This window comes from Lagenorhynchus albirostris, chromosome 18 (genome assembly GCF_949774975.1).
Source record: "Lagenorhynchus albirostris chromosome 18, mLagAlb1.1, whole genome shotgun sequence".
Classification (NCBI taxonomy): Eukaryota; Metazoa; Chordata; class Mammalia; order Artiodactyla; family Delphinidae; genus Lagenorhynchus; species Lagenorhynchus albirostris.
Genome location: NC_083112.1, coordinates 10,688,393 through 11,674,280, shown reverse-complemented (window position 1 = coordinate 11,674,280; position 985,888 = coordinate 10,688,393). Strand labels below are relative to the sequence as shown.

Genomic DNA, 985,888 nt, shown 5'->3' with positions numbered 1-985,888 from the left:
GGCAGCGTGTAGTCACTGCGATGCTTAGTGGGGAGGCTGGCCATGGTGTTGGGAGGCAGGGGCCCGACTCGAATGTCCTCCTAAGGTTTGCTCAACTGTGTGGCCCGGGAGACAACCAGTGAGTGATGGCTCATGAAATTTGCATCTAGATGGCTGAACAGCACTCACTGTCTCGGCTTTGAAATAGACTTCAATACCTGAAAGTCTTGAAATCTGTGTGCAGCACTTCCACAGTCAGTCCTTACTTTCAAATACAGATGGATCTTCGATGGCTGCTTTTTACTCTCCAACTGATGAAGGTATGGTCTATATTACTCTAGATTTTAAAATCACAGCATGTCATGACTTTTGCAAAATTGTTCCCCCAGTTTTTTGCTCTTTCACATTTAGGTTTATCTCTTCGGTCTGTGTTGTCTTGCCATGTATATATTAGATCATTTATTGAGATTCCCCCCTGCCCCCCACTCCCTTTTAGAGGGTCCTGAAAGCTTAATACACAACATCACAAAGTAGCACAAATCAGCTGGGTTTCTTGGGGAGGAGGAGGGCAGAACACGAGGAAGGGTGCGGCGTGTAGGTAGATTCCATATTAGTAAAGTTCCCTGAACTGGTCAGAAACGACTGCTTTCTCTAGAACTCTAAAGCAAAGCACTATTCTAAGTAAGACTAAGGAGTAGGTAAATAGCTTGGCCTTAACTCTAAATGTGGGAATATGAAAAAATCCTATGGGCAGAGACCTACCTACAATAGATTGTGAATTTCTCTGAATTACTGCTTTTCCCGTGGGCATTACATGTATTGCTCCAATATCTAGTGTACAGACCTTACAGTGCATGGCTCAGGCCTTTTTCCATCCAAGTCTTGAAGGACTGTGGACCGTGTGAAGCTGTGGCGTGTTTCCCAGAACACTGCAGAGGGGTAGCTCGGAAGAATGCAGGGCCATTCAGCATGGGGATCCCAGTGCATCGCTGTAGAATTTGAGCGATCTATGCTGAATAAACAGCGGAATGTGACCTGTCAAGTAGAAATATTGAGTAATCAGATGGAATGCAATCTTTTCAGCACTAAGCTATTGAGACCCTGAATGTCAGAGATGTACTCAGAGGGTTAACAGACAAGCACAAGGCATGCTGATTACGTGGGTGTACCCAGACTGCTTTTGCTTTTAGCCAGTACTTTCTATTTTTTTTCACAACATTCTTGGGATAGTTCAAGTTTGAAATAATTAAGTGGTGGTGTTCTTTAAGGAATTTCTATAACCAAATGATCTTATTTTTTATTTCACTTTATTATAGAATAAACATGTACCATTATGGCAGTGTATCTATCTCTATAATTATCAATTTAATCATTGCCACAAGTGTCTCCATATTTTTTTCCTAAGTATTTAATATAGCTCTTATGGTGGTGGCCTGGTGATGGGGACTGTCTTTCCTTTATTGATACATGACCAACCATATGGTATTTTCAAGGGAATTTTAAGATTCATTTTGTTTCAGTTTGGTAGTAGACTTGTTAAGGAAAAAACTTTCATTACTTGCATCGTGTAAACCATCTCTGTAGATGAGAACTGTTCATATTGATGAACACATTTTTTTCTCGACATTGTAGCAGAAATCATTTTATTTGTCATAATCAATGAATATGTGATTTGCTCCAGATCATTAGAAGGAAAAGTAAGACTTCAGTCATTGAAAATGTTTTTACTGTAGCCCTTATCTAACTTACACGTGGTGCATACTAAAATAAGCAGAGAAAAAATTGCAAATAAACTACTGAAAACGCTTGGTGTTTTGTGTTCAGTGAGACCTTCCTAGAACCTGCTCAGGACCTGCACGGGTGGTGGTTAACAGGCCCATCAGATATTGTTGAAAAAAAGCAATATATCCATGAATGAAGGCTAACATTGCAATCCTTTACCCTTTGAGGTATGTTTCAGTTGGAAAAAAAAATAGAAGAAAAGAAAAATTGGCTTAGCTTAGAGGGTCACGGAGCTATCGTATGACCAAGGCTCATGTACATTAAATCATGGTTGTTTGCTGGCCAGCAGTGCCCATTAGACGACTCTATCCCCTGTGCTGAAAGGCAATTGTGCTTGAGGGAGAGCTTTCTTAATATTATTGTGTTGCCTGCTAGCCTGTCTCTGGGTCAGGATCTGTCAGCATTTCCATGATAAACTTCTAATTTCAAAGGTTTTTAATTTGACCATAAAAAGGTGCCCCAGGCTGAAGTTTGCTATAGAAGGCCTGTTCCAAAGAGTGAAGGTTCGCCGCCTTCTTTTCTCTGCCCAATTCTCCCGAGAAAAGAACAACCAAAAAATCAGGTATGTTCCCTCATTGTGAATTCAGAATTTTAGAAAGCACCAAGATCCAAGATGGTAGTTTACTGTAATTATTCATTTGGATGTGGATTTAAAAACAAATAATGAGTCACCTGGCATATATTGTAGATAATGTATCTTTTCTATAATTTGTAAATCGTTAATTTTTTAAACTGTTATATGATTTCGGGGTGGGGCGGGGGGGAATCCAATCAAAGATTTTTTAAAACTTGAAGTTGGTCAGTTCAAGGGTTAGCCTTTCCTGCGTGTTGTCTGCCATTTCCATTAAGAGTTTGGGAAAAATGCTCTCAGACAGACCCTTATTTTGCATGCAGTGATAGAGGGTCAGATATATGCTTCTTTGGGAGATACGGATTTCTTTATTTAATCAAGTTTCATGAAGCCATTCTGGTCTGTTGAGGAAAATAGTGATTAAAAGCATTTCCAAATTAACATTTTTGTCAATTCGGATATGATAAGCACGTAATATGATATGCACTTCACACTTTCTTGGTTTAAAGATAAAAAAATCAGCAAAACTTGAGGACACATTTGATCACTGCAAATGTGCTTTAAAAATTGGCTCAATGGTGCTTATACATGAAACAGTAACAAATGGGGTCCCTAGGACTGTCTGTCAGAAGGAATCTTCCATTTGTATGTAGTTACATACTTGAGGAGGTGGTGCTTTTAAGGCAGTCTTATTTTTTAATCATCTCAAATATGCAACCATTCATCCAGTAACATTAAGGGTCGTAAACTGGTGGGAAACAGGAAATTCAATGTAGAAGCTGAGAATGCCTCTGCGTGGTGTGGTTTTTATTTTTCCTTTGGATTTTTTGTTGTTGTCATTCTCGGGCTTCAACGCTGAAGCTATGCGATCATTTTTCAGTGAGTGAGCCTCTAACCGGCAGGTGTTTTGATCATGAGGTTTGCAATCTCTTGCCCTTGGAGACAAGTGAGAGCTCTAGTTTCATACCTTTTCATAAAGGAAGAGCAAGCTCTACAATTAAACCCTACCTGTAAATGTCCTCAACATTCTTTTTTGGTTAACTGATGTGAGACCCTTAATGTTGCTTCAATGTAAAATTGTATATTTTTGTCTGTGATATACTTTATTAACTTAAAGTAAATAATAGTTCTAAAAGTCTTCACTGTCGGTATTAAGAGAAAGTAGGATCTTAAAAGTGATGATAAAGATGCTATAATGTCAATTCATTCCAGTCCAATCGAATGTGGTAAGAAAAAGACCTTGAATAATTCTCTAGGGACAATTTCTCACTGACCATTGACATTAATTTTTGATATATTCTCAGAAAAAATAAAAAGAAATTGAAACTGGTCCAAGGTTAGAGTCACATCCTCGATAACTATTTTTTTAAATTTTATTAGGAAATTAATAATGGTCTTTTTCAATCTGGCTGAAAGAAAATTATTAAAGGATTAGCTGAGTGTGAAATTAAATAGTATTTTGCTCATGCATACTGAAAAGGTGGGCTAGGAACCTGATGCATTTAAACAAGTTTCTGAAAGGTTTCAATTTGGTGCAAGAAAAGAAAACTGTTTCCTTCAAAAATACTGAATTTATCAATTGCTGCATGGATCAGATGGCACAGGTTAATCTTTGATTTTCAGAATCTTAATGAAATAACTTTCAAACAATTTGTATCCATGATTAAAGCTGGAATGAGATCCAATTTTTTCCCCTAATCTCTCAGTTTAAGCTAATAAATGTAGGTTAATGTGGATGAAATCATATGTGATATATTATGTTCATTTATCAACTGAGCTTTTTTGATGTTGCCTGTTTTTATGTAAAACATGTTCTTAAAAGTTAATAAAATAATAGTACTTGGTGTATGAGCTGCTACGTAATACCCGAGCTCCAGTGTCCACTCCTCAGTTCACTTTGCCATAATGGAGTAAAATTTCATTTTAGTTCAATTCATAATTGACACATTCAGTCCATGAAGGAATAACCCAGCTGTGTTCTTGAGGGGAATTCTCTCTATGCAAGGCTTTAAAAATTAGTCATGCAGTCAGAGTGTAGCTTTCCCACATGTCCTTCCTAGCAGAGTGTATATTTCATGAGCATAATTCAAAAACAGCTATTCTAAAAATGTCCCTTTTCATATATTACCTTCCTGCCTGGGCCAGTGACTTGGATAAACACAAAGAAATCAAATACCATTCAGGCCTATTTTACCCTTCCACCTAACAAGATCTCCAGAGAAGAGTGTTGTTTTATCTGCTAACCTGTAATTAGCTGCCATTTTTATAGCGATGTCCCATCAGGCATCCCATGTGCAATACTGACCTTAGAGAAAATCGCCATGCTGTACAAGGGAATAACGTTCTTTCTTACGTGAGTTGTTCAATGCTAGGAGATTGAAAAGTCGGCCAGCAAAAGTGACTGCAGGACCCTGGTGTCCTAGGAAGGTGCCAGAATATCTCCGAGCACTTGTAAAATTAGCAGTCACCTTCCTGGCCATCTACATGCTGCTGCTGCTACCGCTGTTGCTGTTTTTGTGCCTTTTGCTCCTCTGCAGTGAAATTGCTGGGTCCTTTCTAGGATTTCGGGGCAACTGCTGTGAAACAATAGCTAAAGTGATTGCTTCCTAAGGACCATTACCTTGTTTTATGAGGCTGGCGGCTTTGCCAAAAACCTGCCATCAGAAAAAAACGTGCCCTGACACAGAAACATCAAACACCGGCAACTCTGGGATTGAGGATGATAAAACTACCACATCAGGAAACTGGGAGAAAGACCTTCCAGGACTTTTGAAAGGTAGGACTTAATGTTCAGATAAGGAAGTTCTGCAAATGGTGGTAAATGGGTCAAGTAAAACAGGAGAAGAAGCATCCTAGGAAATTCCGTACACTACTACCTCCTTACACAGAAGAAAGGCAGAAGGCAGCCAGCCTCCCCAGCTCCAGAAGGGGCACCAAGGGAAGAGGGGGAGCCCCGCCCAGCCAGCTGGACCAGCCAAATCCATGCTGGCCGCCAGCTCTGTGACAGATGTCCTTGCCAGCTTGCCTGCACATCCAAACCATTCATTCAGATGTTTCCTGAGTAAGTGCCAGCACCACAGAGGGCACCCCATTTGGGCTTAGAAAAGAGACACCCCATTGTCCTTTTTTTTTTTTTTTTGCTATGGATTAGAAGACTTTAAAGATGAGAAAATGTGTTTCTAGCTGCAAGGTTTGCTATTTATCTCAGACTCCTGGTCCAGGGTTCAGATAACCTGGACATCACATCCAATCAGGCTTTGTGGTTATGGCAACTTGGATTCTCTCACTTGAGGATGTGTTTACCATCTGCCTGTTCAGTGGTGCACACACCCTGTGCTACTCTTGGCTCCGCTCCTGGCCTCTGGGGTAGAAGGCTCCCAGAGTCTTCTCTGCCGTTCGTAATTAGCATGCGATTTACAACTGTCGTAGACTAGCACATCTATTCAACAAGCATTCTCCAGGACCTACTGTGAGTGACGCACCACATGGAAGCCAAGATGAACGAGACACCATTCCTGTTCTTAAGAATCTCAGATCTAGTGAGAAATCTTCTCCTCTGGATGGCCATGGGCTGGGGCACCTGATTTATCACTCACAGATGGCCGAACAACAGTTTGTCGGGGGAGAGGCATCCCTACCAGCCCGAGACTGGCCCCCTCAGCATGTGTAGACTGTGCTCCTGTGAGCAGGCCAACCGTCAGTCACATGCAAATACATCTGTGGCCTGCTCTGTTACAACAATTCATATATTCATGTGTCACCCTTAGAAAGGCCCTGGAAGGAGGCAAAGATGGGAAGGAAATAGGAGACGGAGAGAGGGAGGGAAGGAAGAAATGAAGGCTGCTGACACCAAAGCTGCCCCAGTCCTAAGACCTAGTGTGTTACTGGGAGTTTAGAGGGAAGGAAGAGTATTAATGTCTCACAGAGTGCTCTTCAGGCCCAGTCCGAGGACGTGCTCTGCGGGAATTAGAGAACATACCTCAGTGTAGGTTTAACATGGTCTCTTCCACACTCTTCATTCAGGGGAGTGCCCTCCACCCCCTGTGACAGGATGAATAATAAGACCCCACTGACAGAACCATCAATGCATTTCTTTAGGAAGCAGGGGGTGGAGTGTTTCCCAAAAATGTTCTAATTCTCACACTTTACTGTCCATTCTCTCCCTGACTTTCGAGATCCTCTTGGAGGACCTAATTCCCTTGAACCTGGGAATTCCTAGTAACAGGAATTTCAACCTGGGGGGCCCCCTCCGCCATCTGCCATCGGGGCACTTCATCTAATCCCATCTCCAGCAAGCTCCTATCAGGTGCCAGTCCCACTGCTGGATCCTGGGATCCATCCTGGCAGCATGAGATAAAAGACCTAACCACTGCCTCCCTGACGACTGAGGTCCCGTGCAGGAAGCAAGTAAATAGACATCAACCAGCATGAGCAGGGCCGCGAGAGGAGAGCACGGGGTACTTCGCAGGCACTTTGGAAGTTCATCTAACTGAGATGGAGGGGCGAGGGGATTCAGAGGAGGCTTCCTGGAGCAGGTGCCCCTGAGTGAGTGTCTGAAGGATAAGTAGGAATCAGTCAAGAGAACAAGGAACGTACTTTAAGCCATGGGGACATACTTAGAGAACATGGTGGAGCTCAGAATGGGTAAGAGGGAGGTTTAAGGGTGGTCCTAAGGAGGCCAGGGTACAGCCCAGGGAGCTGGAACCCTCAGACCCTCAGCTATCATGCAGGAGAACAGGCATGGAGATCAGCCCATCTCCTCGCTGTGTGTGCTCAGAATGTGGTGGGTAAACTTAAAAATGAAACAGCCCCAGACTCTGGGTCACCAGAGCAGGTTAAGGAGGAAGGGGAGCTGGGTGCATGACTCTTGGGGGGACATTAGAGACACTTCCCGAAATAACACGGATCCTAATGGATCCCTCACAGCAATTGCAGAGGGCAGCCTCCCTGTGCAAACGGAAGGGCTAGTCATGTGTTAATCCTTTCCTACAAGGAGTAGAGTCTCCAACTCACAAAGCTTCTCAGCTCACAGGGAGAAAAAAATCACTTCCTTCTCACCTGTGTTGCTTCACTGCTGATAAAAAAAGGAAAAGAGAAATGCACTGACCCCGAAAATAGCTCTCTCTCTCCTCCTTCTGGGGCAAATCCACATTATCACCTTTCCCTCCAGCAGGGTGATAATTAACGTTCCACCGGAGAGAGGTTTCATTATTCCATCAGAATTACCTATTAATTTGCTGGATTCTTCCGATGAAGCAGTGAACTTGTCATGATGGGAACATTGTTCAGAATGTGAAATATCCTTTCATTTTCAACAGGTAAATCAAAGCCCAAACCAACCTAGACATGTTTAATTTCTGCTCTCGACATGGTCCCCTCTGTTCTCACTGTTGTGGATGTTTCATTTTTCAACATTTTCTAAGTTCTCTGCTCTCGTGCTGAGCAAACTGTTTGGGCTTCATCAATAGCTTCTATTTTTTTTATATTCCTCTGTAGAGGAAGGTTCACACTGGCTTCTTAAATTGGAAAACTGAACATTTCCTGCTCGGGATGGGAGGGAGGCCTCATTCCAACACTTGCATCTGCTGATTCTCTCACGGGACTTCTGCCCAGTGGTTTTGTGGGTTCTCCTGAATTGCCCGCACCTTGGTGTGCTTTTCTGTAAAAATGTTGTCGGCGCGTACGTGTGCCTTGATTCCGCTGCCTCTCGGGGCCTCTTACAACAGGGCCTTCCTGTCTGAACATGTTTGTACCAAAAAGGTCTGATGAAAACACACCAAGAGCAGCCCTGGTGCAGAAAGGAGGGAGGCGACTATCACCTGGACGATCGGGTCTCTGGAATAAAAGAGCGTGGAGACCCGCCAGCCTGGGTGACCAGGTGCCGGGAGGAGGTCTGATCACTGCTAAGCCTCGGATCTCTTTAGTGTCAGCCAACCAGAGCTTCCATGAGCCCCTGTTAACCAGAGCCCAGGAGTTACAGTAGCAGAGGATGCCCTTGGACCTAAAGGGTCACTCCTATCTGTCATGATTAAGATTATCCAACTCAGCTCTGTCCCCAACTTGTCAGCAGGGTTCGCTCTAAAGGAGAGGAACCTTCTAGGTGAGAGAGAGGCCAGGGGCTCTTGGGGCCAAGTCAGGCCTCCTCCCAGCACCCAGCTCCACTCATCAGTGTTTTAGCAACAACAGCCCCATAAACCCCACCACGGCCATGCTCAGTCCCCTCCCAAGAGACACGTCTGCTGCCTGAAAACCATGCGGCCTCTCCACCATAAATGCCCAAGGTTTCGCTTCTCCTTAATGTGGCCCTAAATCCAGACTGGCCTCTGGGCAAACTCTGGCCCCGGCCTCCATCATGCCTCTTCAAGCCTGGAGATTTGGGAATCATTTCCAAGAAAGTTAGCTTTCACAAGAGAGACCATGTGCCCCTATTCGAGGAACAGACACCATTTTGGGGAAGTCAAAGCACAGTGGCTGGGTGGGCTGTTTGCTGTTTCCTGCCCTGCGGGTCATGAACACGTCCTGAGAAATATCCCCGATACCGTAACTCACCCTGAAAGCCTCGCTAGCCAGGGAACATGTGACGTAGAGACAGAGCTTCTCCATTCTATGTCTGCTGCATCAACATTTACCTCTGGAAGCTCAGACCCAGAACCACCGCTGCTTCTGTGCTGCTGTAGTTAGCAGGCTCCTTCCCCCACTCCACAGCATCTGGCGGACGTGGGTGCCAGTACTGGAGTTCCTAGCGGTATCACTACCTAGTTATCCAAAAAGTGTGTATGTGTGAGTGGTATGTGATATGTTGCGTGTGTGTGTTTGCATGTATGTATGTGCTACGTGGTGTGTGTGTGTATGCGTGTATGTGTGTGCCTATGTGTATGGTGTGAATGTGATGTCTGTGTATGTATTTGTGTATGTGTATGTGTGTGTGCATGTATGTGTGGTGTGTATGTTCGGTGTGTATGTATGTATGTATATGGGGGGGCGTGGTGATTTAAAAATGTGAGTCCACATCACACAATGCAGCAAGCTTCCTGCTGCAGGCAGCCATCTTATTATCCCCCAGAAAGATGATCCCCCCCAGTGTCAGGCTTAGTAGTCTTCTGTAACATGGGACCAGCTCCTGGCCACAGCCGGCCTCCTAGGGCTCTGTTTACTCTCCTACACTGTCATCCACTTCATCATTTGCCACCAGTGTGGGAGACAGCTGCCATGACTTTAGATTTGAGCGGTCAGCCTCAAGGTCAACCTTGACCTTACGGCAAGGTCAGGCTTGCTGTAAATCAGGGAGGCACAACCTGGCACTTGAAAAATGAGGTGCCCTTTTCTCCAATCCAAGCTCCTATACTTTCAGTTCCAGGCAGGAGTGTCCCGTCTCCCCGCTTTCCCCCAACGCTGCTCCTCTTCACAGATATCTGACGTGAAGCCTGCTGGCTACTGGCGTCTTAAAAATGTTTACGTGTGAAGGGACTTCCCTGGTGGTCCAGTGGTAAAGAATCCGCCTTACAATGCAGGGGACGCAGGTTCGATCTCTGGTCAGGGAACTAAGATCCCACATGCCGTGGGGCAACTAAGCCTGCACGCCACAACTACTGAGGTTGCACGCCTCAACTAGAGAGCCTGCGCACCACAACTAGAGAAGAGAAAACCCGCACGTCACAACTAGAGAGAAGCCCACGCCGCAACGAAAGATCCCGCATGCCACAACTAAGACCCAAAGCAGCCAAAAATAAATAAAATAAATAAATAATAAATCTTTGGGCTTCCCTGGTGGCGCAGTGGTTGAGAGTTCGCCTGCCGATGCAGGGGACACGGGTTTGTGCCCCAGTCCAGGAAGATCCCACGTGCCGCGGAGCGGCTGGGCCCATGAGCCATGGCCGCCGAGCCTGCGCGTCCGGAGCCTGTGCTCCGCAACGGGAGAGGCCACAACAGTGAGAGGCCCGCATACCACACACACACACACACAAAAAAAATGTTTACGTGTGAAATCACCAGACCATTATCTTTCTTCCACCCGGGCCCAGCTCTAACGATCAGCCGGTTGCCCTCCGATATTGACTTTCTTTCTTCCTGTCGGTTTGGTTGACAGTAGGATGCCTAATGGGACACTGGCCATGTCTCTGGAGAGTGAGGGTCACAGAAGGGACCCTTCTCTGGTGATGGGGTGACAGGAGGGAAAGGGCCACATTTGTAAGTATAAGCTGGGACTCATTTTGTGCAGTGGATGAAAACTTCTGAGGGTGAGAGTTTGAAATTCCCCTTTTCTTGAGAAAGCATCTATTTTCCTCTATTTGGTTTCAGCCATACCTAAAAGCCAAGTATAAGCTAGGGTTTCCAAAAAAGAGAATTTTCAAGTTCATGAACCACAGCTAATTCAGTCTAATATGGCCCTCCGGCCAGCAGCTCCCTGAGCAGAGATCTGTTCACAGGCGTCAAACCACTTGCTATAAACGTTCTCTAAGGGCTCCAAGGTAAGACCATAGGTCACCTACAAGGAGGCAAGTGAGAGCATCATCAGAGCTTTGCCACCACCTGGGGACATACATCACTGCACAGGCTCAGGGATCTCAATGGCGCAACATGTCTGCTTAGGACACCAAGTTCCAAACCTTGCATGGCAGGAAATGTGGCTGGTAAGGACATCATGGGGACCTATGTGCCTTATGAAAAAATGAAGAGGCATTGAAGGGTTTTAGGTAGGGTGTGGCATGCTGAGATGTATGCTTGTAAAAGATGACTCTGTCATGAGTAGAGGCTTGTTTGAAAGGGGACAAGCCTGGCAACTGGAAAACCCATTAGGGGACTGGTAATATTTTAGGATGAGATAGTGAAGTCCTAAAGTGGGCAGTGGTGATAGGAATGGAGAGGAAAGGCACTAAGGACATGTTTAGGAGGCCAAATCAATCAACAGAACCTATTTCTCATGGGTGATTTGGTGAGCGCCGTGTGAGTAGCAGAGGAGAGAAGAGGACAGGGCAAGGGTGCTGGGGTGGTGGACCAATATTGGTTTTGAACATATTGAGTTTAGTGGACTGTGGAGCGTCTGGGAGGGGAGAACCCACAGGAACAAGGCTGGGCTGCACACGGGTGTGGGAGTGGAGCAAAAAGCGATATTTGAAACTTTTAAGAGTGAATACCACCACCAAGGAGAGTTACGAACCTAAGTAGAGAGGGGGGGTAAGGAAGGCACCCTGGGCCCCTCTAGCACAGGAGACCCTGAAAGAAGCAAAGACTCATAGACATGAGGGACTGGGCATCAGAAGAGGGGCTTGGAGCCAAGGAAAGAGGTGATTTCCAGGAGGGAGTGATGAGGTGTGTTAAATGCAGCTGAGTGAGTTCCTAGGATAAAAAGGGAAGGGTTATGGAAATAAAGATCAACCAAATAAGAAAAGCAAAGGCTAGTTATTCTGGACTTGCTGTAGCAAGGGAGTCGGCCGCCATCACTTGTGTTGGGCAGAGACCCGAAGGCAGGCAGAGGAGTGGGAACGCTTTAGGGCGGAAACGGGAAGGCTTCAGGTGCGCCCTGACTGCTGGCCACTGGCCTGGGGCGACTGCAGGTGGACCAACTAGAAATGGGGCATACTATGGGATTGGTTAGGGGTGCATATTTGGTTTTCTCTGGTTGGTCCTAAGTCAGAAGCGGGGATGAAAATAGGGAAATTTCCAGTTATTAATCAAGTCCTGGCCATTTGGGGCTGATTGTTATAGAAGTTACTGTTTAGCTTCCTGAACTGTCACCAGCGATAGCCATCTAGAGCTTCCTACAAGCTTCCTGACTTATAACAGGCTGGCTTCCTGGGTTGCCCATTGTATATGAAAGGATTGGTTTCCTAGGCTTATTGCTGCAGGTTGTGGGTCAAAGTTCTCTTTTTATATATAGTCTGGCATTATCCATTTGCATATTCAGTCTCTCAGGGTACAGATTTGGCTTCTGGGAGCCTTCCTGAAAGCAGTTTCAGAGAAGCCAAGAGAGCAGAGAGTAGAAAGGTGAACAAGAGGTAAGCACACGTAGACAGAGCATGTGTCCCTTGCTCTTTCAAGATTTTGTTAAGAGGAGTAATTAAAGGGTGATAAGCCTCCAAGAAGTGTTCTGTTTTTAAAAGAATGAACTTGAACTTTGTTCACTGAGAAAAACTATTAACATCCCATGAAAAGGGCTGAAAATATCAGACTGCCTAGTAGATATCTCCCCAAGCATGACTCATACGGACCTCGAATTTCACCAGGTCCAAAACTGAGCCCACTCTCCCTTGCTGCAAATAAGTTCCATGTCCTGTACACCCTGGGTTAGTTGGTCACTCCCCTCCAACCAGGCATCACTGAGTCACTAAGTTCTATCGATTCTACCATCGTCATGCCCATCCCCTGCTCTTCAATACCACTGGTACTTCCTTGGTTTACGTTCTCATTATTTTTCAGTTGGACTATTTTGACAGGTTTCAAACTGGTCCTTTCAATCCCTGTCTGTCCTGTCTGAAAACTGCTGACTGAGCTTTCTTTTTAAAATGCAAATCATCTTACTTTTCTGTTTGCATTCTTTCAATGGAGCCCACAGGATAAACTGCCAACTTCTTATTATGGCACTCATTCATTCATTCCACAAACAGTTCTTAAGCATCTACAATGTACCAGGCATTCTGTTGGGTACTGAGTATACAATAGAAAATCAATAAATCTATCCCCTGGTTCCTGAAGTTTGTGGTCTAGTGGTGGGTAAACATTAATCAAATAATTGCACAAAGAGCATTTCAACTGTGATGAGTATTATAAAAGGGAGATGCAGGGTACAATGAGAGTATCGGATAGAGGAATTTGATGGAAATAGGGAGGTCAGGAAGGCTTCCTGAGCTGAGATTAGAAGCCTGAGTAAGAGTTAACTAGCAAAGAAGAGGGTAAAGTGCATTGTGGGGAACAGTTTGTGCAAAGCCTCAGTGGTGGAAGCAAGCATGCTAGCCCAAGGGACTGAAATCTGGCCAGTGTGGAGGAAGAAAGGTGTGAGACACCTGAGAGATAGACAGGCAGGTCTTACAGGGAGAACAGTGGTTCATCTTTATCCCTCAGAGGAATTGATGGGTTTTAAGTAAGAGGTGGGGGTGGTGGTGGTGATGGGATCAGATTTTCATTTCAAAAAGGTCACTCTGGCACTAGTAGGAGCTTTAAGGGGGTGTGGCTGAGAAGACAGAGGTAGAAAGCAGTACGGATAAAAGCTGACAGTAGATACACTCTGGTGGTGATAGTGGAGATGGGCATTATGGATATTTAGGAGCTATTCTTAACAGGACTTGAACATGAGGGGTCTGAGCAGGAGTTGTCAGGGATGATTTTAGCTTTCTCGCTTACAGAGGGATAATGGTCCCTCCCAGTCCCTGAGTTAGGGAACTCTGGAAGAGAGCCAGCTGAAGGAGTAGAGGAAGATGCTGAACTTAATTTTAGACGTGTTCTTTTTGAGGTGACTCTGACACATCCAAAAGACCTAGAGCGTGCATTAGGATATACTAGTCTGGAACCCAGAGGAGACATGTATCTTTAGTCGTCTATATATAGGAACTCACTGATGGATGAGAATGCCTGAGACGAGTGTGGGCCAAGCGGAGTGGTCTTGGGCTGAGCCCTGAAGAACTTCAACCAATAGTGATTGGATAGAGGAGAAAATGCACACGAGAAGAGACAGAGAAGCAGCTGGAGAAGCAGGCAGAACCCAGGAGAAGGCTGTATTGTGAAAGCCAAGGGTAGAGAGTGCATAGAAAACTTAAAAAAAAAAAAAGTCGGTAGAATTTAGCAATATGGAGGTTATTAGCTACCTTAGCAGCACTTCTCAAGCCTTTGTCATGGAAGAATGGAAAAGGATATCTGCATGATACCAAGGGAACCAGGCAAGGCTGCCCTGGGTCAGATGCAACCAGCCCAGAAGCTCTAGCTCCCCAGCACCCAACTGACTGCCCTGAAGTGTAAGGGATTATTAGCCGGGCCCACCTCTAGCTTATTCTCAGCATACCAGTGAGCAGTTGGGAAGCTCTGCCTTGTAGGGAAAGTACAGTTTCCAAAAAGTGATGGATCCTGGAAGCTAGATTACAAAGGGAATGGGGAGAGAGGACCAGGGCAGCTACTACTGCCCTACTGTAAGGAGCCAATCCCATTGTATTTTGAGTGAATGGTGCCACCTGGAGCTGTGCAACATGGTGGCAAGCCAGACCAATATTGTTAACTCTTCAGAGAGCTTTGGTTGAGACTGGAAAGCTAGAGATAAGACTGTGGATGGAAGGAAATGAGTTAATTGTTACCTCTTTTAAAATCCAGAGAAGCATTTGTGTATTAAAAAGCTAATTACTTATGTATTAAAAAGACAGATATATTGAGAGAAAAGAATGAATATGAAAGTCCATGAAGACTCAACATCATTACTTAGAGTAACGGCAAATGGAAACCTCAGTGAGATGATATTTCACACACACTAGGATGGCTAAAATGAAAAAGGCAGACAAGAGTTGACAAGGATGGAGAGAAATTAGAACCCTCCTACATTGCCGGTGGGATTTTAAAATGGTGCATCCACTCTGAAAAATAGTTTGGCAGTTCCTCAAACTGTTAAACAAGAGTTACTATAGGACCCAGCAATTCTACTAGGTATATACCCAAGAGAAGTGAAAACATGTGCACACAAAAACCTGTACACAAATGTTCACTATTCATAATAGACAAAAAGTGGAAACAATCCAAATGTGATCAACTTCTGAATGAATAAATACAATGTAGTTTATCCATACAATCAGAGAGTATTCTGCCATAATAGGACCTGAAGTACCGATTCATGCTGCAGCACGGATGAACCTTGGAAACATTACACCGAGTGAAAGAGGTTAGGTACCAAAGGCCACATATTGTATGATCCCATTTATATGAAATGTCCAAAACAGGCAAATCACAGAGCCAGAAAGTAGGTTGGTGGTTGCCAACTGGTGGTGGGGAGTGAGTGGATACGGGGTTTCTTCTGGAAATGATGACTGTGTTCTAAAATTATAGAGGTGATAGTTGCACTACTCTGTGAATATACTAAAAACTCCCGACTTGCGCACTTTACAAGGGTGAATTCTATGATATGTGAAGTGAGATAGATCTCCCTAGTCCTGCTAAGTACGGCCGCTGATTTGAACAAGGGGGCTTTTGCACAGCTGCTAACTGTTCCTCCAGATGCATGACACCTGGGTCCCCCTGGTCAGCTCTAGGAGGCGCCAGAGACAATGGACACCAAAACGCCACTGCACTTAAGCTAAAACAACTGTATCTTAGTAAAGCTGGTATTTTTTCAAATCAAGACTTTTTATGACTCTTCTCTCTCTCCTGCCACACCTGCAGCCTGTGCCCCTCCCTTTCCTCGACAGCGTCTCCTCCATTCAGTCAAGTTCTACTCATCCCGTAAGACCTCACGAGCACATCTCTGTCTTGGTGAAGACGGGACTAACCTTGCCCACCTCCACCCCAGTGAGTAAACTGAGTCACCTCTGCTTTGTGCACCACTGTACTATTTAGTACTATTTACCATTAAAACTCATCTCGCTAGAGGGCAATTATGTGTTTGCAGGCCTGTCTCACCACACTGGAGCTTCTTGGGAGAACTGACCTCTCACCATGTTTTTCTCTGTAGCACTTAGCACTGTGCCTAAAGAGAATAGATGCTAACAAATATTTTAGGGCAAAAGGGTGGACGGATAGAGAAAGGAAGATTGCCCTAGTAAGCAACTGGGTTGTCAGTGAAGAAGAGAAAGCTTTCAAATGTTATAAAGTGCTCTAGTCCCTAAATTAAAATACTTAAAGAAATAATGATTGTATCTATACACTGGATAAAGTTCACCAATGATGAGCATTTATCAGTAATGAATAGATAGTGGGTGTGTTAGCCCCACCACCCTCTTCAACTTAAGGGTTTTTTTATTTAGTTAGTATAAATCTGGCTTTTAATAGTTTTGTAGAAAAGAGGTTCAGCAAACAAATGTTAACCCTGAGTAAAGAAAAAACAACACAGGCAGTGTCTTAATTCTTCAACTAACAGACACCATTTTGATGTGCTAATAGCTGCAAATAATAACTGCAGTGAGGTGTTAACTAAATGTTACCATAGGTATAACTGAAACAGTAGATTAGGAAAATCTTTTGGATAACAATTGAAATAGACCCAAGCCCCAAACTAGGAAGGTGTTCAGAGCTGACATTTTTCTCTTAGCAGTTAAAACTGCCATATCCTTAACACTAGAAATCCCAGTTGCCACAAACATAAAAATAAGACCATGCCAAGCCAGTGAGGAAGTATCACCCCCTTAGGGTCTGGGCTAGTTGAGTTACTAGCTGCAAAGCTAGTACAAAGCTAGTATTGCTGCAAAGATTAAGTACATCAAAAATGATTTTTTAAATGCAAGGAATGCATGTTTATTGTTGAAAGTTGGACATCATGGGTAAAGCAAAGAAGGTGGAAAAAAATTCCACCACGATGAAGACCTCAGCATATGTCCTTTGAGTCTTTCACAAAAACAGGATTATCCCGCACTTACGTACATACAAGACATTCAACTAATATTGATTGAGCCACTGAGGTGGGGAAGAAGCTCACATCACATAAAACAAAAGAGGCAAAAATCCCTCTCTCGTAATGCTTGTATTTTACTTAGAGGGAAATATACACATAAATATAAACATAAGAAAATTATTCATTGTTTTTCATTGAATCTCAGACACCATCAATATCAATTATCTCTTCTTGCATAATAAAACACACCAAAAGGAAAGCCATTCTTTAGGTCACTGTTCCGTAGGTCAGTAATTTTGTCTGGGTTCAACTGGTGGTTCTTCTGGTCTCTTTTGAGATGACTCATGTATTCATTATTAGCTGCCTATCACTAGACAGCTCTGCTTCTTGGAGTTTTCTACTGTCAGTTGGGGCAGGGGAGGCAACCGGGCCAATTGTTTCTCGTCATCCAGCAGGCCAGCTTGGGGTTGTTTGTACGGCCAGAGCCAGATTTCCAAAGGAGAGACTGGATAGACACAGACCTCTTGAGGACGAGGCTCAGAACTGGCCTCTCATTCCTGCCACAATGTATTGATCAAAGCAATCCACAGTACTGGGCAACTTTTAGGGGACAGGAAAATAGAGGAGCTACAAAGTCACACTGAAAAGAAGCGTGGGTACAAGGAAGAGACTAATCGCAATCATTTTTGCAAACAATCCATCACACCATCGATGTAAGATGCACCATCATTCCCTGCACTGCTATGAAAGAAAACAGCCGCCAAGTCGTTGGAAGGCATATGTGATTGTCAGTCTCATCTCAGTTTCAGAGATGTTTAACTGTAGAAAAAACACGCACCACAAATCAATGGAAGATGCTAGTTAGAAAGTCCTAAGACTATGGGAAGAATATAAAACTAGGAAAGGTGATCAAGAGTGCTGACAGTAGGGAGTCGTGATGGACTCTTAAATAAGGCAGTTAAGGGAGACTTCGCTGAGAAGGTTTGAGCAAAAACTGGAAGCAGGTGGGGGAGGAGGTATGCAGGTACCTGTGAACAGCCAGTAGGAAAGCCCTAAAGTAAGAGTTTGCCTGGTGTGATCAAGAAATGGGAAGTATGGTCGGGGTGGGGAGAGTAAGGGAGAAAGGAGTACAAGATGCAGTCTGAGAGCTAAGGGGGAGGGTGTGGAGGACTTTGTAGGCCATTTCCCATGTCTTTGACTCTGAGTGAGGTGGGAAGCTGTGAGCAGAGGCTCTCTGTGACGAGTTTTAATGCCTTAACTGGGTCCCTCTGCTGCTGTGTTGAAATAACCTGTGAGGCATAACAGCAAGATGAGCAGGAAGATGTTGCACTAATTCATCTGAGAGATGAGAGTGGCTTGCACTAGAATGATAGCAATGACTCCAGTGAGGCTGAGATTCTGGGCAGACCTTGAAGGTAAGGGGTCAAAGGATTTCATGATAAGCTGGATGTGGCTGTGACGATAAAAAATGACTCCAAAGTTTTGTCCTGAGCAACTGGAAGGATGGAGTTGCTATTCACTGGGGTAGTGGCTATGGGTAGAGCATATCTGACAAGTGGGGAGATCAGGACTTCATACTTTTTAAATCGATAAGATTGATTTTTATCTATTACATATCCAAGCGTGTTTTGACCTTTTTTTTAACAGATTATTTTTTTAATTGGAGTATAGTTGCTTTATCTCAATTAAAATGTCATGCATATCATGCTTGTTATTCAGTATTCTCCTACAACACCTTTTAAAAACAGCTGTATACTATTCCTTTTATGGATATACCATGATCTTTTTAATCATCCCCTACTGATGAACATTTAGATATTTTCAATATTTTATGACTACAAACATGGCTTCAGTGAATACCCTCATAGTAAAATCTTTGTATAGATCAACTATTTCCTTAGTATAAATTCCTCAAATTGGAATTGCTGGGACAGAGAGTTTATCTATTTTTAATATGTTTGACACATGTGGTCAAATCACTCTCCAGAAAAGTTGTATCAATTTATGTTCCCACCATGATGAATATTTTCTTGCACTCTTTTTTTCTTGTTTTTATTTTTATTTTTTTGTGGTACGTGGGCCTCTCACTGCCGTGGACTCTCCCGTTGGGAAGCACAGGCTCCGGACGCGCAGGCTCAGCGGCCATGGCTCACGGGCCCAGCCGCTCCGCGGCATGTGGGATCCTCCCGGACTGGGGCACGAACCCGTGTCCCCTGCATCGGCAGGCGGACTCCCAACCACTGCGCCACCAGGGAAGCCCTTTCTTACACTCTTGTTTAAGTGCATCTTTACAGTCAGAGATTCAGATTATAGAAAATATTTCATGAGATGAAAATAATTTTACTCTAAATCCAACAAACCTTTATGGAACACCTACTATCCCGCAGATGTATGTTCTGTATGCCTTGCCCCAGGCATAACTTTATTGAATTTTTGCTTGAAACCTGTGCTAAATAATTACTAAGAAATGAGCCCAGAATCCAAAAGCCAGCAAGTGACAATGTCAGGATATGATCCCTAAGTCCAATGGCTTGTGTCCTGAAGGGTAGCCACAACCTCAATGCATTTGGACCCACTGAGTGTCACGAGGCACCCTTGGGGGGCAGGGGCCAACAAGAACAAAGATTAAAGAAACATACATGAAAAAAATCCAACAACAGCCCCATTACTCCTGAAGGTGGAGACAAACTGACATGCAAAACATCAGAGTGTGAATAATAAGGTAAGAATGAAGACAGAGGAGAAGGGCTCATTCTGTGAGCACTGACAAGCAAGTGTTGTTGAACCAGAAAGAAATTAGAAGTTCGGGGAGCTGAGAAGAGAGCCTGAACATTCCCTCAAAGAAAAGAAACAAGAGCTTAAATGCACATCGGTTCCATTGTCGACCCACAATTGTACAGAAGAGGAGAAACAAGACAGTTGGCCAGAAGATACATACTATGTGGTGAAAGGAAATTATGATGTAACCAAGGCCATGGAAACCAGGCCAAGAAAGCTGGGTGATTAAATTACGAGGGTTGAATCCCGCAACTGGGAGGAATCCAAGAGGAGGAAGGAGGTGTGTCCCTATGTGTGAAAATAAAGCATTGCACTTACAGACATTTTCAGGAGGCCTTCAAAGGGCCAATGACAACCGCAACATGACAGGAGCAGTGTTATGCTGCATATTGCCAGGCATTTCAGACATAGAAAACGTTAAAAGTTAGGTGGAGGGGTGATGAAGCAAGAGTGAAATACGCTATTATATGGTAAAAGTGAAAAAAGAGTAACTCTGAGAGAGGCAACCATAGAAAAGAAAGTTCTGGAATCCACTTCACTGCGTCAGACCCGTTGGTGAGCCGCACAGGTCAGAGTCCTACTGGGTAAGAATAGGGGCTCTCAGTCTAACCATCTGCTCAGGCCTATGACCTTCATGTCTACTCTGTGTTCTCACTGGACATGAGGCCCTACTGCACTGATTCATGGTTATCCTCGGGCCTTGAATCTCGGGTATTGAAGTGCATCTTAGCCCAGCACCTGGCCCAAGTGGCAATCAGCTGTTTTTGTTTTTTTTTAACTGAAGTGGCATTCACATAATACAAAATTAACCACTTTCAAGCGTACAGTTCGGTGGCATTTAGTACATTCACAATGTTCTGCAACCACCACTCCTGTCCAGTTCCAAAGGGCAATTAGCTTTTGCTGAGTTTAGTAGCTGTTTAAGAGCTGTTTGCTATCTTGAACCCTCACCACATGCATCAGATGAATTTACATATTAACGCATGTTAACTTAATACAAGTGCCCCATACCTATGCTTAGAATGTGAGCCCAGCTCAGCTCTGTTAAAACATCCTTGGCATTTGTTGCTATTATTTCTCAGAGGTTTAAAACATGAACCATGCTCTATAAATGAGGTAGGGAACAGTAGGAGAACAAACCATCGCTATATTTCGTTCTTTTTGCTTTTTAAGCTTAAAATAAAAAGGAAGGGCTTCCCTGGTGGCGCAGTGGTTGAGAATCTGCCTGCTAATGCAGGGGACACGGGTTCGAGCCATAGTCTGGGAGGATCCCACATACCACGGAGCAACTAGGCCCATGAGCCACAAGTACTGAGCCTGCGCGTCTGGAGCCTGTGCTCCACAACAAGAGAGGCCGCGATAGTGAGAGACCCGCGCACCACGATGAAGAGTGGCCCCCGCTTGCCACAACTAGAGAAAGCCCTCGCACAGAAACGAAGACCCAACACAGCAAAAATAAATTAATTAATAAACTCCTACCCCCAACATCTAAAAAAAAAAGAATTAAAAAAAAAATCAAAAGGAAGACCACCCTTGAAAGTAGGGACCCTCTCACTGTCTTTGTACCCCCATATCCAGCATAGCGTGTTCACCCTGTTAGGTAAAGTCACACCTACACACCAGTATGCACTGTATTTCCTCCATATTTCAGGAAAGCTCTATTCTCCTATGGTTGGTTTTGGGTTTGTTTTTGGGTTTTTTCACCTTAAAAAATGATGTCTCTCATAATGATGAGTAATAAGAAGAAACACTGTCAGGGAAAAACTGGTTTTAGATCTGAAAACGACCTGAGAGAACATTTTATACCCTTAACTTACACGTGAGTCTATAGAGAAGTAAAATAATGCCACCTGGAGAAGAGAGGCCATCTGCTCAGGTTTGCAGAACTCTCCTGGAAAATCAAAATCCACGTCTCCCTCCCCACTGAGCAGAGAGTTAGAGTCATCAGGTTGCCAAGGGCAACCCCTCAGGAAGAAAGCTTCATCCAAAAGGTCTCACTTGTTTGGGGGTGTTATATCAGCAACCTTACAAACGCTGTTTCACTCATGAGGAAACTGAGGCTGAGGCGGGTCAGGGATGGAGGACCAAGCGAGAGCCTGAGGCTGCTTGTGCCCCACCCTCCTGCCTGCCACGTTTCTCAGAGGGGATTCCTCTGCTTGGGCTGTTATAACAATTCCATGGACTGAGTAGCTTAACAACAGAAACTGATCTTCTTAAGATAAAAATATATAAATATATTTATTTTTCAGAAATTTATTTTCTTGGACTTTCTGGAAAGTCCAAGATTAAGTTGCCAGCAGGGTCTATGTCTGGTGAGGGCTTTCCCCTTGGATTGCAAATGGCCACCTCCTCACTGTGTGCTCGCGTGACCATGACCTTTCCTCATTTTAGGTGCATGGAGAGAGAGAAAGAGAGAGAGAGAGTGAGAGAGCACACAAGCTGTCTGGTGTCTCTTGTTATACGGACGCTAATCATATTGGATCAGGGCCCCACCCTATGACCTCATTCCAACCACTTACTTCCTTAGAAGCTATCCCATTTCCAAATTCAGCCACACTGGGGTTAAGCTTTCAACAGAGAAATTTTGGAGGAAACACACATGCAGTCTATGACACAAGCATGTAGAGCTTCTGTGGCTCAGAGCATACGTTCTTTTAGAAAGCAAATAAAAACCCGCATTTTAGACCACAAAATGAACAGTTTCCAGTATAGCCACAGTCCTGTAGTTTTGGTTTATCCAGGCAGTAGCTCAAGAAACTGGGTTTTGTTTGGATTTGGTTTTTTTTTTTTTGCTTTTGCTTTTGTTTCTTTACCACAGCATACACACAATAGGTGAGCCCAATGCCTTCTGTACTGATGTGGCAGAGGCCACATCAACATCTTTTTAAGGCCCCTTCCACCAAATTTGAAGCCAAATGCCAAGCCTTTAGACGCCAAGCCCAGACCTGGAAATGTCTCAGTGAGACAGATCTCTCTAGTCTGCTAACAGCTGCTGATTTGAGCAAAGGGACTTCTGCACAGCTGGTAACTGTTCTCCCAGGTTAATGACACCTGGGCCCCACCGGTCAGGCCCATGAGGGGCCAGAGACAATGGACACTGAGGTGCCACTGCACTCAGCTAAAGCCACTTGGCAGAGGGCTGGCAGTGGGCTTCCAGTTCACCAAGAGACAACCCTGACCTGACCTTGGCCCTGTCCTTCTAATCCTTCCCACTGTGGTGGGGAATCCTGGTGCCATTACACGAAGTTTGGATGGTTCCACTTATTCTGGTAAATAAAAACCTGGAAGAAATACCAGGAAAAGATGAAGAGAGCTGTGTCTACTCTCACATATATGTGAAAAACGAAACAGAGTATTCCCATCTCCCCACTGATTGCTTTTTGCCAGGTCACCCTCCCACAACCAGAAGTATCTGGATCACTTTCCTAGTTGTCCTCTGAGTCTCTGCTGTTAAACAGTGAACACACACTTTTGAGGGAAGGATCACTCCCTTGTATTAACAAATGTTTCCTTGGACGCAGTAATCCTGAGTTCCTTCCTCAGAGTGCTAGATGCGTTTACCAAACATTTTTTCATAAGCTCCTTCTCAGGAGCTGTTTCCATCTCTGGACACACACCCTGGATTTTGTTCCCAGATCTGATGACGGTTTTCAAACAGTGGGATGCCACATGCATTACTGAATTTAGTCTCTCCTTCCTTCATAGTCTCCTCAGCTTTAAAATGAAAACTAATCCTTTTCTTAGCCTTTTCAACAATGGTAACATCTCTGCACAATCGTAACATCTTTGCACAATCGTAAAGATGGTTCTTATACAGAATACATTATTCTGACCAAATGTGAAAAATGCACAATGACGTCAAGCCACTGACTCAAAGACCAGAAATATGAAACAGGAAATATTTTCACAAGGGACTTTCATGTAGGGCAGCTAATAAGAATCCACAGACGTTGAACACATGAGATTGGATTGAATACAGGTTATAAGACTATGGACTTTGGAGTCATATAGACCTGGGATTGAGCCTGAGCTCTGCTATTTACCAGCATTGAGAACTTGGGCAAATTACTTAGATTCCCAACTTTAGAGTTCTCTTCAGTAAAAGTGAAATAATAATTCCACCCTGCAAGGCTGTTGAGAATTGAATGAAGTGATGTGTGTGGGTTTCCTTAGCTCACGCTGCATAGAGCAATCAGCTGGGAGCTGTTAAAAATATAAATGCCTAGGTTCCTATAGTGGATTGAATAATGCCCCTCTACAACTTATGTCCACTTGGAAACTCAGAATGTGAACTTACTTGGACAAGGGTCTCTGCAGATATAAATATGGTAAGGATCAAAATGAGATCATCCCAGAGTAGAGTAGACCCCAAATCCAATGAGAGTGGCCTTATAAGAAACAGAAAAAGACCCAGAGAGACACAGGAAGACAGAAGCAGAGATTGGAGGGATGTGTCTACAAGCCAAGAAATCCCAAGGAGCCTGGGGAAAGCTGGGAGAAAGGCATGGGAGGAATTATCCCTGTGAGCCTCCAAAAGGGACCAATCCTGTGGACACCTTGATCTTAAACTTCCAGCCGCCAGAACTGGGAGAGGATATATTTCTATTGTTTTAAGCCACCAAACTTCTGGTGATTTGTTACCACAGCCCTAGGAAGCCCAGAGACTCTGATTTAACTGTATTCATTAACTCTGTGAGGGTGCTTGCCACGTGCCAGCAATTGTTCTAGGTCTGTGAGGGCTACAATGCAGCCACATTAGGCCACTGAGTACTTGACATGTGGCTGGTATGAACTGAGATGAGCTATGAGTACAAAATGTCATGGATTTCAAAGACTGAGTACAAAAAGTAAAAAGTAAAGTATTAATAATTTTCATATTGATCACATGTTCAAATAATATTTTGGAAATATTGGTTAATGACAATAATTTGGATATATTTGCTCATATAAATTAAAGTTAATTCCACTTGTTTCTCTTCACTTTTTAAATGTAGCTACTAGAATATTTAAAATTACACGCGTGACTCAAATTATATTTCTCTTGGACAGTGCTGTTCTAGGCACTGGTAATACAGTGATGAACAAACGAAGTCCTTGCTCTCAGAGGCCTCACATCCTAGCACTTTCCCTTTGGGCAGGGCAATGGGGAGTGGTGGGGAAGACTTCCTATGGGGAACATGATGCACCTGGCAGGGCCTCGACTGTGGGACAGTTTCTCAGTACCTGATGCCTTGAGGTCCCAAATCCTCAAACTCAGGAAGCCCAGGGGACACCCCTCAGTAGGGACCCTCACCTCATTAAACGTCCATTCCCCATTAACAGTCCTAGAACTAATCCTAGGCAAGATGTCAGTAACTGGTCCAGACTTCCTTCCTGTTTCCTGCTGACTGGCTGGGTGCCGGGGAGCAGAGCAGACTCACTTGGAGTCACCTCATAAACTCTGCGGGGCCCACCTCCATCTCAGTCAGTAAAAACTGAGGACAAAATGGTTTGCCCATTTGATTTGCTTACTAGTTACATGAAAAAGAAAAAAAAAAAAAAGGAAGGATAGAGAGTCCTTACGGTTTAAGCATTGTGCCAATTCCACTCTACAATTTATCTGAAAGAATTATTAATTCAAAGGTAAAGTTAACCAATATAAATCATGGGAATGTTCTAAGGTGATCATGACATCTGCAAATATAGTTTTACTTATTCCTTTCCATTGTGGGTGCCTTTTAGTTCATTTTCCTGTCTAATTTTCCCAGCTAGAACCTCTAGTACCTACTGAACACTTACTTATGCAGGCACTGTGCTTGTGTTTTATGTGCATCATCTCATTAAATTCTCCAAACAACCCTATTAGTAAGTGTCACTATCAACCACAGTTTATGGACAAGTTAACTTGGCCTGAGAAGGGTTAAATGGTCTACTGAGGTCACCCAGGTAGTAAGTGAGGGAACTGGGATTTGAACCTGTATCTGTCTGATTCCACAGACATGGTCTTAAGTTATACTCACCAGACTGCCAAACCTAAGCTTCCTCTAAGCCACCAAGGGGCTCCTCCAACCCTTCAACTGGAGACAGGGATGCAGGGCTCCAAGCGCCTTTCCAGCTGAACCTGAGATTCACATATTTGGGTTGCCATGAAGACGGTACTGCAAGTTTGACAATACTGTGCTGTATATGCCCAACATGGGCACTCTGTGGCCCAGGGTAGGTTCTCCCCAATAAAGAAGAAGGAACGGGGAGGAGAGGAAGGCAAACCCCAGAGAGAAGGGGCTGAGGTCCAGGCTGCCTCCCTGACACGTCCAAGATAGTAAGACAGAGGGATGAAGACACACAAAGTGAAGCTTCTCTTTCTTGGTAGTACTGACTCTGAGTCCATTATGGCCGAGGACTGTTTGGAAGTGCTTTGTCCCTAAGAATTATAGAGAATATAATACATGTCCACACAGCTAAATCCAAAGAATCACTATGTCTCTCATAGGAAAGGAAACCGATAAGCCCTGAGCAGCCACTTTCAACATCTACTCATGCCTGTATTAGCCACGTGATCCTTGCAGTAGCCCTGTGGGAGACGCAGCTTCCATGCACCAATTGTAAAGAAGAGGGAGCTGAGGGTCAGAGAGGTTTCTTCCTTACCAGAGTCACACAGCTAACAAGCGGCAAAGCTGGAGCTTGCCCAACGTCTCCACTCCACCTGGGATCCTAAGCTTTGGGACGGCCTCCCTGACTCCCCCCAGGAAGAGGAAATGACAGTCCACACAGCGCCGTTTAAGACAGCCATCTTCAAACTGCACTATAGGTCCCAACCTGACCCTCTACACCCAGTCTTTCCTTCTTGTACCTGCACGTGGATCATTCCAAGGAAATCAATTTCTAACTCCTCAACTTCCATGAGTTCTCTCCTAAAAATTAACTGGCCTGAGAACAAGTCTTTGCTTTTGCCCTTTGCCGTCTCCACTGCCACAACATTCCCTCTTCTATTTTATAAAAAATAAATAAATAAAATAAGCAAACAACCACCACCAAACCTTACTATGCTGTATTTTCCCAGGTGTAAAAACCTCCAGGGCACCAAACAGAGAAACAATTCAAGACATATAAATCCCCTTCTATCCCATTAATACATATGTCCAGTAAAATTTTTATAATTTTTTTATAATTATTTTTCAAAATTTGTAAAATCTTTATCTTGTGGTCAATTGTTTATTAATAATTATAATAATACCTCAATTCAGAAGAAAAAGTTTAAACTTATAAAATTTAAAATATACATACACACATATATATTTATCACAGAAATATGTGAAAGAGTTATCATAAAATACAAACGCAAAAATATAATTAAACTGGATGGTTCTTAATGAGAAGTAGAATGGAAGTACAATGTTAAATAGAAGCATTTGTATTTAAAAATGGATGTTCGGGGGTATTAAATCATTCAACTGGACACATTTAAGAGAGTTAATAAGAGTTATATTTTGAATTGTCAAATTGTACAATATGCCAGAAGTTACATTCTTTGCAATTACTTAGCAATTACTTATGATGGAAAACTTATGATGAAAAACTCAGAGGTCAACTGCACAATATGGGTGGGGTTACAAAGTTTTTCCAAATTATTTTAGAAGGTATGTAAGCCAAAAAATTCATGGATCACTGCGTTAGTATATTCTCATTCTCTGAAAACCAATCCTCTGTTAAAAAAAAATATCTGACCGTCTGTTATAACCATACCCACCTTACCCGTAGCTACTCTGCAACCAGTGAGTGTAGAGACAGGGAAGCTGGGAGACCACACGGAAAATCCCCACCTACAGGCAAAAAAGAGCACGCAGGCTGTGGGACCCCCATCACGGTGCGTTGTTCTCTTCCCAGGTGGCTTTGGAGCCTAATCCCTTTGAGGCCAGGGATGCAATCATTGTGTTGGTGCTTTCTTACCATTGTCAGGACTAGGTCCACTCCAGAAAGCACCGGCACAAACAATGCCTCACAGGTGTACAACCAAGGATTCCCAGTACTATTTGCAAAGACCTTTGAAGGACCCAATACCCTCTGAATGCAGAGCGCTCTCTTTGTTATTCTACTCCATTAGGCGTGTTTTCTTTTGTTTTTGACAAGCACCGGGCTTTAACTTCTGGGATATTGAATTTCACTGGCTTCTGTCTCCTCCTTCCCCAAGGCTACTGAAAATGCGTTGCTATGGTCAACTGCTCGCCCCACCTCCATTCTTCTCCTGGTCACGGTGAATTTGGATCTGCAAAAGCCTTGCATCAGCTTCAATTATTTTTTAATATAATATTGGTCTTGGCACCCGGGCTTGTCAGAAACACTCCCCTCTGCTTTCCCTGAATGAACTCGTTGCTCCTAATTACAGACCTCTCTTCTGTTGCTTTTTCAGCCTGAGTTCAATCTGGTGTGAACATCTTTTCCTTGGCCTTTTGGGTTCATGTTCTGGGCGATATTCATAATGATCGCATGCGTTGTCATTTCTTCTTAGCAAATTCTGACAATACCCTGGAAATACTTGTTTTGGTAAACTTACTGAGGCCAGCTCTTCATTAGTCTAGATTAGAACAGCGCTCCCAGGTGGCTGGTCACCTGAGGTTTCCCCAGAGAACTTGAGCTTTCCCCTGGACCTGGGTTAGGCGCTGATTGTTTTTGGTGTGGGAGGTGACTTGAATTATTAAATTGGGGCATTTTGATAAGATCACAAGCCTGGGTTTGGATCTTGGCCACGCCACACATCAACTGCATGATTTGGGGCCTCTCTGTACCTCAACTTTCCTATTTGGAAAATGGGAATAATAATTCTTACTTCATGTGGATGAACCAAAATAATGCTTATAATAATAAAATAATAATGGTGCTAAATGGTGCTAAAATAATAATGGTGCCTGCTATCTAGTAAGTACCCAACATATGGTGGCTGTCCTAAAAAAGTGTGTCCAACAGAACAGTCAAGACTTAAAAGGTTCCTATTCCATTTAGTGAAAAATAGTAATGTAACTCTTTTCTCAACCAGATGCTGTGTGTTAATATTTTACTAATATTTTTGTTATATTGAAAATTCTTGGCTGAAGTCTTTAATATCCTTTTTTCTCTGGTGCATAATGAATTTTGTGGAACCCCAAAATTAAAGTAGCATTTGCTTTCTTCTAACTGTTCTAAGCAAAATCGTTTGTCTTTTCTCTGAAACTTGAGTCTCTGTTTCAAAGGTTAGATTCTGTGGGTTCCCCCTGGGTTCCGGAGTCCCCAGACTTTAGAAATCACAGGATGCACTGGTCAGCATGTGCATATTCAGTTTTCAGAAAGCATCTGAAAAAGCTCAGCGTCAGAGATTGATGGTTCTCAGCTTTCAGCTTTGGTTTCTCTCAGCCCGAGGACCATTTGGATGTGGGCCTAAGAACATAGTCACACAATGTCAGAGTATTAGTATTAAGTAGGCGATGCCCCTCTTCCTGCCTCTCAGCCTCATTTAGAAAAACACGAGAAAATAAATCTAATCTCCTCACGGTTCCCTTGCACTGCACCACAGCAGGAATATTATATGATTTCAAGTTACTTATTAGAAATATTCCTATGGGTATCATGTTGAGGATTACTTTTCCAAGGTTATTATAGTGCCTGTATCATTAGGAAAATGAGGTGTAATTCTACCTGCTATCTCGTGCTGAAGGCGTCTTCTACCTTTGGACAAAAACCAACTTCCAAGTCAAGGAGTGGGACATTTATCTTGTTTCACGCTCACTTTCCATCACATTCTGGATGACAAGCTGAAGGTGGGAAACAAATCACTTGCTCAAACATTTGCTTCTAATAATAGAGTAGAGGCTTATCTCTTCTTTCAAAGGAGATGATGTGACACCCAGAGGGAGTTGAACATTAGAAAAGGCCAGCACCCAGAATGGAATTGTTAAAGTTTTGCACTTGTACTCATATCTGAGCAGAAAACAAGAAAAAATTCCTGTGGAACTAATTCAAGGCAACACAGTGTCCGTACTGATGATAAGAGGACCGTAGTCACAGAGACGCTTTATGGAACACAATCTAGAGAATGGAATTCCTTAGTGACCTTGCGTAAGTCACTTCACTTCTCTATCAAAATATCCTTCCTTGTGTACCTGCTGTATGTGTGTATGTATCAATTATCTGCACTTTGGTTTACCTGAGGCAAATCTTTCGAATTCATTGACAGCACTTAGCATTTAATTACTTTCCAAGTTGACAGCTCCCCTGTTCTGCAAGAAACACTAACATTTTAATTCCTTATTTTACTGACATGTTGATCCTTTCTAGTTTTCACTTGTTTTTTTCTGCAGCATCCATCCCTGCTGGGGAGCCCCCTGCAACATAAATCACACTGCCATTTTTGCTCCAGGGACGTTTGAAAGGGCAGTATGGCTTCTCCTAAAACACTTCAGGGCTGGCAAGAAAGCCCTGCCCGCGTCTCCCCACCCCTCAACCAGGTTTTACTGAGGTATAAACAAGAGAAGAGATAGGAAAGGAAATCTCTTTCTAGCTCCTTCTAAGTCAGTCTTCAAAGCAAGATTCCTTGCTTTGCTAGAAGTGAACATCCACAAAATTTTCAAGCATTGGATTTGATGAAAAGCACAAACCCACTTCCAATCCAAATACCAGTGAGTTTTGAATCGCCTTCTCTGGGTGCAAAAAATTGAGGGTGGACTTCGTTTGCATCCACACATTTTTGTCCTTTGAATTCAAAAGCTCTACTTGCTCTATGCAAACGTGGCTGATGCTGACCTGTCCAAAAATGATAAATCACTTCTTGAAAAGCTTTTGGAGAACCTGAAGAGATCAACAAATTTTTTCGACTCCCATGACTAAGCCTCCTCAGCTAAAATGAAGTAAGAATATTGTGCAATTATTTAAGAGGAAATTCTGGACCTTTGGGACAGCCAGTCATATAATTTGGGCAAAAGTGGATGTAGGGCCCTGACATTTGCAGATAATTGTGCAACCCTCAGCTGTGTGAGCCAGCCCTAAGAGAGCGCCCACCTTCCATTCGCCCCTTTTCTCCCACCCGGCTACACTTTCTGCCTCTTGATTAGTAATAAAGTGAATAAATCAAACAGACCTAGCTTGGCTCTCGTGAGCTATGCTAAGAGAAACAAATATGAAAACTGTAAAATACCAAAGTAAAGGTGTCCTCCCGAACCTCATTTCTCATTAAAAAAACAACAACAAAATAAAGAGACTCGTTCAGCAAACATGAGCTTCCAAACTAAGGCTCACTCCAGATGTTATTAAATATAAATATTTATAAGACCCATAAAGATCCTGGCTAAGCTCAATTGTGCCTTAATGCGGCAAATGTTTCAGATTCGGCTCTTTCACCGTTTGAAGCCTTTAGAAGGCAGGATACAGTAGAAGACGCATTACTGCTGGTGAGAGTAGGGGAGGTTCTCTTTTATGTTTTATGACCAGTTTTTCATTGAGGGGTATTGCTTTTCTCAGAAATCACTTCTCGAGGCCTGTCTTTTCCAAGAAGCCAGAAGAAAGTACATTTGCTGCAGCCCTGACTTCAAGGGCACTGTGTAAGGCACACACATGGTGAAACGTGCATCCTCCATGTGAACGGATGGAGGAAAGCCAGGTTCCCTGTGTTCTTTCCCCATTTGATGAACCATCTAGCAAGAGCCTAAAAGCCTCATTGTAATCATCCATTAAATGGGTGTGTGACCATTATAATACATAAAGCACATTTAGCTCATGTTTTAAAAATTTTGATTTGGTTAACAAGGGTGTGCTTTTCCACCCTTGTGTAGCAAACTCTTAGCTACACTATGTAAACAACTCCTTTGGTAACTTTTACAGGCATAAGCAAAAAAACTGTGGACATACAAGCTCTAATTTTATGATGAAACAGTTCAAACTACATGATCATTTGGACTCTAGGTTTAGAGTTTGGTCCTCCAAATTCTTGAACAGGGCTCGAGGTATGAAATCATTATTATTTTCAACCCACTTGTTTCATGGTAAGAAAAATCTGCCCACATGTCTTGTCTACCTACAAACTATGCAACGCCTTGCTTTCTAAAATCCCTTTGGTTAAATGCATCACATTAACACTTAACTTCCTGGTGCATGAACTGTAAAAAGATTTATTACTTAACAGAATGATTCATCTGTGTATGCAAATGAAAAGAGCCTTGGGTTTCCCCGTTAGGATAGGTCCTAATCTGTGAAATAATTGCTGCTTCTTTGGGAAAGTCCTGATGTTCTTTTAGAGCCAACTAACTGGCAGTGGCCTGTTCTGGACCCCATCTCTGCACTCCTGCATTTGGGGGTTCTTCCTGTTGCTGAGAGCTCAGGAATGGAGGCCGTGGCTCTTCTCCAGCCCCTGGCTTTGATGGTTTCTCCGCAAGTTCTCTAGGCATGTCCACGCTAGCCCCATCTGACTCCCCACCCCTAATCTCACTGTTCAGTCCTTTTTGGCTACTGAACCTGACAATTAATGCTGACCCTGGGAACACTGAGCTCCTCAGTGGAGGCCTTCATCTGCTGTACGCATCTGGCAAGCGTTCCGTGCTGCTTACCTGGATTCCCTGATTAATGTAGATGTAAAGATTTTATCAAGGCTCCTAGTGGCCGGACTTCCAAGATGTAATCACAAAATCAATCCACATTGACTAACTGGGCATAGACTTACTGAGAAGACATCCACTATGTCAGGCACTTAATTAAGGCACTCTGGCTCCCCTGTCCCGATTGATTCTTTTCTTTCTCTAACAGGTGATGCCGCTCCTCTGGGTCGACACGCCATTCTCTGCTGGAGACCATCCTGCTTTTGGAGCCTTGCAGTTTGTAGGACGACCACCAGGGGGCACCTGCTCATCATCTCATTCCCCAGGGACTGGCCCAGGGACCAGAAAGATCCCTGTCACAGGCCCCCAGCAAGTTGAAGAGGCAGCTAACTAGGCCTGCAGCATCTGCTCTGCTGCAGTTTGTTTGCTGAGCCTCATGGTTTTTCTCTTAGCTTCAGGCATCCCTTGAAGATAATCAGAAACTCCTCCCCTCCCCTCTCTTTTCCTTTCCACTTAGGGCACCATAGTGCATGGTAGAGCCTGCTGCTCTGGCCTGAGCATATGGGAACACCAGCCAGGTTGGCTCGCTTGACATAGATGTTTCCTACTAGAAATTCAAAGACTTCAGAAATGGGGGTTATTAGCTGTGTAAAGCACCTTGTGAAAAGTAGCACAGATCAGAGATGATGAATTTACTGCCACTTGATGCTGAGCTAGGTCTGGGAAGCACTGCCTGGCTTTCATTGGCTGGGCTCATCTGGTGTGATCTTAGCACATTATCATTTAATTCTGCAAACATTTGCCAGGCATTGTGCTGGAGATATATTTGTCATGGTTTAGTGATTACAGACTAGTAAGGGAAGAAAGTCAATGGGCCTATAAAACAGGGTGTTTGGGCAAGAGCTGGGGGTGAAAGGCTTTCAAAATAAGGCACTGTCTGACTCAGTCCTGGAGGATGAGCCACCTGGACAGTCCCCAGGTATCTAGGTAGCTATGGGCCAGAAACATCACTAGCAACTCTGGTGCCTGAGGGCCTGGCTGCAGAGGGGCAATTCTATTCCCCTGGAGTGACCAGGAGCAGGCAGGCTCCAGAGAAGGTCAGACCTTCATTCAGTAATTCAACACTGACCGAGCACCTACTACATGCCAGGCAACAAAACGAGTCACAATAAACCAGGCTGGGGAGGCATTCCTGACCACACAGGGAGGCTTCTCCCCTGGTGGTACCCACGTTGGACACCAAGATCTTGACACCGACAGCTGAGCAGAACCCACCTGGTCCTCGCTGTGAGAGACAAGCATCCTTGGAAGACTTCTTTAACTCAGATTCTTATTAAGCTGCCAAGAAGATTTGCTTGAAACAACTGACCCACACTTTGGAAAGAGAAGATAGTACACTGCTCACTACCGTTTTTCCATGTCCTCACCCCTCCTCACAAAGGAGCCTCAGCCAGTGTGATCAAAATGACTCTGTCTCCAGCAGAGATGTTTTTCCTCCTGCCCTTGCTCGACTCTCCTATTCATCCTCTCTGGGTCCAGGCCATTTGCCGTCCTGGGGGACTGTCTCTGTTGGGCTGGCATCTTTGACATGGGTCCCAGCTACTGTCACCAGACTGAGTCTCATCTGTGAACATGGTGGTCTAAGAAATAGACAATTTAAAATTTTTTCTATAACTTTATTTCTATTTTAATTTCGACCTGATGGTCAGAAACATATTTTCCATTTATTCTGGGTTTCCTCTCCCCATTTTCCCCAGGGTGGTATTAAAGCTCCATGAATTTGACTAATGTTGAGGGAGATTGGAGGGAATTTGGTCCTTGAGTCATCTGTCAATGAAGGTCCCATCTGTGGTGTCTACTGAGCCTGTCCACATAGCATCTCAGGTTCAAGGCTGCCTTTGCCAAGCAGAGACATAGCAGTGAGTTCCCTTTGCTGCTCCCATGGGCCCCAGCCTGGCCTGCAAACCCTTTCCAGGGTCTCAGCTTCTAGGACTGACTCTGTCCAGGAAAATGGTCAGGGCAGCCACCCCAGGACTCCACTCCAAGTCCTGTGGAGCATTTTTTAAAGACACTAGCGGGGGAATACACTTTCCACCCTTGAGGTTTTTTCCTTAAAGGAATTCCTTGTACCTTCAGGTTAGCTTTGGAGGCGCAAAAGATATCCTTAATGGGTTTAGGCTTTGGGAAACCGTGAAGGAGGTAGCTCTTCCTTCTGCCTTCTACAATTTTTTTTTTAAAAGAAAGTGTTTATTTTCATCAACCTTATTTCCATTTTTTGTTTAAGAGTCTGGGGAAGAACAGAGGAACCATGGTGGTTCCTCCCCATTCGGTGGCCTGAGCAGCGGGAGTGCAGACCCATCTTCAGCGGCCGGCTGAGCGCTCTAGGCCTCGCTAGCGAACCACTGAGCAGGCACAGAGGGCACCTCGCCTGCGCATCTGCCTGTGACCTCGGATCGAGTAGCAGTAAGGTGGGGAGCTGGAGTAGTCCATTCACCCTGACGTGCCTCCTCGGCCACAGCCCTTCCAGCAGTGACCTGCCCTGCCTGCCTGGTCTCTTTAGGAGCTCTGCAGAAGTAGAGATCAGGCATCACCTCCATGGGTGTTGACATGGGATGGTGCTTAACTTCCCCAGCCAGTATCCACCACATCAGACGTGCCGAGGCGCTCCCTTGTTGCATGGATGGCAATGTCCACATGGCACAAAGGTGAGGCTGTGTTATGTGGGGCGATGGGGCTGGTTAACGTAAGAGCCTCTGGGAGAGGCTGGTGGGCAGCCTAGGATCAGGAACCAGCAGAAGTCTTGGCTCCCGGAAAGCTGCCCAGATCAGATCAGATACCAGCACAGCTCACTCGCTAGTCGGTCTTCCTGGAAGATGTGACACTGACATCAGCCAGGTTTGCAATGGCAACAATGGCACAAGCTGCCAGCAGAAGCTACTCCCAGGTTCTCTTCAGATTTATGATGTAGAAGCCATCACTTCTTTTGTAGATGTACCGTTCCATTTACAAGTCAAGGTAGGGGACTTCCCTGGTGGCACAGTGGTTAAGGATCCGCCTGCCAATGCAGGGGACATGGGTTCAATCCCTGGTGCCCCAGGAAGATCCCACATGCCTTGGAGCTGCTAAGCCCGTGCGCCACAACTACTGAGCCTGCGTGCCACAACTATTGAAGCCCGTGCGCCTAGAACCTGTGCTCCGCAACAAGAGAAGCCACCGCAATGGGAAGCCCGTGCACCGCAACGAAGAGTAGCCCTCGCTTGCCACAACTAGAGAAAGCTCGTGCGCAACAACAAAGACCCAACGCAGCCAAAAATAAATAAATACAAACATACATACTAAGAAGTCAAGGTGGGTGCCACTTTAGTGCATTCCTGCTGTGAGAAATTTGAGGACATCTTTCTCCTTCATTTGCAGGACATCAAGGGCTCCTGACATGGTGAAAGTTTCCCTTAAGTTACCATGGGAACCCAGCACAATGCTGTATGGCTTCCTCTCTGGGTAGCAAGGCAAGGTGCTGTCTACATTTTTGCAGTTGTGTCATCCACCCACCCCCACCCCAGGCCATGCGGAATGTGGGGAGACAAGGGAAGGAGTAGGATTACCAGGAGAGAGATTTTTAAAATCAGTTAATATCTCAAAAATGTTATTCAACCACATTGAAGTTTTTATCCCTAAATGAAGTTCCAAGTTCACTTTAAGCACAGTCTTTCACCTTCCGTTTTCATCTGCTGCCTCAGTGTGGCTCCATTATATGCTCTGCAAAAAGTTTGCTTCCAGATTGACTTCTGCTCCCCCAACCCCATGCCTCTCTCTCTAATGCGAAATCTCAGCCCTTCTCTGAGGCAGCAAAGAGGTGGATATGATGTAGCTTGTTGGAAAAACCATAGAAGTCTGTGCTCAGCTGATCCCCCATGAGCCCCAACTCAGCCACACATCTCTGGTTCAATCTCCACATACCTTCTAGGCTGCCGCCACTTGGGAACATCACTGGGTAACCATTTCACACCTCCCGTGAAGGGGATTTACTAGGCTCCAGGACACCAAAGATGAAAGGCATAGAGGGGCCTGCCCTCAAGGAGCTTCCAGTACAGGAGAAAAGGACACAGAACATGTGTTTCAACGTAAGAAAAGGAGCTCAGTTTTGAACATGCACTGTTTGAGTTGATTGGCAGAAATGTCTGGGGCTGTGGCTGCAGCCAGTAAGAGACAGGTGATAATTCAACACCAATATGGGTCAAGACCACCACTAGTAAGAAGAACTAACATATCTAACGCTCTTTATGTCCCAGCCCGTGATGCCCTAATATCTTCACATGCATTATCTCTTTGAATGAGGCTGCAGTTATTATTATTACTCCTAATCAAAAGTGAGAAAACCTTACGAAGTTTCAAGAACTTCTCCAGGGCCTCAGAGCTGATAGGCAGGAAGGCTAGGGGTCAAGGTCAGGCTGAAGGGCTCTGAGTCCGTGCTCCTAACGAGGGTGCCACACGGCTTGACCACGTGACCGTTTTGTTCCTTATGTGTCCCCTCTATTCTGTTGTGAACAGTTGGGGGAACAGGTGCCATCCCTTTTCTCTTGGAACATCTCAGAGCACGGTGCACACATGGCCTCTTGTCAGTGTCATTAACTGGCTGACTGCCTAACCCCCCAGCTTCACCATGCAGCCGTGAAATTTTACCTTAGAACTTCAATTTAATTCCACAAAATGTTTTTGAATATCTAAAGAAGGTAGGCGTGAGAGTGGGATTCAAAGATAAACAAGACGTGATCTCTTGCCTTGGGATAGTTCTGATCCGTCTGTGGGGAGGAGGGAGAGAGGAATAGAGAAACAAGCAAACCCAGCTCCGTGCCACAGTGCAGGGAGTGAGAATCTTCTGGGTTCCAGGCAAGGTTGCAAAGCCACCAAGACCCATGGGGAGCCTCTGTTAGGCTTGGTACAGGGCTGACTTCTGCACTGAGCACGGCAGGAAGAGTGCCTGGGACCCATGATACATTCCAGGGCCCTGAAACTATTCTTACTTTTCTTTTAAAATCAGAAAAAGAAAAAAAAAGGTAATAATAATGAACCCAGCTTGGATTATAGTTGTCTTATACCAACAAAGGCATAAATAATATTATGTATTTACTTATTTTTATAGAGGTAGGAGCCCAGGAAAGCAAAAGTGCCTGGGACCCACGAAAGTCCTAACATGGTTCTGCTACGATGGCCAAATCCTAGCCATTCTATGCACACTGGATTTTATAAGCTACAGAGAATTGTGCTCGGCTTTTAAGTGAATACTCTGAAACTTGTGACAATGTTTTATCAAAGATCTCAAACAGGGATTCAACATCTCAATGTTGAGGAAAATGATTTTAGAACCGTGAAACTTGGCCTTTATAAAACCAGGGAAAGAAGACCTAAATACAGCATCCCTTTCATAGACCCCAAATAGCATCACTTTGGGTCCCGATTCCTGGAATTAGTAAGAATCAGTTGCTAAGAAAGGGGCCTGATCTCTCTTCCTGCCTAATGAGTATGCAAAACATGAAGAGCAAAAGCCACGCTCTGAAAATAAGTAAGTAATCCGAGCACGCTGCTGGAGACTCAGGAAGGGACCACGCCATCTCACCTGCTGAAATCTCACTGTGTGTCGGTGGGGGCCGTAGGCACGCCCCCAGCCCACCAGAGCTGTCAGTTGGGGAGACAGACTCTTGTTACCAGCCAGGGCCTCCATGAGAAGGCTTGGGGGTCTCAGAGGAGGTGCGAAAGCTGGAGCCTAGAGCTCTCCAGAGGGATGGAGAGTGGGATGTAAGCCTCACCAGGCCGCTGGTCCCAGAGGTGGTAGGAGGACAGTGCAGTCAGGGGAACCCAGAGACCTAGGGCCCAGCCCGGAGAGCTGCCTGCTCCCCCAACCCTCAAGGAATGGCCCTGGGTTTTGGGGGGTTTTTTGATAAATTTATTTATTTATTTATTTTTGGCTGCACTGAGTCTTCATTGCTGCGTGCAGGCTTTCTCTAGTTGCGGTGAGCGGGGGCTACTCTTCACTGCAGTGCGTGTTCTTCTCATTGTGGTGGCTTCTCTTGTTGCAGAGCCTGGGCTCTAGGCGCACGGGCTTCAGTTGCTGTGGTTTGTGGGCTCTAGAGCGCAGGTTCAGTAGTTGTGGCGCACGGGCTCAGTTGCTCTGCGGCATGTGGGATCTTCCCAGACCAGAGCTCGAACCCGTGTCCCCTGCATTGGCAGGCGGATTCTTAACCATTGCGCCACCAGAGAAGCCCCTGGCCCTGGGTTTTAAGCTTCTTTCAAAGCCACAACAAGGACTTGGAATGAGGGTGAGGGCAGTTTAGACAATACCATGAGGGTTAAGATCAGATGATGACTCATGCTTGCAAATGCTGACGGAGTCTACCTCCTACCTGAAGGACAAAGTGACATTTCTCGCCCTTTCCCCCAAATAAATCTTCCCCAGGCAGCATTCTCTGAAGACCTCAAGGCCTGTCAAGAACTTGGCCCTGAGCTCATTGAAACCAACAGTAATTGCCAAATTTTGCAGATGTTTGCACTGACTGCTTTATGTTTTGCAATATTCCAGAGCTGTTCCCAAGTGACGCTCATCCATTCACCAAGTTAATGCTTAATAAGAATGATCTACAAAGAGTGACAGCTCCAAAAGTTAGGGAGAGGGAAGACCGCCTCCAATGAGCATGGATGAGCAAAATAAATAAATAAATATGCTCAGTTCCCAATAGATTGAGGTGCAGAAGAGGGAACTTGTGCAGCAATTCCTAGGGAAAGAAAAAAAAAAAGAAAGAAAAAAAAAGAAAGGACAACAATGTTTATTTATGGACACGGGCATGTTTCTTTTTCTCAGAAGTGACATGAGACCCCCAACTGGGCTTGGGAACGCTCCCACTGAACTCAGGCTGAGTTGAGATGAGTGTACATATGAGCTATACTTGAAATGTACATAGATGAGCCATACTTGAAACGTACATAGATAGGCTATACTCATCTATGGACTGTACAGGTGAGCTCTTATAGAAATACGCATTGATTCTATAGCCAAGGAGGGGTTAGTTCTCAGGGCAAGGAAAGTTTGGTTAACTCTGAAGGAAGCACAATGATTCCAAAGCTACAGAAATGGAATAACCATTCCTACTTTTTAACATGCCTTTGTCTATATCATCTTATTTAATGTTTGCAAAAATCCTGTGGGCACCAGATTTAGTTTCTCTACGAAAAGAGAGAGAGGTTAAAGGATTTTCTTGACAGTCAACAATTTAGTGGCATATCTAGGATTAAAAGACAGGTCTTTATTCCTTCCCAGCATTTGTATGAGGTATAAAATGCTAAATCTCCTTTATAGCTATAATATATTGCATGTTTTACATGTAGTGTATCTAATCCTCACCTCGATCCTGCAGAAGTGGTATTATTATCTTCATTTAAATATGGCAAAATTAAGGCTCAGGGAGAGAGATCACACAACAGACCTGAGGTCACAACTATTTCAACAAATATTAGGTTTTGTTTTGTGCCAAGCCAGGGACTTCTCAGCTACCAACCAGAGCAAGCACAATTCAGAATAGCAACAACAACAAAAATGACCAAAAGGTCTCAGACAAAACAAGATGAATTTTTAAAAATGTATTTAAGGACAAAATAATCGTCTGATGCACCGTGGTTTTTTCATGCTAACAGGCTGAATTCCATGTAGGAATGGGAGCAATGCCATAATTGCATGGAAGGATTGCAGATGTACACAGGCTCGTTTTATTAATTAAGCAGGCCTGGATGCTAATTCAGTTGCTATGCACCAGAGCTCCTGGGAAATGCACGCAGAGGCAGAACCTTTAAGGAGATTTATAGATAATGCAGGTGGGAATTTTTGAAGAGAAGGAATGTGATTGCACAACCATGTTAGCACAGAATCCAGCTACTTAAAAGTCGTGTCCATGGGCTGTGCTATCCCCAGCCACATGCCAGCTGGAGGACTCGGGGAGGGATACAGGGAGTAATTATAATAGAGAGAAATTTTTCTTTAACTCAGGATCTACCCTCTTTGCAGGAACCCCAGCCTGCCTGTCCTCCCCCCTCCCCACCTCGCTAATCATCAGGCCCCCGGGGCTCCAGCAGACTTCCTACCTCAGTTCGCACCAGCTTCCTGCTGCCCCAGTTCTCCCACCCCAAATCGAGTCTCTGAACCTGCAAAGCTGCTGATGCTGCTGAGGCCTGACATCACCCTGCAGCTGGTGGCTGCCCTGGTTGACCCTCAGCTGCCCTGTTCCAGAAACTGGCCTCAGGGGCAATCTTGTCTTTGACACGTGGCCTCGTCTGTTCCAGGGGTCACAGAAGACTGCGCCCAGAGCTCACCACGTCTTATGGAGATTTTAATGAAACAGCTCTTCTATTTATTTGTGTTGCTGCCTCTAAGGCCTGGGGCCATGACACCAGTCCCTGAGAGGGGAGTCCGGGGCACAACCGGGACATCACGCTTTCTGTCCAGTTGCTCAGCTCCTGACACTGACCTGCCATTCTTGCGTCAATCCTATATCCTTCCCTCTGGTTTTCTCAGGCGCATCTGAATCCTGGGGTGAGTACCGTCTACCGTCTACTGTGCACCCTGCAGCACTGGCTAAACGTAAACACGTTTTCCCTGAGCGTTGGCAGCTCCACCAGAAGGAGAACAAAGGTCAGTGCAGTCATTCAGAATCTGATTAACATCAAGCCGCAGAAACACACCCCTGGATTAGATGCTTTCCCAAGCCACCCCTGCCCCTTGGACAGAGGAGCTATTCTAGCTGGTGTAGAAGAAGCAGCTTTGCTTAGCTCACCCAGTGGGATGTGTTTAGTACCCACATTTCAAGTTGGGTTTTCCTATTGTTATTTTTTAATTACGTGTATTTTAAGAATGATGCTATCGTTTGGATTTTTAAAAAATGAATAGGAAAAAAAACAGTTTTATTACACTGCAATAAAAGGAAAATGTTGCTTTTAAAAAAATCAGGTTTATGGAGGTATAATTTACATACAATAAAATTTATTCTTTAGTGTACAGTTGGATAACAAATATATACAGTGTAATCACCACAATCAAGTTTCCACTCCTTCTCCCCCAAAAAGCTTCCTGTGTCCCCTTGCAGTGAACTCTTCCCCCTCTTCACCTCCAGCACCACCACCCCAATCACTGATCTGTTTTTTGTCCTTATAGTTTTACCTTTTCTAGAATGTCATACAAATGGACTCATATACTGTATATAGTCTTTTGTGCCTGTTTTATTCCATCTAGCACAATGCCTTTCAGATTCATCCATGCTCCTGCAGGTACCAGCTGTTCATTCCTTTTTACTGCTGAGTAGTATTCCCTTATATGGATGCACTGCAGTTTGTATATCCATTCCCCAGTAGATGAATATTTAGGCTGTTTCCAGTTCTTAGCTATTGAGAATCAAGCTGCTATGAATATTTGTTTACAGGTCTTTGTGAAATCATATGTTTTCACTTACTTAGGGTAAATACCTAAGAGTGGGATTGCCAGGCATTGTCAAGCACATGTAGAAACATTTTTGAATGAGAGGGGAGTTTAAGAATGTTGTTGGGCATTTCATGGAGTAAAATATCAAGGTGATGAATTTTAAGGCGAGTCAGTTCAGCTCTGGGCTCCATCCCACCTTCCAAATTCTTGAGATCAGTTGATTTACTGCCTTATCGGTCTAGACACAAAGGATGGGACAGATAACTTCCATTATCTGGTGGTTCCACCACTTATCAATGGGCAAGTACTTAAACTCACTATGCTTTTCTTTCCTCTGCTATAAAATGAGCATCAGCCTACATAGAGAAGCTGGGAGCATTTTAAAAAGTATACATGTAAGAGTGTAGGGAAATACCTGGTGCATAGCAGGTACTCAATAAACAATGACTATTTAAAGTCTGGGGGAAATCAGAACTAGAAGTTAAACTGAAAGAGATTATAGCAGAGATCATTTGTCTTCCTAGAAAGCTCTATTTTGAATCAAATATGCTCACCAGATGACACGACAAATACATTTATTCATTTAACCCATATTCATGGAGTACCTGTTGAGTGCCAGCTGAGAGAAACAGGCCCAGTCCCTGTTCTTATGGAGCTTACAGTCTAGGAGAGGCAGGCAGAATGAAAGGTGTGTGTTACATGTGAGTACAAACTCTAATGAGCTCAACGAAAGAAAAGGACAGGGGCTGAGTGTGCAAGTGCCAGCCCTGCCTTGCATTGGGATAGCCCTTAAGGTAGCTTCTAATTCCGCTCAGTTACTGACCTTGCATAAGAGGAAACGGAGACCAGCCCCTCCTGATCTCCTTCATGCCTTCCCTCCTTCAGTCATTAATCATCAGCAAACATTTGCCTAACGCCCTTTAGAATCAGGTACCCAGGACATACACAGACAGGAATCAGACATTACTTCTCCTGCCAGGGAGTTTACAATCTCGTAGGGGATGAGACGGGGATGAATATACAGCGACAGCTCCACTTCCTGCTGGAATTGTTCTGACGAAAAGGATCATGAAACTTTGATGAATGCACGAGAGAGGCAGCTAAGCACCATTTCTGCTGGCCTAGATTTATCAATGGGATGATGCCACACACAGACTAACAGCACCAACATGCTGTTTTGGCTGAATGGGACCCACATACATGGAGGGCATTCTCCTTGGGATCCCTATGGAGAGGCTAAAGCCCCTGGAGGAGGAGGCCGTGGAGCAACACAAGACCCATGATCAGTCCCCTCCCTGAAGCCAGATGGTGTTTGCCAGAGACTTTCAGAAGAAACTGTGAACAAGCAGCAGTGCTGCTGTGCAGATATGTAATATGTCTTGGAAAATAACAACTGTTTCAGAAAATTGGAAAGGTACTAACGTGCTGAGAAGCCAATCCCAATGTGCAGGAGCCAGGATCTCTGTGGGAGTCACAGGGCCTGACAGACCTGCCCTTCTCTTGGGTCTCAGCCAGGTCCAGCCAAAGGCAGTGATTGGACAAACAGTAGAGTTCATATCCCCCGTGTGTCCAACTCTGGTCCTTAGGATTTCAGCTGTGCCTATGAATGCCTTCTAAGCGGCAGGCACGATGCTCAGTCCTATGGGATATCCAAGATGTAGATATGAATCCTGTGGTTTTCAGGATTGTCCTGGGTTAGCCTAACTAATCAGTCGGAAGGCCCTAAAAGAAGACTCAAAACTCCCCTGGACCTGGACAACAGCTTCCACTTGTGCCTGTCCTGCTTCTGATTTCCCTTCCTAAAGGCCTCTGTATGAGCTTAGGCAGCCAATTCCTCATGATAAATCTCTAAAGGGTGTGTGTGTGTGTGTGTGTGTGTGTGTGTGTGTGTGTGTGTGTGTGTGTGTGTGTGTGTGTGTGTGTGTGTGTGTGTGTGTGTGTGTGTGTGTGTGTGTGTGTGTGTGCGCGCGCGTGCGTGCACGCGCATCCTACTGTTTCTGCTTGCCTGGTTGAACCCCAGGGTTATTATTGCAGAGTCTGCTAGCTGTCCCATGTGTCTATTCTTTTCTCTCTTTATACTAGAATTCCTGCTTTTTAGCTAGGCTCATAGCCAGCCAGAGGTTCAAAATTCAAAAGGTAAGTATTGACCCAAGAGAAATAAGAACATATAGCCATAGAAGGATTTCTATGCTAATATTTGTAGCAGCTTTTTTCACAGTAGCTAAGAACTAGAAACAACCCAATTGTCCATCAGGTAGAGACAGATATATGGACCAGGTACCTCTGTATATGCAGTATTACTCAGCAATAAAAAGGAAGAACTACTATTCACAAAACAACATGGATGAATCTCAAAATCATTCAAAAGCTAAGTGAAAGAAGCCAGTCACAAAAGGCCACATATTTACAAATCATATATCTGATAAGAAATTTGTATCCAGAATATTTATATAATTCTTACAACTCAAAAATAGACATGTAACCTAGTGAAAAAGTGGACAAATAACTCTAATAGACATTTCTCTAAAGAAGATATGCAAATACCAATAAACATGTAAAAAGATGACCAACATTAGTCATTAGGAAATGCAAATGAAAACCACGAGATACTATTTCATATACACTAGGGTGGCTAAAAGAAAAAAGACAGACAATAACAAGTGTTGACAAGGATGTTGAGACACTGAGAATGGAACTTCTGGGAACTGAGTACCTTCCCCAAGGCAGAAAGAAGTGGGGTTACCAACAGAAATAGGGAATACTCAGAGGTAGGAATACTTTATACTCCAGAAGAGGAGGGACTCTGAAGGAAAAGTCCTCAGACAGCTGCTTCAGGTGCTGTCAAGAGGTCAATGAGGATCCAGACCAGTAAACAAGGGCATGAACCAACCAAGTCATCAGTGTCCCCCAAGAGAGCCCCACTGGCTGCACCACACTACCATGACTTGCAGAGTTGCGGAGTCACAGGAGAAGGAAGAAGAGCTCGAAGAAGTAATGGGATTGAGTGCAGCTCTTTAGGAAGACCTGAATGTATTTCTGGGAACAAACAGCCTCCCCAGAGTGAGTGCAATGGGAAGAGGCCAAGAGAATGGGGTGGGCTGGATAAGGAGTAGGGCTGGGGGTCTCTTCCAAACTACAACCCTTCCTCCTCTTTCTCTGGTAAGAGTTAATAACAGACATCTTTGCTCAGAATATTAGGAGGTTTTGTTTCTCAGGCTTAAAAGCCCTTTGGTGTGATAATAATAATTATCTGATTTATTAGAGGTATAACTCATTGGATATAAGCATGTAATGGTCTTATTCTTCCTAGTAACTCCCCCTTGATAAGGTCCATGTTGAATCCTCCTTTCTCACTAAGGGCCAGGTCCCTTCCTCACACCATTTGGACCAGATTGCATAAGTTTCCATCATTCTCAGTTACTAAAATAGTTTAACATTGGCATTTAAGATTCAGTCTTTATCATTTAAAATGTCTTCATTTTTGAACTGGGGCTATCACTGCTTTAAGTGGAGGAGGGGATATGATCTGGCTCTGAAACTCCTCCTCTCCAGTGAGAGCTGGCTCCCCTCCCCCATCAGAGCAGGAGGGAGGCAGAGTCTCTCCTGGTGTTTGTCATAGGGATGTGCCCCTGGCCTCACATAGCTCAGTCTGGTCCTGTTTGAGCTGCAGGCAGCCTCACCTAAGGTGGTTACCTCCAGGTAGGCAGTGCAGGGGTTCTTCCTGGAGAACTGTTCAGTTTCACCTCCATCTCTGAGAATCATTCAGCCTCATCAGCAATACCTGCTCCCCACCCATTCTCCAGATGGGGTGTCCCATTGACCTTGAAATGCCCCTGGCTCTTGTGCCTCCAATAACCTCTGTGCTCCTCCATAGCATGGAAACCACTGGGCTCCTCTTCCACAACCTATGACGGCCATGAACTTCATTTTGTAATCCAGGTTGGGCTTCCAAAGAAGCAGCGTTGCCAGATAAAATATAGGATGCCTGGGTAAATTTGAAAATTTCATAAAAACAATGAACCGTTTTTTAGCATAAGTATGCCCCATGCAATACTGGAGACATACTAAAAAATTATGCATTGTTTACCTGAAATTCAAATTTACCTGGGCATCCTACAGTTTTATTTGCTAAATTTGGCTACTGTACTAAGAAGCAAACTGAGATGGAGAAGGAAGTTTGCGGGGGGGTGGGAGTGGGAGTGGGGTTCTCAGGATCAACACTGTGGGGGAGTGAAGCCAGCAGAACTGGGCAGAGAACAGAGAAAAAAGTTCAGCTGCGAGGCAGTCACAACAAAGACTTCAGCCAACCCTCCAGAGAGCTCTGGAGCTGGGATGATCCTTCAGAATTGCCCCACATGTAGGAGAGGTGGCTGGGGCTTTATTCTCCCAAACTGACAAGTCACTGGCTGTGGGCTGACCTTGGAAGGAGGCATGACTTTGGGCAAGGCTGGGCTCTTCTGCAGGAGAAAATCCATGCCTGGGAGGCTCAGCTGGGAGCTGAGATATGTAAATTTCACCTCCATCAAGTGGAAATCAGGTGCCTTTGGAACTGCACAAAGGGTTACCCTAGATCAAACAGCAACTAGTGGCAGGAGAATTCGAATCCTCATGAGGACAAAGGGCAAGAGCCAGAGTGAAAAGAAACGGCACTGCAGCAGACTGGACTATATTTGTGACAGAAACAATGATTTTGTTTCAGCACAACACCCTAATCAGTCGTATCATGGGAATAAACTGTGCGCGACGACTTTGCTTTATGCTAGTTAAAAACTGTAAGGCTAAAGCTTTGTACGGAGTTTGGGCTCCAGCAGAGTCCTCTCCCTCTAACAGAGGTGCGTGCCGAGCTCACAGTCCAATCTGGAAGCAAGGCTGAAAACCACAGTGGGCTATGCCAGGTACTGCTTCTCTCTGGAAGTGTGGCCCCCACCCCTCTGCCAGCACCAGCCTGTCCCCATCCCGGTGCCTTCACCCTGTCCCCCTTCTGCTCCGTTCTCCTCCCTCCTCCTGTGTCAGCCCCACCACCCACTCACTTCCTTGCTGCTCACTAGCTCCCACGCCCTGGGCAGGACCTGTCCTCTGACACACTGGACATGATTTTGGCTTGGCTTTGGCTAGGGTCTCCGAGGCGGCGCCTCCTCCTCTGGCATCCTGGAATACCCTGCTTCGCTTCCTATACCCCTGCTGGGTCCGCCACTCACGCCCCCGGCCACACCCAGGTCTTGTCATCACCAAGGGGCTCCTCAAAGACACCCCACACTCCCTCCTCCCACTCGCTGGCCGCAAGCCCTGACTTTCCATTCTCTCCCTCCCTTCCTCCCCGGGGCCTGTTCCCTCAGCCTGTGGCCCGGGTCCCTCCCTAGACCACAGCTCATCACTTCAGCCATGGTCTCACCTCAGCCTCCACACCCCTCTTTCTTCCACCCACCCACCTGCCTCCTCCCCTCTCCCGGGCCTGCTGGGGGCTGCGGGAGGAAAGCCCGCCAGATCTCTCGGCAGAGTCAGAGCCCCCATGGTTGGCTGCTCTCTCAAAGCCCCTCAACAGACCTCTTCCTCCTGAGACGTTCCCCCTCACTCCTGCAAAAACCTATCCAATCCCTGCTGCCCGCCACACCTCCACCTCCCAGGCGACCTCGCCTGCTGCTTCAGAGAAAATGTGGAGGCCCTCAAAGGAGACACCTCAGTCTCCTGCCAGGCTCCCTCAAGCTGACCCACACCTCGGCCATCCTTGCCTCTTCCCTCTGGTCTTGGAGGAAGATAGGGCCCTCCCTGTGTGAGATTCCACCTTCCATCTGGACTCCAATCCTCTCTCCTCCACGCCTTTAATCTCCTGCTAATGATTTCCTGTCTCACCAAATCACTTCCTTTCTGCTGGCCCTATCTTTTCTGATGTACAAACATATTCAATAAGACCCTCTATGGCTTTAAAATAAATGATCAATGGACCCTAAACTTCCAAGAAGCGCCGCCAGGTCTCTGTCTTGTTGGCGTTCACATTCCCAAAGAGAATAAGTGACACTTCGAGCGTCCACTTTCACGTCCTCCAACTACAATTCAAGTCTCAGAAACACAACTCCTGCTGCCACCACTTCCCAGCAATGTCTAAATCCTGGCCCATTTTCATCTCCACGTTACTGGTGTCGCTTCAGTTCTTGGTTCCGCTGACTGTTCTCCCTTGAGACTCTTTCTCAGGTCTATTTCTAGAGAAAGGTCTATTAAAATCCTCTCTCAGGACTTCCCTGCTGGCGTGGTGGTTAAGAATCCACTTGCCAATGCAGGGGACACGGGTTCGAGCTCTGTTCTGGGAAGATCCCACATGCCATGGAGCAACTAAGTCCTCAAGCCACAACTACTGAGACCATGTGCCACAACTACTGAAACCCACGTGCCTAGAGCCTGTGCTACACAACAAGAGAAGTCACTGCAATGAGAAGCCTGCACACCGCAACAAAGAGTAGCCCCTGCTCATCACAACTAGAGAAAGCCCGCACACAGCAAAGAAGCCCCAAAATAAATAAATAAATGAATAAATTTATTTTAAAAAATCTTCTGTCAATTATTTAATTGGCTTACTTGTCTTTTTATTTTTGAGTTGTAAGGGTTATTTTTATTTTCTGAACACAAGTTCCTTGTCAGATATACAATTTATAAATACTGTCTCCCATTCTGTGGGCTTTTTATTCTCTTGATTGTATCATTTGCAGCACAAAAATTTTGAGTATTGCTAAGTTATTTATTTATTATTGTCACTTGTGCTTTTGATGTCCTATCTAAGAAACCATTGCCTAATTCAACGTCATGAAGATTTAATTCTGTATTTTCTTTTAAATGTTTTATAGTTTCAGTTGCTTTTACATTTAGGTCCATGATTTTCTTAACTGTACAAGGTAGGGGTCCAACTTCATTCTTTTCCCCATTTGAACTGTCTCAGCACCTTTGTTGAAAATTAATTGACTATAAGTATATGGGTTTATATCTGAACAATTATATTCCATTGATCTTGATTACTCAGTCTTGATTACTTTATCTTTGTAGTGAGTTTTAAAGTTGGGAAGCATGAGTCCTAAAATGTTTTTCTTATTTTTCAAGGTTTTTTTTTTTTTTTTTTTTTTTTTGCGGTACGCGGGCCTCTCACTGTTGTGGCCTCTCCCGTTGCGGAGCACAGGCTCCGGACGCGCAGGCTCAGCGGCCATGGCTCACGGGGCCATGTGGGATCTTCCTGGACCGGGGCACGAACCTGTGTCCCCTGCATCGGCAGGCGGACTCTCAACCACTGCGCCACCAGGGAAGCCCTCAAGGTTTTTTTGACTGTTCTGGGTAGCTTGAATTTTCATATGAATTTTAGGATTAGCTTGTCACTTTCAGCAAAGTAGCTAGCAGGTCCTAGAAGATAATATTGGAAAAAAAACTACATAACCCTGAATATTTTAATGACTTTCTAGATACAACACCAAAGGCATGATCCATGAAATAAATAACTGATAAGCTAGACTTCATTAAAATTAAACATTTCTGGGCTTCCCTGGTGCACAGTGGTTGAGAATCTGCCTGCTAATGCAGGGGACACGGGTTCGAGCCCTGGTCTGGGAGGATCCCACATGCCGCGGAGCAACTAGGCCTGTGAACCACAACTACTGAGCCTGTGCATCTGGAGCCTGTGCTCCGCAACAAGAGAGGCCGCGATAGTGAGAGGCCCGCACACCGTGATGAAGAGTGGTCCCCGCTCGCCACAACTAGAGAAAGCCCTCGTACAGAAACGAAGACCCAACACAGCCAAAATAAATAAATAAATAAATAAATTCCTACCCGCAACATCTAAAAAAAAAAATTAAAAAAAAATTAAACACTTCTGATTTGCTAAAAACAAATGTCAAGAGAATGAGAAGACAAGCACAGACTGGGAGAAAATATTTGCAAAAGACACATCTAATAAAGGACTTTTATCCAAAATATCTGAAGAACTCTTAAAACTCAACAATAAAAGAGCAAATAACCAAATTGAAAAATGAGCCACAGACCTAAACAGACACCTCACCAAAGAAGGTATACAGATGGCAAAAAAGCATAGGAAAAGAGGCTTCACTTCCTATTGTCATCAGGAAAATGCAAATTAAAACAATGAGATACTACTATGCATCTGTTAGAATGACCATAATCCAGAACACTGACAACACCAAATGCTGGCAAGGAGGTGGAGCAACAGGAACTCTCATTCATTGCTGGTGTGAATGCAAAATGGTACAGCCACTTTGGAGGACAGTCAGTTTCTTACAAAACTATACATACTCTTACCATATGATCCAGCAACTGTACTCCTTGATATGTACCCACAGGAGTTGAAAACCTGTATCTACACAAAAACCTGCATAAGGATGTTTATAGCAACGTTATTAAGCATGGCCAAAACCTGGAAGAACCAAAGTATCCTTCAGCAGATGAATGAATAAATAAGCTGTCATATATTCAGACAACGCAATATTATTCAGTGTTAAAAAGAAATGAGCTGTCAAGCAATAAAAAGAGTCAGAGGGACCTTAAATGTGTATTACTAAGTGAAAGAAGCCAATCTGAAAAGGCTTCATACTATATGACATTATGGAAAAGGCAAAACTATGCAGACAGTAAAAAAATCAGTGATTGCCAGGGGTTGGAGGAGTAGTGGTGGGAAGGCATGAATAGGTAGAGCACAGAGGATTTTTAGGGCAGTGGAAATACTCTGTATGATATTATAATGGTGGATACATGTCATTATACATTTGTCCGAACCCACAGAATGTACAACACCAAGCCTGCATTATAATGTAAACTGCAGACTGAGTGATTATGATGCGTCAATGTAGGGTCATCAGTTATAACAAAGGTACTGCTCTGGTGAGGAATGTTGACAATGTAAGAGGCTATATATGGCGGGTGGGAAGGGCAGAGAATATATAGAAAATTTCTGTACCTTCACCTCGATTTTGCTGTGAATCTAAAGCTTCTCTAAAAAATAAAGTCTTAAAAAAAAAAAATAAACCATGAGGGATTCAGTAGATATTGCATTGAAACTGTACATCAATTTAGAGAATGTTACCATCTTAATGATGTCAAGCCTTCTAATCCATAAACATGTCCTTCCATTTATTTAAATATTCTTTAATTTTTTCAACAATGTTTTGCAGTTTTCAGTGTATATGTATTGTACCATCTCATTAAATGTATACCTAAGTACGCTATCGTAAGTGAAATTGTTTTCTTAATTTCCATTTTCAGATTGTCCACTGCTGGTGTATAGAAATGCAGCTGGTTTTTGTATATTATTTTTATGATGAAAGAGTGTTGGATTTTGTCAAATGTTTTGTTTATGTCTGTCAAAATGATTATGTGTTTTCTGTTCTTTATTCTATGGTTTATTACATAAATTGATTTTTATATGTTGAGCCAACCTTGCATTCTTAGAATAAATCCCACTTAGTCACAGTGTATAATTAAATATGTTTCTGGATTTGGTTTACTAATACTTTGTTAGGATTTTTGCACCTTTATTCATAAGTAATATTAGTCTGTGTTTTTTTTTTTTCAACTTGTGATATCTTTGGCTGGTTTTGGTACTGGAGTAATTCTGTGGCAGTCTTGCCAAAAATGCATAACTAACTTAATGATGAAGTAACATCAGACATACCTAAATTGAGAATGACTACATAAAACAATTTGCCAGTGCTCTTCAAAAGTGCAAAGGCCATGAAAGATCAAGGAAGCCAGAAAAATGTGGTCCACAGTAAACTGACATAACAACTAAATGCAACGTATAATAGTAGATTGGAAACTGTAACCCAGAAATGACATCAGTGGGACAATTATTGAAATCTGAAGTAGGCCTGTAGATTAGATAATAACATGGAATTGACAGTAAATTGACATAACAACCAAATGCAATGTACAATAGTAGATTGGAAACTAACCCAAAAATGACATCAGTGGGATAATCACTGAAATCTGAAGTAGGTATGTAGATTAGATAATAACATGGAATCAGTGTTATTTTTCTGATTTTGATAATTGCAGAGTTTATGGAAGATGTTAACATTTGGGGACTTCTTTGTATCATTTTCCCAACTTTTTTATGAAATTATTACAAAACGAAGAGTCAAAAATTATCAAAAAAAGTTTTTAAGCATATGTGTCTGTGGTGTCCTTGGTTCAATGAGAGAAAGAATGTATTTGAGAAGCAGGGAAGCATGAAAATCAAGGTCTGGAGTTTACTATTTCTGGCAACTACATGTGGCTGAGTGTTTCTGGAATACAACGTGTGGGGAAGGGGATGGGACCAATAGCAGTGCGGACATCCTGAAGGCTGTGGGGAGTTGTGGGAGGACTGGGCACTGGGAGACAGGGGGAGACTGGGGAGAGAAAGTGATACAAATGGAAAGAGTTACAAAGATTTGCTGTGAACTTGCAAAGAGAAATTTTGCCCAGTGATGTTATTATAGTCTCCTTAGTTTTTTTGTAGATTTTAAAAAAATCTAATATTGGAAAGGAAAATTAAAAGGCCAAGTTTTGTATCTAGAACAATAGCAATGCTCAGCCCCCAATTCAACCTCAGAGAATTGAGGGGTTTACTCTAGGGGAAAGAGTTAAAATGAAATGTGTATTTATGTCAATAAATAGATAACTAATGAGAACCTACTGTTTAGCACAGGGAACTCTACTCAATGATCTGTGGTGACCTAAATGGGAAGGAGATCTAAAAAGAGTGGATATATGTATACATATAACTGATTCACTTTGTTGTACAGCAGAAACTAACGTAACATTGCAAAGAAGCTATACTCCAATAAAAATTAATATAAAATTTAAAAGTGAAAATATAAAATAAGACAAAAAGACCAAAAAAATGAAATGTGGGCTTTAAATGCATTACCACAGGGAGGGCTAAGATGGGGAGTTTCTTCACCATGCTAATGAGATTGAACTAAACGGTCTGAAGATCCAGTTTTTAGAAGCTGAAAGTCCATTTATTGAGGATGGAGGAGCCTCATGCTGGCCTCCAGGAGAGACTTGAGAAAATTTCTGTCAAAGAAGAACTGAGGTAAACTAAGTCTGGGCTGCGGCAACTTCAGGGAAGACAATTTGACTAGAGAACTAAGAAGCCAAAGGGAATCAGAGCCTGTAATGGGAAGGACTGGGCAGGGAGAAAGAGAAGGAGCAAGGGGGTGTCTCCCACACAGCCAGGTCCCTGGAGTTTCAGAGACCCTGGAGAAAAGGTTGAAACAAGCTTACATGCATTTAGCAGTATTTTAAAATATTTACGTCCAATAATTGTTTTTCCACCGGTAACATTTCAACCATATCTACTGGCTTGAACCATATGAAATTGACAAGTCAGCTGCAGCGAGTTGTCGGGGCGATTGGATGTTAATATAAGACTAGAAATGGTCCAGGTAGGACACAGAGGGATGCAGGCAAGAGACAGTGAGAGCCTGAACTGAGGCTGAATCTGCTTGGTGGGTGGAATCCCCAGAACCTGGCTCTTGATTGGCTGTTGAAAGCTGAGTAAATGGGAGTCAAAGGAAGAGGAGGTTCCAGAGCGAAAGACCAGTGTTACCAAATACTTCTGCCAGGAGACATGGAGACTGAAAGATGTCCAACAGATCTGTCAGTGGAGCTCTTGGAGACTGTTTTATTAGTTTCCTGAAGCTGCTGTAACAAATTGCCGCGAACTTGGTGCCTTAAAACAATACACATTTATTTTCTTAAAGTTCTGGAGGCCAGAGGTCTGAAATGAGTCTCACTGGGGTCAAGTCAGGGTATCAGAGGGCTGCGTCCTCTGGAGGCTCTAAGGGGAAAATCTCTGGGGCTGGGGGTGGGGAGCTGCTTCCTCCAGTTTCTAGAGGCTGCTGATGTTCCTTGGCTGGTGGTGAAATTGATCACTCTCATCTCGGCTTCCACCTTCACATTGCTTTTCCTTCTTCTGTGTCAAATTTTCCTCTGCCTTGCTCTTACCAGGACACATGCGATGACATCCAGGGTCCACCTAGATAATCCAGGATAAGCTCCCCATCCCAAGATCCTTAACTTAGTCACATCTGCAAAGTCCCTTTTGCCATGTGAGGTCACTCCCACGGGTTCCAGGGATTAGGATGTGGCTATCTTTGGGGGCTAACACTCAGCCTACTGCAGAGACCTTGGCAAGAATATTTCCCCGCAGGAGCTGGGGGTGTGGCAGCAGAATGCAGAGGGCTGACGTGTGGCTGGGGCCCAGTCTGGGTGGCTCATCTAGACCTTGAGGGAGACGCCACACCCTGAGGATGGACTAAGGATCAGGAGTCTGCATGGGAGGGGGAGAATCAGCAGTCACAACAGGCAGAAGGGAGTAGGAAAGAGTGTGTGGTGAAGCTCAGCGTGCAAGGAGATTCCAGAAGGAAGAGTCAACGTCATCAGGCACCACAGAGAGGACAAGCGATGGACTGAAAAGAACCCACTGCCTTTGGTGGTCAGTGGTCGTGCATAAACTGCCAGGGCAGGGGAACAGCAGGGTGTAGCTCAGGGAAGTTCACTTACAGAGGCCCGCGTGGGAACACGAGGTGAGGACGTGGAGACAGGGACAGAGATTATTTCTGAGGAACTTGGCTAACATGAACATAGGAGCACAAAGCACAGTCAGGAGAAGGATGAAGGGCCCCAGGCTGTTAGGGATGGAGACAACCCCAAAGCCTGTGAGCAGGCAGCCCAGCCTTCAGCCTTCCAAGCAGCCAAAGATACTGATGGACAAGTTATGGTCCTGAAAACTTCTACCCTTACTGCTAAGACATTCTACTATCTTCCATGTTTAGATTCAAAAGGTCTGTAACCAGAGCATAAAATGACCATGAAAATTCTGAGGATTTTCAGGTCTTTGTGTGGTACCCTCTGCACAGCCCCGGATAATTAGGAAATGGAGCACTTGCAAGCGTGGCTCCCAAAGACGGGATGCGGTTTCACCTCAAAAGGATGAAAACTCCCTTTTCTCTGGGCAAAGAAGTTAGTAAGTCAGGGAAGAGCTCTTTCGAGAATAAAAGCTCTCAGTGTGCCCCTATATGGGCAAAACACCTTTCTTTCTCCTTCCAAACGCCCTTCCCTTCTTTGAATTGGGGAGGGCATGGCAGATGTTTGCAAGATAATAGGATATTCAACTTCTCTCGTTAATCAGGAGAAATCACAATAATCTGATCTTGCCTTTCTGGGCTTAGTTTTCATTGTGCCTTTTAAAAACTGAAACAATTCTCGTTTTTTTAGTTTTACATTCCTTTCTCTTTCTTCTTCCCTGGGTTTGTTTATCTCTCCTGTTCTGGGAGAGCTTTTTCTTGGGTTGTGATGGTTTGCGTTGTACTTTCACCTCCTTCTGCTCCTTTGTTCTCTGCTCTCTTTATTCCAGCCCCTCCCACCCCACCCCCACTCACTTTCCTCTCTTACCGCTTTGATAGCGAGGAGCTGCTCCCTAAATACCTGAGACAGTCTTCTGAGCAAGAGTCCACGGCACTTCTGGGGAGACCCCTGGAGTCCCTGCCTTCATTGGGAAGGAAGCCCCAGGCCAGGCTTGCACCCAGCACGGACAGGGCGACAACCTCATCAGCCAGAGGCAGCAGAATGCCAGACACACATTTGGGTCTGTCTTTGGGAAAGAAAATGATACTTCTGCAGGCAGGTGGTACTATTTTGGGGAACATTTTTATGTGCAATTTAGAGTGCACATTCTACGCACAGCTCAGACAGAAATAATCAGTTTAATGTGTGTCTGCACCATCATATGGTCAAGCTTTAGGTGAGAGCAGATTTACACACCAAAATCAAAAGGAAATAGCAGGAGCCGTCTTCTGCTACATTCCTTGACGATAAATGGTCACGCGATGGAGAGCTGCCAACCCAACTCTCCGCTCCTTTTATTCCTTCCCAGAAAGTGCTTGAGTTTGAAAGAAAATTAGTTTCCAAGGTGCTTGAGTGCATCTGTTAAATACAGATTTTTATTAACAGGGGGCACATGTAAACAAAGTCTACATAAACAGAAAGACGCCTGGCAGCAAAGGAGAAGTATGCTCAGGGTCAGGGAGTTTTTCTTAAAATGAAGTGTAAGGAAGTTTACAGGAATTCTTGAGCCAACGTTTCAGTTCAAGAAGACATCCTGCTTCTCTGATGTGTGCTACAGAAGATGGTCAAACCGAAGAGCTTAATGTCCACGGCACTGGGCATTTGTCATTGTGTGTTTTCATTAAAGAAAACGGGGTTTTTCTCTGATGGGCTAGGATGTCAGAGGAGCCACAGTAAAAAAACAAACAAAAAAACATACTAAGGTTCACAGCATATTTTTCAGAAAGTTCAACTTTCAAATGGAAGAACTGTACTGAGGATTATTTTTTAAGTAAAAACTCCACTGAAAGCGTCCACGTGTGAACACCTCAAGAAGCAGAAGGGTTTTAAGTCAAGCCACGATGCAGATCTACACCCAGGGTAATATTCAAAATATGTATGTGTCACCCTTTGGATCCCCGAAGCAATGAATCAGTGCAGACTCTGCAAAAAAAGCAGCTGTATTGAGTCTGCGAGTCACCTCGGCCACAGCCTTCAGGAGAGAAGAAACTTTGAGATTAAAGGGCAACATTTTCCCTCTGAAATGGAATAATTGTGATATGGGATTTGCTTTTTTTTTTCCTTCAAGTTTTGAAGAAAAACAATGTTCTTCCTGCTGTGATGAATTTATTCTGAGGTTTGAAAGGAAACCCGTGTCCCAAGAGAAGGACGGCCCTGAGTCAGGAGGGTGAAGGCTGGCCTTTCAGCACATGTGTTCCCGTTTATCCAGGGGCGGCACTCGGGTGTGAAGGGGGAAATACCCAGGGTGAAAAGATTCAAGGGGATCAAATTATTTTTCCATTTGTCTCAGAAAGAAAGAAAGAGAGGAAATAAAAGGGGGAAGGAAAATCATTTCATTATGTGGTGATCCAGTGTAACCTGGGGTAGCAGGCAAGTGGCAACTTTATTTTTCAGAGAAGCTCCCTCTCGGGTGTCCCGAGCCTCCCAGGGTGTGGGCTGGGACTGTGGAATTCAATCGCAGCAGGAGCACGAGAACAGGAGTTGCACGGATATCTGTCTACACTTGTCATCTCTCATGTGATCTCTGGGCTACAAGCCTTCCTCGCCCCACCTGGGTGGATGGGTTCGAGGGGAAACCAGAAAGAGAAAACTGTTCAATTGAACATTTACTACATGCTAGGCGTTTTACGCGCATGGTCTCCCTCACCATAAGTCTGCAAAACAGAGATTATTGTCCCAATTTTAGATGTAAGCAAAAAGTTTCAAATATTTTTGTGGGCCTTGCTCAAAGTGCCACAGCTGGTGGTGGAGCGGGCCTGTCTGCTACCAGACTCAAGCTCTTTTTGGTTTGCTGCACTGCCTTCCTGCCAGGTGGCCCTCATACGTGAGGTGGAGGCTGAAAGGACCATTTAGCATCACAGGATAAAGGCCACAATGATTTCCCTCCACAGCTCACACCCTATTAAATAAGGGAAAGCAATAGACTGAGTGAATGTACTCAAAGGGCAGGAGTAAAAACAATACATTAGGACTCATTTGAGGAATAGGAAGTTTGCCTTCCAGTTACTGTGGGGTAAGGCAGAACAGGACCAGTCCTAGGGGCTCCCTAATTCACTGGATAAAAGACAGGAGGACAGTGATTCAGCGCCTGCTGGTGATTAGCTCAGGGAGGCCCCACTGGTTGGCTTGGCTGCACTCTAACACTTAACACTGGCTGATGATCAGTTGCTTTGCCAACATTTGAACACACCTGTGGAGTGAAAAGCCCCAGGCCCTGAAGCTTTTCAACCTGCCTGTCTGGCCTCGTCCCCTTTTCATGGGTGCAGTACCCTCATACAAGGAACTCAGCCCCATGCCCTCCAAAACCCCTTCCTCAGGCCTCCCGCCGAGCCAGGGGTGCTCTTGAGAGTCCTGTCAGCCCCATGACATTCCAGAATTCCTCAGGTGGGTCACAGACTGGGCTTCACCTTGACCTTGAGCACAGGCTCCCCATGGCTGTGGGAAGAGGGGGTGACAGAGCTCTCTTGAAGCCTAGGCCTCGGCAGTGTCTCGAAACATGGGTTTCCCACTTGCCTTTGAAGTTTAAATGTGGACCTGTTTTCTCCTGATAATAATAAGCAGGGCCAGGAGGGAGAAAGACAGAAGAGGGAGAGGAGGGAGGGCACTCAGCAGTCGTGTCAAAACAGAAAACCATCCAAACGCTGCTCGGAAGGGATGCTGACGTGGCTCCGTGGTTGCCAGTGGGAGTAACGGGGGCCTGGAGGCCTGGTCATGGGAGCAGACGTGCCCTGCAGGCCAGCTCCAGCCCCTGCCCACTCTGGTCACCAAGGAGTGGACGGGGTGGATCTTGAAAAGAAATCAAGAGAGTCCCAAAATGTAACCACCGAGGGACAGAGGAAATGAGACCCTCGGTGCGGGCGCCCAGGGCCTCTGGAGGAAGGAGACCTCTGCCAACCAGCCCGCTGTGGTCAGGAGGTGTCCCAGACCTGCAACAAATGGCCACAAGCTATGGCCTTGTTTGGTCTAGAACCTTCTCCTCAAAATAGCAGAAATAAATGTTTGGAAAGAAAGGTGAAATGAATGACAGCTCGTGACCTGGCTTCGCATGTGTCACAGCCAGCTGGCCCAGTAGCACCAGGGGCCCCCGCGGTCGGGTCAGGGGTGATCCCTGCGGTCTAGCCAGAGAAACAGACACAACAGCCCACCTCTGTTCAGAAACAGAGTCTCCCCAAAGGATAGCAGTGCGTGCCTGAGGCACCCTGGGCCCAGGGAGGTGGAGCTGCTCCCAGCCGCAGGAAGAGCAGGGGCTCCAGAATCCAGGACCCCAGCATCAGGGTGAAAGCCTTTCCTGAGAGCCCAAGGCTTCCTGGAGACTAGAGCTGGAAGGGGCTCCGGAGTCCAACTCTCTCTGTTCATTCATTAAAAACATGGCAGCTCAGAGGAAGAGGCCACCCTGAGCTCAAGACCTCCTGAATATTAGCCAGCAGTTCCCCATTCATGAAGATGGAAACAGAATCCCTGCCTTGGGAAACTGATGTACCAATTAAACGGGACAACATATGTAGCCACTTGAATAGTCCATCACCTTGCAATCCTTATTTGTCATTATGCAGATAAAAGCCAACTAGCAAGACCCATAAAGGTCACAGCCTTGCCCAGAGTCAGTCAGTGGAAGGCCTGCCAAGGTCAGAGGTAGGCAGCTCCCAAGACGGCCCCTATGATCCCCCTGTCTGGGATTCACACCCTGAGTAATCCCCTCACACACTGTTATCCAGAGATACAAAGAAGTGACTTTATATCACTTCCAAGATGAGGTTACAAGCCTCTGTGGCTCAGAACAGAATGAGGGTTGCCAGGGGCTGGGGGTGGGGGAAAAGGGAGGTGTTTATCAAAGGGTACAAAGTTTCAGTCTGGCGAGATGAACGAATTCTGGAGAGCTATGTACAGCACGGCGACTACAGTTGACAATACTATATTGTACACTAGAAATTTGCTACGAGGGTAGATCTTAAGTGTTCTCGCCACACACGTACAAAAGGTGACTATGTGAGGTGGTGTCCATTAACTTGATTGTGGTGATCATTTCACAGTGTATACGTGTATCAAAACATCAGGTTGTATACCTTAGATATGTACAATTTTAATTCGTCAATTATACCACCCAAAAGCTAAAAACCCAAAACACTGTGGCTGCCATCTTAGGCTCTGTCTTGGGCAGCCAGACCCTTGTAGACCAAATATGCCAAATTTTCAATCCCCACACACGATTCCAGGAGCTGAGAACAGAAACACTTTGAACTGGGACTGTATTTGTTTCCTGGGGCTGCCATAACAAAGTACCCCGCACTGCATGGCGTAAACAATGAAAATGTATTGTCTCACAGTTCTGGAGGCCAGGAGTCTGAGATCAAAGCAACAATAGCAGGGTTGGTTCCTCCTGAGAGCTGTGAGGGAGAATCTGTGCCTGCCTCTCTCCCAGCTTCTGGTGCTCGGCCTGCAATTGTTGCCATTCCTTGGCTTAAAGAAACATCGCCCGGATCTCTGCCTGCATCTTCACATGGCGTTCTACCTGTGTGTGTCTATGTCCGAACTTCCCCTTTTTATAAGAACACCAGTCATGTTGGACTAGGACCAACCCCAATGACCTCATCTTAACTTGATTACCTCTGTAAAGACCCTATTTCCGGTTGGGAACAGTGGCGGAGGCCCGGGCTGGCTCCCTGCGCTACCATGGCGCTCGGGAAGAGTCACCAGGACCCGTTTGCAACCTCCGTGGGCCAGCACATAGAAAATGCTACAGTTGCTGGACTTCAGACTGAACACTGGGGCCAGTTTATGCACATCTGTGACATAATTAACACTGTTCACGATGGGCCAAAAGATGCAATAAAAGCTTTGAAGAAAAGGATTTCCAAAAACTACAATCATAAAGAAATCCAACTTACCTTGTCACTTATTGACATATGCATACAGAACTGTGGTCCAAGTTTCCAGTCTCTGATTGTGAAGAAGGAATTTGTTAAAGATAGTCTAGTTAAGCTGCTGAATCCCAGATATACCTTGCCAAGAGACATTCAGAATAGAATTCTGAATTTCATTAAGATGTGGTTGCAGGGTTTCCCAGGAGGTATGGATGTAAGTGAAGTGAAAGAAGTGTAAGGAAGATGTATCTCCTTAAGAAAGATGTTCAGTTTCCTCCATCAGATGCTGAAACAGCCAGACAAGAGACTGCTCAGATCTCACCGAATCCACCACCATCTGTTCCTACTGCACCAGCTCTTTCTTCTGTAGTTCCCAAGAACTCCAGTATTACACTGGTTCCAGAACAGACTGGAAAACTGCACAGTGAATTGGATATGGTGTAAATGAATGTGAGAGTGATGTCTGCCATACTGATGGAGAATATTGCTGGGTCTAAAAACCGTGAAGACAAAGAGCTTCTGCAGAAACTTTATAAGACGGGTCGGGAGATGCAAGAGAGGATCATGGACCTGCTCGTGGTGGTGGAGAATGAAGATGTCACTGTTGAGCTAATTCAAGTGAATAAGGATTTTAGTAACACCACCCTTGGATATGAGAGGTTTACTCGAAACCAACAAAGGATTTTGGAGCAAAATAAGAACCAGGGGGAAGATGCCAATACTAGCAGTGAAACTTCTGCCCCATCCTCTGATCTCCTTGACCTAAGTCCCAGCCCTCCAACGCATAGGGAAACTCTGGGAGAATACAACACCCTGAATGCTCAGCTTTCAGACTTAAATTTCAGCTCTCCAAGTCCTGTTGTAACAAACAACTTGAAACCCAGTCTTCATCCACAGGTGGATTTGCTAGCCTCGGAAAATACAGAAACACCCGTTTGCCCAAAGGACCAGCCAAAACCTTGCCTCAGGTCATACATATGAGAGTTCTCTGGAATATTCAAATTCAGTATTACCACAGCCGGCTAGTCTACAGACCATTCCAGCGACACCAACAAAGCAGAGACCACCATCCTTGCCCAGCAATCAACCAGCGATGACAAAGAATGATTTCCAGCCATCCAGTTACTACGAGGTAATGGAGTTTGATCCATTAGCTCCTGCTGTCACCACAGAAGCTATTTATGAAGACACCGATGTATATCACTACAAAGGAGCTCAAAGTCACAGTGACTACTGAGGTGGAAGTAGATGACCAGCTCACTAGTGGCATTATGGGTGCCAATTCTCTAAAAGGTAGACCCTGTCGAGCTTTGAGACCCAGAAGTTAAGACATTCCAAAACATCAAAACCACGGTGGAACATTTTTCCTCTGTAGTAATGAAGTTCAAACAGAAGAGTAACTGTTCCAGAGTAACGTTTATGGTTCCTGACAGCAGCTGAAGCTTTATCTCAAAAGAACTTGGTTGTAACATATATTCACTTAAAACTTCAGCAGAAGAAAAATTCATGGTATTGAGGCCAACCAGGTTAAGTGTAGCACCTTATGTTTCACAGGCCTTCCTACATTTAGAAATCATCACAAGAGCTGGGATAAGAGTAGATGAAGACTGTTTCATTACAAAATGATTGTTAATAGATGAAAGCATGAATGTGAAAAACTATTATTCAGGAAGAATACTGAGTGTCTTCATTTAACTAAAGTTGAAAGTAGAAGTCAATTTGCACTTCTTTATAAATAATACTCTTGTTAGAATTATGAATTGTAAAAGCCTTGATGATTGTAGTTTAATTATATTTCAGGTACCCTCATCTTGACCTCCATTGAGGTCAATGGATTTTACATTGGTTGCCTTTAAATATAATTCTTTATAATACTAAATGCTCTTTGTTTTTCTTTTTTGGAAGAAAGACTTCTGGAAAACATTCAGAATAAATTGTACTTTGGTTTGTCATAAATTACAATGACAAATAAATTACCATTAAAACAAAAACAAAAAAAATACCCTATTTCCAAATAAAGTCACTTGCTGAGGTACGGGGGTTAGGACTCCAACATATTTGGGGGGGGGCATAATTTAATCCTTAACAGGGATGTTGCAGATTACTGGGATAAGTTGAAGGAAGTCTTTTAGAATCTCCCAGAAGTGATTACAGTGCCCAGATGGCTCTTACAATGTGCCCTGGGCAGTTAAGGAGGCAGAAACTAAGCAATTCCCCTGGTGTTAAAGTGAGAAGCCACATGATTCTTTCCATGTTGGTACTGGCAAGAAAACAACCCCCTTTAATGGGTGCTGTGGGTGTGGTTTTCTTCAGCACCCAGTTAGTTTGCTGGGGATGTCCTAACAAAGTATCACAGACTGCGTGACTTAAACAACAGAAACTTATTTCTCACAGCTCTGGAGGCTGGAAGTCCAAGATCAAGGTGCCAGCAGGGCTGGTTTCTCCTGACACCTCTCTCAGCTTGCAGATGGCTCTCTTCCCTCCGTGTCCTCACATGGTCTTTTCGGCTGTGAGCACATACCCCGGCTCTATTCTTATAAGGACACCGTCCAATCAGGTTAGGACCCACCCTAACAGCCTCGTTTTAACTCAATCACTGTTAAAGACCTTGCCCTGTTAAAGACCTTATCTCCAGACCTTGCCCTGTTAAAGACCTTATCTCCAAATATGGTTACATTCTCGGATACTGGGGGTTGGTTCTGCCCCGGGGACACTAGGGGGAGACTCCTTCCTGGATGGACGTGTCTTTAGTCCAGACCATCCAGAATGTCTCCTGACCTTTTATAGTCCCGTGCCAGCACCCCGCCTTTCGGTGTGTGGGGTTCCCTGCCTGGCAGGTTCCTGCATCCGTTGCCAGGTCTGGAGGGAGGGCTCTGAGAAGGCTGTTCTTTCTCTGCTATCAGGGTGGAGCAGCCTCGGGCCCCTTGGGCCAAGCAAAGAGTACTTCTGTTTTGACTCTTCGTTTTCTCACATTTTCCCTTTAAACACAGCCTGTCTTATATCTCCCTTTCTTATTTTCGTTTCTAACCCCCTCTGTTCCTCTTCAATGTAATTTTAAAGTGAAAACACATGGTCGCAAACCGGCGTCTCCCCATTTACTCAGCTGCACCTACTTATTCAATTTAAACTGGAAGGCTAGTTTACAAACTTTCAAAAATAAGTCCTGGGCCAACGTGGAGAACTGTATAAACACAGGTCTAATTTCATTTCTACTTGTTTCTTCTTTTTTTTGTCTCTCTCTTGCAAATGACCTTCCTAGTATAAAAGCCAAAACACATGCATGCACACACACATACACACTTTTTCTTTCTGGAAGTTTCTCCTTGATTTCTAATTCTGTAACAAAATAAACAGGTCTTGAACAGAAATTGAAAGTTTTTAAGAGACAGTTTCCAGCAAATTGTCAATTAACATTAGTGACATCATTCAACACAATATCCAGTTTAAAGGGCTTCAGGACAGAGTGTTTGATTGTTAGAAAAATGACTAACTGAGTAAGTGAATTCTGCTTTTTCTCCATGAAAGACACATACATACTAGTTTGTCTAACTGTTAATCCTAATCCCTTTTCACTTTTGGAAGGAAAGGAAGACAGCTTTGGAAAATAGGGCAAAGGACATAATTTTTGGCAGTAGAGCTGTTCATATTTTGGTACAAGGGAACCAAAATGAGAAAATTAACCCTGAAAAACTCTGGAAATCGACTCAGGTTGCTTTTTCCTAAAATGACCCATACTGTAGCCATATAAGTTCCTTATTTGACCCTACCCAGTCACATTATTTTGATTGTGAGCACACAGAATGACCAAAAAGTCCTATTGAACTATAATGTATTAGTTTTCTTCCATTTGTAGGGCTTAGGACTATACATTTTCACATATCTTATGTGACCCTCACAAAAACCCTGTTAAAGAACTTGCCCAAGATCACTACAGCAGATAAGCTGTAGACGATTCAAAGCCATGTCTTGTGAAGGCGAAGGCAATGCTTCTTCCTCTCAACTGGGAGGTATATACAAGTCTGGGGTTTTGTCATATGCTTGAATGTCACAAATGACCTTCCACACAGCAATAGTCTTGTTTTGGACTGAATTGTATCTTCCTCAAATTCATATGTTGAAGCCCTAATCCCAATGTGACTGTATTTGGAGATGGGGACTTTAAGGAGGCATTTAAGGATAAATGAGGTCATAAGGGTGGGCCCTAATCCAGTAGGACTGGTGTCCTTATAGGAATAAGAAGAGATGCCAGAAATCCATCCCCCACCCCCTCCCCCCAGCACGCAGAGAGAAAAGGCCATGTGAGGACACAGCAAGAGGGCGGTTGTCTACAAGCCAGGAAGAAAGAAAACAACCCTAACCCTGATGTTAGACTTCTAGCTTCCAGAACTGTGAAAAAATTAATTTCTGTTGTTTACGCCCCTCAGTCTGGGGTATTCTGTTATGGCAGCCTGAGCTGATTAATACAGTTCTGTTGGAGACTCCTGGCTGGGGGATACTTCCCTAGTTTTACCCCATCTAGGGAACTGGATGCTTGTCCTTCATGGTGCCATAAATTCCTGTCTGTACAGAGGCCTCTATGACAAAATGTGGAGAATTTCTTGAACTTAAGACTTTAGGTAAGAAATGAAAGATTAGATGGCTGGACCCACACTTGGAAATGAAAACCATAGTCACATAACGTAAAAACCACTACTAATAAGGCAGTGGAATTATAAAATTAGCCTCTATTTCTTGCTTGATTTAAAAAATGGGTCGAAACCCTTCACCAGGTGTGACTTAGGGTGTTACTCTGATGAGACATAAGTTCTGCCACCTTCACCCTCGTGTAAGTCCCCCTGCTTTTGTCCCAGTCCAGCCCATATCGCAATGGCAGGTTTGTATGTCAGGATGTTTTTTCATGCATGAGAATTCAGTCCATAGTTGTGTAATTGTTAGGGTTCATTTTCAGAATGCCATCTTATAAACATTATTTCTAAGGAGATTTCCTCCTTGCTGTATTTTCTGCTGAACATTTAAAATTGGCTAGTCATTGTTTCCTTCTCAGTCAGCCGGACGATTCTCTGTTCTGGCCTGTTGATAGTCTGCTCTACCTCGCTAGTTCTTCAGCATGAGAGCAGTTCCTGACTGGGGTCCATCAGAAAACAGATCCCCTATTTGAGCCAAAACCCTCGCTGTGTGATGTCATTTCACATCCCTCCAACTGCAGGCATTCAGGGGTGCTTTTATCAGCACTTTCCTTTCCCTGGTCCTAAAAGGACTTCCCTCTGTGTACATGAGTCTCAGTCCTCCAGTTCTTGGTTTGGTAACGACCAGAAACAAAAACAAGTCTGAGCAGGTTGGAGGTAACAACAAATACAACATCCAAGAAGCTTCTCCTGAGTTTACTACATCTAATTTTTTTTTTTTTTTTTTTGCCTAAGCATAACTTACAATGTACAACACATGGTAAAGGGAAACCTAGAGTTTGAGTTTCTTCAGCTAATAAACAAGATGGCATTAGGGGTATAGTGGGCTGTGGTACGTTTTAGTAATGGATGTTGTGGAAGGAGAGATTCCCTGCTGACAATCCTGAAGGCTGACTGATCCAGGACAACTGTCCAGTCTGGGACCTGGTCACTTTCCCCATCTGATCAACTGCCTAAAACTGAACAAAGTCCCAAGAAAAGAAATTTTGTATTTAAACTGTTTACTGGCTCGCTTTCTTTTTCTTTTTTTGGAAACTGGGGATTGGCAAATGACCTTAGAGTAGTAGCATTTTTCATAAAATATAGCTCTCTGGATTCATGACTCAGTTTTGTTTTTTTTGGGGCCTGTAGTGACCTCCCTTAGGTTTTTGTCGACTCCAACATTTTTAGATGTTTTGTAGCGGCATGGTTTTTGAATAGTTAAACCTCCATATTGCCAAAAAAGAGTTGAAATGGTTTGCTCTGATTTTTGCCCAAATTTTTACTTCTGTTTACTCCTTCAATTATGTGCGTTTCCTTATAAGTTCAAAATATAATCTTTTACTCAATTTTCTCAAAGGGTTACCCCAATATCCATATGCCAATATCTCACATGCCTTTTCATTTACTTCAATAGCTCCCGCTCTAAACCTGTGCCAGTTTTCTCCTTAGAACTTCAGGTCTGGATTTCTCATCACAGTATATAAGGAACAACTGGATCTCATTCATGGAGAAGTTCCACGCTGCCTTTTACCTTATGTAGAAAATCTGAGGAGGATAATGCAACAACTTTGCATTTCTCCTTGGCCTGTCTATGGATCAAACATTAATGCTCTTATAAAATCTGCATTCTACTTACAAAAATCAATGTAAACACTCATGATCCTCTTACTTTGTAGATAGATATTTGAGGTTCTGTGAAATAGGGATTTTCTTTTTCTTTCTATGTCCCTCATTTTCAGTTCATAAATAGATGATCTGGTCTCACATTTAGATGAACTGGTTGGAGCCCTTTGTCAAATTAAGTAGGAAGATGGTATTCTTCTATTAATTAATTAATTGTGACGGTTTTGATATTGAGGTCCCTCCCGTAAGAAACAGATACTCTCTAAGGAAAACTGGGGCTCCTGGTACCAGTGGAATTGTTCATTTTATCCAGTACTAGTTTGTTCTGCTTCCAGGGTCAGAGCCAGGGGTATGGTTGTAGGTTTCAATGAAGTAGATTTTTTTTTTGTAAGAAGAAGAGCGAAACATTTCAGAACTGTCCAACCACGGGGCAAGCTCCCTCGGAAAGCTCTGTGCTTGCCATCCCCCCCACAGGACCAGGTAGGAGGCTCCTGTCGGGAGGCCCATGAAGTCCATGCTAGTGACGAGGAGGAAAATGCACTTTCATAACCAGAAAGACAAGGGTTGTTTCCACCTTCATTACAACCTATCAGTGAAATTTAAGAGGAAACCAACAACTCACCACCCAACACAGGCACCTGCAGGCTCCAATATTCATTTCTGAGTCCCTAAAGGAAACCCATATGTTCAGATTTGGGGGACACAGCAGAGACTCTGCTGCCTGAATCCCACGTGCCCTGGGATGCTCCTGAAGTTATGAGGGCCGAGTTGGGCACCATGTAGTATCCGCTTTCAGAACTGCTCAACTGAGCCACCTCTTCTGACTGTCTGTGCACCTGCTAAGAGCCACGTGCTTCCTGAGGAGCCCCTGGCTTTGCCTGCACACGCCCTCTGTGAGACCATGACACCCAAGGGGTAGCAATTCCCCAAGAGTGGGAGGTCACTGCCTCTCCTTCCTCACATCCTCTTCTCAGCTAAAACCCCCATCTTTCAGGTCTCAGCTTCCTGTCACCACCTCTTGCAGGCAGCCTACCCCAGTGCCAGCCCTGGACAGGGGTCCCCCTCTGCTCCTTGCACTGTGCCCGCAACTGTACTGCAGTGGTGATCACAAGACCGGCTGGCTTTGGGATTCTGGCTTCCCGTATGCTATTGAAAACAGGGTTGCGGTATTTCTGTTGGTATAATACTGATTTTTCAGAATTCAATCTGAAGTCATATTCATTTATACCTTGATATGCACTTACGTAAAATAGAGACATACTGTCTTTAGGTCTCAAGTTGAACAAAAGTGCAGGTGTTTATGTTTAGAAAGTGCTCTGATCACCTCCCCTCTTGGTTTCAAACCCTTCCCAGAAGATCTCCCTTTAATTCCCGTCATTTTAGTTTTTTCATGTCTCCTCAAAGCAGTTTTGGGCTCCAATCTACTTCAATAGGCTACAGAATCACGTAGAATAAGGGTGGGGTGGAAAGACAGTTAAGCAAACAGGAGAAGGATGTGGTGAGGGGATCAGGAGAGAGAGGATGGTGGGGGGAAGGGAAAGAGAAGGGGGAAAGGGGGAGGAGGAAGGAGAGGAAGGGGAGCAAAGAGGGGGAAGTTCCCGGACCCAGTTCCCAGCCCTTCAGCTGGAGCCAGACACTGCCCTTCTCCCAGAGGGGGTCCCTTCTCTCCCCTCCCCTCTCTACTCCACCCCTGTCTGTTTTCCTTCTGAACTGAAACCAGTTCCTTCGGGCCTGATCTCTCTTGCCCGGGACAATTATATCAGCCTGGACCTTCTTTCCTGATCCTCCTACGTGAAGAAAGCAGCTGAAAGGACTGAGGAGCCTCAGCTGGGCCCTACACCGCTCTTAGCAAGAACAGAGACTGGGGACTAGTTTGGAATATAGTTATTTAACTATAGGTGCAACCGTTTGGATATAGCTTATTTAAAAATAAAATATGAGCATCAACACAGCCTTTTCAGGACCCCACGCTGCAGCACCATGGAATTAGAGACCTGGATTGCCATCTTCCTGCATTCCTCACAACTGTCATGTTTGGGACCGCAGTGGGGAGTGGCCCCTGAGTCTCCCCACCGCACTGTCACTCCTGTTCCGAACCCAGGGCCTTGCACAGAACTTGGCTACTACAGAAAAAGTCAAATAAAAACTGCACTTGTGTGTGCTATAAAACCATTGCTCCTTTGATTCCTCGGTGTCCCACATATAAAGAGGAATTAATTCCAAGTTTATTGTGAGGAAAGCTTTGTGTGTGGCCTTTGACAAGATCACTGGCCTCTCAGGCCCCTTCTGTGAACAATAGGAATGATGATGTCCACCTGATGTGGCTGTTCTGAGGATAAGAAACAGTGCGTTTCAGTCACAAAACAACATGGGCACCCAGTGGGCACTCAACGGGGCTGGTAGCCATCAGTCACCGTAGGTGCTCTGCTTCCCTCTTTTGTTTTTGGCTGGCGCTGCCTGAAACTCCAGAGGAATTTGAAGTTCAATCACAGCAGCTGTGATCATCATTTTGGTTAGCATAGTTGCTTCTTTTCCTACTTCCTACTGTTCTCTATTTTTAAATCCCTGCGTACGGACATGTGCTTTGTGAATGTTATCATTCTCACCCTCGGCCAGTCATTTCAACTACTCCATCTCCGTGAGGACGGCAAAGGTCTCCCATTTTCTCACATAAAACAAAAAGCAAGAATGACAAACCAGCACACAAACAAAACCCTGCAACACCCACGATGCTCTCGGTGAGAACCTGCACTTGCTGAGTGCTCGGGGGTCTCTGGGCCACCCCTGGGCCAGGGGCAGTGCTGCCTCATCTCCTTTCTTCCCGGAACAACCCTTTGCAGGTGACCTGGGCTTCCACTTTCCCTTGGTGCTTAGCCTCTGGGGGGTGGGGGGTGGGGTCTTTCCTTTTGTGCCAGCTCAGCAATGCATTTAAAACAGGGTTTTAGTATTTGATCCAACATCATAGTTGTTCTATTTGGGAAGGGCCTTCAGGGAGCCTGGTCTACCATCCAGCCTGAAATGGAGATGGCTTTCCGGTACCTCTCCCACAAATCACTCTTCTGTTTCAATTACCCAGAATTGGTTTTCTCTGCTTGTAAGTAAGAAACCTGGCTGATGGAGGGGAGGCCCTTCTCCAAGACCCTTGGGGCTTCCCTCTCCTTCTGGTGACCCTGGGAAGGAGGTGAGGGCAGGATTTGCCCATGGGGCCAGGATTTGGGGTACTTATACCCCCTCTACCCAGCCTCTGCTAGGATTTCAGAAAACAATATTTCAAAAACATTTCAGGAGGTAACTTTACTTGATCAAGAAAGACGTGAAAAACGATTATCTACAGTTTCCATAATTTCATTTGAAAGGAAATGTTTAGCCCACATAAAAGACATCATCTCAGAATAAGAATAATTGAGCAATGTTAGCTTTAGGACAAGCTCGATCTCTGGCCTTTGATTTCACTTTAGACCAATGACATCTTCATCCTGGGCCTTCAGATCAGGCTTTCGAAGTGCCGGCCTCATTACGTGGGAGGGCACAGGGCCCACCCCTCCCCTGCCCTATGGCGGGGACAGACCCTGGTTGCCTGCAGCTGATGATACTGGCAGTGCGTGCCCAGGGCCTCCCTCATCCCAGACTCTCCACCCCTGGGTGCTGGGTGGAGGGCAGGGGAGGAGGACCCAGTGGTTAAACAGCACTAGATCCAAACATATGTCTCTACTGGAGGCAGGGGAAGCCACGGGCTCAGCCCCGCCCACAGAGAACACAGGTTCCCTCAAAACCCCCTGCTGCTCCTGGGAGGGTCCCCTGCTCACATTCCCTCCATCCAGTCCTGAGAGTCAGGGAAAGGGCTTGCTGAGCCCGGGCAGAGGAGGTACAAGTGCCCCAAACCCCGGCCCCATCGGCAAGTCCTATTCTCACTTCCTTACTTACTGCCTGTGTGGCCAACCGAGGCAGAGGTCATGACCTATCTGGCCACCAGCAACCTAGTAGGACAGAGGAGTTGAGAGGACCAGATGACCTCTGCAGCCCCTCAACAACACCCTTAAGGGATCCTCCCCTTGGGCCCGTGGCCTGGCACCCCCAGCCCTACCCCCTGCTCTGGGCATGGAGAGCTTGACTCTTCCTGAGGTGACCAGCCTGAGGGGCGCTGGCTCAGACCGTGAAGCCCAGGGCCATTCTGCCTTCAGAATAATCCCTGTGGGAACCTCTTGCCATACAGAGGGGAGGAAAGTCTGTACAGAGGCCTCTGAGCTTCTAACCACAGGTTTTCCTACCAGGGTTTTGGCTCTAATCACCAACAGGGAAAACAGCTCATCATCCAAAAGAATGAACACTCAGAGGAGGCCCTGCTGAGAAGCAGGCTCTCCCAGCCGTGTTGAGCGGCTTCCCATTTTGTTTCTGTGTGATCGGGAAGGGGCACCACAGAAGAACAGAACTCAAACAAACAAAATCTTTCTGTCTTACTAGGTGCTAACCAGAACTGAAATCCAGATTTATGTCTGCAGGTGGTGGCGGGAAGCTGCTGGCTCTGCCTCTCCCACAGAGAGCATAGATTCCATTCAAAAACACGCGCAGCTGTTCCTGTGAGTTTTGGCCACGTCATCAAAACACTCAACCTGGCACCTGAGAACTTCTCTGTTCGGGGGAATACCTCACAGAGAGGCAGCGCTTTGTGATTTGGAAAAAATGCAGCCTGCACAGGGCTTTCTCTATTGTACACCTGAAGAGCCAAACCTTACCAAGTTTCCATAACCTGCCCAAGGTCACCGAGCAGGGGAGCTAGGGCTCCGACCCAAGTCTTCAAGTCTCAAGCTTACTGTTTTTTTTCCCACATGACCCATGCATTTACTTACTCATTGGTTTATTCATTCATTCAATCAACAGTTTCAAGGGCTTAGCATGTCGGTTTACAGTCCAGTGGAAAAGACAGACACATAAATGACAGTGACAACGCAGTTTTGTGCTAAATGCCTGCAACGCCAGAAGGAAAAACCCTGGCAGTTTTGTTGTCATGTAGTGGAAGGGAGATGTGTGTCAGTGAGCCGTGAGAATACAGGGAGATGGTGCAAAAGGAGGGATGTGTGCAAGCAACCCCGTGCACTGAGAGATGGGCACCAACTACACAGGGAGGGGGGCTTCACGGAGGAGGTGATATGGAGTCAAGAAAAAAAAAAAAGAGTGCTCATCAAGACAGGGCAGCCAAGATGGAAGACCTAAAAACCACAGGAGAAAGGGGCAAGCAGAGATGGCGGTCACCGGCTCTGAGCACAGGACTGGCTCAGGGCTGACAAATTCAGAGTGGTTGCAGGAGCCAGTGTGAGGCCAGGCATATTTTTAAGTTTTAAAAGAACATTTTTTAACTGAAGTGTAACATACACACAGAAAAGGACACAAAACTTCACTGGGCCACTCAGTGAATGTTCACAAGGTGAACGGACCTGCATAACACACGCAGCTCCTGAGAAGGAGCCCAACATGGCAGAACAGACCTCCAGCGCTCAGGAGCCCCGGCGTGGCCCTCACCAGTCATGACCTCCCATCGAGTAACCACGATTCTGATTTCTGACAGCACATATCAGTTTCACCAGTCTTTGTACTTTACATAACATGGAACACGTACTCTCTTGCGCTGGTATTTTTAAATCAACATCTATGTTTGATTACTGGGCACAAAGCTGCCAAGAGCATTCTTTTCCATGTCTTGCTGATGGATGGAAGCAGGGGTTTCCCTTGGATCTTTATCTAAACATGAGACCATGGGGTCACACACAGGCAAGGAATATTCTTAGCTTTACTACCAAATTTGAATTTGTCACATTTTTCTAAGCAGAGATAGGGAGCTAGAGGCAGGGAACTGTATTAATTAAGGATGCTTTGATTTGATCTCAAGCACCAAGAAATACAGCTTTGATCAACTTGGGTCACTAGGGTTACCCAATCACTAGGGTCATCAGAAAGGAGGTGACATGGTGGGACCGGGATGGGTCCAGGAGGTCCCCAGGGGTCGAGTCCCAGTAAAAAAAAAAAAAAGTCACATGACAGGTAGAGGAGGAAAAGTTACCCCCAGAAGATCCACAGCAGATAAACAGGGAAAGGGATGTCAAACAGACGGAAACGAAACGCGCCCTAGACCGTGGAAGGTGACGGCCACCTGCCGAGCGAGCTCTACTGAAGCTTGACTTATGCTGTAAACAACACAATGCAGATACTATTATCCCCATTTTAACTGACGAGAGGACTAAAAAGTCACTTCCAGAGGAGCCCAGCAACGGGACCCTGCCCTTCAGCGGCCTGAAAGGCCCAGAATATGAGGAGAAGCTCTTACCTCAAATCATGTCAGCTCCGCTTCTCCCGACGGGATGAAGGTGGGTAGGGAGCAGAAATTTAAACACTTAAATAACCCTTCTTTTGTAGCCTTGGGCGTTGCTATCATCGGTGAGTCCCTGAACCTTGACGGGAAAGGCCCGCGGCTACGACCGGGTCCCGTAGTTTGGCCGTAAACCTCTTTGCCGCAAATATTTTCGCTGCATAATTAATTGGCCGTAAGGCAATTTTGTCGTAAAAGATAAACTAACTGACCCTTTGGTTTGACACGTATAATACAAAAATCACGACAGATGATGATGATTTGCCCCAAGAGTTGCATTTCTTATTTTGAAACACATTACATTGGAGGAGAAAGAGGCCGAGGGCCTGGAAAGTGCAGAGTTGGACCCACATCTCCCATAGAACTCTGGAACTTCTATCAGCGGACGTGCAACACGTGACAATACGGCAGTGCACACAGCAGTGTAGAAGGCTTTCACTACCCAGTACAAAGCTCAGTGACAAATAGCATCCTAGTATTTAGAAACTGATGGCTGATACATATTTAATGAAGGAAGACACTTTATGGGGACTTCCCTGGTGGTGCAGTGGTTGAGAAGCCGCCTGCCGATGCAGGGACACGGGTTCGAGCCCTGGTCCGGGAAGATCCCACATGCCGCGGAGCAACTAAGCCCGTGCACCACATCTACTGATCCTGTGCTCTAGAGCCCGTGAGCCACAGCTGCTGAGCCCACGCACCACAACTACTGAAGCCTGTGCGCCTAGAGTCCGTGCTCCACAGCGGAGCGGCGGGGGGGGCCCACTGCAGTGAGAGGCCCACACACTGCGGCTAAGAGTGGCCTCCACTCGTGGCAACTAGAGAAGGCCCGCGTGCAGCAACGAAGACCCAACACAGCCAAAAATAAATAAATAAAATAAATTTTTATATAAAAAAAGACACTTTATGGAAAAAGTGCAATGCTGAAGGAGATAAATCAAAAAGCAAAAAAAAAAAAGTGTAAAATACTATGAATGTAAGACTTGGGAGACAAGTGTTTAGGTAAAACCTCCTAAGTAAAATCAGTTATTTGAGCAGTATTCCCATGAATCTATGCACATTTTAAATGTATTCAACTATTTGTATTTTGCAATAAAGTCCTCTTAATTTTGTTACTCATTGTTCATGTTTCATGATGTCCTTTTTAATGCCCCTCTTATAGTTTTAGTTATTTTATCTTTTACAGCAAAATTGCCTTATGGCCAATTAGTTATGTGGCAAAAATGTCTGGGGCAAAGATGCTTACAGCAAAGAAACTTACGGCAAAAATACCTAGAACTGGCTGTGACAGTAACTGGAGAATGGAGCTCTCTGGAAGGACCACAGTGCAGGGCGGGAGAGGCAACCTGCGGCTTTGGGTGTCAGGGCAGTGGGAAGAGGGAGGACCCCTGAATATTCCCGCCAAATTTGCCCAGGGGTCTGGGCTTCATCTATACATTTGTTAAAGCTACATTTACTGACAATCTACTCTGAATCCAACACTGCCCTAAGGATCCAAGATAAAAGAGTTCACAGTCAAGAAGTTCACAGTCACAAGGCAGGAGAGGCTAGTAAGCTATGACAATACACTGCTCTGCAGTGACAGGGACATGCCAGGTATGAGGAAGTTAACCCAGGGGTCAGGGAAGGCCTCATAGAGGAGGGAACACTTGAGCTGCAACTATGACAATAAGTAGAAGTGTGATGATGTTGTAATTTGCTTTAAAATACCCAGTATAGGCAATGTGATAGTACGTATTAATGTTCTCTGCACGCTAGGGGCCAGTTTCCCTGATCAGAAATTTACACTCCAGATCATTTAAATAGTAGAGTCTCAACATAAAGTCAAGGGCCAGAGCTCCAGCTTCCTTATCCCAAAGGAGACCAGAAGCTTTATTAGTTAGGATAGTGAATGTTAAGACTGACTTTTCAGTGGGGAAATTACTGACTCCTTAACTAGCATCACTGATGAAATTAATGGTATTTCATAGATGTGAATTCAATCTACACTGGCTACAGTATTTTGGAGACTTTTCCTACTGCTCCATAGCCAGGGTATAAGAATCGACCGAGGTCTTTAGCCTGTACTCTTGGGGTGGTACCCAAGGCTTGATTCCTAAATGATTGGGTTGGAGGAGTCTGGTTGCCAATGGCATTACAAGACTAATGGGATCCTGCTTCCAGATGACCAGTGCATCTGCTTCCAGTGTATCTTCCATGTACAATGATTGTCAGATCACCGAAAAAGGCGCTGGACTTCCCAAGCTCACAGAAGACTTCTGTGAATGGTCTCACGCTTGCTTGCTTGCTTGCTAAAACATGTTTGCTGAAGATGTGTTTCTACAATGTGGCAGAAATTGATCCTGAAAATTGTTTTCATTATAACATAGTGAAGATGTGGGGTTTGGGGACTACCTTCACCTGCCAAAAAGCCTGCGAATGAGCAAATTGGTTTAGGTCAATTTGCAGCAAGGAGTGCCACCAGGTGGTGCAGATAAAGAGGAGTCCTCTGGGCAGGGAACACACTAAGAACCAAGGCACAGGGTAGATCTCAGCCACTGGTAGTACGTGGGTTTGCCTCAGGTGCAGGGTGTCAAAGGGTGGGGTAGATGAGACTGTTTCCCTCCTGGAGGATTTCTGTGCTCTCCTGAGTCTGGGCTTCATCCCTTACATTAATGTTGTCAACAATGTGCCCAGGGGTGACCCACATCAGAATCACCTGGGTGGGTGGGGACCTAGATTCTGCTCATAGAAATAAGCTCCCCAGGTGATTTTTCACCCACCAGAGTTTAGGAAGACAAGGAAGCCATGGCAGGGTGCTGGATAGTGGGATGACTGGGCTGGTGGTGTATTCAGACCCTCAGGCAGCAGTCTCATGGAGTACGGTGGGAGGGTTCTGATGTGAGGCCCAGATTCTGGTCAGGAGGTCTTGGTGACAGTCCAGGCAATGGTTCTGGAAGTGGGGCAGTCGGTTTAAAGAGGCCTTGAGGTAATGACCAGCCTGAGGAGTGATGGACAGGCTGTGAGAAGGGCTGGTTTGAGGGAGCCAGCCGGGCTGAGGATGACTGACAGACGTCTGGTTTGGGGCCAGGATGGAGAGTGACAGTAGCAAGGCTTTCTCAGCCTACTATATGGTTGTGTCCTTTTTGCCCCGAGAATGCAGATGGAAGCTTACCTGTGGTTCTGTTGCTCCCTGGGCCTGTCCGGAGCCCCCTCAGCCCGGCTCCTGTTACCTGCCTGCTCTGGTCAGCAGCTCCTCCACTCCCACCTGCGTCGTGCCTGGTCAACGATAAATTCTAGAAAGCGTAGTTCAAATGAAAACAGCACGATTTGCTAACTTTCATGTAATGGGCTGTTACACCCTTCACCTGCATTTAGTTTCTTTTAAATGAAACAAAAATAACCCCAAAAGTGGACTGTGCAGAAGAAATAACAAGAGCTGTTTCCCTCTGGTCACTGGTGCCCCAAATCCCTGCCAGATGGTCAAGCAGAGAAGCTCATGTTTCAGCAAATTACAGAACCTCATTAGGACTCTATTTCATGTTCTTAGATGCTCTAGGCCTTTATATGAGGTGACGTTGATTTCTTAAACTTGTATGACAACATAATGAATGCACATAAGTGAAGTGTCCAATGAAATGTGAAAAAATCGGTGAATTCTTTGCATATTTTATTTGTCTTTTTTTGATTTCCAACTCACACACATCTGGCATATTTTACATCTTTGCAATAAAACATGGTTACAATAGCTTAAGGAATTTATATATCCAAAATATTTCACCATGATCTCAAGATGAAATGAACTTGTCTTCCAGATGTTCATTATCCTCCCAATTCTAAGCTACAAACTCAAGATATTGCTTACAGCCTGGTGATGAATAAATTAATCATTACGCCGATTCCCCAGAATTTCAGAATCTCATAAATACAAACAACAATGAAGAAGGAATTCAGTGCTAAAACTTACTAGTACAAGGTGGATAACAAATAAGTAATCACATCAATAAATAATGATATGTTTCTGGTGCAAAGTGCCAATACAAAGAACCCATTATCTTGTTTTTATCTTTTTAAATAAATGACTGCAAGTGAGTGTAAATTCTGAGAAAATTACATTCCTGTAACATGCCTCATAGCCCTACCGACACAATATGTACATATCTATGACGATACAGTCACCAAATATACAAAGAAGAAACATGAATAAAGTGTATATACCCCTGGGTGTATAACTTGATCAGTACAATGTATGGAAAATCATTTGATAGCCATCATTGTATATCATAAAAGATGAAGTGCCTTAGGCTAAGAATGTGGCTTTAGGTGAAAATTTCACAAGAACCTAAAAGAATAACGCCAGTTATTGTTATAATAAAGTCTGACTTATTATTAAAGAAACTAAGCTATTCAAGAACCAAAGAGAGAGAGAGGGTGGGGGGGAAAAAAACAGCAAAAAAGTTAGCATCAGATTCTCCTCCCCTAATGTACACACGCTAAGCCAGCAGGATGATTCTGGAAGAGTTGTCCAGGAGTTGGGAAGTCATTACTATGGAACTAAATGGTCGGGACTCCTATTTATACAATAAAACCAGGACCTCATCCCTAAGCCCCCTTTCTGCTGTGTCTTCAAATTATGAAGGTTAGGGCTGAATTTTCTTTGTATCAAGTACCAAAATGGCAAATAATGGCTTAGTATTCAAATGCTTTACGAGCAAATTTCACTTAGAAGGGATGAATTTAGATTTAAAAGTGCAAAACTATGTATTTTGGTGAAAATGTCAAAAATTACTGATTGAGCCCAAATTCAGTCCTTTCATACAAGCTGTGTCCTTGCACAGATCGTACTATTTCCTAGTGTCAATGCACCTGTCCCATCAAGACTTCAGGATTAAAGAACATGCAAGTTGTAACTCCACAATAAAATTAAGAAATGTTTTGTTCTTTATACAAGGTTTTACTTTTACAAAAGTATCCCTTTAAATAAGATGCATCTGATGTACAAAGTATCAAACGTGTTTTTTTTTTTTTTCTCAGCTTGAAAAGAGGCTGGAAATGGGATGCAGGTTAGGTTCAAAGCTTAAACTTTGTAACAACTGGACACAAGGTTCCTCAGAATTGTCAAAAGTCTCTTGTGACACGTCCTACTACCTTTTCTCAATAAACGACAAGATATGAAATAATTACCAAAACATCTCCTAATTCATATAATTTACATGATATAAGCTTGCTTGGTAGCAGCTGGTGTTCAGTAGTGAAAAAACACACAAAGTAAAATGGCTGCTGACTACAATGTACAGCTATTGCTGGGTGTGATGGAATGTACAAACGGAGGTCGATGTAGACGAGTTTTTTTCCACCAGAGATATTGCCTTTCCATGCAGCACTTGTGCTCTCAGCTTTAACTTGGCTTTTGGCTCTCCATTTGTCTTCAGTATCTGTTCTGATGCTCATAATGCCACCGATTAAAATCTATATTAAAAGCTACAATGCTACCAGAAGCCATGCCAGTGATCAGAGTCCTGGAAAAGCAGAGGCAGTAGTTAAGAGAGACACAAAATCACTGATGTGGTGCTACTTTACACTAAACAATAGCACGATCTCAAAGTTCACCAGGTTTTACTCTTGTGTGCCCTCAGGTAGGATTAAAATTTATTCTTGGTTCTCCTAGGAGAAGCTGAATCAATTTTGAAAACACCTGGACTGCCAGACCACATGTTGATTAACTTTAGATCAGACAACTCATCAGATAAACACCTTCTGAGTAGGCATCCTCACTGTATGTTTATCTCTCAATTTGTAACTTATGTGCATATGCTACTGCTCCAACATATCAAGGACATCATAAAACAACAATAATAATTGAAATTGAGGATGAGACTGAAAAAGAAACAGAAACAGTATCTTTCCTTGCTCCTCCTGGGAGACCACTAAGACGACTACAGCCTTGCCTATGCTCTCTCATCTACTCTCTCCCCCATACCGAGTGAAGGATAAAGATCTTACAAAACCTTTCCTGCCCTCTGCACCCCTTGAGAAGAGCTAATCACTTCCTTCTTCTGTTCCTCTGCTCCTGCTTCCCTCATAAACATTTATTATGATTATTTGAGCTCTTTGGGGTCAGTGATCTTGTTTTGTATCCTCAGGACTGTGCACAGTGTTTAATCTATGATGGTGGCAGCAAATGTTTGCAACATGAATACATGAATGAATAAGAATATCCGGGAGAATATTTAAACTACTTAAGAACACAAGTCATTTCAAATACTTTAGAAACACCAATGTATATAAAATAATTACATGGTAAACCATTCCCATTTATGAATACGGACTACAGCATTTTGGAACACTTTTGAAACACTCTAATGATAATCTGCTTAAATTTTCTTTAAAACAGGTTGGGCTGCAGATCAAATACCCCTTTCCCAAACTAACTTAAATTCCATTGCTTTTCTTGATGACTTCAGTACCGTTTTACTATAGTGTGAAGATGCTTTGTTAAATTTACCATATAAGCCTTAACATTCATACTGTTTTAAAACCAATAGTCTTATAAAGAATATACACATAGTTGAAATAAGTCGGTTAATAAGCTTTTCTTATTTCTGTTAAATATATAGCAAAAAATGAGAAATTACCATATTAAGATTATAGTTTTAATTTATTTTTTAAATTTAGAAATTTAGACTTTATATTCCAATTATTCTTTTCACTTTATAATAAACCCAAAGGCAAACTTTAGGAAATAACAAAATCTTGTTGCAAATTGAGGAACAGGAGAAAATCATATTACTTTGTTAACATTCCTGTCAATTCTTTCCAAGAAAAGATTATAGGGAAATAGGGAAATACATAAAATACCACAAAGTAACACAAATGGCAGATATGTGAATAAGAAAATGAGGGGGGGGCGGTGCTGGAGATTGTTTCAAGTAACGAGTGCCTCGTAGTTTTAAAACAGAGGCCAGCTGTAGTCTGTACGTTGCATTTGGCTGCATTTAGCTAGATGTATGCCTCAAGCCGAGACTCTGCTAAAAAATATGTGTTTCTTTCACATAATGTAAGCCAGGCAGGCCTGTCTGAGACCAGGTACGGATGTGAGAACAGAGAAGCTGGTGGGGATAATTCTACATTTTGGGCAGTGTCTAGATGTGCCTGTTTTTCTTCAGACCCATTTCTTTCTTTTCCCCCCCTTATTCTCTTCCTCTGTTTCCTTCTTACCAGAATCCTTTCTTACAGTACTTACTCCTCTCCTCAATTTACCCTTCTCTGCACTAGTCTTTCTTCCATCTGCATGCTGGAATCTTCTTCACAGCAGGTTTCACCCTTGGTAAAATGTTAAGAACTTTCAATGACAGTTCTTGAGCGATTACATTTCTCCCCAACATGGCTCACCTCTGGTCATGGGATAAGTCCATTGCTCTAATGCCAGCATCACATCCGGGGTAAATGTACAGCTGCTTGAAGTCACAGGCCTGCCAAACCTCCACCACGCCATTGTCCCCTCCGGTCACCAGGTTCTGGCCATCGCTACTCAGGAGAATGGCCTTTGGACAAGGGAGAAAAGCAACCATTTCTCTCAGTGTTTCCCAAAAGATCAGTGGGCACTACTGGAAGGCACTTAATACAAGTCCCTTGTCATTATTTTCTACTTTTAGCCACTTGTCCAAGTTTTCTAAAGTCCAATCCATAGACTTTCCAATGTGGAATTCATCAAAGTTCTTACATAAACAAAGCATCTTATTAAAACCAATTTAGGTTACAAAATAACAGAAGTCCCAAAGAGAATATTATCAGTCTAATCCAGAAAGAACTTGAGAATTAAGTAACATGATGTTTTGTTAAGTTCTGAATACTAGCTATATCAAGACTTTTAGAACAAATGGCAGAAGCATATTTAAAAGCTGTTTTTAATAATGATAAACCAGCAATTATAATTCATTTGTGAGTGATGGGCAATTTGGTATGTAATTTTGGTCTAGGGTTCAGAAGATAAGATTCTTTGACAATAAACTCATTTTTAACGTCAGGGGAGTGCAACGCAGGAACAATTGTTTGTAAGAGGAGATTAGGAAAAAATCTCCTTAAGGGTCTAACCTCTAATCAAACTACAGCCATCACCTCCAAAGTCTAATTCACTGAGTTAGCTACTTGGGATTAAATGAGCTTTGGGTTTGTTCAAAGCATCAATCAACATGAATTCATATGCTTTTACAAACCAACACACATTTACCTGGATACCAGAGAAATTCTATTATGAGTCATTTAATGTAAAATAGTCAATCTTTAACCTCTTGGCTAGGTCCCCAGTTAGCACGGAACATGCAGATTTACCCGTGTTGAATCGTTGATCTCCATTTGAGCCAAAAGTTTCCCATTGATGCTGAAATTGCTGAATCGCCCTCGTTCATAGTAGATGATACAGTGGCCTTCACTGGAGACAGAGATCAAGCGTGGGAACAAGCAGTTTTCTGGTCCTTCAAGGGCTCTTAGCAAATCTCCAGTGATTGTGTGGACGAGGCAAGGGCCCTCTGCAGAGCGTGGAACAGAAAGGCCAGAGTCATTGGTGACGACCAGTCACGTATTAGCTCCCACACACCTGCAAACCGCACCTGAATAATACACTCAGATTTGTTGAAAGAAGGTAGAAAAGAAAAGAACTATGGTGGCAAGAGCAAAGCACTGATGTTAGATTTCAACAGAACAAGTACACAGAACTGTTACATAACACACACGTGTCTTCCAAACTTTTTATCTAGGTCAGTAGTTGCTCTTTTCCTTCATGAGATAATATTCATTAAAAAAGGATACAGTTCATACATTACATGAGAATAAAAGACTGTATGTCAAAGTTTTCTCTTAATATGTGTTTAGAACTTTTTCTTTAGAAAGTTCAGGAGAATTATCAAAACAATCACTAATTTTCTTTAGTATCATCAAAATTTTAATTGTACCACATAAATACAATACTATCAAATAATAAGTTTTACCATTCTATAGTCTATACATAAAATGTAAAAGGCAAAATTAAGAAAAGGAATCCAGTAATTCAGACTGTAGGAACACTTTTTTCTTTTTTAAATAAATGAAGAGTGAGGCGAGAATGTAAAAGTAGTATGGGGAGTGACTTATTTTTTCTCAGGTAGAAATTTTAAGATAAAACATTCAGTAGTCAAGTTCAGAAAAATAATTGGTTAATGTAGTTTGGTATTACCTGTCCCCCAGAACCCCCAGAAAAACTGCATAAAACCATGCATGAATTACATTCTTATGTTTCAAACAATTGATTTCAGTAGATACATATTTTACAAGTGACATTATAAGGCTATACCTAAATGTTTTCCTGATTACTAAAGTAATAGACATGCATTCCAGAAAATACAAAGAGTTAGAGAAAAAAAATAGCAATCACTTCTAGTACCAACCATCAGCTACAGAAAATTAATGTTTCTCCCTATGCATATTGTGTCTCTTGCTTTCCTTCCCTTTCCTTTTTTTCTTTTTTTTTTTTTGCTTTACAGAACAGAATGATATTACATGTTATTTCTAAGACAGACATTAAAAGACATTTAGTGAAAATATCCTACGTGTCCCTCCCGGGGTTATTTATTCTTCAGTACGAAAACGCAGTCTCCCTGCCTTCAGACATTATACCCATTATCTCTAAAGCGGCCAGAATAAGCTCCTATAAACCAAACCTGATCACCTCATCGCCTTGCTGACGCCAATGGCTCCCCACTACACTCAAAACAGAATACTTGTGCCGCGGGGGCCCCTCACCTCTTCAGCCTTTGTCTCCTTACGTCCACGGTGTCCTCACCACACTCGGCCCCTTTGGTTTTCTTTCAGTTTCTCCTAAGCATTAGGCTCCTTACTGCCCCGGAGCCTCCCGTGGAGAATTGGTATCTCAGCCAGAATTAGAATCCAAGTTTCCTGACTTTTCCCGAAACAGTACTTTTTCCACAAAAAGTCAAAAGAACTAAGTCATCGTATTTCCTTTCCCATCTACCACTACACAGTCCCCAGCCTTGAGAAGAAAATGACTTGTGGAGGGGGTTGGATCCAAGGCTGTGTCTGATGAGCAGCCTGAGCCCCCCATGGACCCCACCATCACGGATATCTTCCCCTTGTCTTTCATTTCTTTTATTTCTTATTTTTTTTACTATATTTTTATTTTTGGCTGCGTTGGGTCTTCGTTGCTGCACGCGGGCTTTCTCTAGTTGCGGCAAGCAGGGGCTACTCTTTGTTGCCATGTGAGGGCTTCTCATTGTGGTGGCTTCTCTTGTTGTGGAGCATGGGCTCTAGGCGTGCGTGCTTCAGTAGTTGTGGCACATGGGCTCAGTAGTTGTGGTTTGTGGGCTCTAGAGTGCAGGCTCAGTAGTTGTGACACACGGGCTTAGTTGCTCCGTGGCATGTGGGATCTTCCTGGACTAGGGATCGAACCTGTGTCCCCTATACTGGCAGGTGGATTCTTAACCACGGCACCACCAGGGAAGTCCCCTCCCCTTGTCTTTTTTTTTTTTTTTGCGGTACGCGGGCCTCTCACTGTTGTGGCCTCTCCCGTTGCGGAGCACAGGCTCCGGACGCACATGCTCAGCGGCCATGGCTCACGGGCCCAGCCGCTCCGCGGCATGTGGGATCTTCCCAGACCGGGGCACGAACCCGTGTCCCCTGCTTCGGCAGGTGGATTCTTAACCGTGGTGCCACCAGGGAAGTCCCCTCCCCTTGTCTTTTAAATGCTATCTGTAATGACTGCATATATGGGTGTGCTGCAGTTTAATTTATCAGTGTTCTGGCTAGAATGCTGGTGAACACAAAGTACTACATAATATTTTATATCTATTTTATATTAGTACTAGTAAGTATTAATAATAAAACTAAGCAGCTACAAAAAACCTAGGGATTACATTTGTCTATGGAGAGTCTCCTAAAGGAAATAAATCATAAATCATGGTTAACTTGTGAAAATCGTATAGTGTTTAAAGACCGAAAATGAAAGAAATGTCTTCTGACCTTTAGCACCACTGATAACAAGTCCAAGTTCGGCACAGACAGAAACACAGACAACTTCATGGTCATGGCCCGTGAGGACAGCTCTTGGTGCAGGATAGTCACCTGTAAAGGAACAGCAGCGGTGAGTCACTACAGACCAATGGCGGGAATGAAGAGCTATGCCATTAAATTGAACGTTAAAAATAGCAATCATTGTTTAGTAAGGGCATTTATTAGCTGTGTGACCATGAGCCAGTTACTTAACCTCTCTGACCCCCTTTCTCATATCTTAGAGAATATTGTGCCTTTTTAAAGAGCTCCGTGTTTTTCTCTTCTGTTCATTCTGCTTCACCTGGTCGTTGAGTCTGTGATCTTGCCCTTATGGTGCCTGAGACCCCGCATGCTGGCCTGTTTTCCTCTGTGCGCTCATGTTCTGGACGGGGTTGAACCACCGCTTCCTCATCTTGTCTCTCAGAAAAACATCCTATGCTTTGGTCTCAGCGATGCTGCTCTTTCTGAGAGCTGCCCCCCGGGTTGCAATCCCCCAGCCCCCACTGTAGAGGGGGCAGTGGGGGAAGTGAATGTCAAAGGGATGGCACTTGTGCCCACCTCCTGGGCAGCCCCTCCCTTGATTCTGATGTGATGCCACGGCCCTGAGTAGCTGGACTGGTGCTCCGATTCCCTGCCCCACAGTGGCAGGAGGAAAGGCATCAATAGATCGTGGAAAATTCTGGGAAGATGGCGCATAACTAAAACGCCCTACCCAGCAAGGCACCCAACCCTCTTCCCCTCTGCCAATATCTCCTCCTTCAGACCCACCGGTCTTCTGTCTCTCCAGGAACTGCTCACAGTTTTCTGTGAGTTTCCTCAGATCCATCATGTGAGCCCCCACTTTGCTTTTGAGGCATTTCTTACTTAGATGGAGTATGGGAGGGAGAGCTGAAAGCCCACGTTCGTTTGTGATTTTATTCTAAATTTATGTATCTTGCTATAATGTGTTTGAGTATTGGCAGAGTATCCTCTTAGACTTGTCAGCAGTCCTAGATTTGTCCAAAACATATTTATATAATTTATAAACTTATGCTTCACAGATGCCCTGAGTTCCCTGACAAAATGAAGATTAATTATTGATAAGATTTTATGTGTAATATCATCCTTAATTTTTCTAAGTGATTATTTTATCTTGGAGAGACTGATGAATTAAAAATCCTGCAATTATGTGTTTAATACAATTTATATAGAGTTTTCTAAACCTTTCCCTTATATGCTACAGAAAAAGTAAAAAGCAATCTAGTTCTACTGCAGGGAATTTAAAAAATGTATAAAAATATTAAAAATTTTCCTTATGTATGTAATATATTTTATATTAGAAAATAAAGTTTTTCAAAGGTTTACCTCTGATTTAGAAAGCTTAAAATGTTCTATTTTTCATTACAATTTCCCCAGATCATTTGAATAAACTGTGAAACTTAACTATTAGGGGATTTTGTAGGGCCCCTGAAAGCACTGTTTCCCTCTTTCAACTATAGAAAAGTAAATAACATGTTATTCAGGGGTTTTGAGCTGGAGAACCTGCAGCAGGGGGAAAGCGTATTTCCTATATTTCATTTCATTGTCAGGGACAGATGTCACACACCCCAACAATCATTCAAAATCCTAGGAATATTCTGTCACTGTCACATCACAATTGATGGATGTAGCTATGGGTTAAAGGGCCCTGCGCAGAGGGAGGTGCAGGTGAGACCTCTCCTCTAAGGACCATAGCACCACTGCCCTCCTTCCCTAGTCATTTCCTCAGGAGAAGAGCTTTCTGGGTGATGGAATTACTATGAATGATGAACAAACACGTCCAATTTTGAGATTCCTTATAGGCAAGCATTTGGAAACTCCAAATATAAAAGTCTTATAGTAAACAGATTCCACCTCATTTTTATCACAAGATATTTCAATATTCTCAAAATGGATGATGAAAAAAAGTGCAAAGGTGTTAGATGCTGCTATCCCCAGAGAACTGACAAGGAGAGCATTGTCAGTGTGATAGTATGTGGCTTTCAGAGAAAAGATCAAAGTAAAGATTGCTTGTGGTTCTTATTATTTTCAACCTCATTTATGGGACTACTAATATGCAGGGGAAGCTTTGGTCCTTCTGAATTGGAGCTAAACAAAAACAGCAGAGTTTTTCTGTGAACCTCAGTGCAGTTCTGGGGGAGTCGGAAAATGAACCTCTTGATGATGTATGACATTCAGGTTTTATCTGCGACCTTTGCTGAGTCACTGAAGAATCACTGTAGAAGGTATTTTCATTCACATTTACACTATATAAAAATGATGGATTTTTGACTTGAAATCCCAGAACAAAAGATTTCAAAGGGTGCAGCAGTTTCATCACTACTCTGATTTCAAGATTTATTTTGAAAAAATTATGTTAGACATTTGCTGGGGTAGCTCAGAAAAACTCAGTTTGTGAGGAATTCCTATTGAGGTACTGTGTCTTCAGCCACCTGAGGGCTGCTGCAGAGGTTTCTGGCCCAAGCACCAGAAACACCTGGGCCTGCATTTTCCACAGGTCACAAGGTAATCCACATAAAAACATTCCGTGGGTTGGAAGACGTCCCATGATGTGGTTTCATTTTATTACACAATCACAGAGTACTTGATGAAGAATAGAAGATCGATACAAACCTATTTATTCACTGACTCTAAGTTGTTCTTTTTCTTCTTCAGAGAGGACGCTGACCACATTTTCCCCTGAGCCCTGCTGTTTCAGGGCAGGTCTCTTCCCTTGAGGTCCTGAACCTGGATCTAGGCCACAGTACCTTAGTGTCCTACCATCTCCTTCCCCAATCAATAGTATAATCCACCTGCCTTTCCCAAGGAGGTACAGGTTTCTGCATGATGCCCAGAGAGCCCGCTGGTATAGATCCGAGGCTCCCTGATCACGAGAACATATTAGTCACTCTTGTTTTTTATATTGCTTCTGACCCAGGACAAAGATCCTTGCAGCCTTGGTTCCGTAAAGGGGAAGGAAAAGCAGAAACTGAGTGGCAAGCAGCCCCCTTCTTAGTCAGGAACCCTACAGTGTCTCCCAACGTTGGGCTGAGGGAATGGGAGGGCTGAGAGGTCTCCTGCAGAATGGGCCCCGTGTTAGGGATGCTACATTATAGACATTATCTTTTGGGCCTCAGAAAGCTCTACGAGGTAAGAATTATTACACATGTAGCTATGCTTCCTCTCAAAGTTAACGAGAAGAGGTTTAACATTTACTAAACCCTAGTTAAGATTCCTTGCTCTGAGAAGTGAGACAAACTCATCATATATATATATATATATATATATATACACACACACATATATATATATACACATACATATATATATAATATTATATACATAAAATATCTTCAGGCTATTCTTTGTTCATGCTTTCTTCATCCCCTCTAACACCACTGGTCAGTGGTGGCTGTGGAGCTGGGCACCAGGATGGTTGTTTTAAAAGAAGGCTGGATGCAGACAAAGCGAGGGACGTGATTTGGCAGATGTTTAGTGACAGGTTGGGGCTGGCGGGAGGGTCAGTGTCCAGAGTTGAAGCGAACACAATGGGAGCCCAGGGAAGGGATGTGTGCACAGCTGGAGTCTCCTTTTCAATGGGCTTCTTGTTTCATAGTTTGTATAATTCTCAAACGTGAGCTGAAGACTTGTTTTTCAAAAGTGAAATAGAAAAAGCATGAAAACAATGTCATACATATTACTCAATGCATATTTGTAGATTTGATTTGAAAAGAGGAACAGTAAATTCTCTTGCAAAGTTTCCTGTGGTTATGATATGATTTTAAAAATGTCAACAAACTCTCTATCAGGCATGTTATATCTGGTATAAACATTAAAACCACACACTTTACAAGCCAACTGGATTTGGAGCCGAGGTCCCAATGTATTATAAGTGTCTGCTGAAGAGACAATGTTGACTTGCCCCTCTTGTGACTATCTCGTTGGAAGCTACAGCACGTAATGAGAAATGTCAAGTCCCAAGATCAATGAAATTTGGGGCTCTAGGGATTCAACAGGAATAGCATTGATCCTTTTAAAGAACACCAGTCAGAGACGGGCTGTAATACATTGCAAAGAAGGGCTCAGGAGGATAAAGAGCCAAGTCCAAGATACCTACCTGACAACAAATTCAATCAGCTTTTAGCACAGATTGCCTGCTCTGCTCTCCTTCTTTTCATGCGATAGCCTGCTTCCAATTAAAGTGCGCAAATTAATTTTTATCACTTCCAAATTAGTTTCAGAATTTGTGTAAAAGTCTGTTTCAGATGAAAGCATCTGTCCCTCACATCTCTGCAATTCTGTTATTTAGTCAGGGACCTAGTTTACATCTACAAGAAAACTGTCTACGTTCACAGTCACAAGTTTGAAAGAGTAACAATGAATATTAGCATTAAATATATTAATAAAACTACTATAATTCAACTGGAACCTCTGCCAGGTAGACTCTGCTTGTTTCTTTTATGGTCTAAAACTCTATAATAATCTGCTTACACATTTTCATTGTCTTTGCGGCAAATTCATTAAAACTATAAAGATAATTAGAAAAAGATGTATTTATGAGATGTCCAAGTTAGTCACAGCAATATATGTGACACACAATGAAACGATTAACTCTTTCAAACCTACCTAAAAAAATTCACAAACGTTACTTATTTTTTCTCTGTGGCACTAACAGAGCTAGCCATTAAAAAATAAGGATGACAATACAAAAGAAACATACATATATTAAAGCACCTGAGTTTACCCTGAGGAAGTTTTAGTGATGTGCACATAGGGTGAGTAAATGAATCCTATTACGTTATGGTGTTGTGCTGGATAAATATGATTCAGCCTCTGACACACAAAGCAAATTCAATGTCCACACCAAGACCAAGTCCTGAATTCTAACAGCTACTGGGATATTACGTTTCATGCTAGGACTTCCCCCTTCAAGTTGAGGTTAATATATACAGCCCTTGAAACCTAAGGGCGTTGTGTCACACATTTTAATATGAATTTAGACATAACTAGCTTTTCGGTCTTGTGTAGCAATGCATTATGAGACAGAAAGAACATATAGCCCGATTCTCTGACCTGTGAATTGGTAGCTAGAATAAAATAAAACAGGAAAAAAAAAACCCAAAACCCTTTCCCTTCATTTTGTGAGTTTTCTGACTGCAAGGACTACATCTGTGTCAACACCCATGGCCGATCCCTGATGTGGCAGTCAATTCAGTGTGTGCTCTGACTGCCTTTGCAAAAACTGAACTGACCAAAATATATGGTCTCTCTAGGCATGCCTACATGAGCTGCTAGGTTGGCTGGTTTCACAGACTGAGTCACAAATCAGTCAAGTTAATCAAATACTAAATATGACTAATTATTATTTTTTACTGTGTTTTACTATTATGATTTTTACTATCCGTATGGCAAAAAGCTGAAACCAGTTTTTACATAATCATCAATTTGTGCCCAAGATGTAATGTTAAGCATTTTGTAGATACAAATACTTATGACACTAAATATTATCTGATAGCAATTCAAGACTCATGTAATACTCAGTATATTCAGTACTTCCAAGCAGGACAGGCAGTTTCGTGGTCATAATATAGGCTTTTTTTTTTTTTTTTTTTTTTTTTTTGCGGTACGCGGGTCTCTCCCATTGCGGAGCACAGGCTCTGGACGTGCAGGCCCAGCGGCCATGGCTCACGGTCCTAGCCGCTCCGCGGCATGTGGGATCTTCCCGGAACGGGGCACGAACCCGTGTCCCCTGCATCGGCAGGCAGACTCTCAACCACTGCGCCACCAGGGAAGCCCATAATATAGGCTTTTGTAAACCCCAGAAAGTCAGAATTTGACTACCCAGCACTCCCACCTGCTAAGGTAGTACCAGCACACAGCAGGCATTTAATACATGCTTGCTGCTTGACTAATACTTGAGCTACTCATCCTGTTTAATCTAAAAGAGCATATTTCTCCCTTTATGTTAAGGATAATGGATCAAATGGAACCACATTACATATGCCCACATTAAATGCCTAGGAAAGTCTTGGCAGGGTGGGTTTTATGGAAGTCCTTAAGGTTCATAATGATGACAACAGTTTTTAATCAAAAAATAAATCCCCCTAAATGGAGGCAATACTGTATGGATAATATTATGCAATAATGTCTTAGGGATAATCTTGTCTTTATTTAAAACTTAAAATTCTACATTTTAACAAATCCAGTATTCACAGTTTTGTTCTTAAGGATTAACATAAACATTTCTATTTACATAGCTCCTGTTGAAAGGAACTTTAAACACTCTAAATATTATTACATTTAACTTTCCTTGCTAAGTGATGGAACAAAGACACAATCAACTGTTAACCATCATTTGGTTGAAAAGATCATTAGAAAATAAAGTAGTTAACAGATAATTGCTATAATTTAACATTTTTCTTTAAAATTCCTTTTTTTTTTTTTTGCGGTACGCGGGCCTCTCACTGCTGTGGCCTCTCCCGTTGCGGAGCACAGGCTCCGGACGCGCAGGCTCAGCGGCCATGGCTCATGGGCTCAGCTGCTCCGCGGCATGTGGGATCTTCCCGGACCGGGGCACGAACCCGTGTCCCCTGCATCGGCAGGCGGACTCTCAACCACTGCGCCACCAGGGAAGCCCTAAAATTCCTTTTTTTTAAACATCTTTATTGGAGTATAATTGCTTTACAGTGGTGTGTTAGTTTCTGCTGTACAACAAAGTGAGTCAGCTATATGCATACCTCATAGCAGGACATTGTATTATCTTCTCTGCTACCAAATGGTAGTTTTTAAGAAATGAATTCTCTTTTTGGAAATATCATTTTCATCATTTTTGAGCTTCACTTTGAAGATGTTAATTAATTGGATTTAAAACCCTATTCTGCTTCTTTAAATTTTTTTTCTGTCTAATAACTTCTAATTTGTGTCAATAATGGATGGAAGATACCACACAGCCCTGCTGCTCAGTTCAACTTTTCTTCTTATGAACACTACACTCATCTAAAAGGAAAAAAGGAAACTGGGAAATACGTAAAAATACAATTAGATAAAATACATGTGATAATGTACCATGCTTAAAAATAATAAAATACAATAATAATAAAGTAGATCAAACATTTTTTACACACACACACACACACACACATATCCTGCTAAAAATGAAGTTTCCTTTTTAAGGATATGGTTTTAAAAAAGAGAGTAAATAAGGAGGTTAACTTACTAGTATTTAGAGTATGATATTCGGTTTAATGTACAATTGGTAGCTAATTAGTTGAGCTGGTTGGAAATCAAGCAACACTGAACTGAATATGTGTTTTCCTCAAACCAATATCACAACTTAGTTCACAACTTAGAGCAGAGGCACTTTCTCTTATTCAGTATCTACACTAAGAGACACTACTTCATAATACACTTTTAGTTTCTTCATTTACTGTTCTTCACCTCTAGCTATGGGAAACAAGAATAAGTCACCTGGTCATCTAGTTCATTCTCCTACCACCTTTATATATATATATATGTGTGTGTGTGTGTGTGTATGTATGTATATACACACACATATATATATATGAAGCTTTCCATGCCCAGCTCTCTCACAGGCTGGAAGGGGGCCAGCCATGTAGTTACAACACAGCGTCCTGTACACGTCTTTTCTTCTCTACTTTTATAGTATTTCAGTGGCAGGTGCACAGCATTCCTGGAAAATTCCTATCTCTGTTTCATCACAAATATTCCCAAACTCATGTTTCAGTTTATTTTAGAGTACTGTTAAAGCTGTGCCCAATGTACAAATCATAATTAGAATAATCCTGGTTTAGGTACTTGCCATTATCAACACCTTACAGAAACCATTCTCTATTTTACAGGAAACATGTGTATGTAAAATATTGAAAGCTTGGTAATTAAAGACAGTAATTATTTCTAGGAAATGTCTTATCCAGTTCTTCAGTCATTCAACGATATTTATTGAAAACCTATTATTTGTGCAACTATGCCAGGAACCAGAGACTTAAGATGCAGAGAGAGGGACTTATGGTCCACTTCAGTGTTTCCTCAGAATAGCAGCTCCAAGGAATAGTAACTGCTCTTCCACGAACACAATGTTCCATGGTAAACATGTTTGAGAAACTGTGGGTTATCAACAGCTTTATTTGTGTAAGGCTTTCAGAGCTCACATAGAAAGTAAGAGTATATGTGGTGTTTTCTAAAATTGTTTTACTCTGGAGTCCCCCCATTTTTCTCCTACAGGATATTTTTGGGAGCACTTTTGAATAAAAAACACTCAGGAATCATACCAAGCAAAGAAAGCATCTTATTCAGCTTTGCCTCACCAGGGTCTAATCTGAAGGGGGTACTCAGTCATTGTCAAATAAATAAACAGATATTTACTACACCCCATGGTAGAAAGCAGTAAGTGTCCTCTTGAGGCACAAATAAAACATATGGAAATTCAGAGAAGGGAGAGACTACACTTAGCTGAGAGAAATCATACGAAGTTGAATGGACCCGATGACATGGAAGGAAATTTTGGAAGGATGGGGACATTTGGAGACTGGGGAAGGGCTGCTGAGCACAGGGTCAATGTGGGGGGATCTGGGAGTTTCCTCAGGCTGAAGGTTATAGTGGTCGCTCTTTAGTACACCTTGAATATTGCCACATTCCAACATAGATGTTTGCTGCTTCAGCTCTCGTATTTTAAAACCCTTACAAAACCAGCAAAAACTATTAGGAAAATTAAAAAGAGCAAAACATGTTTCAATGAGTTCTTAGTCCGGTAGGACAATTCTAGACAAATACTTACTGCTGTTCGGGTTGTCTCCTATGATATGGTGTCGCCCACTCCAGTACCAGAGAAGCAGGGTAGCATCTCGAGACCCAGACACGATGTAGCAGTCCCCACCTATGTATGACTCAGACCTGGCCAAGCACGTCACCACATCCCAATGGCCGAATACAATCTGAGTTAGCTTCCCTGAAACACAGAAATGGTAGGTCAAATTCATTGGCTATTTTTCTTTAAACGGTAATAAGCTTAACTTTATTAGATATGTGAAAAGTGAATCTATAGACCCGCAAACTTACAAGGTAATTTTGTAACGAAATCTAGCTACAGATTTGGTTTCTTGAATTACTTCTGAAAAAGTGATACAAGAATGTCACTTGGGACGTCTTAAGAAAAGAACATAAAATAACGCAATCATGATTTTTTTCAGGGTTGGGCCAGACTAAGGGGAGGTTTAAGGTCTTTTATTGGACCTGATTTGTGGGAAGGGGACTGTTGTGCCAGTTGTCCTATGAACTCAGGGCTCAGCTCACACTGAGGTTCAGAGTGGCTAAAATTATAAGTAGTCATTTACTTACAACGTGAGCATTTAATTTGAATCTCGGCACCCAAGATGAAAATGCCTACGTTATTAAGTATGATTTCATATGAAGCTTTAGGTGTCACAATTGGCATTTTGAAGAGGATAAGGTATTTCACAGCTCAGTTTACCTGTTTCTGTAGAATAAACTCTGAAGCTCTTATCCCAGAATCCACAGATAAGAATATAGCGATTGTCGGCTGTGACCACAAAACAATGGGCGTTGATTTGTATGCTCTGGTCAACAAGGTCTGTGATCTGCCGTTTGTTCACACCAGAGTTATTGGCTAAACATAAATAGAAAAAGAACTTTAAAGAAAGATTCCACAAGGGTTTCACCAACCACTTATAGAAGGAATACTTTTATGCTTCATTTACCTAGAAATGGGTTCTTAAGTCTATAAGATTATTAAGATTTTAACATTTCCCCATGAGAAATGTAAACCCTTTAGTAGCAGTGATTATTTATGAACTGTATTATATATTAAAAACTTGTTGGAAATTTAAGTTCTCCACCGATATGAGGAATTCAAGATGTGAATTTACAACATAATAAAAATATTTAAATGCACTAAATTCAATAGATGTTCACCCTGCACAAGTTCATTGGTGTCCAACAAGTTCGGTAATAATGAGGAATAAATATTGTATGAAGTGTGTTACATAAGGAAAAAAAAAGTCTTAATATTTGCCTCCATCTGTCATTTTCTGATGGCATTTACAATTCACGTGAAAAGAAGAAAGTAGGGATTTGTGGGAGGGGTGTTGTTATGTAGGCAGCCCCTCAGGGAACTTTAGGTCAGCAGCTTTAAAGACCTGGATTGTCAACAAACAGAAACCTTTCCAGAATGGTCTGGCAGGGGAGGAGAGGAATAAGAAAGATGGGAGAGGGACTGGGGAGGAAAGAGACAGGCAGAGAATCAGTGGGTAGCACTGGGATTGAATCTGAATAAAGTCAGGAACTCAGACACACCATCTGATTTCCCTGGTGCCTGTCTGTATGCCAGCCTGTCCCTTACTCCACGCCGTCCTTTCAGGCTAAATCCCTGGGCTGAATTCTTAAACAGAAAATGCAGATGTAGAAGATCAACATCACTTTCTAACACCAATTAAATCTAAGTGCTACTATTTGTGGATATCTACTAACACTAAAATAGTAATTACTAGAGAAGGTAAAAAATAAAAAATAATTTTAAAAACAGCAAAGGAGAAGAAAAGCAAACATCCCGAGTCACTTGAAAACTATGTAATTGGTCCTTGATTAATTAGAATACAGCTATTAATTTTTCCATAGTTACACTCCAGCTGTACGTGACACTGTCGATGTCTTTTCAGCAGAGAAACAGCTAGACCTCAACTCTAAAAATATTCCTTGTCCTAAGTGTATATTCTCCCAAAGAAATGTTAAGTGCTTTTTTGTGTTGGAGTATAAGGAACTAACCCAAATGGCTGTCCCTCATCCTCTTTCTGGGTTCAAAGATGTAGGGTGGATTAATCTAAGAAAAAAATACCGTAACTTGTGTATGGCTTTATAATTTTTCGTATCATGTTCAATTTTTTTCTAATTTAGTTCTCATAAGATCCCATGAGGACAGGCAGAACAAACATGATTAGGAACCATCTTGCAGACATGAAACTGAGGCCCAGAGAGATTAAGGCACTTGCTCTGGATCACACAGCTAATAAATGTGTATGTGATTATTTTAAAATACTTGGAATATCTGCTGCAAATAGTTATAGCTCCCAAGTTTGCAATTCATATGAAACCTTTAATCAAAAAAATGTTTAGCTCTAGTGAGTGGAGATTTCCAGAAAAGAAATTCTTTAGTATTAGTTTTCTTTAGTAATAGCTTTGAGTCCTTATATATTTCAAATAATATAAAGTTGTTAAGGAAGAGTTGAGGCTGAAAGAAAGAACAGTTTGGAATCATTTGCGTTGTTTAGAACCAACCTAAGTGACCTCCTAAAATACCAAGAAAATGCCACAAATAATTATTTTAATACCGACAAATTCTTAGATGGCATGTTATGATTTGCACAGCTCCTTGATGGTAATCTGATGTTATCTGCACATTAATTTGTGGCAGAAAAAACTATTATTCAACTATCATTTGTGATAAATAGCCACATAGGTATCTGTGGAGAGGCAGCATCCATGAAAATGTATTTTTGTTGCTAACGTACCAATGAGTGGATCCATTTCAATGGGAAGATGATGGGCTTGATCCAAGGAGTAACCTGGAGCTCCTCTGAGGCCTAAAGATTAATTAAAAGAGAAAATGACCATAAAGTTCTCAGAAAGGAATTTCCTAATAAGCAGTGTTTTATAATGATTATACAATATATATATTTGCTTAAAAATTATTTGGTAAATTACTGCAAGAATGATTCAGTCACACTACATGTTTTTGTAGACAGTCTTAAAAAAATCATCACAATGGGGACTGCTAGTCTCCACTTAAGATGGAGAAAGCTGGGAAGAGTGTTATCCTAACAAGAAGAAAAAGCTAGATAAAGCGGAAGATTACAAAATTTCTTGAACCCATCAGAGAGCTGAAATCTAAGAAAAGGTCTTGCCTACAAGTAGGGATGGGTATGGGCACAGGCCCACCTGGGTCAAGGCAGAGAGGAAGATGGGGATCCCATCTAAGTGGGCCTTCTTTCAACAGATGACAAGTCAACTGAAGGTACAAAATTGAGCCACACCTAAAATCTTAACCTAAAAGCTACTTTCAGAGGATTAATATTTGGAGCTTGACTGAATTCATTAGTCATAATTTTTTACATGGGGTTATATAACATATAAAACTTTTAAACAATTCTAAAGAAAGATCAATTCTTTATAGTTTCTTTCAATGCAAAACATTTCTAGAGGCTAAGACTCCTGTGAATAAAGTCCTATTTTTAAAAGATGTCTGCTGCATATTTCTGATTGAATGGAAGTCGTTCTACCTCATGTTGAAAATATCGCCAATAACCATAAAATAGGGGCATTTAGAAACTCTTAGGAGATTAAGCTAAAAGTCGTTTGGTTTTTCAGAGTGATGCAGAAGTCAGTAGAATAGAAAGATTCAGGTGAATTCGGCGTGTCTCATCATTCAGTCTTAGAGACATGGGAATCCTTGGGTTTCCAGGGAGATCTTAAGTGATGAACTGGGCCAGCTAAACCAATTAGTCACATACATTCCTGTCCTGGCTAGATAAGTATCAATATGTCTAATTTTTATGACAGAATTATATCACTTCAAGATATACTGGCTGGAAACTTCAGGAATGAGTTTGGAGAAAACACACGTGAAATCACTGAACAATTTAGATTTTGTCTTTTCTCAAAGACTCTAAGCTCCACAGAGAGAGCCATGCTGTTCGTCTTGTTCACTGTTGTACTCCCAGTGCCCAGGACCACTGACACAAAGTGGTCATTCAGATATTTCCTAAATGAATTAATGAAGTGGAAGAAAGAGGATTTGAAACCATCATCTAGAAAATCTAGATTCAAAATCACTTTTGTTTAATATGGGATAAAAATGTTTTTTTTTTTTTTCTCCTGGTGGGGCAGGGTGGGAGGACCTGAATTATCTGCAGGACTGCTTCAATTTGTCACGTACTTATTGGATACTTAACCATTAGCCAAGCATTCTGTGCAGCACTGAAAGACAGCAGCAGTGAATAAGACAGACAAGAGTTAATCAGTTAGGTTCGGCAATTATGTACTCTGCCGCTTTCTGCAGCTCATCTGGCACCCTTGCTAGCCCGCAGCACGCCTACCCTACCCTACCTGAAGCGCAGCTTCTAAGAACCCGTTAGTAAGGGGCTCCCTTAGGTACACATACCCACTGTGTTGTGCCATCGGTTCACTGCAAACAGTCTGCTGCAGGTCACGGTCACCACCGCAGGGATGGTCAGGTGGGGGAGCGTGTTGGCTGCCACATGCGTTACTGGAGAATTTGATGGAAACTTCAGCACCATGATCACATCCTGCTGCATCTGATCTTTAAACATGAGTGGACTCTGTGGAAGGAAACACTGTTGAATAGAAAGGGAAGAGAGCAAAGAAAACAAAAGGAATGACACAGTTAGTGAAAGCTTGGGGGGAGAATGAAATTAACACAGGCTAGCAAGGGCACAAACCAAGAGCCGAGCAGTCGGCACTCTGGTCTGAGAGGGTGGCACAGAGAAGCGAGCAGGGACTCCTCGAAGTCGCCGGGAGGACACCCGCTTATTAAAGACCAGCCGCAATTTAGGTACCGCCAGACGATGTGAGGAGTTGGAGATACGTCCACATGACGGAGCGTAATTATTCAGTGCAGTTACAACATCAGTTTGGTGGAAAAATCAGTCAAGTCAGTTACTGACACTGTTTACATGAAATATGCAGTGAACTGATTCTTTCATTTTTTACCTGGTTGATCTGGGGTCATGGCTACAGTCTAAATAATTAAAATATCACAGCCTCCCTTGTCAGCGCTGTGTGTGCATTTCTGCTGCGGCTCTGATGACTATGGTCTCCTTCCCCTGCTGGATGGTGAGCTTCCTGAGGGATAACACTCTCTTTTCTTTTTTAATCTTTGTTTCTCAATCATCTAGCCTATGACTTGATAGAAAGTAGACACTATAAGAACTACTATTTAGTACTATAAAATACTATAAACATGATTACATAAAAGACACAAAATAGGGATGCTGGGAATAACGATTACTTAGCTTTCATGCATGTTTTGTAATTGTTCACTATTATATATACACATATATATGAATCCTCTGCTACACAAACTTAAAAAGCTTATTTTCTTTATAAACAGTTCCATGCCAATTTAGTCTCTAACAATTTCCCCTAGGAAAGTAATGAGTTCTGACTGGGCATTTCTCCAGGATAAATATTTTTATTATCATTATTAAACAGAGAAAACTAACAGGGGAATACAACTCTTCTGCCAAAGCATTTCATAAAATAAAGTGTGAGAGAGATTCTCTTGGACAGTTTATTAAAAACGCTTCATCTCAGGTGTGGAGGCTCCGCGTCTACACTGTGTCTGGGTGTTTGGATGGGAGCAGCGCATGTGGTGAAAGCCTCTTTGCTTGGCCGCACGCGAGGACCCACTTCAAGCAGCAGAGTTCATTAGTGACTAATCAAGGGGGCTGAAATGAGTTATTGCAGAGGAAAAGAAATGTTTTCAAACACACACATTCATTTATGTGTTTCAGTAGGTGTTCGACTATCAATTCCTTGAAGGTGTAGAGGATGTATTACCTCTGTGTCGCCAGTGCTTAAGGTCGTGCCTGGCACACAGAAGGGGCTCAATACTAACTTGTTAAGTAACTGATAGAACAAATGAAAGGTGTGAACAATACTTCCGTCAGGAAATAACAACTGATACATTTGTTTACACATATATTATGGACGATGTTCAGGAGCATTTTATTCCAATACTAGGGTGTCTGGTGCCTTGATAACTGTCTAGAAACACTGATGAACTGTAATTCATTTTGCAAACAGGTTTTTACCTTCAAACTTTTTTTTTTTTTCAGTAAAACCTTAGTGGAAAGTCACAGTTAAAAAGTGAATTCTAAAGTAGTTTCTTGGAAAAAAAATTACCTTCTTCAAATTAGATAAAGAGGGAAATGTTCACCATTTGCTAAAAACTGAAAAAAGGACTGCTTTGTTATGAAAACTGATTTTTAAAACTCAGATTAAAATGAAAAGAATATTACCTTTTCCTTTGAAAAATGAGAATAAACCTTTTAATGTAAGTAGCTGCTGTGGCTGCTGACACTAGCTACCATTTACTGAGCACTTGTATGCCAGGGGCTGGTCTAAGTGCAATATTCAGTATCGAGTCATTACATTTTCAGGGTTGGTACTATTTTTACCCCCAGTTACAGATGCTGAAATGTAAACAGAGAGCTTAAATACCTCGTCCAATTCATTCATTAGTTCATGGCAAGAGACGGTGTTTGACACAAGTCTGGCTCTGAGGCCCTTATTCTTTTCTTTTTTTTTTTTTTACGTCTTTATTGGAGTATAATTGCTTTACAGTGGTGTGTTAGTTTCTGCTTTATAACAAAGTGAATCAGTTATCCATATATATATGTTCCCATATCTCTTCCCTCTTGCGTCTCCCTCCCTCCCACCCTCCCTATCCCACCCCTCCAGGCGGTCACAAAGCACCGAGCTGATCTCCCCGTGCTATGCGGCTGCTTCCTTTATTCTTAACCCCTCTTCTCTAGAGCCTCCCTGAAGTGGCTGTAAATTATATTTCTTTCCTTTTCTCATGAACTACTTCCCCTACCCCACCTTGCCCAAAAAGATTAAATTAGGCAGCATCATATTGTGTTTATATTATATTTACATTCTAATTTGTAAACGTAATCTAATTTTGGTGCTGGTGTGTGTCTGTAAGCCTGTATATGTATGAAGGAGTTTATGTAGATGCATATATAGTCAGAGAGGATGGCTATTTTTGTGAATCCAAAATTGGGCTAGTTGAAGCCAAACTTAAAGGTAAGAACTCTACTCCTTTCTCTGTTTCTCCCTCGGGTAATCAGTATATACTGAGGCTGAAGAGTTAGCCAATAAAGTGAAGAGCCTTTTAAAATGCTGCTAAAAATCACTATTTTATTTGATCTATACTCAGGTCCAAAATGTTCCGCAAGCTGCTATGTCTTACCAGGTGCATGGCAGAGCTCCGAGGCGGATGTGGCTCAATAAGCAACTGAGATGGCGTTTGTCCAAAGTTCTGTATCTGTGCCTCCATGGCCTGCAGGGGAAGGAGAGTAATTGTCATAATCAATATGCATCAACGAGAGAGGTCAACACACTCTGACAACTCAAGTGTATCCCAAGTCAGCCATGAAAAAAGTCCAGAATATTCACCGGGTGCTCTTCTCGCAGGGTGCAAAATCATCCAAGTGTTAGTATTTTGTAGACAAGCTTTGCTTCTCCTTCCAAACATGCTTCCATTAACCAAGTCACTATTCTTATTTAGAAGCAGGGGTTAAATGTGGAAATGTTATCCTGTGAGTGCATGCATGCAGCTAGAGACCAAAGAACACTCTGAACACTAAATACAACACATATACCTTAATAAAGTCCTTTGTAAGAAGGAACATATGGGGATCTCTAATGAAATAAGCTTCTGGAATCTTAATGGGAAAAAAAAGAATGAGACATAAAGTCCACTAAGGATACAAAATAAAGTCAAATAATCATGTGTTCTAATCAATTCAGAGGGCGATCAGTAGAAAGAACATTAAGACTTTCGTATAATAATCAAATATGGTAAGACTTTCACTACAAAAAATACATTTTAGTGTGCTATGCTATTCTAAGATGAATCCTGGAATATTATTTATAAGGTATGAATTCATTTCTCTCAAAAATTTCCTGAAAATTTAGAAAGAACTAACCCAAAGAGGAAATAATTCTTGGGGCATCCTGACCTATGCAGTATGTCATTAAAACCTATGCAGATGGAAATATTAACGAGATTTTGTGATTTCCAATAGATAAAAATAATTCTAGATCTCAGACTGTCTGGAGTGTAAAATATGCCTTTTTTGTGTGTATGTTAAAGAGATACTCTTATAAGAGATTTAAGTATTTCTTCTATACATAAATTCTACAGGGAAAAATTTTCAATATATTAAGCTAGACTAACAGAAATATTTTTCTGAAATATTGTAAGTAGGTAACTTAAGTCAACAAGGAGAAGCACAATATTTACTATGATTATTACTCTGTTACCATGCTAATTTTCCCCCTAAAATTGTGTGCACTGTGGTTGCACATAAAAGTGAAATTCGAAAGTCATTGCTGAGTGCTTGGGAGTCAGGTAAGGTGGTAGGTGGCTCTCGACACAGCACTGCTACTAATCCCGTCACTATCTACAATTCTCATTTATAAAGTCTTTAAATTTAATAATCCATCCTCCTAGACTGCATTTCAAGAAAATGTTTATCAATAAAAATGTGAATTTTCAAATTGATTAGCAATATTAAACATGAATGCATCATTATCTGCCATATTTTAACAATTGCATAAATGGAGCTTTGGTTCTTTTACTTGTAGAGGCAACAGGACGAGTTATTAAATCTCTTTACGTGCTGTCCAGTTTTAATGTATACATTTATTTGCATGTGTCCACTCATATGCGAAGTGTGACTATTTCACTAAATTGTACTCACATAGATACCATTATACTTTATCTCCCCAATGCAAGATTTAAGATTAGAAAGGGGGGAGAGACCATTTCTGGTTAGGTTCACATTCTGAACAATAAACTCTTGAGAATTATTTGAAAATCAAAAAAAGTACTCATTGTATTGTTAAAGTTGCCCTAGTTAGAAAATGTCCAATACCTAGCTTAATGTATCATGAACTAAATCTCTCTAGCAATAGATACCATTGCTTGTGTTTTTCCTCCTCCAGATAGAGGACCAGGTTGGGGGTAGGGAGACAGAAGTAAAATCAAACACATTTAAATCTCTAGATCAGTGCCTCGCATTTAGTAGGTAGCCTTTAAATGTTCACAGAAAGAATCAATCAACAAACATGTTTTGCTTGACTTATTTTTCTGGAAGGGAAATATCAAAATTACATTAAAAAATGTTCTGAAACAGATTTAATTTCCAGAAATCTTCTGTACGGTTCTCTTCAGGAGGTCCTGCCTCTGATCCTTTTGGACTGAGGCACAATACACACACACATACATATCTTAAATGGCTCTCAAATGGCGTCAGGGTAAATTTCAAGTTGTGCTCAATCTCACCCTTGCATTAAGACAATCGATTCCCAACATTCAACATTTATTTATTTTAAGACTAAACTGAATCTCTCTTCCTGTGATCTACCTAAAGGTTCTTATTCCAGTATTTATCTTTTAGCTATTGTGTAGTCCTGCTTTCTAATAATTCCTTGCCCTCTGATTTTAAATTGCACAGGTCTTTCCGATCCTGGAAAAGCATGCTGTCTCCCCTAAGTCTATTAAAATGTTTGAAAGGGAAGTGAGCACCTACTGACTTTCCTGATTGGCTCCCCCTGTCATATGCTTTCTGTGCTCCCCCACTTTTAGGAAGTCATCAATGTCTCCCTTTTCATTAAGAAGGGAGGTACTACTGCTGACTATTGTTATTGGGCAAATGGATATTTGTTATATTATTATATGTTATATTATTCTCTCTACTTTTGTATATGTTTGAAGACTTTGATTTTTTAAAAAAGTGATGCTGACAAGGAGAAAGATATTGTTTTCCATGGTGAGGTTGGGCTTTGAACAGAGATACAAATAAAACTACTGTAGAGCAGAAAAGGAAAAAAAAAACTGATAAATTTTTATGGCTTCATCTCTCTGTTACCAGCTCATATTTTTGATTGCCTATTTCATTTCTTTAAACATATTAAATCCTTTTAGAAATTAAAAAAAAAAAGGTACTTTGTATGGGCGCATGCCCGGAGATATACACAACCCATTCTGCAACCTATGACGCACAGCAACTGAGTAGTTGTTATGATGGAGGAGAAAATGCCTCGCTTCATGCTAACCTTGGGCAGGGTTCTAAATCCTTCCCAGAAATCCTTCCTAAATCGTAATCAATGTCCTCCATATTCTCACAACATATTTTCCCCTTTATCATGGAATTCAACACATAATTCCTTACGTGTGTCTGTTTGCTCAGACTGTGAATCTCTGCAGGTCAGGGCTGTGATTTCGTCCTACAGAGTCAAAAAATGTTTGAATACAGAAGTGGGGAAATGGTAGGGTATTTGGGTAAAACTGAAAGGTAGCCTGAAAAGAGAAAAGCACAGTAGCAGAGAAAACTTCAGAGTTCTTTTCTCTTACAATTCAGTGCCACAAAAACAATTCAGTTAACGAACATTTGTTGAATATTTACTTCACACCAAGGGATATAAAATCAGACAGCAGACTGCCCTCCAGAAGTTTTCAGCCCATAAGGACATGAGATGAGGACATCAGGGCACATGGTAGGTAGGACCATGGGGGAGGCCAGCCCAGAGGGCCAGGGAGCCCGGAGGAGTAATGGACTGAAACTCAGGTGGAGAATGGGGGAGGAAGAGCAGGGCTGTTAGGAAAGGGACTTCCAGAAAAAGAACATGAGCTAAGGTTTGAAGGTTAAGTAGAAATTAGCTGGATAACACCATAAAACGAGTTTTTGCTATATGGAATTTTTTGTCATATAGTGGAATTTTTCCATTAATACAATTTTTCCAAATATATCAAGTAAAAAAACCTAAACAACTACTTACAGTTAATTATAAGGTGGATTCTTTCTATACTATCAGAAATGGTATCTTTGAAAATTCTACGTATTTCTATTTCTCTATATATTGTTCTGCATGGGTCAGAGAGACTTAATGTTATTCATAAAACATATATTTATTGAGTACCTACTAGTACCTGGTACCCTTCTACAGATCTCTGATACTCATCAAACAAAACAGATAGAGATTCCTGCTCTCGTAGAGGTTGCATTCTAGCCAGGATGCCATAGGGGCTTACATTCAGCCAGATGTCACACAACGGCATCCCATGGGCTAGATTCAGCTCACAGACATGGTTTCTACTTGAGCCAACATTTATAGGTTGGGAAATTTCATACAGTAATTTGGATTTTCTGGCTTCTCTCAGAAAAAATCAGAAGATCTGACATTACCTCATTAGCATTCCTTCATGGCAACACTCGTCAGGAGCACAGACTCTTTTTTAACACCCACCACTCATGTGACCCATGCATGCACTGCCATCTGGCCAGCTTCACTAGTTTATTCCCTGTCTGACCTCTATAGACATCAGCATTTGTGAATCCTTTTAAAATCTAATACCAAAACTTTAGTTTGAGTTACAAGAAATCTATTGCTTTATGTATCTATTGCACTTTCCAGTGAAGAAAGGATGAACTAACATTGTATGTGGGAGCTCATGAGTTGTAAACCTTGGGAAATAAGTCTGTAAACCTAACTCGCTTCATTGAATCTAAGATGTTATCCATTATTGAAGCATCATTATTTTATATACGATGAAGAAGTACAAAATGATGCCAATTAAACGATGATGCACCGTTGAAGGTAAGTAAGACACACTGTGATTTGGATTTTGAGATACAACAATGATGTACATCTTAGAATCAATAAGTTACAGTAACTTTTTACATGTAATAGTCACCGATATTATAAGTCTTACATATTTCATACAAATCTAACATAAGTAATAGGCTTTAAACACTAGATTTTAAAACATGTGACTGACAAAACCTTTGCTGATTTATAAAAGGAAAGACTATGTATTCATTGGTGGACAGCTCTTCGGTGGGATAACATGAAAATATGGAGCTGCTTATACTTAAATAATAACATTAGGCCTTTGCGATTGCTGAACTTGCTATTTATTTTTTTTTTGAGGTTCAAGGAAGACAAATTCATAAAGTACACTAATCCTAGGTGTATAGGTTGATGAATGTGCGTGTGTGTGTGTGTGTGTGTGTGTGTGTGTGTGTGTGTGTATTTTCTCCCCCTTATAACCACCACCCAGATCAAGACAGGGCTTTGGGATGAAATGGGCAGGTCCATATCTCGATCTGAGCAGCAGCTACATGGGAGTACATAGATTCCCTCTTTCCCCTCCCAGCCAATTCTTCCCACTCCTCAACGTCTGCCAAGCTGATCACTATTTTGATGTTTATCATCACTGACTATTTTTTCTGTTCTTGAACTTTGATGAATGGAATCGTAAAATATATATTTTTGTGCCTACCCTTTTTTTTTGGGGGTTAACATAAAGTCTGTGACATACTTCCTTGTTGTTGTGTGTCAACGGGTTTTTTTTTTTTTTTTTTTGCTATTTAGTATTCCATTGTATTAATCTTCCACAATATATCAATTCTCCTGTTGACGGACATTTGGGTTGTTAACAGTTCCAGGTTATTATGAATAAAATTGCTTAGAAAATACTTGTACATGTCTTTCGAGGGAGGTGAGTAGTTATTTCTGCTGGGTGTATACCCAGGTATGGGGTTGCTGAGTCATAGGGTAGGAATGTTTAGTTTTACTGCTAAATTGTTCTCCAAAGTGGTTGTGCTGATTTTGAGTATTTGTAAGCGTTTGTGAACGCAGAATGCAAAGGTCAAGTTGTAAATAGAGCAATGATTTAGACTATGTGGACTTTTAGGGCACTGATATGCTGAAACTCTTACATGTCAAACTCATTTGTGTCTGATAATTATTATAAAGAATACCACTTTACTTCTTCACCAGGAATTTTTCAGAGAGAAAGTTAGTCAAGGGATTTAAATTTTAATTGTTGTGTCGATTCTTGCTTATTCTTATAAAAATTATTCTGTGAATATTTAATTAAGGCCGTCATCATGTATTTAGCATTTATTTTTCTTCCCAGCTAAAATCTGTCAAGAAACAGGTAGGTGAAGGGAGGGAGGGATAAATTAGGAGTTTGGGATTAACAGATACACACTACTACGTATAAAATAGATAAACAACAGGCCCTACTGTATAGCACAGGGAACTATGTTCAGTATCTTATAATAACCTATAATGGAAAAGAATCTGAAAAAATATATACATGTATATATAACTGGATCACTTTGCTATATACCTGAAACTAATACAACATTATAAATCAACTATACTTCAATTTAAAAAAAAGGAAAAGAAATAGGTAGGTTATAAAATTAGAGGGAAAAAAAAAGACTTTTTTTTTTAACACCTTGGAGGAAGTTCCAAAACACAGACTTTTGCAGGGGAAGGCAGAGAAGTGAAGAAAATGTGAAGTGAATTATGCTTAGGAGAACAATAGAAGCACATTTGAACAGTACATGTGATTTTCAGATTTCATACACATATATGACACACAACTCAGTTTCACCTGCTTATATGTAATATAAAGCTCCTACTAGGGAAAGTTCCCATTAGGGACAGTTTCCCTCTTGTCCCTTCCCTACCTTCTGATTGTCCCCTTCCTTAGCCTTGTTAGGCTCGCTTTGAAAAATCCTCCAGGACCCACCTGCCAAGTTACAAAATTACCCACGCCTTCATTCAGCTCTCCTTTTTCTCACTTATTCTCAAGGAGCTCTCTCTAGTTTTTCATCTTCCCCACAGGTCAGGGGCACTGTGTATGGCTGTGTCATTGATGTCACATACAAAGGTGCCCAGTTGGGGGACAAATGAGTGATAGAATCAACCCTAATTGCCAGAGGAAGGAGCACCTTTTGTAATTATCCTTCTAAAGAGGGTGGCTTTTTAAATTTGCACAAACAGGCCATATGTGTTCGCAATGGCTCTGACATACGCCTTATTTCTTTGACCTGCTGCAGCTCTTGTTTAATTGCTTTTTCCCCCCCCACTTCTTACCTTCCCTCCCAAGAAAGTTCTACCTCCTCTATGAACAAAGATACAAGTTTGGGATTAAATTCTCAGAAAAGGAAGTGAACATGCTGTGGTGTATGTGTGTTATATGTATGCCTATTAATACAAAAGACTTCACAGCCAAGGTAAAGTAAATGTGGTGACAGCTAAGTCATAGTTTAGAACGATGTTCAAATTAATGATAAATTCAAAATATTCTAAAAGACAGAAATGAGGTGAACAAGTGTGCTTTCTCCTTCCCTCTGTGTTAGACTAGTTATCTATTTACACCTTCCCTTGTATGCACAAGCTAAAAACTTGATTAACGTCCTCTTTTCCTCAATGCAGGTGAATTTAGCCCAGATACATTTTTCTCCCATAGAATCTTTACAACTTCTAGTCTTTTTTTGCAAATGTAATTTAGTATTGCTTTTCAGATGAAATGCCATCAGGTCTAAGTGCCATGAGAGAGACAGTGTGAGGAAGCTAATAAGGTAGGCTGTCAAATGACCTATTTCATCCAATTCTCTTGGTCTGTACAATCTTTTAAACGGTTTTCCAAAAAATCGGCATTTTATAAAGTACTACAGGCTATGCTATCCACAATGCAAAATATCAGACTATGTCCAAATTACCAGTCAATTATCAACAAGTTTCAGAAAATTGAAGAAAAAAAATAGTAAAAGCTTGGGAACACACAGAAAGATTTTCAAAAAAAATTTCCTTAGTACTGTGTGTATCTCTGTGTACAGCTCTTACTTAGAATGATTTTACTTTAACACTTGAGAGTGGATATTCTTTTTTTTGTTGTTTGACCAGAAAATACAACTTTGACATACAGTTAAAAATATATGTGATTTTTATCCCTTCTGTTCTACCTCCAATTCTACCAATTCTATACCAAATAGGAAAAAATATGGAATCTTGAGAAGTCTGAAATAATAAAAAGAAAGATTGCTTAATGGCAGAATGTATTTTAAGTGATAAGCTTTTGCTTCTGGTTTATTATTGTAATAAAACGAGATCATATAAAGCATTACTTTTTAATGCTGGAAAAGCAGGAGCAAAATAAATCAAGCAAATGCTACCTAAACTTTATTATTTCTTGCCTTATAAACATTTAACTATATAAAAAATTAAAATGCTATTTTATATTCAACTGCTTCTAGTTTTTCATAGAAACTACAAAATAAAAGAACCAAGGTGTTTCCTTTGTTTTAACAATTGACTGCATTAAGGCTAAGCCTATACTAGCAAAATTATGAGAATATTTAAACAAATATTTGGTGACTCAGGTAAAAAAGAACCACATTTGCTTTAATTATCAGACTATGTTAGATGATATTTGAGGAAGGGGGTTTCTAGTTTGCTCATTTATCTGCCTCAGTGCTTGGTTTTATTCTTTTGGTATAAAACAAAACAAAAAAAAAAAAAAAAGAGAGGAGACATCCTCCTGCTGATTCCTATTTCCTCCTTGGAATGATGAATTATAAGGATATTACATAATTGACTTAACAAATGAATGTGAAAAAACAAGCACCATATCCTCTAGACAGAAAAAGCTCTGTCTAGAACATTAAAAAAAAAATATTAGGTCAGTGCCAGTGGTGGCAAGCTCACTCAGTTTTTCTACTTAAAAATAAGTCAGGTCAGGTAGAAAAAGTAGATGTATTTTAATGTAGCAGGTAGTGGTTTTCCTCCCCTGGATGCCTTATATACTCCTCCTAGAGTGGTGACTAACTCAGGGAAACAGAGAAGTGAGCTGGATCAGCATCCTTGCCCCTGGGAGATGGTCTCCAGGGACTGCATCACTGGTACTCCCTTGCTCTCTGGCTTCCCACTGGGTTTAGCCACTGAGAAGTCAGGACAAAAGATAGGAAGGCGAAGTATTTATTGTATGTTCCCTCATTGCCAAGTCATAGTTTGGCAGTGGCTGGGTTGCATTTCTCTACCTAATGCCACAGATCCTGATGGGTGACCACCCACCTAGGGCTACTTCTCCTGCCAGGCTCTGGCAATAGCCCCCTGCCCCTATACCCTCAGGCCTAGGTGCGGTACCCAGATGTTAACCCCTGGAGGCTTCTCCTTCCCTTGGCCATCCACTTTATCCTGCCCCATATTTTTGTAAATAGGACTATTATTAAGCTCTTCATTATCCCTTTAAAATTTGTTAGAATTTTGGTAATATTTATCACATAAAATTTTACAACATAAAATTCACCATCTTAACCATTTTTAAGTGTACAGTTCAGTAGTGTTAAATACATTCATATTATTGTGCAACCAATCTCTAGAACTCTCTTTATCTTGAAAAACTGAAACTCTGTGCCCATAAGACAACTGCTCATTTCACCTTCCCCCAGACCCCAGAAACCACCCTTCCGCTTTCTGTCTCTATGATTTTGACTATTCTAGGTACCTGGAATCATATAGTAATTTGTCTTATTGTGACAGGCTTATTTCACTTAGCATAACATCCTCAAGGTTCCTCCCTGTTACAGCATGTGACAGAATTTCCTTCCTTTTTAAGGTGAAATAATATTCCACTATCTGTTTATGCCATATTTTTTTATCCATTCATCTGCTGATGGACCCTTGGGTTGCTTCTACCCTTTGGCTATTGTGAATAATGCTGCTGTGAACATGGGTGTACAAATATTTCTTTGAAATCTTGCTTTCAATTCTTCTGCATATATAACCAGGAGTGAAATTGCTAGATCGTACGGTAGGTCTCTTTTTAAGTTTTTGAGGAACCTCCATACTGTTTTCCAGAGAGGCTGCACCATTTTACATTCTTACAGTAGTGTACAAAGGTTCCAATTTCTCCACATCCTTGCCAACACTTGCTATTGTCTGTTTGTTTGTTTGACAGTATCCAACCTAATGGGTGTGAGGTGGTACCTCACTGGGGTTTTGATTTGCATTTCCCTAATGATTAGTGATGTTGAGAATCTTTCCCTGTTCTTCTTGACCATTTGGATATCTTTTTTTGGGGTCTTCATTATCCCTTTGAAAGGGTAATGTGCTGAGATCCTGACTGATACAACTAGGATTGGTATTAGGTATAATATATAAGAAAAATGCTGGTTAGCTTTTCCTTCATTTCCAGGTAGGACTGACAAAAAGGTGATTACATCTAAGCAAGAGACATTTTCGTAGAGGATTTAGAATATCTGGGGGATAAACACTGTCATAAGCTTCTTGGGGGAGGCCATGGAGTCTTTTTACAGTCTATACTTGTTAATCCTCAAAAAAAGAAAAAAGAAACTAAAACACTCTGTTTGGATGATTTAGAGACTGACCTACCTGGAAGCAAGGGTTTTAGCAGAGGATATCTTAAGGATGTTTCCAGGTTTTTGGTTCTTTGCCCACTTTTGGGTTGATCATTCAATAGTACTTAGTAGAAGACTCAGCCCAGAAATGCTTAATGATATGTGAGAGGAAACACTACAATATCCCTGCCAAATTCTCCCTCGATGAATAAATTTATATAAAGCAAACTCTATGCTGGCTGATTCAGGAAATGGAGGAGGGAAGGAGCTTGAGGAGAGGGTGGTGGTGGAGGGGGAGGGAGGGAGGGAGAGAAGCAGTAGTACAGGTGGTGACCTTTCTTCACTACATGGAATAAGTTCACTTGGAGTGTCTGATTATGGAAAGAAAATAATAAAGTTGAAATAGATTTATTTGGTATGCGGGAAGATATCAAGACAAAGGTTCACCAGGTGCTGGTATAAACATTACAAAATGAAATCATTCACTTTTATTAAACTAAATTCAAATTAAAAATAGTATTGCATGTATTTGGCAGAACAAAATGCTCTTCTTTGATTTTGACATAAATGGGAAACAGTAATTTAGATATACTATATTGAGATCAAATGGCTTTAAATAGGCTCATTATCAATATGTTTAAAACACTTAAAAATGAGTCCTAAACATCTAACTGAAATGTTTATGTACTTAGCTTGAGTAATATCCACTTCAACAAACTGAAGGATGCAATATGTTTTGAATAATTGTTAATTTATGCTAAGGTAACAACTGTGTAATATAACTGAAATCTATGTTAATAGAAGATAAGGAAAACCCTTCCAGCTATTTCTATTACAAACAGCAGGCTGCAATTTTCACCCTTCTTCCTCGTGTAAAATATGACTTTAGATGCTTGTAAAAGCATTTTCTGTTAATTTCTGAAAATCAATAATTAGCATTCTCAGCACCACACAATAAAAATAACACAACGAGGGGAAAAAGCATATCTCACATAAATGGCACACATCCCTCTTTGACTAACTGAATTATTTATGCTTCTCTGTGGATGATTGATGACCATGGACTAGCTAAGGACTGCAGTAATTGGGAGAAAAGATAAATCTAAATTAAAGATTCATTCACTTACCAAAATTAAATGTGTCATTAATTTCCTTGATACTAATTTCTATATAGAAACTTTATTCATTGAATCATCTCAATGCATGCCTTATTGCTGTGGATGAGAAGCACATTAACAGATATATTTGAACTTAAACTCTTACTAGTTTTAGGGATCATAATATTCTTGTTGTTTCCAAAATGACTCTTTAAATGTTAAATAATACCTAATGTGTATTTTCACTCCGATAATTTAAAATGTAGGGTTTTTCCTTCTATTTTAATTTGGCTTTTGAATTTGTTAACATTTCTAGCTCAGCAAAATTTCTAGTAATTATAGGGGAGAAAATTAAGATGGTTTAAGAAATATTTATCAGCCCTTTTGTTGATCATTTGTTGCCATCACGTCTCAGAATAATTGCCTAGGAGAAGAGAACCCTGAACCTCCCTCATCTGAAGACAATTGGGCATCACGGCACCGGTAAATAGACAATATTGTGCTACAACCCACTCAAGCGATGCAGGAGGGGGTGTTGTTATCCCTTGTCAGATCAAAGAAAGAAGTCAGAAATGGGGGAAGGAAAGAGGGATAACAAATTCACAGAAAGAATAAGCAGTGATTGTAGAGGCCATCAATGTTGTCGCTATAAATACCTTCATTTACATCATCAAGATGAAAAGTGGGTTAATTTTTTTCCTTATGAATTTTATGAGTTCATCTTCTAGGAAAGCCAGCATTGCAGATGTTTTGGTTAAAGACACATCTGTCTTCTTGGTTCTTGACAGCCCTATCATGTCAGTTCTCTGTAGTAGCAAGGAATGTTTCAGCAAGAAAATAAAGTGAAAACTGAAGTGATCTATTCTACTTCCTATGGGCATATTTTCACCATAGCAGATCCAAAGGACTACTTTGTTATCCCTGTCAGATCAAAGAAAGAGATAAATCAAGAAAATATAGCCTAAGATTAAGAAATATTAGTAACAGAAAATCAGACTAAAAATACCACATTTTTATGACTACTGTTAACATTAAAATGTATTCAATGTTTTGATATTCCCAGCATAAATAGATAAATGAGTAGATATGTATAAATAAATAAATGTTGCATTGCCCATATGTTCTAATAATTTTCCAGCAAAACAGTCTTTTATGGTAGGCTTATGTGTATACCTTTCACGGTCAAAGAGAAGTCATTTAAAACATTTTTCAACTTGGCAGTGTCGACTATAGATATGACGGTATAGAGAAATAAATTATTAAAACAGAAGTTCTTCCAAGACACTTCATTTAATTATGTTTTAGGGTAGTAATAATCAATGTCCATGGTAGTGCTTTATACGTTACAAAGTATTTTTACATATCTTTTCTCATATGATCCTCAAATACAGTCCTATGAGGTAGATATCATTTCTGTTATCATATTTTAGGTGGTTAAACAAAGGTCCATTAAAGTGACTTACTTATGTCACTCAAATAATAATGTTGGAGCTGTGATATAACCTATTATCTGATTTCCATCTTTCCACCATCTTTTATTGACTGCTAGGTACCACAGAATCATACTCTGAGGCAGATAGGCTGAGTAATTATATCCATGACGGTAAGAGTGATAATTTTTAAAAACAATTTTAGAATAAAATATTTTTCACTCATCGTAAGAGTACAGTAAATAATTGTTGTGGCATTTAATTTGTAATCTCTACTAACCAACTATTAACTATGGCATAATCTCCTAGTGCCTTTGGAACTCTCAGAAATTGATAAAATTTATGTTTTCTGGAAAGTGATTAGAAAAAATGATCCAAAAAAATGACTGATAAAGATTTCTTAAAGCTACCTTAAAATTTTCCCTATAGTTACTGGAAGTTTTACTGAGTTGAAAGTTTTAACAAATTCAAAAGCATAAACGAAATAGAAAGAAAACCTTACAGCTTAAATTAGTAAAATGGAAATGCACATTAAAAGTCCCCTAGATTTAAAGAAATTATTTTAGAAGTAAGAAGAATATCATCTCTAAAGCTAAGTAAGTGTTCTGTTGTTTTGAAATTCCTAGAGAATTTTTTTTCAAAATAAACCTGTTTGAACATTCTCCCTGGTTATTCTGAGATACACTCTGGATGGAGGAGGGGGGAATGGAGAGTGGATGGGGCTAGATGGATATAGTATGTGTATCTGAAAATAGTAAAGGGGGGTGGCGATAGGATATTGGTGAAATAAGAGGTAAAATTTTTGAAACTGGGTGATAAGAACACCCAGAGGATTTGTTGCATCATTCTCTCTACTTTTGTAGGAAAAAAAAAAAAAAAGAAAAAAGAAAAAAGCTTTTCAGATGATTCTAACACACCTTTAGTAGAGCAGTGCTTCTTACACTGTAATGCCTCAAACAAGTCACCCAAGGATTTCCTTAAATGCATATGCTGATTTACTAGGTCAGGGAGGCCTGAGAGTAGAGTCTGAAGTTCTAACAGGTTCCCAGGTGATGCTGATACTGTTGGTCTATGGACCATATTTGAGTAGCAAGGAGTTAGAAAACCATGGGACCAGACACTTAACAAACCAGAATAGCTTATTCCCCAAGCAGGTCATAGGATGAAGTTCTTGGCCATCATTTGGTAAGTAGAAATATAAAGCAAATCACATAATTTTTATTAATATGTACGAATGGATAAGAAAGATATTCAGTATCATGCTTAAAAAATACTGCTCAAATAGTCAGATGAGCTCATCTATGAAAAAAAGTGTCTAGAAGATTATGATAAAAACTAAGACTTAAGACAACTTAAATAATATCTAATATCCAACAGATCTAGTGTTTACATATTACGAAGAGCTTTGTACCAGAACGGTTCTGTCATGTTTCTGCCCAGAGGCTGTCATGATAAAGTTTATTATCAATTACTGCTGTACAAGTATAAAATAAGTTAAGCTGTCATATTTTTCTCAGCCAGAGATCCTAAACTGTCAAAGAATGTCAATTTTAAATCTGACATAGAGAAGAAAATTATCTGTTACTCTGACTTCTAATTTCTTGACATTTTAATGCCATAATTGCTGTGGTTAGTGCTGCTTCATGATTTCACCTGTCAAGGAAGAATGAATCAATAACCTCAAGCCATTTCTCAAATTTTAGCACTAACTTCAAAGCTCAAAGTTCTAGGCAGATTATGGGATATGTATGTATATATATATATATATATATGTATATATATATATATTTTTTTACAAAAGGGACATATGTAGATTTTTTTATATTAAATGTTTCCTCTTTAAATCAGTGTTTGATTAAGGCATTAAAAAATCATCTTCCTTAGGCTAGTTGGAGTTTAGTATAACTGTAGCTTTCCTTTTTACCTTTGTGAAATATAATGATCTTCACATTTAAAAAATACTAAGATAAACATTATCAAATAAAAGGAATGCACCGAGCTCAATAGAAGGCGTAACATTTTGAACACTATTTTTTCCAAGAGCCTCTGTCTGACCATTTAGGTGGGCAGCAACTCTCTCAAGTCACAGCACCGCAGAGCAGACCTCTGGGAGCTCAACGCTGATGCTCTGATGGAAGGTGGTGTGCTTTGCACAGCACCTCCTCACAGGGGGAGTGTAAATGCAAAGGGGAATAAATGACCAGGAGATACTGACTACGCTATACTTCATTCCACTTATCCACAGGGCTCTTTCTTGTGACAACAGATGCTAGATGCTTCTATGCTGGCAAACGTATGTTCTGTACTATTCCTCCTTTGCAGAGAAAGCAATGGAGGAAGAGGGACATTAAGTGACTTGGCCACATTAGGAAGCTCACAGGATTTAAGTGGGTTCTCACCTTTTGCAGGTTCTTACCTGTTAATGCAGAACTTTTTTGTATGGAAATATGTTAGTCGTGGGGTAGAGGAGGTAAGGGTGGGGAGTGGGGAGAGGGACGGTTAACTCATATTCCTTGGAAGGTCATTTAATCTGTTATGTCTACAATGTACTAAGTGGTTACCTAGTGGTCTTAAGGACCACTTGAGTATCTTCCTAAGCAATCTTGAGTTGACATAGGGCCACTGGGTCAGTGTGAATGCCTCTGCTGGTATGTGCTTGAGCCCATGCTGCCTGGCGGAAGGAAGGTAACAGCGTTCCAGGTATGCGCTCCCTCACCTAGTATTCTGAGAACTGACAGAAGAGTTTCTGGGTGAGAGAGATGGGTGAGGGGCTTGGGGAGGGAGGACATATATGCCACAGAATGACTCTGGGAGTTTCTCTAATGGAACCTCAGCATTCAGCAATTATGCCCTCAGACTGGGAATGCTGGAAGGAGAGTCCTGGAGTAAGGCACTCCCAGTCTGCATCACTGTGAGGTAATCAGGAGCTGTAATGTATTATTGTTCAGATTGCCTATATAATGACAAACATTGTGGCTGAACCGCTCCTCTCCAACAGAATATTTTTTTAATTACGCATTTTCATGTAATGTTTCATTAGGAATTTCTAGAGTTTGACAATTATACATAGTTTTTATTACTGTCCAAAGCAATGGTGTGCTATTTTGTAGAAGCAGGTATTTTTATAAGATTCGAGTAATAAACACTATATCCGTGTAAAGAAAATCTCAATCCTAATTCCATTTTCTTTCTATTCTCTCATTTATCTCTTTATTTACTGTCATTTGAATATGAAAGATCTGCTATTTTCAGTCAATTTTAATGCTGCCTTGCACTTGCATTATGTACAATATGCTTAAAATATTTTTATTTTGCCCAAGAGGATTAACTTGTAACTTTCTTTATAAGGACAGCATGCTATAATGGACAAAAATGTATGCTAAAATATTCAGGAGCAAAAATGTCTATGATATTTAAAAGTCAAAAAACCATTTGGAGTTGGTCTTGGAATAAAAGGATAAGCTATTCCAATTATTTTCTTTTTTATCTGATTCTAAAGGTATTGGTTCTGAAAGGAGAATATAGTTGGTAAGATGTTTATAAAACTGGGCCATGTGTTAAACAAAGGTGTATTGTTAAGAGAATAATTAAGCTCAGAATCAGAATCCCCAGTTGTGTACAAACTAATCACATTATTTTGCAGAGAAAATCCCTTATTTCACCAACTAATTTTATAATATCTGGCTCCTCTCTCATTCATTCATTCTCTGTCCCTATCTCTTTCTTCCAGCTTCAGGCAATAATCCCATTTCCTTGTGCACACAACATGGTATAACACTGCACCTAATAATATGCTTGCAATGTGTTCTCCAAATATTTAGCCCTAAGGATCCAATGATCAATGATCATGAGGCTCTTCTCTTCCCTTTCCTCTTCTCTGCTTGAAGCCATACAAATGGAGTCATTTTGTTTTTATAGACGTCTGTAGGAAATAACTTTATGGATGTAAATTTTTCTTTTAGAGCTTTATTTCCCAAATCTACGAGTTTTCCACCTCTAAAATTAAAACTAAAAAAATAAAAAAGCATTCCACTGACTGGAAATGGAGAAGTGATTACTTCTTTTGCATAAAGCAGATGGCAGATATCTGGTAGAATGGAAGACTGGGATACAGCTTCCTTGAAGCAAGACTCATCTAGCAGCTGTTGCATCTTCACTCTTTTCACCTATCTGAAATAATTTTGTGCAACGTTGAAATGATTTAAATAATATATTTGCTGAATATTTTCATAAAAAATAATTATACACATACTATAGTATATAATTCCCAAATGTTAGCTATAAAATTTCAGGGTGAGAACACACAGGAATAAGATACTATAACCTCATCTATTTTATTGATGCATTTTTGAGAACATACAGGGATAAAATACTATAACCTCCTCTATTTTACTGATGCACTCTTGAGAACATATAGGAATAAAATACTGTAACCTTATCTATTTTTTATTGATGCATTTTTTAAGTATTCTGTCTAGAAGACTGTAATTCTGCTTTTATTAAAAAATAGATACTGGCAGATTATTTTAATGTGAACTATTCATATTTAAATACTCAACTAGGTTTCATTAATTAATAACACACATAAGGCATTAAGCATTTTAGTGAAGATGCTGAAGTAAAACAAACAAAATAGGAATATTGAAATGCATTGTACATATCTGCATTTCAAAAAGGAACTACATGGTGGTCTCATTACTTGTTTTTGACATATAACACTCACTTTTCCACATTTGTCAAGAACCTGAAATCTATGTTTTCTAAAAATTTACATTGAAAGGAAATTTATACAGAAAGAGATGCAAAGCCACATTTCTGCTGAAGGGATGACAGAAATTTTCATAACAATATTCAACTTATTACCTACCTCCCTCAGCACAGGGTCAGTGATACTGTCCAGGTTCACAGAGCCTTCATAGGTTAAGTAGTGAAAAAGATTTAGAGCCCGGACTGCTTCTGGTCCTCGCTGCTTGTAGCCAAATATAAGGTCAATCCACTGATGGAGTTGGCAAGAAACAAATTCACTTTCCAGGGCCTGAAATCAGTCAAGACAGAAATAAGACACCATGCAAATTTCCCTTTCTCTTACTTTGAAATATTCTATATAAATAAGTAGAACACATTCTTTGCATTCCTGTATTTTATCTGTACGTATTAAGACCTATTCTTAGGAGTGACAAAATACAACCTCTAATAAAACAGAGACCTAAAAGAAAATTTTCTTTCTAAAATACTTAATGTTCTCTTGGCTTAACTGTATATGTGATGTGAATTTTAATAGTAAATAGATTTCTTAAAAAGACACATTCATGGGGGCTTCCCTGGTGGCGCAGTGGTTGAGAGTCCACCTGCCGACGCAGGGGACACGGGTTCGTGCCCCGGTCCGGGAAGATCCCACATGCCGCGGAGCGGCTGGGTCCGCGAGCCATGGCAGCTGAGCCTGCGCGTCCGGAGCCTGTGCTCCGCAAGGGGAGAGACCACAACAGTGAGAGGCCCGCATACAGCAAAAAAAAAAAAAAAAAAAAAAAAAAAAAAAAGACACATTCATGTTTAAAAGTAATTTGAAATGCCTGTTTTAATGCCATTTACAACAATTTCATTTCTAATTTTTAAATATTAGTTTGAAGCTAAACAATTTTATTAGAAACTTTGATACGTACTTATTTTCCTGCCTGAAGTCTTCAAATTTACCTCTAAAACGGAATGCCTTCCTTCTGTTATGAATGAGCTCTGCTATTACACTGTTTAGGAACCAGTGGGTAATTTTAGATGTTTGCTAGCCAGTGGGAAATGAATGGAAATTACTGAGAGCCAGTGACCATACGAAACCTCCATAAAGAGTCAAAAAAAAAAGAGACCTTTTCAGTTCCTAAGAAGCCATCATAAACTTCCTAGAGGGGCCCTGGCAGGTAGGCAAGGAGTTCTGGTCACACCTGTGGTATGAGCAGTGACAGGCACAGTGTAGCTCACTGTGCCTCTCACCTCCTGCACTCATTCATCATCAATTTCTTATTGATTGTAAGGACACACTGATTTCAGCAGCATGAGGAAAAAGCTGTAGAGCTAGCTTCTTAAATTTCAACTATGCAAAGCTGTAGAAAACAATTTTTGAAATTACAGCTGTAACTAAGTATGTGAATGAAGTCATTCTTTGGCTGCGTGACCCTGATTTCTAAGGTGCTGAAACCAGCTTGGATTCACTTAATCAATAAATGGTTTCTTAAATTAACCCTCTGGTAATTATATCAATATTTCATTTTTTTAATCTACAAAATATCTGAGTGATAATTTTCAACTTTTCCCGTGATGACATTTAACTAGTAACTTATTCCCCTCAAACTCCCTTTTTATCTATTCCTTTTAAAAATTTTGGTATTTTATTTACACCAGTTATTGTGGACGTTTCTCATTCAGAAATATAAACAATTAGATTTTATAAAAGGCTAGTTTTCATACTAAAACTAAACAGAATTTCTATACTCTGTATCTCATTGGTCTTGACATAATAGTTTGGACTAGAACACAGGAAAAGGGACTAAAATACAAAAGAGATGTTGGTTAAAATTCTATACTGATTAAGTCTATCATATCAGTTTGGTCAATCTGTATAAATGAGAAGTTGGTAATTATTCAGTAATGTTTTCAGTGCATGGTACAATAAACGAGAGGATGAAAAAAATGAATAAATGGAAGTTCATTACAGAGTCGCTATTGCCCAAGTCTGTTCACTGGAATTCAAAATAGTAGTGAAATCAGAAATATTATTTAAGGGAAGATCTTACCAACATAATCACATAATCAGCTCAGCAGCAACCATTTCAGATCAATCTTATAGACACCACTAGACATATTTGGAAGGAAAGGGTCAATGAAATGTATTCCATTCGAATAAAACAGTTACTGAACTAAACGCCTAATGCAATGATGAGGGTTGGAAGGAATGATCATCTTTCACTAACATGAGTTTTAAAACATTTATTTATTATCTCCAACCACTAACTTTCATTTTCCTCTGCCATGGGCAATGCGTATTATTTGTTTAATGTTTCTCCTTTTGTTTAGATGTGTTTTTATAAAACACTACTCATGTAATGTATTCCTGTGTGTATGTATTTTTGATTTATAAAAATGGCATAGCGTTACAGATTTCATTTTGTTTCTTACTTTCTTCACTTAGCCTTGCTTTTTAGGATCTACCTGTGTATAGGTAGTCTACTGCTTCCAGTGGCTGCTCAGAACTCCTGCAGTAATGAGCACTAGACTGCCTCTAACTTGCCATGACACCATGCTGAGATGAATGTCCTCTTTTGCATCCCTGTTTGGCTCTTTGTGAGAATTTCTTTGGGGCATATAATCTGGAGTAGGACAGATATGTCCCTGCACTAGATGTGCATAAACTGAGTCTGAGTCATCAGTGCAGATTGGCTGCCCCTGTCTCCCCTCCCTCCAGCAGTGCCTGAAAGTTTCTACATGGCCACATCTCCATTGACAACTGGTATTATCCCAGTGTTTAATATTAGCCTGTGTAACAGATACAAAACAATATCCCATTGTTGTTCTAATATGTTTTCCTCTGATTACTGAGGAATTTGACAGCTTTTTAATATGCTTGTTGGCCATGTGGGTTTCCTCTTCAGTATACTTCCTGTTCAGGTTCTTTGTCCATTCTTTTCTGGAGGTTCCTGTCTTTTACGTTGTTACTTTGCAGAAGTTCTTTATATATTTTAGATAGTTGTTTCTTGGTTTTAAACATTGCAAATGCATTCTCCCAAATGTCCCATGTCTGTTAAATTTATCCATGTCACTCTTGGTTGAAGAGAAATTCTTAATTTTGAGATAATCAAAAATTTTTTTGTTACGTTTATGATTTTTGCATTTTGGTTTAAAATAACAAAGGTAACTTTCTGTATTTTGATGTGTCAGCTTTATATTTATGGTTTTACTTTTCACATACTGGTCCTTATCTAGAATCCACTTTCACTCATATGTGGTATTAGATAGAGATCCAGTATAATTTTTGTTAATATAGTAAGTCAGTTTTTCTAATACCATCTATTAAACAAACACACCTTTCCTGAGTGATGTGTGCTGTCATCTTTAGTGTGTGAGTATATGTTTGAAACAAAGATATAAAACTGCTATTGTTTACAGATAATATAATAATCTACCTAGAAAAAGCAATACAATCCTTCCTCCCTTCTTTCATTCATTCATTCGTTCCTTCCTTCCCTCCTCCCCTCTTCCCTTCCTCCCTTCTGCTTTCTTTCTCTATCTACCTACCTACCTACCTTCTTATCTATCATCTATCTAGATATGTGTGTGTGTCTCCGGATCTTTGCACCTTTTATTTCTGTTGTTATCTTTATTTCTTATATATCTTAATATCTGGTAGATTTATTCCTTTGAGAGTCAACTCAGCCATTTGTGGACCTTTATTCTTCCCTATAACTTTTATAATAAGTGTATAGATACATCAAAATAATTTTGATTGGGATTCCAATAAATTTATAGATTAATTTGGGAAAATTGATATTAGGTTTTCCCATCTAAGGTCTCAGAATTTTCTATGTACCATATTAGATTTAAAAATTAATATTTTCACTGTAAAGGACATGGGTATTCTTGGTTAATTCCCAGGCAGTTCATAAGTTTTGATGCAACTATAATATTTTAAAAATTATATTTTAAACCCCATTATTAATGATGTAGAAAAATGCTACTGATTTTTATAAGTTGATTGTGTTCCTGGCAACTCTTACTAGTTAACTTCTTTATTTTTCTTATATAATTGTTCTCAACCTTGAGAACTATATTAAACAACAGTGGTGACATGACATGGAACATCACTGTCTTTTTCCTGATCTTAAAAGGGTCAAGACACACACACACACACACACACACACACACACACACAAACACACACACACACCCCCCATGTATTTAACAAACGGTTGGGTTGTTAGATAGCATTTTATTTACAGTTTTTGTATTTATATCCATACTTGAAATGGCTTTATTTCTTTTTTCCTTTACTTCCCTCTACTCTGGAATCAAGATCACAGTAGCCTCATAAAATGAGCTGGATGGTTATTATGTTTTCTGGGATAATTTGCATAAGAAATTAATTCCTTACCTCTTGAAAATCTGGTAGAATTCACCTGTAAAATAATAAGGCCTTGGATATTTGGGGGGCTGGGAAGATTTACTACTTAAATTTCTTTAAGGCTTATAAGTCTTCTGGTGTCAATTTTGATGTTTTATATTTTTCTAGATATTTATCCACTTCATCTCAGTTTTAAAACTTATTAGCTCATGGTTATCTATAATAATCTTTAATTAAATTAAAAAATTTCTATGTCTACAGTTACCCTATTATATTCTATATGTTAGGTAGCAGAGTGAATCAACAAACAATCAAAAAATAATTTTGCCTCAGGTTTTTTTTGGGGGGGGGTTATAAAATTAAATGACAAAGGAACAATAAGGTAGTAGATTAAACAGATAGTCTTACAGAGACTGTCTTGCTAGTCACTGCAGAAAACAAAGAAAATCCAGTTACAACATATAAAAGCTAAATCTGGTTCTAAATCAAATGCATATCTAAGAATTGAATTTTAGATTTCACATAATTAAAGCATAAAGACCTATCTAAAGCTGAAACTTGACACTGAGACTTAACTGTATTCTAAACAGTATTAATCTGTTAGTAAATGCATGCTATCTGCTTATTTGTTCTTTTAAGAACTATGTTTTCATGCACAAACCTATTTTGGAGTTTGAAACAAGATTTTATTGCAAACACTCACAACTGAAGAATAGAAAGAAATACTTGATTACTAAGCTATTAGGGTTATAATGGTCTTAATAGCTTGCTTTACCCTCTCCTTGCATACCTAAAAGCAGAAGCAATTGCTTTAAGCCTAGATAAACCAATTCCCAATCCATAATTCTACCCTGGGGATCTGGGAGGAAGGAAATAAAGAGTGAGATTTAAACCAGAGAGGATATCTCTTAGATGAATAATAGTTACCTAGTATCTAATTTCAATATTGTCCCATGGGTATTAGAACGTAGAGAATTCTTTCTCTAACGGGTTTAGGACAAAGCAGCTCAGAAACTTATGAAAAAGGGAACTAGGCTAGTGGAATGAACTGTGAGGAGAGAATTTTGTTTTCTCCAGAATTCTTCTATTTAAGAATACTGCATTTCTCTCTCTCCTTCTAGACCATACCAAGAACATTTCCAAGCCCTTTCTCTTGTTGCCTCAAAAATCTGCTTCTGATATTGAAAAAATTCTCCAAATAGAGTTGCATATATTTCAGTGGACAATTAGAAAATCACATTGCTATTTCTTCTGTAGTGTCTATACTGGCTTCTTCTCTTCACGATTAAATTGAAATTATAGCTATTACCCAGTGAAAGATTTAATTATTTTAAATAAAGGTAACATAGTTGTTTTAAATGTTTATTTTGGGGGCTTACATTATTCTCTTACTTGATTGCTTCCTGGGTGTATAATACAGTGGATTATTTTCCATTCCCACTAGCACCATCCTAGTCTTAGCTCTCATTGCTCTCCACGTGGGCTATTGCAATAGACTTTGACCTCTTCCTCTACTCGGGGGCTTGCATCCTGCTGGTGGAACAGACTTTTGAAACCATCATGCTCTTACTGTCATCCTCGATTTCAAATCTTCCAAGGTTCCTCCTAGCATAACACATTCAGTGTAAACTTTACTTGACCCCTAAGGACTTTCAAACCTTGATCCGACCCTCCTCCATGATTTCTTTGGGCTTCTAGAAACAAATTCTTGGCTCCAGCAGCACAGTTTACAGCCCCGGCACATGAGTAGCTGGTATGACCTCTGAACCTTTGTTGCTCCTTTCACCATAACATGAAAGCATTTCATCCTCCTGCTTCCTCTTCATGTCCCAGCCATCCTCACTCAAGCCCAATGTCTGTTTCCTGAGTTCTCCAGCTCAGAGTCTATGAAGTCGTCTATGAATTTCTATGACACTTACCATCAGTACCCTCCTGTTTAATGTAGTAAAATAATGTATACAAATTTACTTGTGAAAATCGATTTGCATATAAATTGTAAACGGCTAGACAAAGGGAATGGGGTTATTACCAATTAACACTTAATTGTTTCAAACATGCCATACCATATTCTCAATTAGCATCCAAGCATCTGGAACTTAGGGACTATACCTAATGCTTCTTTTACATTTCCTATAGTTCCTAACTCAGCATTAAATGATAAATATTTAATAAATATTTATTGGCTGATTATTTAAGCAATGGGAAAGATGTGTTGGTCACAAGAAGGAAGAAAAGAAATGTCAGGAAGTGAGGGTGGGGGTGGGAAATTCATTCATTCATTCAACAAATATTGACTGACCATCTGCTATGTGCCAAACACTATTCTAGACCCTAGGATCACAGCAGTGAATACGTGAAACCAAAATCCCTGTCAGAAAGTTTACATTGTAGTGGGGAGAGACTAGTAATTAGTAATTAGTAAGAGAGTATGTCTGAAGGTGATAAATGCTAAGGAAAGGAGAAAGACAGGAAAGAAAGTTAAGAGGTATGTATGGATGGGGAGGGGATTGCTAATTTAGAGGAGGAAGTGAGAGAAGGCTTCCCTGAGTTTGTGACAATTAAGGATTACAATGAGGAAGTAAACTGTAAGGACATCTTGATGATCTCAAACAGAGGGACCAGTCATTCGTTTGTTCATTCATTCATCATTCATTCATTCAATATGGAGCCCCTCCTATGTGCCAGGAATTATTCTAGGCCCCAGGGATACTGTGAGAAACAAGACAAAATCTCTGATCTCCAGGAACACATCCCACTGAAATGCAAATAATCAAGGTGAATACAGCCTAAACTCTCTCCAGGCCCAAATTACTGACCACCTACCACATGTCAGATGCTAGCCTTGGAGGACATACACATGAATAAGTATGCCACATCCTCAAAAAGATCACAGTTTGGTGGAAGATAAACATGCTGACTTGGGCTTTTCCTGCTGCTTGAATTTCTGCTGAAACTCTAATACGATGATATTAGAGTTATTCCCCACCCCATTCTTTTTCCAGAAGAATTACTTCTTCTAGAAAGTAATCCATCTCTGCTGCTCTAGCCATCACCACTCAGCACACTTGGCCCCCACCCTTCCTTTTACCTGGCTCTGTAGGACTAGAGAAATCTAAGGGAAAAAGGTCACTACTAGGAAGTTGCAGAGGGAAACTGTTGTCTGTAACTTGAAAATACATCCAGAATTGATTAATTTCTTACTACCTTCACTGCCACCATGCTGGTCCAAGCCACCGTCATCTCTCACAATACCTCCTGACAGACGTGCCTGATGCTACCCTGTGCCTCAACAGTTCATTCCCATCACTGCAGCCCGAGTGATCCTTTCACAGCACAGCAGAATCGTAGAACTCGTCTGCTTAAAGCACTGCAACAACTCTTGATTTCACTCAGAGTAAAAATGCAAAGTGTTTCAATGGCCTTCAAGGCCATATGTGATTTGCATCTGTTACCACTCGGTCCTCTCCTCCTCCTGTGCGCTCCGTGTTTATCCTACCCCAGCCCACTGGCTTCCTTGCCAAGCACACCCCTTTCACAGGGCCTTGGCCCGGTAGTTCCCTCTGCCTTCACTCCTCTTTTCGCAGGACAGGAAGAGTCTCTGGGTCACTCTCTCACGTCCTTCAGGTCTTAGTTCAAGTCTCACCATCACAGTGAGGGGATCCTGACCATCTACCCCTGTATTTCTGATCCCCTTGCTTTGCACTTCTTTTTTCCACAGTACTGATCACCTGCTAACGTTCTAGATATTTTACTTATTAATTTCTGTTGATTGTCTGTCTCTCTTTGATCAAAAGTAAGCTCCATGAGGGCCGAGATCTTTGTCTGTTGCTTCACCGGTATACTCCCAACACATAAAATAGCGCTTGCAACGCTCGATAATGATCTGTTGGCTGAGCGTTGACTGAGGCTGTATGTTTATTCACGCGGGTTCCTAACTGAAGTGTGAGCTCCTGAAGGCCACTGGCTGCGTGGCTCACGCTTGTGTCTCCAGAGCCTAGAGCGGTCTGAAGACAGTCACAGGCCCTCAACGATGGGGGTAAATGAAGGGATTTCTCTGCGTTACTCTAGCCTTATTTAGAGCAGGATTCACGGCCAACTCTTCTTTGTGTTTTCCATAATACCTTACTCAGAACTGGCTCTCAATAAAGGTTTATGCAATGAGCAAACCCCCAGTTTCAGAGATAAGGGAGACTGTGAAGCTCCAAGAGATAAGGACGTCTTATTCATCCAGTGTCCCGGCCAACAGGTGGCAGGGCAGGCACCCACATACAAGATATCTCTTGCAGTATATACACTTTTTCCATCTCAATATTTTAAGATGCTGCCAAAGACTTCCAAAAATTCTTATGTTATGCTGTTTGCTTAAACTTCGTTTTTGAGCCAGGTATTTTTTCAGTACACTATACCCTAAATGCACATTTTTACCTATCACAAAAGAGACTTTTTCCTTAAAAAGTGAGAATCTAATAAAGGATGTAATACAGTCAAAGCAAAACCACACCCCACTGTGCTCTCTGCCTCAGCGTGCTGCGTCCGCCCTGCAGACAGAACGGTCTGCGCCTGGTCCCACGGCACCAGGAACATGCCGGGTGGAGGGCTGGAGAGATTAGTAGTGCACATCCGAGACAGGCCTTTTTCTGAAACAAATTTTTAAAAAGGGCAGATTATGATTGATGAACCCAGCATTAAGGTAATGCTATCAGACATACTTTCTATTTCTGCCCTTCGTGAGGAGGTCAGATTATAATCACGTTAGAACTGAACACAGTGCTTTATTAATGTTTCATGACTGAGTCGGTCGCAATCAGCCTAGCTTCGTGTGGATAAATTAAACCAGTTCTTGATGTATGAACTCAAGGCATTGAGAATTTATTGAAATGTCTACTAAAAGTGTCTCTATCACCTTTCCAGGTTTGCTAATGAAACCAAATTTTGAATTTCACAGTTCTTCAGTGAAACACAAACCCTGTCACCATATTTACAAAATACAAACAACTCTAACCAATTATATATATTGTTGTCTATAAATAAAAAAAAAACAACGGACTAAAAGAAGTACATCATTAAAAATTCAAAGTATTGTTTCATTTTAAAAAATAAGAAAAGTTAATGAGGTTGTCAGCACATAAAGGCGTCTACAAATACATCAAATGCCTTTTTAATTGCTGGCATGGGATAATGAAGCTGATCATTTATAATCAATGATACCATCCCTTTTTATAACATTATTTTTGTCTTCTTTGCCTTGAATTTCTTAATGACAGCTTGAGAGAAGAAGGAGGGAATGCTCCTTTGTACGGATACAGAGTACTAATCCACACAGGAGCCGAGGCTTTTTTACCACTGTGAATGTCATTTCTTTGGGCTATATGACATTTTCATTTTATACTTTAGGCTCATTACAAAGAACTCCATCAAATAACTGAAGATAATCCCAGTCCAAATTATAAATATACTAGAGCGCATTTTCTCTAAACCCATTCCATTTCATAAGCACTAAATCCTGTATGAGCTACCCAGCCAATATAAAGTTAGGAACTTTCAATGCTACAAAATAATAATAAAAGGTGGATGTTGTATTCATGGAATTTATGGAAAGCTTATGAAAATTTAAAGACTTCTATATTTTATATTATCACCCAGTTAATTATAGAAATATTCATCAAGTAAATATTTCTTCAGCAAAAAAAGAAGATAGGTAGATAATTGGTTACATTTTCCAGTTTTAACACAGATGGCTGACCTTATTTCTTCATAACATCAGTATGCTCATTTCCCATCAGTATGACGGGAAAATGGACCAGAGGTTGGAGCAAAGGAAACCATACATAGGGTGCTGTGAAGGAAAACTTCAAGTTAAAGAAAAGTACAGGAGACACTGAGACAGGAGAGCAGCTGTAGAGACACGCGGCTACATTTTGTAACGTGACTTTTGATAGCTCTGATGCTTTAACACTCTTCCCAGAGGCAACAGCTCAGGTCTGCCCTTTAGCTCAATTCTGATGCACCAAGAATGGCAGCTATAGACATAGAATCTTTTGATACACGTGGTAGCTTTCCCTTTCTATTCTGTAGAGTCCCTTCAAGGAAAACCCAGGGAAAGAAGACAAAGAATAACCACTTCTCAAGCCACCTGTTACGTGCTGGCTAGGCACTTGCTACATAGGGTCAGTTTAACCTGTCATTGCCTCCTGGTGTCCCAGGGAACCAAGACTGGGGCAGTTTGATTTTCCCAAATAAGCAGAATTTTGTGTAAAACGTTTCATTCCATGGAGTAAAGGTTTAGTTCACAAGTCTTACCAAATTCATAATGCCTATAAGATACCAAGAATTTGGTTTTGAATAGAGAAAAAAAGTGCCTTGCTTCTTTCATTTCTTCATGAAGCCAAGTTGGAACTTATTACTTACAATAAAAATGTACCACTCATTTCTGAAAATGTTTTATGACATTTTCAGAAATGCACAAGTGTTTATCTCTCATACTTTAGTTATAAAAACTTATTCTTTTGAACAGATGAAAGCAAATCTTTGAGGAACAGTTACTTCACCATATCATATGCAATCCTTATAGTTCCTAGTACACTGAACACAAAGGTCGACAAATACGTGTTTACAGTGATACTAAATAGTGAGATTTATTTTGAAGAAGCACTGTATTCTGACTTAAAGTTTGCTCAGCAGTGCTTCAGCTCTTAGAAAGACAAAATATAAGAGATAAGAGGTGCATAAACAGAAGTCAGTTCTTGAACTGGTAATGTTAGGACCAGGAGTAAATTATTTATTATATTATATTTATGTGCAATAGAAGTACTCTGAGCAACTATAAATATATAAAAAATAATTTATTACTCAAAATTTGCCTTTGTGTATTTTATTCTCTCTTAAAATAAGAGGGAAAAATCTATTTTAGAGTTTAAATTGTTTTTACAGTGTTATTATCCTTTCTCAGGCTGTATCTTTCAATGAATAATCTGCTAATTCTCTTAAAACCCAAATGATATGAGACCATTTTGTGAGAATCAGGTATTTCTAAGGAAAAGGGATTTCTAAAAACTCTTATGTGGTGATCGCATGAATAATAAGACAGGCCAGAGTGTCACTGATTAAATCTGAATCATAAGTCTGAGTCAAATTGGGTGTTTGGAGGTCATCCATGCTTAGATACAGATAGTTTGCAAATAACACACAGGTTGTATTTCAAAGTGCTTTCTAATTTGGTGTTTGGAACATATATTGCAGTAGAAACAGTATTAGTCTAATCTGGATTGATTCTCAAGTCGATCTATAAAGCCATATTTTGTTTAAAATACAGGTGAACTTTTAAAGTCTGTAAATGGGTATAGGGGACATGACATTCAGAGTGCCAACTTGTGATGCCAGGCACGGTGAGGAAGAAAAGGCACTTGGGTCCAGACCTGGGGTCAGTCACTTTGCCTTTCTGCGTCTCAGTCTGCTTATTCAAATAAAGGTCTGCTCCGGGTCTCAAATCCTGTGTGTGACTATAAAGTTTAACATGTAAAATAATGCCATTTCCTCCATTTTGTAGAGTTGGAAGATAGCCTCCTTCCAACACCCGATGGGTGGTGGGACTTGGGACTTCCTCAGCTCTAAAACCGAGCTTTTACTGGCTGGGAAAGGAAGTCTTATGGGGTGAGGACTTTGGGGATAAAGAGTTAGAAACAGGATCACAGAAAGTCAGGTCTGCTGAGCTGCTGAGGCTGGAACATGCTGCTGGTTTGGGGTCAATTCCCTCTTATCTCTGTCTTTTCTTCTGCTGGCCCCAAGGTACTCGCTGCTAGTTAGAAGACGTGTTTCCTTCCCTCCTTCTTTCCCTCTCCCTCTCCACAGCTCCTCAAGTCACTACTCACTCGAGCCTGGAGACCGTGGGTTGGAACACTCCACTCTGATAAGTAGGTGATCTTTGATAAAGTAACTTACCTCACTGAGTTTCAGTATAATTCTCATTTCAGAAGACTTTTTGAGGATTAAAAGAATATTGCACCTGAAGCTCTAGCACAGTATTTGACAAATAATAAACAGTCAATAGATGGCATAGGTTATAAGCACTACTGCCATTATTTTATCTTGGTCAGCCGTCATATTGGGATGACTCAGGACCACCACTGGGATACGGGGTACGGTGACTAAGATTAGGGTATCCAACTGCCTGTGCAGCAGTTGTCAGCTGTAAGTCTTGGAATGAGGAAAGCAGAGAAAAAACTTGTAAGCAACTACACCCTGGAAGAAAGGAGAGTGTCCTAGCCCCATCATGTAGCTCTTTATACGTAAAAAGAGGTATAAACTGGGTGCTGTCTAGAGTAACATTCCACTTACTAAGGGAGGGTTTTGTCACTTCACGTTTGAGTACCAACTCCCAGATCTGGAATTGATCTAACAATGGCCAATGAAACCTGAGGTAGAAGACAGTCACTCTCCTCCAAAGCTATAAAGTTTACACTTCCCCTAGGGCCTCTGTTAGCACTCCACTGACTCTTGTTTATCATAAGGCCTTGATAAGTCTGACTGTCTGATTTTGTAGACTAGAGATTATAAGAAAAATTCGAATCACTATGGCCATTAAAGGAAAGTGTGATGATAGCAACAATCTAAAGAAGAAAATAGAAAAAGAATAGATATGGAATTATATCACTTCACAGAATAATGGGTACTTACGATAATAAAGAGAAGTTTCATCCTTTGTATGAGAGGGTAGAAAACCAAATAGTAATACGTTTTAGAACAACAACCACAACAGGGTTCAAAAAAGTTCTCACTTAGCTATAAAAATCTAGAAACTTAATTTATTTGGTAAGTTTATTTAGCTGGACTGCATTAGTACCCAACATACTAGATGAATGAAGCAGTGATTTTTCTGCAGGTTTAGTCAAGACTGTACGGTCCTGCTCGTCCAGTTTATATCAGTAATAACTATCTGATCATTTCTCAGGCATAATAATCATCTTTCCCTACATTAAAAAAGTTCTGTGCATGACGCTGACCTGGGGATTTGTGTTTAGAAACACAACTGCTTTTTCTTTTTCAATTAGGCATATCATTAATAAAATTACTAATTCTGGGGCGTTTAAACTTTTTCACTAATGAGGAACACAGAAGTTGTATCTATAATGAATCATTACCTGATGTTTATTAAAATATATCTAAAAATGTTTTAGCATCCAATAAACATGGGAAGAGATTCTCAACATCATCAGTCACCAGGGAAATGCAAATTAAAATTGTAATGAGATATTACTTCACATCCACAATAATGGCTATAATAAAAAAAAAACAGTAACAAGTGTTGGTGAAGATGTGGAGGAACTGGAACAGTCATACATTGCTATTGGGAATGTAAGATACACAGTCACTTTGCAAAAGAGTTAATTTCTTAAAAAGCTAGATATGTATTTACTACATGACTCAGAAATTCTATCACTAGGTATATACCCCAAAGCAAGGAAAACACATGTCCATATAGAGACTTCTATGTGAACATTCACAGTAGAATTATTCATAACACCCAAAAAGTGGAAACAACTCAAAAGTTCATCAACTGATGAATGGATAAACAAAATGTGGTATATCCATCCAGTGGACTATCATTATGTAAAAAGAGGAACAAAAACTGATATACGCTACAACATGGATGAATCTCAAAAACTATGCTAAGTGAAAGACATCAAACACAAAAGAACACATATTGTATGGGTCTATTTAAGAAAAATGTCCTGAAGAGGCAAACCTATGGAGAGAGAAGGCAGACTAATGATTGTCTGGGGCTGGAGGTGGGCACAGGATAATTCTGGGGCAAAAGGAATGTTCTAAAATTAGATTTTGGTGATGGTCACACAACTCTGTACATTTGCTAAAAATAATTAAAATTGTACAAGTGAATTTTATCACAAATAATGATTTTTAAAAAACACTCATAAGGTAGTCCCACTTTACAGATGAGAAATATGAGAACCAGAGATGCTCCATAATTTAATCAGGGCAATGAAGCTAGTAAATGGCAAAGCTCAGATTCAAGAGCCAGGAAACTTTTAAACCCCAAGTATTCTTTCCAATAAAACCACCTGGCATTTATTAATTGTTAGCAGCCACATAAAAACCTGTGTTTAATCAGAGCAAGAGAAAATTTGGTCCAACAATTTTTGCTACTTTGCCTGCCTGAGTGAAGGATTCATTTCGTTATACTAGTTTGGACCTAACTAGACAACATGCTAAAATCATTAAGATTATTACCCCATGTGATTCATTCAATCATTCATAACAGCAAATATCTGGTGACTAACTACTCTTGCAGGCACAGTTCTTGGCTCTAGAAATATACAGTGAAATGATGTGACTGAGAGACACATCTCAGACACAACTCAGTATGTAGTGGGTTCCAGGGTTGAGCTTGTGGATCTGGTATCCTTACACTGATATCATAGCCAGTATTCAAGTATGTAAGGGTATTGTGGTAATAATAAACAACCAGTTCTAAAAATAAGTATAGACTTTAAAAGTAGGCATCACTAAAATATAAATCCTTCACATTAAAAAGATAAATTGAAGAGATAATCTGTTGTTAAAGAAGATGGTGTGAGATTACGCCATATACCTGAAAGTGCCAATTTCCAGATCGAGAAGTGAGAGAAATCCTATATAAAATTTACGTACTACATGATATTACCTCAGGGGGAGACTAGATTACAGATTATCTATACGGTAACTTTAAACATAGGTCTACTGTCTCAGTACCAGCTTTCTAAAATAAAGTGTATTAAAAGTAAAATATTTCTTGGAGACAGAAAAATAGCTCTAAAATTGAAGGGAGCATGTGACTGACAGTGACAAAAAGAGACATAAAATCAGGGGTAGAAGAAGGAACCACATATTGTATGATCCTGTTTATGCGAAATAAACAGGATAGGCAAATCTTTAGAGACGGAAAGCAGATTAGTGGTTGCCTAGGGCTGGTTGGGGGAATGGGGAAAATGGGCAGGGGGAGATGCTAAAGGGTATTGGGTTTCTTAATGGGGTAATGAAAATGTTCATAAGTGACTGTGGTGATGGTTGCACAACTCTGTGAATAGACTAAAACCCACTGAATTTTTTCCTTTACTTTAAATGGTTGACTTGTATGGTATGGGAATTGTATCTGTGTGATATAGGTGAATTATACAGCTCTTACTAAAGAAGAGACTGAGGGATATGTGAGGTCCACTGCAATATGTGGACCTTATTTGGATTCTAATTCAAATAAATAAGCTGTCAAAATGAAATAAAACATATTTATGGGACAGCTGGAAAAACTGGGAGTGAAACAGGGTTAAAAACATATTTGGGGTCATAGGCTTTATTGATATAATTCCTCAATTGGCCAAGAACAATAGTACACTAGAGACGTTTGGTAAAGTGGTTCATTTCCATATACCGTAAGTCCATTGAGATTAAAATCTCCTTAAATATGGATACAATATATTAAGATCTATAAAATAACCACATGCAAACATTCTATTTACACATTTTCTATTTGAACACCCAGACATCTGTCATACAGATTCAAAAAGTAATGACATTTTCTATCTAAGAATGTTTACAAGATGGGTGTTCTCTTAGTCAAGTATATTACATTTTAAGGTATGTTTCACAGCTTATAATTTCCTACATACAAATATGTTCTAAATGTATATTATTTTGTTTTGAGTATTTTGAGGGAAAAAAGAGTGCAGATTTAGCCAATAGACAAAAATAAGGAATGGGCATCAATTTCGACCATTTTAGAATACATTAGTCAACAGATGCTCATCTGATTGTCTTTTCCTAAGGGAGCAAATATAACTGAATTACCATTCCTTTATTAGTCCTCATGAAAGGAAAATCCACTCTACAATAAAGAACTGCTGTCAAAAGACAACAGTAAAATGCTTTCTTTCTCAAAAATTTAGCCTTGTATTTATAGATGTTAAAAGACAATTTGTTAGTAGCTGAAAACTAAACTACAGAATATATTTTACTTCCTTGCGACTGCTCAAGCAAAAACAAAATCGCTCTTACCATCCTGTTGATCCGTACAAAGTCTTCAGGTTTTTTTGCCCAAGGGGGAAGATCAACATCATTTACCACCACTTCATCTTCTCTGACTCCAAGATTATATCCATTACTGTTGACGAACATCTCCGGTAGGTAATAGAACTCTGGAATTAGTTCCTGCCAGGAATAAAAATGTAGCATATTAAACCATTTTAAAAATCAGTTGAATGAAAGTATTAATTTATAACAACTGTAAACAGAATTAATTTCTTTACTTAAATTCAATATTTTATTACTTAGTTCCATTCTTTATTTAATTTTCTTTAGATAGGAGTCTAGGAAAAGAAGGCAAACATTTTTCTTGAACAATATGCTTGATAATTTATGTTTATAAGATTTTCAATCTTATCTTGCCACAAATTAAAGAGAAATGGGTTACAGAATCAACAATATTCCCAATAGTATTAGTGAACAAATATATAAGGCTATACCTACAAGTCTGTGCTGTTCAACAAACTTTTCCAAATGCTATTAATAAAATATCCAAATTCAAAAAAGGTGTTGCCAGTATTGGTTAAAAATCATGTAATGTCTTCTACTTTTCTTTTTGACTCCACTGGCAATTACAATACATGATTTTTATGAAGAGACTCATTGTTTTGTTTTATAATTTGGCAAAATAAATTGTTTTTATACCTATCACTAAATACAATAAGAGATGATATGCAACATAATAAGTTTACATATTTAATGCATGCCACTTGAATACTAAGTTCTTAACTTGAATGCAAAGATAACTTGTGTTACTTGTATGTAAGTATGGCATTAACAACTGGGTTCAAGGCAAACTTGTGTTTGATGCACATCTAATATGTGGTTTATGTAACTTTAGAATAAATATGATACAGGAATGAATTGATTTTATGATCTTAAAAGTTTTAAGTTGTTGCCCTTTTTAAAAAAAACACAACAAATTGAGGAAATGAAAACAAAAAACACAGTAGTTTTATGTTTACCATCAATACTATGAAAAATACTGATCTTTTCAAATATCAAGATGAGGGTTAAATTAACTTTATTTGTGAAAAGCATAAGAACATTTGTTTGTGTAACATGTCTGACATGGATGGCATAGTACCCGAAATTTGAATCTCACTTTGGAATACATAGTGATAAACAGAAAAGCTAAAAAATAAATAACCATGCCCACCAAAAAAATAAAACACCAGACACTGAGGTCTTCAAATAAACTGGATTCTTCAGCCCAAGAAAAGCATACACAAAAGTGTTCCCTTTATCAAATTACCAATGGCATTTTTCATAGAACTAGAACAAAACATTTTACAATTTGTATGGAAACACAAAAGACCATGAATAGCCAAAGCAATCTGGAGGAAGAAAAACAGAGCTGGAGGAATCAGGCTCCCTGACTTCAGAATATACTACAAAGCTACAGTAATCAAGACAGTATGGTACTGGCACAAAAACAGAAATATAGATCAATGGAACAGGAGAGAAAGCCCAGAGATAAACCCATGCACCTATGGTCAACTAATCTATGAAAAGGAGGTAAGAATATATAATGGAGAAAAGACAGCCTCTTCAGTAAGTGGTGATGGGAAAACTGGGCAGCTACATGTAAAAGAATGAAATTAGAACACTCCCTAACACCATATACAAAAATAAACTCAAAATGGATTAAAGACCTAAATATAAGGCCAGACACTATAAAACTCTTAGAGGAAAGCATAGGTAGAACACTCTTTGACATAAATTGCAGCAAGATCTTTTTTGACCCACCTCCTAGAGTAATGAAAAAAACCCAGAAAACAAATGGGACCTAATTAAACTTAAAAGCTTTTGCACAGCAAAGGGAACCATAAACAAGATGAAAAGACAACCCTTAGAATGGGAGAAAATATTTGCATATGAAGCAACTGACAAAGGATTAATCTCCAAAATAGTAAAAACAGCTCATGCAGCTCAATTTCAATAAAACAAACAATCCAATCCAAAAATGGGCAAAAGACCTAAACAGACATTTTTCCAAAGAAGACATACAGATGGCCAACAAACGCATGAAAAGACGCTCAACATCACTAATCATTAGAGAAATGCAAATCAAAACTACAATGAGGTATCACCTCACACAGGTCAGAATGGCTATCATCAAAAAATCTACAAAGAATAAATGCTGGAGAGGGTGGAGAAAAGGCAACCCTCTTGAACTGTTGGTGGGAATGTAAATTGATACAGCCACTATGGAGAACAGTATGGAGGGTGCTTAAAAAACTAAAAATACCATATGACCCAGCAATCCCACTACTGGGCATATACCCAGAGAAAACTGTAATTCAAAAAGACACATGCATCCCAATGTTCACTGCAGCACTATTTACAACAGCCAGGACATGGAAGCAACCTAAATGTCCATCAACAGGTGAATGGATAAAGAAGATGTGGCACATATGTACAATGGAATATTACTCAGCCATAAAAAGGAGTGAAACTGGGTAATTGGTAGAGACGTGGATGGACCTAGAGAGTGTCATACAGAATGAAGTAAGTCAGAAAGAGAAAAACAAATAACACATATATGTGGAATCTAGCAAAACGGTATAGATGATCTTATTTGCAAAGCAGAAATAGAGACAAAGATGTAGAGAACCAATGTATGGATACCCAGGGGGAAAGGGCGGGGGGTGGGAGGAATTGGGAGATTGGGATTGACATAAATACACTATTGATATTATGCATAAAATAGAGAACAAATGGGGAACTCTACTTAATGCACTGTGGTGACCTAAATGGGAAGGAAGTCCAAAAGAGAGGGGATGTATGTATATGTATAGCTGATTCATTTTGCTGTACAGTAGAAACTAACACAACATTGTAAAGCAACTATACTCCAATAAAAATTAATTTTAAAAAAGTGTTCTCTTTATGGGTTCTCCTGCTAAAACCAACATTTATCTGCTATAGCATAAGTGTTTATCTTAGCAATCCTCTGTGAGAATTTGATCATTATCCGTTCTTATGATAACAAATGTGAACCATAGAAAAATATAATCATGTTTATTTTCTCCAGCATTATGGGAGTTTGAACAGATTTGTGTAAATGAATTTTCTGGATAAGCAGAGCTTAGTTTTTTAAGAATCATAACTTTTCTTCTATTTAAACCATTTAAATAGAAATCTCTCTAAAACCCATTATATAATTCCCTGATATTTATTTATTCATGTAGTAAAGTTTGAGTACCAGGCATTGTGATGGGTACTAAGAAAACAAATAATGAACAATCATGGCCTTACCTTTAAGTAATTCATAGTCTGGTCTATGGGGAAAATGTATAAACAGATGGTTATAATGCACAACAATAATAGCTGTGAAAGTATAAAAAAGCAAAAGGGAGCAGAGAGGACAGAGCAGGGAACTCTGGGCAAGTCAGAAAAGACTTCACTGGAGATCAGACATTGAGTTCAACCATCGCAAGATAAAGGTGGGGAAAGGGGCAGGGGGACTGGCAGAGAGTATTATCAAGGAGTGGTATGAACCGGGTATGGGTGGAGTGTAGGATATATTGGGGGACAGATCAAGATGGGACGGAATGAGATGGTGGGAGGTGTATGGAGTCAGATGACAAAGGAAGTTTTATGCCAATCTAAGCTCTTTGGATTTTCTCTTTTTGGCAATAATTTTAAAAAAAAAGAGCTATTGACATGATTACGTTTATTTTAAAGCAAGGCATTGGGTGTCAAAGTAAAGAATGAACTGGAGAGGGGAGAGACTAGGAATATGTGTGGGTGGGGAGGGGGAGAGGGGGAACCAGCAGCAGCAAGGAGAACGGGAGGGAAGAGGGACGGGAAGCTGCGGCTGTGTTGAGTAAGGGGACATATTGTGGGACTGTACCAGGGAGGGCCATCTGCAACACACGTGAGGATGAGTAAACAAAGATGTGGACCCAGGGATGTAAAAAGGAGAGAGAATTAGATGGCTCATACGGAGAGGCAAATATATATTAATAATAAACTACGTACAAGACATCAAGGGCACAAGGAACTGTGGGAAAGGAGAACTACAGTGAAATTAATCTGTTAATGTAATTTTTCAGTGACTTGAATGTGAGGGGGCAATTAAGAAGGGGCTAAAAGAAAAACTAATAGGTAAACAAACATTCTTATTTGCAGATAGTGATACAGCTTAGGTGGTGGATAAACCAGGGGCTAAAGGGTGTTTCAGCAACATCTATCAGCAATGACTATCATGAGTTTGACTTCTGGGCTGGGCAAGCATGACAGTGTATATACCATGTTGCACTGAGGGGCCAATTTGGTAAAGGTGTGTGGTCACTGATTAGAAAGTAGAAGTAAAGTATCATTGCTATTCTCATTTATTTGTACTCAATCAGAAATGTGTAACTGTTACAGACTGAATATTCTATTCCTCCAAAATTCAAATGTTGAAACCCTATCCTCTAATGTGATGATTTAGGAGGTAGGGTGTTTGGAAGGTAATTAGGATTAGATGAGGTCATGAGGGTGGATCCCTAGTGAACAGATTAGTGTCCTGGTGAGAGTCCTGAGAGAGCTTGCTTCCTCTCTTTGCCATGTGAGGACATACAAGAACACGTCCTTCTGTGAGCCAGGAGGCAGGCTCTCACAAGACACAGAACCTATGTGGGCACCTTGATCTTGGACTTCCAGCCTCCAGAACCGTGAGGAACCCATTTCTGTCGTTTATAAGCTACCTAGTTTATGGTAAAACACAGTAGCCTGAGCTGACCAAGACAATAACCACACAATTTTCTTTTGATCTTATTCTCATTGCTTGGGAAAATGTGGGAAATTAGTATAAGATGTAGAGAAGATAAAGCACATTGCTATTTGCACATTATCCATTTTCTATATGACAATGAGTATCAATAGCATCCCAAATGGTCCAAAATGGGGAGAGGAATGCAAGTTCATGCAGTTGCTCCATGGAGAGGGTGATTTATGTGTAATAAGCTCACATAAGTCAGGGATTTCCCAGCTGTCTTTTGTCAGTTATTTGTGTCCATGTTCTATCTCTAGAACTAGCCTATGTAAGCTTCCTTGAGGACTGAGAGGGATATACATCCACATGGATATAGCAACATGGATTTATTTTTCATTTAGACAGCCCAAAGAGTTTCGGTTTATCTTCAAGTGTCTTGGTGCTCTAATGTTTTTCATATATATTGTTTCCCATTCTTTCCTGTGGTATAGGGGCATATAAAATACGTGGTTATTATTAACCTACTTGCCACTGTAATACTATTTCACTGAATGTCATTAAATTAGACTCGCAAAGGCATAAGAAGCCTAGGATTTTATATTAATAACAGTTTGGGCAAAGCAGACTTTAAGCCTAATTTTGTAGGTTTATATTTTGCTAAATTCCCCACAGCTCTTGGTGCTATACTTTGTATGCAGCAGGTACTCATTAAATATTAAACTATTGAAGATATGAGATAAAATCATTTTAATATCACTAGAAATCTTCTGGGGACTATGGAGATGGTTGCAAGAATGCTTCAAGATAGGAAAAGAGCCAATAAAGTACTTTATTAAATAAAAGAAAAAGGATGCACCCAGAAATAAAATTTGTACCTTTCGAGAGGAAACTTTTGCAGCTTAAAAAATGTTATCTTGCTTATTCTAGTTTTGTTAGAAGGTTCAAAGGTGTAAAAGAGTTCAATTTAAATTTAGAAAAAGTTGGTTTTAACGTTGCCAGCAAAATTGTACCCAAACTGAAGAAGTGAAGGAAGCAAGTCCTTTTCATTTTAACTTAAGCGCTCCAGAAAGAAGGGGCTGAAAGCCTGCTACCACCAAGGAGAACAAAGCGAGGCTGAGGAACCTCTCCTCTGAGGGTTATTTAGAACAGCGGGACGGGGGTGGGGACCTTGAAGGCTTGAATCACAGCCAATCATGAAAAAGTAGGATTACCAGGGCCTTCGGGATGATCCTAAGTGAGACATTTTCTCCACTCTGGTCCTCATCTGGCCGACCAGAATGTGGTCATAAATTAGGGTGTTAGCTAAGATGTTGGTGTAAGCCGCTGGAGGTCTGACATTTGACGGGAAGAAGAAACTCCCCCAGATTTACTCTAATAATATTTTTTTGTTTTTTTAGGATGCAGATTAAAAAAAAAGACACATTTTAAAGCAATATGAAGAAATTCCTGAAGTACAGCATATTTGCAAAGCCCCTCGAAGCTTCAAAAGACTAGAGCTGTAAGTGACTAAAGCAGTCTGAACCCTGAAGTCTTGAGCTGGGGAAGTTTAAGTTTTTTGGGTTTTTTTGTTTTTGTTTTTTTTTTTCCTTGAAGGGGAAGGAAAAGAGTAAAATCACAGAAAGTCTAGGGAGAAGTTGCTGAAACAGCAGAGTGGGTGCAAGTTTTTATGCCTTAATTTTATTGCTTTAAAATCTTGTTTCAAATGGCATTTTAAATTTAAAGTTAGTATATAAATATAGGGCATTCATATATAATTAATATTCACATTTATATTACTTAAAAGATTTGCTTATTCTAAAAAATTTAATGAGTTAAGAGAGTTTCACCTCTGAGATTCAAATGTTATGTACAAGAAGATGACAATTACTGTATCTGGGCTCCAAGACAAGGAAACAGCTGAAATGTCATATCTGGCCATTCAATCTTAAAACAGCAGGAATTACTTATTTGTATCTCACTGTGTCATGACACTGTTCTAAGTACTTTACATCTTTTTCTTAATCTTCACAAAAGCTTCCTAAGGTATGTATCCTCATTCTTCCAGAAATCCCATCAATAAGGGATCTCACTTGCTCACCATTCAGTGGTAAGAATGGTGCCTGACATATAAAAAAGGTACTCAATACGTATTTGTGGAATGAAAAATGAACAGATCATTACTATATATGTATCATATCCTGAACTTCAGGCATGGAATAGTGGTAAAAGGTTTTCAAACAGTATTAGTTAAAGCAGAGTTACCGCAGGGCTACCAGTTAGTCGTAGTGAAGGGGGAGGCTGTCAGGCTGGCAGTTCTGGGACTATCCCTTCTACCGGGGAAGGGCAGCTTCCTGTGCATTGGAATCAAATGGTTCTGAGTTGAAATACAGACTTCTCACCAGCTTGGGCAAGTTTCTTAAACTTTAAGAAAAAAACAGTTTCTTGATATGCAAAATTGTGATGATGACAGCAACTAAATCACAGTGTGGATGTGAGGATTAAATGGGGGTAATGTGTGTGAAACAACACATTTCATAGCTTTATGCAAAATACTTTTTGAAGTTATTATTTACTCTATCAACAGAGTTTACTCAGTATCAAATATATCCCATAATCAGTAAAAAAAAAAAAAAAAAAAAAAAAAGCTCTGTCACTTTGGATATTTGTGTTTGAATGAACACCTATGTAGACACTTCAGACAATTTAAGTGTTTTTTATCAAACATATGGACTAGCTTACATGCTACCTAGGCTAATCAGATATATTTTTATAAGTTTTTTGCACGTCAGACTTTGGTTTCTCCAAATGCACAGTCAGACTGAACTGGATGTATAAACCAAACTGAAACTTACAATTTTTTAAAATTAGTAACTTACAGAGTTTTCTCAACGATCCCCGTAATAGCCCCTCTCATCCTGCGTGCTGTCTGGCATTTCCACTTCACTGCTCCTCCCATAGAGAGGTGGAGTCTATTTCCCTTCTCTCTGAATATGGGCTGGCTTAGTTCAACACCCAGAATGTGACAAAACGACATTTCAGGGCTTGCAGAGATGCCTAAGTCTTAAGAGGCTTGGCAGCCTCCATGGTTGTTCCCTTAGAAGTCACCATCACATGAAACTGTGTGGCTGCCTTGCTGGAAAGATCGTGTGGACAGACAGACAGGCCTGGACAGTCCCCGACCGCTCCATCAGCTCCATCAGACGAGGCGCAAAACATGGGAGTGAAGCCATCTTGCTTCTCTGACCCGGCCAAGCCCCTCCAGCTGTCACTGGAGCACAGAGGTGAGTGGTCGCCTCTGAGCCTTAAGTCCCATTGCATGATTGTCAACAAATAATACTTGATGCTGTTTTAAGATGAGGTTTGGGTGATTTGTTACCCAGTGATAGATAACTGAAACAGAAATTAATGCCTGGGAGTGGAGTCCTGAAGTAATAAAAACTTAAAACACGTGGCCTTGGCTTTGGGACAGGGCAGTAGGCAGAGGCTGGAAGGATGGTGAGGACACTGCGGGTGGAAGATCAGTAAGGACGTTGCTATTGGAAGCAGGAGGAAATCAATGCGTGATACGTAGTGTGGGATAAACTAAGAAGACTAGTTCCTGCAATCATTTCAAAGACAGAAAACGTACCGAATGAGCTTGTGCTTCTGGTTATAGATATTTCCAGGCAGAATGCTGAAAGTGACCACTGGTTTCTTTCAAAGGTATATGGATAAGGTATTAGGCGCTAAGGAAGAAACTGCTCAGAGTTAAAGCAGTATTTAGAGAGACATAGGGGCCTAGGACAATCTTGTCAGATTCTCAAAATTAAAAAAGGTTCAGACAAAGGTCAGTTCTAAGGTGCTGTAAGTAAAATACGGCCATAGGGAAAGGGTGCCCGTAAAACCTTCTATAAGTGCTCAGAAAAATTTAAGATAGAGGTTTGCAGACTCACTCGGCCACACGAAGGGATCCCAAGAACCTTATGAGCATTATAAAGGGCATCCTAATCACAGCCTGAAGTAGGGAGGATCCTGTCTTGAAAGAACTTGTGAGAAAGAGTTTTTTCTGACAGTGAACTATATTTTGATACATAGAAAATCCACAATTTTTTTAAGTTGCTGCACCAACTTGGGCAAAGGAGGCCTTGGCCCCAACCTTCTATGATCAGGAAGCATATGGAGAAAGCTACTCAATGACTGCTATGTACCTTCCACACTCCCCCATTTTTGAACAGAACGTCTGTTGATGTTTACCTGTTCCTGTCTTACCACTGGGAGCTGAATTATACGTGGGACAGATAACTTATCTTTTTGGCTTCCAGGTCTCCAAATTAGGAATTTCTGTACCTCATCTCTATGTGGACTTGATATAGATCATGAGCTACTAGATTTTGAGCCTGATACAATAGTGGGATGAGACTGTGGGGAACAAGTTGAATATATTTTGCTTGTAGGAGGAAGGTGAATTGTGACTGGGGAGAGGACTTCAGTAGATTGTTTTCAAAGATGGCCAGAACAATCCCCCTGACCCCCATGTCCATCTGAAATGTGATTTTGCTGCTCATCTCATGGGGAAGTGGAGTCCACTTCTCCTCCCCCTTAACTTGGGCTGGCCCTGTGACTTGCTTGACCAAAAGAATGCTGTGGAGGTAGGTAACACTATGTGACTTCCAAGCTTAGACGCTAAGTAGCTTTGCAGTTCCCATTTTTTTATCCTCTTGGTAGGCAGACACCATGAAAAACATTGTGATGATCTTCCCAGACACAAAGAGAGAGAGGGCCAGCCAGTCCCCAGATGTTCCAGCCATCCTTGCTAAGGGACCAGACATGTGAATGAAGTCATCTTGAATCTTTCAGACCCAGAGAGGCCACCCGCTTGGACCTGACATGGATAAGAGACAAGTACCTGATGAGCCCCATTCTGATTGCAGAACTCTGAGAAAATAAATGGCTGTGTTTTTTTAAGCCACTAATTTTGGAGGGTGCTTTGTACATAGCAATAAATTATTAGAGTATGACTTGATCTGTCAGTTACTCCAAACTAGTCAACGTGGCTGGAGATAATTGTGAGATCATGCAGAAGAATGAAAGCAGCAAAGCATCCAATGAATAAAGCACTGGAAATAACTGAACAGCCCTCAGTGCTAGTTCTGGCTCCCTCTTGACCTGCTGTGTGAATTTAGGCAAGCCACTTAATATCTGTGAACTTCCTTTACGGAACAGGGATAATGATCTCTATCTCAGGGGACTGTTTTGAGGACTGCATCAAATGACCAAGAAAAAAGCATGCTTGAAAACTATTGAGAATTATTCAAGAAGAACGAACTCTTCTATTATAACTTGTAAGTGTGTTTCTATAGAGGTAGCTCCGGCACTAGCTTGCCCACTTAAAATAACAGCTCTTCTGTTTATTCTCTTCCCATTGATAGATTTCTGTTAACCAGCTTCTCTTTAAGGAAAGAGTCCAAGTAGTTTAAAATTTCCTAAATGAAAAATAGTGCAGAAAGGCACCAAATATTATTAAAGAAATGGCAAGATGAATATTAAAACAGGCATTTTGTGTCTGTAAATGTGATTTCTAGTTTATTTTAACAGCTATACTAAAACCCCATGGTACAGTTAATAGTATTATATGCGTCCCGTCAATAATAAGAAAATATCCTCTAACACAATTTCTAATTTACAAGCTTATGACAAGTTCAAGCTGCTGAGAAATTGGACTTGAAAGTATGTCTTAGAATGATAGAAGACCACTATTAACACTATCATAATTGTATACCAACTGCATCAAATTTGACATTTCAGTTTAATACAGTTTGCTGAGAGAGCATACCATTTTATGGCTGCCTAGTGAAATCAAATCCAACCCAGACGTTTTCACTTTTCTAATATAATTCACTGCAAGGTTTTAAAGCTGCCATCTCTTTTCTTCCTTTTTTCAAAAGATTGATGCCCTGGCATTCGTTGATTCCACAAGAGCTCATAATGGGTCAATGAGTCAGTGGTGAGCACCTCCATTAACTGTATTAATTTACACTATGTCACCTTAATGACATTTTGTCACAGCTCCCTTTTCTGACATCTACATAGCTATTGAAAAGTCATACAACAACTTTGGAAGGCATTAAGGAAAATTAGTATAAGAACTTCAGTAAGTTGAATGTCATTGTTACCAAGACTATGCTGGAGGAGAGAAATTAAAAAAATAAACTAAAAACGAACTGGTCTGACTTAACTCGGGAGACCTCTCTCCTGAGAGATCACCAAGTCTTCTCTGCCCAGCTTGTACTCATTACCACAGGAAGAGACCGACGGTAACAAAGAAAAGACAGAATAAAACCACCTACTCTGTCCTAGTTCTCCCTTATATGAGACCTTACCTAAGTTAGGAGATATTGCAGATGTACTTTTCTTCAGAAATATAAAAACATTTCTTTAAAATTATATATAAAATGTTTTAACAGCTTAGTGATAAGAAGTCAAGAGTTTAGGCTTTAAAACTGTATTACTCTTGGTAACACATTCTTCCCTGCTAAATCAGGTATTATTGTAGAGGGAAAAATACCGTACATGTTAATCAATACATTTAAACATGAATTTAGAATATCTCAAGCATACAACCATCATTATTACCAAAAAACTTCTCTCTAACATTCCCTCAATGAGGACCCCTGAATTCTGATGTTATAAAGGGAAAGAGTGATACATTTGGACACACACACACACACACACATACACAAAACCACAAAAATATAATTGAGATATAGCAAAGGTGAAAGACTGAGAAACCATACTTGCAATGCAACTTTCTGCAGTCAATTTCAGATCTTTCTCAAATCAATAGGAAAAAGACATATGACCCAACTGAAGAATGGGCAAAAGATATGAGCAAGTTTACAGGTCAATAATTATATGAAAAATGCTCAACTTCACTCATAATTAATGAAGTGCAAGCCAAAACAAAGCTGACTCCATTTTTCACTCACCAGATTAGCACAAGTTACACTGTTTATTATAAGAGTGATGGTCGGGGCAGGGGGCATGGGGAAGGTGGCATCCTCACATGATGCTGTGAAGGGAGTGAATGATCATCTTTGGGAATGAAGGTTTGGCAGTATCTTTCAAAATTAAAGATGTATATAGCCTTTGAGCCACCAGTCCCATTAACAGGAATTATCTTCATATATACACACAAAGTTCATCAAGATATCTGTGCAAGGATTTACGGCAGCCTGTGTTTAACAATAACGATCAGAGAGAAAGACAAACTATCCATCAGTAGAAGATTGCGTGTATAAATTATTGTATATGTAGGCAATGTGCAGGCTTCAAAAAGAAGGGGTCTACATGGAAAGGTACTCAAAGTGTATTATCATAGAATATAAAAGGTTCAGGGTGGTGGTGGGAGAGAACTGAAAATGAGAGCATCCACGCAATGTCAGGCTGAGGAAGTGAGTGTCTTATGAACTAATTAAGTTCGGGGGTTGGAGGACGGTATCTGTTTGTATTAAGTACAGCTACCTGCGATAAAAAACTTAAAATGTCCTGAATTAGTGGTAGCCACATTGGTCCTTGTCCTTGACGATGTGCCCCCAGGAGCCAAAGGAACACAAAGGGTAACAGAATATAAATGTTTCTGAAAAGTTTCAGAACAGGAAAACTGCTGGGAGAATTTTGGGAAAAGCCTGAATTCGGCTTTACGGGCACTGGTCCTCAGAGACTGACATGTAACTAGGGGAGATACCTGGTGATCGGAAGCATCAATAAAGCTCTCAGGATAGAAGGTAAAGTCTAAAACGCTACATCAATTAGGATGACTGGCTCATGTGTGTGGACTTGTGAGGGTGAACCTTTGAATTAAGTTGAAAAACTGAGTTTCTGCTTTGTGATGATGTCAAGAATGAACAGGCATTTTCACCTGAAAGAGTTTGATATAATATGGATACTGAATTGAGATATAAATAATCTTATATATGATAGGAAATCTTAAAATATAGATAAGAATACTTAATTCACATATAAAATATTTACTGAATGCCTTTTAAAGACGCTGTGCTAATTCTAGAAGCCTATGGACTCCCCATTTTATGTTCAAAGTGTTATTAAGTAAGAAATGGACTCCTTTCTTGATTTCATTGGTTATAAATCAGTTTAAATGGTGGTTTATGGATCCTTTAAAGTGGAATTTCTCAGTGAAATTATAAGTCTGTTCGGAGAAATATATGGGCCTTAAGAGTTTAATATAGTAAGAATGCATGTTACATTATCTTACTTCCAAATGTGAATACATTGTATGTATAAATTATATGCAAACTTTGATGGCAACGAATAAGACACACAGATATGCTACACATTACTTGGATTCATTCCCTTTGTTTTCTGCTTTGAAAAAAACTAAATAAATTTGTATTCATCCAATTTCTTACAGTTCAGTAACACTGTAATTGTCTTTTAAAAATATTTGCAATAGATAAGCATAAATATGTAAATGACAATTTTGACTTTAATTCACTGTCTTTTGTTGGATTAAGACACTAAATGGAATGATACTATAATATCTGTATATTCAACAGCATGAGTGACAGCGATGGGAAAAGTTTGAAGAAAAGAGGATTGAAATAAGAAACACATATACCTGTGTAATAACCTGATCATATAGTCTTATTATCAGGAAAAAAATGAGAAAAATGAGAGAGCAAATATATTTTAATGTTTTGAATACAACCATTTTTTAAAAAACAAAAGCCCATATAAATGAAAACCAAATCTTTCTATTTAACAATAGTTGAGTAGTACCAGCGGTAAAATGACTCCGCTCTCTGGCTGTTCCTGGATATTGTGCGTGTGCTGGTTTAAGCTAATGTGTATTGTTGCATAGCTTCCCCAGGCACAGCCAAGTGAAAGCTAAGGCTGTACAGAAAAGCCCCCATTTTAAATGGCTCTTGTCATTAATGCTTTATTAATTGCCCCAGGCTATGTAAACCCAAAGCTGGGCAAGCTATAACAATATGACACATTAAGGTCAAATCCAATTCCTGCTGTGTTTTATGGAATGGGCCAAATATTGAGTTAACAGCAGGAAAGGCAATTTCTTTCCAGCTCCTGATTGTTCGATCTAAATTAGATAGGAATTTTTTGAAATAACAAAAACACCTTAACTGAATAATATAAAAGAATCCTAATCATTTTCTGTGGTGCTCAAAATTATTTCCTTTAGTTTCCTCTTAGGTTAGATATGCCACATAATTTTAAAATATGATGGAATAAAGCTGTGGAATAAAATATCTTATACACCCACTTAAAAAAATAAACAAATCAAAACTTCAACATATTTTGAAATTAATATCAACAAATAAAAGGGCCTACCTTTACATCAGAAGTATCTCTCTGACTCGTTCTCCAAGACCTTGCAACGGACGAGAAGGTTCGATTAGGATGGTCAAATTTTCCGTCATTTGCATTGAGGAAGAAGGTTGTGAAAGGTTCCTAAAGGAAAAAAAAGTGAAGAATTTGACCCTTCTGAACACAACTGTCCTCTTCCTTTGTAAAGTATTTCGTTTTTTGAAACCCTTCTGAGGGGGAAATGGTGCAGGATCCTGGAAGGACACCCACACCCAGGAGTCAGGAGGTGCTGGTCTGAGCCAGTCTGGACCACTGAGTCACCTGTCACTCTTCAACCTCGGCAGGTCATTTTGCTTCTTGGCCTTCAGTCTTCTGATTTATAAAAGGATAGAGTTCTAGTGCTCTGGGATTTTATGATGAATGATTTTGCATAACTGTCAATATATAACTCAGATCTTCTTTCTCATTACTAAGGCCACACACAGTAACATTCACAAGAAAATCTCTCCGACACTGTTCACCACGGTGTGAAATTAGGTAGGGAAGATCCATCTTAGGCTACCTGTGAAAGTCTCCTAAAGTTACCATATTATGGTCTGACGATCTTTTTAAAATGCAAATCCTTGATTAAAATCCTTCCATAGCTCTTCAGAGCTCCTGGGAAAAGTCTAAACTACTTGATTTGTCTTAAGAGAACCTGAGTGATCTGGAACCTGCTTAACTCTTACCTCTCGCTATCCCCATCTTCACATGTTAAGGTCTTGCCACACTGGTCTCACTTCTCGCCCCTTGTATGTGCTGTTTCCTCTGCCTGGTATAAACTTATCCCTCTACCTCACCATCCTGACTTGGCTAAGTTCTTCTTATCCTTTAAGTCTCAGCCAAGACGTCATTTTCTCCTGAAAGGCTTTCCTTGATTTGCCAAGTTCTCCAGTGTGTTTAAATAGCAACAGATATTTTCTCAAAACACATCCCTGAAGCATTTGTCACATTGTTTTGTAACTGATTTTTAACTTGCCTATCTTCCCCACTACACGAACAGGTTCCATATCTATCATATGCACTGTTTTATCTCCAACACTTAGAAGAACTCCTGGTACACCCAAGTTGCTCAATGTATAATCTGTTGAAGGAAAGAATGAAATGAAGTTAACACAAATCAGACTAGATAAACTCTAGTCCTTCTATTCAATAGTATTCTGTAACTATTACCTTATCAAAGCTTGGTGTCTGTCATCAAGAACATGTTCCCATAGCAGGAAACCTAGGAATAACTTTATCACAAGGTCCTAATGTATTTAATTTTAATGTTTTTTCTATAGTTTTTATGATAGGAGAGAGGCATTATTTCTGATGTCATTAAACTTGCTTCCAAATTTAAAAGGATTAAATAACATTCATTCTTACTAAGGATTTCTTAGAAAATTTCAAATATAACAAAGATGAGTATATAGTTACTTTCCTATGGTTCAATCCTTTTCTCTTAAGACTAGGATAAATGACATGTCACTCCTAGGTTCAATAATGCTAAGAACTATTTCCTAAATATTGTTTTTTTTCTTTAATATATAACTTCTATTCATTCTTTTATATCCATAAAACATTACTTTGTTTCTTTAAACTCCTCTTTTTGCCACTAGTCATAAGGTCCAGTTGTCAGGCAACAGCTATAAATATTCATATTCCTCAGTATGTTCCTGAAATTTAGTGTGGCTAGATGACATCGATTTTATGTTTATAATGTATCACCAAGTCTCATGTTTAGTATTGAATGACAGTAAACTATGGTAAAAGAGATAAGATGAAGAATGATATAACACTATATAGGTAAGTAGGGTATTACTGATTTACCTGAAAATCAAATACGCATCCAGTAAGTCCATATTGCTGTTTAAGATTTTAAGCGACTTGAGAGACAAATAGATGTCACCAAAATTAAGTTAGGAAAAAAAAATTTAACTCCCTATTAAACTGAAGGTAGTCAAGGCCGTATATCTTATCACTAAATTAAAGTAGGGATATAAAAATTCTAGAAGTAGCAACAGTAAATCGAATAAAATACGACAGATCTAAGTTTGAGTCTTGGTGGAACCATGTACTTCTCTTAGGCACCTTACTTAACCCCACCCACGTAAGTAGCGGTGTGAAGTAACTGTATCTCAGTTCTTTCATCTATGTTAGTTGGGAATGACAAGACCTTGTGGGTAATTAAGATTAAATAATATTGAGAAAGCTTGAAGTATCTTAGCTGACACAGAGTGATGAAGATGACTACCAGCTTCATGCACTGTGTCAAGTACTCACTGCTGGGCTCCACCCTGACTGCCAGTTCCCTAGACACTGACCAGACTCTCAGTTCCTTAGGCCTAATTCATCCCTCTATTCTTAGAACCAGGCAAGTGCTTGGTTCATAGTTAGTGTTTAATTAATGTTTTTCAAACCCATCTAAACATACAAGGTACTGTTGGGAGAAGCGGGTGGGGTATGGCTGGATAAGAGTAAGATGTAGTTTTTCTTGTCAGTTCTTAACCACTAGTTTGACCATAAAGTTGCGTCTTCAGAATCCACTTCTTCATTATGCTAGGATGCTGATGTAAGGCATTCATTTTTTTCTTTGTAGGTAGTAGGCAGAGAATAATTTAGAGGGATCAGACTTGTCTTCGTGATTTTTAACCTACTAAATACATGTGAGTGAAGACCCGTTTATACATGTAAAGTCTTACTTCTTATCATCAACCACTAAAAGCTGATCTCTACCCCAGCCTAAATTATAAAATCCTTCCTTAGTTTTCAACCCTTAACGAAGGCATGCCAAGAATAGTGCAGATGGGCACAGTGAAAATAAATCTGAAATTGAAGAATTATTATCTCTGGTCGTGAAGTTTATGAGTCTGGTGGCACCTAAAAGTGGAGAATATTGAAGAATTCCACATTTCACTGTCCTACGGAGCCTTTATAAAGATCTGATTAACAACTGTTTGAGGGTCACATACTACTCTACTGACATTTATTCTCATTATTCCTGAAGGCCTCCAGTTGCTACAGTGGTAGAGTACTAACAGAAATGGATAACCTATTCGTTTATAAGTGGGAATTGATCTTCAAGCTCTGATTACTGTGGAGATTACCTTTTACCATGTGTTTCTCTATTACCTTCAAGGCACAGTACAAGGACTTTCTTTTTCATTTGACTCATGCCTGACTAACACAGAGGATCAAGAGCTGTATTAAGTTTAAGAAACTTCTGTATTTATTCACCTGACACATGTTGATCAAACCATGTTCTATATGTATATCACCATATTAGATATTTTATCATTCTACTAGAAAAGCTTTTGGCTTGGGAGATAAGACGGACAAATAAATAAATGTTAAACAGAAATTAAAATACTTGGGTTTTAAAAACTTCAGCTTTAAAAAAAAGAAAACAAAACTTCAGGTTTGGTCCGCTAATACAATATAAATGGCTGATGGCAGACTTCCTTCTCCTGATTACATCTACCCCAACCTTCCAACCCTTTCTCAGGGCTAGAACATCAAACTAACCTGTCCTGCATGGGAAGTACCTGTCCTACTGAATTCTCTCATAACCTTTAATCCCTGCAAGGACACTAACAACCTGTCCTGCCTTCCAATGATCACAGACAATTCACCCTTCCTGGGCAATAGAACTCTGTGCCTCTGCCCCTCTTCTCTTTAGACAACTCCTTTATAAGGAGTTGTCTAAAGACAACTCATAAGGATCTTTTCTTACATACCCCTCCCCTTTTAGTTTTCTTCTTTTCCTTCTCTTCATTTCATTTGAAACAAACCCCATCCCTGGGTAATAGTCAGTGCTTGTGACATGACTCTATCAAAGAAAAGATGTATACTTTGAAGTTACATAAAGCATAATAAAGACCAAAGGGAAGGGAACTGAAGTTACTGAGCACCTTTCTGTGTTTGGAACTGTATTATCTCAGTTAATTAATGCAATTCTCACTATGGTCCTTCAAGTAGATGTAATCGCATTCTAGGAAATGGAGGAACCATTATTTCTACTGTACTTTGGCTAACTTCACAAGTTTATTTTCTCCCATCGCTTTCAAAAGAAACCAGAAATATCTTTTAGAATCTTCAGAAAATTATGCGCCTACCATACACCAGTCTCTTCGTTAAGAATCCCTCATCTTCCTCTAAGTATATATGCATTGTCTGTAAGTATCAAGAGAAACACAATGACAATATTTTATTCAGTAGCATTATCTTTTGGTACTTGCATAAGTGTTTCTACTATTTTATCACTACAAATATATACTGTTAAAGATATATTATGGTTTAAACAGGCTCTTGGGTAGGCTTTCAAAGCAACCCATCATTTATAAAGTAAATCCCAAATTCTAAACAACTGATTTATAAATTAACTTTTGTTGTACAACCTATTTAACTTCCTAAGAATTATAATTAAATGTTTGACAAGTGAGTTTTGAATAGGTAGGTTGAATATACTGAATTTGGAAGGTGAATTCCAAAGTAATTCAGAATTACTTCTGTGTATATGCTATATATTCAAGGTAAGATTTAAAGTAAAAACATTCCAAGTAAAATGTGTCCTATTATACTAGTTAATATCTGAACTCCAAAATTCTATAATAGTTTATTCTATAATAGTTTATTAATCATTTGTCCAACAGCAGCTAGCAAAGAAACAGCTTTTTCAGAATCTTGTAGTTTAGACAAGTGACTTCACTGGTAATGTGTCTAAAATAATATTTTTAATTTAAAGTAATGAGGTAGGGACTTCCCTGGTGGTGCAGTGGTTAAGAATCCACCTGCCAATGCAGGGGACATGGGTTTGAGCCCTGGGCAGGGAAGATCCCACATGCTGCAGAGCAACTAAGCCTGTGCACCATAACTACTGAGCCTGCACTCTAGAGCCCGCGAGCCACAACTACTGAGCCCACGCATCGCAACTGCTGAAGCCTGCACGCCTAGAGCCCGTGCTCCACAACAAGAGAAGCCACCGCCATGAGAAGCTCACACACCGCAACAAAGAGTAGCCCCTGCTCGCCGCAACGAGACAAAGCCCACGTGCAGCAACGAAGACCCAACGCAGCCAAAAATAAATAAATAAATAAAAAATATATATATACAATAAAAAAAATAATGAGGTATGTAGTTAATTAGCATTTTAAAGCAATTATTATCATTGCCATACTAAACATATTGACTGAAACTAATGAGTTTAATGACTGGGTCTAAAAGGCTTGAAAGGTAAATGGCAGATACTTATTTTAATCTGTATTTTGTTTTTATGAACAAGTTCTTAGTGACACAAATTTTAATGCATTTTCTACTTCATAAACTCCTTGGGATTGGAGTGAGGGAATCACAATTCCCTGGGCCATTAGGTTAAACACTTAGTAAACTATTAGACCGTGGTACTTCTATTTATAACAGCACAACTTAAGATGTGTTGGCTAAATGAGTCCCCATAAAAGCAATCTTATAGATCTCTTCTGCCAATGCAGTAGCCACAGGCCACATGTGACTACTGAGTACTTAAAATATGGCTAGTTCAAGCTGAATGTGCTATAAATATAAAATACATTCTGGATTTCAAAGAATACCAAAACAATGTAAAATATCTCATTAATAATTTTTATATTGGTTACATGTTGAAACTATAACATTTTGGATATACTGGGCTAACAAATGTATTTATTAAATTAATCTCACCTGTTTCTTTTTACTCTTAAATATGGCTACTAGAAAATTTAAATTACATACATAAGTGGCTTGCATTACGTTTCTACCACGCAGCACAACTATAGACAATACTAAAAGGGCATGTGTAGCATAAATAGGGATAGCATGTCTGCCGTACCCTTGCAGAGATTCAAATTTGTATTCCATTTCACTGGAATAAGAAATCAATTTAGGGATGAATTATGATTTATTATTTGATAAAATGTTTAGTTTATCAGGGATAGAAGAGTGTTAAATCAGGCTGGTGATAATAAGTATTTTTATGAACTCACACTTAAATTCTTATAAATCTGACTTCAGACTAATTTGATTATACAACAGCCATTGAATACCATTTTATATATTTCAAAATACAATTATATATATATATGTATAATATACTCATATAATTCTCAAAACAACCCACTTGATAATGTTTTTTTTAATCCCAAAAATACCCAAGAAAAGTGTCTTACTCCTCCCATGGTGGAGGTTCACTATAGTAATGGTTGTTTCTTGCTTTCGTTTTCTTGTTTGATTATTTGTGAGCCCATATAGAATATGAACATATTTTACGTCCACTGTAAAGGACATCAAGTGTTTGAGATCTTGACTGGTAAATTTTTGTGTTTCTGTATTTAGTTTTGACTTGTGGCTGAAACCGCAGGATAGAAGCTACAAAGTTCTCTCTATATACATGTGTCTGTAATTCAGAAGAGCCTTTACTTCTTGCATGAGTGTGAAGTATTTTCTTACACCCGGAGAGTATTAATAAATTATTACAACCCATAAACTAAAGGTGTGCTGATTGGTTTATAGTGGTAAACATGCAGTTTTATAAATCTAATATCTCCCCCAAATTAACAGAAAATAAAGAAATAGAACTTCTTATACTCAAAAAGTGTTAGAGTTAAAAAATATTTCTTAAGAAACTGCTAGCTCAGAAACATTTTTATAAAAGGATACAAGTTCACATAGTTAAGGTGAATTTTTCAACAAATTAGACTAACAACTTTGGTCTAAAAAAGAAAGTTTTATGTCTTTTCCTTTAGTTTATAATTACACAGTGTATTTTTAAAATAAGATTTGAGTTTGTTTTCTTACAGAATAGTTAATCTAAACTTCTTTATTTCTTATGCTGGTTTAGGATTATGAAAAATATAAAATATGTGTTCAGTTAAACTGAATCCTAATTCTGACAAACTTTTTTTTTGATAACAGTAATTATTTGTAGTATATCATCTATCAGTGATTTACAAGTTACTTAAAACATATGCATACTATATATTTATAATAAGTTCAGTTTCTCCTCATCATGGAGAGAATGCTTGAGGAAGACCTCCAAACCAAACTGTCATTCAGGCAGTGGGAAAAAATACCTTTGAAAATAGGAGATGCATTCCTGTGTATGCCCATTTTCATGTGCTGCTTTATCAATGTGTTTCTGAGGCAAATCAGCCTCATTCAACAGAATGGTCTGAAGTATGTTTTGGTAAGAGGAGAAAACTTTATTGATTGCATTGACTTAGAGGTTGACTTAGCATTCTGTAATACTCCCCAGTCACTTATAGTTTTTAAAAAGTCAGACCATCTGACTCCAGTAATTGGTCTTAACTAGACTAGATTGGAGAAGGCAAGACTAAAGGCAGAGAGATTTGCTAAGAGCTTTTGCAATGATCTAGATGAGAAATAACGGGAACCTGAACTAAGAAGTGCTGGACTCGATAGAGAAAAGGAGGTAGACTGCAGTTGGTAGAACTTATCAGATGTGATGTCAGATTGGATGTAAGCGTTGATAAAATAGAGAAAATATCTAGATTGGGTAACTGGGTGCAAGATCATGCCGATTGTTTAGATAAGAAATCAGTAGGCACCCCGGCAGGTTTATGAGGGAGATGAGGAGTTCATTTTTGGAAATGGTGTTTATGGTATTGTGAGGTGTTCAGGTAGAAAAATCCAGTAGTATACAGAAATAAGTAAATATATTTATATATTAGAAATATAGGTCAGGAGCCCAAGAGAAATGTCTGCAATGAAGACAGAGCTGGAAGTCACTAGCTTATAACTGAATGATGTAGTCCAGATAAAGTATGTAGACATATCCTGGGGAATAGAAATATGGAGAAAAAGAAATCTGAGCGTGAGACTGGGCAGGACAGTTAGGATGACAGGAGGGAAACCAGAAGAGCATATTGTCAGAGGAGCCATGAGAGGAAGGAATTTCAGGTAGGAGGAAGTGAGCAATAGTGCCAAATGCTTCAGCTATATCATGAAGCTCTGCCACATAACCCGTGACCTCCACAGGGACAATTCAGTAAAGTGATGGGTGTGGAACCTAAATCAAGCAGGCTACAGACTGAATGGCAGGTGATAAAGTGGAGACAAGCACAGTGCAGGGCAAGACAGTAGTGCTTCTAGTACATTTGACTACACAGGGGTAGACGTGGAAAGTCACTGCAGAGTGGGTAGGGGCTGGAAGGAAGTATGTACGTATACAGGTAGGTATGTATGAATGTATGTATTTTAAAAATTGCAGAGACCTGAATATATTTACGTCTTAGGAGAAAGAGAAAGTAGTCTTCAAAACATTTAGAAAACTGTTTTTAAAATATGCTACCCCAGAAGCAAGATTGGGAAGGCTGGGGAGAGTGCCAGCCTGTAACAATCAGTGAGAAAGGAAACAGTGGGTGTTAAGGATGCACTCAGGCGTTTGGTACCCTTTATAAATGGTTTACGTTTAAGAAACTCACAATAATCTATCTTTCTAACCCAATTTTGCAAATAAGGCAACTCATTAACAGAAAGGATTCAAGTTTTGCTAGAGTTTGGAATCTCTACTTCACTGGTTTCTAATCTTTGTTTAACACAAATAAATAAATTTGCTTTTCATTTAATTTCCTTATGTTAAGTACTTCGAGATATTAAAGGCAAACTGTAACTTAATGAAGGCACTCACAATTCGAACAAGCCAGGATAAGGTGGATGTTGCCGTTGAATAATGTGTGTTATAATGGTAGGGAGGACTTTGATCATCTTCCCATGTCTCGTAACGCTCTGCGTAAAACACAGCTCTCTTTGGGTTCAAAGCACCAATCGGCTATAAAAAGAGAAAAAGAAGCATTGTGTTTAATACAGTCATAGTAGATATTCAATACTATAACTCTTTACCTGAAAGTATTTACTGTGAATTCATTTTAACCATAGAATATAAATAAATTATTTTGTATCTATTTTTACCAAATTTGATTTTGATATTTGATTTTGATAATCACCACACTTGCTAAAATTCACTCAAGAAGATGATTTATGTATGCAAGGTTTCTAGGTTTTATTAAAAGTTTCCATAAACTAGATTACCAGAGATAACTCAGTTTAAATTGTTAAGGCAAAGCCAGTATTTTGATGTTATTTTGCCTACTTAACCACAACCATAGTGAACATTTAGCTTGATCATAGGAAATCCAGTGAGGAGAAAGTGTAGCAGTTGACCATGTGAAAACCATATTAGAGAAACCTTGTCTTAATAGGCTGTCACCCAGAGTGTGAAGGACAATAGTCACTTATATGGAAACCCTGTTGGAATGTTAGTCCCATTCTATTATTATACAGATGGGGCAAGTATCCTTTCTATTAAGTTCAACTGCAAATCTAAGGCTGATGGAAATAATCCAGACAATTCAGATTCCCTGGAAAGCATTTTGTTAAGGCCACTAACACTTGTCTTATCTACACCACCACACTACCGATTATAATGTTAATCGCTACAGTGGAGCACATGGTAAAATGCTCAAGATACTATACATATTTTTTTCAACAAAGCATGTGTTAGTTTGATCATTGTCTCAAACTTCCTAGCACACCTAATCATTAAGATTTTCCAGCATATAGTCCTCACAATTTCAAATAGCAAACTGGCTTAGCTTAAGCTTTTGCCTGATTTTGGTTTAATGGAATATGGAACCATTAATATGATACCTAGTAGCTACATTATTTTGTTTTAGATTGCATACTATAAAAAATAAATGTTTCTTAGAAAACAAAAGATGAATACTAAGTAAAATATATAATTCCTCTATTTCAAAATTTAATATTACTAGTTAACTATGAAGTTCCCCCCAAGGCTTAATTTTAACAAGGAAGTAGTAGAAAATTAGTGTTTTGATGGTGGTGTGGGAAGACACCGAGTTAGCGTCTCCCCACAGCTAGGGCACCCGCTGGCCACTGGTGGGGGACCCTGATGCCCAAGGAGACAGGAGGAACCCCCAAGTGAACCAGTAGGACGTGGGGGGACTGAGAGGGGAGGAGAAGTGGAGGCCAGACAGGATTGGCGCCACTGAGGCTGGGGAGATCAGGAGAGGCAAGCGGGAGGGACCCTCTGGGAGGAGCGGCAGAGGAGCAGAGGGTGATTGCCTGGCCCACTTGGGCCAGGGAGCCTGCTGAGTTCCCAGGCTGGTACCTTCCCCCCCCCCCCGCCCCACACCAAAGCCCCCTTGAGGCTGCGTGGGTCCTGGGGGCATAGGACGGAGGTGAGAGAGATCAGGAGAGGCAGGCGGGAGGGGCCCTCCGGGAGGAACAGGAGAGGAGAGGAGGGCATTAGCCTCACCCACTTGAGACCAGGAAGCCTGCTGGGCTCCCAGGTGAGGTGCCCCTGCCCTCTGAGACCAGGGGTAGGGGGCACGACTGGGCCCCTTCTGTTCCTTGAGCCTAAGCCCCACCCAACACAGCCCCCAGGACCTTTTCCAGCCCCATGGGTCCTAAGCATAGGCCCTGCCCACCACCCAAACATCACCCTTGCTTCGGCCCTGCCCTCCACAGCCAAGGTCTTTCCCCCCCCCTTTTTTTTCTTTTCTTTTTATTCCTTTTCCGTCCTCCTCTTTTTTACCATTCTGGTACTGATGTACCTTCCGGTTGTTGATTCATCTATATTTTTATTTTTATATTCTTTCTAACATATCTGTTAGTTTCCTAGTCTAATTTTATTTTTTACTTTGTTATTGTTCTCTTTTTTTTTTTGTCACCCCACACAGCTTGCGGGATCTTGGTTCACGAGCTGGGAGTCGGGCCGAAGCTCCTGCGGTGGGAGCTCTGAGTCTGAACCACTGGACTAACAGAGAACCTCAGAACCCAGGGAAAATTCATTAGAGTGAGCTCTCACGGAGATCCTCATTTCAGCACCAAGACCCAGCTCTACCCAACAGCCTACAAACTCCAGTGTTGGAAGCCTCAGGCCAAACAACCAGTAAGACAGGAACACAAGCCCACTCATAAAAAAAAAAGACTAAAAAATAAAAGGGAGAGAGAGACAGCAAAAAAATATGTCACAGATGAAGGAGCAAGGTAAAAACCTACAAGATGAAATACATGAAGAGGAAATAGGAAATCTTCCAGAAAAAGAATTCAGAGTAATGATAGTAAAGATGATCCAGAATCTCAGAAACAGAATGGAGGCACGGATTGAGAAAATACAAGGAATGTTTAACAAAGATCTAGAAGAACTAAAGAACAAACAGAGATGAACAACACAATAACTGAAATGAAAAATATACTAAAAGGAATCAATAACAGAATAACTGAGGCAGAAGAACAAATAAGCAAGCTGGAAGACAAAATGGTGGAAATAACTGCCGAGGAGCAGAATAAAGAAAAAAGAATGAAAAGAATTGAAGACAATCTCAGAGACCTCTGGGACAACACTAAACGCACCAACATTCGAATTACAGGGATCTCAGAAGAAGAAGAAGAAAGGGTCTGAGAAAACAGATGAAGAGATTATAGTTGAAAACTTCCCTAACATGGGAAAGGAAACAGTCACCCAAGTCCAGGAAGCACAGAAAGTCCCATACAGGATAAACCCTAGGAAAAACACACCAAGACACATATTAATCAAACTAATCAAAGTAACAAAAATTGAATTCAGAGAAAAAATATTAAAAGCAGCAAGGAAAAACCAAAAAATAATATACAAAGAAATCCCCATAAGGTTATCAGCTGATTTTTCAGCAGAAACTCTGCAGGCCAGAAGGGAGTGGCAGGATATACTTGAGGTGATAAAACAGAAAAACCTACAACCAAGATTACTCTACCCAGCAAGGATCTCATTCAGATTTGACAGCAAAATCAAAAGCTTTTCAGACAAGCAAAAGCTAAGAGAATTCACCACCACCAAACCAGCTTTAGAAAAAATGCTAAAGAAACTTCTCTAGGCAGGAAACACAAGAAAAAACGCACAAAAACAAACAAGAAAATGGTCATAGGAACATACATGTCAATAATAACCTTGAATGTAAATGGATTAAATGCCCCAATCAAAAGACACAGACTGGCTGAATGGATACAAAAACAAGACCCATATATATGCTGTCTACAAGAGACCCACTTCAGTCCTAGGGACACATAAGGACTGAAAGTGAAGGGATGGAAAAATATATTCCATGCAAATGGAAATCAAAAGAAAGCTGGAGTAGTAATACTCATATCAGAAAAAATAGACTTTAAAATACTGTTAAAATACTTTAAAAGAGATAAGGAGGGACACTACATAATGATCAAAGAATCAATCTAAGAAGAAGATATAACAATTATAAATGTTTATGCACCCAACATAGGAGCACCTCAATACATAAGGCAAATGCTAACAACTACGAAAGGAGAAATCAACACAGTAACACAATAATAGTAGGGGACTTTAACACCCCACTTACACCAATGGACAGATCATCCAAACAGAAAATAAATAAGGCAACACAAGCTTTAAATGACACAATAGACCAGATAGATTTAATTGATATTTATAGAACATTGCACCCAAAAGTGGAAGAAAACACTTTCTTCTCAAGTGCGCACAGAACACTCTTCAGGATAGATCACATCTTGGGTCACAAATCAAGCCTTGGAAAATTTAAGAAAACTGAAATTGTATCAAGCATCTCTTCTGACCACAATACCCTGAGAAAACCATAATTCAAAAAGAGACATGTACCACAATGCCCAGTTCACTGCAGCACTATTCTGCCCAGTTCACTGCAGCACTATTTACAATAGCCAGGACATGGAACCAACCTAAATGTCCATCAACAGATGAACGGATAAAGAAGATGTGGCTCATACACACAATGGAATATTACTCAGCCATAAAAAGAAACGAAATTGAGTTATTTGTAGTGAGGTGGATGGACCTAGAGTCTGTCAGACAGGTGAAGTAAGTGAGAAAGAGAAAAACAAATACCGTATGCTAATGTATAATGGTAGTGATGAACCTAGTGGCAGGCCAGGAATAAAGATGTAGACACAGAGAATGGATTTGAGGACATGGGGTGGGAGGGGGAAGCTGGGGCAAAGTGAGAGTAGCATCGACTTATATACACTACTGAATGTAAAGTAGATAACTAGTGGGAAGCAGCAGCATAGCACAGGGAGATCAGATCAGTGCTGTGCAATGACGTAGAGGGGTGGGATAGGGAGAGTGGGAGGGAGGCTCAAGAGGGAGGGGATATGGGGACATGTGTATTCATGTGGCTGATTCACTTTGCTGTACAACAGAAACTAACACAGTATTGTGAAGCAATTATATTCCAATAAAGATCTATTAATTAAAAAAAAAGAAAATTAGTGTTTCAATGGGAGACAAATAATGTTACACAAGAGAGAAAAATTCATCTATAAATTGCTTGTAAGCTTTTTCTTTTGGTCCCATGGGACTAATTCAAACAATACAATGATGTCAGCAGTTAAAAGTCTCTTAGAATTTCCATAATAAACTCTTATTTGCAAGGATCCTTATCCTGAATATTAAAATTATTTATAAATTATGTTCTTTTTCCTTAAACTTAATTATAACTTAACAGACTAAATAATTTAATTATTTAATTTTTTAAAACTCTGGTTTAAACATATTTTTTAAATATTTCAAGGCTTAAACTTTATTCTGTGTTAAATATCACTGGCTATCTCTCAAATGTGTTTTACTTGGATATAAAAAGGCAATGTAATTTCATTAAATGTCACATAAAATATCAATAATATTTCAAACAAACATAATTACTTTTTTGATAAAAGGATAATTACTACAATGAAATGAATGTGAGTTCTGTTACTGAATTGATACAGTAAGTTTTTCATTTAAAATGGCCTATATATTTTATACTTTTCTAGATGTGAAAATATGTGTTTTTCTAATTCAGTATTATAAGTATATATCTTTTCAAAGCATTTAAAATGCTGAGTACTTTATTCTGTCTTGAATATGCTCATAGATCTTTCACATGCATAAAATGTCTGCACAATCCCTTAGGATTGACCTTACCTGATATTGTTTGTTCTGCAACACCCCACAAAAACAAAACCCCACAAAGGGCCTCATGGCCCTTCCCCTAATCTTTTCCAGGCTTCTCCTCAACTACTGGAAAAGGGATAAAATAAATATTTACACTTTTTATTTCACTCAAGTTTCATCAAAGTCATTTTATTGGAGTGTTTTACAGAATAATACTTTGTAGGAAACAGCTGTCCTGAGTTAAAGCCTATAGAAGTCTCCATGAGTAACTTCCTAAATACATGTCTAATTTTGAATTTTCATCTGACGCATTTAGACATAAATTTTATAAAACAAATGTAAATAGTTTGGTTTGTACTTATTATTTTTCTATTATTTTGTACTTATTATTTTTGTACTTATTATTGTACTTATTATTTTTCTATTATTTTGTACTTATTATTATACTTATTATTTTTTTATTATTTGCTTCAATCAAGAGGCAATAAATCATTCAAAGGAAAAATACTTCAAAATATCTTTTTGGGAAAAGAGAGTTTCATCACAGATGACATATTTTCTTATGGGATCCAAATAAATATAATTATCTATCTATCTATCTATCTATCTAACTATCTATCTATCTATCTATCCATCCAACCATCCTACCTACCAAACTATCTATCTACCTACCTATCAATCAATTATTCACCTATCTATACCTACCTACTTAACCTATGTATAAATTGATAAGGTTGTAAGTTTGTTATCCTTTTAAAGATTGAGCAAATAATGCAATGTCAATACCACTTGGATTTAGTAAATAAATAAGGTAGAATTCTGGTAAAAAACTAAAATTGCACTTAATGAAATTTATACATTTATTTTGCAATCTTTTTCAATTTTTATTATAACCACCACAGCAATAATTGGTTTCATTTTCTCTTAAACAGTAGGCATTTAGACAGAGCCACCTCTATGCTTTTTAGGGATTCCCATACGAAATTTATAACTGAAAGTTTAGAGTTTGCTATTAGATTTGTTGTTCTTTTGTCCTTGTGAGTTTGTGTGTTACAAGTTGACAATCTAACAGATAAGCAGAAAATGATGCAGAGAGCAACGCAAAATTAAAAAGTAATTCTACCTCTATAACACATTATTATAATTCAATTTCTAAAACTGCTATAAAGCTTATATAGCTTGTAAAAAGTACTACTTTCAATATACAATTGATGGAAAATTACATGTGTAACATTACCATGTCTATATGAAATACTATTGAATTTACTGAAGAAACGATGTTGAGGGTTTTCTCTACTCTGTCATTCAATTTACCTGTTTTGAATACTAAAGAAAGACATTTGTCTCAGCTTTAAGTACCACAAAAAGCTTTGTTTTCCTGATAAACTGTTATTTTATTATATGGAACAAAAATCCTGACAGATCCTTATGGAGATTTACATTATTAGAGGCTCTGAGAAATATTATTGTAAACAGCATTGCTTAATTTTGCTCACTCCAGTGTTTGTCTGTCTATCTATGTATCTATGTATCTATCTATTTTTATTAGAACCTCATTCTTCCTTTTGTTTTCTTGTTAACATGCTATAGAACTAGTGTCCATTAAACGGTACTTTGAAAAATTCTGGTTAGAATCATTATAGTATATATTTTTGAGTGCCAACTTTTTCTTTGGTTTCATTTTCCTATTTTCTTTCCCTTTCTGTTCTCTTAGCCTTTATCCATCAATGTTTTTCTATTTCATGAAACCTTACAAGCTTTATCAGTTCTTTCATATGGAACAGATATATATATTAAATAAAATAGGTAAAAATGAACAACAAAAATTATTTAAATAAAAAATACTTATTGGGTAAATGGTACTATATGAGACACTAAAAGGGCTCTAGAGAATATAAAATCTGAGCATAGAGTTGATTTCAGTAGATAAATAAAACATAAATGTGGATTCACCTGAAGTATGGTCAATGCCATTAAAATAGATGAGAAATTATAAGATAAAAAGGGTTTTCAAGGGAAAATCAGAGGTCCAAATAAATCAATATTAATAAAACTGAATTCTAGTATATCAAAAAAACTTGAAAATGCTTATGATATTCATGGCATTAGGATTCTATTTATACATTAAAAAATGTTCAAGAGGTCACTATTGTTGCTACAACTGCTAATAATACTATGTATAAGATAATGTCTTCACATCCATTTTCTGGATTGATTTTCAAAAGTCTCTGAGGTGGACACAGTATTCCATCATGAACATGATTTCATGACAAGGAAACGGGTGCCTGGGTCTCTACTCTTTCCACAACACTGCATTGCTTTTTCATTGCTAAATATGAAATTCTGATCCTGATGTCATTTTTTTTTTCTTCTATAGCTGCCTATGAGATTCCTCATCCATCATGGATCCTCAGAAATGGAACGAACCTTACAGGCCTAGTAATCCAACTCCCTTACATTATAGATGAAGATAATGAAGAAAAGTCCAATCAAGGTCACATTGGTGGCTGATTGCTGTACATTTTACAGAACCAGCTGAAGCTTTGTGCTAGACAGCTTGAAGCTGGGTACAGCTGACGGATTTGTTTGGCTTCTGAGTATTGCTTTAATTATTAGCTCAGCACTCAACACATCTGAGCTTCTAACATATCTACGTTATCTTGTTATCTTTCATTATAATAACTGAGGGCTTGGAAATCCTTAGAAGAAGCTTCAAGACTTCTTGCCTTTCTTGTTTTGTCAGTCATGAGTTACATAATATCATTCTTAAAATTCTAGGTTATGATAAAACAGAAATCATACCTATAGACCCTTCTGTGCTCAAGTGAATTCCCTGCCTCTCTCTTATCTGACCAGGGAGTTCCAAATCATTCTTCCGGAAGCAGCTCAAATTTCATCTGTGAAGCCCTACATGTTACCATCTGGTAACAGTTAGGCAAGTTTATAACTTCTTTTACCCAGAAGATACGCTCTTCAAGGGAATGCCCTATGTTTTATTCATCCCTGCACCCTCAGTACCTAATACAGTACCCTGGCTCTTTTTAGATGCATCATATATCCTGAATGAATGAAGACAAATCAATCTGATTGTACAATAGTTTAGATTTCCATATAGAAATTTTAGACAAAATTTTTAGGCATAATCAAAAGACAACATAATAGTGAAATATTTATAGCACATATGATAAAAAGCTAGTTTCCTTTAAAAAAAAAGAACTCTTAAAAATCAGTAAAAACCAAGGAATGATCCAATTAAATGAGCAAACGAGATGAACAGGCAATTCACAGAAAAATGAATGAAATGTACGTAGGAAAAATATCACCAGCTCATACAAGGTAATGGTATCTCTTCTTTTTCTGTTCAGCATCCATTATTCCTTCTTCCTCTGTGAACCACTCCTTCCCTATTCTTGGTCTACCTGGTTCAGATGGGCTGACTCTATTACCAGACCTTTTGGGTAGTCATGTGATCCAGACCTGTCAATCGGCATATTCTATCTATATGGCCAGTAAGATTGGTACAGAAATGAGCACATGATTCAAGTTATTCCAATGAAACTTTGCTGAAACTACCTGGGAAAGAAGGATTTTCTGTTTCTGTTACAAAGGCATCACTGCTATAACATAGAGAAGCCAGACTGAGAATGATGCCAATGCAGAAAAGTAACAGATATGTTGCATCCCACAACACTGGGGAGCCCTTGGATCCAGTTTACCTGAACTGACCCATCTCTGTATTTCTCAGTGATATAAGCCAAAACAACTTTATATTTTAAAGTCAGTTTAAGTTGATTTTCTATTATTTGGAATCAAAGATCAGAAGTACACTGGCAATTCTTAAAATGTCAAACAAAAATTATTTTTATTCATTAGGCTGTCAAAAATTATTGTTTCGTAATACTCGTTGGCCAGGGTATAACAAACACGATATCTCATAATACAGTTGGTAGGAATATAATTGATATAAATTTCTTGTGGGGAAAACTGGTAATACTTTTAAAAATATGCACATGCTTTGTTTGGATCTAGTATTTCCACTGTGAGGAATTTATAATATGGAAAGAATAAGATGCAGGATAGTTTCCACATAATTGCTTGAAATGGCAAAAAACCAAGCAAACTAAAACTGGAAGTAGTCTAAATTTCCAATAAAGGAGTAGTTACATGATGATACACCCACACTGCTGTATATTATGCAGCTAATCAAAAAGGCTGATTAGAAAAAATTCCAAGACACATTAATTCAATAAATATTGAGTGCCTACTATGTGTCAGAAATTATGCCTATAATTATACCCTAAAATAAGATAAACAAGGTCGCTGTTCTCATGAAGTTTGCGTTTAAATATAGGTGTGTATCTGTGCATTTAAGAGAATGTGTGTGTATGGGTGTGTGTATGTTTCTGTCTGTCTGTAGAGACAGAGACAGACAAAATATAAATAAGCAATTTGGAAACTATCAGCGATAAGTGCTCTGTTGACAATTACAACAGAGTAATAGGATAGCAGCGACTGTGTGGAAAGGGAAGGCATCTCTCAAGAACCCCTGAGCAGGGACATGAATGACCGGAAGAAGCCAGTCATAAGAAATTTTGGGGTGAGAGAATTCAAGATGGAGGACGAGCTAGTGCAAAGGCTCAAAGGGGGGCGTGATGGTGTGTTCAAGGAACAGAAAGAAAAGCAGTGTGACTAAAGCATAATAGACGAGAGGAAGAGTTTATGAGATGAGGTGAGAAAGTGGGTAGAGGCATATCATACGGCTTTGTAGACCAGAGCGATGAAACGTATTTTATGGTAAGTGCAGTGGAAAGTCACTGAACGGTTTTAAGCAGGAGAGAAACAAGATTTGAGTTAGGCTTTACAAAGATACCTCCAATGGTTCTGTGGAGAATGGATTAGAGATAATATTAAATTATCATGACTAGTACTAGGATTGAAAACCAGCATCATTTAGCATTATCAATGTTTCTCTAAAAATCCTATATAGTGTATATGTAATATATTTTTGCTTAAATATTCAGAGAAAAATTTTTGCAGAATATACATGAAACTATAATAATAGTTGCCTCTGGGGAGTGAGAATAGTGGAAATCTTTAATTTTCCATCATCTTTTTTTACTATTTGGTTTATCCTGTGTATAGAATTTTAGATGGCCTTTTAAATTATATGACCCAGGAATATCTTTCAAATGTGAACATTTTAACTTTCATAAATTTTAATAAGTTATGGTAACTTTATATATTAGCTAGCAAACAATAAATATCATATATTTCCAAATATAAATTCCTGTTATCAATCTTCACTGATATTTGAATTGCCATATATCAAACATTTAAAATAAGTTAAATGACAACATGAGGTAAAAAAGACAAATGTAGAAGATGAGATATTCTACAGGAGAGCTGGCATGGTTTCTTTAATAAGTCACTATCATGAAAAAAAAAGGGTAGTGGTTAGAAACTATTCTAACCTAAAAGACATTTAAGAGACATAAGAATCAAACATACTATGTGGTCATGGGACTTATACAGCAAAGGAAACCATTGCCAAAATGAAAAGATAACCTACGGAATGGGAGAAAATATTTGCAACTGATATGACCGAGGGGTTAATACCCAATGTATACAAAAAGCTCATACAATTCAATATTAAAACAAATAACCCAATTAAAAAACAGGCAAAAGACCTGAATAGAGATTTTTTCCAAAAAACACATACAGATGGCCAACAGGCACATGAAAAGACGCTCAACGTCATTAATCATCAGAGAAATATGAATCAAAACCAAAATGAGGGACTTCCCCAGTGGTGCAGTGGTTAAGAATCCGCCTGCCGATGTAGGGGACATGGGTTCGAGCCCTATTCTGGGAAGATCCCACACGCCGCGGAGCACATAAGCCCGTGCACCACAACTACTGAGCCTGCGCTCCGGAGCCTGAGAGCTGCAACTACTGAAGCCCACATGCCACAACTACTGAAGCCCACGTGCCACAACTACTGAAGCCCGCGCACGTAGAGCCCGTGCTCCGCAGCAAGAGAAGCCACTGCAATGAGAAGCCCGCACACTGCAACTAAGCCCCCGCTTACCGCAGCTAGAGAAATCCTGCAGGCAGCAACAAAGACCCAAAGTAGCCAAAAATATATAAATAAATAATCAATTAATTTAAAAAAAGAAAAAAACACAGTGAGATATTACCTCACAGCTATCAGAATGGCCATCATCAAAAATACCACACACATAATAATTGTTGGTGAGGATGTGGAGAAAAGGGAACCCTCGTGCACTGTTGGTAGGAATGTAAATTGATACAGCCACTATGGAGAACAGTATGGAGGTTCCTCAGAAAACTAAAAATAGAACTAACATACGCTCTAGCAATTCTACTTCTGGGTAGAATTTGAAGAAAACAAAAACACTAATTCAAAAAGATACATGTACCTCAATTTTCATAGGAGCACTATTTATAATAGCCAAGATATGAAAGCAACCTAAGTGGTCCATCAAGAGATGAATGGATAAACAGGATGTGAGAGATATATATATACATATATATATATATATACTCACACACATATATACATATACATCGCATATATATACACACACATATACATACACATATATATATCACATATATATACACACATATATACATATATATCACATATATATATATATACACATACACACACACAAACACACATGCAATAAAATACTACTCAGCCATAAAAAGAATGAAAATTTCATCATTTGCAACAACATGGATGAACCTGGAGGGTATTATGCTTAGTGAAATAAGCCAGACAGAAAAAGACAAATACTGTATAATATCACTTATTTGTGGAATCTAAAAAGTAAAACAAATGAAAAAAACACAACAGAAGCAGACTTATAGACATAAAGAACAAATTAGTGGTTACCAGTAAGGAGAGGGAAGGGGGGAGGAACAAAATAGAAGTAGGGGATTAAGAGGTATAAAATAAACTACAGGATATATTGTACAGCACAGAGAATACAGCAGTATTTTATAGTAACTTTAAATGGAATTAATCTGTAAAAATTTTGAATCACGATTTGTACATCTGCAACTAATATAATATTGTATATCAACTATACTTCAATTTAAAAAAGGACAAGAAAAAATAAATTGCTTATTTCAAAAAAAATGTACTGTGTGGTCCTTGACTGAATCCTGGCTTGAACAAACTAATTTTTTAAAGACATATGGTAGGCAACTGGGAAAACCTGATTATGGGCACAGTGTTACACAATATTAGGGAATTACCATAAGTTTTGTTAGGTGTGATGATGGTATTCTGGTAACGTAGGAAAATGTATTTTTCATGCTAAAGGATTTAGGGATAAAGTATGATACCTTTAATTCACCTTAAAGCACTTCAGTAAAACAACAAAAAAAAGCTAAAATGTTAGTAATTGTAACATCTAGGCACTGGGTAAATGGGTATTAATTATTGTTGGTACTTTTCTTTTGAAAAATTTTATAATAAAAAGTCAAAATAACGTAAAAATTGAATGTAAAAACAAAGAAAAATCATTCAAATTTTAAAACATATGGTGCTTATGTTTTAGGTTGTTCTTATTGATAAGAATCCTTTTAATTTGGAAATTTATATTTGTAAAATGTGTGAAAATTTTGTTCTCTTAAATAGATTAAATCTCCCCTTTGCAATTTTATGCACACTATTAATTTGCTTAACATGGCCTTTCATCATCAGGTGAACTTCAGCTAATCACAACACAGTTTCCACATACATTCTTAAGAAATGGAGCCTGAAGTAATGAAGCATTAATAAAAGGAAGTGTAGGAATTATATTTTGTTGGCTATAATTGAGTGTATTTCTTTTAATACTTTTTCATAGGATGAATAAACACAATTAATTATACTATGAAGAAAGATAAACTTTGAGCCAAAGTTGCATTTTGATTAGCAAAATTTATGAGCACGTTAGTAGGTATGTCAGTTCCACAGAGAACCAAAATCTCTGGAGAGGTAGAGTGGCTCACTCCATGCATTTCTGTTGCCTCTGCTCATATCCGACATGACTGTCCTTAGTGTAGGGCGTTTAGGAAAGGTGGAGGGCACCTAGGAGATAACTTAATCACTAGGCTTTTTTAAAAAAAAGTATATTCTACCTAATGATTGTAGAGAAATAATAGGTAAGAAATGAAAGGAAATAGAACCTATGTAACTAGTGCAATTCATCATAGGGTTGTGGGGATAAAATGAGAAAATCTATGTACAATGCTTAACACGATGCCTCGCATGTAATAATACATGTCAAATGTTGGCTATTATTGTTATCATTATCCCAGAAAAATTCCTAAGAAAATTAGTTTTAAATATCTTGGTGAAAAGTAACCATTTTTACATAGAAACAATGGAGGTATAAATAAAATAAAGTATATTTACAAAAAAACAATGGAGGTATAAATAAAATAAAGTATCTTAAATCTTCATTTGTCAGTTCTAAAAGCTTTCTAAGTGTTAAGTAGTAGGATAATGATAAGCCTATAAATTAGTTTCAAGATCATCACTGCTGACTATTCCGCTTCAGCTGGGAAGCAAGGTTAAAGGAAACTGACTTTGGTCTAATTTTGCCACAATGATGCTATATTTTAGATGTGACATGTGGTGGGTAAAACAAAAGCGTACAGGGCAGGCTCCCTTTTCCTTTCTATAGTAAACTAAAAATGACTGTAAACTCAGGGTATGGGCCAGTTCTTACTGTCTTTTTGTCTCCAGTGACTGGCACAGAGTAGCTGTGCAAAAAATGCTTGTGTAATGAAAGAATAAGTGAGTGAATAAAATTATTAATTTAAATAAATCCAATTTTGAAATTGGTGCCCTTCTGCCTATCCCCCCTTGCAAATTATGCCCTCAGCTTGGATTATTCCATGAGTTTAAAACAGTATCCAGATTTTGCCAATTCATACCTTGCCTTAAAATAGCACTTATCCTTCAGCATTGCAATAGAAGCCAGCCTAACAAAACGATTTTCAAGTTGGGTTCTATGTTAAGGCGACCTTCAATGTATAGTTAGAAAAAAATTCATATTTGGCAGTAGGATTTTTGGCAGATGGTATATAATTAAATTTACACATTCACATTTTTGTCTTCTAATAAGTTTTATATCATCAGAGTCAGCTACCAATACACTTAGTAGTTTTGCCCGTTCTTCACGTTTTGTTGTTAAAACTAAAGCATTAGGTAGATTATATACTAAAGCAAATAAAACTAATTTCATTTTAGATATTGTTAATTTATGATGAGAAAGAAAGGTAAAATGACTGTAGAAACTTGCATCACATTGCCGAGTTGAGGTAAGCCCTTTTCTACGTGGTGTGTAGGCGTTTGGCAGTATCAAGGGTGGACAGTTGAGAGTATTCACACTTCAGTGCATCCATTTGCATTATCACATTTCCAAGCCTCAAGGCATTATCACTTCCTTTTTTTAAGTGGCATAATAATTTGGGAAAATGGTTATGCTTATCATCATCTGTCAGTCAAACAACTCCTGTGTTAACAAAACATATTTTTTCCACTCAGTGAATGGGTGCGTGTGTGTGATGTCCTACGCTCATGTCAATATTAGTAAGACTTGGCTTTGTGATGAAACTATTTCACTTATCAGAGGGCATGACTGGGAAATAGGAAAATTCCATTTACACTTTAATGAGCAAGGGGCTGTGCTTCATGTCAAAGTCACGTAACCACTGTAATTTCAGAGTAAAGTTCATATGAGCGTATGTAAATAACTGAAGCAGTAGCATATATCATGTTTTAAGATAGATTTCACCACAAAATCACATCTCCATGAGGAAAACCTGCATAAATTGGGGGAAAAATCTCTACACCCACTGGTGGTTGAGTACTGAAAAGATAAGTCAATGACAGATTGTTTCATTAGCTGTCCAGCATGTCAAACAATACATATGACCTCTAACCTGTACATGTAATGAATAAAACTTGAACTTGTGATGTCTAATCAAATGAGGGGTCTAATAAATGTTACTGATCAGGAAATTTCATTGCTCCTGTGCTCTTCAACTGTTCAGTTAAATGGGCGAAGGAAGGAGTAAGAATGTTATAAATATAATAAAATATTTCATCTAAATAAATTTCATCTAAATAAATATTTCATCTCCAGTTTCAATAAATGTTTAATTTAACTTCAATAATTTGATCTTTAAGGTTTTGGTAACTTGGAAATTTAAAGAGATGAAAAAGCAATTATTTATTGCATGAAAAATATTTTATATTTTATTAAAAGTTGTTGCTTTTAATTTTATTAAAACAAAATTAAATTGATCTTTTTCACTAGATTTTTTTCAATCACACCAAAGGTGAACTGTCAACTGACAATTACGGAACTTTGTTTTGTAGCCCCCAGTCACTGAATGCCACTGTGTGTTGGACATTATACTAGGTGCCTTACCTCCATTAGGCACAACAACTCTATTTTGTAAATACTATTGTGTTCAATTTAAAGAAGAGGAAACAGAAGTTCAGAGAGCTTAGGAAACATGCCTAAGTCTGTACAGCAGGTGAGAGAGCTACATTTGAACAGAGGTGACATTCTTTTCATGTTCTGTTTACTACCTCTCCTTTTTTTCTCTCAATTTTAATAGATACACATAAAGAAAAACTGAAAAGGTTTGATAATTCTAGGATTAACCTTTCCCAGCATCCAATACAGAGAACAGAAACCTCCAGGATTCACCTTCCTCTGTAACTGAGAGCTGAATGCTTGCTGTAGCCCTGACTGTAGCAGGGACTTTGTGAAGAGCAAGAAAGCCATCTCCAGCTCATATCGCCATCCTGTCCATGGCATCAAAGTCCTGGGGAAAGTATGTCTGGGGCAGAGACATTATCTTTATTTACTTTGTTTCTCATTTTTGGTTCTTATCTGCATAATACTATAAAAATATTGCTACTAATTTTTCCAACATGCTTTTGTTAAGTATTAGATGCTGCTTAAAATGAAATAGAAAGCCATTGCTTTGTCAGTATTGTCAGAACGTTTTGGGGAAGTACGTAAGAAATGCATGTAACAGTTGAATTACGGACCTAGATCAGATATGGGAAGAAATAGATCCAGGAGTAGCTAGATGTTTAAAACCCTTATGTACCCCTCTCATTTGCTTCAGTGAAGCATCCAGGATTCCTCAAGAGACAGCTCCTTCCTTTGCACTGAGGGTGGATCTGGGTTTTATGAGAAAAGCAATTCGTAAGAGAGGGGTTCTTTAAGAAAATGAGCATAAAACTATGAACATAAAATTAGGGGCAAGGGATAAAAAGAAGCCCCTGAAACTTGAGGGGCTTTGAAGTTTAAGCCTGATTAGCTTTATTTATTATGGTAAATTTATCTCTGACTCCATTGAATGTCATATATTATAATTATATGTATGTAATAAACAACCTACTGCCTATTGGTTTTCTCCCTTTATAACCAATGAACATTCCTTGACGGTCAGGACTCTGAAGTCCTCTTAGCACCTTGCAAAGTTCCTTTTACATAGTAGCTATGTGTATACAAACCTGTAATTTATTTGCTATTACCTAGATTATAGAAACTATAAAGAAGAAACTTTCAGATACAATATATTTGACACTTTATAATAGTGAGTTTTTTGTTGCTCACCAACTAACCCCCGTTTCTTTCGGAAACAGGAATCCAAATTTCCTCCGGTCAACTCTTAGCCTAGTGCATGAGGAGACATTTTCCGGGATTTCTGGGAAAGGAAAGTTTCTTTTGTCTTCCATGTGAGCTACTTGGTGAGATGCTCTCTCTTTCTTTGGATAGTATGATGTGAGGTCTGGAACTGTTGCAGCCATTCTGCTCCTAAAAGGGGATTGCTGGGAGCTACTGGAGGCCATCCAGCAGAGGGTGAGTGTGAAGTCCACAGATGGGAAGGCAGAGAAGAACAATGGAAAGAACTTTGCTTGGTGGCATTATCTGCAGCACCGGAAATAAATCTGACTGAAAACTAAACCTTCCTCTGAATTCTTTAGTTGTGAGAACCAATGATATTGATTTATTGTTCAAGCCAATTGCTCAAGCTGGGTTGTCTGAAATATTCATTCAAAAGTCCTGATATAACTAGAATTCATAAAGCTAATTTAATGCAGAGCTATAAAGAAAGAGAAGTAATTTTCAACTTGTTTAGGATTGTACATTTCTTAACTTCTTAACTTTTATGCAGTAAAGAATATAAAAATTATTTGGGGCTCCAAATGTTGTTTACTAAGACAAATTCTAGAATTACTCACTGATAGGAATTATTACTTGGGTCCTAATCTCTGTTTAGGAAAAACTTCTTTTGTTATTGGAGATCTTTTAGAATGTTTCTGGTTAATAACATCATTAAAATATTCCAAATCTTCCTTGAGTTTCTGAAGATTACCAAACTCTCCATTAAAAATTTCATTTGTAGTACTGGTTGTAACTACAAGAATTTCATGTGCTTCTCAATGGTCATCTCTTCTCTATAATATTGCATTATTAGCAGTTTTTCCTTCCAGTTATTATATTTCAAATGTCATTTTTCCCATTAGGCATATAATATGATATATTTTCATACATTAAAAACTTGTTTATTAATGATTTTTATCAGGACAGTCTCGGGTTTCTAGCCCATTTGTAAGAAGTTCCTATTAAGAAATTCAATGAAGCATGGGAACAATGCAAGAGTAATTTATTAACACATCAAGAGGCTTTAATTTGCTACCATTTTCCTATCATGTTATTCTGACAGAAAATAAAGAACAAATTGCTAAAGCATGGAACATAGCAGAATTGGAAGAAAAGCTATCTATCTTTAGAGAACCACGGGTTCAAATGTTCACAACATGAAGGACTCTATGTTTGCAAAAGCACAGTTAGTATTCACGTTGCCTAATTTATTTAGGCTGTCTGTTTACCTCTTCTATTTATCTAACACTAAACAAAATTAGGAGAGCACATGTGGGTCAGAAAGGGAAAAGTTCTGCCAAAAGGCATACAGATTAAATAGATCAGCTTTAAAAACCTGAAGAATGTTTACATATTCTAGTTACTTTAGAAACAGTGACTTTCTCATTTAATTTATCTCATTTTTTCTACATGAATAAACTAAAAATCTATAATTACTAGCAAATATTTTACCATATGCCTTATATAATCTATATTAATCATAATGAAGGCCATATTTTCTTTGGTTGGGTTAATGTTTCAAGAACATTTGAGTCCAAATGTCTTAGTGTACTTGAGCTTGCATTTTCCAAGCTGCTACAGTCCCCACTATACCTACTGTCATAATGTAGGCCTCCCAGCTTTCTGGTAATTATCTGAGTTTTCGTCTCAGCTCTGGACTGGACTTTTTCCAAGATGGCTCAGATATGTTTGTTTTATTAACTCCTGTACACTCTTCCCCCTAGTACAGTGCTTGACATACAACAGCAAATCTGTGATAAATATTTGTTGACTGAATGAATGACTGAAAGAATGAACACATAAATGGAGGAAGAAGGGAACTTTGGTCTGTAGGCTTCCTTTCACCAAGATATCCCAGTTGATTCAAAGAAAAAGGACCTTCTTCCCTGTTCTACAAATAATCTAAAATAGCTACAGTGGTAGTTAGCTCATGAGGTTTTAAGACTACGTATCATGCTACCTGAGAATCTACACTGTACATGTTATTGTGTGTGTATATATATATATATAGTAGTGTCTAATACATAGTGCCTATTGAATTAATGTTAAATAAAACACATGTAGATAAGATTTTGTTAAAGAACTAGTTTAACAGTTTTCACCTTCATATTGATAAGTTACTTTGGTTTCTTTTTACACCCAAAGATTACACCTCAACCTTAGCAATTCATGTAAAAAATTCATACCATTCTAATTCCATTACAGATATAGCAGTATATATATATATGATCATTATTTAAAATTTGAAACACAATTCAAAGTATATAGCATATAGATGATTCACTGCATTATATTTATATTCATAGCTAATGTTGATATGCTAGGTACTCTTCTAAGTTTTTTATACTTATTAACTCATCAAATCCTCACAACAACCCTACTATTATTGTCACCATTATACAGGTGAGGAAACTAAGGCAAAGAGAAGTGAAATAGTTGTCTAAGGCTGCAAAACGAGTAACAGGCAGAATTAGGATCTAAACCCAGGCAGTCTAGCTCCAGAGTTCTTGTTCCTAACAGCTATTTATTGCCTTTCATGTAGTTCTCTATAAATATAGTACATTCTTATTTAATTTTTGAAGAAAATGATTTTATCTTATTTAATTTGTAATTTTAAAAATTATATTATTATATAAAATAAGAATAATTTTAATCTTATTTAATTTTGCTTCCAGAGGGCAAGCCTTATGAATTACAGTGCTTATATCTACCTAAGCCTGAAATCTTATTTGCACATAGTAATGGTTAAAGATTTTTGTTCAGTTCAAATAACTTCACTGGAACAATTACTATATTTGCAACCATATTGAAATTCACTTGCTAGCATTTTTTTTTTTTAACCAGCTGTGTGACTCTCAGTAAGATGATGGCTAATTGATTCCTTAGGTCCCTTGAGTATCTATAATAGCATAGCTAAAATTAGCAATGAGCTAGCAAGTTTGATAAGGCAGTCACATACAATATAAGAAATAGAGAGTGAATGACAGAGAAGAACATGCAAAAATTAGTATACAGGCTTCAAAAACAGGCTAAGAAATATTCCACGTGTAATAATAGCTCATATTCATGAAGTGCTTCTATGTTCCAAGTACTATGTTACATTCTTTAAATGCACATGTCATTTGACCTTCACAACTGTATGAGGTAGGACAGTATTATTCTCGTATTACAAATGGGGAGATTGAGGCTAAAAGAGAGTGGCTTCTGGTCACACAGCTAGTAAGCAGTGGCATAGAGAACTTCAACTTAGGTGGGTCTAGTTTTCAAAGGCAAGAAAAAAGGCAAGAGAAGGTGTGCTGAGTTAAAAACCATTTGTGGGATTAATTTTAAATTGCTTGCATTTCATGCTTCCCTGCCTTGCAGAACTTCTGCTGCCCTTGTTCATGAGCTCCTCAACTCTCCCCCAACCAAAAGCAAATGTATACGCGTGTGCCTATATGCCTTTCGTGCTGCTGTGGCATGCTAAACCAGACAACTAAGGAGAATAGAAAAGGGAAGGAAATTCAGAGTGAATGGCCTGAGGCTTAATATGGCTAAAGTATTGATATAAACTTTAGGGCTTGGCTCTGATATTAGCTGAGGCTAGAGAAAAGCTTTTGGGCCTTAGTATCTAGTTCTTCACTGAATTTCAAAGAGTTTAGTATCGCACTTAGGTTTCTTCTCAACAAATGAGGCGAACTAACCAGAAATTCGCTTCTTATCCTTATCACCCATTGTGTATTTTTTTCTTGCCATTTTTGGGCCAAATCTTCCCTCTTTTATCTTAACAGACCCTTGACAAATTATTGTGCCCTACTTTCTTTCCAGTAGCAAGCTCCCCTACAGTATGTGTGTATGTATTATGGTCAAGATAACATGTGTTATCACCTAAGAAATACACCACAGAAATTACTGGCCAAATTTTGTACTTATTTTAAGTTTCTCGCCTTGACCTTTAAAACCTAGGATATCTGAACAACCTCTTCTTACATATGCCCTTTCTCAAATATCCATTTCATTTTGCCATACTAGTACTGATTTATCTTCTTGTAGCTTAATTCCTATGCTAAGCATTGATGAAATTTAGATGCTGACTACAAAAACAGAAGACATTCAGGTTTACTTTCTTACAAACATTAATTGAACATATATACTCTGGTAGAAATGCTTTTAGAATATAGCCTTACAAAGAAAATTGACTTCTATATATTTAAAAGTTACCTTTGATAGATCCCTGAAGTTTCCTGGAAGAGTCAAATCCAATTCTTCTGATTCATAGTTTGTTAATACCCACGGAAACACGGGGTATTGGTTCAGATCATTATATGTCCGTCCTAGTAAAGAAAAAGATAAATGAAAATCTGTATACACTAATTGCTTATCAAAGTGTTCCTGTCCTTCTAATAGATGAGGCAACTATTGCATTGCAGAAGAAAAGTAACTCTTTTGTTTACTGAACTATGCCTTTATTCAATCAAAAGCACTTATAACAATGTGTTTCAAGTGAACTCACTCAATAATAATTAAGAAGTGAGTAACTAGAATTACTTTTTTATAATGTAACTTGTGGTAGTGATTGCTAGCTGTTCGTCATAATCAATTTCTCTTCTTCCTGGGCTAGACCACATTTCTCAGCCTCCCTTATTAGTAGCTATGGCTGTGAGACTTAGTTTTAATCTACAGAATGTGAGCAGAGATGGTATCTGCTACTTTCAGCCTTGGTCCTCTGCAACTTGTTGCATGGGTGCTCCATGCTCCATCTCTCTTCTGCTGACTATGATGAAGATGCTATTTGCCACCCTGGAAGCAGAGCCTGATAAGCTGGGGTCCCTGAAAGTGATCATGGAGGAGGTCACCTGCTGGTCTGCACACTTGCAGATTATGTGATGGTGTTCTACTATAACTAGTGTATATCCAGAATTCTATTGCCAGTATACAGCATACTACATTGTGCTTCTATTAAGAATCAATGTAGAGAATTTGCAAGTTAACAGAAGTACCCTGAAGCCAGTACGAAAAAGCACCGAGGCAGATGTTATGCACATTTTTTTCACTCCCTTAAGTTCATGAATTTTCTTTTCGTATTATGTTGTTTCACTTTAGTGGAGAGCTGCTGAATGTCAGGCTGAATTTTTTTTTTTTTTTTTTGCGGTACGCGGGCCCCTCACTGTTGTGGCCTCTCCCGTTGCGGAGCACAGGCTCCGGACGCGCAGGCTCAGCGGCCATGGCTCACGGGCCCAGCCGCTCCGCGGCATGTGGGATCTTCCCAGACTGGAGCCTGAACCCGTGTCCCCTGCATCGGCAGGTGGACTCTCAACCACTGTGCCACCAGGGAAGCCCTAGGCTGAATTTTGTTTGCTGGTTTTCGTTAGTTTTTGACAGAATGACTTAAGCATTTTAGGTAGGACACTGAAGCCCGTGGGACCGTGGCAAAGCTTAGGGAGAGCACAGGGCTGGCTTACCCTGATAAACTGACACTGAATAACATATGATCAGGTGAAATTAAGAGGAGCAGTATTAAAGAAACAGGGTCCAAAGAAAAATTCCGTTGGACAAGACTGTTTTTTGTAAAAATGCATTATGAACTGATCACAAGACTTTCTAAATTTCCATTCAAATCCATACAAAATAGTAATTTCCCTGATATTAGTGATATGATTTCATCTTGTGCTCCTTGTTGCACACCGTGTTAGCATAACAGTAGCACAGATATGCATACATTATCTTATTCGTCATCAAGAACTGAAATTAAATGATACCTACCTCTTGTAGCAACTGGTAACTGTGACTGTGAAATAAAAAAAAAAAAACAAAACAAAAAACCCCCCATAATCTGAGGAAGAACTAAATCTGCTACTATTATAAGCATGAAACCAAATTAATTAATTCACTCAGTAAACATTTTATTCGGTGACTATTTTATCTGTTTCTTATATGAATCTCTGCATTTTACAACACAATCACTTATTGTTTTAAATATGTAAACTAATGTGGGTGTATATTATAAATGTAGGCAATTGATAGAAAGCAGGATGTTGCTTCCACTCTGCATTTCCTGGAGCAAGGTGAGAGTAAGGTTAGGGCTTCCTCTTTGTTCTCTGCCACAGCACTGTTGCAGATGTGTTCTAGCTAATACTTGTCTGCCTCTCCACTAGTCCATAAACTCCAGAATGTAGGGTTTGAGTTTAAAAAAAAAAATGCCTCTGTATATTGGCATATTTTGTTTGTCCGATAGATATTTGTTGAAAGAACGAATGCATATGTGATAAAAATGTGATAAAATGAGAGCCAATTTTTAAAAGATGAACAAACCATAAGCCAAATAAAAAAGGAAAATTGCAGGATAGTCTTGTTGGAGGAAGAGGACTATGCCAAGGCACAGAAGTACACATGAGAGAGAGCGGCCTTGTGAATGTGCGTGTTAAACCACCAGACGGAAATATCTGTGGCCGACGAATGCACCTGCTTTATGTTGTAAGTCTACTGTGATGAAAAATAGTGATGAGAATTTGGAACCTTTTGACTACAGTCTTTTGTATATGAAAATAGACTGCTAAAGCAGTACCACTGTAAAATGCACAGTGTAAAATTCTAAAATTTTAAATTTATTACTGAGAGTTTATGTTAACCTAGGACACCTGATTAGTCTCAGTGTTTTTTCTATGCATGTATATATAGAGTCTAGACTGGCTGGGCAGAGCTATCTCTGGGATTGGAAGTAGGACCGTGGCATATTTAGTGCTCTGCCATTTTCTGGGTTACCATTCTACTTAAAAATCTATAGATTTTAATGGAAAAGAGGTCTTCCAATATATGTGTATTTTAAGAGAATAATTTGATGTTATCTATGTAACGTATTTTCTATTACTTATGTAAATCAATGGCTGAAAATTAGACATAATAACTGTTTTTAAATTTTCTGATGAAGTTTCATAACTTAAGGAAAAACTGTCAAACTAAAATAAATAAAAAGCCAATTTACATTAACTCAGTACTTAAATGTATTATATAAGTAGAAACAGCATAAAAATAGAGACTATACTTGAAGACACTAGCCTTTCACTAGAAATGATTTTCTAATTAAAGAAAAGATATAATGCTATTTTTGGAAAAAATACAAAGAAAGGAAGGTATCTTTAACATACACACACACACACAAATTGATTGCTGTCTACAGTCACAGCTCATGGTAATTAATCTATCCTGCATTTTTTGTTAATTCACTTTTAATAATCTTTGGAAGATTCTTTAAAAATAAATGCTTAGAAAAATTTAGTAAGTTTTAAATTACTAAAGCTTTATAGCACATTTTAAATCTAAGAAATACAATCAACTATATAAACAGATGTTCTGACAGTTACATTAAAACCTTTTTATATAAAACTTTCCACATAAAAGCTTTGCAACATGGACAGTTAATATATTATTTTTCATTTGAATTAAAAATTCACAATGTATTTAAAACTCACATGGACGAAGTTGGTACTCTGGGATTTTGCATTTATAAATTTTAGCCATGAATTAGCATTATTACTTTAATTATTTTACTGAACACCTTTGTGAAATGAAAAAAAACAAAAACAAAAAAACCCTGCTGTGTACCGAATTAACCAAAAAAGTGAAATATTTCCAAAATAATATCTGTTAAGTTCTGGCACATCTAGGTACTTATTAATTTTTTTTAGGATAATTGAAATTTAGTAAATAACCTTGTGCTGTTATTTCCTTTGCCAGCAGTAATGGGTGCAGAGTTTTTTTTACTAACTATGCTTTTAAGGACTTAACTTGGAAGATGAATATTAATTATCACAAGCCTATGACACTAATCTACTCAAACAATAAAAATGAAGCACAGTAAATGAGATTTCAGAAACACTAGATATGTTTCTTCGTTTAAAAAAAAAACTTTTAATTAAAGCATCCAATTTAATGTTTTTATATGGCACTTTAGTTTTGAAGGTAAAGTGATCTAGAGACAGCTGACAAAGAAATTATAACTGCAATTCCTTGGTGAAAATGTTAATGACAGCAAAATATTGTTTAATTAGATGATTGCAGCATCTGGATTAGCACTCTTTAAGAGCGATGTTCCTGTGCTTGTCTGCTTCTTCGCACTTTACAGACATTTTGTCATCTCTAGGTCATTAGGAAAGAATTTTTAATGATTTTTCTAGAAGCAAGCAGTTCAAGTTACATTTAATTAGATGACAATAATAAGCCCAACACATGCAGTAGCTAAATATATACATAATTAACCAGGGAGGGCTTGTACATCACAGAGTAAAAAAAGTAGAAAATGCTAAACAGGAGAAAAAGGTTGGGGTTGAGGAAGCTGTGCTGAATTCATTAGCCGATCATATGAAAAACAACTCAAAAACCTTTTAAAAAACCTCCCAAACCTAACGGGATCATTTACACTAAGCTATGTTAGCAGTCAATGTGCTATTTTTTTTTTTTTAATGTAAGAATGCCAGATTTTAAGTCATGTTCATAGTATTATCTAATAAGGCATAAAATAGGCATAGGCTGTATCTTTTGGAACACAATAAACAGAAATTAGGTCAACTCTGGGAATTAGAGGCTGAACCCACATTTTTAGTTAAACGCTATGCATCACTAAAAATCTTCCAAAACTTAATGTTCTTCAAAAATTAAGAAAACAAAACCCAATTGTTTCAAAACAGTTAAATTATACCACAGTACTAAGCTAGACTTTCATGCAGTTTTTAAGATCATGATTTCAAATACTATTTAATGAGATGGAAAAAGAAGGATGAACGTGTATGTGTAGCAGATTCCCAGAGATTACCACACACAGAAAAAGAAAAAAACAGAAAAATCACCAAAACGTTAATTATGATATTTATGGCTAGTCTTCAAGTAATTAAATTTTTAAATTACACTTTTCTATATTTCCAATTTTCTATAATGAGTATTTATTAAATATATAAATATAACAAAAGAAAGGCCATGAAAAAATTTATGGGCCTTTAGGTGTCCTTTCAAAACAGTATGTCTTCTGAATATTTGACAAGCTTCTTTTACTATGTAAAGTATCTTTACAAAACTTACATACATATAGGATAATGTGTTTATTTATATGCAATTATATATGTCACAGGAGGGTCTAAAAATCTACATACTGTATTGTATTAATACTAGGACACTGCTGTTGTATGCTTTATAGAAAGTCTTATTTTCAAAAGCAATTAAAAAGGAGAAAAGACAAATTGGCCAAGTATGAGAGACCTCAAGAAATGGAGAACAAGAAATGGGTCATAAATGTATTTCACATTTCATGTTAAAAGAATATTTTGGAGAAAAAAAGGTACATCTGAGAGGGTAAGAGAGTTACTAGAATATTTTTATTGAAAATGTGAATTTATTAAGTCACATTGACCTATATTTTTAAAAACCAGAAGCCAGAGGCCAGAAAGGGTTGCTTCATCTTCTCAATCAGATTCTATTCTATAACTCTTCTCTTTAATCCAGGAAATTTAAAGAATCCCTCATCCAGCAATTCTAGTGAATTCACATAATAGATAATAAAATCATGCAAACACAAAGCATAAATATTAAGTCAGTTCAGTTTGATGAGCATTTATCAAGCAAAACTTTGACCTCATAATCTTACTGGAAAGAAGAGATACAGACATAAAACCCAAGGATGCATTATCCTAAGTGCCAACATGGGTGGCACAGACAGCGCTATAGAAGATGTGAATGCTACAGGAGATTAAGACAATTATCGTAAGGTAAATCTTTTAAGAATATATGTGTGAGGAAGTGGTTCTCAAAGTGCAAACCTTGGAACAGTGGCATCAGCATCACCTAGGCACTTGTTAGAAATACAAATTATTGAGGCCCACCCTAAACCTACTGAATCAGAACCTGTTGGTTTCAGCAAGCCCTCCAGGTGATTCTGAGAACCACTCTAACCTAGATGGGGGGATGGTGGTTGTGTCACCCATGTCGTGGCTGGTGGCCTTCTCCAGGATTATCCAGGAGTTGCCATGATCAGAAGAAAGCTCTTTCATGCAAGGTCGTGTCTCCTTTCCAGGAGTCTGCATCCAATGACTGCAAAGTGGAGGTAATGAAGGCCTGGCCGCCTTGTCTCAGGGCAAGACACCTCTGAAGGGATCTGCTGAGGCCTTTGCTGCAATTACTCTGGGGTTCATTTTTCTCCTTCTGCCCGCTTCTACTTTCTTCACTCCCCTCACAGATGTTGATCCCAAGGACACTCTCCAATAAACTTCCTGCAAGCAAATCTCTGCCTCAGACTCTTTCTCTGGATCTGAGACCTAGGTGAACACAGTACTAGAGTCTACATTAGAGATGATAATTCCAGGCCCAGATCTAGTTACTAGAATATGCCTGTGGACAAAAGTCATGATGGTAAATAAACTTCAAAAGTTCTTCTGATGAAATATAAATTAAAAATGTCTAAAAATTGTTCATTGTTTCAGTCTTAAAAGTAGTTACAGATTAAGGCCAATGGTTGGAGGTGAAATGGAATGGTGCCATGATATCCCGAGGCAGTATGGTATAGTAAGTGAGTGAAGCTCTACAACCAAACTACCTACATTAGAATCCTGACTTCTTCACTTATTAGCTCTGTGACTTGGGCGAGTTATTTACTTCTCTGCACCTCATTTCCTCATTGGTGAAATGGGGATAGGAACTCTGGGGTTATTGTTAGGATTAAATGAGTAAATACACATAAAACACTTAGAACCATATTTGCAACACTGTAAACTGCTCAGTAAACATTAACCATTATTTGCCATTTTTTTCCTGAATATTGATATTAATATTAAAGAACTGTATCAAAAAGAAATGATAAAACTAAACAAATAATAAAAAGGTTTTCCTGAATCTTGATATTAAGAATAATTAAAGAGGGCTTCCCTGGGGGCGCAGTGGTTGAAAGTCCGCCTGCCAATGCAGGGGACATGGGTTCGTGCCCCGGTCCGGGAGGATCCCACGTGCCGCGGAGCGGCTGGGTCCGTGAGCCATGGCCGCTGAGCCTGCGCGTCCGGAGCCTGTGCTCCGCAACGGGAGAGGCCACAACAGTGAGAGGCCCGCGTACCGAAAAAAAAAAAAAATTAAAAAAAAAAAATTAAATAAATGTTTAAAGAAGACTATGATAAGATATAATCCAACCATTTCTTGCCTTTGGATTACCCAGGAAATTAAATATAATTTGTCAATAAGAACACTAACATTCTCTCAAGAAATGATAAATCTGAAGTTTCAATCAATTGACTTATAAGTATTTATTGAACAATAACTGTATCCCTAAAACTGTGCTATGAAACAACATGATCATTTAGTGGAACCCAGGTTAGTAAAAGTGGTATTGGTACAATTTAACATCTTTATAGTTCCCTTTATTCTAGGAACCTTCAGAGTCCTTTCTTTCGAGAACTCTGAAAAGTGTTCCATTAAGAGGAGATGAATGGATATGAATGGATATATAATATTCTCCACAAATCAGGAAAACAGACAATTCTAACTGCTTCCTAAATAAGTACTCAATTGTGGCTTTGGTGAAGCTTCTCTATAATACCATCACCCATATCTTTAATGCTGGTGCTCAGTATAAACCGGCACCCCTACTTAGAACTTCAGGATGATGGCAAAGGAAGAATTAGCAGGGATACATGTATTCAGGGAGAGTACCTCAGGGTATTTATATTCATAACTTTTTCCAATTTGTCATTCTACTTCTGTATGAAGGTTCATTTTGTCTGGATAATCATCTACGTATGACAAAATTCTTAGAGTTCATTTAAAGCCCATCTTTTCTACGAGGCCTCCCTTGATTAGACTATTTCATACTAACCTTTCACTTCTCTAAACTTTCACTACAGTTAATGACACTTAATCACATGCTTTCTTGTATGTTCTAGATGTTTTCATATGCAAATCTTGTTCTGATAATTAGATCTTAAATGGCTAGAGCAATGATACTCAAACTGTGCAGGAGAACCACCTAGAAGGCTCGCTAAAACGCAGAGCTGGGCCCCACTCAGAGTTTCTGATTCAGCAGGTTTGAGGGGTCTGAGAATTTGCATCTCCAAGTCCCCAGGCAATACTAATACTGCCAGTCAGGGGACCACACTTTGTCAACCACTAAACTAGAGCATATTACAATGACTTCTACTTTTTATATAATGACATCGTGCATTAGATCCTTTACTTACTTTTTTTCTTTGCCACACCTGTTGTCACTACTCTAATCCAATTTTTGACTCCACATTTTTCCCCCCCTTGGAGTGGCTTCTGCTTACTTTCCAGTGAATTTGTACTCATATTTCAATTTTCAACTTAAATGTTGCCTGTGAGAAGCCTATGAAAAGACTATGAGAAGCTTTTCCTGTAAATGTAATGCCTTCTGGACCTAAGACTTCAAATAGCTTTGTATATTTTCTCATTATAATAATTACAGCTTTTTGCTGGAATTACTGGTGTACATGTCTGTTTTCCTGACTATACTATGACTCCTTCGAAGGCAAAAATCATACTTTGCTTTCCTCTGAGGTGTCAGTGCGAAATAGAGTGTGTGGCACATAGTAAAGTGTTCAGTAACTATTAAAATGATGAGCAAGTTGATTTCATATCTAGAGTCCTGTAAGGCTCTCCTAACAGCACTCCCTAACTTTAAGGTATTTTATTTCTGATTCATGCCATATATAACTAGCAGTTTAATTGTCCTGAAATTCCATACTGCATTGCCTTCTACTACAGAACTATACAGACTCCTGGATTCAGGCTCTTTACAGTCTGGCTCTTACCTATAGCTCCAATAGTATCTCCTATTATTCTCTGCTGCAGCCAAGATATGATACTCATGTCCACTGAACACATAACACATATTCAATGGGAGAAATTTGTAAAGCTCCGCTCTTTTTCTTCTCCTCAAACACATTCATAAAATTTCTGTACTCTGCTTAGCTCTTGCAGCATTCACCATTTATAGCACTTATTCAGCACTTACCATCAGCTGTCTTAAAATGCTCTCTTATGCATTTCATTCACCCATCTAGTTATAAGCGCTCTGAGTTCCTAGTTCCTACCTTATACTTCTTTTTATCGCATTGTTTACAACAGACAGACTTAAATGTTTAGTTATAATCATTGTAAAGAAAATACCCAATAAATTCTTAAAAGAAAAAACCCAGTGGTCTATACATTTTTTATGTCACGAAATAAAACAGACCCCAAGTACTCAAAAGAAGATAGGAAGACAGTCAAATTCCCCTTACAACCTGCATGTTCTGGCTCAGAAACCCACCTGTCTCAAACAGAAAAAAAGCCATGTCTATACTGCTCAGGGGCAGCTTTTAGAAGGGATCATGATGTTATCTCTATCAGACCGCAATCTTTCTAGAGATAGACAGAGAAACAAACTCCCAGAAAGCAGCAGGCATGAAGTGGGTGGTGGTTATAGGTGGAAGTATACCACATTGTGGGAAATGTGGCTGACATGAGTAAAAGGCAGTGAGAAGGGATGGAGACTAGAAGAATCCTTTAACACAGTGAACTAGATAACACTCCATCCAGAGGATAGACAGAGAGAATCCCATCTTAGAGTAGCAGAACCTTTTAGTAAGAATACCAGCTCCACTGGAAACTGAACTACAAATGAGGTACATCACCCTGCCTTCCAGTGTTAATTCCAAAAGCTCCAAAGGGGTAGCACAGTCAAGGAAAAAAAAAATCATGTGCTTATCTATGACATATGGTAGACAATGAGTCTTGATAGATCTTTCAAGACAGATAATAGAAAAACCTAACAGAGGGAATATGGAAGAATACTGCAGAAGAATGAAAAAAGAACATTATCCTGAAAAATCAGGTAAAGATCCATGTAGCTAAAAACAATATACTGTATTAAAGAGAAGAAAATTTTAATAGAGTTGAAATCCTTCCTAATATGCAAAAGTATATGGACTCCAAAAAATAAGTGTTTCATAGTAATATGGATTCTGGTAGTAAATTGTATTGACAAAGATAAGCAATGAAGGAGAAGTAAATTGAGTTAAAGTTCTTATTTTGCGTAGGAGTGGTTTAAAATGTTGATTCATTTTTGAGTTCAAAAGGAAGAGAAATATATTTTAGAGGATTTTTTAAAAATTTAAACATATCAATATTAATTCTCTAGGAGAATTAACAGCAAAAAGCCCATGTTCTAAGTCACTAAAAAAGTAGGTAAAATTTATTTATATGGCCAAAGACAAACAAACAATGTGAAAGGCAAGAAAATATTGAAAGCAATAGTATAATACAAGATGATATAAGACCAAACATATCAGTTACTAAAACAGATGGAGAGACTTCCCTGGTGGCACAGTGGTGAAGAATCCGCCTGCCAATGCAGGGGACATGGGTTTGAGCCCTAGTCCAGGAAGATCCCACATGCTGCAGAGCAACTAAGCCTGTGCGCCACAGCTACTGAGCCCACCTGCCACAATAACTGACGCCTGCGTGCGTAGAGCCCGTGCTCCACAACAAAGAGAAGGCACCGCAATGAGAAGCCCGCACACCGCAATGAATGGTAGCCCCCGCTCGCCACAACTAGAGAAAGCCTGCTCAGCAACAAAGACCCAACACAGACAAAATTAAATAAATAAATAAATTAATTAATTAATTTAAAAAAAGACAGATGGAAACAGATATCAAACATGGCTACTGAAAGATTTAAAGTACAAGACAGAGTTAAAACTTGAAATTCCGCCTATGCTCTAGGACACAGAGTTGGCAGATCTGAGATTCTATCCCCTTCACTTTGGTAATGAAGCTTATGCTACATCATGCTGTTCACCTAAATATGCTAATGAAAAGGTTCTTTATATTTCAGATGTTTAAGTTCATTCTATCTCTATATGTAAATGTGTTAATTAAATAGTATAACACATTTCCTTTATCTTTGAGGAAGTAAATAGGTTTCTTTAAGATATATACATTGTATACACTGATATGTGAATATATATGAAATATGTCATGAAGATATATGTATATAATGGAGATGTGTGTATAAAATATAGAATAAAATTAATATATGTAATAAAACAGTTATTTGGTTGTAGCTCTAGCATCCTATTAGCAAAGGAATTAACATTACAATATGTATTAAATGATTAAAATGCAAAACCATTTCAAGCAACTTGTTTATCCCTTTTTGTTGACAAATCAAATTCTCTTGTCTATGTAATACACATCTATAGCATCCATATTTAATATATGCCACAGCATCCATATTCACACATATATGATAGATTAAAAAGAGGACTATTACAGTTATCCTTTTAAGCAATGATTCAGAGAACAGGGCTCTCAATTCATAGTTTTGAGCATTCATTCAAAAAAGAACAATGATCAGAGGTAGGCATATGCATTTATGTAGTTTTAAATTCATCCGATTGTAAAAAGTTTTTGTAGAGCCTGATTTACAGAACTAAACTCTTTGTAATTCAACATGAATAAGGGCTTTGGAGCTTAATTTAGTAAAAAAGAAAGAGGCACTTAAATCTCATAGAGAGGTTCAGCCACTGACAACCACTGATTTAGCAGAAAAACAAAGCCACTACCTTCTCTTAATTTACAAGCATGGTACTGCTGAGGCTGATGGCAGTTACTCATCATTTAGAAATGTAATCTGATTTTATATTTCTATTTGAAGATTTTAAGAAAAAAAAATGCTGTAACCCAATCATGCCATAATCCAGGTGACATCTGTACTAGGCAGAATCCTGTTGTTATTCTCCTGTCTAGCTGCTACTGCTGAGAATGACAAAGTAGTGAAATTACATTTTCCCATTATTATTTCCAGACACTCTCTGGCAATGGTTTGTTGACTCTAATAAACCGTCAGACAAAGCTGTCAGCAAAGGAAATGGCAGAAGGAGAGCAAGAAAAAGCCTCTTCAACAGTAAATGCAGCTAAACCGTGGTACTAGCTTGTATAGTTTCTGATAGCAATCTAATGTGAGTGCTTCAATATTTATGCTAAGGCTGTATTTGAATTCTAAGGCGAACAATGCATTCCATCAAGTCACATTACCGAAGATTTTTGATGAACATAAACATATTATGAGATTAAAGAATAAGATGTCTTACCTGCTATAGTATTAAGAAACATCAAATATTCGAAGTTTGAAATTTCCCTTCTTTGCCAACGCTGAGTCATGTTGGAAGATTTATAAAGCTGTCGAGGAGTGGCTAGTGATATCCTCCTAGCAATTAAGCAAACCATAACAAAAAGTCTCTTTTAACTCATGACTTTTAAAAGTCCAATGATAACTAATGTATTGATTTGATATTATTGAATTTATGGTTTATCTTTCTGAGATAAATTACAAAATATATTTTAGCTGTAGATATTAGCAATATTTGAAAAATCTGTTATAGAGAAGATATATTTATTTACTGAGGATAAACCAATATGAAAGCACCTATTGGTATAATATGGCTCCAAGTGGGTATCTTATGTCAATAACAAAAAAAGGTGAAACTATGCTCAAAATAAGGCAAAGTAGCTTTTGAACACTACAGCAAACCTACTCCATACTACAAAGCTAGGTAGACAGTCAACAGCTTAAAGGCATTTGACTTAACCCTTATATACTTAATGCTGCCACTGAACTTTCCACGCCTGCCTCTGCCACACGTGCACAGCCTCTAACCACAAGACACCCATCCCCCTATGAGGTCAGAAACAAACAACTGGGAACTTTGAAAATGTACGAATTCATAAGGGACATAGGAATATCGTAAGGGAGTAATCAGGATAATTTGTGTAAATTATGAACCTTTGAAGGTACAATGTGTTCCTATAAAAAAATAATGAAAGCTGGCTGTATTTGTAGAAGTACGATAAGGCTGAGTTTCTAAAACATTCATCACTTAAAATAGAAGTTCCCAAACTTTTTGTATTTATGCCACCTTTAGGGTCTCAGGAATTTTTTCATGGCGCCCCTAGCCCAAGAGAGACACCTAACGGTTCTGTTTATTACGTAGTTAGGTCTAAATAACTGAATACTTGAGCCTTAACAACTTAGTAGCTCTTTGAGAATATAATACTCAAAAATTGAAAGAAAAATACTATTTTATTTCATTCTTAACTAACGACAATTACTTAACTAAAGGAATGTATTGCACACCTGTTGGTCACTGTGCAACTTAAACCTTGGAATCATATCTGACACCACCACCTTCAATGCCTGTTCCACGTGAATTTTCATGCAGCACTTTTATTTTTTTATTACCAGAGCAACCCCTATAAACTAGTTTCACAAAGCTAAGATGGCATCAAAAAGCATGCAAGAATGCAGTCCTATCAAATGTTGAAACTTAGAACTAACTCAAGCTAAGAGTTTGTGCAGCGTCTAATAGATGTTGTTGTGTTTCTCTAAAAAATATTGAATGCCCTGCAGTAGCCCTGAGAGTGCACTGTGACATCTCAGGGCTCCGTGGTGCTTATTTTGGGAACTGCGGACCTAAGACTATTTTTGTCACCCATGTATTATTACCATATGTTTCTGTTCACATGGGATCTTAATAGGCATGGCAGGAGCTAAGATAGATGTTAGTTGAGGTAAAGGAGGGAGGAAAGAAGAATGGGAAGAAACTTGTTATCTCAAATTCAAATCTGAATTAAGAATTTTAAAAATAATTATGTGTAACTCAATGTTTAAAATATTAACATAATATGTTGTAGCAGCCTGGTCACATATTAACATTTTTGAAGAACTTTCCTAATTACATATATTTGAGATAATAGATCCTACTGACTCCAAAAGAACTATGTAAGTCTAATGATTCACTTCATTGCAATAGTAAAGGGTATATATATTTCATACTTCAATTCTATAATTCAGCGTACTTTTCAATTAATTGGTGATATGATTTTCACAGGGCTACTTAGAGGGCTTCCAGATTTTGATCCATACCGGCACCACTTTTCAAAATTTTCCAGATACACTCTCATTCATACAACCATTTATGTTATAAACTTTTGCCTTGATTCTGACTTTGTCATGGCAACATGCTAAAATATTTTCTGAATTATCAAAGAATTAATAAACTATGTTTACCCAATTATTATTTGCTACTATTATAATTATGTGCTTAGTCCAACTTTTGTTGGATTACTATAATCATATTCTTGCTAATCTGACTAAAATTCTTACCTGCAACATACTTAGTCTGCTAAAAGCAATGTATATAATAAAGTTGTACATTTATTTGTTGACATTTTAAACCTAGACAATTTAAGAAGAAAATTGCTGATCCGGAAATAATTCTGAGCACCAAAAACACTCAAAAACCAAGACCAAACAAATCCCGCTAAGGGGAAATACGAGGAATCATGGGAGAAAGTTATCATGTCATTCTTAGAGTATGCAGCAGTGAAGAAAAATATGGGCAAACAAAATGAATTTAGAAAATCAGATTACTATTAGCAAGTTCAGGGAAAGGATCAGCTTTTCCTGTTTACTGCTTTCTCTTTTCTACTATAAACTCACGGAGAGCAGGAACTGTTTTACACACTGTTATGTCCTTAGCATTTAGCAATGCTTGACCTAGGATCTCAATAAGTGTATACTAAATGACTTGAATTATTGGACATCTATCCTAAAATTAAAAAATGGCTAAAGAGAGATGAAATTCAAAAAAAAATTAAATAATTCAATCATAAGGCGAAGCAAAATGGGAAACAGTAAATCAATAGGGCTATTCAAAGTATCCTATAAAAAGTTATATATTAGAATGAGGATAGTTGGTACATATTTGGGCTACAGTAAAATGCTTTCAGAATTGGGGGATAAGAAGAAGATAAAATTGCCCTGTGGAAAAAAATATTAAGTACCATAACAAATGGTGACCATTTAAAATCATTAACTCTATGTATGCAATCAGGTGTATTCTTAGTAAGTAAAGAATCTAACTAAATCCAAAGTTTATTGATTGTAATGACTGTCTGAATAGAAAATACATTAACCAAACAATGACAATCAGTATGGAGTCTAGAAAATGGTCAAGTTTTTTGTCAGTATTTTTCTTTTGTTACGCAGGGGTAAAGGTATTGTTCTTTTGACCAATGTGGATCACTTTGATAGAAGACACAAAATAGAAATTAAGAGAGTGGGCTATGATCTTGGGCAAGATAAGTAACTTCCCTAACCAAAAATTTCCTATCTGTAAAGTGGGATAAGAATACCATTAAGAATCCACATTAAGGGGCTTCCCTGGTGGCGCAGTGGTTGAGAGTCCGCCTGCCGATGCGGGGGACACGGGTTCATGCCCTGGACCGGGAAGATCCCACATGCCGCGGAGCGGCTGGGCCCGTGAGCCATGGCCGCTGAGCCTGTGCGTCCGGAGCCTGTGCTCTGCAACGGGAGAGGCCGCAGTGGTGAGAGGCCCGCGTACCGCAAAAAAAAAAAAAAAAAAAAAGGATCCACATTAAGAACATGGTTGTTTTAAGAATTAAGGGCTGAGAGCCCCTCTGCCATGTGAAGACACATCGAGAAGGTAACCATCTATGAACCTGGAGTTGGGATCTCACTAGACACCAAATCTACTGATGCCTTGATCTTGGACTTTCTAGCCTCCAGAATTGCCAGAAATAAACATCTGTTGTTTATAAGCCCAAAACAAACAAAAAAGAATAACAGGAAATAATGCTTATAAACTAAAACACAAAATATAGTCCCTGGCACATGGAGAGTGCTCAGCAAATGAGACCCATGGGTATAAATTAAAGGGGCATTCATTAGGCTATGCTAGCTTAGTGGAAATATTCCTTCTGTTCTAAATTTTTGGAATGCGATCTCTTCGGTGGGCTTGCTCAAAAAGCAACCTAAATGATATGTGAAGTCAATTTTCTGGCAGTATACCTGCTTTGGAGTTTGATCATTTTTGTTTGTTTCTAAAGCAGTCTCCTATGGGCTTAGCTTAGAGGAAGTACCCTAGAGTTTGATAAATTCTGCTTTAAACTGACAAAACCCAATGTCAAAAAAACAAAGCAAAGAATGGATCCCTTGGTGATTTTGCCCAGATACTCTCAGCTGGAAGGCTTCTACTTGTAGGAGCCAGACATCATCGCTTTCCTTTGACAATTCTCTAAGTGTAACAGGATCTTACATATCCCACACACATATATTTATACAAGTATGTGTCTACGTCTATTTACCTACCCACCTACCTACCTACTTTCTCACCTACTTACCTATCTATATCTGTGTATGCATGCATGTATGTGTATAGTGTATATGTGTGTTCACTGCTCACAAAGTGCCTTCATTTTATGATCTCAAGACATTCGTAAAACATCTCTTTGCAAAGATACTGTTCCCATTTTATAGCAGATGAAAGTGTCATTCCCCTTGCCTTATGTTATTCATTCTTTCAACACATATGTATTGAGTTCCTACTCTATCAGGCTCTATCACTGCCAGTTGTATCAGGCTCTATCACTGCCAGTTGTATCAGGTCTAAGCCTAGATTCAGTGTTCCTCTTACCCCCATCTGCTACTTCTAAGTCTATATATCACATGAAGTATACAAAACTGAATTTTTAAGTATTTTATTAGGAAACTAATAATGAGTTGAGCCTTTGGGGGGAAAGCCAAGGGGACAACAAAAGAGTGTTTTAAGATAGAATTTCCAAACTTACTAAACATCTATTTTGTTTCCAGTTTTTCTATCAAGAAGAATGATCTTCCAAAAACTAAAGAGAGACCAAATGTAGTTAAAAGGAAAATAATGTTCATAGAAGGTAAGGAATATAGTACAAGAGCTTCTGGTTGTTTTTAATGAATTCAGGTCTGGACAAGTCTAAGAGTACTAAAGGAAATTAGAAAACTCTATTGGTAATCTTTGAAGAATCATGATCATTGAGAAATATGCCAGGAGGCAGATGATTTTTTTTTTTTTTTTTTTTTGCGGTACGCGGGCCTCTCACTGTTGTGGCCTCTCCCATTGCGGAGCACAGGCTCTGGACGCGCAGGCTCAGCGGCCATGGCTCACGGGCCTAGCCGCTCCGCGGCATGTGGGATCTACCCGGACCGGGGCACGAACCCGTGTCCCCTGCATCGGCAGGCGGACTCTCAACCACTGCGCCACCAGGGAAGCCCAGATGATTATTTTTTAAAAGGAAAAAGTTAGGCCTATTTGTGAGTTCCTAATGTCAATTCCTGGAAAAAATTCTTGACTTGATTAAACAATTTGTAAGTACTTGGGAAAGGAAGTAGTGATTACTATGAGTCAGCTTAGATTCAATAACAAGTCTTGCAAAACTAACTTCATTTTCTTTTTTTGATAGATTGAATGCATTTTTCTTTTGACCTGTATTTTATATAAGTACTTCATTATCTACTAATGTCTTAATTTAATATTGTCATTCAACTAGCAAATATCCTAGGCATGTGCATACATGTCAGTGAATTGGTCTTACACTGTAAACTTAATACGAGAATAGATACTTTGTAATGCAGGGTAACTCCAGTTGAGTAGCACTTAAAAAGCACCTTTGCAATTAGGCAGTGTGCTAAGTATTGTAGATTAAAAGATAAATAAGACACAGTCCCTGTCTTTTACATGTCTGTAGCCTGTTTAAGAGAAGATAGACAAAGATTAGTTTTCTTTTCCATGCATGCAGTGCTCTGCAACAATTCCCAGGGACTTAATGATCTATGTGGAAGACACTGTTGCTTGTCTGTCCAAAGCCGACACAGAAAATGTATATTTTTCAGGTAGGAAGTGGCAGGGAGTTGAGATATATTTCTCCTTGAATTCTAGGGGATGGTTTGGCTTCGTGTGCAGCATTCAGTGATTGTTTTAGGGGCAGGAAGGTGACCCCATTCTGGCCAAAGGGACCTGAGATAAAAATTGCTAAAGGCTTCTAAATATACTCCATCCTAAAACACAGAAGTTCAAGAAGAAATCCTTTGTGTCTTTTTCCTACTTGAAAGCAGTTGTGTGAAGATGTGGTGTCTGGAGCAGTGGTGGTTATTTTGTGAATATGAGGCCAACTGAGAGTCCTGACATCACTGAACGTCTGAGCCAATACTAGCAACTCCTTCTTAACTCCACATCTTTCATAAAACAACCCCCCCGAAGCAAAACACTTATTGCTTAAGCCACTTTTAGTTAGGTATTCAGTTACTTGGAGCCGAAAACCAGCTAACTGATATTAGTGATAAACATAATTACTATGTTTTCTACTTAGAATAGTATTTTTCAATAAAATAAGATTTCAAAATAATGTTTTTAAAATACCAAGATGAGAGATTTAAGAATGATTAAAATCACATCATAATTAATGACTATTAATCTCAATAAACTCTGAGAGTTTTATTACTTTAATGAAGAAGCATTTATACATAGCATTTATAAGAACAATTTATATCTTTTGTAAGATCTTCAGCAAAAATGTCTTAATTATGTGCCAGCTATAATATGCAATCAACTTTTTTACTTCCTCATTTATATATGTGTTAAATAAAATTATGCCCTATTCTGTCATTCTTAAAATAGCTGTTTTCATAACCTCTTTCCCTACAAATGACCTGCAGAGGAAGACAATTCCTTGATTTTAAAAATAATTATAGTGGTATAAACTTATTTAGATTTTCCGTCATATTGAGATTGAAATATGTTAACAAACCGTAGATAATGTGTAATATGATATAATTACCTGGCTTGCGGCAAACCATAGCTGGTCCCTACTCCAACCCGAGGCAAGCTATAGACGACTTTTTTTACTGTTGCTTGATCAGGGAAATTAAACATAACTGAGGCTGTGGTAAGAAGAAAAAACATGATTTAGAAAACCACAGGAGAGCTAACCATCAATTTCAGAAATCATTTTCAAGTGCCCTTCATGATTTATTGGTAAAGGTAATGAATCTTCACGGAAAATCAGATTTCTGTGTAACTTTATCCATGAGAAATCTAGGATTAATGTCTTCAAGCAAATTAATTCTTTTAATATTTTTATTTTAGCGAGGGCATATCAAAGAAAGAAATAAAACAAAAAAAAATCAAGTCAGTATCACACCATGTAAATGAATAACATCCAAATACGAGCACATTTTCTTTCAAAATATTTAAGGGGACTTACTTCGGTTCGCCATAAATACTTCCAAAGCAGTGTTCTGTAGAAGATAACGCCTTGAAAATACAGCTCGTATCTCGCTGAACATCCATTTTCCATGAAGTCCCTCAGTGTATGCAAGAACCTAAAATAAATAGTTTAAAGGGAAGTGTCAGTCAGTTAAATATGTGTCTAAGACTCAGTGTGACAATATCTTAGACAGTGCTGTATAAAACTCAGTAAATTATGAATGAATTCATGATATATCACATGATATAACTCATGAATTCATGATATATCACAATATTGCCAATCGTTTGATTCTGTATATTTGCAAATTTTCTACCTTTCTAAAGTTTTAGTTGGCTCATGAAGAAATGAAGGAACAGAAAAGTTATATGTTCAAGGTGACCCTGTGACTTAAAATAGAAAACGTGTTATGCTTTTGTGGTCTTGTATATGATTGGCTGGACCACGTGGCCTGACATACACTTTTGGTTCTTTTCTAATGTCACTTTTCCTCCTTCTTCCTTGCTTAACGAAAGCCCACTTAGCCCCAAAGTGTCCATGTGGTCAACCCCAGGCAAGGGGCCATGACTGATCTAAGCCAGGGGTCAATGAACATTTTTGGTAAAAGGCCAAATAGTAAAAATGTTAGGCCTTGCAGGCCATCTGTCCTTCTCACAACTATTCAGCTTTGCCACTGTGGTGTGAAAGCAATCACAGCCAATGTGCAAATAAATGGGCATGACCTTATTTATAACAATGGCCTGAATTTGCTTCTGAGGTCAGAGTTTGTCTGATCCATGGTCTAAGCTAATCATGATAAAGTTATTCTTTGCTTTTTCCAAATTCCCTTGCATGTAGGGGCAAGGACATTTGGCCCAGAACTGGCTAAGGAGAACAAAACCAGTCATTTGGGGATGTTTCAGAAAAGCTGATAAAATGAGTCATATGTAGCTGGCACACTCCTTTCTCTTCCTTGCTTGAATGGAGATATAATGGTAGAAACTACAGCAGCAATTGTGTAGCCATTAGAGGAAGGCCAAGGGAATCCCAGCAAGGTTGGCGCTAATATTGTTACTGAAACAGTCTCAGCAACTATCCATATCTGGACTTATTCTTCCATGATACAGATGAATCCATATTTGATTAACCCACTGCAATCAAATCTGCGACAGTTTCCTTCCTGATACACCAACGTATTTTAACGATACATGAACACATTCTCTACTTGCACTGCTGTACCCTGTATAACCTACTACACTTATATTTGCTGCGGTGAAAGCAGAAACTAGTTACTGAGTTTTACATACATGATATTCCTTAAGGTTTGAGAACAAGTTATGAAGTCCTTTTTCACATTTCCTTTCTCTAGGAATTATATATCTCTGTGTGTATATTACATACCATATAATTATATTATAGTTATATTATCTATTCATCTTTTTATTTTTTGAAGAATCCATTTTCCAGCTCCTTAATTCAGTTTTCGTCTTTCTCTACACACTGGAAGGTTTTTGGAGGCAGTCAGACATCTGTTTAAATCATGAAACATTTTGGAGGCAGTCACAGACCTATTTAAAACTTGGCTCTGCTATTTACTAGCTATAGGAACTTGGAAAAATTATTTAACTCTATCTGATTTTTGTCACCTGAAAAACAGTGATAATAATACTCATTACTGGTTAATTTAAGTGGAGACAAGGAATGTAAAGTGCATGGCCTAGCTATTGTTTAAGTTCTGTTTATATGTCCTTTCTGTTGAGCATAAAGTGACAACTGTTTTTCAGTTTCTACATGTAAAACTTCTTTTTATACATTTCACAAAAGGATTACAGTGACTTGCCACAATTTACATTAATACATTCTTACCTGGGTGCAACAGTTTCCAGATTTGAATTTCATAGACTAGCATAATTTTCTTTAAATGGAAAGAGTACTAATACAGGGTTGATAACTCTTATTTTGTCAGGTAGGAATAATTTTAAGACAGAACAGCCAAAACAACAAAACCTATCTTTCACTATGACCATTATTTCACTAATATATGTATATTTTATATATATATATATATATATATATATATATATATATATATATATAAAGGCCATTTGAAAACCCAAAGAGTAAAATGAGTATACTCAGAAAAAAGGAGAGATCTTCCCATGAAAGCTGTGTTGGCACCCTTATACTAAATCTGGTATGCCAGGAGGATGGATGGAGATTATATATATATAATGAATATTATATATAATATTTTATATATTATATATAAAATATGTATAATATTTATATATAATATGCATATTAGGCTGTATACAATATAGAGAGAGATATATATTAGTGTGTGGGTATATATATAAACACACATATACACACACTAATATTATCTTTCTCTTTGGGAACCACGATGCAGTGAACATCTGACCAAGTATTCCTTTCCATTAAGCATGTTATCAGTTTATTTTACTTCTAGCAGGCAGGTGGCTCTCAAACACATAGAAGTTGGTTTGACTCCTTAAGTGCCCCATGCAAAACCGTCTTACCAACTGCGCCAGTTATCAAATTATTGCTTCCCAGCTCCAAATTCACCCTTAATTGTTTATCTTGTGAAAGTGAATCTGTGCCGTTTATTTTTCCTTTGCTAGCCGACACCATGTCGAGGTCTATCAGGAAAGGACTCTGAAGAGATGATGCAGAAGAAAGGGGTTTTTCTTCCTGGTTCTGTGTGCTCACCTAGCAGGTCCCTGCAGAGCGTGGGCTTCTCCAGTGCCCGGCTCCTGCAGTGTGTGATGGCTGACAGCACCCAGTGACCAGCAGTTTTCTCCAGTAGCCCCCTGCCCCAGACAGTTTCGTAACAGAGTGCTCTGGTGAGAACCCTCCCATAAACAGATTCACCAGCTCCCTAGAGGGTGGTTTTCGGGGAAGTTCCAAAAGGCAGAGCTCCAGCGAGCTCCCTCAGCAGGGCACCAGAGTGACTTCTATACCACGAAGGGAACTATAGCCATGTCCTCCCTAACAAGGCCAGGAGGCCTCTTCTTGGGTTCAATGTCAGCTCAAAAGACAATGGCTGCTCCTCATATGTGCTGTTTCCTATATTTTTTAGAGTTCTTTTTATTTCTTACTAACCATTCCCTGTTTCTCCAATATCCCGTTATAATTTATAATTATTTCTGTTTTTATAAATTATAACACTTCCCCTGTTTAAATTGCTATGTGGCCTCTTTCTCTTGACTGGATCCAAACTGATACAGGAACTCAATCAGTTCTCCTACCACCGCTTTCACAGCTCCAGGTTGGGACCACAACGGTCCTCAGGGACCCTCAGGAGCAAGAAAAAAAGGAAACTGAGATCATCAGAGGAACTCAGTAAAGCCTGGAGGCAAAGAGTAAAAGGAGACAGAATAAAATTAAAAGAAAATTATTTTGCTAGCAACTAATAAACAGCTCAGGAGGCAAATTCCAAAAGATAGACCCAAAGGTCCAAGCTATTTTGAACAAGGGCAGCATCATCTGAACGAGTGGTACAGTCCTTACCAGAGGGGCCAAGGGAAAGAAAATTTTACTTTACAGTCACCCATGTGACAGTTCAGCTTTTGAAATCCTTTAAAGAGGCTGATAAAAGACAATGCTCTGAGATGTTCATAATTCCCTGCCGGGAAACCCAACAGAGCCTAGAGTCCTTTTGTTTTTTTTTTTACAGCAAGCCACCTCCTACTTTTTCTTCTTGTTTCCTTCAAGATTGATTATGGAATGAAACTCTCCTAAATTTTTTTATTAAAAAAGTTTTGGCTGGCATCCAGCTTAGAGTTATCATGTACTAACCTCCAATATCTCTTCTATGACATCACTGTGTTTGAATTCTGTGCCTGGCACTTATTTATTTTTTTGCTTGTTTTTGTCAGTCCCCTCCCTGTGACGTGAAAGTTCCATGAGAACAAGGCCCTCATCTATCTTATTTACTGCTCAATACACAGAGCTTAGAGCAGTGCCTGGCACAGATGTGCTCCATATACATTTGTTTGTTGAATAAATCAGCAAGAGAAACGGACGGAGATAATACATATGGGGAAGGTTACAAAGAGATCTTACAAAGTACGTGCATCTCTGACTCCTTTGCTGAACTGGAAAAAGCTTTCCAGTTTCGCCTCAGACTTCTCGTGTTTATTATCCTACTGGTGGAGCCCATCAGAGGTCTCTTCTGTCTTTAGATTTAATCAAGATCTAAACGAAGTGATCTAAATAGAATAACTGGTTTCTCTTTTCTAGTAGTTTAATCTGCACCCACAAGGAACTCCAGATTGGGTTATACCCCACCTTGGAAGACTCTGTCCCCATAAAAAGGATTCCTTCACTCTAGAGGGTTGGGCTAAGGTGTTTTAGTTCATAGACTTACGCCTCGCACTTAAGAAAAATGTATACTGAGGCGTGTCACAGAATATCATCTGACACCTCTCTTGAGCAACAACTTTATTTCTGATAAGTAATTAGACTTTTTTTGTAGTGAAATTAATATAGATAGGATGGAATATAAAAAGTAAAAAAAAATGATGAATGGTTGAGACAAACCACTAGCATTCAAACAAATTTTGTGATTGCCATGACCGCCTGGGACTATACCCCGAGTCCCCTTTCCTCTCCTCTCCTCATATGCAACGAGAGGGTAACCAAGAGAGAGCTCACCTACACACACTTGGCAGCTCGTGGAGGCTTAAAGTAGAAAGCTGTTAGACTGGAGCAGAGTGATCGGTTAGGACGCTGCTTCGGGCAAGTGATGAGGAGTTTAATCAGTTTGTATACGCTTCAAAAGTGCAAAGGAATATCATTTATAGTTGATTAAATACTGAGGTTATGGCATGTTTATATAAAAATCTGGGCATCAAGCCTACATCTGAAATATGACCTGATACTATAAAATTGCCTGTATTTTATTTATACCTCTACTAGTTACATAGTGTTCTGTAAGTTTCAGGACCTTCTATAATAACTCTTTAGGTTACTTTTTCATTATAGTCCAAGATATTTTTCTAAACCATATAAGTACTTTCATTTATACTTGAGGTTTGTGGTTTTGTTTTCTTTCTCAAGTCGACCTTCCCGTATCATCTGGTTTGTGCTTGCTGGTCTCTCCAAATTATTTAATATACTATGAAATCAATCAACAAATGCTAACTAGCCTACTCAGTTTCATTTCATGAAAATTGAATAAAGATAACTTTTATTACAGCATATAGGTCATAAATAAGAAAATTAAAGCATCCTGATCACGAATTTTATGCAACTTTTGTGATTTTCTTAGGCGACCACTGAACTGTTTTGAGCTAAGGGCTTAATATCCAAAAGAAGTGAAGGGAGAGCGAGATCATGCTGGCTTTATACCCTGAGGTCTGTCCCACTCACTTATGAACTGAAACACACAGGACATAATATAAAACAAATGTAATAGAGACCCCTTGTAAACCACTTCGCCCAAATGTGTGCTTAACACATATTATTTGATGATTGTGTTGAAGAAAAATAGGGTTGTTGTGCACTCATGTGTATCAGACATGCACATTTGTCAGAAACATGGGTATGGCTGTCAAGTCAGTTTCATCTTTTTTCTTTCAAAGGCAGCTAATATTGTGTGACCTAAAAAGTACTTGTTTAGTGAGAGCTTTGCTGATCTCAAATCATCTGATGCATATATTAGAACAAGTATTTGGATATGAAAAAACTAAATTTTGCTTCAAGTTATATTTTCTGTTAAGAATTGATGAAAATGATGTGAACGGGTGGAGAGACATGCCCTGTTCAGTGTTCATGAGGCCATGATATCCAACAGACACTTGCAGCTTGAACAGTTTAATTAAAGGGCTGTTAGTGCAATGGAAAGCTGTAACCCCCATTACTTTTATAATTCTGTACGAGTTATCAATGATTCTGGATGGAACAAATATATTCAGGATGGAATAGCTCAAGAGTAATTTGAGGTTTGCATTCATACATGATCATCCCTGCTCTTTGCCCTTTTGCCAGATGAATGAAGAGGAGTCTGATGCCCAGAAGGAAAGCAGAACCACAAACTGGAAGAAGTTTGGGTTCTAAAATGACCATGTGGAAGATCATCTCTGGCTGGCAGTTGCTGCCATGGTACAGGGGGTGAGGAAGTGGGAAGCAGCAAAACAGCAAGGCGTTTGGAACTCCTTGCTTCCAGTTCTCTCCACCTGCCTTCGTGATACTATTTCCTCACCAAAGGCACGGAGAGCATAAGATACAAGAAATAATTATTTAGAAGTGTATGGAAAAAAGGAAATAGCAACACAATGGACTAGCCTCTTCTAACTGGGCAATGAATAACTCTCCAGGAAGTAAGTTAGGTACGCATAACTTAAGAGTAAGTTTCCAGATCCTTAACTTCTTAAAATCTATCTGCCTGAAAATGAACATGTGAGGGAAATACAGGTTCTCTTTCCCATCTCTCTTTTCCCACTGCCCTTCTCCAATTAAAAAAAAAGGGTGGGGGGCTCTCTATGGTGTATTATCTAGGGTATAAAATCTGTTGAGGGGCTAGGAGCCTCAAATAACGGACAATTCAAAATTCTGATGGAAGTGCTGGAAAATTGTATGTCCTTAATGACTGGATTAAAAAAAAATATTTTTGCAAGTTAAATGATTTCCTAATTCTTTACTTTCAAAGAGTTGAAGTTGGATCTAATCAGGCTGTCAGTTGGGAGATAATTAAAAATAATTTTTCACGATAGATCACTAGGTGATTTCTAGCATACAACTTAGAAGTGGTACAAAAAGCTATATGAATACGGTGTAATAAAACTTCAACATCCTTCTATTTATTTACAATTTAAAACTGTGAACAAGATTTTTCAACATATCTACAAAAAATAAAGTTGGAAACTACAAAGAGGTATCACCACACACTGGTCATAATGGCCATCATCAAAAAGCCTACAAATAATAAATGCTGGAGAGGGTGTAGAGAAAAATGAACCCTCCTACACTGTTGGCGGGAATATAAATTGGTGCAGCCACTATGGAAAGCAGTACGGTGGTTCCTTAAAAAACTGAAAATAGAGTTACCATATGATCCAGCAACCCCACTCCTGGGCATATATCCGGAGAACTATAATTTGAAAAGATACATGCATCCCAATGTTCATTGCAGCACTATTTATAACAGCCAAGACATGAAAGCAACCTAAATGTCCATCAACAGATGAATGGAGAAAGAGGATGTGGTATATATACACGATGGAATATTATTCAGCCATAAAAAAGAATGAAATAATGCCATTTACAGCAACACAGATGGACCTAGAGATTATCATACTAAGTGAAGTAAGCCAGACAGAGAAAAACAAGTATCAGATGATATGGCTTATATGCGGAACCTAAAAATATATATACAAATGAACTTACTTCCAAAACAGAAATAGACTCAGACATGGAAACCAAATTTATGGTTACCAAAGGGGGAAGGGATAAATTAGGAGTTTGGGATTAACATTTACACACTACTATATATAAAAGAGATAACCAACAAGGACCTACTGTATAGCATAGGGAACAATACTCAATATCTTGTAATAACCTATAAGGGAAAAGAATCTGCAAAAGAGTGTGTGTATATATATATATACACATATATATATATATATATATATATATGAAACTGAATCACTTTGTTGTATACCTGAAACTACCATAACATTGTAAATCAACTATACTTTGATTTAAAAAAAAGAAAATTAGGAGTAGCTTTAATATTGATTCCTGTATTGTTCTAGCAATAAATAATATTCATATGTGGATATACTAACCATTCATCTCATTAAGAGATGAATTTCCAGTAGCATTTACTTTTCATGTTTAATAATTATTTTTCAAAGCTCACAATATATTTATGTTGTATGACTGTAAGCTGATAATATTTGTAATAATAATTTGTTCCGGAATAAAAATGTTAAGCACGTCAAATTTTATGGCTTTAGGAATTTAAAATATTAAAATTTTAATTCACTAGTATATGCTTTCTGCATATTAGTAGAATATAATGATCAATATAAGACTTTCAAGCATAAAATATTTTTAGAATAGATACATTTTGGGGAGGGAATCAAATGGAAATATTTGTTGAGTGAGAAAGAGGAATTATATAAAATGTCCATTTGAAAAAAGAGATTATTTGTACATTTTAAAGTGCATGATGATGGTAACCAAATCATTATTCTTTTGGATATATTTGATTCTATTGGGCATATCTGAAAAGTGAATAAGAATTTTATTTTAAAATATCAATGTGTAGGAACGTGTTGGATACCACATCTTTAAAAAAGTTTTAAACTTACGAAAAAATTTAAATGTTAACTTAAACATGTGTAATATGGTATAAAATACTTTACAGGGTAGGTGAAAAAAAGGGGACAATTACAATGGACCCACCCTGTACAATAAAGAAAACCTCAAATATCTGATGGAAGAGTCTTACTTTAGCCTCTTATCCAATCAATAATGAATACAGTCATCAAAATAAAACTGTCGGGGTAGGCACTATAATCAGTAAAATCTAAAATGGACCAAAAAATGATCATTGAATCAAAGCTTTTCACTAAAACTTAGATGGAAAAGAATCAATCCTGATGAAAATAAATAATTCATGTAATATAAAATTGAAATGGAAAAAACTGAAAATGGCTTAACTGTGAAGTAAATGAAAACGATCAAGAAATTAAGCTAGGGACTTCCCTCATGGTGCAGTGGTTAAGAATCCGCCTGCCAATGCAGGGGACACAGGTTCGAGCCCTGGTCCGGGAAGATCCCACATGCCGCGGAGCAACTAAGCCCGGGCGCCACAAGTAGGGAGCCGGCGAGCCACAACTACTGAAGCTTGCGCGCCCGTGGTCTGCAGTAAGAGAAGCCACTGTAATGAGAAGCCCGTGCACCGCAACAAAAAGTAGCTTCCGCTCGCCGCAACTGGAGAATGCCCATGCATAGCAACAAAGACCCAACGCAGCCAAAAATAAATTTAAAAATCTAAAAAAAAAAAAGAAAAGAAATTAAACTGGCAAAATGATGGTTTTCAGGAAATACATTTTCAATGAAAACTGAACAATATATACTATATTGCTATACTTCTGAGGTTAAATATTCATAAACACAGCCACTATCACTATATGGCTTAAAATTACAGGGTCAAAATATCGTATAATTGGGAAAAATTTAGGCAGCCCACCTACAGAGAGCTTTTTATTTCACAACCTTGCATTTTGCTCTAATTCATGAATTTATGTACCTGCCTCTCCTAGATTTAAAGCCTCCCTAGGGTCTGCCTCTCTTACTAGCTGTGAGACCTCAGGCAAGTTAGTTCATTTTTAATTCTTAAGTTTCCATATCATAAGATGGGGGAAATGATAGTACCTAACCTCACAGGGTAGTTGTGAGAATTGAATGAAATAATTCTTTAAAAAAATGCTTAGTACAGTGCCTGGCACACAGGAAGTGCTTAACAAATGTTAGCCTCCTACTCTAATTAATGTCTACTTTCTTGGGTGTATCTGTACAGACATACTCATGAACACACACTCAGCGCGTCTCCGGTTTTAACTTTCATTAATGACACTGCCAGCAAGGGAGGAGAAAACCTGGGCCATAGCATATGACCTTTAAAACCAACAGCCACAGCTCTTGCTTCCTTGGTGGCAGCTTGCATTCTAGAAGTTTTCCGAAATCACAGTACTAACCTCTAACTAGAAAGCCTCACTATCTGGGACGTCAGCTACCACTCCCATTGTTAGTAGTGATAACGCTAGGAAGGTTTCTTCCTATCTAAGAAACAGCCTATAATCGGGCCAGCTCTTGCTACAAAACTTGCCCTCATGATTTATCAATTAATTTTTTAGCGACGCTCACTTAACAAGTATTTATTGAATTACCACCATGAGCCGCTGGCGAATGAGAGGCAGAGTCCCTGACTTCAAAGAGTTCAGTCTCTTGGAGACTCACCAGCAGTGGGGAAGGTGGGGGAAAGCAGGGAAGGAAGAGGGTCTCAAGCAGAAGGAACATGTATGTAAATATGGTGCTTTGGGGAATGCGTCCAGGAAGTCTGGAACATAGATTATAAAGAGGAGAGAGGTGAAAAATAACATTAAAATAATAAAAAGTGGATAGGGAGACAGGATGTGGGGCTAGATCACGTAATTCAAGTTAAAAGAGTTTGGACTTTTGGTCTGAGAGCAATGATGAGCCCCTGTGCTAAACAAAGATGTGAGATGATTAAATTCACACTTTAGAAATCACTGCTGTGACTACAGTGTAGAGCCTGTTTTGACTGGAGAAGGGCAATACTGTTGCAATAATCTATGCAAATGCTATTTTATAGTCATTAGTAGAAAACCATGAACTCTTTCAAAAAAAAGTATTATCTGTACCACTCCAATAGTATCTCTCACACTATGGGAAGTACTTTAAAAATGATCTATTTTATTACATACTTCCTCCCAACTGTAGAGTTCATGAGGGTAGAGACTAGGTTGATGCCATTTTGTAGTCCTTATAGAATCAGCACATGAAAGGAACTCAATCAATTTTGTGGAATAAAATATTTTAAAATTTAACTTACAAACTTTGATTTGCAGCTGGAGTCCTCTGTGCCTACTTCATCTTCAAAGGCATGTAACTCTCAAAATTACAGTAAAACTCTCAAAATTAAAAAATGATATTGGCAAGGTTGCTTCATTTTTGTCCTGCTCGTGAATGTTCCCATGTGTAAATATTATGTATTTGGCTGTGTTTCCTCATTTTCTCAAATTTGGCAAACTCTGAAATCTTGTATTTGTCCCTCTGCTGTAATTTTACAAAGGGAAGGGATGGGGGAGGCAGAACGCTACACTATTGGAAGGAAACTATTTTCTAGTTTCTAACACTCACTTTCGCTTCCACACTTTCCCTTGTATTATTCTGCATAGTGACAAATTTTAATATATATTTAAAACAAATATGACATATATATTTAATATGACAAATATATTTAAAACAAAAAATGACAAATTGTTATATATCTCCAAATAATCCTATCAGGTTATTTGGGTTTCTGGGTTAGAGGTTTTTCTTTGAATCAATTTGGTAATAGGGTCTGATTGTGTAGATACTATAAATTACCAGCACAAATTGTTTTCTGTTTTCGGAAATATTTCTTACTAAAGTTTTAGATATAGTAAGAAATGATACAAGACTAGATGGGGGAGTTGCAGTAATTATTGCTGCAATAGTGAAATCAGTCTTAACAGAGCAGACATAATGGAGAATTGCTTTTCACTAGAGATCTAGTTATGGTAAGGAGAGAAATCTTTTAGAATATTAATTTTTTTTTTTTACTTTCCAATTTTTGTTTTAGAAAATGTAAAACAAAAAATTTAAAAGTAGTGAGAAATGCATAATGAAGAGAGAATTTTTTTTAAATTTAAGGGTGAAACATTTTTCTCTAGTTAACATTTATTTATATCTTCCTGAAAAAAAACGGCATGCAATACAAATACTAGTGCACTTTTTAATTCATACCCATTACAGCTTCAAACACTTAAAAAAATTTTGGATCCCAGCACATCAATGAAAATCCTAATACAGTTTAAAAAGCATATATATGTATGGTATATAAGTATTTAAGAAGTGGCCACTATTAGTGTTAATAGTGGTAGAAAATTCCATATTAAACCACAAGGTGCATTACACCCAGCTCTTACGTTGCAACCATGCTGATCACTTTCAGCTCCCAAATGTGCCATGTTCTACTCTGTCACGCTTCTGTGCCCTTGAACACAGTGTTTCTTCCGCCTGGCAGATCCCTCCCTATTCTGTTCTTCTGATTAACTCCTATTAACGACTAAGCAAGAAGAGCCTGCTGCTCCCTCTGAGAACCCTCTACCCAACTCTGACACTCACCAAACCATTATTACCACGGTTGGTTTACTTGCAAACCTGTGAACCCACTGATAGCCAGAATTTTCAATGCATCTCTGCAGTTTTCATACGTAGCACAAAGCCCAGCACAGAGCAGTCATTTAATAGTAGTGATTAATTATGAATGCTTTTATTGATCTATATTTAGTAATACTCATGTACAGAAAAGCTATCAATTTACAAGGTCTATATTAATTAAAAGCCATCCTATTAAGGTAGTCCAGAGTTGATTCCCAATTTATTATGTACTGGACAGGACATGGAAAGTGTCCCCTCCTGGTAATTTCCTTTTTACCATGTTGATTACCTGACCCCACCACTCTGGCCTTGGTGGACAGAACCGGGATGGACAGCTCATATAAAGTAGTTATCTAAGTATCAATAGAGTAGCCACAACTAGTGGCCGTGAGAATCCTGTCCATCACAGCAATGCTATTATGAATGCTGGCAGGCTGACCCCATCAGATAATCTTTCTTAATGATTTCAATGTGAGATATTCAGGGAAAATTTTAAGCAGGAGGGTGGGAAGAAGCCAAAAGATGGAGAAGGCAGTCACCAGAAATCATAAGGCAGCAGGAATTCTGAGGAAGCAGAAGCCAAGACATAAAGAGATGAGCCTAATGGTAGATGCAACTATCTCCTGCTCCAAACACATCTGGGACCACTTTGCTCTCTTGGCTCCAGTCCCACTGGTCTTCTTCCAGTCTTCTGTCCATACCATGTTGTTTTCTGTCACAGGGCCAATGCACATATTCTTCCCTCTCTGGAAACAGTTCCCCTCCCCTATCTGCCTACTTCACTTCTACTCATCCTTGAGCTCTCCTGACTTCCTATTTTCTCAACCGACCTCTCCCGCTAGGTAAAATCGCCCTAACACACACTCTCATAGCACCACATGAGAGAAGGTCTCTTCACAGCACTTACCGCAAACGCAATTTTGCACATTTATTATGTAATTTATTAATGTAATCTCCCTCACTCTGTGGCCATTTGTTTCTGCTCACTACTGTATTGCTTGGCACAGTGCCTGGCACATCACAGAAACTCAATAAACATTCTGTTGAATGAATAAATTTAAGGTATATTTAAAGTCAGTTGGTCTGTAGTAGCAAAAATATAAACAAAGACAGAGAGTAACCAGCACTATAATGTTAATGGGTGGCTGAGGTTGAAGGGACATTTAAAAGACTCAATGATTGGAACTCAGATGGAATTCCAGTTTTGAAGAAGGCCTGATGAGACATTCCCATTCGTACTTTACTATGCTTTCCTACCATAAACTCTGTAGTAGACACTACTGCTCACCCACTCAGGATCTACTCTGGCTTCCCCTCCCCTCCACCTTCCTGACTAACAGAACCCTGGTGATGTTCAGTTAGTGACCTCTTCCATGCACTTCTGAGCCAGGGCGCACCGACCTCATGGACAGTTCCAGAGGTGATCAGGCTTTGAAAAGTGTCCCCATTCTTAAGAGGGCACCAATGAAAGAGATGCTCCCTCTTTCCTCTAGACATTCCTGTGCTTAGGTTGATTTGGAGGAGTGTTGAAGCCACGTTGCTATTGGTGTGAGAATGAGGACAAACCAAGGATGACAGAGTGGAGATGGGGAAGGAACCTGGGTTCCTGAAAACATCCAGAAGCAGCTGAATCAATCAACCCAAGACACTAATATAATTCAGGACTTACTATTTTATGATAAATACACATATACACACATACACACATATATACGTATAAAGCCATTAGAGTTAGGGTATCTATTACTTGCCGCTGAAAGTCTTCTGATGCAAACTCTTATTACCTGATGTAACTTTCATGCCTCTGTTATTTGAAGAAGGAAAAAGCCTGACTAATACACAAACACCCACACACCCCACAAAACAGGAGATTTCTGTGCCATCTGCTCATGTTCCTGTGAACCTAAACTAAAACTAAACTAAAAAATAAAGTCTATTAAAATTTTGAAAAATATGCAGACATTGGGGCTTCCCTGGTGGCGGAGTGGCTGAGAATCTGCCTGCCAATGCAGGGGACACAGGTTCAAGCCCTGGTCCGAGAAGATCTCACATGCCGCGGAGCAACTAAGCCCGTGCGCCACAACTACTGAGCCTGTGCCCTAGAGCCCGCGAGCCACAACTACTGAAGCCCACGCGCCTAGAGCCCGTGCTCCGCAACAAGAGAAGCCACCACAATGAGAAGCCCAGGCACCGCAACAAAGACCCAACACAGTCAAAAATAAAATAAATAAATTTTTAAAATATATGCATGCATTAAACATTTCCATACTTTGTATATACTCTTGAATAGCTTCCCCTCCTTGTCTGCCTGATAAAGCCCTACCATGTAATAAAAACTTACTGTTCAAAAAACATTTCCTCAAAAAATATTTACCATTTATCAAGGATCTGCCAGATGGGTGCCAGGCTAATCAGGAACCAGGAAGACAGTATGAATGTGAACAGTTTTTCAAGTTTTAAAGACTTTTCTTTTTCAGTGAAAATTAGTAATTGAAGACTACTTTCCTACAATACCAGTTCAAAGTTTTCAAAGTGTGTTTTTACTTGAAAACCTGAGTATTCCTGGGCACTCACCGGTGCATCCTTGGGGTTCATAAGAATCTGTTTTTCTTTCTCTCAAAGTGAGATCTCTTCTCGAATTACTATCTCCCAAAGAGCAGCCATAGAATGAAACCCAATCTTCAGGCAGGGGATTTGCATTTGGAAAGTCCCTTAGATTGGGTCTTATTTTAATGTGTATCTGCTCACCACAGGATGAGGGCTACCCTTGACACATTTCTTCATACTACCAGTATGTAGCAATAAGCATGCACTTTATTAGCACTTAGTGTGGTGGACTAGGCTCATTTTTTACGTATTGGACATTAGAGGATGATATACGGACTGAAGTCTGACTCAACCACTTCCGAGCTGTGTAACTTGGGACTGTTCCCTAACATAACTGGGACACAGTTTCCACTTACATGAAATGCGAATGATCACATTCACTGTGGTATTAAATGAAAAAACATATAAAGTGTCGAGTGGAGAGGTTGGCACAAAGGTAGTGCTACATAAGTGTGTTGAACAAATGAACTCACAACCTCCCCACCAGGACCTTAAGTGAAACCCGCAGTCAGGAGTGACAAGAGCACCCCCTGCTGTGGTCTCAGCCCAGATCCTTTTCCTGTGTGCATTGTTCTCTGATCCACACTCTGCTTCTGCAGTTCACGTTGGTTCAACTGTCTGGTTATTTGCAAGAATTTGTTCTTGTATTCTACTTCCTAGATGACTTTGAGCGTTCTGTCTGCTGTGTTTGAAGTTTAATCTTTTAAAAAAAAATCTTACTGCTTCAGCTACAGACAATTCAGCTACTGAATTCCCTGTGTTATTTTTATTTCCACTCTCAAATTTCTATATTAGAGGTTAATTAACAGCTCTTCAAAAAATGCAACTCAGTTTAAATGTAAACAGCTCGGTAAACACCCCTTGCTTTTACATGAACGTCTTCCACAAATATCTGTAATTGGAGGCAAAAGGGGATTTAGAGATCTCCCAACTTTTGTTGGCAATGAAAATAGTATTTCCAGGGTTAGGCATCCCCAAAGGACTCTTCTACACCACTGAAATGTCCTAAGACTAATTTTCTTTCTTCTGTTTACTTTATATTCCTTGGTCGTAAACCTGTCGATTTGCAGCAAAATACTGCTTTGCTGAGAACTTGCCATTTATCTGTTTTACCTGATTATCATGGTCAAATACCTCTCCCCAGGCAAAGGCTGTCAGCAGCGCATATCATTTGTTCACCAAACAAAAATTTAGCACCTACTAGGTTCCAGATATCGTGCTAGGTGATGGGAAAACACTGGTGAATAAGACAAGGATGGTCCCTCCTTTTACGAAGCTTGTACTGTCTATTAATGTCTTTATAATTGACTGATATAATAATTCTATTTTACTGGGATGTTGACAAAAATTAAATTGGTTACTGTATTTAACAAGTGTCTCCACTATAAGTACCAGAGATCCCCTTTCTATAGGCAAGAGGATGTTCAGAGCGTTCCCTGAAGAAAGGATTAACTGAAACATTGATTTCAAACTTAGCTCTCAATGAATGGTAGCTCTGCTGATTACTGTGATGCCACTGAGACCATTGAAAGGAGCGCAGTTATAAGATTAAATCTGCATTTTAGAAAGGCCACTTTGGAAGCAGTGAGGGGGAGGACTTGGAAGGATGCTAAACTGGAAATCTGCATTGTGCCAGTAGGAAATGAAGGAAGTCTAAACTAAGACAGCTGCCGGGGTAGGAAGAGAAAGGGAAAGAGAATAAAGATATTTATGAGACAGAATGAATAGGACCTGAATGTTTTTGTTTTGTGTCATGTTGAGGTAAAGAAATGAAAGGAATTAAAACTGTTGTAAGATTTTCTGGTTCCAGTGACTACGTGAGTGGTACTCTCCGCCACGTTCTAGGATTAGGGTTACTGGCAGATGACGAGTGTTGTGAAAAAGATAAGAGGTTCAGTCCAGACGTCAGATATGACCATCACTCCACTTGTGACTGATGGTCATGCTTTGCACAGGCATGAACTTGTGCAAAGAAAATGTGTTGTCCACAAAAACAGTTAACCTATCGACACTTGGCTACTTTAAAGAGACGATAACAAGTAAATACAATATTAATAAATTAAGTATCTAATTTGTTATTAAAGTTTTGCCCTCCACTAATAACATAAATAAACCTAATGGGACTTCCCTGGTGCGGCAGTGGTTAAGAATCCGCCTGCCAATGCAAGGGACACGGGTTCGAGCCCTGGTCTGGGAAGATCCCACATGCCGCGGAGCAACTAAGCCCATGTGCCGCAACTACTGAGCCTGCGCTCTAGAGCCCATGAGCCACAACTACTGAGCCCACGCACCACAACTACTGAAGCCTACGTGCCCAGAGCCCGTGCTCCACAAGAAGAGAAGCCACCACAATGAGAAGCCCGTGCACCTCAATGAAGAGTAGCCCCCGCTCGCCGCAACTAGAGAAAGCCCACGCGCAGCAACGAAGACCCAAAGCAGCCGAAAATAAATAAATAAATTTATTTAAAAAATAAACCTAATAATATTATTTTCTCCAGATATGGAGGTTATTTATAGGTCCCAGTTAACCCTGTCTTAATGCCGAGTGTTCTTCCCCTGGTGCTCGCCATAGTGTCTGGCACACAGCAGTGAGGGCAGCTCCACGGAGCTCCACTGCATGTTTCTCCAATATTCATGTTTTAGTAAATAAATAAAAATGTATACTAGAGACATCCACATAACAAACTAATTTATAAAGAAGGTAGCTCTTGTGTTATACAATTCTACATGGGAGATGTACTATGCAGTGTAAGTATATTTAGCTAATTATAAGTTATGTCATATAGTTAACAATTTTTTTTTCATGCCAGAGCAGAAAGATTCTTGTTGGGTAGGTAGGTAAATTAAAGTGATTCTTATCCTTATAACTAATGCCCCTATGACTTGGGCAGGGGGCATTCCATAGAGGAATAATCTAGATGGGAAGTAGGGAGAAAAGGAGATATACCTATATGTATATAATTTCCATAATATACGTCTATATGATGTCTAATACACAAAAATAGATACCTGAGATTAACTGTACTATTTATCAATAATCTCCTCCTATGGACATTAAAATTTTGCTTAAAAAAAAGTCAAACTGGACTTTCCTGGTGGCTCAGTGGTTAAGAATCCGCCTGCCAATGCAGGGGACATCGGTTCGAGCCCTGGTCTGGGAAGATCTCACATGCCGCGGAGCAACTAAGCCCGTGTGCCACAGCTGCTGGGCCTGCGCTCTAGAGCCCGTGAGCCACAACTACTGAGCCCGTGAGCCTAGAGTCCACGCACCGCAACGAAGAGTAGCCCCCACTCGCCGCAACTAGAGAAAGCCCACGCACAGCAACAAAGACCCAATGCAGCCAAAAATAAACAAATAAATAAGTAAATTTATTTTTTAAAAAGTAAAACAGAAAAGTCACAAACTGTGCAAATGGCTCTTTCTTTTTTTTTTTTTTGCAGTACGCGGGCCTCTCACTGCTGCGGCCTCTCCCGTTGCGGAGCACAGGCTCCGGATGCGCAGGCTCAGCGGCCATGGCTCACGGGCCCAGCCGCTCCGCGGCATGTGGGATCCTCCCGGACCGGGGCACGAATCCATGTCCCCTGCATCGGCAGGCGGACTCTCAACCACTGCGCCACCAGGGAAGCCCAAAATGGCTCTTTCTTGATTAAAAACATGATTAACCTCACCCAGAGTAGAAGTGAAACTATATGGGGATGTTATTTTTAGCCACAAGATTGGCAAAAATGTAAAAGTTTAATAATACTGAGCTTGTAAGGAAAACAGGCAATCACAATACTGCTGGTGGAAGTGCAGGTTAATATAACTTATATCGAGAAAATTTTGTCATTACCTATGGAAAACTTCAAATACATATTCCCCTTGACATAGCACTTTCATTTCTAGGAATTTATCCTGTGGATATACGCCCAAGAAAGCAAGATGAAATATGTACCAGATTCTTCACTGAAGAACTGTTTATATATTAAAAAAAAGGAATGGAAGGAAATGCCCATCAATGGGAGGGAGGGGGAAGGTGCTAAATCAAAAAATTATTAAATAAGAAATTTAAAAAATAATTTAAGTATGGACTAAGCTTACATTACTCGAGGTGGCTTTAAAAAGAGAACACAGAGTTACAAATAAAAATTAGCTATGTAAGTGAATATTTAGAATGAGAAAGAAAATAATTACAACAAATACTGGAGGCTTAGAAATGTAGGTTGTTTTTTTCCTGAAGTCTCTTAAGGCAATTGCGTAAAGTGAGATGACAACACAATCCTTGGCAACTCTTATCTCTCACAAGGCCCTGTAGAGTAAGGGGCCCTGATGCTGAAGCTTCGTTAGCTTGTAGATTACAGTAAAACTACAAGTAAATCTGGGTGCATCAATGATGATGCATATGCTCAAACTCATTTCTAATTATTGCCATTTTTAATTTAATTTCTCAATATACATTTTAAATTTCTTTTTATAAATGTACCAATGATCAGAAACGTCAGGTATGTCTTAAAGAGGTAATAACTTCCTTAAGTTTACCATACCTATAACAAAGCTCTTTGACATCACAAGCATTATATTTAGTATTAAGCATATATTTAATATTAAGCATAATATTAATTTTAATTTATTTTAATTAACATTAAAATAATATATTAACATAATTTTTATTAGTAGTAAAATACCTAATGTATGTTCAACGTTATATTTCAAAGTATTTAAAAGATCTTTGGATATACATGGAAAAATACCTATTTTCTTCCCCATTTAAAAAAAAAAAAAAGAAAGGATTAATGCTTTCTTGCTTAAGGACTGATGTGCCTGTGTTCAGCTGCTTTAAACTAGCTTTGCCTGAAAGGTATTTTTCACGTGATGAGGAAAAAGATATTTTAATGCATTTTGAAATAAAAGTTCTAACCTCTAATAAATACCTAAGCATCTAAGCATTAAAATGAAATTCAACAGTAAATCAAAGCTAAATAAAAATTACATTTCCTTCAACTTTTTAGCTCCAAGATAGGGTTTTACAAAGTAATATTAAAAAGAAAGTTTAATATATGATGGCTGACAATTTCAAACTAATCCCTACTCTACTTTCTCTTTCTTTTCTGAACCACCGAAGCAAAGTCCAATAGACAGCAGAAGATGAATCTCAGGTCCAGTACAAGCTTTTCAAGCCTAATCAAATGGGTGTAAAAACATACATAAAAAGATGAAAGTACTTTGCTTTTACATATGGCAAAATAAATCAGCGAAAAGCTGAAAAAAGAAGTGAGATGTTCCATAGGGGCAGGTTAAGTCTGATGCTAATGCTTACTTAAAATGGTGACAGTCTGGAGTGGTGAAGCCTTGCTGGGCTGCTTTAATTTCTCCCTGGAATAGCTCTCTCCCAACCTTCTGCAGCACATCAAAGTCTCAGGAGCTCAATTAAAATTGGATTATATTGAAATGCTCTATCTATGGGAACTGTGTGCTCACTAACACTTTTCTCTCAGTAATATTCCAGATGACAGTTGCCCATCCCGATTTAAACAGTTGTCATAGAGACAGGGAACTAAAGCAGCAGAAACTAACAATACAAAGGAAAGGTAAGGGCTAAGATTTCTGTGAATGAGGAGCTTGCTTTTTTTCAGCAACACGGTTTATTATACCAATGACAAAGTACAAGAGACACAAACAGTATTACATTTTGTGTCTTGCATGTGAATGGAACGATAGCTAACAGTAGGATTACGATTATGTCAAGATATACAGCCAAATGTTTCCTATTTGGGCGTGTTCTGCTTACTAAAAATTAAAATCAATTGTTTCTCCCAATGGAAAGCAGCTATCAGACACTGTGAGAGTAAAGAGACTGCCTGTGGCCAGCAAGTCTATAAAGTAAAGATGTCAATATCTACTTTTTAATTGCAGGTAAACCCAGAAAGAATAATTTCTTGGCTAAAGACTTTTTTTTTCCTTTCCAACAACACAGTTTTAAAAGTTTAAATTTGGGGTTGAAATGATAAATTATGACCTGTGTACATGTATGTTTCCAATGCACACCAATTTTTGGTAAATGCGGTTAACTTTAAAAAGGGCCCTATCACTGACATTAAAAAAAAAAGTATTTCTAAATTTGATTTTGGAATTTATTTCTGGTTTTAATTAGCAGGTATTCTATAATCTTCTATAATTTCTTTTCCTGACATCAAAGGCTAACAACATGGGTGGAAAACTCTGTCAGCTCCCTAAAAGTCTAAGAATGAAGACAGCTTAAATTTCTGGCAGTTCTAAAGAGCAATGTATTTGAGACTGTGAGCTGCTACTAATGATACTATGTTCTCATGTAGATGGCATGTCTCTGGCACTGGGAAAACTCTTAACCTTTCTTGTAATTGGCTTATCGCAAGTCCTAAGGTTGTTTTTCTAACCATTGTGCAGATCACTGTGGAAATAAACGAACTATTGCTCTTTTATAGAGTACTGTGCTGTTTTTTGCTTTTTAAGATCTCAATACCTGGGGTTCTTTTTCTCTTGGGAAGACTCTGTTAGGATTTTGAAGTGGCAACAAGGCAGAGTGCACAAAGTGCAGGCCAAGAGGGAAGGAAACAAAAATGTGTCAGAAAATCTAAAAACCGCACAGATCAAAATTTGTCAAAACAAGGCCCTGGTTTAAACCAACAAGAAAAGGCCCCTAAAGCTTGGGACTTGACAAAGCATAGACCTTTTATTTATTTATTTATTTGTTTATTTATTTATTTATTTATTTTTAGCCCAGCTGTAGAAAACACCATCTAATGAACCTGTCTGGGGCGGCTGTCCCCATCCTGTCAGGCATGTCAGGAAATGACAAGCACTGGGGACAGGCCGCCGCCAGTCATAGACAGGCCTGCCAGCTGGAGAGTTCAGCCCCAATCTAATCACACCACCAGAAAATAACTTTCACGCTTTCAGCTTGACAGGATGGACTCGAGGAAAAAAAATTAGGGTTGGAAACAATGCTTTTTGTTTCAATTACATATCATTTTTACACAGTAATTAAAAGGAATCTACTGACACACACAATCCATGTTACTTCATATTAATGCAACAAAATGTAAATGTCATTATTAGAAACAGATATAAAGGTTACTCTGATAATATGGACACAGAAATGGGAAGTAAGACCACCTCTGTCTCTTTCCATACATATGCTGTATCATATTGGAAATTTGACATTGTTATCAGTTCAGTTTATTGCTATGATAATTGGTTATCTTCAAAGAATTTTCTTGTAAAATCACCAGGTAACAGTGGTACTGATTTTATTTCTTGTGTTTTGAAAACCAGTATGTATGAAGAGAGTAACAGGATAAAACTAGTATTTTCACACGGCATATTTACTGCATTTGTGATGTCGGGAAAAGGTGTCATTATGAACAAACACAATCCAGTGAAGACATTACGACTTGGATTGTGTTTATATTATACAACTTGACACAAGGGACTCAAAAGTGAAGCATTGTGATAAAAATCACAATCTGATTATTTCCGTGAATCAGATCGTTGTTTCAGCAGCAGGTAGCTCATCATATAAGTATGCTCAGTTTACACGTAACTGAAGTTACATGTAATATGTGTAGGTCAACACTTTGTTCATGACATGACCACATATAAATAAATGATCATATACAAAATATACCTACACTCAGTAGTGCTTTTCAGTCACATTTTCCAAAGGGTAACTGCAAGCATTGGCACCAAAACAAAAAAGTCAAATACAAGGTTCTGTGTGTGTTTGTGTGTATGTAAATGCACAGAACAGGTTGAAAGTGTTATTTATTCTGATTGCTAAAAGTAGACTCCCACCGCCACTTATTATTATTATTTAATTTTTTTTTTTTGCGGTACGCGGGCCTCTCACTGTTTTGGCCTCTCCCGTTGCGGAGCACAGGCTCCAGACGTGCAGGCTCAGCGGCCATGGCTCACGGGCCCAGCCGCTCTGCGGCATGTGGGATCTTCCCAGACCGGGGCACGAACTCGTGTCCCCTGCATCGGCAGGCGGACTCTCAACCACTGCGCTACCAGGGAAGCCCCTGCCACTTATTTTTAAAGTCATGAGTCACAAGATTCAATTTAATGGTAGTAAAATTACACTAAATATTAATATATTTGAAATATATTACTGAAAATATCACTACTGAAAATATGGAGTTGCCATCTATGAACGGCCATTCACTAGTCTGGCCAACTCGGTTAACTTAAGCAACCTCTCTGAGCCAGTTTCCTCATCTATAAAATGGTGAAAATGATGTCTGCTCCACAGGATTGTTGTGGATTAGATAGTGGGCATAGGGTATCTAGCACAATGCCTAAAATACGTGATTAACAAAGTTACTACCATATTTAACTTAAGAGAATCCAAAGCGCAAACCATTCAAAATTGGGTTTTACCCCCTAAAAATAATACTCCCTCTGGAGAGCATATGGGGCTGGATATTGCTTCTACTGTATAAAGGACAAGTTTTTCATAATAACCCAATCACACTGAAACCACAGTAAGTAAACAGAATGCAGTACCCAAGATGGGAATATGTCCAAACTATGGTTATCACCCTTACTCTCCCAAAAAGGACCATAACAACCTCAATGAATACAGGAGAATAGGACTTACTGATAGCTTCTCCATCCTGATAATTGAGGTGAAGTGGACATGCATTTAAAATTTCATATTTTCTTACACAAAATACAAGTTTCTAACATATAATGATTTTACTCAAGCTTTCATGTATAATTTTATCATTAGTTTGCTCAGTACTGCTTTCCTGCTGCATTATTTAATTCCTTTCAGTCATGTAGGAGAGTAAGGAGAGCTATGGCCTACTGACCTCAATTTTCACTTAAAGAAACAAATTTCTTTTTTGCAAACTAAGACAATTTTTCTCCTGTCAACCTTGTTTTGAAATATTAACCTTATTCCCATTACAGTAAATATTCATATTTGTCATCCAGATTTGCTTACAATTGCAACTTTAATCAAGTTATGAAATTGCTTGTCCTTAGTTTACCTATCTCAAAGAAAAGATGAAAAATATTTTCAATGAATTATCTTTGCTACTCTGTAAATGCACTTAAAAACATCTTTTTTATTCCTGTTTGGCATCAACTAACATCTGGAAAGAGAACAAAACAAGGCAAACAGAGTCTGATTATAGGTTTTCTAGATGATAACTAGATACACTATTTCTGGAAATCTATGGCCTGCCCTTCTGTTAAAAGCCATCATAATGGATGTACTTATTCTTGGAGTAAAATTGTTGGATATACGAAAGACTAAAAGTTCAGTAGGAAGTCTAAATTGAACATGATCGAATTACTATAATGCATCCATAAAAATAACGTGGAATTCCTAGGGAAAGAGGGAAGAAAACAGAACCATGGTAGAGTACAACTTGTATCTGTAATGTTTTCTTTCATAAAAAATGATCAGAAGCAAGTATGGCAGAATTTTACAGTATGTTAAAGTTAGGCATTGGATACATGGCATTGGTTATATTACTCTGATTTTCTCTGCTGATGTATTTCATAATACGATAATTTAAAATATTAACAAAACAACATTAAAAGTACTGAATACATGCTTTCATATCTATCTCTCTATAGGTTTACCAAACATTTTCACATGTTCATCTTTATTTGATCATCACAAAATCGCTGTGTGATGGGTAGGGCAGAATTTTTATTCCAATTTTACCAGTGAGATGGAAAAGACATTAATGATGTTAGCGTATTTCCATCAAGGTAAAAAAAACCTGAGTGCTGGTGGAGCTGAGACTAGAGCCTCAGAGTTTCCATATAGTATACACTTTCCCATAAATATGGTACAGTTTTCTCAAATTTATTTCATTAATACAGTAATATTTGCAATGATCTCTATAATCATTTAATGTATATCTTGGTAAACATTCAATGATTTGATATATAAGGCACTAAAGCAAAGCAACTATATCAATAACATTTAGTAGGCTTGGATAGTAACTCATTTCTGATAAGCATTAATTTGCCTTAAATATTTTCTGAAACACAGTAGGACACCAAAAAGTAAAGAGTAATTAATAAATTTTGTGATTCAGGGACTCTCCTGGTGGCGCAGTGGTTAAGAATCTGCCTGCCAATGCAGGGGACATGGGTTCGAGCCCTGGGAAGGGAAGATCCCACATGCCGCAGAGATTCTAAGCCCGTGCACCACAACTACTGAGCCTGTGCTCTAGAGCCCGAGAGCCACAACTACTGAGCCCACGTGCTGCAACTACTGAAGCCCTCATGCCTAGAGCCCGTGCTCCGCAACAAGAGAAGCCACCGCAATGAGAAGCCTGTGTACTGCAACGAAGAGTAGCCCCCGCTTGCTACAGCTAGAGAAAGCCCGCGCGCAGCACCGAAGACCCAACACAGCCAATAAATAACTAAATAAATATGTAAAAACATAAATAAATAAATTTTGTGATTCAGCATAATTCTAAATAAATGACATCAATTTTAGTTCTCTATGTAAAAAAAAAAAAGGTCCACATCAAGGATCAGAATACACTGTGCCCTACCTTTATAATGCTGTCTAGATAAAAGCCTCCTAATCACTCATCCAGGCAGTCTATTCTCCAGATAGTACCTTGCCTGCTGATTAGGAACATCCAGATAAGTGCCTGCAGTTTCAACTCTTCAACGTTGTGTAAACAAACCTTTATTGGGAAGAGAGTTGTTTTATACTTTTCCGTGATATAGAAATCAATATGTTTAATTATAAAATTCACATTTACATGCACTAATTAATGTGTTTTTTTGTTTTGTTTTGTTTTGTTTTTTGCGGTACGTGGGCCTCTCACTGTTGTGGCCTCTCCCGTTGCGGAGCACAGGCTCCGGACGCGCAGGCTCAGCGGCCATGGCTCACGGGCCCAGCTGCTCTGCGGCACGTTGGGATCTTCCCGGACCGGGACACGAACCCGTGTCCCCTGCATCGGCAGGCGGACTCTCAACCACTGTGCCACCAGGGAAGCCCTAATTAATGTTATTTTTAATAATATAAAAATAAAATCCAAGTGATGTATTATGGCATTTGTGTTTTCCTTGGAAAATAGTTACTTTATTGGGTTTGCTGGCTAAGAACGACAAACTCAATGTTGAAATAAAGGAATTTAGGGACTTCCCTGGTGGTTCAGTGGCTAAGACTCCACGCTCCCAATGCAGGGGGCCCGGGTTCGGTCCCTGGTTGGGGAACTGGATCCCACCTGCTGCAACTAAGAGCCCACATGCCGCAACTAAAAGATCCTGCACACCGCAACGAAGATCCCACGTACTGCCACTAAGACCCGGCACAGCCACACATATATATAAATAAACAAAATATTTAAAAAAAAAAAAGAAAGAAAGGAATTTTAAAATGACAATATTGTTCAATGACACAGAAGTTGATACAGAATTTACTCTAACTGGAATAAATAATCTATGAATTTAATATGTTGAGGATGGTCCCATAAATGGAGTTTATAGGAAACACTGCTAGGCACTTGGGGGAGTGGAAGAAAGAGAGTCATAGGAGATGGGATAAGGGAAGGGCTTTGGGGGCACTCCCTGTACCCTTTTCCTCACTCACATTACATTGCTCATTGCTGACTAGTTGTTTGGACCATAGCCAAAGGATGTGACTTGTTCCTTTGGAGCAGAGTCAAAAAGAGAAGGCTCTTTCTTTCTTTTTTAACCTCTAGCACAGTTCTTCCTTACGGATTCCGAGTTGGCTGCAACTGTGGTGTAGACTTGGAGGGAGCAAGTGAGGCTCTGCAGTCTCTTCTCTGCAATGCCCCAAGGAAACAGTGTTTCACCAGAGACATCCTACCAAGGTTCATTTCGGTTATTATCACTTTTTTAGGAATGAGCACAGCAACAGAGCGTTCAGGAAAAAATGAAACAATGAATATTAAAACATTACCATGGAATGTGATGAAAACAGACTGGCAATTTAAGTTCTTAGGGTTTTTTTTTGTTTTTTTTATTGGGGTATAGTTGCTTTATTAAGTTCTTAGTTTTAAATGTTTTCATCTATCAAAAAAGAAAATACATGAATCAAGCATTCATTTTAATCTTAAAAAAGAACATATCAAAGGAAAAAAGCAGAAAGAAGGAAACATAGTTAGAATAAAAATAAAATCTTTGGAAAGTTAAAAAGTAAAAATTTTGAAAGTCTAAAAAATGGTTCTTTGAAAAGACAAGTAAAAAAAATCACTTGGTAAGTATCTTTAAAATAGAGGAAAAAAAGAGTATACAAGTCTAAAGAGTAGGGCTGTAACAATGGATATAGAAAGACGCTTAAAATTAGAAATGAATACTCTGAAAAACTGTATGTATTTTAAAATAATTTCTATTATACAATGTTAAGCAGCTCCCAGGAGAGACAAGTATTGCTTAGATAGTAACTAATTGGGTGTCCTGGAGAGATCTCTTCCACCACAGAGTTCCCACTTCAAGCTACTGTCTCTCAAATCTGAGGGTCCAGCCCAGACCTCCCACAAGTCACAGATGCATTGCCCACTGTCCCCTAGACCTCTTCAGCTGAATGTCTCACAGGAAACTCAATGCAATATGTCCAAAATGAAACGTATGTTTTCCTTAAAACTTGCTCTTCTTTCTTAAGGAAAGTAAACTTAAGTGCTCAGTCATTCTGAGGTCAGACAGAAATGAGTGTGAAAATTAACTTTGCACTTTATGAGTTATGTGATTACATGCAAAGTACCTAAATTCTTGAAGGTGCGTGCTTCTCGTCTATAAAACAGTGAAAACAAGATAAAATTCATAGAGACATTATGATGATTAAATAAATAATGACTAGGAAGGCCTCTAGCACAGTGCTTTTGTGTAACATAATTATTCAGAAAATGTGGTAACTATTACAGTGGTAAAGTTCCTATTATCATCTTAATGAATGGCACCATTATTCATGAAGTAAAGCTGAAAATCTGGGACTTATCTATAAACATTTTTGTTACTTCAGTTCCTATCTCCAACTGATGACTAAATCTTGTTGATTCTAGCTCCAAAATATTTCTCAAATCTGCCCTTTCCTCTCCATTGCCAGCGCTAAAGTCCTCACTTGGCCTACCGCAAGTCTCTTAACTGGGTCTCTAATGGGCTCTTATCCAGCCTTAGCAATGCCCTGGCCTCCAGACTCTCCTGGCCCCCAGCCCCCAGCACCTGAGAGCTCCACTGCTGCTGGATGTCAGCTTCCATCTCCAGGTTCCCCCCAGGCCACTGTCCCCAACACTTCGCCGAAGCTTTGTGTTCTCAGAACCCCCTGTGTATTTTGTGCCCCACTCCCCATGCTTCTGCACTCTGCTCCTTTGATCTGTATGGAATGTTCTGTTCCATCTGTCTGACCTCCTGTCCACTGGCTCCCATCTGAGAATCCTCCTGTTATCCTCAGAATTTAGTTGGGTGTTCCTTCTTTCCTCCTGTATAGGATTACTGAGGGAAGGAAGCAACAAAATGGCTAAAAAGGGGAGACTTTCTGGAGTGTTATGTCCCAAACATCCCCCTTATCTCTGAGAAACTTCCCCATATTCTCAGGGGTGTACCCTGCACATTATGTGTATGTTTGCACCCACTTTTCCCGAATCACAGCTGAGTAAGACCAGGGTGAACACCTGTTGCAGGTGCTAGCCAATCAGATTCCCTCTTCTTGAAATTTGAAACTGGAATTTTAGTTGGTATTGGAGCCTCGATAAATTGTAGGGAGCCAGAATGGCTACTCCTGGGTTTTGAGCAGGGAGATTCAGGGAAATCTAATCTGTGGAGAGAAACAACAGTGAAGCAGAAGCAGAGTCAAGAGACCATATAGCCAAGAAAGGGAGAATTCTAGACTCTCCAATTCTAGAAATTTAGGTTTTCCAATTCTCAGTTCCGGTTGTACTTGACGTTGGATTGTATGAACCACCCCAACTACGTAAAATAAATGATCTTTTAGATTAAGCTAGTTTGAGTTCTATTTCTTGCAGCCAAGTGATTCCTGAAACTTCATACTTGTGATCATAGTGGAATCAAGATTAGAACTTGCGGGTGGCACTTGGTCGCTTAAATCCTATCATATTCTATAGGATTCTTGACTAAAAAATACACAACAAATAATAATCATCAGATGCAAAATTAAGAACTTTAAAATAATTAATGGCCGATACTATCCTCTCTTACTGCAAGGCTATTCTGGCAAGAGTTGGACTGAAGAATTTAAGTGGATCTGAAGCCAAAGCAAGGCTTCCACCACCCAGCTGGGGTATAAATACCTGGATAACTCCGGGGCGGCGGGAGGGGAGGGGGAGATGGCTGGGCTTCACAAGGGACCTAACTCAACTCGATGATTCTACCAAACAAGATAGAAGAAAACAGGCTGCCTAGTCTACCTTGAGGGATCAGTTCTGTCCAGATATGTTTACCTCATGGGAACAGTGACAATTTAACAGTATACTGACCCTACCAAGAGTGAATTTTTATGGGCCAACGAATACACTGCAGATTCTGGAAAATCAGAGTAGAAATTCCTTTCCCATGAGAAAAGCAAGCAGCAGTAGTTTCTTCTCTATGGACAAAGCAGGGTTGTGAGGAAATAAACAAAAGGATCTCTCCTCAACAGAAGTCTCATCAGTAAAAATTAGCCAGAAAGAAAAAGTTGGGTTTATGGTATGTCATAAATAAATCATGAGTTTCAGGAGCAACCTCTCCAACTGAAGCAATAAAAACACTTAGAAACCTCCAACGGGCTTGACTCTGGTTTAAAGGAAAGTCATAAGAAGCAAAAAGACCGTGTTCTTCTCCCCTGTGGGGTCAGGAAGGAAAGAAAATCAGGGCAAAAGCAACGCATAATAGTACTGGAAAAGGGGGAGCCGATTCCTGGATAACCTGGAGCTCTCAGGAAAAAAGAGGCAGCTGGTCAATTGGCTGGTGTCCCTGAGAGTCTTGTCAGGATGCGCCAGGTTTACTGGCATCTGTGCTCTTATAAGCCCGGATACTCTTACCTACTCCTCATCACTGTCACCACTGGCACATCTTCCCTCCCGACCTCTCTCAGACCCTTATTCTATTACATGTCCCTGTCTTCAGTTCCACCAGAGCCAGGAGGAAGAACTATTCCAATCTGTCCGGCACAGGATAGATATGGTGCCTGATGCATTTTCACCACTGGAGTGTTGTCCGCAGTGATTTTATCACTGAAGCACTGTTCTGCATGGCAACTGTATCACTACAAGGCACCTTAGGCTTGCCTTCCATCTAAACAAATCATTAGATTATGTTAGGCCCCCTAAAGCATACTGACTCTTGTCTACGTTATACTCAATGCTATTTTCAGGCTTTTGCTGAAGTTATTTTTAAAAATGAACGAACCTGGTCTTCCTTGGTGGAGCAGTGGATGGGAGTCCACCTGCCAATGCGGGGGACACAGGTTCCATCCCTGGTCTGGGGGGATCCCACGTGCCGCGGGGCGGCTGAGCCCGTGCGCCACGGCTACTGGGCCTGCGCTCTGGAGCCTGCGAGCCGCAACTGCTGGGGCCCGCGTGTCTGGAGCCAGTGCTGTGCAGCGGGAGAGGCTGTGGCAGTGAGAGGCCCGGGCACCGCAATGAAGAGTAGCCCCCCACCCAACCCCGCGCACCACGGCTGGAGGGGGTCCGCGCAGCCACGAGGACCCAACGCAGCCAAAAATAAATAAATTAAATAAATAAATTACAAAAAATGAATGAACCTAATATTTCATTCACGAATGCCTAGGAAATAAAAAGTTAAATGAGATAATATCCTTATCAAAAGCGTTACTATATAAATATTTGGGGGTGTCAATGTGATAAGCACTATATAAAGCCAATTAAAGACACTTGAATGATCCTACCTTTAAAAAACTATAAATTGACATATGACATTAGAATAAACTCACAGGTGCACACGGTTGACTAAAATCCTAGCTTATCTGATACTAAGGAGTGTCATTTTGTGCACTAGGAAGTAGGCTAAAATTTTGAAATTTGTGTAATGTGAAACTATGAGAAAATGTCTACATTTCCTCCCAGAAAAGATTGGATTCAAAAACAGTTTATAAGAAGAGAAGACAAAAAGAAGCCTTAATAGATTAAGGGAAGTTTGAATTTTAAAAGAAAGAAAGAAAAAGAAATCTAGGTATAACAGGTTAACAGGCAGTTTGAAAGGCTAAGTTGTCCTGGTCAATCTGTTGATGTTTACTTCTCATCTCCACAATCGAGTATCGAAATCTGCTAAACGTAAAGGTGAGAGAGGAGCTAATTCTGCTTCGTTTGTCATTTTCTATGCTTGATTTGGGCCAATGGTTGCTGAAGAATTGCTCCCTTACAGGCATGCGAGGGGCAACATGTGCAGTGGAAAGGGTCAGGCTCTATGAGCTAGCCCACAGCATTCCTCCCCCAAATGTAGGATACAGCAGGCATTCTCCCTGACCCAAATTATATCAATAATTGCAATCATGTGACTAGTGCAAATGAGCAGGGAAACCATGTGGACTCACTCTGACTGGGCATTTGTGCGCGAAAATAGTATGTTGTTTTCATTCCTCTCATAAAACTGCAGGGGTGTGCTTTCTGTACGTTTAATAAGTAATACCATTCTAGCCATCACCTGGCATAATTATGACTAATGCTTCCTGCCTTCCCTAAATTGAGGCAACTGGATAAACACAGGAATCAGAGTTAAGAATGCCTGTCGTGTAACATCTCTCTCACTAAGACAAGGACATGCACAGCCTCGTGGCGCAGTGGAAAAGCACGGACTTGGGCATTAAATAAACTTCAGTTCCACTTCTGGCTCTGTCACTTCACTGCTTTTGTGCTTTGGAGAAAGTAATTTGGACTCTCAGCGTCTGTTTCCACGTTTGTAAAATGGGGATAAAAAAATACCGATATTTTAGGGTTGTTACGAGGAATACACAAATATAATAAAGTGCTCTATGTTTCTCTCTTTCCTTATCTCCCTATTACCATAAATATAACTGTAAGAGAATGTTGGTGTACTTAACAAATTTGATTCAAACGTCATATGAAAAGAGCACTATCTTCCGAACCACGCAGGCAACTTCATAAAGGCAGGTTCTTTATCCCCAGGACTGAACAAAGGGCCTGGTCCATGAAACGCACATAGTAAGTGCATGTCCACAAATGGTAACTCTTTGATGATAAATTGGGATGTACAAATCAGCAAGAAAAAAAAATACACTGAAATGTTAAATAAATAATCAAGAGGTTAATATTAAATTTTGACATGGGAAAGTCAAAGCTCAGCCACGTATAAGGAAGAATGGTATAAATTAAAAGTACTTGGGGAATTCCCTGGCAATCCAGTGGTTAGGACTCTGCGTTTTCACTGCTGTGGGTTGGATTCAATCCCTGGTTGGGGAACTAAGATCCTGCAAGCCATGCAGCATGGCCAAAACTAACTAACTAACTAACTAAATAAGTAAATAAATAAATGTACTTGTTTGAGACTGTTAGAGAATTTGACTTAATTCAATTCAACAAATATTAATTTAGCTTCTTGTTAGGTTTCGTCAGTTTTGGAGCCAGGAAAACTGGGGTACAAATTAAATGTCTGGAGATTCAACGAAGAGAGAAACAGATACATTTGACGGGTTTGAGGAAAACTTCCTATTAAAGATGATATTTGATATGGGCTTTGAAGGATGTCTGGTCTGTAAAAGGTGGAAAAGGGATGGGGGATGGAATTCAGCAGCCTAAAAAGGCAGGAGAGGCTTTTAATGTCAGGTCAAAAAAAAGTCAAAGTAATTCAAATTGGCAACAAGGCCTTGGTGATTAGAAGAAGAATGGTTTCTTTTAAGATCAGGAAGTTAAGAAAAAATTTAGGGAGAAAAGGAAAATGATGAGTTTGGTTTGGGGTAAGCAAAGCATCCTGAGAGGGCTGTTGAGCAGAGCAGGCAGCTAAGAATATGGAGCAGCAGAGAGAAAAGACTAGGAGATATCTGCCGTTTTTTATACAAAGAGAGTTTAACGCATGGAAAGGGATTAGATCTCTCTGCTAAAGAATCAAGGGGGCTGGAAGGACACACCTTTGGGGATGGGAGAATCTATATTGAGGGCATGGCACAAAGAATAGGGGCCAGTGAAAAAGACTTCAGGGCCAGTGAGTAAAGAAGTGCTTTGAGGATTCTGGAAGCTCAGTGTAAAATGCTATGTAGAAATTGGAGAATACTAAGACGGAAAAGCCATTGAATGTAGGCCTTCAGAGATCTAAAATATGGAATAGATGAAAAAGACAGTAGAATTTTGACTGAATATATAAGGTACAGTATAAACAAAAGGAACAGGTTATAGTGTTTGAACGAACATGAGCTTTGGAGCCAGGATTTGAATCCCTGACATTCCTCAGTGTGAGCTCGGGCAAATGACATCTTTGAATTTCACTTTCCTCTTTTGCAAAGTGGTGATAATGATGTCTAACTCACTTAGCTGATGTGAATATTAAATTAGATAATGTATGCAAAGTGCCTAGTACAGTGTCTGGTATACATTACATGCTCGACGAATGTTAGTTTCTTTTCCCTTACTCCATGGAAAACATAAGGCAGCAGATGCTCCTTCAGTGAACAAGCATTTAAGACAATCAGAAAGACACACATGAAAAGTAGTAAGATATCAAAAATCAGAGTGTGGCATGAATAATACATTTAAAATTCAAATAGCGAATAGAAAGAACCTTGGACCATGTGTCTGAAGATGTTGGTTTTATTCCTAGAAACATCATTCACTATGGAATTACTTGGATAAACTCATTTAATTTTCTACTCCTCAGCTTTCCTATTTATAGAACTGAAATAGGAACTCTAGTTCTGCTCATCAAAAAATGACTATTTTAAGGATCAAATATGATAAGATGTATAAGAAGACAGTTTACAAACCATTACACAGTAAAAAGATAGTATTACTGGATGGTATATACATCTAGCATTTGATAACATTACTGTTATCCTTGTCTGCATACTTATGTACACATTAAACTGTTGGTTGTTAGCTGGACATTAACCTTGAATGATTCTCAGTTCTCACTGACACCTGAATCCTAACCATTTGTTACCTTTCCTGAATATATGAACCTACTATGTAGACAAGGATGAAGCTTAGGTTTTAGGTTCAGGTTCCCAAATTAATCCTCAACTGTTAGTATCTCCACTGAGTATATATTTAAGCTTGTAATTTGATCATCTGACTCTCCTACTTCCTATGTAGCTTTACGTACATAGAAATATATTTTTAATGTTCCTGCAACATTTAAGATTAACTCCATAGCAGGAATAAATTACAATCAGAAGGGAATTTCATGTCCCTAAAGGTTTCTTAGATTCTAGCAAAACACCTCTGTTACTATTTTGCAAACAGGATGTTGGTTGCTATATTATAATTGCATCTTACTGTGCGTGATGTAATGTGTACTTTGGAATAACTGGCCAAATGAGAAGTTATAAGAAATAAGTAATAGAGGAAAACATAAAGACTTTAGTGTTTTAAAGTTTCAATTACTCACACCTTCATTTGATAGAAGGAAATATATTTACTATTATTTAAGAAAGACAGGTATTACATGAATGGGAAATGTGCTTAGAAAATGGAAGTTAACAGTTAAAACTGATTATAAAATATATTGTTTCCTCAACCTAATGATCTCAGGATGATTAAAACAATACTCAATGGATTTTGAAATGTTTCATCACTGAATGTGAATCTCTAAATTTAAAAGAGCAATTTTGGGGGCAATGCATGGAAAAAAGCATTTTGAAATTTAAAAATGTTTGCTTTTTAAAGGTATAACTAATAATGAAAGCTGTACAAAATACAAGAATAAATATTCTGCTGGATTTTGTTGTGGCTTCAGAACATTCAAAAGGTAATAGTGATTATGTGGTTTTTGATAAGAAGGGAGGTGACTAAAAACTGCCTTGTCAGTTTTCCACTCCTTGCCAGCTGCATTAAAATGCAGCTCCGAGCACCTTTTTTCCCCTCAGTCTGGAATTTCAGGAGCAAAGAGTACAAAAGACCTGATGAGCAATGAATGCTTCACCCTTCCTCAATTAATCTTGTCTCTCTACCTTTGCTTTTGCTTTCCCTCTACGTGAAGGTAATAATGACACCCTCATCCATTATCCTTTTATCCCTGTTATTCTCGTGAAATTGCTTAATAATATGTTACAGATTCGTCTTCACTCACATAATTCTTCCTGTCATTTGCAGTATATCATCCTACAAACATACAGCCCACTCTCACTGGCCGTTCTTTGAAGATTATTGTCAGTGACATCTTCAGGATGCGTTTGGAATCTGGAGCATCGTTTCCGTTGCAATGGGGAATTACACTGACTTATCTGTCATTGCCAAAAGCACAACAAGCAATTCAGTGTTAATGCAAAGGTAACACAGGTTTTTATCCTGCAGCCAGAACAAGGGCTCTTGTAAATTTATGCTAATATGGCCCTTTTAGAGTTTAATAACCTCTTGCCCTACTAGAAAAAGACCCACACATACACAAACACATATGAACTCACACTCCCATACACCAGAAAGATAGCTGATCAACGGGTAATTATTTATTTTCAATCTTTTTTTCATACTCATGTTAATTTCACTTGGAATATTATATAGACATGCTATGGAAAACAGCAGAAATGAAGATTCCATTTCAATCTCTAGTACTAAGTTATTTTTGATGAAAAATATATTTTAACCTAAAGAATTAGCAGAAGTTCCTCCACGTCTGCTGTTTTAGTTAGCTTTTCTATCAAGAGTTCAAGACCACTACAAATGAGCAGTTTTCCCTGATTGAGGGTGGCATTCCAGAGGGACCCAGGCAATCCAGTGTGCGTGCCAAGTCTGACAACACATGACAAGCTGGTCGGCGTGCAGTAATTTGACTAATTATACCGGATTAGAGCATATTAATGCAAGCTGTTTTCTCCAGAGTTAATGACCTGCTGACTGGGTTCTGTTAGGCCCCACTAGGTCTACAGGCAGCTAAAAAACAAAACCCTGTTTTGTAAGCCCTCGTCATTTCACATCAGCAAATGAGTATATCAAACGACGGAGCAGCAAAATGTAAGCGACATTTGTCTGCTCTAAACTCCGGCAGCCTTCCCTAACTTTCCACCTCAAGGGCTTCTTTTATATAAATTTGATGTCAGGTTTCTTTTTTTGAAAAAGGAGTAGCCGAGAAGTAAAATCTGGGAGAAAAAAGAAATAATATTAAGAGTATGTTATTGTTGGAGGCGTAGAGGCTGCTGTTTTGAAACAGGGTTTATGTGAAAGAAAACAGTTTAAAATGCATATTAATTTTATTACACATCTACCTTCTCCATAACAAGAATATGTTACAAATAATGATGAATGCCAAAAAAAAAAAGATGAATGTGTAATAAAATCTTTTCTATCCCTAACTTTATTTGAAAGATATTTCCATTCCAAAGGGATTTTTATGTTTTAAAAAAGTGGCTGGATGATTTTAAAATTACATAAATATAGAAAAATATAAGATATTGATATTTTCAAATTATTTGTCCATTTCTTTAAAATTAGGTCACATTTAACTCAAAACTACCTAGGAATTTTAACATGTCCCTTAGTGTGTTAAAATTTATATAATTTATGTATATAAATTTTGGTTCTGAAAAGATATAAAGTGACTTACAGGAATATATAAAGTATTATTTGAATTGGAAATATATGAAAGACAAGGTCAAAAATAGAACATGAATCTAGATATAAGATTAATAATAAAAGTGAAAAAGCACACCAGAGTAATTTAAACTTCCATTGTTTAGGCCACAAATTCGTGAACTCCCAACAACCAATGTAAAACAAAAGAAGTAGCAAATTCACCATAAAGTTAATAACACAAAATCATTCCAATTTAGGAATAACCGCACAATTATTTCTAATCCTAAAGCTAGAAATAAATTTACGCCAAGGGTTTTCACAAAAAGGGCACTGTATAGAGTAATAAATAATGTTTCAACAATAGCCTCACACTGAATTTCAACGCTTCTAGTATCTCCCAAAGCACAACTTAGAAAAATGAATCCTGCAAGAGAGCTAGTACGAGACGTCCTACTCTTGTCTTCTGAGAGAAATGGACTCATCCAGAGTTTCCGTGCAAGGGGCCGACTTACGAGGACCAGGAGGTGCCTCCCCCAGGCAGAATCAATGGCAGCTAATCCACAGGTTTGCCAATACTCTGTGGTTTGGCCTGGCTCTTAAATCTGAGCTCAGCGAATCAGATTCCTGTAGAGAACTGGAAAGAGGAAACGCAGAATGAACTGTATAACTGGTGGTGGGAACTGAAGCTGAAATGTCTCATGATGCAGTGAGAGGCCAGGGGAAACAAGATGGGACACGGGCAAGCCTAAGATTCAAGTGGACCAAAGCTATGACCAAATACAGGAAGCTTATGTGTTGAGGGAGAAGAAAAGAATGTCCAGAGATTAGCAGACCAAGTGGTTTATGAAAGAAGGATAGACAGACCAGTCCCTAGAGCTGACTTACTTCCTGACTTTTAATATTCCAGACCATAAATACATATATCTTTACAATAACATCCCTATTTCTTGAGGTAACTTGAATAAAGTCTATTCCATGCAACCCAAGAATCTGACCAGGTCAACATGACGGGCCAGGTTCACAGTTTCTGCTAATCAGGTTTCAACGAGGAGAATAGAATATTTAGGAATGAATAGATTCCTTAACATTCAGGTAATCTTCTATAAATACTGTTTCACTCAGCCAAAATTTTAAGTGATATTGGACAGTGTGTGAAGATTTTGCTTCCTGTCATGTACCTATAGTTGTGTTAGAAACTGAAAGCAAGACCATATGCTTTCAACTGACAGTTCAAGACTGGGGTGAGTATGGCAAGCTCTTCTGGAAATCTAGGGTGTTTAATGCCTGCCTGAATGGAAGACTGCCCATTTCTGCTATGGGGAACCAGGAGAGGGCTAAGATAGATTTGGGAAAATAACTCTGAGTTGCCTCTAATGCACAGACCGACAAAAATCTCACCTTCAGATTTTTAGTCCATAGTTAATAGTCATAAAATTCTTTGTTTAAAACAAACCAATAACAAACTAGAGGCAGATAAAAATATCAAAATGTCTATGTTGGGCATTAAGATCACTTGCAGCAAAGGTCTCCACAGTTGGTGCAATTTCAAACATGATCGCTTTTTAGTCACCCTACTAGAGTAGTTATTTGCAAACACTACCCTTTAGGTAACTCCTTTTCACTGCCACTATTCCAGGTTAGGCCATTGAAAACTCTTTCGGCACTGTTGTCTTTAATTCATTCTCATAAGATATAAGTCAGAGTAATTATTATTGAGAAAAGTAAATCTGGTTAAAGTATTTTAACAGCTTCCTCCTCCTAACACTTGACAGTAAAGTGTAAATTTCTCAATATGGTCTATAATCTCCCTCAAAATTTGGCACTATCCTTTCTAGTCTGATTCTTGCCAGCATCTTATCCCTCATACTCTCCCAATATACTTTCAAATCCCTGAATGTATCATGATCTCTCTCTCATCTCCAGGCCTTCATATGTAGCAGTCCAAGGATGAGCAATGAAGTCACACAGACTTCAATACTACTGCCTGTTCTAGTTCTACTAATTTTTAGGTCTGTGATTTTGAGCAAATTGCTTAACTTTTCTGAACCTCTATTTCCTCATCTACCAATCTGGATCATAATATCTATCTTTAAGAGGTTGTGGTGATAAAGTTGTGTAAGTAGGTGCTCAACAAATGATAGTCACTATAATTACTTTAGATGGGACACCAATCTATCAGCAATTAATATTAACAAACATCAGGGAGTTTTGGTCAAACATCAGGGAGTTTTGGTTATATTAAAGTCAACACTTCAATATAACTACTAGAATGGTCCTTGCAAACCTGGGAGAAATTATTATGATGAAAAGGGACATAACTGTAACATGTTCAATCAGGCCATTTCTGAGCATTATACTATAAGAAGTACACTTGAAATTAAAAAATACCTTGAGGCTATGGGGAGGGGGAAGGGTAAACGGTGACAAAGCGATAAAGAGGCATGGACATATATACACTACCAAAAGTAAGGTAGTTAGCTAGTGGGAAGCAGCCGCATAGCACAGGGAGATCAGCTCGGTGCTTTGTGACCGCCTGGAGGGGTGGGATAGGGAGGGCGGGAGGGAGGAGATATGGGGATATATGTATACATATAGCTGATTCATTTTGTTGTGAAGCTGAAACTAACATACCATTGTAAAGCAATTATACTCCAATAAAGATGTTAAAAAAAAAAAAAAAACTTAGAACTGAGAAGGGCAATGGAAAACCAAATCAGTTTTTCCCAAAAAAAAAAAAAAAAAATACCCAGAAGAGGCTGGCCCATGTGGTAGCTGTGCAGGCGGTGAGAAGTGGTAAAATATTTGGAGGTAGAGACAACAATTTGCTAAGAGACTATATATGTGAGATATGAGAGCGAGAGAAGAGTCAAGGATAACTCCAAGGCTTTGGCCTGAACAGCTGGACTGCTGAGGTTACAAGAAAGTTAGATAAGAAAGACTGTGGGTAGAACAATTTTTTTTGGATCGGGGCAGAAGGGAAAGGAAAACAGGGGCTCAAAATTGGATAAGGTAAGTTTGATTTCTCTACCAGACACTCAGGTAGAAATGCTTACTAGGCAGTTGAATGTAAGAGCCTGGAGTTCCACACAGAGATCCAGGACACAAATACACCTTGTGGATTTTTCAGCATATTGATGATATTTAAGGCCATATGACTGAATGAGATTACCAAGGAGGTAATTGTAAAAAGAAAGAGAAGTCCAAGAACTAAGCATTGGGGCTTTCCAAGGGCAGGTGGTTGAGGAGAAAAGAAGATTCAACAAAGGAGAAATGAGTGAGGAAGGAGGAGAACCAGAGTAGGGTGTTCTGGAAGTCGAAGTAAGAAAGTGAGTCAAGGATGAGGATGTGATAAATTATGTTGAATAGAACTGAGGTTGGTCTCCAGATTTGGTAAAATGGAGGCCATTGGTGACCATGACAGAAGCATTTTCAGTAAAGTGGAGAAAGCAAAAGCCTATTTTGGGTGGATTTAAGAGAGAAAGGAACAATCACTGGAGACAGTTTTAAGGACAGAAAAGCGTACAGCAGCTAGAAGAAGAAAAATTAACAGGAGATCCTTATTGCTATACACACCTAAAATGGCTGGGTGGTTAGTAAGAAGGTGTCCTGCGATGTGAAATTAGACCAGATGACTTACAAAGTTCTTTCTAACTCTATGGCAATAGTTTTATAATTTAAGAAATGGTTTGGAGTTAAGAACTTTGAGCTAGGAATCAAAAGAGTGGCCTGTTCTAGTTCTTCTAACTAGATGTATGATCATCAACAAGCTACTTGGGGGCTTTATTTGTACTGAAAAATTGGGAAGAAATAATTTATTGCAAATTCTAACTCTAAACACTTAAGAGGTGATTTACTGAGGATTTATCTTTTGACTATGCTGCAGGGAATGAGTGATGGAGTAGCAGAACACTAATAATTTTTGGGTGCTAGGCATTGCTAGTCCTTACTATTTAAATCTTCCAAAGATCCTATGAGGTAGGTCTCAATGGTTCTCATTTCTGGATGAGGAAACTAGAGATCTGAAAAGTTAAGTGGCTTTATATCCAAGTTTGGTTAACTATACAGCGTGAGCTGTGTAACCATATCATCCTGATGTCACAATTCTGTGTAAGAATTTCAAATTACCATAGCTAAATTAATATATATGATTTCTCAAACACTTGCAAAACCTAATAAGGCAGACTTACACACCTTTCTAATCATTTAATAACTGCTGTAAATAATAATAAATCAGACATAAGTTTAATAAAATTGGAAATATCTAAAATAATCTGAGGAATTAATATGAATCTGGTGTTAAATGATTATAGGAATTTGATTTTTCAACTTACCAGTTATTTAAATTTGAATTAAAGATCAACTGAAAGTAAATGTTATTTTAAAACATTTATAAATAAAATAAAACCTGTAAGGTGAACTTAAACACTAAAGTAGAAAGTTTTCTACCTTTAAAGCTAATTAATTTAAACCAATTAATTAATTGAATATTAATTAAAACACAAATAATTTTTAAAATTTCTCCCATCATAAAAGATTTCCCAGATGTTAAAACTCACCAGTGTCTCTGAGATTATTTATTTTATTACATTAACCTTTTGGATGAAGAAAATATATTTATTAAGGAAATTTTTCCAAGAGACAAAGGAAGTTGACAGCCATATATTTTTAACCTGTTTCTTCAACATTGTACTTTGGGTATCCCTTCTAAGATGCAAACACAAATTCAGAATATAGCTTCAGCTCCAGCTTAGGCTTAGATGTATCCCTGACATAAGAAAACAAGAAGTTTGTTTTTATGCACACTATATGAAAAAGATGAGGAGATGAAGAGTTAATAGGTAAAAATGGAGTATTTAAGCAATGAAAATTAAGTGATTATACTTCCGGTTCAGAATTCTTACTTCCATTTTTTTCACTCCCAATCCTCAAATTCCAGAAGAAATTGTTTTGGTGTAACTAAAATTTCAGAGTAACCACAGAGCACAGTGAGTTAGTCTTAAAGCAACAAAGGTCAAAGGCCAAATATCTACTCATGAAATAATAGTTTGCTATTTCTAAATCTAAACTCAAATCCTATTTATCTTTTATAAACTGAATCTTATAAAAATTCAGTTTTCACCTAAATGTTTGAATTCAATATGAATTTATCATGGTTCCAAATAAGACTATGTATATTTTATTTAGATGTATATTTTGGTATGTATGGTAGTGGAATTCAGTTTCATTACAAAAGTAACTTCTAGAAATGTTATTTTGAATTCTGATTTTTGCCCATTTACTTTCTTTCTTTCTTTTTTTTTTTTTTGCGGTACGCGGGCCTGTCACTGTTGTGGCCTCTCCCGTTGCGGAGCACAGGCTCCGGACGCGCGGGCCCAGCGGCCATGGCTCACGGGCCCAGCCGCTCCGCGGCATGTGGGATCCTCCCAGACCGGGGCACGAACCCTTGTCCCCTGCATCGGCAGGCGGACTCTCGACCACTGCACCACCAGGGAAGCCCCCATTTACTTTCCTTACAATAATATGTATATACTTATATACATTTACTTTTAAAAGTCAATTAATACAAGCCAGTAATTTACTGAGACAAAAATGATGTTCTGAATAGTAATACTTGTACTTACTACTGGAAAATAAGCAAGATTCCATTTAGAAATAAAAAACATATATCAATAAAAAATTTTTATATTTTATTTTTACATACTTAAAAATAGAAACTGCAAGTCAACGAGTGAGGTATGATGGGTGTGACACCCTAAGGAGGGGTCTGAACTGCGGCAGCCTCCACGTCGGGCAAGCTCAGTATACAGGAGGTAGGTGCTATTCAGCTCCAGCATCATGAGAGAGTAATGGTTGTATTTTGGGAGAAAATTGTGTATGTGTATGTGTGCGTGTGTGCGTGTGTATCTGAAACTTTATAAAATCTCTGGTAAAGGAATGAGAAAACAGTTTCCGTTAAGAATTGGCATGTATACCATTTTACAGGGAAGAGGGCCACAAAACCTTTGGCAGAGTTTATAAATTGGCAGCCTTTTGGCCATATTTTGCTACAGATATGCTTTTCTTGGCTTGCACAGTACTTTTGGTTGTCTTGTTGTTTTTAACTTCAATTAGCTGGTAACATTCTATAGCTGAGATGTTCCACATTCTGATTTTGTCATCCAAAATATTTCCTCTAAAATGAATACTCACTCAGGATTGTATTACATATAAAGAATGTGACATATCCCAATATCCAATTGAATATTCATATTCGTTGCCTTCTTCCTACATAGTGTAGTTATAATATACATCTTTCCTGCTCTTTAACTGAAAGCAGTCTCATTTTTTTTATTTCAAATTTGCACGTTCCAAATTGGTTCTTGTTCCTTTCTCTGAGGGAGTAACTATAATTGGACAATGCATTAATATCTTACTGGACAATTTCAAGGTTAAATCTATAAGTTAAGGAGAAATTTTAAAGATTTTAAAGTATATTATTAAAACCATTTTGACAATCAATCAGGTTAACAAAAATTAGTAAGAATGATAATATCTGATGTTGACAGGGGAGCAATGACAGGTATAGTTGTATATGCTACTCTATATATTTGTATAAACTTTCTGGAGCCAAGTTTTGAAAGCAATACGTACGAAAGCTTCAAAAGCAAAGACAAGACAAATTTTCAATACCAGCACGTCTACTTCTAGGAACTTATCCTAAAGAAATAAGTGAACAAATGTACAAAGGGGTATTTGCAAAGGTATTCATGGTTTAAAATACAGAAACATTAAAAGTTTTATTTATAGAGGACTGGTTATTCTACTGCATTTATACAATGAATATTAATTATGTAGCTGCTAAAAAGAATGATGAAGATTTATACTTACTGAAATGTGTCCATATTACATTGTTGCATGAACAAGTCACAAAATTATTTGTATACCATCACCTGTAAAAATACATCTTCCTGGGCTTCCCTGGTGGTACATGGTTGAGAGTCTGCCGGTCGATGCAGGGGACACGGGTTCGTGCCCCGGTCCGGGAAGATCCCACATGCCGCGGAGCGGCTGGGCCCGTGAGCCATGGCCGCTGAGCCTCCGCGTCTGGAGCCTGTGCTCCGCAACGGGATAGGCCACAACAGTGAGAGGCCCGCGTACCGCAAAAAAAACAAAACAAAACAAAACAAAATCTTCCTCTATTTGGATACACACACTGAAAACGTAAGGGATTATAAATGCCAATTTTTATCTCAGGGCTGTTAGATTATAGGTAATCTTAATTTTATTTTTTATACTATTCTAAATTACCTATATTTTAACATTCAGCAAGTATTAACATTGTATGCATTAAAAGCAATAAATGCATTAGTTTTGAAAGCAAAACAGAAATTTGATTTATAATAGGTTAAAGATAAAGACTGATAAAGGTCATTAGTCTGTAGGCTAACAATATACTTTTAAATTTATATTGTCTGCGATTACACTGGAAGCTAGTGAATATTTACACGCAAAAGAGGATTATTTTAAAAAGGGAATCATCATTGAATCCATGGGGAAAAGTTGTTATTGATTGTTACCTCAAAAGTTAAATGATATCATTAGTTAAATTTTTATACACTAAGAAACTGAATTTTGTTAACTAAGTTTTATATGCTCATAAAACTTAAAGTAACTAGAAAAGCAACCCACAACTTGACTTCATGTTTTCTAATTTACGTTTCCAGCTCCTATAGAGGAAGGGAGGGAAGCTGTGAGAATTTATGGACTCTTCCCAAGTCTATCTGTAGGCTGAGACCCCACGTAGGGTATCAGATATAACCAAGAGTGCGCTGATAAGTCAGCGGGGTGGCCAGGCTCATCTGCAGGGCTTGCCCGTTCCTGTTGTATGTGCCACTGTGGGTTTCAAGCCCCCGAGGTGCGGTCACCGGCTATGCAGCTGGGAATAAATGAGCACATGCCACTCTCAGAACCCTCTAGGAGCCAGCTCCAGCGCACCACTGCTTCCACACTGGAGATTTCCACTCTGTTTCTACATGGTTAGCAGATAAACCCGTGTAATAAACCTCGTGGAAAGAACAGACAAACAAAATACCAGAGAAAACGTAACCAAGAAAGACACACTTCTAGAGAAGTCCCTTCACTTGCTTTTTCCTGTCTGTGAACATAGCCTAAAACTAGCCTAACACTTCCTTTTGATATTATAATTATTTATAACTCTTTTCAGCTGCTTTTTTCTACATGTTCTCTCACTTAATGTATTATCAGTAGAAAGTTTCATTGTGGTTGTAAATGTTGAATCAGAAGTGTATGTGCAAATGTTTTCAGGTCTTTGGAATGAAAATGAATAAATACAAATACTTTTTATAGCAAGGTGTCTTCAACAAATCAACTCAAAGTCACTTTCTCAGGAAAATCTTCCCTGAACTTGCTGACCGGATCAAATTCCCCAACAAGAGTTCATTCAGTGGTCATAAATTTACATATATTTGGGTGCTTATTTGATTTCTTCCTGTCTCCCCACTAAAGAGACACTAAAACTCCAAAGGGCAGGGTGGTATTGTTTTAGCTCTCTCCACTGTTCACCAGCACAGTCTCTTCACTAGCAGGGGATTCAAAACATTTTTAATTAAATACATAAATAACTTTTTTACTGTGGGAAGATGATTACAGGTATACATTCATATGTGTGAGCATACACACATGAATACACTCAGCCCTTTGGAAAGTGTCAACATTAAAACTCAGCGAAGGAATTTGGAATTCAAAGGAATTAATAGGTTTTCTTTCTCATATTGGGGGCTCTGGTGATGAATGAGAAGTTGAGGAAATGGAACTTGACGTGGAGTACATGGGTCCAGTATTAAATGAGTTGTGGACAGCAAGAATTGCATTCACCATCTACCACTTTTTAAGAAAGAGAGATGTGTATTCAAAAGCCACAAAACACACAAAGGGTAAAGTGGGGTATTAGTTCTGGAAGCTCTGTGTTTGAGTCCACTGTGGTCCAAACATAAACAAAGATGTAACCGACTGCATATAATCTAGCCTGATTGCTATTTACCATGCTGGCTTTTAATTCTTAGCAAGTCAGAGACGAAAATACAGCTTTGAAAACTATTAACATTAAGAAGACATTTACAAGTAAAAAATTAATGGAGAACCCAAAATAAAATTCTTGAGGATTAAGAATTACATCATCCTAACAAAATATTTTTTAAGTTGGAAAACTATATTATTAGAAAGCAGCAAAATGGTTCACATTAGACCTTCCACTAAACATTTAGCTGGTATTTTCCACACATTGCTCCAATGAAAAAGGGTAAGCAGTAAAAATGTGCTTCTGAGAGTTTTAAACCATATTGTACAGAAGTCACATCAAATTAATACTGAGGACCATTTAGAGCTTTTATTCTGAAAAGCTTTTGAAAGGGGATTAAACTATGAAAACTCTCATGATACTGAAGTACCTATTAGTGGGTTGAGGAGGTAAGAAAGGAACAATGAAAGTGTTATTTTTAGATAAGTCTTTACTTTTTGTGCAGCAGCACAAAGCTTTGCTGAAGGGCACAGCAATAGTTCTCTAGCAATATCCCACGCGTGGAGGCGCTGATGAGCAGAATTCTGTTGTCTTCTCTTTTTAGAAATAGGTCGTTTTCTTTACAGTGACATATTATAGGTAGAGCACTTTAACTAATATAAACGTAACTCGATAGTATAGACAAACCAAAACAAAACGTTATCCTAAGTATTGCCATCCTGAGAAGACTATCATAGGCTCTTTGTTTCCTTGAATAGGAGGGAACTGATCTTTGCAAGGCCTCTAGCAAACTACTCCCCTAAAAAATGAGTTTCTACTCTCTCTGATAATATTTTACAGAATGAACAACTATGTTTTCAAAAAAAAGAAGAAGCAGGAAACAGCTTCGAGGAGTGAGAACACAAACCTAGATAGTTGTCATCTCATCAAAAATAATGAATGCTCAGGAGGCTTCAACTTCCTGTCTCCCAGCCATTGGTCCAATCACAACAGGCTACTGAAGAGAAAAGAGGAGGTGAGGAAACACTCTCCTCCATCAGCCTCAGCTAGCACCTGTAACCTCCAAACAACTATATACCAGCAGATCTGACAAGGCAACAGCCCCAAAAGACAACTGGAAATGTCGCTGCTCGCCTGCTGAGCCTCCGTCAGTGAAGGGGCGCAGCCCAGGGTGGGTGACGGCTCTGTGTCTGTCCCATCTGCAGCCTTTCCCCCTCCACCCTGACACACAGTCATGCCCTCACATAACAGTCTTATGGCTAATGATGCAAACGTGAAGTGTAAAGTCTCCTTAATTTGACCCTTGTTAAACTCCTAATTGGATTGAAGCAGGCTCTGAGTGGAAAGCAACCCTGGATTATTCGGGAAAGCTCTTACAAAATGAAGCCCAAATTACAAAAGGCTGCTCTGGCTGCAGGACATCACAAAGAACAGGCAATGAATTGCAGCTGTCACTTGAGTTAAAAATCTAATCAATTGCCTTTTTTAAACAGGTAACTTTTAGAACAGTTTCTTCATTGTGATACTCTTCAGAGGACGCTTGACCCAAATTTAATAAGCTGCTATTAAAGTAGAAGAGCAGCTGTAGTGCAAACACTGTCGAATGATACTGTGCATTCAGTCTTAATGATTTTAAAATGACTACAACCATTGCTTCATTCAAGAGGAACAAAGCTCGGGCTCTCTGCTCACAATGTCTTAACACAAACTGTCTGAGCAGACAGCGTTCATTTGTCCTCCATGAACCCCCGAGGTCAGCCGCATTGCTGAGGACATCTCAACAGTTTAATTGTGTTTCTTCTGTAATAAGTCTGAGTGGAGAAACTTAGGAGTCCTTGTATGTGAAAACTCACTTTTCTGTAGGGAAATATACAGCTTAAGTAAAGAGACGGGGGGGGGGGGGTGGTGAGGGGGAGGATATGCAGACAGGTGTAAAACATGAAGTAATTATAGAAGCTCAAATTAGTTCTTAGGCCGGAGGCAAAAAAGAGAACAGTGCCTTGACAAAAGAGAATAGCAAATAAGGGTAGCAAACAAAAAATGACTTGAATGTGTAAATTAGCAAGAAAAATGAGACAGAAAAGCAGCTTTACTCTACTATTATTCCCCACATGAGAACAGAGCAGCTGAACATGATCAAGAGAGCTTTGGAGGAGAGAGGCAGGCATCACCACGGACCTCAAGCCAAAGAGTGGCAGCTCTGCGCTTTCTAGTCAGTCACTCATTATGTGCTGAAGTGCTCTTGAGAAGTGCCTCTTAGACTTGACCTATCATATTACGTCTTCTGTAAACACATAATCCCTGCTTGTTAGGTGGTGTCAACACTAGCATTCATTCACTACGGTAGTCTTTTTGTGAATAGACACTTTAGAAGTGCTGCCAAAACCCAAGAATTGACACCATAATAAAATAATTTGAATTTCAACCAGGTAAACAGATGTTATGCTTTTCGCTAAAGAGCAATGTAAATAGTATTAGATCAATTTTCTCTTATTTGGGAAAAACAAAACCAAAATAAAACTGCTTGCTTATGGCAAGACCATTTTTTTTTTTTCCTACAAGTGATTATGATTAACTTGGGCTACAGCTCCAAACAAGGAATAATACCTACTCCGAAACTGCCTGGTGTGGTCACATAAATTCCACCAAGCATATCTGTTTAAACAACAGAACAACACACAAATCTCAACCAAAAAGTCACAAACAACTCATTAATAATATCAGAAAAGTATGTGTCTGTATGTCTCTTGCACCAGGCATGGCTGACGATAAGATATTAGAGGAAAAAAAATTAATGGAGCGTTTGGCATGCTGTGTTTCTATTAGTGAAGACAGATATCATTTAATTAAACTATAACAGGAATTAAACATTTAGTATAGCTAGTTGACAAATATATTTTTACTATTTTTAAATATAAATATTCTTATGAAGATTCAGATTTGAAGCAAAAATATTTTCAGTGTGCATTTGGATAAGTTAAATAGTCAAGGAGAAAGTATTATTTATTAAAGAGATGGGAGCACTTTGTTTTTCAACTTCTTTTCTTCAAATTGTCTGGAAGGACATTTTTAAAAACTGCTAAGTGTAATCCCTGCTCTCCTAGTGCTTTAAGAAAAGTATTTCATCATCTAACATTGCTACGCCATCTCTAAAATAAATGAACCATGATGTCTTCACGTGGTAGAGCAGTGATGTGTGACTGTGGCTTATTTCACCAGGCATCAACACCAGAGACTCCTGCTTTGGGCCCATTGCTCTGGGTACCAGATAGGAACCAACTTGCCTGAGGAAAGAAAAAACTGAATAGTAATTAGCAAGTATTTGCCACACCTCATGGAAGATATTTTGGTAATTCTTCTTGGACACATAAAAGACAAGATTAGCAATGAAAAGTTTTCAACCCAGGGAGGGCCGCGTGTTACATGTATCTAACTCATACATAATAGTAAATATTCACATAGGCAAGTAATTCTTAACACCCAGGGAAAAGTCTGCTTAGCATCTCCAATGCGTTTCCTTCATGAAATTTTATTTATATGACCCTTAAAGAACAGAGTTTTTGTACAAATCAAAATATGCTGAGATCTACAATGTTACAAATCTATTGTTAAATAATTTTGCTTCTAAAATAACAATTGTGTGCAGGAAAAAGAGTACGAATAAATAAAACAACATATTCAAGGTAAAAATAAGAGCCAATCTTACAAAGAAGGTTTAGTAAGCTATAAATATTCATTTCAAGTGGATTTCATTTTAAAGAGACTTCTCTTTAAGTATTTGGTAGAAAATTAATGCAGCACAGGGAGATCAGCTCGGTGCTTTGTGATGACCTAGAGGGGTGGGATAGGGAGGATGAGAGGGAGGCTCAAGAGGGAGGGGATATGGGGACATGTGTTTGCACATGGCTGATTTGCTTTGTTGTGCAACAGAAACTAACACGGTATTGTGAAGCAATTATAGTCCAATAAAGATGTATTAAAAAAAAGTATCAATAGAAACCAAAAAAAAGAAAACTAATGGAAAAGCATAAATATATTTAATTATATAATACTAGAGAAGATTATAAATAATCTGAAGTCTCCTAGATATACCTAAGACTTTAGATTTCTCTAAAGAGAAATCTCATTGCCCCTCATTCTGATATTAGCATAGCTACTCCAACTCTTTTATGATTGCTGTTTGCATGGTATATAATTTTTTCATCTTTTTATTTTCAACCTATCCGTATCTTTGAGTCTAAACTGGGACAAAGCATACAGTTGACAGCATAGAGTTTATGTAGACAGCACATAGTTGGATCCTGTTGCTTTAGAAAAAAGAAAAACTCAGTCTGATGGTCTACTTTCTGATTGGATGGTTTAACCCATTCACATTTAATGCTATGATTGATAAAACTGGATTTACATCTGCCTTCTGTATGTCTCGTGTCTTTTTTTCTTCATCTATTTCTCCTTTACTGCCTTCACTTGTATTAAGTAAATAGTTTTTAGTACAACACGGTAATTCCTTTAATGATTTTTAAAACTATATATATTTTAGAGGTTGCTTCAGGCCTTACAATATACATTTTAACTTATCAGAATACAAATTTACTTTTTTTAAATTTAGATCCTACTTGCTTACCAAAAAGATGAGGCACTTTTAAGTTTTCTCCCTAAGTCTTCAACACAACTTTGTTAACAATGTTGAATAACAAGGTGCCAAGTTCAAAATTTCCTAATATTTTGCTCTTCTCTGCTCTTCTGACACATGTCACATTCTCTGTAATTTCTCAACAGTGATTGATTCTTCAATCAAACTTACAAGTTTTTTCAGTACCCTGAAGTCATGAATTCATTTCAAGTGATTAATTACTTTCTTATCATTTTGTTACTTTGCATCAATTTTGTTTTTACTCTTAATTGTATTCATTATATTCTTCCTAAAGATATAAAGAAAAATACATAGAGTTGTGTTTTAAAAATGCTTCATAGCTAAAGGTTTAATTTTCAAATGATATGTCATAAAGAAATCATTAAACATATAAAACAACTTGTTTATAAAAGAATTGTTACAAGGGTCCTTGGAAGAATAAACTCAAATAGATTTGACTAAAATTAAATCATAAAACTATGATTTACTGCTAACGCTTCAGGAGTATATGTATGTTGCATGTGATAAAGTAATACCTTCAAAGATAAATCTGCTGATGTTTTGTGCTGACCTCAAAATTAAACAAAATATAGAGAACTGAATGATTTTAGAAGTGGATGGGTATAAGAAGCTTTAGAGATCATCTATTCCAATGCTCTCACCGTACAGGGCAAGAAACTGGACAGAGAGCTTAACTAAACCCATTAATAAAGGTCAGATAGTTCATTTGAAAAAGATCAACCCCTAGAACCCGAGTGTTGTTATTCGTAGTCAAGGGCTTTACTCACTCTACTGTGAAACTATGTGAAACTAAGGAAGCTATGTGACAAAGACTTAAAGTATTTTGGGCAGTTTTACAAACCTAAACTGAACCAGGTATGAGTGACTCCTATAAAAATATCCTGAGACACACTTTGGTAGTATTGGAAACAGATATGCTTGTGGACTAAGACTTGGGTTGGCCCCTAAATAGACCTTCATAAATATCAAGGTCTTTTAAAAGCTTATGATTGCCCTGGCTACAGGAATACATTTAAATACCATCAGCTGTTGATGACAATTTTTTTTAAATTAAGTATCTTAAAAATATTCAAAGCGGGCTTCCCTGGTGGCGCAGTGGTTGAGAGTCCGCCTGCCGATGCAGGGGACACGGGTTTGTGCCCCGGTCCGGGAAGATCCCACATGCCGCGGAGCGGCTGGGTCCGTGAGCCATGGCCGCTGAGCCTGCGCATCCGGAGCCTGTGCTCCACAATGGGAGAGGCCACAACAGTGAGAGGCCCGCGTACAGCAAAAAAAAAATTGAAGGCATCAAACTAGAAATGATTTTGTGAGGTGGTCTTTGGCTTCCAATATTCCAGCAACCCCTGGAATTTGTTTCCATCTGTGCAGGTTATGGTGACTCAGCCTGTTTTCCTCTCCATTCACTCATTTTATTCCTTGTGGGCTTTCTTTCCCAAAGGTTCTTCTTTCCCTCTCCATCCAAAATCTTGTCATCACTTTTAGAGAATTCAAGATTCATTATATTCAATATTCAATCTATTCCAAGTTTAATCTTAAAATTATCTGATTTCTTTGAATTCCAACAGTCTATTCCTGTCTATGGCCATATTCTGTTTGATCGACTCTGCCTCCTACTTTAAACTATCTTATTAACTCATCTACTTAGGAATCTTACTTCATCTACTCCTCACTCAGATCTAGGGTTGCCAGAAAAAGTACAGGATGTTTGTTCAGACAAACAATGAAATGTTTATCTGAAATATACATTTAGCTGGAAATGCTGTATTTTCTCTTTTTTTTGAATTTTATTTTTTTTATACAGCAGGGTCTTATTAGTTATTTTTTACATATTAGTGTATACATGTGAATCCCAATCTCCCAATTCATCCTCCCCCTCCCCCCCCCACCACCCGGCTTTCCCCCATTGGTGTCCACACAATTGTTCTCTACATCTATGTCTCTATTTCTGCCTTGCAAACCGGTTCATCTATACCATTTTTCTAGATTCTACATATATGTGTTAATATATGATAGCTGTTTTTCTCTTTCTGAGTTACTTCACTCTGTATGACAGTCTCTAGGTCTATCCACATCTCTACAAATGACCCAATTTCGTTCAGCTTTACGGCTGAGTAATATTCCATTGTATATATGGACCACATCTTCTTTACCCATTCGTCTGTCGATGGGCCTTTAGGTTGTTTCCCTGACCTGGCTATTGTAAATAGTGCTGCAATGAACACTGGGGTGCATGTGTCTTTTTGAACTATGGTTTTCTCTGGGTATATGCCCAGTAGTGGGATTGCTGGGTCCTATGGTAATTCTATTTTTAGACTTTTAAGGAACCTCCATACTGTTCTCCATAGTGGCTGTATCAATTTACATTCCCACCAACACTGCAAGAGGGTTCCCTTTTCTCCACACCCTTTCCAGCATTTGTTGTTTGTAGAATTTCTGATGATGCCGATTCTAACTGATATGAGGAGATACCTTATTGTAGTTTTGATTTGCATTTCTCTAATAATTAGTGATGTTGAGCAGCTTTTCATGTGCTTCTTGGCCATCTGTATGTCTTCTTTCGAGAAATGTCTGTTTAGGTTTTCTGCCCATTTTTTGATTAGGTTGTTTGTTTTTTTGATATTGAGCTGCATGAGCTGTTTATATATTTTGGAGATTAATCCTTTGTCTGTTGATTCGTTTGCAAATATTTCCTGCCATTCTGAGGGTTCTCTTCTTGTCTTGTTTATAGTTTCCTTTGCTGTGCAAAAGCTTTTAAATTTCATTAGGTCCCATTTGTTTATTTTTGTTTTTATTTCCATTACTCTAGGAGGTGGGTCAAAAAAGATCTTGCTGTGATTTAGGTCAAAGAGTGTTCTTCCTACATTTTCCTCTGAGAGTTTTATAGTGTCTGGTCTTACCTTTAGGTCTTTAATCCGTTTTGAGTTTATTTTTGTGTATGGTGTTAGGGAGTGTTCTAATTTCATTCTTTTACACTTAGCTGTGCAGTTTTCCCAGCACCACTTATTGAAGAGACTGTCTTTTCTCCATTGTATACCCTTGCCTCCTTTGTCATAGATCAGTTGACTACAGGTGTGTGGGTTTATCTCTGGGCTTTCTATCCTGTTCTTTGATCCATATTTCTGTTTTTGTGCCAGTACCATACTGTCTTGATTACTGTAGCTTTGTAGCATAGTATGAAGTCAGGGAGTCTGATTCCTCCAGCTCCGTTTTTTCCCCTCAAGGTTGCTTTGGCTATTCAGGGTCTTTCGTGTCCCCATACAAATTTTAAGATTTTTTGTTCTAGTTCTGTAAAAAAAATGCCACTGGTAATTTGATAGGGATTGCACTGAAACTGTAGATTGCTTTCGTAATAAGAGTCATTTTCACAATATTGATTTTTCCAATCCAAGAACACGATATATCTCTCCATTTGTTTGTGTCATCTTTGATTTCTTTCAACAGTGTCTTATAGTTTTCTGAGTACAGGTCTTTTACCTCCTTAGGTAAGTTTATTCCTTGGTATTTTATTCTTTTTGTTGCAATGGTGAATGGGATTGTTTCCTTAATTTCTCTTTCTGGTCTTTCGTTGTTAGTGTATAGGAATGCAAGAGATTTCTGTGCATTAATTTTGTATCCTGCAACTTTACCAAATTCATTGATTAGCTCTAGTAGTTTTCTGGTGGCATCTTTAGGATTCTCTATGTATAGTATCATGTCATCTGCAAATAGTGACAGTTTTACTTCTTCTTTTCCAATTTGTATTCCTTTTATTTATTTTTCTTCTCTGATTGTCGTGGCTAGGACTTCCAAAACTATACTGAATAACAGCGGCAAGAATGGACATCCTTGTCTTGTTCCAGATCTTAGAGGAAATTCTTCCAGTTTCTCACCATTGAGAATGATGTTTGCTGTGGGTTTGTCATATATGGCCTTTATTATGTTGAGGTAGGTTCCCTCTATGCCCACTTTCTGGAGAGTTTTTATTATAAATGGGTGTTGAATTTTGTCAAAGGCTCTTTCTGCATCTATTGAGATGATCATATGGTTTTTATTCCTTAGTTTGTTAATGTGGTGTATCACACTGATTGATTTGCGTATACTGAAGAATCCTTGCACCCCTGGGATAAATCCCACTTGATCATGGTGTATGATCCTTTTAATGTGTTGTTGGATTCTGTTTGCTGGTATTTTGTTGAGGATTTCTGCATGTATATTCATCAGTGATATTGGTCTGTAATTTTCTTTTTTTGCAGTATCTTTGCCTGCTTTTGGTATCAGGGTGATGGTGGCCTCGTAGAATGAGTTTGGGAGTGTTCCTTCATCTGCAATTTTTTGGAAGAGCTTGAGAAGGATGGGTGTTAGTTCTTCTCTAAATGTTTGGTAGAATTCGCCTGTGAAGCCATCGGGGTCCTGGACTTTTGTTTGTTGGAAGATTTTTAATCACAGTTTCAATTTCATTACTTGTGATTGGTCTGTTCATATTTTCTATTTCTTCCTGGTTCAGTCTTGGAAGATTCTACCTTTCTAAGAATTTGCCCATTTCTTCCAGGTTGTCCATTTTATTGGCATAGAGTTGCTTGCAGTAGTCTCTTATGATGCTTTGTATTTCTGTGGTGCCCATTGTAACTTCTCCTTTTTCATTTCTAATTTTATTGCTTTGAGTCCTCTCCCTCTTTTTCTTGATGAGTCTGGCTAAAGGTTTATCAAGTTTGTTTATCTTCTCAAAGAACCAGCTTTTAGTTTTACTGATCTTTGCTATTGTTTCCTTCATTTCTTTTTCATTTATTTCTGCTCAGATCTTTATGATTTCTTCCCTTCTACTAACTTTGGGTATTGTTTTTTCTTCTTTCTCTAGTAGAAATGCTGTATTTTCATATGCTTAGATTTTGGGTGGACATGGAAAGAAGAACCTTTTCCTGAGCTAACTGGGAGTCCTGTATTTCCATATGTTAAACCCCACAAGACTTCCAGTTTCTTCATCATCCCATTTTCTTCCAATTTATCAATCTAACTACATTTTTTTCCCTCCAGTCTAGAATGAGTAGTCCATAAGTCTAATCACATAAGTACCTTAAATTCTTTCACATCCATATCCTTCAGCCATAAGCTCTCCCCAAATCCTTATCTCAGATATATTCTGCAATTTAGTTTCTCTCCTCTTCCACATCTAGATGGCTGAGTGATAGGGATCATTTTGACTTTACGTAAATTGACACCATTACAAATTTATGGTTTCTATCATGGTGGATCTTTACTCTTCCTCCTCAATCTTTTACTTGTTCTTGATCAGTGTATTAGCTCCATTCCTTTTAGTGATGATTTAAACATACAAGTTCCTCCTTAACCCTTACCTAAGGCCTAGTGCTTTCTACTGCCAAGAGAAAATTGAGGCCTCATTTATATACTCCACCTACTGTTTAAACCACCATCTATAAACTTATCTCTACCCACAGCTACCTTCCACAATGCAGCAGCCTCCTCCTCATATATTCTAGACCTTACCAGTCTGTCTCAAAGCAAGACCCTCATTCTCTATTGTTACTATTACATACGGAATACAGGAAATAAAATGCAATGCTAACAACTGTGCAGAGTTTACCTTCAAGGCAAACTGAGCCATCTCTCAACTGCGACCTCAAGAGAAGGATACCATTTCCTTCTGTTAGTCTTGGAGATAGGCCTCCTTGGATTAGTTCTCTCTTTTTCAGTTTTAACCTCTCTTCTATTGCTCTTCTCTCAAAGCCCTAAATATGTGCAAATCTCTCTTAAAATTTATCCTGCATCACTCCATAATTGCCACTGTATCTCTTATATTTCATTTATCAATATACCCAGTTTTCTTGAAAGCGTATTTTACACCTCACTTACTCCTGCTTACTCTTCAACCCCACTGTAATCTGCCTTCTGTCTCTGTGATTCTGCTGAAACTGATGTGGAAAGAAAATAAACTTTTCATTTTACTTGACCTCTTTGTGGTAGCTGAACTGTTGTCCACTATCTTTTTATTAAAACTCTCTTGTTTTGGGCTTTTAGGACAGTCCTATCTCTTTGTTTTCCTCCTTACTTCTCTGAACATTACTTCTAATTTATCTCTCCTGGGTCATCTTCCTCTGTTGGTGATCCCTAGGATAATGTCCTTGTGCCTGTACTCACTCTATACTATCTCCTGGCCACTTTCAAGCACTCATGTTTCTAACTACAAAAATATTATGCTCTAACTACAGAGAAAATTATGGTGAATCCCAGATCTTTCTCTTAAGCTTTAGAAAAAGCTTATATATGTGTGTGTATGTCTGTGTGTGTGTGTGTGTGTGTGTGTGTGTCTGTGTGCATGTGTATATAAATCTGCCTTTTTGACTTTTCCACCTGGATAACCTGCAGTTCCATGGTTAAAAATGAACTCATAAGCTCCCCGAAAAACCTCTTCTTGCCCCAATATTTCTGTATCTCAGTTGGTAGGGCTTCTGTACTCCAGTCACTCAAGGCAGAAACTTGAGAGTACCCAAATACTCTTTTATGATTTTTCTACCCTTCTCATGCAAATGGTTTTCACAGTTGGAGGTATGAGCTAGATATCCATTGCATTAGTTAGCACAATGCTTGAGAACAGGATAGAAAGAGAAAAAAATTATGCTCAATAAATGTTTGCCGATAGGACCAATTTCGTCCTTCGCTTTTTTCAGTCAGAAAGCTTTCTTGGACTGTGTTTGCATGCCCCTTCTTTATGATCCCTAATAATTTCCTCTTTTCTGATCACTTAGTACTTTGCCCTCTGAATTGTAATTGTGTGCTCAGTTGTTTATAATTTCCTACTAGCTTGAAAGCTAGCCTTCACAGAGCTAGCTTTGGTATCACCAGAGCTCAGGAGATACTCAATAAATACCTGATAGCTGAATGACTTAAGTTCTTTGCTCGAGCCCTCTGCAAGAAATTTTAAAGGAATGTTTTCCACATTCCTGACCTAATGTTTAGAAAGCATTACAACTGCATTTTTCTCCCTTGCGTTCAGCAGCCTGATATCATAATTTCGTAATTTTCAAAAACTGCTTACATATATATTTAATACTAGAGATATCATAATTCATGAGTATTGAAGATATTCATTTCAAGTCTTTCTAAATTCTCCTGAAAGAAGACACTTAGTTGAATTGTGCTGTGGAATGAGTGTCTTCAGGAAAGACTATGTGATGATAAAAGGAGGTTCAGAACTGCCACGTGTGGCAATATGAGGCAGGAAAGAAAACCAGGAATTATTTCTTTGTATAGTCTTTTGACGCAAAGATAGCAGTGGCAGCTTGAGATGGCTGTGCACAGTATCAACCTACTTACCAAATGCTGGTTTTTAATAATTATCAGGAAAGAAAATAGAAGCCAGCCTGTATGTCCAATTCACCAAATATGTTATATTATTATATGCATATAATAATCATGGGTGAAATATAATGTATGAAAGTTTGTCCAGTTTATTCGTAATCAGTTTATAGATGAAACGGCTACTATGATCAGTTTTTCTGTCATCAGTTTTTCTTGTAATCACTAAATCTGCCCTAATCTTCTTCCTTCTATACTTTTTATGCCTTAAGTTTTATCACTCGACAGTATGTATTGATCATCTATGCATATAGTCCTATGCTAGGCATTTTGGGGTAAGGGTAAAAAGAAGGGTAAATTTTTGCTTGTCATCCAGGAATTCTGAATCCCTTTTGGGGCCAAAAGACATTTACAAATTCTAATTACCTTTTTTTTTTTTTTTTTTTACAGCTCTCATCTACACTACACCAAAGGCAGAAAAGTCAATTGATATAAGATTACTGAGAAGGAAAAGACCATTTTTAATTAGGATAATCATAGAAAGGATACATTTGATTTTAAAGAAGGAATGCAAGTCTGATAGATGAAGAGTAAGAGGTAAAAGGCAGAGAAAGAAATGGAAGAACTGTGTTTAGAAAACAATAAATCTATAGTAGAGAATGCAAGGATGCTTGTCAAGAAATTAATACCAGAATGCTGCTGTGGCCAGATAGTGAAGTATTTTGAATACCAGACAGGATTTTTCCTTCCCTCCCTCACTTCCTCCCTCTCTTCCTCTCATGAGAACTGGGAGTCAATCTAAGGGGTTTGTTTTGTTTTGTTTTGTTTTGTTTTGTTTCCGATACGCAGGCCTCTCACTGTTGTGGCCTCTCTCGTTGCAGAGCAAAGGCTCCGAATGCGCAGGCTCAGCAGCCATGGCTCACGGGCCCAGCTGCTCCGCGGCATGTGGGATCCTCCCGGACCGGGGCACGAACCTGCGTCCCCTGCATCGGCAGGCGGACTCTCAACCACTGCGCCACCAGGGAAGCCCCAATCTAAGGTTTTTGAAAAGGGGTGTAACATGACAGAAATTGGTCTGTGAGAAAGTCAACCCAGCAGCATTCTTCATGATGGACTAGAGAAGGGAAAGACAGAAGCAGGGATCCACAGTCCAATAACAAAGTGATAAAGACCTTGAACTAGGATGATGGTGGTGGGCATGACAAGAATATATGTGAAAGATACTAGGTAAGAAGTAGAATCCATAAGACTTGGTGATTGATAGAGCACAGAGGTGGCAGAGAAGGAGCAAAGGGCAAGAGAGGAGTCAATAATGACTAGGATGTCAAGTCTTTGAAATTATAACAATGACTCAAGTCAATGACAGAAACGAAGGAAGAAATGAGAGCTAGTAATCCTCAAGAAAAGCTTTTGACTTCAACTTGAGAGGAAGAAGGTACAATAAAATGGCGAGGACAGGGGCATCAATTTGGAAAATGTCCACCAGGACATAGAAAATGATGATGATGAATTAATAGAGAGGTCAGGATTGGAGGTATAGATTTGTGATACATGTACACAGATGTGTCAAGCTGTATAACCATCAGGCGAGATGAAGTTAAACAGTATACAGCTGATCCTTGAACAACGTGGAGGTTAGGGGCACCGATACCTGGCACAGTCAAAAATACATGTATAACTCTGGACTCCCCCCAAACTTAACAACTAATAGTCTACTGTTGTGCAGAAGCCTTACCAATAATGTAAACGGCCAATTAACACACATTTTGTATGTTATATGTATTATATGTTGTATTCTCACAATAAAGAAAGAGAAAAGAAACTGTTGTTAAGAAAATCATAAGGAAGAGAAAATACATTTACCGTACATAAATGTATTTTCCAAAAAGATACACGTATAAATGGACACATACACTTTAAACCTGTCCTGCCCGAGGGTCAACTGTACTCATATTTGGCGGTATAACCTTGAAAGGAGAAGAGGCCAAACAGTATACTCATATTTAGGAAGTTAGAGAAGAAGGAGAGAAGGGAGTCAAGTTAATGGTGAAAAAGTCAGTTAGTGGGATAAGAGCCAAAACAGTATAATGAATGGAAGTAGCGAGCAGAACATAATAGTCACGTGCATGGATGCTGACGTCACAAGGAATGGTTTCATGTTCATGTTATCTAAGGCCCAGCCAGAGGACCTTAAATAACTTTTCTCAGCTTCACTTTTCTCATCTCCAAAAATAAGACAGTAATACCTACCTCTCAGAGCACTTATCACCACCTGACATGTTACGGATTTGTTTCCTTGCTTATATGTTTGTCAACTTGGTGTCTCCCCACTAGAATGCAAGCTCCATTGTCTAGTCTCAATTGTTTCCAGCTCTCTAGAGGATGAGACACTGGATGCTTCTTTGCTCTCCACTCTGGGCCCCAGATGCCAATTCTGGGGCCACAGGAGAAATCCTACTCAACCACATGCTGCACACATCCAGCTTTTAGCATAGGGACTAGCACAGAATAAGCGTTCAATAGCCGATATTATTTCTTTTGTCAAGAGAAGAAAACTTCCAAAAAGATGTCAAGAGGCCAATAAGATTTGTGAATTAAGAGGTTGTGATAACATTTTCCCCCATGGAATTATTATAAACATACTATTCAGCAGAATTAAATGATTATCTCTGATGATTCCTTCCCTCTTTCCTGCTTTTTTTCCCCCTCGATCCATCCCTTCTTTCCTTCCTCCCTTCCTTCATTTAAACAGATATTTACTGAGCACTTATTATAAGCCAGGCACTGTTTTAGATTATGGGTATGGTAGCAACGAAGAGACGAAATCCTTGCCCTCATTAGAGTTTAGATTTAAATTGGGGGAGACAGACATTAATCATGATAAATAAGTGAAAACGTATGTTAGATAGTGGTAAGTGGTAGGAAAAGAGAAGGCAGAGAAGAGGAACAGAGAGTCTGCGTGGAGGTGTGTTGCCATTTTAGGTTAAATACCTGAAGGACCTGAGGGAGAAAGTCATGCCAGTCCTGGGAGCCAAGCTCCACAGATGAGCCAGCACATGCCGTGGCCCCAATGTGAGTGGCTGCCAGTGTGCTCGGTGAAGACACTGTAATGGTGACATTAGTCGGCAATGATGTCAGAAAGGTAAGTGGGAGAAACAGGATGGAAAGGTGCTGACTGGAGGGCTAGTAGGTCATTTTAAGGATTTCGCCTTTTACTCTGATGTGGGAAGCCATTAGGGAATTCTGAACTTAAGGATGTCATGATCTGCCTTCCTTTTATTTTTCATGGATCTTTCGAGAGAAGAATGTAAGGGGACGGCAGGAATGGGAAAAGGAAGAAAGCCAGGGCACCTTTCGGATAACTAATAGCACACCTAAGAGATGATGGTGACTTGAGCAGGACTGAAGGTAGGAAGCTGGGGAGAGGTGGTCTGATTCTGAAGGATTTGCTGATCCTGCTGGGTGTGCAGACAAAAGCAAAGGGAGGAGTCAAGGATGGCAGTTAAGTTGTTGGCCTAAGCAACTGGGTAAAAGGAGTTGCCATTTACTGGGGCACAGATGACAGCAGGAAGGGTGGATGGGGGTGATGAACAGGGGCTCAGTTTGGCTGTGTTATGTTTGATATGCAGCCTGCGTGTGTGAGAAGATGTGGGGAGGCAGCTGGATGCATGGCTTTGGAGTTGAGGGGAGAGGTCTTGGCTGAAGCTATACATTTGGGAGTGATCAGTGTATTTTACAGGGGAATACAGCATGAGTAATCACCCACTCATTCACCCACCATTGAGTATCTGCTGTATGCTATCAAAAGAACCAGTTAACTTAACAAATTCTTCCACTGGGAAGTACAGGACAGATGATACTCATTTAATTATTCATTCAACAAATATTCACCTAAGCATTGTGATAGATAAGCTCAGGGATCTAGAGACAAAAAGAGCTGGGTTTGAACCCTAGCTCTGCAGTTACTACTTGGACTTGGGTAATAAGGTTAAAAATATTCTAAGCTTGTTATGTGTATTAATTTTTTTAATCTGTACACCAAATCTATGATGTAGATATTATTATCCCTATTTTACCAATGAGAGAACAAACTTAGGATAAGTTTAAAAGGACGACTAAGAAAGTGGGGTCTAGGGTCTGAATTCAGGAGGGCTGGCTGAAAAATCTCACCTCTGAAGACTCCTAGTGCTGTAGACCTGGAGGAGTTACTTGACTTCTCTGTGGCTCAGTTTCTGAGCAATGAAATGATAGTAGCAATAGCCACTGCATAGTGCTGTAGAGAGGATGAAGGTGCAGTAACACAGATTGAGAACCTAGCACAGTCATAATATATAATAAAAACTCAATATTAACTGATTTTATCAACTCATTGTCTTTTTTTTTTTTGGCTGCACCGCATGGCTTGTGGGATCTTAGTTCCCTGACCAGGGATCGAACCCAGGCCCACAGCAGTGAAAGTCCCGAGTCCTAACCACCGGACCGCCTGGGAATTCCCTCTCTTTTAAATACTTGAAACATTAAAAATAAAAAAGATATTCTTGAATCCCAAGCAATAACAATGACCTGAAACTTTTCCCTTCAAGGTTCTAAAACATGTTGCTTGCATGTTTAACTGGCTTTCAGGCAGAGGGTTAGAGATGAGAAACAGTAATGCCCAAGGTCAAGGCATACAGTTAAGACTAGTATTTATAAGAGGCAGCACTAAATATCTTGTAATGAGATTCAGGGAATCTCCAACTGGTTCTTAGGTCAATACTTAGGCAATAGAGTTGGTATTTTAGGTATCTCGGTGCATCTAATCAAGTGGTACTTGCCCTTAAGGTATTTATTACCTGGGCTCTAGAGTATGGTGAATATTAAATACTGAGATCAATAGATAAAAGTAATAATTCTTAACAACAAATTCTTCTATCGTTTCTAGAAAACAGAAGAACGAATAGGACATAGGCTACAAAAACTACCTCCCTGAAGAGACTTCAGTATTGTATATACTGAGTATAAGGCTTTGATAAAGTTGTAGCCTTCTTGTGTTGGCAACTGTGTCTGTCCTCATTCTAGTATGCCCTCAGTAAGCTACCAGATCTTAACCTGCACAAAAAAAGTGCCACTCATTGAAACAGTTATAACAGGAAAGGCAAGCAAGTTGATGGGATTTAAAGTGTTGCAGGCCACTGAATCACTAACTGCCTGGTGAGGGCATGTAGAGAAATGTCATTCTCAACAACGCTGGTACAGTGAAGCCATATTAATGAAACACGAAGGCTATTCATAAGGATTTTTAAAAATCTTCTGATTTCCTTGGGAAATCTAATTCAAACATAGGAATCTTCCATTAATGATTTTCCATTATTTTACTTGTGGGTTTTATTTCCCAGTGGTGCATTTTTTTAAGAGGCTGTTATCACTTGATGTTTTCAATCCTATTATCTACTCACAGGCACCATAAATATACTGAGATATAAACAAAACAAAAGACGGCCAAGAAATGGCATTCCACTCAATGCTGGGGACTAACAAATAATATAAACTTCTACTCTGAAACATGTTTCTTAGCATTTCAAATACACGATTTATTTTTAATGTCCATCAAATAGACAAAAATAGAGTAGCTGTATTAACACAATGCAGAGATTATGATTTGGAGAATTTTTTGGAATCAGACAAGAGCATGAGAATAAATCATTTAGAGAATTAGCTGTGTTCTGGGCTTCATTAGTTCTAATTATCCCCCAAATATGCTCAGCAGAATGCACTTGGGTCAGCTGGGACCGACACACAATAGAGCAGGCAACTTATAAACTCCTCAAAGCACAGAAAGAGTTCATAAAACAACTGCTTGTGCATTTAGATTCATGTGATAACACCTTATTGCATAAGCCACCAGATGAAACAGATGGGGCAGCTCTGCACTTGAGAACGTTTCTTTTGTAAAAGCACCGGACTTTCTTACTCTCCATTCAAGACACAAACTGCAAGAAAGCTAAATCGGAGGCAGGCTGTCTTTCTGTTTTATTGCCTAGATGTCACAGCAATAGTAAGTAAAGTATTAATAAAATATCCTCATGTGGGAAAAAAAAAGTTGGTAAACAAAAACCTGTGCCTATACTTAGAGAAATTTAAGGCTTTAAAATAACACAGTCACCAAAAAATTAATAGATATATATTTTTTTATAACTCATAGTAAAATACATTTAGGAAACTTATAGATTCCATCTGTAGACAAAAATTTTGTTGACAAAGCAAAATTGATAAATATGTCAAAATATGTAAAGTATGAACTTAATATAAAATGGGGGTTATTAGATATATATTTTGATAAGGCATGAAAAACTAGTATTAGAATTTCAAGTGTTTGGCAAAACAAACAAACAAACAAACACACACAACTATCCAAAGGCTGTGGACTATGTAATCTATTGATTTAATCTATCCACGGGGCTTCCCTGGTGGCGCAGTGGTTGAGAGTCCGCCTGCCGGTGCGGGGGACATGGGTTTGTGCTCTGGTCCTGGAAGATCCTACATGCCGCGGAGCGGCTGGGCCCGTGAGCCATGGCCGCTGAGCCTGCGCGTCCAGAGCCTGTGCTCCGCAGCGGGAGAGGCCACAGCCGTGAGAGGGCTGCGTACCGCAAAAAAAAAAAAAAAAAAAAAAAAAAAAAATCTATCCACAGATCTTAGTACGTAGATCAACCTCTTAGTATACCTAGGCTGAGCAAAAACAGTGAGTTCATTGTAACTAAATTCTGTTCGGCTATGGATGTTATATGTGTGGCCTAGGGCAAATTTTAAGAAAGAATTGTTATGCTTGTTAATTCATATTCAAAACAATAACACACAACTTATTGTAAGTCAAACCATGGAAAAAATAGCTAAAAATAGTAAGATAATATGAGCTGGATAAATTAAAAGAAGTCATGTACTTAGGACCCCAGTAACATATGTTTAAACAGATGAGATATTTGTTGACACGCAGCTTAGCAACTGTCAACAGGGTTACGGAGGTTCCCCCAAAAAGGGAATAACAGCCTTGTTTCACAGAGGCCTTTCTCTACTCTGTATTCTCCAGTCCACTTTGGGAGTTATGAATTCTAGGCACCACACTTGAAGGAAATGATGTACAAGAATGGATCCTGAATGATGACGTGCTGTAGGTGTGACGTCTAAAAGGCCAGAGCGTATTCAATTTGGTATCATTTTTTTTTAAAGACTGGAAAGATCACTTTAAGGTCTTTGTTTTTTTTATAGAAAGATTTATTTATTCAATTATTTATTTATTTTGGCCACGCCATTCAGCATGTAGGATCTTAGTTCCCCGATCAGGGATCGAACCCATGCCCCCTGCATTGGAAGCGCAGAGTCCTAACCACTGGTCCACCAGGGAATTCCCTCAATTTGGTATCTTAAATTCTGAATTTAATGGACTTATTTCTGTTAAAGGGGCAAGTCTATACAGACGGCACCAAAAGGTGAAAGTGTCAAAAAGAGACTTTTACTTCAGTATTAGGAAGAGCTTTTCTAAACAATTAGAACTGTCTGTACGTGCAAGTATCCATCTGAGTAGATAATGAATTTCTCATCAATGGGGATAAAAACAGAGGCTGGATGAGCATTCCTTAGGAATGTCAAAGAGAAGATCCAGACAGTTAATGAGGAGGCTTGCATTACATTCTCCTCTAAAGTCTTCTCCTGCTGTGACATAAAATGTCTTCATATGAGGTAGAATTAGTTTGTGATTCCTAGCACTAACTGCTTGGTACATTTAAATAAAATGTTCACTATAAATTCTTTATAGTTTCTATATACAGGGGAATACTCACAATGTATTAAGCATTAGTACTGACTAGTAATTATAAATAATTCTATAACTAAAATACATAAAGGTAAAGCATTTATAACATAATAGATGTATCACTGATAAAAATCCTTATACTGTAGTATCTGTACCAAAGAAAAGTTTAGCGAGGCATAAAAACAGTTGGTGTTCAGATAGCTTTCTTGGAAATGACTGTATTTAAATTCAGGATAAAAGGGAGTTTTTGATGTGTCTTGAGCTAAGATGTATAGCATTATGGCTTATACAACTCATTAATGTCACAGAGTAAAACTGTATGTATAAAAAAAGTATACAGATACTTCAAGTAATTGTGGAAGAATTATTTCTCATCATTTTTAAAGAGGTATATCCCATTAAACTTAGATTTTGCAATGAAGTGGTTCTGTAGGTGAATTAGTCCAATTTGATATTTATTAAATAGTATATGTATATTTCCTAAGTAGTTTCTCCCTATGAGATAGATCGATATATTATTATAAAATAAAAATTGATAACATAAAAAGTGTCTCCATATTTACTTAATTAAAAACCTCGTGTAAAGAACGCAATCTTTAGAACTCATCAATCATACTCTTAATGTAAATGTAAGCCCGTAGTTTCTTTTCAGAATAACACTTACATCCTAGTAGCAGTTGCTAAAGTTATTTCTGGGTGTAGACAAGACACGCATGTGTGCACTCCTGCATACATACTTACACATAAACATACAGCTCTGCAATATACAGTCTAGATACCATAGTGCCAACAGGAGTCACAGTCAGACAGACCTAGTTTTGCAATTACTTTTGTGACCCTTGGTAAGACATTTAACCTTTCTAAACGTCAGTCTCTTTATTTGTAAATGTGAACTAATACTACTTGTGAGGATTGAAGGAAATTAAATGCTCATTAAGTACTGGTCCCCATTCCTTATCACCCATCTCTCAACTCACAGAATTTTAAGTATCAAATGAATAAATGCATATAAAAGTCTTTTGTAAATCAAAAAGAATGTTGCAATTGTAAAGTATTACCTCATTTAATAATTAAGGCCACTTATCTCCCTGTATTACATTATGGCTAACAGCGTTCATTAATGTTTTAAATAATCTGTGTAGTATATGATAATCTGTATAGTATATGGATCATAATATAATAATAAATTTCTACAGCACAAATTAACAACTTAAAACAAAAGCTCAAGTTTGAAAATAGAGAAGACTATCATCAGTAAACAACTACCCCCTAAATCATTTTGGAATAATCCATAGAATTTTAAAGAAATAATTTACCATTTATTTGGAACAGGCTGGGCCTATACACATAGCAGGAGAACAGAGGCTTTACGGCGCAGCTGAAGAGAAGGAAAAAAAAAAAAAATTCCCTCAAAATTTCACCAGCCTATTTTCTCGCCCAAACAATCTGGATAATTTTCTCAATAATTCACACTACTTCAGTTATATTCAGCGTTCAAATACACACTCTAGTGTGGTTGTGAAGTATACCTTTCCTAGACTTTCTGATTTAAGAAGATTATAGCATTCAATGGTAAAGCAATATAAATTACAAAAATTGGAAACATTTTTTTAAAAAGTCAGTGTAATTTGATATTGTTCTGGTTTTTTTGTTTTTAAAGACACAGATATTGAAACGATCACAGCTGATGATTTTATTCTGACATGAGTTTAAAAGGTTAAGTTACTATCTGAAGAAAGGTAATCTGGTTGCCTTTCACGGCAGCCTGCAAGCTCCGCAATCTGCATAGAGAGGGGCATTTGTCATCATTAGCTGAGCTGTGACAGCTGACACCCAGGGTGTCCCAGAATCAAGGAATAGCAGAGGCACTCTTGGTTTAGGTTGCCATTAAGTGTAGTAGGTTTCTTGAGGATCAAGCATATTTTATGAAAAGCTTTGTGATCTAACTAACAACAGTGAACATAGTTGGATTTTCCATAACATGGATAATACAATGATAGCACATAATTAGCAGGTTGCCTCTAGACAACAAGATGCCAGATTACAGTATGAATACATATCTACTGCCTACCACTCAGAGAAGGAGAATTGTTTTCAGCACCCAAATAGCTCCAGCAGAGTGTTTTTTTTTTTTTCTTTCAAGGCTGCATTAGGGTGATCAATTGATTAAGTACATTTAAGGAAACAGACTGAAGATAGAAAGGATAGTTCTCAGATATATTTTAAATTTGGTTGTAAACAATGCATAATGTCTCAGGAGTGAACTCAAGTACACACACTCAATATAGTACACATCCTTTTGATGACATGAATATGAAAATTAAAATCATTGGCACAGATGCAATCTGCCAACTGTTGGAGGTGTATGTAGTTGATAATGTGTATTTAAAAATATTCCTCGGCAAAAGTTTAAAATCAGAATCTTTTTACCAAATGAGTGCTACCCACCATGGATCTGAAACAGCGGTGGTTAATATATCTAGAAAATAATTTTTCAAATTTTAACATTTTTATGTATAGTGCAAAACTATATAAAGCAAAAGAAAGTTTAAATTAAGAAATAGGTTGATCAGATCTTTGAAAAATAAGACTACAATCCCTTTAGAAAATCATCAATGCTTGGAAATATAATCAATAACACTAGGTTTTATATTATTATGTAAACTAGTTTTCCACAAATAAAACTAATTTTTGTGTTAATGTAAAATCTATGCAAATACATGCAGTCATTTATCAGGAAAGCTGACAAGCATTCCATATTGGAGGGGGAAAGGAAACTGCCTCAAGAATAGAGGCAATTAATTATTTCTGTATTTTTTCTTCTTCTGTCTTGAGGCACAAAAGTTATCCATCCAGTTAAAACAGCAAATGAAATAAAGAGATTTTTTTTTTTTATTTAAACACATATGGCTTTTGCCTGCAATACTGATCACCACAAGGTCTACAGATGCCCGTGGCTAAATTGTACACTGGCAGATGCACACAGGGGAAAACTGTGCTAATGCAGCGTGGAAGGCAAAACAAATGAAGAACTGAATTTGCTAGTAAAAGGGGAAAAAACAACAACAACAACAACAACAACAAAAAACCCAAACCAAAAAACCCCACACTTCCCCCCTGCCCCAGTGAGTTATGCAATTTGCTTATCAAATACAGGTTCACGTTGCAAAAAATTTAACCTTGGCCTGTTGCAAAAAAAGTGAAAAGTTTTAAGTAAGTGAAGGTGTTTTTATGTATACACATGCATATGATGTATGGGAGTGACTAAGCAATATATTTTTACTTATATGGACAGAATGACAAGTAATGTTTAAACTTCTTAATTTTGCAATTAAAAGCTCATGACATTCAAAACTGCCATAGTATATATGACTGGATAAATACTGTTGGAACTTCCAGTTATTACTACTTTAAAAATCCATTTAGCTGCAATCTCTTAAGGTATTATTGAAAACTGTAAGGGTTATTACAGAACAATCTGGCAGATGTGATATTAAATCCTGGTGGCGACAAGAATCCTATATTTAGTGGATATTTCCTTTTAACAGGTTAACGTAAAAAATGTATAGAGGCCAATTCAATCTTTTACTATCTGAAACACTGTGTGTGTGTGTGTGTGTGTGTGTGTGTGTGTGTGTGTACATACAGCCTGCATGCACAGGCTATTTTGCAAACCATAAAAAGAGTGTACTTCCTAAAAATGGTTTAAGATTATTAAGAAAACAATAACTTCTCTTAATAGGCCTGTAAGCATGCATAACATTAAAATTCCTATTATAATTGCCAAATAAAAATATATAACAGAAAGCATTTAAATAATTTTGTATTTTTATATCTTGGAGGAAAGGGCTTCATTATCAATGAATATGTTTGCACTACTACAATTTAAGAATTCTTCGTTTGTAGTATTTATAACCATCTAAATTTAAGTGACAATGTATATTTATACAAAATTAGGATTCGAAGCATATGTTCCAAGAATGTGTATATATTAATTAATATTAGCTCTAATAAACTCCTTGGCCTTGTCCCCCCCACCACCATTCAAAGGGAGGATTAATTTACTGAAAATGTAAAGTAAAATGTAACTTAAATACTGAGAGGAGATTTATTTCTCTAATGACATAAAGCTAGTAACATTACAAATATTGCTAACTTACATGAGGAACACCCGTTTCTTAATATGTATTTTGATGTGCAAACTGTAAACTATATTCCTAAATCTAATACATTTATTCATGAGAGCATAACAAATATTACCAGTTCCTTTGAAAATGAATCCTTTACCAAGCATTTAATGTCACATATTGAAATGAAACAACTTTCTTGTAAAATAAAAACTGTGAACCTATTGCTTGTACATCTGAAGTAGCATTTTACATTTTGCCTCTACTTTGGTGCTCTCTGATTAAAACTGGTCTTAAATTAGAAGCATGATAAAATAGTAAGTTCTAGGGGAATAACTAAAGGTGCTTATAGTCTGAAGTTTTTTGGATATAAAACTAAAACACCCACTTATAAATGAATCATAACATCTACAAATTAAAAAATAAAATAGGGGCATGAGGAAACTGTTTTTGTGCCCATGGAAGTGTTCTATGTCCCAGATGTTACATGACTATACACATTTGTCAGAATTCATAGACTGGAACATTCACATTGAAAAATCATAGACTAGATCAGTAGTGTATGCAAAACATACATAATGAACCTGACTTTAATAATAAATAGATTTCACATAAAAATAAAATAATAAATCTATACCTTTTTTTCCCACCGAGTTCACAAGTTTTTTTCAGAGACACTATGTCTTACAAACTCTTTACGCTCTTCATGCTTTTAATTTGATCTAGATGTTAAGATAAAATAAACAAACATATCTAGATTAAAAAGTATTAACTTATTAGTACTTTTGACTTGACATTTTTGACAAATCATATGGGAAAATTGCGCTTTCAAGAAATAGTACACATAGGTACACTGAAATGTATTATTAGAATCGTGAAAATAATCATACATAAGTGGAAATTAAATATTATTTAGGTGATCTATTCTCAGAAAATGTTTATAATCTGTAACTATATGTGAAGTTATAAAGGAAATTCCTATTCATAAACAGATTTCCATCTTTTTCTATAAAGTATTTATTTTATTGCATATAATATATGTGATAAAGGTAATAGGTTTTTATTAGTGTAATTATCCTTTTAAATTATTACTTACTCCAGTTACTGATCATTAAAAAAATAAATCCTAGCTTAGAGGAATTGCTTTGCTCATTAAAAAATAAGCTCTGAAACTGTAAATTAGGAATAGGAAATGTTACTTTAGACATGTAGTCACTGGAAGCTGATTATCTACATTCTGTACTCTAGTCTCAAGGTTACGTGGAACATTTTCAGTGGCTTAATCACACACAGTCTGGGATAGTAATGAGAGCTATGCAGTCCTGGATGACCCACTACAGACGTACAGATTAACAGACACTAATCACATCTGATTCCATTGTTTTCTCTAAGTGCAATAAAACTGTACCGTACTAAGAGTACTAAAGATGTAGTCATATACGCAAAAGTCTATAAATCCATGTTAGTAATGGGTTAAGGAATACCTAGTTTTCATATATTCATGTAGAAAAGAATCACATGAGCCCATTTATCCTGTCACAATATGTCTATAATATCCAAATTAAAAACATAAGCTGAAATCTAGTAAAATGAATTTAAATTTTACAGATTATAAAGATAACAGTGACTTTCTAAAGGGTCAGCGGGGAATTGGAATACTGGAATCAATACTTCCGCCATAATACTCAACAAATGATTGATTGACCCCAATATCCTTAAATGTTTGGAAAGGGTTAGAGATCACGAATGATTGTGAAGAATAAGAAAATCTTTCGGTTGACAACCTTGCCCCTCAAATTTGTTAGTTTACAGATGCAACTTAAAGTATCCTGCACCGCTGTGTATACATTCAAATGAAGTGAGGAAAGAGAGACAATTATCTAAATAACCCAGGCTTTAAATTTCTTTTTTCTACCAAAAGAAAGGTTCTGGCCAGAGTTATCCAGAATCACCTCAAATCTGCAAATCTAGCAGTGGTGATAATTCTTGTAAAGTACCCTTCCAATTTCCATTTTTAATCTCAAAGTTACTTTCTTTTCAACATTTATTAATACCAATAACAAATTTACTAAGCAACACTGTAGGAAAACAAAAAAAGAACTCCTTACTACCAACGTGACTATATTATCATGTACTAGGGGGATGAGGAAAACTGAGGCAACAGTCTTGAACATTCAAGTGAAGAATTAAGAAAATAATTTTAAAAACTTAACCACAATTATCAGGATGCTCTGGTTAAAGAAATAAAATAGGGTTTAAATTGTGCAAACAGTGACCTCAATTCTCTGCTCTACTTTGTCATAAACCTGATATTAAAATATGAAATAATTATTTTAAGAACTCATTGAAACTCTGGAAGCTTTCAAGCTATTTTGTTTTAGGCGGTCTTATATGAGGAGTCACAACAGGAAGAAAGGTATAGATGCCATCAAGTTAGATTACCAGAAAAACTCCCTCTATTTTACTTTATTTAATGTGACACATAAAGAAAACCCTGCACAAATATCTGTCTTTAATTTCTCTAGTGTAAAAGAAGAAATATATTGTGTCTGGCAGAATGAAACAGATGAAATAGCCCGGGTGCATTTAAAAAAGAGAAGATGGGGGCAGAAATCAGATGCGTACAATGAGCCTTCAAAGCCACTCCAGCAGTAGGGATAAATAATTTAATAAACTCAACTTCATATTCTTTTCATCTCCCCAGTGTAATAAGCACATATTAAAAAAATAAAACTTTAAATTCATGAATACCTGTGAATAGAATAGCAGCCAGCAGATAATGAAAAAACATAAAACAATATCTATGTGAGCATTTAACATGTGTGTGCATACATATCCTCTAACTAACAGATACATTTTTCCAGATGAAAGGTCACAATTGCTTAAATTCATGAACAGGCAATTCACATTTAAATTAGTTTTTTTAAAACACAGAAACCTTGCATTCCTACATTTCTCAACATAATAGAGTTTTTCTTTAACCTAATGAGGTGCCTATTTGCACATTACTTTCTGTGTCTCATATAAATTATGTAGGTTTACAGAAGGGAGGGATAAGTTACCTAGCAATTAGCACTTCAGGAAAAATTATTTTGCCATTGTTATTTTGAATGCTTGAAAGTGTTAAGGATCACAATAGTTAATCATTTTATATGCATTAATACTCCTAAAATTTATGATAATGGTATGCTTGTGACTTTCTCCAATTTTTTTCATAATTGCACATTTTAAATCAAGGCTGCCCAATCCCACTAATGGGCATATACCCTGAGGAAACCATAATTCAAAAAGAGACATGTACCACAATTTTCATTGCAGCACTATTTACAATTGCCAGGACATGGAAGCAACCTAAATGTCCATTGACGGATGAATGGATAAAGAAGATGTGGCATATATATACAATGGAATATTACTCAGCCATAAAAAGAAACAAAATTGAGTTATTTGTAGTGAGGTGCATGGACCTAGAGTCTGCCATACAGAGTGAAGTCAGAAAGAGAAAAATAAATACCGTATACTAACGCATATATATGGAATCTAAAAATAAATAATAATGGTACTGATGAACCTAGTGGCAGGGCAGGAATAAAGACGCAGATATAGAGAATGGACTTGAGGACAAGGGTTGGGGGGAAGGGGAAGCTGGGACGAAGGGAGAGAGTAGCCTTGACATACATAAGCTACCACATGTAAAATAGACAGCTAGTGGGAAGCAGCCGCATAGCACAGGGAGATCAGCTTGGTGCTTTGTGACCACCTAGAGGGGTGGGATAGGGAGTGCGGGAGGGAACCTCACGAGGGAGGGGATGTGAGGATGTATGATATGGGGATGTAAGTATGCATATGACTGATTCACTTTGTTGTGTGATAGAGGCTAGGGCAGTATTGTGAAGCAGTTGTACTCCAGTAAAGATGTATTAAAAAAATATATTGAGGCTTCCTAATAAACTAAGTAAATAGAATGGAAAAGTCAAGTCGGTTAGACCTTACAATCCCAAATACCATTCAAATGTAAGCATCTCATACTGTCATTAAATCCTGAGATTCTTGGGTTTTTTTCCTTCAATTAGGTCAGTTTTCTTCAATTATCATTCTATTATTAGCTCATGTCAAAGATGTCTGAAGAGCATACCAATGAAAACAATTAAGCATTTATATCCTAAAGCATGGGACACACGCAAACTTTCCTTCTAGTACTAACCACTATGATTATATTTATAGTAAAAAAAATAATATAATTAAGACTGGTGTTATTAGAGTTGTTTTATGAACTCTTCACAGAAGTAAATAAAGCGATTTTAAGCTATCTCCATGTATTACACAATCATAAAATAACTAGTTCAATAGGCCAAATGATATTTTTTAAAAATTACTATAAAATAGTTAAATAAGTTGCTCCCACAAAACAAGTCTATTTCCAAAGCCTAGATGAAAATCAGCAGAACTACACAAAAATGTACTGTATATTCTCCGTAGGTCATTTCAACAACAACAACAAAAAATTACGGGATAGAAAGCACACTCAGAATAGTTTAATTTTCCCTTCAACAATGAGAGGTGCCTGACATCGCTGAAAGGATCAGCTACAGAAGGCAATTCGTTTCACGTGTTCAGTGTAATAGAAAATCACTGTGTTGCAGCAACAAGCGCTACTTGCGCTGAAATATTATTCTAGGGCGCCCAGTTCACCCACAGTGATAAGGACGGGTGCCTGAATCCTATGTTATGTAAATCACTGTCAGCTCCCTGCGTAAAGGGTGCTGAAGGAATCAGCTCACAAAACACAGTCCCAGCGTCCTTGAAACCGAATGACTTCACTTCCCGGGAACACTCTAGGACTAACGAGTTTCTTAGTCCTTTTCTCACCATCCATTTTCTTCTTCAAAGTGCAAATCGTTAGTGAAAAGGCCCTGGTTACACCAATTAGTTTGCACGAAGTGCTCTGGCGTTTAGCTTTGCTTTAACCCAATTAAGCCGCACAGTGAGCCTCGAAGATGCGCCACCTGCGCGCCTGGCTCCAGCGCGGCTGCCCGGCGCCCCTCGCGTCCTTCCAGTTAGACCCACCCGGACGGCCGCGCCACGGTCCCCTGAACGGCCCTGGGGCCTCTGCGTCCCAGGCTGCCTCCCCTCCTCGACAATCGGGGGCACCTGCAGGTGGCCCAAGAAATCGAGTGGCCAGGTCTCTACCGAGCCACTCTGACCTGAATCCAAGGAAGAGCGCGCGGGGCGCAGGGGCCCGCGGCCGGCGACCAGAAAGCGCGGGCTCGGCCGCGACCACACGTGGGCCCGGGCGGCGGCCGGGCAGGGGGGCGCGAGGGCAGAGAACCTGGCCTGGAGCGGACGTGGAGAAACCTGGGACATTAAGTAGGGTTTTAAAATAACCCATACGCACGCACACACACCAAAGCCTGCCTATGGGACATGCAGCAGAGAGAAGAAGGAAGGATGGGCCGGGAGTGTAGAGCAGCGGAGAGAGGGGACCAGCGGGAAGCACGCAGGACCTGCACTGTGTGGGGACAGAGGTGGCTTTTCCCCAGAGACCAGGGCACATCTTCGCCTTCTTGGCCGCAGGTTCTCCGGCTCTGATTTGCCTCCTCTTCCTCCTCTTCCAACTGCCAAAAGGTAGCAACGCGTTCACCGCATCGCTGGCAAAGTGGGGAGGGGCTGGCGGGTGCGCCCAATCCCTGCTCCTAAGGGAATGAAAGGCTCTTGGGGAACAGAGTAGGTGGATGCCGTGAGCCCTGAATCTAATGTACTATTTTAAGCTAAATCGAAATCTCCCACTCTTGGATAACAAGAAAGTATGATGCTGTACCTGTGCAAAGAAGAAAAAAAAAAATCAAAAGCTTGAGTAAAAAGAGGGAGCCCTGAACAAAATCTTGTTACAAGTGGCTCTGAAAGGAAGTGCCTACAAACCTGTTCCAGGAATTATAGGATTTTGCTGGAAATATTCTTAATTTGAAAGAGATGGCATCAAAATTAAAGGTAGGGAATTAAAAATCTGCCTAGGTTTAAAAACAACTACAGAACCCCTAAGTAGTATTTCTTCTATTTCCTGTACATTAAGGACACAGTTGGTACCACCAGGAAAAAAAAATATTCTACATAAATCCATTTCCCCCTCCTTTTTCAAGGTTCCCAAATTTAGAAATGTTGATTTCTCTCAAAGTTTTCAAAAATGATACTTAAATTTAAAACCCCGATGACTGCAAATTAATTTTCTTTAAAAATCTTAACCATTTCCCTTAATCAAGTGACATGAAATAGTATAAAATCAGAAGTCTACTGTCAGGTGACCACTAAGGACCCTTAGGAGAGGAGATATACCCTTAATTATGCATCTGTAAACAGGACAGAAACCCCAAACCTACAAATTTTCAGGTTAGGTATCTGCCAGTAGGTTAGATGATCTCTCCTGAATTTTCACGTATTAAAATACAGCTCATTAGGAACTCACATTAAAATAACCTCTGAATCACAGAGATAGTTTACTGCACAAATATTTCTGCCAATGCGTACAAAACTTAGTGTCCTGGTTATAATGTTGGGCAAAGTACAAAGAGCACTGCAGATGGGGGGAGGGGTGTACTAAACGTTTTTGAAACATCCTAACTTAAACTGAGGTAGACAATATCTAACAGCAATAATTTTCAGATTCCTTTCAACAACTGCAAATGAGAGAAAACATAGGTAAAACACCGCATAACATCTAAAAAAAATCATTCTAACATAGAACATCCAGAAAATTATACAGGTATTAGTCCATCTAAAGCCAACTTGCATATACATGAAAGAGCAAACTCCCACCCTGCATTCAAAAAGACCTCGAGGATTAACAGGCATTAATGATCGTCCTCTAAATGCAAGTTAGTGACTTTTGTTTTAGAAAACCCCATCTAGTTCACCAATTGATGGATGACCATTAGTACACCTGTATTTGCATTTCCTCAGTAAAAAGACAAGCAGGGTTTTCAAGCACAGAAGAGAACCACTTTGCCAAGTCTTTTCAAAACGTCAATATGCTTCAATTAATACCAAAGCTGAGAGATTCCTCTTGATCTCCAAAACTGTCTAGGTGGCTTGGGTGGTTTTCTGCCCGGCAGCAGCCTCCCACCTTTAGTTTGTGTGCCTCTATCCACGAGGGGGGATTAATTAGCCGGGCTGGAGCTGACAGAGGCTGTGGTGACGAGCCCAGTGGCGATTGGCCGCCAGCCTGCCTGGCCCTGCCTTTATAATTTCCACACGAGTGCATCTGGGCTCTTAGACAAACCAACCGCAGCTTCTTCTGACATATACACACGCACACTCACCCCCGACACACACTCAGCACACTTTTCCTCCATCTAACAGTCCTGCACACACCATGATTACGGGAAAGCGTAAATAAATACGGAAAGGGTTGATTATTTTGACTACTGGAAGAGCCTTGCTGGGTCTCAGCGCAACTTTTGTTTTTATGACTGAGAAGGTGATCTCTCCATGTGTTTCTCTCACACAAGGATTCTTTAAAAGAGGAAGAGAGACAGAGAGGGGGGAGAACAACCTTTCACTTTAAGACCGGCTGGGCTCAAAGATAAAAGGAAGGGGAAAGCGGCGCTAGGAATCCACCGCTGCAGCACTTCGGAAAGACGTTTCTGATACATTTCTGAGCGCGGCGGCCCGTTTCTCCACCGAAGTTGGCTCCAGCTCTAGCAGCCGCATTGGATCCCACAGCTTATTGCGAGACTCCGGTGTACAATCCGGATCTCTGCCCCAACATGATCGCGGCCCAGGCCAAGCTGGTCTACCATCTGAATAAATACTACAACGAAAAATGCCAAGCCAGGAAAGCTGCCATTGCCAAAACTATCCGGGAAGTCTGCAAAGTAGTTTCCGACGTCCTGAAGGAGGTGGAAGTGCAGGAGCCCCGGTTCATCAGCTCTCTCAACGAGATGGACAATCGCTACGAGGGCCTCGAGGTCATCTCCCCCACCGAATTTGAAGTGGTGCTTTACCTTAACCAAATGGGGGTGTTCAACTTTGTGGACGACGGCTCGCTGCCCGGCTGCGCGGTGTTGAAGTTGAGCGACGGGCGCAAGAGAAGCATGTCCCTCTGGGTGGAATTCATTACCGCCTCCGGCTACCTCTCGGCGCGCAAAATCCGGTCCAGGTTTCAGACGCTGGTGGCTCAAGCGGTAGACAAATGTAGCTACAGGGATGTGGTAAAGATGGTGGCAGACACCAGCGAAGTGAAACTGAGAATCCGAGATAGGTACGTGGTGCAGATCACCCCGGCTTTTAAATGCACCGGGATCTGGCCCCGGAGTGCTGCCCACTGGCCACTTCCCCACATCCCCTGGCCGGGACCCAACCGGGTGGCGGAGGTCAAGGCGGAAGGGTTCAATCTCCTGTCCAAGGAGTGCCACTCCCTGGCCGGCAAGCAGAGCTCGGCCGAGAGCGACGCCTGGGTGCTGCAGTTCGCGGAGGCAGAGAACAGACTGCAGATGGGGGGCTGCAGGAAGAAATGCCTCTCCATCCTCAAAACCTTACGGGACCGTCACCTTGAACTGCCAGGCCAGCCCCTGAACAATTACCACATGAAGACTCTGGTTTCCTATGAGTGTGAAAAGCATCCCCGGGAGTCGGACTGGGACGAGTCTTGCCTGGGTGACCGGCTTAACGGGATTTTGCTGCAACTTATCTCCTGCCTGCAGTGCCGGCGGTGTCCTCACTACTTCCTACCGAACTTAGATCTGTTTCAAGGCAAACCTCACTCGGCTCTCGAGAACGCTGCCAAACAAACGTGGCGACTGGCAAGAGAGATCCTGACCAACCCGAAAAGTTTGGAAAAACTTTAGAGGACAATTGAATCGAGAGCCGAAATGTGATTATACTATTCTTAAAGTTCTCATTAAGTGTAAACTTCCTGTTCGATTCCTATCTAATATTCCACTGGACAGTGCAAACAATCTCTTCCTTAAAAAGGAGTACTAACACAACGTTTAGGCATCATCTCACCCACCCCTCCAAGGGGAGAAAAAGAAGTAGGGAAAGCGGATGGAGAACACCCCAAACTCACAAGTATTAGAAGAATTCTTTACAAAGGATTTCGTATCTCCCTTGAAAAGGACACAGTAACACCCGGAAAACAGCCTGGCTGTAATGCAAGACCACAGTGAACACTGCTTAACCATCAAAGGATTATAGCAATCCTGGCGATTTAGGTGCATCTGGCTGTGAGTAAACACGATTTGGATATGCCATCTGAAGGCAAGTGTAATGTATATTTTAATTTGTAACAAATATTGTGATCTCACGTTGTCTTTGAAAGTGTGGATGTTGGTGTTTTGTGATTTGGTGAACAGAAGTTAAATGGCCATTTTGGATACTTCCAGACATTTTCCACTAACAAAGATATAATTTAAAGGTAGATTTCCTCCTGGTACTTTTATCTGTCTTTGAAAGTGTCTGAACTTTAAAAAGTTTACATTTTGTTTCAAATATATTGCTTGTTCTATTTCTAACATTCCATAAATATACTTGAAATGTTATTTAAATATATTCAAAGAAATTTGAATTCAGCTTATATAATAACGCTTGAATATCTGAATTATATATTTGAAAAATGCACTTGAAATACACTGGATAATTACTTTTGTGATTTAGATTTTAATTTCTGTTGCTGGTTTTTATTTAATTAGAAGCTAATAAATGAAGTAAAATAAAAGTTGTTGTGTCTCACTTTAAATTGTTTTCCTGTCAAAAGATGTAATGCTTCACTTTGAAAACTGAACCCACTTGAATATTTTAAACCTTCTGAGAAATATGCTAATGAGATAATTAAAAATAAAACCTTAAAATATTGGCGAAAAGCTCTTTTTGTATAGCTACAGAATACAGTGATCTACTGTCAGTTTCTGACTTACTTATAAGACTAGTCCATTCTACAACAGACGCAATTTAAATCTACCTTTGAAAGCTTGCTCTTCTGGGTTAATATTTTTGTAGAATTTTTGATAATATAATGATGAAATATGTCATGACAGTCAAGGTTGCTGAGTTAAAAATCAGACCAACTCAGAGGAAATGAACTTAACAAAATCCTAATAAAACTTTTAAAATTTGTATATGAAAACTAACTACGCTAATGAAATGAAGATAATTTCTGACCTATTTTATGCCAAGCCTTATTTTATGCAGTAAGGGTTCCACTGGCAGAATAAATGAATCAGAAATCCAAAATTACTTATTACTTCATAGGGCAAGCCAATGATAAAAGCATAAAGACAAATTTTAAATTATTTAAAATCATGTGCACTACATTCAAACTCATTTTCAAAATGCCATCCTTTTGCAGCTAGAAGTTAAAGAAGTCCTGTGATTATCCCTCAGAGTATTTTAAGAGTCAACAAGTGCGGGAGGGGCTAATCACCTGTGGGCCTTAGGGTAGTTAGTTAACTCAGGTGGGGGTACATTTTAGACTTTCAATTGCTACTCTACAAATAGTGTTTTAGAATGCTTTACTTCTATATATAAATTAAATATAAATAATAAGGTTCTGGATCTACGGGAGCATTTGCCTTTCGCTATTTGAGAACTGCCTCTGAAAAATACTTCAAAGGAAGATCTTTGTAAAATGATGCTTGATTATCTAGCATGACACTTATGTTCTTGAATTCTTAGCCTCAGGAAAAAAGTTTACAAATTGCACGATAATATAAAAGTTAAAACAACAATAAAATTGATTTCAGAAGAACTGTAGAGGTATAGAGCTGTTGAATACTCAGGTTTTAAAATTTACAAAATAAGATATAATAAACAAATATTTATGCATTTCAAATCATCTGAATATATATTGTCTGGCACTACACCCACAGAAGAATACAAACTTTAAACATCTGAGCGCCAGTATGTACTATGTATACACATTTTAAATGAAAGCTTCTCAGATAATTGATTTCTCTTCCCCTTAAAATCACATATAAAACCCATTCTTATTTCAGGAGATGAAAACTGGATGTAATAACGGAGATGAATTTAGAGCTAAATGTGCTCTGTAGTTTTCTTACAACCTTTTAATGAATTATTATTCATACTGCAATGTACACTTTTGGAAATTAAAAGTGATCTTAGTAAGAAATGTCATGAGACCTTTCCCAGTCTTCCCAGAGAGCCTGAGATGCTGTACCCCAGGAACCTGGGAGCAATTGGCTTCACTACCAAATCTGCCGAAGTGTACACAAAGGCACTCATAGAGAGACCGTTAAAATGTGCATGCTCTGGTATACAGGATTTAAAGTTAATATATTCTTCAATCCCATAAAATAGAGCATGTGTTATTTCATTCATTTTATTTTCTATAAGGATGAGAATGTGCTCCCCTCCCCCACTGTCATTCAAAACCAAGCAAAATTTAAAACCACTTCCTGCCACAAAGCCACCAGTGCTGTACACGGAATCACTCAAACTCACTTTCGTGTCGATCTTCTTGAAGGCAGGATCATCCTCATCCACCTCGAAGTAGATTTCTGTCGTGGTGATGGAAAGAGTCCCCTTGGCCACCACCACAGGAGCAATGAGCTGGGCAGGAGTGCTGAGAACAACTGGGCCTGAAAGAGAGGGTACGGGAGTCAGGCTGCGCCTCTGCGCCCCTCTCCCGCTCCCTCCCAGAAGGGTACCACAGGTTTTTAGTTTTAGATATGCACTGAAAAAATAGTGTCTATATTATGTCTTTCACGTGAGATAAGCCTGCTTAGCTTTTACACACTACCTTATAACGAGACTAGAGACAAATAATTCTTTAAAATCTCAAGAGATCAGAATATTGAATAAGTGACTTTCAGTAAGCGAGTCTGCAACCTCTGCTTAGAAATCCTACATGGTTAGTGAGGCGCTGACCTTAACCAGCTTAAAAGTGCAGAACGGACTCTCTTAAGGCCCCGATTCTCCACTGAGCATCAACGGCGTTCCGAGATACGCGCTGGGCAGTCAGCGCCGTCCCCAAAGACCAGCCACCGTGAAAACCCCGTCCCTCTGGGCAGCAGCGTCCCCCCAGGATGGGCGGGAGGACGTGAAGGGGTATAGGGTCTAATATATAAATTCCACTCCGCTAACGGGTTTGCATCTTGCAGGCAGATTAATATCGACATCCTAAGGCGCACCGCACACCGATATACGCGCAAACACGGACATGAAATACATTTTTATGCAGAAAAGAAAGAAAACTGTAGCAGTGACTTTTCTCACCGAGCATAGGTCAAAAATGATGAAATTGTAAGACACTTGAACAAAACGATTCTCAGAAAAGCATTTGAAAAGTTGTTTCTCAACTTGTGGGACGAGAGAGACTAAGCTTCAGTAAAAGAAATGTTTTATAAAGTGTGCCCACTAAGGCGCTGACTTCGAATTCCCTCCATCTGAGTTAAAGTCGAAAATTACAAATTTCACATATTAGAATATTAATTCAAAGTGGCATTACTTAACTGCTCCTTTAAGGTTCCCCGAAGGGGGGACATTCTTCTCTACCCTCGACTTAAAATAAAGACTTAGAAATCAAAAAAATGTTATTTGTTTTTCTGTAGCAAGGGTGCATCATATTCCCTTCCACCCCCGCCCCCCCAAATGCAGACAAATGAGTCACAGTAACAGCAGGAGGAAAGCAATGAAAAGGCAGGCCCCCTGCGGTTGCCCAGGCCCGGTCCCCCCGCCCCCCCCGCCGGCGGTGGCTCCTCGCGGGGAGACCGGCTCGCACCGCCACCGCCACGGCCGCAGCGAGCAGGCCCAGCCCGGCGGCGCGGGGACTGCAGCGGAGTTCGCGCTTCCAGGGCGCAGCACACACCGAATCCACGACCGTCCTGCACAAAGCCGGGCGTTTCTGCCGCGGGAGGACCAGAGAGGAATCGGTCGGCTGCTGTCGCGCTTAAACGGGTGGCTATGGAGCAAACTGTGTCAGTGTCAGCCCGCACCGCCGACCGTGACCGCCTGCCCGGGTCAGGCTAACGCCAAGCCCCTGCTTTGACTTTACGGCTTTCTATCCCCGACGAGCCCGCTCTGGGGGGCCCGGCCCCAGGGCGCGCGGACTCCCGGCCTGGGTCTCGGGCGGGTAGCTTCCGCCTGAGCCGAGCGGAGTCGGGGGTCCACCTCGGCTCCATAAGGTTTTTCTTTCCAAAGGGCGAAGCGGTCGATCTAGAGCGCCACTTTAAAGGCTCATCAATCTTAATCTAGGTTGCTCAAGTAATTATGCCCGAATCTCTTGTACGATTACAAGTGGATTTGGGTTTCTATTCCCCAGGCCCTCCTTTGTGTTTATTGGAGGGTCTGTGCGCGCGCTCTGCGGCGCCTCCTGCCTCCGCGCCCCCTCCGAAGCCCCCAACGCTCGGGCCGGTTCGAACCGCTTCCTTAACCCTTAAGCCACCGGGACGCTCCTCTGGATGCCACTTTTCATATTTCCCTTCAGGAGAAATCCAGGAGGTGTACTCTTGATTGGAGTGAGGTGAGAAAGAAGGTGACCTGATTCACATCGGAAACAAAGTGTCTTCTTACACATCGTTGGGCCTTGATAAAACCTCAGAAAAGTCGTCATTCTAAACACAGAAAGCTAGTGATTTCTGGTTTAACAGAGATTTCTGGCATTTGGAGACGATGAGTGGTCAAAAACATTAAAAATGGCGAACTGCTGCGTTCTCTTAAAATATAATTTAACATATCCAATCAAATTGGAAAAAAAATAAAAAATCATGATACACATTATCAAAACCATACAAACTAATTTATCGAGATATACAGTATTACGAATTTTACGTTCACAATGCCATGAACTTTTAACGGGGGGCACATTTTCGCTACCTGTTTGCGTTTCTGAAAGGCGACCCCGTTTTCCTTTTGATTTTACTCCAATCTCATTCTATTGAATTGAGATTTTCTGGGGGTTTATAAAAGGGCTTCGAACTGGTCCCTGTTTAAGAAAGACACTCATGAAATATTCAGCCTTAATAGTGTGTCATTTTTACCCTTGTCCTTTGGAAATCTCCAATTACAACTTCCAATTCCATAGCATGTTTAAGGAGCGCTGGGTCTTTTTGTTGTAGCCTTCAGGGAGCAAACCAGCCGCAGAGAGAACAGAGTTAATCCACTACAGCAATACAGAGAGGGATTATGTTTTAATCCCCTTTGGGGGAGTCTCTGGATCCGATATTAAAATGTTTACATAAGGCACAATCACAAACCAGCAGATCTTCCATATGGAAGATTTTGTTATTTGAAAACCTTGGATCCCTTTCCAAATAAAAGTAGTTTAGAAAGGGCAGCATGTCTAGATATCAGAGAGATGGTGAGCTGGGAGATTCTGTTCTAGACGATAACTAGGTACAAATTTAATCTCATAACTGTTTGGTGTAGTGAGTTGGGGTATGAGTATAGATATATTCATTCTAATCAATACTATGGCAATAAAAGGATAAATTATATCAGTGTCCTCAAGCACACACAGAAGGTGACAGATATTAAAAGACAGTGAAACAAATGGATGGGACAAAACCTCCTCCCCTTGTATTGCTGCATACAATAGTTTAAAATTCTACCATCTGAAGTGGTAACTAAAGGAAAAATAATTTTATTTACCTTTTAGAACTGGCACTATAATGTTTAAGAAATATTGATCCATTACTATTTTTGAAAGGATAGGGATATTACTTGCCATTAATTTAAATGCTAATTTAAAATCTGAACTAGAACAAAGATCACCCAAGCATAATGGAAAGATTCTTTAGAAGAATAAACTTCTCTTTAGAGCCATGGGATCTTTAATCAGTTGAGAGGGTAAACCTAGAGTAGAAAATACATATGTTTTATATTTAGGAAGGGAACTATTCATCAAATATAATTTAAAGTTAGAATGTTAAAAACCACTTGTGGGTTTGGAGGATTCTACTGAAAACATAATTCTAAGCCTATAAGTCTTAATACATCAACTTTTAAACAGAACTTTACAGTTTACACAGTTCTTTTACATTTTTATTTAACTACCAGTTCAGTGTTCACAATTTTGGGGCTACGGATGTGTCAATACCTTCCTGCCAAAGACCACCAGGAACATAACTGTAGTGTAGAAAGTTGGGTTGATTGCTCACTTGCAGTGAGGGAAACATGGGAAGGAACCATGAGATGACTAAGTAAGAGGGTATCAGAAAGGACTTACTGTATTGTAGGATCAGGGCTTTTGTTAAGTGATTTGGGGAAGGGTTCAGGAAGGCAGGGCTTTGCTCTGGGTTGGGCTCTGTCAGGGAGTGGCAATAATTCTGTGATTGGAGATCTTAATAACTCTTATCTAGGACTAGACCTAGGCTAAAAACTGTAATTGACAAAGAAGTAGCAGTCACTCCTATAATGACGGAAGGGGGATGTTAATGTTTAGGCGTTGTGCAGAGTGACCCTGTTTTTGTCTGTGCTTAGACAAAATTACAAAGTTGTTCTTTGCCTCACATCATCACGTGGCCTTGTCTGATGCTGGTATTCTGTGAGGTTGTTTATGTCCAACAGGAGAGCACCATGGCGGAGCTGTGAGCCCCAGGCCAGCTCCCAGTGATACCGAGGCCTCCTTGTAAGGGTCAGGTCCATTTGTTTCCTGAGGTCAGGGGCTGCTTTTCTCTTCCTCAGATCCAGGAATTAATCATTTCTTAAGGGGGGTCAACAGCATTCTGGCTATTAAAAGTCAATTATGGCGATTAAATTCTCAAACGATGCTAAAATTCTTTACAAGTTTCAATATAAAGCACGACAAAGAATATATATACATAGGGACAAGGAGCTGAAGTTTAATTAAAACTGGCATCGTTACAATTATTTGATGACTTTCAGTTGGCAAAAACTATACTTAGTGTACATGAAATTATGATGTATTTTAGAGTCACTTGAATATTCTCTGACCTTAGTTTAACATTAATACAATTTTATCAGCTGTATGGATTTACTCCAAACTCACTTTGAAACCACATGTTCAATTTGCTTTTGGAACATGTAAAAGACCATTATTTTGGGATAATAAGCATTGACTAATCTTTGTAAAATTACTAAACTTAAAATCCTGCATTATTTAGAAGAAATAAAACTAATCTGAGATCCTTTACGTTTACTGAAAAATGATATCACTCCAAAAAATTTTTAAGATGAAAATATAATAGGTAAAAACTTACAGCTCTATAATGTGATAAAATTTGTAGGAAAATAACTAACAGCATGAGTGACTGAACACATCTAAAATATTTATCACTGCTTTGGACTTATTTTTAAGTAGGGTACTATCAATTTAAAGAAAATGTTTTCCCCACAGAATTAAAAGAATAAAATGTTTGAATCTCAAAGCAACTGAAGAATATGAGAATATGAGAAAGTTGGAACTTTGTTTTGGAATCCTAGGAAAACTTTAGGCATTAAGAAAATGGAGGTGTCTGTGTATGAGCCTGAGGGAGAGGGAAGTTAGGAGGAAAATGCTGCAGAAGATCTGAGATTCCTTTTACCCAGAGTACTTACTTCCCTGGGTTTCAAGCATTTGAAATGCCTCAGAAAAAAAGAAAGTATAGTAACAAAATCTCTACCAGTGACGCTTTCCTTTATGTACAGAGAATATTGTTAGTGGTCCAAATATATTATCAGAACAATGATGCTCTGAAATTTCCAAAAACTTTTCTTGTGATGAAAAGAGTTACAGAATATTTTTGCTTAAATCAGGAAAATATAACTTGAACAACTGATAAAATACATAACCCAAGTGTTATAAAGTTAACTTCCAGCATTATTATCTCCTTCCCTAGCATACACACACCACACTACTGATTATATAAACACTGCATAAATCCAAATTTTATACCAAGCTCACTGTGCCCAAGAAGTGGCCTCTTTGTGCTCTCTGGTGACTTTCTGAACACAATCTATCCTTAGATTGAGATGAACAATAATCAATCATCCCCACAGTGCAGTGGTTTCCTTAGATTACTACTGTACAAAATGAGACAGGTGCTTGAGAATGCCCATGAATCTTTTCAGATCTGAGCAAACCTACCTCTGGTAAAACTCAGCTTACCAGAGTCTGAAACAGAAACAGAAAGAATGGAGCCCTCTATATAAGAACAATTGAAGGCTGCATTTTAACAAAGTATCTGTTCACCATGGTAGAACATCTATCTAAAATCTCATTTAATGTGTTTACAATAAATAATTTTTAAAAGTCCTGAGAGAGAATCTGATAGGCTCTAACTTTAACATACCATTTATGTTTTTTGATTCCCTTGTAGGACAGATAATACTTTATGTTAAAAAGAAACAAACAGAAACTAGTGCATTTTCTACAAAGACAAACTTTATAGAAGAAAAAGCTTACGAAGCATATACACTCTAAGTAAAATATTACTGACTTATTTACCAGCACAAAAATATACTAAAAACAGTGATAGTTTTTATGTTCATTGTGATAATTTGCGCTGCCTTTTGATGCACTAAGTGAGCCAGCTGAGATTTGTGTTTCTAGTTATATCACATTCAGTTCAACATATGGAATCCATTTTTCACTCTCTGGAAGAGTATTGACTCTTTTATAGCACTAGGATATCATTTAATGATCAAGAAGAGTAAGTTCCTACTAGACTGGATGAGTGAATAAACCAGGGGAGATGACTTAAATCTACTGTACGAGGAGGACTAGGTCTTTGCACCTCTTGGTTGGACTAGTGCCTTGTCTTTAAGTTCCCATGGTTTCCTGGGCACATCTTTATTGCAGCACTTATATCAGATATTATGTGTTTAGAAGGCTGTTTCTCCCACTTGGCATAAGCTACTTGAAGACTGGGGCGTTATCTTCTGCATCTAACACAGGCTCTGTCACATAGTAAGTAAGCATCTGTGTTTACGGAATTGAATATAGAATATAGAAAACGATATACACCATTGTTGCATTTTTATGTCATAGTAAAAAGGTCAATTAAAATAATAGATTACATCTTTTATATTTTTCTGGAATTGATTTCAAATCGTTCTTTAAAAATATGAAAAACATTACATTTTATAGAAGAGATCAATTTAAAATATGCTGAAAACCAGTGAGTTACAATGTAATTGGTCAGTCCAGCTATATTACATGCATACTATTATTTTTTTAAATGACGTAATTTTATAACTGCCATATTTTTCCCAGTGTGTAAGTTGTTTCCTCTTTGTAAATTAAAAGCTTAGAGAGACATTTAACTCAGCATTCATTCATTCATTCATTCATGTAGTCGACAAAAATTATACACTGTTTTGTGCACTGAGAGAGAATGCAATAATGTATAAGACATGGATTTTACCCACAAACAGCTTAAAATACATAGTAAAGATAAGAAATACACAGGAATAAGCATAGCATAAGGGAGAAAGGGTTTAGCTAAGCGTTGTTAAAGCACTTGATGTATATGATTCTCATTTGTTCCTCATAATGTACCTAGGAGATAGGTACTGCTATGATCTCCATTTTACAGAGAGAAAATGAGACTGGGAGCTGAAGTAACTTAGGGAAGGTCACACAACTAGGAAATGGTAGAGACAGGATTCAAACCCGGTGATCTGACTCCAGGGTATTTACTGTTATGTATACTGCCTCCCACCAAGAGAAGGACAGAAAAAAAAGTTCTATAGGCATTCACAGAACTGTGATGCTTTCCAGCCTTTGTGGGGGGTCAGGGTGAGGCAGTGAACTGAAGTGAGCTGTGATGGATGGGTAGGAGTCAGACTGGTACACATGCAGGGAAGAGTGTTGTGAAGTAGGAGAAGAGTTTGAACAAACAGATGCAGGATGTGGACAGTAGGAAATAAGATGGGCCAGCGATTAGGAGGTGTAAAGGGGAGCAGTGTGAGACGGGACTGAAAACACACGTAGCCTCCAATGTCAGGTTTTTTTAGGTCAATGAACCAAAGATTAAAGCTCAGGTATTACAGTGTGGAGCAGTGGTGTCTGTCCTTTTTCGGAAGCTCACACATCTCTTAGAGAAGATGACTAAATATATGGCCCCTTCCTAGAAAAATTCACATGTGAACATTCATCCATCCTGACCGCATAATAAATGAAGTATTCATATTTTGGAGAAAATGAAATTTGGTTATTTATCTTAATGTCTTCCTCTATCTAAAGATTTTTCTGCCTCTGCATTTATCGTTATCCCTTTTTCTCCAGAAAATGTAACTTTCCTCCTGTTCAGGTCAGTTACTCTCTCCATCTGGCATTCGGTCCTACCCTCCTCCACTTTAGCTGCTCTTTTATCTTGGTCTCCTCTCCTTTGTTAAGCTTCTGGACTTCAGTTTTCACCTCTTAGTTCCTCATTCCTATTCACTCCTTTTGGCTTCACCCTCATCCTCTACTTAGGCCAAGGTGTTAGGGACATACATATTAATTAATATGCTAAAAGTTTGGAAAAGTCCTTCCATCAATTAAAAAAAAACACACAATCTGCGTAACATTTTATTTTTAAACTCAGAATTTTCCAAATACCTTTAACTATACTCTTTTCTCACTAGCATATTTCAAAATAACTGTGTTCCAAGGAATACCAGTTTGAAAGTGACTGAGCCAGAGTTCCTTGACTTCTAAAGCATGCTATAGACATAACTCATTTCACTGCACTTGGCAGAGACTGTGTTTTTTACAAATTGAAGGTTTGTGGCAACCCTGCATCCAGAAGCTTGATAGAGCTTTTTTTTTTTTTTTTTTTCCCAATAGCACTTGCACACTCCAAGTCTCTGTGTCACATTTTGGCAATTCTCATAATATTTCAAACTTTTTCATTATTATTATATTTGCTATGGTGATGTGTGATCAGTGATCACTGACATTAATACTGTAATTGTTTTGGGGCACCATGAACCCTACCCATATAAGACTAAACTTAGTTGGTAAATGTTGTGTTTGTTCTGACTGCTCCATGGACCCTTCCATTCTCTTGTCTCTCTCTCTCCCTATTCCCTGAGACACAACAATACTGAAATTAGGCCAGTTAATAACCCTGCATTGGCCTGTAAGTATTCAAGTGAAAGGAAGAGTCACAGGTCTCTCACTTAAAATCAAAAGCTAGAAATGAGTAAGCTTAGTGAGGAAGGCATGCTGAAAGCAGAGACAGGCCAAAAGCTAGGCCTCTTGTGCCAAGGAGTTCGCCAAGTTGTGAATGCAAAGGAAAAGTTCTTGAAGGAAATTAAAAGTGCTACTCCAGTGAGCGCATGAATGATAAGAAAGGGAAACAGCCTTATTGCTGACTGGAGAAAGTTTTAGTGGCCTGGATAGAAGATCAAACCAGCCACAGCATTCCCTTAATCCAAAACCTAATCCAGAGTAAGGCTCTGACTCTCTTCAGTTCTATGAAGACTCAGAGAGGTGAGGAACCTGCAGAAGATAAGTCTGAAGCTAGTAGAGGTTGGTCCGTGAGATTTAAGGAAAGAAGCCATCTCCATAATATAAAGGTGAAAGGTGAAGCAGCAAGTGCTGATGTAGAAGCTGCACTGTACAAGCAACTTATCCAGAAGATCTAGCCAAGATAATTCATGAAGGAGGCTACACTAAACAACAGATTTTCAACGTAGATGAAATGGTCTTCTACTGGAAGAAGATGCCATCCAGGACTTTCACAGCCAGAGAGAAGAAGTCAATGCCTGGCTTCAAAGCTTTAAAGGACAGGCTGACTCCTTCGTTAGAGGCTAATGCAGTTGGTGACTTTAGGTTGAAGCCAAAGCTCATTTACCATTCTGAAAATCCTAGGGCCCTTAAGAATTATGCTGAATCTATTCTGCCTGTGCTCTATAAAATGCACTAACAAAGCCTGGATGACAGCACATCTGTTGACAACATGGTTTACTGAATATTTTAAGCCCACTGTTAAGACCTACTGCTCAGAAAAAAAGGTTCCTTTCAAATTATTACTGCTCATTGACAACGCACCTGGTCACCCAAGAGCTCTGATGGAGATGTACAAGGAGATTAATGTTGTTTTCATGCCTGCTAACATAATTTCCATTCTGCAGCCCATGGATCAAGGAGTCATTTTAACTTTCAAGTCTCATTATTTAAGAAATACATTTCAAAAGGCTATAGCTGCCATAAATAGGGATTCCTTTCATGGATTTGGGCAAAGTAAATGGAAAACCTTCTGGAAAGGATTCACCATTCTAGATGCCATTAAGAAAATTCGTGATTCACGGGAAGAGGTAAAAATGTCAACATTAACAGGTGTTTGGCAGAAGTTGATTTCAACCCTTATGGATGACTTTGAGGGGTTCAAGACTTCATTGGAGGAAGTAACTGCAGATGTGGTGGAAATAGAAAGAGAACTAGAATTAGAAGTGGAGCTGGAATAGGTGACTGAATTGCTGCAATCTCATGATAAAACTTGAAGAGTTGAGGAGTTGCTTCACATAGATGAGCAAAGAAACTGGTTTCTTGAGATGGAATCTACTCCTGGTGAAGATGCTGTGAAGACTGCTGAAATGACAACAAAGGATTAAGAATAGTACATAAACTTAGTTGATAAAGCAGTGGTGGGGTTTGAGAGGACTGAGCCTAATTTTGAAAGCTGCTCTCTTGTGGGCAAATGTTATCAAACAGCACTGCATGCTACAGAGAAATCATTCGTAAAAGGCAGCATCAATCCCTGTGGCAAACTTCACTGTGGTCTTATTTCAAGAAACTGTCACAGCCGCCCCACCTTCAGCACCCACCACCCTGATCAGTCAGCAGCCATCAACATCCGGGCAAGACCTTCCACCAGCGAAAAGATTCTGACCTCCTGGAGGCTCAGATGACGGTTAGCATTTTTTTTTTAACAATAAAGTATTTTTACATTAAGGAATGTACATTTTTTTAAACACAATGCTATTGCACGCTTAATAGACTACAATATGATATAAACATTAAACATAACTTTTCTATGCACTGGGAAAACAAAAAATTCCTGTGCCTCGATTCATTGTAATACTTGCTTTGTGGTGGGGTCTGGAACCGAACCTGCAATATCTCCAAGGTAAGCCTGTCTTCTCTCCTGTTCTCTTTCTGCCTGACTTCCTTCTTGGTATCCCTGAGGAGCTGTCCTTTGTTGGCCAATTAAACCTTGTTGCTCCACAGGGGATCTGACTTTGGGCTACTACTCTTCTACTTTTATATTCTCACTTTCCTTGGGTGATCTCAGAGGTTTAAATTATGAGCTCCATGCCCAACTTGGTTCTCAAATTTCAAACCATTCTATACATTTGAAAAATATGGATACCCAACAGACCAATCTGACCAGTCATCTTCATTCTTCTCTCCCCTAAAACCCTGCATCTTTACATTCCCAAACACATTTAACAGCTTCCACATCATTTCTTCTCCCGGGACAGATTCCCCTCGTTCTTACTCCTCACAACTGGTCAATTATCATGGTCCTTCACATCTTACCTCCTAAGTGTTGTTACAAGTTGCCCTCCTCTCCTCTTTCCTCCACCACCAATTTAGTTTAGGCTCTCATCACCTCTGATCTGGACAACAGCCTCCTGCCTCAAGTCTGGACATCCTAAAACCATAATCTGTACAGTGGCCTGAGTACTTTTTAAAAAAACATAAATTAGATCTTTTCATGCTTAGAAGTCGTTCATTGTCTCACTGTAGCCTTTAGGATAAAATACAGGTACCTCATGGCACAAAATGCCTCCCACCCCAGTAACCTTCAGAGATTTCTGCCTCATACTTCTACCCGAATAATTCAGACCTACTGTAGTTTCACAGAGAAGGTGGTAGTTTAGCATACTATGTTTACATGTCGTCTGTAACAACTCCAAATCTTTTACTTATGATTAACTAAAAGGAATACCCATCCAGAATCCACATGGCGGTCAAGGGCCCTGTTTTGTGTTATCATGGCTTCCTTTGTAGATGTAGGATTTTTTTTTTTTTCTTTTCATTATCTGTCCTCCCTCTTCACTGTAAACTCCTTGAAAGCAGGAACTTTAATCATATGTGTCTTTTTGCTCCAAGCACCCAGCGTAATGTCTTGTGCACAGTAGATATTCAATATTTCATATGTGTTTTGTTTGGATAACCACATCCAACCTGAGTCAAGTTGGGATCTGGAAACAGAGAATAAGGACCCAACAGGTCCTTCCAGCTCTTATCTTTATTGTGTGCGATGAATTTTGACATTTTCTATTTGAATCTTTTCTTTGCATTTTATTTCCTTTACAGATAATGCTGGTAATAGTCCAAGTAATTGATTTGCTAACACATCAATGGGTTATAATTCAGGATTTAAAAATAAAACCCAAAATAAAGCACTGATGTAGTAGAATGAACAAGGGCTTTCGGAGAAGGAAAAGTGGGCTCACTTCTTGGCTCATGTATTGATATTTGTTATATGATCATAAATAAATACCCCAACGTCTGACCCTAAGTTTCCACATCTTAGAATGAAGTATAATACCTAATTCATAGAGTTGTAAAGTTATCTGCCAGCATCATTTGCCCATCCACATTTACTCTTTACTACTTTAACTAGCTCATTCCACCCACCCCCGCACCCCGAAAGCTTGCTGGTGAATGAAGACTCATCCATACAACCCAATCTTAGATGCAAGATTTATTTTTAAAGAAAGTTTTCTGTGATATTTGGTTCTTAACATTCCTGTTTTAGATACAAATTGAACTGAAATAGCACTACAACTGTATTTAGCTGTTTCATCTGTTAGTGACTTAAAATGAAGGAAAAATTCAACAGAACTTTGAGGAAAAAACACATAAAACATTACTATCTGTCATCTTCTGATCAATAAAACTGCCTAAACATTTTATCTGGAAAGAAGATATTTAACAATATTTAGCCAGCAAACTGAGGCTGACTTTCTCTTCTTTTTTGCTGATAAAAAGTTGTTCTAGATTTATATTTATTGGACTGATGATTGATCTGATGGAGCAGATGCTACTGGAACAACTACTTATAAATGGATTTCCATGTAAAACTTGTCCTTAGTGCTGACTGTTTATGTTGAGGTACCCTTGCAGGCTGTTGCTCTGGCTCCATAGCACTAAGTCATCGAAACAAAATAATTAAGTAAATAAAATATTTTCAGGATGCAGAGAGACTAATTTGTCTTTTTGTATGGCACTGCTCTAAATGTAGTGGCAAAATCAGTTTTCTACCTGTTTGCGAATTAGTGCCAAAGTCTTTCAGAGGGAGGGCAGAGCACTCAGAGGTGAGGCAGTGATGAAACCTCACCTCTTCCTCTTCTCCACGTTGCTAACGCCCAGAGTTCGGCATTAGGAACAGTTTTGTTATCTCACACTTTTTTTCCCCTCCAAGTGTGACAAATGTGGTGACCCACATGTTTTCAACAGGTGAATAATATCCTCATCATATCCTCTTTAAAAAACATGACATTTGAAATATTAGCTGCCTACATATAGGAGAGAGATGGTCTATTGATAAGTGAGTTGAGTTGTTCATTGCCACTACTTTTCAGGTTGGTAGTAAATATAACTATAAATCTGTAGAGGGATTACTTTGTGGGAAACTCTCCATACAGAGAAAACAGTAAAAAATAAAAACCGGTTTCAACTAGAACACTGTATTAGAAAGAACAGACCTCATCACTGTGGTTTGTGAAAGCTTTGCAGCATAACAAAGAATGGCTTATTCTTAAAATAAAAAAAAGATGTAAGAACATTATATATAAGCTGAATCATGGTTGATGTCTAACGAACGTAGTTGAATTATGTCCTTTTATTATATTTTAAATTTACAAAGTTTGGTTAGTGGGATGTTGTTACACTTAAAAGTACCTTAAAAGTGTTTTTATAGACTACAGAATCCATGGTTGGAGAGGACATGCATTTTTGGAGATACAGAAAGATGGATACAGTAAAGTATTTGCAGACTCTAAAATGGCCTTGTAGACATTGTAAAAATAATGAAGGCTAAGAAGGCTAGATATTCAAGGTGAAGCTTTTACTGATTTTCACAACTTTTCAGCTGAATTAAAAAATTAACTTAGAAGTTTAAGTATTTTAGCTTTTGTAAGAAATGGGCATGTGTTAATGTTGTCTCTAAGAGTTTTGCGAATTCTGTTTGAAGCTGAACACGAACCCTTTGGGTATACTATTTATGACTGCAAAGCAACTTCCTAATTCAAAGAGAGAGAAAAAAGACTTATAAAGACTCATAAGGCTTTTTCAACATCAAATAGCTTTTACTAAACAACATTTTGATGAGTTAAGTGTGAGTGAGTCAGGGACATATGGATTAAATTTCCCTTAAAACACATTTGGGTTTAAAAATTAAGGGGAAAATCCTGAGCAAAATGCATTTCAGAGAATCCAGAATGTTTAAAAGATATTTTCCCCTAAATACAAATTATCAGGTTGATTCCAGTCTAGTTAGACTTTGTAATTAAAACATCTTAAGTGTAACTTTTAAGGAATTTTTTTAAAATACTAGTTTTTTCAGGAAAAGAATCTTCATTAATCATATTAGAATTGGACTGTGTGGAATAGTTAGGCCTGACTCAAGCTGACATGATCTGAGTCAGAATTTATCTGCATCTATGAAACAACTGACCTTGTTCTCATCTATAGTATTTATATTCTTATTCCATTAAACAATTATAGTAATTTTTTTCTGTGCTTTCGGCTTATATTCCTTATTCTTTAAATAACACATTTCCCTGAAAAACTCTTAGTTTTTAGAATTCTGTTGTTCCTTTCATTTTATTATTATAATTTTCTAGACTCTTGAGTTCTTCCTTCTTGTATGCCCTATACTTTGCTTTTATCTTCCTTTCTTATTAGCTCAGTTTTTAGGTAACATTCACTCCTTAAATAAGCAAGTTTGCCTCTGGTAGATGAATATTTCAAGTTAGAACATTTAAAGGCCTAAATTATCTATCTGATCATCTTAATTGTCTACTTTCACTTATTAGGGTACGCATATTCTATACCATAATTCCTGGTTATTTGAGTTGCTGAGTAGGGGTAGCAGAACTGATTCTCCTGCTGACTTTTTTTTTCCTATCAGTCTCCGAACCCCAGAGTTCTACATAGTCACTAAGTATTCAAAAACTGTTACTGAGTAAGTAAATGAGTATGTGAAATGCAGTCAAATAGAGATTTAGGGAGGTAGGAATGGTCAACCTTAAAAAAGTTCTAAGTAAATAAGTGCAGGGGGCCAACTGTACAGTGATGGATGGTAATTAGAATTGTGAAGGTGATCACTTTGTATTTATACAGATGTTGAATTATAACGTTGTATGCCTGAAACTTTCATAATTTAAAAAAATTCTAAGCAACAGTTTCCTCCTCCGTCCCTATCATTTGATACCTGCTTTTAGTTTGAATTGGTAGAACAGAGATTGTACGAAATGCAAAGATTTGACTGGTTAACAATAAGAAAAACAGTCTGAACAGGTACTGCCCTCTAAACATCAGTGAAAGTGCATGGGAACTGTGATGAGCTTCAAAGGTGAGTCACGTGGGGAAAGTGATTGTCATTTAGGAGAACCTCCCACTGACCACATTCTATTTCTCTTAGTAGACCTCCCTTATTTCTATATTTTTCTCATTCTTAAATTCACATAACGCATTTCTTCTAAGTTTCGGATTCTTGACTTTGATTAGAGTATGTATGCGTGTGTGTGTGTGTGTGTATGTGTGTGTGTGTATGTGTGTGTGTGTGTAAAGGATTGTAAATCTACCATTTTGAAACCCATCCCCACAAAAAATCCAACACTTACACTCTAACACTTCTTCCCCATGTTGCTAGTTCCCTATACTAATTATTCTTTTTAAAATATTCAAAATAACATTATAGTCCATTGGTTATAGGACATCTTTTCCATGTGATAGAGAGAGTTATTATTTTTTTGATTAAGAGTCACAGTGGTATCTTGATGTTAAAAATGGGGACCTTAAGAGACATTTAGTTAAAATGACATAATTAGTAGAAACTGGGATGGAACCAAGATTAGCTTAACTTTAGATGTTCATACACTAGAAAAGACAAGCAATGAACTGAGTCATTATTTGAATGATTTAATTAGTATGAACATATGATCTGATAATTCAAGCTCCCAAATACTTAATTTCAAGAGCTCAAAAGTTTTATTTTGTCTCTTTGTTCTGGTATAAATTAACTAGATAATTATCTCAGCTCTCCAGTTTACCTATAATGAAACTTTTTCAATGGGAACATTTTAAGGGCAAGTAATGTTGTTACATTTCTTCATGGTTCAAAGGTACATGGGATATGGTTGATAGCCTTAAGGAATTTACAGTCTAAAAGGAGGGATAAAACATATAGAACAGCATCTACAAAACAACGCTTTATGTAATAAGTGACTTAAGATTAATATAATCAAAATTTGGGGGGCAGTTATAATAAAAAACATAGATAATAACCAGCATTGGGAAGAATGTGGAGAAACTGGACCCTCCCACACTGCTGATGGCAATTAAAATAATGAAGCCACTTTGGAAAACAGCCTAGCAGTTCCTCAAAAAGTTAAAAATAGAGTAATTATTTGACCCAGCAATTCCATGCCTAGGCACATACTCAAGAGAAAAAACTTATGTTCAAATAAAATGTTGTAAATAAAAGTTCATAGCAGTATTGTTAGTTATAACAGCCAAAAAGTGGAAACGAACCAAATGTCCATCAACATTTGAATGGATAAATGACAAAGAATGGATAATGTGGTACATTCACACAGTGGAATATTATTTGTCATAAAAAAGATATACATGTTATGACATGGATGAACCTTGAAAACATCATGCTAACTAAAAGAAGCTAGTCACAAAAGACTGCATATTATATGATTCCACTGATATGAAATGTCCAGAATAGGCAAATCTATGGAGACAGAAAGTAGATTAGTGGTCCTCTAGGGCTGTGGAGGAAGAATGGGAAAGTTGGGGGGAATAGCCAAAGAATATGAGATTCCTTTTTGAGGTGATGAAATGTGCTAAAATTGTGGCAATGGTTGCATAACTGTGAATATACAAAAATCATTAAAATCATTGTGCACTTTAAATGGGTCAATTGTATGGTATGTGAATTGTATCTCAATAAAGTTGTTGTCAAAAAATGTTATGGGGGGCTTCCCTGGTGGCGCAGTGGTTGAGAGTCCGCCTGCTGATGCAGGGGACACGGGTTTGTGCCCCAGTCCGGGAAGATCCCACATGCCGCGGAGCGGCTAGGCCCGTGAGCCATGGCCGCTGAGCCTGCGCGTCCAGAGCCTGTGCTCCGCAATGGGAGAGGCCACAACAGTGAGAGGCCCGTGTATCACAATAAAAAAAAAAAAAAAAAGTTATGGGGTGATAAGGCTGGCTAGTGAATATTTCACAAAGTATTTTATTTAAATAGGTATAAAAAAGGGTAGAGATTTTGATAGGAGAAGATAAGGGAGGGTGTAGATTAGAGATGTGTGAAGGATATTTCAGGTAAAAAGAGAAGTTTGGACATTGGCGGTGTGGGCTTGTAGAAAATCGTTTAAGTTATTTGACATTAAATACATGGGTGGATTGTTGGTAATAACAGCTTACATATACATAAACAAAACATTTTTAACAACTTACAGAACTGATAAAGCATGAAGGGCCATCATCATTAACATTAACTCAGAATTCTCTAAATTAGCAAAATTACTAACATTTGGAAGTAACAATAAAGGAATCCGTATGAATTCTAATTCTATTATGTAAAATATTTCTATTGTTACCCGCATATGTGACAGAACTACTACTCTAAAAGAAATTAAATATATTCTATTAGTGGGAGACAAGCCTTTCTATCAATTGAATTAAATCATTCACTTGTCAATTCACACAAATTTGAGTTAATTTTAAATTTTAGTTACTCAATAATTACTTGAAGAAATAACCTGCCAAGCTAAATTTCAAATTAAAATAAATAATTGAGATTTTAGATTAAAATCAGTTGAATTACACAAATTAATTTCAATGTTTTAAGTAACAATATAATTAGTAAGTTGAAATTTTTAATTACATATGAAATCTTAGGTGCTAATTCACTTTGGTCAATCTCTACAAACTAAAAAAGCAATTAAAATAAATTAAGTTAGGTGTTATTAATGTAATAATTGATTGGCATAGTTCTATATTATAATCATATTAGCCATTTGCAACAATACATAATAAATTGAGTAATTACTAGTCACACATATTTAACTTGCCTCTTGAGATGAACAGCTTGGGAAGAAAGGGAACTAAAAGTGAAACAGAAAATTGTATGACACTTAAAACTGTAGAACTTTGCGGACATCGTATCTTTATTAAAACTAGAAAATTCCAAGGAAAATGGGGAAAACATGAGAAAGGGTCAATGTTTAAATACAGTTGTGCTGAAAATACCCTGTCAGATTTTTTTAACTTACTAGATGATTTTGGGGAACACATATATAAAACTAAAATGAATTATTATGCTTATTCATAAACTTCTAAGTATATCTACATATTTATTTAAAGACACTATTTTGTGTATTTTAGTTTGTGCCATATACTACATATTTTTAAGGAAATACATTATTTTATACACTTGTTAACCTTATGCAAGCTACTTAAATTTGTCTTGACCTCTATAACCTCATTTGTAAAATTAAGGTAATAATAATTGTATCTACTTCTCAGGATTGTTGTGACTATTAAATAGGTTATTGCACATGAAGCCCTTCAAACACCACCTGGTTCCTAGCAAGACATGCTGGCTATACTTCCTCTTTTTCTTCTTTTTATAAACAGAAACTGATCCTAAGAAAGACATTATTATTTAGCAAATTTTGACTTCTGAGACAGAGATAACAATTATTTGGATAAGAATTTGTTAGAGCAACAAAAAAGTTATGTATTTATGTGGTTTAAAACTTATAGCTGATTTTTTTTAAAACCTAAGAATACTGGTTCATAATTAACTTCCAAAATTATTATTATTATTATTTTGCAGTATGCGGGCCTCCCACTGCCGTGGCCTCTCCTGCCGCGGAGCACAGGCTCCGGACGCGCAGGCCCAGTGGCCATGGCTCACGGGCCCAGCCGCTCTGCGGCATGTGGGATCCTCCCAGACCGGGGCATGAACCCGCGTCCCCCGCATCGGCAGGCGGACTCTCAACCACTGCGCCACCAGGGAAGCCCCAAAATTATTTTTATGTGACATTGTCACTATCATGGCAGTCCAGATTAGTAAGTAGGCTTCAGCATAACGTTAGACACCTATATATTACACAGACTATTTCTGTGACTGTTACTTCTCCCTTCACAAAATATCTATCCCCTACTTCTTTTCTACTGCATTCAAAGTTCAGGGTCACATTTGTGCACTGCTGATTTAAACATGAACACTGTAGACTAAGTAGAAGATCAATATTTTAGGACAGTTTATAAGATTTTTCAGACACGAGGATTCCACAGAAAGAGTATGAGTTAGGATTTGGTGGATAGGGAAAAGAGCAAATCTGCTCAAAGAAAAATCTGTTTAAAAGACAGAAGTTGTAGGAGTATTGATAGAGACCGTTGGCTAAGATTCGATTTTTAAACAGCTTATTTCAAGCCTGCTTTCATTGCTTTTTACATATTTTAACTTAATGTTATTTTGAGAATTTTGTTTATAAGCATAAATTAATATTAATAATTACTCAAGCTACCATTAAAAGAGAGAAATATAAAGGAGTCATTAATCATTACCAGATTTTGCTTCTGGTATTAGTGAGCATATCTCATCATAATAAACTTCAAGGTACTAGCCAAATTTGTATCAACTAATTACCTTTAGTGGGAACTAAAGACCAGAGATGCTAAACTAAACTGTATAATTATTGAACATATCTGTGAGGATATGTGAATGAGGAAAGGCAACACATTACTTCAAAAGGTCAGAAATCGTGTTTGTGAATTTTCTCTAGTTCTTTAGGATCAAGAATAAGACCAGAAAATGAGAAAACAATCTGTGGCAAAAAGAAATAATGGACTTCATTTGCTTAAATTGCCAAGTGGCCTCAGATAAAAATCTCTGAACTACTAAAAAATCCCACAAAAACAACAATACTAAAACTTGAACATTTCCTCAGAAATTCAAGGTAAACATTTGTTCATGGACTTAAGATTAGTTTTAAATAGGAAAAATCGTTTTCATGATACAGAATTGCTAATAACATAGGCATATCCAGGAGCTGGTGTTAGAATAACCTTATTAAACATTTTCTAAAAGAGGAAGAATAATGTTCCTCTCCAGTTTACAATTAACATCTTCTCTTTGGTAAAAGTGAGAGATTTCTAACTGGCAGAAATATTGTTGGAGACTTTCCTAATGCATGCCAGGTAATTTTCAGCTCAGTTCTGGAAACAGGAGCGCTATTTTGTAAACATAATGATGAATGTAAGTCCACTTCTCTATTGTCATCTGCCACTCCAATGTTGTATGGGGTGAAAATATAGAATAGAGGTAAGATTCAACCACTTTTGAGATGCTAAAGCAGGAGTTTTTAGCCTGAGATCTAGGATATGATTCCACAGACTGGATTCCAGGGGTCAGTGAACCCTCTGATACTGTGTACAAGATTGTCTGTGTACCTTCATGAAACAATCTGCTTTCACCAGATTCTCAAAAGTGGTTTAAAAACCAAAAATGGTTATATGCCAACACTAAGGTATATGCAGTCCATCGGGCCATTGTAGATGCTGCTCTGAACTGACCTTAGATGAGCACCAGGACAAAGTGAAAACTGAGGGTGGGCAGGTGAAAGTATGTCTCCTAGTAGTGGGGATTAGCCGTGCGGGGAGAGAGGAAAAAAAAGAGAGTTGGGGAGGGACATTCCCAAGAGTGACAGCAGGAAGGAAATGGCTATTTCAATGGTCACCTGCCCGAAGTGGCTATTTTTCACAGCTGTTAGCATGTTAGTCATATGTGAAGTCTACCATCCCGTTCCCCCCGCCAGCCCCCCAATTATTTAGGCAGTTAGATGGGAACAGTTTATGCTATCCATTATTTCTCCTATATTAAAAGTTGCTCTTCACTACACACAAAGTAGATGCTATTCGTTTATCGTTAGTTTGATATGTATTTTCCTCTTTTCAATACTAGAAATGAGATAAATTATTAACATTCACATGATTGAGTATTGCTCCAACCACTGGCTCTAGCTTATTCATCAGGAGATAGATTTTAAATTCAATAACTTTGTGTGCATTTATTACTTACAACAAATAAAAAAATATTTAAAAATTTACCTGCAAGATTGTCGATTTCCTTCTCTTGAAGCAGACTGACTGCATCGTCATCTCCTTCCAGCATAAGCTCTGTCTCTGCATTCTGATTCACTATTGCTTGACTCCGGAATGTTTTCTTAGACTTTACTACATCTTCTTCAGTGCCTAATCACAACCAAAACATAATAATTTAGGTCATTGTGATTTACTTTCTTATAAATCCATTACTTTCTTATAAATATATGCTGCATTTACATACTACTTTCAATTATAGAAGATTTTTACCTTCTTTATCTTGTTTGGCCTAAGTAACTCCACGAGAAAGGCAAGGGGTATAATCACCTGCTCTTATGTTGCAGATGAGGAACAGGCTGAGAAAGCTACATGCCTTGTTGGGGAACCTAGGACTTGGGACTCTAAGATCACTGCATTTTCTACCAAAAATCTGTACTTCACCACAAACCTGGTTTTCTGATCCATAAAGTTAAACACTTTTACACAATTATACTTCAGTGTGAATTAGATAATCAACTGATCAGATCATTTTTTAAAGTAGGTAAGTATGAAGAAAGCATTCACATCTGAAGGGAGAAATGATTGTTACTAGGAAGCTACAGAAAGGCAGCGTAAGGAATGATGTAGATGTATAATGTACATCAAAACAGCTATTTCCTTAGCAATGGATGAAATAAATGATGGCTTTCTAAAGTGATATCCTTATTTTGATATAAAAAATAGTACAAAATGCCAAAATTCAAACACACAAAAAATAGAAAAATTGAAATATAGCAAGAGTTGACCTAGCATTAACTTGTTAATCAAGGCGCAGGTCAGAAATTACAACACATTTAAATCTCTCATGGATTTGACTGCTTAACAAATATTTCAATATTTGCATTCAAACATCTGCTTTGGCAGGTGCCATTGAATCTGAAATTATCTGAGCTACAAGTAAATACCTTTATTTTATGTCACTTGAAGTTGGAATTCAACCTGGAAGAAAATGGTGTAATTTACTGCGTTCTAGCTTTAGTATTAGGATATAGGCTTCAAGGAGCAGCATTAACTAGAAAAACACCTTCACATTTCACTTGGTATAGTGGATATATTCCTGAATATGGGAGCCTAATAAATCACTGCTACACAGTATTTTTGTATCATAGTTTTAGGGGATGTTATGGTATTGTGTACACATGCAATTACTCTGCAAATCTTGTCATGCCTTTGGCCAAAATCCTCTCCAGTGAACAATGAATACTTCCGGTCAATTCTCCTAGGCCCAGTACAGGACTTCCAACAGTCCCTTACTGCCTGTGGATATTTGCTCAACCATTTTCTTGGACGTGCATCTAGCTGTGGTAAAACTTGCATTGTAAACCAGACTGTTAGCTTCTTTCTTTGCAGCTTTCACATTTCTTTTTGTTAGTGACTCAGAGCCAATTCTGTTTGCTAAAACATTAACAAATTGAAGCAAAGGTAGCCCAGAGAGGAGTAAAAAACACATGTCGAGGAACACAGCATGTCATGACAACACTGTAGAGTGTCACTGGCTGAGAGGTACCGTCTGTCATCCTAGCTCTTACTGGACAATAGCCTCTAGAGAGCATGGTTTAAATACAGCTTAACAATATAAAGTAACAGATTGTTAAATATATCTTTCAATAAATACTTCAGAGACATACAGATCAATGCTACATGGAAGGTGAGGGGAATTAAATGGCTTATATGTGTAGTCCTCTTTCACTGGCCCACAGATGATTCTTATTTCTGGAATAAAAGCTCGAGGATTGATTACTGAATGCTCCAGAACCTTATCTTAATTTCATTTGGATTCTTGGTGATATAGAGCCCGCACAACAGTAATCTTCTGGGGACAGCTATCTTTATACGTTGTTTGCTTCTTGGGTAGTAACTTAATTTGAGAAACTTGGAGCTTGCATCATCTGAGAACAAAGAGGCAAATCCAGTGATTAATAACCAAGAAATCTCTCCTGAGGTCTTTATAGCCATATTTCTACGAGGCATCTTCAGCTGGATATTCCTAGTTCAACGTTTCCCTAACTGAATGAATTATCTTTTGCTTCTACACCTTCTCCTGTTTTGATCTACCCACTTAATTAAGCCACAGACACAGGATTCATTCTGTAAGGTGACGGACTCGACCCATCTCAAGCCATTATCATTCTGGTTTAGAAGGTCTTAATAGCTCCCTTATTCACACCACCCTCCATACTTTTGTCAGAGTATTATTATTAAACACTAGTAAGTTGAGAATATTTTCCTGCTTAATATTGTGTGTTAACCCCTCCCAATCAACAACACTCAGTGCAAGGCTTCTACTCTAGGATACGAATCTAAACGCCTTAGCATGACTGATTAAGGCCTTTTACCCTCTCATTACCAGTTCTGTCTTAGTTTTTCTTACTCTCCCATGAGCAATATTGGACCATTTACAGCTTCCAAAATATGTCATGTTTTCTCAGACCTCTTTACCTGTGCTAAAAGTATTCCCTCAATATGGTATGTCCCTCCCTTCCTCCTTTGTTCAGCTAATTCTTACTTAACCTTCAAAACTCACCTCCTTCAGGTGCCTTTCCTAACCAATCCATACTTTCACAGTCTACACAGAACTCAACCACACTGAGTGGGTGCTATCTGTTATGTGTATGTCTTCTCCACTGGGCTATAGCCTCATTCTGCAGCCTCAGCGCCTGGTACTCAGCAGGTGTGCCATGAACACTTGCTGAACGGAAGTTCAAGTCTACCCACCCAGAGTTCCCCACTCTGATTTCTTAAGGCAGGTTTGTGCACACTCTCCCACATGCTGTTTTTTCTGGCCGTGCAGCACGGCATGTGGGATATTAGACCCCAACCAGGGATCGAACCTATGTTCCCTGCATTGGAAGTGCGGAGTCTTAACCACTGGACCGCCAGGGAAGTCCCATCCCTTATGCTTCGTAAATCCTGCTACTCTAGTAGTTATATGTATTATAATCGTCTTGTGCTTGTTATCTCCCCACAGCCTGGAAGCTCCTTCCTGGATGACTAGAAACATCCTTCTGTCTTTGTAATCCCAGTTATTAGCACGCTGCCTAGGACACAGCAAGTCCTCATAAATACTGAATAAATGAATAACCTGAAACATAGAAGTTACCTCTGGAATCTCTTAATCTGAAGATTCCAGGATATCTCAGAGATTCTTGGTGAATTGCTTTCAGGTTGAGTGCTTATTGAAGAATCTATGAATTCACATGAAAGGGAACTTGGTTCTTTACATGAAATAGTCAGTAAAGCCCTTTATGCATGAGTCAGCTTAATAAAGCAAGTTTTTCCTTGTATCACAACTGTGTGCATTCTGCTTTGTCTTTTTAAAGAAAGGCTTTACATTACTCTTGTGTTATTAAAAATATAAAATAAAATCTTCCAATCTTAGTCAAAGGAATGTGAGCTCTCAAATGTATATTATATTTGAGAAATGTATATTCAATTTTGCCCCCTCTAGTTTTAAAGCAGTAAAACAATTATGTCTTCAAAAGATATGTAGTAAACTAATCCCTACCAACACACCGAACTTATCGTCCCTGTTGAAGTGCTATCAGTTTGCAGCTCAGTAAACTTCCTGATTTTTATGATACTGCACCAAACATTTATCTAAATGAAAGTGCATGAGATCCAAAGGTGCTTTTCAATCACAATATCCTTTATGAATTAGACTTTCATTTATCAAAATTACAGGCAAAAAGAGGTAAGGTCTCAAAGGGCTGTCTCATTACAAGGCTTATAAACACTGTCCTTAGAAAGAATTGGTTTAACACCCAGCAAATCAAAATCTGATTGGGAAGAGAATTTATTTGAGATCATCTATCTTCAGAAGACGTGTTGGACTGAGTGCACTTCTTGGCCTCTTTAGCCATTCATCAGGAAATTAACAAGCGAGTACCACAAACCACCAGAATGCCTTAGCTTTGAAAATGTGAATTATGTGTTAAGCTGGATAGGCTAGACATACACCCTGATTTTCTAAGAAAACATTAAAATGCCATAAAATTTGAAAGGTTTCAGAATAAAAAATTCCACCAAATTATAGATTAATGAAGCCAAATCCAAAAATTACACTTATTTTCCACATCATGTTATAAATAACAAATACAGGAAAACATCCTATACACATTAGATTTCTTAGTAAGTAAATATGCTTAAAGCTCTGTATGTGAAAATGCCATCTAATATAGAATACTGCATTACATGAACCTAAATGAAGCTCCTCTTTTGTAATATTTCTCTTAATAATAAGGATCCACGTGAAACAAAGTATATTTTAAAAGTGAAGTAACGAGAAAATGATGTTTCTGTTTTTAGTACTGTTATTATACTCTAGCATTATTACTACTATAATAATAATTATTAATTATCATTTAAAAATTATATTGTTATTTTAAACAAGGGTAAGTTAAAATATAGAAGTGATAAATTGGAGACATTAACTTATCTTGATAATATTCAGAGAATATGTCTAACTGGAAAGTCTGGGCAATTAAGGCAAAGAAATTTCATTTGCCCATCATGTCTTTTTCTATTGATACACATAAACAGTTAATGTAAAGAAAAATACTATAAAGTAGTTTATTTCTGTTTAAGGAATTATTCTATAGACAACTCCAAAACATCTATACCAATAAGGAAAAAAGTAATTTATAATAATAGGGAAACAATAAATCATGTCTGTGTGGTTAACGCACGAAGAGAAAAGATATAAACCCATAACAAGCCAATTTTAGTGTAGCAGGGGCTTCTTACCAGTTTTATATTATAGTTATCATTTATTTTCCATTGAGTATGGAAATATGGCTTTAATTTTCATTTATTAAAATGATACATGAACATACATGTGTATCTACCTACCTATCTACTTATCTACCTATATTATGTATATCTACTCTGTAAGAACACATTTTCCATGTTATTTGATCTGTACAATTTAAGTACATGGTGTAAGACTCATGAGCTGGCCCCTGCTTATTTAATATCTCACTAATTTACCGATTTGACCTCTTCACACTTTATATTCCCCAAGAGCTGAATGCTTCTGTTCCCAAACATGCCACACTATTTCAGACCTTTAAGTCTGACATGTGTAATTTCTTTTACATGGAATTATCTTACCTGCTCTGTCGTTCAGAATGCAGTTTAGTTGATTTTTCTCTTCACTGTATAAATTTTGTATCTTATAAGTCAAAATATATTATTTTTTGATATTTTTCTTAAGTCTTTTATGTAGGTATTCTCGTATTAGATTTTAATTTCCAGTGTATCGAGTGTCAAAAAAAAGTGGCAATCAATAAATATTTGTTGAGTGAGCACATGAAAATACAAACATAATTTGCATATTAATCATTTTATATGTACAGTACTTAAGAAAAGTTACTTTTCTCTTTATGTCCTTTACAGTTTCCTCATAAATGAGTAAGGTGGACTGTGTGATTCGCAATTCTTACTTTATTTTTCCTGCAAACATCCATTAAAAACGTATTTTACAAATATATCCAGACCAATCTCCTAACCTCAGTTTCCTACCCCGTTGAAAGAGAACCAAGTATTTTTTAACTGAACTCTCACAGGATTATTGCAATGTTGAAATAGACAATGAATGCTGAAATACTGTGAAATGTGTGAATATTATTTATATAATAAGCTCTCAAAATGTTTGTTAAAATGTTGATAAAATAAACTAACAAGAGTATTAAAAGTTTACTAAGTACATAATTTAAAAATGAACAAGAATACAACCAATGCTTTATTGCTTACAATAATGCTGCCTAAGATTTATATAAAGGGGGAAAAAAGCAGGCTGATGTGAGGATTTAAAAGCTCAAATAAGATAACGGATGCGTCTAAGGTCTTATTAGCACAATACCTAGTCAATAATGAGTATTCAACAAATAATGGTTTCCTTTCCTTCAATTGGGATTAATCTTCTTCCCTCCATTATGCTGTTGTAACACTGTTTATATTCATTACAAGGCAATACGAGCCTTCAACACCTCCTCTAGATCAGATAATTCCTGAAGACAGCAAGGATAGTGTGTAGGCAGGTACCATGAAGTGTTTGTAAAGCTGAATGGAGTGTAAATAGCTTACATTAAAAACTGATTTTCCCTCAATAACCATATTATTCATTTAAAGATATTATTAAATAAAATTACGTAAGCATCAATATATTTGACATGCATTTTTGATTTTGTATATAGGCATCTTAAGAATATAAGTGTTCTTAATATCTTGGATAAGGAAAAAACTGCTTTCTCAACAAAGTTGATATCTCAATTTGTTTTAGAGAATTATAAAGATGAGCCATTTAATACATACTTTTCTTCCATCATTGGAAGGAAATGGGAAGAATGGAAATTTAGTCTCATTTTAATTTTATCTAAATGTAATATCAGGAAATTCTAATGTTTCTAAACATCTTGAAATCAGTTTAAGATGGCAGTCTTTTTTGAAGGAGAAATTCTTTTCAATATACACCATTTCACAACATTTTTAGCTTGGGAAATGTGTTTTGACAAAAATCTCCCCTTACGTAAGAGAAAATGCTGCAATTCATTTTCAAACCTAAATACTTCTTTTAGGAGTATTAATGACACATAAATACTTTGGGAAATTTTAAATAGACATTACTTTTTCTCATTAAAGCTGAAATCAGAGCAACAAATATCTTTACAGAACAGCACTTTTAGTAACTCCAATGATATTATTTAATTTCCACTAAAAGGAAAAGATTTTAAGATAAATACTCCCAACTAATTACATTAAATATGGTGATATGATCTTGTGCAATAATACGTATGAATCAATCTATTACTGAGAATTTTACAATTTTGAACGTTTTAAACAGGATGAAAGAATGTTTTTTGTTGTATTGAGAAACCTAACACTCAAAAATGTTTTATGTCAATCTTAATGTGAGATAAAAGCAGTAGTACATACATAGAACAAATTTCACTGTAACAATCATTTAATGAGAAGTATTTTTCTTTGTAAATAATTTAAATTCAAAATTAAATTTTGCCTTTGACTTTATAGCACAGACATAGTATTTCCTTTCTTAAGTAACATAAATGATGATGACATAGAAGGAAAGACCTGCTGAAGGCCAAGGACTGAAAAAAAAAAATCATCTTCTGTATAGAACAGGATTAAAGAAAAAACAGTCTTTGCAATAGAAAAATCCTAATGGTAAGGACTGTTAGTGATACAGAATAAAAACACTATTGGAGGGCTTCCCTGGTGGCGCAGTGGTTGGGGGTCCGCCTGCCGATGCAGGGGACGCGGGTTCGTGCCCCGGTCCGGGAAGATCCCACATGCCGCGGAGCGGCTGGGCCCGTGAGGCATGGCCGCTGAGCCTGCGCGTCTGAAGCCTGTGCTCCGTAACGGGAGAGGCCACAACAGTGAGAGGCCCGCGTACCGCAAAAAACAAAACAAAACAAAACAAAACAACAACAAAACACTATTGGAAAGAATGACTGGAAAACTCAGCTCTTTTATATTTGATGTTGAGTCAGGAGCCTCACTTTATCAATACAAAATCTTTTTATGAAAGCAAGTATTTCTATAAATGAAATAGACTGTTTCTATTCAAATAAACAATTTCTATTTGTTGTTTCAAACACACTTTACGTAAAAATCTGAATAGTTATTGACTAAATTTAATTAATACAGATAAAAAATCTGGACAGTTTACACATCAAATTCTTCATTTCTTAGTTGTGAGTATTTTAGTCTGAATGCATTGGATTTAACCATGGTTCTCACTTCAATTCATTTCTGTTGACAGAGAATATATTTTGTAATTCAAAATAGATATTATCTATATCACCATAAAACTACCAAGATACCAGCTTCAAATTTATAATGAATTTGATTCAGAAATGGTAATGCTTACCTGAATCAATAACTGATATTACTATTTATGGTCCATTTTAATACATCGTTATATCACATAAAATTAGAGTACAGCATGAGTAACTTGTACAGACTTTTGACTGTTTTAAACTAGACATAAACATTACATCTGCAGGTAGGTTGTTCTCTGAAAAGCTTGAAGCACTTATTTCAATGGCAGAGTAAATATCCAGAATTAGCAATATGGACATTAATTAAGATGGAATGTTCACAGATTATTATTCTAAGTGGTAAGTTCTTATTCACATTAGTTATGCTTGTAAATGATTTACTGGACTATAAGAAATAAAAGAAAATGGCTACCTAACATCAACAGTTATTGCTCTGTGGAGAAGGACATCAAGGACACTTGCAAGTAAAAGAATTGGATCAATATTAACGTGATTTTCATTTCATGCTTCCCCAACTCCAGTAAGCTGACAATATACTCTGATTATGTGAACTGCCTCACAGTAACACAGAAGAGGTTATTAGAGCAAGAGGTGGAAAGGGAATGCACTTTTTATATTGACAGGCCTGCTAATAGAGTATACTGATTTTCAAAGACATGCAATGCATTTTTACAATTTGGTTCTGACAGCAAAAACGGAATTTCATTTATTCCTAATTCAAAATATTCATATATAAGCAATATTTCTTAGAGCAGACCAACAAAGGGGATATTCATAAATAGCATTTTTAGACAGTAAAAATGCAATTAAAAAGGGTACAAGAAAATATTATTGAATTTAAGTACAGCATTATATAACTATGAAATGCTAACTTAATAATCTTAATGGAGTAAATGTAGAAAACTGCATTCTATGCTTTTTAAGGGAAATTTGATAAGCCATATTTTAAAAATATACATGATGATAAACATAGAATCTCTGTGGTAGGAGAATATTATGTGGTAGGATTTTGATTAGCCATTAAGTTAGGGTGATTTTAAAATATTTTAAATAGGATTTCATTACATTGAAAATCACATGGCACACTTTACTTGTGGAAAAAAGTGCTAAAACATATAGAAAACTTGGGCTAGTTTGGAACCCTCTAAATATCATGAAGAGCAGAGATAATGCATTATTCATCTTCGTGACTGTTTGAGTACATAGCATAGTGTTTGGTCCTTATATTAAAGTATGCTTAGAAAAAGACCAGCAGGAATAAATACATTAAAATGGTAAAGGCAGCTATCTTGACGGCTGTCTATGAGTGACTTTTTCCCCCTTCTTTAAAATCGTTTTGTGTTTTCTGGATTTTCCACAACGACTATGTTTCTTTTCAGGAAGGAAGGAAGGGAGGGAAGGTGGAAGGAAGTAAGGAAGGATGGAAGGAAGGAAGGAAGGATGGAAGGAAGGAAGGAGGGAAGGAAGGAAGGGAGGGAGGGAGGGAGGGAGGGAGGGAGGTTGGGAGGGGAAAATGAACAAAGGAAAGAAACCTTTCATCCTGAGTCAAGAGGGGTAGATAGCCAATGAGTAGCAGAATGGAAGGAAGAAAGTTTTGGCATTCTTGGAATGAAAGAAAAGATGAACTGGACAGCTTAAATGAGGGCTTAAAGGGTGGGGAGACTTCCCCTGGCAGTGGATGGCATTAACCTGGGGAATGATGCTTGGTGTTTCTTTTCTAAGCCTGACACAAAATGCAGTGTGGAAAATTTACTTTAAAACTCTGAGAAATGGGGGGTGGGAGATGTTTTGGATAGATAAGCAACTGGTTCAGAGACATGGAAGGAAGATGTAATTAACAGGAATTTCTCTTTAACTATTAAACACTGGGATAGCTAAGAGATGGTGCTGGTATAGGTTATAGAAAGCACTTTTAAAAACACTAAAGACTTTCCGGACGCGCAGGCTCAGCGGCCATGGCTCACGGGCCCAGCCGCTCCGCGGCATGTGGGATCCTCCCGGACCGGGGCACGAACCCGCGTCCCCTGCACCAGCAGGCGGACTCTCAACCACTGCGCCACCAGGGAAGCCCTAAAGACATTTTAAATTATGTTTTTATAAATGACATTGAATGCACAGTCTGTGAACGACTCTAAGTTCACCTGTACTGATAAATCTCTGTGGACGACAGGCTGTATGAGTGGGCCAAAATTTAGCAGGTAAACTTTTAGAGAGGGGAAGTTCAATAATGCTCATACACTTGGGAAAATTCCAAATTTATCTACAGCAACACACTGTATAGGAAAATCACGGTATTTAGATTGAGATTTTGCTCTATCTACCATTTATTAGTTAGCATGCCACTTAATTTCTATAGTGTGTCATTTTCCCAAATAAAAATCCTTTAATAGCTCTGTCTATTGACAGATCCCTTCACAGTATAGTTCCAAGCAGCCTTTTCAGCTCATCTTTGTACGATCTCCCCACACTATCTTGTGTTCCATCAAGCAGCACCACTTTCATTCCCTGGACACATCATGTTGTGTGGTCCCTTCCTCCATGTTACCACCACCTCACTTACTGTCTTGGGTAGATATCCATTTATCCTTTCAAGTTTAGCTAAAATTTATTTCTTCAGTTAGCCAGCCCTCTTCACTGAGTTTGCATACCATTTTTAATACACCTTGATGAAAATATCTATCATACTGTATTTTAATTATTTATAAATGTAATTTTATGTACACTTTATAAAAATTAGTCTAAAAATATAAGCAAGATTATGAGCAGTTCCATGCCACTTAGCAATAGATCTATTAATATAATTTTGTCAGCTCCTTGTCTTTAGCGGCTTTTGATGCTCTAACTGGAAATAAAGTACAGACATAAAAAACATATTTCAGAATTTGAAAATGCCGTACTTATAGACCTATTCTGTAGACTATCATACTTCAATGCTGTTATTGAAAAGGATGAATGAATGTGGTTAAAATACTGTGTATGTTGAAATGAATGAATTATCAATTAAATAAAAGACAGCAACTAAGTACAAAAAATTGTATTAATGTGGATGCTTTAAATGGAATAGGTGAAAGATATGATTCCTGTCCTCAAGTGGTTTTTCTTTTATCTCAGAATATAAAATACTTAAAATCAAAATACTTTCTGATAACTTTACAAGGTGACCTATTACCAAGTGCAAAATATTGAGGTCATTCAAAGAAGTAAGTTAGGGTCTTTTATGCCTCCATGTCTTGGAAATTTCTGTTATTAACTCTGCTCTTCCCTGCTCACCTGGTAAATTCCTAATCTTCTTTCAAGTCAGTTCATAAGTAATTATTTCTGCGAAGCTGACTCCAACCCAATAGGTCCAGCGTTAGTCACCTTCCCTGTGTTCCTTTATGAAGTACCACCTCCCTCTACGAGAACTGCTTATTTCTTTCCACTAGACCAGGATTTTTCAACCTAGGCACTACTGATGTTTTGGGCTGGATTTTGGTTGTCATTCTGGGGAGCTGCCCAGTGAATAGTCAGGTATTTTAGCAGAATTCCTGGTGTCTACCCTTTAGATGCCAGTAGCACACGCTGACTTCCACCCCTGCTGAGACACACTGCACTAAACTGTGTGCTGTGAGAAGGCAGAAATTGTGCCTCAGCCTCTGTATTCAACATTTAGTGCATGCATGGCATGTACAAGATATTCAATAAATGCTTTTAAATTAATGAAGCCACTTGATTCCTCTGAATCAGTTTAAAGCCTTCCATCTGAAGCTTCACATAAAAACAGGGGAGTTGTTAAAACCTTTGTTGATATGAAAATGCTGTTACACAAAAACTTTAAAATGTGTTTTATAAGCATATTTTATAAGTCAGCATTTATATAATCCATTTAAATTATTTTAAGAGACTATAAAACCATAGGGTGAAGATAAGACTGTATTAAAATATGACACTGGCATCAAAAAAGAGCTGAAAGATGACTCCATGTATGCCTTTCTCTCGCTTGTAAAAAATTTACATCATTAACTTTTCAATAAATTATTTTAACAATAATCATATCATCTATTTCATTCCAGATGTGAAGATTTAATTAATAATACACCAACTAAAATGGACATATCAATGAACAATAAGAAGACATTTGCTAGAGACTACATGGTACAAACAATAAACCACTCGGTAAAACAATCAAATCATCGTTTCCAACTATTGTAAAGGTAAACTCTTCAAAAAACTGAAGTCAGAAAAAAATGAAGTCAGATAATTTGAAGCTCCTGTCTCAACAACTGTATATAGTTGCACTAGTACTTTTTTATTCTTGGTGTTTTCCTATTTCTTGATGACTGCAAGTAGCACCTTACAGTAGCCATGCGTACACCATCAAAACTAATTTAATTCCAGATTCATTACAGAGCTGCTTTTTATTCATCAAGGTCATATCTCGATGGCTTCACAAGCTTAGATAAATTGGGTGTTAAGCAGATACATCTCTGAGGAACCTAAGGATGTTCTCATTTGCAGTTCTCAGCATATCTTATTATTTATTGCCAAAGAAATGAATGATTAATTTTGTCATCTTTGCTCCATGTTTTTTTTTTCCTCTGGCTAAAACAGCCTGCCCTCCTCTGCGAAGCCTGATCAGACCTATTTAGGATGATGGCTTTTATCGCAGACATGGAGCTTGAGATCTTAGGCTTTGATGAAACGTTGCTCCACTATAATTTCATGGAAAGGGAACAGAGTCCTACATGGTAATAGACAATCAACAAAGACAACCAAACTTATTAAGATTTTAACTATTCTTTGACACCATAATCTTTCAGCATCAGAAATGGACCAAAATTTGTCTGGTTTAGGTTTTATTTAAACATACAAACAATATACAAAATCCTCCTTTTTCAATCATTTCCTTATTAGCTAATTTGCCCTGAAGAAGAAAGCCCTGCAGATCAGAAAATGAATTTATAGTTTAAAATATTTTCCTTATATTCTTCCACTGCTATGGTCTGTAAAATTCCCGGTAATCAATTAAATTTGCACTTGTATGAGATTTTACTATCAGAAAACACCCAAAAAACACATTCAATACATATGAAATTAGAGCATTAAACACCAGCAAAAAAAATTACATGCCTCTAGGTTTTTATAAATCACGTTCCAACACTAGAGGCTGAAAAGTATATCAAATCACACCAAATCTTTTGCACATGACAACCTCATAAATTATTCAACTCATTAGTATTACTAAGAAGCATGAAAAACTCCATCAGTGTTAAGGATGTTTTCCAACTGAAAAAGGTCAACCAAAAGTTTTAATAATGAAATGGAAGAGAAAGCTTTGCAAAGCAAATATGAAGTACAATAACTGTCCTTTTTGTCTCCTTGGAAATATATCTAATTCTGATTATTTGCTCATTTAAAAGAAAGTATTGTTAATATATTTGTTTTGTGGCTCCAAATAAATTGCCTAAATAGAATGTCATGAAATTTAAATTACAGCTAAATGTTTCTGCCCATCACATTAAACTTTAACTATAATTTAAGCTAAACTGTTTGAATTAAAGGAAAAGTCAAGTGATTCAAAACATTTTTGTTAAAACATTAAGCTTGCAAATTCAGTTTCACTTCTATTACAATATATTAATAGAGGCTCACATTCTTGAAACATAGTGTACTACAGGAACAGACACATGACCAGTGATCGAATCTCAGGGATTGCTTTGATGGCCATGTAAATATTCCCTATTTAAGTAATTTTAGGTTATTCCCTCAGCTTGTACAACTTGGTTAAAATTCTGAAAACTTTGATCACTGATTCAAATACTTCTAGCCATACTGAAAGTTCCATTCATTAAATCTTTTGTTCCTAAAACAATTTTGTTGCCACAATGTAGATGAATAGAAAAAAATTTTTGACCACAGATTACTGCAGAGTTTCTGTGCATTTAATATTTAACTTTCAAGATAGAATTTGAGATACTTTAATTATTTAATAAAGAGGAAGAAATAAATTGAATTTCAATTTGTTCTAGAAGCTCTCTCAAAATTAGTAGGTTTGTGCTATAAATATACCCTTTATCTATGCCTACACAAACCAAAACATTAAATCTTTCAGATGTTAGTCTATACACTGCCAGACTTTAAGGTACTTAAAACACATTTAAATGTTTAATGGCAGGCAGAGTGACCAGATGATGGGCTGAGTTCTGTTAGTTTTATATGAATGTTCTGGCAATATGTGCATATAAAAGCCTTTCTCTAAAATATACAAAATATGTTTTCAATTAAGTCTTTCAACATCTATTTTCATTGGATAAAGTGTTTTGTAATAATTACTGACATTTACTTCCTATTCTTCTGAGGAAATACTTTAAACATAGGTTAGAAGGCACATTAAGAGTTTGGAAGAAGATACAATGTTATGTTTTTCTCTTGGCAGTTTGTAATTCCTCCTTCTATTTCTATGTACAGATCACTCCAGGGAGTACTTTCCACTCACCTCTTCATATCCTCCATATTTTACTCCCTACTCTCTACCCACTTCTAGAAGTTCACAAATGTGAAGTCAAAGAGGTGTGCTCTAGAGTTGTTTTTGGAGGTAGAATTGTTTCTGTTCTCTTTTGTCTTCCACTACCCGACCTTAACCCCAAGAATGACCATGAAGTAAATCTGGCATGGGTACCATGTAGATGTCCTGAATATTTTATGGCATACATGTGGTCTTTGTTCTAGATACGTATAAAATAAAAACATACCCTACTTTCCTTTTATCAAAGAACCCAACTCAGGAGGGATAACAGGTTTGGAATACTGCTGATGATCCACTATTTCAAATTCATAAACCACTACATATTTTAAAATACGTTCATACTACACACAGAGGATGTTTACTATCACCTACATCTTTCGTCTGTTTCAAAATCAGAATATTATTTTTTAATTTAGGTTCATTAACAGTGGTTACTATGTTACTAAAACATGACATGACAGTCTTAAAAAAAGGTCAGTATAGGGGCTTCCTTGGTGGCGCAGTGGTTGAGAGTCCGCCTGCCAGTGCGGGGGATACGGGTTCGTGCCCCGGTCCGGGAAGATCCCACATGCCGCGGGTTCGTTCCCCGGTCTGGGAAGATGCCACATGCCGCGGAGCGGCTGGGCCCGTGAGCCATGGCCGCTGAGTCTGCGCGTCTGGAGCCTGTGCCCCGCAGCGGGAGAGGCCACAGCGGTGAGAAGCCCGCGTACCGCAAAAAAAAAAAAAGTCAATATAAAAAATTTTAGATATGTTTCTTATAAGCTTTGACACTGGTTTAATAATAAAGACATTTTACAAATTGAACATACAAAATAAGGCATCCATTTTTATAGAGAACCAAAAGAAATATTTTTCTAACAGACCCTTTCTAAAAGCAACCTGCAGAACATTGAATGTAGTATAATGTGAATCCTATATAATTAAGGTATTGGCAACACAGTGTCACTAATAATATCACTCTAGCCTAACCCCTGTTACAAGTTGTCTTTAGATGTTTCTAATTTCTAATGAGATGAATTCAAGATGAATTGATGAAAATGCCTAAATGGTTGGGAATATGATATGAAGTTAAACATTTTTAAGTTCATATTATAAAGCATGCCACTTTAAGTAGGTATTTCTAAGAATCTCTTCTGTAGAACATAAAGATAATAACTCATTTTAAGTTGGTGCTAAATCCTTAGGTGCTAGAATCCTTAGGTGATTTTTTTTTGAGTTGATTAAAGAAATCCCCTACAGTACAAGTCAACTATAATTTTTTTTAAAGCATATTCTCTCCTGCAGTTACTTTTACTGTATAAAGTTACTTTTTAACTTTATCAATATTTTCCCTGTTCAATCCATCAAGAACATGAATGGCAATCTGTGTTATATATTAGGGTAAATTTTAAAACATATGGCTCATTTATTACTCTCAAATAAATAAAACTTAAAATAATAAAAACCCTAGTGATTGTGAGAACAAAAGTAGTCAATAACAAAAACATATGGACAGTGTTCAATAACGTTATTTTCTGAGTGTATATGGTTTATAAAATTATATTATCAATCAAACTTAAACTTTTTAGAGCATTTAAAAATAGGTGAACTGGGCTTCCCTGGTGGTGCAGTGGTTAAGAATCTGCCTGCCAATTCAGGGCACATGGGTTCGAGCCCTGGTCTGGGAAGATCCCACAGGCCGCGGAGCAACTAAGCCTGTGCGCCACAACTACTGAGCCTGTGCTCTAGAGCCTGCGAGACACAACTCCTGAAGCCCGGACGCCTAAAGCCCGTGCTCTGTAGCAAGAGAAGCCACCGCAATGAGAAGAGTAGCCCCCGCTCACCGCCACTAGAGGAAGCCGGCGCGCAGCAACAAAGACACAATGCAGCCAAAAATAAATAAATTAATTTTAAAAAAGTAGGTGAACAGAGAGAATAGCCCTAAGCATACTTCTTGGTGGATAGCAATCTAAAGTAGCAGCGTTTTTATTTAATTACAAAAAGTATTTTGATATTTACTATTTATTGTACATTTTATAAAGGACAACTTAGGGTGCAGTTCTACTGTAGTGTGATAATGGATGATATCTTTAATGTTGGATGGTCTTTTTCAAACTTTATTTGCAATCCATTGGAGGGCTGGGAACCTAATGGGCATACTGAGGCACGATTTATTTATTAAACTGAAAATAACAGAATAGAATAGGGTTAAACTACAGAATGCCATGTAATGAGATTATCAGTAAGACATTTGTTTCAGTTAAATACACAAGTATGTGCATGTGTATATGTATATACATAACAGTACACATATTTGCCTATATATTTCATGTATATATTTATATTCACACAGTATACATATGTATATATACACACATACACACACAAATTATACATAAAAATATATAAATCTGAATACACACTTACAGTAGTACATTGTTTTTTCCACGCTGGGTGAAAAAGTTTGAAAGATCAAAGTCTGAAAGACGCTGAAAAGGAAAATGATTTTACTCTTGTTTTAGGCTCTATGAGAAGGATGCTGGGTAATAACCAACTATGTAGAGGCTTCTAATCTATCACAAAGAAGCTGAAGAGTCTAACATACATCAAGTGGGAGAAATATTGGGTTGATTGAGTATAACTTAAATGATGCTGAAGGATAAAGCAGAACATAACATTTTTGGCTTATGACATGGAGAATTTTAAATGCTAGTGAAAAAAAAGAATTATCAACCACAAAGAGTCACCTCACATCCAGGAGTATGTTTGTGTGAGAGGCACTGGTACTCACCATATTCTATTGCAGCTTTGAGCAATGCTTCAGCATGAGTGGAGCCAAATGCATTACGGACAAACCGTCTCCTTCGACGAAGATCATCTTCCCAGTAATCCAAACGCCAGAAATCGTGCAGTTGGCTAAGAATGGGAAGATAAAAAACAATAATAACTATTAATAATGATGTATAACTGGATGTACATTTTTTCAAGTTATATACATTCACAGACTGCTTACACAATAAATTTTAAAAGCTTTGCACATTTTCTTTTTATAAGGCTTAAATATTTTCTCTATTCAATTCATCAGGAACATGAATGGCATTACATATTATAAACTATGGTAAATTTAACTCTTCTAAATAACTGATACAGTTAAATCTTTATTTCTTTGGTCTCATTGGAAAATTAAGATAACTTTTGAGATATCTATGTTTTACAACTGTGTTTATATACATATGTTTCCTCTACAAATGAACAAAACTTAAAATAGTAACATTCTCATATTTTAGGCATTATAACATTCAGCTCTGCTTTCTTTACAATGTTCTTCCTTCTACTGAAAACATTCATCACTGGGCGTTTAGTAACAAATGCAGCATCAAATTACAAGTATTAATGGCACAGTTTGCATTCTTTTACACTGTTTTTAACAAGGCTTGTAAATCACAAGATAGACCTCACTACAAATAGTTCACAATTTAATGACCATGGTTTCTTAGTACACTGAATTAAGAACTATAAAATATTGCCCACTTGGATTTGGTGGAAGAATGATTAAAATAATGTGCTGAAATATTCATTGAAATAATTCCCTACTGCCCACAGCAACATGAGAAAAGTGCAATTTTATCCATTATTAATAATACTGAATTAGAGCCGCAAAAAAATGCCAGTATGTGGTAATTGTCTTGGTAACTTATTATTCTAACGCTAACGGAGTCCTTGGATGATTTTACAGCTTTCAGTTAATATAAACCATTAACAGCCATGGCCATCGTTGGTAACACTGTCTAAACTATGTTACACTTTAAACAATATTAAAAATCTACAAGACATTTCAGAAACTACTGAAATATGTTCGTTGTATATCAATGGAACATTTCATGGTATCATTTTTGTTTTCAATTTAATTTTAATAAACAGTGATAAATGCTACTGCTTGAGAAGTCTGTCTTTTTCTGTATAGTATCTGGAATAATATACTCAAAAGATAAAATTCTAATTTTCTTGAGCAGCACTATTCATAAAAACATATATAATGTTTTCATAGAAGATTTGATTTCAGTTTTTATTTTGGTATTTTACTGTAGGAGAACACTGTTTGATTAAGATGGAAACTATATATTTTGCTCATCATTATCTCTCTAGCACAACGTCTGGCACACACTATGTTTTTAATAAATATTCAATGAATTAATTAAAACAATTTGTTTTACTTTGAAAATCTACAGAGAAGTATAGTCAGTGAGAACAATAATTTACTTCTGAAAAAAAATTAGATTTTATGGCTATTTAATTTTGTTTTCTATAGCTTAATTGTAAAAGAATATATCAATATAAGGGATATATAAAAAGAACATTAAAATTATAATCATTTAAAGTATAATTTAATATACTTGTTTTTCTAAACATAATAATTGTAATTTTATTTTTCTGTCAAAATAATGATTATCTGGTGATTAATTATTATGAGTAGTGTACCTCTGTCATTAATTTAAAATAGGAAAATTTCTATCCCTACAAATACAGATTTATCCTAGTAGTTTAAAGAAGAAAATGCTAAAATCTTGCTATAATGATTTTCCTTAAAAGTATGTTAAAATTAAGTAACTCAATTCACTAGGAGAGACCTGAGATCTAATGTTTTCTCAAATTCCTGACCACAGACATACTTTCCTCTATTCCTCCCATTAAGAACAACTAAAAAAAAAAATTTATACGCTACATATAAAACAAACGTAACAAAACTCTGAAATGTGGGGAGCAGAAGGCAGACTGGCTAAGGACCACAGGGCCCAAGGAACAACAAAGTGGTGAGTTCCTTGGGTTATCTTTTTGTCCCATATACCCTAGATTTGGAGGCAAAGAAGCTAGCAACCCAGATAGACCAACAGGTACAGACAAAAAAAAAAAGCCCCAACAAAAGCATGTTTCTCTAGCCGAAAGACCAGGAAAAGGGCATCCTAGGAAGACAGGAAACTTTTAGACAATTATTTCCTCCAGCCAAACACCACAGAAAAACTATGCCTCTCATTCCCCCACACACACAATAGCAAAGGATGAGAGGGGAGCCTAGATCTGAAGCCTCCTGATGGTGTAATGAGGCGCCCTAACATCCAAACTGGGGTGGCATCAGAGAAGGTCACATAGGGAGCCAGGACTTTCATCTCTGCTGGCTGATGACAAGGTACCCCACCCTCAAGGAGTCACTCGAGACCATATGGAGAGACTGGATTCCCACGCCCTGTGGTCAGTAATGAGGCATCCTTCTCTCTTCCCACTGGGGTGGGTTGGGAGGAGACATAGTAGAGAGTCAGGACTTGTACTACTAACCAGCAGCAATGAGGCCACCCCCATCAGTGGATACCACGTGGGGAGCTGGAACTCCCACCCCTGCCAAGCCATCATGAGGAGTTACCCACTCCCTGGATGTCAGCGGAAGGGAAGCGGGGAACCTAGATTTCTATCTCCACCTGGCATTGAAGAGGCAGTGCGCCCCACTTGTCCTGGTGGAGTAATGTCAGAGAAAAGTCAGCTAAAATAGAAGATTTGAATGAGATAAAAATATCTCAGAAAATTAAAAAAAAAAATCCAGGTTTCGATCTCAAATTACTTGTCATACCATGAACCATGACAGCATATTTCACATTCAAAGCTATGATGGCCAGAGGAAGTGTAAAAGTTTTGTTATGTGCTAAAAGAACTGTCAACCCAGAATCCTATAACGAGTGAAAATATCCTTTAGGAATAAAGGAGAAATGAAAATATTTTCAGATGATGAAAAAGATTTGTCAGCCTCAGAGCTAGTCTAAAAAAATGGCTAATAGCAATCATGTAAACATAAGGGAAGCAATAAAAGAACACTGGAACATCAGGAAGGAAGAAAGGACATAAGCAAAGTATAAGTAAATATAATAGGATTTCCTTTTCCTCTTGAGTTTTGTTAATTATGTTTGGCTGTTGAAGCAAAAATTATAACACTGTCTGATGTGGTTCTAATTGTGGGTAGAGGTAATAGTCAAGACAAATATAAATGAGGGAGGGTAAAGGAATGTAAAGGGAGGTAAAGTTTCGATACTTCACTTGGAGTGGTAAAATGACACCACCAGTAGACTGTGATGAGCTATGTAGATATGATGTAATAATTAGAGCAACCACTAAAAAAGCTATACAAAGACATGTGCAAAAAGTCACTATAGCTAATTAACTATCAGAAAGAGAAATGTGATACATTTACAACTGTATCAAAAAGAATACCTAGGAGTAAAGAGGCGAAAATGCCTGTACAATGAAAACTAAGACACTGAATAAAGAAATTGAAGAAGACATAAAAAAGTGGAAATATAGTCCTTGCTCATGGATTGAAAGAATTGATATTGTTAAAATGTACATGGCTACCCAAAGCAATCTACAGATTCAATACAATCTCCATCAAAATTCCAATGGCATTTTTCACAGAAATAGAACGAAGAATCCTAAACTTTGTATGGAACCACAAAAGGCCCAAATAGACAAAGCAATTTTGGGAGAGAAGAGCAAAGCTGTGGCATCACGCTCCCCAATTTCAAACTATATTACAAGGCTATAGTAATCAAGACAGTATGATATTGACACAAAAACAGACACACAACTTAATGAAACAGAATAGAGAGCCCAGAAATAAACCCACGTATTTATGATATTTACGGCAAAGGAGCCAAGAATATGCAATGGGGAAAGGAGAGTCTCTTCAAAAAATGGTGTTGGGGAAACTGAACAGTCACATGCAAAAGAATAAAACTAGATCAGTCTTACACCATACATGAAACTCAACTAAAAATGGGTCAAAGACTTTAAAACATAAGACCTGAAACCACAAAACTCTTAGAAGGAAACACAGGCAGTAAGCTCCTTGACATTTGTCTTGGCAATGATTTTTTTGGTTTTGACACAAAAAGCAAAGGCAACAAAAATAAAATAAACAAGTGGGATTATATCAAACTAAAAAGCTTCTGCAGAGAAAAAAAAAATCAGTAAAATGAAAAGACAACCTACCAAATGAGAAAAAATATATTAGCAAACAATATATCTGATAAACAATATAATATCCAAAATGTATAAAGAACTCATAAAACTCAAAACAACAATAAAAACACCAACAACCTGATTAAAAAGTGGGCAGAGGATCTGAATAGACCACAACAATGAAAAATTTTCATCCGTAGTTTCTAAAATCTAAAATCCATTATCCTCTCTTTTTTTTTGAGGGAAGCAAGGATTGGGAAAATTTAGATATTTGTTCTCTGATTTGTTCTTCTAGTATTTTCCCCATTTTCTATGTGGAAATTAACCTAATATTACTGAGAGTCCAGTCTTTGATAATATTTGGGGTTTTCAATATTTGAACAGACATAAACTCTTAAAAAAAACAACTTTGTTTCTTTCAAACCACAATTGTTTTTCTATTTGTAGCTTAAAGATAGTGGAACTGAGTATAGATAAAATAACAATAGGTACTGAGAGTTGTGCTTTCAACTCTCAATAACATTAAACAGTATCATTCATTAAAATGGATACTCACTTATTTCCTTCTCTCCTTCCTTCAATGTTTTATTCAAAAAGATATTTACTGAGTACTTATCCTGTGTTAGGCAATGCTCTTGGTGCTGAAGATATAACAGCATAATACGTATAATAAGATATACTCCTTTCCTTTTATTCTCACTCACACATTCTTCACTCTGCTTTCCCACTGAAATTTAATATATATTATTGACCCTTTAACTAAATCGCTCCTCTACCATTCCACCTATTTAATATTTCAACATAATAAGATACACTTTGCCATATTCTTCTGTAATATGTGAGGCATTCCAGGAAAAAAGATAATTAATAGAGACTACTCTAATAAGTTTTGACTCTAGATGTGATTGTTATTAATAATTTGTAAGCACAATCAAAAATTTTTACTCTGTGATATGCCTATTTTGGTCAGTATATTTTGAGTACTCTGAGAGGTTCTTTTAATACCCTAAGTTAGGTTGACAAGCACTTCTCTTCTTGAAGGAGGGCTAATTTAGATTTCCTGCACTTGGAGAGCATCCAGGTGGACACATACAGAAGCCACTGTGCCATCATCTCCATGGTTGTGCAGGTAGTCATGCTGCACTGAAATTCTGCTTGGATTTGCAAGCTTTTAGCAGTGATAATCTCATATGTGATACCTCTAATGATGTCACCTGGGAGGATGAATGTGATATCATATGTATTATTTCCCACTATTTATTTATTTTGGTCCTTACATCTATGTTTCTGCCTTTCATGACTGAATTACAGAAACATTGAGTATCATATATATGTTTTGTTCAGGAGTGTGATTTTAGAAGTATAGCACATAATTGCTAGAAAAGAGGAGGTAAAGAGCCAGTAACTAATGAAGGGAAGATTCCCAGTTAGGTTGTATTATGATAATTAATGTTACTATTGATGTAATGGTGTTCATTAATTAGAATTTGGTGTTATTTTAGCATAAATAGGGTTCAGGAAGTCATAATTTTCCTCCATGAAATTTTTGATAGTTATATTTTAGACTTACGAGAATGCACTTAATTTTCTTAAAAGGGGTCCCTCCTCCCCTTCCAGGAATCAATCACCTTCATAAGCTGGAGGGAAAACTGAATTTACCTGGTAAAGCATAACTGAACTGTTAATTGGTTACTTGATATTTGATAACAAAAACTACCCAGTGGAAGAGAGAAAAGAGTGAAAGGAACAAAGGAATATCTTGCTAAACATACACACAAAATTCAGTAAGAACTCGAATCTCTGCTTGGCTAAAGAACTGGTGGTGATCACTGAGGTCAAGACTTCTGTGCATGACTTCTAATCCTACCAAGAACCACCAAAAACACAAATGCTAACGGAGAGACTAATAGTTAAAAATTGTTATCCTCTCCTCCTCTGGACACACTGTAGATTACACTCCTCTATCTGTTTTGAAATAAGGCATGTCCATGTGACTTTCCTCAGCTAATAAAATGTGAAAGGTGAGTCACTTCCAGACAAAAGTTTTAAGAGCCAATGAAAATTTGCCATGTTCCCTTCCCTCCACTGTAGGAATGAAGAAAATAAGCATGGATGTGGAGTCCCCATCATTTTGTATCCCTGAGTGACTTCGAGGGGCAGAGCTTCCCCGTGGTTCCACGCAGAACATGTAGTATGAGTGAGAAATAAACTTTTCTTGTGTTGAACTTCTGAGATTTGAAGGTCCCATGTCACTGTAGTAAATAACCCCAGAATTGAGTAAGTTCCTAGAATAATAATACTTACAGAAGGACTAGTATTTACTGAGAGATTATTGTATTCCAGGTACTTTTCTAAGCATTGCACATGTATTAAGTCGTTTACTCTTCATAAATTCCCTTTAAGATAAGTGAACTCATTTTACAAATTAAGAAATGGAGACACAGGAAGGCTAAGTGATGTGCCCAAGATTAAGCAACCAGTAGGTGGCAGGAGAAGTATCTGTCCTCAGGCTGGCTGACTTTCTAGCTCATGCCACACTGCCTCTAACTGTAAAGAGAGCAACCAAGGAAACAAAATATCTTGAGGATATTACACTTAAAGCACCAGCACAGCTGATTCCTGCTTCTTTATAATCAGAACTAATTATTCTGAATGAAAAATGATAATTGTGAAGTAGATAGAATGCTCTGTGTATATTGCATATGTTCATTCCTTTAGTCAACAAATATTTATTGAACACCTAAGAGCCAGGGATAGGCTAAGTACTAGACTTCCATAGATGAATAAACTGACATGATTTGTGCCTTTGTGCAGCTTTCAGTCTATTTCATAATTTAAATAAATAAACTTATAGCTAATTTTTGTAAGTGTTAAGAAGGAAACAGATGAGATACTCTCTTTAATAAAAATGGGGAACCAACTTACTGCATAAGTGAATGTACAAGTAAACAAGTGTGAGTATGCTAATGAAACATGGTTACAAAGTATGTTGGCAAAACAAACTCTGTATTTATTGGCACTCTTAGTTCTCCTACATAAGAAAAATCATCAGCCTTTTATTAACAGGTCTTGTGGGCTATTTAGTCAATTCCTAGTAATATATATTACCTCAATGCTGTAAGTGTGTGTGTGTGTGTGTGTGTGTGTGTGTGTACACGCACTCTCTTCTAAAGGATATATCTACACATACACATTTGATATATGTCTTAAGCCATTAATACTGTTCTGACTCTCTTATGTATTACTAAGCACTTCTTCCAGTCTCCTTTCTCTGACACACTTACATCCTCTCTGACCTGAGGTCATGTATTATATCTGATAATTTAATTACAAATTGATTGTGAAGCTCCTGAAAGATGCATTCTTCCTGTCTTTGAAAAGTGTACTCTCACATCCTGACACTGTAAAGTCATAGTTCACAAAGCCAAATCCTAGTCTTCAGGCCAGTCTTTCCAAGTCAGGCTAGTTTGTTCTCTCTCCCTGTATTACTGAACCTGGAAGGAAAGATAGGATTCCAAACACACCACTGGGGACGCGTTACAGCTGTCTGTCTATATCATTTGTTCCCATGCATATCAGTGGGGAGTAGTTACTGTGAATGATGATTCTTGAGAAACTCTATGAAACATTTTGGATTCACAGAGAGGGAGATAGAGATTGATGAACGTATGTGAATTAAACTAGGTTTCCCATTAACTATAATGAAGCTTTAGATGAAAAAATAGTGATTATTATTAAAGTGTATGTTAGATTGCATAAGCCATATTTAATAGTGAGAAAAGTTTTGTTAGCAGCCAAATCAGACATCTTAAAGGCATGAAAAAGAAAGTGGGTAGGAAAGTAAACTTTTTGTCTAAAATTTTGTTTCCATTACAGGTTTCTTATTTTGACCCAAGTTGTGATCTAACTTTCTGCTAATGTTTCTGTTCTCTCTGGATGGTCCCATGTGTAGCTTATGCTACCTTCTCCCTTCCTTTCCCCTTGTATTGTTTACTGCAGCAGCAATCCATTGTACTTCTTTGCATCACATTTGCTCCTAATTTCCTTTTTTATCAAAAAAAGGAAAAGGCAATATCATTTGGTTAAAATATGATAGTATAATCTTAGTCACAGTGCATGAAAAATAAAGCCTTTCAGAATAAAATATACTACAAAAGAAAATTCTTAGTTTATTTAAGGTGACCTTTGAAAAGCCATGTTGATGTTGTCCATTAATTTTAAAGAGAGATATATTTATACTGTAAGTTTGAAGGCAGACAAATGTCTATTTGATAAAGGGCAGAGCAAATCATTCAAGAAAAAAATCATTGCGTCCTTAAAATAATCATATCTGATGGCTTATATTTCTTTTTTATTTATTGTTGCAGAATGAAAATTCTCCTAATAGAGTACTGGATGTTTTGTTTGATTCTTGAATTTGCTTTTTCTTTTCTTATAGAAAGCAGTTTTCTGGGGACAAAAAATATTTAGGTGACTCCTTTTGCTTTTTGGGTGCACCACCACTCCCTATGAGCCTGGTTTTCTGGTATTGTAAGGAATACAGTGGTTTTATAGTATTCAAGGGATAGTTTTCCATGTGAAAATGATAGATGAGAAAAATAATCCCCTAAGCATCTGGTCAGGTTCTATACGCTACTGCAAGACACCAGAGCAGCTATTGTGTGTTGTGCAGGAAATCGGGCTCAATTCTTACAAAATACTTATTTCCCATGTTTGTAAATTCTGAATCTCCACTAAAGGAGGAGGAACAAATTTAGGAGTTGAGTATCCAGACAGATCAGTAGAGTTGGTTCTCGAACTTTCCTTAATCTAGAGCTGAAGAGGAAGAGCCTCCCAACAAGAATTCCACTAACTCCTTTCTTGTAACAGTTACATTTACTAACGAGGTTGCCTGGTAGGATCAGAAAAGGTTTGGTTCCAGCAAATGGAAAGATTTTAATGATAAACACTTTATGGGACATCTTCCTTTTTATAACTTTCACTTCTTAAACTCTTTCACTTTATTAACATTTGAAAAGAAGTAGTGGCTTCAAATCATGAATTAAATAAGGAGGCAGGGCTGGAAAGTAGAAAAGAGAAATAGTTTCCAAAAAGAAAAAAAAAATAAATAACTTTATTCAATGAGCTCTCTACGACCCACCTGATTAGCAAATGTTGAATTGCATTTTCACTCTTTGTCTTTAACCAACTACTCTTCTGGCTCAGGCTTTATTTATTTATTTACTTTTGGGCAGCAACATACAAAGCTTTTTAGTGAATAGCTACACTCCTTTTTAAACATTTCCTTTTCCAGTAGAGCAAGTCTCAATTTAAGCAGTCTTAGGGCAGCAATAATTACTTTTATCTTAATTAGGAAAATTGTAAAATTCCTTGTGAAACAGTTAATTCTATACAGCGATTCTATCCCACTTGACGAAAGTAGATATTCTTTCATCCTAATAATTACTGCTGTGGTGAATAGGCTTAATTATTTTTAGAAATTATAATTAAAAATTCTTCCCCATAAGACAGAAATTGATCACTATAAGAAATCACAGGAAAGGATTTGCTTAACTTTGAGGAATATCCTTATGCTACATAGTACAATTTTCAATTATCTTTAAAATTATATCTATTACTGCAAAGTAAATGTTTTTTCAATAGCGTAAAATATTTCATATAAAATGTATCTTATTAGTTATATAACATTTATTGATACATGCCTGCCTGGTAATATTTAAAATTAAGTTTATGATTTTCACTGTTGCATTCTTTAAACCTCAGTTACTTCATTTACAAAATGGGGATGAATAAAGCTTACCTTATAGAATTGTTGTAAGGAATGTATTTAGAGTGTTCAGCCCAATGCATGGTACACAGAAGTCAGCAGCAGGAGCAGGAGGCAGCATAGTTAGAAAAAGGTTCAAATCCCAGCCCTGACACTCACTATGTAAATGACAACCTGTCTGAGTATTAGTTTTTTTATTTACACGGGAGTACTAGTTCTCATTAATGCTCTCCATTCAGTGCTTGCTACAAGTCCACCAATAAATAGTAGTTATATCAGCTGTTATACAAATTTAAGTGTATACAGTTTTGCATTTCTATCAAACTAAAACAAGAAGTTTTCCAGAAATTCAGATATATTTTTGAAAGGTCTAACATTTTTTAATGTAACATTTAACTGCAGTGACAGATACGCAGAAGTAAATCTTTTAGTCTGCTCTGCAGGGTCCATGGGGTGCCCCTCTTTCCAATATCATCACCCTTATTGCATTATTTAGAACCTCTATTCCCCTCAGACTGTCCCCCAAACTTGCGCTGTTCATTCCTAGTTATGTGCTATTCCTATCATTGAAATGTTCATGCTTATCCAATTAGCAATTAATCGTGTATTACTCTTTGCAATGTTTCTATGTTTGTTCTGTATCACATGCCAGTCTTCCCTCTAAAACATCCTTGATTATAAATTTGGCAACTAAACATTTGTTTATATTCTGGTAGATCTCAACTGTTCATTTAATCATGCATTTACACTTTGACTCTCTTACTAGATTATAAACTAGTGATCAGGGTATTTGTCTTACGCAGCTTTGCAACCCCACAGTACTTAGAACAGTTTGCAAACAGGTATGCAATAATACTTGTTAATTTAATTGCTCTCTCATGGTATTTTCATGTAATAAAATTAGATTTAACTTTTAAAACAAAATTATGACAGAGACAAGTCTTGAAAGGCAGAGCAACACTACTAATTACTAGACATGCTAATGAATTTTAACAAAACCATATATGGCCTTTTCAGCTTTTACACTAATACACACTAAGTGGGGTGGAAGTAGTTATCGAACTCCTGACAATGGAACTAAAAGTATCACTTTCTTAGTAGCTTATCATGCCTTTGTAGAGGAATGATTTGCCAGTGTCATATTTAACCCAAATAGAAAAGTACAACAGCAAATTAGGAACATGGTGACAATTTCATCAGCCTTTGTGAAGTGTGCTTTAGGCTACACGATCATTTCAGTGATCAAATGCAAGCTGGTCCATTTGTATTTGTTTCTTTCCGTTATTTGTGAGGCATGCCAAAGAAAAATGTTTCTGTCCAAAACAAGTTATCTAACACATTTATTTTAAATTAATTGAAAAAGTATGCTTACTTGTTTCACAATTAACTTTCTATTTACAAAAGCTCTTAACTCTGTTGACACTCAATTTTGTCCATTCAGAAAACAACCAAATCCTACACCCCCTCTAATTTTTTTTTTCCAATAAATATGTCAAAAATATAAAACCAGGGGGCTTCCCTGGTGGCACGGTGGTTGAGAGTCCGCCTGCCGATGCAGGGGACGCAGGTTCGTGCCCCGGTCCGGGAGGATCCCGCATGCCGCGGAGCGGCTGGGCCCGTGGGCCATGGCCGCTGGGCCTGCACGTCTGGAGCCTGTGCTCCGCAACGGGAGAGGCCACGGCAGTGAGAGGCCCGCGTACCGCAAAAAGAAAAAAAAAAAAAAAAAAAATATATATATATATATATATATATATATATATATTTCCTTCCCTGATTTATATTTGTTACACTAACAGACAAGAAAGGAAAACACCCACTACTTGAGCATGAATACAGCAAACCTTTCATGATATATTTACCCCTAATTCTCATTAATGTACATAAATATTTTAAAAATCTGTATTCACAATAGAGGAATAATTCTGTCATTATTTAAAAACTGGTATTTAAAAATAACATTTAATTTTGAATTCATTTTTAGTGTTCAGGTATACAAGTGTTTTTCCAAAGGGCAGCATAACATGTGCTTATATAACTTAATTATATTTAAATATTCACCTCAATATTCATGCCTCATTTATTGAAGTTACATTTAAATTAAGTTTTCTATTAAAATGTAATATTTAAATTTTTTTCTTATTCACTTTTTGAGAGGCTTTAAACTATTTTCCCAATTTAGATAAGTTTCTTGCATAAACTTTTATTTTGACTCAACTTTCAAAATTTAAATAGTTCATGTAAATTTGATACTAATTAGGACATACCAATGAAAGAAGATTTGTTCCGCACGTATACACATCCTTTTATTACAGATGGACAGTTGTTACTCAGTATTTAATCAATTTCATATTTCCTCTTTTACATAAAGACAGCTTATATGCTTAAAACAATGACATTAAGACATGACTAGAAAACTCAGCACACAGCTCAAAATTCACCAATCCATATATATCGATTTGACCTTTAATGGAAGTTTTCTCTGTTTTGTTTTGTTTTTGCGGTACACGGGCCTCTCACTGTTGTGTCCTCTAGAAAAACTCAATTAACAAAGCCCCTAAACAGGGCTCTAGTGAAGAGTCTTGTATGCAAGTGGAAATCTGCATTAAACACAACTGTTTAATTTTCTTTAATTCAACATCCCAAACTCATTTGACCATGTAATACTTTACCCAAGTAACACTTATTGACAGCCCTTGGATCATACTTTGGAATACGTTGTCAGTGATGTGCTGATTTTTTCATTTAAAACTATTAGGTAGGACTTCCCTGGTGGCACAGTGGTTAAGAATCTGCCTGCCAACACAGGGGACATGGGTTCAATCCCTGGTCCGGGAAGATCCCACATGCCGCGGAGCAACTAAGCCCGTGTGCCACAACTACTGAGCCTACACTCTAGAGCCTGTGAGCCACAACTACTGAGCCCGCGTGCCTAGAGCCCATGCTCCGCAACAAGAGAAGCCACCGCAATGAGAAGCCCGCGCACCACAATAAAGAGTAGTCCCCGCTCGCCGCAAATAGAGAAAGCCTGCATGCAGCAATGAAGACCCAACGCAGCCCAAAAAAAAAAAAAAAACAAAAACAAAAAAGAAAAACAAGATAAAGAAATTAAAAAAAACCCAAACCATTAGGTACTATAAGCCAGGGGCTGATCAGTATGTTAGCTCACTCATGCAACCTCCCACATGCTCATGAGGGCAGAGACCTCTTCTGTCTTGATCATTGCTGTACCCCAGTCCTTAGAAATAACCTCTATTTCAGGACCTGTTTTCAGTGACTACTATCCTCTAGTACCTGTGTTAGGAGTTAGGCCAATAAAGATTAAGGAGTATTTTCTACTTGAGAAGATGAGGACAAGATATAAACAATTACAATAAAATGTGGTGAGTGATGTTTGAATAAAGTGCTTTGAGGGCAAACGAGAAAGACTTATGAATTCGCCTGGAGAGGTCAGGAAGAGATGATGCTAGAAATAAGCCTTTAAAGAATAAAGAAGGATGTACCAGGTGAAGGAGGAGAGAAGAGGTATGGACCCTGTGCTACAGCCACACTGAAAGACTATACCCCTAACTCTAATAACATTGATTTTATAGTGATTTTCTCTTTTCTTCTAACATTGGAGTGCTCCATAAATAAATGAATGGATAAATGAATTTTGTTTCAGTGAGATTTGTGGTTATATCAAGCATTCCATAGTTTGAGTTCCATCCAAACATTCCCAGGGAACTTTCCAGTCTACAAATTCCAGACTAGAAATGGTAAAATACAGAAAAAGAAAGGCTGTTGTGGACTGAGGCAGTAGGAGGAGGAAGGGTTGAGTCAGACTACAGACAGCATCCAGGCCTGTGTGAAGTTTTTTGATCATCTTTGATATTCTGAACTCTAAAGTTATTTTCCCTCTTTGTCTTTCCCAAGGTTTTGTTATGATGTTTCAAAAACTTTACCATTTCTCGTGCTCTGAAAAAATCAGGGCATGCTAGATGTCTCTGTTTTCTTTTTTGTGACACTCTTTGAGCTAATGTTTTCTGAGTAACAAATATGAATTAGGCACCATATTATATCCTATAAACATATCATTTAATCCTTATAACAGTTGTATGAGATGTATGTTAACCCCAAATTTCACAGATAAGGAGAGGATGGTCAAGAACTCATACACCAAGCCCAACCAGCAGGTTCAGTATTCAATAAACACATACTTATTTAATGGCTATACTAGAACAGGTACTATTTCTAGGAGCTAGGGATACAGTAATGATCAAGACTGAAAAGATCTCTGCCCTCATGGAATTTACAGTTTCATGTAGGAAACAGAAAATAAGTATGTAAAAAAAAGTTTAAAAAAGGATACTAATAAGAGTTATGAAGAAAATAAAGCTTAGTTAAGGGATATAGAGTGACTGTATTACATACACTGTATTTAGGGAAAGCCTCTATGAGACGGTAACATATGAGCAGATATCTCAGTGATGAGAAGAATCCTGTCACCCAAAGACAAAAGGTAAAGGCATTCTAGACAGTAGAGAGAGCTAGCTGAGAAGGCATTACACTGGATATGAGCTTGGTATGTCTGAGTACAGAAAGGATGTTAGTGTGGCTTAAGCTTAGAAAATAAGAGGATCAAATGTGCTCTGAAATTAGGCAGGTGCAGGATCATTTAGGATTTTGAAGGAGTCTTTGGAAGAGTTTAAGAAAGGAGTAGTAATAAGATCTGATTTATCCTTTATCTCGCTTTGGCTGCTGTGTGAGGAAAAAAACAGAACAGGGTTAGTGTGGAAGCTGAAAGGTAGGTTAGGTAGGAGGATGCTGGAGAAGCTGAGATGGAAACAGTTTGGGTAGATAGCACTGGAGCTGGAGAGAAGACATCAGATCTTGGATATATTTTATAGACAGAGCCAATAGGAACAGCTGATATAATACAGAGGCAGAGGAAAGGGGTATTGGAAGAGTGGTGAGGAAAAGAGAGGAATGAAAAAATCACTCCTAGTTGGAGGCACAAGCTCCTAATAAACTGAATCTTCCACAGATAACAACCATAAAATCTGAGCAAACTAGAAAAAACAACAACCTGAGAGCTATGCAGAGTAAACAAAATCAGTGTGATTCTGCAGGGGTGTTAAAATTGAAGGAAGTGATCAATACAGGGTGAGTTCTTCTTTTATTTTTTTTATTATTATTTTGTTTTGTGGCCTCTCACTGTTGTGGCCTCTCCTGTTGCGGAGCACAGGCTCCGGACGCGCAGGCTCAGTGGCCATGGCTCACGGGCCCAGCCGCTCGGCGGCATGTGGGATCTTCCCGGACCGGGGCACGAACCCGTGTCCCCTGCATCGGCAGGTGGACTCTCAACCACTGCGCCACCAGGGAAGCCCAAGTTCTTCATTTTTGAGGGTTTGTCTCCAAGGCAGCTACAATCATGGCAATGATGCAGGTGACTGAAACTCTGAGAGAAAGCCTGCTTCTGGACATAGGAACAAAGGGAAGGAGCTTGAGGTAGATAGGAATGCTGGAGAGTGAGGTGGGAACCATGAAAAACAGAGTGCCTGAGAAGGGGAATGCCAAATTCTATGTTTAAATCCTTTTCAAGTCTCTTGCTGGATTGTGAACTATGCATGAGTAAGACAGACAAAAGTAGTCTGAACTAAGATCTGAGCCACAACCCACTGTAGATGTGAAAGACTTTACACAGTTTGAGTCTAACCCAGTTAACTGCCTGCTAAAAGAATAATATCAATACCCCTTAGAGGAATATAACAGAATCCAGTTTCTACCACATAACATTTACAATTTCTGGGATACAATAGAAAGCTATAAAAAGCTGGAAACTATGACCCATTTTCAAGAAAACAGATAATCAATGGATGTCAACCAAAAAATGATTCAAGTGTTGAAATTATTAGACACGGGCTTCAAAGTAAATATTATAATGAAGTAAAGGAAAACACAATCATAATGAATGAAAAATAGGAAATCTCAGCAAATAGAAAATTTTGAAAGAGAAGCAAATCAAAATTTTAAAATGCAAAAGTAAAATGTTGGAAATAATAATTCATTGGATAGGTTTAATAGCTGAAGGGAAATACAGGGAAATTCAGTTAAACTCAAGATTTATCAGTAGAAATTATCCAGCTTGAAGGAGAAAGAGAAAAATGATTGAAAACACTAACAGAGACTTAGGTATTTGTAGTAAAATATCAGAAGGTCTACTGTACATGCAACTGGAGTTCCCAAAACAGAAGAGTGCAGCAGGAAACTATTTAAATAAAAAAGGGCACCAAATTTCCCACATTTGGAATGATATAAATTGACAGATTTAAGAATTTGAATGATTCCCTAGAGGATAAAGGTAAAGAAAACCACACCTAGGGAACATCATAGTCAAACCGTTGAAAACCAAAGATAAAGACAAAACTTTGAAAGCAGCCAGAGAAAAAGACACATTACATATGGGGGGGGGGAAATGGAGCACAGAAAACAGTAGGAAAACATCTTTAAAGTTCTGAAAGAAAGATAATATACTATCAACCCAGAATTCCACATCTAGTGAAAATATCCTTCAAGAAGACAAAATAATCACCTTTGCAGCAAAAGAAAAAGTATGAGAGTTCACGGACAATAGATCTGCACTATAAGATATGATAAAGGAAATTCTCAGTCTGAAGGAAAATACCAGATGGAAACTTGAATCTTCTGAAATGACCAAAGAGCACTAGAAATGGTAAATGTATGGGTAATATAAATATGTTCCCTCCTAATTTTTTAAACATATATATGATGCCAAAGCAAAAATTATGATACGCTCTTGTGGGATTCCTAAGGTAGGCAGGTGTAATAATATATTATACAAGAAACAGAGCACAAAGGATTCTCGGCGGGGTATGTGGCAGGTAAATGGATTCATATGGTTACAGGGTTTTTAAATTTTACATGAACTGGTACACTATTAAATCTATGTAGATTGAAAACTAAGGTGTATAAAATAATCCCTAGATAAACCACTTGAAAAATAGAGCTAAAAAGCCAATACATAAATTAAAATGAAATTCTAAAATATAGTCAAATAATCCAAAAGAAAAGCAAAAGGAGGGGAACAAAGAAATAAAGAAACAACAACAACAAAAAAAACAGAGGAGACACACAGAAAACAAATATTAAAATTATAGAGCTAAATCTAACCATATAACAATTACTAATTATTAAATGCTAATAGACTAAATATTCCAATTGAAAAAGAGATATCAAAATTGATTAAAAAGCAATACCCAACTAGATGCTGTGTACAAGAGATGCACTGAAAATACAAAGACACAGATGGGTTGAAAGCAAATGGATGGAAAAGGATCTATAAAAAATAAGCATATGAAGCTACAGTGGCTCATCAAAAAATCTACAAACAATATATACTGGAGAAGGTGTGGAGAAAAGGGAACCCTCCTGTACTGTTGGTGGGAATGTAAATTGATACAGCCACTATGGAGAACAGTATGGAAGTTCCTTAAAAAGCTAAAAATAGAACTACCATATGACTCAGCAATCCCATTACTGGGCATATACCCTGAGAAAACGATAATTCAAAAAGAAACATGTACCACAATGTTCACTGCAGCACTGTTTACAATAGCCAGGACATGGAAGCAACCTAACTGTCCATCGACAGATGAATGGATAAAGAAGATGTGGCACATATATACAATGGAACATTACTCAGCCATAAAAAGAAACAAAATTGAGTTATTTGTAGTGAGGTGGATGGATCTAGAGTCTGTCATACAGAGGGAGGTAAGTCAGAAAGAGAAAAACAAATACCGTATGCTAAAGCATATGTATATATATGGAATCTAAAAAAAAAAAAAAAATGGTTCTCATGAACCTAGGGGCTGGACAGGAATAAAGGTGCAGACGTAGAGAATGGACTTGGGACATGGGGAGGGGGAAGGGTAAACTGGGACGAAGTGAGAGAGTGGCATGGACATATATACACTACCAAATGTAAAATAGCTAGCTAGTGGGAAGCTGCTGCATAGCACAGGGAGATCAGCTCAGTGCTTTGTGATCACCTAGAGAGGTGGGATAGGGAGGGTGGGAGGGAGCCTCAAGAGGGAGGGGATGTGGGGATATATTTATACATATAGCTGATTCACTTTGTTATATAGTAGAAACTAATGCACCACTGTAAAACAATTATACTCCAACAAAGATGTTAAAAAAAAGAAAAGCAGCTAGAGTGGCTATGTCATTAACAGGCAAAGTATATTTTAAAACAGGGAGTATTACCTGAAATAAAGAGGGATATTTAATCTTGATAAAGGGGTCAATTCTTCAAGAAGATATAATATTCCTGGTATTTAGCTAATATCAGAGCCTCAAATTATGTGAAACAAAACTGACAGAATTAAAGGAAGAAATAGATAATCTCACAATGATACCAGGGGATTCTAACACCCCTCTTCAATAGACAAAACGAGTAAACAAGAAATCAGTAAAGGCATAGACCATATGAGACATATTATCAACCACTTTGACCTAATTTAAATTTATAGATGGGTAAGCTCAATGACTAAAGAATGCACACCACTTTCAAGTGCACAGTATGTTCCCCAAGATATGCCATATATACTAGGTCATAAAGCAACCTTTACATTTAAAATAATTGAAATTATAAGGAGTATATTCTTTGACTACAATGGAATAAATAACAAGGTATCTATAAACACCCCAAATATGTGCAAATTAAACAACACACATAAATAATACATAGGTTATTAAAGAAATAAAAAGTAGGAAATGTTTCAAACTTGATGATAACCAAAGTATAACAAATGTGAGATGCAGCTAATGCAGTGAATAGGAATAAATTTATAGCTTTAAATACTTATATTAGAAAAGAAGAAAGTCTAAAACCAATAACCTAAGCTTGCATCTCAAAAAACTAGTAAATGAAGAGGAAAGTAAACCTAATATAAGTATAAAAAAATAATAAAGGTCAGAGCAGAAATCACAATTATTATCTGGCAGAGAATTTGTTAATCTAGCTAGCATAGGTTTGGAAATCTCCCAAGGCTGAGTCTGTGTTCTGTGTTTATGTGTATGCACATGTTATGCAGAGTAGACAGCAGGATCTAGAGCCACTAATGCCCAGTTTTACGAGTTTGGTTAATAGGAGCTCTTGCTCGTATAGCAAGAAGAATAAATTTGTATCAATTCTTTGAATTTACTGGTAAATTAGAATCAGACCATTTTCATTTAATTTGGAAAATCTTTACAATAACAACTTGAAAAAACTAAAGTTTTAAAACATTACAGCTTTACTGTGATGCATAAATTTTCATCAATTATATACATAATTTAAGCTCTACTGTAAGACCATAAATAAGGAAAGAAAGAGGAAGGAAGGAGGGGAAGGAAGAAAGGACACAACAGAATTACATCCTCCCTTGTGTCCCGAGGTGACAATTCTTTTCTTCATTGGTAAAGAAATATCTAAGTTTCTGGGACTTCCCTGCTGGTGCAGTGGATAAGAATTTGCCTGCCAATGCAGGGGACATGGGTTCGAGCCCTGGTCTCCAGGAAGATCTCACATGCCACAGAGCAACTAAGCCCATGCGCCACAACTACTGAAGCCGGCACACCTAGAGTCTGTGCTCTGCAAAAAGAGAAGCCACTGCAATGAGGAGCCTGCACACCGCAACGAAGAGTAGCCCTTGCTTGCCGCAACTAGAGAAAGCCTGCACGCAGGAATGAAGACCCAATGCAGCCAAAAAAAAGAAAGAAATACGTAAGTTTCTGTTCCTAGAGGCAGTGTTTTCTGATCTGTATAGAGTTCCGCTTAAGTGTTCCATTGTACGGTGGAGACAGATCAATCCATTATTGATGAGGAGCGAGATAGAAAATAATTAGGTAAGACATTTTCTGGAATTAACTCTTTGGTCCTTGGCTATACAAAGACATATAAATAAGTTAAATAAACAATCTCTTCCTTTTCAGAAGGGCAAGATATGCTATTTCCCTACAGTTAGTACATCTGTCTAGGTATGATGATACAAAATAGTTCAAATAGAAAGGTAAGGCTTAGTTACTGTGATAGGCTGTATCTTACAATAGAATATCTACAATGGGCTCCTGGTGTTGAAGATAAAACCCCTGATAAGTGTACTACTGTTCAACAAATATCCACAGGGACCATGAGCCAATTAGACAGACTTTTCCTAAAGGTGCATAACTGGAGTCTAGGTTTGCTCTGTGTAATCAAAAACAAATCTAAATGGAAGGGAAGGTGAATTTGAGGATAGATAAGGTATTTTCATACCTGTTTCCTTCAACTTGGAAAATATGAAATTAAACTTGTATTTCCACTTGTCTCAGTGTTTTAGGTACTTCAAAGCTGCAAATCAGTATATGCTGGTAGAATTTATATACAAAAATTTCCAATAAGGAAAAAGATTTTTAGAATTTTCCATAAATGTTTGAACCTGAATAAACAAAAGGGCCTCTACATTTCAATTATCTAACTATGATAATTAGAAAATTTTCTGAAATAAATGATTATTTTGATGATGCCTTCGATTCCAACTTTTTACCAAACAAAAATGTCAAAGAAAAAAGCATACCAAAGGATATTAAGTTTGGTAATGAAGTCTGTTATCGTTTACTACTTAAACTCTGACATAATTATCCTAATTTTTGTAGCATTGCATTTACAGTTCGCTTCAGTTAGGATGAAAGTAAACTCTAGTGGGAACTCTTCAATTAAAAAAATTTTTTTTTAAATTTATTTATTTTACTTATTTATTTTTGGCTGTGTTGGGTCTTCACTGCTGTGTGCGGGCTTTCTCTAGTTGCGGTGAGCGGGGGTTACTCTTTGTTGCAGAGCGTGGGCTTCTCATTGTGGTGGCTTCTCTTGTTGCGGAGCACAGGCTCTAGGCACGCAGGCTTCAGTAGTTGTGGCTCGTGGGCTCTAGAGTGCAGGCTCAGTAGTTGTGGCACACAGGCTTAGTTGCTCCGCGGCATGTGGGGTCTTCCCAGACCAGGGTTTGAACCCGTGCCCCATGCATTGGCAGGCAGATTCTTAACCACTGCGCCTGCAGGGAAGCCCCGAACTCTTCAATTTTAAGTTTAGTAGGCTACCCGGAGAATGTTCAAAATCTTTCTTACGTGCTAAACATGTGTTTTGAGAGGAAGTATCCACCACTGATCCAGGTTAATGCTCTAAGTTGCTGTGCGGGGCTCAGTTACTGACTGCAACTGCTAGCCTTCAACTTTAGGTTAACTGGACAAACTGTTCTGATTAAACACAATTTGAATCCAATTAGTCGTAGTGGTAGGGCTAGTCCAGTGAGGCTGTAAAGAAGTAGCTTCTCAGAAAGAATGTGGATTATAATTATGAATTGGATTCAGCTAGAAGTCCTGGCTCTGGAGAATCAACCAATACAACTGTAACAGGAAATAATTCCCAATGGAACGTTCAACAGTGACCTGGAAGGTCATTAACAGTCCCACTGCACCCTATCTGGACCTTCCTTTTGAATAATGTTGACTCTCCCGAGTCTTTAACTTCTGTGCCTCAACACCTTTGGTTCTGGGCCAGGTTACCATTCTTAATTTGAAATTATCTAGGGAAAAGAAAGTTCCATTTATCCAAACACCTGGCTTTATTATTTCCCTTCTCATCTCTCCAGGTCTCATGGCAACTTTAATTTACTATTTCTATTGTTCGTATGGTTCTTATCGACCCCCTTGGGATTGAATGAATATGCTTTGCAAACCATAATTTTCCGGATATCAGAAAAGCGGTATGGCGCAGCTACTTTGTATTATGTATCACTCCTGGTAGCATTTGGGTTAGTACTCCATAATCAAATAAATTAGTATTTCTGCAAAGAAATGTATAAATATTTACACTAAATTGGATAAAGACAACAAATAGCCACATATTAGTTTAAATTAAGTTTTGTCAGCCAATATGTTTTCCACAGCATATGAAAAAAATTATGGTTTTCAATGGCTTTTAAAAGGATTAGACCTGTAATAAATCCTGGAAGTGAAACTCCTATTCCCATTTGTTCCAAATACTAAGCAAATGCAGAGTATCTTTAGTGTATTTTACTTTTCAATAATATTACTCAGTTGCCATGTTATAGTCTTAGCAAGTAAATGCAAACCTTATATTTTGTGTGCTTTATTTCATAAACGATGAAATCATAATCTTATTAGCCCACTAGAGTTCCTCAAAATAAAATTAATAAAAATACTGGATATAAAATATGAATAATGGTATTTACAGGTAAGTTTATTTTTACTGATCGGTACATAACATCCAGGAGCAACATGTACTTGTGATGCCTCCTACCAAACCGACTGCTATTGTTCTACTGTCTTTCCTACATATAGATTCTAGCACCAGCAATGACTAGAGTCAGATTAATGAAAGTCACGATATGGATGCATTTGAGACCTGTGGAAAAACTAAATTCAGTCATATAGAATATTAATTTACAAAACTGACATACATAATTATACTTGAAGAAGATTTAGTAAGAACTAATAAATAACTTCCTGATGGCCTAGTTTGACAATTAATGACAGAGATAAAGTTTTCAACTAATATGTGCAAATTCCTCGAATTCACTTTTCTGGATATTTTAAGTATACTTCTTACAAGAATTATGGGGAGAACAGAAATTTCCCTTTTGAAATTCCTTCATGTTCCACATTTCCACACTTCTTATTTATCTATATATATCCCATGCAACTACAATTCTTATTTATCAATATACATCTATATAAAATATTAGTGCACACACATACACACACATATACTATTCTTTTAAGCAATGCTTAATATTAAATTAATATGGACCTAAATTAAAAAAAACAGGGTAAACTTGTAGAATGTATAATGATTTTATACATTTAATTATCCTTATTATTCACAAATCCTTTCTAAATTATGTCTCTCCTGGGACTTCCCTGGTGGTCCAGTGGGTAAGACTCTGCGCTCCCAATGAAGGGGGCCCAGGTTCGATCCATGGTCGGGGAACCAAGAGCCTGCGTGCCGCAGCTAAAGATCCCACACACAGCAACAAAGATCCCGTGCGCCACAGCTAAAGATCCTGCACGCCACAATGAAGATCCCGCACGCCACAACAGAGATCTCACGTGCCACAACTAAAGATCCCGCACGCCGCAACGGAGATCCCGCGTGCCACAGCTAAAGATCCCACACGCAGCAATGGAGATCCCGTGTGCTGCAGTTAAAGATCCCGCACACAGCAACGGAGATCCCGTGTGCCACAGCTAAGACTTGGTGCAACCAAAATAAATATTTAATAAATAAATAAATTTATATATCCTTTTTATATTACTTCCATAGCATATAGCTGCAATTTCAAATTCCCCCATTTGTACAACATACACGAAACTCAGTAATGAAGAAAAGAAGGCTAGGCACACCCTTATACTAAGTTATTATCCCTAGAAAACTTTAAACGACACATAAAGCTTTTTGTGGTATATAATAAGTGATTTAAGGCTTTTCAGGTAAGCTTCAGGAATAAAACATTTGCTCCAACTTAATGAGGCACTTTGTATAGCAACAATATTAACAAAATAACAATATGAACATTGATAACATGGCATATAAAAAAGTAGAGATAATATGTTTGAAATTCTCCAACTAAATAAAAAATCTAAAATTTAAGAAGTGGAGCTTCCAGGACTTCCCTGGTGGCGCAGTGGTTAAGAATCTGCCTGCCAATGCAGGGGACACAGGTTCGAGTCCTGGCATGGGAAGATCCCACATGCCGCGGAGCAACTAAGGCCGTGCGCCACAACTACTGAGCCTGCACTCTAGAGCCCGCGTGCCACAACTACTGAAGCCCGCACGCCACAAATACTGAAAGCCCGTGCGCCTAGAGCCCGTGCTCCACAACAAGAGAAGCTACCACAATGAGAAGCCCGTGCACTGCAACAAAGAGTAGCCCCCACTCACTGCAAGTAAAGAAAGCCCATGTGCAGCAACAAAGACCCAACACAGCCAAAAATAAATAGATAAATAAATTTATATATATATATAAAAAGTGGTGCTTCCTTTGGTACTCTGATAAAAAAATTTTTTTTCTAAAAAATATTCTTGAAGACTTATTATGCTAAAGATACCTATCAGTGCAAGGTACTTGCTGTGTGGTGATCTTTGCTTTCTGGAAGTTTAAGATCTCTAAAATAACATTACCATCCCTCACCCTCGTCTCTGACTTCACAAGAACCAGTTTTTCTGAAATTCAGCCTTCTACCTACCCTGGCACTTCATTTAGTACCTTAGCTCCTTTTCTCTGTAGGCATGGATTCCCCAATTGTTTGTTTACTGTAGTATTTTAGCAAACATTGCAGTTCTACTAGTTGTTAGCCTGGAAAAGGACAGGAAAATCCACTTTACTGAATTTCAGCATTTTTCAAAATATTGGATTTTGTATCTGGCTTCAAATGGAAAAAAGTCTTAAAAGAAAGAGTGGTTTTTTTGTGTTTTTTTTTTTTTGCTGTACGCGGGCCTCTCACTGTTGTGGACTCTCCCGTTGTGGAGCACAGGCTGCGGACGCACAGGCTCATCGGCCATGGCTCACGGGCCCAGCCGCTCCGCGGCATGTGGGATCTTCCCGGACCGGGGCACAAACCCGTGTCCCCTGCATCGGCAGGCTGACTCTCAACCACTGCGCCACCAGGGAAGCCCAGAAAGAGTGTTTTTAAGGCCTGTATCTTTGCCTCTGAGGAATTAGGAAAAATCCAAAAATACATCTACCCTGAGCGCTAACTGTATTGAATTTTATAGAAAAGACATTAGCACTAAATTGGTCTTAAATCTGACAACCCCTCAGGTATTTATTTCATTGGGACTGTTTTTACTGCAATTGGAAGAATAAGCACACATGAACTAGAAATGATAAGTTAATAGACTCATCTTATACACCAATAATTTAAAAAATAAAATATAAATTAATAATAAAAAGCCATCTAAGGAAAGATATTGTACAAATATAAGTTCTAAAACAAAGACTACATATCAACAGTATTGAATGCTACTTATTTCTGAAACTTCCCTCTTTCAGAACAGACTCACACACATACACACACACACACACACACATACATACAGAAACCCTACAAAAGACATAAACCATAGAAAAGACTAGAGGACAGGTTATTTATTAGAAAAAATTGTACCCTGAGTCACAAAAAGTACTAAGGCAAATGAACTGAGATAGAATAATAAAATTAGTATACTTAGCTAGCAGTTGAACCATTTATCAAAAAGGACCACTTTATCTGTGCTCTTTTCTTTTGCAGAATCCAATAAACTGCCATTATATTCCTTCTAAATGGTTCCATTACAAGGATTCTATAACAACAGACTAATCTCTTGATAATTATAATAAATGCTTGTAATCAAAGAAGGAACCATTTAAAATAGGAAGGAGAAAGGCTGTTTTCCATCAAACTCGTTGTAGTTCTGTGACCTTTGAAGCATTCAGCTACAATACAGCTTTCTATCCAATCCTGTTCAAATAAATATTTAAGAAAGTACTAGATCAATGATAATTTGGATTGCGGTATTTCAGCATTTTTTGTTTCCAAATTTTAAATTGTGTTAACATTAAGAATAAAGGGGCATCTCTGCTTAGAGTATAAATTTCTAGCATTTACATGATAAATGATTTGATTAGATTTGTTTCCTTCGGGGGAACAAAAGCAATAGTTACTTTAGAAAACTAGAATGATGAGCTATTCACAATGCTTATGGCTTTAAGGAAGTATTATTTTCCTAGAAGACAGCACATCTCAACACAGAAGTTGGGGCTGTATTTACTTGAATAAACAATGATTTCCAGAGAGCACAGAAGTAACTGATGGCTGATAAAGTTACGGGAAATGACTATATATGATCAGAATGGCTTTCATCTGCATTTTGTTAGACCAAGCATTGATTTCACTTTTCAGCTGTGAACAGCAAGAGGCCAGCTGTGCCCAGAGTGGGAGCAAACTGTGAACCAGGGTTACACTAGAGGGGAGACTGTTTAAAAAAATAAAAAGTAATACTTTTTAATAAGTCTTAGGCAAAAAAATCTACTCGTTTTAAACATTTGGAGGAATATATATAGGGGTTTCCACAAACTGTCAAAAGTGGTAAATCTAATTTATGACAAAATGAAACCTTTGTGCTCAGTTGTGGGAATAAACAGAATTATGAGGAGAAAATAAACAAAGAGAAGGAAAATATAAAATAGACTGCCTTCAAGGCAGAAACAACTACATTTTACTTGGTATTCCCAGATGTGCTAGGAGGAAATTTATGACAGCACACTGAAAAGCAAGATTCCCTTTGTGAAACCTTTCACATTTATTTAACTAAGCACAATCACTGAAAATGACCTTTATCCAAACCCTTCACAGCGGTCTTAAAATGATCTAAAATGACTGCCAGATATTCTTTAAATAACATTACTTAACTAAAAGTCATTACCCAGGGGCAATATTAAAGTACTGGCAAGTAAATACAGATCTATTTTCAGCAAAATATAACATAGGCTTAATGAAAAATTGATAACACATTAAACATCTTTGTCAAAAAGCTAACAAAATAATACAAATATCTCAGTTTTTCAGAATTGGTAGGGAATATAAGTTTTTCACATTCAAAGCATCTTATTTGCGTCTTTTTTTTAATGGTGTGTTAGTTTCTGCTTTATTTATTTGCGTCTTAATGAAGATAACAATCATAGAAAAAGAATCTAAAAATAGATTAATAATACTTAAAATTGTAAAAAAATAAGTGATATACCCCGAGAAGGCTTTCCAAAACATGTTTTAACTAAATTAACTAAATTGCTATACTTGCCAAATGTAGTAAATTTCAGAAAAGTAACAGATTTATTTATTTAATGATTCCTCTTATTGTCAAAATAAGTGTATAAGATTTGACCATCTCTATCTTTTCTTTTTTAATTTACATTCAGAGGATCAAAGGCTACCTAGTAGACTAGGAATGGAGGGATGAGTAAAAGAATAGGTAAGGAATAATTGACAGTTGGTTAGAAACGTGTATATTTTGGGATCCTAAAATATGAAAAAATTCCATTGTTTCATAATGCATTTCTGTTTCAGTTAGCAAAAACTGGACATACTCGGGGGCGGGGGGAGAATTTCCTCTATTAAGAGGATGATTAGTTCAGTAAATCATGGCTTTGAGATAAAGATGATTGCTATACCTCCTTGATGGGAAAAAGAGAAGGGTATAGGAGGTTCATTTCACCACAAAGCAATTATGCTGAGCTGGAACGTTACCATTTATCACTGTTGAAAGATGACACTCACTGTTAGCCAAGGGAAACTGTTACTCAAAAGCTCCCATCAAGATCAATATGCCATGCTTTTTTTTTTTTTCCCCAAGCAAAAAGTAATTATACAACAGAAACTTCACAATCAATACCTTCTCAGGCTAACTTAAAGTCGGCTATATAGGCATGAAGGTATGGCAGTGTCAGCTGTCACTGAAGTCTACCCCATTAAATCCAAATTAAGCCTGTTTTTCTGTGCTGTTAATCAAATCTTTCCTAGTGTTATTTCAAGTCCTCAATACTGGTTCCTTAGAAATAAAGTATTGTCAGGTTTTGTTTTTGTTTTTTGTTACTAAAGCATACCAAGTTACTATTAACCACATAACAACATAGGAGAGTTGCCATTAATTAACCCATTAGTATTTTTCAAGGAAATTAAAAAAAAAAGAAGAAAAAAATCAATTCACGAGGAAAAAACAATCAATGTCCTTACTCAGTGAAAACTAAAGTACCTCCCTGGAAGCATGTTTCCTAATCTTGCAGTTGAGGTTGACCTTCTTTGAACTTCTGAGAGCCATAAGGAGAACAATCTATAATTTCATAATGTGTGACTGAATTTTTCTCAAGATAAACAATCCTTACAATTAGGGAGGCAGATCACAGATGATTATACATATGCTTATTTTATATACATGGATAAAAATAGGAGTTACAATCATTTGAAAATCCATCCGAATGTCAACTTGACAACTGCTTTCTGTAATATAGAGCTTAGTCTTATAAACCAATCTAATATATCAGAAAAGGTTAAAGGGCATGGAAAAATCACTCCTTCAGTGAAAAAAAATTTGACATCCAATTTTCAAGCTGATTTATCAGTGGAAAGCTAAAATTGATAGGCTGCCATTACTGGGGAGTAGCCTGTCTAAGAAAGCTGTTACAAAACCTCTCATTTTGATTTAGCCACATTAATCAATACAAACCTATACTGTTTCAATTTTTAAAACATTGATCTTCTGCTATAAGCTTAGGGCAGCCACATTTATCAACAATCATAAAAAAACTCAATATAGTTTTAAACAAAGGTTCAGAAAATAAAACGATCAAATGAAATTCAGGTTTACTTGCCTTGTTGGTTAACCACTGTTACCAAAAATTGTTTAATCAAGATATTGAGTTAATTTTTTTTATATTTTAGGAAATGACTGTTACTTTCACTTTGTTCTCAATTTTAACTAGTGCAGTACTATCTCCTAGGTTTCTCAGTTATTTAGTCCTAGTTCAATTTATCCCAGAGTTATTCTATCCTAAGTTATTCTAAATATTTACAATTAAACAGAGATAAAAATTATCTCTGTGAATTATTTAATGTAAAACATACTTTTACTTGTTAATCAATAGCTGAAAGTGACAGCAGAGTGACAAAAACATTTTGAAAGAATTTCAGACTGTGTAGTAGAAATATTATGGGGGCACAGAAGACTTAAATATTTCTTAATTCACAACTGTATGAATGAAAATTCTGCTAGCAAAATGGAAATTTTGCTCAGAGTCATCCATTGTGTTCTAGAAGATTCAAAGTAGATAAAGTAAAAATCAGTATGTTTTTCAAACAAAGGGTCAGTATTTATTGTCACATTATTAGCATTTTATTATAAATGCTATTAAGTATCTAGAGGAAATGAGCAGAAGGATACGTTATTATGGAATAATCCTGCCTTTAAAATTTTTTCCAAAATAGAAACATTCAAGTTTAAGTTATATCATATATTTTATAAACATATTTAGATTTTATACTCAGAAATATATACGTTCTAGTTTATATTCAGAAAATATATTAAAAACTTATCACATTTATATAATTATTTATGCGTACATGAAATTCCACAGCATTTACTGTGGATCTCTATAGAAAACTATATAAAACATAATGAGAAAATGGAAATGAGCGGGAAATGATGTAAATCATACATGTTAACTGTTATTTATTAAGATTCCCTTTCCACATGTGCATATCATTGTGGTGAGTCTTATACAAAGTCAGATAAATGAATTCAGTCCCTGACTATTCGGTATGAAACTGATAACATCAAAAGAGAGTTTACTGTAGTAGACACATACCGTAGATAAAACATTTCCAACTAACGTAAGTCAAAGAAAATATTAATTTCTTAAAGTTGTAAACACAGAAACATATGATTCGTATTTTTTAACCAGGTAGAAGTAAAATGGTTAAACAAAAGAAAAGCAAGACAAAAAATCAGTTACTATAAAAGAACTGTAAAGTTAAAACAACAATATTTAAAATTTATACCATAGATAATCAAAAAGTACTCTGTAAATCATACATAAATACACTCATGTCAACCTTAATTTACCAAAGTTTAAATTAATAAAACTGAGCTCCCATAGACCTTACTAAAAATTTTAATACAGCAAAGACTCAAAAAGGTTTACCTGAAGAACAAAAAATAATGCTTGAAGAAGAAAAAAATGTAATTCAATCAATGCAGGGTTTCAAACCTAGGGTATCTGAGCCAACAGTGTCAGGAATATACTTTTGAAAGGGAAAGGTAAGAAAAGTGGATAAAATCTTCAAACTGAATTCTCTTTGGCGATCCTTGAGTGAGCCTCATAATTAACTTTGGGAATGGTACAATATTATATTCTTATCTCTCTAGGAAAGGTAGTCCATTTGCAAAATGGACATGGTTGAAAATGAATAAATAATTTAAAAATAATTTACAATTCTAGATTGTAGGTGCTAAAATACTCTGATTTGACAAAAAACAGCATAAATAAGAGAGCATTGACAAAAATAGGCTGTAACAAGCTGAGTGATTAAATTATTACTCCTTTGATTATATATCAAGCACTTCTGGAGACATATTACTCTTACATATCTCAAGGGTACTACTTAATGCCTTAGAGATGTAATGTACCACTTAGTAATTTTTACTAAAGTTAGGAAGAATCTATTTAGGTATGGAAGTTTGGGATATGTAAATACTCTTTAGAACATGACAAATGACTCAATAATAAGGTGCTAATATAACATTAACATTTAAAATCAATACTCATCACATTCATGGTTTTTCTGTTTTCTGGCCTTTGCTTGCTGCGTTAGTCAGTAAGCCACTGCATGCTCTCCCAATCAGTATGTTTGTGACTGGGCCTGGGTATTAGAATTTCCTTTCTTTTCAGTCTTTACCTTAGTTACCTCTAGAAACCGCTTAGGCCTCTGTGCTAGATTTACCCTTCCAGATGGGACTCTCACATGGCTAGCCCATCATATCAGAGTCCAGTACCTATCTGCCTCGCTGTTTCACCACTGTCCCAAACACAGAAGAAAATATCCATTTATCTCCAACATAAAAGATTATGTTTAAACATGCACATGCACAAATTTGTACCTTTTCCTGAAATTATTTTCCCTATTTATCTTTTGAAACACTAATAGAAATTTTATCAACATTATTTTTGTCATTAAGGTCAAATTTTATGAATAATTTTAGTAATTTTCCATGTCACCAACTTTTATATATTTACTATTTCTTTCCATGTCTTTCCCAGCAACAGAGCCATGTAAAATATGTCCTGCTTACTGCCAATTGTCCATGAGCTAGGAGAATGACTGCACGAGGACAAATCACATATCCTGGCCAACCCTGACCTGCTCACCGGCAATGGTCTCTCAGTGCTCTTCTTCTCTGTCTTTTCCAGTCAGCCCAGAAGTTCACTTAAAGGCGTTCTTTCATACTACACACTTTGATGGTTCCCTTGAACATGTGGAGCCCTGCAATTCTCTGAAATAGATTCACCTTCTTACTTCCGCTTTAAGGAATGACCTCTGTTCTATTTCCTCATCCCCCCTAAGCAATACTATTTATAGTTTATACTCTGATTAGACATAACTTGTTTCCGACTGACATTTTAATTTCTGACTTTAGACAATATAGTTTCTTTGATTATCAACCGTGACTGCTCTTAAAAATTCTACCAGTCATCTAACCTCCCTCGTTTTAACATCACCTGATCCACCTAATTCAGGGAGTCTTCCTAGGTGGGCAATTTTGGTGAATGCTTTACTTATCACTTCTATAGGCTATGTCTAAATTTCTCTTCTACTGAATTCTCTTTGAATTCAAATCTTTCCAAACTTGTAAGGTACTGGCATGTATGGTCACTTATAATGAGGTGTACATCCTGCCGGTATTAATGTGTTTAAGAACAGAGGGCAAAGCAGTTACATTACGCATCAGTAACTGCTGGTCCCCAGATTACATAAAGGCAGATGGCATGAGAGAATCATGTGCTAAGGCGGCATTGTTCATACCAAACTGATTACTCATTTGTTTCTAGTACAAGTTCAAAATTGAAATAAAGCTCATAAAAGTCTAAACTAGGGGCTAAACTGAACTAAAGTTTCCTTTGTTGACAAAGTTAAGCACTTTAATTTTCAGTTTAATTTAACTTATGAATTTTTAGTTCATGTTACAAAATTAAGATTTATTATTAAAGTGGATATTAGAAATAACTACAACACTTTCTGAAAATGTAAGCCTATTACAAAGTTGAGATAGAAAGAGAGTGAATGAGAAAGGAATAATGCCTTACTTCCAGGCTTATGAAGGAACGATAATAACAATTCAGTTATTTTCTTCATTAATTCGTTCATTTACAGCTATCTATTGACCATTTTTATATGTATTAATGTTTTCTGAAATATATATTTTACTACCCAAAAGACATTATGCTACATAAAAATAACAACAAAATTATTAACTCCAAAATCCACTTAGTATTTTCTCCTTTTATGTTTCCTGTACTTCTGACTATAAATAAGGGCTAACCCTTGTGGTGCTTAAATACATGTTAAAGAAAATAGAATTACATAATTTGCTTTGAATACTAAAATAAAAAGGACAGTACAAAAAAGGGAATAGGTAACGGCATTTTCATCATTCCCAGTGAAACTTGTGGCCCTTTGCCTCTTGTTTAAGAAAGTATTGAGCTAATGGGATAAAGAAGTCATCATGAAGAGATTCTATGGGTTTCTGGTATCATGACTACTATAGAAAAACCTAGTTACCATGTCACCAGAGTTTCGGCACTAAATGATAAATATCCTGGCTAGTACCCTATATAAGATGTTTCCCCTCACATTCATCACCCAGAGGTACTATATTGCTTGTTTCCTTTTTCTCTAGTGCCCTGTGACCTCGTTTTAACATTCAGTATCATATGACATGAATGCCTATTATATCTGTCATGGCTAAAGAATAATTTTTTTTCCCCCCACTTCTCATCAATTTGGTTTTACAATGGAATATTAAATATAATTAGACATAGAAGAATACAATTAAAGAAGACAAGAAATAAACTATTTTTATGAATACAAAGTAACACCATTGTAATAATTAGTCAGATAAACTAGTTTGGAAGGGGTGGAAAATTTCATTAAGGATCAAGAAGATTACATTTTTTTCCTTAAGAACTCCAGTTCTGATGTTGTATCACCACAGGCAGGTCATGACCTTGGGAGACTTATTTTCTTATCTGTAAAATTGAGTTGCCTACACAACCAGGTCTAATCTTTACTGGGCATTTGAGATCTTCCTTGATTGAATTTGAACTCTCTTTTGTAGTCTTATCTTTAACTACTAACATTCTCATACTTTATTCTGGTTCATTTAATGTAATGAAAGAAGCCTGGCTGTTTCAATCCTGTGCTGTTCCTTGGGACTGGAAAGTCTGAACACTCACCTATTTCTTTATAAAGTATACAATCTAGTTAATATTTCACTTAACTGTTATTAAATATTGCTTTATGTTAATATTATAATTACCTAAGAATCGGTATGATCTCACAAACTAGACTGTAGCTCCTTGGAGCTGAGACTGATTCTTATATATCTTTGTATTCTACCATAGCACAGTGGCCTGCTGTGTTTCATATCATACAATAGTTGTTTAACGTTGTATTAATTTGGATGGAAGAAGGTATATATTCTCCCAAATGCCATACTAATTGAACTACTAGTTAGCTAACAAAAACAACAATTTATGTACTAACACTTTGTTAGAGGTCAGGCACTTAAACTCTTGAGAAATTTTTAGTTTGAAAAGACATTATCCAGTTTAACAATCACCCTTTGATATAACAGCTTCATATTATGACACCAATCAACTGAATCACTACATTAGTAGAAAAAAGGAGAAAAATCACATGGTCACTATGATAAATGAAGAAGCATGGACAAAATTATACACCTATTGAGGATAAAAACTTTTTAGCAAACTAGTATGGGAAGGGAAGGGAAAGGAATGGAACTTCCTTCTACTTGATAAAGACTATCTACCAAAAACCAAACAAACAACCCTATGGCAAATATCACAATTATGGCAAAATATTTAAAGCTTTCTCCTTGCCATTAGGAACAAGGCAAGTATGCCCGCTATCGCATTTCAATTCAACATTGTACTAGAACTCCTATTCATTAAAGTAAAACAAACAAACAAAAAGGTATGCATTCAGGAAAATGCAGATTAAGGCTATAATGCAGTATATTTTACTTCCACCTGAATGGCCAAAATGAAAAAGACAGAAAATGCCAAGTGTTGGAGAGAATGCAGAACAACTGAAAATTTGGCAAACTGTTAAGCAGTATAGCTAAACATAAGCCTATACCATGACGTAGCAATTGCAATTCCAGGTATATGCCTAACAGAAATATACTTGTTTATCAAAAAATAATGGAATCAGAAACAAACGTACTAAAATGTTCATAGCAACACTATTCATAATAGTCAAATTCTGTGTAATTCATAACTAAGTTCGGGTATATTCACAAATTGACTACTATATAGCTATGAGAATAAACAATCTAAAATTATATGCAACAATATGGATGAATCTCATTAATGTTATATTAAGTAAAAGAAATCAGACAAGACAGTTCATATTATATGCTTTTAGTTATGTAAATAAAAAGTAGTCAAAAGTAATATATGCTCTTAAATTTAGGACAGTGGTTACCTTGGAGGGATGGAGAGAGTACAAGTGGGGCTTCTAAGGTGTTGGTAATGCTCTGTTTCTTTATCAAGAATGGTAACTGCATAGACCTTTTTATTAAAAACATTATTTATTTTTTTGAATGTCAATTCTGTATTTATTCCACCAAGCTTCTAGTTTTCAAAAAAACCAAATGACTGGTTTGTAGTAAGAAACTTCTTATATCTAACTGACTTGGCTATCAGACAACTGTTTTTTTTTTTTTTTAACTTTTTATTTTATATTGGAGTATAGTTGATTTAGTAAACTATCTCAATGTTGAGATAGTTTCAGGTGTACAGCTAAGTGAAAGTGTATCTATTCTTTTTTCAAATTCTTTTCCCATTTAGCTTGTTACATAATATTGAACACAGTTCCCTATGTTATACAGTAGGTCCTTGTTGGTTATCCATTTTAAATGTACAGACGTTTTTAGCTTTTGAAAATTCATTGATCTTTTTCATCATGATATATGCACTTTTCATATGTGTCATACTTTAAAGTGCTAATTCCTCTAATGCCTTTTGTTTGCCTTCTTCTTCCACATTTGGTAATCTGTGGTCCATTTCACTGTTTATTGAAATTCAAATCTAACAATTTGATTTACCTATAAAATAAAATCTACCCTTGACCCAAAATCCTGACCTCACTTGCATTCTTTACCAATACACAAGCGAACATTACAAAGCTAAATACAAAGCAGAGGATGTTAAATGGCCAGCCAATGTCACGATATAGTTTAAACATAGCAGGAAATACATATTTAGAATGACCAATTGTATTTCCTGGAATTTGACCACAGACATTCCTTCTTATTAGTTATGAACCTCTTTTAGTTTCCACTAGCAAAACAGACTTATGCCTATGAATGAAAGAGGTTTTATTAAGGTTTGTTTTTCAGAGGCCATGCCAGTCACCTGGGCCAAAGAGACTTCTGGAAGCAGGGACCTCTGAAATACAAGGTGGGATGAAATAAAAATAGATTTACTTTAGTTTGCATAGGCCTATTCCTAGATACACATACATACATATACACAGGCACATTCCTCATTCTGTACATCTAAATTCCTTTTTTCCCAAGATAGTAAGATTCAATGATATATCAATTCAACTGTGATATAACATTATCAAAATTATCATTATTATTGACATGATATCAATATATCATGCCAATTCAATTTTGCTCTTCTAATCCTAAAGCTACACTGTAATCAGAATAACTATGATGGTTCTTTGGAAAGATACTATGACAGGGCACTATCTCCTCTAAGCTGCTATCTTAAAGTGATTAGTAAAGAGCTTGAAACAACCAGAGTAAGAATAAAAGATTTCAATGAAAAGATCCAAATCAGTGTTTTTGTTTATGGCAGGGAGTGAAATTGTGTACTTGTGTGTATGTTTGTGTTTTTTTTTTTTTCTTGTTGTTGTTTTAACTGGGTAAATGAAAGACAGGTATAACAGAGGTCATAAAGGCAGAATTGTACTGGTGGAAAGTATAAGAATTTAAGTGAAGTTACTCTGAAGACAGAAGTCAAATGGCTTCCAAGCACTGGGCCAAAAAAACAATTTAAAATCAGTTCACGACAACTGGAAGACTAAATATCTGGGAGGGATAAGTAACAATCACTGGGATCTGAGCTAGAGGCTTATTCACTGGAAGAGGTAAATTTTAACAAAGCTATGGAATGAGAAACGACACTCTGCTGCTTCATGACAGTTACACACTTCAGATGTAAAAGCCTGGAAGTATCTGTATTGGGGGAAATTAACCATCAAAATTATAGAGAGTAGACATTACTACTGTACAAGAAAGGGATATCCTGTCAAACCCTAATCCCCACAGGCTAGTTCCTTCACACTGCCAGCCTCAACAGTTCAACCTAAATGGACCTTTTAGTCCTTCATTGGCAGGGGATTGGCTTTTGCCCTATGTCTTCCTCCGTAATCACAGATCAGTATTTAAATTAGCTTCTTCCTCTACCTAGCATTTCACCATCTCTGCTGCTGGTCCTTGTGGCTCATCAGCCTGACACTCCTTTTGATCAACATCAACAATCCTGCCACCACTGTAGCTCACTCCCACAGTTGGTAGGGAAGTCCATCTCTTCTCTTCATCTCTGTTTAGTTAAAATTCAACCCTCCCCCACCCCCTCCAAAAAAAACCCCAAACCCAATACCAAAATAAAACAACTCGACCCCCAACCTGTCAACAAACAAAACATCACACAGCATAAACCTGGTTCTTATCAGCTCTTTCCCTATCGCTTAACTCTTGCACTAAATATGAAACAAAGGGTAACTGATTGTCACAACCTTTTCATTACTATAGAATTTATCCTCTCACCAGGAAGCAAGGAGGTCTAAGCATTTGCTAGGAAGAAATGCTGGACAGGGTCCCTCAATACAGGAGACACGCTGCTCAGTGGAGAACCACACCGTTAACCCTAAGAAGGCCTATCACAACTTCTCTCCCTTTATTGGAGCACGTGCCCACAACTTCACAACCCTTTTTCCTAACCTCTCCACTACTCTAAATCTCCCTCTCCTTCAGCAGTCTAACCATCCAGAAGAGAGGACATCCTATTCCTTCCGTCATCAGCCTCCCCCCTAAGACCTCAGCCTCCTGGAGACCATTCCTCAGGTCCTGTGTAATGCTAGACAAGTGGGATAATTTATAGAATGAATGAAAAGAAGGAAAAAAAAAGAAAAATGAACTAAAGGACATGCGTGACAGCAAAGTATTTGCCTTTCTTCTAAAATAACATTTGTCTCTTGCAAATCTGAATTTTATGAATAATAGTAACACTATAATTATACTGTCATTAAAGTGACAGAAGTTCTAAACAAGGAAAAAACTCAGGCTTATAAGAATGTTTACAGACTCTTAAACCACAGCAGTGAAATGAAATTTAACTAAATTTAAAATAAGAGAAGCAACATTCTTAAAAAGTGATGAAGGTTTTCACTCTGGAAGGATTGCAACATTCAAATACAGCAGCCATATCAATGAACAAATGCCAGACAGCAACTTCATAATGCTTAAGGGCTCTGTGCTTTACAGCAGTACCCTTAATGGAAAAGTTAATGTAGCATTGAATAAAAGTGAGCTGCTCAGCTGCTGCAGTAAAACCTCTAGATCATGGAAATAATGGGTCATTTTTCTTTCCCTGTTCTTGACCAAAAACAAAACTTAAAAAACAAAAGGATTTTTTTAAAAAGTAACAACAACAACAAAGATTTATGGTTTATACTATCCAATAAGTCCCTGCCAAATCCTATCCCAGTTAGACAGTTTCCCCTCAAAAGACTTCTAAGGTAAAAATATTTAACAAAGAAGCACTGCCTTTCAAATATTCAAGAATCAATAATTTATTAAGTAACATAACTGGAAACAACAAACATATCACTCATATTAAACTGTAAATTAAAAAAATTTAGGAAACATGCCTAACGTTTCTCCTAAAATTCCTTAAATTTTATGAATTTATATATTCTAGATAATTTATTATTACAAAGCCAAAGTTCTCTCATTTATTATAAATTTCAACCTCCTAAATGCTATAATTTCATGTAGTTTCTGGGAACATAAGTTAACTTGCCACCTTTCTAGGTATTTGCAAAACAGAGACATAGTAAGGTGTGTATCCCTTGTTTATATTATATAAAAACTTTGTTGCTCATGTCTTTTATGTAGTGGAAGTAAAGAATGAAACATGAAAATGTGTATGTTTAACTATGATTCATTTAAGGTGGAGGGTCAAAAGTCAAAGTCAAGAGGATGAAGCTTGATATAATCTTATTCTTTGAACAGGAGAGGATTTCCTAAGATTTCCTTTTTTTAAACAATTACACAAAAACAGCATAACAATCTTAAATTTCATTGAATAAAAACCTGCTGAAAAGTAAAAGAGCACATGAATATGAGATATGAAATGACCTAAAGTTGAAAATGGCATGACTGAAAACTTTTGAATCAAAAGAGATATTTTAGATGCTAATTAAAAAAATCAAAAGAAATGAATGTACACCATGAGTTTTAAATCAGATTTAAACTAGGTAAACAAACACAACCTAGTAGAAGTACCCAAAAGTTGTCTATGTACTTTTTTGAAAGGCCAGGAAAGTAATGCCAAGGTGATTAATAATAGCTAATTACCCAGAAAAAAAAAAAAAAAAAAAACTAAACACATTTTAACTTTAGTAATTTTTAAAATGCTGCCTTAAAGTTTTAAAACCAAAGGCTGAATTTCTGACTTTACAGCGTTGTAGTTGATGTTGTTTCTCTTGGAAAAATTTTACTAGTGAACCGTACTCTGCCACAGTTTTATTTAGGAAGGTTATTTCTACTAAATATTCTAGCCATGTATGTCTATATATTTGTAAAAATGCAACACCAATTAATAAATGCTTTAGCCTAGATGACAGTGAGATGTATAAAAGAAAGCCATAAGGTAAATTATTAGAAATCAGAACAGTAAAGATACTTTTAAGCTTCTGTAAATGTTGTGGGCTTAAAATATGCTGATGAATATTCCAATAATCAATTATAATACTGTACATATATAAATTAGAAAAATAAAACAGTAGAAGTTTCTTTTTGGGTACATTTGGTAATATTTCAGAATTCTTTGGGACCAGTTATAGGTACTTTGAACTCCTGCATTCATTCATTCACCTCCTTACTTACTCAGCAATATTTATTTACAGACCACCTCTTACATGTCAGGGACTCCGATACACACCAAGAACTTCAACTCCTGAGGAACACAGGGTTTTGGCAATAAAGTAAAAAGAAAAAAAAATACACACACACACACACACACACACACACAATATGGCAAGGATATAAAGCAAGTAAGAATGTGTTAAAGAAGCAGACACAGGGAAGGAACTAAACCGAAAGTGTTAACACCTAAGTTCCGTTTTCTTCACTTTAAGATGTCATAGGATACCTAGTTAAAGACGTCAAGTCAACAGTTGGAAATTCTCATCTGACCACGTGAGGTTTCAACAAAGGTCATTCAGTGGACAACAAATACGTGCCTTGGATAGTGTAAGTGTTTGTTTCTTGGCAAAGGCTGGAATAGTAGGCTCTCCTTAACAATACTTTCTAGAGCCAGCAAATGAAACCCAAAACACACTGAAATGAGTTGATATACTATGTTTTAGGTGTAATTTAAATATTTTTGGATTTTTATAAAGTTAAGAAGTTACCTCTTTTGAGAAATATGGAGCAAGGAGTGAAATAATCATAAGAATTATAATAAGTAACATTTTCACTTACTATGTTTTTAATCTTCACAACCTACTTAAGAGGAATGTACTGTGTATTAATAATAATGTAAATTCAAAATGTTAAACATAGATCAGAGAGGTACTTTAAAATATCTGGAGTACAGAATGTTTCAAAAAATGAAGTAAAGAATACCGGTGTAAAGGGATTTATATTGGGTTGGCCAAGAAGTTCCTTCAGTTTTTAAGTAAAAATAAAAGACATATTTTTCATTTTCACCAAGAACTTTATTGAACAACATATTCACCCTTTTGTTCTACTACCTTCTGCTATTTTTCAGGCAGCTTCATAATTCCATCTTCCCAAAATGTTTTATCTTTTTGAGCAAAGAACTGTTCCAGGTGCCTTTTACAGTCTTCCAGGGAAATGAAATGACATTTTTTCTATTAAGAGAATTTTGTAAAGACCAAAATAAATATAAATCTGAAGGTGCAATGTCTGGTGAATACGGCAGATGAATCAGAACTTCCCAGCCAAGCTGTAACAGTTTTTGCCTGGTTATCACAGAAACATGCGGTCTTGCGTTATCTTCATGGAAGATTAAGTGTTTTCTGTTGACTACTTCTGGACACTCTTCATCGAGTGCTGCTTTCAGTTGGTCTAATTAGGAGCAGTACTTGTTGGAATAAATCACTTGGTTTTCCAGAAGGAGCTCATAATAGAGGACTCCCTTCCAATCCACCCATATACACAACATCACCTTCTTTGGATGGAGATCAGCCTTTGGTGTGGTTGGTGGTGGTTCATTTCGCTCGCCGCATGATCTCTTCCATTCCACATTATTGTACAGTATCTACTTTTCATCGCCCTTCACAATTTGTTTTAAAAACGGAACGTTTCCGTTACATTTAAGTAGAGAATAGCATGTGGAAATACAGTCAAGAAATTTTTTTTCACTTAACTTATGTGGAACCCAAACATCAAAGCAACTCACATAACCAAAATGGTGCAAATGATCTTCAACGTTTGATTTGGGTATTTTGAGTATGTCGGCTATCTCCCACGTGGTATAACATTGATTGTCCTCAGTTAATGTCTCAATCTGATCACTGTCAACTTCAACTGGTCCACCCGACCGCTGAGCGTCATTCAGCGAGAAATCTCCAGTACGAAACTTTGCAAACCACTTCTGACATGTTTGATCAGTCACACCATCTTCTCTGTACACTGCACAAATCATTTTTTTGTGTTTCAGTTGCATTTTTACCTTTCTTGAAATAATAAAGCATAATATGCTGAAAATGTCGCTTTTTTCCTCCATCTTCAATATTAAAATGACTACATAAAAATTCACCAATTTTGATGTTTTCTTTTTAAAATGTACACTGATATGACAGCTGTCACAATACAATCTAAGAAAATTGTGTTCAATGAAGTTAAAGACAACTAAGCACTCTTAGAGCCATCTTACGGAAAAAACCGAATGTATGTTTTGGCCAACCCAATGGTACGTATCCAGAGTAAAAACAAGTAATCTTGGGTTGCAGGAAGATGGATGAAACTGCAATTCCAAAGTGAAAACCATTCTAATGGCATGGTTTCAAGTTGGACAGAATAGATACTGAAGAAATTTAAGAAATACAAAGTGACAAATCTGACAAATTTATTTCTCTAGGTCCTGGATTATATACCAAAATTAGAAGAGCAGAGTAGTCACAAAGTTTGGGCCAGGAGAGTGTGTAAGGTTGTGAGGTGACTACTACTTTACAGATCAAATCCGAGATGACCAAAGTTGAAGTTTCATGAAAGTCATCTGGGAGATGGTAAATAAGAAGTTACTAGGTTAAACCAGAGAAGAAAAATCTAACTTCTGATAATGGATTAAAAAGACCTATATGTGACACAGATTTACATAAAAACCAACTGATTTTATCAAGTTTATTTTAAACTAAATATCATCTCTTCCTCAAGGGAACAATTACAAGGTCCTCATCAGTTAAGTGCCCTTAAACTAGTAATACTTGAAACTAATGCTCACATAACTCTGACCATGACACCATGAAATTTACTGAAAGGTAAAAATTGTAATTATCTATTTAATTATCATATTCGTAATGACTGCTCCTAAAGACATTAACAAGGTATTTTGCTGCTTGTCTTTTTCGTATGTTTGTTAACTTACTGCTTAATAATGTATCTTAAAGTGCACTAAAACATGTTCAGCTTTTCAGTTGGATAAATCTAGTTTATAAGCTTTAAAAATGCCTATTTGATGGCTTATATCTGGCATATTTTATTGCCTAGCCCTCAAATGTCTTTCTTCATACAAAAGCCAGCCATACGCAATTTTAAGATTTATGTTAAAACTCAAAAGGCTTAAAAATCCTCTTTATGGAACACCCCATTCCCTGGCTCTGAACAGTATCTTCACATATAGTGTTTGACTGCAATTTGGTAACTATTCACTGAATAATGATAACAGAAAAGAACCTCACCTGAAAGAAAACAGTTTCTGTCTTAAGACTGTCTACAAACAGACATTACCATTTGTAGCTTCTAGAAAAATCATACGAACTGGGGACTTCCCTGGTGGCGCAGTGGTTAAGAATCCACCTGCCAATGAAGGGGCCATGGGTTCGATCCCGAGTCCAGGAAGATCCCACATGCCACGGAGCAACTAAGCCCGTGCACCACAACTACTGAGGCTGCGCTCTAGAGCCCGCGAGCCACAACTACTGAAGCCCACGAGCCACAACTACTGAAGCCCACGTGCCTAGAGCCCATGCTCCGCAATGAGAGAAGCCACCGCAATGAGAAGCCCACGCACCACAACAAGGGGTAGCCCCTGCTCACCATGACTAGAGAAAGCCTGCGCGCAGCAACGAGGACCCAACGCAGCCAAATTAAAAAAAAAAAAATCATATGAACCAAGTTTTTAGGGCTTATATTAGCTTGAAAGGCTATTAAAACAGAAGAAAGTCTTCTTAGGGCTCAGTTGTCTACACCTAAAGTAAAGGAGCTGACCATTTCTTTAATAATACACATCCGCCTTCTCTTCATGGAAGATTGTTTTCAACCTGATCCTAGTGGTCTAAGATTCAATTAGTAAAGATACATGATTCATCTTATTTTTCTGGGGACTTGTATTGTATTAGTAATTGGTCTTCTTTTCTGACAGGCTTCAGAGTTTCATTTTCTTTGTTTCCTTCTTGTATTGCTACTAAAATGCTTATGAGGGTTTGTTTCAGAGATTTCTTATATTTCTAAAATAATCTTTGTATAAAAACATAAATTATTATTTTTCCCATAGATTTTACATTATATAGCACACTTTTGGTGTTTAGAATTTATCATTACCATGCAAATTGGATTAATAGTAGCCAAAGTATGAAATCCTATTTGAAAAGAGGATTAAAGGTTTTACCACACCAAACAAAACTGACAGAAAGTTTTTATATATGGAAGTTGTTGGGAGACAAATATAACTTCTTTAAGATCATTTTATTCTATAGATCTATTATCTTAGCAATGAGAGCATTAATAGCATTTACTTTTTCAAAATGCTGAAGAAAAGGTGGATTTTCTTCTGGTTTGTGGAGATGGTCTCTGACATACAGTACAGTGAGAAGTGTTAGGTTCTTTTAGTTTGTTCCATTAATTTATTGTAGTGTGGCATGTTAATTTTTTTCTTGAATGCCTCAATGTCCTCAGTTTTCTTTTTCCTGGAATGCGACACTAGTTGCTTATAAAAGGGGTGGGATAAAAAAACTACTGATGTTGAGACTTTATGTTTGAGGAGTTATATAATCTCAAATATTTAAAAAGTGCATACAGAAAAAAATTAACACAGGGATGTAATGCAATGAAAACACAATATAAAATCAAGCTATATTAAAACATCATTGTAAAAACTGATTTTATTATATTAATAATCTTAAATATGCTAAAAAATTTTAACTGCTTTTAAAAAAGTCACAATATACATATTATTTGTATCTATTTTCTTTTTCTCTCAGTGACTATTAGATACTACAAATGCTATCTGAAAATAGAATATAAATTATAATAAATAATTATTTTCTAGTATTACTTGTTAGAGAAAGGGAGTGGTAAAATGCTTCTGTAGTATCACTATCTGGGCCATATTTATTCCATCACACAGTTAATTCCTAAAGCTGAGACAATCATTACATTTTGATGTTCATCTGTTTTACTGAACTACCCACAGGGAGATTTATGGGAATGCTATCATGTCAGGGTCACAAGATTAAGTGAACAGTGATGACAGTAAATAAGCCACTTCTCTATATTCCAAAGGGTTTAACTCAGTTACTTAAAATGCCATAAACATAAATAGTCTTCTCTCTCTACATTGTATCCATGACAGATGACTTCAAAATACAGCACTCTAGGGCAATGGCACTTTCCAACTAAACAGGCAACCCTTATAATTGACAAAAGACACTAAACTACTTATAAACACAAATATAAAACATACTTCACATTCTAATGCATAAAATTTTAGTGTGCATACAATATAGAGCAATATCACTGTAAACTATTCATTTCATTTGTAACAACAAAAAAAGATGCGGTTATAAAAAGGAGATATTTGTTGAGAAAAATACTATTGGAATTCAAATTCCTAATGTTTGTAAAAATGTTTTTATGCCTTTTTATGCATTTTAAAAAGTCAATGAGTTGAACACATTGTTTTAGGGAATGTAATGATATTTAAGTGAAAATGTCTAACCCAAAAAGCAAGCTTATAAAAACAATCACATCAAAGGAGTCCAGAAAGTTTTCTCAATGGCCTAATAATGTACTATCTCCAATGATTCCAACAAAATTGCCATCTGCCAAGATACCAGACGTTACTGCTTGAAAAACATTTTCTACAGTTTGGTATATGGATATTTTAATTAGCAACCAAATAAAGGACTGAGAGACTGTGATAGTCTCACTTTAACTCTAGGCACTTGCTGCAAATGGTCAAAAATTTTAAACTTTATGCCATTTATTAGCCAAGGAGAAGTTTCATTACTGTGGAGATCCAAAACACTAATTTTTATTTTAAAAGTAATGACTTCCATGCCTGAGAAAGTAGTCTAATTTTTGTGAGATTTGTTACTTTATATTTGCTTATTGATTTTCTTCATTATTATCATTTGTGTATTTTATGTCATTCTACTGCTATATTAAGCATTTTACAGTGTCTTACTTTGAAGAGACTTAACTAAAACAATCATACTAATTTTTTAAAAAATCTATATATTTTAGGAAAAAAAGCAGCAGAATGATATTGGTAATCAATTGGGTCACATAGGTTTCAGCTTGATCACCTTCGCATCCAAATAACAGGCATTTCTGGTCCTGACCCATACAATCCCTATTGATATAAAATCATCTAGTCTTTTCAATTCATTGTACTTACCTTTATGGTCTGCATTAGAATTCTATCAGGGAAAATGATCTGACAGGCTGTTAAAGTTTTGCCATCATCTCTCTCTCTCTCCCTCTCTTTCTCTTTCTCTCTCTCTCTGTATATATATATATATATATTTTTTTTTTTTTTTTTTTAATTTAAGGTAAGATGAACTTTGAGACTCCTTTAAGACCTTTGCGGAATCTGGTAATACCACCTTGGTCCCTTCCCCATTTGGAGTACTCTATCAGCCTCTCAGGCTTTTCCTTTTATTTACTGAAGACTTAGAAGATGCTCACAATCTTCCTTTCCATCCCAAATACTGGAATTATCTTGGGTAATTCAACGTAAGTGTCACATGCAAGATTCCATCCTTTCAGTTTATTGACCTCCTCATTACTATGATTTTCAACTCAACTCCACTTGACTATTTTCATGACCACATTCTAGATTTGTTAACCTTTTATTGATGTATTTCATAAGTCTCAAATTCAAACATCCTAGAGCTTCCTAAGTTCAGTTCATCAACTCTTGTTTTCTTGACTCCATTATTTTCTGTGTTTCAATCCCCTTCTTTCTTTACTTCTCTTCCTTAACTATCCTAGATTGTCTATCACTTACCACTCTATCACTTCAACCATTTTCTTACTTGTATCTTAATATTCCTGCTCCTTTGCCTTGATGAAACTACCCAGCAATATACAACCCTGGAAGAATCCATATTCTAACCATTTTCAGTGCTTGGAAGAAGAAAGCATATAGATGTACTGCTGACATAGGAGAGATGAAATTTGTTGGGGATTGGAAATATATATTTTGGCCACGTCTAAGATCTCACAGTGTTAATGAGCTCACAATTAGTAGATTGTTTAGTCTAACCCAGTACCTACTAATATCTTGGCAACACACTTGTAACAACAACTTTCATTGACTATAGAGCACATTCCTCATTTAAATCTTGACATTTTAAACTACTTGAAAATTGTTGGAAAAATTTTCTTTTTTTCCCTTCTGAGTACTTCATAATCTTTATTAGAGAACAGTATATTTAGTACATATACATAAGGATTTTAAAAACTGTATAATTAAAAAAATACATCTAGTAAAAATTAATTCACTTATATGTATTAGTTGTAGGGAAATCCAATTTTGTTCCGATATACCTGTGTTGGCATGGATATAACTGAGATAATCTGACTTGTTATTTAACTTTTAAACAATAAATAAATAATATGATTGCAATTTTCTATATTAAAAATATAATATAGTTTGTTAAATATTAGTATTCACAGCTCAAGAATCATCTATATATATGGGGCCTTTAAGTGTTTAAAAATTTATTAACTTAGGTACAGTAAAATTCAGTCTTTTGGGTGTACAGTTCTATAAATTTTGACAAAAGCATAGAATCGTGAAACCACTACCACAATCAAGATACAGAATAGTTTAATTATCCCCCCCCCAAAGCTCCCTCACATTAGCCCTTTCTAGTCAAATCCTCCCCCCACTGTTAACCCCTGGAAACCACCAATGTGTTTTATTTGCCTAAGGTTTTGCTTTTTCCAGAATGTATCAATGGAATTAAACAATGTGTTCTGCCTTCTTTTATTCAGCAGAAAGCATCTGAGATGCCTTCAGATTGCTGCATTATCAACAGTCCATTCCTTACCAATGCTGAGTAGCATTCCAGAATACGGATGTGCCACAGGTTCTTATCCATTCATCAGCTAAAGAACACCTGGGCTGTTTTCAATTGTTGGCAATTATTAATAGAGCTGCTATAAACATTCAAGTACATGTTTCTGTGTGAATGTAAATCTTCATTCCTCTTGGGGTAAATACTTAGGAGCAGGCGGATTGCTGTGTCATATGGTAAGTGTACGTTAAACTGTGTAAGAAACCGCCAAACCACTTTCCAAAGATTCTGGACCTTTTGTATCTCCACCAGCAATGTATGAGAGCTCCAGTTGCTTCACGTCTTTGCCAGCTCTTGCAGTACCAGGTTTTTGTTTTGTTTTAATTTTATTCATTCTAATGGTAGTGGTATATGATTGTTGTTTTAATTTTAATTTCCTTAAGAGCTGGGGATATTGAGTATCTTTCCATATGCTTATATCATCTGTATACTGTCTGTGGTGAAGTGTCTGTTCAAATGTTTGCTCGCTTTTTTATTGCAACGTTAGTCTTCTTAATAAGTTTTGAAAGTCTTTATACATACACACACACATATATACCTATATATGTGTGTGTGTATATATATATATTTGTAAGTCCTTTGTATAATTTTATACTTGTATAAATATAGATACTTATACCTGTATACTTTTATAAGTCCTTTGTAAGATGTGTGACTTGCAAATACTTTTTCCAGTCTGTGTATTTTTAAAATTTCAGATATTACATTAAAACTTTTTATTTTTATTTACTTACTTTTTATTCAGATATTATATTTTTCATTTTCATCTGGTTCTTTTTTATACTTTCTATTACTCTGCTGAGATCTTCTATCATTCCATTCATTTAAAGAATATTTACCTTTACTTCATGAAAGATGGTCATAACAGCTATTTTTAAATCTTTATCTGATAGTTCCAACCTCTTTCCTTAAGAAACGTCAAGATTTTCCTGGTTCTTTGTATATTAAATAACTTTGAATTGCATCCTGCTAATCTCCTATGGAGAACGTCTGTCTGTCTGTTTTTGTTTTTCCGGCCAATCAACCCTCTTAGGTTTAGACTGCAGGTTATATCTTGACCTCTGTGGGTAGAAGTTCCAGTGTTAATTCAGTTCGGGTCTTGAACTTGTAAAACATTAAAAATATTTTCTAAAACCTCAGAGGTTTGAGTCTTATTCCTGTTTAAGTTCTCTTTATTTCATTATTCCAACTGATAATATTTATAACTAATAACTAGTAATTAATTTCATCATTGGAATGACCATGGGCTTTAGGGTTAGGCAGATCTAGATTCAAATCCTGTCCCTACTATTTAGCTATGTAACACTGGGAAAGCTATTCAACTTCTCTTTGAGACTCACATTTCTTAGCTGCAAAATGGGAAAAATAATATCTACCTTACAGTGTTGTTAGAATGAAAATAACGCATTAGATGCAAAGTAACAGCAAAGTTACTGCCGATACATAGCTGCACTAAATAAATGTGAGTTTCTACCAACATCCTAACGAAAACAAAATCTCAATAGTAATGCTTATATGAAAATGCACACTAAAAATTGTGACCGTGTGTATGTGCACGTGTGTTGTGTGGGTATTTTTTTACTCAAGGGCCTAGTACATCCTCATTTTTTTTTTTTAATCTTTTTGGCTGAGTCACGCAGCGTGTGGGATCTTAGTTCCCAACCAGGGATCGAACCCATGGCCCCTGCGATGGAAGCGCAGAGTCTTAACCACTGGACCAACAGGGAAGTCCTGACAATCTTCTGATTTTAATTTAAGTTGTTATGGCTTACGAAGTTTTTTTTCCCCCCAGTTTTATTGAGATATATCAATAACTGACAAACAGCACTGTGTAAGTTCAAGGTGTATGGCATAATTATTTGACTTGCATATATTATGTTTTTGTTTTTGTTTTGTTTTGTTTTGTTTTGCGGTACGCGGGCCTCTCACTGTTGTGGCCTCTCCCGTTGCGGAGCACAGGCTGCGGACGCGCAGGCTCAGCGGCCATGGCTCACGGGCCCAGCTGCTCCGCGGCATGTGGGATCTTCCTGGACCGGGGCACAAACCCGTGTCCCCTGCATCGGCAGGTGGACTCTCAACCACTGCGCCACCAGGGAAGCCTGACTTACATATATTATGAAATGGTACCACAATGAGTTAACATCCATCATCTTAGATACAAAAAGCAAAAAAAAGAAAATGGAAAAAAAAAGTTTTTCTTTTCCTTGTGACAAAAGCTCCTAGGATCTACTCTCTTAACTGTCCCATACACCACACAGCAGTCTTAACATAGTCATCATATTGTACATTACATGCCTAGTACTTATTTATCTTATAACTGGAAGTTTGTACTTTTTGACTGCCTTCATCCAATTCCCTCTGCCCTCAAACCCTGTTTCTGGTAACCACAAGTCTGATCTCTTTCTCTATGAATTTGTTTTTTTTTCTTTTTTTTCTGGGTCCACATACAAATGAGATCAAACAGTATTTGTGTTTCGCTGTCTGACTTATTTCACTCAGCATAATATTAGGTCCATCCACATTACTGCAAATGGCAGGATTTCCTTGTTTTGTAATGTCTGAATAATAGTCCATTGTATATGTGTATACCACAACTTCTTTGTCCATTCATCCATTGATGGACACTTAGGTTGTTTCCACGTCTTGACAATTGTAAATAGTACTGCTATGAACATGGTGGTGCAAATATCTCTTCAACATAGTATTTTTGTTTCCTCCAGATGTAGTCCCAGAAGTGGAATTGCTGGATCATATGATAGTCCTATTTTTAATTTTTTAGCAACCTCCATAGCATTTTCCATAGTGACTGCACCAATTTACATTGCCACCAGCATTGAACAAGGTTTCTCTTTTCTACCTGTCCTCTCCAGCATTTGTTATCTCTTATCATTTTGATGATAGCCATTCAGACAGATGTGAGGTGATACATCATTGTGGCTTTGATTTGCATTTCCCTAATGATTAGTGATGCTGAGCACATTTTCATGTACCTGTTAACCATTTGTATATCTTCTTTGGAAAAATGTCTATTCAGGTCCTTTGCCCATTTTAAAATTTGCATTACGTAGTTTAAGACATAGGAAGTATGATCCAAAAACATAAAATAAATAAGGGAAAACTGTTTGTAAATACTAAGTATTATGTAACAGAATTAATTCTTGAATATGCATTTTTAAAAAGCTATCAGGGCTTCCCTGGTGGCGCAGTGGTTGAGTCTGCCTGCCAATGCAGGGGACACGGGTTCGTGCCCCGGTCCGGGAAGATCCCACATGCCGCAGAGCGGCTGGGCCCGTGAGCCATGGCCGCTGAGCCTGCGCGTCCGGAGCCTGTGCTCCACAACGGGAGAGGCCACAACCGTGAGAGGCCTGCGTACCGCAAAAAAAAAAAAAAAAGAAAAAAAGAAAAAGCTATCACACTCTAGTTTTTCCTCAGAGAAGAAATATAGATCAATAACATTATATTAATTCAAAAGCTAAAATATGTTACAGCCAGCAGCATCATTGAGTCAAAAGATAAAATTAAAAAGAATTGTATGTTAAAATTAAGCATTTTTTTGTAAAACAGGAAGTAGAACGTGATAGAGATGAAATTCCTTCAGATTTAACATATATTTAAGAACAAGGATGTAAATATAAGTACTATTCAATCCCTCCACTTAGGAAGCTACAAGTCTATTGGAAGAGACAGGCACATCACATTGCTATAAAATATTAAGTGATATATTATAGATAATTGCAATACAGATAATAACAACAAAATAAGAGGAGGCAGGCTTAGGAAAGATAGAGAACCCAGGAAATGCTACAGCAAGGGAGACATGTGAACTCGGCTATAAACTGGGTGACCGTACTTGCCTATTTCTTCCAGCATATGTCTTCATAAAGCAGCCAGACTAATCTTTCTAAACATAAATCAGATCATGTTACTCTTCCACTCAAAACCCTTCACTGTGTTCCATGCCACTTAGGATAAAGTCACAAATCCTTAACATGATCTACAAGGCTTTAAATCATCTGGCTCATATGTTCTCCAGACTCATCTCAAGCCACTATCTCCATTGCTCACTAAGCTCTAGGCATACTAGCCCCCTTTCTGTTCATTTTATTATTTCTACACTCTGAGTCTTTGTAATATTTCTCTCCTTAATGTTCTACACCCTACCCTTTGCTGACGATCCCCTTCTCATCCCTTCAGCACTCAGCTTAAACCGACCTTCTTCAAAAGTCTTCCCTGAATCCCTAATCTAAAATAAAGATCCTCTGCTATACTCTCTCTTTCACAGTACCCTATATTTTCTTTCCTAGCATTTGCCAAAGTTTGTTATTAGCATCTTTTATTTCTATAATTATTTGTTTAGCATCAGCCCCTTCTACTAGACTATAATTTAGTTATGTTAGGGCAGGGAACACATCAGTTTTGCTCACCACTATGCTAGCAAATATAGGAGCTGAAGAGCTATCTGTTCATTAAATGAATAAAATAAATAAATTATAACTGTATATTTCAAGTTACAGGGTGACTAAGTGGCATGGGAAACTACTTTAAAAGACTCTTTGTAAGGAGAAGAACAAAGCTGGAGGACTAATGCTACTTGACTTCAAGAACTACTATAAAGCTACAGTAACCAGGACAATGTGGTATGGGTGAAAGAACAGATAAATAGGTCAATGGAACAGAACAGAGAGTCCAGAAATAGACTCCTATAAATATAGTTAACTGATCTTTGACAAAGGAGCAAAGGCAATATAACAGAGCAAAGACAGTCTTTTTAACAAATGGTTTTGGAACGACTGGACATCCACATGCAAAAAAATAAATCGAGACACAGATGTTACACCCTTCACAAAACTTAACTCAAAATGAATCACTGAGCTAAATGTAAAATGCAACTCCTAGAGATAACATAGGAGAAAATCTAGAACACTGAAGATATAATCCATGAAAGAAATAACAGATAAGCTGGACTGCATTAAAATCGAAAGCTTCTGCTCTACGAAAGACACTGTAAAGAGAATGAAGAGACAAGTCACAGTTTGGGAGAAAATATGTGCAAAAGACACATGACATAAAGCAGGGGTCCCCAACCCCCAGGCTGTGGACCAGTATTGGTCCGCGGCCTGTTAGCAACGGGGCCGCACAGCAGGAGATGAGCGGTGGGCAAGTGAGAAAGCTTCATCTGCAGCTCCCCGTCACTCGCATTACCACCTGAACCATCCCCCCCCCCGCCCCCACCCCCGGTTCCATGGAAAAATTGTCTTTCACGACACTGGTCCCTGGTGCTACAAAGGTTGGGGACTGCTGACATAAAGGACTATTAAAGAAATCTTAAAACTCAACAATAAGAAAACCAATCTGGTTAAAAAATGGACCAAAGACCTTAACAGACACCTTACCAAAGAAGATATACAGATGATATAAGCATAGCAAATATATTCCACATTATGGGAAATGTAAATTAAAACAACTAGATACCACAACACACCTATGAGAATGCCCCAAATCTGGAACCCCAATAACAGCAAATGCTGGTGAGGATGTGGAACAACAGGAACTCTCATTCACTGCTGGTGGGAATGCAAAACCTTGCAGCCACCTTGAAGACAGTTCGGTGGTTTCTCATAAAATAAACATACTCTTACCATATAAGCCAGCAGTTGCGCTCCTTGGTATCTACCCAAAGGAGTTGAAAACTTATGTCCACACAGAAACCTGCATATGGATGTTTACAGCAGCTTTGTTCGTTACTGCCAAAATGTGGAAGCAACCAAGAAGCCTCTCAGTAGGTGAATGGATAAATAAACTGACACATCCAGACACTAGCATATTATGCAGCACTAAAAGAAATGAGCTAACAAGCCATGAAGAAGCTTGCACATGACTACATGAAAGAAACTAATCTGAAGGGGATACATACTATATGATTCCAACTATATGACATTCTGGCAAAGGCAAAACTATGGAGACAATAAAAAGATCAGTGATTGCCAGGGATGGGGTGAGAGGAAAGATGAATACGCAGAGCAAAGAGGATTTTTAGGGCAGTGAAACTACCCTGTATGATATTATAATGATGGATATATGTCATCAGACATTTGTCTAAATCCATAGAATATACAAAACCAAGAGTGAACCTTAAGATGGACTATGAACTTTGGGTGATTACACTTCTGGGTGATTATGATTCATCCCTAACGAACCGTTCCGGTGGGAGACATTGATGGGGGGAAACTCCGCATGTGTGGGGGAGGGGGTATATGGGAAATCTCTGTACCTTTCACTCAATTTTGTTTTAATCCTAAAACTACTCTAAAAAAAATTGTCTTTTAAGAAAAGACTCTTTGTAAAGAGCTGCCGAACATAAAAAGTGACTAACAAGTACGAGACATCTACTACGTGCCATACGTTGTGCTAAGCATTTTGCACATAAGATTTCATTTTACCATTAAAATAACCCAGTGAAGTAGGAACTGTTCATCCAGTTTTCTAGATGAGCTTGAGCTGTCATTTCATGCAGGGGTAAGTACTTTTTGTCATTTAATAAAATTATTCCATTTAAAATATAAAAGTGTCACAGACAATAGACTAAGTTGTTTTTCCATTCCATTACCAGTAGCGTCACTGTACCAAAGGATATATACCAAGCATTCATTTGTTAATTTACTCAACAAACATTTATTTAGCACCTGCTGTGCATCAGGCGTTATTCTAGGTGCTAGGGATAACACTGTGGACAGAAGAGATAAAAATCCCTTCCATTACAGAGCTTGCATTCTAGTGGTAAACAAAACAATGCAACTGCTAAATAAGTAAAATATACAGTATGTTAGTAATAAAATTCTGAAAAAGGAAAAACAAAGCAGAGGAATGTAGTACTAAATATTTGGAGGAAGGAGCAGAATTTTAGGCAGGGTGGCTACAGAAGCCTTTTTTGAGAAAGCACATTTGAATTAAAGCTGGAACAAGGCGGGAGAGCTATAGCCACATGGGCTTTCTGTAAGAAAGCATTCCACACGGAGCAAGCACACCCTGCAAACTTGAAGAACAGCAGGAAGCTACAGTGACTGACAGAAAGTACAAGGGCAGAGTAGCAGGGGAAGCAGGTCAAAGAGCTAACGGAGGCCAGATGACAGAACCTTCCCTCCCCATGGCTCGCTCCACTGCAGCCATACTGGCCTCTGACTACTTTCTGCACAGGCCAAGCACTTTCTTCTTTTGTATGCTGTTCTCTCTGCTTGAAATGCTCAGACAGCTCTTTGTTCAAATGGTTCCTCATCAGAATGGACTTCTCTGACCATTCTACATTTCTTTGTCCTTGTAGGTTTTTTCTTTCAGTGACATGGGAAGTCTCTGGAGTAGCACTGTCCAGTAGAATTTTGTGCAATGACAGAAATGTTCTGTGGTGTCTAATATGGGAACCACGAGACACATGCAGCTATTGAGTACTTGGATGTGGTTAGTGCAGCTATGGCACTAAATTTTTAATTAAATTATTTTTTTTTATTAATTAAATTTGTATAGCCACATCTGACTAGTGGTTACCTTCTTGCACAGTATAATTCTGGAGGTTCCTGAGCAGAGGAGCAAAGGGTTCTACATTTCAGTAAGAATCACCCACACTGCTATGCTGAGAATGGACTTTAGGAGGACAAGGGCAGAAGCAGGAAGACTGTTGAAAGTAATGTTGCAATAAGTCAAGTGAGAAATGATGGTGTCGTGGATCAAGGCGATACCAGAGATAGTGGTGAAAAGCAGTCAAATGCTGGATTTTTTTATGGCAGAATCAATAAGATTTGCTGAAGGGCTCAATATGGGATGTGTGAAGAGTAGTTAAGGAAAAGAGCAGCAATTATGGCCTGGGCAACTGCAAAACTGGGGTTCTCCATGTCTAAGAAGGAGATGACTGCAAGAGGAACTGGTTTGGGAGAAAATCTCAGGAGCTCAGTTCTGTCATGTTAGTGTGAGATGACAACTAGATATCCAAATGGAAGATACCAAGTAGGAAGATATACATGTCTGGAGATAAGGGAGAGAGACCTGGAGAATTTGGGAGTTACTAACATACTGGTATTTTTTAAAGCCATGAGACTAGATAAAATGGCCTAGAGAGTGAATAAGACAAAAAGGAGAAGCAGTCCAACAACTGAGCCTTATTAATTATATAATAAGAAAGATTAGAGTTCAGTGTCCCACTTAGTAAAGGATGATAATAGACAGACTGTGTGTTTTTCAGTTAATCAGCACTGGGAGTTAGTGTGCAGAAAAGGACAAAGGATACCTGTTCTTCTGAGGGGTCCTGTTGCCAGTCTTCCCGTCTATCTAATGAGCTACCATAAAGGGAAAGCTGAGCAGAGGATGCATTCGACACGTTACCACATGACTCTCACTACGGAAGTCTCTGTCCTTTAGCTGTATTTTAATTATCTGGTGAAATATTAAAACCAAACCATGTACAGCTTTATACATTTAAGATAATATCCTATATTATACCAGTTGAACTGTTAGCAATATAATGTTATAGTCCTCACTACATATAACTGAGTAGTAAATCCAATTTGGATGACACAAAAAGAGAGACAAGGTCTATAGCTGGGGCAAAATGCTCGTGCTATTGTACTGTCTTAAGGTTAAATTCTGCATCAACTTCCCTAGGCTATGTGCTCAGCTGTTTCATCAAATACTAGTCTAGATGTTGCTGTGAAGGTATTTTGTAGATGTGATTAACATCTATAATCAGTTGACTTTAAGTAAAGGATATTATTCTCAATAACGTGGGTGGGGCTCATCTAATCAGTTGAAGGTCTTCAGAGAAAAGACTGAGGCTTCTTGGAGAAGAAGGATTTCTGCCCCAAGACAGAAATCCTGCCTACGCTTCCAGCCTGCCAGCCCACCCTACAGATTTCAGACTTGCCAGGTTCCATAAGCATGTGAGCCAATTCTTTAAAATAAGTCTATATATATCTACACCCATATCCATATTCATATCCACAGCTATATCTTATCTATATCTATGTCTGACATATATCTTATTGGTTCTTTTCTGTTTCTCTGGAGAACCCTGATTGACACACTCTGCTTCTATTTGTACAAGTTGTGTGATGCTATCTAAGTTTCACTTAACCTCTGAAATCTTCAATTTCTTCATTGTAATATGAAAAAAAAAATTCAGTATCAACCTTAATAGAGATGTTCTGAATGTTAAACAAAATAACCCATGTAATGTTCTTAGTATGGTGCCTAGCACACAATAAATATTTAATAAATGTTAGATGTGGTGGTATTGCTATTATTATAAGAAACAAATATTGAGTGTTCACTATTTTTTTTTTTTTTTTGCAGTATGCGGGCCTCTCACTGCTGTGGCCTCTCCCGTTGCGGAGCACAGGCTGTGGATGCGCAGGCTCAGCAGCCATGGCTCACGGGCTCAGCTGCTCCGCGGCATGTGGGATCCTCCCGGACCGGGGCACGAACCCGTGTCCCTTGCATCGGCAAGCGGACTCTCAACCACTGCGCCACCAGGGAAGCCCCCACTACTTTTTTTAAACATCTTTATTGGAGTATAATTGCTTTACAATGGTGTGTTAGTTTCTGCTGTATCACAAAGTGAATCAGCTATACGTATACATATAATCCCCATATTCCCTTCCTCTTGCGTCTCCCTCCAACTCTCCCTATCCCACCCCTCTAGGTGATCACAAACACTGAGCTGATCTCCCTGTGCTATGCAGCAGCTTCCCAACAGCTATCTATTTTACATTTGGTAGTGTATATATGTCCATGTCATTCCTCACTTCGTCCCAGCTTACCCTTCCCTCTCTCCATGTCCTGAAGTCCATTCTCTACGTCTGCATCTTTATTCCTGTCCTGCCCCTAGGTTCCTGAGAACCTTTTTTATTTAAGATTCCATATCTATGTGTTAGCATACGGTGTTTGTTTCTCGCTTTCTGATTTACTTCACTCTGTATGACAGACTCTAGGTCCATCCACCTCACTACAAATAACTCAATTTCGTTTCTTCATCTGTCATTGGACACATAGGTTGCTTCCATGTCCTGGCTATTGTAAATAGTGCTGCAACGAACATTGTGGTACATGACTCTTTTTGAATTATGCTTTTCTCCGGGTATATGCCCAGTAATGGGATTGCTGGGTCATGGGGTAGTTCTATTTTTAGTTTTTTAAGGAGAGTGTTAACTATTTTTAAAGACATTATGTTATAATTTTACTTTAAATTCAAATAATAAAGTTTTCTTAAATCTATCTTATACTTGAGACCCCAGGACAGTCTGTCAAATAATATCCTGGCCATATTCTAGATGTTCTTCTCTAACTAACAGAATCACTTCTACCAGAATTTTCCTTAGTGTCTCGTCCACATTTACCCAATCCCTAAATTCTGCCAGAGACTTAATAAAAACAGTCAATGAGATAAGATAAAATGAAGACATACAAATGAAGAACATTAGCAATCTAAATATAGTGACCTGCTTCACTACTATGTTTCTAGAAGGCACTGTGCAGAGGACAACAAAACAAAACGAAACAATTTTATGCTCACAAAACTTCAGGAAGAAAAACACTTGTAATGCAAAAACAACCAATTTTGGTTTTGTTTCTATTATAATATCATAAATACTCTAATTTGAGATGAAACCTTTCCTAAGAAAGACTCCATAGAGAAATATAGAAGAAAAAATTTTAAAAGAATGTATTACTTCTCCATAGTGAATGCTTATATTATTATTACTTGTGCATAAAAAAATTAAGAATGATATAAATTTAATAATTTGAAGAGTTGGCTCTGAAAGATTAAAAACAAGTCACTTCTTATAACTAACACCCATGTTATATATGAGAGATGGTAGTCTAAAATACCTGCCTAAACAAATTTTGTATTATGTTACATATTATTATGAATTAGAAAAAAATTTCCATTAGATTACTTTTAAAAGTTTAGATTTTCTTTTAAACCATTCTCAAGAGTCATTACTAAAGATTTCAGGAGAAAAATTAAGCCATTTTTTTACACTTAAAATCATATTTTGTAAGGAAGTTTTAAGTTTATAGTTTTTTTTTTTACTTATAACTACTATAATTAACCTGTGAGTTACTGTTTACTTCTAGTTTTTTATAACTCACCTATGAGAAACTGCTCCCCAAGCACCATGCTTATTTGTGAGAATGTTAAGGATCTTCTGTTTCAGCTGATTTGCAGTCACGTGGTCCCTATGTTTCGCAGCACTAATGAGATGGTCACACATCTTTTCTTCCTCTCTTCTATCAGCAGCATATTGGGCACACTGCGACTACAAAGAAATACAAACAGTGCATGATAATAAACCACTACCGTGTGTAAGAAAGAAATGATATTTAACCTTGAGTTATAGGGTAATAATTATCGATTCAATTTAAAAAACTCAGATAATGTAATCTTTTGAAAGTTTATTCTAAAATATACACACACACACACACACACACACATATATAATCACCTTTCAAACTGGTAAAAATATGTTCTTTCTTCATGTTTATACATAAAGTATATGTAAAGTAATTTGAATATTATTAAGTAATATAATCAAGTAATTAATGACTTTTAAGTTTCCTTCCAATTCTGAAATTCTGATTTTAACATATCCAAAAATAAGCATTTTAAAAACAAAATGATTTATTAAAAATGTAAACCTACTTATTATTTTAACCTATACAGTATATATCTCACTTAAAATAAGAGTTATGTTCCTGATAATTATATATAGATCAAAAACTTGCCACTTAATATATAGTGTTCCATTTTGTAAATGGCAATGTGGTGTAGAAGAGAAAGCAGTAGTTTAGGAATTTAGACCTGGATTTAATTTCACACTTTATGCGAATTCTGTTTTTTTCACTGTATTCAGTTTTACATTTGTAAAATGAAGGGCTAAAACAAGGTTTTCTCTACAGTGTCTCCTAGCTCTAGAATCTAATGTATTCAAAGTTTCTCATGATAACTACTACCTTAATCTTATCTTCCCTAATAATCAGTTGTCCTGTCAGCTATCTGTATTCAAGTTCATTGGTATTAGCAACACAGGTAATCAATCTCATTGTGTATCAAAAAGGCTCAATACAGGGCTTCCCTGGTGGCGCAGTGGTTGAGAGTCCGCCTGCCGATGCAGGCGACACGGGTTTGTGCCCCGGTCCGGGAAGATCCCACATGTCGCGGAGCGGCTGGGCCCGTGAGCCATGGCCGCTGAGCCTGTGCGTCCAGAGCCTGTGCTCCGCAACGGAAGAGGCCACAACAGTGAGAGGCCCACGTACCGCAAAAAAAAGAAAAAAAAGGCTCAATACAAACATGAACATGAAGATGAATATCTCTTTAACCATAAGTTTGATTTGTTTTGTATAATAATTTTTGTATAGGGTAGAGTGACTGCAGATTTTAACATTATCATGTATGTAATACAAGTCATATAACTACAAAAAAAGTTTTGTACATCTAAAAAAATACATATAATGAGTTCACATTCATCATTACAAAGTAAAAATCTTTCATGTAAGGTATCTGAACATATTCCTTTCAATTATCTATTGATACAGACTACTACCACAAGTCATCTCTTCCAGAGAAATAACCCTACAGTAACCTAAGAAGGATTAATTCATTTTCCAATTTATCTTTTTGTACAGGGAGCCACCAATTAGTACAATGATCTGCCTCCATAATGAGGTTAATATTTCATTAGCTCTTGGGAGAGTAAAACTACATTTTCATTTTTCTTCCTTAACAATTACAGTGGTTAGCCAAAAAAAATTAACTGTGAAGTACCCATCTCAAATTAAATACATTTTTTCTCTTAATTACAGGCCTATATGAGAGATACAGAAATTCCTCAAAAAGTCCTCGTATAAAATGTTATGACTTTTACAAAATCTTTTACAATTTAAAAGTGATATAAGTTTGGTAAACCACACACGCACAAACGTACACATAATCAATGCATTTACTATACAGCTTTAACCTAAAAAGAACAAATCGAAACATCTGGGTTAAAAAACAATGCACATTCATTAAGTAACAATGACAATACTCTCAAAATTAGGTTTACATTAGTAGTTTATTTTATGTGTACACAATCTAAAAACCCTGAGTCTTCATATCCCCTTCATAGCCTCTACACCTCCCTTAGCCATGCATCATCAACAGGAGTGATCTCATTCATCCCCGAGGGGGTAAAAACTGGTATTAGGGTTGCGTGAAAAAAACCTTACTCTTTTAATGTATAAAGCACAGATGCATATACGGTACACAAACAGATATGCAGCATATTGATGATAATACAATAAATCAAGGTGGGGCTGATTAGGATGACAAATATTTAAAAAATTTCCTTGTGGGGAGCAACAAAGAAAAAGGTCGAGAAACACCTCCCTTAGCTTAACATCACCTTGGTTAAATATATGTTAGAGCTTGTAACTAATATCTAGCTGCTTGAAAATCTATTTTAAATGCTTTCACGTGACAAATATTGATCTGCTTATATTCCCACAAAATATCCTGATTTTCTTAGTAGATATATGATCAACTCAAAACTGATTCTGCAGGGAATTCAGTTAATAATCTAAGCCTTATTTACTAACAGAAGTCAAAAGTTAATTGAATATTCTTATTTTGTCTAGAGTTCTGACATATCTTATACCTAAACATATTATATTCAAAGAACTCAATCTTTTCTTGTCATCCAAATTACAGCATGATACCCAATGTTATAAATATCAGATGCTATTTACGGTTGAAGCAATACAAAACTTCATTTTGACAAACACTTAATTGTCAATGGACTTTTACCAGAGTTTAAAATGTTTGTTTGTTTTTTGCAAAATAAGGTGTAATTCCATATGACAAGTGTGTGCTGTCTCATCTGACAAATAAAGCAGAGGTTATGGGTTTTAAAGTGACAACAGCTATTTTTCTGCCTCACTTTTTTTTTTTTTTTTTTTTTTTTGCGGTACGTGGGCCTCTCACTGTTGTGGCCCTCTCACTGTTGTGGCCTCTTCCGTTGCGGAGCACAGGCTGCGGACGCGCAGGCTTAGCGGCCATGGCTCACAGGCCCAGCCGCTCCACGGCATGTGGGATCTTCCCAGACCGGGGCACGAACCCACATCCCCTGCATCGACCAGCAGACTCTCAACCACTGCACCACCAGGGAAGCCCCCTGCCTCATGCTTTTTACCTAGGTAGGTCAGAGATCACTAGACCTAGGACATCAACTTGCATGGCTAAGAGAGCTGCTTTACTGAGATAAAAACCTCGTCAAAACTGAAACCGTGGGCTCTGGCTTCCAGCCACACCACACTTGTTCGCATGTCGTATTAGGAGAATAAATTGGTGGAGTTATATATTATTTTCAAGACCACTGAAGTCCAACCTAAGCCAAACACCAGGTCACCTCAATATTTCTGAAACCAATGTTATTGAATTAGGACGATACAAATAATGTCAAATAATTACTGACATGCTAGAAATATAAGAGTAATGTTCTTAAAAAACTATTAGTATGTAATATATAGTGCTTGAACATCCTTTAGTTTTTGCATATAAAATAGAAATGACAGCTATTTGTTCTTTACTCAAATGATAGTTAATTGTACTTATGAGGATTTTTCAACTATTACATTTCCATATATAGATCGATACATACAGATCTACATTTATATCATATATAATGGCATTGCTTCATTTGTCACTAAAATATAATTATAAATATAAAATATGAACTAAAATAATCTTTGGCCACTCTAAATAAAGATAGATACATTATTAAATAATAAATTACTGAATGGTAAAACTGTTTCTCCATATAACCCCTGTTACACCCATATCTAATGGTGTGTAAACTATGCTGAAAAATTACTAAAGGAATTGCATTATAAAATTGTATTTGCCTTTAAGAATAAGTCAGAACAACTTCAGTCCACCAACTGGTTAGGAACAGGGCAGGACGGGTCTCTTCATGTTGTAAATGAGGTAAAAAGAAATAAGTGCCCTGTATTTGACATTTACTAAAGCTTTTAAAAACTACTGAAATGACTTCAGTGAAATTTTTCTCTTAAAAAAAAAAAAAAACCTTATGTAAGGTTACCATTGGTGACAACCGACTTATAACAGAAAAGCAGAATTTAACTCAATCCCCAAACCTTACCTCGAACTCTGCATGTTTATGTACATCCTCAGCTCTCTGTCTATTCAAAATAAACTCAGCTTCATTTGCAACACGAACTATATGGTCCTTCATAGCATGGCATAGCAATCTGAAAAGAAAAATACCTTTGGAATTATTATTCTTAATAGCTTTGTTTAATCCAATTTTTTTCAATAACCAAATTTCAGTATTGCAAGTATTAACTATGCATAAATTTTAGATAAAGCTAAATCATATAATTAAGAAATACGCTATTATATTTTTACAGCAATGCCTCTTAAATATAGTGTGCCTTGTGAACAAATGATTCAGTTAATGCAATTAAGTTATTTAATGCACTAAAAACCAAGGATTTTTGACACTTTTTTAAATGGCTAGAACAACAAAATTCACTGCCATGGAAGTAAATTTTCACACAAAACTGGATGACCATATGTTAGGAAATCTATAGACTGGATTCTTTCTTTAATTAATACAGACAGTAGGACTGACCCCTAAAATTCACTTAAATGCTCAGATTCTTAATTCTAAGATGGAACTACCTTGAAATGAGTTCCAAGCAGCACTCAATTCAAGATAGTTCTCAGTAGAAATCTTTCCAAAATCCATGTGTGTTCTGACACAGATTTTGTTACTCCACGATGAGATTTCGGTTAAATGATGACTGTCACTCTAGGACCAGCAGGAACTTCCTGGCAGTATCACAGAAGCACCACTAAAATCTTGCATAGCAGCAGGACAGGTAGAGAGATCACTTGGAAACATGTAGCAGTATTCTCTTCAATCACATAAGAGGGACACAGGCACATTCCAATGGGAATATGGTCTAGTCTTCAGCATGAAAGTTAACGACAACATAAATTACTCAAAGACACAACGGTTAGGGGAATCTGCTAGAAACCACAATAGTTGGGGAAAAAAGGCTCAAACTCCTATGTAAATAACGTTGGAGGGCAAACAATCATATGTATAGTCTTAAATTTAATCACTGAGGCAGCTGGAAAAATAAAAGAAGTTAAAGAAAGACTAAACTCCAAATATTAACTTTTGATGACATCATTGGTCTATATTTTATAGATAGTCTTGAAAAGAGATGTGAGAGATTAGAGTATTTCATTCAATGGCTTTGTCTAGTGCATGAAGGCTGAAGAAAGCCAGGAAAAAATCTAATATGTGCAAATTAGTGCAGATTACATTTAAATAGATTAACAGAAGACAGCTGGAAAGGAGAGACTCAGTGTCTGGCTGGTTAATAGGTACTATTCTCAGGAACAGAACAAGTGGATGGGCAAAGCCAAGAGGCATGGTGGCAGAGGAGGGGGTGGGGTGGGGGAGACTCATGCCTCAGACACACCAGAGAAATTGCATCAATTGTCCGAAAGTCTGTCCTCCTACCTCTGACCCTTATGAGTCATATAGCAACTAATATATGATGTTTTATTTCCATGCATCTTCTTATCTGACTTATTGTCATTCTGGGTGACCTCATTAGCCACATGGGAAACCATTCACCACAGTACCTCACAATTCTCTGACCTTTTAATGGGGAACCAAAAATCCCTAAATCTAAGATTCCTTTAGAATCTTCAATTCTACCTCACTTCAGGAAATCACCTCACTGGCCATAATCAGCTTCACATCATAAATCTTTATGCCAACAATCTACTCTCTGGTCACAATCTCCTAGCCTAAGTGCTTTCTCTCCCCTTCACTCGTCCCTCTCTGGCCCCAGGCAAAAATAAGCTCACTTCCAACTTCCACTTCTTTGATCCCTCTCTTCTCTTAGTCCTTCAACCACTGCTCAGATTTATCTCCTTCCCCCCCGAGCAAGGATCCCCCCCAGTCCACACTTTAACCATTCTCTTTCCAGCACCTTCACTCAATTCCTGATCTGCCTGCTGTAATTGCTCAGGAAATACATAATCCTAGGTGAAGACGTGGGTCTCCCTCCTCATTCCTACATCTGGACCTCTGAGGAAACTTGAGTTGACTTTTCTAAAATAATTTTGTTAAGTGTGTATTCCTTGTCATGTGTGGTCACTGAAGTCTCTGTTTCATTATGTTAGTGTCAGCTAATGATTAGACAGAGATTTCTTTAAATGCCTGAATCCAAAAAAATCTCTCAGAATTTCTCAAGCAGCCGTGTGTGTGTTTGGACAGCCCTTGAACACTCAGCCAGGCAGGTTTCAACTCTACCTTTGCATTTACTTCCTGCTTCCATAGAGTCCCAGCATCAGCAAAAGATGAGAGTTTGGGGCCTTCTCAGGTCTTTCCAGAGCATGAACACAACGTTAAGCGTGTGCAGGGCCCTTTACATTTCCAAGAATATGTCAGAGCTTTTCAAAGCCCTTGTGTACATTTCACTCCCCAGCTGCTCCTCCCAAGCTTTTTGGTGTGTCTATCATTTGCCTCAACTGTTAATCTATCACCTCAGGCAGCTGAGGTGCCTATCACCTCAGGCAGTGAGGTCCAAGATATTAGCCTATAAATGTCTTCAACAAATGCCCTCAGGAAATCAGCTTTTTTTTTTTTTTTTTTTCCCCACTCTGGGCCACTTCCAGGTTAGGTAAAATAAAACAAATTTTTTAAGCCATTCTTCCAGGGAGTCACCAGACAGATCAGAACAAGTAAGTCATTTAAAATTCTTTGCTAATGAGGTCTATTATGCTCCCTCTGGTACAGTGCTTATAATGTGTGCTGCATTTTTATGGCTTCCTTTGAAACGGGGAGCAAAGGTTGGGACCGGAGTGAGTTAAAATGTCACAAAATTACTCTATCGTCACACCCACCAATAATTTTTGAAAATATTTTTGTTGCATACACAATTATTGAGAATTTTTTTTCACACATTGAAAAGTATTATGTTACTTTCTTCTAGCTTTCTTTGTTGCTGTTACTCTTTCTTTCTTTCTTTCTTTGTTTTTGGCTGCATTGGGTCTTTGTTGCTGTGCGCAGGCTTCTCTAGTTGTGGCAAGCAGGGGCTACTCTTCACTGCAGTGGGCAGGCTTCTCATTGCTGTGATTTCTCTTGCTGCAGAGCACAGGCTCAAGGCATGCAAGCTTCAGTAGTTGCAGCACACGGGCTCAGTAGTTGTGGCTCACGGGCTCTAGAGCGCAGGTTCAGTAGTTGTGGCACATGGGTTTAGTTGCTCTGCGGTATGTGGGACCCTCCCAGACCAGGGCTAGAACCCATGTCCCCTGCATTGGCAGGCAGATTCTTAACCACTGTGCCACCAGGGAAGTCCCTGTTGCTGTTATTCTAATTTTCCCTTTTGGTAGATGATCAGTTCTTTCTTTCTGGGTGCTTTTGTCTCTTTATTTTGGGCATTGTCCAGTTTCAGTACCATGTATCTAGTATGGGTTTCTTTTTATTTAGTCTACTTGAGGTCCACTGTGACTTCTGTGTCACTGTATTCTTATTTTCAATCAGTTCTTAAAAATTCACAACAATCATCTTTTAAAATATTTCCTCTCCCCTACTCTGTATTTTTTTCCTTTTTCAATTCTGATGATTTGTAAACTAAACTTTCTTAGTTTACCTCCATATCGCTTAACATCACTTCATTTTTCATTTCTTTCTCTTTCTGCATTCTGGGAAAAATTTCAAAATGTATGTTCCAAGTCACTAGTTCCCTTTATCTTTGTCTAATCTGAAGAATCATTAATACATGGAGTTTTTTCCAAATTGTATTTTTTTTTTTTTTTTTTTTTTTTTGCGGTATGCGGGCCTCTCACTGTTGTGGCCTCTCCCCTTGCGGAGCACAGGCTCTGGACGCGCAGTCCCAGCGGCCATGGCTCACGGGCCCAGCCGCTCCGCGGCATGTGGGATCTTCCCGGACCAGGGCACGAACCCATGTCCCCTGCATCGGCAGGCAGACTCTCAACCACTGCGCCACCAGGGAAGCCCCAAATTGTATTTTTAAATTCTATAATTTTTGATTTTCAAATCTTCCTCTTCATTTTGATGGTCTCTTCTTATTCATTCAATTTTGTGCTATTTTATTTTCTGTATTTCACAATTCTAATCTTGGTAGTCCCTGGGGGTCTAAATTTTTTGTTTTCTTCATTGTTGATTCTCATACATAGTGGCTTTCATTCTCATATATTTAGTACTCTTTGACTGTTACCTCATTTCTGGTCTTAATCAGGAGTCCAACAGACCTAACTTGGATAAGTATTTGCTTTTATTTCTTTTGGTACCAAGGAGAGCCCACTAGAACCATGTCAGCCTCTCTTAAGGATCTTGGCTTAGCATGAAAGTTTCAGGCAAGGTTCTACACTTAATTCCTGGCTAAAGATTTAAAATCCTAACAGCATTGCTGTTTTAGGCATATGTCCCCAGGGCATTCCTACTCCTTGAAACACCAATTTATAGGGGGGAGATGTGGCCCTGGAGAAGCCTAAACCATGCCTAAACCATTTATAAGATGCATGTTGCCTCAAAGAGTTTATCCTAAGTAGGATGTGAATGTTCTGTAGCAGAAGATAACCTCAGATCACTGAGTTACCCATACAGCTTTATTCACTTTTCAATCTGCTGAAATGTGACTTTAAGATCATCCTACACTAAATTAATCACCAGTCTTGTCAATTTTACCTCCATAATATATTTTAATCTGTTTGTTCATTACTTTAACATTGTTTTAATTCAAGCCTTAATCATCTCTCATCCAATTACAATAGCCTCCTAATTTCTCTGCCTCCCTCAAATCTTCCATCCTTCTGATACATTTTTCGCTTTGCCATTACTGTTATTTACACTTAAATTTCTTCAATGGCTACTTTTTTGCACAGGCTCTGGACGCGCAGGCTCAGCGGCCATGGCTCACAGGCCTAGCCGCTCCGTGGCATGTGGGATCTTCCCGGACCGGGGCATGAACCCGTGTCCCCTGCACCAGCAGGCGGACTCTCAACCACTGCGCCATCAGGGAAGCCCTCAATGGCTACTTTTAATAGACAGGATAATAGCCAAACATTATATATAGATATCAGTCTACTTCTGTAACCTTATCTACTGCCTTTTTAGCATACTTTTTCTATGTTCTAGAAAAACCTTCCTAGTTCTTTTAATGACTCATGCTATTTCAGGATTTCTATATGTGCCATTTCTTCTTCCTGTAATTCTTGTCATTCCCTCCTCTCAATACAAGTAAGAGATCTCCCAATTTCTCAAATGTTCTGGGCGTTATAATATTTATCCCACTGTCTTATGGATTTTTTCCCCCTCTCTTTTCCTTTTAATAAGTCTCTCTCTCTTAGAATGTGAAGTTCGTTAAATGAGGTACAATCACTATTCATCTCTGTTTCCAACATGATCTGCATGTACATGTCATGAAATATGGACTCACCAATAACATATGACTAAATGGGAAGATGACTGAATGAATACATGAGCAGGTTATGTGGGAAGGGGGGGCAAAGAAGAAACAGAACTTTAATGATTAGGACAGTTTAACACTATAAAATTCTATGATACATTTAGCACATAAAAAAGAGGTAAATAAAAATATCAGATAACTTGGGAATTACGGAACATTTTCTTCCTCAGAGTATCTGTACAAGATAGGAAGTAAATGAAGTGGTCTTTATCTTCTACTGTAAGTTTATTTTTCAAAGGAAATAGAAAAAGAAAACAATTTGTTCAATTATATTCATTCCTGTCCTAAAACAGAGTTGTCATGGATACAGGAAAGAAGTCAGGAGACAAAACAAAGTATTCTCTTCCAAATGGGACAGATATCATTGCAGCAAGTTCTGACTTTCTAGGAAGTTTCTAATTTTATGCAGTTTGTTATAATTTAAATTGCTTGTCATTGACCTGAAACCCTGAGATCCTGAATTTTAAATATAAATAATTCCTGTAATTTGACTGAAAGAAAAAAAATGTCAATAGGAAAGGCAATATGAGAGGTCGGACAAATTAGTCTTTCATCATCTCTAGATGAGCGAGGGGACAGAAGGCAGAACTAGTTTATATTTAAGTTCTGCCTTTTATTAGTGTTATAAACTTGGACAAATAAATTTTCCTTGTGTCTGAGTTTTAGTTTTCTGATTAGAAAATGGGTGTGCACTGTCTCAGATATCCTATAAACTGGAAGAAACAGTGCATGCCTAAGCTGTAAGATTACAGCTTAAATTTTAGATCCTGATTTATTTAGTCAAGAAAACAGACCCTGATTGGAAGTAAAGTGGCCACACAGTGTAGGAGCAGATGTAATACCTCAGTGTCACTTCCTCTGGCCCCAAAACCTTAAAAGAATTAGGCATAGAGTTTCTAGTGACACTGCAAGGAAGAGTCTGGCTGTATCAGCAATTTTCAATGTCTTCCTGTGCTAGAGTTGTTTAATAGACTATTAAAAAATCTGGAAACATTTATAATTTTTTTTAATATAAATAATATAGAGCTCAGAAAAAGAGTAATATATAGAGCTCAAAGACAGATTATAACTTTTAACATAGAATTATGCCCATATTTGCTTTATTAGATAATAAATAACATAAAGGTATTTTCTGTTGTTTTAAATCTTAATTTTCACAAAAAAAGCTAGGGTTGATTTTTTTTTTTTCTTTTATTGATCCCACGCAGTGTGCCTATACTTGTTTTGGTTCTGTCTCCTAAAAGAAGCCTTCCCCAATCATCACTGTCCACTGAAATAGGTCCTTCTTCTTAAAGTCAATGCAATTTTTGTATCAATTTTTTGCACTTAGTTATATACTGTCTATGACACTTTGAACTGTTTAATTTTTTGTGCATGTAAAACCTAACTTCTCAATTACAAATTACTTTGAGATGAAGACCAGATGTAAAATGTATTTGTATCACTGCTAAAACTATATAATGAGTATTCTATAAGTATTCAGTTTTGTTTTGTTTTTCTGTATGTATTATAATTATTTACATAGGCGTTAAGAACTTCAGGAATACCTGTACAGGTATTACACTACTTTTGGTAATTAGAAAATAACAACTTTTTCTCAATCCTTGTCCAGCTCGGACTGTGACTCTTCATAACAGCCATGTTATAAAATAAGTATTCTGTTTTTTCACATGTTGGTCTGTACACAGCAACTGAGAAAGATAAATTGTCTGTGTGTTCTCATTTTATGAACATGGAAACTAATCCGCCTATAATCAATGCTTCAATTCCCTGGGCACCTTGGGAAGAGTTCCTAGACTAAAACTAATGGCTCAGGCCATGACCGTACTCTGGCTTGCTCATTCTGTTCTTTTACCTCTCACCTTTAGTGTATCCTTGGACTGACCACACACACTATATCTTCATGGCAGCACTGACTCTCCTGTAACCAGGTAGTTCACTTCTCCCTGTGTCTGTTCTTTAAACAACATACCAGCCACAAATGCAAAGGCCAACTCTAGTCTCCTCTGTTACCAAGTGATCCTGGTTGTGTCAGAATGGGCACAGAAACTAAATCGAAGTTTTCTAATAAAGACGTATCATTTGAATCTAGGCTGGCATTTGCTTGCAATATGTAAGCTAAGGACAACAACAAACACAAAACTTTATGTCTCTAAGAAATAAGAAACAGGAAGAAATATGGCACAGAAATGATTATGCCAAAAACAGGGTACCTTTCCCTTTTTCCTTTTTTTTAATACAAAGAACTATTAGTGTTTTATGAAATATTATTTAACTCTCACCAAAGCTAAAATAATAGTGCCTGGAAGGAAAGTATATTTAAAGTTGTTCTCAGAAGGAAAAAAAAATCTCAATATATATACATATGCAGATATATCTTAAACATGGTTAAAAATGCAATTCAAATAAAACATATGATTACTAATTTTGAAATACTTTTACTTGAAATCTAGCCATTAAATGGGATTTGTTTATCTTAGTTTCAGGTAAATATATTATTTATCACCAATGTCTAAAGTTAAGTCTATAAATTAGCAATACTGTTTAAGATCTATACAATTAATTTTGTAAATGCACAGATTTTTTTTTACCTCATTTGCAAACCTCAGTATGTTTAATAACTTACTACATGTGTAAAATGAATAACATAGTAGTACGAAAAAAGAATAAATTAGGTACTACATGAAAAAATATAGAGGAACTTCTGTTTTCCAGGAGTTTCCAGGGTTTCTTGGTTCAACTTTAAATCAGATTCTCAACTCTAAGAAAAAAGTTTCTTATAGTGTTAGAAGGTGCTGTTTTTTTTTTTTTTAAACACAGTTTTTGCCAAATCAAGGACATGAAACAAACTCAAGCAAACCAAAGCTTATTGGTTTAATTATTGAATAGCATTTGTTAAATTAACGAGGATATTCAAATTTGGGCCATATAATCACTAAATAATTAAACTTGAATACGATGTGCTTCTCTTCTTCAAAACGTTAAGAAATGCAAGGTTATACATTTTTCCTTATTTTAAAGAACAAAACAAAAAATTGGAATCTTGTGAATCATAGGTCAAATTCAGTGCTAAACAAGAATACATTCCAGCTTGTTATGAATATTCATTAATTATATCCTATAGGCTTCCAAAAGAGTGATAGAGGTTTATTTTAGGCAAATGATTAATTTATTTCAAAAGATCACTCAAGTTCTATAATTTGAAAGTCTTTCTTATTTGTTTTATAGTTCAATTCATATTTTAATAATTTAAAATCCAATTATTATTGCCAAGATATTATAGGCAATTTTACATCCCATTAACCTTGCTTTGTTTTAATTATAAAGATCCTTTGTTAGATTCCTTTAAATGATCCAGTTTATAATTTCAGCCTGTCCTAGGGAGTACTTTAATTCAGCTGCACATTCATCAACTGTTTTTGTCGTTAATTGTAGACAACTGCACAATTGCTTTCTCCAGCTATGATTGATGAATTATATTCACGAATGTAGCTGTTAAGTAGGATAAACATTTATAACAATTTCCACTTAAAGATTTTTATCTTCATTCCCACAAGGAAAATTAAAGACATACTCTAACAACCAAGAGAAAATATTTTTTATGTTTCATTTTACACTATTAGAAAACGTTAAGAAACATGTTGTATGTCCATGCAAATGGCATAAGAGTGTACGTAAAGAACCTAATTTGTGCCTAGTATAGAGTCGGCATCAAAAATAGAAGCCAGATAAACTGAGGAATGTGTCTTTACTGTAACTACATCAGAACTATCTCAATATGATTTTTTTTTTAATCTGGAACTCCCAGTTCAAATTTATGAAAAAGGTCTAAATTGAAAGGAAATGGACCAAACTAAAGATAGGAGTCAGCAAAATTCTGAATATATACTGTATGTAGTAACAAAAACTAACAAAATAACCTTCCTTTTTTTTTTTTTTTTTTTGCGGTACGCGGGCCCCTCACTGTTGTGGCCTCTCCCGTTGCTGAGCACAGGCTCTGGACGCGCAGGCTCAGCGGCCATGGCTCACGGGCCCAGCCGCTCCGCGGTATGTGGGATCTTCCCAGACCGGGGCACGAACCCGTGTCCCCTGCATCGGCAGGTGGACTCTCAACCACTGCGCCACCAGGGAAGCCCAAAATAACCTTCCATTTTTAAAGTGTCTATATTACTGTAGTTGTAATAAATGTCATATATTACATCCAACCTTCAGAGAAACTAGGTAAGATGTGAAACAATGTCAGAGGGAGATTATGTTACATGCCTAGAATCTAATAGTTTATCATTAGGAGAACTGGTATTTAAATTTGTTACAAATAATACACACATGCTCCACATTATAATAGGCACTGTGGAAATAGCCATAAAAAATACACCACAAATAAACAGGCACTAACACTATGGTATGGTAAGTATAAAACAGGGGAAAATGGAAGGTGGTTTGAGAACATGGGAAGGCACCTAATCCGGATTAGGGATGTGGAGGGGTTGGTGCTCAGAGAAGAGATTATTTTCACTAAAGTTAGAGAAGTGAATGTCTTAAAGCAATGCCCATCGTCTTTGTCCTGTGGACTACTGGGGAAAACACTACAATAGCAAAGACAGCATCCTCCATCCGGTCCCCCAAACACTGGCAAGTCTCCTGTGTTTCCTTAGTCATTTCACTCCCCAGTTTCTCTACATTGGCTATTTTCAATATTTTCTACTCTTCTCAAGTATAACACTTACCTCCCCAAATTTCCTTCATTCTCAGAAAATGGCCCTAACTGCCACTTTAGAGAAAATAGAAGGCATCATTACAAAAACTCTCTGAATCCTGCCACCGATTTAATTTCCTGCATCCTTTCTCAATACTCATCCACAAAAGGCTTAACCCCTGTTCCTCTGCCTCACCCCTCTCAGAGACTGTACTCTTTTAATTGAGTAGAAACTCTTCTTCTTTCTTTCCCACCGTATTGGCTTCTTTCCATCAGCATTTTAAAGTACTCAAATCCTTCCTTCTACTCCCCTCCTCCCCCTCAAATTAAAACCCTATCCACCACCAGCAACCACCCTTTCCCCTTCTTGGCCAACCTTCTTATAGTTGTAAGTACTTACTGTCTGTACTCACCTCCCGCTCACTTCTCACCTGAAAACATCCGAGCTACTCTCCCTACTTCCCTCAGTTATCTGCTCCCATCCTCTATCTGCCTTTTGGCACATTTATTACATCAGTAATTACTTAACCTAACATTGTTGTTCCCACTGGACTGAAAGCTCTATTAGAGCAGTGCCTGGGTCTATACCCAGCATCTTTAGCACGTAGGTATTCATTCACCAGTATAAATTTGAATGAAATCAACATGTCCCTCTTGTCACTGACTCCAGTGGTGCCTTTAATCCTGACTTACAAATCCTCTTGTTGACTATTCATTCCTTCTCAAACATTCTACTCAACATTCTTTTCTTCATTCCTTCAACAAATATTTGTGATTGCAAAATAGGTACTAGGCCTTATTATTCCAGAAACCAGGGATATATCAGCAAATAAGACAGAGAATAAGACACGAGTTCTGAAGGGAAGTACATTTTAGCGAGAAGACATGTAAACCAAGAAAAGATTTTGAGACAATGTTATTGAATGTTAAAGTAGAGTCATGTTAATGGAAGTCTGATAACACAATAAGATGGTCAGGGGAGCCTCTCTGAGAGTGTGACATTTAAGCTGATTCCTCAATGATGGGAAGAGCCAATCACGTGAAGATGTGGGGAAAGAGGATTCCCAGCAGAAACAGCAGCGAGAGTCTGGCCGCTTGTTTCCACTCACTCCACACACTCTCCCTGAGCATCACACCTGTATCCTTATCCCCCATTTACCTCATGCAAAAACTGAGAACTCTTGAATTTAAATCTCCATATTAGCTGTCTCTTTGGAGCTGGACATCCAAATTCTAAGATCTCAATTTAACATTTCCACTTGGAACTTTCATAGGTGCTACAAATTCAGTGTAACCGAAAGTAAAAATATCTCTCACCAAATTCATGCCCTTCCTTCTGTATTGTTCTAAGTAAACTATACTTACACTATAAATCATCCAGCTATTAAAGCCAGAAATCAAAGTACCTTCTTTCTCCTCTTACCATCCAATCTATCAGCAATTCTATAGATTTAATTTCCAAAAGATACGTCAAATTTGTACACTTCTTCCATCCTCATAGCCACTACTGGTTGCTGTACGACACCATTCTCTTCAAAAGGATTCTGAAACTTCAGATCGATATCTCGCTTCCAGTTTGCAGCCCCAGATATCCATTTGTCACTCGGCAGATTATGCCAAACCTCTTCAACTACAGCCCTGTACCCTTAGCACAGCTTACAAACCCCTCCATGGCATGACCCTTGCCATGAAGGGATGGCCCTTGCCTGCCTCTATGTGGCTGGCACACAACATGCACTGAAATAGCTGTTGGCTGAGTGAAAAGAGCTCTCCAGTAACATGTCTTGCTATCTCTTCCCTCCAGGCTTTTGCACTACACTATTCCCTCAGCCCAGAATTGTATTCTTCTATTTTTCATTTTCTTTCACCTAGCTATGTCCTAATCATCTCTCAGTTCTCAACTAAGATGACACTCTGTTTAGATATACTTCTTTGTGGTGAGGGGACCTCCTCCTTTCATTCTTTTTATAGGCGATTTTTAAGAGCAGTTTTAGGTTCACAGCAAACATGAACAGAAGATACAGAGATGACCCAGATACCCCTCTCCCCCAACCCATCCTCTTTCCCATATCACCATCCACCATCAGAGTGGTTACATTTGATACAAATGATGAGCCTACATTAATACATAGCATTATCGCCCAAAGTCCATAGTTTACACTAGGATTCACTCTTCGTGTTGAACATTATAAGGATTTGGACAAATGTAACGTGACATGTATCCACTATTACAGTATCATAAAGAGTAGATTCATTGCCATAAAAATCCTCTCTGCTCTGCTTACTCATCCCTCCCTCCCCCTAATCCCTGGCAACCACGGATCTTTTTCCTGTGTCCATAGTTTTGCCTTTTCCATAATGTCATATAGTTAGAATCATACAGTAGCCTTTTCATATTGGATTCTTTCATCTCATAATACACAATTAAAGTTCCTCCATGTCTTTTCATGGCTTCATAGCTCATTTCTTTTTAGTACTAATTAGTAAATATTCCATTGTCTGGGTGCATCATATAAATAAGTGGGCATTTATTTATCCATTCACCTACTAAAGTGCATCCTGGTTGTTTGCAAGTTTTGAAAATTATGAATAAAATGATTATAAACATCCATGTACAGGTTTCTGTGTGGACATAAGTTTCTAACTCCTTTGGGCAGATACCAAGGAGCACGCCTACTGTATTCCACGGTAAGAATATGTGTAGCTTTATAAAAACGCCAACCTGTCCTCCAAAGTGGCTGCACCGCCCGGCGTTCCCACCAGCAGCGAGTGAGAGCTCCCGTGGCTCCACCTCTTCACCGGCATTTGCTGGAGTCTGCGTTCTGGATTTTGGCCATTCTAATACGTATGTAGTGGTATCTCCTTGTTTTAATTTACATTTTCCTGATGACATATGCTTTGGAACATCTTTTCCTATGCTTATTTTCCATCTGTATACTTTTTTTGGATAGGAGTTTGTTAAGGTCTTTGGCTCATTTTCTAACCAGGTTGTTTGTTTTTTTATCGCTAAGTTTTAAGACTTCTTTGTATATTTTAGACAACAGTCCTTTATTAGATGTGCCTTTTGCAAATATTTTCTCCCAGTCTGTGGCTGTCTTCTCATTCTCTTGATATTGTCTTTTGTAGAGCAGAAGTTTTTCACTTTCATGAAGTCCAGCTCATCAATTCTTTCTTTCATGGATCATGCCTTTGGTATTATAACTAAAAAGTCATCTAGATTTTCTCCTTTGTTATCTTCTATGAGTTTCATAGTTTTTCAGTTTACATTTAGGTTTGTGACCCACAATGAGTTAAGTTTTGTGAAGAGTGTAAGGTCTGTGTCTGGATTTATTTTTGTGCACGTGGATGTCCAGTTGTTCCAGCACCATTTGTTGGAAAGATTATTTTTGTTTCACGGTATTGGTTTTGCTTGGATACACTTTTTGAAAACCCTGATAACCCCACCAACTGGAGAATGCACCCCTCCAGACTAGGTTAAGTGCTCTGCCTTATGCTTTCATTAGTACCTGTAACACCCCTATCACAGCACCCTTGTGTTATTGTATGTGCTCGTCTAATGCTTGCCTTTCCTCCAAAATTTAGCACCATGTTTGTCTCATTCACTTCTCTATTCCCAGTGCCTATAATGTGTTTGGTATATAGTAGGTGCTGAATAGACATGTGCTGTATTAATGTATACATGAGATGTTCTTGTATATTTAGAGCTAGCCATAATGTTTCAATATTTGTTCCAAAATCATCTTTATTGGAGGAACTATTAGTATAAAAAATGGAAACACAAATCTAGAATGGCAGAAAGAACATTATGAGTATTTTGAGGTTTTCATGGATTAAACATTTTTAAATATTATAACTACTTTCTATAATTCCAACTCCTTTCCTAAAACCAAACAAAATAAACTCCAAACACTACCAATGAACAACAAAACAGTTTCAAAAGCTAAAAACCTCTATTAGCAAAATTTTCACTCTCCTCCTTCTCTGAGACAATAACCATAATCTTAATCTTAAATGTTGGAGCTTCAATTTGTTAAGTCTTCAGAGTTACTGATAACAGCATAATTTTTGTTTTTACTTCACAGTTGAAACAAATTAGCAAAACTAGGGTGTATGTGAAGTGAGAGATTTCTATAACTGATATGACAATGAGCCGCCTGGGCAAAAGTTTTTTTTTTCTATTTTTTCATTGCCTGAAGATGGATAATAATTGTTATCAATTCTTTTCACCATAAAGTTTTACAAGAAGTAGAGTGTATTATTATGTTTAAAATTATTATTTATGCTATAAAAGAAAACTAATATTTTCCTGCATCTTTCGCTTGGCAGTGAATGAAAAATTTATTTTAATATTTAGAGTTGTAGTATTATGACTAAAAGTAATTCAATCATAAAATATCTAAGTGAGAAATACACAATAAGATGAATTGTTATAAAAACAAAGGCTGTTTCTCAGAATATAATACACTGATGAACAAAAATACTAAATTGCATTTAATTTTTTTCAAAATGGGTTTTTATAGCATATACAAACTAAGTTTCAAAGAGTAGCTCATAAAATATTCTTTCATGACACCTCCCTTGATAAAGATAAATTTTACATACAGTAACATTATTACCTTATCAATTTAATTAAATCTGGTTTCAAATAAGAAATAGATTACCCCAAATCTTCAGTCATTATTTTCCAAAGAACGCACTATATCATAGAAGAAACTCAAGTTGTAAAGGACGCAGGTCTTCAGCTGATAGAAGCTGAACATGTCAAAATGGTGACAGTTATATCTGTCTTAGTGTATCCATTGCCAATAAAGTATTGGAAAAATCATAGTGAAAAATCTTACCACAGCATCATTTTAACAATGGTTTAAATAGATTCCTAACCAGACCTTTATAGTTCCTATATTAAACTTCTCTCACATTTTTAGCTGGATACTAGATAGCATGACATGGTCGAATAAAACTATTTCACATGAACTGAGATGGGCTGAGTGAGGGAGTAAACACTGAACACGGCTCTGAAAACAGATGGAGTGGCAGATGGGACTGCAGATTGGGTTCACTTGATCTATGTAAAACAACTTTACTACTTGGTAAGACGTGGCTCAGATCTCACAAAAACCTTATAAAGTTTGTCCCTTTATTTCATACCTGCTTCCCCTCCGCCAAATAAAAATGTTTAACATTTTAAACTTTGCTCCTTTAAAGTATAAGTACCTGTGTGATGAATCATTTAACTAAAATATATTTTCTTACACATTTTTGGAACAGATGGTAGGCAAGAGCAGTCACCCAGTGGAATAAAATGTACACTGACTAGTTGTCTAAAATTTGTAAAATTAATTACCTTCCTTCATTGATGAGTTCAATAAATGCAAGTCCTGCATTCTTCTGAATAGAATTTTGCCATTCCTAAAAGGAGAAAGCAAACCAACTGTAAGAAAAATGAGCATGTAAACAAAAGTAACATCTGGTTTAAGGATCATGTTGATCCTAATAACTTCCACGTGATATTACTTCTAAATCTTTCTAAAAGATTTTTAACAAATGTTATTTTGCAAGAAATCAAAACTTTAAAAGCAGTCCTGTATTACTTAGTTAAAAAGGTGCTTTTGAATTCCCAGTGATGCCGACTAAGATAGAGAGTGAGATCACAGGGACAAAACTCACTGTGACTGTAAAATATTGCTTGTTTTACACTCTTCCTACGGCATATTTAGAATATGCTTTAGATAACTTTTTGGTTATTATTCTAGTGATTTCAATGTTTTTGGTCTTTTTAATATAGCTGGCAAATTGAATTTTTTGGATTAAAAATTATATCCCTTTCAATGGTACTATAAATAATACTTGCCTAACATATTTTTATTAAAAATCCTTATTGATCAGTCATGCCACTCATCTATAGACTTTCCCTCCATGATTTTCCACTAATTAAGTGCTGGCCACAAATTCAGCTTGAGGAAACACAGTCTCCATGTCAACCCTTCACTCTGTTCCTGATCACTTTCCCTTTTAAAGCTTTGCACACATGCTGGGAATAAATGTGGTCCCCAAAAGTAGGTACTTAGGATGTAAACATTCTCTGTCCTAAGTAAATTTGTGAAGAATTAGAAGAACAAATCATGAATCTATATTTCCCCAGGAGAGAGAATCAACAACTTGGAAAAAGGGACATGATAGTCTGGGGACAGTAATGATCTAATAAAAGCCTAAATGACTCTGTTTTTAGCAAAGCCATTGTGTTTTAGCTGCCATAACTTTTATCCAAATGACAAGATCTTTGTTGCATTTTACTGAACTTATTAAAACTTGCAAATCATTTTTGTCAAAAACAATTGTTGGCAACACTTTTTCCCACATTTTAACAAAATGACTTACTACTCTCCTCATATATTTTGCATTAATTGAGGCACAGCATTAGGCAAAAGTCTCCACAGAAGAATAAACAAAAAGAGGATAGAGAGACCTAGGCTGATTCTTCGGAACCATTCACAATTTTATGATTAGAAAAAGCAGCGGTTGAAAGGGACAAGAAAGGATCTAGAAAAATTTAAGAACAGGCGCAAAATATTATAGCACTATTCAAAAGAAAATAATCCATGTATAATACATTGGCTCAAGAAAATAAAAAAAAATACAAGACCCTTTAATCACTAATACCATTTTTTTAATGATTAGGAAGTTAAAATTCTACTGTATGTGAACTGCAAAATTAAAATACAGTAAACCACAAAATATATGAAACACAAAAACAAAAGTAGAAAAGTCAAAAAAGATGTCATTCCAGAGGAGGGTAAGGAAAGCTCTAGTGGTAGAGTTGGCACCAGAACCAGGGGCTGGCACTAGAGCTGGTGCTGGCCCGAGCTGCAGAACTGGCCCAGGAGCAATGCCTGAGCTGGCTCTAGCTGTGGAGAGACTCTGTCTCTGGGGCTACTGCTGGATATGTTGCTGAAGTTGGCACTAGGTGTATTGCTGGCCCTAGCTCAGACAGTAGTGCTAGAACTGGTTGTGAATTGGCTCCAGTTCTGGGACTGACTTTAATTCCGGCACTGGTGCCAGGCCTGGTGTGAGAACTGGAGATAAGGATGACTCTAGATCTGGAGCTGATACCCGCTCTAGAGCTGAAGCCAGAGCTGGCACTAAGAAGCAGCTGGTACAAGAGCTAGTGCTGGAGTTGGCTCTAGCTCTACAGCTGGATCTACCTTTATCCAAGAGTTAGTGCAGGCGCTGGCTCTAGCTCAGAGGTGCTGCTAGGACTCGTTCTGGAATTTGCTCTAGCTCTGGAGCTGCTGCTAGATCTGGTGCTACAGTTAATAATGGAACTATCTCTATCTCTGGAGCTGGCTCTAGTTATATAGCTGGTTCTAAAGCTGATTCTAGTTCTAGTATTGCTACTGGCTTCAGCTCTGGAGCTGGAGCAGGTCCCAGGGCTGTATGTAGCTCTAGAACTTATGCTAGAACTGGCTCTAGCTCTACAGGTGCTAGAGCAGGTGCTAGAGCTGACACATGAGCTGGTGCCTGAGCTACTAATACACTTCTGAAAGCATTACATAGAGTTGACATCCTGACATGAAAGACAAAGATCAAGACAACAGTACAGAAGGGATACTAGGGACAACAACAACAACAACAACAGAAACCTGAAAATTTAAAAAGAGAACATAAAAAGAGACAGCTTAAAAAACAAAGTTGAAAACATCTCCCAGAAAATAGAACAAAAAGATAAAAGAGTTGCAACAATAAGAAGAGAGATAAAGAAATAAGGAAAGTGGAGAATCTTCTGATGAAAGACCAATATCCACTGAGTAGGAATTATAGAAACAGTGAATAGGGAACATGGAAGAGAGGAAGTTATCAAAGTAATTTAAATTATTTCCTAGGAATTAAGTACATGACATAACATCCCCAGCAAAGCACATCATCATAAAATTTTAGAACAGGGTTAAAGAAAAGGCTTACAAGAAAAAAATTTCTTTATACAAGAAATCAAGAATCAGACTGACACTAGACTTCTCTAGAGCAAAACTGGAAGATAGGAGAAAAGAAAACAACACCTTCAACAGCACAAGGAACATAATACTCAGAACATTATACCCAGCTAAGCTATCCATAAAATATGAGGACAAAAGAGTTACATTTTCAGACATGCATAAACATGTATTTTTCAACCACTTTTTCAAGAAGAAAGAAAAAGAACCTACTGATGGTGTGCTCTGCCAAAATGAGGAGTAGATCAAACAGGAGAAACAAGATAATGTTGTGACAGCCCCAAAATCTCAGGGGCTTAAAAAACAAAGGTTTATTTCTTGTTCAATTTCCAAGTCCACTGCCCGTGTTCTGCTCTGCTTCATCACCACCCTCACTTTGGGAGCTAGACTGACAATGTAACCATTGTCTGGAACACTATAGGCAACCAAGGTGGAGGGAAAAGAAAAGAAGTTTAAGTATCACTGGCTCTTATAGTTTCTGACCAGAAGTAACACATGCCACTTCTCGCATTTCTGGTCAAAGTCACATGACCAAGCTTCAGTTCAATGCAGCAAAGGAGTGCAAACCCACCAAGTGCTCAAAATGTGGGAAAGAACCAAACGTGAACAACCCAAAACATGACTCTAAGGGAAGAAATCATATAAAAGGTGGATACAGATCTAAGAAACAGTTTACAGAACTATTGTAAAGCTAACACAGTTTCTGTGAAGAATCAGGAGAGACTTGTATGCACACTAACAGACTGTCAAGAAGGAAATAATTTCATCAGATTATAGAGAGGTTTTGAATAAGGAAGACATATTTTGAATGAAAATTTAGCATTGCAATGTAAATATTTTTTCTTCCAGAATTGTTTTTGTGAAGAAGCAGGCAATATAATTCCTAAATTTCTTTAATGACAATATAATGCAATCGAAAGGCTTTGCATTTGAGTTCAACTCTTTCCTCAAGTTACAGAATTGCTCTTTCTCAAAGTTTCTTACCAAAGAAGAGCTCACATTGGGGAGGAGGATTGGAGTTTCATCCAAGAGAATTTTCTTGAAACTTTTTGTGATGGTGAGACTTTCTCACTTTATTCTCCTAAGTTTTTCAGATTTTTCTTTTTTGAATTTAAGCATTAGAAACCTATCACACCGTTTGTATATTATTACATTGTCAATGTCGCCACATGTCAGAAAAGTCAGGTATGATGAACACACAAGACAGTTCCCTGGATCTGGCGATTAGAATGCAGCCCATTGCTCTGGGCTGATGAATGAAAGGGAATTGAGGAAGAGAAGGTGGTAACCGGAGTATATGCTTTCAAAGAATTCTGTGGTGAAAGCTAAGAAAAAATAGGATAGGAGGCTGAGAGAAAAATCGGTTCATAGTTTTTAGGGCGAAGAGACTTAAATACAGTTGTAGACCATAGAGAATGAAAGAGTCAGAGAAACACTGATTACAAGAGAGAAATGGTGACAGGGAAATCTTGAAGAAGGCATTAAAGAATGGGGTGTCCTGGAAAGGAATAAGGATACTTCTTTCTTCAGAAAAAGAGTAAAACTAGGGGTAGAAGAAGTTTTTCTTTTCTTGTTCACATATAAAATAGTCCACGGTATTCAGGAAGGGACCCTGACTTAAGTAACACAATTGTAAACTGTCGTGTAATTCTTTTCCAGAAGAGTGTAAATTCCCTGGTCTTATTTGCCTTGGTCTTGTGAAATGAAATGTGGTTTTAAATCTTAATATTTAATTTTTAGCACCAGCTACGGCATGAGACACATAAGTAATACTCAATAAATACTATTATTGGTGATTTATTGGGTAAGCTGCAATTCATGTACAATTCACCTCTTGGTATTATCAGAAATGCAAGGCCATATGACAGGTAATAAAACCTCTTAAAATGTTCCTGTTAAGAATGCTCATAACTAATTGAACATAAGTGTTTCTCTACTCCCACAGAAGCATAATCTAACTGGGCTCTTTTTCTGTGGAGACATGAAAGAGCATTATTAATCACAAAAAGAAGAAAGGATCTCTCTCTCTCTTTTTTTCCATCCTCCATCCATAGGGAGGGAAGATATTTTCTGTCCTCCTCTGAGCCCAAGCAAAAAATTTTACAGACTCTGTCTATCTTGCTCTTCTGTCACCTCTAACTGTCCTGCTATTTCCTCAGACATAAGTAGATATCAAACACGTATGTGATACAGGATTTTAAGACAACAAAAGCCGAAATGCCAACTTTCTAATACAAGAGTTTAAAACTTGATAACTTAATAGTATTTTCCATGTCTCTGCAACTTCACTTTTGTATGTTTTATATGCACATTATATGATTAGATTTTAGATATTGTATCTTTGAAGGAAGAGCCATATTTTATTTGTCTGTGGTAACCACAGAACCAGAAGAAATAGATGATGTAAATTGCACAGTGACTATACTACAGCATTAAGGCAAAAAGAGTTCAATTCTAGAAGTTTAGCAACATTAGATGGAAAACACAGAAAAAATCCTTATGTATAAAATTTATATTATTATGCGTATAAAGTAGTATATTTCCTGGTATCTTTTTTCTAGGTTCTACTAGTTATTTGCTTGCCAAACATGAATATTTTCTTCTCTACCACAGAAGCCTACTGGTTATGTTTTAAGATGATACGGCTGGGAGTACAAGCGTAATTTTGCAGGCCTTGACCTAAGTAAGGACCAAGTAGCTTTCACCTAATGTTAAAAGAGTATAATTCAGTTTTTGAAGATTTTCAAAATTCTTCATCAACTACAATAATCAATTTGGACAATTTCAATTTATCAAGTCAATTTCTGTTAACTACATTAACTAATACTAACAATTTGTAAGGTCGAAAAAATGTTACCGGTTGTCTTTCTTTAAGAAAGCTAGTTTAAAATTTTTATTTTTCAAACTGTGGTATGAGATCAAAGTCCCAGGCAGGAGACATACTAAGTCCCAGGACATACATATTCATCTCCCTGGAGTCTGGGAGGAAAAAAAAAAAAGCCATGTAATTTAATTTAAAATTATAAGTCATATAAGAATAATATAGTAAAATACAAATTTTAAAACATAAGAGCATAGAATGTTCCTGTTACGGTGGATTGCATGGGTTACAGCCTGTATCACCCTTTCATCCACTGCATCCCGGGGGCTGCTTCAATAGAAGAGTTAGAGAAGGAATGACTTAAGACATAAAAGTAGCAGTAAAGCTAGAAATTTTAAACATACATTTTCATCAGCTGTTTTCTGGAATTTTGCATGAGACTTATATATTTTAATCTCTCATTGTTATGGTGAATTTTAAATATATCTCATAAGGCAATGAGGAAAACACAGTGTATTTCTTTCAGCTACTTTAAAAAATGCTAAATGAGAAAGAGAAAAAGGGGAAACAACAAAACGTTCCTCACAAGATAAAGTATATTTTCCCTCTCAGAAAACCTTACAACTGAATGAGGGTTTTAAAGCGTGTTTAATGATTTCTGAATGACAGTTGCACAAGTAGCACAAATAATCAATTTTGAGGGCATCTTTAGTCGAAAAGTCTAATCTATTTACATTCTTGGCAAAATACGGCATACAGTATTGGGTAGTAAACAAGAATGCATAAGTGTAAAGAAGAAAATGAAATGTGAAGGAAAAAGTAACCAAAGTATAACAAACGGCATATTCTCCTTCGGGTATGCTATTCTGTAGATGAATTGTTAGATCTTACTCCTATGAAAATGGGCAATATTATAACAAGAATTTATGCTGGCAAAGCAATAAATCTTGTGTGTAAAGAGAAAATAATTTTAAAACTTTGGAAATGGAAAATGGGATCAAGCCTACATCATTATTTTCTCAGCACTTAATGTAACTTTTATTACTCATGGAACATTCCCTCTGAAATATAATTATTTATAACTTGTAGTGATTTTCCCCACTAGATCATAAACTTGTTAATAAAAGAAAGGATCTTGTTTTATCTAATTATGCACATCTAGTAAGTAGCAAGTGTCTGGCATACTGTACATACTCAATGTATCTTTGCTGTTGAATTGAATTTATTTCTCCAAAATCTATGGAATCACTTAAATCTGTGAGTTCTCAATTCTGACTGAACAAAAAAATCAATAGGAATGTTGTTAGAAAGCACCAGTCATATCGGAGTAGTCTCTAAGGATAGGTAGGGCCCAGGCATCAGTGTTATTATAAAGCTTCCCAAGTGATTGTGATGTGAAGTCAGTGCTGAGAACCACTGACTGTGGTCATTTCTCCCTCTCAACAAGACTGCACACACACACAAACCTCCGTGCCTAACTTGCCAGCATGGAGCAATTTAGTTATTATGAAGTGATGTGTACTTTTCCCTTCAAATTGTTCAATTATTTAAATTCCTTCTACTCATTTGTAAAATAGTATACTATTGCATCATAATTACATCATAATTACTGAAGCGTCTACATCTCTAAACTAAGGCCATTACTATAGTCCTTTCCAGCTCTGACATGGTATTTTATAACCATAAATGATATTTTTGTAAGACTGAAAGTGTTACCTTATAATGAACATGTAAAAAATGTGAGCAATGAATTAGGTTATGCAGTTATTATATTCCTTTACACTGATGCACGTTTCAAAAAGTATTTCTTAAACGCATATTACTATGTAACTGATTCTAGAAGTTTCAAAAGAATAATTAGGTATAATATTGAAAGGGGAGATACGCAAAGCTTTGTGACAAGAAAAACACACAGCACACAGGAGGAACTGAGTGTCTGCTGTAGTTGCTGAGGCATAAACTACATTGAGAGTTAAGAAATGGGATATAGATGGAAAGGGAAAGGAAACTTTAATCACTGTCGTAGCTCCCTAGCAATTCTGACATGTAGAATTAGAGAAATTACTTAAAACAAGGCAAATGGATACATGAGAATGTATACAAAAGGATAATAATAATAACATCGTCATTTCAACAGAGTCAATTCCTTGGCAATGACAGGAAAAAATGTATCTTTAAAAATCTTATCTACAAATCATTCCAAAGTCTTCTGCCATTTGAGAAAACACACAGACACAGACACACACACACAGACACACACACACACACACACAAACACTGGCTCCGCTACTGAAGAAAATGAACAGCCATAAGAAAAGGTGTAAATTAAATGTGGGCATCAAATTTTTATCTTCATGGGGAAACATACTAAACTGGGTTTGAATGCCTGCAGACAGCTGCCAAGTCTTTAGACAGTTTTGTCACAATTTTTTAACTCTTCTACATGGATGTATAACATTGCCTCAAGATGAAGGACTTTTTCAAAGAATTGGATATCAAGTTAAGGATCCTTTGAAACGAAACACTTTGAAGACAAATAGGTTCCAGAAGGATGACAATGAAATCCCTATGTTCTCTTCACAATCACTTTATGGCAGTTAGATAACCCAGTAGAAATATCAGACCCAGCACATAATATTTTCCCCCACTGGTTTTTCCTCCTCTCTGTCAGTTCAGTGCACACTTCTCATTCCCTTTTGTTTTGTGTATAATTAAGTAAACCAACTTAATGTCCTCAGAGACTTAATCCATCTCAGATTCTTTGAAAATATGGAAAATATTTCAAGGTAAAAATGGGAGGTTAAATTGAGATATTAAGTCTTCTGGAACTCCAGAATTATTTTTTACTTTCTATATCCTTCATGTCTACTTATCATTAATTGCCACTAAAAGAAGTAGGTATATTCCTCAAAAAATTTATAACAAGTGCTCATTATAACTGGCATGCTTATAAATTCTTGCAATGTTAGAGAAATTAATAAGTACAAGGACTGAAGTAAAAAATACTATGCAGAGAGAAAAACAGAGATGAGTGTTTTCAATGTATGCAAAAAATAAAACTAATGAAAAAAAAATACACGTATTCAAAGTATGAATTTTTTCATTTCCATTGCTTATTTTTATGAACATCTTACTAAAAGCATTGTAGGAAAAACTGAATGTAAGAAATGAATAATCAATGATCAGTACAAAGAGATTATCGATATGAAGGTCAGCCACAGAAAAATCATTACACAACATGAAAATATACCAAGTTGATTACTAAAAGAAGAGTTGGTGTATCATATAAAGATAAATACAATGAGGTTTCCCAGGATCTCAGTATGTGGCTAAATTGTATAAATAAATTTAACACAACTTTTTATTACAAATATTCTTATGAACATATATACACATACACATATATTTATGTTTGTACTTATGATTAAAAATAATTTAGATTGTTTTACAATATATTTTTTAAACAGAGCATTTTCTATAACTATGAATATATACAACATACAAACACATTTATATTGAGTTCTAGAGGATACTCCTTCCTTATTACCTGCTACTAGAAATGATCAGAAGAAATCAAGGAAATGATACATTTATTAAATAAGAAAATAGAGGAAATGTTTCATATTTTAAGATCTACATAGGTAGGAAAACAGTAAAAGCTAAAATAGGGTTTTTAGAATGTAGTTTTGAAGAAAAAGAACTTTTAAAACTTAAAACCGGGAATTCCAGGCAGTCCAGTGGTTAGGACTCCACGCTTTCACTTCCGGGGCCCGGGTTCAACCCCTGGTTGGGGAACTAAGGTCCCGCAAGCCTCGCAGTGCAGCCAGAAAAAACAAAACAACAACAACAAAAATAAAACCAATAAAACAAAATCCTGTACTTGTCTATAATCAATGAAATAACAATGGCTGTCTTTCTCTAATTTATATGATTTATCATGAAAAATATAATTTACATTTATATAACAGAACACATTTCTTAAGAGCTTACTATGTCTTTGAGTCATGACTGATGTACAACTATTTTATCTTAAGTTTATAGTACTGTTGGTATCACTCTTGATGATGGTCTTTGCATGTCATTTTTCTAGAGCTAAGAATAGGTGTATCAGAGAGTGATCCTCAAAACTTTATAACTTAAGAATAAGATACAGTAAAATATGAATATAAGGGAAATTATACCATTAGCATCGAGAGCTCTAAACTGTATACAACTATCATAAAAGTGCTGGGTATTACGAAACTACTATGCAAGTTTAGCTTGTCAAAAAACGTTCGTAGATAATCTAAAGATAAAATAGACATTTAATATTTCTCAAGATGTATTTTGTGAGACCTATTAAGTACCAATATTTTGTGGCTACCACCCATGCTTACACAGAAGCAAGAAATCATTATGAAAACTGCCTTATTTTCAAGAATAAATAGGGAGCAACCATGTTGCATTGAGCTGTTGATGCTTTGTTGTCTGCTTGGCTTATACACTCTCATATACCAAACTCGTAGCACACATGATCTTAATTCACGCCTTGGCAAAATAATAAATTATTCTATGCCACTTATCTATGCTACCATTTAAGAACAGCAGGAACTTCCAGTTTAAATCTTGAATGTTAAGACCCTGTGTACAACATTATCATGAAGCAGAGCTATGTGCAGTTATATTAAAATACTTTACATTTATTCATGAATAATCATGCAGCTATAGGCATATAAGCCAGCATGAGAATTTTAGTGTTGGAGAGAAACTTAGGAATTGTTCTTTTTAACCCAGTGCAAGAATCTTTGACACACGATTAGCTGATCTTTGCTTGAAGACCTACAATATTCAGGGTTTCTGGAATACCCTGTTCTACTTTTAGACCATATTAACATTAAAAAAATAAAAGCACAGATGTTCATATATGGAAGAAAGAGCTGTGCTGACCAGTACAGCATCTACTAGTCATGTGCAGCTAGTACAAGCACTTGAAATGTGGCTAGTGTGACCTGATATGTGTTCTAAGTATAAAATATATGCCTGATTTGAAAGGCTTAGAACCAAAAAAGGAATGTAAAATATTCCATTAAATATTTTTATACTGATTACATACATGTTGAAATTATATTTAGGTTAAATAAAATACATTATTAAAATTAATCTTACCTATTTCTTTTTTACCTTTTTAAATGTGGTTATTAGAAAATTTAAAGTTGTATGTGGCTCACATTATATTTTGATTGGACAGCACTGCTCTACACTATCAACTGGAAAACATAATTTGTAAACTATTGCTGTTATAACAGCAATTTTTGCTTATACTAATAACAAGAAAAATAATTTTGCACTTATGTGTAGAAATATAATTCGAAAGGATACACATTAAATGACTAATTGTTATTACTCCTGAGTAGTGAAATTATGAAGTAACAGGAAATTTTATTTAAACTTGTAATACTTATTCTAAAATTGCTTTTCTTTTAATTTGTGGGGACTACTTTTACATTAAAAATCATCGTAGGCATCTATGCTCAACTGATTTTCAACAAGAGTGCCAAGACCATTTGATGGGAAAAGAATAGTCTCTTCAACAAATGGTGCTGGGAAAACCGGATAACCATTTGTAAAAGGATGAAGTTGGATCCCTATCTCATACCATACATAAAAATTAACTCAAAATGGATCAAAGGCCTAAATTTAGGGCCTAAAATCATAAAACTATTAGAAGAAGACATAGGGGAAATGTCCATGAGCTTGGATTTGGCCACGGGTTCAAAGACATGATACCAAAAGCATAGGTAACAATAACAAAAATAGATAAACTGGACATTGTTAAAATTAAAAACTTTTGTGCATCAAAAGACACTATCAACAAATGAAAATAACCCACAGAATCAAAGAAAACCTTTGCAAATCATATTTTTGATAAGGGTTTAATATCCAGAATAAATAGAAAACACCTTCAACTCAAGCACAACAAAAAACCAATTAAAAATGAGAAAGGACTTGAATAGGTATATGAAAAATTGCTCAACGTCATTAGTCATTAAGAAAATGCAAATCAAAACCACAATGCATGCTCACTAAGAATGGCTATAATTTTAAAACCAACAAATAAAGAAAAATAGAGGGAGAGAGAAAATAACAAATGTTGGAAAGGATATGGAGAAATTGGAACCCTTGTTCATTCCTCATAGAAATGTAAAATGATACAGACATTATGGAAAACTGGCAGTTCCTCAAAAAATTAAACACAGAATTACCAAATGACTCAGCAATTCTACTCAATTATATACATTATACCTGATGGTATAAGCCTAAAAGAATTGAAAATAGAGACTCAAATAGATACTTGTTGTCCAATGTTAAGAGCAGCATTATTCGCAATATTGAGAAGGTGGAAACAACCCACTGTCCATCAAAAGATTAATGAATAAACCAAATGTGCTACTGTACATAAAATGAAATACTGGTGAACCATAAAAAAGAATTCAGTTCCGATACATGTTACAACATGGAAGAGCTTTGAAAACATGTTAAGTAAAACAAACCAGACAAAAAAGGACAAATATTGTTTGACTCCCTTTATATGCTATATAGAGAATAGGCAAAACATAGAGACGAAAAAGTGGATTAGGGCTTCCCTGGTGGCGCAGTGGTTGAGAGTCCGCCTGCCGATGCAGGGAACACGGGTTCGTGCCCCGGTCCGGGAAGATCCCACATACCGCGGAGCGCCTGGGCCCGTGAGCCATGGCTGCTGAACCTGCGCATCCGGAGCCTGTGCTCCGCAACGGGAGAGGCCACAACAGTGAGAGGCCCGCGTACCGCAAAAAAAAAAAATAAATAAAAAGTGGAAAGTGGATTAGAGGTACCAGAGTCTGGGAACAGAGATCGGGAGAATTACTGCCTAGGAGGTGCAGAGTTTTGGTTTGGAATGTTGAAAATTTTGGGAAATAAATAATGATGATGGTTATACAACACTGTGAGTGTAATTAATGCCACTGAATTGTACACTTAAAAGGACTAAAATGGCACATTTTATGTTATATTTGGTTTGCCACAACAAAAATAAATAAATCAAATCATCTTGGGGACTGTGTTCTTCTTTTACTCATGAATTAACTCAGTAAGTAATTAATAAATATTTATACTAAGTGGTGGACACTGCAAGATGTGGAGGACACAGTGAGGAGCAAAACGGAAGACTTCACTGGCAACAGAAACATAAAATGAATTTTGTTATGGTGTAAATCTGTAGCATAATTGAAATGAACAACATTCATAATGTGACCCTGAATGACTCTAAAGCTTTGTCATCCTCAAGCAGCCTTTCTTTTTGGATAGTTTTAAAAAATTCTACAATTCAAAAATATCTCAATTAATGTTAAATAAATATACTGATGAGACTATACAATACTTATTTTCTCCATTGGTTGAATGAAATGCTTCAGATAAGGAGGAAATACTTGGCATGATGCTTACTCTGAAAGAAACTCCAATGTAATGGATAAAAAAATCATACTTTATCACCTATGAGAGCAACCAATTAAAACATGTAAACAGGTACCTATATTTACTATCTAGATACATGCACTTCAAATGCTGAAGGGAAGGATGGAGTGATTAAAATCATATAATAATAAACCAGAAAAGCTTCATGAAAGAAAAGAGTTTGAAATAATTGGGAAGATATGAAGTAATAGTAATAATTCCGTATTTTGTATTTTGATAGTGGTAGTGGTTACATCAATATAAGGATTGAAATAGCATTGATCTATACACACACAAATGAATGCAGACAAAGAATAGGGAAAGCTGAATGATGTCTGTACCCTAGTTAAAAGTACTGTACCAATATCAATTTCTTACTCTTGACACTGTATTACATTTACATAAGATGGTGCTATTGGAGAAGGCTGGGGAAAGGGTACATGGGACTCTGTGTACTATTTCTGCAACTTCCTGTGAGTCTATAATTATTTAAACAACAACAACAAAACCACAGGAAAAAAAATGATCATGAGGAAATGTGCAAGAGAAGAAAAAGAGGACAAAGAAAATTACCTATTATAAGATATTATATATAACTTACTATAAAATAAAGTATGTTGAAATATGTAGGATTAAAGAGAAAAAATCCACCGAAAAGCGAGGGAATATACAAGTGGTAGGACAATGAAATATACACCGTTGTTTTCACTATTTTTCAAAGTTGTCGTAATGTGCCTGAAGAATTTACATAATGTGAATATAGAAAAATAAAAATAGGGGGAAAACAAACAATCAAAATAACTGGGAAGACAGGAAAGGGCTGGACATTGCAGCCAAATGTGGAAAGGGGCTTTAGTCTAGGGAGGTGGTCTGTCAGTATTCAGGGAAATCTGTTTACCTCAGAATATACTACATTCCTTCTCCTGTGCCACAGAAACTATAACACTCTTAAAGATTATCCTGCAGAAATTGGTAATTATCTTACCAATTTCTTTGTCCCAATTTTGGTAGAATTATGAGAATTCAAACATGAGAAAAGAACTGTCGTTTCTCTTATATTTTACTATTTTCACACAGATGAACTCAGAACTTTTGTTCATCCATCATTTTCCTTCTCTGTTTATAATTCAGGTTGGATATGAACTAATCATTATACAGGGATGAAAGTGTTGTCTCTTGTATGGGTATCATGAACTACTGAACACTATTTACAAGTTAGAAATTTCTTATCAATCTCAATTCTAGGCTATCAACATACTATAATATTTTATATGAGAAAATACTCCCGAGGTATACTGCCTGGAAATGGGTAATTCCTTATATCACAAATAAACCCAGATACATATACTGTCTAGCTACTTAATTTCTGATGCACTCCAAATGAGGCTAGTCACTGGTCTGAGCACGTAACAGGTTCATTTCTTGCCAGATCTTTGCTTAGACTGAATCTCCTTCTCTGCTTAGGCCGTGTAGAAGGTCTATTAACTTCAAGGGGTCCATCTTTAGTCCATCTTATTAAAGCCTTCCATGAAAATCTTATTTTTAGTTCACAGGATCAATTTTCTGAACCACATATAGTTAGCACTTGATTATATTCAATTTAAAATATCATGCCACAACCACAACTTTTTTATTCTTCCTTGATTTCAAATTCAGCTACATAAACAGGAAAGTTTCATGGATAACACTAGACTTTAAGAAATAGAAGAATGTATCAATAAATTTTTAGTAAAGATTACAATGCTAAAATAAAAAGGTAGTCACTAAATAATTAAATGTGACATAATTTCACCATGATAATTAGGATTTCATATTTCCAAAGATGCTTGAAAAATGTAGTTCATCTGTAGTTTTCTTAAATTTATAATCTTCCTATTTTAAGCACCAAAAATTCTTTAAATATTGAGTACTTATGAATAAATATTCTTTAGTAGGCCTCTATATTCATCTTATCTATGTCTTTGTACCTCAATCTTAGGTTTAATATAATTAAAAGAAAAGTATGTCTTTATCTTTGCAACATCTGACTAAACTGTATCAAATTGGAGAAAAAATGAAAAATTTAGAAGTTCAAAGGCTAAATCATTTTAAAAAGGAAGACTGTTCTTCAGTTGTGGTACTTTTGTAAGTGCTGTGTTTAGAGGTCCTGGGTTATATGGCCTTGATCACATCAGTGAAGTCACTAGAACCCTTTTTATTTAAGTATATGAAGTATTTAAAAAAGAATAAAGGCAAACAAAACCACAAAATAATTCATGTTAGTAACTTCATACACAGATCCTAAAGAGACTTGCAAGGCTGACTTCTACTTTATGTTACTTATACATTTTTGGGTTTTTATTGAGAATAAAAATGATACATTAAGCATACATTTGCTTAATCAGTGCTTCAAGTCAGAAAGTACTTAAATACTGAGAGACATTATTTTTTTTACATAAAAGTTTCTCAATTTATAAAACATTTTTTATTGACAGATAAGGCACAGAAAAATGCAAGTGACATCTGCTAAGCTTTACTTATGAAAACGTAAAGAAATCCTACGGGATAACATCACTCAATTTTTCCTGGAGTACCTCTGATGGAGACTTCCTAAAAAAAATCTGGAAATAATTAGAAATTATTATAGTACCTTAAAAAGTTTACTTGAAAACTAAATCTGCTCTTCATCAAAGAACACAATACACTCAGAATAATGTAATGGAAAAATTAGGTGCACATATAGACTAATGAAAAGCACCTCAACCACATCTGATTGTAAAACTTAAAAAAAAAAAAAAAAGTTGATAGAGGACAATAGCAGACGGTGAGATACTGAAGAACTCCAGAGAAAACTATTCACTGATTAAGCACTGATTTTTCAAAGCACTACATATTAACTATTTTACTCCAGTTCATTTTACTCCCAATTTTTTTTAAAAAGATACTACTAAGTGCACTTTAAATACAAACTGAAAGGAAAGAAGAATAGTTAATTCTTTATGTCATAAGATCTACAGGAAAAAGAAAAATATCCATATATGGTAAAAAATGTTTTGTGTATCTGTGGAACAATTAATGCAATATAATGATAATGCTAATAGCATCTTAAAACTTAAAATGTGTTTTCCACAGAGACCTAAAATTCCACTGGGGGGTAGACTGGATGGCATGTCCCTTAGAGTTTAAAAGACTGTCCATATGAACTGAATTATCCTTGACAAGTACCTTCAGACACTTGTAATATGATCTCATGTAAATTTAGACCATATTTTACACACAAACCACTGGCAATAGTAAGTTTATTCAAGAGCTCAGATAAAAAGGAAAGAGAAGCTGATATCCTTAATAATATGTAGTAGTTAACATGAAATTTCCGAAATCAAAAGCATAAAAATAAAAGCATCTAATGAAAGAAAAACTAATGCTGTGAGAAATGTTGCATTTTCCTTTCCATTTTCAGCCCTTAGCTACCTGTTTTATCCAAATAAAATGCTATCCTTTCATGTTCTATCCAAATTTAGGGGGAAAAAAGCATATTCTAAGCAAGTAAATAAACCAGAAAATTTCATTTGCATTGAAAACTTATTTTAACCAATAATTAAATCACAGTGTGGATAATATCTTAGCTGTATTTCCCACTGTGGGAAAAACATATACATGCAGCTCATCAAGATAGTAACTCATTCAGATTTTCAGCTCTTTTATGAGTCCTAGTAACTGCTCATCATAAGAACATTGAGCTATCAATACCTGCAAAGGGCTGACTGTAAAACAGAAGAAAACTCAAAAGTCTGCAGCTTTAAAGATTCCTCAGGATTGCCTGTGCCTTGGCGCAAAGACAGCTTACAGAACTATGCTAATTCTACAGGGATCCAGCTCCACTGTCAAAAGAATGTGTTAGGTCTGTAGAAGAGAACTCGGCACTGGCAGTGCTGCTGCACCAAGCAACCTCCGCAGCATCAGCAACTGTATTATTACTGTCAGGAGCCTGCTGCTGCTGTGTGGCCTGGCTAATGGGTTACAGTATAAATCATCATGAAGTTGAGTAGTAGAGAAAAGAGCAGACTATTTTAAGAAACCTTGACAACATGTCCATTTTGTGTGTGTTCTCAAAAACCAAGGTTTTATACATCCGCTGAACAATGGATGACCTTCAAAAGATGCTTTTATAAGCTAATTGTAAACTAGAATAGTAAACTCCTCCCACCTGAATTGCATCGAAGGAAGATTACTCATTTGTTTCTTTATTTTTTAAAAACATTTTTGTGGAAAGCAAAGTTTCAGTTTAATAGAAAATAGAACAACTGGAGCTTTTTTCAGTAAACAAATACATTTTTAAGTCCCTTAAATGAGCTATATTTAATCAATTAACCACTTAAATATTTAAAGCACCCTGAATTATTTTAAACATTCAACGTAAAGATCAAATTGAGAGACATGTTTATAATATTGCTTTGCTGAAACACTGAAAGTGCACTGCATAGAGGGCTTAAATTTCTCACTCTTCCTTTCAATCAATATCTGAGGCAAAGTTTCATCTCTAGGGCCCTTAATGGCAGGAATTCCTGGAGCCAGCAAATGAGTAATGTTAAACCTATGATTAGATGATGAGGCCATCAAAGACACTAGACCCTAATGCTACATTCTTCTTTATTTCTCTGAACTGCAGTGAAACCAAGAGCTAAGGAAGAAGAAATTTTACACTATATTTTCCCCATAAAACCATGTTTTTTTAAATGTGCATTGTCAAGAACCTACAAGGTCCAGACAGATCTCAAAGAATGTCTCTCGAACTCAGGACTCTGGCATTAGGTAACAATTTTCAAATGCCCTGCAGATGAACTCTTGCCAGGAATGCTGTTTTCTTTAACTTCTTCCTTATTAATATTCTTTCTGGATGAAAAGGGGAAAATGGACCTAATGATGTCCCTATGAATATATTCTTGAAGAAAGTAAACCTGGAGACTGAAAATTACTGGGTAAGTTTTTGGTTCTTTTGTTTCTGCTGATGCTTTAAAGGATCAATTGAAGCCATATTGTTGTTTATTTGGAAGTTAGTTGTGGTTTTAGCCAGACCTCAGGTCAGTAACTAGAAACAGTATAGATGTATTTTCCTTGCTACTGAGGAAATTAGAGATAATGTAATAACTACTTATTACAAACACACATAAGGTCTTTTTATTCTCATATTACAAAATATTTAATACTTATGTGAAAATCGGGATCACTAGGAGACTTGGGAGAGCTGGCAAGAAGAAAGACCATTAGGTCCCTATTTTAGTTATCAGAAAAATGTTACATATAATTTTCTCATAATTGCTTAAAAAAACAACACCCAACAATTATAATTCTATTTTTAATTCTGATTATTAAAGATAAATAGTGTAAGTAGATTTTTAGAATTTACATTTAAATATACAAATTACATTAAAAAAGGGAAAGCAGCAAGGTATCGTATCAAAAACCCCTCACTAATAAGCTATATTTTATACTTTGGCTACTGCAACAAAAAAACCTCTAGTTTTCATTATCTATAAGAGTGAAAAAGAAACCATGTACTTAACAATGAACAACAAAATTATAAATAATACTGTATCATTTTTAAAGGATGGGGTGTAAAGATGGATATCAAAAAATCTATAACAAATTATATATACATATATTTGCAGAGATTAAAAAATAGGGAACAACAGAAGGCTAGGTAGGTGGGAAATAATAAGACAGCTAAAGGGAGGGAAGGGAAAGGGAGACTAAATCAATATTTGCATGGTAAGATCATCTACATAAATATATATCTCTATGTAATTTATTTCCTTCATCTATGAAATGACAGAAATTTTTAAAATATATAAACATATACATATATATTCACATACATTCTTTTGTTAGTGACAAAACAATCCTCATGTAGTTTAATGTAATCAAGTGATTGAGATTTCGTACCTGAGAACAAAGCAGCATAACAAGCTCAACCACAGATGTGCTGGACTTCATACAAACAAGGCCTACAAGGAAGAAAGGTTAAAACAAAATGAAATTACAATGGTAGAAATCATCATTCTAAGTTAATTCATTATATAGGTTTTAACTTATAAAATCTTTCTGTAAAGTAAAATTCCTAAAATGAAATGAATGGAAACATTCATTAACATATTTTTATAGCATTAATTTCAAAATATTCAGATATTCAAGAAGATGTGAAAAATACTAAAGAAATTGACCTCAGGCTTGGGTTATTTATTTGGTCAAGGCATTTCTTATATTTAAACAAGGTGGGGTAGCTATCAAAATTGATAAGCTAGTTAGAACTCTTTATTCCAATGACATTTGCTATGTTATTGTTTCCTGGAGCACAGAACAGTAATCATTGAAGACCTGCCTAAATTTTCTTCCAAAAAAAAAATTAAAATAATTTACAAACAGGTAATTACCCACTGGTTGTCAACTGTTAAATGAATTTTAAAATATTGAAAAATGAATTTCACATACAATTAACATATTATGAAATACTTGTAAAATATTCCATTGTTCTGCTTCCAAAGTCTCTGAATAGACATCAGAAGAAAAAAGAATTAAATGTATTAATACATATGTAATAATGGCTACTACTCATTGATCACATATTATGTGCTGGGTATTGTGTTAATGTACAAGAACTCATTTAATTCTCATTTATATTCTGTGATGTGCTATTATTATTACAATTCTACAGGTAAGAAAATATTCTTCTTAAAAAGTTTAAATGTTGATTATTCATCAAGACTTCAATTAAAAAGATGACTGCTGTATAACATAATAAGAAGGCAGATCATGACTGTTAGTATTTTTAAAGTGCCAACATGTAGAGAAAGATGTAACCAAGGATTCATAACAATCTCTGGTAGGAGGAGAGTATATTCATCATGATGTCTCTAATTTAAAATATATTTTTAAAATTTTTAACTAAGTTTTTACTTATTTATTTTTTTTGTGGTACGCGGGCCTCTCACGGTTGTGGCCTCTCCCGTTGCAGAGCACAGGCTCCGGACGCGCAGGCCCAGCGGCCATGGCTCACGGGCCCAGCCGCTCTGCGGCATGTGGGATCTTCCCGGACTGGGGCACGAACCCGTGTCCCCTGCATCGGCAGGCGGACTCTCAACCACTGTGCCACCAGGGAAGCCCTAACTGTTTTTTAAATTAAATTAATAGACTAACTTTTTTTTTCTTTTTATATGAAGACAAATATAATCAGTAAAAGCCCTGTATAGTAAGAAATGCCATGATCTTACATTAGTTGTTGCTAAATGGCAAACTAAAGCGAAACCAGTTATTTTTTCTTCTTAAGGTGATTTCAATAAAGAGTCTCAAATGTCTTCCAGACACTAGCATGTATATTTATTGTAGGTAGTCGATAAATACCCTTTTGTGCCCATTCTGCTAACAACTCTATCCTTAACGTACAGACCTACAAAACAAGTTGTAAAAAGGCACCAGGATTCCATTTTATCAGATCTTTGGGCAGACAGTTAACTAATGAAATAAGAGGCAGATGTGAAAAGCTCATTTAAGAGACAATTGTTGCAACTGATCAGCAATTCTCATGCTCAGGAGCTAGAGAGTCAGAAAGATTAATGGGACATTTATCACCTGTTGGCTACTCAACCGCTTGAAATTCTGACAAAGAAAACCTAAATAAAAGGCCAAAGGACTATGTACAGCAAAAGGATCATAAATAAAATCTGTACTCCATATCAATTTAGATTTTAGACTGTCAAGCTGTATAAAGAATGATTAGACTACAAGGCTATATGATGAATGATTATATAAAGAATTTTTCACTACATATTCTGTGTACTAGAGTTTTGAAATACATAACTTGTACAAATTAGGAAAAACATGCAATTATATTCATTTCTCACAGACTAATTTTAAGTGAACTTCTAAAAAACTGCTGTGTAACAAGAATATTCATGCTTCTTCCAAACACATACTATCATTCCATCAGAAGAAAAACATAAAACAAATGCTCCATCAATGCTTTGTTCAAAGGAAATGAGAACAAAATGATAGGATAGCAAAACTGCAGTTTGCAAACAGCACTCTAGGTACTTTGAAAAAGGCCATTGTGATTTCAACTCAATAGACCCTTGCACCTTTACTAATGTGATGTAATTAGAGTGAACAGAATGCTAATGGATCCTACTCAAAATAACAATACAAAACAAAACAAACAAGCAAAACCTAAATTTGACAATGAGAACACAAGCAGAGGCAATTTTGGAAGACTTATCACCTTTCAAAAATTATATAATCATTTTGGTTGACACTATTTCTAAGTGTTAACAAAAGTATTACTAAAACAAATAGATTTTTTATTAGAGATATGAGATACTGAAGATATCTAGAGATATTGAGACATTTAATAGAGCTATTGAAAATACAAGCATTGTCTGATGACACTATCCTTGCACATTCTCTAAATAAAAAAGCACCTATATTTGAAAATTTAAGGTGCAAGTAATAAACGTGGTTTGGTATAACTTTAAGCATAAGCTCAAGAAAGCCAAATTTATCTAGCGATACTATACTCAGGCTATATATGCACAAGGCAAATATTTAAAATTGTTATGTCTGAAACAGGTTGAGTTTTTTTTCCTTTTTTCATCTGGCAAGAAATTCATAATCAAACCAACTCATTTGATATCTCCTCATGAGTAAAGGATAGTGTTAGCACTCAGGAGATTAATAAGACACTATCTACACCTTCCCAAGGGCTCCATCTTTTAATTCCAATCTAAGATTATCTAATGTTTACATAGAGCTTTGGCTGCGCTGGGTCTTCGTTGCTGCGCGTGGGCTTTCTCTAGTTGCGGTGAGCAGGGGCTTCTCTTCATTGCAGTGCGCGGGCTTCTCATTGCGGTGGCTTCTCTTGTTGCGGAGCGCGGGCTCTAGGCACATGGGCTTTAGTAGTTGCGGCTCGCGGGCTTCAGTAGTTGTGGCATGGGGGCTCGGTAGTTGCGGCTCATGAGCTCTAGAGCGCAGGCTCAGTAGTTGTGGCACACGGGCTTTGTTGCTCTGCAGCACGTGCGATCTTCCCGGACCTAGGCTCGGACCTGTATCCCCTGCACTGGCAGGCAGATTCTTAACCACTGCACCACCAGGGAAGACCTACATAGAGCTTTATCATTTACAAATCACTTATATATGCTGTCTCATTGGATTCTCTTAACAACTCTTTGAACTAGTTATTATCACCTCATGTGAGATAAAAAAATGAAGGGATTCAGTGACTAGCCCAAGATGTTTCATACAGTAAGTGGTGGAACTGGGACCTGAATTCAAGTCATTTAACTTGAAAGGCCATTTCGTGTTTGCTGCAGCACTACTTAAATAATTTGACACTAACAGGATGGCAACATGTGACGATGAGAAAGGTCATAATGGTTAATTCCAACTTGGGTGATTCTGACAGTTTTCTTGGAGAAGGTAGCATATGTTGGTCAGACATGGGGACCAAAAGCTTAAGCAGAAAGTACAGAGGGAGCAGGGGACGAAAAAACTCTGAAAAGACCTTTGTAGCTTGGGCGACTGGCTGACTAGAATACAGGGGGGTGTGAAAGTGGGACTGGAGCGCTACAGTAAAATTCAAAGATAGATAAAGATGGAAAGAAAGAAAATTACACGTTTTTGAAAGTTAAGAGGAAGAATATAGAGTAAGTTATACAATGGGAGGAATGACACTAGGATCAGTTATGGCATCCCTATTCCATGATAACTTTTCTTACCTCGTCAATTAAGAAGTATACCCTATGGAAGCGATACAAATGTGCCCCTCCAGCAAAAATCTAGTTAGAAGTGTTGGCCAGTTAACAGAACACTTCCACCAGGAAATGTATATTCACCAGAATAACTATTCTGACTAGAAGTACCAGTCCAATACTGTGGACCATACTATCTTACCAGTATAAAGTGAACCCATGGAGTGTAGATAGTCAACATGTGAGAGAAAGAAGCCTGAAAATATAGGAGGTGCTCCAGTGGTGAGGAAACTGTCTAGTACAAGCTTTTGAATATACTATGAACTACACTGAAACATTGTTCAACGCTGTCTGACTGGCCAAGATACAAGTACATGAGAAGTTGAATTAGGTAGACAAATTTGAGGTGGTCCAGATCCAGGCAGCAAACACATACTGGGTACAGATGAGTGAACTGCCACCCAAATAAATCGCTGGCAGTGTTTTTGGGTTTACACTTACTAGGGGTAAAAAGTCAGTTTCTACTTTCAGAACTACATTCCTCTGCCAATAAAACAAACAAACCACCACCAACAACAAAACCTCACCAAATTCCACTAAATTGTAAAATGAACGTTAAGTTAAAAGCTTGACCTTTGGGATAAAACTATCTTTCTTTAATAAAAGAAATACTGAAAGGTATTGTGATGCTGTTTTAATACACAGCCGTCAGAAACATTTGATTCAATGTGTGGGTCTGACTTCATGCATCTGTAGAATTAGAAGATCAAATTATGACACTTAAAAATAGTGTAGAAAAATTCCGTCTCTAGCAGGATGCCCCTTATGGTGGGAGGTGAAGCGTATGAAGCGTTACGGTTACAAGAGAGGAATTATACTTACAGGTGGGATGCATCTTCTAAGGAACATCAAGTTTTCTTTCAGCAAGGGCCCTCTTCCAAAAGAGGAGAGCATTCACATCTATGACTAGGGCAGTGCTGAGTATATTCTCAATAAACTTTAGTTAAATGAATTAAAAACCATCACTAACTGAGGAAATATATAGTTGATATATATTTATACAAATAAATATAAGTTGATGAAGAAAAAAGATTTTAAGGAAAAATAAGAGTATTTTTTTAAGAACAAGAGCGCCATTCAAAAAGCATTTATTTTTACTTATTTATTTTGTTAACATCTTTATTGGAGTACAATTGCTTTACAATGGTGTGTTAGTTTCTGCTTTATAACAAAGTGAATCAGTTATACATATACATATGTTCCCATATCTCTTCCCTCTTGCTTCTCCCTCCCTCCCACCCTTCTAGGTGGTCACAAAGCACCGAGCTGATCTCCCTGTGCTATGCTGCTGCTTCCCACTAGCTATCCACCCTATGTTTGGTAGTGTATATATATCCATGCCACTCTCTCACTTCGTCACAGCTTACCCTTCCCCCTCCCCATATCCTCAAGTCCATGCTCTAGTAGGTCTGTGTCTTTATTCCCGTCCTACCCCTAGGCTCTTCATGACATTTTTTTTTTCTTAGATTCCATATATATGTGTTAGCATACAGTATTTGTTTTTCTCCTTCTGACTTAACTTCACGCTGTATGACAGACTCCAGGTCCATCCACCTCACTACAAATAACTCAATTTCATTTCTTTTTATGGCTGAGTAATAAAAAGCATTTATTGAACTTGTGTCTTATGTGCCAGATACCCTGCCAGGTGCTAAGTTTAAAAAGAAGTGAGGAAAGTGGGAGTTTATATAAACAAATAATCATGACACAGAATCGTAGGAAGGACACAGAGAGTACAGAGTGTTAGACACACAGAAAGGGTAGTGAGCAGCTCTGCTGAGAATTTATAGGGAGTGTGACATCTGAGTTGGATGATGCTAACCCTATCTAGGCAAAAAAAGGAAAAAAGGAAAGTCATCCGAGGTGACAGAGAAACATCAGAGGTATAAAGAAGCATGACATTGCTAGTAAAATGGAATTGGGATGCTATACTGCGGAGTGCAGAGGATGGAAGGTGGTGAAATGAAGATGGAGGAAGAGAGGAAAGAGAGCCATCTATGGCATCCTATTCCTACCGGCAACAGGAAGCCACTGAAGGATTTTAAGCAGGGGCAGACAGAATTCGATCTATTTTGGGAAGATCGCTTCTGTCAGTGGAATAGGAACTGTCTAGTCACGATGATGAAAACCTGAGCTGAAGGCGGCAGCAATGCAAGCAGAGACAGTTTGAAAGACATTTTGGAGAAGACAATAAAATACTCTGGATAACTGAATATGACATTAAAGGACAGGGTAAAGGAGCAAAGTGTGAATAAAACCTTTAAGTGAGAAAGGAAAATAAATGAAGGAGCAGGTTTGCAGAAAGAAAGTGAGTTTCATCCCAGACAAAATTTAGAATATAGGCAAAAAAATTAATTTTGATATTTAAGATTATTTGTTTTTTAGGTATGGATGCTATAACCCTGACAAACCTGATATAAATAAATTGCACAGATAACATGGCATTGGACAAAACTGTGGAGTTATTATGAGTCCCACTAGCAAACTACCGGTAGTAATCTTACCAGTACAGTTTTTTTTTTTTTACATCTTTATTGGAGTATAATTGCTTTACAATGGTGTGTTAGTTTCTGCTTTATAACAAAAAAATATGGAACGCTTCACGAATTTGCATATCATCCTTGCACAGGGGCCATGCTAATCTTCTCTGTATGGTTCCAATTTTAGTATATGTGCTGCCGAAGCAAGCACCAGTACAGTTTTAAGATCTAGTTTTTCTCTTTCTCCTCATAATAAAATATGCTAATTTAATTTCCATCAAATAGACATGACTATTCTGATAATTTGAATTTTAAATATCAAGTCTGCCCAGGACAATTTAGTTTTTAAATAACTTTCTAATGATTCTACCTTTTCTAAGTTCCAAAATTAGTACACATTAATGGCACTGAAATAGCTGAAATAGCTTCATTTTAATAATAAATGTTGAATAAGAACTACAGACCTTGAAAGAAAGTTTGCATGCTCACTACCCTTCACCTGCTTTAGTTTCAGTGGTGTGCAGCTGGCAGTGTCTTTGAAATTCTCTGCTCTGTATAGCTTTCACATTGTGTTATGCGGCATTCTGAGATACAGTGTATAACTATAAAGTGTGTATCTCTTGTGACTTCTGCAATGCTTACACATCTTTATCCACATAATATCAATTTCCTATGTTTTTTACATTTCTTTTACTTTTTTACCTGAAACATGAAATTTATTTTTCTATTTCATCACTGTGATATTCTCCTGATGGTAAAAAATTACTTTCAGTGTTACCATTTAAGTCATCTAAACTTATTAAGGTCAAAAACTTAACAATTAGCAAACTGTGGCTTTCTAACTTAAAACTGAAAAACTAAAACCAAATAAAAAAACCAATATTAAATAAACATCCTCTGAAATAACAATAATGGTTTGAATTTTTACTGTTACTGCTATAACTAATATTAATATGTGTCTAGGTAGTATTACTATTTTTTTTTATTTTTAACATCTTTATTGGAGTATAATTGCTTTACAATGGTGTGTTAGTTTCTGCTTTATAACAAAGTGAATCAGTTATACATATACATATGTCCCTGTATCTCTTCCCTCTTGCATCTCCCTCCCTCCCACCCTCCCTATCCCACCCCTCTAGGTGCTCACAAAGCACCGAGCTGATCTCCCTGTGCTATGCGGCTGCTTCCCACTAGCTATCTATTTTTTTTTTTTTTTTTTTTTTTGCGGTACCCAGGCCTCTCACTGTTGTGGCCTCTCCCGTTGCGGAGCACAGGCTCCGGACGCACAGGCTCAGCGGCCATGGCTCACAGGCCCAGCCGCTCCGTGGCATGTGGGATCTTCCCAGACCGGGGCACAAACCCACGTCCACTGCATCGGCAGGCGGACTCTCAACCACTGCGCCACCAGGGAAGCCCTAGCTATCTATTTTAAGTTTGGTAGTGTATATATGTCCATGCCACTCTCTCACTTTGTCCCAGTTTACCCTTCCCCTCCCCGTATCCTCAAGTCCATTCTCTAGTAGGTCTGCATCTTTATTCCGTCTTGCCCCTAGGTTCTTCTGACTTTTTTTTTTTTTGATTCCATATGTATGTGTTAGCATACAGTATTTGTTTCTCCCTTTCTGACTTATTTCACTCTGTATGACAGTAGTATTACATATTATTTTGATTGGACATTTTAAGATTTGCCTTTATGTTTCAGAGAGTTTGATTTAAAACTGCACTACAAATGAAAACAACTGTAATGTTATCTTCAAGAAACTAAAATAACATTAAGCTCATTTACTAAAAAAAAGCTTTTTTAAATGTAATTAAACCATTGCAGCTTATTTTTGTATTTAGATTACAAATTTTAATTGAAAATTTTAAAAAACACCTTCAAAATACTGCAGAAACAGTGAGAGTTCATTCATTCACTGATTTACTTTAGTTCACTTAAAAACTAGGTTATCACAAATTTATGGCAGTCTTACTGTCTTCAGAATAGGAATAAAACTGAAGTCTCTGGATGTATCATATACATTAGGGGTCAGCATACATTTTTGTAAAGACTCAGGTAAAATACGTAGGCTTTGGGGATGGGGGCCAGGGGACAATAATAAATTTCTGTCACAACTACTCAACTCTTGCCATTGTAGGGCAAAAGCAGCCAGAGACAACGCATAATCAAATGAGCTTGGCCGTCTTCCAATAAAACTATTTCCTCACCCATAGGGGTGTGTGTGTGTGTGTGTGTGTGTGTGTGTGTGTGTGTGAATGTGAGAGAGGGAGAGAACACATACATGGGCACACATACTTGTACATACATCCTACAGATTTTTAAAACTGCAGGGGAAATTATTTTAGATGTATGCCTATGATACTTTATAATTCCAAAATACAAAAAGCTCTGAAAAAAGCTTTCTCGTAAGATTGTCATAACGTCAATCATCAGCAAAATTTCACCTAAATAATATGATGCTACTTACAAACTTTATTCTACTTAGCATGACTATCCCTATGTATTACTGAAAATATATTAATGTATTTAAGTCCATGAAGATGCTATGAAATACATATATAAGCACCTATTACTTTTCTTAAATCCCGAAATATCTGAATTACGAAACACATCGAGCTCTAAGTTTTTTTTTTTTTTAAATATGGGCTGGTTATTATTTTTTTATATAAATTTATTTACTTATTTTATTTTTTGGCTGCATTGGGTCTTCATTGCTGCACGTGGTCTTTTCTCTAGTTGCAGCAAGCGGGCTCTTCGTTGCAGTGCGCGGGCTTCTCATTGCGGTGTCTTCTCTTGTGGAGCAAGGGCTCTAGGCGCGCGGGCTTCAGTAGTTGAGGCACGTGGGCTCAGTAGTTGTGGCTCGCGGGCTCTAAAGAACAGGCTTAACAGTTGTGGTGCTCGGGCTTAGTTGCTCCGTGGCATGTGGGATCTTCCTGGACCAGGGCTCGACCTCGTGTCCCCTGCATTGGCAGGCGGATTCTTAACCACTGCACCACCAGGGAAGTCCCAAGCTCTAAGGTTTTGAATATGGATTTTAGGCATTTATTAAAATAAAAGAAATGTGACTTTGCTTTTTAAGAGTCAGAAATTAGTGGTACTCTCTTACATGAAATATTTTGAAAGATTAACAAAGATATTAATACTAATATATTAACTGCAACCTCAAAGTAATTTGATATTGTGACTTTTCCCATGGAAATTCCACATGTTCAAACTAAAAATCTATTTCCATATGAGAATGGTTGGCTAAGTGCTTTTAAATTGTAAATCTAGAATGTTCAGATTGCTCAGAAACAAGATTAACTGTAACTGTAGTTACATAATACCGTCATTTTGACTCATTTATTGAAATAAACTCTAAATTTTTGTTTGCTCGTTTGTTTTTGGCCATTGTGTTGATATAGCCTAGGAATCTTATTCGCTGTGGAGATTTTTTCTTTTTTATAGTTTTGCTTCTGCTAAGAATTTTTGCATAGTGGTAGAACTTAAGTTCCTAACACTCTTTTATAGATTATTCCTCCACAGAATGATAGATTACAATAAAAAACTGAAGTTACAGTGATAGTTCCTGCATAGACATTTGCTCATGCTCTGACTGTGAGTGAGCTGAGCTGAAGAGAATATTCTCCTGGCATTATTATCAACACCTGTAAAATGTGGAACACTGTTGTAAATTTACTCTTTTTAAAATTATGCTTTAGAATCCATGTTTGTGCTAGCCCATCAAAAATGTCATATCAAGGAAGATGTTCCAGCAAATTCTTGGTATTCAATGTCACTTTTTTTTTTGTCTCCATGTGACTTCCACTTCTCTTTGCACATTCCATGGAAATACCATTTTACATTTACACATACTAAACAATAGATTATAATTTCACAATCACTTGGGACTGATTAAGTTTTGGGTTGGCTGTCTCTTGAGGTATTTTCATTTAAATAATTTATTTTAGGGACTATAAGTAAGCCACCGCTGTGTCATAGAGATGACACTGTCTTTGATCTCAAGGAGTGAAAGCCCGGTTATAAAAATAAGGCACATAAATAAACATATGAAGGTGTCCAGGGAGAGTATTATACTGAAGAAATTATAATAAGGCACTATGCCTCCAAATAACTTAAAACAACTATTGTTGAGGTTTTTATTAAAAACTTTTATCCATAGTATTAGACTCAAGTTTCCACTACAGAAGTGATTAACCTGAGTGTCTTGCCCTTTCCTTAACTTCCTGATTTAATCACAACAGCAATGAATAAGGATGAAATAAGGGAAATAAGAGACATTTTCACTATCATAAATCATCTGGATCCCTCAATTCTCTTTGGGTTAAATTTAATTATAGAACGAATTGCTATTCCTATATCACTCCTCTGCATCAACTTTCTTCTATTCTCCCTGTGCTGCTTCAAATTCCAAAAGTCTCTATTAAATTCTAAAACTACTAAACTATGTCTGGTTCAAATTTTGACATTACCCAAGAAAGACTCTGATCCTGAATTATTATTAAGAATACTATATATCTCTTAAATATGTATTTCATTTCAAGAAATATTAATAATCAAAAAAAGCAAGATAAATAGTTATACAGTTAAATCACATAGAGTTGAATTAAATGGCTATACTAATGCCTACTTATTAAAAATAAAACAATAATTCATATTCCATAAGATATGGGATCCTCCTTTTAGACATAGTGTGTATAAATGAATGATTTGTGTAATATAGTTCCAAACTACTGAAATTCTGACTTTCATTTATTTACATTCTCAAATAAGTACATTTAATAATTTTAGGTTCTCAAACGTAACTAAATTTAAATTTAAAATTGCTTTTTAGTAATACACACCTTTAAGTTCTTTATTTTTATATTCAGAAAAACACTGGTTATTTTTCTTTTAAATACTTATATAATGCACGATGGAAATACTATGCATCACTTTTCTTAATACATTCATAAAGTCAAAGATAAAAACTAAGAAAATAATTAGTGAAAGGAAATTATTTGATAAATATTGTGATTAAGCCTAAAAAGGGAAAAAAAAGGCTACAGGATAAAGTAAGCTCAAGTAGAGGTCAGTCAGCTAAACCTCACTTATTTTCAAGAGTACATTAACTTTATCCAATAAAGTTGCTAACAGCTTATTGTTATTTAAGCCTATAAACTTAAATAAAGTTTAAGCTTTATTAAGGCTTAAATTGTTGAAGCATTCAGAGAAAACAAGCTAGACTTTCAGAGAACTCCTTATCTGTGCTCAAAGCAATAAATTCTCCAATTTGACTCAAGCTGAATTTTCTTTACTGAATCCTCCATTTATAACAAAATATTGGGCTTTCCTGTTGGCGCAGTGGTTGAGAGTCCGCCTGCCGATGCAGGGGACACGGGTTCGTGCCCCGGTCCGAGAAGATCCCATATGCCGCAGAGCGGCTGGGCCCGTGAGCCATGGCCGCTGAGCCTGCGCGTCCGGAGCCTGTGCTCCACAACGGGAGAGGCCACAACAGTGAGAGGCCCGCGTACCACAAATAAATAAATAAATAAATAAATAGGGATGAATAAGCAGTCCAGTTTTTTCATTCTTAAGAATGAACTAAAAAGTTTTTGGAACTTGAAAGAACTCAGAAATTCCGTCATTTTAACAACATTTAAGATACTGCCAAAAGTCACAGAAATTATTTTAAGTATATACTCCATCTAAGCAGTAGTTTATTGCGATTATTTGACAAGGATTATATAAGCAAAAAAGTATAGATCACTAAATTAACAAGATTATTTTGCCTATACCAGAAAACTCTATATCCAACTCACACCCATCCACAATTCAGAGTCAAATTATATGGTTATATACGTACCAGAATACAGTCTGATAACGATACCGTAGAGAAGTCAGTATGTGAATTGCTTTGCATTTAAAAAAATAACACTTCAGCATAAAATATTAGACCCACTTATTAAAGTAAATGGTGCTCTTATTTCTTCTAATTCTTCTTGCAATAACAGATCTACTACAAATAACACTTATTTTTTGTTTTAACATCTTTATTGGAATATAACTGCTTTACAATGGTGTGTTAGTTTCTGCTTTATTAACAAAGTGAATCAGCTATACGTATACATATATCCCCGTATCTCCTCCCTCTTGCATCTCCCTCCCACCCTCTTCCCACCCATCTAGGTGGTCACAAAGCTCATCTCCCTGTGCTATGCAGCAGCTTCCCACTACCTATCCATTTTACATTTGGTAGTGTATATATGTCCATGCCATTCTCTGACTTCGTTCCAGCTTACCCTTTCCACTCCCAGTGTCCTCAAGTCCATTCTCTACATCTGCGTCTTTATTCCTGTCCTGCCCCTAGGTTCTTCAGAAACATTTTTTTTTTTTTTAGATTCCATATGTATGTGTTAGCATATGGTATTTGTTTTTCTCTTTCTGACCTACTTCACTCTGTATGACAGACTCTAGGTCCATCCACCTCACTACAAATAACTCAATTTTGTTTCTTTTTATGGCTGAGTAGTATTCCATTGTGTATATGTGCCACATCTTCTTTATCCATTCATCTGTTGATGGACACTTAGATTGCTTCCATGTCCTGGCTATTGTAAATAGAGCTGCAATGAACATTGTGGTACATGACTCTTTTTGAATTATGGTTTTCTCAGGGTATATGCCCAGTAGTGGGGTTGCTGGGTCATACGGTAGTTGTATTTTTAGTTTTTTAAGGAACCTCCATACTGTTCTCCCTAGTGGCTGTATCAATTTACATTCCCACCAACAGTGCAAGAGGGTTCCCTTTTCTCCACACCCTCTCCAGCATTTATTGTTTCTAGATTTTTTGATGATGGCCATTCTGACTGGTGTGAGGTGATACCTCATTGTAGTTTTGATTTGCATTTCTCTAATGATTAGTGATGTTGAACATCCTTTCATGTGTTTGTTGGCAATGTGTATATCTTCTTTGGAGAAATGTCTGTGTAGGGCTTCTGCGCATTTTTGGATTGGGTTATTTTTTTGATATTGAGCTGCATGAGCTGCTTGTAAATTTTGGAGATTAATCCTTTGTCAGTTGCTTCATTTGCAAATATTTTCTCCCATTCTGAGGGTTGTCTTTTGGTCTTGTTTATGGTTTCCTTTGCTGTGCAAAAGCTTTGAAGTTTCATTAGGTCCCATTTGTTTATTTTTGTTTTTATTTCCATTTCTCTAGAAGGTGGGTCAAAAAGGATCTTGCTGTGATTTATGTCATAGAGTGTTCTGCCTATGTTTTCCTCTAAGAGTTTTAGAGCGTCTGGCCTTACATTTAGGTCTTTAATCCATTTTGAGTTTATTTTTGTGTATGGTGTTAGGGAGTGTTCTAATTTCATTCTTTTACATGTAGCTGTCCAGTTTTTCCAGCAAACAGTCATTTTTTGAATCAGTATGAACTGGGATATCTACAAAGTGGAGTCAAATAAATGGTAATAAAAAATGTCTGACAAAAAGTAAGGAGCTAGTCATTCCCAAGAATTAAAGACATTTAATGATTCAGTTCTAAAAACAGCACTGCATACTTACTGTACACAAGGCACAGATATGAAACAGATGTGTTCCATGTGCTAGAGAATCCTGCATTCTAATGGAGGACACAACAGATAAACTGATCAGTTTAGTGTGAAGAAAAGAAGTGTTATCTCAGAACCATGACAGGATATTGACTTGGTAAACAAGATAAATGATGTAATTAAAGTAATTCTTATTGTGATTATAATATGGTGAAATTGGAAATATGGTGAAATTGGAAATATGGAAAATGGTGAAATTAATAACAAAATGAAACATGTAACCTAAAATAATGAACAGTTATTAATTTCTTGGGAAAAATTGACTTAGAGATCACTCCAAGATCAGCAATCACGAATATTTCAACTTGTAAAACAGAATCTGTTTAATTTGACAGTAAAAAACTACCTCTGTTGACAGAATATAAAACTGCAAGATTTCTCCATATATCAAAACAAATACATTAATAGAAAGCACACCTAATGTGAGAATATTTTTGAGTTTAAATGTTGCAAAGTACAGCTATTGAAATAATCTGTATAATCTTTTCAAGTAACTAGTTTCAAAGTCAAAATAATATCCTTAATAAGAAAGATTACCTTTGGTTGGGTTTAGTATAACTAGAACAACCCTACTGAGTAGAGAGAACAACATTTTTGAGATAGTAACATGTATATCATGAGTCACAGGTTGTCTTTCCGGAGGGAGAAGGAGGAGAAGATAATCCTTTAGCAGTTAAAACTGGTATCACAAGTCCAAATGGTATCTTTCATGGATTCTATTATGTACAGTAGAGTTTATATTGATTTTATATGCAATCCAGTAAATTCTGTTACTGCATATGAAGCAAAAGTAGATTGAAAGCACAGATTCTACATGGAGGGGCAACGTATATACAAAAGAAAGTAGTACGGACAAAGAAGTTACCCAGGAAAATAAACCTTAAAGGAGACATAGGGGGAAAAGCTGAGACCTCTGGTGAAAGTCCACGAAGGTAACCATTTTATGAACTGGCTTAAGAATAGCTAAAATAGAAAAATATTATTACTTGATCAGAATCTCACCATGTATAAAAAATTATACAACCTTGGTTTGCATTATTATACAGTAGAAAAATTAAAGATGGAATATTATCCCACTGCCCTTTGCAATAATAGGACAAGAAATAATAAGCTTATATTAGTACTACAATTTCTGAGGGACATAATGAAATAGACTCTATTTGTAGGAAAAATATCAGGATGGTACAAGGTGGGTTCTAGGAAATAGTTACATGAAACCAAAGATGCTCACTTGGCAAATGAGAAGATTTCTGGGGAAAGAGTTACTGCAGAAAGGGCTTATTTCTCTTGTGATCTGGGGTCCACCTAAACTGTAGCAACTCTACCTAATTAAAGGGCATCTGTAATGTGGAAAATTGTGTTTTGATACCTGAGAAGGACAGACTGGAGACTGATGGTCAAGGGTGACATGCCCTGGGCCTGACCCCAATCCTTGAAACCAGAGACAAGGAACAACATATCTGGACAGCAGAGATCATGGACCAGGAAAAAGTCTGCCTGTGTATATTCTCTTTAGTTGTGGTAGTGTTTAAAATACGATGCAGGTATTTTTAAATACCTGAATTTAGTAACAAATCAATTGGTTCTCCCACTTCGTTCTAAAATATTAGGGCTTATCCTGAGCTCTCAGAACTAGGCAATTTTATTAGCATTACAGAATTCTTTAATCTGAATCAAGTTTTTAATTAACTCAAAGAAGATCTAAACTGAAAATCTGAAGACATGGTTTCAGAATACAAACTAAATAGCTGTGTAAACTTAAGCTAAGACATTTGCCTCTCTTGACACTAAAAATCTTCTCTGGTAAACGACAGATTAATGATTTTGAAACTTTTTTTTTTTTAACTACAATCTAAAGCAATACATTTTACATCCAGATCTACTATATATAATTGAAACAAATGTTTCACAGAAGATCACTTCCTCTCACTGTGTGCAGATACTCTGATCTCTGCTATGCTATGTCATGGCATGCCATTAAAAATACTGTCAGGGCATGCTTTACTGATTATGCCATATCATCAATGGACCACAAGCTGCAGTCTGAATGTCACTAAAGCTGGCCTGCCTCCTGTATTTACATGGCCTCAAAGCTAAGGATAGTTTTTATATTTTGAAATGGTTGGGAAAAAAAAAGAAGGAAGAATATTTCATGACACTTGAAACATGAAATATTCAAATGTTGAATATTCAAATTTCATAGCCAAGCTCATTGCTTTACATATTGTCTGCAGCTACTTCCTCACTAAAATGGCAAAGTTGAGAAGTTATGACAGAAACTGTATGCAAAGGCTAAAGTATTTGCTTTTGGGCTCCATATGGAAAAAGTCTGCTGATTCCTACACTAAAGGACACCTGTATTTCTTTCTGGCCTGAATATCCATGATTCTAAGTACTTCCTTCATGTCTTACTGGGCTAAACTGGGACTAGCGGAGTAGTTGCATGACGGCGAGAAAAATGATATGGAAAAGTATGGGTTCTTGGTAAGTTATATAGGCATCAGATTTCTATTTCATTCTGTACTTGAAAACAAGAATGAGAAGTAGTAATCCAACAGGCAGTACGTGGTGGCAGTATACAGATTAAAATCATTTACAGCATCTGCCCTGTGAGTTCACAGGGCTTTCACTCGTAGCCTTTAAGTATTTCCTTTTTACAGTGGTCCCAATAAAGGATGGTAGTTGTTTCGCAGGGATTAGTTTTGAACATAAAATGGACGATTATGTTGCACCGCTTTGCTATGTACACGTCAAATTCGCAATGATAAAACAGGCACTAAGGGGAGAAAAAAAAAGCCTCACTTTTATATACTTTATCTGAGTTGAAATTGTCTTTCAACTGTCTTTTTAAAATCTTTTTTTTTGTTCGCATTAGACCTTTATTGAAACACTAGATTTATTCAATAAAATCTTATTTGCTCTTTCTGCCTCCAGACTCTCCTATTTAAACCTTGCTGTATACAACTGACAGACAGTATCTTAATCATATTTTGATTTTCTCTCTCCCTTTTCAAAATTCTTCTGTAGATGACTAGGATCTAGTTTCTTTTTCTCTAGAATATATGTATTTGGCAAAGTCAGTGTCTCTGCCTTTCCACAATCTTCAACAGTGGTCATGAACAGATATACATTCTTCTGGTCCTGGTATCTTCACTTCCCTTACATACCTGGTTTCCCTTCCAGGTTTAAACCTGACTAACATGCACCCAAATTCTGTTTCTGTGTATGCTGTACTGTTATTTTACAAAATTTTGTTTTAGGAATATAGCTGGGAACAAAGCAATATCAGGATAAATATCAGCTCTCGGGGATATAAACAAAACTTGGGAGTATTGTACTGAAATATATTATTTCATGGTCAATATTAAAAATTAGTTACTATAATCATCACTCGTGAAGTCCTCAGACAACGTTGGAATAAGGCAACCAAGGGATTTTTGCTTTTTGCTTGTTTCAAATTAAATAAATTAAGCCCCTCTCTTTTATCATTCAGACCAATTACTAGAATCTACTTGACTATAGAAAACAATTTCATTTGTTCTACCATCCACTTATCCATCCACAAGTGTGTTTTGGGTACATAGCTAATGCTAGGTCCTCTGGCAGGTCCTAGAGCCCTTGTGGAGTGCATGCTTTCCATGAATCTATTAAAACAGAAGGAAAAAAAAATATTCTCAAGTTTTTAAAGTATGTAAGTTAATATTATAAAATTAAAAGAATATTTATAACATATTTCATAATCTAAAACAATCAGAATTCAGTTTAAAAAAAAGGTGGATTTGCCTTAGAGCAACTTAAGGATACAGAGGGCCATCAGTTACTAACTGAACTCAGTATAAACACTGTGAACTAATTACATATTATAACTATATAATGTCCATAAGAATATAAAATGGCTGGAAAATATAACCACTGTAAGTACTCAGCAGTGTATTTTCTCTTTAAAATTTTCCAATTTAGTTTTTCTTTCCCAATTGTTTATTTCTTGAATGTGCATAAACATCTGAGAGGGTGAAAAATAAACGCCTATAGTGATTTCAAGCTTAGTTTCTGGAAGGTCCGATGTAGCTTAGCATATGTATAGACATTATATCTAAATCAGTATGCAGGCAATTTTCACAGTATAAAAATAAGTTATTTTCTGCCTCAATATAAACTACATGTGTAGCCTCCGAAAACAGACTTGTTATTCAATATTCTATAGTCCATGGAATATACAGACCTTTGCTTCATGTTATTAACTGATCTAGAGCACCCATATGTAGTGATTTGCCCAGATAATGCAAGCTGATACCAGCCTGCGTGTCATTCTAAATATGGGCATTTTCTCTTCTGAAAACGTTCTGGTTTGCATGAAAATTTATATGCATACTTTAACTTTATTAGAACAAAAGAGAAAACTGTTCCCTTTTAAAATTATGTTATGAAATATATGATACAGGTAACTACAATCTATTATTTCGTGAAACAAAAATATTTCCCAAACACCATATCAAGGTAGATAATCCATTTCTTAGGGATACATTTAGCTGCTACTGATGACAGATTCTTCATATTCAGTTATTCCTGTAGTAAGTAGTTCCGATATGCCACTTTTAGATGGCCACACATGGTCTACTTTTTTTAAAGCTTCTTTTTTAATCCAAGATACAAAGATCATGCACTGCATTTAGTTGTCATAGCTTATTAGTATCCTTTCATCTACAACAGTTCACAGCTTTCTTGCACCTCAAAACTTCCTAATTTTGGTATCCAGATTGCTTTTCTCCCCCCAAATTTAAAAAAAGTTTCCCCACGTTTAAATTCAGGCTACACATTTTGGCCAATAATATTCAATTTCATGGTCTATTCTTGATTTATATGCTGTTATTCATATCTCCTATCTCTGTGCAGAAGATTCATTCCTGTATGCTTTACTTCTAATTTCTCTCCTGGGAGCCTAGGAGATGATGTGTTACCTCTGACTATATTTCTATAGTATACTACAGAACACTTAATATAGTATATTATATATACCAATATACTTGATATACTATATTCAGGTAATTCTTCTGGTAAATAAGGTTTCTCTGACTTTTCATCATTCCTTGATTTTATATTACGTTGTTGGAATGTAGTTCCAGCTCAGCTAGTCAAGAATATATGATAAGAGTCATAATAATTTTAGTGAATGAAAAACTAATATTGGTTTGAGGACTTTAGTAAAACCATTCTCTTTGATGAATCATGTCTTCTTTGCTTTAATCATCTTTATTGGCTAAAAGGAGATTTCCATATTGAAATACTAAACTGGGCAGTTTGAAATATTTTATTTGTGATGAAAAAGTATGATTTCTCTTTTTAGAGGGTATTGTTTTCATGTTAGAAGTTACCTATGATGGAAAAATCTTTGTTAACATCTACATTTAGTAAACATTTGTGTTATTTTTTGGACAACTTAAATTCTACTAATTTGTAAGCAAAAAGTAATCTGGAAAAGATGCTCAGCGATTAGGGCAATACAAAAAGAGCTATGCTTTTGAACACAGAATCAACTAAAACTGAATGAGAACATCCTTGCAGATAAATTGTGAATTTAACAGATGCAGAAAATTCCATTTACATTTCCCTCAACTCACATCTATTCTTATTCTATAAATTATTCTTCTAAGTTCAGAAGTGTCCCTGTTCCCTTCCAAAGTGAATTTCTATATTTGGTCTGAGCCCTTCTTGATTCATGATGTCCTTTCTGCACTATTTCTCTTATACCTATCAAGCATCTTTATTTTTACATCTCCAGTGTTTCGCTTTTTTTTTTCCCTCTGTCTCCTAACAGACATAGATTTCTCCTCCATGAATAAAATTGTCCATACTCACTTGAATGTCTATCAATTTTACTCTCTTGTTTCACTGTCATATTTTTCCAACAAGTGGTCTATGTTTAGTCATTTTTTTCCCCAAAATGTTCGCCTTTGGCAATCCAGTATCTGTTTCCACTATTCTTCTGAAATGTCTCCAAGGTAACCAAAGGATACGTTTCATGAAATCAAGTGGTCTGGTTTTAGTCTTCCTCCTCTTGACTTCTGCATAATATTTTCCACTTTCATGTAGTAAGAATAAATTTTCAGCCCTCATTTTTAACACCTAAGTTATTTTTCTATTTTAATTCAACTTTATAGAAAGACAGTTTACATAAAATACAATTTGACAATTTTGAATGTATACTTCTTTGAGTAAAGACAAATTTATACATCTATTTAGCCACCAGTACAACCTGCTCCCCGCAAATTTCCTTTGTGCCTATTCCTACTCAGTCTTCTCTGCATCCCTAACCCCAGACAACCACTGTGTTCTACACAAAAGATTTCTTCTGCGCCAGTGTTTTGTAAAAATGAAATCATACGATACGAACTCGTTTAAGCCAGGCTTCTCTTGCATGATGTTTCTGAAATTCATGCATTTTGCTATGAGTATCAGTAGTTTTACTTTTTTTTTTAATTTCCGAGCAGTAATCTATCATATGGACATACAAGCATTTGTTTACCCATTTTTTTAATGAATATAATTTTTCTATTTCTTATGAATTTTTGTATGAAAATTTGTATCTTTATGTGGACATATGTGTGTTTTACTTGAATGATAACTGTAGTGGAATTCCTGGATCAAATTTTACGTGACTGTTGATAAAACATTGCCAAACTGTTTTTCAAAGTTATACCCTTTTATATTCTGAATCAGCAATGCACGAGATCCTTAGGATTTTCTACATACGTGATAATTTCAACTGCAATTAAAAACAGTTTTACTTCCACCTCTCCAAATCTGTATGTCTATTATTTTTACTCCTTGCCTTACTGTACTACTTAAGATCATACAGTAAAATGTTGAGTTAAAGTGGTGAGAGGCAAAATCCTTCCCTTATTCCCAATTTCACTTGGTTTTTCACTAAGTATAACATTACTTTCAGTTTTTCATAAATACCAATTTTAGGTTAGGTTTGTTCCCTTTGGGACCTATTTTTCTCAGAGATTTTATCATGAATGGGTATTGAATTTTAATAAATGCTTTTCCTGCATCAATTGAAAATGAAAAAAAATTTCATATATACCCCTATATTAACTATTTCTTACATTCTCCTTTGTGTGTATCTAAGTTTCCAACTGGTATCATTAACCCTCTGCTTGAAAAAATTTACTCATTGCTGTGTTGGCAATGAATTTTAACATCTTTTGTTGTGTGAAAAAGTCTTTATTTCTCCTTCATTTTTGAGGAATATTTTCACTGGACAAAGTATTTCAGGTTGGAAGTCTTTTCTATCAACACTTGAAAGATGTTCCATTATTTTCTGGTTTGCAATAATTTCTGACTAAATGTTGATGATAATTTTATTTTTGTAACTCATGTTTTTTTTTCCTGACAGTGATTTCAACGTTTTAATTTTAAATTATTATAGATTAAAACTGACTTTTTTACTTTGCGTGTAAATTTTTATGAGATTTAATACATGTATTGATCCATGTATCACCATCATCCCAAGAAATCCTTTGAAAAATTCCTTTACAGTGATACCCTTTCCCACGCATAAACCCTGACCACCACTGATCTGTATGGAGAATGTTCAAAAAATAAAAATAAAAAGGAAACATAACGTACACAACCCTTGGGATGAGTTTTTCTTCCACACAATAATTTTGATGAGATTCATCCAAGCAGTAAGGTTTATCAGTAGTTTGTTCCTTTTTTCTTCTGTTTGAATGCACCATAGTCCCTTTATTCTTTTACTCACTAAAAAACATTTGAATTTCTCCAGCTTCTGGCTATCACAAATAAAGCTGCTATGAACATTTATGTATAGGTTTCTATGTGGAGGTAAGTTTTCATTTTCTCTAGGGAAAATTTCAAGGAATGGGATTACTGGGTCATATGATAAGTGACTGTTTAACTTAATAAGAAACTTCCAAACCATTTTCCTCAGTGACTGCCACTTTGCATTCTCAAAGCCATGGGTGAGAGTGCCAGTTGCTCCAAATTCTCCCCAGCACTTGGTATTGGGTGGCCAAAAACAGCCTTCAGTTTAAGTAAAACGACACATTTTTCACTTTCACCAAGAACTTTATTGAATAACATATCCACCCTTTTGTTCCACTACCTTCTGCCATTTTTCAGGCAACTTCATAATTCCATCTTCCCAAAACTTTTTTTATTTTTTTGAGCAAAGAACTGTTCCATGTGCCTTTTACAGTCTTCAGGGAAATGAAATTTTTTTCCATTAAGATAATTTTGTAAAGACCGAGATAAATAGAAATCCGAAGGTGCAATGTCTGCTGAATGCAGTGGATGAATCAGAACTTCCCAGCCAAGCTATAACAGTTTTTGCCCGGTCATCAGAGAAACACATGGTCTTGCATTATCCTGATGGAAGATTATACGTTTTCTGTTGACTATTTCTGGACGCTTTTCATTGAGTGCAGTGCCGCTTTCAGTTAGTCGAATCGGGAGCCGGACTTGGAATTAATCATTTGGGTTTTCGGAAAGAGTTCGTAATAGAGGGGCTCCCTTCCAATCCCACCATATACACAACATCACCTTCTTTGGATGAGGACCAGCCTTTGGTGTGGTTGGTGGTGGTTCATTTCGCTTGCTGCATGATCTCTTCTGTTCCACATTATTGTACAGTATCCACTTTTCATCGCCCTTCACAATTTGTTTTAAAAACGGAACGTTTTCATTACGTTTCAGTAGAGAATCGCACGCGGAAATGTGGTCAAGAAGGTTTTTTTCACTTAACTTACGTGGAACCCAAACATCAAAGCAATTCACATAACCAAGCTGGTGCAAATGATTTTCAACGCTTGATTTGGATATTTTGAGTATGTCGGCTATCTCCCGCGTGGTATAACGTTGATTGTTCTCAATTACTGTTTCGATTGGATAGTATCAACTTCAACTGGTCTACCCGACCGTGGAGCATCATCAGCGAGAAATCTCTAGCAGGAAACTTCGCAAACCACTTTTGACACATTTGATCAGTCACAGCACCTTCTCTATATACTGCACAAATCTTTTTGTGCATTTCAGTTGTGTTTTTACCTTTCTTGAAATAATAAAGCACAATATGCCAAATATACTGCTTTTTTTCTTCCATCTTCAATATTAAAATGGCTACCCAAAACTTCACCAATTTTGATAGGTCTCTTTTTTTTTTTTTTTTTTTTTGCGGTATGCGGGCCTCTCACTGCTGTGGCCTCTCCCGTTGCGGAGCACAGGCTCCGGATGCGCAGGCTCAGCGGCCATGGCCCACGGGCCCAGCCGCTCCGCGGCATGTGGGATCCTCCCGGACCGGGGCACGAACCCGTGTCCCCTGCATCGGCAGGCGGACTCTCAACCACTGCGCCACCAGGGAAGCCCGATAGGTCTCTTTTTAAATGCACACTGATGTGACAGCTGCCACATACAATCTAACAAAATTGTTTCGAATGAATTAAAGACAACTAAGTGCTGCTAGAGCCATCTTATGGAAGAAGATGAACAAACCTTTTGGCCCACACAATATTACCAGTATTTTTTACTTTAGTCATTCTCATATGTTTGTAGTGTTGTGTCATCCTGGTTTTAATTTGCATTTACCTTCTAATAATGTTGACTATCTTTTTACGAACTTATTTGGCATCCTAATGTGATCTTTTGTGAAGTATCTGTTCAAGACATTTTTAAATGAGTTGTTGGTTTGCTTAATGTTGATGACTACTTTTTGAAATTTTCTCTTGAAACCTGGTTTTGAACAGTTTAATTATGATGTTCCATGGAATTATTTTCTTTGTGTCCATCCCACTTGAGGTTAGTTGAATTTCTTGGATCTTAGGATTAATAGTTTTCAAATTATTTGGCTATACACATACACACATATCGTCTCAACCTCCTTCATCTTGGACTCCAATTCCATGTATGTTAAACTGCTTGAGGAGTAGCCCTTGTTACTGACACTCCTTTCCCATTTCCAGGCTGCCTCAAGTCTATCTGTATTTCATTTCCTGACTTTGAGACTATCTGCTGTATCCCCATGATAATTAAGTTATCTCTAATGTTCTTGTGAGTTCTCAACCAAACACAAGTAATGCTCATGGAACATAGCAGTGATATTGAGGGCCATTCTGTGCGGTGGTGGAACAAGGTAAAGGGCACTAAGGCTAAGACACATACACACACAGCCCTCACCCCCAACACACACACACAAACATCTTCTCTTCTAATTAACTTGGGTCTGCTTCTTTATTACTATGGCAACTCTAGGCTCATGGTATTTCCAAGACCTCCTGAATAACAATTATCAAGATCTAACGCCAGCACTCCATCTACAACGGGACCTTCTTCCTTAAATCTGAACTCTATAATAGGCTCCTTTATCAACTCTTTAAGAGAAGTCCAATGGCTCCTCTGAAGTGCATCCTCCATTGCTGCCTAAGCCAAATAAATAAAGCAATTTTGTTTTGTTTTAAATTAATGATAATGATCATTTATTCAAAAAGATGAGAGAGACTGGTGGGTGATGATTACATATAACTTCTATAAATTGACAAGGATTAAAACAATGGTGTACTCATGCAATAATAGAGCAGTGAAACAGATTTAAAAGTTTGGTAACCAACCCATTAGTATAACTATAACAGTTTTGGACCAAACGTTGTTTTGCCATCTTTTTTTTTTTTTTTTTTTTTGGTACGCGGGCCTCTCACTGTTGTGGCCTCTCCCGTTGCGGAGCACAGGCTCCGGACGCGCAGGCTCAGCGGCCATGGCTCACGGGCCCAGCCGCTCTGCGGCATGCGGGATCTTCCCGGACTGGGGCACGAACCCGCATTCCCTGCATTGGCAGGCGGACTCTCAACCACTGTGCTACCAGGGAAGCCCCTGTTTTGCCATCTTAAGCTGGTAGATTTTGATATTTGCATTATATACTCTAATTTGTACACATTAGTTTGCACATTGAAAAGCTAGAATTTTCTTAGAGAAAGTTCACTAAGCTCCCCAAAACTATCATCTTAAAAAATACTAATTATTGCCAAGGGGAAGACACACACACACACACACACACACACACACACACACAAAAGCTATGCAAAAATAGCTACTGTTAATGAGTGAACTTAAAAGGTATGAACAACACTGATTACTACAGAATCATACAATAATAAATTTAACACAGGTTGACTAATAAAATGATAGACACATTAAGAAAAGGAAAGGACATTATTTTAGCATGTGTTTTAAAGGACACAGACAGTATAAACTACCAATAATTAATTATTCTATAAGAAAAGAGTTAAATGGATACACATGTGAATCAAGAAAAACTGAATATAAAACAACAAAGATTCAATTCAAACATATTTTATGATTACTTGAAATCAGGAGTAATTGTCTTTTCTTTTCATAAGACATTAAAATATCTTCAGTTACCTAAATCCAGTTTTGTTCCTACCATACCTATACATATGATGAAATCAAAAGCATTGAGATTTATTCATCAGAAGCACTATTTCTGAACAGAAATATTCAATAACTAAAGATATTTTTATCATATTACTCTCCTGAGCTCTTCACAATAGTTTGACAGTTTTTCTTCTCAGAGGAGAGGAAGAGTGTGTCAAATTATGGAAAGAAGGGAAATGGAGGAGAGAGAAAAAGAAAGAATGATCAAGAGTACATGTTCAAGAATGAGAACATGACAGGATATATATTTTCATAGTCTGGGGCAGAGAGCAAGAATGGACCTTGGGTGAGTATAGGATCCAAGGCATGGGTGTGGATGATTGATCAATATTAGGAATTCTCACCACAGAACACAAAAGTTTTATCTACCTTCCCTTATTTTCAAAACTTACCTCTACCAAACATTATCAGTAACACAAATAATATTGTATTCAAGTACAAGGAAAAAAATACTCAATATTATGTACCAGAATCTAAGTTAGGCAATGTTAATAAAACCAATAAAATACTTCCTATTTACAAGTGAAAAACAATTTTATTAATATTGTATAAATAAAATGGCACAGGAGCACAGAAGAGAAGGCATTAATTTGGCATAAGGAACCTGAAGCAGAACTCAAAGGATGAGAATAATTTGGGGGAAAGAAAAAAGGAAAAAGATCCAATGCAGAAAGAAGGGTTGTACAAAAACAAAGCAATGTGACAATGTGTAACTTATTGAATGTTAAAGGAATGTCCTCTATAGTAAGAGGACAGAGACTAGTTGAGTCTGAAAGGGAAGGTTATGACTAAATGGTGAGGATACCTAATGCTGTTCTGGAATACAGCAGAGGATTCTAGATTTTTTGATTGTATGGCCTAGCAGAAATTTGGAGGACCATATCTTAAGGTTGTCAACTTTCTATTGTGCCAAGTAATGGCATTTACAAAACGAAACTCAAAACTTAAAAATCTACCATTTGCTATCATCATTTTATTAAGAAAAATCATTTTAACACAAAAGAAGAGTATGAACATTACACCAACATAGTTTTAAAAATAGGATATTTAATTAAATTCTTTGGATTCAGAAAAGTGAAAAAGTAAAATTGTATTCTATCAAGGGAACACAAAGTGAATTCTTAATATATAACTTGGTCTAACGTTTCCTTTTTCGCACAGTCACCTTTATAAAAATCCAAGAGGATTATTCTTAATGCTGCTTCAACTCAATTCAGAGTATTTGAGGTAAACTTAGGGAAGCCCAAGAAAAATAGCTCTCAATTACAGGCTATTTCTCCTACCTTCTCTCTGCAGGGCTGGGAAGAAATAAGAAACAGTCCAGATGTCTGGCCATGGAAAATTCTGGAAAGGGGGCTACATGTATGGGGTTCTGACTGACCAACATAGAGCAGTTAAAAAGTCATCTGACAGTAATTCCTTAGAACTCAAAATTGTCACAAACTCATTTAGGAACCAATAATATAAGTTTTATAACTTCAAATAATTCCTTCTTTGCTTTGGCTGCTGGAAAACAGTGCATCCCAATTCTAATAACAGTACAGGATCCATTACTAACACTACTATATTACTAACTTTATTCCATGTTTATTTTTGCATGTATTTGTTCACTATTTATGAATTTCTTTGGTAAATCTGTCAGTTAATTTCTGGAAAAGATATACATAAATACTGAAAAAATTAAAAGACTTTTAGGGAATGAGGAAACATTTGAGATTTAATTTTTTAATGATGTTTATTGAATTTTTTTTATTATTATAAAGGTAACACATGTTATAGGGTCATTACACTATTCTCTTGACCTAGGACACTCTTCTAGTAAGCTGTATGGCTCACCTCCTTTAAGTCTTTGCTGAGATGTAACTTTTACTACTGGCTTATTTAAAATTAATCACCTCTTTAAAACTGCAACCTAACCCTGACACTTCTATAATACCAATCCCCTGTGTTGTACTTATCCTTTTACATAACACTTACCACCTCATATGCTATATAATTTAATTACTTATTTTGCTCAGTATTTATTTATGTTCTCTCTTTGATAGAATATAAGGTGACCAAGACAGGGATCTTTGTTATTTACTAATATATTCCAAGTATCTAATAGCACTTGGCCTAGAGCAAAAACACTGTATTAAGAAAAAAATGAATAGCCCTCCATGTGTCACTATTCTAAGAGCTTTATAGGCATTATACAATTTAATCCTTACAAGAACCCTGGGAGAGAGGTGTTATCATTGACTACATCTTATAGAAAGCAACTAAGCTACAAAATGGCTACGTAACTCACAAAGGTCATACAGCTAAGAAAGCAGTGAAACAAGGGTTTAAATTCAGGTTATTAACTATTATTGTTTCCCCTAATAGAAACAGATTGTGTAAAAGCAGTTGAGACAATGACAGAACAGGTAAGGAAAACTTCCACAGTAAATAGGAAGTAAAAAGCAAATATATGTGTGTGTGTGTGTGTGTGTGTGTGTGTGTGAGTGTATGTATGTTTGCAAATATATAAACATATATATAAATATATATATACCTGCTAAATTCAAGGAATAGCACCTAAAGCCATTATTCACGTACAGGATCATCTAGATATTGATTACCCCTTTCTGAAGCTCATGAATATTTATAGAACAAAACTTCTGTTTAAAGAAGTAAGGCTTCAGACAACCATATTTTTCAAAGCTCCTAATACAGATGCTTATATTAAATCTTCCCAACAGTTAATTTATCTTCTTTGCCTTCTCACTCCATTTAAGCTGCTGATGAGTAGATAACAGCTTCATCAATTCCCAGTTAAGTATTTCTTTACATTTTCTTAGTTAAGGATTCTCATATTACACATGGTATGTGTGAATAAGAAAAGTCACTTGAAGCATCACTTTAAGAGTTAGAAGGGGATTTTAGAGATCACTGCTTAGTAAACATGCCACCCTAATGAAGGATATACAGCAGCCCTAATAGATTGGGATTATAAGGGCCAGAGCCTCCCATTCCAACACTTTTTCAAAGTTCTTCATTCTGTTATTAGCATTGACTGTGCAAACATGCTACTTTTTTTTTTAATGAATAAGAAGAAAGCATACATGAATATCTTACTAGAATTTGTGGAAGCAATGTCTTTATATTCTTCTGTCAATAAATATTCCTCTAGTAGCACAAGTTATGCCATGATTAATAGATACATTATAGGAAACTAAAATAATTAGAATAGAGAGAGAAATCATACCTTCTATCAATAGCTCTTGTCCATGACTGCCAAGAAGTGTACGAGATAGGAATGGGGCAAAGTCTACAAAAATTTCACGAAGAAGAGGAGCAACTTTTTCTAAAGCTCTTTCAAGTTTTGCAGTGATGCTGTTGAAATTAAGACATAAAGACTAGTAAATATGGTTCAATATAAAAAGTCAAATAAACTTTACTTCTAAATTAAAACCTTTAAAATTATAAAAGTCCAATTCTAACGCACTGAATAATAACAGCTTCATGTAGAAGGGACACTGTAGAGTTTCACATCAGTCATAAGGCTACTCAAAAGACTGTTGCTAAATCAGATTGATTATACTGTGAAAAGGAATCAGGATCCTGTCACCCACAAGGGCCACAGATTCTGTCCATAACTCTAGGAGCTTCAAGAAAAGAAGTTCCTGTATGGCTTCTTTGTCTATCCTTCTTTCCACCAAAGAAGGCTGTTTCGAATACCTACTACACGGGTCACTGTGAAAGTTACAAAGAATGAGCTCTTGTTCTCAAGAGTTCCCTGAAAATTTCCTGAAAAGCAGGACAAATAAGGGGATAACTGAATTCAGTATGATACAGGTGAATTGCTTTGCCAAAGTAGGCGTTTTCTATTTCATAAGCCCACTTACTTTTTATTTACCAATCATTGTATCATTCATTATTTATATTGCTGACTATTAAATTTCAAGTTATATGACTTTATATAAGCACTATCTGACATTCTTGAAAGTACCTTGAGCAAGATATGTAAAAGTAAAAACACAGATAAAGAAAATAATTCTGCTCAAATAAATAATTTGGTAACACCCAACTGTCTCTCTTACAAGTAAGTGCTTTAGAGTAAGACTGCTTGAACTGGAATGCTGGCTCCATCGTATGCTACCTAGGTGACCTTGGGACATTAGACTTCCTATGTCTGCAAAATGAAGATGGTAACAGTGCCTACCAGGTGAAGGTTAATGAGCTAAGGCATGTAAAGTGCATAGAAAAGTGCTTGGCACATAGTGGGAGGTCAACAATGATAGCTCTTGTAACTGCTACTTTGAATAGAACACGTCTGTATTTAATCTTACAAAATGTGACTCTGATATATCTGAACCAAAACAAAATCAATATAATAATCTTAGATGAGCACACATTCTTCTACACAGAAGACATGTACAGTAAGGAATTAAACAATACTTTACAGTAATAAAAGTTCTGCCACAATGCTAAGCAACATTTTTGTTATGTATGAGGAAAACATAAATGACAAAAAGGTAATTAATCACAGAATAATTTGCAATGTATTATTAATATTTAAAACTGAACTATTCCATCTTTTTTAAGTGAATAGCAAGGGATTAGGGAATAATCTAGGATGCTCTTTCCTAACTTGGAAAGAGCATGATCTGAATCCTCTGTGGACACAAAGCCTCATCATTAACACTTCAATTTAAGTTTACTTCCTCTTATTTGGGTCAACAGCTTTAGAGAAAGAAGAACTCAGAGGAAACTCAGGTTTAGTAACTTCCACAAACACTTAAAGAGAATATTCTGGAGGAACAACTTTAAGCAAGAAAAAAGGACCTGGGTGGGGCTTTGCAGACTTGCTGAAGACAAAGAGTTTTCAATATTCTCCTCTATTCTGTTACTCCTGGAGCAAACACCTACATTAAGGCAGTGGTTCTCAATCTTTGGTGTAAGTTGGAATCACCTGCAAGGTCTGTTTAAACCCAAACTGCTAGGGCCCCAGCCTTAGAGGTTCAGCAGGTTTGGGTGTACCGACACAGTTTGCACTTCTAAAAGATTCTCAGGTGGCCTGATACTGCTTATCTAGGAAACACGTTTTGAGAAAAACTGTTTTAATGAAAGTACTTACTATTATTAAGTTGTAATAAAACAGCTAGGAAAGGAAGGACTACCTGAAGTCACAGAATAATCATCATAATAATGAGTTAGCTCTGAATTTTAGAGAATATAGACAGAACTTCTTTTTTAGATCATTATTTCATTCATTGTTTCTAATCTCCAGGATCATGTTTGATGAAGCTTCTCAGCTAAAGTAATCCTCTCTACCAAGGAAAGGTAAGTAAGAATGGTAAAAGAGAACCTATGAAGAGGAGAAAAATCTAGATATAATTACTACTGTTTTTGCACCTGAATTCTGAGTGAAGCATGAATATTTATTTTTACTTAAGATTAACTGAGTAAAATTACGTTAGAAAAATTCTAGATTTATAGAGGTTCACATCAGAGTTATACTATTGGATCATAATATACTACTATCTAATTGAAGTCAGAAACATTTTCCCTAGTTTAAGATTTTTTTGCATATTTTACAGGTTTCTGTATAATAATTTAGAGGCTTCAGAATTGCAAAAGTACTGTTCTTAGTGATTAAATTAAATATCAAATAGAAACTGATTAATCTATACAACTAATTACACGTGTGTATGTAAATGTGTATTAATTACCTTAAGGGTAATGGACAAAAAGATATTTCTCAGTGAGTGAATCCCTATAATAAGACTTTTTGCAGCTATTTTCTTACAAAATGTTAACAGAACATTAAATGATGCTTTTATAAATCATTCTGCAACCATAATTTAAATATTCTAATAAAGGGCAAAAAAATGTTAACATTTTACCCAGCAAGAGATTAAAGGTTTTAAATACAGGAGATTATTATCAAATAATACTGCCAGATTTCTCTATCAAGCAAAAACAAAATATTCTAAGTGGAAAAGTTGCATCATCACTTTTTCATAGTGAAGAAAATGGACATATAGATTCATCATAATGTGTTTTAAAGTAAACATAGTGTAAAGTATGTTATCTTCATTCTTATACAATTTAAATTCTCAAAGGAAATGATATAAACATAAATTTTAGCTTTATACCCTCCCTCCTCTATCACCTGGCAGATAACCACCAATTACAAAAAAAAACTTTTAAAAAGATATATTGTGCCTATATTGTTATTTCAATTATCATCTCAGATAAATATACAGTATAAAACCTTTTTCCCCATCCCAAGGCACATGAAAAATGTATCTGTTAACATGTTAAAAATTCTTTAAAATCTTAATAAGGGAGAACTCTTTGACTTTATAGCTTATAAAAATAAATAAATTATTCTTTCTTTTGAATGTAATTTTCATTTTAAAAGCAGAAGGAACCTATAGCTACCAGAAATAAAACAAGGTCCTTTGGCAAATTATTTTCTAAAACAACTAGCGTATTTCACTTAATTTAGGGAAAACACCAAGTACTAATTTTTCATTTGGAAGTTTTCATTTATTCAAAAAACATTCACTTAGTCTAAGACATTTTGTGCAGAGAAATAATACAAATGTAGACTTGATGGGGAATTTGCCCTACATAGTCTAGTGTGAGGGTTATAATCTTAATAATCTGTTTATAACTTCTTAATATTTTAGAACATTCTTGGGACCTAAATATAGAGTTTGTCAACTCTAGGCTGAAATGCATTCTCTTAAGCTACTCATTCCTCTCTCCCCACTTTATTCTTTTTCATTCTCTTCAGTCACACTAACTATGCTTATGATGCTATTTTGACTTTGGCTATTTTTCTTGATAGTAAGTACAAATTTTTTTAAGAAAGAGAATTACTGATTTCCATGAACACAATTATGGTTGCAACTTGGGAAATTTATCAACCACTCTAACAAAATGACCAATGATAGGAAAACTAAACATTCAAAGGATATAATAATGCTTTAGATGAATTTCTACAGCTCTAGTGCCTGGATTAAAACAATATGACTTAAAACACAAGAGTTTAATTTAAAAAACACAATCATATATTGGTTTTTACCTATATTAAGGAAATCTCATTTAGAGGGGTTTACAGATTCTAAGTAATTTGTAGGAATAAAACTATAAATAATCCATTAGAGAAAAAACACATAAAAATCCATGGCTGCAACTATTATCATATATATACACATACATGAAAATTAAAGACACTATAGGAAACTGGAAAAGAATATTAACCTATAAAAAATCAAATGGAAATTCTAGTACTTACACAAAAATTAAAATTAAGAATGCAGAAGATTGGAAACAGTTAAAAAGAGAATTAGTAAAGTGGACTAAGGTTAAAAAGAAATACTAGAATAATGGAGAGAGAGAAATAGATAGATAGATGAGAAATACAGAAAATATCTAATATATGTGTAATTCAAATCCCAGAGAAAGAATAGAATGATTCTGAGGCAATATTAGAAGAGGTAATGGCTAAGATTTTCCCATTAATATCTTTAAAGCATTAAAAGGAAATAGCTTCCAACCTAGACTCTACTTTGGTTCAAAATATCCCTCAAAAATAGAGGTGAATTTCAAAGATATTTAGTTAAATAAGAAGTGAGGGAATTCAGGAGTGTCAGGCCTGCACTAAATGAAATACTAAAGGGGGTGTTCTTTAAGAAGAAAGAAAATGATAGCACATGTAAGTCAGATATTCAAAAAGGAATGATGAGCAAAAGTAAATGATAAAAATTTGATAAATCTAAATATGTTGACCAATAAAATAGTAATTATATTCTCTTGTTGCATTTACAATTGTTTTTTTTCAGTACGCGGGCCTCTCATTGTTGTGGCCTCTCCCATTGCGGAGCACAGGCTGTGGACATGCAGGCTCAGCGGCCACGGCTCACAGGCCCAGCCCCTCCGCAGCATGTGGGATCTTCCTGGACCGGGACACGAACCCGTGTCCCCTGCATCGGCAGGCGGACTCTCAACCACTGCACCACCAGGGAAGCCCTTGCATTTACAATTTTATGTGCACACACACACACACACACACACGCATACACATATGTATAAGTGTATTTGCCAAATTTGGAGTAGATGAAGTTAAGCTACACTGAGATCCATACATTGTCTGGGAAGAGGACTTATATAAATCATCTTCTAGATGATGATCACTTAAAACACTATTTCTCAAAGTGTATTCTTAGAGCCAGCACACCAAGATCACTTCATGTAATGGTTAATTTTATGTGTCAACTTGACTGGACCACAGGGTGCCCCAACATTTGATTAAATATTATTCTGGGTGTGTCTGTTAGGGTGTTTCTGGATAAGATTACAATTTGAATGGGTAGACTGAATAAAGCAGACCGTTCTCCCTAATGTGTGTGTGTTCATCCATTCAACTGAAGACGTGAATAGAACAAAAGGCTAGATAAGAGAAAACCCCTTCTACTTGATAGTTGGTCTTTGCTGGCCTTCAGACTCAACTGAAACATCAGCTCTTCTGGGTCAATCTTGAGCCTCCCAGCTTCCACACTGGAACTTATACCATCAACTTTCCTGATTCTCAGGCCTTCAGTCTTGAACTAGAACTACATATTGGCTCAGCAATGTGTTTTAACAGGCCTCCCATGTAACTCTGTTGCATACTGATGTTTAAGATCCACTGCACTAAGGAAAAGATAATATGGTATAAACTTCAACCTAACAGTTTCTTGTTACTTCTCTCTAGTGAATGTTTCTTAATGACAATATGAATAAAATTGATTAATCACTGCCAAGACTTGGAAGCAAGGAAGGAAAGCAGAAACAAGCTCATAATAAGCATCAAGAATAAAAAGGAGGGGGCTTCCCTGGTGGCACAGTGGTTAAGAATCTGCCTGCCAATGCAGGGGACATGGGCTCAAGCCCTGGTCCAGGAAGATCCCACATGCTGTGGAGCAACTAAGCCCGTGTGCCACAACTACTAAGCCTGCACTTTGAAGCCCGTGAGCCACAACTACTGAGCCTGTGAGCCGCAACTACAGAAGCCCGTGTGCCTAGAGCCCATGCTCCTCAACAAGAGAAGTCACTGCAATGAGAAGCACATGCACTGCAACGAAGAGTAGCCCCCACTCGCTGCAACTAGGGAAAGCCCACGTGTAGCAATGAAGACCCAATGCAGCCAAAAATAAATAAATAAAATAAATAAATTTATTTTTAAAAAAAGAATAAAAAGTAGGGACTTCCTTACAGATTATATGAATGTTAAAATAATAATAAGAGAATATTATGAACTACATTATGCCAACAGAATCTACCAAAACTACACAGGACAAAAACTGAAAATCTGGGGATACTTGTAACATTTTAACTTAAAAACTTTCCCCAAAAAGGAAATCTAGGATCAGATGTCTTTGCTTGTGAACTCTACCAAATATTTTAGAAAACAAAGAAAAACAAATAAAAAATACCAATCTTACATAAGCTCTTCAAAAGGTAAAACAGATTTTACATCACAAAGAAATTGGATTTCTTTCAGGAATTAAAGGTTTGTTTAGCATTTTTAAAATTAAAAGTCAATATCATAGACCATGTTAGCAGAAAAAGGAGGAAAACCACATGGTCATCTCCATGACTTACCCTCTCTTTAGAGATAAAATTCTATACCCATAATGATGGTAACTTGGTTAATTATAAACACAAGAGAATTCTTAAATTTGATAAAAAGTATCTTTATTAAATAGGAGACATCATAATTAATGATGAAATATTCAAAGCTTTTCATTTGAGATGAAGACAAGAATGCCTTTTCTAACCGCTTCTATAGAAAACTGTATTGGAGATACTAGGTGATACTATAAGTCAGGAAAAAGAAATAAAAAGGTGTAAGTATTTGTATAATGGGGGATAAAACTGCCAACATTCATGGATCAAATGACTGTCCATACATGCTCAGTTAGAAAGAATTATAGATAAATTAGGAAACGTAAGTATCAAATTCTACTTTTCACCTTGAAGGGGTTAAGATGGTCTACAATTACCTCCCATGCTAACAACTAGAAAATTTTACAAAATGCGGAGAACAACTATTTTCATACAAAATGTGGGGTACAAAATCCTGAGGAAAGAGAAACAAATGAGGTGAGTCCCACCATCACCCAGATTTCCTACATGGAGGTATTTCCCATATTAGGGCAGATACAGAATCCAGCAACCTTTCTCAGTTGACAAGATTAAAACTGTAGTTCAAGAAGGCAAAGATGAATAGAATTTGGAGGGCATAGTATGCAAGAGGAAGGTGTATGGAGAGCACAGTAATCTTTGGCTGAGTAACAACCTAGGTATGGGATGCCTGAAAGCTCCCAAGGTTAGAGTAGAACAACTTCTGAAGAAAGAACAATTATGGAGGAGTCATAAGAGGCATCTTCTACATCTCACACAGGTCTAGAATTGTCTGCATTCCCTCTGGCCAAAAAGGAGGGACCTCCTTAGATATACTGAGCGTTCAGGAGAAATCCAGCACACTTTCTAAGTGGCAAAATTAGCCCAAGAATAAAGGCCACCCTAGATCTGCCTTAAAAGATCTTAAAAATGCTTCATGAGGAAGAATGGTCTTTCGAACAAATAGTGCTGCAACAAATGGACATTCACAGGAAAAAATAAAAACCTGGACATAAACCTCACACCTTACACATAAATTAGCTCAAAATGGGACCCCGACTTAAAACTAAAACTACTACTTAAAACCACAGAACTTTATAGAAGACACAGGAGAAAATCTTCAGTACTTAAGGTGAGGTGAAGAGTTCTTAGACATGACATCATAAGCTAGACTACAATAAAAATGCAAAGTTTCCTCTGCCAAAGACTTTATTAAGAGGACGAAACACACGAGCTACAGTCTGGGAGCAAATACTTGGAAACAACAGTTTTGAAAAAGGACTTGTACTTAGAATACTGAATTCTTAAGGCTCAAAAGTGAAAAAGCAATCTAATTATAAAATGGGCAGAAGATATAAACAGACATTTTGCTGAAGAGAACACACTAATGGAAAATAAGCACACAGAAAGATGTTCAGAATCATCCATTAGGAAAATACAAATGAAGACCACAATGAGATATCACTACATACCTACCAGAATGGCCTTAAAAAAAAAAAAAAAAAGACAATGCCGAATGCTGGTGAAAATGAAGAGAAACTGGACTATTCATACATTGCTGGTGGGAGTTTTTTATAACACTAAATAGGTACTTACCATATTAGCCCAGTAATCTCACTCTGGGCACTTATCCCAGAGAAATGAAAATGTATGTTCACATAAAAACAAATGTTTATTGTAGCTTTTTTGGTACTAGCCAAAAATGGAAAAAAACCCGAATGTCTTTTAGTGGGTGAATGGTTAAACAAACGGTCGTACATCCATACCATGAAATAATACTCAGAAATACAAAAGGACCCATTAATACACACAACACTTGGATGGACCTCATGGCATTATACTGAGAAAGGTCAATCTCCAAAGTCACCTCTGAAACACTTAGAAGTCAAAGAAGATCATAGAGAAACTTAGAAAAAATACTGTATGAAAATTAAAACAACATTAAATTTCTGAAATACAGCTAAAACAGTGCTTAGTGGAAAACTTATGGCTTTAAATGCTCATAATAGAAAAGAAGAAATCTAAAATCAAAGATCTAAGCAAGGGATTGGCAAATGTTTTCTGTAAAGGGTAAGATACTAAATATTTTAAGATTTTAGGGCATACTATCTCTGTTGCAACTACTTAACTCTGCCATTGTAATGTGAAAGCAGTCACAGGCAATATATAAACAAATGATGTGACTGTATTCCAATAAAAGTTTATTTACACAAAGTTTATATATAAAGTTTATGATGGCAGGAAGATTTGGTCCCTGGGCTGTAGTTTATAGACTCCTGATCTAAGTTTCCACCCTAAAAATCTAGAAAGAGAAAAGTAAGTAAACCTGAAATAACTAAAAGGAAATAAAAAGAGTGGAATTTGATGTAATAGAGACAGAAAAAAAATTAATGATTTTAATGTCTAATTTCTGGGGGGAAAATTATAATATTGAAAAGTCAATAGGTACTCTAATAATGCTAAAATGAGAAAAGGCATAAATTACAAAATCAGGAATGAAAGAGGAAACATCATTAGAGATCCTACAGGTGTTTTAAAATAATAATATAATAAAATTATGAAAAACTTTTATGGCAATAATCCAATAACTTAGATAAAATGACTAAATTCCTAGAAGTCACAAATGACCAACACAGATGCAAAAAGAAAACAGAAAATCTGAATAGTCACTTATCCAATGAAAGAATTTAATTTGTAAAACCTCCCCAGTAAAAAAAATATTCCAGGCAGAGATGGCTCCACTGGTGAAATCTCAAAGCTACAGGAATAAATAACACTAAAGCTACAAGTGACATTATCTTTCACACAGAAAATAATAAGGAAATTACAGATAATATTGAGTTGAGAAAAGTCTAAACAATCTAACAAAGACTACTAAATTTAAGTGGATTAAGCAAAATTGCAAGACGTAAAATCAGTGTACAAAAGTCAGTTGTCTTTCTATCTACTACCAACACACAAAATCTTTCTTTTTGTTTTCAGTCCTATTGAGATATAATTAACAAGACAATCATCAATTTGCTCTCTGTTAAGAAAATTTACTTGCATTTTCTATCATTTTATATAAATGGAAACATATAGTATTTATCCTTTTTTGTTTGGCTTCTAACTCAAAATTGGAAATTTAAAGTAAAAATTTTAATTTAGAATATCATCAGACATGAAAAACTAATTAAAAAAAAGACAAAACTAAGTACAAGACCTTTACAATGAAAGCTATAATAAGTTGCTAGAGAGATTAAAAATCTCAATGAATGGAGTTATAGACAATGTTTGTAGATTAGAAGGCTCAATATTATTAAGATATCAATTCTCCCTAAATTTAAATAAATATTCAACACAATCCTAATTAACATTTCAACAGTTTTTTTTTTGGAAATTGGCAAGCCCATTCTAAAACATATAAGTAAATGCAAACAATCTAGAAAAGTCAAAGCAATGGTCAAAAGAACAGAGTTAGAGGACTTATACTACCTGATTTCAGGATATTCTATAAGCTATAGTAATAAAGTGGGGTATTGGCATAAGGACAGCCATATAGATCATGAAGTAGTATGGAGTCCAGCAATAGGTTCACGCATAGACAGCCAATTGATTTTATACCAATGTGCCAAGGTAATTCAGTGGTGCTGAAACACTGATATACATATGGATAAAAACAAAACTGAAACTTTACCTCACCACACACACACGAAAATTAAGTGAAAATGGATCATAGACCTAATCATAAAAGCTAAAACTACAAAACTTTTAGAAGAAAATATATGAGAATATCTTCATGACTTTCGGCTAGGTAAAGATTTCTTAAGATACAAAGGCACAAACCATAAAAGAAAAGATTTTTTGAAACGATGGACTTGGTGAAAATTAGAAACTTCCTGTTCTAAATAATTTTAACAAAATGAAAATATAAGCCACAGAATGGAATATCTGACACAGGACATACAATCAGAATACATAAAGAATGGTGACATTTCACAAGAAAACAACCCTACTTTTTAAAAAAATAGCAAAAGATTTCAACGGTCCATTAACATATCAGAAAAAAAAACTCATCATCTTTAATCATTAGGAAAATGGAAAATAAATCCAAATGAGATATGATTACCCAGAAAAGTCTTAAATTATAAAGTCTTAAAAAGACTGAGAATGCCAAGTGTTGACAAAAATATGGAACAAATGGAACTTTTACACATTGTTGAAAGGAATATAAAATGATACAACTGCTTTGCAAAACAGCTCAGTAGTTTCTTATAAAGATAAGCCTATACTTCCTATTCAACCAGTTGTTTTACTCCTATTTACCCAAGATCATATGTCTACAATACAGTTGTATTCAAATGTCCATAGAATCTTTATTTATAATAGCCCCAATCTGGAAAAAACCCAGATGTCTATCAACAAGTGAAGAGATAAATAAATAGTGGGATAGCCATATAACAGAATAATACTCAAGAATAAAAAGGAATGGACTGGGCTTCCCTGGTGGCACAGTGGTTGAGAGTCTGCCTGCCAATGCAGGGGACACGGGTTCGTGCCCCGGTCCAGGAAGATCCCACATGCCGCGGAGAGGCTGGGCCCGTGAGCCATGGCCGCTGAGCCTGCGCGTCCGGAGCCTGTGCTCCGCAACGGGAGAGGCCACAACAGTGAGAGGCCCGCGTTCCACAGAAAAAAAAGGAATGGACTACTCATAAACAAAAAGACATGAATGAATCTCAAAATCTGAGTGAAAGAAGGTAGGCACGAGAAAGTGTATTCTATATGATTCCGTCTATGTGAAATCCTAGAAAAGACAAATTTAAATTATGATATTAAAAAGCATATAAATGCTTGCCTGGGGAAGGATGGGGTAAATTATAAATGGGGCACAGGGAACGATTTGGAGGGATAAATATATTCTACATCTTCATTGCGGTAGCGGTTGTATGGGCATATAAACTGTTCAAAACTCGTTAAAATGTACACTCAAATTGAGTATTTTTAAATTGAGCTTAAACAACATAAACAAATGATCTCAATAAATTTATTTTGGAAACTAGAGAAACGAAGATACAAACACAAAATACTTAAATTATAAGAATATATCATATAAAAAACATATAAGACTTCTACATAAAAATCTAAAAATCATTACTGGAAAAATTTTTTTTTAAAAACTAAAGAAATGGAAGGAATAGAAGCTGTTCATAGTTTGGAAGTCACAATATTGAAAGAGATCTATAGATGAAATATAACTCCAGTTGCAACAGATCTATAAATTCCATTCCTTGCTAAAATCCCAGCAAGTTGTTTTCAATATGGATACTGATAAACTGATTCTAAAATCTAAATGGAAGTGCAAAGCATCAAGAATAGCTTAGGCTTCCTCGGGAAAAAAAAAAAAAAAGGACAGGATGGGAAGACATTACTTATTCAGATACTGATCCTTATTAAACCTAAAGCTAATTATGACAGTATGTCACAAGGATAGACAAACAGACAAATTGGGTAGAATCGAGTGCCAAAGCAGAATCCAGTATACAGGAACACTTGATTTGTGACAAAAGTGGCAGAGCATGGGAGACAGGAGAGTTTCTCAAATAAATGGCACTGGGTCATCTTGACATCCATAGTACTCCTACGTCATAAAATTCGCAAAACTCAATTCCAGATGAACTATGTATCTAAATATAAAAAGCACAAATAAAGCAGCCAGAGGATGAGATGGGGAAAATGTAGGCAAAGATTTCATCTATAACATAAAAAGCACTGAAAAACAAAAACTCGATAAATTGAGTTTCATTAAAATTTACAACTTGTGTTGATCAAAACATATCACATAGATAATAAGAAAAGCCACAGAATGGGAGAAGATATATATACAACATATAATCATCAAAGGGCTCATTTTCAAAATGCATAAGGAGAAGAGACTTTACAAATTAAGAAGACAACTCAACGTTTTAAAATGAGTAAGAGATTCCAACAGGGAAATCACAAAAGAGGAAAACCAAAAGACCAATAAATATATAAGAAGGTGCTCAACCTTGTTAACTATCAGGAAAATACAAACTAAAAATACAATGAAATACCACTATACTTCTACCAAAATGGCTAAAATGTAAAAGTGACAATACTAAGTATTGTTAAAGATATAAAAAATTAGGCACTCTCATACGCTGCTAATGAGTTAGTAAACTTGCATTAACCACTTTGGAAAACATTTGGCATTATCTAGTAAAACTGAACATACACAAACACTATGAATCAGCAATTCCATTCAGTTATTTACCCAACAGATATGCATACAAATGTGTAGTATACCCAAGAGTAATATACAAGCAGCACTGTTATGTAAAAAAGCAGCATTATTTGCAATAGTCCCAAACTGGAAAATTCCAAATGCCCATCATCAATAAAATAGATTAATAAATTGTAGTATACAACCACTAAGGAATGAACATGAACAAAACTATTGCTACAGGCAATACAGATAAATCTCATAAACATAATGTTGAGAAAAAGTAGCCAGAGACAAAAAGAATACATACCGTGCAACTCCACTCATATAAAATTCAAACAAGACAAAACTAATCTAGTATTAAGTCAGAGTGATGAATTTGAAGAGGAGCAAGAATAGTGGCAAAAAAAGGAGCAAAAGGTGGGGGCTTTGTGGTACCTGTAACGTTCTATTTCTTGCCTTGAGTGATAGTAACATAACGTCGTTCTTTCATTGAGCTTTTACACTTTAATTAAAAATGTGAATACACACACATACGGTGTGTATGTATATGTGCAATTTAACTCCAAGCATTTTGGTCAAACTCTTCTAGGAATTCTCTCTGACATGCTACTGCAAATCATTTTTATCTATTAATCGCGATAGAAAAGATAATGTTTGGTGATTCAACTTCCAATTATATATGTTATATATAACTCTGCAGATTTATTTTGAAAGTCTATATTTTAAACTCACCACCCCAAAGATGTCCAATTTTATCATGGTGCCACGTTTGCATGTTTCTACCTTACAGGAAACAGTAATGTGCTATATGACAATGGATTATAAACTCAGGAAAGTCAGATCATGAAAACCATTCAAGATCTCTCAGTTTAGACTGAAATATAATAAATGATTTTTATATAATGAATAACTATCTAAAAATATCAAAACATTGCAATTATGAGATATAATCACAAAATACATAATTAAACATTCTTAAGAATTCTTAACTATATCTTTGTATTTAATGTATTCTGTTTCACTATTTTTGAGGTGAGAGGAAGGGAGTAAAAGGAGTAAAAAAACAAGTAGTTATGTATACCTCATATTTTCAGCCGAATCTTCTGGCATTGGAGCAACAGTTTGTACAGCTGGAAGGTTTTTGCTGGTAGCACCATTCACAAAACTAGAAGAGGAGGAAGAAGAAGAGGACCCCGAATCCACGGCACCTGTTCCCAAAATAATAATTTTTAGCCTTAAGTATAAATTTATTTAACAAAATAATTTTCATTACATCATTACTATCTGAGTTTGAAAAAAATATTCATCTGAATTTCAAAATAGAATTTGGCCATTAAAAAATCATTTGGTCATTGGTACACTAATAACTCTTTATAATTATTAAAAATAGCTATTGCATTAAAATCCAGTTTATTTACTTATGTTACTCTACACAAAACTACATATTACAAATGGGATATAAATAAAAGACATCAACAAATGAAAATAATTTTAGATAAAATGAGGCTGATAAAACAATGCAAATTTAGATGTGAAAAATTTGTTTTTTATTGCTATATTGTTATATTTTTAGTTTTCATCATATAAGATATAATTTGCAATAAACTATCTCAACATAAATTTGTGGCACTGCAGCATCAGTGCTTATTTTGATAAAATGATTGCTTAAGAAGGGCTATAATGAGTATAAGATTTGTACCCGATTTTAAAATAATGAGTTCTCCTCAACGATATGAAGACGCCATTTTAGAACAGATTTTCCTATATTAACACCATGTAAGTATATTAAATAGCAGTGGAGTTGAGGGACATCTAGTGTTCCTAAATATTATCTTATCTTTATCTTATCTAACACTAATTCCCATAAAACTGGGATTTTCACAACACTTACACAGCATGTATATGTCAAAATCTAAACGAGTCTTGGGTCCAGTTTAGATGTTGGCCCTCAATTTCTTTGTGTGTGTGTTTGTGTATCTGTATATATGTATTTCTAAGGAAGATGTTCATTACTTACATTTTTTTATTGTAGTATATGCTTTATACTATCACTGGACTTCTAGCTACCATCATTTCCCATATCTATTATTAATTCATAGAATAGGAATTAAAGGAAAATATCATACCTTGTTTCAAATAAAGATAAAAGAGAGATGACTTGCTTTTTCATTTACTTATCTCTTAAAGAGTAAGGATTTAGTCAATAAACACCAAATGTAGATTTTTTCTTTCTACTACATTGGTATATTTTAAAAATCTTAACACTTTTCTGAGTATACATTTCGGTAAAAGGAAAACATTTTTATTCCTTTTTCTAGAAAGCAGAATGAGTATAAGGAGTAAGACTGTAAACTGGATAGAAAAAACTTTATATAAAGTTTTCAGATAAGTCAGATATAAATATTTATATACATATCTATACATAAATCAAAGATGTTTTGTTTTTTAACACAATTCCATTAATGATTTTTATTTACTAACATAAATATGCTTGATAGAGTACATTCTACTTACTACAACCCCATAAATGTGCTGTTCATGATATGTCAGACTGAGGTGGTATGATAAACAAGATAAATACAGAAAGCACAAAGAAGAGCTATGAAATTAATAAAAATGGGAATAATCTAAGTAATGATAATAGATGTAAAAGTTCAAGGCTATACAGTTTGGAGAAGAGAAGGCTACTATAGTCAGGGAAGAAAAGTCAGGGATCATCTTGCGTTGTATAAATACCTAAAATGGAATCACAAAGATTTGGGTAAGGATTTATTTAGCTAATAATCAACAGGAACATTTCTGGAAATTTACAAAAAAAAAAAAAAGGTTATTTTAGGCAGGCTTTTAAAATCTGTAGTGATTTGGAATTTTCTGTTTCTAGAATTATTAGGAAAATGTTGGACAATGAATTGGATATAATTGTAATCTAAGTATATAAATTAATTCAATGTCAAACAATGGTTCTTATTCACATGCACTTTTTGTCAAGTTGAGGCTCTTGCATATCGTCAAGGTTCTCAGGGGAGCTTGGTAAAAAATACATATTAGCTTTCAACCAGTAAATGTCACTAAATCTATTTTCTGTCACTAATATATTTAATATACCTTGATATTCTTGGTACAATTTACTAATTTTTATGTATCAAATGTCAGTGTTCAAATTATCTTTTGGTTTTGCTCCCCAAATATCTTTCAGCAAACTGAGTTCACTCTGAAAGTAAATAGCATCATGTTTTGAGAAGACTCAAAACAAAACCCACAGTGTTCTCAAACTAAAAAGTACACCCTAGAACCATAAATTCTGAAAGATAACATGAAGAATAACCTTCTTAAAGGTTAAGGTAATCTTAAATGATCCGGGTATTTTAATTTTTAAGATCAAATAAGCAGAAGAAATGAAGATACAGAAAACAGAAAGAAAAAGATGAGGTATCACAAAAATAGATAAAGACAATACCTGTTGTATTAATCATACTTTTTGGTGTAGCTCCAGTAGCAGCAAATATATTAGAGGTACTGCCTGTTGGCAGCCCACTTCCAGCAGCAGCGGCTCCTACAGTGGTTACAGCTAAACTACCTGGAGGGGGCTTCTTAACAGGGACCACGACACTCCTGCCAAGAAATGATGAAAAATAACACAAGGTCTAAGATGAATTCTAATCCTGCTATGGCAGATACATGTAATCAACATCAAATTTTCTTTTCTTTCTTTTTCCCTTTTTTTTTTTTTAAATTCCTGATCCCAACTTAATTGGTGAAAAGGATATAGACATTAAGGATACATTGTAAAGTGTGTTAACTATTATAATTCATTTGGCAAACATTTATGTAGAATCTAGAATTTGCAAATCTTTTTTAAGATGACATGTGGTCTATAATCATGAATCTGGGAAAACTGGAAAAATGCGTGCTCAAGTTAGATTTTTCATATGCATATAGGGATTTTTTTGTGTGTGAAAACATACATACATATAATGTTCATCCTATCTCTATCATATTCTAAATGTGGAAAATAGTCATAAAAACGTTTGAAAGCCAAATTCTGAAGCTTCCTCATAGTAAAGCTAAATATTAAGCCAAGAAATATGGAATAACAACTAATGGCATAATAAAATTAAACTTTATTTTCCTGAACAAAATTGAGTTGTTTTTCATAGTAGGAATGCTATTATAATGAAAGAGAACTGAGAGGATACAATAGACATTTGGTAAGAGATCTATTTAGCTTCTAAACTTTGTGAACTTAGAAGTTGAAAATTTCCTCATGTTTCATTAGCATATTTAAATGAATTTCATAAAAAAAAATTTCTGAACTTAACATCTGTGTTAACCCTAAATAATAAATGGATGTGAATAGTAGTCAATTTAAAAGATAAAGAAACTATTTCTTTAACATAATAAATATCTTTACTTCCGTTCAGTGAAGCTTCATTTTTCTCAAAGTTTACAGCACTCCAACTCCATTTAATAAATACTTTCAAGCATTACTCATTGAACTTATTTATCTAGAAAGTAGATGTATGAGATATTTTAAGTTCAAATATAATGCTTGAAAACTAATGACTGAGAGTAAAAAATATCCAATCTAAACTAGGTCTTTTAAATGTATTTATTATTTTATAATTTTCTCATTAAAAAGTTCTACTTAAAGGAAACTATATCAATGGCTCATTGTCAAATAAGTCTATGGCTTAAACTTCCTTAATACCAATGATTTTCAAAGAAAAATGACTTTGTCAATACAAAAAATCTAAATTTATAAGAATTATTATTTTCAATTTTAGGGGTATTTAAAACTTTTTTGTGACCAAAGTAATTATAATCTTAAATAATTTTACTCGTGACAAAAATCTTCATTATCTCTTTCTGGATACTTTTTCTTTTTTCCTTAATGGATAGTGTCAAATTCATCAGACTCAACCTTGAACTTTCAACTATCTTATTAAATTTCCAAAAGCACACACTATGCTTTCAATCCCTTCATTGATCATTCCTCATCGAACACCTTCATTTATTTCACTGAGAGGTGGTGTGACATTATGGAGAATACAGGATGTGGAGTTAGAAGATTAAGGCTTGAGAACTAAATCACTCTCAAGCTATGTGATATTAAATTTCAGTTTTTCAGTAAAAATGGCAAGACAAATGCCACTTCACATATGACTGGAGAAATTAAATGAGACTGTATTTAAAAGAACTTTGTCAATTATGAGACGCCTTATAAATGTTAATAACTGTTACCATTTTCTAAAGTGAAATAATTCTCTGCTTCCAAGATAAGGTATTTAGTTACAATGATCTACATAAAGATCAACAGAAAAGAAACCAAACTAATATTTTGGATTTATCATCAAAAGTCTTCCCTAAACTTCTAAACTATTTCATTGCCTATCTAGAAAGAAAAGAAAATGATCAATTTTTGATTTGAAAAGAAGTCATTAGTAAAACTACAATATTTTTCCCTAAATCTCTCATTAAAATCCTTATGGATAAAATACAGAAACACAGGCTGATTGACAGTGCTGTGAGACAAATTTGTAGATGGTAGGAAAAAATATTACCAAAGCTTCCTGATTAACCGATCATTACCAACTTTGTACAAAAGCTCTCTGTAACAGGCTACTACAGGCATCTTGTCAAGTACTGAGGGTATGAGATATGTATTATGAAAAATTAGTTATATGAATGAGGGAAAAAATTTTCATCTCAACAACCTGTAATGATGGCTTGTAAATAAATGCAAACAACATTAAATGCCTTTCTACTAAAAAACTTCTAAAAACATCTGATTTAACAGCAATTGACATGAAAGCCTCCAGACACTTCACTGACAGCAAACTCAGCAGTCTGGCAGTTAGTACAACATGTGATATAAATAGAGTACAGTGTCTAGAAGCCCAGTTTTTAATGTCAAACAGACCTGAGTTAGAATTCTACCTCTATCTATTTTACTTTGGTAGTGTATATATGTCTAAGGTAGTAAGCAAATAAATCTCTCTAAGCTCCATTCTCCTTACCTTTAAAATAAGACATAATAGTTTGTACTTCATAAGATTGTTACAAAGATAAAAGGATATACTGCATATAAAATGCTTAGCACTTTACCTGGAATATTATAAGTGGTCCAAACATTTTAGCTATCATTAGTATTGCTATGGCTCCCAAAAGTGCTGATGCGATCTGGGTCTACCTCAGCAACTGTATCCAGAGTCAAAGAAGCAATAATACTGATATACTTTGTGACTGTCAGACCTCATAAAGTCCTATGTATAGTTTTAGGCACCATATTTCAAGGATAATGACAAAAAGCATCATGTCCATAAAAGAACAGTTAGGATGACAGTAGATCTAGAACACAAGTCATATCAGGAAAGACTGAGAGTCTAGAAAATTATAGTAAAGACGTGAGAAAAAATTACAGCAATTTTTAAAAATCTGAAGGCATTTGACAAGGAAACAAGATGAAATTTCCATGTATCTCCAAATACCAGATTAGGGCCAACAGGGGAAAGAAATCTCTAGTAATTTTTATGAGCACCAGTTTCCAAACACTGATGTGTTCAAAGGGATAGGACGACCATGTCACAAGAGTGGTGGTGAAAGAGGTGGGAAGCTGGTTTGACTGATTTCTCCAATTCTTTTTCAATCCATAATTTTATGTATTTGTTAGAACTACTATTTCCCCTTTGATTATTATACCGAAATTGTTTATCTAGAATCAGAGGACTGTCCATTTTGGTCCTTAATATCATTTCTTCACCAACACTACCCATTCCCTAACACCTCAGACCATTCTCTCTCCTAAGCAATATATTTTACAAATTATTTGAATGTTTATACTTGCCAGTATGTGTTGATAACATATTAGTTATTTTCTGGAATGTTATTATGTATTTGCAACTATTTATATATGAAAGTAAAAATTTTCAGCTTTTACAAAATCTTAGTCAACATTTTCCACTTGGTTACTTATCCCCCCCCTACATCAAAAGGCTTACCTAGGAGTCTATGTACCCATTGTGGGTACCCCATTAGGGTGCATAAAAACACACAAATTTTTAGAGTATATACATTTTTCTAGGGTGAGCATACAATTTTTATCTGGATTTCAAAAATATAGCCACAAAAGTTGAGCCAACGATCTAGACTATTAACATATTCCGTTCTTCTACTAGATCTGCCAGTCATACTGATGGATATCTAGAATACTCTATACTACACACATTTTAAAAAATGCATTATTCTATCTTATGAATATTCTTTCCATATTTTCCCATACAATTTCACACTTCTGTCCCACAACTTTAAGACTGAAAACTATAAAGAAGTGGAAAATTCCTTTATACTACATATAATCTATACATGTGCCAAGGCTGTAAAGGTTATCATCAAAGTAGCACAAGCCAGAAAACTATTCTATCTAATTCACTTCAACAAAATGTTTCACTGAGTGATTAATTATATGTTTTGTAATACATTGAGTGTATTACAAAATACATGTAAGTGTAAAATTTTCCATCATTGAATTCATCCTATCTCAAAGCCATAGATTTGGGGTGTGATCTTAAGATTTGCTCATTCATTTAACTCTGACGTGTGAGGGACTGTTCTGAGTTCTGAGATATAGCAATGTATAGAACAGACAAAATCTCTGCCCTCATGGAATTTACATTTCAACAGGGAGAGACAGAAAATACAATAACATAAATGATTAAATATAGTATACCAAGCAGTAAGTGTTGTGAGAAAAATAAGCATGGACAGGAATAACGAGTATTATTGGAAGGGTGGCTAAGAGAAGACATATTCAAAAGGTGGTATTTGAGGAAACACTGACAGGGTGAATGAACAAGCCAGGAGGGTATCTAGGGAAGAATGTCATGGGATAGCAAACAGGAAGAAGGCTAGTGTGACTTGAGAAGATTGAGTGATATGCAGAGATATAAGAGATGAGATTGAAGAAGTAACAGGGCCTCAGATCATAGGTCCTTATAGTCCACTGTAAAGATGCTGTCTTTTCCTCAGAGTGGGATCAGCAGCCATTAAAAGCTTAGGAATAGGGGAGCAACATAACATTAGGTTATAACAGGATCACACTGGCTGCTATGTTAAGGATAGACAAGGGGGAAAAGGCAAATGGCGGGGAGACTGGTTAGGAGAATACTACAATAATCTAAGTAAGAAATGCGAGTAGTTTGGATCAGAATTGCAAAGTGAAACTGGTGAACAATGGGTCAAATTTTGACTATATTAAGAAGACAGAACAAACACGACTTGAAGAAGACTGGATGTGGGTATGAGAGAAAAGTCAAAGATTACGTAAAGATTTTTGCCTTAAGCAACTGGAAGGGCAGAACTGCCATTAACTAAGATAGGGACTGCTATGGTTGGAACAGTTTTTTTTTGTTGTTGTTTTATAACTGTTATTAATCATCCAAGTAGTAATGTTGAATCAGCAATCAGATAGATGAGTCTTCAGTTTAGGAGACAGGTTTGGGCTGAGACATAAAATTGGTAGTAATCAGACTATATGTTATTTAATGCCAGGAACATGGATGAAATCACCAAAGAAGTCAATGCAAATAGATGGAAGAAGTGGTCCAAAGACAGAGTCCTGGGGATCTCCATTAACTAGTTATGTGAGTTTTGTAAAAAGGATACTATTTGATCTGTACACCTCAAGAACTGTCCTAAGTGTAAAGCGAGATACTGAAGATAAGAAATGGCTTTTAAATAGTGACTTATTAAGACAAGTGAGTTTTATATCTCACTCATGGATCCTATAATAATTCCTTTCTTCTTTCCACTTGCTCCCTCTTTTCTGTAATACTCACTGAGCACTGACAGGTTAAGGGAATACAACTACACTGACAAGTTAGGGGATATCAAGACAAATAAGACATAACCCGTGTCAGAGATACTTGAAGAAAATACAAGAGACAAATAAATCAACTGCAATGTATTTCGATAACAACTCTGATTAGAATTATGCACAAGAACTTTCAGAAACATAAAGGATGAGCTTTATCAGGGAAGAGTAAGCTGAATTGAAAAGGACCAATGGGAATCAGCCAAGAAGAGGAAAGTTCAATATTAGAAACTTCATGAGGCAAAGAGATATGAAAAATCATAAAAGATTGAAGGACTGCAAATAGATCCTTACGGCTGGTGAAAGATGAGGACTTTATATTCCATAACTAAGAAGTTCATCCTTTACTGTGTAATAAGAAATTGTTTCAAAATCTTCATCAGTATTGCATTTAAGAAAAACATCTCTGACATAAATGTGGAAGATGCATTTGGTGGGGGAACACCTGGAAACAGGTGATAGCTTTGAAACTGGGCATGTCAAATCTTTTCTGGATTTCAGGTCTTTTAACCAAGTTCATAACTATCGGCCACTTTTTGAGACAAACTGTAAGGCCATCTCATTTATTCTAGGAATTTGGAACTTTATGGGACTTTTTGGAAATAATGCATTATTCTATATGTTGGGAAACTGAGTCCCAGAGAACCAAAGAGAATAGATAAGGGTCACACAACTAATTACAGAGACCCATTACCGATAGCCATTTCTTCTAATTTCTAGATTATTACTCTTTGTCTAACAAGGCTTACTGTTGTTAAACATTTATCTTGAAAGAAAAAATTGAAACTATGAAGAAAAAAATTTTACTTCTGCTTTTAAGCTGACATTACAATTTACTGCAGCTCATTAGAAATCACAAGTTTATTTCTGATGTTTTCATGATTTATTCATTGCTATCTTGTAAAGTACTTAGAATACCCGTAGAGAAAGAGGATGTATGAAAAATAACTGAGTGTTTCATTAGTCCACCCTTTAAAGAGAGATGCTTTTTTCAGCTCACTGAACTGTCTGTGGAAATGCCAGGAGAGAAAAAGGCAACAACATTGGGGAAATTAGGACACAACCATGCTGGGTCAAAACTGTATCTTCTGGCAACTGGCCTTAAAATACTATACCCAGGGTACTTGGAGCATAATACAAGCTGGGATTTCAGTGGCTAGGTATCACAGAAACTTTCAATTGTAAAGGCTGGCAGAGTTTTAATCAATGTAGCTTACATTTACTTGCTCATCCTTTAAGTGATATAATCAAAACACTTTTTAAAAAAAAATTAGAAAACTGTAAGAACAGAAATTGAAGTACTCAGCAGTAATTGTAAGTTTTCATATTCTGACTTAATTCTAAGCTTAAAGAAATCAATGTAGGAGGATTCCATCATCTCTACTAAACATTTCTTTTTTATTTATCCTAAATTGTCATCCTTAGCACTAATATTTAAAACATTACTGTTAAAAAACTAGAGAGAGAATACCTAGACTAAGCTTATAGTTTAGGTTCAGTAATATGAAGGCTATATATATTGTTTTTTAGTCCCATAATATTTACAAAATATTTTTTATTTCAGAGATTTTCTTTTTCAGAGAATGAAACAGTTGGAAGCAAGGATATTAAAAGTTTGAGGGGAAAAAATACAAACCAATTTGCCCGAACATATCAAACCCAGTAACTGAAACACACGCAGGTATGTAAAATCAAAAAGGATGAAATATAAATCATAAGATCATTGTATACTAGCCAGAGAAGCAACACAATTACTAGCTTTTTGTGATATCCCAGACTTAAGATACTTTTCTGAAATATAACGACAGTTAAAATGTATGGAGAAGCATATTGTCCTCTGCCTTTTTTTACTGTCTTTTGTCCAAACTAAGGGGGCGTCTCAGGAATCCCTGGAGAATTAAGACTGAGCTAAATCACAGATATATACAAAATTCTCAAAAGATTAAAAGCATTTGGATATACAGGGTTAAATTTTAGTTTAAAGGATATGGTAAAGCTTAATTGGTGGTTTTAGAGAAAAGCATTCCCTCAATCTAAAAGTTACAGAGTTACTGATGCCTGAAAAAAATACAGCTCAGCGAGGCTATTTTATAAACCATAGATCTACACAGAAATCTACCACAAGAGACAGTACTGTTGGGGAACTCTGCAACTAGATTTATAAGTTCTATTATGAGATTATTAAACTCTTCTCTTAGAAATAAAACCATGATAAATATTCCTCTTCGCTTCATAGTAACAAAACAGTAGAAAAACTCTTGTAGTTTCGTAATCATATTTCCTCTACACATACAGTGTGTTCCGTCTATAGAATGACAGTAGCGGATGTCTAGGATTTTCAGTGCTTTACAATGCATAAATATACATTTGTTAGGGCCACTCATTGTAATCAAAGACATATACTTAAATCTGCATAGATGATGACTGGAGGAAATGAAAGAAAAAGAATCAGCATTTCCCATATATATAGATAAAATTTATATAATATTTCATAATACAACCTGATGAAAGATTTAATACTAAAAGAAAAAGGTTTATTTTAGTTAAGTCTAAATGTTTCTAAAATTTGATGTTGCAATTTACCGAATGAAAACGATATTACAAACTTCAAAACACTGAAATTCATCAATGTGCCATCCTAAGTGAGGAGAAACTCCACATGTAAAACATAAGTTAACATAACTCAATTGACATCAGTTGTTTTAGGAAGTTATTCCCAAACTTACAATCTAGAATAAGTATAAAGAATACATTGTTAGCACGTTTTCAATAGAACAAATAAACTATTGGCTAACAAAAGGAAAATCCTAGGTGATTTCCACTGCGATTGTACAATATTATTATGTATGATTTAGTTACAAAGAAATGAGCAGCTGAGTTTACAGCTATTTTTCAACTAAAGATATAAATGAAAAATACATTATTGGTAGAGTAAGACCCATGCTAATTCTGTGTTTGAAACTGTAAGTATTCAAGATTTGCCTCTAAAGCCTGTCTTCTCGGATCCTATTTTCAAGGAATTCAATCTGATGTTAAAAGACATGTCATAACTTGAATTTCAGACTTTAGTGCTTCAGAAATATGTTTATATACTTCATAATGTAATTATAGCTACCTTAAGACAGATAAGGCAAATGGTAGCAATATATTGGAAATATAATTGAAAAATGCAGTTGTCCAGAAGCACTTGTGGGGATGATGTCTCAGAAAAGCTGCTCAAAGCTCCAGAGTTTGAAGTTAAATTTTTGATGTTGTCACTCTCAATCTATTGAATGGCTGACAGACAATCAAACCCGTCTGGCTGGCTGGCAGCTCATTTTCCTGGCAGGTGGCAAACAATTAGACACACCAATTTGTGCCTCCTGATGACATTAAAGCATGAAACTAAGTTGTATGCAGGGCCTAGTGATTTGTGTGAAAGCATTTCAAAAATAATACTCTTTGCCGTGGCAACTCATTTCAGACTGCCACCTCCCATTATGGCTTTGAGCACTGAAGACGACAGACTTGAGTTACGTGCAGTGCAAGGCCGCTTCTGTTCAATCCGTCATCAGCGCCCCCTGAGACCTCAATCCCCTCCTTTCATCAATATCACCTCATCATTTACATTTGATAGTACTTGAGCTACTGCATATATTAACTACACTGGAGACCCTTCTCCTAAAAAGAATTGAAATATGCTTTGTGCTCCTCGATTTCATTTCTACTTATGCAATTTAGAAGAATGATTCCACTCTCATTGCATTTTGCACAAATGCTACCAGGAACAAGTGGAAAGTTCTATTTTTTGTAAAGCAATATCCTCAAAAGTGTAATAAATTTTGAGTAGCTAAGAATATCGGCACTCAGATGACTGCTTCATTAAGTTTTAATGAAAAGAACTGTTCTAACGATAATCCAAATTAGAACAGAAATATTTTACTTAATGTTTATTTCACTGGATTCTCTTATGCAAATTACAATGATTCTCTGTATCTACTGTTTTATATTTTAACAAAATTTAGGTAGAGAACTTAAAAATTAAATGGAACATAAAATTTATGACCCCAAGTTAAATTATTATACCATTTATTTATAGATATATACAAATACTTACATGCTTATGCTTATATAAACTCATAAACATACATATACATATATCCTGGGAACACAAACCAAATATGAATTGGCATAAGGAACATCCAAGGAACTATATGAATGAACCTCCAAACTATTAAAAAAAAGAAACAATTTCCTACCTTGTATACCCCTCCTTTTTTTAGTTTTTAAAAACTTCTGACACTTAACACATTTTATCTTATAGACAACTATCTGCAAACATTTAATCTCCTTTTACTACTTTAAGTTCATAGAAAACAAACCTGATTCTATCTCTTTATATTTGACATGATGACTAATGCCATTCATATTTTCACAATAAATTTTCAAGAAATATCTGTAGGATGCTGGTTGAAATGCTTATAGGCAAATTTTAAATCATATTTATGTATGAAAAAGATAATTCATCCTAACTGAAAATGGCTTTACTGCCACACCTCAACCCCTAAACTCTAAAAAAATTACTGTCTCTAATTGGGACAAAGCAGTTTGGCTATTTTAGAGAAAACATTATGGAATATATATTACAGTTTGACTATATATTTATTTTGACATTTAAGAAACATTTGACTTCCTAACTTGATCTTTTCTCCCTAAAACAAAAAACAATTACTTTCCAGTTTCCTCACATATATGTATATATAAATGTATATAATATATAAAACATATATATATATAAAATGACTTCTCCAATCTACTGTAGTGACTTGATGATAGATTATAATCAGAATCTGTGTTTCCCTATTTCCAATTCAATGTGCTATCGCCATTTCATATGAAACCCCCTTTTTTGAAACATATTATTAAAATGCCTATGAGATCAATCCAGTTGGCCTGTCACTTTGATAGTCTTTGTAGTAAGAATCTACAGTAAAAAATACAATATTTTCAAGACCCTCCTAATATTTTTAAATTAACAGACTCTAATTTTCCTTCTATGCATAGAGCACTGTAAATAATAAGTTCAGTACCTACCTGTCAAAGGAATGAAACTGCATAGGAAGAATAGCTTGCGCTTCTCTCTTCAGTGCTGGATCTGGGTATGGGATAGGTTCAGGGCCACATTCTGCAATTTCAACTGGGGCGGCCACAAGACTTTTCAATATTTCCTTGACATTGATGCCTTTGGTTTGACTAATGCTAGATATAGATGGCGCAGGCTTCAAGATTTCACTGGGGTTCTCAGTTAGGCTTTCCTGTGACTTTTTTACTTCGGATGACAAAGTAGATAACAGTTCACTCATGGCATCAGGGCCTGTGCTAGTCTCTAATTCTGCCCCATTCAGGATGCTAGCCACTTGCTCCTCTCCGATTCCTGAATCAGTATGAGGAATGGAACTTTCTAGATGAATATCTTCACCAGGGGCTGGTGTTTCTTTTTCCTTTACCGTGTCTGGAAATGCAGCAGGTGTTTCTGTAATGAAAGAAACTGATTTAAACAAAAAGCTTCACAAGGAAAACCCAGTATTATTAATAAAATATACTCACATATTAGAATAAGCAAAAGAAAACCTGTAAGAAACAAAAAATCTGCTAAATGGATGTGCATAACAACACAACTTGATTAAAATATATCAACCACATACACCTGTCATTTTGTTTGGCAAGCATCAACAGAACACTGTTTCTTTTATAAATCATCTGGCATTTCAAAATTGATATATAAGCATGGAGAAATAGTTCCTACCACAATTGCTTATAGCAGCTTGTAAATAATTATTATATAAAGCTCCCTTTTTATACTTTTATTGTTAGCTACCAATCATGCAAGATAAATTATTATACTTCTCTAATATCTCCTTAAAAATATTAAGTTACTTTTATATCTTTTTTGGTATTTCAGTAACCAATAATGAAATGCCTGATTGAAATATTTAAACTAGTTAAAGATATATTTTAAATTACACATAATACATAAAATTCTGAAGAGTTAATTGCAAAAAGCATGTCAAATGATTAGTTCAAAAGGATAAATGCTTTGATAATAGAACAGTGAGCCTCACAAATTTAACCTATATGTGTCTTTAAGAACAATTATTTTGGAATACTCATGATGATTCTTTGTGAATAAATATAAATTTCAATTTGTGAAAACTGAATCACAAATATGTATGAAAACGTATATAATATTACTAACTAAAATAGATAAAAAGAAAACCATCTTTAAAATGTTAAATTCCTATCAAATCTCATTATACAAAGGTCATTATAATAAAGTTTTTCATATGTTACCAAATTCTAAATGATGACCTTGAAAAATTTATCTAATCTAAGTACAATGGGAATAATAGCTTTTAACTTAATAAAGTCATGTTGAAGAAGAAAATAAGATACACACTTATTTACCTGCAGTTCCTGCATGAAGTAGATACTTAGTAAATGGCAGCTATTTGTATTACTTTAATAACTAATAGTTATTCTTTGTAATACAAGAAGGGCAAACTAAATTATGTCTATGATCTCTTTGAAATTAACATCTGTAAGTTCTATAAAACTGCCCTTAGCTTTGTTTATTTATTTATTCATTCATTCATTCTTGGCTTGTTGGGTCTTCGTTGTGGTGCGTGGGCTTCTCATTGCAGTGGCTTCTCTTGTTGCGAAGCACGGGCTCTAGGCGCACAGGCTTCAGTAGTTGTGGCACGTGGGCTCAGTCGTTGTGGCTCGCAGGCTTAGTTGCTCCACGGCACGTGGGATCCTCCCAGACCAGGGATCAAACCCACCTTCCCTGCACTGGCAGACAGATTCTTAACCACTGCACCACCAGGGAAGTACCGAAACTGCCCTTAGGTGTTTTTGTTGTTGTTTATTTCTTTGTTTCTTTGATTTGAAAGGTTATTAGAACAAGAAACTAAAGATATACATCTCTCACAAGTCCATGTCATGTGGCAGTTTTCCTCATATTTATTAAATAGGTTTTAGTTTTGCTTGTTTGGGCAAGGATGTTAGAATTGAAAGAACAAAAGATTACTCCGTAGAACATGATAATAATATTCAAACACTAGATGAACAACATGAAAAATAGGTTTTTCTTAGTTGTTCTTATGGCTAAAACTTAAAATAACTATATAAAGTTTTTTTGAGAAGACAGAAAATTTCGGTAGTATTACTGGCAAAACACTAGAGAAGGAAAAAGGTTAAGAGGTAAAGATAACAATTTGGCATTTTTTAAATAAAACCTTGTGAGAGCAGATTAAGACAAATCAGAATAATAGCATTAGGAATAAGACAGAAGAAAAAGAATCAAGATGCTTCTGAAATATCTAGCTTAAAGAAAAAAAAAGAACGGTGATATGTCACTAACTGAAGAAGAAAGCAAAAAAGAAGCAAGTTTGTTCAGGAAAATAATGAATTAACTGAGTATGCAGAATCTCTGGGACATTTATATCTGTAAGTCAAGGAAACTATGGCCATATATTTAGGGAACATTCAAACAGAGGTGATAATCTAATTTTGGAAATTGATTAAATTATCTAGGAATATAGGATGGGAAGATGGCTAAGCCAGTTATTTCCACTCTTAGAGATACTACTGAGTTTACTTAATGCATGTTTAATCTACAGATTACATAATCTTGGAGAGAAAACAATTACAGCAGAAAAATCAGGAGAGAATTAAACAGCGGTAGTGACATTTCTATGGCAACAGGACAGAGAATGTAAACACAGAAACAAAATAAGAACTCTAACATCAACAAAATATCACAGTGGAATAGTTACTATCATGGGCTAACTTTTCTTAAAGAGTTTAATTGTCAAAAGGCATAAAGTCAAGTCTAGCACTTAGTCTAAATTTAGCTAATTTATAGATTTTGTCTACAGGCTTGGCTTTACCCTAACATGATGTCTCAGAATCTTTATTTATGATGTGTTTTACATTAAGAGCTACACAAAAATGTAAACTTTTCAAGTTGTATTGGTCTGAAATATAAGCATTTTGCTAGCAAACAAAATATCTAAGAAAATAAAATCTTTGGTTTGTGTCCACAAGGTGTCATATAAAAAGATTTTTTCTAGCAACTATACAATTTTTTGCTTTTCTATTCAACTGACTCTCAGTAGACAACTAAAATCTATAACTCAGTAGCTAGATACATGGAACTTCAACATAAATTTTGATCTCTTGATTATAAAACACAATTAAAAGTTTATTAAATTTGAATATTAAAATATTTTCAAATGCCTCATCAAAATATTTATACAGTAATAAAAATCTTAATTTTTTTTACTGTGAATGATAAAAGAATTATTTCAAGAGAGCAGTAATTTTGATATTTCAGTAAGAATTCTATTCGATATTTCAATAAGAATTCTATTCAAATACATAAGTTTTGTAAAGTTTATGATCTTATTCACCTAGAAATAAAAATAAACACCAATGAAAAATTTTATAACAGTAATTGCAAATAGAAAACAGGTCAATACTCAAAAAACCTACCTTAATTTCCCATTATGCATTTATAGAACACACTCTCAGATGATAGCACAAACTTCAGCTTAGATGAATTACATGTTTCCAGAACGCTTCTTTGTAACACTAAAGTACTTTTAGGATTTAACCCAAGTGACTTCAACAGAAGCTAAGCATGAGCAGCATAGAAAGTATAAATGATTGCACCTGTGCAGGTTATATTACTGACAGGAGACTTCCAACTTTTCAGTAGTTCTCCACAGTTTTTGTAGCAATAGGCCATGTCAGTACACAAAGGAGAAATATTACTAGCCTGAGTGATCTTAACCTTGTCAGAACAGGCAGTTGGGTGCCAGATGCCTCTTTTTCTTACTGTTTTTCATTGAACCTAATGAGTTCATCTAATGCATGTTCGGAAAAATATGGGGTTAAGTTCAACAAATGACATGATTTCTACATGCTGACCTCATTTAACACATTCCTTCCGCCAAAAATCTTGTTTTATGATAATTTATGAAGTGTTTCAATATTTCTTACCTATTAAATTACTCAAATTGCTATTTTCCAAACTACCTTAATAAGGAATAACATGAAAGGAACATATAGCTTCTTGTTAGTATAGCACTAAAAATTACATCAAGATTACTTATTTGCTTTTCAAATAGTAATACTAAGCAAACTATTCACATTAGAGTAATTTAAAATAAACATAAAGATCTGTATATAACTTGTATATCTTGTTTATATTAAATGCAAATTAGTTAAATTGCATAAAAATTAACCAAAACTCCAAAGAGAAAAGAAAATTACAGATCCCAACCACTCTATCGGGTATTCTCTCTACTTATCTTCAATTTCTACCTCTCATCCCTAGCTCTCGTCCTTTTATCTGCAGATCAGGATCTCCCACCCTAAAAGAACAACCTCTTACTCCCACCTCCCTTCAGGTACTTTGGGTATTTCTCCTTCCTTTCTGAAAAGGACATGTCATAAGAAAGATAATGGGAATGTAGTCAAATTGATAAAGGTTTCAATTCTGACTCCACAACTTACTAGTTTTCCATGTTATCTTGAACAAGTTAGTTACGCTTTGAAAGCTGCAAGGACCGCACTTGAAAAATATAGATCTTATGTGTGCTATGAGGATTAAGAAATGTATCAGGCTATCATCTGTAATGTACTTGCTTGATTTAGCTTCCCAAAGGCTTAGAAGATTTCCACAGACATCTCAAAATTAATACATCTAAAAATGGAAGTCTTGGTCATTCTCTTCAAATAATCTACCTCCGTTCTTGCTTGTTCTGACAAATGATTACTTATCATCTTGGTACTTCAGAGCAGACAGCTAGGTATTATCTTTGAAAACTTCTCATACCCTCATGCCCCAGATCCAATCTTTTACCATATCCTGTCAATTTTACTTCCAAAGTATGTCTAATTTATCTTCCTGTTTAATCTCTACTGCCGCTACACCTTAGTCCTAAGCAATAGCAGTTCTTACCTAGAAAGCAATAGTCTCTGATGGTTTATTCAGTTACCCTCAATGCCCCTCTAAATCTATTCCCTCATTGTACTCAGAATACTCTTGTAAAATTATAAACCAGAATACTCTTGTAAAATTGTATGATACTTGTAGCAGGCAGAATTATGCCCCTCTCTCCCAACGACATCCACGTCCTAATCTCCATAACCTGTGAATATTACCTTACATGGCAAAAAGGACATTAAATGGAAGGGCTTGGAGAAGAGACTAGCCTCGATTATCTAGGTCAGCTCAATCAAACTTCAAAGCAGAAAACCTTTCCTAGCTGTGCTCAGAGGAAGATATGACTACAGAAGAATAGCCCGAAAGATGCACAGTTCTTGGTTTTAAAAATGGAGGAATAAGAAACAAAGCCATAAGCCAAGAATATGAGTGGCCTCTGGAAGCTGGAAAAGGCAAGGAAAATGGATTCTCCTCAAGAGCCTCCAAAAAGGCATGCAGCCTTGAGGATGTCTTGATTTTAGCCTGGTGAAATCCATGTAAGACTTCTGATCTACAGAACTATAAAATAATAAATTTGTGTTGTTTTAGGCCAGTAAGTCTGTGGTATTTTGTTATGGCAGCAATGGAACACTAATATAACACTCCTCTGCTTAGTTTAAAAACCAAATCCTTAGTATAGTTTACAAGCCCTACATGATTTGGTTCCTGCTTACCTGTCTAAATTTATGGAATACTTCCATTTCACTTGATTCTTATGTTCCACCCACATACGTTCCCAAAATATGCCAAGGAATTTCTCTGAATACGTGGCTACCTTTTCAGAAATGTGCTTCCACTATCCCCAGTCTTTTTCCCAAACTAACTGACTTCATTGTTTGGTTCAAAGCTTAAATATCATTTCTATAAGGCGTTTCCCAACCCCCAAATTAAATTGTTTCTTCTTTTGTACCTTCTCATAATAATCTGTAATTTTATTTCTTAGAATACAACATAGCTTGCAATTATATATTTAAGTGTGTGGTTTCTAAAAGTCTATCTTCCTCACTAGAATGTTAGCTTCATAAACATAGGGACTTTGTGATCACTATTATGTATCTCCAGTACCTAGTATGTAATAGGAAACCATTCATTTATTCAGCAATGAATGAATAATGAATGAATCATAAGGTAAGTTGGAAAAAAGATCAAATTAGAAGATGAAAGAAAAAAGAGAGGAGGGAGGCTTTTGTTGGTACCCTTACTAATACTGAAAACAGACATTTATTTTAAAGAGTCGAAGTTTAAAAAAAATATTTGTTAGGGAAATCTGAGCATGATTTTCAGCTATAAATAAGATAAAATATATAGGATATTTGACATCAGTATTCAATAAGAATTCTATAAATATTATACAAATGACAGTGTAGAGTACTCGTAAAATAAATTATAATGTACCCATATAATGAATTACGAGTCCATTAAAAATGACTCCAAAAGATAAAAACAAATGTGCAAGCTGAAATCATAGTGTTTGATTATATGAATGTAGCAACTTATTTAATAAATGTTAGCTTTATTTCTAAGTATGCAATAAATAAAAACTGAGTGGTAAAAAAATTATTGGCATATCTTTCATTGTTCCCTTAATATATACTTCTAAGAGTAAAATTAGTAGAACAAGGATCACGGATATTTTTATTCTATGTAAAATGCACATTATTTATATTCTCACCCTTCAAAATTTTGCCCAATTTGAAAATTTTGGTACAGTTTTGTTTCAGTATAAATGTATTTGATTATGAGTAGATTTAAATAAATTTCCCTTATTTGTACTTACATTGACTTTCTCTTATTAACTGTTCAGCTATTTTTTACATTTTTCCATTACTGTGATATATTCTTTTAATTGATCTGTAAGAGTTCTTTATTTATTAAGGATTAACTTTTATCACTAAATGTAAATTTTTTCCTGTTTGCATTTTTTCTTTTAATTTTGTTAACATTTTCAGACATGCAGATAAATAAAACTTATTTAGTCATATCTTTACAACTTGATGTTATGATTTAAAACATCTTTTCTTATATTATATAAATATTAATTTTAATTTTCTTGAATTATGTTCAGTTTCCTTTTTTGCTTTAAATTTTAATACATGTGGAATTTATTTAGCCTGTTATATGGAATAAGGATATAAATTTATTTTTTTCAATTGGCTACCCCATTTGGTAATACCAATACCATTTGCCAAATAATACTTCCTCTTCCATTTGATTAGAAAAGTTATATTTATTATATATGAAATACTCATACAAATTCCTACCTATTTGTAGACTGTTTATGCCATATGTCTGTTCTCGTATAAGTGGCACAATATCTTAATTATTTTAATTCCTGTGAACATAATTCTTTTCCCTGACAATAAATTGCTAGAGGAAAACTAATACAACATATTTATTTGTAAGTTCACCTACATATTAACATTCTTCTTTTGAAACCTAATGTGGAAAATTAACACAAAGCTTCTACAGCTTCTAGGACAAGCTATGAATAAAAATTTCTTTTCTCTGTTTTAAGTATGTTTATTAATGAAATACATTTTATGGCTACCATCAATATTCAGCTTTTTAAAAATTGTTTAGCTTTCTCAATAACTTACCCATTTACTTAACAAATATTTACTGTATGTACTTCCAAGTGCCATGCTAGATATTAGGAATTACCTTCTTCAAGCACACATTCTAATAGACAAACAAATAAATAAATTGTATAAGTGCAAGAAGGGAAATAAAGAGGATGCCATGATAAGAAAATAAGGTGGTTGTGGGGTGGAAGCTCCTTAGCTAGAGTAGTCAGGGAAAGCCTCTGTGAGGAGGTGACCTTTAACCAGACACCTGAAGGATAAGCACTCTCCAATCATATAAAAAATAGGGAGAAGAGAGAGCCAAAAACTAGGAACAAAATACAAAGGTCACGAGGCAGGAAAGTGCTTGGCATGATTAAAGAACTAAAAGGTAGTTTCATTGTAGTGAGCAGATGCAGGAACCACATGAGATGAAGTTAGGAAGGTAGTGATATTTTACTCTAAATGTTATGAGAAATTTTTATGTCAAAAAGAGACATAATCTCATTTATATTTTAAAATAAACTGCGGCAAAACTATAAAAAATCAAATAAAGATCAGCAAGACAAGAGGCGAGGAAACCACTTTGGAGACGACTGTAATAATCCAGATAAGTTAGAACTAGAGTAGTCTTGCCACTATAAGTTAAGACATTTTAACTGTTTTGAAAACCATAGGAATCCCTTAGAAATTTTTAGAAAGAAAAATTATTATATTTGTTATATTATAAAATATTTATTAAATGAATGTATTATATTAAATATAAATTACATTTCGTTACTTTATTTTATGTAATAATGTTATTTTAAAACCTGTCATCAGTAACAGACTAAATCAGCAGTCCCCAACCATTTTTGGCACCAGGGACTGGTTTCGTGGAAGACAGTTTTTCCACGGAAGGTTGGTGGGGGGGATGGTTCAGGTGGTAATATGAGCGATGGGGAGTGATGGGGAGCGATGGGGAGCGATGGAGAGCGATGGGGAGCGGAGCTGCAGATGAAGCTTCACTCGCTCGCCTGCCGCCCACCTCACCTCCTGCTGTGTGGCCCAGTTCCTAACAGGCCACGGACCAGTACCGGTCTGTGGCCCGGGAGTTGGGGGCCCCTGGACTAAATGACTAGAGACAAGAAGTCCAAGGAAGAAACTACGCAATACTCCAAGGGCTGAAGGACTATCAAAGATTAAGAAGAGAGAGGCCAAAGAGCTAGTTCAGAATTTTTTAAAAGGCTCAATAACGAGGCGAAAAAAGGCAGTAAAATGTGAAGGAGTTGAAGAGTAGTCCAGATCAGTCTTCTCAAAACAGAAAATAAAAGCATAAAAGCTTGTATTATTTGACTCCATAGACATAAAATTAAATTTCAATGAATATAATCAGAACAAAGGTAAATTGGGAAAAAAAATACAAAAACTATCCATGTTGTTGACTGAAAGTGTGGGTATAGGTGATCAATCTAGACAAATGTTACTGTACTTGTAACTTTTTTCAGTACACATAAATAAACAAAAAGTTTTAAGCAAAGAGTGATTCCCCAAAAGAAATGCCTATATAAACATTTTGAGCAAATACTGGGAATATAAATATTTAAAGTTTATAATGTGATGAACTTTTGCTTGTTAACTTATCTAATCCAAGTAGAACTGGTAATACTACTACTCATGGGAATAACATATAGCTAGCCTATTTTTGTTTTATTTTAATAACACGCAGAGTGGAGAAAGCCGTGTCACAGAGTTATGTTGACAGAATGAGAACTCAGAGAGCTCAGAACATGTACTCATTTTATACTTTTACCCAAAATGAAACTAGAAATGCTATATCTTCAAAATATACCCTCAATGTTCATCAATACTCATTTCCAATAATTTATCCCATATAGTTATAATCAAACATAAATTATATTTCAATGAAAGAAATAGATTCCAGATCCATAAATTTTGTTTATACGTATCTCCTTTTAATGTAAAATAAAATACAAGACATTCTATCAAATACATAAAATGATAGGAGATAACTTTTCAAGATGAGCAAAATCAAGATCATTCTTAAGATAGAGATACTTCATTAATAACTATTATATAATAAATATTATTAAAATAATTTTTATTAAATTATGCAAGATATCATAGAAACTGTGTACTTCCAACATTCTAACTTTTATTTTTGTTCTTTCATCTTTTCTCACACTAAAAATACATGATGCAATCCTTTCCTGCTTGGAAGTACTAAGTTCATTAAACACAGTTTATATGTCTGACAAAGAGGCCAGTTCTACTAATTTTTTTTTTTTTTTTTGCGGTACGCGGGCCTCTCACTGCTGTGGCCTCTCCCGTTGCGGAGCACAGGCTCCGGACGCGCAGGCTCAGCAGCCATGGCTCACAGGCCCAGCCGCTCCACGGCATGTGGGATCTTCCTGGACCGGGGCCGAACCGTGTCCCCTGCATCGGCAGGCGGACTCTCAACCACTGCGCTACCAGGGAAGCCCAAGTTCTACTAATTTTTAAAGAGTGGAATGAAACTGGTTTCTTATCCTGTAAAAACACTAAGAATTGGCTTTGTATTTCCAACATCATCAACAGAACTTTTCCTCTCAATAACCACTGCATGACAGCATGCAGTAACAGTTACTTACTATCACCTTCCATATTATCATATAATTAAAAGAATAGAGGGGCTTCCCTGGTGGCGCCGTGGTTGAGAGTCCGCCTGCCGATGCAGAGGACACGGTTCGTGCCCTGGTCCGGGAAGATCTCACATGCCGCGGAGCGGCTGGGCCCGTGAGCCACGGCCGCTGAGCCTGCGCGTCCGGAGCGTGTGCTCCGCAACGGGAGAGGCCACAGCAGTGAGAGGCCCACGTATCGCAAAAAAAAAAAAAAAAAAAAAGAATAGAAAATTTACCACATCGGCTTTAAAGTAATTCAAAATTTTATTATACCACTAAGACCATTATGCAGTTCAGCTAAAATTGTTTCATAGTAAACTTTTCTTGATAAAGAAAGCAGTGCATAGATATTTTGATGCAGGCGCCTTAATCAGGTTAACTACTCCAGAGTATATTCTAGTCACTGCAGTTAACCTTTTGGAACACACTTCACACAAAACAAATTCCAGACCACACTCCAATCTAATCTAATCTAATTTAGTCTAATCCTTCTTAGTTTATCCAACTCAGAGTTAGATACCTTTGAAAACAATAAAGCTGAAAAGATTTTTTCCTTTATTTCATCATTATGTCCAAAGTTTGCACATTTATGAAAAATATCTGTCCATTCATCAAGTTGTAATAAGAAATACTTTGCTGCTTTATTTGTTCTATAAGTTGTTCTTCCATATCATTAGCCAATGTATGAAGTACACTGAACGGTGGTATCATCTGGAGCTCAAGGCCCTCTCTAAAATTACTCCGGTTATTGGCAGAATTCAGTTCCTTGCCGGCAAGTGCTCTCTGCTCCTACAAGGTGGTCTCAGGTCTTTGTTGCATGGTCACCTCCATCTCAGCAATGAAAAACTTCCTTTATTTCAGATCCCTCTCACACTTTGAGGCTCTCTCATTTCCTCTTCCAAACCAGCCAGAGAAAACTCTCTGCCTTTACAGGGTTAATGTGATTAGGTCAGAGCTACCTGTATAATCACCTTTTCTTAAAAGCAACTGTGCTAAAAAGATGCAAATCAAGTATCAAAGGAGAAGAAGAAAAAAGACAAGACTAAAAGACCCACAAAGCAATGAACCAACCCTTGAGTAGTTACAATGGATTGAATAACGTTCCCTCCAAATTCATGTCCCCCCAAAACCTGTGAATATGACCTTATTTGGAAATAGGGTCTTTGAAGATATAATCAAGTGAAAATGAGGTCAAACTGGATTAGAGAGGGGCCCATGTCCAATATGACTGGTATTCTTACAAAAAGAAGGAAATCTGGACACAGGCACAGAGAGAAGATGGTCATGTGAAGATGGAGACAGAGATTGGAGTTGATGCTCACACAAGCCAAGGAAAGCTGAGGATTGCCAGCACCCACCATAAGCCAGGAAGAAACAAGGAAGGATCCTCCCGTAGAGCCCTCAGGGAGAGCACGGCCCTGCTGACACTTTGATTTGGACTTCTAGCCTCCAAAACTATGAGAGAATACATTTCTGTTTTAAGCCAAAAAAAAAAAAAAAAAAAGAAGCAACTGTGCTAACATATATTAACCCTGTCACAATAGTAAAATCTATCATATTCACTGTCCCAGGAATTATGCAGGGTGTGTACACGGGAAAATCCTGGGGGGGGGGGCATAGTTTGGCTCACCTTTGTTCTGCACAGACTAATCTCATGTTAATCTTACCCAGAGACATCATTTTGGCTATTTTATTTTTCATCTCTAAGACTGAAAATTGGTTCTTTTACAAAAATCTTCCATTTTTCTTCACATTATGTTCACTTTTTCCTTTAAATTGAAAAACATCTTGAACATATTTATAATAGATGTTGGAATGCCCTTATCTGACGATTCTGCTATATCTATCCTTTCTGAATCTGTTTCTATTGACTGATTTTTTTCTTCTGCTTATGCATCACATTTTCTTGCTTCTTTGCACATTTAATGATTTTTTATTAGATGCTTAATGTTGAATTTTACATTGTTTGGTGAAGAATTTTTTTGTATTCCTTTAAAAAGAGTTGTAATTTTGTTCCGACAGAAAATTAAATAACTTATCAGTTTGATGCTTTCGAGGCTTGTTTTTCTCAACTTTTTTGTTGTCATTACATAGTAGCCTTCATTTTAGGGCTAATCTAGTCCCACTAATAAGACGTGACTCTTCTGCAATCTCCAGTGAATGCCACCACTGTGCATATTATTATACATATAATTAGGCAGCCTTAATTTGCAGATGATACTTAAAGAAATATAATGGAATATAAATATAAAAACTATATTTTGCTCTCAATAGCCAGGTATAAATACAACATATTATATCTTCTTGAAACCTGAGGTGTATGATTGTTTATAAACAATTAGATTATGGATGGTTATTGTATAACAATTTATGAAATTTAAGAATACCCAAACAGGTCAGGAGATGAGGTTAATATTACCTTTGTAAAATGAGTGGGCAAAGCTCTGCTCAGGAATTAACTTGGCAAGGAATCCATGGTTCAAACTTGGATGAGGGATAGATGGTATGACCACAACTGTGGAGAAAATTATGGAATCAAATTTGAGCCAGCATGTAACAACCTGCAACATGGTCCACTGAAGATCCAAGACAGTTCTATATCACTACAACATGCAAACATACTAGTAGTAAAGACCACATCTCTGGAGGAAGGAAAGAAGTTATGTATTTAAGAGAAAGGAAATAATATACTCGTTAAGTAGAGTAATTTTAGCAACATACACAACATACAACAAACAGAAGAAAATCAGAACTGGAAGGTTCACTAAAATATTGCTTGCTTTATACATATATGACTGTTATGCATGTATTAAAAATGAAGAAAGAGTTGATTAACATATGGAGTCTCAGGGTTTTAAATGGTCAAAAGACATAAACTGCAATGGTAGGATAACATTTAATTTGAAGAATAAAGTTAAAAGTAAAAGTATACTACAAAGAAATATCATGTTTACGTACTAAAAATAAATACAGCATGCAACAGCAAAGAATTATAGTTAAGTAGAATCTGTATTTCCACAACAGTGATAAAAAGTAAATGAGATATGATATGAATATGGAAAACAAAATGCAGAGATTTGACCACTAATTTCTACTCACTTTTAAAAATATTCATTTAATTTGTATATCATATGTATTTATTTAGGAAAGATAATTTCTATTACAAATTAATCCAGTGGTACATGAAATAACCACTGGGTTACTAAGGTCACACTGCAAACAACAGAGAGATGTAAACACCCGGCAAGAAATGCAATTGATAAAAGGCTCCCCATGATATTAAAATATTAGTTGCCAGAAAATGTGTTTATCATTTCCAAGCAGAGTAGATAAAGCTGATAATGCATGAACTCCTACAACATGAGCATCTTCTATAGATGAGAAAGACAACATGATCCAAAATGGTTCACTGATGTCTAGAAGTCTTTGATTTTAGTTGAAGCAACTTTGGTATAAAGTTTAGAATGTATGTTTGTTTATTATAAATCTCTGACAGAATATTTAGATACTGAAATAACTATACACAATGAATGAAAGAAAGGAAGAAAGAAAGAAAGAAAGAAAGAAAGAAAGAAAGAAAGAAAGAAAGAAAGAAAGAAAGAAGGAAAGAAAGAAGGAAAGAAAGAGGGATGCTATCTTTGATCTTGGGTATAAAGATTTACACTTTGGCTTATTGTTGATATTGAACTACTCTATAAGGACCTCCTACTTTCATATGTTTATAAAGTTTAAAATTATACATTTAAAATATATGAGTTATTTGCATATTAAACAGTAGTATAAATGATTTGTATTAATAAATAGAAAAATTAAAACCAAAACTCTCTGATAAAATGAAATATCATTCTACATTTTTGTGTAATTAAAGAATATTAAATCGGCATTTATATACCACCTACTTATAAATACTTGAGGTGATTATGAATAGAACCAGTTTAAATCTAGATGTAAAATGAAATAAAAAGGAGATAAATGATGATGAAAATTCAAATAATTAGACAAATATTAAGTACCTGTACTTGTTGGTGAATTTATTTCTTGTCTGATGTTTCTACCTGGCTGGCTTCCAGTTCTTGCAGTCTCTCGCTGGGGTTCTAAAATGTCACGATACTTGGAAACCATCAGAACCGAAATGAAGTAAACAACAGCTAGAGCTAAGAACTGTGCTTGCTTGCTATCATCCTGCATAAAATGAAAAGGCAGTGTTGACACTCAAAACTTTTGAAGTATAAGTTCTTAGAGTACAAGAAACTATTGTTGTTTCATCTTCTTTATGGAGGCAAAATATGACTTGCTAAGTATACACTGCTATTTAATAAGTATCATCTAAGTATAGATAAAAAACTCCATAAATATATCATCTGATTTACAGGTTGGAATGTAATTTCATAAAATGAGAATGTTAAGATTTTGCTGAATATGCCACAAAATTTTATTCTTTGTCCTCTCCACTACTAGTATCTACTACTTCCATAACAGAGAATGCATATTTATAAGATATGCAGATAGCACAAGCTTGAAAAGAATAATTTAACATCTGAATAAAAAAAAGACAAGAGTTTCAAATATACTTTCAAGTAACTGAAAAAAAATTAACAGAATAAAATTACAACTGGAATACATATACAATTCTAACATACCACTACCTGAGCAGGAAACAATATGAGTAAACTAGGGGAGGTGTAAAAATGGGGGAGCATGAAGCCTGAATTGTTTACAAGTTCAATATGAGCTAAAAGTGTGATATGGCAGCTTAAGAAAAAGCTAACACAATGCCTGACACATAACAGATAAAAAGAAGTAACAGCACCACTATTCTCCTCTGGAAAAATGAGGTTATTTTTCCAGTGCAGAATTGGGAGCCAGTATTTGAGGCTCCCAATTTCCAAAGCTCAATGACAAAATGAAATTTTTCCAGAGGAGAGCAGCAACGTGGTAAAAGGTCTGAAAAAGACTGACCAAGTTAGGACAAAGCGGTAATAGTTTTAAAAAAGCAGATTGCTGTCTAGTAGAGAAGATAACTTTAAAATAAGTATGCTTTGCAAAAATATAAAGAGCCATATAACCTTGAGAGCTCTATCCAAAAAGCCTAAATAATCATCATATAGGGAAAAATTGTTAATGGACAAATTTAAATGACCTCTAATACTATTTCCAGATTAGACTATATCCAAGTCATCATATATAGATGGTTATTAAGCCTTTTTTCTAAGCTAGGTTAAAAGTGATACTCAAGCCAAAACTGCAAGTAATTACCTTGGCCCATAGATAACATAGAAATAAGGAAAACAAACATGCATTAAAGTCTAGTAACGCCATAAACAGGCACTTTACATTACTACTTCATTTAGGTGCAATGTGAGCAAGATTCAAAATTTATGTGCATTTGTTAGAAAAAAAAGACAATGAGAAATATTTACTGACGATTTAATACTATGAAACAGAATTAGTACAGGTAACGCAGAAAATGACCAAACTCGATTAAATTTGTTCTGAAATATTATGAATTTAGTATTTCATACTCTGTGGGTAACAGACAGCTTTTACATATATAATTTTTCCTTAAAGACCTAATTTTTTATCTCATGTGGTTTTGAAATTAAGGCAACTAAAAATGACTATTGATTCGTAAAAATTTCAAAAGTTAAGGAGAAATCTTACTATAATTTCTACAATTGACTATAAAATATAGCAATTGTAAAACACTTCCAAATTTTGGAGATTATTTAAAATGAAAATAAAAGTGTACCTTAGAATTTACGAAGTATGGTGGTAAAAAAGAGAGTGCTTTGCAAAGATCTACCTTGGGATTCTGACTCGACCTCACACTAGCTGTGTGATCTTAATGTTTTTGAGTCTTAGCTTTCTCTTAACCTTTTACTGAAAGCTGAGGTAATATATACTAAGTGTCTGATACACAGTATAAACTCAATGAACACAAATTATGTTACCTCCCTGATGTTTGGAAGGTACACCTGGGAACACTAATTCCCTTCCTTCAGGAAGAAAGATAATAAGCACCACTGTTGGGTTATCCAGTATAGTTACAAAACATCTATAGATACTAGAAAAATTATGATAATCCACCACAATAACCTGATTCAGAATTTACTAACAATTTAAATGCAATGTCACACTTAACATAAACCCCTTCTATGTTAGGTTCGAATGGGTCTCTTGGAGATGAAGATATACTCCATGTTTAAATCATCTGTCATTAAAAAAAATTCTTTCCACAACATGTTTTTTTCAGGATGAATAATTCGCATTTCTAAATGGTTAAACTGTTAGTGAGTAATTTTTTTTCCAAGTCCAAATTCAAGTCCAGATTATAGAGTTTCTCACAGCATGATTTTTATACTATTATATGTTTTATCTCCTATTTTTAAAAATTCCTTTATTTTTTATTAACTATAAAAGCAATACAGGTTTACTACACAAAATATGGAAATACAAAAAAAGTACAAAATAAAAACTGTTTACCTAGAGATAATCACTGGTAGCACTTGGGTACTTTTTTCCAGACTTTTTAAAAAAAGGTGAACATGTGCATGTATGTACACTTGGCATACAAATGCAATATTTGCATAGTATAAGTATTTTTGCATACTGCTGCTTTCCCTTAAAATATATCATGAGCATTTTATATGTCACTAAGTTTCCCTCAAAAATATGATGTTAATAGCTGCACAGTTTCTTGTTAAATGAATATACTATGATTTATTAAGCTCTATATTGGATATTTACAATGTTATCAATTTTCCTGAAGGCAACTCTGATGAGCACATGGGCTTAAATAGCTTAAGGAGAACCACTGGGTAATAGCATCAATATTTATAAGAGTTTTAACACATGTTGGTAAAGAGCTTTCCAAAAAGTTTATTCAACTTCTATTCCTACCAGTGATAAGTCATAGAGCATGTTTCAATGCATCCTTGTAATGACAGGTACTATTATTTAAATTTTTTAGTTTATTTAATGGTAAAATATTTATCTCACTCTTGTTTTAAATTTGCATTTCTTTGACTGCTGGTTATACTGACTTTTAAATCATATGTTTGTTACCTTATTTTCATATTTTACATCCATTGCTTATTTTTCTGTTGGTATGGTTGTAATTTTCTTAGTGATTTATAAGCACTGACGTATATTAAAGAGTGAGAATTTTTCTATCATATATTCCTACCATGCAGTATTATGCTGTATGACTTAAATATATTTTAACCACTTTCTCAAGTACAAAGTACTCTATCCAATTTATTATTAAATGTAAATTTAAAACATAAACTTCCTTCTATGTTTCATAAATCATCAATTAAAATAAGAAAAACAGAATCCAAAATGGTTGATAAACAGCAACTATACTAAGGAGTACTGCCAATATTGCATCTGCTGTGAAATGCTGTGTATGTTTCTACACAATTTGTGGAAAGGCCAATCTTATCTATCCTTACTTTGGATAAGTGATCATATAATTGGAGGGTTCCATGAAACCGTTTCCTTAAGCTATCTTTTCAATAAGCTTTATTAAGCAACCTTTCTAACTCAAATTCCCATTGATATCTATATTTTAAAATGCAGATTCTTATCTCAAAAGTAATTGCCCCCAAATGTAACTGCCAATAACACCTTAATGAATTAATCCCTTTTATCCATAATACAAGGAACATTGATATTAGCAAAATATTCAGTACCTAGAGATGGAGCAAGGAATACTAAAAGACAGGAATAGGTGATTCAAGATAAAGTCAAGTATAATTTTCAAAGTTATCCCTATTCTTAGTATCCATACAAAAATTAAATAAAAATTTAACATCATTAAAAAAATAACATATCAATAAGCTTTCAGAGAAAGCTAAGCTCATCCATTTTACAAACAGAAGCATGTTATATATCTACAATCCCTGACACTAGGACATTTAGTTTTAATATGCAGCTTTCTTATAAAATTTAAATTATTTTACACAAAGGACAGTGGAAAGTTTTTTCCTGGGAAATCAAGCAGGCATAACTTACCACATCCCGAAAGACAACTGCACGAAGGCGATTGATATCAACATCCTGAAGAAGTCTATCAGGATCCTTAATCGGAGAAAGGTTACCTGGAACATTCTCTAGTGGAGTCTTAAAAAAAAAGAGAGAATTGTGAAAAAATAGTATAATACAGAAACTTATATAGCAGTATAATTTCTAAAACCTTTAATTTAGTCATTAAACTGGCCACATTCTTTACCTCCTCCCTTCATTGAACAACATTTATTGACAACAATATGCTATTACAAGGCACTTTTTCTGTTCTCTTCTACTCTTGTCATGGTTTCGCTTACTAGTGTTCTTATTCTTTATCAGCATAGCTACCACTATAGACAAAGAAAGGCTAGAAGATTATGGCATAAAAAATATTAATCTTATACTCTGGGCTCAAATCTCTGCTGTGTGACCTCAAGCTTGTTAGTAAATTTTTCTGAGCCTCACATTCCCTACCTCCAGTTAATAAGTCTCTTTAAGTCATCGCGTTCATTTATCCATCATGCTTTTATAATGTATGAAATTATTACGTTACATTATTACATGAGATTTCATATGTGAAAGCATTTCATGATCTACAAAATGTTAGAAAGGTGAGCAAAAAAAAAAAAAAACTTTAGTCGTGGCGTTAATATTAAAGCTGAAAGACATTAAAGATCATTACCACCAAAATTCTTTTTATAGCTGAAGACACAAAAATCCACACATTTTAGGTAACACGTCACATAACAAACTTGCAAGACAACAAAGATCCCTGAAACTCAATCTAGTACTTTTTCACTTACATAATATGTTAAGAATTGTGTGGATTAGATTATATATGTAAAGTACCAAATACAATTCCTGCATATAAAGTAACCTGTTACTCTAACTAATTAATAATAAATAAGTCTCCTTCTGTTTCTCTGTAAACCTGAATTATTCTATTTCACTCTTAAGATGATTGACTCCTTTGCAGCACAGAATAGTGAAAAGAGTATGGTATTTGAAGGTTGATAATTATTTGGCTTCCATTACAATTCCAAGACTAACCAGCCATATAACCTTAGGTGAGATACTTAACCTCTCAGAACCTCAGCTTTAGTATGTAAAAATAGGTTAATAATCTTTATCAGAGAAAGATTAAAGAAATAATATACTGTTCATAGCATAAATGGAAACTCTGTATATATTTTAATTTATATACTATTTTACAGTTTACAAAGTACTTCTATGTCCATAATCTAATTCGAGACGTTTTTATAGGAAAAGCTTGTATTACTGCTCCTTTTTAGAAAGTATAAAAAATGAGGTGCAAAGAAACCATGTGGCTAATACAAGTTCACTCAGGTTAGTAACACACCAAAATTAACTAAGGTTTACTTACTCAAGTGTCACATTAAAAATGAATAAAAATAGGGAAGAAAAAAGAAAAAAACAACTCTCCATTGATTCTCTATTCTGAAACGTGTTTTCTTACCAAGTCAACTTTTCCCTAATATTTCTATATCCATCACTTATAATCCACCTTTCATTGCCAAGGTTCTTGCTAGAGAGACACTGACTAGCTCAACTAAATTACTATGGATTTCCCTCTCACTGCGCTTTTTTGTCCATGTTCTACAATCAGTGTACTACTTGGCTTGACAAGCTTGAAATGTTCCCTATTATCTTCTGAATTAAGTAGACACCTTTAAGATCTAAGCTCTCAAAAATACTAACTTATTTATTCATTTCATGATATATATATTGAATGGCTAACTGCTAGAGAGAGGAAGGAAATTAGTATTAATTGAATGTTCACTGCATTTCTGGAATTACTAAGTACTTTAACGCATTATTGCTTTTTATTTAATTCATACAAACACCTTATACATTAAGATATATATATTCATTTTAAAGACTGGAAAACTGTCTTTCAGTTTTTAAAATGAAAAACTGAGGCACAAGAGACTAAGGAATGTGTCTTGGTTCATAAAACCAGTAAGTGGTAGAGCCAGGATACAAACTCAGAACTGTTTGATTCTAGAGTTTGTGCTGTGCGATATACGCTCTGTAACTACAAAGATGTATAAGATACGAACATGCCCTCAAGTAACATACAGTCTCCTGTGCCTACACAAATAACATGAAGCATGACTGCTGATATGTTTCTAGTTAATTTTCTAAGCAATGAAGGGCTTTGTGGAGACTTGTCAGCAATAAAATAATATATGGTCTAATTATTTTAGGAATGTGTCTCTAGCAGTAGTGAAAAAGAAAGACGCTACACTACAGATAAACTAAATGTGTGGCTGTTCTGCCTGAAAACTGCAAAAGTTTGAAGCCACAGAACTTTTTAAATGAATTAAACTTTTACTTCATGCCTTCATTTATTGAGCCTTCATTGTTTCAGTATCAAACATCTAATTACAAGTACCGTGAGTGACAAGAGACATTCCAGGTTTTATGAAAATATCAAACAGAGGAACTTCCCCTAGACTGGGTTGGCAGTGAAGGTATTAGAAAACATTTTCCTCAGAGAGTTGAACTTAAGCTAAAGCCAAGAGTGGAACAGAGTCACTGGGGTGAAAAATAAGGATGGACATTTCAAGAAAGGGGAAGCTATGTGTAAGTCTAAAGGTTAAAACAAATTCTGATGAACTGCATGAAGTCTACAGTGTGACTAAAATAAAATAGTAATAAATAAATAAGACAAAACAGTAAAAGCAAGGGTAAGGGATTCCAAGTTGTAGCTGAAGTAAGCAACAGTCAAGCATGCAGGACCTTAAGTCATATTACTGAAAGTCTGAAGTGATGCAAATGGTCAGTTGAACATACAATAGATAGAGCTAATTTAGAATGAGAATCACTGCTGCATTCCGAAATACTGTACACCATTCATTCATTTCATGGGCATTCAATATATTTTTGTTGACTATCATGGGAATCCTATCCCCAAAAGCATATCCATTTAAAAAGCGCATTATTCATATACAGAACTCTGTGAAAATATATGTAACTATTAAAAATAGTAATAATTAAGAATTTTTCAGTGCTATGAACTGATATAATCCTTCCTTATAAGAACCCTACGAGGTAGAAATTATTAGTATCTTCACTGAGTAACCAAAAATTACCAGTCTCAGAGAGGTTAAGTAATCTTGATAATACAATTCTGAAGAAGAGAAGCCAGGACCAGAGCCTCCATCTGCCTGATTATCAAGCAATACCATGTCACTTTGTTCTCATGAACTTAAAAAAAAATTTTTTAAGGTACATTGTATTTAACATAGAAGATGCTTAATTACCTTGGAAGCTGCTGAGGCAGTCACACCTTGGGGAGCTTCTTGAGGTTTACTGCTTGCATGTGAAGGTTTGTTCCCCCTGTCTCTCTGTCTCTGCCGACATTCTAAACAGTTTCTCACAGCAACACAGCAAACTATTTTAAAAAATGAAAGCATATTATTGATGTAAATTGCTGACTTTGACGTGTTTTAAAAAATTGCTTGGTTCTATTTTTTCTTTCTTTCCACTTTCTCCATCCCATTATTATTCTTAAAATCAACCAGATCAATAAATATTGTTTTAAATTAGGAAACACAGTAATGAAAAGTATACATAAAACATTCATGTAGTTAAAAAATAAAAACAAATTACCCATAAACTACCAACCAGCTGAAGAAACAGAATACTACAGGGTCTTTGAAGCTCCCAATATATCCTTCCTTATTCTATCCCCTTCCAACCTTCAAAATTCTGAAATTTATGGATCAATTAAAATTTTTAAAAAACTTATTCATATTTGATGATTTTTTAAATAATAAGTCTCCTGCCCTTAAGTTGACTATCTTGATGACTATATAGAGCACAAATCCCCATTTCAGGCAATAACAGGGTACATCCATATAGTCAAGCCTCACAAGTCCCAATATCTACCTGTTTTCATGGTGGGAACATCAACCTTTGTCAACAAGCATTCAAGAAGTACATTCTGTCTATTCACTTACTTATTTTAAGAAGCAGTAAAGCATAGTAATAAACAGTACAGATTTTGGAATCAGGCCACCTAAGTTTGAATCCTGGCTCTGCCACTTATGGGCTGTGTGATCTTGGGCCAGCTGCTTAAACTATCTGTGCCTCAGTCTCCTCATGGTAAAATAAGCATAAACACAGTAACTTCCTTAGAGGACTGTTATGAGGACTAACTGAATCAATATATGAAAAGTGCTTAGAACAGTAAACAGCACATACATATAATTGTTTGCTTCATTATTATTTACTTATAAAACTTTCCTGTGGATGATAAAAAAAACAAATCTGCTAAGAATTATTAGGATAAAAATGAAATCAGCAGTAAAGCTTTGGAATATATTCAGAAATGAAAGTTCAGAATAACCAAATAAATGCACTTTTCAAGATATCCAGGCATTTAAAAAAATATTTCTCTTTCTAACAAAGTTCAATCTGTAAGCTATTGTTAAATATCAATGGAAATGTCCATGATGGCCCACAGTAATTATTCCACACCTCTTGGCTGACAGAGAGATCTCTATGTGGTCAATCTTTCCGTTATAATGGAGATGAAATGACTCCTCTCAGGAAAATACAAAAATACAAAACAACATTAAAAAGTACATTTATTCCACCATTCTTAAATCAAGTTCTTATTCCGTCCTTGGATTAGAAACAACTTCTCCCCTGCAACTATATATATATATTTTTTTACATAATTTTAAAAATTATGGATAAAAAGAATACATATCAAGAATGTCCTCCCTATCAAATACCTTACTTTCTCATGTCCTCCCTGTTCACACTTGAAGGCAAGTATGAAAATAGTAGCCATTTTGGTCTGAAAACAGTAGTTGTCTGGTCCCCTGTAAAGACTAAATAATATAAATAATTTTTCCCTTTAAAAAACGTAAGAGATGTAAGAATGATTCCTGCCTAAGGAGCTGGTCTAAATTTACTAAGAGTTTTCAGGACTAAATTTTATTTGTAACACAAGATAGCAGCAAAAAAAATCATAGGTATAGTAATGTTTATTAGTGTTAATGTTTATTACTGTTATTAGGTACACTAATGTTTATTAATATTAACTGTGCATTCTGAGAAACAGTGAGATTGGCATGGTCAATTTTATCCTTTAGCATTAAATGTATAAAACTAGTTGTTGGTTTTCTGATACATTTGTGGGCCCAGGACAACTACCCTGTATTAGTTTACCAAAAATAAGGATTCATAAATATATTTACATTAAAATCACTTCAGTGAAAAAGGTTATTGTCCAACTGATTCTGAAAAAACTCAAAATATATTTGACTTTATTTCAAATTAGAATCCATTAAAGATCAATTCCATGAAATCTCCAAAGTGAAGATATTATAATTTTTTAATTTAGTAATTCTGAAGAATTACAAAATAATCTTTACATTACATAATCATCAAATTGTATCATTAGTACTTTATGTATCACAGAGTATCAAAAAGTAATCTGTAATTATTTAACATGCACAGTTATTCTTAACAGACTTACCTAGCCTTAGGCACTGTCGCATTAAACCACCAGAAGACATGTTTTTTTCAGCTTCAATCTCACTAAAATTTAGAGAGCTGGCAAATACAAGTACATCAACCATTGCCATCAATCGACTGAGGAAAGTTACTGCTGTCTCAGCTGACATGCCTTGTGTCACTTCAATATTTTCCAATTCCGTCTTTAAAAAAGTAGAAGATTTAAATCTTGCTTAAAATTTGGAAATATAATACATGTACATACATACTGCAGGTTAACAGTAGTTTAGTTATTTTGTAAACAAAACAAGTTATAAATCATAAACTAATTCCATATATCATAAGAGCTAGTTATCAAATTTAATTAGCTTACCTATGAATTATCTTTAAATAAAGGAAAAAATCTATTTTTAAAATCAATGTTAGATTTCAATATCATTACTTGTAAAAACTACATTCCAAACTTAAGATCATTTCATAAAGATATTTAGAAGTAATCACATGTATATATTTATACTAGTTTTGTTCTACTTTATTAGTTAACAAAGACATAAAACTCATATTTCTTTCCTAAAATCCTCATTCTCATTTATAAAAATATATGTGCTAATTTTTCTTTCCTATAAATGTATGATGAGCAATAGGAAAGATATGTGGCACTTTCATTTGACATCAAAGGGAGACAACTGTCAAATTATGACACTTTCTTATCCATTTCAGAATAAAGTGAAACCACTAGGTATCTTGTATGAACAATAAAAATCTAGGGTAAAAATACTCAAGATCATTAATTCCTCTACTGATATTAATTTGTGACACTAGCAATAAGAAGAATCAGTAGCATTCTAGACTGGTGAAGCTGTACTTTCACTACACTATTGTCTATGGTAAAATATAATTTCCTGCTTTGAAAGGGAATGGTACAAAGCATTGTGTTTCATAAGATGTATAACTCTGTATTTTGTAAGCAATAGCACCATCTCTTTTTTCATTGTGCATTACATAACATTTTAATTATTTTGGTTCATTATGACTAGACCTCATTTTCTCAGTGCCTCAAAATCAGAGAAGAGTAAGGAATGCTTTATAAATAAAAAATACTACTGTTTAAATTTTCTGAAAATGGGCACACTAGCCATATGGATTAACCTTACTTCTGCACCAAATGATAAATTCAACTACAAGGTAAGCATATATCATAGGTATCTGCTCCTATTTAATGCTCCATTTGACATTATTTATACCCATCATTCTACCTAGACATATCCCTACTCACGTTAACATGGAAATGTCAGCAGGAAACACTGATTAAAAAACGACCTCTTAAACACTTCTTGTGTACAACATGGGTAAGAAAAGAGACAGCTGGCTACTGCAAGCACTTTTATAACTAAACGATTATAAATGGAGTATAAAATGTAACAACCTTTCTCCCTTCTATTTAACATCAAAATAGAGTTAAAATCATTCTAAGAGGAGCTTGTAAATAGACAAAAAAAAATTTTTCAATTGTTGATTTACAACATTATGCCAATTCGGTATCCATGACCTAAAGAAATAATTAATTCATTACTTGGATTTTTTAAATAAAGATTCCTCATTTGCTAGCACTTCACTGATATACAGCATCATTTCATAGCATGAATTAAAAATCGGTGACCACAACACAATTGTTTATAATAAAAGTTTAAAAATTAATTTTATATAAAACCTCCTTTTAAAAGATCAGTTATCAATATAAGTGTTTTATAATGGAATGGAAGATCTGACCACTGCTTAGGTCCATTAAGCATTCTGAAAACTTTTCAAAATATTAGAATTTTAGGATATCTATAGATGTATTCTCAAAGAAATTCATCATTTTGAATTACTAAAATTACGGGACCTCTAACTCATTTTATGAGTTAATGATCTTATTTTGAAGTATTTTGCAGTGTACAAGGCTTAAGCTTCAAAATGTTTTCATTTTTAAATGAGTAAATTATAAACAGAAATTATAAACAGAATTATTAATCGTCCATGAAATTTGCCACTGTTATTTTTGACTAAACAAAATAAAATTTTAAACTAAAAAGCATTCTTAACCAATAACCTAAAAGGGAGTTCTTATTAATTCTATATAATAGTAATTTATAAATATGATGAAATGTTATATAAACATCATGGCATAGGTTTAAAAATAAAGATCACCCACATATGATTATTATTAAATCTTAACACATATTCCAACCAATTTCCTTTCTTTGGAACCAGTTAAAATCTGATTGTACATATGACTGAAATATTATTGTATTCATTATATTCTGATAGTTTAGTCTAAAGATTAGTGTGAATAATAAAATAGTAGTTCATCAGTACACTGAGAAAATAATCCTTCTAATGAATCTTTTAAATATACCAAAGATATGCCTAATGTTAGATGGTATGGAAACTCAAAATATAACCAAGTCAAAAATTTCATAAATAAGCAAAAATAAAATTTAAAACTGAAAACCTGAAAATTACTGAAGTAATACTAACCTTAGAACCCTGGACATGCATTAGACAAAACAGACAACAGACCAAAAAAGTACAAGAAAAGCAAATTATTAAAATTAAATGAAAATACAATGTAAAATTGAAACACAAAATAATATATTAAAATTATATTTGATTATTTTATTAAAAGCAAAAATTCTAAGAGATATTCATTTTATAAATTACATATGATTAAGATTAAATACCAAATAGACTTCTGTTTATTTTTTTCATTAGAGTAACTGCCCAAATAATATATATATATAAATATAGTTCATATATTAGAAATGATGCATACTCTATTTTACAAAATAAGTTATCTTTTCCTAGAAGATGACCAAGGAAACATTTTAATAACTAAACTAACATAATGTCTCTGTAAAAGCCCTAGCTCACTACCAGTTTAAGCAGAAATGACTTAGGAAAATAAACTGAACCAACCTTCTAGAATTTTCATTAAGGAATCATGCTATTTTGTTTCCTAAAATATTTGAAGCCCTTCCTACAGAACAAAATCCCCAGTAATTAATAAGATAATAAAATATTTGAGTGATTCTAACTTAAAAACCACTTTCCCTTGCTAGAAAAGAACTTACTGATACACTAAATGAGGTCGCATGTGAACTAAGACAATTGCATAGATTTTGTACTAAGTTTCAGAGTATTATTAAGAATTATATTCAGTATATTAAAAATTTTTGGATAGAATTAAGTTTCATAATAAAAGTCAACAACTATTCTTATTCTTTGATTTCTGACATTATACGTGAGCATAAATTTCAAAATAAACTATTTTCAAGTAGTACAGGAGAACATATAAAAGCACCCTGAGAATACTAAAATATAATCAGTGTTATGAGATAAACAAAACACAAAGAAAATTAGTAGTTTTCCCAAATGTATTAGCTACATTTTCTAATAATGGTAAGAAAATATAAATTAAAATTAAGTCCTTGTCATCATTTTTTGACATAAAAAGTTCCTCTTCTTTCTCAGGATTATGAAACTATTAGGAAAGCCAGAAATATCAGTCTCTATTATTTTTCTATCAACAGAGAAAATGAAGCCATACGTGACACTGAATGAAATTCTAAACATTCACTGTTCTGGATGGTTGACCAAAATGGTCGACTTAAAATCATTAAATGATTATGCAATTTGTAGTTGATCCATGTTTTGTTTATCTTCATTTTTTTCTCCAATTCCTTGCTTTCATTCATGACCAACTTGAACAATGTATAGAAAATAAATGAGAGGATGCAACTGACTAGTCACAGAAACATTAACTTCAAAACCTCAACAACAGTAACAAAAATAATGCTCCTTCCCCAAATCAAAGACTGGTCAACCTACATACGAAGAGTTCTATTTCTTTCCCCTGACTACTTAAGTTAAAACTATCAGTCTAATTTAGAGACTTGAAACTATGTAATTTATTTTCTATGCTACATAAGATTTTAAATAATCTAGGTAAAACTGAAACTCCAATAAAGTCCTGCTTTTTCAATGAATATTAAATTTGAGGTGACATTATAACACAAATATTTGTATATCTATACTCTTTTTCCTTAAAGTTTCCACTGAAATATTTCCGTACAAGTAAGATAAAACAGCTCAAATTTTCTCACGTGATGCTACTGCAACAGCAATACACAAATGTCATCCTTAGTATGGATTACTGTATTCATATAAGGTCCCAGGGCAGAAAATAAACCACCACTATGCCAATGCCATGGAGAGAACAGACAAGACTACACCATTTTAGTTTTTTGCCAGCAAAATGGATCACGCATAGTAACTAACTTGGTTCAAATATCCTATTTTAAACTTCAGAATTCTGAGTGTGACAGGCTTACTCTATAAATGGGAAGATCATTCCATCATAATACAATTCTGAATAAAAAGTTCCAAAAGGAAGTAAAGGAGGGAAACATTCAGTGAGAGTCATCTCCATCTAGTGACATTACCTAACTTAATTTTCACAAACTCCCTGTGGGATAAGTAAAATTAACACCATTAAAATGAAGAAATTAAGGTTGACATCATTTCTAGTAAGTGGTAAAACCCAGGTTAAAATACACATTTATCCTATGCTAAAACCCATATGCCTTCAATTAAATCATAACTTCAAGAAAAATCGTGTTTGAGTCTCACTGATTACTGGGAAACAAAAGTTTGCTTTCAATGAAAATGAGCAAATTATCTGAGATCCACACTTATACTGAAAAACAGAAAAGACATTTTCCTGGGTTGAGCTTTTAATAGAAATTGTAACGAATACTTAGCATTCTACTTACCTACTCAAAATTAAATACAATTTCAACATTAGACGTGTCAAATGCTAAAAATATTTAGTATGGCTATATGGGAAAAGTTACATATCTTCTAATAAAACATAATGATCACAACCACCAGTGAAATTATGTTAAAAATTAAACTTCAATAAATGTTCATTAGTCAAATGCAAGCTCTTATTTAACAGGAAAAATGAATTTATCTTAAGCTCTAACTATTGAATTTTTAATGGTCAGCAGTAAGTAATGAAGTTTTACTCTATGACATTTGTATTTTATGTGAAAATGGTGCTGTAAGTCAGTGGTCAGCAAACTAGGACCTACAAGTCAAATATAAATAAAGGTTTATTGAAACACACCCACACCTACTCCTCTGTGTTATGATATATGGCTGCTTTTGCAAACAGCAAATTTCAATAGTTAGAGACCATATAGCCCACAAACCCGAAAATATTTACTATATGATCCATACACAGAATAAATTTGTCAACCACTGTATACCATCATTACTCATATTTATTCCGTAAATACATATCTGTATATAATGTATGAATATTCTGAAGAACTCCACAAACCTGAACAAAATTACAGATCACTCAAACATTAGTTTCAAATGTTTCTATCCCTCTTCATATAGGATTGAAATTCTAAAAGCATCTACATGACAATGTTTCCCTTTGGTAATCTGTATATTGCCAGTGTTTCCTTTTTCACTTATTCCATCCAAAATTCTCTTTTGGCTTTTTATATTTTAAATCTAAGTTAAAGAAAGTAACACGACATTGTTAATCAACTATACTCCAATAAACTTTTTTTTTAAACTCTAAGTTAAAAAGCTCCATATCTTCAGTTCTCATTTCTTTCTTTTTCTTTTTTTTTCTTTTTTTTTTTTTGATATGTGGGCCTCTCACTGTTGTGGCCTCTCCTGTCGCGGAGCACAGGCTCTGGACGCGCAGGCTCAGCGGCCACGGCTCACGGACCCAGCCACTCCGCGGCATGTGGGACCTTCCCGGACCGGGGTACAAACCCGTATCCCCTGCATCGGCAGGCGGACTCTCAACCACTGCGCCACCAGGGAAGCCCTCATTTCTTTATCTATTCAACCTCTTCCTTCCTAACTCTTCCCCTCTACTACATTACAATTTTTAGCAAGAATATTATACAATAAAGTAATAGAAGACATTACTCAACAGTTGACACCAACCATGTTTTCTCCCAGTAGGAAGTGGGAGAAAAGGTTCTCGCTATTAGGAAGCAATTTATTCAAACAACGTAAAATTAGCTATGTTGTACAACCAGGTATAGGTACAATCAGCTAATGGACCAAAATAACAGAAATATAGAGACAGAGACAATGAAGAAAAGTTTCTACAATTGAATGAATTCCAAAGTCTGTTGAGAACAGTCTAAGAAATAAGTACCATAGTTTCAAATTCCAAACTGCAGAGATCAAAGCTGCACAGGTAATAATTTTGGCAGTAGAACCTCAAAATGTCAGTATCTTTACTGTATATTCATTATAAAATAAAAAATAAGCAGGGGGGATCGGGAAGATGGCAGAAGAGTAAGACGCGGAGATCACCTTCCTCCCCACAGATACACCAGAAATACATCTACACGTGGAACAACTCCTACAGAACACCTACGGAACGCTGGCAGAAGACCTCAGACCTCCCAAAAGGCAAGAAACCCCCCCACGTACCTGGGTAGGGCAAAAGAAAAAAGAATAAACAGAGACAAAAGGATAGGGACGGGGCCGGCACCAGTGGGAGGGAGCTGTGAAGGAGGAAAGGTTTCCACACACCAGGAAGCCCCTTCGCGGGCGGAGACTGTGGGTGGCGGAGGGGGAAGCGGCGGAGCCGCGGAGGAGAGCACAGCAACAGAGGTGCAGAGGGCAAAGCGGAGACATTCCCGCACAGAGGATCGGTGCCGACCGGCACTCACCAGCCCGAGAGACTTGTCTGCTCACCTGCCGGGGCGGGCTGAGCTGGGAGCGGAGGCTCGGGCTTCGGTGTCGGAGCGCCGGGAGAGGACTGGGGTTGGCGGCGTGAACACAGCCTGCAGGAGGTTAGTGCACCACGGCTAGCCGGGAGGGAGTCCGGGAAAAAGTCTGGACCTGCCGAAGAGGCAAGAGACTTTTTCTTCCCTCTCTGTTTTCTGTTGCGTGAGGAGAGGAAATTAAGAGCGCTGCTTAAAGGAGCTCCAGAGACGGGCGCGAGCCGCGGCTGAAAGCGCGGACCCAAGAGACAAACATGAGACGCTAAGGCTGCTGCTGCCGCCACCAAGAAGCCTGTGTGCGAGCACAGGTCATTATCTACAACCCTCTTCCGGGGAGCCTGTGCAGCCCGCCACTGCCAGGGTCCCGGGATCCAGGGACAACTTCCCCGGGAGAACGCACAGCGCGCTTCAGGCTGATGCAACATCACGCTGGCCTCTGCCGCCGCAGGCCCGCTCCGCACTCCATGACCCTCCCTCCCCCCCCGGCCTGAATGAGCCAGAGTCCCGGAAGCAGCTGCTCCTTTAACCCCGTCCTGTCTGAGTGAAGAACAGATGCCCTCAGGCGACCTACACACAGAGGCAGGGCCAAATCCAAAGCTGAGCCCCTGGGAGCTGTGAGAACAAAGAAGAGAAAGGGAAATCTCTCCCAGCAGCCTCAGTAGCAGCAGATTAAAGCTCCACAATCAAGTTGATGAACCTGCATCTGTGGAATACATGAATAGACAAGGAATCATCCCAAATTGAGGAGGTGGACTTTGAGAGCACGATTTATGATTTTTTTCCCCTTTTCCTCTTTTTGTGAGTGTGTATGCGTATGCTTCTGTGTGATATTCTGTCTGTATAGCTTTGCTTCCACCATTTGTCCTAGGGTTCTATCCGTCTGTTTTTTTTTTTCATCTTTTTGAAAACAATTTTTTTTCTTATTAATTATTTTTTATTTTATTTTATTTTATATTACCTTCTTTCTTTCTTTTCTTCCGTCACTCCTCCCTCCCTCCCTCCCGCCTTTCTTTCTTCTTTCTTCCTTCCTTCGTTTCTTTCTTTCTTTCTTTTTTTCTTTTTCTACTTTTTCTCCCTTTTATTCTGAGCCGTGTGGATTGAAGGCTCTTGGTGCTGCAGCCAGGAATCACTGCTGTGCCTCTGAGGTGGGAGAGCCAACTTCAGGATACTGGCCCACATGAGACCTCCCAGCTCCACATAATATCAAATGGCAAAAATCTCCCAGAGATCTCCATTTCAACACCAGCACCCAGCTTCACTCAACGACCAGCAAGCTACAGTGCTGCACACCCTATGCCAAACAACTAGCAAGACAGGAACACAACCCCACCCATTAGCCGAGAGGCTGCCTAAAATCATAATAAGGCCACAGACACCCCAAAACACACCACCAGAAGTGGACCTGCCCACCAGAAAGACAAGATCCAGCCTCATCCACCAGAACACAGGCACTAGTCCCCTCCACCAGGAAGCCTACACAACCCACTGAACCAACTTTAGCCACTGGGGACAGACACCCAAAACAATGGGAACTACAAACCTGCAGCCTGCAAAAAGGAGACCCCACACACAGTAAGATAAGCAAAATGAGCAGACAGAAAAACACACAGCAGATGAAGGAGCAAGATAAAAACCCACCAGACCTAACAAATGAAGAGGAAATAGGCAGTCTACCTGAAAAAGAATTCAGAATACTGATAGTAAAGATGATCCAAAATCTTGGAAATAGAATAGACAAAATGCAAGAAACATTTAACAAGGACCTAGAAGGACTAAAGATGAAACAAACAATGATGAACAACACAATAAATGAAATTAAAAATACTCTAGATGGGATCAATAGCAGAATAACTGAGGCAGAAGAACGGATAAGTGACCTGGAAGATAAAATAGTGGAAATAACTACTGCAGAGCAGAAAAAAGAATGAAAAGAACTAAGGACAGTCTCAGAGACCTCTGGGACAACATTAAATGTACCAACATTTGAATTATAGGGGTTCCAGAAGAAGAAGAGAAAAAGAAAGGGACTGAGGAAATATTTGAAGAGATTATAGTTGAAAACTTCCCTAATATGGGAAAGAAAATAGTTAATCCAGTCCAGGAAGCACAGAGAGTCTCATACAGGATAAATCCAAGGAGAAACACGCCAAGACACATATTAATCAAACTGTCAAAAATTAAATACAGGGCTTCCCTGGTGGCACAGCGGTTGGGAGTCTGCCTGCCGATGCAGGGGATGCGGGTTCGTGCCCCGGTCCGGGAAGATCTCACGTGCCGTGGAGCGGCTGGGCCCATGGGCCATGGCCGCTGAGCCTGCGCGTCCAGAGTCTGTGCTCCGCAACGGGAGAGGCCACAGCAGTGAGAGGCCCACGTACCGCAAAAAAAAAAAAAAAAAAAAAAAAAAAATTAAATACAAAGAAAACATATTAAAAGCAGCAAGGGAAAAACAACAAATAACACACAAGGGAATCCCCATAAGGTTAACAGCTGATCTTTCAGCAGAAACTCTGCAAGCCAGAAGGGACTGGCAGGACATATTTAAAGTGATGAAGGAGAAAAACCTGCAACCAAGATTACTCTACCCAGCAAGGATCTCATTCAGATTTGACGGAGAAATTAAAACCTTTACAGACAAGCAAAAGCTGAGAGAGTTCAGCACCACCAAACCAGCTTTACAACAAATGCTGAAGGAACTTCTCTAGGCAAGAAACACAAGAGAAGCTAAAGACCTACAATAACGAACCCAAAACAATTAAGAAAATGGGAATAGGAACATATATATCAATAATTACCTTAAACGTAAATCGACTAAATGCTCCCACCAAAAGACACAGACTCGCTGAATAGATACAAAAACAAGACCCATATATATGCTGTTTACAAGAGACCCACTTCAGACCTAGAGACACATACAGACTGAAAGTAAGGGGATGGACAAAGGTATTCCATGCAAATGGAAACCAAAAGAAAGCTGGAGTCGCAATTCTCATATCAGACAAAATAGACTTTAAAATAAAGACTATTTCAAGAGACAAAGAAGGACACTACAAAATGATCAAGGGATCAATCCAAGAAGAAGATCTAACAATTGTAAACATTTATGCACCCAAATTAGGAGCACTTCAATACATAAGGCAAATACTAACAGCCATTAATCGACACTAACACATTCACAGTAGGGGACTTTAACACCCCACTTTCACCAATGGACAGATCATCCAAAATGAAAATAAATAAGGAAACACAAGCTTTAAATGATACATTAAACAAGATGGACTTAATTGATATTTAGAGGACATTCCATCCAAAACAACAGAATACACATTTTTTTCAAGTGCTCATGGAACATGCTCCAGGATAGATCATATCTTGGGTCACAAGTCAAGCCTTGGTAAATTTAAGAAAACTGAAATCGTATCAAGTATCCTTTCCGACCACAATGCTATGAGACTAGATATCAATTACAGGAAAAGATCTGTAAAAAATACAAACACATGGAGGCTAAACAATACATTACTTAGTAACGAAGTGATCAGTGAAGAAATCAAAGAGGAAATCAAAAAATTCCAAAAAACAAATGACAATGGAGACACGATGACCCAAAACCTATGGGATGCAGCGAAAGCAGTTCTAAGAGGGAAGTTTATAGCAATACAATCCTACCTTAAGAAACAGGAAGCATCTCGAATAAACAACCTAACCTTGCACCTAAAGCAATTAGAGAAAGAAGAACAAAAAAAACCCAAAGTTAGCAGAAGGAAAGAAATAATAAAAATCAGATCAAAAATAAATGAAAAAGAAATGAAGGAAATGATAGCAAGATCAATAAAACAAAAAGCTGGTTCTCTGAGAAGATAAACAAAATTGATAAACCATTAGCCAGACTCATCAAGAAAAAAAGGGAGAAGACTCAAATCAATAGAATTAGAAATGAAAAAGGAGAAGTAACAACTGACATTGCAGGAATACATAAGAACATGGGAGATTACTACAAGCAACTCTATGCCAATAAAATGGACAACCTGGAAGAAATGGACAAATTCTTAGAAATGCACAACCTGCCAAGACTGAATCAGGAAGAAATAGAAAATATGAACAGACCAATCACAAGCACTGAAATTGAAACTGTGATTCAGAATCTTCCAACAAACAAAAGCCCAGGACCAGATGGCTTCACAGGCGAATTCTATCAAACATTTAGAGAAGACGTAACACCTATCCTTCACAAACTCTTCCAAAATACAGCAGAGGGAGGAACACTCCCAAACTCATTCTACAAGGCCACTATCACCCTGATACCAAAACCAGACAAGGACGTCACAAAGAGAGAAAACTACAGGCCAATATCACTGATGAACATAGATGTAAAAATCCTCAACAAAATACTAGCAAACAGAATCCAACAGCACATTAAAAGGATCATACACCAGGCTTCCCTGGTGGTGCAGCGGTTGAAAATCCGCCTGTCGATGCAGGGGACACCGGTTCGTGCCCCAGTCCGGGAAGATCCGACATGCCGCGGAGCGGCTGGGCCCGTGAGCCATGGCCCCTGAGCCTGCACGTCCAGAGCTTGTGCTCCGCAATGGGAGAGGCCACAACAGTGAGAGGCCCGCGTACCGCAAAAAAAAAAAAAAAAAAAAAAAAGGATCATATACCAGCATCAAGTGGGGTTTATTCCAGGAATGCAAGGATTCTTCAATATACACAAATCAATCAACATGATACACCATATTAACAAATTGAAGGAGAAAAACCATATGATCATCTCAATAGACGCAGAGAAAGCTTTCAACAAAATTCAACACCCATTTATGATAAAAACCCTGCAGAAAGTAGGCATAGAGGGAACTTTCCTCAACATAATAAAGGCCATATATGACAAACCCACAGCCAACATCGTCCTCAATGGTGAAAAACTGAAAGCATTTCCACTAAGATCAGAAACAAGACAAGGCTGCCCACTCTCACCACTCTTATTCAACATAGTTTTGGAAGTTTTAGTCACAGCAGAGAAGAAAAGGAAATAAAAGGAATCCATATCAGAAAAGAAGTAGTAAAGCTGTCACTGCATATGACATGATACTATACATAGAGAATCCTAATGATGCTACCAGAAAACTACTAGAGCTAATCAATGAATTTGGTAAAGTAGCAGGATATAAAATGAATGCACAGAAATCTCTGGCATTCCTAAACACTAAGGATGAAAAATCTGAAAGTGAAATCAGAAAACACTCCCATTTACCATTGCAACAAAAAGAATAAAATATCTAGAAATAGGGCTTCCCTGGTGGCACAGTGGTTGAGAGTTCGCCTGCCAATGCAGGGGACATGGGTTCGTGCCCCGGTCCGGGAAGATCCCACATGCCGTGGAACGTCTGGGCCCGTGAGCCATGGCCGCTGAGTGGGCGCGTCCGGAGCCTGTGCTCCGCAATGGGAGAGGCCACAACAGTGAGAGACCCACATACCAAAAAAAAAATATATATATATCTAGGAATAAACCTACCTAAGGAGTCAAAAGACCTGTATGCAGAAAATTATAAGACACTGATGAAAGAAATTAAAGATGATACAAATAGATGGAGAGATATACCATGTTCTTGGATTGGAAGAATCAACATTGTGAAAATGACTCTACTACCCAAAGCAATCTACAGATTCAATGCAATCCCTATCAAACTACCACTGGCATTTTTCACAGAACTAGAACAAAAAATTTCACAATTTCCATGGAAACACAAAAGACCCCGAATAGCCAAAGCAATCTTGAGAACGAAAAACGGAGCTGGAGGAATCAGGCTCCCTGACTTCAGACTATACTACAGAGCTACAGTAATCAAGACAGTATGGTACTGGCACAAAAACAGAAAGATAGATCAATGGAAAAGGATAGAAAGCCCAGGGTTAAACCCACACACATATGGTCACCTTATCTTTGATAACGGAGGCAGGAATGTACAGTGGAGAAAGGACAGCCTCTTCAATAAGTGGTGCTAGGAAAACTGGACAGATACATGTAAAAGTATGAGATTAGATCACTCCCTAACACCATACACAAAAATAAGCTCAAAATGGATTAAAGACCTAAATGTAAGGCCAGAAACTATCAAACTCTTAGAGGAAAACATAGGCAGAACACTCTATGACATAAATCACAGCAAGATGCTTTTTGACCCACCTCTTAGAGAAATGGAAATAAAAACAAAAATAAACAAATGGGACCTAATGAAACTTCAAAGCTTTTGCACAGCAAAGGAAACCATAAACTAAACCAAAAGACAACCCTCAGAATGGGAGAAAATATTTGCAAATGAAGCAACTGACAAAGCATTAATCTCCGATATTTACAAGCAGCTCATGCAGCTCAATAACAAAAAAACAAACAACCCAATCCAAAAATGGGCAGAAGACCTAAATAGACATTTCTCCAAAGAAGATATATAGACTGCCAACAAACACATGAAAGAATGCTCAACATCATTAATCATTAGAGAAATGCAAATCAAAACTACAATGAGATATCATGTCACACCAGTCAGAATGGCCATCTTCAAAAAATCTAGAAACAATAAATGCTGGAGAGGGTGTGGAGAAAAGGGAACACTCTTGCACCGCTGGTGGAAATGTAAATTGATACAGCCACTGTGGAGAACAGTATGGAGGTTCCTTAAAAAACTACAAATAGAACTACCATATGACCCAGCAATCCCACTACTGGGCATATACCCTGAGAAAACCATAATTCAAAACGAGTCATGTACCAAAATGTTCATTGCAGATCTATTTACAATAGCCCGGAGATGGAAACAACCTAAGTGTCCATCATCGGATGAATGGATAAAGAAGATGTGGTACATATATAGAATGGAGTATTACTCAGCCATAAAAAGAAACAAAAGTGAGCTATTTGTAATGAGGTGGATGGACCTAGAGTCTGTCATACAGAGTGAAGTAAGTCAGAAAGAGAAAGACAAATACCATATGCTAACACATATGTATGGAATTTAAGAAAAAAAATGTCATGAAGAGCCTAGGGGTAAGACAGGAATAAAGACACAGACCTACTACAGAATGGACTTGAGGATATGGGGAGGGGGAAGGGTAAGCCGGGACGAAGTGAGAGAGTGGCATGGACATATATACACAACCAAATGTAAAACAGATAGCTAGTGGGAAGCAGCCGCATAGCACAGGGAGATCAGCTCGGTGCTTTGTGACCACCTAGTGGGGTGGGATAGGGAGGGTGGGAGGGAGGGAGACGCAAGAGGGAAGAGATGGGAACATATGTATATGTATAACTGATTCACTTTGTTATAAAGCAGAAACTAACACACCATTGTAAAGCAATTATACTCCAATAAAGATGTAAAAAAAAAAAAGCAAATTGGGGTAGTGACATATTATTTAAATCATATTGTTTATTGAAACTTCATTAATTATTTTCTCTATTTTGATAGAGATCTAGTTTAAAATGTGGAAGACTAGTAATGTGAATATTTCAAATCTATACAAATTTTTATGTCTACTGCTAATTTTTTTATAAAGGTCATTTTTGTTCTACAGAAAATTTTAAAACAATATTATATTTTAAAGTAAATTTCAGTATAACATTTTAAAATTTCCTGACAACAAATGTTAATTTATAAGACATAAAAAAATTTATAGGATGAAGAAAAATGCCAGGATGAATCATTAAGTCACTCTTCAATGCATAGAAGAGGGAAAAAACAAAACAAAGCCTCTTCCTGCCTCAATATTAGAATGTATTTTTAACATCACATATAACTCTCAATTTATCAGAATTTGGTATAAATCATAGAGGAAATCAGAGATTAAAGAGAAGGGATGGTATGTTAATCTCACAGGATACCTGCACTCTTCACACACCATCAACTACTTTTCTTCCTGATTCAATTTCTTTGGTCAGCTGCTGATTTCAAGAAGGCCCTAATTAGGACCTGTTCTGCTGCACTCCCTGCTGAACTAGCCTTCTTGCCTTTGGAGACCCGAATAAATTCATGGATGAAATAGAAGTATATGTGCCTGTGAGGGGGAGGTGTGCTGAGGATACATTCTTTTTGCTGCCAATACTTAAGTTTCAGTGCTGCTCTAGGGGTGGTGGCAAAGGGACAGTGAGAAAAAGAGTCATGTAGAGAAAACTTGTTAATGATGAAATAAAGCCAGAGATCAATTTGGAAACACTGTCTCATCAAGTAAAACACATCTTAATAAAACAGCAAGTTTCTCTCTGGAAAAAGGATATATTTGGGGCTAATGGATGAGCTTCCAATGTGGTAGCAAGAACACAGGTAATATGAGAAGCAGAATTCTATATTCTTTCCCATCTGAGCAATTAGCTATAGAGTCTGTTTTTTTAAAAATATGAATCAGAGATATTTTTTAAAAGACAGCTAAAATATAGTTATTTATCTATTATATTTTAAATAACATAAGTAACATTATTTCAAACTTATATTAATACATTTCAATGTTTTATTAGAGAAAGTCTATATTTTTAAAAAATAAATGTTGAACCAGTAAATCATGTCACATGAAAATTCTAAAAGATGCCTTATGGCTAACATAAAGTTTTTTGAGGTTTTTAAGGATTATGAAATTTTTCAGGTACAGAAAAAAATGTCATTTATACTTTTTCTATCTGAGGTACCTAAGTTTTAAATAAGAAACACTCTAAGAATTCAATCATTTGATTCTCTTTTTGAAGCAAATTACTGGCTTCAAGATTAAATCTCAGAGATCAGAAGTATAATACTCCTATATATCATTTAAAATAATATTAAGTTTAAAAGTAATATTTCAAGCAAGTCATGAGACTGAATGTCTAAAGATGACTTTTTCTATATTTAGATTCGACTCTAATTATCATACAATAAACATGTACTTGTATTTAGAACTTCAAGATTTACAGAACAAAGATTTTAACAGTTTATTATAATGTAGATTTGGAGAGAGAAACAATATATAGAAAATAAAGCTAAATCATTCATAGTTATTGCTCTTCCTAAGGCATGTTCATCAGAATTACCAGAGAAATATGTTCATAAATGCACACAGCTGGAACCCAAGACTGACAATTAAAAGAGGTGAGAATACAAATATATATAATTTTAAATTATATGGTTAAAAAGTTTCCTTGTTTATAGTATAGAACACCACTGACACACTCTAGTAATGTAATTATAAAACATAACCACTAGATGGAGGCAAAGTACTTACAGTTGGTGATGTTGCAGCAGAGAGCAAAGGTAAAATTCCTCCACAAGCAATGATGATGTTGTCTACCATTTGGGAAATGAGGTGAATTGTGTTATGTACAAAAATAATATTTTCATTGCTATTGACAAAATCCATTACAGACTTTGTGGAATGGCTAAAATGGCAGAAAAACAAAGCAGAAATGAACATTTCTTTGGCTTAAGAATAAGAAGTTTAGATTTTATTTATAATGCCATTTTTAAAGTGAAAAATAAGAGCTAGACAAATTTAAAATGGAGTTATTAGAAAAGAAAATAACTTACAATTGAGATGTCATATTACCAAAAACTTAGCATTCATTTCAGCATGGATTTTTTGTGTGTCCAAGTATAATAATTTATTATTTTGTTTCTGCTTTTAAAATACAGTGCATTAACTTGATTCAAAGACATATGACTAGGTCAATGAATTTGGCTAAAAAAATTTATTTTTGCCAAAGCTTGTTGTTTGGTACTGAAAGGCAGAACAAGTGAATAGTTAGCTGACAATTTGTTGTATCACCATACTGCAGCTCCGGCTTTGACCAGCTGTACTGAAAATGTATACTGCTAGCCACAGAAGTGATACGATAGGGGAGTATAAATGAGTCAGTAAAATTCAAGTACTTACTGAATAAAAAAAGGAAAAAAGACCTCAAAGGTCAGCAGTGCAGCTCTGCCATACAAAACATTCGCTATAGATTCTCAGAGAAATACACTGCTTTAGTTTGGTATCCGTCAAGAATATGAACTATTCTCTAACAGAACAGAAAGAGATTACTCCACGATCAAATTTAAGTCAATGATTCTCACCTTTTAAGAACTGCAAAATATCATCTAATATAACTTAGATCTCAGGATGTTTTCTCTTGTCCTAAAAATTAAAGTACTATCTATCTTTTACATTTTTTTAAATTATGTAAAATTCTGTCCGGGAAATTTTATGAGAGTCCATGAAAGAAAACACAGAAAGACACACACAGTATAAAGGGACGGATAGTTGAGTATCATTCATTTGGGGGATACTAACATGGCAATTAGTAAATTACACTGTATCTCTCCATACACTGATACTCATGTTAGTAGTAACGTATTTCATGGTATTCCAGTCTCCTTATTTACCATCCCTAGGTAACTTAGCATATAACATTAGCAATGGAAAGACCATTGTTTCTATCACATAAGTAGACTAAGGACAAACTGACCAAATAAAAGCAGAACTAAAAACTTTCTATGGCAGACACTGATTGCTTGCATGATAGTTATTCCTTATTCCCTGCTAACACAATCTAGATTTTGTTCTATTATTGAGCTACATCTGGTACAGGAAAGACTGGCTTCACCACAGCTACTAGGTTGGTAACCAGTATTGCTCCATGGAGGCCAATCATTATAATCCCATTCCCTTTTGCTGGTGACTCAGAGAATAGCATATGATCCTACTGACACATGAGACATAAGAAGGAAATTTCTTGAGGGGCTTCTGTTAGAAAAAAGAGAAGAAGAAGAAGAGAATAAGAGGAAGAGGAGAAGAAGAAAGAGGAGAGAGAGGAGGAGGGAGAGAGAGAGACAAGGAAACGGAGGAAGGAAGAAGGGGGTGAAGGAGGAAGAAGAGTCCTGCCCTCTAGTTGGGGTAAGTTTCCTATGTTGACTTGATTCTGGGAGCTGAAGCAGCCACCTTGAATCTCAAAAGGATAACTAGGAGAAGCAGAGAAACTCACTTAAGTCCACTGTTAAGAAACTCACTCATAGTCCATTGTGCCACTGATTGTTCAAGTCACTGATGGTGGGGTACTGTTACTGACAGACATCAACTACCTAATTTATCTGCATGAACACATGACACTCTCATAACTGATTAATTTGTTGCATATTTGCTATTAGAAAATTAAATTGAAATTGAGGCAAGGTAATTTTAAAATTTATGCAGACTTTGTTTTCTTTCTTGAAACTTATTCAATTTATTTGAACTGAAAAAATAAAACAACTGAACAGTTTTCTTCACTGTTTTCCTTAAATGATTATATTTGAAATGATATCCACTTACCACGTAAATGGTATAAGCTCTAAAAATAGATGTCTAAGCTGATTTTAAATTTTATTTTAGCGCTATGTGTTAAATCTTATCACCAAGAATAAATGTAGTACGTGGTATTAATTTTAACAGGGAAAGATAGAAATGTAGAAATTTATTTGAACCAGTACTGAACCTTTTCTTGGTTAAAACTCTTTTTTATAATAACCTGGCAATGCCAATTTCAAAAATTGGCTAATTAACTGTCTTAAGCCTAAATTCTTGGTTAGCCTTTAATTTGACCCACCCCGGGACTTATAATCATTATGAAAATATTTATGTTTATATAAAAATGTTCAAGTTGGATTATTTTTAATAAATTTAATTTGTGAGTTTTTAATGATATAATTCGCTACTAATCAGTCGATGCCACCAATTTTAAGATATTCATTTTTCAACTGGAATTAGTCTTATTTATAGAAAAGAAGTATTTCTACCTCCTCCAAACATGTACATCTGTTTCTAGTGCAAATAGCAAATCGGTGAGCAGTCGCTGGTGCATTGGAGACCATTTAAACTCAGGAATACGAAACATTGTAGTTCGTGGACCTGGGCTGAACTGGCGCCGCTGTTCCTCAGTCATTGGCATTCCTCGAAATCCTAAATCAACTCGGAGATCTCTGTCTTGTTGTGTGATAGACCGACCCTGAACAGCCTGGAGACAGAAAAGGGGAACACTTGTAGAGTGAAAAAGAAACACCTGATTTCAAAATGAAAATAGTAAGTACAGTTAAGTGAGTAAAGCTTTTGCATATGACTTTAGTAGGTTAGTATATTTTACATTTATTATTCACCTGGTGATTCCCTGCACAGGAACCTTTCTGAGAAGAAAAGGCTATTATTATTATTTTTATTTTGCTGCCTCAGAAACTAGGCAAGGTAACCTAATACTTAAGTTTAACACCAAAGTTCACATTGAAAACCAGATCCTCTCTAGCCCTCTTTATGAGTCTTTACATTAGACCACATTTCTTCCTTATAAAAGTGAGCCTATACTCAAAGTGAAGAATACTGGGTATATGTCATCAACTAATTGTAATTAGAAACACAAGATTAAAAGAAATATTACTTGTACAGATGCAAGTTAACTTCAAAGTCTATTTCACTCAAAATACTTCGATTTAGAAAAATAAATGCCTTTTCTACGTTAGAAAACCAGATAAATGCCTGTGAACTTTGAGTGAAAACCAGGCAAGCCTAGAGATTATTATGCTCAGTAAACAATGCACCATGCTTTCCTTTATTTTAAACCTGGACTTAATTCAGTATTTCCATCCCCCGCCAATTATCACTGTAACACAACTGCCACAAAAATGGAAATGGCAGTATTTAGTAGAGAAAAAAATATATATCTTTTCCACACACAGAATATATTTTCAACGATTCTGAGTACAAAGACACTAGTGAGGTATGGTTTACTCTCTGTAACCTAACTCTAATGGACACATGTTAAATGATTCTTTGATGACATTAAAAGGTGAATGGAGGGCTTCCCTGGTGGCGCCGTGGTTGAGAGTCCGCCTGCCGATGCAGGGGACACGGGTTCGTGCCCCGGTCCGGGAAGATCCCACATGCCGCGGAGCGGCTGGGCCCGTGAGCCATGGCCGCTGGGGCTGCGTGTCTGGAGCCTGCGCTCCGCAACGGGAGAAGCCACAACAGTGAGAGGCCCGCGTACCACAAAAAAAAAAAAAAAGGTGAATGGAAAACCGAGGCAACAACAAAAAAAAACAAGTCATGAAGGGTAAAAGTTTTCTTCAGTTCTTAACCATAAGGTATTATCTAGTCTAGAAAATAAGTATAAACTCAGTGCTCAACAATTAAAATTCATATCAGAAAACATCATCTGTTTTTAGCTTTAGTATGGTGAGGCCCAAACTGCAGCACTAACATTTATTTCCTCACCACCAAGCCTGAGAATCTCTAATTTTCTCATATGAATCCCTATCCATGTGGCTATAAAGAAAATTCTCACTGTTAATAATTCCAAATTTTCTCAGCCATATTACCTACCTCACAGGGTTGTTGTGAGTATTAAATCTGATAACATATAGCACAGTGCCTGGAACATAGTAGGCACTTGATAAATAACAGTTCCCTTTTCCCTTCCCCTTCATTTCATTTATCAGTTCAATCTGGGCTCCAAGTCCTCTTTTCTATAATCCACAGAACAGGGTTGGGCCTGAAGCTCAAAAGGTTAAAATTAATCAAGTATTCAGAATGAAGATCTCGAATACAAATGTGTAAATGTAGTCACAGAGCCATAAAATGTTCAAACTGGTAGAGACCTTAAAGGTCATATTTCAATCTGGTACAACCTCTTGCACTGTATGAGAAAATTCAGGCCCGGAGAGGTTGAGCAAAGTTACACAGACAGAATGTGGCAGAGTTGGATATATGATTCAGGTATTTTAAATTTCTTTTATACATAGAACCATACTACTCAATTCCATAAATTATTATGCTATCATAATTAAATATAAACATGGTGTGACTGGTAAGAAATTACTCTGCTTTGGTGCTAACAACTCTATATCTATTCAATGCATCTTCAGAACACATGTAGGATGACTTACTTGCGTTGTAGCAGTGGTCTGGATTTTACGGATTTCCTTTCCTGATTCTTTGCCATCATCAGATCTCTCAGTGTCTGAAATTACACTTCCTGCATCAATATTTGGTACAATTCTGCTACCAGAAGATTCAGTTTCCAGAGTCGTAGCAGTCATTTCAGCATACTCTAACCCTTTAGATGATGATGCTACGTCTCTTTCAGAAATACTGCTCATTCCATCTGAAGTTGTATGGATTTTGAACTCTTTTTCTTCTATTATGCTTGATGTACAAGTTAAGTCTACACTACCAGTCATGTGAGCAAGCAATCCAAGATCATCACCAACACCAAGATGTACTTGTGTGTCCTGAATATTTGGAATAATGTGATTGCTAGAAAGTTCAGGAAGGAGTTTCTCCTCCTGTTTAGGTATTTTATCAAAGAGAAATGATGTGCTACTGTTGGGAAGTTCATCCTTCTCATCTGCTAATGTTATCAATGGACCGTTATCCTTTTCCTCATTTTTTTTAATGATACCAACACTTCCATGTACATTGTTCTGGAGTTTCTCAACAGCAGCACTGTATACATTATCCAACAAAGATTCAACCTCCACAAGAGCACCATTCTCTGCACCGACTAAAGTTTCTGGTGATAAATCCATATCATCAAGCTTCACTTCTGTTGCTTCCACTTTCTCTGCTTTTATATCAACTAAAAGATCGTGCACTTCCACGTGTACAGCACTTCCTGGTCTATCTGAATTTCCAAGAATATCATCTGACACTTTTGTTGACATGAGCAAGTCTCTATTGTCTGTGCTGACAGGATAATCTGTCTCACTTTCTGGGCTCTGGCTTTGTGAAAGGTCTTCTATCTCTCGAATTTCCATTCCACCTTTTGCTCCTGTTGTCTGCGATGAGAGACCAGAGATGGTGCTCACATTCCCTTTCTTTCCCTTTTTAATGTTTTCCTCCTCTTGTCTCTGATATTCTTCATACATTTTAGCTAGGTATTCCTTATGTGCTTCATAAGTGACCTTAGGAATGGATAAAGAAAACATTAAGGCATTTTGTATATATTAAGAAGAAAAAAATGACAAATAAAATTATGATAATAATAGCAAAAATGGTGCAAATAATTTTAAGATTTCAAACACAGTGCATATTAATCCTAAAACAAGTGCTTAGTTTCATCAAGTAATTGGAATAGCATCAAAATAGTCATATATGACTTATTATATGACTTGTCCAAAAACACAGTTAGGTAAACTAGCATTATTAAAGTTTTTTAAATAAAATGATATTTTCTTTTAGGTGAAGTATTTCAATGTTACCCTAGTTAATATGCCAGCTGAACTCCGATATATTCAGGTTATTTGAGCTAAAACAGAGAACTGGCTAATAATATACAATATCCAAAGTACTATTACTACATCATTTTTCTATGACTCATATGTGTGACTATTGCAACAAGTGAGGTAAAAAAAGACAACACATACCTATAAATATATAGTTATAAAATGTTAAAACTTTACAATTTTATCTTTATACAGGCTACTTTAGTTTGTTACTTTTATATAGACTTGTTTAGGAATAATCAGTATATAGTTAGGAATAATCAATATATATTTATTGCACAAAGATTTGCAATGAGTTTCCCTATAAAATACTATTTTCAAACTTATTAGTGCAATGATAAAAGTGAGGTGCCAGGGCTTCCCTGGTGGCGCAGTGGTTGAGAGTCCGCCTGCCGATGCAGGGGACACGGGTTCGTGCCCCGGACCGGGAAGATCCCACATGCCGCAGAACAGCTAGGCCCGTGAGCCATGGCCGGGGAGCCTGCGCGTCCGGAGCCTGTGCCCCGCCACGGGAGAGCCCACAACAGTGAGAGGCCCGCGTACCACAACAACAACATCAAAAAAAGTGAGGTGCCAATATATTATAAAATGTAAATTTGTAACAGAAATAAAAGGTCTTTAAAATAAAAAAAAAGTTCAAAATCCTTCCTATAGACACATATGATATTGATATTTAAATGATACTATGACAGAATTTTAGGTTGAGGGACCTTTCTCTGAAGATTATCTTAATATAAAACGCCCTTATTTTACAGAAAAGGAAATCAAGTCCCAAAAGCAGGGTTGGTAAACTATGGTTCACGGGTCAAATCTGCTTATCACCTGTTTTGGTAAATAAAATTTTATTAGAACACAGCCATGTTCATTCTTTACATATTGTCTATGGCTATTTTCATACTGCATGACAGAGTTGAGTAGTTGCATCACAGGCTGTACAGCCCACAAAGTCTAAAATATTTACTATCTGCATCTTTAAAAACATCTTTCTGCACAGAAGGATTAAATGAGTTTCCTAATGCCACGAAACTGAATTGTGGCATAGACTGAATCAAAAGCCAACAACTTCAGGCACACATCCTTTTCCTATGACACCACAAGATGAGATATATTAATCTGAATTTCCAGAATCTAAGGTGTACATACTCTGAATTTTAATTGACTACTTCCTTTTACCAAAAACCAGACCATATTTAAAATATAAACAAACATATAGATTCTTATCATTAAAAATAAAGATAATGCAATTAAAAACAACACTAAACTTAAATACTTTAAAGGTATTTATTATTCATTTGGAAATAAAAAAAAGTTCTGATTACTTTAAAAAGGCTTAAAAAGTATATATAAGACTCCGTTTCATGAGTAAGAACCAGTAGGGATGTCTGGGTTAAAAGGCTCAGACGCCAGCTCTCAGATCTGCTAGAAAACGTATGTGGGGGGGGGGGGTGCCTCGAGAGTGTGAACTTCCTAATTTATAAACCTGAAGTTTCAATTATAGGGTCCCTAAAATACTTCAAGCTTTAAATGTGTATGACCGAGAGAGAAAAACAAAAACAAGAACGGAAAAGAAAGAAAATTGGCATAAAGGAATCAGCCATAATGCAAGATGCCCACAAGATGGCACCAGATGAGTGTCTACAGGCATTTAATCCACAGCTGAAATCCTGATGATGTAAAATGTTAAATCCCTTGTTACCTTGGAATGGGCTATTGAGAGAGTATCCACCCAAACTCTCCAGCCTCCCCATTCATATTTGATTGCATGATACAAAAGAATCCGGAAGATATTGTAGACCATCTCCGTAATCTTCTGTTCCTCAGAATTTTTAGGATTGATATAGCCAAGAGAAAACATCCAATCCTGCCACACTGAACACTGCAATAAGCATCTAGTGGGGGGAAAAAATCATTAAAAATTCCTAAATTATATTAGAATTTACTATTTTGAAGTTGAGATGAATAGTGAAAATATGATCTGACTTAGATAAAGCAATGTATACAGTCATTCTGCATATATAATATTTAACCTGGAATGACTTTTCCCATTCTTCTACTTGGAAAAATCCATATTATCATTTAAAATTGCTCTCCCAACTCTCCTAGTGAGATTTAGCTATTGTTTCGCTACTCCCTCATCACACGTAGCACTCACAAGGCACTTAACATATTAGAAATTAATCATCGCTTCACTGTTATCTTTCCAACTGAATTGCACTAAGACTGTACACCAAGACAATCTGTGCAGCACAGTGCTTTATACATGGCAGACATTCAATCAGTAGTTGTTAAATATAAGACTCATGCAGCAACCATGGCTTCATACTGTACCCCATGTCCTAGCTAACCAGCTTTAGAATGCATGACAATAATCAGTTATCAGACCAAGCTGAGAAAAGCATAGATGATCTCAGCAAATCCAACATCATTACATTTAAACTACTGTTGGTGGTAGACAGTTATCAGGAAAAGGGATGGTATATTTTAAATAAGGATTTTTGGATATTTATGTTTATATATACAGTTAAAATATAATAACCATAAAGTTAAATAAAATCATATAAAAATAAATAAAAGTATGCAGATTATATAAAAGAAACAAATGCCTTTTCTAATGATTGAAAGTATTTAGCAAAATAGGAAAGATTTGAAAATTTTTTCTTTGAAAGAGATTGAAAATAAAGGAGAGAAAGTAAGATTAGTTAGGAAATAAAGTTTTCTTATAGTATTCAAATTGCTCACCTTCTATTCTCCCGGCTGTTACTGAAAAGTTTTATCATATCAGATAAAAACAAACGACGAACTTCCATCAGTTCTGCACTTGGTGTAGAGTTTTTTAACAAAGTTGCCACTACCTTAAGAATCACTGCAAATGAACAAAAAATTATAGTAAAGATTTGTAACTACATCATATCTTCTGCTCAAAAAATATTTACTGATTTTCTACTAAATGCTTAGAACTATGGTAGGTGAGTTGTGTCATAAATGAAACTATGTGAACGCCATACCAACTGAGGTGGTTAGCAAAAGTTTTGATTTAGTTTTGATTTATTTTCACATGTTACCATGTTACATGTTACTACTGCATTACAATAAAGAATTGCTGGTTTGCTCACTTGGATTCTGAATTTTCACTGTAGAATCTGGCTCTGGATGTGGTTTGTGTACAACTTGAGTACATACTTGCTCTGTCAAAATCTGAAAGATGAAGAATTTGAATTTCATTTAGAAATAAATTATAATTGCAAATTACAGATATACAAAGACTCTGCAAAAAAAAATGTCAATTTGTTCAAATCAAAAGAAGCATCTCTTCTAAGGGTCTTCTAGTGAATTCCACATACTTCTAAACTCTTTAATTCTATAGTCTTCAGATTTTTACAGATAAAGACAAAACCAGGACCAATATCTATAGAAGGAAAGATTAATTAGGAGCTCCAAGAATTAACTCTGTTTGAAATCACTTTTCAGTGTACATCTTTAATACTTTTAGTTGTGAACTGTAAACATTTGACTGCTATTTCATCATTAATAAAAAAAAAAACTTAGAAAATCAGTAAGTAAGAAAATAATGTCTGAGCCTGGGTCCTAATAACTTCAAGTGAAGTGTGATATGGGAAAAATCTTTATAAAAAATGTGGCTCATTGTCATTTACCAATGAGTTTTTTTTTTTAAACTTCTTTCAAATAACAAAAAATGACAAAAGTTGACCAAATAAAGGAAAGGCAGATTCTAAACCATTTACTAATTTTTCCACCAACACCCAGGCTCTATGAGTACAGGATTCTTATACATCTTTTTCACTGCTACATTCCTAGCAATTAGCAAAGTGCCTAACACACTGCCAGCAGTCAATAAACATTTGTTACATTTAAGAATGAATAACTTAATTATATATAAAATATGGATAGATGACTCTTCACTGTATTTCAGGCTATATAGCCTGTGTTTACTTCTATTTTTCCATATATTAAAAAAATCCAATGAGATTATACTTAATAAAGATATCATTTTATATTATGATTTAACTTCCTGTGTAGGTTAACATGCTAAGTTCTGAATGAAACTTTTTAAATAGTTTAACCGGAAGTAAGATACAAAAAATTTGAGGAAACTATAAAACTTAGTTGAGAGCTTAGTTGTACATAGCTACTTGTGAAAGTTGGGGATGGAGAGTAAATTAATCAAGAGACAGGTATGACCCTTTCAGATTAGAAAAAGATCATGACATCCAGCAGTGGCTTTTTTCTTACCTTTCTGCTCAGACTTAAAAAAAAAAAAAAAGAAGACACGACATTTACTTAGGTGTATTAAGAATGTATATCAAAAAGGTATTGACTTGAAATAAAAACTAACCTACTATTATTAAAATGAAAAATATAGGGCACAAATACCCCTTTCTTCACTGCCATACTTTTACTGAAATAAACACTTCCTTGTTTAAACAGTGCCTCAGAATTTTCTGAACAGAGCACTAGAGACATGCACTACTCATCAGTTGGACCTGACAAAAGGGATAAAAATCTCTTTGAAAACCATATACCAAAGAACAGTCGGTGGTTGGTATATGCCTACAAGGAGTTTTCACACCAACCTGTGTGAAACAGGATCCCAAGATCCGAGTCAACAAGATCCCAAGAATTCTGGTTACAAATGCAGAGATTCAAAACAACTGCAGACAAGCTTGGAAAAGACTATGCCATACTCTTCCATGATACAGAACTGTCAAAACTTTTTCGCCCCAAAAAGGAGAAAGCTCATTGTACAGAAAACAAAATTTATCTCAAAGAACCTTCAGTTTTATATTGCTGTCCTTTTAAACCCCTATTTGATCATCTAAGAATGAGGGTAATAACTGCCTTGCCTATCTAATAAAGCTGGTAGGAGGATCAAATAGGGCTCTATATGTAAAAGTGTTTTGAAAACTATATGTCATAGTTTATTTAAATATGAGTTTAATTACAAAAATATATTTAGAAATTCAATTCAGCATGTATTTATAAGAACCGTTAGGTGCCAACATTCTGCTACATGTTTGACATGGGAAACATAGTTGCTAGATAGAACTATATTTCTAGAAAAAATTATTTAATCAATATTGGGGAGACAGGCTCAAATCTGAATAAAGACACAGACCTACTAGAGCATGGACTTGAGGATATGGGGAGGGGGAAGGGTAAGCTGTGACAAAGTGAGAGAGTGGCATGGACATATACACACTACCAAACGTAAAATAGATAGCTAGTGGGAAGCAGCCGCATAGCACAGGGAGATCAGCTCGGTGCTTTGTGACCACCTGGAGGGGTGGGATAGGGAGGGTGGGAGGGAGGGAGACGCAAGAGGGAAGAGATATGGGAACATATGTATAACTGATTCACTTTGTTATAAAGCAGAAACTAACACACCATTGTAAAGCAATTATACTCCAATAAAGATATTTAAAAAAAAAAAAAAACCTATGTGAGTTTTAAAAGAGGGGGAGGGGAATAAATAAGACAAGGAGAGATGAATGTAGATGTAAACACTTAATGAAAGGATAGGATTCAAGATGGGCCATGAAGTTTGACTGGACTTGGTTAGAGATATGCATAGGAAATTAACCCTGCCCCCGCACCATAACAAAATAGGATGGAGGGTTCACAGCCAGATACGGACATGAAATCCAATGTGTATTTAACCCTTATAACATCTCAATTCACACAAGTTCAATAGCCAAATGTGACTAGTGGCTATCATATTGGACAGGGCTGGGAAACAATGAATTAAATCATGGAGGTAACTTGATAAATATGCTATTTATGGACACAGATCTGAGTCCAGCATTATACATTTAAACATTATTTTATAAATGGTATTATCTCGTAATTCATGGGTCACAGAAAGACTTTAGGCTTAAGCAGGAGCTACTGGAGCTTCCTCTCTGACCTACTGACTTCCCGGACTTATCAAGCATAAATCATTTTGGATTAGTAGGCTCGACTTACGAGACAGGAATAGTACTGGTTTATTTCTTAAAATGGCAAACTATTAACCCCACTGTTACATCCAACTGCCGCTGTAGATATTCAGGGGGTCAGAAAACCTTTGTATTTATACAGTTTGGACAAGCTCTACTACTTTTTTGACTCTTGGTTTCTTTATCTGTGAAAAGAATGTTTGAATAAGATGATATTTAACATACTACCTACACATAAGATTCTATAATTTTGAAAAAAAGTTTTATTATGAGATACTTAAAGGTTTTAAAGTTACTACCCCTTTTTAAAAAAACTGTGTCCAGTAATATTATACCCTTACCGAAAAAGATAAAGTAAAAAATATACATTAAAAAAATCAGTTCATTATTTCCATGGGAAACAGCTCCTCAGATGACAAGATCCCATACCTGACTGCCTCTGTCTATGGTAAGTGTTGAACTGAATTATAGGAATAGTATGTAAAGAGAAATAGTAAATCCAAACCTACAAAGTAAAATTAATATCACAATATTTAAAAAAAGCATTGGATCAATAATCATATATTGTTGTTCAGACAGATCTACAAGTATATTAAATAGAAAAATCTAGTTTTGTCTTTAGGGGACATATTCTGCAATCTAACAAAAAATTTTAAGTGTACTAGGAAGTGCTACAAATCATTAAGAAAACATAATAACCCATAATTTAGAGATGGAGTAACAAAGTAAAAATAAAGCAAATAAAATGTAAGATACAAATTTTACAAATATTATAATTCTCAAAAAAATATTTGTAAGCCTTGAGTAATTTCAAAGAGGATTCATTAAAGCCAACTCATTTCATTATATGATCTATAAGAATAAATTCACCTCAGGAAACTAGGAGATAGGGATGTTTTTTCAATTAAATTTTTGTTTTTAGAATAATTTAAATAGATTTTTAGATCTTCAAAGCTTATGCAATGTTGTCTGACATATCCTGCTAAAAACTCTAAATTACTTTGTACTTTAATATTTACTGTTTATTTTATCATAGGCATCTTATCAGATTTAGAATTTTAAAGATCACAGTGACATAATCTTTACGATAACTGAACTTCCAAACACTTTGTGAAAACCACACATTCTAAAATATCATTTATCAATACGGTAGGTTTGACAGAGTTCTTTATTATTTCTGTACTTGATTTTATACCTTTCTACAGTTGTAGTAATATGTGTTCTGATACAATGCTTGGAGTTAAGGTAATTTCCTCAAACCAAAAAAGAAAATGAAGATAAAAATGAGCTTTCAAACTGCAGATTATCAACCAACTAAGTCTTGCTAGGAGTACAGGCCTTGGTTGATGTTCACATAGTAAATCAAACTCAAGTTAATTGAGTTTTCTTTCTTTAGTTAAATTTCACTTACTATTTGATGAGAATTTAAGTTTGAACCTATCACTTGAGTTTTCTTTTTTTTGGGGGGGTGGGGGGTCATTGGGGATGAGTTTTAAATTTTTTACAACCAGATGCCACTCTCCAAAATGATGCAATCTTTAAACTTTGGTGATCTAGAATTAGTCATCCACCATCCTGTCACTGATATTACAATTTGATTCGTTAGTAGTAGTAAACCATCTGTTGAAGTCCTTTTCTACTTTTTTGTGGAATCAACAGTGCTAAACAATTATACCGCAATCATCTTTCTTTTTTGACCTTTTGTACACTTAACTTTTCTTTTTAGAGTGTCATACTTAACTCAGGGCCCTTCATTCCAATGAACCATGATTATTTTTCTACTTTGAAAGCCTACATTATTGCCAAATTGGTCAGATGGAGGCCCTGAAAGTTAGTTCCTTCATTATTTCCAAATCTCTGCAACATCCAATATCCAACATCCAGTATCAGAAGATCCAAACTTCCCCTGACTTTCTCCACCTAAGTTATGGAATCAGAGATAAAATCTGGACACTAAGAGAGTGCCGATGAATACAGATGGTAGTACAGATGCTGCTGCACTTGCTGTTGAGCCACTTTTCAGGAAGACGAGTAGAATTACATATGCATGTATATATACATGGGACATTTTATTTTAAGGTTACAAGCACATGATGATCTTTCCAATTGAACATATAATGTTATGTGGAACTTTTATTTTAATGTAAGGTTTCATTGACTACAAAGACTTTCTACTGTATTAACACTAATAGGTCAAAACAAGCAAGGGTCAGAAATTTGTGGAGGAAAGAGAATGATTAAAAAACATACACAGTCATTACTGACCAGAGCAATTAGTAGGTAAGAAAACCAAGGTAAAGATACAAGTTAAACCAAGAGGGAATAGATATGGGGATATATGTATATGTATAACTGATTCACTTTGTTATAAAGCAGAAACTAACACACCATTGTAAAGCAATTATACTCCAATAAAAACGTTTAAAAAAAAAAAGATACAAGTTAATCAGTATTTGACACTAAGATTCAGAACCTTAATCTGATATTGCAGCAAAGTTTTGATTCAGAGGAGGACTTTAATACTGTCAACTGAAGGTAGATTCTGATATTTTTTGCCTTATGTACATATACTATGAGAAATGCCTATTTTATGACCATTTATTAGTGGTATGACATAGAGCAAATTATTTAACCTGTGAGCCTCAGTTTGTCTGTTTAAAAAGGCAATAAAAATACCAGCTTCATAGCAATATTGTAAGGATTTGAGATAATGTATGTAAAGTACTTACCAAGGGGATTATGATAGGAAGTACTCAAAAAAGGCAGTTACTATTATTAGGGAAATATAATAATATCAGAATAAAGATGCTCTGCATACGATAGGCCTTTCTATTAGTGCTTATTCAGTTCTGTAGGCAAAATATTGGAGCAATATTAAAATATTACTATAATTTTAAAAAAGCAGCACTCTGGAGCGTAAAGTTTACAAATCATGTAATTTGAAGAATGACTGACACAAAGTAGGAAAATTAAGCTTAGATGAAAAAGACAAAGTAGCCTCATTTAAAGGGCAACAACTCTTAAATTTACTGATGAGAATATAAAACCAGAGGTAAAAAAATTATGCCCTGTAGGTCAAATCCAGCCTACCGTTTTGTAAGTACAGTTTTATTAGACAGCCACACTCGTCTGATTCATATTTTCTATGGCTACTTCTGAGCCACAACTGCAGAGCTGAGTAGTTGTAACAGAGAGCGTATATAGCCTGCTACTATAAACTGAATGTTTGTTGTGCCCCCCAAAATTCATATGTTGAAACTTACATTTGCTATGGCTTTTAGCACAACTAGAGTCTCCCTGTATTAACAGTCACAATGTTTTGCTATCTACAACAAAATAACCCATGTTCCACTATATGTTAAAGTGTGAGATGTGAAGTCCACTTTTCTCTTGTTTTGACATGATGGATATACACTGTTATTAAAAAATATGTATTAGGTTGGGCAATACAGGTGGTACGTGAAACACTGTCCAGTTACTGCATTGTACCGAGCTCAATGTAAAGATGACAAACGTTCTCTGTTGCAAGTACTCAACTCAGCTACTATAATGCAAAAGCAGCCATTGGCAATATGTAAGGGAATGAGCATGGCTATGTTCCTACAGAACTATTTATGGACACTGAAATCTAAATTTCATATAAGGCTTACATGTCATACATTATTTTTCTTTCGATTACTTTCAACCATTTAAAAACATAAAAACAATCCTTAGCTCAAGGCCCTACAAAGACAGGTGCTTATAGTTTGCTAATCTTTGCACTAGAGAAAAGAAGTAGGACCTCTGAAAATTAGCTGCAGGAAAGTAAAATGAAGGTTAATATAAGAGAATATTCCTAATATTTTACTGGTATTTAAAATGAGGTAGTACACACATTTCACAGAAAATAATGAACCCAATTTGTATGGCCATCTGTTAGAAATAAAGAAAAGGATTTCTGAATTGAGATGATGGGATCTAAAGTTTCTCCAGATACCATTTTTACAAATAATTCTTACCTACATTTTATCCCAGTCTCAACTCTAGGTTAATGTTAGTAGTTGCTACATATCAGAGACAGAGAGAGGGAAAAGCGGGGAGGGTAAGGGGAGGGAAAGAATGAATAAATAATGCATAATGGGTGTGATTTATGTGAGAAAAACTGTGCAAAGCCCATCAGCCAACCCATACTCAAAGAAAATGCCTAGGCCCAACATAAGAAGATTGGCAAATAAATGTACATGGATATGTTTTAAACAAAAATTTTAAAACATAAGTATGTGTTCATCTTTTTTTTTTTTTAAGGATTCCTGCCTTTTAGATTAACTGACCAACTGCTATTCCAATCACAGAGGGTTTCCACTGCATACATTTAAAATTAGCATCACACATTTTAAGTTTTTACCTCATAAAGTGTGTTGTACGTGGTGACAGTCACAGTGTTTGTATGCAACATCAGCCTCTCTCCAAGAAGAGTAAAAAGACTGTGGGTATGCATAATTTCAACTTTTCTCCTGGAGAAACAGGGGCAAAAAAAAAATCATACTAGGAAACACACTGGATTTTCTAATCACATGATGTTAGGATAAGCAGTAAAATCTATAAGCAGATACAGAATTACGTAAGTAATGTTTACTAACTTCCATCTACTAAATCACAGTTTATAGCATAGCTGTCTTCTAAAATACCAAGACTACTATTTAAACACTTCTCAAAATGTCCGCACAAACTAAAACGTTAAGTGTACAAATTATAAAACAGTGTATAAATGTTGACAGCTATAATTTTCAAATTTCTAATAGCTATTTAGGAGTTATTTTCTTAGGTTAAATTATTAGTTTCCCTTAACACAGAGACAACAGAATTTTCAAATCCTTTCTGTCCAAAGTCTATGAAATAATCTATGTAAAACTTTAATAACAAAAATTTATAAGTATGGTTAAAACTGAACAGAAAGCAAAATAATTCGACAGAAGTAAAGGGAACTCATTACTGCTTGTATCTGTGGCTCATTTAACTGTTGACCCATTTAACTGCTCCCCTACCAAATCCATACTTAGAATAGAAAGCTCTATTAAAGTCCTCCTGGAACACTTAGCTCTAGCCCAGGGGATTACTACATGCCTTTCATTCATGTCACTTTCTTAGAAGTCAAGATCTGGAACTTCTTGGCCCCCAACGCTCAGTATTTCATTTCTTATCTTGATTTTCTATTGTTCCCTGTGTGGATTTGGCAACTATAACACAAACTGACTAGGTAATCACCAAACTTTTGTTCCTTTCTTCCTGAGCCCACAGCTATACTATAATTCCAGCCTCTCTTACAGCTATGTGTGGCCACTGAGTTCTAGCCAATGGAACCCGAGAAGAAAAGTTGTGGATCATTTTTAGGCCTGGGCTACAGAAAAAACACTCATGTACTCCTCCATGCTCTTCCTCAAGGCAGCAACACAGGAGCCTTACGATGAAGACACAGAGGTACTAGATGAAAGAAGCAGCCTGGGTCTCTAAAGCACAGCTTGAAGAAAATCAACTGCTGAGGATACCCATTTGGATTTTAAGTGAATAAGAAAGAAACTACTAGTTTGGTAAGTTACTAAAACTTCACTGTTTGTTACAGGAGTTATTGCTACCTTAATTAATGCACGAATCAAATAATGAACCATTTATCTGGGCACCACTCACCTGGAAATCCTCTCTTCTAACATCAGCCTTCAAGCTTCACACTGCACAACAAAAGAGGCAGGACAGCTATTTCCCCTCACCCAATCCTCCTCAGCCCAGAGAAGGAAACAGCAATTACCTAAATCCAAAAGGAAGCTAGGGCAAGTGTCTACTGGCTGTGTTTGTAAAACACTTAAGACTGGGAAAAATCAAATGGTCATTAAAAAACAAAAAATAACAGGACAGATGGATATTTTGGGATTATGAAGGGGAAGGCTTTAGTCTCTTCCAACTCAAGCCACACCTAAGGAAAGGAAGCCTGACACTTTCATTTGCTCCCAATCAAGAAAAACAAATGCCAATGTATATCTCTTGATACATCTCTTTGATACACAGAGCTGGTAATAGTCATTTAAATTAGGCTATCTGGAATTTAGAGTAATTTCTTAACTGGGACACCACAATTTCAACTACTAAAGAAATTCATGCTCTCTTGACTACCTCCTCCAAAGTAAATGTTTACAGAGCAGCTTAATTCTACCTCTTAGGGGGACTTGAAGAACACTGCACATACCAGGAAAAAGATGAGTCAGCTTCCTCTTGCAGTTTTCTTTGAAACAATGCTCACCAATAAATGCTGTCTCACAGCAATCAAGAGATAGCCAAAAGTGGCATCCATCATTTCAGGCATAAAATGGGCATGCTGGCCCTGTACATCACATGACTTTGTTTCCCAGAGGACCTCTAATGAAAGACCCAGCTCTATGTATTCAGTTCAGAAAGGCTTCACGAGGGTATGTATTTGAGAAACTAACAACTTGAACCTGTTTAACTTTAAGACCTAAATAGACTTCAGACTTTAGTGCCTAGCTGCTTTACCTTTTCAATTTTATAGGATTTCTGCCCACTTGGATTGAGTGCAATCTATTTTTTTAAGAGTAACCTTTTAATCTCATACAAATTACACATTTATTAGCTTACTAACCATTCCATTAAAAACACACCCCAATTTCCTTCTTCACAAAACAAGTATTTTGGGGGGGATGACCAAAAAATACTTCGTGTAACAAATTCAGAGAATATGTTGGAACAGGACACAGTAAAAAAAAGAAAACCCATAATTCTATAACCCAGAGATAATCATTATAAATATCAGTTGATGTTCTTTCAGACTAATTACGTTGCACATAAGTATATGATAGACAGATATAGATGATATCAATACAATGGAAATAATTCTACATAAGATAATTTGTAGCTTGTCACCTGTAAAACAACATATTGTGTCTTAAAATTTCAGCTATTAAGTATAGTTTATAACTAGAATGTAGCATAATTTATCCATTCACTACTGTTGGCCGTTTATGTTATGTTCAAATTTTTTTCTACCATAAACAAAACTTTGTCCTTTTACATAAGTCCTTCGGCATGATCATTTCCTTAGGATAAATTCTTGTAATGAAAATTATAAGGTTAAAACTTTTAAGTTTAATTTTATTTTATGAGACTTTGAAGTTTGTGACCTCCAAAAATATGTACATTCATACTCCAACATCAAGGTACAAATTACCAGCAGTTTCACCAATCCTATGTATTATAATAATAATAAAACAGTCAAATGCAAAAATTAGGGCTTGGGGAGAAAAGATGAGAGAGGAAGCATGTTTGGGGTAAGACTCCAATTCATAAATTAAACAGTTTTTTGCTAATTATTGAATAATTCACATTTTAATAATGTTCCTCATATCTAAACATACATACATTAGCATGTGTACCTGGGGTTTCTATTCACCTCTTTTTTTAGCTCATTCCTTAGTATAAGGTCTACTAGACTTATCACAATACACACTCATTATACTTATTTTTTAATCTTTCACTGACTTTTTACTTGTTTGTTCACCTGAGTTAGCTTTACAACAATTTTTGGATTTTTTTAAAGAAAACTTGGAATTTTTATCAAAACTGCATTAGGTTTATAAGTTCAGTTCATTACAAATCTAATTGAGTCTTTCAATTAAGCTACGTGGTATAGCTCTTCCTTACTGCAGCTATTAAATTTTTTCATGATTTTCAGGAAATACATTAAAATATTATTTACATTTTCAATTTCCTTTCTAATAAACTGAAAGTAAGATCATTTTAGGCTACTATTCTATATATTATTCTATAGTTAAGAATCATTAGTTATTCTAACAATGGACACTATTATACTTTTCAAACTCCTTTAATCTATCAGGAGAACTGTAAAATTTTTTGAGGTTTTAACCTAAATTTCTTCAGCCTTTTACTTTGAGGTTAAGAATGGATAAGCTATAGGAACTCAATAATACGTGCATCTGTCGGTGTTTATGAGAAATTGTATCAAAACACAACTATGAACTAAAGGACCATAGCATGGTTCTGTTGAAATATCAGATAGTGATTACTAGTGAAGCAAAACAGGATTATGTTCTGTGCACCTGTACTTTTACCTTGTTTATTAGTGATCTTACTCTTCCCATCTTTTATCTGATGCAAGAAGTAGTATGTATATGTATAGAGAACCCAAAAAATAAGTATTTAAAAATATATGTAGCAAAATGTTATTACCAAGGACTAGAAGTGAACATCTTGTATGTTGTCATAACATATTTTCTTATAATTACTATAATCTGGCCTATACTTCTGAAGGCCCCTCTTCATTCCCAAATTTTTCCATTTTATATTACAAGATATGAAAAAGTTTTATCCATTTTATTGATTCCTTCAATAAAATCACTCTTGTAGTCAGTGATCCCTTCAACAGTTTTTGTTTTTCTTTCTTGATGCTAGTCTTCATCTTTATTAATTTGTACTTCCTAGCTTACTCTGCTGTCCTTCAATCAATGCTGCAATATGAGTATACATTCCTATCATTATCTTTATTCTTCAATATTGGACGTATTTACTTCTGAGTATGTTTTTGCTATGATGAATAGATAATTTTAAAGAACTTATTTTCATTTTATTATCTTCTCTTCACTAGCAGGTTTTTGGGAACGTTTCTTAATTTCTAAATAGTTGAATTTTTTTTTTTGCTCAATTTTTTTTTAATTTCTAATTTTATTACCTTACGGTCAGAAAATGGTGCCAGTAAAATCTCTACTGTGTCCACATTGTTTACTTTATGGTCAAGGACATGATTTTTTATTTTAGTAAATATCCTATAGCCATAAAGTATATTTTCAAAGCATATAAGACTGAACATATATCTACTGAGTCAAGTTTCATGAATATATACTCAGTTTCTCTATATCTTTATATGTTATCTATTCAATTGGCCCCATTCTGAAGGAGAAATACTGTCTAGACTATTGTTTCTTATCAATTACTTATAGCATCTCTAATGGTTTTCCTTACATATTTGAATGCAACATTTGATGCTTTGAGGCTTATGACCATAACATCATCTACTTAAACTGTGCCTTTCATCAATGTATAATGTCTTCTAATGTTTTGTTTTGAACTTTTGTTTTGAACTTCAAGTTCAACTGATTCTATTTTGTGCTTTCAGATCACATCTGATTTCTATAATGCCAACAAAGTTCTGAATTCTTTTTCTGTTATCCCTTTCCTTACCCATTTATTTTTTTAACATCTGATTTTTTAAAAAGAAAGGAAATCATATAGTAAATACTCATGTAGCCACCATTACTACAACTTAAGAAATAAAGTATTAAAATAAGCACTTCTAGGTACCTGTCCATGAGCCCATCCTTTTCATCACTATGTTTTGGGGTAAATGATATCATGAATTTGCTTTTATATAGCCATGCATGTCTTTATACTTTTATTAGATATGTACCTATTCCTAAACTATTTATTTTATTTTTTCATATTTTTGAAGTTTAGATAAATGATATCACTACTATACATCCTTCTACAACTTGCTTTATTGCTTCATGTTAGGTTTATGAAAGTTAACTTTTGTTAATTCATTTTCAAAGCTGAATATATCCAATTGTATGAATATACCTAAATTCATTTCTGTTATCCTACTGATATTCTTTTATGTTGTTTCCAACTTTTCATTATTACCAATGATGTTACACTGAACATTTGTGCACATACATGAATGTCTCCATGTCACAGAGACAATTAATAATTAGTCATAGAGTAGCTTCATCTTTTTGAAAATTGTCAAATTGTTCCCCAATGTGATTGTAACAATTATACAACTCCACCAGTGATCTGAAAGTCTCTTATGCATATCCTTGCCAACACCTGATACTGTCAAAAATTTTAAAGCTTATCACCCTAGTGGGTATTAAAGGTAACTTTTAAATTTTGTACTTTTGATTGCTACCAAAGTCGAGTATCTTTCCATATGCTTATTAGCCAAATCAAGTTTGCTCTTCAGTGAACTGTTTATATTATTCATTCTCCTAATGGTTTTTTTCTTATTCGTTTGCATGATTTTTCATAGGGTCAGGATACAAACCCACTGTATTACAAATAAACTGCAAATATCATCTTTCACTTTGTGGCTCGTCTTTTCACTTTTTATGGTTTTAAAACATGTTATATTTTAATGATCACATTTATCAACTTTTTCCTAGATGATTTATGTATGTTTACTTAGTAGTTTACAAACCCTTCCTTAATCCAAGGCAATAACACTATTCTACATTTGCTAAGAGCTTTAAATTTTGCTTTGCAAGTTTTTATTACCTTTATTGAGGTATAATATACACACCATAAAATCTACAAATTTTATAAGTGTACAAGCCATTGCTTTCTTAAAGACCTTATAGAGTCATGCAATCTTCACTACTATACAGTTTTAGAACATCTTCATCACCCTAAAAATGTCCCTTGTGCCCACCTGCAGGCAATCCCCACTTCCATCACTAGCCCCATGTGACCACCAACCTGCATTCTGGATATTTCATATAAATGCAATCATACAATATATAGTCTTTTGCATCTGGCTTCTTTCATTTAGCATAATGTTTTTAGGAACTCATTCATGTCATAGTATGCATCAGTAATTCATTTCCTTTCAATTGTGCAATAGTATTCCGTCGTATGGGCATATAATATGTCATTTATTTATTCACCAATTGGTGGAATTTGCGATAGTCTCCAGTTTTTGCCTATTATGAATAACGGTACCAAGAACATTCATGCACAAGTCTAGATGTGAACATATGATGTCATCTTTCCTGAGCAGACACCTAAATATAGAAATATCTGGTTGTATAATAAGTGCTACATTTTTTAAGAAATTAGAAAACCCTATTGGAACGCGGCTGGAGAATCTTACATTCCCATCAGCAATGCATTAGGATTCAATAAATTGTTATGTGTTGTGGTTTTGCTTTTATTCAAATCAAATTATTTTCTATCTTTCTTTGTGATTTCTTTTTAGAGCCAGGAGTTATTTAGAAGTGTGCTATTTACTCTATCTAGAAATTTCTCAAATCTCTTTTTTGTTGATTTCTAATTTAATTTTGTTGTAGTCAAAGAACACAGTTTGTTTGACCTCTATTCTTTTAGATTTACTGAAACTTGTTTTATGTACTACAGCCCAACCTATATTATATTCTGGAGAATGTTGCAAATGAAGCTTGAAAACAATTCTGCTGTCTTTAGGTACAGTGTCCTATAAATGTCATTATATTATTCAACATGATGTTGAACAGGAGTGGTGAAAACAGGTTTTGATTAATTGTTAGTTATGCAAAGGATTATTTCTAACATTTGACCACTAAATAGGTCTGTGTTAAGTTTTGGGTAGATATATGTTATCAGGTAAAATAAATCATTTTATATTCGTGGCTTCCTAAGAATTTTTATGATGAATGCGTAATTAATTTTACAAAAAGTTTTTTGTACCCATTATTATGATTATATAGCTATTCTGTAATTTGTTAATAAGTAGACCATATTAAAAGATATCCTAATGTTAAAGTACTCTTACATTCAGCATAACATTTAGAATCTAGGGGAAAAAAGACAAAACATATTACTTCATTTACTGTAATATTTAGAGCTGTAAGTTGCCTCCAATACCACTTAGGCCAACTCTCAAAAGTATAAATATGCAAACATTTTAATATCTTAAATGATATTAAATGATTTTTAAGATGATTTTTTTTGATTCTTTAATTGATTAATCATTTTTTAAATGATTCTTTAATCATTTAATAAATGATTCTTTAATCATTCTTTAAATGATTCTAAGTATTTTATTATCTGCACAATGATGTCATGTTATGGTTATTTAAAATATGTATATCCCCATTTTCTTAGTTTGATTTTTATCACTGGTTTCTTGTTTAATCACACTGTGGGTGAGAAGTCATCTATATGATAATAATTTATTTAAATTTATGGAGTCAATTTTTATGGCCTCATTTGAATAGCTTTGTCTGTTCTTGAGGAGAACATGCTATTGATTGATTATATGCTAATTGATTATATGCATCGATTATATGCTAATCAAGCCAATGGATTTTTTTGGTTCAGATTTATACTTTGGGGCTTCCCTGGTGGCACAGTGGTTGAAAGTCCGCCTGCCGATGCAGGGGACGCGGGTTCGTGCTCCGGTCCGGGAAGATCCCACATGCCGCAGAGCGGCTGGGCCCGTGAGCCATGGCCGCTGAGCCTGCGCATCCGGAGCCTGTGCTCCACAACAGGAGAGGCCACAGCAGTGGGAGGCCCGCGTACCACAAAAAAAAAAAATATATATATATATATATATACTTTGTTTGTGATGGCTCTTTTAAAAACAATACGTTAAAACCTCTAAACTGTTTTAATTTATCTTTCAAATCTCAGTTTTGCTTTCGATACCTCATCTATGCTATTGAGCATAAATATGACATTGTTTTACCTTCCTGGTTGAATTATACCTTTTTCATTACATGATGCCCCTCTTTAGCTTCATTAAATTTTTTCCCTTAAAGTTTAGTTTGGTCTATTTAAATATTGGTCTGCCAACTTTTTTTTTTTTTTTTGCGGTACGCAGGTCTCTCACTGTTGTGGCCTCTCCCGTAGCGGAGCACAGGCTCTGGATGTGCAGGCTCAGCGGCCATGGCTCACGGGCCCAGCCGCTCCACGGCATGTGGGATCCTCCCAGACCGGGTCACGAACCCGTGTCCCCTGCATCAGCAGGCGGACTCTCAACCACTGCGCCACCAGGGAAGCCCTGCCAGCTTTTATTATTCAGTTTTTAAAATATGTAATACTTTTACCTGGGTAAAAAATAATGATGACATAAAGAGATACAGAGAGGTTTCAAACCCAACTCATACCCTTTCCTCCTCATTCACACTGCCCCCTGCCCCAGTAACAAGTAAACTTTGTTTTAGTTTCTTATTTCCCTATCAGCTTCTCCCCCAACACATGCTTTTAAACAGATTTTATTTTTTAGACTAGTTTTAGGTGCACAGCAAAATCGAGCAGAAAGTACAAAGATTACCCATATTCCCCTGGGTGGCCCCATGTATGCCACGTATGTATGGCCTCTCCCCACTATCAACATCCTCCAACAGAGAGGTACATTTGTTACAACTGCCTATCAGCTGCACTCCTCCCCAGTTTTACTGAGATGTAATTGATATATAACAACATAGCATTAGTTTAAGATGTACAACATAATGCTTTGATACATGTATATACTGCAAAATAATTACCACAAGTTTAGTTAACGCCATCACCTTACACAGTTGCAAAATTTTTTTTCTTGTGATGAAAACGTTTAAGATCTATTCTCTTAGCAACTCTTAAATACTATACAATATAGTATTGTTAACTATAGTCACCATGCTGTACACTTCAGCTCCAGACCTCATTTATCTTACAACTGGAAGCTTGTACCATTTGACCACATCCACTCATTTCTCCCAGTCTCTACCCGGCAGATTATGGGAAACCCCCATCTTTTCTCTGTTTCTATGAGTTTGGTTTCTACAGATTCTGCACATAAGTGAGATGATATAGTATTTGTCTTTGTCTGATTTATTTCATTTAGTATAGAGCCCTCAAGGTCCATCTAAGTTGTGGCATATGACAGGATTGCCTTCTTTGTTATGGCTGGATATTATTCCATTTTATATATAGAAACAGAGAAAACTACAATGTAAGTATCTACATTTTCTTTATCCATTCATCTGTCAATGAACAATTAGGTTGTTTCCATGTCCTGGCTATTTGTAAATAATGCTGTAATGAACATGGGGGTACAGAAATCTCTTTGAGATAGTGATTTCAATTCCTTCGGATATAGTCCCAGAAGTGACAATGTTGGATTATATGGTAGTTCTATTTTTAATTTTTTGAGGACTCTCCATAGTGTTTTCCATAGTGGGTGCACCAATTTATATTCATACCAACAGTGAACATGGATTCCCTTTTCTTTATATCCTCACTGTTATCTCTTTTCTTTTTGATAACAGCCAATCTAACAGGTATGAGGTGATAGCTCATTGTAGCTTAGACTTGCATTAGTTATGCTGAGCATGTTTTCATGTACGTGTTGTATGTCTTCCTTGGAAAAATGTCTATTCAGATCCTCTGCCCATTTTTTAATTGGATTACTTGTTTGCTACTAAGTTGTATGAAGTCTTTATATATTTTATATATTAATAGCTTATCAGAGAAATGATTTGCAAATATTTTCTCCCATTCAGTAGGTTGCTTTTTCATACTGTTGACTTTCCTTTGCTGTGCAGAAACTTTTTAGATTGATATAATCACTTGTTTATTTTTGCTTTTGTTGTCAAATCCAAAATATCATTGCCAAGAACAATGTCAAGGAGCTTATCCCCTGTTTCCAGGTGCTATGTTCAAGTCTTTAATCCATTTTGAGTTAATTTTCATCTAATATGTAAGCTAGAGTTCCAGTTTCCTTCTTTTGCATGTGGCTGTCCAGTTTTCCCAACATCATTTATTGAAGAGATTATTCTTCCTCACTGTATATCTTGGCTCCTTTGTCATAAAGTACTGGCCATATATGTGTGGGTGTACTTCTGGGCTATTTTATTCCATTGATTTATATGTCTGTTTTTATGCTAAGACCACACTGTTTTGAATACTGTAAATTTGGATCATAATCTAAAATCAGGAAGTGTGACGTCTCCAGCTTTGTTCTTTCTCAAGATTGCTTTGGCTGTTCAGGGTCTTTTGTGGTTCCATACACATTTTAGAATTATTTGTTCTATTTCTGTGAAAAATGCCATTGGCATTTTGATAGCAATTGCATTAAATATGTAGATCACTTTGGATAGTATGGACATTTTAACAATATTGTTTCTTGCTATCCATGAGCATGGTATATCTTTTCATTTGTTTGTGTCTTCTTCATTTTTTTTCACCAATGTCTTACAGTTTTCAGTATAAAGATCTTTCAACCTCCTTGGTTAAATTTATTCCTAGGTATTGATATTTTATTCTATGAAATCTTTCATTGTTTCTCTATATCCTTAACCTTCTTTCCTATTTATCATCTTTGTCTCTTGGTGATGCTTTTACATAGTTTCTTCATTTCTTCTAGTTCACCAATTCTTTCTTAATTTCTGTATAAACTGTTTAACATGCCCATGGAGCTGTTAATTTTAGTTAGTGCCTTTTCATTTCCAGAAGTTACTTCTGATTATCTGTTTAAAAGCTGAATGGTTAGTTTCAATATGATCTTGTTTCTTAAGAATTATAACTTCTATTATGTTTGATCTTCATTTTTGACATATGAGAATCTCCCTTACTTTTGTGTACACAGCTATACATCTGAACGGAATTTTGCTATATTTTACCCAACATTTCTAAGTTCTTAGTAGTATAAAGTGTTTCAGGATATCTTGTTTTACCCATTGTTTTTCTTCTCCAATTATTCTTATTAGTCACATGTTAAGTCTCCTATGCCTTTATATAGTTTCTCATTTTATGTTTTTGGTCCATGCTTTGAGATCTTCCAGTTCACTAATTTGGGTGAATAGGGAAAAATAATGATATAAAGAGGCAGAATGTCACCTTTGGTGCTCTACTTGAATCTCAGATGCACTTTTTAAAGGTAAAATTCAAAGGTTCCATGATAGCTTCCACACTAGTTCTATTTCATTGAGTACGTAATTTGATGATTCTTATCTCCTGTCGCTGGTTGCTATGCCCCTTACTCTGAGTTGTTATCTTCCATTTTCACACTGTTGCACTTAGATCTCCCTACTATGAATTTTAAATGATGAGATCCCTGCAGGTGTTGTAAGGCAAAGATCCCTCTAAGCACACTGATCTGTAGTACAAAACTTAGCATGCTGTAAGTCCTGAAGCCTACATCCTAGCACTCCAATATCCTTACACTCCCACAACTTCAGGACAGGGAAAATTCATCCCATCAATTCAGGTACCTCTTGGCATTCTGGTGGTAACTTAAATAGAAGCCAATGTTAATATTCCTTGGAAGACAGAGACAGAGGAGAGGAGAGAGAATGGGAGGCAGAGATATCTGAGATCAAAACATCTCTTAAAATTTGCTGCTTTTTAGTCTTTACCTTAGGCTGCTAACATAATTCTTCACCTGTTTGTCATTCCCACGGGAGAGAAAAAATCCCTCACGAGTTGCCATTTTTCTCTACTGGTACCCCAACAGAACATCAAGACTCATTTGTACACACAAGAGCCAACATTTTGGCAGAAGAGAGCCAAATAGCTTGGCGTTGAGAGTAGATGAGGAGGAAGCTTTCTTTTTGAACTGCTATATCCCCAGACTCCACACCACTACTTTTAACTAACAAACAACTGGCTCTGCCAGATAAACTGGACTAATTTCAGCTAGTCCAAAAACGAAAGACACTATTAGGTTAAACAACTGTCAACATGTTACAGGCCTGTAACAAACAACTAATAGCATGTTTATTCATGTAACTACCAACAGTGCTTTTTAAATTTATTTATTTATTTATTTATTTTTGGCTGCATTGAGTCTTTGTTGGTGCACGCAGGTTTTCTCTACTTGCAGCGAGCAGGGGCTACTCTTCATCACTGTGCGCGGGCTTCTCATTGTGGTCGCTTCTCTTGTTGTGGAGCACGGGCTCTAGGTGTGCAGGCTTCAGTAGTTGTGGCACGTGGGCTCAGTAGTTGTGGCTCACGGATTCTAGAGTGCAGGCTCATTAGTTGTGGCACACCGGCTTAGTTGCTCCACCGCATATGGGATCTTCCCAGACCAGGGCTCGAACCTGTGTCCCCTGCACTGGCAGGCACTTAAGCACTGTGCCACCAGGGAAGCCCAACAGTGCCTTTTAGAGTGTGATTATCTTGGAGAATTCATCCAGAAGTTACGTTGTTCGAAGTTAAGACATTAAACAAACATACTTGGTTAAGAAATTTTTATTTCCACAGTAAACATTAAATAGTATGTGCTTTAAAATTTTTGGAAGCTAAAATTATTATAGCTTTAGTATGGTATAGCATTGGGCATTCTGATCATCTGTTTGAATCATTTGTTAGAATTCTGTCCTGCGAATAACTGTAATTAAGCCACCTCCATGAAGGAACAGTTTGGCTTTCTATTCAAGCATATATCAAAGGTAGGGTTTCTCAACTTTATATGTCTTTTTATTTTGGAAAATTTTAAGATTTACAGAAAAGTTGAAAAGATAGTACAGAGAGTTCCCATATATAATTCACCCAGCTTCCCCATATGTTAACATCTTACCTAATCATGGTACATATGTCAAAACTAAGAATCAACATAAGTACAATATTATTAATTAAGCTACAGACTTTATTTAGATTTTACCATGACCTTTTTTTCTGTTCAGGATCCAATCCAGAATACCACTTTACATTTAGACTTCTCTGGTTTGTAGCAGTTTCCCATCCCTTGTTTTTCATGCCTTTTAACAGTTTTGAAGAGTATTGGTTAAGTATTTTGTAGACTGTCTCTCAATCTGGGGGTGTATGATGCTTTCTCACGATTAGACTGAGGTTATTTATGTTTTAGAAGAGTATCAAAGAGACGAAGTGCCCTTCTCATCATATTACATCAGGGAATATATGATATCAACATGACATATGACTGGTGATGTTAACCTTATTCAATAGTGAAAAAGAGTCAGGTTTTGCTATTCTTTGGAAGTTAGCCAGTAAGTCCATCCCTCACTCAAGGAGAGGGGATTTAAGTTCCATCTTCAGGAGGTGGGAATAGCTGCATATATTATTTAGAACAGACTTCTCAATATTTGTGATAGATGTCAAGCCTATCTCCAGTTCAGCTGACAATTAAAGTGTATGGATTATCTCCCAACCTGTATCCTAGGTACTTACAGAAATTATAAACTCAGTGTTAGAAGAGACTACCCCATCCAGACTTCAGATTAGCTTCATCCATGAACCCAATTCAGATTCACTATCAAACAACTCCTCCATACACAAATGAGATGCTGACTTTGGGTGATATCTCATGTTTCAACAGTTTTAAAGATGATTCTCTTAGATTTTGTTTTTTTTTTCCCAACAGAATAAAACATTTATTGTCTTCTGAAATGAAATGAAGCCTGTGATTTGGCTGCAATTCTGGAGGGCTTTCCTGGGCTCAAGGCATCCTCTCATTCCAGGACTCAGGCTAAAGCAGCAGCCTTTCTTTTCCATGCTGTTCTCATGGAAGAAGACAAGAATGAAAGAGGCCAAAGTAAAGGAAGTGAGCACATTCAAAGTTTCTGCTCACAAGTGGCAAATATAGTGTTTGTCCACATTCTAGTGACCCACTCCAGTCCTGTGTCCAGCATGTCAGTGGGGGAGCCTGGGAAACACTCCAAGTCAGGTGGCAAGAGCTGTTGATGAATGATCTTCATCACTTATTGTGTGGGAGGGAGCAGGTGGTGAGCGTGAATGGGAGCTAGGGCAGGACCACACGTGCAGTCTCCTCTTTCAAGGAACTGGACATTTAAAAAAGTGGAGATGGTGGGACTTCCCAGTGGTCCAGTGGTTAAGACTTCGCCTTCCAATGCAGCAGGGTGCGGGTTCAACCCCTGGTCAGGGAGATAAGATCCCACATGCCTTGCAGCCAAAAAAACCAAAACATAAAACAGAAGCAATATTGTAACAAATTCAATAAAGACTTTAAAAATGGTCCACATCAAAATAAAATAAAATAAAATAAAGAAGTGGAGATGTGGTTAGTTGTGAGGGTGAACCGTAGATCAAGTTTGAAGTTTTTTAATGGAGGAGGCTTTTCTGCATAGAAGTTGAAGACACAGAGAGAATATGGTAAAATAACTTAATTCTTTTAGCCTACATTCTTTGAGAAGTTACTTGGTGTGGCCATTTTACATTTGTCATCTTATCAGTGTTCAACAGCTTCATGAGGCAGGTACTATTATTATTTTTGTTTTACCCACGAGGAGAGTGAGGCCGATATTATATAACTTGCTTAGTTACAGAGTAAGTGGAGTTGTACTTCACCCTAGTAGATGGACTGTAGTCTTCCCTTATTACTTATTTACTATATAAAGATGGTAGAAACATGTTCTTCTCCTCCCCTTCTCCCGCCACATCCAAGAAATCCAATTCACATGTAGGTGGTACTTTGCATGTCCTGGCGTAGATGGCAAATGTTTGAGATCATTGAAAGGCACGGGGTGAGCTCATCCTGCTCACATGGACATTTTGCCCTCCTAACTGACCCCAGGTATGCTAAAAGTGTTGGGCAGCTTCACAATGAATGCACTGGGCTTTTGGTAAGGCTTTCTGCATCTCTGCTAGATGTGGTCAAAGTAACCAGAACTCCTGCCGACTGCATCCAGATGTTGCCTTTAGTCAGTCTTGGAGCTCGTCAGCTCGTCCAGATGAATGTTTCCGTTCCACCAAGGAAAAGCGTATGTTGGCAGCCAGTGCCAAGCAGGGAGAAACAGGGAGGATCCCCAAAACGAACAGTTTGAGCAGCTGCTAGGAATGTCCCCCCAAATCCCCTCCCGGGGCCAGTGAGCCATAAGCAGTGGGCTCCTCGCAGCCATCCTGGCGCGACGTCGTGGCGGTGGCCTTCTCTTAGGTTTTTAGATATATAATCTACCTATAAACAATGACACCTATTTCCTGCTACTGATTGTGTGTTTTATTTATTTCAAATCTTGAATAATAATTACTAGTAATGATTAGGTTACAGTGGAAACATCTGATTGCTATTTGAATACTGCTAGTGCTTCATTTTTATATTTGGTGTCAGCTATTTATGATACCTTATAATGAAGAAATATTCTACCTTTATCAAAACTGCACATTAAATTGTACCTCTTACATTTTCATTAACTATTTAAATTAACATATAGCAATATACTGTGATCTCTTTACATCTATTACATCGTTTATCCTTAAAACTCAATAAGGGAAGCAGTATGATTTCACTCATTTATAGGGTTAAAAACTGAGACTCAGAGATGTTTCTAAACCACTCAGAAAACATGTGGCTAAGCTAGGATCCAAACCTAGGCAGCCCAACTTAAGCGGATGAACTACTTGTGTTTTATCAACCAGTTATCTCTATTAACCATCAAGCTGTACACGCTTTCTTTTAAGTGTTATTTTTTGACTACTAAATTTAACTTCATAGTCACATTGATAGGAATCATTTGAATTGTGTAGGTAAGTAGTTAAACTAACACTAAATTTCAGTGTTAGCCTTAGTCCTTTTGCTCCATTATTGCTCCAATAAATAACTCATTTTAACTAATCAGTCATTGATTTTACTTAATCCAACTCCATTAATAATATAAATACTGAAAATTCTTCCAAGATTTTTTTTTTTTTTTTTTTTCTTCATCACAGTGCACGGGCCTCTCACTATCATGGCCTCTCTTGTTGCGGAGCACAGGCTCCAGACGCGCAGGCTCAGTAGTTGTGGTGCACGGGCTTAGTTGCTCCGGGGCATATGGGATCTTCCCGGACCAGGGCTCGAACCCTTGGCCCCTGCATTAGCAGGCGGATTCTCAACCACTGCGCCACCAGGGAAGCCCCTCTTCCAAGATTTTAAAGGTGCCTTTTATATTTATAGTTTTTAAAACAATTTTTTGTTGAAAAACTGTTTCAATATGTAACATTCACACGATTAAAATATTTACATGATCTACATCCACCTTCGTTTCTACCAACTCCCCATTAGAAGCCACTGTTCTTGATTTCTTATTTCTTATGAATTCTACTGGACTTTCTCACTGCAAATATAAGTATTATATTCTCATATTCTCTTCTTTATACAAAATAGCATCTAATACATACCCATCTATATTATTTTTATAATCTTCTAACAATATAGTTGTGATATCTGTATATATAGTTATCTCATTGGTTTTGTTTATAACTGCATAGTACTCTATTTAATAAATGAACTATAACTTATTTATTAACAAATCCTCTATTAATAGAAATTTAAGATTTCTTGTAACATTTACTATTATAAACAAAACAACAATGAATAACTCTGAACAGCCATCATTTCACGTATGTGCAAGTGATGAACTACTGGGTTAAAAAGTATATGTATTCGTAATTTTGACAGACATTTATCAAAATTAATAAATTGCACTACACGTGGGGTTATACTAATTTACGCTCCAGTTAGCAATGTGTGAGATGCTTGCTGTTCCCACAACCTTGCTAACAGAGATGGATGCTGAATTTTGATATTTCTATCCATCTAATGTGTGAAAAATGATGTCTTACTTTAGTTTTAGATTATATTTCCCTTATTACAAGTAGAAATCAGCTCTTTTCGTATGTTTATGTGCCACGTGTAATTTCCCTCTACAAGCTGTTCATTTATATCCTTGCCTATTTTTCTACTGGGTTGTCTTATCAATTTCTAGGGAAAGCTACGAAAGTTATCACGTAAAATCCTTTTGATTTACTGTTTCTACATTAATTATGAAAATTATCATTTATTTTGTACATTCATATTTTTGCCCTTTCTTGAGTTGCTTAATGGTGATGTATCCATTTCTATCATGATTTTTAAAAATCAGATTTTTAAATGATTGTCTTCTAAATCATTAATTCCTACTTTCCTATTTATTATTTCCATTTATTGTTATTCTTTAACTTTTACATTTTAATTCTTTTTTTCTCTATTTCTTTTCTATTGGTCTACAGCTATGATAATCCTCTAAGCACTTCTTTAGCTGTCTCCCACAGGTTTTCTGAAGTTGTTTTCTAAAAATTCTGCAAGTTTAGTGCCCATTTCTCTTTGACACAAAAATCATTTAATGAATTTTAAATGTCTAGGTACAAGAAACTTTGGTTTCTGATTTTGTTCCTATTTTCTAATTTTACTGCACGTTAACAAGAGAATCTTGCCTGTTTTGTCTCTATGTTTTGGAATTTTTCTTTGATGCCTACTACACCGTGTCAAATTTTCATGCATGTTCCATGAGCACTTGAAGTTATATTCTTTATCGATATGGTACCAACTTCAAGCTACATTAATCAGATTTACCTTATTATTTAGATTACTCTTTTGCCTTTTTATGGACCGGGGTGAATTAAAATTTGTTTTAATGTTTTAAATTATTAGTGATTATTTCTCCTGTAATTTGTTTCATGAAAGTTTCAACTTTTAATGTTATAAAGTATCTTTGTTTATATTATTTACTGCTTTTTTGGCTTGAATTCTAATTTGTCCAATATTAAGATCATGATTCCTGCTTTTTTTTCATTTGTATTTATGTAGTATAGTTTTACTCATCCTTTTATTTTCAGTACTTTTACATTTATTTTATAGCAGATATGTTTGGTGTTAGATATGTCACATTTTGTTATGCTTCCTAAATTTTATGGATTTTTTTAAAACTTCCATTACATGTATTGTTCTCAGTTTTTTAATATTTGTCAGCATTACAGTTTTAACTGCTTATCTTTGTAACTCTAAAGGAATAAGAAGTCCTCTATGTGTTTAGGAAGTGTATTTCCCTACTCTGAGCAAGGATAAAATCAGCATATTTACTCAAATTTTCCTCTCTCTTAAGCCATCCAATTTTATTCAGTAGGCCTGCATTTCTAATTTGTCAGCTTACATGGATATCCTTTGACTCTCTGAACTTTGTCTACTTGCCTCCTTTCCCTAGTCCTTTCTCAATTCATTATAATGGTAGCATTTCTACCTTATTAGGGCATACAAAAAGGGAATTCCAGTTTGTTACTCTAATTCAAACATTTGTCTTAGTCTTAGTTTTACTGTTAAATTAATTCAGTGTTCACCAGTAGTACTTGGCTGTAGTCTGTCCAGTCAATCCTAATTGGCTGAACTTAATCCCCCAGCAATTTTCTCAACAATTATTCTGAAAAACAGTTCCTTATATGGTTAAAAATTGTTTGGCGCCACCCTTTTTATTTAAAGGATACTTTGGCTTCTATTTCCTTCACTTGAGTATCTACATTTTCTATATTGAAAGTTGTCATAGAGAAGTCTAAGGCCAGACAATTTTTTTCCTTTAATTTGTGCACTGCTGAAAAAAGAACTTTTTTTTTACTTATATTTAAATCCAATAGTATACTTTCATACTGACCATTTCAGGAAAATTTTTCCTGGTACACAAGTATGCCCTTTTAATACTGATGGCAAAATCTATATTAGGACCTCAATGAATTATAGCTTTAAATATTTGTTTAGTTACATTGTCTGCTTTTCTTATTTGGAAACTCCATTTATGCCATTTTTGGAATTTCTGTGCCTTCTGTATCAATCATTTTCTCTTTAATCCTTCTGAACACTCATATATTCATCCACACACATTATTTGCTTTGTTTTCATTTTTATCTTCTGTGTATCTTACTATGTTATCCACAGAGTTTCTCTTCCTTGAGTGTCTTCCAATTCCATTTTTGTGTGATAGTTTTTTCCACCAATTTTTTCCAAAATTTTCTTTTCTTGCTTCAACATTTCAGTGATATTCTACCAGTTCTTTCAACTTCTTGAAATTCTGTTTAGTAGCTGCCCTTTCTCAGAAGCAATTCATTTATTTCTTACTTTTTTAACTTATGGTAAAGTTTTTAATCAAACTTATTGTGTACTCCATAGCAGTATTTTCCAGTGACTGTTCTTCATGTACTGGTTACTTTTGTTTATCTTTTCCACATTTCTATATTTTAAAATGTGTTTTCTTAACAATTTTTAAGAAGTTGCATATAGGGTTAGAATCCTTTATTAATTATTCCCAGTCAATTTCCTTTACTTAACCAAAGTTAAATGAGTGATCATTATCTCTTCTTGTTAATGGTGCATATGCTCTCACTTGCAGTATTCTATCACCTAGTACACTTATAGTTCCTCAGATGCACATTACTCTTTTCTACAATCCTGGTTTTGTTGAACTTCTCTCCCTCCCTCCCTCTCTCTCTCTCTCTCTTTCTCTCTCTCTCTCTCTCTCTCTCTATATATATACACATATATATATATATATATATATATAATATTTCTGTTCTCTCTTATTTAACCACTGATTTGGTACCAAAATGAAAATAATATCTACTCTTCTAGACTATTTAGCATGTTAGAGGTGTTTTACCTGAATGTTGTGCAGTTTTCATCAGTGTTACCGATAAACTCTTAGTAAATCAAAATACAAAAAAAAATAGCAATTCTAAAGTTCTGAGAGGAACCCCACCTATCATTACTAAACGGCAGTATTACTTTCCTGGGCTCATTTGTATAGAAAATGGATTTATACAAGACTATTCATGCACAGGACAACACAGTATGGAAAACATTCATTATATCAGCAGGTGATTTTTAAAAGCATCTAAATTCTGGACTTTGGGTGAAAAAAGAGATATTATAGGATCTTCAAATCACAATAAGCCTCAACGTTAGAAAAGAATACAGATAGACATTAAATACTGACTTAGCATGTGAGCAAAAGAGTAGGTTCTCAGGAAGACCTCAATTTCCCTGTGTCAAGCAAGTTTTCTTTGAAATCATATCCCTATGTGTTTTATTTTATTTGATGAAATATTTTATTATATCCTTAAAAGAACAATATTTTCTTTCCAGTAGGCCAACAGGAATAAACCATATTACTTAAATGTGATTTTGTTCTATAAACTACTATTAAAAACCATTCTTTCTGGGGCTTCCCTGATGGCGCAGTGGTTGAGAGTCCGCCTGCCAATGCAGGGGACACGAGTTCGTGCCCCGGTCCGGGAAGATCCCACATGCCGCAGAGCGGCTGGGCCCGTGAGCCATGGCCGCTGAGCCTGCGCGTCCGGAGCTTGTGCTCCGCAACGGGAAAGGCCACAACAGTGAGAGGCCCACGTACAGCAAAAAAAAAAAAAAAACATTCTTTCATAAATTATTTTTACAACTTTTACCACAAGAAGTTATTATTTTCCATTATAAGATCATTCCAGTCAAATTCATGTGTTACAAACCTAGTAGAAATACAGTTTCAGTAGATATTTCTACAATTCATTGTGAAAAACATCAACTTACTTGTGACCTAAATGCTTCAGAAAGTATCCCAGAACCTTCAGAGCTTGAACCCAAATACTTTCACTTTTAGAGGCCAATAATTTGTAGATTACCCTAAAATATATAGAAATAAATGATATTTTGAGCACTTATGAATATTAAAAATATAAGCACTGTATACTTTACAAATAAACTATAAATATATAAAACATAAAAGACCTCTCAGGTTTTTAAATTCTTTGAAGAAGTTGGAAATAAGCACATTAATTTTCTTTAAACTTGGACATCAAATACATCCTCAAAAGGACAGTGTGATTGGTCGTTCATAAGTATTTCCTCCCAGCACACTAAACAACACTTTCAATTTTAAGATCCATGCTTAGTTAAGCCACATTTACTTTTCTATTTGAGTTTCCCCTGACATTCGTACTTAATGACCTTTTTTCTTGGTTATGGCTAAACGGACCATGGGTACCTACCTGCCGAATTATTTTTCTTTTCTGAGAATTTGGAATGAGTTCTGAGAAACAGTATCTACTCTTTGTTGGGCTCTTGAATTAGGAAATGATTTAAAAGAGAAACTATAGGACAGCCTTGTTTTGTTCACAAAGGTGAGTCTATATACAGAAGGAATAAAGCAGCTATACAGGAAGTCGCAGAAGAAGCAAACTTGTTTCTCCATAGATTTCCAATTCTTGGTTCCTACCCTAATGTGTTTCTACAATAAACTAACACATGACCTAACTTACACAGTCACTTCAAATCCTATATAACAGCAGGGATATATTCATTATAATACTTATATGTACTTCAAAATTTTTATCTCATTTTTTTCAAAAAATAAAAACAAATATTTTTTCTATAAGGTAGAAGGGGGCAATAATAACTGCATTCTTTTGCAACTAATTCTACAATTTCAGAAGGTTCTCTGAGGGTGGCTGTGGTGACTCTATAAAATTAGGGTGTGCTTTATTCTATTAAATATCTTTGTAAAACTTAAAATGCCATTTTATATTTTGAAGTGAAGTAATATAGTCTCAACACAAAAACAGGTAAGAGAAGATGCAGTATGATTTTCCCTTCATTTCAGTGACATTAACAGAGGGGAACAAATAACTGAAAGTTAATGACATCTATTTTATTTAAAGTAACTTAGACTTTAAAAAATAATACATTGTTGATAATACTTTTTAAAAATTATACTACTGAAGAATACATTATGAGAAGAAGTAAACTCTACAGTGATTATTTCCTTCAGAAGATAGTTTTTTGCAAAACTCTCAAGTTCTTAAATGAATATAAATTTACATTGAAATATATTTTCAGAACTTTTAAGGACCAACAACAGTAATGAAAAAAAGACAAATATGACAATAGAAAAATTATACATGTCAAAGAAATATTCAGGAAATCATAACAAAGAACATTCAACAGCAAAAATAATCTTGAAAACCAAAGCAAAACCGCACAGCATAAAAATATGACTATACTCAGATATGTAATCAGAAACTCCCACAGAATTCCTATTCTCTAGGAATAACTGAGTTAAAGGAGTAAAAAGGTATAAGATCCACCTTAGATCAACAGAAATTATGATTTAATATTTGAAATATGAAATCATCTAAGGCCATCAGACATCTGTGCTACATAGGATTTTTTTTACAACCAGACACGTATTTCTTACAAAAACCAAGATAAAGTATGAACAGGAAATTTACTGACAAATCAATTAATGACTGTTTACTCACAATATAATAATACAGGTGAATCCTAATTCATTTGCCCCAGCTTACTATATTCAGCCAGAAAATGATCTAAACTATGTGAAAAAAGAAATTATTCTTTTCTCTAAAGATTTTCAGATATAAAAATATTACATTTTTTTATGTTCAGGTCAGTATCACCACAAGGTCTTCCTTAAGTCCAGTTAAAATATTATCAGAATTAAATTAAGTTCATTCTTTGTGTTCATTTCTTAGCATGCTTGAATTATAATTAATCAAAAATTTCCCCATACATAACTGTCATCCTTTAGTACCTATTTTCTAGGATACAGAATTTAAAATTTTGTATCTAATAAGCCTATTTTTTCCATATTCTAAACCAGAGCCTACATCCTCTATATTCTTTTTAAGTGGAAAAACTAAAGTAGCACATTTTCCATGTTTGTGATTGTTTTGAACACACTGGTAACAATGTGACATGTTCAGCTGGTGTCAACCATGAGCAACAAGGCCTTTGTACTTATTGTGCTCAATCAATCTTTTCATGTTATACAGTTAAGATACTATTTCAGTCCTCTAAAGAGCTTACCAAATAGCACTCTCTCGTAAGATAATTATTTCCAGTGTGTCAAAGGAAAGCAGGATTCTATTTTTGCATTTCACCATATTAACCAATCGAAGGTTGGTATCATTCATAAGGGTAATGAGTATATTTTTAATTGATTTCTTAATTAATCAGTTAATATAATAAAAGAAGCAGGTACTAGGATCTAAGTTCAAGGATACTAAGTGTTCAATCTAAATATAATTTAAGGAGAATGAGTGTAATTGTTTGTATTATATTATTAGGTTGAGCCATATGAAATTGCCTTTATTTGGTAAAGTCACCTAAGTTTCAGCAATTTCATACAGTTCAACCTCACAATAAAATATATTTGTAGTTGTTAATAATTAAATGTACAACCTTCTTATTTAAATAGATTAGCAACCCAATGGGTTGTAAACTCAAAGGTAAGAGTGGTGTCACAAGTTAGATATCCACATAGAAATAAAGCGATTGCTTCTCTGATTTGAAAAGGAAGTCCTTCAAGACTAGAAAGTTGTTATTTGCTGATATAAATGGCCAAGTAAAAGAAGCACTAATAAAGTCCCTTGACATTTACTAATATATTATTTACAAACTCTTTTTATAACCTGTGGAAGTTCACTGAGGTACACATGGCATAACCTAGATTTCTTATTTATTCAAATAACTCAGACTCCAGAAAAATAATAAGGGAGACTCCTTAAGGGGCTAGGTTTTAGGTTTAAGTTAATAAGAATACTAACCAAGAAACTATGTTTTACTTATCTACATAATTACTTTACAATCACCATAAGTAAAGTTAGTTTTCAAATTTGGCTTCTTGTTCCAAAATATTTCATCTCCATCATTCCCATCATACTGCCACTGTTCTAGCTTGTCATCTCTAACACTGATGAATAAAATAATCTCTCTACTGATCTTGCTACATCAGTTTTATCTATCTCCAACTCATTTTCCACACTGCTGACTGTAAATCTAGCAAAACAGAAATCTGAGCAAATCAGTTGTGTATTCAAAATTCTTTAGTTTTCATCACCAATAAAATAAAATCTGAACTTCTTACCATTATACGGATCTTTCAAACCTGGCCACTATCTAGCTCTTGAGCCTAAACTCATAGACTTTTCTTGAACTCTCTTTTGTCAAAATATACCATGCTCTCTCATCTTCTTGCCAAAATATTTGCTCTTCCCACTACTTAAAATGTCTTTACTACAGCAACAGCAATATAATTACTCTTCTTGAGACCCGAGACCCATTTTCTATACACTTCATCAGTTCCCTTGAGAATTAGAAGATTAATAACAGATTTCTCCATCTATTCCCTTCCTATGTGTAAGATTTTGCTATATACACTCAAAAGTTAACTCAACAGGGATTATTCTGGGAAGCACAACTGTATTCAATTAAAGCCTACTAATAGTACTAATATTATAAACATACCTTATTCCATTTCTTTGATCAAACGCTGGTATCATTGAGGCTGGGTGTTCTGACATTAAAGCCACTAGTAACTGTAACACATCATGAATATTTTCATCCTGCATAATAAGGATCAGCAATATTTATTTAGTTATAAATGTTTTCTAATGCATTGAATAAAATTATTAAAATAGAAGACCCAGACCATGTCCTACCTCATGCATTGTAAGCAGGTAATTTAATATACTCTGAAGTTCATCTTCCTTGACCCCTCGATCCTAATTTTTTAAAAAATTAATTAATTTAAATCTAAAATTAAAACTTTATTTAAAGACAGCCATCAAAATGATCACTTTATAATAAAATATGGACAACTTAAAAGCAGTGATGCTTTAATTAAAATATCTAGATACTTCATAATTCATAGACTATATTATTTCAAGGTAAATACGTACATATTTAGAAAATTGTACCTATTCTTCTAAAGTTGCTAATGTTTGACTGACTTTACTATAAAAATTATTATATTTTGATCGTCTAAATATATTAATATTACTATTTTCTAAACATGTATTCTTTTCTAAAAATAATGCAAATTACCATAAAACTTTACAATATTAATTGCTGTGCATTTTACCTTTATTTTCTATTTATCTTAATCTTTTAAAAATCCTAATGTGATAAAAATATATAAGTCTTCTCAAACAGGAACACAGATCATTTTCTAAAATGAAATCTTCATGCTCAATTTTTATGTATATATGTTCCTTGTCTATTTCTGCTACACCCCTTAGGATAGAGGACCTCAAAGAGTATTAGCACAAAGTGAAGTTCAACAAAAGTTAATACTAAGATTTACAGAATATTGAAAGCAATTCATGAATTAAAGGTTGTAAAACTAATTTTACAATAATGATTTAAACTCTGCCAAAACATTCTTTTCATGTAATATACTGCAACTTTGAATTACGTAAAACTGTTTTACCTTTAATATAAGCTGTTTCAGGAAAAGTAACATAAATGCCCGTAGTGATACAATTTCTTTTTGTGATGGCCGGGGACCATCTAGAATAAAACAGAAAATAAAAAGAAACAACAAACAATAAAACCCCTCATTATTATTACTTAATAATAAGCTTAATGCAATTATGTTGTGATATTATGGAATACTTTAAGTTATAGTCATTATAATTATCATATTTCTTAGTATTAATTCTGTACAATTTCAATAATAGAGAATACAAATATTATTTTCAGATTTTTGGCAATTTCAAATTTTTTACTAAATGTCAGATTTGCGGGAAAGAATTACTTTTTAAAAATTATATTACTATTCATTGATAAATAAATAATATCAAGTATTTACATGGATACATTTCCCTACTTTTATTAACTTAATAGGTTCCCTTTTCCCCCTCAAATCCAAGTTTTCCCAATATTTCTTCCACCTTCTTCGTACCTGTCTGTGTTTAAAATCATTCTCCATTTCATCTGCACATTATAGAACAAACCATAGAAAAGTGACACTCTACGTAATTATTTGTTTTGAAGCTTTTTTCTTCTATGACACTTATATACACAAAATACGTATTATTATGACACTCAATAAATGCTTGAGTCAATAAATGAAATAAGCATGAACAGTTACAGTGTACATATCATTTCCAATAAAACACCTAAATTTCAAAGTAAATAAGTGCAAATATTTAATTACCAATAAAAATGAGAATATGCCATGATATATATGTAATATAAAATATGCAGTAATGAAATTATACCTTTAAGAAACATAGCTAGAATCATGAAGCCCTTAAACATCAAGCCTTACTTGAAGCAACCCAGATTTATATAGCTTCTGTATAAGTTTTAATCTATAACCCTTTTATGTATAATTTATAGCATCTGCTTATTCACTCCACAAATATTTATGTGTAGATTATTACACATCAAAACAAATTAGCCCTTAAACAATCCATTTTATCTACTCTTGGGAAAGAAATCTCTTTCCCATTTCTACATTTGTTGCTCTACTCCTGCCAATAGTGTACAAAGTACTCTTTCCCTCCTTACCAAAACTTGCTATTATTTTTGTTTTTTTTAATATTTTCATTGTGAAATACAGTACACATACAGAAGATATACATTTACAACTTAATGAATTATTATAAGATGAACACCTGTATAACAACTTCTTAGGTCACGAAACTTAACACTGACAGCAGCTTGGCAGAGAAACCTATCAACCCTTGGTGTGTAGGTAAAGAAGCTGCAAAGAGTGGAGGGTGAGGTCCTGATTTATATCATATGCAGATTTCTGATTTCTGTTGTGTAAATAAATACTCCCTCCATGACTGGTTTCAAGTTCACGCCACCAATGGTTTGACAACCATCTCATCAAATATTAATAATTGGTGGTGGCACCAGTCTGCTCCAGCATACAATAAAGCCTCACCCTACCCAGCTCTCAGCTCTGAGCCACACCCCCCTTCCTGATCACATCCCCCACACCATCTCCTTAGAGACAGCACCATTATTTCAGTAATAATTTCCTTACTTTTATTTAAAATTTGGCCACCACTTAATGAAATTGGACAAGTGTTATACTATCTTTGTGCATAAGTGTTTCTTATTGTTAGGATGAGGACAAAAGCTCTTTGTCATAGGATATTTTGTGAGGATTAAATGGATCAACATATGTAAAGGAATTAGAATAGTAACTGGTCCATTTTAATTGTAAGCACTCAGTATACTTACTACCGTCATATATTGATATTACACAATGTAAATAACAAAGGAGTAAAGCACAGTAAAAAATAAAGAGCGCAGTAAAAAATAATAAAGACTCAAGAAAAGGTATAATAAACATAAAATTGAAGATGGGGTTATCTCTACGCCTGGAAATGGGATAAATGTCTGACCAAGGATAGATATATACAGGCTTATGGTAATATTCTATTTAAGCTTGGTGATACTCATACAAGGTTCATTATATTTACATATATAATACCACTTTGTGTTTGTGATATATTCAGAATAAGTCTTTGAAACACCTATAATATGAATTAACTATGCATATAAATCTGTAAGTTTGTGTTTGAGCAGACAAATAGAGGTGAAAAAATATATAAGACTGGTAATACTGGCTCCTTGGGAAAGTATTAACTTTTTAATCACAAATCTTTACATTATTTCACGGGCTACGAAGATCATGTACTACTATGAGATTTTTAATATAAATAAATGTTTTTACAGTGAATCATATATAAAAATTTCAGAGACAGGGGGACGAGGGGAAGATGGCGGAAGAGTAAGACGCGGAGATCACGTTCCTCCCCACAGATACACCAGAAATACATTTACACGTTGAAAAGCTCCTACAGAACACCTACGGAACGCTGGCAGAAGACCTCAGACCTCCCAAAGGGTAAGAAAGTCTGCACGTACCTGGGTAGGGCAAAAGAATAAACAGAGACAAAAGGATAGGGATGGGACCTGCACCAGTGGGAGGGAGCTGTGAAGCAGGAAAGGTTTCCACACACTAGGAAGCCCCTTCACGGGCGGAGACTCCGGGTGGCGGAGGGGGAAAGCTGCGGAGCCGCGGGGGAGAGCACAGCAACAGGGTGCAGAGGGCAAAGTGGAGAGGTTCCCGCACAGAGGACTGGTGTCGACCGGCACTCATCAGCCCGAGAGGCTTGTCTCCTCAACGGCCGGGGCGGGCGGGGCTAGGAGCTGAGGCTCAGGCTTCGGTCGGAGTGCAGGGAGAGGACTGGGGTTGGCGGCGAGAACACAGTCTGCAAGGGGTTAGTGCACCATGGCTGGCTGGGAGGGAATCCGGGGAAAAGTCTGGACCTGCCGAAGAGGCAAGAGACTTTTTCTTCCCTCTCTGTTTCCTGGTGAACGAGGAGAGGGGATTAAGAGCGCTGCTTAAAGGAGCTTCAGAGACGGACGCGAGCTGTGGCTGAAAGCGCGGACACCCGAGACAGGGATGAGACGCTAAGGCTGCTGCTGCCGCCACCAAGAAGCCTGTGTGTGAGCTCAGATCACTATCCACACACCCCTTCCGGGGAGCCTGTGCAGCCCGCCACTGCCAGGGTCCCGGGATCCAGGGACAACTTCCCCGGGAGAATGCACGGCACGCCTTAGGCTGGTGCAACGTCGCCCCGCACTCCATGCCCCTCCCTCCCCCCCGGCCTCATTGGGCCACAGCCCACGAAGCAGCTGCTCCTTTAACCCTGTCCTATCTGAGAGAAGAACAGACGCCTTCCAGCGACCTACACGCAGAGGCGGGGCCAAATCCAAAGCTGAGCACCAGGAGCTGCGAGAACAAAGAGAAAAGGAAATCTCTCCCAGCAGCCTCAGAAGCAGCGGATTAAAGCTCCACAGTCAACTTGATGTACCCTGCATCTGTGGAATACCTGAATAGACAATGAATCATCCCGAATTGAGGAGGTGGACTTTGAGAGAAAGATTTATTTTTTCCCCTTTTCCTCTTTTTGTGAGTGTGTATGTGTATGCTTCTGTGTCAGATTTTGTCTGTATAGCTTGCCTTCCACCATTTGTCCTAAGGTTCTATCCGTCCGTTTTTTTTTGTTGTTGTTTTTTGTTTGTATTTTCTTTAAAAACAAATTTTTTTCTTAATAATTTTTTTATTTTAATAACTTTTATTTTATCTTCTTTCTTCCCTTCCTTCATTCCTTCTTTCCTTCCTTCCTCCCTCCCTCCCTCCTTTCTTCCTTCCTTCCGTCCTTTCTTCCTTTCTTCCCTTCTTTCTTTCTTTCTACTTTTTCTCCCTTTTATTCTGAGCCGTGTGAATGAAAGGCTCTTGGTGCTGCAGCCAGGAGTCAGTGCTGTCCCTCTGAGGTGGGAGAGACAACTTCAGGACACTGGTCCACATGAGACCTCCCAGCTCCACATAATAATATCAAATGGCGAAAATCTCCCAGAGATCTCCATCTCTACACCAGCACCCAGCTTCACTCAACGACCAGCAAGCTACAGTGCTGGACAACCTATGCCAAACAACTAGCAAGACAGGAACGTAACCCCACCCATTAGCAGAGAGGCTGCCTAAAATCATAATAAGTCCACAGACACCCCAAAACACACCACCAGACGTGGACCTGCCCACCAGAAAGACAAGATCCAGCCTCATCCACCAGAACACAGGCACTAGTCCCCTCCACCAGGAAGCCTACACAACCCACTGAACCAACTTTAGCCACTGGGGACAGACACCCAAAACAATGGGAACTACAAACCTGCAGCCTGCAAAAAGGAGACCCCACACACAGTAAGATAAGCAAAATGAGCAGACAGAAAAACACACAGCAGATGAAGGAGCAAGATAAAAACCCACCAGACCTAACAAATGAAGAGGAAATAGGCAGTCTACCTGAAAAAGAATTCAGAATAATGATAGTAAAGATGATCCAAAATCTTGGAAATAGAATAGATAAAATGCAAGAAACAGTTAACAAGCACCTAGAAGGACTAAAGATGAAACAAGCAATGATGAACAACATAATAAATGAAATTAAAAATACTCTAGATGGGATCAATAGCAGAATAACTGAGGCAGAAGAACGGATAAGTGACCTGGAAGATAAAAGAGTGGAAATAACTACTGCAGAGCAGAATAAAGAAAAAAGAATGGAAAGAACTGAGGACAGTCTCAAAGACCTCTGGGACAACATTAAACACACCAACATTCGAATTATAGGGGTTCCAGAAGAAGAAGAGAAAAAGAAAGGGACTGAGAAAATATTTGAAGAGATTATAGTTGAAAACTTCCCTAATAGGGGAAAGGAAATAGTTAATCCAGTCCAGGAAGCACAGAGAGTCCCATATAAGATAAATCCAAGGAGAAATACGCCAAGACACATATTAATCAAACTATCAAAAATTAAATACAAAGAAAACATATTAAAAGCAGCAAGGGAAAAACAACAAATAACACACAAGGGAATCCCCATAAGGTTAACAGCTGATCTTTCAGCAGAAACTCTGCAAGCCAGAAGGGACTGGCAAGACATATTTAAAGTGATGAAGGAGAAAAACCTGCAACCAAGATTACTCTACCCAGCAAGGATCTCATTCAGATTTGATGGAGAAATTAAAACCTCTACAGACAAGCAAAAGCTGAGAGAGCTCAGCACCACCAAACCAGCTTTACAACAAATACTAAAGGAACTTCTCTAGGCAAGAAACACAAGAGAAGGAAAAGACGTACAATAACGAACCCAAAACAATTAAGAAAATGGGAATAGGTACATACATATTGATAATTACCTTAAATGTCAATGGACTAAATGCTCCCACCAAAAGACACAGACTGGCTGAATGGATACAAAAACAAGACCCTTATATATGCTGTCTACAAGAGACCCACTTCAGACCTAGAGACACATACAGACTGAAAGTAAGGGGATGGAAAAAGGTATTCCATGCAAATGGAAACCAAAAGAAAGCTGGAGTAGCAATTCTCATATCAGACAAAATAGAATTTAAAATAAAGACTATTACAAGAGACAAAGAAGGACACTACATAATGATCAAGGGATCGATCCAAGAAGATCTAACAATTGTAAATATTTATGCACCCAACATAGGAGCACCTCAATACATAAGGCAAATACTAACAGCCATAAAGGGGGAAATCAACAGTAACACATTCATAGTAGGGGACTTTAACACCCAGTTTCACCAATGGACAGATCATCCAAAATGAAAATAAATAAGGAAACACAAGCTTTAAATGATACATTAAACAAGATGGACTTAATTGATATTTATAAGACATTCCATCCACAAACAACAGAATACACATTTTTCTCAAGTGCTCATGGAACATTCTCCAGGATAGATCATATCTTGGGTCACAAATCTAGCCTTGGTAAATTTAAGAAAATTGAAACTATATCAAGTATCTTTTCTGACCACAATGCCATGAGACTAGATATCAATTACAGGAAAAGATCTGTAAAAAATACAAACACATGGAGGCTAAACAATACACTACTTAATAACGAAGTGATCACTGAAGAAATCAAAGAGGAAATAAAAAAATACCTAGAAACAAATGACAATGGAGACACAATGACCCAAAACCTATGGGATGCCGCAAAAGCAGTTCTAAGAGGGAAGTTTATAGCAATACAATCCTACCTTAAGAAGAAGGAAACATCTCGAATAAACAACCTAACCTTGCACCTAAAGCAATTAGAGAAAGAAGAATAAAAAAAATACCAAAGTTAGCAGAGGGAAAGAAATCATAAAAACCAGGTCAGAAATAAATGAAAAAGAAATGAAAGAAACAATACCATAGATCAATAAAACTAAAAGCTGGTTCTTTGAGAAGATAAATAAAATTGATAAACCATTAGCCAGACTCATCAAGAAAAAAAGTGAGAAGACTCAAATCAATAGAATTAGAAATGAAAAAGGAGAAGTAACAACTGACACTGCAGAAATACAAAGGATCATGAGAGATTACTACAAGCAACTCTAAGCCAATAAAATGCACAACCTGGAAGAAACGGACAAATTCTTAGAAATACACAAGCTGCCAAGACTGTACCAGAAAGAAATAGAAAATATGAACAGACCAATCACAAGCACTGAAATTGAAACTGTGATTAAAAATCTTCCAACAAACAAAAGCCCAGGACCAGATGGCTTCACAGGCGAATTCTATCAAACATTTAGAGAAGAGCTAACACCTATCCTTCTCAAACTCTTCCAAAATATAGCAGAGGGAGGACCACTCCCCAACTCATTCTACGAGGCCACCATCACCCTGACACCAAAACCAGACAAAGATGTCACAAAGAAAGAAAACTACAGGCCAATATCACTGATGAACATAGACGTAGAAATCCTCAACAAAATACTAGCAAACAGAATCCAACAACACATTAAAAGGATCATACACCATGATCAACTGGGGTTTATTCCAGGAATGCAAGGATTCTTCAATATACGCAAATCAATCAACGTGATACACCATATTAACAAATTGAAGCGAAAAACCATATGATCATCTCAGTAGATGCAGAGAAAGCTTTCGACAAAATTAAACACCCATTTATGATAAAAAACCCTGCAGAAAGTAGGCATAGAGGGAACTTTCCTCAACATAATAAAGCCCATATATGACAAACCCACAGCCAACATCGTCCTCCATAGTGAAAAACTGAAAGCATTTCCACTAAGATCAGAAACAAGACAAGGTTGCCCACTCTCACCACTCTTATTCAACATAGTTTTGGAAGTTTTAGCCACAGCAATCAGAGAAGAAAAGGAAATAAACGGAATCCATATCAGAAAAGAAGAAGTAAAGCTGTCACTGTTTGCAGATGACATGATACTATACATACAGAATCCTAAAGATGCTACCAGAAAACTACTAGAGCTAATCAATGAATTTGGTAAAGTAGCAGGATACAAAATTAATGCACAGAAGTGTCTGGCATTCCTATACACTAGTGATGAAAAATCTGAAAGTAAAATCAGGAAAACACTCCCATTTACCATTGCAACAAAAAGAATAAAATATCTAGGAATAAACCTACCTAAGGAGACAAAAGACCTGTATGCAGAAAATTATAAGACACTGATGAAAGAAATTAAAGATGATACAAATAGATGGAGAGATATATCATGTTCTTGGATTGGAAGAATCAACATTGTGAAAATGACTCTACTACCCAAAGCAATCTACAGATTCAATGCAATCCCTATCAAACTACCACTAGCATTTTTCACAGAACTAGAACAAAAACTTTCACATTTTGTATGGAAACACAAAAGACCCCGAATAGCCAAAGCAATCTTGAGAACAAAAAATGGAGCTGGAAGAATCAGGCTTCCTATCTTCAGACTATACTACAAAGCTACAGTAATCAAGACAGTATGGTACTGGCACAAAAACAGAAATATAGATCAATGGAACAGGATAGAAAGCCCAGAGATAAACCCAAGGACATATGGTCACCTTATCTTTCATAAAGGAGGCAGGAATGTACAGTGGAGAAAGGACAGCCTCTTCAATAAGTGGTGCTGGGAAAACTGGACAGCTACATGTAAAAGTATGAGATTAGATCACTCCCTAACACCATACACAAAAATAAGCTCAAAATGGATTAAAGACCTAAATGTAAGGCCAGAAACTATCAAACTCTTAGAGGAAAACATAGGCAGGACACTCTATGACATAAATCACAGCAAGATGCTTTTTGACCCACCTCTTAGAGAAATGGAAATAAAAACAAAAATCAACAAATGGGACCTAATGAAACTTCAAAGCTTTTGCACAGCAAAGGAAACCATAAACTAAACCAAAAGACAACCCTCAGAATGGGAGAAAATATTTGCAAATGAAGCAACTGACAAAGGATTAATCTCCAAAATTTATAAGCTCAATAACAAAAAACCAAACAACCCAATCCAAAAATGGGCAGAAGATCTAAATAGACATTTCTCCAAAGGAGCTATACAGACTGCCAACAAACACATGAAAGAATGCTCAACATCATTAATCATTAGAGAAATGCAAATCAAAACTACAATGAGATATCATCTCACACCAATTAGAATGGCCAACATCAAAAAATCTGGAAACAATAAATGCTAGAGAGGGTGTGGAGGAAAGGGAACACTCTTGCACTGCTGGTGGGAATGTGAATTGGTACAGCCACTGTGGAGAACAGTATGGATGTTCCTTAAGAAACTACAAATAGAACTACCATATGACCCAGCAATCCCACTACTGGGCATATACTCTGAGAAAACCATAATTCAAAAAGAGTCATGTACTAAAATGTTCATTGCAGCTCTATTTACAATAGCCCGGAGATGGAAACAACCTAAGTGTCCATCATCGGATGAATGGATAAAGAAGATGTGGCACATATATACAATGGAATATTACTCAGCCATAGAAAGAAACGAAATTGAGCTATTTGTAATGAGGTGGATGGACCTAGAGTCTGTCATACAGAGTGAAGTAAGTCAGAAAGAGAAAGACAAATACCGTATGCTAACACATATATATGGAATATAAGAAAAAAAAAGTCATGAAGAACCTAGCGGTAAGACAGGAATAAAGACACAGACCTACTAGAGAATGGAGTTAAGGATATGGGGAGGGGGAAGGGTAAGCTGTTACAAAGCGAGAGAGTGGCATGGACATATATACACTACCAAACGTAAAATAGATAGCTAGTGGGAAGCAGCCGCATAGCACAGGGAGATCAGCTCGGTGCTTTGTGATCACCTAGTTGGGTGGGATAGTTAGGGTGGGAGGGAGGGAGATGCAAGAGGGAAGAGATATGGGAACATATGTATATGTATAACTGAATCACTTTGTTATAATGCAGAAACTAACATATCATTGTAAAGCAATTATATTCCAATAAAGATGTAAAAAAAAAAGAAAATTTCAGAGACAAAAGTGTGAAATCACAGTCAAAGGAAAAAGATTCTACTTCTCAAGGTTGGTGCACATATGGATAATACTTCTATGAAAAGGTAGTGTAGTACATATTATCTTTAAAATGTTCTTAAAAGAAAGCATTATTTAGGTCAAATTAGTATTGAAAAAATTGTAATATAGAAAACTATGTGTTTCAAAACCTCACATTCCACTAAATAACAAAATTAATTTCAGATAGATTGAAAAGTTAAATCAAAAAGATTAAAGAGAACAGGGGCTTCCCTGGTGGCGCAGTGGTTGGGAGTCTGCCCGCCGATGCAGGGTACACGGGTTCGTGCCCCGGCCCGCGAAGATCCCACGTGCCGCGGAGCAGCTGGGCCCGTGGGCCATGGCCGCTGAGCCTGCGCGTCCGGAGCCTGTGCTCCACAACGGGAGAGGCCACAACAGTGAGAGGCCGCGTACCGCAAAAAAAAAAAAAAAAAAAAAAAAAAAGATTAAAGAGAACAAATTAATTAAAAGATAGATTATAAGAATAAAGTAAACCATAAAGAAAAAGAAATGATACATCAGGGGCATGTAATGTACAACATGGTTACTGCAGATAATTCTGTATTGCATATTTGAAAGTTGCTAAGAGACTAAATTTTAAAAGTTCTTATCACAAGAAAAAAAAAACAAATTTAACGATGTACAGTGACAGATTTAATTATTGTGGTGATCATTTCCCAATGTATACAAATATCAAATCATTACATTATACACCCAAAACTAATATGTTAATTATCAAGTATACCTCAACTAAAAAATTTTTTTAAACTTTTTAAAAAAGTATAAAATTCAATGAAAATAAAAAGAAATACTCTTCCACTTTGTCACTTTTTAAAAAATTGTATTTATTTGTTTTCTTCCCTCCCCTCTCCTTGAGATAGCCAGAGCCAGTGGGACCGAAGGGCACAGGGACCTGCGGAAGCAGCAGAGGCCAAGGAGACACAAGGGGCTGGAAAGGGCCAAGGAGGCAACTAAGTCTGGCAGGATTTTCAGGGTCAGGGTGAGGAGACAACAGAGGCCAGTAGTATGGTCAGTGGTAAAGAAACAATAAGGGGCAAGGAGGTGAAAAGGACCATTTTATGTCAGAACCGAAGGTGGTCAGAGCCAACTGGCAATGTCAAAGCTTAGAAGGTGATGGTGCATGGGTAAGAATGTGGGTTTCATAAAGTAGAATAAGTAAATATATTAAAAAATATTAAAGATAATGGTAGCCAGATTTCTAAATATTGAAGGAAGAAAGTTGTAAAAATAATCAATTTGAGGCTAGACTAACCCATGTGGTTTTGGATTGGGATTGAATATACTTGTGTGAACTCATGGTTATTAATACAGATAGATCAGTTTAGAGGTATGCATATACATATATATGTATTTGCATTTAAGCTTATATTTCCTAGATCTGTCCAACAAGAATGCCTAGAAGCAATGATACCCAAAGAGCAATAAACACAATAAGCACACCTATCACCCAGATCTTGGTTTCTTAAAACCATATCTACAAAACAAACCAGGGCTTCTGAGATAAGGAAAATAAAAGATGAACCAAAAATATCCTACACCAGAAAGGAAGTACAAAAAATTTATGGACGTTTGTCATAAAGACCCAAGACTCATGTGAAGGGGCTCCTATTGGCCAAATCCGGTACAACTTGAACACCAAAATAAATAAGGATACAACTCAGGGGATAGCCTCTACACTAAATCCATGCAGCCACTGTTTTTTCTTTAAGTTTCACCGGAACAAACCACAGCCATTCACTTACGTACTGTCTGTGGCTGTTTTTGCAATACAGTGCAGAGCTGACCACTTATAGTGGAGATCTATGGCTCCCTAAGCCTAAATTTTTACTGCCTGGCCCTTCGCAGAGAAAGTGTGCCAACTGTTGATATAATACCAAATTAAACAGGAATCCATGAAATTTACACTGACACTAAGAAATGAACAAATAAATTAGTAAATGGAAGAGAAAAACAACTTCTTTGTTACCACAGAATTCAAACTAATAAATATCTCAGAAAATGCCACCATTTGGCAGCCATCACAGTAAAGATCAATTCTGACAAGAGTCAATGAACTAAAGCCAGTGGGCAAAAGTTTGTTGAAGAACAGGATGTTTATATAGTCTCAATGTATTTCTCCACCAGATACTTAAGATTACAGAGGAGAAAGTGGAATTTTACAGTAAAGAACCCTGGCAGACACCAAAAGTTAACATCACTAGTAAAATAATAAGACAACTCAACATCATGTGCCTCTTGTAATAACACTGAGACAGAATTGTTATGACTTCTGTGTGATTCCTTCTAAAAATAAAAAACCTAAATCATCATGAGCAAATATCAAATAAATGCAGATTAAAGGACATTCTAAAAAATTATCTGTATTCTTCAAAAATGTCAAGGCCATGGAAGACAAGGAAATACTAAAATAAGTATTCTAATCGAAGAATATTACGGTGACAAGGCAACCAAATGTCACGCATGATCCTCGACTGTGATTCAGAGAAAGAAGAAATACTTTTTTTTCTAGAATGGATATTATTGGTAAAATGGGTTAAATTTGAATGGGAGCTTTGTATGAGATGATAGTATTGTATTAATGCTAATTACCTGATTTTAATGGTTGCTCTTCATTAACTCAAGAGAGTGCCCTTACCTTTTAGAAAATAAATATTAAAGTATTTAGGAGAAATAGGACATCATACCTATAATTTATTCTCAATTTATTCAGAAAAAATGAATATGTTTATATACATGTTTATATTTACACAGAAATAAAATGGTAAAATCTAAATGGTAAGATATAAAATATTGGGAAATACGATGGGGGTATATAAGAATTCTTTGTACAATTCTTGCAACTTTTCTGTAAATTAGAAATTAATTTTTTGAAGCAGAAATAAATATTTGTGAACGTATGATTTGTCTAGAGTAGAGAAAACTATCAGAGTGTAATCGTAAAAACTAGGGCTGAGTCAAGCAGACATGATTCAAATTTTAGTTCTGTTACTTTGTACCAACTTTCAGTTTCCTAAAATGCAAACTGGGAGTGATATTAGCAATGTAGTTATATATAGATATAGCCCTATGTGTATGTGTAAATATATATATATATTTACATATATATATATAAATACATTACACATAAATGATTAAACAAAATTAACATGTAGGGTGCTTAGCATAGATTCTAACTCATGTTAAGTATTCAGTTAATTTTAGGCATTCTTAAGTCTAAAAGCAATGGGAAAAAAACATAAATGACAGAACATAAACCCGAGTGTGAATAACACAATTTTAAAAGCCCATCAGTAAAATGAAAGACAATGTAAGCTAATAAATGAATATTAGAATAGTAAAATGTTATTTTACCCTATCAAAAAGATTTTTATAAAATGGCAATTGCTATTATGAGTATGCCGAGAAAAAAGCACACTAACATACCACTGGTGAAATTGTAAGCTAGTACAATACTTCTGAAAAAATTCACAATATTTATCAGGATACCCTTTCTCAGTAACTGTAAACACATCAAAGATGGAGGGGAATAAGTATACACAAAGAAATAGATCACTGCATTATTCATAGGATCAAAACTTTGGAAACACGTAAGTGGTATATCCTCTTAGATTACTATGTAGATCCAAGAAAAAGAAAAGAAAATCTGAATTCTGTAAAAGAGTTAATATATTTCACATATTTATGCAATGAGAAATAGTGGAAGATCACACACCCAACTTGTAACAGTGATTACTCCTGGGGTTTGGGTTATGAACAATTTTTTTCTTCTATATTATTTTATTTTCTATAATGAGCATGTATTTTTTATATAATTAGGAAAATCGGCAATATTTTTAAAACAACACAATGCACTGAAGAATTAAATTAGTTTCTACTTTACTTAGAACAAAGAATGAAGTTTGGGGAAAAAATACAAAGGAAGGCAACAATCTCAAAATGTTTAAACGACTGTATTAGAACACACTGGCCATGAGCAATATCATTCATCTGTTTTTAATATTATGATTATATCACAGCAACCATATAGTCTAAAAGGTACAATATTATTTATTTTCACCTGTCTTTATTCCAAAAACTTAATACGAAAGCTATAAGCTTCTTCTTTATCACAAAAAATTCTCAATATACCAGTCTACTACACAAGAAAGACAACAGCTCAGTGTTAATTTCATAATCATGCACATCTGTTCACTATAATAGTACTTAGGATATACAGCAATCATAGTACAGACAACGTAGAAGCATTGTACTTACCTAAACCTTTGGGTGCAATGCCACTACTGTCGGCAGGATTAATGACCCAGTAGTAATATTTTAGTGTATGCATTAGCTGTAATACTGTTCCTACTCTGCGTATGGTGGTGTAAATGGTAGCAGTTCCAATAAATTCAGCAGACAAATAAGTGTATAGGGAAAGCTGAACCTAGTACAGAATATTAGCAAAGCATTAAAATAAATTTAAAATGCCTCAAGTGTTTATATTATAAATATACGTTCTATTCTAATTTAAACGTAAATCATTAAAGGCCAAGAAAGAACCATTTATTACGAGGTGAAATATAACTATTTATTAAGTGTTATTTATATTATAAAAAGAAAATAATCTGGAATCAACACATTATAATAAAATTTTACTAAAGGTAATCTAATAGTTATTAATAATAAAATAATTTTAAATGATTCAATAATTCCATTGAAATTATCCAATAGGAAGATTAAATTATTTAAAAGGCCAACTAGACTAAAGCCCTGAATCAAAGTACACTGCAGCAGTTCAAAGGAACCGAACCTGACATCAGCCAGCTGTATCATATTTGGAAAAATATATATATTGTTGTCATAGATCCTAAAAGTTCATGTAATTTGAAATTTTCTTACCTATTGCCACATTATCAGAATCTAGCATGGAAATATACAGATGACAAGTTTAAACACCATGTTTAAAGAGTGAACAAACTTCAGGTTTGCGTTTTAGCACAATAATTAAAATGACAAACCATAATAAAAATTAGAACTTCAAAGTTATGTGGGAGATTTGAAAATTATAAAATGCAGCTCAAATTCATGAAAATGTCCCTCATTACTGATTTCTACTAGAATATAAGGAGGCTAAATTTAGGTATGCAAAATAATAAAAAATTTATGTTTATATCTAAAAAAAATTTATGTATAAATTTCTTTTAAAAAATATTTTTACATATCATGATAAAAACTCTATGCTCACAATACAAGGAATTTTCCAGTCACAATGATGACAATTATCATGATATAGTTAGTTACCTGCTATTTTTTCTTTTCCTAGTCTTAATAATCAGTGTACCAGATTCTCTTTCTTGGAAAGGTATGAATCACATCTAATGACTTCAGAATGCAACCATTACATCAAGCCTAATTTTTTTTATCTTTTTAGTGCTCATTTTCAAGAGTTCCTTGTACATTCTGAACGTTATTAATTGCTATTTTCTCCAACTTTTTATTTTGAAAATTTTCAAACAAAAAAGTTATGTAACTATCATAATAGATTTATCAACTGTTAATATTTTTCCACATCTGCTTTATTTCTATTATATTATAGATATAGATGTATAAATATATTTTGACTAACGTTTGAAAGGAAGCTGCTGACATTCAGACACTTCACCACTAACTACTTCAATGTAAATCTCCTAAGAATAAGGACCTTCTCCTGAATAGAGCATAATACAATTCCTCCACTCAGTAAATTTAACATTTGTGCAATACTAATATCTAATTTTCAGTTCATATTCAATGTTTTCCTCTTGCCTCGATAATTTCTGACATTGTAAAAAAACCTCCTCATCTATCATCTATTTATTGACATTGTCTCTGAAGATCATTTAACAAAATCTTTAATTTTGATATCATCAAATGCAGTAATTTTCCCCCTAAAAAGAGAGGTTTTGAAGGTCTTACTTAAGAACTTTTGGGCTATCCCCAAACTGCAAAGGTATCTTTCAACGATTTCTCCTATTAGCTTTATAGTTTACCTCTCAAATGTAGGTCTTAAATCTAAGTGGGTTTCACCTTTGTATAGGGTAAGAAGTACAGCTTCAACATTTTTTTAAGCAACAATTACTATTATTTAGTTCCAGAACTTTCTCATCACCCCATAAGAAAAAAATTTTTAACTACAGTTCTATTTATTTTAATATTTACATATTTACTGTTTTGATTTCTAATACTACCTAATATAACTGCTTCAAACTGACTGTAAAATAAACTGAAAAATCCAAATGCTTTCTACTGGATAGTTTAGATCCAATAACTGTAATTTATATTTATAATTTATAACATTACACTAAAATAAAATGAATGACATTAAAATGTATACCTTTGCAGGTATATGTATCCAGATGGCTGGGTTGAATAAAATGTGATCACAAAGCTGCTTCAGCAAAGGTGCTCCATGAGATAAACCATCAAGGTATTTTGCAAAGGATAAAAACTGCTCCAGGACAGCTCTAGTGATATGAACTCTTGATGACTAAAGAAAGGAAGCAGAAATTCAAGCTGAAAATATACAGATATAACTTTTCATACTTTCTTTGCTATTCAAAATTTAATTATATTTAGAAACCTAAGATTTTAAGATAATTCTCTAAATGATAGTTTGTTATTTGTGGCCCATTCTAGGACAACTATAGATAAATAATAGCTCAGGTTGAACAATGCCACTCTCAACTCAAGCTAAAGAAATAAAATAAGTTATGGATAAGAATGGTTTCATTCCATTTGTTTATAAATTGACTAACAAGAAAAGGTCTTAGAAAATTAAGATGGAGTAGAATTACTATCATGATAATACACACACACACACACACACACACACACACACACACAAAGACATTGGGAAAGAGAAGTGCTTTCACTAGCTCCAAACGAAAGTGAAAATAAATTGAGCCTACCATTCCAATGAATCATTTCTTCCAAAAGATAAAAATGAGTTGCACATTGACAAATGCAATGCATCCTGCTTAACATAAAACATTCCCAACCTTTCAAATCCATAGTACCTGAAAAAGAGGATCTCACTTCCCTGGAAATACTGTCCTCCTTTGCCTTTCATGACCCTCAGACTCTTCAGTGTCTTTTGCTTAAAAGATGGAAACTGCTGAAGATTATTTCTTTGGTCTTCTCTTCATAAATACACTCTTCCTAGATGATATTTTATGCTTCCACGGCTTAATATAACATTATCTCTAGGCTGAGTACTCTCATCTAGAATTTTCAAGTGTCATCACAGTATGTAACCTATCACCAATGGTATTTAGATGAACAACAAACCTTCCAAAATTCAAACCAAACCTTCAAGCTGCACTGTCCAATACAGTAGCCACTAGCCATAGGTGTCTACTGAGCCTTTGACATGTGGCTAGACCTAAGTGACAGGTGCTGTAAGTATGTATGCACTGGATTTTGAAGATTTAGAATGAAAAAACAATGCAAAATAACTATTATTTTTGTTGTTGTTGAGTCTATGTTGCAGTGATAATATTTTGGATATACTAGTTTAAAAATATATATTACTAAAATTAATTTCACCTGTTGCTTCTTACCAGAAAATTTTAAATAGCATACGAGGCTTGCATTATATTTTAATTGGACATGTTACACTAATCTCAGATGAAAATATTACAGAGGAAATGCTCTTCATAAAAACTAGTAATTCAAACTCAAATATCAAAAAATATATCTTCCTATGCAAATCGTTTTTTTCGTCGCTATGATACTTTTTATAGTATCACCATCCTCCCTAAAGTAAAGAATCCCCTACACTCAACCCTAAAGCACAGGTCACATCACATCTTTATCTCTATGACCCACTGATTGAATCCAAATATCAGTATAGGATAATTAAGGTCTAAAAGCGACTAAATTCTCTTACCAATTTTACTTCCCATATGATTTGCTTACATTCATCACGCTCTTAAAAAGGGCAACTCAATAAATTTGACCTAAACATGCCATGCATTTTTTCATACTTCTACATAAGGAGTAACAAACTCAAATGACGACAATATGCAGGAATTTAACAATAATGTATGAATTAGGATAGGAGACAATAAAGAGTAGTGAGGACTGCTTAAGGTACCTAAACAAAATAAAATTAAAAAACTTTTCACTGAGTCAAACAAAGTATTTCTTTGGGCCAATTTCTCACGCACGCCAGACTGCTTCACCTGCTTTCTCTATCATGCTACTACTTTAACTTGTAAAACCCTTGCATCCATTGCATTTCCCTTAAAGGTACAGCTCAATGTTTTTCATTTAGCCATTCAGAAAATATGCATGTTGAGCACTTATTGTTTGCCAGGTACTCTCCTTGGCACTGTGGAAAGAGTAGTTAAGAAAAATGAAAAAAAAAAAAAAAACCTGCCCACATAGACTTACATTCTAAGAGAAGACAAGGACATACAATAAATAAACTAAAAAGGTAAAAAATGTAACATGTTAAATATAACAAGTGTATGAAAAGAACATGAAGTGAATAGAAAATTTGTAGAAGGGAGGTTAAAAGAGGTTTTACTGAGAAGGTGGCATTTAAACTAGTTTGAATAAGGCTCGCAATGATTTTGTTATTAGTAGGCTATGTGTTTGACAAAACACCAGCAGTGAGTAGATCAGCAATAGTCCAACAAAATTCAAACCAAGCCTTACAGCATAACTTTACATGAAAATTTCATAAGATGGAGGAAATGATCCTAACAAATAACTGTTATTACAAGGTGGGAGGAGGACAAAGACAAATAAATATTTGAGTTAAAATAAAGCAGATTGGTCACTCATTTTAAAAGAACTTTAATAAAAAATAATACTGCTTTTAAATTCTAAAATATTTTATTTTATTCATGTTTAGGGGAATAAAATGAAGAGCAATGGTTATTTAAAGCTTCAGCCATCTCCTTCACTGGTTATAATTTCACATAGCTTATCTTATACATTTTATTTTTATTCAGTAATAATGATTTCAAGAATATTATCTGATACAGTCTACTTTTATGCCTAAAACCCTGAAATAGAACAGTTAGAACCTGTTCCTAAATAGTCTTAGCGATCAGATTTTGGCCTATAAAATCTGTCATGTGTTTATAAAAACACTAAAGTGATATAAAATCAGATTGACCACTATGAACATAATCATTTGAGGAACTAATTCATAATCTGGAAACCAGTTTTAACTTTCTCCATGTTATTAAAAGATATGCTAGAAGCATCACATGAGGTCTTCCATATTACTAAAATGTCAATTTATTATAATGTCAATGACATTATTATAATGTCAATTTATTTTTCATAGCAATTAATGCTGTTGTGTAGCAGTTTTTCATTATAAAATTGATCTTCAGGAAACATTTTTCTAAAATTGTATTTTTTTATTAGCCCACTCAAAATTCTACCAGGCATAAAATGAATGTTCTCTTCAATAGCATGTTACCTTTACCTATAAGTACGTAGTACTTATTCCTTCTGCTTTGTGTAACTGTTATTCACATATCTTTCTTTCCTTATATAAAAAAGGATACTATCTTATTCATCTTTTATCCATCTGGTCTCTGCCATAATTCCTCAGTAAATGTTTAACTGAATTCATGTCAAATTCAAGAATAAATTAAGAACAGAACAGATAAGATATAACACAGATTAGAAGAGGGTAGAAGAAGGACATTCAATTTTGTTTTAATGTGTTTACTTTGATTGATTGCTTGAAAATATTTGTTTGAGATTTGCTTTCATTTTCTCAAGCAAAGCTATTTTAAAAAGAGATACACTTGGATAATTTATAGTTATAAATCTGTAGAATGCAAGCTCTGGAATTTAAACTATATGACATTACTTTTGTATGGTAACCGAATACATAATTTGCAACAAGTACTATATGAGGGGTGACTAAACATATTTGGAAGCATAATCTGAGAAGCTAGAAAAAACAATTATATTATAACATCTACTCCTGAAGTAATTAAACCGAACAGGAGCAATGGATGTTACAGAGAGAAATCGCTACTCAGTAAAAAGAGGTCTTTCCCACACTTAGAGCAGACCACAACAGAATGGATTGCCATAAATGTTCATTTTTATTACAGAAAACATTATATATATATAGTATGCATTATATATTAAGCAAATTGTGGGAAATTATGTCAATTAGTTAGAGGTATATCACAAAGTAGTATCCATTTTGCTCCTCCCAGGACACCAAGATTGAGCTCCAAATAGCCTAATCCAATGTGAATCACTTGTGTGTGTGTGTTGTTGTTTGGCAGGGGCAGACAATGATTAGTTCAGATATGGAGCATAAAAATTTTTATGATAATATTAGGTTCAAAGTAGACCAAGACCTAAGCTGACCAGTCAAATTGGAGGGAAGGATCTTGGTTCAGTAACTGGGAGAAAGGAGCTCTCTCTCTCTCCACCCGGATGTGAAGGCTTATAGCACCAAGTCGGCCTGGCAACCTTGTATGACCACAAAGAATAACAGCTATAGCATAAAATCATGACTATAGGTAGCAGAACAGACATATAGAAAAAACCCGGGTCTCTGATGACATAATTGAGACTGAGACAACCAAACCCTGAAGTCCAACTTACTGGGTATGTTTGGCTGGCCGCACTGATCCACTTTCCAACCTTCCCTATCCTATTTCTGTGCTTGGGATGCTCCCTTGTCTGTTGGCTTCCAGCTGGGTTTGACTAGTTAGAGACTCCAGCAGGAAATTAAAGGATAGAAAGAAAATGAAGTTTGGGGCATTCATCTCCTTGGCTTCACCCCTTCAGGTGAGTATACTATATTCCTCTCTATATTCCTTTATCAAAGACCACACTCTAATCAGGTACACTTCTCCTATAGTTACAGTAACTTTCTATTTGAGTTATGCTAAACACTCATTCCTCTCATCTCTTCAAACTTTGCTGACTTCCCTTAACAATGCTCACAACTTGTGAAGAGCCTTGCATTAAACTCCTCTCAGTAACCAAGTCTGAGCATGACATCTGTTTCCTACCAGGACTATGAATGATAAGCCATCTATCGCTAGATTTCCAGTTACATTAGCAAGCCTATTTTCTTAATGTTTAAGCTATTTGAATCAATTTTTTATTAACCGCAACAAAAACTACTGAATGCACCAAATTACCTCTAAGTTTTCTTCAAATTTATATTTTGGCAACATAAAACAAAACAAAAATACCTTAAAAGTTTTTTCGTGAAGCAGTCTAAACATGATGAATAAGATGGCCTCTCATTAGACTACCTTCTTTGATAACTAATTTATATCTTCCAAGACAAGGAGATAAAGCTAAGTGACAGTTAACCATTAACTTGTTATTAGTTGATGATAAAATAAAAATGGAATCTTATTATCTATACTACTCACCTGACAGATGATTATTTAAAAATTAAACGGGTGAACATTAATCTAAGAAAAATGAAAAAGGTATTCTTTTATGTAATAACTATGTAAGTCCTTTTTATTTATTTAATTCAATTCAACAAATATTTATTGAAGCAGGTACACTTTTAGGTAGAAGATACAGCAATAAGGTAAGAAAAAAATGTCCCTGCTTTCATGAAGCTGAGGCCTACATTCTAGTGGAAGGAGGCAGAAAATAAGTTAAAAAAAATGTCAGACTGATGCCATAAAAAAATGAGCAGAGTAGGGAAACAGTCATTGATGGTTATCAAAGGAGTACTATTCTACTTAGAGTGATCAAGGAAGACTTCTCTGATAAGGTGTCATAAGCAAAATCCTCAATGAAGTGTAGAATCAACCCATGTGGATACCTACAAAAAGAATTACCAAAGCAATGTGAAAAGAAAATGCACAAGAACTGAGAAGAGCACATGCTTACTATTTTAGTTTTTAAGGGAAAGGTCTGCAAAGAGGCCTTAGGATGGTCAGTGTGGCTGCAACAGAGAAAGAAAGAATGAGAATGGTAAGGGATGATGTCAGAGGTAAGAGACATAAATGCACCTTGAGAAGGATGGACTAGTAAGGTCTGGCACATTTTCAAAGGACTAGTCTGACTGCAAGCAAAAAATGGACTGTGAGTAACTAACTAGTGGTGAAAGACGATGATGGTTTGAATAAAGATGGTATCAATGGGCATAGAAAGGAGTAGAGTACTAAGTAGGAACTAGTCATTGATTCTGGATATGTTTTGATACTAGGACAACATAATTTGCTGCCAGTATGAATTTGCTGCATGAAAAAGAAGAGTCAAAAAGAATGAACATTTTTGGTCTGAACTACTTGTTGAATGGTAATGCTAGTAACTAAGACAGAGAAGAGTAAAGGACGAAGGATTTGAAAGGAAAGTCAAAAGTAACAGTTTGGATAATTTAGATCTGTGAAGCTTAATAAACATCCAAATGGAACTGAATTCAAAGGAGAGGTTGTAGTTGGATATACACATTTGAGAATAATGAGTATTTGCAGAATAAGGAAAACTAAGGGAATAGTAAGCTTAATTAAAAGCGCAAACAGAAAAGTGAAAAGGTTTCCAGGATTAAGCACCAGGACACCACAGTCTTTAGAATTTTAGGAAGAAGAGGAGGAACTACTAGGAGAGAATTAAAGGAGGCCAAGGAGGTAGGAAGAAAGAAAAGAAAGAATGCTGTCACAAAATACAATTAAAGAAAGCATTTCAAGAAGGAAAGAATGTTATACTAAAATGTTGCTAAGTCAAATAAGATGAAGACTTGAGAATCATAAGATTTAAGAATATGAAGGCTATTAGTGACATTGATATAAGCCTTTTTTTTTTTTTCCCCAGTACGCGGGCCTCTCACTGTTGCGGCCTCTCCCGTCGTTGCGGTCCGGATGCGCAGGCTCAGCGGCCATGGCTCACAGGCCCAGCCGCTCCGCGGCATGTAGGATCTTCCCGGACCGGGGCACAAACCCGTCTCCCCTGCATCGGCAGGCGGACTCTCAACCACTGCGCCACCAGGGACGCCGGATATAAGCCATTTTAAGAGAAGCATAAGGACTAGAATGGGAATGGATCTAAGACTACACAGGATTCCAGAAATAAAGAATATTTTATTTTGAAAATCAGCTAATGTAACTCACTAAACTAAGAAAAAGATGTAGAAACATAATAATTATCTCAAATAATGCATAAAAAGCATTTGATGATTAAGAGTGTGAAAAGGCAAATCACAGAGGAAGAGACATTTGTGATACATATCCAATAAGGACTCATATCCAGGATATATACAGAATTCCCATGAATCAATAAGAAAATGATGGACAACCCAAATGAAAAAGGGTAAATACTCTGAACAGGTATTTAGCAAAAGAGCACAACCAAAAGGAAGATAAATATATGAAAATGCTCAACTTAATTTGTCAACAGTGAAATGCAAATTAAGTCATAAAGTGATCCACAGAATGGAAGACTATCTTTACAAATCTTATATCTAATAAAGGTTTAGCATATAGACTAAAAATCTCCTACAACTCAATAATAAAAAGAAATACCATAGTTTTTTAAAATGGTCTTTGTAATAAACATTTCTCAAAAAAGTATACAAATAGCCAATAAGTACATGAAAAGATGCTCAACGTCATTAGACATCACAGAAATGCAAATACAAAAATGATAAACCATTTCACACTCACTAGGGATGGCTAGAATTTAAAAACAAAACAGATAATAACAGTGTTTCCAAGGCTGTGAAAAGATTGGAAATTTCATACACTGCTGATGGGAATGTAAAATGATGGAAACCTTATTATCATTTTAATGTTCTTTTTATTTGATTTGAAGACTTTTCACAATATTTCTAACTTTAAGCTAAGTTTTAAGTGTAAAAGAATTCTCACTTTAAAATTATGCTAATAAACCCTCAGTAAATCGATGAAAAGTATATTCAAGAGGTAGTTCCTGACAGCAATCTTGTCACAAAGATGGCTGACAGCAGTGTCACAAAGGTATTTCATAATATGTAATTCACGTAAAATATACTATAACATAAATCTTCTAAAAAATTTGTAATACTCTAGATATAGGAAAATAGTTTTCCATGATTAAAAATATAAACCAAATAGCCTTAATGAAAATCTTAATAATGTAACTGAAAAAATTATAATGTAACTGAAAAAAAAATGCTGCTTATGATCGATCTACTTAATCTATCATTCCACGATCAACAATACTTCAAGAAAGAAAAGTACTTTTTCAAAGAAAAGACAGAAGGATTTCAAATGCAGATCAATCTGAAGTTAAAAAATTATTTCCAGGGGACTTCCCTGGTGGTCCAGTGGTAAAGAATCCGCCTTCCAATGCAGGGTACGCAGGTTCGATCCCTGGCTGGGGAACTAAGATCCCACATGCTGCAGGGCACCTAAGCCTTCGCGCCACAGCTACTGAATTCGTGTGCCACAACTAGAGAGAAACCCGAGCACCGCAACAAAGATCCCGCGTGCCACAACTCAGACCTGATGCAGCCAAGAAAATAAATAAATAGTTTAAAAAAAAAAAAATTATTTCCAAAAGTCCTCTAAATTTTATTTCCCAAGAGAAAAATAAGTTTATTCCTCTTAGTAGAGGTCTCACCTCTATTATTTCTCAAATAGTTCCATTTACAGAGCAGCTGAATGTCATATGAATGTTAATGTTTAACTGAGAAGGAGAGATTTGGGAGCACTAGTGATGGTGATAGCTATTTCTTATGGAGAAAAATAATACTTTTATTTGTGAAATACCACCTTACTTTTTGAAGGAAATCACATGATATAACCGAACTCTTGTGAGACCATAATCAGAAACTCAGCACCCATTACCATAATAGTACAGTTGTGACTAAAGCAAAGAAGGTCATTAAAAAAACAGGGCATAAATGACACAGATAGGAAAATCAAAGCCACCCAATTTGTATTGTTTACACTGTGTACTGATCAGAAAAAAACACTACTTTAAACATTCAAATATATTAAAAGCAGGGACAAAGCAAAAACTAATGTTTCTGTTGCTATCAAATATAGAATTTTTTTTACCTTATAATTGAAAAATAAAGCAAAACAAAAAATTAAATCCATTGAAACTAAAATTGATAAAATTTGTAAGAAACTTAGTTTGAATATAAATATAGCAAAGAAATTAGAAAAAATAATTAAGAGAAAATACTTCTAATTTGAATAAAAGTAGATAAAATAATTTTTTAGTTTCTACTTTTATTCAAAATTTCTTAATTATATAGATTTCTAACACCCAATTTAATTTAATGTCTACACATACATCTAAGTACATAATATAAAAATGTTTGTGAATTAACCAAAAACATGGCCTCTGCAGTCAATGGAAAGGGAAACTATAGAAAAAAAATATAGTTAGTGATCGTCAGTGGTCCATCTGTGAAGGCTACACAATAAAACCATCAATACATTTCACTTACCTTTTCAAGTAAGTAGCCAATGACTAAAAAGCCTTTTCCACCCAGCATCTGTTCTTGCATGGCTACTGAACTTTTAAGTAGTTCAACCAGGAATGCCAAAAGAGTAGCACTGCATGTAAAGTACAGATAATTCCATTACGTAATCATCAAATATTGATCATAAACACAGCGTTCCATTTCAGTACTTTATTATTCCGAAAGGTAACAATCATATTCAAATTTAATCTCTACTTTGCTGACTATTATGCAAGAATATTTCTCACAAGAATGAAAAAACTGGTTTTATCTCCTTAAAATTAAACATTATATAGAAACATAACTGTGGAGTTTTTCTGTATTCCGAGGTAAAATATCAAAGTCTATCGTTACACATATATATTCCCTGCTTGAAGTAAATCTAACATAAGAAACACACCCACAAATATTGCACTTCTCCATAATAAAAACTTTATCACAATATTCTTCTGAAGAACATGCTTAGAGAATTTAAAATATGTTCACAATATTGCTTTGGAAGAATACACCTATTTTCTAAAATAAACTTTTCATTTAGACCTGTTTTTAAAAACAACTTATATATATGTATTTAAATATGCAACATGTTACTTATGTCCGTATATGCCCTCAGGAAAGTTTATGAGAGCAAAGAAAATAAGATGATTTATGTCATATTGAAATAAAAAGTGGCAATCGATTACACAATGTATACATAAAAACACAAAGATATATTCCAGACAAACATAAAGCACTTGATATGTCTGTGGAATGAAGGAAGAAACAAAAGAAAAATAAATTATTGCATTACATTAAGCTTTGATAATGTATTACTTCACAAAATTATATGAACAATTTTCAATCAGCAGCATCGATACATGATAGCATTCCTAACTAAGAAACTATATACCCTTCATTATATATGCTTACTGTAGTTTATAACAATAAATGACTCTAAGCCAGACTTTATCAGCATTAAAATAATATCCATTTACACTGCTTTATAAATGTACCCCAAATTGTCTATTTACATTCACACAAATTTCTAAATATATTTTAAATGCACAAATACTCATTTCTACATGAAATTAAGAAAATTTGGTAATGAGGAAAACTTGAAAATTGTTAAGGCTCAAAAGGAATCTAAAGTTACTCTGTTTTCTAAAGTTACTCTAGTTCTTCAGGTTTCTATAGGATTGACAACACATTTACCTGATAATGCGGCTATTCTTGTACAAATCAGAAATATTCTCATAAAAAGAACCAACAGCAAAATTAACATCATTCTTATCGCTATAAAATTGATAGTTTAATGGATTACATGATATCAGCTAGAAAAATATAGTATATATGTAAATAAACTACTTCGTTACAAGAAATTAAAATTCAATTACATTAACTAGCCCTGTATCTTTAAGCCACAAAAAAGAAAACAGTAAACTAGTATTGCAAATCAATGATATTCTTTTACTTTGTCCTAAAGTCAAAGGTGGATATTTACAAGAAAAACACAACTACCAAAGAATCCCTTGAGATTTTTTTTTAATGTTTCTGTAAAGAACAGCTATTAAGCAATCTAATCCAATTTACATGAATTGTATCAATAGTCAAAGCCACTTCACAAATAACTGCTTAAGCACTGATATACATAATACGTCTGCCTAAGTGTTTGAAAAGAATAAAGAAAACTATTGCATAGAGATTACACAATTTCCTAATCTATTCATGGAATTCTTACCTACACCTGAGTTAGTGACTTAGGGGGAAAGATGACTAAGACTCCTAAACATTAGCACTGCCAAAAAGAAAGACTAGAAATGCCTCACTATGGTTCCTATGGTCCATGAAAAAATGCAAAAAAGTATCTTACAATAGATCACCCTTCTATATAGAACCATACAAAATTACAAAGATGCCATGGATTTTCTTATTCTTTTATGTCAGAAGGACTACTCTTTCTCAAACATCTAATGAATTAATAACTCAGACTTCTAAACACAGTGGAGTTCCATTACAAAATCAGAAATATTAATTTTATATGTTAATTTCACTTCAATTTTAACTATGACAACAATTGAAAAGTCAAATGCATTCACCAACAGAAGTATTTTTAATTTATACCTAAAACCCAATGCAATAGCAATACTACATCTTTTGAAAAAATCTTTAAAATAGGTATATTTGACATGGTGGACTTAATAGTAAATAGATGGCCATCTTCGAAGAGGTACATTTTCAAACATAATTTAACAAACTTACCAGTAACTAAAATGCATCGGATTGCTTCAGGGCTCACAATTAACTTGCAAAATTCTGTGTACTGCCATACAAAATTTCTCTCCATTCTTGCCTATTTCCAACTCCCCTAGATACAAAGGCAAATATAAAGGATACTTCAGCCCATTCCTATATCTCCTACATACCACTTCCTGTCTAGACACATCAGTTCATCTGTAGAGGATCTAAATATACAGGATAAACCAAAAAGCAAGGATCTGTGTCAGCCAAAACTAGTATACACAACACAGAACATTCTTTTGAAAAGTATAGCAATACCCAGAAACAGATTTTCACAGGAATATTTTACTTGATAGGCAAAAAGTAAACTGGTTTTTACCTCATAAAGTCAAATTGCTAAACTTTTCAATAGACAGTACTATAATGTATGTTCTGTAAGTAACAATTCTACTTCAGGAATGGTTAAGGGTTTTTAATTCTGTCTCCTTTTAAGGAAAATGACACTAATAAACTATAGGGTTATTTCTTCAAAATAATTACCATCTTCCAATTCTTTAATGAGCTTTAATTAAATTAGGAAAAATTTATTGCAAATATCACACTAGTAAAGGGCTATACCTTAAGAAAAATGAAGGAAATAATACAACAATACCTCTAACGACTTAGCATATTAATAATCTCTCCAGAGCTTTCTGGTCCACATTATTAAAGAATTACCACAATATTCTTGGCCCACAAATAACGGATAATATTTAACAACTACGTATAAACATGACTCATTTTTGTTCCTAATGAAAAAAATACGTACTACCTTTAGGAGCCATTAAAATTTATGTAAATATAGATTTTGACTTGATTTTAATATAACTTTATCCATTTCAACTTGTCCTTTATTTCTTAAAAATAACTGATGTAGATAACTCATGTAATATTATCCCAAAACTTGTATTATCTTTGAGGAATTTTATTAAAGATGCAATATATCATAAAGATAGACTTAATTTATAACTGAAATTATTAAGATTTAATATATAACCCAAGTTCAGTTCAAAGGCAGTTCTTAGGGTACAGGAAACTGGCTTTTCAATTTGCTTTGTACGGAAACAAAGCACCTCAGCTAGATGGGCTGTTTAAATATATTAAGAAGAATGGAATTAATAATGTAAAAATTAAAGATTCCCCCTGAAATTCAACAACTCATCCACTTACATAAGGGTGTTTTTAATCTCTTAAGAAACACTACAGGCAAAATAATTGTCAGAATAAATTCAGAAGTAGATTAAGTTCCAATAAGATTTAAGGTACCAGTAATGGGGGAAATTCTTTTGACTTTTTCATAAGGTTTCATCTCTTATGTAGCCTAATTTAGTACTGAGAAACACTGAAATCTTGCAAAAGATGAATACATATATAAAATATCTAATATAGTTTCTATGCTATTTCTTTCACTACAAAACTCTTCCAAGATGAGAGTGATCATAGCAGGAATAAAACTGTAAAAGAAATCAACTCAAGTCCACACCCAAGAAAATTTCACACTCAACACAATTAATTTCCAGTGACACAAAAAATTCCCACAATAAGTTAGAAGAGTTAAATTCCTTCACAGTTCAAAATTAGAAAGTTCTAAACCAAAAGCTTCTAACTCCATGTACCTTTAGCAGTCACTTTTAGATCATGTATTCCTGAAGATGCTATCTCAAAAGACCACTGCCTAACTGCCTACCTAGGCAATAAACCCTGACACACAAACTGTCACATTCATCAATTCAAACATCAAGTGGAGATACATGCCAAAATAAGTAAAATACATTTATCTGCAGAGTCAAATAAGGAAAACAGTGAAATGCAGTACAGTAAAATGTGAGGACAGATGAAATACACTGGGTAGCACATGAAATCACTAAGCCTCCCTTAGCCATGAAATCTCTCCTCAGCAACTTCTCCCTTTTCTTTCAGCCTCATAAGGAGGCAGACAGCCTCATGACTGTCATAGCTATCTAAGAACATTCTTTAAAGGCTCTATTAAAAGTTAGTCAGGCTATCACAGTTTTTTACCTTCCTTTGTCTGGTAACAGATTTTAATTTTATGTTTCATCAGCCTATTTTATTTCTGACAAAATATAGCAAAAAAAATAGACATTTGTAAAATTGTAACTGTAATGTGTCAAAAGTTGTCTTATGAAGGAAACAAAATTTTAAAATGTGTACAGGTAGAGGAACTCCAAACCTCTTATGACATCATTATGTGTTAGCCTATAGCATTTACCAGTATTTACATAGTTTGACAACCAAATAGCCTTTTGATCATCTCTATTCATAATTCTCTATCAATAACCTATAGATATTTATTATAACGCTCCACTGTAAAAGAGATAACTCTTAAAGCCTACTCATTTTTAATTTAATTCCAGCCAACAAACAATCACAATGCTCTAAGTGTCCTAGCACCTTTATGAGAGCTTTCTGGACATGTTTCTAGTGGCAGCACCACTATCGTGTATAATCCATGGATACATGAATGATGTAGAAATTTAATGATGTAACTCTCTAATACCTAATAAGTTCAAATCTTCAAAGGAAAAACAGAGATAGGTTATAATGACAAATAGGTGATCTTAACTATATATGCATACTCTAATGTCCTTCATGATCAAAACATGCACAGCAGGGAAGCCAAATAGTCCCTTCTCCTGGTGTTGGGTCTACCTTCAGCCAAGCCTCAGATAAAAGCGGGATTAAAAATACACCCTAGAAGTGCTGAAATTACCAAAAAAAAATGAAATAAATATTAAAACAGCTAGCTACACAAAAAGATGAAATAATTATTTGATACTTAGGCTTCATATACATCCAGGAATTCTCTATCCTTTTCATAATTAATTTCATTTTTAAAATGATCATGTAGTAAAACCAACTACTTTACTTCTTTTCTTTGTGTGTGTTTGTATGTAATTCTGAGAATGTTAGACGTATAGATTTGTATAACCCTACCACAATCAAGGTAAGATGCGTTCCATCACACACAAAAAACTCATTTATCCTATCCCTTTATACCCTTGCAGTCACATTCTCTCAACAGCCAAAACAACCTTGGGTAACTACTTATCTCTTATATGGATATAGTTTTGACTTTTCAAGAATGTCATATAGATAGTCATACAGTATGTAATCTTCTTAATATGTTCTTCTTGACTGCAACATATCGTCTCTTGAGATTCATCTAAGTAGTTGCATACATCAAGGTTTTTTTTTCTTTTAATTGATGAATAGTATTCCCTTGAATAAACAGACTACCTAATGGGTACATGTGAGCTGTATCTAGTTTACAGCAATTATGAATAGGACTACTGTAAACATTCACATAAAGGTTTTTGTGTGGACAGTTTTCATTCATTTCTCACAAATACAAATCCAGGAGTAGAAAGGCTGAATTATGTGGTAAGTATATGTTTAACTTCATAACAAACTGCCAAACTGACAGAATGGCTGTGCCATTTGCCAGTCCCACCAGTAACAGGCTCCAGTTGCTCCTCATCCTTACCAGCACTTGGCTTCATGAGTATTTTTTTTTTAATTTTGGCCTTTCTACTAACTGTGTAGTTACATCTCATAGTGTTTTAAATAAATTGGTTAATGATGTTGAACATCTTTTCATGTGCAATTTTGACATCCTTATGCCTTCTCTGGTGGAGTATCTGCTCAAGTCTTTTTCCCATTTTTTAAAATTGGATTTCATGCTTTCTTACTACTAGTGTTTGAGAGTTTTAAATGTAGTCTTGATATAAGTCCTTCATCAAATCGATTTTCTATCATCTTCCTCCAATCTGTAAAATGTCTTTTCATTGTTTCTTTTGCAGAGTAAAAGGTTAAATTTAACTTTGATGAAGCCAATGTCAAATTTATCAATTTTTTCCTTGTATGCATCACACTTTTAAGGTCATGTCTAAAATGCCTTTGCATAGCCTAGGTTGCAGAGATTTTCTCCTATGTTTTCTTCTAAAAGTTCTGTAGTTTTATATCTTACCTTTACAGCTGATATTTGAGTTAATTTTTAATGAGGTTGCGGTTGAGGTTCATTTTAGCATACAACTATCCTTCTTCCCTTACACTGCTTTTGCACCTTTGACAAAAATCAAACAAACAAAAGTAGAAGTACCTACTTTAATTTTGGACAAGACTTCAAAGCAAAGAAAGTATCAGAGATTAAGAACAGCATTACACAATGATAAAGGAGTCAATTTTCCAAGAAGATACCAATATCTAAAGCGCATTTACCTAACAACAGAACATAAAATTATGTAAAGCAAAAACTGCTACAACAGTAAGGAGATATAGATGAAATCACTATCATAGTTGGAGATTTCAACATCCCTCTCTCAGAAATGGACAACTACAGGGGTTAGAAAATCTGTTAGGACATAGTTGAACTCAACAACACCAACAAACAGCTGGAGGTAACTGGCATCTATACACTACTTCACTCAACCACATTAGAATAAACGTTCTTCTCAAGCTTGCATAGACCATTCACTAAGCTAGACAACATTCTGGGCCATAAACCATATCTAACAGATTTAAAGTAGTGGAAATCACACAATGTCTACTCTCAGATCACAATGGAATTAGCTAGAATTCAGTAACAGAAAGACAACTGGAAAAATCCCACAATGTGAACATTAAACGGTGCACTTCTAAATAACACATGGGTCAAAGAAGAAATCTCAAGAGATATTAAAAATATTTTTGAATGAAATGAAAATGAAAATACAACTGATCAAAATCTGTGGAATAGGGGCTTCCCTGGTGGCGCAGTGGCTGAGAGTCCGCCTGCCGATGCAGGGGACGCAGGTTCGAGCCCCGGTCCGGGAAGATCCCACGTACAGCAGAGTGGCTGGGCCCGTGAGCCACGGCCGCTAAGCCTGTGCGTCTGGAGCCTGTGCTCCGCAGTGGGAGAGGCCACAACAGTGAGAGGCCCGCATATTGCAAAAAAAAAAAAAAAAAAAAAAAAAAAAAAATCTGTGGAATAAAATGAAATCAGTGATTACTGGGAAATTTAGAGCATTCAATGTTGTGATATTGTGATTTATACTAAGAAATGTGCATTTGTTCTTGGTCCCCATTTTTGGCACAGAGGTCTGGCAGAGCTAGCTCCCTTGAAATTTCCTAAGGGATGGCAGTAATAAAAACTGTCTTCTGTCCTGTTAATGAAGTGACTTTTGGAACTCACTTAAGGATGAGAGCCAGTTGCCAACACAGCCAACCATATAATTAGAGGGTTGGAACTTTCAGTCCAGCCCACCTACCACCCACCTACCTCCAGGGAGAGAGGGGAGAAGGGCTGGAGATTGAGTTCAATCACCAACGGTCATTGATTTAATCAGTCATGTGTATGTAATGACGCCACCATCAAAAAAAAAAAAAATCACAGGGCTGGGAGAGCTTCCCAGTCTGTGAATATATGGAGGTACTAGAAGGGTGGCATACCTGCAGAGGGAATGGAAGCTCCATGCCCTCTCCCCATACCTTGCCCTATGCATCTCTTCTATTTGGATATTCATCTGTATCCTTCATCATCCTTTTATAATAAACTAGTAATCCAGTAAGTAAAATGTTTCCCTAAGCTCTGTGAGCCACTCTAGCAAAGTAACTGAACCCAAGAGGGTGGCGGGAACCTCTGGTTTATATCCAGTCAGTCAGAAGTACGAGTAACGACCTGGACTTGCAACTATCACCTGAAGTCCAAGGAGGAGGTTACTGGAACCTACCATCTACAGTCAGTTGTTCAGAAGCACAGGTGATAACCTAGACTTACAACTGGCATCTAAAGTGAAGAGGGCCAGTCTTGTGAGACTGAGCCCTTAACCTGTGGAATCTGATGCTATGTCAGATTTGAGCGTCAGAATTGAGTTAAATGATAGGATACCCAGCTGGTGTCACAGAGAATCTTTGGTGGTATGGGGGGAAAACCATGCCTCCACATATTGGAATTGGATGCTCAGACCTCTATAATGAAAAAAAAAATATATATATATATATATATATATATATATATATATATAAAATCTAACAGTCATGAATCTAAATTTTCACCTTAGGAAACTAGAAAAAGAAAGAGTAAATGCCATCTAAAGTAAGCAGCAAGAAGAAATAATGAGAACCAGAGTATAAATCAAAGAAACAGAAAACAGGAGATCAATAGAAAAAGTCAATGAAAACAAAAGCTGGCTCTTTAAAAAGATTAATAAAATTATAAGCCTCTAGGCCAGACTAACAAAGAAAAAAAGGGAGAAGACGGAAATACTAATATTAGAATTGAAAGAAGAGACATAACTACATATCCCATGGAAATTAAAAGAATAATAAAGGACACTGTGAGCAATTCTATGGCCACAGGTTTGGGAACCTAGATGAAAAGAAACATTCCTTGAAAGACATCGCCTGCCAAAAGTCACACAAGAAGAAATAGACATTTTGAATATACCTACACCTATTAAAGGAATTGAATCAATAATTAATAGGCAGAAATCACCAGGCCCAGACGGATTCACTGGTGAATTCTACCAAACACTTACGGAATAAATTATACCAATTCTCTACATCTCTTTCAGAGGATAGAAGCAGAGGAACTACTTTCCTAACTCATTCTATGAAGACAGCATCACTCATACCAAAACTAGACAAAGACATAATAAGTAAAGAAGACTACAGACCAATATCTCCCATGAACAGACATGTGAAAATCCTCAACAAAACATGGGCAAATTGAATCCAAACAAGATAAAAGAATTATACTCCACAACCAAATGGGATTTATCCAAAGTATGCAAGGCTGGCTCAAGACAGCAATAGGTTAAAAAAGAAACATCACTTTCACATCTACAGATGAAGAAAAAGCATTTGACACAATCCGACAGCCACCCATGATAAAAACTCTCGGGAAACTAGGAATAAATGGGAACTTTCTCAACTTGATAAAGACTATCTATAAAAAACCTACAGCTAACGTCATACTTAATGATGAAAAACTCAAAGTTTTCCCACTAAGATCAGATACAAAGCAAGGATGTCCCCTCTCACCACTCCTTTTCAACATGACACTGAAAGTCCTTGCTAATGTGATAAAATATATACAGGTTGGGAAAGAAGACATAATACTGTCTTTGGTTACAAACAGCGTGACTGTCTGTGTAGAAAATCTGAAATAACTGACAAGAAACTAATAATCTATTACTTCATTCACTGCTGCTGGGAATGAAAATGGTACAGCCACTTTGGAAGACAGTTTGGGGGTTTCTTACAGAACTCAACATACTTTTACCATATAATCCAGCAATCATGCTACTTTGTATCTACCCAAAGAGTTGAAAACTTATATCCACACAAAAACATGCACACAGATATTTATAGAAGCTTTATTCTTAATTGCCAAAACTTGGAAGCAACCAAGATGTCCTTCAGTAGGTGAATGGAAAAATAAACTGTGGTACATTTAGATATTAGAATATATATTATTCAACGCTAAAAAGAAATGAGCTATCAAGCCATGAAAAGACATGGAGGCACTTTAATTGCATATTACTGAGTGAAAGGAGACAATCTGAAACAGCTGCATTCTGTATGATTTCAGCTATATGACATTCCTGAAAAGGCAAAATTATGGAGACAGTAAAAAGATCAGTGGTTGCCTGGGGGCAGTGTGAAAGGGTAGAACACAAAATATATTTAGGAATGTGAACATATTTTTTATGATATTATAAATAGATGGATACATGGCATTATACTTTTGTCCAAACTTATAAAAAGTATGATACCAAGAGTGAACTCTTAACTATGGACTTTAAGTGATTATGATCTATTGATTTATGTTCATCCTTGTTAAAAAAATATACGATTCTGGTGAGTGATGTTGATAATAGGGGAGGATATGTATGTGTGAAGAGGGGGAGTATATGAAAAACCTATTTACTCCTTTCCATTTTATTGCAAACCTAAAACTGCTCTAAAAAATAAAGTCTTCAACAAAAATAAAAATTAATTTAAAACTTTAAAAATAATGTCAAATGTGATATAAAATGTGCAGAAGAGAAAGTTATGAGTTTTTATTTGGAGAAGGTTGAGTTTGAGCTTGGGTATATGAGCCTAAATAGAAGGCTACAACAGAAAAAGCTCTGGGTGTTGTCCATCTAGGTAGTAAGACCATAAACCCAGAAACAAAATAAAATAAAGGCCAATAAAATTATAATACTAGGGACTTCCCTCCCAGTCCAGTAGTTAAGACTTCGCCTTCCAATGCAGGGGTGTGGGTTCGATCCCTGGTTGGGGAGCTAAGATCCCATATGCCTCGTGGCCAAAAAACCAAAACATAAAACAGAAGCAATATTGTAGCAAATTCAATAAAGACTTTTTAAATGGTCCACATAAAAAAAAAAAAAAAACTTTCAAAAAATTACCATACTAAGTTAACTAGAATTTCCTGATGATGCCTTATTAATTCTTTTACTGAAGATTCCACTCACTGCACGTAACGGTCATCACATTCAGGGGAGAGAAAGGGAAGAGAGCATAAACACTTGGGGGATTTATACCCAATTCCCATCAGAAATATTCTGAGCTTTTGAGGATGAACTCTGAATATTCGCACATATGGCAATGTTCCTCATAAATGCAAATAATACTTATTTTAGATTTAGACTGCATGAATATCATAAAAGCAAAATAAATGAAGCAATTTACCTTATTATTTTCAAAAGCAACGTAAAGATATAGAAGAGTTAAAGAAATAAATGCTATTCCATGCATAAAATAACAACACCTTCAGTTACAAAATATCATTAAAATATTTAAGGACAGAGAATGCTGATATGCAAACTAGAGGAAAATTAAGGCAACAAATTCAGTAAAGATGTGTCCATGGTTGCCCAAATTCCTGCAACTAATAATTTGTAGTTACCCTTCTGCCAAAACAATGCCTTGTTTGTTTGTTCTGGTCAAAGATAAAGCAGAAGACTTCCTTTATGGCAGGGAAAATGCACAGAGCAAAATTATGTGTTGAAAATTGAAACAGCACAAACTAATACAGCATTAAAAACAGATTTCACTAAATTTAAAGGAAACTTTTTATGGAGGAATTATTGTAGAAAAGCAATCACTTATTATGAAAAACACTTTAAAATGGACTATAAAAAATAGCTTATTTGGAAAGTCAGTGAATCAGAAGTCATAAGTCTACAAGAAACAAAATGTCCTTTCCTGTTGACAGTTGACAAACTCATTAAATTGTTAGATGTACCATAAACTTTATTATCAGATATCTTCTGTAAAGGATCCATGGAGTAAAAAGAACATGGCTGACAAAGAAGAGAAAGCTATTTGAACACTACACTATAATTTCCCTATGTTTCAGGCAGAATACTGTATTTTAATTTTTATTTATGGATTTATTTGCACAGTGAATTCAATATACATTCCATTTTACTCTAGTTAAATCTCACTAAAAAAATTATTTGGTTTTCCTCCTTTAATAGAAGTAGTGGTATACATATGTCAAATATACTTTCTGTGTCTGTTTCACTTCAAAGAATACTTTCATTACTAATTTTGTAAACTTAAAAAAAAAGGCAAAATAGCAAATATGCATGTAAAGAAGTGAAAGATGTACATTTTCCTGAAAAACATAAAGAAAATAAAGAGAACATAATTCTATAGATATATATTTTTAAATGTTTAAATACTTCTAGAAACCAAACTAATAATAATTATATTCTACATATACAAACAACAACCTCCACAAGGGAGACAATCATTACAAACAAGTACTAATTTCACTTCTTTAGCCTACAAAAAGCAGTCACATTTCATTTTTTATGTCAGTTCGGTGAAAATATGTAGAAATTTTTGACATTAGCTGTATAATAGTCACTTCCCTGAACTAAAAATCAGAAAACACAGACAAAGGATTTTTATGTCACTTTGAAGTGTAAGGGAAAATTTGGGTTGTTAGACACTGAAATGCTGGAATTTCCAGGTAATTGTGTTGGTTTACAAATGACAGTGGTGCTAATCAGGACTTTATAATGAAAATTTAATTATTAAAGTGGCTATAAAATTCAAGATAATTACTGGAATAACTTTGGCTAGCAAGCTAGCTTTTAGGAAAAAATCTGGATTTAAGCCCACAAAACAAACTAATTAATGAGTCATAATATTCACATTACAAGAGGATTCTTCATTATAGGATCATTGACATAAATGCTTTATGGGATTTTCTAAATTTTTTATAGCTTACATTCCATCAAGCAGTCTATCAAACAACCTGTATTATAACTAGAAACAAAAAGAACACTTTCCTGAGAAAAATATTTATGCAATTACAAGAATTAATTTAAATGATCACTTGTGGTTGATTTTTAATTTATCAGAGTTAAAACAGCATTAACAGAGTTAAATTAACAGAGTTAAAACACATTTTAATAATACAAAATTGCATCACATCAATGGACAAACTAACATTTACTGAGGAAATAAAGAAAACTCATTAAGTGCCTACTACGTACCAGACACTCGCTGTGATACACAGTTTATATATGCTATCCTATTTTAATTCATACTACTATCAGATAAAGTTAGCATTACAGTATTAAAATCATTCCATAGCTTGCAAAGGTGATTCTCAGAGTTAATCATGGTAGTTCAGAGTGAGAGCTCTGGAATCAGGCTCTCAGAATTAGAACTCTGGTCCTAATCTACCACTTAAATCTCTGTGACCTTCAACAAGGTACTCAATTTTTATCTCTCTCATCAGCAGAACAGGATAAAATGAGGTAATACAATTACAAACAGCTACTGGCACACAGTAAGTACTCAGTAAGTGCCTTGTGCCACTATTACATACGCTCCGATAGCCCCATCACCTAAGAACAGAGAGCACATAATAGGACACTAGGTTGAGCCTTAGTCTGACACCAAAAGAAGGCTTGAGAGCTACTCTCTTAGTGTATTCTTAATCTTTTGATATATAAAAACCTATTTATACCTTGTGCCAGAAAACATATTTTTTCATAGTACATTCTTCCTAAGTCAAACAAATGAGGAAGATTTGTTTTGCTTTCTATGATCTATAGAATTTAGAAACACACACTCAAACAAAAGGGGTTTTGGGGCCAAGTCAGAGAAAGACAGGACATTTACAGTCAATGTATATTATCATCCAAATCAAAGGAAAATGAAATTTCTAATTCAATGAGTCATTCCTAAACACAAAATGTAAAAGCTATGATTATTTCAAGATTGGAGTTATACTTCTTGAAATCATTTATTAAGCATTTGTTATTTATACATTAAATAAATATTTACTAAATGTCTAGTGAAAGGTAATTTGTTTAATTATTGCTCTCAATGATCGCTGGACAGAATGGGATCAATCGACCAGTCCAATATAAAATAGTATTAATCCCTGAGGAATGACAAAACTTCCAAACAGCTTTCATCACTTGGCAGAATTACTCAAGATGATCATGGTGCTTGAGAATCATTATGAATAGTCTGAAATCACTATAACAACTACATATTGGCATGATTTACTTACTCAAAACAAAATTACATTAAAAATACTGTATGTGTTGCCACAAGCTATTTAACTCAATTCAATAACATTTATTCCTTTTGTGGTTCATTTTTTGTTCGTTTGTTTCACAAAGGCTAAACTACATGTTAAAAGAAAAAGCAATAAAAAGTGTTATTCCTGGAGATTTAAATACTAACGGGGTAGCTATAAAATCCAAAGAACAGCTAAAGAAAAATCATCTTAAACCCTTGAAAGCTTTTTTTTTAACTTGGTACTGACTTCAAAACTTGAGTTAACACATTTCTCAATTTTAAACCACTATATCTAGAAAATAGATAGATGGTTCACAATTAGTTTTCATCATTACAACTGAAATTCAAATTATAAGTCCTACTTCATCACTTAAATAAGTAATTCTCCATTATAAATAACATTATTGGTAGAAAATTTCAAATATAAAGTAACACGGCTCCTATTATAACAATCAGTCTCTATGATTGATGATATATATTTTAAAATATAAAACTGTAGTATTAGAGATAATCTAGATTACCTAACCCATTGTCATCATAATAACAAAACCAGCATGTATGTCAATCTACATATTTTATTGCATTTAATTTAAAAAATCCAGTGAGCTATTATTAGTCTATATATATATAATATTCTATATTATTCTATTATAATGATAGAAACTGAAACACAAAATAGTTAATAACACTCAAAGTTGTGTAAATAATAAATAGTAAACGAGGGATTTGAAGCCAAGTGTGTCTGACTTGAAAGTCCACACATATAACAACTATAACATGTAGCTTTCATGATAAAACAAAAAAGCCACAAAATTTCTCCTGCACGAATAAAGCCTATTTTTAAAGGCTCCAGAAAATAAGATTATTCCTTCAATAAATTATTTTAATATTACACCCCCTCTATACAGTAAAACTCATCAATGATTAGAACAATAATAAAGTAGTGCCAACAGAGATGAGGCTTATATAAACAATAAAAAGTTTCATAAACAGGGACTACTGAGTGGAGGAAAGTGCATGGAAACCAAGACACTTTAGCTTGAAACACAAAGGCAAAGAATTAACTTATTTTAGAGTTTAGCTCAATTTCTCCAAAAAATAATCAAGAATTAGATAACATTGCAATTTGGGGCATGTATTTATTATACAAAAAGATTTTCCAGAAAAGGTACATAAAATTTTGTCCAAGATTTTTAAAGTTCAAATATTCTCATTCATCTAGAAGAGTTTAAAACTAACTGAAAATAAGATAACATATCCCATTTTAAGTTCTCATTCATATATATGAATTTAAGATATAGCCAGAAAATAAGAAATTCTATCAACCATTGCCCTAAAGCTAAGAATTTATGTTCTTCAAGTAGAGGGGGACGTCCCATTTAAAAATCTGCCTTTAACATTTTAAAAACTGAGACAGTATCACCACCAAAATGGTGCCCCTCAAAACTAAATATAACAAGAGACTGAATTACTGATACACACAATTGTCCACTAAAGAGCCAACCTCAGACATCAAGGGCTTTGAAGCAATTAATGAAAAAGTATTAGATAAGAATTCAAAGAAGTACATAAGTGAATCACAGGGTAGGGCTGAAATTGGGTATGTATTATTACTGAAAAGGAAAGTGGTACATTTCTTATTATATGTTTTCTATTGGCCATAAACTAAGAACACATATATCACTGAAAAAGTTAGTTATTACATGGAAAAATTAACATGAATGATATAAAAGAACTAAAAACAAATCAAAATCAGAAAGCTGATCCCTTCCACTGCCTTTTATCTCCATGATGAAATAAATACAATTTAAATATCAAAATATAATATAAACACTAAAATGAGTTTTAAAGACAGGCAATGAAAAATAACCATGTGCCTTGGATGAATGGACCAGATAACGTGTTAAACATGGTTTTATCACTAAGATTTTATAATAACTACTCATGATGTTATAAATTATTATAATCATTTTAGTTATAGCATCTCAAACTGTATAATCTTTCTAATTTTTCTATACAAAGCAAAACATTATACTTCAGGTTAAAATAATTATGGACTTAATTCATATGAAATATTTAAATTACACATGGAGTTTTCTAATTGCTACTTCATCTCTAACTTCTTTTCACAGCACTTACTAGGTTTAAAATTACTGATCATAATGTGTACTAGTTCACTTAGATGACAAAGAGCAAAACGTTTTGAATTTAAATTAGGACTGGAATTTAAATGTTTCACTTTTCCACTAAGCTGATCTGCCTCCCAATAAAAGTATTTAAGACCTTATAACAGTAATATCTCAGCAGGACATGGCCTCAGGATTCCTTTTCACTTCAAAACTCCAACCTCTACATTACCTTGATATAAAAGAAGCATGACCCACGGATGGCAGCTGACTATTGTAAAGGTACAGGTCCCATTTATACTTAGATTTATACTTTACATAAAGATGGTCCCAATGCAGGGATACTATTATTAGCAACACTAAGACAGAATTTTGTTAATAATTAATTTAAATAATTAATAGGAGAAAATCATAGGTTACACTTCAATGGACTTTAAATTTTTCCCATCTTAGTTTCATTCACTAGTTTTTCTACAAATTCAAAATTGGATGATCGATAAAGAATCTCATGTATATGTGTACATACTAATGAAGCATTCCTATATTACTATTTAGTAAACTAATGTTTACCTATATAACTTTCCCTTTAAATTCTCCAAACTTAGCAACGTACACAAATAGTTATTAAAATTCAGATTTAACTTATGACATATATGATTCTAAGATATAAGATTAAATCAGAGTTTGATACATGAGGTATTTTTTTAACATCTTTATTGTAGTATAATTGCTTTACAATGGTGTGTTAGTTTCTGCTTTATAACAAAGTGAATCAGTTATACATATATATATGTTCCCATATCTCTTCCCTCTTGCATCTCCCTCCCTCCCCATGAGGTATTTTTTAATTTAAAAAAAGAGAAGCTATAAAATTTGCACATGAAATCAATCTAATTAGAAGATTCTGAATACATAAAACATGGGTATGCTACTGGTTAGATTTAGGTTCTCAAACATGATCTATATATAAAAAAAGCTAATATTCCTTAATATTGTGCTAGTCTTATGACACTAACATTATAGAATAATACCAATATTTAAGATATAAATTATGTGTGTTATTAAATACTATTCTAGAGAATAAACTTTACCCTAGTAATTTTATTTAATCTGACAAGATTTCACGGACAATCCAAACAATGGGCATTTGCAAAGGGTAAGGTCAGGACTAACACTTTTCCTCAACTTCATATTATAATCACTATGCTACACCTAGTAAGAATTTTTCATTTATTATCAAGGAAGTCACTCCTTTGTGGTTATAAAAATCTAAGTGTCAGGCTTTTTTACATTGTGCAAATATATATCTGCCTTAATCCTAAAGAAACTTTTATTAGCACCTCAAGGATAAAAACCAGTATTATAATACATTTACACAACACCAAGTGCACCATGCATAATCTAAATGAGGAAAAAATGGCATAACTTATATATTCAAAGAAAACTTACCAGACAGTTGTTTCCACTTGACTGTCATTGAGCTGCCGGTTGTCCAGTTGTGCAAAAAGTGGGAAAAGCACTTGAATCCCTCCAATAGAATGAATTGCACTATGAATTGAATGTGTAACTATAGCTTTTACATCCTATGTTCAAAAACAAAAATGTTTATTACATTTTCTGAAGCATAATGTTATCACTATTTGCTTCTTCCAGCTTCATAAGAAAATTAAATAAAATAGATATTTTTAAATCTATTTTTAAAATTTAAAAATCAAAATTATATAATTTTGATACACATGTAAAATAAAAGTTTGAAATATCTTTGCTAATCACTTAAATTTGAAATCTTAAGTTGAGAGATTTTTACAAAGAAAATATGAAGTTCTAAATCAAAACATATTTTAATATGTTTTAATAAGAGACTCATGGATGTAAAGACACACAGGCAATTTTTATGTTAGGGAGTTATACATTATTAAAGCAAAGTATTTTTTAGTATCTGCAATTATCTATTTAGCTAATTCACTGATTTTATTTCAAAGGATATAGAACATATAACAGAAAAAAAAGATTTTCTACTAAGGAGACATGTCCAAGGTAAAATATATTGCCAAAAAAAAGCAGAAGGCAAAAACATCATTCAAAGAACTAGAAAACCAAAAAAGAAAAACAAAGAGCAACTGGAGATTTCTAGATGAGCAATGTTTAATATGTAAAATAAAGACACAGTGCTGATGAGAACATGAAGATTAAGCTACTATTCACCCACCTGGAGCATTAGAGCATGTGGGGAATGCACAAAAATCGATGCATTTTCCTTTGGTGATGATTCCAGGCACAACTGAGCATCCGTGGCCTTAGCGTTATATGTAAATGCGATACTACTTGCAAGTTTCCCATCATACAGAACCTGTTTATGATGTTCTGCCAAATGAATATCACTCTCAGATTTAAACTTGAAGGTGCTCTGAAAAAACAAAACTAAATTAAACACTCTTTAAATGCAACATAATAAAACTCTCAAGTTTTAAAGAAGAGAAACATTTTAAACATTTAAAGAAGAGAAACATAATAAACAATTTGTTGTGACCCTTCCAAGTGTCAGGCGCTAGTCAGTGGTATTACATTATTTTGTTATTCTCACTTCAGTTCTATGAGTTAAATTTTATTATGCTAATAAACATGCTCAGATCTTCATATTCTCATTTTATTAAGTGTTTTTGTGTGTGTGTGGAACGTTTTTATCTTATTTTATTTATTTATTTTTTATAACATCTTTATTGGAGTATAATTGTTTTACAATGGTGTGTTAGTTTCTGCTATATAACAAAGTGAATCAGCTATACATATACATATATCCCCATATCTCCTCCCTCTTGCGTCACCCTCCCACCCTTCCTCCCTATTCCACCCCTCTAGGTGGTCACAAAGCACAAGCTGATCTTTATTAAGTTTTTGATTATTTATAAAATAATTTTATTAGAATATTATAAAGCCAGATGATACTAAATGTAAATAGGATTTTACTTTAATAATTCAAAACATAAATTTAATTTTGCTTGTTAACAGTTTCAAAAGTATTTATAGAAGTAAGTAGTGGCTGGCACATGAATTACTAATATAGAAATGGCTATAATAGTTATCATTTGAGACTAAAAAAACTGTTTATTCACAAAAATATGTCTTTACTATAAAAAGTTTATCAAGATAGTGAATATCAATGCTACTCCACAAAAAAAATCATGATGGCCATGTTAAAACCCTAAAGAATAGATGACAATTACAATAGGAAATTGAAACAAAAAATTATTTTTAAAAATATTTTAATGAAATTATGAGTTAACTATATTAGGTAATAATACTGCAATATAAAATCCAGCTGACTGCCTTCTTCACTGGTTGCCTTAGTACTGTAAAACAACTATTTTAATATGTATTTCAGTAAAATCATAAATGCTCAAAATGTTTAAAATTTGGGTTTTTTTGGATGCTAATTTTTCAAAATTTTTACTGGAGTATACTTAATTTAAAATGTTGTGTTAGGGCTTCCCTGGTGGCGCAGTGGTTGAGAGTCCGCCTGCCCATGCAGGGGACACGGGTTCGTGCCCGGGAAGATCTCACATGCCGCAGAGCGGCTGGGCCCGTGAGCCATGGCCGCTGAGCCTGCGCGTCCGGAGCCTGTGCTCCACAACAGGAGAGGCCACAATAGTGAGAGGCCCGCTTACGGCAAAAAAAAAAAATTGTGTTAGTTTATGCTGTATAGCAAAGTGAATCCGTTATATATATACCTACATCCACTCTTTTGTAGATTCTTTTCCCATATAGGTCATTGCAGTAAGTCCCCTACATATGAACCTTCAAGTTGTGAGCTTTCAAAGATGTGAACTGTGTTCGCATATCCAATCACGTAAGTTAATTCACGTGTCTGGCGTACACTGTCACGTGGGTGCATCCTCTACAAGTGGTTGTGCTTTTGTGTACTTTACTGTGCAGTACCATATGCAGTGCAATAGTACAGTATCTTTATTTCAAGCCCAGGATATCCGGAAGCAAACATCTCCTATTGTTGACGATCCTTCAGCTCTACCATCTCCCTCCCCCAGTCAGTAACTCTTCCTGCCTGTTCACTCGATGCCAGCCCCTGTATGTCTGCTGTTGTACTGTACTACTATACTTTTCAAGGTACTGTACTGTAAGATTAAAAATGTTTTCTTTATTTTTTGTGTTTGTTTTTTTATGTATTATTTGTGTGAAAAGTATTATAAACCTATTCCAGTACAGTACTATATAACCGACTGTGTAAGCTGGGTAACTAGGCTAACTTTGTTGGACTTATGAACAAATCAGATTTACAAAAGAGCTCTCAGAACAGAACTCATTCGTATGTGGGACTTACTACAGAATAATGAGAGTAGTTCCCTGAGCTATACTACTGTAGGTCCTTATTAGTTCTCTATTTTATATATAGTAGTGTGTATATGTCAATCCCAACATTTGTTTCTAACTCAATCTTTTAAAAGTAAAATTTCACAAATACATTAGAATTTTGACTTATTTTGTGAGCCAGTGATCAAAAGCACAATTAATTATTTTAGAGGAGTAAAACAAATGAGTTAATTTATAGAAATAAAATTATTTAGCTGAGGGAATTTCGGGGAAGAGTATACAGAACATTGAGACACAGGGGAAGCTGACCAAATAATGAAAGACTACAGGAGCTGGATAACCCAAAAGCAAATTGTAGTACAATCAAGTAGAGAAGTGATGCCTCCTTATGTTGATGATATTTTACTAAGAAAAACAATGTGTAAATGATGGGAATAACAACTGGAAAAAGAGCAACGTATGTTCTAGCTTAGTAGAGCTACCTTAAACTAAGGAATTTATTTTTAAATTTGACATCAAAAGCAAAGGCAACAAAAGCAAAAATTAACAAGTGGGACTATATCAAACTACAAAGCTTCTGCACAGCAACAAAGGAAACCATCAACAAAATGAAAAGGAAACCTACCAACTGGAGAGAATATTTGCAAATCATGTATCTGATAAGGGGTTAATATATAAAATATAAAAAGAACTCATACAACTCAACAGCAAAGAAACAATTCATTTAAGAAATGTGCAGAAGATGTGCTCATTTTTCTGAAAAAGACATAAGACACAGATGGCCCAAAAGTACATGAAAAGGTGCTCAACATCACTAACCATCAGAGAAATGCGAATCAAAACCACAATGAAGTATCACCCCACTCCTGTTAGAATGGGTATTATCAGAAAAACAAGAGATGTCAAATGTTGGTGAGGATGTATAGAAATGCAGAGAATGGCAAGGATGTCCATGGATAAATGAATGAACAAAGAAAAAGTGGTATATATGTACATTGAAATGTTATTCAGCCATAAAAAAAAGAATGATATCTTGCCATTTACAACAACATGCATGGACCTTAAGGGCATTATGCAAAGTGAAATAAGTCTGACAGAAAAAGACAAATATCATATGATCCCACTTGTGTGTGGAACCTAAAAACAATAATAATAAAACAATGAACTTGTAGATACAGAGAACAGATAGGTGGTTGCCAGAGACAAGGAGGAGGGGGGTGGCAAAATGGATGAAGGGGGTCAAAAGGTACAAACTTCCAGTTATAAAATGAGTAAATCATGGGAATGTAATACACAGCATGGCGATTATAGTTAACAATACTGTATGATATATTTGAAAGTTGCTAAAAGAACAGATTTTAAAAGGTCTCATTACAAGAAAAAAATTTGTAACTATGTATGGTGAATGTTAACTAGACTTATTGTGATCATGTTGCAATATATTCAAATATCCAATCATCATGTTGTACACCTGAAACTAATATAATGTTACATATCAATATCTTAATTTTTAAAAGTCAAAAAAGTAAAAAGAAAAAAGGAAGTTCTGTAGAGAAATTTATATAGCAAACTATAGATGAGATCCTGAGTAGAAGAATTAAGATTACACAAAAAGGTTTGAACTGGGTGTGCATACTTCAGATATCTTTATTATCATCCATAACTGTTGCTTTTCCAATTGTTTTGTTGTAGCTAGGGCCAGCGGGAAATATCTAACGGCTTCACCAGAAATATTGTTCATTATGAAGCATAAGTCGATATAAGGTAGGTCTATCCTAACACTATCCCCAAGTATCTTATAAAACATTTTACTCATGAAGCATGTATCCAACGATCAGATTATTCTCATGCTACAGTTTTTGGTTTTTTTGTTTTGTTTTGTTTTGTTTATTTTAGCACCGCTTCCCAGAGGAGATTTTGCTTCCTAATTACAGACTGCTTATTGGTAATTTTTTAAAATAAAATATGGGCATTTCTGACAAATTTATACAAAAATTATTCTTCAATTAGTAAATCAAATATAAATAGCCCCATTAGATGATTTTATGCTGGTGTAATAAGAATCCTTTAAATACGGTACTGCTAATAGGTTGATTCTTTTCAGCTGCAACAGATATTCATTCTTCGAACATGAATTCATATTAATAATGTTTACTCACAAATTTTTGCCCCAACAGTGAAATGCATGAAATAGTGAATCTAAACAACATGCTACAGTGCTCACTAATAATGAAGCATTTTAAATTTAAAGATGTATCCTAAAATATGAGCGGCACCAGCAAAAACATGGCAAATTAGATTACTTGCTTGCTTAAAATATGCTAAGATTACAGTCTTCCATATTAATTTAAAACATAAAATGTAATGAGCTTTCAAAATAAATCTATATTTTAAGAATCTATTTTGCTAAATAAAATTCTATGCTTATGGCAGCGGTCCCCAACCTTTTTGGCACTAGGGACCGGTTTCATGGAAGACAATTTTTCCATGGAACAGGGGTCAGGGAATGGTTTCAGGATGATTCAACTGCATTACATTTATTGTGCACTTTATTTCTATTATTACTACATTGTAATATATAATGAAATAATTATACATCTCACCATAATGCAGAATCAGTGGGAGCCCTGAGCTTGTTTTCACCTGCCACTCACTGATAGGGTTTTGATATGAATCTGCAAGCAATTGTTTATTATGATCTCTGTGCAGTCAAACCTCTCTGCTAGTGAGAATCTGTATCTGCAGCAGCTCCCCAGCGCTAGCATCACCGCCTCAGCTCCACCTCATCATCAGGCATTAGATTCCCATAAGGAGCGCACAGCCTAGATCCCTCACGTGCACAGTTCACAGTAGGGTTCTTGCTCCTTATGAGAATCTAATGCTGACACTCATCTGACAGGAGGCGGAGCTCAGGCAGTAATGGGAGCGATGGGCAGCGGCTGTAAACACAGATAAAGCTTCACTCACTAGCCCGCCGCTCACCTCCTGCTGTGCGGCCGTGTTCCCAACTGGCCACGGACGGCTACCGGTCTGTGGCCCAGGGGTTGGGGACCCCCGGCTTATGGAACAAAAAATATTAGTATTAGTATCAAAATGTCTAGGAGGGCTTCCCTGGTGGCACAGTGGTTGACAGTCCGCCTGACGATGCAGGGGACACGGGTTCGTGTCCTGGTCCGGGAAGATCCCACACGCCGCGGAGCGGCTGGGCCCGTGAGCCATGGCCGCTGAGCCTGCGCGGCAGGAGCCTGTGCTCCGCTACGGGAGAGGCCGCATTAGTGAGAGGCCCACGTACCACCAAAAAAAAAAAAAAAAAAAAAAAAGTCTAGGAAATAGAAATTAAAAGTATAAATAAATGTATTTCAGAATTTCTCTAAAAAGGAAGCATGTAAAAATGTTAAATATGTTATATAATCCTCAAATTGTCTGTTAACATGTCGAAGTGAGAGGGCATCAAATAACACGACTTCCTAATTCTGATGAGCTGTCACAGAGAGATATAAGCATCCAACCCTTTGGAGAAGAATGCAGGTAAATAACATATAGTAAAACAGACTTTACAAAAAAGTAGATGAAAATTGTTTTTAGACCACACACACTGTTATATCTACAATTTTGAAGAATTTAAATCTGAAATTCTTTTCAAAGATTTAGATACACCAAAGTCTCTGCTTGTAACCAGAATTCATGCTGGAGGTAACCATATTTAATTGATGCCTACAATTAGACAATTTTCACAGTTCACCATGCTATACCACCTAGAATTTCCAGAGGAGCTTCAAGAGCAGCTTACAAATTTCAAATTGACTCTAACCTATTGTTATATATTGCTAAGCTTCTGACATTTTACTTATTCTCCCTGTTAAACAGCCCATCATGGGTAAAGACTGGCATAGCCATCTTTGTTTTCTTTGAAAGCTCAATTAAGTTAAGGATCTTTTTTTTTTTTTTTGCGGTACGCCCTTCCCTGCGCCACCAGGGAAGCCCGAAATCTCAATTAAAAGTTGATGAGTGAGGGCTTCCCTGGGCGCAGTGGCTGAGAGTCCACCTGCCGATGCTGGGGACACAGGTTCGTGACCCGGTCCGGGAAGATCCCACATGCCGCGGAGCGGCTGGGCCCGTGAGCCATGGCCGCTGAGCCTGCGTGGCCAGAGCCTGTGCTCCGTGACGGGAGAGGCCAAAACAGTGAGAGGCCCGCGTACCGCAAAAAACAAACAAACAAACAAACAAACAAACAAAAAAAAACCAGAGTTGATGAGTGAGTTATTACATCCACTATGGAAACAAGTATGGAGGTTCCTCAAAAAATTAAAAACAAAACTTCCACATGATCCAGCAATTCCACTTCTGGATATTTATCTGAAGAAAATAAGAACACTAACTCAAAAAGATATATGCACCCCCATGTTCACTGAAAAGTTATTTACAATAGCCAAGACATGGAAGCAAACTAAGTATCCATTGATGGATGAATGAATAAAGAAAAGATGGTATTAAGTATTCAGCTATAAAAAAAGAAGGACATCTTGAAATTTGAAACAACATGGATGGACCTTGAGGGCATTATGCCAAGTGAAATAAGTCAGAGAAGGACAAACATCACTTATCTGTGGAATCTAAAAATCGAGCTCTAGATAACAGAGAACAAACTGGTGATTGCCAGAGACAAGGGGGGAGGGGGTGGGAAAAATGGGTGAAGGTGGTCAAAAAGTACACACTTCTAGCTATAAGATGAATAAATGCTGGGTATATAACGCACAGCATGTTGGTTATAGTTAACAATACTATATTTGAAAGTTCCTAGGAAAGTATATTTTAAAAGTTCTTAACACACACAAAAAATTATAACTTTGTGAGGTGATGGATTTGTTAATTAGCCTTATTGTGATAAATCATTTTGCAATATATACACATATCAAATCATTATGTTGTAGACTTTAAACTAAGAAATGTTATGTATCTATTGTATTTCAATAAAACTGGACAAAAAGCTTTAAAAAATTAAAAAAAACAGTACAGTACAATATAGTTAAAAGCCGTAAATTCAAAACCAATTAGACTTGAGTTTGTATCCCAACTCTGTCACCTATAGATAATCACCCACAAGTTATCTGCCTCTCATCTGCTACACAACCAACACATAAAATAATATAAAGCACTATGAACAATACCTGATACTTTTAAAGCAAAATGGTAGCTGCTATTATTACTACTTCCTTTTCTACTTAATATTATACATTTTCTTTATTAATTTTTTCTTAAATGTTACTCATAAAACATTTACCATAAATGTTATGGTAATGGCATATTGCACTGACGACAGTGTAATTCAGATAACTGACATAGTTGCTATTGAGGCAAAGTCTCATTGAGCAGAACTTTAATTACCCAAACTAGAATTACTTAACACAAATATGAGAAAATGTGCCACAATACCGCTAAACTCAAAAAAACTAACTTTATCTAATTGTTATATGAGCAGAGGTATGTTACTTTTCTAACACTAATCTCTGAAAACTTCACCAATGTCAAGGATATAGCCATTTTTTCATTGAATTTATGTTAGAATAAAATATATTTGACAAAACCTATTGCTTTCCCCAGAATCATTATGTGACAAATGATGCTGATATTAACATAGTAATGACATTCCAATATTCAAGGAATCATATTTTCTGATGTATAATTAAGAGAATGTTGCCACTTGTATATTGTACAATGATTTTCTCCTCAAAACGAATAAGTAATCCATCTGAATTCATTAAAAAATAATCATTCAAACTCTAATATCTCCAAACTACTCAAGGAAAATACATATATAGGATCAAACCATTCTCTTGCTACAAATTTTTTGATAATTCCACATGACTGGAAAATCCAAATTCATTGCTTTGATATTCAAAACCTTCAATAACTTGGTTTCAACCTATGATAATCACCCTCGCATTCTACCATAAATCACACCATCTACTCTGTATTCTCCCATGAAGCCATGCCTGATTATGGATCAATCCATAAACACATCCTGTACTCCCTTGCTTCTATCCCTTCAGTCATGCCCACTGTCTCACATTCTATCATCACGTCCTGCTCACCCTCTCCATTACTTATTTTTTTCAAGAACCCTGAAAAATTTCCTTCTCTATTTAGAGTTCCTAAATCTTCTGCAGCTGGAATTAATCATCCTTCCCCAAAACGTTAATAGTATTTGCATTATGTTTCTTTTGTGGTATACATGTCAACTTTTAATTATAAACATTTACAAATACAATTATTCTCTTAAATAAAGTATAAGCTTAATCCCCAAAGCTTTAGAACAGTTCCTTGAATATAACAATTATTCAATATATTATTGAATTTTATTCAATCACATGCCCTACAATCATTATTACCAGATCCTAATAAGAAAGAATGTAGAGGAAAATAAAAGGTTACAGTCACAAGCATGCCAACAAAGGGCAAATAGATTAGCATAGAGTATTTCAATGCAAGAAGTGAAGTCAGTGCTTCAACATAGTTGAAAATGACTCAACCAATCAAATCTTAAAAAGTTATAACAATGACATATATCAAATCAGCAGAAGTGCCAAGTACCAGCACTATAATTACTGCAATATTTCAAATACTGAACAAGAGAAACACATCACTAATACAAACCAATATCTAAGAGAAATATTAAACATAATGTTAATAAACTACTTATACCAAATTAAGCAATCATTTACAAATATCAAGTAATTTTATGTAACTCATTCTTCTAATATAAGAAAAGTTGTTTTTTTCGTTTTTGTTTTTTCTGGCTGCGCCACGAAGCTTGCAGGATCTCAGTTCCCTGACCAGGGATTGAACCCGAGCCACGGCAGTGAAAGCCTGGAATCCTAACCACTAGGCAACTAGGGAACTCCCCAAAGATTTTTTTTAACATGCATGTAGTTGCACAGAAGAATGGATATTTTGGTAGGTTGAACGTTTCAAAAATTAAATTGCAAAAGCAATCAATATCACAGAATGATAAAAGATACACTTTTTAGAAATGATTTGAGGGGGAAAATGTGTGAATAATTATAATCTAATAGAGGAAACCCCTGAATTGTCTACACCACTAGTGTCATTCGTTGGTTTTGGTTTTGGTTTTGGTCATGCCATGGGGCATGATGGATCCTAGTTCCCCGACCAGGGATCAAACCCATGCCCCCTGCAGTGGAAGGGCAGAGCCCTAACCACTGGACCGCCAAGAAAGTCCCTCATTTGTTTAATAATTACTGAGCACTCGAGGATGTGGGCATAAACCTTCTCTAATTGGGTCGATACTCCAAAGTCTCAAACAACTGTGTGACCTCTGGTATCTCTCTTCTGCTCTTCGTAACATCTTCCACCGACGGCTCACAGCATCTCAACACAGGAACCCTGACAAAGACTTCTATCCTTACCCCAAGAGCTTGCTCCTTTTCGATACCCTGCCCCACAAGTTCCAGCTGTTTCAGTACCTCAGAGCAGCAGGCCCAACCGGCTATACCTGGCTTCTACCTACTTTATGCCTCAATAAAAATACTAGCCCCAGCCAGAGAGCTGCGGTCATTAACAAGCTCATCTCAAAATGCTTTCCTCGACTTCCGGGAAGATGGCAGAAGAGTAAGACGCGGAGATCACCTTCCTCCCCACAGATACACCAGAAATACATCTACGCGTGGAACAACTCCTACGGAGCACCTACTGAACGCTGGCAGAAGAACTCAGACCTCCCAAAAGGCAAGGAACCCCCCACGTACCTGGTTAGGGCAAAAGAAGAAAATAAACACAGACAAAAGGATAGGGACGGGGCCTGCACCAGCGGGAGGGAGCTGTGCAGGAGGAAAAGTGTCCACACACTAGGAAGCCGCTTCGCGGGCGGAGACTGCGGGTGGCGGAGTGGGGGAACTTCGGGGCTGCGGAGGACAGCACAGCAACAGGGGTGCGGAGGGCAAAGCGGGGAGATTCCAGCGCAGAGGATCGGGGCCGACCGGCACTCACCAGCCCGAGAGGCTTGTCTGCTCGCCTGCCGGGACGGGTGGGGCTGGGAGCTGAGGCTCCGGCTTCGGGTCGGAGCGCCGGGAGAGGCAAGAGACTTTTTCTTCCCTCTTTGTTTCCTGGTGTGCGAGGAGAGGGGATTAAGAACGCTGCTTGAGAGAGCTCCAGAGACGGGCGCGAGCCGCGGCTAAAAGTGCGGACCCCAGAGACAGACATGAGACGCTAAGGCCCCTGCTGCCTCCACCAAGAAGCCTGTGTGCGAGCACAGGTCACTCTCCACACCTCCCTTCCGGGGAGCCTGTTCAGCCCGCCACTGCCAGGGTCCCGGGATCCAGGGACAACTTCCCCGGGAAAACGCACGGCGCGCCTCGCGCTGGCAACGTCACGCCAGCCTCTGCCGCCGCAGGCCCGCCCCGCCCTCCATGCCCCTCCCTCCCCGCAGCCTGAGTGAGCCAGAGCCTCCGATTCAGCGGCTCTTGTAACCGCGTCCTGTCTGAGCAAAGAACACACGCCCTCCGGCGACCTACACGAACAGGCAGGGCCAAATCCAAACCTGAGCCCCTGGAAGCTGTGAGAAAAAGAAGAGAAAGGGAAATCTCTCCCAGCAGCCTCAGAAGCAGCGGATTAAAGCTCCACAATCAACTTGATGTACCCTGCATCTGTGGAATACATGAATAGACAACGAATCATCCCAAATTAAGGAGCCCTGTGGATGAAAGGCTCTTGGTGCTGCAGCCAGGAGTTAGTGCTGTGCCTCTGAGGTGGGAGAGCCAACTTCAGGACACTGGTCCACAAGAGACCTCCCAGCTGCACATAATATCAAATGGCAAAAATCTCCCAGAGATCTCCATCTCAACACCAGCACCCAGCTTCACTCAACGACCAGCAAGCTACAGTGCTGGACATCCTATGCCAAACAACTAGCAAGACAGGAACACAACCCCACCCATTAGCAGAGAGGCTGCCCAAAATCATAATAAGTCTACAGACACCCCAAAACACACCACCAGAAGTGGACCTGCCCACCAGAAAGACAAGATCCAGCCTCATCCACCAGAACACGGGCACTAGTCCCCTCCACCAGGAAGCCTACACAACCCACTGAACCAACCTTAGCCACTGGGGACAGACACAAAAACAACAGAAACTACGAACCTTCAGCCTGCAAAAAGGAGACCCGAAACACAGTAAGATAAGCAAAATGAAAAGACAGAAAAACACACAGCAGATGAAGGAGCAAGATACAAACCCACCAGACCTAACAAATGAAGAGGAAATAGGCAGTCTACCTGAAAAAGAATTCAGAATAATGATAGTAAAGATGATCCAAAATCTTGGAAATAGAATAGATAAAATGCAAGAAACAGTTAACAAGGACCTAGAGGAACTAAAGATGAAACAAACAATGATGAACAACACAATAAATGAAATTAAAAATACTCTACATGGGCTCAATAGCAGAATAACTGAGGCAGAAGAATGGATAAGTGACCTGGAAGATAAAATAGTGGAAATAACTACTGCAGAGCAGAATAAAGAAAAAAGAATGAAAAGCATTGAGGACAGTCTCAAAGACCTCTGGGTCTTTAAACACACCAACATTCGAATTATAGCGGTTCCAGAAGAAGAGAAAAAGGGACTGAGAAAATATTTGAAGAGATTATAGTTGAAAACTTCCCTAATATGGGAAAGGAAATAGTTAATCAAGTCCAGGAAGCACAGAGAGTCCCATACAGGATAAATACAAGGAGAAATATGCCAAGACACATATGAATCAAACTGTCAAAAATTAAATACAGAGAAAGCATATTAAAAGCAGCAAGGGAAAAACAACAAATAACACACAAGGGAATCCCCATAAGGTAAACAGCTGATCTTTCAGCAGAAACTCTGCAATCCAGAAGGGAGTGGCAGGACATATTGAAAGTGCTGAAGGAGAAAAACCTGCAACCAAGATTACTCTACCCAGCAAGGATCTCATTCAGATTTGATGGAGAAATTAAAACCTTTACAGACAAGCAAAAGCTGAGAGAGTTCAGCACCACCAACCCAGCTCTACAGCAATTGCTAAAGGAACTTCTCTAGGCAAGAAACACAAAAGAAGGAAAAGACCTACAATAACAAACCCAAAACAATTAAGAAAATGGGAATGGGAACACACATATCGATAATTACCTTAAATGTAAATGGACTAAATGCTCCCACCAAAAGACACAGATTGGCTGAATGGATACAAAAACAAGATGCATATATTTGCTGTCTATAAGAGACCCACTTCAGACCTAGAGACACATACAGACTGAAAGTAAGGGGATGGAAAAAGGTATTTCATGCAAATGGAAACCAAAATAAAGCTGGAGTAGCAATTCTCATTATCAGACATCATCAGACATCATCAATTCTCATTATCAGACAAAATAGACTGTAAAATAAAGACTATTACAAGAGACAAAGAAGGACACTACATAATGATCAAGGGATCGATCCAAGAAAAGATATAACAATTGTAAATATTTATGCACCCAATATAGGAGCACCTCAATACATAACGCAAATACTAACAGCCATAAAAGGGGAAATTGACAGTAACACATTCATAGTAGGGGACTTTAACACCCCACTTTCACCAATGGACAGATCATCCAAAATGAAAATAAATAAGGAAACACAAGCTTTAAATGATACATTAAACAAGATGGACTTAATTGATATTTATAGGACATTCCAACCCAAAACAACAGAATACACTTCCTTCTCAAGTGCTCATGGAACATTCTCCAGGATAGATCATATCTTGGGGCACAAATCAAGCCTTGGTTAATTCAAGAAAATTGAAATTGTATCAAGTATCTTTTCCAACCACAACGCTATGAGACTAGATTATCAATTACAGAAAAAGATCTGTAAAAAATACAAACACATGGAGGCTAAACAATACACTACTTAATAACGAAGTGATCACTGAAGAAATCAAAGACGAAATCAAAAAATACCTAGAAACAAATGACAATGGAGACACGACAACTCAAAATCTATGGGATGCAGCAAAAGCAGTTCTAAGAGGGGATTTTATAGCAATACAATCCTACCTTAAGAAACAGGAAACACCTCGAATAAACAACCTAATCTTGCACCTAAAGCAATTAGAGAAAGAACAAAAAAACCCCAAAGTTAGCAGAAGGAAAGAAATCATAAAAATCATCAGAAATAAATGGAAATGAAGGAAACGATAGCAAAGATCAATAAAACTAAAAGCCGGTTCTTTGAAAGGATAAACAAAATTGATAAACCATTAGCCAGACTCATCAAGATAAAAAGGGAGAAAACTCAAATCAATAGAATTAGAAATGAAAAAGGAGAAGTAACAACTGACACTGCAGAAATACAAAAGATCATGAGAGATTACTACAAGCAACTCTATACCAATAAAATGGACAACCTGGAAGAAATGGACAAATTCTTAGAAAGACACAACCTGCCAAGACTGAATCAGGAAGAAATAGAAAATATGAACAGACCAATCACAAGCACTGAAATTGAAACTGTGATTAAAAATCTTCCAACAAACAAAAGCCCAGGACCAGATGGCTTCACAGGCGGACTCTATCAAACATTTAGAGAAGAGCTATCACCTATCCTTCTCAAACTCTTCCAAAATATAGCAGAGGGAGGAACACTCCCCAACTCATTCTATGAGGCCACCATCACCCTGATACCAAAACCAGACAAGGATGTCACAAAGAAAGAAAACTACAGGCCAATATCACTGATGAACATAGATGCAAAAATCCTCAACAAAATACTAGCAAACAGAATCCAACACCACATTAAACGGATCATACACCATGATCAACTGGGGTTTATTCCAGGAATGCAAGGATTCTTCAATATATGCAAATCAATCAACATGATACACCATATTAACAAATTGAAGGAAAAAAAACATATGATCATCTCAATAGATGCAGAGAAAGCTTTTGACAAAATTCAACACCCATTTATGATAAAAACCCTGCAGAAAGTAGGCATAGAGGGAACTCTCCTCAACATAAAAAAGGCCACATATGACAAACCCACAGCCAACATTGTCCTCCATGGTGAAAAACTGAAAGCGTTTCCACTAAGATCAGGAACAAGACAAGGTTGCCCACTCTCACCACTCTTATTCAACATAGTTTTGGAAGTTGTAGCCACAGCAATCAGAGAAGAAAAGGAAATAAAAGGAATCCAAATCGGAAAAGTAGAAGTAAAGCTGTCACTGTTTGCAGATGACATGATACTATACATAGAGAATCCTAAAGATGCTACCAGAAAACTACTAGAGCTAATCAATGAATTTGGTAAAGTAGCAGGATACAAAATTAATGCACAGAAATCTCTGGCATTCTTATACACTAAGGATGAAAAATCTGAAAGTGAAATCAAGAAAACACTCCCATTTACCATTGCAACAAAAAGAATAAAATATCTAGGAATAAACCTACTTAAGGAGACAAAAGACCTGTATGCAGAAAATTATAAGACACTGATGATAGAAATTAAAGATGATACAAATAGATGGAGAGATATACCATGTTCTTGGATTGGAAGAATCAACATTGTGAAAATGACTCTACTACCCAAAGCAATCTACAGATTCAATGCAATCCCTATCAAACTACCACTGGCATTTTTCACAGAACTAGTACAAAAAATTTCACAATTTCCATGGAAACACAAAAGACCCCGAATAGCCAAAGCAATCTTGAGAACGAAAAACGGCGATGGAGGAATCAGACTTCCTGACTTCAGACTATACTACAAAGCTACAGTAATCAAGACAGTATGGTACTGGCACAAAAACAGAAATATAGATCAATGGAACAGGATAGAAAGCCCAGAGATAAACCCATGCACATATGGTCACCTTATCTTTGATAAAGGAGGCAGGAATGTACAGTGGAGAAAGGACAGGCTCTTCAATAAGTGGTGCTGGGAAAACTGGACAGCTACATGTAAAAGTATGAGATTAGATCACTCCCTAACACCATACACAAAAATAAGCTCAAAATGGATTAAAGACCTGAATGTAAGGCCAGAAACTATCAAACTCTTAGAGGAAAACATAGGCAGGACACTCTATGACATAAATCACAGCAAGTTCCTTTTTGACCCACCTCCTAGAGAAATGGAAATAAAAACAAATAAACAAATGGGACCTAATGAAACTTAAAAGCTTTTGCGCAGCGAAGGAAACCATAAAGAAGACCAAAAGACAAGCCTCAGAATGGGAGAAAATATTTGCAAATGAAGCAACTGACCAAGGGTTAATCTCCAGAATATACAAGCAGCTCATGCAGCTCAATAACAAAAAAACAAACAACCCAATCCAAAAATGGGCAGAAGACCTAAATAGACATTTCTCCAAAGAAGATATACAGAGTGCCAACAGACACATGAAAGAATGCTCAACATCACTAATCATTAGAGAAATGCAAATCAAAACTACAGTGAGATATCTCACACCAGTCAGAATGGCCATCATCAAAAAATCTAGAAACAATAAATGCTGGAGAGGGTGTGGAGAAAAGGGAACCCTCTTACACTGTTGGTGGGAATGTAAATTGATACAGCCACTGTGGAGAACAGTATGGAGGTTCCTTAAAAAACTACAAATAGAACTACCATATGACCCAGCAATCCCACTACTGGGCATATAGCCTGAGAAAACCATAATTCAAAGAGTCATGTACCAAAATGTTCATTGCAGCTCTATTTACAGTAGCCCAGAGATGGAAACAACCTAAATGTCCATCATCGGATGACTGGATAAAGAAGATGTGGCACATATATACAATGGAATATTACTCAGCCATAAAAAGAAACGAAATTGAGCTATTTGTAATGAGGTGGACAGACCTAGAGTCTGTCATACAGAGTGAAGTGAGACAAATACCGTATGCTAACACATATATATGGAATTTAAGAAAAAAAATGTCATGAAAAACCTAGGGGTGAAACAGGAATAAAGCCACAGACTTACTAGAGAATGGACTTGAGGATATGGGGAGGGGGAAGGGTAAACTGTGACAAAGCGAGAGAGAGGCATGGACATATATACACTACCAAACGTAAGGTAGATAGCTAGTGGGAAGCAGCCGCATAGCACAGAGAGATTAGCTCGGTGCTTTGTGACGGCCTGGAGGGGTGGGATAGGGAGGGTGGGAGGGAGGGAGACGCAAGCGGGAAGAGATATGGGAACATATGTATATATATAACTGATTCATTTTGTTGTGAACCTGAAACTAACATACCATTGTAAAGCAATTATACTCCAATAAAGATGTTAAAATGAATAAAAAAAAATGCTTTCCTCCTCTCAAGGATCTTGGGCCTGTGCTATGTGTAATGACAAATGTCTAAAAACGGATGCTTTGTGTATTTTGCCCATTTTCATAGTGATTTACAGTGGTAGGGCACATCTAGTACCAGTTATTCCATTATGGACAAAATCAGAAGTCAGGTTGAATGTTTTAAAAATGAATTAATTAAGCAAGAAATTTTGTAAACTGGATAGTAGGTTTTAAAAGATTATTTGTGAATTCTAATTGTCATCCTCATAAGTAAAAGAAACCGGCTAAAGGATACCAATTGATTAAAAAAAAAACAAGAGTGTTTTTCTGTTGGATGAATTCATGAAAGGTAACAGAGGGAAACAGATTTTTCCCCCAGCAAAAGAAACAAAAATCACTTAATTTTTATGAATTTAAAGCTTCTCGGGCCTCCCTGAACCATTTTTTGTTGGTTTTGTTTTATTTTTTTAATTAATTAATTTATTTAATTATTTATGTCAGTGTCGGGTCTTCGTTGCTAAGCATGGGCTTTCTCTAGTTGCGGTGAGCAGGGACTACTCTGTTGCATTGTGCGGGCTTCTCACTGTGGTGACTTCTCTTGGTGCGAGCATGGGCTCTAGGCACGCAGGTTTTAGTAATTGCAGCATGCAGGCTCAGTAGTTGCAGCACACAGGCTCTAGAGCACAGGCTCAGTAGTTGTGGTGCACAGGCTTAGTTGCTCTGTGGCATGTGGGATCTTCCTGGACCAGGGATTGAACCTGTGTCCCCTGCATTGGCAGGCAGATTATTAACCACTGCACTACAAGGGAAGTCCCCCGAACTGGTTTTAAAGCTGTCTTCTCTTCCAAGCATTTCCCAGTTCTTACAATCAGAACCCTTCTCCATGATCACATAGGACTCAGTGTTCACAGATTATACCATGACTATATTTTCATGCAACTTTACTTTTCAGCTTTTGTATGTCTTTCTCCCTTATTTGGCTGTAAGATCCTTAAAGATAATTTATAGTTTTGCATCTTCCATAATGCCTATAATAGTGCTCTGTACACAGAAACGCTTTAATAAATGTCTTCTGAATTGTAAAGTTGTATGAGAAAATTCATCATAATGTAATCATTTTCATTTTCCCAAGTCATTTTAAAGCTACTTTTAAATGACTTTTCCTTCTTCAGGGAAAATCCACGATTTAGAGTAAAATCATCTACCCCCTAATGTTTAAGATTAAAAACATACTACCCTATTTCATCTTCCTTGATTTTGGTCTTCCTTCTGGACTCCAATCATAAAACTCTGGTTTTCTACTGTTGCTAAAGTCTACCACTTTTCAGTTTTTGTCTGTTTAAATGTTTTTCTTTGGCTCTTTTCAGAGAGGCTGCACACTTTTCCTTGATTTACTGCATGTATAAAAGAATTGTTTGTTTTGAGAAACAAAGCAACCATTAAGTATGAATATGAAATCACCCATGTCCTTTGCCCCACATTGAACTTGCAAGCAAGTCTTTTGAGCTGAAAGTCCTGTACTAATAATTACTGATATAACTTTTTAAATAATATTCAATGAATTTAAGTAAATTTAAGTAAAAAGTCATGCAAAACACTAAAGATATCACTCTCCTTGGCTCATGATTACTATATTTTAAAAGTAATTTGTCTGAAGCAGTTTAGTGATACTTCTTACCCTTTTTGTTTGTTTTTTTTGGGGGTATTATACCTATGATGCTTAAGAACTCCAAGTACATGGTTTCTAAAAATAAGGACTGGAATAAAATACTGAGAAGTGTGTTGTGAAACACTGTAAATAGCTTCTCCATGTCTACATTTTAACACTGCTGAACTGTATGTACATTCCATTATCAGGTAAAAAAAAAAAAAAAAAACCTTTACTTTCATTTGGTTCATACTGCTTACAAAGGAATCAAAAATGTTTAATATATTCTCTTGGAAGTTATAAAATCTTTTTGGGGAAATATAATGTAAGATGTCTAATAAAACTAGTCTTATGTGGGGAAAAAGAATGGTCTTAATTTTTTCAGTCTGTTATACAAAGATCATTATTTCATACTTTTGCTAATTGTAGCAATACAACTTCACATCACAATTAATTATACCATATTTTAAAAATATGATTCAATTTAAATGACTGTAAACATATAATCCATTATGTACATAAAATAATTGTCTTATCTTAATCCCATTTGTGGTATTCAGATCACTTCCAAATCTTCAAACTTATATTTTTTAAGGTATAATAAGCAGATTTGTGCATAAATATCAATATTTATTGGATTATTATTTTAAGAAGAATTTTCCAAAAGAGAACTATTATATAAAATGGTTTGAATAGGATGGGGATGAGAATGAGGAATGACTGAGAATTGGCAAGTGAGATCTTTCCAGGGTGGTAGAAATGTTCTAAAAGTGGATTGTGGTGATGTTTGCACAACTCTGTAAGCTTATATAAAATAATTTACTTGTATACTTAAAATGAGTGAATTGTATGATATGTAAACTATACTTTAATAAAGCTATTATAATTTTTTAAAGAAAAACCCGTGTATGACCATATTTTGTACTAATTATACTCAAAGGAGTAACATGACTCAGCTTTCTTAAAAATAGAACATTTCAGTATAATATTTCAATATGGAACACTATGTGTAACAAGAGGACAATACACATTCTTTTCAAGAACACATGGAACAACTAGCAAAGAGGACACACATTTGGGTTCATAAGACAAACTTCAGCAAACTTCCAAAGACTAAAATCATATAAATGAAACGTATGTATTACTTGAAAAGTAAATTTAAAAGCATTCAAAGAAGAAATATAAAATATGAACTCTCTGACATCTATTTAAAAATTTATATTTATAATTTTTATTCAGAAAACACTCTAGGCTGCAGCTTCAATGCTGAGTTCTTGCAAATATTTAAGAAAAAAATTAAAATTAAGAAAAAACCCACTAAAGTAATCTATCCAGTCAATAAACAAATAATAAGCCCTAAAAGGAGACGGGGATAGTAGTACCCAGACATGCAGCAATATATTACCTAAAATGTCCATTTCCCAACCAAACACTGAGAGACATAGAAACAGGAAAATATGACCCATACATGGGAGAAGAAGCAGGCAACAGAAATTGCTAGTGATAGCAATCAGATGTCAGATTTAACAGAAAAAGACTTCAAAGCAGCCATAAAAACATGTTCAAAGAACTAAAGGAAACCATAATTAGAGAAGTAAATATAGTTATGATGACAATGTCACATTAAATAGAGAATATCAATTAAGAGATAGATATTGATATATAGGAAAGTGAAGAGAATAAATTCTAAGAGTTCTAATCACAAGAAAAACTTTTTAATAAATTCTAAGAGTTCTAATCACAAGAAAAACCTTTTTTCTTTTCTTTATTGTATCTATATGAGCTGATGGATGTTAGCTGAATCTATTAAAATAATCATTTCACAGTATATGTAAACCAAATCATCATGCTGTACTCCTTAAACTTATACAGTGACATAGTCAATTACTTCTCAATAAACCTGGGAAAATATTAATAGAATTAGTATTTTAAAATATCAATAAAATTAAAATTTAGTATTTTTTTTTAAAAGAGAGAAAGATATTATAAAAACAATCCAAATGGAAATTCTGGAGTTGAAAAGTACGATGAATTGAAAAGTTCTCTATAGGGTCTCAACAGTATATTTGAACAAGCAGAAGAAAGAATTAGCAAATATAAGATCAACAGATAAAGGTTATGCAATCCAAAAACCAGAGAGAAAAGAGAGTGAAGAATGATCAGAGCCTCAGAGAAATGTGGGAAACAATTAACTGTACTAAGGTATGAAGAATGAGAATACCAAAAGCAGAGAAGAAAGAGAAAAGAAAAGCAAAATATTCAAGAATTTAATGGATGATAAGTTCCCAATTTATTGAAAAGCATTAATTTACCTATTCAGGAAGCCCATGAACTTGAAGAAAGATAAAAGCAAAGAAATCTACAAACAGAAAAGTCATAGTAATGGTGAAAGCCCAAGACAAGGAGAAAATCTTAAAAGCAGCACAAGAAAAACGACTCTTTACTTAAAAGAGAACAATAATAAGATCAACAGCTGACTTCTCATCTGAAAAAATGGAGGCCAGAACACAGAGGAATAAAGCATTCAAAGTACTCAAAGAAAAAAATATCAACCAAGAATTTATATCCAGCAAATCTAGCTTTCAAATCTAAAAGGAAATAAGATACATTCCCAAATAAATAAGAACTAAGATAATTTACTGCTAGCTGACCTACCTTACAAGAAATAACAAAGGGAAGTCTTTCAAGCTAAAAGTGACAGTAATTTGAATCCACATGAAAAACAAAGAGCACCAGTAGTCATGTGGTTATAAAAGATGGTATAAATGCATATTTATTCTCCTTTTTCCCTCTTAACAGATTTCAAAGCAATTTTATAAGATAATGTGTATATAAAGTATGGTTTTGCCTATAACATAAAAATGTAATGTATTTGCTAATAACAACACAAAGGAGGTGAGTGGGAAAGCTATATTGAGCTAAGGAAATCAGTCCAGGTGATAAATGAACAAATGAGGAAATCCGTAAATGAAAATTAGGTTAATATAACAAAAGCTATAAACATACAGTTGATTTTCTTCTCTCAGCTTCCTTATAAGACATTCAACTATATAAAGTAATAATTATAATAATGTAATGTTGGGTTTGTAACCAACATTGTAATATGTACTACGTATAACTATATCACAAAAAAGAAGAAAAAATACATCTATAAGAAGTGACATTTCTATATCTCACTGGAATTAAGTTAGTATAAATCTGAAGTTGATTCTGATAAGTTAAAATTTAAATGGTTAAGTCCTATAGCAACCACTAAGTAAATAAGTAAAAGAAATAGAGTTAAAAAATTCATTAAAGATAGGAAAATGCTACAATAGAAAATATTCATTTAATGCAAAAGAAAGCAGTAAAGAATAAAGGAATTAAAAAGATCATGAGACATAGGTAACAGACAGAACGACAGATGTAAATCCAACTATATCAGTAACATTAAAGGTGAATGGAAAAACAATCTGCTCAAAAGGCAGATGGTATTAGACTGGATAATAAAACAAGATCTAACAATGTATTGTCTATAGGAGGCATACTCTAGATTCAAAGTCAAAAATCGATTCAAAGTAAAAGGGAAAATTTATCAACAATCCACAAGAAAGCTGGAGTTGCTGTACTAAGCAAAAACAGACTTTAAACAAAATATGTTACTAGAGGCAGAGTGACATTTAATAATAATAAAAGAATCAATCCACCAAGAAGATAATAACATATGTGCATCTAACAACCAAGCACCAAAATACATGAAGAAGAACTTGACAGAAACGAAGGAAGAAACATTAAGACAAGTTAAGATTAATAGTTGATAACTTCAATTCCCAAGTCGAACAGTGGATAGAACAACTAGGCAGAAGTCAACAAAGAAACATAAAAGTTGAACAACACTATAAAGTGATCAGACCTAAGAGATATCTCTATAACACTACACCCCACAACAGCAGAATATACATAACTCTTAAGTGTACATCAAACATTGGGTAGAGCAATGTTAAGCCATAAATCAAACCTGATTAAATTTACAAGGGTAAATATAATACTAAGTACCTTCTTTGACCAAAATGGAATCAAATTAGAAATCAATAATAGAAATTTCAGAAATTCAAAAATATTATGGAAATAAACAAATTGCTAAATAAAAATGTGTCAAAAAGAAGTCAAAAGGGAAATTATAAAATGTTTTGAGATGAATGACAATAAAGGCACAAATGCCAAAACATAAGCAGGTAAAGCAGTACTCAGAGGCAACACTGTAAGTGTTTATATTAAAAAAGACATCAAATCAACAACCAAGTCTTCCACCTTATGACATTGGATTACAAAAGAACAAACTAAACATAAAACAAGCAGAAGGAAGAAAACACTAAGAATTACAGGAAAAAGTATTGAAATAGAGAATAAGAAAAACAATAGAGAAAACACAACAAAAACAAAAGCTGATTCTTTGTAAAGATCAAAATTGACAAACCTATACCTAGACTAATTAATATGTTAATATTATTATCTCAATAAATGCTTATCTTAATAAACACAGAAAAGGCATTTGACAAAATTCAACACCCCTTTATTTTAAAAAGTGTTCAGCAAAGTAGGGATAAAATGGAGTTTCCCCAATCTGATAAAAAGCATCAATGAAAAACTCACAGATAACAACACATTTAATGCTAAAAGACTGAAAGCGTTCCCCCTAAGATCAGTAACAAGACAAGGATACCTGTGCTAATGTTCTGTTCAACATTATACTGGAGATTCTAGATAAAACTATTAGTGCTAGTATTTTCAGCAAGATTGCAGGATACAGAATCATAACATAAAAATCCATTGTATACACTAGCAAAGAAAATCCAAATATAACATTATAAACAACTCTATTTATGACAGCATCAAAAATAATAAAATACTAGAGAATAAATTTAACAAAAGAAGTCAAAATTTCTGGCATTTGACTTATGGCAAAAAGTACAAATCCTCTTTGAAAGAAATTAAGAAGACACGAATAAATGTAAAGACATCCCATGTTCATGGATTGGAGGACTTAATATTGTGTAGTTGGTAAGATTCTCCAAATAAAAGATTCAACACAATCTCTATCAAGATCACAGTTGGGTTTTGTTATAATTGTTGTTGTTTTGTGTGGGTGTGTTGTCTTTTTTTCAGAAACTGACAAGTTGATCCTAAAATTTATGTGGAAATTAAAGGGACCCATCATTTCCCAATTTCAAAATTTATATGAAATGTCCAGAATAGGCAAATCTATAGAATCAGAAAGGTTAGTGATTGCTTAGAAATGGGGTAAGGAGTGAGAGAATAAAAAGTTGAGAGCTAAAGGGTGCAAGGTTTCTTTTCTGAGATGGTAAAAATGTTCTAAAATTCACTGTGTTGATAGTTGCATATATCTGTGAATATACTAAAACCCTTGGATTATAAATTTTAAATGGGTGAATTGAATATATGTGAATTATATCTCAATAAAGCTGGCATTAAACAAAAAAATAAAACAAAAAAATAAAAACAATAAAATAAAACAAAGAAATGAAGCTCTTTTCCTCTTACTATTCCTCCTGCCTTCCTGAAAATTTATAAAGCTAACAGATAGGGCTAAACAAGGCAGGGGTTTGCACTAGGGGTAGAGGTGAGGAGCTGCAGTGGCCAGCAGGGTGGCAGAGCCCTCAGCTGAGTCAGGACCATAACCAGGCAACATGGTGTCAAAGTCCTAGAGAGGTGAGGAGTGTGTCCACCCAACAGGGTTATTAGCCAGGCACGGGAGACAGAGAATGAACAAAGACTGAACAAAGAATGAACAAAAACTGTTCTGTTGAGCAGACTAAAGATATATTATAACATAAACGTTGTGAACTAGATCATTTTCCTAAAAAGGACATTATGGGACAATTAGCAAAATTTTAATGGGGTCTGAGAATTACATGGTAGTAACACATTGATATTAATAATTATATAAAGGAATGTTTTTGTTATATATAATTATATAAAGGTAGTAACACACTGATGTTAATAATTATATAAAGGAATTATATAAAGGAATACAAACACAATATTCAGGGATGATGGGACATTATGTCAGCAATACTCTCAAATGGCTCAGGGAAAAAACTGCTTACTACTGTGCTTGTAACTTTTCTGTAAGTTTCACTTTATTTTTAAATTTGAAAAATGAGAAAGAAAAAAAAGATGAAGATTCAAGATAAAGTGACAAATATTAAAGATAAGCAAAGTAAATCAAACATGTATAGTCAAGTCTCTGAAGAAAAGCAAAGCAAGGAAATAGAACAAACAGTGAACAGTATAAAAAATTCCTTGAAATATAAAAAGATACAAGACTGCATACTGAAAGTGCATACCATTTAAACGAGAAATCAACTCAGAATATTTAAGACCTATCTAGCAAAATTGCTGAATTTAAACAAAATCCTTTGAACATGTGGGCAAAAAGAGCAAGTGACTTACAATAGAAAGCATATTAAACTGTCATCAGACTTTCAACAAAAATACTTTAAGTCAGAAGAAAATTAGTAACAAATTTGAGATGTACAAAGAAAGGTTAGTCAAGGATTTTATAGCAAAGCAAATGGCTGTCAAACATAATGGTCCCTGATAAACTAATACCGAAATGCAGTTCTCAGAAAACATTCTTCCCATGAGTCCTTCCTGAAGAATAAACTATAGAATAAGCTTTAGATAGGCAAAACACATCAATGTAAGGAATGTGATGAACCTTAAATATATGAGTACTTTAAAACTACTAAGAGTTAAAATAAGAGAGAATAATATGTAATAACTACGTGCATTCACAATGTAGTTAATCCCTTGTATTAGTTTGCTAGGACTGCCATAACAAAGTACCAGAGTCCAAGTAGCTTAAACAACAGAAATTTATTTTCTCACAATTCTGGAGGCTAGAAATCCAAGATCAAACTGTCAGCAGGGTTGGACTCTGAAGCCTCTCTCCTTGGCTTGTAAATGACCCATTTCCCCTCCCTGTATCTTCATGTGTGTCTTCTGTGTGTGTCTGTGTTCTAATTTCCTCTCCTTATAACATTCATATTGTATTAGGACCCACCCTAATGACTTCACTTCACTTTACCTCCTTAAAGACCTTATCTCCAAATATAGCCACATTGTGAGTTGGAACTTCAACACATGAATTTTGGGGGAACACAATTCAGCCCATAACATTTATACCTCAGAAATTAAAAAATGGCAAGGAGAACAGAGAGAGCATATGGAAAACAAACTGTTTTCAGTAATTATGTCTGTAGGGTAGTATTGGTACTGTAGTTCTTAGACTGTTATATGTGTAATTATAGGCTTTTCTAATTCTAACATCCTCCATGTACTTGCCAACAAGATGTCTCAATGGGGAAGAAAAAAGATACAGATTTAACTAAGAGGAGGTCGAGATAAAACACAGCAAGTCCTAAATTTCCCATTAATAGAGACTAGAGATTCTTGGAGTACCGGCTGATTCCAGGACTGAAACAACAAAATGTTCAGGATGAGCCAGAAACATCGTCATAGGAAATAAAAAGGAAGCTATCAAAGACTACAGGGTCAGGTCAAATGGACTAAGAGACCAACTAGAAGAGATACCCAGAGTTGGAGCAATTTGAAGTTTTAAAAGAAAAACATAGTAACTGCTATAGGTTGAAACACCTCAAATACGTTTAAATCTAAAAGTTTATAATGACACTTTAAAAATTGGAGATCTCTGAATAATGAGAAAGTGGCATTAAGATTATATTATTCCCCCTCAGTGGTCATTAGGTACATTATTAGTCAGAGCTGCTAGAGGAGAAAGTTGTTAGTATATAGAAAATGTATATTAACTGGATAAACCCAGTAGGAATTACCCATTTTAAGACCAATGAGTAAAAATTATTTGAATATGGGTAATAAAATAAGGCTCTGCTGGGCTTCCCTGGTGGCGCAGAGGTTGAGAGTCCGCCTGCCGATGCAGGGGACACGGGTTCGTGCCCCGGTCCGGGAAGATCCCATATGCCGCGGAGCGGCTGGGCCCGTGAGCCATGGCCGTTGAGCCTGCGCATCCGGAGCCTGTGCTCCCCAACGGGAGAGGCCACAACAGTGAGAGGCCCACATACCGGAAAAAAATAAAATAAAATAAGGCTCTGCTGAAGGCATTGCATTGGGGGAATAAAACTAGAACTTTGGAAAAACAGAACACTTTTCTTGCCATTCACTGGAATTCTAGCATTCTAAATATAGTATAGCTATAAAGTAATACGCCTGATATTTTAAAGCAAATATACCTAAACAAGTATGATCAAATGAGTGGTGTATTTTGCAAAAGAAACCTCTTAGAACTACTCACATATATTCTATTACTCAAAATATTCCTTATATCTAGGATTTTTAAAAAAAAAACTATTTTCAGAATCTACAGGGTTTTTTAAAGACCTTTATTAACAGGTGCTTGCAGTTTACTGACTTTTTTGAAAAAAAAATCATGTTGTGAACTTTTATTATATTATAAATTAAAAATAAGCTTCTTAAAATCTCAACTTGAACAAATATGAAACAATTTAAAAACGTTTAAAGGTGTATTGAGAAAAAACAGCCTTAAAAAAAAAAATGTTTGTCATCATCAAAGAGTCTTTAAGTAAAGAGATAGTAAAAACTCCAACCTGCATAGGTAGTGCAGGTAATACTTCTAGCTATCTGGTCACGGGGCAAAGAGCAAGCACTTGAGGTCTTCAGCTCCACTCTCCTTCTTTTCTTATTGCTGAAACTTTACATTCATTTCTTCTTGTTGGATAGCTAAATCAGATGATGGTAGAGATGGGAAAAGTGCATTTACTCAGCCTCCAGCAAGACTAATTCTCAGCTGGTGCATCTGCTGCTTTTCTCTTTGCCATCTTGTACTTTAGGGTTTTCTGGGGGTCTGCATTGGTAATTGAAGCTACGTCCTTAACAACGTTGAGGTGACTGCTGACCTTAGTCTCATCTCCTTGATTTTCCCTAGCTCCTTCATTGTGGTCCTCTCTAGGCTGTCTTGGGTGAAGTAAGCCCTTGTGGAATGGTGGTCTATAAACCACATTACATACTCTGTCTCACTGGTCTACCTTGCTCTCTTGCACCCTGGTTGTCAGCACCTTCCATCACTTCTCCCTGCACAGTAGGGTTGGAATACTGTGGTCGACACCCATAGGGTCTCCACGTAGTAAGATGGGCACAGTGGCCTGCTGTAGAGCCTGGCCTTTGGGACCACTCTCCGATCCCTCATTCTTTCTCCATTCTTATTATTCTGGTCATTCTGCTGTTAATTGTGTGGAGCACCCCTATTATGTGGACGGTATCTATCATGGTTACATCTGCTGCATATTTACTGCCTGGCACTAGAACTCCACCAGGGCCTGGAACATTCACTGCTTCCACACCCTTTTCTCCTTTCAGCAACATCAAACTCCAAGTTTCTCCATCTCTTACACTGCAAAGGTGCCTCCTGGAGTTATTCTTCTTTAGGGCAGACTGGTATACAAATACATCTTCTTTGGTGTTACTCCTATTGAAAAAATCACATCCGTTTCTTACACTGAACCATTTTACTGTTCCAAAAACCTTCACTGTGATGAGTTTCTTGTCCCTGCAGGCAGGTGCTGCAGATGTGAAGCCACAGGGGCCACTGCTCCCCATGGTGCTGCTGGGCTGGGCCTCGGCCTGGATGCTTACGGTTGTAGTGATGGTGACTGGGGCCAGCTGAGGCAGCTGTGGCTCCTTGGGGAGATGGGGGTGCTACTCAGGGCTCCCCGGGGTCGGCTCTCCATTCCCACTACCAGCTGAACTCTACAGCATTTTAAGTTATATTTTTGAAGGAGAACTGTCATCCCCAAGGGATTGATTTAATTTTGGAAAAAGAGAAAAGATTTGAAGCCATGCTTGCTGAATTAATAGGTGTCATAAAACCATCTTTCATCAAAAATACAGTTTAGCTCTAAAGTAATGAAACTGTTTCCCTGTGTCACTTAAAAACTGACCATGCAGGCAATTCCAAAACAGAAATGCAATTAACTTGAAAAATGGTAGCATATTTTGAATATGTATATATCTTCCAAAAGAAACTAGCTAAAAAGGAAAATCATGTAAAATATTATAGTTTAAAAATAAAGCTTCCCTTTTTACAGAGCAAGTTGTTTATATAACCATATTTCAAAGGCACATTAAGTACATATTACTCAGAGGCTTTTATTTCTATAAAATTTTTATTTACAAATGTACTAGACATAAAAATATGTGTGATACAGTAAAAGGAAATAATCAGGAGACCAGAAAAAACCAACTACATATAAACAGTTCCTCAAAAAGAAAAAAATGATGGAAATGGAGTGGAGTATCACAAAAGAAGAGATAACGTCTTGGTATGAAATATACTATAGCAGCAGTCCCCAACCTTTTTGGCACCAGGGACTGGTTTTGTGGAAGACAATTTTTCCACAGACCGGCGGGAAGGAGGTTTCTGGATGATTCAAGAGCATTACATTTATTGTGCACTTCATTTCTGTTATTATAACATGTAATATATAATGAAATAATTATACAACTCACCATAATGCAGAATCAGTGGGAGCTTGTTTTCTTGCAACTAGATGGTCCCATCTGGGGGTGATTAGAGATAGTGACACCCGAGGTGTGTTGCTTACGTCCAGTATACTCCGTGATCTCATTCTGCTTGCTGTCACTGCAGAAAACCCTGCTTCACAAAGATAGGATGTTGGAAATGCAAGCAGGCTTTTCAGTGCTTTTGTGGCAATCTCAGGATATTCTGCCTGACTTTAATCCAGACATATGGAGATTTGAAGTCGTCTCAAACATACTTTTAAGGCCACTGTCATTTGCCAAGGATCAGGCAGTTGATCCTCTTCTAGCATGGACAAAGTCGATTCACCTGGCTTATTCACGAATAAGTGAATCTACTCCTTCCCAGTTCAGGGGTCTTTTGTGGTTGGGAAGTAATGCTCAAACTCTTGAAAGCTGAGATAGGTGATCATGCACCAGCTGGGAGCGAAAAGGCCCTGGCTCAGTCTATTTCAAAATCTCTGCTAATGTTTGAAACATGTCAAAAATCCCAATGTTCACTCGTTGCCCCCATAATTCCAGTTTGGCTTTGAATGCAGCCACTTTATCTACTGACTTGAACACAGTTGCTGTTCTCCCCTGAAGTCACAGACTGAGTTCGTTGAGCAGGTTGAATATGTCATACAAGTAACCAAGTTTTGCGACCCATTCTGTGTCACTGAAACGTGCTGCCAGTGGTGACTGTTTTTCTAAAACAAATCTCTGGAGCAGCTTTCGGAACTCAAAAACTCTGGCCAGGTATCTCCCTTTAGAAAGCCATCTCACTTCTGTGTATAAGAGAAGATGTGTGTGCTCTGCGTCCATCTCCTCACAGAGCTGCACGAACAGACGTGAGTTAAGGCCATGTGCCTTAATGTGGTTGATAATTTTAATCACATCCTGCAAAATGTTAAGTTCAGTCGACATTTTTCGTCTAGGCAGAACTTCTCTATGGATGACACAGTGGGTAGACACACATTCAGAAGCGACCTCTTTTGACCCAAGTAGTGAAACCAGAAAGCCATCCAGTCATGGCAGCCACTCTGTCCGTGCATATACTGACACAAAATGCCCAATTCAGTTTTCCTGATATGTAATCATTCAAAGACTGAATAGTTCTGTAGCTGTGGTGTTGGTTGGCAACAAAAGTGCACATAACATATCCTCATGCACATCCTCCTGAAAAATATATCGCACAAAAACAAGCACTGTTGCCTTGTCAACATCGGTAGACTCGTCAACCTGGATTGCGTACCACGGTGACTCATTAATCATCTCTAAAAATTGTGCCTCAATATCCTCTGCTGTTTCATCAATTCATCTAGTTATGGTGCTAGCCGAAAGAGGAACATGTGCCACCTTTTGAACTGCAGCCTCTCCTAAAAGTTCACGACAAATGTCCTTAGCAGCAGGCAGGATCAACTCTTCACCAACAGTAAAGGGCTTCTTAGCTTTAGAAATGCGGTTAGCCACTAAGAACGATGCTCTCAGTGCAGACACATTTGATGAAGTGGTGGCCTTCAGTAATTGCTTCTGTTCTTCATGTTCACGTTTTTTTCTTTTGAAAAACTCCAAAGTCTTGTCTTTTAATGCAGGGTGCTTGGTCTCCATGAGGCAAAGCAGTTTTGAAGGTTTCATGGATTTGTTGGATAGAGAGTCGCCACGTATTATACAAAGCGGGCTTGGAGAATGTGAATCACCTGTTTCAATGAACCCATAATTTAAGTAGGACTCTTGTTTTTTTCTTTTAAATGCAGCTTTCTTTTTGTTGGCATTCTTAGAGTCTTCTGCTCTCTCATCATTGGGTCTTTCTCCCTTTTCAAAGAGCTCTCCAGCGACGTTTGATTTTTACTCATTTTGGCTAGGGTTAGCTTGTGGGCTTACCAAAACTGTGACTGAGACAAGTGTGCAGGGCAGGAAAGCGGCACACACAGAAGTGGTAAATAAAATAATGGGCGGGCCACGCGTGGACTAAATTAAGTGTCGGATTCTGACTTAAAGCCCACCACCAGATGCAGCTGTATAATTGAAGTACATCAACTCACTTGCCACTATAAAACCTGCCACCAGATGCAGCTTAATTGTCACTTGCCACTCACTGATAGGGTTTTGATATAAGTCTGCAAGCAACTGATTTATTATGGTCTCTGTGCAGTCAAACCTCTCTGCTGATGATAATCTGTATTTGCAGCCACTCCCCAGCACTAGCATCACTGCCCCAGCTCCACCTCAAATCATCAGGCATTAGAGTCTCATAAGGAGTGCACAGCCTAGATCCCTCGCATGTGCAGTTCACAGCAGTTCGTGCTCCTATGAGAATCTAATGCCACCACTGATCTGACAGGAGACGGAGCTCAGGCAGTAATGCAAGCAATGGGGAGCAGCTGTAAATACAGATGAAGCTTTGCTCGCTCATCCACCACTCACCTCCTGCTGTGTGGCCTGGTTCCTAACAGGCCACAGACCACTTCCGGTCTGTGGCACAGGGGTTGGGGACCCCTGTACTATAGAATGAAACAAGCAAAACTAAACTATACGTTCATTTATAAAAACATTTAATGCTTCTCTTTGAATTCTGGACACTACTGTCTTCATTAAAGTTTTTTTCCTCCCTCTTCAACTAATTGCCTAAGGTGTGATAATCAAGATTACTCATGACCTCCATGCTGCTAAATTCAGTAGACATTTTTCAGTCCTCAATTTACTCAACCTGTCAGCAGCATTTGAAAGTTAATCATTTCCTCTTCCTTTAGACTCATTACTCAGTCATCTTTTGTCTCTCAACTCACTTTATTGGTACCTAAATCCAGTCTTGAGGCTTTAAATCCTGTCTATATCCTGTCAACTTTAAACTTCTATCTCCAAACTACACTTCTCTCCTAAGCTCCAGACTTATCTCATTTCTCCATTTAGATGTCTAATAGGCATTTCAAATTTAACATGTCAAAAGCCAAACTCTTGATCTTCCTCCCCAAAACTTAGTCCTTCCAAGTCTTTCCCATCTCAGTAAATAACAAATCCATCAATTCAGTTATTCAAGCACTGGGTCACCTTTGAATCCTCTCTTGCTCCTTTACCCCATATTTATAGTGACAGAATATCCTACTCACTTTACTTCCAAAATACATCCAAAAGCTGTCCTCTTAGAGTTTTAGTTTAGGTATGCTTTATCAAAATCCAGTCAAGTCCCATTACTTTCCACTGCTATCAGCCTTGTCTAAACTACCATCGTCTTTCACCTAAATATTTGCAATAGCCTTCTAACTAGTCTCTCTATTGCCACTGATGCTTTTAATATTGATATCAGATCAATCCACTCAAGACTCTCCAAAGGCTTTCCCTCTCACTCAAGAGTAAAAAGCAAAGTCAGAACAATCATCTGCAAGTCTTTAATTGATACCTGAATTTATCTCCTACTACTCTCCCTCTGCCTCTCTCTATCCTAGTCACAAGGAAATACAGTCACAGTGTTTTTTAATCTACCAAGTCAGAGCCTACCAATGCCCTTAAGACTTGCCCTTCCATTTGCCCTGAAAGCTGTTCCCCAGATGCACGTGGCTGGCATCAACTTCATCTCCTTGAGGTCTTTAGTAAAACCTCTTCTAATCACTCTATTTTAAACTGCAGTCTACCACTTTCCCTGTTTTTTATCTACTTTATTTTTCACATTGTACTTATCACCATCTAGCACATTATATATATATTTTTATTTTGTTTTGTTGTCTGTCTCCTCCCATGATAATGTACATCCTCTTTCCCCCCAATAAAGGCAGGATTTTTTTTTATTGAAGTACAGTTGACTTATATTATTTTCAGATGTACTTATAGTGTACTTATAATACAGTGACTTATAATAATTATAAGATGTACTTATAATATAGTGACTTATATTAGTCACTATGTTTAGTGACTGCTTCAATAGTTTTATAGATTACACACTATACAAAGTTATTATAATACTATTTATAATATTCCTTGGGCTGTACATTACATCTATGTGACTTGTTTTATAACTGGTAGTGTGTATCTCTTAATCCCCTTGATATATTTCACCCATCCTCCCATCTTTCCTCCAGCAATCACTAGTTTGTTCTCTGTATCTGTGAATATGTTTCTATTTTGGTGTATTTGTTGATTTGTTTTTTAGATTCCACATATTAAGTAAAAAAATACAGTATTTGTCTTTCTCTGTCAAAGCAGGGATTCCTGTCTGTTTTATTCACTATCATATCCCTAACCCCTGAACACCTAGAATAACAATGCCAAAAAACAATATTTAATAGTAATATTTACTAAAAGAAAGAATGACTGAAAGAGTGAATGATTCTTATTCATATTCAGTCTCTATTGGCTTGCATTAATTTATTTTGTTTTTCCTTTCTATTAAGTATGTATTGAATATATGTTACCTTTGATTTGAAAAAGAGGTCTACAGCATAGGCTGTAGGGAAATTAAATACTACTTACATTTCAAAAAAAGAAAATGATTTAAAATTTGTCATTTTTTTTTGTCTTGGCTATTGAATTTCAGTCAATATCATTATATCACAGACACTTTATAAAATATGGAAAGTCTGCAACCATATAGCTCCATTTATATCCCCTCCCCAGAACCTACTGTTAGAGTTGCCATATATATTACATTTATATACATTATAAACCAAAAGGACAGTGTAGTAATGTTTTCTTTAATCAGTTTTGTTTATTTTAAAGAAAATAACAAAAAGGATATTTTATTTTTACCCATACAGTTAGCATTCCTAATGGTCTTCATTCATTCCTAATGATCCAACTTTCCTTCTCCAGTCTGTAATGTACATCTGGTAGCAACAAATTATCTTAATTTTCATTTATAAAACTTAAAGAATATATTCACTGAATGAAAAATTCTGGGTTGACAGGTTTTGCTCCAGCTCTATGGCTTCCCTGATTTCTAATGAGAAGTGTGCAGTTACTCAAATGATTCTTTACCTTATTTATGTCTAGTTTTTCTCTGCTTGCTTTCAAGATTTTCTCTTTCCTTTGGTTTTCTGCAGTTTTACTATAATATGCCTTCTGTGGTACTCCTTAAATTTATTTTGTTTGGAGTTTGCTGAGTTCCTTCAGTCTATAAATAGTTTTTCAACAAATTTGGGAAAGTTTATACTATTATTTCCTCAAATATTTTTTCTGCCCCCTTCTCTCACACTTTTTTCAATTAAAAGTTAATCAATAATCATATGAGAAAGAAGTGGAAATTTTTATTCAAGCCAAATTTGAGGATTATAACCCAGGAGACAGCCTCTTAGTGAGTTCTGAGAACAGCTCCCAAAAGGTAAAGGGGGGAAAGGTCAAGTATATATGACATTTTGGTGAAGAGGGTACATGCAACCAAACGCATATCTCAGTAGAAGGCTGATGCTAGTCATGAGGAACAGACTTTTAGTTAATGATTTTAGTGCTTTTCTAAGTATGGGAAAACGTATGAGTTTGGGTTCATAAAACCTTCTCCTGAAAATATCAAACTATCTGAAGGCCAGTTCTGCCAGTTTTCCCAGAGCACAGAGTGTCTCATTCCTGGTCTCTGCCCTGAACTCCTTTCAGGGTGTATTAAAAGTCAGCAACTGCAGTGGCTAGAAACATTATTTTCCAATCCCTTCCTTTTCAGTTTGGGAGGCATTTCTGAACGAATTTGTCCCATGGCACTAAGAATACTCAGTCCCATGTCAGGCGAGGATTTTGTTGACAGGCCACCCAATGTGCTGTTACTGGACTAGGCCCTGTTAACAGTAGCCAAAGGCCTGTGGACCTCCTCTTTCACTAGTCTGTTATGGTCCAGGAAATGGTTCCCTCTTGTTTTTTCCCATATCTAGAGTTATACTATTACCATCATTGATCTCATATGACTATATATTTGGTCAATCATTTCAAGTCGCCTAATAATCATTAATTTTATCTGAGGCTCAGTAACACATTTGGTAATACAAGGAACAATAATCTTGTAAAATAGGCAGAATACAAGTATTATAACTAGTAGCATTAATAAGGTCCTAAGTATTTAAGCTAAAAACTTCTATTAGGTGTGGCCCAGTATCTCCAGTCTGTTCTGCACCAATTGCTATCTTTAAGGGAAATGATATACCGGCATTGTATATAAAGTTCACCAAACATGTCTGCATGTACAAGGCAAGTAGTGGGGTCATCATGACTCCTTACAGAATTGATAAAGGATTGTTATCTTCTAAGGAGTTATATGGCTGGCAATAGAAGGAGAAAAACTGATCTTTATGGTTGAGCAGGTATTTCTGCATCGGGAAGGTCTGGTTAATGCATAATGCAGATGCACAATGCACACCAGAAGGGAGAAAGGAGTCCAAAGGGCAGAGAAAAACCTTATGTTTAAATTTTTCTTGTCTTGCCTTCAAATGTAAATTTTTATTTTATCACTTTGCATATTAGATTTCAAGACTGTCCCATAAATCTCTTCAGTTCTTTCCCCCCAATCTTTTCTATCTCTCTTCTAAGGTTTCGATCTATATCCAAGTTCATTTATTTTTCGTTCATGTCCATTCTGCTAATAAGCAAACAGTGGATTTCTTTTTACTTTAAATATATATTTTTAGTTCCAAATTTTCCATTTGATTTTTTTATTTTGTGGTTGATAATTCCCACCTGTTAATTCATTACAAGCAAATTTTTTTACACTGCTGGTTATAAAAAGTCCCTTAAAGTCTTCATGTGATAATTAAACAATCTACGTTATTTTGGAGGTGGCATGTGCCGATTTTCTCTTCCCTTGAGAATAAGTCACATTTTCCTAGCTCTTCATAGGATGAGTAATTTGTGATGATATGCTGGACATTTTGAATATTATCCTGTGGAGACTATATTCTGAAAAAATCCAAATGATTTTGTTTTGGGGGGTCGTTTTCTTGTTTAGATACAATTACAGATTGTCATGCCTTCTATGTGTGGTGTCTCGGATCTCAATTCAGTTCCTGAAGTCTTATTTACAATCTACTACCCGTTTGTCATGATCATACATGGTTTCATGGGTCAGCCATAGATTTTAACTGTGTTTTTTTAAAATATAGAATTCAGACCCTTTTCCGACTGCCTCTTTTCTGGGGGCCCATTAATCACCCTGTAGTGCTGGTTGCCCTAGTGTTTGTTACCTTAATTTTTCTGGCTGGGAAGTTGGTACATCAAAATAGAAAAATGAGAAACTCAGCCCATGCTGACCACTTGTTCCATGTTTTGACTCCCCTCTAGAACATCCCTGCTTTTTATTCAGTCACCAAGGCCCTCAGGTGGATTTTTTCAGCATGATGTCCAGAGTTTTTACACGGTTATTTGTGGGAATATCAGTTTCTTAGGAGCTTTCCCTTCCATATGAGTTTTGGAAAATCTCCAAAGTGGATTTTTCGTTCTGGAGGTTGTTTTATACATTTTCTCTTATCAGTTAGGCTTTTATCCTAATATAATAAACTGTTAAAACATCATGATGCTATAATTTTCTTGAATGAAAGACAGAACACAAAACTAAATACTGAAATATCTAGCAATGAAGACTAATTGCTTGACACATAGGTTATTTGATAATTAAGAAATCTCCAGTAATGATTATGAAATATCTAAACTTTGTTAAAATCTGTTCTGCAAGTTTATGTCAAAAGGCCACCTTATATATGACTTCATAATCTTGTAAACATTCAATAACTCCAACCAAATGGAGCTCCAAAATCAACTTAACTCGGAGTAAATTTTACTATACTACAGAAAGTTACACTGAGAAAGTCTGTATTTTACAAATTTCTTCCAAACCTAATGAGTTATTTAACTGATTAGTGATATCTTTCCTCATTTGCCATTTACCAAAGATAACCAAATACAAAATATTCACTGACAAGTTACACTGCTCAAAACCACATAAAGAAAATTATTTAGCACTCTCATGATCCACAGGTCAAAATCACTTGAGACAGGCTTCACAGTATAGATATTCTGAAGACATTATTAGGGGGAGAATTAATTTATTTTATTTATTTTAAAGCCCAGATGTTGACATGCGATCTACATTAAGCTCAGAACCACAGACAATACTGTCTGACCAATACAACTTCTTTATGCTGTCTCTTTTCTCCAGAGATTTTGAGGCAAAAAATATAAATACTGTGTTATTATATAACAACTAATGATGTAAGCTTCATTTGTAAAATTTCAACTAATTAATATGTCCTACATACCTTAAAAATTCCACTGTAACCCACTATTGCTTCATTGACGGGAAGTGACCTTGCCTCCTACTTTACCAAGAAAATTGAGACTATAATGTGTGAACCACCTCAGCCTTTTTCCCTGTCATAACACAGTCTGATATTCATTTGCATCCTCTGCACCTTTCCTTCATTTTCTGAATTTCCAGAAATAACTTTTTAATGACAAAATTTTTGCAGATGCCTGTCCTGATAGTAATTGTACTTTTAAAATTTACAAGTTGAGAAAATACACATGCACCCATGGACTTACAGTCAACCTCCATTAACAATAAGGGGCCCAGCAGGCTATGCCTACAGACAGGGAACTTTCAAATCTTAATGAAATACATTTTCATGAAATGCCCACAATTTAGAGCCATTTTCTTTTAAAAGTTCTGACTCTGATGTAGGTACTCTATTGTCTATGTTAGGATTCAAGGAATAGATTCTTCATCACTTGGGTACTTGTGTACAAACGAGGTGACACAGAGTTACTACTTATTTTCGCTGTTGGTATAAAAGAATGTGATAAGAAAGAGCCATATGACAAATTGCTAAGTTTGCAAAGTGGTTCAGAACAATGTTTGCGCCTTTCTGAATGGAGAATTATATAACTGCTTATGTTTAACCCTTTTTCCTTTTTGCTGCCAAGAAGCTCCCACCAATTCTGAAATTTCACTATAGCAATCATACTGGATTTATGATTTGCACATCTGTATTTTCTTGATTTTCTACCTTTATTTATATTTCATTGGTTTGTCACTCTACTTAACATCACTCTGTTAGTGCTTGAAGAAAGCAACTTCACATATTAATATGGAACAAGGCAAAGAAGTATGAAAGGAAGGCAAGTTGCATATTATCCCAAATATCTGAATTACAGAAACGTTTCCATGCAAAGCCAACACATGGCCGAACTAGGACTCAAACCCAATAAAAGGACCCATGAAAGAAAAAGTGGCTGTACAAGCGTAAATTCATTTCTAGGGGTAGTAAAACAAATAACATGATATGGACAGAAGACGGTAGTAAATACTGTCACCTTGACATAAAAATGACAGCACTATTGTCATTCAGTATTATTATGGTTATTAAAATCATTGGGAACAGAAATATCTTTTAATAAGGGTAAATTCAAACTGTGACTTATATGTCCAATATAGAACATAAAAATTTAAAAAGAAATGTTAATCCAAAAATCCAAAGGCAAAGAAGAAATATTTTTAATGTTTAGTACTCGTTTTCTATAACACAATCTTCACATTGATTATTTAAACAGTAATTTAAAAAAAAAAAAACAACTCTTACATGAAAGACACGTGCTTCTTCAGAAATACAAATACTTTAACTTACACTTTAGAATTCTCTCTCAGCTCCAAACAGCTTGGGATATCACAATTCCTAATGTGACTTAAACAAAACTCACATATTTCCCCAGCCAGGTGTACTGCCCATTAAGAACGAATTCATATATGTGAACGTAATATCTTGCTTAAATATATCTTTGTTTTTAAAGTCAAAAAACCAGAAGAATATGATAAATCACATTAAATAATTAGTTTTGCAAAATTAGGATATGCACTACTGTACCCACTTCCTTGCCTACTGCAAAGGACAAACAAGAATAGAAGCTAAAACTGAATAATTTCAGCTACATGTAATATTTTACATCATTTTCCTTCTAAATAATTAACTATTCTTTTCGAGTTATTTCTAACATTTCAATTGTTCATAATATAATTTATATATTTCAAAATTTGAGATTTCAAATACCACATTAAGCAATATGGTTTTATAAAATTTATTATTTCAGAATTATGTCAAGAAAAGCCACAGCTTCAACATTAGAAAACATTCTAAAGAATAAAAGAAGGTCATGAAGGGAAAAATACTTAAAAAGTGAAAAAGCACCTTTGAAACAAAATGAAACATATAATAATAACTCAGTTCCAAAATACAGAGATGACTTTTAAACCACATTGAAGAAAGTCTATCACTATATATTATATTGTATCACATTTCACATCTAAAACTTTCCATAGAATTTATAATAAGATGGTTTTACTACCTTATATCCAGGTCCTAACTGATGAATTGCAAATATCTGTGCAGGGTTGAGGGCTTCACTGAACACATACACGGCACCAAGTTGACCACAGAATACCCTATTTGCATCAGCAGTTTCTGAAGATCCGAGAAAGCACTTGTCATAGCTCTAGTTTTAAAAAGTCATAAAAAAATCAAATGTTTTATTTTGTAATGACAAAATATTTACGGACACCTGCCTTCATTGTCAGGAATACCATAAAGCATAACAATAATAACAGAAGAAAGCAACAATTAAGACTCTATGGAATATTTAAATAATAAAAACCAACTAAAGATTTTTTAGGGAAAGTTAATCAGTTAAATGTTTCATATTTATGGGCAAGCAAACAAACAATAACCACCTACTCAATAATCGCCTGACCAACTCTCCAAGTTCTATGGTTAAAAGCAAAAGGGCTTATAACTATTTATTTACAAAAGTAAAATAAATTTTAAAACTGTAATTACTTGTAATTGTCCATAGATAATCATCTGAATCAACATAATGACTATTCCAAATTTAACCATAAACACACTGGACTGAATTTTAAAAGTTCTACCTAATTTCTCCACTATGGATACATTTCTCTATTTCTCTACACTAAGTTAAGGACACAAAGAAAAATCACTTCCTTCTCTTACATGAGTAGGAACTATGCAGAATCAGATAAACAATAATCACCAAAATCTGCTGACTAAAGCAGATGGTACAGTGCTCTCCATCTGGGGAGTTCAGCACCTAAGAAACCACACTTAACAAGACCCTTCCCACCTCTACTTCTTAATTCTCACCTAATACATGGCCCCACCTATCCAGACCAGTGAAAGCAGTCACTGTTCAGTTCAGTCCCCCCAACCTCACACGTTATTCTACACTGGAATATGATAAGCAAGACATTATATATGTATGGAATCCCTTTGGTGCCTCAGTAAAATAACCAAAAAATTGTGAATGAGGTAGAAAGAAAGACACTCCTCATAAAATACCCAATCTTTAATTAAAAGTATAGGAAATTAAGAACTGACTGCATAATGTATGTGTGTATACGTGTTATTGTCCAGGCCTCTCCATTTCTTGGAATATTGCAGATAAGTGAAAAATCAGTCTTTTCTCCCTTTCTCTTTTTAAATATGACTACAGAGTCAATTAGTCAACAAAATCACTCTGCAATAGAAAAGACTGTCCCCTTTGGAGAGCAAATATGAAGCAGAATTTCATGTGAATATTCTAATTCTGAAAAAAATCATTCTCATAAATATTTATTGACTGTGACCCAACTATGAGTTTCTAGGACAGAACAAGCAAACTGTTTCTGTAAAGGAACAGACAGTAAATATTTCAAACTCTGCAATCTCTAACTCGTTTCATCACAGATTCTTCTTTGATTTTTGTTTTATTTGAGTCTTTAAAAAAAAAAAAAACCTTTAAAAAAATGTAAAAACCAAGATAAACTTTCTACTTCTGCCTCAAAGCTTTTGCACTCACTGCTTCCACTGAATGGGATATTTCCTCCAAATATTCACATGGCTTTCTCCCTCCACTCTTCTCACTAAGACCATCTCTGGACCATCTGGCTTCTCCCTTCCCTATACCTACACTTTTATATTTGTTCCCACTTAGTTTTTCTCCACAGTATTTATCACCATTTATCTAGTAAATAATAGTCACATGTTATACTTATTCGTTCTGTTTAAGGTCTTGCTTTCCCATCAAAATAAGGTATAAGACACAACTTTTAATGCTTGAGATTCTGAAAAGAATAGAATAGTGCATTTATATTTTTGACCTAATACTTAATAATTTGGCCAAGCAATTTTCCTTTTTTTTGTATCATTAATCACATCTTTTAGCAATTTAATTATACTAAATTAAACCAAGAGTTCACTTAATAGAAAAAAATTTCTAAGTAAAAGTATTGTTTCTACCAAACTATTTTATTATTCAATTCATGCTATAAACAGTGATAGATCAAACACTCAAATACATTAAAATACAGATAAATAAAAACTTACATCATTTGTGTTAACATGCCAAGCCATATCACCGTAGGACACCAGCTGTCCATTAACGTAACACCGAATTTCACTGTTCCTCCATCGATTGTAAATGTGCACAATGCTGATCATGTACCACTTAAATGAAAAAAAAAATTAGGATATCAATATGTAATGTTTAGTTATTACTGTTTAAAAGCAACCATAACATTTATCCCACACTACAAAAATTTGCTTGAAGGAATATTAATGATCATGCACTAGCATTTTTTCAAATTCCCTTTCCCATTTCTCATTTTACAGGTGAAAAAAATGACTCATAAAGAATAAATGTGTGATGGAGACGGAGCAAGAACGCTTTCAGCTCTGGACTGACATCCTTCCACTATACCAAGATCCAAAAATTGTGGAAATACAATTATATTTATGCTCATTCATTTAATAACATTTGCATTGCGCCAGGCACTGCAAATACCCAGTTTTTACAGACAGACCATAGGTTCAAACTCTTCTGGAATTTATGGAGCAGTGGAAGAGCCATACATTAGACAAGTAAACAAATACAGAATTAAAAATCATGATGATTACTGTGGGGAAATAAGAACAGTGTAAACTGAGAAAGAATATCCTAGGATTCTACTTTGGATTGAACAGTCAGGAGAAATCTGTCAAGGAAAAAAATTTAACATGTATAATAAGATTTAGATAATTTCAATTCCACAATTTAGAATTATTAAATCCAGGAATAATTATATTTAACTTAATAATGTGTGACTATTAATTATGAATCAAGGAATGAGTTTATACTCAGCTCTCATTTTATAGTTACCAGTGTCAACAAAAAGCATTTTAAAGTCTATTTTCATATGAGATGATTTAAGTTCTATAACAATTTGTGGATCTAATCCTTGGCCTCTTTGGAGTTAATAGCCTAATGCAGATAATATAGAAATATTATTTCTAAACTACAGAAAAATACAAATGATTTATAGATATTTAAACAATTATGCTTTCATCAGTTAAGAGAGATTTAGACTAGTTTTCCCCAAAAACATAAAAATATAAAGTACAAAGTTTGTTCTTCAGATTAGTTAAAAGCACTATTCAATTTATTTCATACATATTTTACATAATATAAAGCCATAAGAGTAATTCTTAACCACTAAAATATTAATCATTTAAAGGTATCTGAAATACTTTGAACAAAATTCAATTTTATTCATTTTGATTTAGAAAATAAAAATAGTGCACTGAACAACTCACAGAAGACAGTAATACAAGCAACACTTTTCCTCAATTACATAAAAAAAAAGTCAGGTCAAACCATTTAACCCCTAAAACATGTCTGTTTTAAAGTTGTTTTATTCTAGATCATCCTTAATTTACTGCAAACTGAGGCTTTCACCTGACCTGAAAGCAACATATATGGTGGCCCTGATTAAAATTAGAAGAAAATCTTCAAAGTTGGTCATTTAGTGACTCATGTTTCTAAATATTATAAAATTATCAAGAAACTGAGCTTAAAATAAATTTAAGAAAAATCTTATAGAAGTTTACACATATAAGAATTAAAATTTACCTCTCTAACACTCATTGAGTTTAAAAAGTTTCAACCAGAATGCTATCTGGGTAAAACAGGAGATACAATCTTTATATTTTGGAATAAAATTTTTAGAAATTTTAAACCTCTAAATACAACAGAAATAAATAAATATCTATTAATAGAAAGGGATTTTCTGTTGCCCAAAGACAATTTTAATATATGAAAATTATGAAAAACTGTTCCTAATACATATCTGACACCCATAAATAAGATACCACGGACTATATTTCTATTTATTTTTTATCTACTATTTCTTCATTATGAGATTTTTTCTGACAAAATTGATATTATTTACTCCTCAAAGTCGTTCATTCAAAGAATTTACTGTGGGCCTACTTCATGGCAAGTGTCCCCCAGATCGTAGGCACATAAAGAAATGTAACATATACAGCCTAAAGGAGGTTTCATTAGAGAAACAAACATGAAAACAACTATAAAACAATGGATAATATCTAAATTACACATATGGGAGCAAAAGAAGTAATGACTAACTGAGGGTAGGTAGAAAGGAAAGACAGAGAAGGAAGGCTAACAGAGAAGAGTTCACTAAAAGAGTAAAATAAAGCTTAAGACTAAACTTGAAGGATGAATAGAACAGTTGAGTAAACAAGGGGGAAACATTCCAGGCAGAAGAAACTTAATATGGTACATGGAGCACAGCGGTTTGACAAAACTTTTCTCAGTGTTCAGGTGTGGCAGGCAAAATAGACAAAGACCAGATCATAAAGAGACCCATAGTTCACCTTTTGTAATCGGCCTTTACTTTTTGCATAATGTGGTATAATTAAAGAATTTTGAGCAGGAAAGTGAAATGATCATCTCCATAGTTTAGGAACATAACTGGCAGCAGTAAGGAAGTGGGGCAGTTAGGCAAGCGTGGATGAAGATAAATGAAAATCACAGCAAAAGTCCAGGTAAGAAAACCATAGGAGCCTACACTAAGACAAAGGCATTGGTAATTTTAAAAAGCGGGGACAGCGACTAATTAACAGAACTGACTGGAACTGCTAATATAGAAAAAGGGAGTCTAAGATGGTTTCCAATTTTTCACTTAAATGGGTAGTGGTACCATCAACTTAAGATAATATAGTTATCCAGTTATTAGCCAGATAATTAAGTTTGGAGTTATAAACAGAGTTTGCTTTTGGTCATAACACTAACATTAAAGGTTAAATGGGTGAATAAATGAATACACAATTTAATGAATATATTGATCTCAGAACAAACAATACTTATTTATAGGAAAATTAACCTTTCTATTCTCTTTCCTTAGTAAATCAAGATATACTCTACAGATAACAGACAAATGTCTTTTTAAATCAAAAGAGCCCAAGTTTTGACTTGATATTTTTTGACTAAAGGAAACAGGAGTAAACTCGGAGACTATATATGCATACTGATACTATACATGTATGCTGAGGTCTACATTTAGTTTGAAACTCAAAAATAGATCTATAAAAGAAATACAACAACAGGAACAAGAAAAAAGGATGCATATTAAGAATTCATCAGAAAAGTGTAATATGATATTTATACAAATATCAATTGTAGCTAACATGTATTGAGTAAATTTACTACATAGTAGGTAATCTGCTAATTGTTTACATTCACTTTCACAAGGTCAAACATCTGGTTAAGTGGTAGCACTAGGAAAGCGCTTTTTGATAGTCTAGCTAAACCCCTTATTAGGCAGGATAACAACTTAGCTAGGGTATACCCTTTAAAAACTAAAGAAAGGGAAAAAATAAAAAATGGAGTTATCTCGAATAATGAAACAGTAAAATCAAATACTAATGATTTTCAAGATTTATAAAAATCTTTACAGAAGGCCTTTCAAAACCCATATCACTCCCTGATCCTGCTCCTAACAAGATATATACAGAGAGAGAGACCTATTACAACTGGGAATGCATTTTTCAAAGGGGAAAAATGTAAAGACAGAGACAGAAGAGAGGGAGAGGGAGAGAACAAAGGGGTTAAATTGCTTTTTATTAGTTAATGGCAATTTTATTTGATCCTTGACGCTAAGTTTTCTTATTTATACTCTTTAAACCACTGTTTCTTAAACTTGTCTGATGAGAAAAATCACCTAAAGCATTTGTTAAAAACTCATATTCCTGACATGAAAATGATAATTGCACTAATCTGTATTTCTAACAAGCTTCCACTAAAATTCTAAATAATTTGGCACATCTGGCAAACTGTCTGGGTAGCATCCCAAATCTAATAAATCAGAATTTCTAGAGGAGAGGCAATGAGATTTATATGAAAAAAAGTGGGATTTGTATCAAGAAAATATAACTCCCATTCTAATGTATAAATTTATTTAGAATCATTACTTTTAAGCTATTTTCTAAGTATATATTAATGAATTATTGTTAAATTGACATTCTTTAATAGAAATAATTATTAAACTATCCCTTACATAAGAGAAAGATTTTTATTAGACTCATGTAAAAATAAAAATATATATTTGAAAACCCCATCCAAAATAATATTTTCTTCAGTATGTGGCACAATACACATGGGATCATAAGCAAACAAGAAAACAAACAAAAAAGAAAGAAAAAGAAATGAAGCATTCTCACCACCTTATATGGGCTCATCAAATCTGCTATGGTTGTTCCTGTGGATAAGGGGTAGAGTATGCCCTGAAGAAGGTGAACAAAATCACTGATCTATATCCAAGAAAGACCCTTGAATCTGGAAGGGGGACCAGGCCTTAAACATTTGGGAAGGAGAACTATACTTCTTATTTTTTTTATACAGCAGGTTCTTATTAGTTATCCATCTTATACATATTAGTGTATATATGGAGAACTATACTTCTGTCCCTTGTTTTTTTAGACTCTGGACTTTCAAATGTTTCATTACTGTGACACGAAGATGGAGTCCAGTAAACAAAAGAAAGATCTCTCTAGTAAACCCCAGCTGATAATGAGTGAATTATATCTATATATCTAATGATACAGTTGCATGTTTCTCTGCATTTTCTCTTGTTATTCTTTACCTTTAAACAGACTTTTAAAAGTACATTTCAACTTGGTCTCTGAATATCCATATTCTAGCGGATATTAAGCAAAGGTATATTTCATGGGTCTAAACATTAACAGGAGAGCAACATCCCTCTCCTTGAAGCCATCATTACTTAAGAAGCTGAATTTAGTGAAACCTTCAATCTCAGGAAACAAGATTCAGGGCTGCTAGGATCAGCTGAATCTCCCTTAAGAAAAGTCTCTCTGTATTACCAAACCTGGAGGTTTAACATTAGACTTAGAAAGGGAGTTCATCATCTACAAATCCATAGTGGAGGACAGCATACACACACATACACTAACCAGTTACTCTGAAGTTTGAATCTCTAGTCTAAAAACTGGTTCTGTTACCTAAACCAAATAAGGTTAGAGGAAGAAGGAGGAAGAAAAATAAGAAAAGAGAGAGGAGGGAGAGGAGAAGAAGGGGAAAGAAAAGGGAGATGAAAAGGATGAGCTAAAGAGAAGGAGGAGGAGGTAAAGGAGGAAAGGGAGAGAAGAAGGTAGAATTATAATTAGAGTAACATAATTCCTCAGATCTACAATTAAAGTCACAAAGCTCATATAAAAGTTTGCCTTGGAATAATCTTTGAATGAATAATGATTGTTGAAATACTTTAATATTGTTTTCATAGATGTGCAGAAAATTTAAAAGATACTGCATGATTTCTGTATATTATATAGTACATTTACATATTATACACAAATCATATATAATAATATATTATAAATAAATTATATAAAATATATACCAAAATTTTAGGATCAGAATGAAGATCTAAGAATGTGGCAGTTGTTGGCATTCGAAGTAACTGTGTTTTCCATTAAACCGGTGCAAAACACTTTTTCAAAAAGCATAAAATCTCTCTTAATGGTCATGGATATTGCTCTATTCTCTACAATTCCAAAAATTAACTTAGCTTTGCAATATGCATTATTATGCTGGAAGAACAACAAAAAAGGCTAGTAAGCTTTAGACTTTAAATGTGTATAACATAGCAACAACCTAAATTACTCGGTCTTTATTGCCATGACTGCTTTTCTTCTCACTTCCACATGGAAAAGGTTCTTGGGAACTTACCTACAAAAAAGCACTGACCACAACAAGGCATGCCCTTTTTCTCACTGTATCAATAGTAATACCCCATTTATTTCATACTACGGGGAAATAAACTGCTCAATATAAATTAGCTGTCCAAATAAATGTAACTTACTCCTTTAGGAAAGAAAACGGTTTTTGGTTGTTAAAGTCATATTTTACTTATTTATCTAACATATATCATTGACAGTCTACCAAGTTCAATACTCTGTATTAGGCATATGAGGAAATACAAAATTGAATCTAACACATAGCTTAGTCTCAATAGTTACTAAATAATGCACATATAAATGAATAATAAAGGTTTAAAAGAAATAACAGCCATAAGAAATACTGAAATAATATGCTGAAAGAGAGACTGTATCTGGGGAGCAAAGCAAGGCAAATCAGGGACAGATTCCACGGAAATCTTATGTGAAATGGAACATAACAATGGGGTGGGATTTAAGACCTAGAGCTGAGAGTAAGGGGACAAGTAAATGTATTTCAGGCCCGAGACCGAACATTTGAAAAGGAAGAGATAAAAAAGTGAAGCATGTATATCAGCTCAGTTTTGCCAAAATAAAAGGTTTAAGTAAAAAGCTGAAAATAAAATCCAAATCATGAAAGACTAGGCTAAAATTTTTAATTTATTCTGTAGTAAGTAAGAAGTAAATGATTGGTTTGAACAGTGAAATAATATGATCAGGAATATAAATCAGGAGGAGGAAGAGGAGGAGACAGAGGATCCAAGATAAAAAGAGAGCAATATGAAGAATTTAAGCAACACGTAAAGAATTTTATAAAGGTGAAAGCTATATTTCAGCAATACTAAGTAAAGGACTTGGAAATTTAACTGACTGATACAAAGATCAAAGAGGGGCTGAAGCTGACTCAAGTCTCCACTACTATGAAGACAGCAGCCTCTTAATCAAAACAGAGGACTTGGGCTTCTCTGGTGGCGCAGTGGTTGAGAGTCCGCCTGCCAATGCAGGGGACACGGGCTCATGCCGCGGTCCGGGAAGATCCCACATGCCGCAGAGCGGCTGGGCCCGTGCGCCATGGCCGCTGAGCCTGCGCGTCCGGAGCCTGTGCTCCGCAACGGGAGAGGCCACAACAGTGAGAGGCCCGCATACCGCAAGAAAAAAAAACAAAAAACAGAGGACTTAAGAACATAAATGATATGGGACTGGGATGGCAAATTCAATGTTACACATTCTGAGGCTGCGGGGCCAGAAAGACATTCACTTGGTCATATCTCATAGGGAGATGAGAATATAAGAATAAAGTTCTGGAAATAAGAATAGAGGAGGAAATCTATCATAAAACTGAATAAAAATTCCCAAAAAAACATAAGCTTCACAAAAGCAAGGATGCTGTCTGTTTTGTTCATTGTCGTATCTCCTGTGCCTACAACAGTGTCTGGCACTCAGTAAACACATATTGAATGTTCACTGAAAGAATGCCATACAACAGATCACAGCAAGAGAGAGAATGAGAGAGGTCAGGAGCCTGATCTTTTTATGTCAAAAGTCAGATATAAAAGTAGAAAGAAAATGCAGATAAGGATAAGAGGGAAGCAGTAGGAGTCACGAGAAAACCAATAAAAGAGAATATTACAGAAGTCATAATAGGTGAGTTTTAAGAGAGTGGGAATGGTGAATTGTGTCATTCTCAATAGATAATTTACTTATACCTACCTTGCGTGGTTGAAAATCATACTTCACACAGTGCTGAAAACCTTTTCCTTTGGACTTCAGTGATGTGACTATCAGGCAATTGCCAACGAAATGAGCAGAGTAACCAACTCCTTTGCTAGTACGAAAACTGCAAAGAAAACTGAGAATAGTGTAATATCCTCTGTGACAAAGAACAATATATCGAAAGATTAGTATTATACAAATAATATAAAACATAATTATAAAAATAAAACTTACATCCCTATAGAGTAGAAGGGGTATTACATGTACCAAATAAAGACTAAAACATGAAAAGTTTAGAACAACTAAAAGAAGGCATTTAAATTGGGAAAATAGAAGACTACAGAACCTTTTAATAGTTCAATTTAAAATATCACAAATACATAAAAACAAATTAATAGCCAACAAAAGCCTACCAAGTAGATTTCATATACCTTCAATGACCACCTGGAATTAACAAATACAGAAATCATGTACACAGTTAACGTTTTCAAAATCAACTGGCTCTTTAATTCTACTATATCTTTGAAAATAGCTTACAACTTTACCAAAAAAAAAAAGTCATGGCCAATTTTGATAAATAACGTAGGTAATCAAGCAAAGGAATACATTTTCACTCAAAAAAAGAAACAAGATGTGAGTATGAAATATAGTTATTTTCTTCTAGAGGAGCACTCCTCCAGCTGTGAATTCAATCACAATATATATTAAAAAAAAAAAGAACAAAACCTGTAAATGTTTTGACAAATGACAGTATTATTGAAATAAAAATATGATCTCCCAAAATGACCTTTCTTTTTTTTTTTTTTTAAATGTACACAACATATGATCTTATGTAAATGGTATCGTATCTTGTATGGCACAGTGAGCATTTAGAGATGACTTTTTTGGGGGCTGTGTTGGGTCTTCATTGCTGCGTGCGGGCTTTCTCTAGTTGCAGCGAGCAGGGGCTACTCTTCGTTGTGGTGCGCAGGCTTCTCATTGCAGTGGCTTCCCTTATTGCGGAGCACAGGCTCTAGGTGTGAGGGCTTCAGTAGTTGTGGCTCGTGGGCTCTAGAGCACAGGCTCAGTAGTTGCGGCACACAGGCTTAGTTGCTCTGCGGCATATGGGATCTTCCTGGACCAGAGATGGAGCCCGTGTCCCCGGCATTGGCAGGAGGATTCTTAACCACTGCGCCACCAAAGAAGCCCCCAAAATGACCTTTCTGAAGTTCATCCCCATTTATGTTTGGAAGTTCAGATGCTTGTTAAAACTCTCATTACTATCCATATATAGTCTTTTGTAATAGAGTTTACAAGTTATTAATAGCTCACATTTTTCTACACTTACATTTCTGAACAGTCATTGTACAAAAAGCACTTTAAATATTATGCTACCATTAAATCCTATGTGATATGTACCATTATTATCCTCATTTTACAGTTGAAGACACCAAAGCACAGGATAAACAGTAAATGGTAAAGGCAGAACTTAAACTCAGGCAATCTTATTTCAGAGCACTGCAAGTATCTTCTCAAATGGTTACCAAAATCAATATTTTTAAAGCATACCTTAATTATGCTCACAGAACCATGTTAAGTCAAAAAGCAAAGTGAATGAAATCTGGTAGGAGTTTGTTGTTTTGGTTTTTTTTTTTTTTTACTAAGAACACACAATTGAACTATGCAGACTGGAGATAGGAGGTCTGTAACCCTTGACTCTTAAAATGTAATTGAGGGAAAAAATAGGCAGGTTGCCTAGAATCAACAGCAAAAAATGAATAAAATAAACTGACATAATTGTATCTTTGTAGTTTTAACATATATTTATTTATTTATTCTATTTAATACGTTGCCTTGACACTTGACACTGTTCCATATTTACAAGATTGAAATGCTTAAGACAAAAGTACTAAAATTAAATATATTACTTACCAATAAAGATAAGGTTTATCCTTATCAACATTAATGTTATTTAATGGATCCATACGAAACCAAGTGTTTAGGGTGAAGCCATTCTGATAAGGCCACTTTGCAATAGGAGGCAATGCAATTGCCTACAAGGTAATGGAAAAAGATACAAAAGTATCAGTTAAAGAAAATGTAATAGTAACTAAGGTCAAGTATGGCTTCCACAGATTAAAAAACAATGAAGGTATAAATATCAAAGAATCAAGGACAAATATAAAAATAGAAACTATTATCATATTAAGATAATCTATTAATATTGTTTGTTGACTCTAGAAGCATTATTTTCAAATTCTCAATGAATTCTCAATGAATCAAGTTTCATATCTAAGTTACGTAGTATGGTTCAGACTGTATTCCAAGAAGTCCACCTCCAAGTTCACCAATATACAGTCCCTTATACATATGCTCCAGAATTTTCAGTTTTCTATAGTTTATGTTAGGTTTTCAGTAATATTTCACTTGATTAAAGAAAGCTGAATTTTCAAATCCAAAAGCAATAGAGAAGTTAATGGAATAAATACTGAAGAAATATAAGTATTAAGAAATAATATTAATACTAAAGCAAGAGATTTATCATTCAGAAACTGAACCATTGAAATTTATAACCAAAAACGATTCAAATCCACTCACAAGTAGGAAAGGAATAATATAGTATTCAGTAGGTAATAGTAATAAAAAAAATCTAGACATTCTAAGGAAAAAATGAGAACGTGGTATATTACTTGACTTGAAGTCAAAAAACATCTGAGTGGATTTACTTATCTTTCTATGAGATATCTAAATTCCTTCACATAAAAGATAAGTACCCTTTATGATTTTTTTAAAATTTATTTATTTTATTTTTGGCTGTGTTGGGTCTTCATTGCTGAGCGCAGGCTTTCTCTAGTTGCGGCGAGTGGGGGCTACTCTTGGTTGTGGTGCGTGGGCTTCTCATTGCAGTGGTTTCTCTTGTTGCAGAGCATGGGCTCTAGGTGTGAGGGCTTCAGTAGTTGTGGTGCAAGGGCTCTAGAGCGCAGGCTCAGTAGTTGTGGCGCACGGGCTTAGCTGTTCCACGGCATGTGGGATCTTCCCGGACCAGGGCTCGAACCCGTGTCCCCTGCATTGGCGGGCAGATTCTTAACCACCGCGCCATGAGGGAAGCCCCCGTTTATGATTTTATAACTGATCTGTTCCTCCAAACAGATCCTTCATATTGCTGATAATGACCTTACTCAAATATAACATATAGCTTCCATATAAAAATCCTCTGCATATAAAATAAAGTTTAAATTTCTTCAGGTTATACAAGGCTGTTCACACACACTGTGGCTCCAACAAACCCTTTCAATCTTATTCTCTTCTTGGACCTTACCCCACTTTCCAAAGTATATCTAAACACAGCAGCTGTTCCACCTGTTCTGTTATAGCCCCTCTTTTTGTACATGATGCTACTTCTGTGCAAAACACTTCCTCCAACAAGATCCCAATTACCCTCAATACCAGGCTAATATCTCCTTCTCCTGTGAAGCTTTCCTGGACTTCACCCCAGTCTAGTTTCTCTTTTCACTGTTTTTCCATAGCACTTAGTACCTAAATCTACAATAGCTTATTCTAACAAGCTGCTTTTGTGTCTACCAATGAGTTCCCAAAGAGTAAGAAATATAGTTTATACTTCCAGCATTGAGACTTAAGACATAGAAAATAATCAATATGTGATCAATGAAAAATCTCAAAGTGGCAAAGCGCCTGCTGCATAAATAAAACGAAAACACACACAAAGAAACACATAAACACACACACCATTTCAAATGAAGACTCAAACCCTAACAATGAATAAAAATTTTCCTATATAATGTCCTTTCAGATTTTAATATTTAAGCAATTAGTCCAGGCATTTTAATTGTCAATACAGCCTTTTTTCGACTTTTTAAAAAGGGAAATATTTTACTTTGTTTTTTTGTTTGCTAGCAAAATGCAATTCTTGCCAAGTTTACTGCTGGTTAATACATCCATAAGTTTCACTAAACTAGACTTCACTTACTATAGATGCTTCAGAGTACCAAGGTAAACAGGAGAAATACTTATTGAGGACATTGAAAAGTAAAGTGATTCTATAGAATTATAATAATAGCTTAACAAATATATTAATTTGCTCATATTGCCTGTGGAACACAATTGGAACAGGGTCAGATTCATGGTTTCCAACCTCTGGCCACAACCAGCATACCCAAGTGCCCTTTCATACCAGACACGGCAGTCCACGACAGCACTATCATAGCGGCGTTAATAAGCACGCAGAGTGTGGCCCATTCCTTCTCTTTTCCCCCATTACTCCACATGCCCAAGAGATCTCTTACTTCCAACCAGTGGCCCTAGCACTTTCTATATCATCAGTCTTATCATCTGGTCTACTGAGCCCTACATTGGAACTTATATGCTGCATTAAACTAAGAGATACAGGAAAGAATTTGAGACAAGCTGTTCTTCAAGTTTTCCAGAACTACACTTCCACCATAGTAGGACTGAGAGAGTCCTAAATCACATTCAGTTGCAAACACTAGTGAACCAAAATACAACAGAAAAAAGAAAAAAATCTCACAAAAGAAAAAGCTAATAAGCTTGAGTGATAATGAAATAATAATAGTCTTTGGTCTTGCTACAACTGGTATGAAACACCTGAGAGGCTCTAAGACTGCATTTTTCTCAGTTTCATTGTGGACTTCTAAAAATTTCATCGACAAGGATCTTTATTATGGCCAATCTCTTCAACAAGATAGTTACCTCTACTCAAGGACATTCTCTTAAAATTATTTTTTTTTATTACGTATGTATTTTAAATTTATTATTTTTTTTTTTTTACTGAAGTATAGTCTTCAATATGTAATAGCTAGAAAAAATGTTTTACGGACCTGAACTCTCCCATTTCTAGAGGGTATGCCTCAACTTCCTGCTCCTACTTACCTACCAACCAGCTCCTTCTTACAGTGCACATTGTATTCCTAGGCTTTTTCAACTCTTTAACTGATGCATACACTCTCCCTTAAGGCACAAAAGCTAACTCTGTAGAGTACTGCCTTATGTGGAATCCAGGCCCATTTACTCCCCAACCGTTTGTGCCTGATCACCCATTTTCTAGACTCTTTATATTTCCTTCTAATCCCATGGCAATAAGGCATGACCTTTGGACTATCTCTTTGATTTTGGGTTTAAGCTGCCTTCACATTTCCTCTGTATTTCCTTCTACAATATTTTGGTATCCACAATTGGGTATCCCTCATTGTGTCCAATGAGTCCACAGAACTCTGAAATCTATATCCCTTACTGTCTCCTGGACTAGCTGACTCCAAAATTTATATTCTTATCTCTTGTAATTTGCAAAAACAATGATTTTGGTGTTCATATAGGATGCTTTCAGTTAACTATTTCAGTGAATAGATAAGTGTACTATTTCTTAAAGTAAGCAAATTCAAGAAATAACCATAATCATGAAAAGCAAATCTAGATAGTATATCCATAAAGGTCACAGAGCACAATGGTAAAATGCCATCTTACATTTGTCATTCACCTTTACACTAATCACTGCAGAATTCAACTAACTCTCTGTAAGTATTACCAAATTGCTCATATGGAGGCAGCAGGCTCATAGTAAGCCATCTCCACAATATAAAATACAATTCAGAAGACCTAGCATATATGGTTATTTTGGAGGGAAAGTAAGTTGTATCATGATTTTAATCACGCAAAGTCACTGCTATGAGCAGTGGTCCAAACAGTATGTACCCTCTTGTTACTAAGATGCCACTGGTTCATGCTCATCCAGAAGCAGATTATCAAACACACTGTAATGGTAAGGGTTTTAAAATCAGCTCCTATCTGAATTTTTCAGCAGTTCAATAGCAGAAGTAACATGTCTGAAAATTAGCCAATCCGTTGTTAAATGAAACGCAGGCAAATTTTGGTTCAGGTTGTGACTCTACTTTAAGACTCTGAACAATGTTATACCGTAGAGGCTTACTTAGTTTTCTCAACTGATGTAACAACAATAATATCATTTATCTTATATAGCTTGTATGACTCAAATGAAATAATAGTTATAAAAGTTCTAGTTCCTTCCCTGCTTCCTCCTCTACAAAGAATATACTCTTGATCCAAACTACCCTTTATGGAAACGAGTGATGCAGGAAAAACCAGGAAAGGCGGAAGAGATAGTGTAAGTCCACCAATATCCCCTGAGCAAAAACAATTCAAACATACACTACTACTAACATATAAATAAAATTATCTCTGTGTGTGTGTATGTGTGTGTAAAATGCATTGCATACCAATAGGTAATTGGTGACCGAATGGCTAAAAACAGGATTAACTGCCATCTTACTGAGGCAATTCAGGCAATTTATTAAAACAGAGTTATTAATTCCGTTTTAATTAAACTTTGTTAATTCTATATATAAAACAGCAACTTGCTTATGTTTCAGTCAAAACACTTTGCTCTTCTTCCCCATACCTTAGACTGAAATCTATCAGATGTCAGGTCAACAACAGCTCTGTAAAATGTATTAGAAATACATAATGTGTATAACTAGAACTGTTACATATAAAAGAACCCTCATCCCCTTAGGGACAGTGACAGTGTTTTCTCTGCTAAGTACCACAATATACATACATATTATATATGCTCTACACTAACAAACTGATATGTAAAATGATTTGCTTCCACCTTGAAAGTGTTTTGTTTTTTTTTTAACTTTCCTATTTTTGTTTCACAATTGGTAGAAACTAACTTAAAAGATTAGTAACAAAATAGTCAGGAAAAAATATAAAATTAGGATAATGGTTGATGAAATGGGAGATTGAAAGGACATTTAAGTACCTGTAATAACCAAAGAGCAATAAATATTTACATTATGTTTTACAACTTATATAGTGCTTAAATAGTATATTATTTCATTACAGGCTCACAATAACCCTATTCCATTATAAAATGCTAATATTTTACATGAAAGTAAGCTAAGAAGCACTAAGGACTAGTCCTCTACAGTAATGAACTAGAGGATTCAGAAATCAAAACCGGTTCTTCTAGCCAAAAATTACACATACGCTCTACAATGCTACCATGTATATTAAAATGATGAAATCAAGCTTACTGAGAAAGCTAGTTGAAAAGACAACAAAATGGATAAACTTCCAGCTAGACTGACTGGAAAAAATATAGTAACAAGAATGAAAGAGGAGGCATCACTACATATCCCATAGACATTAAAAGCATAATAGAGGATATGATTAACAACTTTATGCCAATATATTCAACAACTTAGATTAACTGGACAATTACTTGAAAGACACACACTACCAATGCTTACTCAAAACAAATAGAAAATTTCCCTATATCTACTACAGAAATTAAGTTTGTAGTTTATTATTATTATTATTTTTTTTTTTTTTTTGTGGCCTCTCCCGTTGCGGAGCACAGGCTCCGGACACGCAGGCTCAGTGGCCATGGCTCATGGGCCCAGCCGCTCCACGGCATGTGGGATCTTTCCGGACCGGGGCACAAACCCGTGTCCCCTGCATCGGCAGGCAGACTCCCAACCACTGAGCCACCAGGGAAGCCCAAGTTTGTAGTTTAAAACCTTCCCACAAACAAAACTCCAGACCCAGATGGCTTCAATAGTGAATTCTAGCATACATTCAAGAATAAGTATTATCAATTCTACACAAACTCTTCAATAGAGAGAAACAAATACTTCCCAACTCATTTTATGAGGAATTACCCTAACATCAAAACTGGAGAAAGCTATCACAGGAAAAGAAAAATAGATTGTCAAATCACTCATAGAAATAATTGCAAAGTTTCTTAGCAATATGTTAGCAAATCAAATCCAGTGTTGTATGAAAAGGTTATTACACTGCGATCAAGTAGTTTTTATCCCAGGAATGCAAAGGTGATTTAATACTGAAATATCAGTCACTGTAATTCATCACATTAATAAAGATTAAGAAGAAAAACTATATGATCATTTCAATAAAATCAGAAAAAGCATTTGATAAAATTCAACACTGATATTAACTTACTGATGATGAAAAAAAAAACCCAGTAAATAGGAATAGAAAAGAATTTCCTCAGTCTGATAAAGGATATATCTTAAAACCTAAAGCTAATAGTATACTTAATGGTGAAATACTTAATGCTCTCCCCAAGACTGAGAATAAGTCAAGACTGTTACGATTACTAATTGAAGGTCCTACCCAGTGCAATAAGGTACAAAATGAAATAAAAAGGCATCTACTAAAAAAACTGCTAGGACAAGTAAGTGAGTTTAGCAAGGTCTCAGGATATAAGGTCAATATACCAAAAAATTTGCATTTTTATATACTAGCATAAAGCAATATGGAATATTTGTGAATTAATTTAACAAAAGATGTTTAAGACTGGCATGCTGAAAACTGCAAAACACTGAAACATCAAAGAAAATGAAATAAAAGGAGAGATATATTGTGTCCCATGAATTGGAGTACTCAGAACTAGATCCACACAAACACGGCCAGATAGTTTTCAAGAAAGGTGCCAACACAATCCAATGTGAAAAGAACTGTCTCTTCAACAAATGGCTTTGAAACAATTTGATAGTCATATGTTAAACAAACAAAACTTAACCTCCAACCTTCCCTCACATCATATTTTTAAAATTTATACAAAAGGATCACAGACCTAAACATAAGAGGTAAAAAAACACAACTTTCAGTAGAATGCATAAGAGAAAAAAATCCTGTGACCTTGGTTTACACCGATTTCTTAGATTACAAAATCATGTGTCATAAAAGAAAATTTTAATTGAACTCCATCAAAATTAAAATCTTTTGTACTTCAAGAAATATTGTTAAGAAAATAAGAAGACGAGCATCAGACTGGGAGAAATGTTTGACAAACACATTTCCAAATTAACTTACACCCCAAATATATAATGAACTCTTAAGATAACAAGACAAATAATCACATTTTTTTAAGTGAACAGAAGATTTGAACACAAACATCACAAAAGGTTTAAGAATGGCTAATAAACACATGAAAAATGTTCAACATCAGTCATAAGGGCAACACAAAATTAAAACTACAATGAGGTGCCATTACATAACCATTTACATGCTTCAAATTAAAAAGACACAATGTCCAGGATGCAGATCAACTGGGATTTTCATACACTGCTGATGGGGATGCAAAATTTTCCACTACAGAAAAAGCAATTTGCATGTTTATCATGAAATGAAATACATACTTAACATAAAAACTAGCAACCTCACTCTTTCGTATTTACTCAAGAGATAAAAATACATACCTGCAGAAGACCTTTATTCAAGACCTAGCAGTTTTATTTACAATAACCAAAAACTGAAAACCCAAAAGTCCATCAACTAGTGAATGGATAAACTGCGGTATATCCATAAAATGTAATACTACTCAGAATAAAAAGGAATAGAATTACTGATAAACTACAACATGGATAATCTCAAAAGCATTATGGTAAGTAAAAGAAGTCTGGCGGAAAAGACTACATACTATGATTTTATTTATATGAAACTCTAGAAAAGATAGAATTATGCAAACACAAAATAAATCAAAGGTTGCAAGGGACAGCCTAGGGAGAGGGAACAGACTTCAAAGAGACACAAGGGAATTTTGGTGGGTGACAGAATTGTTCTAAATCATGACTGTCGTGGTGGTTACAGGACTATTCAAAACTCAACAAACTGTACTTTTTTTTTTTTTTTTTTTTGCCTCTCACTGCTGTGGCCTCTCCCGTTGTGGAGCAGCCACTCCGCGGCATGTGGGATCCTCCCAGACCGGGGCACGAACCCATGTCCCCTGCAACAGCAGGCGGACTCTCAACCACTGCGCCACGAGGGGAGCCCAAACTGTACTTTTTAATTGGGGAATTTTACTGTATGTAAATTATACCTTCACAGAGTTGACTTAAAAGAAATAAAAACAAACATATGTATTTAAAACTTACCGCAGCACTACAACCGGGGAAATTGAAAAAAGTATCAGGACCATGTCTTTGTGGCATCTGATTAAGAACTGATAATAATTTTACTGCATGTCTTGGCTAAGGAAACAAGAAAAAGAAATGTCACTGTACAAATTTAACAAAAATACCTAATATATCACCTTAACCACCAGAATGTTTTCTAACTTGAAAGAAAATTAATTTTAAATCATTTAATAAACTCTTAGAGGAACAATTTCCGTTACAAATTCAAGTTTATAGCTCTCTAGAGACGAACTGTTGAACATTAAGTATTAATGCACTGATATTGAATACTTTTCCCTCTGACCACGGCTTACCCAGATTCCACTTTCTCCTCGAAGCATGCTGAACAAAAGCTTCAACTCCTTGACAGTGATGCTGTAGCTGGCAAGAACCCCCAACATATCAACTAGAAGATCTTCAAAGGAAAATAAAGTTATTCTGAACTCTAGTCATGAGCTGCCATCTGTCAAGGTAAATATACTTTTTGAAAGAGCAAAAGTTAGCTTGTCATTTCTACATATATATGGATATGTATTATAGCTAAATGTCCTCATGAATAGCCGTTCTAATTAAAAATTTTTAACTCATCAGATAAGCAAAAATTTATATTTGAATTTTAGGATTTTCTTCCCATCAGAATCACCATTTCAATTAAGTTTCTCTTTGAAAAATTATATAAAATGGATTTTATAAATTCTCAGAATGCACACACATACGCGCGTGCACACACACACACACACACACAAATCTGCTATATGCTGGGAAAAGTAGGCAAAAAAATGCAACGGTACAATGATTTAACATTGTAAATTTGTTATTTTCAAATGAAAAAGTGATGGTTAACCACATTTTCTTTTAGAATTATCTACTCTTAATAAAGTACATTCTTGAAATAGTCCTTGGCCCATTAACAACAATTTGGGGCGTTCACTCCTTGCCTGGCATTATTCCAAGTGGTTTACATGCATTAACTTCACAAATCCTCCTAACAAGCCTATGAGGTAAGTATTATTATTATCCCCTTCTAAAAATGAGGAAAGTGAAGCATAGATAACTTAATCACACTGCCCAAGAACGCACTCTACTAAGTGGTAGTCAAAATTCAAACCTAGGTAGTATGGCTCCAGAGCCCTCACTCTTACTTACTAGTCTCTAAATAGAAGTACCATTTGAACATCTGACTAGTGATATCCATTATGATAATGTGTTTATGTTCACGTAAGAGACACACCAGCTCACCAAATAATAAGAAAAAATTATACATTTAATCTCTTGTCTCTGATTACTTTCTCATCTCTAGACATTGTAATAGTACCTCTATCAATCATTTTTTGCAAGAAATTAAACATCTAAATACTTATACTTCATTTTCTCAATTTCTAAAGCACGTCCTAAGAATTAAAGATACTACGCAAGTTATTACAATAAATACACATATACATTATAAACAATTTATCATCAATTAATAAAATAGGTGAGGTTAGGATAAGTTGAAATAATTATTGACATGTACTATACATTATCCAATATCATAGATTAGTTAGTTGAACTTTGAGACTTTAAAAATATTTATTATGTATTTCAAATTAGAAATTTAATATGGTTATTTTCATCAAAAAAGAACTGACTTATTCTTACTTAACACCATTATAAGTGAGCAATCTCTACGATAAACCTGTGACTGTGGATATGCCATTTTAAAGAGATATCTTTTAATGAAAGACCATTCATCATTCAAGTAATAAAAATGTTCATAGTTACTACATATTAGTCAGAATATCTGTTTCTAAGAAAAAAATTCTAGATAAAAACCAAGCACTTTAAAATCCTAAGTTAATATAAAGCATTTTTAAGCAATTAGCTGCAATGACAAAACCTTCATAGAAGATTTCTTAAAGGTATGCCTACAAATACTATTTTAAAAGAATTCTATTTCCAAAACTTTATCTCATCTCCTATGTATGTCACAAAAAGTGACCTATTACATTTGTATTTAATTACATAATTATTAAGATTTCTTATTTATTATACAGATAAGATAGCCAAGCACCTCAGTTTTTAATTTTATTATAAAATTTTAAAAGGTCTATTAAGAAAGGTCTTTTCTATACCAGATTTTTAAAGGAGAAAAAATACTAAGACTATGAAATTCTCTTATCAATTTAGTATAGATGTTTAACCACCTTCTAATATGATATCTTCATATTATTAAATGAAAAGAACTTCTTTGAACTTAGCATGCTACAAAACAGAGTGAAAACTTAGTAGTGCTTTGGTGGTTACTGGTGCTTCATTAGTATGTCATCTAAATTTTAATTTCTCTACGGAAAAGTAAGGTAGAGGTATTTTTCTAGCACTTATTCATCACTTAAATAACAAAAAGTGAAAAATTTGTGTTATCCACATTATCATTAATGAGAATAAAGGATAAGGGAATTAAGAAGCTTTGTATAACAGAAAATGTAAAAAGCTCTGTGGTACTATCATGCTTACTATCAGCTTACTTCTCAGTGCTCATGAATTATGTACAGTAAGCTAGTATGTTCGTAATTGTGGCTCATTTTCGAAAGTGCATTCTATAAAGTGCACTTTATTTACAAAAAAAAAAAAAAAGAAAGAAAGAAAAGAAAAAGAATTTTAAGGGCTTAAATCCAGATATGAGGATTCAAAGATCACATGATGTTCTATACAACATGTGTACATGTAAGTTTATACATATAAATTCCTGTTAATGCTAAAATTTGCAGATGGTACCATATTTTCATCAAAAAGATGTTTTAATTTTGATTCTCATTTTTCATGAAGTTAACCATTAGTAACCAATATAGAGAATACTACATCATTCTAAATAGAGATAGATGCCACCTCAAAAGCAATTAGAAATGATTTTAATATACTCTATAAGAAAAACAAAAATTTCAAAATATTGCTTAAATTTAAAAAGCACTGATCTTTATTCTTCATTCTATTTTTTCTTGTTTAATGTTTTGTTCTACTGATATTAAAATTAATTATGCATAGATCAAAATATTATAGAGGATTTTCTGGTGTTGAACTATTTTTAAGGATCAGATATTGATCATATATTGTGAGGAATTATACTAGCACTTTTAGAATTATGAAACCTTTTCATGTCAGAAGAAAGTTATACGGAAGATTCATGGCTTAAGAGAATCAACATTTCAAACTTCTTATTTTCTGGGAGTAACTGTTGCTCTGGGACCATCTTTCAAAACATTTCTACTGAAGTGCATCTAACTACAGAGGAGAATGGACTTGCAGGTGAGTAAAGGATTGACAGTGAAGAATTACAGATATGAAAATTATTATTTGAAATAACAAACACCAAATTATTATTTTTATCTTGAAATTTCATGCAAATAGTATGTTCTAATTAACAATATATCTGCATTTATTTTAACACAAAAGTTCCTCCAAAAAAATATCAAAGTAAAATTGACACTTCCAAAAACTACAGCCTGCTTGTCCGAAGGCTTTAAGCACCTCCTGTCATAGTACCATATATGTCAGATTGGAGAACATGGAGTTCACAGAACTTTTAATAAAGTGCTAATTTTATAGAAATGTAATATGTATTGTGATATTTTAATTATATAAAGGTTTATTAATTAAGTTCTACATAGAAATGTACTGTTTATTTTTCTGATAGATTTCATAGCACTTATTCCACATTACTGAGATTTTCTAAAACCTGGAAAACCAAAATAGTAATTATTTTTGTCTAATACAGAAGTCATCTTTCATTCTTCAGGTTTCCCCTTAACATAAAAGGCAAATTTCCCATACATTTCTACTTATCTATTTTAAAACAAGGTAGCTTCAACAAAACTATATAACCTATAGAATATAAAGAGAAGCATATGAATCTTTATAAACATTTAAATTATACTTTCCTGTCAGATAATCCCATACCTGCTATCATGTCATCTACAGCACTCATTTTCAGCAATACTTGCTCAATTAGCCCAACTTCTGTACTAGTCTGTAAATTCCGAACACTTTTTCGTAGGATGGCTGTAAACATGCTCCATATTTCTGCTTGACATGTGACATCACAGTGTTCCAAAAGCTCTGTCATGCATGTTATACTCTCAGCATCCTGGATAATAAAGTTCATCTCCAAGTCAAACTCTCCACCAACCAGCTAAAAATAAACAGAAAAAAAATCACCAATGATAATGTGAGAGGTTACACATATAACAGCAAAGCTAGCAAGAAAGTATTAGCTACTTTAAAAAATTTCAAGTCTTCTAGCCTGAAATTAATTTTGATGAAAATTTCACTAAAGTGAAAGGTGCTGTAAAAATTAAAACTAGCAAAGAGAAGTCTAATTTTTTTTTTTCAATTTGAAAAGGTGATTTCAAATCTAGAAAAATAGAGTAAAATAGAGCAAATGACTAAGAGGTGGGATTCTGGGCAAATTCCCTTAAAAAGATTTTGGCTTTGAAAAGTGAAAATTACTAGAAGATGCAGAGATCACTAAGGATAAATTTTAAGACATGAAAATTCATTTTCTTTTATATTACTAGACTGACAAATAAAATAGATGTAAATGAAAAAGAATAGGTGGGTCTAACCTCCATGTATAAAACATGAAGAAACATGAAACTAGATTAGCAAACTTACAGTAAATGTTGAAATAACAGAATTAATGTGAAAAATGTTTACACGAGAAATACCTAATATCTAGTAGTATTTTTTTTTAAAAAACATGTGAACTGGGAAAGAAAGCTGATTTAATGGCAGCATATTTGACTTGTGGCATTATGCCAAGTGAGTCAAAAGTAGTACTCCTCCTCCCAAATGCTACTTTACTACAGCAATAGACAAATACACATGTAATAAAAGATACAATGATACTCCTATTCTCTATGGATCAAATCTCACATTAATTAGTTTATTCAGTAATAAGTACCATTCTTAAGGAAGAACATTAACAAACTGGATATCTTTTTGATCTAGAGAATGGAAAATATAGGCAGAAAATAATAGCCATATATAAAATGTGTGACAAATGTGAAGTCATTCATTCATTTATTCATTCAACAAATATTTTATTTATTAAAGACTAGAACTTACTGTTCTAAGAACTAGAAGTATATCTGTGGACAAGAAAAAGTCCATGCACTAACAGTGCTAAATTCTAGAAATAAAGATCTATATATGTATTTACGTATGTTCTACTTTATTCCAAAAAAGGTTGCATTTGGCTTATAAATTACATAAAGTATAAAAGAAGACATAAATTAGGTTCAGACAGGGGCTAGAGATTAGATTAAAGAAGTCAAATTAATTTTCCATCAATGAAAGGTGTTCATTAATATGGATGGATGAGCACACTGTATAATATAAATTTGAAAATAATGGTAATAATAATACCACCACCTAACCTCACATACCATTTAGTATTATTCTAAGTGCTTTACATATAGTAAATAACTTAATTCTCACAGCAACTAATGACAAAGAAGCGAATATTTTAAAAGTTCTAGAATTCAAGAATTTAAAAACAAAATATTCTCAAATTGTAAAATATTATACTCTGTATATATATTTTCTCTGTAACAGTTTCAAAATTCAACTTTATAAGAAACTAGCCCTTATGCTAACTTCCAACCTTTTACTGACCTAGATATTCTCTCTGGTTAAAGGTTGGGTTTACTTCTATGTGTGAAACGACTTCAACTCCTCCAACTATTTCTGGTTTATTAACAAAAATAGCTATGGGAATGGTTAAGAGATTGGCTCTAATTCAGACTTCCTGGATTCTGATTTTAGCTGCAACACTCACTTTAATGACGCTACTTCTCTAAGCCTGTCACTTCATCTACAATATGGGAATAAAAGTTCCTACCTAATAGGGTTGTTGTAAAGATTAAATAAATAAAGTAATTGGGTTATAAGCACTTAGTAACGAAGTCAGGCATATAGTTAGCATTCAGTTAAGGAGTTAACGTTAGCTATTACCAGTTCTCTTACCCCAACTTTGAGCTAAAAATTGTAGTCATCTGATCACATAAAGTACCATGAAACAGCCAGTGTAAACCTTATGTTTCCAGGAAAAGCTAAATTATTGTAGATCGTGTACTCTTAGATATTACTTGTAGATCTAGCAAAACCAACTCAAGCATCATTTTCACCGTGCCATGGTCTCACCAAGAATTTCTTACTTTTTCATATTCATATATCCAATTGACTTGGGTCACTACTATGAAACTTGTAAACCCATGATTAGTAACTTAGAAGAGGTTCTCCAGAAGTGAACCACAGAGAAATAAACAGATTTGAAAAACAATGACAACTTACTGCCTGAACTAAAAGAAGTAGATACCAAAGTTTAAGTCTATAAGACTCAGAATAAATCTTTGTAAGAATCAGTATACACTAAAATGGAAGAACACTGAAGAATTTTTTAGACTAATCTCCTTAATGAGTTGTAAATGCTTAAGTAGAATCTGGTCTACCCAAGAACCATTATCAAATGAGTAAATAACAGAAATGGGCTCAGTGGTAACAAAAAATAGTCTGCTTTTAAAGGAATTAACAATTATAATGTGTAATTCTAACAATCAAGCTATTTTGTGAAGCCTAAGGCTCTATCTTTCACAGTTAAAAAAACAATGCCCCTTTCTATACATCATTTAATTACAAAAGAGCCCAGTTATGGCTCCCTGATTTCACTGCCAGAAGCTGTAAAAACATTTATTATAAACGTTAGAACAGAGTGGACCTATGTTTTTGGATGGTCTTTCTAACTCCTATTATAATTTTTAATACATTAGTATTAAGGAGGCTAACTGCTTGCAGAAATATCATTCCAAGATTAGGGAAATATTTATTCCTCACTTGTAATAAACAGTTCAATATTTATCAACTAAAGCATACAAGAAAAACTAGAAACAGTCAGTCTTTATTATTTAAACAATTCCCTAACAACTCTATGAGGAAAAGGCATAGTTGTCTTCAGAGAGGGAAACTGAAGATAAATGAGGTTAGGCAACATAACCAAAGTCACACATGAGTAAGTAGCAGATCCAGGATTCTAATCTAGACTAGAAAATGTACCGAAACAACTTGCTATGAAGTCAAGAGTGTAAACTTAAAAAATAGAGATGGGACGTGTCTTAGTAGCTCTATTAAGAAATTAGTGCTTTGAGAACAGTGTATGGGTAAAATGAGGGAAGACAAAATGATTTCCGTGGGTAAGAAATGAAACATCAAGAGGTAGTAAATCACAATAAAGGAAAACAACCAGTTTATTTAAAGTTATTTAAATAAATTATTTCAGTAAGAATGTCTAAGACTTTGAAGGCTCAATTACAGGAAAATTAGCAATAAACACTAAAAAAGGAAACTCACAGGAAAACATTTTAAAAAGCAAAAAAATTGACATGACAGGCTAGAAAGCTAAACCAAAAAAAAAACAATCTAAAATCACTGTTACCATAGTACAAATGAGATTTATAAATGAATTGAGACTTCCTGTAAATCTGAATGTGTCAATATGACACTCTATTTGCACAGTTAAGGGTTTTCTTTTCCTCCAGGCCTTCTCCTTAAAATTCTAAAAGGTATTGGCATTCAAGAAAAGCGGTCCACAATGGCCCTTCCTACTCAAGAATCTGTCATAAGTGAATAAAATAAATATAGGTGAGCCTTTTTAATGAACTAAGTTTTATTTACATAAAAGCATAAAAATTACTGTATAAAAATTTAGAATATCAAATGCTGGCCTGGAAATGTATTATCTTCTGAAAGTACTAAGGTTTATAATTACTAGCAATTTAAGTATCTTTTATTTTTTACGTACAGAGTTTTAAATATCTTTATTTTGAAATCTTAGATTATTAGTTAGGATCATATGGAATAATTCAGTGTACATTAGACTAAATCAAACTGGATAATTATTAACCAGTTGGATTTCTTTGCAAATCTTTGCAAATCTGTGGATAAACTCTAAACTAGATAACATTGCTTATAAAGCCCCAGTTCAACACCCCACATTCAGCTTCCTCTACTTTCCATTCCCTAGCTACTGTCATAAAAAACATTTCCACAATGCCATCTCTCACTTCATCTAAAACTCTTTATAATGTTACTCCCTATGCATGAAATAGGGTTCTCTCCCAACCCCTAATTTTAACTTCCATTAAACCTCCAAATATCAGTTTAGATACCACTTAATCCAGAAAGTCTTCCTAGTAACTACAAACACTGTCTTTCTCTGAACTCGCATTACAACCCATCCACATCACAGCAATCATTTCAGGATATCCTAGATGTTTACAGATTTCTTTCCACCCCCAGTTTACAGTAAGCTTTGTAAGGGTAAGGACCATTTCTAACTATCAACCATGTCTACATCACTAGCACACTGACAAACCCATGCAAATTATTCAATATTTAAAATGGAATGGGAAGATGGCAGGATGAGAGGACAGAAGGGAGGTAAGTAGGCTGGCAGGAGAGCTTCACAAATTCATGGTCCATCATCAGGTTGTAAGCCAAAGACTTTCTACCATACTCTACTTTTCTCTTTTAGCAATGAATTGCTCTTAATGCCATATAACTTTTCTAAAGTTCCAGAGATGACCACAAAGCCAAAGAAAATGTTTCCTCATTCTTGTTTATACCCCTTGGTTGCGTTATTTTTTTCTTCTATTACCACTTAAAAAATATGTAAGGTTTCACAGGTAAAATTTGGGAGACATGTTATTGTCTAAGTAAGGGACTAAGTACACTACACACAATTTTTAGTTGTTAAAATCAGGCTTAAATATACTTCCAGTTTCTAACTATTTTCAAGTGAAATCAATTACAATATCTTCCTTTGAAAAAGAATGGGAGTGATGTCACCTAAAAACACCAGAGTGGGCAGCTATGTCCTCCCTAAAAAACTAATGATCTAGCAAAAACTGGCAGAATAAACTTCTGAAGATTTCTGCAATCAAGTCAAAAATGTACAACAACCAAGGAAAGACTTGGTGAGGAAGAAGCTACTGTTTTGTGGGGTACGTCCCACCTTCAATCCCTCAGATTGGCAACAGTCATGAGAACGCCAGCCTGCAATGGTGGTGAGGGTTGCTAGTTCCAAAGGAAGCACTAGGGACCTTATTCTCAAAGAACTGTAGTTGTAGGTCTGAACCTGACTGGCAGCTCCCTCAAGGATAGACACAAAGAATTTTCTTTGCTTCACTCAATTCAGAAGGTTCCTAGAACTAGAACACTTTTGCTGAAAGCCTTTAAAGGCACATGTATTAGCTGCAGCACCTGAGGCAAGCCAACACTTGGGGCAAGTGGTAGACAGACCTGGAAGCCTGGGAAGGAAGACGCGGGGAAAGGAGATAAATGTGGGTATAAAGTCTTTCAAAAGCTTTCATGTATACTGGGTAATCCAGAAATCCACATGCATGCCCAGGGCAGGTCGCACATTCAGAAAAGGTCTACAAAGTCCCTAAGCTTTCATTTGTAGCTGACCTTTAGGCTCTACACAAGTAGGAAGTAAAAGCTAAAGCAGTGATGTAAACAGCCTGACCAAACACTGAAGAAGTCTCCAGCACAGAGCAAAAGATGGGGAAGAGCATTTTCTTTTCCTTTTTTTCCCTTCCTTGGCTCCAGGCGTTTAAGGTAACTCTGTCAAAACATCCACTGCCCATCAAACTAACAGAACAAAGCCTTCAATGGCCAAAAGTGGCAGAGATTACAGATCTTATACAGAATACAGAATATAATTTAGAAAAGCTACTAAGCAAACAGCAATAATAACACACAATAGCAACTACAAACTCAAGAGTAGGGAAAATAACAGAATTTCCAGAGTTTCCACATTACAATATTCAGAATGTCCAAATTTCAACAAAAAATTATGAGACACACAAAGAAACAAGAAAGAATGGCCCATCAAAAGAAAAAATTAATTTTGTGTTCAAAATTTGACAACTGCTTTTGTCTTATCTCCTTCCTCTATTCTGTCTTCCAGTTTATGTTTTGCTTTCTATTAGTTCACAGATGTCTTCTACTGTTAGCCAATCAAATTACTTATAGAAGCAGATATAATCTAATTATAAAGCTCTTGAATTATTAATTTCTAAAGAATAGATCTTCAATATAAAGCTATAACTGTGTGTAATTTTACAAAGAAACAAAAAAGTGAAAACATAATTAAGAACCACCATTTTGTGAACATTAATTATATGTTGCATAATTTATGCATATAGCCTCATTTAATATCTCATAACTCTGGGAGATGAGTATCTCAAACAAGGAAATTGAGGTTAGCATAAGTTAAGTAACCTGCCCAAGGTCCCTAAGCTAGTGTCAGCATCAGAATTTGTCTTGTCAATATCATAAAGAATTAAGAAGTATATCATTACCAGAGAGATCACCCACAAGACATAAATATGTACTGCCACCAGTCATCTAACCTTCAAAATCTGATGTTAAACATTAACATATGTAATAAATGACTTTTAGATAAGTGTTCAGTAAATAACAGGAAAACTTTATAATTTGGACATGAACATAATAAGCTAATGATCCTAAACTGAGCCAACAAACCAAGGCAAGAAAAATAGAAAATTACTGGGTTTTTTCCTATTTCTTTTACACAAGTCTTCTCTACAAGTAATTTATATTGACAATCTTTCCGTGGTAGAGGAATAACTATACCCAAGAGTATAACAAATGCTGCTGTAAATACCATCCATAAAAACTCTACGGAAGGGAGGAGGAAACAAAGGGAATAACTATCATACAATAAGTGCCTTCTTTAAAATATATTTTAAACAACTTGCACTTTATCAAAAGCAAGTATAACCATCTTTATAATTGCTTTATATGACTATACCAAACATATATGACAAATCCACCTGGCTACTAGGAGCCAACTGACATTTGAAGGAAAACTAAATGTGTTAATTGCCAAACCACTATATGCTTTTCAATTCTAACTCCTAGCCTAACAATGAAAACTCTATTTCATAAATAAAAACAAAGTAGAGACTTCTGCAGACAAATGAAAGCTGAGAGAATCTGCTGCCCGCAGACTTTTACCATACGGAGTGTTAAAGTAAGTTCTTCCAGCAGAAGGAAAATGATACCAGCTGGAAATTTGAAATGACACAAAAAAATTGAAGAGTGCCAAAATCAAGACTGTTGTTAAATGAAAAAGACTGTTTTATCTCATTTTGAAAATTCTTTAAAAGATAACTATCTAAAGCAAAAATAACAATGCATTAAGGGATTTATAACACATATGAAAGTAAAACCAATGACAGCAAGATCACAGAGGACAAGAAAAGAGAAATATAAGTATACTTCTAAAAGATTCTTAACCTATACTTGAAGTAGTATATTATTTGAAGGTAGAGAGTAAGTTAATGCATATTGTATACTCTACAGAAAACACTGAACATGAAAAGGAAACAAATACTAAAGAACTTAACAGACACCTTACTGAAGAAGATATACACATGGCAAAGAAGGATATAAGAAGATGCTCCACATCCCACGTCACTGGAGAAATGCAAATTAAAGCAAGAATGAGATACCACTACACACCTATTAGAATGGCCAAAATCTAGAACACTGATAACATCAAGTGCTGCTGAGGATATGGAGCAACAGAAACTCTCATTGTTTGCTGGTGGGAATGAAAATGGTATAGCCACTTTGGAAGACAGTTTGGTGGTTTCTTACAAAATTAAACATACTTTTACCATACAATCCAGCAACTGTGCTCCTTAGTATATAATACTCAAAGGAGCGAAAAACGTATGTCCACACAGATTTTGTCCACAAAAATCTGCACACAGATGTTTATAGCAGCTTTATTCATAATTGCCAAAACTGGAAAGCACCTTTACAATTTCCTTCCAATGGAAATGGCACAGAATCTATATAATGTATGGAAAATTAAAACAATGCAAGAAAAACAAAGTTTTAACTAAACCTAAGAGTTGACTTTCAGCTACAACAGAATGCATATATATATATAACATGAAACACACCCCTCAAAACTTCAACTTCTTGGAAAAAGACTATCATCCATTCCGCAACACATCATGAATTTATAAACAAAAAAAAAACTTAAAAAACCTAAAAACTATCTCCTTAAAATAAAATTACTCTCTTGGCTCAGTCATAAACACCTGATGCCTTCACATTACCTGTGACTCTTCTGCTTTTTTCATGTCAAGCCCTAGTATTTCTTCCTTACTCATATCTCAGACTCAGACCTTCTTCATTTTTCCTAGCTCCCACACCAAGCAGTTTCAACATTGCTTTGTTGCCTCCTCACAGTATCTTCCTACCTCAACTTACCACTAAATACCACCGCCAAATTCATCTTTCTACAACAGCACTTATATCATAATAAACAGTTTCTCTACAACCTTTTTACTGAATGAATTCTTATCTATTTAATATTTGAATATCTAAATTACCTGAGTTATCTGAATTTATTATTTGAAATCCTTCATACAGAAATAATGATCAGGCCCGAACTGGTAAAAGGAAGAGAGCTAGATCCCTACTTTTTTTTTTTTTTTTTGGCTGCACTGGGTCTTCATTGCTGAGCGTGGGCTTTCTCTAGTTGTGGCGAGCGGGGGCCACTCTTCCTTGCGGTTCGTGGGCTTCTCGTTGCAGTGGCTTCTCTTGTTGCGGAGCACGGGCTCTAGGCACGTGGGCTTCAGCAGCTGTGGCTCTCGGGCTCTAGAGCGCGGGCTCAGTAGTTGTGACACACGGGCTTAGTTGCTCCGAGGCATGTGGGATATTCCTGGACCAGGGATCAAACCCGTGTCCCCTGCATTGGCAGGCGGATTCTTAACCACTGGCCACCAGGGAAATCCTAGATCCCTGCTTTTAAATCAAAGCTCTGCTAAAACCTATGGGCAGAAGTACATTCATTTAGTATTCTAGGTACCTCAGGGTATTTCTCCTCTGAGCCTCAGTTTCCACCTAGGCCAAAATTATACAATCTCTAAAATCTTCTGGTTCTAGGATACAGTGTATTACAACCTCTATTGAGAAGACAACTGTGATGTATGCAACAGCTGTGGTGTCTATCATATAGCAAGGACAGAATTTAGAATCTAAAGACTCAAAGGGGGTAAAATCATTTTCAAAAGACTGCAGGTAAGGCACTGAATAAATTGCAAAGACTGCCTGATGAGGTAAAAGCTAAAGAGATGATTCACTGATTCAAAACTTCTGTTTGAGAGAAATAAAAAAAATATGTGACTAGAACAATAAAACATCAACCTTTGATTCCTACAATTCACAGAAGCTGCATGAGATAAAAAGGTTTTTGGCAGTACAAACCAGGACAGGAATGTGACTTCCCAAAGGACTGTTTATATCCTAATGAGAAGAAATTCCTCCTTTAAAAGGTTATCATTAGGAAGCAACAAAAACAAAAAAATGAATGAATCAAACATTTAACTCAAGAGGTTGGGGAAATTTTTTAAAAAGCAAGTCTGAGTAAATTATGAGGAAAAAAATTATGTTAAAGCAGAATTTCATGGGTTAGAAAACAGAAAAATTATAGATTTGGTAAATAAATCCATAATGTGATTCACAGAAGAAAAAATAATATATACAATCCTCAGAGAAAAAGAGAAAAGACTCTGAAAATTAAAAATAAGATACAGCAAATAAGTAAACTTTTTTTCTCATGAGACATATGTTCCATCTGTGGTAATAAATTTACATAGAGAAAAAAGGAACTAAATTAAAATGTTTCTGAAAGTGTATCTCTGAGTTGTGGGCTTATAAAATCTTTTTATCTTTACATATTTTCTGATTCTATAAATTTTCTAAAATGAGAATCATTTATTTTTATAATCAGAGGAAAAAATAAGTGGGGGGGAACTATAATAACTTTTGGTATCAGGAGTTATATATAAACACTAGACTATAAGCTCCCTGAAGATAGGACCCACATTTGTCTTAATGTCCAATCCATGAGCAGCACCTATACAGGACGCACTGTAATATTTGAAACTATTATATATCCATTAAACAAGTATTTAATATAGTTTTGTGAGATGTGCATATTTAAAATGAGGTTTAAAATAATATTTACATTTTTAGAGTTTTCAACTTCATAGTCCTTTGGCCTGTTTGATCAAAGAATTCCTGCCAATTCTTCCATGAAAATAACCTATCCCTTAGGTACAGAATCAGGAGCAAACCTAATGACATTCAACTTTGTACCTCTAGTTCCACTCCATAATATCCTAAGCAGTCCCTTCCTTATACAATTTCTCTTCTTCCCATAACATGGAAATTTATCAAATTCCTAATCAGAATATAAAATAAAAGGTAATTAAAGGAAGTGATAGAGTCCAAGGAGATACTGATTAAGGATGACACTTAACCAAGAAGAAAAGGAACAATTCACTAACACGAGGCTAAATAATCACTGTTTTATTTTATTTAGTTATTTTTTACATCTTTATTGGAGTATAATTGCTTTACAATGGTGTGTTAGTTTCTGCTTTATAACGCTGTTTTATTTTTAAATGCTAAGTAAAAAGTGGTTTTTACTGACCCACAATTGAGCATGATACAAATCCTTGGAGTTGGGCCAATTTGGGAATAAATCCTGACTCTGCCACTTACTAAATTCATGGTTTTGCAAGTAACTTCTCAGTGTAACACCACCTATCTCACAGGGACATTAGATGATTAAAGAAGCTATTCCTTTTAAGTACCCAACAGTGACCAGCTTAGACTAGGTACCCAATTAATGTTAATTTCATCATTTTTCCAGGATGAGACTAGCACCCAGAAAAAAAATGAGGAAAACTTACTGGTTTACATGGGAACAACACTCATGAGTTTAACTTCATTAGTACCATGTGCTGATCAACCGATCTAAATGACAAGTGATTAATATTATTTAAAAATATAATTGCAATATTATTTAAAAAACAAAATTATCAAAAACTTTTAGAGATAGTAAATTATCACAAAGAAAGTACTGGTTTTGCTTTTTAGAAAACACAAATACACAGTTCATTCACAGGCATAAAAATTAGTAATTTCCCTTATAAATACCATAATTGTGAATGATTAAGCCTAAGTAAAACATCATGTAGCCTAGAATGTATAATCCTTAAAATGAAGATATATACCTAAACTCAGCTTCCATAAATATTTCTTAGAAATTCTAAGGAATATTAAGAGCAGTATCTAGTTCATGTAGGAATTCCCAACTATGGGTAGGTAATTACTTCAGTTTTCCTTGATCTACAGCTTAAACTATATACAGAAGTCAATATCAAAACAATTTTTACTTGAAATAAAGTTTGCATTTTTATGTCATATTTACATCAACTAATGTAATATATTTGTTTACACAGAATTCAAACAGTTGTTTTTACTGTCTGAAAATTAAATCACAGCAAAAAGAGCAATAATTCATGTAGTTTCAGTGTATGGTAGTCAATCATTTATTCATACTGAAGGGGATCAGTATATGCCACCCAAAATATGCCATTTGGCATAAGGGTTATTTAAAACTGAAGGCAATTAAGAATCAACAGATATAGGAAGAGTCTTCTGCTTTCCCATTATCTACCTGAAAGCACGGTATAAATTTACCATTGTCAAAGTGGTATAAATATCCCACCACTCTGGTGCTAGGGTGAGAAGAGCAACCCTTGTCACTGAAGATGGAGAGCTGGCCCCAAGATGAGTCTGCACACACCAAACTTTACTAAAATAACCCTTATCTTCCATTTGTTCTCCCACATATTTCCTAGTCACTTCCCCACAAAGTATCGTCCCTTGGAGTCCAAGCCCTCTTTCCTTTGTTGAAAAGGGTATATAAGCTCTTTGAATTTCACTTCTTTTCTGTGAATTGTTCCCAACCATCTATGTCCCTGCATCACCATAGCATACCTTCTACTGGGTTATTCTCATCAGCATGCAAAAGCTCCACAACTTTTTATGTACTTTATTCAGGCTTCACACAAAAGTAGTCAGTCATATTAAAATATAAGATGGGAATGAAAGCCAAAGAAAATATTATAACAGACATATACATAACCAGATAATGAAGCAAATACATAGATGACTAGATAATGGAGTTATGACACTCGGAATTTTAAACTAGTTGTAACTCATGTGTTCAAGGAATTAAACAACAAGATTTAGGATTTCAGCAGCTAATAGGAAACTATAAGAGCATAAAATGTACTCTAGAACTGAAAAAAAAAACTGAATTTAATAACTCAATGAGTCTGATAGCAGATAACAAACAGCTGAAGAAAGAATTAGTTAACTGGAACATGCATTCCCAAAAATGCAGACATATGCACAGAGTAATAAAAAGGATTAAAATAGAGGAAGAAAAAAGGATATAAAATGCAATGACTAGATCTCTCATATGGATAATTAGATATCCAGAGGACAGGTGGCACTATCTGAACACACAAAAGTAAAGAAATTTTCAATGCTATTTAAATAAATTAAGCCATAGGTTTAAGAATAACTTCTATCATTCAGTTCACAAATACTAAGAAAATCATACCTGTGCACATCAGAGAAAAGGTGCTAAAAATACACAGACAAAGAAGTATCTTAAAAAGTAACCAGGAGAATAAAGCACATTACCTTCAAAAAGGCAGCAACGTATTGTTTTAAAACTGAAATTACAGAAGTCAAATGATAACAAAAGAAGTCATTTTATCTTTGAAGTGAGGAAAGAAAAAAACTACCAACTTTTATCTATATCCATAAATATATCCTTCACAAATGAAGGGAAAATAAAACATTTTCACACACACAGGTGCCGGAAGAAATAAAAGTTAGGAAAAGGGTAAAAATATGGGTAAATCTAAATAAATATTTACTGTGTATATCAGTAACAACAATGTCAAGAAAGACATAAAATATTAAGATAAATGAAAACAACAGCACTGGATTTGGGAGAGAGAGGAAAAGAATGGATTTCATTTCACCCTTTAATAAGTCAAAGATGTATGTTATAATGTCTAGAGTAACCACTGAGAGAACAGCAAAATAACATACTTCTGAAAGTTAACAGAGGGGATGAAAAATAATAAAAAATATTTAAATCCAGAAAAAGTCAAGAAACATGAGGAAAACATGCTAAACAGGCAAGACAAATAGAAAGCTAACAGTAATATGATATACTTAAAGCCAAATACATCAGTATTTACATTACATGTAAAGAGATTAAACCCTCCAATTTAAAGACAAGGATTGTCAAACTGGATATATTTTTAAGAACAAAACACTCAACTAGATGCAGCTTACAAGAAATGAAGAAATATACCTTAAACATGAGGGAACAGAACAGAATGAAACCTGTGGGAGATATGAAATTGTACCTGTATTCCAGGAGTTTAAAATGTGAATAGCAAAATAATTCATAAACACAAAACAAAGAAAAGCGTAAGGCAAACATGCACAAACCCTTTAAGAAGTACAAACTCTTTCCCATCCCTATCTTTTGCCTGGCTAACTTATTCGCTAGTTCTCATCATGGCATTTCCCTCAGAAAGATTTCCTTGACTCTCCTTAACTAGGTTAGCTGAGTTAAGTGTTTCTGCTAGATGCTTCCAAACTAACTATAATTCTCCATCACAACAATTATCACAGTGTAATTAACTGTTTCACAGTCTGTCTCTTCCACTAGAAAACAAATCCTATAAGATCAAAAACCCAGAATCTACTGGGTTAAGAACTATGAAAGGTCTGAGATTTTGCCCTACTTGCAAGCTGACAAATTAGCCTGCCCATTTCATAAATGTTGACAAAAGACAGGAGGCTACTGGGTCAGAGACAACGAATTTTATTACTCAATTTTTATTACTCAGACAACGAATTTCATTACTCAATTCTTGAGTAATAAAGAGATAGAGACCCCCGCTGGTCTCCCAACATTAAAGGGCCCCAAACAAATCCACCCCATTTACTCCAGTTTGGAAAAAAATTTAAAGTCGGAAGGCAGAGATTACAATGAGAACCCTGATGTGCAATACCTTGGGACAGTGGTTATTCAGATTAATCAAAATAAAGACTAACAAAAGGACAGGGTCCCAATTTGTACAGCTCACAGTCATTTCTTCAGACTAAAGAATATACTCTACAGCCCTAATGTCCAACAATGGGCAGAGAGATATCCTCCTCAGCGTGATAGTTTGATGGAGAATTGAATGCGCAATTAAAACACTGGTTGTATTAAAACAGAGGAAATAAAGGCATGAAGGGCTTGCTTACACACCTTCACAAGTGTGTGCTCACATTCAAGATATATATATATGTGTGTATACATATATATCCTCTTATAATACCTGTAAAATGATTACAAAGTATCTAATACATACTAAATGGTTAGTGAATTGTAGGTGGTGTTAGTAGTAGTAGTAGTAGTAATTTTTTCCTAGCCAAATCTAGTGTTAGCAAGTATATCTAACCTTTCCTCAAACAGGACCAGAACCACAGATGACTATTTTGTTCTCCTCTACACTTCTTCCTCCAACCCCCATGTAATTTTTTTTCAATTATATTTAGGCTTAACAACGTGTTTTACTGCTTTCTTTGTGCATCATTACATCCCACTATTTTATCTTGGTTCACTGCGTCTCATGCTAGAGTACATAATTAAGTCTTTCAGCAATGATCAACAGACAGGGTAGTTTCTAAGTCCCTGTATGCTGGAAATTGTCTTTATTTCTATCCTATTATAAAATGTTAATTTGTCTGGATAAAACATTTCTAGATTCAAAGTTATTTCCCCTACCCCTTTTATCAGTGAGTTCTGGAGTACTGTCTTCTGGAATCCCAATGTTGCTGACAAGAAATGTGCTGTCCTATCCATCTGATTCTCAGTCCTCTGTAGATAATCTGTTGGTATTTTAGATATATGTAAATAGAGAGAGAGGCAACACGAAAACAGATACAGACATATCCATGGATGGCGGGTATCACAGTTCAATTTGCATTGCCCTGATTACTAGTGAATGTGAGCACTGTATAATGTTTAAGAGTTTGGAATTTGAGATAGACTGCCTGGGTTAAAATCTAGACACTGACACTTACTGGATGTATAATCTCAGGCAAATTACTTAAACATACATCTGTGCTCAGTTTCCACATCTGTAAAGTGTGGATAATAATAGTATCTATCTCACAGTTTCATTGTGAGGTTTAAGGAAGATGGTCAAATGAATGAATTCAAGCCCATGATAGAGAATTTTTTAAAAATAAGAAAAATTCACTATATTTGGCTTCCATTTTTATAAAGTATATTTTTTAAAAATCATAATTGAATAACAAATGGCTGAGGTACACATTTTTTTAAAACCATGTAAAAAGGCACAGAATGATAAATATAATAGTCACAAAATTACTCCAAGGAAGATGAGGAAAACAGGATTGGGAAGTAACACACAGGGAGCTTCAATGATATTGGTATTATTCTAGATCACAAGTTGGAGGGTGGGTTCATGGTTATTATTTTATTACTGAGAATGGGGACTGGATGAGAAACAGAATATAATTACCAAATGCATAATATCCAAATTTATTTTATAGCAGCACATCTGATCACAAGCCTTCTTATGCATTAGAAAAAGTCTGAGGGCACACACAACCAAAATTAAAAACGTTTAAAAATTATTGAGACATTAAGATGGCAGATAAGATTGAAGAACATGCATTTCTAATAACCCAATCAAGATATGTGATTCCACCCCACCCCTCCCCCTGCCCAGCACTACCAGGCACACTCATAGCTAGTATAGAGACCATACATATATATGTGTTATGGCATTATCAAAAAAATAAAGAGTGGCAAGGTCAAATAAGCCAAAGATTCTCACATATGTGCCTAACTGGAACAGTATTCAATCAGCTCTGAATGTGGTAGAAAGAAGAATGAAGAAAAGAAGTTTAAGACACCAAATGTCTCAATGAAGGCAAAATCCAGGTTATTGGGAATGGAACATGAAAAGGTATGTTGATATCAGAATAAGTAATCATAACATTAAGATTTTTAAAACAACCATTCTGGTGATTCCAAAGTCTGATGTCTGGCCATATATGCTGGCTGTTAAAGTAGCATGAAAATACAAGTTGTTGGAACAGGAATGGAGGCCTGCTACGTGGGAGACATTTACCTGTGAGGTGAATGTATCCATGATGCTTAGGAAAAAGATAGGTTACAAAGGAAAATGGTGAGCCAGGAGATAAAAGTCCTCGAGGGATATTCTATAGGTTAACAGATAATGGCAATAAGTATAGGAGCAACTGTGATAAAGCAGGTATAGCACAGATTTCAAGGTGAGAAGGAATTGTTCAAAGAAGGTGATGAAAAAGAAAGTGATCTGGAAGCAAAATATCTAGAGAATGCCAAGTTCTTTGCTCATCTGGAGGTACACTGGACTTGAAAGAATGAAAAAGCACTTAGATTTCAGGTGAAGTAAAAGAATACTGGAGGAAAAGGGTGGGAATTCAAAGGAATTTTTTTATGAAAAAGGAGCCAATGATGGAGAAACAGGGTGAAGAAAGAAAAGGCCGTGTTTTCTCACATCTCTAAGTCTCTGTACATGCTTAAAAAAGGTCCTTTTTAATCCACTTGATCTGGCTGACAGGATTCAGCTCAGGAGTTGTTTCTTAAGGGAGAGCATTTTCTAACCCACATCCCCCATTTAGTGTAATTTCCTAAGCACATATACCTTGTGCCTATCTTTATGAAAGCATTTATCAATCGGTAATTATTATTGTTTTATTATCTGTCTACAACTAGATTAATGTGACCTGAGTAAAAACCATGTGTTTAATTGCTTTGACTCATAATAGTGCCTGGCAAGTAAGCACTCAATAAATGGTGACCAAATGCTGAACCACTGCACTCCACCAAGTTTACAGGAGAGGAAACTTGTTCACAGAGGTTTGTGTCTTGGGCAGTGCCCATAGGAGAATGACACGCAGAACTGGAAGAGGTGAGAACATGCCTTAGAATTAATCTCAAGGTATGTAGTGTTACCAGCAAAATAGCATTTCATTCAAAGTGAATACAAATCATTTCAATTATTGAATGTACTCACAAATCTATACTCACATTTTAAAGTGTTAAACTTAACAAAAATGAAAGTAATAAACCTATTAAATTAATTAGAATATTACTTTATTATCAAAATATTAATTAAAATTACTAAAATAGCAAACTTAGTTTGTACACCCACTTTACATATAGCTTTGTCATCTCTGAGCCATGGAGAAAACACTCAAAAATGGATTAAATAACTCTCAATGATCAAACAACATTTTAACACGTTACTCTTATAAAGAAATTATTGAAGAATAAATACAGGACTAAATTTTATTAGAGTTTTGTTTTTTGTTAGAGTAAGTATTTACAATATTGCTCTAATTCTACAGTAAGGTAAGAGATGTGCTTTTTTAAGTCACATGACTTCATCAAATCTACATTGAAAAATATCTGACAAGCAAGAAGCTGGAGTGTGTCTACATAAAAAGGAGTAAAAGTAAGCCAAATGGCACTCTGAAAAAGGTACCATGATGTATCTCATTGGTTTCATTATAATAAGGTCAGTTGGAATTGGCACTAAGGAGGAAAATATAAACTCGCAGGATACTAGAAAACCCTTCTGTCAGTACTTGCCACTGTTAGTACAACATACAAGCATCTGACAGTAGAATAGATGGATATGCTGCCAGAAATTATAGCAACGAATGCAACTTCGAATAATGGCTTTATAGTACTCAGTCTCAAAAGTGAGAACCTTAAAAGGTAAAAAGATTTTTTGATAACAGTTTTATTAATATTTGGTTGGGAGAAGGTTGGTAAAAATATTACAAAGAATAACTTTAGTTTTTCATAAAACAGATTATTAGGCAAAATAATGATAAGTTTGAGGGATATCATGTGTGTAACTCATAAATTATTTACATTATACAGCACAAATATATTAAAATAACTATACGCACAGGCAAGAGTTTTTGGTATATTAGCTTATTGGTCTAGAAAGCAAAATAATTACCATTTGGAGAATAAGAAGAATGAGTTCATACACCAATGTGCAATGGAATCAGTGTCAGCATTTTAAACCTGAAAAGTATTCGATTACAGACTATCTACTCCAGCTGCTCCCTTCATGGAGACCATAGGCCTTTATAGAGTCAAATGGGCAATGCTCAACCTACTTTTGATACTTCAAAAAAAATCTAACATACCATATTCCCCAGAATTAAAACTGTATGACCTAACCTAAACACCATCTTTCTTTATTCTTCACTGGGTATAGATAAATGCAATGCTGTTACACTATTTACCTCACTGGAAAGCAAAGTAATATTTATTTAATAAAAATTATTTATTAGAAATGAGACAGAAGGGAAGGTAAGAAAAGGAATCCTTCATGATTAAAAAAAAAAGTTGATATCATGAAACTCCTACAATTGGAATCAACAGCTATAGGAATAGACAGGTAGAACATCCAGGTTTCCTGATTTGCAGTCCAGTGGTCTTGCTTCCACGCCTCTTTGAATACAGAACATAAATAATGGCATTAATAAATACCAAAGTGTTGACAGTGATTACTATGGAGCAATGAGATTACTGGTAATTTTTAATTTCTTCTTCACATATATTTTCAAAATGATCTGCAATGAGAATATTTACCATTATAATCAGAAAATACACACACACACACACACACACACACACACACACACACAGAGTTAACAGTGACCTTTCCTAAAACCAAATCTGTTAAATACACAAATCATGTCCAAAAGCATGATTTTCCAACATGCCCCTATATTCCACTCACATAACCTCTTGAGTATATTTCCTTATTTATAAAATAAAGACAACAGTTGGTTCTCACTTTTATGTTTCACTAATTATTGCTATGACAACTCAAAAGAGCAACAGCAAAAGAAGTCTACTACAGATCACTTCAAAAACCAAGTTAATTTTCACTTTAGTATAGATCCCATCATGATCAAGATTATATAAATACATAATTTTTTTAAAGGCCCAACCCTTCTGACTACCATTTCAGGTATCAGCATTCATTCCACAAACATTTATTGAACTCTAATATTGCTAAAAGTTCAATATAGTGTGGCAAGTTAATTACCTGGGATGAAAATCATAGTAAAATAAATAATAAAAACCATACCTATTTTTAATTCTTATGTAATTTTATATTTATATAATGTCAAGATTCATCTAACTACTCAAGAATGTTTCCCTAAGTAGCAAGTTATTTTTTAGGTCTTCTGGCAATAATCACACTTCGTGAAGTAACTATGAGGCTGCACTTCATTTTAACATTCAAGACAGTGTTATACAGCCGAAAACACTATATTAGAAGTGAACGTAAGATCTAGATGCCAGTTCTAACACCATCTCAAATTAATAATGTGATCTTGGGCAAGACACTTAACTTATCTATGGTTGAATCCCTGCTTTTCCAAACTTCAGCAGTACAGGTAACAAAAGCTCAGGCTTGGAGCTAAATCTGGTCAAACCTAGCAGAGTAGTAAGGACTCAGGTCCCACTAGCAGGTAAGATTAAGAATGTCTTTCTGCTTTGTGCTCTAATTCAGATATTCTGGAGCGGGGGAGGGAGGTAAACTTTTACCTCCTAATCCTCACTGGGTTTATAACTAGTTCAGGAAATGGGATTCGGCATTGGTTTCCTGAGTTAACTATAGTCCCCTTGCCAGAAGGTCAGGGGCAAAGAAAACCTAGAGCTGAGGTCCCAAACACCTAACAAGCTCTCAAAAGTCCCTATCTCCAGACCTGTGCATTCAGTGACTGAACTTCTGTTTCAGTGTATAATAATTCTATTTTGTAACCCTTAACCTATCAACTACTCAAATACAAGCATTATCATTTGCCCATACTACCCACCATGTCAGACACTCTGGGTAGCAGAGCCAATCTGAAACCAACTTAAATGCACCAAAATCTCAGATATGGTGATCTGAACTTCTAGGCATGTGCCAAGAATCAAAATTATCACCTCACACACTTCACCTGAATTCCCCATTGCACAAGGTCCCTCAATATGCCAGCTCAACTCTATGGTATCTGGTGGTCAAGACTTACAGGAGTAATTATAAAGAAACCTCTTTTTCTCATCTATAACAGTAAATGAAGGATTTTCTCCAAAATCAAGAGATGAAAGAATTAAGAACAAAAATATGGGAAACTGTAGCTAAAAAATAACCATTACAACTTACTATAAATATCAATAAATACTGCAAATTTGGCTCCAAATTAGAATATGTAAGAAATAATAATTCCTTTGAAAACTGTATAGTCCTTTTGTAAAGCAAATTTCAATATGTATCTAAAGTCTTAAAAAATATTCAGTTATTTTAACTAAGTCTCACTTTTAAAAGTCTAGCTTCAAAAAAATAATCCTAATGATGGAAACATATTTATGCACTAAAATGTTCTCTGCAGCATGTCTGTCATAGTCAACAACTGGAAACAACCTAAACACCCAAAAATAGAAAAGTTACATTATATACACGGTTAAATAGGATATTACATATCCATTTTAAATTTGACAAAGGCTGTATAATAAGAAATAAATATTTGTAATATGTTAGCTAAAAAAAATCTAAATTTATATACACAAACACACACAATTATAATTATACAAACAAGCATGCTCTCTGTATTAGGTGAAAATATAAAAGAAAAACAACAAAAATGTTAGCAGTTGTAGTACTTCAGGGATGGAACAATGTCTTCTTGTTTTCTTTTTATCCCAATTTCCTTGTAAACTGCTATACTAATTTTAAAATAAAAATTCTAATGACATATTTCATGTATGTATAACTATTAGACTCCAAGAATATAAAATAACCATTCAGCTAAAAGAAAAACACCTAAAATTGATTGCTTTCTCTCCAATTCTATACTGTACATAGTATTGTTTCTACATAACATGAATTCTTTTCATTAAAAGCATGCCTACTTGTATCATGCAAACATCTTTTATATCCTATTTGATATACTATAGAGACGGAAAAGATAGGGAAATATAAACCAGATCTCAGAAAATTTACAATTTACAATTTAGTATATCTAACATAGACATAAAACAGAAGAAAACTTTAAAAATCAAGACATAAAGTAATTATAAAATTGCTATAACGCAAGTTGATACCATATTGTATAAGTACCACAAACTAGGTGGCTTAAACAACAAATTTATTGTCCCACAGTTTTGCAGGCTAGAAGTATGAGATCAAGGAGTCAGCAGAGTTGTATCCTTCTGCAGTCTGTGAAGGAAGGATATGTTTCAGGCCTCCTTCCTTGGCATAGTGATGACCATCTTCACATTACCTTCCCTGTGTCTCTTCACATCATCTTCCCTCTATGCATGTCTGTCTGTTTCCAAATTTCCCCTTTTGATAGGGACATCAGTTATATAGGATTAGGGCCCACCCTAATGACTTCATTTTAACTTGATTACCTCTGTAAAGACCCTATCTCTAAATAAGGTCATATGCTACGTTACTGGAGGTTAAGATTCCCCACAAACCTTTTTTTTGCGGGGTTGGGGAGGTGGGTAAAATTCAACCCAGAACACTACACCATGGTCACAACATCCCAAATGTGTACCAACATGGGAGAGGCTGCCTTTTATTCTGCCTAATGCCTATCCAAGACAGAAACAAAAAATAGACAAATGAACAAAAAACCTAGAAGGAACTACTGCAAATTATAAATATTGACTCTCAAGGACAGCATTATGGATGACTATTACTTCCTAATACCCTGAATTTTTCACTAAGGGAACGTATTTTTTTAATTATAAAAATGTTTAATTAAAAAATATTGAGACTTCATTTGTCTCTGACCCCAAACCATTCCTAATTACTAATATCTTCTGGCAAAAGCCTCTTCTTTGGGACAGAAGTCTCAAAGGCACTGGTTCCTCTCCGCTGCTATGACTTTCTAGAGAGAATATAAATCATGGGGAAAAGTTTAAATAGTTCCGGTAAAATGAAATGTTTTATCTCAAATTCCAAGTAAGATCAACTCTCACTTTTAAAAAGTATATCTCATTTTTAAAAAGTAAGCCCATTATATAAGGCACTATTAAAAAAAGAGAGGGAAAGACAAAGTGCAACACTTATGCACTGCACACAGACACATGCACACATTTGCTCTCTGGGACCTTAAAATAAACAAATAAATAAATAAATAAGACACTTTTAATATGTTATTATTTACATATAAAAATATAAAATTTTTTAAAAGATTAAGTGACTAATTCTATATGACCCATTGAAACTAGCAAGTACATTAAATAAAAGTAGGCAATTACATAATCACAACTGGAAATAGCTGAGAGGTCTTACCCAAGCCAGTTGTCTTTATTAAATGAAATAAATATTTTAAACTAATATTTTCCTATTTTCTACATAAAAGGTCTTCAAAGATGGACTGTCAACATCCTCACTTCCTAGAATATTCCTATGCCTGTTTCACCCTTAACCCTCAAAATGTGTTTCTTTTCATCTGAAATAAATTTCTCCTGTTGAAAGCTGTATTTTTCTTTTCTCATCCTTCACTAAAGTAGATAATAAATGATTGGTATAAACCCCTTTCACATCACTGAAATTTAATTTAGGTACCCTTTGAATTATTTCACATAAGCCATCCAACTTCATTCAACCTATTTTTCATAACTTTAACTATGTGACCTTATATTGGTTTCTACATATCTTTTTAAAAGAACCATAATCAAACTTGGGTTCAAACATCTAAAAACAATTAACAGGGCTTCCCTGGTGGTGCAGTGGTTAAGAATCTGCCTGCCAATGCAGGGGACACGGGTTTGAGCCCTGGTCCGGGAAGATCCCACATGCCGCGGAGCAATTAAGCCCGTGCACCACAACTACTGAGCCTGCGCTCTAGAGCCTGTGAGCCACAACTACTGAGCCTGCAGGCCGCAACTACTGAGCCCGCTCACCCAGAGCCCGTGCTCGGCAACAAGAGAAGCCACCGCAATGAGAAGCACACATACCGCAATGAAGAGTAGCCCCCGCTCGCCACTACTAGAGAAAGCCCACACGCAGCAATGAAGACCCAATGCAGCCAAAAATAAATAAGTTAAATAAATTAAATAAATAAAAACAGCTAAAAAAATTAAAAATTTAACCAATGAAGAGTATAGAAAAAATTACCATGCTTCTTATTTACGAACATCTTTTTAATAAACTGAGTGAAAGTTAAGACATAATGTTATTCACAGTACTTCAGTTCAGGGTATGTACCAGGCACCATCTACATAATAAGCACAAAGCTTGTTAAGCACTACTCATTATGTTGTAACTAGGGACCATACTCAAGTAATATGACAATAAATCTGTAACAGCACTTGCCATATATCTTGGTTATTTAGTTCTAGAGATTTACCTCCTCACTCTGATTAAGAACAGGCAGGAATAAATTCTTCACACTAATTTTCAAAAATTTACTTCTCACTGAAAATTAGCTAAACAGAATTCCGAATAATCAATTCATATCTGGATTTATTCACTGTTATTCATTCATATGCTTACTGAGCATCTGCTATATGCAAGGGCCTATATTAGGTGCTCAAAATACAGCAGTGAACATAAAAACTCTTGGTGCCATAGAGCTTAAATTCTAGCACTGAAGCAGATTATTAGTGCCTAAAACTTTATTTGGAGAGGCTATGAAATAACTGAAAAACTTAAAAATTTAGCTGAGATCATTGGGAGAAGAGAAAGTAACGAAGGGAAGATGAAAGAAATGAGAAAAAGAATTTCAGGCAGAGGTAATAGGACTTATCAAAGTCCTAGGACAGGAAGAGCCTCTAATAAAAGATGATAAAAGATGACCAGTGTGGCTGGCATTCACAGAGCAAGGGCGAAGAGGAAGGAATAATAAATTGAAGAGTAGCAGGAGATGAGACTGAGTGGTTATGCAGGTATCAGATCATGTGGGGGGCTTAAAGTCATACTAAGAATTTCTAGCTTTACCTTAAGCGCAATGGGTAGCCACTGAAGGATGCTATTCCTCTCTCAAATACCTCTTAACCAAGTCAAAAAGTTAACACTTGATGATTTGTTTATTTCATTCTATCTCCTTTTCTCCCCATTAAGGGACCCTGGATTTCAAAATTGAGTCTAACCTTCCCCAAATGGAAGGTTAAGATTTCTTTGGCTCTCAGGGACAATTTTCTGAGGAGCCCAGCACCTACTAATGTAGACAGTTAATCTAGCCATTAAGATGAACCAGTAACTGTTAGCAAAAGTTAAAAGGTACTAACAAGCCTCTAATGAGTATCTGTTGAAATTTATGTACAAATAGAACAAGGAGGGATCTCTGGTACAAACAGCTGAATTAAAATAAACTAGCTGATCACAGACGTTAACACTGTTGATTGATCAATTCACAAACAAAAATTAATTCTTACCAGAAGCTTACCACTATGATCTATGGGTTTCAATCTATTATACATCTGCTGTCTCAGCTGTCTGAAAACCTGAAAAATTCCAGGACCAGCACTTCTTATGTTCCAGCTCTCACTCCTCCCAGTTTCTGGGCCATTAAAGTGCTAATCTGAAGTATTTGTAGAACACAGAGGAAACCGGCCAATTCATATTGGAATTTTATAAATCAGCAAATGAGTGGGGCAGTCACCCAATTATTTAAGTTGGGGAAATCATAAAGTCAGACATAATAGAAGAAGGAAGGGCAAGAGAAGTTAAGGATGATTTTTAAATTTCCAACCAGACTTGGCTCTATGCTTCACATCATCTCTTTTGTCTTTATATTAAAAATGACACTTGAAAGCACAGTCCATCTATCCTCCCACCCCATTTACCTGGAAACACCTATTAATCCTTCAGACTCCAAGAAAGTTGTAATATTCCTTCAGAATGCATTCCTTCCTTAAATTCCCACACACCCCCACCAGCATGCCCATATTCCCTAGCCCAGTGAGAATCAATCACACTTTCTTTGCTACTTTCTTTCCAACTAGAATCTATATTCATCACACTTGTTTATATTTCTGTTTCTTCTATAAACAAGTGAGGTCCCTGAAAGGAGGGGTCTATGTCTTTAATATTTGTATTTCCAACACTTGTCAAGCACACATAAGGGACTCTGTGATATTTGTTGAGTGAACTAATGGCATAGTAAACTATTTTGTTCGTTTTATAATTTAGGATAGAGGCAGGGTCTGATAATGGTGGAATGATTCTTAACACAGCAAATATCAGAACTATAAACGCTAGACAACATATTTTTTAAAAAAACAGCTATTTGAAGGCACTGAAGAACAACCAAAGCCAGACATATAAAGGAAGAGCATTGACAGGTGTAAAAAAGTAATGGCATTATGTAAAATTCTCTGTTTCTGATGACTTTTAGTTTAGGAACAGGCCCCAATCTACCTCACGAACCAGATGTTAGGAACAATCACAGCAGTTTGAACATGAGAGAAGCAATTCTAAAAGCGAAGAGCACTAGAGAGAGGAAGTCCCAAATACACTCTGGGCAAATGTCTGGCTGAATCATGAACCACTCAAGTTCATGAGATTTCAACTGCTGCCAACTGTATGAGAGACAGAGTTCTGCAGTTTGAGTTCAGCCAAGTAAACTGACATCTTAATTTTTCTTCAGTAAAATTCAGAAAAGCATAACAAAATGCAGAATCTCCACATGGCATTATTAACAGTGTGAAGGATACAATCCAAAATTACTTAACATACAATTAACAAAGAAAATGAGGTCCATACTCAAGATAAAACACAATCGGGACTTCCCCCCGGCGGTTCAGTGGTTAAGACTTTGCCTTCCAGTGCAGGGGGTGCTGGGTCGATCCCTGCCTGGTCGGGGAGCTAAAATCTCACATGCCTCGTGGACAAAAAACCAAAACATAAAACAGAAGCAATATTGTAACAAATTCAATAAAAGACTTTAAAAAATGGTCCACATCAATAAAATCTTAAAAAAGAAACAAAAACCACAATCAATAGAAACCAACAATGAGATGACCCTGATGCTGAAAAAGATTTTAAATCAACTATTATAACTATGTTCAAGGAAGCTATTTAAAAATGTCATAACAAGTGAAAAGATTGGAAATCTCAGCAGAGAACTACAAACTATAAAAAAGAACCAAATATAGAACTGAAAGCTCTGGTACTTAAAGTGAAATTTTCACAGGACGGACTAAATGGCAGATTGGAAAAGAAGAGTCAGTGAAATTAAAGACAGATCAATTTAAATACTTAATCTGAAGAAAAAAGAGGAAAAAAAAGATTGGGAAAAAATGAACAGGGAGCTATAAGACAAAGTTCAAAGATCTAACATAACTGTTAGTGCAGCCCCAATAAAAGAAGAGGAAATGAACAGAAAAGTAAAAATATTTATAGAAACAATGACTAAAAATTTCCAAACTTTGGTGAAAAACATAAATTAACAAATTCAAAAAGGTCAACAAAAAAACAAGTTTCAGCTGTCAAACATATAAAAATCAAAATAAAGAGAACCTTAAAACCAGCCAGAGAATAAAAGTCACATAACATACAGAAAAACAATGATTGAATGACTACTTTGTTCTCATCGGAGAAAAACAGAGGCCGTAAGACACCGGGACAACATCTTTAAAATGATGAAAGAAAAACTGTCAACCCTGATTTCCATACCCAGCAGAAGTACTCTTCAAGAAGGAAGACCAGGGCTTCCCTGGTGGCGCAGTGGTTGAGAATCTGCCTGCTAATGCAGGGGACACGGGTTCGAGCCCTGGTCTGGGAAGATCCCACATGCCGTGGAGCAACTAGGCCCGTGAGCCACAACTACTGAGCCTGCACGTCTGGAGCTGGTGCTCTGCAACAAGAGAGGCCGCGACAGTGAGAGGCCCGCGCACACCGCAATGAAGAGTGGCCCCCGCTTGCCACAACTAGAGAAAGCCCTTGCACAGAAACGAAGACCCAACACAGCCAAAAATTTTTTTAAATTAATTAATTAATTAAAAGAAGGCTCAACATAAAAAAAAAGGAAGACTAAATAAAAACACTTTCATATTTTTAAAAAAAAGTAAGAGGATTTGTTGATAGTATTTAAAAGCAATGCTTTTAAAAGGTTCTTCAAGCTGTACAGAAATGATATAAGGTGGAAACTAGAATTCCTGGAAGGAATGAAGAACACCAGAAATGGTACACATGTGGGTAAATATCAAAGAATACATTTATTTTCCATATATTTAAAATATAGATGAATGCTCCAAGTCAAAATTATAGCACTGTATGGTTGGGATAGATACATTATGTAGATATAATACATATGATAACTACAGTAGAAAAATGGGGGAAGAGGATAAATGGATCTCCATGATTGCAAGACTACAATTTTTTAAACAACAGAGTACTACATTAAGTAGACTGTCAAAGCTAAAGATACACATTACAAACCTCAGAACAACCATTTAAATAAGAATACAAAGAGGTATGCCTAAAAAAAAAAGTCAAAATAATGAAACTCAAAATTATATTCAATTAATCCAAAAGAAGACAGAAAAGGAGGTACCCAGAAACAAAAACCAGAGGGGACAAACAGCCAAAAAACAGTTGTAAACGGAAAACTTAAGTCCAACGATATCAATAATTACATTAAATAGTATTGGAACTAAATGTTCCAATTAAAAGGTAGAATGTCAAATGAATTTTAAATTTTTAAAAAGACTCAGCTATATGCTGTTTCAGTAAAATAGAAAAATATTTACCATGTACACCCTAATAATAACAAAGATTGTGCAACAATATAAGTATTAGATAAAGTAAACTTCAAGACAAGGAGTATTACCATAAACAAAGAACATTTCATAACAATAAAAAGGCCAATTCATCAGGAACACATAACAATGTTACATGTATATATAACTGATAAAAAATTCAAAATACATAAAGCAAAACTGAAAGAATTAAAGGGAGAAGCAGAAAATTCCATAATTATAGTTGAGATTTTAACGCCCCTCTCAATAACTGATAAAACTAGACAAAAAAATTAGTAAAACCATAAAGTATTTGAACAATATTATCACTAACTTGACCTAACTGATAGCTTAAAACATTATGACCAACAACTGCAGAATACCCTTCTTTTCAAGAGTCCATGGAACTTTCACCAAAACAGACCATATGAGGGGGCGTACAGCTAGTCCCAGTGAATAAAAAAGTATGGAAATCACACAGACTCAGTTTTCTTACAATGGAATTAAAATAAAAATCAGTAACAATAAAATCTTTAGAAATGCCTCCCAAAACAACTCATCTAACTAATCTGATTAAAACCCTACCAAATTCTGTGAGATAAGCTTAAAGCAGTGCTTGGAGAGAATTATACAGTGCTAGAAATGAAAAAGCTCTCACTGACCTTAAGGTTTCATTTTATGAAGCTAACAACAGAAGAACAAAGCAAGTAGAAGAAAGGAAACAAAGAACAGAAATCAATGTAATAAAAAGCAAACAACAGAAAAAATTAACAAAGCCAAATCTGTTTCTCTGAAATGATTGATAAAATTGATAAACCACTAGCTCAACTGAATGAGAGAGAAAAAAAGAAAGAATATAAATTATCAGTATCTGGAATGGATTATCACTACAAATCCTACAGATATTAAAAGGATATTACAGAAATGTTTATGAACATTACACCAACAAATTTTATTACTTAGATAAAACAAATCCTTTGCAAAACTTTCCAAACTGACAGAAGATAAATAAAAATTCAAATAGCTTTTATTTATTAAAAAGTTAAATCTATTATCAAAAAACCCTCCAACAAAGAAAAATGCCGACCCATTTTATTGGTGAATTCTACAAAACTCATTTATAAAACAGAGGAGGAAGGAATACTTCCACCCCATTTTATAACCCTGATAGCAAAACTTGACAAAGACATTACAAGAAAATAAAATTACAGACCAAAATCTCTTAAAAACACAGACAGAGAAATTCTTACAAACTACCCAATTCCAAAATTTATCAAGTTTCTGTAATCAAGATATCATAGTACTGACATAAAGACAGACAAATAGATCAATGGAACAAGACAGACTCACACTTGCACATCATTCAATTTTCTACAAAGGTGCCACAATAATCCAACAGAGAAAAAAAAGTCTTTTCCACAAATGATGATGAAACAAATGAATATCAATGTGGGGGAAAAGCAAAACTTGAACCCCTGTCTCATAACACACACAAGAATTAATTTTATATAGATCATAGATTAAACATAAGAACTAAAACTATAAAGCTTCTACAGGAAAACACAGAATAATATGTTCATGATCTGTAGTGAATAAAATGTTTTTCTAAGGACACAGAAAACAATACCAGAAAAGAGAAAATTGGTGAATTAATCAAAATTAAAAAGGATTTGTTCATGAAAAGACAACTTTGGGTAAACAGAAAATTAAAAGACTGAAAAAGTTTTCAAAAAACATATATCTGACAAAGGAACACTATCTAGGATATATACAGAACTCCTAAGCAATTTTTTTAAAATTTAACAATTGGCAAAAGATTTGAACAGGTACTTTGCAAAAGATTTACACATAGCCAATAAGGACATGAAAAAGTGTTAGATATCATGAGCCATCAGAGAAGTTCAAATTAAATCCATAAGGAAATATTATACATCCATCAGAATGGCTAAAAGGACTGACCACATAAAATGCTGGTGGAGGGGGATTTCTCATACATCGTTGGAAATACAAGGTATTTCAACCATTTGGAAAAATGTCTAGCAGGTCCTTGTTAAACCAAGCATACACCATCTCTCTGACCAGCAATTACATTCTTAGGTATTTACCTAAAAGAAATGAAAAATATATCCCAAAATGACTTGTATAAGAATGTTCAAGGAAGCTTTATTCATAATGGCCAAAAACTGGAAACAGCTCAAAGTTCCATCAACAGAAGAATGGATAAACTATGGTATATGCATATGACGGTCTGCTACTCAGCAATAAACTGATGAAAGACACAACATGAACAAATCGCAAAAGCACTATGTTAAGTGAAAGAGGCTTTACTCAAAAGAGTTCATTCATATTGTCAGATTCCATTTATACAAAATGCTACGACACCCAACTTTAAATTAACTGTGTATCGTTCTATACTTCCCTCTCTCCTTCCACAGTGATTAAATGACAGGCACAGGGAATATGAAACAAAAAATCCTGAACCTTGTGAACCGTCATCTGGAAAGGAAAATGACTCCAATTTTCAAGGTAGATTAGATGTCTTTAAAGCAGATTAATCTTAGCATCTATTCTGTTTAAGATAATTTTGTACAATCTACACTCACTTATGTTTACACTTAAATCCATAAGCATAGGCATGCAAACAAGTAGAGACGGAGTAGAGAAGCAGAGGAGTACTAGATAAGTCCTCTAGAAGAAAACACCACAACCACAAAGTCTCAAAAATCTGAATTTTATTTTCCAGAGAAGAAAGCAGCGTGGAATAGTTTGCAACAGGCCACAATGAATAAAAAGATTAGCTTTATGACTCAGATAACTCTTCAAGTTGTGACCTAATATTCAACGCTTCCATGCTCAAGCCTCACCTTATATTTTCACATCATCTTGCATGTCTCTTCTTTACACCACTTTCCCTGAGGCTCCACTCCCCAAATAAGATGTTATCTATCCCTTCTCAGAAAGTATATAATTTTTTTAAATTTCACTTATAAAACTTAGGAAATTTTTGTCTATTAGGAAGAAACAGACTGTTAAAAGGCTTGAGCATCAGGCAGCCAACTTTACCTTCGGAATCTTATTTCCTCACATGTGGACTGTGGATAACAGGACTTTGTCTCACAGTGTTATTGTGAAGATTATGATGCTTAGCCTCCTGCATGGACCACTAGATAAAAATTACCATTATTATTATTATCTCCATATAAGCCTAACTCAGTACCAACAATATTTAATAAGTATTCAATTTAAAAAATAATGCAGTTGGGGCTTCCCTGGTGGCGCAGTGGTTGAGAGTCCGCCTGCCGATGCAGGGGACGCGGGTTCGTGCCCCGGTCTAGGAGGGTCCCACATGCCGCGGAGCGGCTGGGCCCGTGAGCCATGGCCGCTGGGCCTGCGCGTCCGGAGCCTGTGCTCCGCTATGGGAGAGGCCACAGCGGTGAGAGGCCCGCGTACCACAAAAAAAAAAAAAAAAAAAAAAAAAAAAAAAAAATGCAGTTGAAAGAGCAAGTAAATAAACTATTAATGTGTAATTGATTAACAGAATATTGCTGTGACCCACACATATACATTTAAGTAACTGTCCTTTTGTGTTTTTAAAATGTATTTATTTAATTTATTTTTGGCTGCGTTGGGTCTTCGTTCCTGCATGCAGGCTTTCTCCAGTTGCGGTTAGCGGGGGCTACTCTTCGTTATGGTGCGCGGGCTTCTCATTGCGGTGGCTTCTCTTGTTGCAGAGGAGGGGCTCTAGGTGCACGAGCTTCAGTAGTTGCAGCACATGGGCTCAGTAGTTGTGCCTCACAGGCTCTACAGCACAGGCTCAGTAGTTGTGGCACACGGGCTTAGTTGTTCCATGGCATGTGCGATCTTCCCGGACCAGGGCTCGAACCCACGTCCCCAGCACTGACAGGCGGATTCTTAACCACTGCGCCACCAGGGAAGTCCCTGCCCTTTTATGATTAAAGATGATACTACTAACTCATCTGTGGTTACTGACAACAAACAGATGAGCTTCCCTTTGATTCTTCTGAATTTTGCTTTTATTTTAGCCCTAAAGTATTAGATAATTTTCCATTACCTTCATTTTCATCATCATTACTGCATGGATTCATTAGGGCAATTCTTTTCACTCTCTACCCTAAGCTTATAGTCACATCACCTAAGCACATGAATAAAATCCAACCCGAACCTTTCCATCCCTATTAAAACAGTCAGTTCTGGCCTGCTCCCAATTTTCCTTATTTCGAGGCCACCCAAATGTTCATCTTCATGAAAATTTGAAACTTCATATATACTGAGACGTAAAATTAACAAGATAAGTTGATAAATTGTTATCAGCATGATTATTCATTCCACTGTGAAACCTTCAGGCAAGAAGAAGAAACAGTTTATACTCTGGCAAAAAGGAAAAAAAAAAAAAGGGCAGAAACCGAAAGTCTTCAAATGTTCATGCCTTGAACTGCATTACAGTTATAAGTGCCAGATTCCTACTGTCTCATTGGACAGCTCTCATAATGTGGAAGTTACACAGGCTCCCTTAGCCAAAGGGATAAAACTCAAACCCAAGGCTCTAGTTCCTTTCACCAAAAAACGAAAGAGTGGAACTCAAAATAAAAACGACAGAAGGAAAACAGCATTCTAACAGCAACAGATTACACAAAATATCACTAATCAAGGAATATAATAAAAATCATGATCACTCAGGAGAATAACACCTATCAGTTGTTACCCAGTGGGTAATATTCAACCCTTCTTACTCACAGGAGCTAAAAGGAATTAATGTCTTAGAAGAACTGAAGACTTCCTCAATTGATATTAAAACATATTAGTAATCAGGGCACACAGGTCAAAAAATTTCCCTGCTCACTCACCAAGCATCTTAAAAAAAACCTCTCTACAAGTAGTGTCGTTGATCTATAAAAATTTTCCTAAAATTACATCACTAAGGTTGTAACATATCATTTTAAAACTCTATAAAATAGTATAATATCAACGGGACTTCCCTGGCAGTCCAGTGGTTAAGACTTTGCCTTCCAATGCAGGGGGTGTGGGTTCGATCCCTGCCTGGTCTGGGAGCTAAGATCCCACATGCCTTGCAGCCAAAAAACCAAAGCATAAAACAGAAACAGGGCTTCCCTGGTGGCACAGTGGTTGGGAGTTCGCCTGCCGATGCAGGGGACACGGGTTCGTGCCCCGGTCCGAAAGGATCCCGCATGCCGCGGAGCGGCTGGGCCCGTGGGCCATGGCCACTGAGCCTGCGCGTCCGGAGCCTGTGCTCCACAACGGGAGAGGCCGCAGCAGTTAGAGGCCCGCGTACCGCAAAAAAAAAACAAAACAGAAACAATATTGTAACAAATTCAATAAAGACTTTAAAAAATAATAATAAAATACTATAACATCAATAAAAAATTTTTAAGAAATAAAAGATACAGTTTAAGTGTCATTTTCTTGGAGAAGCCTTTCCTATTTTTCTAGAGCAAGGGTCTTCAAACTACTGCCTACAGGTCAATTCTAGCTTCCTGCCTAATTGTAAATAAGGTTTTATTGGAAAACAGCTATGCCTGTTCATTTCCATATTGGTTAAGGTTGCCTATAGTATAATTAAATATATATATATATATATATATATATATATATATATATATATTTGGTCTTTGCCCTCAGTTCCTGGCACAGAGCTTCAAAAATCCTTGGAATTTCATGAGTGATAGGAATTTATTTTGTTATTCGTGATTAGATTCTTTTGATCATACCTAAGGTTATGCTAACAAGTGACTCAAGGTGGGCCCTTAGATAGTTTCAAGAGAGGGGATGGCCAATGAAAGTCCAAGCATGTGAGCAGAGGCCTGGAGATTGAATTCAGTTATGTGGCCAGTGATTAAATCAATCATCCTACATAATGAAGACTCCATAAAAACTCTTGAACAATGAGGTTCAGGAAGCTTCCGGGTTAGTGAATGCATTGATGTGTTTCTGAGCACAGAAAGGGCACGGAAGCTATGTGTGCCCACTCCAATACCTTGGCTGTTCCTCAGTTGTATCCTTTACAATAAAACTAATTGTCAGTATGGTGCTTTCCTGAGTTCTGTGAGTCATTCTAGCAAATTACCGAACCTGAGGGGTTGCTGTCACCCAGGCAGAAATTCAGATAGCCCCACTTGCAGCTGGCATCTGAAAGGAGGCAGTCTTGTGGGACTGAGCCCTTAACTTGTGGTGTTTGGGCTAACTCCAGGTAGTTAGTGTTAGAACTGCACTGAATTCTAGGACACCTAACTGGTGCCAGAGAATTAGTGTTGGAAAATCATGTATTTTCTTTTAAGTACTGGTTATGGCTGCCTTCCTACTACAACTGCAGAACTGAGTAGTTGTGATAGACACCATATGGCCCAAAAGCCTAAAATACTTGGATCTTTATAGAAAAAGTTTGCCTACTCCTGTTCTACATAATTAGTTTCTCAAAGTCTCCTCGTTCAACATTTTTGGTCCATATCACTATTCCATTTATATATTTACTTGTATATAGTTGTTCAAGTTGATCCTTGAACAACTGTGCAGGTCCACTAATACATGGGAATTTTTCAATAAATACTATATAGTATTACATGATCTGCAGTTGGTTAAATCCTCATATGTGGAACTGTGGATATGGAGGGCTGACTGTAAAGTTATATGCAATTTTTGAGTGCTTGGGGTCTGGGCAACCCTAACCCCCATATTGTTCAAGGGTCAATTGTATTTATTTGTCTATCTCCCCTAGAAGATTACTACTTATAAACAAAAAACAGTTTCATTAATCATTCTATCTTTAGAACCAACTTCTTGGCATATGGTTGACTGAAGTTTAATAAAAACATCTATTCCAAAAACAAGCTTCTTAAAGCATGTTTCTATCCCAGCGTAGCTTATCGTCAACTTTAGTATCAGGTCTATGTTCTAGTTCTTAAAAAAAAAAAGGAAAAAATACTATTTAAAATCATAAAGTAATAGCATGTTAAAGCCTGAAAGGACCACATGTGTCATCTAACCCAATCCTTATTTTCAGTCAGGCAAAGTAAGGTCTGTAACACGTAAACGACTTGCCCAACTAATTAGTAACAAAGACAAGATTAGACTCCAAGTCCAAAATCAATATTCTTTTCACTAACAGTAGCAAACCTTTCTAACACCACAAATGAAAAATAACACAACTAAAACTAAGCTTTGAGGGTACCCCAAAAGTACCTTCCATTCAAGCTACTCAGAGTACCAGCCAATGAGAAGGCAACTGAATCAGAACATGAATTAACACACTGCTTCCTTCATCAAGAAAGTCTTGCTATGGGGGAAAAAAGTTATTTGAAATAAACAGTGTGTTTATTGACAAAATTATTTATATTCTGGCACAAGCTCCTTATCTCCTCTTAGACCAACAAACACTTCACAAATATGCAAACCTGATCTGTGGACCACATTTTGAATAGCAATGTGCTAAATGAACATTCTGTATAGTAGCAGAAACTTACTACTATAATGAACTGTCATATATGTAATTCATATATACAGTTCCCACTTAAGAGGAATAAAAGGGAAAATAACATCTTTTTCTCAGATACATATGAAGTATATATAGAGGGATATATAGACAAAAGATATAGATAAATAGACACATAGATACAAAGAAAGAGAGAGAGAAGCAGAGGCTTGGAGAGATGAAATATTGATACTTGATACTCAAGGTCACAAACCAAAGAAAAGGCAGAGCCAGGATATGAATTCAAATTAGTTGTCCCACAACAGCCAAGCTCTTTACAGAAAACCAGGATACAAAAACTGACTTGACTGAAATAGCATTTACGCATTAATTTATAAATCTAAAAACAGAGTCGAAGACATTAGTTCATTGTTATAAAAGTCCTAAAAGAATCAGGTACAAGATGGAGCAAGAATTAGCACCCACTAATAATACACTTCACCACTGAATAGGCTGTCCTCTGTGACCAATCCTATTGTTTCAGGATAGAACAACCACAACTACTGAAAGAGTATGACAACACTAGACTACCTAATCAGATCAACTTACATGGAATGAACATTTTGCTTTGCTCATGTCTCTTTTTTGCCAAAATGTCTTGCTCCACATTGCCCAAAGTCCTTAGCTACAAATTCACAAACTCTCACTTTTCTCAAGTGTTAAATGGGGATAGAAATGCCTCTGTCATGGAGTTATTGTATTAATTGAGAATACTATATTTCCTTTATTCTAAGGAATATTTTTCACATTTTAACATTTCTGAAATCAACATATAACTCGTAACTGATGTGTACATTTAATGTAGTTGTGTTTCTTCTTCCCCCACCAAGAGCTGTTATTATATCAGTAACAGTCAACAGCCTAGCAGCACATCTAACAAAAACTTATAATTACTATTTTTTTTTATTATATTTGGTACAAACAAGCACCAGATGATCCTGGTTTGTTTTGGAAACGGCTGCATTATAGAACTTTTCTCTATACACTTATATACAAATATATACATGTTTAATGCATTATTTTTATTTCTCATCTACCTACACTTTGTTGTCTAGAGACCTTGACTTTGCCAACTGCAGTTTTGTCAACCACATTACATTTCAAGAATGTGATTCCTGAGGGTGCTGGGAAACCGATATATTTACAAGGTGCTAATAGAGCACAAAAATGGAAATGCTTAACTGCCTCAAAACTCTCTTTGTGTTAGAGAAGGATCAATAGTAGAGATAGAAGCTTAAGCTAAGTCCAAAAGTACAGGCAGGAATTTGCCAGAAGGAAAGCTCACTCCTAGAAAGACATTACTACTTTATAATGTGCTGACTTAAAGTTCCAGAGCTGGAATGCCCTTACTCCACCCTGTCTACTCAGCAAACCCCTGCTCCCCTTGGAAGCCAATTTCAATAGAATCCTCCACCTTGAAGTCTTTCCTGACTCCTGCAAATAGTTCATTACTTCCTCCTCTGTGATACTGTACTCTAATACATACTTTTACTCACGGTCACAAGAGGGAAAAAAAGGCAGAGCCAGAATCTGAATTCAGATTAGTCATTCCACAAAAGCCTGATCACATAATTTAGTATTTTTTTTTCTAATTTACACAGTGGTTTCTGTTTCTAGAATTCGAAATCCTTAAAGAAAAGAATCATCTTTCCAATCTCACTCTTTCCCCAGGTTTGATCATACTATCCCTAGGTATGGGCACTTCAGCTCCTAACAATTACCTATAAATAAAAGTATGTTTAAATTAACCTCCCTCTCATCTCCATCAAGTATGATTATTATTGCTATTATTAAAGGAGAATGAAGATCTCAATTTTCTACAAACACTGCAGCAGATATAAAACTGTAATTAGCTGAGGAAAAAAGTAAAAACTGCTTGGACTTAAAGTGACACCAGTAAACATGTAATACCTTTCAATACATATACGAAGGCATATGAGAATACAAATACGAGGGAGACAAGAAGGAAAAAGTAGAAGAAAGGAAAAAGATAAAATATTTCAAAGTAAGAAAGTATCCTTACATCCTTTGCATAATGGAAAATATTAAGTCAGTAACTTCTCTGCTGCCTAGGTTTCCGTATCTGAAAACAAGATAATCTTTGAAATCTTACCAAGATAAGCATTAGCATTGCAGAATTCTAGTATTCTAGTATTCAATTCAGAGTCTTATTTAAAATATGGCACTCCTGATAATTAATACTGAAATTAGCAACCTAAATACAATAGGGGACTCTTATTCCGATAAAACAAGTAAATCTTCACAAAGTATATATATTCTGCTCTCTATATAAAGGTAAGGTTAGTTCTCAATTTATGGTTTTGGTAAACAGGACATACATGCATTTCCAGAAAGTGTATTTTCACATAAAATTTTTAACAGTTAACTCACAAAAAGCAGTTGTTTATTCCATTAAGAAACCATCTAGCAAATTTTATAAGCAAAACATGTTAGAAATAACAGCACTTCATCCAACTCCTACAAAACAACTACATTTTATTCTATTTCTTCAACTCTGTAGCAATGCTTACAATTTGCCTTCCAAAGTATCTGCTGACAATAAAGTGCATTTTAATTTGTTGCAATATTGATTTCCATGAATTATTTAGGCAACTTTTACCAGGGCAGGGAGAACACGGTTTTCCCCAATGATACGTGGTTTTTAAATTGTTGCCATTAAGTCAATGCACTAGTTAGGATGTTTACTGACACTTAACAGGAAAACCCACAATATAAGTGGCTCAAACAATATAAAGATTATGTATATATGTGTCTGTAAGTGTAAGTATATACAGTATATGAATATGCAGTATATATACACATGCATAAGCAGACATATTAAAAGAGAGCATGCTAGAATATCTATTAGTTTCTTTTTATACTTACAATGGTTCATCTACTTTTGAGACGTCCCCTATAAATCAGTGCTGTCCAATAAAAATATAATGCAAGCCATGTTATGTAATTTAAAATTTTCTATTAGCCACATTAAAAGAAAAATATAAAAGAAAATAGGTGAAATTAATTTATATTTCATTTACCCCAACATATCTAAAATATGATTTCAGCATGTAATAAATATTTTTAAATTACTAATGTGATATTTTTCTATACCAGCTCTTCAAAATCAAGTGCACATTTTATGCTTATGGAACATTTCAAGTGCTCACTAGCCACATGTGGCTAGTAGCTACTCTGTGACTGCACAGCTCTAGACAGATCTAGCCATCTTCCAAAACTCAATTCAAACATCACCACTTTTATGAAGCCCTCCCTTGACTCCCTTGGTACATTTCTCCCCTCAGTGTTGCCCACTATTCCCTAATTTATTTCTATCATAGAATTCACACATTTCATTGCCTGTATTTTTGACTCCCTGCAGTGCTAAAAATTCCAGGGCAGGGATTGTGTCTTGATCATTGTACCCTCAGTGTTTAGCAGCACACATGGTGTGAGGATTCTAAAAATATCTGTGGAATAAAATGGTTATGTGGTCATATGTGGCATTAGGATGAAAATAAGTATATATATTCAGACCCAACACATCAGTATTTAAATAGTGGAGGGGGCAAGGGGAAGGAGGAAGAAGAAGTAACCATGAACAAAAGAACTAGAAAACCTGCAAATTAAATATAGTGACAATTAGACAATTAGAAAGTGACAATTAAGTCAACTGTAAAATTACATAATTCAGTAACAGTGCATATTAAACATGCATAGCTGACTATCATTATATAAAGCAAAACTTTCTAGTTTTTCTTCAAGAATAAACTACTTTAATAGAGTCCCTCTTTAACAACTAATAACATGTGCCACAAATGTGATACATCTAATTATTAAATGTTATTCTCATGAATTACCTCTCCATTAATATATACCTTTATTCCTCTTACATACAAAGATATCAAGTTTGGGCTCTAAGATACAGAATGCATTATCATATTGATCCAAAACCCCAAGCACTCTTTCACCAGAAGTGAAATCTCTGTTGTAAATGTCTATATCCCATATTTTCTAAGCAGGTCATCTTTAATTTATTTCAGAGTTTGGCAGCATAATTTTTCAATGTAATTGGGTACAGCTGTCATTGTGAATGACAGTTTGTCATGCAGTAACTAAAATACATTAGTTTACCTTTCAGAGTGTAGATCACTAATCAGGTTAAACGTTATTTCTAGAATTTAAAAAGCCCAACATAATTAATGAAAAAAAACCAGCAAATCTGACTAAAATCTATTTGCTCAACATACTTTCGATAAAAGTACCTAAATGAGTATTTTCACAAAGAAAAATGCTTCTTCACAGCTACTCCACCCACCCCTAAAATAAGTCAGTCAGTCATCCTAAAAACGAATGCTTTTTATCCTAAAGCCCGGGATGAAAAAATGTTAATGGTTCAAAACAACTCCAAGACCACTCAGGCAAGCTGGTTGAACTGTGACCAATTAGTGTAGTCAGTCCCTGTGTGGTACTAATGAGACCAAAAAAATGGGTTACATTTCCATTTGAATCTAAACTTAGTATAGTCAATGGCTAAAAGACTGCAACTACAATCCCACCCAATTAGGGCCTGCTGTCTGCCAGGGGGATGACTTCAACAATAATAGCAATGAAACAAGCATGTGAACAGATTAACACCCAAAAGAAAGAAAAAACACAAAATTGACGCCTTAGCATATTTTATTCATAGGAACAGATACTCCAAAGAAACTACAGCGTGAAAAGTCATACTTTAAAGATGAATCATTAAATCTCAACTTTTAAAAATCATGAAAGTAAATATACTATTTTATAAATAGTTGCTGCACTATTACATATAATACTATTTGACCTAGCGTCTAACATTTTTTTCTGGAACATTCTTTGAAATTTTGTAATGCTGCTAATGGAAAAACTATAATTTGATTTGCAGAAAGGAAAAACCACTGTCCTTTACGGGGTGGGAGGGAACAGGATTTCCTTACAGAGGAAGAAGCTGAACAAAACAGTACTAATACTAGACCAGTTAAGAGAAAAAAGGCTTCTTAATGGTGATCCTGATACTGAACTGCATCAGGACAACAGCTGATTCTTGAAACATGAACAGGAGTTCTTTAGACAAAAAAAGGAAGACATGATAACTTGAAAAATGCAATGATTATTCAGCAAGTAACAGTCAAGACAGCATAATAAAAGAAAATTCTTCCACTGATGACTCATATCTCATAAGCTTTAAAAATAATTTAAATACTTAATTTTAATTTGAGGACTTTTAAAGGGGAATCAAGTTATAGAAAATAAATACAAATCAAGTACAATAATTTTATGACATTTTATAATAAAATATTGCTGATATAATTAGAGCTGAAAATACTTCTCCTCTTTTAAAATACCAGACTTAGTTTAACCTAGAAAGACAATGACTATTTTTATTTCATTGAAGATTTTATATTGCAGGTCAAGATGATAAAATAAGATAATGCATATTGTATGCTTAACATAGCGCTTGACATGTAAAGATTAAAGAACAACAAACCTAGGAACAGAACATCTAGCTCTGAGTCTAATTTCTGCTTTGCAACCTTGGACAAGCCCCTTCATTTCAGCCGTGGTTTACTTATTATATTAAAGTAGACCCACATTTATTTCAAAGGGGCTGGTAGAGGATTTTAAAAACATACGGTATGTTATCAACCCCAATTCTATAAATGCCAATTCCTTCCCCACACATGAAAAGTTTTTAAAAAACACTGGAAATACTCATATACTATCTTTAAATCAGCTACAAGTTATTTCTTTCAGAAAATGGAAGTAGTTGCTAAAGAGAAATATATCTAGACATTTAACACTTCCATAAAATTTTCTATTAAACAATGTTTGCTCTACTTCAGTGAACTGAAAGAAGAATCACAATTATTGGAAATTATATCACCTAGACTCTAGTTAACTCATTTGTTCTATCCAAGCAAACATGGTATGTGTGGTGGTGCATCTGATTAACACTAAAACATAACACATCTACTTTTTCTACATAAAATAAATATATCAATGTATACTATTTTTTTCTTGTTCAGAGTAATATCTAAAATACCCACACTTTGCCTAGTGAAAAGGTATACAAATGAAAGCTAGTTACCATTTATAATACTGTATCACCATTCCCCAAAACTCTAAAATTAATACTTCACAATATAGGCTGTTAGATCACTTTGTGTACAAATCCATCAAACTGTCCTGCATTCATTTTTATTTCCTGTGATCAGCAAGTCCCGAGTCCTCTATGGGCAGCATTCTCTACCACAGAATCAGCTCACTGATGCTGGCTGGACCCGACCCTCCCTTTCCAGCATCATCTCTTCATATAATGCAAGCCTTTGGGATAATTTCTAAGCAGCTACATTTTGTTCAATAATGGAGAAGATTATAGCCTTTGAATCTGAAGGCCTGAGTCCTAGCCCTGGTACTTAATACCTGGATAACCTTGTCTAATACTTCACATTTCCTGCAGTCTTAGTTTCTACATCTGTAGAGAAGGAATGGCATCTGAAAAGGGAGTTATTCTGAGGATTAGTTAACACAGCACAATTTTGCAAGTACACTGGAAACAGTTAAGAGCTATTAAAATATACACTCATATAATTTTCTAAAACAACTGATCACAAAATAGTTTTCAGTCCCCTAACTTGCCTCTTATGTTTGTAACTCAAGTAGTTTTCTAAATATTTAAGCTAATACTCCAAGAGGGAGGTATTATTTACCCAGGATCACCCTTCATGGCCTAGTATACATCCAGATGTGAAATTCAGCCATGTCAAGGAAGGAAGAGATAGAAGGAATTCTAGGCAAAGGAAGCTGTGTCACCTCACGCCTATTCGTTCCCCAATTTCCCATTAGGAAAAATTACCCCAGACGCTGTTAAAGACTATGCGGGATTCAAAACAGACCCCCTATGTTTCATTAGAAGGTGGACACCTGAGATTCCTTCTCTGACAGGTTCACCAGCTCAGGTAATCCAAGCTAAAACAGAACTCAGTTTTAGTTAGATCATTATTTTCTTTCTATGATCATATGGTCATCAGGCTCAAGATAAGAACAAAAATAACAATAGTAAAAAAATAAAAATAAAAAAATAACAATAGTAAATACTATACAAAGTTAGCTTTGTACCAAGCACTTTATATATATTAATTCATTTAATCTGTACAACTTTATGAGGTAACTCCTTTACACATAAGGAAACTGAGGCACATAAAGTGTGAATGGCTGTATAATATTTCATAACATAGATATAAAATTACATAACCTTTTCCTAATGTGAAAATATAGGTTATTGCTAATTTTTTATATCATTAAACTACATTTAACCCTCATACTTGTCCACAGGTAATTTTTCCTTAGCCTAAAGAACTAAGGATTAATGACAAGAACCTCTTTAAACTTCTTGACGCATATTGGGAAAATGTTACTCAGAACAGCTGTACCATTTTACATGCCCAACAATGTCATTTAAGATTATTTTAGCATGCTGATAAAACACTGGTAATTTTCCTTTTAATCATTTGTTTTTCAGGGTATCTCAGTATTACCTTATGTTCTTATTTAGTGAAGATGAATTTTCGTAATAATTAGCAATGTCTCTTTCTTCTTTCTTGAAATGCATCAAGCCCTTTGCCAAATTATTTTTCTTATGATTTGTCCTATGATACTTAATACCTAAAGTTTTTTTATAATTTTAATTCTAAATATTAGTTAGGAATCACTGGAGTGCAACAAATAGAAACCTGATTCAAACTGGCTTAAGCAAAACAAGAAATGTATTAGCTTAATGCACTGAAAAGCCTGGCAGTACAAGTGACTTGAAAGGCTCCAAAGATGTCATGGGTAATCTCTTGGTTCTTGGTGCCTCTGTGATAGCTCTATCCTCGAGCATACTCTGCCTTCATGGTAGCACAGTGACAGTCAAATCTAGACTTACATTCTAACATCTTAGCAACTCCAGTGATGAGTATCTTTTACTTTCTCCAGCAGAATGAAAGGAGTTATCAAGCTTTCGCAGATGTACAGGTAGATATTTAACCAATATCTGTTACTGATGGGCCAAGTACAGTTTCTATTCCTGGTCCAGGAAAGCAGAAAGGAGTCCAGGGAAACCCCAAACCATATAAACCAAGAATCAAGAAGAGATGACTCCTCAATCAAAAAATTCAGAACTGTTAACAGCAGAAGGAATGGACGCTATGCAGCCAAAACCAAAAGAAATCTACAACATTCTAGCCCTCGGCTACCCAGCCACCTTATACATTCACTTCTTTCCATATATATAACTTCTTAAATATCCATGTTTAACAACGTTACTATCTTAACCACAACAGAAAATGCACTCATCACTTCACCATGGGTCTGGGAGGCAGGGAGGAAAACAAAGACAATGTCAAGTTACTGGATCCAGCTACAAGTCTGAAATCTTTATGCTATTAGTATTATTCTTGGTCAGTTCCAAACATGCATTTTTTCATGGTACCTCATAATCTGACAATATATATCTATGTAATAAATTTAACTATCCTCCGTTAATCAATATACAATGGCAAAAGAAAATAATAATAATAATAATGCCCACTTAGAAGAGTGGAGAAGATAAATATGGAGGAAATAATCAAGAGGACGTGACTGTCAGCTGACCCATGAGCTGGATCTGGGCAATCAGAGGCTCCTCATCCCCTCCCCGTCCTTAAAATATATACTCTGCCTACTGTTCCCACAGTGGGAACGCTTCCAAGGAAACAGCCTCGAGAGCAAGGTGTTGTTGAAACCATCTGGATGGTATATGTGACTGAACTTAGTTAAGGCCTCTGTAGTTTAACTTTTAAGATTCTGGCAGGCAGGTGTAGAGACCACTCGTCTTGCGGCTGCCCAAGACAAGCCTCATAAGCTCCCCTGCTTAATAAACCTGCCAGCTACCAATCTGGAGTGGTCTGCCTCTTTTCTTCAGTCTCTCCTTGCCCTCTGTGCACAGGGACCAGTTTGCAAATCAACAGTAAACAAACCATGGTCACTAATTCAAACCACAGTCCATATACTACTGGTCAGAGTAGCAAGAATTGCCTGTTACGGGAATGGAGTCTCTTGGTCAACCAATCTGGATGCACTTATTATATCTTATTATATATCTGAGATATGCACTATCTCAGAAGACCTCACTTGTCCATTATCCTCTATGGCCTCAGATTTTCCTTCTAGCAGCTGTACTGCTTTAGCAACCCACTTCCTCTTACTGAGGCTTAGAACTGCCTTAGAAGTAAAAAGAACACAGGTCTTTGTTTACCAGGCTTGAGGTTGCCCTGGAAATAGTTTCCCTAAAAGCTCAGAAAGCTTTTGGTCAATTTATTTCAGTCAACTGGTTGAACTAGTAACCAAAGCCAGAGATCTTGTCAAGATACCAACCTACCTTTTAAATTTCATAGCAATATTCAGTCTCATAGCAATAGGCCTTCACATTACTCATCCCTTAAAACACTCTGCTTAATGACTTCCCTTGAAGCAATGTGAAATAATAAGCTGGATGAGGAGGCACAGCTATTCTATCACTTGTTCCCTGGTTGCATCCTCTTTTAAAACTCTTTAGTAACTGGATTGTTATTTTGGTGAGGAGGTTGGGAGTATAATGCATGAGGTGCTTGAGAGAAGCTTGTAAAACAGAACGTTACCTGGCTTTAAACTCCTGTCTTTCCTTTTACCAATTTTAGCATGGGGTAAAAAAAACCACACACACACACACACACACAAAATTGGGCTTTCCAATCCTCATGGTTCTTGATTTTCTGATTCTCTTGTATGGTAGCTACAGGCAGAAAAGGCCTCTCTTACTTGGAAGGACAATATTTTCTCCCCTCTGTGCTCTCAAGCATTCCAGCTTGGACCAAAGCAAACTCCTTTCTTATAAGGCAAGAAGTGGACAACACACTTGAGGATCCCTAAAGTTCCAATTTTAGTAGCTCCATGGGCAAAGACAACCTAGGTGACAATCGAAACAGCTGTCCCATAATTCCTTTTAAGGAATTTCTAGGGGAAAGCAGTCCTTACTGCCTTGCACTCCATTTCAACATTCAAGGTCTGTTCCTACAATACCCCACTTCCAGTTACTAATGTCTATGCTAGTAAGAATTCCTTCTATTTACAAGTGACAAAAATCCAATTTAAACTGACTTAAAGCTAATAACAATAATAAATTCTGAAAGAGAGAATTTAATGGTTAGAAGATAATAACCACAGACACAGAGAACTCCAAGTGCTCAAGAAGAATCAAGAATATATTTATCTCTCTTGGTTTCACACTTGGTCAAATTCTAATACAGGTACCTACACCTATAGGATGAGTCTACCAGCTCAACATCCCCAACAGGAAGAGTTCCCAAGTCCTGTGACTCACCCTGTGTCTCCCGTCAGGTTAAATGCTCATCCCTGAACCAATCATGGTGATTCTGGACATGTCTGGGTTATACACCAGCCCACCTGAACCCACCTGAACCAGCTGAACTAAGAATGGAGGATGAGTGGTTCATTAAAGGAAAATTGAGGTACTATTACCAAAAAGGGGAAATGTATGCAAGACAGACAGAAACAAGAAATGCCCACTATTCCTAGTAACATGACAACTGGCTACATTTTTTTTTTAATTTCTATTCAATGCCATATATATTATTCTTTGTTTAAAATAATGTGATCTTAGTTACATGTATATATACTTGACATACATATATTGAAAAATAATTAACAGATTCTTATTCCAAGATGTCAGTTCAAAATAATATTTACATATATAGTAATGCCTACATAGAGAACATCATACATATTCAACAAATATTTCTAATTATAAGAATAGGCAATACATTAACTTTACAGGAGTCTAATTTATTTCAAGATCTTGGGTCTGGACCCTACTGTTGAACAGAATTTCAGAAACTTGTCCTCTACTGCCTAATAATGGTGTCCTGCATACTCAAAATGCACTTACTTTATCCAAGAGCCAGAAATACAAAAAATAAATATACATAATATAGGCTTTTGCTCTCACAGAGTTCACAGCATAGGAGTGGAAACATGTATAAATAACTAAATACTATACACAATACTAGACAATGATAGGTATATCTTTGTATAAGGAGATATGCTGATATTGCACAAAATATCAGAAGTACAGGCAATAAATGAAAAATCTATGAAACTAACTGATGCAAAATAGTATTAAAGTAAATAGTCAAAAATGTGGATGACTGAATTGTATAATACTGCTACATCGGTGATCCAAAATGGGAGCTGATTTTGCTGGAACCAATGAATTTCTTGACACTGTGTTTGAAAAATATATAGCAAAAGATGAGGGAACCTTGAGATACATTTAATTAGCCACATAGTATTTGCCAAAAACTGACTAGCAATATAAAAAATACTTACTTAAAATTAATATAACTTGATAACAGACTTGTTATAGAATATATGCTGCTTAATGTCATTTATGACTAAATTAATACTTTTGAGGAAAACCTCAGAACTCCTTAAGGTATTGAAACTTCCAATATTTACATATGTACTCAATTTAATTTTCAATACCTGATAACAAGAATAAAATATAATTCAAATTAATATGTAAAGACCTACATGTCAACCTAAATTAAAATGTAGGAAATTCTCTTTTAATATAAATAAATGTGGTTTTATTAATATTAAGGACTTAATATTAAGGACTTCATGATTCAAAATGCAACCACATATTTTTAGAGTAAATTTAGTTCAAAAACATATCTTTTGTTTGTGAAATTTAAAATATCTTGAAAATATAATTTTAAAGATATTTATATCCAGCTGCAAGTGAAAAAAACTCTAAGGAAGAAAAGTTACTGTCACATTCAAGTATAGAAGAATAACTTTCAAATTTCCTTTGAACAATAATACCATGATCCATATGTCAAGAGAAGAGAGGCCCTTAGCCCACAAAGTCCCCTCAAAGTATCTTGTTATGCTTTTAATACAATATACAGTATGCCACTTAGAACATAAAAAAATAAAATTATCAGAGGAAATATTTTCTACAGCTAAAGATACACTAATATATTGTACAATTTGTGAAAAAATAACTGCAAATTAAATGTTATAGATTTATACTACCTAAGAGAGCTATTCAAAAAAGTCCTACTGTCAATTCTTTAAGTAAATATTAATCCTTTATTTTATCTTTTCTAAAAATAAGTTTATATTAAAATCTGTGATAAGAAGACATGTTCATGTTATAAACAAAGAACATATTATGTATACATAGAATTTACTTCAAGGAAGGAAAAACTTTATATAAACATATGTTAAGTGTGTTTACAAAGGAAGCAATGGATTAAGTAGTATGCCTGCTTTATAACTGAAACAACCAACAAAGTTCCTTTTCTACAGTTAAATGCTCTTTTACTGCCACATTAAATAATACCTCCCAAAGCCAAAATTTGTTGATCAGTTTTTTTCATCGGTAAAGCTACAATGCAAAATCCTTGACAATACACTCTCACTGTAACCTATTTACAAACTAACTTACTCATCTTCCTGATCTTGTCCACCTTGTATTTGAATGTTTCAAGTCAACTATAATATCATTGTACAAATACGTTCATCTACAATGGAAATTACTCATTTTATTTCTCATTCCATGGTGATTCTTCAACAAACTCCCACAATCCACCTAATAGTGGAAATGGACCTCTACCTTTGGCAAAAGAAAAAAGCCCCAAAATTACAACCATGGCTGTGTTAAAGGAGTCCTATATTTTAATGCATACTTCAACTTTACTCTGCAAAACTTTTAATTCTTTGGGCAAGACATGTGAGAAACCTAACAACCAAGTATCAGTATTCTCATCATATAAAGAAAAATAACATACAAAAAAAAAAGGAAAAAAAAAATATTCTGACAAAGGTGACTGAGACAGGGTTTTGTTTAAGGTAGAAACCGTTTTGTTTTGAAGTTTCATTAGTTCTTCCTTTCTTTTCTGTCATAGAAATCACGTGATAAATATTTCACTATTCCACCTACTTTTTAATTTAATGTTTTAAATTAAGACTGAAAACTGAAAAAACTCATTTTAGAGATTAATATTAGAGGCTTCCAACCTTTAGCAAGCCACTGAGTGCCCTAAATGGATTTTACTGATTTACTCATTAAATAAATAGAATTAAGTTTTGATAATTATTTTTTAAATGCCTATGATCTCCAAATATTTTCTCAATCAACTTAAATTTTCACATGACATTTTCATCATGAGTATATTGGAAAGATAAAGCACTAAACCTACCACTCAAGAAATACTACACTGCAAATGACTAATGTATATTCCACAATCAATATAATTAACAACTTAATAGTAAATAGCTCCTCTTGTCATTCTTTTCCCCAAAAGTTTCCATTTAAAGATCAATTGTACTCTTTAAGTACGTACAAAGAAATTTTAAACATAACTTTCTTTATGCCAAAAATAAAAATGTCTTTGTAATGCAGTTACAATGTCTTAAATGGATTTGGGGATATACCATGTCAGTATTACCTTATTTCTGATTACTCTAATAAAGCTTAACGGTAAAGTTAATCTTTAAAATAATGTTTGCATGTTGAGACTTCATGCCAGATTTTCACTGCACTGAAGAGAATTGAATTTCTTTTTTACCTCAAAAGAAATATTTCACTTCCTTTCTTAACCTACTGTATATCTATAGAACCCCATCTGTTAAGAACTGATCCAGCATACGTTGCTACTGCTGCAGAGTCCAAACTGGTTACACATTCAAATCAGTTTCCAGCTTGTGGGAGCCCCTATTGCCTCTTATCACGTTAAAATGTATTAAGTAAGCATACAAATACTTATTAAAAATAACCTAATATCACACCATCTAAGGTAAAAATGGTATTGGAAATCTGGAAAACTGTAAAAAAAAAAAACCTTTAAATGTTTCCTTTTAAATTTACATAAATACAGTACCTGATAACCTACTAACATATTTTGAGATTTCATCTCATTAAAAAAAAAAAAAGGGCAAGTACTGACCTCCTATTTGCAGCTGGTTATAATTAAAACACCCAAGAAAACAATATTTCTATTAGTGTCTTAAAAAGAATTTGGTTATACCAACTCAGTGACAGCCCCCCAAACTTACACTGACTTTTTGTGATTTGTTTGATAGGTACACAGAAGTACAAAGAGGTGTTTGGTATTTAAACAGGCATAAATCTAACAAAGAAAAGTCAAATATTCTCTTATCTTTGACGTGACACCCCAGCAAAACAAACAACAAAAAAAACCAGCTTTAACTCTTCTGTGAATTTAAGAGGTACAGAAACCAAAGACATTATCTAATCCCTGTCCCTGTCTCAGGGCACCACTGCTGTAGCTGCAGCTTTCTTTCAGTTTTCCAATAGATCAAATAAAAATAATTGCTTAGCTGAAAATTCTGACTGCATGGGTGTGATAAAATCTCCTTGCAAGCAAATTTTTATATTCCTGTGACTCCACACCAAATACAATAGCCAACTGATTGCTCTTGATTTAAGCTTGCCTTCGAAAACCCAACCTTACAGTTTGTCAAAGACTAGGTATTGCAGAGGAAACTGTTTAAAAAGCTTTGCTGCAGCAAAAACTGCACTTACAAGGCATTAAAACATGAATTAATCTTAAATGAACTAGTCTTATTATCCGAAATCTATGATTCTCCTCTCTTTATTTCCTCCCCATGTCTTCCCCTGACATCTTGAACGCTTCTTAGCCTCTCCGTAGATAGATATCGCAAAACATTAAGTCATACACAGTTCTGCAGTAACTCTTTCTTATCACGAAGGATACCAAAACCTAGGGTTGAATTTAACACCTTTCCTCTAATCTTTATCCACATGCCATGCTCTCTGAAGGCAACCACAGAAATCAACCTGTATGATTTGGTGTCCTCACATTTTAACATATGATGTGCACAAAAATTACTTAAGAGGTCAGCATATTCAGGGCAATATTACAAAGAAAGGAAGGCTACCTAAAAAGAGATTGGGGTGGGGGGGGGATACAGCCACAACACTCTCCAACATAGCCTCGTAATATATTTAAAGGCAGATGCAAAACTGCATCATTTTTCCTCCTCAATGGAAAACATCACCTCCCAGCTGCTCAAGTTGGACTTAATGCACTTCTCGCATTTCAGCAGCACCGGGGAATTTAGGCTCCAGGGGCAAGGCTTCCATCCTCAGAGAGCCACACCACGGACAATTAAGAGTGTCGGAGAAAGAACCCCAGAGAAAAGGAGGCCTTCCGCTCCCCCTAACTAAACTCTCAAGTCAACCCAAAACCTGCACGGCAAGGAACAATTGACGACTCATAGTCATGAGAAGTGATAATAAGCGGTGTTAAGTTGGGCTCTGCGCTCAGGTGGCAGGAGAGGACCGGAGGAGAGCAGGGAGGTGGCGTGGCTTGGGCAGCGCGCAGGCAGGTCACCCGCTAAGCAATACCCGCCGGACGATCTGGGCTCGCAGGGACGCGCTGCGTGTGTGACCAGGGGGGTGGTGGAGGGGTTGGAGCCAGCGTTTGGGAAGGGAGGCCATGGGGGCTGGGAGGCAGATGGCGAGCACGCCTTTTCCCTTACCAGGTTGAGCACCGTCTCTACGATGTCCCTGTTGCTGACCTCTCCGACCTGTATGAGTCCAATCAACACTGCGAATTTCATCCGGATGTTGCGGATCGGCACCGAAGGGTTAATCATCCCCGCGGGCAGCACCACCGAGCCGGAGCCGGACGCCCCTCTCAGCTCCCCCATCCCGCTGCCGCCACCACCGCTACCCCCGCCGCCGCCGCCGCCGCCGCCGCTGCCTCCGCCTCCGGCCCCGACGGCGATGAGCCCCACGGGTTGAGGCTCGAGCCCCGGGCCCGGGCCCGGCTTCTCGCTCGCCATTTGCCCCCCTCCTGAGGAGAATGAAAGAGCCGTGGCGCTGCCTCCGCCGGTACCGTTATACCTGCCTCGGCCCCCGCCCCCCGGCCGTCGCCTCGGAGCCCCAGCATCCACCAGCGCCGCGGCGCCGGGCCCGCTCCCCGCGTGCGCCTCAGCCCGGCCCTTTCCGGCGCCCTCCCCGGCGGAGGCGGAGGGTTATTCTCAAGCTTATTCCCGGCGGCGGCGGCGCCGCTAACCGCTGCCCGGCGAGCGGCAGTGCCCGCCCAGCAGCTGTGCCGCTGGGGCCGCCGCTGCCTCCTCTCGCTCCCCCTCCCGGTCCGTCCGGCCCGGCCCGCCCCCCGCGGAGATGCTGCCGCCGCTCCGAAAAGCCCTGAGGCGTGAGCGGCTGGCTGCGGCGCTGGCCGGTGCTGAAGCTCAGGCTGTGGCCGATGCTCCTAACGCCGCTGCCGCCACCGCTACGGGCGCCACTGTTGTTGTGAAGCCCCGACGCCGCCGCTCACTCCGCCATGTTGCCGCCCCCTGCCTGCGGTACCGGCCACTGCGCCTGCGCAGAGCCTCCGGGGGGCGGAACCCTCGTGCACCCCCTCTTTTGCCCTGCCCTCCTTCTCCTTCCACCCACCCAGCCCGACACCCCTCGTCCCTCCCCCAACCACCCTGAACGGATAGACAGGTGAGCAGGTGCATGGGGACCGCTGCCAGACACTGGGGCGAGCGGGCAGAGGCGGGGCGGGTGGTGGCTTCCTCACAGTTTTTCCCTGGAGGGTGGATTCTCCCTGCGGGGAAGGACACAGAGTGTGTGTCTCGCCTTCGCTGCCACCTCCTTAATTTCCTCAATATCCTCTTGCTAGGAGGAGGTTCATCATCTTCGTCGTCGCATCCAGCAGCTGCTACTGCCAGTGCCAGGTGCCTTGTAAGGTAGGGGAGTGGCAAACGGCCTCTTTCTGCCCCTCTTCGCCCTTCCCTCACTCCAGCCTGCCGGGCCCCCCTGGAATTTCCCAGTGAAAAAGTGGCTGGCAAAGCAGAAGCAAACGCGCTCTGCGGAATGATCCTGCATTGTCGGGGGAAGGATACAGATGGAGTATAGGGGCTCTTTTTCTACAGCCGTGAAAGAGGCTGACACCTGCACACATAGGCACGACTTAAAATAGAACTTGTCAAACAGTGATCCACTCTGGATGGAGCTCTGAACAACAAACAGTTCTCGAACTCACCTCCCAGACTAAAAAGGCTGCACTGTGTGACACTGTGGGGTAGTAGTTTGGTGGGATACACAAATGACACATTTTAAAAATCAGTAACCATCCTCAGGTATGATGCCAGTTAATGATGCCTCCCTTTTTCTTAGGCATGTATAGTTCAGAGGATTTGGGAATTATCTTAAAATATGGGTAATTCTCTGCCAGCCTAGATCTGTGGTAAAAGTAGATTTCTGTGTCTTCACATATATAGAATGAAAAAATTACTTTTAGTTTAAAAAATTAAAATGTATACAGCAGTCTTGCTGCTCGTGTTCAATTAAAACTATATAGGCATGACTGCTGTTTTCCTCGAAATGAAGGATGTAATTTTCTTTAATATTTCATGAGGTATACCCTTTTCAATAAAGATAATGTTGGAAGACACCAGAACTGTTAGGTATCTTGAGGTATATTCAAGTCATTTTGTCATCTCAAGTGAGAACAGTCAATATACAAATCAGTCATAATCTGGTTTGTTATTACTCATATTTAATTGGATTGGCTAGTCAAGTTAACTCCCAGGATACTGGAACACATTAAAATTCTAAAGTACCACAGGTCATGTATAACAAAATTCCTCAAGACCAGTGCTTAGGATTAGTTCCTGGTTGTGTGTGTTTGTTTAAACTTGTGCTGAAGTAATGGAATTATTAAAATAGTTAAGCAAAAATTTCTGAAAGGAGTGGTGATTGGTGTGTCCATTTAAATTAAATAGCAAGGGAATTATAAAATGTTAGAAAGATTAAAAGTGTATGGGAAATTTATGACACCTCTAAGCCTTAATAGTGTGACTTAGATATGCTGTCACTGAAAAATCCTGTGACATATATCCACCTATAGCATTTTATCTGTCCCAGGTGAATAGCATCTACTTTTGTGAGCACTGTTTTCATTTGCAAGTTTAAAATGATATATCTGTCTTACATATGTAAATCCAGGTTGAAAGGTCATCACACTAGCTTCTTTTCACCCCACTGTTCATATATATGGCAGCAGGTTCTACCTTTTGCTACTTTTAGTCTTTAAAAAGTGTTTCCAGTTCCCTGTCAGCTCCTCGAAGTTGCTGGTACTGTGCAAAGTGCACAGTCTTTTGAATCACACTCACAACTTACTACCTGTGCAATCTCCTCAAGTTATTGAACTCAGTCTTCTGATTCACTAACAGGGATTAGAATATCTATCCCATAAGGAAGTGAGAATTCAATGAAATAATTTCAACTCAGCAGCCAGTATGTAGTAAATATGTCCTTGTACCCTTAGGATACAGGAACAGTCTGTGTTGAATGACCTGTAAACACATGTAGGAACAATTATAACCACCCACAAGACTTTATAATTGCACAGTTACATGTTTTCGATACTGCCCCCCCAAAGCATAAACTTTTAAAAATTCAAGCAGGTCTGTTTCATTTTAGTCTACAAACCTTCTTTTCTTACAGATGTACCAGTAACTTAGCATTTGCATTAACAATATTTTGAAATGAAAGATAGCTATATAATGAGAGGCTACCTATAATGTTCATTTTTAAATCTCCAGATTAAAAAAATATCTTACGTGGTGAATGTCAGTTTTGTATAGATTCTTGCTTTAATAGATGCATGCCCATACTTCCAAAGGACAGTCCTTCAAAGATAAGAGGGCCCTGAATCTGAGTTTCAAGAGGCAACATTGTGTAATGGTTGAGAACACAGGCTCCAGACTCAGTGGAAGCTGGGTTTGGATTCCAGTTCCACAACCCACTTATCTGTGTGATCTGGGGCAAATGAATTCTCTTCAAAGCCTTATTTTAGCCATCCCAAAGTAGAGATTCATAGGATTAAAGGATGAAAGGACATAATACATTTAAGGTACTTAACATAGTAGCAAGTGTCGATAATTAACGTTTCCCTTCATTGGCTGTGGGAAAAGACAAAGCTGTAAGTATTTTTGTGTTTTCAGCACGTAACATGTCTGGCTTATAATTTACATTTAATAAAGGTGTTTTAAAAATGAATGAATGAATGGGAATTCCCTGGCTGCCCAGTGGTTAGGACTCGGTGCATTCACTGCCGTGGGCCCGGGTTCAGTCCCTGGTCAGGGAACTAATATCCTGCAAGCCCTGCGACCGAAAAAAAAAAAGGAATGAAGACAGCAGTTGTCCAGGCTAAATGTTCCCATTCCCTTCACCTGTCCTTTAAAGAGCAAGTTTCTTGCTTTCCTCTAACCTTTATCTGAGCAGGGTACTCCAAGTCCTAGGTAGGTTTAGACGATATAAAATAGAGGGAAACTCTTACCTGAACCTCCATCTTTAGAAATAGATTTCCTGTTAATGTATCCCCAAGTCAAATTAGTTTGCTTTGCTTTGGTTCTGGGTTTTCCAGCAACATGACACCAATGATTCATGTTTCGCATGTAGTAGGTTCTCAAACAATTTTGGTTCCATTCCCCTCTCATCTTAAAATTATGGTGGGGCTTCCCTGGTGGCGCAGTGGTTGGGAGTCCGCCTGCTGATGCAGGGGACACGGGTTCGTGCCCCGGTCCGGGAGGATCCCACATGCCGCAGAGCGGCTGGGCCCATGAGCCTGTGCGTCTGGAGCCTGTGCTCCGCAACGGGAGAGGCCACAGCAGTGAGAGGCCTGCGCACCGGGAAAAAAAAAAAAAAAAAATTATTGTGAACTGAAACACCAAGGTTCTGTTTTGTTGTTGTTTTGTTTTGTTTCTAGACATGCTGCTCCTAGGCAGCAGCACATATCCAATCTGTAGCTTTACCAGTAGATTTGGAGTTATAAAGTGCAGAATTGTACATATCTATTGTAGATTTAATTTAATTTTTATTTTATTTAAATTTTCTATTTAATTTTCTATTTAAATTTAATCTGCTAAGAGTTTCTTAATCCTGATTATATCATGCAAAAACTTTGTCTTCTTATTATTACCTTATTATCTGCAAATTTGAGAACAATCCTTCTATATCTTCATCCAAATATTTTATTGAATAGGATAAAAACAGCTCTGTAGTTCCTAGAAACATTCTGATTGAAATCAATTCACATTTTTCAGACTGTGGGTCCCAACCCATTAGTGAGTCATGAAATAGATTTAGTAGGTTACAACCAGCAGTTTGTTTTTTTAATGAAATATAATAGAAAAATATAGAATGGAAAACATCACAGCACATCCATTATTTTAGTTATGTGCACACACATGCACATACACAGACACACATACATATGTACAGGTACGCTTACCAGATAATGTGAAAAATCTATTTCTCACTGCCAGTCATTGTCCAAAAGTTTGAAAACCACTGATTTAAGTACCTGTTTGGTATAATTTGTCCCAAAGGATATCATAAGGGACATTGACAACTGGCTAGTTGAAGTCTGGATACACTCTGTCTCTGTATCTGAGCAAAATTAAAGTAAAAGTACATAGATGTGAATTGTTATCAAGTTTTCTGACAACTATTTCACAAATAAGAAAATGTGTTTGATTTGATAACAGGACTTACTGCTCCCTTTCTAATGAATGAGCCATTCTGTAATCTCACCTGGAGGTAGTAGTAAGCTACTTGCTGTGGGTTTTCAAGAATTTATCTCCTCTTTCTCCCTTTGGCACTTTAACCCTCTGGCACATCTACTTCTCTGTGAGCTCTCAAGACCATTGCGAGTTGCTCAGTGATCTAGTTTTCAGATTCTTTCAGGATCAATGGATATAATTTGTCCTGCCTCAGGGGCTTGAAACCATTTAGACTAGCTAAGTGCCTATTTACAATTTCTTCACCAAACTTAAACTTCAGTTTCTTCCAAGTACTATCAGTACTACCTTTTCACTCCACTACTTTTTCTCCTAAACAGGAAACACAGACACACAATAGAAATTAAATATTTGTTAACAAATTTGGTTGATGCTTGCCAACCAACAAATATCTAAGTGCCTCCTGTGTGCAAGAAAGTAAACTAGTTGAAATGCATGTTTTCAAATTTTCCATTTAGAGAAATACTGTGTTTACACATACAAAGTTAATCAGCAAGTCAACACATTAAAAATATCAAATGGTACAGAAATTATAAGTACTCTTGAATTTCAAAAGAACTAGACATCATACAAACATCCCAATGTACACATATACCCTCAAACATCCACATAAATCTACATACAAATGCACCACGCACATGCATACTCACCATCAGATTAGCCATGCCTCTGTCCATTCTTCCTTGGCAATTTGTCTAGCATGCATTTCATCCTTCATTCAGGTGAGAGCCTGCTCACTTCATACCTGATCTCCTTGTCTCCACTCTCACTCTTCTTTAGTCCATCATATACACAAGTAATTTTCCTAAAGCTCCACCTTGATGGACAGATTGATGTGGTTCAGAATTTTAAATTTATTTATCACATTAGCTTCTACATGCATACATGCCACCCACTCAGAAGATCACTAGTAATTCTCTTTGCCTGACAAATTAAACCCAGAGTCCTTATCTTGGTACCAGAGGCCCTTCATACTTTACTTTACCTTGCTTTCTTGTTTTACCTCATTCTATTCCTGACAGGAACCCTGTAACAGTGGTTTGCAACTTCTTTTTGTGTGCACAGCTCTTTTCATCATTAAAAAATTTGCAGACTCCTAGACTCTTACCTGAGAGATTTATTCTTTTAATATCCATTGATTGAGAAAAGTACAGTAATGAAAAAGTATTAACAATTTAATAATGCTATTTGAATATTTTTACCTTTTTAAAACCACAACATCTACATGTATTTGACACACACACACACACACACACACACACACACACACACAGTTGTGGGTTGAATTGTGTCCCCCAAAAAGATATGTTCCAGTCCTACCCCCAGTACTTGGGAATGTGACATTGTTTGGAAATAAGGCCATTGTAAATGTATTCAAGTTCAGGTGAGGTTATACTGGAATTATAACCTCATTATAAGAAGGAATGATTCATCCTTAAAGTGTTCAGAAAAAGCATGGCTCTTCTGATACCTTGATACTTCTAAACACCGGAACTGTGAGGGAATAAATTTCTGTTGTTTTAAGCCACTTAGTTTATGATACTTTGTCACAGCAACCCTAGGAAACTAACATACATGCATGCAACATAAATGTGTTTGATATTTATTCTGTCCACAAACAATTCCTAGTATATAAGTATTCATGGATCACTTTCAATAATTCTGAGGTCCCCAGGTTGGGAAACAATGCTTTAGCCAACCCGAATTACTTTGTCCCCAGTTAACACATTGTGCTTTTATACTTCGTTGGCTTACTCATGTTCTTCCTTCTATCCATAGCACTGTCCTCCTCGTCTCCCCTACTGAAATTCCTACCAGCTGAAATGCCACCTTCATGAATAAATTCATGGTAGCACCTAGAGAAAGGTGATCTGAAACTTTCTACCCATTTCCAGCATTAAAAAAAAATGATTCTGTTTTTTCCCCCCCAGGTAGCATATAAGTTGGCATAATTTCACTTAAATAAATTAATAGTTTCCATCCTCTTTGCCTCATTTGCCAAGAGTAACAAATTCACATGACAATATATGTAGTCACCTAAACCCCCTTCACTGAAAAATTTTTAAATGTACAGGTATAATTGTTTTCATACTAGCGAACAATAACCAGTAAATTTCTCTTTCTTTTACACAATGACAGCCAATAATACACTGTCGTTGTTGTTGTGTTTGGTATACGTGTGTTAGAGAAAGACAAGTATGTTAAAGAATGAGGTTTACAGTTGATTATTTTTAACCATTAAAGCTGTCATAGCCTGTTCATCTCCTATCTGCCGTGCATTTTTACATGTATTATTTCTAACCCTGACTTCAGTTCTTGAAGTAAGATATTATTGTCCCCATTTTTCAAATGAGGAAACTAGTATGAAGAGAGGTTGTCAGTTGTGCAACTCACATTTTAGGAAGTGACAAAATTAGGATTTGATCCTGGTTATGGCGGGTCAAGTCCTCAGGTTTATTCACTATCCTACATGGCCACATTGGGACCTAGACTAAGGCCATTATTTTATTTTTACCAAATTTGCCAGATGAGAGATAATGAGACTGGGCAAGTTCATGGAAAAAAGAACAAAGTCATCATGTTTTTGCATGTTTTGGTGAAAGCCCACCAAGAGATGATCTCTAGAGTCGACCTGGTTTTATATCTCTGTGCCTGTAAAGGTTCAAAAACCTCCATTAGCCTTTTTGTTTCCTGGGATTCATTTTAATTCTAGACAAAAATTACTTGGAATAAATAAATCATTTTTAATTTTGTTCATTAAGATTAACCAAAATTTAATCGCATAGTCCCGTTAATATATCACTCCTTATTATGCTTTTCTGGCAAAGATTTCGTTATGTGTCTAATTAACCATTAATCTCCTAGTCCCTGTTGAAAGTATTGTCATTGTATGTCTATATAGTTATAATAAAAAAGCACATACTCTGAGTAGAAGGAGGAAAAGAATGCTGTGAGGAAGTGTCCAAGAGTTCTTTAGAATAGTTTTCTCTTCAATAGAATCTCTGCAAAGAAACAAAGAGTTCCTTTACCAACTTTAGCCCAACTAAGAAGCAGTGCATAGATTCAGTCTGAGCATAGTCCTGGTGAAGAAAGCTTTGGATTAGAGCCTTTCTCTAACGGTGCCAGCAGCCATAGCCCATAGATTAACCAGCGGAGGAATGTCTTGATTTATTTATTTATATACATGGAACCACCTCATTGGTCAGTTAACAGGTAATACATGCAGGCAATCTGAGGTTTATGTTTTGGTTTTCTGTGGCTATAGTATATCTGTCTTCACTTACACACAAGAGTCAGGGTCAGAAAAGAAAAGGAAAGGAAAAGTGGAACAGACTACCTGGACTGTAGCTTCTATCTGAGAGTTTAATCCTATACATTTAGGGAAACTCGTTATATACAGCCTCTTTGTTGTTAATGTGAAAACGAATCTTAAATAGCACAGATAATCATAAGGTTAAAGGATGTCTTAAGGGTCAAGACACTTCATCACATTCAGTGTGTTTGGGTATCTGTTACATATACATGAATGTGTATATAAAACTTTATTTCTGTTTGGCCAATCTAAGTTTGTGAGAAGTAGATGGAATGTTCTATGTTGGCTACAGCTTTATCACTGGTTTCTTTGTTTCTATTAAAACAAGCTCAGCCTGATTTCTTTTGCAGTGGCAAGAAGACATAACAGAGCGTGTTTCAGGGCTGTTTGCATTCAGTGAAGCATAGAAAGATGATGGCCACATGATTTGCCCTCATAATTCATACCATGGTGTTTTCCTTAGTACACACAACAGAAAGCTCACGTGGTTACATTATAAAATAAGACATTTCTACCAAAATAAGACATTTCTACCAAACATTTCATTGTTTTTTTTGTCTTAACATTCCCATCCTAATCCCAAATAAACCTTTGAAGTAGAATATAGTGGCTAAAAGAAGGGTTTTGAAATCAGATGGATTGGGTTCAAATGTGGACAAACAGACCTTGAACCTCATCGTATACCTGTAAAATATAGCTACCTCACATGTATTACTTGGAGTATTTAATGAGATTAAACACATAAAGCATTTAGAACAATGCCTGTAATAGGTACTCAATAGATGGTAGAAATTGTGACTGTACATTGACACAAAAAGACAGCAGAATTTTGTGAGTTTTTAAATTATATAATGGAGTACACTAATATCTGCTCATTTTATCTTTGTACACTGACCTGACTGTCCCTTCTTCAGAGAGCAAATAGAACAGTATTTTCTTCTTTAGTTTTGTTAAATAGCTATACATATTCTGTATTTACAAGAGTTTTAACAATTTCTCTTTCTATCTCAAACTTAAATGTTTTATCTCTGTTAAGTACATAAAACCTAATTATCAATATATCTTTTCTTTGTTTTTCACTAGGCATAGGGAGAGAAGGCATATTCTGAACTAGGAATTTTTCTCTGAGACTTTATAAAGATAAAAAAGCCAAAAGAATAAGCAAATAATAAGATAATCCTTTATAATTTACTAACCCACACAAGTAAATAGTCTACCAAAATGTATCTGAGGGTTTAAACCCAAATTTTGTCCTGTTGTTTCAGTATCTGTTTCTCTACTTTTCATTTTCACTAAACTTTTTGTTATTGCTTTCTTTGTAAATAAAGTTTAGTATTTTAAGTTGATACCAAGACAGAGATTTTTTCCCCTGATTTTCTTTTTTGAAGAGACAGTGGGACTTCATGTGATTAACTTCTTCAAATTATTTCTTAGTTATGTGTGTTTAATTTTGACATTGACTGGCAGTAACTCACAACTCTAATGGCATCATTCATATGCCATAAACTTCTTAGCAATTGCTAAGGTTACCCACATAGCTTCCAGTTATTAAAATGTGAGTTGACAACGGATATTTTTGTATCTCTACTTTCTTTTCCTATCTACTAGTTATTTGGAATTGTCCTAACCTGGAATATTTATAGAATTCATAATGTCTTTCATTGTCTCAATACCTCTACTAATGCCTGTACTGAAAATGTCTTATATTGAATCACTGTAAAATGTGATACAAATTCGACATTTAGTTGACTCAACCATTAAAGAAGTAAGAACAGACTTCTTAACCTGTTTTAACTTTTTAACTGCTGTAGTGATCATCAGTGAACCTCAGGCCAGGCTCACTGAGTATTGGTTCTCTCCAGGATGGAGGCATGACATGGAAGGGGTCAGGTCTTAGCCTCAAGTTGTTTTTTCTGCAAGTGTTATGCATTTCTTCTTCCCAAAACTTTGTGTCCTCAGTTAATGGGAACTGTTAAGGCTGTTGGGTTAACTAACTATTTGTTTATACATCTGTATGTTTCCTGAATTCTAGCCATTCCACCATGCATTCCTGGTAATCGGGTTTTTTGAGTTCTAGTATCCCAAGTCCAGCATCACACTTAGATGCCTGTTAAAATGTAAATTGGTCTAATAATCATATATGTAACATAGAGATGGTCCCACCCGTTAAAAAGAGGTTGGGTATTGGTGACATCAAAATTTTTATATTTGTTGCTTGTATATAAACAAATAAACGTCCATATCCAAAATTGTGCAGAACCCAGATTACCTGGTTTCTAATGAAGATTATATATTAGTTCATATATGTCTATTCACATATGAATGTCTTTTTTCCAAATTGACCAACATTTTCAGAACAATTATATTTTAAAAATTGAAATGTAAGGAAATTCTAATACATAGATTTGCAGTCATTTTTGGAGTGGACATTAACACTTTTTGGTTATTTCTGTAAATTACTAAATATAGTTTAACTTCCTAGAGATTTTAGTATATTTTTTTACCCTGATTTGGAAATACACATAATATCAAATAATATATTACAGTTGGTTATCAGCAGTCCACTAATTGTTTTATTCTTCAAAGCATGCAGGAAAAATATACTGGTTAAAATTTCTATGGAAAATTATAATACATAAGAATCTTATGGTTATGTTTGCGAAGATAATTTTTCTTTAAAATTTTGTGCTTTTTTTCTTTTTAACTTTTGCAGTGAAGTTTAATTTGAGTAAAGAACTTTAATTCATGACTTTATTGTTTTTCTTTCTGTATTTTGATACTATCAAGAAATGGTATTCATTGTTGTGCTATATTTTAAATTAATATGTATAAAACAAGAAATATTTAATTGGGGTCATTAATTTTCCACATATTATGGGTGTCTGTGACTAAGGAGAAATATAACTTTTTATTGCATCAACTTCACATGTAACAAGAATAATGCAAGAACAATAACAACAGAACATTCATTGAATGCTTCCCTTGTGACAGTGCTCTTTACTATCATGTTATACTCACTCATATAAATCTAGCAATTAATTTGAAGTTAGACATCTAGCGTTTACTCATCTGTCTTATGGCATTCACTATTATCAGGGAAGATTACTATCCCTGGTGCTGAAACTGCTTTGTGTAGTTCTTATATTTGAAGAATGAAACAGTTTTCTTTAGACATACCCTTTCATTGAAATTATGAACTAGATAAATGTTCATATCGAGAAGGATGTATTAAATTTCAAATACATTAACATCTTGATTAATAATTATCAGATCAATATTTCATATCCTGCTTATTCTTACTACATTTTATTATTGGAAATTTTTTTTCTAGAGGATAATTAGCAGTTCAAGAAAAAGTTAGCACACAGGACATTGAGAAGTCAGTTAATGTTCCAGATATCAAAACATATTACTACCCACCAAAAATCTGACTCTGTTCATGTTAACTAGCATTTGATTTAATGTGTCAAAATTAAAGGATTTATTTTAGAAACAAATACTTGCAATCAAATTCCCTAACTGTATTACAGCCCACTTGATTATAGGTAGTTAGTGCTTATTCAATGCTGAAAATGACTTAGAATTATGGTAAAGTGGGCTTTCTCCAAGAGAATTGCTTTGTTGATCCTGAGTAGGGGTCACAAACCAGGGAACAGACATTCTTTTATATGTTCCTGTAAATAGAAGTATGCAAAGTGTTGGTGTAAGTTCTCCTTAGGTAGGTAAGCACAGAGTAAATACATTGGCACAGCAAGAAAACAACCTTGTAGATCTAGTGAGACCCTGTCTTGTTCTGACAGTGTCATCTGCATTTATGTTCCCACTTGGGGACTTTGGGAACCAAGGGACTCTGTGGTGGGGTGTGCAGCATCTGCCTCTGCCTAATGTGGCCTCCCAGTTTTGCCTTCTTTACTAATAAAACCATAAATATAATCTAACCTCTTTGTGTGTGCTCTCTTTCTGTGAATTTATACCTAACCTAAAAGTATTGTGTTTGTGTATGTTGGGGAATAATATATAAAAGTTGAGTGTGAATAAACCAGTTATTAGTTTTATCCACTAAAATGTTAAGTTTTTTTTATCTTCCCATGACTAACTTTCTTAATGACAACAAATTTCTTTACTTTTAACTTTAAACTTCAAACAAGATTCTCTGGGTTGCTCTTTCAAACAGAATAGTACCGGTCATTTCTGACTGAATGGGTTAATTTCTCTTTACTGTTTTAAGAAGACATGACTTGACTTTATAAGCAGCTTTTTCAAAGCATGTTTCTCCTATATTCCTCATCTCTGTGAGTGACACCACAAACCCCTCTAACCTACCTCTGCTCTCTGCTCTCAGGTCCTACGATACTAATTCCTAAGTAATTTTTTTTAGGCCTGTCCTTCCTCTCCATCACCACTGACTCAAGTTTAAGTTCAGACCTTTATGGTACCTTCCCTGGATTATTGTAGCAATCAGAGTCAGTCTCCTTGATCCAAGTCTCTCTTGTAATCTGTTCTTCACACTGACATCACAAAGATATTTTTAAATGAACTAAAACTAATTTTATAGAAAATGCATACACACATAAACACACACTTTAAATCCTTCAGTGATGTTCCCAATGATATAAAATAGGAGACATTTTATGATCGAGCCTTGACCTTTCAACCCAAACTTGACTCCTATCGCTGTTTCCCTTGTACATTATATTCCAGCTATTTCAGAATAATAATGTGTAATATTCGCGGAGCCCTCCTGGGTTCCAGCCATTATGTAAAGTACTTTACATACATTATGTCATTTAATCCCCAAGAACTTTATAAGGTAGGTCCTATTATTATCCATACTTTATAGGTAAGGAAAGAGAAGTTAAAGACTCACTGAATATATATCAATACATCTAAGAGGTGTAGCAGCTGGAATTTGAATCTAGGCAGCCTGCCTCTAGAGTCTACAATGGCTTTCTTTTGCTAAAGTACTTGTAGTTCCCTAAACTTGACATTTCTTACAAGTCTCTGTGTCTTTCACATGTTTTTTTCCATTGTCTGGAAAGCCTTTCCCAACTGTGTCTGCCTGTAGGACTCATGCTTATTCCACAAGACTTGACTCCAGCTGTCCTTTTTTCATGACCGTCCCTCTGTCTCCTGAGGCAGGGTTAAAGTCTTGGCACCCATGGCGCCTTGCAAAGCTCAAGGAGACCACTGCGTTTAGTGGACAGAGTACAATTGTGATGCGAGACAGGACCGGTTTGCATTCATGGCTGTGTTGCATATTGGTTTTGTGACTTTAGGAAAGTCACTTCAGCTCTCTGAATGTTAATTTCTTTGGGGATTAATAATATTTTTTTCAGGGAGTTTCTATAAGGATTAACTGAGTTAATTTTATGAGATGCATCTCCCACAATGACTAGAACATAACAAGAGTTCATTAGTTTACTTATCACCCTCTTCCACTGCAGCCCTCAGAACCTGGGTGGTAACTGTCTGTCTCCTCACTTGCCTGCAAGCTGCTTCCCCTTTCATCTGTGGCTCTGCTAGGCACTAGTGAAATGTGTGAAATGAATGAATGAACGACTGAACGTTTAATGCCTAGTGACATGTTTACATGAATCCTTTTGTTCATTTTGTGGCCTGCAAATTAGTATAATTAAGAAATAACAACTGGCAAAGAAGAGAAATGCCAGCTATACTTTTTCCTTTCCTCACATAGTATCTAGAACTTTGTCCATCTGACTAAAAAGTTATAGCTACATGATCTCTTTGAGTATGTCTCAAATTTTATGTAAAAAAACACATACTGATCACAGACCAGTATAACATCAAAAGATTATGTAATTTTTAAAAATCAGTTAATAGTCTTATACTCTTGGAATAAAATATATATATATGTATATATATCTTCAAATATGTTGAAGCTGCTGCTTTTATGAGGCTATTTGTTGTTTTATTTTTTCAAACATCTAGTATTGTCTGATGTATTGGGTCTAGGTATTTACGATTAGGAGAAGTGGTGTTCCGGGGACAGGTTCCCGGGATTTTGAATCATGAGATATGAAAGTAGAAGTGAAACAAGGCAACCTAGGTGGAGTGTTTGAGAACACTGTTTATGCTTCTTGCATCAACTTATACTCTTCCTTTTCCCCACCTGTTTAATAGATATTCAAGTACTATGTATCTGGGGGCTTTTGAATCCAAACCATCTAACCTTAGAAGATGTCATAGATGAAAAGACATAGTAATTCTAAATGTGTGAACAAGTGAGAGCTCTACAAAATTAGAGATCATCATCGCTAGAGTCCGGACAGACTTAATTGCTTCCAGAGGAATTAAACCATAGATAATCAGGTGACAGATTGAAGTTCATCATGATTTCTAAAAATAATTTTATGTAAATTACCTGTGGAAAAACATAACTATTTGAATTATTTGAGAAATGAATAGCAGTTCCTCAGAATAGCCTGACCTGTAAGTATATATAGTAAAAGCATGGATTTAGGAGCAAAATTCTTATGAAGCTGCCTGTCATGGTTTCTTCAGTAAGATTCTTCTATTGTGTTTTTTGAAAATATCCATTACATTCCTATTATAAACCTTGTAAGAAGTTAAAAACCTTGTAAGAAATTTTAAAAAAGCCTCTTTTTTTTTTTTTCCTTGTAGTCCCTGCTCTCCAGTCCTAGGAGGTTAAAAATAGTGAGAATATCTCATCTTTAGTTCTAGAACATTTGGGTTCAGGACCAAGACAGGCTGTGAAGTATTGAACTTGATAATCTGAGCTCCCTTCTACTGACAGAGTCCCGTTATCCCTTCTCAGATACATGCTCTGATGAAAATGGAAGATGAGAGAGTATGCACCCAAGTTAACTCTTTAAGTATATAAAAGGTCATTAAGTTAACAGAAGAATTGCAAAGCATCTACTAACACAAAAATGCATAATCTCAGTTCTCAAAGGGTTTGTATTCTAGTATTATGCCAGTCTCTCTTTTTACTAATAGAACCCCAATTTTTAGGTGGGTTCCTGTAATAAAGATTGCACTTCTTAGCTTCTTTGCAATTACTATTCCAAGAGACTATTAGCTAATTAAAAGTGAACAGAAGTGAGGTGTTCAACTTCTAAGACATGCCTTAATAGCATGCCCCCTCTCCCTTTTCCAGTGGTTAGTGGGTCTGGTCACAAGCCATGTTAAGACATGCAGATGAGGGCGACACCCTAGTCAGAGAGAAATAACAAGAAGCCTGGTCCTCTGATGACTCCATGAAACAGAACCACAATGCCAGCTTGGACTGTTAAGTGAAAAAGAAACAAGCTTCCATTTTATGAACTTACTGTTAATTTAGACATTTAACACATCAGTCAAAGCTATCTCTTAACTAATATGACTGGTTTAATTAAGCATTCTATTAAAAGTAACAAAAGTCACTGGAAAGCCTATCACAAAGCAGAGAACACTCATACTAAGTTTCCCATGATTTTTTTGGAGGAAGTATTATTCTGGACTTAAGGTAAGACTAGGAAATTGAGGACACAAAATCATTTACTTCCCAGTTTATAAGCTCACTTGATAAAAAATTACATCTTTCAAAAGGATATCTATTTTTTATATTACTGAGCTCGATAAAATAAAGACAACATCCCAGTCTTAATCTCATGTAAATTAAGGAATGAGGAACTCAAAATGTATGAATGGCCTTTTTGTGTCATCTATTTTTGTATTTTTCTGGGAATGACCCCCAAGATTTATAATATGAGGGATTGTCCTCTCTGAGGTAAAATTGATAAAGATTATAATGTTTCAAACAATTTCTGGCGTTTCTTAATTTCTTATCATGATTCTATCTAAACTTCTTTATAGTAATACTGAGTTGTAAGCAGTGGTGAAGAGTATTGTTCCAAACTGATTCTTTTATATTTATTGAGCACCGAAAATATACAGGACGCTGTGCTAGGGGTTAGAGATTCAAAGGTGAATAACTTGTATCTAGGAGCTCACAGTCTAATGGGGGAGACAGAATATAAATAATTACAAAGCAATGTATGATAAGAAGTAATATGATGAAAACAACCATAGTCTGAAGGGAACATATAGACCTAGTCAGAGCAAGGTGGAGAAGGGTAGCAAGTCTTCTTAAAGAAAAAGATAACTGAACTGAGTTTTAAAGAAAGAGTAAGTATTTTCCATGTGATGAAAGCACTTGGGTGAAGGCATTGTCTTGAGAGAATAAGGCATGTTTGATGGCCTACGAGTAGCTAGAACAACTTAAGAACAGGGTGCCTGAGGAGGTACTTAAGAGATGAAGCTGAGGCTATGAAGAGCCTCTATATCTTGTTGAAGAGTATGAATTTTATTCATGATTTTGATTGAGAACCACTGACTTTTCCCCCCAGGGAATTAGCATTCTCAGATATGCATTTTAGAAAAATCAGTTTGACAACAGCAAGTAGGTGGATTGGGAGGTGCAAGCCTGGAAGTAGGCAGATCAGTTAGGAGACTATGAACAGGCCTAATGAGAGATTAGGAAGAGTAGAAAGACTGTGTGAGCTTGTGATATGGAGACTTAAATGCAAATTTACATAGACTGAGATAGAATTAACAAGACTTGATGACTTATTAAATGAGGATGGGTAAGGTGGTGAGGAAATAAGGGAGGGGAAGGATTTAAGGTCACTCACAGGGTACTTGATTGGACTAATGGTGTCTTTCATAGCCATAACATATCCAGAAATAGAATCTGGGAAGGTTATGTGATTCTTATTTATAGGTTAGATAATTTCCACATATTGCTAAGTTGGAAGTGACTGCGGAATATTCAAGTGGAGCTGCCGGTAGGCAGTTATCTACATCAAATCTGGAGCTCAAAGAATTAACTAGACTGGAAGTTGTCAGAGTATATCAATACCATCAAGTGGCTGAAGCCAAGAAAATAGTTGAGATCCCTTGGGGTTGTGTACCGAGAGAAAATGGTTAAGGGTGGAATCCTGGGGAAACAGCAACATTCACTGGATGGAGAGAATAAGGACAGCCTGGAAGGAGACTCAGAGGAAGGACAATGCAGCAGAGACTGGTGTTGCCAGTCAAGAAAGAAAACAGTTTTAAGAGGAAGTGGTCAACATTGTAATTGCTGGAGAAAAGTCACATAGAAAAAGGCATTGGATTGTTCCTACGGAACTGAGCAAAGGAGCAGGAATCTCTTCCATAGAATGAAAGGTGTGAAAACCAGAAATGCATTCAGGAGCGAATAGGCTATCATCAATGGAAAGAGCAAGCATCTTAAAGATAGCTTGACTTTGAAAGAAAGAATGGATGGGTGGGTAAAAGTTAAAGATGGACATGTGGTTGAATAATTTGTTCTTAAGATGGGAGAGACTTGGGCCTGTTTATATAAAAAAAAATAGGATATGGAAAAAAAGAGTAAGTTTAAATGTCAGAAAAGGAGAAACAAACAAAAAATGTGGCATGCAGAAATGGTATCCAAAGCACAGGAAAAGAACCAGCCCCAGGCAGGAGGTGGGATAAAATTCCACTGAGATAGGTGAGAAGTAAAAAACAGCCCAGGAAGATAAGTGTTTTGAAGCGGTGGGTAGGAAGAGGCTAAAATTTTGTTTCATATGTCTGAGTGCATATTTACATAAGGACTTTTAAGGTGAAAGAAGATGAGATAGATAGATGGTCTGCTGAAAATAGAGGAACGTCTGGTGGAGGGGGAACCCCGAGTAGTGTTAAAAGTGTGAATAGAGGGTGGGAGAGGGAGCAGAATAGCATCACATGAAAGGATTATTGTCATCTTGAGGATACTGCTGAGGTAAGAGTTTGCACATTTGTGGTAGCACCAGCTTCTTGGCTGCTGGCTTTTCTCCAGCAGTATTCAGCAGCTTGGGTACAGGAACAAGAAGGTCCACAGTAGTATTGATGCAGGATGAGGACTTTTTTGGGCATTCATATCAGATGATAAAGGAAGTTAAAGATACAAGCTTGAGTGTGGATGTGTCATGTGTTTTATCATGTATCACATGATATAGTCAAATAAGAAAATTAAGAAAGGAACAGTTGATAAATTTGGAAAATAGATAAAAGGTCTAGATCATTCTGAGGTCACAGGCAAGTGAAATAGAAGTAAGGAATAAGATATTTTTGAGGATCAAAAGAAGAATCAGGGAATAAAGATCCTGAAGCTTATGGTGTTTGATATGGGACAGTTGGGTCCATAAAAATGTCTAGGATATAGGCGGTAGGAGGTTGAGTTGATGAAGAAGTACAGGCTGTCAAAGCTGAGGAAATCAACAACCTATGAAATTAAGATGTTGGATGGGTTAACATGTGGGTATGGAAGGGAAGCCAAATAAGACACTGATGGGACTTGGGTGGGGAGGAAATTCTGGAAATTAATGTGGTGGTTGTTGTTAGAAGGTGATATAGCTGTATGGAAAGATCCTTAAAAGGAGTTTTTATGTTAGGGTAAGGAGCAATGATTCAGAATAGGCAATGTAGAGCTAAAAGCAAACCCACTTTTAAATCCTATGATAACTTAGTTTTTAGGAAAACGGCCAGGTTCCACTTGAATACATTTCAAGGCAAGCAATGTCTCCATAGAGAAAATTGAATTTTAATGAAAGCAAAGAAATGAAGTGAATATCCTATGATGTTTCCAGAAGCCACAGTGGAAAAGTTTGGGAGGGAAGGAAGTTTGATTCAGAAGTAGGGTACAGAGAAGTATGGAGATAAGGGAATGGAGAGCTTTCCAAAAAAGCAAGATTATTTTATAGTTGCCTATTATGTTCCCTGGTAGTTTTTAGGGAGATATAGCTAAAGGGCCTCCAAAGAAGTAATTGTAGGACCTCCAAAGAAATCCTAGTCTCTGTCCACAGGGTACAGAATAAGTTCATTTCCAAGATGCCTTCCTGAAGGAATTAATTATTTGACTCAGGGCAGGAGACTGAATGTAAATAACAGTAAACCTGTCTCTGATGTCGTTGTAAGGAATAACATAATTTCACTTTGTAAATAAAGGAGGATCTTTTCTACAAAGAGTACTGACCCAATGTCAATTTTAGGACTTGCCTTATAATTCAGAAATGCCTTTCCAATATCACCTAACTGTGTCTTTTTCAGTGAAAGTAAAGTGCTGCCTTCAGGGAGCACACCTCCCAAGAGATCAATGAAATCAATGAGAAATCCAATGGCTGTTTGTCAGTAAAGATATGTGAAGTTTGATGGGTCTTTTGGGACTGGACCACCAGTTAAAGATTCTAAAGCACAATTAAGTGGAGCACCGATGCCAGAAATCTCAAGAGATCTTTGAAGAATGAAATGTGAAAGATGGAGACAAATTTAGAGAATAGCTGCTGGCATCGACCTGAACTTCCTGAAGAAGATGGGAACAAAGAAACAAAAAAGACAGAAGAGAACATTAGCACTCTGTTGCCAAAAAGAATAAGAAAAAAGGTTGAAGAAGAACCTTTAAAAATAGGTAAACAGGGCTTCCCTGGTGGCGCAGTGGCTGAGAGTCCGCCTGCCGATGCAGGGGACGCGGGTTCGTGCCCCGTCCGGGAAGATCCCACATGCCGCGGAGCGGCTGGGCCCGTGAGCCATGGCCGCTGAGCCTGCGCGTCCGGAACCTGTGCTCCGCCACGGGAGAGGCCACAGCAGTGAGAGGCCCGCGTACCGCAAAAAAAAAAAAAAAAAATAGGTAAACAAATAAATGAATGCAATTTGAAAAAATATATTTCCTTTTGGTATTTAAAAAAATCAGCCTTTAATAGCTACTCCCTGATTGCCAAGCCTTTGATGAATACTGATTTTGAAATTATTATTATTATTTTTAAGAGGTAAACATTTAATATGTAAATTAGGAGAAAACATTTTCAAATTATCAAATTTAATTTTATTAAATGCTTGGATCTACTTATGAATATGTATTCATAATCTGAGATTGGTGTCTAAGGCCCCATCATCCTAATGATTTGTTCATACAGCCTCCCAATACTTGCTATGGGCTACAGTGTACATGTGCTCATGGTCTCCTCTGAGAATCCAATATGCCTCAGATCATCTTTTTCTCATTCATAGGTAGTAAACTATAGCCCTCTTTTGTTAGAATCATTAAAGGAGAAATATTACTTACTTAAAGTAAAAGACCAAATTAAAGGTAATCCTTTTGTCACAGTAAATGGGCTCACCCTAGCAACTCTAAAGTATTAAGAAATTTAACACAGTTTAAAAGTGGGTAACACAGTTTGAGTCCAGACTTAACAAGGCAATTTACAAACTGTGCAGTTAGGGTGTTACAGAGTCTTGGTCACATCTTTCTGGAGGCAGCAACAATTGTCGTGCATATGGTTCTTTCATATGTTCTGTTTTCCTGTTACTGTATAGGTGATTCTTTAACTTGCAGTAGTGGCGTGCCTATATTTTGTTAATATTCACGGGCAGCATTAAATAAGATAAAATCTTTAACAAAGAGATCCTAGATAAAATCCAGTCTATCATCACTGAAGTTGTAATCACAGCAACTCAGCTGTGGAAATAAAGGACAGCAGCGTTCTTGAGTTTTTGCCTCAGGATTTGCTAAAGTGAGAAAACTGCAGGTAGAAAGGAAAAAAATAATGAAGACATGGTAAGTCACCACATTAGCCTGTATTTCACAGTGTGCAAATTCAAATTAGAGTAAATCCAAAAGTTTTTGCAAATGTTCATTGCAACATCTTCTCTGTGCCTTGGCAATGACCTGCTTCATTTATTCAGTCAATAAATATCGAAGGCCTACTTGTTCTAGGCACTAGGGGTCTAGCCTAGTGCATAAGCCCTAGGAGTTCTCTGCTCTCATGGACCTAACTGATGTATCTTAGGGCTACAGATAACAAGCAAATAAATATGTCAGGTAGTGATATGTGTGATGAAGAAAACAAAACAGGGTGAGAAGATAGAGGGTTCTGGATGAGATGGCATTCCTTTAGCTTGGAGTGTCTCTCTGAGGAGACCAAATGAAAATAAGGAGTGACAATAGGAAGAACTGTTATAATGACATTCCAGGCAGAGGGAACAGTTAGTGCCGAGATCAAAACCGGGAGTCAGTGTGGCTTGTTCAAGGAACAAAAAAGAAGACCAATGACTGGAGAGTATTGACTAGTTACTAACCTACTAATTGCCTTAAGTATCAGCCATGTTACCAAATTTCCCAGAACAGTCCACCAACCGTTTAACAAAATATCGATTAATCTTGTTTCAATAAAGCATTATTGAGGTTGTGCCAGGTACTGGGGCTGTAAAGATGAATCCATCATGTTCCAGGACTTCATGTGTTATGAAAATAATTAGGAGCAACGAACTGTGATGAACTCTTTGTCAGAAGTGGAATAAAGTGTGCTGGCAACAACAGTTACTTGGAATTCTGCCCAAATGGGTCAGTGAAAAGAAAAACATTTTTGAGTTGGGCCCTGGAGAGTAAGTAGGAGTTTACTGTCAAACAGGGAAATAAATGGTCTAGACTTCTTCCCTGAGTGCCTGACCCACATGGCAGTGGCCTCCTGGACATCTTCACGTGCATATCTCACTTCCTCTAGATTTAACATGGTACCAGAAAGAAATTTCCTTTCCCCAAACATATTCATCATCCGACATTCTGCATTTTAGTGAACAATCCCACTCTGAAGACTGGTAATCAACTCGATTGCTTCCTCTCCCCAATTTCCACGTCTGATTCTTAACCAAATACTGCCAGTTCTATCCCGAGATAGCTAGTCGACCTTTCTTTTCTTTACTATGCCCATCCCTTATAATTTTTCATATGAATTTATTTTTCTTTCTAGAATGCCTCTCATACCTCCAAGCCAAATTTCAGTTCAAGACACCCTCCTACACTGTTTATGGTTACCGTTAATCAAAAGGCACAAAAAGGCTTAAGAGGTAGGGCAGAAGAGTTCTTCCACTCATCGCCCGAGGCCTCTTTTTGGTTCTCCATATCCCCAAGGGAAGTAAGGAAATAAAGTGTCAGGGACAAAGTGATTCTTCAGATCATGGTTTTCTACCAAGTAGGAATAAGCTAGCATTAGGAACCTCTATACTTCGAGTTAGGAAGCCCAGCCTTGTTCATCCTCCTGTACCTTCTGTCTCTTCCATCTCTCTAGGATGTAGACTCAATAGGATCACATCTTTGAGAAGGAATCGTCAGATTTCTTTCTTTTTCCGTTTCTGATTCCTTCTACCCTTTTCTCTGGCTGATAAGTGAGACCGAGTTGATGGATTAAACTAAGGCTTATCCTAGCTCCATAGCCAGTATCTTTCCTTCTCTAACTTTCTTCCCCAATTCAGCCACTTGCAAAGTTGTATCTGTGTGTTTGGGGGTGGAAGTGTAGTCTGAATAGGAGTAGAAAGTTCAGCATGGGCCACCTCACATAAACCTTAGCCTCTAATCTAAACATTTTATAAAGACTCTCCCTGATGTGTTAGGCATTTCTGCCATTAATGAAGCGGTATTTTGGTCCCCATTATGCTATGGTTCTTTCTGTGTCCTGGTGGGGTGGGGGCCAGGGAGGAAGCAGGTTGATGATGGATAAAGACAGTTTGCAAAACGCCCATGAGGACTTTATGAGGGAAAACAACGTGCTGAGCAGGCAGTGATTAATCTGGGCATCTAGGCCTGCATTTCTGCCTTCCTGGACCACGGCAATAAATCCATTAGTACATCCACAAGCTCCCTTCAGCCCCTCATCATACACACGCACACACACACACACACACACGCACACACACACACACAATTATATATACTAGGCATGACGCTAGACTGTCAGGGGAAATAATTTTAGTCCATTCTGCTGAAGTGCCTGGGCCTGTTTAATAAGCTTACAAAAAAAAAATCAAAAAAAGCAATATTTTTCAACGAGGAGGACTATTAGCATTTTTGATGAGAAAATTCTTCTGTCAGACTATCCCAAGAATTATAAAACTTTTAGCTTTTCTGCCCCCCCTATTCCCCACTAAATGCTGGTGGCATCCTGTAATGACTGTGCCAACCAACACCACTATTCCTTCCCATTTCCATCATCTTCTATAGGGTTAGTACTAACCAGGACTGAGAACTTCTAAAGGAGAGAAGCAATCATGAATCTACTCTAGATTTCTAGGTTACATTTGGAAATAGCATTGTAGATGAGTAATGGATATCAGGATCTGAAATCAAACAGATTATCAAATAGAAAAACAAGGCCAGGAACGGAGGAAAGCAGAGTCAAGTTAACCAATCTGGAGAGGATCAGAAGTCAATAGAGAGAGGTAGAGAAGACTCATAGGTCCAAACAGAGTAAGGTAAGAGGAACTGATTTCTAACACAAAAGAGAAGTGGAGTTTCTTAAATTTCTCAGGACTTTCCTCTTCACCCTGACCCAGACTCTCTGGTGAACCCTGTTTGCTTTAGCACCCATTTGCCCCCTAGAGGATTGCCAGGTATTTTGTGAAGAGTCTCTATCCCTTATGAACTTGTGGTTTTATCCTCCACCTCATGCATCTGAAGGAGGTAGATGAGAAGAAAGCAATGCATCTAGATTTTTGGCTCATCAGTAAAGCAGTGATGATTAACCCTATGGAGAAATTACATAAAAGTAGGAATGAAAAATTCATACAGGTCATTTAGAATTTCGAGACTTTCTTATATTGACTACTCACCATTTCTTGAACCTGTCCATGTTCTTCTGCACCCATGTTCCCTCCTATAGCAACCTTCCACCCCCACCTTCCTCTCCCTCCTTCTCGTGTCTGTCCAAACCCATCCCCCAAGATTCAGCTCAGGGGCCACTTTCTCCCAAAGCGCTTTCCAAAATCCCATGGTTCTTTGCTTTTTTTCCTTATTCACCTTGACGGATTTTGCTTTATTTTATAGCTTTTACATGTAGGTCTTATTTTCTCTATATGAATTGGAAACTTCTTGAAAGTAAGGACTAATGTCTTGTTCATTGTATTTGCTGCCACACTTGCAATTATCTCCTACTTCAGAGCTTCTCAGTTGGTGTGTTGAAAACCTTCCCAGGTACACCAACTTTTCAACAATGTATACATTTTATTTTACTGTAAAACTAAGGATGCATGTTGTTACAGCCACGACTGCAGATGAAACACAGAGTTGAGTGGATGGTACCGTACAGTATAGGGCAAAGTGTAATTTGCTTCAAATAAGAAGAGGCTTGATATTATCAAAATTGCATCAAAGAAAGAGCATAAGAATAACTGAAAGAAGGAAGGATCATTTAGGACAAAAATGGACTGCTACTGCTTTTTCCATCTAGAGTGGTGTAGCAAAATTCATTCCTGAGGTGGATGGATATTTTATTTTTAAAAGTACCTTGATGGGTAAGAGTGAGAAAACTAGACTGCTCTGTCCAATAAAGACTGATTTACCATCTCCCAGGAGGCAGAGTAAGGGAAGTATGGGGCTGGGGTGGGGAGAGTTGGGTGTGACTTGGAGAAAAAGAGATATGGGACTGCAGGGGATGGAGAGAGGTAGACCTTGAGCAGGGGAAACAAGCAAAGCTAGAACCTAGAGTGTGACCAGCAGAAAACCCCTAGGAAAGTATTTATTTTTCCCCTTGGTTTGTGGAAACAATCATAATTAGTATCTAATCTTGAGATTTTTCTCCCTATGTTATTATATCTTCAATGATATGAAACCTTCAAAAAAGTTTTCTACATTACAACAGCTTTCTTTTAGGAAGGCTTGGAGAACAAAAAAGCAGAGCTGATGCCCCATGTGGGACAAATCACATTAAAAAAAGGACAGTAATCATAGGAGCGCTTCTGGTTATACGGCTGTTGGCTCTCCTCCCCACTCCTGTCTCCTCTGAACCACAGGGGGTTGAAAGTTGGCAAATGATATTTCCCAGATTCTCTTGCCTGAGAGCTTACACTTAGGTCCTGCCCGTGCTTCATGGGAAGCATTAAATGGGAAATTAGGGGACATGGAGGGGGAAAGAAACCATTTTCTCCTGCTTGTGGCAGCACTTCTGGATAGAAGCAGCAGCGAGCAGACACATGTAGGCTCCTGGGTTCCTGCCCAGGCAGTGGTTTCAGCAACAGAGTTCGCAGCACAGCGCTTGGAGGCTCCGGCTTCAGCAGCAGCGGCAGCAGTGGTGGCATGTCGAGCCTCTGTGCTCCTGCGGAGGCGTGGGATGCAGGTGCACGGCTTCCTGTAGGGTGGAAGCAGCACAGCTGCGACACAAGAGCACTCCAGCAGCCTCAGCACCACAGGGGCCTTGGGTCCATGTAACGCTGTTTTCTCTCTTGTTCTTCCATCCCTGGACCGAACTGTGTTCTCCAAAAATTCGCATGTCGAAGTCTTCACCCGCAATGTGACTTTTTCAGACTTAGAGCCTGTGAGAAGGTGATAAACGTTGAATGAGGTCATAAGAGTGAGTCCCTAATCCGAAAGGGCTTATTTTTATTAAATGAGCTAAATTGAGAGCATCATAAACTAATAGAAATAAGTTTTTAGAGTCTGTGAACGAGTGGTTACAGTACAGCAGAAGACTTACAGGAAACTGGTGAAAAGAAATGTAAAAATGCTTTATGTAAGCTATTAAAACGGCTGGCTACATGATCCTTTATATTTAGAAACTGTGATTGTATTTCTGGACCTTCTAATAGCAATGATCAATAACTAATGCTGTTTTTTCTATTGGTAATTTTTTTTTTGGTGTGTTACTTTTTTTCTTATATATTTTTATTAAAATATAGTTCACATACCATAACATAGACCCACCTAAAGTATACAACTTTTAGTATATTCACAAGGTTGTACACCCATCACCACTATCTAATTCCAGAACATTTATATCAGCCCAAAAAGAAAACTGTAGGCATTAGAAGTCACTCCCCATTGCTCCAGCCCCTGGCAACTGCTAATCTATTTTCTGTCTCTGGATTTGCCTATTCAGGACATTTATATAAACAGAATTAAATAATGTATGTATGGCGCTTTGTATCTGGCTTCTTTCACTTAGTATGTTGTAGCATCTATCAAGATTTTATTCCTTTATATGGGCGTACTACTGTTTTGTTACTGGTATCACTCAAGTGTCTCAGCAATTAGCATAATTATGAAAACTTTCTTGATGCTTTCCTAGCCAAACCCCTCATAGAGTAACCATCAGCCTTACTTACCTATGGAGGCTGGACACGCACCTGATGTTATTTAAAGAGTACTAAGAAATTCCCTGGTAAAATTTATCTTCCCCACTATATCATACTACCCCCCTTCCTCCTGCTATACTTCTTTAAATCTCATCACTGAAAAGTCTTTTTGTTGTCTTAATAAGTGCTTTGTTTGAAAATACAAATACCCTTTAGTAGTATATTGAACTGTAATTAATTATCAGTTGATTAGCTCATTTTGATCACTGACAGTAAGCTAGTAGTGCTGCTTAGAAATTGGGATTTTTAATAGAGGAAGGAAAGCGATAAAAATAATTTTGGAGTAAGGAGTAAGTAATAATTTTGCTTTTCTGAAGCAAAGGTGGTCTGGAGTCTCTGAGCATCTGATGAAAAGAAATGGTTAGTTTTTTATATCACCCAATAATCATTTATTGAACCCCCGTTTCAACAGTGTCAAGCCTTGCTCTTAGAACTGAGGATGCAAAGTTGTATCCTGTCTTTAAGGAACCCACAGTTTTGTATAGGAGACAGACATATAACGAGGTTTCATGCAGGATTTTGAGTGCTGGGATAAATGTTTCTAAAAAGAGCTACGAAAGCATAGGAGAAGCTATATCGGATTGAAGTTGATAGGTCAAGGAAGGCTTCCTGGAAGAAGTGACATGAGAAGAGGTTTTTAAAGTATGTGTTAGCTAGATGAAGAATGGGAGGAAGGCATTACAAGCAAAAGAAGCAACAGGGTAAGAAAGCCTAAAAGAATGAAATCACAAGCTATTTTTAGAAATGTGAAGTAGACCAGTATGACCAAAGGGAAGGAAAGAGAAGGATTAGAAGGATGGTCATAAAGATAGCTACTATCAGAAGTGAGTTACTTGCTATGTGCTAGGCACTGCCATAGCTGTTTACATGCCTCCTTATTCAATCCTCCCAACAATCTTATCACATAAGTGCTCTTCATGTCTCTGTTTTCAGATGGAGGAAACCAAGGCATAGACAGGTTAAGTAACTTCTCTACATTCCCACTGCTCGTAAGTGTGATGCCAGAGTATGAACCTCTCACCATTGGATTGTGATGGGCCTTGTTTGCCAGGCTGAGGAGTTTGACCTCTGTCCTGAAGGTGACGGGAGCCTAAAGAGTTTGAAGGAGGAAAGTGACCTCACATGAACAGATGTACAGCTTTAGAAAAATCACTCTGGAGATTGGGTAGAGGAAAGGGTTTGTACAGCCTGGAGGCTGAGAGGGCAACACTCCAGGCAGGCAAGCAGGAAAAGAGTCCTAACATACATTTAGGAATTAAAACCCAACTCTTAGGGTAGAAGGGGCAGGGTCCAGAATGACTGGAGTAATAGGTCATTGCGGGAACGAGGGGGCCTTCAGTGAGGGGAATACAGAAGGAGTAAAGGGTGTTAATTCATGTTGCGTAGGAAGTGATTCGACAACTTTTAGTTAGAAATGTCAAATTCAGAGCAGACTCTATGGGTCCAGAGCCCAGCAGTGGTGTCTGAGCTGGGCATAAGAGGCTAGAGGCACTGGGTCATAAGTGGTCATTGAAAGAGAGCAGAGACTTAAACATGGTGACCAATGAGATCATATGTGGATGGAGGAGCACAGGACAAAGAATCAGGCCCTGAAGCAGTGGTGGCAGCATCAGTGGAGCATCACTGGAAGAGCCTGCTTTGCAAGAGACTGAAAAGTGATCAGAGAAGGAGGCGGACAGCTAGGCAAGTGTGGTGCCACTGATGCTAAAGGCGAGTTTTAAGGAGGGAGAGGACAGAAGTGTCAAATGCCACAGTGAGGTCAAAGGAGACCAGCACATAAACTGTCATTGAATTTGACAATATGAAGATAAATGACGACTTTACGGAGAGAAGTTTCAGGGAATGGAGTCAGATTGCACAAAGAGTGAATGTGAGGAGAGGAAGTAAAGAAAGTGAGCACAGAAACACTTGTTGTGAAGCATGGCTATGAAGGGAAGGAAGGTCGGGAGGGGGAATAAAAAGAAGAAAAAGGGCATCTGAGTGCACAGATTTTTTCTGACCACATGTCTACACATGGAAGCCATATTCTAAACCATCATTTTTAGTTTTGCAGTTATAGGCAAATAAGTAAGAAACAGGTACGCCATTTCTAGAGTTTGTTAAGGAACAGACTGCAGAGTCCTCTGTTGCCTTTGGAGTATGAACGGCCCTGATGAGCTGGCAACGTGAAGCAGAAGAAGGCAAAGATCACCTTCAGCTTCCTCTGGAGCTAAGCTCAGCCTGGGGAAATTCATAGGCTGCTATGGGCTTGGGGTCAACTAGGGAAGGTAGCTGAGGTCTTGTTTGGGCTTCCAGTGGAGACAAGGCCTTCTATACTAAGTCTATGGGGTAGACTACCCGCTAAGCATTCTCCTTATAGGACTGCTCAACCAGGCTGCTATAACAAACTACAATAGACTGGGTGGCTTATAAACAACAGAAATGTATTTCTCACAGTTTTGGAGGCTGGGAAGCCCAAGATAAAGATACTGGAGGATTTGGTGTCTGGTGAGAAGCTGCTTCCTAGTTCATAGATGGCCACCTTCTCACTGTGTCCTTATGTGGTAGAAGGGGGTTAGGGGGCTCTCTTTTATAAGGTCACTAATTCCATTCAAGGGTTCTGCGTCATGACCTAATTACCTACCAAAGACCTCACCTTCTAATACCATCACGTTGGGGTTATCACATTGGGGTTAGGATTTCAACATAAGAATTTGGTGGGACACAAACGTTAAGTCCGTTGCAGAGGAGGAGAATTGTAGGCAGAGAGGCTGGACAGTGACAGGAAACAATAAGAATCATACCTGCATTGGATTGAATATTTTCCAAGAGATGCTCAATTTTAAGTCAGAAGCAATTGGAAAATTTATTGGTCTGGACTAAGTTTTCTGATTGGACCAAATTTAGTTTTTCTGCTACTGAGCAATAAACAGGGCTCGTCAGAGGAAAGTAGGTGTTATCGTAAAAGGGCTTTATGTTTCCATCAAGCTCATTGGTGACATCCAGTCCATACCCACCACACCCACTGTCAAAAGTTGCATAGGGCCTCTAGAGCAGGTTAGGGTGCTGCCAGAAGAACACTAAAATTCTGTCTCTCGGGAGGCCTTACAGGTGACATTACCTGTGGTGAATTTTGCAAGACCTCCAGTCTGGCCCTCAGCCCTTGTCAGTTTCTCAGAGCTGAAAAGCCTCAGGAAAGTTGATTCATGGCAATCTACTCACAAGAGGCCGAAGCAATTTACAGTGTGAGATATTCAATTCTAGAAGCTGGAATGCATGTATTTTCCATCCCAGGTGGTGTTCCTTTGCTGGAATTAGAGTACTTAGTAAGATAAACTAATAATGAGAGTGTTGATTAGTGGGCACGGGGAAAGGTTTCATCAGTCTATGGCAGGGCTTAGTCAATCATCTCTACTCCACTCGCAGAGATGCTTTTCTATAACTGGAAAGTTCATCTTAGCCACATTTAGTGTTTCTCCCTGGATCGTGCTGGACAAACACTGCCCAGTTCTCTCTTAATCCTTCCCTTCTTCACACTCTGACTGACCCAGCCTGGGGTCCAAATACCTCTCATGGGCTCCCCTAACATACCCTGATCATGTACACATCAGAGCGTATTTTAATTACCTGTTTGCTGATATGTCTCCCTCTCCTGACTATAATACCTTTAGGGCAGGAGAGTAATGCAGTCTTCTTGCTTATTCCAGACTATTCCACTCTCTTCCATTTCCTGCATCAACCTTCAGGTTACTCTTCCATATTTATGGGAATGTTCTCCAGATCTTCCTCTTCATTTCTAGTCCTGCTTTATCCCAGGGGACTTCAACTCTCCTGTGACTAGTCAATGGAAAGTCCTCACCTCCAAATTTACTGCTGTATTACTTCGACCCACATCCTTCACCATGCCATGGACTCGCCATCATCTGGAATTGCCCTTTTCCCTGGAAGACAGGACTGGGCTGAGTGAGAGCCTGTCCTCATAGCAGGGTTGAGGTTGATTGGACCAAATCAACCTCAGTTAAGCTGAATTGGAAGACAGGTTTACTGAAGGGAGTATTGGGTATGGCAGCCTGGGGCATTGGCTCAGTCACCCTGTGAACAGTGGATGTTACATTGGAGAAACTCTTTGAGGACTTGAGGCACGTGCTTTGATTGGCTTTTGCCTGGGGTAGTGAATGCTGGAGAAGTGAATTTGTTCTTGGGCAGCCTTTAAAAGGTCTCTCCAAAAGTGAGACACATCCTGGATCCCTTGGTCTGACATATGAATGTGTTAGTTTGCTAGAGATGCCATAACAGGTTACCACAGACTTGCATGGCTTAAAACCATAGAAATTTATTTTTCATAGTCCTGGAGGCTGGAGGTCCAAGAGAAAGGTGCCATTAGGGTTAGTTTCCTCTGTAAAAGAATCTGTTCCAGGCCTCTCTCTTTGGCTTGCATGTGTCCATTGTCTTTCTGCCTCTTCACAAGGTTGTCCCTCTGTGCATGTGAGCCCCTGGTGGTTCTTCTTTTTCATATTGGATTAGGACCCCACCCTAATTGCCTTATTTAAATGAATCACCTCTTTAAAGACTTTCACTCCAAATATGGTTGCATTCCAAGGTACTGAGGGTTGGGACTTCAACATATGAATTTGGAGCAGGGAGGAGACATAATCCATCCTATAACAATGAACAAGACTAGAACAGAGCAAATGCTCATTAATTATTTATTGAAAAAATTTTTCACAAGTTATTCCTATTCTTTGTTACTTTTTCTAAACCATAGGGTGAAATATGATTTCAGGTAAAACACGGAGTGGGAATCTGCTTAGTTGTGAAATGTACTCTTTGTAAACAAATTTCTCAGTGAAAGTTTTGGTAGGATAAAGTAAAGTCACACAAAAAATTAATCAGGGTGGAAGTTTTTTTTAAAAAATGTTTCGGAGTATAGTTGATTTACAATGTTTTTGGAAGTTTTAATTTTTTTGTAAATGTGGATAAATTTTGATATTACTTATCAAGAATTGCATTTATATTAATCTAAGCGGTAAGTACTGTTAAGAGGGAAAACCATGATTCTCAGACAGATATAAAACAAACGTGTTAAAGATCTTAGTAAACTCATTGATCAGTCAGAGAACCAGGCAGATGCTATAAGAATAATTCAAAGAAGAATCAAAAAGAACAGATACATTTCTAGATCAGGACTATTGAAATGAATGTACCTATGGAGACAAAACTGTTTTTTCCACAGGTGGGAGGGTGGTTCCCTCCATCAGACAGTTCACTTGTATGTCTACAGACAAGATTTTGCAGTGCTGTCAGCACTCTACAACTTACAGATTTGGAAAAAAAATTCTCCCATAGAATCAGAATCAAATAAGTGGAAGACCATGCTATAGATAATGCATAGTTTTCTATCAAAATTTTAGACATCAACATCATGTTGATGGGAAAGAGACTTTGCGGTTGTGGCAAGAAGCTTTCTCGTATCAAACGCCTTCATCTTGTAGGGTATAAAATCCCGCATAGGCCCTCTACCATCTTCTCCATTTACTCAAGAGTTTCTTGTAGTACTGAGTTAGCAATTATTGGAAACTGGGAGTTCACAGACCTTCCCTTATTTTGCATAGAGTTTTGGTAGAGGACTTATTAGATAGAAAACAGAGTGAATTAACAGATAAGAACTTATCTGATAGGTTTGCTACTGTTTTCCTGTAAAGAAATTCCTTCTAGAGTTCAATATAAATGGATGTATGTTTAAAGATATATTTCTAAGCTCCGAAATACCCTTACCTCTAAGATATTCTTGTGGAGGATAACATTTTTCAGTTACTTTCTTGGTTTTGGTCTCCTGATCAAGAATTAAAATGCTAAAAATAACTGTCTTTTAGGCTGCTTTCCAGTGTTGGTTTTTATTGTCCTCTATAAAATAAAATACCTGGACTTCATCTTAAAGAGCATACTAATGCTGAAATGCAATTCATTTTGGTATGTTAAAATCAGCTCGAAAAGTTGAAAATATTTGATGATCTGAAACCCGACTGGTCTAGAGTAGTACTTTGCTGTGATATTTTTACGTCACAAAAACTGAATAAATTATGCCTTAGGTGTGTGACTGTTAGATCAGAGAGGTTGCCCTCCTCCTTTAGGGATGAATATGTTAACGTGGTTTGTGTGTCATGAGTTACAAGCAAAGGCACCTGATGGTTGGCAGGACCCCCCCCGCACCGTGTTCTTTGAAAGTCAGCACCTATTTTCCCAGGCTCTGGGGAATGTGAGAGAAACATACCTAAAATGACAAGCTGAGGAAGTGGGGGCAGCTGAAAACGTTTATTCTGCCACCCTCACCCCAGCCATCAAGTAGATAGTCTGGCTGAGGAGTGGCAAATACATGTCTTACGTACCATCATTCGACGTTGATAATTCAACACGATATTTCTTCTGCTGACCCAAAAATAGCCTCAGAACCCTAAACATAATGCTCAGAGCAGCCGCTATACTAAATCAGAGTTGGCATGCAACTTAGAAATTACCTACCACCCTTGTCCATCTCTTGATTTTGAATTTCAGTCTCCCATGAACACCATGAAATAGGCAATGACTGAGGGATCCAGAAATCACAGAATGGGGCCCCTCAGGCAGAACCCAGGCTGCAGACAAATTTGATCTGGCCTCATTCAACAGTGGTTCCGTTTGTTTTTTTGAATCACTAGTTGCCAATGTTAAAACCATCAGGAAATCTCATACAAACACTCAGATTTCTGTCTTTCCTTTAAAAAAACAGATTTGGCCACACTGGACTTTTATTGCTACGGTGCAACCACTGGCTGGATATGAGAACTGGCTCCCCACCCCCCGCTAAAGATTGCAAGCTCCTAGCTTTGCTGCAGGCCCCATTCATCCAACTTGGCTCATTTACATGATAACCTTTGAGTTCCCTTCCTTGTTCTACTGTGACTCTTAAGTGCCCTTGGCTCTTCACTCTGTTTGATCTCCCAGAATTTTCAGGCTTGGAAGCACAGGGGCAGGATCTGTAAACCTTCTTTGGTATTAAGGCAGCTTTGGAGGTGAGGAATGAGAGCAGTAGGAACTCCTGTAAGTGACCTTCTTCCCCTGTGGTTCAGGCCATCAAAGTAGGGCACGGATTTCTCAGCCAGAACCGGAGTCCAGAAGGCCAAGATTCCTTCAGGTGCTGAATGATTTCATTTGGGTGAGATTGGCATGAGGTCTGCAGCCTTGCAGCTGTCAATGAGATGTCACTTCTAAGCAATTAGGGACACAGTGAGGGGCGGGGGTGGGGGGGTAAGAAAAACCAAAATAGATCCAAAAAGTGTTTGATTATGGTCTATTTAGAAGAAAGAGATATGAAATGGTGGCTCTTAGAATAAACTGGCCTAAGCTCCAGGAAAAGTTGAAGGCTGCTTCTGAAACCCTCTGTGTCCTAAGGAGTTCTTAAAACAGCTCAGGGATCTCAGATGCAATAAGGGTCAAGAAAGCTTGAGAAGATGAAAAATCTTATACTTTAATTTTATATCACATTTTTCTTGATTTGAGGAAAATATTAGTCATGAGAGATCTGAGAGCTGTAGTTTCTGGGTTCGTCAAGGCCTGTGTGGCTTCTCCCTTTGCCTGCAACTCTTTCTTCCTTTAGGGCTTCACATGGAGTCTCAAAGCTATCACCATGCCATTCTGACCTCTCACCTCCTCCTCCTCCTTACTTTTTCTTCCTAGTGCTTATAGTTATCTAATATATATATATATATATATATATATATACACACACATCTAATGTGTAATCTAATATGTATATATATATATATATACACACATACACACACACACACACACACACACACACACACACACACACACACACACATAGCTTCCTCATTTCATTTAGGGTGAGTGTTCCTTCCACCAGCTGGATGAGCAGAGAAAATTTTGTCCTCCTTGTTCACTGATGCATCCCAGACAGAGCCAGTTGCACAGTAAGCACTCAACAAACATTTGTTGAATGGTGTGAAAACTGCTTGGATGCAGTAATGCAGGTCTCACAGATTATGAGAAGTTGTATCAGGTTTCCCAGATGCCACAAACTTCAAAGAAAACTGGAGCAGGGATGAGAGTGTAATCTCCCCAGTCTCTCAAATTTCATTATTTAAAAACTGCAAGAAGTTTTTATTAGGTGGGAGGTGGAAATTCCAATACAGCTTCCAGGCAAACTGTCTCTTTATGATGGAAATAGACATCTTTAAGTTATGCAAATGTAAAGAAAATCTTCTTGGAATACAGATATGGGTCAGAGGAGCTTAGAGCTTACAGTGCTTTGGGGAAGAGAATGAAAGGACAGTGGTTCAAGGCAGAGTTGCCACTTTGCTTGAAGGAGACAGAGGCAGGAGGTCTTTTTGTGGAGACAACATAAAACACAAATCAAAACATAGGAGTGGCCCATTTTAACCTCTGGAATAGGGTCTATATTTTAGTTACTCCAAGTGTTCTCTATGGTTTTAACGGCGAGGAAAGCCAGTCAGCGACGAAACGAAAGACATTTTAACCCTTCTGTGTACATGGCCAGGTAGCTGGGGCTTGAAGCTGCACCTTGGTAAGGTTAACGGCTGAACACTAACTTGTTCAAGAATGTGCTTAACCTCAGTAACTGCAGCTCCTGGCATCACAGCAAGAAAGGGGTGGCAGCTGTACTGTGCTCTAACGAAGAAACGTTGCTGGGCTGAAAAAGATCGCCTCTAAATTTACTCGTTAACCTACTTGGAGAAATCTGTGCACATGAATTATTTTACATTATAGATCATTATCATTTAGTGTCCAAACCTTAAGCACCAGGCGAAGTCTGTTGGAGGACTGAAAAATACTTTGGAAATGATGCGTGCATCTATTTTAATACACTGTGTAGTGATCATCATAAGAGGTTAACATGAAAAAATCAAGCATGACTATAGAAAAAAATTACTGTATTCGGCGGTACCAGTCTATGACATTGTAAAAAGATGGTACAGTGGCGGAAATAACACCATAGCATCAGATTATCCCTTATTTCCATATATAATAGAAAAGTGTCTGGTAAAAAGGGAAAACAACAGAATCCAAAGAATTTAATAGAATTTAAGTTCCAGAAACAATGAGGCCTATTCAAAACGCCATGCCCAGTGAACAGGTATTGCAACACCAAAGGGGAAAACGGACTCAACAACCTGGAGAAGAAACCTGTGCTGCCTGAAATAATTACAGAAGACTGACCTGAACATGTAAATGAGCTGACATGCACTGTTCTTGAGAAGTAATAAAGGAGAAAACAAGGTTGCAGAAAAAGATTAGCTATGGCAATGAAAGACAAGTTCTAAACCAATTCATACTACAGATGAACTAAACATATTCCTGGAAGCTGTGAAGAGCAGCGATAAAGCAACTAAGAATGAACCAAAACAGCATCTCCCGCTGTGGTTAAAACAAATAAACTAATTACAACAACATAAGAGAAAATGACAGGCCTAGAAAATAGGTTAAGGGAATTTAGTATACAAATATTATAGGTAGCTGATTCAATGATGTAGGAAGACTCATTTGAGGAATAATTGAATATTTTTTCTTGAACTGGAAGAGCATTGCATCAAAAGAGTATCTGGACCTCTTGAAAATATCATCAAAGGCAAGAAAACTGTTTTTGGCTATATTAACTAAAATATAAAACAATAAACGTTAAGAGAAGACTAACAGAAACTTAAAATGTGGTTCAGATAACTGATACAAGCTTGTTACTTAAAAATACTTTTCTACCAATTTTAGATGTGAGGATACGAATACTCAGAGTCCATGTGAGAAATTGTCAAGAGGGCAAAAAGTTTTCAGAATCTTAATTTTCCCAAAAATAATGGCACGTTCCCTTTTTGTGTGTAGGAAGACACAGAAACCCAAAATGGGAGGAGAGGGAAAGTTTACAGCAGAAGATTTTTCAAAATATTCATGAAGCATTCTTTCCTGCAGTTTGAAAATCATAGTGTGCAGTGAGAGAAAATGTTGAAGGAAATGAGTTGTGTTTGTGAAGGGCGTGGAGCCGAAAAAAAAAAAGATGAAGAATATCTAGTTTTCACACAAGAAAAAATAAGCAGTAAATGATCATTAAAAGCACACACTTTGGTAACTATTAATATGTAAATTAAGTTTAAAGATAAATTAGCAAAATAAGTTAAATAAGATTCATGATTTTAAAAGCTTCTGTGTATGTAGATCAATGGTATTCAGAAGCAACATGAAACTGTAGCTTAATTACATATAGGTTTTAAATTCATATGTGTGTATATCTTTATACATATATGTGTATAGGTAAACATATGTATATTCATGTATATGTGTATATGTATATACCTATACACATACATAGAGAAAGAGAAATTTTCTGATTAGAAAAATAAGTGAACAACCATTTAACCATATTTTAAATTCTACTCTAGTAATATTTATTTTTCCTTGGCACTTTCCTATTCCTTTCTTTATGTATGAGGTACAATCCGGAAAGTGATACTACAGAAAAGGAGGACAAAGAATTGGGATGAAAATATCACAGGGCACTAAAATAACTCCTGTACTGTTTGGGCTGTGGCCACCCTGGCTTGACTCCAGAACACATTTCCTTGAGACAAGTGTCCCTGAAATGCTCCAGGAAAAACTCTGGAGATGGTTAAAAATCATATCCTTGAAATTCATCCTAATCACGAATTTGATCTTTTCGAAGAGAACATGCTCATGAAGGGATCTTACAGGTGGTAGCAGATATAGAAACTTTTTAGTGATAAAGCAGTAATCCAAATTTTAGCTTTTGGTGAATTCTAAATGGTGACAAATTTGGAGAGAGGAGTATTGAAAAAACAAAATAGAATCTAATAGCTTCATTTATGTTAATAAATCTCATGGAAGGGACATAAAATATGGAAGAGATAAGAGCCATTCTGAGGAATTCCTATAGCTGCTATCAGTTTCCAGATTTGAGCTCATCTAAGACTTTGTGAATTTAATTCTTACAAAAGGTTTCCCATAGTTTTAGAGTTTGAGAAAATTAGTTACCTGTTTTGACTTTTCTGCAACTCCTCGTCGCAGAAAAGATTTATCGAGGTGGATGGACCTAGAGTCTGTCATACAGAGTGAAGTAAGTCAGAAAGAGAAAAACAAATACCATATACACATAGATATGGAACCTAAAAAAAAAAAAAAAAAGGCTCTGATGAACCTAGGGGCAGGACAGGAGTAAAGACGCAGACGCAGAGAATGGATTTGAGGACACAGGGGGGTGGGGGGTAAGGGTAAGCTGGGACGAAGTGAGAGAGTGGCATGGACATATATACACTACCAAATGTAAAATAGATAGCTAGTGGGAAGCAGCCGCATAGCACAGGGAGATCAGCTCGGTGCTTTATGACCACCTAGAGGGGTGGGATAGGGAGGGTGGGAGGGAGACCCAAGAGGGAGGGGATATGGGGATATATGTATACATATAGCTGATTCACTTTATTATACAGCAGAAACTAACACAACATTGTAAAGCAATTATACTCCAGTAAAGATGTTAAAAAAAAAGATTTAGCATTCTTTGTGAATTTAAGGATACAGCAAAAGTACAATTTTTTTAAGTAAGAAATAATAGGCTCTATTACAATAGGAAACATAGGCAGTGTGTTCTTAAAATGATATCAATGTTGTGTTATTAAAAAAATAAACGATGCACAAAATTTCTAAACAAAACAAGCATTTATAATGATCCTAAAAATGTATCTGCTATATTTTAATACAACTTTGATTCTGTTTGGTATCTGTCCTTCAACTTGGAATGAGGATGCTCCATGGGTAGAATAGTTACTTATGGAATGAAAATAAGAACAAATAAAGCTTTCTGCAAATATCCTGGAGTGAAAGGAGCTGAAGGGAAAGAGTTAGTTGCCAAAGAACTACAAAGCATGCTTATCCTGCTGAGGAAAAGATTCATAGTTACAGGTTATATTTTTGAGTTTGAAAGTGCTAAGCAAACCTTAGCAAAAATATAGAAATATTGGTCCAAAGAGATTTAAAAGGAAATATTGAGTCATGAAAAAACACTGAGGAGATTCATAAAGAAAGACATGTAGTAACAAGTCATGAGATGAAATTTGTCTATACTGTCAACACATATGCTCAATAAAGTCGCCTGGGAATTTTATAGATATGCAAATTATAGTGGAATTTAAAAACTAAAAAAGTTAAAGTTGAAATAATTTCTATGAAAAAAAGGCAAATGTGAACTGTGGTATGATATGAGGAATGGTAGAGACAGGAGTCTTTGTTTTTGCACCAGCAATAGCTTCAATCGCAATTGTATTACTTGCGTTGGTCGTGTTTGGGGCAGAACAGACTGATGCTCTACTCACAGAACAGAGAGCTTGCCCTGGAATCCAGAGGCCGCAGCTCTTTGCCATTAGCTGAGACATTTGATTCTGGCCTCTGTGAATCTTAGTCTTAAATCTATAAAATGAAGGAGTAGGGCTAGATGATGTCTAAGGTTCTTCTTGGGTGTGATTCTGTGTGTCTTATCTTTAGTTCATTTGACTAAACGTAAATAAACATGACCATGTTAAGGAAAACTGACATGGACTTGCTGAATTTTGTTCACGAGACCAATAAAAAGACCCTCAAAAGAAGGCTCGTTGTATTGCATCCTAGAGTCAGTAATGGTTCAAGAATATTCTTCTTTTAAAATAATCATAGAAATAAATTATGGTTTCTGTGTGTGGCACCGTACTTAACATAACCATCTAGATTGTTCAGTTGCAAACTTTTTCACCCCCAGATGGTTAAACCTCTCTAAATCCTTAAGCATGTTGAGTCTTTTCTGGTGGGGCCCCAGGGTTCAATCTCCTGGTATTTAAAAATCAAAACTGTACACTTTGCAGCTACTGATCCTGAACTGAATTCTTTGCATAGATCCTAAAACCAAAACGCTATACTTGTTTTCATCACTCATGTTTTAAACTGGGTCAAGTTTTACAAGAAGCTTTTTTCATTTAGCCTTGACTCTTAAAGCTCCATCAAAATGCCCTATTCTTGTTGGCTTCCTGGAGCTCCTAAATTTGTGTTGATTTATTTTTGCTTGTCTTAAGGCTACTTCCACTGATATCCTCTCCCCCCACACACACACACATAAAGGAAGTCTGTTAACCTCCTTGTCCTTTTCCAACAACCTCAGAATCTTCATGCTCTGGTGGTATTATCTTCCTCCACTTGCAATAGCCTGATTTGTTCATCATAAAAGGATGAAGAAGGCAGTTCAAATGCAAATAGATAAAACTTAGGGTTTAGATCATTACAAATGTTGGACTAGAAATTTGACTGATCTTAATGATAGCAAAACGTTTGTGTTTATCAGTATACAGAGGAAGAAACATATTAGATCTTTAGGGAAACAACTTTGTGTGACATTAGATTTTGAGTGACATTTCTGGAGTGTGACATCACATGGAAAAGATGTCCCCAAGTTACAATATATTTTCGAGTCTATAATTCCCTCAATATAAGTTAAGGACAGAGAACTCAAGTGGAACTCAGTGAAAGAATTTTGGGGGAACAAGACAAATACAAGCATATGAAGTTTTCTATGATCTGATCTGGCCTCTAATCTACAGAAAAATAGACTATTCTTCAAACATTATTCTGTTTCAGTTCTCTCAACTAGGGTTTTGATATAAATTGGGCAGCAAACTGTTTGAGGTTACTCAGGTCTATACTTGTGATCCCCAAATATTACGAAGAGGATTCAACACTTCTTAAAATTCTGCTCTTTATCTCCCATCTACTTTCTCCCTTACTGCAGGTCTGTCAGACCTATTTCTCTCAAAGTCTTCCTGCAAAAACCTGTTCCCTGGCCTTAGCCTGTGTACCTCTCCTCTTTCTGTCCCTTCCTCTGTTCCGATTCTGCACCATCAAATTCCAAATAATGAACTGGCAAAGACAGAATCCTCCTTGGAAGGCAAGGAAGGGGAAGTAGATGAGAAAGACAGGATCCTCTTTAGCAAGATTAGTGGTTAAGAGCCATCCTCTGTTATTAAACTTTATTCAATCACACATATACCATCTTTGTTAAACTTCACAATAATGCAGTGTGACATTTATTGTTTTTCTGTTTACATGCAGAAAACAAAGTTTCAGAGATTTTATAGAATTTGCTTGGAGTCTCATAACTATTAAATGGTTCAGCTGGCATTGTGAACCCTGGGTCTTGCAAGAGCCTGGAGTGCAGTTTTCTGTGGGACTGGTTAAGGTCAGATCCATGCCCTGTAAAGACTGGATGAGCCCATGGTAATGTTGATATCCTTTTATCAAAGTGGGGGGCCCCGACTCAGGATCTCACTGGTTTCAATGACTTGACTACTTACACATAGGCTTGGGAACCTTCCACATACATATCACACCTAAATGATTGTAATGTACAACAGAGCAGTATACAGTGAGTACATATGTACTTGATGGAGAAGTTAATCACAATCTTGCATTTTCCATTCAGGTATATTAGCACAGGTAGTTATGTGTTTGGGGGTCTCAAGACCACTCTCAGTTTCAGTGGTTTGCTAGAAGGGCTCACAGAACTCAGAAAAACTGTTATACTCACAATTATGGTTTATTATAGCCAAAGGATACAGATTAAAATCAGCAAAGGCAAAAAGCTCATAGCTTGGAGAGGAACGACTAGAATCAGCTTCCAGTTGTCTTTTCCCAGTGGAGTCATATGAACAGAGCTTAATTCTCCCGGCAATGACATGTGACGATACACACAGAGTATTGCCAACCAGAGAAGCTCACTCAAGCCTTGGTGTCTAGGGTTTCTGTTGGGGGTTGGTCACGTAGGCATGGAGCGCCCGTGTGACCGACCTTAGTTATTCCGTCTCTAACTCCCCGCAGAGGTCATACTGATTCAGCACGGCCCAAGACCCCCACTATAAATCACATTGTTCAACTACCTGGCAAGTCCCAAAGCCCCAGGTATACAGACACTCTTATCAGGCAGGATATTTCAAGGGTTTAGAGGTTGTCCCCCAGTAGCTGGTCAAGGGCCATTCATTTCTTTGGAAGGTGCAGGGTTTGAATATCCCAAACCTGCTAAGTTAACTCTTTACTGCACAGTTAAAATAAATCTATCAGGTATATGCAGAAATGAGATGAAACAGAATTAGCCACCTAATAATGTAGTTTCTTAGAGAAATTTTAATCACTTATATAGTAACTATTTCGAGGGGTATAAAATTTGATTTTCCAATCGAAAGAGTTATTCAGCACAATAATTGAGAGAAAATGTAATCTTTCAGAATATTTTCTATTTGTAAGAAAAATCATTCAGAGCCAGAGTTGACATAGACCAGTGGTCTTAAAGATCATGATTCAAGGTTTCTGAGGCACTGCTGGAGATGTGAGTTTGAAAAGGGGGTTTGGCGGGTGAATGGGCAGGCTTTTGAGTGCCTACTGTTCCTTTAACCAGAACAGCGGTGTTTCAAATGATTTTCCTGATTTATACTTCTGGGTAAAAACACATCTGAAAAGGTGCTGGGTTTACAATGCAAAACAAAACTGAAAATCAACTGTTACGGGTTTAATTGGGCCTCTCAAAAACATTATATGGAAGTTTGAACCTCCATTGCCTCAGAAAGTGACCTTTTTTGGAAATAGGGCTGTTGCCGTTATAATTAGTGAAGTCAAGATGAGGTCATACTTCAGTGGGCAGTATGTAGTGGGCCCTTAATCCAATCTGACTGGTGTCCTTGTAAGAAGAGGAGAGAGAAGCACAAAGAGAAGACAGCCACGTGAAGACGGAGGCAGAGACAGAAGCAGCTGCAAAGCAAGGAACACCGAGGAATGCCGGCAAACATCAGAAGCCAGAAGAGGCCAGGAAGGATTCGACTCTCTCAGTTTCAGAGGGAGCGTGGCCCTGCTGACACCTTGATTTTGCACTTCTAGCCCTCTGTACCGTGAGACAATACATTTTTGTTATTTTAAGCCACCCAATTTGTGGGGCTACGTTATGGCAGCCTTAGAAAACTAATACACTGACTAGTCTGATTTCATTCAGCTGATCAAAACCTAAGACTGGAGAGGTTAGGCAGCTTACTGAAGACTGAGAATACTAAAGAGGTTAGGAATCTACTGTGTACCTGTTCAAAAAATATGTTATAATTCTGTGTGTTTTAAATGGATCGCATTATTTAGTTAACAACAAAAACAACAGTATATATTTTTATAGATACATCTCAAAATTTCTTAAGAAATGGTCTTGGGGCTTCACTGGTGGCACAGTGGTTAAGAATCCGCCTGCCAATGCAGGGGACACGGGTTCGAGCCCTGGTCCGGGAAGATCCCACATGCCGCGGAGCAACTAAGCCCATGCGCCACAACTGCTGAGCCTGCGCTCTAGAGCCCACAAGCCACAGCTACTAAGCCCGTGAGCCTAGAGCCCATGCTCCGCAACAAGAGAAGCCACCGCCATGAGAAGCCCGCACACCGCAACAAAGAGTAGCCCCCGCTCACTGCAACTAGAGAAAGCCCGCGTGTGGCAACAAAGAGCCAACGCAGCCATAAATAAAATAAATAAATTTATTTTAAAAAAAGAAATAGTCTTTATCAAATCATAATATTGTACACCTTAAATATGTAAAATTTTTGTTCGTCAATTATATATCAATAAACCTGGCAAAAAAAGACATGGCCTGGCTGATAAAGTTAGGCTGCTGAAAGCAGTGCAGATTTTTGCAACTGCAGTTAAGGAATGGAACTACGTAGCAGTTTTGCTGGCCTGAGTTAAAACAGGCAAGTAGATTTTTAATGCATTCAGGTGCTCATCCATAACTATCTTCATTACAGGAAAAAAGAAACGGTGTGGGGGTGGAACTGGTGAACAGTGTTTTCAGTAGTTGACAAATTTTCAGTGGACAGGCAAAGCACATGCAAGGAAAAAGAAAGTCAGAGTCTTGAATTAGTTGTTTATAGCCCTATTTGGGAATTTATCTAATGTTAAACTTAACCTTTGAATCAATTACCTGTTGCTATATGACAATCCATCCCCAAACTCCGTGGCTTAACAGAAATAACATTTTATTGTTGTATTGGCAGGTCAGCTGGAGGTTAGGCTTGACTGGAGTGGCTCTGCTTCCAGGCTCCTTAGATCAGCAGGATAGCTTTAGAGAATATTCTTTTCGTAACAGTGGAAGAGGTGTAAGAGGGCAGGTGGAGAAGTGTGAAGTTCCTTAAGGCCTGGGCTGGGGACTGGTACACTGCTACTTCTAGCCATGCGCCACTGGGCAAAGCAAGTCGCACGGTGTGTTAGTTTGCTAGGACTGCTGTGGCAAAGTACCATAGACTGTGTGGCTTAAGACTATGGAGGTTTAGTGTCTCACTGTTCTGGAGGCTAGAAGTCCAAAATCAAGGTGTTGTCAGGGTTGATTCCTTTTAAAGGCTGTGAGGGAAGGATCTGTTCCAGGCCTCTCTCCTTGGCTTATAAGTGGCCATCTTCATACTCACACAGTGTTCTCCCTGTATGCCTGTCTGTCTTCAAATTTCCCCTCTCTGTGTATAAACATATATATATATATATATGTATGTGTATATATATACATATATGTATGTGTGTGTATATATATATACATACCACACACATATATATATTAAATTATATTGGATTAGGCCTATCATAATGACCTCATTTTAACTCTATTAACTCTTTAAAGACCCTACCTTCAAATAAAGTCTGAGGTACAGGGTGTTAAGACTTCAGCATATGAATTTTTTTGTGAGGGGAGGGGACCCAATTCAATCCATAATACACAGTCAAGCTCAAAGTAAATGTGTTATAAAATGTACCTATAAGGAAGACATGGTAAGGGTAAGGATACTAGAAGGGTGAAGAATGGGGGTCTTAATAGTTTTAACTTTAAATCAAGCACAGGATTTGGCGAACTATGGCTCATGGGCCAAAGCTGGCCTGCTGCCTGTTTTTATAAATAAAGTTTTTTTTTTAATTTTTTTTTTTTTTTTTGCGGTACGTGGGCCTCTCACTGTTGTGGCCTCTCCCGTTGCAGAGCACAGGCTTCAGACGCGCAGGCTCAGCGGCCACGGCTCACGGGCCCAGCCGCTCCGCAGCATGGGGGATCTTCCCGGACCGGGGCACGAACCCGCGTCCCCTGCATCGGCAGGCGGACTCTCAACCACTGCGCCACCAGGGAAGCCCTATAAATAAAGTTTTATTGGAACACAATAATGTTCATTTAATGTACTGTTTGCTTTTGTGCTACAACAGCAGAGTTGAGTAGTTCTGACAAGAGGCTTTATGATCTGAAAAACCTAAAGTAATTATTATCTGTCCCTTTACAGAAGTTTGCTGATCCCCGATCTTGCCAGAGCAGCAAGGCCTATAGATATAAAGACTTTTTCTGGATCCAAGTAACTGTTCTAATCGAGCAATGGGAAAAACACTGTTTGGGAATGGAAAGTTTTGTCTCATGGCTTCAGTTTTGCCATTAGCTGCCTCTGGGACCTTGAGCAAGACCCTTAGCCTCCCTGTTTCTGTTTCTCATCTAAGATATCAGGGAATTGGTCATGTTGCCTGCCTAACTTTGCTTCTCCCTTATTATAGCCAGATAGTAAATTTTTAGTGACTTAAAAGGACTGCATTGCAAAAAAAAAGTAGCAGAGTTGTAGAAAATTATAATTTTTCTTCATGGGCTTCAATCTATTATTTTAATGAAGTAAAAGTTACATTTTTTTCTGAATTAGAAATCCTGCTTACCATGGAATTAAATATTTAAGGTCATTTTCTCTTTTTAATATAGGATTTTACAAAATGAAATATGAAATGAGGGTAAATGTGTAAGATGTGGCATTCATAGATAGAAATACGCTTCATCGTGACAGAATTTTATTAGACCAACCTCATCCACTTTGACCACTCTGGGCATCAGAATCTTAAGACAGTGTCAGAGAGGCCATTTGGTCCTGCTCTTCATGCTTAGAAATTGGAAGAGCTTAACTCAGGATTTTATGAAGAAACAGAAGAATGTGTTAATAAGACTACAGCTCCACCTTGAGTGGCAGATTGGGAAAGATAGCCGCGATATTTTGTAGAGCTGCCCGTCAAGAGGTAGAGTCTTTTTCCCACCCCTTGAATCTTGCTTCGATTTGTGGAAAACAGTGTTGTGCAAGTTCTGGATCTTAGGACTCCAAGGCCTTGCAGCTTTGGTCTTTGATGTCTTGGAATGTTCCCTAAGACCACCACATAAGGAAACTGGTCTATATGCTGGAGGATGAGAGGCCACGTGGAGGAGAACCACGGTTGCCCAGGTGATAGCCAGTGCCAACCACCAGTGATGACACTGTGGCTAAGTGAAAAGTTCTGGTCCCATCTGGATCGCCTTTTGTGTGCCCCACATTCTCTAGTCTCATACCAGCTGCCCGCAAGTCTCTGCTTCAAGCTTTATTTTATATACATTATAGAGAAGTTTTTACTGTTTCCTTTTGCATGAGCTCAAATTACAAAACTTTAATTACAGAACTTTTAATTGATTGATCTCTGTGGGAATTTTCTCACTACCTGCTTTGGATGAGTTGTGGCTTGCTGAAGTTTTCTGCCTCACTAACATGAACACGTAGTTCTGTGTTCCCTCTGCAAGATCAGCACACTCTTCAGTGCAGTGATGGGAAAGACATTTATACTCTTGGAGAGAAGAATAATTTCCTGTTTGTTGTCTGAGCTGGAAAAACATCTCTTTTTGTGCCAAGAATATCACATAGATTTCATCTTGTCTGCTAATTCTGATTTGTGGTGACTGCCTGGAATAATATTAAGAGGTATTGCAAGGCCACATCCAGCCTCAGTTATAACTGATTGGCAGTGTCTTTCCTGGAGAGGAAAGAGGCCCTAGGTATATCTACCATTGTATTTCCTACCATTGACCATGGTACTTTTCTGAAAACAATTAAATAGCTCCTTTCCTCTGATAGTACTAGCACTAGGGAATTTCTGTTTAATCACTTTGTACCCAGTAGGCATAATTTATAAAGTTATATTAGCTAGCCTAGATAAAGCTTAATAAAATTCACTAATAACCAACATCATTAGAGATGGTAATCTCATCCAAAGTGCAGAGGCTATTATTTTGGTCATTCTTATTTATGCAATTTCTTTAATAATCATGTATAATGGTTACTTAGTTATTTAATCCATGGCAATATTTTTTGCAATTAATAATTTTTTAAACTATAAAATAAAGCTACAATGATAAAATTGCAAAAGGCTGTAAGAGTTGAATTGAGAGGTGATATATTGCAGGGTTAGCCAACTATGGCCAGTGGCCAATGGGCCAAATTCAATCTGCCACTTGTTTTTATAAATAAAGTTTTATTGGAACACAGCCGTCGGTCTATGGCTGCTTTTGCACCAGGATGACAGCATCTAGAGTTGCGATAGGGACCAGCAGAGTTGAGTAATTGTGATGGAGACGTTATGGCCTGCAAAACCTGAGATGTTTACTATCTGACCTACTACAGAAAAAATTTGCCAATCCCTGATGAATTGAAATGGTTAAGGATCTAACACTTATTGAGTACTCTCCATATTCAGGGAACTGGGATGGACAGAGATAGACCTTTCAAGGGCTCTTTCCTACCTAAAAAAAGGTAGCACAAGCAGTGGTGTTTAATCCCGTCTGCATATTAAAATCAACTGGGTAGAGTTGTTAAAACTACTAATACTGGGCTATGGCCTGTTTGAGATGTGGGTATTACATATTTTTGAAAGCTACTCAGCTGCATCTGACAGTGCAGCAAGGTTACGAAGCATTGATCAGGGTTATTATTTTAGACTTCAGCTGTTTGCTCTTCTAGAGGTTAGATGGTGTAACTAGCTAGTTTGATTTATAGTGATTCAAATATGATAGAAAGTAAATATGAAATAGCTTAACAAAATGGAAAATAAAAATTTTAAGGAATGTTCGGTGCTAATTAAGACCTGGGTGAACCATTTTAAAGTCCCCAAGCCAATGGAATTTTTGCTGATCCAAGTTTCTTATTTGTAAAGTATTATCATTTCTTCCACAAATCTGCAGAGTTAAAAGTAATTGTCAGGCTAACAAAAAATTAATTTGTAATTAATTATTTTATGTGTATGCCTTCTTCTTAACACTCTTGTATCATCTACTTCGGAAAATAAATCCTGAGATAGCTATCTTCTGTCCTGCTGTTAGAAATTTTGTTCACATTGAAATACTACTTAGAAAGTACTTGAAAAATTGGGTAGAATACAAGAAGATTAAATTTTGGTTAGGTAAAGACAATTTTTTCTAGTTTAACATGTGGCGAATTATGATGGGTATCCCAGAAATAGTGGATCAGGAAGCTCCCTCACAGTTCCGGTTCTAAGGATATATACACTCATTGTCCTGCTTAGTGCACCATTGACTTTTTCTGGGTTTAAATAATAATTTTAATAAGTCATATACCAAAGTTTTCCATAGACATCTGAAAGTAAGACTTACGTGAATTATTGGAATTACACAAAGGAGGAAGTTATTTATAGATGGAGAAACTCACACTTTAGGATGCTTATCCAAAAGATGTACCTTGAGAACTTCCTAGGCAGGTTAGTGCACCAATAGTAACAATTATACATTTATAATTTAATATTTTACCAGCCCAACAGCTAGTTCGAGCATATGCAGTGATGAAAATTTCTATCCATTTTGCCAAAATCACACTTTCATCAGTCTGCAAAATCTGTTTTTGTCCCACCCACCCTTTTTTGTGCCAATTCTTCTTCATTACTATCTTCTCAAAGTCTGAAATTTCCTCTCCCATCAAACTAGGAAAACTTGGAAATCTCTTTGCTAGAGATTTTCTTACAGATCCTTAAAAAAATGCAATTCAGATAGAATATAAGGATGAGAAGAATCCATTACATTTTTAAAAATTATTCTTTTATACTCTCTTCATACTCTTCTGCTCTTACTTTCTATAGAATTGGCAATGCCACCATGAAAACCATTCTGTTCATTATTGTCGAGAATATCTGTTTTCTACTGAGACTAGTTTTTCTTTAAATGACACATACATTTTTCTTTGCGGAAGACTTCCGAATCCCGGGTCTGCTTCTCTAAATTCTCTCTGTCTTGGAGCAGGACCCCAGACTGTATCAGAAGTAACATTCTCCACAGTGAGATATATATATATATATATATATATATATGTAAATTTTTTTCTGACACTCTTATTCCCATTTTTAGAGAAAGAGTACTAAGAAGCACAATGTAAAAACGTATGGTGATAACACCAGAGAGAAACTGGTATTTATTTAGTATCTAATATATAAAAAGCCTTGATAAGCACTTCACATATGTTATTTAATCATCCTAAGAAATCATCATACAGGTGTTATTCCTATATTTATGAGTAGGTGGATTTCTCAAGGCCACAAGCTGGTAAACAATCTTTTTTAATAGTCCTATATAGCTAACAAGTGATCAATTAACATTAATTATAATCAGTGGATTCTTATTTAATGAACTTTTGCTCATTAAATTTGGAAATTACTTTTCATTTTTACATTTATGCCTCAGAATACATCATAGGCATTAATGAATGGGTAATTTCCATCTCCATATGAGGAATGTAGGGAACTTCCTAAAACTATCTATCACTACATACACAGAGTAGCTGCCCACTTCTTCCTAAGAGTGAGTTAGTTCGCTTTATGATGTCAGCCCTCTGAAGCTAAGCCCTTTTTCTTTAGTTGAAGGGTACAACTTTGAAAATTACTGCAGTCTGTTTTACAACTTATTGCAGTTCTCTGCAAGTTCAGACATTCTCTGCAGCGAACAGAGAGTACAGATGTAGCTAAGTGTTAATTAAAAAGAACATCTTGAGTGTAAACATTAAAAATTGATCACCTTCTGTGAACAATTTAATTTATAAGCATTAACATATTCCAAGCTGATGTCTTGAATTTTACTAGAACATCTCTTGGTGCATAATGAAGGGAAAGAAGGAAGAACCCTTAACATGAATATATTTAAATTCCTCTCTTCTCAGTCACGGTGGGTGTGCAAATTCTAAGGCCAGAGAGGTGGCTACTTCAGTGTTGCTCTAACAGCAGCAGCTGCAAGAACAGCACTATCCCAGCATCCCTGGTCCCCCACCGTCAGGTTCACACCATCAGCCCTGCACTATTGTAATTGTTTTTGGCAAGGTAGGAGGCCTGTGGAATGGCTCCGGCAGCTTTCCTTTCCTTCTGGGTTATACTAAATCATTAATGGATGCATTTATTTATTGAATTTTCAGCTTGTTCAGTAAGGTGTAGCAGAGTGTGCATATGAGAGAATGGAAAAAAGAATAAATTAAGTTTCATTGCTGAAGTCAGCCAACTATCTCCGTGAGCGTAATTAAGGGAATAATTTTTTCCCCTTACTTCCAGAGTCTGTTTTCAATGTCATGATCCTGATGTTACATTTTGAAAACGTTGCTAAATAGAATCAGTGCCCTCAAAAATGTGAAGTTAGAGAAATTTCTTGTGGGTTTCTCTTTAGGTCCTTTAACACTTCCTACCTTTTATTGAGTCCCTTCACTAGTCCCAGGAGTCTAGTGGCCCAGGGCTTTTCTGATGCTCCCGGCTGGCTCAAAGCTCCGTGCAGTCATTCTCTACATTTCTTCTTCCCTCTCTTCTACTCTTCTACCAAAATTCATTGATTCTCTGTTCCATTCCTTTAGTGTTTCACTCTAATAGGAAATCTGATTTGTTAATCTATGGCAGGTGTGAGCAGTTGACAATGACACTGCAAGGAGGTACAAAGGTGCCTGCTTTTCAGATAGCATTAAGTGACTTCAATTCTGAGAGAGGAGGAATCTTCAAAATCATATTGTGTAGACAGTGACTTAGACAGAATTGAGTCTGCCGTGTCTGTGTGTTACTTCACGCTTAATCTTTGTATAGGTGAGATGAAAAAAAAGTTCAGAAAATTCTTAACTAGATTTCTCTTGTAATAACCAAAAAAGAGTTTCAGAATGGGCTTGGAAAAGAATTTTTAGATTTTTTTAAAATTTTGCTTCATATAGTAACTAGGGTAATCTTTTAATGAAAACATTGTGTTTCAATGTCTTTAATATGTGATCCCAGACTATGTTATGTATAGCAAATGGCAAGATTTAGATTTTAAAATAAAGCTCTACCTAATAGTTCACCAAAGTAAAAGTATTGAGTGGTGATGGCCTCTGACTTATTTTAGCAGGTGACTTAGTGGAGGGCTTGCAAGCATATAATTGTTGATGTCATTCTTCAAAAATTGACACAAAAATAACAAGGTAGTATCCAAGTGAAATTCTAAGGGACTAAATATATAACAGAGTTTGAAAGAGAAAGTTTAGTTTTATTAAGTTGTCGAAAAAATAAAGTGCAGCAATTTATTTTAACATAAACTTAATCATCAGTGAAATTTTAAAATAAATAGTATTTTAAATGTTTCAATCCAAACTTAGTATTTCTTTGGACTGTTTTAGGGTAATAGAGCAAAAATCCCACAAATCCCACAGCTTTAAGGACCACTCTCATAGCAGTACAGAAAATTTTTCATTAAAAAATAAATGGTGGCAGGGCTTCCCTGGTGGCGCAGTGGTTGAGAGTCCGCCTGCCGATGCCGGGGACACGGGTTCATGCCCCGGTCCGGGAGGATCCCACGTGCTGCGGAGCGGCTGGGCCCGTGAGCCATGGCCGCTGAGCCTGCGCGTCCGGAGCCTGTGCTCCGCAACGGGAGAGGCCGCGGCAGTGAGAGGCCCGCGTACCGCAAAAAAAAAAAAAAAAAAAAAAAAAAATGGTGGCAGTCTTATGTATTTTCTTTTTAGCTCAGAACTCCTGTATATTTATGAGATGAAGGAATCTGGACAAAAGCGATCTTTCTGTCTTTCGTGTGATGGACACCTATGTGTGGTTATTGCTGTAACTGTTTCCAGATATTTTTGCCAAGTTTCCAAAAAATAGGCATTTATCTGCTGCATTAAAAAAATAACTTGGCATGATTTAAGGTTCTTAAAAAGTCTGATTATACTATTAACTTATCAAAAATTTGCATATGAAAATTAAACTCTAGCTGGATAATAAAATTTATGCTATGATTTTAATTCCTCAAAAAGATAATTACACAGATTCGTAATTTCCCAGTGGGCATTTTTCAGTTGCCATCCCAAGGGACTAGTGCTGATTATAGTGGCATTGGCATGGGGGGACCGCATTCAGGGGGAGCAGGAATCAGAGGTGTGCGTTGGTGCCAGAATGACATTCCAACTACCAAATCAATCACTTTGTAGCTGATCAATCTTAGGACACCACTGCAAAATGGGAGTAATAATAGCCACTTCACAGAAATGGCAGGAGGGCCATAGGAAACTATGTGAGGAACTATATTATGCAAATGAGTTATTACAACCTGGGAAAGAGTAAGGGAAAAACAAGGCAAGTCAATTTTGTCCTCCCCACCACCCACCCCACTAAACCATCTTGGTCAAGGATTATTTGTTCCTGGAACAGACGTTTATCCAGATTAGCTGATATTGAATAATGAGGATACTTTTAGTTATGACTGAAAGCAATTAATTAAGCTTAAGAAAAAAAAAGGAATTTATTGATTCATATAACTAGAAAGCCTTAGAGATGTTGAAAAAGATGTCATCAGGCATCTTCATCTTTTTCAGCATCTCTTGGCTCTGCTGTCCTCTGTGGTGTCTTCATGCTCAGGCAAGCCTCCTCCAAATGGTGGTGAGAATGGTCCCAACAATCTCCAACCTTGTAAGGCCCTTTGTGCTTGAGATCTCAGAAGGACAGAGACTCTCAATTCTTCTGTCAGTCTCCACAAAAGGGTTCTGAATCATCCAGGGTGGGTTTTGTGCAACACCCCCTCCCCACCAGGAAGAGAAGGGACAGTTCCTAAAACGACAGCACCAAAAAGGGTGATGGGCAAACAAAATGTGTCTGATATCTAATGCACTGTTTCAGGTGCATAAAAGACCTTATTCTGGAAGGGATAAAGAGGAATCTCATAGGTATCAAAAGACAGGAAATGAGATGCAATAGGGCCACAAAGGGATAGGAACGGGAAAGTCTGCCCTAAGGCTAGGTGACATTGGATTCCCCAATTTTATGTTCCCATAGCATCCTGAACTTAACCTATCATAACATTTGTGACACTTATCATAATCAGTTCCTCTCAGTCCTTTTTATAAGACTCAAGCCTATGAAGGCATGAACTTTTATTGTCCCATTTGCTGTTGAATCCCTAGCACCTATGGTAATGTCGGGATCCTAGTAGGTTCGGCAAATATTGGAATGGGTGGATAGATAAATGAGATTGCTCTCTTCATCTCTCGTGGTGCTAGATAATCCATCATCCTTGCATGTCTGCTCCGTGTATCTTCTACTCTCTGCTATGCATTGGTCTCTCTGTTTTCTCATGTATGCCTGTCATTGGCTTTGCCCTGCTATAGCAACGATTTGGCCTGGTTGTGTATGTTCTTCTGGCTCTAGAGACTCTCAGTTTCTCAATTGCAAATTTAAGAAGGAGAATAAGACACATTTGGGTTGGTGTCCATGCCTTATCTAAGCAACTGCATGTGGGGGTGGGGATGTGTTGTCACAAAATGTGGAGGGCTGCGTAACCCATCTCTTCAGTAAGAGCTCTAGTTATAAGTATATTCATCCCCCAACACTCAAGTGAACTATAGAGGAAAAGTGATATAATCAATCTGTCTCAAATCAGACTTTAGTAAATAAAACATAGCCATAAAAGTCTTATTTACTAGCTCTCATTCCCTTAAAATCTGTAAGTAGTCTAGTATCTTGAATCTTATTTAAGTCTAGTATAGGAGGCAGTTAGATCTTTCATGTATCATAACTATGATACTTACTCCCATCTATGCATATATTTACTCAATAATAGTTCTTGCTGAGGCAATAGAGTCTAGACTCCACTCTCCAGTTGTGGAAGAAGTTACATATCAAGTAATGATATTGACTGAGTCCTTGAGAACCTTACAAGGTTCATTTATTTGATCAATGTTAATTGATCTTTGAACCCCTAGTATATGTTTGGAGCTATGCAAGAAGGTGAGGGTGAATGAAATAGACAATCCCTGGTTTCACAGTCCCTGGTTACCTTAGTGGGAAAGATAAGTAATTAAAAATTATTATTATAATATGCATGAGAACTGTGAAAGGGAGAGAAACTATAAGGAAGCAAATAAGAAAGGGGCCTAACTTCAGCTAGAGGACTAGGGAAGTCTTCCTGAAAAAGTGGACTGAAGTTGGACATGGGAAGTGGGATCAGGACTTGATAAAAGGAGAGAATTGGAGGGATGAATATTCTAGGCAGGGAACATCATGTGAAGAGATCTAGAGGAACTGAAAGAAAACATACACACACACACCCATACACACACACACAACATATAGTAATCAAGGTTTTAGAAGAGACACTTTCATCTTAAGAAAAACATATCCTATTATATATAGTTTGTTATGCTTTTCTCATTTACTATACATCATGTAGATCAGTCCAAATCAATTGGTAAAGATCTAATTCAAATTCATCATTTTAATGACTGTGTACTATTCCATGTTGTAGATATACTGTAATTTATTCAACTATTCACAAATGGATGGGTTTTCTTTGATTCCATCTTTTGCCACTAAAAGAATGTTGTGTAAAAACCATATTCTTATATGTACTGGAAATTTTTTGTTTCCTAGGAGCATTGTAGCTGGGCTTAAGACATGTGTAATAAAAAATCATACTCAATGGTGAAAAGCTGAAAGCTTTTCCTATAAGATCAGGACTAAGACAAGGATTTCCACTCTCACCACTTTTATTCAGTATAGTACTGGAAGCCCTAGCTAGAGTGATTAGGCAAGAAACAGAAATAAAGAAACATCTAAATTGGAAAGGAAGAAGTAAAGCTATCACTATTTGCAGATGACATGATATTAGATGTAGAAAACCCTAAAGATTCCACCAAAAAAACTGTTAGAACTAATAAATGAATTCAATAAGGTTGCAGGATACAAAATCAGTATACAAAAATCTGTTGCATTTCTACACACTCATAATGAACTATCAGAAAGGATAATAAGAAAACAATGCCATTTACAATTGCATAAAAAAGAATAAAATATATAGGCATAAATCTAACCAGGGAGGTGAAACATTTGCACACTGAAAACAATAAGACATTAATGAAAGAAACTGAAGACGACACAAACAAATAGAAAGATATTCTGTGCTCATCAATTGGAAAAATTAATATTGTTAAAATGTCCATACTACTATAGTAGTGACTGGAGTTAGTAATACTGTATCGCATATTTGAAAGTTGCTATGAGAGTAAATCTTCAAAGTTCTCATAAAAAGAAAAAAATATTGTAACTGTGTGTGGTGGATTTACTGTAGTGATCATTTCACAATATATACAAATACTGAATCATTATGTTGTACACCTGAAGTTACTATAATGTTATATGTCAATTATACCACAATAAAAAAGTAATATACATACAAATTGTCCCCTCCCAATGCTATCACATTTGTATTTTCACCAATTTGGTTGAAAATCCTTTTTTTATAGCATCCCTAACAGCAATAGATATCATCAACATTTTAAGTTATTGTTAATTAAGTGATTGTTACGTTATTTGTAGTTCTCTGAATTCTTTAGAGGTTAAAGCTCCTTTCATATGCATACATATGCATATATTTTACTTTGCAAACTATTACTAGCTTTTCCCTTTTGGCATAGCTGTTTTATTTCAAGAATCTTTATTTAGGATCTATTTTGCCTGTGCGCAGTTATTATCTACTTAAATTTAAATATGCATGTTGCGAGGTTAAACCTTCACTGCTGTTCCTTTCATCTTCATCTTTCCTTTTCCTGCAGTCCTTCTTATTAATTTGCTGTCTGGTGGTAGGTTTATCTCCAGTATGCCTCTCATTGGGAATTCTGGGTATTCCTGCTTTTTGGCAAATATTTTTCCTTCAACCTGGTTGGTAAATGGCATCTTGGATGGCTTTAGGATTCTTGAGTTCTGTCCTTTTCTCTCTCCATCAGCTGATAGTGGTCTGTCATTTTCTGGATCCCTCTGTTGTGTGTAGATGAGAAGCCAGACCTTTCTGATTATTTGTTTTGAACTTACTTTCTTTCACAAAACTCTTGTAAGAGTTTTTCCCTTTTTTCATAAGTTCAGGAATTTTACCTGCATATGCCAAATGTGTGTCCTGCTTGGAACTTAGTGAGCCCTTCAAATCTATTCTCTTCCATCAACTCAGGGACATTATTTTTCTTTTATGTGCATAATTACTCCTCTTCTCAATATGCAATGTTTCCCCCTGGAATTCCTTGAATTATGTCTCCTGGATCTATCTAGTCTCATGTTTTCTCTCATAATTTCTAGCCCTTTGTAATTTTTGCGTTTTTTGTTTCGCTTGATTTTCTAGGTTACTCATTTGGGTCTCATTTTTCTTTTCTTTTCTTTTGTTTTTTTTTAAGTTTGAAAAGCATAGGTTTTTATTCCCAAATGTCTTTTTTTTTTTTTTGATATGTGGTGAAATTGAATTCTCCCCTATACTGTTATTACTATTATTGTTGCTGCTGCTGTTGCTGGTGATGGTAGCAGTAGTAATAGTAGTAGTGTTTTGGTTTGGGTTGATATCTGTCTTCTTTTGAGTTCCATTTTGCTAAAAATTCTCTCTTCTGGATGTTTTAACCAAGCTTCCTCTTCCAGGTTGCTGTGTCACCCTTGGATGGGTTTATTGTTTTCTTTGCCCTGCTGCTGTGTTGCTAGGACTAAACTTCTCTGCTCCTAGGTCATCTTAGCTTTAAAGGCAAACACTTGTTCAGTCTCAGAGGCAAGGAGGATTCATTCCCAGGGAATTAGTTGTCGTAGGGATGACAGGAATAAAACTTAATGTATTCATTTCTGAAAATTCAGGAGTAAGTACCAAATAAATTTCCCACTTAAATATTATTCTGGATGTGCTACTGAGACTGCAATTAGCTTTTATCTGTATATTACGGGCTCCTAAACAAAGCACTGACTCCAGGGACCGGTACTAGTCCAACCTTCACTGCTAACCGTCGAGGATGGGCAGTTCCCTGACCTCCGCATGCCCCAGTTTCTTTATCTTTAACAAGGGATAATAATACTTGTCCTCCTTCCCTCACAGAGGTATTGTGAGACTAAAATTAAACAACAGAACAAATTTAAAGTGGTGTGAAATATACAGTGTTGACGTTATCATAGAACGTTGGCTTAGTGCATTTTAAATAGGAAAATGCAAAAATTCTTTTTCTATGTGAGGTTTCTATATTTTACATATCTACATTCTACTGTTAAAGTCTTCTTGCATCTTTGTTTTAACCTGCAAAGGAAGAAAAAAGCTAATGCATGATAACTTTTTACTGGATGGCAAGTACACTTTTGTATAGATTGTCCCCCCAAAGTAAGGATTATTCCCGTTTCACAGATGAGGAAACTTTAGTCAGTGCCAGAGTGAGAATTTGAGCTCTTCTCTCCTGACTCCTGTGACACGTTGGTACTTGTTTTGCAGTCACCCGAGCCCAGGACAGTTGCTCCCTTACTCTGATTTCCTCCGTACCCCACTGTCACTGGGCTGATGCACCTGTGTTCACATTTGTAAGCAAGGCTGCCTTAGAACTGCTCTCTGATTAATGTTATTATGTCTCATCTTCTCAGTCACACCCTACCTTCATTACATGTCCCTCTCCCACCTCTCCTTCACAGGCAAACTTAGTGAATACATTTCTATAGTTGGTCTCTCCTTTTCTTCTTTCACTCTTTCTCCACAGGGCACTGTACATCATTTCTTTTCTACTGCTTCATTGAAACTGCTCTCTACAAGGTCACCAGTAGCCTCCATGTCCTTAAAACTAATGAACACTTTTCAGTGATTATCTTACTTCACTTTTCAGCACTATTTTATAGCATTAACCTTCTCGAACATTTCTAGGAATTCTACTCTCCTGGTTTGTCTCCTCCCTCCCTCTCCAGTAGTATTTCCCTGCCTTCTCCAAAGGCTCCTTTTCTTCTCCAATATTTTTAAATATAGCTCTTCCTCTGGGTTCTGGTTATTTGTGCTCAACTTACTCTCCCAGGGAGATCCTAGCATTGCTATCTATATGCTGATGATACTGGAATCATTTTATCCAGTCCAGACTTTTCTTTTGACTGCCAAACACGAATGTCCAAACTACTGGACATCTCTACTTAATGGTCTCCTGGGTGCCTCAACTCCACAAGGTCTACAATTAAACTTCCTATGTCCCCCTGTAAACAGAACCGCTACCTACCCAGTTGCTTAGCTCAGAAGCTTGGAAGTTTTCCTTGACTCTTCCTCATCACCCACTTTTAATCATCCCCTGAGATCCTGATCAACAGTTGTCAGATATATTTTTGTCTCTTCATCATTACAGCCACCAGCCAGTCCAGGCAGCCATTGCTTGCTTACTGCTCTTGTTTCTCTCCAATTCATTCTTCATTCAGCATCCAGAATGAGCTTCCTAAACTTCAGCTCTAGAGGGAACCAGCAAGCAGGTGGGGGCCTAGTTTGTTCTTTCAGATTCAGGTGGAAAAAGTTAACACAAGGCTTCTTTCCATTTGGGCATATAAAGCTGGAGCCAAGGGCTGGAGATCAGAACACAGTGACTTCTCAAGAAATTGTTGCCTAAGGTTGTCAAAGGATTCCTGAGGACAAAGGCGTGGTAGATTGTGAGAATGTTTCTTAAAAAGATCTCATGCTCATTCTGGTCCCTGGAGGAATGACGAGGAAGCTGAACAGGTGGTTTGAGACTGGCCTCTGAGACTGGCCATGTGTGAGCCTTTGCAGCTAAGGCAATCTGGAAATAGAGAGATTTAGTCCTGGTACCCCAACAGTAGGACATGAACCCTAGTGACAGAAGATGAACTATATAAAATGAGTTTTGCTTTCTTTTCTTTCCATTTCTCTTTCTTCAACACCATAATATAGTGCTACAATTATTTCCAGTTCAAACCATTATAATAGGCTTAATTGTTTCAAGCTAAGGTAATAGGTTTTAGTTCTAGGTAAAGGGCATCATTTCCTATTAGACATAACGCAGTAAGTGCCTTTGCGTAGGTATCCCACCCTCACTGCCTGTCCTCTCTTCTCTCCTTACGAAGGTTGCCTCCCAGCCTCTCTAGTTCATCACTCTCTTTCTCTGAATCCCATACAGCACTCAGCTTTAGAACCACACATTTTGGAGCTTCAAGCTCTAATGATTTTCCTCTTGAAATCACCTTCTAGTCTGAAGTCATCTCAGGCCACCCACACCCCCCATAGGAACTTTAACAATGGCCAGCTTAACTAGCCTCCCAGTCTGCATCCCATTCAATCTATCCCCCTCTCTGCCTCCAGAATACTCATTTTAATCTGCAGATTGGATCCTTATTTAATAATTCAACAGCTGTCCTTTGTTTACAGAAAAAAGTCCAAAGGCTTAGATTGGCCGACAGAATCCTCCACCACCTCTTCTACCCACACTGCAGTCTCTCCTCCATGTTGAACTACTTGGAGTCCCAGAGTACATCATCACTGCCCCATTCATCTGCACCTTTGGATCTGCCTTCTTCTCTGTCTAGAGTTCCATTCCACCCTCATCTTCAAAGCAAGCTCTGTTTACCGTAATGACTCAGCTCAAAGATCACCCTGAGGAGCTGTCCCAAACCTCCTGGTAGGATCTGATCACTTCATTCTTGTGTGTTTCTTTATATCTTGTTATTATCTCTAATGTTTCACTCATGACACACTATGGAAATACATTTTTGTTAACATGTCTATCTCTTTTCCCACATCAAATGCCCTTTGAGCCTGGTACATAGTAGATGCTCAATAAATGCTTGTTTTGGGGCTTCCCTGGTGGCGCAGTGGTTGAGAGTCCACCTGCCAATGCAGGGGACACGGGTTTGTGCCCCGGTCTGGGAGGATCTCACATGCCGCGGAGCGGCTGGGCCCGTGAGCCATGGCCGCTGAGCCTGCGCGTCCAGAGCCTGTGCTCCGCAACGGGAGAGGCCGCAACAGTGAGAGGCCCGCGTACCGCAATAAATAAATAAATGCTTGTTTTGAAATATTATACATATATATGTACGTATGTATATACATACATACGTACATATATAGTAAGTGAAGAAATAATGTGTGATTTGTCCCATACTCCCTTTAAGCCTGTTTCCTAAATCATTGACTATGTTCTCCAAATTTGTCAAACTAACATTAGCCTGATATTTATAATAATGCCTTTATATTTACTCCAAAAGGTTAGGTCTGATCAGAATAGGGAATAGAACAGAGAGAGGAGGGGAGAGGTGGGAGAATTCCCTCAGTCTGCCTTTCTGGTGTCCCAAGTCTGCCACAAAGGAAGCCCCTTATAAAGAGTGGCCATTTGCCCACATGGAAAAAAGAAAGCCTACCTCCAAGGCTTTATGCAGTTATCAGGGTGTTGCACACTGTTCCACTTCAGCTGAGAAGCTGCCAGTCCGAGGTGGAGGACACTTTCTACCAGATCAAGCCATTCACGTAAAGAATCCATGTAATGAAACCCAGATTCAGCCTCAAACCTTTTTACACCTTCCATACCCCTTCTGTTTATCCCATTTATGGTTCCTGATGCTAGTTTGTGCCCTTGTGCCTGTGTCTTCTGGGGACTCAGCAGCCTGCTGCCAATTATGCTCATCTTCCTCCTGTTCCTTGAGCTTAATTGGTGCCTTGTTGGCACCCTGGGCTAGGGGTTTAATCCCTTGCTTGGTTGGCTTTACACAGGATCACCTATCTCCTTCCAAGTACAGGATCATATCACAGAGATAATTCAATGTGATCGATGTAAATCAAACAATTTCTGAATCACCTGTGACTTGGTGTTAAGATGATTTAAGAGTTGGCTTTTTTTTCCCCTAAGAAATCATAGTAATATCTAGGAGCTAAGAGAAAAAAAATAAAAGAAGAGGAAAGATTTAGGTTTTATTATTCCATTTATGAAGAATGATGTCCGCTGGTTAGAAAACTGCACAACTGGATAGATGTCACTTATTCCAAACAAAACATAAAAATCTAATAAAACAATTTTAGTGAAATGTCTTTTCTTTTTAAAGATACACCTACAAAGATAACATTTAAACATTTTTAAAAGGTTCTTTACCTTTTTTCTAAGCTTTTTTTTTCTTTTTAATGCTCCATGATGACATTATTAAACTTTAGTCACAAAGAAATAGTTACCCATGGGACAGAGAATCAAGTTTCAGCAATATCTTTAATTTTACATAACATGCCATACCACATGTTTCTTACATGAATATATCTTGGTGGGTTCTTATATTAAAAATTTTAAATCTCTCCAAACAAGGAACTTTCCATCTAACAAGGAGTAGTTTTAATGCTATTACAATATTTTGTATGTAAAGTAAAATTATCTAGCTTGTATACTTCATCAGAAACTTAAACAAGTGCAAAGTGAGGCTTTTCGTGCTTTAGGGTATTTGAGCTTAGATAATTTTTTAAAAGTCCACAATTTGGAAAGAGGGATGCTTCTAAAAGTGATATAATGCAGCCCATGAAAACTCCTGTCATCTTGCTTGTTTGTCCATCCACAAATAGTAGGTGTAGCTCAGAGCATGCACAGGGTAAGCATTTATTAAATGCTACTAGGGATACAGATATAAGTAAGGAAGAAAAGGTAAAGGGAGCTGTGCAATGACATATGGTGGTCCTGATTTAGATCTGGGTATATGCCTGGCATACTTAGGTTTTCCCCAAGAAGACACTAATTATATAGACTCTATCCAATAACTGGTTCTTAAACAGACTGTTCCCACTCTTGACACTGGCGCTTAATTTTATCTGAACATGTATCTGTGTTCCTAGGAACAGAAATGCATATTAAAGGAGCAGAGAAATGCAAACATCAGCTGTGAGCAAGGTGACAAATTCACTCAGCTGTGGTTGAATACGAATTAATAAAAGGCAACATGTGATTGTCTTAATGGATTTTAGTTTGGAGAGAATTGGGTGAGTCTGTGGGAATAGCCAAATATCCTCCCCACCAGCTCCCTGGGGTCAGCATTGGACATCTTGCTGACACTGTCCACCTCTGGAATTTGGGAAAATCCCACTTAATTCACTTTTAGAAACTAAAACATCACTGACTTCCTGGCTGCTGGTTAACATCCTAATTATCAGTTAACACCTTCGGAGGGATTTGTACACTGTCATCTGGGAGAGAGACCCAGTAGGAAGGATGGCCTCCTGTCGGGTTATACATCTTGCATCTTTTACTCAATTTATTCTCACATACCATGCCCTGGAGGACAGTAACAGTATATTTTCATATTACAAATGTGGAAATTCTAAAAGGAACAGAGAAAATGACTTGTCTCATGTCACAGAACTAATTAAAGAGAGAGCTGTATCTGGGCCCTTTGTCCCTGACTCTCTGAAGCTTATGGTTTCCAATTCTGAGACCCAGCCGCAGGAGGAAGAAGAAATTCAGCCATGAAACCACACTCACTTGCTTCTTCACCTGGTAATTACTTCCTGCAAGGAAACAGGAGCTTTGAAAATATCAAAACCAGCTTCAAGAGTGGGCATGACTCAGCAGTATACAAAGTAAAAAAAGAAAAATGTCATTAACTGTTTAAAAATTTTAAAAGCTCACCATAAGACTGGCACTTTCAAATGTGGTCTTATTATTTCCAGGCCCTTGGCTATTTATACTGACAAAAATTGATTCTTTTTTTTTTTTTTAACTCATTCACAGAAGTCTTCTTTCAAGTGCTTGGATTTCCATAGGAGACAAAAAGTCACATTCTTATTCATAACCAAGTTGCAAGAGATTTAGAGCTCACCTGTACTGGGAGAGATATTCCAAACTCTTAATAATACATGTAACTCCTGGAAAAAGAAATGAAAGCACCTACAAAACCTCTCTAAAATTTATTGGCCTGTGTTTTTATTCCCCAACCCCTGTCCCTTTCCCCAGAGCAAATGTAACATCCTGTTAAAAAAAATCACTTGAACAATTTGAAAATCTAAAATAAAAATCTAAAAATCACTTGAACAATTTGAAAATCTAAAAAACAATTTGAAATTAATGCAAAACCAATATGTACTTAATGTAGAAAATTTGATAAATACCAAAATATTTTTTGACAAAACCAAATCATCCTAGGATCACAATCTAAAGATCATCATGGGGTTAAAATGAAGTGATTTTGCACACACATGCACACACCTAACACAGCACCTGTATATGCTGATAAATGATGGAACCACAGTGCACATACTACTAGGGATGGCAGATATAGTGCATGTGTGTGGCTACTCCCCAGCTTTCATGCCCATGGCAGGTACTAGTGATCACAGCCTTCTTTCCTGCTCAGCTCAGATGCTGTTTCAGAATACCCTTCAATGCAGCACTCCAGACACCAGTACCAAAAAATTTCAAAAGCTATCCCTGATGAATCCTGTTTTGTATCTTCATTTTTTCTCCACTAATTTTTTGGTATGAATTTTCTCAAATCATTAAGGACTACTTGAAATTTTTATATGACTGCATATTATTTCTAAACATACAATACTCTATTTAATCCTTAATGTTGAGTATAGGTTTTTCTATACATTTTGCTGTTACAAATAAAGTCGTGGTAACTATCTTTATACCTAATCTTTTCACTGAATTTCTGATTATTTCCTAGGGAAATTTTCCAAAGTTTCCTTAAAAGTGGGCTCTCTGGATCAAGGACTGAAAACATTTTTATGAATTCTCATTTATTTAGCCAAACTATTTTCCAGAAAAATTGGACCACTTTTATGAGAGGGTATAAGAATTCAGTCTTAATGAACCTTCATCAACATAAAATATTTATTAACATATTTCAAAATCTTCCCTACTATGCTAAGGGGAAAATGGTGTATAGTTTAAATTTGTAATTATTTTTCTACTAATAAGGAAAATTATCTGTGTATATTTTTAGACCATATTTCTATTGGGATGATAAAGTTTTAGTTAGTGATTTATATGAATTATTTGTATATTATGGATATAAATGCTTTGTGGATGATACTTCTCATCTTAATTTAGCTTACGGTGTTTCCTAATAAATGGAACTTTTCAATTTTTATGTAGTCCTATTCGTGTATCTTTTACTTTGTGATTCCTTTATTTCTTTATGCTTAGAAAATTCTTCCCCATCCAGAGAGAAGGAAAATATTTACCTAAACTTTCTTCTAGCATTTTTTTAATTATATAAAGAATAAAACACATCTTGATTAAGAAATAATTTTTTTAAAGAAAGCTATGTTTATGCCTTGTAAAATTTGTAATCAGTAGGCCAGCCTTGGCAGAGAGTAGCCTCCTTTGTGCTATGATTTAACTGTACTGAGAAGACCTTGCTTCAAAATGGCAGTCTCCTCAACCATCATTACATTACCATAGATTTATTCTGTGAGTCCCTGAAGGTTCTTTTCTTTTTAAAGTCCTTCTTCACTAATGAAAAGTATTATCTCAGAGTTATTAGCTGAAATCTTCATTATTGGTTAATATTCCAAAGGATTTGCTGCCCATCTAATAACTCATTACACAAGGTCTAGTGGGAATGGTACCCAGAACCTGTACTTTGGGTACAAAGGAGAGAAAAAGGAGTAGATGCTGTCGCTTGGAAACAACAAAGCTATGTGCTGCTTGATTCACATTTGCCAGGATCTGACACTAAGAGGACAGTGGCCAGAATCTGTGATGATTTAGTGCAGTTCTTATTCCATCCAGTTTCAGAGCATATGTGAATGGACTTTCAGGGATCCATTTGATTCTACATTGAACATTAAATAACACATACTCCCTTACTGTTTGATCAGTGCCAGGTTAAGGTACTTTGTGTATTTCTATCAATCATCTCACCCCCACATGCAAACTGTATTTTATTGGAGTAGAACTTGCTTACTTGTGCTTTCTGTACCTGGTGGTATCCTGTTCCATAGCAATAATAATAATAATAATAATAGTTAACTGCCATTTATTGAGTACATTGTTCATCTGTTATTTAATCCTAACAATCACCTTAGTGAGTTAGATATTGTTATTCTGGTTCTAATATCCTGAAGCTCTATTCTCAGAGTGGTAAAAAGCCTATCTAAGAACATGTAACATTTCAAAAGGTATTTACAGAGTGACTTCTCAGTGTCTGAGAAGTCTGCCTGTTTTAAGGGCAGTATCACATTTAATGATCATAGATACATTCTCATGCCATTCTAGGAATGGAGAAACCAAGGTTAAATATCTTGTGTCAGGTCACGCAGAGCTGGAAGGTGGCAGATCTGGGATTTAAACGCAGGCACACAAACTCCATAGGTCCCTCCCCGTCCCTCACCAGCTGTCCTGTTAACATGTAAGTGACAGAGGTGAGATTCAACGCCAGCTCTACTGATTCCAAAGCCCATTCCCTTAAAGAGGGGAGGCTCCCAGATGTGGTTAGTAAGCAGTGATGTCTTGTCATCACTTGTGAACTGTGCTGCATCCCATTAATAATTAAAGCCAGTCATTAAGGCATTGAAGTTTGTGAGGGGGAAGGGGAAGCTGGGATAAAGTGAGAGAGTGGCATGGACATATATACACTACCAGATGTAAAATAGAGAGCTAGTGGGAAGCAGCCACATAGCACAGGAGATCAGCTCGGTGCTTTGTGACCACCTAGAGGGGTGGGATAGGGAGGGTGCGAGGGAGACACAAAAGGGAGGGGATATGGGGATATATGTATACCTATAGTTGATTCACTTTGTTATACAGCAGAAACTAACACAACATTGTAAAGCAATTCTACTCCAATAAAGGTGTTTTAAAAAAAATCAAATCAATTCAAGTGAGTTAAAATTTCTTATAATGAATGTCATTTTACTCATTTTCATTCATCCCTTCTCCAGTGGAAAAAGGTGGAATAATTCTGTTCATAAATTCTGTGGGCCAGGAGCCAGGACAGGGCAGAGCAAAGATGGCTTGTCTCTGTCCCATGATGTTGGGGTCTCATTGGTTGATGGCTCCAATCTTCTACAGCATCTCCAAGTATGGTCTCCGAATCATCACAAAACATAGAAATGCAAATTATCTGGTCCTACCCTAGATCTACAGAATTAGAAGCTTTAGCAGTTGGGCTCCATGTTTTAACAAGGCCTTAGGTAACTCTGATGCATGCTAAAATTTGAGAACCACTGATCTAGTGGTTTCTTCTCTCACATATATGCATCTCAGCTGGATGACTCAAAAGCAGGAGTCAGCAGGGGGCTGTCAGCCAGGCCAGCTCTCCGTGAGCTTGGGTTTCTCACAATGTAGCACCTGGGGTCCCAGAGAGCGTCCTGAAAGGACACATCCAAAGAGCAAGAATTCAAAAGAGAACCAGGTGGAAACAGTGTGATCTTTTCTGACCTTGCCTCCAAAAGAGTGTCACGTTCTATCTATTAATTGAAGCAGTCACAAGCCTGCCCAGATTCATGGGGTGGGCACCCCATCTCTAGATATGAGATGTGTCAGAAACTTTGGAGCCAATATTTTTAAACCTCCAGAGTCTGCCATCTGCCCTCTGGACTGACTGCCTTATGCAAAATACAGTCATTCACTTCCAGGCTCCCCAAAATTCGTATCGTTTTTGGTATTAGGCTCAGGCCCATGGTCCATAAATATGTGATGTGACTAGTTCATGTTGAATATTTATGGCTGAAAATAGGTTGACAACCACTTCTCTTAGCCATTCAATTATATTTCCCTTATGAGGATGTTATAAGATTTTTTTGAACGTAGGACTCTGATAAATGTGATTTCAAAAATCAGTACACAGCATAAAATACATAACAGTACATAGAGTGTGTGCTCAGTGAGTTATTATTGAATAGAGTTTTAAAATTTAGAATTTGAAACTTTCCTATACTCCGTTACATATGCACATGTAGTTTGATATAATGTTCATTCTTCCTTTTTCTGTATTTAACACACTGTAACAATGCACAAATCTCCCATAAATCATAGAAGACATGACATAGAGAAGCTATTATCCCGGATATCTCTAACACTATATTTCTTATAAATAATTTTCTCTTAAAGCCGAATGAGGCAGTGATTACTAGAGTCTGGGAGGATAGAGGTTGGTGACCTCTTGACTGGATCATTTAAGCTTAGATGAAAATAACTACTCAAGTGCTTGTAGTCACATTTTCTAAAATTCTAAGTAATAATTTAAATTTGTCTTCTCGAGGGCTCATACATGAATTTTCAGGCTTTCAGTTTTCACATCAGGTCTCAGTTTGATTTTACAACCCAATCTAAATGAGGAGGTTTAAGATTAGTTACGAAGAGCTCAGTCCACGTGGAGGAGTTAACCTGGAGGCTTGTTGTGATAACAAAATAAAGCTCTAGTATTTTTGTTTTTATTATTTAATCAGTGTTTTGTTAGCCAGTTTTGCCTTGTAGTGAATGGGTCTTTGAGTCTGAACGAAGCCTTGGTAGGTCATAACTCTGGCTTCCTCTCTGTGCTCTGAAAACAATGCATCTCTATTTCCCCCCTCAATCGAACTGGACATATCGCTTTAATTCGTAACACATATGATTTCTTTTGAATTGCTAAGTTTTCTAGAAAACATAGAATAGATACTTAGTTGTGTATGGTTAAGAATAAGCATAAATCTTGCATCTCATGCTTTAACATGTTTACATGCATGACTAGTAAAAGGGAACATGGAGTGGCATTGGAGAAGGCATTGGGAAGTAAAATATCTTAAACAGTCCGTTGAAGGATGAGAAAATTATATAGAGACTAGATTTTAATTCCAAGTATTCTACATTGCCATCATCATGGCACAGGACTTTTCAGAGAGGCTGAAGTACGAAGTACTCTGTCCAGGCTGTCAGTGATTTCTACAGTAATTGCAAATGCACAGTGATTATTGTTTAAAGCATAATTCAAGCTAGTTAGTGCTCTTGCAAAGAAAGTCCTGAAGAGCATGAAATGCTGTGGCTGTGTATAATGTTAGGTTGTGCGTTTTGCATGTGCACAATCATATATGAACAAGTTATAAATGAAGGAGAGCGAGGCTGAATTAGGAGAGCAAACATCCTCCTAAAATGTTTCTTAATAATTTGTCGTATTGGGTCTGGACTCACGTTTTCTCCTGGTCTTCAATAGTTTCCATCAACTTTTCAATTTTGTTTCTTTTATTCTTGTCCTTCAGCTTCAAATTAAGTAAAGCTGTTTCTTTAAATCGATCAATTAAATTAAATTAAAATAAATTATCCTTTAATCCACATTTCTCCATCAAATCCACAAGGATATTACAAGAGACTTCTCAAGAGTTTTGCTGTGATAAACATATGTTCTGTAGTAGTTGCATTTGCTCTTGGACTGCAAGTAATAGAAAATCTGCAACTGAATGCCACTCAATTGGTTTGAATAGTAAAAATACGTATTACCTTACATAGTAAGAAGCCCAGACATAAATCGGCTTCAGGGTTGGTTAATTCAGCAGCTCATTGACATAAAGGATCTGAGTTCTTTTCATCTCTATGTCCTGCCATCTTTATTATACTGGCTTGTCTTTAGTATAGTGTTCTTCTTGGTCACGAGACAACCACAGAAGTTCCAGGAGTTACACCTAGACAAAACACTCTGTACTATAAAAGGGTATCTTTCTCTGTGTATTTTTGTTTCTTAAATCAGTGAAGAGGTTTCCAGAGTAGACTTCAATCTTATGTTTCTTTGATCAAAATTGTACCAAATGCCCATTTCTAAGGTCTGGCGAGGGGTTTCCATGATTAGCATAGAGTACTCAGCATTTACTCCTCAGCTGGGAGTTAGAATATCCTTCCTAAGCACTTGACCGTAGGAAGTAGGGTGGACAAATGAAACAAACCAAATCAGGGATCTTTCAGGAAGGAAGATGTTTGGAAAGAAATGAATTTTGAGTAGATAACTAATAGGGCTTCTCAAACATGAACAAATAAATGGTGGGTCTCCTATATAACATGATGAAGCTTGTACAGTAGCATAGGTTATATCATTACTTCCCAGGAACAATAATTTACCTAGTAGAAAATATGGTATTTCTTCCTGTTTCTACATGTCAAAAGGAATAAGTGTAAAACTTTTAAGAGATCATATTTCTGGGTTTTTCCAGTGTTATTTCTTTACGTACCATTTTTTTCTCTGCTGGTGATTGGTGATAGATGACTGGCTATGAGTATCAAAGATTTTTTTTTTAAGTATAGTAGAAAAATTATGTCTATAGACTTATTTTCTCATGAGTTGAGTGTTAAACTCCTTATTATTGAGCAGTACAGGCTCATAGCATGTTAGTATTAGCAGCTACCAAGTTATTTACACATATCTCTTATCTATCAGTTTCTTCCTGTTCTCTTAGTACAGTTCTTACACATGTCCAGCATTTAATTTGGTCAAATTTTATACTTGGGACACCAGGGTGCATATTGGAACATTTGCAATTTTTAAAATTTAGGACCAGAAGCCTTACATAAAAGGCAAAAAAAACCCCAAAAAACCCCATAAAACAAAGAACCCCAGTCAAACAAAAATAAAGACTCCCTCTAAGTGTGGAATTTAAGACATCAGTGAGTAGAGATGAGGTTGGTCTTGGTCCTTCAAAATTTATGCCATGTAGGAAGCCTTCTCCTTCATTCACTGGGTAAAGATGACCTTGTTGAGTGTAATTACACACTGACCAGGAAGGAGCAAGCTTGACCAGGGAACATTGGGGCACCACTTCAAGGTCTTCTCCAAATTTTGAAAAAATAATTCTACCATTGGAAAGTCAATACTATAATAGAAATAAAAAAGCAAGCATCTATGTGATTTCGACCTTTCATTGGAAGCTGAATTGTTGCTGATTGCTAGAAGCTGAATTCGATTTTATTTACCTAGTACTACTGTTTTTACTAGGAAACCATGCTTCATAGTTTAGCATTTTATTGTGAAAAATAAAATGTCCAGTTATTGCAAAGGTATCTTAATGTGTGATTTAGCCTTTTATTTTTAAATAAAAGGCTAAATCACACATTAAGATACCTTAAAACATCTACACGTTTTTCAGAAAGTTATTCTATGGTGAATTGGGTGACATTTACTTTCTTTTCAAAATTATTTATATCAGCCTCTTTTAAGCTGATTTATATTTTACAGCTTAGCCAATTTATCTGTTATTCAAAAAATATTTGCAAAACTCTTCCAGAATTGATAAACTTCTCTACTGAGTCACTGGATGGCTTTAAGGTCATTGTTATATTTCTCTCTGTTAAGGCTACTATGGAGCTGTTTGCCTATAATCCTAAGCTAACTTTTTTGATGAAAACTGTGTGGACCCTGAACGATTTACTGTGTTAAGTGTAAAATTTATCTGTTCTATCTGATTTATATTGATTTATTATTCTTACAATACAGTATACCTTTGGGAAAGTATTTTACAAGCATGTACAAATTTCCACATCTCTATTCAAATTTCCTATAATATTGCAGCTGAATCTGTCATATTTCAAACCTGCTTTTCGGAATGTTGAGGGTAAAACTACACTGGTACAGTAACAAAAATGACAGTGGTATCTTAGATTTATGTTATTCTTTCCAAAAATGTATCTCACTTGATTTTGTGCTTATAATAACACTATGTAATATGTGAAGAGATTCTATTATTCCCATTCTTCCAAGTAAACAATTGGATATTTGCACAAGTTAAGTGAAGTTTCCAGTGTCAGATGGCTTGTAAGTGGTGGAGCTGGGACTTGAACTTAGTTTTTCTGACTCTAAAGCCAGTGCTGCTGTCTACTTCTGTGATACTATTACTGTGTGTTTAATGTATGTGTTCACTAATCTGTATCCTCTGAATTATGGGGAAAGTGTTTCTTGTTGCAGGTATTTTATCTGAAATATTTACTTTCAGTCAGTGACAAATGAAATAGATTCCATTCAATTAGTTATTGAGTGCCTACAAGTTGCCAGGTTGTGTATTAGGCTCTTGTACATACATTTCACCTATACTGTCTATCTCATTTAGTACTCTTAAGGGATCTTCCAATTTCGTTCCAACTCTAGGATTGTTTAATTATTGAGTGTCTGCCTGATAGAAGACACATGTTTGTAGAGGCTCTAACTTCTGCAGATGATGAAGTTAGTCAGGCTTTAATGTTTATTCTGCTTAAAATTTAGGGCAGCAGCTCTAAGTTTTATAATTTAAATAACCTCTTTGGAGAATTCCATTAAGATTTATAGACAGACTTTTTTCTATAAACTTGTATTTGCAATTCCTTAATTCTAATTCTTAATTTCTGTGTTTGGAATTTTATTAATCATTTAAACATAATCAGCTTGCAATGAAGTTACAGTGGTATTGGATGCTTGTGTGTCAGTCTATGAATAAAGATCTGGAATCAGGGTTTGAATTTTGTTGTCTAGCTTTTGCTTGCCTATTTATACCGAAAAAAGTATTGATTTTTCAAAATATAAACACTGATAGTGTCTCTTCCAAATGGTTAAGGTGATTGCTTGTGATTAAGACTAACTTTTTTTTGCCTGTCAGCATACGTGCACCCGCAGAAGCACACTAAAAATCTGGCAGATGTATTTAAAATTTGAATTTGTTGCCTTGCTGCTAGGCTACTGAGGTATGAAGAACAGTCAGGGATTCAGAACCTTTAGTATTAGGAAAGGTAGACAGCAGAATTGAAAACATTAAAGGACATTTTTTTCAGCAGTAATAATTAGAAGCTACTGACTGTCACCGTAAGTGGTCCCATTAGCTATTTTAAAAGGGGTGCTATTATAATCTGCCAGTTCAGATGTGTGTGTGTGTGTGTGTGTGTGTGTGTGCAGAGAATGGATTACAAATATTACAATTTGACTCCGTATAAATAGATCCCATAGGAGATGGCTATCTATAACAAAACCCTAAAACATGTGGCATTGGCTTTGGGACTGGGCTGTGGTCAGAAGCCAAAAGGGCTTTGAGGAAAGTGTCAGTAAAATCCTCAAGTCTGTTGAGGAAAGTGTCAGCAGAAGTCTAAGGGGCTGGGTGGGATGGTGGTCTTTCCCAAACTGCTTATATCCAAGAAAAGAAAATTAGTTAGATTGAGTCTTCTTTTCAGTGGATAAGAGCAAAAAAATAATGTTACTCTTTGGGTTCTGAGCAAAAATATCCTACCTTCACTGCATTTCTGATTTTGCATAGCAGTTCTTAGGTTTTCAAAATAGTTTTGCTTATATGATCCTATTTTATACCTTAAGCAGCCTATTGAAGTAAGTAGATCAGCTACTGCTGCATGATCCCATTTTAAGACAAGCAGATCAAGAGGTTAAATAAGAAACACAAGCCACACAGTTATCTAAGGGCAGAGGCAGTACTAGATCGGGCTCGCTTTAGTCCTGATCCCACGGAGGATGGTTTCCCCTAGTGGGTGGTAATTTAACACTTGCTACCATTTGCACAAAGGCAGGGGTAGTCCGAGGGGCTATAACAAAAGACAGGCGAAGCAGACTCTATCTGACTGCCTCTTGGTATTTCTCTTTCAGAACACATATTTTGGGAGAAACAGAATATTGTGGTTGTATTGACTTGTTTTTCTTTCCTCTTGTAGCTCTTTATATTCTGAGTATAGTTCCAAGTAAATGTTTCAGGTTCTGGAGGGTTGACTTTTGCTCCAAGAACTTTAATATTTGATGAGTCTGGAAACTGAGAATCTAATAAGAAACACATACAACACAAGTTGCTATTAGTTGCTTTTATACCGCTTCCCTAAAATTCATACTTAAAGGTGAATCCTAGATACAATTCACTGGTCCAATTATATGTGATGGTTCTTTTCTGAATAGAAAGGACCCACAGAAAAGGAGAGCGATAGTTTGTGGATGAGTCTCTAAAGCAGGTACCTTTTGCAGGGCACCCACTTCTTTAAGAGAGCTGTGAGAAGACTGATTACGGGCTATTTTATTCTTTTAAAAAAGATTTTATTGAAGTATAGTTGATTTACAGTGTTCTGTTAATTTCTGCTGTACAGCAAAGTGACTCAGTTTATATATATATATATATATATATATATATATATATATATTCTTTTTCATATTCTTTTCCACTCTGGTTTATCACAGGATATTGAACAGAGTTCCCTGTGCTTTACAGTAGGACCTTGTTGTTGATCCATCCTATATATACTAGTTTGCACTTGCTAATCCCAAACTCCCAATCCCTCCCCCCCATCCTCCCTCCCTCCCTCTTGGCAACCACAAGTCTATTCTCTATGTCCATGAGTCTATTTGTGTTTTGTAGCTATGTTCATTTGTGTCATATTTTAGATTCCACATATAAGTGATATCATATGGTATTTGTCTTTCTTTTTCTGACTTCACTTAGTATGATAATCTCTAGGTCCATGCATGTTGCTGCAAATGGCATTATTTCATTTTTTATGGGTGAGTAATATCCCATTTTGTGTGTGTGTGTGTGTGTGTGTGTGTGTGTGTGTGTGTGTGTGTGTATCACATCTTCTTTATCCATTCATCTGTCAATGGATATTTGGGTTGTTTCAATGTCTTGGCTATTGTAAATAGCACTGCTATGAACATAAGGGTGCATGTATCTTTTTGAATTATAGTTTTGTCTGGGTATATGCCCAGGAGTAGGATTGCTGGATCATATGACAACTCTATTTTTACTTTTTTGAGGAACCTCCATACTGTTTTCCATAATGGATGCACCAAGTTACATTTCCACCAACAGTGTAAGAGGGTTCCCTTTTCTCCACACCCTTTCCAACATTTATTATTTGTAGACTTCTTAATGATGGCCACTCTGACTGGTGTGAGGTGGTACCTCATTGTACTTTTGATTTGCATTTCTCTAATAATTAGCAATGATGAGCATCTTTTCATATGCGTATTGGCCATCTGTGTGTCTTCTTTGGAGAAATGTCTATTTAGGTCTTCTAACCAATTTTCGACTGGGTTGTTCGTTTGTTTGTTTTTGTTATTTAGTTGTATGAGCTGTTTGTATATCTTGGAAATTAAGCCCCTGGTGGTCGCATCATTTGCAAATATTTTTTCGCAGTCCATAGGTTGCCTTTTCATTTTGTTTATGGTTTATTTTGCTGTACAGAAGCTTGTAAGTTTGATTAGGTCCCATTTGTTTATTTCTGCTTTTATTTCTATTGCTTTGAGAGACTGACCTAAGAGAACATTGCTACGATTTATGTTGGAGATTGTTTTGCCTGTGTTCTCTTCTAGGAGTTTTAGGGTGTCATGTCTTATATTTAAGTCTTTAAGACATTTTGAGTTTATTTTTGTGTATGCTGTGAGGGTGGGTTCTAACTTCATTGATTTACATGTGGCTGTCCAACTTTTCCAACACCACTTGCTGAAGAAACTATCTTTTCTCCATTGTATCAGGCTATTTTTTTTTAACCTCTGAAGTGATGCAAATATGGTAATAGTTATCCAAGATTTTTATCCATAATGAAAGATAATCGAGAAGTTTGAAATAAGGAAGGGTAAAAGGTAACCCCTCGAGCTTTGGATCATCAGAAAACTGCAAGATAGTTTCTGAACTATATTAATCTCTGCAGTTTTCTCCTTTACTCGAGGATTGGGCCACTGCTCCTCCAGCCTCCTGACTTTGCAGAGTGCCCCCATCCTGAGTGTTTTCCTCCAGCAACACTGGAGTTACTTTTATCACTTAAAAAATCAAAATTGAATCATGAATCACATTTCTGGCAGCCTTCTGTCTTAAAGAAGTAGCATCAGCAGAGCTGGTGAGCAGAGCTCTGGCCTCAGGGCAAAGGAGGTACAGCAGCAATAGTTACACAGGCCTCAGAAGGGAAGCCCCATGAAATGATGTGCATCTATGACAGAGCACTTTGTAAACTATAAAATCTTCTACAAATAAATTGGTCTCAAGAAGGTGTTCCTGGAGTTCAGGCAATATCTATGTCTTCTGGAGCCATCGCTTACGTATGCCAACATTGCAATGAAGATCAAATTTGAAGACAGTCACTATCAGAGATGTCAACTATATTTAATGAATTAAGTTGGTGGCATTTGCCCAAAAGCACTAAAGGACAATATGCCATTCTAAGTTTATATAAGTAAAAAGTCAGTAAAATACCTCAATCCTAAGGGAAATTTAAGGAACTGTTTGCTTGCCCGTATTTTACAGAAGAAAAAAATGAGATGAAGAATGTGTGCTAGAGACTTTCATCTCCTGCCCCCCGGCGCCTGCAATGGACCTACTGTCTGTGTGGCCATGCTCCCCCTGGCTGCAGGTTTTGGGCCAAGGTGACCCCCTGGCTCAGGGTTGGTCCACTCATTGCTTGCCAGTAACCGGAGATGGGAGTAGATGGTCTGGCCTAAAAGGATGAGCTAAGACCATCTGATATTTTCTCTTTGGACAGGGAACCAAAAAAATCCAGCAGAGAGTCCCTAACTTAAGGATCTACAGGCCTAAATAGGGAGCTGCCATTTATGGTCAAGTCTAAGATGGGTAAATAGAGAAGCTGAACAATACAAAGGAGAATGACAGAGGCATTCTAAGATGTGGAGAAATGGTGAGAGAAATGGAGATTAGAAAATGACTGCCCCCCAAAGTTACCTTGGGTTCAACCCATCCTCTGGCCTGGGTGTTTTTTCTTGGTTTCCTATGATATTTCACTGAATTTAAAATAAATTATCTTTCTTTCTTAAGAGAGATTGAGTGATTTTTGATTTATAACAGCATTAAATGGAAGAGAAAGTTTATTGCTGGAGATTATCTAGTTAATAATTGGTGCAAAAATCAGGCATACATGACCTTTCAGATCCCTCCTAGCTCAAAGCTCCATCTTTTCTCCCAAGAGACTTTTTCAATATTTCCTAGGATCCTCCTGAAAGGCTCAAAGAGTGGGTCAGATTTTGTGGATTCCAAGCACCGTGACCTTCCATTAAAAGAGAGAGCTCGAGCAACCTTCAAATTAAGCCACGTAGGCAGCCGCCTACTTTGTTAATGAACATTGCTGTTTCATTGGTTTCAAGGTAAGTATAATTTAGATCAATGCCTTGAAGAAACACTGTAAATTATCACTTGGAGAGCTTCTTATTCTCTTTCAAGAGCGGCCCCTATCTTCATTGTAACAACTGTGCTTTTTCTAGAGAGACTTGCCTGCACTAACTATTCATATATAACATCACAGTCTCCTGTATCACTTTTGTTGTAATGTAATCCAGTTGATGTTTATTCTATTTTACATTTAACTTGAGGAAACAAGGAGCAGTTGAACCACTAGAATGAATTAAGTCTATAAGAAATTTTTCATCTTCAAGAAATTTATTCTGAAGTGCATTTCTTTAGATTTCTGACATATTTGAATCAAGATTTAAGAATACTAAAGTAACTGTCAGTTATCACTAGGCAATACATTTAGAAATATTTTTCAATTTGTTGATCACAAAAGAAATTTGACATACATTTAAAAACTGTCAGCTTATTATTTTGTAGTTATCACCAAGGATAAAATATACTGTAATTTTAAATGGCACAGTTTGTTATAGAAATCAATTTTGCCATTGTCTTTTGGGTATTGCAAATACAAAGACCATATTAAAGTGAAGGATTTATATAATCTTTATGAAGAATTCTGGGATAAACCAGATTCGTGAATTTGTATGACACGAACATCAGGTATGTGATGATGGAGTTTGAAGATGGATGGTAGGATCATTCTAATGTCTTTAATCACCTCTCACACCTTTCTATCCATCATTTTGAAAGTGGTGTGGAATATCATCATCATTTATTGTGCAAGAATGGCTTAGGAATCATAGTGACTGCATTCTCCAGTGTGTACACAGGCAGTTTCTCTTTGGATACTTAAAAGCATTAACTTAAAGTTCAGTATATTAAATGTAATTTTACCTAAGTTTAAAAAAGGAAGAAGAAACTGAAGTGAAACTTAAGAATTTTCTCTGCTTCAGGTAAATATTTTCTCTTCTTCCTAAGAAGTAGTACTATTTCTTCAGAGATTCATCTGGCCTTTGGTTCAAGATAGAGGACTAAACATCCCTTTATTCACATTTCTGATTAAATTGTACAGAGATGCTAGTTAAAATACACAAAACGGAATAGAGTCATTATAGGCAGTGAAGAACGTCATGTAGGCTGGGGCATCAAAATACCAGGCAATTCAGCAAAGAATTTCTGGAAGATTGAAAATGGTGTGATTATACTGAGGAACAACCTAGACTGGAGGGCATTTCATCGCACATATGCGCGTAAGTCTGCAGTGGAGAGTTATCCCTTGCAGGGCAGAATGGTTCCTCATTGAGAGACTTGGAGACATCATACAGTGGGTGCCAGGAGGGCATCCTTCCTACTTTCCTTCATCATCAGTATACAAACAGAGTTCCTGGTCTCTGTGTTTATCCTCAGACTAAACTCAGAGAACTGTATGTTAAAGAAATTAATTGCTCTGTTGAGGTGTAGGATTGGTGTAGGCACAAAGGATGTAGCCCTTATCATTTTAGCCTGATCAGAGAGACTGGGGGTTGGGTGTGGTCCAAGTATAAGCATCTGCTCTATCTCCAAGCACCCCTATGAAAGACTTTCCTGCAGCCAGCCCTCCCACTGAAGGAAACAGACCCTTGTACTTGCAGAGATATGCCATTCCAGCTGCCTTCATTCATAAATATGAATGGATATCTCGGGACTGTCAGATATTTGAGGAAATAAATAGCATAGAGGAGAAGCAGCAAAAACAAGTGGCCTAAAAAGAAACTGACAAATCTTGGACAACGAATAATTTTAAAAGTCATTTACTTGATAATCATTTAACAAATGATTCCTAAATATCCATTGTGCTCCAGAAACTGTTCTAGGCACTTGGGACACATCAGTGAATGAAACAAAGATCTCTGCTTCATGGAGCTTACCTTCTAGCAGGAGAGACAGACAATAGATAAATAATAAACAAAAAGAATATGCAATTTATGTAAGACGGTAAAGATGAAAATAGAACACAAAAAAAAACAGTGTAAAAGGGATAAAAGTATTGGTGCGGGGCAGAGTGAGTTATGGTTTTAAATAGAACAGTCAGAGCAGGCCTTATTGAGAAGATGCCATTTGAGCAAAGACTTGAAGGTAGTGAGGGAATCAGCCAAGATGTAAGAGCTTTCCAGGAGGAGGGAACAGCCAGTGCAAAAACTGCAACTCAGGAGATCATCTAGTATCTTTCAGGTAAGCAAAGGCGCATTGCTTCTGTTTGCAGCGGAGGACTGAGGCAGAGTAATAGGAGAGGAGGGAAACAACCCAGCCCAGATCTTGTAAGGCTTTGTAGGCTTTTACTCTGAGTGAAATGGGAAGCCCTTGCAGGAAAAGGAGCAGAGGAGTTACATGATCTGACTTCAAATTTAAAAGGATCATGCTGGCTGCTGTGGGGAGGGCGGGGCTGAAGACAGTTAAGAGGCTGTCACTGAAATCCAGGGGAGACATCATGATGAATGGGACTAGAGTGTTAGCAGTGGGGACAGTGAGAAGAGACTGTATTTAGAGTATGTTTTGGAGGTAGAGAAGGCAAAGAAAAAATCATACCCTTCTTAAGAGGCTATGGTGACCTGATGGAGGAAGTCCAAGCTCAGTAACCAGGTGACATGAGTTTATAGAACAAGTACAAAAACTGTATCAAAAAAATAATGAGAACCGTCACAGAGATGCAATAAGATTATAGGAAGAACATTTCTAGATATTAAAAAATAACCTCTGTAATTTCCAAAATTAAAAACAAACTGAAAAAAATACAAGCTATCACTGAGAGTTACAGAAGATAATAGAAATATTTTACTATGTAGAGAAAAAAAACACAAAGAAATATAAATTAGGAGGGTCTTGGAAGATAGTTTCAAGAAGCCTAATTTATGAATATAAAGGAGTTCAAATGGTAGAAAATATATAGATTGGGAGGGGGAGCAAACAATTTCTAGAAGAAAATTTCCCTAGGCTTAAAAAAAATGAAAAGAAGACTTGATATCATATATCAAAAGGATTTACAAGGTCCATGCATAGTAAGCACACCTAGACATATCCTGATTAAATTTCTGAATTTCAAGAATCATGAGAAAATCTTTTAGAATTCTAGATTCAATGAAAGCTACTAACAAAGAAAGGACAACCAGCATCAGATTTCCATTTGCTACAAGGAGAGCTGAAAGGCAGTCTTCTGGGAGAAACAGACTGTGATCTAAGCTCTAAATACATTGATAAGTTATTGCTCATCTAACAGAGCAAACAGAGAGTGTACCACTCATAGACACTATCTGAAAAAACTTCTTGGGAAAGAAAATTACTGAAAAAGAAAATAGAATGGATTCCACTCAATAGATTGTATTATTAAGAAAAACTGGAAGATATTAGTCATTATGGTGAAGAATGTAAATATTTCTTCTCTCAACAAGAGTAAAATAAGGTCAATTGACTACCTATCCATCTATCTATCTATCTACCTACCTATCTACCTTCTCAAAGGATAATGATCATATTACTGAAAAATAACAATGCAAGTGCTAAGTAAACTTTAAAACAGAAGAGACATGTAATGGAAGACTAAATGACAGCCCCCAGGTGAAATTCTGAACTGTCTTCGCAAAATCCAGGAAGAAGTTGAGGGCAGGACTAAGGAAAGGGGACAGGAGGTGGGAAGTAAAGGCAATCTTGTTTCATTTCTGGATTTGGGGAGATGTTGGCAAATATAATATCTTGATGAAGGTAATATTATTACCTTTGTATGTCATCAGCGAATTTGAGAAGCATAGGAGAATTTCCAAATTAATGTTGGTAGGGAGAGGGGGAGGGATAAAAGTAATTGACCCATACAACAAAAGTAACAAAGTGGATGAAAGGAAACCACAAAAGCAACAAGTAAAAACATAAAGAGGATGGAAAGTAAAGTGAACTATATTACTTTTCAAGAGCATTGCAAGCAAACTAAATTAACCTACCAGAGGATGGATAGCAACAAGTTGGGATAAAACAGTAAATCCAGCTATATGTTGTTTTTAAAGGACTACCTAAACCAAAGTGACAAAGAAAGCTCAAATACAAACTCTCATTTATAAAAAAAGATGCAATATTTCTTGTCCTTGCAGTGCACCAAAGGTTTGTGCTTAACAGAATTCCCATGAACAGTTCAAGATACCCCAGCAACAGTTCCATTTGGAGAGGAGTCCTGGGTACTAAATCTTTCTTGGGAATTCTAAACATTTAATCTGATTCGAGGGTACAGACCTGAACTGATAATTAGCCAGAGTTCCTACAGGTGAGAAAAGCAGAGTTAAACTATCTCATTTTTGTGGGGACCTTCTCTGTCAGTGGATTCCACTAATAGAGAGCACTCTGCCCTGGGCTACCACCTTCATAGATTTTTCAATATAATCACAATCAGATGAGGTTTGGGGATTTGTAATTTTCGTAAGCTCCCTGGTGATTCCGAAATGCCGTTGGGTTTAGAAATGATTCCTCTTGGCCCAGATGCAGCCTATGTTAGCGTTGTACAATACAGTAAATATAGAACCGAAACACACCAGCCTGAATTACACATGAGTAATCTTGACAACCCCAGAATGTGCCCTTTGGTTTAGGCATACACAGTAGACATTCATTCATTGCCCTGGTGAGGGACTCTGGGTGTCTTTGGCCTGATAGTTGACAATTGTACCTATGCCAACAGGATCAGGCGGCCCTTAAGGTTAGAAAGACTACAGTTTCAGATAATCACTGTTAGCAGGTAGAACACCTCTATACCATGTTGATTAAATTAATTTTGCTTGCTCAATGGCAAAAATCTAGAAATAGGAAATATGTGTTATAAGGTAATTTTTGCTATCTATGCTAGCCAAATGAATGCTGACATCAGTTTCTCTATTTAAGGAACCACTGCTACTTCTCAATGAGTTCCTTGACATGCTATATAAAATGCATTTTAATTATGTTTCTTTCTTTGCCCTTTGCCCTCTCAGGCTTTTTACAAAAAGCAGCAGGAGCCTCTACAAACATTTGATGTTATTTTTAAGATGCAATCCAAGTACTAGTTGGTTTGCCAGCATGCTGTAGTATTACGAAATTATACTTAGCCTGTCCAGGGATATTTTTTTGGGGGAAACATCTATAGTTTAGCTCTCATTTCGTTTCAGGCTTAGAGTAATGGAAGGGATAAAATAATGCATAACTTCCTCCTATTCTCGACAATCTTCCCCACACTTAGGTCTTGCGCTTCTAACAATGACTCTAAAACTCCCTCTGGCTTGTGAGTCCTTCAATGTCAAAAATTCTGTAACCTTCTCAAACAGCAGGTCTCCAACCTTTTGTGTTTGCATCCTACTTTTGATAACTAGACTTTTTTCTTGGACACAGTTAAGAAATATACATATTCAAAATGGGATATTTGCAAGGTGTTAACCTTAGTTAGTTATTGTTCTCATGGAGATCAATCTTAGCATCAAAAATAGTGGGACAAACCAGACACTATGTGCCGTGATGCAATACGAAATTCACAGCATCACCTACAAAGTATTCTTGCCAAAAATGCTTAACTGAAACTAATCAAGCTTTTAGCTCTAACTTCCAGCTTACAGAAAATACAAAGGAAAGGAAAACAAGTTAAATGATACTGTATCCTCACTTCCCAGTAGTCCATCCTATAATAGTGACTTTCCCTGCAGCCTCAAATTCCTAGACCTTATCTTTCTTCATTGTACTTGCCTGGCAAAACCCCGCTTTGGTTAAACCCAATGTTCCATTCTCTGGACCAACCACATGCCTCTGAGCAGCTGTTTATGGCTGGTAGAAAGCACACAACTTTGCTGACTGGTATCATTTTGAATCTCTGACCACAAACCTCAAGTGAGCCCTTGGGACTCCTTGGCGATTTCACTCTCCTCAAACCTCCAAAACCACTTTCCTCTTCCTTACTCTCAGCTGATCCGCTCGCTTCTCATTTCACTGAGAAAATAAAAGCAGTCATTAGAGAACTTCCTCATCTTCCCACCACAAAATCTATTATTCTATCTTCAGCTTTACCATAGATTCAGCCTTCCCTTTTCAAGGGTGGATAAACTTACTATGCTCCTATCTAGGGCTAACTCCTTCCTTTCATCCCCAGTCAGCACTCGGTGACTTTGTTCCTGCAACTTTCCCTCTTCTTTATCTGTCAAATTTCCCTGTAAATTGGATCAGCATGAAGAAAGCTGTAATATTTTTATCCCTTAATCCTGTTGCTGTACTTCATATCATAGCAAATTTTCAGGGAAGCTACATTCAGTGTATCAGCTTCTTAACCTCCCATTTCCTCCTCACCGCCCCCCCTCCACCAAATTAAGGAGAATAGTATAGTGAACATCTCTGTCCCCACCACCCAGCTTCAGAAGTAAAATATTACAAACACACTTAAAGCTTATTTCTGTCTCTCCTGGATCACAGTCCCCTCCCTTATGCCCTACCTCAGAGGTAGCTCATGCAGCACGGGGAAAACTGGGATACTCAGTTCTCCTACTGTGGGAAATATAGTTGATAATGGTCCCAGATGATTCTCTTCTGAATTTACCACTGTATAAGTTCCCCAGGTTTCTCCCAGTAATGACTGTACATGGAGGGGGGCGCGGATACAGGTTCAGGCCCACTTCTCTTTGATACAAAGACTTGCATAAAAGGTGACTGGCTTAAGGACTCCTCAACGGCCTCAACCTTGACATTCTTACATCCCTGCTGCAATGTGAATCTCTCTCACCCAATCCTTCTTTCCCTCTCTCCTTTCACAGGTGCCAATCCTGCCGTGGGGTGTGAAGGGTTTTCCTGATAACTTCTGCTTCTTCCCCTTTATCCTTCACAACCATTTTCTCTAAAAGTTTCTTGCCATCTAATCCTATCATGGAGTACCAAAGTAACACAGACACTAGCCTGATTTTGGTGTTTATTATTTTCATGTCTGTCTGTCTTTCTGTCTTTTATATACTCATCTATTATTGTTTTAGGTTATTAAGCTTTGTACATAGCCTTTCGTAACTTTTTTTTTACAATGATATTTGTTTAATATTTATGTTGAATTATGTAACTGATAATTCATTTTTACTGCTGTATTAATACATTATCTAAATATACTATAATTTATTCAATCATTCTCCTATTAATGCACATCTATGTTGTTCCACATTTTTGCCCTTGTAATGTTGCAGTGAACACTCTTTTATCTGTCTCCATTGTATACTCCTGTATTTTCTTTGTGATATACAGGAGTTAAATGCTGAGTCATAGTGTTTGTGCATCTTTGACTTGACAGGATATTGTCAAATTGATCTCAAAGTGATTGTTTCAATTTTCACTCCTACTAGCAGCAAATGAGATGTTCTTGCTTCTCTACGTTCTTGTCATCTCTTGATATGTCAGATTTTTTAGTTTTGGCTAATATGATGGGTGAAAAGTACCTTAGTATGGTTTTAATGTACATTTCCCTGATTACTAGTGAGATAGAGCATCTTATTACATATTTATTGGCACTTGGATGTCCTTTTCTTTGAATATCTATTTAACACTTTCGCCCATTTTTCTACTAGGTTGTTTTTCTTATCAACATTGGAATTCTTTATATATTCTGGATATCAATATTTTCTCAGTTATATTCCTTGCAAGTATATTATTTCAGGCTGTGACATGTCTTTTCACTTTGTTTATGGCAACTTTTGAATCACAGAAATATAAAGTTTTAATGTAGTCAAATATTTCAATCTTTTCCTTTATGGTTCTCTCTCTCTCTCTCTCTCTCTCTCTCGCTCGCTCGCTCCTTTCTTTTGATGGGTCTAGTTTCAGGAATTCTGGTCTATCTTGAGATTATAAATAGATTCTCACAATTTGTTCCAGAGGATTTAAAATCTGCCTTTCACATTTAGGATTTCAGTGTATCTGGAATTGATTTTTGTATATAGTTAGGTAACAATCCAATTCATTTTTTTCTAATTTGAATAACAGTTAACCCAGCATTGTATGTTGAGTAGTCTATTCTTTCCTTGCTGATCAGTGATGCCATATATCAAGTATCTATATATTTGGGTCTGTTTATGAGCTCTTTATTCTGTTTTATTGATCTATTTGTCCATTCTAGCACCATTGTCACACCTTTTAAAAATTATTACAGTTTTATGAGTCTTGTCATCTGTTTTTCTTCTTCAAAACTCCCTTGGCTCTTCTTAATTTTTACATATCCATATAAGTTTAAAATCAGCTTGTTGTGTTCCATGTGAAACCCTGTTGAGAATTTGGAATAGCGTTGAAGTATCCAATTAATATGGAAAAAATGGGCATCTTGACAAAACTGACTCTTTCTACACATGAACATGGTTTATCTCTTGATTTATTCAGGTCTTTAATTTCTTTCAATAAAGTTTTACAATTTTACTCCTTAAAACCCTTATATTTTTGTTGCTATTGTAAACGGCCTTATTTTTTCACTTTATATTTGTTTTTCTGTATAGTAACCCTATTGATTCTTGCACATTGATCCTATATCTAGCAGTATTGATGATCTCTCTTATTGATTATAATACTTTGACTATATATTCTTTCAGTTTTCTAGGTGGACAATTATATCATCTGTGAGTAAAGACTTTTATTTCTCTCTTTCTAATCCTTACACTCAAGTTAACACCTCTAGTATCAATCTCAGTTTAATCAGGCTTTTATTCTCCTCAAGCCACTGAAACCTTTTTATCTGAGTCATGAATAGCCTTCATGTTACCAAATCCAGTGGTTGAATCTCAGTCCCTAGCTTACTCAAACTCTCAGTGCCAGTAACGAGGACTATGCCCCCTTTTCTGAAATACTTTCTTCACTTATCTTCGGGGACAACATCCCCTGATTTCCTCCTACAGCCCTCGCTGCATATTCTCGGTCTTATTTGCTGGTTCCTTCTCATGTCCTAATCTGTCAATTTGGAATGATCCAGTATTGGATCCTTCAACCTCTTTCCATTTTTCTTTACACTTGCTGGTCAGGAGATCTCATTCAGCCCACATGCCAATAACTCAAACTTCTATCTGCAGCACCAGTCTCTCTTGAATGCTACACGTTTTTATCCAGTAGTCAACCCAACATTTTTACTTGGAAGTCTAATAGATATCTCTAACTCAACAAGTTCAAAACATACACTTTTCCCTCTATCTCCACACTAAGACCCTTCCTAAGGATTCTTCGTTTTGGTAAATATCAGCACCATTTATCTGTTGCTGGGGCCAAAACCTAAAAGTCAACTTGGATTTCTTTTTCTCTCACGTCCAACATTGATTTATTTGCAAGTCCTGTGGGCTCGGTCTTAAAAATATATCATAAGTCTGACCACTTCTCATCACTTCCTTTGCCCCTCCTTGGTCTGAGCAGCTATCTTTTTTTTCTGAACTAATGCAGTAACCACCTAGCTGATCTCCTTGTTTCCACTTTGTCCCACTTACAGTCTATTTTCCATACAGCAGCTGAAGTGATTTTTTTTAAAACAGGGTTACAATCTGGTATCAGACAGGGATACTTCCTTGCTCAAAACTTCCTGATGACTCCCTATCACACTTAGAATATAATCCAATGTCTTACTTTGGCATAAGAATATAATTCAATGTCTTACTTTGGCATAAAAGGTCTCACGTGAACTGACCCTTGGTGACTTTCTGACCTCATTTTCTATCATCCTTGCATTTGTTCCATTCAAGCCATACTGTCCTATTAGCTGTTCTTCAAACATAACAAAGTCATGCCAACCTCAGAGCCTTTGTACTTACTACTTCCTATGTATGGATGCTCTTTTTATTCCAGATCTTTGCGTGAATCTCTTCCCCACTTAATTTAGACCTCTACTCAAAAATTAACTTATGAGGAGCACTTCCCCAACCGCTCTATAAAATTCCTGCTCACTCCCTATTTCCTCTTAACTTGCTTTATTTTGATTTTTTTCATAGTACTTACCACTCTTTGACTTTTTTTTTTTTTTTGGTACAGTTATGTATTGCTTGTTTCCTCAACCAGAATATAAATTCCTTGAAGGAAGATGCTTTCTGTATCTATACTGCGGCATTGTTAGTGCCTAGGGAATTACCTGGAACCTAGTAGGGGTTCAATAAATGTTTATTGAATCAAAGGATAAGGATGTCCCTTAGGACTTATAAAAATATCTACAGTTTTCTTTCTTTGTACTGGTTTGCGTTTCAGCTCAATGTCACAATTTGAACAGAACAATTTCCTGTCCCAAATATATTCATAACAAAATTCTCACCTATTTTAGTAAACACACAATCTTCCTCTAGTCATGATTAGATGATAACTATTATCTCTTTATTCACAGCGAGTTTTACCCTTGAAGTCCAGTCTGTTGTATCGTAATCCCTTTAACTCAACATTTTATTTTATGTAAAGCACTTTGACTAGAAAGAAAAATGAAGTTTGCATAATGGTCAAATCTGGTGGCGCACAAGTGAAGGGCTAGCTGTCTAGAATGTGATCTTGGAGAAAATATTCTCTACGGTAAAGTCTAATTTCTAAGAGTGTTAAGACCACAGAACTGAGAATGAATTTTATAACTTAAAAGCACACTGTAGGAAAATAGTGAGGATGTATTTATTTTGTGGCTTTGACTTAGTTGTCTGAAGCCAGTGATCTTGGCTCATAGAAGGAAAATCTCCAGGGGGTCTCTTTGTTTTATGAATAGTCACACCCTCAGCACTGTGTCTTTGTAATCATATTGTAGTTGGCCTGTATATTTACTCACACAACGACTGAACTATGCAAAGAAAATGTAATCTGGTTCCTCAACACTTTACTCCCTGAAACAGATCGAATCACTGCCATGAGTCCTTCTGTGCTGCAGAGAAAGTCTTAAACTGCCAGGAGTGATTTCTCTATGTCTTTTGGTTTAACACAATATTGTGGTTAGTGTGTGGAGCTCTGTGTGTGGAGCATGAGTTATTTTAATTTTGGATTTTTAAAAAAAATATTTGTTATTAATTCCTTTCTGTAAGTGATTGAAAAGCCTGTAGCTTGTAGATAAATGCTCAGACTTCTTCCCCCTGTGTGACCATCTTCATGGTGGCTCTGTGCATGTCTTCGTGTTACCCTCTGGATCCCTGCTCACCTGTGCCGTGATGCTGTCCCTTGTTTCACCAGCTGCCACTTCCACTAGTGGCATCTGCTGTTAACCTTTTCCCTGGGCTCAGTGGTCCCTCTCTGCTGAAGGGCCCCAGCTGAGTTTCACGGCCTCCTTGGCCTTTCTGTTGATGATATCACTTTGTTCTTGGTGTAGCAACTCCCTCTAGGAAGCTTCCTGGTCTGATTCCCACCGCTTTGCGGGGACTTAGTCTTTCCCATGCTATGCGGAAGCCAAACACAGCCCAGGGGCATTAACTCAGATTTTCACCTTAACTCCGCTTCACGACCACTGCCAGCTCCTGGGGCAGCCTCCAGGAGATGGGTGCTGAGGGCACTAGAGAAGCAGTCCCTTTTCTAAGGCTACAAACGTAGTATGGGGAAAATAATCTCTGTGCTTTTGGCTTTCCCCTGGGGATCTCACTGGCTTGTTGACTCAGGCTGGGGTGTGGGGAGACAGGAGCGGAAAGTTGAGGGGAAACTCCTGACAATCATGTGACTGCTTTCCTCCCTCTCCATCTCTTTCTTCCCCTTTCCACACACCCCTTGGATTCCTCCCCTTTTTCTTTCTGACAGTGGCTTTCTCTATATCATAACTTTTTCTTTCTTGTGGTGAATTTACCCTGCTACCTGCCTTTGGGCCACAATAGTAGGTAGAATTCATGAAGAGATTTCTGATTATAGGAGATCCAAAAATCTTACCTATGTTACATATGAAAACAATAGGTTTAAATTTTTAATTGAACCTATTGTTTTTATTAAAATAGCATGCCAGGTGTCTTGAAGATTTAGCCTCTACCCTATATAAGGTGAGGCTACTAACATTGCATTAAAAGACTGTTGTGAGACTTTGAATGAAAAAAGCAGTGGACAGAGCCTAGGAGAAGGCTTGACTCATAGAGATTGGCTCAGAACTGCCTCACTGCCTCTCTCTCTCTCCCTAGGAGAGTAATAGAGTGTTATTATTTTTTCCTAGAGCATGAATTGTTTTAATTATGGATGTTTTAAAAACGTTTGTTATTAATCCCTTTCTATAAATGATTTAAAAGGCTGCCTGTCTTCTCTGTGCACTTAGTTAAAAGCTTTTCATCCTTAATGTAGTCTCTCCAGACGGAAATGCTTGAAAGGAGAACCATGTGCCAGAGATGCCAAGAAGCTATTACTGGTTAAGTAAACTGATACTCAATGTGATTAAGACCCACCATCTCACCAATCGCCACAATTCTTTATGTTAGGAAGAAAATGTCTTATTTTTCAATATGGAAAAAGATGAGAGAGAAGTTATTTACTTTTCTTAAAATCAAAGCAAATTGAATATTAGAACAGAGCCAGTCTTCGCTGACTTATAATCTGGTCCTCTGGGACTTTACTTCTATAAGAAAAGTCTTGAATTTGGCCCATGTTTGAACTAAATAGCAAAGAAGATAATTTTAATTATTTTATAATTGAGGGCTGGGTAATGCTTATTTTGATTTTGATTCAACGAAAGTGAAGAATATCTGAAACTATTACGAAGAAGTAGTGCTAGACACAATTTCCAAGGCTTGTACTTACCCAATCCCCAGGCATTCAGTTAAAAGCATTTCAGACTTAATGTAAGCTATAGAAGAAAACGCTGGAAAGAAGAATTGTGTACAGGAGATGCCATAAAATTATTGGTAAGGAATAGCTCCAGGAAAATTGAAAGTAGGCTTTTAGAGGGTGTAGAGTTTGGGAGAAGCAGTGAATGTATTTGCTCTCTCTTAATTGAAAACAGTCAATGCTAAACTCTGAGAGTCCCTAAGTGATTTGATTTTTCTGCTTAGTGGGAATAAATAGGGTTAGGAGGACAATTGCAGTGCCTCTCTAATTCTTTAGGGAAAGAATGCTTAACTCTATATTTTGAAGGTAGGGCAGATATTGAGATAAAGATTGTGTTGGTGCCTCTCGTGCAGCATGGAGCAGAGAGTGAATTCCAGTGACGAGGGTGGGTTACTCAGAATAATTCAGTATTTATTCATTAGTCAATCATGTGTTCATTCCTTCAACAGACACCATGCTAAGTGCTGAGGATATCAAATAAGACACAAGCTCTTCCTCTGAGGATGAGTTTCTGTGTGTGCAAAGATTATCTGGAAAGGGGTAAGTTAGTGCATTAAAAGAGGACATCACTGATTTGAAATCTTGTAGCAACACCTGTGGCCTCTGTATAGATAGGATTTTTGGTAAATTAGGAGGGAAATCTAGACCCTTTTGACCAATCCAAGGGGTATGGTAGGTACCCTCATGGTCCAAAAGAGAACACCTCCAAGGTGAAGATGAGTCAGGTAAACAGAGAACAACATGAGTAGTCATGTGACCTGAATTCACACTTCAACTGGAGTAACTTCTTGGAGCAACGAGAGCAGAACATACCCTGGAGTGACAATTCCAGCAGACTTCTGGCTCATGGGAGAACTTAGTTTTAAAATATTTCTCGTACTGGGACTTCCTTGTGGTCCAGTGGTAAAGAATCCGCCTTACAATTCAGGGGAAGCGGGTTCGATCCCTGATCTGGGAACTAAGATCCCACATGCCTCGGGGCAACTAAGCCCATGCTCTGCAACTACTGAGCTTGAGCGCCTCAACTAGAGAGCCTGTGTGCAGCAAACTACAGAGCCCACATGCCCTGGAGCCTGCATGCCACAACTAGAGAAGAGTAAACCCGCACGCCACAACTAGAGAGAAGCCCGCGCCTTGTGATGAAGAGACCACTCACTGCAACAAAGAGATCCTGCATGCCTCAGCGATGATTTCGAGTGCCGCAACTAAGACCTGACACAGCCAATAAATAAATAAATAATAAATAACTCTTAAAAAAAAGAAATAAAACATTTCTCATACTAAGCCAGCAAGTGATAAAGAAGGACACTTATTCCAGTACATTGGGGAACATTAGGTGGTTATAAGTATCTACAGAAAATATATAATATTTATTTCATTTTTAGTCCCAGTAAAAACATCCATCTGTGACTCCCTTTGGTTTCTGAGTAGCAGCTTGGGCAAAAGCCAAGTATGACATTGCTATACACACGCAACAGAATTTTATTTGGGAAAACCATGAATGTGGACTATCAATAAAATGTCATAAATTTCTTATTCATCCATCCATCTATCTAGTCATCAATTCATTGATAAAATATTTATCAAGCACCTCTTCCATTTCAGGCATTTTGCCTACCACTGGAGATGCAGCAGTGAATAAGATGGACACACCCTATCTTAAGAAGTATATGGTATAGCTTCCTTAACTATTGAATTAAGTAAGATTGAAGAAGAAAAATACATGGAATCCCTTTCTCTCAAGGTCCATCTACTGGGGTGGATATAGAAGTAGGGCTATACTATTCACAAAAGATTGTGTCTCTTCGCCCTGCCCCAGCCTGCTTTGTGAGAACTCACAGTCATCTCCTAAAAGTTCTGCACAACCTCAGGGGTATCTTCCGTCTGTTCCACGTGAAATTTACAGTTTCCCCCTCTTCTCCAGATTATTGTGACAGTCTTTTATTTCTGCTAAAGTTAATAGTAGCAGCTCTGTTGCCTGTCATTTTCCTCATACCTCCAATAACTACCCACCTTTCTCTCTTCTACCATTTTCTTCTTATTTTTCTGAGAAAGTAGAAGCCATCATAAGACAACTCCTTCATCTTTCCAAATCCAAATCTATCAGTCTCTTAGCCATGTTATAATGGATGGACTCCCCTGTTTCTAAGGACAGCTTCTCCACGTGAGCTCTGGATCCTATCTTCCCATCTCTCTCCATCTGCTCAGGGACTTGGCTCCAGTAATAATCCCTTCTCTCTCCTGTGATTCTCTCTCCCTCCCAGATCATTCCCATCAGTACGGAAGCATACTGCATGTAAAGTACTCAGGGCAGAGCCTTGTACAACAAAGGCTCAGTACATATCATCTATTATTATTATTATTACTGTCATCTTCTTCTTCTTCAGGATCATCCACACTGAGCTTTGTCATAGTGATAAGTATCAGGCCTTCCATATTCAAGTCTTGAAAAACTCCATTCCAAAGATTGTCACCAGGAGCAACATTTAGGCACTCAAGTATTATGAGGATAAGAAATGGGGTCTTAATATTTTCTTCCTTTTTGTAACAAAAGATAGGAAGACAGAATGAGCTGACACCACGAGATGGCTATGCTCACATGGTGGTTAATGGGGATAGTCAAACAGAAAAGGTGTAATTTAAAGTGTTGCCACATGACAGCTTATTTGGAGGAATCTCAAAAGTGCAAGTAGGAAAATAGCTCCAAAAATTCTTAGTTCAATAGAAAGAGGGGTGATTAGTTAATATGGCCATTAACTATTGAGTGAGGGGATAAGTATAGGGCATGACTTTTCAAGGAGTCACTCTAAATGACAAGAACACACAGAATTATTTTTTATATAGCAAGGAGATTTATTTGTGGGTTCTTACTGTTATTTACATGGTTGATCCTAAAAAAATTGATGGTTCTGGAGAAACATAGTTTCTTTTCCATGATTTATATTTCATTTTTATTTGAGAGTTTTATCTTAAAAGACTCCTGGTGCTCATATGTTGAAAGATTGGAACCCACGTGGAACAAGTTAGAAGGTATGCTGAAACTTTATACAATGCAGAGAAGGATATAGACTAGGAACCCACAAGACTGGAACACTGAGAACTCACCGAGTAGCCAGACTGACTCCTATAGTGGACATTTTTATTTTTGCAGCTCTGGGTCTCTTCTCCCTTCTGGTGGTAACAGCATCCCAACTATGCTTTGGAGAATCACTCCTCTTCCATTGGATGTAGTCAATAGTGGAACCTGTCTTCCTCTGGCCAATGGGTGGGCACATGCCCCAAGCTTGGCCGACCTGATGCCTTTTCTCTGGAACTGAAGTCTTGCAGACTGTGTTCAAAGTAGATTCATTCCAGTGATGGCCTCCTGGAGCGCGTGCCCATTCATTCCTGTTGCCTCAGTGCCCAGAACGGCTCTGGTTTCTGGTCTTTCTGAACTTTGGCTCTTTAGAGTTTCCTTCAACTCTGTGACCTCAACTTCTTTCCAATGCGTTTTCTTTTTTCTTCCATTAAAGACGCTCAAAATGATTTCTGTTGCTTGCAACAAAAGAACACTTACTGAAACATGTCCTCACCCCAAGTGAGGAGACAACTAGCAGTGCCTCCTGTATCACAATGTTTGTGGGGGTGTGGCTGGCTTCCTTCCTCCTCAGATGGTGTTTGTTTTCTGGAGTCCAATTTGAGAGGTGAAACTAGATGCAATTTTTATGAATTCTGTCTGAGTTGGAAGATGGACCCATCCTGTAAGGGAAGTAACCTAGAAACAGGCACTTTGATCTTTGGGAAGAGTGGGAATGAGTGCGGGAGAATTTGGCAAGAGCTAAGCAGGGGATCAAGGTCCTGGACAAACCGTTTGGAATCTAGGAGAGTGCTTCAGTCTCGCTAGAAAATGAAACTCCTAAAACCAAGGCAACAAAAAAAAATGAATAGTGGTGGAGGTAACATTACAGCTTGGGAGGCATAATTGCTAGGGCCTCCTCAGGCTCAATTCAAGAATGAACCAGTTGGGGATAATGGGTACCTAGCTGAATGATTTAAAGGAGTCACCTAAAACTGGGTTCGAAACCTACATTGAAAAATTGTGTTCTTCCTCTGGTAGTGATGAGACTGTAGAGAATTGCTTTATGGGTGAGATAAATGTCTCTTCCTCTGGGATATTTTCCCCATCATTTCCCCTTTTCTGTCTCTCCTGCGTATGTTGGTCTTGATGCCCCTACCGTGTGTCCCAATGGAAACCTCTATTTGACCTGTCATGTTATTTTTTTTGTCTCCCCAACCAGACCATCAGCTTCACAAAAGAACAACTGTTTCCTTTCTTCTTCACCTTTGTATCCTCAATGTCAAGCATAGTGCCTGACACTTAATAAAAATGTGTTGAATAATGAATAAGCAAAAAGGAAGCTAAAGAGTTTCTTTAGCTAAAGCTAAACTTTAGCTAAAGCTAAAGCTAAAGGAAGCTAGAGAGGTAGAAGGAGATTCTGTGAAAAGCAAGGCAATGAAAAGTCGTTTTTACTTCTTGTAGTATTATATTAAGTAATGTATTTACAGAGTACTTTATCTGAGGTCAATTCTAAATGATAAAAATAAGAGGTCCCCTGACAGTAATTATGGGATTTTTAATAATAAAGTAAAACTTCTCTAAAGCATGTTAAATCTTTTCATGCAGCGTATTTTTTTTTTATTTTACCAGACCAATCAGCTAATATATGTAGGAAAATGTTTTGCCTCACAATGACATATGACACTTTTAATAGCACCTATTAAAGTGCTTTACACATAATAATTGTTCAGCACCTGTTTGTTGACAGAGCAAATATATTCAGCAAAATTGACCTCTTTTTATAAAACAGTTTTAAGACTAAGAATATCTATTCACTATTTAATTCTATAATAGCTCACATTGCAGCAAAGATTAAGTGAGAATAAAAAAGAAAATATTCTCTATCTTTTCCTGATGCAAACTTTGTGTCATAACTTATTTTTGCTCTTCCAACCAGTGAGGTCTGGACTTTAAACTGAGTTGCAACACATCTTGTCACCTGACACACACACACAAAACCTTTGATAAATCTTAATTGCACACATAAACTGCATTAAAATCTTAATCCTGCATGAAAGAATAGCTCCATTTACCTAATGAGAGTCACTTTCTTCTTCTTGCTGGAAAATAAAAGCTTGTGATATTTGAAAAGGTAGACTTTGCCAATGGACTTATGTCTCTATAAATCATCATAGACAGTGATTCCTTGAAAAACAGGTTTCATGTAATATTTATGTAAGCTGCACATGACCTTGAATGAAAGGAAGGGTTAGAAGGAAGTGTTCTTATTGTTCAACAGAACACTTCTCTATTTTGTCAAATGTTACTTACTCAGGTCATATGCAAATTTTTTGGAACTGAACAAAGGTTGTTTATTTTAAAACTAAGCTATAGGGAAATATGACATTTCTTTTTAGAATCAATACTATTTTATCTTGTACTCGTAGAAAATCTCTTTTAAACAGCAAAGAGGAATACCAGCAGCAAAGCTGGGTACAGAATGAATGTGGGTAAGTAAAGCATTAAAATGTCCTCTAACCATTCATGGCATTGATTCTGGAGAGAATCGTGAAAGCAGATGGAAAAGATCAGATGTCTGGTTGGTAGGGTACAGGTTGCTGTGTTTGATAAACATGTACCCTGGGGCTTCCCTGGTGGCGCAGTGGTTGAGAGTCCGCCTGCCGATGCAGGGAACACGGGTTCGTGCCCTGGTCCGGGAAGATCCCACGTGCCGCGGAGCGGCTGGGCCCATGAGCCATGGCCGCTGGGCCTGCGCGTCCAGAGCCTGTGCTCCACAGCGGGAGAGACCACAGCAGTGGGAGGCCCGCGTACCACAAAAAAAAAAGAGTGAAATTTGAATTACTTAAACAGCAGAATATGGAGGAATTAAGATGATAATTATGATCCTTACATTTCTTCCTTCTATCTGTTCATTCCCCCTCATCATTTATTAGGCATTAATGGAAGAGGAACTGCAAAGTGATTCGCTCACCGCCCACTCCGTCTCCTTTTTAGCATGACTGCCTGAACTATTGAAGCAGGGAGGTTGAAATTACATTTCCCAGACCCCTCTGCAGCTAGGATTCCACCTGTGAGCTGTGTCTCCTCAAGCATATATAACCTGTGTGAAGAGTGTCTCAGCATATGGCTTACAGGCTCTGCATGATGTGTTGGCAACTTCTGGAGTTGTGCAGAGTATCATGCTTTTGTAAGTGAGACTTGGAAGGAAGAGTACTGAGTGGTTGGTGTAAATATGCAGGGAGATAGAATCTTCTGGCAGGTAGGGTGGTGCAATGTTTGATTCTCCTGCAGAAGCTTTGATAAAGGGACTAGTGGTCTTATCATTGGTGAGAGTGAGATTTCAGCTAGGAGAGTCCCTTACAGGGACTGAGTGTTCTAGTGCCTGAAAGTTGTTGGTTGAATAACGGCCAAGCTGCACAACCTGCCTCTCCTAGAAATTTTGTTAGCTGTCTTACACCTCTTAATAACTCCCTTTTTGCATAAACAAGCTAAATTGGATTGTGTCCAGAAACTATGGAATCTGATAGACAACGTCTATGATAGGTACTGTAGATAGAAAAGTGGATTTATGCCCAAATCTTCATTCATGCTCACTGATATTCATCCTGAAGGGCTTTGAAGTCTTATGGAGGGGGTGAAAATAGGCATGTAAATAACAGTATAATGTATTTATTTATTAATTTATTATTTTAAAAAAACTTTAAAAAATGCAATGTTAAAAGTTACTTTCTATTTACAGTTATTACAAAATATTGGCTACATTTTCAGTATAGTACGATACATCCTTGAGCCTATCTTACACCCAATAGCTTGTACCTCCCACTCCCCATCCCTATATTGCCCCTCTCCACTGTAACCGCTAGTTTGTTCTCTACATCTATGAGTCTGCTTCTTTTTTGTTGTACTCACCAGTTTGTTGTATTTTTTAGATTCCACATAGAAGTGATATCATACCGTATTTTCTTTCTTTGTCTGACTTACTTCACTTAGCATAATGCCCTTCAAGTCCATCCATGTTGCTGCAAATGGCAAAATTTTGTTCTTTTTAATGGCTGAGTAGTGGTCCATTGTGTGTGTGTGTGTGTGTGTGTGTGTGTGTGTGTGTGTATACATATATATATATATATATATACACATACATATATACATATGTATATATGCCAAAACTTCTTTATCCGTTCATCTGTTAATGGACACTTAGGTTGCTTCCGTATCTCGGCCATTGTAAATAATGCTGCCGTGAACATTGGGGTGTGTGTATCTTTTTGAATTAATGTTTTGTTTTGTGTTTTTCGGATATATACCCAGGAGTGGAATTGCTGGGTCATATGGTAGTTGTATCTTTAGTTTTTTGAGGAACCTCCATCCTGTTCTCCACAGAGGCTGCACCAGTTTACACCCCCACCAGCAACGCGCCAGCGTCCCCTTTTCTCCACAGCCTCGCCAACATTCGTTATTTGTGTTCTTTTGATGATAGCCATTCTGACAGGTGCGAGATGATATCTCATGTGGTTTTGATTTGCATTCTTCTGATGATTAGTGATGAAATAACAGTAAAATTTAATAAATGTTGCTGTAGGCTTGAACTACAGAATGAGGAGCACAAGAAAAGGACAGTGGCTTAGAAGAGTAATTGGCTGAGAAGGGTCATTGGACCAAGGAAGGTTTCATAGAAAAGTTATCATTAGATCTTTAAGAATGAATTTTTCTTCACATCAGGTGAAGAAAATGGGAAGGATATTTCAAGAAGAAGGAACAGGATGTTCAAAGTTATGGAGTCATGAAACAGCATGGGACATTCAGCAAAGTATTATGGAAATTTTGTTATGTAAGGAGAGTATATAATTGATGTCAGGGAGATGAACCTAGGAAAAAAGGTGGGGCCTTGTATGCTGGACTTAGGAGTTTGGCTTTGAGGATTTTGAGCAAGGGGATAGCATGTATTTCAGGAAGGTTACTTGGGCAGCCGTGTGTAGAATATATTGGGTGGGGGGCGGTCACTATTAGAGACAGTATACAGGGAAGATTTAAGATGCTACTGCAATAACGTAGGGAAGAAATGGTGAGACTGTGGCACACGGAAAGGAGAGGAACAGATGGATTAGAGAGATAGTGTAGTTGCTGACTCGCAGCAGGAACCCAATAAACATTAGTTGAGTGGGATACACGGTGGAAAAATTGAACAGAACTAAAAAGTTCTTGGCTTGGGTGAATAAGAGGAAGGGAACAGGCTTTTCAGTAAATGCCCAGAGAGTTTGCCGTTGGTACTGTTAGTCTCTACCTTATTTGAAAGGAGAAAAAGTGTGATAATCAGTATTATAAAATATTCACTCACTTTCTTCCATCCATCCACTCACTCATTCATTCAATAAATATTTGTTGAGTTCTGTTGATGTGGTACACACCGAGCTAGGCATTGTGGATTCCATATTGAGTTAGCCAGTCTAAGGGGGATGGCAGACATAGAGCAAATAATGATAGAATAATTAATTACAGTCAGGAGGAACGTTCTGAAGGATAAACTAGGGTATTATGTGATAGGGAAGGTTTAGGGATATATGAGCCACAGGGGAGGTGCTGTGGAATAGTGAGCATTACCCGTGTAGTGAGACTAAACTTGTTTTTCCAAAAAGGGTTGCATCTTTAAAAATTTATCATTCCATCCAGGTTTCATAAAGGCTGTTGTTCTTATGTCTTTAAGGCTATGGTGTCATTGTTGGAAAGCTTTCTCTATGCAGAGCAAATCTACCCATTCATTCTCTCTTCTGCTACTATCACTAGAGAAATTTTCTGATTAATTATTTACTAGCAAATGTATCTCTAGAGCACCGCACTAAGTGGTAACATATTAATGAAGATGAATTTGCGGTCGTATTCACCCTTCTTGAGGGAAGTAAGCTGGACTATGCCAACAATCGATCCCATTAATCACTTTCTGTTAGATTCACTGTGCGATTTAGTTTGTCTTTTGGGGGGGGATTCTTTTCTCCATTTGAAAATAGATATTTTCTGCAAATAAAGGAAATGCCTGTGCAATTTACAGTGAAACCAGCCACGTTAATTTATAGAGGAAGGCTGCATGGATACTAGGAAGAACATATATGGGTTGGTAGACCAATAGAAGTCATATATTGGTCTTGGCTATCACTTCACAAATGACACAGTCTGTCTCTAGGTATATCAAATTAATTGAAGAAAGTTGAAATAAAGTACAGTGTTTAATTGGTCTAAAGCAGTGTTTTCCAAACTACAGATTGGAACTCATTAGTGGCTTGTGAAATCAGCTTAGTGTGTTGTGACCAGCATTTTTAAAAAAGAGGAAATAGAATTGGAAAAGTAGTGAAAATAGCAGAGAATATTGCATATAGACAGAGTAAGTAATGGTTTGTAAAACTTCCATTTCATATGTACCTACATATGTTATATACAGTTGTCCTTTGGTATTTGCAGGGGATTGGCTACAGGACCCCTTTGGATACCAAAATATGCAGATGCTTAAGTCTCTCACTGTTGCTTTCTGTATTTGTGGATGCAGAATCCGTGGATATGGAGGGCTGATTGTACGTTATATTGTATATATGTATGTAACATGCAATATGTATATATGTAAACTTATTTATGTGTGTATATACTAGGTGGATACATAAAACATCAAAGAAGTTTCAAAGCCATAGATCTGGAAAAAGAGTTCTAGATAAAGACCTCTTCAGCCAGATCTTCCATTAACATACCTATCCCAAATTACTTTCTTATTGCTTAAAGCACATTGAAAACCATTGAAACTACTGGGATGCAGAATTATTAATACATGTTAGCTCTGAATGAATGCTGGGTAAAACAGGGAAGTAAAGGTACTCTTGGTTTGGTAAATAGATACATATTTCATATACTAAATAAAGGTGTTCTAAACTTTCAAGGTTTACTAATTTTGTTATTTAGAATTTAAGGAATTCTGTATCAAATATGTGAGAGGGAGTGACTCATTTTCCTAAGTACGTTAAATATACGTTAAAGTACGTTAAAGATATTAGCTTTATGGAAATTTTGTTTCTTTTGATCTACATGTATACTCATTCTAATTACCATCAATATTTTACAAACCCTGATATTTTTAGTAGTTTTTGTGGCCTGGCAAACATTAAGAGATAACTTTTAAAAATATCTGAATCTTCTGTCTTTGCATTTAAGAATGATTAGTAATGCTCAATAAAAACTCCACATATAACCAAATTACAGTAGTGATACTCCTAAAGATGACAGAATTTTTAATCCATTCATCAGATTCTCTTCAGCTGTTTCAAAGATCTTAAATAATTATGTCATCAGTGTTTCTGTTCAGGCCATTTTGTGAAGAATATAGAAGCAAATGATTTCTAGGAAAAGATACTGATAAGACATTTACAAGGTTCACACTTTTCACTAAGTAGTGAGTACTCATTCTATGGTTTTCATTGGCTAAGAGTTCTATGTGCTATACCTGCATTTATGAGAAGAATATACCTTACAAATTCTGAATTCAAATTTCAACTGTGTCGTACACTGTATGTACAAAGTTATTTTTCTCTTTGTATTTTGATTTATTCCTCTATATCGTGAGTAAAACTAAAATCTGTGTTTCTCACATGATAGCAGGTGCTTTGATAATAAGAAACATGAGATAAATGTTAAATATTTGCATTGAGCTATAAAAGTGAAAGAAGATGTGATTTACTGTTGTTTGCATGCTAAAACAATGTTTGCATTTCTCCTGTGTGAAGCAGAACTAATATACTCAGAGGAGCTGGGTGGGATTAAAAGCAATAGATACACAGCTAGGCACTCCCTAAGGAGGTGGCTATTTGCAGTTTATTGTGCATAAAAAATCATCATGTGATCTACTAAGCTACTTTTATGTATTTTCTCTGCACAGTCCTTGATTGTGAGGTTGAGAGACCACATCATTGTTGCCTTTTGAGTGTCACTAGTAAAAGTAGCCAGAATTTAACTGCAGAGGATCCTCTGAGTATAGTTGGTAATAGATCCATGTTGAAATGAGACTGATGAAGTCCATTATACCAGCATACCTAAAATAGTTATTCCACTGTTAAGACCACATTTTGGAAGAACTAGCCTTGTATATACCAAAGAGACAAATAATTGGGGGCTCTCCTATTTCATTTGTATTCATTGCAAAAATCTGGCCATCATTATAAAGCATTCCCTTAGTCCAAAGAAAAGAGATGTTATCACTGCCTCTGTTCCGTCCTATTTATAAGCACATCATCCTGGTTTGCATCTCTATTCTCCATCATACAACCTATAGCCTTCCTGGTACTCTGTACTTAAGGAGAATACTGTATCCACTTATGAGATTTAGAAAGTGCTGAATGTAATCATTGTACAGACCTGCTTTGTGTCTTTATTCTGGTAAGAGTTGGTGACTAAAGGGCAGAGGTGGGCACTCTAACCACAACTAGCACTTAGTAGGCACTTAAAAAACAGTGAGGATGGAAGCTAAATTGTGCTGATTGCAAAGATGCCATGAGAAAGAAATTTCTAGAGGGGACTCTTGACTTTAAGATTATCTTTTTTGTTTATTTTTGTCTCAAAATAATTAAAATGGCTACACTTGTCAGCAACAGAATCCTGTTAGCCACAACCTTTTTCACATGAAGGAGAGAAAATGCATTTGCTTTGCCTGTTTAAATGGAGCTTGCCAGAGGACAAGACTGGAATTACCCTGAAGCAATAAATATTGCTGTGGATTAAAGGAAGAAACGTTGCTTTTCTGAAGGCTCACCCTTTATAAATAGGAAGCAGATGCAGTAACAGAAGAGTGAGATATCGCTCTCTCCGAGGTGGGGAGCTCGGTTGGAGGCTCTACAACATCAGAATCCAGAGATTAAGGCAGAAATGGGGTCAACGTGGTCAGAGGACTTGTCTTTAACAAGAGAGACAGTAGTCCAGTAGTCAGAGGCTCTGCTCTGTTTGCATGATAAACATGTAAAAAGAATATATAAGTTCCCAATAGAAGGCATGTTGTCTCCTATGGGTTACAGAAGAGAACTAACTCATTGCCAGTTCACCTTTGGTCAGACCCTTCAGCGCATTCCCAGGCTCTGACAAGGAGTGCTTTAAAATGACCGTGAACTGAAAGAACTTCCTGGTAACCAACATGCAAATGAGTACCCCAAACATTCCTCCCGGTGCAGAATTCATTGTGTGTTGCCTGCAAGTGCTTATTTGCCTGTCAATTCCTGGGGTCCTCCTGTTCACTGTTATTTCACTTGCTAGGTTTTAGTTCAAGGAGTGAATTGGTGACTTTGAAGGGCATTGTCATAGCATTGGTGTCTCCTCATTACCTTTCAGTAATTCGCCCCATTACCTTTTTACTCTATGGTAGGTGTACTTCCTTATAAGCACCAAAGCCTTTCAGGAGTCTTGGCAAAACCATTCTGCTGTACTGGTGTTTCCTCCCCTTTATTTTCCTGTCCATCAGATTTTCAAAGTGCATGCTTTGGGGGAGGAAAAATACTTTACCCTTCTAGGTTCTTCTGGCTGGTCTAAGAATTAAATTGAAATGAGAGAGACAACAGGAGAAAATCAAATTTAATTAGGTATGTACAGAGGCTCCATAAGAATATGAGCCCAAAGACAAGTCGGGCAATTGAAGCTTATATACCATCGGAGAGAAGGAGAAGCAGGTATGGGTTTGGGACTTCAAAGGGAAGGGAGGCAATTTACAGGCAGATGATGTCGATTGCGAAAAAAGCATGCACAATGTAAGAGTTGTGAGTTAAATTTTGTTTGGGGTAAAATGAGGACAATAGCCAGGGAGACAGCCTCTCAGATGGCTCTGAGGAACCGCTCCAAAGAGGTATAGGAGGAGGTATAGGAGGAGGTCTGTATATATATGATTTTAGAGGAGGGAGTATACATGTAATCAAGCACACATGTTGGCAGAAGGTTGCTGCTAGTCACGAGGAGCAGAGGTCTCCATTAATAATTTTAGTGCTTTTCTAAATATGAGACGATCCAAGATATCGGACTCATAAATCCTCTCCTGAAAAGATCTATCTGAAGGCTGGCAGAATGCCAGCTTTTCCCAGAGGACAGAGTCCCTCGTTCTGATCTCCTCCCTGAACACCTTTCAGGGTGTGTTGAAGGTCAGCGGCTGCAGTGGCTAGTGACTCCATTCTTGTAGAACCCGATGACGAGTGACACTTTTTAGCTGGCAATGAAAAAAAGCAAAGGTTTGGCAAACAAATGTTTTCCGGGCCACACAGAGACAATGGAGCGCATATAACACTTTGATCAGACTACTAAGTTTCCCCTAGTCTACCACACCTGGTTCATATTACACTTTAGTAATCTATGGTGATAGGTCTTCTTGGAACAGGCCTTTTATATAAATTCTTTTAGGCAGTTAAGGGGAGGAGACCCTTTTGTTTCTTAAAAACAACCAGCCCCAAATAATCATCAAGCCACAGAGACATATTTTGTCATGGTAAGTTTTGTTCCCCAAACAATGCATAGCTCTGGATTATTTCAAATGGATGTGAAACATACTTCTTGCTATATCGCCAATGATTCAATAGTCCTCAGTTATATCATTAAAAATGAGGGACTAATTGAAGATTGCTCCTGGTCCTAGTAGTATTTGTTATTTTTACTTATTATTCTTCTAGAAAAGATTTGAAAAGCTGTTGATTCATGTATGAGTAATTAAGTATATCAACTGTCCTTGCTTGAAGTGATCTCTGGCATATGTTTTCATTATACCTTTTATAATTGTTTCAACTAAATGTTTGTTTCACACCCTGTGATATTGTTATATAAAAGAGATATATATTTGATTTTGTCCTTGGTTCCTGGCACAGAGCTTCTAAAACCCTTGTAATTTCCTGAGTGATAAGGCTGAGAGGAGCATGTTTTGTTATTCACAATAAGCCCCTTTCAACCACACCTGAGTTTATGCTAATAAGGTGACTCTTGGAGGAGGGGGGCCGGTAATTAGATGGTTGGATCTTTTAGCCCCACCTTCCAACCTCCCAGAAGAAGATGAGGACTTTTGGAAATTGACTTAATCACCAGAGGTCAATGGTTTGATCAATCATGCCTATGTAGGAAAGGAAGCTTCCAAAAAAACAACAGGGTTTATAGAGACTTCAGGTTGGTGAAAGCAACCATGTGTCAGGAAGGTGATGCACCCAATCTCTGTGGGACAGAAGCTCCTCTTGGATGCCTAATTAGGTATCTCTATACAGTTCTTCATCTGTATCGTTTACAATATCCTTAATAATAAACAGGGAAACATAAGCAAGTGTTTTCCTGAATTCTGTGAGCAGTTGTGGATAATTAGCAAACTTGAGGAGGAGGCTGTAGGAATCTATGATTTACAGCCAGTTGGTTAGTAGTACAGGTGACAATCTGGATTTGGGATTGACGTCTGAAGTGGAGGGTAATCTTTTGGAGCTGAGCCCTTAACCTGTGGGGTCTGCATTAACTCTAGACAGTGTCAGAACTGAGTTGTAGGGTAACCCCATGGTATCCAGAGAGTTGGGAAATTGCTTAAAGTGAGAGAAAAACTCACATATTTGATGTAAAAGGTGGTGTGAGTAGAGAAAACCAAAATTTTCCTTTACACCCTATCGGCTATTGGGGGGACATCATTATCTAACAAATATTTAATTACGTACTCTATATATTCTTTTGGTACTTCTTTCTAAAAAAAAAATAGGGTCAGAATTGTTTCTGGCAACTGTGAACTGCCCATCCACTGATAAAGGCTTACAAAGGATAATACATCTGGGTCTTAGTTTTTCTCTTTGAACTGAAACTGACCTTTGAGGCCATCAAGACTCTTTACTTGGCAACTTCACATGTTAAAAAAAAAATAAAATAATGTATTCATCACAAAAAAAATTAGAACCTTATTGTAACTTTATATACTTAGCTATAGTTTGGCTTTGACATATGAGTGTAGGGGCAGAACAAGGGTGAGAGCATCACAATTTCTTCAGCCTACAGTTCCTGGAAATTGTTCCATGTTGTGGGGAGTGCTGTTTTTTGAGTTGAAAGTGATCTATAAATATAAAAATGTAGTATCTAGCTACTTAAAAATTTAGTACATTGCAAGTTGAACAAACTAAATAATCATCCTGAAATAACTCACCCAAACATAACACTCGTTAAGTTAAAAACAAACCAATCAACTTTTAAGTGAACAAGAAATCACTCTAGGTAAATGTTTATCTGACTCTGGCATGGAGAAGGCTTTTCAAACTATGACTATGAAGAAAATTGATAGGACTGGCTACATTAAAAATGTTCTCAATATGTGATTCCAAATTCTTGAGGGCTTAGGGAGAGTAAGATATCATTTACAAGTGTTTTATTTCATTTTATAAAGGCAGAGTCTACTCAACTGTTATGAGTCATCACTTAAGAAGAAAGCAAAAGTGCTTTCTTGTATGTACAAAAATAGGAAATTAAAACAGCAACAATATTCCAGCAAAAAATCACAGCTATCTCTCATCAGTTCATTCAGTCCTGGGTCATTAGTTCTTGTTCTGTTTTATCTTCACTTAGCAGACTTCTGACTCCAACTGCTTCTGGACTACAGTTCTGGGAATCCTGATTCATCACACTGGTAGGTTCTCAAAGTTGTTTCTTTTTTTTTTAACTATAGTTGACTTACAGTATTATATTTGTTTCAAGTATACAACATAGTGATTTGATATTTTTATAGATTATGCACCATACAAAGTTATTATATTATTGACTATATTCCCTATGCCGTACATTACATCCCTATGACTTATTCCATTTTATAGCTGGTAGTTCATACATTTTAATCCCTTTCACCTATTTTGCCCAACCCCCTCCCCTCTGGCAACCACTAGTTTGTTCTCTGTACCTATGAGTCTGTTTCTGTTTTGATATATTTATTCATTTGTTTTATTTTTTAGATCTCATATATAAGTAGTGTCAAACAGTATTTGTCTTCCTCTGTCTGAATTATTTAACTTAGCATAATATGCTCTAAGTCCATCCATGTTGTAGCAAGTGGCAAGATTTCATTCTTTTTTATAGCTGAGTAATACTCCATTTTGTGTGTGTGTGTGTGTGTGTGTGTGTGTGTGTGTGTGTGTGTGTGTATACACTGCATCTTCTTTATCCACTTATCTGTTGATGGTCACTTAGGTTGCTTCCATATCTTGACTATTGTAAATAATGCTGCAATGAACATAGGGGTGCATATATCTTTTCAAATTAGTGTTTTTGTTTTCTTCAGATAAATACCCAAGAGTGGAATTTCTGTGTTATATTGTAGTTCTGTTTTTAATTTTCTTAGGAACCTCCATACTGTTTTCCATAGTGGCTGTACCAATTTACATTCCCCTCAAGAGTGCACAAGGGTTCCATTGTCTCTATATCTTTGCTAATACTTGTTATTTCTTATCTTTTTAATGATAGCCATTCTGACAGGTGTGAGGTGATATCTCATTGTGGTTTTGACTAGTATTTCCCTGATGATTCGTGATCAAAGTTGTTCAAATGGTGCTATCAGAAGCCTGTTCCCTGAAGTACCTGGTATAATCCTTTTCACAGGCTCTGAGATGCTCCTACTTCGTTGAAGATGAAGCACTCTGGCCTGTAGCTTATTGCAGGTGCTTTCAGGAAAGCATAGGTGTAAAACAGAAAACTCTCTGTAGAAGACAAGAGACTTAAAATTGCTGTGGTTAACCTATTACTGGTAAGTTTCAAGGTGAAAGATCTGATGAGAGTCCACTTTAAAAATAATGAAACTGACAAAAATATTTGGTTGTTTCTGTGGCCTACAGAACAAGATCATAAATTCAGTCAAAAACTACTTTAGACAAAATATCTATAAACTCAATAGACCTATTTTCAAAGAACACAGTGAACATGACAATCTAATTTATAAAATGAATAAACATAATCATTTCAGAGAAAAATCTTGTGATATATAATAATCCTGACGCAATATACCAAGAATAAAGTAAGAGTGTACCTAGAATATATCAAGAATATCAGGTAAAGAGATTTAGTGAGCTGAAGTAGGTCCTAAACATCTGTATGTGAATATAACACCATAGGTGAATAATGCAAATCTCCAATTGAAAACCACTGGCTTAGAAGATGCCAGATTCAAATGAAAGAAATTGTGCCTAAGTTAACATTTTAAAAATAACTGAAAGTATGACTAATCACACCGTACTGTTATTGTCTAATAACAGGCAAAGCAGCACCAGGATTCTAATAAATAAAGACATGTCACAGATAGCAGGGGCATTGGCAGTTCTTTAGGAACTCCCCATACAGCACACAGTTAGTGAAACAGTTATATTCATTACCTTTTACCCATGCAAATTTAACCTTCTATGGTTTCAGTTTTTCACCATTGAGAACAATGATTTTGGCTGTGGGTTTGTCATATAAGGCCTTTATTATGTTGAGGTAAGTTCCCTCGACGACTACTTTTAGAGAGTTTTTATCATAAATGGGTGTTGAATTTTGTTGAAAGCTTTTTCTGCATCTATTGAGATGATCATATGGTTTTTATCCTTCAATTTGTTAATATGGTGTATCATTGATTAACTTGCATATATTGAAGAATCCTTGCATTCCTGGGATAAACCCCACTTGATCACGGTGTATGATCCTTTTAATGTGCTGTTGGATTCTGTTTGCTAGTATTTTGTTGAGGATTTTTGCATCCATGTTCATCAGTGATATTGATCTGTAGTTTTCTTTTTTTGTAGTATCTTTGGTTTTGGTATCAGGGTGATGGTGGCCTTGTAGAATGAGTTTCGGAGTGTCCCTCCCTCTGCTATATTTTGGAAGAGTTTGAGAAGGATAGGTATTATCTCTTCTCTAAATGTTTGATAGAATTTGCCTGTGAAGCCATTTGGTCCTGGGCTTTTGTTTGTTGGAAGGTTTTTTATCACAGTTTCAATTTTAGTGCTTGTGATTGGTCTGTTCATATCTTCTAATTCTTCCTGGTTCAGTCTCGGAAGGTTGTGCTTTTCTAAGAATTTGTCCATTTCTTCGAGGTTGTCCATTTTATTGGCATACAGTTGCTTGTAGTAATCTCTCATGATCCTTTGTATTTCTGCAGTGTCAGTTGTTACTTCTCCTTTTTCATTTCTAATTCTATTGATTTGAGTCTTCTCCCTTTTTTTTTTGATGATTCTAGCTAAAGGTTTCTCAATTTTGTTTATCTTCTGAAAGAACCAGCTTTTAGTTTTATTGATCTTTGCTATTGTTTCCTTCTTTTTCATTTCTTTCTGATCTAATGTTTATGATTTCTTTCCTTCTACTAACTTTGGGGGTTTGTTTTGTTCTTCTTTTTGTAATTGCTTTAGGTGTGAGGTTAGGTTGTTTATTTGAGATGTGTCTTGTTTCTTGAGGTAGGATTGTATTGCTGTAAACTTCCCTCTTAGAACTGCTTTTGCTGCATCACATAGGTTTTGGGTCGTCGTGTTTTCACTGTCATTTGTTTCTAGGTATTTTTTTGATTTCCTCTTTGATTTCTTCAGTGATCTCTTGGTTATTAAGTAGTATATCGTTTAGGCTCCATGTGTTTTTATTTTTTACAGATTTTTTTCCTGTAATTGATATCTAGTCTCATAGCATTCTGGTCAGAAAAGATACTTGATATGATTTCAGTTTTCTTAAATTACCAAGGCTTGATTTGTGACCCCAGATATGATCTATCCTGGAGAATGTTCCATGAGCACTTGAGAAGAAAGTGTATTCTGTTGTTTTTGGATGGAATGTCCTATAAATATCAATTAAGTCCACCTTGTTTAATGTGTCATTTAAAGCTTGTGTTTCCTTATTTATTTTCATTTTGGATGATCTGTCCATTGTTGAAAGTACTGTGTTAAAGTCCCCTACTATGATTCTGTTACTGTTGATTTCCCCTTTTATGGCTGTTAGTATTTTCCTTATGTATTGATATGCTCCTATGTTGGGTGCATAAATATTTACAATTGTTAGATCTTTTTCTTGGATTGATCCCTTGATAATTATGTAGTGTCCTTCTTTGTCTCTTGTAATAATCTTTGTTTTAAAGTCTATTTTATCTGATATGAGAATTGTTACTCTAGCTTTCTTTTGATTTCCATTTACATGGAATATCTTTCTCCATCCCCTCACTTTCAGTCTGTATGTGTCCCTAGGTCTGAAGTGGGTCTCTTGTAGACAGCATATATATGGGTCTTGTTTTTGTATCCATTCAGCTGGTCTGTGTCTTTTGTTTAGAGCATTTAATCCATTTTCATTTAAGGTAATTATCGATATGTATGTTCCTGTTAGCATTTTCTTAATTGTTTTGGGTTTGTTATTGTAGGTCTTTTCCTTCTCTTGTGTTTCCTGCCTAGAGAAGTTCCTTTAGCATTTGTTGTAAAGCTGGTTTGGTGGTATTGAATTCTCTTAGCTTTTGCTTGTCTGTAAAGGTTTTAATTTTTCGTTGAATCTAAACGAGATCCTTGCTGGGTAGAGTAACCTTGGTTGTAGGTTTTTCCCTTTCATCACTTCAAATATGTCCTGCCAGTCCCTTCTGGCTTGCAGAGTTTCTGCTGAAAGATCATCTGTTAACCTTATGGGGATTCCATTGTATGTTATTTGTTGCTTTTCCCTTGCTGCTTTTAACATTTTTTCTTTGTATTTAATTTTTGATAGTTTGATTAATATGTGTCTTGGCGTGTTTCTCCTTGGATTTATCCTGTATGAGACTCTCTGTGCTTCCTGGACTGGATTAACTATTTCCTTTCCCATATTAGGGAAGTTTTCAACTATAATCTCTTCAAATATTTCCTCAGTCCCTTTCTTTTTCTCTTCTTCTTCTGGAACCCCTATAATTCAAATATTGGTGCATTTAATGTTGTCCCAGAGGTCTCTGAGACTGTCCTCAGTTCTTTTCATTCTTTTTTCTTTATTCTGCTCTGCAGTAGTTATTTCCACTATTTTATCTTCCAGGTCACTTATCCGTTCTTCTGCCTCAGTTATTCTGCTATTGATCCCATCTAGAGTATTTTTAATTTCATTTATTGTGTTGTTCATCGTTGCTTGTTTCATCTTTAGTCCTTCTAGGTCCTTGTTAAATGTTTCTTGCATTTTCTCTATTCTATTTCCAAGATTTTGGATCATCTTTACTATCATTATTCTGAATTCTTTTTCAGGTAGACTGCCTATTTCCTCTTCATTTGTTAGGTCTGGTGAGTTTTTATCTTGCTCCTTCATCTGCTGTGTGTTTTTCTGTCTGCTCACTTTGCTTATCTTACTGTGTGTAGGGTCTCCTTTTTGCAGGCTGAAGGTTCGTAGTTCCCGTTGTTTTGGGTGTCTGTCCCCAGTGGCTAAAGTTGGTTCAGTGGGTTGTGTAGGCTTCCTGGTGGAGGGGACTAGTGCCTGTGTTCTGGTGGATGAGGCTGGATCTTGTCTTTCTGGTGGACAGGTCCACTTCTGGTGGTGTGTTTTGGGGCATCTGTGGCCTTATTATGATTTTAGGCAGCCTCTCTGCTAATGGGTGGGTTTGTGTTCCTGTCTTGCTAGTTGTTTGGCATGGGGTGTTCAGCACTGGAGCTTGCTGGTCACTGAGTGGAGCCGGGTCTTAGCATTGAGATGGAGATCTCTGGGAGAGCTCTCGCTGATTGATATTATGTGGGGCTGGGAGGTCTCTGGTGGTCCAATGTCCTTAACTCGGCTCTCCCACCTCAGAGACTCAGGCCTGATGCCCGGCCGGAGCACCAACACCCTGTCAGCCACACTGCTCAGAAGAAAAGGAAGAAAAAAAAGAAAGAAAAATAAAATAAAATAAAGTTATTAAAATAAAAAAAAATTATTAAAATGAAAAAAAAGTTATAAAAAAAAAAGAAGAGAGCACCCAAACCAATAAACGCATCCACCAATGATACCAAGCACTAAAAACTATACTAAGATAAACATAAAAATTAGAAACTAGTCTGTCACAGACAGCAAACCCCAAGTCTACAGTTGCTACCAAAGTCCACGGCCTCTATTTTGGGATGATTCGTTGTCTTTTCAGGTATTCCACAGATGCAGGTTCATCAAGTTGATTGTGGAGATTTAATCCACTGCTCCTGAGGCTGCTGGGAGAGATTTCCCTTTCTCTTCTCTGTTCTTACAGCTCCTGGGGTTCAGCTTTGCATTTGCCCTGCCTCTGCATGTAGATCACCCTCTGGCATCTGTTGTTTGCCCAGGCAGGAGTGGGTTAAAGGAGCAGCTGATTAGGGCGCTCTGGCTCACTCAGGCCGGGGGGAGGGAGGGGCACGGAGTGCGGGGCAAGCCTGCGGCGGCAGAGGCCTGCGTGACGTTGCACCAGCCTGAGGCGCGCCGTGTGTTCTCCCAGGGAAGTTGGCTGGGACTCTGGCAGTGGCGGGCTGCACAGGCTCCCCGGAAGGGGGATGTGGATAGTGACCTGTGCTCGCACACAGGATTCTTGGTGGTGGCAGCAGCAGCCTTAGTGTCTCATGCCCGTCTCTGGTGTCCCCACAGATAGCCATAGCTCGCGCCCGTCTCTGGAGCTCGTTTAGGCAGTGCTCTGCATCCCCTCTCCTCGCTCACCGTGAAACAATGGTCTCTTGCGTCTTAGGCAGGTCCAGGCTTTTTCCTGGACTCCCTCCCGGCTAGCTGTGGCGCACTAGCCCCCTTCAGGCTGTATTCACACAGCCAACCCCAGTCCTCTCCCTAAGATCTGACCTCCGAAGCCCAAGCCTCAGCTCCCAGCCCCCACCTGCCCCGATGGGTGAACAGACAAGCCTCTCAGGCTGGTGAGTGCTGGTTGACACCGATCGTCTGTGCGGGAATCTCTCCGCTTTGCCCTCCGCACCCCTGTGGCTGTGCTCTCCTCTGTGGCTCTGAAGCTCCCCCCGCCTCCGCCACCCTCGGTCTCCGCCCGTGAAGGGGCTTCCTAGTGTGTGGAAACCTGTCCTCCTTCACACCTCCCTCCCAGAGGTGCAGGTCCCATCTCTATTCTTTTGTCTCTGTTTTTTCTTGTGTCTTTTTCCCTACCCAAGTACGTGGGGATTTTCTTGTCTTTTGGGAGGTCTGAGGTCTTCTGCCAGCATTCAGTAGGTGTTCTGTAGGAGCTGTTCCATATGTAGATGTATTTTTGATGTATTTGTGGGGAGGAAGGTGATCTCCACGTCTTACTCCTCTGCCATCTTGAAGGTCCTCTGTCAAGAATAAACTTTGATAACTAACTGTTAACCAAGATGTAGCCAATAATCCAAGAAAAATTTTGTCATTTTAACAGAGGGAAAACTAAATTCTAGTTTTACATCAGTATAATATTTGATACTAAAGCTCTTTGTGAAAATCTTACAAATAAAACCATCAAACCATAGCTAGCTCTGACCAGAGTGAATAAATTTCCTTTTTATTGAACCTCTATAACTTCCTATTTCCTACATATTCTTTATAGTACAGGTTTTGAAATGGAGAAAAATGAACACATTCATTAAAACACCCCAAATATATAGATTCTCCATACCCTCAAAAAATGAGATAAAAAGAATATAAACTTATAATTATGCTTAGTAATTAATGCTTCAGTATCCCATCTTATTTAGAAATGATCTGGTATTTAATGAATATCCATTAATTTACTCAATTTAGTATCAGTCCAAAACTATCATTAAGCTGACATATTATAAGATATAATTAATATTGAAATAAAGTTTTTAGAATAATGATTTAATTTAAACACAAGTTTGCATTATTCATAATCTTAAACATTTAGTAGAAGTAATGTTAGCTTTTTCCATAAGTAAACCTATATAAATTTAGGAAGAACATACCAAAGTAAAATCAAAATGTAATCTTGTATGATACTTAATGCTGGTATCACAGAGAAGATTTAACTGTTTTTACTAAACCAACAATATTAAATTAGTCTCATTTGAAAAAATTTATCTAAATTATATGAACTTTAATTCTTAAAATATTTGAGTTAGTTTCATTAAGAATATCTATTTTTAGCACACTGAAATTATTAGTGAAGTTTCCTTAATTTCTGGGAATTTTAGGAATATTCAACTCATGTAAGTATTATTTATCTCTATAAGCCAATCAGAATAGAGCTCCTTTAATTGAAGAGACTTTATAATCTAATTTATTAATATTACACACTCACTCAAGAAGTAAAGGTTCTTCTAAATTATAGACATACAAAGATTCAGAAAAGATATATAAACATATTTATATGTTTGAAAAAGAGCTTATTATTGAATTATTATTATTTGAATTTTAAAATTTCAGCCATGGGTCAAACATGCAGAAATACAAAATTCACAAGTCCGGATACGCACTTCTCAATGGCCATGACATTCTTAACTGATTTGAGCTCAAAATAGACAAATAGCCAAACGAATGTCTTGAACACGTCTCTTCTTACAATTCAGACTAGCAAAGTGAAGCCCTTGAAATTACAAAAGCACTGTAGCTAAGAATTGTTTTTATACTTTTAAAATGTTGTAAAAAAATTGATGATTATGTGACACAGAGTTTCTGTGGCCCACAAATTTTAAAATATTACTATCTGGCCTTTAACAGAAAATGTTTACCCACCCCTGCAATTCAGTCAGAGGCCTCCAAACAGTCTCAGGAGAATTTGGATTCTTCTCTTAAGAAGGCACAAGAAGGATATTCAATTTTTGAATTCTAAAGCAATACCTGAAGCCCATATCAGAAATAGTAGTTTCTAAAATCAAGGCTTTTCCTTCTCAAGAGCTTAGTTTGTTTGAGAGTGAAAAAAAAATGCTTCTTAAAAATCGAGAGATGTTGGTATCATGACAATTTATTAGAAAAAGAAGAGATGAGACTCATTCTACCCTGGCCCAGGGAGATCAATAAAATGTTGGCTTGTGCTTGGGTGGGGTGTGTGGCCTGTCCTTAGAGGAGGTCAGTGGGCCTAAAAGGAGGAGGACCTAGTGACCTTTACTCTCAGGAAGATGGGCTAGCACCTGCAGGCCACCTGCATTTGGAATAATCACTTCACAGTGTCTGAGCTGAGGGGTCAGGTGAGCTGTCTCTCACTTGGGTGTGAGGGTCTCCTTCCACAGATGGCTATAATTGCCTGTGGATCACTTAGCAGAAGGTACACCCCAAGACTTTGTGGAGCCCCATTCAAACTGCCTTAAGTGGACACCTGCCCCCCCTTTAATGGCCCAAGACGTACAGGTTAGAAATGGGGGTGGGGGGACTGGGTTTAATCCCAGAAAAATGATGATAGTGCAGAAGACAAAATGCGTGTGTATATTCAGTAGGTCTGCACAATAGTAAAACTTAATCCCATTATATCTCTGGTAAAAGGAGAATAATAACCTCATAGGGTTGTTACAGAGATTAAATGAAATAATAAATGTAAAACGCTTAGCACAGAGCCTGGCACATAATCAGTGCTCAAAAAATGATAGCCAGTAATATTATCTAAAAATGACATTTTAAATTAAATTAGGGCCATAGAAAGCAACATGTCTGGGAAATGGCACTTTACATACAGAGAAGCCTTCGTTGAGTTTCATTCAACTCAGGCACTCAGCCAACATATAGTACGTGCAAAGCACTGGGTTCTGTGGAGGAGACCGTGGTGATATAGACAGTCTCTGTGCTGTATGAAGTAGGGTCAAAATATATTTTTTAAAAAGTTTATATAAGACAGTATGAATAAGTGCAATGATATAATTACTTAAGTGAATTAATATTAAGAACTCAAGTTAATCTCCCCAGCACTGTCTTTTCTATCTAGCTAGATTCCATTTTCCTTCTAATGTGTTTTTCTTAAAATTCAAAAATATGTTTACTAATGAGAATATTAACCTATTTTGTATCTTTATTGGTCATATTGAGTGATCCTATATGGTCTTTACTACATCAGCTTGTAAGTAAGGATTGTCACGGGACTGGACTCTCCTCAAAAGTGTATAGATTGTACTGCATAGAGGACCTGTTGGAGTTAAATATCTACTTTTTCCCAACTTTTTCACAGTTAATTGTTTCTGAGTCTGAATTATGAGAAGTCATGCTTTGGGTTCTGGGAGAGTATGATTGCAGAGCTGTTGCTAATAGGAATTTACAGTGTGACTTGTTCTATCATCACTATGCTCAACTCCAGAAACAAAAATTATACTTCAGTAGAAAATGAAGTATTATCCATCTTCCCAGTTTTCTTCCTCTAGCCCTACAACAAATTCTAGGTCATCGTCTTTGAGCTATTTTGCAGGGTTTGCAAACTGTAGGTAATTGACAGATATGCAAACTCTGTCTTGTCCAGTAGACTTCCCTGCCCCTTGAGAAAAAACAGTTTTGCCCCCATTTACAATTTGATTCCTTTACTCCCTTAAGTTTGTGCTTTTTGACTTTTCCTTTGAACTGGTTTTAACATTTGCCTATGTTAAAGAAAAAAAAATATTCTGACACGTTAAAATGGTAAGGAAGAGTCTATTCAGGACTATTATGATAGGTGTCAAGACTATTGCAATAGGGGAGAGATACTGAGCTCAACTCCAAATACAGCAAAGACAGCTGGGGATTTATAGCCAACTAGCTGAGTGAGCGGGTGAGCAGATGAAAAGTTAATAAGCAGGGACATCAAGGGTAGAGGGATTCTTGCTAAACTGACTTAACAGGATTCTTCTTGAAGACAGGCCAGGGTTATCAGATATCAAGGATGGAGATTCTCTCTAAATGGACATAACAAGATTCTTGCTAAAATTGGTCTGTGCCATCCTATCAAGGACTAGGGCCAGAGGTTGAGATCTAGTTGAGAAAAGGGCTCAGATGTCATGGAGAGAGACTCTCACATAATGAGTAAAATAAAAATTTTAAACACGTATGCATTTTCATTTATTTATGAGAGACATTGTTCTACTTTTTCTGAAACTTATCTTTTAACACAGACAAAGCATTTCTTGTAGTATTTACCAAGCACATCTAGGACATATATTAACTGAATTATGTTTAAAGAAGCTCTGAATTCTCAACAGTATGGGAAAAGAAGTATGCCAGTTTTTATTAGAAAACAGTAAAATATTAAAGGAATCTATCTTATAAACAATAGAGCAACAAATACACCACATTATTTTTCCTATAGAGAGCCACCAAATTTAACAAAATTAGTTTTAATTAAAAGAAGAAAATAAAAGGGGAAGACACTACATGTAACTTGTATATAAAAAAGACATTCACATAAGATGAACATTTCAGGAAATAGAAGGTCTTAAATGCTGATTATGCCAGTTCCATTTAGTAAGAAAATAGTTACCATGGGAACAGTGAGTGTATATGGTATTTCATTTTCACATTAAGACAGCTTCTAAAAGGAAAGCATTTAGTGAACACTTGTTCTTGACATCGTTTGTAAGTGGCAGTGGCTCATAAAGAATGTGGCATTTCAATTTAGATTCATTGTATCAGTACGTCTGTATGATTTTCTCATTTCATGATAAAATAATTTGAATAAACCTGACCTATTTTAGGGATTTTTATAACCTATATACATTACATATTTTTCCTTCCAAACTAGGGCCATAACATCCTTTTGATTATAGGTTTTTCTTTAGAATATCAGGTTCTTGGGTGGATTTCTACTCCTAGCTTGTGACATTCACGTATGGCTAATCAATTTTAAAATGTTTGATGAAGAGGTTGGTCCAAATTTAGAGGAAACCTAGAATATGGGGACCCAGACTAGGAAACTGGGTGTCCTGAAGGTTTCCAAACTCTAGGTTCTTAAGCTCATGGCTCAGTTACTAATTTCATATCTCCACCCCTGCCTGGGGCTGGCCAGGCCACCAGTTTTAAGACCTGGCTTGGCTGAAGCTGGCCTCAGCCCTTGTGTCCTGCTGCAGCCTCCCCAGCCTCCTCTTTCCATCTATCAACAGCACTCAGGTGCATTGGCTTCTCCAGATCTCTTTTATGTTACGTCCAAAAACAGTTACTCATCTTAGCCAAGGAATGTATTGATTCTGGGTAAGTAAGTAACCATTAATTTCGTGATTTTAGCTCTAATGTACCTTTGGGGATAAGGATGGATTGTTTAAAGTGTAGCTTCTCTGACGTTCTGCAAATCTTTAGAAGGCCGTTTTAAATATTTACAAGTATACACCAAGTTGAGAAATCAGTACCATATTAGAAACCAGAAGGATTTTAACTCTAGCTCTGCTACCAATTAGCTAAGTGACTTGGGTAAATCACGCCTATTACTCCCAGAAAATAAGGTAGCCGGAATACTCCTTTAGCATATTTCTTTCATGAACTTTAAGAAGGTTCTAGACATCATAATGGAAAAAAAGACATTAACAACACAAGCCAAAGACTTCACCATCCAAATTTTTTCTAGTTTGTGATTACTCATTCCATAAAAGCAATTAACATTGTCTTGGGCTTATGAATAATGTTTGAACTGTTAAAGAATGAAGAGGGAAAAAAACAACTTACTTCCTAAATATGTCTTGAATCTGTCACTTCTAAATCCCTGCTGTCAGCCCTACTTCACCCATCACTATTTTTTTTTCCCCCTGAACTGCTGACTAGCCCCTTATGGGGTCTCTTTGCCCCTACTGCTATGTCCCCTTACACATAATCCACGTGACCATCCAAGTGCCAGAACCTAGCTATCCATCTGCCTTCTGCTCCTTAAGCACGTATTTCTAAATACATTTAATATGCTACTCAACAGCTCTCCAAACCCAAATCCTGTTCCTGTGCTCCTCTTTTTTTTTTTTTTTTTGCGGTACGCGGGCCTCTCACTGCAGTGGCCTCTCCCGTTGCGGAGCACAGGCTCCGGACGCGCAGGCTCAGCGGCCATGGCTCACGGGCCCGCAGCATGTGGGATCTTCCCGGACCGGGGCACGAACCTGTGTCCCCTGTATTGGCAGGCGGACTCCCAACCACTGCGCCACCAGGAAAGCCCCTGTGCTCCTCTTTAAGTGCAGGCACCAGTACCTATAGAGTTGCCAAGCATGAAAATTCTGTTATCAACCCTTTCAAGTCAGGCCCCAACAAGGGTCCTCCTGCCTGGTGTCACTCGAGCCAACAGAGTGAGACCGAGTTCGCTTCAGAAGGAAAGGAAAGTTTTATTCTTCTATCAAAGAACGGAGAGGTGTGAGCTTAAACGCTGTCCCCGATAGGCTGTGGGCGGGGCTGCTCTCCAGGGATCCCGTCAGCGGGCAGGGGGCGGGGTTCTCGCTGGGCGGGCCCCTCGCTGGGCGGGCCCAGTTGTGCCTCTTAAGCTCCAGATCGCAGTGCCCGGCGTCCGCCGCCATCTTGGGTTGAGGGTCGTTCTAGGCTCTTCTGCGCACAGCGTAAGTTGGGGTGCTGGCGCAGTCATTTCACACCTGGGAGCTTGGGTCTGAAGAGGCCACCTGGGAACGCGGCCTCTGCATGCAGCACCCTACGAGCCAGTGAAACTAGACTGAGCACAAAGGACAAGAAGAAAAAAAAAAAGGTTAGACTTTATTTTATTACCCAGATTCTATTTTTATTTCCCGGGAATTGTTAATGGGCTTTACCGGTGTCAATTGGGAATTGACTTTGACTCCTTTCTCATCCCAGCACTTTCTCTAAATCATCAGTCCAGTTAATTCCCTCCATCCTTAGTATCTTTTAAATGTGTCCCCCCTCCCTCATGCACTGCTGCTGCCTCCACTAAAGCCACCACAGTGCCGCCCAGGTATTACCGAAACAGCCTCTGAATTGAGGATCTGCTCCTTTAGTCTTGGCCCCTCTTTCCATCTGTGAAAGTGCAGACAGGTGGTCTCCACCCTAGAAGAAAAGTTTATCCCAAGCTATAGACAGTCAATTTCCTTACTCTGCCTTTTCTCTATAAAAATCTCTGCCCAGCCCCTGTTGGCGGAGCTTTCCTAACCACTTCTGGTTTGGTGCTGCCGGATTGGAAGTGATTTTTGCTCAGATAAACTCTTAAACTTTTAGCATACCTGAGTTCAACTTTTAACAGTGGCAAACCCAGCGCCCCAGGCTCTGGCCACTCTGCCTCCGGAGCCTCATTCTCTTGTACTTCCTGGCCTTACACTTGGTGTTTCACACCCATAACCCCCAGTAGTTCTTCCAAATAGAGATGATAAAATCATGTATTTTAGGTCTTCGCTCTACCAGGGCTTGCTTCCTATACCTCCTTCAGTCCTCAGCTCACCTGTAACATCTTTCAGGCTCTTCTCTGACCGCCCACCCACCCACCTACTCCCACAGGTGCTCCTGTTCACGCCCCCACCATGCTCTGTTCACATCTCCAGCATTGCGCTCAGCATCCTGGGTGATACAATTACCTGCGTATTTGTCTCTTTCCCTGACTGGGTTCTGTGCTCTGTCAGAAGGCGAGGACTGTCTTCTGACGTAGGAATTACCCCTGGTGGGGGACTGGTTGCTGGTAGGATTGTGGAACCTCCAGGAATTCCATGTAGAAGGAGCTGAGAGTTGAGACAGGGGGTCGGGGGATGAGAAGAGGCTGAAGTGTGAGCAGCGGCCAGACTCTGAAAGCCTTCCAAGCTGTGGCCCACTTCTGACTTATTTTTCCTCTTGTTAATAGGGGTTGTTTGGCTGTGCTTTTCCAGACAAAATGAAGCAGATAATAAATGCAATGTTTTTTGTCTTTCTATCAGAGAAGCAAAAAAAATGATTTGTCTCGGGAAAAAAAAATCAGCTAACAAAGGGAGTGGTTGTAAACAATAGAATTAATTGCATCTCCTAGGACTGTTATTTGGTGTCTATTTAAGGCTACTAGATTTTATTTTAATTACTCCGTTGTGTACCGTATTTGCATATATTTGCATATGTCTCTGTGATGGCTTTAAGGGATCTAACTAAGATGACTTCAGCTGACTAAAAGCCTTGCTTTCAGAGCCTAAAAAATAAAATAGCTCACAGAGAACAAAAGGAAGTGTCTTAGGGCAGAGATATGGCAGACAGTTAAGGGTTGTCCTTCCGGGTGTTGTGAACCCAAGTCCATGTGCCCGATTCGCAGTGAGGCCAAACAAACCAAAAGTCAGAGTTTGGAGCAGAGAAAGGTTTATTGCAAGGGCCACACATGGAGAAGCGGGTGGCGCATGCTCAAAAGACGTGAGCTCCCCTTTTTAAAGATGGGGGAGTCGAGTCACAGGGTGTGTGATCAGCTCGTGAACAGTTCTCTGATTGGTTGATGGTGAGGTAACAGGGCAGTGTCCCAAGAGTTAACATTATCTGGGCTTCCCTGGTGGCGCAGTGGTTGAGAGTCCGCCTGCAGATGCAGGCGACATGGGTTCCTGCCCCCAGTCCGGGAAGATCCCACATGCCGCGGAGCATGGCATGAGCCATGGCCGCTGAGCCTGCGCGTCCGGAGCCTGCGCATCCAGAGCCTGCGCGTCCAGAGCCTGCGCGTCCAGAGCCTGTGCTCCGCAACGGGAGAGGCCCCAGCAGTGAGAGGCCCGCGTACCGCAAAAAAAAAAAAAAAAAAAAAGAGTTAACATTGTCAATCCTCAGGCTCCACTAGATCTGGGGGCTACATGCTCATAGTCAACAAATGACCTAATTATTTCTGGTACTCCTTTTTGTAAGGTGTGGTAGACTGGATAATGGGCTCCCAAAGATCTTCATGTCCTAATCCCCAGGACATAAAATACGTTACCTTAAAAGACAAATTAAGGGTTTTGAGATGGAAGATTGCTCTGAGTTATCTGAGTGAGCCCAGTATAACCATAAGGGTTACATAAAAGAGAAGAGAACGTGGTGTGATGATGGAGGCAGAGGTTGGAGTGGTTTGTTTTGCTGACGGACCAAGGGGCCATAAGCCAAGGGATATGGGTGGGCACTAGAAGCTGAAAAAGGTAAGGAAGTGTATTTTCCCCCCAGAACCTCCAGCAGGAACCATTCCTGCCAACATCCTGATTTTAGTCTATTCAAGCTTGTTTTGGACTTCTGACCTCCGGAACTGAAAGGGGATATATTTGTGTTGTTTTAAGCCAAGTCTGTGGTGATTTTTTATAGGAGCAATAGGAAATTGACATGTAAGTTAAAAAACAAACAAACAAACAAAAAAAAACAAATCTTTGTGATTTTCAGGAGCCCTCTGGAAAACCCCAAATATAGTTTAGGTATAAAAGACACCTTGAATTTTTTTCCCCCAATTTTAGAATCTGCTCTTGAAAGAAAAAAATCGAAAGTGTGGGGAAATTTGGTCATTTACTAACAGAGTATTGTAGATGCTCGAGTACATGAATAGTTTTAGCTGAACTACTTTTTAATCAGAGTGACAATGGAAAATACTAAATACCATGACTTTGGCTCTTTCAGTGAGAATTTTTTTTAATAATAAAGAACATTAGTAAATCAGCCAAAGTACAGAAAATTATTTTAGTGAGATATGGAATCTCTGATATCAAGAGAAGATTACATAGTTGATAAATAATAACCTTTCCTGCTCCTTGTTAAGAGCAGACCAAATACTCCAAGATCAATTTTAATGGAAAGAAGACCAGATTCTAATTTTGTATTAACATAATATTGGGCCATAAAGGATTAAAATAATTATTTCTTTATTTAAAACATGAATTACTTCATCAAAACGGAGCCAACTTTGCCAAATTTTGAACATGTATCATTGCTTATTTTTAGGTTTCTTGTTTGTGTTTATTACAAACCAAGGCGGCAAAATCATTTTCTGCATTTCCTCTTCAATTTTATATATCCATTCAAGTTTGAACCTTCACTATCTGCATTCTCATTTTGGAATAATATGCTTAGTTTTAGGACAGATTCCTCTCCTTTTTTCTTAATAAACACTCCATTACCTTTTATACACAGTGATATTTCTCTGCCACCCTTTTCCTACCAGACTCTTAATCACCCATATTAGTTTCAACTTTTAGCTGAAGGAGCTAACTTCTACTTACAGACAGAACGAGGTGGGGGGATGAGGAGTCGATCTTTCAAATTTAAGCATTTTAGAAAGTCAGAAGAGTAAACCTAATATGCCTTCCAATAGTCATGTGGATCATTTTATCACATTGTTAAAATGGCAAAAACAAACACCTTCATTAATACGGTGGTTCTAATTTTTTTCTCCAGGAGATGTTTGTTAATGTTTGGTGACATTTTTGATCGTTATAACTTGGAGGGGAGGGGTAGTGCTAATGGCATCTAGTGGATAGAGGCCAGGGATGTGGATATTCTACAATGCACAGGATAGTCCTGCACAGCAAAGAATTACCTTGTCCAAAATGCCAACAGTACCTCTGTTGAGAACCCCTGCTTAACATAACCTCAAGGTATAGCCACATTGCAACATATTATATGAGATATAGATATGAAAATATACATATATATGTCTCAAACTTGAGACGAGATATATATATATATTTATAATCTTTGCCTCTTATGTTGCAATGTGGCTTTATCTTGAGTTTATATTAAGCAGTGTTTTTCATATTTTATATATATATATATAAACTGTTTTCAGACCAATGTTACAGTATTTATCTTATTAGAAATTATCTTTGTATAACTGAATCACTTTGCTGTACAGCAGAAATTAATACAACATTGTAAATCTACTATACTTCAATAAAATTAAAAAAAATTATCCAGATATCCAAAGATTTTTTATTAACTCAATATTATCTTAAGATCTTAAAAATTATGTATAAGCTGATGTACTATAGAACACAATCACTATTCAATAATAATTATGTTTTTCATAACCCCAAATTTTTATGAAATGTGTTGGCTTGTCTGATCAGTAAACCCATATATGAGTTTTGAGGAATTCAGATGAAATTGTTTACTCATGAGAAAAAAGATCTACTGTGAAATGTTTTCTTGCATCATACTCTACATAGATAAATTCAGGGAGAAGACATATAGCTGCTTTTAAACCAAAGTGATCAAACAAGTCTAATATGTCCAAAGATTTACTTTGATTACATAAAGTTGGGTTATTTTATAAAAATGCTTCTGAGCTGGCAGTTTTTATGCTAGCTAGTGGTTGGTTTGTGGATTTGGGGTATGGGTGATAGCATATTTAAAGTATCAGAAGTTTAGTTTACTTTTCAGGAATTCTGGTAATATTAGATTTATGTAAGGGCTTATCATTATTTACAACACAATGAAAACAGCTCCTTTATGAGGCTTTATATCTATTTTATTAATACTTGCCCAGTGTAGTTATGTATTTCAGTCTCTGGCAACAAGAGGAAAAGGTATTTTCAATGACAAACAGCTGGACAAACAGCTTGACTATTCAGTTCTATAACATCAGCCATAGGTCAGAAGTAAACTCAAAATCACAAAAAGCAAGTGGCCCAGATTGTAAAGAGTTATTCCGCTTTACAGTGGGCACTTTAAAAAACTGACTTGAGCTTGCAGACAACCCGAAAAAGAAACAAAAATACAAACAAACCAGATTTTCTGCTTTTCACCTGATATCCATCGTCCATTTGAGGCTCTTTGTGGTACGGCCCCCCAAACTGCCAAAATATTATCTTTAAAATGTTAAAATATGACTCATACAAATATGGAATAAACATAAACACATGTTAAAGATTTACTTAACTCATTGATGGAACCAGCGAAGTGGTAAAGCTGGTTCAAAATTCATTTGAGGTACAGTGCATTTAAAGACAATGAAAAAGAAAAGATTGCCAGGTAGATACAAAGTTGTTTTATGTCCAAAAGTGCAATTAAAGTATAACCTTTGGGGTTACTTTTTCTTCTTCACAGAAATCATTTAATCTCTATCAGACAAAAATCTGACAGTTACACTGTAACTTCACAGCATCTGAACCCTAATCAACAGTAAATGGTATGACAAAGATACAGTCCCATGGAGAATTAAATAATCCCTGCACGGGTCTATCAGACAGTGATTCAATATGACATTGAATCAGGACGAGCAGCCTTCCTTTTTCCTTAAGTTTTTGTTAATTTTCTGAGTACAATATTCTCCTGTAATTGGCCCCAGGGAACTTACAAGGAAATGTAAATTTCCACATTCAGGAAGAGAAGGTCTCTTTCACTCATTCAACAAAAATATTTGACATTTATTATGTACCAGGCACTGCACTAGGCCTGGAAGTATAGCAATGAACAAAATATAAAAATCTCTGATTACCCTTACATTCTAGTAGGAGGAGGTAGATTATAAGCAAGAGGTGTTTACATATCAGGTGCAGACAAGGGCTGTTGAGATGTGTGATAGTGTGTTCAATGATGGAAAGTGCTAAGAAGAATCAAGCAGGAAGGGGGGATGGGGAGTGTTAGCATTTTTAGGAAAGGCGACCAAGGAAACACTCATGGAAGTGATTCCTGAGTAAAGATCTGAAGGAGGTGAGGAGGAAGGGTGCCAAGGTGGGGCACAGGGAGAGGATGGAGTCCGTATTGTGCTCCTTAGGAGAGAAGGGTGTGAAGAGGGAAATTTCTAACAGTCAGGTATGGGCTTAGATGCCATTTAGGAACTTTGGTATTATATTCCCATGATAACCATTGTGTGGTTACATACCATGCCGTAACCATGTGTAATAACTATTGTATGGTTCTAAAGAGGTTTGCTAAGGTTTGGGCTTTACTGAGGCTGATGAATTTGGGGCTCCTAGTACCGTGATTTTTCAATCATAAATTATATTTGGTTAATTTTAAATGATAAAAACATTTAAGTGATAAAATAATCATTATATTCTTTTAAGGATTTTTACAATGATATAATGTCATAGATCCTATTCTACCTCCTGCCTTAAGCTCTTTTGGGAGAGAAAAAAGGGTGATTTTTAAAAAGTACTACATTATGCCTTAGTCTTTTCTTCTCCTTTACAAGCCTATCTGGAAAGTGCACCTGTCATTGATTTTGGTCTCAAAAATCCTGCTTTTTTCCCATAGTTTAATTTCATTTCTACACAAGAAAAGTACCACTTTAATATTGTATATATGTCATGCAGAGAAGAGTAGAAATATTAATTGCCAGTGCTTCAGTCCAATTTGTGTGTCTCTAAGAAATGTCAGTGATAGGCAGCATGTACTTCTGATGATGGTGAGTCAGCAGAACAGATGTGGCTTAAATAGAAACAACCTAAGCACATGATAGAAGGTACTTGGGGGTAATTGGCAAAGTTGGTAGGATGGTGCACCAATTAGCTTAATATGAAGAAGGTACTCAGAAGAGTATATTATCGTGGAAATACTAATGGAACAAAGTAGTCTTAAAACAGGCCCTTTACATCTTTCAGGATGATTTTTTCAGCAGTACCAGGTCACAGGCTCTGCAGTATTATGGTAGTAATAGATCTGAATCAGCAATCCAAGGGGAATTTCAACTTCAATTAAAATTCCTGCTTGGCTGTAACCTCTACTGTTTTCAAATCAAATTGACTCAAGTTATTTGTGTACTTACACAATTAGAAACTCCTGCGGGCACCTAGCGTCTCATCGGTGTACAGCCAAAGTTTGCAGAGTTGAATAACAGCACTGCCACTGAATCTAATGTCACTCATGGACACTGATCGTGACAGTAACTGCTACTGAGTTGCCATGTGCACAGTGGCAGACACTGTAAAAGGTGCTACATAGGTGTGCGCTTACCTAATCCTCTCAGCAACTTAGATAAAACCTTAAAGATAAATCTGTGACTCAGAAAATTAAGTAGTTTGTCCAAAGCTATGTGGATTTGGTAAGTCCTAAGCTTGGGGTTTGAATTCTCTACTATGCTAGTTATTCTGCCCTCAGATAATCTTGGCAGTTTTTCCTAAGAACCAAAACTAGCAAAAGGAAAAACATGTTTAAAGTTCTTCGCATATTATAATCTTAGGTTAAAGCACCAAATAAGGTCACACATGGAAAGAACCTTTAGTGTAGATTGAAAAATGAGGACTTTTTACTTTTATAGCTGTGTCCCACTTAGAATCACTTTTCATCTAATAGAAAAAAAAAGAAAGCAATTTCATGAAGTGCTAATTTTAATCAACTTGCATCTGTGTAAGAACCTCCAGCCCTCTCTTGCATATTCCATTATATAATTTTCCCCTTTCTAGGCCCGACAATACTGAAAAGATTTATACCTGGACTTGTAGTTCCATATACCACATATGATGTTCTTTCCAATTCCAAATACCTTCTCTTTTCCTGAATATTAGTTTACAGAAGGGCCTTAACAAGTACTATAATACATATCAAATTGAATTAAAAATCAGAGTAAATCTTAGGCTTTTTCTGCTTGTGAGGGAAATTTGCTTATTCTGTTGATTTTCTCCTCATATGGTTACAAATTTCAGTAATTTCTGAATTGAGGGGAGGATACTAAGCATCTTATTTCTTAGCTTTTTCTCTCTGTAATTCAGATATGCTATAGAGGCTACTGGAATGTTTTTCACCACTCAGCACAAATGTTATAACTTGATGCAGTTGTTTTTGCTAAAGTATAATGGCCTTTACTGCCCTAAAACCACTTCACTAAGGCTCAGAAGGGAAGCTTTTTTTTTTTTTTTTTCCCTCAGAAACAACTTTAAAATGCACCCTTTGGTTTCAGTGGTTAGGGGCCAGTTTGGTTCCCAGAAGATATAAATGAAAACAGCTTTTTCAGAGGCACGAATCTCCCTTCTAAGGCATTGCTACCTAGTTAGACTCAGACTTGCTACCCCTTATGTTACGAGAGGTACCAGCTCGATGGTGGTACCTCTTTCTACGTGGGGCCTATCCCTAGAAGATGCATCAGTCAGGGCTCCTTGTGATACTGACAGCACACCCAAATAGGATAATTGAGAGAGGTTTAATGAGGGACCAGGTTTAATGAGGGACCAGGGTATAAGCAGGGTTAGGAAACTAATGAAAGATGGTGAAGGCAAGCAATAGGAGGGGCATTTACTGCTTCAAGGCCTGTGGGGCAAAGGGAAGGGAGTGACTGTTAGAACCTGGAGAGAGATACAGCTGTAGGAAAAGTCCCTGGGGAGCTGTGGGTTTAGTAGAGGAACCCACGATAGAGCAGCCCCTGCCAACCATGGCCTGGCAGGCAGGGAGCTGGGGAAGTAAGTACCTGGTCCCTGTTCTCCTGCCACGCTCTGATCCCTTGCTGGTGCTTCCCATTGGCCGAGCCTGACTAGAAGCCAGATTGAAGCCTGGAGTGAAACCGCTAGGTTAGTGGATTCAAAGTGGATTTGCGACCTCAAGGATAGCTGTTCATTCATTCATCCATTCATTCAAGGAAAAGTGTGTTTTCTTTTTTTTTTTTTTTTAGCTCAGCTTTTGGCAAACTGCTATGATGAGCACTAGAATCACAAAGATGAAAAGACACGACCTTACTTTCTTGAAGCTTACTATTTTATAAAGGAAGGCAGATAATCAGGCAATTAACCAACAATAAAGTTATAGCATAGTGATGTAATAGAAGTTTAAGCAAAGTGCAGTTGAATCACAGTTAAGGCAAAGAAGTGTCAGTGGTCAATTCTCTGAAAAGATCTGTTGACTAAGCAAAGTTAAGTTTATTAAACAAACTCCCAGTGTGCAGAGTTTTTGACATGGTAGTTTCAGGTTAGTAAGCACACAGTGAAGTGAGAGTATTGAATGAGTCTTGATGAGCAAACTCTGTCTTGTTATGTAAACTACTTTAGTTGGCTTGCAGTGGTATCTTACAGGAACAAATATTTCCTGGAGCAAACAGCTAAGTTATTTTTGCTTATCTCAAAGGCAAACAAAAACACAGGGAAAGGAAACACAGGCAAGGGAAAATATGCTTGGTCCCAGGATTATTTGACAGAGGCAGGAAATTAATTCAATTTCAGTCTTAGAGTGGAGAAGGAAAGTCACATTTATTAAACATCAACCGGGTAATATGGTTTAATCCTCACTGTAGCCCTGAGGAATTAGGTAGTATTATTCCTGCTTTATAGTTCACAAAACAACTAATAGTGCCAGGAATTTACTTTCCTTTGGGGATGGAGAGTTGGGGAAAGATTCTAAAAGGAGAGAATATTCTAGATGACCTCAAAGATGCATAGGATTTCAACAATTGGGGAAGATAAGATGGATGGGAATGGGGGGAATGAATTCAGGGACAGGGAACAGAATGTAGACTCTAAGGTGTGAAAGTGCCTGGCATGGTTTAGGGAATGGGCTGCAGGTTTGTGGGAGATTGATGTGAGCCATGAGGAACCCATAGTAATTAGAATTAGGGCTCATGAGGGGAAACACTTTTCTTCCTCCCCTTATGTTCAGTTTGTAAAATAGGGACTTTCACCAGCACATCCACCTTCTCAAGTTTAAGTAGCTTAAACTTGAACTGTCACTCTCCTTACAGCAAGGCGTGACTAAGCTGCTTAGTGAGATGGGGTGAAGTTCCCTATGCTCTGTGAGCTGGTGTCTTGAATCTCGTTCTCTCACTGAAAATGGTGGCCTGCCTTCTCTCCTTTTTTTGCAGCCTTAACTGTTTATTATTCTATCCCCAGCTTGGAACAGTGCTTGTATCATGTTAAATATACACCTTCTGTGATAAACATTAATTAAGTGAATGATCGAGTAAATAAATGGAATAAAACATAACCATTTGGGGGAGTATATTTGAAACAAGAATGGTTGTATATAATTTTCCTCATTCCAAACATACCTGTTCTCTTATTCCTTTTAGACTCCAGAGGACTTGATGAGATTTCTGGGTTTTGTTGTTGTTTTTGTGTGTTTCTTTTTTTTTAAAGCGTGTGTTTTTGATACGATTTCATTGTTAACCTGAATGGATGTCACTGTTGGCTGGCTCCACCTGTGGATTTCAGGCAACTAAAAATAAGCTAGGCATCAGAAATAATTGCATTTGAAAATTATCCTGATTCCTCCCCTGAGTCATGGAATAAAGGTCTCCTGCCAGGTGTGGTCCTTCACCCAGGCTCCTCAAGGTGCCTTTTTTTTAAAAAAAAAAATTTTATTTATTTTTTTATACAGCAGGTTCTTATTAGTTATCTATTTTATACATATTAGTGTATATGTGTCAATCCCAGTCTCTTGAATCATCCCCCCGCAACTTTCCCCCTTGGTGTCCATACATTTGTTCTCTACATCTGTGTCTCTGTTTCTGCCTTGCAAACTGGTTCATCTATACCATTTTTCTAGATTCCACATATATGCATTAATATACGATATTTGTTTTTCTCTTTCTGACTTACTTCATTCGGTATGACAGTCTCTAGGTCCATCCACATCTCTACAAATGACCAGTTTTGTTCTTCTTATGGCTGAGTAATATTCCCTTATATATATGTACCACATCTTCTTTATCCATTCATCTGTCGATGGGCCTTTAGGTTACTTCCATGACCTGGCTATTGTAAATAGTGCGGCAGTGAACATTGGGGTGCATGTGTCTTTTTGAATTATGTTTTTCTCTAGGTATATGCCCAGTGGTGGGATTGCTGGGTCATATGGTAATTCTATTTGTAGTTTTTTAAGGAACCTCCGTACTGTTCTCCATAGTGGTTGTATCAATTTACATTCCCACCAGCAGTGCAAGAGGATTCCCTTTTCTCCACACCCTCTCCAGCATTTGTTGTTTGTAGATTTTTTGGTAATGGCCATTCTAACTGGTGTGAGGTGATACCTCATTGTAGTTTTGATTTGAATTTCTCTAATAATTAGTGATGTTGAGCATCTTTTCATGTGCCCCTTGGCCATCTGTTGGTTTGTCTTTATTTTCAAGGACTAGTCATTTGAATATAGACCTTTTTAGAATGTTTAAGACACCAACATGATTCTTCACTAAAGCTCCAAATAAATGATGTCCCGCCTGTGTTTACAAAGGCAGTAAAAAATGAACTGCAGGTGATTACCTGGTCCATTTAACCACATCAGGATGAACTGTTTTAAAATTAGTTTTATATCAGTCCTTAGGAAGATGGATTTATTTTTTCCTCTCCCAAATGTTGATTCTTATTACCTTTATAATCCCAATTCCAGTTCTTCATCACTCAAAGGTAAATATATCTTTTTCTTTTTTTTAACAAACCTACATTTTAAAAAGCCATTTTAAATGAAGTACATTTTACAACTATGTAAGTAATTTGAACAATATTTGGTTATTTTGTTTACCAAAGCCATTGGAAACAGTTAATTGTGAATACACTAGGAGATGAGCCATTTCCGATTCAAACAGGTAATCATAGATATTTCGGAGGGACATTTGCCAAGCTGTGATACAAGGATAGTACCCATCACCAACCATCATTAGGCATTTACTGTTTTACTTAAATAAGACAGTAAACTTACATTTTCTGGACATAAATAAATATACAGAACCAGCATATCTTCATTTGACCTTAAAATGTGTTAGTCACAACTACCATTTATTGTGGGCTTTATAGGTATTTTCAGGCTAGTTACTCTTATTATTCCCATTTTATAGAGGAGAAACCAAGGTGCATATCTTTCATTTTTTTCTCTATCTTACTTCTGAAGAGTCAGATTCACAGTTTGGACTTAATGGGGATAAGTCCAAACTGTGAAGAACTGTGATAACTCCTACTGTGAAGAAACGTTTTCTAAAGAATTAAATTAATTTTAAAGAATTAAATTCATAAATTAAAATCTGAAATTTGTGAAATCAGTTAAACTGGAACCTCAAGAGTTGAATAGGGCTTAGTGAGCTAATAGCGTCTTGTGACATATTAACTTGAAAGAAAAGTACTCTAAATGTATAACCTTATGTACAACATAATAAGAAATTATAGTCTTTTATCCTGTTTTGGGAGGTTTAGCAAATCCTAAATGAAAAACCTTCCACTGCACAGTGGAACACTGTACACTGTAGATATAAATATGGGTAGAAACATATTTGCTTACTGTATTGAGTTTCACATATTTTTAAGGCTTTATTTAATTTCAGTATAGTTGATTTACAATATTATATTAGTTTCAGGTGTACAACATAGTGATTCAACATTTTTAAAGATTATACTCCACTTATAGCTATTATAAGGTATAGTCCCTGTGCTGTGCAGTTTATCCTTGTAGCTTATTTATATTTACACAGTAGTTTATACCTCTTAATTCCCTGCCGCTAGCTTGTTCTCTGTTTCTGTTTTGTTATATTCATTCATTTGTTTTAGTTTTTTAGATTCCTCATGTAAGTGATAACATAGAGTATTTGTCTTTCTCTGTTTTACTTATTTCACTAAGCACAGTACCCTCCAGGTATTTTTGATGGAAAAGCATTTTTTAAAAATATCTGACATTAAATTAACATTATTTTTAATCATTTAACTCCATTTTTATTTTTTTGAAAATGTAGTGCATGTAAAATTATAAAAATGTAAAAATACACAAAAACGAAAAACAAGTCTGCTTTGTGCTACATCTCACAATTCCCAGTTCCCCTTCCTAGAATCAACCACTCTAATCAATGTGCTGTGTATCCTTCCACAAAATTTTATGCACATACAGTGTCTGGCCACATCTTTTTTTTTTAACACAAAATATTAACATGTTATACAGACTGCCCCTCACCTTGATCCTTTTGCTTAACCATATATCTGATAGATTGTTCCATATTGGCTCATAAATTGCTTACCTCTTTTTAAACAGCTACAAAATATTCTCTTATATGAATGAACCATAATTTATGTAACGTGTCTTCAATTTAACCATCACCCCAGATAAATAAACAAAAAGACTTACATTTTTTTCTCTCTCTTCCTTATTTTTTCATGTGTTGAGGTTTGGCTTGTCCTGACATTTGCATCACTCCTCTGCTCTACTGTGCCTCAGCAAATAAATCTATATGACATGTGTTTACTTTTCCACATTCCCACAGTCTCAAATTCTGTTTGCTAACTTGCTTTGACAATGAATAGAGGATTGGGGATCTTTGTCATAATCTGTTGAAAACCACGTTGAGATTATTGGTCCAGGAGTCTTGAACCACTGTGTGATTGAGTCATTTTCATTCCGTCAGTCCTGCCCAGGGAGAATTCAGTATTTTCCCATGACAGTCTCTGTCTGGATAAATGATCTAATCCACACAATTTTTAATAAAATTGCTTATTGGTTGTACTGATGAGCTTTGTCAGAGTCAACATATAAATATCAGTAAGTAGATGTTCAGGTTATGAAAATGCACTGTAACTTATTCTTCAGTTCAGCAAAAACACATTAAATATCTGCACTGTTACTGGTAATAGGCTAGGTGTGGAGATAGAAAGAAAAATAGAGCATGGTTTTTGCCCTCAAAGGGCTTACATTAAGGTTTTGGAAGTAGACAAAAAGAAGTAATGTCTGTTTTTTCAAAGGTGGAGCCTTGATTTTGTCTTATGGGGTTTTTACATGTATTGAAAGCTTGCATACATCAAAAACCTCTGTCACACCAAGGCAACGGGGGTCTAGTTGGATTATTTCAACCACCTCGATGATTGCAATCCTCTAGTTCAGACCTGTGATATGGGGAATTATCTTGACTGTTCCAAGTACACTATGAAGCATGCTATCTTAGAAGTCACAGAGCAGAAAAGCTCACAGACCACGCAGTTTATTAAATCCACTTAAAACATACAACAATAATCAAGGGTAAAGAGTCGGGGTAAATAAACATTCCTGGATTAGGGTACGAGCAGATAGAAGGACCACAGTACCTAAGACCTGGGGTTCACAAGGCTCACGTATCCTCTCTTTTCCTCTCTTGCCTCTCTTTGCCAGTGTTGTTCTCCCTGCTAATGGTGTGGTTATGAGGACCAGAGTTTAAGGCAGAGTTCACAGATAGGAGTCCTGGGCCAATGATATATACTTGTTCTATTGGAGATACTCAGGGCCAAGGACATTTGGACATCACTGTGAATTGTCAGTTAGCCTGCTAAATAGCCATGGGTCTTATGTGTAGAGTACAAATGGGTGTAGAGTACCTGGGTCCTCTTGGGTACAGATGGGGCCAGAATGAGACCATATTGGATGTCACCAATGGGTGATTGAATTTGAGGGTGACATAGTATTCATCCTAGAGATGGCGTGATATGGTCTTTTCATTCCTTTCTACCTCCAAAAAAACAGTCTTGTTTATTGTATCATGCTTTTTATTCTATTAGTTGTTAGCATGTCTTACAGGTTGCTAACTTACCATCTATATTAACATATCACATGAATTCTTACGTGCTTACTCATTATGTACACATATCTTATGAGTTTTGCCTATATCTTATGTTATAACACTTCTTATGAATTCAGTCCATCCTATTTTTTTCTTGTCTTCTATAGCAAAATTGAATATTCTCAAATAATATAGGAAATGCACATTGTAAGAGTTTGTTCTTGAATTTCAATTCCATGTTGTACATGGGTGTCGAGACTCAATTTCAATAGTTCCAAATTGAACTCATCATCTTTCTCTATAAACACTTCCTTGGTTATTCTATAATGATTGTTGGCATGAATTTCCACCTCAGTCTTAAAATTCTCTTTACCACTTCCCTCTCTTTACCAGAATCACCAAAGAATTTTGCTTTTGCCTCAAAAATACCTCTTCAGTCTTTTATCTTCTCTCCATTTCCACTTTTCCAAAAGACTCTTCCACTTGCTGCCAGCTTTATTTTTCTACAATACAAGCTGATTTCTGACTTCCTGTTCAGCATCTTCCCATCTCAGTTCCTCCCCAGTATTACTTGCAATTTTTCCTAAATACCATGCATATCCATTCATATGAGTATTAACATATTAAACATTTAAAATTTTTGAAATAATTATAAATTCACAGGAAGTTGTGTAAATGACATGGAGAGGTCTTGTGTATACTTCATCCATTTCCCCCCAGGTGCATGTTCTTTTTATGTTTCGAATATCACTCCCTCCCTTAATTACTTGACATAATTTTAATCATCCTTTAATATTCAACTTCAAAGTCGTAAAGTTTTCCAGACTTTTCCCCACCATTGCTGAATTAATCACTTCTTTCTTAGTGCTGATTTTTTCCCACATGGCATCATAACTATCTTCTCTGACAATCCATAACCTCTTTGAGGACAAGGACTGTGTTTTATTCATCTTGGAATTCCTAGGACCTAGCTCAAAGCATGGCACATATTAAGTGTCCAATAAAGAGAAAATGAATTTAATAGAAATTATATTTCTTTTTAAGAAAACAGGATGTAGAAATCCAATTGTACAAAATAGAGGCATTGTGACTTCCCTGGTGGTGCAGTGGTTAAGACTCTGTACCCCCAATGCAAGGGGCACTGGTTAGATCCCTGGTCGGGGAACTAGATCCCACATGCATGCCACAACCAAGAGTTCACATGCCACAAGTAAGGAGCTGGTGAGCTGCAACTAAGGAGCCTGCCTGCTGCAACCAAGACCCAGTGTAACCAAATAAATAAATAAATAAGTAAAAAATAGATGCATTTAGTGGGTGATGTTTTAACAAGGGGTGTTATTCGCAGATTTCTTTCAATATGGTATTTCCTGGAGAATTTAAAATATAATTCAATTTTCAAAATATTACTATTATGTTCGTGAGCACATCTACTGAGTAATAGGAGATAAATATTGAAACAAATATGCAAATAAAAAATTCCAATCTAAGATTTGGGACCAGTTTTATTCTCTGTCCTTCTTGTTCCAAATATGCAGTGATAACATCGCTCCTGGGATTGGGGATTCTGACTTCATGCTCTGTTGACTCCTGTCTCATTCTCTGGGAGAAAAGTAGCATGTGATCTGAATGAATGTAGACCTCTCCAGGCTCTGTGTATGAATGAGGAGGCCACAAGAATATGCTGGCGACCTCAGCCCCTCCTCAAAGTCTCCTACGCTTTGTCTCACTTTTGCCCTTGATCGAGACTTCTAATCTTCTCCCTTTCTAGCTACCCCAGCAATTCAGCTGAGGGAGGCAGCCGACTGTAGTGGCTGCACCTGGCACCCATTGTGAAGACTTTGGTATGCTGGGGTGGCTGGTGTCTATCCTTATGCTATAGCTTGCACTGCTGAACAGAGTTTGTGACAAAAACAGTGATGCCCACCCATCACACTCACCAAAAGTGTTTTTATGAACAGCTTTAAAAAAGGCATTATGTTGACATTGCAGTTCTTAAGACTGTGATGGCAGGAAAGTGAGGAAGAAATTGAAGACAAGACCATGATACGGATAGAGGAAATAGGTAAATGTGGTACTTTTCATATGTTTGCCCACTTCCTCAGCTACCACTGATATAGGACCCAGCACCACACCAGCCGCCCCTGGCTGGCTTCACCACGCCTTAGCGCATAGTCATACCTCTGTATTTTGGAGGAGCCATATTCTGTCCCTTAGACTCTCAAGTTTATAACATGCAGAGTCTCATTAAGTTTCCTTATCAAAATGGCATTTCCATCCCTTTCTGAAGAAGGTTACACCTAGTCCCAGAGGCTGATTGGGATATAGGCCATCTTGTCCTCTCTATTATTTTTGGGTGCCTTTTCTAACTTTATTTTTCCCCAGGGCCCCTGCACAAGCCCTTCTCACCTCCGAACGTGCAAATATGAAAAGCCCCCATGCAATTGTACGTTAAGCATAGCAGGGAGATTCTGCTGCAGGTTGGTTAAGTCAGAGGCAGGAGGCAAGGTGGTTATTCCCATGATCGTGATCCCTATTAATGAACATGCATGTTCTGAACACTTAACATAGCTTCTTTTTGCCTTTGTTCTCTCACTAAATTTAAAAAATAAAGTATGGATTTTTTTGGGGGAGGGGGGACGTGAAGTATTTTAATTTACCTGTGAATTAAAAACAGAACAATCAGATGTCATGTTCTCCTGTTGACCTCAGTAGCAAGTGGTGTTGTTCGGAAATGATCACACAGGTATTTCTACTTGTGGGCACTGAAATTACTTTTCTCTCTTTTCATTCCCTGACATCTTAGAAGGGAAAACAAGGACTTTTCATCTGTTTAGGGGCAAAGAACTGATGAAGTGAGTGACACAGCACTTTTATTCTTGGCACGGCTTGACATCAAAAGAGCAGTGGGAGATAGCTTTCAAGTGGGCCTTAGAAGAAAATCCAAAGGACTGCGTTTCTGCAGGGTCAAGCATCTCTATCCTGAGTAAATCATTCAAAACAACGGGGCTGGGGGCAGCGGGTACTGTCAGTCGCACACGTTGTTAGCTGTCACATTCTGTTCTGTTATGCAGAAGACCTTACAAGAACAGTGATTCATCGAATAAAATAGTTCATTAAGATAAAATTAGATGGTCAGGAAATTAAGTCAGCCTTTTAGAACTGTTACAGTAAAAAAGTACTTTGTAATATGGTGTTTTAAAATTCACATCCTAAATAATATTATCTTGATTATCTGTGGAGGGCATATCCGTGAAGAATCTTAGGAAGTGATATGTTTTTCTATAGAAGCCTTTTTTCCATCTATGCCAAGCTAGTATCCTAGACTGAATGTGAAAGTGCAACACTAGAAAAATGAAGAATGTAAGGTGCTAAATTTTTGTTCTTTAACAAAAGGTTATTTTGGTCAAATTTCATCCCAAGTTTATTTATTGTATCTCACCTGGGCATCATTCTCTTGTTGATTCTATTTTTTAGTCATCTATTTCCTTCCCAACTTGTAACTATAACACCACATCTTGCTATGTATACATATATAGTCTTCTTTTTGGAATCAATGAGATTAAAATGAAAAAAACAAGGAGAACAATAGAATTTGGACATTTTATTTATGTATTTCATATTAAATTATTTACTGTAAAATCCGTAATTTGGGTTTACGCAAAATGATGCTTTAATCTCATTGAAATATCCAGTACACTACTGATTGCCAGTGTTAAGTTGGTAGGTTTCTCAGAAACCCGAAGCTGATAATTGTCTCTGAGGAAGAAAGTACTCTGAGATACTCAAGACCCATAGAGGTACAATGCAAACATCATACATAGTTTAACATCTTCTAGTAGTTACATTTAAAAAGCTAAAGAAGAATACATTAATTTTAATAGTATATTTAATTTAATACAGTGTATCTAAAATATTATCATTTCAATATGTAAATAAAATGTTAAAAATGTAGATATTTTCCATTATTTTTTATTGTGCCAAGTCTTCAATATTCAGTGTGTATGTTATACCATCTGAATTTGAGCTAGCCACATTTCAAGTGCTCAGTAACACTTGAAACCACATGTGGTTAGTGGCTACCATATTAGACAGCACAGCTCTAGGACATAAGAGTAATAAAATTAGTACATGTTCTAAATATATGCAAAACTATAATTTTAAAACATTTTATATTTTCCACAAGGTTGGGTTTTCTTAACAAATTTTTAAAAATTAGATTCTGAAATCTCACAGGTACTAAGAGAGGTATGTTATAGATGATGGATATATAAAATGAATTTAATTTAAAAATACATTTTAAAAATATGGCCACAACTTGTTTTTCATAAGTGGATTTATGCACATACACCAATTGAGTTGTCTGTCTTGTCTTTTTTTTTTTTTTTTTTGTGTTACGTGGGCCTCTCACTGTTGTGGCCTCTCCCGTTGCGGAGCACAGGCTCCTGACGCGCAGGCTCAGTGGCCAAGGCTCACGGGCCCAGCCGCTCCGCGGCATGTGGGATCTTCCCAGACCGGGGCACGAACCCGTGTCCCCTGCATCGGCAGGCGGACTCTCAACCACTGCGCCACCAGGGAAGCCCTGTCTTTTCTTAATTTTTGTCTATAGCTATTTTTTTTTTTACAAGGTCTTCATTATTTCTTAATGGCCTAAGATTCTTCTCTTAATTTTTCTTGTTAAAAATATATTGAAAGAATGAATTCAAGAGCCCAGCATTTTTAGAGCCAACATTACAAACTTCTCACTGTTGGTTGGATGCCTGCTTTGACAGGAGTGGTTTTTAATTTGCATTTAGAAATGCAATCATTAGCTTTTCTTTTTGATTATTCGACTGCTATTGAGATAAATGCAGCATATTCTTCACTTCTTCTTTCCATCACTTTTTCTTTCCATCTGAAATTCTCTTTAAGTCAAATGCACCTTTGAGGACTCACACTGGCTAACCTCCTAAAACTTCTGCTAAAATAGACCCGCACCATTTTTGATTTAATGTAAGCAGTCTTGCTTTAAGTATTTTATATACATTTGCTTTAACAAAAGTGAAAGAAAGACACTGCTTCTAAGTGACTTTGAGGTCAGGGAGTGAACTTGAATGTCACTGGTTGTGAGACCAGAATGTGGGAATCAGTCACGAATTTGGTAGTGAGTGCAGCTAACAACCAGGAGATTGTGCCTTATTCCACTGGTTTTCTCTACTCACCTTTGTGATGCACGAATTCTTGCGAAGAGATAACATCTTTTTGTGAAAAATGGCCCTGGGGTTAAGTGGCACTCAAATACAGTTACTAGGGAGAGAAATGAGGACAAATTATCAATAGAAAGTTTTAAATAGTTCTTTAATACAGAAAATACTGTATTTGGATAAACTGAAAGTAGGATGTTGAATATTAATACGTAGATGTGACAAACTGCCATATGGAAATAAGAAAAAGTGATATCTGAAATCAGTTCACTTAGAGTTCTAGTGGGTGCAAAGGCTGCCATCTTTCAAGATAGGGGCTGGCAAACTTTTTCTGTAAAGGTCCAGATAGTAAGTACTTTACGCTTCGTGGACCATATCGTGTCTCTCAGAACGACTCAACTGCTACTGTAGCTCAGAGTGCAGCCATAGGCAATATGCAAATGAACATGGTTGTGTTCCAATAAAACTTTATTTACAAACAGGTGCTTGGCTGGATTTGACCCATGTAACCCCAGTGTAAGAGTCTGTTGAGTAGCTGCGCTGCTACCTTCACCTTCTTAGATAGTTCTTGGAAATATCCACATAATGGAAATGACTTTCTCCTGAATCACATTTGCCACAATGAAACACATTTCTTGTGCACATTCTTATATCCCAAAGTAACTACTTTATTAGGTTATGGGTTTCGTTGCTCTAAGAGAGACCTGAAATTACAGCGGCTCAAGCAAGGTAAAGGATTATTTCTGTCATACCTAACTTGCCCTAAGAAGTGTATAGTTGATATAGTGATTTGAGGTATCACCTCATCTTCATCCCCTTCATGGCTCACCATCACCCAGTCTGCCTCAGAACCGGCAGGAAGGGGATAAGGGCACAACCCGGAAGTTGGCCACATCACCTCTGCTCTATCTCATTGGTCAGCACTTAGCCAAATAGCCCCATCTATCTGCAAGAGAGGCTGAGAAATAGACCACTTATTCTTGCAGCCATGTGCCCAGATAAATTTCCAGAGCTCTTACTACTACTGAAAAGATGAATAGCAGTGGGGAACATGTAGCTGCAGCCAGCTTTTTGCTTTACCCTTGTATTTGTAGGACAGTTAAGGGCGTGAAAGGAGTTACTTACTTTTTAAAGTTATATTTTACTGTAATTCATGTGATGGATTATATGCTGTTGTGTTATTTGAGAATAGAGACTGTCCTAAAGTCTTCAGGCATTTCTTCAGACACTTGGTTAAAATATCATTTTACAATTTATGTAGCAACTCTCTTGCATGTGCTAGTACTCTTCCTGAGTCCACGATGGACATTACTAATAAATCACAGCATTCTTTCCCACTGAGCTCAGACTTGGCCTTAGACCTTCTATATCCTGCTATAGACAGCCTCTACCAATCAGGTAGAGATGGCATTCCATCAGCAGTTTATTTGTTCTTCTTGCTTAAAGTTTTACCATTCTTCTTTTCGTATCTTTGACACCAATCTTATCTATAAACGATGACGTGGCAGTATATAAATGGAATGTTGTTTTATGTCTTTTAAGTCAAATCTCCTCCGTCCCTTAAATTTTGTCAAATTTTTATCTTGTTTTTATTTCCAGACCATGTTTTATATTTCATTTTTCTATAACTAATTTTAGTCACAAAACCAAAACTGGAATAATTTTATTCGACCTCTTAAGTTTATAAATAGAGAAACTGAAACTCAAAAAGATGAAAGGAGTTACCCATGGGAACACAGCTAGATAGTGAAACTAGACTTCTGAATCCCTGATTCCTACTCTAGTACTCTCTTTTTGCTGAGATCAAATCAATAAGTGACAAGAGTATTTAAAAATCAGGAATAATTATGATTAATTGGGTAAGACTGATTAATATCAGAACTTTAATTTCTCAAGTTTCTATTTCTTGCATCTGTAGGCAGGAACCAACATCTTTTATGTAAAAGTAATGGTATCCTGAGCAATCCTTGCTCTAATGCTTGACTGCTTCTAGAACTTTTTAAATTTTGCAAAATGGATTTGACATTGTGAAAAATAGGATTTGAAGACTGCTTTCTAGGACATCCTCATTCATGTTAGCCTATAAAGAATGATTCAGTTGTTCTTGTAATACCTGGGCATTTCCTGTTTCAGTGAGATGTCTTTATGTGAGATTGAAAGTATTGATTTTTGTAGAATATTTTCCAGAGTAATTTATAATAGTGATTTAAAATTTGTCTTAGTATATTTTGACCCATGGGTCTATCAGGTTATATTGCTTCTTGTTTTATTCATATCTTTTTGTCCATCCAGAATTGCTTGTACTCTCTGAGGCAAGGCTGTCCACTTCACTTTCCCTTAGGTACAAACAGTTTCTCAGCAGGTGTGCTGCTTATAACTGCTGTACCTGAAAACCCTCATTAATAGGCAAGTGGAGTTAGATTATCTTATTCTTTCAAGAACAGAAAAAAAAAAAACCCTCAGCAAAAATAAGTTCACAATAGAGAGCAAGCAAATCTAACTATAGTGTCTGCATCTAAGAAAGTATACTTTAAAAAGCAAATTTTAAAAGATTAAATCTTCCCATTAAAACTTTGAGTCCTCTAAGTACCAAAAATTATGGCACTTTCCCATTACAGAGAAAATTAGTCTAATACAGTAGACCGAAGGAAATTTTGATAGCCTCATGGATCAAAATATACCAAAAAGAATTTTGAAGAAGCGCTTAAAGGCAGCAAAACTTCATGACTATAACCAAAAGACAGAACATAATTTCAGTATGATGGAGCTAACCCTTGAGCTGAGCTCATTTCCCAAACCCTGGGAGCACAGTATACTCAGACACAGAGAGGACAAAATTCTCCTGCATACTGAAACCAAGCTCACATGAATTAGGGAATGTCTGTTCATCATTTGGACACCTTCCCTGGATGCATGGTATCCACTTTTATTTTGCTGCTTCCAAGCTGGCCCAACAAAAAACACTTCTGATAAGCAACGACTTACAAGCCCAGGTGGCTCTTTTAGTGGGTTCATTTATTTAGCAAATTTTTTTTTTTTTTTTTTTTTTTGTGGTACGTGGGCCTCTCACTGCTGTGGCCTCTCCCGTTGCGGAGCACAGGCTCCGGACGCACAGGCTCAGTGGCCATGGCTCACGGGCCCAGCCGCTCCGTGGCATGTGGGATCTTCCCGGACCGGGGCACGAACCCGCGTCCCCTGCATCGGCAGGCGGACTCTCAACCACTGTGCCACCAGGGAAGCCCTAGCAAATATTTAATGAACATTTGCTATGAGTTAGGTAACATGGAACCTACAGTGGGAAAAGTCAAAGTCATGGCCCTCAGAAACCCACCATCTAATGTGCAAGATAAACAAATGAACAAATAATTTCCGGATTGCATGGCCAATTGCTGTGGAAGCAGTGAGCTCTGCCTGAGTGTTGACAGAGGAGACAGTTGGAGTTGGCTGTGAGGCTTTGGGGGTTCAGGAAGTAGAGAAGGTGGGGAAAGAATACGAGGCAAAAGTGTCATGGGGGTGCACTATAGCCTTTTGGTTGTTTGGTGTGCCAGGGGTGTAAGGTGAGGGAGAGGGCGTGGCAGGGAATTTCAATAATTTAGCAAATATTGAGCAACTCTTTCACATGGACACTGTGAAGGGACTCTTAGGGTGCAGAGATAAATGCGGCTTATTCCTGGACTTTGAAGAATTAACAAAAGAGATGCGTGGTACAAATAAATTATATTTGAGTGGGGGTGTGATAAGTGTGTCTAGGTGTTTTTCCTCACAGGCATCATGCTGTTGAGAGGGATACCTGCAAAGGTGAGCAGCAGCATACACTGCCTGCTCGAGAGGACCACATGGTCTAATGGGGGGACAGATGCTGATGGAGAAGTTACAGCATCACAGGTACACCAGCAACTGTGACAAGTGTCATCTAGAAGGTACAGAGTCCTAGAGAACCTACAATGCAGGATTATGTTCTGATTAGGGAGTGCAGGGAAAATTGTATTTACCATGAGTCCTCTTACACAATCATGTCTCCGTGCTTGAACTCTTAATTTGCTTTATCCAGCCTGGAGGTCATTTCAAGTAAGTTTTGAAAGAAGGTTACCTGAGTAACAGATTTTCAGAGCCCTTGCATCTCTAAGGATATTTGTCTTCTGCTTTCATAAATGACCAACAACATTGTAGAAAGTCTAAAGTTACAGCTCCCCCTTCTCTTAAAACCCTCTAGAGTTTGGGTCTTTGTCATTTGACAATGTGATTTAGAATTGATATATTAGGCCTTCCTGATGTGTCCTAAAGCAGCCATATTTTTGTCTGAATCTTACAGTTGTTCTTTTTAGTACTGAAACAATTATAGCAGTTTCTTAAAAAACTAAACATACTCTTAGCATATGATCTGGCAATCACAGTCTTTGATATTTATCCAAATGAACTGAAAACTTGTGTCCACACAAAGCCTGTACACCAATGTTTATAGCAACTTTATTCATAATTGCCAAAACTTGGAAGCAACCCAAATGTCCTTCACTAGGTGAATGGTAAATGAACTGTGATACATCCAGACGATGGAATATTATTCAGTACTAAAAAGAAATGAACTGTCAAGTCATGAAAAGACATGGAGGGACCTTAAAGGTATATTACTAAATGAAAGAACCTAGTCTGAAAAGGCTACATACTGTAGGATTCCAATTATATGACATTCTGGGAAAGGCAAAACTGTGAAGATAATAAAAGGATCAGTGGTTGCCAGGGGTTAAGGGGAAGGGGGGAATGAATAGGCAGAGCACAAAGGCTTTTTAGGGCAGTGAAACTGTTCTGTATGATACTGTACATGCCATTATACATTTGTCCAAACGCATAGAGTATACAACACCAAGAGTGAACCCAAATTTTAACTATGAACTTAGGATAATAATGATGTGTTAATGTAGATTCATGGATTGTAACAAGTGTACCATGTGGTGCTGGATGGCTGTGCCTATGTAGGGTAGGCGGTATATGGAAAATCTCTATGCCTTTTGCTCAATTTTGCTGTGAACCTAAACCTGCTCTAAAAATAAAGTCTATTTAAAAAATAAACAAAATTCTCTTAAGTAAAAACGTCCTACTAGGAAATCTATACTTTGCCTGGAGTACTGTATCTTCATAGATATTTTTGGCAGGAAGCTGGAAGCACTGTTTTGAGGAAACCTAGTCAGATGTAATTCTCAACCAGACATTCCCTCAACTGTTACAATCATCTTCATTATGATGTTACCTTTATGCCTCTTGAGGAAGCAATGAGTAGCCCTAGGAGAAAAGTTTGAGTGCCGCCGTAACTCGAATTCATTTTCATTCTAACTACAAATCCTTTAAGAAGGGCGTCCCTGAATACATAGTTCTCTCACATAATTTATGAATTATTTTCTATATAAGAATTACCAGTATGATTCAAATTAAGACTAATATTCTCTTAAAGTCCTTGCTGCCAACAGAGGAAATATTTTTAAGTGACATATGTTTCTCCTTTTGCATCTTATCCTGGAATCTTGTATCTCTCCCCCTCTTTAAGTATGAGGCATTTGGCTCTCAGATTTTTTATTTAATTAATTAATTAATTAATTATTTTGAGGTACGCAGGCCTCTCACTGTTGTGGTCACTCGCATTGCGGAGCACAGGCTCCAGACACGCAGGCCCAGCGTCCATGGCTCACGGGCCCAGCCACTCCGCGGCATGTGGGATCCTGCCGGACTGGGGCACGAACCTGCGCCCCCTGCATCGGCAGGCGGACTCTCAACCACTGCGCCACCAGGGAGGCCCCTCAGATTATTTTTTAATATCTTTATTAAGATATAATTCACATACCAGAAAATCTACTTATTTAAAATACACAATTCAGTGGTTTTTAGTATATTCACGGAGTTCTGCAACCATCACCATAATACGTCAGAATACTTTACCACTCCCTGCCAAATCTCATACAGGTTAGCAGTCACTACCCGTTGCCCCTTCCCTAGCCCTAGGCAAACAGTAATATACTTTCTGTCTATAGATTTGCTGATTCTAGACATTTAATATAAAGGAAACCATAACATATGTTATGTGACTGACTTCTTTCACTTAGTATAATGTTTTTAAGGTTCATCTATGCTGTAGAGTACGTATCAGTACATCATTCCTTTTAACTGTCAAATATTCCTTTGTAACAATTTGAGGAATGCCAAACTGTTTTCCAAAGTAACCCTACTATTTTACAGCTCTACCGGCAAAGAATAAGGGTTTCAGTTTCTCCATATCCTCACCAATGCTCAATATTGTCTGTTTTTTAAAAAAATTATTATCACCATCCTAGTGAGTGTGAAGTGGCATCTCGTTGTGGTTTTGATTTGCATTTTCCTAATAATCTTGAACATCTTTTTATATGCTTACTGGCTATTTTTATATTTTCATTGGAAAATGTCTATTCAAATCCTTTGCCTATTTAAATATTGTTATTTATATTTCTGTTGTTGAGTTGTAAGAGTTCTTTATATAGTCTGGATATAAGCATCTTAATAGATATATGATTTGCCAATATTTCTTCCCAGTCTGTGGGTTGTATTTTCACTTATTTTTTACAGTGTCACTTGCAGTACAAAGAGTTTAATATTGATATAGTTCAATTTATCTGTTTTACTCTTTTCTCATCTGTGTTTCTGGTGTTGTATTTTAGAAACCATTGCTTAATTTAAGGACATGAAGATTTACTCCTGTGTTTCTTTTAAGAGTTTTATGGTTTTAGTTCTTATATTTAGAATTTTGATCTATTTTGAGTGATTTTGTATATGAGGTGAGATAGTTCAACTTCATTATTTGTGTGTGGATATCCAGTTGCCCTAGCACCATTGAAAGACTGTCTCTTCCCCTTTGAAATATCTTGGCACCCTTTCTGAAATACTGTTGCCCATGAAAGCATGAGTTCGTTTATGGACTCTCAATTCTGTGCTGTTAATGTAGATATCTAGTCATATGCCATACCATATTGCTTTGATTACTGTAGCTTAGTGTTAAGTTTTGAAACTTGGAAGTATCAGTCTTCCATCTTTGTTGCTCTTTTTCAAGATTGTTTGTTCTGAGTCCCTTGGATTTCCATATGAATGTTAAGGTCAGCTTGACAGTCTCTGAGGACAGTTGGGATTTTGTTCAGGATTGCAATGAATCTGATGACCAATTTTGGGATTACTGATATTTTAACAATATTAAGTCTTACAGTCCATGAATATGGGATGTCTTTCCATTTTTTTAAATCTTCTCTAATTTCTTTCAATAATGTTTTATAGTTTTCAGTGAAGAAGTCATGAATTTCTTTTGTTAAATTTATTCCTAAGGATTTTATTCTTTTTTGTAGTATTGTAAATGGAATGGTTTAAGTTCATTTTCATACTGTTCACTGTTCTTATATAGAAATAACTGCTTTTTTGTATACTGATCAAGTATCCTGCAACCTTGCTATAATAATTTATCGGTTCTAATAGTACTTTACAGAATTTGTTAGGATTTTCTCTATGCGGTCATAGAAGTGAAGATTTTCTTGGTATTAGGGAAGTCACTGATGGTTTTGAACAGTTGTGTGGGTTGGAGGGGGAGACAGAAGCTCTACCGAAGGGGTCAAAGAGATGATTGGAAGTGAAAACATAGAGACAGTGAATATTAGACGACTACTTTAATAAGTTTTGCTGTGTTGTGGAGCAGATAAATGTGAGCAGTTCTTGGGGAGGGATGCAGGATACAGGAACACTTATAAGATGGGGGATCCCAGAGCATGTTTGTATGTTGATGGAAATGAGGGGGAAAGACACTAATAATTCAGAAGAGAGTTGCGGGAATCCTTGAGAAGCATAGAGAGGGTGGGATCCAGAGCACAAATATGTTAGTCTTTGATGGCAGGAGAAACACTTCTTCCACTGTAACAGGAAGAAAGGCACACCATTTGGGTACAGACACAGGTAGAGGTGATGCTGGGAAGATGGGAGAATTCCTATATGATTGTATCTAGCTTCTCAGTGAAATATGAGACGAGGTCAACAGTTAAAAATTAGAGTGGCTTAGAGGGAATATTGGAGGTCAGAAAACAGATGAGAAAGTGTTAAATGGGCCTCTTGGAGAATGGGGAAAATTTGCTTCTAGGACACATTAGACTTACTGGGCACATTTTGGTACCTGTTTTGATTTTAAGAAGAGCCCAGTCAGCAACGCTATGCTCATTTTCTGAAGGGCAGGCTCCCAGGAGGTGGATAGTTCAAGTAGAGTTGGCTGTTTTCCCACATGAGTGACTAAAGGATCATAAAGTAATAATGGGGTAAATGTGCTTTACCACACATATATAGACACAGACACAGACACACACTCACACACACCACACTTATTCACATGCATACTACATGCCACGTGCATGCATACACACACTCACATGTATCACACTTATATACACACCCTCACCACACTCAAGCACTAGCCCACTTAATTTTTACAATAAACCCCCAACAGCATTTTACTGTTTTTGAAATGTGAAGATTAAAGAGTACTTATGGTTTCCTCTATGTGAATCATTCTCCCCACTGTTATTCAAGTGTTTTAAGCATGATCATGAAATAAAGTAGAGCCAATGCTAGGATTCTGTTATGGCCATTTGAGCCATCTCTTCAGTGAACTTTGCCTTTGGAGCTTTGTCCTCTGACACCTAGCCTACTACTGTCCTGACTGTCCCAGGACCTCCTCGTGCAGTGGATCTTCTCCAGACTTTCCTCTACACCCACCCACCATCTCTATTCGCTCATCAGTGTCATTAGAATTCAGGCTCTGTTCCTCATTGGCTGTGTGATTGTATAATATGGGAGCAATAATAATTTATTGTGAGGATTAAAAGATAGAATGCATGGAAAGTACTCGGTTCCATGCACATAATACGTTTCCAAAAAACGGCAAATTGATATTTCTCTCTCCCTTAACCTCAATCTCAATATCTCTTAACCTATTTTATCTCTTCTCATCATATTTCCTCAAGGATTTTCATTCAGCTAAGCACTTTTACTAATTTAATTCTTGATGATAGAATTTTAAGTTTAATAGGGTTCTTCTGGAAATAATGTCAGAATCTACAGTTGACTCAAATAAGACTTCAGCTGGGCAAAAGAATTTTATTTGGGGCATGCAGATTTTTTTCACTTGACTCAAATCATACAGAAGAACTGACTTTGATAATCATGAATTAAGCTAAACTATAACATTGAGCACAAAAATTATTTTCTTGCCCTGGTTGTTCAAGTACTTCATAAGTAAAATGAATTATTAGGCCTTTTGAAATATCTTTGAAATATCACAACTTTGTTCTATATTTAAGGATTCTTGACAATGTAGCAGAACAACATTGCAATATCATAAAAATGTATTGTGTTACTGGCATAAACTCAAAGAACATTTCTTTAAAAAGCATCCCCTAGGGAACGTGGTTGAGACCATTGCTCTCACTTCACTTTTGGCTACTGTGACATTGGCTGTCACACCTGCTCTTCAAGTCCCAAGTCTTGAGTCACTCTTGGTCTCTAGGATTTTAGATAAATGCACCTCATTTACTAGTCTTTTTTTCCTGCAATGATTATTATTCACTGTTTTATTTTGAAAACAATACTAATGACTAAGTTTAATCCTGAGTGGTGGTGGAAAGTAACAAAATGAACGTATTCCTGCTTTTTAGAAGTTGTAATATTGAGGACATTAGCTTTTTGTGATGTGTGGCATAACTGTTGATAGGCAAAGCTGAGGCTTTGTTTTGACCTCTCACATTTCTCTTTTATTCCCTAGTTCTCAGAAATAGTAACAAATTATATGGTATCAGTGACTTGAAAGTGTGTATATTGGCAAGTGCAAGTAATACTACACTTAAAATTGATTAGCAGTGATGTCTCATAATCTGTGTAGAATACAACCATCACCATCGCTGGCTTTATAGTCGTGTGGTATTATGCATACAAAACTGTGTTCCTATAGTTTTGATGCTATGGGAAATAGCAGACTGTTTTCTTAATTTTCATAAGTTGAATTTCCCCCAAAGACTTATTATGAAAAGGCATGTTGAAACATGTGGTGTCATTACAAGATTGTTTTTGCTTGGCGACAAGCAACAAAAGTAGAAAAACGTTTCTGACAATTTCTGAAATATGATCATTAGAAATCATTCTCTGAAATTTATGAGGTGCTAGAGAAAGCCAAGAGCTTAATAGATCATATCGTGTGTGCAACTTGATCAGGGCTTTAAAGGGGGATGTGATTATTTGCCAAGTGAAAGCAACAGTTTTCATGGTCAACTACTTTCTTACTAATTCTGCTTAATGAAAGTCGAGCAGATCTACAATGATAAATACTGAAATGATTATAGAACATTCTGACCCTGAGAAAATTATGTGTAATTAACAACTAAAATTTTAGTTTTACTCACCTAAATAATCTATTTATTTTATTTTTTTGAGATGAAATATTTTAAAAATCAGCTAGAAGGTAAATTCTCCCACCCAAACGACTGAGTATCCCATTTTAGTTTCTTGTTTTTCCCCATCTGTTGACTCTTGGCATCTCCCCTGCTGCTCTGGTCCCCACCTGGCCCCAGTCGTGATTCTTCTGTTGAGCGTCTGTCTCCATGGAGACCGACTGCCCACAGGGAGGAGCCCAGCACAGCATGCAGCCGCTCACCTCACTGGACCCACAGTGAATCAGCCTTGGTTTGATCGCGGCGCAGAGAGGAGAGAAGTTACCTCATCTTTAGAGGAGCATAAATGTGTTTGGGACTCTAAATTCCTCCCTCTGTGTGGGTTCTGCAGATGCAGCTCGATGAAACCCTGAGAGGAGAGCGGGGGCGCCATCTGTTTCCCCTGCTTCAGTGTCAGGAGAGCCATGACAATTGTTTTGGGAAGACCCAAAGGGGAGAAAGAGAGAGGGACAGAAGATAAAAGAGATAAGAAAATTAAGAGTTCTCTAACAAATTTACATCAGCAATTCAACTGTGCCGGGGAAAGGTTAACTAGAAACTCGAGAAAAATATGGTAACTGTGTATATATTCCTCCATAATACACAGTTATTGCGAATAGAAAAGTACTAAAATCCGTAAAAATGTGTCCCTTGATGACTAGAGGAACTGGGCCATTAAAAATGTCAGAAAAATTGCTTATTTTACAGAGGACGCACATAGTTTTCTAGGAAAGCATAAAAACATTGAAGTTCTGTTGTTGGGCAGTGTCTTACACTTTGGACATTCCAGTTGTTTTATTTGTTTCTACCAACAGTAATATTTCTCACACAAGTATGTCTGGAAAGTTTTAAAATTAGATTTTTAGACATGAATAAAAAGCTTTAATTGCCTATGTGATAGATAATAGTATTAAAGTTTAAATTAAATAAATGTGGTAGACATTGAGCAAATGCTACTTCTTATAATTTTAGGGTACCAAGATCATTCTGATATTGGAGGCACCATAACTGAGAGCCAAATTCTTTTGTCTTCTAAACAGACTTGTGCAGAAAGACATTATTACCTTCCTGGTATGCACTGATGTCCCTGGACATCTGGCTAAATCCACGATTTGATTTTTAGTCATTCTGTCACAGTGAAATTCACTCCCAATTTGCAGTTATATCGCTCTGAATTACTGCTTTTAAATTGGGCATTTTCCTGCAATTTAGATCTTTAGCTTCTAGAGATACAGAAAGAAGCATCTATAAAACAATAATGAATAACATATATAATTTGATTTATGGTTTATAGAGCCTCTCGGGACATACCTGGCCTCATCTGGGTCTTGAAAGAAGGCTGAGAGATGGGAATAGTTGCAGTAACCGAGGCTCAGAGAGGTCAAGTGATTTGCCCTAGGTCACACAGCTAATAAGTGCCAGATCTCAAACCCAGTTCTTTTCACTCCAGAGTCTGTGCAACCCTGCACGCTAATTAACAGTTTGTTAATGCTAAGCATGGGTGCTTTTTCTTTAAAAAGTCACTCAGGTGTTACACTGTAAATCACTGGGGAATAAAACAGGATTCTGTCATTCTCTGGGAATGATGCCTCCATGCTTTTGTCTGCTGTGTGCTTTTCAGGATAAAGAGAATTCCAGCAGTGTTCATCCACCACAGGACATAATAATTCCTATGAATTATTATGAATTTTCCAGGAATGAAAGTTTTAAAAATCTCTTTACTTTCAGCACTGTTTCTTTGGTATTTATGCAGTGCCTGCTGAAAGCAAGTAACCTGGAATAAGTGGGCCTTAGAATCCTAGAATCTAACAAAGCTGTTTTTCTCTGTGTGAGTACAAGGAGTATGTGTGTTACTGAGTTAGTCCTGCTTAGGCAGGCTCATGGCTCCATGAGCTAGGAAGCCATACAGGCTTTTCCAGTGATTCCATAAGCGATCTTGGGCTAGTCTTTCCCATCCCTGTGCTTAATAGTGCCAGTAGATAATAAGAAAACCTGTCCAATCAGCTCGTGACTAACTAATAGGGCTCATTTAGTTTTCTAAATGAGCTCATTTAGTTTTCTCATCATTTAGTTTTCTCACTGTTAGTAATTTAGCAAAAATTAAATATCTTCTGCACCAAGCACTGTACTCAGTAGATACAAGAAAGGAAAAAACATTGTCCCTAGCATTAAAGAGCTTACAGTCTAGTAAATTTGCCACCCATGTGAACTATAAATCCTGTCACTGATAGCTGTTTCTGAAATTTTGAAAAAGAGAAGCTGAAACACTGTGAAGTCATTAAAACCTGGTTGTTTAAAATCACATGAACTGGTGACAAGCCTAGGAAAGGGATCTTATATGTCCACCAGACTGATCTCCACTGCTTGACCACCTTGTGAAATATAATTGCATCATTTCAGGATGAAGAGTAATGCCGACTATTGGCTAATTTTGGTTCATGGTGTTTCATTATCAAGTGCACTTCCTGAGAGTCCTGTATTTCCTGCTTTAAGTGCTGCTGGTGACGTACTTGTAACCAAGGGACTCGGTTCAGCCCAGGTGCTTCCCTCTGAGTAACAAGAAGCATGCCAAGTAAATAAGCACTTGGCTGTGCTATGTCTAAGGGAAAGAATGCAAAGACGAATTCACTGGCCCTAATATCTTTAATCCAGTGATTCACAAACAAAATGATGCCATTTAGATTTCAGTAACTGTAATGGTACAACAATTGTTGACTTTTATTAGTGTGTGATTAACCCTGTAGTGTGTCAAGATGACAGTAGCAATTTTTTGTTCATTCAGAGATGCTCACAGACCTCAATATTCTAACCAGTTATATTATATCTTTTCAGTACTCTGATGGTTAATGTCAACATTTGTGATCATGTTGACAGCTAACAGTGATAAGTGTACTTATTATGTTTCACAGAGTATTTTTTGTTTATTTAATCCTCAACAAGTTTCAAGTTCAGAGGCAAAGCTGAAGTGTGGGGTTGGAGATGGCAGTGGAGGAGGCAAGGGGAGAGATGGGTAGTCAGTCCATCAAGCCAGTACCCCCAGATTCAGGACTTTCATCTGGCCTGTATGGCTGTCATTACCAAGATGATTTGAACCAACCTACCATGTTTTCTTACATGAAGCCTGTCCTGAATGATCCAGTCACCACTCTCCATGTCAGGTCCTTTCTATTCCAGGACTTTCAATTTCTGAATTCTCCAGAGCATTGTTGCAGTTTTCGTCACTGTCGTGGAACTCTTATGTCCACGCTGATACCTGCTCCAGGCCACTGCCAGCGCGTGGAATACTGTTGTTACAGGGGCTCATAGCTGCCTGTGCCACCAGTGCGTGGGGACCTCTCTTTCCGGTGTTCCTCCTCTTCTGGCCTCTGAGCTTTGGAAGCGTGATGGGCCTCCTGAGGTACCCCAGGTACCATGTTCCCTGTTGTACCTCTTCAGTGCAGGAAACAGACCACCTGCCTCATGTTTTACCCGTGGTACAATTCAGTGCCATCCTCAAAGCTCAAGGCCACTAAAGTAGGGCAGAGGCCATGGGTCCTAGCTAGACTGCAAGGAGACATGTCTTTTCTCTCTCTCTTTTTTTTAAAGCCTCTCTTTCCTTCTGTAATGGCCACTTCCGCTTTCCTTATTACCCCTATAAAGTCAGTTGCTCTCCTCTCCAAAGCTTGGGGCCTCACACAAATAGGTGATGAATTTCCAAAGTCTCTATCTGAACCCTGGGCCGCACATACTGTTCAGATGAGACCAGAGAGTTGTTTTTCTCAAAAATGTTTCCAGTGTTCACCAGTGTGTAATACACAATTATTAGTCATAGTTATTGGCTTTTAAGTTATTGGCTTTTAAGGCCTTAATTGAACCTATCTTTGCACTCAGAGCAAATACCAACTGGCTCATATATCAACCTGAAGTTTGTCAAATTCTTAAAAACTTCTGAGATCATTTGATAAAAATGAGCAGAGATGGTAGCTAAAATTGTTTTCTGGGTAATAGATCTTGTTTAGGCTTTTTTCCCCTAGTGCAGCTTGAAAACCACCTGACAGTAAATTATTCCAACATCTCACTCCCACCTCCCACACACATTTTCCCCTTTTGTTTTGTTTTTTGGTGGTGTGTGCAGTTATCCTCTTTTAAGAAACAAGCACAGCTGCCCACAACTACACGTGTTAACTGTGAATCTGAACTTGTGGCAATGGGAAGAAGGCATTCTTTTCCCTTTTTCTCACAGGTTGTAAACTGGTTATTCACATTTTCTCTGATGACAATTTTAAGCACCGAGCTCTGTCTTCATAAGCACATGCAGCAGATGGTTGGGAATATTGTGTGATAAGGAAAGCTGGTTGATTTCTTTAGTTATTTTCACCTCCTGAACACATTCCAAAGAAAAGCAATGGCATATTTTAGGGCATGTCTTTACAAGACCTCTTTCCTTAAGTATGAATATAATTTGCTGATCTGTTCACTTTAAGATGGATTCATTTGGGAGATATCTCTGCTGTAAGTGATCCTGTAGCATTTTCATATAAAATTAGACTTCTGTTGAAAGCTCTCCTGGGTGTTGCAGCCCAAGAATTAACCCAGCTGTTCCTTCTCTTCACTTAGGCAGACTATGAGGCAGGAGGAAATGAAGCACAATATTTAGATGACCTCTAATGACCTTTTATGCACATTATCTACGTGGTGAGATAATCTGCATAGATGAGGAAATAAGTTTCCAGGTCACCGACTTGCTCTGTGAACTAACTTTACCATTTACTAGCTTGAGGGCTTCAGCCATGGTTTTAGGCTCCATATCTTTCTGTAAAATGGAATAACCATTACTACCTCCTTGGGTTTGTGAGGATCAAAAGACATTAGGAGGTAAAGCTCTTTTTTTCAAAAGAGTGCTCAATGAAAAAATAGTGACTGGTGGACAAAGAGAAATGAACCAGAAAAAGTATTTGGCTCATTACTCCTTCTAAATCACTGTTGCCTTTTTATTTTTTTAAACAACTGATCCTTTCTCTCTAATATTGATGTTTAATGAATGAATTATTACCACTCTTCCAAAGTTAAAATTGATCCAAACATCTAAAATGCAAAAATCTATATATACTATCATTGGACTGGAGAAATATAGAGAAATATGAACACACATCCTGTTGCTATGCATGAGGGCTTTCTTGCTGAGAAACATCTCACAAAGATTCTTCCTTTAGGGAGAGTCCTCTGATAGCCAGCAATACCCTAGACGGCCTCAGCTCAACTGTAAATGTTCCTTGGCCTTGTATTCCTTCCTAATATGCACCCTTGTCCCCAACTGTTGCTTTCAGAGAGCATGCAGACTAATAAAGTGACTCCAAAGTTGTAGATTCAGAGGAGATTAGAGTTAACAGTCTGTTTGGGTCAGAAGAGAGCTCCCAATGGGAGTGGTCGTGGTAGTAGCCACAGCAGCAATAAACCTCCAGGGAAGCAGTGGGATAAAGTACTGACTGGATAACAGATCACCCACTATTTGGACTGTCTGAACCATTGGTGGATTCAACAGTCAATGGGTTAAGACAGTATGCCATTTTACAATGTCATTACTATTTCCATTTATATAACCAGCTTCAGTATTGTGTGTTTTTGTTTGTTTTTAAGATATCCAGGCCTCCTCATCTCATGATTTTTATGTATATTTATATAATTTACATGAAGGATTTTTTAAATTATTTGTTTAGATTCGTCCATTTACCTATATATGTATATACATATCTTATAAGGACAAACTACAACTTTTTGGAATGTGATTTACATTCTTTGGAAAGTGATTTACAAGGAAGAGTTGTCCTTGGTCTTACTCTGAATATCCGAATAAGGTTTAGATGACCTCTAGTAAATTCATTTTTGTTTCATTTTTATAGAAGTTTTCATCTCTCCAGTCCAATGATAGTATATATAGATTTTTGCATTTTAGATGTTTGGATCAATTTTAACTTTGGAAGAGTGGTAATAATTCATTCATTAAACATCAATATTAGAGAGGATCAGTTGTTTAAAAAAAAGGCAACAGTGATTTAGAAGGAGTAATAAGCCAAATACTTTTTTCTGCTTCAAATAGTGATCAATAAGCTGATACAAATACCAATTCAGAGAGAAAGGAGGTCATGGAGGAAGTAAAAGTTTGTATTTCCTAATGACAATTCTGGATTCACGTGTGTTTGGAAATAGTCCACTTTTTTGATTTGTTCCGTGTAAGGTTCTGGTTCCCTTTGTTCCTGAATCAGTTAATGTGTTTAAGAGGCCACTATCAAAATGCAGATGGCTTTTGCATTTTAAGCCTAAATGAACACCTTAGGTGACTTAGGCAGATAGAGGAAGACCTCAGTGGTCCTGGACTAGAAATTCTGAAGGACCCTAAGAGTGAGGCTAGTCTCTAAATCTTAGTGCTACACTGTCCAGTACAGTAGCCACTAGCCAAATGTGGCTATTGAAATTTAAATGAATTAAAATTAAATTTAAAATTTAATCATCAAATAATCTGTTTTATTAGACTACAATTCTTCAGAATTTTTGGAGGCATTTTTCTTTCTCTATGTTCATGCTATCTCATTCATTCATTCATTCAACAAGTATACATTGAGGGCCTGCTATGTGCCAGGGGATACAGCAGAAAGTGAGCAAAATTCCTGTCTTCAAAGAGCTTCTCCTTTAGTAGAGGGAAACAGACAATAAACTGAAAAAACATCGGTAGAGTATATAGTATAACAGATGGTAATAAATGTTGAGGGGGAAAAATAGAGCAGGGCAGGGAGCTGGGAATACTTAGGATTTAAATAGTGAGCACAGTGGTCCTGGAAGACTTCAATGAGGAGAAATGTGGACAAAGACCTAAAACAAGAAAGAGACAGTCACGTAGATACATGAGGGAAATGAACTCTAAGCTGAGGGAAGAGCTGGCTCAAAGCATACTCAGCTTGTTCAGGGAACAGCAAGAGGCTGGCTGGAACAGAGTGAGGTGAGGGCATGATGGCAGGATATCAGTAAAGATCATGCCTAATGTTAGTAGGCCAATAAGAACTTCACCTTTTTCCCCAAATGATTTTGGAAGAAAGTCTTTGGAGGATTTCGATCAGAGCAATGACGTGACTTGATTTACATTTTAAAAAAATCACTCTAGTTGTGGTTTGGGAATATTATGCAAAGAAACAAGATGAGAGCAGGGAGATCTGTTAGAGGTTAATGCAAAAATTCAGAGTAATGATAATGACTTGAAACAGTAATAACAATAAAGCAGTATTTCTCAAACATTTTGGTCTTAGAACCTGTTCATACTTCTACAAATTACTAAAGACCTCAAAAAGTTTTTGTTTATGTTAATTATATCTATCAATATTAACCACATGTGAAATTATAACTGAGACCTTTAAAAATGCATTTATTGATTCACCTAAAAATGACAATAATAAATCTATAATATATTAACATACTATTATGAAAAATAAACACATTCTCCAAAAAAAAAAAATTAGTGAGAATATTGGCATTGCTTTAGCTAAAGTTTTACAAATCTCCTTAATACCTGGCTTCATAGAAGACAGTTGGATCCTCATATTTACAACTGCATTCAGTCTGCTGTGATATGTTATTTTGGTCGAGTATATGAAGGAAATCTATTTTTACAGGGATATGTACTTGGAAAATGGAAGAATTTTCAGATAATAGTGGATATTCTTCTTTGATATTCTACCAAAATTTATAAGTAATAGTTCTTCAAGGTTATTTGCAAGGTGCAATATAGTTTCATTAAAAATATATCAATAAACTTTTTGTACTCTGTTTCATTAATACCCATTGGTGTGTCTCATACTGTGAATACATCTTTACTCATGCCTAATTTGGTGACATCATGAAGTGGTCATTTGGAAAATACTGAATATTGAGTTACGCAGATTTCCCAAATGGTGATGCATTTTATTGTGTAATATAAAAAAATCACATTCACTCATATTACCACCAGTCTAATCAAAAAAGTTTTCAACTATTGAGAAGCTCTCAAGCCCACAGTGACAGATACAAGTTTTCAGAAATTCTAATTTCCTTATAAAATTTTCAATTTTATCATTGGCACCAATTTTCTGTGGTTCCTTTTCCTTGAAAAGTGACAGGCTCATTGTTCATTTTCCAAGAAAATATCTGCAAATAACCAATGTCAATGATGATAGTTTGCCTATCAGTTATTCTTTTAAGTAAAAATGGGTGTTCCATGAAAAAAGTGGTTAGTTGAGCTTACAACACAAACAATTGCACAAGTGTATTTCAACATATAACAAAGTGATTTAAGATGTATTCTGACTTTTAAGTATCTGAAGCATTTTTGATCTTTTGCAAGTTTGTGGAAGTCATCTGCCTGTTCTTCATAGCTAAAGTAGCTTTCTTAGTTCTCTCTTTAAGAACTTTACTTTCATTTGAGGAACTCCTTGCTTAGGACTCTGTAGAGAAGTGGTTTATAATGTTAGTATTTGGATCAAAGAGCCCTTTGAGAATTTGGCAACAGATATGGACCCCTAGTGTGCTGCCAGGCAATTCGGATGTTAACTGTCCAGAGTTAGTCCACAGGTTTAAGGACACCCCCCCTCACACACAAGGCTGTCCTCACTTCAGATGTCCATTGCAAATTTGCGGGCCCCAGGCAACCTGTACTTTCTAACCAACTGGCCACAAATTCAGGGATTTTCACAACTTACTAGAACAACTCATAGAATTCAGGGAAGTGTTGCACTTACAACCACCAGTTTATTATAAAGGATACAAATGAGGACCAGCCAAATGAAAAGACTCATAGGACAAGGTCTGAGAGGGTTTTAAACACAGTTTCCATTGTCCTTTCCCCATGAAGTCAGTATGCATCACTTCCTGGATGTTGGTGTATCAATGTGTTCAACAACCAGGAAACTCACCTAGGTCTCGGTGTCCAGAGTTTTTACTGGTGCTTCATTATGTGGGCTTGATTGATTGAACCACTGGTCACCAGGCTGAATTTGCTCTCTAGCCCTCCTCCCATCTTCAGAGGTCAGGCTGGGTCAAAGCCCCAACCCTCCAATCACATGGCTCGTTTTCCTGGTGAACAGCTCCCACCCTGAGCCATCTCATTAGTATAAACTCAGGGGTGATCTAGCGGCTCATAAAGAACAAAGACACTGCCACCACTCAGGAAATTCTGAGTTTTAGAGGCTCCATGCCTGGAACCCAGGACAAAGACCAGACGAATTCTTTATTGTAAAACAACCCTCTTCACAGAAAACATCCCAAGTTTTGCTTAAAATGTAAAGGGTTAATGGATACCTGGAAAACCCCAGGATAAAAAATCCCTGGTTATGGAGTCAAAGACAGACTTTTCAAATGCAGAATTGAGGCCAGTACCCAACTCAGCCTTAAACTTATAGGTGCATGAAATGATTTCCAAGCTTGAGGTCCAAAGACAGCATTCAGAGAGTCTTAGAAATGCTTTTACTAATCCACCAAGGATAATGCCAAAAATATTACTAGTTTTTATGCAGTTGTATGTAGGTTTATAAAAAGCACTAGTTTGTAGGACAAACTGTTGGAGGGAGCAGAGGTTTTTAGGAATTCTGATTGATCTAAATATTAAGGGTTACAGAGTTTCTGCACATGTTGTTTAAGGTTAGGCTGTTAAAGCAGGATTTGTAGTAACACCGAGTTTAACAATCCCATGTGAACAGACCCTCGAGCTCAGTTGATCAGGGTTTCTTCACATGAAGCAATTGGTACATTTTTGCTGATTTATTATAGAAGGAATTTTTGGCAAATGAGGTAAAGACTGTTCTTTCCACTGGCCTATAACTGGTGACTGATCACGTGCATTAGACAAGGGATTGCATCTGACTTGAGAGGATCTTTTCTTGAGGCGATTTGTACTTGAGGTCATGGGTAGCTATTGTGTTCCCTAAGCTTATGGGTCTCGTGACACATTTTGAAAAAGCTATGGTGTTTAATTTAGCTGCACTAGCCAAATTCCAGGCAAGCTAATTACATTCTTTCTATCTTAAATTCCATTAATTTTCATAAACTCCTATGAGATAGGCATTTTAAATATGTTATTATTTTTTAATTTTACAACTTTGAAAATAGACACACTACACATGTGAGGAGAAGTAGAGAATGAAGGTTATTATCCTGGTCAGTTAATTGATGTAATGTTTTAATTTTGCTTTCATTACAAAGGTAACAAGTTTCTTCTCTATTTTACTGTCTCTCAAGAAAAGGGTTCATTCTGTCTGGAAATGTAAGATAAATTTTTTAAAAATGTAAGGAGAAAATCTCACAGATACTATACTCTATTGAAGTGAGAATGCTGTGTTCAGTTAAAGAGGACATACTTGTGTGACTGTATTATGAAATAGGTGCTTAGTTGGGTTGGTCAATCTTGTATTAGAAAGTTGTATGAAAGTGAGAATAGCTCTCAATAACTGCTTTGTCGATCAGGATTTTAATGATTCTCCACCTCTTTAATAAATAGGGATAAGTAGAGTAGTTCTTCTGAGGGCATCGCTGGGTCCCCTTAAATTTATCATGTTATGAGAAATGAAGTCCTTTATATTCAGGGCAATATATTTGATTATTCTTCTTTCCTTTCTTTGATTTTCAGAAGTGTGTGTGTGTGTGTGTGTGTGTGTGTGTGTGTAAAACAAGTCACTTTTAGTGATGGTAACTTCCACCTCTCTTGCCTTACTCTCTTCCTGTCTGCTGTGCCCCTGTCCTTTCAGCCCAGGACTCTACATTCCGTTGATGTGGAACTTGCATTAGGGATCATAAATCTCAGTTGCTGCAGGATCTTTCGAGTAGCAACTATGTACTGGCTATGTTTTTTAGAGGATGTTGACACATATCCACACAATGTTTCCATCATGACTAGTTTATTTGATCAGAAGAAAAAGTTTTCATACCAATGTATGAGCAGACTCACATTTATCCATAAGAAATGCAATGTGCATCCCTTTTGGTTTTTACACTGACAAGCATTAATTTAGATTTTGTTTTGCTTGTTGATCCTAGTGATGTTGCTGACTCTCCTGGCATTCTGTGTTACTGATCATCTCAGTGGAAGAACAGTCATGAGTTAACTCATGTGAGCTCATGAACCTGGTGGTGATGGGGAGCCTCCTGCTCCTGCCAAAAGGGTCAATGGAGATGGGAATGCTATTTTAGAAGAATTTTTTTTTTTTCTGTTTTCATGAGCCAATTAAGTGTGACTCTAGGAAGAGTAAAGATATGGTAGAGTTACTTTTCAATTATTTAAGATGTGTTTAATAACTTCTGGTCATTTATTTTCTTAAGCAGAAAAGGACTGCTCTGCCTAAGATCATTTAGGAGGCCCTCCTCCCCTCTTGGTGTTACTTATGTTTTAGTACAGCTAAATTCTAAGTTTTTAAAGGCAAATGTGATAACGCTTTAAACTCTCATAATGCTTTAAACTTAGCTACTATTAGATACTTAAGGATTACAAATTGATGAAACAGGATTACAAATTGACTTGAAAACAGTGCTTCCAGATCAAATAAAATGAAGGTCTAATATTTAAAGTTTAGTTATCATAAGAAACACAAACTTTTTGTCAAGAGGATCTACTCAATGCCTTTAAATCCCGTTGTTTGCTCTGATCACCCCTAAATTAAATACTTGCTCTAAAATCTTGGGCATGCTAGGAAATCTAGTGTCCAGATTTTTCCGATGCCCAGAAATTTGAAAAACTATTTTGGGGATTCAGAGTATTAAATGCAATAATGGCATCTGATGCAATTTTAATTTAAAAAATCAAGCATAGAAGTTATTATTTAAATCTTGACCTTTTGAAAGAGTGGAATTTGAGGGCCTCTATGTGTGTATGGCAGGCAGCCTCTAAGATAGACTCCAGTGATTCTCAGCTTCTAATATTCATGAACTTGGGTAATCATTTCCCCTTGAATATGGATTGGACTTTTTGATTCACTTCTAATAAATAGAATATATTGTGAATAAAATACACTTCTGAGATTAGTTTACAGAAAGACTGTGGCTTATGTCTTGGATTCTCTATAGCTCTTTCTTGCATCGCTCACTCTGGAGGAAGCCAGCTAGCTACCATGTCTTGAAGTAGCCCTGTAAAGGGGCCCACATGATTGAGTTTGGGAGTGGGTCCTCCCGCTTTTGAGCCTTGAGATGGCAAAATATCTGGTCAACAGCTTGGCTGCAGCCTCATAAGAGAACCTGAGTCTGAACGACACACTTAGGCCATTCCCAGATCCTTGACCGACAGAAACCATGAGATAATAGATATTTGTTTTTAGCTGCTAACTTTTGGATTATGCAGCAACATGTAACTAGTATAGAGCATGCCCAGCATTTGGGGGAAAACAGATAAGCAGAGCTCATTAATTCATCCTTCAGTTGGTTTATCCTCATCTGAGCAGCTGTAGTAGCTTTGACTATTGAGTTGTAGTGAATTCATTAATTCATTCAATGAATATTTATTAAGTAGTGTTCTGAGCCAGGCACTCTTCTAGACCCCAAGGATACAGGAGGGATAAAACAGGGATATTACTGCCTCCGCGTAGTTTATTCTTTTTTTTTTTTTTTTTTGGTGGTACGCGAGCCTCTCACTGTTGTGGCTCTGGACATGCAGGCTCAGCGGCCATGGCTCATGGGCCCAGCCGCTCCGCAGCATGTGGGATCTTCCCAGGCTGGGGCACGAACCCGTGTCCCCTGCATCGGCAGGCGGACTCTCAACCACTGCACCACCAGGGAAGCACCCCATGTAGTTTATATTCTAACTGGGGGAGAAAGATGATAGAAAAACACATGCTGTCTGTTGCTATAATAATGCTGCATAACAAATTACCCCAAAGCCTAACAGCTTAAAACTACCACTATTTATCATTATTTCTCATGTGTCTAAGGGTTGGGAGGGTTGGGCTTGGCTGATTTCATCTGGGCTTGCTTCTGTGTCTGGATCTGATCTGGGCCAAGGTTGTACTTATTGTGAAGGCAGAGGAGAGAAGCAAAAGAGAGCAGAAGTGCACAGTGCTTCTTGAAGACTTGAAACCGACTCACTGTCATTTCCTTTTTTGGCCAAAGCAAAAGACAAGAGAAGCCTAGATTGAAGAGGTAAGGAGATAGATCCCTCCTCTTGATGGGAGGTCTTGCTAAGTCACTTTGTAAAATTTGTAGATACTTAAAGGCCAATAATTTGGGTCATCAGTATAATCAATGTAGTACTCTAAATAGGTAAAATGCATAGCATGTCAGATAATGTCAAATGTTATGTTGAAAAACAAGCCAGAGAATAGGGTAGGCAGTGGAGCTTGGTGACATTTGTGCAAGTCTCTGAAGGAGAAAGGAAGGCAAACTGTCAAGTGTCTGGGGCACCTGTGAAATAGCCAAAACAGTCTTGAAAAAGGAAGAACAAAACTGGACGACTCACAATTCCTGATTTCAAAATGTACTACAAAGCTACAATAATCAAAACAGTGTGGTACTGGACTAAAGAGAGACATATAGACCAGTGGAATAGAGGAGAGACCCCAGATATAAGCCCTCACATATATGGTCAGATAATTTTTGACAGGGATGCCAAGACTGTTCGATAAGAAAAGGAGAGTCTTCAATAAATGGTGCTGGGAAAACTGGACATCCACATGCAAAGGAATGAAATTGGATAGTTACCTAATACCATATACAAGATGTAAGAATTAGTGCCAAATGGATCAAAGATCTAAATGTAAGACCTAAAAATATAAAACTCTTGGAAGAAAACAGGGCAGAAACTTCATGACATTGGATTTGGCAATGATTTTTGAGACATAACACCAAAGCCACAAACAACAAAAGACAAATTGGACTTTGTGAAAATTAAAAACAATCACACATCAAAAGACCTTATCAGCAGAGCAAAAAGCCTTACATAAAAGGAGAAAATATTTGCAAGTTGTATTTCTGATACAGGATTAATATCTAGAATATATAAAACTCAACACCCATTAGTATGGCTACTGTTAAAAAAACAGAACAAAACAGAAAATAACAAGTATTGTTGAGGCTGTGGAGAAATTGAAACTTTTGCTCACTATGGATGGGAATCGAAAATGGTGCGGCTGTTGTTGAAAACAGTATGGTGGTTCCTCAAAAAATTAAAAATAGAATTACCGTATGACCTAGTAATTCCACTTCTGAGTATATACTCCCCAAAATTGAAAGCAGGATCTTGAAGAGATATTTGCACACCCATGTTCATAAGAAACATTGTTCATAATAGGTAAAATATGGAAGCAACCTAAATGTTCATCCATGGATAAATGGATAAAGAAAATGTGGTATATACAACAAATGTAGCCTTAAAAAGGAACAAAATTCTGACATAAATTACTACAACATGGATGAAACTTAGAGACATTATCCTAGGTGAAATAAGCCAGTCACAAAAAGGCAAATACTGTGTGATTCCATTTAGTCAAAATCATAGAGATGGAAAGTAGAATGGTGGTTGCCAGGGAATAGGGAAGGGAGAAATGGGCAGTTATTATTTAATGGGTACAGAGTTCAGTTTTGCAAGATGAAAGTGTTCTGGAGAAGAATGGTGGTGATTGCACAATGTTATGAAAGAGTTTAATCCACTCAGCTGTACATTTAAAAATGATTAAGGTAGTAAATTTTATATTAATGTGTATTTTACCACAATAAAAATTTGAAAAAAACCCTAGGAATATTCAGATTGTCTGTTTCTTCTGGAGTGTGCTTTGGTATTCTTTGTCTTTCAAATACTTTGTCCATTTTATCTAAGTTGTTGAATTTGTAATATTTCCTTATTTTCCTTTTAACATTGTGAAATCAATAGTGATATCACCTCTCTTATTCTTGACGATGGTAATTTTTGTCTTCTCACTGTTTTTTCCCTAATTAGTCTGTCTAGAGGTTTATTAATTTCATTGATCTCAAAAACAGATTTTTCTTTGTTTTCTATTTCATTGATTTCCACTCTGATTTTTATTATTTCCACTCTTCTGCTTACTTGGCTTCAGTTTCTCCTTTATTCCTTTAGTTTCTTAAGGTAGAACTTGAGGTCATTGATTTAAGATCTTTCTACATTTCTAATATACAGTTTTAATACTGTGCATTTTTCTTTTATTGGCAACCCACAGATTTTCATATCATGTGTTTTCCTTTCCATTCAGCTCAGAAAAATACTTTTCAGTTTTCCCTTTTGATTTTTTCTTTGACCATTTGGTTATTTAGAAATGTGTTATTTAGTTCACAAATATTTGGGATATTCTAGAGATATTTCTATTATTGATTTCTAATTTTATTCCATTTTAGTCAGAGAACATACTTTGTGTGACTTGGGTAATTTGCATTTACTGAGACTTGTTTTGACAGCCAGAATATGGTCTATCTTGGTAAAATTTCCATATGCACTTGAAAAGAATGTGTATTCTGTTGTTTTTGAGTGATGTATTCTAAATATATCAGTTAGGCCAGTTGGTTGATAATTTTCCATCTCCCTATTCCCAGTTGTTGACAGAAGGGTATTGAAATCTCTGATTATAATTGTGAATTTGTGAATTTCTCCTTTCATTTTTATCAGTTTTTCTACATGTATCTTGAAGTTTTGTTTGCATTATTCTGTCCTCCTGTAGATTTATTGCTTTAACATTGTAAAATGACCTTATTTATCCCTGATACAACTCTTCTCTGGAAAAGAGAGTAGTACCTGATATTATCATAGTCACTCCAGCTTTCTTTTTGATTAGAATTAGCACACTATGTCTTTTTCTGTTTTTTCTTTTCCCACCTATTTGTATCTTAATGTTTAAAGTACATTTCTTTTTGACAACATACATTATCTCTGCCTTTTAACTGGGGGAGTTTGGGCATTTTACATTTAGTTTGATTATTGATACAGTTAGGTTTAGATCTGTTACCTTACTATTTGCTTTTTATTTCCCCATCTATTTGTTCTTTCCTTTTTTTTCAGGAAGCTGATAGTGGTATAAAATAAAGCACGGGTGTAGATACATTTGTGTAGAGTTCGCCAATAGTTAAATTGCTTTGTGTTTTCCAAGCACAGTCATATCTCTTCCTAGAAAGGGATGTATTGTATAGAAGTAGGAAAGTGTACCTGGAATTTGTTTTTATTTTTTTGTTTCTTTCTATATTTTCCTTGTTTTCATTACTAGAACATATGCGTCATAAAACCACAGGTTTTGTTTTCTTTTTATCCCAGAAATCCCTAGCTAATATTAGTTGAAAAATAAATATTTGTTCACTGATAGAGATTAAAGAAGATTCTTGGAATTGAGATCACCTGAACCAGGTACGGTAAAATGAGAGGAAAGTGAACAGTTGCACGCTTTTCAGGTATCTGGTGATAGAAAGGAGTTTTAAATAAAAGCGTGAGAAAATGCAAGAACCGAGGGCTAAGAAAAAATTTGCAATCAAACTTGGTAGGAACTGGTGAAGAGAGAGAGCAAGAGATACCAGAAATCACATATGAGAGTGCCTGCAAAGCTGCTTGAGTGGTATTCTGCTTTTCAAACTCTTTTGAGGGACCACAGCCCCACTACAAATGCTGTGCCTCTGTTGCTCTGAAATACATTCATTTCTCTATTAATTTAGTGAACATTTATTGGGTACAATTTTTGTTGTTTCAAGATTAATGGAGGGTTGTCACAGCTTAATAAGGAGACAGATATTTTCATATATAGATAAATTATTATAAAACATAATGAAGAGTATAATAGCGGATGTGCATGCATGCATCTGGGACAGAAGTGTCGAAGACAGGGAGAAAGACTAATTACCTTTTCCTGGGAGGCAGGTCAGAAAAGACTTCATAGAGAAAGTCTTAAAGAATGGACAGGAGTTTGTAAAGTGAACAAGGTGAGCAAGGCAGTGAATGGTACTAAAGTAAGATGAAAGAAAATGTGAAAAAGCCTAAGGGAATGAGAGAACATGGCCTATTCAAGGTATAACAGAGATTAAGAGAAGAAATTTAGGTCTGCTACTTATTAACTGTGGAGACTTGAACAAGTTACTTAATATCTCAGAGCCCCATTTCTTCTAACTGTAAAATGGGAATAATAATACCTGCCCTGTGGTATTATTATGAACATTAAATGAGATAGAATATTTAATATTTTATCTCTCATGTGATTGATGCTCAATAAATGGTCAAATATTATTGCTACAAATATTCTACTACTACCATTTCTCTTAGTGTTGCCGGAACACAACAGCATAAGAAGGGAGCAAGATTAACATGGAAGGGTAGGCAAAATCCAGGCCAAGAAGAGCCTCATATGAAAGAGCTTCAGCTTGATCTTGTGGTTTCTGGGGAATGTGTTCTTAAAGGATTTTATCAGAGGATTAATATTCAGAACATTACTACTGACACCAATATATGGGAGGTGATTGGGAGACAGTGAGGAAGGGTGGGTAGCCTGAAATATATCAAATGTCAGAAGAGTCAGCTCTTAGTGAAAAACTTGCTAATGATAAAGAATGAAGTAGATAGTTACAGATGGAGCATGTAGTAGCCCAAACACATGTAAAAACCCTATAAACACATATATAAAAAGAATTGTAGTAGATAGAATTTCAGTGCTCACATAGTCCATAGGTGATTCACAGTTGTCCCAAGTTCTCTTTTCAGTAGAGTTACATCAACCAGTTATTCCTATAGTATTTCTGCCTGCCCTCAATATAGTAAGATACACTGTGCTATGCTTTATTGAATGTTTGGCCACTTCTAATTGTAAAGTTACACCTAATTAGAAATGCTGGATTCGCACTGAAGTAATTGACAGGCTAATTACTCTTCTGGGAATGTGGCCTTAGATTAATCATTATAAATAATGGGAAACCAGATAAGCTTACTGTTGCATCCAAAATAAGGAAGAGGAAGCAGTATTATTTTTATGGCTTTAGCTTCCCTCACTTTCTAGATGCTGCAGCTGTGTCCTCTTTGTATTTTATAGCCAGAAAAAAAAATCACCCCTCAGCAGTTCCTATAATTTCAAATTTATAACTATGTCCAGGGTAATTCACCCGTAAGCCAACTAGAAATAAAAATAGAGGAGATAGGCCCATCTGTTGGAGTGATTTCTTAACTGCAGAAAACATTTTCCTCTGTTTAAAAGCAAAGCTGTAAAATCTGTATAAATTCTAATTCATAAACCATGAAACTCTAATTTTTCCACTTCTCTAGTCACTTTGAGTAAATGATTTTGCATATATGGGATGTCAAAAATGTACAAAATAGTCCAAGGGAGTGTGAGAGATTGATTCTGACTACATCAAAGTCTTTTAAGTGATGGCAGAAAGATTCTTCAGGTAAATTAGGACCAAAAAGAATTCTATATTGCTTGGTACTGAAAGAGCCATATATTCAGTTAGTAATTTTTTCTGCTGTACAAGTCAACTTCAACAGCTTATTTAATTATTTTCAGTCGACTACATGTTTCCTTAGTAATTTAAAAATTAAACTTCTTTTCTTAAATCTTTTATCTCTATTCTTAAAATAAGGTCTCACTTAGAGATACTGATAGGGCTATTTAAATAACCCTGGAAAAGCCATTATTTAAGGGGAGAAATCCCTTATCCTGAATAATTCAGACAAGAGTAATTGTTTTGCTTGAATGTTCTGGCTATGATTCTATCAAATTACCTCTTATTCTTCCTGTGTAGAATAAGCTTTAGCTGGCAAAAACTTGTATTTTTTATTTTTTTATTTATTTCTTTTTTTTGCGGTACGCGGGCCTCTCACTGTTGTGGCCTGTCCCGTTGCGGAGCACAGGCTCCGGACGCGCAGGCTCAGCGGCCACGGCTCACGGGCCCAGCCACTCCGCGGCATGTGGGATCTTCCCGGACCGGGGCACGAACCCGCGTCCCCTGCATCGGCAGGCGGACTCTCAACCACTGCGCCACCAGGGAAGCCCCTGCTTTGTATTTTATAGAGAGTGTGACCTTGATTCCTTGTGTGATAAATCCAAGGGTAAGACATATAGAGTAGTTACCACTTGTGCAACAGAAACTACTTTGTTCAAAACCCACACACCTGTATTCTGTGAAATGAGAGGTTTTTCCACAGAGTACTGCATGATGGCGATGCTTTCACTTTTCACAAGCTGGTAAGAGCAAACACAGTGAAGCACAGGTGCTTTACAGATAATGTCTTACACCACTACAGAATCCTTCCCCGTCATTCTCAGATCTTCTCAATGTGATGAACAGGAAGGCTAAGAACCACCAGGCAGTATGCTACAGTTGTACCCACACCATTAGCAAAGATAAGAGTGAGAAGTGCCACTTTTTTTTTTTTTTTTTCACTGTTGTGGCCTCTCCCGTTGCGGAGCGCAGGCTCAGCAGCCATGGCTTATGGGCCCAGCCACTCTGCGACATGTGGGATCTTCCCAGACCGGGGCACAAACCTGTGTCCCCTGCATTGGCAGGCGGACTCTCAACCACTGCGCCACCAGGGAAGCCCAGAAGTGCCACTTTTTAATGCAACTGTCATCATCACTCCTAGGCATTCCCAGTGTCTTGGTATGTCCTACCAGAGGAAGAATCTTTAGTTATATTTAAAGCTTATAGCTGTTGATCAGTCATGGAGAATGATTATACTGTAATCAGATTGTCTGCTTAACAGATTGTTTGCTTAACAGGTTGCTTCCACTATATTTTATGTTCTTTTGTTTCTTTGTTCTTTCACTTATTCATTCAATTAATAAATATTCTAGTGCTTCCATAGGTTGAAGGGCCCAGACTGTGTTAGTGGAATTCAAGACCATCTGAGGAGGCTTGGTTTCTCTTTCCCAGCTTATCAGAAAGATAACTGGGTTGAGAACAATTGAGTTTACATCATAGATTGAACTTTAGAAACTTCACTGAACACTTAATTTAAACATAAGTAGACATAGAGCGAACTACGATTTCTATAAAGATTTGATTATACATGTGGCTTGGATGTCAACTGCAATCCTTTCTCATTGGAAGTCAAGAAATTGGCAGGTAGAAGGATTGGGTTTAAGACTGAAAGCGTTGGGGAAAAATTCTGCCAATTTTCTAGGTAAAGTCAATCCTTGGCAAATTGCAAATGAAGAGAAATGTGTCCTCAGCACCTCCCAAATGTTTGTCCTTTCCTCCTTTCAGGATGAATTCTTCCAGGTTCTTACAATCAGCTGAATAACAGAACAATTTTTCTCAGGAAAGAGTTAATATCAGTTGATAGTAGTTATTTTTACTTTGGTATGAATTTAGATCTCTCAGAACTGTTTACATTTTAACAGGAGTTCAGAAATAAAAGATCATCTTTTATTGAAGGAAATTCAAGAATAAATGACTGTATGCGGGAGGCATTTTGGGCATGAGGGTCCATTCCAGACAACAGTAAATGACTTATTTACATAGGCATAAGATTGCCCTCCCCACAGTACTCATCGATGGGTTAATTGGTAAAATGGGCTTAATTTTCCTTCTGTTTGAAGTGAAGCCAACCCTTGGGGTCACACGAGACCATTTCTGTCTTCTCTCAAGCAGTATTTTGTGAGAGCTAGTCAATGAAAAACATTTCTGAGTTAGTACAGAATATATGATTTGTCATAGGTCTAAAAATAGTGGCAGAGACATATTACCAGAATGACTTCAAAAGAAATGATTGATTGTAATTAGAAAACAAACCACATGCCAAGCACTCAATCATCAGAAACCTTATAGAAAAGTAAACCTCTATTAATAGGACATAATTAATAGGACATAATTACACATGACACTCACACACCTGCTCCATTTATAGAATCCTTTGTCCTCTAAAGATTGATTGGAATAAAACAAAACAAAACAAATAAAACAACAACAAATATATATATATATATATATATGTATTCAGACAGAATATAGTGGAAAATAATAGCATTCAAGTTTGCCTGACTTATCAAATGCTTCTGCACAAAGTCAGTTTCCTGTAACAGCAGTTCTAACCTTATTCAACTGCACAAAAACTCTCTTATGTGCTACTTCATATACTAAGCAATCTTATGTTAGTTTGCATCCTCAGTGCCATGCAGAGTGTCCAGAACTTAGGTGCTCATCTAATATCTCTTGAAAGCTGAATAAAAGTATGAATGTTGAAAAGGAGTCAACCAAAATTCGTACGAATAGTTAGAGAATTAACATGAAGAAAAAAAGAAAAGGCAGGGGATTAACAAAATAAAATAAGATAAAATAAAAATAAAATAAACTAAATTCTTCCAACCTTAAAATCTAATGTATCTCCATCATTATCTGAAGCCCCTGAGGTGGAGAAATCTCAAAGTTCTCAAATGGGTGTCTTAGGGTGACTTCTGGGTGGGGATTGTTTATAAGTAATTAGATTTTCAATAGTCAGATTATTTTCTCTTCTTTTCCTTACACACATAATTTATTAACTTCTCTCACGCAAGTAATCAACCACCAAGTATGCATTTTACACTTTCAGTTTGCTTGCACAGTATGGACATGGTAGGACGTGTCCACAGACATAGAAAACACAGTTTCTATTTTGAGATACCCACACTACTTGGAAAAACAGGAGCAAAACAGGTAAAAGTAGATAACGAGAAGGAAAAGAAAGTATACAATGGAGAAGGGCACTTTTGGATAGCCCTACTGTCTCTTACTAATGGCTTTTCTAGAAAGTCAGGTCCCTGGCAGTACTGATCTAATTTGAAGTATTAGAAATCTTTAAGACAGTAGAGTTGTTAGATCAGAAGCCATGCTGACTTTACTTGCCACTTTGGCTATCAAATTTAAACTGTCCAGTGAAGTTTCATCTCCATCATCCTAGTATTTTGTACACAGTCAAATTTCAGGTTCAAAATAAGAGACTGTCATAAAAGGGGTACACACACCCAAAGAAGAGTATGAGGCTCCAGGTCTTTCCTATAGCAACAAAATCAGGGCCATTGAGACAGATAACCTATCAAGACTGAGTGTGACAAATGGACGCAATACTTAATTTGTAAGTTACTTTCCTTCTCACTGATAGGATTTCCTGTCTCCTTTAGGTTGGATCCTTTATCTTCTCTCTCTCCCTCCCTTTAAAATTTATATTAGTTCATAGCAAACTTTTGTTTTCTAAATTTAAGTGTTCCAAATGCAAATCATTTTGTACTGATCAAACCTCCTAATAATTTTCTATCAAGTAACTTTTTATATCTCATTATACAAATTGGTATACCATTTTCCTGAGGTTTTTTATTTATCTCAGTAGTAGAAGTATCAAAATGCTAAGTGAATAATATATAACTGAAACAGTATGCCAAATGCCTGAATCAATACAAAACAGGGCCCTGAGTATTGTAACAAAAAGCTGATGATTCCTCCCGGATAGATTCCTTCCTTCTGTTGCACAGTCTCCTCGGCCTTGTAAAGCTCCAACTATTAAATTAATGAGCCCTGGAACTTCAGGATCCTGCGACACACACCTTGGAGAGGTCCTTGACAGTTCATAGAATCATAAATTTCTGAGATTATCACAAGATCAGAGTCAACATTCTACACCCAGATGCTAGATTCAGCTTCTTCTGCTTTAAGAATATGGACCTGCAAGTGTTATCTTCCGGATATTTAGCTGGAAATTATTTCTGTATTAGTCAGACACTCAACTGAATCTTCCTTTGGTGTGGTGGGGGAAGCCACAGCGGAGCATCCAGGCTTTCTGTTGTTTGTAACCTTGTCATCTTGTTGAGCTAAGACCTACATGGTGACATAATCAGGGAACAATTAATATAAAGTTAGGTGTTTGCACTCGGAATTCAAGGGAGAAAATGATGACAATTGGTGAAGTCAACAGACTGTGGAGAGTCTTGGATCTAAGCTGTATCTTGAAGGACTGGCAGAGTTTTGATAGGCAGAAAGAAGGAAAATAGTCACTATATGTGGGAGATCATTGGTGGGAGCATAACTAGCAATGAGCAGAAAGCATAGAGAACCAGGATGAAGAATGCACTGACTGGAGGAAATTGCCTATTGGATGCTGTGGAAAATAATTTCAATTGGCAGGATTGTGTCTGATTATTGAGCATTGAAATCCAAGCTGAGGAACTCAGTGTGGATGGGATAGCAAAAAGGAGGCACCAGAGGTTATACGTAGAGAGGTAACATGATAGAAGCTGTGTAAACAGGAGACCAGAATGGCAGATGGAACAGTAACTAGAAATCAGATAGAAAGCACTGTTAACAGCCAAGGTACTGTGTGTAATAAATAACCAATACACCATGCTGTGCACCAACTTTGTCCTTTGGTTTCACAGTGATTTATTTGTTATACCACCACCCTCATTATCTAAAACAGAACACTACAATTTCATATACCATCTGTGAGCTCCAAATGGTCATAATTAACAATCACAAATGTTCTAAAAAGGTGATGTGCTAAAAATAGTCTTATCAAGCTTGTCAGCAGGCTGCTTCTGTGACTACTGTGACGTTCAGTGAAAGAACGACTACATTTTGTTACGCCTTCACGTGATTATATTTCTTACACAGATTACAAAACTATGAAAACATGCTTCTGTAATTAAACATCTTGGGGTTTAATGTTTTGACTAGTGGTCAATTAGGGCAAAAACAGCAAGACCATACCCAAAGTAAGTTTCCTTCAAATGAGATCTGGCTACTGTAATATCTAGAACATAGTAAATATCCTCCAAAATACTTGCTGAATGTAGGAAAAATGTCACCCATTTGGGTGTGTTTGTGGCAACTGTAAAGGGCTGTTACATTACTTTGTCACCAAAGATTCCAATTCTTCTTGATTCCTAAGGAGAGCTCAATAGAAACATCATGGTTTGATGTGAAGGAGAATGACCCTCCTTTAGAGTGTGCACTGGAGATTGCTGGAGAAGCTGGATGGTCTCGACAAAGTTGGGATTGAGAGTTTGGAGTTGAATTTTCACCACTGAAAGTGGCTATCTTTGTTGTACATACCTATGTCTAAACTGTTACAGCTAACCAGAAAAGCAATGAGCCAACAAGTATATAGAATTTCATTGAATTGAAGGTGCCACCAGTCGTAAAACGCACGATTTTCTTACACGCTACTTAGAAAGATAAAGCATGCCAAATTAAACCACGGCACAATGCTTGTTTCTGAGTTAAAAAAAAACATATTTTGTACCTAAAGATAGTAAAGACCTCTTTAGACTTACTTAACTTAGTTTAAAAAATCATGTATCACTCTTTCCTTTTAGAAGGAAAACGTAAATGAAATGGATTAATTAAAGTATTCCTAAAATGCTTTCCATTCATGGTCTGACTCTTCTAAGTGACATTTTTTTTCTTAATTAATTAAGTTTTGCCTGTGTCTTGTCTTGTTGCTGCACGCGGGCTTTCTCTAGTTGCGGCAGGCGGGGACTACTCTTCATTGTGGTGCACGGGCTTCTCATTGTGGTGGCTTCTCTTGTAGCAGAGCACGGGCTCTAGCTGTGTGGGCTTCAGTAGCTGTGGCATGCAGGCTCAGTAGTTGTGGCTTGTGGGCTCTAGAGCGCAGGCTCAGTAGTTGTGGCACACGGGCTTAGTTGCTATGCAGCATGTGGGATCTTCCCAGACCAGGGCTCGAACCCGTGTCCCCTGCATTGGCAGGCGGATTCTTAACCACTGTGCCACCAGGGAAGCCCTCTAAATGACTTCTGACTCACATCCATCAATGCCTGTGTTTTTCTTTACAGTATCATTCTCCATGCTGTCAAGAGTCTTGATGATGCAACATTTCTTGAAAGAATACTCTACTGTTTTCTCTGGAATTTTTCTCCAATCCACCAATAAGTTTAGTGCTATCATTTTGTTGTTCTTGCTACAACTGTTTAAACACATCTCAAAAGCATCAAGAACTAACATACTTGATGGGTTACTTGGGTGCTTCTGGGCCTCTTTGATGGAATTTAGCCACTCAGCTGTCATGTTTTTTCAGGGGAAGCAATGTTTATTTGTTGGGGGGGCGGATTTCTTATTCTTAGACTTTTTTGCCTTACACTTAAGTATGGAACCAAACTTAGCCAGTGGCAATTTTGCATAGTATCACAGTGATAAACCACTTTTTGTTACCCAGACTCATGATTTTGATTTTTTGATTTCATAGCATTGATAATATAATTTCAAAGCATGTCAGAGAATGCTGGAGTTTCATTAGGGTTTTCTATTTGTCTAAATCTAGGTTCACGTTCTTATCGATTTAATCACTTGTATTGGAAATTAAGTGGTTCTTGTTCAAAGTCAGAAGGTAGTGTCTGACAAAATAGTGTTTGATGCCTTAATACTAGTCCCACTGAATACATGAACACATGTGAAGGGAGGAGAAATTGCTCAGACCACCAGAATTTTCCTTCATCTATTCTGATGGTCTAAGCAGTTTATCCTCCTTTCACATGTGTTGCTTAGGTGTGATTGTCAATTCTTTTCCATTACCTTAGTAACTAAATGTAACACAGATTCATTTAGTTGTGGGTGTCTTTCTTTCTTTGTTCCTACAAAGCACTTGGTTATTGTTCTTATAAGAAAATATGGGAGATTAGGAACCAAGATGGCGGAGTAGAAGGATATGCTCTCACTCCCTCTCGTGAGAACACCAGAATCACGACTAGCTGCTGGACAGTCATCGACAGGAAGACACTGGAACTCATCAGAAAAGATACCCCACATCCAAAGACAAAGGAGAAGCCACAATGAGACCGGAGGAGGGGAACAATCACAGTAAAATTAAATCCCATAACTGGTGGGTGGGTGACTCACAGACTGGAGAACACTTATACCACAGAAGTCCACCCACTGGACTGAAGGTTCTGAGCCCCATGTCAGGCTTCCCAACCTGGGGGTCTGGCAATGGGAGGAGGAATTCCTAGAGAATCAGACTTTGAAGGCTAGTGGCATTTGATTGCAAGACTTCGACAGGACTGCGGGAAACAGAGACTCCACTCTTGGAGGGCACACACAAAGCAGTGTGTGCATCGGGACCCAGGGGAAGGAGCATTGAACCTGCTAGTGTTGGAGGGTCTCCTGCAGAGGCAGGGGTGGCTGTGGCTCACCGTTCGGACGAGGACACTGGCAGCAGAAGTTCTGGGAAGTCCTCCTTGGCGTGAGCCCTCCCAGAGTCTGCCATTAGCCCCACCAAAGAGCCCAGGTAGGCTCCAGTGTTGGGCTGCCTTAGGCCACACAACCAACAGGGAGGGAACCCAGTCCCACCCATCAGCAGTCAAGCGGATTAAACTTTTACTGAGCTCTACCCACCAGAGCAACAGTCAGCTCTACTCACCACCAGTCCTTCCCATCAGGAAACTTGCACAAGCCTCTTAGATAACCTCATCCACCAGAGGGCAGACAGCAGAAGCAAGAGGAACTACAATCCTGCAGCCTGTGGAACAAAAACCACATTCACAGAAAGAGAGACAAGATGAAAAGGCAGAGGGCTATGTACCAGATGAAGGAACAAGATAAACCCAAGAAAAACAACTAAATGAAGTGGAGATAGGCAACCTTCCAGAAAAAGAATTCAGAATAATGATAGTGAAGATGATCCAGGACCTCGGAAAACGAATGGAGGCAAAGCTCGAGAAGATGCAAGAAATGTTTAACAAAGACCTAGAAGAATTAAAGAACAAACAAACAGAGATGAACAATACAGTAACTGAAATGAAAACTACACTAGAAGGAATCAATAGCAGAATAACTGAGGCAGAAGAACAGATAAGTGACCTGGAAGACAGAATGGTGGAATTCACTGCTGCAGAACAGAATAAAGAAAAAAGAATGAAAAGAAATGAAGACAGCCTAAGAGACCTCTGGGACAACATTAAACTCAACAATATTCGCACAATACGGGTCCCAGAAGGAGAAGAGAGAGAGAAAGGACCCGAGAAAATATTTGAAGAGATTATAATCAAAAACTTCCCTAACATGGGAAAGGAAATAGCCACCCAAGTCCAGGAAGCGCAGAGAGTCCCATACAGGATAAACCCAAGGAGAAACACACCAAGACACATAGTAATCAAATTTGCAAAAATTAAAGACAAAGAAAAATTATTGAAAGCAACAAGGAAAAAATGACAAGTAACATACAAGGGAACTCCCAAAAGGTTAACAGCTGATTTCTCAGCAGAAACTCTACAAGCCATAAGGGAGTGGCATGATATACTTAAAGTGATGAAAGGGAAGAACCTACAACCAAGATTACTCTACCCTGCAAGGATCTCATTCAGATTCGATGGAGAAATCAAAAGCTTTACAGACAAACAAAAGCTAAGAGAATTCAGCACCACCAAACCAGCTCTACAACAAATGCTAAAGGAACTTCTCTAAGTGGGAAACACAGGAGAAGAAAAGGACCTACAAAAACAAAGACAGAACAATTAAGGAAATGGTCATAGGAACATACATATTGATAATTACCTTAAATGTGAATGGATTAAATGCTCCAACCAAAAGACACAGGCTTGCTGAATGGATACAAAAACAAGACCCATCTATATGCTGTCTACAAGAGACCCACTTCAGACCTAGGGACACATACAGACTGAAAGTGAGGGGATGGAAAAAGGTATTCCATACAAATGGAAATCAAAGCTGAAGTAGCAATACTCATATCAGATAAAATAGACTTTAAAATAAAGAATGTTACAAGAGACAAGGAACGACACTACATAATAATCAAGGGATCAATCCAAGAAGAAGATATAACAATTATAAATATATATGCACCCAACATAGGAGCACCTCAATACATAAGGCAACTGCTAACAGCTATAAAAGAGGAAATCAACAGGAACACAATAATAGTGGGGGACTTTAACACCTCACACCAATGGACAGACCATCAAAAATGAAAATAAATAAGGAAACAGAAGCTTTAAATGACACAATAGACCAGATAGATTTAATTGATATTTATAGGACATTCCATCCAGAAACAGCAGATTACACTTTCTTCTCAAGTGCTCATGGAACATTTTCCAGGATAGATCACATCGTGGGTCACAAATCAAGCCTCAGTAAATTTAAGAAAATTGAAATCGTATCAAGCATCTTTTCTGACCACAATGCTGTGAGATTAGAAATGAATTACAGGGAAAAAAACGTAAAAAGCACAAACACATGGAGGCTAAACAATATGTTACTAAATAACCAAGAGATCACTGAAGAAACGAAAGAGGAAATCAAAAAATACCTAGAGACAAATGAAAATGAAAACACAATGATCCAAAACCTATGGGATGCAGCAAAAGCAGTTTTAAGAGGTAAGTTTATAGCTATACAAGCCTACCTCAAGAAACAAGAAAAATCTCAAATAAACAATCTAACCTTACACCTAAAGGAACTAGAGAAAGAAGAACAAACAAAAACCAAAGTTAGCAGAAGGAAAGAAATCATAAAGATTAGAGCAGAAATAAATGAAATATAAACAAAGAAAACAATAGCAAAGATCAATAAAACTAAAAGCTGATTCTTTGAGAAGATAAACAAAATTGATAAACCGTTAGCCAGACTCATCAAGAAAAAGAGGGAGAGGACTCAAATCAATAAAATTAGAAATGAAAAAGGAGAAGTTACAATAGACACCGCAGAAATACAAAGCATCCTAAGAGACTACTACAAGCAACTCCATGCCAATAAAATGGACAACCTGGAAGAAATGGATGAATTCTTAGAAAGGTATAACCTTCCAAGACTGAACCAGGAAGAAATAGAAAATATGAACAGACCAATCACAAGTAAGGAAATTGAAACTGTGATTAAAAATCTTCCAACAAACAAAAGTCCAGGACTACATGGCTTCACAGGTGAATTCTATCAAACATTTAGAGAAGAGCTAACACCCATCCATCTCAAACTCTTCCAAAAAATTGCAGAGGAAGGAACACTCCCAAACTCACTCTATGAGGCCACCATCACTCTGATACCAAAACCAGACAAAGATACTACAAAAAAAGAAAATTACAGACCAATATCACTGATGAATATAGATGCAAAAATCCTCAACAAAATACTATCAAACAGAATCCAACAACACATTAAAAGGATCATACACTGTGATCAAGTGGGATTTATCCCAGGGATGCAAGGATTCTTCAATATACATAAATCAATCAATGTGATACACCATATTAACAAATTGAAGAATGAAAACTATATGATCATCTCAATAGATGCAGAAAAAGCTTTTGACAAAATTCAACACCCATTTACGGTAAAAACTCTCCAGAAAGTGGGCATAGAGGGAACCTACCTCAACATAATAAAGACTATATACGACAAACCCACAGGAAACATCATTCTCAATGGTGAAAAACTGAAAGCATTTCCTGTCCAATCAGGAACAAGACAAGGATGTCCACTCTCGCTGCTATTATTCAACATAGTTTTGGAAGTCCTAGCCACGGCAGTCAGAGAAGAAAAATAAATAAAAGGAATGCAAATTGGAAAAGAAGAAGTAAAACTGTCCCTGTTTGCAGATGACATGATACTATACATAGAAAATCCTAAAGATGCCACCAGAAAACTCCTAGAGCTAATCCCTGAATCTGGTGAAGTTGCAGGGTACAAAATTAACGCACAGGAATTTCTTTCATTCCTATACACTAATGATGAAAAATCTGAAAGAGGAATTAAGGAAATACTCCCATTTAACATTGCAACAAAAAGAATAAAATACCTAGGAATAAACCTACCTATGGAGACAAAAGACCTGTATGCAGAAAACTATAAGGCACTGATGAAAGAAATGAAAGATGATACCAACAGATGGAGAGATATACCATGTTCTTGGATTGGAAGAATCAATATTGTGAAAATGACTATACTACCCAAAGCAATCTGCAGATTCAATGCAATCCCTATCAAATTACCAATGGCATTTTTTATGGAACTAGAACAAAAAATCTTAAAATTTGTATGGAGACACAAAAGACCCCAAAGAGCCAAAGTAGTCTTGCGGGAAGAAAACAGAGCTGGAGGAGTCAGACTCCCTGACTTCAGACTATACTACAAAGCTAAAGTAATCAAGACAATATGTTACTGGCACAAAAACAGAAACATAGATCAATGGAACAAGATAGAAAGCCCAGAGATAAACCCACGCACATATGGTCAACTAATCTATGACAAAGGAGGCAAGGATATACAATGGATAAAAGACAGTCTCTTCAATAAGTGGTGCTGGGAAGACTGGACAGCTACATGTAAAAGAATGCAATTAGAACACTCCCTAATACCGTACACAAAAATAAACTCAAAATCGATTAAAGACCTAAATGTAAGATCAGACACTATAAAACTCTTAGAGGAAAACATAGGAAGAACACTCTTTGACATAAATCACAGCAAAATCGTTTTTGATCCACCTCCTAGAGTAATGGAAATAAAAACAAAAATAAACAAATGGGACCTAATGAAACTTCAAAGCTTTTGCACTGCAAAGGAAACCATAAACAAGAAGAAAAGACAAATTGCAAATGAATCAACAAAGAATTAATCTCCAAAATATATAAACAGCTCACGCAGCTCAATATTAAAAAAACAACCCAATCCAAAAATGAGCAGAAGACCTAAATAGACATTTCTCCAAAGAAGACGTACAGATGGCCAAGAAGCACATGAAAAGCTGCTCAACATCACTAATTATCAGAGAAATTCATATCAGAACTACAATGAGGTATCACCTCACACCAGCTAGAATGGGCATCATCAGAAAATCTACAAACAACAACTGCTGGAGAGGGTATGGAGAAAAGGGGACCCTCTTGCACTGTTGGTGGGAATGTAAATTGATATAGCCACTATGGAGAACAGTATGGAGGTTCCTTAAAAAACTAAAAATAGAATTACCATATTATCCAGGAATCCCACCACTGGGCATATACCCAGAGACAACCATAATTCAAAAAGACACATGCACCCCAATGTTCATTGCAGCACTGTTTACAATAGCCAGGTCATGGAAGCAATCTAAATGCCCATCAACAGACGAATGGATAAAGAAGATGTGGTACATATATTCAATGGACTATTACTCAGCCATAAAAAGGAACCAAATTGGGTCATTTGTTGAGACATGGATGGATCTAGAGACTGTCATACAGAGTGAAGTAAGTCAGAGAAAAACAAATATCGTATATTAACGCATATATGTGGGACCTAAAAAAATGGTACAGATGAACCGGTTTGCAGGGCAGAAATTGAGACACAGATGTAGAGAACAAACGTATGGACACCAAGGGGGGAAATCAGTGGGGGGGTTGGGGGGGTGTGATGAATTGGGCGATTGGGATTGACATGTATACACTGATGTGTATAAAATTGATGACTAATAAGGACCTGCTGTATAAGAAAATAAAATTCAAAAAAAAGAAAATCTGGAATTGCGGTCATTCTTCCAATGACTAATTTTTGCTTTACTAAGATCAAGTTTATGTTCCATTGCTGTTTCCATTCCTTTTTTATATATAGTAGCTTTTCGTATGAATGCTGAATCATAGTATAATCTTCCTGAAGATATTTTAAAAGACAATTCAACTCATGTGTTTATAGCGTGATGCATATCACTAACCAGAGAGATCACAGTATGAACAGTTCTGACCTAGTTTGTATAAGCGCAGCTCCATCACGACTGGCCAACAGTTATTACAGGATACAGTCAATGTCAGACTTACATTGGGGCTGAGGAGCCTCATGGGGAAAAATAAAACCTGACCCACATCCAAGATAGTCAGATTGGGTGGGTCTAAAAATGGGACCTGGGGCGTGAGGATGGGAGTTGAGCTGTAGAAGTCACATTGCAGGAAGCAATGGCAAAGTCCCTGTTGGGGGAGCTGTCCTATGGGTTCTAGCTGTATAATCAGACTCAGACTCAGTGACAGGCATATGGGTAAGGAAAGAGGACCCAGTAACCCTGCTGTGTTGATCCCTCCACCTTACCTAAGTATAAGACAGAGGAGAGAAGCCTTGTCCTCATTTTACGTGGGCTGGTGTGGTAATAAAAGATGAAGTGCAGCTATGGTCTTAGATTGGCAGATGCTTGTAGAGAAAAGTGCTGGTTACTGAGAACACCTTGACTCAGGAAGAAAGAGATTACTGGCAGCCTGGACTAATTCAAAGATGCATGATGCATGCACTTCTTGGGGACTGTCCCAATATTTATTAAGCAATTCTTGTATAGAAGGTATTGTGCTTTTCAAAGTATTGAAATTCCTGCATGAGCCAAATTTCTGCATGGCTCTAACAAAGGTAGAAATGTAATGTGGCCTCCTCTATAGCCATGGAATGATGATGCTTAACAGGAGTTGGATTACCCCTTTCAGTATTAAATCTCTCAGAATTTACAAAGAGACAGCAAAGAAATGGATTTTTCCTTTCCTTTCTTTTACCTAATAGATAGATTTTGCAATTAAATCCTGAATTTGTTTTCCTCCGGTTTAATTGAGATGTAATTGGCATACAGTACTGTTTAAGTTTAAGGTATGCATCATAATGATTGACTTACATATATTGTGACATGTTTACCCCCATAAGTTTAGTTAACATCCGTCATCTTGTATAGATACAAAAAAAGAATAGAAAAGAAAAAAAATATTTCTTGCCCTTGTGATGAGAACTTTTAGGATCTACTCTCTTAACAACTTTCAAATATACCATACATCAGTGTTAACTATGGTCATCATGTTGTACATTATATCCTTAGTACTTATTTATCTTATAACTGGAAGTTAGTACCACCTTCATCCAGTTCCCTCTCCCCCGACCCCCTGCCTCTGGTAACCACAAATCTGGTCTCTTTTTTCTATGAGTTTTTCTTTTTTTTTTAAGAGTCCATATATAAGTAAAATCATAGTGTATTTTTCTTTCTCTGTCTGACATATTTCACTTAGCATAATGCCCTCATGGTCCATCCATGTTGTTGAAATTGGCATAATTTCCTTCTTTTTATGCCTGAATAATATTCCATTACCTATATATCTGTCAACTTCTTTATCTGTTCATCTATCGATGGACACTTGGGTTGTTTCTATGTCTTGCCTATTGTAAATAATGCTGCTATGAACAGGAGACTGCAGATAACTCTTTAACATAGTGTTTGTGTTTCCTTCAGATGTATTCCCAGAAGTGGAATGGCTAGATTGTGTGTATGTTTTGTTTTTAATTTTTTGAGGAATCTCTGTGCTGTTTTCTATAGTGGCTGCACCAGTTTACATTCCCACCAACAGTGCACCTAGGTTCCATTTTCTCCACACCCTCATCAATATTTGTTACCCCTTGCCTTCTTGATGGTAGCCATTCTGACATGTGTGAGGTGATATCTCATTGTGGATTTGATTTTCATTTTCCTTATGCTTAGTGGTTTTGAGCACGCTTCCTTGTACCTGTTGGCTATTTGTATATCTTCTTTGGAAAAATGTTTATTCTAAATCCTGAATTTGGAGGCTGCCCTTATATATAGAGGAATCATCCGTGAGTGTGGAGAAATGAGAAGAAAGTTTCAGATCTCAGCATGTCGCTCCCACTGGTGTGTTGCTAAATGCTTGAAATTTCTCCGTCGGAGATTCCTTCCCACCCCTGTTTCTGGGATCTCTTTTATAATCAAATTATTCTAAGAGAGATATTGTGTTAATACAGTACATGCTACCCATTGGAATTCAGTCATTAACACCACAGTGTGAATTACTTACACCGATGACTGTCCTCCGGGATGGTAGATGAACAGATATGATGGCAAAGATAGCCTGAAGTGAGGTAAGAGGACTAAAAGGCATATGAAGAAGAGGGCTGATGAGAACTGAGATAAAACTTAATTTTAAACTTGTTGCAGCAAAGAGACCACAAAATACAGTGGCTCAAGGAATAGAGAGGTTTCTTTCACATAAAGAGTCCAAGGTGGATGTCCAGGTTTATGGGCTACTCCATTTCATAAAGACATCATTCAGGAACGAGGTTTCTTTCATCATGTAACTTCTTTTGCTACCATATATAACAACCTGTCCTTTTCAAAACCAGTCCAAGTTGTAAGTATCAGACGTCTAGAGCAGTGTTGCCCAGGAGAACTTTTACAATGATGGAGATGTTCTCTGTCTGCATTGTTTAGCAAGGTAGCCACCAGCCACATTTGGCTATTTAGCACTTGAAATATGGCTAGCATGTCTGATAGACTCAATTCTAAATTTGTTAAGTTTAACTTTAAATAGCTACATGTGGCTAATGGTAACACATTGGGCAGCACAGAGCTGGATAGCAGGCAAATATATTAAACTGTAAGTTCAGGAGGGCAGGGTTTACACATGTGTCACTGCTATATTCCAGTGTCTTTCATGGTGCCTGGACCATGAGGGAGAATTAGTTCACCATTTTATCATGGTCTTAGAGACACACCCAGACATGGTAACAAGTCCTCAATATGGTGGGGAGCAAAGATTTTTGGTAAGTATGGTAGATAGTCATTGAACTTCTTCCAGTCAGTTATACTGGCAGCAGATGTGAGTCTCAAGGTGAAAGGGGTTTAGCTCTATCTGTGGATTTTTTTTTTCTGACTTTCATCCTTTATTTTTTGCAGTTTCTTTGAAAATAACCCACAAGATAAACTTATTAAATTTTTGTTTAATCATACTAGTCTTACTGACGTGGCAAATTGAGATTTTTCCTTGTTTTTCAATCTGTTAGAGTCACTTGTATTTTATTTTATTTATTTTATTTTATTTTTTGTGGTACACGGGCCTCTCACTGTCGTGGCCTCTCCTGTTATGGAACACAGGCTCCGGATGCGCAGGCTCAGCGGCCATGGCTCACGGGTCCAGCCGCTCCGCGGCACGTGGGATCCTCCCGGACCGGGGCACGAACCTGTGTCCCCTGCATCGGCAGGCAGACTCTCAACCACTGTGCCACCAGGGAAGCCCACTTGTATTTTATTTTAAAGTAATTTATATTCAAAGGAAATATCTTTAACTATGTTTTGTGTTCAGAAAACCTGCACAGTCCCTTAAAGAAATAGAGTTAATTAGCCCTAGTTGGTGAGATCACAGTGAGATATAAATTGGTAGTTAAGAGTAATCTCCTATGAGAACTGTGGTTTACCACATGATAGAATACACACAACTTTCTACCATAAACAGTTTAAATAAATAGTTTCCTATAGAAAACAGTCTTGTGCCAAGGTTATAAATCAACCGTTCTTAGAACTCTTTTTTTTTTTTAAAGTGTCATTTTTTTTTTTTTTTGCTTTATTTATTTATTTATGGCTGTGTTGGGTCTTCGTTTCTACGCGAGGGCTTTCTCTAGTTGCGGTGAGCGGGGGCCACTCTTCATGGCGGTGCGCAGGCCTCTCACTATCATGGCCTCTCATTGCGGAGCACAGTCTCCAGACACGCAGGCTCAGTAGTTGTGGCTCACGGGCCCAGTTGCTCCGCGGCATGTGGGATCTTCCCGCACCAGGGCTCGAACCCGTGTCCCCTGCATTGGCAGGCAGATTCTCAACCACTGCGCCACCAGGGAAGCCCCTTAGAACTCTTAAAACAAACCCTTACATATTAGGAAAGATCTTTTCCCTAGTTAGCAAACAGGCTGACACAGAAATTCAACTTTAAAATAGCAAGTTAAAGAATGCATATACATTTATTTTAAATTTTAGGACAAGTATGTAAAATTCTACTAAAGTTTTCCTTATCTGTCTAATAAGACATAATGGCTAGCTAAGCATTTACCTTCTCAAAGAGCTTGTTTGAACCATATTTCATTGTTTCAAGGTTTCATTAAATCCATGAAAGTTTTGGCTTAAGTTATACTTTTAAAACCAAGGTTCTGTAAGATCTAAGAAAAACACACCAAAGTAACTAAAAAAGAGTACAAAGGAAATGAGAGGGAAAGTGCACTCAGCAAATGCAAACAAAATGAAAACAGGAGTGATACTACAATTTTCTAGAATGTGGAACTCAAATCTCAAAGAATTAAGTGGGGTATAGAGGCTTATAATGTAACAGTAAAGAATATAACCTACAAAGATGTTATCATTATTTTAAAATTTTGTGTGACAAATAATAAAGCAAAAAAAAAAAAAAAACCAACCAAACAAACAAAAAACCACAAAATGAAATGTCCTGGAAACAGAACAACTTGATAAAACAATCATAGTGAGTATACAGAAGTAAACCTCAAATTACAAAGAAAAGAAAATACAAGGATGTAGAATATTTCAGTGTTTTAAAAACTTCAAGTAAAATGTAATATATGATTATTGTACACAATATTCAAACAGTATTGAAGTATAAAGTAAGAAAAGAGGACATCACAATCCCTCAATTCTACAACCTGCCCAGAGATGACCACCACTTTTTTTTATGTATCCTTCTAGAACTTTTCCTTATGCATTCATAGATCTCATCAATTTGTGAAGATAAGCTTCCTTGATGCTTAGTAGGGATTTACTATAATTTTGAAAACTCTTCTCCTAGTAATAGAGTTTAAGTTTTCAATGAACATATTCATACAAATATCTTTGTGAGATATCTCCATGATGAATAACAAAGAAGTGGAGTTTTGAGGTCAAATATATTATGTGGGACAAAGCCAGAATTGAAAAGGGATTGTCATGAAGTGTGAAAAATAAACCTACATTGTTGTAAGTAGAGATTTTGGGGGTATTTTCTTTTTTACTCCAGCACAACCTTGGGTACACACAACATCTTATTTTACTCTAGAAAGTAATAGCAACCTTTCTAATGTTTCACTATGTAGTTTGCCGAAGGCTTCTGCCAGTCATCCATTATCAAATTAGCTGCTATAATTAAGGAAAGTCAAATTCATCTGAAAGTTATTGAATTCATTTATGGTGTCTTATCTTGTATTTTTCCAGTCAATTAGAATTAAGATATAATCCCTCCATCATGAAAGTGAGGTGAAATTTACTAAATGTTTTTTGTCATCCTTCAATTGATCTATGGGTTTTCCTCCTTTAATCTGTTCATTTAAATTTTTCTAATACTAAAACATCCTGAAATAAACCCTACTTAGTCATTGTGTATTATTATTTAATAGAAGGCTGAATGTAATATGTTAATGCTTAAAATACTATATATTTGTTCTGTATTCTTTTCATATTAGCCTGTGCTTTTCTTTCTTATTTTCTTGTACAGTTTGGGCATCTGGGTTATGCTAGTCTTGAAAAAACCTTTTTCAATTCTCTGCAACAGTTTAAATATGACAAGGATTATCTATTCTTTGAAGAGAGAGTCCCTCTGGAATATAGCTACTTATCAACTTTTTCAGTACTGTCTACATTTAAAAACCATTTAGTTTTTCTTCTTCTTTTAAAATCAACTTTGATAATTTGTATTTCCTGGAAGAGGCTACGAAGTGTCCTGTAAGTTTAGAGGTTTTAATGTGTAACTTTTTTATACATTTTTAAAAAATGTTGTATTTGACTTTCTCTTTAATTCAAATACTAGTTAGAAGATTGTTTTCAACTTTCTGTGGTGTGGCTGGGCTGCTCCATATACCCTGCCTCTCTCATCCTTTTGTTGAAAATTCTGTGGTCAGAGAATGGAGCCTCTGGTATTTATTAACACAAGAATTCCAAACTTTTCATGTATGAGAATCTCACTTTAACAACTAAAAAACAAAAACAAAACAAAAAAAAACTGTGCACTTCTTGATACGGAGAATTTGTATTTTAATACTTATTGAGAAAATATAAGATACTGGAAATTAATCTAATAATTCTTTTAAATACCTAAGAATTTACCTAATCACAATGGAACCTAACACATTTGGAAGACAGTAGTATTATTTATGTGTAGGGGTACTATTTTGTATGTCTGCCAGGAGCGTGATACTCACCTGGATTTACAGACCTCTTGCAGAAGTTGTTTAGCCCCAGGTCCCAGGCCCACAGACTGCCTCCTGCTGCTTATGTCATTCCTTGGGCTTGAATGTTCTTTCCCCCCAGCCCCAGCTTTACTGAGATATGATGGACATATAAAATTGTGTAAGCTTAAGGTGTACAAAGTGTTGCTTTGATACATTTATACCTTGTGAAATGGTTGCCACAGTACCATTAGTTAACACTTCAATCAAATCACGTAATGACTTTTTTTTTTTTTTGGTAGTGAGAACATTTAAGATCCACTCTCGTAGCAACTTTCAAGCATATACAAGAGTATGTTTTAAACTAAATTTATTTATTTATTTTTGGCTGCATTGGGTCTTCGTTGCTGCGCGCGGGCTTTCTCTAGTTGTGGCGAGTGGGGCCTACTATTTGCGGTGTGTGGGCTTCTCATTGCGGTGGCTTCTCTTGTTGCAGAGCACGGGCTCTAGGCACGCGGGCTTCAGTAGTTGCGGCATGCAGGCTCAGTAGTTATGGCTCAGGGTCTCTAGAGCGCAGGCTCAGTAGTTGTGGCGCACAAGCTTAGTTACTCGGCGGCATGTGGGATCTTCCCGGACCAGGGCTCGAACCCATGGCCCCTGCATTTGTAGGTGGATTCTTAACCACTGCGCCACCAGGGAAGTCCCTAAAACAGTATTGTTAACTACACTCACCATGCTGCACACTAGATCCCCAGAAATTATTAATCTTATAACTGGAAATTTGTACCCTTTGACCAACATCTCCCCATTTCCCCCAACTCTCAGGCCCTGGCAACCACCATTCTAGTATCTGTGTCTATGAGTTTGGCTTTTTTAGATTCCACACGTAAGTGAGGTCATCCAGTATTCATCTTTCTCTGATTTATTTCACTTAATACAATGCCCTTAAGGTTCATTCATGTTGAGTTTTTTATTTTATGAGGAAAAAATGAATCCCTGTATTATTTAGTTCACTGTTATTTAAGATTTCTGTGAAGGAAGTTCAAACCATCAAAAATTTCAAGAATTCAGCCTCACCCTTAGTAACATCTCTGTGACTGTGCACATAACCTGTTTTAGAGGTGGCATGGGAGGCCCTTCGTGAATGAGAGGCCAAACCCAGAGGTCACCCTTCCTCCTCTACCCAGGTGTGGCCTCCCCCACACTCAGCCCTCTAACATTCTTGATGCACTATGGCCAGTGGATTCCTTGTGCACTGCCGCTGGCAAGCCAGTATTTAGCTTATTTTAAATGGGGTTAGTTCTATTACATTAGGAAAACAGTGTCTTTCTTGGACTTTTCACTTTTTTGGTGGAAAAAATGAAGTAATTTTTTTTTGTATGACAGATAAACTTTTTTATTGCATTTATGCATGAATACCTTTATATATTCATATACTATATGCATTTTATCTCCTCATTTGAGTGATATAGAATTCTAGTTTCAAAAATTAAACCCTGCCCCCCGGTCCCCCTCCCCCCAACTTGAAGATTTTGTTTCTTTACCTACTAGATAGCAATGCTTACTGGTACTATTGGTTGGTACTAGAATCCAGTGTTTCTGATGAGAATTATAGTGTCAACCTGATTATTATTTCTTTGAAGAAATTTGTTTTTTCACCTTCCTGGAAGCTTTTAAGTTCTTGTTGTATCCTTGCTCTGAAATTCCATGAGGATAAGATCCATTAATCTTGCCCACACTTTCCATCTGAAGATGCCTGGGATTTTCGCTTAGCTCTAAGCCTAGTTTTTGCCTATTGGCTTTAGTGCCAGCCAGTACTTAAAGTTCAGGAAAAAAGTAGGCCAGCACATATTGCCAAAGAGAGATTTGCATTTGCCTTGTGGTCAAGAGAGTGGTTTTACCTGGTATAAATCAGAAATGTCAGTGGGAAGGTAGGGAACTTTTTCAGAATCTGGCAGCACCAAGATATAGGGAATAAGTGTTTGCCTGAGAGTCATGAAAACCAGGTTCTGGGACTGTCCCTACTTAATAAAGTCTGGAATGGAGTTCACTTTCTTTATCTACAAAATAGAAATGTGGAAGGAACCTTGATGACCTTGAAGGTCCCTTCAGGGGTTTAAAGTTCTACTGAGTGGTTCTCCACAGGGGGATACCATCCCCATTAGGGAGAGTTTTGGGGTCACTTTTGGAATTTACTGTGCAGGGGCTAGGGAAGACAAATACATTAGAGAAAATGGGAAAGGCTTGCAAATGAAAGGGTTGTCCAGAGCCAAGTAAAAGCCAGTGGTGTCCCTCTGGGAAACACCATGAGACACGGGAAGAGCCAGCCAGGGGGTGATTTCTTCTGCTTCCTGGCATCTCCTATCCTAGCCCTTTCCTGTGGGGGTGGGACATGATAGCAGCCCCCTCTGTGGCTGTCAGAGCAGGCTAACCTTGGCTACACGTGAAACGTGCTGCTTCTTTGCCTCACAGATTGCTGGAATTGAGCCACTCCATCTCCTTGACTTGAAGGGTCAGCCTGCTGTCTCTCCAATGATCAGTAACTGTGCTCCATTACAAGTTTGCATGTTTTTGTGTCATTTTTCCTATCCATCTGGATATATTCACCCCTTTATATCCACTTTCTTCAGACCAAAGACTGTGGAGCACAGCTGTCATTCCCCATGGCTGAAATGGAGAAGACTTAGTCTAAGAGGCCAGCTCTTAGTACGCAGATCCCAGGGAATATCGATAGTAGTTTAGACAAAGGAGGCCTATAAGCAGGACAAGGTCTGGCATAATGATTTTACATCTGCTCAGCATACCTGAGGGGAAAGAAATTCAGATTTGGTACAGCAAAGCACAGAAGATTAAGAGCTACTAATTGGATCTTGCCTTTGCTGCACTTTCACTAACTTTGTAACTTGTATTGAGTTAAATGTCATTTGAAGATTCACCATTTCATCTTAAAATATGTGTTTTGTATGTAGAAGCCTGCTACTGGCTTGGCTCAGATCCTCCTTAGAGACACATTCTAACTGAAACAGGCCATTCCAAGGGAAATCTAATTATTCAGGAATAACTTGCACAATTCTCTCTATAGTACAAACTGAGATTCTGAGGCGTTCAGGAGGAAGCAGCCCACGGTCACGTCACTTGCTCTTTTGCTTAAAGTCCACCTGGGTCTGCCTGGCCTTCTGCATGTTCTTTCACTCTGGGCCTTGCTCCCATGGCCTCTAGGGATCAAGGTCCCATGTACCTTTATGTTTATTTCCTCTAAATCCTTTTCCCTCTACCTCCTTTTAGTTTAGTTACACAGTTACTACTTAACTGCCATATTTTCCCAAATGAGTTTCATCTCTCAGAACCTTGATCAGTTCTGTTTTTCTGTCTAAATGCTTCTCTCTTCTTTCCTACTCTCTCTGCTTAGGTAACTTCCACTGGTCCTTCAACCCTCAATTCAGAAATCATCTTCCCAGGAAGTCTCCCTTTCTGTTCCTAGACTTGTCTCTAGTATAACCTTTCTCCAGGTGTGGTCTGAGAGAATTAGCCAAGGAAGACTTAAAAGTACAGATTCCTGGACTGTATCCCAGATCTACTGAATCAGAGCTCTGGGTGGGACCAAAAATCCGCATTTTTCATAAGCTGCTTAGAACATGGTAGAATGGTTTTGAGTGTTCTCTGTCTCTTATATTAAATCATAAACTGTTTAAGGGGAGTTGTGGCATATTATTTACATTTGTATCCATAGTACCTAAACAGTGCCTCAACATAGTGGGTGCTGAATGTAATTTTTGGTTGAAGTAATGTTTAAATCACACCAAAAGTGCACTCTAAGACCTGCGTTTGAGTCCTGGCTCTACCATTTGCTAGATGTGGGATTGGGACAAGTTATCACAAGTTTCTGACTCTCAGTTTCTTAAGAAATAGAGATAATAATACCTACCTGTCAATGTTTTGTGATGAACATGAGACATGTATCATTATCATCAGTCTGATAGATTTTTAGATGATTTAAAATCTCCAACATTAAGAGGCTAAGAGGAAACTACTAGGTGTGGAGGGATTTCTATGGAATGACATTTCAAAACATTGTGTGAATTGAAAATTAGACCCAGAACTGAAACAATTGACCTGCTTGGTTAACACAATTCTCCTGCATTGGTCTGCCAGACCTGTGATTTTCTGGTTCAACATTTCTGGTATTCATAGCCTTTCCAGACAGTTAAATGATGGTGAACAGGTTGTTTTTGTCTATGCCTACTGAGCTGTTTGCCTACTGTCACCAACACTTTTATTTCAACAATGCATCCACCTACCCATCCAATCAGCATCTGTTGAGCACCTACATATTCAAAGTGCTATTAGCAGTAATAATAGCTACAATTTTTTTGAGCATCAACCATGTAGTAGCCACTATACCAAAAATTTTATGTGCTTTCTCTCAATTTTCACAACAGACTTATGGTATTGTCTGTTATTTATCCTTATTCTACAGAAGAGGATCTTGAGTATACACTTGCCCAAAATCTTTTAGAAAGAAATGATGAAACCAAGATTTCAAGCCAAACCATCTTGGTCTAGAGCCCTCTCCGTTAACTATTATAATACCCTACTTCCTCTGACTTTACTGTCCTTAAGTCACATGCATCCAGGAAGAAACACAACAGGAAGAAACACAGCAGTGTTTGCAGGAAGAAACACAGCAGTGACCAAAAGAAAAGCAAAATAATTCTCTCTTGATTACAAAAATCTCCTTTCTCACTGTTCTTGTGCAGGTTTATATTTATTTTGACTTTCTGTTTCAGATTTTGTTCATCAATAGTTACAACTTTAGAGAATGGTAGAGATAACTTTTTGGCTTTTCAGTTTCTAATTCTGTAACTTTTTAATGCTGTGGCTGTGTTCATCTAAGCACTACTGAATGGTGTGACTCTGAAATATTAAGCCAATTCCAATTTGCTCACTAAGCCTAGTTATTTCCCCCACTATTACGGTTGAAAACAGTTGCTTAGAGTTTTCACCAGAAGTGGTCTGTCTATTCTTGGTCAGATTGGCCCTTCACAGTCGAGCCAGTTTTTTGGTGATTGTCTTAGAAGGTCCTCGTTCAATTTACCAGGCAGAAAATATTGCAAGTTATTGGGGATTTCTGAAATGTCATAGGGATGATGAACATCTTGTCTTCCGAGTTCTGCACATCAAAATTGGCTCTAAAATGTGAAGCACTACTCAGGTGTCTGGTGTTGCCTTTCCCTAATAGATTATTTAAAGTTTTTATCAGTCATGACAGATTTAGAGGGTGAGATTATCATGTAAATCTTTAGTACAGATTGAGGCAATAAATTAAAACATCACCGGTGATTTTCTGGAAGTGAGCAGCTTCCATACTGGCTTAAATAATTAAATGATTATAAGCAGAATGAACAATTCCACAGGTCAACATGAAGGATACAGAAAAACCAATACATTAAATTCTAAACCTTACTTTTTTTTTTTTAAAAGAAATCAGGTTTTCTACTAAAGTGGTTTTTATGTATTTGAAGCTCTGAGGAATAAAATAAATTGATTTATAATCATTCTTTTTCAGGTAAATGATAAGGAATAAATGAAAAATATTAGATGTTGATGTATACTGAGGAGGAAAAGAACTATAATCAATTAGTATTTATTGAACGCTAGTGAATGCTCAGCACAGTAACTTGATAGGGCATTAGTCATTTATCATCAAATTTCAAAAGCTTATAGATTGGAAGGAAAATTTGTAGGTTAGAGGAAAAAATGCCTAATCCTCAAAGTTTCCATACAAGAACTAGTTACAGTTGAACTATTCCTATATAAAGCTATAATAAAATTTTGTTTTTTACTTTAGTGTTTTCAGGATGGAGAACATGCCATTAAAATGTATTTGAGGGCTTCCCTGGTGGCGCAGTGGTTGAGAGTCCGCCTGCCGATGCAGGGGACACGGGTTCGTGCCCCGGTCCGGGAAGATCCCACATGCCGCAGAGTGGCTGGGCCCGTGAGCCATGGCTGCTGAGCCTGCGCGTCCGGAGCCTGTGCTCCGCAACGGGGGAGGCCACAACAGTGAGAGGCCCGCGTACCGCAAAAAAAAAAAAAAAAAAAAAATGTATTTGATATTTATGAAGGCACAATCACTACTACCGCAGGATAATCTATTAATATTAGTGATCGTAAGGTTGATGAGATTGTAGGATTTATCTAGTTCTTGTGTGAAAATAGTCCAGTGACATTGGCTATGCATACTCTTCTTGATTTTTATTGTAGATTTGTTAGCATGTAAACAAATATTTTTCTGGAATAAATAAGACTATGTTCTTCATCCATATAAGAATAAGTCAGACAGAGTAAATTCTCACATGGCTAATTTAAAGGCTTTCCATCAAACTCAGCACCATGAATAGGATGGTAGTGCTAACCAGCAGGACAGTTACTTCAATGGATGATGCCATAAAGAGATATTCATGGTTTCAGAAGAAATCACTTCTAGTTCATAAGTCAGGGAACATATTATGACATACAGGACGTGGGGGAGAACGTAAACCAAGAGATTTATTAAAGCATTAATTTCCAGAGGTAAATTGATTTTGCATATATATTGAGTTTTTCATACTTTTCATATATATGATAGTCTAGTAGAATATTCTCTATGGTATTTCTACATCATACATTTAGAAAATATTTTTGTGGGGAAAAACTTTTATATTTGAGTAAAGATCTGTTTTACTAACAATTTGCAGTGAGTTTATGTTATGCAGTTAGCTTTGTTGCTAGGCAGCCCCAATAGCAGTTTTTTGGGTTTTTTGGGGGTTTTTTTTGGCCGTACGCGGGCCTCTCACTGTTGTGGCCTCTCCCATTGCGGAGCACAAGCTCCGGACACGCAGGCATAGCAGCCATGGCTCACGGGCCCAGCCACCTCGCGGCATGTGGGATCTTCCCGGACCAGGGCACGAACCCGCGTCCCCTGCATCAGCAGGCGGACTCTCAACCACTGCGCCACCAGGGAAGCCCCCAATAGCAGTTTTGATGTGTAATTTGCTTGAAACTATTAAAAGGGCTTTGCTAAAGTGTTTTTTTTTTAATTTAATTAACTCATTTGTTTATTTTTGGCTGCGTTGGGTCTTTGTTGCTGCACGCAGGCTTTCTTTAGTTGCCTCGAGTGGAGGCTACTCTTAGAGGGGGTGCACGGGCTTCTCATTGCAGTGGCTTCTCTTGTTGCGGAGCACGGGCTCTAGGTGTGTGGACTTCAGTAGTTGTGGCACGTGGGCTCAGTAGTTGTGGCACACGGGCTCTAGAGCGCAGGCTCTGTAGTTGTGGTGCATGGGCTTAGTTGCTCCGCGGCATGTGGGATCTTCCGGGAGCAGGGCTCAAACCCGTGTCCCCTGCATTGGCAGGTGGATTCTTAACCACTGTGCCACCAGGAAAGCCCTTTGCTGAAGTTTTGAAACCAACTGAATTAGCCACAGAGAGCATTCGGTGTTGCTATTTTAATGAACTGAAGCTTTGTGTTTGGGATTAAGTTTAGTGAAACCAAAATAATTTGGCACTTCGGGAAAGGAAATCTGTTGAATAAAGTTGAGAGGAATTTAGCATTCACTCTATCTCTTGGGGCTTCCTAATCTTCACCCACTAGTGCATACCTCATACCTTAATTCGGAAACATTTTTTTCTTGAAGTGCATGCTGTACAACTTCTGTTTGGAAGGGCTTCTCTGTTTAAATCTGCTCTGTCTTTGCTTTCTTCACCCCATACGGTGAAGTAATGGACACTATGAAGAGGCAAGTCAGGGAATCTCAGTTTTTCTCCAGCGTAGCTTCCCCGTTCCCTTCTTGGTGCTTGGAGGGCCACCTTGTACAAGGTTTTCACCTCTGTGACCATGCCTTTGATCTGATGCTTGATATAGACTTTTAAAATTCTGACTTTGCTAGGAAGTTATCTTGGTCTACAAGTTGCTGTTTTGAGGACTATGGCTTACGACTATGACCTACCTACATCACCCTTGGGCTCACCTCCCAGAATCCTGGCCCAGGTATGACGGCCAGGCACTGTATATTCCAGTGGTAGAATTAGAGAGCTTCTCTTTGCCTTATTCTAGAATGGGATTTCCAGATAACCCTTGATCTTGGGTGATTTATAAAATCCCTGCTAGTACAAATTCTAATCTGAGTGGTACTTGGAAGACTGCTCTGTAAATCAAAAGATGCTTTTTCCTCCATTAGTTTCTTCTTGAGTTTATTTATTATTTTTTTTTTCTTAGCAGCAGTTGCATGAATTACAGACTACCTGCTTGCTGCTGATCTGGGATGTTGCTGCTTCAAGGTTGAAATCTTACCACATGCAATGGTTATACCCAGTTGAGGTGTTTGAATGTATGCCTAGTTAAGGATGTGAATATATTAAATTATTCCTTTAAAAGTTGCTTTATCATAGTCCTGAGTTTTCTTATAAAAGGGAAAAACAGAGCTTTCCTGGTGGCGCAGTGGTTGAGAGTCCGCCTGCCGATGCAGGGGACACGGGTTCGTGCCCCGGTCCGGGAAGATCCCACATGCCGCGGAGTGGCTGGGCCCGTGAGCCATGGCCGCTGAGCCTGCGCGTCCAGAGCCTGTGCTCCGCAACGGGAGAGGCCACAACAGTGAGAGGCCTGCGTATGGCAAAAAAAAAAAAGGAAAAACAGAAAGCAAATATATGGCCCAGGCCATTAAAAAAATATAGCTCGAGTCATTTTCCCATGATTACCATATTTTCTGATGGTAATAGTTTTATATAGACTTATCATTTTGTTTTTGTTACTGTGAATTTTATATCACAGATGTTTTGATTTAAAACTGTAGTCTACTAAGTAATTTGTTTCTGAATACATGTGGCTTAGACCAGTGTTTCATCTGGATGGAGTTGATGAATGCCCAAGTATTTTGATTTGAACAAATCAGGGCAGGGCATTCAGATTTGGAGACAAAACTCATGTAATGCTAGATACTCTAGTGATTCATAATAGTGAGTTAAGGCTTTTATTTCTAAGCATGGCCTGTTAGTGTAAAATTTTCCAGTATGATCATGTCTTAGACTACAAGCCATTAGCATCTCAGTTAAAATTCACTTATCAGATTGTTTTCCAACATAAGAGTTGTCTGAGATGGAATAGTACATACAACTGGAAAGTTTTGAAAAGAGTACAAATGAACTTATTTACAAAATAGAAACAGATTTAGAGAATGACCTTATGGTTACCAGCGGGGGAAGGGTTGTGGGAAGGGATAGTTAGGGAGTTTGGGATTGACATGTACACACTGCTATATTTAAAATAGATAACCAACAAGGACCTACTGTAAAAAAAATAAAATAAAATAAGCGAAAAGGTTGACCAGTAGACTCACATTTTGTACTTATCTTTACCCTCTTTTTTCTTTTTATGTACTGAAAAAAGATCTTTTATTCATATTTGGTTTGTCCTATAACATCTTTTTTTCTTCTGTAAAAGATTAAAAATCCTTTAATGCCAACAGTCAAAAATGGACATGATTCATGGTTTTGGTTTCATGCAGACAGATTTTGACCTTTCCAATGTGGGCAAGTTTCGACTTTGTTTTTAGCAATTAGCATTGTGTTATAATTTTTTATTTGGTATCTGTCTCCCTATTTTACTGTGAGTTCCCATGAGCCCCTGGTTGGTAGGAAACCCATCACATCTAGCATAGCACTTAGTCCATAGTATTGATAGATGTTTAGCATACGTTTGTTCAAATGAATTTATTTAAATGCCATGAAATATTCAGTCAAAATAATTACACTATTGAGTTTATTTTCCATTGAAAATGTCCTCAGTGGCAAATACACTGGCCTCTAAAATATTCTTGTCCAAAATATCTGCCCACAGTGAGTCAGCATCATCTTTAAGTTGGTGGCTTAGCTGTTCTTCAAGAAAACAGCTTTACAATATCATATAAATACAGGCAGAACTTGATTGTCTAGTCTTTCAAAATGTGATGGATTGCCTCTTTCCTTAAGAGGTAAATAAATCATTATAACCTCATAAATCTTAGTAATCAGTTTTCTTCCTAGTTTAAAGAATTTTCATGAATAGCTCACAGGGGGTCCATTAAACAAGGATGGTAGAAGAGAAGTAGGTAAAAAAAAGAAAGGGAAAGCTAAAGTGAAAAATGAGAAGGGTGCAGGGAAGCCATTGTGTGTGCCCACCTGACATGGATGTAGCATGATTTCTGTGCCATCTTTGTCATGTGGCATTTGAAACTAGGCTCCCAGAAGGAAAGACCTTAAGTGGTGAGTGTTAAGTAGAATGCTTGTTACCAGGAAAGGGTGCTGTCTGGCTCTCTCCATTGCAGGGCTCTGGCTGGGTCACTTTGGGGAGTTTCCATCTTCATCCCTGGGAGGAGCAACTTCAGGAAAATTGGGACCTAAAATCTACCTGATGGATGAATCACCCAAGCCCCAAAACATATTTTCTATGTTAACACTTGCCTTTGGTGTCATGTGGACTTGGGTATGGAAACGTATTGCCGTGTGGTACCATGCAATTTGTGTGGAAAGAAAGTTTTTTGGGCTTTGTTTTGTTTTGGTGTCCTTTTGTATCTGTGTGCTGGCTGCTGCAAGACTTATTCCTCAGAAGTGAGGAAGAATGGAAGATATCAATACAACGTACATTTTCTCTAACAATATTCCTCATTCTTTTTTCCCCTTTTATGTAGCACCCAAGTCCACTGAACACCAAGGGTGTTTGAATTTTTCTTTTAAAGGAACACTTAGGTGTTTTTGGTGGTCACTGGCTTATTTATAACAATAGCAGAATTTAACTAAAGACAGCATTTTCAGTTGAGTACGGGAGGTTTTTGTTATATGCTAAAGTGTCATGCTTTTGTCATTCAGTAATATTCATTAAACAGAAGCTAATTTTAAGAGCTTATTATGTGCCAAATCCAGTGCTAAGCATTGGAGATTGAGATGCTGGCAGGAAAGACTGTATTTCTGGAACCCTGGGACTTCAGGTCCTATGGAAAATCGCAAACAAGTATTAGGCAGTTTTAACAATTTAGTCTGTCTTGTTTAATGCTCTACCTCCATACTTTCAATACTGACTGATGTATAATTGGTGCTCAGGAGATATTTATTGAATGAAGGGTATCTGCGAGGTAAATGTTATGATGGGGAAGGGAAGTGTGCCATGGGGTCAGAGAAGTCTCTCCCAACCCCAGCTTTATTGAGGTACAACTGACAAATACATTGTAATATATTTAAAGCATACATTGTGATGGGTATATATATATATATATATATATATATATATATATAGTGACATGATTCCCACAATCAAGTTAACACATCTGTCACCTCGAATAGTTACCTTTGTTTTTGGTGAGAACCTTAAATATCTACTTTCTCAGCAAATTTCAAGTAAAAAATATAGTGTTATTAACTAGAATAACCATGTTGTACATTAAAACCTCAGAACTTATGCATCTTATAACTTAAAGCTTGTGCCCTTTGACTAACATCTCCCCATTTTCCCCACCCCCAAACCCCTGGCAATCATTATTCTACTCTCTGTTTCTATCCATTTGAATATATATATATATATATATATATATATATATATATATATATATACACACATTTTCTTTTTCAGATGTAGGCATTAGTATCCATATGGTATTTGTCTTTCTCTGTTTGGCTTATTTCGATTAGCATAATGCCCTCAAGGTTCATCCATGTTGTCACAAATGGCAAGATTTCCTTCTTTTTTAAGGGTGAATAATATTTCATTGAATATATTTATACCACATTTTCTTTATCCATTCATCCATTGATAGACACTTGGTTGTTCCACATCTTGGCTATTTTAAATAACGCTGCAATGAACATGGAAGTACATATATCTTTTTGAGATATTGATTTCATTTTCTTTGGATATATACCCAGAAGTGTGCTGCTGGATCATATGACAGTTATATTTTTAATTTTTTTAGGAAACCTTTATACTGTTTTTCATACTAGCTGTACCAATTTACATTCCCACCAACAGTGCACAAGTCTTTCCTTTTCTCTCCATGCTCACCAACATCTCTTATCTTTTGTCTTTTTGATGATACCCATCCTACCAGGTTGGTATGGATGAAAAATACCATACCACAAAACCACAATGTGGTTTTGCTTTGCATTTTGTTGAAGATTGGTGATGTTGAGCATCTTTTCATATACCTCTTGACCATTTGTATATCTTATTTGGAAAAATGTCTATTCAGGTCCTTTTCCCATTTTTTAAGTTGGGTTTTTATTTTTTGCTGTTGAGTTGTCAGAGTTCCTTATACATTTTGGATATTAACCCCTTATTAGATATATGATTTACAAATATTTTCTCCCATTCCATAGATAGCGTTTTTATTTTAATTGTTTTCTTTGCTGTGCAGAAGCCTTTTAGTTTGATGTGTCCCATTTGTTGAATTTTGCTTTTTTTACCTTTGCTTTAGTGTCAAATCCAAAAAATCACTGTTGAGATCAATGTCAAGGAGCTTATTCCCTCTGTTTTCTCTCAAGAGTTTTACAGTTTCAGATTTTATATTTAAGTATTTAACACATTTTGAGTTGTTTTTGTGTATTGTGTAAATTGAGTCCAATTTTATTCTTTTACATGTAGATACCCAGTTTTACTAGCACCGTTTTTTGATGAGACTGTTCTGTCCTCATTGTGCATTCTTGCTGCTTTGTCAAAAATTAGTTGACCATAATGCATGGCTTTATTTCTGGACTCTTTATTCTGTTCCATTGGTCTGTATTTCTGTTTTCATACCAACACCATACTATACTTTCAATTACTATAACTGGTAATATATTTTAAAAATCAAGAAGTATGATTCCTTCAGCTTTCAGTGTTTCACTGTTGAGTGTGACGTTAGCTGTGGGCTTGTCATATATGGCTTTTATTATATTGAGGTATGGTCCCTCTATACTCAGTCTCTTGAGAGTTTTTTTTTTTTTTTTTTTTTTTTTGCGGTATGTGGGCCTCTCACTGTCGTGGCCTCTTCCGTTGCAGAGCACAGGCTCCGGACGCGCAGGCTCAGTGGCCATGGCTCACGGGCCCAGCCGCTCCGCGGCATGTGGGATCTTCCCAGACCGGGGCACGAACCCGTGTCCCCTGCATCGGCAGGCGGACTCTCAACCACTGCGCCACCAGGGAAGCCCCTCTTGAGAGTTTTTATCATGGAAGAATATAGAGTTTTGCCATGAGCTTTTCTACATCTATTGAGATGGTCATATAATTTTTATCCTTTGTTTTGTTAATGTGGTGTATCACATTAATTGATTTGTGGATGTTGAACCATCCTTGCATCCCTGGAATAAATCTCGCTTAATCATGGTACAATCCTCTTAATGCTTTGTTGAACTCAGTTTGCTGATATTTTATTGAGAATTTTGCATCTATGTTCATCTGTGATATTGGCCTGCAATTTTTTTTTCTTTTAGTGTCCTTGTCTGGCTTTGGTATCTGAGTATGGCTGGCTTCATAAAGTGAGTTTGGAAGTATTCCCTACTCTTCTTTTTTTTTTTATTTTTATTTTTTAGTGTGAGAAGGATTGGTATTAGTTCTTCTTTAAATGTTTGGTAGAATTCACTAGTGAAGCCATCTGGGACTTGACTTTATTTTTTGGAAGGTTTTTGATTAGTGATTCAATCTTCTTACTAGTAATTAGTCTGTTCAGTTTTTCTGTTTCTTCATGATTCAGTCTTGGTAGGTTGTCTGTTTCTAGGAATTTATCCTGAGCTTCCTTAAAAGAACAATTTTGAATTATTTGTCAAGCAAATTGCAGATCTTCATTTCTTTGGGGTTGCTTATTAGAAAATTATTATGCTCTTTTGGTGGTGTCATGGTTCCTTGATTTTTCATGTTTCTTGGGGCCTTGTGTTGCTATTTTTGCATTTGTAAAAGCAGTCACTTCTTCCAGTCTTTACTGACTGGCTTTGGAAGAGAAATACCTTCCATCAGCCCTGTTAGGATTTCTGAGGCTTTATCAGACTTTTTCAATAAGATACTTGCTCCATATTTCTTCCTTCTTGAAGGGGAATTCTTAAAATTGTATGCCTTCTCTTGATCCTGCAAATCCAGGCTGGGTGCTGTAAAGTTTCTCTTTCTCCCTAGGATAGTGCTGAATGCTTAAGTTTGTGTGTTTTCTACCAGTAGGGCAGAGTTGGGCCAACTTTCTGCATGTGCTCACTAGCTGTCTGCAAAGATTCTCTCTTCCCTCCTTTGCCCTCAGAAACATTCACAAGGAGTCAACCATGGGGTGTGGTGTGTATGTGGGTGTAGTTCTAAGAGTGTTGGGGGTACCCAGGAGCCCGCTGGAGGGATCCACAGGTGAGATGTCCCCAGTTGCTCATAGGTGAGCTTCCTGATGGAGCCCATGAAGCAGTTAGTAGGATCTTTGTCCCTTTGATAAATTCCATTCCAAGCCCTGGCTGCTCCTCTCACAGGGGCTCATTGGCCCCACCCCCCATTCCAGTCATGCAGTTTACAGCTCAGTGTTCTGGATTGGGCCACAAAGAAATGAGCCTCTTTGGCAGCATCCTGCACAGCTGCGGAAGCCTGGCACTCATATACTCTCATTCTCCCCTATAGAAGAAAACTCCTGGGGCAGAGAAGCTCTTTCTTGTCACTGAAGTTCTGCCACCTTGGGGCACCTTTTCATAAATAAAGTGAAACTGTTCCTCTTACCCTCTTCGGTGTGTCCAATATTGGAATTTATTTTTTTTTCCTCCAGTGATGTGCTGGAACTTTTCCACTGGACTTCCACAAGGCACTCTTGTCTGTTGACTATTGTCAAGTCTGGTGTTCTTTGGGTGGGTAGATAGCAGAGTGCTCCTATACTGCCACTTGGGTGATGCGACTCTAGGAAAGGATTTCCTTAATGTGATTTTAAATACTATGTGGGAGCAGTGTCATATAGTAGTTGAGAGAAGGGCCTCTGGAATAAATTTGCCTGAATTTTCTCCCTAACTTCCCTTCTTTTTAGATGGGAGACCTTATCTAAACCTACTGGGGCTTTGTTTCTGTGTCTGTTAAATGGGGATGATAATAATACTTACACCAACGTTTTGTTGAGAGCATTAAATAAGCAAAGCACTTAGAACAATACCTGTTACACAGGAAATACTCAATAAATGTTGGCTAATAGGTTTACATGACAGATGACTAAAAGCTTAGGGACAAATCAAATATATCTAACCTGCAACTCCAATTTCGTCCCTATTTTTACTCCTTATTTATATATATTTTATTCAGGTTCTCAGCTCCTTAAAGGAGAACCATAGGTCCAGATATCCTTATAAATAGCCTCACTTCAGTTCAGGTCAGTTTTTTTCCATCAAACTAGTTACTGGAAAATCTTTTGGTTTCCAGAGCATTTTGGAATTTGGAATTGCAGGTAAGGACTAGAGGCATGTACAGTATTTTGTATTTTCCATGGTTTTGCTGTTATCCTGTGTGTATTCAAACACAAGAGCCTTACATGTATAGATCATAAGTACAGTCTCTCTTCTTTCTGTATAACGCAAGGATTATATCATGGTTATGACAGAGATACTTGGTGCCCAGTGAACATCCATGTGCTTCCCTGAATTTTTCATCCTCCTTCACACGTAGTTTGAGGCAATGGACCGTGAGCAGAAATGACGGACGTCACTTCCTGGCCAAGGCAGTCAAGGAGTGTGTGCCTCCTCCATCTTCCTCTTTCCTGGATCCCTGAATAGAGAGCTCAGCAAATCCACATAGGAATTCCTGAACCTGAGAAATATTCATGTTGTCACTAAGGTTTTGAGATTGTATGTTATAGCAGTTGGTATCAGTTACTCAGAATAACAAAAACAAAGGTGCACTGAGAATGTGCTCAATTAAGACCATATAGTGATGCTTCTAATGTTGATGGAGAGAAAAAAGTGAAAGTGTAACTCGTAACCGTAGTAAAAGATAGGGCTGCACATGGTCTCATCTCTGCATAGAACTGCATGTAAAATACAGTCTAACAGCCAAAATAATTTTAAAAGGAGGTTTTATACGTTACTTGAATCTCTTAAAGATCATTGAAGGAATTCAGGTTATCTCTTCAAACAGGTCTGAAAAGCTTCTTTCCTCTCTGCTTAAATTCTTATGTATTTCACGGCTGTGGACCATGAGGTGGCATCCACTGCAAAGATCACACCTCTTTGCTCTTCTGATGTCTAAGACAGGAACAGTATCAGACTGGTCAGTTTGCCAATTGTAGCTCATCAGATATTCACTTAGACATTTACTATCCTCGCTGTCCTTCATATTCATCTAGAAACCCCATTGTTCTTATTTATGTCACTGTATACACGTACATACACCCATACCCACACAGACATACATGAATTAATTAATGATCTTGGTGTGATGTGATCTATCTATCTATCTATATGTGTTTGATATTGTAATATTGTGATATTCAGGTCATGAAATGATTCAGTAACATTGCTGCCTGGGACACACTTAGATTTAAAACAATTTCTGGTTCCATTTAATAGCAACAAAATCCATAGATCTTCCCAAGCAGTGTAGTGAAGGTTTAAATCTTTTCTCTTACTTTGTATCAGTGAAGGGAAATGCATAAGACTAGAACTATGGGTCATGCCATATGGTTGTAATAACAGAGACACTTTAGCAGAAAATGGATCATTCAGGAGCATGTGAAAAAGGTACGAGCCAGATGGGTCAGGGGAAACACCCCTAACCCCTCACCTCCAACTCCTGCTTCTCACTACTTCTGATCCCAGTAATAGGTTCTTGCCTACATCCTCAAGAGGCAATGTCAACTGAACTATTTTTCTCTCTCTGTTCCTATTTCAGGGGCAAAAGTATATAGCCCTTACCCCTCCTATGACATCCTTGTATGCTGCATATTAATAGGAGGTGAAACTACATATAGTCTCACATAAAGATATAATCAAATTCCACATGCTTAAGAAGGAACCTGGCTTTCTTCATGGCCAAAGTATATTTAAGACATGTGACAAACCTTGAAGACATTTGGCTATGTGATTAAGCCAGATACAAAAAGACAACAGCTGCATGATTCTGCTTACATGAAGCACCTGTAATAGTCAAATTCGTACAGACAGAAAGTAGAAAAGTGTTTACCAGGGGCTTGAAAGTGGGGAACTGGAGAGTTATTGTTTAATAGACTTTCACTTTCAATTGACGAAAAAGTTCTGGAATTGGTGTGTTAATTATTATACAACACTGAACTGTATACTTAAAAATGGTTCAAGTGGTAAATTTTATGTTATGTAACTTCTACCCACACACAAAAAGACAGCAAAGGGCAAAACTAACGAAATTCGGAATGTACTGAATACCCAGGAGTTGGAACAAGTCACTTCCCCTCAGTCACCAGCGTGCAGGCCATGAGATTGCAGGGGAGACTTATATTTTCCATCCTCTGTTGCATTCAGATGCCAATTACAGATGTGCCCCACACACCCTAAAAGAGAGGGATCAGTGCAGCGGCTTCTGAGCGCTCGTCTCACCATGAAACATCAGCGTCAAAGAAGAAAAACATTCCAACATAGATATATCATTTTCCTTTGTTGATTTCACATCTACATAAATTAGGAGGCTAAATGAGATTAGAAATATTTCATTGATAGAGTATTAATCACTAGATAATACACACCATGAAAACAGCTCATCAGAATTCATTAATGTTTTATTCATCCCATTTTTCGGCACGATATTTTTGATTTGAAAAATCATGGTCTCTTTCAGCATCTGGTAACACATGCTGTGCTGCACAAAATGCACGGGGAGCATTAGACTATGTAGAGTTTTCCCTGTTTGGTGTTACAGGTACTCCAGGTGTTGATGCCATGATCTTGGAGGTTCCTCCTGCACTTCTGGCTCTAATGTTATTTTTCAAAAGATTCAGTGTATCACAGTTTCTAGAGCCAAAGAGAAACAAATCAGAAGTTTTGGCAGGAAAACTCAGTGTTACCATCTCTTGAAAAACTAGTTTGGCCCCCAGAGTGGAAGGCTGTCAGAGCAACACTTAGCTGGCCTTCCTAGCTTCTCTAGCATGTCTTGTAGATAATTGTCTCCTCACTTTCGTCCTGCTACTTCCCGTGACAGGAATGTTTTCCCAGCTTCTTGTTTGCTTGTTTAAATGCTAAATGATCCTTTAAGGCTTATTGGAAGCCCTGTCAGCACCATGACCGCTTCCTGATTAGCCTAACCCTCCTGTGATGTTCTTGTACGGCATGCAGTTTCTGAATCACTCACTCAGAATTATCATTCATGAACTTGCACATGTGCTTCTGTAAGGATGTCTCTGTGTTAGCCAGCTTCCAAGATGGCCCCCAGTGATCCCCACCTCCTGGTTTTCACACACTTGTGTGGTCCCCTTCCACATTTTATCAGGGTTGGCCTGTGTGACCACAGTCTATGGCAGGAGTGATGGTATGTCACTTCTGATATTAGGTTGTACAAAGACTGTAGCTTCCACCTTGGGTGCATTCTCTCTCTAAGATCATTCTCCCCGAGGGAAGCCAACTACCACGTCCTGGTCCTGAGAGCACTCAGACAACCTATGGAGAGGACTGTGTGGTGAAGAACTGAAGTCTCTGGTAAACCACCCTGGAAAAAACTGAGGCGTGACAACAACTACGTGATTGAGGTTGCAAGTGCTTCCTACCTTAGTGGATCAATCTGCAGCAGCCCCAATGGATGTCTTCCCTGTAACCTTCTCAGATAGCATTAGGTGACAGATATAGTATTTTGTCTCCCCAGCTGGACTATAAGCTCCTTGAAGAAAGATTCCCAGCTTTCTGGTTCTTCATGGTGCTCACACTTATCTACTTAATTCAAGATAGAAAGGTAGATAGAAAAGTGTTTTTATCTACCTGCTTAATCTTTTTTACAGGTACCAGCTATTCTGAACAGTGTTTTATGAGGTAGGGAGCAGAAGGCTGGCACCACTAATCCTGTCTCAATACTGATGGGAAAAATTGAAGATACTCGTTTGACGTGGGCCCAAAACTTAGCAGAAGCTGATAGCGAAGCCCTGATTTAGAAAAGAATCTATGAAATCAGTGTTTTTCAAATCTTTTCAGACCCTGATGTCTCTGGAGGTCCCATGATGGCCTCTTCTGCTGCTGGTTCTTTTGCAGACACTGCTGTCATTAACCTGCCTCTGAGTGCTCTGGGTTCTGCAGCCCTGTTGCTGTCAACAGTATCACATCACAGATTGAACAGTGCCTGACTCTGACCCATTACTTCTATCAGTTCATTCTTTGGTGTTGGCACTATGGTCTCAGATAAAGGTAATACATCAAGCCTGTTACAAAAGGAGGAAGAAAAGAAAACACCATCCCGTAGAAATGTTGAAAACTAAAAATTGAAGAGTACTCCCTCTTGCTGTTTCTCTTCCATCACTGTGCACCAAGGGGCTTTGGCAAGAGATACTTGGGGACAAACAGTAACTGATATGAGGAACACATTGATGTCCTGCATCTACGAGATATAACTAATAACAGATGGATTTAGTTATTAACTCTTAGATGTTTATCCTAGTTCTTTTGAACTCTTCTATCTTGAGTCTATCAGCTGCTGCTGTCTGGATAATTAATTACACAACCAAATTCAGTTAAAAATTTTGAAATGTATGTTCTCTATATGATCTGCATATTGAATTCTCTTGTTCATGCTGTCCAGTGTTTTATATGCCACTCATTGTCTAAGACACACACACAAAAACACGTAATGTGTCGATTAGTTTTGAAAACTTCATGTAAGTTTTCCTTTCACTGTAGTCCTTCTCTTTTTTAAAATCTTTTTTTTTTTTAATCTTCCCATACCCCTGGCCATACCTGTTTCAACCTAAAACAGAACCAATTTAAAAAAATGTGGGCCTAGAATGTCATACACGTTTTTAAGTGTTTTAATATAAGTAGCTTAAAATCATTATTAAACAATTTTTGATAATGTGGCTTATAGTAAGAAAAGTCTTGAATCAGTTAGGCTTGGTTGAATCCAAGATAGTATTCTACTCCTAGCTTCTCTCTCTAAATAGGAGTAGAACATTTTTATAACCAGTAAGCAAGTTGATCATTGGAACAGAAGACCTGAGCTGTCCAGAATTTCAAGGGAGGGAGGGAAGGAGTGAAGGAAGGAAGGGTAGTGAGAGAGAGAGTGTTTTGTGACTACATGTGAATAGTACTACAGTCAGTACAGTGGAGCATGAACTCTCCTTATCAGCTCTGAAGTCCAGTGTCTGTCTGGTTAGGACAAAGTGAATTAGGCTGGAAGAAGAGTATTTAAATGTCACAGAAGGTCAGGAAGGGTTGAACCAGTTATGACTGGCACTTATTTTTCAGTTGAAAAGCAGATTCCAAATTTCTTCCTTTTTGAAGTTATCAAAGAATATCAAAGGAATTACTTCTAAGTTCATCTTTATATCCAAATGTCTGTAAAAGAACTTAAATGGAACTATTACCAGTGGAAACGGAATTTTAGTCAGCAAGATTTCAGAGTGCTAAATCATCATCAGAGTTGCCAACAGGGATAATAAATAACCATATAGATGAAACCAAGGTGTGATAGGTATATCTTTAAAAAATAATTTCAGTCATACTCTTAAAAAAATTCTGCATTCATAAAATTCATTACTGAAGAACCAGTTTTTAATTCTGTCTTAACAGTGATATACTTTAAAAAAAAAGATGTTAAGCAGCTTATTACTCTAATTCAGAATTAGAGTACACAAGAAATAAATGGATGTTTAAAACTGGCCAATGGCCTCCCTTGTACTCCTGAGACAGGTAGGGTAAGAGTGCCTGAAATTATCCTTATTTGCCAAAGTCCTTAGATTATTCAGGCTTAGTAATGTGGAGTCTGAAGCTCTACGTAGATTCAAATATTCTCTCCATTCATAGTCAGCCTGCTCTTTCTGCTTGTATAGTAACTATGACCCTTTACAATTCTGAGATTCTAGGATTCTCTCATTCTATACTTAGTTTTTATTCTTTAATACTTCCATAAAGTTAACCACTGGTTTTTCTATCAAGTTTGTTCCTTAGAACATACAGATATTTAGTGTATTTACTCCTAACTATTTACAGCTGCATTGTTTATATACATTTGTATACAAATGTATGTTATGAAGATGATCTTATTGTAACTGATTAGCCTTAGTACATACTCTGCAGCCAGGAGATGGTGCCTCTTTGCGAAGCGTCTCTTTGGAAGACTTCCTGAGAGGCAGTGCATAAGAGGCTAAGAACATAGGTTTGGGATTAAACAAGATTGCTAAGAGGAATGGAATGTAGGGTTTAAGAGCCTGGAGCCTGGAGTCAGACTGCCTGGGCTCAGCCAAATTCAAGCTCCACCAGTTATGTGCCGTGTGATCTTGCATGTTTCACTTAATCGATTTGTGTCTTAGTTTCCTCAAATATAAATGGGAAACTAATCATAGTATTTATCTTATGGACTTGCTGTGAGAAATGAAAAACCCACATAAAGTATTTAGAGCAATGTTTTTACACACTTAGAATGTAATCGATTGCTGTTTATTTTTGCAATTGTTATTATTGAAAGTTTCACATTCCAGCTTTATCACATCCCAGTATGATGTTGTGTAATGTCTTAAACCCTTCAGTTCGTCCCTCTCTAAAATGAGAATTATAAGGACCCAACTCACAGGGTGGGAATTAATGGCATATTATGGAAAGTACTGAGCAGAGAATGTAGAACTCGGAATATGTAAGTGCTCAGTGAGTGTATATACTCATACCTCTAACTTTTTCTGTGGCTCCCTAACTATGAACATGTGGCTTACAGTACTTCTGAGAGTGCTGATCAGTGAGGTTTGAGAGTGAGATTGAATTTGAGCTTTACAGAGGGAAATGTTCTGCATCAACTTTGAGAGACCAAGATATGGGTTTACTGCAGTTGAGGAGACTCAGAGAAAAACCCCTTCCCACAAGCCAATCGCCCCAGTCTGGCATATAAATCAGAATGCTGTTGAGAACGAGGCAGGCGAGTAGACTGCAGAGAAGGTAAATTCCTTTCTCTCCCGTAGGAAGTTTCACATGGAAAGTCAACGCACCCTTAGACAGTTGTTCAACTGGAATCATCGAGGACAGGGCTCCACAGGATGTGCTCCAAGTCCTTGAGACCCTTTTAGGCATCTCTGAAGTCAAAACATTTTTATAATAATATTAAGAGGTTATTTGCCTTTTTCACTCTCCATCATGAGTCTACAGTGGAATCTGTGATGATGTCGTCATTCTGACAGCTAATAGGAATGTACAATTAAGTATTTTGCATTTAAACATTTTCTCAGCTTTAATTTCTATTATGGTAAATATCAATAGATACAACTCATATAAAAAAGCTCTTTGGGGTCCTCAATAATTTTTAAAGGTGTAAAAGGGTCCTGAGACCAAACTGTTTGAGAATGTTTAATCCAGGAGAATGGGACCATTTTGTTTCTGGAATGGGACCATTCTCTAGCTTATGTCTGGAGGTATTTGATGCTAGAAACTGCCTAGAATACTTACCTGCTTCCCTGAATCTTTGCTTCCCTTTCCCCAGATTCTTATGAAGACCATCCCAGTTCTGTTGACACATTCTTCTACAAATTACAGTACAATTAATTAGATGTCATTTCCTTTGACCACAATCATTTTATGCCTTCCTGAGATTCTACCCTAGTCGGTTTGGTTGGACTGCAGCCATATTCTGGTGTTCCTGATTGGATTTTGGATACATCCTGTTTCTCTAATCATCACACTTACAATCCACCTCTCGGGGGTGGGGGGTGGGCATTTGGTTTATGTTGCTCAAACGTAGTCCCAGAGAGCATCCCAGTCTTTAGAGATCTAGGCCTTTTTAATGGAGCTTTCACCACTGTACCTACTGTACTAAGTCATAAATAGTAAATGCTTAAGAGGAAAAGCAAATGTGGAATTTGTTAAAATTGTTCCAAGTTAAATCTGGTATTTGTTCTTTGCTATCCTGAGTTGATGTAATCATTAAAGTCTGGTAGAATTATTTAGACACATGAAATGTCATCTGGAAAACAAAGCCGTGTTACTGTTTATTTGAAGTGCTTATGAAAAGCTGTTAAGGTGAATAATTTGAAGAGCTTGGAAATATTTTAATACTGTATGTGGGAATCATGCAAATTAGTAGGGGCCCATAGGTCCTGGGTCAAACTGGATAAGGCCCAAAAGAAATCTGATTTTGAACAAGTAAAAATTTTAATAAATCTTAAAAATATCTACATTTATTGACCATAGAAGCTTACTTTTGTTACATGTTTTCTTGCCTCTAACTGTAAATTAGAAAGACTAGTAAAATATAAGAAGGCTATTGAATTCTGAATTTTACTTGAATTCTGAATTCAAGTTTTTCTGTATACAACATTTAATATTTATACACATGATCATATTTTATACTCAAACTTATTTTGTAGTCTTTTTTGAACATTAGACTAGAAGTTTGAAGATTTTCTAGTTTCAGCTCTGGTTACTAGCTATACAAATATCAATTTAAAAAAATTTAAAGTAGAAATAATCCCTTTCCCTCATCAGATTGGGTGGGCATCAAATTATTCATAAACAATAACATGTTCTAAAAACCAATAACCTTCTTAAGGTCTCCCTGGGAGAGCATAGGCTTAGATTGGGGTTTAAACCCTGGTGTTACCTTTTACTGGCTTATTGGCTGTGTGATTTTAGATGTGCTACTTAATCCTTCTGAGCCTCAGCTACTTCACTGAGCCTCAGCTACTTCACTGGTAACATGAGAATAAAAAACAACCCTAGTAAAACTCCAATTCCCTCTTAAATTTCTCTCGAATAGTTTTGGGGTGCTTACAGAGATGCCAAGTGTACCGCCATGAAACGTTGCTCTTACTTATCTAGGACTCCCCATTTTCCTCCTGCACTTCTCTGCCTAAGGAGGCAACTTCTCCCATGGCTGCAGCTGTTGCTGATATATTATTATCTGTTACTGAGTGAAAACTACCTCGACATTTTGTGGATTAAACAACAAACGTTTAGTATCTCACAGAGTCTATGGGTCAGGCATTCAGAGATGGCTCAGCTGGATGCTTCTGTCTTTCATGAGGTTGCAGTCAAGATGTTAGGTGGGGGTGCTTCCCTGGTGGCGCAGTGGTTAAGAATCTGCCTGCCAGTGCAGGGGACACAGGTTCAAGCCCTGGTCCGGGAAGATCCCACATGCCCACGGAGCAACTAAACCCATGCGCCACAACTACTGAGTCCAAGAGCCACAACTACTAAGCCTGTGCTCTAGAGCCCGCGAGCCACAACTACCGAAGCCCACGCGCCTAGAGCCTGTGCTCCACTAGAAGAGAAGCCACCACAATGAGAAACCCACACACCGTAAGAAAGAGTAGCTCCTGCTTGCCGCAACTAGAGAAAGCCCACGTGCAGCAACAAAGACCCAACGCAGCCAAAAATACATAAATAAATTAAAAAAAAAAAGATGCTAGGTGGGGCTGCAGTCATCTGAAGGCTTGAGTGGGGACAGAATGGTCTGCTTCCAGGATGGTTCATGTGTAGTGCTGTTGACAGGAGGCTCAGTTCAAGGTAGGCTGAAGCTGGCTCATACCTACTTTTGAGAGCTAATTGTTAGCATTTAAGAATTTTGCAAGCCAATTGTAAAACACAGCCATTATTAAAAATTAAACTATATAAACCTTATTTAAAAAATTATATTAAAAGTTAAGGTAATAAATCCTCAAAACTCCTCACTTCCTCTATTTTTCTTTTATTGATACTCTCGTGGTTCTTTATGTCTTTTGCATCTGTATGGAGAGAATACTATATAGGTGTGTCCTGTTGCACGTCTCAATCTCATTCTGTCTCTGAATTCAGTGACATTATGTTGGTAGCTTGAAATCAGCCATGATGGGAACATTTATATTATGGATATCAGCAAACACTACAAATCAGAACTTGATTTATTGTATTATTGATTGTTTAGAAAGTATAAATGGTGTCCTACACATCCTTTATAATGGTAAAATTATATATATATATAATATGCATACATATATATATATAAAATACAGGAGTCAGGGAACATTGGGGACCACTTTGGAGGCTGACAACTAGTCTACCTTTTAGCTACTGATGATTCATATCTCTTCCTTATGCAAAATGCACTCACACCCCTCACAAGACCCCCCAAAATCTCAACCCAATACAACTTCAGATTGAAGTCCAAAATCCCATCATCTAAATCAGGCCCAGATACAGATGCACCTCCTCAGGTATAGTTTTTTAAGTATAACTCCTTGAGTACACTTGCACTTAATCTGAACAATTGTGAACCTAGAGAGACACATTATTTCCCTCTAACACACCCAACAGACAATGGTGGGATAGGCATACGATAACTGCTATAAACACTTCTATGTAAAAATGTGGAAAACAGGAGGCACACAAGTACCAGCGGTCTGAAATCTAACTGGGCATATTTTGGAAGCTGCTAGATTAGGATGTAGTTGTACTTCTCTGTGGTTCATGGATCTGCCCTTTAGGCTCTAGTTTCTACTCTCTGACTCACTCATCCTTTTCCATGAAAGGTAACCCAGGGTTGCAGCTGTGTAGCTTTCAAGCCTATTCCCTGCAAGTTGAATTTTGAGAGACCAAAACCTTCTTCTTTTTCATTTTGTGCTGTTTCTGTCTTATTCAGTCCAAGCTAGTGGTGTTTCTGTCCAAATAATTGTCTTAAAAACTTTGTGTGCTCCTCATTTGACAGAAACCATATCTGCAAATCTTTTTGAGATAAGTCCTTCTCTAACTTGGGCTTCTGCTGAGATTGCTGACGAAATTCACCCTAAAGTTTCTTAGAAGCCCTATTGTGTGACTGAACGGTTCTCTGAGGCACCATATCAAATCTGTATGAGACCATATTTTCCTGGAAACGTCTTGGACTTCATCTTCGCCTGAAAGCCATTTCTTAATTATAACATGTTTGTTAGTCATCTGGAGAGGCTGGGGATTTTTAAAACCAGAAGGTCCTTGTTCCTTTTTAAGTCTTTCCTTTAGCTTATCTCTCTCTGCTTGCATTTTACTATAAGCAGCAAGGAGCATCTAAGCAGCACCTTAAACACCTGCACTGAAATCTTCTTAACTAGGTCATCCCATTTTGCACGGTACATTTTTCTGCTTTCCACATAACTGCAGGATAGCAGCATCTGTTTTCCTCCAATTTCCAGTGACTCTTTCGCACATCTCCTTTCAGCCCCGACTCATACCTTCCTCAAAGGCATTCTGGCTTCTGCTGTCTGTTGACTGCACATGAGGCTCCCTCCAATACTCTCCCCAGAGTCTTTGGCGCTTCTGCACACTGCCTTTTCCAAAGCCATTTCCATACTTTTAGTTATTTGTTACTCTGATGCTCCACTTCCAAGTACCAAAGTAACAAAATCAATAATACTGTCTATTGCTATGTAATAAATTACTCCCAAACTTAGTAGCTTAAATTAATAAACATCATTTCACCATTTTTGTGGGTCAGGAATTCAGAGCAGCTAGGCTGGGTAATTCTGGCTTGAGGTCACTAATGAGGCTGAAGTTAAAGTGTTGGCTTGGGATGAAGTCAACTGAGGGCTTGACTGGGGCTGGAAGATCTGCTTCCAAGATGGCTCACTTACAAGATTGTTGGCAGGAAGCCTCAATCTGTCACTGGCTTTTTGGCAGGAGCTCTTAGTTCCTCATCACATATCCTATCCATAGGGCTGTTTGAGTGTTCGTGGTTTGAGTGTTCATTTGTTCTTACAGAGCAAATGATCCAAGAGAGAAGAAAAAAAATTAGATCTGCAGTGTCTTTTATGACCTATCCTGAGAAGTCAAACACTGACATTTCCACAATGTTTTACTGGTTTCACAGATTAATTGTATTCAGTCAACATGGGAGGGGATTGTACATGGGCACAAATACCAGGAGGCAGAGAGCTTGGTGGGAGGTATCTTGGAGGATGACTGTTACAGATACCAAATTCAGCACCTATGCCACAGATGTTCCCTGAAGATGTCTTGCCACTGAGACTTCCTGTATTGACCAGAACTGTACGTAGGTGCTGCTCTTGGTACCTGGGCTAAAGCTGAGAATTCCTGAAGTTGAGACTGCTGATATCTCTTAGACAACACAACGTATATAAAGCACTCAGCACACTGCCTAGAGCCAAATAAGCACCAAAAAATAATATTTTTCTTGTCATTCTTATTTTATAGAAGATTCTGGATCAATTTCTGGCCCGGAAATGCAAATGGTACCTTCTGGTACAAATATGGAGGACAGTCTTGCCCTCTCCATGCCAATTGTAGTTAAAAAAAAAAAAAAAATCAAAACACAAAAAACCAGAATTTTTGCTTCTACTTTACCCCGTCATAGTCCTTTGACTGAGTCCTTGGGGAGTGGGGCCTGTGGACTATAAGAATGACGGACACTGTACTTCCCTTCAGTCCAATGACTGGCCTCTTATCTTTGAGTCAAATTTTGGCCCCTCCCACTTCCTTTCCATTTCCCCTAAAAATTAATTGTCGTTAACTCTCATTTCCAGCCCGAGTCTCCTGGAGGCTTCCCTCTAACTCCAGGCTTGCTGGTACATGCCTGAATCACATTTGTGCTTGGGCTGGGACATTTCCTGCTATCAACACCAGAAGCAACTAGAAAACCAGAGGTCAAGGTAAAAGCTAAGCTTAGGATAGAACCTTCTTAGTTGACTGAACAAGCAATGTACGTTCTCAAGCTAGGAGGCTGGTTCCTTTTTTTCTCATCTTTAGCTCACTTCTGAGTAATCATAACTAACCCCAAAACATAAATAATACCATTGTTGGATATCATTTTTTGATCACATTTGTTTGAGGCAAAAGGTATTGCCTTGAAGTAGACTCTTCTGTTTGATTTCTGATGAAAATTAGAATGAGAACCAGGGAAGTATGGAATTGTTTGAAGAGTTTGATGCTTGACATTAAAAAAAAATCTCTTTCTCAAAGCAGTTGTTCAATCAAGGTAAAGTGTGCTGCTCAATGCATTACTTACAAGACAGTTGAGGTGCATCTTTTTGGAATTGTCTTGCCATGTGTCTGTCCCCACCACTGAATACTCCAGCGATTCTGTTTTCTGAACACTTTGTGGAGCCCCACATGTAGGCACGATAGGACCCTCTGAACTAGAATCATCCCACAGGAAACAGATGGACAATAGCATTTTAAAAATAGTAATAGTGACCACATAGAAATAGATTATGAAGATAAATGCCACGGTATATTAAATACTAAAATAATGAATTATTTCATAAAGCAACCTAGAATAGTTTAAAATGGGGTAATATGAGAGGAAATTAATTGTTAGGATGAAAATTGACACTGACAGGGACTGCGATTTATGATTTGGCCTCATAATTTTAGGTGATTTGAGTCAGATAAACCAGGGGTTTATCAACAATTTATACAGTCTCTTTGGAGGCAGTATGTGAGGTGGACTGGGGCACAAGGCCTTGGAGAAGTACGAGGGGGAGTGGGTGAATAGGAGATGTTTAGGAAAAGTCTGGGAGAAACCATGAGCCTAAAAAACAGGAGGGTCTGGGGGTGTATTATGAAGATATAGAGGGAAAAGAAAAGCTGGGCAGAAACAGGTATATAAAAGCTGAATCCGAAGACAGGCAGGAATGGTAAGTGGTGGTGATTGCCTTATTTGGCTAGTTGGTCCCTGTAGATTCATTTGTTCATTCATTCATTCATCCACTGACTCACTCCTTCATTGGTTCTTGCCAAACTTCTTTTGCACAGCTACTGTGTGTCAGATACTGTGCAAGCTCTGCAGAACCAATCCCACTATTTCAGGTTTTAGGTTTTAGCTCCATGCTGGCTAACATCTGTCAAGCCTAGTTCAAGGCATTGCTCATTCATACAATCAATACCTTATATACCAAATATAACATCCCATAGCCATCCCCCAGCAGCCTAGTGTGTGTGCTTTAGAATTTCAAGTCACAGTAGAGAGAGAGAGCAAGAGAGAGCTTCAGATCCATTCCTTTAAAAGTCAGGCTTCAGATAGTCCAGCCTATTTCATATGTCAAAGGCAAAAGGATGTGTGAAGCCAAATAAAAAGAGGATAGAGCTGTGAAAACATTACCTGGGCGGGAGGAGGGGGGTATGTTAAACCAGCTGTAGTAGAAGAAGCGGTGCTGATCTTTGCTCTTGAAGAGGTCACAGCTGATTTTCAGCCTGTGTCTCTGAGATGATTTTCACTGCTGACGCTGTTGCAGATTCTCTGTCAGAAGGCAGATGGCTCGCTGGAATGTATTTCGCCTTCACCATCTCTGCGCACTAGCATTAGCAGTCTGTGGGTGTGCCTCCTACTTCTGCTTTTCTCACCCTAGAGGTGTGCAGTAGCAGGTGCTCCCAAACTGTTGTTCTTTCTTGGCTTGGTCTTTGCAATATGTGACTTTATTAAATATCATATAAAAAGGCAGGAGGGAGGCAGGATCAAAGTCATAATTTGGCATAGCCATTATATTAAAGCAGTCATGAATCTTGGTTAAATATTTTCCAAAAGTAAAAGGAAATATGAGAACAATTCAAACCCACCAGACCTCATTCTCTTTAGGAGGGAGCGGCAGGCCTGGTGATGGAGGGAGCCTGCAGTCAGAAACAGCCCTGATGTCTCACACCTTGTCACACCTAGGCTGTGTGGGACTGTGAGCTGCAGCCCTTGGAAGTTATCATTGTTACAGAATGATAGCATGGAAATGAAAAAGAAAACCCATTTAAAATGTATTGCAGCTAATGTTCTTTGGGTTTCTGTTTTAGTATTGTTATACTGCTGAAGTGCATGGAAAAGTTTCCCTATCTTGAGTGTCCGTTTTGCTATGAAGTTAATTATCTTTTAATTGACACCTTAATAGTATTTAACAAGCCTTAAAGGGCTGTCCAGGATGCGGAAAGCACAGCTTGTAACTATTCTGCGATTCGGATTATCTAACTACCCACACTTTATAACCATACCCTTATTTAATCACAGTTTTCATTTTCAGAAAGGTGCTTAATTTGAACTCAAGCAGCTGAAACAGTTTATTTTAGATAAAGCTTGCTCTCTTTCCTTTTGTTTTTAATTACCTCGTTGAACATTATGCAAGTTAGTATATCTAAAACAGTATTGGTCTATATGTGTATAAGAAAAAGTGATTATCTCTAAACTTGAAGGAATTGAGCAATTAATTGAGAGTCATTGCTGTGCATTTAATTATATTTTACATTAATGAGTAAAATAAACTGTGAAGGTTTCTATACAAATCTCACATTAATTATTTGATAAGGTCGAGGAAAGCTTGACCCATCTGAGAATTTGAGTCAAATGTCTGCCCAGAGTGATTATACTAAAAAGAGAAGAAAAAAAAAAATCCCAACATTTTAGGATGTAAGGCTTGGAGGACTTCAAGGTTGCTTAATTTTGCTCTTTTTCTCAGATAGAAATGTACCTTATGCAACGACAACTTGTTTTTGGTAATTTTTCTGCCTTGGTTTTCTATGATTAAGTGTTATTCTCCGGCTATTTCAGCTAATTATCATTGTCTCCCCAAAGGCTGATGAAACAAGAAATCTGAGCAGAATTAGGCTAATTTTACTCCATGCTTATTAGTCATCCACATGCATGTGTTACTGTGCTAAGTACTGTATCAGGCAAGTTAAACAGCTATTATCCCTGCCTTCCACCCGGTCCCTTCTGAAAATTTACCAGGACAGCCTGCCAAAGCGTAGGAGAGTGTAAGTAGCCGTACAACCCATTTCCATATAGCCTGTGGAGGAAGAGTCAAGGTGTGAAGAGAACGTAGCTCACAAGATTGAGGAAATATTGACACTATTCATCGCTTTGAGTCATCTCCCCTTTGAGTCATCTCATCTTTGTGTGGAAGCATAAGTTGGTACACTAGCTGTTTGGAAGGAGGTGGACCGAGAGAATTGTCCCTGCTGTCACTTCATCTGCAGCAAGATCATCCACATTTCAGCCTGTCATCTCTGGGCTCCTGTCTGAGCTCTGATGTTTATTTCAGGTAGCATGCATCCTCTCTTCTCTTTCTTTGTGGTGTCTTTTCTGTGTATTGAGGAATGATGAAAATACTGGTCAGAGGGAATAACTAACTTTGCTGTTTTCATTGTGCATGGTGCCTGTTGTTGCCTTGTATGTGGTTAGTCATCTGAAATTCACACTCCTCAGAGCAAACACGTTTAGAATACGGAAAAAGAATGACAGGCCTATATTTTGTTTAATTACTTTTTGAAGTGTTTACATCGGTAAATTTAATTATCTTCCCAGCCCCAAATATAGTAATTATGGGTATCAAACATCCTGAATGGAAAGAGCTATGTAATGACCTAAGTAAAAATTTCTGAAATGATCCACAGCTCTTCCAGTAGATCAGTGGATCCTTCCCTCAGAGATTTGAATTTAATTGGCTTGGGGTGAGGGTCAGCCATCATTAGGTTTTTAAAACTCCCATGGGGATTTGAGAGCTACTTTAGCAGAGTAAGCAGATCGGACTTTCAGTATACAGAGGATTAGGACCAATAAATACATTTTCTGTTACACTGATTAGTAGGAGAAGCCTGAGAAAGATTTGCTAAACTAATTAGAATTTTTAAAATTCCAATAAAATTGTTATGTAATAAACCCTTTTCGCTACTAAATTGATTATCTGCTGTATAAGTATTTGATTTTTTTATACTTAAAAGATTGTAGCAAAATTAAAGGAATTCAACATAAAAATTTAAATTGTTTTATAATTATATCACCTGAAGAAGTCAAGCTTTTTTCTTTACTCCTGGTGCCCTTATGTAGATATCATATAGGAACTACAGTTATGTGTTCACTTTGCTGCTTACATCAAAAGAAAAGCATTTTATTTTCCTTATCAGTAAACTAATTGCATTCTACTGTAGTTATTTCTTTACATATCCATTTACTCCAACAGACTTTCAAAGCTCCATGAGACTAAAAAACAACATTTGCTTGCTCACTTATTTTCGCAGGGCCTAGCACAATCCTGGCTCTTATAGTGGATAATATTTGTTAAATGAACTAGTGTTCCTACATATTATTCATAATAAATGAGTTAAGGCAATTAAATTGCTCAGAATAGGGCCCAAAACATAATAAATTATTCATCATAATGAATTATAATTCTGCACAATATTCTATAAAGTATGATTTCTTGAACATTTCTTTGTTTTTGTATATTTGGGGTCTTCCCAATTTTTCCAACATTGTAAAGCAGATTAGATGATTATTTTCAAGCATATAGCTTATTTCCTCCTTCTGGTTGTTTTCTAGAATAACTTTTTCAGAAAGGGAGTAACTAGATCAATGAATAGATAATTTTTATAATTTTTGAAAATGGTTGCCATGTTACTTTAAAAAATACTTATTATGGAAAATATATGCAAAGTAAATGGAACTGGATAATGAGCCCCTATGTATCTATCATTCAACATCAACAACTATCAACTTTCTACTATTCCTGTTTCATCTATGCCTCACCCTAGTCCCCCATTGAAAGCTACACTCCAGTTTGTTTATCCAGTCACCTTTTGATGGACATTTGAACTACTTCCAATTTGGCTGTTATGAGTAAAACTACTGTAATCATTCATGTAAAATTTTTCATTTTGACAATATGTTTTCATTTTTCTGATGTGGAATTTTGAGTTGTATGGTTAAGTGTAATTTTAGGCTTATAAAGAACTATAAAATCTTTTCTAAAGTTGTTAAACTATTTTATATTCTCATCCGCAATGCATGAGAGTTCCAGCTGCTCCATATCCTCATCAACACTTAGAGTTGTCAGACATTTTCAGTATTAGTCAGTCTAGTGATATTTCATGGTTTAATTTGCAACTCTGATGACGATGATGTTGAATATCTTTTCATGTTCTTATCGGCCATTCATATATCTTTTTTGTGAAGTAATTGTTCAGATCTTTTGCCTATTATCTTACTGGATTTTTGGCCTTTGTATCATGAAGTTTGTTAAATAGTCTGGATGTAAGTCCTCTGTTGGAAATATGTATTGAGAATATCTTCTCCTGGTCTTGGGCCTCCTTGTCATTTTATTAACAATGTCTTTTGAAGATCAGAAGTTTTTAATTTTGATAAGTTCCAATTTACCAAAATTTTTTGTGCTTTATATTTTTGTGTCCTAAGAAGTTTTGTGATGCAAAAGTTGCATGAATTTTCTTCTGTATTTTCTTGTAGAAGTTTTATAGTTTGGGGATTTAAGTTTAGAACCTTTTGGAAATAATTTTTATGTTGTGAGTAAGCATTGGTGTTCTTTTTTTAATGTAAATATCTAGTTATCCCATTACTTATTGAAAAGATTATTCATCCCCCTTGGCACCTTTGTTGAAAATCCAGTCACCTACAATAAATCTTTTAGTTTAATATCGTTCAGAGCCATTCTCCTTCTCTAGTTAAAGCTGAAATTGTATAGAAATTAGTACTAGAAGTGGTTCTAGAGGAACAGAACCTTAGAAAGTGTGGGGAGGTCTCTATAATGGTTCTAGGTTATCTAAAATTGATTAGATTTAAAAGCAATAATGACCTTATTTCCATTGGTAAGGGGAGGGGACACAGGTATGGCATGTAGGGCAAAACAGTTACTTAAATTACTCCCTCTTGTAAGCAAATGCTTACAGAAAGAAAGTAAAATTTTGAGTGACAATGTATTTGTCGTCATAGAGTATTTTATTATGAATAAAGAGTTTACTAGGTTTGACTGGTTGATTCTATGTTCACTCACTAGTGAATTTGACACTTTTTCAGAACCAAAATTATGAGCGCAGAGATTTAAATTGAAGATGAAGACTAGTCACCAGAAATATTCTGATTTCCCTAAAAGAAATCCTTATCTTATATGTCACAGATTTCTGAAAAACAGATCCAGAGACTAATTCAGTGGGTGACAAAATTACAATTTACCTGTAGGTGGTGATGGGCAATGTCATGACTGGTGACCCGCATAAACAATTTTATATGGCATACACTTCCCTTCCAAAGGAAATGAAAATGGTAATTCTTACTGATGTAGCTAGTGAGACGCCATTTGCAGGATTCCTGTGTAATTTTTAACCACTGTGTTTGACAATAAGATTTGGAGACAATTTTATCTGCAGTAAACCTTGAAAATATTTGCATCCATAAATTACAAAGAAGATAAATTCTGAGGTCAAGGGGAAAGTTATGTGCCATTAATGGACCTTAGGCAATATGATGAACAGCTCAGCTTACTATATTGAGGATGTGACCAATACAGGGCTGTCTTGGACACAGAATGCAAAAACATAAGTGACAAACCAAGTAAGTTGAATAAATGGATTTTGATGATAAAGTTCAATCTGAGGCCTATATTGAAAATATTTAATGGTTCTAAGTAGTATTAAAAAATGAGCAAGTGTGCTTTCTAATGGAAAAGACATGGCGTGTGTTGGAGGCTGACTAACCTTGATTTGGATCTTGCCTTCGACATTTATTAGCTGTGTAATCTTTGACAAGGTACTTAGATCCTTCACTGTAGAAATGGAAATAAACCTGCCTTGCAAGGTTTTTAAAGAAGGTTAAATGAGGTAAAGTCTAAAGCTGGAGATGGTAGGTGCCATAAAATTTTCTCTCCCCAAACTATTGATCAATTTTCTTCCTAGGTATTATTTCAGGCAATTAGGGGGAAAATTTACACTTTTAGGCTAATCAGATTAACCAGTGTTTCTCAAACCTTAGCATGCATTTGATTTACCTGGGATCTTGTTAAAATGTAGATTGTGCTTCAGGAGGTCTGAGGAAGGGCCTGAGACACTGCATTTCTAACACAATCCCAGGCAATGTCAACACTGCATTCTGCAGACCTCTGTTGAGTAGCAAAGAGCCAAATCATAGTAACTGCTTTTGTGACACAGTGATAGTGTCCTTGGTGTAAAAATTAATAAACAGAAGCCCTATTTAAAATGGAGTCGGAGTCGGGAAGCCATAAGGGGAAGCTCTCATGAACTACCACTAGGGGTCAACAGAAGACCCAACAGGAAGAGAGCTACCTTTGCATCTCCAACAGGAAGGAGGTTTACTCAGCAGCACTTTACTACTCAGCAGGAGGAATGAAAAATTCCTCCTTGCCCAGCAACAGCCCAGCCAATGAGAGACTGTCACAACTCAGCCAATGAAAAGCCACTACACTTTGAACTCCCAGTTTCCTCCAATGGACTTCTTGTTTATAATAGACCCTCCCAACTCCGCTTATCCTCTATAAAAGAAGGCTCCCCTCCTTTCTCCAGACTTGTCTGTGATTTGCCATAGATTGCATTTCCTGAATTGCTAGACTTTGCTGTTCCCTAATCCATTTTGCTGGTAAAATAAGTGGCTGTTTTATTGTTTTAAGTCAACATTGGGTAAGGACTTGATGCTGCAGGGATGGGCTGGCTTTCAGGTCAGATCAGATCTTAGAGTACTCTGTTTGACTATTTGACTGTTATATTGATCTCTATATAATATCCTGTGGTTTGGGTGAAATGATGAGTTCTTGATTGAATGGGCCAGAAATTCACCCAAAGTATAAACAGACACTTACGTGTAAACACAATCTTAACTCTCATTACAAAATTGAAACAAAGAAACAAGCTTGTGATATTCTCTGTCACTAAAATCTACTTTACCTGGCTTAATTTTTTTTAAAATAAAGAATTATGTATGCGGGTGAGGTTCTTTTGTTTTTTTGTCTTATCCTTTGATAGTGATGCAATCGACATTTAGAAAGTACAGAGACCCAGTTTTAGTTGAGACTCTTAGTAATTTTGAATTGCAATCCTTTTATTTTTTCAAGGGCTGAGTTGCAGAACATTGGTTATACCAACTAATTTCATGGTTCATGATTGAACATAAGGCTTTAATTCAATTGTGGACATTTAAAAGATATTTTAAACAGCAAGCACAGTGCAAATTCTGAATATTCAGCCAGAAATGAGGCATTGTTGTTTATAACAGCAGCAAAAAGATTTGCAATCACCTAGTCATTAGGTTTTTAAAAAAATCTATCACACTGGAGGAGAAGACTTAATTTATGCAATGTAGGAAGAAAAAATATTACTGTGAATTGAATTTTAGAGGGCAGAGATTACTGAGAGGAAACCAGCACCCTTACTGTGAAAAAATCATCTTAAAACTACGAGAGGCAAACTCTATAAATATGAATGGACTGATGATTTCATGAATCTTTATAATTTTTATTTATAATCTTTTAAGCTTTCATCTTCTAGCTAACTTCTAGCTACATTTTGTCCTGGAAGAAAACATTTAAAAGTAAAAGTGATATTTAAAAAGATGGCTAAGGACCAATTTCCAAATGTATTCAGCAAAAGAAAAATGTTAAACCTTAAACCTCCTAGCTCTGGGGCTCCGGCTGCCTAACAAAGCACGCATATCTAAGCAGAGGGTATGAACTGTAGTCACGTGGTTTTTCTACAATCTACTTGACCTCAGACATCCAGGTGGAAACTGAAACACTCCACCACTCAGCTTTTTCTAAATAATAGATATGAAGCTTCTTGTAGGTAACAGACTATAGAAGGCCAAAATTTTTTAGTTCTCTTGTGGAGGTCATAATGTCAACTTAACTTTCAATTTACCTTAAAACAATTCTAGCTTTAAAGAAGGAAATAATGTTAAAGCTTTTGGCTTTGAAAGGAAGGCTTCAAATAACCCACCAACAGAAAAGTATTTTGCTTTTTGTAATTAAAAAATGAAGCCTAATAAAAATGGAGCTTTAATCCTTTTTGTAAATAAAGGTTATAGGTTACATGACTCCAGTTTTGAATTCCTAATGCAGTTTTTCACTGTGTCTACAGTACTGTATAAGAGCCAAGCAGCATTCAGTTCATTCAGTTCCTAGCCCTCCTGTCATGGAAAGCATAGTGGGAGGCATATCTGAATACCTGGTTCCAGGCCTAGATTGGTTATCGGACCTTGGATATATCACTGCACCTCCCCTGGACCTTAGCTTCCTTATATGTGAAACAATAATGTTGGTGATAACAAAAGTGACATAGCTAGCAAAGTAGTAAGGTTGTAAGTAAGAAGTTAATAGTAAGCCATGAAACGAGGATGACAACAGCTGTTAGATCGCAAGTCTGTATTCCACCACTGTGCTATCCTGCCTCGGGTAGACTAACTGATATTTGCAGCTCCAAAATGATATGTGACCATATTTCCATTTTTCCTCCAGACAAATGCCTACCCAAACCATTAAGCAAGATTGTTTTTCATCTTATTTTTTAATATTTCTAGGGATAGCATCTTTTTAAAAAAATTATTTTATATTGGGGCATAGTTGGTTAACAATGTTGTTAGTTTCAGGTGCACAGCAAAGTGATTCAGTTATACATATGCATTATCTATTCTTTTTCAAATTCTTTTCCCATTTAGGTTATTACAGAATATTGAGCAGAGTTCACTATGCTATACAGTAGGTCCTCGTTGGTTATCTATTTTAAATATAGTGGTGTACATGTCAATCCCAATCTAGGGATAGCATTTTAAAAAGTTCATAAAGGAAGTCTATTTATATAGCCCCAGTTATGGCAGAAGTGTTTCTTCTTGTTTAAATATACTCTTGACACAATTCTAGCACATTTCTTTAAATATGCTACTTATAATTGTGATAATGTGTTACATATGTGGAAATAGGCTATCTTGTATCCTGTCTTTCTCAGCACAAATATTCATGTTTTCACAAATCCATGTCTTTTCTCCTAGCTTTGTGGCTTCCCCTTCTCCTCACCACAATTTTCCCTCATTCCTCTAATCTGTTTAGTCAAAATGTGAACACATTTAAGTGCTACTACATGTCAGGCACTGTCTTAGATGCTGGGACTATCAAAGTGAACAATTCCTCCAGAAATTTATAAGCTAATAATTAAGACAAACAAGTAACTGATTGTTATAATATTAAGCATGATGATTTCATGTGAGAGGTACTATACAGATATCAAAAGGAAGTACTACTTCATTGATTAGAGAGTAAAAAAAGTTCCCCCAAAGGAGGGGATGCTTGAGATGAATCTTGAAGGGAGAAGAGGAAGGGGATTCTGAATAGCAGGGATATCACGCGTGCACATGTAAGCGAAAGAGGCGTTCAGAACACAGTGCTCGGGAAATACACAGGTAGTCGGCAAGGGCTGCCCCCAAGAGCTTGGGTCAGGAATGGCAAGAAGTGAAGCTGAAGAGGTAGGCTGAGTTCAGGTAACAAAAGGCCTGTGTGTTCAACTAGCAAATTTCAACTTGACGTCCAACACTCTGGAGAACAGTGAAAGATTTAAAGCATGGGAGTGACGTGATCAGATAGCCATTTTCTAATAATCTTCTTGAGAGAGAAAGTGCTAGGAAACATCAAAGATGCTGTATAAATGAGATTTTCCTTTTCTGTTTTAATAACTATACCAAAGTCAGTTCCTGACCTCAGCAGGGAAATTTCATTCAGAGTATACGCTCTGTGTGGAAATCATTATTTCTCAGAATTAATCAATTTTTCCCAGCTTTAGTGAGATATAATTGACATACAACATTGTGTAGATTTAAGGTATACAATATAATAATTTGATGTATGCAAAATGATTGCAAAATGATTGCCATAATAATGTTAGTTAACCCATACTTCACCTCACATTATTATCCTGTGTGTGGGGGAAGAACTTTAAGATCCATTCTTTTGACAACTTTCAGGTATACAATACAGTATCATTAAATATAATCACCATGCTGTTCATTAGATCACCAGAATTTATTCATTTTTATAACTGGAATTTAGTATCCTTTGACTACCTTCACCTATTTCCCCTACTCCCTCTACCCCTGTCAACCACAAATACTCTGTTTCTATGAGTTTTTTTTTTTCCTTTTAGAGTCCATATACAAGTGAGATCTTACAGTATTTGTCTTTGTCTGACTTATCTCACTTAGCATAATGCCCTCAGGTTTGTCCATTTGGTCACAAATGGCAGGATTTCCTTCTTTTTATGGCTAAATAATATTCCATTGTGGGGTATATACATATATATATATATGCCACATTTTCTCTGCCCATTCATTTGTTGATGGACACATGTTGTTTCCATGTCTTGGCTATTGTGAATAATGCTTTAATGAACATCGGGTACAGATATCTCTTTGACACAGTGATTTCATCTCCTTTAGATATATACACAGAAGTATATATACCCAGAAGTATATATACCCAGAAGTATGCTGGATTATATTGTAGTTCTATTTTTAATTTTTTGAGGAACCTCTGTTACTGTTTTCCATAATGGCTGCACCAATTTACATTCCCACCAACAGTGTACAAGGCTTTTCTTTTTTTCACATCCTCTTTAACACTTGTTATGTCCTCTCTTTTTGATAACAGCCTTTTTGACAGGTGTGATATAATATCTTGTTGTGGTTTTGATTTGTATTTCCTTGATGATTAGTGATGTTGAGCACCTTTTTCGTGTACCTGTTGGCCATTCATATATATCTTTTCTGGAAAAATGTCTGTTCAGATCCTTTGCCCAGTATTTGTTTTTTTGCTCTCAAGTTTTATGAGTTCTTTATATATTTGGGATATTAAACCCTTATCAGATATATGATTTGCAAATATTTTCTCCCATTCAGTAGGTTATCTTTCATTTTGTTCACCGTCTCTTTTGCTGTGCAGAAACTTTTTAGTTTGGTGTAATCCCACCTATTAATTTTGCTTTTATTGTTTGTGCTTTTGGTGTTAATATCCAAAACATCATTGCCAAGACCACTGTCAAGGAACTTTCTATATTTTCTTCCATGAATTTTATAGTTTCAGGTCTTACATTTAAGTCTTTAGTCCATTTCAAGTTAATTTTTGTGTATGGTTTAAAATAGGAGTTCAGTTTCATTCTTTTGCATGTAGATAAGAATTGATCACTTTTATCAGGTACCTGTGAGGGCCAGCAAGTCTGATGGGGAGAAGGGAGTCACCTGGGAATGTAGAAAGCCAGGCCTGGGGGATTAACCTGACTGTGGGTCTGGCTTTTCATAGTAGCCAGAATCAAAATTTTATTGTAATCACCCTGACTTGATCCAGTTTAGTTCAGTCTAATAAGAGAGCCTCATCTCTGTGTGGGAGCTGTGTTTGATCTGAGTTATACTCATAGCTGCACTGGTGGAAATTTTGTGACTCCAAATGAAGGTCTGGCTGCAGACATGAAGGACCCCTGCCATTGGCCAGGGGTTTGCAGTGCACTGTGCACCCTCTTGAGGAGGAGTCCAAGGAGCATAGGTGCTTGGCTTGGATAGGGGTTCAAGCACGAGAACTAGAGTTTCTTCACAAAACCAGCAGAGACCCTGGCCCTGAGGTCCAGCCAACATTTTGGATTAGGGGTGAGAAGAAAGTCTCAGGAATCGTGGCAGCACCTAGAAATATCAAATTTGTACTGCCTTAGGCTTTTAGGACTACATCCCAACCCTTGTCCCTGATGGAGCTCTTATGCTGTCACACCTGGTTATTCTTGTTCCAAGAGCTGAGTGTGTAAAGATCTTCAATGCCTGCCCCCAACTGGTGCTACACAAGTTGGGTTTATTAGTAGAATTGTCACTGGGTGAATCACTCAGGCCCTGGCAGGGTGTGTTGACCAAATTAATGCTGATTAAAAGGTGTAATTTAAGACCATTTAACAAGGAATTATTTATAGAAGAGTGGGTAAAGTTACAGGAAACATTATGGCCTGGTGAAGCACCTAGGTTCTAGCCAGAGCAGAAAGCAGTTCCTTCCCCTAGGCCTGAAGAGCGAAGGTGTTGTTGGCCCAGCTGAGAGTTGTAGCCCAGGGAAGGGCCGCCCACAGATTGTGTGATCAAAGGCCGAGGAGTCCAGCCTCAAACCATGGCCCAGTTTTTTGCCATGGCCTTCAGTTGATCAACCCAAGGGGAAGCCAGCAGGCAGGGCTAGTGAAGTGGTTGGTAGAAGTCAGCCTCCCAAGGCCAAACAGGGCAGGGAAGGGTGGAAAATTGATCTAAAGAGGAAACCAGAAAATAACCAGCACAGTATAATTGAATATTATACATGGCCAATTTGCTTTTCGACCAGCTCCAGTATGGCTTCATCTACCCCATGCTTGGGAATCAGCTCTTGTCAAGGTCACCAACATGGTCAAGTTGCTGATTCCAAAGAACATGTCTCTACCTTCATCTTGACTCTCAGGAGAATTTACCACAGTTGCCAGCCTTCTTGCATGGTTCCTCTTTCTCTATCCAATATCTGAATGCTCAAAGGCTTCAGACAGAAGTGGGTCCGTGTTTTCAGGCCTGACGCTTATCCAGTGTAGGGGTGGGGTGTTCTTTAAGTAAAATGGATATAAAATTATAAATACAAAATTAAGTATGAAGGTAAATATTCAGAAAGAGAAAGTATAATCATTTTTTAAATGTTTATAAATACCAAAAACATTATGAATTTATTTAAAACATTTTTTATTAATTAACTATAGGACATGCCTTCATAGTACTTTTTTCCCCTACAATTTGGTCTGGATATTTTTTGGTCACCTCTTTATATGACAGTGATTTTGTAATATTTTCTATAGAGAGACCAGAGAAATAATTCAGTATTTCTTTTGGTTGAACAGAAATTGTTTTATATTATGTTTTGCTTAGTGACTTTTTTCCCATCTTTATAACATTATTGGTAATGCCATATAAAGTTTTAGGATGGTTAACTTGGGCAACTTATATCAAGTTTCTTTCATATTTAAGCTGTAAGATTTTATGACACTTCAAGTCTTCTTGTACAGTGATTAATTATAATTACTCTGGAACGACAGCACTCATTAACCATTTGTCATCAATGTCCTCCTTGCACTGGCGTAGCATGAGATTTATATTATCTTGTACATTCTCAGTATTTTGCCTCAAATCAGCAAGAGCTTTAATTCCTTTCCAGTGTGCTCCTAAGATTCACTTCTTGTCATTAATAGGATAAACAATCTAAAGCTTATTATTCTTTGCTTCTATTCTAAATTTATCTTTTCCTTTTAATGAATAACTGCTCTTAGGATGGTGTGAAATTATTTTTACCATTTGCTTTTTGAGGTTAGAATAATTTCTACTGATTTCATCACTCATCGTTATTGTTTTTGCTTCAGAGTCCATTAATAATTTTACCTGGATTTACCTTTCAATTCTATAATAAATTTAAAGATAACGAAAGAAGGGACTCTTCGTATTAAGCTCAATTCAATGTGTAGTTTCTCACTTATTTTAGTAAGATGTTACAAATGTCTTTCATTCAAAATTGTAGTTAAAATTGTGTTGGAAAATTAGTAACTTTTTTTTTTTTTTTTTTTTTTTTTGCGGTACGCGGGCCTCTCGCTGTTGTGGCCTCTCCCGTTGGGGAGCACAGGCTCCGGACGCGCAGGCTCAGTGGCCATGGCTCACGGGCTCAGCCGCTCCGCGGCATGTGGGATCTTCCCGGAACGGGGCACGAACGACTCTCAACCACTGTGCCACCAGGGAAGCCCAATTAGTAACTTTCTGAATAAACATTTTTGCTTCTTGTTGATGTTCAAGATCCTCTTTCAACTCTTCGACAATATATTTTAGGGTCCTAAAAAGGTCGTTTTATCTAGGCTGTAGGGCTTGAACAGCTTTGTAATGGAGACACCATCTTGTTACACTTAAATTCTTAAAAAGCAATCAAAATGACATTCATAACTGTTTCAACCTACTGAGTAGTCAACAGTTTTAGGTGCTGTGACAGCAGCTTCTTCTCTAGAGCAATTAAGGGAATAAGCTGTGCAAAGCACACATTATAAATACTTATTAAAGTTCTTAAAGTGTGTTTGCAGCCCTTTGTCCTTACTTTTTGTATAGTTGTATTGCCATATGACTAACTGTACTTCAATGGCAGGTTACAACTACCCAGAACTTGTTTCACTTTGTGGACTCTTAGAAGCATTTTATGTTTCAGGTATCTTCTGATGGTGAAAAAGTTAAAAATTGCCCTAGAGTTTTTCCCTTATAAAAGTAGGGCACAATAATTGCCAACTGACCTGTGCTTGTCACAACCAGTGTAGAATCCATCAGTAAGATGGTGGTTAGCGTGTTCCTGCAAGTTGTTCGTATACAGAGGTGGCAAGCAGTAACTTCGTACAAGGAAGAGGATGTGAACCACAGAAATATGGCTTATTGAACCTACTAAATATATTCATAACTCTACGTCCCATTAGCCAAGTTACAGAAATGACCCTGGCCATACCATTACTACTTGACTAGGTAAAAAATTTGCTAAGGTCGACCCTGGTTCTTGGAAGGGGCCAGAATAAGTGAGTCCTCTGGCCTTGGAACTCAGTTCTTGGTCAGATTTTCTTTTCTGTCAGTTCTCTCTTCCTGATCTATAAACTTATCCAGTCCCAAGACTTTAAATCCAACAATTACAACAGATTTCAAATTTGTAGTTGTAGATATAGTCAATTGCCAACTTGACAATTTTGTTTGGATGTCTTAATATTCCTTTCAATATTAATATTGAAAATTTGCAAAATGGAGATTTTGATAGCTATCTCCTCAACTCATTCCTACACCCCCACTATCCCTGTGCCAAAATAGGCCCCTCTCAGTCTTTCCCTTCTCCATATATGGTACCATCATCCACTTAGCTGCTAAAGCCTCAAAAGTAGGAATTACTCTTGATTCTTTCTCTTCCCTCTCTTCTCCTCTCCAACAGCAAGTCCTATGGGTTTCATCTTCAGTGTATCTAAAGTTCTTTTTTTCTCTACATATCTAGTACACTACCTTGGATCAGGCTGCCATTATATCTTACATCTTGATCTTCCACTCTTAACCTTTTCTAATCTGTGAATTGGATTATGTCCCTTCCCTGCTTAAGACCCTTCACTTGGCTCCTTCTTCCTTCAGATAATGAAGCCCTTGCTATTTACTGTGGTTTACAAGGTTTTGCTCATCTTCTCATCTTTCCAACCTCGTCTCATTCTACTCTCCTATGTATTCACTAAGCAACTGCACACTGTGTTCTTCATGTTCCTTAAACACACCAGGTCCTTTTGTGCTTTGAGCTCTTATTTTCAACTTGGTGCTGGAATGATTTTTGCCACTTCTCTTCATTCTTATTTTTCAAATCTCAAGGCAAAGGTCACCTTTGCAGGGAGGACTTCTCTTAGTCCTCTCTCTAAAGTAGCTTCCCCCAGGTACTCTATTGCATCACTCTGCTTATTTCTTTTATTGTACTCAAACTGTGATTATCTAACTCATTATTTCTTATTTGTTGACTGTTTACCCCACAAGAATGTAAGTACTCTGAGAGCAGAGTCTTGGATCCACTTGCTCACACTGAATCCTCAGAGCCTAGCTTAGTGCTCATATCTAGTAAGAGCTTAATAAATGTTTATTAAATGAATGAATGCTTGGACATTTTTTTTCTTCCCTGTAAAATAAGTAGCATAGCTTTTCCCAGTTCATAGAAAGGTGAGAATTAGTAGAATCAATGTATTCATGAGCACGATGAGATATTTTCTTTTTCTGACTAAATTTGTGCTCTTAGGTTCTCATTTTCCTTCTCTTCTCCTCCTTCTTCTTATGATTCTGGGTCGCCTTCCCTCCCACTGTTCTCACCTGTGACTGCACCTATTATCGATGTCTCCATATGCTACATTTCTAGTTCTCACTTCCATGCTGAACACAAACCTGTGTTCCCAACAGATGCAAAGTGGAATTGTTTTTTTCCTTCAAATAAATCTGTTTCTTCTTTTGTATTAATAATGTCAACATTTTTCTGAGATACTCAGAGTGTCATTCTCAACCGTCCTCTTTCACCTCCTAAAACAAACTGGTTAACAAGACTATTGCTCTGTCTTCCAAATGTACTTTGAATTTGTCCAGTCCTTCCAATTCCCAGGGCTTCTACCCTAATATGAAACCTCACTATCCATGACCTCAGGTGTCAGGCCTTCTAAGAGACCTTTCCAAATCCAATATTTCCCCTGATCATAGTATTCTTCCAATTAGTACCTAGATCATCTTTTCAAATATAGTTGTTGATACTCCCTTGCTTGGAAATCTTTGAAGTTCCCTCAGCTTCAGGGTATAAACCAAAGTCCTTGGCAGATCCTTCAAGGTTCTCTGTAATCTGGTCTCAGTACATTTTCCAGTCTTCTAGTCCATGATAATCCATTGCAACTGCATTCAGCTGCAGTGGACACACCTTAAGATCCCTTACTACTTGAATTAACTCTTGCTTTACTCTATGACAGGATTATCTCCTCCTCAGATGTGTACCAGTTAAAAGCTTATTATTTTAAAGGGATAACTCAAAACCACTCTCCCCCCAAAGCCATTCCCAGTTGGTTTTCATCTGTTATTTGCTATTTTGATATGAAAACTCTTATTGCATTCTTCCTTGTATCCTGTATTTTTAACCCCTTGGTTTTTTTGTTTCTTTTTAATTTTTATTGGAGTATAGTTGATTTACAATGTTGTGTTAGTTTCAGGTGTACAGGAAAGTGAATCAGTTTTTAAAATGGCAGAATACAAGTTCTCAAGGCATTCTAACAATTAAAGAATTCAGAATTATATTGAATAAGTAAACATATTTCCTCTTCTCTTCCTTCCTCAATCCCATTTATTCCCTAGAGAAAACCAATGGCAAGTGTTACTTCCAGAACTTTTTCCAGACATAGATAAATGTATATCTTTTAAACAAAACGTTAAATGGGTGATAACAAACATATGATTCCATAACTTGCCTTTTCACTTGGAAATATTTATTGGACATCTTTCTTGTCAGCATAGAGAGATTTGCCATCTTCTTTCCAACTGCTTCATTGTAGATGCTGCAGAGATGACATTGTCCTCCAGTAGCTTTATTTTTCCTTCTATAGTCATAGAATCCATGAGTCTTAGCAGGGCACATGCATGTCAGGAATAAAGGCTACATTTCCACCCTTCTCGTAGCTAGGTATGGCCATGTGAGCTAGGTCTAGCCAATAGGATATAAGAGAAGGTGAGATGTGTAACTTCTGAGAATAATCCTTAAGGGGAGATGTGTATGTTTCTCCTTCTTTTCCTTTCTGTCTGTTGGCATGAATATAGATGGGATGACTGGAGCTGGAGCAGCCATCCAGGTCTATGATAACATTGGCATTAGAGGCCATAAATGAGAGAGCAACAATGTGAAAGGAGCCTGGACCCTTGACTCTGTAGAAAACCACTCTAGCCCTGGACTGCCTAATTCTATATTTTTATAAAGAGACAAAAATTTAAGAAATTAAAAAAAATTTAATCTTGTTAAGCCACTGTTATTGTGGATTTTCTTCCCATTTCAGTTGAACCTAATCCTTTGTAAATAATTATATTTTAAATGCTTGCATTCTGATCATAATTTACATCTTTTTTCTTCCCTCCTAGACCCTTAGGTCTTTGCAGGCTTACCTATGGTCTTATTCGTCCTTATCTTCCCATAAGGACCTAGCACAGTGTCTGGCATATAGTCAAAGCTCAACAGGTATCTGTTAACTTGAACTAAATCTGTTTATTGCTGATCATAGAATTTACTACTTCTTCAAACTGTATGAATAGGAATAAAAAGACATTTGAAAGAATAAAATTTCTGAACTGCACTAACAAAGTGGACTTCCCTCATTTTTGAATTAATCCCAGAATACTGCCACAAGCAAGTTGTTGCTTATGATTAAAAATACCTTCCAACTTTGCAACAATGCTGATGCCGATAGTTAAAATATGTATCTTAGGGGAGCCTAAAGAATTTTGCTTGTTTTCAAATCTTTGTGTTATTAACCACACCTTACTTTTTCAAATAAATTTGTCTCATAAATGTTTATGCCTTGACCTCCTCTTCCTTAAAATAACAGTATAATAGTTTTTGTGTGGAAGTAGAGCGTTGGACCAAATCAGTGGTTCTTACCCTTCGGTTGGTCGAAAGTAGGGAGACTGTATACTTTATCACCTAAACTAAGCTTTTAAGAGGGACGTGGGGCACTGTTAGTAATTGTGCCTGCGCGTGGGCCTCAATGGACTGTCCCTGCAAACTGTGGCGGGCCCTGCTCGTCGTAGGCCTCAATGAGAATGTGGCAGGCCCTGCTCGTCGTAGGCCTCAATGAGAATGTGGCAGGCCCTGCTCGTCGTAGGCCTCAATGAGAATGTGGCGGGCCCTGCTCGTCGTAGGCCTCAATGAGAATGTGGCGGGCCCTGCTCGTCGTAGGCCTCAATGAGAATGTGGCGGGCCCTGCTCGTCGTAGGCCTCAATGAGAATGTGGCGGGCCCTGCTCGTCGTAGGCCTCAATGAGAATGTGGCGGGCCCTGCTCGTCGTAGGCCTCAATGAGAATGTGGCGGGCCCTGCTCGTCGTAGGCCTCAATGAGAATGTGGCGGGCCCTGCTCGTCGTAGGCCTCAATGAGAATGTGGCGGGCCCTGCTCGTCGTAGGCCTCAATGAGAATGTGGCGGGCCCTGCTCGTCGTAGGCCTCAATGAGAATGTGGAAAAAAGCCCTAGATTTTCTTTTTAGAGAAACACACACACACTTGCACCCTAAATTTTACATATAATTTGGGTGGTCCATGAACCCACTTCAGTTTATTTGTGGAAATGTAGGGATCTCCTAGATTAAGAAAGAACTCCTAGGCAAAATCACCCCAAATTCCTTCGTTAAAATTCTATAACTCCAACATTCTAGTATGCTGATAATCTGAGTCATTTATACAGCTGATTCCGGACAGTATCTACTCTAAATACTCAGTCCTGGGCTACAGATCAGCACCTGGTGTCTCTTTACGTTTATGAGACTTTACACTTTACACTTAAGGTACAGCCTCCTTCCACAATCACCTATGGAAAAGGGAGAGATTGGACCAGCTGCTGCAGCAGCCTTACTTCCAGCCACACAGAAGCTAAAAGCAGAGGCTACCTGCTTCCAGAAATTCTTTGCCTGCCTAATGAATAGAGCTGCCTAAGGGCTCCATGGAGTCTCCTCACCAGGTGCTCCCCAACCCCATGGTTCCTGAGTGCCCTGCACCCCAGACCATAGTCCTTCTGGAATCTCTGCACCAGGGCAGCTCCCAGACACAGTAGGTGTGAGTGGCTGTCTGTGCAGGTGGAATATGGTGCCCAGTCACGGTTAAAAAGCAAATGCAAGTGTGTAGTTTTCAATTGCATACAAAATCATGGACTCAATTTTCCATTTGAATAGAATACGTAAGTAAGACTTACTGGCAGTTAGAGAAGTATTTAGAAAATGGAAATCCGGATGACAAAGGAAGGAGTAACTTTCACTTTCACAAAGGGAAAAAATAGAAAGGAGAATACACCTGAATGAAATCCAATACATAATGTAGAGTAGAGATGGTTATCATATGGAAAGCTTTGAACCGAGTTTTCTATTACCAGGGCAACCATCACATTATGGAACTGCAAAACAACAAGGAAAAAGCGGCAATAACTGGAACACCAAAACCCCAAATGAGAAGGACAATTTGTGTACAGATGTGAATTTAATAAAGATGAAGAGCTGCTTTGTTTAAACTAACTTTTGCTTACCAGCAAAAGAAAATGTATTTGGAAAAATTAACATTCCCTTCTACATTTTCAGAAAATATCAGAGAAAATATACAAATGCCATTCAAACTATGTATTAAATCCTGATGAATTCATATGGGGTTTTTTTGGTCCTTTCTCTCAAAAATGTGGGCGTTTCATATACAGTGATATTTAATAGTTAAAGCTCTCAGTGTGATAAGTATTTTATTTAGTTACTTCTTTCCTCCAGAGTTCGAATTTTAATTTAAACAGGTGGACAGATTGAACAACTTTCATTTTTCTCTTCTTTGCATTTGTAGGAGGCAATTCAAGAGATTGGTACTAAGCATTTAAGATAAGTTTTGCATGAGAACGTTGACTGGGTAATTTCGTAAGGACTATGGTAGAAAGCTAATGGGGTGTTAAAGGTGATGGTCATCACTTGGTTTTTACTGAAAACTAAATAGGAGCCAAGTATGTGTATTTACATAAAATTTACATCAGACTATGTAGAAAACACAGACTTTTTTCCAGCTGTTTTCTAAAGCTCTTAGTTCTTCTTTTTCTTTTCTTTCTATTCCAACCTTGATCCTCAATTCCAGTGTGCACCCATACGCAGGATACACATATACACACATGCAGCAGTGTAGGTATAGGAAGAAATGATAGCGGGTAAGCTATTAACTTGAAAGACAGTGCTGTGGGGCCAATTTGGAGAAGAATCCTATAATTTTGCATTGTTGGATCAGGTTCAGGGGCTGCCCAATGTCTTTAATCCTTTTAATGGTAGCCTTACTGATGTGTTGGTCTAAACATGTTGTTATATCCATGACATTGTTATGGCTGCTGTAACAGAAGTACCATAGACTGGGTAGTTTTTAAACAATAGAAAGCTATTTCTCACAGTTCTGGAGCCTGGAAGTCCAAGATCAGGGTGCCAGCATGGTCGAGGTCGGGTCAGAGCCCTCTTCTAGGTTGCAGACTTCTAGCTGTGTCCTCATGTCACAGAAAGCAGAGAGAGGAAGCAATCTCTCTCATGACTCTTTTAAGAGCATTAATCCCATTCATGAGGGTTTCACCCACATGACCTCATTTAATCCTAATTACCTCCTGAAGCCCCACCTTTTAATACCATCCCATTGGGCGTTAGGGTTCCAACATATGAATTTGGGCAGGGACACACACGTTTAGTCCATAGTACATGTTTTGTGTAGCATCCTTATTTTCGTGTCAAGGAGTTCTTAAAGTCTGATTCTATAGAGGAAAACACAATGCAAAGGCAATCTGCAGTTCTGATGACCAGAAGTGATGGAAATATTGCATTCAGGATATCTGAAAACCCAGACTCCCCTGTGGATAGCTGCTCTTTCTGCGGCTGGACTAGTAAAACTCAGCTGAGATGGCGGAAGGCTGCTGGAAAACAGTTGTCAGTTCCACCCTGCACCTGCTTTCTCTAGTTTGTATCTGTGCCACACGGGCCTCCCTTGGTTCCTGACCCAGTTTTTCTCTTAGACTTTGAGAAAATGCCTGTCCTGGGATTCAGCTTGCCGCAAGGGCCATTGCTGTAAAAAGCACCCCTCGACTTCCTCTGCCCCGTCTTGTTCCACAAAATGACCAGAACAGAAAACCCTCAGCCTCTGACATTGAACAATCCTTTCTCTATGGAAATGTCCTCTAAATTGAAACTTTGCCTCCTTGCAGCCAACCAGGGACTGTTACATGTACCTAAAGACCAGTTAGAAAATCTCCCCAATTCCCAAAATCCCACCTCAACAGAACGCTTGCCAATCAGACATACTCTCAGTATTTGTTCTTTTTACTGCATAAAACTTATACCCCGAACCCCTGCTGGATCAAGAATAAGGACAGAGCTGGCTTCCCTTGCTTCAAGTTCATGAATTATCAGCCTTTGTTAATTTTGCTTCGGACGTCCTTGTGCCTTGAACAACTTCAATTCTGAGCCTGGTCAGTATGTCAGTTTCCATTTTAGATCCGTAGAACAACCCTCATGGGCCTTATCTTGGACATATATACTGTTGCTGTACTTCTCTTCTGGGATTGGTATGGATATCAGAGCCACCCTGGCTTGGAGTCACAGTGAATGCAGCCAAAAGGAATCAGGGTCCACGTTAGCTGGCCAGTCTTAGTCTAAGGGGGTGGGAGTGGTGGGCTGTTTTCTCCAATCCCTTTGTTGCTGTTTTCATGATGGTTCATTCCTATGCAAGAGGGCATCTTTTCCATGTGTATATCCTCCAGGCTGGTTTTATGGTCTTCCTGATTCTGTGAGCTATGTTTGGATTAAATCTCCTTTCTGACTACATTAGCCTAATTTGGGTTGTTTCACTTGCCAAAAACCTTCAGAAAGATAGTCTCTTTGAAATGAGAAGGAACCCAACGTCCACTTCTCTTGGCCTCATCAGGCATGCCACTTCCTGAAAGTGCTGACCTCATTCCTTAGGAGGCTAGATAAGCATTTATTCATAAGATGGGATTGCAAGGGAGTGGAAGCAGAGCACCGTGAAGGGTAGAGCAGGGCGCAGAAGGAGTATCCAAGGGCTTCGGAGACTTCCCTTAAGGCCTGTTCTGCTTCCAAGAAATGCAGTCTGAGGGAGCAGAGCGGTGAGGAGGAGTCTGAGAGCTCAGTGGAGCATTAAGTGACTTTCCCGTACATGAGTTATTTGTCTTTTGGAAATAAATCTATCTGAATGTTGTAGTGATCTTTTTGCCAGGTTGGCGAAAATCCCAGGGACAGAAGTTTGCCACTGAGGATGGCACTGGTTCACTGCCTTCATAATGATACCCACTTTTAGAGACTCCTCTGGAATTTTGAAAATGCTCAAATAGAACTACTGGTTTCTAGATCGCTACAGCAGTGAGATAGTTTACTTTGGCTTTGGGAATCAGAATTGCAGTTCATTAATACCTTCCTTCAGGCTGGGAACAAGAATTTATAACACCTGATGCCATATTCAACGCCAGATTAGCATATATTACAAGAGTGATAGCTGAAATTGCTCTAAAAATGTGTAGTGACAGATTCAAACCAAATGCTGTTTATGAATGCTTTGCTATCTGTGAAATACTCAGAATGTGGAAAGAAAAGGCAACTGAAGATAAATGACCCCAGTTTTATTATTTTGCATTTGTTTTCATCCTATCTTTATTACTTTCCTTAAAGTATGTATTTTTGATACCAACTGATTAAACATCCAGTTTTTTTGTTTTGATTTTGAAGATCTTGGTTTAAGGTAAGATGAAATTAGAAGAAATTACACTGGAAAGTTTCATGTTAGTGAACTTATATAATCTGGTCTCTAAAGATTTACTTTTAGGGGAGAACTATTGAGATAAAGGACTTACATTTGTTTTTTAGCTTGTTTGGATTTTGATATGCGACTGGAAGACATGTTCTTTAAACCGGCACCTTTACTTTCTGGGTATAAAAGAGCTGAGTTGTATTTTTACCTTTTCAATCCAATCTTCTTGTTAAAAACCACTGAAGTGAGAGAGCTGACAAACAGAATGGGCCTGACATTCCTGGGAAATGACAGTGATATCCTTCAACACTGTTTTTTTCCAATAAAGTTTTTTGAGTATAAGTGCAGTGCTGTGCATTAAACAGCATAGGAATTAAGCATGATATGTTGTCAACTTTACATGAAAACATAGATAAGAAAGATTTTAATTTAATGTATTTTTGGACAACAGGGCCTGTATAGTATTTATCTCTGTTTTTCAGGCACCCAGCTAGTATACTATCTGACCGGTAGTTTGCACTCGGCAAATGCTTAAATGATGAGTAATGAATGATGAATGAGTGATGTAATGATCTTCAAGGATGTAGCATATGTCAGGTTTTTCACCTTGTTTTCCAGCCTTTTTTTCCCTTTTTTGTTTTAGTGATTCATTCAGCAAAAGTGGTTTGAGGGTCCCCTTTGTATGAGGGACCTCATAGCTGGCATTGAACCAAACAAGAGTCTCTGGCTTCTGAGGTCTCACACAGTGGTGGCCACTTGGGAGGAGGCTCTTTGTCAATCTTGTCACTTGTCTTTGAACTAGCTGACCCCACACTGATCAGTTTCCACGTGAGACGTTGGAAGGATGACAGCTATGGGGGAGTGGGTAGTAGGAAGGGTCCTGCTTGCTTAGGTGTCACCTATTCAGGGAGCTGGTGCATTTGAATTTGAATAATCCTTTCACACAAAAGCACCAAGGAAAAATAATACAATGAGATGAGAAAAGAAATTTTCTGTGAACCAAGTCAGACTGATTAACCAGGAAGAGGAGATGCTAGTTGACCCCAAAGCCTTGATGAGCACTCAGTCTCTCCTGTGAAGCCAATATTCCCTTGATTACAATCTCTTGAAAAGAGTGGGGGGCCCTCTTCTTATAAAGATTGTTTTAATTAATGGCAGAGCATGTTACTAAGAATGCTTGTTTATATTTGTTTATTTTAATTAACTAATAAAGCTCAGGCAGAACAGAACCAAATCAGGTCTTTTTTCTAAAAACAAAAAAGACTCCTGATATTACTGTTAATGTTGAACAGAACTCTTTTAACTGAGACCATCTGAAAACTGTGTCTCAAGCATGACCTGTGGATTGACATAGAATACATAATTGTTTATTGAATAAAATAATGTAATTTCTGATTGGCATATCTATTTATTAATTTTTGGGGGGCTCTTTCTCTTGTTTGAAGGCATATTTTCTTTTGGTTTCTTCCGATTTGTTTTCCCTACTTTTTGTTTTCAGTATGTTGAGGCTGATAGTCTGAAACCCAAACTCATCATTTTCCCCCTCTTTGCCCTAGTCTCCAACCTTGCTATTTCCTAACTTTCTTAGTCCTTAAAAGATCTATAATCTTCCACCAACTCTGGGCTCAAAAGTCATTGGCAGGCCTCTTTTAATTCCTCATATCCAGTCAGATTTCAAGAACTCCATGTAGTACATCCAAATTATCTTTGCCCCTGCTCACTCCTTCCATCCATGTTCCCAGCATCCTGCAGGTTCACCTCCTATTGTTTGGACTATTATAGTATGTTGACCTGTTTCCAGTAACTTCTTTCTCAGTTCCTTTTTACATATTAAAATTAGATTAATCCTTATAAAGCAAAGCTGTGATCATGTATCTTCCTGCCCTCAATTTTTCCATGATACTTTATCTCTATATCCAGACAAATACAAATTCTTTAGACTGGCCCCCTGGTTTCCACATTCTGGTCTTATCTCTCTTCTCAGCCTTATTTCCTACTGTTTCTGGAAACACATCCTGTATTCCACCGAAGTGGATTTCTTGTTGCTACAGGACTGCACTGTCCAATGCTGTAGCCACTAGCCATTAGTGGTGAGAGAACAAATCAATATACAGATGAGAGACCTCATATGAAAATAGAACTCTGATGCACAGTCTGCAGCAGACAGCCCAGAACAGCAACCCATGATCTACAGTAGCCAGCCTGCTATGTATGTGTCACACTTACAGGAAGTCAGAACGCTATCCCTAGCAACACTGCAGGCAGCAAAACAATAACCCCTGCAACAACAGTCCCCCAAAGCCAGGATTTGACTCATAACTGACAGTTTCTCTAATTTTTGTCTTTATTTCCTACTTAGGACCAATCAGAGAAAGCCAACGATGTACCCCTAACCAACCTCATAGGTTGCCCCACTGCTAAATAGTTATGCCTTCCCCATGCCAACGGCCTCCAATCAGGGCACACCTGAAGCCTTCCCTTTTTTCCCACTATAAAGCTTTTCTGCTCCTCTGCCTGCCTTTGAGTTCCTGCAAAATGCTGAGTGCAAATTGACAGTGGCTGACTCCCTTGTTAGAGCAAACTCTGAGTAAAGAGCCTTAGCCTGTTTTCATTTGGTTGGTCTTTGTTTATTTCCACAGTGGCTAGGTAAATTTAAATTAATTTAAATTATATAAAATAAAAAGTTCAGTTCTTCAGTTGTACTAGCTAATTTAAAGTGCTCAGTAGCTCCATGTAGCTTGCAGCTACTATACTGGACAGTGTAGACATGGAACATTTCCATCATCTCCAAAAGTTTTATTGGACACTCTATACATGTCTGTGGTTTTCCCACCTCGATGCTACTTATTCTGCTTGAACTGCCTTCTTTCTACATTTTTACCTGCCAGGCTCCTACCCAGCCTTCATGACCTTGCTTACTGTTTCCGTCAGGAAGCCTTCACTGACGCCTCTGTTTAGACATCATCTCTCATTTCTGAGATTATACCTTTCTTGTGGCACTTACCAGTCCTCTAGTTCAGTGATCTCTCTCATCCTGCTATCCTGCTATACTGTAGACTCCGTGACCTTAGTAATTACTTTATCCTTGCAGTATGTATCTCATGCCTCCTGTGGAGTAGCCCCATGATAACTTATTTTTTTGGCTTAAATGTGGTTTGGGGAAAATAAAGATCAGATTGAATTACTCACTTTAAGAAGCCATGGAATGACAGGTAGAATTGGGGTTTGGTTTTTGTTTGGGACATAGAATGTACAAATACTGTTGCAAATGGCTTTGTTCTTCCCTTTCTGACTCTGCCTCTGTTATCCTTTAGACAGCTTCATTTAACACTGGGAGGATGTTTATAAAGTTAGCTGGGGACCATCGGAGAGGAAGCTAGAGGTCTGAGATTCCCAAAATACTTTCAGAATGACTAACTTTTATTAATATCTTTAACACACCAGGCAGATTCATGCTTCTGTGCCTCACTCATATTTTCCCCTTGCCTGAAATATGACCCCCAATTTTGCGCTCTTACACCACCTCTGTTCCTGGTGAACTTCTTCAGATGTCAAGTGAAATAGGCCACATTGTCTGTGAAGGCTTTCTTGCTCTCATCAAATGGAGTCACTCCTTTTCCTGGCTGTTTATCAGTATCTGCTTGCATATCTCCTTGTTCTCAGTGTGGCAGATGAATGTAAACACTAACTCTTAAAGTAATATTACCAGGACAAGGACACACAGCCAGTGGAAGGAAGTTAACCCACTTATATTTCTTGTCAGGGGGTAGCTGTTGCTGTTGTATTTGGATACTTTAGGATAAAAGTCACTACAACCCAGAGAGAAAGCTATTTCTCTCCCTTCACCATCAACCTAAATCCAAAGGTCATGAGCTCATCATTTCCTAACTGGAGCTAGAAAACCCTCTCTTCACTTTATACACCAGCAGAAATTGTGTCTGGGAGAAAGTTTTGCTATCCACTGGGCGCCTGAGGTTGTGAAATTTTCAAGAAACAGAAGTTGACCAGAGTACTGGGACTTAATTATTTGTTAGAGGGTATGAGATATCCTGGGATAAGGGTGGACTGTGACGTTAGGTCATAGCTGGGGATGAAACTTAAAGGGGAAAGACAGCAAGAAAAGTGGAGTGAGAGGAGAAAACGAATCATCCATGTGGGGCGCCTTTGAAAGAAGAGCCTCTTCCTTTTGAGGTTCCAGAGAGTGAGGTGCCCATTGGCATAGTAATTGATGCCATCCATCATCCTCACTCCCCTACTCTGTCAGCTTTTGGAAAAATTATATGAACCCTTCAACAAAGAAATACTTAACGCATCATAATTGTCTAGTCATGTTTGTGCAAGAAAGCATTTGGAATGGGTAGGGGTGCCCTGCTCTGATGTTCATTAAACATCGGTCCACACCCTCGTTATGGGCTATTCGGTGCCAGGACACAAACACCCAGCCAGAGAAATAAGAATATTCTCTTTTATGTTACCAGCCTCAGAGGGTACTAAGAAGAAGGAAGAGTCTTCTCCTTAGAATAATTATTGCAGAGTCATAATAATTATTCATTCATTTATTCAATAATATTTGGAATAGATTTTGGAAAAATTGTTGGCTTAAGCTAAACTGAGTAACTTGAAAGCAGATGCTGTATCTTCTCTCTCTTTGAATCCTGAATGCAACCCCTGTCGCTGACACATGGTGGGTGTTTAAAAATTTTACAGAATGAATTACTGAACCTGCTGATGTACGAGGCTCAGTTATGGGGCTAGAAGTGAAGGCACTAGCTATTCCATTGGGGGATAATATGAGAATCTCTTTTTCAAACTCATGGGCTTTCTTTTTCAGGCTGAAGAAAGAGGTGTGGGTTTAACTTAAAAAGCTATGGCCAGAATCCTCTTGTGAAGACACATTATAGAATTAGAAGATCTCAGAGCCGAGAGAATCTTAGGACCCACTTATTCCCATCCTTTTATTTTGTGGATGAAGATACTGAGATTTAAATTGTTTTCACAGAGCTTTTAAAAGGTGGAAATATTCTATTAGAGTCTTGCCAACTGCCAGGTTAATTTAAAGTTTTTGGCTTTGTAGTTCAAGTTCCTATTTAATTTCTCAAAGTTCACGAACCCTTCCCACTGGGATACAGGTCTGGGCGTGGTGCTCACTGCTGCCATCCTTTCATCCTGCTTCTTTCAGCCCACTTTCCTAGGACTCAGCTTTCTCCCACCTCTGCCGCCTCCTCTCCCATGGACACATTCAGCCCAAGGACTCCCTCTAATTTCTCCATCCACCCTTTACCATCACCGCTTCAAACATCCCCCAGCAAACTGAGGACTCGGAAAGAGAGTGTCATTTAATTATGAAAACACACCGTTTTTGTTTTCCCTGAATCTGAACATTTTCTGAACAATAGGTGAAGGAGTTTTTGAAAGCCATGGCAGTGTTTTAAAAATCTCTTGTTCATTTTACCAGATTAATCCAGAGCTGCTATGGGTTGTTCAAAGAAAGAAGATGATAAGCTGATCTGCATTAGGGATGTGTAGGAGTTGGAACATAGATCTGATCAGATGTTGCTATACTTTCTTTTGCGCTTCTTCGGGGGCCCAAGTCAGAACTATGACTTCTCCCATCATACTGGGGAGCAGGGGGTAGGCAGTTACCTTGTGTCTTAACTCAAAAGAATGAACAGGGTGAATTACTAGCTCTCCTTTCTGCTTTAAGGTGCAGAAAACCCAACCAATAGTGGCGTAAACAAACTGGGGTTTATTTTTCCCTCATAACAGGAATCTTGGAGGTGAGGGGAAGCAGGGTCAGGTCTGTGGCTTGGTGATGCTGGAAGTCTGACAGGAGAACTTTTCCTCAACTAACTGAAGTCTGAGTGGTAGTGGTCAGGGCCTGCAAATTAATTGACAATCGGGAATTTTCTTCAGATTAACAGGAGAAAATGTTATTACACATGCATGCAGCAGCATTCTCTAAGGAGAAGCTCTCTGAACAGCCAGGGGTAAAGGTTGGTATACTATCAGCATAGTAAGGGGGTGTTGGTGGTTAAAGTGTGGGAGGCTCTGATAAGGTTTGTTACACATTTTCACGTTTCTCATCCCGGTGCTGGTGCTAATGGTCATTCTCCTTCCTGGCCGGAAGCTCCCTGGAGGGGGGTTTGCGGCAGCAGACTTCTCACATTCTCGATGTGCTGAGGGTAAGTCTTCTGTCTCCCTCCCACTGGAGGCTGCATTCTCAGAAAGCTCGTTAAAACAAGGGGAGGTTAGAGAAATTTTCCGTTGAGAGAAATTTTCTTTCTCAGCTGCTGTTTGTTCAGGTGTTTTCATTTTGGAGTACAGCCGTCCCTCTGTATCCACAGGTTTTGCATCCACAGATTTAACCAACCTCGGATGGACTGTAGTGGTTCCCTGAGTTTTGAACATTATGGAGTTGTTACACTCAGACTGCAGATTGATCAGGGAGTCCTGATGCTTCTCGAGTTTTCTCAGAGCTTGAACATAATATATGTACTTGTGTCTGTATGTGAGCTCTTAGCTGGTTGGTCCCCGTGGTTAAAAGTAAGGTTGTAAAATCACTTCTATCTCCAGCAGGACCATTATCATTATTAAGATGATCATTTAGGAAGCAGTGGATGCTTTGCATTCAGTTTGAGGTGATATTTTGGTAAGATTGATAGGGGCCCTTTGGGCAAATGTCCGTTTTGTGGATTTTGAGAGGAAAAGAGAGGTGATCGAAGGTGCCTGCACACACAGAAGGCGAAAATACTGAGCAGGTGGTGTACACACACCTGTGGTTGGGAGGACGCTGACTGGAAACAGACTCTCCTCCGGGAGAGGGGGAGTGGAGGGACGGTTCTGCAGGTCGGGCCGTGTCTCCACCTCAGCTTCTGAGTGTCAGCTCTCTCACCTGTAAAACGATAACCATACTCTTTACTTTAAATGACACAGTGTGTGCAAATGTGCTGAATAAACTGTGAAAAGAAATTCTTCACGATTCCCAGTACAAGCATGTACAAAAAAGAGGTCAAGTGAGTTATTCGGAGGGGTTCGTGCAGTCCCTGAATGAGGCTCCTCACTGCTTTTCTGTCTTTCAAGTAGTAGCTGGGCCTCCACATGTGTCCTCATGGCTCAGCCTGCAGTGCCGGGAGCCCAGGTCCTCACTAGGAGGTAACTTCCCATTATCGACAAAGTGTCTCTCCTTGACCAAACTTTAGTCAGGCTCCTCTGAATCTTCTTCCCAGCCAGGCCTCAGCTTTGGGGATGCTGTGTTTGCCTTTGCATCGCCCAGTTTTAGCAAGAATCCTGCTAAGTTGGTTTAGCCAGAATCCCCCATCCTCACGATCCGATCATCCTTTATATCTGATTGGGTTCCTCACTCCCCACCCCCTTCCCCCAGGTAATATCTGATCACCCTGGCCTTCCTTTAGCAAGAATCCTGTTAGGTCAGTTTAGCAATAAGCGTACTACCCTCTTAGTAATTCTCCATTTACTGACCCTCACCCGCACTCCACTCCTTGGCTGTAAAATCCCTACTTCTCCTTGTTCTGTTCTGACTTGAGCCAGGTCGCTCTCTCCTACTGCAGAATCCCCTGCATGATCCTTGCACCTACTGAAAAGGTCGTAAGTAAAATCTACCGTTTTTTTTAACAGTGTCATGAAAATTTTTTTCTTTAACATATTCTGTGCTTTTCTCAGAGGCAGTAGTGTTGTATCTTATTTCATGGACCAGTGTGTTGTAGGTAATTTTTTTTCTCCCACCTTTCCTTGCAAAATGTATATGTATGGTGAGATAAACTTCTATAAATATTTCCAGAGAGAACTATAATTCGAACTATTTGTTCCTTATGTTTGGTATACTGGTAAAGGAACCAGGCAATAGAAATGTAAAATTATTCTTTGGACAGCAAAAGTCTATAAAAAGGAACACAGGGATGTCTATTCAGGTCTGCCTGTGGGAAAACATAGATCACGATGGAGTGGCCAAATGGGAATTGCTTCATCTAAAGATGACACGACCGTTTTAGCATAGTATGGGCTGGCATCTTTGTCTTATAAGCCTGGCTTTAAGAATATTTACAACCCAGTGGTTCTAGAGTCTTGAGGGATTTTACTCCTTCCGTTCCACAGTTGTTGTTTTTTCTAACATTGATTTCTGTAGCTGTCCTCAGCTCTACCCAGTGCAGGTGGACTTGGTTTCACAAATTTTAGATGGAGAATGTGTTTCTAGTTTTTATTTTATTTCTGTTATCACGAGGTACTTTGGACAAGTCTCAACCTAGTGAAACAGCTCATTTTCCTGCCGTCTACTGAGTACACTGGTATTAGGAGAAGCAAAAGGGATTTAAAAGAATTGTTTTGGGTTTTTTTTTTTTTTTTTGGTTTGGTTGCTTATTTCCAAACCTCACCTTGTCCAGTAAGTGCTGGGAGGACCTGAAGATCCATAGCTCAGTGGAGAAAGGGCTGGAGTGGGGAAGCGCTGCCATTCAAATGCACTTCCTTGTTACCAGGCCATTGTATGTGTACAAACTCTCATATTTAAAGAATCTCAAGGGGATAACTTTTCGCATAGTATAGTTTTAATTCTTCTAACTGTAGGTGGAAGAGACTGAAGCCCACTAACTTTGATTTTTTTAAACTTTTTTTAAACTTTTACCACACAAGTAAATTTACTTTCACATTGCTGGGTTTATGATTTCAAATTTTAATCATATGTTTAAATCTATTCTAATTCCTTAGCTGCTTTTATAAGACATACCTATACTTGGAACTGAGCATTTTCCACCTTCATGCTTACCTTCCAGTTTGGAATCCTAAGTACACCAGGAAAGCTCTCCTAATAAACACAGGAGACTCAGGAAAAGTCATGCTGTTAGAAGCCCCTTCTCAATAATTTTTGGAACATGAAAACCGAAAGATGTCTAACTGTGAGGAGCGAGGTGAGCAGCCTCGTTCTTTATGTGCTTTGGTGGCTGCCTAAGTGATATCAAATCAGAGTACTTGCCTTTAAAGCCAGCACATACTTCTGCTAAAGAGGTAACAAGAACTTGTGTGTCTGCAGATTGCATCAGAGGCCAATCAGCTTCACCCTTGCAGGTCTCCCACTTATAGGTTTAATATGGGAAAGAGAATCTAATAAGGGACCCCTTTCCTGGTGCAGATATTTTTAGAAGCATATTTAGATAACAGGGGTTCTATTCAAGTATGTCCATTATGTTTAAAGGTGACCTTAGGGAGGGTGTGTGTTTTCATTATTTCCCCACAGTAGAGCCAGCCTCGTGCTGGTGCAGTCGAGCTGTCACACCTGGCTCCCTGTGATCAGAGAAGTGTCAAGAGACAGAGTGACACTCAGAGGCCCTGAGAGCAGATCCAATCCATGACCTTTGCCTCATTAGCAGCCTGACCCAACCAATCAGAGAAAAGCCTGCCTTTGATTCTCTAGCACAGACATGGCTGTGACAAGGACAGTCATCACCTCCTTGGTGTGACTCCAAGTGGAAGCCCTGGTTCTCTTTGAAATGCTTTGTCAATGCAGACATACCAACGTGGGATGTCTTCCACTGTCTGTCTTTCTGCCTCTGTGGATCTCATTCTCTCTTTAATTAAAATGCCAAGATGCTCAGGTTATCCACTGATCTTATGTAAATGCAGGCAACTTTGAAATCTCCATTTTCTTTTTCTCAGAAATGCATCAATGCTCACAGATTTCACTGATATCCAATATCTAGATTTTCAGATTTTTTTTTAAATTAAAAAATGTAACTGTTCCTTTGAAAGAGTTCTAGACTTAAAAGTAAAACAGTACAAAGAATTTCAATATACCCTTTACCTGGCTTCCTCAAATGTTAACATCTTATGTAATCTTAGTATAATGATTGGAACCAGGAAAGTAACATAGGATACTCTTAACTAATCTACAGACCTTACTAAAATTTTTCCAGTTGCGCCACTAGTATCCTTTTTCTGACCTAGGATCCAGTCCAGGATCACACATTACGTTTAGATGTCCTGATTTCTTAGTCTCCTCCAATCTGGGACAATTTCTCAGTCTTTATCTTTCCTGACTTTTGAAGAATACTAGTCAGTTATTTTGTAAAAAGTCCCTCAATTTGTGGTTGTCTGTGTTTTCCTCATATCAAATTCAGATTATGCATTTTAGTAAGACTATAACAATAGTGATACTGTGTCCTTCTCAGTGCATCACAATGTTGATATGTCTCACTACCGGCGATGCTAACTTTGATCACTTAAGATAGTGTCTGCCACTTTAAAGGGACTATTTTGCCCTTTGAAATTAAAAAGTATGCTGTGGAGAGATACTTCAAGATTATATAAACATATTGTTTCTCATCATATTTACTTACACCTTTGGGTTTTTGCAACCAAAAAGTGTTAGTGTATGAATAGAATCAAAGAAGAACTAAATAAGTGCAGTGATACTCCGTGACCATGGATAGGAAGATTCAATACTGTTATAACGTCATTTCTTCTCAATTTGATCTATAGATTCAATGTAACCCCAGCCAAAATCCCAGCATGTTATTTGGTGAATATTGGCAAACTGGTTCTAAAGATATGTAGAGAGGCAAAAGACTCAGAATAACCAACATGATATTGAAGAAGAGCAAAGTTGGAGGACTTATGCTACCTGACTTCAAATCTACTATAATGCTTAAGTAATCAAGACAGTGTGGTTTTGGAGAAAGAACTGACAAATCGATCAATGGAACAGAAGAGAAAACCCAGAAATAGACCCACAGAAATATAGTCAGGAGACCTTTGACAAAGGAGCAGAAGTAATACAATGGAGCAAAGATAGTCTTTTCAATAAATGGTGCTGGAAAAACTGGACATCCACTTGCAAAACAGTGAATCTAGACATAGACATTACACCCATTCCCAAAATTAACTCCAAATATATGAGAGCCCTAAATGTAAAACCCAAAACTATAAACTCCTAGAAGATAACATAGGAGAAAACCTAAATCACCCTGAATATGGCAGTGACTTTTTAGATACAACACTAAGGCACAATCCATGAAGAAATAATTGATAAACTAGATTTCATTAAAATTAAAAATTTCTGCTTTGCGAACGACAGTGTCAAGAGAATGGGAAGACAAGCCCAAACTGAGAGAAAATACTTGCAAAAGACACATCTGATAAAGGATCTTATCCAAAATATACAAAGAACTCTTAAAGCTCAACAACAATAACAAAAACAACAACAGCAACAAACAATTAAAAAATGAGCCAAGGACCTTAGCAGACACCTGTTATCTGTAGTTGATAAATAAGGATATAAAAAGATGCTCCACACCATGTGTCATCAGGGAAATTTGAATTTAACAAAAATGAGATAACACTATACACCTATTAGAATGGCCAAAATCCAGAACACTGATAAGACCAAAAGCTGACAAGGATGTGGGGCAACAGGAACTCTCATTTATTGCTGGTGGGAATGCAAAATGGTACAGCCACATTAGAAGGCAGTCTGGTGGTTTCTTAGAAAATGAAACATACTTTACCGTGTGATCCAATATTGGTTCTCCTTTTACCTAAGGAGTTGAAAACTTAGCGTCTAACAAAAACTTGTTTATAGAAGCTTTATTCATAATTATTAAAACTTAAAAGCAACCAAGATGTCCTTCAATAGGTGAATGGATAAACTGTATATCCAGACAATGGAATATTATTCAGCACTAAAAAGAAATGAGCTATCAAGCCATGAAAAGACATGGAGAAACCTTAATTGCATATTATGAAGTGAAAGAAGACAATCAAAAGGTTACATACTGTATGATTCCAACTATATAATATTCTGGAAAAGGCAAAACTATGGAGATAATAAAAAGTTCTTTGTTTGCCAGGGGATGGGGGATGGAGAGGGCTGAATAGGCAGAGCACAGAGAATTTTTAGGGCAGTGAAAATACTCTGTATGATACTATAATGATGGTTACATGTCATTATACATTTGTCTAAAGCCACAGAATATATAGCAGCAAGAGTGAGTCATGATGTAAACTGTGGACTTTGGATAATTATGATATGTCAGTGTAGGTTCATCATTTATAACAAATGTACCACTCTGGTGGGGAATGTTGATAAATAGGGGAGGCTGTGCATGTGTAGGGCCAGGAGGTATATGGGAAATCTCCAGACCTTCCCCTCAATTTTGCTGTGAGCATAAAACAGCTCTAAAAAATAAAGTCTTAATTAAAAAGAAAAGTGTTAGTGGGACCGTGTAACCTTATTTTAAAGATATGCCAAGAAAAATTAAGAATATAGAAGTGAGAATAAAGAGATTTAGGGTCTAAAGCCCACTGTCATTTTTTACTATTGGCCTTTGTTCCACCAATATCAATGCTGTAGTCTGTGATATACCATTTTGAACTTTTTCTGATGTAAGACAACGGGAAAAAGAAATATACCATTCACTCTACTCTGCTAATATGTATCTGTCAGCTCATTTATGAGGATAATAATGCATATTCTCAACCATTCCAGCTCCCTCTTCCTTTTTATTCTGATTTGTTCTCCCGCTTTATCTGGTTTTTATTAGAAGGCTGAATAGACCTGGTTTGGCAATTAATAAGAATAATGGTGGCCAGTTCAATGACTCACATAACTGTCACTGCCAAGGCTTCAGAGAAAAGCTCTGACTTCCTGTGAATCTCATGCCCCCGTCTCCCTGCATCCCCTTTGAGAAGCAGGTTCTCTTTCACAAGCCAACTCAGGGCACCCTGCTTGCTGCTAAGCAGGTTAGCAGTTGCTGGTGGAGAAAAGGAGCCCTTTTCCCCTAGTGTTCCACCATGCCATGTGCTCAGTATCCCATGTCAAAGACAGCAAACATGCCAATCATCAGACATTGTGAATTTAGTTCCTTCCAAGTCTCTGGGTAGATAATCATATTTTTAGTTCCTAGAAATCTGATACTCCACCTAAGTGTTTATTAATAGACAGGGCTGTCTTGCTTGCTTGAAAAGAGCTAAAAGCTCTTTATAACATGTTTAAATTGAATATAAACCAACATTTATAGAGTGGTTAAGTAATTCAACTGCATTAGTAAAATGACATGCTATTTACAAATGAAATACTCAAACCAACTGTGGTCTACGTAATTCTCCCACCCCTTCTCATCACTTCCTCCTTTTAATGTTCTCTTTGAACATTATTCAAAAAGTATGACTAATTGGTCTGACTCTAACAATGTTAGATCTCCCCACCTTATTTCCTTAAAGAAATTTGGCTGTAGTTTTCCTGTTTAATCTGAAGCTGTAATAAGAGTGATTGTCGTTTACCAAGTAGGATTATATAGCATTTGCCACTTGGTGAGTGGCAACACTAGACAAAAACAGCCCAAGTAGTGATGTGAATGTGCTACCCAGATCATAAACGACTATGAGTCCCCAAGTCTCCCTACACATTCTGTCTGTGAGCCAAGGAAGTATGTGCGGCTGAGTTGAGTGAGGAGAGGGGGGCGGAGGGAGCAGAGGAAGGTATTTTTTGGTCATAGGAATGAGCTTTCCTCAGGGCATGTGAGAACAGTGTTTGTCCCTCTTGGATGCTACCATAGGTACCTCCAGAAATGCCTTATAGCAGCTGGGGAGCGGAGGCCGGGTCTTGTGAGGGCAGCTGCCCACTCCCCTGAACAGCCACAGGAGGGGAGCTGGGGCCATGGAGCCTCGCACCCCAACTGACTGCAGACTGTGACCCTGACTTCCTGCCAAGGCTGCACTCACTTGGTTTTAATACATACCAGTCCTTTTCCCTGTTCCAGAACTGAGTTTGAGTGCTTTCATCTTGGGAAATTTACTTACCAGCTAGATATGGTAAAGGCTTCCAATTTAATGTAGAGGTTGTAGTAAATAAGAAACCCAGGAAGATTAACCAAGTTTTTAAAGTACTCTTAGCAGGAAAAATAATGAGTGAAGAAAAGAGTGAACTACTGTAAAGTATGGCCCCATTGACGGCCTTCTTGGGAAAGCTATTTTGACATTTTTCAAATAAATAGCAAAGTGAAAAAAGAATGCAAAAATTGTACACACACAGTTATCATGACTCCAGAAAATAAATTAGTGCATATTACTATGATTGGGAAGAAACACAATAGAATGTTAAAAATGTCATTTCAGCATGATAGGGAATATGGATGAATTTCGTCTTCCTTTTACTTTTTCTTGTTTCCTACACTTTCTATAATAAGCATGAATATCTTTTCATAATAAAACAAAATGGATAAACTAAGACACACACACATGTACATGTGCTGAAAATATATTGGAAACAGAATTTTAAATCATACTAACTACTGGGTTTACTTGGATTCTGAAATTCCCATTATAATCCCATTTCGAGTTGATAGCATTGTCTTCGGGATCTCATTTTAAAATATAAAGTACTGCATAATAGAGGGTAATGTTAATCCATTAACACCTCAGAAGGAAAAACGTATCTGATTTTCTAGCCTGGCCGACTGCAGGGCATGGGAAATGTATAGGTGGTTTGTTTTTGTTTTTGTTTTTACATCTTTATTAGAGTATAATTGCTTTACAGTGGTGTGTTAGTTTCTGCTTCATAACAAAGTGAATCAGTTACACATATTCATATGTTCCCATAGCTCTTCCCTCTTGTGTCTCCCACCCTCCCTATCCCACCCCTCTAGGTGGTCACAAAGCACCAAGTTGATCTCCCTGTGCTATGCGGCTGCTTCCCACTAGCTATCTACCTTACGTTTGGTAGTGTATATATGTCCATGCCTCTCTCTCGCTTTGTCACAGCTTACCCTTCCCCCTCCCCATATCCTCAAGTCCATTCTCTAGTAGGTCTGTGTCTTTATTCCTGTCTTGATGGAGAAAGACCCAGGTCTTGGAAACTTTTGGCTGGTGGAGGTCACAGCTCTTTAAGCAAATGCCTGGGAGGAAGTGGCACTGAAGAGGTTTTCAAGGTAGAAAAAGGTAGTCTGGCATATGAGGAGGGTTAAGGAGAATGGGGTGGGAAGAACAGGAAAAACCAAACTTGCTTTATGTTTTAGCTGCGTATCATTCTGCAGCAAGCATGCTTGTTCATAAATCTTTGTGCAGATATCTGTTTCTTTAGGATAAATCCCTGAAAGTAAAAATACTGTATCAAAGGGTGTGAATAATCTAAGACTTTCAATAGTCAGTTTCACGCACATTCTAGGTGAAAAGCACTATTTAATATGAGCCAGATTGAGAGCACCTGACCCTGAAGAATTTCCATGAGACTTTACACAAAAAGGAAAAGCCAGTCACTCCTCAGGCTCTCTTAGGACTTTCAGGAGGACTTAAATGGCTGCGTAGGAAGTGATTTTGAAGTCACTTGGTCTGAGGAACAGCTGGAGTTAGCCTGAAAGTTGAACACACACCATCACCAGGGCTCTAACCACCAGCCCCCCCATCTCAGCGTGCACTTTCAAGCAGACCTCTTCGTTTACAGCAGTCAAATGCCACTGTCTACTAGGGATCAAATGAACTGAAAATAAGCTCTGGAAGGCTGACAGCTTTAATTGTCATTTAATAGACCCATTTCCTAAACTCCCTAATATCTTGTGTTGTGATTGTCAAGGGTCCCATGATTAAATCTAGTTTAAATTGATGCTCAATTTGGCCAGGATTGAAGAACTACTGGGTGGCAATTGTGCAACATAACTGGGTAAAATTCCTTACATCTGTTGGTGGTTAAAGTATTTGAACTTTAATACTTAAAATACAGCCCATCTGGAATCCTTAAATGAAAGCTTTAATTCTCAGAGAAAGGATTTGAAGGTCTCTTTGTCTTCCACAGAAGGTTTTAAAAGGCAGTCAGCAATTAATGAATGAGATCATGGGCAAAATAAAATTCTTTTTTAAACAGGATTTTAATAGGCTCGTATCTCAACCTTGGCTTGGTACTGTTTAGGATGAAAGGATGCTGGTTATTTGTATGACCTCTGGGAGACCTATGATGATTGGGGGAAAGAAATTATAATCCTTCAGCCATTCATGCTTGGAAGATTACCTTCAATAGGCACATAAATTATCCATGTCGTGCTTTCCTTTTGGGGAACATTCAGAGGCTATTACAATAACCAGGAAGTACATAATGGATCAATATTTGCTGCACTCGTCTTTTTTGTTGTTGTTGCTCTTTTCCCTCATTCTCTATTAGGGACATCCTTGTCAGTTAAAAAAGTCTGGATATAGGTTCTGCACATAAGGTTTTCCTCTGCTTTTCCTGAGCTACCTTCTGTAACACATGCCAGCCACACTTATACTTCATGAGGTTCTCATTAAACCTTTACATGAGATTGAGTCCTGCCACGTAAATTAGTAGAGCTTCTCTGAGAGACCTTCTTAAGGATTATGTGCCTTTTATTGCCAGAAATCCCAAAGCAGGTTCATTACAAACATGAATCAGACGGGAGACACCACAGTATGCTCCCATCAAAAGCCTTAAGGATATTTCTCCTACCTTTAAGAATATGTGGTACTTTGGGCATGACAGAAAGTGAGAAATGATGTGTCCAAATCCCTGACACACGTCTACACCTCAAAATTCTTGGTAATGATAGTAACATTGAAAAAGTCACCATTGGGTGGAAAAATCTTTTGGGGATCAATGCAGTGGTATGTTGCCAAAAACTGGGGTTAGTAAACCATCCTGGGTTATAAGAAGAGGATGATGTGGTAGAAAAAAGAAAATTCAATAAATAATATCTAATGTGGAAGATAAAATGAGTTTTAAGATAATAGTTCACATTTTGGGGGAATGCTTAATTTTTTCTCTAATTCTGTGTGGCCTTTACTATAAGCTCTTTCACAAAGTGCCAATTGTGTTTTAAATATAAAACCAACAGAATTTTCTGTGATAAAATTTCTTGCCCTCAGATTTGCTGATGAATAAGAGGTAATATACAAAGGGACACGTTTCATTTTTACTTATGTAAATAGAAGATATAGAAAATAATGTGAATCTGAAATAAACATTTTTTAAACTCCTGAAAAACACCTCATCCCTCTGGTTGAGAAAGATATCCTAGTTTCTTTTTCAAGATTCAAAAGCAAGGGCCATGAGCTGGAGCTCTTTGCTCATTTGAAGTAAATTGCCTTGACAGTGCATAGGAGAGAGCCGAGCACTGAGATAATTGGGTTCAAAACAAGTGTTTGCAGAGTGGAGATAGGAAGCTTTATGTACACGTGAAAATATGTGTAAATGAATGACTGGGTTAAAGGCTGTATCTGGGAAAGGATACAAGTAAGGATCATAATTAAGTTAGAGCATAAAAGGAGAGGATATTTGAATACTCATTTGGGAAACACAACTCCCTACTGTGTGCATAGCTGAGCATTTGGTGGAATTCAGGCACCTGCTGCAGCGGGCACCATGGTTGGAGCCGCATCAACATCTCTCACCCTCTCGAAGGTCACCTGCATCTTTGGTGGGTGGCTCCTGACCGCACTGAGGACTTTCTCCCTCAAGCATCTGGCTCTTTCTGCCAGAGGATGTTCTCTGACCACCGGAGTGTGTCCTGCCTGTGCACCGTGCAGGCCAGAAGCTCTGGAGAGTTGAGGAAAGTCTCAGAGTAACCTTCAAACAACGAGGGATATGAGTTAATGGCTAAATGGTCCTTGGGGGGACAGTTCTGGGATGTGAGATGCAGTATTTCAGAAGCTTCCAGCAGGACTGAGGCATAGCTGCCCACGATGGTAACTCATTTACTGGTACACCCTTCATTTGTTTTCCTCCCTTCCTTGGCTTGCATCCCCTGAGCTACACCCTGCTTCCTGGGATCACTTCCCAAATAAACTACTTGTACTCAGATTTTTTCCCAGGCTTTGCTTTGGAAGGAATCCAAAGTAAGATACATGCTGAATAGATGTTTGATAGAGAAAAATTGGGGGCATTTTTATTAAAAAATACTGACCTTGCTTGACTGACATTCAGAAGAACAGAGTTTAATAGGAGCTGGGCCTATGTTGATGGATAGGAGTCAGGAGAATTCATGAAGGGAAATATTTGAGGGAAATAGCAAGATTTCTTCCCAGGGTGATTGCAGTGTAATTGATAGGTTGCAGTGGAATGCGATTCTTAGCTTTGGGCATGGTCACAAAGTCTGCATCATCAGTAATGATTAGCAATGGAAATAGGAAGAAAAGAGTTGGGGGGAAACCCCACAAGGAATGAATAATTGTGTGTTTAGCATGTGAAGTCCTTAGAATTTCAGGTCTTTTCCTTCACCTAGCTGTATTATTGTATCCTTTCCAGTGGGACTGGTGGAAACATTCGCATGCACATCCACAGCTCCAATTTTTTCTTCTCTTTAGAAAAAGACTGATGCGAGGAAATGACGGAAAGGAAACCCAATGTTCTTGGGTTTCTAAATGACCCCAGAGTGTGTAATGTGTGTGTGTTTTTTTCTGCCTGCCTCAAACATCTCAAGAAACAAACAAACGAACAAAAAAATACCTTATTACAGAAGGACACTTGCTAAATGGTTCAGGTTGACAAGGATACATTAGAACTGTTTATTCTTTTAAGAATCATCATGTAGTTGGATACTCTTAGCCTTCAGTGATACCCGTTAACCTAGGGGTTTTTTTGAAGCTGATGATACAGTGTTTCTTATTTTTTTTAATTCTTTCCCTACTTAGCCTTTTTACAGATTTACAGTTCTAGTTTGGATTAGTAAGGTTGTTACCTTTCTGGAACTATCTGAGTGAGTTTATAACCCATAGGGCCCAGGTCTGCTTTCAAGGCTATGCGTTGAATTAGGAGATGACAGGATGACAAGAGTAAAATGGAAGTGCTTCTCCCCACCAGCCTCTCTCACCATCTGATATGCGGAATTTTTTCCAGCTTTCACAGCTGAGGCATTGCTAATTGTTGAATTTGCATTAAGAGTGTAAGCTCTGGCAAGCCTGAAATTCATTTTGGCTCATTTCCTCAGCCTCATTCCACAAATAGTATCTCCAGCCCCAAATGCTGAGGCCAAGGGAGAAGATCCCAAGCAGAGTAAGACATAACTTAGGCCTTTCCTTATTGTAGAACGATACGTTTGATAGAAGTAAAACGAGTTCTAAAAATTAGAAAATGTTCCCTTAGCAATACCTTTGATGTGTCATTGTAAGCCAAATTATTTCGCATTCTGTGGAGGAGGGACTGAGTTTTTCCACATTAGGGCAATTTGGGCAGAGGGAAGATTAGTTCTTTGAGGGGAATTGTGATCACTTCCCTCAAGTTTCTTACAGTTCTGGCAACAACTCAGAGACGGTGGCTATGTGGGAGGTCAATCTATGTTTAAATCAACACTGACTCAACAATATATTCAAGCCTTGCTTCAGAATTCGTCATGTGGTGACAGCAAAAACAATTTCAAGGGTAAATGATCATTTTTGGAAGGTGGGGATTTTTTTGACGCTGAAAATACTGCATTAAATTATCATGCTTCTCTGAGTTATAAAGAGCTAATATGGACCGGTTTAAATGGTGTGATTTTTTTTCTTCTTATAATTTCAGTTGACTTTACTGAAAATGAGATTGGGTGTGTCATAGGGAGGAGTCACACTGAAAACCCACCTCCGCTTCTTCCCTTATTAATCACATGCAGTCACTTTCTAGAGAGCAATTAGAATAAGCAACAACTTCTTCATCTTAAAATTAGCTACTAAGAGCATCTTTCTGTATTCAGAGATTTGATAAACACTCTTAGCTCAACTACCTACATCGACCCTAATGTTATAAAATGTGATCCCTTCTCCTCAGCATTTTTCCCAGACCGATGCGCCATTATTATTTTATTTTATTAATGAATGAAGAATGCCTTTAGATGTCAGTTATCAAATAGGCAAATAAACCTGTTTAATAGCCAAGATAAGAACAAAAGAAGAGACTTAAAAAAAAAAAAAAGGGCAAGCCATCCCCTCCTCCAAATGAGAAATTCAAAGAAACGTGGTTGGTTAGATGGAGTCTGAGAGGAAACAAGTGTGAGACCAATAAATCACAGATTTTATTGCATGTTTTGAATTTTGAATTGTTTTGGGATAATATGGAAGCAGTTGTAAACAACTGGGGCAGTTCAGCTCTTAAACAATTTGCATATAAATAGGAAAAAATGATCATACTAGGGTTATTTATTTCTTGATGAAGAGAGCAGAAACAACATTAAGACCTTGTGATCAGCTTCTCTGGATGCCTGCGTTTATATAAATGTTTACATTGAAGGAAAAGAACTGAATTTGTAGACCTAACTTTAAGAACTCAGATTGGAAGCAGAATTGGTGAGTGGAGGTGGGGAATAAAGAATGATGTTACAGGTTTTCCATTGCTACATAATAAATCACTCCAAAACTGAGTGACTTAAACAACAATCCTTTTATCATCTCTCATAACTTCTATGAGTTGCGAATTCAGGAGTCACTCAAGTGGGTGCGGCTGGTTTGGAAGCTCTCATGCTACTGCATCCAGACCGTGGTTGGAGCTGTAACAGGAGGCCAGGAGCAGCTGAGCAGTGGCTGGGCAATCTCTCTTCATGATGCAGCTCCAGTGCTTCTTCATGCAGTCTTTCCACATGGGCCAGTTTGGGCTTCTTCACCGCATAGCAGTTTCAAGGCAGTTGGACAGCTTACCTGGAGGCTCAGGCTACTGCCAGAGCTCCGGCGAGCAAGGTGCATCAATGTTTATGACATAGTCTCAGACATCATTCAGTGTCATTTCTACTGTGTTGTGCTGGTCACCAGGAAGTCACAAACCTGCCCCAATTCAAGGGGAGAGGAAGGAAAATCGACCTCTTGATGAGGGAGTGTCACATTTCTAGAAAAGCTTAGGAACGGGAGATGCTCTAGCAAAGAAAACAGTGGTGTGCCCTCTGCGTGCCACACCCTCTCCACTCAGTTGGGCATGCCCTCCATGCTACACCTCTTCTGGCCTTCTCCTTTTAATCCCAACGTGCTTTAGCTTGTTTGTATTTTCCTTGTTATGAATTTGTGGATCCACACCTGGAAGTTGTTGCTCCTGGCTCCTCCTGGGTTTGTGTCCTTCAGAAATTGGGTATCCCCTCCCTGTAAGTGTTCTGCTTTCTCTGAGCATTTTGCATGAGCACTTTCTACCTTAGTCCTTGTCCCCAAAGGACTTCATCCCTTCTCCCACATTGCTAGCTCAGTCCCCGTTGCCCCAGTGAGTGACATGGGAGATTCAGGTGAAGTAGCAGGATAATATTGGCTCAGTCAGGACTAGGGAAAGACATTTTAGCTTTTGCATTTTGCACCAACCTCGTCTTTGAGGAGTTGGTGAAGACAAAGCTGAAAAACAAGACAAAAGCTGAGTTTGTACATAAAAAGTTAGGGCTACAAAAAGTCCAGCCTGCATTTTACAGGTGAGAGAATTGAGGCCCGGAGAGATCTCCTGATTTCCTCACTAATGTTAGTACAAGGTACTTGAATTCAGGTTTCCTGACTTCATGTAGACACACATAAAACAAAAGTTTTCTGTGTACCAAACAGAGTCACTAGCAACCCACTTGTTAATCTTTTTTTAAAAATTGAAATAGAGTTGATTTATAATACTATAATAGTTTTAGGTGTACAGCATAGTGATTCAGCATTTTTGCAGATTATACTCCATTAAAAGTTATTACAAGACAATGGCTATAATTCCCTGTTCTATACAATATATTCTCGTTGCTTATTTATTTTATACATAGTAGTTTGTATCTCTTAATCCCATACCCCTAACTTGCCCCTCCCACCTTCCCTCTCCCCTTTGGTAACCACTGGTTTGTTTTCTATGTCCATGACTCTGTTTTTATTTTTCTATATATATTTGTTTGTATTATCTTTTATGGTCCACATATAAATGATATCATACAGGATTTGCCTTTCTCTGTCTGACTTATTTCACTAAGCATAATATTCTCCAGGTCCATCCATGTTGCTGCAAATGGCAGAATTTCATTCTTTTTATGGCTGAATAATAGTCCATTGGATATACATGCCACATCTTCTTTATCCACTTGTCTGTTGATGGGCATTTGGGTTGCTTCCATGTCTTGGCTCTTACAAATAATGTTGCTATGAACATTGGGGTGCATGTATCTTTTCCAATTAGAGTTTAGTTTTTTTCCAGATATATACCCAGGAGTGGAATTGCTGGATCATATGGTAGTTCTACTTTTAGGTTTTTGAGGAACCTTCATACTGTTTTCTATAGTGGCTGCAATTTACGTTCCCACCATCAGTGTAGACTTTTTAATGATGTCCGTTCTGACAGGTATGAGGTAACATCACATTGTGGTTTTCATTTGCATTTCTCTAATAATTAGCAATGTTGAGCATCTTCTCATGTGCCTGTTAGCCATCTGTATGTCTTCTAACATACCTTTAATCTTGCTTTGTTTGTTTTTAGAAGGAACTGTCAATAGTCATTTAAATACTCTTGTTTACTTTTTGACCTTCCAAAAAATAGTACTCTCAGAATTTAAAACACAAGAGCTATTTAGGTGCTTTGAATTATGGGAACAGGTTCTCTTCTCTTGGGCTGACTCTACAGGGGGCTCAGGAACACCTGCACATCTTTTAATCTGTCCATCTACTCTCAGATTTAGCTAGTACCTGAGGTCTGACTCAGGTGAATTGGGAGCAACATTGGTGATGTATCTTCATCCTTATCCCTTGGACAAAATGGTTCTGAGCTGCAGCCAAAATTAGAAAAAAAATTGAGACTCAAGCTTTTGTCCAGTGACCCCTTCCTGCATCCTCAATGTTAAGGTCTAGCTAGTGGGGAAGGGCTGTCGGTAGAGAGTAAGCTGCTGAGAATTCTGAAAGAACTTCCTGTCCTGCCCCAGGCTTTTCAAAGTAGAGATGTATCAGATTTGGCCAGATGGTTCCTTGGGCAATATCTGATTTTCTTTCCTTAGGTGATTCAATGAGATAATGTGTTGTCTATAAATGTTAAACAGTTAGACACAAGTTAGTCATCATAGTGGCAGCAGATTGTAAGGGAGAAAGTATGGCATTTGGAATCAGAGACCCAGGGATCCAATTTTAGCTACACTACCTAACGGCTGGTGAGCTTGGTAATACAGTTTTTTTTTGTTTTTTTTTTAATTTTAGGTTCACAGTCTGTAAATTAAATCATGCCTATCATGGGCTGAATTGTGTCCCCTTCTCCCCAAATTCATATTTTGAAGTTCTAACCTTCAATCCCTCAGAATGTGACTGTATTTGGAAATATGTCTTTAAAAAGGTAATTAACTTAAAATGAGGTCATATGGGTGCGGCCTAATGCAATATGACTGCTGTCCTTATAAGAAAAGGAGATTAGAACACAGATGCACACGGTGGGAAGACCTTGTGAGGACACCCAATGAGAATGGCCATCTATAAGCCAAGGGGTCTTAGAAGAAACCAGTCATGCCAACACTTTGATCTTGGACCTCTACCAGCCAGAATTGTGAGAAAAGAAATTTCTGTTGTTCAAGTTGCCTAGTCTGTGTTACTTTGTTATGGCAGACCCAGCAAACTTAGGCAGTGCCTTTGGAAAGGTTTTTAAATATTTAAATTACTGTATAAATATAAAATTATTAGTGAAACAATATTAGTAGCTACTGTCCCAGATCTTTTGAGACTGAAGGAGTTTGAGAATTGGGGAAGTGGGCAGATTCACAAAGTGCCCAGCTGTGGAGATTTCTCTAGAACACTAGTAATCAGTGTGTCGAAGGGTGGTTCTTGATCTGGGCTCATTTAATAGCAAAATGTGATGGAAACTGAGGCATTTCCTAGCTCTGGCCAGGCTATGTCAGGAAACCCAGAAAGACAATAAGGAAGCCCTTTGTTGTTCTGTGGTCCTACATTAGTTAATGACTGTCTTTCAGCCCAGAAGGAGAATCTAGTTCCCTGCTTATCACTCAGAATTCCCAAGTGTAGCTGCATTGGCAGCCAATTTCTAAGAAAGAGTTGGAGCCATGGGATGAAAGTGTGCTTATTATTTAGGAAAATGGAATCACCTCAGGTGATTTGTAAGGGGCAGAATAAATGCACTGAAGTCCGGATGCTTATTTTTATTTTTGTTGGCTAGAAGTAATTTTTCTAGTCTATACTTTTCAACTCAATGTTTATTTAGTCAAGCTCCTGGAGTACTGGGCACTGCCCTGAGAGCATTGTGGGGTAGATTGAATACACAGAAATCATGAGCCCTTTCTTTGAAGCTGATACAACATAATTTGTGTGCAGCAGGCTGACAGCAGCCAGGCAGTCACGTATCGAGTTTGCAAGGAAAACATGTATGTAACGTTAAGTTGGGGGAAAATTTCTGTACTTTCGTCTTTTATTCTGAGAAGACATCTTTTTAGAGTCTGCATAGAGGAGTCAGTCATTTTCTATTAAAAATACTTGGAATCCATATTTAGGGCATTCAGAGCAGATTTTAATTTAGTATCCTCCTCTTCCTTCTCCTCTCCTCTACCTTCCTAAGCCATGTTATGTTATACTTTCCTTGGGCAAGTCTTCAGGAGCTCTGACCCCGTCAAGAGAATTGTAATGAGAATCCCGGCAAAAAGGATTATCAACTTGGAAGCTGAGTATGAAAGGAATAGATTCTTCAGCAACTTCTGCATGATACCCCAATTTGTAATTCAGGTTTTTTTTTAACATCTTTATTGGAGTATCATTGCTTTACAATGGTGTGTTACTTTCTGCTTTATAACAAAGTGAATCAGTTATACATATACATATGTTCCCATATCTCTTCCCTCTTGCGTCTCCCTCCCTTAAATGATTACTTCTTTTTTTTCTTCTTCTTTTTTTTTTGGCCTTGTGGCATGTGGGATTTTAGTTCCCTGACCAGGGTTTGAACCCGCACCCCCCGCATTGGAAGTGTGGCATCTTAACCACTGGACCACTGGGGAAGTCCCTTGTAATTCAGTTTTTTTTGTTTGTTTGTTTGTTTATTTTGCGGTACGTGGGCCTCTCACTGTTGTGGCCTCCCCCGTTGCGGAGCACAGGCTCCGGACGTACAGGCTCAGCGGCCATGGCTCACGGGCCCAGCCGCTCCGCGGCATGTGGGATCTTCCCGGACCGGGGCACGAACCCGTGTCCCCTGCATTGGCAGGCGGGCTCTCAACCACTGTGCCACCAGGGAAGCCCTGTAATTCAGTTTTTAAAGAACAAAACTATGAGGATTAAAGCACTCAGTTTGATAACAATGAGCTACACAAAAATTATAGTGAATCAGAACAAGTTATCAGCAGTGGAGTGCTTTGATCAACCTAAGATGAAGGAAATTTGTAACTATAAATGGTTCCTTCTTAATCAGATTGTGTTGCTCTGTTTTGGGGGTGAAATTCAGGATAGGTAATGATGGTAAACATTAGCAAAAGAACAATTACCCTGTAGGATTTGTCAGGGCATTTCATTTCTATCACTTAACAGAAGCAATCATTTCATTAGGAATTTTATCACTAATGTCATTTTCTAAAAATGAATCCTTTAGAAAAAAAGGATGAGTTAAAAGCGCTTTCACAGAAGACACAGACTTAAAAAAGTTTAAAAAATGAGTTACCAAGTTAGAACTCCTTGAGGTCGGGGCAAGGTGAATACATAGATAAATTGGGCTGGGGAGGAGGCAGCAATGGTAGAGTCTTAGGAGAGATTCAAGCTGGACGTGGCACTTCTCTTACCTGTGACAGCACCTGAGGCAGTTATTCCTTCTGCTGAGGAAATATCATGATCATCTTCATCTTCCCCTTCTCCTTCCTCTTAAATATCTCCCTACAGAGTCGGGAAGAACGGTCTGGTAGTTGATTTTCGTGGCTTTAGAAGACATACTGTAGTCTCAGCCCATGTACCAAATGCCTGGACCCATTACAAATCTTCGGGGAGTTTGTAGAGGCTATGCGTGCCAACCCACCTTGAAATGACTTAGGACGAGTGAGCTGCAGGTCTAGAGCAACAGAGCTGCCGAACAGTGGCACGCCAGTGGGTATAGCTGTTAAGAGGTGGGATGGGCCAGTGTTGGTGTTTTTATTTCCTTTGAATTCCTGTTAGCAGTGAGGGCTATCTGAGTTTTGGTAGTTGTGTGTGCACAAGGGACAGTAGGGTTGGCTTAGCCCAGGTCAGTATGAGCATCAGTAGAGGAATGCTTTAGCAAAGACTTGCTTGTACCTGGCCTAATATACTGCCACCCAACACATCTTTTGGTGAGCAGGTTGGAAGGACAGTAGATGCTATAAATCCTTGCATAAATACCCTGGGTAAGCACTTGGAAATAACTTTCCCTTGGAGACTGGGGAGACCCTGGCTGGAAGTGGGTATATACTGATGAGTCTGAATTCTGTTAGCCAACTTTCTAGGGCACATGCTCAGAAACTGTTAATACGTTTTTTGTTATTATTGCTTTACTCTTACAAGGAAAGAAAAATATGTCATTTTGGAACACTGAGAAAATAAAAGAAACAGAAATAAGATAATAAGGATGGACTGAAACTTTCCACCTGAAGAGAACCACAATTAACATACAAGTGCCCATTTTTCTGATCTCTTTTCTTTGCATATACATTTATACATATACACACTGCAAATGTAGAATTACCAAAATGTGATAATTTTATTATAACCATTGTTTTTAATGGTTGCATAATAGCCATTCAAAGATGATACCATAATTTATTTAGACAAGACTCTATTGTTTGACATTTCAATTGTTTCTGAATTTCTCTTAGCATAAACCACATTGTCCTGAACATTTCCGTAGATAATTACGTGCATGCATCCATTACTCTTTCCTTGGGATGAGTCTCTAAGGAGAATCAAGAACTTCTGCTACATATAACCAAATTGCCATCCTAAAAATGTGTGTGCGTTCATCATGCATTGAACACATGTTTACTAACTGAGCACGCAGTCTATGGTCAGGATTGTGCTCTGAGATGGGGGCGTAAGCAGTGAACAAAGCAACATAAACCCTGTCCTCACAGAGACAACCACTAAAGATGTAAACAGCAGTGTTGGATGTCACATGGGGGAGACCCTGGGGCTACTGGGGCTTCAAGCAGAACCACACAGAGCTCCCAGTAGTGTGCGGGTGCTCCTGTGCCCCTGAGGCCTGGCCAGTATATTCTAATATCATTTCACTTGTGTTGTACATTGAAGTACACAGAAACAAGGATCATGCGCAGAACACTGCTGTGCGTTTGTACATCTGTACAGTCCAGACATAAGGAGTGGTGTAATCTTTTATGATCCCTGTCTCACTTAGGATTCAGTCTTACGAAGCACCTTGTTCAAAGATTTAAGTTTAATAAACAGAATCGGCAGCCTGGGGAGGGAATAGTTTCTCAGGTTGCTGAGCCGAGCCGTCTGCTCTCAGCTGCGCTCCTCCCTGACAGAATGAGTCACCCACCCATCTGTGGGGGACCTTTTGATCAGCCTTCTCTTAGGGCATACGATGAATTCATTGCATTTTTTTTTCTTTTTATACAAGTGTATGTCTTTTTTTTCTAGATCGTGAGTAACTTGATGAGTTATACTCACAGTTCCTGGATTCAGGAACTCAATGATGCTGAAAAGATGGTTGACTGATTGAGTGACTGAATTATTTCCACTTGACTGGTTTACTACTCATTTGGTAGGACTCTGAGTTTAAGTTATAGAACTCAGACTTGCTTAAAGAGGCTATTTAAAATAAAATAAAAATATTAACATATTAACAAAAACAAATATTAAGCTTCTCAGTTTAAACTTTCAAGTCCTTGATCCCCTAAAGTCTTCCTTTATTGTCCCAGGCTAGAGGAAGATGACTCGTCACCATTTTAGTGGCACAGCAGACTGGAAAGTCAGGCTTGGGGAAGAGATCGTAGAGTTCTATATGAGGGAAGCCTTAAGTGGATGACAGATGGAGAAACCACTCCCTGTTGCAGGTTGATAATGGAAAGGAGAGAAAAGCCCAAGCTGGACTTGTGCCCAAGAGGGGCAGGTGTGTTAGGTAAATTGAGGGAAGCACAGAGGACAATGGTTTTCTGTCTGATACCCCAGGAAGCTTCAGGGGCTGGGCCAGAGAGGCACCCTGGTGCAGAAAGTCTCAGAGGAGAATGCAGCTGTGCTCTGTAGCCAGTGAGGGTTGAGGGGCACTGGAGGAGGTGCTACTGGAGTGCAAGCAGAGAGAGGCTAGATCGTGAGTTACACGCTCCAGGGGTTGCAGCTGTGAATTTTGTCAGGGTGTAAGCAGTGGGCAGGTGGACAAGAGACACCTGACCTGAGGCCAGAGGAACCACGGAGCTCTAAGAACCTCTGTGCTCCAGAGCCCCAGGGCTGTGTGAGCTCTGTTCCCTTTATTCAACCCAATACCATCAGGAGGGAGCTCGCAGATACAGGAGAGAGTAATTATCCCAGATTAGAGAAAGTCAAGTACATTTTCTCTCCAGGAAGACCAGACAAAATTTATATTTTCTCTGCATCTGAGTGGAACTGTGAACAATTTTGCGACTCTTTAGTTTATCCGTGAGAGGAAATTTATTGGTTCACAGAATCCAAAGGGTTGTAAAGGACACAGACTAAGCTGTGAGAAGGGTACAGTCTAACCAGGGTGGGGGCAGGAGCTCAGATTTTCTTTTTTGAAAAACTCCAAGTGTTTTTATTTTTTTAATTATTTATTGATTTATCTGTTGGTTGCGTTGGGTCTTCACTGCTGTGCACAGGCTTTCTCTAGTTGTGGAGAGTGGGGGCTACCCTTCATTGTGGTGTGTGGCCTTCTCAGAGCACAGGCTCAGTAGTTGTGGTACACGGGCTTAGTTGCTCTGTGGCATGTGGGAGCTTCCTGGACAAGGGCTCAAACCCGTGTCCCCTGCATTGGCAGGCGGATTCTTAACCACTGTGCCGCCAGGGAAGCCCCAGATTTCCTCTTCTTCTAATCTCTGCTTTGTTCACTACTGACCTACTTTCTCACTACTGACCAGGTCCTCCACATGGAGAAGGTTGATATTCTATACTTTGATATTCTATACCATTAGAGGAAGGGAAATTTCCCTCAAGGTTGTTTGGATCTCAAGTTCAAAATCCCAGGGAATGACTGTACTAGCTTATGAGTTGGGTGTCCCACATGGACCAGTCCATTGTATAGTCTGGGGGATGCTATTTTCAATGCCCCTCCTCCCTCTTGGGTGAGTTGCCTGATGTTGAACCAACAAACTGTGGTTAAGGAGTCAGGGACACATAAGTCCAGAGTGGTTCCCATGGTGGCCATGCACTGGAGGGATAGTTCCCAGGAGAAGGAAGATTGAGGGTGATGGTGAAAAAAAGCGCCAACTATCCACCAACATAACATCAACCCTCTGGCATGATGTATACACCCCAGGACATTCTTGTTCCTGGGGGCAATGGTATATTTGGTGACTCCCTCAGGGAAGTCCACAGTAATCATACCAACCTCCAAAATAGACCCAGTGATTCTTCACACATGTGGTTTTACCCCATGTTGAATCCAGGCTGGCATGTGTGATAAACAGAACACAGTGAATGGATGGCATATGGCTTTCCAGGCTGGGTCATAAATAGCGCTGTGGCTTGCACTTGCTCTCACGGGTTGCTTGGTCTGGTTGTGAGGACACTGACACAGTCCTGGGAGAGGACTATGTGGAGAGGAGCTGAGGCCTCCTACCATTAGGCAGCACCAACTTGCCAGTCACATGAGTGGTCAGCTTGTAAGTTGATCCTCGCGTCTTCAGATAATTGCAGCCCTGACTGCAATTTCATGAAGGACTCCTCCAGGTCAACTGCCCAGCTAAGTTGTTCTCAAATTCTTGACCATGAAAAAATGGCAAAGGTGATAAATACTTACTGTTTTTAAGCCACTGGGTTTTGGAGTAGTTTATTATGTATGATTAACTAATTTGTGTACGTTTCCAAACAAGGTAAGTCAGGGTGAACCTTCCAGGCCTGAAGTAGGCATAATGCCCATCTAACATGACTCAAATAGGGAGGAAATGGCCACAGAATCCTGTGTTATTTTCCTTGGGTTCTACAGCTAGTCTTTCAAAAAGAAAAAAATGCAGGAAACAAAGAATTTCTGACATGTATTTTTCCTAGTTTGCTAACATCACTGGAACATTGGGAAAGGAAATGTCGCACAGCATATTGAGAGAGAGAGGAAGAGAAAGGAAACACTGGAAAAGTATTCAGAATCTCTGCATTTTCATCCCAGCTCTTGGTCAAGTCATTAAGCCATTTCTGCTCCAACCTCCCTGGGTGGCTGGAGGATCACATGAGATAATGAAGGTGGAAGAGCTCTAAACATTTTCATCACCTTGCAGATATCACGTGTCATTGTCACAATCATGAGGACAAAGAGCGTGGATGTGGGTTAGAATTAGAAACTGGGAAAAAGGAGAGAGAGAAGAAATAGGTGAAAACTTGCCTATTTTTCCCCTTGAGGAAGTAGCGTCCTAATAATAGGAAACTATCTTTTAGGCAATTTTGAATATTACCTTAATATCATTTGGGAATATCTTTGTATGCAGAGAGACTATGAAGTCAGATCTCCAGAAGGCCCAGAGTTGCAGAGTTGGTAATAAGTGGATTCCTAATAATTCTTTGTTTCCTGGTACACTCCTGGCATCCTATAGCATAACACAAATGCAGCTAGATATGAGGGTCACAGCTCTTGCTAATCCCGTGATGCTCACTGACGTATGGCTTCACTCTTGGAATGTGTTATCTGTATCAGTCTTCCCACAGGGATCTCATACCTCAGCAGTTATATTTCATGAGTAGAGGTGTAACTGATGAATCTTCTAATTTTATAGTCTGAAATGGGATGATAAAATGCTAGATTTATAGATATTATTTCATTTTGCACAACACTCACGTTTCTTATTCCCATCTGGCGTGAAGAAAAGAAATTTGCTCTCCCTTTAATGTGTCACACTGTTAAATGTATGTTGCTGAAGATCTTGAGGAGCTGAAGCAGAGCTGCCCACCAGCATAAAAGCTATGGTGCTGTGGGCAATACTTTAATGCAAGCAGAGCTTAACCTAAGGCATTTTATTGCCATTGCAGTTATTTATTTAGTTATTTTTTTGGACGGGGAAGATAAACCTTTATATCCTGGTTTATTAACAAAACCTGTCCTCAAATTAGGATGGACTTTCTTAGGTACACACTTGGCTGCCAATTCTTCCCCAAATTTCACGCTATTAAGTGTGCAGACTACTCCATTGTCATAGTGTATCAGAAATTCTGTGCAAGGAGTACATTTGCAATTGCAGCCTTATCAGGTGGCCTTCCTATGGCCATGAAAAAATGGCTTCTGATAGATTTCAAGAAATTGAAATTGCAAGTTTCTCTCTTCTGAAACCAGAACCAGAATTTCTCCCCTGTACCTAACAGGGACTGCCCTCCTGACTCCCCAGATTCCCTAGAAATACCATTTTTTCATGCATATACTTTTATATTTAGCATACTCTCATTAACATGTCATTTCTTTTATGGGAGAACATTAGTTATTCATCTTATACAACAGAAGAGATACACAAAAATATGAGAGTCACAAAGGAGATGAGAGAGGAAAATGCAGGAAAAAGAATGTTTCTGTATTATTCAAAATCACTGCATTCAAATAATATTAGTCTTTACATAACTAACACTTCAAAAAAATAAGAGAAGGCAATGCAAAATGAATTTGTGAAAGAAATTTGCAAAGGAGTAATAAGTATCAAAGGGCAAATCCTCTTTATTTGGAGAGGGGCAGGTAGAATGTCAGGTAGCGGCATTTGTCACTTTATTAACATCAGTGTATGTGTGTTTCTTTCATGGCATCGATTGATACTGCTTTAAGGTAGTTTTACTTCTCATTATTTCATTTCTTAGTACTTTTTCTTTTCTGGACCAACATTGTTCAGGAGCCTACTTAATTTTACCTTTTCATTTATTTTTTAATTTTTTGGCTTTTTTTTTTTAACATACAATGGTGTGTTAGCTTCTGCTTTATAACAAAGTGAATCAGCTATACATACACATATATCCCCGTATTTCCTCCCTCTTGCATCTCCCTCCCACCCTCCCATCCCACCTCTCTAGTTGGTCACAAAACACCAAGCTGATCTCCCTGTGCCATGCAGCTGCTTCCCACTAGCTATCGGTTTTACATTTGGTAGTGTATATATGTCCATGCCACTCTCTCACTTCGTCCCAGCTTACCCTTTCCCCTCCCTGTGTCCTCAAGTCCATTCTCTACATCTGTGTCTTTATTCCTGTCCTGCCCCTAGGTTCTTCAGAACCGTTTTTTTTTTTAGATTCCATATATATGTGTTAGCATATGGTATTTATTTTTCTCTTTCTGACTGACTTCACTCTGTATGACAGACTCTAGGTCCATCCACCTCACTACAAGTAACTCAGTTTCATTTCTTTTTATGGCTGAGTAATATTCCTCTGTATATACGTGCCACATCTTCTTTATCCATTCATCCATCGATGGATACTTAGGTTGTTTTGATATCTTAGCTATTGTAAATAATGCTGCAATGAACATAGGGGTGTATATATCTTTTTGAACTAGTGTTTTCATATTTTTTGTATATATACCCAGAAGTGATTCCACTAGCTAGATCATATGGTAGTTGACAGGCAGTATTTTACAGATTAATTTTAAAGCACACGTTAGCGTTATCCAAATTCTCCTTTAAGAATTTGCAAACTTATAAATATTTAAATAGGGAAAAACTCTTATCACTTATCCTATTTTTAATAACTTCTAATCTATTATATATGTTTGTATATATGATAAGTAATACCTTCACATAGAAAGAGAATTAATAGCCCATTTCCTTGTTACATTAAGAAATAATCTGGTATTCCCTAAATATTGGTATGTATTTCATCATTTTCAACCCCACATATTTACCTACTATATACAAGGGACTTTTGAGAGATCTCAAAGTGATGTTGGTAAGATAAAAGCAAATACTTAGCACAGAGTTATTAGGGGGAGAGGATAATAATAATTACAGTTGAAAAGTATTCAGCACTTATATTATACCAGGAATATTTATGTATTTACCTATTACTCATTTAACACAAATTAGTTAAATGTCACCATAATTCTCACGTGGTTTCCATTTGATAGAGAAACAGATACCCATGATGATTAAGAAGCTTGATGAATCATAAGGATATAAACTGGGTGAAATGATAGTGACTTGGGAGGTCGAGTCAGAGAAGTCTTGTAAAAGAGGCAGCATTTGGAGAGAGTGATGGAGGGGAAGGATGGATGAGATGGGGTTGCTCTGGACATGTGGACGTGTGCTCTGACTTTTCCTTAGAGGGGTGGGCATCTTTTCATGTAAGAAACATGATTATGCATCATTTCACTGGCTGCATAGGATTCAACTTTATAGCTGTGCCATGACTTCCTTCTCTTATTTTTGAACACTTCATCCCACTACCTGCTACTATAAACGATGCCACAGGAAGCTGCCTTGGTCACACATCCTGAGCCCTCCCGATTATTTCCGTTTGATAAATTCCCAGAAGTAGGACTTTGTAGTCAAAATGTGTAGGCATTTAACATTTTACCCACAATTGTACATAGCCCTGTGTGGCTTGTAGCAGCAGGACTCAAACCCAAGGCCAGCTGACCCAAGGCAAGGTTCCAACCACTAAAAGACTCCTGTAGTCTGTTGGGAGCCCCTCCAAAATCTTTTTTTTTTTAATCTTTAAATATTTGCCAATCTGGTAATTAGAAATTTTGCAAATCCTTATCACTCCTCTCCAACATGCTCAATACTGAAGTCATTATTTTCCTTAATAAACAAACAAAAATAACCCCCAAAACAAGAACAAAAAACAAAAACAAAAACCTCTTTTCTGTCCCATGTTCTTGTTTTGTTTATCGTCACCACCATCCATTCAGTCGTTGAGACTGGGAGTCTTGTTGGCCTCTCTCTTCCTGTTCACCAGGCGTGTCCCATCACCACCAAACCCTTCCCATTCTACTTCCTCTCTCTGGAATCTGTCCCTCTTTCCCAGCTCTACTACCACTGACTTCCTGCAGGTCCTTCTCATTTTCATACATTCTGTATTCAGTAATTCCTGGTGTCTAGAATTAAAAACCTCCATGCTGCCAGTGAGAGGTCTTTGTAAGAGGAATTGTATGGGAAAGGATCATGTAAAACCCCAGCTTAAATCCTTTCAGAGCTCCCCATTGCCACAATCCCTACAGCATTAAATGCAGACACTGTAATTTGGTGTGCTGGTCTTTCACACTCCGGCCCTGGCCGTCACTTTAGCTCCGAGCCTGCCTTTCTGCCCTGTGTCATTCCCTCAGCTTTAGCCCCTGCAGTATTTCCAGTCCCCAGAGGGACTCTATGGTCTGGGCTTTTCTAATTTTGCTCTGCCTGGTGAGTCTTTATCATCCTTTAAGGCCAGGCTTGCGCTTTTCTTCTGTGTGACGTCTTTGCTGGCCTCCAGAGTCGTTGCTGGGCACCCTCTCCTTCATGTCATCTGTGTACCTTGTGCACATCACCATCAGAGCAATATAAACGGGATTTTGTTTTCCTGGAGGCCAAACAACAAACCTTGGTCTGGGCAATAGAAGGAAAAAATAACATGTATTCTTTTAGTGAATTTATCATGTGAGGATAACAGAAGTACCTGCATCATCAGGTGGTTGTGAGATAACGCACGTGAAACCCTAGACGCATGTCTGGCTCACTATAAACACTTGGTATGTATTAATTATTATTGCTGTTGTTATTGTGATTCATTTAAGAAGATTTCTGATCCAATGGATATTGTAATAAGAGGGACAAAACAAATTTACAGCTGTAGCATAAGAGGAGGGATGCTTCTTTCCCAAATGATAGTGCTGCTGTACTTTAATATGGAAATTACCTTTAGGTGTCTGAGATAATAGAATGATAATAATTCTTACTGTGGTAATAACAACAACAATAAAAATAATAAATCTAATAGTCATTCGCTGCTTACTCTGTACCAGGCCATAACAGGCTAAGTACTGTATTTTTTATGTGTTATTTCATTTCCACAGAAGCCTCTCAAGGCAAGCATTTTTGTCCCTTTTGACAGATGAGAACTTCTGAAATTTAGGAAGGTCAGTTGTCTTGCCTAAGCTTCCACAACTGGAAACAGTGGAAGGAGGGTTTGAAGGAGGTGAAATTCATTGTAATGACACCCAATCCTTGGTTGACCTCTGATTTAAGCCTCTGTTGGAGCTTTATCCTCAGTCTTTATGTGCAAAGGTCCTTCCCCTTGGAGACTGATGAAAGACACCCTCAACTTACAACATCTTTTCCTTGAAGAGAATCAGGAATCACCTTATGGGTGGTCATCCATGTGCACTTTGAAGAATGTTTTTGAGAATTCCAGGGGGCGTATGAGGGATTTGTCTGAATTCTAAGTTCAGCCACTGTGGGCTTTAGAATTCCTTGTGATTTGTGATCCTTTCTATGCTTCTGAGCGGACTTGTATAGGTAGGGAGAGAAGAGGTGCGGAGTCCACCCTCTTTGTAGGCTCTGCACCCAATAGGTGTTGAGCAAAGTTAAGGCGGGAGGAGAAGGTTGCATTTGAGGAATGTTATTCAGTTGTATTTAAAAAATAGGACATTTAGGGCTTCCCTGGTGACGCAGTGGTTGAGAGTCCGCCTGCTGATGCAGGGGACACGGGTTCGTGGAAGATCCGGGAAGATCCTACATGCCGCGGAGCGGCTGGGCCCGTGAGCCATGGCCGCTGAACCTGCGCGTCCAGAGCCTGTGCTCCGCAATGGCAGAGGCCACAACGGTGAGAGGCCCGCGTACCGCAAATAAATAAATAAATAAATAAATAAAATGAGAAATAGGACATTTGGAAAATCATGTCAATGCTTAATAATGTATCTGTGCCTTAAACCTTATTTCCAAAAGACTATAGGGTGTGCTATAGTCTAAATGGAGTTAAAAGAAAAAACTCTACTTCTTTACATATTATAATATTTTTATTTTTAAATTTTTTAAATTAACTTTTATTACTCTTTTTAAACTGAGTAACGGACAATGCATCTCCTATAATTTGTATGCTTATTGCAGAAATGCTTGGTAAATATATCTGCTATTTTCTGTGTAGTTATCATTAGAAAGCCAAGTTTTCTGGACAAAATTTTCGTAGCTATACATAAATTTGTTAGAGATGTAGAACCCCTCTCTCTCTTCCAGTCTCACCAGAATATCCCCACATCTAGATTACCACAGAGCCAGATAGCTGGTCACTTAGAATATGTGTGTTTAAAGGACCTTTTAATTTTGACCTTGTTCAGTGTGGAGTCTCTGACTAACTGGAGATCAATAGGAGTATGGATGGAGCAGGGTGGGGACAGATACATAAACAACTGCATTTGAACTTTTATGGTTTTTCCCTGTTACAAGTAATGTTGCTATATTCATTCCTTACATGTCTTTTCGTACATATTTCTGTTGAGTTTACACCTAGAAGTAGAACATCTGGGCAACAGAGTGTGCATTGAGCTTTAGAAGATCCAGCCAGTTTTCCAACATGGTACCCATTTAAATGCACTGATGACAATTCCAATGGTTCCCTATCCTAGCGGCACTTGATATTTTCTATCTTCTTCATTTTTACTATTCTAGTGTTTATACCTTATTACTGTCTTAATTATAACTTCCCTGATAACTAGTGATTGTTGAGTACTTTTTCAAATGCTTACTGACCATTTGGATATCATCTTTTGTGAAATGCTTGAATAAATCTTCTGACCATTATTTAAAAATTGGGACTCTTGGTCTTTTTCTCACTGTTTTGTAGAAGTTCTTTGTAGGTTATAAATATGAGCCTTTTGTCACACATGTGGATAGCAAATATTTTCTTGTCTGGGGCTTGTCTTTTCACTTTCTTAATGGTGTTCTTTGATGAACAGAAGTTCCCAGTTCTATGAAATCTTACTTTTTAGTCTTTTTCTTTATGGTTAGTAACTTTTGTGTCCTGTGTAAGAAAATATGCCCACCCTTAATGTCATGACGATATTCTCTTAAATTCACTTCTAGAAGTTAGTTTCCTTCCTTCTTCCCTTCCATTCTTCCTTCTTTCATTTCTTTTTTATTTCCATTTAGGTTTGCAATCCACTTAGGATTGATTTTTATGTATAGCATGAAATAGGAACAATAAATTTATGTTTTCACTTTCGTTTTTGAAGTCTGTTTTCTCTAGTTATAAGATTTCTAGGTTGGCAGTTTTTTTCTTTCAGCACTTTAAAAATGCCATTTCATTGTCTTATGGACAATGCACAGTTTCAGTTGAAAAATCAGCTATTAGTCTCATTATTGCTGTTTGAAGGTAATGAACCTTGTCTTACAGACTTTAGTTTTCAGCAGTTTTACTATGAGGTATCTAGACATGGTTTTCCTTGTATTTGTACTGCTTGACAGTGGTAGAGGCTCTAGAATCTTTATGTCTCCATCATTTTACGTCATTTGTCAGTTTTGCAAAATTCACAGCCAGTCTGTCTTCACATATTGCTTCTGACCCATTATCTCTCCCCTCTTCTTCTGAAGCTAATAATCATCAGATTTTTTGTTTTTTACAGTGTCTCATATATTTCTTGTGGTCTTTTTTCTTGTGATCTTTTCTGTACTTGCTGTTCCTTATTTCTCTTCATGATTTCAGTCTATGTACTTTCAATTGGTTCATCTCCAGTTTGCTAATTCTTCCTTGTACCATTTTTAATTTATCATTTAACCCATTCATCACATTTTAAATTTAGGTTATTATATTTTTTATTTCCATAATTCCCATTTGATTCTTTTTATAGATTATGTTATCTGGTGAAACTCACCATTTTGCCACCTATTTACTTGAATAATAATCATTGATATTCTAAATTTCTGATCACTTAACAGTTTTTTTTTTTTTTTTAACTTCTCTTGATATTCGGTCATTTGATGTTGCATATTTGGACATTTTTCTGTTTTTTTTTGAATTTTATTTAATTTATTTTTTTAAACAGCAGGTTCTTATTAGTTATCCATTTAATACATATTAGTGTATATATGTCAATCCCAATCTGCCAGTTCATCACACCAGCACGCCCCCATCACTGCCACTTTCCCCACTTTGTGTCCATATGTTTGTTCTCTACTTCTGTGTCTCAATTTCTGCCCTACAAACTGGTTCATCTGTACCATTTTTCTAGGTTCCACATATATGCGTTAGTATACGATATTTGTGTGTCTCTTTCTGACTTACTTCACTCCGTATGACAGTCTCTATGTCCATCCACGTCTCTACAAATGACCCAATTTTGTTCCTTTTTATGGCTGAGTAATATTCCATTGTGTATATGTACCACATCTTCTTTGTCCATTCTTCTGTCGATGGGCATTTAGGTTGCTTCCATGACCTGGCTATTGTAAATAGTGCTGCAGTGAACATTGGGGTGCATGTATCTTTTTGAATTATGGTTTTCTCAGGGTATATGCCCAGTAGTGGGATTGCTGGGCCGTATGGTAGTTCTATTTTTAGTTTTTTAAGGAACCTCCATACTGTTCTCCATAGTAGCTGTATCAATTTACATTCCTACCAACAGTGCAAGAGGGTTCCCTTTTCTCCACACACTTTCTAGCATTTGCTGTTTGTAGATTTTCTGATGATGCCCATTCTAAGTGGTGTGAGGTGATACCTCATTGTAGTTTTTTTTTGTTGTTGTTTTGGGGGTTTTTGTGTGTGTGTGTTTTTGTGGTATGCAGGCCTCTCACTGTTGTGGCCTCTCCTGCTGAGGAGCACAGGCTCTGGACGCGCAGGCTCAGCGGCCATGGCTCATGGGCCCAGCTGCTCCGCAGCATGTGGGATCTTCCCGGACGGGGGCACAAACCCATGTCCCCTGCATTGGCAGGCGGACTCTCAACCACTGTGCCACCAGGGAAGCCCTCATTGTAGTTTTGATCTGCATTTCTCTAATAATTAGTGATGTTGAACAGCTTTCCATGTGCTTCTTGGCCATCTGTACGTCTTCTTTGGAGAAATGTCTATTTAGGTCTTCTGCCCATTTTTGGATTGGGTTGTTTGTTTTTTTAATGTTGAGCTGCATGAGCTGTTTATGTATTTTGGAGATTAATCCTTTGTCCGTTGATTCATTTGGAAATATTTTCTCCCAGTCTGAGGGTTGCCTTTTCATCTTGTTTGTAGTTTCCTTTGCTGTGCAAAAACTTAAGTTTCATTTGTTTCATTTTTTTTTTTCATGGTTTTTGCTTGATTTTCTTGCATGCCTGGGGATTTTTTTAAAAATAAAATTCTCATCTGGGAACATATACATTTGATCCATCATAAATGGAATTTAAGTGTGTTATGACAATCTTCACTCTGCTTCACTTAGCTTTCTTCCCTTTATATTTTCTGTTTTGAGTCAGACACAAGTTTACTTTGTCCCACAAGCAAAGTCACATATCAAACTCCAGGAGTTACCTTCTTGAACTTGTCTCTTTATCTTTGAGGTAAGGTAGGTGGACCATCTCTCCATTTCCCCTTGTGGATAGAGAAGGAAAATGTCACAACACCCCAACAATGTTTTCCAATGATATTTTCTTTTCCATCTCAGATTTCCTTCTTGGCCTTGATAAACTCCTTTATGAATAGTTTACACCTCGTTTTGAAGTGGGAGAGTACTGACATCTATTGTTTTGTGGCCTCAGTTGAAACAAACAGAAAATTCCTTTTCAATAACCTGTTAGAATTTTTAAAATATTATCCTTCTTGCAGATATAAAAGTATTGTTAGTATTTATTTGAAATGTTTAATTTTTTAATTTTTAAAAAAATTTTTATCAGAGTATAGTTGATTTACAATATTGTGTTAGTTTCAGGTGTACAGCAAAGTAAATCAGTTATGAAATGTTTAATTTTTAATTGTTTAAAATTGTGATGAATCCCTAAAAAATGTAAACATTATTGGTCCATGTGTACCAATGAAGTAGTTAACCCATGGGTTCTAAAAATTTGAGAAACACTGCCCTAAATTTTTTGTCATTGAACACAGTCATATAATCCACCTGCTAAGAATCAAAACTACCCATCTTTGACCCACTGTAGTCATATATTTTTTGATGTGTTGAATTTGAGGTGTCTGGAAAACACCAATATTCAATACCAATAAGCTTTTAAAATTATGAGTCTAGACGTCAGATATTAGGATATCATCAATATATAGAAGTCATAGAAATGGCTGCGGCACTCAGGTAAAGCAAGTAGAATGAAAAGACAGTGGAAGCCAGAGTATATAAAACACAAATGAAAGAGAGATGACGGTCCTAAGACTTTATATTTGGTGAAGAACCCTTGTTCTTCCAAGATTCCCTTAACTCTCGTGTACACAAATCATTTTACCTTTGAGTACCCTTATCACTCTTGCTGTAATCCCTAATTCCATGACTAAATATATATATTAATATATATATATACTAAATATATATTATATGTATAACGTATATATACATATACTAAATATATAAATATATATATATTTCCAGCTGCTTCTAAATTCACCTACTGAAAACCAAGTGGGAGCTGAGCAGATCAGAGTCTGAGATTATATCCATTGGCTTGTGTGTGTGTATGTGTGTGAATTAACTCTGACCCAGTGACTGATAATGATTAGTGATAGAATAATGGTGATGATTATGGAATAAAATGCCGTTTTAGCTTAACTAAGCCATTCTCTTTTCCTACAGAGATAAGGTTCTGCATCTCTTTTTGCTGTCACCCTTAGTGATATCTCATGTATCTTAAACTATCATCACTTTGACATTCTGTTACTGCTGCATGCCATTAGCGTCCTGTTCCATAGCACTCTTGGAGAATCTTGACTGCCGGCGAACTGACCCAGCAGTTATGGCCAAATGCTTTAGGAATGCTCCTGTACATTATAAACACATCAATGGGCATGTTGATGTGATAATGATGAAATTACACTTTCTCCCTTTCAGTAGCTTCCAGAGAGCCACTTATATGGGGATGCCTCCGGGTAAAGCTCCTTGCCCACCAGTCCCTGCAATGTCTGGAACCCTGGGAGCTGGAGGGATTGAAGCCCAAGAGATGCTAACCTTTGCCTTGATCTTTGACTCTGCTAATTCAATGAAAAACATAAGAATAGTATTACTAGAACCCTCCAAGATATTTACACTCAGTGAATTTACATAAATTATTGACATCAGAAAATTCCTTTTCTCTTGGATGAAGATTCCCACTTGCTAAAGATTGCATGTTGACCAGTCACGTGGACTTAAAGAATTATAATGTAGGAATAAAGGAAAGTAGAGTCAAAATCCCTGCCTCTATCTCCCACTCCCTGGAACCTCCACTGAGATGATGCTCCCAGCTCTTGAAAACTGACTCCTTGACTTCTCTCTGCTGACATCAGTACCACTCAAGCATGGTCAACATTTGAGTTTGGTAGTGTCTGTGGGTTTCAGTGTGTGTTGAGAGTTTGGGGAAAGAAGAGGTCAGATCCAGAAGGAACACTCCTTTTTGCTAGAGACTGATACCTGTTGCAGACCATGCAGGTGATTACACTGGAGTTTTAATCTAAAGTTTCAGAACTTTATTAAGAAATATTGCTTTCTTCTTTATATCACCTATGATCTTTCCCCATTACATACTTCTTGTTCTTGGGAAAAACACACTATAGTTGCCCTAACATTAAAACATGTTCATGGCTCCAACAAGGAACTTTAGATTTTATTCTGTGTTTTCAGCTTTGATAATGTTATCTAGGGCAAGACTCAATCTCTCTGGACTACTGTAGTTTTCTGTTCAGTAAACAAAAGAGTGAAAAGTGAGAGAGCAAAAGAGATTCTGACTTTTTCTCCTTCATACATTCTTTCATAAAACATTTAATGAAGGAGCAGGAGGTGTATCAGTAAGATACAGACCAATCCATCAAAAAACTTCATTGTAGAGTAGAAGAAAGAGGCCCATGACCAATGGACATGCACATAGTATGACAAATGCTGTAGTAGGGTCATTACTATACTAGAGGATCACACATTCAGGAACAAATTAAATTAGGAAGACATTTGGGAGGGTTTCCCCAAAGAAGATGTCAGTTGGGTTGGGCTTTGGACAATGATTAGGGTTTGATTCAATGGGGTTGTGGGGAAGCAATTCCAGACAGAAGGAAGAGAATAAGCAAAGGTTTATGCACATTTAAGGACTGATGGGCCCTCAGATTTTAATAGATAGAATGTATGGGTGGTGGCAGTAGATGGAATGTGAAAGCATATGGCACAGAATCATTAGGGACATTGAATGCCATGCTAAAGAATTTACGAGAATGGGAAATAAGGTACTGTGTCTCTTCCTAGTTTTGAAAGTAATATGACAGTCACAAATAATAGAAACCAAGATAATCCCTTAAAGATGATAATTCTTGGTTGGAGAACCTCTTAATGAAAAATAAATGAGAAGAAATATGTATCACTCTGTCTTACCTTTAGTGCAGTGTGGATTCAGAGTAAGTCGCCTCTTTCAAGTGTTTGCCTCATCTGTTAATGTTTACCGTGGTTACTTGTGTTTGGATCGGCTCTTGAATTATCCTGGCATTGATTCATCTTTCCAGACAGCTGCTCCTTTGAAGCATCATTGCAAGAGATGCTTCGCTACTTATCTAGACAGAGTGTACACTTGTCAATCAAAACATAAATAGCACCCAAGTAACCTGCATGTCCAGAGGCTGGGGGAAATGCAGGGCTGCTTTCCCATTGAAGATCTGCCAAGTTTAGAATGACCATCTCCTTAGCGAGCTCTGTGAAATTGCAGAGGGACTCCCAGCATGAGAATTTCTGCTTCTGCTCTCAGTCTTTCATACACACCCTTTACTATTCTAGAAAGAAGTCTCCAAAGGGCTTCCCACAACTTCAAAGGTACTACTCCACGGTGTTGTACCTGCTTTGGGGGCAACTGAATATGCTTTTCCATTGCTTTGCCTTCTTCTGTATCAGCATTAGAATTTTTCCTTTTTTCCTAGCCCCCTTCACCACCAAAATGTTCAGGCCTGAAGTTTCTCATTATTCAAATCATTGAGTTCCTTTTTCTAGTGACCTACAGCAACCAAGACCTCATGGGGTCTGAGAGAGGATCCGTGAGGACAGTCAGTGGGTGTCTTCTATTCACAGTGTCTGAATCAGAGCTGTCTTGGGAGCCGAGAGGGAGATTGATCCTGGGAGTTTATGCAAAAGCTTCAGTAGGGCTTGTGATGGACCAGTCACATTTCTCACAATGCCTGGAAGGTAGTGAGTGTGACTCGTTCTGTGTCTCATGCTCTCTATCCCTTTCCAAAGAGTGACTGGCTAGCAAACAGAAAGATTTGGCAAAGCAGGAAAGGCTGAGTGCCACCAGAACCAAAGAGTTTCTGGTTCAAATTTGTTTTCCTGTCAGGTGTTGCTGGGAGACCCATTCCCTTTAAACCACTGCCAACTATGATAACTCCAGCAATTTGGTAGAGCAAAGAAATCGTTGGCAAGTACAATACAACAAATTGTTGGCTAATAGCAAAAACTGGAGATGGCTCTGTTAATGGATCCAGCAAAACTTTTTGTCAGCTTGGTGAGAAGTCTACTCTAAATTCTGAGAAGCTGGACCTGGAGTGGGAACGGAGTCCAGGCAAATTTCAGAAGACAGAGGATTTGTTTCTACCATCAAGAACTGTTTGTCATTTGGAAAGGACACCCAGGTTTAGTACCCATTATGGAAGACAATGATGTGATTGGATGCTTAGAGCACTAGTGCTTTGAGGAATGGTAGGGAAAGAAAAACACGTAGGCTGTATGCTAACATCTGCCCTTAGAATTTCACAGACTTCTCACCAGTTTCTTTGACAAAGAAGAAACAACGTCACAATAATGAAAATGTGTCATTCCTTGGCTCTATCTCACAGAAATGAGATGGAGTAGTAGGAGTTACATGTTGATAACGTCAATTCTCAGAATGCATTGCTGGCACCACCTAACCAACTCTACAGATTTTTCATGTGCCTTTTGATGTATAATGTCACTGTGTTCAAATGTTACATGTGTGGATATGTATTCACATATATTTAGATCAGGCGTATCTGAATTTTGTTGGATACTTACAAAATTGTTAATAACCATTTGTTAGGGAAATTCCTCACCCTTTATTAATTTATTTGTTCTACCAGTAAATATTTATTGGGCACTTACTATGTGCCCAGCTCTGTATTAGGTGCTGAGGATATAGCAGTGAACAAAATAGGACCAAAATTCCTACCATCACAGAACTTATATTCTAGTGCAAGGAGACAAATGTAAACAAATATTATAAGTAAAATATATAGTATGTTGATAAATAATAAGTATTAAGGAGGAAAATAAAGCAGAAAAAAAGGACAGGGTGTTGCACTTTTAATTAGGGTGGCAAGAGAAGACCTCATGGATCAGGAGTCATTTGTACAAAGATTTGAGGGAAGTGAGGGAGTAAGTCACGTAGAGGAAGAGCATTCCAGACAGAAGGAGTCACAGGTGCAAAGGTGTGGACTGAGCCTGGAGCCCACCTGGCACGTTTGAACAAGAGCGAGGAGCCCAGCATGGTTGGGGTGACATGAATAAGAGGGAGAGCAGTAAACTTCAAGATGAGATCAGAAGGTTCCCCAGGACGAGTGAGCCAGTGGTGGGACATCGTGCAGGGCTTGGTAGCCATCCACAAGGACTTTGGCTTTTATGTAAGGGAGTGAGAGGTAATGGAGGACATGACTTAAGTCATGTTTTAAAGGAATCATTGAGGCTGTAGGGGGTCAAGGGCAGAATGAGAGAGACAAATTATAAAATTATTGCAAGAATCTGGATGAGAGATGATGGAGGCATGACTCATGGTGGAAGCAGTGATGGTGGAGAGATGGAGTTGGCTTCTGAAGATATTTTGAACCTGGATCAAGGAATTGTTGGAGTAGGCAGGCCCCAGAGGCAGACCTCGGGAAAGGCTAATGGCAAGTCTCAGAGAGGAACGCCAGCAGTCAACTCTCTGGGAGCTAGGGGAATGAGTGGCTTGGTCCTCTAGCAGGCATCTGGACACCCACTGTGTCTATTTGTACACCTTCCAGTGAGGTAACCAGAGTTATGGTTGTTTTTCCCATCTCACAGATAAGAAAACTGAAG

General features: G+C 37.1%; 2 protein-coding genes, 1 non-coding gene and 2 pseudogenes across 3 annotated transcripts; 2 read left to right on the top strand and 3 right to left on the bottom strand.

Annotated features, from left to right (window-relative positions):
* The first annotated feature begins 59,885 nt into the window (after nucleotides 1–59,885).
* Nucleotides 59,886–61,407, top strand: LOC132508846 (TOM1-like protein 1; annotated as a pseudogene).
* Nucleotides 61,408–76,356: 14,949 nt separating this feature from the next.
* Nucleotides 76,357–704,272, bottom strand: NBEA (neurobeachin). The gene is made up of 58 exons (XM_060128644.1): nucleotides 703,930–704,272; nucleotides 652,913–653,144; nucleotides 649,294–649,394; nucleotides 648,959–649,054; nucleotides 640,935–641,056; nucleotides 639,021–639,147; nucleotides 631,626–631,745; nucleotides 629,593–629,739; nucleotides 590,612–590,809; nucleotides 589,852–589,985; nucleotides 572,447–572,555; nucleotides 563,381–563,533; nucleotides 561,283–561,451; nucleotides 547,513–547,592; nucleotides 546,743–546,805; nucleotides 546,549–546,646; nucleotides 542,817–542,909; nucleotides 522,126–522,234; nucleotides 514,901–514,982; nucleotides 514,527–514,650; nucleotides 513,484–513,676; nucleotides 510,450–511,466; nucleotides 508,314–508,531; nucleotides 505,786–505,939; nucleotides 489,762–489,942; nucleotides 487,534–487,664; nucleotides 484,253–484,360; nucleotides 480,250–480,418; nucleotides 478,656–478,751; nucleotides 466,059–466,497; nucleotides 455,574–455,728; nucleotides 453,198–453,324; nucleotides 439,481–439,608; nucleotides 410,859–410,920; nucleotides 392,002–392,066; nucleotides 376,585–376,693; nucleotides 372,539–372,705; nucleotides 314,699–314,823; nucleotides 297,592–297,735; nucleotides 276,798–276,934; nucleotides 196,270–196,387; nucleotides 195,844–195,946; nucleotides 189,264–189,379; nucleotides 177,364–177,476; nucleotides 156,131–156,271; nucleotides 147,472–147,591; nucleotides 133,416–133,568; nucleotides 117,135–117,302; nucleotides 100,177–100,239; nucleotides 99,765–99,854; nucleotides 96,930–97,122; nucleotides 95,281–95,352; nucleotides 93,228–93,383; nucleotides 92,535–92,705; nucleotides 83,714–83,815; nucleotides 81,035–81,231; nucleotides 80,096–80,247; nucleotides 76,357–78,222 (listed from the first exon to the last, which is right to left on the bottom strand). Exons 1-58 carry the CDS (start codon nucleotides 704,233–704,235, stop codon nucleotides 78,132–78,134), a joined length of 8,907 nt encoding a protein of 2,968 aa, XP_059984627.1. The 5' UTR covers nucleotides 704,236–704,272; the 3' UTR covers nucleotides 76,357–78,131.
* On the top strand, nucleotides 272,669–274,963 carry MAB21L1 (mab-21 like 1). Its single transcript, XM_060129025.1, has one exon. The coding sequence runs from the start codon at nucleotides 273,104–273,106 to the stop codon at nucleotides 274,181–274,183; it is 1,080 nt and encodes a 359-aa protein (XP_059985008.1). The 5' UTR covers nucleotides 272,669–273,103; the 3' UTR covers nucleotides 274,184–274,963.
* Nucleotides 417,297–417,403, bottom strand: LOC132509048 (U6 spliceosomal RNA). The gene has a single exon (XR_009536869.1). It is a non-coding gene; the product is annotated as a U6 spliceosomal RNA (small nuclear RNA).
* Nucleotides 617,550–619,601, bottom strand: LOC132508969 (Y-box-binding protein 1-like; annotated as a pseudogene).
* Nucleotides 704,273–985,888: the final 281,616 nt, after the last annotated feature.

What these genes read in the sequence shown, in the direction of transcription:
- MAB21L1 (XM_060129025.1), top strand. Translation starts at nt 273,104, where the DNA reads ATGATCGCGGCCCAGGCCAAGCTGGTCTACCATCTGAATAAATACTAC.
- NBEA (XM_060128644.1), bottom strand. Translation starts at nt 704,235, where the DNA reads ATGGCGAGCGAGAAGCCGGGCCCGGGCCCGGGGCTCGAGCCTCAACCC. An exon ending in ATAAACATGCAGAGTTCGAG is followed by an intron (nt 372,706 to 376,584) that starts GTAAGGTTTGGG and finishes ATTTCTTTGTAG; the next exon opens with TCGCAGTGTGCCCAATATGC. An exon ending in TGAAATGGATCCACTCATTG is followed by an intron (nt 93,384 to 95,280) that starts GTACGTTAGCAA and finishes ATTTATGTTTAG; the next exon opens with CCAATAACTCTGGTGTGAAC.